General features: G+C 41.5%; 1 protein-coding gene across 6 annotated transcripts; it reads right to left on the bottom strand.

Moving 5' to 3' along the window:
* Positions 1 to 296,347: 296,347 nt before the first annotated feature.
* On the bottom strand, positions 296,348 to 788,075 carry TSNARE1 (t-SNARE domain containing 1). 6 transcript variants are annotated; one of them, XM_052787737.1, is made up of 19 exons: positions 788,011 to 788,047; positions 786,186 to 786,268; positions 785,375 to 785,588; positions 783,600 to 783,798; positions 782,557 to 782,639; positions 782,310 to 782,467; positions 770,996 to 771,089; positions 741,052 to 741,102; positions 675,353 to 675,475; positions 617,889 to 617,966; positions 609,586 to 609,655; positions 566,249 to 566,339; positions 562,310 to 562,384; positions 560,734 to 560,790; positions 530,535 to 530,702; positions 491,522 to 491,594; positions 478,528 to 478,610; positions 363,874 to 363,989; positions 296,348 to 297,248 (listed from the first exon to the last, which is right to left on the bottom strand). In XM_052787737.1, exons 9-18 carry the CDS (start codon positions 675,435 to 675,437, stop codon positions 363,894 to 363,896), a joined length of 876 nt encoding a protein of 291 aa, XP_052643697.1. In that variant the 5' UTR covers positions 675,438 to 675,475; positions 741,052 to 741,102; positions 770,996 to 771,089; positions 782,310 to 782,467; positions 782,557 to 782,639; positions 783,600 to 783,798; positions 785,375 to 785,588; positions 786,186 to 786,268; positions 788,011 to 788,047; the 3' UTR covers positions 296,348 to 297,248; positions 363,874 to 363,893. The 6 variants fall into 6 exon arrangements, with proteins under 6 accessions (XP_052643697.1, XP_052643696.1, XP_052643699.1 ...); XM_052787736.1 differs by lacking the exons at positions 783,600 to 783,798; positions 788,011 to 788,047 and having other exon boundaries at positions 785,375 to 786,691; XM_052787739.1 differs by lacking the exons at positions 782,310 to 782,467; positions 782,557 to 782,639; positions 783,600 to 783,798; positions 785,375 to 785,588; positions 786,186 to 786,268 and having other exon boundaries at positions 771,000 to 771,089; positions 788,011 to 788,075.
* Between the last annotated feature and the right edge of the window lie 161,477 nt (positions 788,076 to 949,552).

Below are 949,552 nucleotides of genomic sequence, written 5' to 3' on the forward strand. Positions count from 1 at the left end.
CATAAACTCATATAGCTTCTAATGAGAGAAAAAAGCTATTCAAATCCCAGGTATTTCTAAAGTAGACATCCTCCTCCCACCCCGGAATAGAGTATTCAGTGAAACTGGCCTTTTCAGCCAGATTTAGAGTCACAGTGAAAATGAAGAATGTCCCAAAGTCTAACTCCAGTGCAGACACTGTAGTCATGCTGAACGATACTTCCCTGTGATGCTTGTCCTTCCTTTGTAGTCACCTTTCACTACATTGTATCAATATTTATAAAATCTGACGGGCCTTAAACCATGCAAAAATGGATTAAATGAATTTAGTGGAGATCTGAGGAGTATTTTGCATTTTGTACAGATTTAATATGTCCCTCTGTGTTTAGTATCTCTCACCCATTACCAATCCATGAAGCGTCTACTGGAATTACTTAGAAGAAAATGTTTAATAGAAGCCACATGAATTTTGCAAATTGCTCTCGTTCTGATGCTGATTAATAGGAAACCATGTAAAATGTATAAATAATTTCTAGTCTTAAATTAGTGTTCTCTCCTACTTAAATCTGGGGGCTAGATGGAGGCTCAGGATATTTTCTTATACCTGTTTTAGTCTTACTTATTTCTTAATTGAGCTTCATATTAGAAGTGAAATAGAAGCATATTAAAGGACAGATATGAGAGTGTCATTGCCATTCTCTCTAAAGGACAAATTGGTGCAAGCCTGTAAAAACTTTTGGTCAATCTCAAGTTGCCTTGATTAAACAAAAGCCTGAGAAATGCTTTCCCTACGCAGTTTTAGGCTAAACGACTAAAATCGGAGGAGATGGAAAACAATCTAATAAACTTAGTGTTAAGTGGAGTACCTCCTAACTCTAAGTGAAGGGTGACCAGCTAGTAATTTTCTACTGTGAGTTACAATTTAAATTAAGGTATTCAAATATTGTTCCTTTAAAATTTTATTTGTCATTAAAATTAACTGAAATATTTTTAGAATGTTTTTAGGAGCAGCTGGTTTTTGTATTGGTGGTGCTTGAGGACACTTAAATAAGTAATTTATTGCAATCATATTGATGCTGGGGGCAACATTTACTGAAGCTTTGTTGAGAGGTAGGAAATATCACTTGCAGGTATCTGATTCCAACCCAGCCTAGACTTGTACAGACTCAGAATTTTTATCACACATCAACTTTTTAACTGAAACAGAACTGGGTACTGCAGGAGAAATGTATTCATGGCATAAAAGCTGAGACTGTAAGTGGCACCAAATCATCCTCTTGTTGGTAGTCTCAGCAAATAGGTGATATCCTAATTCTAACTGTGGAAATTGTACCGAATTTTTGTTACCTTTCTCCAGAATAGGATCAAGCACTTCGGTAGGCATAAATGGGAGGTTTGATTACTGTTGCACAAGGGTAGTTAATGTGATAATTTCTTCTCCAGGATTTCCACTCATAATTTTCTTTCAAGAGACAGGAAGGGAAAATTATTTGGGATCAACTGTAAGACCTGGTAGACCTTGCTTTACTTAAGGTATCTGGTAATTCTTACCTCTTTAATTAAACACGCAAACAAGGTCTGCTGATTTCCTTTCTGGTGAGCTGTCAGGTGCTATCACACGTGGTCAGTCAGTTTATTTCTAAGGAGAAGATGAGAGAAGACAGGGGAAAAAACCCCATCTTTGCATTTGCTGTAATCCATACCATCCTGGAAGGACTGCAGTCAATAGTAGGATAACACACATATGGCTGCAGTCCGTAAAAGTTCCCCTCTAAGTAGACAACAATTCTTAACTAGTTATTTAAAGTTCCCCAGCAATCACACAGGAGGGACTGGTAGTTCCAGAGGGTGATTCATCCCAATCTAAGATAGATGTCTAATATAAGTGGGATGAATCACTCAGCAGACATGTTATGTCTCCCCAGTGCTACAAAGGGACCAAAATAGGTAGACAGTTTAGACATCTAACTCAGACTGCTGAAGTTACTTGAAACAAATCTGCATCCTAACATACATTTAGGAGCTCAGGAGTAACAGTTTCTTGAACTGACTGACTAAGAAGGTTTGATAGAAGAACTGTAGGTTTGCCTAGTCTTTCTCATTACCATCCAATCCTTAACTTTGCTAACAGGCAGATAGCACACACTATTTCAAATTTTCATTTTCAAGATAAAAGATATGTAAGGGAACAAGAGGCACCTTACTACATCAAACCTCATTCTATTATTCAGCAGCCAATGCCTAATTACCCACAAAAAAAGTGTGCAATGCTTGCACAAGCATATGCAGTTTCAGAAAATAGTTTTCTCCAGTTGAAGAGCTGAGCTACAAATTTCCAATGAACAGCAATGTCAGTGAGACTCCCCATATCTTTCCACTCTGTGCAGGCAACATCAACAAATGCACAGCCGTCTTTTCTCTTCTATGCCCTAACAGAGCTTTTTTATAGGGTGACGTCTATATATTTACCTAGAAGCTGTTAAAATATACAATTAACTTGGGGGAAAAAAAAAAAAAGTCTTAATTTGACCCCAGAAGTCTTGGACATCAGGAAAGCTTGTCCCCCACTCTAAGGACTATTTGTGAAATCCAAGGTTTGACATCTAATCTATTTTTCTATCACTCCCAGTTACTTACATGTTTCTTTGTATTCAAATTTAATTTCAAATTAAAAAATTAGCCTTTTTGCTGCAAAGACTTTCCTGCCAACTAATGAAACAAGCCATTGGAAAGTTATCTTGCTGTTGGTCATAAAATTCCCTTTTATTTATTTTCGTTCTTCATTATTCGCTACAGAGTAAAGGATTATCCTAAGCCAGCAATTAATTCAAGGGTGTTAGTGCCTCTTCTGTTCTTGTATTATTCACATGCACTCACTCATTAATCATTTATGTTCACAAAGTACCTGAGCTTGCACTGATTTTGATAGTCACTATCTAGATGAAGTGATTGGTCTGTGTCATCACATGTTATCAGTCATCCAAATAGATGACAGCCCAACTCCTCAGGTATTCTATCTCAGTGTGAAAATAATTAGTGCAAATAAAGTTATATGGGGTGAATTTCACCCTCAGGCTTTATCCTTTCTTTTAAAGTTAGTAGCAATATATTTTCATTTAACTATGTAAAATATATTTTAGTGGACACTTTCCATTAATGGCAATATCATACATACTTTTCACTATTTTAATTCTCGATATCTTAAGACTAGAAACCCTGTTCCACTGACTGTGAAGACGTTCTTCAGATGTCAGGATTTCCTGATTTATCTTTAAAATCTCTTCACTTTTAGCAGTCAGTATCACTGAATTTATACATGCATAAATGGACTTTTCTGCACTGCTGTGCCTCTAATTGCACTGGTTATTTTTGCTGCCGAATGGCTTCATCTTAGAAACCTATGCACTTTGCTGGCTAAGATATTACTGACCATAAGGTGCTAACCTGACCTTTGAGACCTCTTGCATACTGCAAGCTCCCAGTTTACACTCAATGCATTATGCTTGATCTCACAAGGTTCAAAATTTGGAATTTGAAGACAAACAGTAAACAGAAATTAATCATGAGCTTCAGATGATACAACAAACTACTAAGGAAATGTTGAAGCCTTTATTTCTGTGTACTTTTATGGTTTATCTTGCCTAGCCTTAGGATTCCTTCTTTTTTGTTTCCTTTCCAGTCAGTGGAGATGATAGACTTGCATGATTCCCATGGGCAACTGAATCTATCCAAGATATGAATCACTCTGAAGTGTAGATTCATCTCCTTTGAATTTAGATGGAGCATAGATCACTATCCTTGCTCATAAGGTGATTTAGTTAGGTACAGAAAGTTAAACGGGATTAATCTATGTCTGAATAATATTCTGTGTGCTATTAGTTTTCCAAGCACGGGTTGTTGGATAGAGACCCATGTTACATAAGTAGTCTAAGTATGTGATCTCTGACTGTTAGGTCTATTTTGATTTTAAAAAACATTTTGGTAAATTTTGACACCTGAAGAACCAGTGTCTAACTCATTGTGTAACTTGGTTGTACAATGTCAGTGAACGACATCAGTTCTGAGTTGTGCTTGGACTAGCACAGTCCAAATTGCCCTATGTCTAGCATATAAGAATAACAATTCCTACAAAATCTGCATTTCTAGATTATGACTTTAAGTTCATGCCACCTTGTCAACTGGTGTAGTGTGACAGTTATCAATTTACCTTACCTTTGAACTTATAAAAAATAACACCAACTAAAAAAAAAAAATCTCAGCAGACACTGAGATTCCAGTGACTCCAGATTCATTTGAAAGCCCACCATCCATTCTAGACCTTGCAAATGTTGGTGTAGGTATAATGCAGCCTCCTTTTCTCTAAGCTCTTCAAAGAAAGAGAGTAGGTCAAAGCTGTCTTTTAAGTTCCTCCTTCCAGGTTTTTTTGTCAACAGTCTTCATTGTGAAGATGTCATTTTGTGATATTTTAAATACCACTGTCATATCCTGTGACCCTTCTACCTCTCCTTCCAGCACTATCATCTCTCCCAGAAAGATTGTACCTACCTATAAACTGGCATTCTGTTTATAAAAATCATTCAAGTAGATTAAATCAATGACCTCTAGATCATCATCTCTATCATTTAGTAATATTTTTACCTCTTTTTACTCTTTTTTTTGGTCCTTATCCATTAGCATATAAATGCTAATGCTTTACTACTTACCTTGTTCTGAAAGCAAAGCAAAAAGGGTTAAGTGTATTTGTACACTAGTGTTTGAAATACAAGTCATTTTATCTAAGGTGAGAAAACACTTCCTTCTTCTCTTTAGTTAAGTTAGCCTTAACAATTTTGCATTAAAGAATTTGGTATTGCTGCTGCTTAAATAGAAACCATTTAATCATAAACTATATTTGGAGACTAACTGGAACTTGCTATTTTTTAATTTATTTGCAGACTTTTTGCTCTTGCTAAGTGTTTTTGGTTTAGTGTTCAGGCATTAAATCATTAACAGAGGTGCTCAGTAAGGCTGGGGGGAACAAATGACCTCTTAAGGTAATTTGCATGCTATTTTTTAATACTCTTCATTGGAGGAGGGGGGACTAAACTGGGGGATTCAGGAGATTTACCCACTCCTGAAAGTTAATGGTATGGTCTCACATTATTTGAGCCAACATTTTCTAATTTGCATGATTAAATCAGGGCATCTAAAAAGGACTTTGTTTTTCAGGGGTTCAAAAGCTGCTGCCCTTACTTTAGTTAAAAAGTAAGTAATCCTGGAAAAAAATGTGACTTTCAGTAGAAGAGGCTAATGGTGTAATTCGTGTGCCTCTGTGTGTGCCTACAGTGTGTAAAGACTGTGCACTATGAGAAGTAATTCTTTCATAAAGCCCTAAAACCCACGAGATAGATATGCTATACTTTGCTTATAAACATGTCCAATGTTGAAAATATTTTCATCACTTAAAATTCAGTCTGGAATTCACCCAAACTTTTTCAGTTTTGAAAACTGATGTAAAGCTGTTCTCCCCTGTTATTTTTCCTTCTCAGAAGTAATTGAGTTTATGATTCTTGAAGGTGTTCCTATAGACCAAACAGGAGGGTGGTTTCCCATGAATTTCTACCCAGCAGTACCAGAAAGATAATTCTGTTGTGATTTCCATGCCCAAGGGATTTACGCTAGAATAAACAAACATCTTACAACCAGAAGGTATCTGTACTAAACTTAAAATGTGTTGCAGATTCAGCTGGCAAATTTAAAGGTAACCCAAACTGTTTCCCTCCTTGTCTTCCTGGTGTGTGCAGCCTCCTCCTCTTGTTTTCCCAGACAACAATGATTCCATTATGTTATGGTTTTTACAGCTCTGTGCCCTAGTAAATCAATCTCTGCAGCAGCAAAAATAGGCTGCATTTCTATATGAAGTGTGAAATACACTTTAGGTACAGAAACTCATTAGACAGAGATTTAGATTTAGATTTGGATTTAGATACGGAAACTTCACCTGGTAGGTAGATGAATGGGGCACTGAGATTCTTAGACTTGAAACAAGGATGTCTTAGTACTGTTATTTGTATTCTGGCCCCTAACATAGTTTAAGGATTGGTTGGATGAACTGTTAGGCTCATCTGAATGAAAAATAGAGGAATAGAAACAATAGGAGGTGTCTCAAAGTTGCAGTAAATAGCATGAATAGAGGCCTCTAGGGTGCTAGACCAGTGTATTTACTGTACAACCATAAGCCCGCTCATTAAAAGGCCATTAAGCAAATTAGAAAGTGGTAACCACTCCTGACAGCCTGTTGTTTATTTGCAGGTCAATGTAGGCTAATAGAGCTTTTTGTTCTTCACAAACACTTCTCATGACATTAACAGATTCCAGTAAAAATCTAGTTCATTTATTACCATTTCAGGCTCACTGGAAGAGCTAAATAGGACATTAAACATGTACAGAAGTTTAAATTGGCAAAATCCCATCTGTTCTCATCCTTCCTCTAGAAATGCAGGAGCCTACAATCCATCAGTCTTGTGGCACCAGCCAAGCAATTAAGGCTGCTGACACAGTCCTTTCAGAATGACATGTTTGTGCTGAATGCAAAGTAAATTTTTGTATGCAGTGCACGCTCTATGGAAGGGGGGCAAAATGACACAGGCTTTTTTCAGCCCTTTTCCACCTCAATAGAGCATTGAAACGGCAGTTGTGAAGCTAGGATGATAGTTTAGCTTGCTCTGAAGTCCAAAATTACCCAGTGTTAAAGCTGAATCCAACTCTATTGCAATAATAATTACTTTTTTTATGGAGACATAGTTGAAAGTAAAGTAGTTTATATTATTGACATTACAAACCACACATGAAAATTGTCAGATGACTGAAAATCACATGGCAGGTATCACATATGAAGGAGAATTCAGGGCTGAGACAGCTACAGGAATGGTTTTAAGATGGGCTGCGACAGTGATTTACTGTAAACCCAGCATTCCTCTGTAGGATTATGCAAGATTTGAGTATGCAGCTAAATCTCAAGAAAATCAACCATGTCCACAGTAGCAGATTCTTGTTGGCTTAGTTTTTCTGACAGCTGGGAACTGGGATTAAGAATCAGCACCTTGCCAGCACGAGACAGCCTCAGGAGCTGAACTTGAACAGCTCAAGTGCTAATATATTTAATTCCAGTCAAGGCACAAGTAATGTCACATAGAATGATGATTTCTCAATTTGTGAACGTCTATTTAGCTTTCTATAGAAATTTTGCCATACTCAATTAAATAATCTTTTCCTAAGAACAGGATTATGGAATAATACTCCTAATGCATCTCTGTTAAGAAATAAATGATGCCAAGATCTGATTTGCATAGATCTGATTTGATTTAGACATTTTAGTTCCTCCACGTTTTTGAGGGAGGGCTTGAAATCTAGTGTGTCACCTCTGTCAGAGATTTGCCTGTATTTCTCAGATGATGAATTGTCAAACATAGTTAAATTATAAGTCTTTAGATATTAGGACATAAGAAGAGGAGATAGCCTTGAGGCGGGGACAGACTTAAAGGCAGAAGAGGGCTGATGAAGGGAAAGAGTCTGGGAGAGTAAGATGGGCTTGATGTAGTTTACAGTAAAATGGGCTCATAGTATCATGCCATCAGTGAAGATAGAATGGAAATATTCCATTGGCTCCAGAGAAAGATGATTTTTCTGGGGAGTGAAGTACCTAAAGATTGCTGATGACTCCTGCAATGTTTAGAATAGCTGCAAAACTCTTATCATATTCGTTTATTTTTTTATTAGTCATTTTTTATGAGAATAAATTTTATAGTAGCCCTATTGAAAGGAATGTCAAGGACAATAGTCAAGCACGCAGTAGTTATGAAGTACCTGACATAGTATTGCTTCTACAGTAAGAAATTGTTTCTCTTCTGAATGTGTATTATGATTTCTTCAATGACACAGTCATGATCCTGGTTCAGTCTCTCCATTGTTTTCTAGTACAAAACGAAAGTGGGGAACAGAGGGACCTCTGACTTCTTCCAGATCTTTTATCCTTATTCACATGCAAGAATCATAATTCTGCTGTTAGGATCTTTTCTCCTCCAGATGACCTGACTATTTTACAGTTCATCAAAGAAGGAAACAGTTCCTATTTATAACCCACCAAGGGAAAAGTCAAAAATCTCATTGGTCAGAACTATTTTGGGCCACATTCGAATTACCGTTTAACTTAGTGATGGTTACAGCAATGACATAATAGGAAAGTGATGAGTAAATCAGTCTGCTACTTAAAGCAGGCAAGTTTTGGCTCCCTGTAGAGGGGAGGGAATGGGAGAGAATAGTAGGCATTGTATTAAAACCATTTAAGAAGAATACTAATTTTGTCAACTTTGCCCCATAGTAAATAATATCAAAATTACCATCATTCTTATTAGATGACCCTTTTAACTTACATGTTTCAAATGTTTTTCCTTCTTTGATAGCTTGGAGTGAAAGTGCCATCACTGTGGGAAGTGGGAGATACAAATACTTCAGTCATGCGCTGACATTAGATGTGGTAAAACCTCTGATGAATAAGAAGGTGAAATCTGTCTGAAAAGTTACTGAAACCTGTCTACATCTGAACAAATCGCCCTAAGCTACATTTATTACCAGTGAAGAGCTGGGGCTTAAATCAGTTGGGTAAGCACTGGCATCTAGTAATAGCCGAAATGCTTTAAGGTACCTGCAACATCAGACAGATAGGACACCAGACCTTTGGGAGACTCAAGCTCTTCTGGACTACCAAATGGCCTCCAAAAGCGATATGCTAAGGCATCTTCAACAGCACTGGATGCTTTTGTTTAGCTACCTTAACTGAGTCTGTAGGCAATAGAATTGATAGATTTTAGTGTGTAATTCAAGTCTTCCTAATGTAGGTACCTACACACTGAATCAGAGGAATTGTACTCCTGCCATTCTGTTGACTCAATGTCCTCCAGCTACAACAGAATCTCAGATAACTTGGTTTAGCATTGACACCTGTACTGTAGGCATGTGAATTCAGTGTGGATGAATCCTGCTTAGACTGAATTCAGGCAGTTTGAATATGTCCTTGTGAACAATGGTCAAATGGAAAGCTCAGCTCTAACACCATCATCCTGGCTCTGACTTGCTTATATTGGACTCCTTTGTTTTTGCTATTGCCTGTTATCCTTGGCAGATATCCTATGATTAATATGGAAAAGTGTAACTGCTTTTTGTGGTTAACTTGTCCAATTCTGGGGTTTGGCTCAACAGGATCAGTTTTTCTGCCAGCCCCAAGCGAATATTATGAAAGATGTACTGGAAATGATGCTGTACCCCATAAAATACTGAGCTTCTCTTTCATACAAAGCACATCTGAATTGAAAATATTGGTCTTCTTAGATAGACACTATATTTCTTTCCTCTACCTTGCCATAAGCAGGCTCAGAGAGATAATGACCCTGGCCTTAGAAGGCCACATTATTCACCTTGAACAGTAACAAGTAATGCTGTTTCAGTGTGCTAACTGTACTGCTTTCAAGGCCTAAATTACCTAGCAAACATAGATAGATGAGCAAATGGTCTTCAGCGTGAATTGATTCTTCCTCCCGGAGCTTTACATGTTTGTGTCTCTGTGTGTTTGAGTCTTCCTTCTTCCAACTGATTACTGAAAAAAAACTTTTTCCTCCTCATAATAGCACAGTTCACCAATGAACTGAAAGATGGATACCTAATACAAGATAAATGCAATGCTAAAGGCAAAAACCTTCTGATTATTTTGTGGAAGAAGAGAGAAATGATTGAGAGTGTCAGAGTCCCTCTTCTATTCCCCTGAGAGGACGTATAAACCACCCACAGTCCTTTACATCATTTGAATGCATTTTTCAAGTCATTTTGTGGTGTTTCCACATGCTTACAAGAGCAAACACTAACATGGAGTTATGTTAAATAGTATTGAAGAGCAAGTCTGTGTGAGAGACTGAAAGAGTTAATGTCTCAAACATTGTGATGGGGCAAGTTCTGCTTAACAAACTCTATATAACAACCCTGCATAGTAAAGAACCACAGTGAAAAGCAGCCGATCAGCACAGATCAGCACAGGGCATCAGCCACAAGACTGCGAGAGCGTGCTGGAGGGTGCGCAGCTCCTTGTTCTGATGTGCTGTTCTGATACGCTGAGCAGGGCAGCTCATCATGCATGGACAAAGATCAACCAATGGTCATGTCTGCAAGGAAGGAGAAATTACTCCCCAAACGTCCCCCAAGCACACCAACCCATTTCCCAAAGGCTCACAAACCGACCATGACACCTAATTAGCCTAATGAGTTTGAGTGCCCACCCGAAGGAGGGGCAAGGAGATGATAAAAGGGCGCGAACTGAAGCCCCACATGTGCACGGCCACTGGAACTGGACCTTTAGACTGACTGGACCAACGCTGGACCCAGGACCCAGGTGAAATCTTTCTCTTTTCTTTTCCCCTCTCTCTCTCTCTCCCCCTCTCCCTCTCTCCCCTTTTCTATAATCCCTACACCACACCCCTTTAAGACATAAAACCATTGACCAAGTCTGGGACTAGGAATGGATCCAGCCACCCCTAGGCTCTTCTCTGAGAAGAAGTCTAGAAAGCAAAGGGGTCCACTCTGAACCTCGTGACTCAACAGGAGGGCTTTCCTTATTTTCTTCTCTGAATTTATGTATGTGGTTATCACGGGTTACACAGTTTACTGACGTAGTTCCATGCCAATTCCTGTTGAGAGAAACCCCACCACCTGCTGTTAACGCCTCCCAAGTTCAGGCTGCTTCTGCCATGAACAAAATGTTTAACTGATTGTTTGGTGTTGTTTCACCTTAATTTAGCCCGAGGGAATTCCGAACTCAACACGACTCCCTGGTCTGTCTAGCCCAGGTCGTGACATCTGAAAGGGGATGCAAACAATAGGAGTTCCATAGCTTGCGTGCACCCTCCATCCCTATGGGTGCACCTATGGTCAAGCACATAGACTGTTCTTTGGAAGAACTGAAGTCAAAGAAAGTGCTGGAGCACTGGTAGTCATGCACAGAGGACACCATCAAGGCACTGGCTGCTCAGAAAACTGAGGTGCTCATTTAGCACAGGTTGGAGGGCATATAGTATAAGTAGCACTTGTCTCAGAAGTAGGCTTGGCTCCATGCTTAGCACAGATGACTTGTCGCTCTGGTCAGGTTCTGGTATGTTCTTTCTTCCTGCCAATACCTTATCTACTTGCAAACCATAGGTATCCTACTGGTATATGTGTCTTCTTTCCTTACAATGCTTACTACTGACTGAGATTTTAATGCAAGTTTCATTTTTTGGGTGCTTCCTACAAGGAGTAAAATCTTTTTAAGACCTAATTTGGTCTTACAAAAGGAAATGTTAAACTCTGAACATCAATTTTCAGCTTTTCTATTCATAAGCAGGACATGGCAATGTAGTCATAACATCACAGAACCATCATAGAGAAATTTCAGTTGAAAATGATCTCTGGAGGTTTCTAACCTGACCTCCTGCTCAAAGCAGGACTCTCTTGAATTCTGCATCTGCTTGTCCAATGAGGTTTCAAAATCTTCAAGGATTTCTCAGCTATCACGACGTTTTGGCTTTCCTTAATCCAGCCCAGTCTTAGATGATGTTAGTATGTTCCTCCCTAGTAGCATGGCCCCTCTTCCACCTTGTGGAAGACCTTGTTTCTGTGGTTTGTATTCTGTCAAGAGTTACTTGTCTAGCTTTCTGCTGTGCCAGTCTGTTTTCCCTCACATTGGTTTGGACAGCTTCTGCACTTTTAAGAGGTTGTCCTAAGAGATCAGTCAGCTCACCTGGACTTCTTCATCCTTCAGGGCAGCCTCCCATAAGGTAATGCAGACAGGCCTTCAGTCTCCCTGCTCAGGGAGAACATGAGGACTTTCCTCTTGCTCTGTCCTATCACTCTAGCCACACCAGTTTCCTGCTTATTCAGGACTAAATGCTTCTCAACAGCTATTTATCTATATTCCTGCCTCTTTAATAGGGTCTACTACTGTTAAACTTCCTCTTCCATACTACTTTGACTTGGATGAAAAGGCAGACTGTGTATTAGCCAAAACAATGTCATAAAGGATCTCACATACTGAAGCAGATGGGATATGTTGTGAAATGATTGCTGGAGGTGACTTAGTGTTATGTCCCCCTTTCAAGGGAAGGTAAACCTCCAGGGTGGAATGCGGTGGATATACACAAAATCTTTTCCATAATAATTCTCTAAACAACATAACCTGCAACCTTAAATGTTAGCAAAACCAGGGGAGCTTGTTTTGCTGACTCTGAGAAACAACACGGAGGGTGGAGTGGAGTGGAAACACCATGGCCAGGTTCTGTGATATCACCAGAGGGATGGGGAACTGGAACTACTGGAACAAGAATGGAAGGTCCCTGCATTGAATCCACTGAAGCAAGGAGGTGAAATAATGGGGGTTCTGTCAGTGCTGTTGCCTTACTTCTGATTTATATCATAAGTGCCCAGTGTCTGGAGTAGTGACATGCAAAATCATGTCCTCTGGGTGACTTTGTTCATTATAACATCTTTATAATAACAAAACACACCTTCATCCCAAAAGCTACCCGCCTTCAAGGTGTGACCACCCCTCACTGAGCATGTGCTCTGAATATTCTCTAGCATATACCTTTAAAAGTAAAGCGAGGAGATTTTATACCAATCATAATAAAGGTATGGATGACTAGAGTCACTCAAGCTCCACCTAAAAATAAGAAAATAGTATAAAAGGGCTTAAGAGAGGAGGAATGTTAGGGAAGACACCATTGTAGACAAGTCAGGAGGACATTGCTGACTTCTGGGATCAGTCAACGGGCTGAACCTCTCTTCCCCCCATAGGGATGCCTATTGGGTAAGATTTGAACCCTCGGTTATACCGAGTGCTTCCCTCGAAACTTAGAAATCTCTGTAGAGTTTTTCCATAACTTAGCATGCTTGTAGTCAACTGCATTATTTGTATTCTTGGTACTTGCAGGTGCTTTGCAGACAGTGTATTTATCACTGGCAATCCAAAAGAAACTGTGCTTCTGTTTCTTTAATGAACTGTACTGTTCATTAAAATCTAGCCATGATAGCTCGTTGAATGCAACCAAACTGCTTAAGTCTGGCTGTGATAGTTCGATGAATGCGACTAGATTGAAAGTACATTGCTCTATTTGTGCATCTGTAATCGTGGTAGTTCAATATATATTGAACATGACTGGACTTACAGCGTTGAACTGGGCATCACTCAGAATCTAAACCTAGCCACCCCCAGCCCCTCTGATATCTGAGGATAAGCTGGAATGCAAGGGGCTTTATTTTCTGGCAAACTTCTTTACCCTTTAAAGCAACACGTGTGTGATCCTGGCCCTCCCAGTAGTTTAATCAGAGAAGACTACATAGAAGACTTCTTTGGCTTTGATTCTACATTACAATGTTTCTACTTATGGTGGGGTGATAGATACCATATTTTCTCATCTGTTTTTCTCTTCCAAATAAGTATCTTTTCACAGTCTATAAACAAATTGAAAAGTAAGTGTCTGAAGTGCCTCAGAAGAGGACCTTGCAGTACTTATTTTCTCCCTCACACAGCTGTTGCCTTCAGGCAGTGTTACCTGAAAAATAAAGTGTGGAAGCGTCCTCACAACTTTAGAAGGCATTGCTCTTCTGTACTGGGATGCATTCACTGCTTTTCATGGCTGGAGAAGAGAACCCCAGAGCAGCTAAGCAACACGATCAAGGACACCCAAAGCTATCTGTGGCTCTGCAGTATATTAACCTTCCATCTCACTGCCTTAGTCACAAGAGCTTTAGATACTTTAGTAGGAGATTTCATAGCTGTGTCTCCACCATCCTGAAAGGATCATTTCCAAAACAGTCATCAGCCCTATGATCTCAGACTTGCAACCCTGCTTCCAATATGCTTTTATGTCCAACATGTACTGTTAGGTTTAAAAAAGCAGAGTCAACTATTTACTTTTTTTCTTAAGTGAAAATAGGTTGAAAAGTATCTTCCATGATAACACTTATTTTTGGCAGCTGGCCAAGAAGCTCTGAGACTGCAAGGCAAGGTCTGCATACCACGAAAGCAGAACTATGCACACTAGCACTGTCAATCCTCTTAAAATACTCATAATTCCCAACAATTATACCCAACTTCTCACCCAGTGGCCTCTTGGCAATTATCTCCTGCAGCATTAGTTAAATGCCCAGCCGACTCAGAGGTTGGTTTCACTGTTATATCTCAATGGACTTTTCATCATATTTATTGCAATTGTCTCCTTTGGATTTTGTCTAAAAATAATGAGGGTAAAATTGAAAATACAGTGAGAGCCCTGGTTATCAGAACATCCCTCTTATCTAAGAGCTCTGGGATCAGTTATATGACTACAAAATCTGACATGTGTTGAAAACTCAGTGCATTTATTTATAACTGTGGGTACCCATACAAATCCCCTGGCTCCAATCATGTTCAGATAAACAGCCTGAGGCTGCATTAGTTTATTTTTAAAGATACGGCTTGCTGTTCAAACACAGCCAGCAAAACAAATCTTTTCTGCTTCATTTTCCTTCTTAAACTGCTGGCAACATTTTAGTAGGGGTCATATTTTGATTACATTGACTATTAGCTTGGATTAACAGGGGCAAAAGGAAAGGAAAGGGCTGGAGAGCAGTCTGGGTGCACATTGAAAAGACTTAGGTGAAATGTCTTTGGTCTCTCACTTTCTGTAGAGAAGCAAAGGAGAACAGCCTATGTTGACTTAACCTTCTAGTGCTAACAATTGAGCCTTCTGTTCCTTCCATGGAAGGACAAACACCTTTTGTGTGACTGAGCCTGAGCTGAAGTCAGCCAAGTTAATGAAAAAGCACTGCTGATTTCAAAGGACCTTGGATGAAGAGAAATTGTTTTCCTGTTGCACTGGCTGTATCTATATCCCTTGAAAGAATAAACTCAGAGGAAGTTTTAAATACCCTTGAAGTGCCACATTTCTTGCCACATCCTGCTAATGAGGCAGATGCTCAGGTGTCACATTGACAATATGCAGCCTAACACACTCCAGGGAGATGCTCCATTGGTGCCTGTGATTTCAGGCTTGTTTTCTACATGAGAGAAGACTTTCTCAAGGACCGCATGTAAGATGTGGTAGAAACAGAGCCACTAGATCCATGAATTCGTGAAGGCTCACAAAGAACAGCCAAATGCTAGCCACGATACCTTGCATAGTCATTATGCTGAGTCCTGCTTCTGCGGCTTAGTATTCTCCAGAAGCTTGCTGGTTCATGCCTATCTAGTACCAAGAGTAATCAAAACCCATGCCTTTCTCTCCAGAATTTCAACATGGCAATGTTCGATTTCTTAAAAAGTGAAAAAAAATCATATTTTTCCCCATGAGATAAAAAATGCAGTTTAGTATCATCAGCTATGTTTTGTTAGTGTACAGTATATTTTATTCAATACTTTCTGCAAACCAGAAAGGAGTACATACAATAATAATATTAAGATATTCATTTAAAGGAAAATTAAAAGGAGTGGTTTTGCTTTATTGAAAAGAGAATGTTTTGCCTTTGTCAAAACTAAAAGATGAAGTGATGATGGTTCATTTTATCATTTTTGTGTTAAAAAAGCCACTGAAATAGGGCACATTACTTTGAAATGTTTAGATTAAATTGCACTTTCTGCTGAAAAATTATCTTGTCAATTTTATTCGTGGCTGATTTTCCTGCTGCTTTTCATCTTTCTGACCTATGTGTGTAAGGTTCCCAAGCCATCCTTTCCACATAAAGCTATCCAGTTTTGGGGTATGGTGGGGAAGAAGAATAGGTTTTGGTGCTGTTACTCATATAGTTACACAGCTTCAATTGCACAATGTGAGAAAAGATTTGCACAGTGCTCATTCCCATTAAATTTTAACCCAGGTCAGCTATACCAACTCAGATTCCTAATTTATACTGTCCACACATGGACCGGGAGCTCAGTCTCAAAGTAATCTGTAAGTAACATTGTTGTTTATACCCACTTCAGCCATATCTGGAATATGGGCCAATTTCAGAAATATTTAACAGAGAGGCAGAAGTCAGAAACATCATATTCTTAAATACTTTGTGAAAACAGACAGCCTAATTGAAGAGAGAGATGTGTTAATGTCCCTGCTTAGAGAGAAATTGCTCCATAAACTGAACTCTTAGCAGACATCAAGGGATCCCTTCAGGATCCATAAGTCCAGAAGAAACCTTTGGCACTTTGTTGGTTTATGAACCATTTACCAAAAAGCGTAAGACGAAACAGTTCCCCAGCTGCTTCTATTTATACAGCAGACAGACTGGCTAATCCTCAGAGTTAGGAATGTCATATTTGCTTTTCCATAGTTGCATAAGAGTACAATTAAAATTGAACTATAAAGTTAAACAATAATGTATGCCTAAAATTGTCCAGAAAGTTTAGGTATTGCAAACAACATTCACAAGGGAATGTTAAGCAAGCCTCAGCGGTGTCAAATAATCTCCAGGACATTTCCAATATTTACAATGCTTCCAGACTCACCAGGATGCCAATTCATCTAATGAAATCTTACCATGACCAGCACCACTCTATGTGCATGACGCATCCTCACCATGATGACTTAAAAGTGCATAAGCAGATCAATGTTACTTTGTCTGTCCGGGCAAACAGGGAGAGCTATCCTGACTAAAAATCACACCAATAGCAACTTGAAGGGTAAAGAAGGATAGTGAATATTGAGACCATTTATATGCCAGGATAAGACTATCACATTCCAAGAATAACATAGAATCACAGAATGGTTTGGGTAGGAATAGAACTTTAAAGTTCATCTAGCCCAAACCCAAGCAATGGAGGTATATGACATGAACCACAGGAAAATGAAGGCTGATGGGCAAAAGACTGCTGAAGGTGAGAAATATTTGGCTATTGGAGCTAATGTAGTTTGTCCCCAAAAGGCAGGTTATAGAGCTTAACAGATCATTTCTAGGTTTCCTGGAACACTCTGAGAATGATGAGGAATGACACTAAGAGACAAGAGTGGGTGAGAAACCATGACATAAAAGACTAATTTTAAACACATTTTGTGCACAGCAGCTGTATGCATACTCACAGGAAATCCTGCTGCAGATTTGCAATGGCAAAAATCAACAGACTTTTCTGCATGCAGTTGAACATAGCTCCCTTTCTTTTCTGTGCAAGTTTGTACCCAACTTTGGCATAAATTCCAAAATGATCAGATAGCAGACTTGAAATAAATAAAAGAATTTTACACAGTTTTACCTAAAATGAATAATTTACATAGTTTTACACAAAATGCATGATTCAGTCATGGAATTCATCATCAGAGGCTGTTTTGGAAGGCAATTCTAGACACAGACTCAAAAAGGATTAGGACAAATTCACAGGTATATTGGCAGTTGTGAAGTATGATGATTCAGATGAATCAACTTCTTGGGCAGGTCTAAATCTGACTTATACATAGGGTAATATTAATCTATACTTGCCTTGTTTCTGATACTATTTCCATCAATATCTGTTACATTCTCCTTTCAGACACTGAATGTTGGGCAAAAGGGACCGCTGACTGATCCAGTTGAGCAGTTCTCAGACAGTTTTATTTGCAAATGCAATCCTTGGAATTAAGAGAAAGAAACAATTTTATGAACAGAGGCAGCATGACAGCACTACAACTAATTGTGAAATGTTTTCCACTAAAAAGCTGAAAATTAAGAGCTCTGTTGTTTGCTTTCTAGCAACTAAATGTTCCTATTTCAGTTGGAAGCTAATTAAAGATAAAAAAATTCAATCAAATGAACTGGTGAAACAGTTGTTTTCCAAAATAAATAGTTTTTTCTTGCATAAAATAAGAAAACCCAAGCCAACCCAAAGGAACTACCATATACATTTTTTCCTGTAAATACCTGAATGAAGTAATAACAAATTTACACTCCACACCCCTCTTTAAATGAATGTTGAGAAAATATACAAAAATGAAATAATCAGTATTTGCAGAAAACAGGGAGGAGATTAGAGACAACCAACATGGCTTCACAAAGGACAAATCGTGCCTGACTAATCTGGAGTGACTGTGCTGGTGGATAAGGGAAGAGCAACTGATGTAATCTACCTTGACTTCTGTAAGGCCTTTGACACAGTCCCACGCAACATCCTTGGTGTTAAACTGCAGAAGATGGATGGACTATTCGATGGGTAAGAAATTGGTTGAATGGCCCTATCCGGCTGGAACAGAAGTCCTGTGAAGAAAGTTGAGAGAATTGGTCGTGTAGCCTAGAGAAGAGAAGGCTTCAGGGAGACCTTATTGCTGGCTTTCTATATAGAAGGGGGCTTATAAGAAAGATAGACACTTTTTACCAGGACCTCTAGTGACAGGACAAGAGTTAAGTTTTAAACTAAAAGAGGGTAGATTTAGATTAGATATAAGGAAGAAACTTTTTATGATGAGGGTGATGAGACACTGGAACAGGTTGCCCAGAGAAGTTGTGGATGCTCCATCCCTCAAAGTGTCATCGTCAGGTTGGACAGGGCTCTGAGCAACCTGATCTAGTGAAAAATGTCCCTACCCATGGCAGGAGGGGTTGGAACTATACAATCTTTGAAGTTCCTTTCCAACCCAGCCATTCTATGATCATGTGATTCTAACACATATGTGGAAGGGGGTTAAAAAAAAACAAATAAAAAAATCTACTGTCTTGCACAGAGAGATGTGTGTAACTTCAGTGATTGAACAAACCAATTTCTACTTTTGGCAGTCAGAGGAGAGAGTAATGATGGTGGTCATTGGCTCTACCTGGGAAAAATCCCTTTCAAATGCTCTAAGTAGGGAAACTATTCTGGCAATTGACAATAATGGGAAAGGATTCCAAAGCATAAGATTCAGGATGATGACGTGCAGCCACTACAGCATGGTTGCAACAGTACAAATTGTAGAGTTCATGTGTTTGCTTGTGAGACCTCCAAGGGCTGCCTATCAGTCTTTTGCATTGCCTCCACTGCCAGGTTCCCCTCCATCTCCACAGGGTGAGGGGTTGGATCAGGGCTGTGCTGGTTTTACTCTGCCAAGGGAAGCAGGACATCAGGAACACCTAAAAGCCATCCAGTGAACTATCAGTTCCTGCAGTGTCCTGTGCAATCCCCACACTGGCTGCTGATACATATTGTCTATACTTCATGCTTTATATGCATGCTTTTGCTGTTTGGTGGACCACTTGAAGCTGTTGGCCAGCAGTATAGCTTTTGAAGGGTGCCTCTTCTTTCCACTGACAGCTCAACATGCTCCTGTGACAACACCCAACTGTCCACTGCCTTATCTGTATGCATCCAGGAGAAGATTCTCCCAGCCTTGAGTATTGCATAATTCCCTTCCAACATACCCCTGCTCCCAAGGGACTCTGGTGTGTTAATCCACATTTTCTTTACAAATCAGTTCTATATCATTTGGCTTCTCCAGAGGACTCCAGGAGATGGCCCTCATTACACTAGAATATTCTTTCTGGCAAGTCTTTATTTTCAGTGGTCTTCGGGATATCTCAGGGCTCTTATTTGGCTCCCAAGTAGAGTTAAATAAATGAAGGACATTCAGACCAAACTTTCTTCTTCTACTGATCCCGCAAAAGAGCCACTGATCACCTCAGCTACTTTTTGGGTTTTGTGTATTTACTTTAAGTAGTATTATAGAATTTCTCCAGTAAAAAGGAATTGATATTATCTGGGGTGCAGAGAAGGAAGTAGATGTCTTAATTGCAAATACCAGTAACCTTAAAAGAAAGACTGCGAGGAATTTATTTTCTAGGTGGCTGGAAGAAAACAACTGTTAAGAGAGAATAAATTTTTAACAGCTTCTTACATTCTAAACTCTTTTAAACTTTTCAAAAGCCAGCAGTCCAAAGAAGCCATCCTAGTAGCTATTCAGACTCAAATGCCAAAGGCATCCATTTCAATACTTAGTGAATCTCATGATTTGGGACTTTATCCAGGAGTTTGTACTTAATGCTGTATAAGCAAAGAAGCACAAGAAGTATGGCTGTGCTGAGATGGAGTTTTACAGTGAACATGAGATGGGTAAGATTAAGAGATACAGTATTGTGTGGCAAAGGGTATTCAAGGCCAGAATGACTCTGGATGAAGTAAAATAACTGAGAGTTCTCAGAGGCCATATCAGTCAGGAGCATCTAACCACCCCAGCTTGGTAACCAGTATCCTAAGTTTTTTCATGCTTTACACACTCATGATCAAAGTAATTCTTCAATGAGAACAGCAGGAAATAATTTTTTATTCTTTTATCTTACGGTATCTCTTTCTGGTCCTCACTCTATCATCCTTTCTACATTGATATTCAGTTTTAATCTGTCCTTCATGATTTAACATGCCTCAGCATCCCAATTCCTTGAAAATATTTTTCAAAGAGAGGCAATTTTCACATCTCAAACCATACTGAAACCTGAAACTGGACCTCTATGCACAATGCCAGCTTCACTCAACGATGAATTAATGTTATTTATATACATGGACAAACATGGAAAACATGCATAAACAGGCTGTGCCTAGAAGAGTGAAGCTGTTGAAGCCTATTTTCTACTTCATTTGAGTCCTAGATTCTTGGTTACCTAATAAAGCATAAGGGCTGATTAAGTCTTTTTCTGATGTTTGGGCTGTTTATGAAGCCCCTTCGAGGTATGGATTCTCTAATTAAGGATGATCAGCTATTGCATCTTTCTCTGAATAGGAGCATTGATAGGAACTCTCTTCTCTCTTGTCACCTTTTCCCATTGTTTTCGAGGGACCTAACTTTGTGATTTTGGCCCCTCTCAAATATGTCTGGCCAAAGTTGATGATTGTGGAAGAAATTAAGTTAGGAAGATTGAAACAGCAGAATTAAGGGTGCTTTTCTAGCTTTATTGTTGGGATTTCCTGATTTGTGGATGTCTATCTTTGAAAAATTGTTTCTTCATGGAGTAGATACATGAGCTGATGCATGAGATCCAGCAAGAGTAAGACGTGGAAGAAGAAAGCTAATAGAGCGGATTCCTTGGGTGATGAATTCACATCGTTCCATTAAAATCAATGGTCTGGGAGCAACTATCTGTGAAACCTTAATATAACCACTAACTCCCACATGCCTAACCATCTGACAAAGCTAGGGAACAATCTTTCTTTAAGATTTGGATGCATTCCCACCACACTTTAGGAAATAAAGAAAGATGTCTCCATTGGTTGTGATATCTGTCAAGCATCTCCAGAGGATAATTCAGATCAGCTGGGCTAAAACACCTGCTGGAAGTGCTTGTCTTCCTCTGAGTATCTGGGAAACCTATCTAACTAATTAAAGCTAGGCACACCAAAATTAGTTGTTCAAAGTTAGGTGAGATAACTCTCTCCTAAAGTAGTCTATGTTTTATAATGAGCCACCTTGTATTATACACAGGAATGCATATCCTTGAAGGCAAGAAATTCAAAACAGGTGCTAAGAACAACAATTTATCAGCCTGTTATCTGTGACTTAGAAGGAGTGCACATTACTATTTGTGTCTGAGTTCCCCTGAAGAAAAATTTTATAAGCAATTTATTTTGTACAGGGAGAAGTAGTGTCCTGACACAGCTTGAGGGGATGACAAGGATTGTAATATATAAATAATACAATCTATAAAGATGAAATAGAGGGATTAAAAACGCAATAAAGGCCCAGAAATAGCCATTTTTTTGGCATGAGAAGGGAATTTTACATTCACCTTTTTTATATATACAGATCAAATGTGAAGCCTGATTCACCACTCAATTACTGTGGCTTTAGTCTCCCATTGAGCAAAGTCCTTAAGCATGTGGTGAACTTAAGAACCTGTGTAATGCCACTGATTGAACAAAACTCTTGTGCTTTTTTACTGAATGTGACCTTGCAGTAAGGCAGGTCTAAAAGGCAGTTCAAGAGGTCATGTAGTCCAGCATTGGTCAGCCTGTGGACTGCGGCTTCTGTGAATTTTGTCATTGGAAGGTGATCTGAAAACCAAACACAAGTGGTTTAAACACTAGTGCACACACTCCTGTATGCAAGGAAAGAAGCAAAGAGAATGAAGACAAGGGGTTTAAAATTAATTAATGAACTTTCAGTTATAAACACATCTTTATTTGATGGATTAATCGACCACTTCGGCAACACAGCATAAGACAAACTTTTTTCACTCCCCCAAAAAGATAATTCTTCAATACCGTCACTGAACTGTTCCACTTCTTGAAATGATATAATCTATAGCTAAACAATATGTAGATGTCCAACTTATCAAAATCACCAGTGATCAAAATTCAACGACCATATAGGCAAGCATCCCTGGTACTTAACCGTCCTCGCTAATTGAAAGATTTTATTTAGGTCCAACTAAATTTTTGTTATCATGTCTTTTCTCTCGATTCTACCCATTTCTAGCAAAACGAATTCCAGCTCTTTCAATGTTCCCTTAAAGGCCATGTGTTATAGACCTCTGATCACTCCTAGTGCTGTCTCCTGGAACCTCTCCAGTTGATTTACATTTTTATTGAAATTCAGTGCCCAGAAATCAATGCAGATGTTCAACTGACAGCTTTCCAGTGCTAAGCAGAATGGAAGAACTAGCTCTGATGTCCTCCCTTCCTTGTGACAGCATGACACTCTGATTCCTGTTAAGCTCTTGATCCACTCTAATCCCCAAATCCTTTGCTGACAAACTGCTGCCCAGAGCATCGCTTCTTTACTTATATCCCCTAAGTTACAAAACAATGGAAGAGATTCACTCTATCATCATCAGCTTTAAAGCAGCTAGTATCCAGCATCTAGTCCAGTGTAACATGCTTGTTTGTCTCAGTGGTCATCCTGGAAAGACTTAACTATCTCAAAGGGTAATATTATTCCTTCCTGCGACAGGTATCTTAAATGGGAAGGTTGATTCACTTTCTTGAGGAGTCAGTATTCATTAATTATAAGGGATCCAGCTGACTAAATTGGACTAGAGACTTAATGCTTTGGTGGTTCAGATAAGGTCAGGCTAAGTCCAAACTCAACTGTATTGTTTTGTTCTTTCCCTTACTGAATTTCTTTCTTTTTTGCACCAGTTCACCAAGATGATTTTGAATTCTAATGTTGGTCTCCAAAGTATTTCTAGCCTAGCATTGTCCATGAGCGTAGTAAGTATGCTTCATTTTTAACTAGCCAATGGTCACAGTTCAGGCCCAGCCGGCAACTAAGCACCATGAAGACGCTCGCTCACTCCTCCCCTGCATTGGCATGGGAAGGAGAAAATATAATGAAAGGCTCGTGGGTCGAGACAAGGACAGGGAGGGATCACTCACCACTTATGCTCATGGGCAAAAGACAGGCTCAAGGAAAAAACAAAATCAATTTAATTTTCTACCAATCAAATCAAAACAAGGATAATGAGAAGTAAAACCAAATCTTAAAACACATTCCCCCTCACCCCCTCCCTCCTTCCCAGCTCAACTCCACTCCCGATTTCTGTACCTCCTCCCCGCCAGCAGCGCAGGGGGACAGGGAATGGGGGTTGGGGTCGGTTCCTCACCCCTTGTCTCTGCCGCTCCTTCCTCCTCAGGGGGAGGAGGACTCCTCACTCATCCCCTGCTCCGCCGTGGGGTCCCTCCCATGGGAGACAGTCCTTCACGAACTTCTCCAACGTGAGTCCTTCCCACGGGCTGTAGTTCCTCACAAACTTCCCTGGCGTGGGTCCTTTCCACAGGCCGATCTTCAAGCACAAACTGCTCCAGCGCAGGCTTCCCCACAGAGCGGCGGCCATCTTGTGGGGCATCCATCCCCCTGTTCCGGCGTGGGCTCCTCTCTCCCCGGGCTGCAGGTGGGCATCTGCTCCCCCGCTCCCCTCCATGGGCTGCGGGGGGACAGCCTGCCGTCTCCCCACTGGGGCATCCCCTCCTTCCTCACTGACCTCGGTATCTGCAGAGGGGTTCCGCTCACATTCTGATCCCCCTACTCACTGCAGGTTCCCCTTCTTAAATCTGTTCTCCCACAGGTGTTACCACCGTCACTGACGGGCTCAGCCTGGGCCAGAGGTGGGTCTGACTTGGAGCCGGGGAAGCTTCTAGCAGCTTCTCACAGGAGCCACCCCTGCAGCTTCTCCTCCGCTACCAAAACCCCACCACACAAACCCAACACACCAACAGCAAAACCACACAATGTTAACTGACAGACTCAGCAGAGGACTACAGCATACACCCTTTCATTTTGACAAAGAATCAATAGCTCTTTCCACTCTGCAGCAGTTTCATCAAGGGTTCTGAAGAGAGGGGGACATTTCTTTGAACTGATCACACAAGAAACAAAGGTTGACTGCCCAGGATATACCCTAGAAATGCCTTTGCTCTCTTTTCTCTCAGTCTCATTGCAGCTGACTCTTGTTGTGAAGGGGAGGGTGGATATCATAAACATAATGCCCTGGATTTAAGCACTCCATAAACAACGATATTCCTTTAATGAGGAAAATAATAGCCTCGGCACTGTCAAATGTATGTATTTTAAACCAGCCATATAAAAATAAATCTCATTTTAGTAGTACTGGGGTCTTCTCCTGTAATACTTAATCATGGCTTCCATGGCAGCTTTGCTATCAGAAGGGCTGCAGAACTGGGCCCATAGACGGCAGTCACAGGTTGGTGTTGTTCTATTATTCATTTTTAGGTAGTCAGTAAATTACACAGAAGAGATGAATGCCCCATTTTATGAGGCAATAACAGCCTGGATTTTAGCAGGGAACAAGTCACTTTGTCTGGATTTCAGGCAATATATCAAGGCCCAGTTGTTCGGCTATTATTTATAATATTTTATGGATATTGCCAGATAATTCAGAACTGTGATTAATGCAACCCACTTCAGAACCTCTCCATCGTGCCAAAGCAAATTAGCAAGAATCTGTTTGAGTAGGGAAAGTTGTCGTATGAGAGAAGTCCATCCCCCATTTCTTCTTCCTATGGTAGTGGAACAATCTTAAATATTCAAGTTTCCTTCAATATTTCTTCTTCTAAGGGTGCTTGATCCAATAGCCCTGAAATACATGGGAAGTCTCATGAAGTGACTGGTCAGGCACTTACTGGGACATGTGGCTTAAGGACTTAATTTTATTTGACTTTGCTGTAAGCTATTTCTGCTCTGGAAGTGCAAGTTGTTGTATTGCTTTCAGTGGCACATAAGCGGTCTGCAACTTTTCTTCAGATTTCCTCAAATCTCTTTGCAAGTGGCATAATTCCAGTTATTCTCTTCTAGTTAAACTTTCTATTGTGGAGAGGAATATAAAATTTGTCCCAAAGTCCAAACACACACCTGCACACAGTGATAATAAACTTGTAGAAAACATGGTTAATCAATTTTGCTGCAGATGACAGTAACACCTGGCTGAGAAAGACCGTGGATGATGGAAGAACAACCCCTACTTTACTGCTTGAAACTTGCAGATTTAAAGTAAATTTTAGCAAGCTGGTACCTAGTACTTCTTTTGTCAAAATGTTCAGAGATGTCTGCTTGGATATATTTTATATTCAGATACCCATTTGACCACTGAATTAAACATTCTTTTCAGTTCCCAGTTCACCCCAAAATGTCTTAGATGCTCAAATATGCATAGATTTTTTATCTGCAGAAAGTATTGCTTTAAAGACACTTTCCAAAGCCATCACATTTAATTTTTTTTTTTTTTTAGTGAATACTTCTGGTGGGGAATGGTATCAGGATTAAGACCTTTACATTGACTGAAAATGCAATAATTACAGTCAGTCAGTAATTCCTTTCCCTTCCCTCTGTTCTTCCTCCATCCTGATCCATAAATCAGAACAGGGAATTGCTTGAATAAATTCAATATTCCCTTAATTTACTGTTTTTATGGTCCCTTCATGATGCTGGAAGAGTGGAAGGGAACTCAAATGGGAAATGAGAACGGGTTCAAGTGCATCCTGCTGCATAGGTCTTCCTCATTATACTCAGTGCAAATATCAGTTCAAATATGTAACTTGCACAATTTGAAAAGTTTCCTGTTACTTTTGTTCCTGTTTTGGTGAATAACTAAACAAAGCAGTCTTAATGAACTATTCTGCAGTAAGGACTGTGATTCTTTCTTGGCCACCGCAATAGAAAGTCTTCGACAGCTGGATAGCAAGTGATGATTTTCCTCTTGTAGTTTGGAACATCCTGGAGATTAAACTGTTAGGATACAGTACGCCCAGACAATCTCTGGAAAATCCAGTCTGGTTTCTGAAGCATTGCAATCACGTCACCCTTTAAGCTGGATAAACAGACAAGACATTCCTTCTTCACAAACATGAAGTAGTTTGTTCAGAACCTTTGCCACAATTAATCAAAACTAGATCAGGTATCTGTCTCACATAATACATCCACAGTACAGTTTCTGAAATATTATAGCAGGGGGTTAAAAAAATATAGGATTTTTTTTGTGAGTTATATATATGTGTATATTTTTTTATATATTATATAATTATGTATGTAAGTATACATACACATTTTATATAATTTTATAGTATAAATTTATATGTTATATAATTATATAATACTTTATTAGATATACACATATTTTATATGTGTGTATATATTTTATATATATATTCATTTAAGGAATCATGGTATATTTTTATTGGTTTCTTGCCTATTAGATTCTGAACAGTTTTCCTTGGGGCATTTTATGATTTTTTTTTTTATTTAGGCACATACAAAAATAAGTAATATTAATATTGATCTTAAATTCCAGCATGCATTTTTCTTCTAAACAGGCTAAATACAATCATCAGTGCAGTGAAGCCCATGGCACTGAATTCTGCAAACAGATTCTAAGTCTTTAGTAAGGGTAATTACAGTTAGTTGTTCCACATTTGCTAGCTAATAGCTTAATTGAGTGCTTGGAACATGTGATGCTTACAGAAAGAATTCATCATTCTTATAATTGACTTTTCCGTCTGACTCCTTCTGTCAACTTCTGTGTTCTCCTGGGCATAGAAGTGAAAGTTACAATTTTTTTTTCTTACAGAATTCTATGCCGCATTTAGGCAACAATTACGAATTCTGTTTCTACTGCAACTGTGTACGTGTCAGTGGCATTGCGTCATTCAGAGAATTACAGATACGAAATAAGATCACTAATCTACACTTACTAATAGTGTAGAAGAACAGTGCTGTAAGAAGGGGTCATAACCTGGCATTTGCTCTTTCTGATTTCATATTGAACATGATTTCTTTTGAGTAAGTTTGAGCTGTAGTAGCAGGAATTTGCCTTCCTTTGAACACCTAAGCTAGATGTATATAATCAGATAACTGTCCCAGAAAAGAGAAATTTTCTGCGTAGATACTTTCATTGACTCCCAAGAAAATTTAGGCATTCAGACCACTCTGTTTCTCAAAGTTGTTTTTTTTGTTTCCTTTTCTTCATTTTCTATCTTCTTTTTTGCTTTCACCATCTATTAGTTAAAAAAGAGAAAGTGAATAAAAGAGGTTCAAAAATTTTCTGATGGAACAATCTTCCATTTGAAAATGCCGATACAACAAAACATATATGGAAATGTACCCATTTTAGTTATTTGTTATAGGTTATTACCTACAGACTTTGCAACAGGATTGTTACTTTGACTATAATACAGGTGTCAAGCATCCTGACCTAATATTAGCCAATCCTGCTTTGGTTTGTGGGTTGGAACAGATGACCTCACGAGGTCTTCTGTAATCTAAGTTAGTATATGTGTCTATGATTTATGCTACTACAAGAATAAAGCAGATCAAATATTGTTGGAATAGTTTTCTTTGGAGTCATAGGATTTTGATTTTTCAACCGATTACTTGCATGAAAATAAATTTGAAAATGCCCATAATCCTTGTGGTACTCAAAATCCATACTGAATAGGTTTAATAAACAAACCTGGTACTCTTTTATTCTTCCTAAGTATTATCCCTGGCATAAATAGACAGATGCCATTTAGCTTTAAAGGATCTGGGATATGGTTTAATCATGGTCTTTGAGTATATTCACAGAGAGAAAATACTTAATGTTAGAGCACACTTTAATCTAATAGAATGCAGGAAAAGCCAGTGCACTGAATGGACATCAACAACAAGAAAATTGAAGCAGTATGCACATTGCTAGTTTTCAATAGTATTGTTAAGTATAATTTCCAAAGACTGTGGATTTCAGTATCATTCTGTGCCCTTACACACAGATTGTATGGCTTTCTTTTTAAAAATATATCTTCCACCTTAAACCCATATTGGTAGGTTGTATTCAAGAACCACAGTATAAGTCTCTATGCTGTATGATATACCAGAGTGTGGCTATTTAAGATAATGGTCTCTGTTAGCCTCAAGAAAGTGCTCTCTTTTTGAGATATAAATATCTACTTGTTCAAATGCATGGCATCCATTTATCTACCTGAAAAAAGTTTATGCAAAAAGAAGAAAACTTAGGGTTTTAAGCCATTTCTCCCACAACAACTTCCCTCTTTTTATAGCCTTTCTTCTGCTCCAAGTTATTATTATTCGCATGCCATACCGTATTTCACACCATAACATGTTTATTAGCAGCAATGTGCGATGTCCCAGGCAGCACAAGAATCCGTAATTTACTGACTCCCTTTCCCTCCAGTGAGCATTAAAATGATGTGCCAATTGATCTCACAATGCTCCTTGGTGGCCTTTGGGCTAACCTGATTAGCTGCTTGTCCTGTTGGTGCCTGAGGTTTGGGCTAAAGAGCTGAATTGAACTTGTCTAAAACTCATAATTCTCTGTGCTCATCTGATACTTCTAATTTATGTATGCTCTGCACAGATTGTGTCTACACTTAGGAAGACCTATGACTTTTATCCTGAGTACCGTCCTCAAACTAACAGGCCGGCTGCCTATTTATATAAATTCTCAGGCAGCCCCTGCAGTCAAAATTACCAGAGACTCTGATGATGCTTTCAACCTTCTGATTTTGCAAATGATTTTCCCCAGGGCTGCTTGGTAGAAATGGGTTGGAGTAACTTCAGAAAGGCTGGCATGTCTTGGGTGATTTAGGGAGTGCTTCTCAACTGGTGAGGCCTGCCTTAGTGATAAGGAAGAGGGAAATGCAAATACATCTTAAAGCATCATTGCATCCCCTCGGAAGCTGTGTCAATGCATCAAGCAAGCCCAGAGAGCAGTCCAGGTGACCAGGCAGTGAGTGTCTACTTCGAGCAGAGCTGAAGTGCCCCCTGGACTCTATTGGCTACATTATCATCTATTACAATGGCACCTTAAACACATAGTACACAAGTAGACCCTTAAATTTAGGTTCCGTAATCTCCACCTGAATCCTGCTAGAAGAGATCAGCTTCATTGAACACATGGGTTTCTAGTGCCACTGGCAGTGCCATACTGTATCCAAGGCATCTGCACAGAGCAAGGAGATATGACCATGACTTTTGGGAATCCACATCCTTGTGGACAACAAATTGTGAAGCTAGGCAGGGCGGCACAGGACACCGATGTAGTCTACAGGGTGAGACTGATTCCTCTGACCAAATGTAGGTATACCCCGTGGGATAAGATACATTGCATCTACACTTTAATGACTTTATGACTATCTTTCCTCAACTATAAAAAGGAACACAGAGTAACTTGTTTAAAAGGTGATGCCCACACAGAAAACACCCACATTAAACTCTACCTTCAAGCTCTCTTTACAGTCAGTGAGGAGAGACAGACACCTTGCCAGGGACTGGAATGAGCTGCCATCTGGAAGTGTTCATCTTTATCTGCATTGACTGTAGATAGAGCCTAGAAACCTTCTTAGACTGCACATGTAACTCTAAATGGATAGAACTTAGACTTTATCAGCAAAAATACATTTTTTAATATCAGCTTTTCCATTCCTAGCCTATTAGAAGGGTCCATGTCCTTAGGCTAGATCAAATCATAGTAAAAACAGTAATGCAATTGATCAAACAAGTGACTTTTAACATTCTAGACGTATAGGTAATTTAAGAAGATATTTCATCTTTTTCTTCCATAAATAAATGTTCTTAAAACTTAGTTGTTTCCTTGCATCATTTAAATTGAGAAGAGTATTAAGCATCCAGAGATGTTACGTAATAAAAGTGTCAAAACACAGTTGTGGTTAAAGGGATATCAATTGAGACAGAGGGTTTTTCCTAACAACTCAAAAAATGTTGAAAATTTTGTGGCAAATTATGAATGTTGTTATTACATAGTTGTTAGGTCCTTGGGTGACTTCAGAGGTCTTTGTGTACAGCTGAACTATCTTGTCCAAAGAGAAGGAAAATTTATAGAAAAGTGGTAATATTAATTTAGGAACACATTGAATCGTTTAAACTGGGCACATCTGATATGTTGCACTGACAAGTATTTATCCCTAAGCACAGGGTTGTGAAGCAGGAATGAAAAAGAAACCAAAATGAAATGACAACACCTGTCTTGCAGAAAACTTACACCGTCCCTTTCTTCTAGTATTTTATGTTGCCTTTATCACGAGTGCCTTCACTGGTAAAGGTAAAGTAATATTATTCTTATTGACTTTATGGTATTATCTAGTCTAAATTTGATCTTATTGTGGTATTCCCCAAAGCTGAAAAAGACATGCTAGAATATAGATTTGTCAAAGCTTACAAGGAAATAGTCTCCGGAAGTTTCAGAATCACTATCACATTATGCAAAGCAGGAGAACAATACCTTGCAAAATTCACTTGTGGTATATACAAAGCTATGTGAAACATAGGAATTGCTGTCCAGGATTAGATTAGTCTGGTTGTTCAAATGTCTTGCCTCAAATTTTGGTCCAAACCAAGGGAATGATAGAAACTTTTCCTGCATATTTGTGTGTGTTCAACACACTAGCTACAATTCAACTTCACCCTTTATATCGTTAACAAAAAATTTTTTTGCATTCTGTTAACATGCTATTTTACAAGTTAAAATATATACATGGGTACCAGATGCTTCCTGAGTCTTGATAAGCAGATTACATGGACAGCATCTCATACAACGAAATTCACAACTCAGTTGTGCATTGGATAAAAACTGTATTTGGTCAGTTCTAAATTTTTCAGCTTTCAGTTTCCTGGAAATTTTCCTGTTACGTATGCTGAAGTAGGAACAATAAACTTCCATTGTCTGCCTTCTGTATAACATTCACAAGCACATTCTGTCACTCTGTACTCTCTTATTTGTCATCTTTCTGAGTAAAATCAGGTATAAAACAAGTTTTTCAGTCTTCTTCCACCTGAATTCAGATCTGTCCTTGCATTTCTCTGTCCATTGACTTCTGTATTGTAAATAAGTGTCTGTTCCAGAGTGGAGATGCTGACTGCACTGCTCTCTTGTACTTGCATGGGAATTATGTCTTTTCCCCTCACTTGAATGAAAAAGAGGGAAATATCAAAGGAAGTCCCATCTCCTCCTTGATGGTCACTATATCAAGATCTCTTTGCATCACTTCACTATCCAAACATCCTCCTGTCTTTCTCAAGTACTTTCACTTATTTTCCCAATATTCAGCACTGGTCCCAGAGACTTAGGCTGTGTGTTATTAGTCAAAGAGTGATTTTTTGGGTTGTGGTGATCTGCATTCATACAGTTAAAGAACGCTGATGTCAAAAGCCAAAGGCAAAAGGAAGGCATAATCACAATCCATCTTAGCCAATGTGATTCAGAGCAGCTAAACTTGTAATCTAAAAGCTGGAGAAGTAATGTTGTACCATAAGATGCTTGTAGGGTATTGACATTTACTATGCATTGACAGGAGGGAAGTGTTGAATTATTTGTCCAATCTACATTTGGGAACATTTTTCTGTGCAGAACATGATAGAGATCACAGATTAGTTTCCTTGCAATTTCACAGAGATCTGAGCACATGTCCTTTCAGTAACAGGCAGATTTAATCCATATCTTCTATTTTCTGCAACCTCCTTTGCAGGTACTGGATGACTACTATTACATACCAACTTCTACTCCTTTCTGGTTTTGGTTTGGTAGGAGAAAAAAGAAAAAAGTGTAGTCAACTCACCTTTCTCAAGCTGAAAGGCACTGAATTATCCTCAATCTAAATGAACAGAGGATAAATTACCTAATTTCTTGCAATCTTCATACTTTATAACCTCTGATATCCAAAGAGAGGACCTGTTGTTGCTGTTGTGAGTTACTGCTTGATTTGTGGTCACAGATGTCCAAACCTTGTGTTTATGAAATAAGGGATTGTGAAAAATCCTGAAGTTTCTGTTTTTTTCTCTAGCTAGCAGAGCTCCTTCATTGGTTAGGAAACAATATTCTCAGCTCAGCAGGCGCAGAGACGAAACATTAGCTTATAGCTTCTTAATTTCCTCATTGCTAAATAGAAGATTTATAAGTATTAATTTACTCCTTTTATGTCTGTGCTGTTCCTATTGTACAGGATAAAAAGGGAACAATGTGTCTAATACAGTGAAAATCTGTAAGAGGTACAGAACTCATTTGTATCTTGTCACACAACACATTCTCAGAAAAGAGTCATATGTCCACATGTATTGCACCAGCTCTTGTCTGCAGCTTCATTCTTTCACTCTCCTCTTAAGCAAAGTATTTGAGGTACAGCCAAGGTACACACGAGACACAGCTACAGTTCAAGAAGGTGTGAAATAATTTGTATTTGGATAACTTTGACTATTGCATAGCAAAAAATTCTTCATTGCTTTTGAAGTGGCTGTGATTTATATTCTCCATTGTAGTACTCCACCACCCAATATCTAGATCAAAAAAATCCCCAGAGGTAAAAATAAAGTCTGAGTAGAGTGGAGCATTAAGTTCTTCCAAGAATGGCTACAACATGCATGGCTACTTTGACTGCACAGCACAGATTCACCTTTCCAAATTACTGTCCTTCTAAAGACAGTTTTCAGACTACATTTTCAGCAGTAGCCACATGATATCGTTCATTTAACAAGCTCTCCCATTCTTGATTCAAATTTATCACAGGCAGAGGTTCATTCTGTGCCACAGGATACTGAGTCCATGAATCAACATATTTCAGGGACATTGAATTTGAGATTAATAATTGCCACACTGTGAACCTCCTGTTTTTTTTACCTCATCAGCTGATATAAACCACTGGGGCTTTTTGTAGATTTTCCTAAATACCTGCATAGTGAAATGACCTTTTTTATTTCCCCCAAGAAAATCATCATTTTCTCTCTTCAGCGTGAACTCCTTTAGGACTACTTAGTAAAAATTTCAATGAAGGTTTTAATAAGATGATTATTACAACAATGAAATAATACTAATGCATTAAGTTTATGTAATATTGATCCTCAGTGTGCTATAGCTATTTAGTTTTTTATCAGTTTAGACTAAAGTGGTTTTATGCACATTAGAAATTCACCTTCAAAGAGTTAACCAGCTATGTATATTGAAAATAAGCGACATCTGTATACCTCATTGATTTCCAGCAGTTGTCCCAGAATAACTTCTTAATAATTTTTCTAGTAATTATCTTGAAATGTAATTATAAGATCTAATTTGTAAAAGTTCCAGAGCTGGTATGCTATTATTTGGCAAAAAAAAAAAAACAAACAAAAAAATCAGGCTGGCTGGTTAACTTCTAATAACAGATGAAGTTGTTAGTGACTTCACACTTGTTTAAAAAAAAAAAAAAAGGCCTGATATTTTTTGTAACATTATGTAAACATTTATTGAAGAGTATAGTTCTTACTCCACATTGAAAGAAAGACACCTGAAAACAAAACACTGAGGGCTGAGTAGGAACTTATTTCTCAGAAGAGAAAACTGTTAGACTATTACTCTTTTATATCCAGAGGAATTTCCATTGCTTAGAGTGTTTCAGACTATGTGAGAAATCCTTTGGGAATACGCTTCTCAGCTCTGCTGCAGTAATGGAGCATATCATCTCTGTATCTGCTCACCACTGTGATAGCTAGGTAGCTGACAAAATCAGTGAGAGCTGCTCTTCACAAAGGAGAGGAGACATACACTTTGCTCTACAGTTGCTGAGATTCATGGCACTTTTTTGAGAAGATGCTGCAGGTTCGTGGACCAGTTTGCCAAGAAAGTTGCTATTCAAGTGATAAAATCTGTGACCTGCTGCCCACCATGTGAGGACACACACACACACATGGGCACATCATTATCTAATTTAAGCTTTATCTTTGACCAAACGCCAAACCATCATTGGGGCCTCTAAGAACAGATCCATGTGGTGAGGTGCAGAGCTTTGAGGATAGGCTTGACAATATTGTGTTGTCCCCCCCATGCTCTCTGCTTTGCTGTCCTTAGTGCTGTTTCTCAGACTGCCTGTATCACAGGACAAAAGTATCCATGCCGGGTTTAGGAAGAGATGAACTTGGTATGTCTCACAGTGTAGCTGTGTGGATATGTTGAACCCTCATACTGTTTTTCTTAACCACGTGCATGAAAGTTGGATCCAAGTTAAAAGATGAGGTTCACTTCCTACAACCAGTTCTGGAAGCTGGGTTGAAGTAATTGCTGGATGTAGACTTACAGTGTGGGAGAGGGGGAAAAAAACAGGCTTAAAAGAGGCCTGAGGTTTGCCTTCCCTTGTCACTGTAAAAATCCTAAAATGTTGAAACAGAATATTGACATACATGTCTGAATTCCCACATCTAAAAAACTAGGTGTTTCACTGAAAGGTGATATTGACAGTCTCTGTGGTTTGGGGTTGTTTTTTCTGGATTTTTGTTGTTTCTTTTTGGTTTTGTTTTTTTTTGTTTTGTTTTTTTGTTTTGTTTTGTTGGGTTTTTTTTCATGATGCTATGCAACCAGGGACTGCTTTGACAAAGACAGGGATTTGAAGTCTATTAGCAGAAGCTTCTGTCTTAACATTTAAACTAGCCCACTCATTGGGACTAGAATATTACTGTGTAGTCTCCAAGTTCTGGAAGGAGGCAAAACCAGCACATTGAGCATACAGTTAAATGGCAAAACATGTCCTACAATCCATTTCACAGGAAAGTTTTGTGGTTTTTTGGTTTTTTTTAAAAGGCAACTGTTGATGCTGTCTCTTAAACAAAAAAAATATATAAAGAAGGGGAAAGAATGTTATCAGATGACTTTCTGAACCCAAACTGAATATGGCTATTTTAGAGAACTACAAAAGTATTTCTTTTTCTAGTGCCCTCTCGTGACAACCTTTAGCGGGTAAGTAATACATCATCAGAGGTCTGTGCTTTCAGCAGCACATCTATTACAGCAGATTGCTTTGAAGGAGCAGTGTAGAAGAGGGAGCCACAGTCATCAATTACAACTGCTAGAAATATGTCAACAGGTTCACGTCTGTGATTCCTCTCCAGCCTTAGAAAGTAGGAGTTCAAAAGCTCTACCAGCTGCAATTTCAGTGCCTTTTATATAGCAGGAAAATTTAGAATTTGCCCAAACTTTATTGCTCAAGGCCAACATTAATTATGCAATGAAATGCATTTATTACTTTTAATATACCTGAACATAAATTTGAGATGTTGTTTTTTAATTATATCATGAAAATTGAGAGTCTGTCTTTCCCTACAAACCATGATACATTTTGGCATAATTCTTCACTTCCCTAAGGCTCCATGAAATTAGTATTGTTATTTATGTTGTGGGGCCTCAAGCAAGACAACATTTTACTAGATATAGCACATAACCTGGGAAGACAATGGGCATCTCTGGGGAGATGTGAGGATGTGAAGGAGAATTTGATCCAAAGCCAATTGAAGGCAGTGGAATGACAACAATCCCCTCTGAGTTTTAGGTCATCTCTGTGACCACTTCAAACCCTTTTGGCCTCCGAGCCCAAGGACTGACAATTGGAATGTCTGTGACAGTGGCAACAAGATGACCTTTGAGTCCTTAATGAGACAAAAATATTATGTTATAAAGTTGGATCTTCCTCAGTCTCCTCTAACTGCAATAATACTCCAGCTATTTGCCACTAGAATAAAGATGTGAATCTCTTTGTAATGAATGCAACCCTAGTGATACTAGAGTGATCATTTCTCAAAATGAGTTGCAGTGGGTTAACCTTGGTGGGCTGCAAGACCCCTACTGAGCTGCTCTACCTCCTCAACAGGAGAGTTAGATAGTGAAAAAGAAAGACAAAAACTAAACCACCTTCCCCTTACCCCGTTTTTCCCATTCCCAGCTTCACCCCTTCCCTCCCGACTCCTGTCCCCCCGAGGGGCGGCGCAGGGGCTGGGGCCGGGGGTTGCGGTCCGTCCCCCCCAGCCCCTCTGGGCCGCTCCTCCCTCCTCACACGTCTCCCTGCTCCAGCGCGGGCCCTTCCCCGGGCTGCAGTCCTTCAGGGACAACCTGCTCCCGCCCGGGCTCTCCACGGCCGCCGCTCCGAGCCGGCTGGGAGAGAGAAGCTCCGAGCCTCTCTCTGTGAGGAGAGGCCGGGGCTGCCCTGCTGACGGCGCCTGGGCACAGACACGCAGTACATTAGTCTTTGGATCTGCAGAGATGAGTAAAAACTATTAATGCAGTTTCCTAGGCCAGATAACAGGCAAGGCAGCAGCAAAGCAGCCCTGGAGTTTGGCAGCTGCTGTGGGAGGTAATCATAGACTCTTTGCAGGTGTATCAAAATGGTCCTTTACTGGCTTCTCTCGTGAAGCTGTTATGGAGGGTATCCAATCGCAAAGGTGCTGCTGAAAGTGATTTAATTTATTTTATTGTAGTCACAGGTAGGAGGGAATTTCCCAGCTAGCCTGTTTGCTGCAAGTAAAAGGCGTTCTGGCTGAGCTGAAGCATGGTTAATGAGGAGCAGACTCATTTCCTTGCAAAGTTTAATTTTTTTCTGGTTCATACTTGAGCTGAGAAACTCCACCTTTCATGGGCACAGCACCAGAATTAGGTGCAGGACATGCTGAAATCCCATGGTAAATCACCCAGGTTTTGCACATTCGGTTAGGCATTCCTGTGCCTCTTAAAGCATTACAGCTCTGCCTTTCGGGTCTGAACCTGTGAGTCACTGGAAACAATGTAAGATGAAGATCCTTACCATGTGCAGAATTGGAATCTGTGACTGATGAAAAAGCCACTCAGAAGATCATTATAACAAGATACATGATGAGTAAGGAGATTTTGCAGCTAAACAAAGCTCAAAAAACCTTGCATGTTCTTCCATCATAAATATGAGCCTTTGTCCCAACCTGAGCACCACTGAGACTGATCACTGTCTGAAATAAAAGCCATGTTCTCCAATTGTCTTAAATGGTACCAACTCAGAGGATCAGAAAGTCAGGAATTTCTGCTTTTGTTTAACCAGCAGGACTTTCTGAAATGAGCTTTTAAGCTTAGCTGGAATGCATTTACAGAAGGATTTTCATTTTATTCTGAATAGCCAAGGCATCTGCACTTCAAATGCTATTCTCTTCGTGGTGCATGGTAAAGCAGTTTTCAAAGTCCTTGACTTACTGAAAAGATCACTGCTTCCCATATACACTGGAATGCTGATTGAGATGACCTTACATATCTGCAGCCCATCAGCCTTTTCTCCTTTCTCCTGGGAAGGAGACTTGTTTATGAAATTATGTTTTCAATAGCAGTAGCAGGCAGAATTCTGATTAGGCTAGCGGTTTGCCCCTTGGAAAAGGAACAAGAATGACACAGGAGCCAAAGTTTTAATTGCATTGGCAGTTTTCCCCATTCATAAAAGTTCGAGAGAAAGAAAGATTCAGGACAGGGTCATATGCAAGTGTGTCATGCATATGCAGAGCTGTTGTGTACTCCATCGTTTAACAGACTCTATTGCAATGTACATTTTTTTTTTCATGTGTGCTTGTATTAATACAGAAAACATCCCTGTGAGCCAGTCACAGGCCAAGAACTTCCTTTCCAACATATAGCTCATGAAGGTGACCATTGCTGTTCTTCAATGCATTTCAGAAAAGCATCACTTAGCTGTGATGAAAACCCATCTTGCACATTGCGCTATGCAACTATGTCCTATTTCAGGTTGCTGTGCCTATCAGGGCACCTATGCCAAAAGCATTATAAAAAATGTGGGGGAGATGGAGAAAAAAAGTGATTGTTATCCTCTCTGCTATTCTGCAGAGGATTGAGAAAACTTATCCCTTCTGAAAGAAGAGTAAATATCAGAGCAGATTTGGGCATCCTGAGCTCATGTGTCTGCTGATCTCATTGCTAGCTGGCAGCCTTGCTGGAACTCCAGTCCAATGGATTCACTCTGGGACAAAGAGAAGCCAGTTTCTTCTGTGAGAGCAGACCTACCTTGTGATGACCCATCTAGAATGCATCAATGAGAGGTTGAAATAGGTTGTGAGAAGACTTTGAATCTCTCTACACAGAGCTGTCCTCTACGCCTGGGCGCTGGCAACACAAGAGAGGGGGTGGATCAAGGTATGAGAATGGGCATATGATAACTGGCAATGCTGGCATCATCCAAGTGATGAAGGCAGAACTCTCAGATAGTATGCATCCAGTATCACCCTTGAAATCATTATGAATCAGTGAATTACTGCTGCAGCTGCTGTTATTAATAAAACATCAACAACCAAGTGTCATCAGATAAGGGCTGGAAACAGCAGCATGTTATACCCTTAAATGGAAATCCCAGTTATTTACAATATAGTTAAGATTCCTACATGGGGCCTAATGCATTTAGTCAAAATAATTTTGAAAATAGCTAAGAATCGTGGGGATGTCTCAACAGGCCAAAAGAAATCTAAGTAGAGTTAAAAAGTCGCTATTAATGACCCTGCTGTGATGGAATAAAATAGAAGCTGCTGCTCCTTGCTAAGCAAATGAAACCAAAGAGACATTACTTATTCCTGCAATTAATTCCATGGTCTTAATTCCTAATGGAAATTTTCTGATTTCCTTTCCCATAAATACATTTTCCTCCAGTAATTTGACTTATGTCTTGAACAAAGTGCCAGCTTGCTTCAAATAGCTCTGTGCTGGTTCCAGGTTTCTCCATAATTCAGTCAGAGCTATTATATATTCCACTCGGGGTGTTTTTGTCTATGTTTTGGAAAACAAGGGTTTGCTTTTTGCTTTATAAATTCGGGTAACTGAAAATTTCATGCATTTTAAATATTTATTTGGGGCGGCTAATTAGAGCAATCAAGGGCTCTATACTAGGCACATTTGAGAGAAGCTTAATGGATCAATTTATAGGAAACACATGCTTAAGGTCATTCAACACATTACAACACATACTGCATTTGAGTTTCTTAGTATCTTTCTAAGCTTTCTGTATTTACTGTGAAGTTTTTTGGGGGGAGATTGTTTTTTCTTTTTCTTCCCCAGGACTCTGCTTTAAGATGAGGTTGATTTTTCAGATTTTCACCTAGGAATATGAGAACAATTTTCAGCAAGGAGGTTAGGGGAAAATGCATTATTTTTTCAACATTAAACAAAAACAAGGTTTGCTTCACTGTTAACAGGTTTTTGCAATCTGTATAGGGGCTTGGAAGTTGGCAGGCGTCTTGCTGCTCTTTCAGATGTGTGACTTTTACCTGAAAGTCCACTGAAAATTAATTACATTAAGACAATTTCTTAGCTCCCCATGAGCAGAAGAGGGCTGCCAGGCACTCCATTTCCATCGAGTAGTCAGTAAGTCCCCACAATCCCTACATGAACACCAATGAGGTTGCAGGTGCCCTTTCCATATAATTCCTACTGGAAAACCAGAAAGGACTATTTTTCCAGTGGTTTGTCCAATACTTTGGTAGTGCTCAGCTCTTAGAAGAAGGAGGAAGAGGCATGAATGGATTGGAGAAAAACAGAATCACAAAGGGATTGGTTATAAAAAGCAAGAGAAGGCAGATCAAAGGCTGGGAGAAAGGAGAGAATAGGTTAGATGTGTATAAGGGGGATAGAAATAATTTAGGTTCTGGGGCAGGAGAGTCCCTTATCACTTCAGAAGGTTTTGGTACAGCACCCACCCGGCACTGAATGCAGGTACCCTCAATTTGCATTCCTTTGCCATCAGCAGGGATGGGTGTCATCTCCAAACCATGGACATGTAGATGTAGGTCTCTATTTGTGCTGGGAGCCTAATTATGCTTTATGATATTCTCTGTAATCAGATGGCTTCACAATTTCTTCCACGAGATCCCTGGTCTCTTCAATGGGAAATAGATGGATCAAGATCAGGGTCATGTAGTAAAGGGTCTGTTGTCTGTGGGATCCTCATGGTATTATTTATAGAATGTGGAATTTAAGTGAGGTGGTAGAAAGAAGAAAGTGTGCAGGAAGAAAGGCACTGGCTTCCATGTATGGGAAACTGGAAGCTATCCTGAAGGACGGGATTGTTTTCCTGCTCTGCCACTGAGCACGTCACTTGAATTGCATAGTCACTGCTGACTACATCTTCATTTTCTGAATGGAGAGCATAAGACACTCAGGGACAGGTTTCTTTTTGATTGAGCTCGCCCAACTACAACAGAAACTCATTGGAATTTGCCTTTGAGTATACCAGATTGCTAAATACTCTGGAAAACCAATGTGTCATCCTCTCAGGTCCAGTACTACATATCAGTGTTCTGTTTTTCTAAGTATGACATTAATAATACCCTCTCCAATGATCTCCCACCCCATGCCCATAAATGATCTAGGAAGGTTAAGTCAGGAATAGCTCTGAGAAGCTGCTGAGTGCACTGTAGAAATGGCCTTGGGGAAATAAATGGGGCTGTAATCAATGCAAGGTCTATTCAGTGAGGAGGAACCAGGTAGGGTTAGTCTCTGCCTATCCCTTGCTTGCCAGAGCAACCCTTTAGAGTGACCAATCAAACATTCTGTTACAGAAACATTTGGGTCTGCCAGCACAGAAGAGGATATAAAAAAAGCTCCAAAAATATCCCCCAAATCCACATCCCATATCCCACCCTGTCCATCTCTTCTTTGGCTCTGCACTGTTCGATTTGTCCTAAAACTCCCACTCCAAAGCCTTGTTTATTGTTCTGCCTTTTTGACCTGAAAACAATGTCCACATCATGCAATCCAGCTCAGGATAAAGTTCCTCCCCATTTCAGTCTTCCAGAAAACACCCTTAGGCCACAGATTCATGTGTGTTGCAATCTTTTCTCAGTAACTACCTTCTCTGGAGTGTTATATGTCTTCCAGCAGAATGAACTATGTTTCCTGGAGGTCTGTACATCTTCCAACAGAGTCAACTACCTTTCAGGGGTGCTTTCTGTCTTCTAGCAGGGTGTGTGGGACAGGTTTGGTGCTGAGATGGCAGTGCTGGGAATGGTGAGCACAATCCTGAAAGGGAAGAGAGGATGCAGTGGCAAGCCACATCACTGTGTTTTCATATTGAACACCACCCACCATTTCTCCCCCCCCCCCCCAATGTTTGTGTTCACGAAGTCTGCAGGAAGGTATGGAAACTTTTAAAATATAACCTGCTCACTACTTTCAGAGCAGTTGCAGTGTCTTCTCTTTCATTTCATGATGTCTCTATGAAGAAGGTTGGTTTGGGAGCTCCTGTCTCACACAGAGTAATGAACTGAACTTGTAATTTCAGCTGTCAGCTGGAACTTGGCTCTGACTCCCATTGAAAGATGGCAGTAGATAGACTAACTCCCTCTGCATGCTTTCTGCCATTTCCCACGAAGAACTCCTCTCCGGGGTACATGATGATCCTATCTTCAATCACAACAAGCCCCCCCACTTTCACTGGTTCTCCACATATAAATGTCAGGGATCTTTAGATGAGCTTATTCCCTGATTTTTTCCCCTTAGCTTGCTTTTTTTTATTCTCATGCAGACAGTTCAACAGCTTTGGAGCCTGTCATCCCAGAACCTGTGCCCGGTGAAGAACTGGTGGTTTAAAAGCTCGATGCCATGGATCTATTTTTATGAAATATCTCCCTTTAATCCTCCCATTATTGTAGCAAAACCCTCCATTCCAAAGCCATTAACCTGATGATCAGGAAGGGAATATTCAGGGACAAACACACACAAACAAGCTGTTCCTGAAATGGCTTTCCAATTTATCATGCCAGGTCTCTGACTGGGAGCCTGTATTGACTGTGTATATTCCAACAAGGTAGCAATGCTACAGAAATAATGCAAGTACAGTTACATGGACATATGTATTATGCTTTTCTAACCACATTCCTGTTTGTGTGACAGCATCCATGGTGTATATTGGCTTTTTGCCACTTTCTACTCTCTGTAAAATTACCCCATGGGCTATGTGCTAGTAGATATTTCAAAAGAATCTTCAATAGAATAGACTAAAGGAAGACAGGGAGAAAAGGAAAATTATTTTCAAAAGAATTGTATGTAATTCCATTTGTATTAAAACTAGGAAAGGTTCAGAGTAGAGCAACAAAATGACAAAATCTCAGGAACAACTTGGATCTGAGGAACGATTGAGCAGACTAGGCGTCTTCAACCTGGAAAAGAAGTGACTGAAAGGAAAGATGGCATAAGTCTGCAGACATACGAATGGCACACAGAAGTTGTGTAAAGGATGTGAGTGCAGACTGAAGATTGCTCTGTTTCTTTAGGTCAGAGGAAAAGTGAGTCCTCTGGAGCACTTATTACCCTTAGTTTGCCTGATCCAGGTTAGTGATAGGCAAAATTAAAAAGAGGTCATAATAGCTGTGAGAGAGGTTTCCTTAGGTACTGACGACTTATTGATTTCATAAGCAGATGGAGGAGTCATTTACTGAAATGTAGATATTTACAGTGTAGGTGTCTACATCTGAACTATGTCCCCCCAAAGCTTTCTTTATGGTGAATGGAGAGTGAGTCAATCGACTTAATGAAGTCTAAGACATGATTCACCTCATCCTAAAATAGATGTATAAACCAGATCAGACTGACTGCACCCTCAACAGGCCTGTTTCATTCTATGGGCTGTAGAAGAGAGACCAAGGTTCAGGTGTACAAATCCACACTGTAATTAAAAGCAGTGAGATCAACCTTTCCCTTTTGTCTGACAGCCCTGGAGACTGATTTCTGTGGCTTTCACTGGCCACTTGACTTCAGCTGTTCTAGCAATTGTGTACATAGACTAGGAGTTTTGAAGACACTGAAACTTTAAATGTCCCCTTCACTTTGAGGTGGCCAGCTCCAAGTTAAGAAGAGGTATAGTGAGTGCTGCTAGCTGGATGGTATGTCTCAGCTAGAAGGTACACTATAATCAGTCATATTGTCCTGGCTGAGCCTGGTTAAGAGGTTGTATTCCTCTTTCCATACCACTTTCTTAACACCCTGCTCCTCTGCTAGAAACTATTGCACCTTCAGGTCTGCCTGCGTATCTTCCCATGGTGTCACTCGCTGACCAGTTCTGTCAAAAAGGCCCAGCAGAAAACCTAGAAATTAAAATCATTGAGGCACAGTTAGCTGAAGTTGATTACCACTTAGCCAACTTCAGCTGGAGCATGGCAGCGTCTCTGATCTTTGAGTAACTTATCTGTATTGTCTGTCTTTTTAATGTATGTGTGAGCATAGATGAAAAATTTTGTCGAAAGCAATATCAGCACCAGAGGGAAGCGACCATCTGCTGTCTTTAGAGAGAAATCTGTCTTAACAAACATTATAGAAACTGCTTTTCTTTTTTCATGTGTGCTGGACAACCTAAAAACCACAGAAACCAAATGTTTCTGAGTACATATTCCTGGCAGGTAAGAAATGCACTGTATTACTCGGATGATAAATGAATGTTTCAAAAACCTGACATGTATATAATTGAACATACAGACAAAACAATCAGCTGTATATTAGTTTAGAGTGATGTTGTAGACAGCCAAACTCAAAAAGCTACAGCAGTATATGCTCATGGATTTTCTTATGCACAATGAGACCTTTATAACTTTGCTGTTCCAAATACTCCAAACACTTGAAAGGTGCCCATGAATTGCAGCTGCCATCCACTGCAACACTGTTTAAATTGATTTTCCCCTCCAAATCAAGTGTCAACTTCATAGCCTGGACCATACTTACCAGGATGGGAAAGATGAAGTTAGGCACCAAATGATCATATCTTGTAAGAAAATAGTGCTATAATTTGCACTAAGGAATAATTTCTTAACTTCTCTTGGATCTGCAGCCTGCTACAGAACAGGAATTTCAGGCAGCAGCTAAATTGTGGTTCATCCCTACCACCGAAGACCCATTCTATCAAAACCTACTCGTTCCCCTTTTAAAATCAATATCTGTTGCATGCAGATGAAATAATGTGTAGTTTCCCTTGCTTTCATGAGTGACTTGCAACCCAAGAGCCAAAATTCAAATGTTGCAGAAGAAAAAGACATTAATCAAAGTAATAGGAAGGAAATGTGAGTATCACTTTCTAATTAACATAAGGAGTCAGAGCAGGATCCACAAAAGCTTGAACACGAGTATAAGAAATTAGGAAAAACCCAGTGTTAATATTCCAGCCTTATCAATAACAGAGGGCTTCTCTGAACCACTCTTCTTTCCAGAAAGACCTTATTGTGGCCTTTCAATATATGAAGGGGGCTTATAAGAAAGACAGAGAGAGACTTTTTACCAGGGCCTGTAGTTGCAGGAAAAGGGGCAATGGTTTTAAACTAAAAGAGGGTAGATTTAGATTGGACGTAAGGAAGAAATTTTTTATGATGAGGGTGGTGAGGCACTAGAACACGTTGTCCAGAGAAGTTGTGGATGCCCCATCACTGGAAGTGGTCAAGGTGAAGTTGGACAGGTCTTTAAGCAACCTGATCTAATGAAAGATATCCCTGCCCATGGCAGGGTGTTTAGACTACATGAACCTTGAAGGTCCTTTCTAACCCAAACCATTCTATGGTGCTATGATTCTCCCAAAGAGACAGCAAATTTGCTGAAAAGAGGATATCTAAGATATTGAGTAATAACTGTGAAGTGTCAGCAGGGTTGCTGCGTCTAATATCAGGACACCTTATCTTTACATCAGGACCCAGTTCTGAGAAATGTTTTCTGTCTGTTTTCAGGGTTTTCCAAATGGGGTTGAGTTGACTCAGCTCCTGACCGGGTCAGGAACTTAACGAATAGGAACGAGCAAAATCTCAACCTTTCTGTTCCAGAGAAGGGATGATCTATTTTTAGTGAATTTACCTGCTAACAATTTCTTACCTTTTCTTGTTTTCTGTTAGGCCATGACCAGAGAAAAAAAATAGATGGTAAGAATATAACTTTTCATTCATTTAATGGACATCACTATTTCTTAATTTCAGTGAATGAAGTATTCAGGTTGTATAATACCTGAAAGCTCCCCCACCCTATATTAGAATATTTTGAGGATGCAAATATTGCAGCATTAGGAATCAATGACGTATTGCACTGGCTGTTTCCTAAAGGGATTCTAATGATGGATCCCCAACAGGTTCTTCATTTAATTCATCCTGTTCTGAGGAGGAGGATTCACATACTCTGAGGCACTTTTAAAAATAAACTTCCAATATGCTGAAGACTTAGAGCCTTTCCCAACTTTGAAATTAGTAAAACTATGTGCAAAATAATGGCACTCATCTCTACTCTAAAAGCCTTTTCTCACCTAAAATTAGTCAATAATTGCAGAGCATCAGATAAAATCACTACCTTTCTTACTGACACAGCTTCAAAACAAAACCTTCAAACTTGCCAATTTGTGTTAATGAATCAGAAGTGGAATCACTGGACCAGATTTGTAGCTGGTGGAGGTTTCAGTCATGCTTAGCTGATTTACACCTACTGAAGTTCTCTTCTCCATATCACAGATGGGTTACAAACTTTTCTGAACATGTCTGGTTTCTCTTCATTACTATTAACACCTTCCCACACTACAAAGTGGGTGTCTGAACCTCAGAGTGGATCTCTGTGCTTTATTGCCCCTAATAGATGGTAGTAGATGACTGTGGTATTTGCTTGTTCCTGACAGTCTCCAAAGAATATGTAAGGAACAGCATCTCTGGTCTTTTGGGATCTTCATTCTCAGCAAGTGATATGGCAGTGTGTCATAATCATTGAATTGTTTGTTGGTTTTTTAGATTTTTCTGCCTCTTTAGTTTTCTTTCCTCTGAGCCACCTTCCTCCACTGTGGGGCTTCCCCCATCCAGAGACACGAATTTAATCTCTTATCACAAGATGTGAGCTGGATTGTGTTGGGTTTAAGCATAAATTTTCATATATTTGGACTCTGCAAAGATTCCTAGAAGAAGGTGACAAAAGTCGATGAGAATAGTTTAGGACCATATGTTGCCATAAGATTGAAGAAATAGACACGACCCAGCATATAACTGTGCTGCATGGTGTGCAGACTTAAAATAAAAACTGAGGTATAGCCCAATTTTCTATACAATTTACATATGAAACACATATGTTTACAATATGTTACATATTAATAACACAATGAACATGGCTCCAAAGAGTCTGATTTATGACTAAGATTATCTTTATAAATATCTCAAAGAGTCAAGCTGCAACTACTAATTAGCATCCTCCAAGAAATACAGCCATTTAATTGTTGATCGCTAACCATAGCTGGCCTAATGGTCACTATACAGGGAGCTGTTCTCCTGAGGAAAGGGGAATATTGGAAAATTCAGGCTTGTGATATCCATATGTATTGGAACAATGTGTCCAAAAGCTGTTGCGTTCATTAAAAGCTTCGTCTTCCTGAAGTAGTGTGGTACCATTTTTGGCCTGGAATCTATGGAGTGCACTGCTAAAGAAAACACAAAGTCGAGTCTGGTTTCTGCTGTGTAAGGGGCATGAAAGGGACTTTTCAGAAGTTAAGATACCATTTTAGTGTCATTCCTCCAGATTTCACCTCTGTCCTAGCTCAGCTGTAACAGTCTATTCTGGTTGTGCAATGTATTTTTAACTAAACAGATGTCGGACCAAAAACCCTGAGAAATAATTATGAAACACTCTGTAGATCTTAATGGACTTTGGGCCACTCTATTTTAACAGTGAATAAATGTGTATGCAAATTGTTATTATTAACATTTAAAACAAATCTAGCATCTTTTAATAAGTATTAAAAATCACTAAAGTGTTTGCGGGTAGTCCTTCTGCTGGCTGTCTTCTGTTTGCTTTAGAATCTATGATTCAATCAGGCATGAATCTTTTCTCATGTGTCTTGTTTTTGTTCTGCTCTTATAAATTCTGTGTTCTTCCTCTGCTGCTCTTGCCTCCACTTAACAAGCCTGGAAATAGTTAGGTTGCTTAGAAAATTCAGTATCATTTCACACATTACCCTCTGTAGAGCTGAATCTATTTTTTTTTTCTGCGTCTGTATCATTAACAGTAAAATATTTCGTATTTCTCCCTGTGTATATACAATATAGATATGCTCACCAGCTCTCTGCAGAGTTATGAAAAGCCTCCACTTGCCCCTTGTGACCTTGTCACCACAAATTGCTTTTAGATTCTGTGCCATTTGAACAAACACAGCAATTCACTTTCATGTTCCTGCAAATGCTAAGGAAAAAAAAAAGAAAAAGAAAAAAAGGGTGCTACAGTATGCAGTATATGTCCAGAATCATTCTCACTTTAACACACACTTTTCCTCACCTCCCTTTGAGGTTAAAGTTCAGGGAATTCATGCTACTGACATGCAACAGTTTCTGTTCAATCACACTTGCTTGGAAACATCTATTCTGCTTGGACTCAGAAGACGAGCTGAGCTATGCTGCACTTGGAGGAGGAGTACGTAGATGGATTTGCTCCTAACTGAAGTTATTTCAGTGAACTGGTAAATGAAGGGGCACTGGACTGAGCAGTTACATCACCAGACTGAAAACAAGCCCACCAGTGTTTTAATTTTATGTCCAGCCATTCCCTTGGACATATTTGTAATACACTATTAGGAAATTTCGTCCATACCAAGGTACCAAATGAGCTCCTTCTCCAGAGGATGATTGAGCTTGGGCTAAAGCAACCTTTTAGCAAGTGCCTAAGGATTTTCAGGGTTGACAGAAGAAAGATCTTCATGGCAAGCTTGGGCTGATGGTTATCTGAATTAGACTTTTCTCTCCATGCCGCTTTGGATCAGCCTAAGGAATCCCAAGCTGCTAAGTAATGGGGGTAAAGAGCTGAATGTGAGTCACTGGTGCTCTTGTGGTGATGGGGGCAAATAACATCTGGGGCAGCATTAGTGCAAAATTAACCTGTAGATCCAGCGAAGTGATTCGTCACTTTTATTCACCACTTGTGAGGTCACATATGGAGTAGTATGTCTGGTTTGGGGCTCCACAATTAAAAAGAATGATCAGCAAATTGTAATGACTCCAGCAGCAAGTAATCAAGATGGTCAGGGAATGGGATGCATGAGGGGAGCTTAGACAGCTCGGTTTAGTCTTTCTAGGGACAAGAAGATGGTGGGCATATCTAATTGCTGTCTCCAGTTGTCTAATGGGTGGTTATAGAGAGGATGGAGCCAGACTTCTCAGGGATGTACTATGAAAAGACTGGCGGTAACGGACACAAGTGGTCACAGGAGAAATTTCTGTTTGATATAAGGGAAAAATTTTCTACAAAGGACATAGTCAAATATTGGATCAGGGGCCCAGAAGGCTGTGATGCCTCTTTCCTTGGAGATTTTCAAAACTGAGCTGATGAGGCCCTGAGTGGTCTGATGTATGAACTTAACCATTCTTTCAGTAAAGGACTGGTCCAGTGATGTCCAGAAGTCAGTGCAACTAAAATTATTTTATAATTCTGTATTTTAGGAGAAATCAATACCTTTACTGAAAAGCACTGGCTATTGGGCAAAGTGGACTTCTTGATGAGCCAGATGTAGTAATCTCATAAATACTTGAAGCTAAAATGACCATTCAAGGAAATATTTCTCTCCCCGTTACATTTCACAGACAACTTCAGTCAGTGAATAGAGTTGCCCTGGTTTCACAGAGGTGCTCATGAGCATCTAGGTAAGGACTGATAAACCAGCATCACTTCATACAACACTCTGGATTCTTCTGGGTTTCCTGTCTGTTTCTTGAATTTCCTTCGACATGTGATATACTCATGGGCTGGTCACTCATAGCTATAGGTTTTATATAGACTTTGCTTTTACTCATTTACTGTAATCATATTTCAGAATTCATCAAAATCATATTCCAAAACTCTTTTTCTTCTAAGTAAAATTTATGGGAACAATATTGTTTAAAACACTGTGTTAAAAGAGTTTTTTCTAAGAACTCATTCTGAAATTGGAATTTCATAGCTCATGACATCAAGAGTTCTGACAGGCACATAATGTCTAAGTTAGGGAGAGAGAAAAATCGACATTTTGGGTTTTACACACAAAGGTATAAAGTTCTGCAGATGTCATATAACCACACTTTTAGGTACAGTTGCCAGATACGTTATGTATTTGCTTATAATGCTGAAATACATAGTCCATGTGAAAATGAGACATTACTGGTGCCAGAAAGCTTATTTTATTTTAGATTAAAAAATCTTAGATGGAAGTGGGGAAAGAAAAGCTTGGGATTACAAAAGAAAGGTGATTTCCATTCTCTTACTGCTACCAGAACTAGACAGAGTACAAACTGGGCCAGCTATGGGGAAAGAGAACATGAACATGTATTTCTGGCAGTGGAGTCATGTGTCAGTGGCATGGCTTCCTTTCATAGCTCTGCTCTACATTGACTTGGATTTCTTTTTGGTTTTTAGGACTATCTCTTCATTGGTTGAAAAAGTGTAGTGTAGAAGCCCTTAAACTGGCAGGGTCTGTTTAAGCTCTGTGACTGACTTTAATTAATGCATTCATTAGTCTGCTAGAGAGGAACAACTTAATAGCAGAAATGCTTCTCGGTGCTCATGCAGCCATATGGATATCTATGCATACTTCCCTGCTCTGCATGGACATTGCAGACTGGAGCTGGCTTGGGGATCAACACTGTCCTCCACTGTCTATTGGAGATAAAGCAATAGTTCCTCATCTAGAAAAAATGTGATGATGCTTCTGTTACTCCCTTTGCCTATGTTTCTGGCTGGATCAATTTCTTTTTATGTGTGCTCAAAGAGACCCACATCAGCAACTAATCTTTCCCTTTTCCTATCACAACTTAAAATATTCATGGTCTCCTCCTGTGATCGTACCTTCCTGACTCAGGCTAAATTCCCAGTCTTTTGAGTGTCTGGCCCTTTAGCACTCAGGGTTTGCCTAGAAGGATGAAGTTCAACCCAGATTTTTTGGCTGAGAGGTACAGCTGCAGGTGCCTGAGTGATACAATGCCAATGCAAAGGCACCCAAGGGCATCTTCTGGCTCACATCAATAGTCTGTCTAGCCCCATGTTCTCTGTGACAGGGGCAATAGAAGATGATATCTAGGAAAAGCACATATGTCTGGCTACTTTTCGTCATTCATTCCCCTTGTATTCTCTGAGCATAATGTATTAGAGATGCTAGAGGGTCTGTCTCTGCCTAATCTTTTTAGTATCCATTTATGGACGTTCTGTCCATCAATTTATTTAATTTCATTTTGAACTTCTGATCCTGTCTGCCTCTATTCTGTGGCAACAAACTGCAGAATTTCACTATCCATTGTATAAAAAAGTACTTTGTTTTACCTAGTTTACCTTGTTTTATTGAGCGTTCCCAGTTCTGGCATTGTGGGATTTGTTACATGCAGCTTATCTGCCATCTCTATGATTTTGTAAAGTTGAATCATTTCCCTTCTCTGCCTTGTCCATTCTAAACTGAAGGACCCTAGGCTTTATAGTTTCTCTTTTTAAGGCATCTGTCTCTATAAGCCTCCATTCTCTTTATCATTTCATCTACCATTCTCTATACTTTCCCTAACTCCACTGATATGCTCAGGCAAGAACCACATAGTACCCAAGACAAGGGCACACCAGGTTTTTATAGAGTGACAAAAGGACATCCTTTGCCTTGTCCGATGTCTAAACTTTTGGGGATTTTTAACTGTACTGCAGCATAAGCTCATGATTTCAGAGCTGGTTAACTGTTAACTTTAAGGTCTTTTTCCTTGGTCATAACACCCGGCTCTTGAATTCAGCATTTTGTAAACATGGCTTAGATTATTTTCTTTCCTAGATACATTTATCTTCATTCTATTGGGTTTATGTCACAAGACTTTGGTAGTGGCGGGTCTGCAGGGGTGGCCTCTCTGAGAAAAGACCAGAAGCTGCCTGTGTGTTGGACAGAGTCAGTTCCAGATGGCTCCAAAAAGGACCTGCTACTGGCCAAAACTGAGCCCATCACTGACTCTGGTGACACCTAGGGATAACATACTTGAGAAAAGGTAAACATAGCTGCACAGCAGCTGTGAGAGAAAGGAGTGAGAAAAATGTGAGGGAAACACTCTTGCAGACACTAAGGTCACTGAAGAAAGAGAGGCGTGAGTTGCTTCAGGCACTGGATCAGACATTCCCCTGTAGCCCATGGTGAAGACCATCATGATGCATGTTATCCTCCTGCAGCCCATGAAGAGCCACGGTGGAGCAAATATCCTCCTTGCACCCCATGAGGACCCTGCACAGTAGCAGGTGGATGTGCCCTGATGGAAGTTGCAGCCCATGGAAAGCCCACACAGGAGCAGGATTTCTGGCAGGACCTGTGACCCCATGGTGGACCCATGCTGGACCAGTGTGCTCCTGAAGGACTGTACCCTATAGAGAGCACCCACATTGAAGAAGTTCATGAAGGACTATATCCCATGGGAGGGACCCCACATTGGAGCAGGGGAAGACCATGAAGAGGATGAAGCAGGGGAAGTGAGAAGAAGGTGTTTTTAGTTTTTTTCTACTCACTATCCTACTCTATTTTTAATTGGCAATAAATTAATTTTTCCCAAGTCAAGTCTGGTTTGCCCATGACAGTAATTGCTGAGTGATCTCCCTGTCTTTATCTTAACCAACAAGCTTTTTCATCTTATTTTCTCCCCCTGTCCTGTTGAGGAGTTGGGGTGAGAGAGCAGCTTGGTGGATACCTGGCAACCAGCCAAGGTTAACACACCACATTCATCAACAGTCATATACCAGATCTCATTAGAATCTACAGAAATCAACCTTTCCTTACGTACATCTAATCTTGAAGGTGTTCACAGAGCAGGGAGATTAGATCTGTACCAGGGACAGGAGGTCATAGTCATAAGAAGGTCATATGTGCTTAAAAAAAAGCATCACAAAGGCTCAGTACTTTCATGAGTCTATCCCAAACACAATAAAAAGTATCATAGAAAATGACCAAAATGTTTTGAAAATCAAGCTTATCTGAATTTTCAGCTGTTGCTTTAATTCCAGTGCCAAACAAATGCAGGATTCTATGTTCTGAGCACTTGAAGGAGCTAATGATTGATACTTCCAAATAATGATACTAAGGGAAAATCAGACTTTAATGGCAGACAAGCAGTGGGCAATGGAATGCATATACCATGCAAGTTGAGAGAGAGAATTAGCCATGATCCACAAGGAAGAGGGAGAAGATCAGATTGTGCAAAAACAAGGTAAACACCATTTTTTTTCTTCCTTTTTTGTCCTCTTCCTTCCTTCCCATCTTCTATCCCTTGCTCTCATTTCTTTCTCCCTAGGCTTACCACTAGCTCTGAGTTCATTTTTTATTGTAGGACAGAAATATATTTTATTACAACTTGAGCTAATTAAATAGGTCAGAGAACATAATTGATGATAACAATTCTAACACCCCCCCAACCTGCAAAAAGCACACAATTAATTTGCCTCTTATACAAAAATACTTAACACCTGAGAATTGTTCTAGCTTAAATTCTGATACTGAAGAGAAAGACTAATCTGGGAGCCCTTGATACTAGCTTAATTCATGTTATTTAACTAAAACCTGTTAACCTTTATTAGCATTAATCTTTGACTTTGTTAACATAATTAATTGAAATATGAATGCATGAATAAATCTCTGTGGAATAATACTTTAAAAAAATAATTTGAAAGGGAGATATTTAACCTTCTCTAATACGCCAAGGAAATGTCTAGATTATGTTGCCCCTAAGTGATGTCTGAGTTGCCTAGGAGCAAGGAAGTAATTAATGGCCGGTTGTGATGGCAAGGGAAAGAATGGCCACTCTGTGCTGTACCAGATGCCACACATCAAACTTCTCCTTTCCTGTGGATATTTTCATAAAACAAAGTAAGACACAGATGCACAGATTCTCTGGCTTCTCCAGTTTTAGCTACACTTGTGTATGAAGGAAAAAAGCAACAAAATCAGTATTTATTAAGTTAACTGCTCGAAGTAAAAAACTGAGAGTTGTTAAAATGATTGCAAAGAACTGGGAAAGTTTGCTAGAGAAAGATCTCTCTACAGACGCCCTATGCTTATAGTTACTTTCTAAAAATCAGCAGCTAACTGTACCTGGAGATTAGATTGTGTGCATCCTCAGTCTTCTCCAGAATCCTGGTATTACTCCAGCATTAGGACAGTTTGTGTCCCTTGACTATCCTAGGAGCATGTCAAGTGTAGAGGCTTGAGCAGAGAACGGACTCTCCAGACTGCCATACCCATGTGGAAAGGGGATTGCTCTTTAATCTTGTCTCAGATGTGCGTATGAAAAGTGTTCAAAACTGCTGAGTCCAAGAGAAAGTCTGAGGCGGTCTTCAGAGATGGTTCCCCAGTTATTTAAGATTGGGGGTGTGGTACAGCACTGCTATGGCTCCTTTTTAGCCTGCACCTTTGACTTTTCTTCTAATGGGAAATGAAGAATACTGTGTGTGGGAGGAGGGGGATTGAAAAGCTCCCTGGAGTTTACTATCCACCCTTGAGGTGAACAGCCTCCTCACTCCTCCATGGAGGATGAAGAGGTGGTATAAAGTCATATTACAAAGTTTCTGTCTGTAGTTGCTCTTTAGATGCCTGCCTTGCTTTTTGAAATATTTTACAGAGGGTTTATGAAGTGTTATTACAAATATTTTTCTTATCTCTCTGTCTGTAATATCAGTTCCCCTTACAGCCTTGAAAACTGTACACAGTTCCAGGAAATAAAAATGTTAACCAATAACTTTTAGAAAACACAAAAAAGTACGTATCCTCATTCTCCTTGCTGCATCTCTAAACAGCCTTAAAACAAACCATGTAGCTATAGAAATGGGGGGTGCTGGATCTGCTTTTCTGTAATTCCTTTCAAATTCTTTTCATCAGCACTTGTACTGTTTATTTTTTTCTTTTCAATCTCTCTTTTTTTTTAACCTTGAGATTGCATTCATTAGCCTTGTAAGCAACTTTGGGATAATATTTTTCCAGAAGTTGTTGCGTAGAATACAACGTCATTATTGTATGCTCTTGGTGTGCATAGAATTTCATTACATACATTATACACGTAACATTACATATAATTTTAAATCCAAGGGCCAATCCAAACCTTTTTGTCATTTATGATCTCTTCAGAAAGCAATGTGAAGTTTGACTGAAAATGACAAGGACAGAAAACTTTCATCAAAGTGGTTTCTTCTTCATTCTTTTAGCCATCAGAAAATAAGGGTTTAAATAGATTACATCTCCCAACCGAAAGTTCTGGGTTTAGCAGCAGGCTTTTTTCCTGTATGTGATGGCTACTTTCATGTATTTTCTTTGACTATTTTCTTTCACTGTCCAAGCCCTCAGGCTAGTTCTTGACAGGAACACAAACCCCAGATGCATATTTCTTAAAGGTGTTCACAAATAATCAGTGATTCAAAGCCAGAGCTTATAACAGAGTAAGGGAAAGGCAAGCTGAACAAAAGCCAGGAGTGTCAGACAGATCTGTGCAGACCTGGTAAGTAGGGAAAATGAGGATATTAGGAAAATCAGAAAAGTAGGAAATGTTCAACCTGGAGCGCTCAGTTGATGAGAAAGTCGGTCTGGCTATTAAGATATCAGACAGGTCCTCAAGGGAGGGTTTGTCTCTAGGCCATTCAAGGAATGTATGTATGACTTCAGAGAAGTATCTTTGTTGTATGACTCAATTTCCTGAATCAGAAGCTGAGTTAATAACAGCAAAGTTTTTTATTTCACCTGGCCATGTTTGTTTGGGTGTCTAATTATTAAATGTTCAATAGCATGCAGCACAACTGGACAGCAGTTTCTCTGGGAAACAGCAGTGGGGTTCTTCTGTGTTGCCACTACACTGCTACTGTCGGCAATAATGAGTTATTCTAGTTAAGTACTAACAATACAGTAAATTTTATCTCCGCTTGGAGGACTTCTTACCAAAGCCTGTAGTAACAGGACAAGAGGCAAAGGTTTTAAACAGAAAGAAGGTAGGTTTAGGTTGGACATAAGGAAGAAATTTTTTATGATGAAGGTTGGTAAGACACTGGAACATGTTGCCCTGAAAAGTTGTGGATGGTCATCCTGGAAGAGTTCAAGGTCAGGTTGGAAGTGGCTTTGAACAACCTGATCTAATGGGAGATGTCCCTGACCATGGCAGTGGGGTTGGACTAGATGATCTTCATGTCCAAAGAAGAGCAACAAAGCTGGTGAAGGGTCTGGAGAGCAAGACTTATGAGGAGCCACTGAGGGAACCGGGGCTGTTTAGCCTGGAGAAAAGGAGGCTGAGGGGAGACCTTATAGCTCTCTACAACTAGCTAAAAGGAGGTTGTAGTGAGGTGGGTGTCAGTCTCTTTTCCCAGGTAACAAGTGATAGGACGAGAGGAAACAGCCTCAAGTTGCGCCAGGGGAGGTTTAGATTGGATATTAAGAAAAATTCCTTCACTGAAAGGTTTATCAAGCACTGGAACAGGCTGCCCAGGGAAGTGGTTGAGTCACCATCTCTGCAGGTATTTAACAGACGTGTAGATGTGGTGCTTAGGGACCTGGTTTAGTGGTGGACTTGGCAGTGTTAGGTTTACAGTTGGACTTGATGATCTTAAGGGTCTTTTCCAACATAAATGATTCTATAATTCTGTGATTCTATCTTTTAAAGTCTCTTCCAACCTAAACTATTCTATGATTCTATGATTTTGTGATGCTATGATTCTATGACTTCTAGTTCATGTTTATTTTCTAGAAAAGTAGAACAAAGTCTGCAGCAATGTAACATCTCCTTTTCTGCTTTTCTTGCTGGCCTAAGTCTCAGGATGGCATTGAGGCAGGATTTCTGCTTCTGTCTTTTCAGTCTTTTGTCTCTTTTTAACCTTCAAAACTTACCACCTCACAGAGCACATCCTGGATTGTTGCAGTGGTGGAAGAGGATTTGAGGGATATAGGAGTGGCCATGAAGATGTGCAAGACTGTGTCTGTGACCAGGTCCTGCCTCTTTCAAAGTCTCCTTAGTGCCTGGCAAGGAAATAAGAGGGTTTTTTCCTATGTGGTGGTAAGCTAGTGAGGACTGCTGCTTGCCATTCCCAGAAGTCCCAAACATACACACACAATGGGGAGACAGGAGAAATTAAAAATTAAGTAAATGCATACCCAAGTTGAAACGTCTTATGTGATGGTGTTGTGAGACAGAAGTCTATGGACAGAGAAAGATCACCATATTTACTAACTGCAAATGTTAGAGTTCAATGAATGCAAAGCTCCAGGAGCAAGTTATCTGTTGCAGTACCCACGCTAAGCCAGGGTATGTGTGGAAAAGGGGGTAGTTCTTAAACTGACTGAAATCTGCATAACTCCAGTGAAATCCAGAGTCAGAAACTTAAGAGTGAGAATGTAGCTTTAACCTTCTCTAAGGAAAAAATTACAGCCATGCAATGCTAAAATAAGCTTTTCTTGATTTCTGCAGAAACTGCAAGTGTTTGGATGTACCATCATGTGATTAGGTAACCACTGGACCAGCGTATCCTACAGCAGCAGAGAAAACCGAATTAAGTGGGGAAGCAAAGACAGAGACTTGTGTCTAACAGGCAGCTTGGGGCCCCACTTGTTGGGATTGGAGAGGATGAGAGAAAGGGAAAGGTCAATTTAACTCTACATCTGTGTTCCTGCCTTAGAAACAGGCTTTTAGAGAGGGAGAGGGGGGTGGAAATGCTGTCTTCTTCCCCTACAGTAAAAAAGTTATCTGTAGATGAGAACAGAGAGGATATAGGACCTCTGTCAGCTTTTCTACCCTATCAGACTTGTAAGGACAAAATTTCACTTTCAAAGTTATTGATTAAATTGTTAAAATTTCCCACAGGCTTAATTTTCTTTTAATGTATTTCAGCTTCCGATCCGGTTCCTAATTCCTGAGCTTTAGGGAATATGTATTGTAGTATCAAATGTAATGTTCAAATGTCTGGAACATAGGATTTTCCATACCAGATCAGGCCATGAAGTCACACTAGTCCATAGCCTGCCTGATGGCACGGCCATTATCTCGTAGTGCAGAGGAGGCAGTAACCAGGCAGACAATCTAAATGCTGAATTCCCTTCTGACCTGAAAATAGCAGGGACTTTCCTCTGGGCTCCGAAAGGTGAAAATATCCATTGATATTTTACTTGCCACTGCTTTTGAACTTCTATTATAACCAATCTTCTTGGGTAAAAGTTTTACACTTCAGAGTGCAAAATTAAGTGCTTATTATGCTGAGTGGTATGTGTATATATATATATATATCTCTCTCTATATATCTATCTCAGACAACTCTCCTATTGATGTTCCAGCAACCTCCTATTTCTTTGAATAGTTTATATGTTGGCCTTGGGGCTCTAAACATTTTAAAATGCCATAAATAGATAATAATGCATAGTAAGGTATGAATGTGTGTATGTGTATAGGTGTGTAGATTCTCACTATAAAAACTCATGTTGTGTTTCCCAGTTGTAAAGCCAGTATGGAGTATTCTAGATAAAACATATCTCTTTGCAAAGAAATAACGCAAGAGCCTTTGCTCCTCCAGTTATGGTCTTTGAAGGATGTAAGCATTTGCTTACAAGCTGTGGGGTTTGAACAAAAAGATAAGCATGCATTTAAGTGCTTTGTCAAGTAAGTTGGGATACTGATTTGATGTCTCAAATGTAAGTAGGCTTAACAAGAAAAATAATGAACTCATATGAGATTAAGGCAGTACAGTGTTTATTAGTTGCTAGGTATTTGCCATAATCCTTTTCTCTATTTCAAAAAACTTGATCAGCAAATCAAGAAAAAAACCCACATCCCTTTGCCTGTGGTAACCATTCACACAGCATGGAGAGCAAGTACTGGGAGTGGACGCTGTGAACTAGGTACAAGTTCCATTGCAAATATGATCAAGGAAACTTTCTTATCTACATAAACCCTCAATGTACAAGTCATTCATGTACAATTTTGTTTGACCCAGATACAACACAGTTAAGGGGGGTTAAAAAGTCAGCAGTTGTCAGCTTAGGTCCAGTAACTGACCACACGCACGTTCTTAGCATCCAGCGAATATGAAATAAAGCACGTTAGTTTGAATCTCAGTGAGAGAGAATCAAGATACACTGAGTCACCACAGTTTATACAAGGAACAAGGAGTGTGCTTAATCAGTTATCCAAGCTCAACTAACATTCAGAAACTTGTTAAACTGTGGTTACTTATTTGAAACATTATTATAGCTCAAATCCAAGTCCTCCAACATTTAAAAAACCCAGTGTGGATATAAGAAGAAACCTTTTTTCACAATGAGGACAGTCAAGCAGAGGAAAAAGTTGCTCAAAGAGGTTGTGCAGTCTCCTTTGGAGGTTTTCAAGATGCAACTGCTCAAAGCCCTGAGCAACCTGGTCTGATCTCATAGCTGACCATGGTTTGAGTAGGACCTTGGACTGGAGATCCTCTATGACCCCTTTCAGCCGTTATCCTATTGATCCTATGATGATCCTATGAAACTGAAGAATGAAGGTCACCTTCATAATCTCACTCTGGCTTTGGGAAATGTACAGACAATAAATTTAACACTATAGAAAATTCTTTGACACTTCATTTAAGCGGGTGAGTGAGAGAATTAGCAGATTGTGATCTTCTTCCAATGAGGCACTGAAATGGGTTGAAGTGCTCTGTAAGGGCTTAAAAAGATATTTCCTGACTCTGTTAATGTCTAAAAAAGTAGGGTACACTTTCAGGTAGATAATATAATAGAATGATAATATTATAGAAATAGGGCACTTCTCTGAAACAAAGTCCAGCACTGTCATTGCCAGATTTCAAATCTCAGCTCCAATACATAGAATGAACAGAGCTTCTTGAAGAAGAGATCAATGCTATTGCGCAACTGTGAGAAAAATACATTTCCATGGTCTTATGCTGTTGTATTGGGTTGGTAACGTTTTTGGGGGGTGGGGTGGGGTACAGGGGTGGCTTCTGTGAGAAACTGCTAGAAGCTTTCCCTGTGTCTGATAGAGCCAATGCCAGCCGGCTCCAAGACCAACCTGCCGCTGGCCAAGGCCAAGCCAATCAGCAACAGTGGTAGTGCCTCTGGGATAACATATTTCAGAAGGAAAAAAAGTTGCTGGGGCACAGAAACTGCAGCCATAGTGAGAACATGTGAGAGCAACAACCCTGCAGACCCCCAGGTCAGTGCAGAAGGAGGGGAGGAGATGCTCCAGGCGCCGGAGCAGAGATTCCCCTGCAGCCCGTGGGGAAGACCACGGTGAGGCAGGCTGTCCCCCTGCAGCCCAGGGAGGTCCACGGTGGAGCAGATCTCCACCTGCAGCCCGGGGAGGACCCCACGCCGGAGCAGGGGGATCCCCAAAGGAGGCTGTGACCCCGTGGGAAGCCCATGCTGGAGCAGGGTCCTGGCAGGACCTGTGGCCCCGTGGAGAGAGGAGCCCACGCTGGAGCAGGGGAAGAGTGAGGAGTCCTCCTCCTGAGGAGGAAGGAGCAGCAGAGACAAGGTGTGATGAACTGACCCCAACCCCCATTCCCTGTCCTCCTGTGCCACTGGTGGGGAGGAGATAGAGAATCCGGGAGTGACGCTGTGCCCAGGAAGAAGGGAGGGGTGGGTGGAAGGTGTTTTAAGATTTGTTTTTATTTCTCATTACCCTATTCTGGTTTGATTGGCAATAATTTAAGTTAATTTTCCCCAAGTCAAGTCTGTTTTGCCCATGATGGTAATTGGTGAGTGATCTCTCCCGGTCCTTATCTTGACCCACGAGCCTTTCATTATATTTTCTCTTCCCTGTCCAGCTGAGGGGAAGAGTGATAGAGCAGCTTTGGTAGGCATCCAGCCAGGGTCAACCCACCACAGCTGTGATGAATCTGAACCAGTTTATCTCAAATTCTCAGAATCATCCAGCATAAATCGGATGTGTGATACAGAACACCTTGTTGCCAGGATAGAATTAAGCCCACTTTCTCTAGTAGGTAAAATTTCAATAGATCATCTAAATTATTCCCCTAAACTCCCTGTAGCCTTGGTAGACGGGCAAGGGCACTCTCCAACTTCTGTGGCTATGCTGTTTAAGATGAATCACCATCTGGGAGTGCTGTTCTCTCTTTATGCAATATAGAAGGAGCTTACCTGACAAGTATAAATGCCTAGTTTCTTGATGCCTGAATTCAAGAGGAATACATCCCCAGTTAAAACAGCTGAAAGTCTGCAAAGTTATAAGCATTGGAAAAGAGTTTTTATCTGGATAGCCATCAGCATCTTCCACCATGAGCAATTACATCAAGTCCAATTTTGGTGTGAAGACATATACTTGCACAGGCTACCATCAAAAGCCTTCTAATTTCACAGTATTTCATGTACCAGTGAGTTGTCCCATTTTCTCTTTAATATTTTATCAATGACCAGTGAGGAGTTGAGTGCACACTAAGTTTGCAAATAACACTAAATTAGGAGGGGCTGTTGATTCCCTCAAGGATAGAGAGGCCTTACAGAGAGATCTTGATAGACTAGAGTGCTGGGCAATCACCAACCTTATGAAATTCAACACGGACAAATGCTGGATTCTGCACCTAGGATGGTGTAATCCTGGATGTACGTACAGATTGGTAGTCAAAAGACTGGAATGCAGCCCCGCAGAAAGGGATCTGGGAGTTTTGGTTCATGGTAAGTTCAATATGAGTCAACGATGTGCCCTGGCAGCCAAAAGGACCAACCGTATCCTGGGGTGCATTAAGAACAGTATAACTAACTGGTCAAAAGGGGTGATTGTCCCACTATACTCAGCATTGGTGCAGTCTCACCTCTAGTACTGAATGCAGTTTTGGGCTCCGTAATATCAGAAGGATATCAAAATATTAGAATGTGTCCAAAGAAAAGCAATAAAGATGGTGAAAGATTTAGAGGACATGAGTTATGAGGACCAGCTGATGATACTAGGTTTGTTCAGCTTAGAGAAGAGGACACTGAGGGGTCATTTCATTGCTGTCTACAGCTTCCTCATGAGGGGCAGCAGAAAGGGAGGTGCTGATCTCTTTGCTCTGGTGTCTGTCCTGCTTTTGGCTAGGATAGAGTTAATTTTCTTCCTAGTAGCTGGTATAGTGTTGTGGTTTGGATTTAGTATAAGAATAATGTTAACGCACTGATGGTTTTAGTTGTTGCTAAGTAGTATTTATATTAAGTCAAGGATTTTTCAGCTTCTCATGCCCAGCCAGCAAGAAGGCTGGAGGGGCACAAGAAGTTGAGAGGGGACACAGCCAGGGCAGCTGACCCAAACTGGCCAAAGAAATATTCCATACCATGTGATGTCATGCCCAGTATATAAACTGGGGGGAGTTGGCTGGGAGGGCAGATAGCTGCTTGGGGACTGGCATCAGTCAGCGGGTAGTAAGCAATTGCATTGTGCATCACTTGTCTTTCTTGGGTTATATTTCACTCTCTTTTTGTTATCTTCCTTTTCATTACAATTATTATGATGACATTATAATTTTTATTTCAATTATTAAGCTGTTCTTATCTCAACCCATGAGTTTTACTTGTTTTCAATTCTCCTCCCCATCCCACCGGGGGAGAGGAGGAGGAGTGAGTGAGTGTCTTCATGGTGCTTAGTTGCTGGCTGGGGTTAAACCACAACAGTCTCCAGTGACAGGACACAAGGCAATGGCTTAAAGCTGCATCAGGGGAAGTTCAGATTGGATATTAGGAAAAATTTCTTCACTGAGAGGATGGTGAAGCAGTGGAACAAGCTCTCCAGGGAAGTGATCTTGGCCCCAAGCCCGCTGGTGTTCAAGAAGCAATTTGGACAATGCTCTTAGACATATGGTTTAAATTCTAGGTTGCCCTGTGTGGTGTCAGGAGTTGGACTTGATGATCTTTGTCGGTCTCTTCCAAATCAGGATATTCTATGATTCTGTGATTCTGTGATTCTACAGTTTTGGCTTAAAATTTTAAATATTTAATCTTTAATTTCAAGCAGCTCTGTCTTACCTATTCTTACTGTCACACAATAAAAAGCAATGGAGTGATTTCCCTTCACCCCATTTTTTTTGTTGACCTCCATGTGTTCTCTTTGCAGTTGCTCTTCTTGCTGCTACTCAGCCTTTCCTCCCATGAAAACTTCTCAGGGCTCTAATCTTTTATAGTTACCTCTCCTCTATTTATGGGAGATCGTATGCTGAGATTTTGATGTATAAGTTGAACTTTGTGTTCCAGATGAGAATACAGCACTGATTCAAAAAATGGTATTGTCATGTTCTTGGAATATTTTTCCCCGTTTGCTGACAGAGATTTTTTTGTTGTTATTGTTGTTGGGTTTAATCTCTGTGATGCACTGAGAAAGGTACTAGTAGAAATGGTATGAATCTGAAAAGTTGCACTAAAGTCAGTAGAGGTAAATCAATTTGCATGAACTGAAACTCTTGCCCTTTAATATTATTTTCATATGTAATTATGAGGTTTTCTGTATGCATATTGTGTTGCTATATTTTCAATTCTCTTTTGGAAAACAAAATTGGCCTGATGTGTTTACATTAAAATGCAATATTCAGCTTCTGTCAATACCAGTCTTTGAAAAGCTTATTGATAGTTAAAGCTATTGTCTTTCTTCTCTCTTTCTTTTTAATTGACTCAATTTAGAAAAGAGAATTAAAAAATTGAAGTTTTTAACTCTCTTTCTCAACAAGAAAATTGTAATGCACAGGATATTTATTCTGTCAAATATTGCTGTCAGCTAAAGCTGCAACTGAGAAGAAGCAGCTAGATCTATTTCAGAAACTTCTTCCCTGATGTATCTGACCTTTGCTGTGATTTTGTTTAAATTACATGAAATAATTCTTGACTGTTTAGAACACCAATAGCCAGAGGTTGGCATTAGTGTTACATGATGGTGAAGCACTGTAAAGCATCTTGCTGTACAAATGTGGTAGAATTGCTAATTTGCCTGTATTTTGCCAGGTTCTGCTCCAAATCCCCCCCAAAATCAGTTGGAGATTTCTCTGGTGGGTTTGAATCCAGCCCTCATCTCCACTTCTGAAAGAGGCTTACACAGTTCTTTCCTTAAAAACTGTCCTGATTTTGAATTGGCAATTAAAAAGTCAGTGCCTCCTATGCTCAAAAGCTGAATGGTGGCTTCCGCTGTTCTGCTTTCTCTATATCCATGTTGACTTTACAATTAAATCCTGCCCAAATTCTTCTTGTCAAATGCATATTGACACTCTTGGCTAAGTCTGATCGACTGTCAGCTTCCATGCAAAGCTCTCCAATAGACTCCTCTCTTTCTCTCTCTCATTTATTGCTTTCTTATCCCTTTTGGGATAAGTTCTAAGGTAATATGGGACAATGTTATGGCACTGTAATCAACTGGCATTAAGCACCCTCAGTCTGATGCTTTAAAATAAAGTATCTGTATACAAGCTGCATACTGGGAACACTTTAGATTGGTCCAGAATGATCAAGTTCCATTGCTGATGATTTTCTCTGAAACAATTGAATTCTTTCTTATGAATATTACATTAAGGTACACTGAAGATCTCCACACCTTTATTATTTCTTTGATCCACAACTCCTTAAAGTTTTTTGGTTCTACTGTGACTTCTCTCAGCTGCTTGGAGATGTAACATCTTTTCTGCAAACTCTGTTTCTCCAGGTAGTGTCAAGCATGATGTTTACATTTGATCCACTCCCTGAATCCTCTTCAGCTTTCATTTTTCTAAGCCCATCAAGTATTGTGCACCGAACATGAGATTTGCTCCCCTGTGCACCTCTTACAGACAGACTCTAGACTTTCTCCTGCTCCATGATAGTGTGGATAGTGTTATGCAGTAGCTGGGGTCACGCTTCATTAATAGAGTCTCACTTTCCAAAGAGAATCTCTTTCACGTCTTTAGGTGATACGAAGGTCCTTGAGCACTCTGTCTTCCCAAGATCTCCAAAAGCCAGAAAGCCTTGTTCTGGTGAGTGGTTGTTTGAGAATGTCAGACTGGTTGAGAAATTCCAGCAGTTCCTCAAAAAGCAGTACTAATGGATTGATTCGTTTACGTTCTCCCATCTGCACCAAAAATGCCAGTATCTAGGTAGGAGATGGGACATATTATTACATGAAGCATATGGGACTCCTTTAGTATGAAAATTGCAATACAAATATGTTATTAACTATCTCAAAATACACTGAAATAGTCAGTCCCACACTCATCACCATGGTATCGGAACACCTCTGGGATGATATAATAATGTAATTGATCTAAAAATGGTAGTGTAATTATAACTGTGCTGCAATATTTCACGCATAGAGACTATTTATAATGAACACTCTTTTACTTACTTTTTGAAAGGATCTATTTTCCTCAATGAGAGACAGTGGGGTAATTTATAGACAGGAAAGCTCTTTGATTGGGAAAAGTATTAGAGCTTAAATGAGAAGTTCAGTGTTTGCATTTGAGCAATTGATTGACTCCTTGCACCTCAAGGCTCCTCAACAAGAAAAGATAACAAGGCTTTTTTTTTACTCCAGTGTGTCTTCTCTGGTTGGATGCTCAAGACTCAGAGAAATGTTCATTCTGAGGACTCTTCTTAACCCAAATTTAGTATCTAAAATGTAAGCTTCTAGTCCAAGATAGTCATCCTGGCTCCATCTATAGTCAATAGGAAGAAACTGAAACCACCAGAAAGAATGACCTACCTCATACCAAGAAGGGTGTCTGATGGGTGGGACAACTGACCACAATTCCAATTCCTCGGCAATAAATGGAACCTAAATAACCAATTTAGATTGAATGAACACAAGCACTTCACTACCTTTGTGAAGTTGGACTGTAGTGCATTAGGGCATGGATTTTGTCTTCTACACTGCATTTTCTCCTACTGTATGTGAAGTGCAAAAAAGATACAAATTCCACAGGGCCTGAAGGCACAGTTTTACATAGTATATTTCCTTATATATATACACACACACATTTGTGTATATATACACATAAATAAATATACCTTATAATCACTAATCATAACAATACAGTGATACTGCAACATACACATTAGTCTAGCATTGCAGTGCTGAAAGGAGGACAAACAAAACTTCTGCATCTTAAGTAGCAGAAAGAAAAGAGTGTATGAATTCCTTTATACATAAATATGTACCTGTTTCTGCTGCTTGCCTGGGAAATGTTTTCCAAAATGAGAGAAAAAGTCTTCAATACAAGCTACAATCCTTGATCAGGAAAGTATTTAATGGGGGATTATTTTAAGCATATATTTTAGTCTTGTTGCTTTCAAGAGGATTGAGAAACATGCAAAAGTTAAGTAAATGTCATCACGGTAAAATAATGCATCTATCTAAATCGGGAAAAGTGAAATGATGACTGTAATTGATCGGACTCCTCTCAAAGGTCAAACGCTGCCAAGCATTGGTATTTGGGTTTTTTTGGTTGTTTCTCCAATTGACTTTCCTTTTTGTAACACGACTCTTAAAAATTTCTTTGCAACATTTTAAATCACAAATTAAATTACAGTTCAAACACCTGCAAGCAGTTATTAAAATTTCCCTTTAACCAGATTCCCTTATATTTTATGATCTTCACACAAACACAAAAAAACCCAACCCTAATTAAATTTTGTTTGTTTTTATGCCCAATTTGCAATTTCTGATTTTTACTTTCTTCATTAATTAGATAAGGAAAAAGCCTTAGGGTTTTAATTACTCAAGATATGTGTGAACACATCTTCATTTTCAATTAAAGGTGAGATAGCATGTTTGAAGAGAAATTAACTAACATAGTAATTTTTCTTTTATTATCCTGACAGAAAACATATATATCATGAGATGCTATCAGCAGACCTGTCTGCACTTCTTAGGAATCTCTTGGGTATGTCTTGAATTGAAAAAAATTCAATTATAGGAGGAAGAAATAAAGGCCTAAATCTTCAACAAGACCTGAGAATGGTTGCAGCATTTCTGACTTCCGTTAGCAGGATCATTTCCAGTTAGATATAGTCTAATTTCACTAGTGGATTTTACTGGGATAATCTGGCATTTGGTATACATACCCTCCAGTGAAGAAAATACTGATTTCAGTGAGTTCAAAGTCAGGTTTAACACATACTGGTGGTCCATCTTCCTAATTTTATGAGCAAAATATGTATATGAATACGTATGAATTGCTCATAAAAGATCTTTCTAAAGGGAAGGAAAAGTCAATGGGATGATAAATGCCAATGAGTAGAGAATAAATATACTGGGAAAGACCACAGGCAAAGTCCATAATAACTCACTGCTCATGACCAATACTAAAGACATGAATGAGCTGGGTGGGTATCTAACACACTTTTTTTAAGACACAGCTCCCTAAATCACCAAGACATCAGCTGTACAGTCGCTTTTCTCACCATTGGGTTATGAATAGCTGGTAAGTGCCACATCATGGCAGTCTGGCAAGTCATACAGTCACCTCTCTGAATTATTTGTTTTTCAGGAATGACAATGCCTTTGCCATGTCTTCTTGTCGTTCTCTTATACTGCGTATCATACAAAGCCCTTCAAACCTGTAATTTGTTCTCTGCTCTGACTAATGTAGAAATGGATGTCTACACCAAAGCTGTCAGAATCATTTAGAGCTAAATAAACTACAGCATAAAAGAAACAATCTGATTATGCTATGGATTAATTTAACCTGGTTTTAGGGAATTGCAGATATACCCATGCCATTAAATACGTTTTGTTCCTTATAAATTATGTAAAGAAGATAATACCAACTTTAATAGAGCCATCTCTCCAAAATGAAGTAATCTCAAATCATCAACACTGAGCACATCCCATCGGTCCCACAGACAGATTTCCCTGTTTTGGTTTTTTTTTGTTCTATTTTTGTTAGGCCAGAGATCTTCTGAGACTATGAAATCCACCCTAGCTTTAGATTTGCAAACTCGAAGTGTAAATGAAAATCATACATACTGTCATTTCAGCATATTGCAGCATTGGACTGGTAATCTGCTTAAAACTTAAATAGGCTAAAGCAGATGCAATAGACATAGTTATGAAACCTGTCATAGCTTTGAGTAATCAAATGGCGTCTTCTGTGTAAAATAACCATGTACTTAGGACTATGGATAGTACCCTAATTCTTCTGAAATGGAGTTAAACATTAGAACTGATCTTGATTCTGTTTTTTAGCTAAAGGCAGTCCAGTTACCTAGGCAGTGCTCAAAAACTTTCTAATATTTGGAACAGTCAAGACATACAAATCTATGGCCAGTAACACAGTTCTTAGCTTTCTGTTGTCACTGTAGTTTAAAAGGATTTAGGATTTAGAAAGTCTTAGGTATAACACTGGTCTGGACACAAAAGCTGTGTAAATTTAAGAGTGTTTGGGCACAGACCCAAGCAGGTGAAGTATACCATTGACACTGTTAAACTATTTGAATGGTTCTTGGCAACGTTTGGGTCTCGTCTACCTTAGACTCTCCTAAATAACAGCAAGGCAGAGCTCAACAATTAGCCCAGTCCAGGACTAATGGGTGGTTTGGATGTGGCCACCATGTTGAAGGTTTGGAGAGTTTATTAGTGTGCATATAGTACGAGTATTTGAGTGGATATCAGAGCTGGAGGACAGGCCTTGGAAAGTCCTTAGTTGAGATGCAGCTAAGGGGATGACAAACATCTCATTTTTTCTACCTTGGACACTTGCCTTAGATAGGGATCCTCTCCCTTGAGGGGTGCTTGGCACTGTCAACTGGTAATAGAGGGAGCCTAGGTGGTTTGCTTACACTTGCCACATATCTTCAAGGCTCAGTATAAAGGAGGCAAGTAATACCTCGTTTAGGATTCTGTGAGAGACTGAAAGAATTAATGTCTCAAACATTTCGGTGGGGCAAGTTCTGCATAATGGTGAACGCTGCATAACAATGAACCCTGCAACGAACCCACAGGTCAGCAACAGGGTACGGAGGGTGTTCTGGAGGGTGTTGGAGGGTGCGCAGCTCCGTGTTCTGATACGCTGAGCAGGGCAGCTCACCATGTATGACCAAAGATCAACCAATGGTCATGTCTGCAAGGAAGGAGAAGTTACTCCCCAAATGACCTCCTAGCCCACTGACCCATTTCCCAAAGGTTCTGAAAGCACAAACCGCCCATGACACCTAATTAGTTTAATGAGTTTGAGTGCTGGCTGGAAGGAGGGCCAAGGAAATGATAAAAGGACACAAACTAAAGCCCCATGGGCACGTGCCCTCCAGAACTGGACCCTTGGACTGGCTGGACCAATGCTGGACCCAGGACTGGTGAAATCTCTCTCTCTCTCTCTCTCTCTCTTCTGTAATCCCTACACCTCATCCCTTCAGACATAAACCATTGACCAAGTCTGGGACTAGGAGTGGATCCAGCCACCCCTGGGCCCTTCTCTGAGAAGAAGTCCAGAAAGCAAGGGGGTCTGCTCTGAACCTCGTGACTCAACAGGAGGGGTCTCCTTATTTTCTTCCCTGAACTGATCCCCAAGTAAGCAAGGCTTGTAGTTTATGTTTGGTGATGTATGGTTAGCACATTATACAGTTTACTGATGTAGTTTCATGCTAATTCTTGTTGTGAGCAAATAAAAGCTGAGTTTTGTGAATTAAAGGATCCCTGGTGTCATTTCACCTTAATCCTGACCTGGGAATTGGCGAACCTGAGTTGTTGTCCTGAGAAATTGGGACATGACAGATTCCTTGGGTCATCTTGCATAAATACTTTAGCATTTGTGTTGTTCATTTTCCCCAGTTAAAGAAAAGGGATAATATCTGGCAGACTTTGCAAATGTCTGGGCTAAAAGCGTTGTGAAAAGACGCTTTGCTATGACTGTCATTGCTGCTGGTTTTAATGGTTTGGTTTTTTAAAGCCCGAAGTCCTGGTAGAGACAATTAAAGCCTTTCCAGATCTAGTTCATTAGCACTGTACTACCAGTCCTAAAGACTGCTTTTTCAATGGGGACAGTATTTTGCCCAAATTTCCTTCAATGTTTCTGAAATCTATATGTGGTCACCTAAAATACGTGGCCTGATTTTCAAAGGGCTAGGTATTCACTGCTGCTGTTTAAATGAACTGCTGAATCCTCACTGCCATGGGAAATGAAAGCATTTGTTTGGAAGGATTTACATTGGCTGTTAAGTATCAATGAAACCAGGATTTCTGAAAGACATTAATGATTTTGTGTGCCTCCGTTTGTAAGGTGAGGGATTCAGACAGAGACATGACAAAGGATTTTGATTTCCAAAAGGTACCATGCAGGAGCCCTAAGAAAATAAGATCTTTTTAAGGTGTTCCAAGTTAGACATGCAAAATGAAAGGTCACATTTGAAAATCACCAAAGATACCCACAGGCAATTATCGCATACAGGATTCTCCAGTTTTAATTAGCAGAGAATGAATCATTCCATAGAGGGTGAGTTAAAAAAAGAAAAAGAGATGCAGGGTGGGAGCGAGGAGGGAAATCAAACTAGATTTCAGTAATAGACAAATACTAGTTCAGGTCCAGGAAATATAATTATTTGAAATCAGACCCAAAGTGAATGACAACACCACAATGGAATTTGGTTTTCTATAATGCTTTTCGAGGTTAAGGGAATCAGAAGACTTCTTTTTTTTTAACAAAGTAAATACATGAACTGCATACTTAACTATCATTGAATGTTGTAAAAAATATTTATGGATTTATTTGGCAGTTAACAACATGGCCTATAGCAATTAATACTTTTTATTTACAGAATTCAGTGCTGATAATGGACAGCTAATAGGTATACTTAATTGGCTTTTAACTATGGTATCTTGTTATAGTTTTTTCCTCTTTGCCCAATGGCAGCAACATTCCTGAGGATTTCAATGTGAGTTTAATATGTTGCTGATTTTTAATTACATTTTTATTGCTTATGCAAATGCATGCTCATTTGTGTGGCAAGCCAGGGGTCAGTAACAAGGACAGTTCTGGCACGTTTCTTTGTTCAGCGCCTGCACTCCACACTGCTGTAGCTTATTCCTGTTCATTTTTTCTCAATGTGGAAGAATTGGCCCCTTCTCCAACTCCTTGCAGAAAGTACCCAAATAGCAGAAGAGTTCATCTCAGCAATGCAGACATCCTGCCTGGTAGATGGTGATGCAAGCTTTGATTGAATTATCACAGTAAAAATTGTTCTGTTTGCAGGCAGCAGCCATAAAGTAAGGCTGGCATCACCTTGACTTACCAGCTTGTGTTTATGAACTGACCTCACTATCGCTGGCAGGTGAAAAAATGTTGGCCAGGCAGAGGCAGAAATTGCCATTGAGACTATATACTTCTGTCCTCAGAGCTGAAGGAGCTGACACTATTAGCTTATTGTATATTTCTCGCTCCTCTTTCCCTGCTTTCTTGCAAATAAAAATCTCACTAGCAAGGACAAAACCAAAACAAACAACTCCACAGAGTACCGGTTTGGCCATAATTGCAAAAGCAATCCCCCTTTTTAAGTCAGTAGCCTGTGGAGGCTGAGATTTGTCCCCAGAGACTTCTGAAACAAATCAAAAGCTTGGGCATAGAGCCAGAAGGGAGAGAGGATGAAAGTTTAACATGAAGCAGGACAGATGTTGGGGAAGCTGAGTCAGGGATCTCCATGGCCAAGAGAATATTCAGGTGGAATAGTCATCTTGTCCCAGCAGACTCCCACTCCCTGAATCATGTAGTCTGTTCCTGAGAACTGTATAGTCAAAAAGTCCTCGGAGGGATCCATCAACGGTGGCTTTATTGGTCCTGAGTAATTGAGGGAAAAGATGACTTGTTCTTACGTCAGTAGATGGCACTGTTTCTATGAACTACTGACATACACACGCAGAAATGCAGCTGTACCTCCTTCATATAGTCTACACAGGGAGAAAACAAAACGAAACAAAACAAACAAAAAACAAAACAAAACACGCCCCCAAACAAAAAAAATCAATAGTAAAATAACATTTCTGAAGTTATAAAATTAGTACCCAAAAGTTTTAAAATGCCTGAATTAATCTAAGGTTGCTCATCATACTTTATCTTACCCTTGCAGTCTGTATGCAATATGATGAGCAACCTCAGATTCTTCATTCATATGCTCATGTTTTCCATTTCCAAAGGACCGCTGCTGCAGTTAATGCAATTAATAGAGTTGATTTGAGGATAAGACAACTGTATGGGATAAAGAAGAATATTCTTTATGGAATTCCAGGCTTCATTGGTCTTGTGTATTGAGGAATGGATAGAGGTACTGCATTTCTGTCCGAGAAAGGAATCTGTGGATATTCACTGAGCTGCACACGAAGAGTGAACTTGTTGCACCCAGGTTGAGCTAGATGTAATCTGTTCACGCAGTAGCTATTCACCTGGTTATCTAGCCACACTGACGCACACCTGGAAATATCCAAGTAACTGAACTCCCGAAATGCCCTGCATTTCTACACAGGAAAATAATGAAGATATATTCAAGGAGCGTGTCTTGATTGCATGGGTGTCCTTAACAGCGACACCTGACAAGATCCATCTCATTAAGATATCTATGGTATGGCTGATAAAGTTACCTTATTTATAGTCATTTAATGTGTTTTTAAAATATGATTTCCTAGTTTGTTTTTTAAGCAAATTCAGAAATAAAATCAATCAAACACATGGAACACCTGTCATTCACCTCCCTGATCCATCATCCATTGACTGCAGGGATAATGTACCAGCCTCTGCCACTTGTATTAGCAGATGGACAGAGTTAATTTCCAGCCATGGGGAAACAACACACAAGTGAGCCAAGGTACTTTCACAGATCTTGCCAGAGAGGAAAGCAGGGCACTGGACTCTTGGGGTCCCTTTTTATCGATGAAGAGGAACAAGTCTCAATGGTTGCAAAGTCTCCCACTTAATCCCATGAGTTTCATTTGCTTCTGCCCTCGCCTAATTTTTCACTCCACAACTCTCCACTCTTTAGTTTCAGCATTGCTTGGACAGGTTTCTTAGCTGAATCCTTGTCTTTTTTCTTAACTAGCCCTGACCCTACTTCTTGACTCAGTTCCTTGTCTTTCTCACATTTCCCAGCTAAATCTAATCCCCCATTACCACATCAATGCTTAATCTCTCCCTCTGCTCATTCTGGTTTTTTTTCTTTCCTGTTCACTTTTCTCAGTTCTTCATTCCCCTACTTCCCTAGCATCCCTCACCCTTTTATTTAGCTGTCTTAATCCCTTCTGTCCTACCAGAAGTTATTTCACCCTAATACTGTAGCTCCTGTTGGACCTGCTATTTGCAACTCATCCTTTCCAAAACTGGTTCCACTTCCAGTCTGTCCCAGCTTCATCTACCCACCCAGCTAACAATCCCCTTCATCATCAACCCCAGTCTGATATTCTCCAGTCCTCTTCATTGTGTATCAGCAAATTCTCTGTTTTAATCTACTGTTGGGTGTATTCAGTTTCGTTCTTCCCGGTCTTCCATCTTTGTTTCTTTTACACTTACAGAGTTTCCTCCTTTCTGTGTCTTTTCCCTGTTATTTCATAGGAGTTTGGAAGGATGGATGTCAAGAGAACATGAGAAGCAATGTCAGTCATTGGTGTCCCTTGATGCCAGCCAGACTGCAATAGGTGGGAAGTTGAAAGGAAACCTTTCAGTGTCACGTTAAAATAAGTCCAGCCACTCTGTAGTGATCCTAGCTGAACCATCAAACCAAAACCAGGAGAGAATATATAAGGACTGTAGAGCTAAACTGACTGAGAAGATGTTCTTTAGAGCATTTTCAGTGTTCTTTTCTGTTCACTTAGGCCAAATAGCATAGTGTGATAGTGCTCTACTGTTTCAGAGAAACAGAGGCTTTTCTTGACATGAACAAGTGTCTCAGAAATACATGAACAGTTATTTAAAAATTTTCTAGGAATATTGAAGGTAGATGTGTTGTAAGAGAAATGTTTGCAAAAAGAGAAAGTTAGACAAAGTTACCAGCAACCTAAAATACAACTTTAAAATACAGCAAGACAGGCCGCCTTATTATAGTAGGCAAAATTATTATTTCCTATGGGAAATGGTAATTTCCTGTACTTTAACAATCTTCACAATTTCTTATGAGAATTTCACGTGGAAAGGGAAGTAACAAAATCAGGGATGCTGTGAGGACAGATAGAAGTATGCTCTCCTGCCCTTCCCAGAAACAGTTCTCATTCTGCCTCCTGTAAGGAGCAACGTTACTTCAAACTCAACTTTTCAACCTCTAAGGTGTCTCATTGGAAATGCCTCTTTGCTTTAACGTGCACAGTGAAAAGAAATGGGAAAGAAATGAGTCACTTCACCTGCTGGTTTCCACCACTGACATTCAGTGCTTCTCAGGGACAACATTTTTCCAAAGAATATGTCTATCATTGGCATCCACTTTCTATTTTCTAGACTTGCTTTAAGGTGCTGACAGCCCCTCCAGGAGGTGTTTCTCTGTAGAGCCACTGACACTAGTCTGGAGTGAGCCCAACTGTTCTTTGCATTTCTGCAGCTGAGAGATCACCTTTGTAGCAGTCTGAAAGCTGTCACACGTCTCTGCTGTTGGCCTTTGTCTGACTGATTTAATAAAATCATTATCAGGAAAAAGAAAGAAAAGACAAGAAAAAAGGACTTAGCTGATAACTTTGAATGTGAATTCCTGTATTTGTCGACAACACAGGAGCAGAACCATAGTGACACCACAGGTTTGCATTATCTTTACTAAGAGAGGATGCCTTCAGGCTTAGTGGACTCCTGGGAGACCATGAATCCCATCTGGATAACATGTTCAGAAGCCACCACAGAAAACACTAGACTGAAATTATCATCCTGATGAAGTTTCCTAGAAACAGAGCAGTTTTGACTGTAGCAGTGATTGAGCACAATCTGGGGAAATGATGTTTGCCAGCTTTCACAATAAGGGTCCAGCTTTTGTTTTCTCCACTAAACTCAAGAGAAGTTGGTGCTTATACCTAGCTAAACAGTATGTGATTAATCTGTGGTCTGAAGGGTTACTGAAAGCCAGTGGTGATCTTTATTTATCTGAGGCCAAATCTTGCTTACAAAAACCCCTGAATCTCCATATTTTGTACACATGATGCACAAAATAATTGAGAAAATACACTTCCATAACATCTTACTTTAAATACTGCTTGAAAGTATTCTGGGTTTTAAATAAGTCCTCCAGTAGTAGTATAATAAAAAAAGCTTAAGGATTATTGTAGTTGAATATTACAATCACCTTTTTAATATTTTTTAATGACAGGATGAAAGAAGGAAATGCTCTGTACCTTCCTCCTTGCAAAGCACTTTGGAATCTATGGATTTACAGAGCTATTCCAGAGTTGAGTATTGCTATTATCACTGTGGATTGCTACCAGGGAAGATATTGTGAAACTGGTCTTTTTTAAATGATGTTGTACTCAATTACTACCTATTCTAGTCTTTCGTCTTGCTGCATTTCTATTTCTGTACATTTTTTAAAAGAAGGTGGGGGTCTAGGGAAAGGGAGAGGCATTTTCCCTGGTAAATCAATTAACTTCTCCAATCCAGCAAACTGTGAAAAAATACAATAACTCTCTTTAAATGTTCCATTAGGGCCCAGTAACAGCTCATTAGATTATACAAGGTATGTGTAATTGCCCAGAAAAGATGCACTACCTTCCTGCAATGCTTAATTTAATCTCCACTCTTTACATACAACTATAACCACCCACTAAACAAGATTCATGGCCTCACGCCCAATGGTATATGTGTATGAGTGTGTGTTTTAAACATAAGAATGTGTTTAAAAGTCAAAACTGGCATGGCTTTATTTCCAGTTGCTTGCTATAATCTTACAAAACATGGCTGTGGACGACAGGCATTGTCCATGCAGAACATTTTCAAGTTGATTGGAAATCCCTCACTATATTTTGTCTTTGCTGCATAAAGAGGTTTTCCAGCCGGCTCTCCAGCCCCAGGTCTGATCCCGTGAGGTCCTGAAGACAGCGAGCTCTACTGGTGAAGTATATGTGGAGGATAAATCTATGAAAATGAAATATCTGTTGTATGTATAATTCTACTGTTAGATTTCTATGTACTAGAGGTCTTTTTTTTTTTTTTCTTTTAGCTGCCACGGTAGAAGATGCAGAGACTTTATATTTTCCCACAAAGTCTTGGCTTTTCCCTTTTCTGGGTGCTTCCCCTTAATATTAAAATATTAAATACTAAATACCCTTCCCATCCTCTTCAGCACAGAAATGAGATCCCCATGACCAGCTCTGCCTCTGTTCACCTCTGCAGCCTTCATAGCTGAGTTCTTGAGCAACCCAGAGCACCAGGGCAGTTCACACTTCCATGCTTGATAGTTACAACACTTCCTAAACCCTGATTTCATCTGAAAGGAATCATTGGGATAAATTCCTAGTTTTCCCATATTAAGATCTCTTTCTTCATCTTCAGTTGAATCAGGATAACAGGTAGTATTTTCTTTTTTTCATTTTCATTTTCCTGCAAATATTTCTGACAGACACAGTATGGCAAAAAAGAGGTGAAATACCAAAGACTAGCACTTCCACTGATACCTCAAGAATGGACAAAACATGAAATACAAGGAAAAATCTCATGGAAACCTGTTGCTTCTGGAGCTCCAACCTTGCTGTGAGGATCTACAACATCCAAACACTGCAGGTGCGTATGGGAGGGATTATCTGGCCTGGAGTTCAAGCTGGACTGCTGACACAAGCACTCATTGCATTATCAAAACCTTCTGTATTTTTGAAGGAGAACTGATATCTAAAATATGTAGTCCATAAACACAACAGAGTGCTTTTCTGGAAAAGTAGGGTTCTTTGATATGCTAACCCAATAGCACAAAACTTATCTAGTATATTGTTAGGTGAGAGTCCTGTTCCTAGAAATCTCACATGAAAGCCTGTTTTCCTATGATCAATCAGGTAAGAAAAGGAGAAACAGCTAAAGCTTAGGAACCTCTTCCTGAAAGAGCTAGATGTTCAACTATTTTTTTTTTTTAAAGTAACCATATTTTACTAAAAAAGAAACTTTCCTGCCATGTCTCTTTCGTATTTGCTGATAACTAGAAAAAAATATTTTTTTCATAAGATCTCATTGGCAAAATTTTGAATGGCCAGAGCTCCAAGCCAATGTAACAAGGTGGTAGGGATACAATATTATGTTTCCAGTCCCAGTTCTCTGAAAAGTACCTCCTCTGCTGCTCTGTTTCATTCCATGTTTTCCCCTTACTGATACAAGGCCATTTTTCTTTTTGTGCCAGACTTCACAGCACATCAATCCTTATATGTAGCTCTCATGATTTCCAGACTATTTGTTTATTATAAATAAATACAGGTTTCAAGTTCTCCCTGATGGAGAGTCTGTTGGACAGTCATTGATTTTGCCAGGATTGAGAGTGTTAAAATGGCACTGGGGCAGAAAATACAGTACTTTCTAAAGTGACATGGTAGGCATGTATTAGCCATACAAACGGGGAAGGGAAATTAAAACAGGCCTGAGAGTATTGTTTTACTCTCTGCAAAAAAAATTCTATAGAAGCTTAAAGCCTTCCTACAATTTATCATGCAGTGATGGAGGTACTGTGAAATATTTCTTCTAGATGGCTGAGATTTGCTGAAACAAAGCCAGGCACCTGGACAGTAATACACACTCCAGTTGTATTAATGCAAAAATGGAGTCCTCTTGCACCTGGAGTAAAAATGAACACTTTCCCAGGCCCTAGCTGTGAATATTTTCAGATACCTCTGACATTTTAATTTACAGACTCTATATTGAGAGGTAAGACAGAAGAAGGCAGCTGACTTATAGACCCTTATTATTCTGTCTGGGCACCTCAAAAATTTCATATAGTTCAGTGAGTACAGCTGGTTTTAATTCCCCAGTCAAGCTGAAAATATAGGAAAAGGGGGACTATATTGAAATAGACCCATGAAATGAAAAGGCTTTACTGTTAAATAGTCCCACAAAATGAGCTTTCTGGTTTCACAAAACCTTTTTGTTTAACTCTAATAGAAGCATCTGGGTTTAGTGTTGTTTTAGAGTTTAAATAAATTTTGGAAGGAAAAATAAGTTCAGAAGTAAATTACTGAAGAACTTAATTATGAAAGTCCTTTCCTTCCTGCCTTCCTGTGTTCTTCTCTTCCTTCTCCTCCCCCTCCTCCCCTTCCTTTTATTCTTCCTCTTAATTTCTCTTCCACTTTCTCTCTCTTTCCTTTGCTCTTTCTCTTAATTACTATAAATTTGTAAGATCAGCACAGAACTTTATGTCCAAACTAATATGCAAGTAAAAAATGCTCTGTGGTATTATGCGGAAGATAATGTACAAACTCACATGCAAAAACAAAAAAAGAGTTGGTAAAATTCACATAGGAAAAAGCAGGGAGGCTCAATTCTTCCCAGTTCCAGATTCATATTTTCCTGCTTTTCTTTTCACCCTTTTTACATTACACAGTAACAGCACTGAGACCAGTGAACTGGGGTGTAATTTTGGAAATCAATCTTTACATGTCTGTTGAGCTAAACTCCCTAATACTGCACAAGAAGTGATAGATGTTAGACACTTCTACATGGAAAGTGCTTCTGTAATTCTTTACTACAACACTTTTGGGGAGTCATTTGTGCCCAAGAAGTCAACAGAGTGCCACCCCACAAGGTTATCAGAGAATTTCCACAAATACCCTTGTAGTGGTCTGCTATATGACCACTGCCTTCCCGTGATCCTGTGATGAAGCATCCATGAATACCTGTGCTGCAAAATGCAGCATTATGTAGAGACCTTCCCTAGTAGGAGTGTTGAAAATTCAGGTAACATGAAGTGAGATACGGGAGGAGGGGTTGTTTTTTTTTTCCCCAGATGTAATGGCTTTACAGGGCTTATTAACAGAAATGCAGCATCCATACAGCGTGTGGATCTGAGCTTGCATGTTTCTCTCCCTTGCATTCTTGGCCCTGGAGATAGTTTTAGAAGTACAACCAACTCTGATTTCTTTGAACAGTGGAGATAGATAGATATTGATTCAGCAGAGCATCCCTCTTCCAGTCCACATTTAAGCACACTCTTTAAAGCTAGGAGAATCAGGAAAATGCCTAACTGGTAATTTCTTGAATGAATGCCATGACAAATAAGAGGATTATTTTGTTTTTCTTATAACTGAGTTATTAATGAATATAATAATGTAAGTCTCTTTACTAAGGCATAGATAGATATGACTACTGGTATAAACTGATCTAACTCCCACATGACCTCTATGAAAGGCCAAGGCTACCCCTCCAAGGCCAAGAAGCTCCTAGCAGTTTGATACTGGTTACCAAAATTACTCTTAACTTAACTCTTGATCCTGGACAAGTATAAATCTAGTATCCTGCAATGGATGTTAGTGGTGTTGCTTCACTCCAGCCCAAGTCTCATCAGAAGTCATCAAGCACAGCAATGGAGAGATTGTTCTGCGTAAAACAAGTGACAAGCAATCTCTGAACCAAACTTATATTTCTATGCTTGGTATAAAAACACAATGATGAAAAAAATAATATATATTGGATGCATAGTGGTGGCAAATTGAACAGCATTAGGAATTAAATGGTGGTGAGAAATGGGAACTGACACAATTGAAATGAAACTTTAAATACAGACTTATTCACTCTAAGAGGTGTTTGGACCTAAATCACTCTTATCTGATATCCCCCTTCCTCTGAAAATGTTTGAGAGTGCTATTTTCCAACATTATGGGAGCATAAAAATGCAAAGGTATGTGTGTGCAGGAGAAAGTTTAACATCTGTGTTTGCCTAAAGTCTTCTATAACACCTCAGCATCTTTATTATTCACCAAACTGTGAATAAGCGACATCTTTTCTTTTTTCTTCTTTTTTTTTTTTTTTTCTTGGCAGAAAACAAAGCCCCAAACCTGCTGATGACTTGGAACATTATGTGACCTAGGATGAATGGACAGATGAACAAAATATCTTATGGGAGCAGTTTTAACAATTACTAAAACTTGTAACAATTTTTTCATAATAAGCCCTATCATCTGCTACTAATAATACTAATACAAGCACTTACAGTAATAATAACCCAAATTTAATAACAAGGCAGCAATAGTAGCTTGCTCTGTGTATGTGTTCAAACCACTTTACATACATTATAAAGTCATGGATCATTTGAGAGTGCCTCAGAGAAAATAATGTGGTAAATGTTGTATAAGTATTATCTCGAAGTGTTGAACCTGTTCACTATGAGTTGATGCCACTTTCAGCTCATATTCCAGCTTAACTGGTAAAAAATACAAGAACAAGAAATTTTAAGTGGGACTTGCATTACTTTGACTGGGTGTGCGTTTGCAATTTGTACACGTAATTAGGGAGCAGAAATGCCACAAGTGACCCTTGTCTCATCAGAAATTCAGCCAGCATGATGCTGAATGTGAAACCCTTGCAGTATTACTCCCCGATGAGACAAGTCCCATATTACAAATCTTACTAAAGCACATTGTTCCAAATGTACAATACCTTTGAGACAATTAAATCACCATTTGTAATGAGAAGAAAGAAAAAAAAAAAATCTAAGCATCAAATAAACCGTTTGACCTGGGACTTCTTGATTTGATTGGTGTAGGTAGCCTGTTGCACAGGTGGGGGAGGTCAAGTACAACAGAGAGGACAGCAACATTTCCAGGGATGTGCTTAGGTGACAACCCCAAAGGGAGATTCGCTGAAGACTCCCTGAGAAATAAAAAAAATCTCCTTTTAGCATTACTGGAGAGTAGGGAGTCAAATCTCTAAGTAATTTCAAGAATTCAGCCCAGGTCTCCCAGCCCTGCGCTCAGTACATCAATCACAAGAACAAGATACTTAAGTCAGTCCAATTATTTCCATTGATGTCCTTGAGCTTAATTAAGATCTGAATTATGATTTTATGTATAGTATGCTCAGTGGGGGAGCATTTAAACAATCAGGACTGGGCTAAAAGAGCAAATACATGATATTGTGAGAGTGGAGACTAGTTTGCAGGGCCTGGGGAGCAGTCTTACCACTAGACTACAACACTGAGTCTACAGTACACTGACTACTAAGTACTGTGTAAACTCCTCCAGAGAGACAGCGATTCAAAGGGAAGAAAACACAGCATTTCCCACCTTGGCTGTTAACTGCCCTTCTGGAGTGGGTGGTATGAGTTTTAAGTCCATGAAGTAACAGGAGAGCTAAGACCAGAGCCTGGAGGACTGCTCTAGCACAAAGCTGGTCTAGCAGCAAGGATTTTTCATTTGAGTGTGTTTTAAAAATAAAGCAGCCATCACTAAATTTAGCAAGGGACCTGGTCCTTACTGTGTCTTGGCTGCGCTCTGAGAAATTTCTGAGGTGTGCAAGTCCTACTTTGGATCTGACCCTTTTCCTTCCAACTCAACTTCATGAGTAATCTTTCCATCTCTCTCCTAAACTGAGAAGGGCAACGCTATTCCGCTTTCTACTGCTTTACATTTTGTATTCGCATTTCCACCTTGAGGATGACCATACTGAAAGAAACCTTCTCACCCAAGACATCGATCCACAGCCTCATCTGCTGTAAACTGATGCATCTTTAGAGACTGTCTTAATGACCTCAAAGGCCATCAGACACAAAGGACCAGCTTGCCCTGTAGTGTAGACGAGACAGTGAGGCTTTGTCATGATGTTGACATGGAGAGCACCAAATGCCTAACAGTTGTGGTTCAATGAGCACTGCTTTTCTTAGGAACAGCTGTCAACAAAACAGACAAAATTGAGTTAACCAGTTTAGGACACACTCTGTGACTATTTTTTAACTATTAAAATAGAAGGACAGAATGGCACACACTTTGGAGTAAAGAACAACACTGTGCACTGGCTGTTGCCACAACAAGACACCTGAGTCCAATAACCAGATGGTCAAATAACTACCGTGACGGAATTTACACAAATGAATCCAAGCCATCTACGGCACGAGGGAGAGAGTGGGACCAAACATGGGATTGCACCTGCTGCTTCTGCTGCACCGAAGAGCTCTGGTCCATGCTGCTGGCTGTAGCTCAACATCAGTGAACCCTGTGTTTAGGAAGAACCAAAATAAGGTTATGAGTAGGGCACTCTGTTCAGCTTTTTCCCTTTCTAGCCAAACTATTTGAACAAGAAGTTATCTCTGGACTAAGGTGCTGAGTGTATTTGGTCTCTCTCTCTCTGCAGTTGGGACCAACTCCTCATTTTAGTTTCTTCTTGCGTGTAGATGAGGGCACAGTGGATAAATCAAAACTTGTGAATGGAGTCGTGACTTGCTGACTGTTTTCACACACTCTACATGTTCTAATTTAACTAAAGTTTGCATTTTCTGAATGGCTGCAAAGATGGTCTCCAGTCTATCCATGTCTTGCTCTCTTATCCCAGCAAAGTTAAATGTATTTCTTGTTCTGTATTAACCCGAAGAGAATGCCTTGGAGTTAGCTTAGGTATCCAAGAAACTTCATCCATATCTGGGGTGGGATTCAGGTGCTTACACAGAAATATTAGAGACAATTTAAAAGTCCTTGGTATCTGCTGGTAGATATAGTATGGAAACTGCAGGAGACCTGTGCTGTGTTGAGTTAGCAACTAGATGTCAGGTAAGATACACTGAGACATTTCAAATGGCACCAGAAACCAATGTTGAGGCACTCAAGTTTCTTCCCTGGAGGAACAGAGCCACAGAATATAAATATCTAGCTACCTAAGCAAAAACAGAAATTAAACTAGTATTTCCAGTAAAACATGGGAATTATTTCTGTGGCAGCGTACTGCTCTGTGTGATCTGTGAGAGTCACAGAGGACATACATTTAATGACTCCCACAACTTTGCTATTTAAGATACTCATTTGAAAGGTGGCTAAAGTGAGATGCTGGGGAGAGGCTTAATTCCCTGAAAACCAAGTAACAACCCTTGGAAGGGTGACCAGAGCTTGTTGCTCTGTTTTTCTTTCTCCACGTGATCAAGTCTTCCTATCTTGGTGCAATGAAATATCCAATATTTGATTTCATTAAAGCTATCTTGACACAGATACTGCCTTCAGAGCCTGGCATGCTGCCTTGTTGTGATCTGTGATCTCAGCTCTGCTCTCTAACTTGCTGCAGGTTTGCGTGCAGGGTCATAAGCTGCAGCCACTACATGATCACGGCCTTTTTTTTCATCAAGTAGGAACATTTCTACTGGGCAGTGAAATACTTATCTATTGTGTTAAGAGAAGCTATCAATGAAAACAGGGTTGTTGGGGATCAGTGTGATTACTGGAGGGGGCTCTCCCATAGGATTTCTTTTTCTGTTTGTTTGTTTACTGTTGCAGAAACCTTTTGCAAGACAAAGCGAAAGCAGCTAGAAAGGAAGAGCTGGAGCTGGGTGAGCATTCTTGGGAATGCCACAACCACTTAGGATGACAAGGTCAGGCTACATGTGTTCCCTTTCTTCTGTTTGTGCTCTGATCTAATCAGCTGAATCTAGGCAAGGGGAAGGAAAACATCCCTGCCACAAACACTCAATCTGTAAATGCCTCCATTTTCTCTCAGCTGATGGGGAATGCTCTCTGAACTGATAGGGACTTTTCCAGATGCCAGGATGCATGTTGTCATTGAGAGGCCTTAGTTTTCTTTGGTCCCATGTCAGGGTGGGAGAGAGAAGAATGGGGCAGAATGAATGGAAATACGTTGCAGATAAGGAACACCCTGTGGGAGCCCTCAGTGTCTGACTACAATTTTGTTTACCGAGAGTCAGAAGATATTGAGGTTTCAGTTCAGGTCATGGTAAAACAAATCTTGCTCCTATTTTCACCCCTGTAAAGCAGAGTTCTCAGAAAAGTCTCAGGCCTAGCCATTAGTAAGTAGCCTAGATTCATCTTGTTTCAAGGCCTGGTTCATAGAAATTTTTGTCTCAGTGATGTGTAGTGGAATTGATGTATTTCCATTCTACATCGAGAAGTGGGGTTGCACTGTTTTCCTGAGAAGACCATGACGAACTCCCGACCTGATACTTACTGTCTTGGTTTAGTCATAACTGGAATAAAATAAATATATTCTGGGTTGAACATGTCATTTACAACATTTAACAAGAGTTCATTTGTATATAGTCCATAGGTAAATAGGAGATGAAGTCTCAGACATATTCCTCTTCCTTCAGGCAAGCATTGATTGCATCAACTCACATCCTTTAATACCTCATCATGTTTCTGGGGTACCCCATCATTAATACCCCATCACTACCACCTTTTTTTTGTGTTGGGGGCGGAACCCAATTTTTTGATTAACAAGCTTCAAAATATTGGGGATACATCCATACTTTCTTTGTTCCCACTTGGGTCTTGGTCCCCTCACCATCTACACTGCCTGTATGTGAGTTCACTCCTGCGTTATTTTTTTGCAGTAAACAAGCTAGTTTCTCCCCAAAGAAGAGCCTACGCTGCTTGTGGGAATAGGCAGCTCTGGGAACCCTTTCTTACAGGCAGTATGGTAAATGCTAAATTTTTGCAAGTTGTAAACATTCAAGAAGAGATTGTCTTCGTGATCATTCTTCTGCATATTGGCACATCTTAAAGAAATCCTCTCTTCTTGCTCTATAGAAAATATTTGGGAACGTTGTCTACACTGATGATAGCTGGTGGCAATGAGGTCCAAAGGTAAATGGAGAGCTGTTGGAAGAAAACTGATGACAGTCTAATAGTGAATGCAGGAGCTGATGTATAAATCTCAAACTAGTGCTTGCTGAAAGAAAAGGTACCTTTCTGCTCATGAAGAATTCCTCTGTAATTCTTAGATGACCAGATTCTGTAATTTCCCAAGAAATGCTAATCTGTGGGATTTTGTCCTTTTTGTCCTTACCTTAGAGATATAGAATTATTGGTTACTCTATTTAGGTTGGAAAGGACCTCTGGAGCTGAACTAGGCTAACAAATTCTCAAAGTACGAGCACCTTTGAACTTACAGTACACTGATCTAGGTTTATCTAGTCAATCTTTTAAAAATACCTCCAAGTCACTCTGTGCTTCAAGAAGAAATATATGCAGATACTAGCATCCTGATTATGGGTTCTTGTTGGCAGGGCTTTCCACCTAGTGCAGGGAAGCCAGCAGGTTATGAGGAGGAGGTCACCAGAGTTAGTCACGGAAAGCAAAGTTGTGAAATAATAATACAGAGTTTTCTAAAGGAGTCTCTTCCTCACAATTAATTTATGAATACCTTGTCCTCTCATAGACAAACAACTTAACGAAAGGCGACAACATTGCACCTAAAACACTGGAGCAAGAGGTAGGGCAGACGGCAAGTTTGGAAGCAAGTAAGAAGCAATTGAGCAGCAGAAAGGTGGGCTTTACAGCCTATTCCAATGCATGAGAATGTGAGAAAGTTTGGTGCGGGAAAAGCTGGCTCACGTACCGTGTGAGGTAAAGAATATCAGAAACTGTCAGGATTATGATGAAAGAACTCTAGTACAACCAGGAGTGGGATTCGTCTCTTGCTTCAGGGGTGAGATCCATCTGGTTTAATGAAGACACCGATAGCACAGACTTCAACAGGTCACCTTGGGCTCCCTTTATAGTCAATAAGAGTCTAATCAATAGTGTAAATGGAGTTTAGGACATGTTTTGTGTCACCTTATAAAGACATCTATGCTTCGTCAGTGGAAATGAAGCCTAAATAACAGAGATTCTACCACCAAGATCAGTACTGGACAGCTTGACACCTCAGAGACAGACACTTATACTGTGAACTTACAAAATATTTGTATTACATTAATAATATTTCATTTAGGCTATCAATGGGTAGAGTATCAAAAATTTCTTGATCTATATATAAGCTGTTCTCCCTTTCTGCACAGGATAAAGCTTCAAGGTCCATGCACTGTAAGAAAGATTTGCTAGTCTTTTGCCATTCTTCCTTCCTTATATAACCCCTTTTTGAACAACTGCTGAAAACTTCCACCTTGTTCATTGACCAAAATTCACTGAATCTTAAGACATTTTTTGGACTCCTTCACTAGTTTCATCTTAACCTCCCAAACTCTGCAGTTTAGCCTACCTCATTCTTCTCTCGGTTTGACTCATGTCCTCTTCCCATTGTCTGTTTTGTGAGTTTAGATCATTCTGCATCAACCTCCCCCCTTTTTTCTTATGCTCCTCCATCATCCTGAATGACTTCTTTTCTATTTGACTATCTAACATCACCTACCTGGAATTGTGCAAAGCATTTGACACTGTCCCACATGACATCCTTATCTCTAAAATGGAGGGACGTGGATTTGATGGATGGACCACTTGGTGGATAAGGAACTGGCTGGATGGTCGCACTCAAAGAGTTGCAGTCAAGGGCTCGATGTCCGAGTAGAGACCAGTGACGAGGGGCATTCCTCAGGGGTCGGTATTGGGACTGGTGCTGTTTAACATCTTTGTCGGCAACATGGACAGTGGGATTGAGTGCACCCTCAGCAAGTTTGCCGATGGCGTGAAGCTGTGTGGTGTAGTTGACACGCTGGAGGGAAGGGATGCCATCCAGAGGAACCTTGACAGGCTTGAGAAGTGGGTCTGTGCGAACCTCGTGAAGTTCAATAAGGCCAAGTGCAAGGTCCTTGCACATGGGTTGGGGTAATCCCAAGTGCAAATACAGGCTGGGCAATAAGTGGATTGACAGCAGCCCTGCGGAGAAGGACTTAGGGGGTGCTGGTTGATGAGAAGCTCAACATGACCCAGCAATGTGCGCTTGCAGACCAGAAAACCAACCATATCCTCGGCTGCATCGAAATAAGCATGACCAGCAGGTCAAGGGAGGTGATTCTCCCCCTCTAATCCACTCTTGTGAGACCGTACCTGAAAGACGTGTTCAGCTCTGGGGCTCCCAACATAGAAGGACATGAACCTGTTGGAGCAAGTCCAGGGGAGGGCCACTAAGATGATCAGAGGGCTGGAGCACCTCTCCTATGAAGACAGACTGAGAGAGTTCGGGTTGTTCAGCCTGGAGAAAAGAAGGCTCCAGAGAGACCTTCTAGTAGCATTCCAGTACCTAAAGAGGGCCTACAAGAAAGCTGGAGAGGGACTTTTTATGAGGACATGTAGTGATAGGACGAGGGGTATTGGCTTTGAACTGGAAGAGGGTAGATTTACATTAGATGTAAGGATGAAGTTCTTCACCGTGAGGGTGATGAGGCACTGGAATAGGTTGCCCAGAGAGGTTGTGGATGCCTCATACTTGGAAGTGTTCAAGGCCAGGTTGGATGGGGCTTTGAGCAACTTGATCTGGTGGAACGTGTCCCTTCCCATAGCAGGGAGGTTGGAACTAGGTGATCTTTAAGGTCCCTTCCAACCCAAACCATTCTATGATTCTATGATTCTATTATTCTATTATTCTATTATTCTACGACTTCATGACAAAGTTTGTAGTCCTGAGCTCCTTTTCATTCAAGAGTCCCATCTACTAGATTTTCACTGTATCAATTTGCATATAGTACCACTGACCAGGGCAACTAAATGCGACATAGGGATTTCTGTTAGCCATTCTAAGTCATCATAAATATATTAGTTTTACTTACAGTTTTAACATTTTCATGGCATTGCTGTCCAGATGATTCATGGGATAAACAGGGCCACATTTTGAGCTCTGTGATAGCTCTAAGAAACTGAAATCTAATTAGAAGACAGTGAGTTATCAGCAATATGGTCCGATGCTAGCAACATGAGGCAATAAAAAGATGGTTTTGATTGACCTGATAGAGAAGAAAGGATCTGTTTTACATGTATTAGGAAGATGCTACCAGTAAAGATGAGAAGGACTAAGAAGAGAGACAACCCTAAGGTCACAGTTCATAGCAATTCAAAGGAAGAGACACATTCAACTCATGAGTCATGTTTTGTGGAGCAGAGTGGAAAGGAATAGCATTTCCCATGCCATTTGTGTATTTTCAGCTCTCCTCCACCATGCTTAAGTTTTCTGCCTGAATAAATCATTTTGGAAGTCCCAACAGCAGGAGAGTGATGAATGGGAAGGCAGAATTTGAGTGAAAATGAGCTAATCTCCCCAACACATTAGAATAATAATTCTTTGTCAGGCCTAACATTTGATGAAAAATGACTTGCTAACACAGTAGTCTAGAGAGGAGGTTTTGATAATACAGTAGTGTAAAGCTCAGACATTCATCTTTGAATTGAAGGAAAGCAAGAGGATTAGAGGATCACTTAGAATAATTCAGATGCAATGAAATACAGTTCATGGCAAGTGCTAACACAATAGCCCCAATCAAATATGATTTAGGCACAGTTAGAAGTAGTACTCTAATTACCGGCAATTGATTTAACTAAAGAGTTTCCTGCAACTCTGTTACAGAGTGAAAAAAGGGATTTTAAATTTTTTTTTTACAGTTACAACCATGCTTTTCCAATGGTTTCTTGGTGCCAAGGAAAAGAACTAATAGTTCAACTGGGAAGCTTTTAAGGAATGAATCAAAGACATTTTGCCATCAGTAAACCATCAGGCACAGAAAAGTGTTTCCTAGAAAGTGGCTTGGGATTATATATGAACAAGTATGCCCTCAAATGCCAAATCAGTGTTACAAAGAAGATAAATGGGGTACCCTGCCTGGTTTTAGCCACTTCAGAGCTCTTTTTTTAGGTAACACAGATTCAGGAAACCAAGTTAGGTGTTGTGACAACTTCCCAGAGGCTAAATGATTTGAGGGGGAAGTTTGTCATTACTGACACAAAGTGCCCTGAGTTGTAGGTATTCCTCCAGGAAATACAAAATATCTGCGGAGAGACAGGCAAGAAGACTGGAGGCCTAATTGTCCCCTTGTGTATATAGTTTAAGCTAACACGCCTTCCTCAATTTGTAGGAGCTAGGCTGATGCTGCTGCATGTCCTCACTGTGAAGAAAACAGTGAGTCTTTCAGAAAGGGATCAGGTAGCAGAGAGATGTGAGATTCTCATCTCCATCCCATAGAACCTAAATACACAGGATATGTACTGTGGATGCCTAAAGATAAATGATGCCGTTTGCAATCTTCAGTCTAGATGCATTCAAACTTCAGAACACTAAGCAACCCATTTAAGTAACTTTTATTTTTACCCCTAGACCTGGAAGTAGCTGATGTAAATGCTCTGAAAGTACTTCAGCTAGAAGCAGCAATTTTGAATACTTGTAGCGTTAATTGAAACAACTCGGTACTGAGCTTCTGAGATTAAGTGACCTGGGAGATATGTGCATGTTTACTATTGAAGGGAAGAAGCACCTATGTACTTTGAGGGATACTAAGTGCTCCATTCCAGCACTGCCTTGGATAGCAAAGCCTGGTGGTCTCTTCACAATGGATAAGCCATCAGTGGGACTTGAAAGTAATGAAGTGGTTTAATGATGATGCATAGTGCTCGTTATTGTGAAACATTATTGCCGAAGAAATGAAGAAACAGTGTGTTCTTCCTGTGAAGTGAGCTATGAGAGCACAATAGTACTTTTACATAGGTAGAAAAAGGTGAGAGAATATGTTTTGTGTACATCAGATCATGGTGCTAACATGATAGTCTTCAGGATGTGTCTCCCTGAACTCGGTTTTCACCATTATCGCAAGGTGTTTGAGTTTTGCTGATTTCATACTTAGGAAAGGCGCCTGGCATCACTCATCAGCCTTCATTCCAGATTGGCCAAGGTTTTTTGTCATTGGAAGTAGTTATAGCCAATCTACATTCAAACAGTTGCTTTATCAAAGGTACCCTTCCAAAGAATTCAACTGCCAGACGCCACATACAAATGGCACCATTTCAAGGTTTATATTAACCTTAAGTGTTTCCTTTTAAATAAGCAGGAAGGCAGCTAGAAGAGGTGGGCACCTCTTTTTTGAGCACAAGATGAAGTAAAGATCAAGATAATTTCTAAATTGTTCTAATCTCATGCCTGAGTGCTTTAAAGGAGCCCTTTAGAGTCAATTTACTCTTTGACCATTGACTAAAATCTAATAACTTTGGCAGCAAATGAGGTGTGAAACGCTGTCAAAAGCACCTCAATAATACCTTGTGTGGTACTAAACATTTTCATCTCTGCGGTAGGAGTCTGTAGACAAAGCCGCAGCTTATCAATTGATGGCTTTAAAAATCAACACGCTTTTGCAGTGAAGATATTTGCATTGTCAACCATGCCTTAGATTTTGAGTTCAAAACAAGGAAAAATCCTACATGATGACAGATTGGTAGACCATTATTAATATTTTATTTTTTCTCTTCGGAATAATATCTGCAGTCTGTAATGAAACAATTACAATACTTTGTAAAGTAGTCTTTTGTTTACCTAAGGACTTCCAGAGAGATTTTAAGAGTTGATATTAATATCTCAGATTTTTTTTGTTTATTTTTCATCCCAAACAAATGTTTAAGTGCCTTTTTTTTCAAAGGAGATACCAAGTAATGGACTGTAAGTAGCAAAATCCAAGAGTCAGCTTCCCGGTTATGCTCTATAACTAGAATTATCTCTTGGGGCTGCAGCAAGCAATGTATGTGTCAGCTTGCATGTAACACAGATAGAAGATTGGTTTTTGTATTCAGGAGTCCTACATTCTTTGTTTAGCTTTTTCCTCAAATTTAATGTGTGACTTAGTGCATTCTCTGACATACTCAATTTTCAAAATCTCTGAAACCTGAGGAATAACACTGTCTGTCTGGCAATGTTGCTCTGAGAATGAATTGGATGATATGTATAAATACAGATGGTTGCAGGCTTTTAACCAGGTAATGTCTCAAAATTAAAATTTTCATAAAAGTCCTTCAAGTTTAAAATTGTTTTTTTCATTAAAAATGAAATTATATTTTTTATTTTCTTTTCTGCTGAACTGAAAGAGTCTCTTCTTTCTGAAAAACCAAAATTAAATAAGGTTGAAAATTTACTTCCTTTTCCTCTCTTCTCTTCATTTTATATTTCCCCTTCTTTTATACAGGTCATTAATACTTTATACCACTTTCTGAATTACTATTAGATCTTTGAATGTAAGGCACAATGTAAGCATGAAGTACTAGCTCATGTATATCACAATTATAGTATCAGGCAGAACTCAATAAGCAGAGGACATACCTGATAATACCTCATATTCTGTCAGAATATGGAAAAAGTACACGATAAAAAAGCTTAGAGGTGACCCATAGGGAAGTAATAACTTCTAACAAATCTGGCATTTGTTCCCAGTAGAAAAATAATGAAGTAAAGAGAAAGATGAAGAGAAATTAAAGAAAAAGTTATGTCTTGTAAAATATTTAGAGAGACAAGTTCAATCTATGCTGAGAAGATAGGAGCATTTAACAGGATGGGCATTTTACTCCTAGCCTTTGGTGTCTATTCAGATAACAACAGGAATTATGGAATGAACAGAAGCCATATTTCTCCCCTTTGTCAGCAAAGGCAACACAAATTTTACAGTTGAACTTGAAATATAGCCGTTTTTTTCCTCCTCTTTAGTTCGCCTCCATATCTGAACAAATAAAATGGTAGTTTTTGAGAAACACTGAACAATGCATTTCTTTTTATATTGAACATGATCAAATGTGTCTATCCGGAATTCCTACAGCATGCAGAAGATTGAATTCCCCTGTGTAGCTCCTGTCTTAACTGTGTCCAAAGACTGTTAAGGTGATGGACCAGCTGTTCTCAGAAAAGATTACAAAACTGGGAACAACTTTTGTTGTTGGATAAAAAGAAAAACTCCTATTAAAAGTCTTCCAAGAATATACTAAGCATCATATACCCTGAGAGAGAAACTGGCACACCCCAGGTCCAGGAGGTGGTACACTGCACAAATAGAAAGGGGCCATAGAGTCTTGGGGAAACAGCAAAGGCAGGTCTCCAACTTCTCTCAGTAGTAAAAAGTTCTTGGTTTTTTTCCATTAGAAAGACCTCTGGGGAGTATAAACAGATTCATTGCAGTGGTGCAGGAGGAACCAACCTGCTCTGCAACACTTGTGAGACAGTGGCAAGAAGGAAGTCAAATGTATGTATTTCTCTTCCACACTGAGTCTTTCTGCACTTCCCACTTATTCTCATTTTATGTCAGTGTTGATTTAGTAAGTGATTTGGTGTGTATGAACATGGAGAATGAGGACTACAATAACTTCCATGAGCCTGCCCAAACACCCATAGCCTTTACACTCCAGCATCCATCCTGGTTTCCCTTATGTTCAGTGAAAGCTCTGTCTAACTTCCAAAGGTATAGAGCAGGGTGAGCAGGAATGAGGGAAGGTCTGCAAAAGCTCTCATAGAAGGAACAACTAAGTAGGCTGATGCTTTACAATCAAGAAGAGATGACTGAAGGAGGAAGTGAAGGAAGTCTGTAGAGATACTAGCAGCATGTAGAAGGTAATTGCAAAGTACATGTTCTCTGTAGAACACAATGGAATCAAATTAAATGAGAAGATAGCAAGTAAAACACCTTTTTTTTTCATACAGTGTAAATATTAGCTATGGCATTCCTCACTACAGGATACTGTAGATGTTAAAAACTTTTATAGATTCAAAAAGCAGTGGTCAGATCAATGGAAGAAAATTAATCATGTCTATTAGACCAGAAAATACAACTGTCTTAGGAAGTCCAGAATCTGCCATTTATTGGAGGGTGGGAAGGTATTCTTGGGATGCTTCTCCTGCTTTCATGTTTTCTCCTCAATATTTACTCTAGGCATGATTGGAGATGGCATCCAGTGATGGATGGCACCATGTCCAAGCTGGTCCAACAATTCTTTTGTTCTTAATTGCTTCCCTTTCTGTCAGGTTATCTCTGGTTCTCACACCGGGAATATGGTTCCAGGCTTAATAGGAGACAGCATTCACCAGGTGCAAGAACATGCTGATCTATTGCCTTTCCATAGTCTGTATGCTTCTTTTTTGCTTTTAAGTACATCTGGAAGCTCATTGTTAAGCCAGAGTGGTCTCTTGTTCTGCCTTCTTCCTTTCCCTTGGTAAGGGATGGACTGTTATTTTGCTTCCAGGAGGCTGTTCTTGTATAACTCCCAGGACTCACAAGTTTCATTGCCTTCCATGAATGCTTCCCATGGAATCCCTCACAGCTGGGCTCTGAGCATATTGAAGTTGGCTTTTCCAACATCCAGGGTGTTTGTCCTGCTACTGGTCTTCAGTGTGCTCAGCAGGATCTTAAAATCCACAATGTTACGATCTCTGTATCCAAGGCTATCATTGGTATTTATGTTGTCAAGTAAGCGTTCTCGGTTTGTGAGCAGTAAATCTAGCACTGTGCTGTTCCCAATTGGTAGGTCCAACATCTGTAGCAGGTAGCAGTCCTCAATGTATTCCCAGAACATGAGGGTGACTTGTGCACTTTCCCAACAAATGTCCGGGTAATTGAAATCAGTCATGAGGAGCAGGTTCTGTTGGCCCGAGTCTTTCTTGAGCAGCCGAAGTAAGGTTTCGTCAGCCTTGTCATCTTGATTAGGAGGTCGGTAACAGATATCTAACATAAGATACCCCTTGATGACAATCTGCCTAATCTTGATCCAAAGGCATTTGATAGAGCTTTCAGGTCTCCATAGCTTACCTCCATAAACTCAAATTTCTAATTTACATAAAGTAAAATTCCAACTCCTCTTCTTCCTTTCCTATCTTTCTGAAAGAGTTTGTAGCCATCCATTGTGGTCTTCCAGTCATGTGAGTTTTCCCACCACATTTCTGTGGTTCCTATGACAACACAAATCTCTGACTGGGCATGGAGCTCCGTTTCCTCCTGTTTGTTGCCCAGACTACTTTCATTGGTGTACATGCACTTGAGGTGGCTTGCCTTAGGGTTCTTGTCTTTGGAGATGGCTGGGGAGTATTCCTCACTACTCTGGTAGGTGCGCTCATCCACTCTGTTGCTTGTAAATATACACGTGACACATCTTTGGAAGCTAACCCCCCAAGTTTGTTTCCTTAAAACATGATTCACTAAGTCAGCCAATCTGCTAGCAAAGGTTCTCCTGCCTCTTCTGTGTCATAGAATCATAGCATGGTTTGGGTTGGAAGGAACCTTTGAAGATCATCTAGTCCAACCTCCCTGCCTTTGGCAGGAACATCTTTCAGTAGCTCAGGTTGCTCAAAGCCCGATCTGCCCTAACCTTGATCACTTCCAAAGGTGGGGCATCCACATCTGGGCAATGTGTCTCATCACCCTTATCATAACAAATTTCTTCCCCATGTCCCTCTTTCAGTTTAAAACTGTTGCCCCTTGTCCTGTCGCTACAGGTCTTGGTAAAAACTCTCTCTCTGTCTTTCTTATAAAACCCCTTTTTATATTGAAAGGCCACAATAAAGTCTGTCCTGAGATCGGTGGATCCCATCTCTCCCCAGCAGGCTGTATTCATCAAAGAACATCCCGTGACTGTAGAAACCAAAGCCATGGTGATGATACGAGCCATGAAGCCATGTATTGGTCTGCATGATGCATCAACTTCTGCCTGCATCCCTATCTCTGACTGGCAAGACAGAGGAGAAGATTGCATGGTGTCCCAATCCAATATCGGGGACGGTTCTTAAACGATCCCAAGGGCGAGATTAAGACACAAATGAGGTCAGATGCTGTACAACCTTGTAAGTTTTATTTCCTATAACAACTGATAATAGCAACAGGACAGAGGGAAGAAGAAAGGAAAAAGGCAGACCTAAGCAAGAGAATGGAAGAGATACAGCAAGACTAGTTACCACCGCCACGAAGCCAGCGATGTCCTGTTGGCTTGGTCTCGGTGCAGGTGATGGGGTAAGCTCCAAGTTCCAAGTTCCAGTAGAGAGATGATGCTGAGCACTGATTTATTCTTCTTCTCATCACTTCTTCATCCCTTTCGAGAGAGAAGTACGCAGTTCTTTTATTGTCCTGGTCCCCACGATTTCTCTGAAGAGCCCACCCATTTCCATGGAGATCATTATCATACGTGCTGCCCTGTATTCCTCCATGCACTCATGCCCAGGTGTTCACTGTGGTCCTCTCCACCCGGCTCGTGCACAAGCACAGCTTGGTAGGCTCTGTGTTCTAGCTTTGGGCTGATATGGTGGTTTCTTTGGGGACATTTCATCTCCTTCAGAGCGTACTCCTCCACGGCAACAGGACACTGAGGCCAGGAAATGGTAGTGGTACGGCAGCAATGTTGAGACAAACACAGTCCAACACAATCTCTTACACATGGACGCCTGTGCCCTTTACTTGCACAGCCAGGACTCTGAAGTCCTGCTTGATCTTGGTCTATTGTGCTAGTGGTGCAGCTTCTCCCTGTAAATCTTGCTCATTGGCTTTGTCCGCTGCCAAGGCTTCATATCTGTTGCTGGTTAGTACATAAGAGGAAGGGGAGTGAGGTTATGTCCCATTCCCACAGGTCACCAGAGACCATGGCACCTCCTTCTCCAAAGTGCTGTCAGTTCACTGTCAAAGCTCTTTGCCTGGTAGTTCTTGGAGTTCAGCGTCACGGGGTGTCCTGGTTTCAGCTGGGATAGAGTTAACTGTCTTCCTAGTAGCTGGTACAGTGCTATGTTTTGAGTTCAGTATGCGAAGAATGTTGATAACACTGATGTTTTCAGTTGTTGCTCAGTAGTGTTTAGACTAATGTCAAGGATTTTTCAGCTTCTCATGCCCAGCCAGCGAGAAAGCTGGAGGGGCACAAGAAGTTGGCACAGGACACAGCCAGGGCACCTGACCCAAACTGGCCAACGGTGTATTCCATACCATGGGACGTCCCATCTAGTATAGGAACGGGGAAGTGGGGGCGGGGAATGGCCGCTCGGGGACTGGCTGGGTGTCGGTCGGCAGGTGGTGAGCAATTGCACTGCGCATCATTTGTACATTCCAATCCTTTCATTATTACTGTTGTCATTTTATTAGTGTTATCATTATCATTATTAGTTTCTTCTTTTCTGTTCTATTAAACCATTCTTATCTCAACCCACGGGTTTTGCTTCTTTTCCCAATTTTCTCCCCCATCCCACTGGGTGGGGGGGGAGTGAGTGAGCAGCTGCGTGGTGTTTAGTTGCTGGCTGGGGTTAAACCACAACACGGGGCCCTAGTACTTTTTCTTGCAAAGGCTCGAATAATACTCAATCTAGCCACTGCCTGAGTAAGCCCACCAGAGCGCACCTTGCACAGGTGGAACTTCTACTGTCCTCCACCCAGGAGGCAGGGGTGAAGACTTTGCAGCTCTACCTGAACAGCAGCTGCCCTGATAGCAAGCTCTGCCTGGGTGGCTGCCTCCACTCACCCCAGGCAAGGTTGCCCATTCCTGTCTGCTGCAGAGTACAGGCTTTGGCTGGTCTCTACCATCATGCTTCTGACAACCTTAGAGCACCCCAAACCCCACTGAAGACACTTCCCAGGTACCTGGCAAGCCTTGCACTCCTCTCAGCATGCAACAACTGCTGCTAGTGTTAGCTTCTAGCAGTTTGGATTCAATTTCTAAAGTCAAAAATTCATTGTCAAATTTGCCTGTAAAGCAGAAAGATGGCTATGATCGAAACAAAAATTTAGCTCTGGGGACTGCCACTACATACTGCCCGGTCCTGCTGACACAGTGTGCCGTTCAGTGCAAAGATACCTCAGGCTGCCTTGAGGAATGGAAGTGGAATAATTGGGTGAAACACCCTGTTAAGCTTTACAGTTATTATTATTGTTGTTATTATTATTATCATGGAGGAAGTTATATTGAGCTAAGCATACTGTCATGCTGACGTTGCTAATATTGCTCTCTTGTACCCACGGCAGCACAGAAGAAGACGGCTGTAACACTGCTGTGCAGACCAACTACTCATTTTATGGTCTTTATTTCAGTTCATGAAGCTGGCTCCCAGCATTCATCCCGTTTTGTCATTCTTACTCGTATCACCTTGAAATGTGGTTTCAGCATTTTTCCATCCATATTATTAGTGCATTTTGAGATTGATTCAGCTCATGCTTTGCTTTTGAGAAGCTGGCAAGTCTGTTACATAGAGCCATGGTTGCACTAGATAGAAAAGACCTTTTAGGTCAGGCTGCTGCTTTCCTACCACCTCCCTGTTGCTCCCCAGAGCAGGTCCTCTTCTATTTAAGTTTCCCAAGTGGTAACACTGCCACTGCTTCCCCAGTGAAGATGCTTTATAGTCTCTCAGATCTTACCCGCTGGGAACAATTCCCAAAATTTAGATGACATTTTCTCTCTTATAAATTCATTCAGTTGTTCCAGATCCCTATTTCTAATGCATGATTTTTTTTAATAATATAGCTAAAATAATTTGTGTCTGTCTTTGGTATATGCCCCTTTCAATTGAGTCCTTTTGAATGATTAATCCATTACTTATATTCAGGTCATGATCTTGCTAAACAGTTAAGCTATTGCTTACATATGAGAACATGAATAGTTGCCAGATCTGGAAATGTGCATACAGTTTCTTTCAAGCCTACATTAAAGTATATTCCGAGGTAAGGACTATTCATTTCATCTTTTCCCAAAAAGACAACCTTTGTTGTTTTCTGATAACTTTTTTTTTTCTTTTACTTTTCTCTAAAGTGCCTTTTTTTGGATGTGTTTTTTTGCAGGCAGAGATCCTTACCTCTAACCAAGAAACTGTTTCCTTTTTTTGCAATCTGTTCAAAATTTCATAAAGTGGTCCTTTCCTGTGTTAGACCAAAATTAAAATCTAAAAAATAAAATGAAAATATCATGTGATTTCATACTAATGATGGACGTAAGATCTACTGACACTATCTGATTGTTGAATGACTTTTATTTTTGTTGCTGCCCCGGGGCCCTATAAACTCCCACGCGCTGTTTGCTTTCCCTTCTTAACCTTTTGAATTCCTTGATGGTGCATCTGTCCTGATGAAAATTGTGTGTTCACCTCCTGTATATCCATTGATCAACAAAATTGTACTGTTTGCTTTTCTATCTCTTCCTCACAAAGCAAAATAAAAAGTAAATAGAAATGAAATAACAGAAATTCGTGCACTATTCAATAAATGCCTCCTCATAATCTGATACACTGGATACTTGCCAGTGTGAATACATTTTTGAATATAAGGTGATAGTGAGAAACTTTATTAAGCATGAAATATGACTGCTTATCATGCTTCTCTCGTGCATGAACATACATCTGGACAATCCCGCTTTTTTTGAATAATTCAGACCTATTTCAAATAGACACTTAGTCATCCAGCCATGCATTACATGCTACCATTCACATTTGTCATGTGACGGTTGGTCTCTTTCTGAAGGTCTCCTCAAGAAAACAACCATCCATTGCAGTGTTTTACTTTATTATGATCTTATTCTTGCTTTACTTGTATGCACTACTCTGAGTTTGTTTCAAAAAGGCATGCTGAAGAAAAGACATGCTACAACCCATTTGTTGACTGATCCCATTTTTCTACCGTTACTGTTCTTTTGCAAACCTGTCCACCTCATTGCAACGTATGGTGAGGAATTGTGATGGACTTTAGTTCTGGGAAATGTAATTGCTCTGTCTTACCGGTTTCTCTAGAAAGGGCTGCCTTTTCTCTTACGAGATTAACTCTTGAAATAGAGATGTCTGCTGTTACAGGTTGAGAGTTATTGACTCCAGAGTTATTGACACCGCTCCAGAGGAGCAGTGGAAGGGTTAGCACAGTGCCAGGAAAAGAGTTAGAAGCTAAGTAGTGTGTGGATTAACAATTTTAATTATATTATTGCTAGTTTTACTAACTTAATTTCCTTTTGACCAACGTAAGCCAGTAGATGTGGGTTTTTCTGGATTTTAGCAAAGCTTTTGATACTGTCTCTCACAGTATCCTTCCGGATAAAATGTCCAGCACACAGCTAGACAAGTCCATAATAAGATGGGTGAACGACTGGCTGACGGGTCAGGCTCAGAGTTAAGAGTAAATGAGGTTACATGAGGCTGGTGGCCAGTCACCAGTGAGGTTCCCCAGGGGTCAATTTTAGGGCTGGCGCTCTTTAATGTATTTATAAATGATCTGGACACAGGAATCAAATGTACATTAAGCAAGTTTGCTGATGATACTAAACTAGGAGGAGCTGTGGACTCCCTCAAGGGTAGAGAGGCCTTACAGAGAGATCTGGATAGACCAGAGAGCTGGGTAATCACCAACTGTAGGACATTTAACAAGAGCAAGTGCAGCATTCTGCACCTGGGATGAGGTAATCCTGGTTATACGTACAAATTGGAGGATGAGAAGCTGGAGAGCAGCCCCACAGAAAGAGATCTGGGGGTCTGTGTTGATGGCAAATTGAATATAAGTCAACAGTGTGCCCTGGCAGCCAAAAAGGCCAACCATGTCCCGGGGTGCATCAAGCACAGCATCACTAGCTGGTCGAGGGAGGTGATTGCCCCACTCTACACGGCACTGGTGCGGCTCCCCCTCGAGTACTGTGTGCAGTTCTGGGCGCCTCAATATAAGAAGGACTTCAAACTATTAGAGTGTGTCCAGAGGAGGGTGACCAAGATGGTGAAAGGCCTTGAGGGCAACACTTAGGAGGAGTGGCTGAGCTCACATGGTTTGTTCAGCTTGGAGAAGAGAAGGCTGAGGGGTGACCTCATCGCAGTCTACAACTTCCTCAAGGGGGGCAGCGGAGGAGGAGGTGCTGATCTCCTCTCTCTGGTGACCATAAAGAGGACACGTGGAATTGTTATGAAGCAGTGTCAGGGGAAGTTCAGACTGGACATTAGGAAAAGGTTCTTCACTGAGAGGGTGCTCGGTCCCTGAACAGGCTCCCCAGGGAAGTGGTCACAGCACCAAGCCTGTCAGAGTTCAAGGAGCATCTGGACAATGCTCTTAGTCATATGGTTTAGTTTTAGGTAGTTCTGTGAGGACCAGGGAGTTGGACTGGATGATCCTTATAGGTCCCTTTCAACTTGAGATGTTCTAGAATTCTGAGTCTATTATTGTGACCTTCTCTGTACATAAGTACTTTACCCACATTATCATCTTTGTTTTTCTGTAATGATTAGATCTAGACTAACGACGATTCTTGAATTAGACTGTTAAGATTTAAGTTATACTAACAATAAGTTCTTGGTTTTACTTAAGGTATATGTAAGATGTGCTTCCTCTCTGCCCACAAACAAAATTTTGAATGCAACATTCAGCCTGCCTAACCATGGCTGCTCCTTCAGACTTCCATATCATGTCATAACTGTCTAGGTGACACATATAGGTAGGTAGTCAGCTTTGATTTGGGCTATAAGGCACCTTGGAGACAATGCCATAGGCCTCTTGCACCACTAGGTATTTAGTAAAATATTTACGTACAGAGTAGAGGAGGGGTTTGATGTTATCACAGTAGTCTGTGTTCTTACATCAGTGTTTTAGTTTGAATCAGAAGAGAAGTTTTGAGAAGGATCTTGCAATAATTCCCATGTGTCGTACTTTGGTTTCTATCGCAGAGCTTGGCAGACACTAAACTGGAAGAAACTAGAAGTTTGGAGTTCACCCAAAGCAATCAAGCTGTAAATGGGCATGCAGACCACACCTCTGGGTTAGGTCTAGTATTAAGGAAAAAACCTGAGATGTGTATAGTAAGAATACAAGGTCTTTAAAAACAACTGTTCTTCAGTGCAGATCCACTGCTGCTGGTCTGAATTATTTCTTAAAGTAGAAACAGCCTGTATTTCTGAGGAAAGCTGGTGAGCTGGGAATCAGAAATTAGTGCTCTGAGTAGGAACAAGGAAGATTTCCCAGTAAGCCAAGCTGCAAAGTGACATACGGGGCAACTTTCACCAGCACTTTGAGGCTGTGCTGGTACTGGGACCACTGGAGGAAGTGGTACCTCTTTCAAAACTTCATCCATGCCAGGGGTTCATATAAGCCTTTCCTTGTTCCCAGAGAGCTGGATATTTTCAAAGTAAGTATGACAGTATACTAGTCATGAAACTTGAGCTTGAAAAACACAAAATGACCAGGTTTCTGAGAACCTTTTAAATATTTCCAAAACAATCTCTCTACTGTGGCACTTTTTGAAGTTGACTAGCATATTCCCCATGCAAACTTTTTCATGAAAATATTCTACAAAATACTGTCTCTTTGACCTCAGTTTTATCTGAAAACATTTTTAAGAGTTATTTGGAAGGGGAAAATACCACTTTTAGGACTTTAGTGATCTAAATTACTGTTTTGCCATGGGAATAAAAAAAAGAGGAACTATTTCTAAAGAGGCAAAGGCAGTAGGATACAAACATCATTGCTTTGCCAGCAATACTCAGTCATTTTCACCAAATGCTTAAAAAAAGAAGACATTTCTTTGAAATGAAAAGAAAGAGAAATGAAAAGAAAATGCCACAAAGCTTAATTCAATTTTCAACATTGCAAAGAAAAAAAAAGTAACAATGAACAGGCAAAATTATGTTAATTCCATCAAATTCAGTGGTAATAATCAGGCCCCACAGATTTAGTCCCCAGCAAATAGTGCACAATGTCTTCATTTCCCAAGCTAAGGTATGGCAGTGCTTATACATGTTGAATGCCAAACAGCGTTAGGACATGTGGTTATTTTGTATAATTTTGCTTGCAAAATACCTTGAAACTTCCTTTATCAAAGATGTTTTATAAACATGTCATAATCTCTCCACTCAGAAGAAATGGTTAAGTAATAAATGTTTATATTTGCTATATTCATTTTGTAATGAGAAATATTAATGCTAGTTTTTTTCTTCCATAGATAAAAACATTTGCTTACAAATATTTTCAGGCTTTATATTCTAGCAGCTTTTGAGTACGTGGGCCGAAGTGGCCAAGAAATCTATTTGATAGAGTTGTGTTTACATTAGATGTCACTCAAATTCTCTTAATCCAGCTAAATTGTTGTGTAAGGAATGGGAGATTAAATTGTTGATACAGTGGAGCAAAGCAGGAGAAGACACTAAATATTTAATGCTCTGGCAGAAGGACTTTGGTAACATTTCCCTCATTGAACAAACTAGCTGGCTCACCCCATAAGTAATCATCTGACATGCAATTATTTCTGAAAAATATATTGCAAAATTGTGCTTAGCTGCATAGCTCTTTGGAAGAGTTACTGGGGAGGTCTTAGGCTAGAAGTGTCCAGCTTCAGTCTTGTTTCTGGAAGAAGCCCCTATGCATGAGCATGATGATGAAAGAGGCTTGTAAAAAACTGACCATAGTCCAACATACATGAAATGACATTTGGCCTTCAGATTTCCCCTGGTCCCACTAGCAGTACTGATAGACAGCTTGGGAGATTAGGATCCCACATTTTCACTGAGTTCACTTCTTCAGCACTCAAGATGAATTCAGTCCTTCTGAGACCCCATACAGCCTGAGCATGTTCAAGGCTCAAATACTTTGCATAACACAACATCGTTCAAGCCCTGTGGTAACAAGTATCCATTTGCTTGAGAAGCAAAATAATGAATTAGTAGTCTGATCTGCTACATAGACCCAGATGGACGACATTTTGATCTCTCTATGGAAAATGCACAAAAATTCCCTTTGGCTAACGTTTTAACGTCTTGGCTTTTAAGCACTGATACACTGTCTCTTGGGAATTGTAATACAGCTGCCCAATGTTCTCCTTCTCCCCTGTGTACTGACCCAGCCAGACTGCACTTTCTGTAATATTTTAAAGTTTCTTCCTGCAGTATTGTGTGGGAATCCAATAGCTGCTCTGCACCCAGCAAGAGTTTTGTTGGCGTGTTTTAAAAGTAGCTTCCAGCAGGATGGCAATTTCCATGGTTGTCCAAGCACCTGTGTTGAGACCTTGTCAGTTCTACCAGGTTTGATCTTTTTTCTTTTACTAGTTATTATTATTCAATGAGTATGCGCATGTTCAGACAGCTCACTTTCTCTTAGTACTATCATTTTCCCATAAATATACATTACTGCCCACGGCTGGAGACAGGAACCCCGGGCTGGATTAATATTTCGTCTAATCTAGTACTTACACAGTTACATTTCTGAAGTTTCACAAATCTGACATCTGCACCTCTCTTCAAAGATGATGAAGTCAGATAATTATCATGGCTCAGGTGCTGTATCTTCTCTGGACCTTTTCTTACAGCAGCAAGTAATGAAAGGAGAATATTATTTTGTATAGACTTTCTTTGCACTGATTTTTGTTCATTTATGTGTGGGAGGGAGGAGACAAAGAAGATCGTGTTTTATTTGGAGCAGAATATGAGGAGTTTCATGGGCATTTGCTACCACCACTATGCAAGCCTGAAGAAACAAACCATGATTATTGAGTTCCCACAAAGTTGGATATCTGCAAAAAGGATACAAAAAATAGATCCTCAATGTGAAGAAGAGCCATACCGGTCCTGAGCATGGCAGACTTTGATAATACCAAGAAAAAAGTCAGTATTGTCACTTAATTAGACTAAGAAAGTTTGAGTTACTACATGTGGGTGAACATTTCATAGGTTAGTTTCCAATGAAGATATTTTATAAGGTCTTCCCTACTGTTTCAAGTACTGCTATAGGTATCCAGGATCAATGTTATTAAATAGCAGGCAGATGAGGAACTAATCTTTCTCTATTAGCTATTTAGGGACATGAGACTCCTATTCAACACACCTAAATTGGGCACACAAAACTAGATAGGCTACTCTATTATGAAAACATCAGAATCAATAATTCTAAACCAGAGTTGTGTAAACACTCCTATTCTGAAGTCAGAGTCATTCTTTATTTTTCATTTCTCTTTAAACTCTTTCCTAAATGACACAAACCAAGCTGAAAAAAGACATTTTCATACCAGAATAAAAGCAGCTGCCAGCATAATTATCCTGCTTTCTTGTGAAAACAAGGACTGAAAGGGAAAATGAAATGTCCAAAGGACAGAGCAAAATTATCAGCCATGGATTTGTGGGTATTAATACTCTTTCTCATTGCAAGCAGGTGAAAGTGCTGCTCTAAACAATAGCAATGGGTAGGCCTCAGAATAATTTGTATTCAAATGTTCTGTTCAAAGATTTCTTGCATAGAGGATTATGCAAAATAGATCTGTGCCTATTCTTCACTCAGTAAATAGGTTACGTAACTTTTCAGCGGTATTTCACTATGCATTCCATTTTGCTGACCAATAAGGTGAGTACATATACATAATATTTCCTTGGAACAGATCTGAGTATAATGTCATCCAAAATAAATTCTGCTTTGCCAGGATCAGACAGTGGAGAAACATTCTCTTCCTCCGCTGCTAGCTAAACAAGGGGTAGAAAACCCCAGCTATTTGTAATGCTTCATCCAAACTAGGGCAGTAAGAGAACTTGACATTTCTTGCTGTCTACCTTTTACACTGGAGGTTAGAACTGGAGCAAATCTTTCTGCACACAACTTCACAACACATTGGTCCAATGGCTTGACATATAAAACTTGGATTCAACCAGAATTTCAGAAAATTTTGAAAGCTAATCTGCAGTTCTGGAATTGAAAACTGAATCCCACCTCCATTCCCCAGCTGATCATACCCTGTTTAAGACCCCACTCCTGGACAGCAGAGTGACCTGAGGTGGGCCTTGCTTTATTGTGTGAGATTTTTGGTCTTCCCTTAATCACTTGACTGGACAATGAAATACTTGATAATTTGATATTGAACGTCTCACTCTCAGTCATCAATTCAGTACCAGTGAGGAGATATACAGTAGTTTTATTTTCTGGGTAGTATTTCAGCCTCTCTAAAAACACAGGTGTTTCTACACTGGGTACCCTTTGTTCAGGTTTTCAAAACATACTTTGTGGTCACAACGACTAGAACTGAATTTGGTTTTCAAATAAAAGCCGAGAAGTTGCCAGAGGCAGGATTGGATAAGTGGGGGCATATGGTCTGTTGGGATATGCTTCTGCTAGACTGGCTGGCTTGGAGAAGGAGGTGAGTGGTGCAGGAAAGCTTTAGACACCCGGTTGAAGTGGCGATGCCACAGTGGGTACAGCCTGATATTCCCTTTCCAGCTCAAGTCTGGGACATCCCTGTGCTGGCAGCTGTGGGCAAACACCAGCACACAAACGCAAGTGCAAGGAAGAGCCTAGCATTTGGAGCACAGTAAGTAAATGACCCCAGATGAAGTTTCTTAAAGCATCCAGAAGGATACACCTTGGTTTTTCATCCTATGCTAAGCACTGCAGGAGGACAGAAAAGCCAATAGACAGGCATTGAACCAATACTTGAAATTATGTGAGAAAACAGTTCAGGAATCTGAGCTGTGGCTGCAGCTCCTGGCCTTGCTGCAGAAAATCCATGGGACCTTGGGCAAGTCACTATGTATTCTACATGTCTTACTGCTGCAGCTGAAAATGGGAATATTGAAACTTCATTTCCTCACTGTTTGTCTTCTTTCCCTCCACAGAACAGCAAGATCTTTTATGATTCTGCTCCACAATGTCTAAGAAGAAGATTAAGGTCTTTCATGGAATTGCCTGTCTGTTGTGAACCGTAAATAATAAATATGCAATTCTGTTATATGAAAGAATAAGCTTTATCTTCCATATTATGTTGCTGTTCAAAAAGTCCTATTGCTATTTCAACTGGAAAAAGCAAGCATCAGTTTTCACCCAGTAGTGGGGCAGGGATCTTTTCTGCATTCTCAAAACAGGGGATATGTGACACCCTTGAGCCACCTGCATATTCTGATTACTGAATGGCGTGGGATGTGCAGAGACACTCTCCAAAACACTAGTCTACCTGCTAGGTTAACTATGTGCAAGAAAGGCATAAATGCTGAGGCTTAGATAAATCCACTGCATTTCCAGCTTAACGGCAATGTACAGCTTGCTTTCCCAGCACCAGCAGTACTTTTGTACCTAATTGTTGAAATGTTTCTGCTACTGAACAACTGATGTCAAGTGACCCTTAAAATAAGAACACTGCAGCTGGGGAAGGTTTATTTTTTTATTTATTTGTCCCCTGTCAAGACTATCATAATGAAGGCTATATCACAATTAAAGAAGTGTGAATTCACCCCTAAGGTTTTCCAGCTGGAAGAGATGGCAGCAAGGTACACAGCTTTCACTTAGAGGACACGGCTCTGCAATTCTAGACCCAGGTTCCTCTCCGTCCTCCCCCCCTACATACACATGGCACCAGCTCATGCTTCCCTTCACAATCCCTCCTCCCCACCTCTGTAATTTAAAGCCTTAGAGGTTTTAACTGAAAGTTACTATAAACCCTCTCACTGCTCAAACCATCAATTAGCTTTTGTTCAGACCTGAGTCTAGACAGAAGCGTTTGGAAACACAGAGCTGCGCTAGACTGTAATTCTGTCACACTCAGAACTGAGCACAGCAGGAAAGCAGAGGAGCCATCCGCTGTAACTTTGGCCATATCAGGTTCACTGAAGAATTATCTATTTTACATGCCTTACCTAGCAGCTCCCAGGCTTAGTTCCTCTGCACATGCTTTATTACAAATTCCCTAGAAATTTCCATGGCAACACTGAAAAATATCACAGTGAATTCAGTAGCCACTTCTGCTTGACTTTTGTTTTGAACAGAGGCAGCACCATTTTACACTGGTGTTACCTATCTCTGGACATCTGCGGATCAGCATAGGATGGGGCTTTGAGCAACCTGATCTAGTGGAAGGTGTCCCTAGACATGGCAGGGGGGTTGGAACTAGATGACCTTTAAGGTCGCTTCCAACCCAAACCATTCTATCATTCTAGGATGAGGTGGGGATGGAATACTTTCCACGCTGCACTCAGGAGAAACTGGGCACTACTCTTGGCTCTGCAACTGGTCTCTGGGGTAATTGTGAGCAAACCTATTTGAGTACAGTAAAAATTCTTTTATATTACATAAGTAATTTTATATTACATTTCATTTATAATTTTATTTTGGACTGTATAATTATAAAATAATAAAATATTCCAATATCTGGTTTCATATTAGTACCTAAGCACAGGTATCTAGAGACATCTGAAGTGCTCTAGGGTAGTGGCTTCCAGTTCTAGTTCCAGTTCCAAAAATATGTGCACATCTTATAGGATCTTTGTCATGTCTGCCAAACCCATGTGAATGTTTCAATTACCTTGGGGCCTCTCAAAGCACACTGGATGCATCTAGTTAGGCAATCGAATTGAGCTCTGCATCTCTTTTCCCTGCTAGCTCTAGCCTGATCAGCATAATGCTGAGAACTACAAAATGCTGCTGCAATGCACATAATAAGGAAAGGATCGTATAAATTTCTTCAGAAAAAAGAGAAAAAGCTGTATGCATCAAGCTCTCAAATCAGGTTTGTCTCTATCCATCTAAGATTAATTATTCTCATTTGTGTACTTGTCAACGTTGCATACAGGATTATTTTCCTTTAAACTGTGAGCATGTAACTGCCTCACCTCGTCCCTTCTACTCTTAATGAAAGCCTTCACATCCCCTAAAACTCCAGAAGACAAAATTAATGTCACAACATCTGGATTCTATAGGTAGGAGTGACAACATGCTCCACTCTTTCTTTCCAGTCAATTGCTCCCTGACAATGCAAAAAAACCCAGAGTTTCTGCAGCAACTAGGCAGTTGGTCTGAATGTGAAGCAAAATGCACTCATGAAAGAGCAAGCTCACTGGATGATTATCCCTTTCCCAAGAAAGGAGGCAGTCAGGCCAAAGAAAGCAGAATTTCTTTACAAAATGAATTAAAGACAGAGGCAGAACCAAAGCTCCCAGAATAAATGGAACCCTAAACTCGTATTTTAGTGTCTGCTAATACAAACACAGGTGCGCGTGTGTGTGTGTGCATTTGAGTCACTTTTTGTACATTTTAGAGAGAAGTAAGTGTGTCTTCCCACATGTCTGAGATTTTCCATGAAGGCTTCCATACAACTAGAGAAGTTTTCATCTTTTTCCCCACAAAAAGTCACATAAAACAAAAAACCCCAAAGGTTTGTGTAAATGGATCCATTTCAACCAGTTTCTACCAGAAAGAGATCAGATCTTGTCAGAGTCTTAGGGAAGACTTACTTTTCAGAAGGAGCACTTGGGGCTGCCATGCATCCCACCAGGGAACATAGAAACAAGCAATTCAAGAAACACCAGCTTTAGATCAAGCTCTCAGGTCTCACAGAGGGTTTTTCTCAGTCTTAAAGACTTTCTGGATTTGGACATTCCTTGGCCTCAGCATTCTAGGAGATTTCCTGATTGTCCTTCAAATTTGGGATACTACCTGTCTTACTTAGGGAGACAAACCTTTTGTTCCATTATTTTTCATGGAAATATTGGGCACAGTAAGAGGAGAGTTGTTGGGGTTTTTTTTCTGCAAGGTAATGAGGAGAATTCCTTTCAGTTAAGAATTTGTATTATTTTCAAAATAGGGAGATGAAGCCTTTTTAGAAAATGAAACGTGTCGGATAAGACTGACATTTCTCCCGAAAACCACCCACCAACTGGGTATTAGCTGAAGCGTGTTGGCAGTGTGGATCCTAAAGGCAGCTGTGGGAGTCATCCAGCATCATAGGGATGATGCAGGAGAGGGGATTTTAAATTACAGTTTCTCCTGTGATGTTCTACAGCTTTCGATGGGGAGGAAGCATTTGGGTATGAATGGGTGGAAACACACTAGCAAATCCGCCCACTCCTGTACAGCAGACAACTTTTCTGTATGATTCATAGCATGTGTCTTACAGCACGTCAGATCTTTACATCTTCTTTAAGCCATGTACAAGCTGTCCAAGAACACATACACTGTTATTTGCCTGGGTTTCACATTGCCCACGTAATTATACGACAGTCTTCCAATTCATTATTTCCTTATTGGGAGTTATATTCAAGAAGTACCTAATTGTAGTGCCAAAACAGGGTTTCATCTTGTGACTGAGCCTGTGTCTAGTTTCATGGAAGTTGTTGGCAAAACCTCCACTGATCTTGATGTGGGAAGTCTCGGATATTGCAGTTAAAGTACTGTGAAAGCAGATAGTCTACATTGCAATTCCTGCTGCTCATTTTTGCTTTCCAGTGAGGATTCACCAGAAGCAAAATGAGTCTCCAAAGGAAACAACCTTCCCTGGGTTAAGTAAGAACATTAGAACCACTAAAAGCTTCCTAGCAGTTCTCTTACCTGCCTTCTGAGTTTAAGTAGTTTATGTTCTTCCAATTTGTTCCCATGCAATCTGGATTTCTGCATTTTTTTTGGAGTACTAGGGCCTTTCCACCGTACAGTATACCTATACAGTATACACTTTCCTAATTGTTTCTATAACTGACAGGTGCTTCTGTATACCCTGTTTCTGGGTCATAAAATATAATTATTGCAAATATTATAAATAGTAGTTGAAAATCACAATTGAAAAGAGTCTTAAAACATGTTGTTTCCCACAGCGTAAGACTGGACTCAAATGTTTCAGGACATTCTCATGTGTGTTCATATCTGCTACACAGTTGGTTGTTTTTTTTTTTTACACCTGGCGGGTTCCTGCAAAGGGTTCATTATGTGACCTCTATTAATATAAAAAAGAAAAAGTTACTTCCACTTCCAAAGAAGGGCTAGTATGCAAATAGAGAGAAGAGAGGAAATCAGCAAGACTTTGCTTCAGAGACAAATCACCAGGATCAATTTCCATTACCAGGATCAATTTCCTTTTTCAAAATTAGTGATTGGGCTTTTCCAGTGATAGCTTGTCTTCCAACCTAACATTCAAATGCCATTTGTCCATTTGTTAGGCAAAAAATCCATCATGGTGGAGCTAGCATGAGCAGTTTATTAGACTATTAAAGGACTAGATCTAATCTCAGCAGAGGTGGAACAAAATCCTTGAAACTGTTAACTTGCCTGATGACTATGCGTGGCAGAAGGACTGGAGCCCAGGTCTCTCCTGATTTGAGGGAATAATTGCTGAAATATTAAATAAAGGCAGAGAAACAATACCAGTTCCTCTTTCAGTGTTATTTTGCGTAATGTGCCCTAAACTGTTTAATCTGAAGAGTGCTCAGATTCTGGGATCTAAAAACTACAGATGGAAAGGAATGATTAGTCTTGAGAGGACTAATGGAAATTAAATGCTCACAGCATTCAGGTAATTCTGGACCTGCACAGACGTTGCAGACCCCCAGGATGTCCCTGGAGAAACCTGAAACCTGGGTGAAACCTGTTCATTTTGCCTAACTTCAGACAACTCAGGTGAGCCTGTTGTATTGAGTCTCTGGGTAACAAAAGGACTACTGTCATTAAGCAATTCTAGAAAAGACTCTTCATCATAAAAAGTTTGAAGTAAATCAAATAAATCACTGTCTAGATGTGCTTCTCCATTCATTACAGAAACAATTTGGGCAACCAGCTCAGATGCAGACTTCCTGCTCAGTACACCTCTTAACTGAGAAAAGGTGTGTCCTGCTCCTCATGGTTTTTAAAGCTTTAAAAGCTTTCAGGGTTACTCAGTGGCAAATCATAACTGATGAGACTCTTAATTCCACTTTCAGGTATGTAAAATGGCAGTTTGGCAGCAGGTAATCTCCCAGGTCCCTTCATGTACCTAGCTATTAGTCTTTCAGAGCTTAAGTCTCCATTAATAGAATAAAAATAATAGTATTATCCAGGACTAGAAAGATGCTGTGAAGATAATTATGTTAAAAATTGCAAGGTGATACAATGCTACATAAATGGAATCATGTCTTACATGCTTTAGATCATCAGTAAGTAATCTGTTCATCAAAAAAATTTATATGATGTCCTGGAAAATCCTTAAAGACATCTAAAATGTGACATTGCTTTTTTCCCCCTGGCTCTCAGTCTTTTTTAAAGACCACATGTTCTCTGCTTGTTCGCTGCTGATCAGTGAACTAATTTATTCCAGCCTGCCAGTTCCATCATGGTGCCAGTCCATTTCTCATGCCAGCTTCCTTAATTATTTTATGCAAACTGGGATTGCCCAGTGGAAATACTATATTGAATCAGGCCACCTAGCCATGCCTTCTGCTTTGAATGTGCTATGTCTTACAGGAAGTAAAGAGAGAAAGTTGGGGGAAGATTTGGGGGAAAAGAGAGGAAAGAAAAAGAAAAACATTCATATTGCATCTGGTTGATTTTGCAATAATGCAAATGAAAATCAATTAAAAGTGCTTTTCACTGGTAAAGGAGAGAATGTGAGAGAGAGGTCACATGCTTTTTCATGAGTTTCTGTTGGTTCTTAGCACTGTGTTAATTTCTTTTCTCTCTTTTAACTTTTTGTTAGCTATTTGCTACTCTCTCAACTCTGCAGACTGTAGCAGTAGACAATGGACATGTATCCCTTTTATTCATGAAACATCTACACTTACCTCCCATTAGATTAATGTTTTCAAATCATATTGGAGCAAAGTAATAACCATCAGTCTGCTGGTAGCTTTTACACATTTTAAGCAATTTTTCTCCCTTGTCAAGACAACAAATTAACTTTATAAAGGAGAAATGTAATGCCCATGCAGTAATTAGACAGAGAAACAGAGAAGCGATGTCTAATCAGTCCTGGTGTGAGTGATTTCATTAATTCCTATTCTAGCTGTTCCAGATATTTGATGCTGTCAATCATTTATTTTCCTTTCAGTTAACAAACAAATTCATTAGCTCTATTTTTTTCACCTGTTTTCAGAACTCTGAACCCTTTAAACTACCCTTCTCTCTCTCTCAAAGAAAAAAAAAAAAAGACTAAATGATTCCTTTAATTTCTGGTCAAATGCTTCATCCACGATTTTTAGAACTTATTCAACATAAGGTGCTCACTAGTGAATGAAAATGACTGCACATGGATAGCCAAAAAAATTGGTGAGTCATCACTGCCTAGTTACCTTGGTATTAATATATAAATAGTGTTGATGGAGACTTACGGTTCTGTGGCACAATTTGGTCAAAGCAATTTAGGAAATTTTGGCTGCTCACAGTTGCCTGGAAAGGTATTGCTCCTATATCTTAATGAGGTTTTGGAAGGTCAAAACCAAAGCACAAAACTGTCCTTCCTCATTCATAAACAACATCTGAAACAATCTGCTGGATGCTCCAGAATTTGTTATTCATAGTGTCTCAAGATAATAAATTCCTTGCGGAGCCAGTTGGATTTTTCATTTTTCTACATGTATTGGTTCTTTAGTTGTCCATTTCTGCCCTTGAGTCATTTCTTCATTTTCTCCATTTTTTCCAAGGTCATCTGAATGTTTTCTAAACTAATATAAGAAATGGATTCACTTTGTTTTATTTGTTCCCTCAAAAAGAGACAGACCAAAACTACTACTTCCAGAAATCAACTTGTCCCTTCCTTTATTCAGACTGAGAAGCAGACTTGCTCAACAAATAGCTCCAATTTATGTCTATCATTCACAGTGTAAGGTAGTTGTCAGTGTGGGAGAATATGATATAATATAGCTCTGTCTACTCTGTTTCCTGAGCTCCAGGGGCCTTTTTTTGGTGCTATTGACCTTGGCAGAGCTGAGAAGTTTTATTTAGTGTTGCTGTTTTCTTCACTGAAGTTTACATATTTTAACTGGCTCGGAAGATGTGTGTGTGTTTCAGACAATAAATGACTTCAGGCATTCTGATTCTATCAGTCAGTGAGATATATCCTCCCCTGCTCTGAAGGCTACTACATTTTATAGTGAAACAGTTGAAGATATTATATGCTGGTTGTACTATTTGGCAGATGTGTGTTGCTAGGAGAAATTGGAAATGCATATTATTTCAACTTTTTTTTTTTTTTAATAAAAAAGACTTTATCATTTTATTGATGCTTTGAAAGCCCTGCTTTGTGCCCACGTAATACTATGTTTACTCAATGCACAAGTAGATGAGTGATGCTTAGAGTTAATATTCTGAAATTTATTTAAGTAGCAGAGGTTTGTAAAACTAAATATCTAACCCATAAATACTTTTTTCAAGGATTAGGTAAAATAAAAAATAAATACAGGAAAAGAAGTGCTTGTCAATAATCTTGTATGGAAGAGCATCCCTACAATGACAAACTACTGAATGCCAGAAACAACTTGGTAAATAGTGCAGCCCCCTCAAAGAAAATTCCTGTAAGATTCAGACAATAAGCACTATCTGGCATCAGCCTATACCAATACAGTAATTTTAAGAATCTGAACATAAACAGAGATGAACATACATAAAAAATAAGTAATTACCTAAGTAAATAAATGAAAAGTAGCTGCAGTGTCTGGTTTTCATCTCTGGAAAGAAATTTCCTAGTCTGAGAAAAACATAAGACAGTTATCCACAGATCTTGGATATGTTTCTACAAAATCTGTTGTGTTCTTAGGTGTCAGATCAGTGCACGACCAAATACTGAACACAGCAGATCTGTAATTACTTTGGGAAAGCAGTTTTTGGCTGGAACAGGAACGTGAGTGAATTAACCTTTCTGAATGAAGAAGGGCTTATGTGGCTCATTTTCCTAGAGCTGTCTGGAAATTATAACCTCCCAAGCTGTTTACAGACTATGACATGGACAAAGAAAACAATCGGGAAATGCATAAAGAGGAAGCGAACCTTTCCTCTTGTTTCTTCCGGGTTTTTCCCACAGAAATATTTGGGGTGCTCAGGTGTGAGCCATTAAATGAGGAAACAAACACAAGCATTTAAAGCAATTTTTTTTTTTCCAGTGGAAGTATGATTTCAGGTTTGTCTGTGCCCTTAAATATAATGAGCTTATTCAAAACAGTCTGAAGCAAACATTTTCATGTTTCACAACATAGAATCGGTCAGAGCAGAATTGTCACCTTCCCCAAATTTTTTATCAGAATATTCACCTTCAGCTGTCATTATTTCTGAAGAGGAAAGGTGGCAAAGCTATTGCAAGGAAAAAATGACTGTTCTGACACTTCCTACCCCACGTGCAATACTGGTCTTTTTGTAGCTGTGAAGAGAGGTGAGGCAAGGTCAGTAGAAATAGGAAGTATCTGTTATGATATCATTGAAAAAAACCACAGGTGTTTTTGAGCCCCTTTCTTCAGATCTCAGATAGAAGCAGCAGCCTTCGAGGTAAAATCCAGCTTGAAAACAGTGGTTCTGAATTTCATTTGGTCTTTCATTTCTCAGTGTTTGCGAGGCTTTCCTGTATAATTGCACAACATACCTGGAGAGGGACATGGTGCTCAAGTCTTTCCATTGTAAAAACTGGGGTGAATATATATTTCTCTTTTGAGACCCAGGGCAAATGCTTGATGTTTCAGTGGTTGGATCTTTCTCTTTCTCCTATCTTTAGTTTTCTCTGTTTACTACAATTTTGAAAACACATCTTTCTTCACTTTCTATTTCTAGTGCATTGATGTTTCCATCGGAGCTGAATCACCTCACAGACAAAGCAGAAAGAATGGGACTTTAGGGTACAAGTCTTGTGAGTTATATGTCTGTTCTAGGATGAGATGAGTCACACTCGATAGGTCTTATTTTTCTCCATTTATTGTAGAGGAGTTCAGAGGACTACATCAGATGTAGGTGTCGAGATGGAAAAAAATGATGACTACCATACTAAGCTACTTAGAAGACTACCCATCCCTTCATATTTGTGTGTACCGTATTTGTTCAGTGATCACACTAGAGGACTCAAGAAGTCACTGTGCTCATGCTTCACTTTCAGGAGTTGGGAGAACAATAAGATTTTGTTTTCTTTTGCAGATTTTATTTGTTACTGTAGAACAAATGATAAATATTATTTCACTGTCTACTTAAAATAGAAGTGCCCAGAAGGCTTGCTAATGGCAGGTACAAGAGACACCCCATTCAAAACATGCCATAATGTGGTCAGCTTCATCTGTGGGACTAGCAGTCTTTGGAGCTACTTTCCTATGTAATCTGAGCAATGTTGCGTGGATCATCTATACCCTACTGGCAACAAGAACCGTCACGTAGCTGAAGGAGTTATCAAGATGCCATCCAAATGTATTTCCTTTCTCTGTCCTTCTCACACCATAGGTGTTGCTCCATCACCAGTGCCTCACTTGTCCCTTGTATGCCATAGCATAATTCTGTGGCATTCAGAGGTTATATGGGCTCCAATGCAGCACAGGTTATTAAATTTGCAATTCAAATGAAAGTATTATTAACAGTGGTTAAAAATCAGGCCAAGTTTCAGAGCCCTCCAGGATGGGCCATAATAGCAGGGACAAGATCACTGTTGGGGAACTTGTATATCTTTTACCTCCATTCCTGAGCCTTTATTTCATTAAGATCTTGTGGTAATGATACTCCTCAGCTTTGTGTCAGACTGTTTGTGAGCACTGGAGGAAATGTTTTGCTATTAGAGCAGCATTTGATGCTTAAACACTTGTTTCAATGTCTCCTGGGGAAAGGGCAGGGGAGCAGATGATAACATCTACTTGGTTGCATCTTGTCTACATTTTGTTTGTTGCCCACCCTTCTTTCTCCTCCCCACCCTGCATTGAAATAGCATCCTGCCAGAGAAAACCCACAAAATTTCATTCAGCAGTTCTTGTGCTAAAATCAGGAGCCTGTAATTGGACTACAGTCTATCTTTAGAACAAAAAGAAAGTAACACCACCAAATGCCTCAACTCCAAATTTGTAAAGTTCAGGTGACAAAAAATATTCCCTCTTTCATCAAGAATCTGTTCCTCTGGCTAACTTACTTTCACTGTTAACTTCCCAAACATAAAAATAAATAAATAAATAAAATTAAAAAAAATCATTTTCATCTTGATTTTTGCTGGCTCTGACTCCCTACAGCCCAGTTTTGTAAAATAGCTGTCTGCTTAGTAGAGAGCCCTGTGGCACCATTTCAGAGAATATCTTTCCTAGATTCAGGGTTTGCTGCAAATCATTCAGAACTGCACACACCAATGACATGCTTCATCCCGGATTTTAGCAGCCCACAATCTTGATGTTATGCTTTAATTGAACTGAAATTACATTTAGTCAGAGCTTGAAATTTCTGATTTGCTCAGATGCCATTGTTTTCATACACGAAGCTCTTGCTCTGTACTTTTTTTCCCCTCACTCTTTCCCCCTTGAATTATTTAGCATTTAGAAAGCTGAGCTTTGCCACTTTTATTTTCATCCCTAGTTTTATTGCTATCTAAGTGATTTACAAATCAAGCCTTGCATCTAATAGCACTGTGTATTTCCATTTCCAGTGCTCTTCTTTACTGTCGGCTCTTGTTGGATGGGGCAAACCTCAGACACAAATAACTGAAATTAATGTCAAATTGCATCATGTGCAGCTTGAATTTCAATTATGAGATCTGAGTAAAAATGCATGTTTTCAGCAAACAGCAATAACACTGTGAATCGCCTGGCCCCAGAGCGTACATTACTAGAAAGCATCCTACTCAAGACAAAGATGCAAGATTTCAAAATCTTAAAGCAAATCTGCTTGGCATTTAGTTAAGGCCAATAAGCTGTGAGAACGAGCAGCCATTCAGGCCTTCAGCTTTTGTATTCCCTGCCCTATGGTATGTCTGTGGCTGTTTAGAGCCTGAAACTCAATCATTTTCTTCCTGATTAATATGAAGTGAGCAGGGATTATTCTAGCCCCCAAAGCCCTAGTGCAACCTAAATACGTGGAAGTTTGCATCCAAGGCTTGTGGCTCAGCCCATCTCCAACACTGTATTCACCGAAAGGTCCAGTAGAAGCCTGTGTACGTGAAGACACAACGGGAAGATGCATTTCTCTAGTTGTTGTTTGTGGTTCATCTGGTGATACAAAGAAGCTAAACTTTGCTTAGGCTTCTGTTATAGTTGGTGGAAAGAATTAGGTACTCTGAGGGCAGATTCATTTTATCTTCATGCAGATGTCTAAATGGGTCAAAGGAATCACATTCTTACATGTCTTTTCCTCTCCATTGTCTTCAAAGGATGTTGAGGTACAAGGTTATATTTAGAGTCTACAAAGTGCAGTGCCCCGTCACTGCTGAAACTGATGTGGCTTCAAAAGCTTCAGCCAACTGAATGACCTACATATCCCCTCCAAACAGAGGTATTGCAATGCAGCTGCATGTTTTGCCTCTTCAACTTCCTGAAGGAAAATAGTCCCTTCCATTAGAGATTGATTGAAACTTTTGGATATTCTACCCAGAAGAAAAAAATTCATCATTTTGCACACCTGTTGCTCTGCAAACACTGCCCTCAAAGAAAGAAAAAATAACTTTCTATTAGCATAAAAACAACTTCTTCTGAATGCTACATGCTCACATGAAGCTAACAGAAGGTGTCCATCGGTCACGTGAAAAAGTCAGCTAGATCACACTTTAACTTACTTGTGCAAACACCATCTAGAACCTGATGTCCTGGTTAAAATGACAGCAACTTGGAGTACTGTAAAACCGCTGTCTTATAATCTGGTGCACATCCTGCTGTTGCAATCAGCTCTAAACAGACACTGAATAGCTACCCAGCATGTTATTTAGTCAGGTAAACTTTAAAAGTGTTATTACTTTAAAACACAGAGAGATTGTAAAGAGATTTTTAATGGGGACTGGAATGCAGGCTTGTGTTAGACTCTTAGTGATTAAGTCTTTCCTTTATCTGCATAAGAGAAGGAACAAAGTCAGATTTCTATAATTATTCCTCTGGAAATGTATTTTTGGCACAAGAAGGAGATAGCACGTCAGCTTTCTCTGTGTCTGTCGGCTTCCACCTTAGGATGTTGGCTTTTGGTTGGCCAGTCAGACACTCAAATCTGAACTGAGGCCACGAACTCCATTTGTATGCCCCGTCAAACGCTTACACAACTTAATTGTTACTTGGGGCTGTAGAATTGGAAGGGATGAGCCAAGTCCAGTCTGTCTCTCCCTGTAGGCACCACATCACATAGACCCTGCCTTTCATGTGCTCTAATGCTTCTGTTCACATTATGGGTTCCCAACTGCAAATGTCTGCACCCCCACCTCCTTGCAGGGCACTGAAATTGCTTTGAATGAACTTGGGTAAGCTGCAGCTGTTGCTGTTAGGGCTGTGTGTCAGGAAATGGAATTTTTTTTTTCATTTATCGTATCTGACTAAGAGTAATGTGCCTAGTCTAAGTTAGTGAGTGAGGCTCCCTCTGTAGCTCCTGGACTGACAGATTCAGCACCAGAAGGTGCTTCATCCCATTCTGAGGCAGAGCTGAGATGTCTCTAATAAATATACAGGAAGTTTAGACAACTGGCTCAGATTAAGTATTCAGCTTTTAGATAGTAGAGTTAGGTGAAAGCAAATTCAGCCTCAATATGAGCCTGCAAAATTGCTGACAACCAAGATAAGGCATGTTAAAATCAAAACATGCAACTTTAGCAAAAAAGACTTTATTCTGGAAGTGTTGCTGCAGAAAAAAAACTACAAGGTATAGTCCTTTACAGGGGAAGGTAGAGGGGACAAGGCTCTTTTCCATGGCCAAATAAAAACCAATGTCAAAGGCAAAACAAGCTATCTATATTTCTGCCAGGTTCCTTTATTGTGGGGCAAGAGCTTCTGAAAGTCAACAAAAAGGTCAACCAGCAGGATGGAAATTTTATTAAAAATATTTAGACTGACTTTTATTACCAAATGTGACTGAAAACCAATTAGATAATCATATTAAATGTAGGCAAAGGAATGGCATTAACACTCCCAGAATGTAATGATCATGGCTATGGAAGTGTATTGTCCAGTTACTTGCCTTTATAGAGGGGGGGAAATATCAATTATGTTTCACCTTTTAACTGCCTTTTGAAGCCTTGCAAAATTGATTTCATACAACATCAAAGATACAGTAATAAAACAGGGGGGACAATAAAGCAAAAAGTGGATAATAGACAAAGGATGATGTAAAGCACCTATAAATGCTGGTCTGAAAAAAGCAGGCTGCTTTTGTACTTGGGAAGATGGGGAAAGTTTATACTACGCCACTGCGACCACGAATGCAGTGCCAAGTTATTGGGGTAGTGCCTTTTATCCATGGGGTAAGTGGCACGATTCCGGCAGCATAGTCCCCCTGTGGAAGATTTGGCCTTTGATATTGCTGAGTTTTGTTCTCCAACAAAAAGCAATGAGCATCTTCAGCTTGTGACCAGGTAAGGTCATGTCACAGCAGTCAGTAAGCAAGTAAATCACAAGGTTGTCATACACATGAAATAATTGTGTACCTTGGGTCAATCATCTGGGTATCCATCTTGTCTCCTGTACTTTGTGAAGCTGTACATGTTAAAGGTAGCCAAATTAAGTGGGATTCAGGACCCAGTAGGTTCCTTCTTTGCCAGCTGTGAAGCTGCTGTGGCTCTTTACCCCCAGGTCTAATGTTGAACAAATGTTCCCAATAAGTGCACACACAACCATACATACGAAAACCACACACGACCAGCCACAAAGATGAACACGGGCAGAGCACAGTACCTTTACCAGCACCCCGTAAACACACACAGCACTCACATAAACATTAACAGCACAGACAACCCCAGCTGATCAGGACTGAAGTTGCTACAGAAATATCCACACACAGCATAGATTTCTCCAGCAGTCAGACTTAGTTTATCCAAGAGCTGGTCCCTAGGTCCCAGTCCTTCCCTGAGGCTTGTACCAGGACTCTCAAGCTCCTGAGGCTGGTGGCCCCAGTCTAGCAACTGGCACCAGACCTCCTATCCTGCTCACATCTAGCCTGGCTTGCAACTCATCACGTTTATATACCGGCTTAGAATAGCGAGTTCACTAGCACAGAAGGTAGCAGTACGATTTAGGAAGAAGGTAGGATAGATTATGGTGACCAAGTGAAGGGCTCAGCCAGACAAACGTACTGACCAGCAGCCTGTTTACCCATAGCCCTTTTCCCTCTCTTTGCCCACTCCTTTTTCCTTCCTGATCCATCTTGATCCCTCCCTTCCCCTGCCTTTGGGCCTTCTGCTAAACATCCCATGAGCAGTCTTACACATTCCTGCAATCTCCTTAAAACCTCCTGTAATAACATTTAAATAACCTCCAAATTCTTTCTGCCTCTGCATCCCATAATAAGTCCTAACCCCCTTCAGGCAATAACCCCTCCAGTCTGCAGGGCATTCCTGAGAAAGTGTTTCTTTGGTTGACTCATCCACCAGGAGCAGATTCACTGATTAGGCTACAAGGATTCCTCGGCCTCCCCGGGTCTTTGTGTTCAGAGAGATTAGCCCTTAATCACATAACCTAGCAAAGAGAACATGACATTTCTTTCAGATCTTTTTCTGTATTTTATTTTTTCTTTTCACTTGCCCTTTGTGTTATCTTCCATTCCCTGCCTTGTCTGCCAAATAAGAACCAAATGTCAACAGTTTCTGCAAGGGGGAGAAAGTTTCCATACTGGTTAGCCCTGACAGGGAACTTTCCCCCTGTGCCATGGAGCACTGTGACATCCAGTTGTGTCTCTTCAGCCTTTGAAGTAACGCCATTAACCCATATATACAGCAAGTTACCATGTTCTAGTGGGTCAGCTCATATTTCTCATGAGCAATATCAAAAATGAGTCTTCAAAGGATCACAGACTCACTCAAAATATAGCATTTGGGATGGGAAGTTTTTTTTTCCTGAGGTGTTCCTGTGGACCTGCAGGGAGGTGGACAACTTGTCCTGTTTTACATTCGGAGTGAGTGCACCTTAGTTGTCCCAAATTGAATATATGCTTATTCAAGCATAAAACCATACACATGTGCACCAATACATTCATTCAGGTACATTAATAGTCCTTTATAACTATTCCACATAACTGTCCACATTTCACTACAGAAATATTTATCAAACTATTTTTGTGATATTATGATTTTGGGGCCAATTATTTAAACAGGTTTTTTTCAAGTTTGCAGCACTTAGTTTTTTCTTTCCCTCCCCTTTAATTCTATATAGCTCTCATCTTTGCATGATTGTATTAACCCATAGTCGTTTTTGCTCTGCAGTGGAAATAAACTGCCTTGTAGTCCAGTTGTTTGGGCAATGTATTGAAAGATGGAGGTTTAGTGAGATTCAGATCAAAATCTAGTTTAAGGGCTTTGGAGCTTTGTGACTCAAAGATAGCAAGAAATACATGTTATGTTGAAATAACATGATCTAGTCTCAGAATCTTTAAAAACACAGAGTGATTTTTATTGCACACTCTCAACACCAAAGACCACTTTATTGTGGCTTGGGAACCAGGGGAAATATATTATGGCTATGGAAGGATTTCCCACAACAGTAACTCGTTTAGCTGGAGACACATACTAATGAAACTGGCAAGTTGGAGAGAATTTTGTGAAATGCCACAGGGTGGTTTGTATGGCTCAATGAGATTACCTTGGACCCTAAACTCTCTCCTTATGAACTGCTAACATATCAGCAAGGCAGCTTGACTAGCCAAGACCCCAATTGCACTTCAAACTTTTCCTAAATTACAGGAAGGGTAAGGAAAATGTCAATCTCTACTTTGTTGTGATTTGGAGCCTGGTCTGGCCTACAGACTAGGATAATCTGTTCCACTCTATTAAAGGAAAGGGAAAATCCATTCCATCTCCACTAATACATTTCATCTCTATTAAAAGAAATAGAAACTGGTTAAACAGGAAGATTTTTATCTCTGTCTGAAGTAAAGTTCTTAGACAAGCTTGCTATTGGGGCCGGAGGAAGCAAACTGAAAAGTGGAATCTGTTCTCTTCCACACCCTTTTTATCTTCTTCCCAGTGCTTATTACTGTATGTAAATACTTTAACTATATCATCATGTACTTAACGGCAGGGAAGAATATGGGGCATTATACCACTAGTGCTTTAAATCATAAAAGTTCTGTTTAAACAAATGGCATTCCTTTAACACATAATCATCCTTTAGGATATATATGATTCCTTGAAGAAAGGTCAAAGGCAAACCTTCTAAACCCAACTAGAAAATAGGTTTAAAGACAGTGCAGTCCTGTTCCTTTGTTAACACCTATTATTTGCATTATAGAGGACATGAAGGATACAGGTTGTCTTTCTAGTCCAAAAAGAGTCTTGTCATGTCAGGTTCCCTTTCAAACCCTTTCATTTGTGTAGAGTTATTTAATTTAGCTGAGAAACCCTGTAAAATTCCTGCAAGCCATAAGATTCTTCCACATGAAAAGAGGCTCTCTCCCATCCTTTACATCCCATCCTTCATTCCCACTTGTCCTGTCCAGGACTCACCAACATTTCCCACGTGTTTCTCCTGAATGCTCACCCTAAATGGGAATAAATCAAATTAGTGCCATTGTCTTCAGTGTATAGGAACTTCATTGCTGCTCTTGGACTTCACCTTTTATAAGAACTTAGCTTAGAAACATCACTCTTTTTTTTTTTTCTTTTCTCATAGCATTAGATGTTGCATTCTTTACAAAACAGTTAGCATCCTCAGGGGCAATTAAAATACAAATGTTGAACATTTCCACGCATCCACTTTTATTTTCCTGGAGACAGTAAAACACAGCTACAGCCCAAAGGCTAAAGAGAATTCATTACTGTGCCTGTTGTTATCCTCTAATGTCATCATAAATTAGTTGGAAGTCTTTACTCCCAAGCTAAAGATCAAAGAGATCCTCTGAGGTTAAAGTTTTGTTACAACAAGATGTCCTCATAGCATCCTCCTTTCAGAGACTCTGCAGGCTTGGAAATACCCACACCTCGAAGGTCCCCATTTTGAGTCATACACATTTCCCTAGGCAGTGGTGAAAATCAGTAATATTGAAGGTTTCCTTTCTCACCTTCTTTCTAAGTCTGTTCTTATTGATCAGAATTTAGAGAGCTCACCTTCTTCCTTCTATGGCAATTACTCATCTATTATAATGATTTATAATCATTTAACAATTATAATAATAACATATTATAAAATATATTTTTATTACACATCGACTAAGAATTGCAGTCACCTTCTGTTTCAGATCCCTTGCATTGTCTGATTCACTCAATGTTATTTAACATTTCTATTACATTAGGACACACAGATCCACCCAAGAAAGGAAGCTTCATTGTGTTCAATACTGTGATCTAACACATAATAACAGAAAATCCTTTCTCATAAAGGCCAATAATCTAAAAAGACAGAGGTTGAAAAAGGACAGGACAAGCATTTCCAAGAGCCGGGGACCATGGAAGACTCACAGCTAACCTGGTGCTCTTTAAAGCATGCTAAGGTGTCCCACCCGACCTCCGGCCACTGCTCCAGACAGAAGTGGCTCTCTTGTGAGTCCACTACTGTGTTTACTAGCCCTATGGCTAGCCTGCTGTCTAGAATAGCACTAGACACCTATGATTAGGAAGAGGAATTGAGGGTCTATGGTAGGATGCAATTCCACTTTAAGACATCTGAATGTAGGTGTATATGTGAAGTTACCTCCATCTACGTGAGGTGTCCAACCTCTCGTTACAGCAGGTGGAGGTCTGGTCAGTACAGTCAATGTAATCTAAAGAGTAATTCAGCTGACAAACCACTAGGTATTTATTTAATGGTAAATGCAATTTTTTCTAGTATTTATTGACTCTTTTTACTAATGCCTTAATTCCAACACATGAGTACCTAGCAACATGATATCCTTTGGGATATCTTACCTGGCCTCCAGCCCTGCTCAAGCTGGACATTCATTCACTGCAGTTCCTTTGCCATATCTGCCAGACCCATGTTGAAGGCTCAGGTACTCTGTAATGGTTTTAGACACATACGTGTGAACTATTGCATTGAACCTTAAATAACTGTGGACTTAGGTACCACAGGCATGCGTAGACAAACTGAATCTCACGCGGAGTCTCTAGCAGAGAAAGGAACTCAATTCCTGTCCGCTGATCACTGTGCCCTAACCATGAGACTTCATTCTTGAACGTAACAACGTCTCTAGTAAGTTAGAAGAGAGATCTGTCTAGACACTTTTTCTGTTGCTGTCAGTGGTCAATAATACGTACCCATAAAAACTGTGAGGACAGCAGAAATGTGCGGTGATAATTCCCAGAACAATCTCCCAATGGCCTACAACTCAGGGCATTAGCTGTTGATGATTCAGAACTGGTGGGTTTGTATTTAATAAGTTTATCAGAAGTGCTTTGGTTCCATGCAAGTTTTTGATGTCAATGAATTTTTGTGGTAATTTCTGGAACACTTTTATGGATTTCTTATATTATTTTTATCTAATTGCTTTTTTCATTTGTTTTTCCAAACCATTACTGTACTCATTTAAGTGTGTGTCTCAAATCTCACTTTGGAAATGGGCAAGTTTAAACCTATGATTTCAGTTGCACTGTCTAGTATAACTTTGGGGTAATTATGATACCCCAAAAATATACCGAGCAATTTTTAAAGTGTTTAAACAAAGCTTATTGTAGTGACAGAATGCCTCTTTGCCAAAAATAGCAACCTATCAATGGGGTGTCTGAAGGTCATATTGAGGATTTTCAAAGGACTGCTGATTTGTTGTGCTTCTAATTTTTTTTTTTTTTAAATGTATGATGTAGAACAATTTAGAGAGGTCTGATTTTCAGAAAGAGTGTGAAATCCATGCATCTTTTCAATTTAGGTACCAGCATTATTATCTTGCTGGTGTCTTTGATAGCATAGCAAAAAGGCCCTGAAAGAGTTTCTCATGTTTCCCATTGACTGTGGAAGTACAGCATTCAGTCATTCTGAAGAGCGTTTCTGTTCTGATTTAAGATCTTTTGCCTAGAATTTCAGATAATATCTCCAACTGAAGATAATTTCTTATCCAAGAAAATGCCTTCAGGATTACTGTTTCAGACCAGGAAATAATAATGAGAATAATGTACTTAAAAAACAAAGATGAGTTTTCTGCAGCTATATCCATCATCCAGGCAAATAACTTCTTCTAGACTCTGATATTTGGGAACCAGTTAGGTTTGTTCAGTTACATAAGGTTATGTTACATACCTTGCTTTTTTCTGTGCTTCCAGTTGGAGATCAAAAAGTGGGTAGTGTGCCCTGAACCTGGAAAAAATGTTCCTATGATGATAAACTGTAAGGGCTCTTTTTGCTGTTGTAGTTTTTTTTCCTCTGAAGTTGTGAGAAATACAACATATAAGGATCAACTTCTAGAGCAGTAACTTATTTCTTTATTTTCCTTTTGCAGACTGAGATACTGATAGGGTAGGTGGCATGTTAGCTCCCAGATGCTTCTAGAAGTAATTGTTAGTGTTCCATGACATCACACATCCTAACTATCTGACATGTACAAAAAGCAAGAGAGGAGAATACTTTTAATTCTGGAATACTTTTCATTCTAAATGTAAAAATCAGGCAGATCTCTGTCATGGTTATTCTGCTCTTCACTACACTTGTGCTTAAATTAGGTGATTTTCTTATCATAAAATTAATCCCAGTTTACATTTTGAAGATGTCTTCTATTTACTAAAGTGGTTTAAGGAAAATGAATCTATCAATATTTTCTGATAACTGAATCCCCAAAGTAATTAGTTTCATATTACTTTCAATGTTTTCTTCTAAAACAGAGGTGTTACCCAATTATTTTTGCACTCTTCATATTTGCTGTTGCAATAAAGTGAGTTTTCTTTCTTTCTTTTTTTTTTTTTTTAAATTATTATTATTTAAGCTCTCATCACAACCACTTCTTTTAATATCATGTATTTAAATACTTTGGTCCCCCAAATCCACCTTCAAGCACCAGAAACATTACTTCCAAGATGTCTGGCTACTGATGATATTTCTTTTAGTGCCCAAAGTCCAGATGTTTCCATGATATTAGAAAGAAATTATCAGAAGCCTTTCCATCTACTTTTCCTACATCAGCCCTTTCACCCTGATACTGTATTTAATGAAACACCAATATGTTTGGGGGAAACAAGGGATTCGATACGGTTCAAAAGCCTGGAAAGAAAAACATGGAGCTTCTAACTTTTTCCAGAATGCTCTGCTTTATAGAGTATTTCAACCCAGCAGCTGCTGAGAGTCTGAAGCTATTATTGCCATATATGTAAAATAAATCAAATAAGTTGTCAATATAGCAAAACTACTTGTCAAGTCATTAGGAATGGGGTTTTTTTCTGCTTAAATACAATTGTGTGCTTCTGAGCTACAAAACCAGATTTATTTTTTTCCCCCCCAAAATTAAAGGAATCAAGAGAAAGAAACAGGCATTTCTGGGATGTGATGTATCTGACTAAAGTAGACATCTAAAATAGATCAGATGTGCCACGTCTGTTCCTATCCACTGGCTCCGTAAAAGGAACTGAAGCTGACTGTTCAGATGTAGAATTCTGCACTGCAGAATTTATTTAAACTAATTTTAGCAGTGTAATCCATTTTGAGATGAAGACATCTATACGAGTATATTAGGGGTCTACAGTACCATATCACAGTAAAGTTGAACGTGTAGGGTAAGGGAAAAACTTTTATTAGAACATCAGATAGGGAAAAGACAAGACGTTCTGCATGTTCCCTTTTTTAGGCTCGAAGCAGAAGCAGCAAACTTCGGGCTAAAGAATAAATTGCTGTGACAAGTTAATTCTGTTAATCAATTAGACAATTCAAGAGAACAAGGTGATTACTGAAAGCTGACAATGCCTTGCCTGCAGAGGAAGACAAAAAAGCAAACAAACAATCATGCCTACAATTTAGCCTGGAGGGAACACTCACATTCTCTTCTGACCCCAAATCTAAGTAGCAGTTGAACTTTGAGCACAGCAGCAAGTCACATCAACCAGCTGTTTTCAATTCCACACAGGATTTCACTGTCCAGACTACTGTCTCTAGCCTGAAAGATGTGAGGATGTGCTTCCAGCAGCCGTTCATCAATTTTTCTACTCTACTGCAAAGATGCACACAATGCTGGAGGTGTGCAATTTTTTTTTTTTATTCCATACCTACCCAAAATAGAGAGAATGAATAAGCTTTGTTCAGCATCCAGCCTGCCAACCCGCTAACCTGGAACATCATTTTGAGGGTGAGAGATGGTTATAGAATAACACACTTTGGCTGTTGTTTACCAGATAATAGAAGCCATCACAGAAAGAGGAAATTCCGAGTGGCACTTCCCTGACAGCTAATCTCTGGCAAGCTGTCAGGTGCAAACTGTGTGGAGTGTTTCCCCAGCATGGGAGCAGACCCTACCGACAGTTCAACGAGCCCTTCGAAGCACATCGCTCTGCAAAAACCTGACCTGCAGGGCAGCCTCCTATCGACTAGTCTGATGTGTGCTAATTGTGTACCAAAAGCATTAAATTAGCAAGGCAATCATCTTCCATTTGCTTTTTCTCCTTCTCTCTCTCTGTTTTCTAATTTGCTTGAATCATGCACTCAAGAGGAATTTTTAGACGAGGAAGCTTGTTAGCTAAAATATACTTCTCCATTCACTTGATTTCATCTGCCAAAAGCCTCAAGCAATAGTGCAAGTAAGGACAGATAAAAGGATAGTAATTAGAGCATATCGTGATTATTTTTTTAAAATAATTTTTGTGATAACGAAAGGTTTTTTATTGCTACTTATCTTTCATTTTGGAAATCAAAAAGGAATGATTTCATAACTTCTGACCTCAGGTGTATAAAGACGGAAGATTCTTCTCCTTGGTACCTGGCTCCTTGAGATGGTAATGAAATAATTTTACTGCTGACTGTTCTTCAGATTGTTATACCTCCAGTAGTGAGACAAGAGTTCCTGTGGACTTAATGCAGTAGTCAAAGATTTGGAACCTCTTCCATCTTTTCTAGAATAAATCAGATCTTCAGTGAAGTCAACAGAGACACACCAGTGTTACAACATGGTATATATGCAGCGCAGTTTGCATATATATCATATATAAGTTTGCATCTATATGTGAAGTTTCCAAATACTTTCCTCATTTTGTTGTCTGTCTTAGTTTAAATACCAGATGGATATAGGTTCTTGAAAGGTAAATAAAATACAGTGAAACAAGTACATTAGATTTAAGGAAAGCAAATTCATAGTCTTAAAAAGAAAAAATCAAGAAAGGGAGAGGAGGAAAAATTGAATTGTATGTGTGTGAGTAGGCCTCCTCACACCCATTGATTCAGTCTCTTTACCTATGGGTAAAGAGTAATGCTGAAATGCTATATATTTTCCTTTAAGAAAAGTATAAGAAGCCGAGCGAGGTAAAGTCAGAAGGAAAGAATCATTCTACTGATATTCTAGTTATTTTGTCTATCTCAAATTTGATGAGACACTTGAAGTAAGCATAGACTGGAATACTTTAAGCACAAAGACTTTCATTTCTATAGAAAACAGCTGTGAAACATAGGCAGCTGTCTGAACTGGAAGTGCCTTGTTTCAAAAACTGGCACGCTACTCCCTGCCTTCAATGAGGGTTTTTTCACCCACCCAGCCATCTCATAGAAAGGCAGCGTAGCATTGTGAGAACAGTGCAGGGAGTTTCTAGACGGTGTTGGTCGGTTTATTAATACAAATGTCGGAAGGGCCAATCGGGGATAATGCTGTCTTTGAGTTGCTGCTCACAAACAGGGAAGAACTGGTGGCAAATGTAGCTGCAACAGTGAACATGAGATGATTGAGTTGTAGTGGAAGGCTGGGAAGGCAAGCAGAAGAGCCAGGAGTAGATTTAGGAGAGCAGATTACGATTTGCTTGGGGAATTCCTAGCATTATGTGGGGAATTTGGGAATTTCAGCAGAAGAACCTTGTGGCTAAGCAAGACACTTCTCGATGACCCTAAACAGAGAGACAGTATGGAAGTGAAAACAAGGACAGGTGGTAAAGAAGAAATATCAAAGCAGAGTTCCGGATTTTATGTACAATATAAGAAGGCCAAAGGCTAGATGAAGTCTGGGAAGGAGCTACCATTGGTGAGCAACAGTTTAGAAACTACACACAGAAACTGGATGCATCCAGATCCTTGGGACTGTACGGGATAGACCCAAGAGTGCTGGAAATGTTGTCAATGTGATTGTGAGATTATTGTCTATAATTTGTGGAAAATTGCTATAATTGGAAGACGTTCTTGACCACTGGAAAAAAGCTAACATTACACCGATCTTTAAGGAAGTTAAACTTCATGGAACTGGAAGCTGGTCTGTCTTATTCCATCACTGGAAATATGATAAAGCAAATACTTTTTGAATCCATCTCCAAGGACAGGAAGGAGAAAATGGTAACCAGGAGCAGTGAAAAATGGATTTACCAAAGACAGATCATTCTTGAAGATCCCAATTTCCTTCTGCAAATGTGCAAGTAAGTCTTTGAATGGAGGTTATACCTACTTTGATTTCCTAAGGCTTCTAATGCCAACTCCACCAGTATTCTCACTGGGAAGCATGGCATGGAAAGGAAGACTGTAAGACAGGTTGCAAGTTGGCTGGACCAATGGACATGAGAGGAAATAAATAATAGCCTAATATGCCAGTGTTGGCAGGTAACAAGCAGAGTAACCAAGGGATGGTTATGGTTATTGTTCAATATCTGCATCAATTTTATGGGTAATGATGCAGAATATAACCCACAGATAAGTCACAGATAATGCTAAATAAATAAGGATAAGTGCCTGCCTTGCTGTAATGCAGAGCTTTAATCCAGAGATACCTTGTGAGAAGGCCAACAGAAACCTCATGGAGTTCAGGAAAGAGTGAAAAGTTGTGTAATAACCCAGACACCAGCACAGTCTGGGACCTGACTGGCTGAGTAGCAGCTGTGCTGAAAATGACCTGGTAACCATGAGGCTGACTATAAGCCAACACTCTGTTTTCATTCTAAGTAACACAAATCGCATATTTGGCTACAGAAGAAGAATGGGACCAGTGGATTGACGGAAAGCCTTATTCCCCTCTGCTTGGCACTGCAGATGTCACAGATGGAATAAATCTCTGAGTCTTTACTCCCCTGTCAAGAATGATGTTAAAAAATTGAAGAGGGCAAGAAAGAAGGCTACTAGGATAGTTAAAGTCCTGGGGCTTAGGTCTTATGAGGAGAAGTGGAAGGAAAGCCATAAAGGGGGGACTTAATTGCAGCCTTCAGCTACCGGAGGGACAGTTAAAGAGGCAATGCAGACAAACTCTCTTGTTAGTCACAAAAGATAAAACAAGGGACAATAACTCCAAATTACAATTTGGGAGGTTCAGAATAGATATTAGAAAGAAACTTCTTTGCCAGGAAAGATGGTGGTCCTGGAGCAGGGCATCTGAAGAGGCCATGGAATACCCATCCTTGAAGGTTTTCAAGGCTTGGCTGGGCAAAATCACTTCTGTCTTTACCGAGTGCTGGCAATATTCCCACTTCAAGCAAGCTGTTCGAATTGCAACCTCCACAGGTCCACAGCTAGAAATTTCTAAAAGAAATAGAATTATAGAATCATTTAGGTTGGAAAAGACCCTTAAGATCATTGAGTCTAACTGTAAACCTAACACTGCCAAGTCCACCACTAAGCCATGTCCCTTGCAGTGAGGGGCCCAAAACTGAACACAGTATTCAAGGTAGGTCTCACCAGTGCCAAGTACAAATGAGAGATGCTTTTTGGTTTTCAAGTGCTGCTGGTGTTAGTGACAGCACCAATTCAATATGGCAAAGCAGGAAGATATCCAGAGAATATAGTCTATATTGTCATGCTTCTGTAGGAACACTCGATTGATAGTTTTGTGGCTTAATAGCTAAGAAAAATAGATATGCAAACATTTCAGACAGATAAAAGTATATATGCATCTTTTTCCTGCTTCCTCCTCAGTAAATTGTCCTGTAGTGGAAGTAGAGTGTAAACCTGAAAATCCAGGGCACATCTCAGGACACAGTGGGTTCAGTCAAGTTTCTCTTCTATCTGCATAACAAAGATTGTCATTGCACCTGGAATTCTGGTTGCCATTTCAGCAGGTAATTATTTGGTTCAATGAATGCTTGTTAGGTTAGACATCAGGAAAAAAACTTTCAACCATCAAGGGTAGTTACCCACTGCACTATGCATGCTTTTGTGAGCATGAAATCTTCTGCCATCACTGCAGGTTTTAAGAATGGGATAGTCAATCATATGTCAAGAGTGATTTAGATAAAGTTTGACCCTGCCTTAGGTCAGAAATATGGAAGAGATGGTCTTTTGAGTTCTCCTCCAGAGAGCTGCATCTATGAATCTAAATTTCTACTATCGGATTTCTATGATTTTCTATGAATATTTAACTGCTGTCTAGGTCCAAGGCATATTGAGATAAAAAATTACATTCCTGGAGGGTGATTCAGTCCAACCTAAACAGAGGTAAGCATTTTACTAAAGGAAGTGGGTGAGGGTGAATATATCTGAAAAATTGATTTCTCAGTTCATCTTCTTAGCAAGAAGCCATGAAGATGGATTGAATCATTGGGATAAGTTATTTGTTTTGCCATCACAAGTGTTTTGATGTACTGGAGATAAAAAAGCTGCCTTGTAACTAAGAAACTTTTCCCAAAACAATGAATTCTCAGACAGCAGGGAAGGTGGGAGCACTGCAAAGAAAAATTGGTATTTGGCATTTTCAAAATTATGAAATAGTAGGTTTATGAAATTAAAATTACATATTAGCTTAGATTTGTCAGAAACAAATGTTCTATAACGTGACTCTTAATAATTTTCCTAGTAGTTGATTGTAGATGTCCATAGTAATTCTATTTCTGAGATAGCTGTTCACCCAGGAATTCTTTTTACTCTTCTTTTAATCTCTTAAATCATTTAAGCCATCTAATAATGATTAAAAGGAAAAAAAAAATGGTGTGTGACACACACACACATACAGTTGCATGCCACAGTGTTTTTTGGTTTTAATATTTTTTTTTACAATGAAAAGGCAAGTCACATATTGACACCATAAAAGAGAGGTTATATGCCAGAGTTGGAAATGTACAGCTAGTGTCTTGATCGCATCCGGGACTTACATCAAACGTTATTAAAATTTTTATAAAGATTTCTACTCTCTTCAGCAATGGAAGTGGAAGATTTGCATTTCTTTAAAAAGCATAATATTCTCAGAAGATTCTCATTCCAGACTAAAGTCTTACATTAATTCATGTAAAAGTAATTTTCCAATAAGCCAGCCCATGGTGACATGCTTAGGTTTTGCCATCTCCTGCACAGCAATTGAGGGCAGCTGTAATTCACCAGTGATGCCAGTCAATAAGGGGAATATCTTGTGAGCTCAACAGTGGTCTGTTGAAGAGAAGGGCAAAGAAATACTTACTGTGTTAGTAGTAAAGTATTTGGGTTTGTCATGATACTGCAAAGCATAAATACAGTACCACACTGTTAGTAATTTAATATACCAACAACAGTACTGAATTAATTGAACATCTACTGAAGCTATGCAAATCTTTGGTTAAGTGACATTTGATCAAAATTTGTGCATTGCAGTAGAGGAATCCAGGTTTTTGTATTGTTTCTTGTGACCTTGTGCTGTACTTTGAAGTTGTTATCTCAGCACCTTTTCTTCCTTTCTTCCCCAGTCCTCTATCTCCATCAGTTACTTTTTGTACACTTCTGGGTTTCACTGGGATCTAATGTCTTCCACCTGATAAGAGACTTTATCACATCTGCCACAGATAGTCAACCCTGATTTTGTATTTCTGCTTACCTGCTGGGGTCTCCAAAACACCTCATCACTAAATTGGGCTAGATACAAGTAACAGTCCCTGTTACAAGATGAAACCTCCTTGTTTTTGAGCTTTGCAACTCTCAGGGCAGGTTGTTCGGGGTGCACAACACTAATCTGCATAGCAATGTCTCTCACTGATCGTGTAAAAAGAATTGCAAAAGTCTTGTAAGAATCTTCGCCTGCAAATACAGCTACTTCCTACCCAGGTGTCATACAGGTGCATTCTGTGGTGTTGTGCCCAAGATAATAAACCTTTCTGAAAGTCTAAAGAATGTTAGATCAATCCCAGCACCACACTAACCATCTGATCATGCGGGGCTTGTGTCCAGTTGGATCAATACGTCGTCAGCAAATGTGTGCTCTTTGCGTTTTCTGTGCAATCATAAGCTTTGCCAGCCAATTAGCTAGGAGTGGTCAGAAAAGATGAATGGCTTTACCTAAGGAAAAGTATGTAAATTATGCATAGTTGCTGGCAGACTGAAAAGCAGAGGTTCTAAGCAATTAGCGACTCTAAAATACAAATCGTTGTGGTCAAAGTGTGTAATTATATAAAATTGATCTCCCATGTAATGCTTTGACAGAAAGGACCGTGCTTCTTCAATATATCTCTACCCACACAGAACTCCCAACCACCCACCTTCACTCCCTAAGCTATCACCTCACCAGCCAATACCACAGCAATCTGGAACAGGGAAAGGGAAGTTTATGCCATCTGAGTATATGGCATGACAAAGCCAATTTCTGGTCTATACAGTCCAGTTCAGGATCTGAGCCACCGAAGGACATAAGATGATAAAATCAGACCAGAGAAAAAGAATGGCCCTCAAAAGGAATAAAAGAATAAATACTTTGAAACTGAAGGTGAAAACCAAATAAAATTGAATGTAAACCCCCAGTTGTAAGAGGGCGGGCAATCAGTCATTGAAATAATCTGTCATGGGATATGATAAGACCTTTACTCTTAAATGTCTTCAAGTGAGGACTGAACCGCATAGCCTGTTATTCCAAAACTCATCAACCCTGATATTAATGAAGCTGATTTTAATAGAACCACAAAATCATAGAATGGTTTGGGTTGGAAGAGACCTTAAAGATCATCTGTTTCCAACCCCGCTGCCATGGGCAGGGACACCTTCCACTAGACCAGGTTGCTCAGAGCCCCATCCAACCTGGCCTTGACCACTGCCAGGGATGGGGCATCCACAGCCTCTCTGGGCAATCTGGTCCAGTGTCTCACCACTTTCACAGTAGAGAATATCTTCCCAATACCTAATCTAAATCTAGCCTCTTTCTGTTTAAAATCGTTACCCCTTGTCCTATCACTACACTCCCTGATCAAGTGTCTCTCCCCATCTTTCCTGTAGGTGCGCTTTAAGTACTGGCTGCTATAAGCTCTCCCTAGAACCTTCTCTTCTCCAGGCTGAACAACCCCAATTCTCTCAGCCTATCCTTACAGAGGAGGTGCTCCAGCCCCAGTGTCACCATTTTGAACAGTAACATTTTTCCTGTAATGGAGGAAGCTAAACTGCATGGTTGCAATAATCTGTTGCATCTCAAAAATCTATGAATAAATTTTTAATGAACGCTGACTCCGAAAGAGGAATATTTTTTCACCAGCTGCAGCTATCTAAATTTCACTGTTTAGTCTATGAGAAATTGTGTCAGACTCTCCCTGTAGTCAGAACAGACATACAGGTATATCCAGAACCTGAGTATTTCATTCTTCAAAAAGCTCCTAACAAAGGTGTGGTGAGGAGCTGGACTATAAAACAAGTAAATTTAGAGGAAGCTCAGCTTTGTCCTCAGTTCCACTTAGACTGTATCTACTGAGGACCAGGTGAAACTGGAAGAAGCTGGATGTGAATATCTGCAGATAGAAACGTCCCAGCTGTGCATTAACTTCAGGTTCCTCATGCTCTGGGACTTGTAAACATGCCGGAAATAAATTCCCATCTTAGACACTAATCCCTGGTATTATTTCTTTGTATTATCTTGTCTGTAGTGTAAAACTCAGTCCTCGATTTTTTCTCCCCACTTTGAGAATGTCATTAATGCTAATTGTGAACTTGGCTGTGATTGCATATTGCTTAGTTTGATGCTAATGAATTTGAATAGTAATTTGTACTATATTGAATTAGCATCATATCTCAGAGCCCATGGAGAATTGAACGCTAAAGCTTTCATCATCCTTTTCTTCTCTTTTTACCAGCCAGGACTTGTAGCTTTTCTGCTATTTGTAAACCATTTAACAGTCTGCTTACTGCCCAGCTAAGATGAGTTTATCACTACTGACAAAAGCACTGTAATATCTTATTACCAGCTAAATATAGACTCCTTGTTTAAAAATCAGAATGAGTTAATGTTAGTGCTATTCTCTGGAATGTGATCATGTATTAATTATTATGAAAAGTTGTAATCATTGTGTTAATTTATGTTGCAGAAAATGCATGCTTACCCACAGAAGTCTAACTGTTGCACAGTATCCAAAAGGCATGTTTGTTAAGGTCACAGTTCAGAAGAAAATTAGCCTTTTGCTTTTTAGATCATATACGGAACTTAAACGCATCCCATGTCCTCTGGGATGACTTAAGCAAAAGCAAAATTAAATGCATATAACATAAGAACAAAATCTGTGTAAACACATTATCCAGTGAGGGAATGTGAATTTTATGCACTTATCAATATTAACAAAAATTACATGCTTGGGCTGAAATTGTTAGAAGCAGATGGAAAATAAATAAGTCATTTGGGCCATTAAAGATTTTGCTCATTTTTTTGAAACCTCTTTTTGAAACACTTTTTTTTGGAGAAAAAAAGGTCAGTCACTGAGACCAATGACCTTCTACACATTTAGGTGAAGAAGAAAGTTGGTCAAAGAGGACAATATACAGAAATCATATTGGAGTTCAGATATAATTTTCAAAAAAATACTAAATTTAAATATACACTGCAGGTTGCTGGCAACAGAACCCAAGGAATAAGGGCTTTCAGGCTCCTCAAGAAGCAGAGTTAATTATTTGCAAATATGTTCATAACATCATAAGTGCTTTAATTGTTGGAAGATCTTATGTTTGAGCCATAGTAACAAACTGTAGTTATATTTAAATTTTGCAAATGAAAAATAAACTTGGATTGCAAATTAAAAAATCAGGAAAAGATTTGAAAGATTTTTGTGGATTTTTACTTTCTTGCCTGAATTAATAATGTATTTCACATTCACCTAAAATATTTTCTACAAAACAAATCGAAATATTTTATTATCTTGCTATGTAATATTTAAAAAAACAATCAAGTGGAAATGATATTTTAAATGATACTTCACAACTCTTCAAAAGAAACTATTTTTTTCTTTTCCAAACAGAATGGGTAGGATAAAGCAACGAAAAAATACTGCATTTGCAACTGCAGCTGTTTAGAACATTAAACTCAAACATTCAAATCACTTCTCTCTTGCTAAATCGTTCCAAAACATCCCAATTGATTCAGTTATTTTCCCAGATCTGGAAATGATGCTTTTAGAATAGTGAGAGGCCATTCCTGAAGGATTCTAATTCTGATTTCTTTAGGTCTTACAGTCGTATTGGAGACTGATCTGTTCCTTATTGCCTTTGCACTCAAGGACATGCATATTTTTCAGTCCTTCCTTCCTCATTGTGGTCTCAGACATATGTGACAATTCATACATATACGTTCTAGAGGTTGCTCTGACATTCTCTGCAACAAATTAAAAAAAATGTTTGAACATATTCTTTGGGGCCGTAAATAAAATAAAGGAATTTACTGAGGGGGGTAAAGCTATTGTCGGATCATGGATATGCCTGTGTGTGTGTAGGTTTCTATGTAATTTTCTCTACTGATTAGAAAAGAAGAAAACCTATAGGCACTGAGTAGATTCATGCTCCTTCCTCTCTAGAAGTGAGATTTATTCCAGAATCAGTCTATTTTAACCGAAGGCAATGTGAAAATTTTCATCTATTCTTCTTGGATGCAATTTTCCATCTTAATTTGCCTAACATGATAGTCACCTTGATATTCATTCTGCATTCCCCCACTATGACTTCCCTACCTGAGTCTTTATGACCTTGAACTAGTCTAAACAATCTCTGAGAAGCTCATCAGTGATTCATGATTGTTCCAACAGAAGTAGAAACAATAGCTGAATGAAAAGGCTGAATTAAATAAGTAATCTATGTGATATTTTTTCAAGCTTGAATCATAGTTTCAGGCTTAAAAAGAACACATGTTGGTTTGAGAATGTATTTTTTTTTTACATCTTCCAATGAATGTCTGAATGTAACAGTAGAGTTCAATATGACCAAAGCATCTGTGATGTTACTGTACCTGCTTTAAATCACTTCTGTCTAGAATGAATATAACTCATTGAACTAAACCTTCAAAGAATGAAACCTGAATTGTACCATCTAAGAATCTTAGCTACTGTCATGGTTTAACCCCAGCAGGCAAAAAAACACCACACAGCCGCTCGCTCACTCACTCCCCTCTGGTGGGATGGGGGAGAGAATCAGGAGGGTAAAAGTGCAAAAACCCATGGGTTGAGATAAAGACAGTTTAATAGGCAAAACAAAAGGTGCGCACGCAAGTAAAGCAAAATAAGGAATTCATTCACCACTTCCCATGGGCAGGCAGGTGTTCAGCCACCTCCAGGAAAGCAGGGCTCCAGCACACGTAACGGTGACTTGGGAAGATAAACGCCATCACTCCAAACATCCCCCCCTTCCTTCCTCTTCCCCCAACTTTATATGCTGAGCATGACGTCCTATGGTCTGGAATATCCCTTGGGTCAGTTGGGATCAGCTGTCCCAGCTGTGTCCCCTCCCAACTCCTTGTGCCCCCCCAGCCTCCTCGCTGGTGGGGTGGGGTGAGAAGCAGAAAAGCCCTTGACTCTGGGTAAGCACTGCTCAGCAGTAACTAAAACATCACTGAATTATCAACACTGTTCAGCACAAATCCAAAACATAGCCCCATACCAGCTACTATGAAGAAAATTAACTCTTTCCCAGCCAAACCCAGCACAGCTACATACCCCATATCAGTTCAAATGTCCTCATCAAAAATTGAAATAACATTTGGCTGTTTTAATCACATTGTTGCAAATATTTGCTTTTGTTACTGTAAACCTGAAAACTGAGTAGGACCAATTCAGGGAAGGGAACAGAGTTCAAAGAAAGTATCAGGAAAGTACATCCAAAAGTAATAGAGGAACAGGCTCCTCAGAGGTCTGATATCAAGAAGATGTCCCCAGGCCATTCTGTCAGAGGGGTGTCTGGAAGCATTAGGTAAGGGCTCAATGATCAGAAGCATTAAAAGTTTGAGTGATATGGGTGGCTTGGAGACTGGAAACACCTACAGGGAAAATGAATTTGCAATGCAGCAGCTTCCTGGTAAGAGATGGGAGGTGGGAAATGGTATGGTCCCTTCGAACTCTATTTCTCCTCCACGTGGGATTTCAGACCACCTCTTTGTGGAGGATTTAGCTAAGTCTAAACTGTTGTATGGGGACATCCCAAGCTCCCTGTTCTTATTTACCCCAATTATACCATGTTTCTTTCCTACTCCATGGTGCAACATTTGGTTCCCAGGGACTGAAGGTACCCAAGAGAGCAAAGGGGGTGCAGAAAAGTGGGGCAATGGTGTGCCCAGGTCCAGCCCTAACCTGAAGTCACAGCATGGCTGAGATATGCACCCACAGAAAACAAAGAGGGCTCCTGAATCCCACAGCTCAGGAATGTTTTTGTGTGATGGACAGTACCATCCGTTACTGCTCTGATCACCCATGCTCTTTCCCTTTCATGATTATATAGCACTGTCAGCTCAGTCTGAGACACGTGCCAGTTCTCCACTATAGACTAGCCTGAGTCTCGTATATTAAATTTTCCAGTATGATGTCTGTTACCTACTTAAATGACTTTAAATGATTAGGGTCCTTTTTTAGTTTGCTTGTATCTGTTCTGTCTTAGTAAAATTAGGTAACAGTATTGCCCTACCTCACAGGACTGTCATGAAGATTACTAAGTTGAAGTGTGAGAGGACATATTTAACCTATCATAAGTGTGTTCAGAGCATGTGCTAATACAGGATTGGGGAAATGAACCTGAAGTGCAGAGCACATCTGCTTTGCCCTGATCTTCAGTAGGCTATTTACCACAGTTCCTCAAGTCAGACTGCAATATGGTGATAAATATAATCACTGAAGATGTCAGACAGCAAACAGCTATTAGTAATACAAAGAGAATGTGTGGCATCAGTGAAAACACTTCTAAAATCCACCCTGCAAAAAAATAAATTAGATTACTAGAAAGGGCTTAGAAAACAGTAATTCAGCTTCCTTAGGCTGTGAAACTCATTGAACATCTTGAAAAGGAGATTAGCAAGTAACTTGATTAAGGTCTATAAGTATGTGTTAAGATTTCTTCACTGGTAAGAGAAAAGATTGCTGATAGCTGACGACTTGGTATCCTGCAGAACACAAGATGCAATGAAATAGTCAAATGCAGGAGCTGTTATATGAAACAAGACAAATTCAGATTATAAATAAAAAACAAATACTCAACCGAAAATAATTAACCACATGCAGAGGTGCAATCGACTCACTCACCTTTACATTAAGACAAGAGATCAGTAATGCACACCCTCGGGAACAGATATGACTGAATGTAAGTATTATGGCTTGTGTTATACAAGAAAACAACTTAGATAAAAATGATCCTGTCTGACTCGAAAACATAAATATGTATTACCTATCAATCTATAATTTGAAGTAGTCTCACTCTATATTTAGCAACATTAGGAACCAGCTGTGGCTTAATTTCACCAGCATGAACATTTATTATGACCTGTAACACAGACCTATGCAGAAACCCTTTTCAGAATTGGGGTCCCTTTCTGCTAGGCAAGCACCATCCTGCCACCAAGTAACATACCTTTTGAGTAACATCTTTAATCCTAAATGGCATCTTTCTGCTGCAAGTCCCCTGCATGTGATAGCACAAAGTTCTTCTCTGACACATTTCAGATCGAAACATGAAATTAATCTTAGCTGAGTTTACGTCTGCAGGCTTATTTCAGTAATTTGACTGTATATGCCTTTTGTCAAATGCATTTGTCATAAAATGGTATTTTCCACAAACCTTCCAGAATAAACAAAATATTTTGTTTATAGAAATAGCCTTGGGTTTAAAGTAGAAAAAAATACACTGATACTTTCTGTTTTCAATGCATTTTTAACAAAAAACATTTTAAAAGTATTGGAATTTTCGATAAAACCAGTATTTTTAAAACCAATAAGTGCCAAAGAAACAGTGTTAACTGTGTTTTGAAGTTATAGCATTTAAAAAATATTTAGAAATCCAAGCCATGAAGAACTGTTTCTTCTTCATTCACATCTCAGTTGCCACTATAATGTTAAACCTGTCCAAGGAACAGACAAAAAATTCAAGTTCTTCTATATAATGAAAAGGATAATAAACATTATTAAAAGATATATTTTTTAAATATATTTAAAGAAATGCAAAATAAGTTAATGGAATATGCCTATGGAAATAGGTCTTCTTTCAGAATCAAGGTCAAAATTTCATCAAGGTCTAGGTGGCCTAAAAAAATAAAGTGTGTCATTTTCAAGACGAAGTGGTGTGGCCATCTGGTTTTGATTTCCAGGGTGCCACACAGAGATGCAAACACCGTGGCTGGTCTTTGATGCAAAGCTTAAACTCATGTTTCCACACTTCAGCTGAAATATCTTGAAACCTCTTCACACATATCCTCTACTTTCAACATAGACGTAATATGTTAATATCACAGAGAAGACTCCTGTCTTTACATTCATTTATCACATGCCCATACTCAGCAATCCACTTCTCATTGTGTAAACAAGGTGAAAGAAAAGCACTAACTCTTTCAAATTAAAATTAAATGTATTCTCTACTCTTTTTACACCTGGGTATTGTCATCAGACATGAAAGCACCATGTACTCTCAATTAACAAACTATAGCTAACAGCAGCTTTCCCTAAGTGTATGACAACATTAAAATTGTTCCTTGAGAACATACAGTTCACATACATCAGTATGCTGCTAAGTCATATATCGTTACTGAAATGGATGTGGAGTGTTATCTCTGTTCAATAGTTGTTCAAGATTTCAGATGTTCACTCATGTTCTGTGGACTTTATTATGATAGTAAAGCATTTATCAACAACAACAAAAAAATCACTTTCAAGTGGAATTCAAGGCTAGGCATTCACTACCAAAAAGCAGCTCATAAATCAGCTTTAAAATATTACTATTCTTCTGTTAAATAATTTCTTTTCCTGATGTATCCAGGCAACTTGTTGACTTCCTTATGCAGACTTGCAAAAGAAATATTACACACTCCTTTGTCAAAGTGAGAGGCTTTGTTGGAACAAGTTTCATGGGAGAGACTTGAAGCCAGCATGGTGATTTGTTTCTGATTAAAGATATTTTGACCACACAAGATATTCCTCCAACCCAACATTCTATCCAGTAATGCTAAAGGCTTCAGGAAAAGTGGTAGAATTCGTACTTTGGATGACTATGAAATAAAACGTATAGTCTTAACAGACATAGAAAGAGCCCTAAGGGAAAGCAAACTCTGTGATTATGTGAAACTTAAAGGTCAGACAACAAGTCGGTGGCCAAGTGAAAATAAGACCCGAATTTTCTGGGTCTTGATACCATATCTTTTCCATTAGAATTTATTTCTGGTATTTTGTCACTACAAATATTCCAACATGAATATCAATCTCTATTATACTTTTGAACTCATTTATACTTTTTTTAGCTTCTACACTGAATAGAGGTTCTGGGAACTAAAAAGCCAGCAATCCCCAGGGCTCTACCTAGCGTATTGGTTGAAATAATAATTGAAAAGAGAAAAACAAATACATTAACAACAATAACATAATGTGCTATCAGTTTCATTCTCTAAGAGCAATGGTAACTTATTAGTCTTTCAGTCTTTACACAAACTATCAGTGACACATCAGCTGAGCCATAATACCTGTTCCTGGGTGCTCATATGCTGTTCCAAAAGATAGCTAATTCAAGCAAGTTGAGCACTTATTCACTGGGGAAGAATTATGCTACATTTGACCTAGACTAAGAGATCACAGACAGCCAAACACTGCAGAAGTGCCAGCAAGTAATGAGTAGCTTCCTCAGCATCCATCAGAGCCTTTAAAATTCTTTGAACATACCAGGAAAATGTCAAAAGAAGCTCTATAGTATCAGGCATTTTGGTTTGCAAAGGGCCTTTGGCAAGGTCACACAAAAAGGACTATTAGAAAAATCTCCTAAGTAGTCGCTATCATAGAAATATTGAGGTTGGCAGGTAGCTCTGGAGATCATCTAGTCCAATCCCTCTGCTCAAAGCAGGGTCGGCTAGAGCAGGTTGCCCAGGACCGTGTTCAGTTGGGTTTTGAATATCTCTAAGGATGGAGACTCCATGGCCTCTCTAAAATTCAGCACTTCCCAAAGTCGGTCAGCAGAAGTAGTTTAGGATTCTGTTGACTAGATCTCCCTTGCTTGTAACAGGAGCTAGGAGAATTATCTTAGATGGAGATTACTAAAGGCGATCTAAAGGCAATACTAAACCCCATTTTGGAAGTCAAGAAGTCAAACAGGACATTAATAGGCACAAGAAGTAGAATACTGAGTGATGCCCTAATGCAAATCAGTAGTGCAGCTTCCTTGAGACACACCTTTCAACTGGTTAAAATCAAGTTGAAGACAGAAACTGTAAAAAGAGAGGGGACTGGATTGAACCAGTGGGAATGATTAAAAGATTGCAAAAGCACTTGCATACTACAAATGAGGGAAAAAATAAAATGTCACAATAAAAAAAAAGACTGAATGCAGTAGAAATACCAGAAAAGAATTAATGGCTCAGAGAAGGCAGATGTGCAGTTCTGTTCTCTTCATCTCAGACTGAAAAAAGGCAGTGGAGTGAAATAAAAATAACAGTTTGTGCTTTTTTTTCTCAGATGTTCCTGGAAGTTAAGTCCATTCAATCTCTGCTGCTACCGCGGAGCTTTTTGCTACAGTAACTCCTTAGGGACAGAAGTTACTGGGATTAGACATGCAATTGTAATTTGTAAAACAAATAGCTTGAGCTAATTAATGGTACTAATTCTCAATTGCCATAGCCATAAAGCTCAGGAGATGATATTTCTCCTAATGGGCTGGTATTTTACTACACTAGTTTCACTTTGTTTGGCACTGTTATGTTGCTGAAGAGACAGGGTTTGGTTTTTTGTTAATGAAATTCCCTTACCAATAAATTTAATAGGAACTAATAAGAAATATTCCAGCGTTCTTTCACTATGCTTTTCATAGTGCTGCTTTCTGCACCAGCTTGAGTGGTTATCTCACTCTGAGCTTTATTACTGTAGCTCAGAAAGAGTTTGGGCCACTTTTGTCCAAAAACATGCAGTACGAAATAAAATAACATCATGATAAGTTTAGTGGTTTATTATTTTCTCTTTTCAACAATAGCTGGAGCAGCCTGGTGAAACTACTCAATATTCTTTAAAGTATCTCTTCATTTACCTCCACTTCATCATGCTGTTTTCTGCCTTCTTTAGCTGTCTCTCCTCTCATTTTACTGCAGGTTGGCCGTTGGATTTTTCTAGCTCAGTGTGTCAGTGCCATACGCAATTCATGCAAAGCAATAAAAAATAATTTGTCCTGCAATTAAAAGGAACCACTACTTGCTATAAGTCAAATGGAAAGGTATCCCAGATATCGTAGGGGAAGGGCATGAAGGGGGAGAGAAATTGAATTCCTGGCTCTTTTTTCCCTTTGTTCTGCATGTCAGGGTGCAAACAGGTCCCGGCTGGCAGAACATGCTGTAGAAGGGAGCTGAATTCAGCCACTACATTTCTTCATCCAAAATCAATGAGGATAATTAGCAGATGAAAGATCTGCTGGAAATGGGTAATTTTCCATGTCAGCAGGTAGATGTGGAATCAATGGGGTAGTCTCGTTCCTCTCATTTCAATGTATTTGTTTCCATTAGAGGATGTAGCTCAGCCTGCCTAATGCAAAAAGTGTTTGTTTGCTTGGGATGCTTGCGTCTATCTCCTAGGCAAAACCACACAGTATAAAATGTCTGGAACCAATAGGACAGATTCCTGGGTATAAATGTCCATTTTCCCATTTATACCAAACCAAGGATCTGACCCAAGATGCACTACTCCAAGGCACATCCAGCTATCTTGAAACTGGATACAATACAGACTGTACAAATTGGGCGATGTCCTTATTTATTCATCAGGATCTGAGTCCAGATTGGATCCACAAAAGACTCGTTCTGAATTCACAACAAGGTACCTAAGAGAAGAACCCCCTCATTTATTTTCCAAAAAGATGAATATTCATTAATCCTCTTCCCTGGAAAACTGAAACGGAATGGTCACGGGATGGAGAAACAAATGGTTTGGCTGGACTGTGGTGGAAGCTTATCAACAACTCTGAGAAACTTTAACTCAATGAATATAAGTGGCCAGCTGATGATCTGCATCCGTGACAGGGAGAGGTAGGAATAAAAGAGCTGGAGATCTCAGCGCGGGATGAACAAGGATTCAGTGCCTGCAAGTGAGGCACGGGGAAACTCGAGAATGTGGCATTTACTGGGTAAACAGGGATGCTCTCCTCTTTTTTTCTGCTCAGCCTGGCCTGGTCATGGCCTGCAGGAGAACTTCTACCATTTGTGAGTGGTTTGTCGCTTCCTCTCTTCCTTCTCCTTCCCTTCCCAATCCTCTTCCTTTCTTGGCACACACTTTTACATAGGCACTTTAATGTATACAAATCCAAGCACTTTGTGTTTCCAACCACAAAACTATGATTGGAAACATACCTACTCAACTAAATTTGAGTAGGTTTTACTCCCTTTTGTGCATACAACTCCATTTGAAGGATGAACTTTACTAGCTAACAGAAAGAGAAAAGATCTTCTCTTCCTGTATCACTGCTTTAAACGCAGAAGTTTGCTTTCATTGACTAAAGAAGATTCAACCTTTTGGAGTCATTATAATTAAAACAATGGAAGATGATTTGTTTTCACAGTTAATCTTTCTCTTTGTGAATAGGTTTCTCAGATTTTTAACCCCTCTCTTTTCCCCAAGGCAACACTTAAACACTTTAATAAATGTATGTGTTTATTAAAGTGTTACCAAAATCAGATTTTTAAAAGATCAATTTTCCAGTTCACCCACAAGTTTTTAAAAAGGTCACAGGAAACATAAATTATTATTATTTATTTATTTTTATCCTGTCTTATTGCTGCTGCCAAGATAGCAAAGAGCTTAATTGCAATTGTCATCATTATGAGCAGAAAAATTATACATGAATATGTAATGTTTTTAAATTTACATAAATTGATTATTAAAAGAAATGGGAAGTCTGAGTGAGCACATCTCCTTTGTTCAAAGTAAGCCCTGCCCTTCTCGTCTTCAGCAAGGACTTTGCAAATAATTACGAACCACTATTTATAACAAGTCTGGGTGCACAATTCAATCTCCCTCTCTTTGCTGTGACTTAAAGGCAGAGGATATATCCTGGTCAAAAAACACTTTTCCTTAGTTAAAAGAGGGGGGCAGCTGGCTATGGTCCTCTCTCTTTGAAGGCTGAGAGAGACCTTTGTGCAAAAACCCTAACCTCTCCTCCCTTCCCTTCCCTTCCCTTCCCTCCATATGTAAAAATGCTTGTTCAGGAAGGATTAAGAGGTGATTCCCCCCCCTAATCCACGCAGGTGAGACCCCACCTGCAGTACTCCGTTCAGCTCTTGAGTTCTCAGCACAGGAAAGACATGGACCTGTTGGAGCAGGTCCAGAGGAGGTCACAAAAATGATCAGAGGGCTGGAACACCTCTGCTGTGAAGAAAGGCTGAGACAGTTGGGCTTGTTCATCCTGGAGAAGAGAAGGCTCCGGGGAGACCTTATTGCGGCCTTTCAATACCTAAAGGGCACCTATAGGAAAGATGGGGACAAACTTTTTAGCAGGGTCTGTTGCGATAGGACAATGGGTAATGGTTTTAAACTAAGAGAGGGTAGATTTAGACTAGATACAGCGAAGAAATTTTTTACAATGAGTGTTGTGAAACACTGGAACGTTGCCCAGAGAGGTGGTAGATGCCCCATCCCTGGAAACATTCAAGGTCAGGTTGGATGGGGCTCTGAGCAACCTGACCTAATTGAAGATGTCCCTGCTCATGGCAGGGGTTTGGACTGGATGACCTTTGAAGGTCCCTTCCAACCCAAACTGTTCTATGATTCTATGACAGGTCAGTCAGGTTGTTCTTGTCATCCATTGTACCAGACACCTTCTTATTTCAACTATAAGATGTTAAAGATTAAAGTAGTCCATCCATCTCATGTATTTGGCACTGCATCGCACCATGTGGATATCAGGACCCCTAGCATTCATTTACAAGGGAGGAATTCTCGCCTTTTCCATAAGCTTTTTTCCACATCAGGTTTGGTTGTTTCTGACTTATCTGGGTTCTCATCAAAACTTGAACAGACCTGCTCACAATAACCCGTTAAGGAAAAAAAGTTTCAGTCTGTTTAAATTTCTCCTTTCCCCATCTCTGAGAAACTCTGTCTTGAATCCTAAAACAGGTGAGAAGGGACAGGTAAAGTGACTGAGGAGGGGATTTTATTAATTCTGAAGATCACTGGTACAAGACATCAGGAGAACAACAGATGTCTCACCTGTACTCTTCTTCAGCCGTTCAAAACAGGTATTATCGTATGTGATAGATACTCCCGTGAATTTTGGCACAAAGGTAAACATCATCCAGGAAAAGCAAGGGACCTCAGACTGTTTCCTTAACACAGGAAAATCCTTACTCACGTCACTAATGCCATATGGTGGGATCTGGAAGGGGCCAAGAGAGAAGAAATAAAAAGCTTAGGACACTGCAAAATGACTTTTTCTTTTTTTGATGACAAGCACACAGCACAGTTAATGTTGCTCAATACAATTTTATTATGATCCAGAAGGGGAAATGATCAAGGGCAAAGAGATGGCACTTATTTAGTGAAATTGGACAAGGTTATTTGGTTGTTTGGTTTGTTGTTTGTTTTTTTTCCTGGGACTTGATCTGGGATTATATTCAAACTTCTGATCACCTTCTTTTAAATAAGATCGTGCTAAATAAAATATATCACGGACATACAATGGACTTGTAAACAGAAAATGGAAAATAGGGATGCTTTGTCATAGTGGGTGGATGAATCACGAGAGCAGAAATTTTATCAGTTTATCAGCACCAAAACTAGCCTGAAATATTAGCTATAAATGTCTTTCCAGGGCAGTCTTCTATGTAACTGCTGACTGAAGAGTTCCTGTCCCTCCCAATAAGGCATCTAACACTGGGCAGCAGTTGAGGTAGATGCTGGGCTTAATCTGTCATTGGATCCACTGGGGCAGCTACTAGGTCCTTATGTCCAGAATAGTTGTTTTACATTATAGAAGTGGTAATGATTATTGAAACAAATTTATTGACTTTTAATGCAGGTGTAATCTGCTGTCAGTCTTGCATAGTTTTTTTAATCTTTTTTTAAAAATGTGATTTAGAACTCAAGCAGTGATTTCTCAACTTTAAAAGAAACAGTTATTCAAGACGCTTAATTTAAAATTGGTCATGCAGATTTTTGTTTTTCCCCTGCTGGACTTTTCCCTTTGACTGGGGAAATGAGCTATGTTTTGTACTTAAAAGTTGGTAAATTTTGGCTGAGTGGGAGAGAGTCTGCATTTCTGATGAATGTTATGAGTCCCAAAGTGGTTCTGACAAGGTGCTCTTAATGCAGGGAACTAAGCCTGCCTAAACTGAGCCTTTGACATAAACTCCAATGGAGACTAATGGCTAGAAAAGTGGTTTCTGTAAAATTAAATTTTAATTGGAAAATTCAGTGAATTAGATCAATCCGAAAGTTTCTACTCAATGTGGATCAAGGAATAAGGGTTATTTAGATAGTCTTCTCAGCCTTGACAGCTCACTACTGCAGCGTCTAGGTTTGGGGACCAGAAAGTGAAACTGGCCACAAAGCAAAACCAAAACCAACCAAACTGTGTCTTGTTTCACACTCCAAGCTGAGGGAAATGTAATATGGAAATAAGAAACTCGAACAGAAGAAAAGTAATTGGAATTATCAAATTATTTATTTTCTAACAGCTCCAGTATTTAGTGCATTTCCTTGTTGGCAATGAAAACATACAGCTGTATATGTAGATGCAGAGCAGAAAGGAAATCCTGTTCGAATCATTGAATGAAGCCTGCTTAGGTTTGCTTGTCTGCTTATAGCAGCTATCACCCTTCACAAATACAGACACGTTTGTCTCTGTTTTCCTACCATCAGTTCAGGTTGTCAAAACTTTCTTTCATGCTGTGGTGCTTGGCACTTTCTTTGCCAAGATACCCATTCAAGCTGCTTTCTATTTCCCTCCCTTTATTCCTTCCTCTTCCACAATTATGCCAAGAACTCAAAAATCTGTCATTGGAGCTGTCAGTCATTATTCTGAAAAAACAGCTTGTTCTCATACTTGCAGTGAGTTGCTGGGTAGAGAGGACAAAAAGTTGTCAGAAGAGCCACTGAGTTAACAGCAACGTTTCACCAGAAACAATTCGGACATCATCTGAGTTCTGCAGAGAGCGTCCAAGCTGCGTGGAGCACTGTCTCCCTATGAGGGAGGTATCTGGAGACCTAGCAGATGCCTGTAGGCGACTCTGAGAGAAGACTCTCCTAAGATAATATTGATGCTGCCCAAGAGGTCTGAAAAGATTCGGTGACAGGTCTGTGCAGGTTGTCAGATAGCATTTCTGTGGCTTGCTTGCCTTTTACAAGGAATACACTTATTCTTACAACGCAGACGCTCCCCCAGAATCCTCTTCGAGCCTCTGGGCTTTCTACGGATAAGTGCAGCACAAAGGAGAAAAGAAAAAAAGAAAAAAGGCAGCTCTGTCCTCCAAGAGTGTTCAACGCAAATAGACAGGCACAGATGGTGGACGAGGCAACAGTGACACCGTGACTCACCCCAGCTCACACACGGCTGAGCAGCGGCAGAGTCGAAAACAGACCCACGGTTTCCAAAGCATCATTTCTCTGTCCCACCCTTGGCACACCAGGGCTTTTCCTGCACCTCCAGCCAGCCCGGTCCACCGCTATCTCAGCCCTCCTGCTGCTGGTGGCCTCAGCCCAAGTCCTAACACACCAGTGCCTGTTCTCCAACTGGTTAGCGCTAATTGTCGTTTTTATTTGTGCGAGAGTCAGTGGTGACCGTGCTGCTTTGCTACATCTCAACCATGGGTGCCAGCAGCGGTCCCATGGCATCAAGGCACAGCTGCTGCTGAGGTGCCATGTTTGTGCTGTGGGTAAATAAAGACTCCTCTCTCTGGGGAAGGCAATACAGTGCTTTTTCTGTAGCTCTAAATCAATTTAAAAAAAAAAAAAAGAAAGAAAGAAAAGGAGGACACGTAGCAAATACCTGAGAGACTCGCTGCATTTTCAACATCAGATCTGATATTCGGATGAGGTTTGCTTTAGCAGCCCTTTGTCTATATCCGCAGGCACAAATCAACATTCCTTTTATAAGAGAAGCAATTGCTTCGGTGACTGCCAGAATTTGTTTCAGTTATTTTGGGTTTAGCAAGCAACACCGATAAGAATCACATAGTGAACTGAGTGGAGATTTCTCTGATTTCTAATTCTCTCCTGGCTGAATCAGAGAAAGGAAGGGAAGGGAAGGGAAGGGAAGGGAAGGGAAGGGAAGGGAAGGGAAGGGAAGGGAAGGGAAGGGAAGGGAAGGGAAGGGAAGGGAAGGGAAGGGAAGGGAAGGGAAGGGAAGGGAAGGGAAGGGAAGGGAAGGGAAGGGAAGGGAAGGGAAGGGAAGGGAAGGGAAAAAATAGAGGAAAAGAAATCCTTGCCCCAGACAGCAGGTTTCATTTTTAATAATATCCTCCCAGGATATGATTACCATCAAACTTTGGATAGGACTCTTTTTTAATTATTCAGGGCAATTTCTACTGTAATCATGTGCTTGTTAAAACGGCTGCTTGCAACTTTAATTCAAAAGAGTTTTGCTTGTGTGCCCTGGAGCTGCTACCATCAAGGTTAGAGCTAGTCTTTGTGAAACAATCTGTCTCTCAGCACTGTGCGGAAAACAGCAAGATGCTCTGTAACTTGCTGTTCAGAAAAAGATCAATAGAGACCATGTAACAAGAAATGGGCAAACGTCAAAAAGATCCTCTCCCCTATTCAGTAACGTTGAGGCATTTGCCATGTTGGATCATTACGAATTTTAACTTGAATGAAAGACTCTGGATTTGTAATCGCACAGACTGGAGTACAGCTTGGCTTAGTATCTACCACACTGGCAAGGATGAAGGCTATGCTCTTGGCTCTGTTATTCACTGGAAATGTAACCTCTCCATTATACCCTCCCAAAGTAGACTATCTCTTTCACCCTCTATGGAGTCAAGCAGAAGTTGCCCCACGGCTGGAGTCCAAGCTCAATTCTGTTTTTGTCCTTATTACTTGCCCACCTTCAGGACAAGAACTGAGGTGAGATAGTTTCTAACCAGGAAAATCGATCAAAATTATCCCATTATTTAGGGTACATTTACCAGTTATGTGAGAAGCCATTTCTCTCTGTGTCAGTAGGTCTGCATCGTCATCCTCACAAAATGAATAGGACACATGAAGGAAGCACCATAAAGATTTCCCATCCTGGAAAACAAGGCAAATTTTTTCTGATCAGAGGCATATATTATGATTTAATGCTATTCACTTGAAGACTAATAAAATATAGGGCCTTACAGCAACCTTAGTCATTCAGTTTACCCTGTATTTTCTCGTGCTGCAGTCCACCAATAGTTGACACAGCCAAGCTTATAAAGCCCCGAATATTTTGCAAATCTAAATTGTTGAGCCACACAGGGAGCAAGCCTCCCATTGAAATGTCAGCACATTGAAATTACAGTTTTAATGGGTAGCTTTCCAGCAGCAGGTTTCACATATCAGTTGTGCCTCACAGCAATAAAAGACAGTGAGGAAAAAAATAAAAAATAATAAAAAAATTTGTGTCCATTTGAGATGAAGGTCAGCTGGCAGGTGACATTGAGTGATGTGTCCTAATCAAGTTTGATTCCCAGGCACTGGTTGTTATTGTTACTCTTATTATTTTACTATTTTTGTTACAGAAGTAGTTAAAGGTTCTACTTGAGATTAGGGACACATTTTTTCTGGGGATGGTACAAATTCTTAGCAAATCAGCTCTGATCCCAAGAACTTACAATCTAAGGAGATTAAGAAAGCAGCAGAAGCAGAGAAGGTGAAGTGATATCTCCCAAGCCACTGCATGACTCCAAGATAAGAACCGTGCAGCTAATGGGATTTCTGGTTTGGTGGACAAAATGGAAAAAAACCACCCAAACCCACCAACCCTCCACACTCCCACCATGCAAACAAACCTAAATAAATTACTTTGAGTCCAGTTGTTCATATTGAACTCACGTATTTCATGATGAAACAAACTAACACAATGAAAAATAACAAAAGTGTTTGTAGAAAAACAAAGCATGCCATTGTATTGGTTAGGCTTTTTTTTTTTTTTTCCAAAACTAAGTTTGTGTTCATTTCAAAGTAGAAGCATCCTTTCATAATGAAACATTCTGATTTTTCTGAAAAACTCACTTCATTTATTTTTTCAGTTTTTTTTCAAGCACTCTGTCTAATGTGACCCCCATAATTTCCACATGTTACAAACCATATGGCTCGTATGCTTCCAAATATTTTTTTAGTACCTTGTGACATCTTTGGAACTCTGATGGCCTTTGATGAAAATTGCCATAGAAAACCTTTTTCATGCTTGACATATTTATCTCACACCTAAGAAGTCCCAAACAGAGCCGTGCCTTTGTAAAACTTCCGCAGAAAAAATAACAAAGAAAGAAATCTGCCATTGCTTCAGGAAAGCAAAATCAGACTGTGTTTGAGTTTTATAAAGATCATAAATGTACAAATAGATAGAAGAGGGTTGAGCTGGCTCAGACTTGTAGTCTCTAAATACATTAGAAACGTTGTAAAGCACTGTTCTTCATTTGAAGACACTCTGAGCTATTAAATTAACTGGTTTCTTGTCCTGACATCAACAGATGCTCCTGGGTTATATTAAATATTGAATATTTTCTCATAGGTGCTTACACTGTGGCTGGTTTTAAAGGTGGTTTGCTAGCATGGGCAGAGTATGGAGGCCACCCACGGAGGAAGTGGTGGAGGTAGGGAGGGTCTACCAGGCTGGGGTTTTTTTCTGTCTTTTTTGGGAATCTGATGATATTTATTTTTTCTCTCCCTGCATCTTTCTCATGCTGTAGATTTGATGACCCTTTTTGTCCATGGCAGTGCAAAAAGCCACAGTAAATGACGGAATAAATAAACAAACAAACTTTCTACCTTCCCAGTGTATAATTTATGGCGCCTGCACAAGAGAGGGTCAAACCTCAAACTAGTGTAATAATGGACAAAAATGCGTTTATTCTCACTGCGAAACTGAGGGTTTTTTTTTTATTATTTTCCTTGAAAAAAGAAACAGACAAATAAACAAAACCAAAAACATTCCCTAACCACCACCACCCCCCCAAAAAAAGGCTTTGAAAAAGCTGCAGCTTTCCAGAAAACAAAAGGGAAGAAGGAACAAGAAGCTGCTACATTGTACTTAACAAGGGAAAAAGCAGGGGAAGATCCCCTCTCTGAGTGCAGCAGTCATTTACAGGCTGAGACACTGGAAGAGGTAGTGAGATTCTGTTTAAAATGCCTGGTATGTGGGAGCTCCCCACATATGTAAGTACCTTTTGAATTTTTTGGGTCTGTTCCCTGAGAAAGGGGTAGCCAAGGCTTATGTAGGTAGGTAGCAAAACCTGCAAAGAGGCAGTCATGGAGCACTGACTGCCTGTAGAAATTTTAGGGGGTTTTACCCTAAAAATATCCAGAACAAGAGCCAATTCAGTCTGGTTGAGGATGAACCAGGGCTTAGGATGTTACGGCTTCCTCCACAGTTGTACTGTGAACCATCCATCATTTTCTGGTCCTTAGACTATGACAGAGGAGCCTGGGTGTTGCTTTAAACTGGTTGTTTGCCACCGGTCCCTAAGTATCTGTGTGCCAACTGGGGTAAGAAGCACAAGATATGGGGCTAGGGAAATTTATGCTATTTCTGTGCATGTTCCTTGCCTTTTTTTTCTGTGCTATGAGTAGCTACAACAGATATTTGAAGAGACCTTTAAGTCTTACAGCATCTCCTGAAAAAATCAGCGCAGGTGGAAAAATCTAACCCTTCTATACAAGCAAAGAGACTTATAACTAAAGGAATAAATTATATTGAAAGTGAGGCTGCATTGTTTATCACAGTGCCCAGTGAAAAATGTTATTGCATGGTTGCTTTTCTCAGTCTTTCGTCGAGGGCTCGTTCTCAAGGTTTTACCAAAGCCTCTGAGGAAACTCCCCAATTTGAAGGTGAGACATCATTTGCTGTGCTTGTCCTTTTAGTCATCAGGAGGACGTGGCTATGCTTTGTCTAGACTTGTAACTCCCTGGTTCATCCCTGTGCTTTGTTCTATCTGTTAGCAGTAAAGGTATGTCAGTAATTGATATTTTAGTTCACTGACAAAGCCATTTTTTTCATTGTTTCAAGGCCAACATGCAATATTTTTTTCCCCAATAGCATAACCCTCAAACAAAAAAATCTTTTCAACCAAATTAAATATTTCATTTTCAAGTGCATGTTTCTCATTCTTTCTGTTTCTTATTATTATTACATTTAGGCAAACTTCGGGAAGAAAACTCATGGGAAATAGAAATTTGAAAATTTTTTCTCTAGCAATAATGAAACAACATGTTTCAACTTCTCCAAATTTCCAATGTCTTTAATTCTTTTCTTTTCTGTTCCAGTGAAATAATGTGATCAGGAATTAAATGAACAGGGGTGGGGAACACAGAAATAATAGCTTTAAAACAAGGTCCAGCTCTATAGAAGTATTCAGTTACTAATTTATAATTATAAATCTGACTGTTATTAACTCCCATTAATTTTAATGGCTTATGCATTCAGATAGGAATTATCAGCTTAAATGTGTTTGGAAATCTCTGCCTTTGAACTTTGGCCCATGGGTCAGAAATAGTCTTGTCTTATTTTGGGGAAGGGTTATCTGCTACTGCCCCCAGCAGAACAAGGTCATTCGGGTGCTTTTTCTGCTCTCCAAATAGTGATGTGTAAGAGGGATCTTTCTCTGAAGGGCAGCTAGGAGAAATGCATGCAGACAGCAAAACATGTTTTATTCATGGCACTCCCCAACAGATAAGTTCCATTATCTTGTATTTTAGCTGCCTTTTAAGCCATTCTTACAGGCAGCAGGGTGAATTGCATTTTCCCCTGCTCAGCCCATCAGTTGCCTCAAAAGCAAAAGAGGAGAATGAGTCCATGGGATTTATCAGCAGGGCTTTTTGGCTCAGGTATTTCTCCTGATGAGGCTTGTCTGTGTAGGAAGGACATAAAGTACCATCTGTGGTAGGAGAACCCGATGCGACAGCAGTGTCAGGTCTCGGTGTCTGTTCTTGTACATTTACACTGGTTTAATATCTGTTTTGCAGTTCAAGGCTCTTGCTGTTTGGTAATTTCTTCTCCTCTTGTTAGCAAATCAAGAGTCATCTTGCCCTGTGCTGCTCCATTATTCTTGTCATTCCGAGCTCTCTGAAGGCTGAAGAATGCCTCTTGCTACTTGAAACTGATTGAGTCTGCAATTAACATGGGAGCTACACAGTGTTTTGCCACTAGGATGCCGGCTAATTTGTGAACTCAGGAAGCAGGCTGTGCTGGGTACTGGAGTAAATGGTGCTGGAAAGACTGTGCAGCAGCCAAAGGTTTCATTCTCCAGGTCAGTTATGGCTTGCCAAATTTCCCAGATCTGATGCTGGGACTTGCCACCATAGTCTGTGATTGAAGGTACACATTTTCCAAAATAATCAAAGATCTTGAAGGTCTTTTCCAACCAAAATGATTCTATGATGCTATGATTCTATATTGATTCCAAATGAAGTTGTAACTTTGACAGAGTGAGATGTTTGGGCATCCTGTCACATTAGGGCTGTCTCAGGTCAGGATACTGGAAGTCTACTAGAGGAAGTCCAAAACCTGAAATTCAAGCTCTCACTTGACTTTCTGAGATGGAGTGATTTCTTCTGCAAGAAAAAGACCGGGGACTTGAATCTACTTGTTGCACCAAGCAGCATTTTTTCCCTAGATGCAACTGTGATTTTGTTTTTCAGTAAAAAGAAACAGGAAGAGCTTTAGCATCTACAAATTATGCTGGAAAATGAGACCACTGTCCTCTGACCAGCTTTGTGCCTATTCATTGAAGGCAGTTCAAATACCACAGTTTGGAGAGGAAGATGCTCAAAACAACCTCCCTCGATTCTCTGCATCACTCCTGTGCTGTTCTTTGTGTCCTTTGCATCAATTGGATGCAAGCTACAACTTTTGTTCGAAAACCTGTCATTAGCAATTAGACATAAACACATCTGATTGATTAGATGTTCACAGCTGATTCTTCTTTCTCTCCCTCACCCAAAGAGACATCAGAAGAAATGTTTGAATCCCGATGACTATTCAGTTATATCCTCAAGTCTTTTATTTTGTTTTGATCAGCAGCAGAATCTCTGTATACATAAAAGCTTCATAACTCAATATCAAGGTTGACCTCCAAAGAGCTCAATATTTCAGTCAGGCTTACTGATGGGTATTTTTTCTTTTTTTTTGTCACATGCACATCTCTACTTATATCTGACACTCAAATAGGTGATCTTTTCTTCCACAAATATATACACTATGCTAGAATCCCATCTGTACTACTCTGGAGAGAGAAAAAATTTTCTTCCTGGGACACTGAACACACAATGCTGCATAAGGTTACCTGAACTTAAGAGACACTTCTCTGGATCCTTGCGCTAAAACACATCATATTCTTTCTCTTTCCTTCTAGTACATTTTCTTCTCTCGTGTCATGATTTAACCCCAGCTGGCAACTAAACACCACACATCTGCTCACTCACTCCCCTCCAGTGGGATGGGGGAGAGAATCAGGAGGGTAAAAGTGCAAAAACCCATGGGTTGAGATAAAGACAGTTTAATAGGCAAAACAAAAGGTGCGCACGCAAGTAAAGCAAAATAAGGAATTCATTCACCACTCCCCATGGGCAGGCAGGTGTTCAGCCACCTCCAGGAAAGCAGGGCTCCAGCACACGTAACGGTGACTGGGGAAGACAAACGCCATCACTCCAAACATCCCCCCCTTCCTTCTTCTTCCCCTGGCTTTATCTGCTGAGCATGACATCCTATGGTCTGGAATATCCCTTGGGTCAGTTGGGGTCAGCTGTCCCAGCTGTGTCCCCTCCCAACTACTTGTGCCCCCCAGCCTCCTCGCTGGTGGGGTGGGGTGAGAAGCAGAAAAGCCCTTGACGCTGTGTAAACACTGCTCAGCAATAACAAGAATATCCCTGAATTATCAACACTGTTTTCAGCACAAATCCAAACCATAACCCCATACTAGCTACTATGAAGAAATTTAACCGTATCTGGCCAAAACCAATACATCCCATCATCATGCTTGATTAATGTCCAGATTTGTCCAATAGTCACTTCCTAATAAACATATTAGAGAAGGTTATTTGTCTGTATAAAACATTGATGGCAAAAGCAGATGAATTTCCCAGGATGGTGATTTCCCTGCAAAACCAGGTTAAATTTTAATAATTGGGTGTAATTAGTGCAACCAAATGTTAATCTGGTTGGAGCAGAAAAGGTATCTGGGGACTTCAGTATCTGACAAATAAGGGTTTGAGTACTTTGAGATAGTTTTGTACATGTCATAAACTTGCCACACAAAAAAGGCCAAAGGATTGCAGAGACAAAGAGGAAAAAAAGAATGAAGCATTGACACTTTCAGTGACAGTAATTAATGTGATTCTTTTCCAATTCATGGCACTTGAACTCCTGAAGGCTGAACTTAGTTCCTATGGAAGCAAGACACAACAGAAGCGCAGCATGAAGGCCAATGGCAGCTATGGCAAATTAAAACCAGAGGACCTGAGGGTCAGAGAATAGGTTCTCTGTAAATTAACTCAAGCTAAGGAGATGCCAAATGTAACTTAGATGGATTTTATTGCTCTTTCCAGCACAACTCCTATTGCTGAAGTTTGTTTCCAGGAGCTTTGGGTTTCTGGCTTTTCTCTCTGCTCTAGGTGTTACTTTTCAGACATTCAGAAGGAATCATTTCCCTTACCATTTCTCTCCACATGATCATACATATTTTTTAACAGAGGTACAATGCCAAGCCACTTTTCTATGCTGAGCAATTAGCTGGTTTTAAGTCAAAGCAGTTTGAGATGATGTTCAGTGGGACAATCTGGCCCAGGAATTTCTCCTGACTTGGCTTCTCTGCTGGTAAAGGACACTGAGTCCCTTTGTGAGGGTTGAGCCTGGTGTGACTGCACTGTCAGCTCCTGGTAAATTCATGTATATTTAAGTGCATTAAACATCTGCTGAATTAGTTCTGGGAGGATTGTTCTGTTAGGCAAGCCCTCCTGCCCTTGAGAAGCAAATCACAAGATCGCTTACACTGTGCTCTGACGTTGCGTGCAACCAGAGGCAACATCGCCTTCCTGAGAAAGGATGGAGGGCAGCCGAACACTATGATACAAATTGCTGACATTATATGTCCTAGGCAATATAATGAAGTCCTAACCTTGCAATGCTGCTTCCCTTTTAACCAGAAATATATCCAAATAAACCTAGCTATGCACTCCATTCTGTAAAGAGTGCTCCTGAGCTGAGTGCTTCTACTTGCCCCAAGCTCTAGGTGGAAGGGAACTATGGAGGATACTGTTTGCAAAGTGTTTCACTACCTGGGAGAACCTAAATGGCATGGGGTATGTATTCAATGGTCCATGTTTTTTAAACTTACAAGGCTACTATATGGACTTCCAGGACACTGCTCTTAATTGCTGGCTTGATACTCCTGGAAGGCTAAAGGGTGATGCTGGATGGAGTTTTTCAGGTTTTTACATGCTTATTTCTGTGGTTCATGAGACACACAAGATCTCTTGGAAATACTGACCGCAGACTTGCTAGAGCTACAGCTGGAAGAGAAGTGGTACCAGGGAGAGACTGGCCAGGCAGGACAGAGGAGGCGCGAAGTAGCTTACACAGGGGGTATTGAAGGGAACATGGCAATCATAAAGAATTATTTTGCGTCTGTATCTTACAGCAGCAAAAGAGTAAGTTGTGCAAGATGCAAAATGAACAGTTGAGTTTCCTGTACACACTAGTAGCTTGCCAGCTGTTTTCAACATCTGCACATTCTTTAACAGCTGGCAATTCAAAAACTTTTTTTTTTTTAAACTATTTCCAAAAATAAGTGGAAAAGCTAACGTTCTTTTTTCCATAAAAGAGCTAATTTTGGGCTCCATTCAGGACAGCCTGTAAGTGCGTAAGTATATTCAGTTGCTACTGCTAAGTAATGCACTTGAAGAGTTCATCTTCACACTCACAAAAGACCACAGAGGAACAACTGGAGATAGATGACCCCAAACAAGACCCTGCCCTGGCTGCTCCCAGGCTCATCACAGGAGCCATCAGCTTATCAAAGGACAACCAGAGGAGCCAAGAGGAAAAAAGGGCAGTGAGGGAGGCCCCAGTGACCAGGTCAGAGACATGAGCCCCTGCTTGGGGACCCCCAGGGCTGTCCCAGTACAGCCTCAGCCCCATGGGCTCAGTGGGCACCCAGCCAGTGGGTCAATGGGAGAGTCTCACAGACTAAGAGGAGTCACCACCGTGGGGGCATGGGAAACATTACGGGATGCAGAAAAAGAGAATTTTGGGATTCCGCAAGGTTTCTTATGGGATGTTTAGGGGAGAAAGCAGTGACAGGGAAAGGAATAGGTCTATGTGATTTGGGAAGGAACGAGAATTGGAAAATAGAGGGATAAGGGGATTGAAAGATGTGTCTATGTTACTTGTGATGGGTTAACCCTGGCTGGATGCCAGGTGCCCACCAGAGCTGTTCTATCACTCCCCCTCCTTCTCAACTGGACAGGGGCAAGAAAATATAACAAAGAGCTTGTGGGTCGAGATAAGGATAGGAGAGATCACTCACCAATTACCGTCACGGGCAAAACAGACTCAGTTTGGGGAAAAATTAACTTGATTTATTACAAATCAACCGGAGTAGGGTAATGAGAAATAAAACCAAATCTCAGAACACCTTCCCTCCACCCCTCCCTTCTTCCCGGGCACAACTTCACTCCCGGATTCTCTACCACCCCCCCAGCGGCACAGGGGGACGGGGATGGGGTTTACGGTCAGTTCATCACACGTTATTTTCTGCCACTTCATCCTCCTCAGGGGGAGGACTCATCACACTCTTCCCCTGCTCCAGCGTGGGGTCCCACCCACGGGAGACAGTCCTCCACGAACTTCTCTAACGTGGGTCCTTCCCACGGGCTGCAGTTCTTCACGAACTGCTCCAGCATGGGTCCTTTCCACGGTGTGCAGTCCTTCAGGCACAGACTGCTCCAGCGTGAGCCCCCCACGGGGTCACAAGTCCTGCCAGAAAACCTGCTCCGTGGGCTCCTCTCTCCACAGATCCGCAGGTCCTGCCAGGAGCCTGCTCCAGCGCGGGGTTCCCACGGGGTCACAGCCTCCTTCGGGAACCCACCTGCTCCGGCGTGGGGTCCTCCCCGGGCTGCAGGTGGAGATCTGCTCCACCGGGGACCTCCCTGGGCTGCAGGGGGACAGCCTGCCTCACCGTGGTCTTCCCCACGGGCTGCAGGGAAATCTCTGCTCCGGCGCCTGGAGCATCTCCTCCCCCTCCTTCTTCACTGACCTTGGTGTCCGCAGGGTTGTTTCTCTTACATGTTCTCACTCCTCTCTCCGGCTGCCGAATACCGCCGTCCCAACTTTTTTTCCTTCTTAAAAATGTTATCACAGAGGTGTTACCACTATCGCTGATTGGCTCGGCCTTGGCCGGCGGCGGGTCTGTCTTAGAGCCGGCTGGTATGGGCTCTGTCGAACACAGGGGAAGCTTCCAGCAGCTTCTTACAGAAGCCACCCCTGTAACCCCCCCCGCTACCAAAACCTTGCCACGCAAAACCAATACATTCTACACGATTCACGTTCTCTGTGTGTGTTTGTTGTGTGCACAGGATTCTGTACCAGTACCCGGTGTGAGACTGTGGCCTCGAGGGCTTATCTGTCGAGGTGACAGCAACTGGGGAGACTGAGATCCAGGGGACTTGGATCCACACTCTACACTTGCATCTCTATTTAAATATAGATATAGGTGCATATACATTTAAATAAATAAATAAATATACCTCCTACTAACAGACCTTCATCCTGAGCTGCCAAAAGAGGGCAACAGGACAAGACTGCGAGTGAGAATATGTCTGTCTGTCTGGATCTGTGTGGCCAGCCAGATGTATGCAGATTTATGAGCTGTGTACTTGTGCTCTATGTATGTGCCTACTGGGAATACAGACTCGACTTCACTACTGGCTCGACTTGGGGGTCATGGCTCACTTCTTTTGGGCTACTGGATTTGGCAGCCTCCTAAAAAGTACTTAGGGGGCTTCCCAAATTTCTGTCTAAAAGATTACTTAGTCCACACTAGTGATCTGTCTAAAATTATTCAGTGCATTTTGCTTGTCACATCGTCAGTCTATTACTATCTGTCTTAAAAGAGAAAGCCCAAACTGACTCAGTATTTAAGATAAGTTTTAACAGTGCTCAATAAACTAGGAAGTCATTCTTTTGCAAGTTCTGGTTCTTTTCACATACACCAGTAAAACGCTTGTCATTTTTTGTCAGAATATGAAATTTGTGACTTGTATTTGGCCTTAGATCTACTATAATCCGCAGATCCTTTACAGAAAAAAATCTACTTTGCCAAGTGTTCCCCAGCTTGCATTTCGGCAATTATTTTTACCAAAATTGAGGATATATGCTGATCTAGAGTGATATTCAGCAACAATTTTTCAGACCATTTCTCACATTTGTCAAGACTTACCACTATGTCCTGCAACATATTAATAGTCCTTCCCACAGTCGTAACTAATGAACCTGATCTCAGTTCCACCACCCAGGACATTAACGGCAGCACTGAGCTCTACCCAGCACAGATGTCTCAAGAACCTTATTTGATACAACCATCCACTTTTATCAGCGCAACTTTGTCATGTACTCTGGACAGAAGTTTTAGTCAGGTTTGCCTTCCCTTAGAGTAATTTTGTTTGGCTCACATTTTCTATCTTCCTGATGGGATTGTCATGTCATACAGTTACAAAGCTCCACTGAAGACAAGTATTGAAGGCTTTTGGCCCCTTCACAATGCTCCACAAAGTTTCTTATCTTGTCATACGAGGAAACTACATTGGTTTGTTCTTGACAAATCCATCTGCTTGTCATCCTGTGACATTGTCTGCTCAACGTTGTTCTCTTGGATTTTTGCTAGGGACTGAACCTTTTTTTTTTTTCTTTATAAAGACAGGCTTTGTGCTTTTTTCTTTTCCAGTCTCCTTTTCTTCCACAAGGTCTTGAAGATCTGAGATAACATCAGCCAATGAAATAAATTACATAGGATGAAGTTTAACACATCCAATTGATTTGAAAAAAGTTTAACTTACTTGACTAGTCTTTAATGTTCTTTTCCTATTAGAATCTGAGAGTTTGGTGTATTGTATTGGTACTTATTGGACCAGTCACTGCTTACAGTTGACTTTTTTTAAGATGACTGATAACACATAAAAAGGCAACACTCTAACTTTTCTGACATTACCTGCTGACAATTTTGCCATGCCACAGAGTGATTTAAACAGACTGAGCACTTCCCTTATTCTTGTTCTTACTAATGGTGCACTCACAGAAGGTTTCCGTTTCCCCCGTGATGTCTTTTGGTAAATGAGTTCATTTTATTTCTGGGCCTTTCACATTTTACTCACTCTATATTCAGGTTAGAAGGAGTCAGATTGCCAGAGTGGTCTCACAATACTTTTTCTCTAATAGTTGTGTTTTATGAATCTTCTCACAAAGCTAGATTGTGTCTTTGCTGTTCTTTCTGCAGTGCCCTGTGTCTCCATAAGCTCTTGGCTGGGCCTCCCTTAAGGGGATTATATTACTTACAATTATTAGGTTATTCATCCAGGAATGGAACAGCAGAATTAGTTGTGGAAATCTTCTCTTACTGGCACTTTCTATTCCTATACTAGAAATTGAATATCAAGATACACAGAGTGATAACATTTTTTTGGTTATGATACATTGCCTGAAAAACAGTTAGAGCTCCTTGCAAAGAGTGACACATTTGAAGAGTATTAAATTTGCTCAGCGATGCTATCGTCCTCGTGGACCACGTAAGAGGTATGAGCCCATCACCAGGCAGGAACATGCAAATTTCTCTTTTGCCTGCGTTTGCGCTGGAATTAATTAAATTCATGGATTGGCTTGATGGAAAAGAAAGTCTCTTCAGGGCTGAGCTGATAGGAAGATGGGATGTGATTTGTCTAATCACCTCCCTGAAGAATGAATTTCACTGAGGAGTGAATTCATTATCAAGCATCAGCAGCAGAATATAGATGCTTTTATTATCTGAGAGACTTGATGCTCAAAACTCCAATCTTGACTCATGATATGACCCTCCAAGTACTACTTGTGTCTACCTTTGCCTTCAGTTACAGGGAAGGAAAATGGTACCTGAGGGTTTATATTTTGGAAAGATCTTCCCAGGATAGCACAGTACTTGGGATGTTGTTCCTTTTAGTATTCATAATTGGTACAGCAAGTAGAACTGTAAAATCCTAGGCCATGGCCAGAAATTTGAGGTGTTATAATGAAAAATAAAAACAGTGAAGCCAGCTGTCAGACAATCTGTAAGCTAGGCTTGATAAGATACAACTAGTAATGAGATTTAAAAGCGTACAGAACATAAAACCAGCCAGATCAGGTCAGACCAAATAATCATCAAATGTGGAAAGTATGCCATTATATTTCCTAAAAGCCCCTCCCAAACTCCAGCAATTTGCAGCTCATGGACTGCCTGAGCCAGAGGACATATCTTTGTGTTTATTAGTCTTTGGTGAATTATGATTATTACAATAATTTAAGATATTATTATTGTTCTACTTTCTTTTACTATTATTAATAATGAATGTTCATTCTTCCCAACCCAGCAAAAGAGGTTCTGTAAAACTATACAAATGACTATGTATTATGAAAAATAATGTCCATATAATCATTTCCATCTTATTTTGTTTCTTAGCAGGACTTGGATTAAGTCCACCATTGTATAGAGAATGGCGTTTAGAAAGAGAGAATGATATGCTTCCGACTGATCTTTTTAGCGTTCTCCTGTGGCACTCAGCACAGCAACATCCAATTCAGATTTTTGTGATACTATTGTGCTAATAAATCATGGCCCACATGCCTTTCACTCCATCAGAGACTCTTGCAAAAACCAATCACAAAAGTCGATCAGAAAGCCATCTTTATTTTTTTCCCCCTGTAATCATTTGACAAAAGAGAACATTTCGGATTGATTCAAAATTGTTCTTAGAAACTGTATTTTGTCTGAGGAGAATCCAATGCATTTTCACATAAAATTGATTCTCTCCCTAAGAAAAATGAAAAGTCAACCGTTGTTCATGCAAAAAGTGTTGACTATTTTCAGCTCTGCCATAAATGCCTCAGCTTATCTGGGAAGGGAAAGGATTTTCACTGTCTTTCTTGCCATTGCACAGGGCCTGGAGAACCTAGACCTTCACGTCCTTCCCCAGAACACACTGCAAGTTTGGAAGGGATGAAATATCCCCAAACATACAATATATCACACAGGTGCAGTGTGAACAGTACATGCAATGAGCAGAGCAAAAGAATTAATTTGATTTTAACAAAACTACCCACTATCAAATAGGTCTCAGAGCCCAAGTAAAGCTCTCCTGAACCCCACTAGCAGTTGTGAACATTGAAAATCCCATAGCTGATTTATCTCCAATACTGTCACACAATTCCAGCTCATCTGGTCATATTCACCTTCCTGGGTTAGGCTTTTTTCATTTCATATTCACTCATTTATAGGAAAGACAGACCGGTTTTCAGGCTGATGTTTTGCTCTGGTTCTGATCTCTGGATGTTTTCTGTTTTTAAAATGTTTTGGAGACACTGTGCTCTAGTAGCTGATCCCAAAGGAATGTATTCCTGATGCAGTTTTGAACAGCTGTAACACTTCACAGCAATTCAGGCTGAGAGCATGGCATTCATGCTTTACTGTCTCACAGACTTTTGTTTCTCTTGCTTAATTCTTCCCCTTTTCCTCAGCTCATGGCAAAATGATTTTTTGTCATTTTCAGCAGTGAGCAGACAAGCAAGAGTGAAAGAGGACTGGATGCAGAAAACCGCAGAAAAGCAGAAAGGGAAGGAATTAAATAGGACTCGGTGGTGAAATCCAGTTGGCGGCGCGTCACGAGTGGTGTTCCCCAGGGCTCGGTGTTGGGCCCTGTTCTGTTTAATATCTTTATTGATGATTTGGATGAGGGGATTGAGTGCACCCTCAGCAAGTTTGCAGACGACACCAAGTTGGGAGGCAGGGTCGATCTGCTTGAGGGTAGGGAGGCTCTACAGAGGGATCTGGACAGGCTGGATCGATGGGCTGAGGCCAATTGTATGAAGTTTAACACGGCCAAGTGCCGGGTCCTGCACTTCGGTCACGGCAACCCCATGCAGCGCTACAGGCTTGGGGAAGAGTGGCTGGAAAGCTGCCCGGCAGAGAAAGACCTGGGCGTGCTGGTTGACAGCCAGCTGAATATGAGCCAGCAGTGTGCCCAGGTGGCCAAGAAGGCCAACGGCATCCTGGCCTGTATCAGGAACAGTGTGGCCAGCAGGAACAGGGAGGTGGTTGTTCCCCTGTACTCGGCACTGGTGAGGCCGCACCTCGAGTCCTGTGTTCAGTTTTGGGCCCCTCACTACAGGAAAGACATTGAGCTGCTAGACCGTGTCCAGAGAAGGGCAACCAAGTTGGTGAGGGGCCTTGAGCACAAGTCTTATGAGGAGCAGCTGAGGGATCTGGGGTTGTTCAGTCTAGAAAAGAGGAGGCTGAGGGGAGACCTGATCGCTCTCTACAACTACCTGAAAGGGGGTTGTAGTGAGGAGGGTGTTGGTCTCTTCTGTCAGGTGTCTGGAGATAGGACAAGAGGAAATGGCCTCAAGTTGAGGCAAGGGAGATTTAGGTTAGATATTAGGAAAAATTTTTTTACTGAGAGGGTTGTCAAACATTGGAATGGGCTGCCCAGGGAAGTGGTTGAGTCACCATCCCTGGAGGTATTCAAAAAGCGAGTGGACAGGGTACTCCAGGGCATGGTTTAGGGGGCATGGTTAATGGTTGGACTTGATGATCTTGAAGGTCTTTTCCAACCGAAATGATTCTATGATTCTATGATTCTATGACAAGCAATAAGTGAGCATCAGATGGGAGTCAACCAAGAGGGAGCACTCATTTTCTGAGATTGCATCTTGTCTCCTTAGAGAAGGGGATGTCATTCCTTGTTCATAGAAAAAGTTGAAGGTGCCCACCACACAATATGCTTCTGAGCCTTAAAATCAGTATGAAAAGGAACTGGAAGATGGAAGGAGTGTGCGTTTACTTCCACCATCCCACCAGCTTAGCACCATTCATTTCCTTGGGAATGTCCTCGTTCTTATATGGTGCTCCTGCTTTGCTCTGATGTTGTTAGGCTGGGGAGTGAAGGAATTCTGTCCATCTGGACAAAAGTGCCTGATTTAGGGCTTGGATTAAGTGCTTCTGTGACAGGCATTGCTCATCCTTTGCCCAGCTCAATGGTCAGAGCACTTCCCCGAGACCTTCTCAGCCAGACGGGTCTGGAGGCATCGCTCATCCTCCCACAGTCCTCAGGTGATGTGGTCTGGGGGAGAGCTCACTGCCAAATTGAAGTCATGTGGTGGGTGGCTTTATGGGGTGTCCATGTCCCTTCTGTAGGAAGAGGCCATGGGCTGCTCCGTGCCAGACACAGCTGGTTCCAGTTGATCCCAGCTGGCTCCAACAGACCCACTGCAGGACACTGCTGAGCCCATCAGCCACGCTGGGGGCATCTCTGGGAAAACGTATTTTAAGAAAGAGCAAAATCACTCCATTGTAGTATGAGGAGTGAGAGAAAAAAGTGTGAGAAATGATCCTATGAACACCAGAGGCCAGAGGAGGAGCTGCTGGAGTGGAAGGGCAGGTTTAACCCACCTTAGCCATGGCCAGTTGCCAGCCGTGCACCTAGATGTTCACTTATTCTCCCTCCTCGACAGGTTGAGGGGGGGAAATAAGAAAGGGTTGAGATAAAGGCTGGAATCGGCTGTGTCTGGCATGGGGCAACCCCGGCTTCTCCTCACAGAGGCAACCCTGCAGCCCTCGCTGCCAGCGCCTGGGCACAGACAACCAGTGCAAGTTGTCAAAATGTACAATTTACAGGTCTTGCGATGAGAGCAGCCACAGTGGTCTCCGACAGACATTTCACTGGGAGAGCACTGAGCTAGGAAAGGCCGGAACCCGAATTTCACTCCCTACACCTGAACTGTTTCTAGTGTCTAACCAATTTTAACTACATTAACTGTCAAGGCAAGCCAAAGTCAAACGGAAGGCTTTATTAAGCAAAATGCATTAACCACCCAGCTGCAGAGTCATCTATCCCCAGCCTACTGAAAGCAAAACATATTCTGGTGTAGATATGCTTTATATTGATTCATATTGCAAATTTTATTTTGTATTTCTAAAACTTGTTTCACCACATTGCTTCTGTGGGAATAAGCCATGACAGAGTTAAACCAGTATAGCTTTTGTATGCAAGCAGACTCTAAGCTACCCACCTTCCTACCTCTAAGCTAGCAAATGGAAACTGCCGCATGCTGTCAGGTCAAAACTAGGAAATGTCAAGAAAAAGGACATGAAGAAACACTGGATTTCTATACCGTAACAAGTATGGGAGTGGTAGCCAGAGAAAGAGGAATAACAGAGGCTGAACTCTGTCCTGTGGATCACCATTGACTATAATATAGATCTTAAGAATTAAGCTGGATTCCCATTGTCACATATTTGTCCAGGCGTTAAGAGGTACATTCCTTGACCAACAGAGTTGTGTGGTGGCAGCAGCTTCCAAAAAAAAGGCTTACCTCTACTGGTGTCGTCGTGCAATTACCAGAGCATGGTACCTTTACTCCACTGGTTCAAAGCACCGTTGATTTGCATAGCTGCATCTTATTCTCAGAGCTCTCTGTCAGTCCATCACACTCTTAAAGTATTCCCTTAAGTGTTGATATTATCATAGGTAAGGGCTTTTGGAGAAGGGAGAATTCACTCTTAGTTTGAGCTGCAATTTGGGCTGACCTCTCTCCTCCCTCCTCAGGCAATTCATATGCTCTCCACTACCTGCACTTCATGAGAACCCCCAGTTAATTATTCAGGGAGAACTGAGGCCTTTAAACTCCATTGATTTCTTGTGTCTGGCTCTTGATTGCACCTGGTAAATTCATTCCTGTTTGATGGCATTAAGTATTTTGAATAATTAATATGGTAATTTATCCCAGGCTGAGGAGTAAATGTTACCTTCTGCTGGGAGGAGTGCTGGGAGTGGAATACTCTTTAGGGCACTTTTCCCAATTTCTTTAATGTCAACATGGTGCTTAACGTAAGTGCCTGTCTGACAGCTATTGCTTCTATGAGACTACAGCGCAAGCACAATTGGGAGAACAAGCACTACATGCACAAGCATTCATTCTCACAGTATGCTTTTAACTGACTGAAAAACAATCAAAATTTCTAAGCGACATCAAATACGGGGGAAAAAAAAAAAATCTCTGACCAATCATGGTTTTCTCAAATCAATGGAAATTTTTATTGTGAGTTCTTCAGAAGTAGAACTGAACCCCAGGATCCAAACTCTGCTAAGAACACTCTTCTACAGTACACTCTTGGAAACTTAAACTATTTTGGATTTAATAGACCTAATAATGACTTGTGGACCTTCCTGTCAAACCCAGAGGAAAGTAATCCCTTCCCTAATGGATATCAGCATTGGGACATATTTGTCTTTTCTCATTATTTCCATCACAATGCATCTAATAATCAGAACCATTCATTAGTTATGGTTTTACTTTCTTTCTATCCCATTAACTTCTTTTTTAGATTGGTATTTATATCCTTCAGGTACTCATATCATAATCCCCAGACCCTGAAGTCATCAGTAAACCGAACTGTTGCACAAACCAATCAAACAGCTTAAATCAAAATAACTCTTTCTTTGATTTGCATCTGATGTGAAGATTCTTTTGCCTTGTGAGGTCATGCCAATACTAAGCATTCAGACACTGGAATAAAAATTGTAAGGGCAAAGAAGAACTGCTAAATCACTTTTCTTTAGAAAGATATGTTAAAGAATCAGGATACCTCTTAAACAGCAAACTGAAATAACCAGTGGTGGTTATACACAAGACAAAGCTTAACCCTTCAAAGTGTTTTCCATTGTTTCATGACTTCCCTTTGTGGGTTTGGCTTCTGCTAGAGGTTGAGGTTTTTTTTTTTTTTGTCTAAGCTGATCTCATCTTCTCTTCACTTATTTTTACTGGCACTTGAGTCTATTTCTGATCTGTTTTCTTCAGGACTGTGCAAAGTTTTTGAGGGCAGAAATAAGAACTGAAGAGACCATTTATTCTTGCAAAACTACACAGATGGAGGTGATTTAATCTTCCCTACTTATTGGATACGTTCTTCCAGATAGGGTTTGAGCCATATTATTTCTGAGGTTAGACAGCAATACTTCATGACCAACTATAAATCTTTGATGTCTGCCAGTACCTATAGAGTAGTTTCAGCCCCACGGCATGGCTTCAGTACAGCTAGATCTAGAATACACATTTCAGCTAAATGGTGGTCTTGTTGAACTGAAGCTAGCTACCTAGGGCTCAAAAACAGTGCAGTTGTGGATTACAGGTAATAGTTCTAACTCATGTTTCTTTTGTCATTGCTGGATTGTTAAAACCTTGCTATCTTCCAGCTCATGCAAACCTCCATTCTGTCACTACTCTTATCAGCTCCAGGAGCAGAGGGGTTCAATCACTGACAAAAATATATAGCAGTTTTGGGCAGATCTGTGTCTCCAGATATCTTCCAGCACTGTTTCCTTGCTACAGGATGCCCATTTCTTTCCTGGGTTGCCCATTTTTAGCTTCAGAGATGGATTCTGTTGTATAAACAGTTGAGCTGTGAGAACACAGTCATTTATTAGGTAAAATGTCCTGGGGCTCCTATTAGAAGATAAAAATTCCGAAAGACATTTATTTGGCTGTTTGCCCACAATTCAAAGCATTTAATATCTAGCACTATCTTAAATAATTCATTAGCACTCAATATGCCTAATACCTCTGTTGAGAGTACCAGTAAATGAGGTTAAATAGGATTCCTGCTGATTTCTTGTAGTTTTGTTGGTTTAAACTCTGATAAATATATGTTTTACCAGATATGAAAATCGCATTAGGGAACAAATGCCTTTTAGTCAGTGAAATGAGTGAGAGGTATTTTCCTCTCTCTGTTACAGCAAAGATAGCCTTACCTCTTTAACCTTTTGTGTTTCTTTGAATTACAGCTGGTGAATTTGTATGAGGAACTGGTCCTTAAGGACCAAGCTGTGAGGATCAGCTCAATGGCTTCAAAATTCAGCTTAAAAGACAGCTTTCAGTGGTATATGACTCTGTGTGTGCATATTTGTTTGTGTGCTGATAAGCAGCTAAGTAAAATAAATGTCTTAAATTTTAAGAAAAAAATAGAAAAAATACATCTCAAATAAATATAAATAAATACCTGCCTACCTTCAATTTAAGAGCATCTGTCCCAGTGGGTACTTAGGATATGTGTAAATGAATATCCAAACATTGACCACGTATCTTGCAAATATTTCAGCCTATAGTTTGTAGCTGTCCAGGAGCATAATAACTTTGCAGAAGATAAAAGTGTGAAATGTTTCCTGTCTCTTAACCTATGCCTCTCCTCAGTGTCCTTAGAGATTTCCTAATATGCAACAATTCCCACACAGGATATTTATTAGTCCAGCATTTTGTTTCTGACTTCCCACCTGTTGCTCGTAATTAAATCAGACTCCAGAAGGAAAGACATCCTTGGAGAGGTTCACTAGGAAGACCGAGAAGCGCAGCATATGGGATAATAAAGAATAATATATATTGGAAGAGACCTCTGTAGGTTTTCTGATCCAAACTACTGAAAGCATGGCTAAATTACACAGTCTGCCCATCTCCTCCTATAGCTCCTTCACTTGGCAACTCAACATCTAAGCTAGGGTGCATCTCTCATACATGAAGCCACCACCACCTCCAACACCAGATCAAGGCACCAGGCACTTAATCCCTGCAGTGTGAGACTTGGGGCCCTGCAAGCTCCATCCAGAGCTTCTCCTGAAGCCAGGGAAGAGCTTTCCAGGAGGAGGAGGCTGAAGCAGTTCTTCCATCTAGTGCCAGAGACCATGTCTGTGTAGACTCCCTCGATCCCACACTGTCTTAATAAGCAATTTCAGGCCCACCACAGCACTGACTGCCAAAGACCCTGCTAACCAATCCTGAGAACTGTGGTTCTGCTTAGCACTTATATATGTGCTTCCCAGTAGCACCTGGATAAGAGCCCTGATACTCTCTAATGAGGAATTGATACGATCTCATGAGGAATTATCTCCAATTAAAAAGGGTGAGCCCTCCTTAATCAGAAAACAGCCAAGCAGGAAACAACTAGTATGATCTATTAGGAACATTGGACTCTATAAGCAACTCTATACACTGTAGTTTAACTTTATCTGCAGAAGCAAACAGTGTTACCTGCTGAAGTTCTTCTTAGCTGGTCTTGTTCACCATGCTCTGTCTTATAAGATGCAGAAAACAATCTATAGGAGCAGCTCCTGTGCCATAAGCTCTTGAAAGAAAACCTCCAAGTTGAATTATAAACGTCAAGGTAGGTATGGCCTTGGTGTATCTTTATATTATATGTTTTGAGGTTGACTTTGTTCCTACCAAATATGTACAACACCTAAATTAATCTCCTCCCAAAGCAGACACGGTATAATTGCTCACATACAAGTACCTCGTGCTGTCTGAGATGCATTAAGGCATCACAAACATCAGCACAAGACATTCAATAAAACAGGACTTAAAGATACCCGGACAATTCTGAAACAAGAATGAGGAACCAGGTAGAAAACCTAGAATATGGTGTCTTATTGTGACACTGAATATCACTCCATTCAAAATTGCAGTAGTTCTTATTGCTGTCCTTACTGGCAAGCCCAGTAGAGAGACTATAAGCTACAGAAATTTGACTGTTAGGAACCCTGTTACAGGTTGTTCTGGGAAAGCAAAGTTAAGTTACGTTGTGAAAGCACTGCTTTTGCAGACAAGCTGTCATAGTTTCGCTGCACAGTTCCATCAGACTTCAGTTCATAACTGAATTATAAATATTTAGGTATGTGTATTTGTGGCAATTTAGGGAATCTGTCTATATACAATTAAAGGATTGTAATACATACAAGAAAGCTCTGTATCATAGAAATATGAGTATCTCCATAACACATTTCTGAGTACTATATCCATTATACATATATATAAAAATGGTATCTATGTTTCTTGTCCGTAATCTGTGAGTTACAATAGAGGGATGTTGAGTTTTGGTAATTCCACAATCAAGCAAGAATATGCTATGCTTCTGAGACAGCTGGAGCATAAGAAAAACAGTTTAGGCAAGTTTCTTATGGGCATATTTAATGTGTAACAATTTTTGAGAAGATAAGGTAACCAAAAAACTTGGATGTTAGCATGTGTCACCATGTGAAGAAAACATTTAGCAAACATAAATACTTTTTTCTTAATGTGATTATAGTCTAAACAGAGAAGTAAAAAAGTGAGACATGCTGTGACTACACAATGGCTTATAGCATTCTTGAATTAACTGTACAATATGACATACCAGTTTTATAGTAAACCAGGGAAAATACTTCCAGTCCTCTGGGACCTAAATGAATTCTACATTCAAGAACCAGTACACGGAGAAGAGACAAGCATCACTTATTGCTATGCTTCAAAATTGAAAAAAATATATTAATTTTATCCTTAATTTTGCCACAATCATAACATTTGCTTGGCACTAGTAATGCCAAAATCCAACGAGGTAAGTGATTCAATTTTCGTCATAAACAGGTTTTTCTTATCCAAACAAAAGTCCCATTTGCTGGAGCCTGACTGCAGTACTTCCAGTAAAAGTTGCCAAGAACAGGGATTGGATAAAAGAAATAACTTCACCCCCATTTTACAGATAATAAAACTGAGGTTAGGAGAGACCGAGTCATTTATACATAACAATACAGAAAATCTAAGATGGGACTGAACTAAGATGTCTTGAATGCCCATTCACTGCTTCAGTGGTTAAAAGATAGATAAATAAATAAATAAATAAAATCTCTTTCAGGAAGTCATTTTGTTGAAACTTGTTTAGTATGGAGACTAACAAAATTATTTTATTTTTAATGCTATTAAGAGTATGATTAAAATCTCAGTAGTATTAATTTCAGTGTTTTAAATATGATTTTATAATAATATTTTAAAAAGATATAATTTCTTTGACTGGTATCTAACCATAGAGCATTTTCATGTCTCGTAAAAAATAATTTTATTTAAAAATATGTGTTTGCCAGTATCATTTAAATTAGATGTAAAACAGTATTTATGATCCCTTCCAAATAACGTGAAATCTTCAGTTCTTTTGCTGCTGTGCTGGAATAAACAGGCTAATTCATACCCCTTGAAAAAGCAATTTTTTAGCAAAATGCTGATCCTAATGCTATATTTGCAGAAGCTCGACTGTTTATCTGCTTCGCCCACAGACACCATACGGGGCATATGTAGGACACATTGAGTGGCTGGAATTAACAGAGCCATTTGTGAACTGCATATAAATGTATCATTTGCACATAATTCTCTGTGATAATAGCCAAATTAAAGAAGGTGATAGCACCATCACTTTTTTTCAAGTTGGTGTTTATGGAAATGATGACTGTATCCAGTTTGTGTTCTTCTTGGAGCAGAAACAAAATCAGAACCCAGCTGTCTTAAGACATATTAGAAATAAATGGTCAAAACTCTAAAGCTCAGTGTATATTAGAGTTATGGGAAGTTTCTTTTTTTGAGAACTAGAAGGGATATTTTGCTCATATCCACTCTGTTTTAAAACACTGATTAAGCACTTCCTTAACCTTATGGATGTCAGTGGATCTAAGTGCTTGATGAACTGTTACCACATAAGCTCTTCCTTAACTTCAAATGCATTGATGTGGCTTGGTGCGTGCTAAAATGTGATCACATCTTTCCTTTAGAACATTGGAGTCTAAATCTAATAAGAACCTGGCCCAAGGAGACCAGACAGACTCAGTGCAGGGAAACAATAGGATAAAAGCTTGACATGCCAGCTCAAAAAACATCTGTTACTGCAATTCAAAGATAGCTGAACAATTTAAAGGCAGTGAAACCCTTTGTCAGCTTCTGACTTAGTTCATAATTGATCTGTAAAGGCTTTTTCAAAGTGTAATCAGAGGAAAGAGACAAATAGGTTCAGAATTTTTATGGTGCTCTAGGTCCTCTTGTCGAAATTTAGCTGAACCTTTTTCAGAAATAAAAACAACACTGCAGGCTTGGCGGTTTTCAGATCAAGATGAAAATATGGCAGTAGCACTGCCTGTCCCTCTTCATCCAACATCTTAGGTCATGACTAAAGAGTTCAAAGGGAGTCTAAAGCATCAGATACAGAAGTCAACAAGTCCTCAGTTTCTCCAAGGACCAGATGTAAGAGCAGGGCAAGTGATTATTATCTGCAAAATTTTATGCCACTTTTACTTTCTGGCAGCAGCTCAGTTCCTTGTGGGAGGGAATGAGTGTCAATACTTGCAGAAATCACTTATAATTGCTTCTCTTCCTGAGTCTTGAAGAAACCAAGCTGCTGCTGAGAAGAATGCTGCACAGACACAGATGAACCAAAAGAGGTTTGTACTTCCAAAATTTTGAGAAGCACTGGCATAGTGTTAATCACTGTCATTTGCTAGCAGAAACAATCATCTGAGTGCAATCACTTCTTGATTGCTAAAGACATTTTCCTTTGCCTAGAGTACTAAGGTTTGAATTTTTTCAGCAGAAATATCTGATGCAGCTGCCACCGAGAACCACAACTGACAGCAGAAACAGTCAGATATTTGTGATATCTTGGTGTTTCTGTTTACAAACATAAGCCCAGAAAGTCAGTAAAAAATGTGTTTATCACAGAATACAGTCATATATATACATATGAATATTTCTTATAGATATATCTAGTCATATGAATATGGATTGGACCTATAGTACCATGAGAAGACTAGCTACTGCTCACAAGAGACTTGTGTTCATCTCACCCAAAGAATGCATCATTAGAGTTTCCAACTTTTCACCAGCTGTCTGGAGCAGAGGTAAGGCTGCAAATGAGATAAGCATCCTCCGAGATGACACTTCCACTGTCTGCTCTATTTCACTCAGTCGTGACTCCTAAAGCAATTCTGCACTGTGGGCAAGTAATGTCTTTATGGGATGTTTTATCATGAATTTTCACCAGGTAACTATTAATCTTAAATCATACTTTTATCAAGTGTTTATTCTTTTATTCCCCTCAGGCTTTGTGATATCAATATCACGCGTGTCACAAACAATGACAAATGGCATCTTCTCCATTGCTGAAAATAAAGATGCCTGAGAGGAAGTAACTTAGTAGGAATTCAAAGAGATAACACTTGATCTAGGAACAAGAGTGAAAACGTCCAGCAAAAAAGCATTATATTGCCAAGCCCATATAGATATCTCTGTGGCAAAGAGGAGCAGAGCAAATATGTTATGTTGCCTTGAGAGGTGGTAGATGCCCCATCCCTGGAAACATTCAAGGTCAGGTTGGACGGAGCTCTGAGCAACCTGATCTAGTTGAAGGTGTCCCTGCTCATTGCAGGGGGGTTGGACTAGATGACCTTTAAATGTCCCTTCCGACCCAAACTATTTTATGATTCTATATTCTATGAACATGATCATAAGGCTGAACTATTTGTAAAATTACCACTCCACAGCTGGACAATACCCATCAGCTGCACATGATAACTCACCAAATGTGTGCTCCAGTGTATGCCATCACGGAATAAAATGTTTGCTTTCCCGAACACTCCAGTGGTCTAATTTAGACTTTAAAGGACTAAAGAAATACATGTGAAATTATTGCATCTGTGAGATGTTTGCATCTCAGCTGCAGGAAGTCACCACTAACACCTGAGAGTCAATAAATTACAACCGAGGGATTGAATGCCTCTACCCTTTACCCGTATTTTCATCTCCCTTTAGAAGGAATTAACTTCTTACAGAGACAGTAAATACAAGGACATGAAGCTTGAGCTGGCTGTCGATGAGCTCCTCAAATGACCTACAAAATTAGGTGTCCTCCCATCCCCTTTATCTGAGATGCAAAGCCAATAACTGAGTAACAGGTGGAATGAGTTTATTCCTCACATGAGATTTCTGTCATATTAGTCAAACAAGAGTGTGATTCAGGAAGGTTTATTTTCTTTACCAGAAGTTTAACCTAGTGTATATCCTGAACAGCATATAATTAATCAAGAAATAAATTATATTCATCTGTTGCTCTATCAGTTAAAGAAAAAAAGGCCTCATAATGCATAGACTCTTCTCTGAAATTAAAAAAGTGAAAGGGACCATAGCATAGAATCAGAGAATGAATACAATTGAATATCAATAAACCAATAGCAGTGGATACTAGTCTCTGTGAGAACTTGTGATCTCATAACAACAAATAAAGAAGCAGGATTTGAAGCTGGGTGTGTGATAATAAGACACGGATACAAATGCTGGCAGTGTTGCTGGCATGAATAAAGGAGTTATGAACATAATATTAGAAATATCTTTACCTTTTTTTTCTTTCATTTATCTTTTGGAAAGAAGACTTAGACTATCATAAGTATCTGCATGTCTCTCCCAATAACTGTTTAATCATTAGTCAATCTAATAAAAAAATAAAAATTGGGAGACATTCAGAATAACTTAAATATTGTCATTAAAAAGTTGTAAAAAATATGTAGCTAAGAGAACTGAGAACTGCCCCACAGAGGGAAAAATCTTAATGTGAACACATACCTTCTAAGACATCAGAGAACTCATATAAGGATTTCTAAATATGGTTATATTATTATTTTGAATATAAGTACTTATTACTTGTATATAAACATAGGTAAAGAGAAGGAAAGATAAAGATGGATTTACACACACTTGACGTTCACGTTTGCTAAAAGCTTGTCCTAGGACTCACTTTTTCTCTGAGACCAAAACGAGTCACTCTTGACACACAAACCCATAGGACAGCAGGTTTCATTAGCTCCAGTGTTTACAGAATAATTTGTGCACCTGATTATTTCTTATCAGTAAGTCTTTAAAAGAAGTGTATCTTCCTGCCTCTTTCTTTCAAAGATCACCTCACGTTTCCTGGACCTATCTCCTCTTCTGAGCTTTCTTGATTAATCAAAGATAACTTTGCTTCCTAACATTTTCAATCTGCTCTTTTTTTCTCAGGGATTAGTCCTAATTCCTGGTCTCAAAGACTTTTTCTGCACCTTCCCTTCCATTGAATTCTAGCTAAGGAAATTAATTCTGAAAAACGAAAAAGAGCAAAATTAAAAATAAATAAATAAATAAAAAATCCACAGAAACCTTTTCTTCAAATTCCATATGCAACAACTGTAAGATGGATGGTATTCCAGATCATATCCATTATATTTTCATTATGATGACAACATATGAAGCTCTGACAGTTCTGGACTGAAGTTCATACATTAATCAAACGCTGTCTTCATTGTTTCTCTGGCTCTTTTTCATTAAAACAGTAGCAGTTGAGCTATAGTCCTATAAGTTATTCCTAAACTGGCTCCTTTTCAAGTACAAATGCTATCTAGCCCTGAAATATCTGCATATTTCCAGGCATCTGTAGATTTCAAAGCACAGTAGGGAGGAGAGAAAAGTAATTATATCTATGCTTTAAGAGAAAGACTGTGACAGAGGATGATATCTAGTGTGTCTGACAGTGATCACGTGTTGCTTACTGTGATTTCTGTAGTGTATATATAAGCACTCTCTTACCATTATCTCACATGCTTTTATAAATTCATCCTCACAAAAGAATAGGTTTTGCAGAAGAACTGGTGAACACTTTACCAGAGGCAAACCAAGGCATGGAATAAACAGCTAGCACAAGAGAACACAACAAGAAATATATCTGGGATTGAATCTAACTCTTATTTATTAAATTATTCCTTCAAAGAATGGGCAATTTTTTTCCCAAAGTCTAACAAAGAATTTAATAAACATTCTAGATCAAATAATATTATCATGCTCATTTACATTTCTGAACAACTCTCAATTTTTAAACCAATATTTATCAATTCAAATTTGCTACACCTAAAGACATCTGCAGTAGTTCAGGCCAGCACTCCACCTCCGAGAGTAATCTGTCTTCAGGTTTGGAGAGAGGTGGACAAGCAGGGCAGAGTAAGAAGAAGGCAAGCATATTATACAGTATTAGAATAATTCAGTTTGGACGGGACCTCTTAAAGTCTCTGGTCCAAAATCCTACACAAAGGAGGCCCGACTTCCAAGCTACATCAGGTTTTCCACCCAAGAATGGAGGTTGCACAGCATCCCTGGGAAACTTCTAGTGCTTTACTCCAACTTTTTTATCCTTATACCCAATAGGAATATTACTTGCTGTACAGCATGCCTGTTGCTTCTTGTCTTTTCACTGTGTACCTCTGAGAAGAATTCGGTTCTGTCACTGGGTGGGAGGCTGAGCAAGTGGCTGTGCGGTGCTTAGCTGCCTACTGGGGTTAAACCACAACAGCATTAACCTTGTATTAAAGCACACAGCTGGAGTAGAATGGGGAGTCCTTTGTCATCCTTAACTGCTATCTACATTATTTAGTTTTTTTCCAAATATTCCCATTTTTCTTTATTTTTACAGTCAATTCTACCATTTTCATTCATAAAGGATCCATCAACGCTGCTTAAATTTATTTTGGTTTCTAGTATATGTTAGAAGAATGGATCATACCTAATCTATATTTCTTCTAATCAAATGTTTCCACATGTATTTTGTTTCCTTACCATTTTTCCATTTTCTAGCTTCTGAATTATATTAATTGCAACAACTCTTTCTTCCTTCCATTTGTTTATAGATATATATTTCTATGTCTATCTACAAATTTTCATCCTTGTATGGCTTACTTTCATTTTCCTGTCAGCCCAGGCTGACTAATAATGTGTGGCCTTTCTTGAACTGTCGTTTCCTGAGCATCTAGTAATATGCACTTGTAGTTTTTATTTTTTCATGTTATGTGTGTATTGCTTTTTATATTTCTAAAGCAGATGAACAAAAGTAGACAGTGATTGCCTCCTTCTGTCCAATAGGTCATATCATAGGTCTAGAATAAATGCAGACACACTGACCTCCAATAAAACATTCTTCTTTCTTTTATATATTGAAATAGTTTTGTGACAACCAGCTGTCTCTTTTTGTCTGTGGTTAAAATATTTCTGAAATACTCCAGTTCACACCTACACATGGAGATGTTCCTGGCACACAAAATAAAATTGGACACTGCTTCACCTTCCAAGAGAGTAAATAGTGAACTCAATATCCTAGCGACTTTGTAAGCAAACTTCTTTTTGTAGCTCCCAATATTAGCTATTGCAGGTGTTCAGTGGAACAAACTATATTTTCAGTTCAGTTTTATCAACAGCATTATTTGTGCCTGTGATGCAAGAGCTCATAAATGCAGGAGACAGACATAACTTCCTCTTTCCTTCAGGTTTTGACTTGTTTCTACCCCTTGATATGGCAGTATCAGCTAATAATATGAAAAAGAACAAAATAGTAAGGTTGTTCATTTTATTTATTGTTTCAGAAGGACATATAGTGCCCCCCCCCAAGTGAGCTCACTTTGCATTTAATGCAATAAAACTATAAAAGAAATTTTGCTAGACTTGCCATTTAACATAGCATTATAATCGTTGCCCATCACAAGAACCAGTGGTTACTTCCATTTGTGACATATGAATTAAAGGAATTTCAGAAAAGGCTTCTCAGATCCTTTGAAAGCACCACAAAAGCATCACCTCGTCCGTATGTCTACTACTGCAGCTTTATTAAGAAAAACAATGACAATCGTTAATTGTTTAAGGCCCAGTCTTGTTGCTCCCAAATTTTGTTACAGGCACTTGTTTTACTGTAGAGAGCTCTTCAGCTTTTGGTGAAGCCCCCATCTGATGGGCATGGGACGCAGAGCCCATCAGTCAGCATAATGTTCCCTATTGAATGTACAGAGACAGTTAGTCATTAAAGCTCAAGCAAATCCATTTTCCCATTGAATGAAATGCTCTTAACACCTAAGAAGAAAATTTAAGAAATTATTACAATTATAATACTAAAATAATTCTGTATGCAGATAACATTCCTCTGAATTCCCAGGAGTGACAGCACAGCTTTCCAGAATTGATATCATCAGGACCATAGAATTTTGAATATTTCAATTTCTGTCTCCCATGATGTTACAAACACCAGCTGTTCTATATGCCTTAGTTCCTAATTCACTAGGATATGGGTTTTGGCCTGTGCTGTGGATGAAATCAGGCTTGCAACCATTGTCCCTGCTCCTAAAATTGAAGCGTTGCTCTACAGGCTCCTGAATGGACCAAAATGTTTAGGATGAACTCAGAAATAGATAGAGAGTAACAGGCAGAGATCCCAAACATAAACCTCTGCTTTGGACCCCTTTTTATCATGAAACCTCAGGGCTGTCTCTTTCCTGAATGTTTTTGAAGCAGCCACCAGCATTGCACCAGTTTGCAGCAACCTACTGCTCTCTTTGGTCTCTCCCTCTGGGCAGCTCCCGAGATCGTTCCCTGTATCTGAAGCGCTTCGGCATTTAAAGAAATACCCAGTTCAATTTTCCACAAGTAGGCAGATATTATAAAGAATTGCAGGCAAATATGCTAGTTCTTACCTCCCACAGGTCTAGAGTTAGCACAACACAAGCTCAGTTCAATCTCTGAGACATGAGAGACTCCTCAGAAATGATTTTGAAACTGTGCTCTCCTCCTCACTTTGCACATCAGGTCGTTTTCCATTTTCTCCTGAAAAACTTCTTCAGCCTTTCTGTCTCCATTCTCTACAGCCCTGGGAGCTTCCTGCCTTATTTGTTCCCAGTTAACAGAAAACTGCTAACGGCTAACAATTTTCCATATAAAAGAGTCTGGTTTCCTTAAACCTTTCCTCAACTTAGTGACTTCACCCCCCGGGTAGGGAGGCTGAGCCAAGTATATCTGCAAGGAAATATTTTTCCACCTTCTTTCTAAAGACAGTATAGATATATATATATCTACACACAGTATATATATATATATACACACAGCTATGTTGTCTGTCAGTCCATGCTAATGATGTTTTGATGTGCTCTGCAATTTCAACTACATTCAGCAGAAAAGTACAGCTCATGAAGGCAACAAATATCAAAAATGTTAATGAAAATGGATTATTGAACTCAGTGAGAGACCCAAATTAACATCCTCGATGTACTGTGAGATCAATCTTCTCAATAGACACTGGAGAATCCACATGGCAGAGCTAGAAGCAATCAGACCTCATAGTTCCACTAAACATATAACCATATCTTAAATTTCTTTAGAGTGCATTCCTTTAAGATGAGAGACTAGTTTGTTTAGGCTAACATTTTACTTATTTCAGTCTTATTAAAGTGTTTTATTCCCTGATGTGTTAAAGTGGTCCTTCACTGAGCAGACAGACTTAGCAACAATATTTATTCTGATATTGATTGGGAAGTTATTTGCACTGGTAACTCTTTTTATCTTCTCAGTCACCACTGTGCTACTGGGATCTTGTTCTCAGACAGAAATGAACTGCATCTAATATTCCAGTTTGGGATGGTGGGTACTTAAGGATCTCATTAAATTTCTCCCATGCTTTCTTCAATACTTCTGCACAGGAAATATCATTAATCCTATGACATCCTGGGCTATCTTTACAAAATATTTTAAAAATATTTATCTGCATGGAAATATATATGTCTCAATGGGCTCTTTGTTTTTATCTATATGTATGTAGTACAGTGAATTCATTGCTTTTGTCTCACGTGAGGGATGGTCAAACTATGGTCCAGAAAACAAACCTAGTCTTCAGGATTGCTAGATCTGACCTTTGAGGATGCAGGCTGGGCAGCAAGCTGGGCATGTTGCACATGTTGTTTTGTGCTACATAGGAGGCTGCATGTGGGTATAAATCTGCAGTGGTTTATTAGGTCAGATGTAGCATCACGCAACGATGGTGTCACTGTCATCTGCACAGATTTGGCCACCAAATACCTATAAAAGCCAATCTCTAATAACATAAAGAAAGGGTCATCTCTGGTGCAGATTATTTAAACCATGCACACAGAGACCAAGTGCTTAAGAGGACAAAACCATAGCTATAACCTTATTGTCCTCGTTTCGGCTGGGATAATTAATTTTCTTCCTAGTAGCTGGTATAGTTCTGTGTTTTGGATATAGGATGAGAAGAATGTTGATAACACACTGATGTTTTAGCTGTTGCTGAGCAGTGCTTACACTACTTCAAGAACTTTTCAGCTTCTCATACTGCCCTGCCAGCGAGAAGTCCAGGGGTACCCCAGAAGTTGGGAGGGGACACAGCCAGGACAGGTGACCCAAATTGGCCAAAGGGATATTCCATATCATATGATGTCATGCTGAACAATAAAAATGGGGGGGGTTAGCCAGGGGGTGGCAGCCCACTGCTCAGGGACGAGCTGGTGTTGTTCAGTGGGTGGTGAGCAATTGCATTGTGCATCACTTGTTTTGTATATTCTTTTATCATTATTGTAATTTTCCCTTCTTTTTCTGTCCTCTTAAACCATCTTTATCTCAACTCACAAGTTTTAACTTTTTTCCGATTCTCTCCCCATCCCACTGCGGGGGGAGCGAGTAAATGCCTGTGTGGCGTTTAGCTCCCTGCTGGGTTAAACCACAACAGTCCTTTTTGGCACCCAACATCGGGCTCAAAAGGTTGAGATAACAACATGTCCAACCAGACTGCGTTAAAACAAATTTGTTATAAGCATTCATTATATTAGTTTAATAGCGGCTGGTCACAATGTTGATTTATTTGCTCTCGGAGTTGTTTTGTTTGTTCTCAGAGTTGTGTTCTGTAACACCTTACTTGCTGTATGTGTTCCCTGTTGTGCTGTTTATCCTCTCTGGGGGCTGGATTAAGGTTTTGATTTTGCTGTACTGTGTAACACTGGCTTACGATATGATAAAATTACTGGTTGTGAGACTAATCTGGTATTTGTACTCAGCATTGCCTTCATCTCCATACTTTGGGAACCATCGCTCGGAAACTATTAATAATTACGCTTTACCTTTTCTCTTCAGAGAGCCAATTTATGGGGTAGACAAGGGGGAACACTTTCCCCCACTCGTTCACCTTCCCTTTCTTCTCCAGGCTAGTTACAATAGCTATTGAGAATTTTTAATATGCTTGAGATGTTCAAACCAGCATGTTCCTATTGCTACGTCTCCTGAACGTGTTTCAGGTCTTGTTTAAGGTTAAACAACTATTTAAGAATATGGCTCAAAGATCTGCCCCGAGGCTGGATAATTATGAGTGGCAGGGTGTGTGGGATAGTATGGGCAAGTACCCAGGACAGTGGTCACCTCCAATGTTTTGGAACTTCACCCCTGAACAAGTGCAGAATCCTGAAAAACTAGTAAAATATTTGGAAAAACTATGCTGTCACCCTGGCAATTCCAGAGAGACACAAATCACTGCAATGTACTGGGGCCTGGCCCATGCCTGCCGAGCCCTGTCGAACACTATTCAGTACCCTCAAGGGGCAGAGGAGGTCTGGATCTGACGACAAAATGACAGGCACTGCGGTTACTCCAACCCCTGTGACAGGCACTGCAGCTGAATCAAAGAACGAACCCGTGCCAGTATCAGTCGCCCCTGTACACAAGAAGAAATACTGGGTGCAATTCAGCTGGTTTAGTAAGGGAAGAAGCTCTTACTAAGAAGGGGAAGGAGGAAGAAGTGGATGAGGCAGGCTACTCTGAAGCAAGGCCATCACGAAGAGGAGGAAGAGGCAGAACTCGTAAACGAGGTGGTAACCACCCGATCCCTATCCCCGAGTGAGCTGCGAGATACACAAAAAGATTTCAGCCATCTCCCAGGTAAGCACGCTGTCACCTGGTTGCTCCGATGCTGGGATAACCTGGAATTAGAAGGTAGGGAAGCCCAGCAGCTGCGATCCCTTTCTAAGGAAGGGGGCATTGATAAAGCATTTGGAAAAGGGGCACAAGCCCTCAGCCTCTGGAGGCAACTCCTTTCGGGTGTGAAGGAAAGGTATCCCTTCAAGGAAGATGTTATATGTCAGGCGGGCAAGTGGACCACCATGGAGAAAGGTATCCAGTACCTGAGAGAATTAACCATGCTGGAGATGATTTATGATGACCTGGACAACTAGAGTGGAGATTAACAGTAGACTATCGTGGCCTGAATGAAGTCACGCTGCCGCTTTGTGCTGCCGTGATGGACATGCTAGAACTTTGCTATGAACCGGAGTCAAAGGCAGCCAAGGTATGCCACAGCTGATATCGCTAATGCGTTTTTCTCAATCCCTTTGGCAGCAGAGCGCAGGCTGCAGTTTGCTTTCACTTGCAGGGGTGTCCAATACCCCTGGAATCAACTGCCCCAGGGTGGAAACACAGTCCTACCATTTCCCATGGACTGATCCAGACTGCCCTGGAGCAGGGTGAAGCTCCGGAACACCCGCAGTACGTTGGTGGCATCATCGGCTGTGTGGTGCTTAGCTGCCTGCTGGGTTAAACCACAACACCCTGTACAGAGCTGCATCACTGAAAACGGTTACAGAAAGAGGTTCAGAACGAGCTCTTCAACACTCTTTTATTTTTTTTTTTATTCTTATGTGAGGAGTAGTATTATCATACATATGAAATTTACAGTGCGACAGTACAACTCTGTGAAGAGAAAGAAGAGATTTCATTTAATTTTCCTAATAATAAAATCAGTGATTTAAAGGCTGCTGTATCTTCTTTTAAACATTGAATTCCTCATCTCAGTTCCTCCAGAGACCATGGCGAAATGTATTTGTGAAGGAAAAGAGATATATTGGAGAAGTAATAGTATCCCATGAACAACCAATAAACCAAAAAGTAATTATTGATGAAAATATTTTTCTTCACAGCATTAATTTGAGAGGATCTGTGAGTTTGATTTTGACATATACATTATATAGGAAAAAAATAATGTTGTTCAGAAACACAGCAAATGAGGTACTGAAGCAGAACATCCCCTCCTTTACCCCTCTAAAGTGGCTTGCAGCTCATATCTAGAGGGCTAAAAAAACCCTCCATTACAATATTGATTGCACTTTGTTATTCTGCTTTAGTGATTAAATACATCAGCCACACCATCAAAGCATTAAGTCCTGATTAATCATTCTCAGAACCCCAGGAGTAATATACAGAGCATTTATTTAAAGTGTAGGTAGAAAGACCAATTCAGGATTTATTCTTAGGTCAGCTGGCAGTTGTCCTTTGACTTTCCTTGGGCTTCAATTCCTTTTGCTTCAATTTCTCACAATACCTTACAGTTCTTATAACTGACAGCAAACAAACTACCTTGGGGCTAGAATCTGCAGTTTGGGAATGGTGAATATAATTAAGGCTGAGGTGCTGTGCTGGTGTGGTGGGTTAACCTTGGCCAGCTGCCCACCCAGCTGCTCACTCACTCCTGCTCCTCAGTGGGTCATGAAAGAAAATAAGGGGAGAAAGCTCATGGGGAAAGACAGGGAGTTCCATTGCCAATTATCATCACAGGCAAAATAGACTACACTTTTATTTATTGATTGTTCGAATAGTTTTGGATAGTGAGAAACAAAGACAACCACTAAAACAACAACTCCTCCTCCTCTTCCTCCTCCAGCCTCAGGGTCCCTCTGCTGCTGCTCCCTCCTTGGCTTCCTCCTCCTCTGCCATGTTTTGCCCTTTCTGCAAAGTTAATTTTCCCACTAACTTGGGTACTCTGTTCAGATGGAGAAAACCTGCATGGAAATGAGTGGGCTGGAACAAACCTCTCTGTGTCTGGATTTAATTCACAGTTGACATGACTGCCCTAGTCCTCGTGGGGTTTTAAGTCTTTGGGAAGAGTTCATCTCTCTCCAGATCTCCTTCCCTGGGCATCAGTCACAGAGATTTGCTGGAACAGACTCTGATCTCCTTTACAGCAGCTTGCTGCTTCTTTCTTCCCCTGACTTTTAACCTGTCAGTCCCAGCTCCTGCATGTCTATTTACTCCCAAGTCATACAGATTTTTACCAAAGGGGTAACCTCCCACTTCCTAAGGAAATCTATCTCCGTTGAGAGTTGGGCAACACTAATAATCGACTATTAATATTATTTTTCTTGCAGCCTTTTTTTAAAAAACTTGAAAAATTTGGACTGAAAACAAAAAAGCAGAAGAGAACATTTAGTTATAATCTAAAATGACAATATTGAAAAATGTCATTCAAATAGAAAAGTAGATGATGCAAGAAAAATTCATACAGACATTTGCAAAAAATGCAAAAAGGTCTGAGCTAGCTTTTTCTATCCTCTAGGCCACTAAGATATAACCAAGCTCAAAGCTGTTAAAAAAAGATTATCATGGGGCAGTCCTCAAACTGGTAAACCCAGACTTCCAATAGGATTTATAACCTCCGGTCCATTGTTTCATTAATGCGAATACAGGATCAGTATCTGAGTGCGGTCCAGTCAGCTATAGTCACAGGAATCTTGAAGTTCAGGCTTTTCTAAAAGAAATCTTGTAAAGATCCTGTAACACAGAGAAGAAAAAAAATCATACTGATTTATGTAGAAATCACACAGAAAAAAAAAAAGCATTAGGAATTTTTTGCTGGTCTCACTGTCTTTAAACCTCATTTCTTAACCCTCACTTGCAAATGAATTAATGAATAAAATAGAAATCAGAAATGCTACTCCTTGTCAGTGTAGGATTAAACTACAAGGAGGAAGAAATGTTTGCCTCTATCTAGGGCAGTTACAGAAGAACAAACAGCCACAGTTTACATTCCTGCCTCCGAGCAAAGTCTTTGCCTGGGGGGATAGTCTTTGTTTTGGATGAAATGAGCACAATCCGAGCTGTAAATGACAAACTAAGCCAGGAGGAAATTTCAAGCAGATTCTCCAGATGAGTGAGATTGTAACAAATCCGGAGCCACTAAGGACTTCTTGGTTGTCATTATTCCACACAGTCTAGCATTTTCACAATGATGCATGCAATGCTCTGTCTGGCAGAGTTCATATTTTCTTCTCCCTTGCTCTTTTGCTATGTGTTTTTTGAAAAAGAAAAAAATAACCCATGAGTTATTCTAAGCTTGCTATTTGAGAGGTGATAATTGCACGTGACTAAATTTCAATGTTCAAGATTTCCAGGCCTATTTTTGTACAAAGTAAGGAAGTTTTCCGTCTCACAAAACTGCTGTGCCTCTCCAGTTTATTCAGAAGAAAGGACTACTGCGCACACACACGGATAGGCATATATGTTTAGGCAGATGGATATGTTGAACAGTTCATGCTAATACCTGCACTGGGTTAGCTATACACCCTGCATCATGCAAGAATCTGTTCCAGTGAAGAGCGAATAAAAAGCTACAACAGTAGAAGTAGAAACAAGATCCTGGATATCGTGTCGTCCTCCTCAGAGTACAAGCTAGTTTCTTGTGTCATATGCTCTCTGTTGTTAATACTCACTTTGAATTTGTATTGCTCGAATGGTGAGCCAAGTCTCATGCTGAACAGGCAGTCAGATAGATCCTGTGGTTAGAAATGCTTTCTGTGACACATTTTATTCTGAAAATCATTGATGTCATCACCATAGAAATGTCTGCATACATATATTATTTACCTGGTAGAAGAAAATGATGTGTCATATTCTTGAAAATATGTACAAGGGCTATAGGAGATCGAGTTATTCAATTCCTATAGTCCTGACATATTTTTAAAGGTGTATCTTAGGCTACTTCCAGTTTTACATGCTGTCTTCTTCTGATATGACTTTAGTAGTCTAAATACACCTCTGTGGCATGAGGGACCCTCAGTAGCCAGTCCAAAACGATGAACATCTCTAGGCAGGAAGGTATATAGAGACTTTTGCTGCAATTCCAAATTCCTATTGCAGTTGTACCTGTATTGATGGAGGTATAATCTGTATATAAGGCAGGAGAAATGGAAATAATTAATTTCTTTGCCTTTTAGCCCTTAAATCAATTGTATCCAGAGTCTGAAACAGGTAGAGATTATCAGACCTTGAACAGGTTTCATTTCAAATAAATTAAGAGGAAATAAATCATTTTTAACATCTGATAACAAATTATTTGATAATTTTACACTTAAAAGGAGTCATAACAGAAATATAAATAATGTCCCTGTGAATAGCAGATAGTTTTACTATGATGGATGTCATTAAAATAAATGAGAGGAACACTTCTGCAAACATATAGACATTAATTAAATCTTTATTACAATATGAGTCTGTAGAAAAACATATTACACATGTCTGATATGTTAAAAAGTGTTTTTCCTCTCAATTATTACTGTATTAAATACTAATCTTATTTTTTTTTAGAGTGTAGCTAACTTAGAAAAATAATCTCCTGCATGTAGATCATTTCTTCATTAGCCTCTGGAGAAAATTATTCTCTCCCTGGGGATGAGTAATCTATACTCCTTCCGTTCTTCTGTAACTAGATTGTGTTTGCAAATACAATTGCATTAATAAGACTCCCACTTTCTCAGAGTCTTAGATAAGTTTAAATATAGCATTTTGGTAGTGCACTTATGATGAATGTATCTATTGCTACAGGCACTCCAAGACCAATTTTTCAGAGCTATCTACATATAGTTATTCAGGAAAAATGTGTTCACTATGTCCTGGGAGAGTTTAATGCATAATGACTGCCATTCTCTTTTCAAATTAAGTAAATACCTGTGCAAAGCAAGTTAGAACTGCAGCTCGCCATTTCTGTAAACCATGTTTTCCTGTGCTTATGCAATAATAATTGCATGTGTAACTCAGAGGCATCGTTATACTTATGTTGCATGTGCAACACCCTGAGTCCTCATAATAATATATGGAATAAAACCTTATTGTTCTGGAGTATTTTGATCCATCAGGCTAAGCATGGATCACCGCATTGCTGCTCCTTCTACTTTTGGATCATATACTCTGGAGGCTTTTGTCCTAAAGGAGCATGTAATATAACAAATGATTGACAACAGCAGTAAAATATCCTGGGAAATGGAAGTGAATCTGTAAAAAGAGTTTCTTGAGGTAGCAATGGTGTCCCAGGGAACGTTTGGTGTGACAACAGCTACCAGAAAGAACAAAATGTAAAAAGTAGGAAAAGAAAGGCTTAGAGCCATGGGATTTTGTTCTGAGCTTGTGGCCTGTGTATTAAGGAGTTCAATTTTCTTTTTCCTTTGTAGGGTGGAAAGGAGCTACAGGGTGACCAAAGCAGAGTGAGGGGAAACAGAATATATAAAATTGCATGTGACCAATTTAGGGAGCAACTCCAATAGGGTCAATTTGCATTTCTTTCTGTGTATGTGACATTTGTCAAAGGAAAGAAAAGGAAGCCAAGACAGACCGAGACCTTTATTGAGTCATTTCTCCTACACCTGTCCTTTGTACCAGTTCAAAGGCTAAGCTCATAAGCAAGGACATGTAACCTCTTTGCATTTTATGGCAAAGCACTGCATCTTAAATGTGGGGAGGCTCTTGATTTACCCAGATTCTTCTCTAACCTTGAATGACAGGTGCATATTATAGGTTCGGCATACAAAACTGCAACTTCATTCAAGAACTTGCTATCATCGAGATCTCAATGTACTGCACAGTTAAGCATTTTCCACGCAAAACTTTGATCTTCCCTTACTGCCTGTAATTTTTAGCAAAATATGTCTAACTGACTAGGTAGGGAGCCAGGAACACATCCCTTCTTTCCCAGAATCCTAATGAAGTTTTAAAAACGGGGAATATGCACTTTCTTTGTAACTACTACAAAATGGGTGTGCAGCTGGCTATAAAGATCTTGAGGAATTTAGTGGAAAAATTAAGTAGCAACTGTTGCTGGATTTTACATATTCAGTATTTTCACTAGGAATGCAAAAGACGGTATAGGAAAAGCACTTCAGGCATTAGAAAGAAAGAGGTAATTAAAAGATTTAAAAAGATAGGATTAAAATTCAAAATGATCTTGGAAAATTAACATGTGGGGCTGAGATTGATAGAGTGAGTCTCTTAAAGCAAAATGAAGAACCATTCTTCTATAGAAAATGCAATCCAACACAGAACTTTGTCATTGAAGAAAACTGGAAAGACAGTGCAACAGGAGGCAAAGAGCTGGCATATGATGGAGCATGAGGTATTAGTGTCATTTATATTTGTAAGAAAATACAGAAAACGTTGGTTGCATCAGTCAAACATCACACGTGGAACACAACAAAGAAATAACTGGCAGTGTGAAGCTGAATGGGAGATGTGGTCTCTTTACCAAAAAGGGATTATTGAGGTGCAGGTTTTCCCAATTTGTGCTATGTATTTCCACCAGTGTCAGAAGGATGAAGGTGTTCATGGCTTTTGGGACATGAACCTGTCTTTCTTCCCTTCCTAAAAACCTGTCCTCAGCCCATGCAAAATCTCTTTCCAGTTATTCTTTCCCTTTTTACCATTTTTTCCCACGACCTGAGGAATAGAAAGCTGAAAGAATCTATCTATCTCAGATGTGCATATACTACTACATGGTTCATTCTTCAACACTGACATGGCCCCAAGTACTCCGATAAGGCTTCAGACTGATTTATTATGCTCTCTCTAATCTACAGCATCTGAGAGCTTTCATCCAGCATTTAAGCGATATAAGTAGAGATCAGGTGGAGAAGGTGAGCATACTCATATTCTTGATCATATGATCAAGTAGCTACGGCAATGCATGTCGACTCACCAGTAGTAGAAGAAGGACTGGTCTGTGGCCTCTTGCAAGGGCTCAACCCACATAAATCTATGAATCTGGATGGACTACGCCCCAAGGTGTTGAGAGCAATGGCTGACATCATTGTTGCAAGGTCACAGTCTATAATCATTGAAAAGTCACAGAGATCAGGGCATAGCCCTCATGTCTAGAAGAGGGCAAAAATCATACCCATCTACAAGGAGGACCCAAAAGAGGAGCCAGGAAACTACAGACCCATTAGTCTTACTTCAGTCCCTGGGAAAGTAATGGTACGAGTCCTCCTAGAAACTATTACAAATCAAATGAAGCTGGTGATTGGGAAAAACCGACATAGATTTACCAAGGGCAAATCATGCTAGACTAACCTGATCACCCTCTACAACAAAAGAACATCATCCATTCACATGGGGAGAGCAGTGGTGGGGGTTACCTGGATTTCAGCAAAGAGTGTCCCACAGCTTTCTCCTGGACAAAGTGACAAGATAGAGGCTGGATGGGTGGTCTGTGAGGTGGGTGGGAAATTGGCTAACAGGCCTCACTCAGAGGGTGGGATCAATGGTTTTTACTCAGGCTGGAAGCCTGTCACTAGTGGAATCTCCCAGGGATCGATCCTGGGCCCCATGCTGTCCAACATCTGCATACTGCTCTGAACGACGGGATTGAAAGCACCCTCACCAAGTCTGCTGATGACACTAAACTGGGCAGTGAGGTGGACATGTCAGAAGGGAGAGCCATCTTATAGAGCGACCTGGACAGGCTGGAAGAGTGGGCTAGCAAAAACTGTATGAAGTTTAACAAAGACAAGTGTGAAGCCCTGCACCTGGGCTGATGTTATGGGTTTGTGTGGCACATTTTTTTTAGTAGGAGGGGAGGGGGCTTCAGGGGTGGCTCCTGTGAGAAGCTGCTAGAAGCTCCCCAGGCTCCACGTCCTGGTGGACAACAAGTTGAACAGGAGTCAGCAGTGCGCTGCTGCAGCAGCAAAGGCAAATCAAATCCTGGGCTGCATCTGCAGGGGCATTGCTAACAGAGACAGAGATGTGATCATCCCACTCTACTCAGCCCTCGTCACACCTAGAGCATTGTGTGTGGTTCTGGTGCCCGTAATTCAAGAAATATGGCGGACAGACTGGAAAGGGTCCAAAGGAGGGCCACAAAGATGATCAAAGGGCTGGAGAACCTGCCCTGTGAGGAAAGACTGAAGAAGTTAGGTCTCTTCCTGGAGAAGTCTCAGGGAGACCTCATCACAATATTCTAGTACTTAAAGCATGGCTACAAAGAAAACAGAGGCTTTCTCTTCCCAAGGAGTCACATGAAGAAGACAAGGGGCAATGAGTACAAATTGCACCAGGAGTGGTTTCATCTAGATATAAGGGAGAATTTTTTATAGTGAGAACAATCAATCAATGAAACAAACTCCCCAGCGATGTGACAGAGTCCCCATCATTGGACATTTTCAAGATGCAATTGGACAGGGTGCTAGATGATCTCATCTAGGCCCCCCTTCCCATGAAAAGTTGGACCAGATGGTCTTTTGAGGTCCCTTCCTAGGCTGTTCTACGAGTATATGAATTAATATCTGTCCTACACTATTTTTTCTTTCACCCACTCCATATCCAGAGTGAGATCTGGGAGCAGGATGGCCCATATGCTTTTGTGAGATTTTTTTTTCCTCCTCAGTGTGCCTGTTTCTATATATTTCTGTTAGAGAAGACAGGTTGTGTGTGTATGTGTCACATATAAATTAAATTTGCTATGACCCTTTATACATCAAGCTGTCTGTCTCACAACTAAGTTCCCATCCTGCTGTTGTCAGTTTTTCTCCTAATATCCATAGCAACAGTATTGTCTTGTCAATCAAATATTTCACAAGTTTTGAGGCCTGAAAGAATTATTAAAACATCTTCTCTGGCTTTGTGAAGAATACAAGCCCAAGAAATTTGTCCTGTTTCTCCTGTGATTAATCCAAAATGTATGTGAAACATGCCTTCCAGAAGAAAGACCTGTATATGGCCTGTAAAGCTTAGGAGGATAGAGCATTCGCCAAGACCATTGGAAGTTTTAGTCTATGTGAATTTTTTTCATATATTTAAGAATTCGTGTCTTGCTTCTAATTTGAATTTATGTTTTTTGCTTCTGGGCTCTGTTTCTTGTTATGTCTTTCTCCACTAAATTAAAGATCCCTTTACTACCTGATATTTCTCCCTGTGGAGATATTTAGACCGTAACAGAGTCACCTCCTGATTGTCCTTTTTTAAGATAAACAGCTTGAGTTCTTTATGTGTGATTAAATAACTCTTTCAGCACACAAAAAAACTAACAACTGAAAAGCATAAAAATCTTCCTCTCTCCTCCTCAAACATCCAGAAAAAAATACATGGCTACTCAAAAGGGAGTAGTTATAAGAAAATATAATAATCTATACAACAGTAACTAGTTAGACTCCAAATACAGAAGATAACCCAATATGGGTGGTTCTTTAGAAGACAGCTGAGAGGAGAGATATGAAATAAAGATGAAAATTTTGGATATAGATTTCTGATAATTAAAGAGAGGTTGCACAGTCCCTGTTCAGAGAAAAGGATGTAGTCATTGCTTAAAGAGTTGGTATAGAAAGGCCCAAGCATCGTTTATAGCCAAGTAGTCACCGTAAACAGAACAAAACATGCTGTGCAGAACTAGGGAGACTTCACCAACGATGGCTTGTATGTAACATTAAAAGAAATATCATAACTAAACAGTCATTCTGGGATTAGAAGTAATTGTCAACAAAGGTTGTGGAATTGTCATCAAAGAAGTTATTCCAGCCTTATTATGAGCTTTCAAGATAATACAGTGTGTTAGAAAACTACAGGGAATGATTGGAAAACACATAAGGTCCCTTTTGAAGCCAGAAATCCATGCTTAGCTATTTTAGCCAACATCAAGCAAGCTTCCTTCATTTGGATATAAGTAGAGTGATGATGTTGTAACATCTAATGAGTGTCAGTAAGCCACATTAAAACTCAGTGTTCCCAATGATCTGAAAGAACTTTTTTGTTGTTTGGTTTTTGGTTTTTTGGGTTTTTTTTTTGTTTTTTGTTTTTTAAATTAAAAGGCAGCAAATCAGCATCAAACTTGGACAATTATATTTGGGAGAAACTGTAGTCCCATCTTCCCATTGCAAACTGGGCATACTAGGTTGAATCAGAAAACATATGTGACAGTGTCACAGTAGTGCCAGATCAACAACTGCCTTACTATTGGGCATTGCACCACTGTTAGTAGTAAATCAGTGGAAATCAAACAACTAGCGGAGATCAGCAGGGGAATTCTAGATCTGCGATGCTATAAAACAAGGGGCTAGCCATGAATGATAGGTAAGGGGATGTTGCTGGTTGGAAATCCTGCTTCGCCGTGAACAGAGGGAATGCACCTCTTGTTCTGAGGATCAGATTCTCAAGGCTGCCACCCGCCTTCCAATCCTTATCAACTAGGTCACTAACTCAAAGACTTATCACTTAGTTTCTCTCCACTTTGCACATGTAGCTGGCCAACCTGATTTGTGATCCAGCAGGTATCCTGTGCAGGATACCCCAACAGGGGAGGGGAGGGACAGTTGAGACAGAAATGTAATGGGCCATCTGTGGGTATTAAGACTAGAAGAGCATTGACAGTTGAGATTAAGCTAAGGATGTGAAATTCCAGATTGCCAGAGACTCTACGTTTCTGTGTGCGTTGTTTAATAACATTTCTTTCTTTTTTATCCTTTAAGATTATGTTAAAGGATTAAATGGTAATTGTCTTTCCTTTGAATCAGGGCTTTGTTCAGTCTCTTACCGTCTGTGATTACAATGCTGATAACTCCGAACAAATCACAACCAATAAAAAACCGGTAGAAATACAAAACCAGAGCCATTTATCTAGTCACTTAAAATGGGACATGCCTTCCTGAATGTCTGATTAAGGTTTTACAAAACTGAAGCCACCTGTGGTCATTGCTCAGCAAGGATATACAGTGAGCAATAAGTACAAGTGAAATCCAGAAGGAAAGAAATTATACGATGCAGGAAATGAATGCTGGATGTTCTTGCAGCAATGGCTAAGGATGTGTCTTCCAACATCATGCTGCTTTAATCCATTTGAGATTCTAATCTAGTTGAGATTGGCTTCAGAAAATGGGAAATCCATGTGTCCATTCAAGCTGCGGACACTTCTGAAAGGAGTTTAAAAAAAAATAAAATGTGTATTTCTCATGACACCTATGCCTTTCAGCAGGGAATCACAGCATAACGGTACCCTGCAGTGCAGGCTTCAGCACTAAATTAGGTAATGGACATGATGGGTCTTCTATCACACTCTTGGATCAAAACAAGGCACTGCAAGGATGGACACTGTTTTCCTTTAAGTGGAGAAATTTATATTTGGACAGCCTAGGGTCAAATATTTATCTGGCTATGAATGTCTCAGTTACCAAGAATGAAGAAATTTATTTTTTTGTTACAGCCAGGAGATCCTGCAACTTAGAGAGGAATATTTTCTTTAATATATATGAATCAACTCAAGGGTTCAACCCAGTTGATTGTAGTACACGTAAATAAATTGCTGTGGTTTTAATTGTAGAGTGCAGAGTGGTATCCACATTTTTTTTTCCCAGGCCGTTAGAACTCACTGTAAGGCTGCTACAAACAAGAATTACATGAGATATGAAAAAGCCCAGCAAGAAGTCCTGAGTGTGAATTTTTTTCTTCCCTCAGGAAGAAGAGGAAGACAGACAGGAATGATCAGGATGTAATCACTTCACTGCTGAATGCATTTTTACATGTGAATTTAAAACACCAGTGAAGGAGGGTAAGATGCTGCAAGGTGAACTGGAGATGCTTTGGGGGGGGCTATGTTTGATCTTACAGATTTTGACACAGGAGCAGTAAACCCCAGCAGAGTGAGACACAAACCACAAAAGGTGCCCTGTGTCTTCAGATGTGCTCAGCTGACGTGAGTGAGGTCTCACATGGGAATGAGTGGACGCCTATACGAAACCACAAAGTGGTAGTCAAGCTGGTGGGGTCTGAACTGTTCCCTGGAGCCTACTTGGGGGGGTAAAACTGCAAATCTAAGTCACCCATGGTAATTTAATAGGGAAATATAGGGGATTTTGCTCATCTTTTTTTTCACCTTTTAACAGAAGATGAAGAATATCATGTGCTGCTAGGCAAATAGTTGCTTTTAATATTATGACACAGACATCTCAGCCAATTCAGAGAGAAATGCATGGGACATCCAAGAAGGGACTGATTCCCAGAAAGCAAGGTGCTCAACGTTTGCCAAAAATGAGGCTCTTTGGGGCACTCTTGGACTCTGTTTTACACAGGTGAAATATTGCATAGAAGAAATGTACGAAAATAAAACAACAAAAAAAAACCAGCAAAAAATTTGTCAAGAATATAGGAAAGAACAAAGAAGGTATAAGGCTTGCTTAAAATATCATGTTCTTGCATAACAGTAGGTCCTTTCCAACACCATGTGTCATTTTCAAAGACCCGAGAGCAAGATGAACAGATAAAGATCTCTATAACTATTTATTTTCTGTGTCAGAACTGAATTCACCATTAATTCACCATCTCTGTCTATATCTGGTCAATCCTCTTCAGCCACACTTCACTCTGAAGGAGATAGCCACAGCAGGCTTGGCTGGATGTTGTTTTAAAGACTAACTGAACATTTCTGCTTTCTTTATCCCCGTGACTGAAAAACATTCACTAGTTCTTCACCTCCTGCTGCTTCCTTTTCAAATCTTGCATCTACATCAAATTTATAAGAGAAGAGGAATTGGAAAATATTATTATTATTAATAATCTTTTTTGCTTTTGTTATTGCAAAATCATATTGTTTATGAAGCATTTTCAGAAGAAGCAGAAAGAGCCTAATCTAAAGTCAACATCACTTCTAATCTCACCAATGCTTTTATTTGAGGTGAAATAACTTGCCTGACAACAGGAGCAACAAAACAGTTTAAAATCTCAGAAAATGGATGGTTTCTAGTGCTCCATACAGAAAGCAGGTTCTACCTCTCTGACTTGTACACCTCAGCCAAACCTAAAATAAGTGACACTGTGCATGGCTTCTCATGTCTTTATGCTTGACAGGACTCCTTCCATGCTCTACGTTCTGGAAATTTATCATGTTTGGTGAAAATCTTGTTTTCCTACTTAGGAAACATCAAGAAAAAATATTGTGGGTGAAAGTATGTTGGGGTTATGAAGTAAGGGGAATCTGACAAAATCTAATCTCCCTGAAACAAATCAGAACATTTTTTTTTGGTTGTTATTTTTTAGGTAATTAATGGGTCTCAGTTGTCTGCAGCAATAGTTATAGCAATTAGTTCAGCTTAGCACAGGTCTCTAATTTCATACATCAATAACTGTTAGATCGGGGCACGATCACTATCAAGCTTAGTCATTGTTTACAACATATTCATCTTCATAAACACCTGACTATAAACAGAATCTTTCCATTGAGGTTTGCTTAAAAATATCCATCAGTATGCCTTAGAAATGCTGGGAAATACTGGGGGGAGAAAAAAAAATAGATCTTCTACAAAACTGAAAACCAAAATGTCAGTGTAAGACATTCATTTTTGTCTACTACTTAAGTAACTGCATGAAATAGAAACTCTACGATCCTAGGTCTTGTACAAGCAGAGTGAGAAACGGTTTTGTCCCAAAGAAGCTGCTGTATGGAGAGGCAAGGGTACAAAGTGAGGTTAAACACGGAAGATGTGTAAAGACTGGGGAGGGAATGGGAGAAACAAGAATTTCATAGGAACTTAACGGTGAAGACAGGAATGAAAATCAGGTGTTCACCTACAAACCATTAAAGGCCAGGATAATTTGGTCTCCAATCTTACAGGAGAGCTGTGAGGGAGGAAGAAATCTGAGGGAACTGTCACTTTGACTTCCTAACGGAAGAACTTGCACTGTCTATGTCCTCTACTGTGAGGAGATACTGACTCCACCAGTCTTCCCTATGAAGCAGTAGCGAGGATAAATCTACTTCAGCATGGGAGAAACTCATGTTGAAGGTAATGAAACACCATGCAAATACATTAGTTTCTGTAATGAGGTTTGCTCTTGGCTCCCTGAGAGTGGTAGCACTGACAGAGCATACCCAAGGAAGAACCTTGTACTATGAGCATAGATTCAGTGGGACTACTGCCACAGACTACACTGGTAGGATTTATTTATTTTTAGTTACACTACCTGGATTAAAAATAAATGTAAAAGCCTGTAGGGAGGATTCAGATATTTGTTTTTATGGGACAGGAAGAATATCCAGTGTTTAAGGAAGCAGTTGTTAACAATAAATAAGACTTAAAGTACATTTCTTTTACTGGCTAGTATAGCAGACCTGGGACAACACAAAATGGTTTACCACGACACTCCCACAGTTTTGTTATTTCGCATTAAGATAGCAGTTCAGCTTTGCTTTGGAATTTTTTAATGCGCCTAAAAAGTGCCCTAAAAAATGTGTGAGGCACATCTGAAGATAATCAGACATCTATCTCCCCTTGAGTTCATTAGATTTAGGCAACCAAACACATTGGATGTTTCCAGAGGTTCCTACTCCATATAGCTGTATTAGGAAAGTTACTCATTGTCAGAAGAGGTACTAGAAAAGAGGAAACAGAAAACACACAGAACACACGGTTTCCTCTTTCTCCTCCCCAAATGAGGAAAAAACTGTTAAGCTGACATTTGTGATAATGTATTATGGCAGGTGAATTAGGCAAAGAGTTAATTAAAATCTGAGAGTTAATTAATGAGATTCACTGCACATTAAAGATCATTACTCCATTTGAAAAGAGTAATTAGAGAGCAGTTTCTGGTGTGTTTTATTCTCCTGGGTGTTTTGCTGACATGCCACATAAGTCATTCAATGTTAAGCAAATAATCCACTGATCTCCGTATTTACTGTGACTATTATATAATTGTGGCAAGTTAAGCTGTAGCAGGGAGATTCCTCTTTTTAACAGATTTCCTCCCAATCACCTATTCATCTCTTTATCTGGCTCCTTATGTCCCTTAATTAAGTCATTTGTGATAATGATAATTTCCAAACCCCATTTTAACTGGTTGCTTTCACCCAGCAAACTAGGTTTTTTTCAAATCACCTCAGATAATAGAGCATGAGGCTCAAGAAATCTGTCTTATTGTGCTGCTGGCACTATTGTGTTGTGTGGCCATGGGCAAAGTCAGTTCCCATCAATTCCCAACCAGTTGTCAATGAGACTATAAACTTTTGCGACAAGACCTGTCTGATGGTTGGGATGTCAGTCAGGAGCCACAATAATCACTTATAGGGATAACTCTGAGCAAATGGTTAGTACTCAGTGAATAATGCCGCTTGCCATTTTCTAAGAAGCAGGTCCTTGGAAATTTCCAGCCTTGAATGAACATTGATTGCAACTGTTACTGCTGACAAATGCATGGTGGGTTGACGTTTCTCTCTCTGGTTGTACTAATTCACCCTAGATTTTGTCAGGGAAGCCTTTGACAAAGCAGTTTGTGTTTGCCTTCACACACTGGCATAGCAAATGTGTGAGTGGGGACCTGCAGCTCACTTTCAGATTCATTAGGGTTTGCCTAATTGTTATTTGTGCTGCCTTTATTCATAAATGCCCTGGAAGAACATTGTTTGCTTCAGTTTAAGCTTGACTTTTCATGTCTTGCCATCACCATCTGAGAGCACTGTTCCTCTTTCCCTTTATGGAACCCCTTCATGAACTTGCATTTCACAAACATTTTTCTACATCTGTCCTCCACCTCCTTACCCCAGCCAGACTCTACACCTTCCCTCTTCTCAACCTTGCTCTCTCCTTCACCTCCAGCCTTTTCAAGCTGTTACCTTTCTAAATCTGTACTACACTTCCAAATTCACCAGATGTTTTCCATCCAGCAGTACTCCAGGTCAGGGGCTGTTGGCTGCAGGACATGTTGTGCATTTCACATTTAGCTTCAGTAGATAATTTCAAGGCTTCTGCTATGAATGAGGCAGGTGCTTCTTGCAAGACTTTTTTCTTAATCTGAAGATCTCTTCAGAAATAAAATGAAGAATCAACAGAGACCTTACCTGTATAATATCTTAAACTGATGCCTGAAGTGAAAAAAGTTGAAGAAAAAATTAAGCAGCGTATTTTGGCCCTCTCTGCTTATGTAACAAAGTCCAGTACAGTCTCTTCTCTCTTTTAGTTTCAGGAAATTTTTTTTATTGTATCTCATATAGGAGCTAATAATTCAAAATGATTGCTGTCTTCTCTGTAGACCAATGATTTCCTAATTTTTCAAAAACGGCTGACCCCGTATAAATTTCCACTGGCAATACAGTGCTCTGAAGAGTAAACGTAAGTTTGCTGTCACCTGCTGTACTTCTTTTGTGGCTTTTTAAGGATTTTTCATAGTCCACAAGATGTTCCCCCATGCAGCCCTCTTACTACCCAGAAATCCCATAATTTGAAAACCTTTCCTGTGTGCCTCACATATACCAACGATGAGCATTTTCCACATATGGTAAAAAGTTGAATAACCAAAGCCAATGTTATTCACCTCTCATTCAAAAATCATGATTTAGCTCATGGAAACATAATGGAACCAATTCTCAGGTATTATGCCAAACTTTGATTTTTTTCATCTCACAATTTCTGTTCTGGCAAACTTGGCCTGTTTCTCAGAATTGGGTTTCATTTTTCCAAAGGGAGCTCTGATTCTACCGACAATTTTTGTTCTGCTTCAGAAAGCTGAGAGCTTGATTTATTTCAGGAAAGAGAAGATATAATAAAACATACCAGAAGGGCAGAAGCAGTAATATTTACAGACTAGTAAACATGTACAGGTCTTACTGTAGTTGATGGTTCCACTGAACTAGAATCCTTTCATCCTTCACAATCTGGCTACCTCCTCCCTGGATACACCTGATGATAATTCTGTATTAAATTTTCAGGCCATGCTGGGAATTAATTAAAAAAAAGATCTCTGGAATTAACACAATATGATATGTTACAAATTCTTAATAATCCACAAATTATATCCAGACAGCAGGACGACTGCTCTTCCCAAATGCATTAAGCAGAGAAACCATGGCACAGACAAATGGCTCATAAAATCATAGAATGGTTTGGGTTGGAAGGGACCTTTAAAAATCATCTAGTCCTAACTCCCCTACAATAGGCAGGGACATCTTCCATTACATCAGGTTGCTCAAAGCCCCATCCAACCTAGTCTCGAACACTTCCAGGGATGGGGCATCCACAACTTCTCTGGGCAACTTGTTCCAGTGTCTCATGACCCTCATCATAAAAAATGTCTTCCTTATGTCCAATCTAAATCTACCCTCTTTCATTTTAATACCATTACCCCTTGTCCTGTCACTACACGGTCTGGTAAAAAAGCCTCTCTCTGTCTTTCTTATAAACCTCCTTTCTATATTGAAAGGACACAATAAGATCTCCCTGGAGCCTTCTCTTCTGCAGGCTGAACAACTCCAACTCTCTCAGCCTGTCTTCATAGGAGAGGTGTTCCAGCCCTCTGATCATTTTCATGACCTTCCTCTGTACCGACTCCAACAGGTCCTTGTCTGTCTTGTGCTGGGGACCCCAGAGGTGGATGCAGTACTCCAGGTGGGGTCTCACGAGGGCAGAGTAGAGGGGGAGAATCGCCTCCCTACGCCTGCTGGCCACGCTTCTTTGGATGCAGCCCAGGAGATGATTGCCTTTCTGGGCTGCAAGTGCATATTGACAGCTCATGTCCAATTTTTCATCCACCAGTATCCCCAAGTCCTTCTCTGCAGGGTTGCTCTCAATCCCTTCATCACCCAGTCTGCACTGATGCTGAGAATTGCTCTGACCCAGCTGCAGGACCTTGCCCTTAGCCCTGTTGAACTTCATGAGATTTGCATGAGCCCACTTCTCAAGCCTGTCAAGGTCCCTCTGGTTGGCATCCTTTCCCCCAAGCGTATCCATAGCACCACTCAGCTCGGTGTCATGTGCAAACTTGCTGAGGCTGCACTCAATCTCACTATGTCATTAATAAAGATATTGAACAGTAATGGTCCCAATAACGACCCTGAGGGACAATAATTGTTACTGATCTCCACTTGGACATTAAGCTGTTGACTGCAGGTCTGTGGATATGGCCTTCCAGCCAATTCCTTACCCATCAAATAGTCCATCCATCAAACCCATATCTCTCCAATTTAGTGACAAGGGTATTGTGTGGGACTGTGTCAAAGGTCTTACAGAAGTCCACGTAGATGACATCAGTTGTTCTTCCCTTAACTACCAACACAGTCACTCCATTGCAAAATGTCATCAAATTAGTCAGGCACAATTTGCCCTTTGTGAAGCCATGTTGACTGTCTCTATTCACATCTTTGTCATCTATATGCCTTGACATATCTTCCAGTAAAATCTGTTCCATGATCTTACCGGGCACAGAGATGAGACTGACTGGTCGGTGGTTCCCAGGGTCCTCCTTTTTACCTTCTCAAAGATGGATGCAATGTTTCCCTTTTTCTAGTCACTGGGGACTTCTCCTTGCTGCCATGCCTTTTCAACTATGATGGAGAGTGTCTTAGTGACTACATCACCCATCTTAGTGACTACATCTCCCAGTTCCTTAGTGACTACATCACCCATCTTAGTGACTACATCTCCCAGTTCCTTAGTGACTACATCACCCATCTTAGTGACTACATCTCCCAGTTCCTTCAGGACCCTGGGATGGATTTCATCGGGTCCCATGGACTTGTGTATGTTCAGGTTCCTCAGATGCTCTCAAACCCATGATGATTCGTTCCTACGATGGGTGGGACTCCATTCCTCCAGTCTTTGCCTTGAGATTCAGGGACTCGAGAGACGGGGGAAAAGCAATTGCCAGTGAAAACTGAGGCAAAAATGTTGTTGAGTACCTCAGCCTTCTTCATGTCAGTTGTCACCAGATTCCTTGTCTCATTTATTTTGAGGGTATATTTTCTTTAATGTTCCTTTTCTGACTAATGTACCTGAAGAAACCCTGTTATTCTTCATGTACCTTGCCAAATTTAGCTCCAGCTGTGCCTTAGCTTTCTTGATTCTATCCTTACACTCCCAAACAGTATCCCTATATTCTTCCCAAGATGTGTGTCCCTGCCCATGCATTTTCTTCATATGTTTCAGTACAATCAGGAGGTCCTTACTCAGCCATGTTGGTCTCCTGCCTTCCGTATCCAATTTCTTGCACGTTGGAATCAAAATTTCTTGTGTTCTAAGAAAAATGTCTTTGAATGGCTGTCAGCTCTCTTCTGTTCCTTTACCCCTGAGGGTAGTTTCCCAGTTCAACTCGCATTCTGTCCCAAGATAGTTAAGAGGCAGCCAGGACTGGTATTCAGTCCCAGAAGGGTAGATTTTCCCAGCTCCCACAGTGAAGAGACAGATCCCTTAAACTCAAAAGCTTGGTTGTTCAAGGTATTTAGTACTTCATGAAGGTTGATTTACAATCAATTAGGGCTAAAGAAGGAAGGAACAGCTTCTGAAAACAATTATACAAGCTTTTCTAGTGAATGTGGATTATTATCTTTCAGCCTGAACTATCAGCCAGATCCCAAAACTATGAAGCAGCAGATAAAATACATGCTTTTCTATCAGATCATTAAAACAAGAAAGGATAAATATTTGAGTCAGTTTTAACATCACTATTTCCATCAGTTGTGCTTCTGATAATATAGCGAGATACTATTAAAGAGCACTTAAAATCATGATGTTTCCGTTGTATTGCAGAAAGCTGTTGAAGGGTACTAGAGGCAGTGATGGCACTTCTAGGTCTGGAAGTTCCTTCATAGCAAGCCACCACAGGCTGAAATATTATTCTAGAGGGTTATGACACAATTCTGGCTCTGTCCTTGTAATCGTTCCTAGGAAACCGCTGTTGGCCACTCTGAGACATAAGAAATGGGTTAGGTAGATCTTTGGTCTGACCTAGTGCAGTTGTTCTCAGACTATATTCCCCTTTACTAGCTACCTGTGTGAGGTTTTGGCAGCAGTAGCCAAAGCCGGTACCTGTAGAAGCTGGGACACTGGAAAGTGATAGAAGGATGCTCAGAAGCTGAAGGGGCAGGTCACCTCTGCATGTATGAAGGTAAGGCAAGCACTGAGATTTCAGTACTTGCACTTCCACACAGGAGTTTTAACCCCATCATTGAGCTGAGAAGGCTGACATGTAGTCCTTGAAATATTTAGTTCCCTGGTGATATAGCAATGCTACATCATGGTGCATGAGCTACATGACTCCCCATGGTAGGATAACATCACAGGGCCACCAGCAGGGATATCATGGCCTGGAGCTTGCCTTCTTTTACCTTGTCAGGCTATAGAGATGGGTCTTGTTGCTCTTGGCCACACGAAGATTTTTGGCATGTAGCTTGTAGAAGCATCTTTGCAGCATGCAACATAATTTCTTCCACATTCGAGAAGAGATAAATTAACTAAAGACTATTACGATTTTGCTTGAATGAAGACAGAAACCATCAAGTACTGCTGGACAACATCCCAAAACAGCTCTTGATGTTACTCTGCCATCCTAGTCCTTAAGTCCTGCATACAGCCCTGTCTCAGTCTCTAAGCTCTAGCTGGACATTGTATGACCATAAGTCTTCTAGTAGCTCTTTGGTGCTAAGGAAGGCTGAGAAAAGTGATAGCTCCACAGGCAATGAGAGTCCTAAAAGGCTTTACCACAGAAATACTGGCATAGCTTATTACCAGTGCAAATGGGAGACATAAATGAAGTCACCCAGATTCTGAAACATTCCCTGTTGTCATCCTGCTGACAAGAGAGAAGGTGCAGTTCATTGACTCTGAGGATGTGGCAGACAAGTAGGATATAAAGAAAACATCATAACACTCATTCCTCCCTCATATTTTCATGTCTGACTCTAAGCATCCCTATCTCTCCAATGCTATGCTTAAGTGGTAGCAATTGCACGCTCAGGCAAATCTAAATGAAGAAGCATTCAGCCATGCTAATACTCAGAGAATCTCCCTGTCTTTGGGACTTCACTCAAAGCAAACTTTTATTCCTTCTGTGATCCTTGCCCAGATCTGCTCTCTCCTTTCCTTTCATGAGAGTGCAGAAGGTACATGAAAATTTAAGCAGAGGCATGATCAGTCTGAATGAAGCTCTATGTATCTTGATGGTAGCCAAAAGAAAATACTTCAGGAAATATGGTGGAAGAGGGAAAGCACAGAATGAGAATGTCCCCACAGTGTCCTCCTCCCAGGATCCAGCTACCTGACTTAAGGACTGTCTGATCTATAGCACATCTAAGTTAAATGAAAAAAGTTTGTGTTAAAAATAACACAAGCTTTCTGGGGCAGGGATCCAGTTTTCATTCAGCCCGTGTGGGCCAAATTCTGATTTGTCATAAAAATTATTTTTGGTAATTAAAAATGGGCCTCTGTTTTCTGCAAACACTTTTTTCTTTTTTTTCTTCTTTTTAACCTTTCCATTCCTCAGCATGGCAATTTTTGATTGATCCAAAACACCTTGTAAATCATCAGCTGCTCACAACCAATCTCTTATAAAAACTCCCAATGCTTTATTTGCAATGTAATCTATTTGCTTTCCAAATGTACCTGCTTCTCTTTTACTTTTTTCTCTTTTCCTGTCTTACTTCTTTTTTTTTTTTAACTCATAGATGGCTCAAAGCATGAATTAGTTATAATCTTCTCATCTCTCACATCTTTACTTATCAAATGGAGGCACAGCTCTTCCCAAGTGCAATGGTTTGTAAACAGTGCCAATTAGACTTCTGTTCTGCTCCAAGCCTGGGACAGAGCAGAGAGAGAGAGATGTGCTGCATTACAAATGGGACTTACTAAATTACGCACGCCAAGACTCTATAAAAGCCTTATCAAACAAAGTCAGTGAGGGGAAAGAAAGAGACCTAATTATCAGGCAGCACCAGTAAATCAAAAGGAGCAGCCAAATGTATTTTAAAGTCAGATAATTAAGCCATGGTCTAGTAACAGGGGGATTCCTGCCTGCATGTTCGAGACTTTTTAAACCCAAGTTTAAAGGCAAAAAGCGGTCTCATATGTAAGTTACCTTTATTATTTCATCCTCTGGTGAAGAAAAAAATCACAGCAAAATTCCTTGAGTACTTTATAAGAAAAAGACAAACAGATCACAAAGGGCAACCTGCCATCTTGATTGTCTGACAATTTTTAAGTGAGTGGTTCTGGCAAACATTTTGGGAGAATTAGACAAAATGTTTTCTTTTGTGTGGTTCTTTGAAATGTTGCTGCAACACAACATTTCTGATGCAGGGGACTTTAAAAAAAAACCAAACAGTTTGCATATCAGTCAATATATCAAGGTAAATCTGTTCCTAAATCACTTAAACATTTGAAAATTTTCCCAACTAAGCATCACTGGCTGTAAAGAGCTATGTGTGAATGAAGGTATTTTCACTCCACCCTTTCACTCTGGATCATAAGTCCTGCTCATGGGGGACTGGGATGTCAGGAGAAGACAGAGACCAGGAAAAAGGAAGAAAAGCCCAGAGAAGAGAGACTGAACAGTGCTTGTAGGGAGTATTCCTTCTGTTCAGTTTCCCAAAGCTATCAATTTCCTTAGTCTGGATAGGCAAGAATACATCTGACCTACATGTACACCACACATCCCATCTGAACACACGCAGTAAAGCTGTTGTGTTCATGATAATAGCAACTGTGCCTTAAGTCTGATGTATCTTGGCAGCACTGGTCACTTTTCTCATTTATTTCTGCTCTCTTGTCCAAGAGACTATGCTACTGTCATACAAGTCTGGGAGAGACCTATTCACTGAATATCCTGTAGATTTGCAGTGTTGTAACAAATACTTAGATAGAAACACGTATATCTACCTTTTTATTTTAAATACCTTTTCTTATTTCTTCTTTTCTTTTTCATCCCCCCTGAATTTCTACACTTTCTGAGACACCAAGCTCTACCTCTCCGTATCTGACAACTCAGAATAGAAAATGTCAAGTGTGGATACTGATGAAACTCCTGAAAGCTGTGCATTGCAACACAAGCCCGTTGAAAACACAGTTTTAAAAGCAGCACTCAGAGCCTGAGTGTGTGCTGCTTTCAACATCGGTTTTCAAAATTGTCAAAGAATATTTAGCAAGAGGCTTTTATACATAAAAAAATAAATATTGGCAGGAGGCATACAAATTACTAGATATTGGTTAGGGAATCTCTAGAGCTGTGTTAAGTTAGCAGTTTAGCATCAAATTACATTTATTTTTCCCTTCTATAGGATATACTCGTGCATAGCTGAGAATATTTAGAAATGTGTTTGCATTGTAATATGTGGAATAAAGCAAGCCAGAACTCCATTATAGTTGTGACACAGTCATATTAATGAATTCCAAAAGGGTACAGAAGGTAGAAGATAACCTGTGATATGAATAAGAATACAAATACTATTTTGTTTTCACAGTAACCACACCAGATTTCTAGACATGCTGAAAATGAGCAGCAGTCATAAAGGTGATTTTAACATCTGCTTTGTATGAAATTGAGTTTTAATGATATACCTTGTAACCTCAAGAAAACAGTGTAAAATGAAGGTGGCTGGGGATTTTCTATGACTGGGGTGGGGGATTGCTTATGGTAGGAGAAGACTTCACCCTTCATTACACATGGATAACTGGCTATAATAAAAGTAATTTTAGATTTTTATCACTGATAACTAAATTTCATCCCCATCCATGCTAGCTTCAGGATGTCACTTCAGAAATGAAACTGAAAGCAATATATTAAAAAAAACCCCAAATAATAAAAAATCTTCAATTCTAGCTGTGGTCTCATTACAGAGTCCAATTCTCAGCAAGGATAGCTTTCTCTAGCTAAAATCTCTCGTACTGTGTTAAGGAATTATGTGGAGAATTAAATGTAGGATTCTAGTTCTATCCATTCTCTGTCACTGATTTATTGCCAGCTCTATGGCAAAGCACTTCACTTAACTGCATAAAAGGAGAGGGGGGGGTACCCAGGTGTCCTGGTTTAACCCCACCAGCAACTAAGCACCACTCAGCCGCTCACTCACTCCCCCTCCATCCAGTGGGATGGGGAGAGAATCAGGGAAAAAAACCTCATGGGTTGAGATAAGAACAGTTTAATAGGACAGAAAGGAAGAAACTAATAATGATAATAGCAACAATAATAAAATGACAATACTAATAATAAAAGAATTGGAATATACAAAACAAGTGATGCACAATGCTATCGCTCACCACTTGCTGATCGATGCCCAGTTAGTTCCCGAGCAGCAATCTGCCCCCCCAGGCCAACTCTTCCCAGTTTATATAGTAGGCACTTCTGCACTAGTGTTCTTAGCACTACTTCAAGTGGCACATCTCTGGTCTTAACCGCTGCCCCCACATTCCTGGAGGGTGAGATCTCACACGTTAGGTTCAGATTCTAAGCAATCTGGAGACCCAAGTGTTAAGCACTTTTTAAAGTTCAAGAGTGGGTTGAGTACCCATCTAGTCATAATCCCAGAGAAAATCCTTATGCTGGAAATGATCGCTATCAATGCTCCAGCTAAAGCACAAAGGTTTTGCAACAGAGTGCAGCAAGCTCTGTTATCAGCTTTGATGGGAAATCAGCTCCTATTCTTTGTGCACACTCAGCATCTTCCCGGAGGGATTCACAGTTAAAAAAATTCACCACTGAGATGGACTATTTTACACTACATGATAACACAATATCTACGAGATGGAGCCACCATCTAGATGAAGGCATCCAAGCCTCCATTTCAAAGCGTAAATAACAATTCAGAGCTACAAGAAACAAAGGAGCTACGTGCAGGAAAACAATTTTCGAAGTGCTAGCATAAAAATAATGAACCCAGGGAAAATGAAATTAGAAGCAAAAGGAAAACCAGAGGGGAATATAGCAAGGAACTATAACAGGGATGGGAGATCACAGTTAAAATAAAATAGGCAGCAATTTAAAAGTAGTTTAAAGCTCCTAGAAAGTTGTGGGAGAAAAACATAATGATGGTAGAAAAAAAATAAAAGTGATAACACAAAGTAGGAGCTGTGGGCATAAAATTAATGTATTAAAAGTATTTATATCTTTATACTCTACATAGAAAGAGGGCCCATTTCACAAGTGATAACACATACTTAGAGAATTTTCCCCATAGTATGTCTGCTGAGGTCATGGACTGAAAACTGCATTCTGCATGTAATTGGAAGTGGAATAAGGAAGTTGCAAGGCATGGTTTAAATCTCCTTCCACCTCCTATGAAGGTGTCCTAGACCCCATTGCCTATCCCACTGCATGATGCCTAGTAGAATTTTCAGTATTTAGTAATGATTGATTGGGCTTGGTAGAAATAATAGGTAAGAGCAAGTTTGAGTAACCTAGGGGATGCAGCACTCATCTGGGATGAGGGATACCTAGCATCTAGTCTGAAACAATCAGTCGTACATTTACATGTAAATGGTCATTGTGTTAATTATTGTGCACTTTATATCCAGCATTATTGTCATTAATTCTTCCTCTGGTCAAATTTTAAAAGTCAAAACAGCCTGTGCTCCAGTTTTGACAGAGACATTGCCAGTGCCGTGACAGTTCTCCTGGTAGCGCTAAGTAACAGACACGAACAGCAGAGAGGTGAAGAATTGAAAACACACATCTATATTTTGCTTTTCCTCTTTCTATCTTCCTTGCTGCAGATGTTCCTTTTTGTGTCCCATGTTTGCAAGTAACCACACGCATGTTTATCCAGGAGAGCTCAGATATCTCTCACTGGATTTGCTCTTTGCAGAGCTGAGAAACACTCCTTCCAGCTGGATGGAAACTACTTTGGCAAGATGATGCTTCTCAAGAGAGATATCTGGAAGCTTTTTCTGTCCACTTAGTATTTGTAAAGACTAAGTACTAAATACTAAGTACTTAGTTCTTACAAATGTAAGACTCCTGATTGAAGCACTGGTCCAATATTTCCGGACGGCAGGAACTCAAGTGCTGAATTCAAATTTCAAGGGAGCCAGAGACTCTCCTGTGTATTGTCAAGGTACTTTCATACACCTTTCTGAGTTCAGAAGGAGGTAAAACTTAGGTGGTAACTACCATGGCAGATTCCTTCACATTTATTGCACTTTTGGAAAGCTCCATTCGAAGTGAGATGATAAAATGACATAAATTGATTTTGTAAGATATTTGACATGCAATAACAGAACTGTTGCTGTAAACAGTATGGGAGAAATCTGGGAAGATGGCTATGTTGATCGAGCAGTTTTCCACCAAGAATGCTTCAGGGTCAAAGAACGCTAAGGACTGGAGAATATAATTTATGTCATGGATTAGTGATAGCCTTCCTTGTCATAAACAATAACCTAAATAAACTTCATCATCGTAGTATTCCAAGCTCATAATATTAGACACCATTGACAGTCAACAACCACAAATGAAATGACTGAGAATTGGCTAGAGAAGCGGACCACATGGAAAATCTAATCTGTTAAAAAATGACAGGTCAGACTGATAAGCAAGAGTCAGAAACCTGTCAAACTTACCAAAGCCAAACTCAACATATTCAAATTAATCTTTACCAGTGACCACTGCATGATAGCTTCTATGACCATGACTCACTGACTCAGGAGTCATGTTGCTTTAAATGCTGTCTGTGTCTTCCTTGCATTTGTCACTTTGACAACGATTTAAATTGGATTAAGCATGAATTAATATACAAGAAGTCCAGGAAATCATTAGATACAAAGTGTTTCTGGTGTACAGGATTAATTTAAAGAGCAGCAGTGTATGTGCCAATATAATTAACAAAGTAATGCCATAATGCCAGTTAGTACTTTCCTCAAGTGAGAATTTTATGCTGCTACATTTCAGCGTGGAAAAACTAATTTACTGCGTGTCTGCAACAAGCAACAATAAAGCTCATGTTTGTTTACAAATAAATCTTCCAAGGAAATGAAATGCTTGGGAAATTGCAGGTAATGCCTTTCCATTGTTGAGTGCACATTGAGGGCTGTGATTTAGAGATTACCGTGGCCTTGCAAAAATAGCACTCAGAGTGGAGCAAGAGTTAATCAGCTACAACAATAATTGAGGCATCGTCTCTGCAGCAGGGCTTGAGGTAGCAGGAGATTGTTAGAAAATACTGAATGGTCATTGCTCCATAGTAGTCATAGGTGGTGGCCCATAGCAGGGTTCAGGAGGTAATGCTGGAATTAAAGAGCAAAACATGATTGCATGAACTTCTGGGATTCTGTGTATTTCTCATGTAGGCAAACACCCATTTCACTTGGCAAAAATCCTCCCTAAAATAAGAGGATAGCAAAGCCTTCCAAATATAGAACGGCAGAGAGAACTTGCTTCCCCTGAAGCTTTAAGGACCTTCTCAATACAGGAGCCAAACTTCCCCCTTTGGTACATGACAAAGTTCTCCAAAAACACTCTTGCTGAGCAGGGAGATGTCAAGAGACTCTCAGAAACTGAGCTCCTTTTTTAAGGACAGCACATCATGATGCTACTTCTTATACCTTTGCTAGGGACAGTTTCTTTATATTACATTCAGCAGCTACTGAAAAAAAAAAAAAGAAAAGAAGACTCCTTGAACTGGGCCTAGGATGCAGCATTCCCCTCCAGAAAAGATGTGACCATTTACAGAGCAAAGTCACACTTCTGTCTGGAGTTTTTCTCCCTGTCTCTCTCACACAAACAATTTTTTATTTATTAGCCGCACAGTGAAGAAATTCTTTTTTTTCAAGTGGGGATTAGTAAACTCTCTTGGATCAAACCCTTACCTCTCCCTGAGTGCTCCAACTTTTATACCACCTCATAAGCAGCAGTTTTTTCTCTCTGTATGGATTAAATGGATGAGAACCATAAATGTACTTTACAAAATGTCTCATCCTGTTGTTACCTGTTAAACCTGTTTTGAGAATGCACAAATGCAAAACTTAAGCGGACGAAAACCTTCTTCCTGGGATGCAATTTTGCCCAGAAGTTCAAACTGGGGTATGTACATCTGAGAAAATCCTAGGAAATCAACTGAAATTGCTTCTGTGATGTTACTACAAGCAACACCCTAAAAAATGCAACAAAAAATCCCAAGTTCACACTCATGTTACATTGTCTTATCTTAATAGAATCTTTCATCAAGAAATAAAATAAACAGCTTAAGCTTTTTGTCCTTTTGTCTTTCCTCTGTGATTGGCTTCACACACTCCCATCCTCAAGAGTTTGCAGGAGCTCTTCTGCCCTCTCTTACTTTTCACATTTCACGTAGCCAGCTACTTCCCAGTTTAATATACTGTCATGAATTTTGTTGCCGAGATGTGTTGCTTACTGTTTTATCCTGATGGTAATGTCAATACCTCGGTACTCTGGTGGATTTATGGAACAGGCTGCAAATAGCAAGGTTCCCTTGGCAATGAGTGGGCCAAGCTCTTTTCCATGCCCTCAATTCCAGTAAGTCTGTGCTATTAATCCACAGGATGGCTTGAGCTACTATAAGCTTAAAAAGACACGCAGGTATTTTAGGACATTTGAACATTTTTGGTCCAACAGTTTTCTCATGCTTTTCGAAGGCTATTTCAACCTTAGGAAAGCAATGTTTAAATTAAAGCTCTTTTATTTATTTATTTTTTTAATTAAAACCTGAAGGGAAACATCTGCTTCCAGTTGGTGCAGGCCTGCTGAACTGTAATTAAAGTGAATAGTGAATTTTTACTGGAACTTGGGTTAGCTTGACCAAGAGATATCTCAGGGCCCTATCATCACAGCATCTGATCACTTCAAAATTTTTAATGTTTTTATTCTCACAGCAGCCATCTGAAGTAGAACAGCATTTTTATCCCTATTTGGCACTTAAGATTACACTTTCATGCATGTAAAGGCAACACAGAAACTGTAATGAGAAGGAGACGTGCATAACATAACAGGACACACATGGAGCCATGAGGTTGCTGATGTTCCAGAGTGAAATCAAACCTTTGTGTCAAAAGCATATACAAAGCATAGGAAAAGATGAGTGCCCCAAACCAGTTTCTCAGAGTTGACATTCTGAGACTGGAGCTGCCAGTAGGAAACACTGAAAACAGGGAGAAGTACACTTTAAACCCTGCTCTTCTCTGGACCACTTCGCTCCAAAATCTGTAAACCATAGCCCAAATTTCTCTCTTAAAAGGCAGTCCTACCCTTTCCTTAAACAAATAAATACATACATACACTTCTGTCTCCAAAAATCCTATGGTGGCATATGATTTATTCACATGGTCGATATGATTTGAATACATAAACTCACTTTGAAACACACAGTTAATTCTGCTATTGAGCAAGTTCACATGTCTCACCTCCCAGTTCCCTTTTGGCAATCTGAAGCAGGAGTGCTTCCAGCCTTTTTAGAAAAAAAGAAAAAAAAAATTACCTTCCCAGGAAAAAGAAGGAAAAATTAATCAGAGCAGATGGAGAAAAAGGAAAAGGAATAAAACAGGAGAAGAACTGTTTGGATGAAGACTTTCACCTGAGCTAGGCTGGACCAGATGCGTAGAAATGGCCCAATCATTCAATAAAATGGATTTAAATTCCAAAAAGACCTTCACTGATCAATTTCAAAAGATAAACTTTCTTCCCACAAAGCTGGAAAGCCATCTCTCTTCCAGTGAAACTTCCATTATTTCCTATATGTGTTAAGCTGGAAGGACAAAGAATTTCTCCCTCTTATCCCTCAGAATACCTAGCACCTGATTTTTGGAGCAGATAATCCAAACCTTAAGACATTTGACTAACCTTGGTAAAGGAAATTAAAGGCATCTGGTTCTCTCACATCTTGTGTGAATGTCCTCTTCCCATACAAAAGGTCCAGTTTCTTCACCCACACTTAAACAAAACAAAATATGGTGGACATCACCATATTCTGGGGAGAACTCAGTCCGATTGGGATTTTTCCTGAACTGAGCTACTGACTTGATGGGTGGAGGGCTCTCCAGTCTCTAGTCTTAGACAAAATTTGGCATGGGATAAGAAAATGGATCCTCTGCTGTACATCTGGGCATTCAGAGAAGAAGAGAAGTATCTGGGAAGATTAGTAGTCAAACCCTCATCTCTGCAGAATGAAGTTGCCGGGAGAAATTTCTGGGCTTAGGAACTTTGAAGTTTGGTGGAATAAAAGCATCTAAGATAAGCTTATCTCTTCGGCTCTTGCTCCAAGTCCCACTGCAACCAGGAGTGAAGAGAGCTTGGCAAATTTTCTCCTGAACAACATGCCCAAGGACACAGAATTTTGTGGTGGAGGAAAATCCCATTCTCTGAAGCACGTATGTGTCACTTTAACCTCTGAGCCAGCCTTCCTACAACCTTTAGAAGGAAATTGAATTAGCACATGGAATGGTTCCTTAAAATAACTGCTCTTCTGCAAGGAGACTCTGAATTCCCCCTCGCAGCAAGTCAGCATCCACTCAATGTCACCTCCCTCCTGCTCTCCTGTGGTTCAAATGATTGTGCTATTCCTGGAAGAGATGTCTTACCATGAAAGCATAGGTTCATATCCTACAGAGTGTTGAAGACTCTTGTGGAGCAACTCTCTTAATTATTATTTACATCTGTTCTAAGTATTTAAGAGAAAGCTATGGATATTTATAGTATGTGCATGATAACAGGTGGTACATATTGATTCTTCGGTCGTTTCTATTGTGGCTCTGTGAAGCTGCTTTACCTGCATATTGCAATTAATGCAGAAATCACCATTGTAGCAGCTTCACGGTTACAGTGCCAACATCTATGGAGCTTTTTCAAGGAAGCAAAAAAAATTGATCTCATGCCCTTTTTTAAACAGACAATCGTATTTAATATGCCCAGAGACAGCAGAGCTCTGCCTGGGGTTAAATTGAAGGCTGTGAGGACACTTGCTTTGTTTTTCCCCTTTACTTTTCCCAAAAACTGTTGCCAAATCCAGAGAGGAAAAATCTCATAATGCTTATATCTATTACCAAGGAGAAAGGAGAATCTAATTTATTATGGCAATATATCTCATTTAATACACTTGGAATTTCTTGCCAATGTTTCAGATTAGGTAGATTAGGAAGCATAAAAAAAAAAAAGCAACAAGGTGAAGGAAAAAAAGAAAGTCAAAGAAGAAATGCTGTGGAAAGGAAATGACACCAAACATTGCCTTTTAAACCTTGCTGGTTTTGCTGTACAAAACTAAAATGCATCTAACATGCACTATCTTAACAACTCCTTCAATCCATCAAGACATTTATCATTAGATCCCTTTGGCAGCTTCTGTGTTCCCTTTCTCTCTTTTAAGTAGTCAGTCTCCAAAATCCCCTGCAAAGGGAAGGAAAAATGTTATTTTCTGTCTCTCTCACCCAAGCTGGGTATGATTGCATTTTCTATACTGGTTTTAGGAGGCAGATGAGGAAGAAGGTTCAGGCACAGGTTGCACATAATTCCTTCACTCCTATTTGTGGGGTGACTGCAGATCAGCTGGGACATTGCTATATCAGATCAACTACAAACTCCTTTCTTTGTATTAAAAGACTGCATGACTTTGCTCAGACAGACTTCTTGCTTATTTGACATTGCTTCCAAGACATGTGGCCTACACAGAGACAACAGTATCCCAAGCAGCACAGCTTTTCCGTGAACACTTAAGTGCAAGAGTGGTCCCAAATTTTCTTCTAACCTTCCCTAAATGTTGCCTTGAGCAAGCGTTTCAGTTCACAGTGTGGAAACAAATCATGCTGAGGTTTCAGTTCTGATTCAGGCACACTTTAATGGAGACAAAGGAAAAAACACCATCTATTTGTAAAGGTCATGTTGAATCTGTTCTATGGCTGGATAGGACCAGTGTAAGCTATGGTGTTCTCTGCTACATCATATGTTTCCTTCACAGGAGAAGGCACTCAACTCTACATCCAATTAAAAAGACCTGGGTCCGCTTTTTGTGTAGCACAACACAAGACTTATCTGGGACGTGCCCATCTCATGCTAAGTGTGCAAAGTTTGGCTACAGTAATAACAAAAGTGTAGTCTGTGAGATATAGGAAACGTCACTAAACTCATTTAAATAGAGCATGCGGGCATACACACATGTACACACACACACAAAGAAAAAGACATGCAAAAGGAAGAGGAAGAACAGAAAACAGGTGGAAGAGGTTTGTTTCATAGAATTATAGAATCATAGAATGATAGAATCATTTAGGTTGGAAAAGACCTTTAAGATCATCAAGTCCAACCACTAGCCTAGCGCTGCCAAGTCCACCACTAAACCAGGTCCCTAAGCACCACATCTACACGTCTGTTAAATACCTGCAGAGATGGTGACTCAACCACTTCCCTGGGCAGCCTGTTCCAGTGCTTGATAACCCTTTCAGGGAAGAAATTTTTCCTAATATCCAATCTAAACCTCCCCTGGTGCAACTTGAGGCTGTTTCCTCTCGTCCTATCACTTATTACATGGGAGAAGAGACTGATACCCACCTCGCTACAACCTCCTTTCAGGTAGTTGTAGAGAGCGATAAGGTCTCCCCTCAGCCTCCTTTTCTCCAGGCTAAACCACCCCAGTTCCCTCAGCCGCTCCTCACAGGACTTGCTCTCTAGACCCTTCATCAGCTTCATTGACCTTCTCTGGACACACTCCAGCACCTCATGGTCTTTCTTGTAGTGAGGGGCCCAAAACCAAACAGTATTCCTAGGTGCGGCCTCACCAGTGCCTAACACGGCGGGATGATCACCTTCCTAGTCCTGCTGGCCATACTATTTCTGACACAAATGAGATTAGTTGCTTACAGTCAAAATAGGTCTCTGTTTTTAAACAGCCACTTGGAGAATGTCGTGGTTTAACCCCAGCCAGCAACTAAGCGCCACACAGCTGCTCACTCACTCCCCTCCAGTGGGATGGAGGAGAGAATCAGAAGAGTAAAAGTGAGAAAACTTGTGGGTTGAGATAAAGACGGTTTAACAAGTAAAGCAAAAGCCGCACGTTCAAGCAAAATAAGGAATTCATTCACTACTTCCCATGGGCAGGCAGGTGTTCAGCCATCTCCAGGAAAGCAGGGCTCCATCACGTGTAACAGTACTTGGGGAGACAAATCCCATCACTCCAAATGTCCCCCCCCATCCTTCTTCTTCCCCCAGCTTTATATGCTGAGCATGACGTCCTATGGTCTGGGATATCCCTTGGGTCAGTTGGGGTCAGCTGACCCGGCTGTGTCCCCTCCCAAATTCTTGTGCCCCCCCAGCCTGCTCGCTGGTGGGGTGGGGTGAGAAGCAGAAAAGGCTTTGACTCTGTGTAAGCACTACTCAGCCATAATGAAAACATCCCTATATTATCAACACTGTTTTCAGCACAAATCCAAAACATAGTGCCATACAAGCTACTATGGAAAAAAAACCAACTCTATCCCAGTCAAAACCAGCACAGAGAAAAACATTAAAGTCTTTTATGGAAAATGCTGACCTATAATGTTCAAACAATAAAATTCACAAGCCTCTAGTCATGCTGAATCTGTATGAGGAGTAATGATCTGTGAAATCAGTGTTCAGATGGGGCACACCTCAAATGGACAAGCTCACAGCACTATTTCTGCTTGCAATGGATAAATTCTGCCTTTGTAATCTGTGGTCTCACAGAAGACTTCTGGGAGAACATAGGAGTTCCTGCAAAAGGAGCTCATGAAATATCTCTGCTCCTACATGCTGCTTTGCAGATATTTATCCCATGGCATGAACCCCTCAGAAGCACCTTACTGCTTGCAAACTCCACTTCTTAATTTGTCTTCGATACTTCCTAAATCGATAGTAATGAGCTTAAGAAGTTGTCAGGGAAAGAAACAAGCAAACTCTGTGTTTCTGTATCAGTGCCAAGACAAAAAGGTGATGTGCATGTTAAGAAAAAAAGAAATCTAGGTAGATATATAGAGGGAATTAAACACATAATTTAAGAGAAAACATTCTTGGAGAAAAAAAGCACTGAGACTGAGTGCTCATTATTTCTAGTTCATTAAAAAGTAATTGTTACATTTTAGTCTTCTTATAGCTGAAGATTTTAAAGCACTTCACAAGCATTAGCAAATTAACTTTCCCAGCATCCCAGGCAGAAAGTTAAGGCTTATTATCTGCACTATATGCATGGAGAAAGAGACTGTAGACTCTTTCTTGGAACTCTTATTTGAACAAAGAGCCCCATATATAACCATGGAAATCATTATATAGAGAATCATAGAATGATAGAATCATTTAGGTTGGAAAAGACCTTTAAGATCATCAAGTCCAACCACTAACCTAGCACTGCCAAGTCCACCACTAAACCAGGTCCCTAAGCACCACATCTACACATCTGTTAAATACCTGCAGAGATGGTTTCCTCTTGTCCTATCACTTGTTACATGGGAGAAGAGACCGACACCCACCTCACTACAGCCTCCTTTCAGGTAGTCGTAGAGACCGATAAGGTCTCCCCTCAGCCTCCTTTTCTCCAGGCTAAACCACCCCAGTTCCCTCAGCCGCTCCTCACAGGACTTGTTCTCCAGACCCTTCATCAGCTTCGTTGCCCTTCTCTGGACACGTTCCAGCACCTCAAGGTCTTTCTTGTAGTGAGGGACCCAAAACTGAACACAGTATTCCAGGTGCGGCCTCACCAGTCCCAAGTTCAAAGGGACAATCACTTCCCTAGTCCTGCTGGCCACACTATTTATGATATGGTTGAGTTGAAATATAGTTATCTTTGCTACTAATCAAGGTGCCATAAGACTTGTTTTGTAATCTCCCACTACTGGGAAGATATAGTTTTGGCAATAGTTTTTAAAGTAAAGAGAACTGAAGCAGATGAGGCTTTTTAAACCTTTGTTTCCATTCGTCTGAAGATTCAGCTGTCCATCACTTGGATTTGAAGATCATTCTCTAAGTCGTGAGAACTAGAAACATCTTTGAATTCTTATTTTACTTCCTTAGAAGTAGAATTTATATGTGGGAGATCTTTTTTTTCTTAATTTTTCTGGAAAATATTGATTTTGACTAACTCTATATGTATATATAAAATCATCTAGAGCTATCAGCCACTGTTGCCAGAAATTGCAGAATAATTAAATATTTTTTTCCTTGAAAAATTTCAGGCTTTTCCAAGAAGACACTGAAAACTTACAAAAAACAAATTGACATATGGCAGTGAAAACTTCTATTTTATTGAAATTTCAATTTTCTGCCAAAGTTCAGACATAAAATACTTAACTAGCTCTGTCGAGGACATAGGTCAGTCTTGGCACAGGTATGGGTTGTACATGACTTCACTGAGCAGCAATGAGACCTTGTGTAGTAGTTACACTGGAGAGGCCAAAGACAACTTCTTCACACTTGTAATACTGTATTTTTAAATGCAGAATCAAACTTTCACATGTTGAAGCAAAGGTAATCTGAAAAAAATGAATTCCTACTTCTATCCTCCAGCTCAGAGCAGCAGGGGAGAATTTTGCTCATCTTCAGCATACCTTTAGGTATTAAAAGTAAATAAGAAATAAATAAGATGCCCTATGAGTCCAACATGAACAAAGATTTTTTTTTTATGATAGTTATTATTAACCAAACAAGTCTGCGATTGGGGAAGATACTTTCTATGAATAATGAAAGGTCTCCTTTTGTATTCAATTTCTAGATGCCTTGTGATTAAATGGAGGTTGTTCATGAAATAATAATAAAAAAACGCTGACACTGTAAATCAACCAGAACCAATCTTCTGCTTTCCCAGGCATTACTGTAAGAAAATTAATTCTCTGCACCCGGGAACAAGCCCTCTATCTCAAAGTAAATTGATAAACTGTGTTTCAGCTCCTGTGTAATTAGGAATAATGGTTCCCATTCTTTTGAGTGAGTGGCAGAAGTAGGACTGATGAGTTACCATTGTCCGCTGCATTATCTCCAGCTTGTACTTCTTTGCCATATGAACTCTCATAAAGTAAAACAGCATCTTTTTGTCCGGCCTTTTTTGAGAGGACTTGACCTTCATCAACCTCTCCAATTCCCTTGACTGTGACACAAGGGAGAGTGCTGTGCTGGTCACATCACAGAAGAGGCCTTCTGTCTTGGATGTCAAGACATGGTTAAAAGGCATGATCCCAGAGGAAGAGCAAGGTGTTGCTACCTCCTTCCCACCGTATGCCATGCAAACCCCATGCAAAGATGTGTTGGATGGGCAAATTAAAGCATCTGCTGACCTGTAACCTTGACCCTACGTTCATGGGGCAAGAGAAGGAATATGGCACTATGCTGCCAATGCGTAAACCCTGGTTGATCTGAGATGGAAAAGTGAGTGCTGTGTTCAGTGTTGGTGGTCCCAGAAATCTATGCTGACTTCTGGCACTTATATGCATGAATATTGAGGCAGATGCTGAGGGATCAAGTTTACCTGTATCTCCTCCTCAGCATTATCCCCACCACAATGTTTGCAGCCCATATGATGTGGGACACTGATCAAAGGAACTTGGCTGCTCCTTGAGGTGAAGTTTCATGAAGCCCTGTGGCATGTGCTCACTTCATCCTTTTCATCTGAAAATTTAGCAGGAGTAATCAAATTTTGCCCAACATAATTCTTCCTTTACAAAGCCCAGCAGCTTTCTCTCTCTGTCTGTTCTTCAGAAGGCTATTTGAGAAATCAAAAATAGAGGACTTTCATTATCCTAGAAATGAAAGCTTAGCATCTGAGGAACATACGGTAACAAAACCTATTGGAAACCCATGAATTCTAAATAAGATTGAGATTGTAAATCTTCACTAAACCACTCACTTAGCTAGTAAATTCCAGCATGAGCACAGGGAGTTTGGACTGGGTCTTTATGTTTTAGTTTCTTTGTAATATGGTAAAGTACATTTATGGGACTTCTTAAATCCACAAAGGCCTTGTATGTAGTAATGGAATTGCTGTAAAACTTCAAGGCATATTTCCTACTATCTTTTGCCACTGTTTTTCAACACATTTTTTTTGCAGATTCCTGAATATTTTCCACTAGAGTTCATCTCCCTTTAAGGATGACTTAAATATAGATTGTCACATGGAAAAATACAAATTAAAACTGAAAATACTGTGTGTTTTTTTAATGTTATCCCCAGTAGTCATCTTTAGACATGGACTTTTAGAAGCCATCAGCTAAAGTCTGCAAAAAATGCCTGCAAACTGCTGCTAATTAACTGAGTAATTTTTCATTGAAAACAACTGGATATTCATGTTTTTATTCTTGTTTTTATTCTCGTTTTTATTCTTGTTTCTATATGTGACTAAAAAAATAATAACATATTATTACTCACCTACTAAAGACTGATTATTCTTATAGTAACATCAGAAAGTTAAAAAAATAACCTTTCAAACCAATTTGTATGTGGACTGAGATAGCTCAAGATCCCTGTAGTTTATGAGACTCACCAAGCTACAGACTATGTTGCAGGAGGGATTGTCCTACTATAGTCAGCATTGGTGGAGCCTCACCTCAAGTACTGGGTGCAGTTTTCAGCTCCACAATACAAGAAGGATAGGCAACAAAGATAGTGAAAGGACTAGATGGCATGACTTATGAAGACCAGCTGAGGATACTAGGCTTGTTCAACCTAGAGAAGAGGAGGCTGAGGGGTGAACTCATTGCTGTCTACAACTTTCTCATGAGGGGCAGCGGAGAGGGAGGTGCTGATCTCTTCAGTGATAGGACGTGAGGGGATGGCTTAAAGTTGCATCAGGGCAAGTTCAGATTGGATATTAGGAAAAAGGTCTTCCCGGAGAGCTTGGTCAAGCACTGGAACAGGCTCCACAGGAAAGCGGTCATGACCTCAAGCACATCAGTGTTCAAGAAGCGTTTGGGCAACACTCTTAGATGTATGGTTTAACTTTTAGGTTGCCCTGTATGGTGTCAGGAGTTGGATTCGATGATCCTTGTGGGTCCCTTCCAATTGAGGATATTCTCCAAAAAATTTTATGAGGTCTTCATCCTAAATGGCTATATAGGTTTCTGTTGTGACACTGCAATTCTAGTATGTTCTTTGAAACCTTTGGCATTTTGTCACTCAGGTTATCAGTTGGACTGAGCTCTCCTGCAAATTGGGATATTAGTAGGCCTGCACAATAATTTCTTACTAAAGCCTTCTATTCACTCAAGAAAATGCTGGAGGATCACAGCTGTAATTCTGCCCAATGCTAGCATCAAAATAAGCAAAGCCAGCAGCAGATCAGAGCTGAGAGATAACTGAGAACAGCTTTTTAAATACATCTGTGCTGTAATTTGTCTCACTTTCCATTTGAAGTTGAATCAGCTCTGTCTCTGACCTTAGCATCTCCATCTGGGGATTTATATCATAGACAGATGAGATGGTTGCATAGAGCTAGGGCTCTAACAGCTTGAACAGAAAATGTGACAGGAATTAGACCTGGGTTTTATACACAACATACCTCAAAACACGGCAGCTGAGGCCAATGATCTAACACGACTGTTAGGTCTCTGGGAGCCAAACACTTCCAAAAAAGGGCACTAAGATTTGGGGTGTGATTTCACTTATAGTCCAAGCAGCAAAGATATTCAGTTGTGGGATGAAACAAAATTTCTGAGATTTACTGTTTCGAGTTGAAGAAGTTTGCCATGGGGATTGCTTAGGCTGTGATAAATTAAAGCCCATTAGGTTTCTCCTGGTGTCTAGGAGAGATTGACTGATGTTGTACAGCATAATGGAAAGCTGGCTAATCAATACAGCGCTGTTTTTCAATTTAACTATATTAATCGTGCACACAGTTTTCATTTGTGTCTGAAAGAGAAATAAACAGGTGTGAACATCGATTCCTGCTAAATAACAACATTATGAAAGAACATTATTTAGGCACGTCTCAGTTCCTTGCTATTGTTCTAGAACATCGGCATTATGTAGAGGCCTCTTCTGCTCATTACCCATGAAAATGGAGACTTGCTAGCCACGGCAAGCCATCATGCTCTGATAACACAGCAGTATTTCCATGTATCCATAATGACTGACTGGGACAGGTAGCAGCACGGAAAATTAGGCCATACCTCAGTAGGTAGTCATCGGCTCTTGGCTGTAGGCACAGAGAAACAACTCCCCCCTTCCAACCCATGGAAAATGATCCCAGCAACTTAAAAGTGATGGTCTCCTTGCCTCCAGAAGGCAGCATGATATAGCGGTTAGAGCAGCACCTGCTGATAGACTCCTTCCAGCCCTTTCTTAGCGCTTGTTGAGAAGTGTGCAGCAAGTCATTATTTGCAAACACCTCCCTCCTCGACGTCCCCCCCCGCCCCAGGCCATTATATACAAGTCAGAGACAAAAGAAGGTGCCATAACTCATTCTCATGCCTTAAGTTAGGGTCAGAGAAAACTCCTGAAAATAAGCTTTTGACTGGTGAGATTTGACAGGTTAAATCTCATGCTTTCAGTGAAAGATTTGTGCGCCTGAACCCCACATCAACCACCGATACAACATGAGCTTTTGCATCACTATAACCTCTCTGACAGCTGCTCCATCACAAGACAGCTCCAGCTTACTACCACCTCCCTATGCACCAGATGGGTCCCAGTCATTATCCCCAGTGTGGCACTGCCTCACTATCAGTCAAAGATACACGACAGATTCATTATATTATGGCTTTTAGGATGTGAACTAATGAGGTGTCTTGAAAATGTCGTCTAAGCTGCTTCATATTTCCATTTTGCCGTCTCGGGGGTATAATGTGAGTCTCCAAAGCCATTTATGCAAGGAGGATTCATAATATCTGAGGAAATAAGCCTGATAATAAATAATAGTAATAATAGTAAATTACAAACTAATAACAAATAATGATAATAATAAATAATGCCTAATAAGGTAGATGTTTATCTAATGTTCATTGCCATTATTCTGTTGACTTCAGTGGAGGTGCAGCATTTTACACTGCTAGGAATATGGCCCACGGATTCTATGAAATGGGTAGTGGTAGAAGTGCAAGGTAACATTCTAATCAAACAATAGCAAAGGCAAAGATGCAAGATAGGGAGCACCTTTTGCAAAAGGGAATCCTACTGCCTTTAAAAGCAGTGGTGAGGATCCTCAACCTAGTGGTACATAAAAGGGTCCCTACTTCAAACACTTACTCACCCGTATATTTTCTTGCACTAGAAAAATTTAAAAAAAGTCAGTTTGTGGATCCATTGACTTCATGTAAATACCCTGGGGGGGAAGAGGAAATGTAGTAGAAACTGTCATACCAGACAGGAGTAAGAAATGGTCATGGTCTCAACATGCCAATGACCAGAACAGGGAAGGCAAAAGAAAAATGGGTGAAAAGACATACCAGGACATGAGGAGGCTGAGGAACAGGGTGACTAAATTGCCTTGCTTGCAACAGACAGACCATGATGTTGAACTGCAGTTCAGTGTTTCATGCACAAGATATTGCCTGTGGGTTTTTGCAGCCTTCTGCCCAAGCCTTGGCCATAGCTACGTGATTGTAGCAGTGGACAGAGAAAGCCGCAGACTGCACTGGAGGCATCAATGACCCAAACCAACTCACTGGGAGTGGGTCTTCTGGCAGGCTTTTCAGAATGAGTTTTCAGGCTCCCTCCAGGCACTGAGCAACTTTTACAGAAAGGAATATCCTGAATTTTTTACATATATTAGCATAATTCACATATATTATGCCAGCCTTCCCTTCCCTGACTTTAACACAAAGAGTCACACCATATGCAGCTCTCCACTTTGATAAAGTTATAATTTATGGAACACCTTGCTGTAGGACTAACTATTGCTGTAGGACCCTAGGATGTTTTGGGTAGACTGGGAAGGTTCAATATATTGCTATCCCTGTCAGGGACTCTAAGTCCTATTATTAAAAGTCTCTTGTGGTTGACAATATTCAGACTGACGGAAGAGCATAATTAGTCTGAGGTAGCTTGGGAGCCTTTCTGCTGAATTCAGAAGGCCTTGGGATCAATCAGCTTGGTTTTGTGCTGCCAGGAAGAAGAGACACTTGCCCTGGGCTGCTGTGATGGACTATTTCAGTACCATGTCTGAGTCATAGCATTAAATTTCCTCTCCTGTTCAATGACATACAGGTTTATTTGACAGTCATCTCTCATCGTTCTTCTGCATCAAATGCTTTGGCAGGCTCTTCTGAGGAGACAGGTGTCCAAAATACATATTTTAAAACCAAGCTCGATGAAATCCTCAAATATTAATAGTTGGCTCCCACCTAAAAAATTAAGCTCTCGTTTCCTGGGGCCTCTCAAACTATATAACCAAGACCAGCACACCTCCCACTCCTTCTCAGATGGCAGTTTCAAGCCACACTAATTAATTAATTTCCTGGGTATCCCAGAAGAGAAACAGGTCATAGATTATTATTATCCCTGAATTAAAAATGCGTAAACTGAGGCATAGTGACATCAAGTCAACTGCTTAGCAAGGTTGAGATTAAACAACTAACTCCTAGGCCACTATCTCTTCAAAGGAAAGAGGTAAAATTAATGATTGCAGACAAATCTGACCAAATAACTGAACATTTCAGACCCTATGCAGAATGAGATGGGGCCCACATCACATATATCATGGTTAGCGTTTGTGTGAAAAGGATATGACAAATAATGTGGAAAGGCCTTTTGATTTTTTATTCTTAGAAGGAGAACATGAGGAGCCAATTGTCCCAGGCACTGTAAAAAATCAATCTCTAGAGAAACTGTGATCAAAACTGAAAAGGGGAGATCATGGTAACTTGAGAAGAAAATGTGAAAAGCTGGGAGCAGATCGCAGGAATCTGTAATCTTCTCCTGAGCACAAAGGAGTTCCTGGAGCTCACAACTTCTCATTTTAAAATTAAGATAATAGTAATCTATAGCAGTAATTAAATTGTTATTTCTGCACTGGTGTCATCTTCAAGCGCAGCACTACCTTGGGAGTGCTGGAGTGAAGGGTAAGAGTAATTTTCTGAAAGTGATGTTTGTCTTAATCACAATGGCTGAATCTAAATGCTGTGACCTGGGATTTTATATTATGGCATGTCCAGAGAGCCTTTTCTCCTGATCATCCACGTCAAGACATAAATCAGCTCATCTCTTATTCATGTATGGGTGTTTCTAGACCACCTAAATGAAGGTGACATGGAACTGGTGTGCCTGTTTCTAAACCACGCAGAATTGGGCTACAGCCAAAACACAGACATGGGAGCTTGGAAGCTCTACTAACCCAGTTCTGATGTTTAGTAGGGATCTGTGCATTGCCTTTGACCAGCTATATTTAAAGGCTGAGGTGCTTTGAGATACTCAGCTAGCTTCTTACTAGTCAGCCTTTTCTTCCTCTTTTACTTTTTACTTTTTCTGAAAGATGCAGGCAAGTGAGAGGAATTCTTTTTAAAGGACAGTCATCAATAAGTAAAAGACCAACAGAGCATAAACATGTAGAAAGCAAGACATCAAAATACAGTAAGATCAAGGAATAAAAAAGTGTCAGGCATGTGACCTTTACTGTGAGTGTTAATCCAGCAAACCCGCCTTTTCCAACACTGTTATTGTCTGCTTGAGATGTGTAGGCTTAGGGTGAGTTATGTTTCTGTATTTGCTAGTCTTGTCACAAAGTCCATTTTAATGGTCAACTGAGAAAAAGGAAAGAGATTTTCCCAGTTTTGGTCTTCAAACACATTCCGACAGTCCAGTGTGAACTGCTTCATAGAGTTGCCTTGCAGAGCTGTTGTTGCAGCTCCTTTTAATCTAATGCCATGGTCTCCATTGCTGAGGTGTCTGATCCCTCATAATCAAGGATCATTTTATCTTTATAAGTCATATGACACGATATAATTTACGTTTTATAGAAAAGGAGCAATTGGCCAGAGATAAATCATAGATAAATCACTGAGATACAAATGGAAAACTGTAACTCTTTATTGCACACTTTGCTAAGGCAACTTCCATTTCCCCTAAAAGAAAAGCTAAACCCACAAAGTTACTTAAAGTTACTTCAAGGGCAAGGGTGTATTACTGAATACCTAAGTAATTACATCATCTCCACTATTGCAATGCAAAAAGCAAGTATCACAGACTGATGAAAACTGCTGTCACCCTGGGAAAATGAGAGCCTGAGCAACTAACAGTAATTACTGCATTGGGGAAGGACAATGCTTTACTACTACTTGAAATTACAGCTTGTTTGCATAAGTGTAAAGTTTAGATGCCTTAGTGATGGATCAGCTTAAAACAGAAGAAAAAGGGTTTGCGCCCCAAAGCATTCAGTCTTCAAAATGAGACAAGATACAAAGCATGATATGTCGCACTGGACTTATCCAGAATCTGGACTGCAGGAAAAAGTGATGAAGGGAAAACTCCACAGCTGCAGAACTCCATCGGATGTGCTAAGGGCACATGTCCTTTTGCAGCTCTTCTATTCAGCTCTCATCAGAAAAGTTTGCCTCTGGGTGGTTGTTAAAATTCAAAGGAACTGGTAGATAGTGTTTTGCATGAAGGTGACAGGTTTTGATCCACCAGACACCCAACTCTCACTTAACTTTTGTGATAAGATCATAGCAAATGAGAATTTGTGGTAATTTTGGGAGGGAAGAGTGAGCTGTTTCTGGCTATTTACCAGAAAATCCTCCCAAGTGTGAAAGTTAGCACAGAGAAAAAGTACAAACAGTCTGGTTTCAGAAGTTGCATCAAAGGTAGGAGGTGCCATTACCACTGTAACTCAGAAATGGGATAGGAATAAAAGCTTTAAGGTACAACAATGAACAATAATTACACTGTAATTAAGCACTCTATCAGCAGACGGGTAGGTATGGTCCCCCCTAAAACACCTATTTTCTGGATGAAACTATTGCCTCTCTGCTAGATCTCTCAAGCTCTAGGTCAAACTCAACCATGGCTTAAGAATATTGTATATGTCCTGGTCACTGTCTGAAGGTCAAGCCAGCAGATAAAAGTTAGTGAGGACTCCTGAGAAGTTGGCTTTGGTCATTATCAGTCCAAGCAGGACTGATATGGATGCACTTTCATAGAGTAAACATAAGTGCTACCTAATAAGCATTCGCCATCCTTGAGATGAACATCAGCTGTTTTAAAGATAGACATCTGCTCCAGTACAAAGTCATTGTCTAGATTACATCCTCTGCAATCAAAAGGAATAAGCATCTGCAAAGAACTATACACCATGCGACTTATCTCAGACAACTATTTTAGGATTGATGAATCACCCTTTCGCCTTTGATGTACAGGCTATGGTGCTTAGTTTCAAACTTGCCTTTTGGCTTTTGGATGACTAACATTAATTTAATTAAATCGATTATACCTATGGGTGGGTTGGGGTTCAGTTCTAGCCTTTGTCACATATTCTATCATTTCCCAATAAACCTGCTTATTCTTTCAGATCCTCTGCTTTAGGACAGGGATATTTTTGCCTTTTCTATTTAGCTTCCAAGCTCACTGAAGCAATGTCTGTTTCCTTTTTGGTTATTCAAAAAGAACTTTTCTTGAGAACACCAGTGTGGTTCCACTTGGAAATCCTGTGTCTTATCATGGCCAGTAGGCAGGTGCATTAACTGTCAAAGATTAGTAAATGTCCTTAAAACACTAACCAGATGGAAGCCATTTTCCTCTCCAGCCTCCCATTTCCAACCATTGCCTTAAAAACATTCTTGGCATCTTTTCCCTTCATCATTTCCAGGGCAATGGAAAAATCTGAAGGGGATGAAAAATACAGCATTTGTAGGCTAAAATAAATTAGCACAGAAAGTGTTTGCTTCAGGTTTCTTAATGTTCATTCCCCCAATGTAAAGATTTATGATTTAAATAAAATAAAATAAAAAAAAAAGGCAAAAGCCCTGAAGTTGCACTTTTATAGATTTGCATATTGTTTTTTTGGAGGAAGATTCACATCAGGCAACAAAGACTGAATAAATCATTAGGTACAGACAGAGGAATGCTTTAAAAGAAATGATTTGCAACAGATATACTGTAAAACATTACGCACGGCAAATGTTGTATCAGCATTATATATAGAGCTGCCACTTATGAATTTTATGGGCTTCTTGGGAGGTTGCTTACGAATAGTAGTACGGTCTCTCCAGCACAGGGCTACGAATCAGGAGATCTGGATTCTATTTTCAGCTAAGTCAATGCCCTTACAATGTCAGCTAAATAAATTACTCGATTTCTCTGTTTGCCTTTGCAAAAATAAAGGTGAACTATTCATTCACACAAATTTTGAATCTTATTTAGGAATATACTTCGAGATCTTCAGGTGGAAGCTGCTACACAAATGCAAGATAGTTTGTGCTAAGGATTTTGAATTATTTCTAAGGCAGTGGAATTTGGAAACCTTTTAGGATTGTGTATATTATATAGCAAGATTCAGTCCAATTTTACTGGGCACAAAATGACAATTATTTGTGGTAGAACAGTCTATCAGAGCATATATAAGCCCATGGATTGGTTTGTAAGTAGATTACATGGATAACGTATTGCTTGGGTTAATCTTTTCTCTTCAGCTCTAAGGAAACTAGCAGCAAGAAACTTACTCCAGACTGACATTTTTGTTCCCCTTTCTACTCGTTTTTATTTTGAATGGGAGCTTTAGGGGAAAAAAAAAGTAAATCTGAGGGCATTTCAACCCTTGACTGCCTATAATTTCTAATCCACCTAGACTGGAGTGATGGAGAAACCTGTAACATACAGATACTAAAGCTCTGAGGGAGTTCCCTCAGGAAGTCTTAAGTAAATTGGACATTGGTTTTATGAGGTTGGTTTTATTTTGGTAGCAGACATCTCTGAGGGTCTGTAGCAGCACTAAAAGAGATTGGAATTTCTTTTCACCTTGGGAGCACATTATTATTTGAAACCTTTCACCACTTAGGTATGTAAGTTAGGTCAGATATTTCCCTTTTAGCTTGAAAATTGAGTTTAGCTCAGAAATCTCCTCCTGCCTCTGGCCAGGAACCATTATTAGATGATGTTCTTAATGATAGGATTTTTAAACAGGTAATTTTATTTTACAAATGTGAACCTGTTTTGCTCTTTAATTAACCTTTAACTTTATTGTCCATAGCTCCTAATCAAAGATTATAGGATGAAAGAGCATCTTAGCCAATGTTTAACTGCTTTGTACATTTAATAGTTTATACATTTTACATGTTATGTTTTCCTAACTCTAGTGAATCATGGGTTCAGGACAGAAACCTAAATGTCTTCTGCTGTTCCACGTATCAGCAACAGTTTCTCCTAGAAGTCTTTATTAGCTCTATCTCACTATCCTGTAAACAGTGACATATATTGAGAGATGGCTCACATTAGCAGTGTAGAGAGCATGCAGAGCAAGCTTGTTTGGGTTGCAAAATACGACGGAGACACCTTTCAGTACTGAAAGCTGCCACGTCTATTTGTCTTGAAAAGGGGAGAAGACACGATTCAGGGACAATTGCTGACTGCCTCCATCAGTAGTCTGAGGTTGTGTGGCCACAGTGCCAAAAAAATGGGTAAAAATGGGTCATCCAAATGTACCATCTCACAATTTGAGGAGACCGAAATCAACTCTCACACCAACTGTAAGCGATCTGCAGAACTGGGTGGATGGTTATTAGCAGGGTGGGGGACTAACTAATTTCCCAGTTGCTGTCAAATGATTTGGAGATCAAAGACAGGCCCAATGCTTCTGGGCTTTTCTTCATACAAAATGCCTTAACGTTTCTTTAAACTGAAATGACTAGGTACAAACAAGATACACAGGCCTTGAGATGGTTCCAATGCAACACTATTAAGTCAGGAGAGGCTTCTCTAGGAAGGGAAGTCTGAGCATCTCCTTTATGTCAACTGTATACCTGGGTGCTGTCATCATGATGAACAAGTCTCCTGTAACTCCATATGTCCAAGTACTAAAGCATGCCCTTGCCCTTATGTTCTTATGTAGGTCAAATCTTTGCTTTGCCATCATTGACAACATCTCTTTAAATCAAAGATGAATGGTGTCTTTGTGATCAGTGCTATTACAATGAATTTCAGGAGAAATGATAATAATGGAGCACTTAAAAGTAAAGAGCTAGCACTTGAGCTAGCTAGCTATTAATTATAAATGCCAATCTCTATCAGGAATTCTTTTTTATGTAAAACCGATCTGTTCTGAGTACTATTTTAGTGTTAATTAGAGAGAATACGAAGTGTTAGCCAATGATGAGCATTCATTACAAGGTCTGCTGACCCCTTGTGCTTATTCCTGGAGGTGCACTGGTAGGGCCCCTGGTATTAGCAAATCCATTTAAGATACCGATGTTTTGGCTTTGTCCCAGGTAACAGTAAGGATGACACCTCCAGAAGCTTCTTGTTCCAGTAAGAGTGTCTGTAGGTGTTTAGTTGCAGCACAGAAAAAAATACTTCTGAAATAGTAACATCCACATTTTAGGTAAATACAGAAAAAAATAAGCATTTATTGATAAGCCTGTGAAGTGAAACAAACAAAGACACTGACCAAGGTTTTAATATGTTTTGACAGTGCATCCATGAGCCTGGAAGCAGGCAGATAATTTGAACATATTCAAATGAACCCTCCTTGAACAACCTCTATTGTCAGAGAAGCTGACAGTGGCATTGAAGGTCACGGATGCCAGCAGCCGTTCTGGTGCTGGATCTCCAGTCTGTGGAGTCCCTGACCACTCTTTCTCCATACGCTCAAGAGAGCCCAACCAGTGCTGCAGAGACTGCGGGTCAAGCTACAGCAGAAATTCGTAGTTCTTCCCAGACCCCTTCTGGGAAGGTTGTTTTTCTGTCCTGCAGGCCTGAAGGAAGGGTGATGCGCTACAATGCTTGTTACTGATACCTTTACAACCTGGTGGAGGATTGCAATATTTTGATCAACTCCTGTACTCGTTCCAAAGGTAGGTCAGATTGATTCAGATGGAATAAAAAGGCTGAATTTTAAAACCCATTTCATCTTATGAATAGAAATAAACCAGACAGTAACCTTTATTTTGCTGCAAACAGACATTAATAAAAAGCATCAGAACCATCAGAGTGAATCAGAGCGATCACTCATTTGGTGCAGGACCCTTTTTTGGACCATGGCCAGTTTCACATAGTTCACATGAAGGTGTAAAAAGACATCTAAAAGTGGCCTAATTATGATATCTTGCCTACAGCAAAGCCTTTTTAAGTTCCTATGACTTGTAAATCCAACCATTGCCAGAAGTTTTCTTCTCTTCTTTACAGATGTAATCAGACACTCTTATTAACTACAGGAAAGTGAGCATTTAATTTAAAAATGTTGTCTACATCCACAGTCTTGAAAATTGGGATATAACCTTTCCTAGTTCCTGAATTTTCCTAAGTATCCCTTTAATTTTCTCATGCATGAGAATGAGCCTCATTTCTTTGCTGACTGCTGCCCTTTTGCCTCCTTTTCTACCATTAGTGAACTAAATGTTTAGAGAATTTAATAGTAAAAATCATTCTTTAATGTAAAAGGCTCTAGAGACAAATGTCAGATTTTATTTCCGCTACAGCTGATAATGGTACTTGATAGAACCATTTATAATTTCTTAAGAGGGAGAAATAATTCTCTTTAACTGATTTATTCATATAAAGCCATTTACTCTTTCCCTGTATGCAGTGGATCAAACTGAGTTATGTTTCCTAATTGGCTATTGATATGCAGGGGGCAATTCTAACGATGCCCACCAACATCCCTTTTTATAACCAGTGATCATCAGAACGGGCCTGAGACCTTGGATAAACCAGCTGGAGACCTGCTGATATCTACTCTCATTCCCCAAACTCTTAAAATAAAAGTCTTTCTGTACAAAAGAGCTGTAAAACATACGGAGGAGTTGAAGGCAGTACTCCCTCCTATCCTACTGGGATATGTTCTGCTTTGGAGGACTGAGGGTTTTCAAAACTCACTGGGTGCTGACCTCTTGATTGCTGGTTCACCCTTACTAATGGAACCACTGCCTTGAGTGTTCTGACTGAGAAGACCTTTGCCAGGCAAAATAACCCAATGGCTACAGGTCTGAAAGGAGTGAAGAGGTACACTTTGACATCTTCGCTTTATAAATAGGCACAAAGCATGGCAGGGAGGCTTTAAAAATAGCTTTCCTCTAAGAGAAGGGAAGATGAATGCTTAAGATGAAATTTTGACCCTGCTGAAGTCAATGGAAATTTTCCGACTGATTTTAGTTGGGCCAAGGCTTCATCCAAAGCACTGATCCATTTTGATGGGCTTACAATAGTTGTACAAAGATGGAGAGGGCCTTTGAAATTGTATTCAGTGCTCCAAGCTGGGAAATCACCAGGTCTAGAAATCGGAAAATGTCACAACAGTGTCAATTATTTCAGTATTTGCAGAGTTGTTAAGGGAAGTGCCCAAACCACATATGCTAATTCCTGCTTTAGCTTGTCACCCTAAACAATAACAAACACTTTGTGTAGGCTTGTATATATGTATAATTTTATGCTGTTCTTTGTTTTTGGGCGCAGTCAGAGTTTTTTCTGCTGTGTTTTACCAAGAAGTTGATTGATAAAGCTAGTAGCGATTTTGCTTCATCCCAAACTGGTTATAAAACATGCCACCACCCACAAAATTTGTAAATATTGTAATTTTTGGAATAGTGCATTCCATGGTAAGACAGTGTCATTGCCTCCTGAAAAGGATGATCAGAGTAAATGTGAAAACTAACAATTTTATTAAGGTAAGGCAGATACTCCTGCCGATAGTTACCAGTTTAACTTGAATGGTTGTATGCTGATTTATACTAGCTGATGATTTTATTATTGTAATATATCCTTGTTTTTATAAATGTTAAAATGATTTTATTGCTTGCTTTACTGTTTCACTTCATGCGTAAAAGTGCCACGAATGTAATACACAATTCTTCTCACCTGAGAAGCTATTCCCATACATCCCTGTACTTCATACATACTCGTTTCTTCAAATGGCTCTTGTCCCTGTGTTTTATGGGGAAATATTGCCCTTTGCTGCCTTTCTGTATAGCGCACTGATTCTTTCTCCTTAAACTAAGTGATCCTCAGACAGGGTTTGCACCAGTACAATATTTAACTTTAATGGAAATTCGGCAACAAATTCCCAGAAGGATCTTTGAAAATTCATCCTTTGGCATTATAATTGCTTTCTAGTGTTCTTTTTCCCCCTTGTTCTTTTGTTTAAAGTTCTTCCCGGAGTCCACCACTAGACAGTCTCTGTGCATTCTCCTAGCAAATGCACACAGCTCCTCATTTGCACTTTGTTTTGCCATGTATTATTCCTAGCTTTCCTCCAAAAGGTTGTAAATCTGGAAAGAAAAAATACTTTTTCTATTGGTCATCATCATTTTTGATGTTTTGAAATAAGATGGAATTTTTTTGAAAAGGCAGGAATCAAGTGAGAGGAAAGGAAAAAGGAAATTGAATTGGCAGAGAGAATTCAATTAAAAATTAAAGTTTTATTAATATCGGAATATCTCTGTGTGCACTAATCTGTATTCCTATACTTCTCTTCTCTGCCAAACCCTCTTGATTTAATAATCCACTGTTCACACTACAACTCTGTCTGCTCTGTCTACATTCCTGAGGAAGGGATTACGCATCTTATTAATGATGTTGTGTCAGACAAGGCTGGATATTCGCACATTTTACATGCCTGGCTTCAACTTGCAAGATTGCAATTATTTTTAGCAACTAATTACATACCCTGTACCCATGGCAGTGGAAGATTACAGCTGTAGTTTCTACAATATCACTGAATCTTTTGTAAGCAAATTTCAGCCTGGTCATTAGCCACTTCTGAGCAAGTTTGCAGGCTGTGGTTTGGCTGGAGAGGTTCTTCCACCTGAAATCCAGCTAGCCCAAATGTATGATGGGCACCACAAAATTATATCATTATTTCTTCCTTCGCTGTATCCTAACTACAGTGATTTGAACCTGTAGAGATAGTAGAAGTGGTAGAAGGTAGTAGAAGTGGTAGAAGGTAGTAGAAGTGGTAGAAGATAGTAGAAGTTGGGGAAACGGTATATCAGACACGTTCTCTCAGTGATACTTGAGATCAAGTCCAACCCTGGCAACATGTCTCCTGTATGTGACTTTGGCCAATTCACTTGATCTATTTGGTGCCTTGCCTCTGTTTTACAGGTAAGGAATTCACATTTCCCTGGTGCAGAAGATTGTTAGGATCTTTGGAGGGGTTTTTTAGCATGAATAAGAAGTCAGATACTGCAGACTCCACTATGAGGAAAGGCTGAGAGAATTGGGGTTGTTCAGCCTGGAGAAGAGAAGGCTCTGGGGAGACCTTATAGCAGCCTTCCAGTACTTAAGGGGGGCCTGTAGGAAAGATGGGGAGGGACTCTTTATCGGGGAGCGTAGTGATAGGACAAGGGAAAATGGTTTTAAACTGAAAGAGGGTAGACTTAGATTAGATGTAAGGAAGAAATTCTTTACTGTGAGGGTGGTGAGGCACTGGAACAAGTTGCCCAGAGAAGTTGTGGATGCCCCATCCCTGGCAGTGGTCAAGGCCAGGTTGGATGGGGCTTTGAGCAACCTGGTCTAGTGGAAGGTGTCCCTGTCCGTGACAGGGGGGTTGGAACTAGGTGATCTTTAAGGTCTCTTTCAATCCAAAACATTTTATGATTCTATGATCTGTGATCTATAATGTCTCAGCACTCAAGTGGAAGACTGTTTCAATCCTTCAGCTTTTATTTTCACATCGCTGATCTGGGCAGTAGTAGGAGTGCTGTAAGGGTTAAAGGGAAATATTCAGACCCACACTGCCTTTCCAATTTCCAGTTACCTAGAAAATATGCACTTAGAAACTGCTTGCAAATATCTTTAGACTGCAAACATGGAGGATAGAAGTAGGACAATGCATAATGGGGTAATATAATGAGATTAATCTTATTGTAAATGTAAGGTGGATATCAGGAAAGGATGTATATGTAACACACTGATGCCTTAAATGTTCTTTTTACCCATGGTGGTGGAAGTTCTATAATTTACCTTGAGAAGCAAAGCACTACAAATCTGTTTTTTTAATAGCCCCACAAAAATTACCTATTAAGTGTTGCTTTTCAAGACTTTTTACTATTAGCAACCAGAGGTTGGGTGCAGCTCAAAGTGAGTTCTGTGACTCAGAGAAATCCCTATTTGTTTATAAAAAAAGATGAAATTATAAATAATAGGCCTATGGACATTGAAACACTTGAGATACTTCTGATAATTTCCCCAGATAAAATATCTATTATGTAATGGATTAGAGAGTTCAAAAAAGAGAATTACTTTGTAAGTAATTTCTGGAGAAGGGGGAAATGTTAAAGAAATACTTAAGACTTTCATGTACTATACATCTGCTAAACTCTGCACAGCCAACCGTTTCTTAAATTAACTCAGCAGAAACTTTTCTGAGTTCCTGGTAAGAACATAAGCATCAGCAAAGACATGAGCACAATACTCTGGAATTCATGAATAGGCTATATCTTGTGAAACACAAGGTCAAGTCAAGTTTGGAATAGGGCATTTTTTTAGTTCTGAAGGTAAACAGAATTGAAAAGAAATTATACCATGCCTTTTGTTTGAAGAAATAAAAAAAACACCATAGATATCTTTGCAAATGAAATTTGAGCAAGCAATGGAAAAAAACCCAGAAGTTACCATAGTTAGAAAACATAGTGTTCAAATCTTTTGGGTCTCATGAATTTCATGACAGGATACTTAGGCTGAAAGCTGAAGTAACTGCAGATTTCTTAGTGGGTATTTTTGAGAACTTATGAAATGCAAATGAATTCCTAGACAACTGGCAGAAGAAAATCTGAATATTTCTCTTTAAAAGTCAGAGAGAAGAGAAATCCCAAGGAACTCTAGACCAGTCAGCTTAACTTCAGTTCCTGGAACAATACAGGAACAAATAATCAATCAAACTATCTGTAAGCACTTAGAAGATAACAAAAGGATGAGTTGCAGCCAAAATAGATTTGTCAAGACAAAATTGTGCCAAGCCCTCTAAAATCATACTATGACAGTGTAAAAGCCTTGCAGATATGGAAAAGCAATAGACGTCATCTGTATTAGATTTAGGAAGGCATTTGATGCTATTTCTCATGGTATCCTTTTTGGGGAATATGATGTAAACAGAACTACTGTGATGTAGGTGTATAACTGGATGAAATACTGTGTTTGTAGTGCAATTATCAACAGATCACTGTCACAGGAATCCCCCACTGAACTGTCAGTGACTTATCAGTCTTCAGAGTATGGTGAGTTAGAATATAAAGTAGAAAATATGCTTAGCTGATTTGTAGATGTCACTGTGCTGGATGGGGCTACCAGGAGGACATGGTGGAAGACATGATTAGCATGAACTTGACAAAATTATCTTGACAAACTGGAATGACAGTCTCAAAAAAAATTACATTGCGATTCAGTAAGGGCAAATGTATATTTTTATCCTTAAGTGTGAATAACCTTTTTTTTTTTAAGTACAGATGAGAAATGGTAAACTAGACAGTCATTCTGTAGCTGAGGATCTAGACTTTTTTGGTTCACAAACTGAATATCAGTTTAGAGTCACACAGGTAAAAAAAATGACAAACACTATGCTGAAATACTTCAAGGAGCATGACATGCTTTGTTAGACATGTGAAACAATCCTTCAGTTTTGGCCACAAGAGGCAGAAAGAAATAGGTTTCATGTAGGGGACACTTTGTCTGATATTAAGCCATTCAGATGCTATGCATAGATGTCTTCATGTTCACTTAATTTCTGTTTCTATTCAATTCAAAAGACAGCTAGACTACACAGTTGAGGGAGCATGAAGAGCTTCTCATGGCAGCCTAAAGTAGGTCCTTATGCTCTGATCAGCTGAAGGATGGTCTAGGCTCCCTCAGCCATATGAGCTAGATCTCCAAGGACTGTCATGGAAGCCATGGGTGTTGTTCATCTGGAGTAGTGCTTCCAGTCTTCAGAATGGCCAAGAGCTGCATCCACATCAGCCATGACTAGGACAAGGCAGCTCAAACAGTGGCAAGGGAGATATAGGTTAGACCTTAGAGTTACAGCTCAGTGACACCTGTAAGACATTTGGCACCCCTCATACCATTTGAGATTTCCTATGGTGTTTTGCTTGGCCTCCACCCCTTTACAGAAGGGTTTGAGTCTTCTGTGGCTCCTGTGTCATATCTGTCAGCCCATGGGGATATCTTGGACACCTCAGGGTATCTCAAACAGTGCTAAATGCCTGTACTTCAGTAACTGAGTTGACATCCCCAGATGGTTAAGTTTTAGCAAGCCCTAAGAAAAAAATAAAGTCTCATGGGGAAGGTGAAGGTGTATGGCAGAAGATTTCAGAGATGACATATGGATTTCATGTTCCTAGAGAAATGGTTAGGCAGACATTTGGTTATAAAAAGATGCAGCAGGGCTTATGCTGCCTTGTGGCAGACAGAAGGGCTAGTTGACACTTGAGGTTTCTTCTGTGCTGTGGCATATAATACTGAAGTTGTATGTTGGTTGGTAAGAAGCTCGACATGACCCGGCAATGTATGTTTGCAGCCCAGAAAGCCATCCATATCCTGGGCTGCATTGACATAAGCGTGACCAGCAGGTCAAGGGAGGTGATTCTCCCCATCTACTCCACTCTGGTGAGACCCCCCCCCGGAGTACTGCATCCAGCTTTGGGACCCCCAACATAAGAAGGACATGGACTTGTTGGAGTGAGTCCAGAGGAGGCCACTAAGATGATCAGAGGGCTGGAGCACCTCTCCTATGAAGATGGGCTGAGAGAGTTGGGGTTGTTCAGCCTGGAGAAAAGAAGGCTCCAGGGAGACCTTCTAGTAGCATTCCAGTACCTAAAGGGGCCTACAAGCAAGCTGGAGAGGGACTTTTTGCAAGGGCATGTAGTGATAGGACAAGGGTTAATGGCTTTAAACTGGAAGAGGGTAGACTCAGATTAGATATTAGGAAGAAGTTCTTCACTGTGTGGGTGGTGAGGCACTGGACCAGGTTGCCCAGAGAGGCTGTGGATGCCCCATCCCTCAAAGTGTTCAAGGTCTGGTTGGATGGGGCTTTGAGCAACCTGGTCTGGTGGAAGGTGTCCCTGCCCACGGCAGGGGGGTTGGAACTAGATGATCTTTAAGGTCCCTTCCAACCCAAACCATTCTATGATTCTATGATTCCTCTGTTGTTTTAGAAATGAGCTACAGAATATCTGATTGCTCACTTACCAGCTCAAATGTAGCATAAGCTGACTGATTGCAAAATCTGTGCACTGCGATTCATACTTGTTCTTTTTTATTTTCTCCTCAGTAGTCTCATTGTGCTAGTCTATTTGGGTTGTGTGAGTATGTGTGAACTCTTTTATAAAAAAAAAAAGCAATGAATTGTTGAGAGAAAGTACATACACTTTGTCATCTGCATACTTCCCTGCGTATCTGCCTATTATTTGACAGCTCTGTGGCTCCTATTCTGTCTGTCCACAGCGCTCTCACCTTCTTGGCCCACCTAACTTAATCTATTTATCATTTCCTACAGTGATCACCCTTTGCTCTTCCCATCTCTCAAAATTTTTCATAAAATCTTCACCATTGTGGCACCCCCCCTTTCACTAAAAATAAATTCTCAATGCCCACGGCTAAGCAAGACATGTTCACCTGCTCTGTTTCCCTGTTACAGGTATCTTTTTCATCCCTCTGCTGCTTTATACTCTCCTTTGACATACTTTGAATATTAGGGATGCTTTGAAAACCCAAATTGTCTTCTATATTTCTTTATAGTCTCATCTTTCACAACCGCTGACATGATCTATAATTGACTCCAGTCACACAGAAACATGACAGTTACTCCTATAAACAATGAGAAACCTTTGGTTTGTACAATAGTTACAATTTACACGTCTAATGAGGCAGGTTTTTTGCTGTGACTGAAGAGTTCTGGAGATTTCTGGGTTCAAAAAATGTTATAGCAACTTTTCACTAGAACTCTAATTATAAAGCAGGTTGAAAGCATGCCAAAAATACAATCTTTTAAAAACCTCTTTCTCATTTAAATTCTTATCTGACATTTTTAAGACACTGATACTGTGTTAAAAAAAGGAAACATAAACAAATTTAAAAATCCGAACAAACTAAAAATATGAGATAAATATTTTGCAGGTAATGTACCAGTGCTTCAATTAAATCAGTGAAATGACTACTGATTCATCAAAACTTTTTCTGAAACCCATGTCAAAGGAATATATGTAGCATACTAGAAAGTATTGATTTTATTTTATATTATTTTATTTTATATTATTTTAATTTGGTTTAATTTATTTTACTGTTATACACATTTTGTAGCCCTGAAACATTTTTTTAATACACAGTTTCTGCCATTTAATTTTTAAAGTGAATTTGAGACATGCTGAAAAATTTGAAATTATTCATTTTCTGAATCAAACCTTACACCAAAGTGAAGTGACTTGGTTGGAAAACCCCCTTTTCATATACCAAAGCAAAGGAATCAATAACTTCCACTTACTGGAATCTTTTTTTAAAAAGTTAATTTCAAACTAGAAATGGTTTTCCCTCAAATTTTGAAATTTATCAGAAAATAATTTTTTTAAAAAATTGTGTACAGTTCAAAGCCATTTGGTAGTACTTTTCTCATTATTGCTGCATATAGGAAGCAAATACAGAAATAACATCTTCCTATTTTTGCTGAAAGACCAAACCGAAGCATGGCTTCACCTTGTAATATTTCCTGTGATCACAGTATCTCGTCCTTTTTCTGTATCTATACCAGTGAGTACTGAAGAAATAAAACCATAATCCCTCTATATTAAGACATTATGCCAATAATAAAAAGACCACAACCTTCTCTCATGGGCAATTTTTTTTATCATTTGGTTCAGTATGCAATGTGGAGCAAAAAAAAGTCATTCCTAATGCTGTCTTTGAAGCTATTTTGGGTTTTTTTGTTTTGTTTTTCCCTAATGAACTGCTCCCCCCCTTCTTTTCCTTTTTTTTTTCCCGAGCTGTGTAGCAGCAATAGCCATCAGCTACATTATTCTCATCTCACTAGAGTAATGTGACAGCTGGATGCTAGATCTGCAACTGCCGTACATCTGTGTTTCAGCGCAGTGACTGTTGGTGCTGGTTTACACCAGCCACACCGGAGTTACAATCACTCAATATCTGCTCTTCCAGTTTTGGTTTTTATTGACTTTCCTCCTTACACGGAGCTCCTGGACGTAAGCAGCCGGACTGAACTACAGTTCTTTATTAATCAGTACGATGTGGAGTACGAATGGATCAGGGGAAGCCATACACACAACTGCAGGAGCAGAGGTGGGGTTAGAGGGGTTTAGCTATTAGATCTTTCATGAGAGATGCAGCAGGCTCCTTCGCTATCAGGCCCAACTACCAAGCATCTTCATCAGATGCCCTGAATAACAGCCGATATATTAAAATTCCTCCTGATATGACCACTGAGCTCAGCAGCTCCATCTACAAATACCAGGGCTCCTCCCAAGAAGCGTGAATAGGTTGGTGAAGGTTTTGATCCTGCAATCTGCTTGAAGTTTCTGCACCCAAGCAACGTTCATCCCATTCCTCTAAGGTGTGCCATATGAGCTGGTTCATATATTTAATCATATTTGTACATATAGCAAAAAGTTCAGGGCAGGTCTGTGAGCAAGATTTGCCTTAGTTGGGTGAGCAGTGATGAACAGGTATAGGAGCTAAATTTGGAAGGCAAAGGTCCTGAGAGTTATAGATGAATCATTGTTTTTTCTGCTGTCATTTGCCTCTTGACTGTACCCCAGATGATGTATCAGATAAGAATAAATTATGTCTATGAAACCTTTGCTAAACCTTTAGGTAATTACATCAGACAAGGTGAAGGTTGTTGGAGGCAGGTTACAATGAAGTCCCTGGATTCCTGATTTCATAGGTCAAAACATTAGTGTTTTAGAAAGTTATGGCTGCTTTTCTATCTGATGGGCTAAGACAGTGCTGTTGGTGCCTTAGCCATTAGCATGAAAGATTTAAAAGTTAATTTCTCAACAATTACTCATTTCTTAATCCTCTGAATGTAAAAAAATGTTAAAAAAATATTACGTGGGCTATAAGTGGAGAGGGGTATCTCTCTCTAGCTGAGGTGCTGTGCTATTGGCTAAGTCTAATTCCCTTGTTACACCATCATATTTCACCAATAAGGGAGAACAGACAATTTTAGCTCAAAAAGCCCTCTCTGGTGTCTTTGCTTTCCTTGTGTTAAATGCATTGCTTATGAGAAATTAATGCATACTGAAATCCAAGCAGTTTCTTTTTTTCTCAGGAAATACAGAGGTGGTAGTAGAGTAAAGTGTTGTCCCTCCTTTCCCACAGTGTCCTCCAGTCTGCCAGCCCAACTCACTTTCTTCACTAAGGAGAGAAGTCATGACTACAGTGATAAGAAGAACCCTACCAGAAAACAAGCCAAGATCCACATCATGCAAGTAGTAATAACTACACAAAGCAAGAAGGGATCAAACCTTCCCCTTTGAAGTTGCAATAGATTTGGTACCGACCTCCTCTGTCCCCTCACTTACTGACAATCCAGATCATTTGGAAGCAGATCAGGTCCCATTGGAACTGTAAGTCTGACATGTGCCTGAATGAACTGGCAAAAAAAGACAGAAACCCACAAAATATTAATCAACTGTGAGCCAAATTCTGCATCTCCTGTGCCTCCCTCAGCACTTGGCCCAAGAAGCTTAACTGCTGGAATCATAAAATTAATTATTACTTAGGAATTTCAGTGTAATACTCCAATCTTAATGTTTGAACAAAAAGCGTTTAGTGTTTTGAATGCATATTTAAAACAGCAAAGCATAAATTTTTAAAGTAATATCCACAGCGGATGACAAATGTGTCTTGTTGTAATAACCTCAGATCTCTAAATTAAGGATTGTGGTTTGAAGTAATAATAATATTTCACATATAGAGGGGCCTTTCATCTACAAGGAAATAAAGTCCTCTTTCATAGCACAGGCATATACACACAGGTGTAATTGCAACTACAGAGTTTGATTCAGAGGTCATTCAAGTAAATTGAGATTATTGGTGCTTCTGCAATACTGACAATTTAGAGTCCCCAGCCAGCAAGCTGTGCTAGAAGCTGCATGAATGAATGAATGAATGAATACAAGAAATAATCTGCAAGCAAGCTAGAGAAGGAAAAGGACAGAAGAAAACTGTCCTCCTCTGACATATGGATAGAGGAGACATCTGGAGTCACAGGGGTAAATAAGGAATCTTTCCTGGCACTTAATGTCTACTTACTGATAGGACTTGGAAAAAATGACATGAATTTTCAAGCCAGAAATATGAGAGGTTTGTCCCAAACCATACTTGCTTGTTTTCATACTGGAATGCCTGGCAGAATAAACATTATCAAAGTTCTGCCTGATGTCTTCTTTCCTGTGCAGTCAATGACAGACTAAGCTATGTTTTGGGACTTCATCAGTTTTTGCTGTCTTATGCAGCAATTCTACACAGGGCGACCTGCAGCTTAGAGTAAAGGAATTCACTTTCCCACACTACCATGGTCCTTTACCATATAATTTACAGGGGAATTTTTCTATGTCAATAATTGCCCATTGGTTTGCCATTCCAAACAAAATATTCAGCTGTTGATCAAAAAAACTTTCTCTTTCTATAACTTACTTTAGAGTAACTTTAAGAAAAATCTGACATTAAATGTCAAGCAGACTCTGTATCATATTCTTCTTTAATACCACTTATACTCAACTTTTAGTCATCCATAAACTCACTTACCTTCCCTGCTCTTCTGCAGTAGCAAGCCAGCATTGATGAAGAGATATTGATTCTCATCTAAAAAAATACCATGAACTGTGGAAAGTTTATTGAATGAGAATGATCCAAGATCTCCAACATACTAAAGGTATATAAAGCTGTTATTTGTATTCCATCGATTTAGCAATGTGAGACTTAGATATTTTTAAAAGGAACATTTGTATGGTGGATTTTCACCAGGGACACTTTCACATGCTAATCCATGGTATGACAAACTAAGCAGTGAAAAAGTCATAAAGCAATTTTGCTGCGTTTTCAGAGAGACGTTATTGCTGAAGATCTGGTTGTAACAGACCGGTGTCCTGAGTTCGGCTTGGATAGAGTTAATTTTCACAAGAAGCTGGGAGGGACCACAGCCAGGACAGCTGACCTGAACTAGCCAAGGGGATATTCGATACCATATGACATCATGACTGGTGTATAACTGAGGAAGCTGGCCAGGGGGAGGAGGGATCGCAGCTCAGGAACGGGCTGAGCATCGGGTTTGGGTGGTAAGTGATTACATTGTACATCACTAGCTTTATACATTCTTTTATTAGTAGTATTATTATTACTTCTCTCCTTGTGTTGTTCTATTAAACTGTCCTTATATCAACCCAGGAGGTTTTGCCTTTTTCTTCCGATTCTCCTCCCCATCCCACCAGGGCAAGGGGAGGAGTGAGCGAGCGGCCACGTCGTGCTTAGTTGCCGGCTGGTCTCAAACCACGACAACTGGAGGTAAAACTATTTGAATGTAGAGCATGCAAATGGCCAAGTGGATGCTACACTCTGATGGAGTGTGAGAAAAGGAGGCACGGTTGCTCAAGAAATCACGCTAAAGACCCACCAAAAGCACAACTGACTGAGCATAACTGCATAAACAAATTTTGCCCTCTTCGCTTCATATAGGCTACAGTAGAGTTTGAGGTGAAGAAAGACACAGAAGTCTTCAAACAGAAGCAGTATACCCTGGATGGGCTGAATACAAAAGAAGTAAAAGCTGAAATGCCACAGTTCACATGTTGAACAGCACTTATTTTCTGTAATAAGAGGTAGTGATTTTTCTTAGGGCTCTTTAGTCACTTATGCACCTCCAAATTTGAGCCAAACATGCACACAGCAGTAGCGTCAGGTTTGTGTCCTCAAATGAAAGACTTATAACAATGATGAATTCACCTCACCTAACTCCAGATATCTACAATGGGGTGCCTGCATCAGAGCTTGCTTTCCAGGCTCTTATTATAGTCAATGAAGAGCTGGTCAACAGAATTTATATCGAACCAAATGTAGGTGCCTCTTTAAGGAGATGAATCACATCCTGAAGTCATTGACTACACAAATGAGCTCTCTATTATCTATGACAGGAACCCAGGGCAATTTTCTCAGATGTACACTGTAGATACTACCTCCTGAAAATCCTAATTTAGTACATTTTACAGTCCTACTGATTTTCTCATTAAAGCTCGCTCTTCACTCTAAGCAGCTACAAGACATATCCAGGTTTCAGACACTAGCTTGCAGCTACTCCATGCACATGACATTAATGGGTAATTTTCATTCAGTATACATAGTAGAGTTTGGTCTGTAAAATACATGTTGGAGAAGTCAATGTAGTTGCATCCATTTATGCCTGTATCAAGCAAATTATGTCAGTGTCCAACATTATTATTCAGTATACGCATCTTGTGGCCAGTGCAGACATCAGTCCTACAAGATTGCCTTGTAAAGCAGCCGTGTTAAAAAAGACCTGTTTTTGATCACTCATTAAGTCAGTACTAACTGCCTTTCAGTCAATAAAGTCACAAGAGTGTAAAATTTATAGGGGGATGGAAGTTGCAAGAGCAAACTTTTTTCATGTTTTGTAAGTTGAAGGTCCCTTTTATTCTTGTGGAAAAAGGAGTATAAATAGACTGATGAGTAAGGGAGTGAATAGAAGGAATCTGATTTTGTGTTGCCCTGCAGTTTATCAAGTCCAGTTAAAACTGAATGCAATTGTAATTACATAAAATATTTTGGGGGTATTGTGGAACTTGAGCACAAGTAGCAAATCAAACCCCCCCACATTTGCTGCATAGTGCAAATTTAAACCAGTTAAAACACAGCTTTTTCCAGGCAACACCTCATGGTGATTTAGGTATTATTTATAAACATAAAATCTATTTTTGTGTTCTTCACCTCCATTTGAAATTAACTTACATATTAATTTGCCGACTGAATGCCTACAATCATTAATATGTTGCTTGTACATATGATACTATAATATGCTTCTGAGGAATGTAACGTGTTAAATGGGAGTAGTAAAGGCTACTTGTTCCATTTTAGTCCATGAACTGTTCTGCAAAAGTTGCCCCTCCCCGCTCGCCTCGTCTCCAAATAAGAAATATTAATGTTCAAATAAGAAAAATTATGTTCACTTTGCCCATTTTTATCCAGTGGTCTTCTGACAAAAACATTGAACCCTACTATTGGCTTTTCTTTGAACTAAAGTAGATATATTCTTTTTCTGACAGTAATTGATGATAAGCACATGTGACTTTACTCACTCTAGTAAAATGAATGTGAGGATTTAATGGGTATATGAATTGTATTGTGCAATGAGGTATGAGTGAGTACAATACCTTCATTACACAGCAGGTGGGATATTAAGTCCTGGAAAAGACAGTTCTGTAGTTGAAAAGAAGAAAAAAAAGGAAAAGAAAAGATTAATAAATTGAAAGAACATTAAGTGGCATCTAAGCTAGAAATGATAGCTGGCTCACAGCCCAGAATCTCTGTGAATGTCTTTGCATGAGTTTTCAAGTCCACAATAGGCTTCAGTTGTTAAGAGCTGTGAAAAACAGGTAAAAATTGAAACTACCAAGCGAGTAAACTCCTGCATGAAGCAATGAATGAAGGAAGAAAATGATGGGTTGCTGTGGATAGTTAGAAAAAAAATTGAAATTCTGATGGAAGCATGAAATACAAAAGATTCAAGCCCCACCATTGGTCATTGACTAAGTAAACAATGTCTGCATATCAGAACAACATAGTGTGAGGATGTAAGAAAAGCCAGAGTTGGTCAGAACAAGGATCCACCTTGCTCAGTGTCCTGACTTCAACGGTACCAGCTTCCTAGAGAAAGAGGGTAAACCAAGGTATTCACCAAATGAACTTTCTGTGTACCATTTCACAGGAGTATCTTGAGCAATTTAACTCACTAAAGGTAGAATTCAGTTCAAGATTTAGATGCTGATGTGTACATACCTATATGAGAGCAGGTTCTCCATGATCATCAGGAAAGATATACTCACTACAATAAACAAAGAGTAGAAAGAATTTAGCTGGAACAGCCAGACACCATCTGTTTTAGGATGAGCTGTTTTGCTTTCTAGACTCCTGTGAGTACATGGACCAGTTCTCTTCTGAGTATCACAGGAGCTTTGACACCTCATGAACATGTAGACACTTACTTATAAGCAAAGGTGTAAATGTAGGTGTCTTCACCTACAGCTCACTCCCACCATTAGTAGTTAATGCCTGTGGACCCTGTCTAGCTATATGGTCATTAATGAGAAACAGGGTTCATGTTCTTCTGATAAGAAAGTTTAACTGTGGTGATGGTCATGCCTCTCTGAATCGCCACTGCTTCCTTGAGTTCAGAGGTCTAGGTTCATCCCAGAAACAATAGCTGTAGTCTGGGAATAACCTTCTGTATGTGTTTTTGGTTAGCGGGTAGTAAGCAGAAAGCAGTTGCTTATTACTTTTTAATAAGGATGCAGTGCTGGGAGGAACACTCCATAGGGTTAAGCATCTGCTTACAGGTGTTAGATCATAGTTTATTATCAGGCATCCCTCTTTTTGCATGCTTCTCCCAGAAAAATTCCAGACCCCCTGGCCAGGAGGGTAGGTTACTGCTTGAAAGCAAGACAACTTTCAGCCTGTGATGCACAACTCATGCCACCGAATCTGGGCCATGTGAATATTTGCTGTCTAGTCTAAACTAATCGTTGAGTTCCCTCACTACACAATGGAAAGGGAGAAGTGCCTGCAGCATGAGATTCATCTCTGCGTTAGAGACCTATTTTAGGATGGGATATAGGAAACAGGAGCTCACATACACTTTGCTTTTAACAACTCAGCCTGTCTGTTTATCCTAGGACTATCATTATGGTCTCTGCTTTATTACATTAACTCAGCAAAAGCATACACATGTGTCAAGTGCTTCACTGAATAGACTTAAGCACATGATTAACTTTAAGAGTGTGCTTAAGTACTTCGCTAAATCAGGGCTTCTATGTTTTCCCCTCTCAGTACATCTGGTCGATTTGCATATATTTTCCATATAAAGAAGTTCATATTCAGAGCAAAATGGAACTATTTCGACGCTTGCACATTCAGTGGTACTGCTGCTGAAGCTAACTTAAGCAATTCCCTTTCAGTCCCTCTTCCCTGTCCCACAAGTTTTCAGCTGGTTGTTCCAACAACCGCAAGCATTGTGCTGGAACGGCTCTATGGGCAGCCATTTGGTGAACTAGGTTAAGGCAATACTTAAGCTGAAGAATAAATATAGTTTTGGTGAGTTGTTTTATTCTGGATTAGTTTATGATATGCTACGCGACCTGGCTGCCCAAACTGATGATAAAACACATATAGGAACACGTGATCAGATTTGGAAGGTGCTTAAACCAGCATCAGCCAAAGAAATGAACACGAAACTGTTGCTTCGCAATGTTTTGTGCTATGATAGATTCAGAAGACATTGTACTACATGTTCCTTGCAGAACAGGACTTTTTGTATTAAAAAAAATATTTAGGTATTTCGAAGAAAATGGCAAAATCAGTATGTTAATTTTCAGCCATGTCTCTAAACTAAACAGAAAGCAAAGTATCATGCAGAACGTCTTGTAATTATTTTAATTGTTTGAAATTACATATAATGAGAATGAAACATAGGAAAAGTCCTCTATAAAGCCAAATTAATTATAATTTTAAAAAGGTATTTTTATTTTTCCTGGGTTAGGTGAACCAGTTTTCCCATAATGACAATTTTGTTGTATCATCAAAGACAGAAGAGCAAAAAATGAACATTCTTAAAGGTTAATTTCTGTCTCAGGGCTATGTGACAAAGCTGAGAAAATGAATCACTGCAGAAACAAAGGAACATTCAGTAGCAGTACAACTCTTCCTTCGCAGCAACCTAGGTCAGCTGGATCAACAAAATATTATTGGATTGGGACAGTTCATGAAAGCTCAATAGGTCTAAAGACCTGGCACTCTCTGCTGTCTCTGTAGGAGTAAAAGGACAATATGCAGCTCTGACTAGTCTCAGTTGCTTGAACTATAGTTTTGCCCACTCACAGACTATCTTTAAAAAAGAATCTAACAAAGTGTCTTCTGCTTTTTATAAAAATATTTATCCATGTGGAATTTCTTTGCTTTCAAAAAGAGAATCAGTAAGATTAGATAAAATAATCTGTGGTAATATTGTTCCGTTCTAGTAATTAGTTTATGGTCTAATACTTTGTTATTGCTTAATGTTTTACTTTTCTACCAAATAAAACCCAGGAACTCCTTCATCAGTGACACATGAACTTACTCTACAGCCTCTTGTAGATGAGATTTGGAACTCAAAATATTTGTCTAGAGCCATTATACTGTTAATGTTTTAATTCTGTAAAATATTTGTAAGGACCTTATTAGACTAATTCCCTCAGGAATCTGTGCTATTGACTAGGAACTGTGTTTCTTCATTTACTGTCCTAAATATTTAGCTGACGTCCTGACTTATTTTCTGATGTTATAAAAGACACTTAGGCCAAAAATGTAAAACCTGAGTATCTTTTTGTGAACTTGAATTTCAGTTTCAACCATCTAAAGGTAGCATTCTATCTCTCAGAAGTTCTGAGCAACTCTATCTCCCCAAAAAGGTGACAAAACTTTTAGTAACTGGCTAGGATAACAGGGCTTTGCACATGATTAACAGATTATAGCAAGTAAAACCTGGGAATATTCCCATCTACTGTATTTTTAGTTGTTATTTTTAATCAATGTTCTTAACGATCAGTTATGTGTATTGTAATACAGTCTAAAGAGTCTGGTCTGCACTTTGAGTCCTTTTGTACTGAACACCGTACAAAGACTAACACAAAATTTCTGCACTCATAGCTCAGAGTCTAAGAGAAATTATACCTGAAAAAGGAGGCAGATTGATTAAAAAATATATTCTTTCTGTGTGTTTTCCAAGCAAGATGATAAGCAGATAATGGACAAAGTAGTTTAAGCCTTAATTACTGTCTACAAACCCATTTTAGACAGAGCCTAACAAAGAAAATCTTGAAAGGTTTTCCTGCTTTTTTTCTTTGAACAACAGTTTTATAGCTAATGATGCAGAAAAAGTAGAATTGATTTGAACAGAACTAGTTTGGCTTCTTTATCTGGTAATGTGGTCCAGTGGATTGGTTGCTGTCACAATATTAACATTCATGAACCATTACCTACAATAAGCCAAGGTTTAGGTATAAACAACTGCTTTGGTTTATCGGTTACCATAGTTTGGTACTTATGGGCAACCATTGTCCACACTTGAAACCTCAAGGAAAATAAATTACAATCAAAGCTGGATAATATCCCTATTATTGTATCTTATGATATGGTTAAGCTCATAGTACTATTGACTAAATCTCCCTAGATTTTTCATTTTTGTTTGCACAGCATGAAGAATTTATCCCCTTTGCTGATTTAATTACCTCTTGTATTTACACTGACATTATTATGAGATGATAGAATAATGAAGAGTAGTGTCAATTACTTTCAAAGACAATGGAGTTAATCTACATGGATAATGGAAAAGGTGATTGAAAGATGTATTGGTCAGGAAAACAATTAGCACAGGCACCTTAACCCCTAAATAGGTTATCTTTCGTAAATCCTTGAGTCATAGCAAACAAACCTAGTTAACACATCATTATTTAGTTCAGCTCAATTAGAGTCTAAAGTAATTGCTAAGAGTATGCTTTACACAAAACAACATGCAATGCAAGCCGATATTAACTTCCAACGCTGCATCTCACCGTGAGCAGTGAAAGAATCAGAAGAGCACTAATATACTGTGGAAAGGGAGGCAAAATGCGTAACGCTGACTCGGTGTGAATCAGCTGAGTGAAAATTGGTGAGTTTTCATTCCTCTTACAAAGCAGTGTTTCTTTCAGTTTCTTTGAAAGTTCCAGACAGTAGTAAAGCCATGCAAAACGCTACAGTATGAGCTACTATGTGCAGCAATGGTGCTTTTTCTGTGGTAGTTACACCTCACCGTAGATTTGCTCATATTTGCGATTCCTGTCTGAAAGAGCACTCCTTTCACTCTTGCTGTTTTTCACAAGCAATCTAGGTGGCCAGTATTCATGAATACCTCTCCAGTGAGTTAGAGCGTATGAGGTTCCGCAGGTCGACTCTGAGCCTCCAGGAAAAGTTACAATGACAGTACACTTCTCAGTATGTCAACTACACTAAGTGATATCTTCAGATCTTTTCAAAGATGATCTCTGATTTGCTTTGGGTTGCCCAGAGTCAAACTAGTTCCTTTGAAAAATTGGATCCATTCTTTGTCTCAGGAATGACCCCAAACATAAGAGACTTAAAATCACAGGGAAGTGAGAAAAAAGTTTGCCTGTAGTTTTACAGAAGAAGAATTCTGCAGAAAAAGACAGAATGGAAAGAATAAGACAGAAAGTATAAGATAGAAAGGAAAGAATATACATCCCTGTGCAGCCATTTTCACTGTCATTATTAATGTTTGTTTTCTGCTTCACCAGAAAATTTAGAAAGAAAAAGTCACCAGAACAAAACTTCAACCTAAAATGTAGTTAAACTATTTAAAAAAATCCAACTGCCTTTATGTTGTATTTTTTTGTTTTGTTTTTTTTTTAAACAGGTTAACCCTTGATGGATCAGAAAATGACAGAAAACCTGCCAATTTCCTCTTAGCCTTATTTATTTCATGGTTAGACTTTCAGAATGTTAGTGAATGAGTGCATGGTTGGTCATGAGATTTTTACCTAACTTTACCAGTATAAAACTCAGGTGGCTATTTTGTATTAATTATTTTGTCTTCCTGTCTTGTTAATGGTGAGAGAAAAATGTACCTCTGGAGGACACCATCTCCAGACCTAAAAAAAGAGTCTAAATTAGGGGATGCATCACTTCATAGGGAAGTCCAGTTCTCCCCATCATCTATAAGGGCAGTCTAGAGAGATAGATATCTACTTCTCAGCAAAATTAAACAACAGGAATCCCAGCTGTCCTTGACACTGTTACTTTAAGAAGAATATCACTATTATTTTTTAATTCTCATTAAATGTTTGGGCTGCAGGGCACCATATCTGCCAGGATTAAGAAGTGGGAAAACAGGGATAGGACTAGGAAACTGGACAAAGGTGTTGAGATTACTTGACTCACTGCAGTTCTCTTCTATCACTCAGGTATAGAAAACATATTCCAATGAAAGCCCATGGACAGCAGATGCCCAGAAAACAGGTCCAGAAAGATGCAGGTTCAGATTATAGCTATTTGCAACACATGACTCTTCAGCTGTGCTTTCACAGGACATCAGTCCAGCAGAGTGGCCACCTCCATAATAACAATCTTTTTCATTCCTACCAGGTATAAGAGATGTTGGAGAGAAGTTCAATGAAAGTCCCTGCTGCAGGGTTAGAGCTAAATTGAAAAGCTGCCTCTCCACCCAGTACCAAAGTAACTCTCAAACACGCAATTCACCTCATTCTGGCAAGTGGTGATGGAGAGATAAAACAGCTTTTTATGCTCAGAATTATCCACCCCCTTCACAAACACTTTTAGGAAATCACTTGAGGAAACTACACTGATACTGACTTATATTTTGTAGTATGTGTCATAAGCTATGATGTTGCTTTTAACTTATGATATTTCTCAGTTCCTAGCCCGAAACATTTAGAAATATATTACAAGGATACAGCAACCCTTTCACACTAATGCTCAATGACCACAACATGTCAAAATTTCCTAATATCTTACATCTACCAGATTCATTTGTATTTAGGGTAGGAAGTCTAGTTTCCAATTTTAAAGAACACATTTTCGCAGAGAATGCAGGGAATTGAATATTGCAGGTAAGCAGGAAATCAGAAATTACTTATCATAAAAATAAAGAGTAAAAAAAACCCCCAGAAATTGGCAAGTTTGCCTTTGGGAGTACATTAGAAAAATGATCAATTTTTAATTCTTTTAGCCTTTTTGGAAATGCAGTTGTTATTTAACTTCTGGGAGAAGAATTTAATAAAATAGGAAATTTTAAAGTATATATTTAGCAGTGCAAGCAAATTATCCATCTCCACCCACAAAAGCATTCAATATCCTATAGCTCACAGTGTGGCTCAGTGCAGCTAGGACTTTATGATGGGACAGGTACTTTTAGAGTGGAAAAATGTCAAACAGTGCTTTAATGAAGCCTGAAAAACATGAGTGAAAAGAGAAGAGTTGTCAGCTAGAAGATATCACGCTATAGTGCACCTTGACCAGATGCAAAGCAGGCAGACCAGAGAGGCAAGGAACATGTAAAGGGAAGATACAGTGACATTTGTTCCCTGTTCAGAAAAAAAAAAAATTGTCAAAAATTCAACATGGATGTTGTGTAGATGTTTCACACTCATTGAAGAAAGAATATTTATCTTGTCAATGCTACCTTCATCCTCCTGCCTTGTGGCTTTTCCTATTATTTTCATACCTGGTCCTGGCGGCCTGGCAGGAAAATCTTTGGGAATATCTTATTACTCATATAAAATGTGTAGTACCTTAGCTAGTAGTCTCGGACAAAATAATAGTAGTAAGAACATTTCTTTTCACCATGTTTGTGTAGGTGAATATTCCCACCCAAAAGACTACTTGGCTTTTAATTTGCTGCAAAACATCAGGCTGTCCGTCTTCCTCCTGCTTGTCTGTGAAAATATTGTTAGTCTGAAGAAATCTTATTTCAGAAAGCATTAGACTGCTAAGCATACTTAAGCCTGCTAGTCAAGTTACACACCACTGCTCCGGATTGCTATTCAGTTATGATATTACTTCCCTTTGTACAGACGACTCAGGAAAGACGCACGCAACCTCAGAGTCTGGCATCAGCTTGTGGTGCAGCCACAAAAATCCTGTGTTGACAGGTTGTCTTTCTCAGGGGTTGTGTACTGCAGGTTCATGTGGATGAAAGTTCAAAAGAGTGACAGTACTGAAGAGAGGAGGAATGAATTGTCACAAAAGTCAAAGCTTCTTTCATCTTTAGAGGCTTGGTACGCACAGTGTCTGGTGGAGATCTACACAGCCGATGAAATCAATACAAAGAGCGCACAGCACCTCGCCGTGGTACACAGAGGACTTGGGTAGTGGGACTCCAAGTGTTCAAGCAGCCTTGCAGTTTTGGACTCATTTTGGAAACTAACACCTCTACAAAGCACTATTCAGTTCAGTATGGACATATTATTTCACCTAGACATCTTTACACCCTACCTCGTAACTACCTTGTAATTTTTTGGAGACTTGCCCTTCATTTTTAGAAGCTTCATCTCTTGAGACCTAGATTCAGTATTTCTTCCACAGAGGAAAAAACTATACTCCATCACCTTGCACTATGACTGTTTCCCAACTGTTATATGGAAACAAGTATTGTAAAGTGTTCATCACCACATATTTGGAAACTCACAAATACATCTGGTTAGAACAAGAAACATCTCCTTACACAAATGTTGCTTCCACAGAAGCTTGTCTAAAAGATGAGATGCCAAAGGAGATACCAGGTAGGTAAATAATGATGCTAAGATTTGAGTCCCACAGAATATTTTAGGGGCGGTAAATCTCCAGCTCAAGTACGTCCCATAAGGAAAGTAGATTCAAAATTACCACTTGCACATTACTGTAGCTGTGTTGTCAGTTAACTGACCACCTGATCCTCAGAAGCTAAAGCTAAGAGGAGGTACTTTGATGAACATACCTAACCTCCGGTACAGCACAAAGCACAGAATTTCACACAGCCTAGAATAGCCAAAAACCAAGAACAGAAGAAATAATTATTCCCTGAAATATAAGTAAACAAGATCAGTGCGAGACCTCGTTGCCAAATTAGAAATGGAAATACTAACGGAACTTCAGCTGAAGCGAGGTAAACATCTCTATAGACTAATACAAACTCAATCTTTATACTTTCTGCATTTTAGCTACAAAATAAAGCCAGGACTTAGTTACATTAAAAGAGATTGCCATGTATTTTATGCCATACATTAAGAATATTTTACACTGGAGATTTTAAACAGCATATTAAAAAGTACTGAAATCACTCATATCAATTGGCTATGGTATAATTGAGCTCTATAAAGATTATTGAAATACTTTTGCAACTATAAGAAGTAGTATAAATAAGGCGAAATAAATCTTTTTTCCACTTCCCACTCTAGAAGAAACAAACTTTTTAGCATTTGCCTCCGCATTTTTGCCAGCCAAAAACATCAGTGCAGAGACAAATTGTTGTCTTAATCTATCTGCAGACTACAAGAGTGATTTTTGTAAAAGGAAAGTAACATTTTTTCTACATTTGCACCAATTTCCCCACTTCCTATTCATTCCTTGCTAGAATTTGTTCCTTTGCATTTTCTCTTCAGAGGGGTGTTCATGCATGAGCAGTACTGCACGCAGTGACTACACAAGGAATTTTGGGGGGGTTTGTTTGCTTGGTTTTGTGGTGGTGTCTTTGATGCTATCCAAAAAGAATGTGATCCAGATTTAGACCTGAAGGGAACTTGATATGTCAACCTACGCACCAGCAGACGTCTTCCTTGTGAGGTTGACAAGGTTGTGGTAGATGTGACCATGGGCTTGGGAGGAGAGTCTTTGCTCTCTGAGAGGCAGACTCATCCTTTCACTTCAATAATGGCAAGGGCACTCAGTGACCTGACATACTGTGGTGCCAATATATTTCCATAAATGACCCAGGTATCACCCCTGTAAAGCAATTATACCAGACACACACACACAATAACAGAGATTTTTTACACCCACAAATAAAATGTCATAGTGGCCCTGAGAATTCAATACACCACCTAATAAGCTCCTGCAATCCAATATATTTCATTTACAAGCCAATATATTACCCAATTTATAACCAATCTGTCATGCACGTGAATCAATACAAATCATGAAAACACACATACATAACACACTTCACATAATTGAATTTTGTGCTCCCTAGCCTCTCATTACCCTGCCACAAACTGCTTGAAATAAATACCTCTTATTACTTTCAAGGTACAAACACCGTCAGGGACACCAGGCCAGTGCTACACAACTTTCAAGCACTTATATAGTCCAGCATCAACTTTCAGAAAGACCACGAAACCTGGAAAACCTAACTGCAATTTGCAAACTGTATAAGGGATTTCTCCATGTATCCTGGCATATCATTCATTATTGTCATGACCCGGGCTGGACAGACCAGGGAGTCGTGTTGAGTTCAGAATTCCCTCGGGCTAAATTAAGGTGAAATGACACCAAACAATCAGTTAAACATTTTATTCATGGCAGAAGCAGCCTGAACTGGGGAGGCATAACAGCAGGTGGCGGGGTTTCTCACAACAGGAATTAGCATGGAACTACCTCAGTAATCATGTAACCCGTGGTAACCATATAAATCAATTCAGGGAATAAGGAGAGCCCTCCCGTTGGGTCACAGGGTTCAGAGCAGACCCCTTTGCTTTCTAGACTCCTCCTCAGAGAGGACCCCAGGGGCGGCTGGATCCACTCCTAGTCCCAGACTTGGTCAATAGTTTTGTGTTTAAAGGGATGAAGCGTAGGGATTGTGGAAAAAAGAGAAAGAGAGAGAGAAAAGGGAAAGATTTCACCTGTCCTGGGTCCAGCCTTGGTCCAGTCAGCCAAGGGGTCCAGTTCTGGTGGCCAGGCAGGTGGGGCTTCAATTCGCACCCTTTTATCATCTCCTTGCCCCTCCTTTGGGCGGGTACTGGAACTCATTAGGCTAATTAGGTGTCATGGGCAGTTTGTGCTTTCAGAACCTTAGGGCAATGGGTCGGTGGGCTTGGGGGTCGTTTGGGGAGTAACTTCTCCTTCCCTGCAGACATGACCATTGTTTGATCTTTAGTCATAGACGGTGAGCTGTCCTGCTCAGTTATCAGAACAGTTTATCGGAACAGGGAGCTGTGCACCCTCCGGCATGGCCTCTCCTCCTGTTGCTGATGTCCTCTGCTGCTTTTCACCTGTGGTTCCTTGCTGGGCAGGGTTCCTTGTTATGCAGAATTCATCCTTAAGCAGAACTTGCCCTACCACAATGTTTGAGACATTAACTCTTTCAGTCTCTCACAATTATGCATGGAGAAAATGAGCAAACATAGATGATTTAGATTGAAGCAACCTCCAGTCCTTAAGGTCTAGAAGAACGTAGGGACTTGCAGGATTGCACTTGATGTCACCTTGAGCCACACCTGACTGTATCACATCCATGCGAATGCGATCAGTACCTTTTAGCGCACGTTATATGTAAATAGATAATATTACTCCTATCAGGCTATCTGTGTAGATCTCAGTTGGGAAGGAAGTAGATGTTCCTAAATCAAACTGTCTCTGTCAGAGGTTGGGAGTACATCTATCAAGAAGTCTGGCATTTGGGCCAGATGGAAAGAATTCAGAGCAACTCCCCAGTATAAAGTTTGATGTTTCTGCAATTGTTAACTGAAGCTGTATATCAAAGTGGGATTTTAAGCATGCATATGGATTTATAGAGAGTGGAAAGTATTCAGTTCTCATTAACAGTAATTCCCATTTGAATGAATTTTTTTAATTATGATTGGCCTTTGATTGGAATTGTAACCAAAAAAAAAAAAAAGCAGTCATAGTGTAACAACTCCTTTTTTTGTTTCAAAAATTAGGAGCTTTAGCTCACTGAAGATAACCGCAGAATTGTAGAAACCAGGGCTCAAAAGGCATGAAGTTCAGCCAGCAGCCCCAAAGTGAGACAAGCTTTTCATGAGTCTTTTCTGACAACTGTTGCTGCAACCGTGTTCAGTATTGTCAGTTCAAGATAATCCCTGAGTAGAGTATGCCAGTGCCTCACTCTCTAAAATCTGATACCTTTTTTGCTGCAAGTTAATGGGGATAGATTTTACTGTACCTTTTTTTCCACCTTCTTTCATACACACAGGACAGGTTTGGGATAATTGAAAGAAACTCCTGTCCTCTTTGAGGATATATTGTGCAGTCAGACATACCAACTAAGAAGGACATCTCATCTCAGAAGTGTAATGTATGTGCTAGCAATTGAGAATTAAACTGTTGTTATCGTCTGTTGTATTTCTGGAAGAACCTAGCTACTATATACATGACAGACATTTCCAGGCGTCTTGTATATTCATTCTTTTTATCAAGTTTTATTGAAGCTTTTCTCTTAATTACAGTTTTTGCAGTCAGTTCTGTTGTATTTATTTATTCCATTAAAAAATGCAAACTGTGCTTAAAAATCAGAGATATCAAAGCTCCTTCTGACAGGTTTACATGTAACATCTTTCAAAAAATGATTACACTGCATTTATTTGTATGTGGTTAGAAGCTGGTGAACAACACTGGATTGACAAGTGTGGAAATTGAATTTCTCTATCTAAAACCAGATACAGAGCAAGCAGCAACAGTGTAGGCTTCTTTCACAATGCTCAGTCTATGTGTTACCCATATGAAGGTGTCTGGGGCTGTAACGTGACATTTTTGATCTCAGCACACATTTTGTCCCCAATCCTTGCACTTCTTCCAGGTCATTTTTGGGTACATACCTTCTCTGGTTTTGCAGCTTCTCCTACTCCGTAGCAGGGGATAGCAAAAAAGATCAGACCTATTCACCCCAATTTAATTTATTCCCTTTACTTTTTCCTTGCAAGTGCTCTGTTGGTGGGCTTGAGGAATAAAATCTTGCCTCATCCCTGTGAATGAATGTCATTGCCCCAGCCTGTCATTTTGACTATCATATATCAAGCTTATTCTGGCTCCCTGTTCTGTCTTCTCTGAAAGTAAAAGGCAGTAGCTTCATATCTGCTACTTTCAAAGGCTCCCAGAGGCTATTCCCAACATTTTTGCTATTCTAGGATGCAATTTCAGCCTCTCTTAGCAGACTTGGATATTACATGTGATTGCCAGAGTTGTCCCGTATCTTGGGGGAGGGATCCAGGAAAGCCTGTCCAAAGCAGCTTCCTTATTTGCCTTCAGATTTTATTTTTAATCTGTCATGATGACCATTCAGGAAGAAAACAAAATCCAGAAAATGTCCCTAAGCGCATTTCCCTAATGATCCAGTAATACTAATAGCAATAGCACAGTAAAGCGAAGAGATGAAAACTCTACTTGCTGTAGTTATTTTAGTCATTCACACCTTTGCTGTAGCATCCTTTACTGGTAGTATTCTAAGATATTTTGGCAGATTTACCAGCATTTAGAGGAAAACTTTTAAGTTGTTTCCTGCAGCCATCTAAACTGAGTATGTCTAAAAGGGTCTTCAGATCAGCAGGCACTGTATTGGAATAAAATGGAAAAGATCAACTGATCTTCTTCTGTCAAACAGGTTGGGAGATCTGGGAACCACTCCTGTAAATTAATAATTCTGTAAAGGCAGCTATCTCTGATCAAAAAATATTTCTATCAACGTCAAGAATTATTATGTCCTCTAAGCATGTTCTTAGAACGCTTGTGTCTATTTTCTCTCCCATTCATTTGTGTCTGGAAGTTGTCTGATTTACCTGCACAAAGCCCAAGCCAAATGAATCCTATGATGATAGAAATATTGCTTGGAATGGACCTCTAGAGGTCTCCAGTCCAACCTCCTACACGTCACAGTAATGTGTGCAGCAGTGGAACAGATTAACTATTGTTTTGCCTCACCAAATCCTAAAATCCTCCATGGGTGAGATACCACTACCTCTCTGGATGATCTGTTCCAGTACTGCACTATCCTCCTAGTGAAGGGTTTTCTCTTTTTTTCCTAATGTACAACCAGAATCTGTTGAGCCTGAATTTGTGGCCATTACCTCTTGTTTTAGCAGCAGACTCTGCTGAGAAGTATTTGGCACCACTCTCTTTATAACTCACAGTCCTGGTTTTGGCTGGGATAGAGTTAATTTTCTTCCCAGTAGCTGGTATAGTGTTATGTTTTGGGTTCAGTATAAGAATGTTGATAACACACTGATGTTTTCAGTTGTTGCTAAGTAGTGTTTAGACTAAGTCAAGGATTTTTCAGCTTCTCATGCCCAGCCAGCAAGAAGGCTGGAGGGGCACTAAGCGTTGGGAGGGGACACAGCCAGGACAGCTGACCCAAACTGGCCAATGAGGTATTCCATACCATGTGACATCATGTCTAGTATATAAACTGAGGGGAGTTGGCCTGGTGGGGGGATTGCTGCTGGGGAACTAGCAGGGCATCGGTTGGCAGGCGGTGAGCAATTGTATTGTGCATCACTTGTTTTGTATATTCTGATTCTTTTATTATTATTTTTGTAATTTTATTATTATTGTTGTTGTTATTATTATTATCATTATTTTCTTCCTTTCTGTCCTATTAAACTGTCTTTATCCCAACCCACAAGTTTTACTTTTTTTTTCCCCCTGATTCTCTCCCCCATCCCACTGGGTGGGGGGAAGTGAGTGAGCAGCTGCGTCGTGCTTAGTTGCTGGCTGGGGTTAAACCATGACACTCACTTAAGAAGACAAAGACTGCAACCAAATCCCATCCTAGCTTCCTCTTCACTAGGCTAAAATAACCCTTGAGATATCCATATTCAGTGTTCCCAATTACCCTCTCATTTGCATGTTTGGAAATGGATTGCAGGAGGATTTTCTCCGTGATTCTTCCAGTTCCTGAATTTCTGCTGATGTCTTCAGTTCCCTGGGTTCTCCACCATCACTGTCATCAAGATGGGCATAATATTAATCTTTGTCCAAACACGAGGGACACATCACAATGACTGTTTATAGATAACTCTGAGTGACCTTGTAATCGTACCAGCCAGCTCTTCCAGCTCTTTTGAGAACATCCCATTCAGCGCCATGGGTGACATACTAAAGAACTAAATATTTGATAAACTAAATCTAGCCTCATTTCCTACTTTATAAATATTTCTTTCTTTGTAAACTACACATGCATGAGGTGTTAGTTGTGTTCATTATTAATCACTCCTCTTCTTCATATTGTACATATGTTGAACACTTATGATTGGATGCTGTAAAACTCCGAAGCAAGTTTACAACATAAAAACTCGTATTTACAGATTATAAGGATTGTATGGAGAATATATAACTTTTTACTACCGATTTAAAAAAAGTTACCATCACAATCTAGGTCACTGCTCTATTGGATGAAAACACAAAAGTCTGGGACAAGTTCTTAGCTGGAGACTTCCCTCATGACTTTAAGCAAGTCAATTTATCTCTGAATCTCAATTACTCACCTATAAAATGAAGATAGTACCTCAGTAGGGGAGTGTTAAACTGAGTTCATGAATACTTCCAAGTTGCTGGGAAGTAACAGGGTTGATAAATATAGATGACAATGCAAATAGTCCTTTCCTGACAATATTATTCAATATTACTTTTAGTTAAAGTTGATGAGAGCAGGCCTACTTATGAATGTGCCAGAATATTCATTTAAGCCTGATACAACAAAAATAAATTAAAAAGTCAACAAAAAACTCGTGGCCAAACCCTTTTTGTTCCTCAATTCAAAATTGCAGTTTTGTTATCCAAAATTTATGCTGCTTTTTCTAAATTCAGTAATTCATAGCAATATAGTAACAGGAATGTAACAATACCACTATGTTCAGTAAAAGTTTAATCAAAATTTTGATTCTAAAATGAATCAAATAAGTGTTAGTATTTTCAAATCTTTGCTTTTGAAGAGAACTCCATTTTATCAGGATAATTAAATGAACTTACTCCAGATGAAGCAGATGATCTCTTAAAATCAATTCCATCCCTGTATTCTGTGAAGAAAAGTTCAGAAGGAAAAAAAAATATGGAGCCAACTCAAAGAATCATATTAGGTTTTGAAATTATTAATTTTCCATAAAATTTATTAGGCCAACAAGACTGTGGGGTTTTCTTGTAAGTTCTAAATGGAACTTCAAAATTATTTCTTTTCTGAGAATGATTATCAAATGAAAGTTATGACATAATGCTCTAGAAAAAACATATTCAAAATATTTCAGCTTCAGAAAAGGGAGAAAAAGCTGTTCCTTTCAATGTTTCCTCTAAACCAATATCTAATGAGGGTTCTCATGTAGCGTCTGCTGCTAGGTTTTTTTTACTGGGGCCTTCAAAAGTGCATGACTTCTGTTTTTTTTGGACGTGGATGTACCAAAAGGTGTTTGTGCCAAAAGATACTTGCTGCTTCAGGGTCTGTTACCTTAGGCTTTTCTGGACAAAACTCATCTTAATGAACTAGAACATGAAAAGCTGCTCTGAACAGTTCCTGAATCTGATTCTTGCACAGTCCTGGTCCTATATATTTTAAATAAATTAGTCTTTAAGGAATTTCAATTTTCAGTGAGATATGTAACTTGATGTAATTCAGAGAATGACTTGTTGAGATATCAGGCAAAGAGCATCAAAGCTGAAGTCTTTAAGCAACCAACCAGGATATTTATTTTTGCTAACAACACCCGGTTGATAAGAAACACGGTGGAGCCTCATTGCAATGGGGGATATGTGATACAGAGATTCTGCTTTTGATTGAGACAGATAAAGGTACCTGCCTCTATGGAGATGTCCACATGTGGCCTATGGCTCTGAGTTCCTATTACAGCCAACAGAGTTCTAGAATAGCATTAAATGAGCCTAGGGTGTATTTCCACTAAGCCTGCAGTAGATATTTACAAGTAAGTAATTTGAAAGACTCAACCTTAATTTTCACATTAATAATACTTCTTTTTACTGCTATACTCACTGCATAAGGCAGATTTAAAAAAGACTCCTTCCGAGTCTGGAGATGCAAATTTGTCCCTCTCAGTATTACTGACTTTTGCTGTTACTAGTGGAGGTACAGCAACACCAGGAATCTTAGTGAAACTAAGTCAGCTTAATTTTGATAGTTGTTGGATTTGCATGCAGAAAAGGGAGCCAGTAAACTAAAAGATCATTTAGGTCACCAGCCTTTAAATACAGAAGTCAGGAATATCTGAGAATTTCTAGCCCTCCTTATTTAAACATCATTTTGCATGTATTTTAGATGAAAATCCCCCCCCAAAAGTTGGAGGAAGGGGAATTATTTTAAAGTAAGCTCCCCATAATTTCAATAAATAGATCGAACACCTCCATCTGTAGGCTCAGTCTTTTTAAGCTTGTACTTTGCCAGTGAGAGTAAAGGGATCTACTGATGACTTAAATTCGCTTAGGATTGAGCCCACCTTGATCTCCTTGTTAAATCAGAACCTACTGGTGCAAGACTGGCTCTCTTGAGAAGTAAATAGCAATGCATTCCTTTACTGTAATAACCCAGCACTGTGGTGTTGCATACTTAGGAAGTGGGAGGCATGAATTTTAGGACCTCCTTGGCTTCAGGTCTTTAAAACCATCTCTCTAACATCCTAAGAGGATGGCTTGCCCTCCAGGCTAAACAATATTCTTGTCAAAAGCGTTTCCCAACATTTTAGCCAGGTTATGTGGCTGAGCTAGTTACGTGAGGTTAGAAACAGGCAAATAAAAACTAAACTATGAATGTGATTAATGATAAAAAAGATAGGAAACATACCTAGAAATGTGCCAAAGAGTGTCCTGGTGCCAAAATCTCAGACTGTTTCTGGTTTTTATACAGTAGCAGACTGTGTTAAAATGCAAATACTTTCTTTTTTTTTACTATCTACACAAGGAGTCAGGGTGCCTAACAGTAGCCATAGCCAAAGTGAAAAGTCTAATCTCTGATGTAATTTACAGCTTAAAAACTGACAATAAAGGTGCTGCAGCCCTTCTAAAATTGATTGTGTATCTGGGAGAGAAAGTAGCACCTCATTTGTCCTTGTTCATTTCAATAAACTCAGAATTAGTCACACAATTTAGCCTCAAATTTCAATGTGTTCACTCATCCTGGTTATGGCAGTAGTGGTTTTAGGGTATATTCGAACATATCTGATCACATTACTTTGAAGTTTCCATTATAACCCTGTGAAACAACTACATATTCATTTTGCTTAGCTTCTTAACCCCTTTGCTCACCGCAGCAAGCAACGGAGAGCAGAGGGAGTTTTAATGAAGTAAAGTTGACTAAGTGAATCAGAACAGGATGAAGTGTTTCTTAGGATTCGGGAGGGGTTTTTTCATGCATTTGTGACCTTGGCAGACCTAGGAGGGCTTGCAGTGGGACTGTGTTTGGATGAGAAACTTCTTAGGCAGATCCAGAGGTAAGGGGTAGTTTTACAGATTAGGAAGTTAATCAAGTCAGGTGTCTGACTGAGAGCAACGTAGAATTGCACCACTAAGATTGTTCTGGTCAGGAGACATAAATGAGACATTAGAATTTTTTTTTAATTTTTTTTCCCCCAGGCAAAGAAAGATTTCCTGCAGTCCTTGCAAATATAGCATCACTGAATTTTGTCTCCTGGCCAAACACAGGTATTTGCAGTTTACCTTGCTTAAATTCTCTTTGAAATGTCAAATGGATATTATATTCTTCAGTGTTGGGCTATTAAGAAATATTGCAGTACACCAACAAAGAGCCAGGAGAATCCACAAGCTAAGGTCACAGGTGAAAACTCATATCTGGGCGGTAGATCTGGAGCTGTAATCTTTGGGCTGCCTGCCTTTAATATAGTAGCCTCATGATTAGCTCAGCTATCTGACAGTTGGCAGAATTCCCTCCACAGCCCAAAGAAAATCTCTGAGATGCAGAAAAAACCCTAAATCAACCCAAAAGTGGAAAATAACTGCATAGTTTAGGATACAGTAGGTAACCATAGCTCAGACACCTACAGAAGGAAAATTTAGTGTCCTGATCCTTGTACTAAATAATCTACTTCTGTAATGAGTTTTGTTTCATTTAAAGCATATAGGTGGTTATTAAAATGACCTTATTCATATATGCCTTAAACATTTTTATATGTTTTATGTCATCTTCTTTTGTGAACATTTGTTAGTTGACAATGTAGAATGACACACAGTGTTTAAATAAAGTGACTAGAAGAGCCATCATGTTGTGGTCATTATTTTTCTCTTATGGTATGTATTGGTAAGTGTTCCAATTTTTTCCAAACTATTGTCTTTACTTTGCCGATATATGTCACAAAAATAGGAATGTCAGGCAGCCCTATACTTGCTCTGGAGAATGGAGTATAGTGCATGCTTTTGATGCCAAAAATAGTCAGCTTAAGAAGCAAAGAGTAGCATCAAATGGAAATAAAAATCCAAATGCAAAGCTTCTCAGAAAATCTTTTACCAGATTCATATAGCTCAGCTTTAAAAAAAACTGTGGATGGGGTCAGAAACCTGACATCCCACATTCTCCATATTTTATCTTTCTTGTAGAAAACAAGGCAAGAAATTTCTAATATCTTCTGACTAAAAGTTCAGCCCAGCTCCTGGTGATCCAAGTTGTTCATACTACCATGTAAACAAATCACCAAACATCTCTGTGTCCAGAGTAGCAATTTTGGAATTAGATATGCTAATCTCTTTTTGTCAGAAAGACCCTTGGTCAAACACTTAACTTCTCTACCTTTCCATCTTGCCATCTCCAAAATAAAGCTAATCTTACTTGCAAGGTTTGTAGGAAGTGTAATGAATAACTGCAAATTGCTTTTAAAAATCTCAAATCAAAACTCAGCAAATTATTATTAATATTACTAATAAACCTGAGGAAATAAGCTCATCTTTTACCTTGCCTTGAACCATAACAAGCAAAATAAGAAAATTTTCAGGAGTAGTATTTAGCTGTATGAGGCTAAGAACTGCACAAAATATTTTACCCAGCAGGAATTTAATCAGAGTGCAGTAAAAGTGCAAATGAGTGTGGTAACAAGGTGACAATCTGTAAAAGCCACTACTGTATTGAGACTGATATGTGGCATGGGCAAGGTAAGAGGGAGTATGAATAAATATGTGACTTACTGCACCAAAGTTTCAATGTATTTTATTTTTTAGCCCCATAGAGAGTTGTCAACGAGCACTGTGGGTCCTCTTAGAGAAGCAAGAAGCATGGGTTCTCCTACTTTATTCCTGAAAACATCATGTAACTTAACTGTGTTTTCTTGGTCCCTTTTCTCTTGGACAATGATAAAAGGCACTGGCTAACCAAAGTGAGTTTGGCAGTTGTTTTCTGATTTCAAGTAACAAAATACACTTATCACAGATTCCAAACCAAGAAATTAGAAATTATTTCTAATTTGAGCTTTCCATGCTCTAAGCAGTGTCTCTGCAAAGTCCAACAGTGATGCACTACTGTTTTTAATCTCTTGGCACAATGTTAAAAACTAATCCCAAGAGTTGCACCTTTCTGGGTCCTCAGAAGTCTGAACCTGTAATGCCAGTGCAATGCTTATTAGAGCACAGAATTTGACTAATTTGAAAATTAACACATAAAATAGAATAGTCCCAATATTAAAATTATTAATTGACATAACTCTTATTTAATTCGAAAAGAAAAAAAAAGTAATGTTTTGGACACGGTTCTTTTAGGGAGTTTGGGAAGACTATGTTTCAGTTAGTATTTTCTCTTGAGTTTTGGTGGAGAGAGAGAGGTATCTCTGGAGGATAATCCCAATATTAGAGTGAACAGACTCATCCTTTTGTTGTGCCTTCCTCTTTCCAGAAACCTAGAAAGGCAGCATAGGATGATTAAGCTCCCATTTGAGGTTTCTCCATTATGTGTCTAAAGATAGACTGATTTTTAAAAACAAACAAACTTAAATTTACTGCACTAATACAACAGAAGACATCTGGTCTTTGAAGCACACATAATTTCAAAAATAGCATTGCTTCTTGGTGTATGTAGACTTAAGAAACAGTTATTAATAACCACCTTTGTTTTTTTTTCTGAACCATTTCAAATGTCATCAGTACTGAGAAATGTTCCTCTCCAGCCACGTCAAAACGTGGAATTCAGCCTGAACAAATAACGATTAATTTCTCATATAAAACATTTCCAGTCTTCTTCATCATGTGCCCTTCATGGGACTCAGCATTAATTAGAAGCACAAGGCTGGAGAAATTGCCAGTGTCATCAAATCCAGACCCAATTATTGCAGACAGCTACCTCATATGACCCTGTTGACAGCTCTTTTTGTCTCAAGGCAGTCAGATGTTTTTCTGCCATGCCTCTGATCAGAGGCTATCCTAGAATTTTACTGCTCCAGAGTTCAGAAACTTTTTCTGAATTTCCAGCTTACATTTATGCTCAGGCTGATGTTCCTAGGTCTGCACTGTCCTATAACTAAAGGATGGTGCTCCCCTCCGCTGTGAATTAGATGGGGTAGTCAGCTAAGGATCAGAATAACTGGAGTTGAATTAATATGGACTGTTACACTATATGTCACACCAGCTGAGCACAGCAAGGTCCCTTCTGACATACAATTCTGACATGAATCCTTGCTTCCAGATTTACTATTCCCTCACTTGTCTTTCTTTGCAGGAGCAGATCCCTGATCCTTTGAAAATCCTGGGGAATATGTGTCCAGATGTTTCTAATCCCCTTTCCACCATAATTTTCAAGCACCCCATGAACAATAGCAAACACCAAGTTCAGTGTGTCAGCCTCTGGGACATGCTGAATAGTGCATCAGAAAGCTTTAAAGAAAACGTGGTCCAGACTTTCATAAAGACAACCACTTTTGGTCACTGTTCCCTATAGGTAGAGAGAGGGAGTTAAAAGAAAAGCATCTTCTTTCATGTCAAGCTGTGTCCTCTCCAGGAGTTTTGGCTGCCCTCTCCTACCTGCCTCTGGAGCTGCAGGTAGTAATAGAGAAGAAGAGTAGGGATACTTGAAGCCAAGAAGCTAAGAGAACAAAAGAACTAAATACAAAAGGAAAATAATGTATTCGTACTTCCCACAAGCACGGCAAGGGGCTTCCTTTGCCTCCATTCCTTTCTATGGGATTTAAATGGTTAAAGATGTACCACGTGGCCTAATTAACAGGTCTTCCTCAGTTAGGTAAAAGGAACTGGAGCTGTCTATAGTGATAGTCCTTCGTTTAATACCCTTGTGTTGGCCTGTTTTATGTGGTGGTTTATCACAGCAAGCGGTAGCTGGGGATGTGGGATGGGTCTGAATACCAGGAGCTGTAGAAAACACAAATAAAATAAAATGTCATATTAAAGTGACTGAGTTTTGAATTCAATTGTTTGCTTTTAGAAACAGAAAACAGACATATTTTCAGTCTTGCTTGGCTCAGTGCTCATGCAGTGGTTGAGAATATAATTGCGAAGAAACGATTTTCTCAAGTTAAGGAAAAATTACACTGGAATAGCAGCTTTTAGTAACAGGCATGTTGAGGGATTTGTTTCAGTTCTATGTGTTTTATTTTAGAAGGAGCAAATTTAAATATTATTTTTAGGGCTGCAGTGTCAAGCACACAGAGCAACATTTCTCAAGCATCATGATATCACATTTTATTATGTGAAAAATTCCCAGCTTGCTCTGGGGAAGTAGCAGGATCATGGAAGGAAGAGGCTCTGTCTTGGGATTCACTGCAGCCTTCGAGGGAAGTAAAGTTTATCAGTAAGGGAACCATGGGAAATCAGAGAGTGGCTTCCTCCCTAAAACAAATTGTGTTTGATTGTTTTTTCTGGGCAGGTTCTGGTTCTCTTGTGGTCACGGCAAGTTGCTTCTTCTGTGATACCTATTCCTTATATGTTCTTCATTTTATTCCTTACGTGTTCTTCGTTTTATGGGTGCTGAACTTTGAGACCCTGAGCTGTGCATGAATCCCATGGCAGAATGACACAAAAATCTCAGAGTTCCATTGAGTTGTGCTCTAACTCTGACCCATTCTTCTCTTCTGAAGGCTGCATGGTCAGGTGAATCTTAATCGCATTAACAAATTATCTCATAGGTATGAAACTGAAAATCTGACAAATCCAGACCTCCTTACCAAATTACTAAGTGGGTACTGGTGGATCAAGACCACCATGATGAAACTTTTCTTTTTCTGCTTCAGATTACAGTTTTTACTCTCAACCTCACCAGAAGCAATTGGAATTAGCACTTATTTTTCTCATTCATTTTAACCAGTAACTTCACTGGGAAGAATGGGAAAAAAATGACATTATTATAAAAACTTTAAGCTTGGAGAAAATGTATTTGAAAAAACAAATAGCCAGATAATTTTAGAGAAGGTCTCCATGTGACATTTTTGTAAATAGATTGCAAAAGTACCACAGAGGATTTGACATTATTAACACTAAAAATATTATGAGAATCTAATCCTGCAAGATGCTGAGTCTATGGGAACATGCAGCATTTGGCAGCTCTCAGGAAGCTCTCAATAACTCTTAGATTCAGGCTTAAAGTGCTGTGATCCTGAGTCGCCCATTAAAGATGCACTAAATGTTTCCACTAAGGGAAGTCCCAATTATGTGGTTTTATATAGAAAAAGGGAAAGTTAATGAATGGAAATGTAACAGCTCTGACGCTGCTCAAGCACTGAGCTGTCATCCTCATAACTTTCCCAAGGAGATAAATATGCTTTTTCCAGCTTCTCAGAAGTTATTATTGCATCTGATTTACAGGCAGTATAAAGATAGAGAGGGGGAAAATCAGTGGCAACTTTTGAGTTTTTTCATAATGAAAATTTTAAAAGCTTTTTTTTAAATGCATAGTGGGGAAATACCATATATTTATTAAAGAAGAAAACATAGATTATAAACTGGTTTGTATCTAATAAAATAGTCATGTTGGCTAACATGCCAGCATATTATGTTAGAAAATTCCTGATTTCAAAAGCATTCTTAATTTCAACTCAAACTTTTGAGGTTCACAACTGTCCTGTGGAACATTCTAAAACCACACAGGTTTTAGCCCTTCCAATTGGAAAAGGGACCAAGATGCATTGGAGGGGGCTAAGAATACAGGCTGAATTTTAGAGAAGTTATTACTGGAGTACATGCAAACCATACCTTGTTTTAGTTATCTGTATTACAGTGAAAAGATTCACATTCTGGAGGCTCCAGTCTGTTTCCGTTGCCTACTGAAGAACTCGTTTAGGTTAGAAACCCAACACTACTAGAGTGTATTAGATAAATGCTACTTATCCTGTCTGTTTTTTCCACCACCTGTCTCTCTGTTTGTTTCCCTCTATTTTTATATTCCTGGTAGCAGACACATAAGAGCTGCCCTGTTTTCCTCTACAGCTTTTTGCTATTACGATGATAGCAGCTGGCACTCTCCACTGAGATCAGATCCCCGTTGTGCTACGGGCTGCAGATGCACTTTCTAAAAAGCAACTTCAGCCCTAAGGACTGTCCTGTGCAAATACAGCAAGGAAGGATGGATGAAAAGTGAGCATGGGAGGACAGGTGAATTTGACATAATCATCAGCCCGTCTGCATTGAGGATCAAACTCAAGTTTCTTTCTGTCAAACCCTACATGCAACCCAATAAACCTTCACATCTCTGCATTTCCTAGTTTTGGTGTTATTTTGAAAGAGTGCCAATAGCGATGCAGATAAATGCAAAACCACAGTGAGACACAAGAGGCGATGCGTTAGGCCCCAGGCAGATAAAATCTACACCCATCAAAGCAAGTAAATCCTCAATGCTATGTTTAAACCTAGGTGTCTGCAGTGTAGGTTTGTCCCACCGCAAGTGTGCACGTCGGCCTGGGCTCCCTGACCCACATGGAGAAGGATTCCACATAAACAGTGTGTGAAATTCATCTCATCTTAAAAGAAGATGCTCAGGTTTGTTGGGATGAATCACATCCTTATTTCCATTCACCCTACTGACTGTAGAGTCTATTGCCGTTAACTATAATGACAACTTAAACCCTTAGCTCACAGGGAGATGGCTGAACTGTGCAATTCCAAAATAGAGCAGAAGAACCCATTTTTAGTTCTTTTATGTAGGACCAAGCTGTACTCTACAGAGGACCTTAGTATTTTCACCCATATGAGCTTCAGTGACTTAATTGTATGTGTTCAGCTGCTTTGTTTGATTTTATGGAGAAACTCAATGATTTCACCTTCCTCATTTAGAAATTTCCCTCCCACCCCAGGTTCTCAGGTCACTTGATAGCTGACAGTTTTATGCCGTTTTACTTTCTCTGGGGGAGTGGCAGGTGGGGAGTGGGGAGAAGGAGAGAAGATATGTAAGAAAAGGAGGTTGTTTTGTCCCATATTTTGCAGAGACCCCAAATCAGAAAATGAAAGTGTTCAGGTTTTTTACCATCTATAGCTCCTGAAATATTACAACTGCTTTCTGCAGAGTGACCTGTTTGCAATACTTTGTTTCTGCAGACCCAGCAGCAGAGATGGAGCAAAAAATTGGGAAAAGAAAATATGCACAGCTGCTCATTGTCTTTGTATTTCCAATTATCACACTTTAGGCATCCAGTCTTGGCACATAAAGGGAGAAACAATTACCAATATCTAAACAAGTCAAGTGCTCAGCATCGTAGTGTTTGGTGAGCGGCAAAGACAGCATGCTTGGTAGGGAAATAAGTTTATGGATCAGATCGTGCCCTTGAAACACATAATGTCTCTCTCACATCATCATTGTTTGAAGTCTCTCTCTTTGACAAAGAGATCAGAAAGAGTTCATAAGGAAATCTCAATGAAAGAGGATAAACCAGAGTGGTTTTCAGTAGGAGAGAAACAACATGACTGCTTGTTGCTGTACATCGTAGAGCCCTTACAGATAAAACAGCACACATCAAAAGGGGGGAAAAAAACCAAAAAAATGATAACTTAGCTACACCACAAAGCAATCTGCTTTAGGGTTCCCCTATTTTTGTCCTCAATTCATATCCTCTGTTAAAAGGTATCTCGTGATGATGTTAATATGCAACATGCCTTGAATCCTAACAGGCAGAGTAGGTTAACTGAATGCAATTTCACGTTTGTGTTTTTCCTTCCAAGCTTAAAACTTCCTACTTGCCCTGAGATGCCTTGCTTTTCAGATACCTCTGGAAAATATCAGTCATTACATAAACCCCAGAAACCATCCAAGCAATGGCAGATATATTAAAAGACTTACTGTTTACATCAAGACTTTTTACAACAAACACTAATGCAAACAGAAACTGGTTATTCACTGCAGAAACTGTTAGTTTTTATAACAGATGAGATCATGTATTGCCTTGGACATAGGAGTGAAATGAGCATATGGCAGTTTGCTTTCATTGGGGAAAGGCTACATGATTCCTATAAATGGACTAACAAGAGCAGGTAACCTTGTAGTAAATTCCTGTGTTTCTTTGATATTTTTTTTTGTAAAGACCGTGAAGATGTTTTCACATCCAGTATCTTTTAATGTGAGGAATCAAGATATGTTCTCAGGTATTTTCAAATGTTTCACAGTATGACATCCATGAATATAAAATATTACCGTTTAATGCTAAATGAAGTACCCAACAAACAGGAACAGTTAACAGAAATAAATTATGCAGTTAAAAGTCTTATAAATAAAACTATAGATAAAGCAGAGAGAAAAGTGTTTTTCCCTGGAAGAACATTCTGACATTTGTCCTTAGTCTTGTTTCTACTATGCTTGAGAGAGGTCGAGGTAAGAACAACTAAAGTCTTGTCTTCCTTAAGGAACTTAAATAGCGCTTATTAATTTCATAATCTACCATTTCTCTTGTTTTAATGTATGAAAATACAATATTTCCTAAAACAGCTTTTAATATTCCATGTGACTGTTTAAAAAGATGAAATTACTTTAAAAGCAATTATTTACCTGGCCTGTCTTTATCTCTACCAAATATTTATCACTTCACAATAATTATTTGTTTCCAATTATTTGACTGCTTCATGACCTTGCCACCATGAATACATTCAACCTCTGCAGTCTGCAGTGAGCTAAAGGAATGGTCTTAGTCTTAAAGAAAGGGGAATTAAGGTAAAGCAAATGCAAGTGTCTTTCATGACATTAAGGAATTACTTCAGCTCTCTGTGATTCTCACCCTCTATTTAAACTCCAAGTCTAACCTTCAGGTTGGAGCTGGATTTGACTGTTTAGTTGAACCACCGCATCTACAGTTAATGTACTTTTAATGGGCACAAAGCTAATGCATATATTTAAGAAACTATGGAATAGATTATCACCACATTCAGCACATCTGAAATTCAGTAAATATCGTAAGAAAACTGTTTCCATTTTTATAATATAAGTATTACTTTACATTTCATGGGAAAGTATCCTTACTCCTATTTAATCCAAACAATGTGCCTTAAGCTTATTACTGAATATACAATGAAGACCAATGGGGTTTTTTTTGTTCAAGTGAAATAAATAAATAAATAAAATTGTTTGCTCTGTGAATAAAAAGATCTATCCTTAGGGATACAGTGTGGTTTTCACATAATTATGGCATTAGCCTGAAGGCAAAATGCTCAAATTTAGAAGACTTTGCCTCACATGAGTTGTTTTACAGCATAAACACAGTTTCGGAAAGGTCCAGCCAACCATGTGGCCTGAGACTTAATTACTGAAACAGCTAGGCAGTCCCAGCTATTCAATTAAGGAGCTATTTTCCCTGGCCCAAAGAGAGTTTCCATCTAAAACCTAAGGATTCTGCGTAGGCACTTCTTGAACAGCAGTGGATGTATATACCTTTCAGGAAAGAGAAGGCACCATGGGAATACAGCGTAATAAGTAATAGCTCTTAGCGGGGTGGAACTAAGACATTAATTGTTACCTCCAACGGTGTGTTACACCGCAGAGACCCAGATGCTAAATCATATGGGAAGACATATGCTTTCTCTGATGAATTAGGTCTGCTCCCTAAAAGAAATAAACTCTGTTTCCTAACATTATATTAAAGATGCTAATGCATCTTGCACAATGATGAGAAGTGATCTGCTTTGGGAAGAATCTCGCTGAATACTTTCTTGTTCCCTGATGTTGGTATTCCGTCCTTTATTACTGTGATGATTTATTGCTTGTTACTAAAGCCCTTTCTGTTAAAAACCTCCAGCCTCCACTGTGGGTAAGTGCTTTCTAACTGATTGATTTGGGGATTTCCTCAAATTAAAGTAAAAACAGGGAATACATCAAAGCTAAAATAAACATTTCCATATTTGACTATCTAATGGTTGACATGTGGAGCTGCAATTCTTCAGATGGGTCTCCAAGAGTGGAACTGTATTGAAATAGGTCCATATAGACAAAACATGCTATTGAATAAAATATTTCCAGGCAGAATCTCCCAGTAAAAGTGGAGCTGGCTGTCAAGGGAAATGACTAGGATTAGACAATTTCTCTTCACAGCCCATTTTGGGATTCACCCAATGTTATTAGCTCTGACAAACCCTTTTTCTCCCCAGCTCCAGGGAAATTCAAAATTAGAGGCTGCTTCTTTGTTTGGTGCATTCAGGGAATTGTACCCTTCAAATCCATGTTAAGTGCTCATACATAATGTCGAGCCAAAAAGTGAGAAAGCAAATGAACTGGTCCTTGAGGGAGTGTTGCAGATCCTATTTTTTCTATTCATTGATGATAGCCACAGATAGCTACACAGTCTGTGTTGGTGGATACCTAAGAGGGCTGTCGGAACTGACAAGCACTTCAAGTTACAGATACTCTTTAAGCTGTATGATTGTAGGCTCCTTCACCCACTAAAAATTTTATCAGCTTTGCATTTGATTAGATGGGAATAGAACTGGGAAGCCAGTCTGATTCAAAGAGCCATCTGTGAGAATTTCCAGGGCTGCTAGACTGGTTGTCTAAGGGTATGTTTGCAGTGTGAGGCTGTTCGGGGGCTTACCATGGCCACATTTCATGCCTGTGCCAGGATGGTTTGTGAGTCAGCAGCAATCTCCACCTTGCTCTGATTTTCATGCAAAGAAAGCCGGAGAATGTAGACCATAGGAAAGCCACAGCATACAGGAAAATATTTTACAATCAGCAAAATCAGAGAGCCAGGATTGTGGCCCACGTGGTAAATGTCTTACAGCACAGCAATAGCGCTGGCTGCTACAACAGTTGGTTAGCAACAGGAGGAGGAATGCAAGAAACATGGAATAAAGGGCCAGCTTTGCCAAAGGTTTCTGTGTGAGCTTGGGGAATTCACTGAATCTTGTCACCCAGAGAAAATAGCATGGACTCAGGTCTCATCTTCTGTCCTTGTCTGGCAAATCCTCTAGGCTAGCAATTGTGTTTTACGGTGTGTTTGCCCTGGGACAGCACTGTGGGCTGTAAGGTATGAATCATAGAATAGAATAGAATAGAATAGAATAGAATAGAATAGAATAGAATAGAATAGAATAGAATAGAATAGAATAGAATGATTTGGCTGGGAAGGGACCTTAAAGATCAGCTGGGGCACTTGCTGGTGAAGACTGAGGCAAAAAAGTCATCAAGTACCTCAGCATTCTCCATATCCTGGGCAACCAGGCATTTCCTTCTACAGAGGGCCCACATTTTCCCTAGTCTTACTGTTATCACCAACGTACCTATAGAAGCTTTTCTTGTTGCCCTTGATGTCCCTGGCAAGATTTTATTCAATCAGGGCTTTGACTTTCCTAACCTGATCCCTCGCTGCTCAGACAGTTTCTCTGTATTCCTTCCAGGCTACCTGTCCTTGCTTCCACCCTCTGTAGGCTTCCTTTTTGTGTTTGAGTTTGTCCAGGAGCAACTTGTTCATCCACGGAGGCCTCCTGGTGTTTTTGCCTGACTTCCTCTTTGTTGGGCTGCATCGCTCCTGAGCTTGGAGGAGGTGATCCTTGAATTTTAAGCAGTTTTATTGGGCCTGTCTTCCCTCCAGGGCTTTTATCCGATGGTCCTCTACCAAGAAGATCCCTGAAGAGGCTGAAGTCTGCTCTCCTGAAGTCCAGGGTAGCGAGCTTGCTGTGTACCCTCCTTGCTGCTCTAACGATCTTGCACTCCACCATTTCATGGTCACTGCAGCCAAGGCTGCCCTTGAGCTTCACATTCCCCACCAGCCCCTCCTTGTTGGTGAGAACAAGGTCCAGCATAGAACCTCTCCTTGTCAGCTCCTCCATCACTTGGAGAAGGAAGTTATCATCAACACCTTCCAGGAACATCCTGGATTGCATATGCCCCACTGTGTTGTCCATCCAACAGATATCGGGGTGGTTGAAGTCCCCCATGAGGACCAGGGCTTGTGAACATGAGGCTGTTCCCATCTGTCTGTAGACGGCCTCATCTGTTCAGTCTTCCTGGTCGGGTGGCCTGTAGCAGACCCCCGCTATAATGTCACCTGTCCTTGCTCTCCCTTTAATCCTGACCCATAAGCTCTTGGTTGGCTCCTCATCCATCCTCTGGTGGAGCTCCATGCACGCCAGCTGGTCACTGACACAGAGGGCAACCCCCCCTCCTCATCTCCCCTGCCTGTCCTTCCTAAAGAGCCTGTACCCTTCCATTCCAACTCTCCAGTCATAGAAGGCATCCCACCATGTCTCTGTGATGCCAATAAGATCACAGCCCTGCAGGCGTGAGCACGTCTGTAACTCCTCTTGTTTATTCCCTATGCTGCTTGCATTTGCATAGGCAGTTAAGTTGGGCCCTCGATGAAGCTGACTTACTACCTGGAATTCCTTTGTGCTGCTCTTCAGGTGCTCTCCTGCTCACCTGTGATCCCTCACCAGGCTCTGGGCATCTATTGCTGGCACTGGTATCAAAATGGTAGGAGTTGGATGGATTGAGGTTCCCCTCCCTCAGCAACTTTAGTATAAAGCCCTCTTTACCAGCTTGGCAAGACTATGACCGAAGATGGTCTTCCCCTTCTATGATGGATGGACCCCGTCAGCCCCCAGTAGACCAGGTTCCTCAAAGCGAGTCCCATGGTCTAAGTAGCCGAACCCCTGGCTGTGGCACCAGTTCCGTAACCATTTGTTGATTTGCCAGATTCAACTGGCCCTTTCAAACCCATTTCCTTTGACTGGGAGGACTGATGAAAAAACTACCTGTGCTCTAGAGTCCCTTACCACTACTCCCAGGGCTCTGTAATCCTTCTTGATACTCCTCAGACTGCTCCTGGCAGTATCACTGGTGCTCACATGAAACAGCAGCAGCAGATAATAGTCAGCAGACTGTATGAGGCTTGGTAGTCTCTTGGTGACATCCCTGATACAAGCCCCGGTAAGCAGCCCACCTCTCTAGAGAGTGTGTCAGGTCAGCAGATGGGTGCCTCGGTACCTCTCAGAAGACAGTCACCTACCACTATCACCCATCACCTTTTCTTAGTTGTGCTGGTTGTTATACGGGGAGCAGATCCGGCTGCCTTACTCAGCTCCAGCATCTCTCCTGATGGGATAGGTCTTTCCTCTTCAGTCTGCAGAGCAGTGAAGTGGTTCTGCAAAGGCTTTGGAGGTGCTGCTGCAGGTCCCTGCTGTTGCAAGCTTCCATTCTTCTCCATTATTGGCCCCCCTCCCTTCCATGTGTGCCGGTGGGGGAGTTTTTGGCTGTTTGGCTGTGGGACCACTGCAGACTGAGCTTTGAACCAGCTATCTAACTGCTTCTCAGCCTCCCTGACGTTACACAGCCTTCTCACCGTCTCCTGCAGCTCAGCCACCCGCTGCAGGAGGTCCTCCACCTGGGCACAGCTTTTGCAGACAGCTCTGCTGCCTGTCCCTGCCCCAGGAGAAAGTTCCAGGTCCTTCAGCAGCTCCATCTGGGTGGAGGTATCGGCCACCGCTGGGGTGGATGGTGCAGACCCCCCAGCCGGAGCTGCAGCCTTTGCCCTCAGATGAACGCCCACCGGTCTGCCTTGAGGGTCAGGTAGGACGAGTGCCCTCGGTCACAGAACGGTGCCCGGTTGCTGGTTTGTGTGGACTTCAAGCCTCTCCGCCCGGCCGGTGGAACGTCCCTCCTTCCAAGAGGTGCCCTCCCACGCGTCATGCCCTGTTTGTCCGTCCTGGTCGCCATGGTTCTGGTCACCGCGCTCCCGTGGGCTGCCCTTTGTGGGAGTGAGGGGTAGCCGCCGTTACTCCTGGCCCCTACCCACGCCTCGTCAGCAGCTCTCCCTCGTGAGAGCTGCCAGCTCCAGGCATGTCTCTGTGTTCTCCTGGGGTTTCCCCGGCTCAGGAACCCCCCCTTGCACATCGTGATCCCCTGCTCCGCTGCGGAACGTGCCTGCACCGGAGCTGATCGCCTCAGCAAGGGACATGAGGTACACATGGGAGTGTATGGGGGTACACAGTACCTGGCATGGCACTGAAATCAGTTCTGCTGTTGCATATATCTCCTTCACAAGTTTGATGAGCTTCTGTTGTAGGACACTAGATCCTTTTAAAAAGATTTATCTCATCTGCCTCAAGTGATGTACAAACGAATCTGCACAATTTATCAGAGTTTCCTGTCTATGTGATGGAGAGGTAACTACAGAAGTTTCTGTAGAAGAGGAGGGACCAAGGCAGGTTAATAGAATTTCATTAATAATGGTAGGGGTGTTTTGGGAAAGAAGGGGATTACTTGTGTTGAAAAAGTCTTTTTCCCAGAGCCGTGCATGGATTTCTTGACCCGTGCTCACATACAACATTTATTTAGCCAGTGACTAGATTAAGTCGTTTCCTCTTAGAGGGGGAAGGGAAATACATAGTGGATAAGTGGGCCTTTTAAGATTTAATCTTTTTTGCCTAATAATCATCTTATGTTTTGAATAATTTGGAGATCCAGGGACAGGACTAAGCATATAAATGCAGTAAGAATTGGGACCTATTACTTTCCTTTGCCCTTCGATTTCAGAAGACTGCTGAGGTGCAACCATATGCACATCCTCTCAAAAGCTTTCAGCAATCTGGAGGTGCATAGAGAGATGTGGGAGTAGACCATGTCATGGGGGTGTCTCAAACTGTTCCACCCAAAATTAATAATTTCCACCAGCTGGGTGTAAAGACATGGGTTTAAGTGCTTATGTAGCCCTGGGCACAGATATCTTCAGTGGACTCCCCCAGCTGACACCGCCGATTTTAAATTCAGGTTGAGCTGAAGTAGGATTGTGTTGAAGCAAAATAACCGTCCCACCTGTATCTCTTGGACAATGCCATTGGCTTGCTGAAATCTCCCTCAGGCTCCCAGGAAGAAAACATTGCTCAGGACTATTTCTTAAATAGTGAAGTTCCCCTCATATGACATTAAACTGCGAAAGCATCACTGGAAATCCCTATACATATGTGTTTCCATTACACACAGTTTTCAGTACTGTTTTCTGCTTCTCCATCTCATGGTTAAAATCTTTCTGACAAATCTGTCAGCCTCGGTGTTCTCAGAGGGATCAGTCCTGGAGCCATATCAAGTGCAACAGCAGGAGGGAGGGGAGGGAAATGTCTTTTCTCGCTTACTGTAGGATATTGTGAAACTCAAGGAGATGTGGTTGGTTTTGACAGGTGTCAGAGGACTGCAGAACCATAGAACAAAATTTGCAAGGATCCAGAGGGTCATTTGGTCAGTCCCTTACAGGGTCAGCCAGACACATGTCTTTCGGACAGACATTTATCAATTCTTGCTACTCTTGAAATCACCCAAGGATAAGGGCTGCCTTTACACGTCTGAGGGTAGACCATATCTTCCAAAGCCTCACTATATCTTATCATAAAGTTTCTCTAATGTAAAATCAGGTGTAAAAGTTCCTTCCTGGAAAGTGTGGGCATTGCTTTCTACCTACAGCGGAAACAGAACAATTTATTCTCTTTCTCTCCATGGTTTCTTTGCAAATTTGAAGTCTGTTTAATTATCTTTGACTAATTACACAGTCCAGATTATTACTGAATTTTTACTTCTAAAAAGACCTTTGATTTTTACCCTGCTAAGCACACACAGAGCTAGTTTGTGATACTCTATAATCCCATTGTGGGTACGTTCATCCTTCCTGACATAGCCTCTTCTGCTTTCTTACAACCATTTGTCACACCTTAATTTGCCACAGCAGAACACAGTGGGAGATCTGTGAATGCTTTCCAAATTATGTGATAATGCTTGGCTTGTCCCTCTTATGATTTGCTTTAAGATTTGAGCTTCAAACACATCCCTGCCCAACGGTGCTTCTGTACTCAGCAAAAATTACTGATTCTCTTGCATGGTCCTTGTTTGGACTCAGATGTGAATCGTGACTTCATCCAACTGAGACACGAGTTTGGAGACAGTCTCTGGGTCTGCCCAGTGAGAGACACTGGAAGTAAGTCAAGATTGAATCTCTTTTTTACACTGCTGTATCACATCGGTTGAAGATACAGAGAACATCTCCATCCTGGTGCAATCTGTGCTATCAGGAAGATATTTGCAGCCCCTCTGCCCTAAGGGTTGTTGAAGCCACCTCCTCCTTGTCCAAAGAAAGTGGAGAGCGTGGGAGGAGATGGATGCTTGGATACTTTCTGCTTGTTAGTTTTGGGAATAGAGTGAAATATCAAACTGTGTACAGGCCTGAGTGGTTTTTGTCATTCTTTTTTTAATAGTCTTTGATAGAGGTATCTTTCTACATTGTCCCTTTGAAGCTTAGTTTTTTATCCATAGGATACTTGAAACTTTCAGTCTGCCCAAGCTTGGATTCTAATTTTTTCTAAGAAAAAAAAGTCTGGGTTTGGGTGGTTTGGTTTTTTTTTTTTAATGTAGGCCAAAAGAGTCTGTGCAGCAAAAGCCAAATATTATCCCTTAATTTTTTCTCTTTAGAGATAATGCTGAAACCTAGGAATACCAATGCACTTAGTGATCCACTTTATAAAGTGATATGTATCAGACCATTCAGAACTTTTCCTACAAGAAAACTACATACTCACAATTTTCTTGGTAGAAATGAACCTAAATAAAACATGTAATGGAAGATTTTCAAATCTTTTAAGGATACATGTGTTTGGTTTGGTTTGGTTTGGTTTGGTTGGCTGATTGTTTTGGTGGGGGGGTTTTTTGCACTGGATTGAACTGCCATTTAGAATTAAACTCAACTGGAGGTTAAGAAAAGGACACCCAGGTGTCCTTTATGATGAATAAAGTTACAAAAGGTAATAAATAAAACATGGCATCACAAACCACTGGAGACAGCTGGAGCATTTATCTGCACTGTAATGAAATACTTAACCAGTGAACATATGTGATACTTGAAAAAGTGACCTTTGCTAAGCAACAGGTTTTTTGTTCTCCCTTCTCTAGAAAAAATGAAAAAGTGCTGTAAAGAATCCTACAATGTTTGTGGTTTTATTAAAGCTTCTTTGGTTGTTTCTTACAGTCTAATGCAATAGTGATGAAACATGTAAGATTGACAGCCCCGGAGACTGATGGCTCTGTTTACCTACACAGCTGGAAAAGCACCTCCATTGCACAGGACAAACCAACATGCTTTACTTGTGTCCTGCAGGGCTCTTCTCTAGTGAGGAGCGACTAGCTCAGCCTACGTTGTTTGTAGTTTTCTGTCTCCTTGAAGAAAAAAAAAATCCAACCCTAGTGCCAGCAGTGTATTTTGATGAATGACCACTCATATTTGGATTAAAACCACCAAATGCATTTTATTTAGTGGAGCCAGCAGATAAGTAATGAATTTTGGATACGACTAAACCAAGAGAAATGAGAACAGGTGACTTAGACCTGGAAAGTTATATAGCTCATCAATAGTCCCTTGGTACCATCTACTGCCATCATCTACCAGTTGCCCTCACTACAAATTTACTTTAGCAGAGAAAAAACATTGCTGTATCTTGAAGAATGGGGGCAATAAAGAGTGGTAGCAGAATACTAGAAAGCAGTAACAATTTATGGAAATACCTTCAAGATGCCAGAAGGTGCTGTGAGTTACGGCTTATCAATTGTTCAGACTCTGCTCCATATACTGTTGGTGGTGATCCAGGAAGTCAGTGAAGTTGTCCATTACTGGTGCAGAGATCTGCGCAGAATTAAAAAAAAAAAAAAATCTTAAAGTTTTTTAAAGGTGGGTTCTGGTGGTTAAGGATGAGTTTTGAAGATTGACATTCATCCCTTTGCTTAAAAGGCATATTTTCAAAATACCAATGAATGCTGTGACCAAACCCTCTAGAACCTTTAACCTCACACCCATACCTTGCTGTGGTTATCTGCTGCGCCTGTCGCAGTGAAATACTGCACTGCATCATTGAGGAGTCATGCTGGGGTCTCTCATTTTGGAGCTTTTGCATCTTTTGTCACATTCTGCAATGGGCTTGGTGACGGTTTCCACCTTACCCTGTCCTTTCTGTGTCAGCTGATCATGCTTCATGCTAAGTGCAGCTCTTGAGGATATACAGCTTCATTTCCCTCCTTTCTTTTCTTATCAGCAGTGAAATAGTTCAAAATGTCAACAGTACATCAACATATTGATGTGAATACATCAATAGTCATTTGATGTCTCCTTAAAGTGAATGGGACAGTTTATGTTCTTCTAAGGCAGTTTTCCATGGCTCTGCAGACTCAGGTGTTCTCTCCTTGTTTTGGGGATGTTGGCCTAGATGATGAAGAAGATAACAAGTCCAGAGTGACCAGTCCACCCTACGATTCCTTTTCTGATTCAAACAATAATCTAACACCTTAGGAGTCTTAAGGTTTTAAAAACAATCTTGGTCTTCATCTTTTTTCTCCCTAAAGGGTGCCTTTTTTTCCTCATAAACCTCTAGTTCCCTTAAGGGAGGCATGACACTGACCTCAGGCAGCAATGATTATTCTTCACCTAAATATATGTCTCTACCCAGCAATAGAAATATGACAAATGAGTATCAGTTGAAACTGTAACCCCCAGCTTCCCCTGGGATATACCAACTTTCTTAATGAGAGAAACAATAACCATTCTAGTCCTGAGAGGGCTGAAGATAAATGACTGTCTATTGTTGATATTTTGATCTATAGGACAAATACGGTGTTTCTATTGAAAATCTTTATATAAAGACAGCTGAAACCCATAGGCTGTGTTCTTTGCAGGTAAATCCACTTATTTTCAGTAGTAGAGGAAAGCAGAAATACGTTTTTAAATCACCACTTTCCCCAGGCTCAAAAAGGACCTTTTATTTCCTTCTTTCTTTCTTTCTTTTTTTTTTTCTTTTTCTATTTTTCTTTAAATAAAGGACCACCTAATGGGTGGAACAATACCTGGAAAGTCATGTTACAAAATTCACAGCTTTCTCTTAAACTATCCTTTTGACAGCCACATACAAAGGCTCTGAAGGCCAAAGATGTTCTTTAAGGTCAACAAAATATTTTAGTAGCAAAAAAAAAAAAAGACACATGTAAAGAGACAGATTCTAATGGATCTCAGAGATAGAATTACAGTAATATTTCCCAGTATTTCCAGTAATATTGCCATTTTTTCTGTTAGCTTTCAGACTGTATTGTCATACTCTGTGATGTAATATCATTATATCAAATAAAGACTGTACATCATACTTACTTTAATTAACCCAGACAACTCACTTCTGTCTGATGACAAGTTTCTTGGTGGCTAGGATAGCTTCAAGAAAAAGAAGGTTCTTGTCTTGAACAGAGCATCATGATATTACTGATACACTTCTGTTGTGGTTTAACCCCAGCTGGCAACAAAGGCCCACACAGCCACTCGCTCACTCCCCCCGTGGGATGGGGGAAAGAATCAGAAGGATAAAAGTGAGAAAACTTGTGGGTTGAGATAAAGACAGTTTAATAGGTAAAGCAAAAGCCATGCACAAGTAAAGCAAAACAAGGAATTAATTCCCCACTCCCCATGGGCAGGCAGGTGTTCAGCCATCTCCAGGAAAGCAGGGCTCCAGCACATGTAACGGTGACTTGGGAAGACAAAACCCATCACTTCGAGCTTCCCCCCCTTCCTTCTTCTTCCCCCAGCTCTATATGCTGAGCATGATGTCCTATGGTCTGGAATATCCTTTGGGTCATTTGGGGTCAGCTGTCCCAGCTGTGTCCCCTCCCAAATTCTTGTGCCCCCCCAGCCTCCTCGCTGGTGGGGTGGGGTGAGAAGCAGAAAATGGCTTGACTCTGTGTAAGCACTGCTCAGCAGTAACTAAAAAATTTCTGTATTATCAACACTGTTTCCAGCACAAATCCAAAAGATAGCCCCATACAAGCTACTATGGAAGAAAATAACTCTATCCCAGTCAAAAGCAGCACAACTTCAAAATCTAGCTTACTTAGAAGTTTAGTCCCTCCAAAAAGGTATGCTAAGTCATGCCTGTTTACAACAAGCAGACCCTGTCTGGCACCATCTAAATGTATGCAATCAAGGATAACCAGGAAAATCATTAGGATGCCTTTGGCAAGGAGGCAGACATTGGACAAAATTTATGACAGAAAAATCCAGCTAACCCTACACAAAAACAGACCCTCTGGACCAGGAAGCCAAATATAGTAGTCTGGGGAGTACTACCTCTGCTTGCCCCTTTCTTATAATCCTCCATGGACAGACACTGGTGGGCACTGTTGGACACATGATATTAGGCGAAGATTGCTGTGTCCTGACATGATTGTTCTTATATTCTTGTCTTTACATTTATATGGGACTTTCTCTATGTCTTTTGTCATTCCCATCCCAAAGAAAAGCAGAATTTTTTAAAAAGTTTCTGAGTACCTGTCCTGGTTTCAGCTGGGATAGAGTTAATTTTCTTTCTAGTAGCTGGTATAGTGTTATGCTTTGAGTTTGGTATGAGAAGAATGTTGATAACACCCTGATGTTTTCAGTTGTTGCTAAATAATGTTTAGACTAAGTCAAGGATTTTTCAGCTTCTCCTGCCCAGCCAGCAAGAAGCTGGAGGGGCAGAAGAAGTTGGGAGGGGACACAGCCAGGGCAGCTGACCCAAACTGGCTAATGGGGTATTCCATACCATGTGATGTCATGCCCAGTATATAAACTGGGGGGAGTGGGGCTGGGGGAATCGCTGCTCAGGGTATAACTGGGCATCGGTCGGCAGTTGGTGAGCAATTGCATTGTGCATCACTTGTATATTCCAATCCTTTTATTATTATTATTGTCATTCTATTATTATTATTATCATTATTAGTTTCTTCTTTCCTGTTCTATTAAACTGTTCTTATCTCAACCCATGAGTTTTACTTTTTTTTTTCTGATTCTCTCCTCCATCCCACTGGGTGCAGGGGGAGTGAGTGAGGGGCTGTGTGGTGCTTAGTTGCTGGCTGGGGTTAAACCACAACAGTACCATAAATGGCAAATTGTTTAAGCAAAAATTTAACTGAGAACTTAGTTCAACCTAGGTACCTAATGTGATTGATGGAAAGAGAGAACATATCTTCTACAGCGGACAATTCCTCCTTTCCTATCTGCCCTTTGGAGCTGCTGACTTTGACTAAAAGGCTTTCCCATGACAACTAAACCACTAAGCCAGGTACCCGACACAGATGTGGCAACACTGAGCCTAAGTGCTTCCCTCAGCTGGGACCTGTAGGAATATATTGAAGTGTGGTATTAGGCAACGCCAACACTATGGAAACAGTGCATCTTGCCTCAAGAAAATCTACAGGTAGTTTCTGTGACAAAAAAAGGGAAAAGCATCGTGATGTTCCCTGTGTAAACGTCACATCCCATTGCAAACACAGTTGATAGGTCTTCTTGCCATCAAAAAAATACCAAAAGTATGTGGATACTGGGAACAATGTAAAGTCTGCAGTGCATTGCAGTGTCTGGATTACAACATATGAGTTTTCAAACACCTTCTTACCACTCCACATCCTTTTGTGCTTTCTGGTTATCACACATACCCTTGATATATCTTGACATAAGAAACAGGTCAAAGAGCTTCAGTGATGGAAAGTGGCACTTATGAAGAGGAATGCAAAAGGTTTGCTTTACCCACCTTATGGAAGAGTTGATGACTTGTTTTCCATCTTTGGGGAACAGAAGCATGACAACAAAACTACCACCAGACTAGGTACAATACTGGCGAGTTGAAGCAGGCCAACTTTTGGTAGGGTTTTTTTTTTTTAAGGGAAGGAATTTAGCCTCTGAAATAATTTACCATATTGGATTAGCCACTTTCAGACAGTTTAAAATCCAGATTAGTATCAGTGAGAGCACACCAGGACACAGCCTGCTAAGAAGAAGCACACCTCTTGTCAGGCCCTGGGAAAGCCTACAGCATTGAGAAAACAAGTACAGTCTCTGTGTTACAGTTCCCAAATTCTCAGAAACTGGAAGCCACATCAAACCCAACACAACGGAGGAGGTGTGCCATTTTGGGATCTTGCAACTGGCTTTTCACTGGGTGCATTGCATACCCCAGCAAACAGATTTAAAGGGGCAAAGCAAAGGAGAGGAGACATCATATTTTCACAGTGGCACACATCACATTTTTCTTGTGAACTGTATTTTTAGTACCCTCCTGTCCTGTTTCACTTCTCACTCACATCTCTCCCTCCCCAAATATCTGACCCTTTCTCACTTGGGGTCAATTTATCCAGTAGAGTTCTGCCTCCAACATCTGAACTTTATAACATCTTTCTTTCCAGATTTTCCCTCTGTGAAGCTCAGATGTCAAGGCTTGTTAAGCAGCAAAATTGACAGGGACTTTGACAGTTGTGCTCAGTTTTGGGGTAGGTCTCATCTTACGGATTTTATAAATGTCCGCTAAAATCAAAGGGAAAAAAAAATTCTTAGAGAAAGAGAAGTGTTCTTTACAAAACTTTATTTTATGAAACTACTGTAGCACAGCATTGGTTACATATAATGCAGAAACAGTGAGGTTAAGACAGTAATGGAGTTTATAGTGTGAGTTAGGTCTTCATTATACACAGGCAATAGCTGTGTGGTCAAGGAAGAAATGCTAAAGGACTTTCACCAACACTACTGAGACTTTTGTGGCTTACGAACTAAATTACATCTCTTTCTCCTGATCTCATGACCCGTTCCAGGGGTTTACCTCACCTGCAATCATCATTTCAGACTCGCTGACATGGCCCAGCCAGCTCCCCTGGTTTATATGTTTTTATATTATACTTATTGGCTGTGATAGAGACCAGTAAGAGACCATTCTCCCACTCCCAACATCCTGCCTCCATGTAACTTATAATTGGGTTGTGGTTGGGGAACATTAACTCTCCAAAGGTGTATGGAAATGTTTTCTCTGACTGGTGATCTGGGAGATTTTATTGTCATGATTACCATCTTGCTTTTCTATTCTTAGCTCCAGTTTTTTATTTTAGTGCCTGCCATATCTCAAGAGGTTTTACAGAGACAGAAGCAATTTTCTGGAGAAGAATGTGAAAGTTTCAGTGTGGTACAAAGTATGAGAAGGGAGCATGGTCAAGTGAATAACAAATCAGGGTATGAATCAAAGACTGCTAAAATCAAGGGGAGCATTATTATTAACTGCAGGGGTTTTGGGTCCTGGGAGACAGACTATATCTTATAATGCCACTGCTTAGTGTAGGGGGCAAAAATGTAAAAATATCACAGTTGTTTGCAGAGAACTATGTTTAATAATACGTGGGAGGGACTGGTGAGAGCAGGAGAGCAGTGTATTTCTCAGTTCTTCTCTAACATGTTTTGGCCCTCTAGTTATAAAGGGGTTTACTGGGAGATTGAATACAATCCCTAAATCCTTTAGTATCAACACAGTCTGAGTCCAAACCAAACAATCCATCAATCAGTGGCAAGCCTTTACTCCTGAACAAGTCAGGAATTAATGACATCAGAACCCAGAATTGCCTCTTTTGGCCACATGCAAGGAGAAAGCTCTGCTCCCAAAATGAGCATTGGTGTTCTTGGTTGGACAGATCAAACCACTAATTATACTATCATGAGCTTGGGGGCAATCCATGGGAGAATGTGAAGAGGGAAAAAGTTTCAGTGCTGTGGACAGAGTGGTGGAAGGGAGAAAAAGTGACTGTTGAATAATACCCTTTTCCAGAGAGATGACTTTTCAAACCTTCTCCCCACTCCAAACCTCACTGGTTCACATTTTCCAAATTCTTATCTCCTTCCTCTGTCCCCCCTCTGCAGTTTTATCTGTATTTCTTGGAGGCCTGGCACCACCTCCACGTCCTTTCTCTGGTATTCCACCAGCTCATACACACACGTACGATGTCTTTAAGAGCTGGAAATGAGAATGAGGATCCCAGGAAGTGTCAGGCAGGTATTCTGCCTTTTGGGGCCACCTCACAGCTGGTTTTTTTGCTGCAGCTGACACAACAATGCACTTTCTGATTCAATGACAAACTTCCATTTCCCCACACCAGTAAATGTGAGGAAAAGGAAAGAAAAAAACCCCTACACACTGCTCAGCAGTGAAGCAGGCAAAATCAAACTAGTTTATAGCCAATAATTCACCACTTGTGGAGAATAACAACTTACTATGGTGATGTGTAGTACAGTTTGGCTTTTTGGTGCTTGGATGCTGTCCTTCAGTCTTTGGAAACTGCCCTTGCCCTTTAGAAGAGGGCAAGCTCCAAACCTCAATGAATTGTGTCGTTAGGATAAAGGCAGAATTTTTTACCTCAAATAAGAAGCCATCACATATGAAGCGATCCTTCCTTTCTTCAGCTTCTTGTACAAGAGAAATCTTGAAGATTTTTAGCCCAGGGACACTGCATAGATGTTGTTGATCATGGAAGAGTGGTGACTGACTGGCAAGAGAATGTGATACACCCCATTCATGTTTTAAAGCACAGACTATTTGGTGATATTTGCTGTCACTTCTTAGGAAGATCAGGGATCAGAAACTGACTTCTATTCATATGGGGCCAAGCTTGGCCCTGTTCATACTTGGGATCCAACTGGCTTGGAATAACCAGACACATTAACTGAAGAATTAACAGCAGTTTCCACTCCTGTCTATCTGGCTCCAAACATAGAAAAAAAATAAAGTTGTTTTGTCTTTACTATATATTCATATCATCTGAATTCTCTTCAGCCAATGTTCAATTTTCTCCACATAGGTGTATGTGTCATCTCAGAGTTATCCCAGTAAGACCTTTCATACCACCCAGTACTAGAGTTTTGTGACCATAGTGCAGGGATATAATTTCTCTGACATTGTCTACAGCAAAGTTCTTCATAACAAAGTTTTATGATTTTGAGTAATACATAAAGTCATTTACGAATTCTCTAATTGCTTTAAGGAATGGATAGTCACTTTTCTTCAGTCTTTGCATTTTCTCCTTTGGGGACCGTAAATATTGCAAGAACCTGAAAGCATTTACAAAGGTTGCCGCCTTCTGCCTTGCCCGACTACCTCTGCGGAGTATTTTATTTGGTCTTACGTCAAATGAAGATGCAGGCTCAGAAGGTTAGTAACATTTAAAAGCATAGGAAAGATCAATATGGGATTTGGAAAAGTGGGAAGAAACAGCCCTGATGAAACTTTATAGCCCACCAGAGAGCGGTTTTGTATTGGAGCATTGTGAAGGGAAGTTCAGCCTAGACTCACCCCACCTAACTGAGGCTCTAAATTTTGAACACAGCAACTCTTGGGAAACATAAGCATCTCTAGAGGGTAGTACAGCCTATCCCAAGATCTCTTTCCACTGACTGTAAAAGGAGCTGAAAGTGGCTGTGCTCCTTTTTTAGATGCTTAAAGTAAGATGAGGCAAATCTGGGCTCAGAAGTGAATCCAACTTACCTGTAAAGAAAATGAGCTCTAAAACCATCTCGTAGATTGAAGAATTGCTGACTCTGTGCTCTGAATGTGCAGGACTAGAGAATCCTGGCACAGGCTTTCCAGCACTTAGCATTGCTGCTGAGCATGTCAGAAACACCCCAGTGGAGACATAAAGCAAGGAAAGAAAAGGCAAAGCACGATGCAATCACACACCCGTCTGATGTTTTCCTACCTGCTGCTGTCAGAAGTGTCGGTCATCACTGCATGCTTCTGCATTTTGCTAACTGCCTGTTTGCCATGCATTACAAAAGCTGTTCCAGTATGTCAACATACTCCATGGGGTTCTTTTTGTTTGTTTCTTTCTTTATCTAGTGTGACAGCAAGCTGGCTACTAGGAAGTTAGTACCACAGCTAGACAGATGATTGCAGTAGTCACTCCTGGGGTCCTTTTCTCAGCAAACACCTTTCATGATCTAATGTTCATGCGTTATCTTCAGCCAGCATCAGCCAGACCATACAGAATCCCCTATGCTCTCCAACTTGTCTCTACATGTGCTTCCCTCCCTCTCCAGGGTTAATGTCCTGCACTGATGTTACCTCACACAGCATGAAAGCAGCCTATGCAGCTACACAACCGCATTGACACTCCGTAGAGTCTGTAAGCCATGTTCTCAAACACACCTCCCACCTATTCCCTGAGACACACAGTGCCCAAGCAGTTGCTCTGGGGGTAACGTACAATAACCTTATGTATGCACTGTCCCAACAGGTTTCCCTCAGGTCCTTCTTGGGCAAAATTTGTCTTTGCGTTCTCATGCCTGCATCTTTCTCTTCAAAGAAATTTCTCGTGCCTTCTCTCTGACAGCTCTGCACATTGTCTTGCCCATTTTGCTATGCTCAATACACATGTCTTCTTCCTATGGTAGTAGTATCTCATATAATGCCCAAGTTTATCCAGTAGATGTCTGCTAAGAGTCTTTCATTCATGTCTACAAGTTCTGTGAAGAAAGGAGAGAAACGAATGCTTCAACTTTGCCTGTCATGGGCTTTTTGGCTTTTTCCCCTGGAAAAAAACAGACTCAGCACAGGGATTATTCACTATAGCGTACTGTACTGGTGTTATTCCTGAGCAGGAAGAGATTACGTGAAGTTGTCAAAGGGAGCAAAGCAACCAGCCAGAAGTTGCAATAAGAAATTGAATATTCAAGCAAAATATTTTGCAAAGTTATTTCAGCTGGGATATTGAGGTATTTCCTCAGGGATTTGGTGAGACACCCTCACTGGAGGTGCTTGGGGGGATAACTCTTTTTAATACATAGATAAGCTATGTGTGAAGTACTTCACCATTTGGTTGGCCTTAAGGTGATGGTAGCAATCTCCCACATGCTTAAGCTCTGTCAAGCTATTTTAATACTATAAAAACCTTCACTAGAAAAAGTTGTTTTTCTCTCTAGGATTGCAAGAACTTCAAATGCAGATTTTAATGATGATCGACAGTTTTGGGTTTGTGTGGCGGGGTTTTGGTAGCGGGGGAGGGGGCTGGAGGGGTGGCTCCTGTGAGAAGCTGCTAGAAGCTTCCCAGGCTCCAAGTCAGACCCACCTCTGGCCCAGGCTGAGCCCATCAGTGACAGTGGTAACACCTGTGGGAGAACAGATTTAAGAAGGGGAACCTGCAGTGAGTGAGGGGATTGGGATGTGAGAGGAACCCCTCTGTGGATCCCGAGGTCAGTGAGGAAGGCAGGGAGGAGGGGATGCCCCCGCAGCCCGTGGGGAGACGGCAGGCTGTCCCCCCCCAGCCCATGGAGGGGAGCGGGGGAGCAGATGCCCACCTGCAGCCCGGGGAGAGAGGAGCCCACGCCGGAGCAGGGGGATGGATGCCCCCCAAGATGGCCGAGATGGCCCCAAGTCATGACATTGACTTAGCCAAAAGGCTGGAGAAGCATGTTCTCAAGGCTTAGAGCCTGCCATTAAGACTAGCCAATTGACCACTTTCAGCTGATTTCAAGTAGCAGCTCAGCTGAAAGGGAAAGGGTGACTCAAATTGATGTGTTGAGCCTATATTGTGCATCCCCATATAAGTAATAGAAGTCTTAATCACATCATTCGTGTTTCATAGCTTGTCCAAAGAGCCCCTCATTGCTGCCTAAAGGCTGCACCAGCTGGAAGGCTGGTATACTGGGGTACAGCGAGGTGAAGAGACCTTTGTAAGTCCAGACAGGAGATGGAGGCAGGATTGGGACCTGGAACATCAGATCATCAACCATGTACTCCAGCAGTCCTCTGATTTCATATTCAGCTTGGAAGCTTCATTTTTTTGTAAGAAGATAGTGAGGATGGATGGCATCTCTGGGAACATCTACCTTGCTTTCTTGCTTCCAGTTTTGTTCCATGTTGTTGTCTGTTTCCTCACATGTGCATTGGCAAATCACTTCTGAAATAGATGGGTGCCACCCATAGTAACTTGACTGATGCATTTTCTTAAAACTAGAAGAAATTAGAGATCCTGACCATCAGAGATGATAAGAGAAAGTGCAGCACCAGTAGCTGACTGTGGGACTAGGAGCAGTGAATCTGAGTATCTCAGTATGGTTAAATACAGGATTTAAGCACTTATAGAAACAATCAGGTGTATTAGAAATGTTCAAATGTATATATGCATCAATCTGCCTTTAATGTCAACTCATCTCTTTATTTGTCAACCCCTTCCCTTATTTGTCATTCCAATCTTGTGGTTCATTGAGCTTCTGTAACCCTGAGCAACTATAGCCTTGTAAAAGCTACCAATTAGCTGAGGTCATGTCTATAACCTGTTCAATAATATATGTAGGAATTTCTCTCTCTCCTTTCTTCTCTTTGTTACTTTCTCTCCCTCATCTGTGTCTTAAATCAATGGAAGTTTCTAACATTTTAAGAAGTCACATTCCCTCCACTTCTGGAAACACCAATTATTTCTATGTGTTACTTTCTACACCTTGAGAAGCCCAGAAACAAGAACAATTCATGCATGAAGTGTGGAAACCCAAAAGACTTCTTTGATGTTCTTTTTCCCTGATCCTTACAGTGCTCTGACATCTAAACCTCCATGGATGTCGTTTTAGTCCAGCATCCACCTTCTAACTAAAGTAGTTATACCCTGATACTCTGTAGTCAAAAGTATTCATTTTCAATAGTGTCTAGTTCTGGATCTTCAACTATTCCACTTCAGGGGCAAAAGAATGTCCCTTTTAACTGTTACAATGGTCTCAGAAAAGAAAGAAGGAAAGAAAGGAAAGAAAAGAAAGAAGGAAGAGAAGAGAAAGAGAAGAGAGGCAGAGAGAGAAAGAAAGAAAGGCAGGAAGGAAAGAAGGAAGGAAGGGTGGAAAAAAGAATCTCTAATGATATTAGTAGAGTAAATCTTTTAAATATTAATTTTCCTACACATTTTCCTAAAACGTCTCCACAGGGGCTTCCTTATCCTGTTTATATCAACCAAAAAGCCTGACATGTTCATCTTGGTGATAGGTCTTCATTTAATTTATACATGTGCCTATAGTTCCTAGCTATGCTCGTTAGGGATTTTGGCATCAGTCATAACTTTGTTTCACTGGAACAAAGGTTACAAAGCAGCAATGACCTATCTGCTTTCCTAAATGGCATCTGATACTCTTAAAACTGACATTTCAGTTACTGACAGCATCCAAGGATCAGGAATTCCTGACTTTTATTGTGAAACTCATCAATTTCTGCCATTACTGTGTATAACCATCAACCAAATTACCACTCATATGTTTTATTCATCTGCTTTCCATGGCAAGGTGAGGTGGAGTTGGTCCACTGTCCAAAGCAAAAGATAAATTCTAGAATCGGTAATACAAAGAAGAAGCCAATTAAACTACCTTATTACATTTTACTAAGCTGCTCCAGACCAATTATAAGCATATTTCTTTGTGGTCTAATTAGGTTCAACTCAGTTCCACAGTGTGAAAGCCTATAATGAGTGAACACGAGAGACACGGTTCAGACTCCGTGTGAGGGATCATTAATATGCTCTGGGCTGCTGCTTTGAAAGAGGCTGCACCTAATTATGTGGGTTAATGCACTTAAACTAAATGGATGAATTGCAGCCATTTTCAGGATTTCAAGGCCCCTTAGACCGACAGAACTGTAGATTAATAAGTTGTTAGAGAGTGATCTGTTGACCTGCCCCATCATTCTTCACTTTCACTCCATATGCTCTTAGAGGCATGAAATGCTAAAAAGTGGAGAAATGTGCCAATCACTGCCGTTTCAATTTTGGTGCTTTCTCTGGCATTTGCCTAAGAAATGATCAGAATTGGTGAACAGCAAAATACGATGATATGTCCAATAACTTCAGCTGACTTTGGATCAAAACGCACCATGCACAGGAGATAAGAGGTGCCTTGCCAGCACAAAACAGCTTAGATAAAAGACTTAACTCCTTTCTGCTAGCTGTGGCTGTCTAGAAGTCAGGCGTATAATCTAAAGCTATTGTTTAGGATATCCCTTTAGCTAGCTGAAAGAGTAAGTCATGCAGACTAGGCAGGTTATCTAAGTATAAAAGAAAAGGACATGTCATCTGAGACTATTCACACCAGAAAAGAGACAACTTAGGGGGTATATAACAGAGGGTGCAAAATCATGATCAGATGGCAAGGGTGTATTAAGACAGATTGTTAACCACCTCTTTTGATGGAAGGAAAAAAAGGAGCCAAATTCAATGAAAAAAAACCTGGGGGTTTGGTTTTGGTTTGTTCTGTTCTGTTTTGTTTTGTTTCTCAGTTGGTAGTAGACCTTTGAAACTCCTTTGCAAGTCACGCCATCATCAGGCAATCCTCTTAATGGAAAAATTAAGAATGGAAACTGAGAGGTTATTAGGGAGAAAGGATCATAGGTACTTTTTCTGTCCCCTAGGTATTTGTTGATGGTCAGTGCTGGAGACAGAATACCAAGTGATACGGAGGATTGAGATGAGTCAGTAGAACTGTTTTTATGTCCTACTTTGTGGTGATTAAGACATAGAATGATCCTCAGGACTTCCTCCTGGTTAGCTCAAGCAGCCATCTTCCCAGCACTGTAGATTTATATACTCTGTAAAAGTTTTCACATGTATTGTAAAATGGGCTAAAAGGTCAAAAAATTGTTGAACAGTAGATGGTACGTACAACACTATCAGTTTTGACACCTATATCCTTTTACAGACCTAACTTTGGGGAACAGTCCCCATTTGCAAAAACCTCAGATCTGAGAAATTTCACTGGGTCCTGAATGGCTTGTCTGTGACAGCAGGAGACATGCCAAATAGGTTTGTTTTCTCATGTTCGCACTTGTCCTTAAGGCACTAGAGACAAAAACTGCTTCCTATTCCACTCCTGAGTAAGAGGACCTGACAACTTAATAATTGAACAGGGTACTTAGCTCACTATGTTTCTGATGTACCTCTTTTTAATTTATTTTGTCAGGATCTTTTTAACTTTTCTTCCACTGTTCCCAGCATGCTCTAGCTCCTCATAATGCCCATGAAAATAGGTTTTAGAATTTTCCTTTGTCATATCCTGTTCTCTTATTAACCCTCTACCCCATGGTGGCTTGCAGGATCTGCCCAAATCGAATTGCCTGCTGTTGGAAAACTCTGAGCTCCGCGTCTCTGCCTGTGATGTTGTAAAGAAGAAAAAACTATGCCAGTATTTTCATCCAAAGCGTCAGTAGCATAAACAGCTCTTTAATGGCATTGTTAGATATATTTGCCATGAGGAAGGAGAAGGCAAATATGTCCATGAAGTGAGTAAAGCAATAGAAAACATATCTTCAGTTGCAGTCAATGTTGTGGTCAACGGCTCATTGTCCAAATGGAGATTAGTAACAAGTGGTGTCCCTCAGGCGTCTGTATTGGGCCCAGTACTGTTTAATATCTGTATCAATGACATAGACAGCAGGATTGAGTGCACCCTGCAGCAGGTTTGTGGATGACACAAAGCTGAGTGGTGCAGTTGATACACTAGAGGGAAAGGATGCCATTCAGAAGGACTTTGACAGGCTTGAGGAGTGGGCCAGTGTGAATCTTGTGAAGTTAAACAAGGCCAAAGGCAAGGTCCTCCACCTGGGTCAGGGCAATCACCAGTATCAGCATAGGCTGGGTGATGAATGGATTGAGAGCAGCCTTGTGGACAAGGACTTGGGAATACTGGTGGATGAAAACTCGGTCGTGAGCTGGCAATGTGCCCTTGCAGCCCAGAAAGCCAATCATCTCCTGGGCTGCATCCAAAGAAGCGTGGCCAGCAGGTCAAAGGAGGTGATTCTCGTGTCCTGCTTTCATGAGACCCCACTTGGAATACCACATCCAGCTTGTGGTGGGTTGACCCTGGCTGGACGCCACGTGCCCACCAAAGCCGCTCTATCACTCCCCTTCTCAGCTGGACAGGGGAGAGAAAATACAATGAATGGCTCGTGGGTCAAGATAAGGACAGGGAGAGATCACTCAGCAATTACCATCACAGGCAAAACAGACTCGACTTGCAGAAATCAGTTTAATTTATTACCAATCAAAATCAGAGTAGGATAATGAGAAAATAAAAACTAAATCTTAAAACACCTTCCCCCCACCCATCCCTTCTTCCTGGGCTTAACTTGACTCCCAATTTTCTCTCCCTCCTCCCCCCAGCAGCGCAAGGGGAGAGGGAATGAGGGTTGTGGTCAGTTCAACACATGTTATCTCTGCTGTTCCTTCCTCCTCATGGGCAGGACTCTTCACACTCTTCCTCTGCTCCAGAGTGGGGTCCCTCCCACGGGCGACAGTCCTACATGAACTTCTTCAGCGTGGGTCCTTCCCACAGGCTGCAGTTCTTCAGGAACTGTTCCAGTGTGGGTCTCTTCCACGGGCTGCAGTCCTTCAGGCACAGACTGCTCCAGTGTGGGTCCCCTGCGGGATCACAGGTCCTGCCAGGAGCCTGCTCCAGCGCGGGCTTCCCACAGGGTCACAGCCTCCTTTGGGCATCCACCTGCTCTGGCGTGGGGTCCTCCCCGGGCTGCAGGTGGAGATCTGTTCCACCGTGGTCCTCCCTGGGCTGCAGGGGGACAGCCTGCCTCACCGTGGTCTTCCCCACGGGCTGCAGGGGAATCTCTGCTCCGGTGCCTGGAGCATCTCCTCCCCTCCTTCTGCACTGACCTGGGGGTCTGCAGGGCTGTTTCTCTCACATATTCTCACTCCTCTCTTCCGGCTGCCATGGGGAAGTTTGGGGTTTTTTTCCCGCCTTCTTAAATATGCTATCCCAGAGGTGCTACCACTGAAGTTGATTGGCTCAGGTCTTGGCCAGTGGCAGGTCTGTCATGGAGCCGGCTGGCATTGGCTCTATCTGACACAGGGGAAGCTTCTAGCAGCTTCTCACAGAAGCCACCCCTGTACCCTTCTCCGCTACCAAAAACTTGCCATACAAACCCAATACATAGTTCTGGGGTTCCCAGCACAAGGAAGACATGGACCTGTTAGAGTGGGTCCAGAGGAGGGCCACAAAAATGATCAGAGGGCTGGAGCACCTCTCCTATGAAGAAAGGCTGAGAGAGTTGGGGTTGTTCAGTCTGGAGAAGAGAAGGCTCCGGGGAGACCTTATTTTGGCCTTTCTATATGTAAAGGGAGCTTATAAGAAAGACAGGGAGAGGCTTTTTACCAGGGCTTGTAGTGACAGGACAAGAGGCAGCAGTTTCAGAATGAAAGAGGGTAGGATTTAGATTGGACATAAGGAATACATTATTTACAGTGAGGGTGGTGAGACACTGGAACAGGTTGCCCAGAGAGGTTGTGGATGTCCCATCACTGGAAGTGTTCAAGGTCAGGTTGGATGGAGCTTTGAACAACCTCATCTAGTGAAAGATGTCCCTGCCCATAGCAAGGCGGTTGGACTAGATGATCCTTGAAGGTTCCTTCCAACCCAAACCATTCTCTGATTCTATGATTTAGTATAAATATATTGTTTTATAGCAACCTCATGGAATGGTGTTTTTTTGAAATAACATTTGCTATTATAACCAAGTGTATAATACCCAACAGGCGGAGTGTGTCTATGTTGCCGCGTAGAGATTTCGTGCTTGCTCTAAGCCAGGCAGCCTCTATAGTTTCAGTAGAGAAGTACTTCACCTGGGTCATCGGTGCCAAATGCATCTGCCGTGTAAGCTGCCTCATTGGAAGCTCCTTCAGGCTGTCTCTGCACTGCATCATACTAATGAGGTAATCACTGAGCTTCTAATGAATGGGATTAGCAAAAGGGCAAGGATTGTTTGTTCTGGATCCCTTGTTCAAATGCAACTCGAAGCTCTCAAAATATTTGCTTGCAATCAGCTATGAGCTGGGTTTGTTTCAGCTCTTACTAACTACATGCAAATAATTTTCATCACTATAGGATTTGCCAAATGTGCTGATAGAGGCAGTCTGCAGTTTGTAGTGGATATAAGTAGGGAGCTCTATTTCAGAAGTAAACTCTCTGTAGCAAGGTAAAGCAGTAGGTATCATAATTTGTAATTTCATGCCAGTACTAATCTTGGTTGGAAAAAAGAGTATTGGTCTATTAATTAGCTTTTCTTAATAGCAACTAATGAATATTTAATATTACATATAATGATCAGTTATGTAGATTTTGTTGGCTAGATCTAGAGAAAAACCACCAGAAACTCTGACTTTTGTTTCTTCGCTAAACCTAACTGCATTGATTTAAGAACTTTTACAGTTTTGACCCTGAATGAGCTTAAGCAGCTGCAAGATTTCTCTGAGCATTTTCTGTGCTCAACCTTTACTGACGGAAGACTGTGTCAGCTTTTTGGAAAGGAAGCATGTAATTGAAATCAGTGCAGGTGAGAATCTAGTTTAATGTTTGTTATTGTCTTCTAAACCTTCACAGTAACCAAAAATCCACAACATATAGAGGTAGTTGACTTTTTTTTTCTTCTGGTGAGAAGCTTTTTTGTCAAAAGATGCAACTTTTCATGAAGAATAAAAACCATATCATTTTGTGAAATTCTCTTCAATAATTCCTATGACATTTTAATTAAAACCATTTTTGAAATGCTTTATTTACTGGAGGAAAACTGCATTTATAGTACACAACACATTTAAAGAAGAACTTAAATGGCATTTTCAATCATGTTTTCAGCAGAAAATATTGTGGGTGAAAATGGAACAAAATCCCAAATGCTGCTTACATTGAAACCTATGAAATGAAATCTAATGCAGAATTTGACATCTTTCATGAGACACCTTGCTTGATTTTTTTTAACAGATTAAAAGCCTTTTCTTTTAAAAAAACCCTGGTAACAATATGTCTTAGTGTTTATTTGTCCTGGTCTTTCACTAGTGTTTCTCATTAAAAAAAAAGTGGTGTTCTATGCATACAATGGGATCAAATAAGCATTTAATTGATGTGTTTGTAAGTGGCACATATAACTGTGAAATTGCTTAGCTCAGATCTGGCAGAGCAAATTCTAAAGCAGCAGTGCACAGTATGAGAATCTGAGCTAGATTATTTTTAAAATGTACAAAAACAACAACAAAAAAAGAATCAGACAAAACATGTTGACTTTCATGGTTTTAAATGAGCAGAACTGGAGATTAGGAGCACATTAAAAACACAAGCAATAAAGATGAATTAACAGCTATGTATCTTAGAACACACTGTATACCAAACCTGGAGGTAAGGAAATAGCATTTCCCAGATACAGAGGGGACATAATTAAAATCTGTAACATAAGGCAATGAAGGAGGGGAAAAAAAAAAGGAAAAATTATTCACAATTATACTAACACACAGTATAAAACTTAGCTTTTCTTTCATACAGTTAGTGTTTGTTGACTATAGCAGTTTTAATACAACGTGATCAGTAAAGCAGACATTGATGTAGGGCCTGAATGTGAAATGCCTTGAGAATCCATTCCACTTCACAGGATGATCACAGGTTCTGCAAAAGCAAGAATAACTGATAAGTATTCACAGGATTCCCACAGACTTGCTGATGTAAAGTTGTTACTGATGGAAGGGTGGCTGCTCAAGGTGGTCCCAAAATGCATAGTCAGCAATGAAATAGACATCATCTCAGAAAAGCGTATTTTCACTGATTCCAGTTTAAGGTAATTGTGGAAGTGGAAATAGTGGGGAGACAAAACAAATTTATAAAGAAAATAAGGTGTATAGCCTACTGTAGAAAGCAAAAGAGTAGATTTTGTGTTCTCTTCAATGCCAGCAGTTCCCATACCAGGAGGATGGTGCACCTAGTTTTAAAAATACACTTTCCTGAAAAGTGGACTAGGTGTTGAAGCCAGAGTGTGACATTGATGTAGTTTGCAGGACAGAATATATCTAAGAAGTATTGGTCTGTTTTCTTTTTTTTTCCATACAATTAAGCCAGTAGACACTTTCTCTTGATAGGAAGGACTCAGCATATCATGTGTAGATCTCTACAACATAAAATGTTTACACTGCTTAATGTTAATGGAAATAAAGAGGCAATTTTTTGATGAAAGTGCATGTTCCTCTCCAATTACTATAAGAGAAGCCTCTTAGGACAGACATCAGCACCAAGATAGCACCTCCAAGATAGACATCAGCAGTATAGACATTGGAGGTTAGGCAAATTGTATTTTTGCACTCGCCACCCCACAAAGCAGGCCTGTGTGTTTGTAGTAAAAACCACTACGAAAACTATAAGCAGGCTTTTGTAGTGTTTTTGTTTATCCTACCTCTACTTCCTTAGTGAATATTGTTTGTATATATGCTATGTAAAAATATCTGGTTAAATTTGTTATCAGGGGAAAGGAAAGGGATGGAAAAATAGTCTGTTATTATTATTGAACCCATAACTGAGAATTTTTTTTTTTTTTTACTACAGGTGAAAGCCTTAGAAACACTCTTTGTTTTAATTATGCTTTATTGTAAACCAACAAGGTGTCAAAATAGACCAGAGATCAGACACCCTCCTCCCCCAAAGCTATAAAATACAAAACCACGTACATATTGTTATTTATGCCAATTATTAAAATTGTTTCTAATAAGATATTATTTAGATAATCTTTTGACATCAGATGTTCATTGTGTGCTGTGCTGCATATACAAAGCATAGAAGACAGTTCCTGCCCTGCATGCACATACACACCACAAAGAGCTAATAGAAACACTCTTCTTTAATGAGAAACGGTATCCTTCTGAAGATGACATTCATCTCAGCTAATTTAAGGTGTAAGTATCTCCATCTGAGTGTAATGAGTCCCAAGCTCCAGGGTCCTATTACAGTAATTACAGATCTAATCAATACAGCCAACAGATTTTTAGGGTGGGGGTCATTTGAATAAAGTCATCAACTTCAGAATGACCTAAATTTCACTGAGTGTTATTGACTAGCATTAACTACAAAGGGATCTTCAGGATAACTGTCTCAGATGCAGAAACGTACACTGTGGACACCTAAATTTAGCTGCACCAATTCAGTAGTAGAAGTCCTTCTAATATCACAAAAGGATTCGCTAGGGTTACTCAGACAAGTGGAAAGGCTCTGGAAAGGGGATGGAAATCACTAATCATATAACCTTTCACTTTGGAACCATTCTCACTTTCCTGTTCACTTAATATTTCATGATCTTTTTCAAAAAGGAAAGGCTGCAAGTGGAGTGAAAAGAAATCCACCTGAAAAGGAAGGAACATTTCTAGAGGTGCCAGTCAACAATATGTCCACTGCCTGGAGATCATCTAGTCCAACCACCAGCTCAGGTCAGGGTCAGCTGAAACAAGGGTGATCAGGGCTGTGTCCGGTTGGATTTGAAGAGTTCCAAGGCTGGAGCCTCCACAGCTTCTCTGGACAACCTGTTTCCCTGTTTGACCACTCTTACAGTAAAAAAAGCATTTTCTTATGTTTAAACAAATTTTCATATATTTCAGGTTGTGTCCATTGCCTCTTGTCCTGTCAGTGGAAACCACGGAGAAAAGCCTCGTTCCATCTTCTTTGTACCCTCCATCAGGTATTTATACTGATGGATAAGATCCTCCTGAGCCTTCCCTTCCCCAGGACTGCAGTCCCAGCTCTCTCAGCCTCTCCTCACGTCAAATGCTCCCATCCCTTAATCATCTTTGTGGCACTTTGCTGGACTCACTCCAGTATCTCCATGCCTCTCTTTTGTCCTGGGGAGCCCAGCACCAGACACAGCACACCAGTGCTGAGTAGAGGGGAAGGATCACATCCCTCGACCTGCTTGCAACGCTTTGCCTAAACTCTATGTGTGTGTGAGCATCACAGAACTGCCAACTGGTTGTCTGGATTTCTTAGCACTGTCCTCAGTGTGGTCTCATTCATGTCAAGCAAAGGATTGCATGACGCAAATGCAGTCAATCAGTAAATGACAAATTCGAATCAATCACTAACAGATGCCTGCCTTTAACTAAGCTGGCCGTGCTCCTTTATGATTAGTGTGTGGATGTGTGCATGTATGCATGTGTATGCACATATATATGTGTGTGTGCGTGTGGAGTGAGTGAGAGAGCTTATGTGTAGGCACGCACATGCCTGTGTACAGGAGAGAAAAGAATGCAGTCTAATCAGATCCTGTGGACCTTAGACAGGCTTCTTCTCTGAGGACTAGGATGAAGGGCACCATATGTTTGACATGAAAGCAAACCCTACTACCACCACAGGCCATTACTCTTGACAGGCTCTGCAGCTACTGGGGATTATGAATCTTGATTTGCAGGCAGGGAAAATATTCAACATTGCAAAAGCCATTTAAATTAGAAATAGATAATCTACAGACTTGTCTCTTGAGTGTAACAAGAGAGATTCTCCAGACATAATCTAACTAAAAGATATATTGGGACAACAAACCAACAGACTTAATATATGTTTCTGGTTTAGCTGAGGATAAAAATGAGTTATTTTGAGTTACTGAAAAAGAGTTTGAGTTCTGTCATACTCTTAGGTTTTGATTAAAGAGGGTTTTTTACTATTTGCTGTAGTAATAGTTATGCTGAGTTTAGCAGTTCTAGTCATCGACTATACAGTCTTGTGTCAGCTACTATACAAATAGAGAACTAAACTACAATCCCCAGGAAAAAAAAGAAAAAAATTTGTTGGGGTAGATCTTTGGGTTTTTTATATCTGGGGAACTTTACCAGTAGAAACCTGGGTGCCTTGAGGCTTTGTCACTCCAAATTTCAGTGAGTCATTTCTATTACCTTCATAGTCAATGAAAGGAAACAGGCATATTTATCTTGTTTTTTCATGCATAGAGAGGGCAAGAAAGGAAAGGGCAAATGAAAAAAGACCCTGCTGCTGTCAGCTGCTAATATTACTCTCCTGTGCAGGTTAACAGACCTCTTTACTGTGAACTGCAAAAAAATGGATGGACAAAGCCTCAAATGTTAGGTCCTCATCTCAATTTTGCCATTTTTGTTTAATTCAGGGGTTTCTGGCTACAGAAGCAACCCCTGTAGCCCCCCCACTAGCAAAACCTTGCCATGCAAACCCAATACAATGTGGTAGATATACTTTGCTTATGTGTTCAGGATTGAATAGATCACCAGCATTGAGCATCAACATCAAATTTACCCCTGCGTCAGGTAACCTTCCTCTGCAGTTGGGGTGCAATTCATGACTTAACTCATTTGAACTGAATCTCTTCCACCTGCTGCGAGAGACGGAAAGGGTTAATGATTCAAACATTGTGGTAGGGCAAGTTCTGCTTAAAGATGAACCCTGCCTAGCAAGGAACCACAGGTGAAAAGAAGCTGATCAGCATGGGACACCAGCAACAGGGCGCAGCTCCTTGTTCTGATGTGCTGTTCTGATAGGCTGAGCAGGGCAGCTCATCATGTATGGCCAAAGATCAACCAATGGTCATGTCCGCAGGGAAGGAGAAGTTACTCCTTAAACAACCCCCAAGCCCACCGACCTATTTCCCAAAGGTTCTGAAAGCACAAACCGCCCATGACACCTAATTAGCCTAATGAGTTCCAGTGCCCGCCCAAAGGAGGGGCAAGAAGATGATAAAAGAACACAAACTGAAGCCCCACATGTGCGGCCACCAGAACTGGACCCCTTGGCTGACTGAGCCAACACTGGACCCAGGACCGGTGAAATCTTTCTCTTTCCTTTTCCACAATCCCTACATCTCATCCCTTTAAGACACAAAACTGTTGACCAATTCTGGGACTAGGAGTGGATCCAGCCAACCCGGGCTCCTCTCTGAGGAGGAGTCTAGAAAGCAAGAGGTTCTGCTCTCAACCTTGTGACCCAACGGGAGGGATCTCCTTCTTCCCTGAATTGATGTATATGGTTACCACGAGTTACACAGTTTACTGAGGTAGTTTCATGGCAATTCCTGTTGTGAGAAACCACACCACCTGCTGTTATGCCTCCCAAGTTCAGGCTGCTTCTGCCATGAATAAAATGTTTAACTGATTGTTTGGTGTCATTTCACCTTAATTTAGCCCGAGGGAATTCTGAACTCAACACTACTCCCTGGTCTGTCCAGCCCAGGTCGTGACACCTGTGGTGGTGAGGAATGGTCTCTGAGGACCCATGTCTTCCCTTTCTGATCACCTTGATGATGGTTTCAACCTGGGCCTGATATAATTACGTTATTAGATACAATACTAAGAAAATCTGTGGTGTTTCCTGCCTCTTTGAAGCTGAAGCTAATAAGATACCAGATTAGTCTGAGAATTGCATTACTGACATTGTAAACCTTCCAGACCTAAGCCTTTATCTGGACCTTTGTTCAAAGGTACTATATGATGAGGAGGTTTTGTGTTCAGTAAAGCCTGTTTTTTCATCAAAGTTATTCCTTTTTAAATAGTCATTCCCACTAAATTTCTAGGGAAGTAAATGATATCCACGTTTCATTATAGAAATGTTAGACATTTCTCTAGTGCACAGCTTCCCACAGCAGAAAAGCTGCTGTTCTTATTCAGTCACACTGGCCATTTCTGCTTATACTGGAATTTTAACATCAGCTTCTTAAAATAGGACAGACCTAATAACCCAAGAGTCTTCTGTCAGAAAAAATGAGATAGCAGGGTGATGTTATTCCCCATGCAATATTGCTTCATGTTCACTTAGTCATTTATTTCTCCTGTAGATTCTCTTAACTGCATCAATGGGGCCCAGCAACCACCTTTGATTCAACTTCACTGAAATAATTTCTTTTTCAGTTTAGAAATATGCCCTGGTAGTAATCCTGATACTTTGGAATTATAGAGGACTTCTGGTCCTGACATCAATGGCTTCTAATTTAGCAGCTGGACATCATTGGTAATACAGGAGTTTCAGAGGCAAATGTTAATGCAAGTACGTGGGCATCTTTCAGGGACCACTGCAAGTACATAGGTGTATCTTACGGATAGTATGGGTTGATCCTAAAGCAAAACTGAATCAAGAAATGAGATGATACTGGGAACAAAACAAAACCACCAACAACAAATCCCAAGCCCATATTACAGGCACTCTTTGGTGGTCTGAGAAAGATGTCATCTCTGTAAGCCAGCTCCTTGGGATTCACTACACTAAAAGACATCCCAATCGTTTTCCATCTCATGCTACAAGATTGACATGTGCCTAGTAGGAATTTACCCCCATGCATTTCTATGTCTGAGCTCTAAAGATTTGTCTTGGCAATGCATTCCCTATCAGTGTCATAGTATATGGCAAAGTTTTTAAGCAGCATGCAGCTGATAAGGTCAAGTAGACCTATAAAAAAGGTCTGTAGCAGTATCAGAATCAGCACCTAGGAGCCAAAACTGTAGAGTATGACATAATTATGGCAAGAAATATAATAGGTGATATCAAATTTCAGAACTGAATATTGCTAGCTGAACTTGGGGATCGTGAGAAAACCCATTTCACAAAGGTGGAACGTCCAGGGCCTGGGAGGTGACACATAATGAATGAGATGGGAAGAGCGGAAGCAGTAATTTTGCCCAACCTCTTAGCACAAAATGCTGCTATAGAAGTAGAAGGACTATGTGTATAAGGATTTTAAAATTATCTGATGTTGAATATGTGCAACACCAGATAATAACATCGCAAGCTCAACTCTGATTAAATGGCAAGTGAATAGCAAATCTCAGCAGCATTGTCTTATCACATTAAAACAAGGGGAAAATCTCCTATTTATGAATGAACTGACCTCATTTTTCCCCTTATGGCACACTGTGCATGGTAGAGTTGGGTATGATTGAAAAGTCATTACATAGTTCTTTAACATGACAATGTTTAATCCAAGACACAGTTCCTTTTCAGCCTTCACTAACTACTTATTATTTGAGTCATACAGTTGACATAAGCTCTGAATGCATATTCTGAGGTTGTGTGAGGTGTAAAAATTGGTTTCTGACAAGTTCTTTCAGGAAGTTTTGTCAGAAGTCCCCAGGAGCAACCTGAATAACAAACTTACAAGCTAATGTAATTCACCAAAGACTCAATGACATTTTGCTAGCTTTCTCTCTGGCCAGTTGTTTTTGGTCCATAGAGTTTCAACGCCTCCAACCGTTTTTCTATACCTCCTGCTTTTGACCATTAACACTGACCTCAATGCAGATGCTTCACCACCTTATATATGGATTGTCCCCATGAGTGTTGCTCAAGCCCAGGGTCCACCAAGACACACACACAGTGCTATGGAAATGCACTGGTGAAAATGGTGAAAAGGTAGGAAAAATGAAGATGTGTCCAAAGCTGACATATGGAAATAAATAAACAAGCAATTCCATTCTCTGAACAAGGTGAGCTTAAAGGAAGAAGTCCTTCATGCTTATACTAAAGCAAGTCAGGAAAAAGAAGGAACCAAAACCACTTAAAAATAAGGCCTTGCTTCTTCTCAAGGTCACAACTCACAGAAGATGTTTCCTCCAAAAAATGCATACTCATTTTCTCTTCATATTATCTTTCTTGTAGAAGCATTGTCATCCTACTTCTCAAAAAAACATCCCTGTCATTTGGGATTTCTGTCATAACATTCCAGTAACGAACTAAAGAAACTTATCTGGAACCATCTTCTTCAGAAGAATGACATGCGGAAGAGTGAGGCTCAAGGTGCAGAAGGGTTATGACTTCATTTTGTTGCCTTGGAAAAAAAGGTTAAAATTGCCAGCAATGCGTGATCTAAATCTAAGTGACATTAAACAGATGGCACTGAATGACCAAGAAAATAGCATTGGTCTTTCTTCATCCATGAGGTCACTTTGCACTTTAAGCTGCATTAACTTTGCTCAGCTACAAGATGCAGCCTTTTTCTTGCATCTATCTCTTTATTTTTAAAAAACAATTTGGAGAGCTTTGGAAGTGGAGACATTGTTAGGTGAATAGTGAGAAATCCTGTTTCTCATGAGGAGGATGAAGAGGAGAGCATAGCACAGAGGCGTTTCAGGACAGGATTTTTCTTGCTGTTGCCACTTGGAACAAAAGGGCGAATGATTTTGTTCATCCTTTTGCAAGTGGTATGGTTGTCAGGTAAAAGCTGCTAGCAGAGAACAGCAGGGACAGTGCTCCCACTGCACCTCTTTAATCAGACTTCTACAGTAATGGAGGCAATTTGAAGATGTTATCTTAAAAGATAGAGGCACCACCTTTTACAGGGCCTGTTTTCCTCCCTCTTACCTCACCTTCAGAGTGCTCCAAGGCAATCTGAACATTCACCTTTATTTTTTTCTTTTTAACATGCTTTAACCCCTGTGTCCTCAGGTGCAAGTTAACATTTGAGGCAGACAGTACACATCTCCAGTCCCCAAACTTCATGGACAAGTGACTAGAGTCTCACTTGCCTTGAAACAGGCCACATCTCTTTTGGTCTGTGCAGTCACTGCCTATCTTTCCCTAGAAAGACAGGGCTCCCAGACTCACATTTGGCAACTCGTGTTGTGTGGAGGGAGGAAGGAGAGAGAAAATCCACTTTATGAATATGCTGAATTATTCTGTGAAGCACTCAGGATAACACCAAAATGAGAGACAAAAAACACTGGCCAGCTAAGACATCATGTGCTGGAGACTAATAGAGATTACATAGCAGACCTGACGAGTCATCAGTTTGCACCAACGTGGCAAATCATACGTTCCCTTGGGAACAGGCAGAATTACTGGCATTTGACTTTCAGCTTGGATTAACTATCAGGAAGGAAAATGCTGACTCGGATTAAAATATATCTAGTTGCAGGAAAAGACAATTTCGAGGAAATGGATGCTTAAACGCTAGCGTATGTAGCCAAGGCTGCCTAGTGAGCAAATCACTCAGTATCCATTCAGCGTCTCATTACTATTTCACCGTCCCTGAGAATCTGCCAAAAGCCATGGGGAAATACCAGACTTTCACCTTGCAGCAGCATTTAACTACAGAGCAAGCAAATCAGAGCTATAAAAGGCGACAGAAACCCTTAAATTCTCATTCATGTGTTAGTGGAAATAGAGCTGATAAACCCTAAAAAAGCCCACAGAAGACACACAACACGGTTAGCATTAAACTCCCACTATTTCAGCTAAGGGAGCAGGCACTGTATGATCCATGTTTTGTTTAAAGGTAACTGGTGGAAGAATAACATGGTTTGTGCAGAACTAGAGAAAATGAGAGTTGAAAAGCTCACCTGTCAGGATGGAAAAACACAACAGGAGACTGTGTACATTGCATAGCACTGTTACTGTCTTATACACTGAGGGATATTTCAGTGCAGCAGCCCTGCATATTTAAATGCAGTAAGTACCTACCTCAGATTTTTTTTTCTTTTTTTTTTTTTCTTTTAAAAAGACTATTTAACTATGAAGGGAACAGACTGTCCTGAATGAGGACAGAGATGGAATGGATAAAACTCCTAGTACTAGAATTAGAACTGCAACTTATAATGTTTTCATTAAGAACAGCATTTGAAATAAATTGCTGCACAGAGAACTAATTAAAGAAGAACTAATAAATTCTATAGGTGTAAATATAATGCATTTTTTGTATCCATCTGAGCACTAGCTGTTATTAACTCTGGGTGATGCTGTTTTTACATATATATGTTCATGTTATCCATACAGATGGTGCCAGGGCTGAAGCACTGAATGGAAGTTTGCTTAACATGGTTGCTTCACTTACACTCCAGCAATAAGTACTAGATTAATGCAAAACCTAATCCCATCAGAAAGGAGATATTTTAGTAGACACCAGGGAGACTAAAGCAGTTGGTCCCTGCATTAGAGTAAAGGCTTGTGGCAAGAAAACACAGATATGTCAGGGAATTCACTCTGATATTTGCAGATAACCTTGATAGATAGGTCTTTTGGATACCTCCTCATTTGGTTCTTAGCTGGCTGTTCATAAACGAGGGTAAGAATAACTGAGCTGACTTTCCCTTTGATCTCTCCCACCATCCTTCTAGTGTAGGTGAGTGAAATATTCTGTCTAGTGCAGGTTTGTCCCTTTTTTTACTGCCCCAGACAAGTACATAGGGAGCACTACAGACGATGAAATTGTTTTCATCCAAATACGAACGCTCCAGATAACACAAGTCACCCTCATTTCCCTTTAGAGAGTAAAGAGATACAAGCAATTCTGGAGGACAGTCCAGCTCACCTTTAACTAATCTATTAAACAGCTCAGAAAAATTGCCATTTAACATGTCTATACATTAGCCTGAAAGGGAGCATTGGTTGACTAGTTCAGGTTTAGTTGTCTAGATTTCATTGAAATTAATCCCACCCTGCTTGTTTCATATTTTACTTCTGAAATAAATATTTTTGTATTATCTTACTCTGTTCACAAGTTTTAATGGCTTGCCTTGTATATTTTCTCTATAAATAGATCTTCAGTGACCAGATATAGACTAGTGTTGCAACCACTAGTATAAGAAAAAAGCCTATCTTCATCTATCTTCATAAAAATGTGCCCTGGAAATAATGTCTGCTTTTTCTTTTTTTTTTTTTTTTTAATGTACACACAAAGTGTTCCCATTTTCATATGGAGACCAGATTATCCTAATTTCCTTGGGCAGTATTATTGGAAATATGCATAAGTATTAACTCTCACGCTAGATCCTACTGACAACCATCTAATGATAGCCTCATAACTTCTTTAGTTACTGCATGGATACGACTTCCATCGTGTTTTCCCCATAATGTTCTTCATACACAGGAAAGCAACCCTCTCCCCTAATAAGTATGTTCTTCTACAATCCTCACCAAAAAAGAAAAAATAAAATAAAATCCACAGATTGAAGGGAAGAATAGAAAAATATTTCAAAGAAAGATCTCTGAGTTACTAAGCAAACGATGGTATCAGAAGTCCCTGAGCAGGAAATAATCAGAGACTTGGAAAGTGCCTGAGGGAATATCCTATGTACATCATCTGTTACTCCTCTTCCCTAGGTGTCTGTTTATGGGTGCTCCTGGAGGCAGTAAATGGGTGAAACATTTCTTTTGTTCCAGCAAGTGTGGCTGTCCTTATACCCTCAAAATCAGCTCGGTCTGATTTATCAGGCTGCTGCATCTATTCGACTCCTCTCTGTTTATTATCACTATCTATCGTGAACAGCATCACTAAAGGGATTATGTAGACTTCCAGAAGTGTCTTCATTTTCTTTTGAAAAGAAACAGAAGTTTGTTGGGGACGGAAGATAATCATGGGTAGTCACTGAAGAGCCAGTTATACACTACATATTCTGCATTGTGCATCTGTTTCCATTTATGTGAATGGAAATTATTAAGATTTTTACTTACTCTTTAGTATGTAGTGTTATAATGGATTAACAGACAAAAGATGGGAGATGAAGTATTTAAGGGCTCCAGGAGACACAGAGAGAACTTTTGGGTATCAAAAAAGCCTTTTTACGGTTAAAGTCTGTTAAACAAAAGCCAGAGGAAGAAAAAAGGAATATCCATTCATGTGTTTTTAACAGGTCTTGGATATCACAGTGACTGAGGCCTTTGACACGCTTAACATAAAAGTGAAAAATTAGTCTAGACAAAATACAAGAGAGTAAATTGTAGGGAATTACTATGAATCCATTGAATGGAAAGAGATTTTTGAGTTATCTTTATGTCTCTCAAATTATTTGAAAAGTAGAATAATTGTGGTAGTTACTGCACAGCCTTCTCCATCTGGCACAGCCGAGATCTCCCAGTCAATAACAATTAGCAATTAATTTTGGCACTGCCCACTGCCTTTTTCAGAATGATGTTACTGGACATCATATTTAGTGTGACTGAGCAGAAGCCTACACATCCTCATACACACCAAACAGGAGATCCTCTCGCCTCAGATACTGAAATTTACCCTTGACAAGAATGACAGTGGCATTGAAAAAACAAGCAAGCAAGCAAAGAAATAATAAATTTGTAATAGTTATAGCCACTTCTCTGCTTTGTTCTTGACCTGCAGTTGGGAGAATCAGAATAATCTCAAATTACACGTTGCTCAGTCTATTTTCAGAGGTCTTTTGCCTTCAACGCACCAGATTCCTACTTATTTGGAGGCAGTAGGTTTCTGCAGCATGACACCCCAGTCCATCAGTTTAAGTGACATCTAAAAGCTCACAATTCCTCTGGCTTTCTCCCCGCTTAATAATGCTATATTGCAGCTGCATCTTGAAATAAACAACTCCTTCCTCCTCTGTAACAGATGGTGCTGTGTAACCCAGAGTACAAGCATATCTGTAGCAGCAGTAATGAAGTAGGAAAGCTGGGCAGACTGGGGTGGGAGGGATCATGCACACTCAGGACACCACTTTGCCTGTTATTCCCAACAGCGAAGATGAAAGAGATGTGAATCGTTATGAGAAGGATGGGAACACTCAGGGATACATGGCAGGCTGTATTTTAGACCAGCTTCATCTTCTCTTTTTGGTGAGGAACAGTAAATATTTAAGGGGAAACTGTGATGCTACTTAAAAAGCACTTACCTAATTAAACCTCAAATGCAGAAATCTCTGTTCACTCAGTGATGCACTCTATGATGCTCACCACCTAAGGCTGTACCTCAGCCATATGGCACTTTAATAGATACTAGCGGAGGGAGCCCTTTCTGTATTTTAACAGATGGGTGCCTGCTAGATACTGGGGTTGGAGCAGAGGGGAGAATGGAAGAAAATTGAAGGAAAGACATTCAAGAAAGAAAGACGAAGTTCAAAGGATGAATTCTTATTGAACTCTTCCATTTCTGCTCAAAACAGCTGAAGGTCTTGTTTCGTTCCTAGAAAGAACTTCTGTTGTTTCCAAACCCTTGGACTCAGACTCACCGATCCCAACCTTTTCACACCAGAGTTACTATGTGAGGGGTTGTCCTTACAGCAGAAATACCACTACTGATTTCAGAGTTTGCTGGCCCACCCAATAGTTGCATGAGTTTAGGAGTAGGATTCACGTTTTTATACTGTTCCTTCTGCTGCATCTTCCCGCTCCAGGGTCATGCTCACAGTGTATATTACAATCTCAGCAAGTTTAGGCTGTTATCAAAAAATGGCTAGAAGACCTCAGAAGAGAAAGTCAGTTCCAGAGCATGTTGCAGGGGAAACATGGTAAATATAAATTGCAAGTAAAGAGTCAGAAAAGAGGCTTATTTGAAAATAAGCCATTTCTTGGAATATCCAGCTTTTAGATAGGTCCTGATCTGGTAAGATTGCAGTTTTAGTTGCAGGAATTGCATTCCCAAAAATAAGACTAACAGTCAGAGGCACTGTAGGGCTAAAGTAATATGGTTCCGTTTACATTATGATTGCTACATGGTTTCATGTTTTCCAAATTTGTTTGGATGGCTGCTGTTTCCTCTTCTGGAGCAACTGTCAAGGATCTCGGACAATCATGGCTTTGGTGCCTGAGCCAAAATGGTACGTGATACCTGTCACGCCTTCCTATCTTTGCCTTACAGTACGTCCATAAATTTGTTTCCCACTTCACAGGGTAAGTTTAATTTGTCTCAAAAGGCCTGTGGGAACTTGGTAGCAATCTTTTCTCTTCCAGGGACTGATAGGGACCTCGTTCCGGCGCAATGTGAAAGCACAGCACGCAGAGCCACTGGGTTTTGCACTGAACAGAGGAGATTTGGAATTAGAAGCAGTGTGGCTGCACCATTCAACGTGGCACTCCAGATAATTTGCTCTGCTAACATTACTGTACCAATTCTGGGACTGTATCACCCAGGGTTTTGTATCTACAGCAGCTCAGATATCCTTGCTGCAAGGATACACAACATGCAAAGTATGCTATATGTGCTCTTGACAAAATACAGTGTGTGTTACCTTGTTCTGTAGAAACTGTGAACCCAAAAGATGTATTAAATATTTACATAATCAGTGATTTTTCACTATTTGTTCCAACTGTGTACCATAAAAACCAACATCCTGTGAACGTATTCTCAGAGCATTAATTCCTTTATTGAGAAACTTGTTATTTTAATCCTTCATCTGAATTCCTTAGGAAGAAGATTATAATTAATGTACTTTTTTTTTCCTTATTGTTCATTACTCTGTGCAATAGTTCAGTATTTTCAAAAGGCAAAGCTGGATGTTTCCAACAAAACACAACTTTCATATTGGATTCCACTGAATTTTAACTCCAAGAAATAATAAACGGAAATGTATTAATATGTTTCTGTTTATTTCAAATTTTATTTCCCAAACTATCTGTAGATCTAAGTCAGACGTGAATGCCTGTGTGGGCATATTAGATCTACTCATGGCTGTCACCCTGCAAGTCTTTTAATGGGCCCAGTAGGTCATGCTAGATATGTTATCAAATTATATCCTTAGATCGTTATCAATTCTTATATTAAAATTGCCTTTTACCTAACACTTTGAGGACTTTTGACTGGAGCTACCTGGTTTACTTTTTTTTTGTTTTATTTTATTTATTTTTGTCGGTGACTAATCTAGAGTTTCTTTCCCAAACATTCATGATTTTCTGTCAGACTTATTTACAACACTAGCTTCTGAAAGGGGTAGCATTAGTATGTAATAACACATCTGACTACTATTTTCGGCCTTCCTTCACCTCACTCTGGATTCATTACTTCACCTGAGATCAGACTTTGCTAATAGCTGGAAAAATCACTGCGTTCTCCAGATAAAAGAAAATACTGAAATATAACATGCTCTTCACCGCTTCCAGAATTTTCCAAAAAATTGATGCCATAAAGGCAGGCATTATGTTGCGAATTTGCCCAGTGACACAAGCTGCACTCTTCTTTCAGTCATTTCCATATGTGGGATTTAGTTCCTATGCTCCCGCATGGAAAGCAACGGCAGAGAGGTATGTCCCTGATTGCCCTACCTTGCCAATCCTGTTTTGATTAGGTTGCACTCAATAATTAAGAAGAAATTATCATGGATCAACCATACACAGGGTAGGATATCCCTAAGTCCAGCATGGGGATGATGCAGCCAATAACACAGTTTCAGCAATGCATTTGGGGTTTTTTGTAAGATTCTTTTCATGGATCTTTTTTAGCTTGTCCAACATTACGCACACTGAAAGGAAGAAGCATTTCCAACCTGAGAGATGGAAAGCAGCTGTGATGAACCCTCTGTTAGAAACGGGAAAGCAAGCTTTATTGCGGGAAGCGTTGTACCAGCTTTGTGAGGTTGATTGTAATACTGCTGTAAATACAAAGGGTCTGGTTCTCGCACTAGAAACATTTTACGCTTAATGTAATTCAGTTTATGGCCCCAATGCACTGCAAGAATGGTGTAAAATGGCATTAAAGTTAATGAGAATCAGGCCTAGGGATTCTAATATTTGCTTTCTACTGAGCTTGAAATTACTTCTGTTGTTTTATAGCAATGTTTAAAAGTCAGTACAGAGACATTATAAATAAAAAATCCTGGGTCACATCCATCCATCCATCCATCTATCCAAGAGATATGCAATGCAGCAGTTGTTACAGAGTCTAAGCCTTGACTGAATTACAAGTAGGATTAATTTGGCCTTTTAAATTTAGATGTTGATACAGTACTTTCTCTAAATCCATGTCTTTCAATCATTTTGAATCACCAACACTTTATTCAAAGGCAAAAGTTTTCAGGAGCCTCATTTTACATTTCTTCTGTGAGTAAAAAAATCAATCAAGGATAACAATGATAAACCTAAGTAATGTAACATGAAAATGTTTCAAAATGCTGACAGAAAATATTTGCCCTTGCATGGAAGAAATGCTTGGTGAAAACAGAAACAGAGATTTCCTTTACCTTCAGCTGTAATAACCTTTTTAATGACTTGTGAACCATCTGATTGTTTGTAATGAAAACTCCCTGTTTCTGCTTATGTAAGGACTTTATTTATTATTATGGTAGTATCTGGCTTTCTGTCTCCAAAATTGGTTGGAACCCAAAGGAAAGTATTAAAAAAGAAATCCCAAATTTCTGATATTTCATCATTTCAACAGTTACATTGTAACAAATAACCAGATCTCTCAGGTACTCTCAGAGCCGTATTTCACAGAAGTATTATACTTCTATAAGGCTGGAGAGAAAAATAACAGAAATCCAATAATACAAATGCATTGAGACCATCCTGCTTTTTGTAGGAGTGAAAGTCTGTGTGATTACAAAAGAGTAGTTGCAACGCATGCAGATACACTTCGCATCTATCATTGCATTTTCTTACTAAAAATGAACATTTTTACATAGACCAAAACAAAACTACTTCAAGTATATTTACTACCATACATGTTTTGAAGGCAAAGGGCAGCAAATAAACCTTCAATTAATCAAGGCATTAATATTTCTTGAAAAATCTGTGCAAAGTTTAGTGTTACCTGCCCTGAAAACCATATAAGACAACAGAGCAACGTTCAAATGACATTGTGAAGGAGATGTACTAATGTTCACATATACCTATATATTCTTACTTTTTGTAAATTTCATAGATATTTAAGGTCGGTGACTATATGGTATAAAAATCCTGTTGAAGCAAAATTTTGTAACATGGACTATTAATTTGGGATTACTGTAAATGTTAGAATAATGTCACACGGAAATCTCTGCACAGCTCAGTGACAAAATTATATGCTCCAGGCTTGAGGCATCTTCAATATAGTGGAAAAAAGACACATAGCAATCCCAACAGGAAACAAAAGACCATATTCAAAATATAGGCTGACCTCCAAAATATAGTCCAGAAAACCATACAAAGTCTATAATATAAGCCCTTACATAAGAATGGAATAGACCTTTTGGAAACCCAAGAAATTCTGATTCATTACTCATACAGTTTGAAACATTCAAAATATACCTAAATATAATTATTTAAACTTGGCTAATTTTTTGGATAGGCATTACAGAGAATGTTTAAGAAAGAACTTGAAGAAGAAAGAGGAAATCGGCTTCCCTTTCTTTCCCCATCTGGGGATCAAAACAGCAGAAATTCTTTCCTGATGCTAATGTGCACTTCATGCCTTAAAACACAAAGGTTGACAATTACAATTTCTATTTAGAAGCTGGTGTAATTTACTCCCCTCCAGTATACACTAATCAACTCTGGAAATGCATAACAAGTTTGTGTAACTTGGTAGCTTCTCATCTTTCAAACCTCACAATCAGGAGGACAGAATTCCTAGTAATGCCATACTTTTGCCTGATACTTTTCTCTTTTTTTAAAGCACTGCCAGTGGAAGATCTAAATTTCCTTTGCAGAACCTGTTTCTAAACCAAAGAGAGGGATTTCCAAACCCTGTAAAACCACACTTCTTAAAAAAAAAAAAAGATGGTTTGCTGAAGCAAATTATCCCTTGAAGACTTCACAACCACATGGGCTACTCTCACCAGCATCATCAGAGCATCACACTTCAACATATTCATGAAATGTTATACAAAAGAAAAGTTTAATATTCCTTCACCAGCACATCCATCTCCTTCTGCCATATGTTATTTCCCTCCTCTTATTTGCATTTTAAAGCCTTCTACTGTGTTGCCTTCATATCATATTTGAGTAAGAGACCTCAGAAGAGACAGCTTGAAGAGAAACATCTGTCAGGGTCTCTGGTGTAACACGCTAGAAGTGGCTTTGTGGAGTTGACAGTTCATTTGGAGTTGAAAGGCATGTTTTTGCTACTTTCACTCACTTTCCTGCACTGCTCCATGAAGCCTTGATACCCCATTTATTTTTTAGCCCATGGACACTAAATATGTACTACGTTCTACCATTTATATGAGTTATGTCTGAACATAAATGAAAAATCACGGGTCTTAACAGTTGGAGAGAAGTCTGGCTACTGCCTTATCTCTGAGGAATATAACTCCCTATCTACTACTCTTATTTTAGGGATGGGGTCATGGTTTAACCCCGGCCAGCAACTAAGCACCATGCAGCTGCTCACTCACTTCCCCCCACCCAGTGGGATCGGGGAGAGAATCGGAAGGAAAAAGGTAAAACTCATGGATTGAGATAAGAACAGTTTAATAGAACAGAAAGGAAGAAACTAATAATGATAATAATAATAACGATAAAATGACAATAATAATAATAAAAGGACTGGAATATACAAAACAAGTGATGTACAATGCAATTACTCACCACTCGCCGACTGATGCCCAGTTAGTTCCGAAGCAGCGATCCCCCCCAGGCCAACTCCCCCGAGTTTTTACACTAGACATGACATCACATGGTATGGAATACCCCGTTGGCCACTTTGGGTCAGCTGTCCTGGCTGTGTCCCCTCCCAACTTCTTGTGCCCCTCCAGCCTTCTTGCTGGCTGGGCATGAGAAGCTGGAAAATCCTTGACTTAGTCTAAACATTACTTGGCAACAACTGAAAACATCAGTGTGTTATCAACATTCTTCTCATGCTGAATCCAAGACATAACACTATACCAGCTACTAGGAAGAAAATTAACTCTATCCCAGCTGAAACCAGGACAGATGGGCTACCAAATGCAGAAGGACCTCATGGACTCTGGAGTGACAAACTTGAAACTGGAGAGTCCAGGTCTCATTTAAGTGTTTTAAAATAGGGAATACTTACAGTGATAGAAAAGCTTTAGTGACATTCTGCCAAGAGTTACTGTCCCCAAAATTGATCTAGAATCATAGAATCATAGAATATCTCAAGTTGGAAGGGACCCATAAGGGTCATTGAGTCCAACTCCCTGCTTCTCACAAGACGACCTAAGACTAAACCATATGACTAAGAGCATCATCCAGATGCTCCTTGAACTCTGACAGGCTTGGTGCTGTGACGACTTCCCTGGGGAACCTGTTCCAGTGACCGAGCACCCTCTCAGTGAAGAACCTTTTCCTAATGTCCAGTCTGAACTTCCCCTGACACTGCTTCATAACAATTCCACGTGTCCTCTTTATGGTCACCAGAGAGAGGAGATCAGCACCTCCTCCTCCGCCGCCCCCCTTGAGGAAGTTGTAGACTGCGATGAGGTCACCCCTCAGCCTTCTCTTCTCCAAGCTGAACAAACCATGTGAGCTCAGCCACTCCTCCTAAGTGTTGCCCTCAAGGCCTTTCACCATCTTGGTCACCCTCCTCTGGACACACTCTAATAGTTTGATGTCCTTATATTGCGACATCCGATACACTTTCTTACATTGAGGCACTTCACTTTACTATGAGGGTGGTGAGACACTGGAACAGGTTGCCCAGGGAAGTTGTGGATGCCCCCTCCTTGGAAGTGTTTGAGGCCAAGTTGGATGGGGCTTTGAGCAACCTCAACTACTGGAAGATGTCCCTATCCATGCCAGCGGACTTGGAACTAGATGATCTTTAAAGGTCCCTTCCAACGCAAATCATTCTATAATTCTACGTTTCTACGAAAACTGCACACAGTACTCGAGGTGGGGCCACACCAGTGCCGTGTAGAGTGGGTCAATCACCTCCCTTGACCAGGTAGTGATGCTGTGCTTGACGCACCCCAGGACACGGTTGACCCTTTTTGCCACCAGGGCACACTCTTGACTCATATTCAACTTGCCATCGGGCAACAGGCACACCGTGCATGCCATTACAGTCATTTCCAGCTAATAATTTAAGCTACGCATGAGAAAATAGAGCTGAGGACAGTAATGTCAAATCCATATGGGGGCAGAAATTCCCAGATGAAAAGTGAGGATGAAGAGCTGGAGGAACTAACTCTTAAACTTTTTGAAATAGATGTCAAGTCCACATTCCTCAATGCCTTATTCCAAGGATGTAAGTGCCTGAAAACCTCTATCATCCTACTGGAAAACCTCCCAAATCCTGCTGGATGAGGATGCGATGTGACTCTCAGGGTCTCCTTGAGGGTGTTTCTGCTTTTAAAATAAGTAAGTGCAAATTGTGGGATGCTTTCCTCTTCATAAAACTTTTGGAAGGAGGAGAGAACAGAGTGTGTGTTTTGTTTTCTCTTCTAGCAGTGTCTTGTTACATATAAAGTCACTAAGACCGATTAAGTGATAACATTACACATTTTAATAATGTAATTAGAAACCTGAGAAAGTATGGGAAATGTATAAACTCTATAATTTGGGTCCCAATTCACGCAGTTCTGCTGTTGTTATTGCTTTGTGTAGCTTCATCATAGCAGACTGTATGGTCTGTGTGACCTCTACCTTGGCACAGAGTGGTCAAGACTAACTTTGAATTCCACTCCATTTGTGAGAATAAATGAAACTCATTGGATTTTAATATTAAATCCCTCTGATAATAGGCTGGATTTGGATTTGGTTTGTATTCAGAGAAAGAAGCCATGTTTTTCAAAATGACAAATAAGAAAAAGGAAAAAAAACCCCAAACATTAATTACAGCTTCAAATGAAATTGAAATAGTTTGGGATAACTTGTTCAAATTCCCTTTTGACCATTGAATCAGTGAACTTGTAAAAATCTGGAAAATGTTGTATTACAAAACTTATATCTTTTTTATTCCTGTTCTGGTAGCTGAAGGTACAGTGATCAGCCTTAGTGGAGTACAGGACAGGGATCTGTGGTGTGTTTTGTTGTAAAAGAAGCACAGAAGTTCAGCTTTTAATTCCAGCTGTGCAAAAAGGACTTGGGTTTATTGTGTCTGCAGCATCATTCAGTACGTTTGGTGCCAAACACCAACTAGCTGCAAAGTTCATTAAAAAACAATATCCTATCATGAGTGGTTACATCAACACCCAAGCTGAAACTAGTCAGCAATGGGACTAGTTTTTGGGTTTGGGGGGGGGTTTACAGCAAAACCAAAACCAGACAGGAATTCAGTCAGATGAATATTTCATCACCTGGTTTACTCCTCCACTTTGAACACAAAATGTTGCTTAAGCAGGACTAGAAGGCAGCCAGCCACCTACAGAACTTCCCCAGGCAGAAATCATATGTATTTTTTGAAGTTAAACAGAAATAGAACAGTGACATTTTTTTCCGTTTTGTTCCCTTAATTGCCAGACAAAGTGCAATTTTCTGTTCTGTTCTATCAACCAGATGCCCTTGTCATCCACCATCATACTACAGTAATGGAACTTGACGTCCTCTTTGTTGTTTCTCACTGCATTTGTGTGACTCACTGCGCAAAATAAAAATGTACTAAGAATACCAGAGGTTGTGTTAATGGCAAAGCTATGAAATTCCCTTCATCTAATTGCTTTCAGATTTTTTTTTCAGTGCTAAGGCTCTTGAAGTTGTCTTGATATGCTATGACCATTCAGCCATGAAGCTATGTACCAGCAAACACATTAATTTCAGTAGAAATCCTGCTAGGGTAAAGTTTTCGAAGGTCCTTTGGCACCTAAAGGAGTAAGTACAGACCTATGCAAAGATATGAAGATTGCAGAATTGCTTTTGAATACTTTATTTTACACAGTTGAAAAGCTGTCCAGAAATGACAAATGGCCACAAATTACTCTGGAGCATTACAAATCAGCTGAAGTTGTGGTCCTAACCACTTGAGGCATTGGAGCATAACAAAAGCTTAAGAGGAAAGGAAGTAACTGTGCCATTCGTTACTGCTGTTGAAGCTAAACTACACAGGTAAGTATAAGTAGGAGAAATGCCTATCATTTGTTTAGAATTAAGAAAGATAATCAGCCATTCCTTGACTGCTTGACAAATCTACATCAGTAAAGACCTCACAACAACATTTACTTGCGAGGCCAGTCCAAGAGTGAGAGAGTAGTTTTATCTAGTAAGATATGACATACTGAAAGAAGAGAAGGGAAGGGAAGGGAAGGGAAGGGAAGGGAAGGGAAGGGAAGGGAAGGGAAGGGAAGGGAAGGGAAGGGAAGGGAAGGGAAGGGAAGGGAAGGGAAGGGAAGGGAAGGGAAGGGAAGGGAAGGGAAGGGAAGGGAAGGGAAGGGAAGGGAAGGGAAGGGAAGGGAAGGGAAGGGAAGGGAAGGGAAGGGAAGAGAAGAGAAGAGAAGAGAAGAGAAGAGAAGAGAAGAGAAGAGAAGAGAAGAGAAGAGAAGAGAAGAGAAGAGAAGAGAAGAGAAGAGAAGAGGAGAAGAATAGGTCAGTAGGAAGGGACCTACAGTGATCATCTAGCCCAACTGATATGTGTCCTCTTAAAGTTCAGATCACTTCTCCTCTTTACACGAAAGCAGGTGCACAAATGTCAAAACAAGGACAACAAATACCAAAGCAAGACTGAGGGACTGACTCATGGGAAAACACGAAAAGTGTAATGTCTTTAATTTTCCCAAGTGATTTTGGAATGTGGTAAGAATTTGCAACAATAGGCAAATGTAAAATTAGAGGTGGCAGGTTGATCATTTAGAGCACAAAACAGAACAAGGTCAAGAGACGTGTGGTGATGGAATGACTGGTAAGAGGAAAATAGTCTCCCAAACAAGAGAAAAAGTTTATTACGCAAATTCAATGGCACAGTAATGTACTTAAAAGCATGTAAAATAATCACATTTTACCGAAGTTAATTTATAACTGAGAATTAATTCAGAATTGTATAGAAATACAGAGTAAGAATAAATTTCATCATGTTGAAAAGCTGTATTCAAATTGACTGATGAATCCCACACTGTATGCCTATAACTGGACCGTGAAACCCACTGCCCTGTAATGCCATTCAGGTCTTAGCAGAGCAATTGGCTAGAAGTGTAGATAATAGTGTTATCCACCTTAATGCAAAAACATTCAAAAGAAATTTGAAAGGATATCACACCTTCAGTGTTAATAGTTTTAAAACCCAACTTTGGGAATTAGAGATTAGTATGAAATGATAATTTGGTCAGGGTGGGGGAGGAAGTATTTTCATCTTATATTTAGAGTAGCCTGCATTTTATTCTGAATATCTGCATCACAGCTCCGTGACGCTCTTCTCCTGTGTTTCCAGTCTAACTCAAGCCGAGAAGGTTATAGGCTGAAGAGTAAGAATACAAGTTGACATGTAAATCGATAATGTTCTAGAAGAGGGGAGAGGTGAAAAATCCTGCAGCAAGATACATTTATAACAAAACTAGACAAATCACTTCAAAATAGCACCTCAGTCAGACAGGAGCCTCTCTCTGCAGCATCATATGGAATGACTGTACTGTGGCAGCATGATGGCCTTATAGATCATTTTCCATCTTCATGTCTTGTGAAGTTGGTATACATTCTTATTTAAAAGGAATTTTTTTTCTATCATTTACCTTTACATGTTGCTCTCATAAGATTTTATGCAGGCCTGAGCGAGTCAGACATTACACAACCTTTTCTACTCTGAAATGCTGCTCAACCCAGAAAGGGAGTCACAGGGTAAGGAAAAGCTACAAATTCATTTATTCTCACAGCCGAAGGAGTTTGCAAAGAGGTGAATTTCTTAAACCCAAAAACAACAGCCTCCGTTTCAATAGAGGCCAAAAGGCCTCCTCCACACTCCCGTTCCCATAATCAATGTATGATTCAAGGTACAATGAGTTGTTAATAAAAACTTTGTTTGAGTTAGGGAATTACATACTCAGGATTTCATCCTAGAGGAATTTTGCTGTGTTTTGGGTTTCAGGTGGCTAATGTAAAAAATAGTTTAAGAGTCCTTATAGGCATTTTGAAGACAGTGAATTAAGCCATGAGAAGTTCAAATGGCTCATGAAGAGCTGCACAACAAGCAGTTGATGATAGAATGAGATTTTTATCACAGAAGTGGATAATACTAAGTTCAAAATTCTGTTACAACAGCTGTTGAAGACAGTGACTCATGTATTTTAGTACCATTTGTTTTGCACGCATTTATTCTATAGACAGGACAGTGTTCCCACCTTTTATGCTGAAGTTGCCTACATTTATTTCAAGCTTGAGTTTCTGCTCCCCAAGGATTTAACTCCATTGTCACACAGTTTATCATAGATGTTCGATCACTGGTTATCTCTGAACAGCAGAAGGAATGAATTGGCTTTGTCAAAATCCTGGCATTTTTTGCCTTCTTTCTCTCTATTTTGCTGACATTTTTTTTCTTCTCTTCTTCTTCTCCCAAGTTTCTAATGTGCTAGCGTATCCGTTGCTCTAAATAACCTTAGCTTTAATAGCCTCATTGATGATGCCGTAAGGGGGCACATAACCATTTAAATGAGCTTACCCAGAATTACTAGCTGCCAGAAATGCTTGAAACATCATGTGTATCTTTACCTCCCTTTCAATGAATGTAATTCTTTGCTTGTTGATTACCATAGATCGCCTTCTTGAGATGCAAACTCAGTAAACTGATGAAACTTTACTTTTTTTTCCCGAATATTAAAATATTCTCTACATGCTTTGCTGAGAAATTCTAATGTAACCATTTTTCAAATAGGGAACTGATACTGGCAGTGGCATCAAGGATATGGCTTTTGTCATTAATCTGAAAAATACATTTGGCCAACTTGCAAGGCTATATTTGCCTATGCTCAGTGTGAGCATAAGGATGTACGCTTCTAAATTCTTCAGGAATTTAAAATTCTTTAGAAATGTCACCTGCATGAAGCATGATCCATCCAGTTGCTCCTGTCTTCATCCCACAAGCTTACAGGAAATGTAGGCAAAGGGAATGCCTCTTCCATGCTTCCCTTGCCTTCCACTCACAGGGCAAGCAACCACCCAAACCTTTGGGTTTCTCCAAAGCTTCTGGGCATGTACATCTGCTACTAAAATCTGTTCCGAACATACAGACTATCATCTTGCTCACCTCTCTGAAAAAAACGGGCTATAAGCATGCATAATTTGGCGTTCAAATGCCAGCAATCACTTTTGATAATAACATCTCTGCACTTCAGGTCCTCATTCATAAAATCTGAGCAAAATGTCTTCCCACATAAAAGAGACATTTGGGAGATAAATTCAGATATGCTATCGTTAAGTGAGACGTGAGCTCACAATGAAATGATTAACTTTTTACATTCAGAACAGGATTCAACTGGTGCACAGTAAATAAGACCTGTGACCACATGTTGGTGAAGATGAGAAGGACAAATGATTGTTCACTGACCACTCACCATCCTGTGCATAATGTTGTGTGGAATAGATCACTGAAGTTTATATCATACCAAAATATATACACAAGAGAACTGAAATAAGTTACATAAGCAATATTAATTTTGATGTTTTCTAATCATTAAATAGTTTAATTTTTTTAACCTTATAGTTCTTTTAAAGTTCTATATCTTTGCATATATAGATTACTTACTTCACATAAAACACACCCCTGCATTGTTACTGAATCACATGATTATTTTTTCTTAACAGATAAAATTTAAGTTACATGTATGTGGAAAAGTGGTAACTTTCACATGTCAAGTATTGTTTCATTTTAAAGTACCACCAGACCACACTGAAAGTCAAACTGTGAATGCAAAATGCTTCATTCAGACATGACAGCTCTCTTTTGCTATTTTTTTAGGTGCTTTACACCATGCCACAAATTTTTGGCAACAGCCTATTTAAACCCAAAGGCCAAAGAGCTCCTCTCTGGTTAGATTCCAGTTTGGGAAAGGATTAGACCTAACTACACAGCTGGCTGTTCTTCCTATACGAGGCTTTGCAGCCTGCTGCTGAAGGCTCATTGCTTCTCCCAGTGGGTTAGATATAACATGATAGGATGTGCCTTTAGGGGGTTCTTACGTTTCATGTTGGTGGAATCAGTTGCCGTTGGAGGTTAGCAATTATAATATATTAGTTTTGTCAAGGCTGCTTTAAAAATAAACCAATCCGTCTATTTCCGTGGAGAAGCTGAGATACCCTTCACGCTAGTGGCAACTTTCTTTTGACTTATGCAGAAGGTTCTCTGTGGTTTTAATATCACCATTCATATTTCATTTAATCTAATTGCTTAATGTAGGACTCATTGCCCTGATACTTCCCTGTCACTGCTTTGACCTCTGCCTCCCCGGTGCTGCTGAGCAGGGACAACAAGAATGTTGTAAGGAGTAGCTGCTCACAGCATCACTGATTGAGATCCAGAGGGGATTTTTGCATCTATGCTCATACTGACAAGGCTGGTCTTAACAGACACCCTTTTGTTTCGTTGTATGCTGCAGAGTACCTATAGGCAGGACAAGTCCTTAGGTGCAGACAGAGAAGCTGTGGCAGAGATGGAGTCATACAGGAGATGGTTATGGAGCCTGACAAGTTTTGCAATTTCCATAGTGCAGAAGAAAAAGGAAAGAATAGAAAAAAAGTGGTGCACCACCCACACAGAAAACACGAGGACCTACGTCATATAAATTAGGGCAGAAGATTGGTTGGGAGTACGGCATGGCTCTCGCATTTTCTTGGGCTGAGTCTTTCTGGTCTAAGCTTTCCAATCAGTCACAATAACTCTCCTCAGGTGGGAATTTGGACTCACACTGAAATGACAGAGTTGTTTCTCAGCTCAGTTGCACTCACAGCACTGACTCAAGCCACTTGCAAGGTTCAGGACTGTTACAAACAGGCAGCATGGGTGAGGCCACCTTCTTTTGGGGAGAGAAAATGCGTTTAGCTGCAGGGACACAAGCCATGCTGTGCCACATATCTTGAAGGTCCAAGGGTATTTCCTGGCCAGGTATTTTTCCTCCTATGACAAGAGCCTAAGAAGAAATCGCAGAAAATAATTTATAAGGTATAAGGGATCTATAATGCATATTTTCTATGCCATTTGGCTGTCTGTCTCAGAATACATTTTCTCTTCACTGTACAAGGCAATAACAGAGCCCACAGAAGTAACACAGCTGCTGGTGGTACCACCATTGCCACACAGGGCCAGCACTGGGAGGATGCCTCCACAACGCAGGCTCTAATTGCAAAGCTTAGATTATGGCCAACCCCATGTTAGGTGTACCAGTTGTGTGTCTTGGCTAGCATCAGGGGGGGGAAAAACCAAACCAAACCAAAAAAACCAAACACAGTGTTTTGTGATCTTCTGAAAAAGTATCTTTGTGATTCCAGAGATGGGGAACTGCACAATGCCACTTAATGAAGTCACTTCCCAGGGTACGCTCGACCAGTATCTAAGATATTTCACCATTGCAACAAATATCACAAAGGTTGTGGATTTTTTGTTTGTTTGTTTTAATATGCATACACACCTTTTTGACCAAAATAACAGGACAGACTGACATGCCCATATGCCTCCCTCACTTTCTAGGATATGGACCTACCAGGGAGGGCTGCTAAGTAGCAAGCCCACGGGGACAGGACCACACATGCCCTGTTCTCAGCCTATCTCTCTCATCCATTACAGCTCTAGCAAAAAGAACAACCCATGCCAGGATGAACTGTGTGAGAAATTACAAGTCAAAGTTAATCCATTATAGCAGAGTTTAGGAGCACAGAAGCTGAGATCCTGCCACAGACAGGAGGGCCCACTGGATAACAATAGCCTTCAAATGTGTCTTCATATAAAGTGAAGGCTCTTTTATCTGCCTCCTGCCAGGTAGGCAAGTGAGCAGAAATTTAGCGGCACTTCTTCTAAAGATGCTCAACAGAAGCCTCGCTGCAGAGATTTAGATGAAAGCAATACCACCTTCTCAACACTGGTAATTCCAGTTTGGTGGCAGTGTCTTTGCAGCCTCTCCAAAGCACGTCAATGGTCTCATCACCATTCCTGAAAAACCTTGATGGTTAAAACTACCAATGACTCTGGCTGTGCTGATAAAATCATCTGGAGAGACGCCAAGTGCTAAATCCTTTCTGTGTCTCAAAGGTTTTAGTACCTGACTTTGAGAGGCAGCATGGAGCCTTGTATGACCTTAGGTGAGACACTTAATCACCTCATGAGTTTCTTGACCTTTGATAACACTTTCTTCCTCACAGAGGAAAAATATATATATAGGCATTTTTATCTGTCTTATATAAATTAGCAGTTCAAATTCAGGATGTGAAATGGGGAGGATGTGAATGAGGATGTGAAGTAAGTCCTCTTGAAAGGCACACCGTTCATACATTGAACCGAGATCTGAGCAACATTTTTCTCTCAACCTTGGAAAATGTACTTTGTCCCCATTCTTCACTTTTTGTTCCTCTCCACGTAGCGTTTCTCCTAACCTATTACTTCTCCCTGCTCTGTGCCAGTGGCAAGGAGACTGGGTGACCTTAGGTGATCCCACGGTCACAGGGACAGTTTCAGGGTACCCCTTTTTGCAGACTGTGGATAGCAACAGTCATGGGGGCTGCACAACTGTGGGTGCAGCACAGCTGATCCCTTGGGACATGGTGCTGCAGGGAAAGGCATCCTCCCACGTGCTGGGTGTAGGAACTTACCACAGCTCCCCATTAAAATCAATTCTGCACCCACACACCAAAGCATGGGGCTTTTTGTGGGCACAAACCTAAAGCTGGGTTTGCCAAAAATAAAGACAAAGATAACTTTTGATTCTTCTTGTTCTGTCTTCCCTTCTGATTAAGCCTGGGGAAATTCTTAGATGTCTCTTAGAAAGCAATGCTTAAATTTATTTAGCATGGGGATTTACAGTCTTAACTAACCTTGTAGTTATGCCTCTCATTACAGCTCTTTCTGATGTCCCAGCTTAGATCCCCTCATGCTTTGTCTTCTTCTGAGACACTGAAGAAGAGGGAAGAGCTGAATGATTTATTCAAAGAATCATAGAATTTGGGTTGGAAGGGACCTTAAAGATAAGCTATTTTCAACCCCCCTGCCGTGGGCAGGGACATCTTCCACCAGAACAGGTTGCTCAAAGCCCCATCCAACCTGGCCTTGAATACTTCCAGAGACAGGGCATCCACAGCCTCCCCAGGCAACCTGTTCCAGTGTCTTACCACCCTCACAGTGAAGAACTTCTTCCTAATATCTAATCTGGGTCCACCCTCTTCCAGTTAAAGCCATTACCCCTTGTCCTATCACTACATGTCCTTGCAAGAAGTCCTTCTCTGGCTTTCTTGTAGGCCCCCTTTAGGTGCTGGAAGGCTACTAGAAGGTCTCCCCAGAGCCTTCTCTTCTCCAGGCTGAACAACCCCAACTCTCTCTGCCTGTCCTTATAGGAGAGGTTCTCCAGCCCTCTGATCATCTTAGTGCCCCCCTCTGGACTCGCTCCAACAGGTCCCTGTCCTTCTCATGCTGGGGGCCCCAGATCTGGATGCATCCTCCAGGTAGGGTCTCATGAGAGCAGAGTAGAGGGGGAGAATCACCTCCCTCGACCTGCTGGTCACGCTTCTTTTGATGCAGCCCAGGATGCGGTTGGCTTTCTGGGCTGCAAGCGCACATTGCCGGGTCATGTTGAGCTTCTTGTCAATCAAAATCCCCAAGTTCTTCGCCTCAGGGCTCCTCTGAATACCTACAATCTTTTGATTCTGGTAAATGAATGCACTTTTAAATAAGCAGATATACGATGAGAGTTAAGAAGTCAAAATTTCATCTTGGTGTCTGCAGACAGGAGTGAGAAGAAAAACACATTGCAGGATGTTTCTAAGTTGTTTGGCTGGTGGACTTCACTATATATCATCTACATAGCCATGGCTTTGGTTTTTCTAGACAGCAATGCTTTTTCTCTGCAGTTCTTCCCTCAAGCTCTCACATAAATTTACCTGAATTTTCAGTCATTAAACATGAAATTATATTATATTAAATTTTACAGGTTACATCACAGTTTTATTTTTTCTCGTCCTTTCCCTTGTATTACCTGGCTGGACAAGTATAAAATGTTTCAAGAGAAAATGCTTATGTCATAGTATTTGAAGGATGTGTATAAACAAGAAGGCATACCTAAAGGTTATCATTGGGCTTGAAAGGTATTTTTCTTCTGAATTTGTGGATGAAAAAAGCCCCAAGATCTGTTAACAGCAGCAAAACAAGGCACCGGGGTTTTGTCAAAAATAAAAAAATAACTTAAAAGAAGCAGGAGGATAAATATCTATGCTTTGATGTTTTCAAAAGCAAATAGAAGGAATTGGAAAGTTAACCAACTTTATTTCCTTTTAAAATTTCAAAGTTAAGAAATGAAAGAAATAAAAATTAAACTGAAGAATTTAGCTTGACTTCAATTCTTACATTTATTTTTTAGTCTTCTAATAGCTTTTTTTTTTTAACTTTGTCTTGGCTTGATCTTATTTTTTTGTTTTTTTGTTTGTTTAGATATATTTGACACTAAAAATGCCTTGGATTTGTATAAATGTTGGAATAACAATTGATAAAAATAAAAGACTATTAAATAATGGGATCAGTAGGATCCCATATCAGGAGAAAACTTTTCTAGTGAGCTGGGGTAAACTAAGCCCACTGTAATTTCAGCCATTTAAAACCAGACCAGATACAAACATGATTACCTGTTTTATATACTGAAGTTCAAAAACATGATACAATTCTAGTGATAGTAGTGGGCATTTTCTTGGGATCAGTCCTCCTAATTGACCTGTGAATGATCCCCAGTTTTAAATTGCTGGACCACAACATTTTTTAGCTATAATCTCTATTTCTTTTTTCTGCGCTCACTGGAATTGCTGCAGATAGATGTATTTTTTCCTGTGCATGAGCGTAATTCTGTAGTTTGATGTGTCAGCTCCAATGTTATCGGGAATCCTTTAAATAAGTATTTGCTACAGAACTCCTCTTGACACCTCCCAAGCTACTCCAGATGTCCTACAAACTATCTTCACTACATAATTGAAAAAGCTGACACCTTTTCTCTACACCATCCTGCTTTAGACACTAGTGTACTATTTTCGTAACTCTGCCTTCCTTTCCCCAGTGAAATCACCGTCAGTTTTGTCATTTATTTCCATGGTCATAGTGCCTGGCCTGGAGGCCTGACCATGCAGATCTCATTCTGGGTGACATCTGATCCATGGTCTAACACTGCAAAAAGCTATGGCGCCCTAAAATTAAGGCATTTCTGGGAAGTCCTCATTAACATCTTTTCCAATGTGTCCCTCCTCTAAACCTTAGGTCCTTGAACACAGCATCTGTCACAGCTGGCTCATTAAATACACAGCAGCAACAGTTCCAGGTCAAGGGGCTGGAAAGCAACATGATTCCTAAGTGCTTTAAAGCTTCACTATGCCCTGGACATTTCGTGGCAGGTTATACACTGCATGTTGTCCTCTCTGAGATAAATCCAAACTCTTAGACATTTTGGTTTTAATTTCCAGACACCAGTGGGGTTTTTTGGGTGTTTTCTTTTTTTCCTTCTTTACACATGAGATAATCTAGGATAGGTAATAGCAATGAAACCATCTTTTAACTGCTTCAAGGGTAGCTCTCAGCTTTGACATGAATGACATCGGCCAGAGGTGAGATGCTCATCTTGTCCCCATAGATGCTCCAAACTCTAATTGTTTCCAAGAGGCTAGCATAATGCTGATCAGCTCACGGCAACCACGATGGTGGCATTAGGTATTTGGAGGAAGATTTTCAAAGGTACAAAAGCACAGCCTCCTTCTTACTGAAAGCCAATGGGCTATAGCATTTTATATCTGCTGTGGACTTTCGAAGGGCTCTTCTTTCTCCATTAAAACAATTGTCTTTCTGCTGGCTCATTCTGTGCAGATCTCTTACCCAAATAAGCCCTAAAACTCAGCGGAAATCCACATGGGTAGACAAGTTCATGTTTATGCATCTGCCAAAAAAACTGGGACTCCAGGTGTTATCTTGAGACCACCAGCATACGTCAAACAGCATCTAGGCAAATGCATCAATTGCAGACTGAGAAGAAAAAAGGCTGTGTGATCCCTCCTGAACTCCAAAGCCTTTTGGGCTGCAATACCCTTTCAGATTTCCATTCCCTCTGCTCTTACCTGAGGTATTTCTGAATTTAAGCTAGCTTTGCAGGTAGCACAGTAGTAATAACTAATGATGGAGAGCTACAAAGTTATGTGAAGAGAGCGCTTGCAAAAACCATAATCCTGGAGAAATAAGAGTACCCCTATACCACTTAGCAAACTCAAGGAATTTATGATTTTTGGTTTTGGTTTTTTTTTTTTCTTCCAATGCATAAAGAAGATGCACAGTGTGCTATCCTGTATTGGGCATTCATTGGTTTACATTCTTCCCCCAATTCCTAAAGAGTGTGCTTAAAGTGAGAAAGATATTGCATGAGTGGAGTGCTGGCATTTTTCCCAGCAAGGATCTGAGTACTGGCAGTTTTCCTGAACTAAGAGGGACGTTTCTATTTTGTCCCTTTCTGCTTCACTTGAAGAAGGATAAAAAATGTGCAGCAATAAAAGGAATCAAGAAACCAACTAATCCTGCAGTTATTTCTACTTCAGAGTCCTGCTATTTCACTCAAACACATGCTATAGCATTCAAGCCACTCTCATTTTCATGGCTGTCTCTGCATAACACACGTGTATGTTGTAGACCAGGTGGTGAGTATGGGCAGCAGCTGTGCCCAGGCCTGAATCTGAGTAAGCAGCTTCATTATCAAAAGGTTTTGCATGGGAATCATTCCATATCTGTGATCAGCACCGTTGCCTTTCTTTATATTTTGTTTCATGTTGCTATAACTTTCAGAGGCAGAGCAATTAGACTGGCATGCAGCTTTCTGCATGAATGCATATTGTGAATTTACAGGCTAGCTTAACGATGTTTTCTGGTTTGTTCTCAAGTCATTTTCTAATAATTCCTATCATTATATTTGCCCTTTTGGCTGCCACTGAGCACTGAGCTGGCGTTTTCAGGTGGTGACTGTACAATCCCTTTCCTAAACAGGAATAGCTAATCCTAATTCTGACAATGAGTACACATGGTTTCGATAGTTTTTTTCCTATGCACCTGGATTTATTTTTGTCAACAGAGAATTTTATTCTTTTGTGCAGTCATTGAGATCCTTTGAAGATTCTTTAGTTCTAAATAATCTGAATAATTCTCTGTCAGCAATAATTTTACCAGATCATTACCCCCCCCCCGCAAGGGTATTATGCACAACACAGCTAAGGCTCCCGCTCATAACTTCCTTCATCGTGAAAATTAACCACCTTGTTTCTGATCTCTTTTGTTTCTGATCTTTTTCTCATTATTAGTTATCAACCTTCTCTTTTACACTGTGACAACTTCTTTAACATGGGTGTGAAAGCATTTCTTTGGCGCAGGGCAGTATGGGAATCAAAATACCCTGCACTGACCACTTGTTCTTGCCTGTGTATTTTGGGCTCTGATTCTCTGGATCTGACCCTCTGTTCAGCTTCTTAAAAGCCCCTTTTTGCTATGCTTCACTTATCCAGCACTGCTGAGGATCCCTTTGAGACATTATCCTGCTGGATTGTCATTTAAAGTTTGTAACACTGAAATTATGCCAGTGAGGCTGAGAAAGACTCACAAAAGGAGAACAGACAGAGACAGAATAAGAGCAATGCAGAGGATATGACAAAACCCCAGATAACGAATAGCATATGGAATTGCAAACTTGTGTTGAAATAAAACCAGATAAATAGGCAAGGATGCATTTTCAGTAAAGCCCCAAGGATATGATCTCCAGTTCTGGAGGCCATTCTGCTTACACTTGCATCCAGTCAGAGCTATCTGAAAAATACGTTGTTTTGCTCATCCAAATCTTGCCTTAAAACATCTGACGGTTTTTATAACATCAAGCTGAGTTTATTTGTTTCCTGGGAAGGAGCCTCTTCTAAAGTCTAACAAACCGAGTTATGGGGACTGACTGGGTCAGTGAGATATTCCCATTGTCTCAGTGCTATAAATGATAAAATAACAAGAATTTCATTAGGGCAACATGGTAATATAGGACTCATCCTTTAAAAGGGAAGTCACTGAGAGTTAAAAGATGTGCACTCCTCCATTCCTAACATATGCTTTCATTTCCAAAACGTTTTAATTTGAATTTTTATGAGTACAGGGCTGCTATTTACTGCTGAAGGTATAGTACTATAAATAAAGGGTACAAAAAATGTATATCATTTTCTCCCTGGTTATTCAAAATTTGGGTGTCTGTTTTGTGTGCCTAGCTAAAAAGACACGAATGTGTCTTGATGTTTCCTAGTGTATGAAATTTTGTCTGACTAAAAATAAAGGTAATCATCATTTTCAGAGAAAAACATCAACTTCAGAGGAATTGGTCTCAGGGTTTCTGAAGAGGCTTTTTATTCGTGCCCCAGCATGAAAAAATTATTTGTGTAAGGTACGTATAAGGATAACTACAAACTTGAACAGGAATTCTGAACTCTATTTGACAACAAACACATGATAATTACCTCCGCCTTCAGCTCTTTGCTTTTTTAATATTTTTACCAGAACCATGGGACTGTTGTGGAAATGGAAAAGTACATGATCAATCTTCCAAATTTGTCATGTTTACAGTTGTGTTCAGTTACTATTTGAAAACATGAAAATTGTCTGATTTTTACTTTGGGATCAACAATACTCAGACAAAGCTGGTATGAAGGTAATTTATATGAAATTATTCGGAAGTCTGAAGTTTAGTAATTATAATGCCTCAAAATGAATATTTTTGATATAGGTCTAAATCAAGACCTAGAAATCATCTTCATGTGTCATTAGGATCACGGAATCATAGAATAGCCCAGGTTGGAAGGAACTTCAGAAGATCATCTGGTTCAACCTTTTCTGGGAAAGGGACCCTAGATGAGATCATCTAGCACCCTTTCCAATTGCAGCTTGAAAACTCCCAGCTATGGAGACTCTACCATATCCCTGGGAAGGTTGTTCAAGTGATTGATTGGTCTCACTGTAAAAAATTTCTTATATCAAGATGAAACTTCACCTGGTACAAATTGTACCCATTGCCCCTTGTCTTCTCCATGTGGCTGCCTGTGAAGAGAAAGCCTCTGTCCTCTTTGTAGCTGTCCTTTAAGAACTGGAATTCTGTGAAGAGCCTTTTCTTCTCTGGGAAGAGAAGACTTAACTCCTTCAGTCTTTCCTTGTTATTTTCCTTATTATTATTTTTTCCACTTTTATTAGGGTACTAATAAAAGTAAGCCTATATCTGATATTATGCTGCTCCTATTAGCACCTCTGTAAATCTCCCGTCACCATCGTACAGTTATAAATGCAGTCTCTTGCTCTTTTTTAGCCAGAGTTCCATCCTGCTCCTGAAAAGCTGCTGTTAATTCACTACCACAATTTCACACACCACGTGTATTTCTTCCTCATCTTACAGGGCTAGCTTACAATGAAACTCTCCTTTCAAACATTTCCAGCCCCCCATACTAAGTGAGATGTGAAATTAAGAACGCTTAGTTTGGGGAGGGTTTATTCAGCTTGTATGCTCTGCAAACCCATCTTTTTGCATGGGATGTTAAATTTATGCTAATTAAAGCTGAAAAATTGCTTCTGCTGCAATTGAGTGTTTGCAGGATCCTTTGCCTACTGTTTCTTTTTTTTTTGAGTCAGAAAAGTGTAAGTTTTATTAAAGGGAGAGGTGGAAGTCTTGCTGAAAGGGTCTCATCAACGGTAGCATGGGTGTTTCTCTAATTCCTTAGTGAACCAACCTAGCTGAATGCCATTACATCACCATGCTCTTACCCCACCAAATTGGAATCAATATTACTTAGGACAACATTTCATTAGAATTTTATGCTCCTAATTATAATATATACTGCAGCTATTGGACTGCCTATTCTTTGATTCAAGTGCCCTTGCCAAGGTAACCTGTAAACTGCATTATATAGGATTTATTACATCATTTCCTTTGTGAATATAAGGTGATTATCACCTTCATTACTAGTCATAGATGTATGCGCTATTGTATTTTAAGTGTATTAGTGCCTTCCACGTGGCACATGGTAATTTACAATTACAATCGCTTCCCCTTAATAGTTATACTACAGTCTATTAGCAAACTGCATTTCCTAAGGCTTAGAAATATTTTGGATTTTTTTTTAAATCATCCTTGAAACCCAAGGGTTTTGGTTTCTTAATGGTTGATTGCTGTTTCACTTTTACACCAACCCCTAAATGGTTTTTTCCCAGCCTGCCATCACCCTTGAAAACAGTATGCTGAAGGTACTAACCCAGCAATGCCCACCTTCTTATGCTGGAAAACACAAAAATACTGGGTCCTAGAACCCAGTATGGCACTGAAAAATAAAAAAATTAAATCAAATTGCCCCTTATCTTACTCTTTCGAATTGAATTATTTGATTCTGTGCAGACAGCATCTCAACTGCAAAGCATTTGCAAAGCAACTTCTCAACCAGATCTAGATGGGCGAGAAGCTGGTACTTCATGCCCTCGAGTTTTCTTCTCAGTGTTTTAAAACCCAGTGCTATCAATTAATCATTGTTGTCATCCAAGTGACACACTGTATAGAATGTAATTATGCTTGCTCTTAAAATGCAAGCCCCTTCCCTGTGGCATAGAGAACACATTTAGAGGAATAGAGGAGAATATTTTACTATCTGTGTGATAACGTATTTGTTCTCCTTTAACTTAATCTTCAGTCTTCTTCCCATGTAAGAAGTTGTCTCAGATATTTTTTATACTTTTTTATGCACATGCACTGCTTAGTCTTCAATTTATCAGGCCAGATTTGAATTGTCTGTAGATTTTCTGTTACTCAGGGGCTTGGATCATATCACAGAAGTTAAAAGAAGATTTTAAAAAGCTCTGAATGAAAAAAAAAACAAAAAGATAAGTAGAATATAATTATCTGTCCTCAAATTTGATGCCTGGGAAAATGCACTGGGATCTTTTAATGCTAACAGTTTGACAACTCAATCTGCAACACCCGTATTTCCCGAGAACGTTCAGTTAATACTACTTCAGAAGGAAGAAGCCCATATTTTGAATCAAAACCCGTACTCTTCCATCCATTCTCCTCAAGGCTTTATGGCCAACAACAGCAAGGAACAAAAAAATAAGATCTAACCTGAAGCAGCATTGAGTAACTCCACGGTGTAAACCCAGATGCGTGCTTGAACCTAAGAAACCATCCTCTGAAGCCTTCTACATGACAGTGAATAGATCTTCACTCGTGAGAATAGTTTGGGAAGCGATGGCAGAGCTGAACAAGCTGTGAATTTTGTATTCAGACCTACGTTTCTCCATCTGAAAGGTTCTGAATGAGTGAAGTTGAGCAAATGAGCCCTGAACAGATATTCTGTTTCACTTATCTCCCCACTGCAGTCTCCACTTAGCTCAATAGCAGATTTTCTAATCTCTGTTTCACCAGCATTAACATCGAGGAACGATGGGATGCTCAGTCAAGATTGCAAGGTAGACTCTTCCTTTCTCTCCTTTTGACATTTAGAGATTTAATCCTTTGCAATCTGTGTGTGTCTCACTGTCCACTACAAGCTGGTTTAACCCTTTGCTAGTCTCATTCAGCTTTTTTGAAACAGGACTGAAAAGCAGCAGCAAAAAAAAAAAAAAAGAAAGAGTTACAGAGTCTGTTTGAACACGGACCCCAGTTCTTGGACTGTTTAATGGTCTGTAACAAGCCCATGAAAAGGAAAGGAGGAGAAATTATATACAAAGGAGAACCTGCATTTGGGCCAATGCATTAATTCATTCACAGTTATGGAACTGAATCTGCAAATCCTTATCAGCTGGCACCTCCCTTGGAAAGGAATCCATCTTCTTGATGGATTTACAGAGTAGTTGTATCCACTCTCAGACTCCCTTTTGCAAAATGAAACAACACAAGCACTTTGTGGGTTTTGTCATGTTTCTTTGCACACAGGAACGTGGAAGCGCTGAAAGAGAGGATGCAGTCATTTGGGAAAACCATTGTAAGAGTGACCTACATTATCTCCAAGTCGGATCAAGTGCCCCAGCCCAGGAAAGAAATATATCATTGTTCATAGTCAAGCTGAGCTAACTTAGGTTCTGCTAGAGCTCCAGCGGCATGGTAGAAGAACCTCATTAGTCTCCTTTTGTAAGACAAGGTCTCCACTATCTTAACCCTGTAAGTAATCTGTTTCTACCTTTGCTCCACCTTCCCAGCTTGAGTTTATTTGTTTTAACCATAAGTACATGCTGTATTCCAGAGGGAAATACTGTCATCACTTGTGCAATGTCATTATTGTTTGTGTATATCTCAACTGGAAATGGATTAGTTGATAAACTCCTCATGACCACACAACATCAGTGCCTCACAGCTACTTTCTGATCAGTCGAGTCACTGGATAATGGAAGAAGAAGTGGTATCATTTCTCTGAGTGGCTTTGCATTTTACTGGCAAAAATAAGCTTCATTTCTCTTAAGTATCACTGTAAAGAAAATAAGATGGATTCTAATCAGCCTCCTATATAATGTACTATATATTTTGTCTGAGTACCTATTACAGGATGTACTATTAGTAATGTTATGTGATTCAGAAAGAATAGGTGGATTGTCATATATCAGGCATGATCTGGTCCGTATCGAATAACAAAACTTTCAAATGACAGGCAGAAATGTCAGTTAATTTTGTAGGAGTGATTTTCCTTTCTCTTTCCAATGAAGATTTGCTATCTTTGGATTTCACTGCAACGTTATGTTTAACTCATTGTAATACTGAAGAAGCAACTGCTCTTGTGAGTAGGAATGGCAAGTAAAAATGCTAAATGACTATTAATCTTGATGTTCTGATCAAATTTTAGTGAAAAGGAATATTTTTATTTTCTCTATTCTAAATAATCCCCTTTAAAACTTAAATGGTAAGGTGGGATTGAGAGAGTATAAACCTGTTGTCGCTCTGTTCCAGTAGCACCCTCTGAGTTTATGTGAAGAGGGAGAGATTGATACGTATTTTGTAAAGGTAGGGGAGATAAAAGGCACTACAGAATGTATATGTTGCACAGCTGCAACTATTTTAGAATATGCAGATGACCACCATGCAAACAAATGGTTGTTTGAGATCCCAAAAGTAAGAGGGAAGATATCATAAAGTGCAAATCCATTCTCTTGCATTCCAAGAAACAGCAGTAAGATCTAACTAAATCTGAAGCAAGTCAGACACTGATGTCATTTTTCACAATAATACTAGAGTATTTATGAAGCTCTTAATTTAAAAGTACTACTGAGTTTTCCTGGCCAAACATAAAGAAAAAAAAAATCCTGGTGCAAATGTAATCAAAACTGATCTTCAACGTTCCAAGACCAAAATCCATAGCTTCTTCTGCAGGAGAAGGCAGTCCTGTGCTGACCACTCTGACAGAATGGTAAGGACCAAAAGAAAAGACCAGATAATATATGTGGACAAATGCTAAATGCTTAGCCATGTAGGACCAAAGAATTATGTCTTAACAGAAACAGTGCAACCCTCTTTGCTTTATTTCTATAAAGCTGGACTAAATAGACAGTAAAAACAACCTTATATTTTAGAGCGTAACGGAACAGATATTCTTTTTTAACCTCTGATGCCTTTTCAAAACAGGGTCGTGTAAAGATAGCTTGTAAGTAATGGAACATCTAGTACAGTACAAATATCTTATATGGAAATTAATTTTTAAGAATAACACAGTGTATAGTAGGATTATAAAGGTATTTAAGTTTACATAGTTATCACTGTTTCTCAGTGAAAAATAATTTGGGACATTTTGGAAATACACAAAAGACTCTGTCCTCATCCCTTACCAAACCAAAATTTTATCCCTTTAGAGTTTTATTTTTGACCCCTAAATTCCTATTTCTTTGATAACTCTGTTTAAGAGATTCATTGTTTGGAGTACTAAAAATTAATGACGGAATTTGAAAGCATTCCTGACTTCAACAGATATGTAATTGAGGAGTGTAACTTCCTAATATTTGTGCTGGTGTGACTCCTTCACTCCCAAATTACTGATTACTCTTTCAAGCTACACAAAATATCCCAAATCCAAAAGTTTATAAAAAGAAACAAAATCTGAGATAATTAGAATCGGTGGAAGTTGTAGAGTTATCTGAAGGAGATGGCTGCCTTCTAAGGAGCTACTGGAGAGGAAAAGGCGATTACAGCAAATCTGAGCTCTTTGAGCCAACACGTCTTGCTGGGCAAGAGGAATGAGGTAGGACCATTTTTGTGCATTCATGAATTTATTTAAATTATGCAGGCTGAAGGGCATTAAAAATGCTGTCCTGGTTTCCTGTTGGCAGGCAGAACCATCCCAACACAATTAACTCCAAAATCCATTTAATAAAATGACAAATCACGTTTAAAAGCAGAAGTAGGTATCCCAGATACCCATGGAGCCAAACATAAAGCACAAAAGCCAAACACAGCTAAAGGAATTTGGTAAAGGAAGTTCATGTCACTCACTACCTACTTGCTAACGAAATTTGTGAGAAACTGCAAACTTGATCACACTGCTGTTTGAGGATGTTTGGCTTTTCTAGGCAACCATGTGTCCAGTTTTCTCTCTCTAATTACTAGTATTTGGAATCACAGAGTCATGGAATGGTTGAGGTTGAAAAGACCTCTACAGGTCAGGTTGGATGGGGCTTTGAGCAACCTGATCCAGTGAAGGATGTCCCTGCCCAAGGCAGGTAGGTTGGACTAGATGACCTTTAAAGGTCCTTTCCAACCCAAACCATTCTATGATTCTGTGAGGTCATCTGGTCCAACCCTCTACTCAAGCAAGGCCACCTACAGCTGGCTGCCCAGGACCATGTCCAGATGGCTCTTGAATGTCTCCAAGGATGGAGACTCCACCATCTCCCTGGGCAACCTGTGCCAGTGCTCAGTCACCCTCACACTAAAAAAGTGTTTCCTGATGTTCAGAGGGAGCTTCTTGTGTTTAAGTTTGTGCCCATTGCCTCTGGTCCTGTCACTGGGCACCACTGAAAAGAGCCTGGCTACATCTTCTTTGCTCCCTCCCTTCAGGTATTTATATACTTTAATAAGATCCCCCCCTCAGCCATCTCTTCTCCAGGCTACACAGTTCCAGCTCTTTCAGCCTTTCCTCACAGGAGGGATGCTCCAGACCCTTAATCATCTTCATGGCCCTTTGTTGGACTGTCTCCAGTATGTCCATGTCTCTCTTGTACTGATGAGCCCAGAACTGGACACAGTTGTGGTCTTAACAGTGCTGAGTAGAGGTGAAGGATCACCTCCCTCGACCTGCTGGCAATACATTTTCTAATGCACCTGAGGATACCACTTGCTGCCTTTGCAGCAAGGTCCCATTGCTGGCTCACGTTCAACTTGGTGTCCACCAGGACCCTCAGGCCCTTTTCTGCCAAGCTGTCTTCCAGATGATAGCTTTTTCATTTCATAAGTAGAAGGACTGGGTTTTCCTGAAAGGGCCAACATTTTCCTTAAGGGCATTCAGACCTTGGTTAAAAAGTAGGAAAGATGCAGTATTTGAGTTCCAGATTGGAAAAGGGCAGTAAGACAGCCGAAGTATACAACCATGTAAGGACGTCAAGCTGTGTGGAATGCATCTGATGGGTCTTAAACCAAGGTGGAAGAGAATTGTGTGACAGTCAACAGGATGGTTGGTTTATGGACACGGATCATTACCAACCCATAAAATCAACATGTATTCATGACTTGTGAATCACGAGCAGTGTATGCACAGTTTTGATTTAACAGTTTAAGAAAATGCATTTGACTAAGAATACCATATCTCCTTGCACTCAAAGTGGGAAATAACATTGGGACCCCATTAATATTATGTAAACTTTGATAAATTTTAAACTATTGCTTTGTGGCCACAGGTTTCAGGAGTTCATTACTGTGCATGAGCTCTCCCCACAAACCACATTAAACTGATAAAAATTTGTTTTTAGCTCAAGTAGTGCGGTCTATACTCAAAATTACATTGCGCCCAGTTTTAAGTACTGTCTACATTAGTAAACAGGAGACAGCAAGTCTAGCTGCTGGATAAGGTACTCAGTCATTTGATCAAGATTGTTAAACTAGCCATTACCGATAATATTATTTAACATGCTATTATGGTCATTATTATCAGTATTTATGTTGCTCCTGGAAGTTTGAATCATGCACAAGGCATTCACTAAGCTGCGCTCTATCTGAAAACACAACCTTTTCCTCCAATATGTTCCCCAACCACCCTGGGACCATGGGTACTGCAGTGGAACACAGCAGGCTTTTTCAATTTATAGAACTATTCCTAGCACGATTTTATCCTGGGCCAGCTAGCGCTGCCTAGAAGAACTCGTAACTATGGCTGGATGGTAGCAAGGACCAAAAACATTGGATCATTTCCTATGTGGATATAGAAACTCCATGCCAGTTGAGCCTTGACATTTGTTTGCTAGAATGGATGCCATAGGAGAGCTTTGCTCTTTCCAGTCTAGGAGACAAAAACAGAGATCTATTTATATTATTGACTTCACTGCCACATCTGCTGATGGCACATACGGGTCTGTGATGTGCCTCAGGAGGGACAACCCTGACTTAGTAAAAATATCAGTGCTAATAGTAGTACTGAAGCTAAATAAAGAAAAAAATGTGTATGTTTGCATTGAGAGTAGTATACCTGCTATCCTTTATCTTGCCTTTTCCTTCCACTGCCATAAAGTCCAGACACCTTTTGCAAGCTGGGACTGCTAAGTAGGACTCGGCTGAATTCACCTGAGCTGGTGCAGGGCACTCATTTTGCAAGCTGGCTGATCACAGTGAACCCATTGTGGATGGTCCCTCAAGAGCTCCAGGGATACTTCAAAGGAAATGCATTGAGATGGGGGAAGAGGATGGGAAGGAATTTGCATTTTAAATGTGACTCTTCCATGAATGAATAATAAGGGATTTGTAAGGCTGGCCACCAAGAATTAGAAGAAAAAAGCCCTCTTCTTTGGTGCTACAGCTAATTCTTCAGGCCTGTTTTCCAGTGATATTAACACACAGTTTCTTCCCGCAGAGCTTTTGTGCAACCAAAACGATTAAGGAGGTACATCAGTTAAATAATAAGCTACTCTAGGGAAGATGGAGCCAAGAACTTAATCTTACGACACTTGAAAGCTGCCAGAGTGGGTGGCTGAACTTCCACGTGAGGTATTCAGGCTTTCTTAAGAATGGACTGTATGTGCAAATATCATGAAAATTGGGCTATCTCAATGAACATGATGCAGTTTTTGCAATATCCCTTTAAAATTGAATTGTTGGGGAGGGTGTGGGGGGTTTGGTGTTTTTTTTTTTTCTTTTTTTCCCCTCTTCTCTAAAGTTTCAATACTCAACGTGTAGCAGGTTAAGATACTCAGTAAGGAGTAACTCAGTAGGATTATGTCAGCAGGATTTCCTCTGCGCTTGGGCCCTATGCTGCTGTGAGAGACATAAGAGAATAGCGTAGTGCATTCACTATAGAGTTGTGTGAGGACCACTTGCCATATACCATTTGCAGCCCCTCAAATATTCACTGGCCTTCCAGCAAGCAGTTTTCCTGTGACACTGCATGTGCTGGGATACTGCGGTGATGAGCACAGCACAGGTCCACCATCAGAAATAAGAAAGACTTTTGTTCAGTTGAGTCTCATCCCTGAGTCTCAGGCATCTCTTCCCCTCAGTGGCCAAACTGCATCCTAAAACTATGCTCAATTTGAAAGACAAAAGATTCATTCTCTCCTATCATCATGGTAGCAGTAAAAGATGGATTCATCATTAAATCACATCTAACCAAGTGCAACTGGGTGCAGGAAATTCAACTAACACAGGATGGAAATGGTGGGGAGGTTACAGAAGAGCTAACCACCTGGGAATAAAACAGGAGGAGATGTGGTCCTGTGCTTAGCTCTGGTGTGATGTTTCACTGTGATACTGGGAAAATCACTTAACTATGTGCTGCTGTTTCTTCAGTCACTACAGCACAGATAATAACATGTGCTTTCAAAAGCATTTGGAGATTTCCAGATGATAAATTGTGCTACAGAGGTAGACAGAATGCTACTCTTGTTGATTATTATTATTATAGGAAAAAAGGGACAGAACTAGGATTGTTTCATTCTCTGTAGGTTCCAGTATCATTTAGAAAGGAAAATAGAAAGCTATTTCTGGAATCATACAAGGCATAAAATAAATAGCATAACTAGTATTTCACATGAATATCAGAATTAGTTTGAAATTTAGATGATTAAAAAAGAAAGAATTATCAGAACACACAATAGTCTGCTTCCAAAGCTTAAAAGAAGTTATATATGATGTTATTTGAGCTGCATTTTCAAGGTAAAGTTCAAGGAAAGAGGTCTGAAGCATAAATAAGAATTTATTTTTAGACACCTTATTCTAAAACTTGCCTTATTTTTATCTTTCCAATATAACAGAGAAAATAAAAACACTTTTCTGCAGAAGTACTATTTGATTCTTTTGAGGCTGGACTCCTGTTCATTATCTTGAGTAGATTGTCTGTAGCTTTGAATCACATTGCAGTGAAAAAGGCAGCAGTCCTAGTTTCAAGTACAGACTCCCTGAATACGGAGCTGGATTCTGTAAAATATGTAAGCATTTAACTAAAATATCTTGAAGCCAGTTTAGTAGGAACTGGAATATTGTTCCTACTCTCTGGTGTTTTAGCAAAGCCAAAAAGAAATGAACACAAAGCACTGGAACAGTTGGAACAGAGCATACCACAAGTCTTAACTTCACACTGGCATGTTACAGGTATTTAAGGGCAATTTTAAAGTATTTTTTTGTTTACCTGCTATCATGACTATAACACTAGGGCTAAGGAAAATGACCGTTAGTTTGCAAATATCAATAAACTAGGTAGTCCTTTTTGTTATTCAATATCTAACTGTTCTTCAGCCTACACCCATCACCAGTTTGTCCTGCTCTCTATTTTGTCTTCAGTTTTAGCAGTGGGCTTTTCACAAAAGCCTGGAAGGAGCTACAACAGCTTTATGCACTTCACCATCCTCACTGTCTAGTTAGGTCAGTTAGTGGCAGTAAACACAAAAAGCTGAGTTAATCTCCACAGTCCAGGTGGATCTTTTTTTAGACCTTGCAACACTCTGATTTGCTTCTCTAAATGCTTCATGTGCTTTTTTTCTCATCCATTTTCTTCAACATCCCTAAATAGCTCCCATTAAAATTCAGGGTATTGAACTGGATGGGTTTCTGCCTTTGTCCCTTCTCCCTTCTCTTCTCTTCTCTGTTTTCTGAAGGACAGTTATCCAGGCTTGTGTACAGCCAGTAGAAAGGAGCCAGCAGCTCCCAAAGGTGTTTCATCCTCTAAGACAGTATCAAAAGAGAGGCAGGACCGCTCAGTCTCTGGTGATACCTACAATTTTTGACTGCGTAGAGGGGAGTTCAGAGAGCTCACTTAGACTGAAAATCTAACTTTTAGATGGATGAGTTAAAGATGAATGTGCCTTTCTTCATTTGACTTCAGTCTGCCTCTTCTTTGGGAATCCTTACAGCTGGGATTTTTTGCATGGGATTTTTTTTGCATGAAATGTATAAGAAAGAAAATGTGTTGATGTTAAACATGAGCACTTTCTTCACTTAGGGGTGAGTCACAATCAATATTTGACTGAGACAGAACAGTGAAAGTATTAGCGGAGGTTGTTGGTTGGGGGGATGTTTTCACCTGAAATACCTTAGACATTATATCTCAGTTTTGCTGCCTTTAAAACATGGATATTGATAGCTCTGCACGTCAGAGGCGTACTTGGAGTGGTAAGTTAAGACCAGCTAGATGAAAGGCATGCAGGGCTTTTATTAATATCTGTACCATAATATCTTCAATTTGGCAAACTGTCTTATAGTCCATTATGAAAGGAATGTGAGGCATATAAGTGTTTAGCATTAAATGCTTCAAACTCTGTTCATTCTAATGAGAATGGTACCTGGGTTCACACTGAGATCCAGAACTGACAAGTTGGGTTCACTTAATAGCACCCTCTGTAATATCCTTTTATAAATCTATTTTAATCTCTTTTTTTTTTTTTTTTTACACTTGGCTACAAGCAATTCTACTGTCTATATCTTGAGAATCAAGCCCTTGGTCTAAGCCTTTGTAAAACCTGATAGCCTATTTCTCATTATGTCCATAGTAATTTCAATTATTTTCCTTTGTCTAAGACTTCCGTTACGCTTTGATGCCTGTGGACATTTTAAGTAACTACCTTTTTTATTAGCTGACTCAACACATGACAGAAGATTATTCTGTCCAGTTCTTCTCCTAAGGTACTTTTATCAGCCAAAGTCCTTATATGCCCTCTCTTAATGTTACCATAGTATCTGCAGGGATGGAAGCACTTAATGAATTTACCCTCAAAACACACCTTTGGGTTAGAGATTTCCATCCATTTTTAGCAGAAGAATTGACCCAAATAACATATAACTGAAACAGACAATTAGTTCAAACACCATTATCCAAATCTGGGGAAGGGGAACTAACACAAAAATGGACTGAAGGTTTTCCCATGGGAAAAGACATGTGTCAAAATCAAGAATTAAGTTGGGATTGTCTCTTCTCCATCCAGTTCCTTACCAGCCATCAGATCAGTCCTTCAGTACAAACACTGAAAATAAAAATAGTTTTGGTGCATTCTGGAACATAGTAGCTTAATTGTTTCTCGGGCTCTTCTTTCTATAGAAAGGGAAAGATTGGGGGCCATTCTTCTTTAAGAAGTATTCTCATTTTTGTCAATGTCTGTGTCTCACACTGGAATAGCCAGCAATGCTGGCTGTCCTCCATAACATCAGAGTAGTCAGATATATCCAGTATGTGTTACCTGAAGGTTTCCCTGGGATAGAACAGTCATTCTCAGGCAGAACCCACCACTTTCCTTCCACCCCTTTGCTGAACACTGCCACCGACATGCCTTTGAGAAACTTTACCACAAATCTACATCTACTTGCTGTCTCTCTCTGTCTCAAACACAGGTTTAGGCACATGCCAAAAGGCTTAGTGACCAAAGCTAAAAAAACTCTACAACTTTTGTAGCAAGTTGTGTGACACATCTTAGCTCAAGCTCCAGTCTTTCTTAGCAGAGTGTAATAGTGTGGGTACTTCCAGAGCCAAAAACACAGCAAAAAATGTATAATAATGTCTTAGGACCAAAAGGGAACTACACAGGACCCAGAAGAGACCCAGAGTCAAGTGATATGAGATGCTACTCTGCACTACGGGATTGTAGGGTGTTCTTAAGCAACATGGACTTGTAACTTGGCCTTGAGGCTAGAGATAATCTCTTGGTACTTTTTAAATAAGCAATACATCTGCAGCACCTGAAGGTCTTGCTTGAGCTAGAGCCAGGGCTGTGGATGGAAAGCACAAGGCTACTTAGATTCAAGCATACTTCAGTCTGCTTTTCACTTGCATGGAAGGCAATTTTCCTTTCTGTATCCCTATCACATTGTGTTTTCATCTCTTTTTTCCCAAAGAAAAGCAACAGCAAATTTGTGTCTGAAGGAAAATCCTCATTAACATTCTGAAAGAAGTAGGGTGTAATGTGACATTTCCAGGAGATCTTTCTCCCTCTGGGATTCATTTCTACAGGAATTCAAGTCAAAACATACAGAAAGAAACATAAACTCCAATAAGTGGGTCTTCCTTCAAAAGAAAAAAAAGAGAAAAAAAATATAAAAAATCCACAAACAATCCCCTTCAAAATCAAAGCCTTCAGTTCCTTCTGAAATAACATCCTCACCTGAAAAATGGGCTCAGTGATAGGACTGTTTCTGCTGTCTCAGGTTCTGGGTATTCTGAGTTAAAAAAAAAATAAATGCTGAAACCAATATTAAGTTCAGAACAAGGTTTAGTAATCTCACTAAATGCTAATAGAGTTTTAATGCTGTTTTCATTAACTTTGTGCCCTTTCATATAAAGCTGGAGGGCTACTCAATGATAAGAAAACCCCACCGATATAGTCATATGAATGGATGCTAAATGCAAATTCTGGAGGCACTGGGCTATGCTCACAGCAGGGCTTTGACAGGATAAAGATTTTATGGAGTGTCATATCAGGACTTGTTGAGTAGGCTGAATGTCAAGAGTAAAAGCAACAGCAGGAAAAAAAAAAGAAAGCAAGAAGATCTCTGACGTGATGCTTTTTTTTTGGTTGGAAACTGCAATTAAAAAAATTAACTTTCCTCTATAAGTAGCTAAAAACCCAATAGGAAGCTCATCAAAAGGAGATTAAAAAAAAAAAAATAAAAACCTGACAGAGAACAAAACCCTGCCTTTCCCTAGAAAGCCAGAGACAGGCTGACAAAATATTTCTGGCAGGCCTAAACTTTTCCAACACATTACAGCAGGAGATTTGGTTATCTGAGTTGCAGCATCAAGCCTAATACTTTGGCTGGGGTTCTTTTTTTTGGGGGGGGGGGGGGGGGAAGTACTTGTCAGTAGGCTGGGGGAGAAGGAGAACTCTCATGAACAGGATAGCCTGACAAAAACAATGTCCCTACGTGGAAGTGCAGATGGAAGAGGGTAAGAACATGGATTTTATTCCCAGTTCACTCACGGACTCACTCAGTGTTTCTGATTCACCAAAGTCCCTGCAGTGAAGCACGCACCTGAAACTCAGGAGCAGCTTCACCAGCTCCTACAAGATGGGAAGGTTACACCTGCTCAGCATTAAGCCTGTGCTCAAGGCTCTGCTTGTGCTCTTCCTCCCCAAAACGGTTTTTTCCCTTGTCTGTGAATTCTGGTGGGACATTATACCCATTTCTGTATGTATTGCCCAACAACACATAAAAAGCTTTCTCACCATGAACGTTAAAGCCACATCACCCTCACTGATCTCAGCTATTGTGTCTCTATACAGAGAGAAATATCTCAAGAACACAAGTTCTCCAAAACTAATGTGACTGTTAAAGACAGAAAGAGGTGAGTTAACTTGTGCCTCTGGTTAATTTTCACGACTGATGAGAGAGAGGATCGCCATGACCTGCTTGACCTAAATGCCTAGTTTTTAGAATGGCTGAAGTGAGGTAACAATATATTTTGCCACGTTTTGTAGTAACTGTACACTAAATTTGGGTTCGTTGCTCAGATTCTCTGCAGTGAGAAACCGTGAGAAACCACAATGGCTTCTTTGTTCTTTTGGGAAGGCTATCACTAGACTTTTCCTTGGATGCCTGATGTGCCTCGGATAGGAGCCAGACCACCCACTGAATCAGCAAGGTCTGAGCAAGTTAATCCAATGGGATAACTCAACAGCAGGGAAACACTGAAAACAAGTTCAGCCACGTGGAATGTTGAAACTCAGTAGTTAAATTAAACTCATCATAAGAAGCTAACATTTACTTACTATCCTATCTAGGCAAGTAAAATGCCCTGCATTATTACAGGAATTCCCTATGGCTAGTCAGTTTGGAGCTGCTCCTCAGCCATTTCAGGCAGTTTGTATGAGCTCATTTGGCTATGCAAATGTTACCTACTGGAAAGTAGAATACTTTCCTATCATTCCTAAGAAAGTCAGGAAGTTTACTAACAGAAAACAGAGTGGCAAATTCAATTACCCAGAAACTCGGGAGGTGTCAGGGATTCTGGAAAAGACTGAGCATCCCAGGGGAGAAAGCATCCAGAGGCTTTCCTGGGGTAGACGTGAGAAGAAGATGCAGGAACCAGAGCAAGGGAAGGTATGTGAAATAATCTGTCAGCACGACTTTTCTCCACTACTTGTGGCTGTTGCTGGCCTCATCACCTTCACATCTTCCTTCCCATGACTGCTCCTTTGTAGGAAGCAAAGACAAATGAAATTCTGGCTACACAGAAGCAAGATGCGAGAAAGGGGGAATCCAGCTAGGGATCTGGAGACGTATATGATGCACAAACAAGTCTCACACAGAACTCTGCTAGCACATGGGCTTTTGCATAAGCTTAATTTTCAGCGCTGGGAGGAAGCAAGCCAAATAGTCAGCCCTGGGATGAACGACCAGCCCAGCCCGAGTCCCAGGAACACCTGGGAAGGCAGTGTCGGCTACTGCCTGCAAGCCATGTGGTATGTATGGTGTGGTTTTTGACCATACTGAAACATCTTGCTTACAGGACAAAAAAAAGATTGGTCACCTCCTGCTGAAACAACAGACCCACATACTCTGGATCTCTGCTGCAAGGGAGAAACATATATCAGGGCTGCCAGATGAGTTAATGTCGTATTAGGTGCAGCACCAGCCTGTAAGTCCTTTTATCTTCCACTTTGGCTAAGATCAGCTGAAATGTTTCCAAACCTTCCTCAGTATAAAGCTCTGGAGCCTGGAAGCAGTGTGTTTTCTGCAGAAAACTTGCAGTTGGCATGTATAACCCTTATCAGTCCAGCCCACATTCAGTCCAGCCCATACACAGTCACGGCAAACACCCGTACTGACATTTCAAGGGACCTCAACCTTCAGATCATGTTTCGGATCGCTTTCATTTTGCTAAATCCAAATGGCACTTCCACTTGTGACTGACAATTCAGCTCAGAATTGAGACACCCATTTCAGGCATCAGCATGGCTCTGTCTCCATGTGCAGTGGGTGTGCAAGCTCCACTTACAGTCCCTGGACAGCCAGAAAATACAGTCTGTGAAGCCCACATCATAGCCAATTTCTCCATAGTAGAATTCTAGGGCTCAATTCAGTTGCCTGCAGAAAACCATCTCATGCCAATTGAGACTTGCTAGGGTATACAAGACATCTGTGTGGGACTAGGAGCTATGACAAGTGATACCCATGCCCTTCTGGAATGATAGCTGGGATCCAGGTGACATAGCCTGGGGAAATTTAAATGACAATAGATATATATGTGTGGACAAGCACACTGATCCCTTCGAAGCGGGCAGATGAATTGCTGTCCAGGCTTCATTGTCCAGATCTCCACTGGCTCTAAGGGGAGTTCAGAATACCTGGCTCTCATGGAGGTGCATTGACATCCAAAATACCTGTCTTAATCTTGAATTTCAATCTCATAAAGGATGAGAGAAGGAAAGTGGTGGAGTGACCTGGGAGATGGAAATCTGCTTTCCTGGCGACTGAGCAGCTTTTCTCTACTGTATCTGTAGGCACCATGATCTTACCAGAAAAAAGGATTATATGGACTCACAGTGAGATTTTCTGTTCCCATAGAAGTAAGCTCATTAACTTCCTGGGTGTTTAGACAAAAGCAGCCCTCATGACCACTCATTACAAACAATACAAACAAGAGTGGCCATCTCTTTGATTTATAAAAATGTTTCCGATGAAAAGGGAAAGCATTCAGGGCTTAATCACAACAACAGAAAGTAATCTTAAAAAGTCCTTCGTTTTGTATTAAGCAACTGAAACCAACAGTATCCAATTTGCAAGATATTTCATAGTGAAACTAGACCGTTTTCAACAGAGGAACTGATGCACATATGAACAGAAAAACACATACACCAAATATACACACAAAAGCATGCACATAATGCTAAAGACTGTCAGTACTTTGTCCCTCATCTCCAAGGAAATGGAAGAGAAGGCTGGTTGCTGATTAACCTCATCCTCTTTCATTCCTTTTCATAACTGAAACAATTATTACTTTTATCCCTTACTGTAATCATTCCTGTGAGCTTGTTCCACCCACCTTCAGGGTTTTTTTTCTGTTGGTAAGGCTTTGGGTGCATGTGTGTGCACATACCTGTCTATGTATGGTTTAGCAAAGGATGAATGTGTTGACTTTACCAAAATGAAATTCTCACAACAAAAACTTGTATTGAAATTACCACTTGAACACAGCATGATAAACCAAGGATGTCAGCAGATTATAAAATTTAGTATATCCACAAATTTAGAAAAATAGCTGTCCTAAGATGACTACCTCTCCTCTCCTACATTTGCCAGCAGTTGAATGAGACTCAAATTTTGCTGTATCCCTGTGCAAATGAATGACAGAAACGACTGTGCCTTTGAGTACTCCTGAATACTGTCACATTGGTTCCTCTAATCCCACAAGAAGGGAGGAAAACAGCTTAGTACTCCTCATAGTATTCCTTCTGGCTTCAGTCTTACATGGTTAGATGGGAATTCAAACCCAGATCTTGCCCTAAACCCAGAACAAGGATTTGAACTATGGATTTCTACCATAAGTCAGGAGGGTATGAGACATGCAGAAGGGGCCACCGTTTAATCTGGTTTGTAGTTGCTTCACCGTTTCAAATATGTAAATGACTGCTGAGACAGACATTAAATAGGGACAGTTCCATCGCTTGATAGCAAAGACACAGGAATGAGAGGCGGTATGCTCCAATTCTGGTCTTTTCATCAATAAATACTTAAGTATTCATTGAAAATGGAAAAGGCATAAGAAAAAAAAAATAACAGACAGATTCCTCCCTCTCCCTCATGTCTGAGCTGATGTGGGTGTTCCCTTTACCAAGTTGTGTATCAGTGTGTCTCTGAGATAATTTGATTAGATTTAAGGTAAAGTTGCTCTTTAGTTTGTCTTCACATCAAAATCAGGACTGCATTAGAGATGCAGAATGTTCCCTTGTGATCTGTTGGAAAACCTGAGCCATGAAAAATCTATCATCTGTGGCAATGAAGTACCTATCGAGCCCATATCTGCCATGGAGAAACCAGGTACCCTCTGGCTCAGTGAGATACTGGGCAAAGGGCAGAAGAACACTCAGTATTATAACAGCTCATTACAAACAGCAACAAAAGAATATATAGCTCAAATGCAGCCTGGAAAATTGGCTCTCCAGACTCGTGAGTTTAACCGTATGTTAAACCACTGTGATAAGCTTTGTTTATATTAAACAATATACTATACATTAACAGTTCTAGAACTTATTTTAAAGAATTTTACTAATATGATTATGCTATCAATAAAAATAAAAATAAAATAAAAAACCCAAACCCAAAATAAAACTACCTACATTCCTTTTTACTCCCATGGTACAACTTTTTATGTGTAAATCAAACCTGTTCTGGGCTTCAAGGCACTCACGGAATCAAGTTACTGAAATTTTTGATCACATGTATACTCTAAGAGAAATTTCTGTCCATAAAGCAAGGTGAACTTCCAGTGTGCTGGATCAAGAGATCAGAGATCATACTAACTGGCCCTTTTGACCCAGGAAAAACATATATACTGAATACGTGCCTGACTGAAGATTAGCATCTGCTGCTGCCCAGCAAAACTGTTGATGAAAAGCTATCACTAAGCAGTTCACAGTAAACACAGTGGCAAATTATCTAGGACCAAAGAATAGAATCAGAACCTATTGCTAGCAGTAGATGGCAGAGAAACATAAAAAACAGGCAAAAATGGCTATTAAAATATATTTTATACTTATAAAATTAGCCTTAATGAACTATAAAATAAATAAGCCTTAATGAACTATAGCAGCCACTTACAATTATTTCTGTACTAATAAGCTTGGAGAATATATTTGCCATATACTGGTCGTTAACAAGATATCCTTTGGAATATATAATTTAATAAAGGAGAGGTTGCTACAAATTAAAGAGATTCCAGGAAATTTGTGTGTCTCTCACCCCGCAGCAATATTTGTGTGTCAAAAGAGAAAACTTCCTAGGCCAATAAATGCCCAAATTTGTTCATAGAAGCTGAAATGCAGGTTTTATAGCTTCTCTCTTGCATTAAATTTCTCATCTATAGTCTTCTTAATGCTGTGTTCTGGAAAAAATGTGAATAAATATTGGTCATTGGGATCTGCCTTGTACAGAACATTTAATAGGAATCCTTAATTGCATGTTGTAAACATAATACAAATGGTAGTTACAAAACTAAGAACAATTTTGTTCGAAATAATCGACAAGAATGCCTCTTCACGTAGCAAACTCTTACAAGGCACAGTACTAAACATCAAAAAAACAATCCTTGCAGGAGTTGAAATAGAGGAAATTCCACTTTTGCATAAGAAAGAAACTCTTTTTTACTGTGAGGGTGGACAAACACTGGAATAGGTTGCTTAGAGAATTTGTGGCATCTCCATCCTTAGAGGTGCTCGAGACCTGACCAGACACAGCTGTGAACATCTGCAGACAGTTATCACCCTAGCCTAAAATTGGGTAGGCTTTCTTCTACCCTCAGAGGGTGCTCAAGATATTGCTGTTGCGTGGCTCTTCTTCCCTAAGCACTCTAGAACTCTCAAATTTTAAGAAGAAAAAGCAGAGGCCTTGAAAATATTCCACAGAAAATATAGCTTTTTTTATCTAAAGACTAGGCAGACAATCAAAAGGGATCAGATTACCGCTGTTTAATGAGTTACTGCTTGTCAGCTGAGAGGCAGCAATGGATGGGATGTTATTCTTAGCATGTTTTGATGACATGACATTCAAAACTAATGCATTTTACTCTGCACTCTCAGCAGGCTGTACAACTATAGCAGTTCAGCTAACAAGAGGTAATTCAATCAACCACAGTAATGTGAAAATTGAAATGATCTACCTCCACTCCACCTTGTTCATCGTTTCAGTGACAAGAAACTTTGCCCGCCTTCCGAGTTGGGATGATAAGATTCGAGATGCACAGTTGTAAATATGGTGTCTTTTTGTTCAAGCCCTCAACATAGTAATTCCTGATGACCTACTTGTGAGAGAAATGAAATGGTTTATGCACTATATAGCAAAGTCATTCAACACTGTAATGTAAAAAGCCCATTTCAGTGTTAAAATATGGCTATTAATTGGGGAATTAATAGTCTGTCAAAGCTTAAGCAACTTCCTTACCAAACTCAGAAGTAAAAAAGACATCTCTCCAGCAGTTTTTTAGGAAATAAAGACAGTTATTTCTTTAATGACTACTAAAGTCAAAAGGTTCCTTTTCCAGATACATCTAAAAAGCCTATTTTGAGAGCTGAAATATATTCTGTAAATGAAAGGTTGTTGTGAAGCAGATTCCAACTCCTATTAAAGCCTAATGAAACTACAAGGGATATTTCAGAAAATTCACTGAGTACGGTAGAGTTATAATTCTCTTTTTAAAGATGGTTTGAGAATCTCACATCAGAGAGATAAAGGCAATTAGGAGTTTATTATTTATATATTGAACGGACTATATATTATCAAAATGTGGGTATTTCTAAGATCTACCCAAGGGTGTAGATAGCTAATAAAGACATGGTAACCATTATGTTATAACTCAGTCAGGTCTGAAGTTATGTGGGATTTTTAGATTTTTTATTTTTTTATTTTCATGTTAATGAAGGCCTAGGAAGAAAAGGGGGCCACAAAAACAGCATTGAATAAGCCCTCTACCCTTGGATTTCACTCTCAGGTTTAAAGAATATCTCCCAGATCATTACAGTTTCTTGGAGAGAGTAACTTGGTTGCAAAGGAGAACCTAACAAGTTACAGCTCATCGTGGGATGAGGCCATCTTCCAACTAGGTTGACCACCACCAGGGCTTCAGTGGAGATTGCTGGGATAAAGCACAGCACTTCAGTGAGTATATTTTACCACTTGCAATAATTTTCCTATGACACTGAAATGCTAACCAATCTGTTGAACATCACGTTGTTTAGGCTGCAGTTCCCCAAGATAGAACTTGAGGTTGTGGCACTGAAGAGGCAGAACAATCTTCCCATCTACATCACTGCACGTGACCCCTCTGAGAGGCACGACTAACACCAAACACACTGCCCTCTCTAAATACATCTTTCTTCGTGAAGAGATAATCACAGATGTACTGCTCTTTTAAGAGTCTTTCCTGCTGGGACACTAGTTTCTCTAGCTAAACTGACAAAATATTTCTTCTTTAACACACTGTTACCAAAGAAAAACTCCTGTGCTGGTTTTCAGGTTTTCTTCCAGAGAACACCGATCCAAAATTACTTTGCTTGAACACCACCACCAAGGATAATAGTCATGTAACACTTTCAAGCAGCTTGTATACCAATGAGAATTGTATCCTGTCATTTAGTGAATGGCACTGCTGAACTATGTGCTGCCCTATTCCCAAGAAAACTTAGGAGACTCTGTGGTGGGTTGACCTTGACTGGACTCCAGGTGCCCACCAAGCTGCTCTATCACTCCCCTTCTCAGCAGGATGGGGGGGGGGAAGAAAATAAGGTGGAAAAAACTTATGGGTCAAGATGAAAGCAATTTAATAAAGCAAAAGCAAAGGCTGTGCTCAGAAGCAAAGGAAAAGAAAAGATTTATTCTCTACTTCCCATCAACAGGCAATGTCCAGCCACTTCTTGGGAAGTAGGGCATCAGTACGTATAGTGGTTGTTCTGGAAGACAAACGTTGTAATAACAAAAGCCCCCCCTCTTCCTCCTTTCTCTTGGCTTTTATTGCTGAGCAGACATCATATGGTATGGAATATCCCTTTGGTCAGTTTGGGTCAGCAGTCCTGGCTGTGTCCTCTCCCAAGATCTTGCCCTCCCCCATCCTACTGGCCTTTTGGGGTGAGGCGGGGGGAATGTTGGAGAGACAGCCTTGGTGCTGTGCAAGTACTGCTCAGCAGTAGCCAAAACACTGGTGTGTTACCATCACCTTTCTAACTACCAATACAGAGTACAGCACTATGAGGGCTGCTATGGGGAAAATTAACTCCATCTCAGCCAGACCCAATACAGCCTCCCTGTCTTAGGAGACAATATTTTTTTTACATTTACATCTCAAGAACACAGATAGGTAGAGTATTTAAGTTTATCAAAACCTAATGTCCTCAGAGCTTCTATATAATACTACTGTGTGCATGTCCACAGAAGGGGAAAAGCAACATACAGAGTCTGTCTTTGCTACTGATTTTGGAGATAGAACGTTGCCATAATTCCAGTGTCCATGTTGTTCCAATAGAAACACAAAGTTTGTTAAGATTGGATTTCTAAGTTACTTAGGGAGAAAAGACAAAGAACAATAACAGTACTTCAATATTATGAGTAGGGAAAGTGAAGATCTGTTTATTGTTTGCCAGCATCACAGACCTCTTTTTCAAACTTTCACATACAAAAGCTTTAAAATATCACAGAACCAGTTGAGACTGAAATTGTGATGAAACATAGAAAATTTGTGGCTTTTGTTGGATTAATACCTGCTAGCACAGAACTGGCCACTCAGGGCCTCCTCGTCCCCCCCTCCAAGCTCTGCACTCAACGACACCAAACTTACCTACCTTCCCATCATCCCCAGGTCAGGAGGAATTGCTTTCCAGAGAAGAATATGCTGGTTTAACCTTATCAAAAAGAACCAAACACCTTCATTGAAAGTCCACTTACCCCAGAGCCAAGGGGCACCAGGATGAATGATGGACTCTCTTGGGCTGCTCTTTTCTGCTCTTGTACCTCTCACAACACCAAAAATCTCACTGTAGTTTGGGGCTTGATGAGACAGATAATTCAAGCATTGCCAACTGAAAACGTCAGCTAAGAGTGGTGGAGTGACGTGGGAGCAGTTTATAACTCTGTGTCGCTCTTATAAAGAGCCTAATCCTCCCTTCTCCTGGGGGCTACTGATTTATGCCTCAGAAAACCCTCCTGAGCCATTAATCGTACTGTAAACACCAACTGCTCCCTCCACCAGACATCACTGCTCCTGAGGAAATGAGACTATCTATAGGGAAGAGGACATTTGCCACTGACTCATTCAAAGATTTTACACATACACTTATGACAATCTTTTCCAAGTTGGAACCTAAATTTTAGGCACCTGAAGCCATATTTAGGCAGTTAAAGGAATGACTGGTGCTGTCCACAATTCTAGCTGATATTCTTTCTTCTTTTCACATGGTCTTTCCTTAAGTACCTGTGAATGACACAGTATATGAGGCCAGAGAGACCATTGGCCTCAATCAGTATGGCCAGTTTTGTGTTGTTGTCCTGGTTTCAGCTGGGATAGAGTTAACTGTCTTCCTAGTAGCTGGTACAGTGCTATGTTTTGAGTTCAGAGCGAAGAATGTTGATAACACTGATGTTTTCAGTTGTTGCTCAGTAGTGTTTAGACTAATGTCAAGGATTTTTCAACTTCTCATGCCCAGCCAGTGAGAAAGCTGGAGGGGCACAAGAAGTTGGCACAGGACACAGCCAGGGCACCTGACCCAAACTGGCCAACGGTGTATTCCATACCATGTGACGTCCCATCCAGTACAGAAACGGGGAAGTGGGGGGGCAGGGATTCGCCGCTCGGGGGACTGGCTGGGTGTCGGTCGGCGGGTGGTGAGCAATTGCACTGCGTATCATTTGTACATTCCAATCCTTTCATTATTGCTGTTGTCATTTTATTAGTGTTATCATTATCATTATTAGTTTCTTCTTTTCTGTTCTATTAAACCGTTCTTATCTCAACCCACGGGTTTTGCTTCTTCTCCCGATTTTCTCCCCCATCCCACTGGGTGGGGGGGAGTGAGTGAGCGGCTGCGTGGTGTTTAGTTGCTGGCTGGGGTTAAACCACGACAGTTGTTTCTAGCAGTTCAAATTGAATGCACTGAAGATTCGCTTCTTCAGTCAGGTCCTTAGAGGTGTGTCATCATAGCTAAAGTTTAAAGGCATTAGAAAGCATAAATAATTAACGTTTGCAGATTGCTTCGGGAAGCTCAGATCAAAGACTTCCATCCATCTGAAGAGTCAGCACTGTGCACAGCCACTCAGTGGGAGTACTCCATTTTCCTACCCATTGCAAAAAACAGTGTAGAAACCTGAGATGTGATGAAGCAAGCTGCTGAGTGCTCGAAAGTCTTACTGACTTTGGATTCAAATCAATGAATTCAAGTTACTACTCGTTAATTGAGCTGCAGGAATTGTCTACGTGTGGACTCTCAAGTTAAAGGCAAAGGCAACATAATACATCCTCCCTTAGCTCTCTTTCACAGTAGAATTAATGACCTGGCATTATGTGACACTTGTAAAGACCAAATAGCATGCAGATGGACAACAATCAAGGTCAACCTGAAATGCATTCAACCACAGCAACCTCATCATGCGATGTCCCATCAAGACATTCATCTGTTTGAAGGTTTGGAAGAGGTGTGTATAATTGGTGAAAACTCAGAGAACTTCTTAGAAATAAATCTACCTTTTTACTGGCACTTTTGCCTTTCTTGCCCTGTTACTTTGAAGCATTTTTTGCATAAAGCAGACTCTTCTCTCTTAAAATTTCATTTTCTACTGGTAATCATTTCCCTCTTCTACCTGTCTGTATCTCAGATTTTAACTGGCTGTCAGGGAAATAATTTAGCTAAGAGAAGCACAGACATGGCCATTGGAATCAGGAGAGTCTTCAAGAATGTAAAAGCTAGCCTAATTTAAGAAACTGGGTGAAATCTTAAAACCAGACCCCTTATATATTAATCATTGAAAATTCAGGTATCATTTTTGACTCATTTAAATTTGAAGCATAAAAGTTACTGCAGAATCAGGATGTACCTGTCTTCCTACCTAAGCAAAAATCGAGCAAGGATGCCAGGATCCAAGCAATTAATTATAGACTAAAAGACAAGAATCGAATTGACAAGAATTGACACCTGACTACAAATGTAGGAATCTTTTCAAAATAATAGGCAACAGGAAAAAACCCAAATCAGATATTGCAGTGTTATTGCTTCCTGATTGTGCTACAGAGCAAACTTGGCAGCAATGCCACAGCCAGGGCAGAGGGGTGAATTATTTTAGAATTTGAATGACAGCTGTCAAAAATATTACGATCCTTTCAGGGCTTGAGAAACTGAAAAAAGCTTGAAAACTGAGCCACTCCCATAGCTATTAAGCCATATATGGACGTGTGGTAAAGAGACACTAAGTAAATCCGGCCCCATGATATCAATTTAAAAGGCAAAAGCAATACCATGAAACAAACCTGTCTATGTTTTGCCCTTATTTACAACATTCATTAGGTTGAATTATTGCTCTGTTCAACACTGAGTAGGAACTGCTCTGGTCTTACAACCTGACATTGCCAGGCAAGAGATGCAAATGTCAAAATTTCCATTGCGAGTGTCAGAAGACATTGCCCAGACTTGTCTCCTGCTGGGAAGGAATGACAGAACTGTAAATGCCAAGGACGACAAAGCCACTTGTCAATCTTTCCCTCTCTGCCACCTACAGCCTTCGTGACCCCGACAGATACGGGCTCTGATTGCATTTGTTGGTGGGTTATCGATGTGCCCTGCTTTGGAAGAACTTCCTCTTGGCTCCACGTGGTACTTTATGCCCTACCTGGATGTCTGCTGTTATGAGGAAAAGGTGCAGCACTAATGACATCAGAAGGGGCTGAGGCTCACCTAGCAAAATCCAATTTTGCAGAAAGCTCATCTGCTGTCCTGGTTTCGAACTCCAAGATTTAAAACTCTGAGATGAAGATGCTCTTTACTTCCCTAGGCCAGATTGCATGAAGGGGCATTCCTCTGCTCCTCCAAGCACATGCAGTGACTACAAGTGTAGGTTTTATGATTCTTACTGCGTTGCCGGGGTACAGCACACAGGGACAGTGTAGTGCATGAGGTACTGAAAAAAACCAACCCCAATCCAAAAAACTTAAGGTCTGAAAGTGAGGAAAAAACAAACACCAAAGACGGACTGCGTAAAATCAGCTGTCTGAACCTCATCCTCATCGGTTAGGTTACAGAAAACATTTGACCACCTAATAAGCCCGTAAATAAATTAGGCAAGGAAAATTGTGATTGCAAAGAAGGGAAAAAATAATCCAAATTAAAACAATAATTTCTGGTTTTATATGATAATTAATTCAATTTAAACTCAAAACAAGACAGTTGCATATTCAGGAAACAAATACCTGATTATTGCTTTTACGTATGGACCACAGCCCTGCTCTAGAGATGCTGGCTAAGATGGATTTTTTAGCAGTACATTAAAGATGATATGTTGATTGTAAATAGAGTGGAATTCCTTGCTCAGGGTATTTCACATTTTAAAAGTTAATGATGGTTCAAAATGCAACTGGTCAAGTTAACATGGCTGTTAAAGATTAATTAACTACTTCCTGGATCAGGAAGCCTTTGAGGTTCAAGTCATTGAAGGCTGGGAGAATATTCTGCTGAATGATCACTTGTACACTTGCCTGTTGTTCTGCTCTTCCATAGCTGTGCATCACTGTCAACCATTGCATCAGCTACCAAGAAGGAAAACACTGTTTTACTCCTCTGGACTCCTGCCTCTTTATTCACAGGCAGATTCTAAAGCTGGGAAGAACAGTAAGTCTACAGGGTTTAAGGAATTTATATAACAAAGTCCATGTGCTCAGTCCAGTAACCTTTGTCTGGCTGAAGTGTATCTTGTAAACAGGGAAACTTCTTGCATCTTCTGTTGCAATGACTTCTTCCAAGGAAAGGGCGCAGAGTAGTCAAGTCATCTTTTATTCTTTCTTTCTTTGTCTAACTAGATTGAGATGCTTAAATTGTCATTGGAAAGCATATTTTCCAGCTGCCAAATACATGTAGCATCTTTCTCAAAATTTGTCACCTCTTTTTTCCTATAAAGAATGCTTAAGGGTTAGGATTCCAGCAGTCTTGATTGTCACTTTGTGTAACTGTGCACTCATCCAAATGAGTAAAAAGGAGGATACAGAAGATCTATCTTCTGTGTCCATGAACTGGGAACTCTTTCTGGAGCTCAAGAGGAAAAAGAAACTGTATGATCTCTGGAAGCAAGGTTAGGCTTCACAGGAAGAGTACAGAGCTGTGGTTCGTTTATGCAGGTAGAAGACATGAAAGGCCAAAGCTCAGTTAAGAGTTGTAAACTGGCCAGTGTTGTTTCAGATAACAAGAAGGGCTTTTTAAAGTATGTTAATAGCAAGAGGAAGTCTAAAGAAAACATTGGACGGATACTTGTTGAAGATGGTCATCTGACTAATAGGGATGAAGAAAAAGCAGAGGCATTCAATGCATTTTTTTGCCTCAGTCTTTAATAATACTGATAGACATCAGGCTGACCGGTCCCCTGAGTCAGAGGACTATGAGTGAGGGAACAGGGACTTTCCATTTGTGGACAGTGAAATTGTAAGGGATGAGCTGTATCAGCTGAATGTTCACAAGTCCATAGGGCCTGATGGGATTCATCCCAGAGTTATGGAAGAGTTAGTGGATGTTATAGCAGGACCCATCTCTGTAATCTACTAAAGGTCTTGAGAGTCTGGGGAGGTCCCTGCTGACTGGAAGCCAGTCAATGTTATTCCAATCCACAAAAAGGGTGTGAGGGAAGACCCAGGGAACTACAGACCTGTTAGTCTAACCTCAGTTGCTGGAAAAACTATGGAGAAGATTATACTAGGTACTATTGAAAGGCATTTAAAGAATAATGCAATCATCAGGCACAGTTAACATGGGTTCACAAAAGGAAAGTCCTGTTTAATTTGATTTCCTTCTGTCATGGATTAACCCCACCAGCAACTAAGCACCACGCAGATGCTCACTCAATCCCACCCACCCAGTGGGATGGAGGAGAGAATCAGAAGAAAAAAAGGTAAAACTCGTGGGTTGAGATAAGAACAGTTTAATAGTACAGAAAGAAGAAAATAATAATGATAATAATAATAATAATAGAATGACAATAATAATAATAAAAGAAATGGAATATACAAAACAAGTGATGCACAGTGCAATTGCTCACCACTCACCGACTGATGCCCAGTTAGTTCCCGAGCAGCGATCCCCCCCAGGCCAACTCCCTCTGGTTTATATACTAGACATGACAACACATGGTATGGAAAACCCCATTGGCCAGTTTGGGTCAGCTGTCCTGGCTGTGTCCCCTCCCAACTTCTTGTGCCCCTCCAGCCTTCTTGCTGGCTGGGCATGAGAAGCTGAAAAATCCTTGACTTAGCATAAACACTACTTGGCAACAACTGAAAACATCAGCATGTTATCAACATTCTTCTCATACAGAACCCAAAACATAACACTATACCAGCTGCTATAAAGAAAATTAACTCTATCCCAGCCAAAACCAGGACACCTTCTATGATAGGGTCACCCGCCTAGTGGATGAAGGGAAGGCAGTGGATGTAGTTTTTCTGGATTTTAGTAAGGCTTTTGGTACTGTTCCTCACAGCACCCTTTTGGACAAGTTGTCCAGCTGTGGGATGATGAGCGGTTTACGGTGTGTTGGGTGAAGAACTGGCTGAAGGACAGAGCTCAAAGGGTTGTAGTGAATGGGGCTACATCTGACTGGTGACCTGTCACCAGCGGCGTTCCTCAGGGTTCAATTCTAGGGCCAGTGCTGTTCAATGCATTTATCAAAGATCTGGATGCAGGAGTTGAATGCACCATTAGCAAGTTTGCTGATGATACCAAACTGGGAGGTGCTGTTGACTCTTTTGAGGGACAGGAGGCCTTGCAGAGGAATCTACATAGACTGGAACATTGGGCAATCATTCATGGCATGTAATTTAACAAGAGCAAACGCCAGGTTCTCCACCTGGGGCAGAGTAACTCTGGACACAAATATAAATTGGAAGAGGAGTGGCTGGAGAGCAGACCTGCAGAAAGTGATGTGGGGGTGCTGGCTCAGCAGGCTCAACAGGAGTCAGCAGCGTGCCCTGGCAGCCAAGAGGGCAAACCACAACTTGGGGTCCATCAAACCCAGTAGAACCAGCTGGTCAAGGGAGGTGATTATCCCGCTGTATTCAACATTGCTGTGGCCTCACCTTGACTACTGTGTGCAGTTCTGGGCCCCACCATTTAAGAAGGATGTTAAGGCCTTGAATGTATCCAGAGGAGGGCAACAAAGCTGGTGACAGGGCTGGAAGGCATGTCCTATGAGCAGCAGCTAAGGACTTTGGGTTTGTGTTGTTTGGAGAAGAGGAGGCTGAGGGGTGACCTCATTGCTCTCTACAGCTTCCTGAGGAGGGGGAGAGGGAAGTGCTGAGCTCTTCTCCCTGGGATCCAGTGGTAGGATGCGTGGGAATGGTTTAAAGTTGCACCAGGGGAGGTTTAGACTGGGCATTAGGAAGCGTTTCTTTACCGAGAGTGTGGTCAAACACTGGAACAGGCTTCCTAGAGAGGTGGTCGATGCCCCAAGCCTGTCAGTGTTTAAGAGGCATTTGAACAATGCCCTTAATAACATGCTTTAACTTTTGGTCAGCCCTGAATTGGTCAGGAAGTTAGACTAGATGATCATTGTAGGTCCCTTCCAACTGCAAACATTCTATTCTATTCTATCTAGGCTGACGCTAGACAAAGACATTGTTAAAGGAGGGACATTTTTCAGACTGCTACTGCGATACTGTCCTTTTAAGATGTTTACTGATGTTGTACCATAAGAGCAAAAAGAGCAGCTGCAATGTTGCTACCATATGAGCAATGTGACCCAAAAGTTCCTGGGCTATTTTCCTGAGGTGTCAGCAAACAAATGTACAAACATAAGTCTCCAGGAGTTTCTCTGCATCCTCCGTAGATGCACGTCTCTCCCTCTGCCAGAAAAAACTGCCCCAAGGGAGAAGTGACATACTTATGGCAGGGACCTCGACAGGCAGAAGTCAGGGCTTAGAGCTCTCCTGAACAGCTGGTCTCTCTGCACACACTGAGCCAGCAGCTGATGATGCCACCACTGCTTCAGAAACTAATGGGAAAAAGTGCTTTTTACTTTTCAAGATTCACAAAGAGATCTTTCCTATGGAAGGAATAGGCTTGTCTGCCAAAGTCATGTCTGATTTGTGGTGGGGAAAAAGTGCTTTTTTTGTCCTTTTGAGAAGAACCGTTGATTTAGTATCATTATTGCAAAAGTACAAACAGAAACAAAAAAAGAAAAAGGAAGAAGACCCTATATGTTAATGATCATAATGATCATTAGTGATCATAGATACTAATGGCATCCTTTCTTTATCACACTGAATAGTGACCTTCAGATTTCTCATTGTAGCTGTACTTATGAAAGCTAAAGAAGCCTACTTGAATATCATGCAAATGGGACTTAAACCACTTGAATGGGGTGGCTGGTGCTGTTTCTTTTGGCTCCTTACTGATCCAGCACAGAGCAAACTCTTTGATGACATGTTAAAGGAAGTTCTGGCCAGTCATTACTAAACTTGGGATTTTATTCAGTTGTGTGTCCTGTGCCAATCAGAGTATTTTGTAACTAGTTCCCTAGCTTGCTTTCTTCCCTTTATTTTCCCTGAATGGTCATGTAGAGCTGTTATACATTAAAACCCAGCTGTTCTCTATCTCCCTAAAGCATGTAAGACAGTTTTATGTGAAACAGTTTGTTGAGGTAGTTGAAACTTTAGATCCACTGATATTTTTAAATCCATTTGCGTTGCAATTCAGAATAGAAAAAAATGTTCACTATGGACATGGAAATTCTGAAAATGTTCCGTTTTGGAAATCTTCAAAATATAAGTGTGAAATCTGCTGCACACCATTTGGGGTCAATCTTGATTAAGAACAGTTTATAATGATCAGAAAGCATACTTGTTCCAATATAACTCAATGCAGGTTTTGCCTGCATTTGTATTACTGCAGAGTAACTCATGTTTTAGAAGCTTAATAATTAGTTTCACAAATGATGATGAAAAGTAGAGCATTATATTTTTCCTAGGGCTTTCGTTAGTATCTCTAGGTTCACTTCCCTCTAGACATGGATCTCTTAACTGAAGATTAACTCTAGTTTTCCAATGGAGTTTTATTGTAAGAATATTTTGGTTCTCTGACTTTCTCTACTTAAGGGATTTAGATTAAAATGCGTCTAGATTGAGTCAACTGTTGATAAGATTTGTGATTTCTAGTAGATAGGAGTATTTAACTAAATATAAAAGAAATTTTATTATATTATAGATTACCATGATAGATTACATTCTCAAATCACACTAATGCAGAGTAAAACCAGAGTAATACAACTAAAATTATTGTAGTTTCTCTACATTTAAATCAGCAGGACGGACTACTATCTGTACCCATAAGCAGTGTTTCTTATGTAAGAGAGGGATAAAATTACATGTAGAATTTATATATATTTTTATATATATATATGTGCCATAAGAACATCCATATTCGATCAATCTAAATGTCTATCTCACTGATATTGTCCTCGCTTCAGTGCTGGCCAAACACCTAAGTAAGCACGCAAGTGTAGAGAAGCATTTACAGCTATTTCTCCTAGCAATAATGTAGGGCTCATGATCATCCTCATCCAAAAAAAGTGAGATGGTACTTGACATTCTTCAACAGATTTTTTCTTTCATGGATTTGTACAATTCCTTCTTGTACCCAAATTACAGCATCGACAACGTCATGCCTGAGGGAGTTCCAAAGCTTAAGTACACCTTGTGTGAAGGATCGTCTTTCTGTGATTTTTTTGAACCAACCCCCTGCTAGTTTCAGTGGAAAGAAAGCACATTAGAGGGCAATGACTTCATCTTCAGGTGGAAAGATAGCATTGTCAAATAACACTGAACTTTTGTAAAATAAAGCAATAAACAAAATCTATCAATCCTTTGTGCTTTCTCTAGGGTGGTTCCCGAGGATAGTTCAGGCTAAGAAATCTCCGCTTAAATTATTGTAAAAGGTCCCAGTAAGCCTCAGTATAATGCAGTATCTAAGTACAGGAGTGATATCACACATGCTTTATCATGTCCCACAGAGACTTGCAGAGATGTCTAACCCAAAAGTTCTCCCCACCCTTCATTGCTTTCTGCCTCAGGGCTCCTACTTACTGTCTGCAGGAAAAATCCCATTGATACTCTTGGGTTCTGGCTTTACCAGTCAGAAACCCTACCATGCGCAGCAGGCATGCAGAGCTGGAATGCCAGAACCCTTGGGGTGGTAGAAATCCTGTAAATCTAATAATCTCTCCTTGAATAATGGCCTAGCGACCTTCTAAAGAAGCAGACACCCAGAAATGCTTTGTATCAGACAGAGATTATCAGAAAGAACTTATGAGTCATTCTCCTAGGGTAATGAGGGAGGAAAAAAAAAAAAGAAAAGAAAAAAACTTTTTTTGTGTCTTATGCTTTACACTTAAAGCACATTCTTTACAAAGAAAACATAGTATAGCTTAAACTTCACTAGTGGGATGAATTTGCTTTCATGTCTCACCTATCTTGGTAAGGTTACAGCCCAGTCCCCCTACTACAGACCAATACTCCTTTCAGGGGTGGAACCAGAGCAAAGATCACCAGAAACCCGTTTTTATTTTTGTCCATACTATAGTCTACAGTTGTTTGTCTTCCTGCTCCTCAGGAGGGCTTGGCTCCAGGGTCTCTTTGGAACATCTCAGCAGGTAGGTGTACTTGGGATGTTGGGTTGCCCCCTGACACTGCTTCGGTCTGGGGTCTTTAACACCACTTCTGCATCTTTAATTCATAGGGATTTAGGATTCATTAACTAGCATTGCTATGAGATCCATATAAAATCAAACACAACACAAACAGCAGAGAAAAAGGTAACATGTTTTGTTTGAATACCACCTTGGCTTACATTTAAGGATCCACTACAGATGCTATTTCTGAGCTCAAATACCCTTTAAAGGAAATTATTTTCATAGACCACACCTGAACGTGCAAGCTAGGATAAATTTTTCTTACCATTATCAGCTTCCTAAACTGTCTCCCAACCATCTTACAGAGTATGTTAAAACACTTAGTTAAAGGCTTTTACCTGTGGAAACCATAGCCAGATCAGTGCTTGACAGAGACCGCGATAATAACGACAATGAACAGCAGAACGGCCAGCGCGACAGCGAGAAGGCAGCACTTCATCTTCCTGGCTCGTAGCTAAAGGAGGAGAAAGACAAAGAAATAAATGCATGGATGTTTAACGGGAAGACGGAGGGTAAATCCATGAAGAAATTTTGCTATTTTTCCATTGGTAAGACTGTTTGAAACAAGTCAATATAAGATGGAAAATTTGTCTCTTTTCAGACTGACTCATCCTTTTGGACAATCCAGATTCTTCCTTTTCAGTGAAAATTCCCCTTAAATACAATCACCTCCTCTCTGCTGTTTTCTTCCTGCTTAAATCATTGTTTGTGTCACACTAAATTTCCAGACTCTTCTTGGAGGGCTGGACTTGGGTAAGGCTATTCAGTGTGGTTTTGGTCTGGGGGTGTCAAATCTGCTTTCCAGCTGCCAGAAGACTGTCTCCTCTAAGATAAAGAAGTCTCTCTCCACACTGCTGTGCAACGAAATGTAGCCAAGCAATAAGGCAGGCTGTTTACAGGATAGGAAAATGTACCTCCAGCATTAACTACCCTGATTTCATTCAAATTAAGATACGGGAAAAGAGATCCTACAGGGTTTTAATTTTGATGTTTGTTTCTACTTAAACCCATCAGCCTTCCCAGTGACCTCCATGGACATAATGTTGGTTTTTTTCCCATTTAAAATCTTTTGCAGATAGTTCAATTTCTCTTCCTACCTTTTGGATAGATTAGAAGAAGGGTGTTTCCATGATCTCAGTGTCAGTAATCCTTTAATCCAACACACACACACAAAAACTAACTTCAATGAAACAGAGTTAACTCAGACACTTTCCTTGAGACCAGGTCAACCAGTCCGCCAGCCACCAGACTTGATGATATCATCTTGACCTGATAAACCAATTGCATTTGTCCAGCGTTTTTTACCTTTCTTACAACTGAAGCAGCACTCGCACAGGAGAGATTATGTTAATATTACTGCTGTTACCCCCTTTTCCTTCCATTCTTCCCCTAACTGGTGTAATCAGCCCTCCCAGCCCACCTCAGATCCTTCGCTAACTGGTTTACACCTTTCTGCACCACATTGCATTTCCCATAGAGCCATAGTTCCCAAGCTATTTTGTTCTACAGATGTTTTGGCTTTTTACACTGCAAGTGACAGGAGACTTATCTCTTCCATCGGTGCTCCAAAGCCCAGTGCTTCATTCCCCCACAACCCTCCCAGGGCCCATCCATTTTGCTTTGCAGAGCTGGAGAAGTGCTTCCAGCAGGGAACTGTGATGCATGACCTGTCCTCTCTTCCAGAATCAATCACCAACCAAACTGGTGTTTTTTATTAAAGTGTGGATTTCCTGATTATTATTTTTTAACAAATTAAAATGCTGTGTTGTCCTACCTCCACAGCAGATAATCAGTGATTCATCTTGGCTCTCCATTTGCTTTTCAATTACTCACACAGAAATGTTTTCTTTGGGGTTGGAAAAAAATAGGTGCTCTAAATATATCATTCCATGTGCATGTGTTAAAAAGGATCTTTTTGTCAGGTATGCTAGGAAGGAGCGTGCAGGGGGACACTATCTCCCCCTCCTCAAAACCCTACTTGGAGGCACCCATTTGCTCACACTTTTCAATCAGTTTACTACGACTCTTGGGGGAGAATACAGGTGCACCAGGGCTATATCTCTCTAACAAATTTTTTCACCCACAAAGTGATGTTTCTTCATAGTGGCTCTGCACTTGCAGCCTTCATTTCTAGAGGGGTAACTAAAATGCATTCTGAAAGCTGAGTGCATGAGAACAGTCCTTTTTTCTCTTAACCTTGATTAATTCCAAGTCAAACCAGGAAACCTCTGCTTAAAACTGCAGACTATCTTAAAACACCTAGATGTCCTTGTCCACTTCCAAAATGCCAGAGCCTTTGTTTGGTCAGCAGAGGATGCTAATGGGTCATTTAGCTTCAAGCAGTGTTCTCAAATACTCGAAATGAGAGTTGCAAAGGCTGTACAGTTACCACTTCAGACAGCTTTTCCATCAGTCCCTTCGCAAAGTGTTTCCCTTGTTCTGCTCTTTCTAGCATTGCAAAGTCCTATTCACTCTTATTTTGCACTTTATGTAGTCTGTCCCCCTCTGCCTTTTTTTTTTTTTTTTTCTTGTTTTTAACCAACATAAAGCAAGCATAAAACTCAACCATAAACAGACTAACAGACTAATCAGAAGGTAGGAAGAGACTTACCGGGCTGGTAAGTCAGAATAATGATTCCTGCTCTGTTTACAACATCTCTTAGTGGATTTAATATTACTGTCTGTCACAGCCGTATAATCTGTTGCAGGATTCTCCTGTTAATTCCTAGTTCTTTCTTTACTTTATATTTCAATAAGGAAAATGTTCAGTTCAAGTCCCTTTAGTCTCCTGTCACAAATCTGTACATGCTGGAGGAGCAATAGAAACACAGCTTCTGAGCCCTGCCTGATCACACAACCTTTTCTACACACACTGAGGAAGAGTGGCCACCCCCCCCCCCAGCTTCTTTTTGTCACTTAAGTGGAAAAATACCGATATATGAGCAAAAGGCAGCAGTTCCCCTCAAGGTACAGATGCACACGCTGCTTCAGGAAGGGCAATGCAAGCATCCCTTCACATATGACTTGACAACCCATGGAGTTCACCAACTCTGTTCCGTGAAGAGGACAAGACTGTATTTTGGTGAGCGACCCATTCCCTGCCCTTACCAGAGGAGAAAGTTGTTAGCACAGAGCAGGTTGGACAGATTGTTCTGGTCACCAGATGGGACCTGCAGACCATGGCATGGGCACCCTCACCTAAGTATTACATAAATATACAATAATAAACAGCGTACATAATACTGCATATAACAAACTCTGGTTATTATCTCTGGCTTAGGTTAGCAGAACCTGACTGCCAAACTGAGATTATAAACAGTGTCTTAATGTCACCACTGTCATTCTTGAGGAAAGTTGGGAGAAAAGAAAGAAACACATCCCTATATCTTTAATAACTCAAGGCACCAATGCACATTGGAAGCACATCAACATCAGAAATTTAAGCCCTCGACAGGTAGGAAATGCTAGAGTTTAGGTTTCCCAGGTATGCATATACAGGTAGTACTTTTTCCCCCTCCCAAGTAGGATCTCAGCCTTATTCAGCAAATTATTACGCTATGTACATCATATAAGCTTACAAATTTTACTTATCAACTTATGTTTTCTTGGATGTCCATTCAAAGCCACGTTCACATGAGACCACAACACTAAGATCCTAATATTCCTACGGGAGTTCGATGACAGCAGAATCAGGTAATTAATGCTTTCCATCCCAAGCATCAATGCAGTGATGGTTATGTCCATTTTAAGCCAAAGAAGTGGAGACATGGGCAGAAGTATAGCTGATCTCAAGAGAATTCCAATTCTCCAAAGGAAAAAAAAGAAGAAAAAAAAAATGATTCACGATGCCATCCCTTGAATCAAGGTTAATCTATACTTACATGGAAATGTTAAACCATTTCCAAACCTGTAACAGGATCATTTCTCACCAGGGCAAGTTCCTTACTGCCCCGAGACAGATATTACGACGTTTCTGCCTTAAAATTAGTAGTCTCAGAACAGCAGAGCCACAGCCACAGAAAGTTTAAGGCGGAAAAAAAAACCCCAAACCCAAAACCAACAAAAAACCAAACCACCTGTAAAATGAATCATTTATTTTATGACATAATTCCTCAGGGAGCTTTGCATTTTTATAACATTTCCCACGCATCCAACTAATCTGCAGTTGATTCACTCATCTTTTTCCAGATCTTTCTCCCCTCAGCTGCTGAAGACCTTTCTTTCACACTGTGCATTAATGCTATTCCTTATTCTCCTTGACTTTCCTGCTCTCTGAGGGCATGGGCAATGTGACCTCCTCTCAGTTCCTGCAACCCGCACCCGCAATTGCTTGCAGGAGCAATTGTAAGATAATTCTGCCCAGCATCTTCCATTTTCAGTTGAAGCATACTTAGCTGCTCGCCAAAGAAAAGACATACCTAGGACTATTGGCACAGCAGAGGTATGAATAGCTGAAGTATACTCTTGGTACAAACTGAATCTTGAGGGTGTTCCCCCCAACTTCTGGGAAGTATCAAGAAAGATTGAGGGAACAGCTTTTTTCCCAGAGACTTGAAGGTTTCACCAAACGCTCCTAGAGGTGACAAAAAGGTATGGCTGTTTTCTCCTTTTTTTTTTTTTTTTCCTGCTAAATTGCAAAGCTCTGTCCACATATGAGAGACACTAGCATTTAACAAAACCTCCTAAAAACTACATTCTTCCCAGGCAAACACGTTTCCCAGAACTCCATTTTGGAAAACACTGACTCCCTTTAACTATCACTTTAAATAAGTATCTAAATAGAGATATAGAAACCAATGCAACAAATAAAACTTCAGGCTGAATTTGGGAAAATTTTAAAGCTACCAGAAAGTATTATTTTCTGCTAGAAAATGTATGGGAAATAATTATAAGCAGTATTATCTGATTTCATTTTAATTATATTAGCTTATTCTGAACCTTGAATGGTATGCTGTTGCACTGCTCTGGTTTTATAGCTCTGTCCCAACCTGTTGTAAGCCCATTTCCCATAACACCTAGAATTTGTTGATTAAATTGGAGCTAATCTATTTTCATTGTACACATTTTCCCAAGATGAAAAGAATGCAGTGTGGGACAAAAAACCCCTAATCCTGTAGTAAGACATAATGGCTTTTTATAGTTATTTTTGCTAGGCTCTCAGGGGTTTTTAGTAAAATGGTATAGGTAAAGATATATTTTAGTCCTGACAGAGGCTGTTTAAACACACATGTGAAATAGGAGTGAAAAGCAGGGAAGGAATGAGCAAGGCTATTTAGGGACACAGCTGAGAAGCATTTTATATTGACAGGCAAACTGGAAGTGACAGAGCCTGGAAGAAGCCTTTCCCTCATTGTTTCATAAAAATAAGCTGCAAGTCATATTTTGCAGTCTAGAAGATATTTATTTCTTGGGGGTGAAATGTGAAATGTTGAAAGACATTTTAATTATGTCACAACAGATAGTTAAGTAATTAAAAACTATTAAAGCCCATTACAGCCCCAGGCCCAGAAAAGCAAGTTTCATCTTGGAAATTCCTAAGCAAGTACAGTTACAAGGAGGAAAGAAATATTTTCTTGCTAAGGTTTCAAAAGCTAGCTCAGACAAAGCATAAATAATAGGAGAGGCCAGAAGAAACTGTTTTTCTTGTATTTGTATAGAATAGAAAAAAAATGAGTCAAACCAGTAAGCGTTTGATCCACATATGGAAAGGCAGCATTGTGCTTCTCTACCCTCTATGGATTGGTTACACCATACACTGAAAGGCAGGAAGGTCAAGATTTCACAACCTGCTCTCCTAAGGAGGTGAAAAGCCCTAGAAACAGGCATTTTAGTTCAGGCAGGGATCTGTACTAGAACAACTGCTCTATTCTGGGAAGCTCAGAGCATATGACGCTGCTTCAGAGTAGAGACATACCCTACGACTCCATGGTTGTGGCATTTTCTAGGTGTCCTGCAGCACAAAAGCATTGGGCAGGTTGATATTATTAGCTAAATTGATCTCACCGATATCCCACCTTCTTGATCCATCTCTCCCTGTTCTTAGCCCTTGGACCAAGATAAGGATGACGATAGCAGAGAAAAAGTATCTCCCGAGAAGATTAACCCAAGACCATGTGTCCCTACCCCTCCCTCCTGCCATGCCAAATATATATAAGCATTTGACATACAACCTAACTGAAAAGCCTAGGGTATGGCAAGAACCTGTTTCCTAGGGGAGGAGTTCCATTTTTCAGTCATCGTTTCTTAAACAGGTTATTATGGCAAGCAAGCAAAATCTACCCTGTATTCAATACTGAAAGACTCAGTAAGACTACCCATTTTTACCTACAGAAATGCTTATGCATATTTTAAACATAATTTTAAAATAACGAACAAATAATGAAGGATTTTCCAACAGAGCCAGAATTACAAGAACTTCTGAAAGTACAATTCCACTACTCAAGGAAAGAAACCATTGAAGATTTATCTGCTATTGAGATCTATTTCCTGCAAACCCATCCAGCAAATAAAACCAAAAAATGATTGAATTTAGAAACCACACAGTAACAGCCTCTAGTTATCAGGTCAGGTCCTTTTAAGGGCCTCTGTTGGGCAATGAAAACCCACCTTGATTAATTTTCAAGTACTGTTTCCTTCATTGTAAGATTAACAAATCTGTTTGACATAAAATGGTACACTTTATATGCAAATCTCTGTAGAGAGAGTTTTGTGACATTAAAGAGGTTCATACAATTTTGTTCACCCTGCCCTCAGAGGTCATTTGGAATTGCATGAAAGCATTTGTCTATGCCCTTAATATGCATTTTGAAAGCTAATTTGAGGTCTGCTGGATTGAGAGCCCAAGTCCTTAATTACATTTGGACGTGTTTATACAGAGATGATATTATGAATCTGAAACTACTGTCGTTCCAATATACAGCAGCAGAAACTCTGCTGAAGGCTGTGGAGTTCTCATGGGGGAAAAAAGAAATATTGGAGTAACACAGCAGAAAATCAGGCCTTGTAGATGTATGTTTACCTCCAAGCATTACGTAAACATACAGAGGGAAAAAAATCCCCTTACGCTTGCACCAATGTTTTCATTGTTATTATTTTTGGTTTATATTCCATTTACATTGATAAGATCCCTTGGCTAAGTCATACACAATCATCTCTGATAAGAGAGTAAACACACTGTGTTACTGCAATGGAAGTGACCTTTAACGTGTGTACAAATTAAAATGCACTGACCAAATTTGGTGACCTTTATGGTAAAGCTTCCTTATAGAGCAACAATGAATTTGCTATTAAATATCACTGCTTCTGCAGATGGGCTAGAAAAGGCCAGTAATATTATTAAGCACTTTCAGTATTTTTAAATAAGAATGAAGCAGACAAGTTGCATATGAGTAAAACCCACAAGATATGAGAGCAACAGGAAAAGGCCAGCCCACACCAGCAAGTGAATATCACTTTGCCTTGACACATTGTTTTTGTGCCTTTACTTCCACATCACTTGGACCGATTTCGAACTTTCCTTTATGACACTGTGTCTACAGATTTGCCACTTTCCAATAATTCTGCGCAGTCTTCCCATTCCCCCTAAGCTTTTTACATTTTCCACGCCTGCAATCTATCTCAGGCTATTTCATTTAAATGAAAACATTGCAGCCAAATCAAGGAAGAAAACTGTTGAAAAACGTCCAAGTGTCCCACCCTGAAAAAGGTAATGCATTTTCTTTAGTGCCTCCATGCTTTGGAGAAGGATGGGGAATGTGAGGAGGAATAGGGGGAAAGGAGTTTTTCCCATCAGTACGGTTGCACTTTTTAATGTTTCTAGGAAATTTGGCTCAGCTTGGGAAAGGTACGACTTCTCTCAAACTCTAGTTGATGTACACTCATGTTTAAAATCTGAGATAATTTTCACCCTCCGCAACAGTCTCCTATCAGGATGAGGATAGGAGCACAATGTTTTCTGTGTTGGTTTGCCTAAAAGCAGACAGGGGCTGATGCTAAACCTCTACACACAGATTTAATTGCTGCATTTTCTAACTTCTGAATGCTTGAATTAGCAATCTTAATATTCCCTTAATATACTTGTTTTTTTAATGGCTGAGACATCATTTGTAATAACACATGATAATGGCTTACATTTCTATCATGTCTTTCAAGGCAGCAGGCCTCCAATGTGATTTACGAATTCACTATAAAGAGGATTATTTTTTTCCCAGCACTGGAGTGAAGCCACCTACCTCTGGCAGCTGTTTAAATTCTACATAGCAAATCCAGCCAGCAGTTTAAAGCAGGTAATAACTATTCTGTGTACCTGAAACACCAGAGAGCCTGCATTTTCCCCCAAAAAAGTTGTCATCCAAGGTAGCAAAGCAAATGCCCTTATACTTTTGCAGAAACCACCCTGAGATGCTTAACAGCCCCACACAGACTCGCAGAGACCTTAATTCCCCCAACAATTCAAACCCAGAAAGAGAGTTGCAAGGGAGCAGAGCAGAGGGAGAATGATTCAACCATATTAAAGCAGTGCCGTGCTCAGAGAAAGCCTTCCTGCTGAGCTGTGTTTATTAGTTAGATTATATTATCGTATGAGTAGGACTACTTGGCTGCATTGGAAATGACGATATTTGGGTCACTGTGCTGCTGATGGAAACCCTTTGAGCCCAGCAGTTCAGCCAGCTTTCAACCCACCTCACTTATCTAGTCTGTACATCATCCATTTTTCTGTGAGGGAGTTAGGGGAGCCAGTGCAGAATGCCTTAATTGCAGAACCAACTGAGGAAAGATTTGGCTCATTCTGTCTTGAAAAATGCTTGAGATCCCCAGGTTGGCTCCTTATGCCAACAACAACTAGATTGAACTCTGCAGAAGTTTATAAGGACCAGAGCCAAAGAAAGTATATAGTCTGGCTCAACTCCATTGGTGTTAACGGAACTACTTCAGTATACCTTTATGAGATCCTGGTCCAAAGAAGTTAATAATTTCTCCCTAGTACCATGTGTAATAGCTAAATGCAACATTTTTATTTGAAAATTCTGATAAAAATAAAATGCTTGGTAAAGGGTGGAGCATCAGCCACGAATGATCTTCAGACCATCCTCAAACAAATGCAAGAGTCAGATAAAGAAAACAAAGGCAGTTCTGGGGATAGAGGAAAAAAATCATGTAATGGTATTTTTCACATTGGGACTGAAAGAAAGGATTTTCTGTCTTCAAAGCACAGTGTTCTTAAACTAAGACTTGCCTTCAAATCTCAGCAGTAATTAAGACAAATTACCCTCAGTGTAAGTCTTCAGGCACCAAAGAACAAACTGAAGGTTTAAGCTGGTCTGATTCTCTCACCAGAAGGCAGCTGTACGTATAAACATCAGTCAGCACATTACTGTAACTGACCCACAAAAAAGCCCCTCCCAGCCCTATGAATCATAAGTAAAACCAATTTTTGGAAGGGGTTGCAGGAAGTACTGTGCCATCAACACCTCAGAAAGTCAATGTTAGGAGCTGATGAATCTCCAGAGTGAAAATGTCACAGAATCATAATAGGCAGTATTCTGTGTTTGTATTTTCATTAGACCAATAGGTATGATTGAAAAGAAAAAAAAAAACCACCCACCCCAAAGCAGAAAAGACTTACGTTACTTGTTTCAAAGCCTGTTTTTGTTTATTGTGTCCATTGATTTAATATAGGACATTACTTCTTACAAACTTTACTCACCACTATCCCTAGACCATCATTAATGTCACTCCTATTGTAGTAGTATCTGTACTACTGCTAAAACACTACCATCATTAGCATGTCAAGAATGGTTGACAGGCACAAACTATCATGCATCACTCCATCATGTTGTAGAACAGAGCTGACTTCTGCTGCATTGAACTTTAAATAGATCTCTAAACATGGTATATAGGGTTTTTCTGGTACTGAAGTCCAAAGAGTGTAGAGAAAAAAATGTTCCAATAACAAGACTAAGAGAATGTTCCTTAAAAAAGAAACCCCAAGAGAACCACCAGGTTTTGCAACCGAGAATACTATTAAAGCTCCAGACTGATTTTTCCTCCCAGGCATGCTATTTTTCACCAGTTTACAAGCATCCACCATATCATTGCTGCTCCTTTGCAGTATGCAGACTACTTGGGAGCAAAGTGCTAACTAACAGTGAGTAAATTAAATTGAGACCAGGCATGAAAATCTTACTTGTGAAAAGTGACAAACTGTGTCCTAGGAACTCAAGGAATGCACACCTCCACACTTTGCCTAACAAAGCATAGATATACAGGCAGACTAAAAGTTTTTTACAGATTCTTAACCACATATAGACCTATACGTGGGTCTTCACCTATTCAAAGTAGATCTCACAGAGACAAGCTGAGTGTCTTAAATAATTGCCAAATGAGCATCATTAAAGGACAAAAGGATAGTATTTTTACTCTCTCTCATTTTTTCATTTTCACATTGGCCTATGAGCTTTCAGTTCTCTGATGGATTAAATGCACAAATGCCAGGAGGTAGCCTGAGTTGATACTGCACTTCTGCCTCTATGAGAAAGCACAAAGTATTGGAAAATTTTGTGTAAGATAGTATTCTCCTGAGGTTTTCTGCTCAGTTTTGCAGATGGAGATCCAGGGAAAGTCAAACAAAGAACAGAGTTCAGGACTTGTAAGAACAGCATTCAAATATAAAGACCAAAAAAAAAAAAATCTCAAAAAAGCAGGCAATGTGGAGAACTGTACAGGCAGATGTAGCACCTATGCCTCCTTTTCTCATTAAATTGTTATGTGATCCTTCATAAGTCATTTAATTTCTTCATTCCTTAATTTCTCCTTTCATAAGAATAGGGATGTCACTTTGTTAAATAAATAGAGCAAAAGTAGGGACACCCGTGATGATGGATCTCATTATTTGCCAAGATCAACATACAAACACTGTTTTATTTTTAATATCCAGTTTGTATGTGGATGGGTTTTTTTCTTTGGGTTTTTTTGTGGTTTTTTTTTTTTGTTTGTTTGGTTTTTTTAAGGTAAACCAGCTCAGCTATTTCTAAGATTAGAAGCTTTAACATCTTCCTGGATGATAACACTTCTCTTTAATTATGGAGTCACACATTAGGGTTACGGGTATGGCACTGGATCTCACATTGCAGAGGAATAAAGTGTAGTCCCTTCCTTCATCTCTCAAACAACCATTTGGAGCTCTCTGCAGCCTTATCCTTAAATATATGTCTTAAACTGTATTTTACTGTGAACTAAGCTAAGGTGAGCAACGTCTGATATGAAAGTTGAAAACAATCACAGGTCTAAGTGCTTTACTGTTTATCAGTTCCTGGCAACAAGACAGTATTCAGAAGCGTGCTGCATTATTCACCGCCATCAAAGCTGCGTGTTTCCTGCATCCATGTCAAAATCCTTGTGTATTTACAAATGGTAATGGATTCTGAATAAAAGAGATCGTTGTTACAAACAACGGAATATCAGCATTGCTCCACAAATGGCCTTGGAGCCTGACCTTGTTGGTCAAAATCGTAACCCCCAGGTCTAGGCGCAGTCTAGTCAGCACTGCCAACACAGAGGACTTTTTATGTGAAATGTGTAGTCATAATTTAACTGTGATAGACAACATAATAGGGCTCTGTGAATGTCACAAAACACTGTCAACAGTCTATCCTACAGAGCATATCCATTACTGGCAGCAATGAGAGGACAATCTGCAGAAGAAAGAATTAAATGAAATTATGAGTCTTTAAGGGCAAAAGCGAAAATAGCTTTCATGTTTGAGTTTTACCTCATTGCAAGGATGGAAGGGGGCAGAAAGCAACTAAATGTATTAAATCCACCATATCTTTGTATACACATGTACGATTTCTGTCATGGTGCCAATTTGTAGCCAGTTTGCAAGATTCACATTAGAAAGCATGTCTACTCCATCCATTTACGCTGTGTAAGGAAAAACAATCTGTAAACATTTCCTCCAATGAACAAGACAGCAGAGAGGGGTGATTCTCCAGCAAGGTAGAAACAGGAGCATTTAGCCAAAAGACAACATGTCACTCAACTATAACTAACTTTTAGCCAAGAAAAAGAAATTTCAGTTACATACCATCTAAAGAAATCTTCGTAAAGATGCACAGCCAACAAATTAATAAACGGTGAACTAGGTTAATTTTAAAAAGTTTTTACGTAGTTCAGTTTGTTATGACATGGTTTTCTTAAAAACATGCTGGGTGGTTCTCTAGGCTGCTGAGAAGCTGAGGTTATTAATCAGTTTCCAGGATAAGGCTTGTCTGCAAATCCTCCCAAACTTATCTCCAGATCCTCCCAAACTCCTGAAAACTGAACTGAACGACTGGTTTGAAGGTCTGAGAAAGTTTCTAAAGTAGTTCTGAGCACTTCCACCTAAACTGAAACCGCTATGGGAGATTACGCACTGGTGCTATTTGGAGAACAATTCAAAGGCAGACATCTCCAGAGAGGTCCCGCTTGTGGAAATTTTTGAAGTTGACATTCAAGAAACCAGATATTTTTGAAAACTGGAGAAGTGAAGGGAACCTCTGAACTTGCTAAGTGTCCCAGCTTTTTTTACATGCAGCTGATCAAAGCTGTTAACTCTCCATTCCTTTTCTCCTGGCATCTATGACAAGAGCTTAAATAGTTGAGCTCCACATGGGGAAAAAACCATATAGATATCTGTATGGGTGTGTGTATATTTTCCCCTTTCTGCTTGTCAAAGCCTCTGTACTTGACATATTAATTTACTGAGTTTAACTTTTTAATGCTAACGCCTTTAAGTCATTAGAGCTCCTTTTTTCATTATAATCCTCTTATTTGGTAATCAGTCTGAGTCTGTCTGTATTTTTTAAGAATACTTTAAAGTTTCTGGTGGAGATCAAGGAAAGTTTTCTCTTGCTCTACTTCACAAACTCCAACTTATTATTAGTCAGTGGTTCGGTGTGACACTTAGACTATAGTCATTTTGTTGCACTTCTCTATTTCTTGTATTGCCCTTTACGAATGGAAATATTACTTTTCTTTTAAATGCATTATGGGTGTTGAAAGTTGACCAGCAGAGAGCTAGAGGAATTAAAATGGATATAGCAAAGATCGTAATAGCTACTGTAATGTGCTTCAATTGGAAGAACCACCAACAGACCCTTTTCTTTAGTAAGTCATTCCTAAAATTGGTCAGAATGCATTTCTTAATACTCTTAATTATTTGACACGCAAGACTGTCTTTGCACAAGAGATCTGAGAACATGAACTAATCTCAAGACACCAGGCAGATATTACACCATGAGCAACAAACTTCCAGTCACCTCTGACTCAAGTTTCTATTTCTAAAGATAAATAAATCCACCCCTCACCATTACCGGCCTTCCCGCTGTTCACTATATGTACTTTAAAAGGCAGAAAAATCATTAATGCATAGCAACATCATACCTCAGTTTGAATGCATCAAAGAAAAGTCCTCATAATCCCTTTGCATCTCATCTATGGGGCACAGTAAAACTCACTGAAGCAACGGGCAACAACAGACTCTTAACAGAAGTTTAACAGCTCTACTATTCCCTCTGTGATCTTTCAAACCCTATTTAAAGATAGAACTTCATTTATCCACTTAAAGCAAAAAGCTGTAGACAGCAAGCTGCTTACCCTTCTTTCTCAAATCTAACGTTCAGTGGGGGAAGGGGGAAAAAAATAAAATAAAAGAAGTCAGCATAAGGGCAGTCCCACATCAACTAATCTCTGCAGCAAATTAATTAAACAATTATATTAGCCAAGCCTTCACTTCTGACATGGCACAACTGACATTAATTGGGCCACAATCAAGATAGTAATTCAGGTTAATTGGATTTCCACTGTCAGCAGCTATCAGCTTGTTTCAATATGCTGCTGTCATTTAAGAATAATTAATCATGGATGACTTTATTGGATGGCACGGGTTGACAGCTGATGGTGTGGTGACGCTTGAAAAAGTTGGTGATTGCTGTAGGCCTACTGAATAGGAAGGCTGGTTTCCTTTGTGGAGATTATTCTACCACCACCGCATGTTGAGACCCAAAACACGCTACAGAAAGTGTTGAGACAGTGATATTTGATGACCCTTGCACACACGCAGAGAGAAAAAGAGCGGGCTGGAGAAAGAAACAGCCATTCCCATTGAAATAGTGCTGCAAAAGGTCAGAGGGATGTGCATGTTCCACCGCAGCCTTCAGGCACGCACTTATTGTTTGGCTATTGCTACAGCAACAAAGGATTCAATAATACAACAGTTCACATGCTGTAAGAGCTGAAATGCCAAGCTTGATCTAGTGTTATTTGCTTTTCTCCATTCATAATAGGCCATTACTTTGGTTAACATCTGATAAAATAATTTATTCAATCTATTGCCAGAATGTCTGCAAAAAATGTCAAGGAACTTATGAAGCCAAGTCTTTATTTATTAATAACTTGAAAAAAAGGTGATGAAACTGTTGTGGGGATGTGGGGGAAAAAAGCTAAAAATTAAAGTATGAGATGAAAATAATTTAGAGTGTTCCATAAGGAGTAGTAGGAATACGTTATGTTTCTGAAAAAAGAAAGAAAATGCAATTTAAACTTCAGGAAAGAAAAAGCCTTAACACCAAGTTCTATTAGACTATGTAATTATTCCCCAAGGGGGAAAATATACATATATATTTAAAATTAAAGTACAATTTTAGATTATTCATGACAAAGTGCTAAAAAATCATATCAGAAGTGGCAACACTACTTTGATAGCTGGACGGAAAAGATTTTCTATCAGGAATATCATGAATTTATTGTGTAACTACTAGAAACCTGGTCTAGATGGATGGAATACACAGAATCAAATTTCTAAAGGAAAATCAGACACCATGGCTGATGAACTTGGCACCCTCTTTTTTAGCAAAATACTGGACAGAAGACTAGCATGTGCACTACTCAAACAACAGAGCACAAATTCACACCTTGAAGATATTTTCTTACTGGCAATCAGAGAAGCCTGATTAGGCAGAAGCACCCATTAACCAAAGTGGGAGAGAGGAAGCCATTTATTATTATCTCTCTTCAGCGTAGGTCTGACAGTGCTGTAAACACACGTGAGCAACACATGTGAAGTTTGTACCCTGTGGGGGTTTCAATTCAGTGAACTTCTCCAGCTTTTTACCTTCAATTATAGCCGAGACCTGGTTGCCTCCTTTGTCTTATTTCCTTGGGATATTCTTGTTTCTAGAACATGCTTCTCTGTTAGGATGCAAATATAGCAGTCTATTTGAAACTAGACGAATCCTTGCTGAAATTGAACCTAACCTGAGCGATAGGCAAAGCCATCTAAATGCATGGATTTATTACGTTTAATGTCTCTGATTCAGACTGAGTCCAACAATGCAGTAGGTGGTTCTTATTTAAAAAAAGACTGATAGAGAATGTCAGTGAACTGTTTTGTTTTGTTTTGTTTGCTGGGGTTTTTTTAATCCACAATCCTGCTAAATCTTATCATATGCTTTATTAAATTGTGGGTGTAAATTAGTTCTATAACCAGGGAGTCCCCAAATAAATAGCCAAAGTGCTGCTCTACCAATGTACTTTACAGTTTATGCTTATCAGATTATCTCTGTGATCATTGCTGACAGATAAAAACTAAACCTGAAACTACATGTTTTTTAAATCTTTTTTTCCTTCTAAACATATCCTCTTAAAGTTGGATTGATGTGCCCTGTCATTAGCCCTATAAATTGCAAGAAAGCAGGTATTATGTTTGTCAGTCCCTTTCCTTGCTCCCAAGAGCTCTGAACTTCTTTGCCAAATTCAATCACATCTGAGAGAGGAACAGAAGGCTCTAAAATACTTATGTTCTCAGGATACTTGGTGCCTTGTAGAGAAGACACCCGCTTCTTTGGTTTGGCAGCAGTTAACCGGTCAAACAGCAAATAGCGCAGTTTCTGGAAACACCATGTTTTTTCTATTTATGTATAGCAGGGTTTAAACAAAGAGGAGAGGCGTAAGAAAAAGAGAAATTTAAGGTGACAATGGCCACAGTTGACAGCAAATTAGACATTATTAATTCTGCTGCTTGCAGAAAAACTCGGTTTTCAGTCCAAGAATTTCAGAAATTCCTTCTGTGATGCAGTGAAATGTAATTACCTATTACCCATGAAAACTACTGCCTGGTCAAAAGGGTCGGTAGGTTGCAATGGCAGTATCTGAGGAACAGCCTGTAGCAGGCAGAGATATGATAGAATAATAATTCATTTTGAACTCTCCTATTCTCTTTATAATGCAAAGGCCCCTTTTGGATCTGGTCTCAGATAACTTCTCTGACCAGGAAATATGTGACAAAGCAGAAAAAATTAGCCATGCCTCTCAATCAAGCAGACAAAACACTCTATGAGGCATTGGTTTGACAATGAACACTGCTACCAGCCTTTCAGCAGTAAGGAGGCCAAAGACTGAACTGATGATGAATATTAGACTATCCTCCCATCTCCAGACATAATAAAAAAATGAAAGACAGTGGAAGCAAAGGTTGGCTTCACAGGACACTATTTCTGCACTGGAGGTTTTGCTCTTGAACAGAGGATTTTCTTCTCCATAGTCCCAGTCCACCATCCTTCGGAAGCTCTTAAGTTAGTAAATGCATTTGAAAAATAGGAGGAAAAGACTCAGCAAATAAGTGAGCGAAATTGCACTTATCAGGTGAACCATAGGAATCTGTTCCAGTGCCAGAGCAAAGCTAACGGTAAGTGGACATAAAGCGTGCTCAATGGAGTTGTAAAGTTTTGGAATGCTGTTGCCTTTCAACTGTCCGCTAACATCTGAGCTCTCATGCTTCAAGGAACTTGTAGGCCATGCCAATATTACAAAGGGCTGCCATCTTTAAAAACCGTCATTGGCACTGGCACCAAGAGGTGGGAAAAAGGAATATCCAGTGAAGTTGCAGGTGTAATTCCAATGCCGTTCTAGGCATTAATCCATACACCCTGTTCCCTGCCGAATTTTATTTTGTTCTTTCTCATTGTTTTCCTGCAAAGATCTTGGAACTGGTTTTTATCTTTTGTTTAAATAACGCTGAGAAGATGATCCAGATGGCAGGCAGGTGAACGTAGTGTTGTTATTTTTTCATCTTGGAAAGACACATGGGTAATATTTCCAAGAAGGAAAAAATACCCATACCTTTTGCTCCACTTGTTCAATGGAATAGAAATTATATTAACAGACTGGGAGGGAAATTTTTCATTATTTGTTTGTTTCACGCAGCTAAACACCATGAGAGTGGAATATTTAATTTTTTAATAATTGTCTGCACTTGTAGCTTAATCCCTCAGAGCACATTACCATTAATAACAGATCACAAAGACCTCAGAGGTTTGAGGTAGACAACAGCAGAAAAAAACAAGGTGTTTCTCCTTGGATGGTTATGTAGAAATACTAGCTGATGTAGCTTATTCTTGTAAAAAAATGTGAATGTATCTCTCAAATATACAGGTACCTAGTACCTTGGTGCTGCTGTATACTGAAAAGACAGAATCAGGCTCAACCTTTTAATCTCCTGTTGGAACAGCAGCTTACAAGAAGGAGAGGTGGGTAGGGATCTAGTACCTAACATTTCTGAGGTGAGCAGGAATGTCCCAAACTTCACTCAAATTCACAGCCTGCATGCTTAGCCTGTTAAATCCCTGCAACTGGAGCCTTTCTGGATACATCCAGCTATGATGTTCTAACCAATAGAACTGAAATAATTACTGTCTTTCTGTAATTAGTTCTGTTGATCTCATTAGCTGAGCTCAGGTGTTGATCTGTTGATTGTCGTCTTGTAACTGCCATGAATCAATAAATGAGTGTGTGGGTGGTAAAAGAGAAGTGAGAAATTACATGCTTTTTAAAGAAAGTTTCTTTTTTTCTTAGAGCTCTTAATTGTTTCCTTTACTTCTCCTTGCAGTGGATGATTCAAGTCTTCAGACATTTTTTCCAAGAGCATAGAAGTTCTAGGTAAGCAGGCTCCAAAAATCCAAGGCTTCCAGAGGGAAAAAAACCCACAATACAGGCAACAGCATTTCCACTTATCTGTCGTCTCCTACCTCAGCTTGGGGTGGCATTGCAAGAGAATTACACATCAAAGGAGAGCTGTTCTGAGCCTGTGGCCTATTCAGTGCTTAATCTTCACCAGGACAGTCAATGAAGATGCTGATACTGTTCTTAACCAGATTTTTCTGGTTAAGGAACTGGCTTGACCTCTTCTTTGTGTCTAGCTTTTCCTCAGCAGCTCAGGTAAGATGATTCAAGACTTAATAGCTATAAGGCAGTATTGAATTTTGAAGTGCATCTCAACAGGTGACAGAGTCTTGTCAATAAAAGGCCAGAGATGTGTCAGAGGTCTAATACCAGAACAAACACATGCTGTTGTATGTTCATTACGCATGTACAGACATTTCTGCTATAGACATTTACAGTGCTGCAGTTTGGCAGATGCTGAGCCCTTTCTTTGGAAGGTAAGGGGGTAGCCTGTGAGGAGAGGAGGGCAATTAATTTAATCTCTATCTGGCAGTTGGTGACCTGGAACCACATTTGGGGATTTTTAGCCCTCAGCTTTCCCAGAAAGTCAGTAGTTGGCCTTGCAGACAGCCCTTTGTTTCATTGCAGCTTTGTGTTTTCACTTGTAAAAGTGCACCTGACACATGCAGAGGAAAACTAATCTTTTCTAGTTGAATGCTGTCTGGCCAACCATGCTCGAAATGCAAGGAGAGAATGTGTAAAAGGCAGATGTGCTGCAAAGTTTAACTCTACAGTGCTGAAGTGATCGACCTGACATGACAAAGTACGCTTTCAACTTGCTTGTATGCTTCTGCTGGAAGTCCAGAAAACAAGCAAAAGAAACTGGAAATTCTTACAGATGAAAACATGTACCTGAGGGAAATTATGAAATTCTTTCTGGAAGAACAGAAACAAACCACTTCTGATGCTAATGTATTTTTTTATTTAACAAGGCTCAAGAAGGTGAGAAGGGTGGAGAGAGGGACAATAAGAACTCTTTGTCAAAGACACTGTTTCTCATTAAAGAATTATTAATAATTCAGAATTGCAAAATTATTCGTCAGGGAGTGTAGTGATAGGAGGAGGGGTAATGGTTTTAAACTGAAAGAGGGTAGATTTAGGTTAGATATTAGGAAGAAATTCTTTACTGTGAGGGTGGTGAGACACTGGACCAGGTTGCCCAGAGAGGTTATGGATGCTCCATCCCTGGAAGTGTTCAAGACCAGGTTGGATGCGGCTTTGAGCAACCTGGTCTGGTGGAAGTTGTCCCTGCCCATGGCAGCGGGGTTGGAAACGGATGATCTTTAAGGTCCCTTCCAACCCAAACCATTCTGTGATTCTATATCTAGCCACTATTGCAGAATAATTCATAATCTTGAATATGCAGTGCTAATAAGTAAAGCTCGGGAGCAGACACAGTGGTGGGGATTTGTTATAACTATCAAAAGAAAACAGGAAATGAAGTTACTCCTTAAGCACCTGCCTGTTTATGAGAGAAGATTAAAAAATTAAAACCAGAATCTATGTTGTGAAGGGAAATTTCAGTTTGTGAGGAATATGATTAAGGTTGCAAGGAGCCACTAATAATGCATAAAAACTGCAGCTGCTACTATTTATGTCAGTCTAGTGTAGCCAAGATAAAATTACTTGGTTGCACCTGATTATGATGGATATAGATGAATTGCTTGTGTATAATTGGTGCCTCAAAAGGGCACAGCTCCCAAAACTCAGAAAGTTCTGAGAAAATTTCACAGCAGAAAGCATGCAAATAATAGAAAAATTACAAAATTGAGAGAACTCAAAAGAACAGCTTATAAACTGGCCAGCATGCCGTGATCTCACAATCAAAAAATTGAGAGTTTTAGTTAAACCTTCATCCTGATTCAGTGATAAATTTTAGGCAGCAATTAGAAATTGAAGGATTTGTAGTGTGAATGGGGGATGAATGCCCTCTGCAACCCTCTCATTTTATATCCAGCAGACTGTATATGTTCCTGCATTGGTAACCGCAGCTCTTACAATGATATCGCCAATGGCAGATCCATAGGCCTGAATCCCCATGAGGGCCACCCAAAACCTACCTTAATCTGCAATATCCCCAAGCCTTAGTGATGACAGATGCTGACAGACAGATTGATTAAATATGTCTCATTTACTTAAGAGATGAATCTTAAAAATATATATGTAATATAAATAGACAGAATGTATTGTCAGATACACATTACAAAGAGAAGCTAAAGGCACCAGTAGAAACAAATCCTGGCCAGGAAACAAGTTCGGGGGATTTTGGGGAGAAAGAAATAAAAGAAATCCTAGCAATTCACAGACCAACTAGGGTGGAGAGAGAACACTGTTATCAAGGACAGAAAAATACAAAAATGTTCAATAAACACTTCTGCTGCATATTTGGATAATGAAGGATGCTCTGCTTATATCTCTTGATGGATTATATTAAGAACACAAAAGGATTTTAAACAACTTCTGCAATCTTTCATCAGCAAGTCTGGACAGCCTGTTCCCAAGAGCTCCTAAAGAGACAGCCAAGTACACCCATCCCACTGGTGTGTCAAATGTTAATAAATCCTAGGATACAGGGGGAATTCCAAAATGCTGAATGATTGCTTATGTTATACCTCTCCTCAAAGAAATGCAAGAGTGGCAAGACAGATAACTACAACATGCTGTTTGACCTCAAAGGAATACAACAACACAGGACTCAACTGAGAATGAATTAAAGTATGAGGCTGGACCCAGAACCAGCCAATTTATTCATTCATTCATTCATTTATTTATTTATAACATTAAATACTTGAATTAATTGGATTGCATTCTGAAAGCTAGATAACTGATTGCTGAAGGTGACTGTGAAAACCAATTGTCAAGTATAAAGTGTTTGACTTCCACAGCCCATAACACTCTGATGGAAAATATATCACTGAGTAATTTCCATGAAACACAATTTCCATTTCAAATGAAGAATCTTGCCTATTTCCAGTATAGACATCACTAAGGAATCAAGTTCAAGAAAGGCAAGGAAAGTCTGAGTCCATCAATAATCCCTCATGATCCATTTCCTGGGACACAGTCATATTCACAAAGCTTTCCAATTCTTCATGCTGTTGTTGAGAAACACATTCAATGGAACAAGTTCTAATCTAGTTCTCAGGAACAGCCACTAGATCTTACGTTTCTGATCTTTGTACCAGTGATCTGAAGTGTGCCAATGAACACAAGGCAAAAGACATGATAAAAGAGATCCATCCAAACAAATGAATGCATTTCAGTGTAGATAAATGTAAACCCAAACATCTGAGAATGGCAAATATACAGACTGGAAATGGGAAACTGTATTTTAATAAGTAGAGAGTGCACAGGACTTAAGAGTCAAAATAGATAAGCAGTTCAAGATGAGCTATTGGTGCCATCATACGTCCACAGGTCTGAGGCAAACCTTGGCCATGCACTGTGGCAACTAGGAGTCGGAGATTTCATTACTGTGTATGACACTGAGGAGATTGGTACTAAAATGTTGAATACATTTCCAGTACTCATTGCTTAAAATGGATGCTAAGTGACACAACATGGATCAGAAAAGAAAAATGATTTAAGGTTTGGAAAACTGTCTCTCAGTGAAAGACAGAATATTATAAACTGGATATATGTGCAAGGACAGAAAAAAAAAGCCATCTCTTAAAAGGCTCTTTAACCTGATGGAAAAGACTTCAAAAGAGTGTGTAGTTGGAAGCAGACATCAGTTACATTCTAATTGGAAACAAGGTACGGTGCTTGTGAGGTTGGTTAACCACTGGAACAAATGGTATAATATCTGTGTCTGGTCTGCTAGTTTAGCCTAGACACTTTAGTGTAACAGATGCATTTAAAAAACACAGTTATGAGACTCAGTGGAGGAGTAATTGAGCTGATATATAAGCAATCAGACAGATCATCTAATTAGTCATGAAAATTGACACATTATCAATGTCATATACAAAATTCTGTGAAGTTTCAGAAGCGTAGATTTCATCACTTTAACTCAAAGGGGAAAAGAGAGCATTTGAGATAGCAGGGTTGTGTGTTTGTGCAAAGTGGAAGGAATCCGTAGTGCGTAGATGCTGCACTTGTCCTGAACATAAGCTGCATCATTTCCAAAGAGACATATCAAAACTGTGTAAATTCATTCTATGTAAATATATTCATAAAGCATGTCATTTGAGATAAAACTATTTATATTTAGACTACATTTCAGATCAAGTACTCTAGAAACATGCAATTTAGATCCATGTGAAGTGTATTTATTTCTTAAGTGGTGTGGTCTACAATGCTACGTTTAAAAAAAGGATGCATTGCACTGGGGAGAGATGATAAAATCATGTAGATGTGTAAACAGCAGAACTCATTTACTGAGGAATTAGAATTACAGAAAACATTTATTACTTCTCCAGTAAAGGTAGCTAATGCCGCACTACTTTCTTCGCAGGCAAAATACTGATCTCATGAACAACTGTGCATAGGCGGGGGGTTCATCCACACAAAGCCCCACTGACTTCTGTAAGGACCCAGATCCACGCTCCCTTGTAACACATCTAGGAGGTAAGGCTTTGTATTACCTTCAGTGGTGCTTTGTGTGTGCAGCAAGGTCTGTTCATGAGGCTTAAATGTACTTTATGATATATGTTGTTATGAAAAACTCTGTGGCTATGCCTAAATTATGTCTATTAAATCCCAGAGTGCTTCCACAGTCCTGGGAAAGGGGAGTACTCCAGCACATCCCAACACCACAGGCCAGAACTGTCTGTATATTCACTGCTCTATATATTTCCGGCAAGGAGATGTGGGTCCACGTGGAAGCTATAGGTTGTTTCAGAAAATGCTTGGTCTGGTTGAGGGACCAGGACCTCCTGGTACGGTAAGGCATGCTCTGTACAGAGGCAGTTCCTAAAAAGCAAAGGCCTCAGTTTCAGCCTGGATTCATTTAACTTCAGCTATCTAGAAGTACGACGTGTGATTTGGACATCTAGGTCGCTCCATAGTAAATAAAGTGGATTGCCAATAGACACTGGAAGTGCTGGAGGATGTGTCACCCCACAGCGTGCTGAGTGTCCATGCCCACGTGTTGGCAGAACTTGACTGCCGGGCGGCCTGTGTGAGGAGAGGCCGGGGCTGCCCCGTGCCGGACACAGCCGGTTCCAGCCGGTCCCAGCCGGCTCGGAGCTGCGGCCGTGGAGAGCCCGGGCGGGAGCAGGTTGTCCCTGAAGGACTGCAGCCCGGGGAAGGGCCCGCGCTGGAGCAGGGAGACGTGTGAGGAGGGAGGAGCGGCCCAGAGGGGCTGGGGGGGACGGACCGCAACCCCCGGCCCCAGCCCCTGCGCCGCCCCTCGGGGGGACAGGAGTCGGGAGGGAAGGGGTGACCTTGGGCCTGGGATAAAAAGAGGGGGGGAAGGTATTGTTTCTCACCATCCAACTGTATTTTAATTGTCAGTAAATTAAATTAATTTTCCCCAAGTCAATTCTGTTTTCCCTGTGACAGTAACTGGTAAGTGAGCTCCCTGTCTTCATCTCAACCCACGAGCTTTTTCATCTTTTTTTGTCCCCCTGTCCTGTTGAGGAAAGGGAGTGAGAGAGCAGCTGGATGCGTATCTGTCAGCTGGCCAAGGTCAACTCACTACAGTCCTCCACCACTCACAGTTAAAAAAGCATCTGAAGATGGTAGACATGCAGAGCACACCATACTTACAAATATTTGAGTCTGCTCTGACAGTGAAGTGTAGACATAACATTTGGGGCTTCCAAAGACCTTCCATGACCACAAAGATGATGGAAAGTGACGTTCATAAAAGATGGAGAAGAGAATGCACATACAACACCAGTAAGGAAAGATCTACCAAAATGAGAATTAGCTACAAGAAGGACAGACATGCTCTTTGATTTAGAAAGCTTTCTGATAAGGTTTGCTGCTCTAAGACTGACTAAGCAGACAGAAAAACAAGTGGAAATCAGTTCATTTCAGTGAGGATACATAGCAGTGTAACACAAGCCACAAAATATCCCACAAAGAAGTCTACTACCACTGTTGCTACAGCTAGTGGCCAGGCTGGTCTAGCCCAGAAAATGTCAGTGGATACTCTTCTGCTTTTATCATATTGTGAGAGAAGAATAAAAGATGGATGGGGAAATCAGCAATAGCAACTTGCAAACGACTTGACGAACAAATCTGAATTTATCTTCCTGTGAAGGCATGTCAGGAGATGAATGGTCATTGCTTGCCCTCCAAAAAGCTGTTGTAATGTTAGCCCATGGGCATGTTTTTCAGTTGCTATTCCATTCCCTTCTCTGAGAAAGAATAACGCGATTTCTTTTTCACTCATTTTAGTGTCACCTACAGCAACTCAAATGGGATGTAAGCAGAAAAAAGGCCCCTTTTTCCATTCCCCCACCCCCACCCCGCGCTGTTCAGTAGTCACTTGGAGCCAAGGAGGCATATATTTGCTCCAGAGCTGGTGGCAAAGTCTCAGCAGTGATCTGCATTCCAGATTGCTCCCAACACCACCACCAGTAATCCTTATTGACCTGGAAGGCAGCTGGAATCTGCCCACATCTGCATCACCCACATATTCCATCTATTGACATAGACAGCTTTGTATGACGACAATACTACCTGTGTGAAAGCATGGCTTTGTGCAAGCACTGCCTCCTATCATAAATAATTGAGAAGGGGACCCATGCAAAGCTCATGAAGTTCAACAAGACCAAGGGCAACGTTCTGCCCCTGGGTCCAGCCAATGCCCGATATCAATACACACTGGGGGATCGATGATTGAGAGCAGCCCTGCAGAGAAGGACTTGGAGATACTGGTGAATGAAAAGCATGACACGAGCCAGCAATGTGCCCTTGCAGCCCAAAAAGGCAACCATATCCTGGGCTGCATCAAAAGAAGTGTGACCAGCAGGTCGAGGGAGCCCCTCTACTCTGCTCTTGTGAGACCCCCCACCTGGACTACCACATCCAGCTCTGGGGTCCCCAGTAGCAGACAAGGACCTGTTAGAGCGGGTCCAGAGGAGGGCGACAAAAATGTTCAGAGGGATGGAACACCTCTGCTATGAAGACAGGCTGAGAGAGTTGGGGTTGTTCAGCCTGCAGAAGAGAAGGCTCCAGGGAGACCTTATTGCAGCCTTCAATACTTAAAAGGGGCTTATAAGAAAGATGGAGAAAGACTTTTTACCAGGGCCTGTAGCTGCAGGACAAGGGGCAATGGTTTTAAACTAAAAGAGGGTAGATTTAGATGGACATAAAGAAGAAATTTTTTGCAATGGGGGTGGTAAGACACTGGAACAGGTTGCTCAGAGAAGTTGTGGAAGTGTTCAAGGCCAGGTTGGATAGGACTTTGAGCAACCTGATCTAGTGAAGGATGTCCCTGCCCATGGCAAGGAGTTTGGACTAGATGATCTTCAAAGGTCCCTTCCAACCCAAATTATTCTATGATTCTATGATACTTTAATAATGTAATGACCATTTTGGGTCATTTTATGCTACAACTGGTTCCTCTTTGGTGCCATTTATTATGCAGTACTAAGCCACTGCCAAGAAGTCTGACTGCAGTATACCTGGCAATATTGTGCCCATGACTCAACAGCCAGTTTCAGATGGCTCTGGAGAGGAGGGCTGAACACTTCTGAAGACAGTGAGTATGCAGTTCTGTTCCATTAGCCATTTCCAGCTCTTGCCTTCTCAAGAAAAAATTCAAGGCAATAATACTCTTCATGTGGAGGTAATGGGCACATTTCATCACTGAGTCCACAATGGAGAGACTTAAGTATTCCATGCTGCAACACAGAAAAAGCTGTTGAGAGGAAGGAAAAACCTAAAGTCTCTACTACTTTGGGCAGGGAGGAAGTGCTGGCAAGTTCCATATTTTCTTTGAAAACAACCAAAGTCCATCATGCTGCAAGGAAAAGGGAGGAATCATTTGGTGTCTGAAAAATCTGTCTGCTCACCTGCCTTCATGCCTCCAGAATCGTTAAGCAGGGGAAGGAAGAGGTACTGACTGGGCCATTTTAAAGTGGCATGCTCCTTTCCTTTCCAAAAATGGTAGCAGCCCTCTGTTTAAATGGAGCCTGTGCCACTGACGGTGTTACTACATCATTTTCCACTCTGCTATTCTGAAACAGCAAGAGTAATCAATCATTTACTTATCACAGGAGCAAAACAGACTTTTCTTGGAGGGAGTGTAAAAAGTGCTACAATAAAGTAATTTTGCCAATTTGAGTGTTCCACTTGACAACTATTTGCATAATAAGGTTTTGCCAAGATAAGAAGATTGGTAATTTTCAGCAGCATGGAGGGGATTGAAGTTTTTAAGCTTTTTTGCCCACTATCTACATACTCACAGACCTCCGCTCTTGATGTATGGTTCTTTTTAAAGTACTCCATCTGTCTCTGTTGTGTAATGAATTCTGTCACTCTCAATTGTGTTCCTGAGCAGTGAGCAGTGGAAGGGAGTTTGCATTTTGATTATAAAAAGGTACCGTCAGCTCTTATTACAATGGAAAACCCATCTCCATGTGAAATTTTAAGGCACTTATAAGCTTAGTCTCCCTCTCAGAAGCTGCCTGTAGATCACGCTGTCACCATCTGACAGGGTGTGCAGGAGAGCAGAGGGCTGGGCTGCACTGCCAGAAGAGAAGTTCAGAGAAATGGAAGTAAATCCAGATTCCTCCCTAAGAAGCTCATGGGAGGGATACAGCAGCGCAAACACCGTCATGTAAAAGTTGTTCCACGTGCAGCTTGTACTGGAGCTCTGAAGGGCTGTCTGGAGGAAAAGGAAGGCAGGAGGAGATCAAGGCTGTCAGCTTAAGTCTCTTTCCTTCTCGTCACCCTCATGAGCCAGTTTATCTCATCCTGAGAATTGTCAGCAATTTTCTATTTGGGACAGTGGGAGGGCAGGAGGAAGATAAGCAGAGCTTTTACAGGTTAAGTATTAACATACTTTTAGGGGCTTTGATAGCAAAGTGCTCTAGAAGGATTACGATGTTAGAGAAAATGTAGAACACGTCTACACCGTGCCATGGAAAGCGCTGCAGAGATCCTGGACTGGTGAGAATAAACCTGCTCAATGCGGTGCTGTGTCAGCTCACTCCGCGAGTTATACTGTCACTCCTGCAGAGTGCGATCCTCCAGCTAAAGGGCCAAGCAAAGACAACTACAATGAATGAATTTTGCCTAAACGTCCTGGAAGCAGGTTTTCACATTCAAAGTCTCACCTGTCCAGCAAGCTTGATGGCCAACTTTTAGTACAGTTTTAGCTCCAGGTGTGGTGCAGGTGGACTTAACTGGGTGAAGCAGAGAGGTGATAATCAATAGTTGTCTTCACTGTAGTGAGCATTAACTAGTATAGTTCGAGATCCTGAGGGGATAAAGAGGAAGAGGATCCCAGCACGGACCCCGGACTTCAAGAGAGCAGGTTTTGACTTGCTAAAGGAACCAGTCAGTGGATCCCATGCGAGGCCGCTCCGAAGGGCAATGGAGTTCAGAAAAGCTAGCAGAGTTTTAAGGACAGCATCCTTCAAACACAAGAATGGTGGGAATGGTGCATCCCCATACTCAGCAAAACAATTAGGCATATCAGGAGACAAGCTTGGCTACGCAGAAAACTCATGAAAGGGCTCCAATGCAAAAAGGCAGTGCTCAGGAGGTAGAAGCAGCAGGCTTTGAGCAAGAAGTTGAACTACAGACCTGTTGAGGTCCCTTCCAGCCTGAATTATCATATGATCTTATGTCATTCCCCTGGCAGTCAATTATCACTCTGCATTTTACCTACCAAGCCCAAATTAAGAGCTAAACAAACCTGAAAATGAAGGCACCCTTTTATTTACATTTCAGGATTTACGTGACCCTGGTCTATAGTCCTGCATCTGGGGAGGAACAACCCCATACACCAGTATGACTGGAGGCTGACCAACTGCAAAGCAGCTTTGCAGAGGACTTTGGGATCCAGGGTGGACACCTAATAGCACATGAGCCAGCAACGTTCATTTGCAACAAAGACGACCAACAACCTCCTGGGCTACATAAGCATTCACAGCAGGTCAAGGGATGTGATCCTTCCCCTATACTCAGCCCTGGTGAGACATATCTGAAATGCTGTGATTAGTGCTGGGCTCCCCAGGAAAAGATGGGCATGGACATACTGGAACAGGTTCAGCATAGGGCGACTAAGTTCATTAAGGGAGTGGACTGTCTTATACAAGAATAGGCTGAGAGAGCTGGGATTTTTCAGGCTGGAGAAGGGAAGGCTCAGGGGTATCTTATCCATGTGTATAAACACCTGAAGGGAAGAACTAAAGAAAATGGAGCCGGGCCTTTTGCAGTGGTGCCTAGTGACAGAACAAGAGGCAATGGGCACAAATTGAAATACAGGAAATTCCATTTAACCACAAGAAATAACATTTTTATTGTTGTTGGACTACGCAGTCTCCAGAGATGCCACAACCACAATTATTCTGTGACTTTGTCAGCAGAACCTCCCGATGTGCATCTCTACCCAGCTCCCAGACAGACATGGACTTCATAGTCTAGACCCAACAACGTATTTATCTTTGTCATCCCTCTGTCCTCTTATTACAGTGGCCCAGAGAGAACCCTTAACTGATTGCAGAGGAGCAGTATGCAGAGCACGGCACAGTTAAAGAAGAGTTGTACCCAACAAGCAGGCAGTGCAAGGTCACAGAGCAGAAGTGGCAAAACACCGACTGGAGGCTACGACTGCTGCTGTTCACTGTTCTCAAGTCTGGCCTACCAGCTTCCATATTAAGGTGGGAACTGGCATGCTTACAGTGTTAAAACTCCCTGTTAAAACTGTATCTGTGCCTCCTAACCATTCCTCAACCCTCTCCCCTTTAAATCCCTTTGTAAAACCCACTTTATGAATGACAGCCTCTTATACACTTAGCAATAAAGAGGTTTAAAAGAAATAATCACAATAACAAACTAATAAACATTCTTCATTATTTTGAAGATGATTATAATCCTTAGCACTTGCATTGCACTTTACATATTCAAGCACTTCATAATCATTAACTAATTAGTCCTTGCAAAGCTCATCTAAATATTATTATCCTGTTAATGCAGAAAGAGAAGCTGTAAGAGAGAAGGTAGAGAATTTACCTAAGGGCATACATCAAGCCATTTGCAGAGACAAGATTGGAACTCAGCTCTTCAGCATCCTAATCCTTGGCTTATATCCCTCTTGCTGTCTCCGATAATATGGGCTAAATTATACGATAGCAAGATCATTTTCTTTAATATTCATCCCCAAATGCATGGCATTGAATATTATATTTCATCTCTTTGTTGTCCTCAGGACCACTTAGTTCTTTCTCCCTCCCCCTCTGCACTGATATTACCTCCTGCCTTTATATCATGAGCAAACATTAGTAGCACCTAGGGTCTAGCTCCCATTTATGCAACGGCACTGGGATAATCGGCCGGGCCATGTTATCCAATGAGTACACAGTGCAAAATTCAGACACACACTTTGATTTACCCCAATACTGTTTATACCTCCAAATTAGTGGATGGATCAGCTCCCTTCCATGTTCTTTTTAGATAAACTGGGGGAGGGGGTGTGTTGTTGGGGGGGGGGGGGGTGTTGGGTTTTTTGGTGTTTTTTTTTCCCCAGCCAGATCACTGGTACAAGAACAACAGACCATCACATGAAAGTATGACATGGTAAGCCTGAAACACAAGGAAGGATTTTTATTTTCTGTCACGTGAATCCAGACTGTGGAAATCATTACCATAGAAGAGAGTGGATGCTAACTGTCTACATGCATCCAAAATGTGAATAGACAAATCATGGAAGAAATATAGATATATATATCTCCACCAAAGAGTATTAAGCACGTGGATAACATCTTTGGTTAAGAAAGTGCCTGAGCTAGGGAGCACTGAACACTGCAGAAGTGGTGTTAGGGACATATCATTACATGCCTGTCCCTGTTGTTGTGCTCCAGCAATATTAAAATGATATGAAGAAAGTCTTCAAACCCATACATAGTAAACCCCTATACAGAAACTCTACAGAAATCAACCAAATTTGAGATACGTCCTGATCTACTACTGTACTCTGTCAGTACATTCTCACCCTCATTTTATTTCCTGCAGCTGTCATCCTAATTCCCTAAAGTAATTTTGGTTAATTGAAAAGGAATGATTGCCTTTGAAGGTACTTTTCCTAGTGAGGTAAATAATGTTTTTCCCTTCACCTTAATGTGCCGTTGGATTTTGTTAAAAGCATTTAGTTCATTTTAATTATTTACCTTCTTAAACTGGAAAAAATAAAAGTGTAATCAATTAAACCATTATCTTCCACACCTGTTGGGACAATTCTCCCAAAGAAATTTAGGATGTGAGTCTCAGCAACTGCCAGCAGCATGCGAGTGTTTGGTGTAATGAAGTTGGTTTGTGCCTGCGACCGCTCTCTCTTCCACCCATATCTGCAACAACATTAACATTCAACGTGCTCTTTAACCTTCCAGTACAGCCCCCTTTTGCCATTGATGAAGAAAGAAAGATCAGACTATGATCCTGCAGTCCTCAAGACTAGATCTGAACTACTGGATCACCAGCCAGGGATCAAGTTTGAATGTGCCATCATGTTTCTGTTGAATTATTCAGTGAAACAGAGTTCATACTCTCTTCATGTGGTATCTGCTTTAACAGAAACTTAAAATAAGAGGGTTGGACAACTCCTGGTTGACATGCAGTTTGTCCAGCCAATTTTTCAACAAATTTTAACCAGATGAATGTCTTTAGACAATCAGTACACTGCATTGCATTGACATGGCTTTTTAAATTTGGTATTAATAGTTAAAACCACAAATTTCAGAAACACAGCCTAAGCTTTTCTGTAAGTTACCATATGTCTGTCTTTAAAGCTCATGTTTGTATTTATTTTACTTCCAATGACTCTCTGCAAATAATGACAGTAGTGGCTGATTCACAGGTAAGCTTTCCCCAGTTTAGTTACAGTATTTACATTGTGTGGACTTCCATCCAGAGTATATCCAACAGAGCTAGTCTGGTATTCTCCATCAACTCTCTATGAACCAGTGCCTTCAGACATCTCAGCTATCCTGTAAGCATCCATTAAGGAACAGTTATATTTGTGGTTAGATACCTTCTTTTCTCAGAAACCAGCAGGTTTATTGTTCCTTCGGTCCTACTTGGTGCCTCCTCAGCTAAGATGCAGTCCTTGTTACTCTTCATGCTGGAATGAGCTGGGAACACTAACGTGTTCATTTATAGCATCTCATCTGAAAAGTGTTAATTGGAAGCTGAGCTGTAGTAGCTTTTTCAGCTGCTCTAACCCAATTGCGGGACTACATTAAACTAGTATTCCCTCTAGCAATGGAGAACCCTTGAACTATGCATTGGGCAGGACGCAAAACTCCTGTGATAGTTCCTAAAACTCAAGGTCATACCAGTCAGCTCCAAGGAGATTACAGAAAATGAATTTGTGGTGAGGAACAGTAGGCAAATTAGCAAAATAATGTTGGTTTTGGTTTTGCTGCACATGCTTCCTATAATAATGGGCTTGTAATATTTAAATACATTATCTCAACTAAAATCCATACCACTCTGGAGAATCTTTCCTTCTCAGTTGTGTATCATGCACCCTTCATTCACAGCTGTGCTCCATGGTGATGTTCATACCACCATGGAAGCTTAACAAAACCAACGTGGTTCATATTTGAAGAGGGTTTTTTTCAGTGGAAGAAGCCCGTGATGAGAGGAGGGAAAGCTGAGGGAGGCATCATCCCAGAGAAAGCTGTAGTAGCCACTGCAGAAATTAATAATATATGCAAGCCAGAGGGGCTTCTGATTGCAGATGGAGCAAATTTCTTTACTGAGTTTCTAAAGCATTCACTCACTTAACCTTTTTGGTTATATAGATCCTTCTTTCTTTGCCTCATCAAATGTCTTAGGGTAGCCTAGTTTCCGTGTGTGGTATATCACACAGTCTGCATCGATAGCCAGTCTTAAACATTTATCGCAGAATGGGATGAATCCCTAATTGGAGGAGTCTTTCTCTTCCCACTAGGATCCTAGATGATTTAGTTTGAACTAGATATATCATATTTAGATGATTAAAGTTAACTACAGCAAATTCTACTGCCTTTTACAGATAATTCATAAACTGTTTCTTAAACTGACGTGATTCTCCACATACTTCTAGCTTGCATGAAGACTGTGTGAGTGTGCCTTTGCATACTATGTAGTGTGACCGAATCCGAACCTGTCTTCCTTAAAGGTTTTCAGCCTTCAGGTGGCAACAATGACCACAGGACATTTCCCATCCAGATTTCTGAGGGATAGATTTTATGCCCCATTTCTTTTGGTCTGTTTTTTAAGAGTAGGCTGCTAGGATTTAAAGATGAGTATTTTTCCAAGTGGGCTCGTTACAGATCAGCTCTTTAATTACACCTACTAAAGAGGTAATGCATAGTGATATCCTGAATTTGTCCCTAATTAAAAATACTGTATTTAAAGCTTGCATGATTCCCTTCTGCTGAAATCTTTAATCAGGAGATGAATAAGGCTCTGGAGCCTTGATTAATAATAGGACAAAGTGCTCTGCGGCTGAAAATGCCAGGGTATTAAATTTCCTTAAGTTACCTGGTGTCCCCATCTAATAGAGATCCTGGCAATGTTACTTATGCAATAGTACAGAATAATTGAGGCATAAAGTTACAGGTCCCGAATGAGACAAATGATACTAATTCTCCTGAAGACAAGTCTGACGTGGATGTGGGCACTAATGTAATAAACAAGATACCTTTGTAACTGCATCATTAAATAAAATAAATGTCCTCCTTCTAAGTATTACCCATGAAAACTAATGCACAGGTAAGATGCACTGAAATCCCAACAAATCAAAGTACATGGGAGCTTGGGAGAACACAGAGATAACTGTTCTAAACCAAACCCACTCAGATATGACAGTCTTGAAAGTAAGATGAAATTTAAAAGCAACAAATTATGCAAAGAAGAAAAAGGTGTCAGATTCTTTTACTAAAAGTACTGCTTTTGTATCACACAAAGAAACAAAGCAAACATAATCCAAAGCTCATGTATACAAGCCATGTTTTCTCTAGGCTGGTTTGAGAAAAGCTGGTGGCAGAACAGATTCACAATTTTCAGTAGCTGTGAAAAGTTCAAACTACAATATTAGGAAGAAGGTACCTTCCTGAATTTTGGGGTACAATCACCTCTTCTTGAAGAGAACTGTGTCATGTAATCACACTTCTTGGCTATTTTACTGTACTTAACATAATGAGACATTGTTACTTCAAATGCATAAAGGAATGAAAGTGATAAGAAATAATTCCACAACAGGTCCCAGGCACTACTAAACCATATGGGGAACACTGTCACAGGAACAGCGTGGAGTCCAACAGAATTAAGAACAGGAGAGGGGAGGCTGAGATACTTCTGAAATGTTTTTGTTACTATGATTTATTTAGGAGCACATACTGAAAGGGACATCTGCATTGGTGCCCTGTCCCCTGCTATTGCCAGCTGATCAGGCTCCACCTAAACCCTAGTCAGATGGTCTCCCCTGAATACTCCTAATCCAAGTTTAGCATGAATTTATTCATGAGCATGTTTGTTCTTACAGTACTATTGATCTTAGGGATAAACAGTTCCTCTCAGCCTTTTTTTTTTTGCTATCCTATCATGCCATACAGAGACAATCTTAGCTATTAGTGACTCTGCTGAAGCGCCAGGCAAAGGACCTCTGGTTTTGGCATTTTACTCTGGAAAGCAAAGAGGTGAATTTCCATGCTGGAACTTCATCTGTGCACTCCCAGTACTTCCATTATCTGAGCTTGCCCATAAGAAGCCAGCTAGCACGTTTCAGTGCTAAGCTGCAGACTGCAGCAGGTACAAACGCCTCTCTTCGGGTAACATCTCCCCTCTCCCCATCATGTCAGTAGCTCTGTTAAGCTCTGCTCTTACTTGAACTCACTTCTGTTGCTCAGAATGACATACAATACTCGAACTGAGTTCCCCATAGTATCTGGTACAATGGCAGTAGTCCCTTCTTAGCATTAGAAATATCTTGCCTACCATATCCTATGGCCACATGCATCTCTTCATGATCCTGTACATTAATAATTTATTCTCACCCTGGAATGCACAAGCTTTTTTCTTTCTCACTTTCAGCTGATGTGATATCATTTTACAGTGGAAATTATTAGTCCCTAAGTGAATAACCTGGTACTTTCTATAGGAAATGTATTTGCTGCTTCACTAACATGGCTAAAACTATCCTTCCTCAGCAATATCCTTTTCTTCCCCTGAACTCCCAATACCTCCTGACTGTGCACCAAGGTAAAATAACATATTATGAAAATACAAAATAAGATTAGTCCCAGTTTGTACTGCCAATTCAAATCCAGCAGCTACTGATCATATCTCAACATCTCCCCTTAAATCAGTGTCTTACCCACTTTTAAGTGTCTTGTATAATCTCTAGCTTTTTCAAATTAAGTATTCACTTTCCATGTGATAACATATCAAAGAGCTTACTGATTTTTACATGCATCCCATCAGCTTAATTTCCTTATCTAAAAACTTGAATGTTATCATAAAAATAAATATTTTCATAGCTGACTTAGCAATTGGATGTTGGTCTCTAAAAATAGATTACATAGAAAAAGACAGATAACATACCGCCTGTGCTGGTTTTGGCTGGGGTAGTGTTAATTTTCTTCATAGTAGCTGGTATGGGGCTATCTTTTGGATTTGTGATGGAAACAGTGCTGATAATTCAGGGATGTTTCAGTTATTGCTGAGCAGTGCTTACACAGAGTCAAGGGCTTTGCTGCTTCTCACCCCACCCCACCAGCAAGCAGGCTGGGGGGGCACAAGGAGTTGGGAGGGGACACAGCTGGGACAGCTGACCCCAACTGACAAAAGGGATATTCCAGACCATAGGACATCATGCTCAGCATATAAAGTTGGGGGAAGAAGAAGGAAGGGGGGGAAGTTCAAAGTGATGGCTTCTGTCTTCCAAGTCACCGTTATGCATGATGGAGCCCTGCTTTCCTGGAGATGGCTGAACACCTGCCTGCCCATGGGGAGTGGGGAATTAATTCCTTGGTTTGCTTTTCTTGTGTGCGTAGCTTTTGCTTTACCTATTAAACTGTCTTTATCTCAGTCCATGAGTTTTCCCACTTTTACTTTTCCTATTCTCTCCCCATCCCACTGGGGGAGTGAGTGAGCGGTTGTGTGGGGCTTAGTTACCGGCTGGGGTTAAACCATGACACCACCACATGATTTTGACCTATAGTTTCCAGTGGGCAATTCCAATATGGAATGGTATGTGAATTAAAAGCTTCTGGTATCCACCCCAGAAGTGTCTCCATAACACTAGGAAAGGGTGCAATCCTTGCACATATAATCTGAATATGATCCCTGGGAAGACAGATGAGTGGAAAATTATAGTGAAAGCAGTTGTAGCCAAATAAAAAGATCCCTTGTGACTCCATCTGCAGAAAATAAACTGTTATTGAAAAATAAAATCCCTTTTTTTTTTTTTTTTTGTGTTGCAGTGTAATAATTCTCATGTTGTTTTGGCTTAGGTGGAATTTTAGTTGAAATGCATGTTTTAAAGACCATGGATTTGTAGAAGCCTCATAAAATGCATAATATAATGGGCGCTTATAATAAATATTGTTAATCATGCTTATGGTAGTACTTACAGGCCAGGAAAAAGGGCTCTGGAATAGCAGGCACTGTACAAATACTGTCAGTCCTTTACTAAAGGGTAGTTGCTGAAGTGCTTACGATGGAATAGGTGAAATCAGTAGAGTGGGAAAGGTCAGCCTGGTGTATGGGACGACAAAGTGGACTATCTCTTCCTTCCCCAGTACTGGTGGAAGACGTAACGCCACGTCGGAGAATAAGCCAAGCACTGGGGATCCCTTTGCCACACTGCATGGTGCCAGGCAGGTCTCAGACCTGAGGTGGGACATGTGGACCTACCTCTCATAACATGCCCACCTTTTTTCTGTGATGTCTCACTGCCAGGCTGCTAAGGCTCTGGCAGTCAATTACAAGATGTCCTGCTTACGCAGGCAAGAAATAATCAAAGAACAGCAATTGCATAAATGTTTCTCCCAGACCTTGCTTATCACTTTTAATAAGAAGTGAGTTTTATGTAAGCAAATTCATTTGTGTTTCTTCACTTAGAGTTTCATTGTGAGGCTTAAATCAATGCCAGATTAAAGGCTGAAAATATTCCACTCAATAGTTATTACATTTATTCTTTCTCTTTTTTTTTATGCAGTCAGCTTAAATACATAGATCAGTGAGGAATTTGGCCAGTTTTTAAGACATTAAAGTGCATGGAAAGTGGACTAACACTGCAAATGGATGTGATGGAAAATTAACATCAGAAGCCATCTTGTTAAAAAAAGCGCAACAATTAAAAACCAAAATAGACTAGGTCTATTTGTGAGGAAAAGAAAGTCTAGCAAAACAACCTCTGATCTTTATCTCAGAAAAGGACAAACATCTTTGGGAAATATGCTGCAAAATCTTTTCTTTAATTATAACAGCCTGGGCTAAATTCTTCATTTCAAGAACAAAGAAAGTATTGATGGCTTCAGGGAGAGTATTGCTCAGGTCGGAACCAAATCAGGCTATGAAAATGTGAATCCATACCAGTATGGGCCATGGACAAGTGAGAAATGAACAGAACCAGAAGGTTTTCTCCACTGCCTCCAGTAATTAGGTTAAGATTGGTTGTGGTATCTTCTGGATGCTCCTCTTTCTCTGTCTCTGATTTTCTCCTTTGACTCAACCAAAACTTACTGACTGAACCCCATTGACCCTGAATGATATTTGTATTCCTGAACCTCTGGGGTATTTCTTCAGAGAAGAGTGGTGTGATGCAGGGATGCAAAGGTGAGTGAGCTCTCCTGCACCAGAGAAAATGCTGTGCTGCTTCTCTTACCCAGATTTTCTCAAGTACCTCTGCGTAGCAGCACGCTGTAGGATGCAAATGTTTCCTTAGAAGGATTACTAAAGTCACTTAAGCCTTCCAATATCAAAACCTGTGGTTCCTGAATCCCAGACAAAACTCAAGAAAACATATGCCCCTTAAAGAGAAAGCTTTGGCATTACCCAGACAGTATTTCACGTCTTACTTTCAGTTTATAACACCGCCTTTACCTTTTGCTTCCCCAGTATATGCCAGGTCTCAAGACATCAAGGGAGCGAGCATTTCCTGACAAAGGCAAATTCTGACATTTAGATGACACTATTATAACTTGGGGAGTTGAAATTCACAGAGTTTTCTTGGAAAGCTTAGCCATGGATTTCAGTCAGGAGGCAATCAATCAGTGGACCACTGTTCCTCAAAGGAGCTAGGCTGAAGTTTGGTTGGCTAAAATTTCTCCCTGTATAAGTGCGGGACCTCATTTTGTCTGACTTAGATCAGATCATAGTTTACCATAAGATTCCTGAGGCCTGATTAGACTAAAACAAAAAATCAATTAAAATTCCATTACTAATGTTATTCTGCTTCCAAAAAAAAAAAAAAAAGAGGAAAACCACTCAGATTTTGTGTATATTAACTACATCTAACCTGAATTCACCATTTTTATTCTAAACAAAGTGTCGTCTTGTCATACCTCCCCAAAAGAGATTACGGCATAATTAAAGAACAAAGATGATGAACCAGAGAAGTTGTATCTTCAATTTGTACAGAAAATATTCAGATAGACAGACGTAAAGAATTTTTCCCAAGATCCACTGGGCATATGTGGCATCATACAGCAACTAAAAATGAATTTCCAGTGTCCAAATTATAGTCCAAATATCCAAGTGTGCCTCCTAACAAACATTACATGTCTGTCTAGAAGAATAGAAAGTTTCCCTTTCCTCCAGGAAAAACAGAATTTAAACATTCCAAGATTTGACACTGTAGTTGGCAGAGATGAGAAAAAACAAGATATTTGTAATGAGAAATCTGTCTGTTGTAATATAGTCTTATATTAATCACTTAATAAATTAATAATCTCACCATAATTTAACTAGCCATAAAGAATATGCAAGTATTGGAGAAACTAACTGATTTAATTCTGGTTTTAAATTCCCTGATGCATTCACTGCCTCTGAATTTTTTTCCTCTCCATTTTGTAATATTGAACTTAGTCCTGTCAGGAATGTTTTATCTCTCTGCTTATTTGCTTCCCTGACTTTTGGATGTGAATTTCACAAAACTCTTCACTTATGAACTCGCTGTCTTCCCTGAAGATACAGTGCAGATAACGTCAACAAAAGGCTCTCCATGTGTTCAGTGAACTAGAAAGCAAGATTTCGTACCTTAAAAATACTTTACTTGGAGCATAAACTCCTAGATGACTATAGAAGGTTAAGTAAATTGAGAGAGACTGTCAGTTCTACAGGGGCTTTGCTTTCAATACCTGGGAGTTTTACTGAAAACACCGGATTGAGATTAGCAGACCACAACACCACATTTAAGGTCAGGTGATTTCCTTTGAATTTTAGCCTCTCTCAAAAAGCAGAAAGCAGTCAGAAGCTCCACAAATGACCATCTGCTGTGCTTTGCATTTTGGCATGAAATCCTGTGTCTGGGATAAAAAATGACGACAGCTAAAGCTACTCTGCATGATGTCTTTTCTTTTCTTTTCCTTTCCTTTCCTTTCCTTTCCTTTCCTTTCCTTTCCTTTCCTTTCCTTTTTCCTTTCCTTTCCTTTCCTTTCCTTTCCTTTCCTTTCCTTTCCTTTCCTTTCCTTTTCTCTTTCTTTCTTTCTTTCCTTCTTTCTTTCTTTCCTTCTGTCTTTCCTTCTTTCCTTCTTTCCTTCTTTCCTTCTTTCCTTCTTTCTTTCCTTCTTTCCTTCTTTCCTTCTTTCCTTCCTTCTTTCTTAAATTCCTGCCTAGCCTAACTTTTAAAATGTGGTGTGGAAGAGCCCCAAGTAACTGTGCCTGCAACATACTCCAGAGACCATGAAGGCAACACCCTTCCATGCAAGGCAAAGCAAGATTCTGCCGACTGCCTGATATCAAATGGTTATAGAGTACTGGAAAGAAGTTATGAATAAGTGACAAAGAGTGCCTGCTCTCCTCACAGAGTAATCTGAAATGTGCAACTTTGCTTGCAGAATGTTGTCTTTCCATCCCCTCTTGCCAATTACTGAGTTAAGTGGTGCATGGAGCCTTTTAAAGACTAGAATTATTTTCTAAAGAGTAAGAGAATGTGAATCAAATCTGCTCATTACATATTCTCCTAACTTGGATGGTGTCCTCCACAGTAGGCTGCAGCTACTGGTTATTACACTTTTTCTGTTAGCAACAAGAATAAAAGGCTCTGAGCCAAAACCCAGAAATATCCAACAAGCAATTATAAAACCCACAGAGTTTTCATTAGGAAATAGCTGCTGGTTGATTTTGCTTATTATAGCAACTCCTAATAACAACAATGTACTTCTAAAGTCAATTTGGGCACCTTGCACTGGATGATGATATTTAAAAACACATTTTGGAATTTTCCAGGATGCCTCTCATTCTTGGATGTGGCCACAGAACATCCTCCTGAATTAACATCCCTTTGTTCACTTTTATATCCATTATAGATGTATGGAGAGACTTAATTCTACCAAAATAGAATCCACCTATCTATCTATTCTAAATATATATCAAGAAAAAAAAAAATCCTGTGTTAGACAGATCGCCTTTTGGGAGAAATGTACTTTCACTTTACACTGAGCAGTGGAGTTGGTGATCTATTATTGATCATGACACAGAGAGCAGAAGTATAACACAGTAGTTCTGCTACAGACTGCTCACTGACTTACTTGCTTAAAGCTGCACTATTAAAAAAGTCTGCTAATGCACAGTCCTAAAAAGAATTAAATAATCTGATGATACAAATTCAGAGCTGGAGGAAACAGTCATACCTCCCACAGACTTCAAAGGCTGCTTCACGTTCCTGCACTAGACATACCTTTTTTATCTCTCCGGTATGTATTTAATCCTGTCTCATCTCCTCTGTAGCTTCAGCCAAGATCCAACAACAAAAAATCAGCATATTAAATACATGTCAGTTATCCTGAGTATCCCTGAGATTTGTTTGGCGTAGACCAATAGACAAGTCCTCCTTGAAGATGAGAAATTGAGAAGGCTAACAAAGTATTTCTCTGCCCATCAGCCCCTTCTTCTCCCTCGTTCTTACTAATAGCCAGCCATGGATGAAGCTGCTCTCTTGAGCTATTTCTAATCTTTAAGTCAAAACAATCTGTGGCAGAAGATACACATGTATGCGTGTATGTGGGTATATATGTTTGACAGGATTTTGAGATTTTCCTGTGGAGAGTAAAAGGAAGAAATGGCATTACAGAGATCAGCTTGCAGAAATGGTCTTGATGAACCAAAATGGAGCTACTAAAATAGACACAGCTGCCATCTTCTGTTTTGTTGGGGGGGGGGGGGTGTTTGAGGGTTTTTTTTGTTGGTTTGGGTTTTTTCTCCAACTCCAACCAGGAGGGATCTAAGGACACATGGCACTTGCAGCCTCCAGATACACTCTTAGGTAAAGCACCTGATAAATATGCAACTAAAGATACCTGGGTAGCCCACAGATGAAAATATCCTCTCTCCCCAGAAGCAGAACCTTAACATTTGTGTTGCCTTGTGATTTCCCTTGAAGGGGGTGTTCCTTGAAGACTTTACTCCCCTGTGGGTCTAAAATAGCAGACCGTTTAAAGGAACAAACAAGACTAAGTTGAGTCATGTCTGGGGTAAAAATATGAGAGCTTCAGTCATGATCCTAGTTCATGCAAAGCTCCTAGAAAAATCCTGAGGAGCTTTGCCTCAAATATCTAGAGTGCCTTGTTGTACTGGCTTCACATTCATTTGTTAAAGCTGTGGACCTAAGCAAGCCTCTTCGTCCCCAAATTTACAGGCTGGTGGATTTAAATTTGATCCCACATCTCATTAGCTTCAAGCTAATAAGCATGACTGAAGGTCTTGGAAAACTTATTTACACTGTATTATTTATAATTGCTGATAAATCCCTTGAAAAAGGACATCTGTTCCATATGCCCAGTAGGAATCAGAAAGTAACTTACTTTATATGTAGGTAAATCACAGGATATTAATAGATCTTGAGAAAGAACTGGCTGTTGAGGGATGGGGTGGAGGGAAAGAGTGGGCTGCTGAGATACAATGAAAGCTTAACCAAGAAAATTTTGAAATAATTGCTAATTGCTGCCTCATGGGCTCAGTGCTGCATACAGATCCCCTGCTCCTGCGCCCCTTAAAGAAGTGGAATGTGAATGGCTGAGCAGCTCTGAAACGGAGAAGACACTGACTCCAAGCCCCGGCAAGGGCCTCGTAACCCAGGCAGTGCAAGCAAAGTGCTGGTCTTGCAGGACAGCTGGGTTGAGGTTGGGGTTGTATCTGGGATGTAGGGAAAGGCAGGAAGGTGGCTACGTGCATTGTCATTTTTCCTCTGGCATAAATTGGTATATGCAGATCCCTTGGGTCTGATCCTATCTACAGGTTGTCTAGATACTCCATATAGTGAAAGCATACAGCTTTTGAGAGGAACAGAGAAGAGGATATAAATCCATACCAGCATGACCAAACTAGCCAGCCCTTCCCCACAGGCCCAAATCTTTCCCTTCTCCAATGTGAAAGGTCTTCTGGCACCATCTGACACCTGGGGACTAGAAATGTCCCACATCCCACGCTGCTGTGAAGACCAGAGACTGGTCCACAGTTAAAGCTCCACCTTCAAGCTGTGGAAACTATTCTTACTACCAATTCTAACATTTTTAAATTCCCACTGCTCCAGGAAGACTTGAATTTGGCCACATGAGCCCATCAACACCACTTCACGACATGATCCCTTGTCCTCCTTCATCAGAAATATCCCCTTTTCCATCCAGGAGTGGAAAAGGTTTCTTCTGTTAAACTTTGACAAACAGCTTGTTGAAACACCGCCATTCAAGATTTAGTGCTTAGCGTAGCAATTGCAATTCTGGTTCCTGTTTTTATTATGTTGTTTTGATTGGATTTTTAATTTTCTTTAATATGTAATTCCAGGCCCTTCAATCTCTAAATTGTCTATAAGGGCGTCCGCCACCCAGAATGATATGAGTTGACGATCAGTATGTCAACATCTTTCTGGAGCTGTTTACCATCGGGAGGGAAGCATGCTTCAGTATGAGAAAAAACAACAACCAGCTTTTAGTGTCTTGTTCTGTGGCAATCAATCCTTTTACACTCTGAAATATATATATATATGTATGAAGGTTTAATATTCTCCATCTGTTAAAACTCCAGAGCTGCAGCAGAAGGCTCCCATACTTCATACTGAAACAGTAACAAACCGGCTTCTTGTAAGCTGTACAAAAAAAAAAAAAATACAACAAAAACTCAGAAAAAAACCAAAATGAAAAAAAAACCCTGCACCTAAAAAAACCCACATCACCCAAAGGGGATCCTGTGACTAAGCGTGTGTTATACTCATGAAAGCCAAAGGCAAAGGGCTATTAGTGTACACTTGAGATCACTTAGAAAAGCCCATGGGGAAATGCTCTAGTATTACTGCCAAAGTAACACACAAAGAAACTATGTCTCTGAATACCCTGAAGGGATGAAAAAATGTTTAATAAATGAGTTCTTTCCAGAGGTCAAATATTAACGATTTGTGTGTGTGTTTTCTGTTGAAATTTCATTTTCTCTGTTCCAGCCTGGACAGAAAAAAATATCAGGAAGCGAAATTTTGATTAAAATAAACGAATCAACACAGAGCTGCGTGCCTGGGTAAAGCTAACGCATGCGATTATAGAGTGTGACAGCTGCAATATTAATAAGGTGAAGAAGAGGAAAAAAGTGGTAGAAACCTCACAGACTGATCTTATTTGGCTTGATCATTTCTGCATTCTCTCCAGCAAAGAAGCCAGGAGAACTGGACATGGGATGATCTCTATTGTTTTGGATATCCTTATTTTCTCTTTCTCTGATATGATTCAGCAGAGACGGAGCAGGGGGGGAAGAAAAAAAATTAAAAAAAAAAATCAAAGAAGAGCTAATCCTGGTGAGAGAAGAAAGTGAGAACAGACGGTAAAAGTGAGGTCGAGGAGAAAGAGAGGAAGGCTGGAGGCTGGAGATATTCAGGATGACAGGCACATAGCAGAGGAGGAGAGAGGGATGCTGCATCTGAGCGGACTGATTTCGCAGAGCTCATCTCGAGGAATCCTTCCTCTTCGTGGTGCAAGCTATGTCCATGCTAAGTTATGGCTGCAAGTTTTGTGGCCACAGAGGGCTGGCTGGCAAGGTCTCCCCATACACTTGGCACTGCTTGGCAATTTGTAATAATGAGATTCATTAGCATTACATGCTCTGCTGGAAATACTTCCAAAGGTTTAATCGGAGCCGCGCAAATGACTATTTACTTAGGTAGCACTTCATTAGCTGCTCCTGCCCTGCTGTGTATTATGGTATAAATTACTAGCTGGTGTCGCCAGCATCACACCCAAACTGGCTGTCTTGTTCATTGTACCACACTGCTGGCGATCAGCTAAAGGGGATTCTCTTTCAAAGCTGAAAAGATACCACACCTGACAAAAAAAAAGCCCTAAAAGGGCTCAACATTTCAATTTCCAGGCACAAAATTGCTGGCCTATATAAAAGAGAGTGGTATGTACTGGAGAGCAAACTAAACTTGCCACGCACAGCATGAAATATTTCACAAGCCTTAGGAATCAGCAGAGCTCACAGAACACAACTGTCCTTCGCAGTCCCCCCTCCCTTCATCCCTTTTGTTTTTGTCCATTCTCTTCATGGAGATTCCTCTTGACAGCACCAAGATCTCAAGTGCTGCGAGCAGGGAGAAACAACAGGTCAGGCAAGATGTTCTTAAGTTTGCAAAAGTCTGAGACGCAGAGCTCGGATCTGTGCTGCTATGGGGACCTAGATCTGTTCGGTGGTGGGGAGTAGAGGCAGGTGACAACATCCCATCGTTTCTCTACGCTCCTCTAATCTCAGCTGCTCCGCTTCAAAAGATGCCAGTTTTAACTGCGCTGCAATCACGCTACAATACACAACGAGCTGGTTTATACCAACGGGTTAAAACTGAATGTCAAGCTGTACATGTTTTGCTTCTCTGTTGAAATGCAGCTGTCCCTGTGTCTCTGTGTGTGTGTGTGTGGCTAACACTGCACAGCCCCAGCGCGTGAAGCACGGCACATTTCTTGTCATTTAAATTGCAAGGCTAAGGGTGGGAAGGAGGGGTCTCTACATGAAGATTTGGGCCAAGACAAGTAGAAACTCCAAATCTTGCAAATTGCTTTCTGTGGGATTTCTAATGCCTAATAACACAGTCTTCTGAAACCACTGAAATTTGAAGACATAATCACAGCCTTTATTATGAATTAAACCTATGAAATACAGGTGAAAATTTTCAGCTAATAATGATGCAGGCAGCAGAATTCCATCCGTTGAATCCCCAGGGAGACCCTCCCTGTAGTGGCAGTGGTCTGGTGGACAGACAGGTACTAGACCTGCAGTCCTCATGGGCTGCCTTCTCAGCAGGGTTCGTGGGAAGGTCTGTGTGCTCCAGCAATTCATGGATCCATTAACCTTTACACAAGGACAGGATCAGAGAGGGCTGCGAAATCCTGATGTGTATTGAGTGATTTTCCCCGTAGCACCAGCTAGTCACCCCAGCTTTAGACGTAACTACTCAGGCATAGGACTCAAATATTTCCTGAGGCTCTTCCATCCCAATAGCAATTTTGCTTTACACTCATTAGCTGGATGAGGGGAGACCACAGGACAGCCACAACCTGTCACATAACTCTTTAGGTTGCTTCGCTTAGCTCTCAAGACCTGTATTTCCATACTATTTACTCAACACCTTTTATACTGTTTCTGAGTGCAGCATAGTCTCTGACAATCCTCATTTTACAAGTGAAAGAACTGAGTCACGTAAACTTAAACCCAATCTGAAAAACTCAGGGAACTGGGAAGATCTGGAGTGGTATAATCAAAGCCCCAAAGCAGGAAAGTGGCCAAGCACTTTTAAAACCTGTAGGAAGCTGGTTCTTGTTAGCATCTTTTAAATTCGTGCTCCTCTGGCTTCAAATCTGCTTCAAGTAGAGCACCATGGAGGATGATACTTGCAAACAGAAGTAATCAAAACATAAAGCAAAATTATTTTCTAAAAGAAGGCAGATAGGGCAGTAAAAAGTGATGCAAACATGGCTAAGACGAACACCATCAGTGTAGGCTGTCAGGGTTATTTTCCATGTTCTTGATGTAAAATTCTAGAAAATCCTAAATGGGCACCACCTCAAGAGGTGCTAGGTGACCTGTGGCAGCTTCGGGGATTCTTTGGGTTGAAAGTGGTGATCAGTGCTTTTCTCAGTCAAATCGAGGATTGTACTGCCTCAAAACTGCAAAATATCAAAGGATTTAGCGATATAAAAAGCAGAGCATCCCACCCCTTGAAAGCCTTCCTATGTTTGGTAAGGCATCTTCTTCTCCCCCACTCTCTTTCTCATCTTACAAACATATTTCCCAAGATTCCTCATTCAGTCAAAGCACTGCTACATGCACAGTCTTTTATGCAAATTATTTTGTTTATTTTTATGATGTATGCAAATGAAGTCTTTACTCTGAACATTCTTTATGATGCTATAAATGTAAGAATAGATCTTGAATTAGCCCTTTTCATTGTCAGAGTGGCACTAAAACCAGCTGAGGGATTCAGAGGCTTAAATGTGTAAGCAGTTGGGTATAAAACAACTTTTATATCTTGTAAAAATTAAGGGTCTGGGCTGAGGTATTTGAGTATTAAAACAAGATCTCTAAGAAGCTAGAAAAATTGCATGTTTTTCAGGGCTAAATGAAGATTAAGACAAGAAATCAGTGAGTGAAGCAACCTGTGGTTTAACAACCTATTTCTTTCCAGTATTCCGTTTCCTATATTAACTGGGAACTTCCAATGGCAGCTAAAGACGGCAATTACCTATTTCAGCAGCAACTGGATAAACTGGGTGATGTTGTATCACTTTTATTCTGCCTTATACACTCCATTTACTGTATTTTCACATGCTTAGCTTGTACCCGATAGCCCACACTACTCTAAAAATAGGGTTACTTGGCAAATATATTATCAGATAACTTCCATTTTTACACAACCGGGACAAAAGGAGGTGCAAAGGTAGGGAGGAATCATAGATAGGGAAGAATTGGAACAACAGGAGCTGATGAGGAGGGAGCAGAGGCCAAGGACTGCTGGGGAAGGGGAAGCTCTGGCGTAAAGAGCACTGCTGATGGATGTTTTCATATCAGCATTCTTAGATCTGCTAATAGGGGAAAACAAGAAACTCACTGCTCTGTCTTGAGGAAGCACAAGTCTACCATATTTTTGTATCATGTCGTGGTTTAACCCCAGCCAGCAACTAAACACCACGCAGCCGCTCACTCACACCCCCCCGCCCAGTGGGATGGGAGAGAAAATTGGGAAAAGAAGCAAAACCCGTGGGTTGAGATAAGAACGGTTTAATAGAACAGAAAAGAATAAACTAATAATGATAATGATAACACTAATAAAATGACAACAGTAATAATGAAAGGATTGGAATGTACAAATGATGCACAGTGCAATTGCTCACCACCTGCCTACCGACACCCAGCCAGTCCCCGAGCAGCGATTCCCCCCCCACCTCCCAGTTCCTATACTAGATGGGACGTCCCATGGTATGGAATACACCGTTGGCCAGTTTGGGTCAGGTGCCCTGGCTGTGTCCTGTGCCAACTTCTTGTGCCCCTCCAGCTTTCTCGCTGGCTGGGCATGAGAAGCTGAAAAATCCTTGACTTTAGTCTAAACACTACTGAGCAACAACTGAAAACATCAGTGTTATCAACATTCTTCGCATACTGAACTCAAAACATAGCACTGTACCAGCTACGAGAAAGACAGTTAACTCTATCCCAGCTGAAACCAGGACAATCACTGGTGTTTTTCAGGAACCCAATACAAAAAATTAGCCTAACGTATGTAGCAAGGAATAGGAGGCATGAAGGGAATCTTTTCATATAAGCTTTGTTCTCACTTTGTTTGAAGTAGCCAGGAAAGCTCTGTGAAGACAGAACTGATTGGCTGTGCTTAAGCTTTAAGTGCGCATACCAGCCAGGATAAAACTGATGCTAGAACTGGAAAACTGCTTGCTGTGGGAACAGGTTTAACACACAGTTAAGAGGGAAGGTATAGAGCAGGCTTGACAAGGGAAATGAGTTTAATGTATGAAAAATGTCCATGTTGACATGGTGCCACAGTGTCACCCTATGTGAATTTCAAGGAGTAAATATAAACCACAGCTCCTCTGAGGAGACTTGATTTCCCTGCCAGATGTGCAGTTGGCAGAAATTTGCTTTACATGTTGATAAAGTCAACTTGAATATAGTGCTGTAGGATTTAGTTTCTAAAAAAAAAAAAAAAAGCCACAAAAAGCAAACAAGGCTTATGCATTCAGTAATTCTAGACCTTTCTGCCCCAGTATGTCCAGATTTTCACCTCTGCTTCCACTGGACCATAGCATTACAATTTCCTGGAAACCTTGGCTTTCTTTGAAGCAGCCCAAGCCATGCTGCTTTCCGCTGCCTTGCTCAACAGAACTCAACATGCTCCTGCTGATCTTCCCAAATAATATCCTTTACCCACTGGCTGTCATTAGAAATTCATTAAGATTAATTTAGACTTAACTGTGTAACCAGTTCCTGCCTCTTACTTCCCTAACCCAGGAGAATAGATTAATATATCTTTGCTCACAGAGCAGTCGCTTCTGAGGCCGGCTCTTGAGAAGGTCCCCTCGGTCATGTCTCGTCCGTGTGCACGCTGCTGGCCCCCAAGCTGTGTGCTCACGCGCTCACGTCACGTCTACACTGTACATCCCACAGCATCCTACCACGCAGGACAGAAATCCCATGGCTCTGAACAGTGGAAAAGCCAAAGATCTGCTGGGAAGAGTCTCATGGGGTAAGACCCTAGAGGGAAGCGGGGCTCAAGCAAGCTGTTTAATATTCAAGGAACACCTCCTCCAAGCTCAAGAGAGCTTCCATACCAGTGAAAAAGAAGTTAGGTTAGGAAATGTTGTTTTGTTGATGGAGAATAAAAGCACAGTGAGGCAAAGCATGTTATTCAATATCTTTCTATGCCAGGAAGTGACCTGAACTGAGATCGAGATTATTTCGGTAGCAATGAGGAATCTTTCTTCCGTAGAACTCCAATTCCCCTACAATGAAAACCAAACCAAACCAAACCAAAACTATTCAGCCTAAGATTTCTATACAGCTAGACAGCCATTCTACCAATGTTACCATGGAAAATAAGAGTGAAGAGTTTGCCTGCTGAACTACATCTCTGAGCTTGTAATACAGCTGCCTGCAGTAACCTCTTTGATACTCTCAAATTCTTCTGTTCAGAGTCCAAATGTGGACATTTCCATGATTATATCTACCATATCCACAATGGCAGTTGCAAAAGGAAAGAAAATCATATTATACAGAAAGCACGGAACTGAGAATAACGCTGAAAGTAGCACAGTGCCATTATATCATTTAATGAGATGCTCTCACCTTGAATATTGTGTTCAAGTTTGGATGTATTGCCTCAAAAATGAAATGAAACAAAATGAAGTGCAATGAAATAAAATAAAGTAGGTAGAAGGGAAGGAGGAGGCAGGAATAGGCAAAGAAAATGATCAGAAACCTGGGAGGACTTGCGAACAAAGCAAAAGACAAGAGAAGAACAGGCTATTTCATACTAAGCAAGAGCACGACAGAATTGTGACTGGAATAGGAAAAGCCAGGCAAGTAAGAGAGAGTCGGTGGAAGGACGAAGGGGAAGCTGGGAGAGCTAAGACAGCACAGCACAGCACTGTGAGACGAAGAAAAGGGACAGAAAAAGAGAGGTGAGCAACTTGTGTCACAGACTACTGAGTAGATATCCTAAATTATAACTTATGCTTTTGTTTCATGAAGGTTTGAAAACCTCTTGTCTCTCTGCATCTTAAATAAGCAGGTGAGAGAGATGGAAGATGGTTTACAAGTGTGAATTCTTCCTGTAAGAAAAGCCAAATGAAATTAATGAAATGAAATTAATGGTAAGGAAGAGAAGCATCTATATAATATACATGGCTACATTGTTCACATACATCAATGGCTGAAATAAAGTTTTATTACAAATAATAATATAGCATCATGAGACACAGTTAACCGGAAGAATTCTGGCCACAAGATCTCCCAGATTTCCTGCGAGGCTTTTGTAAGTATCAGTAAAAAGCTGTCTTCCTAGGCTATCCAACTAAGCTTTATCTTTTGCTGGTGCAGCCTGTTACAGTATTTCAAGAGTTTAAGGAGAGACCTCACACAGTACACATCACCACATCACAGAACGCCCTTTAAAGCTTTTAATGTCTTCAACCAAGATCTACATCAAGCTGCTGGGTAAAGAGGGCTGGGAGAAGACAATGCATCACTTATGCTTCCCAAAAGAGGAGTTTGGGGGGATTTAAGTGATTCCTAGGCTTTGCAGAAGACCATCTGATCAAAAGTTAATGTTTCACCATTAATGCACACAGAATAATAAAGCCTTGGGGCTGGGAGCATATATGTGATGTGGAAAAGCATAACTCGGTCTCTGTGACAGACTCTTTTTTAATCCGGTGTTTTCATGTTCCCGCTGCTCCTGTCACCTCTGCTAATCAACGTGCTCTGATTGTTTGGGTCATGCTGAGGAAATGGCTGATTCTTCAGCCAAAGGATTCAGGCTTGTTTCTGTTGTATGACCTCTGGAGTTCACCTGCACAACAGTCATCCATTGACTTATGAACCTGAACCTGTGCTAAGGTCATAATCAAAATACAATTTTTCAGCCCTGGAAGTAATCAATTATGCACAAGTTAAAGCACTTCAAATGTCTGACGGTGTGTTTTGACATATTTGACTTTTGCTGTATGTTATATTGTCAGATATCATCAGCATGGCTGATTTTCTCCTACAGTGCTAATCCTGCTCGTTGGTGGCAGTTCAGTCTTTTCATGTTGTGATCACCCCTTAGGAAGACATTAGACTTATATCTTCCTTTCATCCCCCTTTTCCCAAGCTGGGCTCAGTGACAAGAAAGCTGGAGCTGGGAGGAGGACGCTGGGAGTTTAACAAACTTTTCTGCCACAGGACTATGTTATGGTTATATTCACACTGCTAAAAAATGTCTATTTGGGGATTTTGACTACATGGTACAGGGTAGCTGTATCTATCCTGTCCTGGACTGGCTCTTCTGAAGTGGCCCAGCAGGGTCCATGGGTCATAGTGTGTGGCTCTGGACTTACCAAGGTGCCTCTGTAGCTCTAAGATATAATAACCAAGTTTTGTGGGGGGTTTTTTGGGGGTGGTTTTTTTTTCACATCAAAGCAGCCTGAAACACATGAAAACTTTGCTGCTGCCCACTAGAGTGGGGTTTTATGGCATGATTGTATGAGGATGGATTATATGCTTTGACATTGGAGGCTGACAGTGCAAGTCTAGTGGAGTGTTGGAGGGCTCTGGATGGCGTGAGGAGCTAAACCTGATATGTTTCCATTCAGACAGAGGTGATTCATCCCACAAACATCCAGGTTTCATTTTGGAGTGGACTACTTGGTTCACTCAAAAAAAAAAAAAAAAAACGGGCAGAGAATTAATATTTATGCCATGTGGATGATCAGGGGCCCAAGATGTGGGAGTTATTTGACAATGTAGACGTATCTTCTGTGGTTGCCTTTGTTTATTCCTCCATCCTTTATCTCATACAGCTATTTACAATGCAAGCTTTCTGAAGCAGGAACAAAATCTCCCTATAGATTTTCGTAATGCCTAGTATGAGAGGTCTGTGATCTCAGCTAAAAGTTACTGTCATATCAATATCAACACTCCATCTCATATGTGGAAGAATCTCACAGAATATTATAATTTTAAGTTATTTACATAGACTGGGATTCTTCTGTCTACTCCTGAAATGCTGCAGTCTCTGGGGGACAAGGTAGTGGCCTATAAAGAATATACAGACAGTGCATGAGGGAATTGGGATTGAGTAGTGATCTCTCTCTCTCTCTCTCTCAGAAACTTGTTCCTCAACTGCCTGCACTTAAAGGAATTTAAAATGCAGACCATAAAATAGATGCTAAGTAAGAAAGCCAGCAGTCTGCAGAATAGGTTGCACACACTCTACAAAAAGCTATTGAGGAAGAAATATTGTCATAAATTGTGTTAAGTACAGTGTGTTGAGTCAGGAGCACAGTTTTGATGAAAATTACAATAGCATTTTGAAGGTGAGCCATTTTGTGTCTTGTACAATGCCAAACAGTTCATACAAGGCCTGCTTGATGGACTTGGCAACAGCAATTACTGGTGTTTTACTCTCCCACAACCATTCCCTGGGAGATGCTCTCCTGCTGGAAGAAATTTGGCCCAGTTTGAACAAAGTGGATGTCAAAATCAAAATTACAAAGAATCTTTGGGTCACTTTTTGCTCTCCTTCCTCCCGATTTGCTCAGATTTGGACCCCAAACCTCTCGCTCCTGACCCTGCCTCCCTGCATTCACTTTATGGCAGGCTACTTCATGGCTGCCTGTTTTTAGGTTACCAGCAACAGAGCATCTGGCAGGAGTGCCAGCATCCATCCCTCCTCCTGAACACAGCAGATGACATAAATGCTCACCAGTTGGTTGGTTTTGGACTTTCTGGGCTGGACTGTTCTCCATGGCATCACCGCAGGACTTCCATGGCTTTCAAGAAAGGCAAGGTTTTGCACATATAGGTAAAAATAAATGAATAAAACAGCTGGCTTAAACTGGCCTGAAAATATACCAGCTCAGCCTCAAACTGGATTTGCTTCCCTGTGCTGTATTGATGATAAGGGAAAAATATTTAGAGCAATTTGCAGTTAAAAGGTAGGGAGCTTAGCAAGCTCAGAGCTTCTCGAATACAGAGAGAATTGATTTTTCCCCAAAACAGCTGATGGGGAATTTCTCTGCCATTTATACAGCTCTCATGCCAGATGACTGCCTCTAGCTTGACATAGGAAATCTGCTAAGGAAAGGACGAATAGAGGTGTGACAAAATACGGCTCTTTAATGTTGTTTCAGCAGTGTCAGCATCTCACTATAAGTGCAGCAACCATCACTTTAGGGTTCATCCCCGTGTTTCAGTCCTCCCGTTGTCCATACTGCTGGGTTCACTCCCAGATCAGAAGCAGCTAGTCTCTTCCCGCAGAGACACTGGAGAGCTTCAAGGTGATCATTTGAACTTGTCTGCTCTGTAGACAGTAGGGATGTGGATCACACCGGGGGAGACTTCCTAAAGCAGGTCAGAAAAAGGGACATCATAGAAAAGTTTTTTGGAGGCTCTGATATCAAAGAAAGGTCATGTTGGCTCAGAAACTCCTCGCAGATTCCTGGATGTCACCTTCCTTCAATACTGAGAACATTATAGATTCAGTATACTATTTTTGGAGGTCAAAAGCAAACAATGAACTTAAATCCAATGAAACTGGATTTTTCTTTTGATGATTCTGATTCAAGGATAAACTACATCTAAATAAAACCTAATTTTGGACTACAGACCCCTTTTAGTCACCAATATTCTTGCCATCAAATCAGTGACTGATTTTTCTTCATGAGGACAAAACTGGGGCTGCTAGTAAGTTTTCTGGCTCTTTGGTGGGAGGAAGCTTTTACCTTGAAGTACTGCCAAACACATTTTGCATTGGACCATAATCCTCATTCAGATCTTTGTGTTTTTCCTTTAACCGACAGATCAATACAGAGAATTCAGAAGGTGGTAAAAAAATGTGCAAGCAGGTTTCTGAATCATAATGCATAAGACATGTGTTTGCCCTCTGAGCAGCAGACAGTAAGGATATAATTGGCAGATCTTTTTCTTCTTCATGCACTCTAACTTTGCCAAAAGCAAGCTGACAGGGAAACTGAGAGAACAGAGAAAACTTCTCAGGTTTCAGAGAAAATGATGGCCTGCAGCTTAGCCCTGGCTTACAGATAGTACATAAGTGTAATGTTAGTCATATTAGGAAGGCCAGACTGGTCCAGAAAATTACCTTCCTTAGGGCTGCTGTAATGAATGAAATGTGAATACCATCTTGGTTTTGAACCATGGGTGTGCAAATCTGAGACTCACGGGAGAATGAGCAACGGCTCTTCTGTGGAAGGGACGACTTCACCTGCTGCTGAGCAGTCCTTGGCAAAGGAGAACGCATGAAATGAAGACGTCAAGCAGGGCCAATATGACCTAGCCCTAGCCCAGACAATTTAACAATTAGTCCTGTAGCTTTCCTAATGCAATTCCCCAACATAGGAGCCAATGCTGGGACAGTGGAGGACAGGACACCAATGGATAAACTTCTGCACCATCACATTCTTTTATCGCCTGTGCCAAGTCCTAAATTCTCCTAACAGACCCCCATAAGCAAGGAGGAAGGAGCCAGATCCTGCATGACATCCTGCTCTAGGGTTTAACCTTATGAAACCAACCCTGCAGCTCATTTTTCTGCAGATTAATGATATTTTCCATGGAGGAACTGGACAAGTTTGCACTGGTGTCACAAGAAAATATTCCAATTAAATCTTTAAAAGTCACTACTGCTTCTGAAGGCCTGAAAAGAGCAATATCACTGTCACAAAGCAGAACTGTGAAGTCTTGAAGCTGGTCTATGGCTTGGGAGATTTTGTCTATGGTGTTTGTTCCACCAAAACCCAGTTCAAATCCCATAAGAGATGTTTTGAAGATGGCATGTTTCATTTTGTGTGTGTGTGTATACTACCCGTGGCTGGTTTAGACTACCAGAATGAAGGCTGAGAAAGAGTATGACCAATCTCCATAAATAAAGCAGGGGAGTAAACAGCAGGGAGGGAGACAAGCTAGTTAAACTAACTGGAAATGTTGTCACAAGGACAAATGCTTGTAAACTAGCCATAAAGACGTACAGACTGGAAATAAGAAGAAGGCTGTCAACATAAGAGTTGTGAAGCTCTGGAACAGCCAGAGTGGGAAGTGGTGTGGGAAGGAACGAACTGATGGGTGTGAAGATAGAAACTGGTGCATTTATGTTCCTAAATAATGAATAAATAATGCTGGCTGTATGGACTAAGTATCAACCAGCTCTCCTCTGGCTGTTAGCACACAAACTTTGGGGACACAAGCATGGTTTCATTTTTTAAACTGCCTTATTTTCAACAGTTTTTCCTCCTCCAGAGAATCAATCAATAAATGCCTCCATAAATAATAAATTCAAGGTGGAGAAAACAAAACAAAAATGAAAGCATCCAGAAAAATTAGAGAATGAACCATCCTCTAACCCCAGAAGAACTGGGAACTGCAAAGAAAGCCCACCATGCATAAGGACTGCATGTCCCTGAAGACCTGACTGTGAATGTTTCATCAGTCCGTCCAACTAGAAACTAAGAACATTTAACAAACTAGATAGTGTACACAGATGAAACCCACTGACATGTAACAGACATATGAGAAATATTTGGTTCAGTTGGGAAAACAGTAAGAAAGCGAGATTTCTTTTCCTGTTTTTTTTTTTTTCTTCAGAAGGAAGGTCTTAAAAACAAACCAGGCAAGTTCCACGAAAAGGAATGTTCTTAGAAGAAGACCGACCCATTTAGGTTTATTTTTAATAGATCTGGATGACCTGGGAAATTTCAGAGACTAGAGAAATAAAAGCAAATAACACAACCTCGGTTTACTCCGTAAATAGTGTAATGAGATGAATACTGGAATACTGCTGGCCTTCTGGGAAAAAAAAAGAAAAGAAAAACTAGATAGTGGGTGGGAAAGATAAATATTATTTTAAAGCTGAAGGAAAAGCTTTAAGGAGACAGATTCAAAGAGCTAAGTTGATTTCTTAGGATAGCTTTCAGTTCCAGAAAAAAGCAGAACAGGTTAAGGTATGTGCCTGGGAATACAACAGAATACTGTGCCACACTAGGGATTAGTGCCTCTGGATCTGTATTCAGCCCCACTTTCTCATCTCTGTTTACTTAGTTTGATGAGTACTGTGATGTACTGCTTTACTCTAAATAGCAACGACCTGATCCTGCCTGCAGCAGCACCTTCATGCTGGCTGTGTCTTGAACAGTTCTATGTCCTTTATAAAGACATCGATGCCAACAATTTACTACCATATTTACACTTCAGAGCATAAACAAAACAAGAGTATTGAGTTGTCTGAAATATAGAGAATTACCCATAATTACGGTGGCCCAAACTGGCTTTTCTCTTCCTCTGGTAACGGGAGTAGAGAGCACCTTCTTACTAGTTCTTCCAGGGGAGGCTATTACATTCTCTCCCTAACATTTTCTTCCTCTGGTAGCAAGCACAGAGCAAAGTCCCTGTTTCAAGGAAAACTTGCCAGTGCTTCTTTCTGCGGCAAGTGCAGCAGTATAGCCATTGATGTCCAGAAATAGTGGAGAAGTGGGAAGAAAAGTGCCGTAAAGTGCCTACTCAAAGATGGGGGAGTAGAAGTCAGGGCTTCCAGATCCCATCGTTGGCTTCTTACTGATTCCTCCTGTGACTGAGCCAACACCTGGGGCAAAACTGGTGTCTAAATGCAAAGAAATCTTCCTTCAAAGTTCCTCCTTCCCTCCCTCCTTCAGAGGGGAAAATGAATGCTCTTCAGTCTTCACCTTTTACATCTTTGTTTCAGTGCTAAAATTGCTGCTGATTTTGTAGAGGAAGCCCCTTTGTTTCACTGTCATTGCACATTGTACACAAGACAACAGCGAAAAGAGAAAGAAAACAAGCAAGCAGCGGCTGTAAGTGAAACTCTGCCACATTTATGTTATTTCATGGGATGCTAACCAAATAAGAGACTTCACAAAGCTATTAATTTGCTCAATTATGGCTGATAGATGTTAGCTCTTTCATTCTCGAGAATCCATCTCTTGCCTTAAAGGTTGTCAACGAGTCCCTGAGTGACACTACAACCTTCACCAGCGACTGATCTCAGGGCTTCATTATGGAAGATTTTTATATTGTTCAATGATTTGTGTGTGTTGGTAGGTGCGATACGCTCACAAATCTACATGCACAGACAAGAGAAAGACGACAAGACCGTTTGGTTTCTTAGCATTTTCTCCAGTGGAGTAAACAAACGTGTTGTTTAATCTTCATAAAAGGAGAGGTTTGGTAACACAGTCTGTTTTCAGCAACTCAGACCAACCAGATCTAAAATGCTCGTTAGCTGTTGTACTACATGACAAATTGTCTACCTACTACAATACTTTACTTTATGCAGAACCTTTCATACCAATTGCACCCATGAAATGGCCTAGAGTTAAATAATATGGTTGTAGCTACATAGTAACAGAGGGTAGGAGAAATTAACAGGCAGAAGCTAGGGAGAGATGAACTGTTTTCAGCTTATGTTTGAAATGAGTCAGAACAAATGGGGCACAAGGATAAAGTCAGAGCTGTAGGGAAGACTTACTGACAGCAGAAATACTCCAAGAAATGCTTGCTAATAATGAAAGAGAGAGAGGAAAATTGTGACAGAGGCTGGTCTCCCTTTATGGTGGGTTTCATAACACAGAAGGGTAATTTTAAACTGCCTGGTGTAATGAGTGAGGAAGTTAAGAGGAAATGTCTAAGGCTGAGGAGAGGGTGGGCTTTGTCTTTTAGATATGTAGACAGTAGCAATAGCATCTGTGCTTATGCCTGATGAACTGGAATAGCAAAAGATGGCAATAGCAGTAATGAAGACCAGAGGAGAACTAATTAAATTCAATTTATTATTATTCTCTATTTTGCCATGTTCCACACTGATTCTTACATATGTATTTCATAACTATGCTCTTCCTGCCGTGCTGCTCCCTACTTGGCTAAGCTGTATTGACATGGATTTTTGCCTACATTTGGAGTTTCCAGGATGCGCCAGGTAAAGTCACTTTGTTTGGGGTAAATATTCAGATTGTAAGTCGATGCTAATTTCTGCAGACAGAAGTTTTAAAGTTAGTCCACAGGGATCTGACCAATTTCTAAATTTTCACAGAAACCAAAAGTAATCAAAGTTTAAAATCTCTAGGTGGGGCACACAACTGAGGATAAAGGTGAGTTTATATTGCAAAGGAGGTGGAGGATATTTGACATGCGATCTCACATTGCTAGAGATTGCAGTCTGCTTGCAGTCCTACAGAGATCCCAGCAGTTCTCCACCAGTCCTTCCAAGCAGAAATCAGTGAGGTGCCAGAACATTTACACAGCACACAGCGAGGGTCAGGAGCAGGAACTGCCTAGCACTGGCGAAAGTCTCCTAATCTAGACAGTAATAGTGAAGTTGGATGAAAATACGATGAACCATAAATTCACATGGAAAGATAATGGCTAGAATACGCCTTGACAGTTCACAGGCATACTTAGCTTTTGTTTCTTTTTTTTTTTTTTTTTATTCTATTAAGCAAAATTCTTATATGAAGCAGAGACACTCCACAGGATTCAATAAAACTGCTCCAATTTATCCACCCTAAGGTTCGGTCTGACTTTCTGCTATGACCTATCATTATCTTTCTACTTCACTACCCTTTATTACTGGATTCGTTCTCTGTAGACACCAAGACAGAAATGGTTCTTAAAGAAGGAGGTGAATGTGATATATGCAGCAAGTTGATGTATTAGTTCACAGGAGGGGTGGGATTAATTTCATCTCATTTTAAGGATCTGATACAGGCATCCCACCTGAGTTTTTTGTCTAGTTTCCCACTGAAGACACTGGAGGTATAGTAAATATAGTCAATGAAGTTCAGAGTGTGAGTCATCTGACCAAATGTGGATGCCTATTTTAGGATGTGAAATCACACCCTAAGCTCCATTGACTCTGCTGACTCACTCTCCATTGACTATGAACAGAGCCTAGGGCAACTTGCCCAGATGCAGACACCCACATTGCAGATATCCGCAGTTAATCGGATGAATCCCACCAAATGTGCTCCAGGTGAAGAGCGTGACCTGCCAGATGTAGGTAACAGGGATAGGAGAGTGGTGGGACAGAGGGACAAAGGTGGTCCTTCTACAGGGAGTAGGATGTGGGATAGGGAGAAACTTTCTGTTGGCTTGAGGACGGAAAGGAGGGGACAGGAAAGATTTAGCTGTTAAATATTTTTGCAATATGCTGATCATTATGAGTCTGGTTTTCAGAAATGCTGAGCAGCCGCGACGCCCACTGAAGACAATGGGAGCTCAGCACTTCCGAAAATCAGACACTTGCTTCTTAGCATTGAATGTAATCTTTAATATTTAAAGGAATAAAAGGGGCTGGGGGACGGGCGTGCAGACGAGTGAATGAGCTTCCTCCTCACATGCTACAGAAAACTACAGCTGGAGCATTACGTGGAAATGAAGACTGCAGAAGGTTAGGTAAACTCTGACTGCTGTGTTCCTAAGGGCTGATCCAAAGACTAGTAAAGTCTAAAAGAAGACACCTACTGAAGTGACAGTCAGAAGATAGGTTTTATCTGGCTACAAAGCCACTGTGAGAAAGAGGTTCCCAGTGCTCCACCTCTGCCAATGCACTGTAGTTCACTGTCCCCTCAGGGTGAAGCTGTGTAACTTGGTTGAGCTGATGTAAAAACACATCACTCAACACAGAGGCGTCTTGCTCCTTAACCTCGGTCCCACCTTACCCTCCCAATGTGCCAGTGTGTGCCAGTTCTAGTGCTGGATTGACTCTTCCTGGAGCTATCTGAATTCATTAGTGCTGAAGAATTGCAACTTCTTTCTTGCTTTTTGAGTTATTTCTCTGGTAGGTTAGTAAACTGAACTGGCTCGCTACAGTGCTGGGCAAACACCAGAGCCGGTGCAAAGCAAGATGAAGTATGAGACTTGGGGAAAAAGGTAGTGTGTCCTTTCCCTTTTAGAGATGATAACGTGGTCACCCTGAGGCACTTCATCACATGGAGCTTCACCCTGCTGTGCCTACACATGTACTCTGAAAGAATCTCTGAAATTATACAAGGGGGGGGGGAAACAATATTTTTTTCTGTTTTCTTTCTTTCTTTCTTTCTTTAAAACCACCTGAATTATTTCACCAGCATGGTCTTCTATGTGATCAAAGAGCAACTGCAGCAGCACAACAACAGGGACGAGGCCACTTTGCCACTGCATTGCTTACTGCAATGAGTTACGGAGCAAGGACAACACAGGACCCCCAGTGAAGCCCGCTGTACTCCAGAGAGTGGAGAGGCAGTGACTCCTGTGCTTCAGTTTTACCATCAGAGGGATAATAATAGTTTTAAAAATCAGAAGTAAAATACTGAGGAAGGACAATTAATAAAGATGCAGAGCGGGCTGAAGTATCCCAGGGATGTTTTGCTTGTCTTGGCAAAGCAGGTAACCTGTGACTAGATGCTGACAGAGTTAATCTTAACACAGGGCACTGGATGGAGGTTGCATCACAGGAAGAATGGTTTTAAAGTATTTTGTGATGGCAGAGATGTTTGAGTCAGTTGGGTCTTGAAGATTTTGCAGGAAACTAGCTGAAGCAAACTGAGTCATTAGTTATTATCTTCAAGAGTTTGTGGAGGATTCAGAAGTACGAAAGGACTGAAAAGGGACAAATATAGAACCTGCCTATGAAAAACAGAGTTAACGGCTGAGAAATTACAGACTGGTAGGCCTAACTTCAGCTTGTGGGCAGATGCTAGAAGAAATTATTAAGCAACCATTTGCAAATACCCAGAAGATAATCAACTTATTAAAGAGAAATAAATAAAATGAAAATGTAATATAGGAAATTATTCCAAATAACCTAATTTAATTTCTGACTTAGTAAAAAGCCAGGTTAGAAAGAAGGTAAAAGAAGATGTTATAAGATGCTAGAAAAAGTTTTTTAACACTAAGGTTACGAAGATCTAATTGTAATAAGATAGGACTGATCAGTAAATCAATTTTGAAGTGTAATTGTCAGAGGCTTCTTAGCATCAGACTAGAAAGGGATCTTAAATGAGGTATCTCGGTGATGCTTCTTAGGTCTGGTTCTATTCAAAATACAGGCACTGACTTGTTTTAATAAAAAGTAGAACTAAATGCTTGTGAACGACAGCAGGCTTGAGTAAATGTACAAGCACTTCAGAGAACAAAGGTGGAATCTAAAATGATCTTGAAAAAAATCATAGAATCGTAGAATTATAGAATCACAGAATCACAGAATGGTTTGGGTTGGAAGGGACCTTAAAGATCATCTGTGTCCAACCCCACTGCCATGGGCAGGGACACCTTCCACTAGACCAGGTTGCTAAAAGCTTCATCCAACCTGGTCTTGAACACTTCCAGGGATGGGGCATCCATAACCTCTCTGGGTAACCTGGTCCAGTGTCTCACCACCCTCACAGTAAAGAATTTCTTCCTAATATCTAACCTAAATCTACCCTCTTTCAGTTTAAAACCATTACCCCTCACCCTGTCACTACAATCCCTGATAAAGAGTCCCCCCCATCTTTCCTGTAGGCCATGTTTACATACTGGAAGGCCACTATAAGGTCTCCCCGGAGCCTTCTCTTCTCCAGGCTAAACAACCCCAAATCTCTCAGCCTGTCCTCATAGGAGAGGTGCTCCAGCCCCCTGATCATCTTCGTGGCCCTCCTCTGGACCCGCTCCAACAGGTCCATGTTCTTCTGATGTTGGGGGCCCCAGAGCTGGACGCAGTACTCCAGGTGGGGTCTCACCAGAGTGGAGTAGAGGGGGAGAATCACCTCCCTCACCTGCTAGACACACTTCTTTTGATGCAGCCCAGGATGCGATTGGTTTTCTAGGCTGTGAGTGCACATTGCTGGCTCATAATCAGTTTTTCATCCACTAATACCCCCGAGTCCTTCTCCGTGGGGCTGCTTCCAACCCACTCATCGCCCAGCCTGTATCCGTGCTTGGCATTGCCCCGACCCATGTGCAGGACCTTGCACTTGGCCTTGTTGAACTTCGTGATGTTCACACAAGCCCACCTCTCTAGCCTGTCAAGGTCTCTCTGGATGGCATCCCTTCCCTCCAACCTGTCGACGTCACCACACAGCCTGTTGTCGTCAGCAAACTTGCTGAGGGTGCACTCGATCCCACTGTCCATGTTGCCGACAAAGGTGTTAAACAGCACCAGAGAGACATGTGAAATTTAATGTACAGTCATGCAGTATGCTATGCCAGGGATGAAGAAGTTAAATGCACAAATACAAAAATATTTGGCTGCTCGGCAGGATCATAGACAAAATTCTGGTGCTGAAAGGGGACCTCAAGCTCCATGCAAGCCAGTGATGTAATGTACAAGAAAAATAAATCTAATTTTAGAATGTCTTGATGGGACTATTATCAGTAAGGCAGAGCAGACTTTTCAAGCTAACTCAGTGCCAGCAAGGTAAAGTGCTATAGCTGATTTTGGACACTGCACCTTATAAATTGTAGATATAAACTGGTAATAGTCCTGGTAGAGCAACAAGAATGACAAAAGGGTTTGAACACTTGATATATCAGGAGAGGTTGGATAAATAACCCTCTTTGGTCTTGACTATTGCAACCACTTCTCCACCTCTCAGACAATTCTCTGATTCCCAGAGACAAAGCGATGCTCAGATACCATACTTGATGTTTTGACTATCCTGACTTCTTCCTTAAAGATCTTCCTCAGAATACCTGGGCAGAATTCCTTCTTGTTGTTTTCTAAGAAGGTCTGCATTCACTGCTTCTCTGCACTCACCTGCCAGTGTCTCATTTAATTTTGGATCCCCTCTGCTTTGCTCTTTATAGGATGAAAGTCGCTTTTGCCAGCTGCTAAGCTAATCTCCTCTGGGCACTCTTCCATGCTTCTTATTAGGCCTGACTGGAGTGAAGAGTGAATCGCACCACTTAACTTCAGGAATCAAACTCAGACGGCTTAGACCTACATTTCCCGAGACTCCCTCTCAGTCAAAAGAAAGAGAATAATTACTCCAGTAGATGACTTGATACTGCAAAGGTCTGAGCCCTGATATGGGTACCTCAACTAAATGCATAAAGTCAAGTGTTGTAACTTCACACAAAAATGTCCTTCCTAAAGTCATCCATAATGGCCTTCCTCCTTCAGCAAAACCTTCAGAAAAGTTCATTTTTTTTCAAGGAAGTTTGCAAGAAATCTAGAATGTCATCACACAAATCAGCATGTTCCCAACTCCTTTAGCAAAAATGATTAATATATAATACTTTCCTGCCCTAGCATCCGTGCAACAGCCTTTTCATTTAAATAATAAGAGCTCCTCAGGATAGGGAGGTTTCCAAAACTGGCACCTCAGAAGTATTATAGAAACATATAATAAGCAATAAATTTCAGAAATTCCAGTTTCTCCCTTATCTTCAGCATTCTTGTCCACATTATATATATATACACTGTCTTCTGTTTCCATTATTCCTCCCTATAAAAGCTTATTTTCCTTTACAAACTCAGAATGTAGGTGATTCAACATATATTTATATATGTTGAATCTTGTAGGGAAGCCTACAAGATTCTTCTTGTAGAGGGCCTACAAGAAAGCTGGAGAGGGACTTTTTACAAGGGTATGCAGCGATAGGACAAGAAGTCTAACAATTTCAGAATAACCACTCTGAGTTACTGTAAATGTGAAGTATTTACCCAACCCTTTAAGATCATCCCTTGCTCACTGTTCATGAGCTTCTCTAATTCAGAAATGACTCTCCAAAAGCATCACACATTTATATTTAAAAAAATATATTTCCTACCCCAAATTTTTGCTAAGTGCAGTAGAAAGACATTAACTGTGCGTAAACACATCTCCATCTGCAATCTTTCCATCCTCAGCAAGAAATGTAGCCTTCTGGACATGGAGAAGTCAGGTTTCCACCCCAACTCTGCAAATGATTTACTGTCCAGTCACTTGGTTAATTCAGTTAGTCTGCTTATTTCCTGCTGTATAAATCAGAAGGGATATGAACTTAAAAATCTCAGTGGGGGTGGAAAGTTCTCCATGGTAAAGGAATTATTATTTCTACACTGGCACTACTCCCATCCAGTTTTGTGTGTAAACTATTATCATCTGGATCTGAATTAGATGTCTGTCCAAAAGCCAGTAGAATTAATGTTAATTCCTCCCTGAGCTTTAAATCAGTAAATTCAGCACCAGAATGTAAAAATCAGATTCTGAAATGAAATTGTGGCCATACAAGAAACAGAAAAGTCCTGAAAAGAAAACAGACATCAATACCTAAGCATGTAACCTAGATTTTCCGAAACTATATGCTTGAATGTATGAACATAAATTGTAACTAAATTGCATTTTTACACCAAATTGTTATTTGGACCTCTTGCTTCAAAAGGACTGATTTTCCATACCTGTCTTTTCTGTAGGGTTTGATCAGTAAAAATCCTCAGGTATTTTGAAAACAGGAAAAAAAAAGAAGAATGTGATATAAATCAGCAGAGAGGAATTGAAGAAAATTCATCAGGTGAACTATAGGGCACATAGCAAAAACCTGTGACTGGCAATAGTAAGGACAATAAAGAAGAATTTTCCAGGTATGACAAAAGAAAAGTGTATCCTAAAATAGAATCCATTATTGCAGGTAACATGAAAGAGTATCAATAATAAAGCTGGGGGGGGGGGGGGAAAGGTGAATGCATTCAATGAAATATTTGTCCAGGATTTGGGAAGAAGCCAAATGATGTTCTCAGATCATAAAAGGGATGACCCAGGTAATTACAGGCCTGCCAGTCTAGCATTGATCTTAGTCAAAATAATGGAGCAACTGATACGAGACTCTACTAATAAAGAATTAAAGAAAATGAATATAAATCAGCGTCAATCATTACTGGCTTCTGAAGAACAGATCTTATGAACTGAATGTTATGTCCCTTTTAGTGAGAATACAGTTCTAGTTTGTGTGATGAAGCTAATTATGTAAAATTAGTGTCTGGACTGGTGCAATGCATCCCCATGACACATATGATATGAATCAAAGGGTGGCCAAGCACTCTGGCCTCTGGCTGTTCCAGTTACTGGGAAAATACCCCACGAGAGAGTGTTTATATGGTTTTCCTACAAACTGCCCTACTGAGTATTTCTATTAGTAACATGACAAATCTATTGTGTTGAAGTTGAATCCTTGTGGGATCCTTGTTACAGAAGTATCAAGAGTCCTCCATAAGATGAAAGCAGTCAATGGGGCCAAATGTAAATCCAGACACAGATGAACAAAGAATTCAGGCCGTACCGATAGGTTGGGTCATGATGGGGATTCTTGCCTGCGTGACTCTAAAAAGGCTTGGGGAGTAGCATGGATGATCAGGTCAAGAGGAGCTGCCAGAAGGAATGTGGGACTCCCAAGTAGGAATGAGAAGAGTTGGTTTTCAGCATTTATTACTGAAGTGCTGAGATCCAAGTCTGGGATCCACAAGCCATGAAAGATTTTGACAAATAGGAAAGAGCCCAGAAAAATTCAGTAACTGAAAGATTGAGGTAAAAAAAAATAAAACAAACAAACAAAAAACCCCAAAGCCACACATCCAGTCTCTTTGGGGAAGACATTGGGGCTCTGGAAGTTGCACCATCTGTCCTTATCAAAGAGAAATTGAGATCTCTCATGGCCCCAGGACATGGTTGCTTGGGGAATATGACTTTGTTAATGGAGCCTTTGATCTAGCGTGTAAGGGAAAAGTAAAACCCCATAGTAGGATCCGTAAGATGGACAAATTCTCTTTGGAAATCCCGTGTGGATTTTGAGCACTGAAGGAAACTACCATCAGAGAAGCAGGATGTAGGTTGTGGTCGGCCCTCTCTTCATTCAAAATTTAAAACTGTAATTCCTCCCTCTACCTCTCCTTTTGTCTCTGAGGTAAACTAGTTCAAGCAAAACTTGATTTGGGAGAAATTCACTGCCTAATGGTCACTTTATGTGATAACAGCTGTTCCTTCTGCTTTCATCATTTATGGTACTGTGATTGAATCTAGTCACTGATAAAAGCTTCCTAGGTACTTCAGTATGTTTTCTCCCCTTGCAATGTGCTTGCGTAGTACGACATCTGTTGGCTGGGTGCACAACACAGTATTCTTGCTATTAAAAAGTAAAATTAAGGGAGGGAGCAAAACAGACCTTCCCAGGCCATATTTGCCTCACACTGATGTGTGTTTTTCATCCTATAAATTTGTTATGGCTCCAGCTCCCAAGCCTGAGTGAACATTCATCTTTCTTCCTTTACATATATACCCAAACAAAGCTGAGCTGTGGGTTGGCAGTAAAGAAATGAGACTCACATTATTGGCTTTGCATTAGGTTTGTTTATAAAAGACAAGGCATATTAATCATAGATATCTACACTTGGAGAAGCATGCAGCAATGCAGGAAATGTATTCATTACAAAAGCAGGATGTCAAGCAGACTAGGAGGTGCTATGGATTGATGCACTGGCTTCTTTCTCATAAAGAAAGCTAAACAAGATTTTGCTCTAGTCCAGACAGAAAACACAAATTAACCCTGTCCATTTCTGAGTCCCTAAGGAGCATTATAAAGCAGGCTTTTTTCCTTTGAGTTGCCGAGTAGTTGAGACTTTGCACTGGTGTGACAGCTGGTAGGTGATGTTTAAACAAGGGGTTGCTCCAAAACATGGTCCCTATTACGCTCCCAGGGAACGTGACTTCCCCATGTGAATGAGGTAATGGCAACTGAAAGGATAGGTTGGTGAGTCCATTTGCTTCAATTCTGGTTGCTTCAAATTTGAGGGCTAATTTTGCCTTGACTTTTTAATTCCATGCAAAGAGTCAGTGACATTCTACAGGGAAACAACTGCAGAGTGGCAGGAAATCTGTCCTTAAGGTGGCAATTTTTCTTAAAACCAGAAGTAAGGAAACATTATCCTATTCCGCATACAAACGCTCAGGTAAAATTACTTGGGAAAAATATTTTTATATGGATCCACAATCATGAACTCACAGCTATTAAAACACAGCACAACTTGTGCAACTACAAACTGGGGGAAAGAAAGGGACCCTGTCCCAAGGAACTTTGTTTTTTAAAAACATCAGCCACTGAGGGCAAGCTCAGTTTGTAAGAGCTTCAGAAGAGCTATGCAGGAAATCTGGATATATAGTCCCAAAGACAAGAAATTTGATGAAGGGCAATTTATGACAACTTGTTCCTATATTGCTTCTCCTCAAGTTTCTGCCTAGAAATGTGACCAAAAGCTTTTAGAGGCTATCACCTAGTTGCACAGACACCTTTTAGTGAATGCATATGCTATCAAAGATTGATTAAAAGACATGGCATATAGTCACAGTTGCAATGCTAAAATAGGACATCTTTTCAAAAGGCTGTCATGCTACCATGTGGTAGTGTAGCATGGTGATATACCATAAACCCTGGTTATCTGTTTAGCGTTGCATGACTGAGAAAAGCAGGATTGACAAAATCCTGGGGGAAAACTGAGCTCATTTTGGGTTTATGTGTTCAGGTATGTTCAGTGACCCTGGAGTTGTTAAGAAACAGCTGTTGATAGAGAAAATAACTTGAAGAATGGCTGCATGACTGTCTTGCATAGAGGTGATCTTGGGAAGTCAGCTACAAGGTATTTTTGCAATGTTAAGGGGAATGCCACAGGCCGGCAAAGCGATGTCCAGAGGCAGGGGATTCAGGACAGGTTAAGACACCTAGGATATTTCAACCAGAGGAGACAAAAAAGCACTTTTAGAATGGGAAATGAACCACCCTACACAGAAGGAAGTAGCAGAGACCCCCATATTTGTCTCTTTGCATAATAATAGTTAAACAGCACAAGAAGCAGACTGCCAGCTGGCTGTGGCCCTCCAAAGTTGGCAGATGCCAAGAAGAAACAGTTTTGGTGGAGAAGTGACGTGATGCGGAATGAATGAACAATGGACTTTCTTCTCCAGTCAAAACTCTTGCACAGTCAGAATAGGAAATCAATGACTGGAAGCATGTGATATCAATTTTTATTTATTTATTTATTTCGGATCAGCCAGGATCTTGATCCTGTCATGTTTCCAAAGTTCTCCAGAGGATTTTTCTCTCTCTTTCTTTACAAAACCAGCTATACTTACAGAAGATGGAGGTTTTGACTGGTCATGTAGCCTTGAATGTCATAGATAGTTAAAGACTATTCCCTTGGGTATGACATGGAATCAAAAAAGGGTTGAAAAAGCAAATTAACTTAACCTTCAAAAATAAGACATGTTGCCCTGCAGAAAACGACAACATGCCCTCTGTTTTCTCATATTAAGCTTTCCTGGGAGAGCACTGTACGACAAATTTGACCTAGCAGCCCCAGCAGTTCCAGTGTAACATCGTTTCTTTCCACAGCATCTGTTCTGTAACACAAGCAAAGCGGAAGAGACAGTCCATAGGACAAAAAAGAAAATACTAAGATCCTCCTCATTGACAAACATATCTCACAAAATCACAGGACGGCTGAGGTCAGAAAGGACCTCTGGAGGTCATCTGGTCCAACTCCCCCAGCCCAAGCAGGGCCACTTAGAGCCACTTACCCAGGACCACATCCAGATGGCTTTTAAATATCTCCAAGGAGTGAGACTCCATCACCTGCCTGGGCAACCTGTGCCAGTGAGAGACCACCCTTACAGTAAAAGAGTGTTTTCTGATGCTCACAGGGAACTTCCTGTATTTCAGTTTATGCCCATTGCCTCTGGTCCTGTCACTGGGCATCACCGAAAAGAGCCTGGCTCCATCCTCTTTGCACCCTCCCTTCAGGTATTTATATACATTAATAAGTCTCCCCCTCAGCCTTCTCTTCTCCAGGCTGAAAAGCTCCAGGTCTCTCAGCCTTTCCTCACAGGAGAGATGCTCCAGACCCTTAATCATCTTCATGGCCCTTTGCTGGACTCTTTCCAGTATGTCCATGTCTCTCTCGTACTGAGGAGCCCAGAACTGGAAAGAGTATTCCAGGTGTGGACTCACCAGTGCTAAGTAGAGAGGAACGATCACCTCCCTCGACCTGCTGGCCATACTTTGTCTAATGCAGCTGAGGATACAACTCGTCGCCTTTGCAGCAAGGTCCCATTGCTGGCTCATGTTCAACTTAGTGTCCACCAGGACTCCCAGGTCCTTTTCTGCCAAGTTGATTTCCAACTTGGTGGCCCCCAGCATATATTGGTGCATGAGGTTGTTCCTTCCCAGATGCGGGATTTGGCTCTTCTCCTTGTTGAAGTTCATGAGGTAGCTGTCAGCCCATCTTGACCATCTTCACTTTCTGTTCAAGTAGATTAGGAAATAAGATAGATACTGAATTCTATCCACCCAGTTCATTGTCTGCCCAGGACACGCAGAAGTTTGACTTCTCATACACAGTAGCGATGTTATAGATGCCTCCTTAGATGCCATAACATGTAACACCCATCTCTATCCGTGCCCTGTCCCTGCCCAAGCAGAGGTGGGAGCGATGCTTCCCTTCAATCACCCCCTGGTTTCAGCCTCCAGCAATCTAGGATTTTCTTGATCCACAGACTCAACTGAAAAGACATCACAGCACGCGTGGCCTGACAGCCACCTCAGCAGGTCCAACCAAAGAAGAGGGTGATGGAACAACCAGAAGAATGAGTCACACCCCTTCTCCTTCACACCCCATACAGTCAGCTGCAGCTGCAGCCCAATTCAGCTCAATAGTCTACAGGTGTCTTCAGGAACAACTGTCATAAAAAGCTCCCAAAATATGCACTTTTTTTTCTTGTTTTCTTTTTTTTTTTTACCGCTCTTTAAATTTTGTACAGCAACAGTTACCCAATGAAAGCAGGAATTAACGGAAACGAAAGGAAATGAGAGACACTGAAGGAAAAACAAACATAATCAGCTCCAGCTGCAGCTCAATTAAACAACCGTTCAGAGAAAACTACTCGTTCACAATTTACTCACAAAAATCCACTTTCTTACACTCTCTTCAGGATTTCAGAGTCACAGAAGCACACTGCACTTTAAGGCTCCTTACAAAGTAATTTAAGGCCCTCCAAATTGCAAAGGCAAATGGCAGCTGCTTCACTGGCCACTCTCGAAGAAGTGGGCGACAGGTGAGGCCAAGAGATGATGTCCCACTTGTACCTGAAGGGAGAGGTTCATACCCTGAATTCACATAGGCAGAAAGAAATAAACATGAGCTTCTTCTATTCAGGGGTCCCCAGGTCTGCCTGCATCCTCCTCTTTGTGTTTTTTTTTTGCAGGAGTGTGCATTCACCATTTTTCTTTATCCACTTGTCCTTATCTCATGTCCTCCTTGTGTGAGATGGTCCTGATGTTTTCAGCTTGCACCAGAAATGTCCTTTGAGTGCAGTACGGCCACAGTAAATCTCACTACGCTCAGATGGTGCCGAATGTCCCAGGAACACAATTTAAGGTTTAAATAATTTTCCTTCATACTCTGACGTTCAAGTCTTCGTCCCTCCAGTGCTTTTCCCAAGAGATAAGGACCTGCTGTTGATGTATTCATCTCATCCCAGGAGAAATCAAATTTTATTCCAGCATTAGTGCAAATAAATGAGCTGTGCAAGCAGCAGCCATGAGATCTGCCAAACTGGAGAGGGGTTCAAGTACAATATTGATCCTTCTTATTTTAAAGTCAGCTGCAACTGTGACTAAACAGTGTCCTGCAAATGCTCCTCGTATTGCCCTCTGTGGGAAAGTAACTGATCCAGTGTGACAGAAGATGACCATCAGATTCTTTCCTTGCAGCTTTCAGGGGTTTTTTTGTAATGTAACATGGTTTGCAAATGCATAAATTCGAAAAAACATGGATGTAAACAGAGTTCCCCCAAATATTTCTCAAACATAAGTACCACATCTTTGGATTAAAAAACAAAAGAGAATCTTCTCTTAAACAAGTTATAAAGGATAGATAGATAATACAGAGAGGGAAAGAAAGAAATTATCTTGTTAAAATCTCCCTGTGACTGAAATATCTGCCAAGGTTCACAATACGATTTGTGTGTTTGGGGAAGAGGGGTTGTCACTAGATCATTGACAAGCTCATAAAACGCAGCCTGCAAAGACCAAGACTGACTGGCATTTCCAAGGTGGTACCTGTCTATCATGCCTTCATTTCCAACGCCTGGACACTGGATACTACTGTGCCTTCTTTCAGCATACGATACTGTGATTTCCCCAGTCAAGCACAACTGCACTGACATTGCTTTCCTCCTGCTGCTCATAGATAGTAACTAATGAGATTCTTTTCCTATATTTTTATCAGAGAAAAGCAAAACCTCTAGTCCATTTGCAATGGTAAGGGAATAAGGGATTTATAAAAGATGAAAACAAGACATCCACTGCATAACCAGTATAATTACCAGTATTTGGAACCTCAGTTATAGAAACATATTTGTGCTATTTTCAATGTCTGAAACCGCTGAAGCCTGAACACTGCTCTTTCTCCAAACTCACTCCCTTATTGGAATTGGTACATGCTGAATCACATACTTCTTTCATGACTGAGTACAATTATCTCAATTACACAGCAGGATATGGGAGCAAATACTGTGTGCAGTTTCCTTATTTACTACGTTCAAGTTCACTAGGGAATGGTGTGGAGGAGCACAGTCGTACATTGACTCTACATATGGGCCAATGAAGAGGACCTTCCTCAGGGTGACCTACCAAAATATACCACCATTCTCTAGACATTTTCCTTTACAAATCCAGCTCCTATCTCTCCTCCTCATCCTTCTTCAGGGCATACTCAACGTCAGACTTAATATCCTCTTGAAGTACCTGTAACTGATTCAACCTCTGGTGAACTGGCTCCACAGATCAAGCATGTGGCTGATGTCCTGCAGCACAGGCTAATGGAGACCCTGGAAGAATATGCTGTAACCAAAGGGGCCCTAAGAATATCCCCATCCTCAGTCCAGCTCCATGAGTTTCTCACCAGCAGGCTTGCAGCTATTCCAGAAGAGCTATTTTGTCTTCCTCTTTGACGCTTTGCATCGGCGTAGCGCTCAGGCTATAGGAGATTCAGGTCCAAGTCCACCACCAATGAATATTTAATTCTTTACCAAAACCTCTCCCTAGGGTAACCACCAGCTCTGTTGATTAGGCTCTTCCCTTGGGATACACAGGAATGAGAAGTAATGACTAGACCCTGGATCACCTGCACACATCTAAGAGCGTCCTGGGCGTGAGCCTCTTGAGCATTTTGGTGTTGAGAAACATATTTTTGCAAAATAGCTATATTCATTACAGGAAAACAGAAAACAAAACCATAAATATTTTAGATTTGCTCCAGAGCAAATTGGGAATAATAAATTAAATCTTGGAAAGTTTCTGAGGGAAAACCAAACCAAAACAAAATTGCAAAAAATACTGCCTAGCTCTAATTCAGAGCTCTCTGTCCTGCGTATACCTCTACATCACTTTATTTTATTTTTTATTTCTAAATTAATCTTCCTTTGCTCAGGGCCTGAGATCTAGTATTGTCTTCCTACGAATTCAGGCACGCTCCTTCCTTTTCCATTTTAAAAGCCCCCAAAGGCTAATCAGGACATCCTGGGCAGAAAGTTTCATGGGATTGTTTGAAAACATTTCTCTGACTACAGTGTCTCTTTGTCCTGTACCTCTTCACAACTGCAGTCCCTAGGAAAAGCAGCTGTGTTGTCTGGCATGCTGACCAACAGGAAAGTGCTGTGCACACCTTTTGGAGCTCTGTAAGTGACAGATAAATATTAATAATAATTCGACTTAACAGATGTTTTTTATCTTTAACTACCCTGTTTCCATGCGGTAAATTGCAAGACCATAAAAATGATTGGAGTGAAGAGAAATTTTAAAGAGGCATTATCGATTAATATTTTGGCACGAAGAACCAACCCAGTAATTCTTGGCAAACATCTTACTGAATTTATTCACTTTAAATTGCATTCAGTGCTAGTAAAAGGTGATCAGCTGACAGCACTGGAGACAAAACTTCTGAGAGGCCTATCTTCGCTAGAAAAATGGTGTGTACCTAATGTGACTTAGCAATCTAAAGCAAAAGGGAAGGTGTGGAAGTTTACAGCTTTTAGGCTATCTAGAAGGCCATAATAAACCCAAGATTACTCTGTAATCACTAGCCCAAACTCACAGCTGACCATTGAGATAAGGCACTTTTTTGTGGTTGAGTGAAGAATTTGCTCCTTTTAATAAAAAGGAATTAATGAAAGTAGGTACAGAACCAGTGGAGTGGGCAGGGGCACTACAAGTTCTCACAAACACACATTTCCAGTGCCACACAGAGGGATGATGTCCAAGGATAAAATAACAGTTTGTTCTTTGTCATTGCCAAGGAAAGCCATTAAGAGTGATATTTTTTATCATCACGGACCTCTGCTTTCAGACACAGGGTTTTCTCTCCCAGATTCCAAAAGACATTAGAACTGATGAGAACTCAAGCTCTAGCTAGCTCAACATGGCTCAGCAAGGTGCATAAAGCACCCCAATTAATAGTCTACGTTGATGGGGGGTGGCCTCCTCACCATCTCCAGACTAAACGCAGGTATGCCTCAGTTTTTTCAGCAAGCTGAACCATGTAATGTGACTTCAGTCCATGCTCTTCTAACTCTCCATGGACCATCACTTGCTTTCCAAACGTCCTGCCTCACAGAGGCATCACAATGTGCACCTCCCTGGGAGAGGGATTCCATCCCAGAATATGCCCGAGGGACATCCTTAGATCTGAAAATCTTGTGCCAGTAATATCAGCTGGACATATTGCCCCATTTGTTGCTCAAAGAGGTGTGAGACACATCAAGCAACCTTGGGTTGCCTCTAGGTGAGAAGACATCCACAGGCGCTGCCATCCTGGACCCTGCACAGAAGCTGAAGCAGCAGTTGGTGCAAAAGCTGCTCTTCTCTTCACGGTGCAGGTATTGTAGTAACCACAAGTGCTTGACACTTTCCAGAGCCTCACCAGTGAGCTGGCCCTTCTCTAAGGAGCACCCAGTTCAGGGCACAATGTTTCTGTGATGTGCAATAGAAAACAGCGTACCTTTTCCTTCATCGCGTGGCACAGAGCACAACTCATCGCATGTTATGGGATAAGTGGAAGGGAGCACCCACTCCCTTAGCCCTTTCCTTACTAAACTGGCACTTGCCAATTTACAAGAAATGAAGTTTGGCATAATGATATGCTATTCTATACACTTTGAGCCAAATTACCACTGCAAAATAGAGCACATGTGGTTTCTAAACAGGGATTAAATGTGGGAAAAGCAGTGATCTTTGGATGAGTGCATGAAGAGTGTCTCACGCAAGCTGCAAAAGTCAGTGTGTTGTGTAAGTTTCTTGAAAAGATGCCAAGCCACCCAGCTCTCACAAAAGCTGCAAGAAGGTGCATAACCTAAGCTAATAAACCCTTCCATATGAGCATGCTGTTTCTATGCAAGTTCAGGTGCCATATAAGTTCTTCTATTTCTGTATAATGCTGTATTGTACTGCATTTTCCTTAGGACGTACTGGTATATTGGGAAGACCAGTGGATCATGGAGCTTATAAAGATTCCTTTAAATGCAGTCAGGGTTTCTGAAAATGCTCCAAAACCACTTTTGTAAATATTATATCCATAGGTATGAGACGATAAAAGGCAGAGACCACTGCCTGTAAAACCTCATCCAAGTTACAGTTCAGCTGAGCAGCCCCTGTGCAAACATTTTCAAATGTTGCACTTGGAAAAGAAAAACACAATTTGGGAACATGAATGAATGAGAATGGAAATTACAGGGCTGCCTTGCAAAATAAGTGGAAAACAATGGAGTGAAAAATAAGTAGAGAAAGAGAGAGAGAGCAAGCACAGAACTAATGATAAGGCGAACTTTTCCAGATGTGAAAATCAATTTTATTCTAAAACTTCCCAGCCTTTTCATTTAGAAAGCAATAAAATTCTATTTGTCCCCTGTTCATTTTCTACATAAAATGCCACTAAGCTACTAGCTCTCGGCAACCACACAAAACATAATAGGTTAGGACTGCAGCCTTAAAATATGTTAGGGTTTTTTAATGAAACCAATTTATATCAGTTTGTGCCAGTGAAAGGGCTGAAGCAACTTAATTTAGTTTCATTTTCCACACATTTGTGGCCAAAGCTAGGATTCACTTATTTCTAATTCAGCCCTGCTTCCACATGCCTGCCTAAGCCATTTCTAACTGATTTAGCTGGTGACCTCTATTAAATAGCCAGGTGTTTGGCTCTATTAAATGGATAATCTCTTGGTACCTACACATCACCGCTACAGCCACCTCCTCATTTGTACAGTTTTTATTTGCATGTGTGCTCAATCAGAGAGCTGAGGACTTTTTGCAAGTGTGGGGAAAAAATTATAGCCATAAAACTGACTATTCTTGTAACTAAACCCTGGCTGTCTCTGTCAATGCTGCATGCATCATCATAATGTGAGATTTAAATATTTAAAAAAAAAAAAAAAGCGCATACCTTTAGGGCCTGATGCTGAAATAACTAAATAATATTTTTTTTCTTCTTTTTTTTTCTTTTTCCCTGTCTGGACACTGTTTCCTCAATTCATCTTTCTCCTAATTTAGATCAGTATGATGTCAGCCAAACAAGCTTTGTAGGAATAGCACGTATCTTTTATTAGAGTGATGGAAATAGCTGAGGGAAAAGGCAGAAACCTTTCAGGCACACAAGCCATTCTTTAGGCCATTCCAAGGGTTTGTGCTCCTAAAAGAGTCTCTGGGTTTGGGGTTTTTTTTTCTAGGTATATGTGTCAGCCTAATAAAAAGATATGACCTTCACTACAAAGTCTGTCTGGCTTGTATCTCAGAGCACCACAACCACAACAACACATCTAGTGCAGAATCAGGTGTGCATAGTCAGTCCATTTGTTTCATGCTCTCCACTGTAGTAACGGTGGCTCATTTTGAAGCTTACTTCAGAATTTAGTAACTCAGAGAGCACCAACACTATCAAAGCTCTTTTTCACAAGCCTTCTGTTGTGTGGGTTATTTCACATCTAACAGGGAATGAACTTGCCCTGTAGCCATTCCCTTGTTGGAGGTATTAATAGTATTTCTCCTCTACCTGGGTACAGATTTTTGCAAAACTTTGTAGGAATGTAAAACTGAAGATTTCCATTTTGGCCATTTTGATAGAAACCAGCCAAATGGTTGTAAATTTATACAATGCAGACAGGACACACAGACGGCAGACCCGCAAATGACATGGGCATAAAACCAACATGTCTGTAGACAAGGTGGAAAGGAGAAGAAGGGAGGTTTAAAAGAAAAAGAACCACCCTGATTTCTAGAAATTCAAATCCAAAAGGCAAACTGGCTGGAAAAGGTAATGGGAGAGAAGTCTTTACATTTGTCCTTACCCATTTGAAACTCTGTTTTGGCCACAGGGGTTAAGGGATCTCTATCCAATCACTTCTGTGGATATCTGGAGGGTGTTTCATTTCATAGTCAGTGGAAAACAGGCAAACAAAGTCCTGTGGTCTTTTCTCAAGGAGGTCATGAAAGGCTGAAGTTCCTTTCACCTCTGTGGGAATGTTTACCTTGCCCATATTCCCTAGAGAATCAGTTTGGAACAACATAGTTAACTGTTAAGGTATAATATCTTGACTGCAGTGTCCCACAAATAAAAAGTTTTGGAAAAAAGCTTGATTTTCCCAACACCTGGGAGCATTAGATATGTGAATGAACAATGCTTTCCTTGCAGAATTTTTTTTTTTTTTTTTTCAGTAAGTCCAAAGTTAATATTCTCTAGTCTGGAACTATCTATTTGAGATTGAACTTCATATTAGAATAGTGGATTCTTTCACACCGTATTTTTTTACACTGAGACAAAAAGTGTGATGATTATCCTCATTTCCGTTCTACAAAATGGGAACGCTCTTGTGTGCAACTTAAGATTACTGCTATACAGACTGAACCATGGTCATGTCAAAGTGTTAAGAGATTCATTCCATACCTGATGGATTCAAGTGCCTGTTCAGTGTGTTTGGAAAGACAATGCATAGCATATTTGACTCTGGCTAGACTGATTTCTTATGCAGAAAGTTATTTTTAGTAGTTCTCTCTCTCTCTCATTGCTGTTGCAGTCAGAAAAGTGACCATGAATATAATCATTTTACTTTCCACATTTCTTTCTTCATCTAGGCCAAATTCTATCATTGTATATGGCAAAAGCTTTTTTTCTAAGAGCCAATGTTATAAACTTCAAGAGGGATATGATTATCTAGATGTCCGTCCTTTCTCCTTCGTACATCCTCATCGGTCACAGAGATTATAAAAAAGTATTAAATGACAGTGTTGTTGTTGATGCACAAGGCAGAATACTATGACATCCACCTTGCTGTAGCGTAGCTCCATCACAGTGTGCCGAGATAAAAGGAGTGAGAAGGAAATGAATGCATTTCAATAAAATCAATCAATCAGAGTCAACGTCACAAAGGATAGGACTGTCAAGTGGTGGAAGTTGATGTAGTGCCATAGGCTGAGTCTTTGCTAATTTTTGCAGTTGAAAGTGCAGTCCAAGGGGAGGAAGCTACAGATATGGGATTAAATATTGCTTTATCTTATAGACTTTAGTGATACTTGATTAAATCTGAAGGGACAATGGTGAGGATATCAAATGTGACATGCTTCTTTATGTGCTTAAATCTATTTGGAAAGTTAAAAATCTTAGGCTTACTTTTCTTTGAAAATTAAAACTCTCTTTTGAAACTCTTCCAGTGCCTCTAGCTTTACTGGTAAAATACAGACCTCAGCTTCAGAAACCCCGGGTTGGTCTCCCTCCTGCTCATTTGATCTTGCTCGTTAGCCTTTCTCCTTACAGTACAGCAACTCACTTCAATTAAAGCTTCATTAAAACAACATTGCCATAATCACCATATGTTACTTATGTATATTTAAAGCATAACTGTTACCAACTGATCAAAATACAAGTGGGCATTTTATATGTCTATATTGTATAGTGTACATATACTATTTACGGTACACTTAAATTTTCACTTCTCTCAGCATGGACCAGAAGGAATCGCTGAAGTCATTTCTACATCCTCTTCACAGTTATATCCATTTGTGGATTCTCAGCTTTGCAGTATCTGTGTTGCAATTGCTGTAGCTTCAAGTTTCAGAAGGGCTCAGGTGAATGGCAGCTGGGAGAGGGGAAGGATGACAAGGACAAAACTCCCCAACTTTCTAAGTGAAAGAAAACAATTCCTTTGAATTGAATTCCTTTGAATCCTGGCAAACAGCACTAGCTCCTGTCGACCTGGGTCTCTTTCAGAAAACAATCTGTATAGGTTAATTATCCCCAGGGCTCAGTATTAGGGACAGTTCTGTATTATCTTTATCAATGATCCAGATGAGGGGATCAAGTGCACCCGCAGTTAAGTTTGCAGAGGACGCCAAGTTGGGCGGGAGTGTTGATCTACTTGGGGGTAGGAAGGCTCTATGGAGGGATCTGGACAGGCTGGATTGATAAGCCAAGGCCAACTGTACAAGATTCAACAAGGCCAAGTGCCGGGTCCTGCACTTGGGTCGCAAGAACCCCATGTAACACCACAGGCTTGGGTGGCTGGAAAGCTGCCCAGCGGAAAAGGACCTGGGGGTGTTGGTTGACAGCCGGCTGAATATGAGCCAGCAGTGTGCCCAGGTGGCCGAGAAGGCCAACGGCATCCTGGCCTGTATCAGAAATAGTGTGGCCAGCAGGAGCAGGGAGGTGGTTGTTCCCCTGTACTCGGCACTGGTGAGGCCGCACCTCGAATACTGTGTTCAGTTTTGGGCCCCTCACTACAAGAAAGGCATTGAGGTGCTGGAGCGTGTCCAGAGAAGGGCAACGAAGCTGGTGAAGGGTCTGGAGAACAAGTCCTGTGAGGAGCGGCTGAGGGAACTGGGGTTGTTTAGCCTGGAGAAAAGGAGGCTGAGGGGAGACCTGATCGCTCTCTACAACTACCTGAAAGGAGGCTGTAGTGAGGTGGTGTTTTGGGGTTGTGTGGCAGGGTTTTGGTAGCAGGGCAGGACCTGCAGGGGTGTCTCCTGTGAGAAGCTGCTAGAAGTTTCCCTGGCTCCAAGTCAGACCCACCTCTGGCCCAGGCCGAGCCCATCAGTGACAGTGGTAACACCTGTGGGAGAACAGATTTAAGAAGGGGAACCTGCAGTGAGTGAGGGGATCAGAATGTGAGAGGAACCCCTCTGTGGATCCTGAGGTCAGTGAGGAAGGCAGGGAGGAGGGGATGCCCCTGCAGCCCGTGGGGAGACGGCAGGCTGTCCCCCCCCAGCCCATGGAGGGGAGTGGGGGAGCAGATGCCCACCTGCAGCCCGGGGAGAGAGGAGCCCACGCCGGAGCAGGGGGATGGATGCCCCCCAAGATGGCCGCCGCTCCCTGGGGAAGCCCGCCCTGGAGCAGGCTGTGACTGAAGATCAGCCCATGGAAAGGACCCACGCCAGGGAAGTTTGGGGGGAACTGCAGCCCATGGAAAGGGCTCACATTGGAGAAGTTTGTGGAGGACTGTCTCCCATGGGAGGGACCCCACGGTGGAGCAGGGGACGAGTGAGGAGGAGTCCTCCTCCCCCTGAGGAGGAAGGAGCAGCAGAGACAAGGTGTGAGCAACTGACCCCAGCCCCCATTCCCCGTCCCTATGGGCTGCTGGCAGGAGGAGGTGGAGAGAACCAGGAGTGGAGTTGAGCAGGGAAGGAGGGAGGGGTGGGGGGAAGGTGTTCTCAGGTTTGGATTTACTTCCCATTATCCTTGTTTTGATTTGATTGGTAGTAAATTAAATTGATTTTGGTTTTTTTCCCCAAGTTGAGTCTGTCTCTTTGCCCGTGACCATAATTGATCCCTCCCTGTCCTTGTCTTGACCCACGAGCTTTTCTTTATATTTTCTTGTCCTCACCCATGGGGGAAGGAGTGAGTGAGCAGCTTCATGGTGCTTTGTTGCCGGCTGGGCTTAAACCACAACAGGTGGGTATCAGTCTCTTTTCCCAAGTAAGAAGTGACAGAGCGGGAGGAAACAGCCTCAAGGTGCACCAGGGGAGGTTTAGATTGGGTATCAGGAAAAATTCCTTCCCCAAAAGGGTTGTCAAGCATTGGAACAGGCTGCCCAGGGGAGTGGTTGAGTCACCATCCCTGGAGGTACTTAAGAGACACACATGGCACTTAGGGACATGGTTTAGTGGTGGACTTGGCAGTGCTAGGTTAATGGTTGGACTCGATGATCTTAAGGGTCTTTTCCAACCTAAATGATTCTATGATTCTATGATCATCAGTTTTCAAAAGCAAAAGTCAGTATCCATGACCCTGACTGCTTTGATACTTTTCAGGTCTTCAGTTCTCTCTCCTATTTTTCTGTCATCAATATGATGCAATCCAGAGGGCAAGACAGGCAGAGGACCTTGTAACAGGCAGGATCTGTGGATAGGCAGGATTTTCAGCGGGAAGGAGGAGCTCCAGCAGTTGCAACAACCACACCACAGCTCTGCAGTCTGTCCTCACTGGCAAGAGCCAGTTGGATATCGTGGCACCAGTCCAACAGCCATTTTGATGGCCATATAAAATCATTGTTCACAGCAGTGAAGTCCAAGTGAAGAGGAGTTGGTGGAAATGACTGGGATTTTCTTGGCATACCTCTCTAAACAGCCTGTGGTTATGTGCAGATGGGCCAGCTGATCGGATCATACATTTCATATGATGTAAAAGACAATAATGACATAGAGTAGAGATGTTTTCAATCCACTATGTTTATACTTGCATTTATTTTTTGTTTTCCTGGAGCCTGACTAAGTTTGAATCAAGAATATGACTTTGGTGGATTACAGAACAGGGAACACTTTCACATCCAAAGCTCCCCAAAGTGTGACGGTCCCATGGATCCAAAATCCTGGATCAGACCCTTATGTGATGATGTATCACTCCAAAGCTCAAAGGTGTTCAGGGCTGGATTGGGTACTCAATTAGGACAGAAAATAATACTTATCTCCATTTTCCTTTTTCCCCACAAAATAACATAAATGTTACATTGCTATGAAAATGTCGGCCATATTCACTATTTAGAAGCCATCTGTTCAAGTTCAAATGCACTGACAGTCTGGGTTCAGAAACAGTTAATACCAAAGAAATATACCATTTTTCTTTACTGATGAAGGTCACATAATACAGTCCTGACTCTGTCCTGCTGGTCTTCCAAAGATTCAGTAAATTACATATATGAATTATTCTACTGCTAAGAAGAGTAGATAAGAATTGTTTTTTTATAGCCTGATAACTTGATCTTGCTCCTGCTGAAAACTGGTATTATGTGCTGTATCTGGATTCATTGCTGTTATATGGAAAGATGCATTTTATTCAAAGCAGAAATTTCCAAAAATTTCTGGGTTAGCCAAAGAGAACACATATATTTGAGGAGACAGACAAAGAAAAAGCAAAAAGGCCCAGAGAATATAACAAGTACATAAAATCTGGGAAAACTAGTCCTTGATTTATTAGCTGTAATTGCATTTAGGCACACATTATTAGTACTTACTGTTTTTGTTCCAAAGAAAACACTAATAGACAAATTAACACTTTGTGTATCTTCCAAAAATGTATTAAACAGATGAACAAGGTACTTACTAAGGCAACAAAGCTAATCAAAATTGTTCTCCAGATTAACTTTACAAAGCCTACTGGTATAATTTTTCTTTTGCATGGTGCTTCATACTTGTATCACTGCCGAGCACCCTGCAAAGTTTCATGCATGCAGGAGCCATCCATAGGATCACAGAATAATTCAGGCTGGAAGAGACCTCAGGAGGTTTCTAATTTGTAGTCCAACCTCTTGCTGAAATTAGGGTAATCTATGAGGTCAGATGAAGTTGCTCAGGGCTTTCTCCATTTGGGTTTTGAAACCCTCCAAGAATGGACACTGCACAACCTTTCTGGGCAGCCTCTTCCAACATTTGACCGTATTTAGGTAGAAAAGATTTTCCTTAGATGCAGTCTGAACATGTTTTGTTTCAGTTAATATCTGTTGTCTCTCATATGCACCACTGTGAAGAACGTGGCTTGGTCTTCCTGATGATCTTCCCCATAGGTATAGGGAGCTGCTCTGAGGTCCCTCCAAAGCCATCCTTTCTCCAGGCTGGACGAGCCCCATCCCGCACCAGACAACTGCTCCAGCCCTGACCATCTCGATGGCCTCTCCTGAACCTGATCCATTTGATCAATGTCTTGTACTGAGGGTCTCAAACCTGGATGGACAATCTAGATATAGCCTAACAAGTGTTGAGGCGAGGGAGATAATCACTTCCCTCAATCTCCTGGCTGTGCTTCTGCTCACACAGCTCAGGATACCTTCCTTGCTGCCAGGGCATATCACTCGTTCATCCTCAGCTCACTTTCACCAGCACCCCAGGGCCTTTTACCTAAAGCTGCTCCTCAGCCAGTCAGTGACAGCATGTTCTGTTGCAAAGGATTAATCCTTCCCAGGTGCAGGACTGCATTTGTCCTTGTTGAATTTTGGCAGATTCTGGCCAGCCCATTCCTTAGTCATGTCCAGGTCCTTCTGGATGGCAGCCCTGTCCTTCAGTGTACCAACTGGTCCTCCCCCAGTTTAGACTCATTGGGAGCGCACTCTATCACCTCTTCGATGTTATTGACAAAGATGTTAAACAGGACAGGTCTCAGAACAGCCCCCTGCAGCACTCTGCTCATTACAGGTCTCCAGGTATACTTTGACCCATTAACCACTACCCCCTGAGTCCAATCATCCAGCCAGTTTTTACCCATCAAGTTGCCTACCTATCCAGACCGTAACATTCTAACTTGGATACAGAAATACTGTATTCAAGAAAGCCTTGCTAGAGTTGAGGCAAATTATATCCACTGGTCTCCTCTCACCCCCAAATCCAGTTATCTTATCATAGCAGACAATCAAGTTGGTTGGGCATGATTTACCCTTGGTAAATCCACGCTAACTGTCACCAATCAACCGCAAAGCATCCATTGCTGAAGTGGAATAAAAAAGTGTTTACCACACATTCTCACCTTGAAATGAAACACGACAGTTTTACAACACATACAGCAGCAAATGCTTCTTTATGGAAGCGCTAATATATCTAGAATATGAGATCTGTAGATCTTTGCCTTTGCCTACACAATTACCCAAACTGTGTCAAATGAGGCATGCACATTTTTTGCTCGTCTCTCTCATCCCACAGCCTCTAAATGCAAACAGTTTGATGTCAGTTGTTAATATATTTCTTGTTTAGAAACAAACTGTAGTTTAATATAGGGTGGGAAGTTTTTTTCTTCATTTGCACAGAAGCAAGATCAGATGCCTGTCACATTCAACTGTTTTATCCATAGTTATAGTCAGTGCGATAGGAATAAAAGCCCTTCCCAACCAAACCACAACTCTGAGTTCAGAGTTCAAAAGGGGTCACAGAAAGACAACAAAGGGAATAATCAATGTAAATCCAACCCTGCGCTTGAAGACTGGCTTTCATCAGAAGGCTATGAGAAGTCAGACGGAAAACAGAATTAAAAGGACAGTTCTGCACAAATCAATGCAGAGTGACTGAGGAACAGCTCTTAAAACTGGATTAATCTCTCTTCTCTTTCTCCTACTGAGAAGCTATGATGCCAATTTAAGACAAAACTTCAAAAGGTATTTGTGTGCCAAGTGAAGAAAAATTAAGCATTGAGAAATGTATGATGTATACAGGGAAGACAATCCAAAACCTCAGGAACATAGTACACAAAAAAGTAACTATCTATGCTGTTGAAAACTGTGACACCAGAGCATTAGGACAAGGTATCCATAACATCTTTTTAGCAAGGTATTGGTTAAGAAGTGGTGGGGAACAGCATGTGCCTGGGTAGTCAGCCCCTCAGGTAAGAGCAAGAGGAAAAGGAGCAGGTTTTGAATTTTGGGGCTCAGTTCAGATGTCTAGGAGTCTAGTGGCATTTGAAAGATTTTAGGACATCCCACCTGGCCTCCAACTGCTTATCCAGAAAGGCATGAGTCTACCTTAGGTTCTGTACCTCATCTGACACAGCTGGATATAATTTGGGGTATCTTGAAACCACTGCAGTGTCTCAAGCAGCACTAAAACTTTTGTTTAGGAACTGAATTGATCTTCAGCGATCTATGTCCTGGACAGCTCTAATACCGATGAGACATAGCAATTAGCATTAAATGCCATCATCTCTCTTGATACCTCCAGTTTTCCAAATAAACTAGGAAAAGGAAAAAACCCACACCCAAAACAAACCAAAAAAAAGCCCAACAGAAGCACAGGAAAGAAGGCTGATGAAGGCTGAATATCTAGTGGAAGCACAGAACAATGATCCAGTGACCACATCAGTACCAATAAACAACACAGGGCCCCAGCACTGCTCTGAATTTTTTCAGAGTTAAATTGTTCGAGTAGTTGGAGAAGTTTTGGATTGGGCAAAATAACACTTTTCCAGACATCTCCTGAGCAATGTCAAAAGGTTAATATAGGTCAGCAACCACTGCAAATGGGCATACATGTTGCAGCCGCTCTGTTTGCTTGCAGCCATCCTAAAAGGACACACGCTCAACTAGCTTTGGGGCTAGAGAACGGTCCCTGCCCTACGTTATTTACCAATAAAGGCATACCCCAGAAGTCTGGTGTCTGTCTCCTGATGTGTTACAGGTTCCTTACACAACCTTTGCTGTCCCATTAGCTGTCTGTAAATCAGAGCTGTATATCCTCTTTCCTTCTCCTTTGAGTGTCTAGTCTATTTAAACTGTGAATTCCCTCAGGAGGAGATTTTCTTTTGTAATATCTACCATGATGGAGGTCTAGCTTTGTTTCAGAGGCACTAAAGTATAATGTTATGTAAGAAATGGAGAGAAAACAAGCATTTCTTGAATTCTGTACGATGTGGACAGCATACAGACCCTGTTGTTTCTCCAGCTCCTGAAAGGTACATAGCTCCTATGAATCGCAAAAACATTCTGCATCAAAATCATAGGAAGCTTTCCATGGATTGTCACTCCAGCAAGCCTCAGAGCTCCAATATCTAAGCAAATTCATCTTGCACTCCCTCAAAATCTGTGAAACCACTCATAGAAAACAATTTCATTTTCACTGTAGTGTTCCTCCATTCTGCTCCAACAAAAATCAACACTTTATCTTTGCTTCTTGTCCCTCAGGTACTGGAAGTCTCTGGAAATGCTATGATGATGTCGAGGACCCTGCTAAATCACTTACATACAACACAAGGGATCACAAGATCCCTTCAGAGAGGGGTAAACTGAGGCATTTAAATGATATATGAGGACATGTAAGCTACTGACAGACCATGCATACTCTAGACTCACTGTCCGCTGTCCTATATATTAGCCTTTTTCTTTTTAACACTCCCCTTGCCTTTGTAGAAAGAGTTGGGTGATTTCAGCTGATCTCTAAACTGACATGTACCAGCCCAAACTATACAACAAAATGTTTCCAACAGCAGCCAGAGCTCTCATCTCGGCTTTAACCCAACTGGCTAAAACTCAGCCCTGAAGCTTTTGGCTATGGCAGAATGTATTTATTTTGTATTTAAGGAATAAAGCTAATTAATTTTCAGACCTTGCTGAATATGAGAATCTTCCCCTTATTGCTGGCAGTATTTACAAAGGATCTTTTAATGCTTTTTACACTGACCAAAAAAAAAAAAAAAAAAAAAATCACAGCTTTAGCTGAATAAGGCATTTCCTAATGGTGGTACAGGACCTGGAAGCATTACAGCTAATTGAGCTTACTGTTCATAGAGTAGACACACAAAGGTCAGGTTGTCTTAACAGCTTGTATGCTGTCAAGCTGTATTTGTTCATGAATACATACATCAGTCCTGTCCACCCCAAGCAGTAATGACTGAAGCGTACCAAGCTCAAAGAACCCTACTTAAGACAATTCCTTTCTTATGCTCTAGTAAAATACATAAGTAAAGGCAGACAGCAAATACCAGGTACACCTCAATCGCCACGTAAGAACTGTGTTTGCACAAAGAGAATTAGACACACTGTTTTGTGTTACTTTTCTAAAAAAAAAAAAAAAAATTTTTTTTGTTCTGAATTCCCACAGACTGGGGATGAGAAGGGACAATTAGGTCATCTTAATTAATCTAGGCTGTCTGCCTTTGCATCACACGTTTCCTATGCATCAGGTATAAATCACTTCCTTAGAGAAAGCTAAAATTCAGTAAGACAACCACGCTGGATTGGAATACATCAGAAGATGAAAAACCTTCTGCTCCTTTAGTAATTTCCACCAGTTTTTCATTACACTTACTGTTAGAAATAATGAAGTAAATGCCTTCCCTCCACCCAGAAAGTGTCTGGCTCCAGCTTCCAGGCATTGATTCTTGTTAAGTTTTTTCTCTGCTACATTTGAGAACCCTGAATGCTCGGTATTTTCCTGCAAGGACAGTACAAGTACAGTGTAATAAAGTTTCCTCTAAGTCTTCATTCTGATAATCTATATACACTTCTAGTTTTTTCATATATGGTATTGTTTCCAACTTGGAATTTTTCCGTATCCATTTTAAAATGTAGCAGAAAGAGATGTCTATTCTTGACCATTCCAATGCAGAATTAAAACCTCCTCCTGCATCCTAAGGAGGACTCACCTGTCCTAGATTTCTACTGGGTGGAAATCTTCTTCAGAACCTGTCAACCTAAGCTCATTTTTTGGTCAGTGGGAGGAGACAGGCAATAGTAGAATAAGATTGTTGTGGCCCCTCTCAGCCAAGGATAAACATTGAAAATAGATGGAACAAACTGTGTCCTAAAAGTGTGTGTTTCTGTGCGTTGACTATAAATGTGAAAGTAGGTATTTACAAAGACGGCATCTAAAGGCACCCACTTGACAATAGTCAAGGGAGTATATCCAAAGGTGTAGGTCTTGACGTAATAACTGGTAAACAATGGCAAGAAAACACCACAGTCATGAGAGTCAATAACAAAGTTAGGCACTCTTGGGAAAACTGCTTCTTCCCTTTTACTAGAACACAGATGTGGAGAGACTCGTCCCCTGAACTATCTCACTAAATGAGATGCTTTAGCTGAGAGGTAGTTAATCCTCATAGATATAACATTCAGGATCAGGACATCACTGGCAACCAAAGGCATTTATTCCACTCATGTTTAAGCCATGGTTTCTTTGGGACTCACTTCTAAGGCCCGAAGTCCCTTCTCAACCCTTCTGAATGCTTAAGCCAGACTGATCTGGCAACTCAATCTCCGCACTTGCAATTGCTAAGTTGATTATCCTCCCTCACAGGTCTAGAAAGGCATTATTTAGCTTTCTTCAAACTTTAACTCCCTCAAATTGTATGAGAAGCTGCCCCTTTCTTGAGCTATTTCTGTTCCAGCCTGACAGGAACAGTAACTAAAGTGCAGGTCTATTGATTAAATATCCTTATTTTTTTTCCCCTGTAACAGCCTAAGGCATTTAATCAATATGGCAATGCCCCATATCATGGACCAAAGGCACAATATCCAGTGATCATAAACTGCCTCGAAGAAGTGGTGTAAAGTGATTTTATGACCTGACACCTGCTGAAACATCCATTCGTAGTGGAATAGATACATACATTTCCTTCTGCAAGCCAGCTACATAAAAAGAACTAAACATCGCGGGGAGCAGCTGTACAGTTTCAGCTTGACAGAAGAGACCCCTATGATACTATGATTTCACATACATCAAAAGGACACGGATTTTGCAAAAGCATATCTATACAACATGCCATATACTTCCTGAAGGTGAGGCACAAACACATCCCAAGAGGAGAAGAACATGACAGTCTATCTAACATATGCATCCTACTCCTATAACACCCAAACTGTTCACAAGCTTATTATTTTTTGAATGTAATTCTCTTCACAATGTTTTTTGGGGACTGGGTAGTATATTTATCATTAGGAAGGTAGACCTGATCTGTGTTGAAATAGTTTTTCAGTAAAGTAATGCCACTTATAGTCATTATTCTTGGGCCTATGTAGATACCAGTGAATGCCTTACTGCAGATACCCCTGTATTAAAAACAAATAAATAAACAAAATAAATAATAGCACTAATTACTTCACTTGGGAGACCACTAGGTACAGAAAGTGTATGTTCTGTGGCTATGAGATACATTTCATCAAAGAAACATGAGTATAACCACCTATTTCTCCACATATTTGTTTGTCTGTCTTCAAACAAGTATAAACATACACCAGCAGCTTTATTGACAAATCTTTCCCAATGAAGATCTGCCTCGTCACTAAGGTCAAAAAGTCTGTAGCACAGAAATTACTTGAATGAAACCCTCAAAACTTACCATGGAATTATTTATCTGTTTTCCCTTGTTTTCTATCTCAGAGAAAACCTCTTTGGCCTCTGTAGATTATATTATAAAGCGAGGCAAAAAATGGAAATAGGATAGTGGCAACTGTTACAAGTGAAGGTACCTATGAACAAAAGAACATTTTTACTTTTTTTCACTCAGGACATGAGTGACAATGTCTAAAAAATAGACATTTGTAGTGCCAGTATTTAAGACCATGGTCCATGTGGCAAGAATTGTAAGTGGTCAGAGGACACGGTCTTTTGTCAATGTCCTAATTGCTTGGTGGGAGTTTGGCAACTGAGACTCCTAATAATAAAAACTCAGTGGTCATCAGCAAAACTCAATATTCATCAGCTCAAAGCTCTTGAAAATTAAAGGTCCAATCAATTTCTGTGGAAATCTTAGGACAGAAGGCAGGGCAATTCATCTGACATAAGACCCATGAAAGACTGGGACCCAAAAGGTACTCTGGTGGTCACTACTAAAATCTGCATTTTCCTGAAGTTTGTCAGTCATTTTACCAGTAAAGCGATGAAAAATAAATTCGGTAATTCTCAGTCTTGACCATAGTCATGACCCTGTCCTGAAATAGGAAATTTTTAAAAACCTTTGCACCTAGTCCTATTTGGCTATAAGGAAAGGTGTATATTTACAACACTCCTTCACTTCCCTCCACCTCCTATTTCAGACCTTCGGGACAAAAATCTGCAAGATTAAGCCTGATTTGTTTGGTCATAGCATGGTGAGAGATATTGAGGTGATATCCGGCCAGTAAAGGAGAAAAAGAACAATTCTCATCACTAGGAAGTTTCCTTGGAAAAGCAAGAGGTAATTGTCAGCTTGCAGGTCTCTTGTGAGATCCCTGGAAAGTCATCTTGGAAAATCCAAGGCAGCAGTCATCGGAGCTAGCATATCCCAATAGTTCAGCACTGTGCAGAGATACCAGTTAGATTCAGGAGGCAGTAGAGCTATGTCAGAGACATAACAAGGTGTCTTGTCAGGCATTTCAGAAAAGCCTGGTAGCTTGGGCACAACTAGTTGCACTGATCTTGCTATCCTGCCTCCAGTACAATGACGAGTGTGGGCATCTGCTCATTGATTTGTGTTACATTACAGAGTGCAATTTGGGGTATGGCAAGTCAAAAGGTTCATTGTGTAAGACTGAACTCACTTGACTTTAGAAGTCTAAAAACCAGGTGATTAACCAAAGTAATTGTCCTCAAGAGGGCAAGTCATTGAATCCTGAAGTGGATCTTTAAAATGGGGGAGGATGACTCACCTTCTAAAGGCACTGATCTTTCTCAAGTGTTTATGAAGCAAAGCTTGACAATTGGTTTAGCGTAAGTTCAGAGTGAGATACATGTAGCCAACTTAGACATCCTCATCTCTCAGGAAGAGGAAATAGGTTTTCTAAGACAGCCATTCACCTGATAAATTTTAGGTGTCTGCTGTAGGATGAGATGAGTTTGTAGAGCTTTGTAACACAAATATTAAGAGTGGCTTGAAAGATGTATGAATGGAAATTTCTGTGGTTGAAAGTACCAGAGAAAACATTAGAGGAAGGATTACAGAAATGGCATACACTGATTACCAAGGACACAGTGGAACAGGTAAAGTGATAAAGACCAGTGAATGTGTCTTTATACCAAAAAAGACTGTCTGAAAGTTTGGTAGAGGAATATGAGACACAGCAAGGAATTGGGGTAGTGCTGTTTGTCCTGCCCCATGCAAGTCATCCTGGTCATACTACTTGACGCACACATCTCGGTGATTATGGTATTATGGCTATATGGATTATGATATGTGGGTGTGTGAGTGTGAGCAAAATCTATGAGACAGTGAGTATCAGTGAGAATGCATCACTGAGATCAATTTTGTTTAAAATAAATATCACTCCCATGTTTTGTTGCACTGATGTCCCACAAATTTTGCTGTGAATATGCCTGTTTCTGTCCCCTGATTAAAAAACAAGAATAGGTAACCATTTCAGATGGAGACACTCACCTGAGTATGTCTGATTTTAGCCAGGTTAACCCCATTCTTCCTCTACAAAAAAAATAAGCTTAGGTGAACCCCACCTTTGTATGCCAGTTTTCTGACTCTGTGATGGGAGAAATAGTATTTTCTTTTTTCTTGTTCTCAGAATGAAAGCCACCAATATGTTGATGTACTCTGGCACTTTGTTAGATGGCCCACCACAGTGCCTGGAATAAAAGAATAAACCTCTCTCCTTACAGCTATTCATGGCCTTAGAAGATGTCACTCATTCTGGATAGAGGGGTTATTGATACCCAAATACAGGATGAATGAGAAACAAAACTTTCAAAGAGACAGTGAATTCATTCAGATTATTTCATACTTACGCAGTTATAAGGAGTGTTTAAGGAAATATATCTATACCTATATATGTAATTGTCAGGCTGGTGTGATATAAAGTTGAAAAATGACGTACAATACATTTACATTTTACTTGGAATGATCTCTTTTTCCTTTAAACATTTTGCAATAGCTCAAACATTTCCTTTCCACCCTACCCTTATAATTATTGTGAAAGAACACACTGGTTTAATTTTTTGTTCAAGGTCATTTTCCTTTTTTGCATTAATGTTAGCATATAATAGAAACATCCAACTACTGTATGTGAGACTGGGAGGACAAAGGCACATAGATCTAAAGACACTTGACAGAAAACCAGCACTCTGCTTTTAAAGGAGAAAAAAATCAACAACTGAATTTACAGTTCTCAGAAGCACAGCAGGGATGGTACGTAATGCCACGAAAGTACAAATTTATAAAAATCTGATCAACTCAATGACATTTGCAAGAATGCTACCTTCAGGGGAGTTCTGAGTTGTTAAAGGCCTGTTGTAGCCTTTAATGAAATACAGTTCCTTATAATTTAATCTGTTGCACCCAAAAATTAAAAGTGTAAGCACTTTTGGAGGGTGGCTGTTGCTAGTCACAATAGGTGAAGTTCTGCTTTCACTGCCCTGAAGATACAGTTGGAGTAAGTACTGATTGCAGCACTTAGTCCAGCTTTACAGTGGAGGAAGTTGAAGCTGAATTTGTTACAGTGAAACAGTAACTTAAACCTTCTCCTCTTTCTTCAGTCACCTTTTCCTCCAAAAATCCACTATCAACAGGAAAAAAAAAAGGAGCAATACAAAGCAAATGAACAAAGTATCCTTGGTACTTGGATTTATTCCAGATTGAAACTGGGAAACCTGAGACCAAACATTACCTTTGTTCAGCTGTAAATATAATTATAGAAACCATCTGTAGTTTGGCTTGGTCACTACATCTGGGCACACAACAGCAAACACCTCTTCAAATAAAGAGAAGGAAATCTTTCCGAAGCTTGCCTTTTCTGGACCTTTCTTTGTTGGGAGGTGAGCTCAGCTGGAAATAGTCAGAGTTTGGTTTTTAGATATGATTGTAAATGCAAATAAGCAGATACAAATATGCAATTTGTGTGAGGAAAGAACTGAGCTACAGGATAAAAGAGAAAGGAGCAATTGTTTTAATCCTATTAAGTGCCTGATTAATGCAATTAAAGAAACTTGTATTTCAATTAGGCTATGTTTCAAGCTGCTTTACTCAAAGGAAATTCTCCCTGCGGTACCACCCTTTAGCATACTAGATATGACATCGAGTTTTGCACTCGTAGTACAATCTTTCTGTCCCACTTAATCCATCAGGAATTAGGTTCTTTCATAATTTTCACAAGTTTGGCCTAAAGGATTTAGAAATGCAGAATAAGGGTATAGGTAGGATAGGTCACAAGGTCAGATTTCTTTGTTTAGGGGAAAAAACCCACCAAACCATCAATGTGCTTCTGTTTGGAGGCTGCAAAGCAAGCAGAGGAATAATTTTCAGGAAATGTCAAAACAGGCTTGTGTTTGGTCTGCCAAAAAGCATTGTGAAATTTTTACGTTTTCCTGTTTGTGAAGAGAGGGGTTGTGATTCCCTCTCCCCAGAAAGAAGAAGGAAGATTTGCTGATGCTTAAAGCCCAGCCTTGATAAGCCAAAATCATGGCAGTGAATCATGGCTGTGACAAGGATTGGTGTTGGTGGGCTGGAGGGGCAGCGGGCACCTGGCTTAAAGAAGAGGAGGCAGCTGCCTGTTTTGCTCAGTGAAACACTCGGGATGATGTCAGGGGAAAATATAGATTATTTTGTTGCTTTATTTGCAAAGCTCATTGCTGAATTTTGGACTATGAAAAAACGAGGCAACTGTGCAAGAGGAGGAAATAATTCAGCCTGGATTAATCCTTTGTACGCTAAGACCCAGAAAACACCCCACGTCCACAGAAAACACTTCTTCCATTTCTAATTCAGTTTGGCACTCTGGACATTGTTTGGTAAAGGATGTCCTTAATTTTTCATGACTGTATGGAGGACTGGAAGGTCCTGAATTGCACTTTCCTGTCAAATTAAGAATGGGATTTCAAAGGTGAGACATGTTGACTTTCACATTACCATCCCTGAACTCTCCCTGAATATGAGGTAAACATTTATGGAACTTCAGTAAAGAAAGAACAGGAAATGTTGATTTGAATGTGAGAAAAACAGCTTAAGTGATGAAATGGTATCAAGGAACTTCCTTCTTCCTAAGTGTTTCAAAAAGACACATTTTGCCATTGATTCATCACGTTCATTCCTCAGTTTGAGGTAGATTTGAGAGTAAAAGCACAAGGGGTAGGCAGCTTTTCACCCTGAAAAGCAATTTTCTGTTTGGTTGAGGAAGAAAAAAACAAACAAACAAACAAAAAAGAAAGAAAAGAGTGAGAAATAAAGCTACGTACAATTTCAGCCCAAGAGACCTCACAGACCTGGGAATGAAAAATTTTAAATGAATCACTGATGTGCTCTGATGAAGAATGCTATGGAGGAGAAAAAAAAAAAATAAAACAAACAAACAGGAGTGAGCTTCAATGGAAGATTGGCTTGTTGTCAAGAGCAGCATTTGCTGCTGTGAAAGCAGAAGAAGAATTACAGGGGCTACCTCATACTCAGTGCTTCTGGGTACTGGATACTCACCAGCTGAGGTCATGAAGACATCTTCCCCACAGGGCATGCTCTAGTCATGGATGTGTACACATGAATCTCACTGGATTTTCATTCATTTGTCCAGAAAAAAGAATTCCATAAAGGAATTGAATATATTTGTTCATTTTAGGCAACCTAAAAGCGTTGACAGCTTAGCAGAGGCAAAAGTCTGCTCAAATAAAGGAAGAGCTACTAGTCTTAGTCATCCTCTCCTCCCCTATCCTGGAGATGATAGGGATGACTAAACCTTTTAGGAAACAGCTCTTGACTTACAACAATAATAGCAATGCAAGAAATGCAACATAATTCAACATTTGTGTGGTATAGTGATTTCAGATTTGGGTAAGATTATCTACCACACTGCTTTAATCTGCCCATGTCTGTGCATCAACAACCAAGCCTGTTTCGCACGGTGTATGTGGTGGGACAGTGTCCCATGCCACGATGTTGTTCTTTCTGCGTCTGCTGCCTTCATACAAAACTGGCATAATGGACTTGCTTCTTTCTTCTGCTTTCTTTTTGAGCATCAAAGGGTCACAGATTGACTTGCTTTTTATGTAAACAAATGAGTTTGGAGGGGACCACCCACACTTATAAAAAGGTTTGGTAAACAAAATCTTCTACAGATGGAAGGCTTAGGAAAAGCCTGGAGGAAACTATGGTCCAGGGAGACAGGTTAATTGCTTATATACACAAAAAAATGTCTGTAAAAAGAGACATTTGTTTTATTAGTTAGTGAAGTCAAACCAAGTAGTATTAGACTAACATCATGGCAGGGAATATTTAATGCTTCACAAAAAACACTCTCAAAAAGCCATTCAAGCAATTGATCAGGCTGCCAGAGAGGAATGAAGAATAATTTTCACAGGGAGTATATAAAATTCTCATCTTTTTCTTTGAAACACGGAGAAAATCAAATCGAACTAGCTAAAATGAAAAGAGAGTGATACCAACTAATATACTTGGGTACTGCTGAACCATTCCCAGCTTGAGGTGACCTAGGGCTTTCCCAGATGTTGGTGGGATGGGTGATGGGCTTTGCAAAACAGTCCTCCTCAATTGGCTGCAGAACAAACAGAGAATACATGCATATTTATGAGATGTGACTAAAGCCTCTACCTTTCTTGAATCTGAAGTGTATAAGGTTGCCCAACGCTTCTTCTCAGATTTAGAGCTGTGACAGATATATTAAGAAAACTATATATTGTCTGGATGCCTTCTGAATGCATCTAGACAACAAATCCAATACAACAATGACTGATTAAGCCTTCATTTTTTAAGTTTTTTTTTCTTTTCCCAAACTCTCTCAGGAAGTTTGAAATTAAATGTTGTCAGTGATTGAAAGGAAACTGAAAGAAATGAAATTAAAGTAAATTTTGGTTTGGGTTAAAAGTGCTCTGTCTTGACTGCCAGTCACATCCAGCATGGACAATCCATGGCAACACAGGATTGGTATGAACTTCCCACCACCTGCCACCTTTGGGGCGTAGATATCCATTTATCCATTTCCTCCTGCAGACTCTGCTCTGCCAGCAGTCACTGCCAGCGGGGACATCTACGCTGGGAACAGTAATGTATTACGCTGCCACAGCTAGATTCAGCAGAGCTTAATTGATCTGCAGCTTTTACCAGGTTGACATCTGATGGTGCTTTCCAGTACTAGTATCCTGGTACATTTTGTTAGCTAGGTGTCAAGCCAGAGCCAGCTCAGCTGCAGCAGGGTGCAACTTAACTGCAAGCAAATTTACTCATTGTGTTGGCAGACTTAATGAACCTCCAACGAGAACTCTGCCGCAGGGGGTAGGGTGCTTTGGGTAGTTGTGCTGAAGCACTTCTACACCGTATTGTTGTCTGTTGTGTAGTTACAGTCAAAGCTACCGAGATTTTGCAGGCTGTACAGCTACTCAGGTTGTTTCCTGATGCTACTCTACCCCTGACATATCCCTCCCCATCTTTCACCTTGCTGCTGGTAGGTTCAACCATATACGAGGTTGGTGATGTCAAGGTAACTCTGGCTATCTTGGCTCTCAGTGGGATGAATCCAGGCTCAGTCAGAATGCTTCAAGGGTTTTATTGCTCCTCCTGTCCTTCTATGTAGACGTAAGAGAGGAGGTGACATGACTGCAGCATGTATTTGAAAATCCCTATCTACATGTCCCGATGGCAATCAGTCCATTATGGGGAAATGACCAACCCAAAGGGAAAGAAGATTGGCTACATTATTAAAACAGTAATAATAGAAGAAGAAGAGGTGGGAAGACAGAGCACCGGGTCAAAATATGTCTTCCTTTCCACCTTCTGGAGATGAGTCCTTCTTTTACTGCTCTCCACCAGTAGATCTGAAATGATCCATTTTGTTGCCTTCTGGAATTATTATGAGAAATGGCTGCTGACTCCTTACCAGGTCTTTAGGCATTGGAACTGTATTTAGAAGACGGGCCAGAAAAACCCCAGTCATGAGGCAAAGTTTTGCCTTACAAGTTTATGCTTATTTCTCACTGAAGAGCCATCTGTGGGTGGCTACATGGTGGTCAACATTTTGTCCACTTCTGCAAACAAAGCACGTACACCAAAATTTTATGATCTGTTTGAGAACAGTCATTCAACAATCTCTTTCTATTGTTCAATCCCAATTATCTTTGGATGCTAAAATGCAAGGGAGGCCGGAGTAAAGCACTAAAACAATACCCACAGCGCCTGTCACTGAAAGCAATGCTGCTGAAGAAGACTGGAGATACATGTTGCAGAAGTAATCTAATTCCTGGTAGCCACTGGGTGTATATGGTAATGGTTATTGATGCAGCAGGATGCTGTGCAACACAGCGTGCCATAGCCAGCAGACACTGCAGGCATTTCACTACAGCTTTGTTCAGCACGGCAATAGTTCAGGGGGTGAGAAAGCAGAAAGCATCCCTCACCTGGTCCAGAAGCAGCATTGTCAGAGTGTGGGACATATTCTGCTCTCTTTATACCAGATTTTTTCTGGCCGAATTCCGTGATGATTCTTCAGGTTCATGACAATGACACCAAGGGCAGAATCTGACTTTGTGGCTCTTTCACCGCATGCTGGAAAGTACTCCAAGTAATTAAAGAGAAATGGAAATTTAAAAAAATGTAGGCCCTGATCTGCTAGACTTTGCCTCTCACCTCCTTCTGCTGCTTTGTATTGCTCCGTGGTCTCATTTCCTACTGCACAGATCAATCTGCTGCCTGGTCTTGGGCATGCTGCTCTCATTTCTAAATCCTTGGACTTTCAGGTCTTAGTTTGTTGCATGCTGCTGATCCTCTGCTATGTTTAAACCCTCTCTAAGCACGATACCCAGAATTTAACGTCCTCCCTGCCAACACAATTTGGCTTTGTGTAACCAGTACCTATGTTCAGCATTCTTTTTCGCTCTAAAATGACTTTCCAGGCAGATACAGAAGTATGTCATTCCTCCCCTTCTCTGTCCTCCACTGTATCTATTCCTAAATCCTGTGAATTCTAGTTGCCATTTATAGGCGTTTACAGCCAATTAATGACCATCACCTTTATGATCATGGTGGAAAAGATTTGTTTCAATGTGTTATTTGGGATTAGTCTCTATCAGAGCTTAAGCATCCAAGTAGTGCCTCAGTCACCTCTTCATACTGACTCTATTATCTCTTTTAGCACTGAAAAAAAACCCTGTCTTATCAAATCAATAATTCCTTTAAGGCCATACAAAAGTAACATCAGTATTAAAATAACTATGCCATGTCCTTACTGACCGCGCTGCAACTATTTCAAAATGTATGGGTCAAAAAAATGTTCTTCCTGTTTATAAATACATCCCAAAAAAGCAAACCAGAAAAAAAAATAAATGCACTGAATCAAACAAGACCCCAAGGAGCACACAAAGTTAATCTCTGACTGGACCATCAAGAATAAAATTTAGGTATCTTGTGACTTACAGCACAACCGCCATAGCTGGTGAACTGCACTGATATATTTCCATCCCTGTGAACACTGGTCTCAGTTTTCTTAAAAATAATTCCAAGCGCAAATGAAGTTTATGCATCCCTAGGAGAATTTTTATTTTATTAGAGACCCTTAAGTTGTCAGGGAGCTGCAAGAGCAAGCTGCTGTCCTGGGGAGGGCAAGCCAGGAGAGAGGGTGACAGCAAGGTGAGCTGGGGCAGCACCCTCACCAACAAGGGCTCAGTCCCACAGCACCCATGCAAGAGCACAGCAAGTCTAGTGACAGTAATCAGGTCAGCCAAAGGGGCAGTGACCTCCAGATACATCAGTAGAGATAAGGTAGATCCAAGGCCAAACCAGAAAGTCAAGCCGGTGAGTTGGGTCAGGTTCAGCACGGTACGTGGCCAGGCAGGGCAGACCTACAGCATAGCTCAGGCAGGGACCCAAGAGCAAAGGACTGAGCTTCATTGTATCTCCCAAGCAGATGGGTGCTGCTCCCATGGAGGCATCTCACAGGTCTTTCTCACAGCAGTGTAATCCAAGGATAGAGGGTGGTGTGTATCAGAGCTGGCCTAAATCATGGTCAGCCAAACCCCTGGGGCAAGGGGAAGATAGGCACATAGTGTCGGTGCACTCAGGCTCCTGTACAAACTTTGCCACAAAGCAGCTACCTCTATACTCATAACTCAGAGGGATGAGGCGTAGGCACAAGTGTTGGCTCTCCATCACCCGTGCATGCTTTTTGATGCAGCTTTGTTCTGTTCTCCGCAAGAATGACCCAGGTCCAGCGTAGCACATGCCAGCGACCATTCCTACTGGACTGTTTGGATGCTGTCACCTTCTTTCTGCATGGAAGATGTCCCTGCTCATTGCAGGTGGGTTGTACTAGATGACCTTTAAAGGGTCCTTCCAATCCAAACTATTCTATGATTCTATAATTTAACCATGGGGACATGACCAGGCCTTGGATCCACAGGACAGCCCCGGCCTTATTTTATTCATCAGTATGATGAACAAAATTCCCTCTTGAATTCTTCCTCATTCCCTCCTGAATTCTACCAGCACACTAATTTTCCCTCTTCCTACAAATCCTCCTTATTTCCACTCCTGATGCTAATCAGACATAACCAGGACTCAGAAATCCAGCAGCTTGTTAAAGTGAAGTGTGATGATCATCTGTTACTGTTCAAGGAGAGTGCAATGCCAGCCCAGCTCCCACATACCTCACCTTCACTGCCTGTAAGGTTCAACTACCTCATTCAAAGCACTATTGAGGACACACACTATAATTTTATTGACTTCTCTTTTGTAGAAATAATTTGGAGAACAAATGGTGATTGCAAACCAAGTGCAGGACACTTGAAAGCCAGGTAGAAAATATTTGGATAAAGCAAAGTGATTTATGGGATTTGTACCCAGCAGCCGTTCTAACCAAAGTTGACAGAAAATGCCGAGTCTCATCACCTCTGTCAAATTAAATCAGTGATTTTGGTCCCTAAAGCAGGTGCCTAAGAGGAACACGCTTTTTTTGAGGGGAGGAGGAGAGGATGAGAATGAAAATCAAAGAATGATTCATGGCTGCAACATTTTCTGATTAAATAATGATGGTTTGTGATACAATATGAACATGTCCTGTTTACATTGCACCTCGCAGTGTGATCTGACAGGCAACAGTAAAAGCAATTATACAAACATCATTCCTGAAATATGTTTCACTAGATACTGTAACAGATATCCAGTGCAGGAGACTCTAAAATCTCCCCAGAAAGTATTTCAATTTCCTTATCATTAGACAGCTTTTCTTAATATCTACCCTGATTCTTTCTTGCTGCAGTTTAAGTCCATTACTTCTTGTTCTTCCCATCTGTAATAAACAAAAAAGCAATGACTATTCTTTTCCTCTTTGCAGCAGACTTTTATGTACCAAGAGACTGTTATCTTCACCTCCATCTTCTCTTTTTTAGCTTAACCAACTCTTTTTGTAATCTCTCCTCTGCAGTCAGGCTTGCAAGCTCTCAGATCACTCCTGCTGCTTTCCCGTAAACTCTCAGTAACTGGCCCATGTCTCAAAATGAGTGCCCAACACCAGACAGCAGATTAAATTGTCCTAGTCTAATGTGATGAAGACTCACACTAAAGCCACATTAAAGAATGATTTTTAAGGAATCTAAAGCATATGGTGTCAACCCAGGCACCACCTATCACTGAAGTAAGAACTCAGACTCAAACAATGATGAGGCATAATAAACTGCCCTGCAATGAGATCTGTCCACCTAAGTGTGGCTCGTAATTCAGCTACCTAAACACAAGCTTCTGCATATGAGATGCCCTGCGGTATCTGACACATTCACATGGACGTGAGCGATACGGCACAGGCCATGTTTGAGACTGTAACTGGCCTCACAGTCAGTGGGAGTCTATGGCATCACTGATCCCATCCTTGAGTAGACATATACATGAACCATAATACTTCCTAGATCTCTAGTGAATATGCAGAGCACCTAGACAACACACTCAGTGATGGATTCCTAATTTGGATACACCCAAAGTTAGCTGAGATGACTCCTATTCCATGCATCAGCTGAGCTACAATGAAGTCTCTCTTCACGTTCTCTGCTTGTGGCAAAGATACACAGTACTTGGATTTTCTTTTGCTTAAGATGTAAGGAAACACGGTTAAGATGTGTGACCCTGCATTGCTGAAAGCTGAGTGCACGCTTGGTGATTCTGCTCAGAGCTAACATGCAGTCATTTGCCAAGCAGCGATAGACCAATTTTGATTTTCAGTCTTGACCATTTTACACAAATATAACATGGGTAATTGAGCTATGTTAATAGTCACCAAAAAAATTAACTTCAATCATTTCTTCACTAGTTTTAGATCTGTCTACATCTGGCACAGACAGGGAGAAACATTGCTCAGTATCAGCAGGCTCTCAATCCCTCAGATTAGATTGTGCAGATAACACAATAAAATAAAATAGGAAAAAAAAGTTTAACACAAAATAAAAGGGTATGCTGAAGCAGAAAGTTAATGTATTAAGAGAAAAAAATAACAAAAAATACTTGTTATGAATCATATTATTGGGCAGGATATTGTTGAGTTGATTTGGAACAAGAAGCGAGCATAGTTTTTGCTTTATGTCGGTGGCTGCATGGTTACATGTCCATCAATATTACTGAGGAAGAGCTGGAAGAAAAGAGAAACCTAAGTCTTTGAACCTGAAATGAAAGTAACTAGAAGGAATTTCATGGTACTACACTTCTGTCTTCTTGAAGGTTTCTTACACCTTTCTCTGAAGCATTTGTGTTCAGACTTATCCTACTGAACTTCAGACGTCTAACTCAGGAGCTCAGAATAGGAAGCCAGCTGTCCTACACTCCCTCCAAAAGCAACAGAGAGCAACAGGCACCTCCAGACAATGGTTCAGCCCACATAACATCAAGATGACAGAATGCCTTGGAAACATGGGACTTAAAAATAAAGGCAGGAGGGTACCATTTGGTCTGTGGTTTCTGAGTCTTCAGGATATACACATTGCATACTTTCCCAGTAATAAGGAAGAAGGAAGAGAGCAAGGTATATTCAGTTATATGAATACATGGCATTCATATTCCTTTTAGGTCAAAGAAACTGGAACATAAAGAAAAATGTGATCATGGCATTTTTTATTATATTGGTGATAGCTGAAATCAGTTGTTATTACATCCTTATACTCCTAAATATTCAGTAATATACTCTTTATCTTTTAAAGGCACAACTGGGGAGACAGTCTGGGAAAGCTTGGAGACTATGAGTAGAATTTAAGATTTCTCTGCTTAGGAAAAAATAAACTTACCTGCATGTTCATGAATTCTCCCCAGTACTATTAAATCAGCAAATATGACCTGCATAGTGGATAGAGCTCTATTCTACTTCCATTAATGGCAATGAGAAGTGTGCCTTTGACATCACTGAAAGCCTTAAGTTACAGATTATTTCCTTTTCTTTAAACTCTTTAAAAAAAAATGTTTCAGGAAAAGAGTAATATCCACTGGGACAGACTCTAAAGAGTAAAGATAAATACGAACAGAGTTTATTATACTTTTTTATATGTTTCAGATCTATGTAAGAAAAATGTCTTCTACAGTAAAAAGTACTGATGCAAGAATTGTTTCTCATAAATGGACAGCACTGTTGTCTATAAAAAAAGAATGATACATTGTCACTCACTAGGCAAAAAAAGCAAGCTATGGAGAATATACACAAGATGGACCCACTAAAAATGGAGCTATTGCAGTATTTATTCTGACATAAAAAAACCAATGAATTTTTGACCCACTGTATAATTTTTTTTTTTCTGAAGAGTCATCTTAAAAAAATGTAATAATGAAGTTGTGGTTTATGAAGAGGGCGTGGTTCCTTTAGGTGTTTCCTAGTCTTCTAAGATCATTGCACAGAAGACCTTAATCCCAGTCTGCTCCACAGTCTCCCCAGTACCTATCTAGGGAGGCATTTGGACAGCAGTAGTGCAGCCTGGCACTGAAATTGTCTCCCCGCACGAGGGCCAGGAACTCACCAGCCTCCCCAATGTCTACTCAAGGGACTCCACATCATTTGCTGGCCTTTTCTGTTCCACTGAGTCCTCCAGGATGAGCTTCTGTTGGACCAAGGAGAGCTCTGATGTTGGTACCAAGAGGATATGAAAGTGCTCGACTGGACGTGGGCATTGAGCGCTTGCTTCTCAAACTCGGAGGCATCACGCTTGAGTTGCTGGGTAGTTTGGCATGACCACCTCTTAAAGATTGAGTATGTAAGGAGGAAGAGAGGAGGAAAACAAAACTAGTCTGTGGCACCCCTAGCTCCTGACACATCCATCTCAGCTGGCACAGACATCAGAGTTGTCTTCAAAGGCATTCGTGTGCAACAAGGCACTTTCTTCTCCTTGCCCGTGGCAGCGATCCCAGTATCAGAACATGAATTCTCTATGTTTTAGCAACACAACGAGAAGTCTCTGCCAGTACAGCACTCAAGCAGCAGTGCTTTCTTTGCCACTGTACTTGTGAATGTAGGAAAAGCATTTGGGAGCTTTGTTTCTCCTCGGGCTTTTTGTGGATACAAATGCCTGTTAATGTTTTATACTATGCACTAGAGGGCTTTCTTTGCCTTTGGAGCACCTACTTCATTTGACATGCTGTGGTGATAAAATTCTGGAGCTTAAAAACTCTTTCCATCTGTGTATGATTCTCTTTTTCTTTGCAGAACTAATGCTTTTCAAATAACTTAGAGAATACATGTAAAAGAGACATCCTTGCCTTATATGACATCCTGTAACAGACCAGGAATTGATATTGTATGTAATGGTTGGATGGTAAACTGTCAGCCATAAGGCTGTCATTAGTAGTCTAACATTGCATTGGACAGTTTTCTACCTCCTTTAGAGATGACTTTACCAAGAAAGAGTCATCACCTCCCCTTCTTTATAGCCCTTCCTTGACTGCTGATGTGTAGAAGGGATGATTGGGACTGTTCCGGGTCTTTACCTGAGCCAAGCTCCAAAGCTGTAGTTAGGGCATCATTCTAAGCATCTGCATCCTTACCACCACCACCTGTCTTCCACTACTGCCAGCAGGACCTCAACCTCTTTAGTAGCCTCCACCTGTCCAGCCAAATGAGTTCTCAATCTCCATCTGCACAGTATCATCTATTGATCACCCTGGCAAGCAAATTTCTCCATTAGCTTTTCCTTGTCTGCCTCTCCTTATGGAAAGAGAAACTTCTGAGTTCCTGGACGGTGCTCCCCAAGCACTACATCTTCTAGAGAATGTTGCAGAGTCCCTCCACAAGCTTACTTATTCTGTAGAAACTTGCATGGGTTTTATTCACTTCTGACAACACAATTTTAAATTCTTCCAGAGCTAAGGTTGCTCTTCTCCCTGGCAAGGGAGAAGCCATCCACCAACTTAAATCAGTTCCTTTCCTGAACAGATAAAATAGGAGAAGACAGTTTGATGATGGATTCTCACCAGAACCTAGAAATAATGTAATGAAATAGATGCGGTTTCCTGATGTTGACTTAGAAACAGTACACAGGAATATAGAATACGCCGATGCTGATGTTAATTGTTGATGGCCTCCATAGACCATGAATAAGAAGATAAGCCATGACAACTGATACTACTAGGCTGTAACTGTAGTAGAAAAAGGGACATTTCTTACCTGGTGTGCAAATCTTAATTCCAGACCACTGCACACATTTATACTACCTGAGGATCAACTTTAGATGTTAAAACAAGCCCAGGGTTAGATTTTCTACTTGCGCTGAAACAATTCAAATAGAAATCAAAAGACTCATGCTGCAGGAAGTCTGAGCAGAACCAGGCAAAGTGTATTTTCCAGATTCAACTTTTCATATGCTCCCAAGGAAAACAAAACTTACTGCCAGAAGATTTTCATTTGGGTGAGTGTCTGAAAGAAGCTTTTTCCCATTTACCTATAATGATAATGAGACTTTTCAAGTGCAACCTCGATCTCCTACTTTTTTAGATTAGTTTAATTGCACTGAGATCACTGATGTAATTTTTCATTACAACAGTGTTAACTGTAAGGTAGGAACTAAGCCTGCAGAACTTGTTGGCTAGTGATTTGCCTATCAAGAAATACAAACAACTTTAATGATAAAGAAACTGTTGGAGTGCCTAAGACAGAACTGATATCTAGCTTACTTGGCAGGACTGCCTGGATTTATGGCTGCCTAACAGTATTTGAGCGATATATTGGACAGGGCTGCTTCCAAAAAAAAAGTATTTTGTCCGTGAAGTAATTTTATCCTGTAGCAAACAGGTGCAACTCTCACAAAAGCACTAGGACCTAATGAATACGTAGGATCTATGCCTCATCTGGCCATTTATGTTTCTAGTTCTTCATAGGTTTCATAGGGTGAATCAATGGACTTGATGTACATTCCTCTCTTAGCCCAAACATAGTGCAAAAAAGGAAGCAACTGCACCAAACCCAATGAAATAATTAATTTCCTACAAAACTACAAGTGCAAGGCCCAGTTGAATGTTTTCCAACTTATGCTGTTTTAACAGCCTACAAAGATTTGGATCTCTTTCTGTAGTTTCCAGTCTCTTTTGTTTACCAGAGGGTCCATAGGGAGTCTGTAACCCAAACTTTGGTCTTCTGTTAGATGACAAAAATCTACAGCAAGCTGTCTCTGTCAGACAATCTGTGTCCAGAATACCTGTTATGTTTGAGTAGATTGCAAATACATCTAAGTCACTGATTTTTAACTTAAGTTCTGCCCCAGCTTTTACGTAAAAAGAAAAAAAGGCAATTATATGATTTTCACTTTAAGATTATCTCACTAGCAAGTCATGTTTGTTGCATTATGATTAATAGCCAAGAGGTAAAATCAGTTCTCCTGATGCTTTCTAACTATCAAGCATAATGAAAAAAATTGGCTTCCTTGATATTAGAGTCCAATAAAAATGTGATGTATAATATTTAGCACTAATCATTTTTTTCTTTCCTTTTTTTTTTTTTCAAACTTCTGCACAACTATTAGCATATAACTATGTATTGCATGTCCATGTCCAGGTGTTGGCAGGAGTGGCCTCTGTGGGAAGAGGCTGTGGGTTGCCCTGTGCCAGACATGCCCAGCTCCATCCCTTTAAGCCTGACAGTTCAGTCAAGTTTCCACCCAAGCTTTTTCCCACTTATCAAGTCCATATCTCACCAGTTTGGCTGTATGTATCCACACCTGACGTGCTACACATCCACACACATACTTTGATGTCTAAGCTCTTATTATAGTCATGGCAGAATCACTCAACTCCCCCCATAAAGACTAGGAAGTGAATCAGCTCTGAAGTACACATTTACTGGGAGGTCAGCTGAATCTTTTTCCAGACTCTGCTGACTGCATTGAGTTGGCAATTCAGTTGCCCACACACAAGCATCCAGTATTTGAGGTGACCTCCAGCTGGCAGCCCAGGAGGCCGTGGGTTTCCTGCAGTTCCTGTCTCATATCTGTCAGCCTTACGTGGCTGTTTGGGATTCCCAAGTGCATCTTAAATGGCACGAGGTGCCTGTGTTGGGCAACTGAATTGTATCCTCCATCTCCATCAAATACAACGGGAATTTAGACACTCAAATCAGATGTAGGTCCCTAGAGAGCAGACAGATAAAGTCAGGTGTCTTCAGTTCAAACTAAACCCCAAGCAAGCTTACTCCTTCAGCTGTTTAGGGAAGCACCAATACATGTCAGGTTATTGTGGACCAGGTGTAGACATTGAAAACACATTTTCTGAGGCCTACATCCATTCACATTGTGCCATCTGATCTGAAAAGCCAGTGAGAGCTGTGCTTAGTCACCATATTCCATGTGAGGAAATTAGGAGGAAGCCTATCATCCCCAAACTATTGGAGGTATGCACACATACATCAGCCCAGTAGGGAAAATAGGAATGACTGAGTACTCTCAAAGACAGGGCTGAGCTGCCCAGCCTGAACTCATAATAGAGTGTGATATAGAACAAACTGAAGAGACATCAGAGCTGACCATACAAGAACAAGCTATGGACTAGTAGCAGCACCTCTTTTCCTATGAATCTTCTAAATAAGGACAATCCTTATGTGATGTAATTGTAGAAAATGTTTCTCTGAAGACCAGGAAGCCAAGTCTTTCTTATCACCTTTGTCTAAGGAAATCCTTTATCCTTACAAAGAAAGATATGCAATTATTTTTCCAAAGTAAAATGAAATCCCATTTTGTCCCACTCTCCACTGAACTCCTTGCTTTTAATTCCTCATTTTGAAATGTCTTCAAGAGCTTTCAACATTGCTGAAGTCAGATTTAGCGAGACTGTAATTCACTCTCTTTTCTCCTCTTGAATATAAGTTGTACTTAATAATTCCTGTTCTCCAATTCTGACAGTGCCAGACCATGACCTGAGAGCTGTACTGCAAATGCATCCTACCAGGCCTGTGATTTCTTTCAGGAATGTGGAAAACATGTTTGATTAAAGTGCTTCCAGGTTTTGTCAAAATGGAAATAAAAGCAATTTCTTTTTCTGTAACTTCTTTCTCCTTACATATAATTTTCCCTTCATGATCAATATCATTATTAAAACACAGTAGGGGAATAAGCACTTACGTTCTCAGCTACTTCTGAGCATCTGAGAAGCCCCAGGTTCTCTGTAACATTTAAACATAGCTGTGACTTGTGATTTTGGGGGGAACAACAAAATTCCATAGTGGAAACCAGAAACACAGCAGGATTCTTTACTCAGCACAAAAGAATACTAAATATTTATTTTTAAGCAAAGAAAACCAAACCCTAGCTGCCTAGTAGGTAAATGTTTTTTTGAAGGTACTTGTCTATCAGCATGAAGGCAAGATGTTCACCTCCGGGGCACTATTCATCACAGACTAAGGTACAATAACCAAGAGAAGCAGAATGAACTGTCTTCCAGACGTATGTTGGTTTGGGTTTGTGTGGCGGGGATTTGGTAGCAGGCAGGGGCCTCAGGGGTGGCTCCTGTAAGAAGCTGCTAGAAGCTTCCCTGGCTCCAAGTCGGACCCACCTCTGGCCCAGGCTGAGCCCATCAGTGACAGTGGTAACACCTGTGGGAGAACAGATTTAAGAAGGGGAACCTGCAGTGAGTGAGGGGATTGGGATGTGAGAGGAACCCCTCTGTGGATCCTGAGGTCAGTGAGGAAGGCAGGGAGGAGGGGATGCCCCTGCAGCCCGTGGGGAGACGGCAGGCTGTCCCCCCCCAGCCCATGGAGGGGAGCGGGGGAGCAGATGCCCACCTGCAGCCCGGGGAGAGAGGAGCCCATGCCAGAGCAGATGGATGCCCCACAAGATGGCTGCCGCTCCGTGGGAAAGCCCACGCTGGAGCAGGCTGTGACTGAAGGACTGCAGCCCACGGAAAGGACCCACGCCAGAGCAATTCATGAAGAACTGTCTCCCATGGGAGGGACCCCACGGTGGAGCAGGGGACGAGTGAGGAGTCCTCCTCCCCCTGAGGAGGAAGAAGCAGCAGAGACAAGGGGTGAGGAACCGACCCCAGCCCCCAGCCCCCGCCGCCGCCGGAGGGAGAAGGTGGAGAGAACCGGGAGTGGAGTTGAGGCAGGAAGGAGGGATGGGTGGGGGGAAGCTGTTCTCAGGTTGGCTTTTACTTCCTAATATCCTTATTTTGATTTGATTGGTAGTAAATAGAATTGATTTTGGTTTTTTTCCCCAAGTTGAGCCTGTCTTTTTGCCTGTGACCATAATTGGTGAGTGATCCCCCCCAGTCCTTGTCCTGACCCATGAGCCTTTCTTTATATTTTCTCCTCCTCATCCCAGTGGGGGGTGAGGAGTGAGCGAGCAGCTTCATGGTGCTTTGTTCCCAGCTGGGATTAAAGCACAACATATGTGCAAAGGAAGCTTAGATTGTCTTGGACTAGCTGCCTAAATTTTAAGTACCAAGTCAGATGAGATGACACTATACTGACTATAGGTCCCTACACTGTCCCTATGGAAAAGATGAGCTTATAAACTGATGTGTATGAGAATTAAGTACAACCTCAAGGCACAGAAATCAGAATATAAATCCCCATACTGGAGTTCAACTATTAGTTTCACTGTGGCTTTGAAAACCAATGTGGCACCTTTACTGACACTAATTATCAAAACTTGATGAAATACCTCAGGAATGGTGGCACTGTTTGGACAGTGTCCCTGTGTTAGAAAGGAGTCACTCAGAAAGTGAACAGAAAAGCACTGCTGCCTGCACGTGAAGATTTTCAGAGGAGGTTTCCAGTATGATCACTGACCAGGCTCGACCATTTTCCTAGCTGATGAGATCTGACAAGCTCACAGCCCAGTGTAATACTGCTGCAGGCTATACAGCTGGGACTCAAACCGGGATACTTAGTTTCTGCTCCTGGTTTTCATCAGATCCAGGTTAGGTATACACATACAGTGCTAATATTCCTAACTTCCTGGTATTCCTAGCCATTAAGAGGTAAGTTTAATACCATTTCTCAAAGATTTGACCTTTGGGCAATGCAGTTGATTACATGTGCTGTCACTAGGCACAAGGATGACTCCAAGTGTGGTTTTCCACTCAGTAATCAAGGATTTCCATTCACTCCTCTGTTAAATGAGGCCATTAAGAGAAATGTAACTCACTAGTTTATGCCGCTGTCAGTGAGGGAAAATTGCTTTTTAATCTCTGACCCCTCAAAATGAAATTGTACCCTGGAAAGAGATTTTGTTAAACAAATTAAAAAGAAAAACAAAAGACAGTATGTGATTTCCTTCTGCCATCTCGGAATTGTCACAGATCTGACTTGTTCAGCTTTCCCGTACAAAATCCTTGCCTTTGAAATACTGAATCCAGACCACCACGCATAATGTTACCGATATTCCTAAACCTCAATACAGTCCCGGTGCTGCATACCACCAAGGTGAAAAATCAGTAAAGACTACAGCCTACCCACTCATCTTCTCACCGGCCAAAACAGCTTCACCAACAGCACCTCACCACTAAATTTGCTCCCAACCTTTCCGTCATATCCTTTCCTTCTCCTTCACTCTTGCCCTTTCCATTTCCTCGAGTGATTTGTGCTTAAATAAAAAGTGAGCTCACAATAGACAACTTTAGATTTTTTTTTCTTCCAAAAATCCTACTAGGCATGGTTTATAATAACAGAAAGAAAGATTAAGCTACCACCTGGCTGAGTCAACTCTCTCTTTTTGATGGTACAAATGAAGAAATGTTCACTTGTGATTACAAATAGCCTGAAAGATTTTACTTTCACATGCAAGAGCACCCAAGTGCATGACATCCAAAAGCTCTAAACAAACTCTTTCCCAATAAATATTTGATTATACAGATCCATTATTTACAGAAAACAAAGATAGGTTTAAATAAATGTTATGGCTCAGACCTCACTGAGGTTAAGTTGCTGCATTCATGCAGCTCATTTATCACTTGGACTGCCGCTGACTTGAACACCATTTCCTATGGTAAGCAGCTGTTTTGTAAATGGGCTGCATTAAAATACAGTAAAAAAACACACACAAACAGAAGTTGCTTCAAAATAAAACACTCTTAAATCTGAAAACTCAGTCTGTCTTTCATAGGGAGCCAGTGGAGCAAGGAAAAAAGCAAGCATAAGTTTTATCCCAACCACCTGCTGCTGCTGACTATTTGTTGAGGGAAAGTAAAGGGTGAAACAATTTAATTGTTCAAAACACTGCCCCGGACAGCCTTGCTCGCTGGCCACAACACACTGCCAAGACAAAAAGAGCCTGATAGTACAGGCAGGCATGCAGCAAGGGTTGCTTCAAGGCTCTGTAGCAATACAGACCATGTGGGGGCACATCTGAAAGGCAATACAAGCAAACATCCTTATATGGTAGATTTTGAGCAATCTGGGCAAACAAATTAGTGTGATCATTATAAGGGAATGGACTGTTTGTGGCTGCAGTGTTGCTGGCAGCCATGCGTCAACGGAGGAGGACTGAGAGATTGGAATTGAGAGCGAAAATGAAAAGATATGGCTTAATGGGAGAGGGAAGGGGTGGAAGAAAAGCAAGTGCTATGGAGGAGAAATTGCTTTGAAATTGAAGAAATCAGTTCTGAGTGGGAAGCCCAGGCAGAGGTTTCTCAACTGAGCTGGGGAGAGTGTGTTGCTGCGGACTGAGAAACAGCAAGTAGAAAGGGACTGCAAATTGGTTGTTTTTTGAGAGATTCAGACAATTTGGAGAGGACTTCTTTTACTAACTGAAGATCACGGCACGGAATCGTGAGGACTCTGGATGGCGGCGAAGTTTCCTTCTGCTACTGAAGAGGGGGATTAAGGCTCAGTCGTGTAATTACACAGTCACTTCAGTAATGGCTTTTGCTTGGAGTCCTTACAGAGCTCTGAGTTCCTATTGCAGCTTTAATTCAGCTCCCATCACTTTCACAGGCAGAAACCGCCAGAAGAAAGAATAGCTTCATAATCCCTCGAATAAAACTTCCAAGTGCTAATTACCCAAAGAAGAAGCAAACTCAGCCACGTTCACACTGGCAACAGACACAGCTAAGCAACAGCAACAGGAGGTTGATTGTATATGTTGCATCTTATAGTTAGCAGTAGATTGTCATTACATCTAAGTCACGAATCTGCCTTATGAGCATTTAGCCTCTTCTTGTCCTAAGAGATTAAGTAGCTACAAAGCTGCGTTTGCATCAAGATACTCCAACCACGCCAGTCCACCACGGCTTTGCAGCATGTTGGGTGGCTGCTGCTGGAGACATTAGGGTGCAATCCCATTTTATTGTGGTGCTAAGTGGCTGTACACCGTAGTTTTAAAATGATTAGCTTTAAAAAGGTTTAATGGCAGTGTAAATCAGGATCTTAGGGCATACCCATAGGAAAGAGGAGAAGACAATCTTCATTATCAGAGTATTTTTAAGTAGCAAGTGCTTTAAGAGGCTAGCACGCCAGGAAATTTCAAAGACTCCGAGAAGGTGATTTTTGAAACTCAGATTTTCTATTGTTTTTAAAATACCAATAAGTTATTTGTGCAAAAATTGAAGCCAGTCCTTTATTGGTGGTCCCCAGGCAGTAAGATCTCTCTGCAAATGTCACAGATTTATGAGGCTTTTTTCCTTAACGCTCCAGCCTTCAAAGTGCCTCTCTGTGTATCCCTGAAAGCCAGATCCAGGAATTGCTTCTTTACAGGAAAAAAACTCATTGTTCTTAGACTACACAAGTGGGTCACTGAACTGTTGCTTGCCTTTGCGATGCCAGTGAATCCAAATTAGCTTGACTTCCACAGAGGATATAGGGAAGGAAAGCAACCAGCATTAATCAGAGCAACACAAGCAGCTCTTCCAAAACAAATTAGCTTCAACAGTCAGCACACAGAGTCCTTCAGTCAGTGTGGCCAAGCTGAACTTAGGCCAAACTTTGCGTCAAAAAGAGTAACTGGTTTAATATGTATCCGTGGAGTCTGCGTTTGTTTCTTTTTCTTCCTCTCAATCCATCTGCAGGAAGCTATGAACAAACTGAGCAAAGTAAAACTGCTCATCTTGTTGCAGCCAGCCCCTCTGTGTGATGTTCAGCCCACTTAAGTTAATCTCAAAGGCAGGCACTGAGACCATCGGGTGTCTAGATCTCCCCTTTTTTTCGATAAAGGGGTGGGTGATAGGCATGGGATTCATTTTCCCTTGAAATGTTTGCAATGTAATTGCTATCGTCTGGACTTTATAGACAAAGGAGAGAACAGACATCTCCAGAGAGGCAGCCATCAGACCTATGTCAGACATCTCCTGTGAGATGAGACGAGGCGTGGGCTGGAAGAAATTCCTCCTTCTGGTTGATGTAAAGGGAGTCCAGACACTTAACTCAGACATACGTATGTCCACCAAACACACTCATATTTGGTCCAATAAATCCCTACTTTCCACAGAGCAATTTGACCCATGTTAAAATAGGTGTTTTAAGATAGGTGGGTTGAATCATTTTCTCTAGGGACACGGGCAGTGACATTTCAGGAGACAAATCTGGGCCATTGGTATTAAATGGCAAGGGTCGTCATTTCTGCTTTAGGTCCAAGAGTTGAGAGCCTCACAGAAAACAAAGGCACCGAAGCAAGTCTACTGCAAGAGATTACTTCTTCTGGCTTCTCTCTGCCAGACTTGTTTGCCTCTCAGTCATCTTTTAAACTTGAATTTTCTAGTGAGAAGTAGGACAAGAAAGTAAAATTGTCAAGTTTCTGTGACCAAGAGGGCTTTTGTATGGGAGCAAGCCTCTGTTCCTCTACTCCTGGTATCAATATCCAATATTTATGCTTTCATTTGCATTTTGACCCTGCATGTTCCTACAGAAAATGCAGTGGCCAAGTTTAACTGTTACCTGTAGTAAAAATAAGTTTAAGCGCAAACAATTATTCTGTAATGATAATAATTTAAAATGAGAGGAAAAAACCTGCTAATAATTAAAAAAAAAAAAAAAAGTATTTTTTCCAAAGCTCTGACAGCTCCCACTAAACCTTTTATGCCTCTGGCAAGTAATACCTTTTTTGCTCATGATTAATTACAAATTCATCTACCACATCCTCTATTGCAGCACAGATATAGCAAGTACCTCTCACCCAATATAAATCAAGCAGTGCTGAAATCAGAACATATACAATGATTTACAATGGCAGGGAAAAATTTATGGAAATAAAAGTGAATATGACATAAGATAAATTTTTTCTACATCATGGATAGGCATAATGGGTATTGCTATTTTTCTATACGGTCCGTAGAGTCTCTGTAATATCTGACCGCCACAGAGTCCTTAGTGAATTTACTTGGCGAAGCAGGGAAGTGTTACTGTCAGGGGGTGAAGTCTACAGCTGAGAAGAGGGACTACAGGCAATAATGTGGCTGCCAATTATGGTACCCAGCATGGACTCAGGGACTTCCTGTGGCATCTAAGATCAAGACCGTAATGATAAATTGAAAACATCTACTTTCCTGAGCTGTCTGATCCTTCCTCTTAGAAGAACAGTGCCCAACCCTTCTTCTGAGACAAGCTGCCTCATGTCAGATGGAGACACACAAGGGTTGCAACTTGGTATCTCACCTCTGTATGGGGACCAGTGAAGAGTTATACCTACCTCATGATGCATGTACATGTCCACTGAAAAGGGGGAAGATGTGCAGGCCCATAGGGTAGGAGATGGGAGAGAACAGAGAGGAGGGAAGCAGAATCATTTGCACAGCCACCTACTGCTCCCTTCCCTGGGCTGAGAGCAGGGGCTGGCTGCGGGCTGCACTGAGCCCCACAGCCTTGTCCAACCTGAAAGTTGGCCACCACTACCTTACTTACCATCTATTTCCCTCATACGTTCTTTATTATAGTTTTACAGTTTTTGAGGGGGGAGTGGTTGTTGAGGTTTCATTGTGGGCGGAGGAAGAGTTTAGATGGGGGGCATGAGAATTCACAAAAAGTAATAAAACACTACTGTTAGTATGCACACCTCAAGATGAAAGAGCACCTAACAAAATTTAAAATGCAGGCAAAGGAGCTCAGCAGGAAGATATTTACATTTGTTTAAACATTTCCATCATTTCAGGGAACCTAAATGCCTTATTTTGTACTAGTTAAAGAAAAGCTATTTACTGACGCTTTGTTATGTTAATGCACAGGTTGGAACTGGTGTGCCAAGTTGTATTGGTGAAGTGACTGCATTGCATTATATGCAAACATTATGTTAAATCTCCAGTGACTTAATCTTTATTCCTGACAGAAATCTGTTCATTAAGGTCTACAGTAGGTCTTAAGCTTGAGTGTTTCAGCAAAGATGACATTTCTGATTTCTCAGTTTATGTACGTATTTGTTGATATACTCATATAAATACTACACACACACACGCACATATACATATAAATAGGAATAAATAACAAATGTATGTAAGCCAGTCTGCATTTACAGGACAATCATACTGTACTAGAGGTCGTAGGTAACAGCCAAACACATTAATGAATTGGCAGTTTAACAAAAGAAGGAAAATGACTCAGTAAGATTTATAAAACAGTCTGTGCTTTTGATCTCTGAGCAGCACAGAAGAGTACAGAGGGAATTTAAAGTGTATAAAACTATGGCAGCTCCCTTGAAAGCAGTTCACCCACAAAGCCATCTGGCTGATCATTTTCCCAAATCCATCCTAGATATTTCTAAAGCAGCCAAAACCACACATACAACCTGGAAGGATGGCCTATACTCGCTCTGTATTAGGTGTATGTATGCAAGTGGCACCAACATCGCTTCCTACAAAAGCCCTTGAGGGATGTGTGACCAAGACCCTTCTTGTCACATTATAGAGACAACGTCCTTTTGGATATAAGATGAGCAGATAATCACGGCACATAACAGAGGAGGCATCATATGCCATTTGACAAACCCCAGACCAGCAGGCCAGCAACCAAAGTCACAAAACCACCTCATTTTCTGTCCATATCTCAGGGAACCGCATGAAAGAGGTGACAAAGAGCAAGCTGGGGTTGCATGCACTTGTCTAGTCGTTCTCATCCAGTAGTGTACAGGTTAGCTACCTGTCCTCTACAGGAGATCTGGACTGCACTTTTTCTTTGGCAGCAGAAGTTTCCAAAACGGTATTTGTCTATACAGGCTTGTTTCAAGGGCAAGGGAGACTGTGTTTTCCCATAAATACCAGTCAGCACACATTTATGCCCTTAGCAGCAGTTGAATTGCTAAAACTGGCTATATCTTCATCTTGATCAACATATCTGAGGAATAAAGGGCCTCCTAACTGGGCAGGCTATTTCAGCAGCTCCTGCTGGCTGAAGAAAGCAGATCCTTTACACTGTGCTGCGTTCATTTTCTGCCTGACTACTCTTTGACCTTCTTAGCCAAAATTGTCATTAACTCATTTGCAGGTTTGCAATCGGCTCTACTGTCAAGTATTAAATTTATTCTAGTCTCATTTTAGACTTCATGCAGTAAAACCGCAACAGGCTATTTTCAAAGCAAATGCAGGATTACGTGCAAGGTGACACACATTATCTTGAATATATGTGCCTTTAAAACCAAAATGTAGCTGAAGACCACACTTAGTTTCTGCAACATCAAAGTTCTACAAAAGTTGTTCTTATTACCCACAATTGGCAAAGTACGTTTCACCAGAAAATGAGCTGTAGATAATTTTAAAATCACATAACTCCTTTTCAGTGGAGTAAAATGCCTGTGGCTCTTACTCCTTTGGTCTGGAAGTTTGCCCCAGACCTTCAGAATTCATTGTGTCCAAGGACCAACAAGGAGGCACTATGTACTCACATGGACCTCAGCTACAGTTTGTCATAACAAGACTCCAGATACATGAAACTCAATTTGGACTTCAACAAACTCATTTATGATTGAGGAAAAAAGGAAACTAACAGCTTTTGTTCTGTTAATACAATGCAAGCAATAACAATTTTTTCTTTGTTCGCTCTCCCGCACCCCCTTTCTCCCTAGGAAGTACTAGCTGTAAGCATCAAAGAGTTCTTTCTGGTCAAGCTATTTTCAAAAAGATTAGTGTTTCATGTGTGTGTGTGTTTTATTCTTGCACCAATGAAGAAAAAGAAAAAAAACAACCAAAAAATCGACCTTCAAATTGCCTTTAAAAAGTGCTGAATGCCATTCCCATAGCTGTTATTCACCAACCACATCATGTCTTTCAACAACTCAGTTGTTCTTAAAAAGCACTGTTGCCTGATTATAGGGAAACACTCCAATAAGAAGCACATATACACTTAAATGATACACTTTTTATGAAGTCTTTCCAAGAACAACAGTAGTGAATTATTGAGTTTCCTACTGGGAAATGTGTCTTTAATATGCAGATCTCTTAATGACTACTGTAATGCAAATTGTCAATGCTACAGTAATTTCATCATATATATAAGAAAAAAGTTTAGCTCTTACTTAGAGTATGCTTTATCATCTTTCCAGGTAGCACAAATCCAAAGCAGCCCATGTGCCATGTGGTTCACAGCCGCCAAGTGTTCTCTTTATTTTAAATACTATTACTGAATGTATCTGTAGGGTTTTTTAGACCCACTTACTTGGTGCTGACTGGCTTTTGCCAACTGCTCATTGGCTGATTCTACATTAGAAGATGCAGTCTCAATGTTGGCTTCAATACTATCTGCAAATTAAGATAATAGAAGATAATTACAGGGTACAAACCTAAAACAAAGACTTTATACCAACAGCAATTCAGCAATTTACTCATGGGCATAAAGACATCAGCAGCCTCTTGTTTGCAAGCTGTAGTACTACAGGGAAATAGGAACACCACCCATTTTGATGAATACCTAACCCATCAGTCAGAGGCAGTATGACTGACAGCTCTCCATGTGTCCCCAGACAGGATGGAGGTCAGCAGCTCATCCCATTCCCACTGAAACCAATGGGAAGACCGATAGAGAATTCAAAAGAAAGAAGCTCAAGACTGGTAAATTGACTAGATGAGAGTTAAATTACAGAAGGGGCACAGCAGACTGTATCTAAAATTATCTCATTATTAGAGCTCAGGGATAAGATTCATCTGAGTACTTGTGGGTTATTGACCATCCCCAGGTGGCTGTACTTAAGCAAGTCACCTCGGGCGCTATCACCGTCAACAGAGAGCAAGTCTGTAGTGTGCAATTCATCCCACTATAGTAGCTGCCTGCTGCTGATGATATTAGACGAATAACAACCTAAACTCCTGGATGACATTTCCAAGCTGCAAGTGAGGTCTGTACAGATGGCTCAGATTGAGACACATCGCCTCTACCTAAAATTAAGGGAGAAGAATCTCACCCTAGATTGCTAGGTATGATGTTGGGGGAAGCTGGAGGAACCATGAGGAATCAAAATGTGACTAGAAAAGAAAGATTATCAGCTACACCTTGCAGCTGGCAGCTCCTTGCTTCCACCAAAGACAAGTATTCACTTAGACTCCAGAGCGGTGCTTAGAAAGCAAGACACCTATGGTATAAAACCTGCAAATAAGGGTTTGTGTTTCCAGCAGAAATCTTAGAAATCTTCACCAGTTTGTCCCCTAAGAGATGTGCAGCCAATAATTCCTGGCCACAATGGAAGATCATGTGCACTTGGTCTGCTTCTGTGTTTTCAAGCAGATATTGCACCATGGAGCATATGGAAAGGATCAGGAGGAATTCAACCACAGGTAGAAATTTGAGAATAAGGTTCCAGGGATTCCTCTAATCCTTAACAAAATTAATGGAAATTCTTCAACTGATGGTATTAGGAGTCGGATTAGGACATGCCACAGAAGATTTAAGTAATTTATTCTTTTGCTTTTGAAGGAAAGAACACTAATTAGTCTGGCCACTTTTGTGATGGGTAAAGAAATGAGGGTTTGCAGATAAACTGTGGAAAGTGGTTGTGTTCGGGTTTTGCCATTTTTAAGTGAAACAGTGTTGCAAGTCTGTTAATGTAATTATGCATTTCTGATAACACAACTTAAAAAAAGAGCAAAGAAACCACAAACCAACAGAACCGTGGAATAAACAAACTTCATCTTAACACTTAGAAACCTGTTAAAAGTCTTGTATTACACCTGGGAGAGATGGTTTTCCATTCCTTTTATTTTTGATTATGCATGCTGTAGTACACAAGAAAAAAACTACATGGCCAGCACTTTTATAGATTGATATAGCATCATTTTATTAGCTATATCCTATGCTTCTCAAACCATTTTTATTAAGACTTTAACACCGCGGACCTCGGTTGGCATCACTGACCTCTGCCCAAATATTTTTCTTGCATTCAGGACTTAGAAGGAAGAGACCAAAAGGCTTCTAAGGAACTCAACCTCTGTCTGTGAAGAAATATCAAATTTTCTTCTACAGAGCCTTAGAAGAGCTGCATCCACACACATGCACACACCAGTGTGACAGCCTTGAAGAGTTTACTTCCAGTATTGCATTGAGCTGAAGGCATTTCTGGGAACGTGTCAGATTTTTCTTTTCAATACGAGGAGAAAAAAATGGTGCTGAATTACCAGAAATGATGAACAGAAAAACGATTGGCACAACAGCACACTGCAGTGAGCAGCATTTTTGCCATGTGAGTGGATCTACCCAGGGTCTACCTCAAACAAGTGTGCCTGAGAAACAAGGTGTTTCTTCTGAGCGAAACGTGGTAGACAGATTTCAACCTGTCACTTGATAATAATGACGTCATAGGCGAGTTTACAAGGAAAACCCTACTACCACATCTCCACAAGTGCTATCACTGTCAATTGGTATCACACTTCTGTTTAAAAAGAATAGATGTCCCGACTCCAGGGCTGGCCCTGGTGTCTTTCCATCCAGACATTGAGGCTGACTCACAAATCAGTAATTGGTCATTCTACATATTATTTTATACGAGTAGCAGTAGAGGCACACTTGATGTTTTCTGGTTAGAATTGAGAAACAGCTGAAAAGTGGGCTAGATTGGCTTTGTAGGACAGGGGAGTGCTTTCTGTGTTTGCATGTTAAGACAGTGCTGTGTAATTGGTAACTACAAGCCCCAGTCCAATTTCCAGCACTGTGTATATAAGCCTCTCTGCATATGGAAACAAAGGGCATAAGGCAGAGAACCCAAAAGAGTTAATACATTCATCAGCCAGAATAACTTGTCACTCACCCAAGGTGACAAATTCTTAGTTGCCTAGTTGTTGACAAGTATTTACTTGTATGTTTAAGCATGACTACATGATACATAGTTAAGCAGATTGGTTTCACCTAAAAAAATTTTTATACGTTCTGTGGAAGTCCATAAGAACTAGCCACTGGGACAACACCAGTTTGCACCAATTGAAGTTCAGATCCTGACCACTCAAAGCTCCAACATGCCATAGCTTTCCTACAGCCAAGCTGTTACACGTTAGGGAGAAAAGAAGAAAAAAATCAGGTAAAAAAATTGAACCAAAACTAGGAATATATCCTGCTGGGACATTTGCTAATTTTAGAAGCATGAAGTCTGGCCATGGTTTTGGGTTACAAAATACAACTTTACACAGGAAAGCACCTCCATGTTTTAAGCTACTTTGCGACAGGATTTGGAAGGGATGGGGGGAGTGTGCTCAAAGCCTTGACAACTACCTAATCAAAGTAACAGAACTTGCTCATGTATCTGGTGTTTCCCAGGACCTTAGTGCAGACATCCTTCACTACTCAACACCTCTTAAAGGCTGATTGTCCTCAGAAAATTAATCATTTAGGCATAGAAAAGCTACAGAGGAGAACTTTATGAAAGATATCCTACTGAAACAAGAGTAATCTGTCTGTGCTCCTCTTGGGGCAGGGGGAAAATCACAAAAATGAGCTTAATTTATCTTCCTTAAATAGCCCTCTAGAGGAACCCAGCCCTCTCTGTTGCCTGCAGGGGGGCCTAAGGAAATTTGCCTTCATTAGATAAAATTAAACACTGTGAACGCCCCCTTAGCACTGCATGGAATTGGCTAATCATGTTATGCACTGTGTTTTGCAAATATCTACATTTTTCCCAGCACAGGCTTTCACAAGTAGGATGGACGTGTGTGTTAGATGTCCTATATGAGTTGATGTGATGTTACAGGAGGAGGCTGGACCCTGGTGGCACTGTTTCTGCTCACTTTTTCTCCTAACAGGGGAATAACAACCTTGGAATAAGCAAACCTCCCAGCTAAAAATTTTTTTGAAGCGACTTGTAATCCTGAGACACAGGGAAAAACTAAAACAAACAATAAACCACCAAAACAGCTCTAAAACTCTAGCAAAATGAGACATAAATATGCAAAACAATTTAACTAGATATTTCTGCTGATTAACACAGGAAAGCAAGGGAAGGAAAGAGAATTTGGGTCAAATCACAAGGAAGTAAGTAATAAGTCAATGATGAATGTGTTCCTCAGCTACTTCAGTACCTTTGCTGAATGCTAGTGATGATTCACAGCTTCACCTTGCTCACTTTCAGTCTCCTTACCAAGGTGCATTGCTTGGGGATGGAGAGGCAAGTATTTCCAGACGGGCGGTAGGATCCTAGGTAGAGTGAAAAAACCTGCTGGAGGGGTCTGCCTTTTCCCTTCTCTATGGCTTTGGTGTGAAGGGACAGTGACTCTGTTCCCAAATAGGTGAAATAACCCAGCCCTCGGTCTGGGATTTTCCAAAGACCCTGAATCCCACAACAATTTCCTGTCCTCAGTCTGCGATGACAAATTTATGGTGCAGTTTGAAAACAAACAAAAACCTTAAGGCAACGTGATCGCCATTTTATTAAACTGAGGGACAGGGCTGCACCAAAAGCAGATGGTGGTTGCAAACAAATGCACCAAGGAATTAGGAAAAAAGATTTCTAATTTTCCAGCTAAAATACATCCTTTCACTAGGAGCAGTGAAAGTGACAGAGGCAACCAGCTTTTAGATATAATTTGATATGTTTCTATGACACACTTGTCACACAGAGATAGCAATCATGATGACCCCAAGAGGTGTCTTTCAATCCTATTTACCTGTCTTCTGAGATCAAACCCTGCTAATGACCAAGAGGAGTCTTATATGTGAAATTACTGGAGTGACAGTGGCTGGAGTGGGGTTTTTGTCCTAACATATCAAGGAATCCCCCGTATGACCTGCACCTTTAAAGCGGCAAGAATGGACTGGTTTCACAAGGCAACATTTTTAGTAAAACCGCTTGAAAGACAGGAAAGTGAGCCTGTGAATGAGAATTTTAAAATGCTCCCACTTGGCCGTAACCAAAATGGCCCCCTTCAGGTTTCATAGTATGTTTTTATTTTTAGCGCTTTAATAAGCTTAACCCTCTTTTATCACTACAACTTCCGGCTAAAAATAATAAATATAACATACTGAGAAGCACGATAAAAAAAAAAAAAAAGAGTATTTTGGTAATGTATAAAGGTTTCTTTCCTAATTAAAAGGAAGTTCAGAGAGATGCAAGTTCGGAGAGAAATTGCTTTCAGTGTGAAAATGAATTTTGCCCATTCTAATTGCCATGTACTTGGAGAGTTTTAAGTGAGTGTCATTCCACGAACAAAAGACCCTCAGGCTCTCTACAGGCACAACTGTGGATGTTAAGGGGAAGGAAAACTATGACAGCTCTTCTGGAGTGAAGTTTAAAATGGCTTAGGGTTAGTCATTTGCAAACTTCAATGTAAACATCATGTTATAAATTCCGCACACGAGAGGATTTATAAAATAATCTCGCCCATATGCTAAACTAAGGCTAAATGGGTCACACTGGCTTAGATTGGTGCAATGAAATACAATTTGCAGCTCCATGAATCATCAGGAGCTGTGTTTATTGCTTCCAACAAAAGGCAGATAGAACCTAGCTTGCTATTTGATTTTAGCAGAGCTCTAATTCTTCCACACAGTAACACACCACGGCCCTCAGATGTAAGGATTGAGGCACCGAACAACCACTCACTCTCGTTTTCCAGGCAGACCACTATTTAAACTACCCTGAAATGTCATAACCAGCTCTTCCTGCTGGCTTTCTTCGGCCAACAGCCCAAAGCCCTAGTCTGTATGAATAAAAGCGGCTATAAGGCAATGGCCGAACACCAGCATAAATTTACAACACTTCAGCTCCTGAGTGATTTATACTGTCCTTGAAATGCATCTTGGAAATGTCAAGTATCTGCTACATATGTATGTGCTGAAAAATGGTATTGCCCTGCCAGAGGTTTGCCATGCCTGCCAGGATACATCTTCCAGCGATTTAAAATTCAAATGTTGTCCTACGTATATCTATTGGAAAATAGCACATCCTACCAGAGAATAAGGTAACTCATATCGTTTGCTCTGTGCTAAATGGCAGAGTGCAGAAATATTACCACTTTAGCAGATGCAAAGCAATTTACCGTTCTTTTTTTACAGAGACAAATGGTCTCAAATTACTGATATTTACCACAGGAGAAGAGTCAGCATATGAAGAGTTTCCTGAGGGTGCATGGTATGGCCTCTGCCCTCATTGCCTGGTGTACAATTTCTGCTAACTATCATCTGAGGTATCCACAGTTCCCATACGATGCTCTCATATGGCTTTGGGTAATCTAAGGCTCTAGTTTTAATCCCACAAAATTTGCACATGGGAGGATATTATATCATGGCAATAGACCTGATTCGCTTTTATTTTTTTCAATTTCATCCTCTATCTGATGAAAAAAGGTATTACAACAAGACATTTTATGTGCAGACATTTATGGGCATGCCGGTTTTTCTTTTTTTTCTTAAAATAATCTCTGAAAATAATTTAAAGAGCAAAACAGCACTCAGTCTATCTTTGATTGGGAAATTCCAACTACTTGTCCGTAGCACACTCTTTCACTTTCCTTGTGATGTAAACTCAACACTTTTTTTTAATTCTGTAAGACATCCAAGTTAAAGAAAGTATTATTCAAAGTGCAATAAAATATGTTTCTTTAAAATGACAAAAAAGAAAGAAAAGATCAAAATAATTATATTTGTTTTTTCCAAATCCAGCTCATGAATTGACACAGTTTGGAAAAATGCCTTCATTTCATTTGCATGCAGGATTTTTCAGAAGTCCACTTTTGTCTACAATTAACACAATGCTCGCCTTCCATCATGCAGCTGAGTGCATAAGCTATCGAGTCCTATAGCTCAGCCTCATAAAGCGTCAATCTGAGTTTGTCACGGGAATAAATGAGGATGATGGGGGTGTTGATTCATCAAAATAAATATACTTTATTTCTGCTTGCTGTCTTGGAAAGATCATATATTATACCTACGAAGTAAAGTCATTGATATTTACAACTTGCTTGACCCCTTTTGCTTTACATGGTTCGTTTGATTTACTAACCCACCGAAGCCATGGCCTCCCAAACACAGTCAGTCCGTGGCAGAGTATAACACCTCCCAGCAGAAATAAACCAACCACCTGGGCAGCTTCTGCCTTTATGACATTTACTGCTCAATTGCAGCATTACTAGAAATTGAGAGCACAGCAGTTCCAACTTCCCCAAAATGACTTTGGATAAATTGGTGTGAGAAGAATCCTACTGGTGGCAATAAACCTCATAAAAGGAAGAGCCTTGTTTCTTGTACAAAATTAGCTGGCTCATTAACTGCAAGTATACCAGCCCAATCACATTACGAGGGTCAAACACAGAACAGCAGACAAATCTTTAGGCATTAGTAAATTTGCAAGTGTAGTGTCACCCATTATTCTTTCCCTTATAAACCAGCATGTGGTGTCTTACCAGCGCTGTCAGCACTAGAGCTAAATGTAGAAGGCCACATACAACAAGGGAAGACACAAAAACACACTCACCGAGAGCAGAAACAGGAAAAAGGCACAAAAGCTCATTCATTTTTCGTGCTGCCTATTATCCCAAGTAAAATGAGTTGGTCAGACATCATGGTAGCCCACACCTGACTCCAGCAATTCAGTTGTAGCAGTGGTCATCAACCTATGCCTAACATGAAACTGAGCACCTTACAGACTCTTCAGTGCTGCCCAAAGCCAAGGATGTGTGAAAAATGATAACGGAGGCCACCACCGCTGCAGTCCAGATAAACACGGAGAGCAAGGGCAGTGGTATACAAAACACCACGACCTTAAAGTTGTTGCCTACAAGGCAATTAAGGGTAGTAATACTATGCAATTTCAGCAGCTGGGGTGGTCTAAAATAAAGTTTTGTTTGACTTAGATAACAGAACAACAAACTGATGACAGGGTATATACCTAAGATGAACGAAGAGTGGAGGTTTCTTGGGAAGCGAGTGGGAAGCAGAATGGATTATCATTAATTCAGAAATCAGTGTACCCTTCCAGCATGGGCTGTGCTCTGTACTGACATGTAACTCCATGTCTCAACAAGTAGCTGAAAGCAAGAGAAGCCAAGAGCAGCTTTCCCAATTCATCAGGAACCAATAAGAACGTAAATGTACCCATTCACATAATAGCGTCCTCTGAGATCTCTTAGGAAACTTAACCAAATGAGAGACTTTGCAGACCACATTCAACCGAACGTAGTTATCAAAGCTGTTACATTCAGGTATTCAGGGACCATTCTCAAGATGTGTTCATTTTCTGCAGATGTCCCAACCGAGACACATAACTCAGGAGAGTTTAGTTAAGGATCCAGCTGAACGATTTCCCAGCTTGGTTTGCATTAGAGCATCTGACAACAGACTCTTGGCTGTGCCATTCAGGCAGGCAGACTGGAGGAGGACACGTGTGGAAGGGTGCTAATGGACCCCCTTGACTCTTGACAGTATCTACGTGTTAAACCAGACTTCAGGTCAGAAAGGCAACAGTGATAAAACAGGCAAGAAAACTGAGCTAATTTCACATGTGAAAAAAAACAACAAAAAACCTCCAAACCTAAAAAAACCTCTCCACATTCAAAAGATTCTAAATTAAGCAATACATTTGCATTCATGCAAATATATTTTACTTTGAAGGTGGTTTATTATTATTATCATTAGGCAATAAGTGACAATGTGGTATGTCAGTGAACACCAGCATTACTTGAGGACTGAATATATTGACACCATCAGGAAGCTCTTCCGAGACTGAAGGAAAGCACCAGCTGCCGTGTTTATATTTATCTTGGCAGGTCTGTGGGCTCTAGCCTGACAGATACCACGTAGGGATGTTTGTAAAGCGAGGGAGCATCCACTTTACATCACGTTATGAAGTTTCTTCACCCTATTATTTTCAAATATAAAATGCCCAGGCTTCAAGAGTGAAATGAAAGGTTAGTAGCACCAAGATCTAAGCCTGGATAAGTAACGGAAGAAAAAGAAAGTCTGAGGAAGTCTTTCGCTTAACACACTGGGGTCTTCTCCCAGCAAGTGGGAATTGCTGTGCAAACAGATTTGTTTACATTTGGTCTGGACAAAGAGGTAGAGGACTGGTAAATTAGTTGCTGTGTGTCTGCTGCTGTAATCTTAAAAGCGGTGCTCAATATCTCTTGGGATCTTGGGTGACCTTGGGATCTCTTCCCATTTTAGGGAGTTGGGGAGGTTACAGATACACTGGCAGAAGGCTGGTTCTAAAATGGTCCAACAGAGGAAGAAATGTGACTCTTTTAAAAGTGTAAAATGTTTTCAGAACAACGTGGGTTTTTCCTTGTGGCTTTGAGAAATGTGATGGATCTGCAAACAGTGATATAAGTGATGAAAGTTGAATTAGAGCAGTTTAGATAAGGGATGTAGATCTTGCGTGTTATTTTGGCATAACTAGTAAGGTTACATACACAGGTAGGATGGAAAAACAGCTCTTCTAAAACAAAAACAACAGCATTTTATTTTGCCTTAGGCAAAAAGAATGCAATAACTGTAATATTCAGGTCATCTTTATTCTCTGTTACAACACAAACAATGGACAAATATGCACTTGCCTTCATGAGGTACTAATACAAATACTGGCAGCTGTGATGTGGATGCTTTCTTCAGAGGAACTGGGGATTTAAGGATTCTCTTCTCCCCAATGCCAGTTACAAAATTAGTTTCATGGAACTATGTCTATTTATCCCAGCATGGCAAATGGAAGAACAAGCTTGAACATGTAAAATAATGACGTGCAGTATGAAACACTGGGAATGTTTCAAGCCGTTGAGGCACTTGTAGTTCAGTTAAGTGGCCATTTATGAACATAGAAATAAGTGACTGTTCCTCTAGCAATCAGCACCAATGTAATTTATTTCTCACAGTGCCAAGTCCTTAAACCTTGCCTTGGATGCTTTTGGCTGAAGAACGAAGAACCCTTCTGCTACCATGAGAGTAAAGTTTAGCATTGGAGATGGCCCTCTTCTAGTCATCTGGAGATATTGCCATTTGTGCATCAGATCCCCAAAGTTATTATCAATGCACTCCAGAACCTCCTGGATTGTTTATGCCCTGCTGTGTTGTCCCTGCAACAGAAAGCGGCATGGTTGAAGTCCCACATGAAGACCAGAGCCTGTGAACGTGAGGCTGTTCCTATCTGTCTGTAGAGGGCCTCATCCACTTGCTCTTCCTGATCAGAGGGCCTACAGCAGACACCCAGTACAACGTCCCCTTTGCCTGTCCTCTTTTTAATCCTAACACATAAGCTCATCCATCCCCAGGCAGAGCTTCAAGCACTCCAACTGCTCTCTTACGTAAAGGACAACTCCTCCTCATCTTCCTACCCTGTCCTTCCTAAAGAGCCCGTATCCTTCTAATGCAACACTCCAGTCATGGGAGCCATACCACGTCTCTACGATCCCAACAAAATCATAGCCCTGCCACTGCACGCAGATCTCTAACTCTTCATGTTTATTCCCCATACCGTGTGCATTAGCATACAGGCACTTTTAAGATGCGCCCCAGCATGTTGAGTCCCTGGAGAGGGTTTGGGGTATTTGTCCACAGTGATGCCTTGTAGGCAGCTTGCTAGAGGTGACCCAGCCCAGGCCCCATTTTGATGACTTTGTGAACCCTTCTTGCCACACTGTCCCATGCCTTTTATTCAGCAATCCTGTCCATTGCTCCCTCACAGGACTGCTGGTCGCCCTGTGCCTGCCCCATCATTCCTAGTTTAAAGCCCTCCTTAGGAGGTCAGCTATGCTGTTGGCGAAAATAGTTTTGCCCTGCCTAGTGAGGTGGATCCCATCTCTCCCAAGCAGATGCTGATCTGCAAACAGGGTCCCATGGTTATAGAACCCCAAACCATGTTGCCGACACCAGTTCCGCAGCCAATTATTAATTTCTCCTATTAATACGCTCCTCCTTGCACCTTTTCCCCTCACCAGCATCCTGTGTGATAAAGCTGCATAGGGATGCTTTTGCCAAGAGCTCCTGTAAGTTTGTGTTGAAAAGGCTCTTTCTGTTGATTTAAAAGTAACCTAGGCCACTGTCTTGTTTTGGCTTCAAGGGCCTGGACTCACTGATATGGTAATGCTCAGTTAAATATTCATATCAAAGAGATGCCATGACTAGGAACACAGGCATGGAGTTTATTTGCAGAAGACAAAAAATAACAGAGATATGCTGCCCCGAGCTTGCATTTCCCCTCATCTATTTCCTCCTTGCATGACAGAAATTGCTCTCTACCCTAGGGAGTGTTATGGATGTATTCATTAAGGAACTGGCCCACACGCTAGCAAAACTACTTTTAGGTTTTTGTAAGAATTATGGGTTACTCTGCCTGTGCCACACATAGACCAGACAAGCTCTTCCCATTAATTCTGGCCAGCTCAGGTGAGCCAGAGAGTGGTTTGCTCTACAGCCCTGGGAGCATTTTGCTGAGCGGTGCACCTCACATTCCCTGGATATGTATTTTCCCTGTATTTCCTAAACAAGCACACACGGAGCTTTCATTTCATGCATGTAAGTGAAATGTATAAAAAAAAAAATAAAACAAGTGCCAAGAGAATTGTCTTTTATCATCGTTGCTTTTGAAATTTCACTGTGGGAGTTTCGACTCCCTTTACCTCCTGATTCTTAATCTCACTTACTTCTGTGTAATATGAATGTCAAAAGATAAACGGTGGGACCTTTCAGCGATTGGTTGGGAAGATACCTTGACTGGCTGCCAGGCTGAAAAGATACTCCTAAAGAAACTATTAAAAATCTGCTGCAGTGAAACAGGAAGAAGAAAGAATGTGTCAGATATAAAAGCAACAAAAAACTTATGCTGGCTCAAAGACAAAACGTCCTACTTAGTCTAACTGTTTCTCACAGGCAAGTTAATACTGGGGTCGCTTCTGTGCATGGGCAGCATCTTAAAATAATAAATATTGCCTTAAGAAAAGGAGTTGCAAGGATCTTGAAGCTAGCTGATGTATGTTGTCATGTCCCTCAAGGCATTAGCATCTGATGTGCTTTTAGGAGATGAATCAGGCTCCAAAGTTATCCATGTACAAAAATGAGCTTCCAAACAAGCATAAGTGAAAAAAAAAAAAAAAAGAAATACTAAAAAGTTGGGTTTAGATATCATCTTGATTTTTTTCTGCCCTTGTGATCCTGAGTGGTGTTTCTCGGTGGGATGCAGCTACCTCATTTCAGTGTGAAAGGAGGTATCTTATGCTAATGGAAACTTGCAAAGGTATGAGCTTGGCAAAGAAATCCAGAATGATTAATAAACAGCAGAGAAGAGTTTCTTCTTTTATGATCTACATATGGCTGTCTTAGGACTTGGTCCAGCTCCCAGGAGCTCCAGTGAGAACTCCAGCAGGTTAGAAATATCTCCAGAAATCTTGCTTCTCTGGAGTTTAGGTCCCTCAGTGTGGCTTTGGGACTATCAGCTCTCAAATTTGGAAGTAGACAGTTGCTTCTGAAGCACTTCACAGTATTATCATATATACACAAAATAAGAGATACAGAAAAAAAGTCTGATTGTTCTTAACTGCATCAGAAGACAGCAGTGACAAAGACAAGGGTCAGAGGGAATTTAAAAGGAGCTGATCTACTGTGTCTTATCTCTCTACTCACAAAAAGTGGTGGCTGTCAGTGATGGGCTGCTCTTAAACATAATACTAGGGGTTACTCTCATCTCTTTTCCCAAGTTTTCCCTACCATGCTCCTAGCCACTGGTAGCTGGAGAGCAAGAGGTCAACTAATGGGCAGAAACTTCAGACTATGCATGTGAGCTCATCATGATGTTAGGCTACTGTAAATTTAATCAGATACACCCTGCAATGTGGAAAGAAAATTCCACTTAGGAGAAGCAAGTTGCTTAATTTTCTCCACCGCCATCAATAATCATAACAATAATTGCTATGACTATTGTTTTTTAATTACAGTTCCAGGTAGAAAGGAAGAAGTGGATCCCTTTCCAGTTAATGTTTTGTATTCCTCAGCTTCCTTTTTACAGTCAAAAGGGAATGGATTAATCTCCCTGTGAATTCTATTTTATGCTAAATATACCAGCTAACTATCCTTAATATGAGAACCCTATTGCACAGGGCAGCTTGTCAGATCAAAACATCACTGATGTACAAAATGCCCAAAACACAGGAAAAATAATCACAGCATCAACAAAGAGCTGCTTATGAGGGACCACACAATACCACATTGGAATGGTGCAGGAGGGTAATAAAGCCCATATTTTAAATGTGATACCTACCTATTGTGTCTCCTTGCTCATGCACCATGGAGGCCAGGTCTTTAATGATCTGGTTCACATCCAACATGTCACTCTGAAAAGACAGAAAGTCTAACATTAATGATGAATGGGTAATACCCAAGCATAAAAGGCATGTTCCACTGTCAAGCTTTGCAAAGAAAAAACAAACCTGGAAAACTTCATCTGTGTAAAATTAAAAGAAAAAGTTATAATGCTCCCACAGTAAATCAAAAATCTCCTGAAAGCCATGGCTTGCTGGATCTATGTCAGCCAGTTGACTCAAGCTTTCTATAAGAAACAAGTAGAATGATCAGATTATATATTTGCTTTTCAGAATTGCAGAGGACTAAGAGAGAAAAACCAACAATAAAAACAACAGCAGCAAACCCTTCTCTTTCTAGAAAAGTTATTGTTGATGCAGGCCATTCATCCCAGACTGTGGATTCTTATGTAGAAATGGCTCTCTTTCAGCATAGCATCCATCTCATAAAATACTATTCATAAACTGATTGAGATATGATCAAAAACTCACTGAATTTGAAATTTCCTTATTGGTAAGGCAATAAGGAAAGACCTGTTTGATGAACGGATTCATTTATATATTTCCAAGCATTAAAAAAAAAAAAGTAACTAGATTCAGCACTGAAATTTTCTTAGTTAAAACACAGCAAATTGCCAGTAGTTTGTTTCCCTCATTTCTGAAGACTTACCATATATCTAAGAGCAAATGTGAGCATATGTTACCTTCATATGACACTGTCTCTTACAAAAAGAATTAATCTAGCAATAATAGACATAATAATATAGATACTGCTAAATGCACTACTAGTAAGGCAACATTAGCAGAGCAGAAAAAAAACCCCACTCAAACAAGATGCACTTTGTTAAGCTGTACAAATCACAGAATCACAGAAACATTGAGGATGGCAGGAACTTCTGGAAATCATTTAGTCCAACACCCCTTCTGAGAGCATTCAGTTAAAGCAGGTTGCTCAGGGCCATGTCCACTTGGTTTTGTGTATTTCCAAGGACAGGGACTCCACAGTCTGGCTGGCCACCAGTATGTCCATGCATCCCTTGTACTGGGGAACTCAGCACTGGATGCTTTCTAAAGCGTTGAAAACATTTCCTAAGAATCTGCTTCTCCCGAGGCTATTTGCACAGTAATTCATTTATCTGCTTGGGTCCTGTTGCAACTCTAGTCCCTCATGCCAAAAGGTCCGATTGCTTCCACCTCACTTTCAAAGAACTCAGCTTCCCTACTGGCAAATTTAGAAAATGCTGCGAAATGAATCCACACCTTTCTACTGAAGTTTGTCATGAGAATATAAGTGGCATAACATTTAATCTTATAATGCAATAGGCTTGCATTAATTTGCGCTGAAGCCTGGGAGTCCCATTGTGAATTTTAGAATATACCAAATTGCTGAATAACTGAAGAAGTGGGAGAAACAAAAGGTTTAAAAAGCTGTGAGAAATCATAATAAAACAAAAACAAAACCCCAACCAAAGACTGGGTAATGCATCACAAAATGGACTTCATTCATTCACTCGTCAAGCATAATGAAGCTTTAATTATGTATGGTATTATTCATAACTTGTAAATACTGCAGAATATTTTGTAAAAGCAATGAAGTTTAAGTAACTTGAGATTGCACTTGAGCACTGTGGTAGTAAATCATTGCCAGGAAATGAGGAGAAATTAGCTGTGATTTTTTTGGGTGGGGGAGTTTTGGGGTTTTTTTGTGAAAATCTTTGAAAAGAGAAAGCTAAAGTTTAGCAAAATGTGAAAAACTGAGAATTAACTTTAATGTGTTGTTCTGCTCTCATTTAACTGCTTGGTAAAAGATGATTAAGGAAAAAATTAAACAAACAAATAATAATACTAAAAAAGCCCAGAATGCTCATTTGTCTCTCTTGGCTAAATTGCCACTGACATCAGTCTTTGGTTTCTGTTACTTGCAACATAAACAAAATTCTCTCTACCCTTCAGTCAGTCTGTTTTATTTTATTCTGCTTCTTTTACAGCACTTTAAGTGAATGCAGCTTAAAACTCATGAACATGTTTTTGCATGTACACTTGGTTAGATAGAGGTTATTGCAATATAGTAAATTATACATGGCACGCCCGCAAAGTATTTTCCATTGGAATAAAAAAAGCAGGCAATTTGGCCTAAGAAAGATCAGATGATATATTGACTCCTCCTAGGGTCCTTCTCAGCTAATTTAACTGCAAGGAGTTGGGCTGTCTGCTCACCAATCCCCGGATATTATGACGAGAAGGGAAGAATGAGAAAGGAAATTCAATGCTGTATATGAACAGTGCTGTTTCAGATTTGCCATTTCTATCCAGGTACTTGGGACAAAACAGCCATCTGCTGCTGCAGAGTATAGATCCTTTTCATAACATTGTAACAACACTTAAAATTAATGTGTAGTAAACATGCATTAGTTAAAGCCAGCCGCTGAGTTGCTAGGAAGAAAAAAATGCGACTACTGTATTTAAGGAAAAACAAACAGGAGTGAGTTGTAAAGCACAGAGCACAAAGCAATCTGACCTGAAGCAAGGAATCTGTTGAATAATTTAACCTGGCAATGTGAAGTTTCAAAGTCCCTGATATATGTAAGCAAAACAAAAGAAAAAATAGAAGAAAGAAAAATAGCCAGAAATAAAGACCTTCCATAATGGAATATACCTAGGAGCTATGCTCCTGTTCCTTCTTGCCAGGTTAGCTCTATCATGAAGTACCTCTGAACTTGCCAGGCATTGGAGTTTGTTAGCAAAATCAGATTGCCTTTGGTTTCCCACATTTACACATACTATGCGGAATTCACGGTGAAATACAGCTCCTCATAAATCTCTTTGAGTCCACAGAAACCAAGAGTACAACAGTAAGCCACCGTTCCAAAAATGCTGCCTCCCTGCCAGGTAACTAGGCTGGGGTTTTTTGGGTTTTAATCAACACCAGCCTTTCCTGTCTGGCAACAATTCACTCACTACATTCCACAGCAAGAGGGAGACAGATTTAAATTGTTTCATCTAAATCCTCTGTTTTGTTTTGTTTTGTTTTGATTTTTTCCCCAAAGGAGAAATCCATTGTTCAGATTAGTAGACAGGATTTAATGTCATCAATGCTGGAACAAAAAGAATTAAACTAGTCAACAGTAAAATTAGAGACGGCAAAAAGAAATGGCAGTAGCTAAAGATAACCAAAAACCAGAGAAGTACCAATAAACAAGTCGTGCAGATGAGAAAGTCAGAGCAATGGAAGAGTTTGGGACCCTGAAGATCCGGAGGATTAACTCTCACTACGGAAAGTTAAGTTTGGAAACTTCTTAACAGAAAGTACTAGGTTAAAATGGCAGGACTATCTGAGTCATTTAACCTGACTCAGTAAGTGAATAATGTCACTGCAAACTACTGAGATTTTGGAAAAAAATCTGAAATTCCCACTCTGGCACAGAAACGGTTGGAAATATGATTTTGCAGATAAACTAGAAATTTCCTTTTCCCATTTTTTACTTGAACAAGACCACAATTTAAACATTTTAAAAATTAATCTGGGAGCAAGTCGGGTTGTAAAACCCAGACATTGTTACCAAGACGGGAACAACCTAACCATAAATCCCAGCAGCCCATTTCCCCACAGAATGAACATTACTGAGGTATTTGCCAAGACAGCAAATAAGTAAACCTCCTCTCACTTCCACTCTCATGCTTAGTGGGGTTAAGATTTATCCACACTGAAAACTTCTAACACAGCCACAATGAAAACTTCTAACACAGCCCTGACCTTAATGTTATCATAAGGACACTTCTGTATTCCAGCCACGAGAACGGACTTAAATAAACCAGAGAGGGGAAACACGCTCTCCTCAATAGGACACAGAACAAGCATGTGCTGTCAATAATTTCTCTCTCACATTTAGCCAGATCCCAGCATCCTTTATCAATGTCAGCTCAGGTCCTCAAGGGAAGAGTCACACTTATTTCTAAGAATGTTTGCCTTAGGTTTGTATAAAAAATGGGATCAGAAATATCAGTGGTCTATCCCATTCAGCACATGTGCTTTTGTGTGTACTCACAAACCATCCACCCATTTTTTTAAAGGACTACAAATTAGCATCGAAATTAATTGCTGACTCAATGTTCAGGAGATGCTGAATTCTACAAGTGAGGTCCCATTCTGCCCCACCATCCACCCTGCAACAAGCAACCAGGAGAGCTACAAACTAAACCTGAAGGAGATTCTGAAAGATGTAACATAATGTCCATGTGTGTATTTCTGTATATGGAAGCACTCCACAACAAAATAAAGTAAAACAAAACCCTAGTCCTTGTTATCTTTGGGGAAAAAAACAAAAGCCCAAAATGAAAAAAACCCTTTGTAGTGTATGGCATGTTTTACCAAAGAGATGCTGAGATGCTCCTTGTGTATTGTCCCATCTGCAACATCCTTGGGCCATCTCCTACCCTGTGGTCCACCATGCGTGAACCACAGATCCAGAGCACACAGAACGACTAATCAGAGCATGGTGTTCATCTGTCCCTATTCTGTTCTACAGGGGAAGGAAGGGAAAGGGAAAAAACAATATAAAAAGTGAGCAAGCTTCTCTGATGCTAGATGGGCAAAAACTAAATCTTGCTGCAACAGCCTTTCAACAAATATTTTTCTCTTGTCTATGGCTGGGGAGAAAAAAATGACATTCTATAAATCAAACTGATTCAGCCTAAGCAACAACAGACCAGCCGAAAATTGGTTTGAGGGCAGAAGCTATCCAGAACAGCAATTACAGACTGAGTTAGATCTCCTCTGGGACTGAACAACAGCCAGTGTGGGGAGTTTCTCTCTCCCTCTTGCTCGCTTGTGCGCTCTTCCTCTCTATTTTGCTGTCTTAGCGGTCAGTGCCATCTCAGAAAGTGTAGCACTGCACTGCATAATTAAAATAGTTGTGCCGAGTTTCAGCATGCTAATCCAACATCTACCTGGGGACAGTGGGCTCACAGAAACACAACATGAAGAGCGTTCCTGTCCACCAAAAGACAAATGAAGAGGCTGTGGAAGGTGAGATGCCACGAGCTCATCAGGCAGAGGTGAGACCATTGCAGAGGGTACCTCAACAGCAATGAATAAAGAGATCCTGGAACCAGCCAGCTAGTAAAATCTTTCGTTGTGCCTGTGGTGGGTTGACCCTGGCTGGATGCCAGGTGCCCACCAAAGCTGCTCTATCACTCCCCTCCTCAGCTGGACAGGGGAGAGAAAATATAACGAAAGGCTTATGGGTTGAGATAAGGACACGGAGAGATCACTCACCAATTACCATCATGGGCAAAACAGATTCAACTTGGGGAAAATTAGTTTAATTTACTACCAATCAAGACAGAGTAGGATAATGAGAAATAAAACCAAACCTTAGAACACCTTCCTCCACCCCTCCCTTCTTCCTCGGCTCAACTCCACTCCCAATTTTCTCTACCTCCTCCCCCAAGCAGCACATGGGGACGGGGAATGGGGGTTGGGGTCAGTTCCTCACATGTCTCTCCCACTCCTTCCTCCTCACACTCTTCCCCTGCTCCACCGCGGGGTCCCTCTGACAGGAGACAGTCCTCCACGAACTTCTCCAACATGAGTCCTTCCCACGGGCTGCAGTTCTTCACGAACTGCTCCAGCGTGAGTCCCTTCCATGGGCTGCAGTCCTTCAGGCACAGACTGCTCCAGCGTGGGTCCTCTGTGGAGTCACAAGTCCTGCCAGCAAACCTGCTCCAGCGTGGGCTCCTCTCTCCACGGGGCCACAGGTCCTGCCAGGACCCTGCTCCAGCATGGGCTTCCCACGGGGTCACAGCCTCCTTTGGGGATCCCCCTGCTCTGGTGTGGGGTCCTCCCCGGGCTGCAGGTGGAGATCTGCTCCACCGTGGACCTCCCTGGGCTGCAGGGGGACAGCCTGCCTCACCGTGGTCTTCCCCACGGGCTGCAGGGGAATCTCTGCTCCGGCACCTGGAGCACCTCCTCCCCTCCTTCTGCACTGACCTGGGGGTCTGCAGGGCTGTTGCTTTCATATGTTCTCACTCCTCTCTTACAGCTGCCATTGTACAGCAGTGTTTTCCCTCTCTCATATATGTTATGCCAGAGGCACTACCATCATTGCTGATTGGCTCAGCTTTGGCCAGCGGTGGGTCTGTCTCGGAGGCAGCTGGCGTTGGCTGTATTGAACATAAGGGAAGCTTCCAGCAGCTTCTCACAGAAGCCACCCCTGTAGCCCTCCCCGCTACCAAAACCTTGCCACACAAACCCAATACAAGTCAGAAATGACCCAATGACATGTTCAATCTACCATGACATCTTCAGTGCAAATTTCTGTGTAGTGAAAGAAGCAAGGCTGGTGGGTGGGAAGATCAAATTGCTCTGCGTATTTGAAGAGGAGGCAGAAACAACTTCTACTGAAGGACTGGCAAGAGTGGAAAAGGTGTCAATATATTTACTGCAGCTCACTTGCCCTTGTTCACTCTAATGGACATCTCAGACCAGATACACACGTGGTTACTATTTATTTTAGTGATCTACTTGAATGAATTGGACATAAGACCTCCAACTCACCTTCTCTATCATTCCCAGTGTGTGTCTTCCCACCAGCAGCAATCTGAGCATGAGCGGGCATGACAGGCAGTTCCCTTGGAAAACTCCTCTCCTCTTAGCCATGGAACTGCATTTGAAGACATGTCTTGACAGCCTATGTTAATGATAGGCGTCATTATCTCTGATACTATCTAAAATGTGTGAGGCATGTGGGGGCAACAGCACATTACTGTGAGCTGTGTTAATACTGTTTAGCCACCTTTTGCAGGACGTTCTTTCTCTGAAGCTTCACAACCGTACATCTGGATCAGATTGCCTGCAAACATGCATTGCTATCACTATCTCCCATGTACTCTATATCCTTCAGTGTTTGCCATTATAGAGATTGAAGACTGTTCAAGGCAGGTATTTTCTTTCATGGGAACTTTATCAGTTCCAAGTCTGTTCTGAAGGTCAGAACTGGGCTGTAGTCTACGGGAAATATAATAATACAAATGATAGGAAGAGATACGTTGCCCTTTTAAAATCCTTTAGATCTGGAAACAGGAGACGTGTTAAAGGAGAAGGTCATCAATAGTTCTGTTTTTATGCAGGTATCCTCACTTTATACTTTTGAAAATGTGGCGTACAATAAAGTATCAAAGGTCATGTAAAAAGTACTTGTTACTAACCACAATTTTGAACTTCACATTAATTTACATCCAAACTTTCATTTACATTCAGCAGTTTGTAAAGGTATGTGACTTCACATATGCGTGTACATGTGAGTATTTATACAGGCACATATACACATGTATTCCTGTGTACCACAAACACACCCACCTGTATAAATAGTAACTGTATATGTAGATACGCTAATAATTTTAAGACCTAACTTGCCCCCGACATACACCAGGTTTTAAATGAGCATTTGAAGCTTAGCAGATTGCAAAGATAAAAACACAGCCTATTTCTGTCTACAGTAGCACAAAATGCACCTTAAATCTCAGGCTTTTTTTTCCTGGCTAAACACACTGGTGCCAGATAAGCAGGAACACTGATATGTTCTGATAACAGGCAAGCAAACAAAAAATAAAAATTGGTATGTCTTGGTTAGTTTTGACAAAAAAAAAAGCTGTATTGATTCCATTTTGCCTTCAAGTTAAAGCCATGATAGTTTGATATCAGGCAGAGCAAAGGCAAGACTGGCTCTCATGAGAAAACTGAAAGGCAACACTTGTATGGGGAACAAAGGAATTATGCAACAAAGTCAAGGTGCAGAGCAAACAGAGAAATGTTTCAAAAATCATCCATGATGGAGGAGAGCATTTATATTTTCTGCAGTGCAACACCCTTCCTTCATCCCCACCGCTCTCCTCTTCCCCTAGAAATTCATAAAGCCCCTGATAGCGAGTTGCCCACGAAGAGGGAAAGCTGAAGGGAGATCCACAAACCAAGTAAATGAAGAAACAAGTGATTTCATTACTCTCCTGAGTGCGAGGGAAAACATCAGCTCTGCTCTCCAAAAGGGGGCATGCCACAATTTTATTTCCCTTTACTCGGCATCTGATGTTACTGAACCTTGTTAACACAGCTGGTGCAAGTCTCTGGGACGTCATAATGCATGTTTGGAAGCAATACCACCAAAAATGCATTAGACTGGTCATACCTAACACTTATTATTTACACTTCTTAGGTTATGCATTTATTTTGTCAATGTTATAGAAGAAAGTATCAGCACCCATGCTACAAACCCAACCTTTTGCTCTCCTGCAACCAAGTTTCTAGCTACTCTACCACTAAAGAAAGATCAATATCCTTGTGTTTCCAACAAACCCTTGGGCTGTCTGTGAAAGAGACTCACAGGCTAGAAATATTTCTTCTGTTTTCTGCTATGCTAGAAAGGTTTTTGTGGGATTTTTGGCCAACTAACTCACCTGTCCCAGCTTCCTGGAGTTGAATTAAGGAGTCCATTTTGAGGTAAATTTACTTATGTTTAGGGGATAATCAAATGGCACAACAATAAATGCATGAAAGACCCCAAAAGAATAAATACAAATAGAGATAATGAAATGCCTGACATTGTAGCCTTCATATTCTAGAAATAAAAATGTTCAGTGAAGAAGAAAGGTTCTTCCAATAGAGAATATCCATTAGTATTTAGAACACATGTTGCAGCTTAGGGTTTGTGAAATTTGCTGGCCTGACACCCTGAAAGCGAAAATGAAATATAATGCAAAATGTAAAACTGAAAGCCACACCAACCAGAGAAGAAATGTCCACCCATAATTATCCATAGCCTTGTCTAAGAAAAAGCTTTTGGGAGCAACAGATCACTCGGTTCTTTCTGCAAGAGTTGGACAATAAACACACTGATTAGATGCAATTGCCATGGACTCGTTCATGATGTGGGTACCTCTCCACCAGGAACTATTAGTCTATATTACATATTTATTTTGTATCAGCTTCCAAACCACTCCAATGAACTATGGGTCTCTTGAGCAACAAATTGCAAAAAAGTAAGAGATAAGAGTTCTCACAGCAACCTATGAAAAAGTTTTTTCATTTTTTTAAATTTTCCTTTTATATACAATAGGAATGCTTGTTGGGGCCACTTAGTCTTTTTTAAAAAAGAAAATAAAGTGTATTTAATATCTACAGCTACACTTTTTTTGTAGCTGTTCAGAAGAAGGTCTCCTGAGTACTAAGTCACCAAAGATATGGAAATCCATAAGCAAACTCCAAACTCAGTGTCTTACACACTGACTTTTCCTTCAGCATCTCCTGCTTTCTGCCCCAGGCTGCAATGTACAAACTAATAGGAGTGAGGGAAGTAGCTGTAATCTATCACACTGACTGATACCAGCCCCAGGAAAGGTAGTTTATTGCAGGTGGTATGTTATCTTCAAAAATAGAAAGTGTGCGAAGATTATGACAAAAACTTCAACACTTTCTACACTTTGTTTGCAGCACTATTAATTCTTCACTCTGGATTTATTTCCATGAGGGTCATGTAACCAGAAAAATACAATGGAGGAATTAATTTTCTTTTTAGGAGTGTTCTGGGAAACCAAGCAATTAGAGCAATCTTAAGCTGTCATGTATTATCAATTGCCACTCAATTATTTTACTTAAATAAGATACTGATCGCAGGGTCTGATCTGCAGCTATCAACTGAGTGATTCATTTAGGTGCACTATTTATTCTTGAGAAATTAAAAAAGAATATCTAACTTTAACTGAAAGGGGAAAGACAAAGGGACAAGGGAGAGGAGAAGACTGGAAATATGTAGCATCTTGTCATGATTCTCTGCTATGTTGCCAATTCTCAGTTTAGAAATAGCTGGAACTACTGTACTCTGTAGAGAGTTTGGAGGCAAGTCAGTCCTCATTCCAAGTGGAGTCCATGCTTTTAGAGCAGAAAAGAAGTTGTAATCTCTTAAAAAGGTCACTTAAGGCTGGAAGGTCTTGTCCTCTGTCTTCAGAAGACTGCAGGGACACAGCCAAAAGATGGGGTATGGCTGTCCAGGTCTCCAAGGGCTGCAGATAGCACCAGCTCCATCAGTCACTACATATCCAGGTCTGCCCAAGGCTCACATGTTCCTCAGTGGTACAAACTGGACAAAGAGAAGATATATGCTCCATACAAGCAAAAAAAAAAAAAGGCCCTGCCCTGTATTTCCCTATGTGTTTCAAAACCAATTGATATGTTCTTTGTAGACTATTCCAGATTTTGGCTCTGTGGACTGCAGACTATGCTGTTGACACTTATCTCGTATATTTTCAGTCAATAATGCAGGTTACTTAAAAGGCACAAATGCTGAGTAAAGGTATCTGAGGGACAACTAATTACAGCTAGAGCTAAAAGGTTTATAAAAGAAAGGCTTGATGGCTCTCACCTCCTGCAAAGATCAGACTTGCTGGAGCTGATTCTCCAAAACAACCCTCACATGGTTTTATTCTCCATTCTGTGCACGAGAGCGCTTCTTTTTTAAAAGTACCCATTATATCCAAAATGATTAATCTCATTGTTCAAGGATTTTTTCTTAATGTTTAATTTATACCTATCTGTCCTTAGTTACTACTTGGTAATTTGTTACTACCTTCAACCTTAATATTTTAAATTATTCTACCCTTTCTTCAATGCTATTATACATCAACTATTTCTACGTAGTCATCACGGCTCAACTAATCACTGCTGCACTTTCTGAGCCTGCAGTTGGTAAATTCCTGTAATCTCTCTTCATAAATTATACTTAATACTTCTTCCTCATTTCTTTCCTTCTGGATCACCTCCAAATTTCTTATACAAAAAGCAGGCCAAAAAGCTCTCATTTCTTACACACCTTCCTATTAGATAAAAGGTGCCAATGAGTAAGACAGGCAGTAAAGACTGTATGACAGTTCACTTTCCAACTCTCTGTATTTACTGTCCAGTTGAAAATTTCCAATTTCTGGTGAAAACTACACTATTGTCTCACACTGAGACTTGGTCTTCCTCTATCTCAGAGATAGAAACAATTCTTTGGTGAGCGGCACAGTCTGAATGGTCTAGAAAAGTTGTCCTAGGTCAACTTTTGCAATAGGTTTTGAGATTCTCATGGCAAGACTTTGATGTGGGTCTCTATAAGGAGATTAGAAAGATCCAAACCCTTAGGTCCCACAATCTCAGAGTCACCTGGAAGAAAAGTTTCTCAATAAGCACAAGATGGAGGCAGGCACCTTCAGAGAGTAGTTCACATCTTCGGTATTTAAACAGAAGTGGGATGAGTCTGAGACATTGTAGGTAGCACTGCAAAGGGAAGAAAGAGTCCTCTCAGTCCTTTTTCCCAGAGTGAAAAATGTGGTTCAGAAAATGCAGTTTGGTCACCCAACCCTACAGACAACATAGCTGTGTTTGCACACATGAGCATAACTGCACTGGGCTGGATATCAGGAGCTGGATTATGATCCTGTGCCAATCTAAAATGACATGCAATTGATTCCACAGTTTTTGATTAACGTATGCTTTAGTAGTCATAATGCCCTGCGCTGTCCAAGATGCCTTTACTTTCTGTATCTCAAGCAGTTCCTGAACATCTTTATTGATCTTCCCTAAATAAGCTTTTCAGAGGGACCTGAAGAGTCTGGAGTAATGGACAGACAGGAATCTCATGAAGTTCAATGAAGGCAAATGGCAAGTCCTGCACAAGGGGAGGAATCACCTCATGTACAGGTTGGGGACTGACTGGCTAGAAAGAAGTTTAGCAGAGAAGGACCTGGGGGTCCTGGTAGCCAACCAGTTGCACATGAGCCAGCAGTGTGGTAAAGAAGTCTAACAGCCTCCTGGGATGCATTAGAGTGTACCCAACAGGTCCAGTGGGGTAGTCCCCCCCCTCTATTTGCCATTTGTGAGACCAAATCTGGAGTATTGTCCAGTTTGGGTCTCCCCAGTACAAGACAGACATTGACTTTACTGGATGGAGTCAGCCAGAGCACCATCATCATATTCAGGGGTCTGGAGCACATGACATATTTCAAGAGGATGAGAAAAGCTGGGTTTGTTGAGTCTGGAGAAAAGGCGGCTCAGGGGAGACCTTACTGTTGTGTATAACACTTAACAGAAGGGCATGGATGGAGCCAGTCTCCTCTCAGTGGTGTACGGCGGAAAGATAAGCAGCCACAGGTACAAGATGGAACACAAGAAATTCCAACTAAATATAAGGAAAAAAAAATTCCCATGAGGGTGTCCAAACACAGGAATAGGGGTCCAATGCATTTCCCCTCCAAAATAGCTTGAGTTATTACTTAATATTAATGGGTCTTTTTTGCTTGAAGGTGTGACATTGACTCCTTCTCGAAGTGGAGAGGAAAATATCCATTCCAGTCACACTGAAGAACCTCATTGTAATAACCTGTCCCATTTTTCAGAATCGTGACATGCAGACTAAAGTCCAGGTAGACAACATCCACAGACCTTCCCTCATCCACTAAGCGGGTCACCTGGTCATAGAAGGAGATCAGGTTAGTCAAGCAGGACCTGACTCTCATAAACCCATGCTGACTGGGCCTGATCACCTGGTTGTCCTGTACGTGCCACGTGATCGCACTCAAGATGATGTGGTCCATAACCTTCCACAGCACCGAGCTCAGGCTGACAGGCCTGTAGTTCCCTGGATCTTCCTTCTGGCCCTTCTTGTAGATGGTGTCACATTTGCTAACCTCCATACAACTGGGTCCTCCCCGGTTAGCCAGGACTACTGATAAATGATGGAAAGTGGCTTGGTGAGCACTTCTGCCAGCTCCCTCAGTACCCTTGGGTGGATCCCATCCGGCCCCATAGACTTTTATGTGTCTAAGTGGTGTAGCAGGTCACTAACCACTTCCCCTTGGATTATGGGGGCTTCATTCTGCTCCCTGTCCCTGTCTTCCAGCTCAGGGGGCTGGGTACCCCAAGAACAATTGGTCTTACTATTAAAGACTGAGGCAAAGAAGGAATTAAGTACCTCAGCCTTTTCCTCATCTTTTGCCACTATGTTTACCCCCCGCACCCGATAAAGGATGGAGATTCTCCTTAGCCCTCCTTTTGTTGCTAATCTATTTATAGAAACATTTTTTATTGTCTTTTACAGCAGTAGCCAGATTAATTTCTAGCTGGGCTTTGGCTCTTCTAATTTTCTCCATGCATAACCTCACAACACCTTTGTAGTGTGTCAACTTCTGAGTTGGCTGCCCCTTCTTCCAACTCTCTTTTTTTCCCTGACTTCCAGCCAAAGCTCTCTGTTTAGCCAGGCCAGTCTTCTTCCCTGCCAGCTTGTCTTTCAGCACATGGGGACAGCCTACTCCTGCGCCTTTAAGATTTCCTTCTTGAAGAATGTCCAGCCTTCCTGGACTCCTTTGATGTTCAGGACTGCCTCCCAAGGGACTCTTGTCAGCCAGGCTCCCAAGCAGGCTGAAGTCTGCCCTCCAGAAGTCCAAGGTGGCAGTTCTGCTAACTCTCCTCCTTACTTCTCCGAGAATCAAAAACTCTATCATTGCATGATCACTATGCCCAAGACGGCCTCCAGCCATCACATCACCCACAAGTCCTTTTCTGTTCGCAAACACCAGGTCCAGCGGGGCGCCTGCCTTAGCTGGCGCACTCACCAAGTATGTCAGGAAGTTATCCTGCACGCACTCCAAGAACCTCGTAGACTGTTCCCTCTCCCCAATATTGTATTCCAGCAGACATCTGGTAGGTTGAAGTCCCCCCCAAGAACAAGGGCTAGTGACTGTGAGACTTCCCCCAGCTGCTTATAGAATATTTCATCCGTCTCTTCATTCTGGTTGGGTGGTCTATAACAGACTCCCACCACGATGGCTGCCTTCTTGGCCTTCCACCTGATTCTTACCCATAAACACTCAACCTTATTGTCACCATCAGCAAGCTCTAGACAGTCAAATCACTCCCTAACACACAGGGCTACCCCACTGCCCTTCTTCCTTGCTTATCCCTTCTGAAGAGTTTATAGCCATCCATCGCAGCACTCCAATTGTGTGAGTCATCCCACCATGTTTCTGTGATTGCAACTATATCAGTTTTCCAGCTGCACAACGGCTTCCAGCTCCTCCTGTTTGTTGCCCATGCTGTATGTATTGGAGCTCTTATGTATGCAGATTACCAGTACAATATTAGATGGTGTCCGACATCCCAACTCCAGAAATCTTACGTTCATCTCAGATCAGCGCTGTGAATTACAATACTATCCAGTAATTAAAATGACAGTTGCAAACAACAAGCAGCTCACTCTCTGACCAAAGCAGCTATCATTCAAGCAAATAATCGTTCATTTTACTTTCTCAGTTTTGCTTATGTGTCGTTGGCAGATGGGGGAGATGCTCTCACACAAAAAAAGTCTAGGTCATTTAAGTCTCTAAAGGAAAGAGCTACTATTTATAGAGCAGAGCTGGTGGATTACATGTTGATGTCTGCTACACGTACATTGCTGCTCAGCAAATTGCCCTGGGCTCCCTTCAGAGTCAATGGAGAGCCAATGGTGGGCTTGAGGAGTTTAGATTAAGGCTTAGATATTTTCAAACTGTCTGGGACTCATAAATACTAACCTGAAATTTTTAGAGAAATAGGTGAAACAACCTTAGAGCTGTTAACTCTGAAAATTCGTGGGGAATCAGGTGAATTTCCAGAAGACCAGAAAAGAGAGTGCACAGTCTGAACAGAGCAAAATCCAAAAGTCTGGGAATTAGAGGCCAGCCACCTTAATGTCAGCCCTGTGCAGCCCCCAGTGGTACAGATGATGGGACAAATAATCAAATGTATAATTTGCAGTTGCACAAAACTTAGCAGGAGAACGAGCAGCAACAAGTATGCATCTGCCAAAAGCTACCTAGTGTTTTTCTAGGGCAGGGTAACACACCTGAGGAAGGGGAAAAGCAGCAGATGACAAATACACAAGTAGGGCAAACACAGTCTAGATTAAAGAATTGTAAAATTGGCTGGGAAATCATATTTAATAACTAATTCTCCATCAGTAATTCTCTTAGGTACTAGACTGGAAGGATGCATTGAAAGGAGTTCAGCCTCATGAAGTTCAACAAGGCCAAATGCAAGATCCTTCACCTGGGTTGGGATGAGGAACTAGATGGTCCTTTAAGGTCCCTTCCAACCCAAACCATTCTATGATTTTATGATTCCCTGAGTTCTTGGGTTTTTCTTGGATCCAGGACTAACCAATATTTTTCATTAATGGTTTAGGGGATGGAGTAGAAAGGACAGTTACTAAATATGAAGGTGCAATGAAGCTCAGAAATATTTTGAGCTGGACGGAAGATACCGCTAGAAATCAAAGTGATCTTGTTATATTGGGGAAACACTATAAGAAAAAACGGTGAAGTCAAATAATGAAAATACAAAGTTTTACAGTTAGACATAAAGAATAGGAAACAACTTTCAAGGCAGAAGTCCTCAAAAAAAAAAAGCGTTGAGGGCTGCTGGGGACAAAGCTGGCACTTGCGAGATTAAGTATTGTGACCAATTTTGAGCAATAAATTTCAGGTGAACTACCTGGAGAAGGTTCATAGCATAGAAAAGCCATGGGAATGATCAAAGGTGTCAGAGACACAGCCTGATAGGAAAAAACAGAAAATAGTATATTTTCCAGTGTAGAAAAGGGTGGTGGTGGGGACACATATATGATAATGCTTTTCAAACAAGTGCAACTTGCGAATAGGAAGGGAATAACCTGTTCTCCATATCCACCATCATTATGACAGAAATTCATGGGCTTAAACTGCAACAGAAGACATTCATACAAGAAGCTAATGATTTGGGTAGTTGATTCTGTCTTAGAGCTGAGAGATGGATTTGATGATGTTTAAAGATTGCTCTTAACTCCGCTTGTCTAATATTCAATGCAATCAATACAAACCCTCAAAATCAGAGAGAAATGGACTATTTCAGACAGCAGCCACAAACTTCCTATCAACTCGAGTCACTAAACTGATTAAAGCACGTACCTCTCCCTCAGCTCTTATGCGTTAAGACAAATTCAGCAAATCTCTGCTCTGCTAAACACCCCTGTCCACAAAAATAAAAAGCAAAACTCAATAAGCTTTAACCAATTTACCAATAGCAACTAAGACATTTTCTGTCATTAAATAGCAACAGATAAGAATCAGACAGCAGCGTCTCCTCTTTATGGAACAATAGCATTTGCAGGCAAGGAACCCTTACAACAGTGTGCCATCTATCAGCTGTGTGTAAAAACAAACCACAACCAACCCCTGTCCCAAAGGCTGCGTTTAGAAACCATCAAGCAGGTCTACAGTGACAGAGCAGATACTCCCGTGCTTATAAACCCACTAGTCACTTCCCAGAGAAGTTATCCTGCCTTCGTTCCCACCTGCGTTGGCCCCCCAAGGAAATGCTACTTTAGAAGAATTTGGATTAATCTCTCCAGTTTATTAGGAAGTTTTAAGCATTTATACTCATGCTCATCTTGTACGCCCTGAATTCAGATCGTCTTTCAATGTACTCTTTTAAATTTGTTTTAATTTGCAAATGAGGCAGGTGAGAGTCTAGACTTGAATGGGGGATGGCTCAGCTCGTTCCCAGCAACACACAGGTGCCTCTGGCTCAGAGTGAAGCACTGGGAAAGCTGGATGGATCTAGGGGTGTGGGATGAGAAGTGGAGGAACTGGTGTGTTGCTTTCAGACTGAATGTACCTTGAAAAGGCTACTGTTAAGACTGCAGTTAATTTTTTTTTCCTATTCAAGGCAAAATAAATAATTATGCAGCACAGAAGACTTTAAGCACTATACCTATCATAGTCCATATTATGATATGCCATAGAGTATGATATAGATACATATACATTTGACTTTTTATTAATACTAAGTAATTTCAGCATACTTATATCAGGCCTTGGTGAACAATGTTGAAGAGCCACTGAAGTAGTTCAAACTAAAGGAGGGAGGAAACAGAATCATTGGTTTGTTTTTTGGCTGGTGACAATAAGTTCTCACTGTTTGATGACTATTTGGCATAAACTGATGGATTGAGCTGTCTGTCCAGTCCTTACCAGCCACTGCTCACCTCCTGCCAGCAAGACTGGTGGGGTATACTAACACTCAAACACAACTGCAGCATTTCCTTAGTTGCTAACAGGAGGAGGCAATTTAGAACAAAAACAGAACAAAGTTTTATTTTCCTTAAGCAAAACCGAAAAACATAAATTGCATTTGTTTGCTATTGCCTGGACAGTTATAGATACTGACAGCAGACTTATTTATCTGATGAAATCTCTTGCAGAGACCCTTGTCCTGCAAGACTCAACCCATGCCTTCCTCAAGGCACACTGGCTCATCATTGCTTTCCACCAGGAAGCTGGATAAGTCCTTGGCATTTTTTTTTTTTTTTTTTGCTGTCCCACACACCAGAGGTGTGCTTCTCCACCATTCCTGAGCTGACCTCTGCGCTCTGCTTCACTGCTTTTGTCCTCCAGCCCTGACACATTCCCCATCTGAATCTGGCTGAGCTTTGCTCACCTGCACCCATAGCAGGTCTCCCCTGTGCCGTGGTGATGAGAAGGTGGTGGAGACACCTCTCCCATCGCAGCGCATCCTCCCCAAGTGCCAGAGGCCATGAAAGCACTCAGAAACCTTTTATCAGTGAGTGCACATCCCCCATGGCACATACAGTCCTTCAGCTCCTCACCAGAGCCTAAAAGATCCTTTAAATTTGGGCTGCCTCCAAAAGCAGCTACTGTCCAGCCAGCCTCAGCTCAGCAGAAAATCAAACTAATATCCCTTTGCATATGTTGCCTCTCAAAGTCCCCATGTGATGCCTGTAGTGTGGCTCCTGCCTTTGCAAAGTGTACACCGTCAGGAACCACCCCCCTTTTCTCAGCATCATCACCCACTGCCACATTTCAATTTATTGGATTCTCAAAATGGTTTATCACAGGAGAATGTTTCTGCCCTGATTCCCGCCCTTACATGTGCACTGAACCCTCACTTCAGTCTGAAGCCTCTTTGGGTTTAGTTTTGTATCTTTTTATTGTAATTTTTTTTTTTTTTAAACAGAAAATAGATTGCCATAAATTTTGCCCTTTAAAGTGTTTAGTGACAGAATGGAGTTGCCCTCAGTCACATCTGTTTATCCTGGTAAGCGCATTTATAAAGTGATTTCCCATCCTCATTATTCTGTCAATGGCATTTCACACTGTAGCTACTTTAATGTAGCATTTTATCACTTGTCCTGAGGGCTGCTGACAGCTGCCAATTTCAAGGCTTCATTCCAATCTTAATTTTCTTCTTTTCCTTTTATTTTTTTGCCCCTCCCCCCATCTTTTCCTTTATTTCCAAGGTCTCTGAGGCTGTGGGAAGAAAGGGGAGTTAGGTGAGTGCAACGAACAATGATGATTTCCTCTCCCTTTTAACACAGAGACATTATAATCCCATAACGTGAAGTTGCTTTACCGAGGAAAAGTTAAACTTCAGGGAACTGTAGCTGCATTTCAGTTGACTATTAGACGTTTCACTTTCTCCTGATAAATTCTCCGTTAATGTTACTGGGTTTACATTTCCCTGCTCCCTTGCTGTGCAAAAATTGGATTGTTCATCTCCCAGGGAAGGTACTTTGCATTTTTGCTTGCTGTGATCCTCCTGCCATCCAGAATTACCTAAATCAAACCAGAATAGGCTACAATCCAGCTCATGCCACAGGAGAACAGGAATTTTACCCAAGGAATTATACACACATATTAGCCCGTCTTGAGACAGTTCCCTTCTTGCCACAACATTTATATTTCCATCCAAAGAAACCACCACCAACATGAGGGAGGAAGAACTGAATAGTTTGTTTTCACCAAAAGAATGGGACCCCAACCTGATCCTATTGAAGCTGACAGCCACATTTCAATTCATTTCAGAAAGCTTCTCCCCACACTAGCTCTCTCCCCCAAAATACAAATGTCCAGACACAAGCTTGTTTTCCAGAGGCCACAAAGAGGTATTTCACTGTTACAGCAGTAATGTTTTGCAGCCCTCTGAGCAGCAAGCAAGAGCTATAGGATGAAAGAAGCCACAAGGTTAAACCCTTCACTGGGGCTAAATATTTTTTGTTGTCGTTTCAGACTGAGCTTTGCTCGTGCCTTAACAGTAACTCCTGGTTTGCTCAATGGCCCAACAAAGAGACTTGTAAGTAGCAAGACAGCATCACCACCAAGAGCCTTTGTAAGACTTAGAAGATTATAAAAATTTAATCCTCTGGGGAGGTGGGACCACAGCATGCATTCAGGGTTGGTGTAAATGTGCTGCACACTATGCAAGTGAACGATACACAGAGGCTGCACTTTGCACCAGGTAGTAGATATTATTCATATAGACTGGTTTGCTGACACTGTCCTACAACAGCTCTGCCAAATCCAGGTGCAAGGGCAGGACCAGGGGTGCCACTTTTGTATATGTGTTTCCCTCTTTGACACTCCACTTGGAAATTATATCTAGGTCTCTCCTGTATATCTCCCAGACTTTGGATATACATACATTCTTCAGATGTGCAAGTGGAGAGATTGATCTTTTATTTGCTGAAGTGAACTCTGCAAGTCCTTTAGGTTGCAAGTCTTTTAGACATCAAAGCCACAGTAGGAAAATATGTTTTGTCAGCTCTAGAAATCTTAGCCTGATTCGAGATACTGTCGCTAGTTTGCAAGGTCATATCAAAGGATGTGTTGCGTCATTCTCCAACAAAGAACAAGATATGAATTTAATCCTGAGGTGGGCCAACCATTCTGTTACTCACATTTTCACTTAGTTTTCCTAAATTGTGAAAATAAATTTCTTCTGGTCTGCAATTAACATTAGATTCAATTATTGTTTTTTTCAATAGAATTGATTTTTTTCCCATTTTATTGCTGGAACATACTGTCACGTTGGAGAAAGGGCAACTTGCCAAAATATTACTTAGATAACCCTGGCCTGCCTAAATGGAAAGCTTTTCATTTGTTCAATTAAAAGTAAGCATCAAAATCAGGACATTATTTTTCTTTAACTTCATTATCCAGACTGATGGCTTATAAATGCATTTACTCATGCAGTCATCAGTCCATGATTATCAAGAGAATGCTATTCCTCTTCTCTCTAACTACAGAAGAACCATCACAATGAAACTGACAGGGTAAATCAAACAATGCTGATATTAAAATACTATGCCACACTTTTAAGAGTAAGCAGAAAATGAAAAGGTTAAGATTGGTCTCTGAAAAACAACTACCTAAAGATGCAAGATCAAATTACAAAAGCTTCAGGTGACAAAAGCTTCTTAACTTAGACCCAAAGTGAGAAGGTGATTTACGAGATGGGGGTGACAGAAGCAGGGACACAGCACCACCATTCAAAGAAAAAGAAACAAATCCACAAAAATAGTGTTTTGTCCAAACAGTCTGGTCAAGAAGAAAACCATAGGTATTAGTTATTATGGATGTATGTCAGAGCTTGTGAGATAAACAGCATTTCTAGTAAATGAAGAGAAACAGGCTGATCATGGGTCAGCTCATGGTAGAACAGATGTCTAAAATCACATTGGATAAACTATGTTCTAAAAGTGTCTTCTCAAGATTCTTTTGAGACCTTAAGGTCAGGCAGGGACATCTACATCCTGGAAACCTACAGCTAGGGAAGAGGTACCTTGCTGTCCTGGTTTCAGCTGGGATAGAGTTAATTTTCTTCCTAGTAGCTGGTATAGTGTTCTGTTTTGGGTTCAGCATGAGAAGAACGTTGATAACACACTGATGTTTTCAGTTGTTGCTAAATAATGTTTATACTAAGTCAAGGATTTTTCAGCTTCTCATGCCCAGCCAGCAAGAAGGCTGGAGGGGCACAAGAAGTTGGGAGGGGACACAGCCAGGACAGCTGACCCCAACTGGCCAACGGGGTATTCCATACCATGTGACGTCATGCCCAGTATATAAACTGGGGGAGTTGGCTTGGGGGTCATTGCTGCTCAGGAACTACCTGGACATCGGTCGGTGAGTGGTGAGCAATTGTGCATCACTTGTTTTGTATATTCCAATCCTTTTATTATTATTATTATTGTCAATTTATTATTGTTATTATTATCATTATTAGTTTCTTCCTTTCCGTTCTATTAAACTGTTCTTATCTCAACCCACGAGTTTTACTTTTTTTTCTGATTCTTTCCCCATCCCACTGGGTGGGAGGGAAGTGAGTAAGCGGCTGCGTGGTGCTTAGTTGCTGGCTGGGGTTAAAAAAATGACACTTGCTCTGGGTGACAAGAAGTCCTAATGACCTGCAGTATCCAACAGCTGACTTGCTAACAGAAACATCTTATCTCTATTTAAGAACAATGCCTGTTGCAGATTGCCGGTTACAAATAACTGAGCTTTACAAAAAGTCTTGGCCATTTGAATGATGAATAGAGTAATAAAACCTTACACATCGTGGTAAAATGGCTAAAACAGAATAAAACAACAAAACACATGCAAGGCTTTGATAGCCTGGTCCTTGTAAGGAAAATCACAGCTCACTTATCCCTTGCAATTCTTTAAATGAGTCAATAGCTCAGTGGAAATGAAAAAGAAACTGTAAACCAGTTAGTTTAATTCTTTTTCAGATTGTAAAGGTCTGTGATGTTGTCACTCCTGAGGTGACTACAGAACGTAACTACTATGGAATGAGGTACAAAACAATGTCAAGTGCAAAAGCAGGTCAGGAGAAAGAAGAAGGAAAACAAAACAAAACAAAACAAAAACCAAAAAAACAACCCAAACCTAAAAGTAGGCCAGTTTTCATCATGACAAAAGGTTAACAGTGAGCTGCCTCCAGGCACTTTGTTGGATGCCATGTTGTTAAATATATTTATAAGTGCTCCAGCAAGGGGAATCAGTGGTGGAGGGGAAAAAACCCAAGAAATCCCAAAAAACAAGACCAAAAAAACTCAATCTGTCATCACGATGATCCTGCAAATTCCATGTTAACATGAAATCTCTATTCAGGTGCAGAAGACTGTAACCTTTGGTCAGCCCCCTTGGGGCAAAAATCTGATATAAAACTATCAACAAACCCAGGACCACTTGCACAGCCTCATCAGGAGAGTGCGTAGGTGGAATAGGCATAGCTATCCAAGCACACATGACACTACATGGGTTACAGGTCAAGCCACTGACTACCCTAAGCCCTCTTCCAAAATCATCAGGCAAGCTTTGAGACTGGAGGATGGAAAAACCTGCAAAGAAAAATGAAACAAGGAGCTGAGTCAGTAACTGGCTGTCCGGTGAGAAGCAGGCTGTCTCCAGAACCTGGGGAGGACCTGGCTAATCATAACCAAATAACCAAACCTCTCAAAATACCCTAAGAGGTGGCCAGGTCCAACCAGACTGAATTTGCGCAGCTCAGCACGGACCTTGTGGGACAGGCCAGCTGGATGGTAAAGCCAGATTGCACCCAGAGTGCAATGCCCAGTGTGTAGGGCAGCGAAGGAACAGTTGTCTAGAAAAGATGGAATAACGAATAACGTAGACCTGGTATACAAAAGATGTAGAAGTCAACCACTGGGGGCAATGCGCAGGGCAGAAACAGACTGTACTTCTGCAGTCAGGCTTGCCAAGACTGGAAAGGGCTGTTACAAACATCAGAAAGACTTATGCACTTTCAATAATATGACAGTGAATGATGCTCGACACTGATGAATGCAAGTGTAAGAGGGGAAAATTAAAATGGCTCGTACAGCTCACGTGACTCTACATTTGGCACGCGAGTTCAACAGACAGACTTGAGCAGCCCGAGGAAAACTGCTGCTTAATGCAATGATGCCTTCCAAAATAGCAAACAAGATATTAGGAAGCACAATGAACCAGGCAATAAATAACACAAGGTTGCCAGTCTGGCACCACTTACCAGCTCCAGCCTCACTTAGAAGGAAAGGACTAATTTATCTCTGTGCTAATGCAATATGGTCAGTGAGTGCCAGCACCTTTGTTGCAGACAGGAACAATGTGGCAGAGGCAGGTGGCACTTCAGTGGCATTCCTGCCCTCAGATCTCGGAGGACGGGGTCCTGCCTAACCTTGTTTGAAGGTCACCAAACATCAGAGAGCCTGCAGTACAAAGCCATCTGCTCAGCCACCCCCTCGGCTCATCCCGCCACAACGCGGTGCCGTCCCGACGCCCACGGAGAAAACCCACCTGTGAAACAAAGCGCTGGCTTCTCACAGCTCTTCCAAAGCTATTGTGGCAGTCTTTTTGATGGCACACAACAATAGATGCTCTAACTCCACAGGCATTGGGGAAAAAAAGATTAGCAAGAGGTATTAATATAATACTGTTTAACCCAAACCTCACCACTCCCACGCAGAGTGCTGCAAAATTAATACCGCTGTTTCAGGGGAAATGGAGGGATGGAGAAAAGAAAAGAAAGGTCAGACAGAGATAGATTTGAAGCCAAGACTGTTCACCATGGTGTAACAACTGCATGCGTCTCGTGGGGATGCACTGGTGCCCTGGGAACATCAGAACTCTAAAAATGCATGATATGGCACTCTCCCCAATTAGGAGGTGATGATGCTACTGTGGTATTGGAGATATCCATCGTGTCCCTCAGCCTGGCCCAGACCTCCTCTGTGTTGCACAGCTTCCAGCCCCCAAGTCCTTCTTGGCTGCCCTGTGCCCACAGCAAGGACTGCGATCCCATGAGGTCTTCCCAGCCCCAGCAGCACACAGCAGGAAGGAACCAGAAAAATGCTCCATCTGACTGCTTTCCCCCTCCACAACAAATATCCAGGGTAAAGTACCAGTGTCACAGACATGGGACTGGGACAACAGAGAAGGACCGCTGCGCCCGGAGATATAGGGGGGATAACATGGTACCTTGAGGAAGGGACAAGGAGAGAAAAATGTTGAAAGATGATCCAGTGCGGCAGGATCTGTTTGAGTGTGCTTGTAAAATACCTTGTGCTTCTGCAAAAACACTCAGGGGAGAGGAGAGCTGTGCATGAAAGAAATGCTGTTCACGCTTTTCTTTGGAGGTGTTTGAAAGTCATTCAAAATGAGACACCAGTTCATTTACAGCTTGTAGAAATCAGCACTGAAGTCAGTTGATCTATATCACTTTCCAGTAGCTGGGATCTATCCTATAAGCAAATTAGCTCGCTCACCAAATTCCTAAAGTGTGTTTGGGGGAAGATGACCTGTATTTAACACCCACTGATTTATGAGAGACTGTCCTTGGGTCTCTTTCCTACGAGGTGACATCTCAGAAGAAGTAATAATCTTTCTACTGTGGTCCAAATAAAAGGAAGGAAGTTCCTCTAAATCTTAATAGGAGAGTTGTAAAAAGTTGTGACATTCAGCAGCACCTGGAGTTAAATGGGAAGACTCAGGACTAAAAGACGCAGAGTCCTTAATCCTTAGATAGGGAGACAGGTGACTGGTAGAGAAATGCACAGCTAGTTCCCTGTTTGCATTTAAAGCTCTTTATTCACTGGCTCAGCAATTCCTCTGTGGCATTTATTTTTAATGCTTTATTTTTGCAATTTGACTTTCTAATGGCAACACCTGAAGTCACCTTCCTTAACCCTTCACAGTGATATAAATTAGAGAGAACAACAGAGGAAACAACTGAAGGAACACGGCTTATCCCTGTCAGACCTCAGTGGGAGATTACTCCCTCTTAAGCAATCAGCACCAACATGCAAAGGTGCAAGGTTTCCTTTTATTTCCTCCAGGTACACTCAGGGTGGGAGGACCTAATCCCAAAAGTCCTTGCACCCCAACGCTGAGACTTATATTTATAAGCATGAGCTGAAATCAGGGAGACAGAGAAGTCATGGAGTTTGCTCTTAATTATTTCGCCTCTTTTTATTGTTCAGCTGCAGTTAGCAAGGAACAAAGAGGAAGGAAAGAAATGCCTCCTATGACAACCAAAATGCTCCAGAGAGCATCTTTTTCATCTTTAGGGCTATTTTAAAGGATAAAACCAAATACAGGGACTGATGCTAACTGAGTGCCTTTTGGCCCCGGCTGCTGGCAGCACCTGCTAATCAAATCAGGTTGAAGAGCAGAAATTTGCATGGCAGTGTTTATAGGGACTCTAGAAATGAGACTAAATATGACATTCTGCTAAATGATTGCAGATCTAGACATCCTTCACTTTGCCTCCTTACTAGTCTCCCACCCTCCCTTCAATATCACTCCCCACCACACATGCAAAAAATCCCAGGAATAAAAAGGCACTTCTGCTCTCATCTGAGTTTTGTCAAGAAAGACCCAAATTCCTGAAAACCACAGGGATCGAGATGCTCCAGGAGCATTTGTTATGTATGTTTTGGGCAATGGGGAGAGCGCATGGGTTACTTTGTGCAACCCCCTTCTGCTGCAATGATCGGCTACAACCAATTTCTTGGCTGAGACCAAGCCACCAAATTAATTTCATGCCTGGCAAATTGAAGCTTTCCAAAAGCACTTTGGTTCACCAGAAACCCGGTCAGCACAGTGGACAGAGAAGCTGAAAAGATTCACAATTCCTCAAAACCTCTGAATTTATGGCCAATCCCTAAAACCAGCCAGGCAAAGAGACAGTAACTGCTTTCCTCAAAAATTCGTCTCGCACATGAAGACGAGATTTTTCTTACATGAGAAAATAGCAGTCGTCGTCTTAAAGAGAGTGCAAGAGCTCTCAGCACCAGATGAGATTTAAAGTTGTTCCTCCTCATCATTGCCAGATATCTGGGCTCCCATCATTTCCAGGGGACAAAGGTGTCCGCCAAGAAGCTCGACAGGAGCAAAATGCCCCTGTATGTACATGGGCTTTGAACACAGACCCCTTTTGTGAATGCAGCCAGCAGCAGACCATCATTCATAAAATCAGCATATGCTAATCGAAGTCTCCAGCACTCAGCTCTGAGGCTGTACCTGAACCCCCCGTGGACATCTATCTGTCAGTCCCAGGGCACTCAGGAGATCATTCATCTTTTAAGAGCTTAACAGGACATTGTCTGACATAGCCGACACTCCTGTAAGTCTTCCCCCAGGTGTGTTGTATGTGTACAAGTATCGGAGCAGCTCTTTTCCTCCCTGCCCTCCCTCCTATAGCCTCATCTTCAGATCTCAAGATTTTTCAGAGGGCAAGAAGTTATCTCTCTCTTTGACAGTGCAATCTGCTATGCGCTCTCGGAGAGACGGGCTGCTATTTAGCTTCTCTTGATAAAGTCATGATATCATGGGCGAAACTTCAGAGCACAGCAAGCTCCCTCTGTAGGGGAGATCTGCCTTCAGTTACAAATGATGATTAGCATTTTCCTTGAGCTTCATCCAAGCTGGATAGATGACAGTGTGTTTTGTGAACAGGAGCACGTTCCATCTGCCTAGTAATTCAAATAAGGGGAGAAAAATTAAAAGCCAAATACACCAGATCTTGTATTTGGATCTCTCATCACAGCACACTCTGAAGGGAATTCGGCGCGGAAGTACAGAACAAGCAGCTTTTTAATCCTGGCACTGATGCTGACTCTTTCCCGGGTCTTAGACAAGGCATTTACATTTCTATGGAGCTCCACTGGCAGAGAAACAATCCATAATGTCTCAGTTTCCCCAGCTGTGAAATGGGGATAGGAGCACAGTAAGAAATCTGCAGCAGCTTTGATCCCTCGTGGGCTGCATGGGCAAGAACTGACAAGGAAAGATGGGACTCAGGAACTTTTGCTCAAAAAAATCACCAGCACCAAAGGCAAAGTTAAAGCTAAGTAGATGTTTATTGCTGTAGCAGCGCTGCCAGCTACAGATACATGGAGAGAAGGAAGTCTTAGACATTCAAGAGAATGCTTATAGTGATCCAGAAAAGTCCATTTAGTCCCTGATGGCTCAGTACAAGGTGTTGAGAGTAACATTACAAAAAACTGGCTGGATATGTTTTGAACTTTGACCCAAAGCCCTTCCATCTCCCATCCTTCAACAGTGATCCCTCACCCTTAAATTGGAAGATAATTCAACTTTGTTCTTTATATCAGCAAGAAGCCACATTGTCAAAAAATGTGGGTTTTGATCCCTACATGAGCAAATGGATGTTTTAAAGCATTAGTTTCCAGTTCCCTTCCTAAATAAAGCAACTAAACTTCCAGTACGTGGCTGACCCCACCACATCTACATTCCACTTGCTGCTGGAGAAGACAGATTTCAATTCTTCTGAAAATGTGACCCTGTTGAAAGTGCTTAAACTCTCTGCATCAGAATAGTCCCTTCCTTTGCTCATAATGGACTTCCAATATGTATTGGAAATGCACAGGGGAGAACACAGCATCAACCCAGGTGCTTGTATGTTTATTACGTTTCCAGAAAGGGAAGGAATATTCAAAAACTATTGTGTTTTGCATTCGAGGTTTAACATCTCAGGCTAACCCATGCGCTTCTACAAGTTTTATGAGACTAGCAACACCCTGCTGAGCACTAGGAATGTTTTTGTCAGTCCTTGACTTATTCAGACTTCTCAGGCAACTTTTATGCTATCCATTCTTTGCTTCTTTTCTCTACTTGACTAATGAATTAATAAACACGGTAGGAAAGCAATGATTCCAACATAGTCTGTTGGGATCTATTCCTCAAAAAGGAATACTGCTCAGGAAAGAAAGTGCTTAAAGAAGTGCTCAGCAAGGATGCATCTATTTGAGCTAATCCAGCACGTTCAATAGTGATAGCACCATACTAGCAGTCTGCTGAATCTTGGTTAATATATCTCTCCCCTTAGTAAGTAAGGACTTCTGGTGAGCTTGATGCATGGGAGTGTGATTTTTGTGTCAGCTGGGGGCACAGATAGAGCAAGTTCATTCTGGTTTGTGAAGGACTCACAAGAGATGCTTGCAGGAGCATGGGGGAGAAAGTTGCACAAGAGGCACAGTCCATTACAGCTAAGATTTGGCAAAAGGGACAAAAATGGAAACGATACACATAATACCTTAGGAAGGAAGGACAATGTGGCAGTGTTTCAGTGTCCTTTAAAAGTACAGAGAGACCCACAATCAACAAACATCAGCTTAGAAATACCCAACTTCTGGTCTTGCATTCAGAACGTTCCCAGAGCCTAATCTAACCCTATTTCTATTCACCTCTAATCCCTATTTCCCTCCCTTATAAAAACAGACTCTAAGCAACAGTTTATGCAGAAATGCCTACTCTTAAGATATCTGCATCTGGTCAGGTGAATGCCACCATGAGGTATCCACCATTTTCTCTCCACAGCTACACTTTCAGAGATTTCTTTAATGGTCTATAGGCCAGACAGCTCTGTTTGCATGACCAGTGAAGGGCAGCTCCAATGGTTACTCGTAAGATCCGCATCATTATCCGCACTCATAGCAAACATGTCAGTGCAGACTCAGGACCAGCCAGAGCATATGGACACATTGTCCATGGGGTGTCCACAGAGTAATGCCGTTGATGTGACACGGACCCACTGGGCACAGGGCCACCTCAGAGGACTACTCTTCCAGGGAGGTGCAGACATAGGCATGGACACTGCCCTGCACACCAGCCTTTGCTGACTTCTACCCATCCACCTGGTGGAGAAAAGGATGCTGACATCCTAATATCCTAACTATTCTCCCAAATAAATGACAAATGTGGTGTGAAAAGGGAAGAAAAGCATGAACCTCTGCCTGAGGTGGCAATAAATGGAAGAGGAGGGAGAATGAGAATGACTTGTGACCTCACACAGGCCAGGAAATAGAGAAGTCTTGTCTTTAGATTGAAGCAAGGTTAACACATGAACTTTTGGTAGCCCTCAGTGGTGCAGTCAGAGGAGATGGAGAGATAATGGGATCACAGGATAATTCAGGTTTGAAGGGACCACGGGAGAGCCCTAGTCCAGCCTCTCACTCACAGCATGACCAACTATCAGGTCAGACCATGTTGCTCAGGGGTCTAGCTAAAAATTCGCATTGAAAAAAAAAACATTAAAATATTTACATTAAAATTTGCATTTCTCCATAACACCTGGGTGAGTCTTAACAGTGTTTCTGCCTCAAGTGTGATGTCTGGTAGCCTCAATACAAAGGGGAACAGGGGACTTCAATGCAGGGAAGGAAATGACAACCAGAGGAGAAGCACTGGGTAGATACATGGTAAACAGGGTGGTGGGGAAATACAGTTCTGTAACATCCTCTTTTATAAAGAAGCAATTAAAAGTATTGAAGAATACCTGAAGAAGATGAGGCTGCATAGTGCAGAGGGCATAAATTAACACTGTCTTTGGCAACAGCCTCTAAAATTTGACATTCATTGTTAACACTGTTAAAATTGTCTGTGATTTTCAGTCTAATTTCCGTGAGGATATGGGAGAATATTATTGTCAAAGCTAATTTATAAAGAACCAGGCACCTTTTGGTAAATAGGAGGGAACATGAACTGGTCTTGCTGTGAAATGTAGATTTCAATCACCTTCACAGTGATCTCTTCCCTTATTATCTCTGTAGGGTCTTTTCAATACATTTTCTTCACCCTCCTCTCTCCTGAGTTGTTCAGGGAGGGCTGACTCCCTCTCCAACCAGTGGGGTCTTGATGGGATGCTCCAGGGCTTTGCTACATGAGCTTTTATCTATTCATAACATAAGACTAACCTGTTGCTATTCTCTCCATCTAGACTGGGGAAAATTATGATTTCCTTACCAAAAAGAAATAAAAAAGAAAACACAGCACTCAATCCAGGAAGGCAAGAAGTCAAATCTGCAGTAACAGCTCTTGAGAGCACTGCTAGGGGAACCTGGCTGATTGATCTACATTATTATTAATTAGCACCAGAGAACTAGAAAGTGAACTGCTCTAACCTAAGTAATAGGTGAGAGTGGTAATTCCCCTTTCGGGCAGCAAATCACATCCACAAAAAAAGCTGTATCGATGAGGCATATGATGTTTGTACTGTCTGTGCTAACAGAAATAGGAGCAAGATATTACCTTTATTGAGAGAGTCATCATCTGGCAACAAAAAAAATAAGCAAAACTGCAGTAAATGGAGAAGGAAAGCAACACGTCCTTTTAACAAAGGAAATATTAACACTTAAGCGAGAGGATTTGCAGAAGAAACACTATTTCATCACAAGCACTAGAGATCTCTCTCCGGCTCTCTACCTTATCCATGTACATTGACAGTCAATATACAAGTCTTTAACTCGGTTCAATTTCTGTGGATATATATATGCAGATGTGTCTGCCTAAAATTCAGATTATTAGCAAATAATGTGTGTCAGCACTATTTTCTCCTTCTGCAGAGGAAATACTTCACTTTTACTAGGTACTAAAGTCCATCCCTGTTCAGCAAAGCTCTTAAGACATACGTAAGTGATCTGCTGAATCAAGGCTTTCATTACTTCATGCAAACTCACTGAAAGGAAGAGTGCATGAAGAAAAGGGTTTAGGGCAAGACTCTCTGACACTAACAGTCTTTGGATAAGGTGCTGGGATTCTAAGTCAGAAAAGGAAAATTATCTTTAGCACACAGTGGAAACCTCTCCAATTTAGTTAAATTACTTTGCTACCCACAGTATTGTCATAAGGTTACACCTGAGACATAAGAAATGTCTAGGGCTAAAAATAAATGTTATGTATTCCTGAATCCTCTCTGTCTTGCAAAGTGAGATCCTAGGTTGTACACATATCCCTGATGAAATACTGATTGCAAAAATACGCAAGCTCTAATCATTTCTGTGAGGAAAGGAAGAAATACAGTTTTAGCCATCCAATAAGAAAAAGTTTGGACTTTCGCAAGTAGTCTTAGCAAAAATGATGTGTGAGCAGAAAGGAGATGATGAGAGAATTTTTGCAATGTATTACCCAGTGGTATTTCATCTCTTGCCTCTGTGTCTGGATGTATTGGGTTTATGGGCAAGATGGATGTATACCGATATACTTATAACAGTAGCATTTAATAAACAGTGGAAACGGAAAGAGAAGGAAATACAGCAAGAACTCTCTGTCGGTGCATGTGACTTTTGTGTTTGCTATTTTTGCATGTAACTGCCACCTATAAGATTCTCCAGGTTGTTACTGAGTTGTCATACTCCGTGGGTTGCAGCAGGGAAAGGATCCTGACTCCTCAGCCATTTCGTATGCATTGGTGGAACGCCACACTGTGCGAGGCTAGCACAACTGACTAGCTATGTTCACATTGCAGAACACTTCACTTGGATCTCCTCTGGGTCCCATGAAATGCCCCTTTAGCCCAGAAATGTAATCTTATATTTGTTTTCTCTGTGCAAGGTGGTAGGTATCATAAGAGACTTGGGTCACAGCTTGTTGGAGCAATTTTCTTCTAGCATGACAGTGAAACTCCTCTAGTATGATGATGTTCTGGGCTCTAGGACATGATAAAAAAAGTATATGGCACTCTCAGGCAGCACTGGGAACTGTTCTGGATGGAAAAAGCCAAACTTAAGGTAATATGTAATTACACTGGCTTTCTGGAGAAGACCAAGAAGCAGATTATCTCTCAATTGCTCTGGAAAGAACTAAGTCTGTACCTGCACTGGCAAGTATTGCAGAGCAGCAGGCGCAGACGTACAGAGAAAAACAGCCTGTGCTGGGGACCCAATATCCAAAGTATCCATGAAATTTTAATTCACACTAGCTCCAGCCTGTTCCTGTAGACTGATTGTCTATTATTGGTCAGAGTCCATGAGGTGGATGCTTGCAATACATCTTTTAACAGAGTTTCATCCCACATGAATTTAATTTGTGAGCTCCAAGAGTGCTCTCAGAAGTGAACTAAAACACAATATGTGAGTGCAACTACGTGATTCCCACCAAAATAAGAGCCAGGGAGTATGCTCAGGTGGCCAAGAAGGCCAATAACATCCTGGCCTGTATCAGAAATAATGTGGCCAGCAGGAGCAGGGAGGTGATCGTCCCCCTGTACTCGGCACTGGTGAGGCCGCACCTCGAGTCCTGTGTTCAGTTTTGGGCCCCTCACTACAAGAAAGGCATTGAGGTGCTGGAGCGTGTCCAGAGAAGGGCAAAGTAGCTGGTGAAGAGTCTAGAGAACAAGTCTTATGAGGAATGGCTGAGGGAACTGGGGTTGTTTAGCCTGGAGAAAAGGAGGCTGAGGGGAGACCTTATCGCTCTCTACAACTACCTGAAAGGAGGTGTCAGTCTCTTTTCCCAAGGAACAAGTGATAGGATGAGAGGAAACGGCCTCAAGTTGTGCCAGGGGAAGTTCAGATAGGATATTGGAAAAAATTTCTTCACCAAAAGGGTTGGAATAGGCTGCCCGGGGAAGTGGTTGAGTCACCACCCCAGGAGGTATTTAGAAGACACTTAGGGACATGGTTCAGTGGTGGACTTGGTAGTGTTAGGTTTACAGTTGGACTCAATGACCTTAAGGGTCTTTTCCTAGCTAAATGATTCTATGATTCTGTTCTACGATTCTAAACCTGCCTTTATCACAGAAGCCAGAACATCTGAATGTTTTTCAGCAAGCAGACTTGCTCCACAAGGAAGCCTGGAAGTTAACTAGCACATGTTTAATGACGATGCTTGAGAGAGCATCACCTGGAGTGAAACAGGGAGTGAGTCAAAATGACACTGAAAACACCAAAACAGCACTGGCCCATTCAGGGCAGAGCCTCTGAAACTCCCTTTTCAGTGGTGACTGGCACGACGCTGGCAGTTTGAAGGCAACGTGTTAAGGATGTGGAGATTGCCTATGAAGGGTTTTGACGTGAAGGCAGATAATTGCGGTTTGGAGCAATGCGTACGTTGTGGAGGCCACAAGGGGACAGAGAGGGGAGGCATGGGCAAATCAATATGCAATGAAAACAGTCACTGCATGAGTCTGCTGGGACAGACTGCTTTTTGTTCTCAGTACTTGCTAAGGCTTTTCCACATTTTCAAAGAGGCCAGCTGTTATTTTCACATATCACTTATTTTGCCCTCCGGCTTGCACAGTTTCCCCAGAATTTACCCTTAATTCACCTTACTCCTCCTCTTCCCTAAATGTCAGTGAAGACTAAAGGAAATTTTTGTGATCAAATCATCAAATCAATAGGGCTGCAGCTGTACACGGACATGGAAGATGCCCGTTCTCAGGCACTGAAAGTGCAGGTAGGCACTTCATTGCATCCACATCATTAAGTCCCCTTACCCTCTGAACAGGGTGGCTGCATTGAAACTGCTTATGGAGAACATGTTAACTCTCAAACTGTCAATATTTAGGCAAGCATGGGCTAATCTGGGTCAAAAGTGTGCCAGGGTGAGCTCTAACAATTTAGAAGTTTAATGAGTCAGTTCTAGTGTCCTCGGTAATTTACTAGTGTAGAAATTATCTAGAAATTTTCCATCAGCACTTGTAACCTCTGAATTGAATCCATGGGGCTTTTTACACATTTCTTCTGTTCAGCTTTGGTACAACACCAAGATTCTGTATACGGTCTGCTGCTGTAGGAGAAAGGAACTAACAAATGGGAAATTATTGAGAACAAAGCACTGAAGTGACTGAAAAGCAAGGGAGACCGACTTGTGAAGAGGAGGATAACTGTTAGCATTTGAGGAGTTCAAAGGCCAAAGGGGAAGAAGAATTATTTGCAGGGTCCAGCAGAATTTCGCTAGGTGTAAAGAGCTGAGAGTGAGAAAGGGATCTTTAGCAAGAACAGAGGGAAGCATTTCATCAACACTGAAGCCTGCTGGACCGTGAAATAGTCTCCTGAAATAAATGGTGGCAGTCCTACAGCTCGGGTCATTTTAAATTAGACTGGCCAAAATACTTGAGCGGATTCTTTAGGGAACAACTCAATATTGAGTCCCAGGGATGGCCATGTCAACCTCGCAGGCAGCTCTGCCACTCCTGATAATTAGGCTCCACCATGCTGCCATGAAAAGAGTGCTGTTTGACACTCACGCAGCACCAGATCTCTCACTTACGGTGCTTGTCATGATATCGTGTTATTTGTATATTACTCTGAGTTGAAAAGTTGCTGTGAAGAGGCAGGCAGAGCCCTCAGAAGTCAAAACTCTGGACTATTGAAGCTGATGAAAAATATAAAATAGCTTGCATTAAACCTTCTAAACTGCTAGCATCAGTGAGACATTTTACTGAAAATACCCCTCAGCAAGAAATGATACGCAGTAATGAGTGAACTAGGAACATGTTTGAACTAACAAACACACTCTGACAGACTCTGTGGGGCTTTTTTTGTTTTATTTTTATTGTATTTCATTTTCTATCTGCTTATAAATGCTTGACTGACAGGCATGGAGGCTGGCATTATCACTTCAAAACAGATAGGGAATGAACATCAACATTTCTCAACACCGACCCAAAGAGAACTACCTTTCCTAAAAATAAAAGCAATTCCCTGACACCTGTTGCCACACCCTGTCCAACTCTTCTTTTTTTTTGCCAAGAGAAGCATCAGCTAAAATGAAGCTCTGTTGATGTGTTTTGCTTTCTTCAGGATATACTCAACTGACAGTTAGAAACTGGACGGAGGTATTCTTGCCATATATTCATTTGCCAAAATTTAGCAAAGCATCACCAGGCAGCATTGGCTGTCATGCTCTGATGACCATATATTACTGGAGAAAACTGTCCACCTTCTCACTTCAGCCAATAATGCCTGAGTTCTGCATAAATACAAAAAGAAAGAAATAGAAATCTGTGGAAATAACCCCAAGGAACAGGGTGGATCCTTCCTGCTATTTACTGTGTCTTCTGACCGAAATGAGGAAGGAACATGCTAAACAACTTATTCTCCCAATTCCCTCTGAGATGCAGGATGAAGCTTTCAGTCTCGTTTTATAGGTAAGTGACTTAAGACCAGTATGATCAGTGCCCAGGGCACATAAGGAATTGATGGCAGAGTAGACACTTGAACTAGTTTCTCCAAATGCTCTCCTAGCACCCTTCCACTGGGGGACTCTCCATGGCTGCACAGGCATCTGTAACTGATGGTCTCCAGTTTGCAACGTCTGTCCATCCCATAGCGATTAATCATTAAACTGTGTTTCAGCTAGACTTACCTTGTATTCATTTGATCCGAATGACTGCCTTCCTGACTGCTAAGTAGTTTGGTAACTGCAATTATCTGTATAAACTGAATGGCATCTGCTGGTTTTCAGGGTTGAAAGGTGATGTGGTTAGTCCTGGTAGTGTCAGGTTTGGTCAAAATGGGCAGCTGCCTACCTCTACGGACTGAGCTCTTATTGCTGCTGCTCCTCCTGTGGGGGCAGAGAGAAAAAGGGGTGTAGGGAAGTCAGGATAGATGAAGTGAGCCTTGCTGTTTCAGAGACAACCATTCCCAATACCAGGAGTAAGCCCTGCTCTCCATATCTGCCCTTTCCCTGGTCTAGTTCTGTCTCAGTTATTCCCCACTCTTCATGGGAGGAGAACACCCACTGCTGTGTTAGCAGCCCACGAGGCACAGGAGTGGGATGGAAGACTGCTATAAGAAAGGAAAGAGGATTGTGGAGGAGGTGGGATGGCCTGGTGGTGACTCCAAGGAAATGGTGGTAGGGTCTGGGAGGGGTTTGTCTCATCTTCCTTTCTCATCACCTCTGGAGAAGCTGTCTGCATGGGGAGGATCACTGGAGGCTTTCTGAATCAATATAGCATTTAGCATCTTTTTTTTTTAGGTCTTTCCAGTCACCAGATGAAATTCTGAAGTTCTCCATTCAATGGTTATCCATTTCTTCTCAAAGTTTTATCTCCTTCCATTTTTCACACGACCACATGTGCCAATGAAAGGCACGGGATGCTAAATTATATATATTTGCTATGACAGAGCTTGTGCCAGCACTGAGCACTGACAATGCACATTACAGTTCAGCTCATGTATTTCTGATGGCACATTTTACAGTGCTATATATAAAGTTGTTATGGCATCTATTATTCACTGCCAATACAGTTCAAGTTAAAATAGGTTTTATATAACAGTTCAAAGCAATATTTTAAGAAATAACACTTGTGTCAAGGCTCCTGTGTCCTACCAGATTTTGACATTTCCAAGTAATAAAGATCTTTATCCAAAATGTAAGGTTTTGGCGAGACATCTCCCTTGCAGACTTCTCTATTTTTAATCCGCAAGCAATAGCAAAAGAAGCACATTTAAATAAAATGAACAGCCAGCTGAACTTTTGACATGGCTGTTATCTTTCTAGGTGGAAACTGTGAACGCTGAAAAGTGCCTCAAGGGATGTTCATGACAGAGAACAATGTCCCATTAACCTGAACCTCTGAAGAGATTCTGGAGATGTGGAAAACACACAAGTGGGAAAGAGTCATTGGAACATTAAGAAGATGTCTATTATGGGCACAATTTTATATCTGTTTTTCAGGACACAAGACAGGAGGAGAATTTATTTCCTCATTTCTTTAGCAATAAAAAGGTTTTATATCTGTTCTTGCAAAAAGGGAAAATTCAATGTCTCTTAAAAAAAAGGGCCCATTACTGGTACCAGCACCATGAGCTTCTCCAAAGTTGTGTACTAATCAGTGTGGCCCAGAAGATACGATGTTCTGTGCTGCTTAAGATCTACATGTTTCTGGTCCTAGGTATGCAGAAACATAAAAATCCCAGCAAGACCAATCTACTTGCATAAGATAAGTTTTGCACAGCTGTATTCTTCATTCTGGTCCCCAAAGAGCAAAGGAGAACAAATGCTGTACATCAATTTGGCAATAAATTTAGTTTATTAGTTGTGTTTGACAGTTAGGAATAATGTTTCCTTTTAACCTTCTTGGTTACTTCTTGGTTTTGAAAACATACTGGAAAAAAGTTGTAAGGGTGACTATGAGCTCAGTGAGTCCCTTCTCTGTATACCCACAACTTCAAATGAAATCAGGGAAGTTTTAATGTGGGAGATGAGTCCTTTCACAAGAAATATGTTCATGTGGGTCAACAAACAGAAAAACAAAACCCAGGGAAAATGATGATTTAAAAGCACCATCTGCTTATTCAAATACAGCTGGGGAGAAGTATGATGCAGTCCAAAAATCCATTTCATTTTCATTATATTTCTTTCAAAAGAGATGTTAAATAAAATACTATTGGTCCTAAATGTTTTTGTCCTGAGGAGAAATGTTTAAGCTACATTTGAAATAATGCTTGTGGAATGCAGTCCTCCTTACAGGCTGAACATGGATCTCGGATAGCAAAGCAAAATGAATGCAGGAGATGGGATACAAACAGGTAAAAAGAAAGTGCACACATTCTTGGGAAGCAGAAGGCTGAACAACATTAACTGCTTAAGTTGAATAAGTTATTAACTGCAGAAGTTAAATAAGTTATTCAGAGGTAAATTCATATTAGGCAGAAAGGTTTACAGGATCTACCAAATCAATAGATACACAACCTGCATGATATGTGAGTGTTGTATTTATTTAGAAGTTATGTAGGGCTGGGACTGGATTCACTTAACTTGTCTGAAGTACCCCACCATGGCCAAGTGCTCCAGTGTGGCGTGATGCAGAGATATCAGATTGTGGCACAGAAATGGGATTTAACCAGCAAAATAAAGATCTCTCTAAGGAGACATGACTAAATCTCTTGATTTTCCAAAGTTGGCGTGCTTGAGGCTGGCTTGGGGTTTATCATTCTCCACTGCCAACGGGGAAAACACTAAATGCGTTCTTTTTCTGGGGAGGACGGCACAACATAAAGAAGGAAAGAAAAAGGCAGTGACTATATTTCAAACAAAAGGATCGCAACAATATCCTTTGGGTCCACAACACCATTTCAGAAATACCTTTGCTACCATCCTTCTTGAACATCAAACTGCAGGAACGTCCCAAAATACACATTTTCTTGTAACAAAGTTTCCTAGAGTTTGTCCTGGTGGATGCAAAGACATTCCTCAAGCATGAAAGGACAATTCACACCCAAGGATACCCAGTGTGAGAATATGCTTTAACAATTTCATCCCTAGTAATGCACGCAAGCCCACAAAGCTCCATCATCTCTATTCAGCAAACCGTAACAGAAATTAGACATACAGTAACCTCGACTGACTCCTGTAAAACTATCAAAATTTCTTACTTACAGTGTTGAATCATATGTAGCTATCACTGTTTGCAAACAGAGGTCAAAGCCTCAAAGCACCAGTCTACAGCGGGAACATTTGTCCCCTTTTTGCACTGTTAACTCAATCACAATTACTGCTATACCACAACGAAAATCTATTCTGATAAAATTAGCTGAATCCAATTAAAGGACAAAGTATAGTCCTTAATTAAATGTTCTGATTATTCTGAAGCCCTCTTTTTTTGGTTCGTCTTGAGTTTAGGCCTGTAAAGCATACAAATTAGAAAGATTTAAAATGTTTTGGTTTTACTCATTTATTGCTTAAATTTGAGTAACAAGAGTTTCCCAAAAGCATAAAAAGAGAAGTATAAAAAGAAAAATGTGGGATGTTTAACTTATCCAGACCTCTTTGTGTTCCTTTTTTTCATATTTTATTTATAGCACTTCTAAAAAAAAGGGAATAAAAATAGTATGTCTTCTTTTAACTACATTAAGAACATTCAAATACTTTGATAAAGCAAAAATATTGAATTATTTGAAAAAGTTAACAAGTTATTTCCTTTCATCTACCTATTATTCTCTCTAATGGTAAAGCCGAATATTTTCTGTCTGTGACAAATTCCAGTTTCAAGTTTGCATGCACCAAGAAAGTTGTTTTGCTGCAGAACCAAGCTCAATTAAACTATCTCACTACCGACTCTGTTATGGAAGACTCACTGAAAAAAAAACCCCAAACATTAGCCCATGAGAATTAATTGATTCTTGTTATTTCATTACAGGTCATATGGATTTCTAATTCTTCCTTCTGCCACTGATTTCCATTTTTAGAAACACTTGACAATCTCTCCCACTTTTAGTGATACTGTACTGGCAGGAATGTAAATCAGCATTTCTTTCATCATGTTGAGAAACGCGCAACACAAGGAATCTGCACTTCCAGCTCACAAGCCCATGAAGGGAGAAAGTTACTGACCTCAATCTGCTGAATGGCCTCTTCCCGCTGACGGATGGCCTCCAGATCCTCTTCTGTGATTTCTGAGAGCAAAGCTTGATCCTGGCTCTGGTTCTGCCACGTGCCATCTCCTCCGTTAAAGATCTTCTCATCATCAGGTAGGTCAGAGAAGGGGGCCCTCGGGCTCTGCTGAGATGGGAGAACGGAAAGAAAGCAAAGGAAGTGTAAATGTTGTCCGGTTTTACACAGCCTTCTTATGGGAAAAGAAAATATTAATATAATAGATCACATAAACAGTGGTGAAAAGGTGAAGAGTAAGTTACATGAAAGGAAACATATTGAGTCTCGAAAGAAGTGTTAGGACCTGAAGCCAGATCTCCTGAGCTACATTTGAGCCGCAGCAACCAAATTCAATTTTCCAACAGTTCTGACAGAACAAAACATTTACATGCATCTGAAAAAATGACACATTTCCCTTGTTGATTTTCCTGCAAATTCTTCTGGAATTAGATACTTTCTCAGGCAGACATAAAGCCTATGCATTTGTCTTGAAGAATTTATGATCCAACTTGCAATGTTCAACATAACAAAGGATCCTACCTTGTCTACTTAAGAGATAAACTAAATACAGATAAAAAAAGGGAAAATTATTATAGTAATGTGACTTCAGAGTCATCAGTTTGTGCTACTCACAGTTACACGGTATTCATTCTATAGAGTGGACCTGATCTTGCTGACACATCAGATATCATTTTCTAGGTAGCTAGATACTCATACTGCCTTTGGGAGCTGTGCTTGTATTCAGATCCAGATTTTAAGAGCCTGTTCATGATCCAGCTGCATCTACACTGCAGGCAGGGGCAGAGGTTTAACAGGGTCTTCTCCTTCCAGCCTTTAGCTTCTGTGCCTATAGAGATGTTACGTTCAGTCTAGACTGGGCTCCAGAGAATGAACTGACACAAGGTTGGTTTGGAGAATCAGGAGGCTAAGCTGAAGTTCTAAACTAATAGGCACTGCTGAAGACTCCAATCCTACAACTGCATGAGTATTTCACTTCAAACAATGCACATGGTCCTTTAAACTGGCCTTGAGCTGAGCTTTGACTCCTAATCAAAACTTACAATAAAAAAGCAATCCAAGTGCTTCTGACGCTCTGAAGCTGAAAAAAGAAATGGCAGTCGCTACAGCACATTCTTGACCTAAATGTCCCCAAAGTCTCTGAAAGCTACAAGAGAAAACAAGCACAAGAATTCAGGGGGATGTTCAGTTCTCTGAATCTGGGCTTATCTGAAGCACAAACCCTGGGGCTTTTCAATGATTTCTGCCTGAAAAAATAAAGGCCTTTGCTGTCTTTCTGTGGCTGAGTTTTCAAAGATCTGTAATGCCCTGAATTCGCACAGGGTGACGAAGAAGCAAGGCCATCGGCACTGGCTGGAAGGGCACAGAAGGACTGGAGAACTGGAAGGACTAGGAGGACTGAACTGGAAGTTGTAGTGGAAACAATGCCAAATCACAACGGCAAGAATGAGAAGCCTAACCAAGTATGCATGAGGGACGCAGGGGAATGAGAAAAAAAAAAGTCACTTAAAACGTGTTTTACTTCTTCCTTTTTTGCCTTGGAGGAACTGTGAAGGAGGTGTAGAGAAAATGGGTAATATTTAACTCTTGCAGTCACATTTAGACACTCTAGCTGGCTAGATTTTGAAGAATATCAAGCATCTGGAAATGCTTATTTAATGCTTTAACTCTTCTTTAATTCTTTAAAAAGTGTATCATTTCTGCATTTAGAAACTAAAGAATTTTTGCAGTTGCATAAACCTAGACTTTGCCTTACAAAATTAATTCATTATTATTATCACCATCATCTAGCTGCAGACAAGGAAATTATAAAATGTGATGAAGGGAGTGGGGTGATGGAAGAAGCAGAGGCATACAGAAAAATCGGCAGCAAAAAATGAAGCATCTTTAAAAAATATAAACAGAATTATTAAAAACTTTGACATTAATGTCATACTTTGTTTCACCTTCTGCTTCCCTGGGATCTGTTATCTACAGAGAAAGGGTGTGTTACAGGAAGAAAATCATCATTTAAAATTAGGTTAAAAATTCATTTATACTTTAAAAGACACATTTTAATAGGATTAAGATACTCTGGGGGTGTTTTATTCACTAATTATTACGTGCCTTGGACACTAACTTACCTGGTAGAGTGTTTCAGTGCCAAAAGCATGTATTAATGGACTCAAGAAAAAAACCCTTGGGGTATTCTAATGCCTCATTTATAGTGACAGAGGTGTCCTCTCATCTTCACCAGTGGCCTAACTATGACATGCAGAGGCAGTTATACTGCACAACGCTAAGTAGGCTGGAAGAGCCCAAGTGTCTGCCCTCTGAAGACACAGGAAAACAGCGATCTAATGAAATTCTTGTACTACGGTCACAGCAAGGACACTGTGCCACGGACCTGGCACATGAATGGACACTTAAAGCCATGCTTTCCTACGCAGATATGCATTTCAGTGGAAGATAATAAATTCACAAGTTTTCAAATGTTTTTTGTTCTGATGTGGAAGCACAGGATTAACAGGAGAGCTAGCAATACAGCAACCAACTTTCCAAATTATATTAGTCCATGTAATACCACAGTTGTATCACAAATATGCTTGATCTTGGCCTGCGTCAACTCTATTAGTCATCCCCACTTGTTGGTCCTGGTATCTGTAAGTAACTTGCCCCCCCCAAATAATCCAGATAGTGCAATGCAGGTGATGCTGCTCAGTCATCTCTTACAAAAGCCGGCTATTCCTGTGTTTAAATAGATAATGGTCTAGACACAGATGTTTTTCTCTAAACAAAGTAGTGGCTTAAGTTAATTTCAGAGCTGCTGAAGGCAATTACATGAGTTTTTATCCTTAACATCTTTTGAGAAAATCAAACCACGGCTGCTGAATGAGTGAGTAAATCAGGAAACAACAGGATGCAGGGGGGCTGAAATTGCCTTCCAGACATAAAAAAAAGGCTCCATAGTAACATTAAATATAGTCACCATGACCTGCTATCAGGATACGTATGGTGGCTGGCTGTGCTAACAAATTAAAAGTGATTTTGTGTTTGTTGATGGTACAGAGCCCCTCATTTCTGTGATAAAGCGAACAAATCCTAGATTCAAAAGTGTGAAGAAATCTAATGACTTTTAATACTTCTGACTGAAAACTGCATATAGCTTGGTTTATCAGTTGTCTCTGTTCCCTTTTGAGTTGTGCTCATTGCCATGTCTGACAAAATATTTTATTTATAGCAAGAAAAGATACGATGGAGGGCACTCTCTGAGCCTCCACAGATAAAGTTCCTTTTGACAATGCACTGGAAGGGGCCATAACTCCCTATACAGGCATTTCCACACTAAATTTGATTTAGTGCCAAATTTTATGCCCTGTGAATCTCTGTGTAATTTTCTGTTGGACTCCCTTTCATAAATTGTTAATTGGATGTGTTTGAAGTTGTTCTTTTGTTGAAATTTGCCTATGGCAGATTTTTGTCAAGATGTATCTATAAACCAAACTCTGCCTGTGAAAAAAAAGATAGGAGAGAAAAAGTTGACTATATCTGATATGCTCAGTAGTTGTTTTAAAATTAAATTCTTAGGACTGAGGGTCATACTATGCTGTTATTCATCACATCTGAAAAATTATGCCCAGGCACAACATTTTTTCTGTTGGATAAGATCTTTTCACTAGGATAAAATCGTTGCTGCTTACAACTACACTTTTTTATCAGATTTATTCTACCAATGGGGAGATGCTATATGCAGCTGCTGGTAGAGAAAAGGAGGGAAAAAAAAAAAAAAATAAAGGTTTTATCTGGATGGTGGCAACTTCTGCCAGTATCTGTACTTTACCAGCAGTAAAATCTTTGCATCAGAAGTTGCATGTCTGAGACCCCTCCAGAGATGACCCCCTCGCAGCCCTGTGCCTGCCTCACTCCCCATTTGTACATTAGAAGGGACAGAAAAGGAGCATTAACACACACAAGTTCTTCTCCTTGTACACAGCAATATCACAACTCTTACAACCCATGTCACAGAAAATCAAGTAAGGGATTGAAATGACCTCTTTTCTAGTTCCCATAAGGTCTTTATTCCACCCAGAAGCAGAAATATAATATAACATCAACCAGCCTTCACGGTTTATCTTCAGAGAGTTAGGGAATCTCCTGTAGCAGCAAGATGTGTGCTGGTACCGTCTCAGTCCTGTAGCTCCCTTTTACATCTCTAATTTTAACGATGCCATTTCTGATTGCTCATTACAAGGTTGTTCCCTTATCAGAAATTAAGGACACAAACTGTTGACTGGAGATGGATGAGAAATGGCTCTTACTGCCAGTGAAATGTTTAGTGATTTCAAAGGAAAATTTCTTTTCCACACCTCATCAAAACCTGAAGATAGAGAGAAAATTATATGACAGAAAGAGGAAGACACACACATACACTCCCTCCAGCTCAGGTTAGTTACAAGTCAGATAATTAAGGTGCCCAATGTCAGCTGCAATAAGACGGGCCTCTCACAGTCTCTCCAAAAAGAACTGTAAAAGTCGATGTAAATAATTAAGATTTAGTGGAGCTGGATTTACAGACTCTCTCCACCAGATGAATGACATACTACTGGGACAGGAGGATGAAGGGCTGAGGAAGACATTCACGCACTTCTACCTTTAACTTTGGTGTGAAGGCAGTTGAAAAGGAGACTTACGTGAGATCAGTGCCTGAAATTAGACAATGTGAATCCCTTTCTACACCATCTCCATCCACTCCAACTTCAGCCAGGAGTCGTGTCCTGGAGAGGAGGGTTTCATTTCTGACCGTGTGTGAAAACATGGGAAGAGGATACAAACGGAGTATCTTAGGATGGATGTGACAGAGCCGTTGGTACCGTCAAAGAGGGGAAGGCAGGTCTCCTAACTGGACTGAAAACCTAATTCTGGAGACTAAGAAGGAACACAAGTTCATCCTTTTCTGAGTACTTCTGCACTCGCATGCACATTTCAAGCCGTTAGAGCTGTCCTCGTCATCACTTGGCTGTAAGACACTTGAGACTGTCTTTGATATGCACAGCACGGTTCACAAATTCATTGTTACCTCCCAATTTATATGAGCACAGGTAAAAGAAGTCTCACTCACATAAGCTAATTTTGTACTACATACTGCAGCTTATTCCAAGGAAATCTTCTGCAACCACGAAAACAGAGTATTTTAGAGGTCTTACATGACTCAGGTAGTAAAGCAAGGAAGGCTGCTCTGTCTTCTCCAATCTCCAGAAGCCTTCTCCACCTCTAGCAGGGATACGGCCAGCTCAAGCAGTAATCAACACACCTCCCACACCTCCTGCAAACTATCACATCTCCTTGGGTAACATTTTGGCTCTGGCTTTCAAACAAAATGCAAATGCAGAGATGTTTATCTCTTGCTTTATAGTATGTATAGACATATAAACAGCCAGGCTACACTTTATGAGGATATCCTATTCTCACTAGCATCCAAGCTTAGAGATTCACGTTTTATTGCATATAGAATAATGAGGCCGGAGTGCCTGCATTAAAGATCAATAAAATACTTTACATGGACGGCCACTGTGCAGAATACTGCTGTAGTTATGCTGCCTGCCTGTGCCTGACACATTTTTAATAGCACGTTGGCACTGCAAGCTGTCCAGGACAAAAATGGCATGGAGCAGCCAGTTTGGCCTGCCTATCTACAATGTACAGCTAGGTTAAGAAGACAGATAAATCGGATTAGATGATCTTTCTCAAACCATGCTTCCAAAACAACTAACCTTGCAGACTCAATGAGATTTAGAGCTGTATCTCGCCAAGCAAAAGCCCAAAGCAATTACAGGTAGAAAGGCCTCAGGCAGGCACAGAACAAGCAGCCTGGGACTTCTAAATCTTTTAGAGGAGTGAAATAGTGATATTACAACTTTGCATTATCTTTCACACAGAAGATCGCAGCAGTGATTGGTAATCTGAGCTCTGTTATCTTACAGCAATCAAATTAACCATTGCTTGCTCTTCCTTTTCACTCAAATATGGGTGCATTTAAAACTACCATAACAAGGACAACTTTTAAGTAGGATATTTTCAATCTTTCCTGCATGCACCACTAACATGGGCAAATACAGAAATCCGTTCAGCATTTTCTTCAAGTTATGTAAATTTGATTACCCTGCACCAATGTAGCATGAGAAAAAAACAGTATGGGGAAATTAGCATAAAGGGAAGGGTTGAAGTGCATTTTTATTTAAATTAACTAGAATCTCTCATGTGTTTCTGTCTTCATTCTTGATCAAGTTGTTTACTTTTGAATGATGTAAACCTGAAATTGAGCAAGAAAATCACCATTTCTACCAGCTTCCTGCTGGAATCTGCAAGAAATTAGTAATTTTAGGGAAAATGTAATAGCAGAAACTATTTCGCTACTTTGCTTTTCAGCATTTATAAATTTAATCGTTCAAGTCTCTGCAGTCATGAAGACTAAGAAAATCCATTTAGTTTCCTGGAACTAGAAGAGACTTAGTAACAGAGTACCTAGTTCACACCTCCTACTGGTTTTTTCGTCTTTATTTTTCCTTTAAGACTTTATTACTTCACCAAATTCATTCTGAGCAATCCTGACCTCATCACCTAAGGCTGCTCTAGTTCAGAGTCGATCTTACTGAACTCAGGGTGAGAGAATTAAATGACATGTCTGTGGTAGATGAAAAAAAAGAAAATAAGCCAGGGGCCTGAGGTTTAGCTCTCTGATAACCAATGTGCTTTTAAGAAGCACAGCATATTTTCACCCCAAGGTGAAGACCAAATTTAGGAGGAATGCCCTTCCTACCAGGCTTAGATGGTGGGGTGGAAACTGATATTTTGCTCATGGAGATCATCAGCTTCTAGGGCAAACTTCAGTTGACCGTGAGGGCTACATTTTGTCATGTATTTTTACCCTGCATAATTTTTACAGATGCCCCATAAGGGAAGGAAGGGGCAGTTTGTCCTGTTCCTATTTCCAGCTCTTCTCCTTTTTTTCCTCTTCATTTGGCAACTTTATCTACCATGCAAATATATGGTCCTGTGGCAATGTGAGTGAAATGAAACAGCAACAGTGAAAAGAGGTATAAATTTCCCCTCTCTGTAATCTAACATCCTTTTCTTTTCAAACCCATTTCATTGAATGACTTAAGTCTGATTGCACATGTCTACACCATCCTTCTCAAAGCCAACTGCCTGTGCTATCACCAGCTTTAGGTGGCATCTCTATACATGCAAAGCAAGTGGATAAACATTCCTTTAAGATTGTCATGAAGGAGAGAGCATTCACTGATATTTTTACAGCAATGCATCGCATTCCTAAAGCTGTTCCTGCCCTTTCCTAGCTGTCTGAATTATATTCTCATAATTCTCTGTCTCTGCACAACTCTGCTGCTGGCACAATGTTTTGGCTGGCACTGCTGTCTGAGAGCCGTATTGTACGTCGTCACTAGATCCTGATGCTAAGCAGAAAATTCCCCTGCTCACAGCTCCCTCGCTGAACATCTGAAGCACCCAGCATTTGTGTAAATGGACCACGCTTGCAAGAGCTCACAGACACATCAAGACTGTCTAGAAAGGACCGCGTTGTCTCTGCCTCCCAACGTGCGTGCCGCACAGCTGGTGAGCACGTTCCTGCTGGAAAGGCAAACAAGAAGGAGAATGAGTCACTCGTTAACACCCATCTAGTGCAAAAAAAAAAGTGAGAAGTCTTTCTCCTGGGTTCATGTGGAGGCAAGAGCCAAATTCAGCTTGATTTCCTGCAGCAGAGACAACCCCTGGTCAGGGCACAGTGCCACTCTGTAATGTGGAGCAGCGGAAAAGTAGGAAGATGCTGGAAATAAAAAGCATGTCTTTTTCTTTCAAGAAATTGACTGCTTTTGTATTTTGTATTTTGCTTTTGGAGTGCTCAGCCACTTTTTTTCAGAAACATGGTTGACTTCCACAAAACCTCTTTGGCATCAATCTTTTAATCTCTTTTGGTTACTGGCCTTTGGCAGGGTTTCAGCGGACTGCTCAGTGACCAAGCAAATGTTCACAGCCTGGGACTGAGGAACACTCTCATTTAGTGACTGCTCTACAAAATATCTGCCCATTTTACAGCCCCTGCACCGTCTGCATTCACAAAACCTCAGCTACTGCCCAAAAGCTCGATCCCAAATCACGACAAAAATCAGAGGCAGCTTTTCACCACTCATCTGGAGGAGCTTCGCTGAGCCTTGTCAGGGTAGGTGGTCAGTTGATGAGGATGGGGATGGGGAGACAAGACAAGGTTCATGCCTCTTTGTGAGAGCGGGGTCCACCTTTGTGGGAGAGGAGGAGAAAAGTGGGGGTTGAGCTTTGAGCAGCAGGATGGGACAACACCCATTCACCCCACCACCACTTCTGGCACCATCCACAGAAGAGCCCCATCTCGAATAATACCAACATTGTACTGAGAAAACAGCAAGAAGCTGCAGCACAGAAATGACTAGCTGTGCACTGGGACAGCAGCAGTGCCTCTGCAGGAAAACATAACCTATTTTCACTTACAGGCTTTTCTCAGCAGCCTTCTATTATCCATCAGATTTCAACATGAGGCATCAAGACATAAATGGTCTGTCTTCTATCTCAAAGGATCCTCAGACCTGTGGTCCACTTCACAGCAAATTTTTTTCAGCACTAACTCAGAACAAAACACGGGGGTTGTCACGGGCTGGTAACCTGAAAACATAAAGTCAAAGTGATTTACTCAAAATGATTAAGCAAAAGAGTCAGAGCCAGGCTGAGTCCATCTGAGTAATTAACTGGTGACTCCCATGTGGTGTCTCCACCTGAGCAAACAACCTCTCAATAGAAAGAAAATCAAGTCCGTGGAGTCTAAGTCAGGATTTGTCCCATCTGAAGAAGGCACTCCAAGCAAGTGTGAAGTCAGCAGCGCACACTGCATGGCATGGCGTCAGCAGTGAAACCAAACGATCAAAACCAGAAGTTGGGAAGTTCAACATGCAAGTGCCTTTGACAGACCCTTCACATGTGCCCAGCAGTGATGGGAGAAGAGGGAACAAAAGTTCACGCTTCCTTGATGCCATGTAAACCTCTTTTTTTTTTTTTTTTAATTTACCTGTAAATTTGCTACAGTAAAGCCTATTGATCCAAGCCTGATTGCAGGCAGCTGCTTGTTAAGTATTACACTAATACTATACACAAACCCTTAATTGTTTTTCTTCAGGACATTTTTGGTTTTAATTAAAATACAAACAAAGGTAATAAAAATGTTAAAAAGATACAAAATGACAGACATCTGCAGTGAAACAAGAGACACCAACTGAATCGAAATGAAAATATTGAAAATCCAATTTGGGACTATCTAGCAGCACTGCTATACAACAAGCTGTCAGGGATCAGTGACATGATCTGTGGTCAACCTCTGGCAAACCCGTTCACCATGGCCAGACAGCACATAAAGGGCTCACCCTAGCTTCTCTTTTCAACATATTCGATGAAAACTTTCTATCTCTAGGGAGATCTAGTTAGACTGAGCTTTTTGATCAAAACTGACCAGAACTGAAGCTGTCATAAGCACCTCAAATAAAATGAGATTTAGGAAAGCAAAACCACCGTGAAGATGATGGAGGAAGTAATCGTTAACACTGACTGGGTAATTATGTTGGGTTACTTCCCAAAACAGGTAGGATTGAAGATTTGCCTGCCTTTTTTCTACGGTCCCTTTTTAGATTATTTAACGAAGGATAAATCCAGGCAAGTGATCCTGGCACGTAGTTTTTGTGAAAGCCCCTTATCCCACATCAGTTATACATGCAGGTGACCTGAAAAACAGGTGGATGGATGTTTCTCCACTGGTTTTGCTAGAGATGGACTTGGGAGCAATCACAACGCCCATCCTGCTAGGAAAGCCATGAAGACAATCCCAACACAGCTTGAGTGGGTTGTGTTTTCAGCCAGCTCAGCTGGATCTGGAAGAGCGCATCTTATTATAGAGGTTCTGCTGTTCCTCTTGGGTCAAGAAAATAACCAATGCCAGGAAAGCACAGTCTTTTGGGGCTTTTCCTTAAACTTAGATAACAAAATAGGTCTTTAGCAAGACCAACCAGCTTTTTTCAATGTTACTTGCTGTTTCTGTGTGCTGCAATCAAGAATTGCTTAGGGAGCAAGTTCTTTGGTCTCTCTTAGTGACATATCTTCTCGAGCTAATAAGGCGTGTGCTGCAAGTGTATAAACAAACAGAAATTCTTTTTATTACCTCCCCATGCTTCCTACCAAACTTTTTTTTTTTTTTTGCTCTGCCTCCAAACATGATGTGTTCCAGCTCATGGGACACAATCATCCAATTGGCAATGCTGGGAGAAAAGGAAGATACTTGGAAATTAGCATTTGATTCTAGTAGTGTATTCTTAAGTGTATAATTATGGCAGAGTACTGCACAGCAGAGCCTAGTTAGACAGGGACTTCTGCAATCAAAAGGTCTGTAGCATTTGTTCATAAAGTGAAACATTCAGTGAAATAGAGATCATATTTTCAACTAAATTGGCGAAATGGCTTCTGTCCCTCTAAGAGTGCTCCCTCTAAAGTCCAGAAACGTCAATGGGGACTTTCCCAGTGGCCATTCCTCCTACCTGTCCTAGACATCCATGCAGGAGGGGATGAGTCTGGTTCTTTCTCCTGACCAGCGATAGTGCCTGTCTAACATAGTCTAATCTCCCAATCTGTAAATAACCTTAAAAAAATATGTTTAATTGAAGGGAATTAATGCTTGCCCTGGTTTCTGTGTGCTGTGACAGCAAGGACTGACAAGGATCAGAGGACACTGTTTTACTGGAAGTATTTAACAACTAGTAAACTTTATCCAGAGGATATGACCTTCAATCTCAAGAAAAAGGAAGAGTGACAACTTGAATTTCAAGTCAAGTGAAGTCAGGATATTTACTGGTTTAAAGAAAACCACAAGAACAGCAGCAAAAAAATTATATTCTTCCTCAAGGCTAATGATACAGGTTTACGGATATAGACAATGTCTCAAGAAAGAGAAACTAAAGATATTAGGTAAATTTAGTCACAGATGCATATTTGTGACCAAAATGCCTGCGAAGTGAAATAATAAAAAGGGGAAGTGTAAACACTGTTAAAGGGAACAAAATCTTGTTTCTGAATTGGTTTGTCCAGGGAGAATGAAATAGGGAGAATTCAGCAGTTTGCTAATTTATCCTGTATGAGTTCTTTATAGGGCAAGACGAAGTGAATTTAACCTTCCAAACAGTGACAAGAAATAGGAAGTGCCAGCAAAGGAAAGCAATGCAGACCAGCTTTATTATCCTCATGTGCTCCATGCTGTCTCTGTGATATACGTTTACAGAGATGCTAACCTTTCTTTAGCTCAAGCGTTCAGTCCCATACCGCACGGTTAGCATACAGGCTTGATGAAGGCTTTCATGAGGATTGAAAAGCTACCTAAAATGTTTGCAAAATAAAACATTCAGGGAAAGGATTAAGATAAAAAATGCTGAAAGGTTTTCAGCTCAGCGCTTCCAGAACGTGACATGTAACAAAATTGTCCAAAAATCTGTGCATTTTTCCAGTTAACATCAGGACAATGTCTTAACTGTGTCAGAGGCAGGAGAGGCCACAGATAAATATGCAGATAATTTCCACCACACATTTTTATTGGACTATTATTATTATTTATTTTACTTATGTTTTAACTGTGCTATTGACTTTCCAAACGGATGGGGCATTAACCATCCACACAAGTGTTTTTTATTAGCTTTAGCACTTAACCTACATGTTTCTTTCCTAACATCAGGCCATTCTGACTTCTATCATTTAACACGGTGAATAATTCACCTGGTCTTCATTTGTATTTTCACCTTGAAAGTATTTATAGACTGTAATCATGTCTCTATTGATACTTTCTTCTAGACTACTTAATTTAGCTCCCTCATTTTCTCATCCGCTGTTTATAGACTATATACCTCATGTTATTTTACTTGCCCTGTTCGTATTCTTTTTTATTCTCTCTGTATATACCAATACCCTTCCCAAGCCATAAACTCCAAGACTTCATTGCTTGTGCCATAAAAATACATTTCTGTTGGAAACTTTCACCCAAACACAGGGGGAATTTTGTCACATGTTAAAGTCTACTCTGAAAACTGATGTATGGGGCTTTGGTTGGTTGGTTGATTGGTTGCCTCCTGGTAATTTTCCAAACTATTCGATCTAGTCTCAGAGGACTCAAATATGGACTTTTTCTATTCCTACAGTAATAAAGGAAAATAGAACTGATTCTGAAACACTAGTACATACTCACTGAATTAAAATCATATTTCACCCCCCAAAATAGACCTCTGGCCCCAAACCCACGCTGGAATAGGATCCTCTCAGTGGAAAGATGACAGCTTTCTGCTATTCCTTTGAAGACTAGATTACACCTCAAGCTTCACAATGCCTTATGAAATAACTACTTATTACGCAAAATGCTCTCTTTTTTTTTACTTACTCCTTTTGGAAATCAGGACCTACAGCCTCAGCAATGAGCTGCTCCAGGTCATACAGCACGTGTGCAGGCAGTGGCGCACACTATTTTCTAGTATGTAACATATTGTTCCTCGGTGCTCCTTTGCGTGTGTGGAGATGAGCTTTTCATCACATAACCTAAGACTTTGCACTGCACAAGACGCTCCTCACTAACACCTATGGGTGCACACATGGGTGCAGGCATACCCCCATTGGCACTGTCCCCTCTCTCTGTCCAAGGAGCCACGAATGTTTGGGGGAGAAAGGGAGCACAGCGAACCACAGGAAGGGTGTTTGCAGGGAATTTATTTCATTCTGCTCCCTGTCTACTCAAAACAGTGAAGAGGAGTTCTCCAGCGGGTACTTCAACTCAATAAAGTTATGTCCTTGCTTCATTTTTTTTTGCTTTTTCTCCACTGACTTTTTAAGGAGCTATAAACTGCTAATAGAGCCAAGGAGCTATATGCTGTTTAACAGAGTTTCTAAAGTTAGATGCCAGTTTGCCTCATCAGATATCAAGAGTCCCATTCAGAGAAAGAGGGATAAATTAGGCAGATGCTGGTTCATGACTAGAGGTATAGACATGTAAGTGGGATCCCTCTTAAAACTAATTTGAGAGGTTTACACAGTAGATATCTTCATTTGAATTCATCAGCCAAATTGAACTGCCAGAAATCCACCTCACCAAGCTTTACGTACCCATACTGGAAGCACTGACCTCCAAGCTCCTTATTAAGACTCCCATTATATTCAGTGGAGACATGGTCAATAAAGTCAATGGAGATAAGAGCTGTATCCTCCAGATTAAAAAGATTGACAGCTACTTAACATGAGATTGTGTCGTAGACTATAAAGGGAGCCTTGAATGTCAGGCTCAGAAGTAGAGACCTACACTTCACATGCTCAGGTGTGGCCAAGGGACGCTATGGAAAAAAAGAACAAAGAAAAGAAAACAATACAAAACCCCCACCAAAACCCCCACAGGCTTTTTTTTTTTTTCCTAGAGAACAATTCATCCTACTCAGCTCCGATGAGTACACTAAGATATGTCTATTTCTCTCAACTGATTGTAGAAAGAGTCTTGTTGCCTTCAGAGGTAGAAATCTGCACTGTGGAATAATTAACAGACATTCCTTCAGCATGCATGGTTTGAGATCCCACTAGATTTATCCAGTACTGGATGAGGACAGGGAGGCAAGACAGATCTGGGGTGGTGCCATAGAACCGGCCTGGATTCCCTCTTCATGGAGAAATCCTGTTTTCCCACACATGGCACATTTAAGAGTAGAAAACATGTTTGCAAATATCTGGTCAGCACAACCAAGAAGTGACAAAAACACCACTGTTTTAGTGATGTGTGGTTTGTTTATTCATGTTTCACACAGAATGACCTTCTATCTCACCACACAGAAGGCTGAACTGTATGAAATGCTGAATTACTTTTGACAAGTTTTCTCCAGCTGGTGAGATCTGGAGGCAACCAGCACCTCCCTCGTAGACCAGGTCCTTAATAGACTTAATAATACCATGAGGATATGAAGTGATCTAAGCTATATATTCACACTGCATAAGATCACACTGCATCAAAACTTTGATAGGTCCCTCCGCTATTTGCTCATCCTTAAGGAGCAATGACCCGAACATTAGCACGTCTAGTAAATTGTTCTAATGTGTGGTGAAAGGGGACTAATGGATACAGTAATTGATTGTTTGATGGATAGCTGGGGAGCCCTTTGATTATGAGTTTTTGCTATGGTCCAAGACATTTTCATTCTCCAGTTAACCCAGAGCTGATTGCTCGCATGAATTATCTCCTTCTCTGCCTGCAAATATCATTCTCTTAATAAATATTTCATTAGAAACAAACCAGTGGTGGGGAGAGAGGAGATAGCGGATGCTCAGTGCTGTGTCTTTTGAAGACGTTACGGAACAGACACAGAGATTATCCATGAAATGTGCTGAGGTCAGACAAGAGGTCTTTGCTTCTCCAGGATTTAGTGCTCAGAACAAAGCAAGAGGCAAGAAGAAGCCTGAAGGTCAATTTAAATCAATCAAGGGAGGCCCAATATGGACCAAGAGGGATGTACTGCAGTGGGGAAGCCGTTGTGTTAAAGTTGGCTTCCTCACAAATTCCACCTTCCTCTCCCCAAGCTCCAGGCTGAGCTTTCATGTTACAACAAGGAGGGACTCTAACCAGGAAAAAGAATATCAGCAAGAAAACAGAGTTATAGTTCCTGGGATTTAGTTGCTGAGGGTTGAATTTTGATCCTAGTGAAGCTTATGGTGACTCCTCAAAAGTTATTTACCACCTCTATTCAGCTTTATGATATTTAACTGTTTATTCAAAACACTTGTACTGAACCTGTTTGTTTCATTTCAGCTGGTTACTTTTTAGCATGACATACAACTGTACTTTTGAGTTACGAAGGTTGCTACTCTTCTCTCCAAATAGGCTACCCTGTTCTCCTAAAGGACAGTGTAGAAACCAAGCAGAAACAGACTGTTTTGCCATTCCAACTCCCGATCCCGGATCAACCCTGTTTCATATCCCTTCAAATTTTCAAATATGAAGAGAGCAATATTTGCAAAGACGACTTTGGACCTCCACAGGCTCCACTGAGGAGAGGAACTTCATAAACTAAGCTTGAGTCAGAAGTAGTTTGCTACAACATAGAAAGGAGTCACTACACAAGCTAATCCCAATTCGCTTCAGCACCACTTACTTAATATGCTGAAAAGTGCTGCGGTTTTTAAATCCTCTTTCACTGAAAAATTGTTGATGAGCAAAATACAAAACATTCCCTATTACTCTCCACCCTGTGTATGTCCCCCTGGGCATTGAGACACTCTTATCTTGTTTTCCTAGCTGTTCCTGGAGCATATTTATATGGTTAGTCTCACAATAGGTATCATTATGTCAATAAGCACAAATTAAACATCAATAGTATGGTTATGGGCAGAAATGCAACTGACCATATCACATGCTATAAAAGGAGTATACATGTCAAGGAAATGGCTTCAATGTTCTTCGCTCTCAATTCTTTGCCAAAACTTCTACAAAGGGGAATGGCATGAGCACAAGATTGGGGAGAAGGAGAGAGAGTGACAGCGAAAGAGGGACAACTTATCAAAAAGAGAGCAAGGACCAGCAAGAGTGAATGAAGAACACAGAAGATGCTCGGAAAGGGGGAGTGTGGGACAAAGAGGAAAGAAAGCACGGACATGAATTGAAAGGAAGCCAAAGGCAGATCCAGGATGCTTCTAAAATGCACAGATCTCCCACTCAGGTAAGACAGGGTCTGAGATAGGACCATCTGCAGATCTTCCTCATAAGGAATTAAACCCTCAGTAGTGCTGACATATTTCAGAAGCAAGGATGGGAGAAGGAAGGCAGGGAATCTTTCCAAAACCAGTGTAGCCATTAGGGAAGCCTATGCATTACGGTTGTTGCTCCTTAAGTTATACACAAGCCAACTATTGGGGAGTAAAGTCCACAGTGGTCAAGCAGCAAATCCCATTTACAGACAGAATTCTCTGTCTTCTCCTGAAGAAGTATTTGCCACTAATTTCTGAAGATAAACCAACATCCTGCCTACCTTCTGGAAAGGAAACTTTCTTACCACAGGGGATTCTAGTAATAGAGATTAAAAAATGGGTAAAAGCATTGGGAAAAACTCTCTTTCCAGACAAATACTAAACTCTCTAGTGATCTGAGATTGGACTGAGTGAGGAAATTATTGGCACAGTTAATGTTGGACATATATTTTCCATACCAAACTGTGGAAGCTGACTGAGTCCATAATATCACTGCATATTTTATCATAATTGTTAGGCTGCACACTGACTTTCTCCATGGAAAGCACTCTATGAACCACTGACACTGCCTGCTGAGGGAGGTGACACTTTCCAACAGTAAAGAAGCATCGATCTGGCTCAGCATTTTAAAGTCCCTGATGGGTTTACATTACCTTTCTGCTGGAGACTTTCTATTTGCTTCCACCACCCATGCTTTTACCCCTGCTGCTGCTGCTTAGCTCAAACACAGCTGTGCTAATATGCCAAAGCCACATATCTAATCCATAACTTTTTCACTTATTTTCGGGTCTCATTTGGCAAACAGAAGGGGATGAGACCAGTCTGATCGTAACTAAGAGACAACCCCTTGAGGTATGTCCTGGGCCAGTCTCCTAAGGATGTCGACACGTGCTTTAATTTTGTAGGAAACTAGATTTGGTTGAGTTTTACAAAAGGCTCTGAGCACTGGGTACCACCTAAAGTCCCAGGAATTTTTCCAAGAGGAGTCGTGTTAGTTCAGTTGTCCTGGATAAGTGTCATCATTGATAACTCCATTCTGCTAACCAAAACATGTCTACTGGATTTTAGTGATGATGGTGGTATTCTTTGCCTCCAGTCTCACCCTGTCATGCAGTGGCAGTGCCCAGTCCGGCACTCCTCAGAAAATGTTGACTTTCTCAGAAAGAAATTTGAGCCCTTCCACCCCGATTTATTCTAAATATGCCTGGTAGGTCTCATGAGTAATGTACCTACACAAAGAGATCTCAGAAAATGTACGGATTGTGCAGGAACATAAATTTTGACTGAAAAGTGATGAATAAAATGCAGAGCAACATCCTCAGATTTTGGGCAAAGAATATATAATCATTCAGTGGTGTTTGCGAAACATGTCAGGCTCTGTCAGGAAGAAGGGATATAAATAAATGTGAGGTAGATACTTTAATAATGCTATTTCATATACATGAAATAATGAACTTTAATTATTTCTTTGGGTTTCTTTATTCTTTATTCAGATGAGTCAAGCCCAGATGTGTAATGAAGCTGATGCTGGCATCACAGCATTTTCTTTAGAGGTGGCTGAAAGAGATCTATGGATCAGCTGCCAAATCATTTCTTCTCCTGTGGGGTTTCCTTCATGCATCTCACCCAGAATTTAATTCCCCCACATATGGCACGAGTGAATCATAGTGCAAGGAATTTTCCTGATGGTAAAGATTTTGCAGACAAGCGGTCTTGTCACATCACTTGTCCTGAAATGAAGCCAAAGTCATCTTTATCATACTCAGTGGAGCAACCTGCCAAGAGGAACCAGTTGCCATGGTATGTAAGGAAGTTCATGTATAACTTTGCATTCAGAAACTACGAAAGCTAATTTAGAGCTTATCAGTAACCTTATCACCAAATATTTGCACCAGGGAACAAGGAGATTAATTTGTTTCCTGCTGTGATGCTGGGAATTAACAGAGGATATCAAAAGAAAGCTCAGAGATGTTAAATGTAATGATGTTGGATAAACATGAAATACCTCACTCATTCCTTGGCTCTTCAGTAGAAACTCAGGGAAATGAATAGAGCAATGCAGCACATCACTCCTTTTGCAAAATGCCTTCCTGTCAATGTCTACAATGGCTACATGACTTCCATGAAGAAGTCATATGAGATGAATCTCACTGAAATACTTGCATTCTCCCTTCCATCTTTCGTGCCCTAAGCAAGGCCAATGAGAACACAACCCTGCTGAAAGCAACAGGTTATGTTCCTCAAATCCCCACACCATGAAGACGCCATGGCCCAGTCCCTCTACTCTCAGAGACAGGAGCTTTCAAACTCACTGAGGGGCTACCCAAAAGTATCTGACTTAACTTGTCAGGTCTATTCCTAATCCCATACTTCATACCCCAATGTTAAACAGTGGATAAACAAATCCACAAAACACATAAATGCTGCAGACTCCTTGCATGTCAAAAAGTCCTTGCATTTGACAGCTACTCAACCTATTCTTTGTACACACCTCCAGACCCACCAATCTCCACTTCCTTCTGAGTATCATGAAAACCAAACCAAACAAACAAAAAATGCCCAAGACACAACAAAGCAGATAACCTATGGCACGGTTTACTCTGGGAACAAAAGCTTTGTGTTTAAAACAGTGACAAAGGCAAATCTGTTGAGCTTAGTATATCTTGCTGTTTGACCTACAATCTCCATCCTACCTCTGCCTTTTCTGTAAAATGGGGATGGGTTCTTCCCCCTATAAAGTTGAAATATCTTAACTTGCAAAGTGTTTGAGATCTGCAGGGACAGCTACTAAAATTCAGCATTGGCGAGTTTCCCAACTCATCTCCCGCTATTTCCTATCAAGTCTTATATACAATCACCTGTTTGCAAATAAAGAAGCCAAATAAATTTACACCCCACCCCCCCCCAAACCTCCATACCACACTTCTTTAAACCTGTTCTTTTCTTTTGGTGGCCAGTTTATATTCTGTAATGTTTTCCAGCCTCTTACAGCTGGGAAGGGGAAGAAGCACTACTGGAGAGCTGTGAGATTCAAGAGCGCAGAAGCGGAGAGTCAAGATGATGAAATAGTGATTAAAGGGATTTTGTGTGAACTCAGGTCTCTACAGGAGGACAATGCCTGTAGGTTTGGAAGCAGCAAGCAGTGCTAGGAGGCAGAAAAGTTTTGTAATGTTGGGTATCATCAAGCTCAAAATAAAATGCATCTCAAAATAAGCAGGACTGGTGTAGGACAAGAACACAAATGACATCCCACAGGCAAAAGATGCACCTCTGTAAAATGAGAGGTATGAGGGACAAAACATGTAAAAAAAGAAAAAAATGCAGATCCTAAACTCAGCATTTTTAAACAAAAAATGTGGTCCTCTGTAAAGAAAAAGTCCTTTCCCCCCTCTACTTTTCCGCAAAACCCTCCCTCATGCCCCACTTTTTCCCAGTCTGAGACTGGGGTGCCAAAATGATGTGAACTGGGGAGAGGGAGAACCTGCACAGCCCTGTGGACTCCACCACAGCTGACCACCAGACTAGCTGAGACTAAAAACCGGCAAACTCCCTGATGCTTCCCAGCAGATGTGACCTAAAGCTAAAATTTCTCCTCCTTAGGAACCTGAAAAAATTATGTATGTATACACACAAATGCATTAATATTATACCTATTTCAACTCTATTTAATACGTATGTTCTACCTAGTACAGAGAAGGGACATGTAGCATGTGGTTACTTACTGCATTTTTCCACTATCTAGTAAGCAGGGACTCTGTCTTCAACAGTAGTGTAAAACATCCTAACCCACCCCAACTCTGTACAGATTTTATCCTCATCTCAAGGGTATTAATTGACAACAAGCATCGATGGGTCATCAAGCCTTCTCTGCTGCCGTTCTCACCTAAGTGCTATTAAAACAAGGCTCCTGTATCCGATTAAGTGAGTCCTATGCCAGCAGATGGCACTCCGAAGTGTGCAGCATCCACAGCTTCCCTCGCCCCATCCCCAGCAACTGCTGGAAAAGGCTTTTTTTTTTTTTTCTGTGCCTGGCTCTTCAGTGGTGTTTTTAATCATGCTTGAATATAGGGGTCAATGAAGTAGCTCACACAATAGGGCCATCAAACTTCCCAGTCCTCAGCTTCCAGAAGAGGTCAGTATGTCCTGCTGCACACAAAAGCCACATTCCCACTCTCTTTCCTTAAATCACCTAACCAATTACAAACTGCTGGGCACAGAAAAGGAGAAAACACCTTCCTCACTCACCAGAAATCAGCTGTGCTTGCAAGCAGATGCTTCAATTGCTTATTTTTGTTTGCTGGGGTTTTTTTAGAGCAATCATCTCTGTTTCTCGGGATACCACTACTAAGTTCTTCACGTGAACGTACTCCCATACAGAAAAAAAAGGGAAGGGGAAGGGGAAAGAAAGGGAAGGGAAGGGAAGGGAAGGGAAGGGAAATTCCTTCTTAAAGCAAGGGACTCTGCAGATCAAGAGATTCAGTTGTATCAAGTGTAATATTGAGTTAATGTTCTAGGAACTACTTCAATAGTTTTATTTCATTCAGGAGCTTACAGGCTGAGCAAAGGTAGAAAATAAAATACTGAAGATTTTCATTTTATCCAAGTGAGATATGCAAACCACTACTCACAACGGATCCAGGGTTTGCACAAATTGGAAGCTGGATCTTCAGCTTTGTCCCATGAAAAACTGGGTTCATGGAAATAAGCCTTTTTTGTCCTATTTCCAGCCAGTTTCTCCATGCAGAAGTATAGCCTCCATAGGTTTCTCCATGTCTTGGTCTCTATGCCAAGGAGGACCTTGGGAATCTCCTATCTGTGGTGTGAGTTTTGCTTTGGGAATTGCACAAACAGGGGCAGAAGGTCAGCTTTCCTTAGCTCGGTACCTCTGGGCAGTGCTTCACTGACCGCAGTAAAACTGTCTCTTTTCACAAGGCTCTGACCCATCACGTGGAAATAAATAAATAAATGAATGTAATAAGTTATTTTCCTTTCATCATGGGAAATACTGCATTTGTGTAAGATATCTGAATGATCCATGTGGGAAAAGGACCCATGAGGAAAAACTTTCCTTGCTCTACCATTCCCAGCTCCCTTCCAGTAGCTGGAGAAGATGAGTACTCAAGTTGAGCACAGAGAGACAAGAGATGAGATTGAGGCCTTAGCTGATTTAGGGAGCAGGGAAAAAGTCCCCTTGCACCAAACTCATTTGATGCAAGGCTTGCCAGAGTGACCGAATGCCTAATGCTCATCCCAGTGTACCGCATGGTAACACAGCTTTAATTAAAGACGGATTAAGGAAAGGGACACTGCAAAGCACTACTGTGCTTTACTGCAGGGGAAACAGTATGATGCATTCTTGTCGTCTTGCTGCTGAAATGACAAATTGCCCGTTTGAACACCCACAAGAGGAGAACACCTGTGATAGCTCAGCTGCATCACTTCCCCCAGGATTCACCCACAGTCTACAGGCATGAAGGGGCACATGGGCGATGCTAAGCAGGTACCAGCCATGCAAAGTTGATTTGCTCCTGACAGTAGCAGTGATAAGCAACACTCACAGCTCAGTCTTTTCATTTATAGAAATCGTAGAATATCTCAAGTTGGAGGGGACCCATAGGATCGAGTCCAACTCCCATTTCATTCCCATCTATGGGAGCATATCCTGGGAATTTTCGGCAGCGTTTGCCCATGGCACATGTGAACCACCACCTCATTTCAGATTTGGGGCAGTCGGACATAGCTGAAGATGTCTCTTAAACTTAAGGGAATTATTTGCTACACAGGTGCCTTCTCCAATTGAGAAGTTTGTGAGAGTTTTAAGGAGAACCACCATCTGTGTTTAGGTGAACACATTTATTTTACTTCTCACACAGGCTATTGCTCTCAGCTCAAAAATAACTACTTGAAACATCATCTGCAGCACATGCTACATCTTACAGATCCTGGTGTACTTTATAAAGAAACTATATATAAATTACCTCTCTGATATATCCAGCTTTATGATTTCACTCCGAAGGCATTTGAGCATCCTGGGTTATCATTAAAAGTGAAGAGGAAACTCCGTAACAAACTGAAACATCAGTGGAAGTTTAATTCAGCAAAATAACACAAACTTGGATTACAGTTTTCAGCTGGGCACCAGAACTAAGTAACAGAATAAAGAATCCAAATTATAAGCCTGGTCCTGTGTTTCTTTGTGTTTGCAGTAAATCAGAAATAATTGTGATCAATTGAAATTGTCTGAGATAGCAAGTCTGTCTTACTATGCCAGGTCAATTTGGGGGCTGCTATGTGCAATAGCTGGAGCATCGCATGGCATTTCACAGATGATATACGGTATAGGGGAGGTAACAGCACTGCCCTCTACATAGGAGTGAAAGGGGTTAAATATCTTTGAATTATATGGTGGATATAACATTGGTTATCGAGACCCTGAAAACAAATCAGATGGAGCCCTAGAAAAGTCACTAAATATTACTTTTCTCTTCACCCTGGTGAAGCAAGGGTTAACCTATTTCCAAATACATTTTTTTCATGGGAAAATACCATTGCGGTTCACATTTAATCATGTGATAAATGCAGCCATCAAAGTGGGTTTAGAAGAATACAATTTCCTTCCTCTCAATAATCCATCTCCACAGGGGGGTTTAAATGTATTAAATAACACTGCATTCACTTTGGAGCAAGGTGACACACTCGGTAAGGTTTCACATTTGTTTCTCCAGTTACTGCGTGATCTTTGCCAGGGCAAAAGTCAATTTAGACTCTTGCAGTGCAACTTCTGCAAGGTGGGGTTGAAGGAGGGGAGGTGGATGAGATCGAACGAGCATCCCCATCACACCAGCAGAAACCACTTCCACTTGCAGTGTGCAAAACCACTCATATCATCAAGCGCTTGCATGGGAAAAAAAAATAGGAATATATAGGGGAGAAAAGGCTAGAGAGTGAACAAAACTCAAGCTTGCAGACTGATGCAGAGGTTCATTTTTTATAATTATACTACTGCCATCGTGGCCACACATGTCCTGCAGACCCAGCCTCCATTTCATTAGCTCTGGGATCTTGGCCTGCATTTGCTCTCCTCTTACACTGCTGTCAGCCCAGATCTGACAGTGCTGCCAAAGGTGACCCTTACTGCCCAGAAAAGCTGTATGCAAGGACAAAGCTCTCCAACCAAGGTGAGTATCTACCCAACTGGCCACACCTGTCACTATATAAATTTAATTTTATACTTTTTTATTTTTATTTATATATAGGTAGATGTAGATATCTATAGATATACAGACATATAGTTATATCTATAAATACACACATCCATGCCAGCAGTGCTGACCAGGACCACGCAGCAATGCGCTGCCCACACGCACTGTGCAAAAAGCAGTACTCATGAGAAAACAGGAGCCAGCACTCCTTGAAAACACGGCCAGACCTAACGCAACAGGCGAGAAAGGTTTTTCCCATCTTTACAGGTGCAGAGATCCCTTCCACGGATGACCCTGATTTGGCAGGAAGACATGGGTACTTGCAACATCCTTTAACAGCTGGGAGGAGAAAGGAGAACTGCAACTACCTCGGCAGCTATCACAAGCAATGGTGAAAAATATCTGCAGAGCTGTCACTGGCTATGGAAGAATAATAATGTGGGTACCGGTTGAGTTATGTTATCTGTCCGAGCCTCTGGGCACAATATAGATTGGCTCTCCGTCAAAGCGCTCTCTCCTATTAACAAGGCACGTTCATGCCAGCATTTCATCCCATGACCTCAAACGCCTCCATGCAACCCCAGCGTCAACCGTTTGCCACGCGTAGTCCTCCTGGCAGGGTCCTTGGTGGCATGGGGTGATGGAAAGTGGCCCCAGGATTTGGGAGGATAATAAGCAAGCGCTTGCAGAGCTGGGCGGTGAGGCTGGCTCATTCCAGACAAAACAACCCTTCGGTTTGCGAGACAGCTCCGGTAGTGACTCAGAGCTGGGGTAGAGGAGAGCGGCATCAGCATGGCGTGTGAAGCCAGCGAGCTGCTGTGGAGGAGGCTTCATACAAAAGAAACCCTTCCCCTGCCTTCATCCTCTGCCCACATCAAAACCTCTGTCCTTTCTCACTCAAACAAAAGGAAGAAGAAAAAAAAAAAAAGAAACACCCACAAAGAAACAAACAACCAAACAAAAAAAAACCCCTCAACCAACCAGAAAACCCAGATAATGAATACAAAATCCTTTGCTCAGGTGCTGATATAGGCAGCTGCAGTTTCTAGCTACATCAGCAGACACAGGCAAGCAAAGCAGGCTTATCCCATGACAGACACTCGATGGGGGATTGTTAAGGAAAATCCACAGTGCTCAAATTGTTTGGGCGATTTAGGAAACAGCAAGTTCCCCCCAAATGCAGTTATACAGATTTGGTCTTTATATAGATTTGGTTTTTTATTATTTTTCTCCTTTTGTAGAATAAGGGGCTATACATTATTGGAAGCTCACGCCTCTAGCCTTGGCAAATTACCTCCTTTAAAGATATAGCAGGATCTGGGGGTTTTCTTACATGTTTTTACATGCAACACTGAAGTCCTGAGCACTCCCGTTGCCCCATAAAGCCTGCGTGCAGGCACAAGCAGCACGAGGAATACGGGTGTTTTCTTAAGGGCTGTGGTTCAGGTTTTATTGCCCTTAAGAACGGTGGATTCCTCATTTTAACCCTTACAGTTGCAAAGTGCTGCAGCCCTGACACAGCAGAAAGGGAGTTTAATGGTTAGTAAGTGAAGTACTGTGCCTATAAAGCCCACTGGCATTTTTTTCAAGATCACGGGCATGCTGAGCAGAAAAGACCTTCCCCTCTCAGACCCACTGAAAGCAGTGCAAGGACAGTGCTTTGGGCCATTCAGAATAGATTCCATCTCCCTTGGGAATATAGGGAGCAAATAAAGCAAAACAAGTATGAATGTATTTCCAGCCACTTATTAAATCCCTGTATCAGAATCTATTTCCCTACTCCCAAACAGGCAGAAAAAGAAAAAAAAAAATTGCTTTAATGATTGCCTTAAAAAAACCCCACAAAACAAACAAAAGCCCACACTTAAATAAAGTCAAGAAAAAATAGCTGTGTGATTTAAATGCTCCATATTGACAGCCCTAGGAACAGAGGAGTGGGTTGATTAGAATATGGCTTTTAATGGACACACAGTCATTTAAACCAAAGTTGACATTATTGAAATAACACTTTTTACAGAAGTAGCTGCATACAAAATGACCTTGAAAAGACATAGCAATTACTACCACACATGCAAGATACATTATCACCAAAGCTAAGGCTTGATTTCCTAAGATATACCAGCCAGACTGGAACATTAGGAACTGGGATGAGTTCGAAGATAAGATGTTAGAGTCAATAAGATAAATGCGTAAATAAAAAAGCTCCATTTGTCGGGGCAAAAGCTGTATTTTGATTGTGAGAAATTCAATTTTGCATTTCAGAAAAATACACACATCAACCTCTCCCAAATGTTGAAGCCAGTTTCAAACTGAGCTTTGGACTTCCAGCACGAAGAGCACCTACTGCATTAAAAACTCCTCGTTAATTATCGTTCAAAATAGCCTGTTGGTGTTTGCTTAGCCTGCGAGATCCTCAGGGTGGCACAATCTAATAGCTGTGCTTATACAGCATCTACCATGATAAGGACCCTGTAAAAATAGAAGCCCAAATAACTAGAGTCATTACACACACACATACATATATGCAGTTTATGCAGATATTATTGCCAAAAAATTATTCTCCCATAAAGACAAGAATTGGATCTTGCTACCCCAAAATGAGAATTTTACTCTAATCACATAAAAAGAACAACTTCATAAACACAGGAAGAAAGAGAGGAATGATGTGAGAAGGAAGTCCATTTAAAGCACGAATAAATTGATGCAGTCAGGAGAAAAAAGCTTGTATATGCAAATAGAGGTTTATTACCCATTCTTGTACTCCTAAGAAACATAATTTACTGACCTTTGAGAGACGGGTCAAGTAGGCTTACGGAATAAGAAACAAAGGCATCTCTTTTGGCAACTGCCATGTTCCAGAGCAGTAATTATCCTTCCCTCTCCCCGTGAGCAGCAGGAAATGAAGAGGGGTGCCATTACACTATGACAATTACTGTAATTTTAATTTCTAAAAATTGTCAGGAAAGTTTCCTCTAAAAAAAAAAAAAAGTCTGTTCAGATTTTTGGTGTGGTTTTAGTTTAAAACTCAATTCTCAGCTAAAACAGAACTGTGCTTCCCCTTCTCCCACTCCCTTTGGAGAACCACCCACAAAGTCTACATGGTGAGAAAGCCCACTTTCCTCCTCATTAGTTGAGAAGATAGATGGCTAAGTGTGGTCAGCGAGGATCCAGGAAAGATGGAGGTGGCCCAAAGACACGTTGCAGATGCCATAAGGATGCCGAAACTGGGCTGTCCCTGCTAGGCACTGCCAGGAACGGATCCTTAGGAGCCTTCAGCTTGTCAGCCTAGTCTGCTGCTGGGTTTAATATCACTTGAACTTATTCAGTCATGGGCACAATAACATATTCTTCTTTTTATGGGAGGCAGATGATGTTAGATGCACAATAATTAAAAAGAATTAAAAAGAAGGATTCTTTTCATCTTCTATGTTCAGAGGGATTATTGGCTATTTTGTGGATTTTCTGCAGGCTATCATTTATTATTTTCATATTATGGATAATCTATTCTGTGCTGTTAGAACATTATCATATTTTATTATACCCAACTGTTGCACTGTGGGATGGACTTAGCCCAAGAGGACGGGTCTACTCAGCTGTCCAACCTCTCCTACCAGTTGACCACTGTCCCACTGCTATGGGGGACACTTGAAATATTCCCTCTCCTACAGCGGACTCTCTACCTGGAAGGAAGAACTGCTTTACACCAAGGTACGTCTGTGCAGGGGGACAAGGTGGGATTTGAGGTACGTCTGCCCCATACGTAAGCAGGAACCACAGGCAACCATATCCCCAAATACATCACCGTCTCTGCTGTGTGCTGCAACAGCAGTTCTCATAAATGGAAAGCTGCTTTCCAGTATTCCCCTGTGCACTCCCTTAATGAGACTTCGGAGGTCTCATTTTGGCCACTGGGTGAATATTTAAAATTGCTTTCACAGATTCAAGGGAAAGGGCTTTTTTTTAAAATAGTTGCCGCAACTCACGTTCAACAACGATCATTTAGTGTAGTAAAAATTTGTGTCTTTCAATATATGCAGTAACGCACCTATAGAACTACATCGATTTGGCTACACACAAATACATTCCTACAAACACATATTTGATTAAGAATTTATATAACTTCAAGCTTCAAGGAATTTTGGATCAATGCCTTTATTTTGCTTTTATAAACAAATAAACTCAATTAAACAGTACTTACAGCAAACCACAATGGGCAGGAGAATAATTTTCCCAAAGCTTCACTTTCCAATTTTTACCTGTTATGTGGGTCTAGGGAATCAATTACTCCCTAAAGGGAAATTATTAGAGTTTGTGTTACCAAACATCTTACCTTTCCCACCCACCAATAGAAGAGAATGAATATAGGGACATGCACATAGAAAAACTAGCATTCTTCAAACCTCTTACAATTTGCTGTAATAAATTCAAGTATATATAAAATAAAACAAAGCCCTGCAGGCAAGCGGTATTTGAATCAAGACTGGATCTGCACCAAGTCAAGAAGTTCACTATGCAGTCTCACAAGACCCATAAATCAGGTCCTCTGAACATATGTAGTATTTTGCATTACTGTATAGGGTGTTAACTTTAATGCCTTAATATATGCACATAGTGGTCAGGTTGCAGTTGCTGTGGGAATTATAATTTTGCATGTCCTGACCAATCTGCAGCTGGTAAAGTAATAATAAGTAAAAAACAAGCACACCACTGCATTCCCTTCAGCAGGTTTTCTACATTCAATTTCTCTCTTTTTGTACTTGAAGGAGGAATAAAAGAAGACGTCTGAAGCTGCAAACGTATAGGAAAGCTGAAACAGATGTGAATTAACTTTCATCCTTTTCAAGCAGTTTGCATGAAACCTCACGTGTCCCCAGCCCAAGCAAATGTCACTGCATGAAAAGTATGTGCTCTTGGGCATGATCAAGCCTATTTCTGAGCCAGAAGCCTCTCCCCAAGGACATACTACAACCCCCTTCTTTTTCATAATGCACTGAAGCCAACCACCAGCATTCACTTGCAAGTGACAGCTACAAGGAGAAACAATCTGCAGCTGATCCAGTTTAACACTATTTCTGCTGATGCTGCCTGACCCACACCAAATTGTTACTGCTACAGTCTCCTAATGGTTGGATTCTTACCTGGTTTAAGGCAAAGGGGTTTGTCTCCGTCCTGTTCTTCCTCCAGCTTCCTTTTACTTCCAAACCCACCATCACTTGCCTCCAAGATTTGAGTACTTTCGTCCAACATCTTGTTTTTTCCCCTATTAAAACTCCGCTCATTTCCAGAGAAGGTTGTTTTTGGAGTCATCAACCATTTTCAATATACCAAAAAGGTTGATTGCATCCAGACTTACTCCAGGTGCAGGGATGCACAACAGCTATGCAATTATTAGCCCTCTTCATCCTATTTGCACTGGTTAATGGCCAGCAGTGTCCCACATTATATGGAACAGCCACAGCCATGCAAACATGTGGTAGTCCAGGCAAGACCAGAGCTGTTCCCACCTCTGCAATCCACTCCACTAACAGCAGTCTAACAAAGTTGGTTAAAAGCACAAGAAGTGATGTAATATAGATGGCATGAAAAGAAATCACAGCTAATTTGCACAAAATAACCCCCCTTATCTCTGAGCTCAACCATCAAAACCAATAAATGACGTCTGGTGCATTTGACCACCATTCAAGAATACGCTATTTGTGACCATGCACCATACCCATGTTCAACACAGATCACCAGCTGGTAGACAAAAATAAGCTGTAACATTTTTATAAATGCATAGCTGAAAAGCAACATCTGTGCACAAGGACTCCAAAGGTGGCGGTGGGAACTCTCAAGAAGGATAAAGGAATAGATCAGCCCTTTGGAACACAAAGCCCTTTTAGTTTCATTGGCACTACCACCTAAACCCAACTAAGTGACAAGAAGGTCTGATGCAGAATTGTAATTGCTTGGAACCTAGCTAATTTTAAAGCTTTGGGCCATTGACTTGCCCTAATGCTAGGGTCTTTGGTGGCATCATTCCACCTTTCTTTACAGACAAGCATTAATGTTACAAAGAACAATTATTTCTTATATACATGTTAAGGAGGATATAAAAACCAGGTGGCACAAGGTAGGGAATGAAGATTCATTAGGAAAGCAGAAAATCTGCTGACTGCCCCTTAAAAGAAAAGACAAGAGTATCAAGAATGTCAGAAATAATCACTGAAACTAGGCATAGAGTTTCATTTTTTGGTGGCATGGTATCAATTGCAAATACCTTAAAGCTTTGTAGTGTGTGGGACTTGAAAGGCCAACCTGATCTCTGCAGCTAACTGATCTCCTGGCTTCAAAACTTTCATTGAAATCTGTGGAGATTTCTTATACACACATATTACATATATAGTATTTTGCATTGCTATTTACATATATAGTATTTTGCATTACTATTTGTGAAAGACTACTCATATGCATATATATACATGTATATACACATATATATCTTTACACTCTTAATCATGTTACATATGTGCACAGGCACACATACATTTAATTATATTTTATATATACATACACATGCATGTACATATGAAACTAAATATAAGCACAAAACTATAATGTATATACTCTGATTACATATAGTATTTATTCAAAGTCCTTAATATGGTTAAAAAGAAAAAAAAAGGCTCTACTTGCATATGTATATAATAGTTAATGGAGACTGCATGATCCCTCTTAAAACTGAGGACAGAGGTTTGATAAAAACTCCTCTCGCTTCCTTCTATGAAATTGTACTTGGAGTGTGATTTCACTTGCCTATGAGCCCAGTTCCCAGGGAAGGGGGTACAGGACTGCTCTTGGATATATTTCAGAGTAGACAAAACTCCCATTAAGAATGGAAAAACAGCCCCATGAGAACAGAAAAGCAGAGAATAGTTAAACAGGTCTTACATACGTCTTTTTTTCCTGGTTCCCGTATCTTCCACCTCCAAAGAGGTTGTACATCTCTCTTTGAAAACCACCTCACTGGCTTCAATGTAGGCAGTGAGGGAGCACCATGCTCTTCAGCATCATTAGTGGGGTTAGAAAACAGCCCTTTTTTTAGCAATGTTCTTACTGTCAAACACAGACACACATGAACTTACCTGTTTGGTACTTCTCTGCCCAGTAGGAAGCAAAGCTTTGGATTTCTCTGCTATTTTCTGTAAAAATGGAAAAAAAAGAGGGAAAATGGCTGAGAAAAGACAGTCCAAATATTTAGGGAAGGAATCATATGAAGCTATTTCTTCTGCTTTTTAAAGAAAAAGACATAGAGAAAGCTCTTATTATTTAGAAAAAGAAAGGGAGTATAACCACATTGAAAAGTTTGGTCTTGCAAGAATTAAAAGTCTTCAAAGCTTCCAGAATGACAAGGTTATCAACTGAAACACACATTTAAGAAATGACAGCTAGGACGTGGATAAGTAGCAATTTACCACTCAGATTGGTTTCCTGACGCAACCGGGCATTCACAAACTGCAGTGGCTAATTTTGGCACTTCTGAATTGATGACGTTTTTTTTTAAAAAAAAAAAACACCAAACCTACATGTATAGTTCAGATGGATTGTACTTGTGAATATAAAAAAAAAAACCATAAAAAAATGTGTGTGTATATGGGGGTGGAGCCCTTTACCTGAATCCTTCCAACTTCTCATTTAAGGGATAAAGATTTCATTTAAAGACCCCACATCTAAGTTTCTGAATAGAACAGAAAATAATTAAAAATACGAGATTGCACTAGAGATAATGCAATGCTATTACATAAAATCCATGCTGTTGAAGTGCATTTTTATGTGCTTTTATTTATTTATTTATTTATTAATAAACCATAGGCAGCAAGTGTTGGGAAATCAATCAGTACAGAGTCTTTCTAATAGCGATACATTGTTAAGTGCATGTAAATTTCATTACACCTATATAATTACAATATATTCTTCCCATGTGTTGCAGACATGGGTCAAGTTCACTGAATTAGTATAAGAAAGCAGCCAGAGTTTGTCCAGGTTGTATTTCAATTAATCCAGGTATATGTTCAAACTTGTTAATGCAGGGAAGAGAAGCAGTTTGAGGATGGTAAATTTAAATCATTACTACAGTGTTTAAAAGCAAAGCAAATCTGCTCATCAGTAGAGCCTCTCCAGGGTAAAGTGGGAAAGCAAGAAGCAAATTAAGGAGCTGGAGTTCAGGTTTTGTTTGTTTTATTAAACAGCTTGATCTTGGTGACAGGTCCAACCCACAAGATGTGTTTGGAAAGCTTCTGACAAAGCCATATAACACAGCAGAGCTATAACATGGGTTAACCTTTCAATTAGCAATGTTGCCCGCACATTTTCTGTAAGCAGAAAAGGTGAAAGGGGCACTGTGCTATCACTTCTCCTTCTCCCCTGACAGTGAAGACACACCGAAATAAATCATGCCTAATCCAGGGGTACTACTGAAGGTCCTACCAGATACACAGCTGGCAAAAGCACACTTTTTTCTTTTCCATTGCTGCTGAATTGTTCTGCAGCCACACGCATGCACATATTCCAATGTAATGATACACTGCTTGACTGATAAAGTAAGAAAAGAGGGAGGAAACTACACGTGAGCAGTTCTGTGGAGATGCTGCATGTTCCTGGGACCCACGCTCGCATTCCCAAACTCACGTGCAGAAGAGTGGAAGCAAGAGAGACCCTCACCTTCTGTACAGCTCCGTATCTCTGGATGGCATCAGACAGCTGGTTCTTCAGCCTGTCCAGCTGAAGTCGTTCTTGCTGTTTTGGAAAAACAGAGGCCTGGTTAGCAGATCTGTAGATATAAATCCAGTAGTAGACTCCACCTGTGACCACAGGAAACAGTCCTGGTGGGAGACACCAAGTAAACCAAGTGGGCACAAACAGTATTCTAAAATCTCAATTTCCCTGGGGCTGCCAGGATGCTACAAGGTTTTATTTTAGGAAGGGAGCACAAGATGCTTTGATCTTTCAGGCCAAAGAAATTAAAAAGAATGTCGCCTTGGATATTCAAGATAGCACTCAAGTCATGACTGCTGTGTGGTCTGCTATCTGAGCCGGACACCTTCTGTGGCAGGGATATATAGTGGGACATTTTGCTGTCCTGCTTACTGCATGAAGGGGGTCTCCAATACCAGTTCTTAAAGACTGTGAAACACAAGCAAATGAATACCTTACTGCCATCAACAGAACAGAATGGTTGTAAGATGGTATCCTGCTTCTACTTCCTAAAATCCAGCCTCGGATTATCTGCTGGAGATGATAACCCAAGGGATCCTGCTATCAAAAAGTCCATTATTTGGATGATACCCAATGATGGAGTTCATCACCTCATTTGATGGTAATGGGTGATTTACTGGACTTGAGAGGTCCATCGGCCACACCAACCTTCCTTCTGCCTGGCCTAGGACCTGATTGTAAGAAACCAACTTAGCTCCATGTTTTTTCAAAACATATACCCAAATGTCACTGCCCTTCTCTTTGGAGCTTCCCCCAGCAAGATACCGATCTATGTTTTAAACAAAAGTGACGTAACTATCCAACATGCTGCAAAATCGCAGCTCTTAGATGGAGTGACCAAACCCAAACTGTGTCAGGCAATGAAAATTCTTCTGGAACTATTCTACCTCCTGGATCTCAGATGTCAGGTGTGCAGGAACTCACATGTCCAGGTTTTACAGAGGGGAATGAACTGCAAGGAAGTGAGGCATCACCTTAAAAAACAAGTAGCAAACAAAACCCAATCTACACTGAAGCTCCTAAGTAGAAATATTCACTTTACAGCAATTTCAGCTGTTTCAGACAACTGCTTAAGAAAACAAAAGTAAATTTTATAAAGGATAGGATAAATATCTTTAATTTTTAATGGTAGTATTTTCATACACAGAAGAATATCCCAGTCTTACAGTTCTTCATCCAAAGATTTAAAACGTTTTTTAGAACAGGGCAAGTATTATTCCCATTCTACAGATAAAGGTCTATAAACCTTATATTTGTTACATATGCAAAAGAAGATAAGATTGCCACCCTGGAGAGCTGATCTAATTGTCCAGCACTCATCCTACAAAAACCTGGAATTCCACATAGGTGTGTCTATTTAAGTCATAGAATCATAGAATCATAGTACCGTATAGGTTGGAAAAGACCTTTAAGATCATCGAGTTCAACCATTAACCAAACACTGCCAAATCCACCACTAAACCAAGTCTCTAAGCACCACATCTACATGTCTTTTAAATACCCCCAGGGATGGTGACTCAGCCACTTCCCTGGGCAGCCTGTCCCAGTGCTTGACAACCCTTTCGGTGAAGAAATTTTTCCTAATATCCAATCTAAACTTCCCCAGTCCTTTGAGATTAGTTTGAAAGGAAGCCCTAAAATAGCGATGTGCTATTTTACATCAGTGTCCTGTCTTGTACCACACTGATCCGCTTACATGAGTATCTTTGCTCCTGAAATACTACCAATTTACTCAGTTGGGCATCCTGACTTGAATAGCTTCAGCAGCACTTGGAGCTTCAAGGGAAGCAGGAGAAACCCACTGTACACCTTGTTGGCAGTGCATTACTGGTAGAAAATAAGGAATAAAGAAAAAAAAAAATTTTTGTCCATGTGTGCATGCAAAGCAATACACAGAATAATGGATTGGAAAGGACTGACTATAAAGCTCTAAATTAATGAAAGGCTTTTCAGGCTGTGAGAAATTTTATGGGAGAAAAGTTTGCAGTGCTACCCAGATCCCCAAGAGGGAATTACCACCAGCAGCCAATACCTGCCAGATCTATTTATTCTATATAAGGGATGAGGGCTACAGGCTTTATATCAAAATTTGGAGGTTTAATTATTTAAACTGCACACTGTTAGAAAAGAAGAGTTAAAAAAATAAAATCTGTTAAATTAATTGACCAGGGAGCAGAAAAAGTTATTATGTGATGCCAATAGAGAGAGGCAAGTTTATTTCTCATATTACTGTAATTGTATGTGTATTTCCTTCAGCTCTTAAATATTCTCCCTTTAACTTAGCAATTCTTCTCCCCATGACAGTAAAAGCTATACTCCAGAGAGTCCCCAGTGGACACTACATGGGCTTCAAGGGCAAATAATGACATTCATGTGTGGCACTATAATTGGGATTAAGGTGACCTTGCCTGATTCCCTTGGGGACCCAATTTATGTCACAAAATGGAGCCAGGAGATCAGCACAAAAACGTCCAGATCCCCATATCTCCAAGAAAGCACCTTCTGTTTCATCAAGCTCTGATGTAATTATTCTCAGAGTATGCAAGAAAAAGGAAAAAGCAGTCCTTGTAGTCCATCACTAATCAAAGCAACATGTTAAAAAAGATCAAAGTATTAAGATTGATGCTTGCATAAGGTCAGTGTCTACGTATGGAGAACAGTCATTCCAGGCTTTTCTCCCCGTTCTCTGGAGCAGACCATCACCCATTCATTTTTTTAGGTGGGCTGAACTGTACTTGGTCCTCCACAGGTTACAAAGGTAGCCTGGGGTGATTCAGCTCTTCAATCCTTATCTCATATGCCTGTTGGTAAGTGACACAAATCCAGGCTGTAAAAACCACTTGGACAGAGATGTGTTGTGTGTTTAAGGCAGTGTTTTTTCTAGGTGGAAGGACAGTGAGAACAGAGTTGAAGTGATACAGGACTTTGGAAAATGGCAGGAAGTGAGTGAGGATAAAACACTAATTCAGGTAAATTCCTGACTCGGAAACTATATGGATACTGGAAGCAAGAACGTAACAGAAAACCGCTAGGCAGAATGAAGTAGAAAAGAATTGTCCATATTCTCATTTCAGTTGCTGAATCACCTGTTATGTGGGTGAAACTTCTCCTCAACTGTCACACCAGCTGGAGTTTGCCCACCCCCAGTATGTTTCTGTTCTTCCCCACGATGCATACCACAAGCCAAAGTCAGCAGGAATATATGGGGTATAAAGGTCTTTGTGGAAAGGTCAGAAATGTTCTGTTTATCCATTTGTTGGACTGGGGACCAGGGGATGGGGATCCCTCATACCCCTGTGACAATGATGTTCATGTGAGTTGTACAACAGATGGGGTTGCTGTGGGGTAAATTGTAATTCAAAGTCCTGCTCTGATCTGGCCGCAGCCTGTAATTATCTATCCCCACCGCTGCCGTCGCACTAGCATACAGCACTGAACGAATGTCATATCCAGACATATTCCACTGCTTTGCCCTTTCCAGACACTTCAACGCACTTCCAAACTCATCTGCACTCAGTGCACCCACTGCACAACTGAGTCTTTAACCAGTGCCAAACCCATGTGGAGCCAGATGATTTCTGTAGGACTTTCACCCAAACTGAGTGAGACCCTGAGAGGGGTGGGAGCTAGTCAAGGCTTTGTTGCTGAGTTCTTGATTTCCAATTCCACATGATCCAGTTCTGGGAGAAGAACTGGTTTCTGCAGCTGTTTTCCCATTAGTCATTTATAAATGCAAGCTATGCTTATTGTGTAACAGGAAAGGAAGTTAAAACCAAGACATGTTGCTCAACAGCTTTAAAGCACCCACTACCACTTCTTTTTTCATTATTCCTCCCTCCATAAGACCCAGCACTCTCCCCCAACAGCATCTTGAATGACACGTACCCTGGATGAGCCTCTGACAACCTCAGACAGCTGCTTGATGGCTTTGGTGCTAGTCGTGATGGTTTTATTAGTCTCCTGCTGGGTTGCATGCCTGCAGAAGAGAAGAGATGATGGGAATTGCAATTGAAATTAATTGCATAAAGAGACACTTACAGAAATTTATCAAGCTGCAGAGCAACTGAGACAACACAACACACAGCACATGGAACCACAGTAGGACTAAGCTTGTCCAGGGTCTTGACCAGCAATGACAACCAGAAGGCTGTACGAAATACTAGCGAGGAGCTGCCCAAAATCTTCCTGTGATCAGCACAAAAACAATGGCTGTGGACCTGCAAAGTCAATGGGGGAAGACAAGGTGAAAATAGGGGGGTGAACAGGTAACGAGGCCATCACAGAATGTTGGTATTGCAACTAAAATTGTTGAAAGAAGGGTTGCATAGCAAAAAGAGATCGGACTGGGGAGTTACCTGATAGCTTGCCCAGGAAAATTTTGTACTCAGAAGAGAAATTTGAAGAGACAGAAATTGAGCAGGACAAATTTACTTACCACGATCATCTATCTGCTAATGACATAGTATCTCCAGGAAAGCACTATTAACGCGAAGGTGCAGTGCTGCTTTACGAGCACTGAAACAGGCAGGCAGGGAGCCAAACCAGTCCCCTCTCCAGTCATGGTTGTCCCTTTCCAGTCATGGTTGTCCCTCTCCTCTACACCCCAAATTCCAGTACCTTTATTTCTTGTAAGCACTGGTTGCTGCTGGCTTCGCTGTTTGGGACCACACAAAGTAGAGGGAAGAGACATAAATGCTGCCTAAATGTATTTATTAGCTCAATCCAGTTCTCAAGCTTTATAAGGTCAATGGGGCATTTTCAGCCTCTAAGCTTCCCCAGGGAAGACTTCACATCTTTTTAGTCAGAAAGGGGTGGTTTTCCATCATGCTTCAGTCAAAAAATCTAGAAAGACTCGAGAGAGACCTGGAGAAAGTAATCTTTTTTCTCCTTTAGAGGACACATTTGAGCCATGGTTGTATTGAAAAGACTCATTTGTCAGTGCTCTTTTTACAGGGTGGGTGGGATGTGGAGTGAATAGAAGTGCTTTGATTAAAAAATATTAAGATGACTATTTATGGCCTTTCTGTCCTGAATACCCATGGCCCATCCTGGCTCTTTAGCTCCTTCTTGCTTCTCTATCTACTGATGGAGACCAGCTCTTTCAAGACTTATATCAACTCCTCCAGCACCTCCTTTGAGGAAGAAGGCCAGCCCCCAAACAGTCTTTACCAAATGCAACCTTAACTACAAATAAATTGAGACCTCTCAACAAGCACTCCACTGACTGTCATTTCCATCTAGTCAGGGAAGATGGACATAGGCATCATGAACTGCGATATTCACCCCCATAGCAAAGTTTGGCAGGTTTTTTCCCACTGAATTAAGATCTCTGTGCAGACAGCTCAGGTGGGAAAGCTGTCTAGGATAAAAGGACACTTAATTTTATGCATTGTACCTACCAGGTATGCAAGTGTACCTGAAACGTACCATGAGGATAACATCTCTTAGCTGCAGAACAGTAATTCAGATGTATGTTAAAGGTTGAACAAGCACACAGGAGGCATGGACTCCTTTGGTACCATGCAGGAAAGAGAAATAATCTCATATGAAGACAAGGCTGGATCCAATAACTAGTTATTCTCAGCTCTCCTTAGTTAAATTAAGATACCATTTCTGCATTCATTCATCAAAATGCATTTCATTTATTTATGATCCCAGGACCCACTGCACCGGCTGACTAATTACATCACTTTTAATTTGAGATGGAAGAGGTCATATCTACCACAGACAGGTATTCCACACTGTCATCGCAAGATAGGGAGCTGGGAATTGAATCCTGTCACATCACCTACCTTGAGGAGTACACAGTTAGCCTGATCCCCAATCTTTTAATCAAGTAAATCTTGCCACCAAGTGCATGAATTCCATAAGCAGCAGTTTCAAAACTGAGACTTAGACAACTAATTCCTTATAATGCAATGCAAGATGCTGGAGTTGACGTCCAATCATTTTGCAGACCTCATTAAATTATCTGCCCACAGAACAAGTCAGGGATTTACATACCAGCAACTCCCCATCCCCAAAGTAAAATGGCTTGTTAGGCTCATGCGTCTGATCCTTCCCAATCTCTAAAGTTAAATAAAGTCTCCTTCATTTGCATTCTAATGTAAATTTTATGTTAGAAATCTTATGTAATAAATCCACGCTGCGCACAAACTTTGCACTGAACTGCTGCAAAATAACTGGGACCATGAGTATGAAAAATAAAAGTTCTGCCTTCCACCTCTTAATTCAAAACACACTTTAACCAACATGCTGGTGCTTGATTTTGGCACTTCCCACTATGTTGTCGGCACAATTAACTTCTTATTCTTCAGCTTAGGAATCAGACAGTGATTATATTTAATTTACATTAAATGCTATTAAGATCTTCATTAAAAAAGAGGCCTTAAAACTCCACTCCCTGCAGCATTTTATTATAATATGTAATGGTAACAAGATATGTCACTATTATATTATTATTATTATTATTATTATTATTATTATTATTATTGTTAGCTTTCTTTATATTCCTCTCCCCATGGAAGTGTGGAAGTTAATTAAAGGGGTGTCTTTGATGAATAAAATTTGCTTCTGAAAAAGTCCTCCACACAACAGTAAGTTAAATACTCAGTCTATGGAGATACGGAGTATCTAAAATATAAATGATGTAAAAGACTTATCTGTCTACAGCGCTACTCTGAAAATAAGCACTCTAAGAGTAAAAAAAAAAAAAGGACATCTCTTAGGAAGAATAACATCTCTTGCTGTGCATTTCTGTATGCACAAAGATTGCAAAGACAATGCACTAAATAATACAAGAGGTGCCACACTGCTGCCTAAGAGTTTCCTATGGCTGCTGTTTTCTTTACCCGAGAAGTATGGTCCACCGAATCCATAATCACCAGCGCGCAGCTGCTTACAGTTTGTTCTTTGAACGATCATATCTCTAATTTATTTATCCAGTTTTACAATGAGCATAGCAAAGAGGCAGATGCGATGACGGCTGCTTCCCTTCTCCGCAGGGACAGAATGAAGGAGCTTAACTACTGTTTGTGCCATTTCTTTAAGACACTTGATGAATGACCAAGTCAACAAAAAATAATCAGACCCCAAATGCAACTGCAAAGATCGACAAGGGAAAAAGACTTCTCTCTGCCTCACCATGCCTGCTGCCACTCATAATAATCCCAAAAAGCTTTGTTTTCTAGTTCCAGCAGAAGAAAGGCATTTCCATTTATAATACAGGATATGGTTTATTTTACTTTCATCTGATCCCTAATATAAGAGCAATAGTAAGTTTTTCAGGTACAGATCAAAGATACCTTTACTGTAGTGGCTTAAACATCATTAGATTTACTATCCCCTTTGGCACACTGCAGCTGCATAGCAATGGAGTAGTTTTATGCATTTAAGAGCCGGGCGGTCAGGCAGGTTTGGCTACAGTTAAGCCACGTAGCTCAGCATAACTTAAACCATATACTTGTCTTTTGCACAGCTGCCGTAATGCTTACTGCAGTTTTCTTGTACAAAAAGGGGTGAAAATTATACTATGTGGAGCAGAGTACTGAGCTGCATGATCTGTGGCTTCAGCAGAAATAGGTTGAGTATCTGCGTTTACACATATATTCCATTGCTGTTAGAGACATAAATACGTAAAGGTGCATCAAGTATGCATAAGGAAATTGTTCACACCATAAGACTTCAGCCAACCTCCTCCCTGTCTTAGAGCTGGATTTTGTGAAGGGCTGATATCTGTGGGAGCTGATCAGCGGTAACCCACCAGTTTTGGGTGTCTCCTACACAGCCAGGATGGTCTTACAGCAGAGCTAAGGATATTTCCAGAAATGGATGATCCAGGTTGATGCGTTCAACAGTTGTATTAGCAAATGTTTATCTACAGGATGGAAACTTATGCTGCATTAGACCGCTATAACTTACTGCCTATAGGCAGCCCCACACCTCATCCTCTAGGGCTGCTCTGCTTCTGCATGATGAAAGCAGTGGGCATCTCTCATCCATAACTATTTATTGCAGATGTAAACAAAGCAGAAAGATGAGCTAGGAGGAAAGGTTGTTTCACCAAGCCCTGAAGTATCTTTACCGTTACAGTCAGCAAAGGAAGAAAGGCAAAATCTACTTGTTCTGGGTCCAAACTGCAACTCACAACTCTTTTTTTTCCCTTTCTTCTTTAGGACCTGATTGTGCATGTTGAGGAATCATTTACAACAGAGCAAAATAAGAGCTCTAATTCTGATCTGTCAGCAAACCCCTTTGCATAGGTGTAAATCATCCAGCAGAGTAAAAGTCAGGAGAAAAACAGACTGCTACTTCCAAGTTTCAAGCTGCACAATATTCTATAATAAAAGCATCATAGATTTCCAATTTGCCTGTCACTTGAAAGTATTAGGAGATGTGGTGCTATTTTTCTTTAGGGAGCTTAGGGGATGGTCTGTGGTTGTGTGGGAAGAGAAGGGGAGGTATTTCAAATCCACCCGGCATGGGTGTTGTGTCATCTCTAGAGATGAACATGGCTATAGGCTAGCAGCTACGTTGTTCAGCAGTTCTGGATTAAAACATATGAATTGTAGTCAGATAGCAGTCCTCACAGATTTCCTCACAGAAATGCAAACCTTAGCAAAATTTTCCATGGTATTTTCAATATCTATCAGGCACCTTTTTTTTCCATTGCTTCTTAAAAATAAATAATAAAAAATGAAGAAGCAGTTTTTAGTATAATAAGGAGAATGCTTGCTCCCCTACAGAATTTGATCAGTCTTTGCAAGCAGCTAGTTACTCACTGACTTGCTACCAGAAATTCAGGTTTGTGTTTTTCAACTAAATTATCTCCAGGACAGTATATAAGACCTGCTCTTAACCTCGCAACACCTACAGATTGGTTCAGCATCGCCTCAGACTCCATCTGTCAAGCCATTACTGACAGCTCAGAGAGCACTCAAAACAGGACCCCACGGGAAGCAGCTTAACAATGTCACTGCCATTAGTCACCTCTCAAGTTATTTTTCCTTCTCCCACCCATACTATTCCCAAGTAAGTTTTAATTTGACAAGTTTCACTTTCTTTCCTAATAAAAGAGCCCCTTGGATCCTTTGTAAACGCCTTGCTAACACGGAGCTATATTACACCTCCTTCTCTCTCATTATCCAGTAAGCCTCTTAGCTTATCAGAGACAGAAATTAATTTAATTCACCACAATTTCATTTTGATGAACCCTGGTACCTACTGATCATGATAGTCATTTTTTTTCCCTCCAGGTGCTGATAAACTGCTTATTTCTTTTCAACTATTCTTGCAACTTAGGTTGTACAGAAGTAGACCATCTTCCTGCACCAGATTTCTGCAAAAAGCAAGCAAGTACCTCCCTTTCCAGCCCGAGGACCTCAACTGCCCTCCGTGAGCTCTTAATATTTGCCAGCGTTTCCAGTATTGCCCCAATAATCCTTTTAGCGCCCTAAGATAAATGGCATCAAACCGTGACTATTCTGATTGCTTTGCCTGTGCTTTCTAATTCTGTCGTGCCTTTCACATTTCTGCATTAACAAGTGGACCACGGCTTAAAATCTATCATGAAAAGGTTACCGGGATGTATCCCTGCAGCAATTCTCAGCGGCATAGCCAAAGGTGCCTATAACAATACCAGAAAGCAACTAAGCGACATACAACCTACATATAGTTGTTACCACGCCTTTCTTCCAGTAATTTATTGCAGCTTTTTGCTGAAGCTTGGATCAGAGCCATCCTTCCAGGTTTTTCAGAAGCATTTTGCCCACCTAAGGCTCAGGGTTGCTGCATTTAGGGCTCTGTGGCAGGAGTTAATGGAGCCAGTCAACTTGCAGGGAGAGACAGGGAGAACTACACACTGAGTCCTGCATGTAGTCCACAGACAAAGAAAACATTTTATATACCGTAAAAGAGTGTTAGAAACTGTCCCCCTTCCCTGAAATTTGCAGAGACATGGATGTTGTCTTATGTTTTTAACCTCTAAATCTTTTTGGAAACCCTATGTATGTGGACTTTAATATATGCAAACTTCCTCTTATAACTTGCCTGTTGCAGAACACAGGCTGGAAGCTACAGACACAAAATGCAATAAACAATATATTGAATCCCAAGGACTTCATGCAGATAAAAAAGATGACTGATGTATCTGCTTAAATACATTTTCTCATAATTTATACTCCTGTAGAAATTAGCTCCTGCATTTCAGAGTAGAATCAGAAACAAAAGCAGCCCGTGTCTCCCTGTTTAGGAATTTCCCAGCCTTAAAACCCTCAATGGCAAGAGCTTACTGAGTGTGGGGCTGAGCCAGGGACACGCATAGGCTCTGCATGTCACGGCAGGAGCTGGCAGTCCTATCTATTGTATTTTAACGTTAATCCCAGCGGCTACATCCCTGTGTCTAGCTAGCAGTCCTATAGAGTTTTAGGGTCACGGGTGGTGTTAAGAGCACTGCTTCTCACTACGTCAGGTTTTCTGTCATTGCTGGATGGTTTTTTTCAATAATATGACATGCTGCCATGTTATCAGTGATAGGGCAATACATCCCTCTCACTGTATGCACCGATCCTAACCCGTGAAGCAATCTGAACAGACTTGATGAGTGAGTGTGCGTGCACCAGTGTGCAGGAACGTGTCCTACACACACACATGTATGTAGGAAAGACAGGGACAAATGGACAGGAGATAAATTGCGGTGCAGATTAATTTAGCCTATTATCCTTCCCGCAGTCGCTCTCTTGGTTTTAGCATTTAACATGCATTTAATACTCGGTATGGCACTGTGAAAAGTAAAGATGAAGGGCACTTTACTGATGAGAATGAGTGATCGATTGCTTTAGCTCTCCTTGAGAAACTACACTGAAACCATCATTAATAAGAGCCAGCACTTTGTACCTTGGAGTATGAAAAGTTTTGGTGAACAGAGATGTAGATCTTTTGAAGCTTTATTCTGATTTTAAAAGTTGCCTTTGCTGTTTCATGTGTTTTCTTGCCCCCATATTTTTCGGTGGCAAGAACATCCAGAGCAAACATCTGCAAAAAGGGAATAAATCTCACAAATTTCTGAGATGTAGGCATTTTCACCCCAGAAAATACAGGTTTTATTTAAAAAAAAAGCCAACTTTGCTTAAAACCAGGCAATTTTAATTGAAAAATGAATCCATTTCACTCAAACGACTGCAAGGTGTTTTGTTATTTTGTGAAGTGAGCAAGAAATCAAAGGCAAACAAACAGCTTGAGACACCTTTCAGCTTGCTGTGGTTATTTGTGTATTTCTAGTTAGGGGTATTAAAGCACAAATGCTCCTATGTGTATACTTAAATTAAGCGATGTGCCTAAACCCAGTTCCTCGATCAGGATTTAAGTGAGAAAGAAAAGGCATTAGCAGTGATTGTACCACTGAAATTGTCAATGTGTAGCAAACAGGCTGTCTTATAAACCTATGAAAAATGTGCACCCTTTGACTAGCAAGAAATCTAAAAAAGGCAATGACCAACCAATTTTTTTTGCAGTCTAAAGTGCAAAACCAGGTGCTTTATCATCTCCAAGAAGCTCAGCTTTAAGAATCAACAGACAAACATCCAAGAAGCATTGCAGCAGTGCACAAACACGAAGGCTTCGTGTTCAACCACGGCAGGAATCAAGTGCTATGCGTTTCAGAAGGAAGCAGGTCAGCAAAGGAAACATAACTGATGAAGTTACACTGACCCCCCACCCCATCCCAGATGACAAATGAAGGAAATGTCACCATTAAAGCCCATGGACCAGCTTGGAGGATGGTTTGCTACATGCTGATTTCCTTAATGGGTAATGTAAAGACACTATTTCAAAAGAACAGCACCAAAAGCCAGTGGGACGTCAGGTTTGTTAGAAATCCACCTTTTAGGCACTGAAGAAAGCCTTCCTAAACCTTCATATTGAAGTTAATAAATGTTGCACTGTAAATATCAATTAGTTAAGCTGTCTGGACAATGAAAATGGACCGGCATTTACAACAGATGTTGAAGACAGGTGCATAATCCACTAACAGTGAAGTATCACTCAAAGGAACTGAGCATTTAGCAAACTGCTGATCTATTTAATTTACTTCAGTACCATCACTGGCAGAGGCAGTGGCCTAGCTTTTGGCTTCCAAGACAGGTGTGTACAGATCCCACAGCCTGTGTTTCTCTTGACATCTCTTTCTTTTCCACCTGGAAACTCAATTCATATGAGACATGACGATTTTGGGTTTAGTCACCTGGGATTTCCGTACATCTTCCCAGAGGTACCACACGCTACACACACGCACCTTTCTGTCCACAAAAACCATGATCTTACTATAGTTCTTTTATGTGTTCAAACATGCTCATGTTCCCAAATTGGACCCTATAACACCTGCTCCGCTGCCCCACATCTCACCTCCCTGGTCTTAACCATCACTCCTACGTGTCGTACAAAGAAGGAACTAGATTTTCTGTCCCTACCATTTTCACACACCCAACAATACCCACTTCACCAAAACCAAACACCACCCCCATGTTCTCCAATTCCTAAAACAAAAAATAAACTCACGCCAACAGTTTACTACTATATTTCTACTATATATCCATCTCTCTAAACTCCTATGCCTTATCACAAATCCACGTATTCTCAAAACATAACCCCAACCCCATCCCCTGAGCCAGGACATGATCTCCTGCCCCATCCCATCTTCATGCACTTGTAAAGAATGGCCACTCACACCCTTCACCTGCACAACTCCAGCATCCGAGACCAAGATATCAGCACTTCTCACTCTGCTCCTCTGATCACATCTCCTCTGATATGGGATGCCCAAACCACCTCCTCACCCACCTAAAATTCACCCCACGCCCATGCCCTGAGCCAGAAGTGTAGCTCTCAGCCTCCCTTATACAATGATACTGGGACCAGACTGGGAAGCCTCAAACGTTACCTTCCCAGCTCCTTTCCAAGGCGGTCGCTCCCATTGCTCCCGAGTATGACATCTGGCTGCTTCGCGTACCGTGGGTTGGGAACCTCTGCTCTAACTAACGGCATTTTTTTTGCTGATACTGGGTATGTTTTACCTTTGTGACCAGCTCCATCAACCCCAGGAAGAGCAAACAGAGTGGCCTTAACTGCTGCACATCTGGGTCTTATTTTCTCTCTCTCCTCCTGTTCCTGTCCTAGAAGGGATTTGGGAGTACAAGTACAGTGGTAAGCAGATAGGGAAGCCAGCCGGAGGAAAGAGACGTTTTAAAGTACAAAGTGAAGCGTAAAAGTTGAAGTTGGTAACAGTGTTGGCGCTTTCTGAACACATTCCCTTGAGGCACTTATGCCATGATCTATTTTTTTCTGATTTTTTTAAGCAAGAGAGAGGAGAAAAGAAAAAAGTGAAAATAATATATGGCAGAAAACAGCTTGAAAATATGTTTGCTTGAGAGAAGGATTTTTTGTTGCAGCTTTATTTGTTTTCATATTGCACTTCGTTCTCAAAAAGCACAGAGATGACTAAAAGGAATTGTGCTGGGAAGAGAAATGGATCTCAGCAGCCTACTTACCACCTATTGCTCTATCCCATATACTTCATATGCCTCTTTAAATCTGACATCTCTGCAACGTTCTGAACATAAGGGCAAGCTGTGAAGTGCAAGGGAAATTAATATATTTATCCCGCACAGAGTGCAATACACTCAAAATATAGAGTTCTTGATCTCTGAATACTTTTCTTCCTATCTCCTTCATTGTCCTTTCCATTCAACTTATGTTTCACTATGCCTTGCATCGCCTTTCTAGCAATACTTGAACTTAGCAGGCAGAAAGATGTCTCTGTCTCTTTTTAGGAATGATTAAGTTTCCAAAAAAGAGACAAAATCTTAAAAGAAATGCTACTGGTGAGGCTTCTCTGCTCATCAGCCCCACATTTCATCAGCTTAAAGATCCTTCAGATTCTCAGGTGACAATAATGTGTAATTCCCAACGTACCACAAGTCGCTCCTCCCCACCACCCTCCAGCTGACATCAGATCATAAAACAGCCTAGCAGTTAGATTACAAAAACACAAGGCACTTTATTGGCCAATAAAACACCTGCAAGAGCGGCCATGTGAATGAAGACCCTATTTTGGGGGGCAATAAATTTTGCACTAGCACCCAAAAGGCATTGCTATTACAGGAATTGTGCAAATCACCATCCATGGTCCATGACAAAGCATCTTAGGCTGTGGCCAGAAGGACGTGTACCTCCAGAGGGAGAGCAACAATTAAATTGCACTGCCAGTGGTCCAAAAAATTAAACATCAAAGAGATACTTCCCTAGTAAGAATGGGGCACAAATATATAATAGGATAAACAAACACAATAAAAGGCCTGAGGAAGTTCATTATAAATCAACAGGCTCTGAGGTTTGTTTCAGGTAAGGCAAGACTATCTTTTTCTGCTGGCAGAAGGCAATGGACCAAGCATATAATGAACTCAGATACAGCAACTCTCTGTTTACAGTGAGGGACAATGGAAACATCCAATTGTTCCAATCCATTCAAATGTGAAAACTGTAAGTCCCGTTATCAGAAACGTCTGCTGCTGATAGCAAATTTGTTCTCTAGGAGGAAAATGGATTCAGCTTAAGAACCACTGTTAAGAGTCCAGTTCAGGTACCTGAAAGAAGAAAATTACCTGATGAAAGATCAATAATATTTCTCCTCTCCCTGAACTGAGGCTTATGTGCAGAATAAAATATTCCAGGGACTGATTCTCTGTCGCCTTGCTTCAACACAAGCTATTGGAAATGTAACTAAGCTAGGAAATCATATATTTACGATCATGTTGTGAAAATCACATTGCATTTGTGCTGGTGGGGACACAAAAAGAAAAGAAAACAGAGAAAGCCACACTCAGCGCACTGTAAAAGCAGACGAATCAGCCCAAACATGTTTCCTTACAGTCTTAGTGCTTAAAAACAGACTTTCATCCAAAATGTTAAGTATGCTAGGTTTATGCAAGAGCTGCAAAAGGGTTGTGTGCATGGATCCAGCTGAAAAGTTACTGAAATGAATAAAGCAGCGGTATCCATTAAAGACCCAATGCACCACAGGAGAGGTGTTACTGAAGCATGTGACTGACCTTTCCTTTTAAAATACAGGGATCTTACATCAAAACAGGGTCAGACTGAAATGCAAGAAGCTAAGGGGAGAGATCCTAAATATAGGGTTTTTTTCCTTTCTTTCCCAAATGTACAGAAGAGTTTGTTCAGCTGAAAACTGACTTCTGGAGTACAATGAAAATTTGGAGAACTTCAGGGACATGAGATCTTGGGTAAATGATGCTGGCTTGGTTCATAAGCAGAAGACAGACATTTTTCCCCCCTATTTGTTTGCCAGCTAACTCAAATCTATCAAGTGGTGTGCACTGTGGTAGCACCAGGAGGCACATGCCAACTCCAAACTCCTGGACAGCTTGTGATCTGAATTAATAATCTCATAGTTGTCTAAATAAAACCATAAAAATTAAAGGGTGAGGATAATCCATTAGGTTAGGAAACAGACTTTCCCATGCTGAGAGGAAACGTCTCCTGTCCTTGTACCTTTAATCCTGGACTGGTTATCAGACGGTACTGCCACATTCATTAAATCCCTTGGCTTTTTGGGGACTGAGCACCTCTCTTATGCTGGATTCTAGGTCATTTTGATGTTATTCTAAATGGGACTCATTACCATCTGGTGTTAATTCTTTCACTGACATCAAATCAGCCAGATATCGCAAACCAGTTCTTGGGTCTATTTTCAGGACTCTGTCCAATTGTACAATATATAAATATTAGATGAGATCCAGATTCATAACTACTAACTTACATGACATCCAAGCCAGCCATTTAATCACCTATCATCCAGGACTGCGTCACCCCATAGGTACCAAAATACAGAGAGTGGCTCTCTATTTACTTAAAGGCCTGTAGGAACTTACTATCTGTTCCTTCCACAGGTTTAGGAATACCTGTTCAATGGAGACAGGCAGATCTCCTGCTCTGAAAGCTCTCTTGCTATCCAGGCTGATGGGTTCCTGCACAGAGAACCTCCCAAAACAGTTCTGCAGCTGCCAACCCACAAGTTATATCATGTCTTCTGAATGAAGCATTCACCTGGGTCTCTTCCTCCTGTCCCACATTTGTTGAGAAGATGTGAAGGCAAGTCAAATGAAGGCATGAAGTAAGCATGAGTCAATTATAAGACATTAATGAACCCTGGTTTCCTTAACTAAGATCTCTATCACACAACAAGGCCCCCAGCAATCTGCTCAGAGTTGGCCTTGCTCTTGAGCAGGGGCTTGGACCAGATGACATCCAGAAGACCATTCCAACCAACACTATCTTGCGATTTGATGAGCTCTGCTCAGTTCACTGGACTGATGCTTTTCCCCGAAGTTATCACCCTTTTCTCAACTGCTTCAGTCCAAGGGGAATTTCCAGCCTCTGAGGGCTGTCTCTGGTCAGTCAACAGAGTTTATCAAGATGTTTGGAAAGCCCTGAAGCAATCATGCAATCTAAAAAAATAAATTAAAAAAAAAAAAATCATTGCTTCCTGATTATCTACTTTCCTGTATTAATGACAAGAAAGAAAAATAAATTAAGTCATTGCTACATGGAACAGTTAAGAGAACTGGATATTTTTAGCTGCGCTTGCCAAATACAAATATTCTGCTCATACATTTCATCCCATTAGCCTAACATTAGCTGGATATTTTGTGGTTGTATGCTCCTCTAAGCAACTGCATCGGACTATGGGTCTATGCTTTGTTAGACCAAATGCATTGCCAGACCTGAGTCTTTATGCCCACCTTACAGTCCCACACTAAAGGTAGCCCACGGTGGTCCTGAACACAGCTGCAGCCATTCCCAACTCAGCACGTTTGACTTCACTGTCACAGGCAATCTTCATTGCAGTTCAGCAAAATTTTGGCAAACTTTACACCCTCCATGAGACATAATTTTCTGCTGTAGAGGTGCCTCATAATCTGTGCTCCTACTTGTCACCCAGATGGGTCCTTATCACCTGCTTCTCATCCGTCTGCAGACACAGTGCGGCATGATGCCATATCTCCTCTTCCTCTTCTCTCCAGCAATGAAGACACTTTTTCTTTGGTGGCTGGGGAAGAGAGCACTTAGCCAACAGCTCAAAGGAGCCTCATGCAACCAGTGTCAGCTCATTCACAGTATGATGGTTGGATGTGCCTCTCTGACGCAACATCTCCTCTATCACGCTGGCAGGATCTCATTTTTGGTTCTAAAACACATTCCCTAGCAAATAGACTTAAATAAAGGGGCTCTTTTACTATCTCTTGCAGAAAATACAGAATTTCTATCACCAAGGGATCTTATCTGCCCTAAAAAATTCCATAAAAGGAACTTGCTGAATCAGATGTATTCATTTGATTATTCCATATCAATCTTTTACATTAACGTATTAAATTAATGTCACTTTGGAAGTATGCTTTATTTTTATTATTTTGGAGGTTGAAAGATGTCAGAGATAACTACAAAGGAAGGTCTTTGGGACTGTATCCCTGAGAATAGAAAAGCAGCAATCCACAGCAGCAGCTTTTGAGCAATGTTACAAAATCAACTTGTCAAATGTCTGGATGTGTAGCAGGGAAACTGTTGGGGAAAGAGATTTCACTCCCAACTTCTCAAGCAGTCATTATGTCATTTTAGGGACTTTTTCCTTAATGGAGAGAAAAATATTGCAGAAATATTCCTCTTCCCTTCTGCCTCCTTTCCCTGGTTAGCTGCCTTTGTAAAACTCTCAGTGTTGGCATGGTAGCTCTCCAAATGCAAAGTGGTTGAAAAACAGTAAGCGAAATTACTTGAAAAGAAAAAGATCAATTAATCTACCAGTCAAATCACCTACTCTCTCCCTCATGGACCAAAATAGACTCAATCTTTAAAACAGACATTCCAGTAATTTATGAACTCCCCTTTTAATATCAAAGACAGCACGTCTTCAATTCCCCTTGGCTCACATTTCGAAGCTGAGGCTTGCCCAAAATTTCATCTGTTCAGCTACACCTACCCGTCCTCACCATTAGGCTTTAGTCCAAGCTGTAAGAGTCACTACCTCTATGTAGTTGGGAATTAGCCATCACGAAACAGTGATACAGTGCTAAGAGAAGTCCATAATTTTATTATTAAATCAGACTGAAATATCATGTTATGTTTCCTGTGTCACACTGAGAGCCCTGGTAGTCATTTAAGTCAAGACAACTCCTTTACTATTCCCCAACCAGCCTGGTACTGTCCAGCACAGTAAATTAGAGATTATAAAAAGTTTACCAGAGTTTAGACAGCGGTCTTTGTTAAGGAGAGCCCAACAGCACAGTAACAGCTGTCAGGGACTCTTTAGAAAATGTGTTTGCAGATGGGATGGTTGGGGGAAATTCAAGGTATTTCAGGTCATTGTGAAAAACCCAGAGCATCTTAGTGTCCCTCTGAAACCGCACAGATGTTAAGTAATAATAATAAAAAAGTAATAAAACTGTGGGTTCAGGAGAAAGCACTGACCATAACAAAACCTCTTTCATAGATGTTGGCTTTTTCCATGTTCCCTATTCAACAAAATCAATTTCTTGTGTTAAAGAAAATAACTGTTCCTTACCTGCAGGACAAGGTGAAATTTAACACTGTGATTGTACTAGCTGATATAAGTATTCCTTCAGATGTTGATTAGAGGAACAGAAAGATTTTTTAAAAGCATGAGGAAATAGCCTTAAAAAGGAGATGGTTTTGTACCCTGCATTTTCTGCTGGTCTCTTCTTTATACAAAGATCAAAAAACTCAGGTCACCAAAACCTGCTACCTTCCAGCCACACATCCAGCTGTTTCACATCCGATGTCCCTTTCTACACTCTTTTTTTGTTTTCTATTTCATAATGGACCCCAAGCACAAGCTTTCCTCTGCACTGATATCACTGGCCAGGTGTACACTGATCCCACAGACAGCAAGGCTTTTGTTTTTCCTTTTAAAATACTATTTTTAAAAATGCATTAATGAGCCAGGTTGCTTCTGTGTTATCATTTTGGCTTCTTCTCTGCCTCAGTTCCCCATTCTGTTATACACAGAACTAATTTCTGCTTCTTTTCTCTTATTTTGTGTACCTTGTCTATTGGGACTGGAGCATCACACAGTACAGCAAAATGATGCTTTCATTTGGGCTCTCGCTGCAATACAAATACTAGCAAACAATATCGAAATCTCATTTCAGGACCAAGATGTAATTGGGGCTGAACTTACCTCCGGTCTTACACTGACGTAATTCCATTAGCTTTAATGGAATTACTCTCGATTTGCACTGGTGTCTTGAATTGAGCTTTTGCTTTTCAGGATTTATATATTTTGTTTTCCTACCATTAAAACAAGAAGTGAGCCAAAGTCACTTCCAAGTCATTTTTTTCCCCAATAAATTCAAGCATTATTTTAGTTTATCTGCGTGACCTCCACTTGCTCTTGTACATCAGTCATCTAATTATTCACGGTTCCTGCAGGACGCTGCATTCCATTATCTTCTATTTATAATCCAAGATGTCTGAGAACAAAAGGGGACAGGGTTCTCCAGTATATGCCCTTCTGGCCTTGTTACAATTTTTCTTAGTCGTTTCCAGGTGCTCTCTGCATATAGCCTCTCCTTTAACCTCCTGAAATTTGTGTTCTATATTTTAATTACAGCTTCCCACGACCCACCTTGTGGCTATTAAAAGGAAGATTCAAAGAGGCACCACAGAAAATTTGTGGCTTAGCAGAAACATAAAGAGCCATTTTACATCATCCAGTTTAGTTCAGTTCATGTGGGAAACCATAACTGGTGATCTGATGGGTCATCACAAAACAAGAGGTGGGAGATGGGCTTCTAGTTCAGTCCACTAGTGCAAACCATTATCTAACCCACACTCTGTAAATAATACTAAATTATTTACTTCCTGGTGATATAGTGGTGGATTAATTTTGTAAATTAAAAAGAAAGGGGAAGGATAAAATAAAGAACTGAGCATGCCTGGATACAGTCACCAAATGGGAATAATCCAATCAAATACAGGCAACTATATGTCATGGAAGTGTCTATTTCTCTTGGTTGACTAAAGAGCATTTACATGTGACCAGCTCAGTGAAAACATCTCTGCTGAAACGTGTGAATCCCTCCCGGTGGGAAAGGAGATCTGCTCACCTCCAGCATCTGCCCACCTTCACAGGGTTGGAACATTTCTGTCTATTCTGTGACCATCTCCTTGGAAAAAAAAGTTCAAAAGCCTTTCAGATACTTGCTCAACCTCTCTTTCATTTCACAAGTGGAGTCAAGTGTAGCTAACCAAAGCCTCAGGGGCTAGTTTCCCTGGTTAAGCACACTCAAGACTATTTTTTTTAATTGCATTTTTTTGCTTTAATTTTTTTGGTGTCTCTTCTTATCACTCCTCTTCCTGCTAGATTTAAGAGCTCTTTAGATGCTACTACTTTTCCCCCTCGAAGGTGCTTGTACTCTGTAATCAAGTCACTTCTCAGCCTCATTTCTGATAAACAAAACAGACTGCGCTACAAGGCTCACTGAGAAACACCTTTTTTTTTTTTCTTCTAGATCTCAGTTATTTCTTGTGTTTCCTTTGGATCCTTTTTTATAGTTTCACCAAAATCCTTTAAAATTGTGAACACTGAAAATATTACACTCTGCCCTTGTGCACAATTCCTTAGTTACAGAGAGACAAAAAAATCATCTTCCCGCTCCAAACTCACTAATTAAATGTTTATATACCTGTGAATGCTGTCCTTGGGAATTCCCGCCGAGTTCCTTGACCCACATCAGGTCACTGCTTTGCAACATGCATCCCTGTTTTATAAGCAGGGTTCATCTCACTTTCTCTTAGCAGTAACTTTGTGTTTGGCTACACAGAAACATGCTGCTAGGAAGGGCTCAGCCTAACACCGTGTACAGCTCCTCCAGCCTCCTCAGTAGCTTCACTGATCTTTGTGCCAGCTCTGAATTTTAGTAGAAATATTTTTACAGGCACTTAGTGCTGACTAGTGGAATCCCTTATTAGGATCAGGCCTGATAGCAAACACAGAGAAAATCCATTAGAAATGCTCAGTTTTGATTCCCGTTAACTTTGCAGAGAGCTGTCACAGTCCTTATCCTGCCTTTCAAACTCAGTAGACCGTGGAGGAAAATTCCTCTTGGGTGTATGTGTCTGTGCGTGTACTAGGGGAGGAGAGGCAGAGGGATTTGGGAAATACAGATGATGTTTTTAGGTGACAAGGGAGCATTTAGTTCTTCAACAGAGTGAGACCTGGGCATTTATCATTCTCCCTTGAGCCCCCTCTTCCATGAAAAGGGCAGCAGGCTGTATAACCCAGAGGAGACGCGGTATATGCCAGCCAGATCCCAACCTGGACAACTAGGCAATGTATGGCAGCAATGCCTCCCGTGTGGTCTATATATAACCAGATGGACCCTTGATAAGACCCTCACCCAGCCTCACAGTGCTCTCCATCAACGAAGTTCATCTGGGTTTCCCAGCGGGACTTAAGGAGGGAAAGACGCGATGTTAAGAGAAGAGAAATGCAGAGGAAGCCCTTTTGCTGGCAGGCTTCAGCACATATGAGCAGTCACGTACCTGCCAGTACTGAAAGAAATACTCAGTGCAAACCTTTCCTAGCTGCTCTTTGAAAGAGAAAACCCTCAATTCATTTGGATTAAAAAAAAAAAAACCAAAACAAACAAAAAACCAAACCCAACAACTTTCCTGAATTTCAGCCCTGAACAATACAATTACTTACAAATTACTTACTTATAATTACATTTATGAACAGGTACCACAAAATTCAGTTAACAGATAATTCTCCCTGAACATGAGAGGAATACACCAGAACACTATGCTTGTTGGACAAGCCATACCGGACTGGTGATATATAATGCACCACAAGGGACAAATGCCCTCACAGCCCCTAAATGACTCTTCCCAGGTGTGTGAGTGGTTGAACATCCTCCACGAGTGCTCAGCTTCACAGAGGTCATCTTCTGCCTCCAACGGTGTCAGGGACTCGACACCTCGGTAGCACATGTTTACCTGCAGCAGGCAGACAGGAACATATGGCACTTTGTCCCCTCCACACATGAGTATCATTCCTGGGACTAATGAGATAAGTGGAAATGTCTGCTATTGGCAGCAACAGGACATGAGGAAACACATCTCTTTGTGCACAACACACTGTTAAAGAGCGCTATTATTACGGACCACCAGCCCGACCCACAGATACAGCTTAATTAAAGGAATTTAAGAGTCTTAATTAACGTCACTCAAAACCTTAGGTATTAAAATCCATTTGCAGAACAACTAGCGGTGAAAATTCTTCATTTATTCTGTGTTTCTTGCTAAATGTTTCTAAGCTCAGCTTCCTATCAGCTGAGAGCATCAATCCTTGCCAACCTTGCTATGCTTCTTCACCAACCGTAGCTTAAATTGGAGTGACCTGCCAAAAAAACCCCCTTCAACGTGTGTGTTTCCCTGGATTCTGCAGGGAAAGGGAGAGGTTTTCCTCATTCTGCCTATTGAAAAGAAATTGTTTTAAGAGTTGGTATGCTGCTGATGCAATCCTGTTTCTTTAGAAAGAATATGCACAAAGACCTGTTCGTCAAGTGCAATAAAATGAGAAAAAAAAAAACCCACAACCAACCACACTAAACCAGCCATCGGTTTCTTTTCAAGCTGCCTCTCTGGCAAGCTCTGTGGCCTAAAGCCTCCTGTCCATCTGAGTGCTTTCACAGCCACCCCTCCAGTTGCTTTTCTTTTGCATTCTGCAGGGTGAGAGCTTTTATCATCTGCATAATGGAGCTTAACCGTTCCTTCTGGTTAGCCAGAAGAAAAGGCAGCCGGCATACCCGTCAGCTTTGGGAAAGGGAGGTTATCACTGAGCAGTTATGCTTATGGGAGCCAGCCAGCAGATTTCTAAATACTTTAGAAAATAAAGAGTATTACCCCTGAAACCTTTGCTGGCTCTTTGTTGCTGCAATTACTGACTGCAGAAATAAAGGTGCTGCTAATGCTGGGGTAAAGTGTGATTCCACTTCTCATTGACTTCACATTTCTGCGTTGTCTTTTTTTTTTTTTTTAATGTTCTCCCTTATGCAAGACCTTGAGTATTTATTTTGACAGCTTACATTATTCAGCAAGCAATTAAACTTTCAAATGTATTGTGTTCTCATAGCTTAAAATAGCTTTGGCAACATCAGTAGGGTTTCTCAATCCCCCACAGAATGAAGATAAAGAACATCTCTGTTGGATTCTTTTTGCAGGTTGCTTTTTTTAAGCAAATACAGTATTTTAGAGAGTCTTCATGTTTTGATGTCCTTACACAAACCAAGCAACTGCTACCCGTGGAATTTCCCAAAAAGTTAAAATGGCAGCAGGTAAACAGAATATGATATAGGATAATGGAAGAAAACAGGAGGAGCCTGATGAACAAACTAGACTGACCAACTCCACAAGTTCGTCTCGTTCATGGCACTACCTGTCCCCTGCACACTCCTGTGGAAGGTCACCGGTGGTGGGAGAGAGAAAAGTATCTCCAGGATTCAGTTAAAAGACAGAATTAAACTAATTGTGTTCATGCTAAAAAGCCGTGTGATGAACTGCAACAACAGCAAAAATATTTTCCTCTGCCAGCTTTGACCCCAGCATAGGACAAAGGAGACACAGGGCAATGATGTCTCCAGCAGCCACTGCTTGGAACTGAATGTAAAACAGAGCCCTGAACCTCTTCTGAACTGTCTCCAATCAACCCCTCAACACCTTTGTTTGAAGAAGTTCTTTCAAGAACACAAGAAAATATAAGCTACCAAACCCAAAAGCTTGCAGTTCCTCCACATTTCCAAATACAACTCCAAGGTTGTTTTCCTTCTTTTACCGCCTCCCTAAACCTCCAAGCTTTGCTAGCTGCAAAATGAGCTCTTGTGTCATCTACTCTTCTTTTTATGCTGGCAATCACCACCCACGTAAGTGCCACCTCTGCTCACTGCTGGGGCCGGGTGTGCGGATGCACATTAGTGCTAATGTTACTGACCTGCTAATCCACAGACAGAGCCTTTAGCCAGCAATTTGCTGTTCAATTCGAGGACAATGTTAAGGTTACTAATTTGCTTCTCCCATCAGATGGTGCTTAAGGAGAGTTAGGACAGCTTTTAGACATTCCTGCTACCTTTTAAATGAGATGGAAAGCATCAGGACAAGTCCTATACCAGAAGCTTTGGGTTTGTTTTCAGCTCCGGAAGGGAAGGGAAGGGCAAAGGGAAGGAGGAATGCAAAGTGCTGCATGAGATTCACATGATGATATCCTATGGTTACTATTATTTCTTCTACCAGTTAATATACTGGTGACGTTAGACTGAGCGACTCATACCTGGGAGTGCGCTGTAACTGGTTATTATACTTGTCACCACTCCCTGTAAACACACCTTAGCTGTCTCTGCTCAATAGAGCAAGGATTAGCTGTTATTTTTTCCCTCTGCCATTTAACATGAGACAATCTCCTTTCCTCCCTCAGGTAATCTATGCCCCCCCAGTAATTTATTGTCCTACTCCTCCTCTTGGCTTCAACCACCCAGTCCAAGAGAAGAGAGGCACGCAATAGTTCAGCTGACAGACTTAAAATCTAAAACTTGCCTTAGATTTTCCATCCTGTAAGTTACATTTCATATGAAGGATGTGTTTGCAGAGCACTTTGCAAGCAGAGGTTTCCCAAAGGGATCTTCTGCAGCCCCAGCAGATCCCACCCAGGAAACACAACAGCCCCAACCACTTGCAGAAAAAGGAGGTTTTTCTCCTAGAATACCCGGGACAATCTCCCTCCTTTCCCAAGGTAACAAGTAGTAATTTGCTGTAGTTTTGATGGTCTGAGAACATATGTAAGACAACATTTTTAGGCAGAGGTAATATTTTATATCAAAACGAGTGGTAGAGCTGGAAGAAGCTTTAGGCCTACAAGAGAGTTCTTGTACAACTGAAGAAAGCTCATCTATTTTTCCAGCTCTAACACTTGGTCTAATAAAAGATGCCAATTCTACATACAAGCCCAATGAAAGCAACATGAGCTCTTTAATACCCAGTCTGTGCTAGACCAGGTCCTGCTGAACCGCACAGTACTGAAATACCTGCCTTTACAAGGCAAAGCCTAAGCTTGGTCTGCTACCACAGTCCTCCTCCTCCTCATTTTATACCCCCACACACTCAGCACAAAGTACTACTTTTCTGACTTGCTTTGCAAATCCAGCATTAAGGCTGCTAACGCATACAGCTTCACAACTATTTTTTTCCTTCCCATTAATACAAGAAAATGAACATAAAAAGAAAAGCCACCTCTAATTTGAGGCTCTGCAGAGGAAGCTCATTTGCGAAACTGGCAGGTTCCCCTCACTGCCTTCTCCCCTGTTCAATCTGCGCAGGAGGTGGCAAGGCAAGGAGCGTGGACATCGACACAACTCAGCCGTGCATGAAGGGGAAGAAGGGGCATGGTGTGCTAAGGACCTCAAATTTGGTCTCTGAAAGGCAGCCAAGGTCACAAAAACTTGGTGTTTCGGATGAGCCACGAAATTTATGTCCGCCCATGCTGGCATGTCACAACCTTCGAGGAAGTGAAAGATGGTGGGAGACGTTGGATGAGGGAGCATGGAAACGTCTAGTTCCTCAGGCAGGCATCGTTGGTTGCTTCAGCCCTGTTGATTTTTCTTTGCTGTATTCACCACTCTGAACACATTAAATCCTCAGCACCACCTCTCAAATCAAACAAGCTGTATTCCATGAAGAGCTGCATTCAGCTGACAGGGTTTGTTTCAGGTGCAACTCAGCATTCACATGACTGGAGCTGGCTTTTATCAATCCGTGATTTCAGTAAGAGACATTTCTTCACGGAAAAAGCCACAGTGACTAATTGGGTGGCAGAAGTGTCCCTCTTCCCTCCTCTTCAGAGATCAATGCCATCCTATTTGTCTTTTGTGAATACACACCAGGGCTTTCAGTCCAGCATTGCATTAGCTCACACTTTGCTTTCAAGTAGCCCCTGGAGAAGAACAGCCTTCTCCTCCCATATCCCTCAAAGACTGGATTATGGAGGTTAGTCGTCACAAACCCGTTTGCATCCCAAAGTGATTGATCACCACCCGGACTGTCCTCAGACGAGTAATGAGCTGCAAGCATTAGTCTAATGTACGTGACAGAGGAAGTTTAATTAACAAATTATATTTTTATATGAAATTTAAAATTCAGTGTGTGCAGATGATTATACAGAGTTTGAATACCACGCTGCCAGGCAGAGAAAGACAAAATGTTTTAACTCCCATTAGTTTAATAACTTCCTAATAGTTTAATTCAGTGCCAGGGCAATCAAAAGTCCCAGGGGAGGACACTGAAAGATCCTTTGGAGTAAATCAAGAAATACAGGAGGAATTGGAAGAAGCATCAAAAAAATGAAGGAAACTCCAGAAGACTCCCAGAAAGAAAAAAAAAAAACCCGACACAACAAAAACCTCTCCAAACAAGCATCAGCTGGTGGTGACAACAGAGAGGCCAAGGATAGCCTCTTCTTTTTCTTCTGGGGGGGGCTATTTTGGAGATGCAAAGGAGTCAGATGTTGAATTAAAACAGGGATGAATGAGAAGCTGTGTGTGAGAGGGAGAAACAGTTTATTGCCCAAATCTCAAATATCACCATCAATCATCTCCATCATCTTTTGTCTACTTGCCATTTCTGAAAGCAAAAGCAAAACCCAGTGGGGGAAGGTGGGACAAAACACACAAAAGCACAAAGCTGAATCCACAACAAAAGGGTGGGGATAAACCAGAATAAATCTGTATTACTGTGAGTTGCACATGACAACCTTTCCAAGTATGCTTTAATTATTCTACCTTCAAGCAGCTTGTACCCAAGGCTCATCATATGCATCATTAAAACTTTACAAAAGTCCTCTAAATGTCACCATTGTCCCCATCTATGCCTAAGAAAAAACGGCCAAACCATTTTAAAAACCACCCTACCCACATCATCTAGGTAAATCTGGAGCAAAATTTGTCATCGAAACCAACGCAACCCGTGTACCTCTTCAGGGTGCTTCAACAACCGTCCCAATCCTCATTCACACATTGTGAGAATTTTAACAAGGGTTAGATAGCAGAGTGATGAGACATATAAACTTATTCAGGACGACTGGATAGATTTGCAAAGATTAAAGTTAAGAGTGCCAAATAATCTCTAATCACCCACAAAATTCTGGCTACAACCTCACTTGCATACCTCAGACAAGACTGATCAGTATAACCCTTTGGTCAAGAAAATCTTTTATTAAGGTGGCCTCATCAAATTCCATGTGACAGAGCTTCTCTGCAACATAGTTGTCCATGTGCATGGGCAACAGAGATGAGACCTCATAGGAAAATAGCAGTATTTGATACTTTATCTTAGAATCATGGAATGATTTAGGTTGGATGGGACCACCGGTGGTCATTTGGTCAAGCTCTCAGCTTGATGTAAGGCCAGCTTCAGAGACGCACAAAGTTCTTCAGGGCTTTGCAACCATCTGTATGCATCATTCACAAGAGCAGATGGGGCTGGCTGCTATACTACAAGCAGCTATCGAATATCCTGGTGCAATGCATTCGTGAAGACCTGGCTCTCATGCAGGAAAATCAGCACACAGCATCCATCTCCTGCCCTCTCTTCTCCCTCCCCACTTTCTTCCCCTCCTCTGCCTTCGCACCACCTTCTAGTCGCATAGTTTATATATAAAATATAAAAAGAACACAGGTGAGTCAAGTCCAAGCTAGGTAGGCTTTGTAACCACAAGTATACACCGAGGTTTATATCTCATCTTTACTTCATCACATTTCCAGCCTTAATTAAACAACGCAAGACCTCAACACTTTTTCTCTAGTGCACACCCTTCTTTTTGTTCAGGGATACATACATGTGCCAATATTACTTACACCTACTTGAAGAGGAAAAGGTTTTGACAATAAAGGAATCTATAGAAGACTTTTTGGTTGCTTATGCCACATGTTGAATAGCAAGTACCATTTGCTTCTTGCCCTCAGATTTAATGAATAACTCTGGAAAAAGGGGATACACTCCAGATGTGTCAACAGGGTTACACCTTCGAAGAACTATAATGCCTGGTTCTCACCAGACATTTCTAATTAGGGACATATTGGTCACTCAGAGTCATTCATTCATTTGAAAATCAGTTCCCAAATCTGGAAGAACTGGCCATAACACAGTTTCATTTATTGTACTGACCCTAACTCTTAACACAGTCTCAAAATGAGCCTCAATCCTGTTTTCTGGGATAATCTTGGTTATGGTAATTTGCCTGCTAGCTATGAACAAAGAGGTCACATTTTTTTATTAGTCACGCCAATATTTGTTGTTTCTGCTTGCCGGTCTGACTAGAAGGGTAGTCAGTAAATATGATTTTGCCATTATTTAGTAAAAAGCCCCAGGCTTTGGCCTGACCTGGCAGTGCAGGGTCTCAAGGACTTGTCTGAGCTTCTCTTGACCTGAGCTCATCTGGGCTTATTTTAGCTGCAATAACAATTGTCTGCACAATTGCCGCTGCCCAAATTTGTTCTAGTTTAGCATCAGTTTATAGTACTAACAAGTAGCTATTCTGTCTATGACTCTAGAGTAAAACGAGGTGTGGATGAGCGCAAACATGAGTTGGTACCCAACGTCTCAGTCTGTAAACACAACTCATCATGGTTCGTCAATGGTCCTGACAGCAGTGCTACCTTGTGAACCACGTAAACACAACTTTAGAGAGACAAAAGAGAACAGAAAACCTGAATAACTGGGAACCAACAAGACAAAAGTACAGGTAATAACAATTATAACTATTATTAATGAACCTTTCTGTAGTAATTAGGTAACTTGGACAATCAGACTGTTAAAACATTAACTGGACTAACAATAAAACCATATAAATGGTGTGCTCCCTTTTGCCCCAACAAGGTTTTGGGGGAATAACAAAATGCAGAATGTGATGGTGTTGCAAGGCTGGGGTCTCTGGAAGATGCCAGGGACACATTGCCATACAAATTGATGGGCTCGATATATTCTGCTACATCCTTCAGTCCCCAGACTACTGCTATAGTGCTGACCTGAGACACACAGCCCTGTTTTGAAAGTGAAATACTGATTCTGACAGTGACTAAAATACCTCCCAGCAATCTTTCTCATTCTTATTACAATTACAACTGCTTCTAGCACAGCTGCTGTCCCAATGAAGTAAACATTGTAGGAGTTTTACATACCTTATTTTGATATTCAAAGGACTGCTGACTAAAACCGTAATAAATACCAGGATCTTGGACATCACTGCAATGAAGGCAGGATAGAGATAAATTTAGGTATGTGCCAAAACCAAATGCTCAGGCCGCGATGAATTATTTTAGGCTTGGAACTTCACTTGCAATATTTCACCCAGAAACACTGGCCTTAGCCAAGGACTCAAGTCAAAGACCAAATTTAAGCCCAGCTACTTCACCAGGCTGAAGGGTAGACCCAATCCTTTTTTTATAGAACATTTGTTGCCGTGTTGTTATATAATTTATCTCAATTTTAATGTTCTTTGGTTGTTTTTTTTAAAAGATACATTTACACAACAAACTATTTGTCAATAACAGAGTTTTTTATCTGAGGAATAGCAGAGACCCGTGACAGGGCAGGGACATCCCAGAGAGACTGCAGCTATACAGGCTTTTTACTGTGCACATTTTCAAACTAGTCAGGTTATTTATCAAAGCAAACAAATAAATAAAGTCCGAAAATAAACAAGCAAATAAATGACAGCAGGCCTTTTTTAGGGTGTTTAAATTAGGCATCGCCTAATTACGACATTAAGGGGTGCTGCACACCCACCATGCACATCGCTGCTGGAGTGTATAGCTACACGCACTGAACTCCCTCCTGCGGCATCTCTGCCCGTGCAAAGTCTGGCAGAACAGGGCAAAAGAGGCTTTTAGCTAACTTACAATAATGTTGCTGAAAGAACGGTAATGCTTCCTAGTCAGAAGGCAAAGAGCTCAAATCCGGAGGCTGGGAATGAGCAGAGGGAGGGACACTGGGTTTCACATATCCTCCTTTACCCATGCATTCCTGTTTTCCCCTTAAAAAGGTGCTTGGAGAGAGAATGGCTAAAATAACGTGGACCACTGAACCTGCATCTTTAAAAAGGGAGGTTTCAACATCATCTAAAAGCTTAAAGCCTGAATCAGTGTTGGTGTCACGTGCTTTGTTAGGGGCATGGGGTGGTCAGGGCTCCTCTGTTTCTCTCCCTGAAAATTCAAGAGCAAAAAGGAAGGTGGTGACACACTGAATTAGTCATTTTGCACTGCAGCATTTTTAAGACATTGTTAAAAATTGTTTAATAATAAAATAATTCTAGAATATACACAAAAATGCAGTAAAGAATAAGGTTAAAAGATTTCAGAGAGGAATTGCTTTACTATCTTCAAGTACCACAGACGTACAGAACATTTTTTTTCTTAACACCTATCCCCTGAATAAAATGGGGGTTGGAATGGCCTTGAGGCCAGTCTGCAGGCTTCATAGGTAATCAGAAAGGATTGCATGGTTTTTTGTTTCTTTGTCCTTATTCTCACCAATCTAGATTTCAGAAGTCAGAGTTAAATGTTCTACAATATACACAGCTCAGACTCTGCAGCCATGTGTTAACAGCACAAAACTGAAGGGAAAATGATTAAAAAAAGGATTAAAAATAATCTGTTCGTTGTTGTTTCCCATATTGAGTAATCACAGCTGTGACAAGTAAATTGGATTAAAAATTACTCCACTCCTAAAATAAACCCACCAAACAAACCCACAAAAAAACCCTAACCCACAACTGAAGAAAAATGCAACTCATTACAAATAGTGTACACTTTTCCCAAGCCCTCTGACATTTATAGACTGCGCAGCACCCCTTTAAATACAGAACCACCTTTACAAACGGCCACATACAAACCCCTGACAAACCCCAGGTGGACAGACACCTACTTCTATGCATATGCTTTGATCAGATCTTAAAGCTTTATTTAAGTGAACCATTTATAAAACTAGTCATCAGTGGTGACAGGGAACTAATGTACCTATGAAACCGGCATTTAATTAAGAAATCTGTAAGACGTGACTATATTAAATCTTTGGGTCAGAAAACCATCCAAAAAAAGTGCGCAAGAAAATAAAGCAAATTCACAACTATAATAAATAACGATGCAAATGATAAGGCAGGTAGATCAGAGTGCAGATGTGCTACTGCATCCACCAAGGTGGAAAGTACTGAGCTATAAAAGCTATGCAGTCATATTTGCGTAAGGCAAGAAAGTTCATGAAGAAAGGCAGCAATTTTCATTAAGCCAACTGAGGGAGAGGGAAGAAGGGCATGAAAAAAGCAAACATGAATGCTTATGGGTACGTATGAAAGGATGGAGTCAGCTTTCTGTATTTTATTCAGCTTTATTATGTATAGCATTCTTTTGAAGTCAATCCTGTTCTTCAGTTCACCCAAGAATTATTCAGAGTTTGTGTTTTCTAGGCATCTTTGCAATTTTACAATCATCTTACACTGTGCCAAGGGTAGTTTAAAATGTAATATGAGGTTCTTTACTTACATTATTTATTTTTCCTGGTTGCTCTGAACAGTGTTTTGTTCTTGCTTAGGCAAACTTTGATTTCAGCTAGAAACTCTATTCCTCCATGAGAACAGGAGGCGATGGGGAAAACAGTGAGCCGTTCACACGCTCGTCATAAATCTCTCCTCTCTCACAATAAACAGTCCATCATGTTCCAGCTCCCCCTCATGCTGATGATTTTCCCACTCTAGAAATGCCAGATTTAATACCTCCTTCAGCTCCTACTCCCCTCTTTGTGCCTCCACATGCACCATCATTTATGAATAAAATGCTGCCTGTATCATCATTTATTAAGCTACCACATTTTCCTGATAGGTTCAACAGCTCATACTAATGTTAATAAGACACTGTCTGTGCAGAGAAACCTCAGAGAGGAATGTCACATCAGAAACTGTGGAGCCTCTCATGGGACACTCAAGTGAAGTCTCCTTCTAGGGCAATATTCACATATAAGGCACCACAGAGGTGGTAAGTTTGCCTGCTTATACTCTTTCTCTTCCCATTTTCTTTTTGCAAGGGGTGGGGAGAGCAAGTTGCCATACCCTAATGGTATTTGGGTATATTCTGGCTCCCCTTGAGCTCCATCTGACTCCATAAGTACTCCTACTCAGGTGTTAATCAACACGCAAAAGCAGCAGATTTGGCCACGACCCAGCAAGGACCACTTCTGGTGACCAATTCAGAGCATCCTGCATTACACAACAGAAGAACCAGCTCTTTGGGCCACATCTTTATTCTCATCGCTTTTTTCTTTAACCCTAATCAGCACTGAATGATTTCTTGATGCTTTAGAAAAAGTAAGTTAGGGCTAAGCCAACAAAGACTTATGTCTTGAACTTGACCATCCCCCCCCCAAAAAATCTAGGAAAAAGATCAATTTGAAGACAGTCTAAGACAAAATTCCCCAGAAGCAGCAAACCTCTAAACAATAGGAGTACACTCACTACTCCATGCAATTACACAGCAATAAATTATTTCGCTCAGGAGTACTTGTCGTTCGCCTCAAGTCCTGCAAAATACCAAGGGAGGAGACTAGAGAGGCAGGCCACCAAGGTGCACTTTTCGGTAACGCTACCCATCTGCACAGGAATAATCTCCTTTTGCTGAGCAGGCACAGCAGCTCATGCATAAACCAGATCTTCCCAGCACTCTCTATCTTGCAGCCCCCGCTGAATGCAGCGAGGGAAGCAGGTGCATATATGGTTTTAAGTATATTATTTGGATGGGTAGATTGGAAAAATTGCTCGGACCAGTCTAGGGAAAATGTACTTTGTCTGAAAAGGAAATCTGGACAACTGCAATAAGAGATGCTCTGGCTTTCTAAGAGATGCACAATCACTCTGTGATCTAGCAGCTGGATTAACGGATATCTTCACAAGCAAATATAACGTGGTTTGCTTTTAGCAGGATATAAGCATCACTGACAAGCATGAGCATCTCTTTTCTCCTCTTTATCCATCATCTTGCCAGTTGACAAGTGTGAGAAGAGTACTGTACATACTCATTTCATTTCTAAACAACAAAGAAAAAAGAGAGGGTCAGCAGTCTTGAATGAGGGAAGATCCCAACACTAAAATATTCAATATTTAATGAATTTTACACATTTGAAAAGGAAGAGGAGGTGTATAACTCTATGACTGTATATCCTGCTTATCCACATAGAGCAATCTCTGCTCTTATTCTTATCTATGTTACCTGCATGTTGCAACACGGAGCAGGAGGAAACCTTCTCAGTGGCAGCAGAAGCTATTGCAGCAGGATCAGGCACTGTAATAGCTCCATTGGCCGCAAAACTGTGTCCCTTAAATGACAGCTGCTGAATGGGGGTTTAGATAAATAAAAATCCAAAATTCCAATATTTTTGCATTTCATCTCCTTCCATGCATCTATTCATGTGTCTGTCTGGCAGACAGATACTTCTCACGCCGACACACAAGACATTTGGAAACGCAACACCAAATGATTATTATATATAGCTAATAAAGTGTTTTACATATTTATGTAAGGGTGTCTACACAGTGTACATAGGCACATACATATATACACTTACATACACAATTTATCTATAGTTATGTACTTGGAAAAAATCAGTTAAACGCTAAAATAATGCTTGTTGGTTACACTGCTTGAGCAGAAAGAAACTGAGCCCCAGTGGCTTCATAAAAATTAGGATGAAATATAGCAGACATTTCCTTGGCTGTGACTAATACGCACTAAACAGCATATATGACGTGTACTTGGAGCACTGCTCTCTAAGGCAATGGCTACTGCTCTGTGGGTGTGACTGGGATTACTGGGTGGCAACATTATACCCCATCTCCCAAATTCTCCTGGCTCAGTGTGCAAGTGATCTTAGATCTGGGAAGGGATATGATCCAAAAGCCCACAGCTGTCTATACAGAAGAAACCACAGTGGGAAGAGCTGTATTATAGGAAACAGGTGGGTTTGGCCATGACTTTTGCTTAAAGTCAGTTGGCAAAACCTGGCATTAAGCTGCCTCACGTGCCAGCCCCCCATCCAAAGCACCTTGGATATGTGAAAACACAAGGCAAATATTGCTCTACATCTTTTGGCTTGGCTCTCCTCCCATAGCAATGAGCCATGTGATGTTTCCTACAAGGCAGGATAAGGAAAAGCCACAGTCCTGAAGTCCAACACCTCCACCCAAAGCATGCATCCATCCCTTGTTTTGCCAGAGGTAGAATGGGCAGAAGCATCCTGACTCTTCTCAGAGGCTGTGCTCCTGTTGTGTTGGGTGACACGTGCCCAGTCTGATGTCCAAAAGTGTTTCGAGTGCTGTGACGCAATTGCTCATCCCAAGAGCATCAGCAGCAAACTGCAGAGACCAGCTTCCCATTAATCCCATTGTCAATCCATTTGTCAAACGTTTTGCTGTTTAAACAAAGCCAGGCAGCTCAGGAGGTACATGCACAGCCGACAGCTTTTAGAAGAGCATCTTCCAAGTTTTCTCCTTTTTCTTTTTTCTTTTTTATTTCCTTATGACCCCATTTTCCCTCCCTCATCTTCCTCCCCTATGTAGAAAACTGCTATGGCACGCAAAATGCCAGAGGCAGCAGTGCTCTTGCCGTAAAAACAGATGCTTTTTTAATTGTCCATCTCTCAGGCATAATTGGTTGAACGAAGACGCACATAAAATAGACTGCAGCACACGTGTCAAGGGAGGGAGCTTTCCTCGGCTGGTACAAGAGGAAAAAAAAACCTCCCTCTACCAGCCTGAGAAATGCAATAATTTAGCTGGATCTACTCAAATTCACTTTTCAGTGTGATAATTTGCGCGTTCTGGTCCTGTAATGTAGTAACCTTTACCCTGTGCCCCAGCTTTCTCTTTTTATGGCTTGTTAACAGCGTGGTCACTCAGGCATAGCCAAGAAAAAGAAAAGCCATATACGGAGCTACAGGACAGCTGCCATCCATGGTACAGGAACACTTGCGGAAAATGAACAGGCATCTACTCACCTACTTAAAACTAACATTACTTGTCCTACTCCAGTCATATCTATACAGGAAAAAAAAGGTTATTCCTTTTTCTGGTCATTTCCTCATTGCCAGAAATCTTTTCTCTTGTCATCCCAGTCAACTCTAGATTTAGCCAGGATGCAAACACCCTGTGCTTCCAGCTCTTTGTGGAATCATATTCAATAAAAAAGATTAACAAGAAGAATGCTAGTAAAAAAGGATAAGAAAAAAATAAAAAAAAAAAGAAAAAAAATGTGGCTTCTTTTTAATTAAACTCGGTTTGCTATTTCACTGAACCTTTCATACAAGATTGCTTCCCAACTTTGTGATTAATTTACTGTAAAACCTTAAAAATTCAGGAGGCTTATTTTATCCATCTGCAAAATGGAGAAATAAAACTAGGACCTAGATTTTCAGCATTTCTACTGAGTCTTTTAAAATGCCTGTTGCTATAGTACTGTGAAATCTTTTTACAAATGAGTCTGAAATATTATCAGCATTCCAAGAGGTAATTACAAAGGAAAAAAAAATAAATCACTATTTTTTCCTGTGTCCTTTATAACCTTTAAACCTAGATTTGTAATTGAAGTGCAAACTGACCTTTATAAACTGTACAGCATCGCTAAAATACATTATTCTACAGGGCTTGGGGGAATTTGCCATGCTCAGAAATTCAATAATCTTACTTTCTTTCATTTATGTTCTCAGACAATGTGACATAGCTGGATATTCCCTCTACTCCAGACGCAAATCAAGCAGGAGAGGTTGAGGAGCTTTATCAACACTATAATCTAAATCTCCTGTCAACTTGCTGCTGTAACCTGCTTTTTGGCAAATAACTCAGCTGTTTTGCCCACCCTCTCAAACATCTCAGCAGCTAATACTAACCCATGTTAAATCCCATTTGCAATCTGCTAGCTCAGACGGTTAAATGGTCTATGTACAGAAATGATCCATCAGCACCAGTTGAACCAGTTGAGATGGTTTTATCTCTAACCTTGCTGTATCATAACACAACTGCTATCATGTGCAGTACCATAAAAACACAACAAAAATGGCAGGCATCAGAGTTTGTTACTGGGTCGTTATACTGGAAGGAAACAAGTGCACTTAGATCTTCACATGGGAAAGACACTGCAATCCCGCACATAGCCAGGAAGCCCTCAAAGTATCCATTTCATGAACCTCGTTCAGTTCTTGGGAGTCCACCCACAGACAATAGTTTTAATAGTGCCCAACCCACGTCAGCACCGCTCTCTGCCAATACAACCCCAACTTCTGCTGGTTCAGCTAAATTTGCACTGTCATAGAACCATAGAATCACAGAATCATTTAGGTTGGAAAACAACTTTAAGATCATTAAGTCCAACCACTAACCTAACACTGCCAACTCCACCACTAAACCATGTCCCTAAGCACCACATCTACATGTCGTTTAAATACCTCCAGGGATGATGATTCAACCACTTCCCTGGACAGCCTGTTCCAGTGCTTGACAACCCTTTTGGTGAAGAAATTTTTCCTAATATCCAATCTAAACCTCCCCTGGTGCAGCCTGAAGCCATCTCCTCATATCCAATCACTTGTTACTTGGGAAAAGACACTGATGCCCACCTCACTACAGAGCCCTTTCAGGTAGTTGTAGAGAGCGATAAGGTCTCCTCTCAGCTTCCTCTTCTCCAGACTAAACAACCCCAGTTCCCTCAGCCGTTCCTCATAAATCTTGTTCTCCAGACCCTTCACCAGCTTTGTTGCCCTTCTCTGGACACGTTCTAGCACCTCAATGTCTGTCTTGTAGTGAGGGGCCCAAAACTGAACACAGGACTCGAGGTGCAGGATCTGCATCTGCATCTGCACCCGTGTCCACAATGCAAGGCTGACTTTCTGCTCTCATCTCCTTCCTTTCACCAAGGACAGATTCACCTGAATGAGTGACCCTAATTTACCTCCCCCCATCCCGCAGGCAGCATCGTTTGTGTTGATCAAACTTACGGCAACCTGTATCATTCCTTTCCTTTTGCATCTTTGCTTAGTCATCTCCCTCAGCTCCCTCTGATATCCTGCATAAAGCCATGCTCAAAAAGGCATCTAGAAGTAGCATTTTGGCTCAAGGGTGGTACAAACTTACTAGACAGCACAGATCAGCTACATGCTATTTTTGGCAATACCCAGGATTTTTCAGTTTGCACCTCTTGGGAGTCAGCACCAGAAACAAAAGCTGCTGCTCCTTCTTCTCCTGCTATGTTTGTATTTCTCTTTCACTCCAGGTTTCACCTCCAAGAAGCAAGACTGGACTCCAGCCACCATCACCTCCTCTCACGGCAACAGATTTCTCCATTTTTCACCCAAAAGGGAGGATATTACCATTTTTAACACCATCTAAAAGGGTGTCAGGCAAGACTTTGGCACACAGGGTTACTGTTTCCTGCAGCTTCAGAGAAAGAAAAGGAGAAATACAGTTGAAACAAAACACTTATTCAATGCTCTACTTTTTGAATGCTTTAACAAGTTTGCTTTCTTTGTCTGCACCTTTCGTAATGTGGTTGTTGCCATGGGACCAAGTGGCACAGCACTCGTGGTACTCAAACACTCAAACTTTATTGAACTGTTTACTGTTGCAAAGTGCAGGGGGTCACGTGTACTGTCTTAACCTTCTGCACTTATTTACTGTGTTAATATTAATAAAATAACTTTTAAAGGAGGATGAAAATTCCTTCGCAGCTAGTTTAACCCCTAAGGACGTGTACTGGGGAACCAAGATTTTTCTTCCCCTCATTATCTTAAATCTAGAAAGAAAATTCCCATTTTGTGACATTGCAATCTAGGCAAGAAGCATGACATTACTTGTTCATTATTCTGCAAGACTGAATGCATGAAGATCACAGGATGCGAACAGGCAAGCTCTCCATGTACAAATTGCATCTGTGTTTTGTGAACAGAGAGAGAATATAAGGAGACAGCAATTTAAAATGTCCTGGTAAACACATATAATCCCCTTGAGGTTTAACTTTCTTCAAAATAAAACACACATGTTTGTCGAACACTTGACCTTCAAGAACTTTGAATAACTTTGTTATTCAAGAGCAGGTCATGGACCCAGGGCTGATCACAAGCTTTTTCTGGAATAAATCTATTAAGTCACACACTAAATTCCAAAAGCTGTGACATTACTAACAACCAGCCAATGCTGTATTAAAATTATACTTTCTTTAAAGCAGCCTTGGCTTCTCTTTTCTTTTCTTTGTAGTTTTCATCTGGCATTATTCACTTCCTTCAAGACATTTTCCCAAAGAGCATCCTCATCTGGCTTACTTAGTTCCACTTCAAATAAGGTAGGGAATGAGGTTTAAACCAAATCTCCTATAAGATCTCCTTCTGATCTCCCATTACTGCTCTGTGGAAGTGTTACTTGCCAAAAACCATCTCCCTACTCAGTTAAAACATCCGACGTCCACACAAATTGCCCAAAGATTTGATTAACCCCTGGTGGTGCCTGCTGCAATGGGAAGATGGATGGGTGTCTCTGCACAGAGGGTTTATTATGGTCCTGATTGAGCATGGTGTGAAAGGAATCATCCATTAGAGCACTGCAGTGAAAAAATGCAGCAATATTAGCAAGCCAGGGTGACTTTTCCAGCAAGCAATGGCTTGGCAGATCCTCGTACTGTTCTCTGAAATTGGACTCTCATTTTTTTCTTTCTTTTTTTCCCCCTCAAACCCAGCAAACCTTCCAGAGGATGCTAATTGCTTCCACAGATAGCCTACAGAAATGTGACTGAACAGATCTTCTGAAGCCACAGATCCCAACAAACTTCATTCTTGTTGACGGGACCGCTGCTCCTGGCTTTATGGCCAGCACAAGGCTCAGGGAATAAACGAGACCTTACACAAAGCCAATAGAAGTGTTCCAATAAACATTAGCAGGTTTGGATTAGTGTGTCAGACCCCTGAAGGACTCCATGGCAGAATGGATGCTCAGCCCTGACAACCACATACTCCATGCCTGTATGTATGAATTATTAAACAAACTTCATCCCACAGGTCCCTCTAGTCAATCAATATGAACTGCATCACTGAACGTGTAACTATGGGCATAAAAATTTACCGTAAACATGCAGCCATCCTGTCCCACCTCCAGGAATATTTTTTTTTGTCTAAAAAAGTTTACAAAACTTGTACTTATAAATCCAGAGGCAAGTCACTCCAATCAGGATCTCAAGTCATTAGATAAACTTCCTGCCCGTGGATATTTCAACCCAAATAAAAAATTATTTGCCCTCTGCAGGCTATGCTAACAGAATGTGAACTCGCCTTTCCCTGTCTCTAACTCTGCAGGGGGAAAGAGGCAGAATATTTGAAGTTGGTTTGTTTTCAGAGGTGAGGGAGGATGAATTTTCTCTGTTGACTCAGAATGCCAATCTTTAACCTAGTCAAATACCACATTTCATTTCTAACTCATGAGAATGGCAAAAGAAGTAAATCCATAATTAAGAAGCTAGCATTTGGGGTAATAATAGGAGGTGAGATCTGTACATTTTTCAATGATTAAGCTCAGAAAGGCTTCTGAAAAATTAGAAGTATTGCTGTTATCATGGTGGTCCAAGGGATGAAAAGGGAGAAAGCAGTTTATTCTATTTATTTATTCCTTCTACTGTCACCCATAAAACAAAAAATAAAATAACATCAGTGTGAGTTCAGCATTTCCCAGATAAACATCTTAGAATAAATTTATGAAAAGACCAAGCATGACAGTATTTTTTACACATAGCAATATCCAGCTACGCTTCTGGTAGCGTAAAATTTTCTTGCTACAAATAGAGTGCTTGCTGGAGGATGCAGTTGGCTTCCAAAATGGGAGCGTACACTTTTCCCCTGAGGCACCAAATCAAAAGGAGTGCATGGGGTGGGGAGAAGGTTTATTTTTTCAAGAGCTAGTCACTGGTAGAAGACAAGTCATCTCTCTGTTTACCCAGATCTGTGCTCTGAATGGCATAAAGACTGTGGGACGTTACTGCGGACCCTGTTTCCTTGGAGTCAAGGTACAAGGACCTGTGCTCACACTGTGGTAACCAATTTTTCCTGTTCCTCACCTCCGCTGAAGATTATAGAATCATAGAATCGTTTAGGTTGGAACAGACCTTTAAGATCATCGAGTCCAACCGTCAACCTAACGTCACCATGCCCACTAAACCATATCCTGAAGTGCCACGTCTACACGTTTTTTTGAACACCTCCAGGGATGGTGATTCAATCCCTTCCCTGGGCAGCCTGTTCCAATGCCTGACAACCCTTTCGGTAAAGAAATCTTTCCTAATATCCAATATAAACTCCCCTGGCGCAACTTGAGGCCATTTCCTCTTGTCCTACCAAGACGTTACAGCTGTGGTGTTTAACCAGCTGGACCTAAAGCTGATGGGCAAATCTGCAAACTGGAGATGGGAACAAGGATATGTGGGAAGGCTGGGGCTCCCATGCAACCCAGTTTTCATCTGCAGAGACACCAGCAGTGAGTGGGCTTCCATGGTCTTGTTTCCTTGACTCATCACGACACCAAGGAGAGATCAGAAACCTCAAGCTGAGACATGAAAGCATGAAAAAAATTACTTAAGATGCAGCGGCAGTAAAAGACCTTCAAGAGGAGACAGTTGCTTATTCCCCAGATGCCATCTTTCCTTGTCCCCATGCTTGCATCTCCTGAAGCATCCATCACTTGCCACAAATAACTAATCATTGCTCCATCACAGCATGGCTTAAAATTCACAGCCTACTTCCAAAGGCTATCTTGATGTGGGAAGACGCTACTGCTTTGGCCAAGGTTTCTGGCCACTTCAGACCTCTGGCAAGGGCAATCTGGGAGGAAAACACAGAAAAGAAAAACTTCTCTGACAGATTGATTTGTAGTGACCATTAGAAACTCTTCAGGCATGTGAATGGATACTCCAAGGTCCTCTCTAAGCAGGGAAGGTGGTCAAAAGCAGATGAATTTATCATCATTGAAGAGTTCTGCAGTTCATCACCAGCTTTTGTAATTTGTCACAGACATGTCATGTATCTGGAGCTCTGGGATTCTTAAGGGCTGTCACATAAATACAGTTATTAATGCGGCAAGTGTATTATACAGTTAAATGCAAATGTTGCAATCTGGCAACCCATTTTTACTGCCAAACCTAGAAGGTTTTTCATGTCAGAAATTGATGCCAGGAGCGATAAATGGGGGATAGATAAAGTTAATCCGACCGCTTGAGTTGAACAGGGAAGGTATTACTTTGAAGGGTTTAACATATTAACAGAATCAAAACGACATTTCAAAATATTTATGGAAATCTTTTTTTTTTTTTAAGCTTATACAAGCAGTATAACAAAACCATATAAAATATTGTTAAATCCTACCCTTAATTAAACATGCTGACACTTAAAAGCTTCTGTCTGATTTACTTTAAAAAAATCTTCTTTCAGTAAATTACTACTTTAAAATATCTTTCTGCTCTAAATGAATCTGCATTCCAGAGGAATTAAAACCTTTTTAACAGAAGCTTTTTTAAAAAGCTTTAAGCTATACCTCCAACTTATCAAATATAAGGGTAAGATAGGAAAGGAAAAAGGAAACAATACACATAAATAAGAAAATGAACTGAGAAAAAAGCCTTTATTGTTTTATGTCAGTTCAGAAAAGCTGAGGAACATGGATTCATCAGCCTCCCCAGCAGGTTGGTGAGGCTCCTAGCCATAAGGACAACCATTCAGCCTCCCTGAAGCACACACAGAGAAAGCTGGGTATGTCCAAAGATCATTTCAGTCCAGCTAAGGTACCACTGACCCCACAACTCACAAAAAAGCCAAGGGTTTCTATGCTGCTTAGTGCAATGTCAGTTAGGTGGGAAGAAACTGAGTTGTCTTAATCATTCACCCTGAAGGTAAACTACCAGTGGGAATTCTCTCATTTGGTTCAGAGGGACATCTAGTGTCACTTGAGATATCCTAGTGTGCCACCTCGACTAACACTGTTATTTCAGAAGTGAATGAACAGCAGGTCCTATGCCAAAACTGCCAGCCCCACATATATGTCTCAGACACCCTGGGACATTTCAGTAGCATCAAGAGTCATCTATCTTATCAGGATGAACTTGAAGCTTGACAGACACCATAGATGAAGCTCACGTAGGCTCACGTAGACACCTACCTTTAGGTGTCTTATGCACAACGTAGGTGATATAAACAACCTGTGCCATGCAAGCGCCATGGCTGGGTCCAATCCATCACAGACTTAACGATTATGTCCTGAATGTCAACATGTTTCAAAAGTACTTCTACAAATCCCGTAAACCACCTCTGACTGAGCCTGTGTGCGCTAAGAGCTCATTGTCATTCTTTGACTCTTGCTGTTCATAGAGACTTCAAGGTTGGACAGGGATGCTTCTCTTCCCAAGAGCATCCCAAATGGGGCACCCTGCATATGTTGCATTGGCACTGCTTCACCATGGGTATCACTTGATTTCATGGTTGTGTGGTGGCAAAATAAGCTGAAGAAGTGATTTTACTCACCCCCCCAAATTTTTGCTGGTGATGTGGCAAATTGTCTGCGGAAGGGTGAGGAAGATGGAGTTCCCTCTAATCCCAGCAAAGAATATGGCAAACTATATATGTATTTTGGCACAATTTGCACGCCCAGGGAAAACAGGTGCCCTGTGAAGTTAATGTTTGGCCAAAAGGCAGATATGAGCAGCAATCCAAAAGCTGCACTTTTGGCCTCTTCCAGGACCATTGCCTTTCTCACCCCGAAGCAGCTCAGATCTCAAATTGAGCTTTCCATTTGGAAAATACTTTGAAACTCCTTTGCAGTCCTGCACTGTAATCAGTTCTGCAGCATAGCCCTAATAAAATCATTAAAGTACTATACATCAAAAAGCACACGCTTTGTCAGTGTTCCACAGTGAGCCCTTCCTGGGTATATATTCACTAATACTGCTCAGATGGGACATTCAGGCTGTGGCCATAGGAATTCTCTGCTGTGCACCATCTTAACCAGGATTGCTATATCAATTCAATCAGAAAAGCAGGTTTATTTTCTCACACTGTACAGGTATAGAGCTGAGCCCTCTCTCAGTTGCAGGAAAAACCCTACGTATTTCAATAATGTGCACTTTTTTTTTTAAATTAATGGCAATGGGAGAAGGGAGGCGGAAGATAAAATTTGGGCTTTTCCTCGCATGAGGAGAAATCAACACATTTTGCAGTATGGACACACTCGAAAACCTCATCAGTGCTAAAATCCCCCAAAATATCCTTCTTATAACTCCTCCCTAAAGAGGCACATTCTTCTGCTAGTGACTGGTATAGGATCCAAAAATGCCAGAGGGTGAAGACTCATGGGCTACATCCCAGACACACTTAAAAAATAGTAAGCTCTGACTGTAACTCAATGCAATATTGTTCTTGACCTTGCACATGCAATGAGCTAAGGTCAAATGTCCAACAAGGAGATATGCTCCTCACTGAAATAAGAAATGCAGGAAACTTGGTTTGGAGAGCACGGATCGCTGCTGTGGTCAACCAGCCTCCACAGAAAAGGCATCAAGGACCCTTCATGGCACTAAAAGCTCAGTCTCATGGCTTTGAGGTAGCCATCAAACGCTACTTGCAACCTGCATGACCACCTTTCTTTTCTTGGGGTCACAATAAGACTGGGTCAGGTTGTGAAAAAATACAGGACTATTTTTTTTTTTTTTTAAAACAATGCTAGCTTTACTTTTTTTTTTATTAAATTTTGCTCTCAGGAAAAAAAAAAATCTGGTGGTACACAGGCAAGCCTCGTCCTTACAGTAACATTTAAAAGGGGATGCCTCTGGACCCAAGCCTCTGTGTTCGGCTGGGCAAAGGCATCCTTCACCCCTGATGTGTTGGGTCAGTAATGAACAAATGTGGGCAAGACTGATACAGGGGAGCGTATCGTACTTCTCAGAAAGCATTGCCCAGGTTACAGGGATGTTTTCATCTCCAGCCTCTTTTTTGAGGGTGCTGGGAAACTAACCAGACATGCCCACTCACAAGAATAGAGACTGGTTTTCACTGTCTCTTGGAGGCAGTGCTTTATCTGGGCATTTAATTTTATTTGCTTAAATTGCAATCTAGATATCTTCAGTGCCTAATGTTGGAGAACCCCCTCATCCCACACCCTCTGGCTAAGGAGGCAGATAAATGCCTTGGGAGCTTGGATTATTAAACCAAAGATCAGGGAGAAAAAAAAAAATCAGTCGATTTTTCCTGCAACATATCAGTACTTAACAAGCTGTTTGCAGCCAAGCATCACTGGAGAAAGCCGTCAGCATTGCCTACCGGCCCTAGCTCCTCACCCTAGCTCCATGGACCTTTTTTCCTTTTGCTCCCATTCCCTTCCCGATTAATCCAGGGTCAGTTGCATTCAGACAACTCCATCTAGAACTTCTTATGGGCACTTATGTTTCACCGGCCAGGACTTCTAGCTCCAAGAACGCAGCACACAAGTATTTGTGCTGGCTCCGGGAAGAGCTTTGACCAAGATTATTCACTGTTAGGTCTCATATATACCCTAATCACACATCAGCAGCCAAGTTTGTCTCGCTGACTAGAGCTGGCACTCCATTTGGGATGAACTCTCCCAAATTCACTTGCCACAAATAAAGTCCTTACTCTGAATGACTCAGCTATCAAAGGGAGAGAAACCATTTCAGAAAAGGGAGTAGCCTAATTTGACAGTAAGAAGCCTGCCCTCATCTGATGCCCTTGTAAGTCCTGTGCCTAAGAGGCAGAAAGTCTGCAGGAATTTTAAAAGGAGTCAGGCAACTTTGGTTTTTTTCTGTTTTAGCAGGACCCTGCAGCTAGGTAAGCAAATACTTTTGGAGTATACAGTCTATGGTAGCTAAATATCCTGTGTGACAGGACCACTATGCACCTTGAAGCCCTATTCCCAAATATTCTGCCTCCCCTCACCTGCCTAACAGTCTTATTTTAGGCAGAGTGACAGTCACCTAATTAGTACGAAAGTAGAAATTGTGGCAATTTTACTATTTAGATACCCACAAACACTATTGTTTTTCTAACAGCCAAGGCTATAAGCCTACCAAATGTTCACTCGTTGCTCCCCAACCAGCTTCCAAGTTAGAGGATGTTCAAGGAGAAACATGCATCAACCTTTGAAGGAAAGGGGTCAAGTGGCAAAGGAGGAAGATTAAGCCATGATTTGCAGCCAGGGAAGCAGAAAACACTGCCCCAAAGTTCTCACCTGAAGAGCTGACCCTCTGCTTGTTCCTGAACATGGAGATATATGCAGCACTGCCAGCTCTCATGATTCATGGCATACTGCTTTTTGCTGGTGCAGCTCTCATGAGAGACAGGCAGAGATACTTGTAGAGCATTCAAGGCTGCTTGCATGCATCTGGCGATGAAATAAGGGGCAATGGGAAGGACACATCAGTGTTAGGACAGGACAAAAGAATGGGAGAATTGAGGGGAAAAGAGCTGCTTGTCCTCCTCGGCTTGGCACCCTGGAACTGTTTGGTTCGGAGATGCAATGAGCCAAATGGGAGAAATCAGGAAAGAGCTTCTGCTAGAGCATGGGGAGAGGGAGGAACCAGGAGAGCGGAAGGAGACAGCTGGAGGAATTCTGGGGCTGACGGCAGGGAAAAACAGTTAAAATAAAAATAAGCTGCATTTAGCTATCTGGACAATTAATGATAATTCCGAGATCAAAAATAATTATTGCAATTAGTGCATTATGCATCTATTTATGTAACTGCTCAGGAAAGAAGAAAATTATCTAGGCATGTTTTTGAAATGCTCTGAAGAGTCAAGGAATTGATTCTTAAATAAAAAAAAAGAATAGTTTAGGTGTGCAAGCACAATAGCTGCTCTGCGTGATCGAAAGGCTTTCCTGGGTTAAGGATCTCCAGCAGTTACTAAGGTGGTTTATGCTACAAAGAATTCTGTACATGTAAACATCTTTCCTGATTACATCTATCAGCACAGACTGACTTTTTACTCTTACATCCTCTCCAATCTCCTAAATTTAGTTCCAAATCTTCTGACTATTATTACTATTACTATTTTTAATCCTCAAGTTTGCAAAACAGAGTATATGTGAATTAGGGCAGATCTGATGCACTGGTGAAAGCAATGGATTGGAGAGAGAAGGAGACACTGCAAAACTATCTGAGAGTTTATATTGCATTGAGAAGGTCAGTCAAGTCCATCAGGCAAATTAGAGTGTATAAAGCCAATATAAAGAAATAGAAACCAAATTCTCCCCTTTGTTCACAGCCGAATCTCAGCAGGAACTGCAGTCATATACATGAAATCAGAACCACATCCTAAGTACTTGATTTTTGCATGCAAGCTGCATTAAGGGAAGCAGCTTTAATAAATTGTGCTACATTTGGAAAAGCCATTTTAATTCTCTAATTAGCATGCGTACAATGAAAACTAACTGTGCGTGTTTGTGTATACACATATCTAGAAGAGAGAGTTTAATGAACTGTATCTATTGCAAGTGAAACTGAAGTTTCATTTTGTCAGTGTTGTGCTGTGTGATGCAGGTTTCAACACCGCAATACACTTTTCTGCCTATAAAATATCTTCTTGCTCCTTCTCAATTTTTCTTCTCTTGGGTTCATGGTCTTTGGCAAAGTGTGAGACGGGGGGAGAAAAAAAAAGGAGAAAGCTACACAAGCATCCTACTCTGGTTTCACATTAAAAATAAATAAAAAAACCCCAACAACAAAAAACAATGAACAACAAAAAATAACAACACATACACAAGCACAGAAAACCCTCTTTCACTGTGGGCCATCATTTTCTGTTATCTGCCTACCATTCTCTGCCACCTGAAACCAGCACAAGCAAAGCTTTATACGATCAATACACGTCCTACCATCATTAATCACCTACAGAAAGGAAAAAACCGAAGTAAACCTGACAAAAAAGTGTCCAGATATAAAAAAGGACAGAAGAAAGGGTGAGGATAGATGAGGAATAAAATGAAAAGGCTAGGACAAAGAGCGATCTGCAGCAATTCAAAACAAACTCACAGTCCATCCTGCAGTTCTTGAGTATCATTTGAGGTCCCCAGAGATCGAAGGCTTCTTTCCAGAGAGGTCACTGTCAACAGCAGAGAAAGAAAAGATAAAGAAGCAGTACACTTTTTTCAGAGAAAAAAAAGTTGGATTTTCATTCATTTGTTTATCTTTTATTTTTTAAACAATACAATGAAGTAGTGTTTGGACAATTAACTCATGAGACAAAGGGCACAACATCTAGCAAGAGCCATTACCCCAAAATGGATAAATTGGGTCCCTTGGATGCATAAATGGTGAATCCACGTATCGTGCCATGACATGACGAAATATGACTCCTTATAACAGCAAGAAAACCTCCATCCCATGGACCTTGCACAGATCTCTGACTCTTCCAGCCCCAAACTTTCTAACTCTTCATATTACAGCAACTGCATGAAATTCCCAGGGCTGGAGGCAGTTGTGCTTTCTGCCAGGAGATCGGGGCAGCACTCTTGGGAGTGGGAAACCACTACTTATCCTCCTCAGGAGGTCCGTGCCTTGAGGCCCCACAGAACTGTGCATGGAGCATCTCCAGCTGGAAATGTGCCCTCAATGAAGAGGCAAGAAATTGCATAATAACTATTCATTGCTCTGAATAAGAGGCAGAACACTGTTGTCCATTCTGATAGCTTCTATCTCATTGTTCAAGACTTTAACACTCAAAATCTTTTCTACGTTTTGGCTCAGATAAAATGGAGTGCTTCACTGTAATCATCTCCTGTGTTTGAGCCAGAGAGTTTCTTGGGCTTTTACATCAGGAGAGGAGAATACTCTACCCTAAGAGCAGCTGGAAGCTGGAAACATGGTTTGTTTTGCAATACGCAGTGACTTCAGATTTAAGAAATATATGTGTGTCTGTGTGTGTATAAAAAAGTAGCAGAAATCTAGGAGTACTGTTGCCTTTTTACACCCTTGAATGTTCACTGTCTCAAATTCACCCTCAAACTAACAGCAGGTCACTACTTTTGGACTTAGTGTATCAAGTCTGCAAAGCACTTCAAGATCTTCCACAATGAAAGATGCTAAATAAATTACATTCTTGATATTTACATGTGGGATTTTCTCAGGACGCTTCCAGTTGTAAAAACTCATAACGCGTTATCAGTCACGCTTCAATATTTAAGGAAGGAAAAAAGAACAGATTAGAAACATGGCTCAATTATTTCCATAGAAATTGAAGAAATCCACTATTTTAATGACTCTGCAGACTTGGACTTGGCTTGTAACTTTGAACAAGTCACTGAATTATTTTTCTACTGACAGACAAAATCCCCTCTTCTCTTTTGAGCTTCTCTGGGTTGACAGCAAGAGTCACTAAACAGCATAAAAAGTAACTAATGTGCCTGGACAACATGAGTATTCAAAACAAGCTTGAATACCACCATGTATTTTCACCCCACTTGCTAGATCTCAGTAACAGATTTTGGTGTAGAGTTTGGCGATTCAGTAAGATAAAGCCTCAAGGAATTGTCTATAACTGGGCTAATAATTATTATCCTTTGCTGGATGCACAATGTTTTAAAGAATAAATTGAAAGTTTTCACTAATAACCATTTGCTTCTCTAGAACAGCATTGATCCTGCAGAGATCTCACAGACATTATAATTCCCTCTCTTCCCTCCTCCACAATGCTAACAAATCAATCTCCCATGCAATCTATATACTGTCTGTTTCAAAGACAAAATTTGGCATCATCTAAAAATACTTCTGGGCCCATCAACCCTTCAGAACAAAGCAGAGCATGGTCCTTGGAGAACGGACAGCAAGTCAAGGTAGAAAAAGCATTTGTGAGGACACTGAATTTCTAAGAACGTGTTAATGTCATGTGTCTAAGTCCAGAAAAGAAAACAGCAGCTACAGCATCCAGGCACCTTTCTAACCTGAGCTGCAAAATCGGGACAATTCAAAGCAAAAGCTATTCTGCCACTGTCCTCCTGCAAATGAAGATGAGGTTGATGGAAGACAGATCTGATATGCAGGCAGTTCTCTTCAAAAACAGTTCAGATCTTTGCTACTGCCTCCTTTGGAGAAGATCGGAGTAGGAAGCAGTTTTCCTATTGCACAAAACTGTTCAAGGCTTCGCACACGTCATTTTACACTGAGGCAAACCCCAAACCTTTCACATTTGTTAAATATTTTGGAAAATACACATACAGGCAAAAGAATCTGAGACAGGAATGCAAAAGAGGAGGAAAGCACTTGTCAGTCAGGTAAGAAAATGACTCAGGTTTAAGTCCCCATCCTAAAATTTTATCTAATATTCTAATTCAAGCATAATATTTACACACTTACATAAAGGTTAGTTATCCCAAAAGGACAAGATATGGACTCTGGAATAGCCAAAGTTTGGCATTTGATATGGCTCTTACCTAGGAAATAACAGGACTGAGACTCCAACTTGAGTCTCCTGGATCTCAGGGCGACTGAGCTATTTTGGGGTAAATCTAACTTGCTTTGACCAAGAATTGCTCTATCAAAATCTGTGTAGTTCCTGTGCTGGATGTGGAAAATCCCTCTCAATTTACCAGTTCTGGCCACGCGAGCAGTAACTCTACCAAAGGAGCAAGGCGTCAACCTGTGCTGGAGAGATGCTGTGAAGCCAGTGTTAAAACAGATATCTTACTTTAAAAGCCATGTACATTTAGTTTTTAAAAGGCATACGCTAGTCCTCTAGGATGAGGCACATTCAGAAGAGATCACTGCTGTTGGAGCTGCACCGATTTACATAAACCGAGAGTTTGGCACCAGTTGTCTATGCCGTTGCAATCCTTAAAATCAATGGGGGATAAGAAACCATCCTGAGATGGCAATAGAGACTTTATCACACCTGGGGGATGCTGAAAAATCCTTTGCTCAGCCTCTCAGATCAAGGTAATGGGACTGCGCATGGCACCAACCTGTCACGGGGAGTCATTAATGAGCAAGTAACAGGAATTAGAGAGGGAAGAGGCCCATTAGAGCACTCAGGTTCTCCATCTGGCCAGAACAGGTCTGAGTCCTCCAGTATATCCTCCACTGATCAGCCCTTTAGACAAGATGCACCAAACCAACCCCTTTTACGAGTGTTATTTATTTTACTTATTTATAAGGCATTTACTGAGAGGCAGCTAAAAGCTGTACACTGAAAGAAATGCAAAACGTTAATAAAAGTAAGTAGAAAAAAAGCCATCAATAAGACAAATTCAGCCAGTATTTGAGCTTCTTTTTGTGGTTTTTTTTCCCCTGAAAGGAAAAATCAACTGAACAAAGAACCCCATAAAACTTGCATAAGTCAAAGCACTATCAGACAACCTTCCCTATGGTCAACAGGGACAGCCGCCAAAGAATTAGAGAAAGAAAGCAGATGCAAAGAATAGGAAAAAAACTCCTTCTGCCCCTTGATACTTCAGTATAGAGATGGGCTAAAAAAAAGTTTGTAAGCTCACGACCTGGCAGGAGAGTGATTCAATAGCACATAAACAGAACCAACTGTCCTGGCTAAGATTTTTATTCAACACATGAGGAAGATTTCCATTTTCATGGCAGAAAAAGGGAGCAGGAGGCATTTATATGTGAGATCAGCCAAGATCAGCTCAGAATTGTAAAGACCCCCCTTGGTCGGGAGGCAAGTCCTGAACTGCCCAAGAAGAATTTAAATCATCCCAAAGGCTCAGAGTTCTGCAAAAAGACTAAGGAGCGCAAAGAGGGACAAAGCATGCAGTGTTTATTACTTCTGTAGCGTTACTACTTCTGTAGTGTTACTCAATAAAAGTCAACCCTGCTTTAAAATCCCAGTAAAAAGGTGACTTCTTGTTTCATTAAAAACAGTCATTCCTCAAAGACAGAAAAAAACATAGCTGAGACTGCCCACAACCTGGCATTTTGAGAATCCAAACAACAGGAGCATAGCATGGGGAGCTCGTGACATCTTTAGCATCCCAAGAGGGAGAAAAGCATTACAGGTGGACAGTTTGGTCTCCAGACACAATGGGAACCTGGAAAACCCTAGAGAGTCTGGGGTAAGGCAGGAAAAGAAGGAAAAGAGGAGCTGTGATTGGATTTATGCAACCCTATAGGACGTTCAACACACCATGCTCAGCACAAGCGGAGTGCAAACCATCATCTGGTGAGCATCTGCAATGCAGCTGCTCGTTCCTTGCTCAGCCGCTTGCGTGGTCGTACACAAACAACAACACTGACTTTTGCTACACGCTCGGAGGCAGAGCTTGCTGAGTTTCCTCAAGAGACCATATAGTACAGCTGTACAGGGCAGAAAGGATCATGGGCATCTTTTCCCATTTTATAACCCTACAAAGTTCTTTACCTAATGTGGATTAGCTCTGCCAAACCTTAGCAGTACACTCAGCATCCCTTTCCTGAAAAGCTGTACTCACTTTTGGGGGAAAAGCTGTGAAGAAACCACACACAAACTGAATGAAACTGACTTTAGCAGACAAAAACCAATATGGGTGGTGAACAGAGCAACAACAGTAGAGTATCTTATGGGCATTTCTTCAACCTAAAAGGACTTTAAAAAGCATTATAAATTCATAGATTCATAGATTTTAAAGGCCAGAGAGAGCAATTCTGATTATCCAATCTGATTTCCTACCATAAAATTTTGTCCCATCACTCCTACATCAAGACCGTAGACTGTAGCTGGACTAAAGTATATCTTATAAAAAGACATTCGAATCTTGATTTAAAGGTTCGAAGCAATGCCAAATCCATCATGTCCCCTCAATAAGCAGTTCTAATGGCTAGTTATCCTCATACAGAAAGATTGAATTTGTCTAGCTTTGACTCCTATCTCCTGATCTCGTTATGTGCAAGAATGTTAGATTAATGAGCCCTATGCTATCTATTTGATGTCTTTCTTCCCAGAGAGGTACTTACACACCATGATCAAGTCCTCTTAGATGTCTCAAACAGAAGTTCAGAGAGCATGCATTTTAAAGTCTGATTTGCAGACTTCAAACAGTTGTCATAGCTCTTCTTTGTACCCTCTCCAATTTTGCAAAGTAGTTTTAAGTACAGGCACTGTCATTACCTGCTTCTCAGAGCCCTCAATACAGGCAACTCTTAACAGCAAGCACACCATCACACACTCTACACCATCTCCAGAGGAGAAACAAAGACCACCAGAAATTGCTCAAAACCTAATTGAATGGATTAATGCAATTCTAACACAGAATAAAAAGAGAAATTGGATTGGGTCATTTCAAAAAAGATGCACCACTCATCTTAAAGGTTTCTCAGGATAGATTCCACTACAGCCGCAGTTGTGAATACAGCACAGAGACATATCAAGTCAACCCTAACCTGGCTAGTTTGGTTATTAATAGCACACACAGACTTGTGAGCAGGTTGGAAAACTTCAGACTGAGCCCTTGGTTTGATAGCAGACATCCTACTACCATTCATCACTACTGTTGTCAAGGTAAAACTATTAGTGCTGGAGCAACCAAGATTAATGCTAATACAGGTATTTTTGTGAGTTATAATACGGTTATACACCCATCTGTAAGCAAAGTATCAGCGATCACAGATGGGAGGTTCAAGCTGCCACAGTGGCCACAAGCCCAGGTCACACCATTGCAGTTTTCTCAAGGAAAAGCTCAGGAAAAAGGGCCTGGGGCTCCTGGTGGACACCAAGCTGAACATGAGCCAGCAATGGGACCTTGCCACAAAGACAGTGAATGGTATCCTGGGCTGCATTAGGCAAAACATTGCCAGCAGGTCAAGGGAGGTGATCCTTCCCATCTACTCAGCACTGGTGAGGTCACACCTGGAGTCCTGTGTCCAGTTCTGGGCTCCTCAGTACAAGAGAGACAGGGACATACTGGAGAGAGTCCAGTGAAGGGCCACAAAGTTGATTAAAGGTCTGAAGCACCTCTCCTACGAGGAAAGGCTGAAAGAGCTGGAACTGAGAAGATGGCTGAGGGGGGGATCTTATTAATGTACATAAATACCTGAAGGGAGGGAGCAAAGAAGATGGAGCCAGGCTCTTTTCAGTGGTGCCCAGTGACAGGAGCAGAGGCAATGGGCATAAAATGAAATGCAGGAAATTCCCTCTGTACATCAGGAAACACTTTTTTCCTGTCAGGGTGACTGAGTACTGGCACAGGTTGTCCTGAGAGGTTGTGGAGTCTCCATCCTTGGAGACATTCAAACGCCATCTGGACATGGTCCTGGGCAACCAGCTCCAAGCGGCCCTGCATGAGCAAAGGGGTTGGACAAGATGACCTCAGGAGGTCCCTTCCCACTACAACCATTCTCTGATTCTATGAATTTCTCTACCTTCTGCAGCGCATGGTTGTCCTTCACCCTAAGCACCATCAATCCCACCACTGCTCTCCAGTATCCCAGTGGACAAATATCACTGGCAACCCAAAGGGGACTTTCAACAGCTGAATTTCTTGGATTCCGCTCTGTGAAGAAAGCTGTTGAAGTTGTGGTATCCAAGCGGTTTGCCAAAAAACTATGAATAACAAGTGTTTTAACCAACTGCTTGTATAATGCATCTATCAGTTACTCCTCTGAAAAATAACAAAAAATAAACAAACATGAAGTGTGCATTTCCCACTTTGCTTTTGACCCATTCAGAATCATCTTGTATTTGCAGTAATAGAGATTCTGACAAACTACTGAAGAATCATAGACTCATGCAAGTTGGAGGGCATCTCTGGAGGTCTCTAGTCCAACCTTCTGCTCAGAGAATGTCCACTTAAGAGCAAGTTGTTCAGGGTCTCGTCCAGCTCTGAATATCTTGAAGGATGGAGATCTCACAGCCTCTCTGGGCTCCTGTTGCACTGGTCGAGCACCCTGATGGTCAGAATCTTTTTCCTCATATTGAGTTGGAACATTCTATGTTTCAGATGCCCTTTGCCTCTCATCTTTCCACCGTGCATATCTGAGAGGTTATGGCACCACCTACTCTACAGTCTCCCATTTGGTAATTACAGACAAGAACATGATTTCTGTTAATTCACGTTCAACTTGCGGTTGACCAGTACCCCAAGGTCTTTTCTTCAAAATAGCTTTATAGCCAGCCAGCACCCATCCTGTCCTGTCGCACAGGGTTATTCCATCGCAAGGCACAAAGGAAAGTGTGAATAATTATTTTCCTCCTGATTTTACAGCAAGCCAGGCACTTGAATAACTTCACAGAGCCTACATTGGTTTCAGGTCTTCACCTTCTGGAATAGGGGAGAGCAGCAATGAGGCTCACAGTGCTTGGAGCAAGCTACATCCATGTTGCAGGAGGTCCTGAACTCAAGGTGATGATTGTCGAAAGTAAACTCAAACTTACCAATCCCTCATAATCATAGAAAAATTGGCACTTGATTTTTCCTGGCAGATGGAGCATACACAATTCCTCTAAAGAAGAGATGACAATGCTTTAGAAGTTTTACTTCCCATCCTTCTTCTAGCAAGGATTCCTTGCTACAAGGACTGGGGCCTTACCCCTGAGGCACGTAGGGGAATAATTAGAGAAATAAGGAGGCACTAAGATCCTTTCTTTACATCTAGGCCAGCCCTCTCTGTCACCTAATCCCCATAGACACAGAACAGACCAGACAGAGAAGCTGTCCGGATGATTCAGAAGCAATTTCAAGGTCCACCGTAAAATCAGCACCCGATAGTTTTAGATCCTTGTCTGACACCAGTGTATTTTAGAACTGGGATACCATGACATTAACTACCATTCAGCAACGTTAGTTTATATCTATCTGCAAAATACATCCCTCCAGCCCAACCCAACAAAACTGATGAGCCAAAGCATGTCTGTAAAGGAGGGAAGCACTCTGCATCTCTAGGGTCTGGGGAGACATGAGCAGGAATAGCATCCCCGCTCAATCTACAGAGAGAAAAATAACAGAAGAGTTTTGGCGTTGGTGTTTTTATAAGGGAGATAGATGTTTTGCAAGCTCATATGACAGGCTCTGAACACAGTAGTGCTGCAACATATTAGAAAACTAGTCTGGCTTGTTCCACCTTTCTGCGCTGTAACTCCCTATTGTAACAGATGAGACAATTAAAAATAGAAAAGGATGTGGTCTCAGCAAGTATTGGAATATATCCGTGCCTGTTTAATGGAACATATGGTGGAATATTTTTACATCTTATAAAGAACTGTGTATTGGACGTGTGCTGGTGCTTGTGAGATGCAGCAGCAGAAAAACTGCATTAATATTTGCTCTCTGACAACAGGAGCTGCCATACACTGTGTACACGCACACGAGTCATCAGCAGGACAGCACACAATTGACTAGGAAACCTTTCATTATACGCACCGTTGGAGTTAATTCGGAAGACATTGGCTGAAGTCTCCTGAAAAAGTTCCTGTAGTTCACTAGGATCAATCTGGGTGGCTGTGGAGACAAAAAGGGAGAAGATATATTAATACTGGAGACCACAGATCACTTGGAAAGGGGCTCACCTCACAGCTGATCCTTTGAAGGGGGATGCAAGGTTCTTCCTCGCTGCAGAAATTGAGCCCAAGTAGGTGGTCTGATGTAGCGTTACACAGTGTCTGATCACGCAACTTACACTGGACACGCAAATACCTACTCCAGCACCACCAGGACAGTAAGATGCTGCTGCAACATGGCAGATACAGCCCATGTGAATTGAGACAGCATTTGTAGGAATTATTAGCAATTGGTGATTGTAAATGATTTCCGCTCATTTAAGTGGGAATATTAGAGTCACGAACGAACGAGAAACGGCAGACACAACAGCATGGTTAACCATTGCTTTCCAGAGCAGGAGGGCATCCGAGCAGGTCCTGCCTTCAGAAAAGTGGAGGAAGCAGTGAGGAGAGTGCAACTGCTCCGTAGGCTCAAAGCTTTTGGGGCAGGAAGGAGATGGGTCCTCCACACATTCATTTTCCAGCCCCCAAGAGAGGCTCCCCTTCTCCCTATTTCTTCCTGATAGCCCAATGGCAAGGGTCAATGAGTCAGTGCCATAAATTGCTATTGCTGCTGCCCAGATGATTTCTTTCAGCTTCATTCCCAAGGTCCCACTTTGGCAAAGTCACCCAAATCTGCCCTACAAGGAGAACCCTGAAGTGAGGGTTTGAATGTTTGGGGTTAGGGACTTTTTTTGTTAGCTTCATTTCCCAACTTTAAACCCCCTGAAACTATCCTGAGCTCCTCCACAGCTTCATCATCCCCAGAGAGGGAGTGATGTGAGGTTGGACTGGATTATATTACAGAGAAAGGATACATCACTTAAATAAGCTTTAAAGAGGCATTTGGGTTTTGATTGGTAATAGTCATCAGCAAAACACTCATGTCTTTGGCACCAGCTTTATGGCAACAGCTTTACAGCAGATTTTCCCATGGTTTAGCCCCATTCTGCCTCCCACCTCGGTCAGCTTTTGTAGGTTTCCCAGAAGCTGCTCTACCTGAAACTTTGGTCGAGTCCAAAAGCACCACAGGGCTTGTCCATCTGACACACTACAGTGCATTCAAACAGCCACTGCTATCAGCAAGCTGCTCCTCTGAGCCGAAGCATTACAGGAACTCAAACAGGAGCTACAATTCGTATTTTCAAACCAGCAGACTGTAACTGCGACATATTTTGCACCCGTTAATCAGATTTCACTAAGCTGTTAAAACACCATGCACCCAACGTGCATTTGGCAGAGCAGAAGGTCAGCGATGGAGCAAGGCGAAAACCATGAATATTGAACAAAACGAGAAGCCAGCTTGATGCACTGCTCAGGTTAGTCCTGAGGATGCATCTCACAGTGCTTGAGGAAAAGACTGTGATGGGTTAACCCTGGCTGGATGCCAGGTGCCCACCAGAGCTGTTCTATCACTCCCCCTCCTTCTCAACTGGACAGGGGAGAGAAAATATAACAAAGAGCTTGTGGGTCGAGATAAGGATAGGAGAGATCACTCACCAATTACCGTCACGGGCAAAACAGACTCAGTTTGGGGAAAAATTAACTTGATTTATTACAAATCAACCGGAGTAGGGTAATGAGAAATAAAACCAAATCTCAGAACACCTTCCCTCCACCCCTCCCTTCTTCCCGGGCACAACTTCACTCCCGGATTCTCTACCACCCCCCCCCCAGCGGCACAGGGGGACGGGGATGGGGTTTACGGTCAGTTCATCACACGTTATTTTCTGCCGCTTCATCCTCCTCAGGGGGAGGACTCATCACACTCTTCCCCTGCTCCAGCGTGGGGTCCCACCCACGGGAGACAGTCCTCCACGAACTTCTCCAACGTGGGTCCTTCCCACGGGCTGCAGTTCTTCACGAACTGCTCCAGCATGGGTCCTTTCCACAGTGTGCAGTCCTTCAGGCACAGACTGCTCCAGCGTGAGCCCCCCACGGGGTCACAAGTCCTGCCAGAAAACCTGCTCTGTGGGCTCCTCTCTCCACAGATCCGCAGGTCCTGCCAGGAGCCTGCTCCAGCGCGGGGTTCCCACGGGGTCACAGCCTCCTTCGGGAACCCACCTGCTCCGGCGTGGGGTCCTCCACGGGCTGCAGGTGGATATCTGCTCCACTGTGGACCTCCATGGACTGCAGGGGGACAGCCTGCCTCACCATGGTCTTCACCACGGGCTGCAGGGGAATCTCTGCTCCGGCGCCTGGAGCATCTCCTCCCCCTCCTTCTTCACTGACCTTGGTGTCCGCAGGGTTGTTTCTCTTACATGTTCTCACTCCTCTCTCCGGCTGCCGAATACCGCCGTCCCAACTTTTTTTCCTTCTTAAAAATGTTATCACAGAGGCGTTACCACTATTGCTGATTGGCTTGGCCTTGGCCGGCGGCGGGTCTGTCTTAGAGCCGGCTGGTATGGGCTCTGTCGAACACAGGGGAAGCTTCCAGCAGCTTCTTACAGAAGCCACCCCTGTAACCCCACCCGCTACCAAAACCTTGCCACACAAAACCAATACACCTCCACATCCAAAAAGCACAATCTGGGGATTTTCCACTGCTTCTCACACATCTCACCCGTGCAGCACTCACGTGAGACGATTCAGCCCTGTACCAGCCGTAAATAAAGTCTTGGATCAGTCTGTCAGGTTGACACAAATCCAGGGCATTAAATGGTGTTTAATCCAAATGCACAGGGGCTCTTTGCTAGAGATTTTCCCACTCTTGTCTTCCTGCAGTTCCTCCTAAATCAGCTGTCCCAGACACTTCTTTCCTTTGCTTTATATATGAGGCTATATAACACCAGAAATTAGCCTGGGCTTACCTGTCCCGCAGGAATTTCACTTGTTACTAACAAGATCCAGCTTTCCTTAAATCACTGACAAAAGAGCAGCACAGGATAAGATTTTCAGATCTTTACAGACTGTGCTGACCCCAGTTTCAGGAGGTTTTTCAGTGTTCCAACACGTTCCGGGTTAGTAATAAGTGACAATGGGTGGTCAGGATATGGCTTCAGCTTGGCTAAATTTCCAACTGCATGTGCTGAGAAGACTGGTCCACACATTTTTTTGATAGAGGTATTTGGATGGGTGGGGGGTTCTGTGGGGGAGAGGAGGGTTTATTGACCTATTTATTTCCATTCTTTCCTTAGAAACACTGAATTTGCCTCAACAAATTTTTAGCCTGGCCCCGTGATCCTGAGTCCATACACACTTAGGTACTTTGCTGAATGAAGCCTCAGATGAATCATGATGCAACTAAACCAAGAGTTGGAAACTCCTTCAAGTCCTCAATTATAAGCACCCAGCTAGAAACAGTATTGCATTAACCCCCCCAAATAATATGGACTGCAGATTTCAATGAGTTCCCACATGGGGACACTCCTGCAGATTCACAGCATCCAGCGGGTACCTCTGGGGAGTCATTTAAAATGCCAAAACCATTCCAAAAGTGAAGATGAAATATCCCAAATGTTGCAAGGGCAGGAGAAGCACCAATTTCCTCGCACAGACTGTGCACGCCTGCATTTTGGAGTCCCTGCAACACCATAAGAAAGAAACACCAAGCAACACTGTGTGTCCAGAGTTGGTCCATAGTTAAAAACTACCCATAAATTCAGGTGCTAATTTGGGAGGGTGGGATTTATCCAACCTCCCCTGGGTGGCCAAGGGAAGACCAATTTGCTCACCTTGTACCACATTTCCCTAATGGAAAAGAGGCAAAACGCAACAGGACAACGTGTGAGGATTATACTCTGAAGACATGGAAAAAGTTAACCTTTTAAGCCTCAGTATATTTATTTTATCCAAATGCAAGAGGACTGTGAGATGATGAACTTGCCCTCGAAGGCCTGAAATCTCAATCCATAAATATCTAAGAGAGCACACCATATCACCCCCACACCTCAAACAAGTGCAAATTAAATGAAAAAACAAAGGCAGATGCAACCTTTGGTCAGACTTTCCAAAGAATTACTTTGAAAATGCAATGCTTGGAGAATGGCTTATCTTGGAAAACTGCATTGAATCTGGCTTGCAGTTTCCTGCCCCTGGACTTTTATTTCACGTTACAGCATGCTGCCAGTTCTGGTTTTATTTTGTTTTTGTTTTAGAAAATAAAAGAAAGTAGTAACAAGGAGGTTGTTTTAACAGCTCCAATTTCAAGCTTCCACACATCAAGCAGAGATGTTGTAACTATTCATGGAGGATTCAGCAGTTCAAGCAGACAAGCAAAACAATTTAAAAACAGCAGCAGAAAGCAAAGCAAAAATGCATCTGTACTGCCAAGCTAAGTGAAGACATACCAAGGCTGCGAAAGAAAGTGAATGTGAAGTACATTTGTGTCTAATAAAAAATTAAATGTCTTTGACCACATAAAGCGAGTGCTAAAATATTACGATTCCCCAAGAAGGAGTATGAGGTTGCCGATACCCAGTAAATACTTTGTATGCCCCAACACTAACAGAATTCAGGGCCGCAACTGGGAAAATGTGGCTTTTACTTACACTGTGGGTCCTGAAAGCTGTAAAGAGTTTGCGGTGCATATGTTATAGAATCCTATGTGCAAAGTGTTTCTCCTATGCTTCCGTAACTGGATATTGCCAAAAACATTTTTACAGTTTCCAGTTATTTTCCTCATTTGCTTTCCAGCAGAATCCCCTTGGCAGGAGACAGGACAACCCAACTTCTTCTGATATCAGCTCAACCTTCTCCCCACCTAGCAAACAATGATGCCCTGTTATATTTATTGCAATTGCTAAAGCAGCAGCAGTTAATACTGGCATTTCTGGTATTTTCTTACTGAATTCTTCTTTCTTTTGCCTGAAAAGCTACACAGATGCCCAGGTAGGTACAACAAATGGAAAGCACGAGCTTTTAAGTACATGCTCTACCAAAGCAAGGTGTGTTCAGATATGCTCTGGTCAACTGCAATGGGAGACCTCAGATGTGAATGTGAACTTAAGAAACAGCTTGAGTGTAGTGGGTTAATCTTGGCTGGACACCAGGTGCCCACCAAGCCGCTCTATCATTCCCCTCCTCAGCTGGACAGGGGAGAGAAAATATGACGAAAGGCTCGCGGGTCGAGATAAGGACAGGGAGAGATCACTCACCAATTACCATCACGGGCAAAACAGACTCAACTTGGGGAAAACTGGTTTAATTTACTACCAATCAAGTCAGAGTAGGATAATGAGAAATAAAACCAAATCTTAAAGCACCTTCCTCCACCCCTCACTTCTTCCTGGGCTCAACTTCACTCCCAATTTTCCATACATCCCCCCCCCGCCCCGAGCAGCACAGGGGGATGTATGGGACAGGGACAGGGAATATGGGTTGTGGTCAGTTCACACACTGTCTCTGCCGTTCCTTCCACCTCACACTCTTCCCCTGCTCCACCGTGGGGTCCCTCCCTTGGGAGACAGTCCTCCATGAACTTCTGCAACGTGGATCCTTCCCATGGGCTGCAATTCTTCATAAACTGCTTCAGCGTGGGTTCCTTCCACATCTCCTTTCCGTGGGCTGCAGTCCTTCAGGAATGGACCGCTCCAGCGTGGGCTCCTCTCTCCATGGATCCACAGGCTCTGCCAGGAGCCTGCTCCAGCGCAGACTTCCCACGGGGTCACAGCCTCCTTCAGAAACCCACCTGCTCCGGCGTGGGGTCCTCCCCGGGCTGCAGGTGGAGATCTGCTCCACCATGGACCTCCCTGGACTGCAGGGGGACAGCCTGCCTCACCATGGTCTTCCCCACGGGCTGCAGGGAAATCTCTGCTCCGGCGCCTGGAGCATCTCCTCCCCCTCCGTCTGCACTGACCTGGGGGTCTGCAGGGTTGTTTCTCTCACATGTTCTCACTCCTCTCTCTTGGTTGCATGGAGGCAGCTTCTGGCACCTTCTCACAGAAAATACCCCTGCAGCTCCCCCCACTACCAAAACCTTGACACATAAACCCAATACATTGAGAAAGAGCCACTGCCTCATAATCTACTTTGCTGCAGCCCTTGAAGTGCACGTATTGGCTTTTCTTTGGGTTTTGTTTTCTGTTGTTGTTTTTCATGTGCTTATTTTATTTGTTGCACTAAAAATCCCTTTCCTTCACACGAAAAATAGTTGCAACCATCACCGCTAAAAATGGTGTCTCATCATAAGATAACTGCATGTGTGCAGTAAGCGATATTCCTTGTCCGATGATGCTGACAGTGCACTGAGAAAGGATGGAGAGGGAGGAGGAGGAGGGGACATCATCACAGCCAAGCTTTGCTGCCTTCTCTGTGCTGTTAACACTTCCCATCTTGTCATCCCAGCAAACTGCCTCAAAATAAAACTTGAAGGGAATATGTCCACTGGTAAATAAAAGAGAGCAAGGGAACAAACCATGTTTTATTGTTAGCTGGCTGCCCAGCTCTGTATTGCCAAGACAAACTCAGGAGCTGTTCCGGGGATAGTTTATCCCAGAAATTGCTTCCTCTAGGCAAAACTCAGTTGAGACCACACCAGGTTTAAATCCAGACATGCAACACCATCTCACACCTACCTACTATGCAGAGGTGGTATCTCGACCTCTGTGCTACCCCTAGCACTTTGGACCAATGCAAAAAAAAAAAAAAAAAGGAAAAGAAGAAACTGAATCATAGAACCATAGAATCATTTGGGTTGGAAAAGACCTTTAAGATCGTCAAGTCCAAACATAAACCTAACACTGCTAAATCCACCACTCAACCATGTCCCTAAGCGCCACATCTTTTAAATACCTCCAGGGATGGCGATTCAACCACTTTCCTGGGCAGCCTGTTCCAATGCTTGATAACCCTTTCAGTGAAGAAATTTTTCCTAATATCCAATCTAAACCTCCCCTGGCACAACTTGAGGCCATTTCCTCTTGTCCTATCACTTGCTACCTGGGAGCAGAGACCAACACTTACCTCGTTACAACCTCCTTTCAAGTAGTTGTAGAGAGTGGTTGAGAACCTTAAAAATCCATACAAGCCTTACACATAATTTTTGTAACCACTATTCCAGTGGAGACTCAGAGTGCATTGCTTTCCACGTTTCAGTGCAATTATAATCTCTAATTCATCACACCTCTGTCTACTGGAGACACCTGGGAGGAGGACTGGCCAGTGGAAGGATGTGATGTCACTGCTTGGAGCAAAATATAACATGGGAGCTCGTGGTCTGCTTCCCCCCCTCCTGCTCAGGAGGAAGAAAATGCTGCTGATGCACACGGGCATCCCTGGGGCTCTCAGGTGCTGTGACAGTCGTTAGCTCCAACCGCCACCGACAGCAGTTGTGGCAGGGGAAGGAGAAATCTGAGCAAGCTTGCAAGCGAAAATGTCTTTTGGTTCCTCTTCAAGACAAGCCAAATGAGAAGCCTGAGCAGGTGTACAGGGTCTTATCTCTAGTGATCTGGATATAATTAATATCCAAAGGGAATAGCTAGAGTTCCAGGACAACACGCATAGTAAAGCTACCTACAGGAACATCCTTTCACTTAATGTTAATGAAAACTGCCTGTGTTCCCCATGTTAATCTTCCTTGCCTATTAATTATTTCACACTAATTTGAAGCTCCTAATGGCTTTCTGCAGCCAGGTGAAGTCAATTGCCTCCCTGAACTCAATTTTGTAGCAAACCCAAAATAACTCAAAAGTTGCAGAAAAAAGGAGGCAATAATTACAGTAACTCCAATAAAAAGGGAAAAGAGGAAAAACAGGACAAGCATTCAATCTTTCTACTTAAAATACTTAACGTGGCTGTAGCGAAGCAGCTCAACACCTCAGAATTGTAATGCATTTATCCCCAATGCACCACCAAGAGCTATGTCTGTGCTCTGTAAAAGACAGTGACAGATTTCCTGCACCTGCATCTTTGCTCCTTTGAAAGCTTTAACTGAAGTTATATCATCCTTTCCTGAATAAATTTCCAGAAGGAAGTTACTTGGTATCCAAACTCCTCTTTTGTACCATGAAACTCCTACAAGGAATACATGCAGGTAGGGAGCAACCTGCTCACTATGATTTCAAACCATCCACCCCAAATCCCCAGTTTACCTCTAGCAACAAGGATTAAGTATAACTGCACTCAGCCCTGTGGCTTAACCCCTTCACGACCCAGCTGAAAGGATAAGTCTCACCCATCAAGCACCTTGTTTCTTCCCCAGGACCAGGGGAGCCGTTGCAAGGCTTCAGTTCCCCCCTTGAAGAGTTTTCATAGCATTGACCTATGTTATCCAAGAGGGTAACTGTTTATTGAAGACTATGATCCACAACGAGAGCCATGTGCCTCTGGCACTAGGAAATGAACTCAAGGGAGAGAAAAAGGTTGATTTCTGGCTGCTGGCCCAAAAGTAAAAGATTTGCTCTGGAGCAAAATGCTAAATTCCTGTCTTTATTTTAGCTTTTCCGCAACAATTCACGAAAACATGAAGAGGTAGAAGATGAAGGATACAAAGGAAAAAAAGAAAGAGTAAAGACAAAGAAGCAGATTGTCACGGGAAAAAGAAAATGCTACAGAACACAGACAAGCAAGAACTGGTGGATGCACAGCCACCTACACCCAACCCAGACAAGTCCTCTAGCACCAGTACTCAACAGCTTCCCAGGGTGCTCCTCCCTGTGGACTCTCCCACTGTCTGATCCCATATCTCATACCAGCCCTCAGTCTCTTCCACAGTGAGAACACCGTTTGGGTCTTCAGCTGCCTTTCCATGTCGTATAAACCACAGAGGAACCTCATTTATCCTCATGACCTCTGCTCTTCTGTTGAAACTGGTCAAAAATCTTCAACAAATACCAGCATAGAAAGGATCGGCCAAGAGCGTGTTTGGACAAGGCTCCTTTCCTCAAGGAAAAGAGCTTAAAATAGAAAGGGAAATGGAAGGGAATGAAAGAAGCAGCATCGTGTCTAATGTTGCAAAGTTGCTTCTGGCATGCAAGCTTAGGAGGTTTTTATTTCCTCCTGTTGAAGTTTGAGTGAAATAAGTGATAAAGGGAAAAGTAAGCAAAAATCACACTCATCAGGCAACATGCTTTTCATCAGCATTGGAAAACGTGATGCTGTTTCACATGGCAATGCTCTGAAGCTCTTTGCTACAGATTTGTGCAGCGACTTGTACAAAAGACCTGGGTCTCCTCGGCATGGCCACAGCACAAAGAGGGGGGCACCGAGGGGATTACACATTTTACAAATGGGATGAGGCCAGTGTTTGCATCAATCCTCTTCCAACCCCTATTCTCACACAGTGGGGTCAGCGTATTCAAGAATTCAATTACCTACGGGTTAACTCGGGGTCTCTGCTTGCATTAACACTTATAAACTCCTATTCATTTTTTTGAAATTGCCTTGCTGGTTTGACCAAGTTCTCCTGAACATACACAATAAAATTTTCCTAGTTTTAGAAAGGAAGCTTTACCTGAAGGCATCTCAGCTGGAAGAACCCATTTCGGCCTACCCATCTGAAAGGGAGATGTGTTTAGGTAGTGAAGTACCTGCCTCCTCCTCCTCTCCACATGGGAAAACCGAGAAGCCAGTACGTTTCTCACCCCACAGCCTTGCCCTGGAGAAGTACCTTACTCCCAACTTAATTCCCCACCAGGTACACTAGCAGAAAAAATATAGTGAAAATGAGAGAAAAAACCACATCTCTTTAACAGAGCAGATCTTTTTTTCTTTGAAAGACCTACCACAGTAATAGCAAGTTCACCAGAGGAGACGGAGATTTTATAATTTCTAAGCCGAGTTAAGTGCAGGGCCCAAATCCAACGAGTGGACAAGACCAAGGAGGTAAAGCAGGCAGGGAGAATCATTTCAGGTTTGTAAGGATCCCACCTAGGCATGCATTTTTTTCTTGGGCTCTCTGAAGTAGAGTTTCAAAACATTAAGCTTTTTAAAGCCTCTGAGATTTGTGCTTTAGTTAACACGTCCCCAGAGAAGTAACTGCAGTGCACAGTGTCCCCAGCACAAGCGTTGCTGGTAGAGCTAGTAAGTCTTAACTGGAGCTCAGCATGGCTTTTTCTTGGAAGATCCTAGGAAAAAAAATGAAGCTATAAATATATATACAATACATATCTCTGAAAGGAGTAATAAATGTAGAGGCTATCCCAAGGAAAGCCTAAGAAGCCAAGGAAAAAGTCTATTCATACAAAAGCTTCCCATGTAAGTGAGGTCTAGGGCAGTGGGACCAAAACTTTGCAGCTTGGCAAGTGTCTGTGCTCTGGTGGCACAGGAGGCATTGCAAGGGACAGTCCAGGCACGGAGAAGCATCCCTTACAGAAATCAGGAGAAGGTAAAGGGTGAGCATGAACTTGCAGTGAAAGTCAATCTCAGAAATTGAAGAAGATACAGAAGACACTATCTTCTCCATGACCTCGCTGAGGAAAGGGGCTGCATGCAATCTGTGCACTTTCATTTTAAATCAGCCAAAAGAAGTTTGTTCCTAAGCCACTTCGATGGACCATTATACCCAGGGTGCTTTGCCATATTCCCATCCTCCCTGCCCAGCCATGAGGGAAACCTTCCCCTGCAACTCCAAACACAGTACCAAGTCCTCAGCCACAAAAATGCGAATCTGTGTACACCTAAAAAGCAGTTCACAGAGAAAAGGAACCATTAGTTATCTTTTTACAGTGCAATCAAGATTTAATCAGATTTGCTTTGCGTTACTTCTAGTTAAGATGTTTTTATTCTCTTTCATTCCGTTCTTTAGCATATATGCTAATAAGAAACTGCTGAAAAAGAAAGCAATAAGACACTCTAGGTGCACAGCTAGTGTTGGTATTTTCTCAGCCCTGCAGCTCACCCTGGGTGTCCAGGAGAGTATGACTGCAGGCAGTGCCAGCGTATCAGCTCACGTATAGGGAGCATGGCCAAGGAGATCTGCAGCTGTCTTGACAACACATTGTTCAGCTTTGCTGAACCGCTTTGGATCCATGTCCCAGAGGGTACATCTCCACCGGTCTCATAGTAGTGGTCAACGAAAACAGCCCCCCAAACCCACTCACACAGTATTAAGGCAAGCAAGAGAAATATCCAAGAAGTCCACCGAGAGAAGAAGTTGTCTCTAGAGCCAACCCTGAGACACACAAATTCATTCTGCCCCCACCAGGCACTGACTCTTGGCCAAGGGGAGATGTGTCCTCCTTGGTGAGCACGATGTCGTTCCATGCGGCCAGATGTGAGCAATAGCAGCCCTGACCAAATTTGCTCCAGCTCTGAAGGTAGACTTTGCGACTGAACGGCAAAGCTATGACTGAAAGCCTGGAGTGACTGCACATACAATCTTGACAAGGAGCAGAGAAATCCCAGACAGCATCAGAAATAGCATTAGAGAAAGCTGCTGGTATATAGTGTCACCCAGAAAATGGGATACAGCACACAGTAAAAGAAAAGGGGCGAGATGAAGCAGAGATGCTGGATAGAGGCTGCTTCCAGCTCACGGTGGGGGGGAACTACCCAACAAAACTCAATAAAAAAGTCCCACCCAACCAACAAACTTGGTACTTTACTACCCTTACGGTTTATTTTAATTTATTATTAACAAGTTCCCTGCTTTTGCAAGGACACTAGAAATATATCAGATCTTTTCCAGCAGCAAGTTACAGTTTGTGGTTTTCAGTCTTTTCTTCTCAAACTTATTAAAGATGCTAGAAAGTAAGCGGTGGCCTGCAGTACAAAACCAGATATTCTTTACATCTGCATTAAACCATATTGCTGCTAGAAAAAACTGTTCTCATCCTATACTCCTTTTTAGGCAGCAGTGAAAAAAATAAAAATAAAAACCTACCAACTAAACAAAAAATCCCCAAACCCCCACACTGCCTTCTAATTTCTACAACATGAAAACCAGCAGCTTCTGTTGATTTAGTAGAAGGAAATGTCAAAGACTCACAAGACTGTTACTAGAATAAAAAGCCTAGCACTTCATGGCGGCAATATGACGGTTAAGAGTGATTTGAAGGTCAGGCGAGCTTGGCAGCCCATGGGAAATGAGTTAGTGGGATTCTCAGTCCTGTTTCACCTGCTCAAATCTCTATAAAATTAATGAAATAATTCAGAGAATTCAGAGAATTACTTTCACCGCTGACATCCACATTGTCTGAGGTGCTCTTGTTCAGACAGGAGAATTAGGGAGAATGTTGATTTTCTGTGATGGTTAACTGCAAAATAGACTTAAAATTTTAAGCAAAATTTTATGAAGAATAAGTGCAGAGTGGAACTGTGCAATGGATTAAGCTGCTGCTAATTCTGGCAGTGTGGAATTTTGGCTTTGGTTGGACAGTTTTACAATTAAGAGTTTTTCTCAATTTTTAAGCAAAGGGGAGGCAAACTTTAAAAGGTTTTGCATAATTCTGATGTATTACCAAGACTCAGTTAAGTAGCTTTTAAATAAAACAAAGCACTTTGATTATTTTTTTTCTTTTTTCTGGTAGTGGATTAGGAGATAGTTAAAAAGACAATTCATTTTTGATTGAAATAAATCAATGTACTGGAAAATACCAATTCATTTGCAAAATTTCCCTATCTAATCCCATTGCTTCCTGCTTTCCATGATGGAAAGTCTAATCATGTTCCCTTCTTCATGCTCCAAAGCAGTAGCAGAAGCAAGCGTTAAGGTGGTGCCTGCCTGTATTTTTAAAAGGATACCAGAGTCATTAAAAAAAAAAGCAATTTAAGATGTTTGACAGTTTTGGTTTGTTTGTTTGTTTTAATGACGATGTGGTATGAGTATATAAATAAAACCTGAGTGAAGGCAGGTTTTTGTTTGCACTGCTATATTCCTAGGATAGTCTGCAGTCCTATGCTAATGCAAACACAGACACCAGCACCAACAGTATGTGAAAATGCAAAGGAATTGACTGAAAAACAAAGTGGAAAGGATTAATCTTACACTCACTGCCCAAGCTGTTAGAAATGTAATGTGAAAACAGCCAAAAAAAAAGATGAAGAATCCAAATATTTTTGAAATGTCGTTATTTAAAGATTTATCGGTGATATAAATTACAAAACACTGTTTTTATTTTTAAACTAGCTCTTAATCAGTCTCTATTCTGGTCTTATTGATGCACTCAGCACTAATTGCCTTGCAAAGTATCTTTTAAAATATCCAGGCTATTAATTACAAAATGGAGATGATTTTTTTTTTTTCCCTGATTAAGTCCATGTGATGCAAGGAAGTGGTATCAGAAAAATCAGCCATATGAAAGAAAGACATCAACCTTTAAAAATATTAGCTTACCACAGCTTTCCAGTTGAAAACATCCAGGTAAATATTTTTTTCACTCCTTGTAAATTACGGATTCTATAAACAAAATCTTGAAATGTACTCAATTACCAGAAAGACTCCCAAAGCATATTGGATAAAAAGCATATTGTAATAAAAATGACTAAGAATGTGTGATCCCAGCAGTTAATATGTATAATTCATGAGATTATCCTTACTACCACCGTATCGGCGAGGTTCCAGGGTTGGGATGAGTCACTAATCTACCAGGAACAATGACAGAGATGAGACTCAGTGCATCAACAGTGGTGACACATAGATGGAGATGAACAGTGGGGTGGGAGAAGGGAGTGCTCTCCTCGCTGCTCTGGCCACCGGTACCCAACAAAGTCAATCGGTCTCTCCCCAGCCCCTTGGCATTTCCAAGTCCATACAGAAGGTGTAGGACAACGGGAAACACGTGCATGAGAGCTCTGCAGGAAAATGATGTGATGCTGGACCCCCAAGCTCGCTTCAGAGTCAACCATGCTTGTTGCAGCACAAGGTTGTAGAAGCTCTAGTGTAGGAAATGCCTTCTTTTCCCCATTTCCTTCCTCTTCATCACTTCCTTTGTTGGTCAGGACTAAAATTTCAGACTATCTCGAGGATACAGAAGAAAAATGGCACCTGCAGTAAGTAAATGCAACATTCTTGGAGAGCCCTTGCAGCATCATTGAGATCTGCATGAAGAGTTTTTACAAACCAGAAGCTCCAGGGAGATTAAGTGAGATCTGGGATGACAGGATAGCAGAAGTTACTGAAACAGAGACAAAGTGGATGCAATGGGAAACAGCAACTGAGCAATGCGACAGCTGGCATCTATCTAGGGGGAAAAAGAGTGTTTTGCAGATGGATTGTATTGCAAGTGCTGGAGCAGATTTCCAAGTTCAGAACAAAAGTACCAACTGATACACCTTCCTCTTCTAGAGAGCTTCAATTCTCCAGCAAAAAAGGAGAAGGTAACTTAGCAGATGTCCTAAAGAGAAATGAAAAAGTGCAATACACCCTTTGCCATTTATTGGTAGCCTTTATCTATATGTTTAAATAAGAAAAATATACTGATAATTTATGTATGATAATTTATGCACCTTCCCAACATTTACTGAATGGAGGATGGAAAATTACTTTTGTTTGCCTAAGATTAACCATAATAGAATCCATCCGGCTCAAGGAACTAACTCTTTTGGAAGAAATCATAAAACCCATACAGAGTTTTATAATTCATACATACAAAACCCCATAGGCCATTCAGGAACGAAGACGAAATACCACCTGGAATAACTTCTGGAAGTCTCCTGGGTTTTTTTCTGTGGGACATTGTACGCAGATATGTTCCTCCACAGCTTGTGGGATCTGCAAGTGGTCAGCAGAGGTTGTAGCAATGGCCATAAAATGTCCTGTTTCTTGTTACACAACTACTGCTGTAGTTATCCACTGGAAAGGAAAGACTAGTACAAAAGGCACAGGCTCAGCTCCCTCTCCCTGGGTTTCACATGGACCAGATTTTGAGTTCTCTGACCCTGAGCAAGTTACTGGCAAGTCTTCATATTATTTGTTGCTAGTGAGATGGTCAATATGGGCAAACATTACAGAATTAGTCTTTTATTTTTCATATACAGAGGCACACTCCCTCAGCAACAGTCTTTCCTCATCTCCCAAGACAGAAGTAGAGGGCAACTTCATCTTACTGCTATTTGTTAATTAGAAAAAAAATACTTTGCTGTTTCAAAGACAATTTCAGGCATAATCTCATGGACCTGTTAATGTACAAGGCAACCTCTAACCCATGCAGAACAATACAGCCCATGACAGTGCTAAAAAATAAAATAAAAAATAAAAGAGAAGTTTATTAGAAGTTTATGTAAAGCTACAGAAGATATGTAGTTACTCCACGTGTAACGTGATTTGGACAATGAACTTTATACCCATGCTTGCACACACACACACACACAAAAAAAAAAAAAAGGATTGCATGGGTGTTAATGTTTATTAGAGATTATTATAATGCCCTCTGCACCTTTGTAAAAGCAAGAATATCCCTTCCCTATGGGTAAAACAGCGGCATTTTTAATGCACTGGGGCACAGCCCTAATGCGCAGGAGGACTGATCCATCCTCAGGCACATGTGTGCATTCAGTTGTGAGACAAAAACTGGCCTTTTGCTGTTTAATTCAGCAGAACTTTGCTCTCTTTCTCATTCTCAGCATGACTCATTAAATATCTACAGACCAGATTTTGCTCTTCATCTTAATCGAAAAGACTCTATTATGTACTTGAACACAGACTTTCTCCCTTTATTCCAAAATAAAACTGAGACATGGGTTGAAGTATTTGCCTAAAAAAAAAATCCACAGCACTGCGATACTGATGAGTATGAGAAAGTGGAAGTGACAGGAAACTGATGAAGAAGAGGCTGAATTAAATTTTTTAGACAACTGGTTTATTAGGTAAAGCATTCTGGTTTAGGTCAACAGATACAAATGCCAAAATCAGTAAGCTGGTTTCAGCTGCAAGTTTTTTTTCTTCCTCCTTTTACCGTAGTTGAAGCAGCCCACTGCAAGCTTTCAAAGGGGAATGTTTTGACATTTTGAACCAAAATACTGTGTATTCTCAAAATTTGCCCACATTTAAACCCCCAAAGAACAAGAAAACTAGAAAAAAAGAGGGTTTTTTCCCCAAATATTTCAGTGTAACTCTTCTTTCCTTTTTTCATTTTCAGATAAATTCTAAACATATTTATCAGCCATAAGGAGGAAAAACTTAAAAAGTAAATAAAAATCAATTATTTACATCACCTCACTGAGTACCAGTACCACTGCTCATGCAGAGAGAAATGCACATACAAGACATAGCAAAGTGGTGAAAAACAAAACATATCTGAAAGGTTTTGGCACCAAGGGCAAAACTCCTGGAGATGCGCAACCTCCACAGGAGGTAATCCTGTAGTCCCTCTGGAAAATCTCAAGGAATCCCAAAGTGGACATTCATTTTAGGGCATTTTGTCAGCAAACCCAAGAAATAGCATTTTGAACTCTTCCATGTCCCTCTTCCTCTTGTAGCTTCTCTTCAAATATCCTTGCAAAGTGCCGCAATCATTTTCTGACACTCTTTCTACAACATGTTGCTACAGCTGAGGTCAAAGAAACCCTTCCCCACGCACACTCCCTAGCAAATGCTATAAAAGGGTTAACACCCTGACTTTTTGCATGTATAAAACCTTTGCCTTTTGTGTACATCATTATTAATGGTAAACCTGAACACGTCAGCAGTGTGTTGCCAGCAATGGCTCTCTGGATTTTCATCAACATCAGGGTTACAATAATAAAATACAATGTTCTAGCAGAAGAAACAGGACTGCTGCCAAATCCCTGTTCCCTCACATTCCCTCATGCTGCTGTTGCATCAACCAGTGTTAAATGGTTGGGTGCTAGCAGCTAGAGTCTGTGCCTAGCATGGTTGGGGCAGGGAGTTTACCCATCCAAAAGCCAATAGTGGCCACTCGATGGGGACCTATCTTGGTATCTGTCTGGGGATGCTGGACTGCCTTCTCCTTCTTTTCACCTCTTTTTGCCTCCTTCTCCTTTCCTTCACTCCCTCAGCCTCTTACTGAATGGTTTTCCACCCACCACTTCTAAAGTCAGCAGCAGCCACTGCCATGCAGATCTCATGAAGCAGCTCAGGGAGACTGAGACATGCCACATACCTCCTTGGGCAAAATCCCCTCCTCTCTGCTCCTCTGGAAGAGCAGGTTGAAACTGAAGGGCCCCCAAAACTCTCTCCATCTCTGTTGCCAGGATGGTGCATCCCCAGTGCTGATGTTCACCTGTAGCAAGCTTCAGCCCATCCTTCCACTTGCCAACTGGACATGGTCTTAAGCAAGCTGGCCCTGCTTGAGCAGGGAGGTCGGACTAGATGACCTCCAGAGGTCCCTTCCAACCTCAACCATTCTACGAGTCCTCAAGTCATTCATCTTCTTCCCTAAAAGAAACAGTGATGAAGACCCAAGGATCAGGAGTGCTATAGTATTCTTTTGGATTCATATCCTGACTCCCTTCCACCCCACTGCACTGTGCAGACGGGACTGGCACCGGGCAGCAGAACCTTTGCAGGAATTGGGCTACATTGCTGCTCATATGAGTAAAATCATGCTGCTTAGGGGCAACCAGCAATCCTTAAGTGGTGAAAAGTTGCCTCCCACAGACTTTTCACCATCTTGCAGCTCCCAGGGATTATCCTGGCACCAGCCCCACTGGGTGACCACAAGACAGATCATGTAAATTAGGTGGGGCACATGTATCTGCTGTGAAAGGAGATGCTTTGCAGACCAACTTCTCCACTGCTGGTCAGCATTGGATGAATGAAGTCCAAGAGAGCATGGACAAGACCACACTCGGCATGCAAAAGTCACAGTAGCAAATTCTCCCTGAAAACAGAAAATATCTCCTGTTGGATACACAGGAAAGAAATCTTGAAGGTCTTGAAGGCTTGTCTAGAAGGTAGGGATCAACACCTAAGCACCCATTCAGTTCCAATGAGTTCACGGTCTGGTTGGAAAGTTCATAATCTGGTAACTTCCCCCAAAACAGGTGGAAATCAGCTTGGCAGTCTCACTTACTCGAACTCCTGTCCCACTCCCTGCACTGTGCTAATTCCACACTTGAGATGGTTTAACAGCCCCCCTGAGATCTGAACAGGAGGTCAATCAGCACTTCTCTTCCAGTTCATTGTAACGAGCAGCCCAAGCAGTTAACATCAGTTAGTTTAAGTGAATTGATTTTATCTGAAATACCTGCTGCCACCTTCACGCGTGCACACACATCATTGCAGCTTCTATAATTAGAGCACACCAAGAGAGAAGCAATTTGTAAGGAGAATGACATCTCTAAACCACATCTCTCTCGGAAAGGTGTTGTGTGCACATCTGGGGGGAAAAGCTTGCATATTCAGGAGGAAAGCCTCTGTAACGATGCCGCTAGGAATTAACTAGAAACCTAATTGGTTTTGTCTTAGCATCTAACAGTCTGAAGTCACAAAAAGAGAAAAAAAGCCCACATACACACACACAGGTGCACACATGCACACACCCCTCAGCCACCTGTGCTTAATCAAAGACAAGATATGTATAAAATAACCAAAATATTAGCCAACATGCTAAGCATAGTCTCTTTAGACACTGTGGATCTGTTTACAGTGCAAAGGCATGAGACCTATGGGAACAAGCCTGGGGTAAATTTATGTAGGTTGAGATTTGCTAACAGCATAGCGAGTAGTGCTCTGGTCCATGCTGGTACCAATGTTGCTCCAGAGCAAGAGCATTTTGGCCTACCAAATCCCAAACCTCTTCTGTTCCCAAACATTTAAATGAGGCAAGATGTGCTTGCTGGGGATTGGCATCCACCAAAATGCTCCTACTCATACAAGGCTGCTTGATTCCTGGGTTTGGTGCAGCTAAAACGCACGTGCATCACCCTGACTGGGATCTCACTTGAGTTGTGAGGGCTTCTTTTGTGTCCACCTCCCTCCCCACAAACCCATGCCAGGCACCCATGGTAACATGAAGCAGAACCGCTCTGGTCTCTGGGCTGCCACGTATCGGATTTGGAGTTATTTTTGCAAGCAGAAGGAACACAAGGCCTCCCCAGACTGCGGGCCATAGTATGGTCAAGCTGTAAGCAAGAGCAGGGTAATGGTCCCAGTCCCGGTCCCAGTTCTGGTCCCAGCACTGCACAGATGACATGCAACATCTGAAGTTCTCTCCCCACTCTGGTGAATCCCGTTTCCTGTTTCTATGGAGATTGGAAGGGGATAATCCCTCTGATCCTGCCTGCAAGAGTAAGGGGGTAACAGCTTTGGCTTCTCGTTCCCCTGGCTGAAATTGGGATGGAGCACCTCCCACCCATCCTGCAAGTAAATCCAGATGACCTCCTGATGCAAGGACCTGAATACACACTGAATAATACTGCAGTAAATTCTTAGTGTACAGATGATCCAAAAAGACTGACAAAAAAGAATCACAGATTCATAGAATCATTTAGGTTGGAAAAGACCTTTAAGATCATCGAGTCCAACCGTTAACCTAACACTGCCAAGTCCACCACTAAACCATGTCCCTAAGCACCACACTGGCAAGTTCACTTAGGGACTAAACCATGTTCCTAAGCACGTCTACATGTCTTTTAAATACCTCCAGGGATGGTGACTCAACCACTTCCCTAGGCAGCCTGTTCCAATGCTTGATAACCCTTTCAGTGAAGAAATTTTTCCTAATATCCAGTCTAAACCTCCCTTGGCGCAACTTGAGGGCGTTTTCTCTTGTCCTATTGCTCGTTGTTTGGGAGAAGAGACCGAAACCCACCTCACTACAACCTCCTTTCGGGTAGTTGTAGAGGGCGATAAGGTCTCCCCTCAGCCTCCTTTTCTCCAGACAAAACAACCCCAGTTCCCTCAGCCGCCCCTCATAAGACTTGTTCTCTAGACCCTTCAACAGCCTCATTGCTCTTTGGACACGGTCCAGCACCTCAATGCCTTTTTTGTAGTGAGGGGCCCAAAACTGAACACAGTACTCGAGGTGCAGCCTCACCAGTGCTGAGTACAGGTGGACGATCACCTCCCTGCTCCTGCTGGCCACACTATTTCTGATACAAGCCAGGATGCCGTTGGCCTTCTTGGCCACCTGGGCACACTGACGGCTCGTATCCAGCCGGCTGTGGACCAACACCCCCACGTCCTTTTCCGCCAGGCAGCTTCCCGGCATCATAATCTCATGATCCCTTCTAGCTTTAAAATCCATGATTGCGAGAGCTGAATGACATGCCAGAAAAAAATATAATGCTGCTTACTGTTAATGCCAAGACTAGACAAATTTCCACCCAAGATCACAGCTAAATAACAGAATTTCAAAACTTCCAGTATAGTTTTGCACCTATAATCTGGCTGAGTGGGTGGAAAACAACACTTTAAAAAGGAGCATCTTCCAGCAGGCATGCATCACTAAAGCATGCTTTGTCTAAATGAGCTGGGATTATGTCTGGGGACTTCCATGCCATTGTCTTAAAACATAGTAAAAAAAAAAAAAAAAAAAAAAATTTAAGAAAATCAAACTTCACATACAAGGAAAGATAAAATTCTTGTGCCTCCATTAAAAAGTTGGAGGCTAACATTGCTCGAACAGCTTTGGTTTCTTTGAAAAACAAAGTCTCTCCATGCACTGGCATCTGAATACCCTGCCCTCGTACAATTTTTAAGCTTGTTAATTCAATCAGAGCTCTATTACAGTTGCTCTGTCCTCACACAGGAATTGGCTGCTTCATGCTCAAGCTTGATGGCCATAAGCAAGATTCATCTGACCGCTACAGGGTAGTATTTTGCACACAATAATCACAGCACGGATATTTAGTGTTGCACTATAAGCCACAGCATGAGGAAAGGCACAATCCTATTTCTTTTTGAACGCTGAGCTCCTGTCATGCCATTACGAATGATACTTTGCACAGCAATGATGAAATTCTCCCTAAGTTTTGTGTACTCCCCCATTAAACAGCAATGTAAGGAATCACCAAAAATCCCTCTTCCCGTGGGAAAGAGGTTCATAGACCCCGTGTACGCCAGCAGCCCATAGCATCACACCAGCAGAGGAACAGATTACCCTGGTTCTCTTCAAATCAAGCCCCTGGGATGTGGCATCTGTATTGAAGATGCTCCAGAAGACCCCAAGGGATGCTCCTGTGCTGGCACTTGATTACACACCACAGCATTGATTTTTACAGCTATAACAAAACTCCTTTTTTCTTGCACTGATGCTAAAGCCTAGGATGTGGACAGGGGCGGTGGGATGTGGAGAACAGACTATTCCTGAAACAGCCAGTGCCTCTATTCTAAATGGTGAAAAACTCAAACAGCAGCTACAGCAAAAATCACCTGCAGTCAAAATAATTATATGCTGGTGAGGCACTGCCTGGAAAACAGCTTATTAAAAAAAAAGCAATACCAAAGAAGAAATATGTTTGCTGCATGCATGAAGGATCCACAGTCCTACCTTCCCTGGGTGCATTTTGGTATTGCTAGAAAACAACTCCCGGCAGCTGGTGAGCTTCAAGACACAGGATGAGATAGAAGAGCTTTCTAAGCCCCAGCTGGCATCTGAACCCAGGTCAGATGTCAGCTACATCAAGGTTGGACAACCTAATGTACAGCAATGTGGTCCAGCCCAGGCTCCAGCACACAAACACCTGTATCAAATGCTGGTCTTTTTAGAGAAAACCCATAAAGATCCCTGAAAAAGCCTGCAAAGGTTTCCTGTCCCTTGCTTAGCTACCATCTGACTGCACCTCCTCTTCACCCATCTTTTGGCGAGCAATTTTCTTGACGAAACCAGCCCACCTCAGGTAGGGGATGGAAGACACACCTGAGGTACAGAGAGCAGCACCATGCATACACAAGGCAAACCTCTGTGAGTCGGGATGTCCATACCACAGAGGTGGGTTTGGAAGTCCTCCAAGTGAACGTGTCTTCAGCTTGGTATGTGCAGCTTTCCCCCGACCGTTGGGCGTCAAGAGCTGCCCCAGCCCTCTACTCAGCCAGAGCTGGCAGCACCGCTGTGAGTAGCATTCAAATTAGGAAAGCAGCCTGCAAGCCGAAAGACAGCTGAAACACAGAGGGAGGAAGAAGCCAGCTCAAATAAATGGATAATTGCCATTTAATTCCCACGTATTAGATTTGGCAATACTTGCATTACAGTTAAGTCAGTCAAGCAACTTTGACTCAAGCTTGATTTGATGACGGGACAGACCAATCAATCTGTCTGAGATGCAGGTTCCCAGCCCTGCCAGGGAGACCTCGGGGTGGGGGCAGAGGAAAGGCCACTGCCCATCTGTCACGTGCTGAGGCAAATGGTCCTTTATGTGCCAAAATGAGTATTAAGTAAAGATCCCATTGATGCTTTTCCTAGATTAGGCAGCCTCGTTCACGGACAACTGCAGCCCCTTATTCCTACGGCTCATTTATGCTCTACAGCAACAACTGGCCACCTTGCTGGAAAGGTGTTGCTGTGCCAAGCATGTCTGCCCATCATGTCCATATGAACACAATTTAGGAGGCGAGCCTACGTAGGAGATTCGCTGTCAGGCAATCGGCTCAAGAGAGTGAGCTAATTAAAGCTGCAGCAGAGCGACGAAAACTTCCCCGTGCTTACTGTCTCACAGCTTGTCACTCCAACCTGGCTGCCCATTGGTAAGGAGAAGTCCCGCTGGAAAAGATGCCCATGCAGCCTGCCACTGACAGCAGGCAACGGCAAAAGGCAGTGAAGGAACAACCATTGCAGATGTTTGTAGTCCGAATCAATACTAATAAACATATTTCCTGGCACCTCACATCAATAGATATAAAATAATTCATCTGGTTTCTAGGTGCAGCTCCCTTTCCTTGAGACATGTGAAGCCCTTGCTTTTTTGGCAAGCTACAGTCTCCTTTGGGATGGACAAACTCTCCCTCTACCACAACACAGAGTGGCTCATAAGAGTAAGGGGGAACCAGGTGAAACCACAGGAGTTGGAGTTCAGCAGAATACATACCAAGACAGCAATGCAACCAAAATAGAGATGTGCATTATTTTGTATTACACTGCATAGTATACGATAGAATTATGCATTATATACAGTTGCTCTAGGGATTTGCAAGACATCTTCCCTATCCAATAGCCGCAAGAAACTATGAAAAGCAGAACAGAAAACTGTGACAAATTGGTTTTGGTGAGAATACAACTAGGCATTATACAGTCTCTCAGGCTCTATATTCTGATAAACCTGGAAGTGCCTGGAGATATTGCCATTAGTTTCAGCGGATTTAACATACATAGGGCACAGGCTCTTGCATTCAACAGCAGGATACATCATAACAGTATTTACCAATATAGACTGAAAATCCGCCACTACGAAGTAAGGATCTGTTCATCCCCCACTGCCTTAAAAAAAAACCCAAAGAACCCCCCAAAACCCAACACTTTATTTTATGAATTTCAAAGCAAGGCAGTAAATTAAAGAAAATATCTAAATTCCTCTGTTCATTTGTTAGTGTTAGAATATTAGTAATAAATCTTCATCTTACAGTAGTTATATGCACGTCATGTGGCTATGTATACACCCCGATACGCGTAAAACATGTTTTATAGCATATTACTTTTTCATTGCAAATATTTTCCTGAGATGTCCTAGAATGAGAGCACATTAAAAGCACCAGCTATTAAATCTTTGCTAAAACCTCCAAATTTCTCATGAAAATCCAAAGTGTGTTGTTAATGAAATTGTTGGGTTTTTAATGTGCGTGTCATTCTGATAAATGTAGGACATAATTTCCATAATGTCTTACATGTTTCACGCACTTCTAGGTATTATACCATCTTCTTGATATCCCAGGAAAACACATTATTAGCACAAGTAGGAAGGAAAACAGAATCATAGAGCCATGTATGGTTACAGAGAATTTCTTTCAAGGTAAGAATCACTGCATAAAACTTCCCAGGCGCTTGCTCAGTTCTCCAACCACTAGATTAATACTTTCCAATCCTTGCAATAATTTAATTAAAGTGATCAGCAGATGAGAAGTAATACTGCACCACTGAATCTAATTAAACTTCAAGTTTATCCTCTAGAAATCAAGAAAAATATATATTTCTTCAAGAAAAGACATTTATTTTATTCTGACAGACAAAAGGATAAAAGAAAAAAAAAACAATCAGTTTTGTTGATAACATCTCTCTCTTCTCTCACTCCCCCCACCTTCCAAATGACAATGCTTGCCTGGCTAAATAATAAAATAATAAGCATCCTGCAAAGCTAATCCTCCTGTTCTGAGCTGTCTGAGCCACTTTGTCCCTTGCCACCCATGCCATTGTATCGCAAAACAATAGTGCCTTTGTAAAAACGACAACAAAAAACAAATGGAGGGGAGGTCTCTACCATGTTGGAACCTGCCAAGAGAGAAATAAAAATTTAGACCTTCTTACCTCTATTTGGCAATTGCACATCTTACAAAAGGCTACCCCTCCATCCCTGTCCCATACAAGTCTCTAAGCCTGATTGGAGCTTTGTGCAAAATTAAAGTAGGGATGCTGAGAGGGAAGGTAATCTACCCCAAGCAGGCAGCAACAAAATGACCTATGGAGCATATTCCCACTTTCTGCTGCCCAAATCTCTGCTGCTGAAACCAATACCATGGCCTAAATCTAGGTGTTGTTCAGCACCTCCTCACTATGGAGGCATGCACGCACGCATGGTAACAAGTTGTGCTTGCAGACAAGGCCATCATCTCTCCACTTGGCTTTCTTGAAAAAATCATGCTAAGAAGTTTTATTACTGTCAGCACAACACTGAACATCGTTAACTAGTGCAAAAACACAGAGGACTAAACATTTAACTAAATATGTATGATTTCTGAAGAAGGCTTGCTCAATTAACATTTTACTGCAGCAACCTCCAGGGCATATTGTCTTGCTAATTAAGTATTTTCCTCTCCATCCCCTTACTGAGAAAGGCTGGGTTTACTCTGCCTTTTCTCATGGTCAAAGAGCAAGTGGATGGGCAGTAAAAGAGAAACTGCTATATAAAAAGGTTCATTTGGCTGACTCAGACCTTCCCTAGCACCACCTTTACCTCCTGATGCTACATGCCCTTGTAGACAGTGCTGTGGCCAAGCTACTGCATCAAGCGGGCATGGGTTGTGCATCCACATCAGTGAATTTCTCAACACAACCGGTTGCCTCTCAGGATGGGTGGCCAGGAACTGACTCAACTGACCTACAAAAGAAGAACTGGCATGTTGGGGAAGATCAAAGGTCTACAGTAGCGGTGAACAGCAGTTTCCTGGAAAGAGTAAGAAGGTGGAAAGCACACATGCTACTGCACAAGCACCTTCCCAGCTACCAACCACTTGCATCTCAGGGACTTCTTGAGCAAAAACTGCTTTCTGCGGAGTACTCCACCATGTTTAGTCTCCCCTCAAAGCCACATACACTTTCAGGACCTGTAACATACTGCGACAAGGGGTTCAATGACATAATTGGAGCTGACTGAGGCTCCTCTCCTTCTGTTTGTTCTGAACATGACAGCTGCTACCTTCCTATGACGTGTGGAGACCAAACACGACTCAGTCTTCACAGCCAGGAAATGGGCTCAATATCAGAATAAAGATGAAGTTGCTACCCAAAAACTGTGCAGAGAACCACTTTGTTAGTGAAATACCATTGCCACAAAGCTTGTAGCTCTAAACCCTTAGCAACTCTTCAGGGGAGAAAAAAGGGAATGAAGGAAAAAATGAAAGAAAAAGGTTTGCAACATGAAGGGCTCTAAATAGCTTTTGAGAGATTTCTACTACTTCTACCATACTGCTGTTGCTCTGCACATGCTTGTAGGGTGAGCCACACAATCACCTGAAGGAAGATAATTCAATATCTTTCTGAGCCAACAGGTCAACAGTGCAAATGCCAGCTGAACAACCTACTCAATGAATCGTAAAAGGGAAGGAAAGAGACTCTGCAGGTCAGCTAGTCCCTTCCCAAGGAGGGAGGAAGCACAGAAATGCCCCTGCACACACCTACCCTCATTGCCTACTCTCATTTTAATGCTATTAAAACAGCAAAGCTTGTTCGTAATTTCTTAAAAGACTATTCCAGTGTAACACATCCCAGTGGTGATTTATTATCACTTCAGAATAGAGATTGACACTGATCTCTCCATAGAACTCTAAGTTTGCTTGAGGGCCTTTCTTATTAATTGGCCTTAACATTTTTATTGTGGTGCTACCCAAAAACCCCAGATTGTCCCTCACACATTAAGTGCTAGAATTGACAACTCCTTACAAGCTATTGCGTACAGGTCTGCCATGGCCCTCTTGGTAGTTCAGATGTGTCCTCTCTGAAAGATTTCACAGGCACCTCTTTCTTTCCCAGTCAAGACCTGAAAAGAGACATCTCCTTATCTACAAAGCAGTAAATCCCCTTCTGGACGTCTTACAAAGAAAGAAGGAAAATGTCTTAGTCTATAGACCTATAAGCCAAAAACTCCCATATTTTATTCCTGTCTGATAGCACGTCAGGAAAATTGATTCACTTCTCTGTGAGTTGGCTACTGCATCCATAAAATAGTGATGATAAATACTGGACTATTGCTCTGGGGTGGCATGAAGGTTAAATTCATTAATGTTTGTAGAGTGGCTGAGATGTTTGGGTGAAAGGCACTAACCATGGGAAAAATATTATTTATTCCCACAGGGGCAGATCACAGCTTCATTAACTCTACTTGAAGACCCATTCTACAGTAAGTGTAGGCAAACCTAAATCCTGCAGTGCCCACATCCTTTATGTGCTCAGCACAGAATCTGCAACACTGAAACAGAAACCAGGCAGAAAATACATGCTGCCCTCAGTTAGGATTAGCCTGCTGTCCCAGCAGAAGGAGCATGGTCTAATGCAGAATGGCAAGATTGCATTTGATCTACAGATGTATTTCAGCTCTTTAGGGAGGGGTACGCAAGAGACATAACCAGGTGGAAAGAGAAATCTGTCATCATGCTGTTGAAAATATAAGAAGCATGAAAGAGTGGAAACTGCCCTATTATCATGAACAGGCAGAGCTGGGCACTCCCACACCAGTTCCTGCTCAGCCACTGATTTATTGCATGGCCTTCATATTTGTTTTCAGTTTGCTTTCTTGTGTTTCCATGGACAAGAGAAGACCTCCACGAAGTGCAAGAGGGAGCAGATAAAAAACTGGCAACAGAACTGTAATTCTCAGCCTGGCCACCATTCACCAGCAAAACATCTCTCCACAGGGCACACAGCCAGCTTTTTGTACCTTCTGCCAAGATGCCACGTGAATGATGTCAAGAGCAGAATCACAGACTCACAGAATGGTTGAGGTTGGAAGGGACTTCTAGAGGCCATCTGGTCCAACCCCCTTGCTCAAGCAAGGCCACCTAGATCCAGTTGCCCTGGACCATATTCGGACAGCTTTTGAATAACTCTCCGGATGGAGACTCCCCAAACTCTTTGGGCAACCTGTGCCAGTGCTCAGTCACTCTCAGACTAGATGGACCCCTGGCCTTACGCAAGACGGCACGTCCTTCCCTCCCCATGCAGTGTTTCCACCATCGCCTGCCACGTGAGCCCACTGCGTAGACCATCTTCATGTCTTCTGCTGCACGGAGGTTGCAGCACACTCTGCCTTGGGCAAAACATCAGCCTGGGCAGCAGGACTACAAACTCTGCAGCTACCTATTTATTAAAACCAATATGTGAACATGAGATGTAGCAAATGAGAAGATTGTTGAGGAAGGTTGAGCCCACTCAGGTCTCCGATGAGAACTTAACTTCCAGATTCAATGAACCAAAGCTACTTTTCATTATGAGATAGTGAAGGACAAACACCATTGCATTAGTCAGCTCCCGGCAGTCAGCTTCTGAAGGATATTGAGTGGGCGGCAGAGAAAACTTCAAAGCAAAGGGAAAAAAATCAGACTCTGCAGCAGGGCATTATTTGGAGCTGGTCTTCTGGCACGCAGTGCTGTTCCTGCTGTTGTCTGGAGGCCTCTTCCTGACAAATCATATCATCATGCCACACTGCCACTCCCCAGGCTCACCAAATGCAGACCAGCAAGTGCCCAGCTTTACTTCTCTCTTTTGAGCATCTCTCAGATGTTTATCCATATTTTATTAAGAGTAAGGCACATAAAATAAAACCGGATTATCAATGCATCAGTTTGCAGAGGTAAACATGGGATATATCCCCTTCTCCGCTAAAAGGGACAAGAGAGCTTTGCAATAGCCAACACTCAATCACTCACCAATCACTCAAGACTCATGAGCCTTTCATTGTATTTTCTCTCCCCTGCCCAATTGAGGAGGGGGAGTGATAGAGCAGCTTTGGTGGGCACTGGTGTCCAGCCAGGGTCAACCCACCATGGTCAGAATCCACTCCAGTACCTTTACAGATTGTGCTTAATGCTATGGAATGTGCTACGGAATGTTAAATTTCCAACTCGAGGATGGACAGCCCTGCAGGACTGAAGCTGTTGCTGCTGCCTGCTGAAAGGGATGTGCTGGAGCCAGCTTATCCTTGCTGAATTCCTCAGACACACTCAGGCTATCTTCTTCCTAACTAGGTCCCTCAGAGACGCCTGCATCTGACATATGAAGGTGAGCTTTGCTGCTAATACACTGGATCCAAAGAAGAAATATTGAAATCAATACTTCAATACTACATATCTGAAAAAAAATAGACAAGTTGAGGATTGTGCTGCCACATGAGAAGTGACACAGTAACATCAAGGAAAGGTTTATTTTTCTCTATCAATATTAAAGCATTTAAAATCTATTAATTAAATGCTTTCAGTCACTGAGGTAGACAGCATCACTGCCTCATCTTTATCAATGTGTGTGTGTGTGTTTAGCCAAAGATGAACAAGTTCAGCATGTTTGCTGAAGCTCTATTTCTGTCTTCCACTTCTCTCTTTGGGGCACACTCCCCTCCAAGAGCTTGCAACACTCATTTCATTACGGACTATTTTACTAAAGAGAAACACCTAATGGAGTTTTTAACCATATAAAAGGAAAGCCTTCTGGTTTGCTGTTAGCAGCCGTGAGCTCCACTTAAAGTGCACAGCAAACAAAAAAGCTTCAGCTTCGACTTCCAGCCTGTGCTACCACCATCTACGGAAAGTGAGTGCAGCCTTTCTGCATCAGATTCTGCCCAAAGCCTTTCCAGAAATTCCTCCCTTAAAAGAAGATATCCTTCCACAAACAACAAAAAACAGGAGATGAGCAAGCACCGGAGACTGCCAGGGTGGCTACCAGATAACGCAATACTTTGCAACAATAACTGCAGGAATGATGAGAAAAAATAGGAGGAAGTTCTAATCTTATAACAACCGGGTCTGAAAATCAAAATGTATTTCCAAACCTTACTTTCCAATATACCTCAGAGTTGTGAGGAAGGCAATAATTATCCCTAATTTACTGAGGGAACTGTAGCAGAGAGAATTAAAGGCTCTGACTCACACGCACTAAAGCAAACAGCGGCAGGAGCGTACACTGGTTTACCCCAGCGGTTGGCCACTGGTGTGGCTTACTCCCTGGGCAGATGGGTGGTGCCAGTAACAGCCCAAAATATTCATAGAAACTCTCTTTTGTTGGTGCTTTAAGATAACACTCAGGTGCAAGCCACATGCTATAGTGGTCACTTGGGAGAGAATAACCTCCAGAGCTGAGTTGGACACCTGCAGCCAACCACGTACAAAAACATGATAAAATTTCTCAGGGGTCAGTCTGAGCCCAAAATGATGTGCGTGAAGTCATGCAATTAAATATGGAGTGTGGCAGTGACGAGTACACAAAGTTTCCAGGCTCCTCCAAGGGTTTGCAAGTCTGTCCAAAATGCACTTCAGGACTATGAAAGCACTCACCGTGAATTCTCCAACTGCCAGAACAAAAGCAAACTTGCAAGTCTCCATGGCTGTAGGAGCAGAGATGTTTGACACACCCAAATCCCCAAATTTGGCTTGAAATATCTAAAGTCATTAACCAGGTTCTCAGCTACCCTAAAAACTGGCTTGATGGGAAAAGGAGTGAAAGAGGTCTGAGGGCAAGGAGATAATAGATATTTTAGGGGTTTTTTTGTGCTTCCTTGATTGAACTCAGGTGATTACCTATGAAATAACTATCTATCTACAACCTAGGTATAAACCCATATTATTTTTTTTTACAGGATTTCACATCACTTCAGACTTGAAAAATACATCTTTTTGATAGGTTTTCCCATCACTTAAGACTTGGAAAAAATGACTTTTTTTTCCTTTTTTTTTTCTTCTTTTCCTGCTATAGAGTTCTTCCATTGCTTTTATCTCTCTGAAGCTGCTTGTACAAATAGGCTGACTTCTGCGATGCTGGTCATAAGCATGGGCTGGGAGGATGACTCAGCCCGCGCACCAGCCAAATGATCAGTCAGAAGTCTCACCAGGGTCTGCAGGACTAGAAACAGGAGCTTTAATACAGTATTCTAGGTTATTGCACCCTAAACAAATTCACAAAAAAAGAAAATGTATGACAAACAAAGAAAAAAAATACATATATACATATTATATAATTATATACACACAGAAATGCTCTGTAATGTCAAATTTGGGAATTGATTCTCAACACCTTACATATATTAAAGGAGGTAACAACCAAGGACATGATTAAAGAACTGTAAGGCGAGGGAAAACAGCTAACATCATACGGATACACACAGACACACAACAGCACAGATGACCTACAGCATTCTCAATGACAATTACGTTGACTTTTGCACCATGTGATGGCTCTTGGCACCTTCTCCCACCTTTGAGACCAGACCTGTGAAAGCCACCTCCTCTGCTGGGAATGCTTTCTGCTAGTGAAAGCAAGGCTGAAGTACACTGTGCTTCTACAAAAAACTTATTTTCTCATAAATGGGTCAAATTAACCCTGATTTAAGGAACCGGATTTCCAACTCAAACTCATTCAGAAGTCCAGGAACATGAATTCATTCTTATTAAACAACCTTAAACAACTCACCAGAAATTTCACTGTTATGTCGAACGACCCAATAATTCAAACTAGAAGAGACTGTTGATCCTTTATATTACATTTTCAGAACTTGCTAAAATGATGACTACCAAAGATCTGAGAAAAAGAAACTAGGGCTCCTCAGCTCCCCAAAATAAATCTGTGCCTTCAGAGGAGCAGAAACGGTACTATTGGCTTATTATAAGAAATACATCTCTTCCCTTATCACTACTGATGATAGACATCTTTTCCAGAGGTTTGGCTCGACTAAAATACCCACCCGGAGCTGGTGTTAGTATCTTTAATACCATGCAGAGAACATCAATGCATGCTGAAGAGCCTTGTAACCACTTTTGTCTCATATCAGGACATATGCAGATTTCTACTGTTAATGATGTTGTAACTACTCCTTGTATTTAGCCCCCATCCAGAGATCACTGATCTTGCAAGAAACTACAGAGAAGACACAACTGTTATTCAAAGAGTACCAAAATTAGCCTTAATGTCTATGCAGAAGTCTTTCAGTTTTCTAGATAGCTTTCTTAAAATTCAGGAAGTCTTTGTCCTTGATTAGTAAAAGAAGCTATTGTCTGTTCTTCTTAACAAGACACTTATCTTCCCAAGTCTAGCGAGGTATTTCTTAAACATTGACAAAGTTCCTCACTTTGTATTAATATTTTTGTACTTAAGCTGTACCCCAAAATAGTAAGCAATTATTTCTTCAAACACTCTTATGATACTGGTGCATAAAGTGCTTGTTTATCCAATAATACCACAAGGACGTTACTGAATTCAGCCTTGCGTTCAGAAGCGATTTCCAAATATTTTGCATCTCAAAAGTAGTTTACATCAAAGTAAACTCCTGAAGGCTGATGGAATCGCCTGGCTTTTGCCTAAGGATGTGATCCAGGCACCATTCACTTCTTGCACAAAGCTATGTCCAACCATAAAGACACATCTAAAACTTAATAATCACTCTTACAAAATCAGATTCAGTGGAGATATTTGCAGAATAGCTTGTGCAGTTTTAAACTGAATTCTTTGTGAGAAAAGAGAGCAATTGCTCTCTGTCAGTATTTAGGACCACGACTTCAACGCACAACCAAGTTGTATCATTGAGCTGATGTAACTAACGGCATGCATGCTCTTAGCCAAAAGCAAACCAAGATAAATTAGACTTGCTTACAACCATGTGAAAGATTTAGGTGAGTGTGTTTTATCTCACATTTGCATCAGGTTCAGCAGACAAACCACAGTTCTGCTAATAAATGGCAACTTGTTAAACTGATGTGGCTTTCCTGCGCTTCAAAGCCTTTGGAGCGCAAGAGGAAAAAAAAAAAACGTACCACATTCTTTAATCTCAGCAAAGAGCATATCCATTCCTTTTATTCACCCAGGCCTTTCTTGTAGATCAGAAGTCCATTTTCTTGAGGAAGAGATCACAAACATACGAGGCTTCGCATTGCTGAGAAGTTAACTAACCACCTACTGAATGCTTTTCCCCCCAACCAAAGTCCCAAATTCTACCTTTGTTCACCATTTTTGAAACTCATCAGCAATAAAAAGGCATCTATGATACACACTGTGAGCAACACAAAGCTGTTTTATTCACCTTTCAAAATATAAAAGAAAGTCATATCTATTGTCTTAATTTTGCTATAATATTCAAGATGCCTCATACAGCGCACAGACGTTGTGCATGTGTTGCTCTCTGGTCTGATTTTTTTTTTAATAGTAAGGTGCAAGTTGGCATATTCCTGGTTGACAGAGGTAGGGGTTTCCCCAAGTATTTCTTAAACTAACTTGACATTTCGTATAATTAAATCAGCAACTAGAGAGTAAGCATTTGAGCTATCATATTATCTGAGCTTCACATATATGAAAATAATTGTACTATCTCCTGAATCAAGGAAAGACACAACCAGAGTAGTTAAAACCTAGTATTAGAAGTATAAATGGTTATAATTTTATTAATCACCATTTTTGCACCGGTGCTGGGAATGAATTGCTCCCTGACGTTCCATCACGCCGAGCACTGCACAAAAAACGCATGATTAAATGCTTCCTCCCCAGAAGAGCTTACACTGGATGTTTCTTTGTTCAAGCAAGTACATGAACTTGCCATGCGTATAATTAAATCTGCTCTTTCAGGGGGGCCCAATCCCGCAGACATATGTCTATTAACAGTTCCTCCAAGAATAACAAGCTTACTCATGCGTGAAGCAAGACTGGAGCCCCAACACAAAGAGACAAGATTAAAAGCAGGCATTCAATACTATGGTATTTATTCCTTTTAGGCAGCCAGGCCTATCTTTCTCTATCCAGTCTATGAAATCTATTTTCTCAAAATGGAAATTATACTCACACCACACTGATGTCCTCGAGAGGGGGACATATACAACCCTCTCCTGGAAACTACACTTTTGAAGAAATGAGCAACCTTGTCTATTTTGAGCACATTTAAGTCCTACCAGTTCTTCTATGCAAAGAACAAAGCCTAATATCTGATATACCCAAATACGTGCATTACATATATTTCTTTGCATGCCTCTTGGCTGTGGGCAAAGTACAAGTAATGGCAATTTTTCCTCCCCCAGTGCTGGAAACAAATTGAGCCCCAAAACCAAGGCTGTTCTTTTGACCTCTCGGGTTTTTTTTTTTTTTTTTGCAGGTTGCTCTAATTAGCGTCTAGTCATTTTTTGCATTGATAAAGCAAGGGGAAGAAGACTGGCCACCTTCAATGACTCCTCCAGAGGCTCCAAAGGCAAGAACTTAATTTTACTGGCATATTTGGCAGCACTGATGGAGCCTGAGAGGAAGCACCTGTACTGTGCTGGTGCCACTTTTCTTACCTCCCCCCTTTCTTTCCTTACAGTACATGATAAATGGCTCTGATCCATCAACTTTTCACTATTTTCAGACCCGGCTGCATGTCTCACTGCTCTGAATGGACCACTTTATGATAACCATTAAAAATGCTGGTGGGCAGATGAGACCTACACATGGTCTCTTCTCCAAAGAGACACAAACCTGCCAGATGCACACTGAAGATTTGTAGCCACATTAGGAAAGCATGTCCAAGCTTAACAACCCTGCCCGTATTAGCTTAGGAGCAGCACTAAACTAAATGCAACCATCCTAAACAGGCAGGTGAGCTGGTGGTTCACAGGGTCTCGTGCCCCGTTAGGAGAACATACCGAATTAGCCTCCCCAATGGCTAAAGAGATGTGAAAATGAGAGCTGAGAGCTGTACGGTCTGCAGTTTCTTAGAGCAACCCTCCAGCAAAGTGCATAAAAAGTGACTTGATATTGCTTCTCATAAAGCCACTTACACCTCTGTTTTCTTCTCTCCAGGGGGAGAGATGCATTTGCAACATAGTGCCTTGCTTTGGTTGAGTGCTTAACACTCGTGGTTTTCTTAAGAGTTAACAAATGCTGCTGAGCATATTTATAACCAACATAAATAGTGTTTAAAAAATATCCCCCGCCCCGTTCCCTCTCCTCTTGCTATGGAGCAGCATTGCAGGCGATGGAAGGGGAAATTCATCCCAAAGTTCCTGTGCTGCAGCTATCTGTGAAAAGACGACTTATTTTCAGCACACGGGTATCAGTTATACTGGGGAAAAAAAACAGTAATTCCCTTTAAAAGAATTCAGCTAAATCCCCTCTGTGGTCCAGGAAATACCTGATAGAACTGATCACGCATATTACATTGCCAGACTTTGCTTTAACAAACCTCAGTATCACAACAGCACACCTTAAGCATCAGCAAGTTCTTTTCTGTATTTGCCTTTCCAAAAGACAGCACTACCCATCCTACTCTGTTTTCATTGCCTGTCCCTCTGTGGTGGGAAAACACAACTTGTAAGTGTAAGTCTTTGCTGAGAATATAAAGCAATGAATAAATGCACCAGAAGCTCAGCCAAAAGGGATGATAGAAACAGCTATAATCCCTATTTTCCAGTGAATTAATACTGATCCCCCCCCCGTTAGTTTTGGTCACTGGTGTTGACATAAATATTAACAGTTTTCATTTTCTTATTTCCCACTTTATGGCAGTTGGCCCTTTGAGGAAACTACTTTTCCCCTCTCAAAACTACACCCAAATTTCCCAGCTGGAGCTGTAAAGCAAAAGCAAGAAGGTTCCCAGAAAGCAGATAGCTCTGGTTGGGGTTTCTATTTCTTTGCTTGTTTTCTTTAACCCTATAAAATATGGGCACGCAAGGTTTCATGCCTGAGAAATTATGTTTTTGCCATTGCTCTCACTTTATATGAGACAAAAGATGATAAAGGGAAGAGATGATGCACTGCAGTGGTACCTCTCTCACCATGTCAGAAGTCCAACAGCAAGAGGTCTTGCTGTCTTTGTCTCTTCTTCAAAAATTGGAACATTTCTCTGTTTTCCATTAAGATCCCCAGGCACAGTCATCCCTGCATCACGCCATACAACTATCACATTTATTCATCTTTCCATGGGATGTTCAGTCTCACTTTCTGCAGCACACAAGGCTAATTCAAGCTAATGCCATTAGAGGCAAAAGGTGAGTCCCAAGACCTTCCTGCAGCCATGCTTTGTTAGGCCAACGTTATGGAGGAGAAGTAACCTGGGGAGGATCAGAGCAAGAAACAGTAAATATGAAAGAACAAAACTTAAAGGAAAGATTGTGTTACACTTCAGGGAGCATTTCTCAATGCTGAGATCTAAATTAATCTCCCTGGAGAAGTAATTGAAGGCTGATGATCAGGAACACGTAGAAGCATGATGGACAACTTTGTTGGGGATAGACCACAGGGCTGCTCCTGGCCATGAAGATGCCTTAGCTTGAATAACACCAGACTCATCCCATCACTTGCTGTCACACTATCTTGTCAGGCTTCATTTCAGGCCCCCTTGAAGTCTAGCAGAACATGGGAAGGGAAAGAGCTTGGTTTTCCTGTCAACATCTGGTGTCCTTTTGGCAACTGCACGCAACGCTCAGCACCTTGCCAGGACCCCACAGGCTGCATCATGTTTTATGAAGCACTCAGTCTTTAATTACCTTTAAAATGTGGAACGCCTCAATTTCACCACCGACAGATTTAGTGACTAATAAAAAAAGCATATGTTCATATGAATATTAAACCAATATCAATGACTGCGGCCCTTGTGCTGCGCCGTGGTGACTTTGGGAGCCACCCACCCTCTTGGCAGGTCTGTGGCTCTCAAAGACCCCAGGGAAGAGTTGGAGATAAACATACTGGCTGCTTCCATCAAAAAACAGGCAGATTAGCTGTAAAAAAACTTGCCAGAGACTAGATCATGTACTAATCTTGTTTAGAGAGGTGTGGTGGGCTCCCCAGGCCAAGGGGCAACTTGTTGTCCCATTCTACGGCTGGGATGAAGGCCAAAGGATGCTCAGAGAAAGACCAGGGGAACAAACAGGGAAACAAAACAAAACAAAAAGTAGGAACTGAGTTTTAGAACTACTGAATTCTTTATTTATAAAGAGAAACGAAGGAAAAGGTAAATGATGCAATGTTTGCAAGCAATGCTTGTCGAGCAGTCTGAGAAAGATGCTACTTATACCTGAACAGATACAAGTGGACGAAGACTTTCTTGACATACATGCAATCAAGTGTTCAGTAATTTGAGATTCAAAGAAGGAAAATGGGCAATTGCTACAAACTGGTAGGAAGCTCAGGACACACACATGAATGCTCCACCATCCACATCCAAGAAATAAAAAAAAAAGACCAATAAATGCGTTTCTAATCCTGGAGACCAGTTCTTCTCTATGGCATGAATATAGTGGTGGATGGTCAATCAAGCCCTCCCTGAAACACTTCTGGAGAAACAGAAGGTGCACAAAGTCCTCGGTACTGTAAATTCAGCTCAGACATTAAAAAGCCATTAGAAATGGATAATGAAATTAAGAAGGGGAAAGCTAATAGGAACCACTGCACGGAGGGAGCTCTGCTGGTGCTCAGCAATGTGGCCAGCTGAGCACCGACAAAAAACAAATTGAGTGTTAGGAGGAGGGAAATAAAGCAAGCGCCATAGCTCTGCTTGGCAGGAAAAGTGTAATAGATTCTGTCTCAGAAATGTATCAGCATCTGTGGCTTTTAAATCACGGAGGAAGGCAGAGGGGAGCAAAGCTTTTAGCACTCAAAGCAAAATCTGCGGTGAGACCTTTATGATGATGAAATGCACTTGGGAGCGAGGGAATTAACAAGAGGTAAAATGTCCGGCAGGAGACTGGACACCCCAGTTCTCCTGTCCTCTACCAGCCTTGAGATCCCAAAGAAGAAGGTGGCAGGTTTTTCCTCCTTCCCTGTTGCCCAGTCTGACAGCTTGGAAACACATAAATATTTCTTTGCAATTTTCATAATCACAGCAAGATCCTCAATATGCTTCAAAATTACAAATGAAGGAGCAACGTGTAACATGAGTTATCAACACCATTATGGAAAGAAGTGCTGCTTCAGTTTTTTGCCCAGAAATGGCGAGGGAGGTAGTGTCAGGGCTGAAGCAAGACCTCCGGTTATCCAACTCTTCAGTCTTGTCCTGAACACTAGGACAAATCAAGTTTTTGCATTTCCCAACTCCTCCTCTCCTCTCCCTATGGATGAAGAGATGGAGACCTTCTTACTGAAAAATGGGGAGACTTCTTCCAGGCCCTAAATATTTTCAGACAAGCTGCAGACCTAAACTGAACACTTTGGAGATACCTAAAAGCATCTGATTAAGGAATCACCTATTCAAAATAGTTTATCTTCAGTGACACATCACTGCACTGCCTGAACTGAATTTAATCTCCACGTCAGACAGCAGTTTAACCATCTTACCCTCCCATTTGTCCACACAAACAGCAAATCAATTGGAGTAATTTTGCATCTTTTCCTGCACCAGCATCTCCCTAAGAAAATCAACACTTGCACTCTCACTTGCAAATATCTAGGATGGTTATGCCAGACGACAGCACTACTCTAGCTAAAAAGAGTGCACAATTATATTATCCAGCTTTACACTGCAGGAAAAAAACCTCATTTACCCTTTAAAATACCCTTGCAACAGTTAGAACGTGGGGTTTGGTCTTGTACATCTGCACATCTACCACTATATACACTGGCAAAGTGCAACTGCCCCTGGCATAAAGTGAGGGAGCGGCTTAACCCCAGAGCTAAAAGCCCACGTGGAGCTCTCTGTCAAAGACAGATTAGGACCTTGAGAGTGAAAAAATTAATACAGACCAAATGGCACACATTTCTGCCTCTACAAGGCCAGGAAAGGTGAAGTAGCATCATTTTCCAGTCTCATGCAAGGTAGCTCACGAGTAGGGAAAGGTGTTAAGAGCCTACAATATTAATTAAGTTAATAGTCTGGGATTTAAGACAGGATATCAAACATGCCTGCTATATTACAATCTACTTGTGTGTGCCTGCTCCAAAATCCCAGAGCAAAATTATGTCACTGCAGATGCAAGGACATGGGTTATGCTTTGCAGATTTCAGTCAAGCAAAATTTACCATTCAGCTGGGTCCTTTCTGGACACAAGAAGAAGTTGACCTTGAAGAATTAGTATGAAAGCTTCAGAAGATGGTCAGTATTTGATCCTACATAAAATGTAATCACCAGGAATATCAGGAGATCATGTCTAAATGAGCACTCTGCTCTGTCCCACAATGGTCTTGTTTTCCTATTAGCAAAATAAGTGAGGGTGTCTTAGTGCTCCAGTCTCAGGGGTGGGAAACTCACTGTGCACAAAATATTTCTCCTCTGATCTTCAGGTAGTTGCACTAACACTGGGCAATGTTTTGCACAGCTTGTCCAGGAAAGTTACTTTTACCCAAGTGGGGCTGCAACTTTACCTTGGTCTGTCCCTAATTACTGCAAAGAAATTAAAATATGCAGACAAGCCAACCTGCTGTTCTCCATTTCTTCTGCCTTGAGGATGACAGTCCCATTTCCCGACAGTTTTATGGCTGCTCTGCAGTATGGGGTTGCCATACCCATTCTCTCCATCTTTCTTCTCCATCCCCATTTCTTTCCTTTTGCACACACAGCACTAACGTGAAATCTTTTCTAAACCTCCTCATGAGTGCACCAGTGAGTCTCATAAACTACCATAAGATAAATCTCCGATGAAGGCACAGAGGAAGTCCTCTGCAGCCTCCTTCATTATTCATTGATAAAGTTCCAACCAGATACTGTAACCACTTCTGTAAAAGATTCTTCTTTTTTGCCTAACCTCCCTAAATTTATACAATGCTGTTCTGCAGACATCCACTGATTCTTTATTCTCTTTATCCTCCTTGCCCTTCCAAAGCATCTTCCAGCGGAGAATTTAGAAAATTTTTCCTCAAACAAAACTTTTCACAAGACGAGCACAGGTATTATATAAGATCTGAACTAATGGACCAGATCAGAAGTTAATGTGTTTCAATACCTGCTTCTGGGACCTTCGGAGAAGCTATAGAAATGGAGAGATAACCTATGCAGGAATGATCCTTCAAAGACTTCATTTTTTAGGAGGGTTTTTTTTTATACCTTGAAGCAGAAGTTTCTAATCTTCTTATCCTTAAATATTCACCACTACAGTTGTGTATATTCCTTGGGGCCACAGAAATAGTTTGTGCTCAGATGAACTTTTGGCCATGGTGACATATTCCCATAGCAAGTTTCACACACTGATGGGTAGCTTGAGTCTTCCGTGAGCAACTCTGGACCAACCAACCAAAACAACTCCCTAACAGTTATATCCCAAAGCATAAAAAATAAGCTATCCACATGGTTTCAAATTAGACTATGTGATTATAGAGCCTTGTGTTTTAAAGTGCCTCATGTGTGCAAGTCACCAGGGAAGAACAAGGTGTCTACAAACTCAAGCACTCCCATCTATTTCTCAAGCCTCCCTGCTCAAATGTCTGTCTTTCTCGATGCCTGAAGCAGCGAGTTTTAAAAGTTATCTGTGAACAGAGCAATCACAAGTTTGTTATCTATTTTAGCAGGGAACAGCAGCTGCGGAGGAGAAAGAGGCACAAACAACTAGTGAATAATCCCTATCTTCTCCTGCTGGACAAAGCAAAAGGTGAAGCAGTGCAAGAAGCTCTTCCCCTACAGTGAGTAAGCACCATCTCCCATCTCCCCCATATTTAGGTTGTGAAATAAATGGAAAAGGTGGTAAGCTGATGTGTTTGCTGCCAGATCCACCTCTGCATGGAGCTCTGGGGCAAAGCAGAAACCAGGGTGTCCCAGGAAAGCTACTTGAATTTGCTTCCTGGTGCTCCCCATCCCCATATCACCACCTTCCCAATCGCAGCCACCGTCGACATACCCAAGGTGGTTTGTTGGCCGTGCACGGGATGGTTTCACAACGAAAATTTACCCAAACCGCCGCTACTATCCTGCCACCTATGCTGATCCTCACACTGAGCTGACGAAAATTGCAGAAAACCAGCCAAAAATGCGAATTCATGGTGTCTGCAGGTATCAGTAGGTATTTTACCTTTCCTAACTTTTAACCTGGGACTGGAAACATCCACTCTAAAAAAAAGCAAAGCATTTAGCCTGCCAGAACATCCACACGCAGAATTAGTTTCAGGGTTCCTCTGAAGCACTGAAGTTTGAAGACTATTTATCATGTATATTAAAAAAGGAAAATAAAAAGAAAAAAAGCTGTGGAACAGCTCCTGCATTCCAGCACACCAACCTTCATTTCTTTATTTTTAAATGATTGCATCTTCAAACCCGGTGACGCTCCTCCCAAAAGACACAGCCAATATCCTGATCTATTTTTTGATCTTCTAAATACAGGCACAGGCAGAGGAAGCTGAGCTCAGGCCGACAGGGAAACATTCGCATGCTGCAGCCCAGTAACCATCACTGCAACAAGGAAACTCTGGTTGGGTCCCAAGATTGTGCTAATCGCCATGTTATTTCTCGGCGCTTGGCTCCTGTATAGTGAAGTTCTCTACGTGACTTTTGCTGCAAAGCCTTTCTTCCATGGCTACGTGTTTCTGCAAAGCTGCAGATGAGATAAAACTGATCTCGGCCACTGGGGGTCATTAAAAGGCCTGGTAGAGCCTCCTCCCAGGAATTGAGTTATTTTTCATGCTGGAATCTGACATCTTTGCTCCTTTAAGTATTTGTCAGGACCTCTGCGTTATAACCCATTAGGACTAGCAGCCACTAAATCACCTTCATTTTCTGACTCTCTGTACAAGTTTCCCCTCCTTTCCTGCTTAACTTAGTAGATCTGACACAGTCGCTGCTTAAAGGCAGATCAGCACCCAAAAACCATCCCAGGCAAATAAATATGCCTTTAAAAAGAGCAGCAGAAGAAATGCAACAACATACAAAGTCTCCTAACCCTGCAGCTGGTCTCCTGGCCACTCTCCTGCCTGCAGGCTGGACAGGGAGGGAAACCTTCCAGGGAAGCAGTGATAACCTTCTCCTCCCTTCCCTCTTCCATATCAAGGAAGCAAGACACACATGAAGATGCTCTAGCAAAGCCTTTGACACTGTTTCCCACAGAATTCTCCTGGACAAACTGGCTGCTCATGGCTTGGACAGGCATACTCTTCGCTGAGTAAAAAACTGGCTGGATGGCCGAGCCCAGAGAGTGGTGGTGAATGGAGTTAAATCCAGTTGGCAGCTGGTCACAAGTGGTGTTCCCCAGGGCTCAGTATTGGTGCCAGTTCTGTTTAGTATCTTTATCAACGATCTGGGCGAGGGGATCGAGTGCACCCGCAGTTAAGTTTGCAGAAGACACCAAGCTGGGTGGGAGTGTTGATCTGCTTAAGCTTAGAAAGGCTCTATGGAGGGATCTGGACAGGCTGGATCGAGGGGCCAAGGCCAACTGTATAAGATTCAACAAGGTCAAGTGCCGGGTCCTGCACTTGGGTCACAACAACCCCATGCAGTGCTACAGGGCTGGGGAAGAGTGGCTGGAAAGCTGCCGAGCAGAAAAAGACCTGGGGGTGCTGGTTGACAGCCAGCTGAATATGAGCCAGCAGTGTGCCCAGGTGGCCAAGAAGGCCAACGGCATCCTGGCCTGTATCAGAAATAGTGTGGCCAGCAGGAGCAGGGAGGTGATTGTCCCCCTGTACTCAGCACTGGTGAGGCTGCACCTCGAGTACTGTGTTCAGTTTTGGGCCCCTCACTACAAGAAAGGCACTGAGGTGCTGGAGCGTGTCCAAAAAGGCCAACAAAGCTGGTGAAGGGTCTAGAGAATAAGTCCTATGAGGAATGGCTGAGGGAACTGGGGTTGTTAAGTCTGGAGCAAAGGAAGCTCGGGGGAGACCTTATCGCTCTCTACAACTACCTGAAAGGAGGTTGTAGCGAGGTGGGTATTAGTGTCTTTTCCGAAGTAACAAGTGATTGAATGAGAGGAAATGGCCTCAAGCTGTTCCAGGGGAGGTTTCGATTGGATATTAGGAAAAACTTCTTCACCGAAAGAGTTCTCAAGCATTGGAACAAGCTGCCCAGGGAACTGGTTGAGTGACCGTCTCTGGAGGTATTTAAAAGACATATAGATGTGGTGCTTAGGGACATGCCTTAGTGGTGGACTTGATGATCTTAAAGGTCTTTTCCAACCTAAACAATTCTATGATTCTATGCTTGACTTATTGAAGGTAATCCAGTATGTCATAGTCATAGACTTGAAAATACAAGTCAACAAACCAGCCTTTAAACACCATGTTTAGGGTTTCTACAGTTTCATGAGAAATAATCATGACAACCTCGGCCAGAAGAGCTCTCTCTGGAGGACAGCAATTTCCATATCCTTCTGCAGGTAGACATAGGAGAAAATCTATTTACTGTGCTAAAAATGCATCTCACTCACAAGAATACAAATGACACACGTCTCCTTTTCACGATTGCTCCAAGGGATGACAACAACATATTGCCACACACAGCTTAACATGGGACAATCCATCTAAGCCTACACATAATAGTCCCCATCTTAGATGAGAAGATGGAATGGACTTCCTAAAACCGACCAACGCGAGTGCCCGTTTCAGCACAGGGAAGGGTTTGTGTTGGTGGTTGAGGACTGCACCACCCACGCCTCCCATGGAGACGCGGCTCAGAGCTGGAACCTGCTCCAGGCGATCTCAGATTAATTGTTGGGTTTGAGCACGAAGCCGTTCTGCAGTCTGCACCAACAGGGACGCAGACATAAATATGCTCGTGCCAAACTAGGAAAAGTATTTATATGGCACTGTAAAACAATGTCATTGTCTTTGCTTTGGGAAACCTGGCCAAGAAAAGCAGCATGGGCAAGTGAAGAGAAAGGGACTGAGATAAGGAGGAGGAAAACAACTGAGGAAAAGAAAACAATATTTTGGGGGGGGGGGGGGGGGGGGAGAATATCTGAGTCCCTGCTGTGCCTAAATAAATGGATATGGAGGGGGTGGGATTTTTAGAAATAGTTACGAAAGAGACAGCAAATCAAGCAGAACACCCAGCATTTCTCCCCGAAAGCAGGCTGGCTTTTTTTTTTTTTAGCCAAGAAGAGGAATTCACATTGTGCTATGGCAGTGAAAGCCCCCCGCCGCCAGCAAGGAATCCCTTCTGCCTGACTCACAGCCACCCTGATGCAAATGCCAAGGAGGAGAGATGCTACAAGGAGCGCTTGCAAGGCTTTCTATTGCAGACAGGCACTGCCACCACCTAGCTTGATGCTGAAATGCTGGCCCGCTCCTCATCCCCCCTCAGCTCAGCTTTGAAGAGGTCTCAGACATGCCTGGAACAAGTAAAACACAGCAATAAAAAAAAGAGATGGACCAAAGAGCATAGGATGTTCAACCAGAAACAAGAGTTGGAGAACAGCACCAAGCCAAGCAACCCTTCTGCCACCAATTAGACTAAAATAAAATAAAATAAAATAAAATAAAATAAAGCTGGATTCCTACCAGGTCGAATCTGGGGGTATGGAGGGAAAAAAAAGCATTGACATAAGACACACTAACAACTCAATTAACGGCCCTCATCTTGTTGTGGGGGGATGTCAGGCATCCCCCAAATCCAAAGCAGTCCAAACTCTCTGATCTCCAGGAAGTTAAATCTCCCAAAAGGGAACTCTTGGTTGCAACAGTGGCTGTTTTCTTATTAACCTTGTACATAAGCATGCATTTTTTCTCCCTGTCAGGATGTCAACAGGGCCTGGTTTCTTCTTCACTGATGAGCAGTAAGTGTGAAAACCCCATGAACAAACAAACAAAAATCTCTGTGAAAATACTGAAATTCTGTTACCAAATCCACAATTAAAAAATAGGTAGCAGTTTGTTTTAGCAGTAAGACTATAAAAGGAGAGGTACGAAATCATGGTATGACTGAAAACTCCAAATCACATTTCAAAAACATACTTACACACGTATACATATACTATATATCCATACCCTCTAGATACGCACATTCTATATAGTTTTAGTGATTTTATTGTTATTAGATCCTGGCTTGGTATTATCTATGTATTTTTCAAAAGCACAGCCATCTGGCTACTGTCTGGCTGGTAAAGCACTTCAGGAAAAGCAGCAGACAACTCCTCTTTCCCAACCTGCTTAACTCTTGCAGTACTTGAAATAAATCTAAAATACTGACTACTACATGATTGCAATAAAGGTTTTTTTGTGGTATTTTGTCATAAACCTAAGTTCTTTGAAACTGTACTTTACAGCAAACCCTCTTTATAAATCTCTGTTTTATACCATCTTATAGAAGTGAAAATAATAATAAAAAAGAGGTGTGGGGGATGAGTGGGAGAAAGTGATACAGAAGTCTCATTTTGCTCAGCCCATCACTTTGGTTGCCTCCATACATGTGGACAATTTTGGTAAGTCTGAAATTTTCAGGCACCCAGGACTGATTCTCCCCTTCAAAACCTCTTTTTTGGGGTAACAAGATTCCCAGTGGTCTTGCCTCCACACAGCTTCATACACAACAGACGTGTTTCACACGCAAGTTCATTGCCTGTGCTATTCCCAGCCCCAAAAGACAGATTTATGACTTATAAAAATCTTCTTTACATAACTTTCTCCCTCTGCTTTGTCAGCTGTATCTTTGTTTCCATTTCTATATCTCTATTAGGAGAGGAGAAGGAATAGAGGATATATAGTATTTTATGCAGCGTGGCTGTGGTCAGGTCTTCAGTCTTCTTCTGCTCTCCACTAAGGACCTGAGCAAAGCATTTGGGGAAAAAAATAAAATAAAATTCCCTACCTAACCAAACAAGGTCCTTGCACGTGTCTGCACAATGGGCATGTATTTCCACATCTATGGCAAGATCTTTGTCTCTCTGAAAACCCACTCCCAAATCTCTCTGGGTGAAGCTTTCAAAGCAAGGAATGGCCAAACACACAGAAATATTTCTGCAAAGTATCTTGTTTCAGCACATTTCTGGGCACCAAGGGACTTAGGACCTCTCAGGTTTGACTAGCTATAAAAGAGCCTTTGGTTGAAAGGTAGTATTTCAAGATATCCTTAAAAGCCTTCCAGAGCAGAAAGGGACTATCCGCTCCCACATCCCCACCTGCATCATCAAGTACCTGGAGACCTGTGAGATCTGACTTTTAAAGTGTTTCTGAAAATGGGATATAGGCTGTAAAAAAGCCCACTTTTGAATATTTTAATCCTGGTACCGTACCTCCCAAGAATTATCACCTGCCTCCCACTTCAGAGTATAAGCTTAACTCCCATTAAAAATACTGGGTTTAGAAGGAATTAAAGCATCTTTAATGTACTTAGGATGTGTTCATATAGAAAGAAAAAAAAAAAGTATCATGATCCCACTGTGGCCCTCAGCAGCCAGAGAAAGGTAAGAAACACAGACATCCCAATAACCTGTTCCTACTTAGTTCATCTAAAGATGTTGCATGAAACCACCCTGGGGTTGGGATAAGAGGACACCCCAAAGCCAGCCTCCTGCTCACCCAGCACATTTCAAAGACAAGGACCTTCTCATCGAGCCCCACATGCTTATAAAGCAGTAGAGGGCATTATTTCCAGGATATTCAGTGAAGTTACTGCTATGCGGGGCTGGATTAAAGCCGGCACATCAGTTTGGTCAGTCCCTAGGTGCGTTTTAAGTTCAAAGCGGATGGCGATGGTCACCTGGGAACGTGTGCTGCCAAGCAGAGGAGATGTGACACAGTTGTGCTGGCCACTGCCCTGCCGGCCATCTGGTGAGATGGCAGCACGCCTGGCTGCTAGACGTGTGGGTCTTTGCCAGGGACAAAAGGATCAAGTTTTTCAGATAGACTAAGCCCAATTAAAACTAAAAATGATATGTTAGCCCAAGGAAGCTGCTCTGCGATTTGGAAGAAGTGCGGACACTCCCCGGTGTTACCAGACAAGAGCCATTCTGTCCATCCCCCATGACTCTGTGGACTGGGACATGGATGACAATGGCAAATAGTCTTGAAACAACAAGAAGCGTCAGTCTCTGACCCTGACCTCTAAAAAAATGAATTATTTGGGGCAAGAAAGCATGTGCATTGCAGAAAGGCATGGAAACCAGAGAATATAATGCACATACTGCTTGGGATGTCACAACTAAAAGTTGTGAGAGACAGGCCCTGCTCTTCATAGCTTGAAGAGGCATTACTAACAGCATGATCTATGGTTCTTTAAGACTGTCTTCAAGTCTTCGACACTGGTTTCTCCAGCCCTGACATCCACGTACGCAGAAGCAGTACCCTGAAGGGCAAAACCTGCCCTACTTCACTCTCCAGATACTTCATTTCCATCTCAGCCAAAGGAAGAAGTTGCAGGCAAGTCAAAGTGTCCATGATGACAACCTGTACCAAACTCCCACAGTTACAGGACAGAAGAAATTATGCTTTTTTCAAGTGCTTCTCCAGACTAAGAAACCATCCAGCGAGAAGAGAGAGGAGCATCCATGGAAGATAGCTGTTAACCAGTTCTGCTAAAAGAAGAGAAAGAAAACCTACATCTACATGACTGTCCACTAGCAAGTTTTGGTTTTTTTCAAGTAATTCCTTTAAAATTTAAAAGCAAATTTACACCTTGTTGGGTTTCTACTGTGCAGATGTTAAAAAATCCCAGTAGCAAAGCTCATGCGCAGTTCTGCTGAAGCATGAGCCCAGGACAGAAACAGCTCATTTCAAAGGATGGCCAGTGCTAGATGAGAGCAAGCCCTGTGAATCGTAAGCCAAGAAACTGCATTGGCTAAAGCAGTCCCAGTTTTAAGGGAATAACCAAGATTTAATAGTAAGGGACTCTGGCTAAGGAAAACTCAGCAGCTCAGGAATGGGGAGGAGAAAGCGTTTTCCATGAAAATCATGCCAGCTTCAAACCTTGGGATATAATCCCCAAGGGAAACAGAGCAGGCAATGGGTTCAGTTTGTGAGCAGGAATCCTTCCACGACCCAAATCCCTCATCCATCAAATGAGGATAATACTTGTTTTCTGCAGGGGATTAAACGCTGCTGGGATGGGAGAGGGCAGAGCTATCCTCCAGCCACCGCAGGGGCAAGAGACCGTGAGCTTTCCCCTTGCTTTTCCCACCACCATACCATGGTTCAGCAGTACAAGGGGTGAGCAGGTGGAGAGCTATCAAGTGCAACCAACTTTGCGCTATTTTCCTGGCTAAGCTCATTGCATTTGGGCATTTATGTATAAATCAGCAGGGCTTTGATTTATTCCTTCTTCTTCACCCTGTCTTTTCCAGCTTGGGATCAGGAACCAATGGGAAATTGGGTTTAGAAACAGCTATACAATCACTTGCACACCTCAAAACCTATGCAAGCCCCTTCTTCCACCCTACTACAAGCCATCTGTAGGGACTGTCATTACCTTCAGCCACACCAACAGCCACTAAAGGTGCTCATGAATCCCAACCATTAATATCCAAGTCTAACAGAGAAATTCAGGGAAGATCTGCAACACGTACGTCTTACCTTCCAATTTAAAATCCCCCCTTGCTCCTAAGTGCTTTCCATCCACACTAATTCACCCTAATCCTCAATCTACCTGCTTACATCTGTTGTGTCCTTCCTCACTGTTGATCTTTAATCCCTGCCCACTTCTAGCTGCCAGTGTCTGTCTCCAAGCAAACATGAATCTGGAAGAAGAGAATTAGAAATTATATTTCTGGACTGAGAGCATAGATAAAAGCTTTATTCTTTTTTTTCTACTCAGCCCACATTCTGCTTGTGTAACACACGTTTTGGGGTTGGCTGTGTCTACCCTTGCATAGTGCAAATAAATACAACACTGTAGTTAGGTTTCAGAACAGCAATCCACCACTACAGTATTTCAGTATCTATATAAATCTCCATTCCCATTTTGCTGCTAGGAACAAATATTATAAAACTCCATTTGTGTCTTCAAAGAGAAAAAGGAAAAAGCACACATACACAAATAATGCTAAATTCCATTCTTCTAATCGATTAAGAAAAACTTATTCTCCGTCCTTAAGAATTTAATTAATTAGACAATACTAGGCAGCAGGAGAGGAAGAAAACAGGGAAGTTAAGAGATTTGCACAACGCCACACTACAGAGCAGTGGCAGAGGTGATCAAGACTCGGAAGTTCAACACTTTCAAGTCCAGAACCTTAAAGTTTAACAGGATTTTCTTCCCACATCAAAAAAAGTGTTCTTCATTCTGTACTGAAAACCAGTGGACTGCAGCTTCCAGTCTCAGTATTTTGGACATGCTTTCAAGAAAAAAAGAGTAATATATGTGTCAAACAGGAATTAATCCCAGCATAAGAAATTTTACAATAGATTAGCTATTAGGTACCACCTAGGTTTAAAACAAATTCCTGTTTATCCATTTAAAAATGCATACCTTAGCTCTGTCTTACAAATAGGTAAAGGAGTATGTAACCTTTTTTCTTTTAAGAGGAGCAGGTGACTCAGCCACATATTCCCAAGTGATACTGTGGGCTTCTCCAGGGCTGTGCAAGCAAATGAGGAGAAAAATCCCCCTCCTTGGAGGCTCAGAGATCTGCAGGCAGGAGCAGGAGGGATGGTGCAGGGCCTGGACACGTATGTGCTCTCCGAAAGGTCAATGACTTGCTGGGCTACGAGCTGCATTCATGCACAGAGGTTTTGCTAGTTTATATATATTTATTTTTTTGCCCGTAACACTGGATGTAAATACACCCCAACCTGACAAATACACTGAGCTCCATCTCATCCAGTGTGCCCTGCAGCACTCACTTTCCATATTACAACAGCACAGGCAGCAGAGGTTAAGTTTTCTCTTCCTAAACTTTATCCCAGGTTTCAGATTCTTTGGATTTGGTCACTCTTAACAGCCAAAACCCCAAGCAGAAATTCTGCAACACAAAAAAATAATCCCTGTTAATATAAAGTTTGCTTTGCAGCCAAAGATCAGGGTGTTACAGCACAGTCTCACCCATGCTAACAACCTGAGCTGTGCCAATGTCTGATTTGTACCTGGGGAATGCTTGAGACAAAGCAAAATCATGCCAGATATTATTCTAGCTCTCCTTCCAATGCCCAGTAATGTCCATTCCCAAATTTACTGGGGTTACTAAAGCATTAGCAGAGGAGACGGAGCATGCACTTGATCACTCACTGCACATTAACATCCTTGCAATCCAACCTCGGACAGACCAAGCCAAATTTAATTTCAACCTCACTTGGTTTCCTGATGTGCACAAAAAAAAAAAAAAAAAAAGAAAAAAAAAAAAGAGACCTTTTAGCAAGCTATAAGGGCAGTAAGAACTGCCAGCACCTTCTGAAGAAGGTATCCAACATGGACTGGATAAACCTGTGCTAGCAATGACAGCCTGCTCCTGGACACCACCTTTTCCAGTGAAATTTGGGGGCTCTCCCCTTCATGTAGAGGCAAAGGAGTTGCAGAACCTTAGGAAAAATGCTGGCTGGAGTATTTAGCCTGTCTGGAGCCTGGTTCTGCTTTCTCCCTGGGGAGACGACTGGATGACCTGAACTGGGATGCAGACACTGCCCCAGCAGCCCTGAGCACAGCAAATTGTGAGCAAACCTGGGAATAAGCTCTGACCTGATCTACCACTGATTTCAGACCATAACCTCCCTTCTAGTACATCTGCATGGCACAGCAAGACACAGGTGAGTGCTGGGATGTGCACGGTGAGACAGCGCTGATGGAAAAGCAAACAGCTGCAGAAGAGGAGCTCCAACCTCAGCCTACTTCCCATGGATCCCCATTCAGCAAGCACAGACAGATGTTCATACAAGGTCATGGAGTAACCCTACTGCTCAATTTCATCTGTGTCTTGCTTCAGATAGATTTATTTGTAGGCACAGTTTAAGAAAAAAGGCTCCTGATCCAAGCATCTGACACTGCCAAGATGCAAAGAAGAGGATGCAAAGCACAAGGTGCAAGACCAGGAGTATAGAAAATGTTAAGGAAGCCTTGCAGCACTTGCAGGAATACAGTCAAGCACTCACTCATGGCTTGTTGGTCAAGGGCTCTAAAGCAAAGACCTCCCTGCTCTCCTAACTGGAGAAGTGCTCTTGAGCAACTGAGAAAATTGGCAAAGAAGAATTGGATTGAACTGACAGTATTAAAGAAATCTCGGGAGCATTGGTGTCTTGTCTGGGTCTGAATAGCTTAAACAAGAGCTGATACAAACTTTGCATGAGGCGATAGCTGAGCTTTATTTTTTAATAAAACTTAAATTTTCTTTGCTCTGCATCTGAGACACGGAAAAGCCTTTGCTTACTGGCTCTGCCAGAGATCAGCCAGCTGCAAGAGCAGCCAGAAGCAAAAAGCATTGAGCTGTATTAATTTCAGGAGCTGAAACTAAAGCACAGGACAGTCTCCTTTAGGGAAATACATCCACCTGGAAAGACATCCCGGGAGGACAGCCTCAGGTCTGGGGTTCATGACCAGGCACCCACTGGGAAACTAAAGGAACCACCAGCACGTTCATTCTGCTCTGCTTTCCCTATCAAGGTACCTCTACCCATATGACGAGCAGACTGCAGGGAAAGGATCTTAAACTACATCTAATTTGACCGTAATTGAGTGGAAAATGGAACAGGCTATTCTGAGAGGATGAGATGTTTAAATGCATTTCCAGCTGAACGATGCCTAAGGAGAGGCCAGCGTCTTTGCTTTCTGATTTTCTGTTAAAGATTGGGACCACCAGCATGATCTTTGCATGTGTACAGTAAAATGGCTTTGGATGACCAAGACTAACAAATAAAATTGGTAGGAAAAAAAAAAGTTTATCTTACCCAAGAGGTTTTTGGTTTGTTTGGGTTTTTTTTAAGTGCTATGAAGTTGTCAGCTCACCCTCACATACTTCATTAAAACACTTTTTTATTCCAATGGTGTCTTCTGGTTTTGCTAGTTATATAAATAAATGCATAACCACTTAACTTCCCTGAAATACTGAGATTATAGTGAAACATTTATTATAATGTTAAAAGTGCTAGAAGCGATAGGGCAAAGGTTTTGAAAACAAACAGTTTCAAAGTTAATTCGTGTATGAAATTTAATTCTCCTGGCAATTCTTTTTGCTATAAGACATGTTGTTCATTATTCTTTAATATGTCTTCTTATGTTTAGGCTTGTTAATTCATTAAATAACTGCTAAGATCTCTAAGAACTGGATGTAAAACAGAGAATATCCTCCAAATTTAATGAAACTCGACTAAGGAAATAGATTTAAAATGTTTGGAAGTCTTGTACAATAGCAAAGAAAAAAATATGAAATAATTCCTCTGTAGATGCCACAAAAAGCTTTTTGAAGTTGTCTAGTGGGAGAGATCATCTTATTATGATTTTTTGTATTGTTTGCATCTAGACTTTGACTTGCACTTTATTTCAGGCCAATTAATGACTTATTTAATATGACGCCTGCATCCTCTACTTCTGTGTCCCCATAAATTCAAGAAAATATGACAGGACCCAAGACTTAGAAGCGAAAGTCAATCATTAAGATTCTCAGAAACTTTTTACACAACATTTGACAAGCCATTTTATTGTTTAGTGCTGTATAAAATAGAGGCAAGACCCCTTTCTTTACAGTCCAGGTGGTAAGCTTGGAGTAACATTTGTGAACCCATCTACGCACAGCAGATAAAAGGTGATAGAGAAAGCACCTTCCATTCTACACTTGACAGGACTCCATCCCAAAAGCATGCTTTCGTTATATTACTGAACGTGACCAAGACACAGTGCAATCCTTCAGTTCTAAAGGCTTTAATTTTTTTTAAAATAAAACACCACCCTTAATATTGCAATGTAGCTTTAAATCTCCCTAAAAGAGTCAAAGATTTTGTTTTTGCTTTCTTCCACTACTTTTAACTCTTTCTAACACTCTATACTAAGGACATTTAAGTGCATGGTTGGGTCCCTCATTGCTCCAGTGAGGAATAGTTGCCACAACCGGACCTAGACCACCTTCCAGACCCTTTGGACAACACCATATGCTGCCACGACCAAGGGTTTCAGTGTCCCTTTAACAAAACATTGCAAGTATTGGAAGTCATCTGAGAAGCTAATGCAAAAACAAAGCAGTATTCAGGTCCCAATATAGCAAAAGGATTAACCACCTGCTTAATGTTAATTAACCTCAGGGGGACTCCTTGTGTACTTAAGAGTTTGTTATGTGCTTCAGCACTTTGCAGTATCAAGATGTGAGGCTGGCAGTGGATTCCTTCCCATGGTTTGCCATCAGACCCAGAGCTGCAATGAGACCGCATGGTGGTCAGGCCACTGTGCTTGTTCGTACACAAGCTTTTGAGTGAGTTTTGTCTACAGAACATCTACCCCAGCTTTAGCCACTGGTCCTGGGTCTCCAGCAGAGCTCTTGCCATCCCTATCCCACCAGAAGGGTCGTGACTGGTATGAACAACTCCCTCCCGTGCAGCACATAAGCGCTCTGACTTTGCCAACCTGGACGCATCAATGAACCCCATGATATTTTTTTAAGGACAAATCACTTTCCAAAACTGCTAGGAAAAGAGTGAAATAGGATTGGAGAGGACAGAAGGATGGTCCAACTGCTAAGACGGGACAGAGACAGCATTGCCAGCACTTACATGTGACTTTCCACCCAAGAGTTGGTTGGTGCACCACAGAAGCAGGTAGGTGGTAGAGAGGGGAGGGCAAAGAAAATTATAGACCCGATTCCTGGAAAAATGTTAGAACAAATCATTTAACAATTGCTAAGTATCAAGATGATAATTAGGTGATATATACCCAGCAACCACTGCCAAGAAAAACTTGCATGGACCAATCTAATTTTGTTCTGTGACAAGATAACCAACCTAGCAGACAAGGAGAAAGACACACTTGCGATATATCTTGAGTACAACTCTGGCCAGTGTCCCACACGATATCTTCACGAGCAACTGAAGGAAAAATGGTCTAGATGAAGTCACAGTAAAATTAAGCACTGACCCAACAGTCCCTTCAGTGTACCTAGAAACACTGCACCTCTGGAATATGAAATTACACTCACCCTTTCAAATCTGGCTTTTAATGTCCAGGGCACAGTAAAGTTAATAAAAGCAGTGTTAAAGATTTCCTGGCTTGTGGCATTTTAATTCAAGCTATTTGAATGCCCTGACCTCTATGCCTTCCTGTGTATAGTAGGTTTTGTTCATTTTCCCCACAAAAAGATGGTTTGGGGAAGATAGGTTGAACATGGTAGAGAGTGCATGTTGCACACATCAAAATCGTAAGAATTCAGGGTTTAATTCCTACTGCTGTACAGTGTTTGGTCTCTGTTTATTTTAGATGTGTTACATTACTTAAAAAAAAAAAAATCTTTTGAAGTCATGTCAATCTTTTTCATTTCTCAGGTTAAAAAATAGAAACAAAACCAAAAAAACCCAACAACTTTCTACTACCTACTTTCCAACTTCTCCATGCAACACCAATGCACAGCTGAAGCCCAGAGAAGCTCCTACAAGGAAACAGGGAAACACTTGGTTTTACATGAATTTTTGGGAGCAGAACAAGGACATGAAACGCAGATGCTGCTGGAGAAGGTCATAACTCACAGCTGCAAAGCAGGGACATGGCTTACGCCTCCACTTCCCACTCTTCACTGTTCTTCAGTGGCTGTAGGATGACACTGTCAAGCCCCGAAACTGCTATACTCCAAGTAATCATGGTGGTCTTCCTTGTGACACACCTTAGGGTGCTCCCTGGTTAAGGCTACAGAACATTTGAGCTTTGCTAAGCATGACCTCTCTTTCCTGCCAACAATTTCTGATAGGGAAAAAAAAAAGTGTACTTGCTTTTTTTACAAAAAAATCCTGGATATCCAGCAACACCATCAAAAGCAGAGTTTGAACCAGTTTTCTGACACCCAGGGGTCCCAGGCAAACCAAATTCCCCCCAAACTGCCTCCGTGATTCCTCCCAAAACTGCTGCAAACGAAGCCTGTGGATCTCTCTAATTAGGCTGGTCAGCAAGGGCAACTGCCACGTGGCCCGACAATGGGCTGTAAGTCCATCCATCATCACATCAACCCAGGGCCAAGGGAAGCACCTTCAACCAATTAATCCTTCCCAGCCTGGGCAGTGCGTTTGGATTGAGCAGGGAGGAAACTCAGCCAAGATGGACAGATGGGTGTTAGGAGAGAGGACACCCTCTTGGTAGTATCACCCTTTATTAAAAAAAAAACAAAAAACCAAAAAAAAACCAACAAAAAACCCCCCAACATACAAAATCTGAGCCCCCTTTTCTTTGCTCTCTTTCAGGAAATTAAAGATTTCAAATACGAAGTCCCCAGCAGTTCTTCTTTTCTACATCCCACCCTGCGACCACTTGCCGTGACAGGCCTCCAGCTCCTTGGGTGAGCTGGGGCTGCCGAAACCTGCTTTTTCTTTGTATGTGACTTCCATGCCAATTTATTACCAAAAGGCTATAAAGCAGTGCCACCCCCATCACCTTTATTGTTGCAGGATCTCAGGGTTTTCTGTTGGATGCCTGAATATTACTGCTGGACCACACGCTACTGTTGGACAGTAACTATCTGCAGGGATGCTGTTTTTATTTATTTATCAGATATAAAAAGAGGTTTAGAGCACACGCAGAACATGTCCATCAAGGTCTGCCTGCCTCTGTGAGCAGACATACGTACGCCGGCAGGAAGGCCACGCTCTTTTGTTCCAGCCATACCATGATCTAATACAGCGGGCAGTTTTTCTTAGCAAGCCAGTCATCCATCTTTCAGAAGCAGGAGGCAGATGATTAGTGTTGCATTACCGTCTCCTGACAATTAATTAATGACAATATTTGGGGATACTACAACAAAAGACATCCGGCATGTGTTGCTCGGTCTCCCATGGCGAAGGGGCATGGGGAGCTATGCAGGTTCAGACGAACATCTCTGATTTGAGACACACAGGATGGAGAAGAGTTTCTCCAAGCTGCCCTCTGCCAATGCAATCAGGTTCCCTCCCTTGCAATCCTTTCCACAGGGATGCCTAGCCATGGGACCAACTCGGTATTTAGGAAGTCCGCAACCAATTTTGGCCTGCTGGGAATATCAACCCTGAAGGACCTCGGTCCATCGCAACGCCACTCAAGATGATCTGTGCATGCATGAAGGGGAACCCAGCACTCAACTCCAAGCCATAAGCCAACATGTTAACAGGCTCCGGCCAGGCAGCCGACAGACCGTGGCTGTCTTGAGAAAGCTGATATTTCTACATCAGCTGCTTTTTGCAACCCACTGAGGGTGGCTTCAGCATCACATCGGTAACCACCAAACGATGGGCAAGGTGGGCACAATGAGGTATCTCTTCAAATATTTAGAGATTGCAAGTGTCTTGAATTGTTCTGTGCGTTTGCATTAAAAATAGTGGTCCTTTCATACAGCACAATAAATATTCATGGTTTTTTAACCTAAACTACAATGCACCGAGATTCATCATTTGTCTAGTCCTCATTTCAATTCTCTTTTCTTATGGTTCTTTCATTGTGCCCAAGTATCCCATTCTTCCTTGCTTTTATGCCTTTAATTTTGCCTTGTAGAATAGCCTAAAAATCACTATTTAGAACTGAACAGACAACTTGCACTTACTTCAGTACCTTTTCCCTGTTCAAAAAAAAATAATCATAATTACACCCAAACTCATAAGAAAACAGAAAACCAAGACAAAACTCTATGCTTCTTTTATATTTCCATCCAGGGGGAACTGCTATTTTCAAAACAACAAAATGTTTCCTGAAGAACATTTGCAGCCCTCAAAACTTGAAAACCAAGTCAGGCTGTATTAATGAACAGCCCAGCCGAAATCAAAGGCAATTTAAGAGAGGAGTGATGTTCTTCCCTGGTGCAAAGCGATAACACAGCCCTTTGCCGTGTTACAAGATCTCCTTTCCTGATGCTTCTGCAGAGGTCTGAACTCTCAGTCATGTCTATGCTGTAGCCACTGCAGCCTCACCCTGCAGGGCAAGCCAGACCCAGGACCCAAATTAAATGCAAGAATATGCTCCAGCTAACAAGCCTTGCTGAAAACCAGACTAGATTAACCCAGATCAAGCCCTACAGCAATTGCCCATCTGGATTGGGATCCAGCGCACATCTGGGCAGCTAGAGATGTGGTCTTATCTGCCCATGCGGGCTGGCCTCTTGAACAGCAGCTCAGAAGTGGGCAGGATGAGACCTACCTTCCACCTCTGTGCACGAGCCAGCCCCATGTCAACAGGGACAACTGTTGCACCACCCAGTGTTCTTCTGCCAAAGGATGCCTCCTACAACTTGCCTGTGTCAAGAAGGGGACACAGTAGAGTCAATGCCTTCAACACACAAAAACAGGAGGTTATAATCATTAGCTGCGCTCCATGTTATGACAGTGACATTATGAATTTGCTTTTATGAAGCACAGCTTTGACTTGCACATTTGGGACCATTTCACATACACACGTTGACAGCTGGATGCTTTTCTCTCTCTACTTTCGCATTTCTAGAGTCCTTTGGGGCAAGGGGGAACAGGTAAGTAAAGCACATCTGGTCTTTTCTTAAAAACATGCCACAAAAATAGAATCCACATTCATTTGCAAGACACTGTTTATGGTTTCAGCATTTCCCAAGCAAGTTTTTGACCTTGCTGCCATATCCAAGCACATTTCCCAGATTCAAGCAGCCTCCACAGCAGTTAAGTTACCCTCTGTAGAAGCACAGCCCGCTGCCCTTTGCACATCTTCCTATCTACTCCAATCATCTGTGTGCCTACAGCCAGCCACAGAGCAACCATTTGGACAAACTTCTTGCAAAGGTGACAGGTAGATAAGGAAAGTCATGAGCAGGTCTAGAGAATATACTACGTTTCTTCTTGTAATCCCCTCAAAAAAACCTCCAAAATCCTCATCAGTGCTGTTCTTCCACGTTGCAGCCTCAAGTCCTGAGCATGGTAAGATGTGGTGCCTCACCATCCAAACTGAACTCAACAAAAGTTTGGGTTTCACCTTTGAAAATCACTATCAGAAATGACCTCTGGAGATAATGTTATATTTATACATCAGCCACACTGAACATGAGCAAGTAAAACTTCAGTCCCCAGAGAGTCAAGTAGAATAAATTACAGCAAGGGATCAATACCTTACCGAGGGGTTGATAGCCTTGTCTCGAAGGGCCTCCAAATGGATTCCTGCTCCCAAATCCACTCCCATCAATGGATCCATAAGACATTTTCTAGATAGCAACAGATGTGGGATTATACTTCAAACCTAAGAAAACAGAAAAAGACAGATACAATACTGTTAAAAGTCAGTTAAACTCCAGTATTCTAAGAAAAAAGGGGAAAAAAAGGCAAATGAAAAAATACAGGACTATCTCCAAATTTCAGGACGCCCACCTGCAAAAAATAAAAGCACTAAAAACCAGGTCTCCTGGACTACCGCTGATCTTGGGGGCAAACAAGTTATTCGACTTCCCTGCGCCTTATTTTCTCCAATGATAAAGGGCAACCATTTATCTGATTCAGCAACTGCAAGACTTTTAATTCCTCACTGTTCACAAAGTGCTTTGAGATCCTGAGCTGGTAGGCAAAGACTAGGCACTCGATCAAAAAAAGGTAATGCTGTCTTCTGGAACATTACCACTACGCAGCTGGCTAGAAGTCTATCCATCATACTGCAGTCTTGATGAGCTCTCAAAAGAGACAGTTTACTGCTATATTATAAGCTCCTGGGCCTCTAGTATAAATAGTGGAGCTGGAGTTATTTTTCCTTGATGGTTTAAAAAAAAAAAAAAAAAGCTGTAAGGCCTGCAAGGCCTAAGGTAGTAAGGTAGCAGCAGCAGGATGAAATCAATGCAGCACTGCCAGAGAAAGACTACTTCTTCCCCCTTCCCACCTCCCCATCCACAGGCATTGTCTCACCATGGGCCCCAGATACCCTCCAGGATATCAGCAGAGTCCCAGTACTTTGATATTAAAACTGGTTCAAACCTAAGGCATGGAGATGATGACTGCAAAGGAAGAGAAGAGATAAAGGTGCTGTGTCAGTTGGGGCATGAGATACAGGACCAAACCCGGCTGCTGCTTCCTTACACCAAGACTATGAAAAAATGCTCCAAACAGGGAAAATCTGGAGGCTGAGGATAGAGACTTATTCCCCAAAAAAAGACAACAACACTGCCTACAGGGTAGCCCTTCACCAGGCAGCAATGCAGCGATGCTGCAGTATAGCAGCATGGGAGAGTCCAGTGGAGAGGACACGCTGGTGTGAGATGACTGGGAATACCACCTGCCCTCCATGTAGGGAGTTGCTCTGTCTTATAAATGTTATTTGTAAACTGAAGGACAAACAAAAAAACTGAGCCAACAAACCACCCTCTCCAACAAGCATGTGCAATCCCTTCAGTGCGATGGCAGTACCACAGAATCATTGAATGGTTTGGGTTGGAAGGGACCTTCAAAGGTCATCTAGTCCAACCTCCCTGCAATGAGCAGGGACATGTTCAACTAGATCAGGTTGCTCAGAGCCCCGTCCAACCTGACCTGGAATGTTTCCATGGATGGGGCATCTATCACCTCTCTGGGCAACCTGTTCCAGTGTTTCACCACCCTCATTGTAAAATACGTCTTCCTTACATCTAGTCAGAATCTACCCTCTTTTAGTTTAAAGCCATTACTCGTTGTCCTATTGCTACAGGCCCTGCTAAAAAATTTATCCACATCTTTCTTATAAGCACCCTGTCGTCATTTCAGCCCAGCCAGTAACAAAGCACCACGCAGCCACTCGCTCACTCCTCCCTCTCCAGCTCTGGTGGGATGAGGAGAAAATATAAAGAAAACTCGTGGGTCGAGACAAAGACAGGGAGGGATCACTCACCAATTATAGTCACGGGCAAAAACCAGACTCAACTTGGGGAAAAACCAAAATCAGTTTAAAATACTACCAATCAAATCAAAACAAGGAACAAGGATAATGAGAAGTAAAACCAAACCTGAGAACAGCTTCCCCCCACCCCTCCCTCCTTCCCGCCTCAACTCCACTCCTGGTTCTCTCCACCTTTTCCCCCCGGCAGCGGGGAATGGGGGCTGGGGTCGGTTCCTCACCCCTTGTCTCTGCCGCTCCTTCCTCCTCAGGGGGAGGAGGACTCCTCACTCGTCCCCTGCTCCGCCGTGGGGTCCCTCCCACGGGAGACAATCCTCCATGAACTTCTCCAGTGTGAGTCCTTTCCCCAGGCCTCAGTCCTTCAGTCACAGCCTGCTCCAGCAGGCACTTCCCCACAGAGCGGCAGCCATCTTGTGGGGCAGCCATCTTGGGGGGCATCCATCCCCCTGCTCCGGCGTGGGCTCCTCTCTCCCCGGGCTGCAGGTGGGCATCTGCTCCCCCGCTCCCCTCCATGGGCTGGGGGGGGACAGCCTGCCATCTCCCCACAGGCTGCAGGGGCATCCCCTCCTCCCTGCCTTCCTCACTGACCTCGGTATCTGCAGAGGGGTTCCTCTCACATCCCAATCCCCTCACTCACTGCAGGTTCCCCTTCTTAAATCTGTTCTCCCACAGGTGTTACCACCGTCACTGATGGGCTCAGCCTGGGCCAGAGGCGGGTCCAGCTCGGAGCCGGGGAACCTTCTAGCAGCTTCTCACAGGAGCCACCCCTGCAGCCCCTCCCCTGCTACCAAAAACCCCGCCACACAAACCCAAAACACCCCCTTTAAGTACTGAAAGGCTGCAATAAGGTCTCCCCAAAGGCTGCTTTTCTCCAGACTGAACAGCCCCAACTCTCTCAGCATTTCCTCATAGCAGAAGTATTCCAGCCCTCTGACCATTTTAGTGGCCCTCCTCCGGACTCACTCCAACAGGTCCATGTCTTTCCTGTACTGAGAAAGATGCTGGGGTGTAAGGCTGGATGACATGAGGTGCTCCATCCTGGGCTTGGATACTGTGCTGGTTTTGGCTGGGATAGAGTTGATTTTCTTCACAGCAGCTAGTATGGGGCTATGTTTCAGACTTGTGATGAACACACTGTTGATAATACAGGGATGTTTTCGTTACTGCTGAGCAGTGCTTACACAGAGCCAAGGGCTTTTTTGCTTCTCACCCCACCACCAAGTAGGCTGGGGGGGCACAAGAAGTTGGGAGGGGACACAGCTGGGACAGCTGACCCCAACTGACCCAAGGGATATTCCAGACCATAGGACGTCATGCTCAGCATATAGAGCTGGGGGAAGAAGAAGGAAAAGGGGAACATTCGGAGTGATGGCGGCTGTCTTCCCAAGTAACTGTTATGTGTGATGGAGCCCTGCTTTCCTGGAGATGGCTGAACACCTGCCTGCCCATGGGGAGTAGTGAATAAACTCCTTGTTTTGCTTTGCTTCAGTGAAGCTTTTGCTTTACCTATTAAACTGTTTTTATCTCAACCCATGAGTTTTCTCACTTTTACCCTTCCAATTCTCTCCCCCATCCCACCCAGGGCAGTGAGCGAGTGGGTGTGTGGGGCTTAGTTGCTGGCTGGGGTTAAACCATGACAGTCCATTTCTGGCACCCAATGTGGGCCTTAAAGGGTTCAAGATAATGACAGATTTGCTTGGAATGCGCTAGATCGAATTTATAGCTGTTATTGCTGTTTAGCTATTAATTGGCAGGCTCCTGTGCTTGCCACGGGGCTTGCTTGCCTTACTGTATATTGGAGTCTAGTGCTCGTTAGTAGCTGCTTTTTCTTTCGCTGTTGCTGTACTGCTGTAGTGCTTATCATCTTACTCTGCTGTGCCTGGGAACATTTTGATAACAGCAATGGTGATGCGCCTGGGCTGGCAGATGGCCAGGGCATCGCTGCTGTTTCTGTGCTGCTGTAATGGACAGGCTGGAACTGCAGTGTGAACTCGAGTTGAAGGGACTGTGACCTGTGGATGAGCCCACGCAGGAGCAGGACACCCCGAAGCATCTGTGGCCGTGGTTGTGTCTGTGCCACAGCAGGTATACCTCTGAAGGGATTGTGGCCCAAGGATAAATCCATGTTGGAGAAGGTACACCTTGAAGCATTAGTGGCTGTGCATGAGGCTATGCTGGAGCCCCTTGAAGTGTGTGGCCATGGGTAAGCCCACGACAGAGCAGGTACACTCCTGGAAGGACTGCAGCCATGGGTAAGGTCAAGTTGGAGCAGGTTTACTTCTGAAGGGACTGTGGCTGTGGGTAAGGCCACGCTGGAGCAGGTATAGCTCTGAAGGCATTGTGGCCCATGGAGAAAACCACGCTGGAACAGGTACACCTCAAAGCGACTGTAGCTGTGGATAAGTCTCTGCGGCAGCAGGTATGCCCCTGGAGAAACTGGTGCATAGATAAGGCTCCACTCGGAGCAGGTACACCCCTAAGGGACTGCAGTCTGTAGATAAGTCCAAGCCGGAGCATGGGCAAGGCGAGGACTTCATTGCAACGTTAAACCCTAAGGCCTTCAATCCAAACCTATGGTAGCCAACCTGCGATAGCCCAAGTAGCCAGAGAGAGGATGAGTGCCTGTATTTGTGTGTGCATCGAGGAGACAGAAAATGAAGTAAACGAGAAGGAAAGTTAAAAGAAGCCATCTGCGAACCAAGGATTTCCAAGACAACACCACAACAATGGATCCTGTCAAGCATAAAAAACTATAAGCATCACAAAAATGTAATCTATGATGTCTTGATGGAAGTTCTTTGCAACCACTAAACACTACAAGGAACAGATGAAGATTGACTTGGGGAGTCTGCAATGGACTTGGGAACAAATCTTGCCTCTCCCAGGTCTCAGCTTAGCCCACAACTACCACAGTAACACAACCTCCATTGCAAAATGCAACCCAAGATCTAGCAAGACCCTTACCTGGGAAAATAAGGGCACATAAAAGACAGTTACAGGAAAATCTGTGGGCAGGGATAACTCCTTATCTTATTTTCTTTACCTCCCAGCGTGGCTACAGATTAAGACTGCTGTAAGCAGGGAAGTGGGACAACGAAACGGCTTGAAGAACTGCCTCTGTACAGAGGTTGATCCTGAGCCATCCTGTCTTTTTAGAGATATGCAAGTGGAAGCATTTGCTGCCACAACTTCCCCAAGGCCACATACAACAAACGTGGAGTAAAAGTCTACACCATGTTGTAAAATGACTTGATTACAACTGGGCAAGTGTTTCTTTGGCAAACAGTGAATGCATCTATTTTTTCCCCCAACAGAGTGCTGTGAAAGGGGGAGAGAAGGAAGGCTTTTAGAGCACTCCAAATGTTTCATGTTGATTTATAATTTTCAAAGCATGCTTCCATTTTAAAACTTTTTCTCCCTGTAAGGGAAAAAAAAAAAAGAAAGAACTGAAAAAGAAATATTTTGGTTTCGTTTAAACAACCTTTTTAGAAACAACCACCTCCCACCCCATCCTACTAAGCCATTGAAATATCCCTTATTCACACAGCTCTGGAACCACACTCCTACCGCACAGTAAATATATTTACAGGAAAATTTAACAGCAGATCTAAATACCTTTAATTTGATTGGCAATAAAAGCATTTCCCTCCCCATCCCCATGGCACCTCCCAAGTCTTTTGTCTACTGCTCCTCAGGGAGACTTGTCCAATTTACTGTGAAAGCAGTTTGTACAAATTGGAACAAGCACTGCCTGACATGCTAGATACAGAAAAAATTAAAAAAAATAAAAGAAGAAAAAAAAAGAAAAATATTTTATCACAGCTTTATCCTCATCACCTAAAATACAAATGAAGGAACAACCACGCCTAAGCCAGACTAAAAGGACATCCATCCTGCCAGAGGCATGAATTTGTATTTTAATGACATGCAACTACTTCTTGCTTTGTATATCCTGTAGAAGTCAGTCATGCAGTGAATATAATAGTAGGATGTAGGATCTCAAGGAAAGGGTTAGTCCATGTTTCTTGGATTGGGAAAGATACTGGCAGGCAAAATTATTTAAAGAGTTCCCCTATACACATCAGTCTCCATTTAGAAGGACATTCAGATAGCCAGCATAATTAGTAGTAAGAATGAAAGGTAAGGTTTCAGCATGGAAGAAATAGGTTAGAGAGTACTTCAAACAAGTTAGATTTTTTTTAAAGTTGAGTTTGACTGAGAAAGACATGAGCATACTGGAAAGAAAAGGAAAAGGAGGACAGATGGATATATTGGAGCGAATCCAGCAAAGGGTCATGAAGATGATTAAGGGATGGGAGCATGTGATACATGAGAAGAGGCTGAAGGAGCTGGGTCTGTTCAGCCTGGAGAAGGGAAGGCTGAGGTGGGGTTTATTAATGAGTATAAATGTCTGATGGGAGGAAGCAAACATAATGGACCCAGACTCTTCTCATTGGTGCTCACTGACAGGACAAGAGGCGATGGGGATGAACTGAAATACCGGAAATTCCACTTAAAAAAGAAAAAAAGCTGTTTGTTTGGTTTGGTTTTTTTTTTTTTTTATGGTGAGGATGGTCAAACACTGGCACAGGTTGTGCAGAGAACTTGTGGAGTCCCTATCCTTGGAGATATTCAAGCCTTGACTGAACATGGGCCTGAGCAACTGGCTCTAGGTGATCCTGCTCTGAGGAGGGGGGTCGGACAAGATGACTTCCAGAGGCTCCTTCCCACCTCAGTGGCTCTAGGATTCAGCGATTTTCCTACTATGATACATGAAGCAGTGCCTGAAACAGCTTGAGAGCCATTCATGGCGCCCTTGGCTGACTGGAGGACCCTTACTGTGCCTATTTACTAAATGGGTGGAGAAAAGAGGAGTACGAAAATTGTGACGCATAACCTTCATTTCTGTCTCCTGCAAAAATACTGGAATAAATTCACTGCAAGTATCTGATGGTAAAAAACAGAGTAACAACCAGCATGCATCTGGCAACAGGTCATATCAAACCAATGTTAACTTCTTTATGCAACAAGTTAGCAGGCAGTGGAGTTAGCACAAATACAGCAGATATTACAGCTTTATGCTATTGGGGGTTTCCTTGCATGGTGTAAGAGATGGATTGGAGGTGCAGGTGAATTTTTTCTAATTAGAAAAATGCACCCAGTGGACTATTATCATAACCAAAGAAGAAACTGTGTGGGGTCCACCAAACTCTGCTCTCTCCATTTGTATTCTGAGCAGTGAGCTGGGTGATGGAACAGGGATTAGCCTTATTAAACGCACACACAACACCAAACAGGGAGGTTATATGAAAACTTCAGCATTCAGAACAATACTAACAAACCAGAAGTGATGTTGATGTTTGACAAAGAAAATAAGACGTTACATAATTTGGGTCAACTCCAAGGACCTGAACTGAGAAGCAGCAAACGTGCATGAACAGATGATGGGGAACAACTGGCCAGTGCTGCAGAGAATAACAGAATCACAGAATCATTTAGGTTGGAAAAGACCTTTAAGATCATCAAGTCCAATCGTTAACCTAACATGGCCAAGTCCACCACTAAACCATGTCCCTAAGCACCACGTCTACATGTCTTTTAAATACCTCCAGGGATGGTGACTTAACCACTTTCCTGGGCAGCCTGTTCCAATGCTTGAGAACCCTTTCGGGGAAGGAATTTTTCCTAATATCCAATCTAAACCTCCCTTGGAACAGCTTGAAGCCATTTCCTCATGTCCAATCACTTGTTACTTGGGAAAAGACACTGATGCCCGCCTCGCTACAACCTCCTTTCAGGTAGTTGTAGAGAGCGATAAGGCCTCCCCTCAGCCTCCTTTTCTGCAGACTAAACCACCCCAGTTCCCTCAGCCACTCCTCCTAGGACTTGTGCTCTAAACCCTTCAGTAGCTTCGTTGTTCTTCTTTGGACGCGCTCCAGTACCTCCATGTCTTTCTTGTAGTGAGGGGCCCAAAACCGAACACAGTATTCGAGGTGCAGCCTCACCAGTGCCAAGTACAGGGGGACGATCACTGCCCTGCTCCTGCTGGCCACACTATTTCTGATACAGGCCAGGATGCCGTTGGCCTTCTTGGCCACCTGGGCACACTGCTGGCTCATATTCAGCCGGCTGTGGACCAACACCCCCAGGTCTTTCTCTGCCGGGCAGCTTTCCAGCCACCCAAGCCTGTGGTGTTACATGGGGTTCTTGCGACCCAAGTGCAGGACCCGGTACTTGGCCTTGTTGAATCTTGTACAGTTGGCCTTGGCTTATCAATCCAGCCTGTCCAGATCCCTCCATAGAGCCTTCCTTCCCTCAAGCAGATCAACACTCCCACCCAGCTTGGTGTCTTCTGCAAACTTAACTGCGGGTGCACTCGATCCCCTCGCCCAGATCATTTATAAAGATACCAAACAGAACTGTCCCTAATACTGAGCCCTGGGGAACACCACTTGTGACCGCCAACGAACTGGATTTAACTCCATTCACCACCACTCTTTGGGCTCGGCCATCCAGCCAGCTTTTTACCTGGTGAAGAGTATGCCTGTCCAAGCCATGAGCAGCCAGTTTGTCCAGGAGAATTCTCTGGGAAATGGTGTCAAAGTCTTTACTAAAGTCCAGGTAGACAACATCCACAGCCCTTCCCTCATCCACTAAGCGGGTCACCTGGTCATAGAAGGAGATCAGGTTAGTCAAGCAGGACCTGACTCTCATAAACCCATGCTGACTGGGCCTGATCACCTGGTTGTCCTGTACATGCCACGTGATCGCACTCAAGATGATGTGGTCCATAACCTTCCCCAGCACCGAGCTCAGGCTGACAGGCCTGTAGTTCCCTGGATCTTCCTTCTGGCCCTTCTTGTAGATGGTGTCACATTTGCTAACCTCCAGACAACTGGGTCCTCCCCAGTTAGCCAGGACTGCTGATAAATGATGGAAAGTGGCTTGGTGAGCACTTCTGCCAGCTCCCTCAGTACCCTTGGGTGGATCCCATCCGGCCCCATAGACTTTTATGTGTCTAAGTGGTGTAGCAGGTCACTAACCACTTCCCCTTGGATTATGGGGGCTTCATTCTACTCCCTGTCCCTGTCTTCCAGCTCAGGGGGCTCGGTACCCCAAGAACAATTGGTCTTACTATTAAAGACTGAGGCAAAGAAGGAATTAAGTACCTCAGCCTTTTCCTCATCCTTTGCCACTATGTTTACCCCTGCATCCAATAAAGGATGGAGATTCTCCTTAGCCCTCCTTTTCTTGCTAAGGTATTTATAGAAACAGTTTTTATTGCCTTTTACAGCAGTAGCCAGATTAATTTCTAGCTGGGCTTTGGCTCTTCTAATTTTCTCCATGCATAACCTCACGACACCTTTGTAGTGTGTCAACTTCTGAGTTGTCTGCCCCTTCTTCCAACTCTCTTTTTTTCCCTGACTTCCAGCCAAAGCTCTGTTTAGCCAGGCCAGTCTTCTTCCCTGCCAGCTTGTCTTTCAGCACATCGGGACGGCCTGCTCCTGCGCCTTTAAAATTTCCTTCTTGAAGAATGTCCAGCCTTCCTGGACTCCTTTGCCCTTCGGGACTGCCTCCCAAGGGACTCTGTCAGCCAGGCTCCTAAACAGGCTGAAGTCTGCCCTCCAGAAGTCCAAGGTGGCAGTTCTGCTAACCCCCCTCCTTACTTCTCTGAGAATTGACCTCTATCATTTTATGATCGCTACGCCCAAGATGGCCTCCAAGGATGGAGGGATGCTATAGACTGCAAGCTGAACATAAATCCGCAATGACGTTTCCTGTAAAAGTGGCAGACATTATCATGGGATGTATAAATAGGATTACAATCTTCTAGACAGGTGAAGTAAACCTTTTGCTTGACCCCGCACTGCAGAGTCCTCAGCTGTAGGCAACAACCTCTAGCAAAGATTTTGCCAGAGACTGAAGAGAGTCTACGGGGAACTTGGAGAATGACAAGAGGTCAAGAAAACACGACCTGCTAGGAAAGACTGAGTAAATGGGGTTGCTTTGCACATAGAAGGGAAGATTGATGGGAAAACTTAAGCCTTCAAATCTGTGCAAAGCTGCTGCAAAAAGAAAGAGAGGAAAACATTCTCTTCATTTGTGTTGGACGAGACAAGGGAATAGCTCTAAACTAAAGCAGGAAAGATGAAGTGAGACATTGGGAGAGCCTACATGCAAGGACAAAGCACCTCTGGGAACAGGCAATGTGGGGATGGTCTTCTTACACCTGGAGATGATAAGAGCAGCCAATGCTGGTCAGGGACCAATACCGCATCCAGTCCTCTTTAACATCTTCATTAATGATCTGGATGATGAGGCAGAGTGTATCCTCAGCACGTTTGTTGATGACACCAAACTCGGAGGAGTGGCTGATACACCAGAGGCTCGTGCTGCCATCCAGAGGGACCTGAACAGGCTGGAGAAATGGGCCATCACAGAACAGTTGAGGAGACCATCTGGGCCAACTGCCCCAGCTCAAAGCAGGATCATTTAGAGCAGGTTGCCTAGGATTGTGTCCAGTTGGGTTTTAAATATCTTCAAGGATGGAGACTACACAACCCCTCTGGGAAACCTCTGGCATTTGACATCCATAAACTGGAGTCCCTCCTTGGTATCTAACCAGCCATATTATCAAAGTGCAGTGGTGGCTGTTTATGGGATGGGAGGAAGAGGTCACATAGGCAATGATGTGATCTATTGCAAAAGTGGTTGCAGATACAGAACTTCCAGACTCACAAACAACTTCCAGTCTTGCATTTGCATGCATCCCAGGCTAAGCATTCACTCTTTTCAGGACAGGTCCATCACATTGTAGGGAGGACCTCCAGATTCCTCAGAAAAGAGAATTAGGAACTTGGCTGTGGATTCAGTGGGACCTTCTGGCAGGCTAACAGCCAGCTGAAGCCAAGACCAGGCATCCAGGTGAATTCTTTGCCCTGAATTTCACAGTGAGCTGTTGGTGCTGCTGGACTCCTCACCAGGATTTCTCCTGCCTGGGGAATGGCACTGCTACCACAAAGCAGACTGTTTCTGTTTACTGTTCAGTTCTGTTTACTGTTTCAAAAGGACAGTTTGGATAATAATTACCTGCCATTAATGAATGCAGGGGGTGGTGAGAGCAATGGCACTCTTCTATTCTATTCCCAGCTCTACCACTATTTTGCTGATGGAAACGTGCCTTCACTGAGGGCTTCAGAAGTGATTAGCGATGATGACACCTCCATTTCTGGATGAACAACTAGAGTTACAATTTTCCGAGGTTTTTAACCCAGATAAAATCCTTGTACCAACCAGCCTGACCTTCATAAAGAGAGAGCAGATCATTTCACACAAATCATCTTTACGCATCAACCCCTACAGTTTCTGGTCAGACCAGGTCACCTCTTTCCATAAGAGCCTCTCAGAGGCTCCAGTTAATGAAGGATCAGCCCCAGCCATTCCATTAAGAAAGCTGTGCCTTCTCAACTCTTGAACTTCGCTGTTTGATCTCTGTTGCCTCTTAACCTTCCCTCAGATGAACTAAACAGATTGACTCCCCCTTTCATTTCTCACTAGGAAACTTGTTTACAAGCACACACCAATGTCCTGGTTAAACCACGAAAACAAATCACAATAAGTGAGAATACTCAGCATTTTCTTGCTTGCCACAGCGCTGCCTCCATTTCCCTGCCTGTAAAATGGACAGACAGATACAGAGCCCTCCTATTTGCAGAGTACCAGGATTAACTTGGTTAATATGGAAGATTTTGAAGCCGTGAGATGAAAGGGCGTATTTGCAAAGTGTGCTGCTTTTCCAAATCCCCTCTAACAGTTTGTTCCCCAGACTAGACTCTGTCATTTGTGTCACAGACATGCCGCTTTTTAGCTTCCCTTCTCAGGGTTCTTCTCAATTATTAAAAACAAAACTCAATAAACCTTTATGCTGCTCACCTGGAAAAATACCTCTTTCCTCTTTCTCAGAGAGCCTGAATTTATGAACAAGCTCTGCTGTTGATGCACCTTTTTTTTTTTTAAATCAATGGTTTTAACATTGAGTTGGTGTAATTGCACAAATCCCCAAGTGCTCGCTGAGCCTCGTAACACAACTGCCAGAGGTCAATCAGAATAGCTGCAGGGGATGACTTTCTTCCTTTTCAGTCTTTGTCTTTGAGGTAATTTATGCTCCTCTGGATCTTTTTCTGATGTTTGTAATATTAACGTCATGTTCTTGGGTGGCTTTGGGCAGGCAAGGCAAGGAAGCAGTGCTCAGCAGCTGAAGAAATGACTGGCAGGAGAGCGGTCCAGGAGCAATGCCCTGCACACAGCAGGGCTGGGGATGCAGCAATACAGATTCGTCCTCCCACTTTGCTTCCCAATTAAGTTTTAATGCTGATGGAAGGTCCTTGGAGAGTGAAGTCATCTCTGTCCCCATGGCCTGAGGAGCACACTGTCTAGCCTAGGTTGACATGGCACAAAATATGGTGGCAACAACAACAACAAAAAAAGCCCAGGACATTATATCTATAATCAGACCTTGTACAAATTGAATTCTGAATTCCAGAAACTTCTAGAGACACATATGTAGTACTTGACAGGTACAACGTCACTTATGACTGTAAACAACCTGATTCAACACACTGAAGCACGCTCTTGTCTATCCTCCTCCAGCTGAAGTGTACTACAGACCGAAGCAAACGCCCACAGCCTTAAGGCATCGTGGAGTAGTTGCAAAGTAAAAACAGCACAGATTATCTCAGAAATGAGCTGCTTCTGCTATTCTGGAGATTTGCTAAGAAACAATGAGAAAAATTCTCTTTTCGCATTCTTCCTCATCAAAGCCTTATTTCAGGAAAGCATCTGATCACTTTCTAACAGATTTAGTTTTTCTCCCCTGCAGTATAGCTGCCATTGTCGACATCTCCAGGAGCAGAACACTTTGTCTCAGGAACAGATACTATCAGGATAGGCTGTGAAGTCCGATAGCGAGACAAGACATCCATGACATTTTATGGAGATATATACTGAGCCACAAATAGAGACAGTTGGTTGGCTGTGCTTCTAATTGGGATGACACTAAGAGCTCTGGCTGGCCTCAGCGCACTTGATCGCAACCTTCACTTAATCTCGTTTTTCCACCAGCTCAGCAACACGACGCAAACCCAAACATGAACAGCTTCTGTCTAACCCCTTCTTTAATCAGTCAGTCATTCCCAAGGTTTGCAGCTAACAGCACCCATCAGGTACACTAGACCCTTTCTTGTCAATCACAAGGCACCTCCAGCCCCACCAAGCTTGTGAAGGCTCCATCTAAGACCTCCTATTGATGTTAGAGGACTTAAGATCTGATGGACTGTCATGCAACACAAAGGGGAAAGAAATCATAAACAACAGAGATGGGAAGGAATGAATGCCTGCAAATCATCTGTATACATTTCACGTTACACAAATGTCCGCGTATCAGACACGAAGAACAGAGGTAAGGCAAGCAGTCTGGAAGCCTGTTGTGCTCCTTTCATGTCAGTCCCAGTTGCCACTTCAATACACAGACATTTCTTCCCCATTGACCTGACCGCATGTCTTCTCACAAAAGAACTGAAGACAGTCTTCAAATCCTGCTAAGTGGCATCAGAGACAGGTTGGCCTTAGGCAGATGCCAAGAATAAGGACTAGATATATTTTGTTTAGCTTGGGAATCTCAGATTCATAGACCCCCCATTTAAGCTGTATAAACTTCTTGAGAGAAAAAGTAGCTATTTAGGGCTGCTAGAAAAAGTCTTCCGTCAAAAGGATCACAGATGCCATGGAAAGATGGATGCCTTCCATCTTCAAACCACAAGGCAGCACATACTGAAACAGTTGGGTTCCCAAAAGCAGCAGCCGAGTGTGATAAATGACAAAGTGATTGCACTAGCAAGGTCAACCCTCAGGACCCAAATATCTTTTCACCTGGAGAAGCAATCAGGCTTCCTTGATACTGAGGTATTTAGATCAAGAGAAAAGAAGGAAGACTGTCTTTGGTAGACCAAAGATGTTTTGGAGCCTACCGCTACCGAGTTGTATGTAACACTTTCTATTGTTCAACTCCAGGCTATATGGATGGCAGTGCTTAGATGACCCAGTGCCAGGTCACTATTAGCTCATTTTGATCGAGATGTGATGTCACCCTTCCAATTTTTTTAAACTGACATTAATATAACGGTTAAACAACATTTCTTCTGGCTCCTGCAGGAGAAGATGATCTACACAGCTTCCAGCCCTGACTTTCCCTAGTACAAATGCTCTGAAACAGTTCGTGTTCTAATCCACCAAGGGTTTTCTTTCTTTTTTTTCCTGTATTGCCTTCTTCTATTTGCTGTTTTGTGCCACGTTGTCTACTTTTTGTGAACCTTGCATGTAGAACAGTCTTAATCTATCCATATGCTAGACAAACACAGAAGTATTACATATTTCAGTGAACAGCAAAATTAAATTTCCAGTCAGTTCAGAATCCAGGTTTCATCTGCTTTTTCACTGGTTACAAAAGATGAATATTCATATCTATTCGCTGTAAAAAAAACAGGGAGGAGGAACACAAAGAAGAAGGAACTGGTGTCTAGTTTGCTACTGTGAAGTTAGAGTAAACTTATTGATTATAAAAGATGTACATGCATGAATGGATAAAGACCACCTGCAACACGCTATGTCAGCTTAATGAAATTAGAAACAGCATTTATAAATTTATATTGGATTTCAACAGGATAAGGAAAAACACATCTGAGGATGGCAACCAGTTTTGTGTTCACAGGAACGTCTTGACTGACAGACCTGCAATGCTTTAGGGGAAGGAGATGCAGGGTAAAATGGGATGCATGAATTAAGTAATAGATTCCTAAATCCCAGGACCCTGCTCCCCATAACCCAACACCACTCGTTTCCTTTGTACCACTTCCCAAAGTAGAAATACTGCTATTCAACACACATGATCAGAATATACATCAGCCTAAGTTCTCATCTACACCAACGTTCACTGGTAGTCATATCATAAATAAATCCTGCAGAAGGCTAAACGAGAAACAGCATGGTCTATTGAAAAGACACAGTACACTGTGGGAAATTCAAGGATCTACTTCTACCTTTGGTAGCGATTCGTCAAGAAACAGTAAACAACTTGGTATCTTCATTTCAGGTTTCCTACCAAGACCACGGGAGATGACAAAGTCAATTAAGCACGGTGTAAATCAAGTCAAGAGATGGTTGTGGAAAGGAGAGAATTAAAAAACTATCACACTGGCCATATGATGTACAGCAGTCTCCAAAGCCTAATACCTGGGGAGAAAAAGTTTGGGGAGGGGGGGGTGGGAGGGGTGTTCTGCTTGGGGTTTTTGGTTTTGGGGTTTTTTAGGTGGGAACTGAAAGAAAACCAAAGATGCTGTGCAGCTGTTTTCAAGTTTCTTTCCAGTGAGAGGTCAGCACTCAGGAAGGCAAAATGAAACACGTTCAAAAATCAAATGTCAGTGAAAGTGGGCAGCCCAGGTCAACCACCAACTCAAGATGCTGAGTCTTGGCAGGAGCTGAAGGGTGGCTTGGAGAATCCCGAGAATGTCTTGGAAGCAAAGGCCACCTTTGAAAAGGTAGAAAGAAGGACCCACAAACCCACACAACCAAGGTGAGAAATAGAGATATCCGCAAATATTTCAGGGATATAGAGAGGAGAAAATAGTTCAACACAACCCCAAGCAGTGACTAGCTGGAACGTGAGCACGGAACCAACTACTATGTAACCATCACATAACTATGAAATCATTAGTCCTTGCCTTCCCCCAAGAATAACCTCAAAGAAAGGTCAAAAAACCACAGCGGCCACATTTACTTATGCACCCATGCAAAACACCTTAGGAATACTGCATCCAAATAAATACTTATCGCCTTCCCCTCTTTATACAAATCATCTAGCTCATGAAGACGCAAGGAGGGCCAGCTTGTACACACCACCAGCCTCTGCTGACAAGAGCCCTTTTGATGTTTCTATTCCTTGCTCTGCTCATTGTGCTTCTACAGTGACTCCAACTATGTATCTTCACACAAGACTACAAAAGACTTCCAAACAATGGCCATGCTGTGAGATAAAGTAAAACCAAGTAGTAAAAATACATGCGCTCCAACAATGAGAAAATGCAAGAAAGATCCTCGGGATTGCACTGGGTCCTGTGGTCACCCGTTGTGAATCACAGCCTGGAGGCAGCAATGGCTGTGAGCCAATTTTCCTGCCAAATTGAAGTAATTTTGCTGAAAAACCTCCACTGAACCTGCATTGGGCCACTGTACCCACTGGAGAAAAAAAAAAAAAAAGTGTGTCCAATTTTCCAACTCTTTCACCTTTGCCAAGACCCCTCACTGATGGAGAACATGGTTGATCCCTTAATTATTTCAAGTGATCCTTAATATCACACCGATCTGCTGTTTACAGAAGGACTTTCTGCCTGTATTTTTAAAGCACAACACAATCTCCCTAAGTCAGGAGGGAGGGTGAGCACCTTGACTAGCTTTATTTCAACCTTCCCCCTCCCCAAATAAAAGCCATCAAAAAATAAGAAGTTTTTAAAGCAAGGGATGCTCCTCAGTAGGTGCAAAGTCACAGGCAGGCAAGGAATTGCTGGGGTTGCTTGTAACAAGGCAACAGGATGAAAATTAAGTAATGTGGCCTGAAGAGGAACAAGCAATAGAGATGTTTTTGACCACAGACATTCACCACAGGGATGCAGCAGAAAAACACAGCAACAAATTTGCCTAAATCCTAGGAAAACACGCTAACAACCACCCCTCATCAGCCGGGGAGGGAAGGCTCTGCACAATGGAACGGAGCCTCCTGCCACATCTCCTGCCTGCAGCAGAGCACGGTAAGCAGGCGCAGGATTAGCATAGCAGGAGAAAAGAGATTTCACCGCGTTTGAAGGCTTACAGGCAAGGATGACAAGAAAGCACGCACGAAGCGTCTGGATGTGTAAATATGTGTTGTCAAAGGAGCTTGTCTTCTCCAGACCAGCTCCACTCAGAAAGCGTTTTCTGGGGAGACAGCAGAGACAGCTAACAGCGTGAGGCAGACTGCGGAGAGCTAAACTCATCACCTTCCCAGCTTTCTTTCACCCTAATGACAGATACATTTTGGGGTACATCCACCATCATGCTAAGAAAACCGTATCGGTCAGGTCTCCTCTGACACAGCCTCCAATCAGTTAGGACCCAGAGACCATAAAAAGCCCTGTTTCAGCTCATTTCCCAGCTTCGGTATCATTCACCGCACACTTTGGGACTCCTTCCTGCTGATAAGCTCGTGTAGCACATGATGGCACCAAAGGGAACCAAGTGCAAATATCAACGAGAAAAAGCAGCTTCGCTTCAGCGCGTGACTCATGCAAGAAGAACGCCAAGCCCTGAACAAGCCAAAGCAAAACAGCTGACTATCAAACCCTGCACGTAAGCACAAAGTTGCCCTTAAAAATACAGGCTGCAATATTTTCCACCAAAAAAGCAGCTTGTATTTTTTACACAGTTAGCCATGTCTAAGAGCCTGATGAGACAGGACACACAGTGTGGGATGAAATTGTCTAAATATAGGTGCCAAGTACCATCTGAGATGCGCTGTGAGGCACATGTGGGGCTGGTAGACCTGACTGGCGATGCACAGCCTTCTGGGCTGGCCCAAGAGTGGGAACCGGCTCCAAATTAAGGCACCTAAATCTCAGTGTGTGCAAAAGGTATCTGAGCACCCATGGCTACTGGTAGAGAAGTCAGTACAGTTAGTGAAGACTGGAGAACAAGTCAAAATACGCAGGAGGTGCCTACTTTTCAGTAAAGAGAGGGAGTGGAGGAAGATGGCAGCTCCTGGGAAGGATAAACATACAAGAGATAAAAAAAAAAAAATTAAAATTTACCTTTAAATGTCTCATTTTCACCTCTCGCTTCTGTGCTTTATCTAATTCTACCACTTTCCTCCTAATACAGTAGAAGAACTAAACAGGTGAGGTCTCTTCAGGGTGGGAAAAAAATGATGAGGTGGGGGAAAAGCCCATAAAATAACACCCCATGAAGTCCTGAGTCACCTGGAAAAGGCAAACCACTCCTTCTTTTTCCAGTGCAAGAAGTGGGGAGTAATGAAGCAAATCCAGGAGAAGACAGGAATGAAAAAAGGAGATACTCCTCTATGTAAAGTCTAGGTAAGCAAAAACTCCATACCACAGGCTGCTGTGGATGCTAAAGCCTTGCACAGGCTTAAAAATGTAATAGGACTATGAGAAGAAGAAGAAAAAAAAAGAAAAAAAAAAAAAACATCATGCTGTATTAAATGTACCACCTTTGACTCAGGGAACATGGGGAAACACTGGGAGAAGCCTTGTTCTCTTTGCCCTGTTCTCATGCTCTTCACAAAGCAGCCACAACTAATCACATAACTGGACTGGATTTGGTCCACCTTGCATAGACACATCTCTGTCCTGACCTAGTTTGTATCTTTGTATGACAACACCAGAAGGAAATCCTTCAGGTAAGCACAGAACTGGATAGTTCGAGCTGCTAGGATACTTGAAATTTGCCCCTTTTCATCAGCTGCTGTGTCTTGCCTCTTCCCATGACCACGGTGAGTACACCCTCCACTCAACACCAGTATTTTCGCCTTATAAAATAGGTTAGACCCAACCCTAAGAGCCATATTTCAAGATAACCATATTATCAAGAATCACCAGATCTGTGTCACCTAGGAGTAAAGAGAAATACTTAGGAGAAAGGAGAAAGCAAGAGCATCGCCAGGGTCCCATCAACCACTAAAGTCTGGTGGCTGAGCATCCTTCTGTGTTCAGGCAGGCTCAAATCTAAATCCATCTGTGCTTTTATGAAGGTAAACAGTCTTTGGAGACTAAAGTCAGGAACGGGCACAAGGAACTAACAGATGCTAGGTTCACATCTGATGAAAAGTGTGCAAAAGATGCATCTGTGTTGCGCTTCATTTCATGGCTCTTAACAGAAATATTGTAATTATGTTGTAGAACTGCACACCTGTAAAGGATGCACGTGAATCAAGGTGGTTATAAGCTATAAAAATATTTAGGTCCTAAATAAGGTGAGGCAAGAGATGGACCCTGTTCTGCTGTATCGGCTCTGAGCCTGTGATGGTAGTGCGCACAGCACGTTCATCACGCAGACATTCCCTTTACAACATCGTTACACAGAACTGCAATATTGAGTAGAAATACATACTCCCACACAAGAGTTTTTTTATTCTCTACCCAAGCTTGCCTGATCTCGCTGGCCCCATTTTTTATTGTTTGGTTTTGGTTTTAGTGGCTTGATTCTACGCAAAGGATAGGATCCATATTTGAGAATTGTTTCCTCTTGCTCTTTGTATGTATGCAATCAGTTTTTAACTTACATTTTTTGTCTCGCATACTTTTTCAGCCTGAAGAAAGCATTGTTCTGAAAATGAAATATATAAAACATAAAATGAAGGAGACTCTGTAATGGAGTTGGGACATGGACCAAAAGAACTTGTATTTCAAATGTTCTATTGCACCGTTTGCTTGTGTTACATTCAAAGGTTTGGGAAGCCATCCAAATCTATACAGACACAAAATAATCCACAGAAATTACAGCTGCAAGGTGCCAATGACAGCGAAAAGTGTTTTGATTGGAAAATGAAACTGAAAACTCAAGAATGAGGTGAAAAGCATGAAATAGCCTGTGCAGGAAATGTCCAAAAAAGAAATGGTGAACGGAGGAGATTTGACACCACAATCCCCACACAAAAAAAAAAGAGACAAAGGGAATGAAAGAAGCCCTGTGCAAAAACGAATTGGACAAATGTTGGAGGAGTTTCCACCCTTTCCACAGGTTTTTGTTTTTGTTTCCCCTCTTACCTCAGTGGAGGATCTGGGAGATCTCTAATGGGTTTGGCCACTTTCCTCCTTCTGTGAATAAACCACAGAAAAGTCCAAACTTCTGAAAGCAAGGGAAAGAAGAGAGAACTGGAGACCTTATGGGCCTTACGTGGCTTCAGACCAGAAAAAAATCCTTGGCTGAACCGATCACAGCCATAGGGCATAGCTCCCCAACACGGATCTTCCCAAGGACACAAGGTCCATGTCCCCTCCCACCTCCCCTGAAGAGCTGCACCTCTTTGGAGACCTCTTAGGGAACACGGTGGCTGGTGAGTCCCAAAGCACATAAAGCTCTTCTGAAGACCCATCACAGAAAGTCCAAGGACACCTCTTAGTTTCCAGAACCAGTCACAAGCTCATGGCTCCTCTTCTCCCGCATTTATACTCCCCTTGGTAAATAACCTGATTAATTCACATTTAACTTGGGAAAAAAACCCAATCAACCAAACAAACAAGAAAAAAAAAACCTTAAAAGACAAGTCAGCTATGCAAAGATGAAAACTCTGGCTTTAGATTTAAAAAAGATGGAAAAGCTTATCTGTTGTACCTTTCAAATCAAAACCCAGTCTCACCATGTTATAAGGAAGGAAATGAAAACACTGCAACTGGAGCATAACTGAAATAGTTTAAGGTCAAATAAAAACCAAACAATTCAGGCAATTATGTTCATGGGAGCCCAGGGAGGGTGCACAGAGTTGTGTCTAATGGTTTTGTTCCACAATGAGACCAGAAATATTTATTCAAATCGAACAGTGCCTCCCTCTTTTTGCTGCCTTAATCCAAGGATTAAATCGTTATCCATGAAAGGTATGAGAATCTGGCCCCTAATGATTACATGCTCATAAAAATCAGAAGATATTGTTGCTATTTCAACTAAGTATCATAAACAACTGCATCAATTAAATTTTGCCAGGCACTGTACATATTGCAGATGATTCAGAATAAATTGTTTCATTGCAAAACAGAGTATTTGCAAGCTCCAGCAGGGATGAATAGTCCCACTTTAAATTGCTCTAAGGAAATACATGCCTCTACCAGGTCGTTATTTTGCGGGGAAACGTTTTGAAATCCATTTTCAAATAGTCAATTCAAAAAGTTGACATAGCCGCTCTCTGCAGATAAAATTAAGGGAAACTATAAAAGAACGAAAGGCTAAAAAAAGAAATCTGGTCCAGATGGATTCCCGGCTGAATTCTATAAAATATTTACAGATCTTCTGTCACCAAAACTTACGTTTCTTTTTGATGAGGTGGAAACCAAAGGCTCTCCACCTGTCTTTTTTTTTTTTTCGTTAAACCCTCACAGAAGATATAATAATGTTATGTAGGAAAAAAAAAAAAAAAAACCAACCCACAACAAACTTTAATCTCGGCTGTAATTACTGCAAGTAACTCCAATTAATCAATGTTGATTCTAAAATTCTGTGAAAAGAGATATTGTCCCTTTGCTTAATTTAGCCCAAAGTTGTTTCCTAAATTCCATCTTCAAGAGTTTGTTCATTAAAATAGGCTTAGCTCAGATAAGCACAGGCTGATACCACCATCATTCAACACAATAAATTAACAGCCTAGTCCCATGACAGTGCTGTCTCTAGATACCAAAAGATACTTCATCAAGTGTCATAAGGGTAAAGTATCCACTTTTTCATTTAAGATCAGCCAAAAAGTTTGCAATTTTCTGCTCCTAAAAACATATGTTCCATTTGCCTACACACAGACTGCCGGACCTCAGCTCCCCCCAAAGGAGGGAGCATTTTATGTATACGTGACATGCAGATTGACTTTATATTTTTTGTGGTCCTATAGATGATACAGCAGAGGAACATGGAGCAGCCCTTTAAACTGCAAATAATCCCATTGGTCCTGGTAGGACTTTTGGAGAAGGATCTGACTGAGCATCAGCAACGACATCAGTAATTCAACCCTTTTGTTTCAGGGTGTGCATCCAGGTAGTGCTTGGTACTTGTGGATTTGATGTAAAAGGTAACAAGGTGAAGGCAGTGGGCTGAAACGAGGGGATGAAGGTCCAGGTCACGGCTCTCAGATCTCTTGCTCAAGGCTAGGCATCTTTGTTCTTCTCCCTGTCCTCAGTAAGGCAGTCAAAGATCTTAAAAGACGAATTCCTTCCGTAACAATGCATGTGTTAAACCTGAATTTTGATCTCTGTTGGGTGTTCTCAGCTCTATGCAGCTTAAAGAACTATCTCCTCTCATGTATTTGCAGATTAAAAGGGGAAAAAAACCCAACAAAACAAAAAAACCCCACACTGTGGTCTGCTTCCAAACCCATTTCACATATTACAGCATGAGATAAGAATTTACAACACATGAGATGTTAGGGGCGTGTCCCAATTTTTTTAAAGCTGACCTTGGATTCGTTGTTCAATGCAGCATTATGCTTTATACAAGCCAAAGAAGACACTACATAATGAGTTGGTCTCCACTGGATGTTGACTTGATAAGCACTACAATTAAGTCAAATTAGCATGCTGCCCTTCCTTTCCCTTCACACTTTCAGAAATGTCTCTCTAAACCAATCTATGATTACCAGTCATACATAAAAGCTTCAGAAAAATACTCCTCCACAAGCATATGGCAGAGCAAATTTGTCCAGCATTGCAGGCTTTTCATGGCATTTATCTCAAAGAAGGTATTACACAGCGATATAGATGTCTCTATGTGTTGGCTACACTCAGAAAGGCACAGAGCTATTCCTTATCCCACCGTGGTGTGTACCATCTCCTTAGGAGACCATTCTGCTCCCCACAGATGCTTCAGACAGATGAGGACTGGAATCAGCTCTCCAGGTTCTCAGCTGTAACATCCATCCTTACCATCAAGGCTGTGCTTTCTAGGAGCTGTACCAGACCTCACTCATATGCCATGGCAACCAAATTCAAGTGCACTTCTTCAAAAACATCACTTATTTAAAAAAAAAAAAAAAAAGAAAAAACAAAAAAAGAAGCAAGTTTAGCCAAGCACTTCATGAAAGACGTAACTCCCATACACAATGGCCACTATTAAAAACATGGCAATAATCACCACATTCCCATCGCAGCCACACTGTTCATGATGTTCCCTTATCTAAGGGTAGAAAGAGCACAGCGAACAGCATGTTCGCTGTCAAAACATAACAGCAGCCACTGGTATGAGTTAACCTTAACCATTAAGGTATCCCTCCTGTATCAAGATATTGTCTCGGAGTACATCGAACCAATTCAGCCTCCCTGATTTAACTGGCGCTCAGGCACGGTGAGGTGGAATAGCTCCTAAAATAACAACCTCAGACGATGTAATTTCGTTAAGGCAGGCTGACCCTTGCTACTTCTGCTCGTGTTCCTCTGTGATATCATTTTTCAGTGATTTAGTTCACTCTCCTGAAAACCTCCTTTTTCTTTCCATCTTCCTAATTGTGTATATATTTACAAATATAGAAGAATAAAGAGAACACAGATAAGCCCTCAAGGCGTTTCTCTCCATGCTGGTCCAAACGAGAACACAAGAAGAACAAGATACTCTAAGTGTTATACAGCAGTTTGCAAGAGCATGCACAGCCTTCCTTTAGTGGCTATTTAATTAAAAAAAAAGGTACAAGAGCTAACAGTGCCTGATGTATACATAGGGAACTCTTCAAGCTCAACTGACGGTTCTGAGAATTCAAGGTTCAAAAGTTTGTCTTGGTTTTGGCTGGGATAGAGATAATTTCCTTTCTAGCAGTTGGTGTATTGTTATATTTTGAATTTAGTACCAGAATAATGTTGATAACTCACTGATGTTTTCAGTTGTTGCTAAGTAGTGTTTATGCTAAGTCAAGGATTTTTCAGCTTCTCATGCCCAGCCAGCAAGAAGGCTGGAGGGGCACAAGAAGTTGGGAGGGGACACAGCCAGGACAGCTGACCCAAAGTGGCCAACGGGGTATTCTATACCATGTGACGTCATCCCCAGTATATAAACTGGGGGGAGTGGGGCTGGGGAGGGCGGTTTGCTGCTGGGGAACTAACTGGGCATCCGTCAGTGAGTGGTGAGTGGTGAGCAATTACATTGTGCATCACTTGTTTTGTATATTCCAATCCTTTTATTATTATTATTATTGTCATTTTATTATTGTTATTATTATCATTATTAGTTTCTTCCTTTCTGTCCTATTAAACTGTTCTTATCTCAACCCACAATTTTCCTTTTTTCCCCCCGATTCTTTCCCCCATCCCACTGGGTGGGGGGAAGCGAGCAAGCAGCTGCATGGTGCTTAGTTGCTGGCTGGGGTTAAACCATGACAGGTTATTAAAAACTACAAAACGCCCAAACCCACTGGAACAAAATCTAGCTTTTCAATTTGCAGGGTTAAAAATCTTCTCTATACAGACATCTTGCACTGTCCTGAGGTGCAGGCAGACAACAGACCCGCAGAGAAGATGCTGTTTTTTCTTCCTCCCTGCATCTACTCACTATTTTAAGAATCCTCACACCCTATCCCAACACCAGTGTAGCATCCAGATGCCGCTCTGAAGGGGCATTATTTAAAACAAAATGCTCACGTACGCCTAGTCTCTCTGTCACAGAAGCCAACACAGATAAATTAAACTTGAAGGACTCTCAGGAGCTGGAAACTCAAGACTGGCTTTACTTTGCAAAACCTGAACAGTCTGAAAACTGCATTTTCTGAAAGGAAAAGACTTGGTTATCTTTCAGGCATTTCATTCTCTAGCTCTTCTCCAGCAATTCTGCACACACAAGTTTCTTCTTCAGTGAAAAACATTTTGGTTTTGCATATATGTAAATCTATGTATTTAAAATTACAACATACAAACTTATATTAATTTCAATTTTATAAGCTAAATAACTTCTAAAATAACCGGAAAATGAGACACCTTTCAGCATCTCTTTAAAACATTTTGATTTCTCACATGAGTCTCAGTATGTTATTCTAACTGCAGTATGGATTTGTTCCTCTCTAAAACAAGCCTATAATGAACCAAACAGAGGCACAAGAATCCCAAATAAAGATAAGCCCCATCAGCCACGACCCAAAATCATCTGGAGAGGGTAAACACCAGCCTGCGATTTCAAGCTGTGGTCTCCAGAGAGTTTCTCCCTTTCTTAATTCTGCCAGAATTCTCCACTATCGTAGTCCATCACAACCTCTCCCGCTGTTTTACCCACCGGGAAAACCAGAAACCTCATCCACTGTCCTTTGCAGAAATATGTCAAACTTTTTCACTTAATGAAGTAAAATTCGAAAGCACTTGAATAATTTTTTGATGCATGACATGACTAAGTCAACCAAGACCTTTTCAGCCAACGTTGTAGACGGGGATGCAAGCTTCATTACAGTTCAGTACAACCATCAGAAAAGGAATGAATTTCATAAAAAGGGTTGATTCAGTAGATCAGCATCAACCTTTCAGACAGGACTGAGTTATTTCACCCATCAGCTCCTCAAAAGAGCAATCAGATGGTCACAATTTCTGTTCACAGTCTAGAGTGAAGGTCAGCTCTCCCATTAGGGAAGCTTTGATGGCCCCGTATGGATGGATACCATCAAAACGTGGAGAGGCCTTTGCATACTCAGGACATGACTTTTCCAGGCTATAACCTCTTCAAGAGGGACCAACAAAGCAAGAGCATTCAAACCCACACGTGACAGTATTTCCACACCACTGACAAACCAAGCAGCATGCAGAATAAGAAGACACACCAGCAAAGACCAGCACTTGCCTATGAGGTGTAAGGAAAAATGGTCTCTTAAGGGACTTCAGTCTGACTGGCATATGCTTGAAGTCTCCTGCTGCCAGGACTAAAACATCCCTAGAATTATTTAATATTACAGCTGACAAGTTTCCTACCTCAGAAAGCATTGTGCGCCGCTCAAGGGAATTTTGCGTTAGACCTCATCTTGATATAGAGGAGTTGATCAAAGAACTGAAAATTAGCAGCTGCTTGGGTAATCGTGACTTGTTCACTTAAAAAAAAAAAAGTATTAAAAAAAAAAATCTAAAACAGTAATATAAACCCTTGCGGTTTTTAAAAGGCCTGTTTTACAAAGGCCTGTAAGTAGAAAAGGAAAAGGGTAACTGGATGTGTAAGAGGTGATAAAAATATCAACAACATGCAGGAATTTCACAGGTATCCCTTCCTGGATGTACACAATTCTCAGTTAGGGAAGGCGGCAACCCCTCTTACATGGGCTAAAGAACTGTACAAAACACTCCAAAAGCATATGCTCATATATGAACTTGGGGGAAAAAAGAAGGAAAACCAACCAATGAACCAAACAAACCCCACAACCTCCCCTCCCCACCAACAAAAAAAAAACCCATGAAATCTATGGACAAAAAAACCCAATTAAGTTAAAAAAATAAAGGGTGGGGAGGGGAAAGCTAACTTTCACAATGGAGTTGGTGCAGGACAGGACAGGAGAGGCTGAACTCAAAAATAACACAGGAAAATCAGGAATGTTTGTAACTTTTTTCTACACCTTTGCAAAATATCTGGAAAACATTCAAATACAAAATTTCACTGAAAGCCAGTGGAAATTATTGTAGACCCCATCAGTTGCTCGGGAAAATTCAAAAATAGCAGCTCATATGTGATTAAATTCAGCAAGCCTCAGTAACATAAGCACCAACACTGTGAAAGAGCAGGGCAAGCAGCGATTTGGCTCATTAGTGCTGATTTGTGACACCATTTGGAAAAAATCAAGGGAATTCCAGAAGAAAAGCTAACGTTGAATCAAAGCTAAGGGTAAAACAGATAATACAGTGCTCATTAATGGCCTGCCAGCCTAACAACAAATCCAGGAAAAGAAGCGAGAAGAAAAAAAAAAAAAAAGAAAAAAGAAGAAGAAGAAGAAGAAACAGCTGATGCTGGACTCAATTATTAAAGGAGAATATTTTAATTTCCTGATGCAATGAAAAACTTAACCCTTGCTTTCTCTCCAGCAAGGGATAGCTCAATGTGTTTGTTCTCCAACTACTGGTAACCTAATGCTCAGCCATGAGAAACACTTATTAAATATTCAAATCAGTATGGATTTATGGAAACCATGGTTTATTGAACTCGGTGACGTGTTTTCATCCACAAGATCACAAGTCACACTGATAAGGATGTCAACACCAAAGTCCACGAGGCAGAGCACTGTCTTGAGTGACCAAAGAAAACCAATGCATCTCAGAATAAAAAACCTCATCAATCACAAGATATCAGGCTATAATGACATACGTGCAATTACCAAAGATGGGACATGTTTCCAGAATAGTCCAATGGGAATGGATTCTTCGCTGGCCCCAGGTTGTTTTTATCAATGACTTTGTAGAAACAGTTTAAGGTTGTGCAAGGATCAGTGGAACTGGTTAAAAATGTTGTGCCAACAGGTCACCGACATGGGGAGGTCACTTCCACGCTTCTCAGCGCTGCACCCAGTCATGGCCACACTGAGTCCAACTACAGCCAAGTTCTATGAAACATTGACCAAGCATCAAAAGAGAAGCCAGAGAAATATTCAAATATTGGAAATGCAGAGTTTTTCCATGACTGTGATATGTTTAGCTTAACTAAAGGTACATTTTGGTGCAACTTTATCTAAATGTTTATGTATTCATCATCACTGTATGGAAATAATCTTTAACTGACTCTTTGATTAGCCAAACAAGCCAACTCACCATAGATTGAACTTTAAACTTGGTCACAAACCAGAAACCAGGTGAAAATTTCCATCAGGAGGGATCATTACCATTGAAAAAAATCTGCTGTGGAGATTTAAAAAAATAAAACAGCAATGAGATATAATCTAAGTTTAGATTTCCCTCCCCCACTTAAAAGATATGATTTAGTTCAGAGGGAAAATAACTGAAGGAAAAAAAGACTTAGGGTATTCGCTATATAAAAGGTCAGACGAGATAATGAGAGTGATTCCTTCTGGCTTTATAATCTGCTTCTCCGCTGCCACTGAAATAACTGGAGCTACACTCAGCGGCAAAGCTCAGCACATACATGGATGCAAAGCGCATAACTGCCTTGGTGGATTTTTTGGAAGAGAGAGAAAAGATCTGGGGTGGCTTCAAGCAGCATCACCCAGCCTTTCCATGGATGCAAAGTGCGTAGCAACACCTTCGTCAGCATTTGGGTGCTATTTCAACAACATTTTCTCTAGGATGGTGATTCTGCCACTAATGTTCCTGATCAGAGCTGAGCTAACTTGATTATTCTCTGGTAGCCCAACATTATTTTGAGTGAAACAAGTGGATTTGGGGCACAAATGAATTTTCTTTGGGATCAGGTTTCTCCAGCATTTCCTTCATTCTCTTTGCAGCACGGTAGGCTGATTCCAGCTGTGACAAGTATCTTTCCCTATCTCTGTCCTGCCCACTCATTTCACTTCTCTGCCTTTGCTTCTCCTCCTCCTGCCTTTCCTTTGTTATAGATACCAAATTAACTGCTTAATTCAGGTGTCTCCTTTGAGGTTCCTTATGGGGGCAAAGCACACTAGCCCTGAGCTTGCACTGACAGACCTTCTTTTGGTGCACAGAAACTACACATGAACACACCTGAAGTATTTTAGCAAGTAATAAGAATAGAAAAATATTAATTACAAAAATCCCTGAAACAACCACCTGTCTCAGGAAGCCCACTAACCCTCATCTTTTAATAAATCACTTCCCATCAACTCCAGCATCTTGAAACTTGCCCAGTTCCCATTTTCAACTAAATTATGAATGTCTATGAAAATGAAAGCAAAAGGCTTTGAGAGTATGCCACTTCTTCCCCCCTTCTTTTTTATAGCATTATCTTCAAATTCCATTTTGTGATGCTCTTTAAGCCCAATGTCAGAGTTCAGTCATTCAAGTCAGGAAGGGCATGAGCCTTGGGTCCCAAGCACGTCCCAGCGTGGAAAGGTTGCCAAGTAACGCTCTTTTCAAAACAAATTATTTTGGAGGAAATTGCCAGCACTTTTCTCTTGCAAAATCATTGCTTCCCCTGGGCACAGGTGGGATAGACCTGCTCCCTATCAAACATATTTCCATTCCTCCTACCAATGAGAAATAGGAACCACAGGACGGACACTAAAACCACTGAAAAGCCCCGTAAAAATCTCCAGTCGACAAGAAGGGATAAGAGGTTAATTCAGACCAGGTTACTGTGACCAGTTCAGGAACTCGCTCCCTTGGCACACAAAAACTGAAGCTCCTAAAAGAAAGAAGCATCACCTTCCTCCAGATCCTCCCCAAAATGCCAAATCACATGGCACGCACACTGCCTTCTAGCACAGCCTTCCGACTTCACTTACATCCAGAACATTGTCCTTTGGTCCTTGCAGCAGCAAAGACAATTTAAGTGAAAAACTGATGTTCAGCAGAAAATCATGAGCTTATGTCCCAGGAATCCAGGGGAAAAAAAAAAAAGTCTCCTTTGCCACTAAGCTTGTCAGGTTTTCCAAGCTATGCTCTCTGGATCAGTAACCTCTCTTCTGGAGGTTTGTCTTGAACCGGTGGTTGGAGTCAACAGCAGTGCCTACCAACACACCAGCTTTTCTGTCTGAAGTCCGTAAAAAAGAAATCATCCTCTTCCCCAGGAGCTATTTACATTCTACACTTGCTTCTGTCTTTGTGGAAATGTTTAAATTATACAAATAAATCGCATCCTTACTCTTCTCCATTAAATATTAAAAGGGTTTTTTGTTCATTCATTCGGGGCTTTTTGCTGTTTGCTCCTTTATTTTTTTTAAATTTAGAAACAGAATGCAAAGAAACAACAATGTTCAACTTTGCATTAGTGCTGCTTTACCTAAATTATTGTACTACAAACATACATCTTTCTCATCTTTGCACAAAATTTGTTTGATAATGGGAGTTTACAATATTCTTGATATGTCACCTAGTAGAGTGTTTTTTTCCAGGAAAGCACAAGTATAAACAAAAATCTCTTATGCAAGAATACATAAAAGCCTTAACATTATCTAGTGTAGGAAATACAGCACCAGGAAGGGAAAAAAGAGAAAAAAAATTTTTAAAAAAGGAAAGAAAAAAAAAAATAGATTCATTAGAATGGGGGATTTACACGTAGAGAAACTTAGAAAATTTGGAAAGACAGATCCTATTTTAGGTCACAGCTTGAAACGACTGCTGGTTTTCTTCATTATAGCAGCTCTGGGACCTAGAAAGGAGGCTGAGATGTTGTTACACAGGGTTTGAATTTACGGTGGAGGTAAAAGGGAAACAAAAGTACAGGCTTGTCACTTTTTCTATATCTCTATGTGTAAAGATGCACAAAGGATCCCAACATCTGTATTTGCAAGAATCGGAGCAACACTGCACTCAGACAAAACTCCTCAAAATGCAGCTATACCAGACAAGGGGCAAAATCTGATCCACGTAGAAACTATCATCAACAGGACCCAAATGTGCTTCAAGGCCAGGAGGAACCACAGATGCAGAGGCAGAAGAGTGGACGAGTTGGCTCTCCGTGACGCATCAGGCACCAGGGGAGCAGCACAGTCCCAGCTTGCAAACCACTGCGCAGAAGCACAACTAGATGGGTCCCATCAACATGGCTCTCCCAACTGTCAAACCCACCTTTGGCTTCACTCCTATTCATAGAAACATAGAAGAGAATCGTAAAAGCATTTAGCTTGGAAAAGACCTTTACAACCATCAAGTCCAACCGCAAACCTAACACTGCCAACTCCACCACTAAACCATGTCCCTAAGCACCACATCTACACGGCTTTTAAATACCTCCAGGGATGGTCACTCAACCACTCCCCTGGGAAGCCTGTTCCAATGCTTGACAACCCTTTCGGGGAAGAAATTTTTCCTAATATCCAATCTAAACCTCCCCTGGTGCAACTTGAGGCCATTTCCTCTCGTCCTATCACTAGTTACTTGATAGAAGAGACCAGCACCCACCTCACTACAACCCCCTTTCAGGTAGTTGTAGAGGGCAATCAGGTCTCCCCTCAGCCTCCTTTTCTCCAGGCTAAACAATCCCAGTTCCCTCAGCTGCTTCTCATAAGACTTGTTCTTCAGACCCTCCACTGGCTTTGTTGCTCTTCTCTGGACACGCTCCAGCACCTCCATGTCTTTCTTGTAGTGAGGGGCCCAAAGCTGAACACAGTATTCGAGGTGCGGCCTCATCAGTGCCGAGTACAGGGGGACGATCACTTCCCTAAATTCGTACAGTCTGGCTTCACACACAGCATGTGCTTTCAGTAGCCTTCTCACCAAACTTCCCATTTCTGGGCCAAATCGACTCCTTTCTGCCCTTTTCCTATTGTCTTCCACCAGCAGAGGTTTGGGTGCCTTCTAAGGAAATCTTCCCACTCTTCTCTCCTACTTTAAGGGCACTCCTATTTATTTCCCGCTGGTTCCTGAGGCCCCAAAACCACCCACAAACCAGGAATCAAAGCCAAATGAGTTCTAGCCCACCATCCAAACCACTCTGATGACCCTCATCTAAAAACCTTGATGTCCTATGCATTCTCAAAGAAAGATATGGAGACAGACAGCAGAAGAGTGATTAGAAAAAACCCACTGAGACACAGGACGTGGCCAGATGGTGAAGAGCGTGCCACTGGAAACCTCTGTGCTCTTGGCCACCAGCCTGGGAGACTGCTAGGTCCTTTCCATCTGTCAAAATCCACCATGCCCATGCCCAAGTTAAGGGCTGCTGTTTTGGTTTTCAGCACAACAGCTTCGAGCTCACTGCTCTGAGGAGCGCCATGGGATACTCAGAGCCTGAAAGATGCTATATAAAACCACCATCTCATTTTATTCATTTTACAGCTGGACTCACTGCTCCAGAAGAGATTTCACCAGGCTGGGAAGCACATGAGCAACAGCTCATCCAGGGAAGGGAGGGGGCCCTTAAGTCTTCAAAAAGAGGAAAAGGAAAGACAAAGTTCAGGCTTGCAGATCCAAAAGAGCAAATGAAGGCGAGTCAGGGCTCTAGATGCCTTCCAACCTAGCTTCATCCAACCAGGTGGGTACAACCGTCTAGGAGACCTGGTCACATCAGGGGATACCTCAAAAGCGCACGGAGCAACTTTTAGGTGAGATTTAAAGGAACAAGTTTTGGCTTCTTGCTGATGCCCTTTCTATTTTGCCTATTTTCTAATTTAGATAAAAATCAGCCTTTCTGCCCCTGTAGAGGTGTTCTTGGCACCTTAGGTCTGCAGTGGGTGTTGCATGGCAGAGCCAGGACTCTGTGCAACCTCTGCTTCGTTCAAACCATCCACAGGGGAGGCAGAAGGTTTTACCTTAGTTTTTAAAACCAGTTCGTGGTTCCATCTCTCCCCCTTCCAGGTGAGATTTTTCATTTGCATCAACATGTTAGCAGGCAGGTCCTGCCATACCTGAACAAGAACAATGATGGAAAGATAGTATTTCCAAAATAAAGAGATAAGGCATGAAGCTTAAAGGTTCTTCATGTGGCATACAGTGAATAGGATAGAAAGGCTATAAAGCCTGTCCTTTCACACCAAGAGTTGCAGTTCCTATGTTATACAGGCATATCAGCTTCCTCCCTGCTCTTCCTAAGAGAAACCACAGAGCAAAACTCCCTTAAAAGCCCTTTTTCCCCACATCAGGGCTATTTCAAAGCTCCCTTAGATGAGATTAACACCAAAGGACATGTACTGGGCGTCCATGTCCAGGTGCTGGGGATATTTCCTGCAGGAGCTGCGGCCGTGGAGAGCCCGGGCGGGAGCAGGTTGTCCCTGAAGGACTGCAGCCCGGGGAAGGGCCCGCGCTGGAGCAGGGAGACGTGTGAGGAGGGAGGAACGGCCGAGAGGGGCTGGGGGGGATGGACTGCAACCCCCATCCCCACCCCCCGCGCCCCTCGGGGGGAGAGGAGTCGGGAGTGAAGGGGTGACATTGGGCCTGGGAAAAAATCTGGGGTATGGAGGGAAGGTGTGGTTTTAATTTTATCTTTGTTTCTCACTACCCATATCTATTTTAATTTGCAATAAATTTATTTTTTCCCAAGTCGAGTCTGTTTTGTCCATGATGGTAATTGGTAAGTGATCTCCCTGTCTTTATCTTGATCCATGAGCTTTCTTATCCTATCTTCTCCTCTCATCCAGCTGGGGATGGGGGGAAGTGAGCGGCTGGGTGGGTGCTTGGCTGTTTGCAGAGGCTAATCCACCACAGGCAGCAACAGGTATAAAACACAGCAGCTGAAAGGTGAAATTAGAAAGCTCCTGTTCAACAATGTCCAAATGCTTAACCCTGTTCCTGTGACTCTTCTTCCAACCTAGCTTTTGCCTCACACATCCATTGACTCTCTTGTTGTGACCCGCTACTCCAGTTTCCCAGCTCTGTCCTCTCCTCCTCCCCTCTTGTTTCCATCCACAAAGACACAAATCATGCATGCACCTTCCAGACCCACCTAGGTGTATACAGCTACCTCAGTTGTGATGACCATCTCAAATGTTACCAAGATTAGAGGAAGTTTCTTTTCTTGAGTACTCCTCAAGGGCCTGTTTCCAGTTCTGGCAGGAACCTGGTCACCTCCTGCAGCGCCCATTTGGGTTTGTGGCCTCACGGCACAGCGAAGGAGGGCTGCTCCCACAACCTCATCTTCCAACTATTGCAACCCCTGTTTCTCCAGCTTTGATATATGCAACTTACCCGGCTTTACAAAATCCAGAGAGTTCATGCAAAAATCATTTTTCCCTTACCCTGAGATCTAACCCTACCATTCTTCCATTTGCTCCCCATTCCCGTACAAGACAGTATTTCCCACTTGCAAATCTCTTTGCAACCTATCCATTCTTCTCTTGCAACATCAAGATATTCAACACGAGCACCCTTTAAAACATTTCTCCACCATCTGAAATTAACAATTTCACATGGAAGCTGCTTTTTTTCTCCTGTGTTTATACAGCACCTGGGATCTCCAGGTTGCCTTTTTAAAAAGAGGCAAACCAGAGCTACGATGAATTGCACACACACAAAAAAAATACTGAAAGACCTTAACAGCAGAAAACAGCAGAGATACAATAAAAAAAAATTAAAATCCACAAATTTGCATTCACCCCAGCTTTGATTTTGGCTATTAATGTGCAAATGATAGCTACTCAGATCTGCTCTGCTGCAAATTGCTCAAGTTCAGATTCATCCACCTTAAAAGCAAGTTAATAAGGAAAAATTTCTTATTCATCTACGTTATGTTTACCTGTAAGTGATGATATGGGCCATGATACAAATGCACATAAAATCACCATGTTTGATTCTTAAAACATGGATATAAAATGAGTTATTTAAGTGCCATTTTAGCTACATGCAGCACAACTTCCCTTGGTCCAGTGAAATTAGTCCAGGCAGCTTTACTCCAGGATTTCATAAACTTAAATTTAAAATAGACAGTTTAGTTTGCTCTCTTGTAGAACTTTAAAAGCTTGTCCAATTCCCATTTATTGCCTTTTAACTCGTTTGTGTGAACATAAGGTATCTTCCAAAGTAAAAGTCCAACCCCAAGCAAGAGTATCAAAAATTACTGAATCCACTAATTCCTTCTGCAGTTTGTCCTACTGGTTGTAATGTCCATGGCTAGAAGTGCGCAAACACCTTCTCTCTCCTGTGAATTTACTGTCTTCCTGTTCCACCATCGCATTCTTTCCCTGAACCCACATTTCTGTATAATTTTATGCTAGATTATGTATCTAGAATGAGGAGGCACACAATTACATTGTGTGGGTTGTAACACATTTTCCCTATTAAACGTGGTAGTCTGTGGTCTGCAGAAACCAGTGAGAATTATTATTGACTAGAAGAAGATACTGGGGGGGGGGGGTAGTTTTTTGGGGGGTTGTTGTTTTTTTGTTTGTTTCTTGGTTTTGTTTTATTTCTTGCAGACTACAAAAAACTTGCATAACCTGCTTTGACTTCTCTGTCCCCAGCAACCTCCAGACGGGAAAGAGCACTAGGGGAAGGTTGTAAAACCCAACCCATAGCAATCAAGATCTTGCAATTTTCAGCTCAAACTCCACTGCAAGTTCTGACTTCTCTGACACACAGTACCTTCCACTCACCTTTTATCAGCTCACTCTTTGCTAAGCGAGTTAGTGCCAGTGGTTTTAACATCCCCATCAGGTGACAAATCCATTAACACCAGTCCTACCAAATTTCTTCTCAAAAGCAGAATTCCCCAACTCCTCTTCTTCACCACATTTAGCTCCCATACACCACCACAGTGTGACAAACAGATCTATAAATTTTAAGCAGTAATTCATTTTTATCAGCAGTGAAGATGATTGGAGGTAGGGGGTTGGGGAAGAAGGGCATCAAAAAAACAAAAAAAAAATGCAAGGAGCTGCTGATGGAGCAGCAAGGATGAAGCTCCAGATGTTCAAATACTTCTGCTGGCCGGAGAGCTACCCCATATAAGACTGTGTTTTCCAGTCTGCAAGAGGACAGCAAAGCAAGTGGCAAACACCACAGGCGGTGGCGAAGCATCCCCATGGGCTGCATCATTAGCTCCCTGCTGTCCCAATATGCTGAATAGCAAAACAGTGCAGACCTGGCGGCAAAAATACGATACATGGCTCCATCCCACGTCCCTTAGACCACCGTGCTCTAAGTGCACATCCCTCTCCATCTACATTTGGCTTCCCATGGAGGAAAAGAGGAAAGGAAGAGAAAGGGAAAGTGAAAATAAAAGCAGGATGAAATTTCCCTGAGGACATTTATCTACTCTCCCACTTCGCCCTACAGACTTTGTCCACGTCTCCACCATGCACAGCCTCGTCCATGCAACAGCAATGCCCACCCATGAGCCGCTAACCAGGTTACAGAGCAGAGGAGGGAAAAGGGGATTTAATGAAAACCCATATCATGAAGATGCCGCCAATCAACGTCCTGTGTGCAACAGCATTTCATGCAAAACTAAATTCATTTGCAGGTGTTCAAATAATTAAGCAAATGCATAAAAAATAGCAGTTTTACCATCCTTTAATGCTCAAAACCCCCAAGAGACCATTGTGGAAGCTAAGTGCTCAGCTGAACTGAGTATTTCAAATCTGTAGAAAGACACTGACTCAGATCACAACGCTCCAGACAAGCAGTACCTAACTCGTCAGAGTTTCTGTTTGCTGCTGTATTTGATGCATGTTGAGCAAGCTGCACTCCCGCATCGCTGCTCACTAAAGGTGCTCAGACGTGCCAGTAATTTCCCAAGCAGCGAAATGAACCCAAAGACTGCACACAAACTACATCCTTGAGAAAGAAAAGACAAGGATGGGTGAAAATGAAATTAGGAAAAAAAAAAAAGAAAAACTAAAAAAAAGAAATAGAACCTTCCAACCTCCACAGGTTGTCACTGTATTGTTCCTCTTTCCTTTCTGTCCCTGTAAAAATCCAAGTTTTAGCCATACTCAAAAAATTCATGATTTATAAAACTATCAGCCTTTCTATGTATCGTTCCATAGTTGCTCTGAAAAAAGCTGTTATTTTGGTGGGAAGATGCAGTAGTGGGTATATAGAGTAATCAGCAAAGCCCAAATCTCCCTATTTCACTTCCAGAAGAACCTCTCCAGAACTTCAGAATGGAAGACCACCTCTAATACTACTTTTTATTAGTGAATAACTCCATTTTACAGTCTCTCTGCATATGCCTTGGATTCCCACGTGGCCATCCAGGAGCTCCAAAGTGTCACGTCTGTTATTAAAAATAACATCCAACCGCATTTTTCTTAGTTCGTTCATGACAAGAGGTGCTTCTTTCTTGGTGAACTTTCAGCCTGCTTCAGCAAGCAGAACTGGCTCACTTCACCCACAAACCACCGCATCCCTTTTACATTATTCATACTCCAAATTGCTATTTCTCTGCATTAGCAAACAAGAACATAATGTCCAGGGTTTCGTTTTTATGTCTTTCAATGAGGTGAAAATGCTGTCGATGGATTTCCTCCTCAAGCAAAAAGTTTGCTGGACCAACAGCCTGGTGTAATTAAGGTTAGAAACCTCAATTAAAAAGAAAATCCAGCTTTTGGTATGTTGTTTCTTCCTGACAGAATTGCTGCTTCTGTATGTGATGGGTGAATTACAGAACACTGCCAGATAAAAAATGTCGTATAAATATAAAATGACAGGGATTGTTAAAGATTATTCTGAGTTAAAAATCAATGCACTGCAGTGACAGTTTTTTAAAGGTGTTGGACCAACAGGCAAAGAATTGTAGATGGAAAAGAAGTCATTAGAGAGGCAACTCCTGTCCTTGACCTGGCTGCCATCCCAATCTTCAGGGCATTTTTCACGGCCTGAAGCTTTCACCAGTTCTATATTGACAGATGGGGAGTGGGGGAAAAAAAAAAAAGAAAAAAAAAAAAGAAAAAAGCTTTATGTAGGACCTTTTCCATATTAATTAAAAACCTGCTGATGAGACAGAAGCAACAAAGCAAGTCACGTTATTGCCTATGGAGCATCCTCAAATGATGGCAGGTGCTGGCAAATGCCAATATTTCTTGCTCCTGGGAAACTTCTTGGGATTTGCTCACGTTCAGAGGAGCTGCACTTCTCTGTGCTTATTTTGCTCTGCATATAAGAAAAACAAAACAAAACAAACAAAAAAATACAAAGAAGAACTAACGACAACAAACAAGCCACCAAAAATAAGGAAAGGTTGTATTTCCCAGCCAGTCAGGCTGCACTGAGCAATCACCTCTGATTTCTTTTGGCACCAATTACCCTCCCAGCTATACTTCCAAGCTCAACATGCATCGCCTCATGGAGAGCTGTACAGAAGAACACGCTGCAGAGAAGGACCAAGCAGCACCAACATGCAAGTAGATTCAAATCAACAGGGAAAGGAATAAAAATGAGTAAGTAAATAAATGTGTGCAAATATACTATATAAAATGCATATGCTATATATAAAATATAATAAATAAAATGTGTGCAAATATAAACACATATTTGGGTAACTTCATACCAAACATGTTTGGCTTAATGGCTTCAGCAGCAGCAGGTTAACCAGACAGACCCTCTGCTCCTCACTCACCTTCATCCTTGGTCACTTGGGATGCTCGAGCAGAGCGACGGAACATCCCAGCTCTCTTCCTACCCCATTCATTGGCTGCATTTATGAAGCCCTATTTCACAGCTAAAGACATGTTAACTGCAAAGAGATTTGCCATCCTTTCCCCAAAAATGGGTGGGAATGATGCAAAGAGCAATGGGATTCCCCTCCTGTCTCTACCACTTTGGAGGTTTTTTTTATTCTGAGTTTCCTTTGCAGCAGAACTTGCATATATTAAACATCGAAGATGGGTAGAAGGAGCAGGGAGGGAAACAGAAGGGGGAGGGAGGCATAATGTAATTATAACACCTAAGCCAATCTATTGCAGAGCTGCAGGGGACAAGGACAGAGAGATCAGGTACTCAACAGCACGTGCCTGCCTTGAATAAATCCTGCTACTCTCGTGTGCTTTGCCAGCACAGCTCCAGCCTCCAACACCTTCAGCATCAGGGGCAGGAGCTGCCTGTCCTGAGCATCATGGTTTACACCAACCGGACAACGGAGAGAAGCCGTTCTGGTCCCCCTGGCCAAGCGTGATGCAGATGAAACACAGCAGAGCTTTAATTAGGGAAGAAGAATTGATAAGCATGTCAAGGTGACGGTGGGGGGGGTTCTGCAAAGGTGAGTTTTGCAGGACACGGGGCTGTCTGGATGCTAGTGCTACATCTGCCTCTGGCACCGGACATCTGCGGCCACCGCTGCAGGTGGGTTCCTGCAGCAAAAGCCAGGTTGTGTAAAACACCATTTACCAAATGCATCCGCTTCCTCTGAGTCACAGCCATTAACTTTTTCTATGAAAAATGACACTTGCTCCCGTTGATGGAGTAAGAGTGAGTGCCACGATGGAGACAGGAGCCTCATTTGCCTTGAACTTCATCAGATGTGCCAAGATCTCAGGGTGGATGCGGAGCACTGACATTTTAGAAAGGGGCGGAGGGGAAATACAAATTAAATTCAGATTTTCATTGCCCAAACAAGGCACACTTGGAGAATGGAGAGGGATGAAATTCTCAACCGTATGCCACTGTGTCACTTCCAGAGAGTTGCTTTTCTGACTACCGCCGTACTTCAGATGGCAGTTTTAAAGGTTATGGCTGAAGGGGCTCTTCCAGCAAAGCCTTCAATGAACTTTGAGCAAAATAAAAATACCCGCACAAACAAGCTAACGACAAGAGCAAGGCAAAGACAAAACTTCTGAGCAACCACCGCAAATACCCATGGGGCTGTTGCCTTGCTTGGGAAGCCTCACTGCTGCCCTGCCTTCTGCAACACCCTCCTAAACTCATCTACTAGAAGGATCATTCATAGCAGCATCCACGTTCAGTAAACAGTGAGGCACATCCTACCACAAGGTCAAGAGCAATCTAGAACTGTAATTCATATCTGTCCGGCCAGGCAACAAGAGTGTACAGCATCACTTGCATTTTCAGGCAAAATGTTTCCATTTTCAGATATCTGCTACCGGCAGTGAACCGCTAGCGAATGATCTATCATGATATGAGCTTGCAGAAATTTTTAGAGGAAGCAATTGAGGATAACCAAGTTCAAATAGGGTTTAAAAAAAACCCTACTAATTCACACTCGGGAAAACAGCAAACAAGCCATAAATTATGAATTAATAAACTCCACCCAGCCAACCACCCTCACGACCTCCCTCTATTTTGACTTGAGCAATAAAATCCTATGAGTTTACACAGTTCTCCAGCAATCACCATCATCTTGCTGGTGTCTAAATTACAGTTGCAAGTAGGTCCTGCAGGGTGGGCTCAGGCCCCTCTGTGCCAGCTGTCACAGAGACATCACCTCCCAACGGAGTCAGAAGTTGGCATAGAAAGATGAGACACTGGATGCCTCCTGGGAAATGGCACTGCACATGGGAACAACCAGACACATCGGCATCATGAAGGCATCTCAACAGGAGTATGAGGTCTACCGGGGCCTGTTTCTCCAGATGGACCTTCTCACCTCCAAACTTCATGTCCATCTCAAGACACGTCTCCCTGGACATGGTTTCCCCCAAGGGCCGTTCCACAGCTTCACCAGGTGAGACCACCAGGGGTACCATCACAACCCAATGGTTATAAAACTGGCTACAGCTAGCAGAAACCAAGCTGTAAGCTCCGCCAGAGAAAAGCTGGTATCCAGAAGCACCACCCAGCTGAAAAGCCATGGCAAGCAGGAGAGGCATGCTCAGTCTCGGTGACATTTCTTGGCTTTTTGGGCCAGTGGTGTTACGAAAAAGGTGTGGCTGGAAGCTGAAATAAATTATTTCCCACGGGTCAATGTTGAACCGTCTTCAGCTGGTTAAGGATAATGGCCTGGCTGCAAAGCACAAGTCTTATCTGGTGCTCTTTCAGATGAAAAGCAGTTTGCACAGCCCAGATCAGCTGTAGTGTATTGCTCTGGGGGAGATGGGTGAGGAAAAAACCACCAAACCCAAAAACCTAAGGAAATACTCCACAGTCAACGGACCCAGAGAGGGAAGAAAAAGATAGATCAAACCTTTGACACAGTAGGATTTGAGAAGTTTTGATGTGGTTATTTCGCTTTTAAAAGACCATCCTGCAGCCAGAGGAAGCGCATCGCATCCCTTAAACCCAGGAGCAATCTAGCATTTTGTCAGGCTGGGCTAACGAAGAAACCTTCCACCAACATGGGGCTGGCGGGACAAAGAGGCAATGCTCCAGCACAGCAACCTGGGAGTCCTCCTTGTGGGAGGGGAGATGGAGAGCACAGTGTACACAACCCACCACACTCACACATCAAACATCTCCCCAAACACCGGTTGGGGATGCAGACGCGAAGCATCAATGGCCAAACCACAAAATAAGCAAACCTTCTGGTGTGCCCCTTTTACAAAAGTCTCACGGAAAAGCCCATTTATAACAAGAGCCACTTTTATTCACATGCATCACAAGGAACTGGACAGTCCCTGGCATCGACATGCACCAGAAAGATATTGACTTGCAATAGGTGTCCCACATTTGTGATAACCTTCCCACCATCACATCAGTTCCACCACTTAATCTTAGAAACTGAAAAGTCGTCTTTTTCTTTTTTCGTCTGTTTTTTTTTTTAATCCTTAAATTGAATCCTACTTGGATTTTATCTCTCGGATAACAAGGATGCTGATGTAATAGAAACGTCCAAAATCAGAATAGAAAATTCCTTATTCCCTAAAGAGTGGATAAACCCTGCTTTGACTTTTAAGCTGAAAAATAAGTGGGTTTGTTGTTTGGCTGGGGCTCTGCATGTGTGTGTGTGTCCTGGTGGGGTTGGGATAACCACAAAGGCATCCCACATGGAAACAGCATTAGCACATTCCCTTCATATAAATTCTTCTCCTTCTAACAAGGAACTATTTCACAGAATAACCCCTCACTCACCACACAACACGAAATATGTAAATACATTACCCTATGACTACGCGAGCGGAAGATGAATAATATCAAGTAGTTTAAATCTTGGCTTTCTTGCTTTGTTTGGTTGGTTGCAAACTTTGATGGAGTCAAGCACCTTATTTCAGGTATCTGCTCTGGGATGAAATGAATCGTTTTCCAGACCAGAGAGGGACTAAAAGCCAGATGCACTTTAATCCTGCCTGCTGTGGGTAACAGCTGGCTATTTCCCAGCAAACTGTTTTACTTATTTCCAAGATTTTTGTACTTATTTACTTTTAGATATAAAAGAAGCAAAAAAGAGACTAGGGCAAAGGGATGGTGGGGTAGGAGGTGAAGGGTTCCAGAGCTGCATCTCCAAGGTGCACCAGTGGCAAGAAAGCCTATCCATTACCAGTTTGATTTCCTCAGCAGAAATCACCTCTTTTTCAAGTAGGAAATAAAATCTTCCCCGTAACCACATGAACACATGCAGACCCACAATCACATTTTGAGTACAAATGAAGTTGCAGCATGCAAACACACAGCTACAGGGATCTGCAGGCGTGAACTCACATCTGCAGGTTCCCACAGCAGCAATACTGCCCAGCAAACACGGTGCTTGGGATACAAGGAAGAGTTCTCAAAAAAAAGCCCCAAACCAAACCAAACCAAACCAATAAGAAAACAAAACACCTATTCAAATGAAGACAGTAACTGGCCTCCACCTTGCTGTGCCCAGCAAATCAGTGCTTACCTCTCGCTGCTCCAATACTTCTCAACCTCCAGCTTGTTTGGGACCAGCCATCTCAATCCACATCACCACGGGCTTCTAGCAGCCATGCAATCACCAGATCGTCTCTCTATATTCTCTATATAAGTACTCCTCCCCCATTCATCTCTTCCAAGAATAACCCAACTCCCAGTATCAAGTTTGCAATTGCAGACAGGCTAATCGTAATTGATCACTACCAGCATCATCCTTTCCCAAATCCCCTAGCACGTTTGTCTAGGTTTGCTTCTTAAGACAGCAACTAGCAAGACAAACCAAGCGATGGCCTCTCTAAAGGTAAGCAAGGAAGATTTTACATGCCACACAGATGTCTGACACTGTGCAAAGTGCTGTGCAATTAGGAGGAAAATGCCAGGGTCAAGGAAAAGCTGGGGTTTATGTTTCATGGGTAGCGAGAGAAAAATGTGGATTATTTGCAGGATGAGAACAATTAGGGGGGCTGAGAGCAGTATCTGCTTGCAGTAAACCTTCACTACCTGCCCTCCAGGTTATCTGCATGCTGTCACATGAAGGTAGCTGTGGTGCCAAAAAGCCACGTGTTTAACAGGAGGAACAAGCCTTTTGCAACAGGAATTAAAAAGCAAAAGATATTATAAAAAAAGCATTATATACTCAGCCACCAAAACTACTTTCCTCCTGACAGACATCCCTCGGCTGAGTATTCATGCTCTGAAAAACCCTACAAATCTGAGGCAACTCAAATGGGAATCTCTCAACCTCCCCCTCTCCCCAAGCACAAAGAGGATGCTATTTAAATCGACTGACAATCTACAGCGCACAAAGGACAGAGGAACTGAAGTTTGGGGAGCAATGATGTAATATGGTGAAAAATAATAATCAAAGGCTGAATTTGGCTTTCTCCAACAGGCAGCTCAGCATCCATCCGCCTCCTTCGGCGGCTCCGTCTTTAGCTGTGTTCACTTAGAAGAACATCCTGTTGAAAACTAACATTGAGTTTCCACAGCCTATATATAGCGGTGACATTTTTATTCTGCTAATTGATTTAAAAAAAAAAAAAGGGCAAAAAAATATCAACTTTTGAACTACCTAAGAGCAATAGCTTTTTGGCATGGAATTATGTTATTTAAAACAAGTGCAGAGTCTTTAAAACAGCAAGTCTGCCATGGACGGAGCTCTCTGCAGGCACCTTCTCTTGCCTGCAAGGATGATAATTATTTTCAAAGAAATAAATCTGACTTGTAGTTTGCAACCTATCTTGCAGCCCTTTTAAACAGCATGATCTGTATTCTTTCTGGTGTAGCACTGGTGACCTTAACACATATATTATTACATTCATTAAATGTCCTTATTAGACTTGTTGTTGAGATGTACCACTCTGGACAACTATTCATGTCCAGGATAGTAACTCCACACAAAGAAGGGACAGGACCAGGGGTAGTACATATCTCAAAAGAGTCTGATGCTTCTACTTTTTATTTTCATGCATTAACTTTCCAAATAGGTTAGATGTAACTAGCAAACTTACTAATTTACACTGCTGTTATGTCCTACCCCAAAACCAACTACAACTCTGTGGCAGGGAAAAGCAAACTTCTTTAGATTTAGTTATTTATCATTCAATTTATCAACAAAGTTGTAGTTGTTTACAACTTTGTAATTCTCTGAAGCTTTTTGATCTTGGGGAAAAAGGGGAGAAGACCGATTTTAATACGCACAGCTAAACAAAGCACATTTTAATGCATAACAGGGACATTTTGATGCATCAGTAGATGTCACGCCTTTGCAATCCACAGTAAGTGCATGTTCCGGGAATCAACACATCATCACTGCTTCTAGAAGCAACAGAAATGGACCAAAAATGGAATAGACGTTGATATCTTTTGGCCAGAAAATAAAGCAGATTGCTTCTCAGGAACGTGTTTAGAGTCCAACTTTCCAACCTAGCTGCAAACAGTGGCATATAGTTATTCACAGGCAACAGGGGCCTATCCCAAAATTTACTGAGAGTACTAGATGCTTTCCACTTAACTTCAAATTACTTCAGCTCAGTGTTTTTCAGCCTGTGCCCTATGGACTACTTTGTCTCTTACTGAAGACACCATGACACCAAGTCTTTCTGCCCAGCAATCTAAAACGTGAAATTCTAAAGGCATCTAGAAGTCCAAAGGACCTCCATGTAGCTCCTCTAGATCACATATAAAGTCCAATCAGAGAAGACCGGTCTTATTCAATCTTGTAAATCCTCTCTGGTTGCCAGCTTTGGAGTCAGGCATTTCAGACAGCATGAAACGGGTGGGCTGCTTGTGCAATCCACATCCTAAATTCCTCTGGACATTTTCATCTAACAAAATCTCTGTTATCATACAGACATGGGACCCTTAGAAACACTCTTCCCGTTCCTTTCAAGGGTAACTGGGTGGTTAACAGCATAGAGTAGGTGGAAAAAGGGTGGAAACAGAGCAGAGCCAGAGAAGTAGATGCTCTTGTGGATGGCTCTTGTAGACACCCAACACAGTCTACAAAAACATCATAAAAGTAGCTTAAAACAGGATACAATGACCCCAATCAACTCTACCATGTCTAAACTGCTACAAATTTCACAGAAGTCTTTCTCTCTGCCTATTCAAGGACCACTCAAAACTGCTCCTCAAAACACCATGTATTTTGCCTAACCAGGTGCTAAACACACCAAAATGTTGTTTTCCAGTTCTTCTTCCAAGAGATGGGTGCAGAGTGCACCACAGATCTCATCTTTCAATAAACCCAAGCCTTGTTACACACATCCATTAGCATTATAAAACACCCAGTACTCTGTAAGGGGTCAGAGTATCTGCACAGCTTCAAAAGAAATTCCAGAATGCTGATCCTTCTGAGATGATAATACCATAAGCAGGTTATTTTCCAATATTTTACTTGTGATCTCCAAGGAAAGGCAACCGCTGCTTTACTTCTGCTGAAGAGAGAGGAGGGAAAATGGGCAGGGGGGTGTACAGAGATGGGGGGCCCAGCTGAATTTAGCAGCAGACCACTCATAAAAGATAAGGGTACTTCAAGATGGGAACACGATGGAAGCAGACAACTTCTGGGTAAACCATTCAAATGATTTTTGCAACACTTTGGTAAAGGCAATGAATTAGACAAGAGCATGAGTTATAACAGGGACTGATACAGGTCCTCCTGCAGGACGGCTCCTTCACCTCCAACTGATGATTCAGCGTCTCCTGGGCAACTACAGAACTTAAAAAATAATTATAAAATGCAAAGAAAAACAAACACAAGGAAAGGTCAAGTTTATTTGCAAATTGTGCCCCAGACCTTTAATAATCACAAAAAGCAAAATTAACCTTTTTACATGGTAAGGATTGTCTCTGGAAGAACCCCATGCGATAATCTGCATGGAGCTCAATTTATTAGCTTAAAATATGGTGATGAGCTGATCCAGACAGGATTCACGTCTATAACAAACACAAGGAAAGGTCAAGTTATTTGCTGCATTTGAGATAATTTTTCACATTCTACTCCCCACTCTACACAGTGCTGAACATTCCTGGAGACAAAGGTAAAGGGATTTTGTAGAGAACAACAACACAAAAAAAGCCCAACGTGCAAGTTAGGTACCAGCTGATATGACAGCAGGCCTCTCCTCAAACATCTCAGAAGTGGTTTGCAATTGCACAGGGGAAAGGAGGGGGAGGTTCATAACTGCAAAATGAAGCTAAGAAATCAGCAACTTGTCCGCAGCTAGAGCCACTTGCAAACAACAAAATATTGGTTATAGAGAAACCTAAAGACTCAGCCTCTATATTATAAACGAGAATAACACTGACCTACTTTCCAGCACACTTGCAAAGCTGCTGGAGATGCTACGATGAAAGGCACTACAGAAACCTAAAGCAATACTGCTTCAGATATACAGGAATAAGGTTATCGCTGAAATGCAGCAATGCACTTTCTACAGTGAAGGTAACAGATAAGAGATCAAATAATACAGAGAGCTAGACAATTTTTTTGGGAAGATACGGTTTTAAAAAGCATTCAGGACATACTCTTGCAAATGGTGCCCCAGTTCTTTAATAATCACAAAAAGCAAAATTAACTTTTTTACATGGTAAGGATTGTCTCTGGAAGAACCTCATGTGATAACCTGGACGGAGCTCAATTTATTACCTTGAAATATGGTGATGAGTTGATCCAGTCAGGATTCATATCTATATGGGAATAAGGGATTAATCAGGTCTTGCGTGATTCAAAGGAAGCCCTCTGCGGTAAAGTGGAGTAATGTATAAAGAAGGGAAAATTCTCTGGCATAGAGAAAAAGAGGTCTCAGACACTGTACAATATATTTAGCTTTACTAGGGAAAAGCAACGCTAGGCTGTTGAGTTCTTTAGAAATGACATGGCTTCTTGCTTACATTTGTACAACCACACAAATGAAGCTCAAGACTCCAACAAGATGTATATTAAAACTATTATTTTTTTTTTCAGTGCTGAATTTGCCCTTACCATTTACAGAGACAAGCTTTCAAATCTGCTGCTGCATCATTTATTCCCCACATTCCCATCATCTATGAAAAGACATTCTTTCCTCGAAATGGAAAAAGAAAGTCAATCTTTGCAGGAAGGGGGCTTTGGTAAGCAGGACCTGAGTGTGCCCGCACAGACTGCACAAAACCAGAGTTAAAGGTAGCATCTCCATCAGGAAAACCTTGAAAGTATGAAAAACAACTGTCAGCTCTTGCTTCCAAGAGCTATATCGCACCAATCAGCATTCGGTCCACCCATTTTAGCCCTGAGCCAGTACTCATAAGACCACCTGCACAACCCCTTAAATCCTTGCAGAAGTCCTGTTCACACACAAAAATGAAAAAATGGGTACCCAGAGATACCCTCAGGGGCTCAGCTTACCTCAAAATGAACTGTCCTTCAGAATAAAAAAAAAAATCACATTTAAAAATACTTGAGCGATCAGCAAACCTTTAGCAACAGGTTATCAGAGCACCTACTGATGCTCATCTAGGCTGTTCTATTAGGAAAGAGAATAAATATTGGCCGACTCACCTGCGAACCAACCCATTTGCCTGGAAGAGGTGAGGATGTGCTACCCCTGCCAGCTCTGCTACAGAACACTGAGCAAAGTCTGTCTCAGCTGCCTACCCGGGAAATGGGTTAAGACCACACAGAAGCGCGAGGGAATAATATGGTAAATAATAGAATCATAGAATGGTTTGGGGTGGAAAGGACCTTTAAAGGTCATCTCGTCCAGCCCCCCTGCCATGGGCAGGGACATCTTCAACTAGACCAGGTTGCTCAGAGCCCCGTCCAACCTGACCTGGAATGTTTCCAGGGATGGGGCATCGACCACCTCTCTGGGAAACCTGTGCCAGTGTTTCACCACCCTCATCATAACAAATATCTTCCTTTTATCTAGTCTGAATCTCCCCTCTTTTAGGTTAAAACCATTACTTCCCATCCTATCGCAACAGGCCCTATTAATAAGTCTGTCCCCATCTTTCTTTTAAGCCCACTTTAAGGATTGAAAGGCTCCATAAGGTCTCCCTGGAGAGAGGGCAATTAAATCCTTTAAACAAGCAAGGGAATATCAGTAATTAACCATTTAGAAGCCATCGATAAATGGGAATGCACCCTGCAGCCTACTAGCACATAGAGGCTTAAGCTGTTTTATAGGAATCATATCTCAAAGACATTGTGAATCCAACAGACTCGTTGGCAATAGCCAATTCTCCTCCCAGCAGGACCCATCATCCTGTGAGCACCTGCATCTGGAGAAGATGACCCCCAGCATGAGCTAATCCATCCCAGTCAGGTCACCCAGACATCAATGCCCCCAGGGGGTATTTTGCCATCCTCTGGACTTTGCAATAACTCAAGCCGCAGTGCTTCCAGTGTCTCTCCTCAGAGACTGTTTCACACCTTCCGAGATCTCACTCTGAAGGCATTTTTCCTCCCAGTTTAATCTTTGTAAAAATTTGACAGCTACAAAAATGTAATAAACCAACCAGTTGGATTATATATATATATATTACAGCTTGAAAAAGATGAAAGGCTATATTGTTAAGAGATATAATTCCAGTGGCTTCCACAATGTAGCCCTTGCATACACAGAGGAAGAAAGGGAATTAAGGCAGCTTACATTTTGTCTTAAAAGTCCCCTAAAATAACCCAGCTTCTGATCCTCGGCTCACATCAGGAGAATGACACTGAAAAGGCTAATAAAGACCTGCCAAATATCTCATCAGGACAAAATACCTGTGTGTTCATACCAGCTCTCGTCAATGCATCAAGGGGAGTGATATGAAGAAGGGAAAGGAGGAGTGTTTGCTTAAAAATGAAATATTCAAGAGCAGAAGGAAGCATACACAGAGCTATTATGTTTTGGGTCATTTTGAATAGAAACCACTGCAATCAGATTGCAATGAGCAGTAACTGTATGGCTACAGGACCACTGCAAACACTCTTAATTTCATTTATATTCGTAGACAAAAAGAAAAAAAAAAAAGAAGAAAAAAAGAAAAAAAGAAAAAAAAAGGAAGAAAAGAAAAAAGGAAAAAAAAAGACTACTACATCTCAAGGAAGAAAAAAATATAAAAATTTGGCTATGAGGTTTGGTTGCAGGAAGATGAATTGTAGCTTTTATAATAACAATAATAATTTATTCCACCACGGCACTGGACAGCAGATGATTAAAGATGAGCAAAGGTCTCCACGTGTTTGGATTTACATCAGGCCATTCAATCCATTTGGTTACAGCAGCAGTAATTAATCATTGCTGGAGAAGGGAGAAATCTTAAGAAAATCTTGTGGTTTCCAATTTCAGAAGTGAGTTGTAACACCTTTAGGAGAGCCGTTCATCTCCACAAGAACTAAGATATCTTCAAAAGCTGGAAACTTATAATATTTTAGCTTGTCATTTTACAGAAACTGGTATCACCTTGCATGTTAAGGAAAAAAAAAACAACCAAAAAACACTACAAGAAGCTTTTTAGATCTACAAATGCAAATGCAACCGGCACTCACCAAAAAGATCAACAGGACACATCGGAAGACAGTGCTAAATATAATTTGATTACAAAAATCTTGGAGCAAGAGGGTGAATGCTACTGCATATCATCAGTTCCCAGATCACTCTACAGAAGATGTCTCTTTTGTGTTGGTAACCCATTTTCTGACTGCTGTCTCATCACCCCAACAGCCACGTTTTCACCCAGCTTCCAATCCTACTTAGAGAACTGCAACTCCCAGTCTGGGAATACCTGTTCAAGAAATAAATCTCTTCAATAGCTTAAGGGAAGAACTGAAAGAAGGATAATTTCACAGTCACCATCAGAGGAGTTCTAGAGACCAGCAATTTCCTACCAAACATTGGGTAAATCTCTGCGGATTCACTCCATGGAGTAGGAACACCCTGACATTGCCCCCTAAGATAAGGCAAACTTAGAGTCACAGAATAATTTAGGTTGGAAGTGACCTCTAGAAGTCTCTATGTCTGTCCTCCTCCTCCAAGTAGCTCCAGTTACAGTTGCTCAGGCCTTATCCAGTAAAGTTTTGGGTATCTCCAAGAATGGAGATCTCACAACCTCTCCAGGTCCCTGCTCCAGTCCTCAAAATCAGTGATGGTAAGATGCAGACAAAAATAAGCTCTCCCCTCCGACATCTCCTCTTCAGGCTGAACAAACCCAGTTCTCACCATCCCTTCTCGTACATCCTGGGCTCCAACCCCTAGACACCTTGGTGGCCTCCCCTGGAGATGCTTCAACATACCAATGTCTCTATTGTACTGGGAAGCCTAAAACTGGACAGTGTCCAAACGCAGCCTCACAAGTGTCAAACAGAGGGGAAGGATCATCTCCTCTGACCTGCTGGCTATACTTTTATTAACATGGGATATGGTTGACCTCTGGCACAATGACACTCTGCTGACTCATGTTCAGATTCATATTTAGGTCCTTCACCGAGTTTGGGCTTAAAATTCACTGATTTTGACTTTTATGCGAAGAATGACCTTCCAGGAAACCAACTGGGGGTTAAATCACCAGCCTCTGTATCTTCTTGCTGGTGGGGCTCACTTTGGCTCCAAGTGCTCCTGTTCATCACCCTTTGCCATCAGTCAGTTCTCTAATACTTTCTCAACAAAAATCACTTTCCCCAGTCTTTATAGATCAGTACCTCAGATCATGGAGTTAATATTTAGTCTTTATTATGTGGGGGGAAATGAGAAGGTCCTGCAAAGTTTTGACTAAAAAGTATTTTAAGAGACTAGTTCATTCAGTTCTGGTTAGAAGCTCAATGATATCCACTCTTTTTTTTTCTTTTTTTTTTTTTTCTGAATCCAGAACTCTACAAATATAAAGGCTCTCAAAAAGTCTATTAAAATTAAAAATTATAGTACGAAAGAACTTGTATTGAATTAAAGCATGCAGGAAAAAGTGAATTACATCAGTGGAACAGTAGTTTTAAGAATTCATGTTTTGGTTCACTTCACTTACAACCATGCATCTGCTTTCATAGTCCCTCACAAAAACGATGGAGAACCTGAAAAGGTGAAGGAGCAGGATGGAAAAGAAAAGTTAACAGAATGGGAGCACAAACTAAAGGATATTTGGAAGAAGCTTTCACAAATTTATTGCTTGAAAAAGAACACAGAAGTCACCTCCCATTCTGCAATAAAATATCCTTGTTCTTCATTCTTGACTGTCACTCAACTCCTTCCCCTTGTATCCCTATCTAAAAAAACCACTACAACATGATCACGAAAGGTTAGAAAAAGGCCATATGAATTCACATCTGCACTCAGACCTTCAAATGGAAGGAAGATCTCCTCCTTCACAAGTATTGTTATTTGATGATGTATTTGAAAACACATTAAAGAATAAAATGCAACCAAACAAAAAATAACGATCATTGAGCAAAAGCTGCTGCAAGCAGAATGGCGAAGCTAACCGGGAGATTGATTTTGTGTCATCTTTTACATAGAGAAGAATATTACAAAGAGGAAGTCTGACAGACAAAATAAATTTGCTTTGGTTTGACTCTTCCACCCCCAATCAAATACTCATGATCTATGCAGCGAAAGCCAGATAGTGAGAAAAGGAAAAAAGAAAAAAAAAAAAAAAACAAAAAAAACCCCACAGCACGAGCCCCAAAAATGAAATTCTGTCCTAATAAGGATCTAAATAATAAAGTTTCTTTATAAAAATAAAAATAAAGCCCTTATACTAGATAGAGAGATAGTAAGTAATGAAATAAATTCCATCCTATATCAACTAGAAAACTCCTTTTCCCCAAGCACTCAGAGGGCATCTCAGCTTAGTCCTTCTTGACACCACTTCAGAGCGAAAGCCCTTCAGGAACCAGGTCCCTTGTCTACAAACTAGTAACATTAGTACTTGACAGTACTTTAGCAGTGTAACATTAGGTAACGTTAGTACTTGACCATGACATAGTCGTACAGGACCTCCAAGAGTAAAAAAACCCAAAAATTATGATTTTGGCTGCATCATTCAGCAATGCACCAGAAGACATTTTAGAAGTCCAAGTGGAGACCCACTCCCACCTGAAAATGATGGGTTTTGGTACATTTAAATACCAGCTGCACCACAGATAAGGAACTAGAAGATACTCACAGAGCTTCAAAACGTGATCTCCAGCCATCCTCTCTCTAAAACTGCCAAGTGCTAAAAAAAGCCACACCAAGAAGGTGCAAGCAAAGATGTGGGGGTGGCTAATTAATTAATCAGTAAGGACCTCCCAGTCCTACCTGGATTGACACAGGAAGAATGAGCCTGTGGGGCAGAGAAAAACTCCATGTCATGGAAGGAAAGGGGTGCCCACTGCAAGGGTAACAGACATTTTGCCCACAAACTTGAGACCTATAGATTATGTACATAGGTACTTCATAGTTCACCTTAAGGCCTTTATGACGTTAGATGATTTTTTTCCCCCTTTATCTTTGTGGAATCTGCATTAGATCCCGTGTTTTGGGGATGAAAGCTTCAGTGCAGAATTTATTTCACAGCTATTACAGGGTACATTACACTAATTACAATGCACATTATAGCCTGCTATGTAGTGCACTGTGATAAATCATATAGTGCTATGGTCTATTGTAAACACTGCTATACATCTCTGGACACTATTGCATGTTTGACCACTCATAAATATGAGCACTTCTGTACTACAAGTATGATTGGCTACAGAGACTAATTTATTACCGTTTTCTTTCAGTACATTAACAGTGCAGTAAATTCTGTAGCTTCTGGGGAAAAAAAAAAAAGCAACAGCGGGACTTCCTTCAGTAGTGTAGCATCAGTAGTATTTTCCCTCCAGTAATATACCAGTTGTTCCTCATTTTCCAAAAATATATTCGCCATGTCATGTCTACTGTGTAGTCAAAGAGAGGTTTCTAGCTTTCAAGCTTGTCACACCTGAGAAATTGGGGTGAAGGGAGGACAGCAGGTTCATAGTTTTAAAGACTTTGGTGGTATTATGAACTTTCCTTCCAACTATCCCAATACAGGTCCGCTCATACGCAAAAGCTCCGCTTCAGAGGTAAATCTTATCATTCAATCAAATGCTTCTGAAGTTTGTACATTGTTCATCAAATACAGGGGGAGAGGGGGAAATTCTGACAAAATATTTCTGCAGAAGAGCAGTAGAGGTCAGATGCTCAAAGGTGCACGTACACATCAAATGTGCCACCGTGAACCTGACACGCTTTCCCTGGGTGGGAGAGCACTATTCACACATGCTCAGGCTCCATCTAGAGCAACTGGGTCAGTTTTATAGGCTGTGTCCTTCTCTGTGATAGAAGAACCAGATTTGGAGCACCACCCAAGAGTCAAAGAATCACCCAACTGGAGCGACATGTGTGGGTCCTGGGACTGGAAGAATTGAATTCCAGATTTAGATACCCAAACTTTGTGTACTATTCCAAGTTTGCTGTTGACTTGGGAGCACACAGTATCCATCGACCCATTTGCCCTTCAGCCCATCCATCCAAAAAGCAGTAAAAAAAAAAAAATAATAATGTGTGGGACTGAAAAATGTTCCACTCCAGATGTTAGCCCTCATAGAAGATATTTCAAGTCAGGCCCCTGTTCCCCTTCCTATGGAAAATGTCACCAAAATAGACCATTAGTTAAATAACCAAAAATATTTCCTTCAGCCTCATCAGATACACTAATAGAAAAACCACTCTGGAGAACTGCAAAACACTGGTTGGGGTTTTGCGTCTCCTTGACACTCCACATTCACCACCGGCACAGGAATCTCTGCCATCCATGTCTGCATTGAGACTTTTATACTCTGGCAAAGCATTGCCCTACAGACCATGCAGCGATTCCCAAACTGCTTTTAACAGGTAAATGATGCCAGCACAGGTCTAACAAGGTGTTGCTGAGTTTGCATGGACAATCCTGCAGGAACAACAGCTCTGCTGCTCGCCATATAGCATGGAGCCAGCAAAACGTCACCATTTACAAAAGTGTCCTGGACACAAAGGACAAACTTCAAAAAGTGAGGGCAACTTGCCACCAGCTCTGCCTTACCCAGAGTGAATTGGACTTGAAAGAAAAACAAAGAAGAGTCCAAGCTCTCAGAAAAGCCACCAAAAAAAAGAAACAGCTTTAATGTCGTGCAAATGGAAGGTAAGGGAGAAGGAGAGAAGGTGTTTTGAAAGCAGACCAGAAAATCTTGTAGCAACATGGAGCCCCAATTCAGCAGGGAACACCCTGACAGGCAGATGTGACAGCACATACAGGAGATCAAGCAGAATGAGATAGCTCCTTAAAACTTCAAGGAATTGTGATTATGGCTTAGATCCTACACAGTTATGGCCTGGAAATAAAGGACAATAAAGGACACCTCCATGTTCTAAACTGTTGAGGAATAACTCAGAGTCTATGGACTTTGGCAAGTCCAAACAAGGGGATGTTGACCAGCCCAGACTGGAGATGTGACAGGAAATCAGGTCGCTCTTCCCACATACCACATATGACCACTAAAAACCCCTTAAACCCAACGGGAGCCCTCCTCCACGAACTAAGAAAGAAGAGGACCCTCTGAAGTTGTCTTGTGCAGATTCTGTAGATGTAGGAGACAACACAAACCAGCTTCCGCAGCCTGGTGGGATGGGACTTCATAGCATAACATGAGAAAACATGAACAGCATCATGTAAAGATTTGTTCTTCAGACCTAAACAGATTCATAAGATGGCTTCTATATGTGCTTTTACTGGAAGATCATTCTTTGCATTGTGACCGCAGTCAGGATTAACATTTCCACTACATTGAATTTGACAGTCAAGAGAGAAGATGAATGTCAGCAGTCTAAGCAAGCAGACCAGCCAACACGCAAAAGCCAGCTGGCTCAATAAGAAAAAAAGCCAAAAAGTTTTAGCTATTTTGTCACTCCATTTCCATTTAGGTTCTTGTTTTGGGGTTGTGTGGCAGGGTTTTTGGTAGCAGGGGAGAGGCCGCAGGGGTGGCTCCTGTGAGAAGCTGCTAGAAGCTTCCCTGGCTCCAAGTCAGACCCACCTCTGGCCCAGGCTGAGCCCATCAGTGACGGTGGTAACACCTGTGGGAGAACAGATTTAAGAGGGGAACCTGCAGTGAGTGAGGGGATCAGAATGTGAGAGGAACCCCTCTGCGGATCCCGAGGTCAGCGAGGAAGGCAGGGAGGAGGGGATGCCCCTGCAGCCCGTGGGGAGACGGCAGGCTGTCCCCCCCCAGCCCATGGAGGGGAGCGGGGGAGCAGATGCCCACCTGCAGCCCGGGGAGAGAGGAGCCCATGCCAGAGCAGAGGGTTGCCCCCCAAGATGGCCACCACTCCGTGGGAAAGCCCACGCTGGAGCAGGCTGTACCTGAAGGACTGCAGCCCGCGGAAAGGACTCAGGCCAGAGCAATTCATGAAGGACTGTCTCCCGTGGGAGGGACCCCACGGCGGAGCAGAGGACGAGTGAGGAGTCCTCCTCCCCCTGAGGAGGAAGGAGCGGCAGAGACAAGGGGTGAGGAACCGACCCCAGCCCCCATTCCCCGCTGCCGGGGGGAGGAGGTGGAGAGAAGCGGGAGTGGAGTTGAGGCGGGAAGGAGGGAGGGGTGAGGGGAAGCTGTTCTCAGGTTTGGTTTTACTTCCTATTATCCTTGTTTTGACTTGATTGGTAGTAAACTAAATTGATTTCATTTCTTCCTCAAGTTGAGCCTGTCTTTTGCCCATGACCATAAGTGGGGAGTGATCCCTCCCTGTCCTTGTCTCAACCCACGAGCCTTTCTTTATATTTTCTCCTCATCACACCATGGCCGGGGGGGGAGGAGTGAGCAAGCAGCTGCATGGTGCTTTGTTGCCGGCTGGGCTGAAACCACAACAGTTCTCCACGGTATTTCAGAGCTCAGCCATGCCTTGAATTGCTATTAAATGTGAATATTTCAAAAGGTGCCCTAACAACAGCTGTTCCCTACAGCTAAGAGTACAGCTGCATGGCACAGCTACAGTGGCAAGCCCAAAGACCCAAAGTCCTTCAGAAAGGTCTCAAATAGGGCTCCAGTAGGAGAAAACACCAAAGCTGTGGGCTGCCACTTCACACAGCTCTCTGCAGCTCATTCTACTAACAGACAGAGCAATGCCCAACCATGAACAATCATCTGATATCCCAAAATAGTCCTGCTGTGGGCGCTCCCACATGTAAAGGGTCAGAAAACCACCATACCCCATCTCAACAGGAAGAGCAAAATGCAGATTAAACCAATGTGAGATGATGGACATTAAGGATGGGCACCTCCACCAACATGCCCAGGTGATGAGGTTGGACCACACAGGCAACAGCCACAGCAGTACTAGAGATGCACCAAAACATGCTTGCACATAATTACACCAGTCCCAAAACAACAGCATTTCTCCCGCTTTTGGGCACTGAAACTTAAGATTACAGCTTCCAGCTTCTCCTTCCAGACACCCTAGAGGCCCATGAATTACTTTGGGCAAAGACCCAAGAAAAACAAGGCTATTGCCCAGACATCTCTACTGAGCACACAGGGAAGACCGGACAATGGTTAAGAAGCCTGCAAACTAGAAATTTGTTCAGAAAGATAAAAATCCACAGCCTTAGACCTCCCACAGGAGTTGGGTTCTTTCCTCCTCTGTATAAATTTATGTTGTGTCCAACTGCGAGGCAGCAGTGGCCAAGTTGTGGTATGTAGGCGGAAAGTTAGAGAGACAAGAAGACGGTGTTGTGTGTTGTGGCAGTCTCTGAAGGGAAGCATAAGGGGTGGACAGTCCTTTCTGGGTCATGCAGGCAATGAGCAGATGCCTGAACGCTCAACTGCGGGTGGAGGCTTCAGCTGCATGTCCAGCTCAGAGCATCTCCCTCAGCACCTCCAACCACCACACTCAGCCCGTTCTTCCTCAGCTGGAGAAGGTAAAACACCTCCGACATGGAGCCAAGCGACACCACCTTCAACACATCACGGAGGCTGAGCAAAATTAAACTTGCGGAGCATGCACCACCAATAGCCAAAAGCAAAGGAGTTCATAAAATAGAGCTTTGCCACAGACATCCAGGCAGAACAGCTGCCCTTATCCACCACTGCCAAGAGCTGCTTCCCTCACAGCGAGTGCAGGGCTGGCAAGGAGCTATAGTATTTAAAAACTGATTAAAGTTCTATGTAGTTTTTAATGTGCCTCGTCAGACTATGTGTGGTGAATGGCTAATGTAAGGGCTGCATTTCTAGGTCAGGAAAGGAGCTTCTTTGAAGGCTGGGAACCAGCAAGGCTCCCCACGGCCAACAAGCAATGGACACATGTCCATCACGAACATGGAAGAGATCAAGCAGACCAGGACATCTTTTCAACAACAGATTTTTTTCAATGCTGCAACAGTGATGCTTTCAGCTTGGCAGTAGTGAAGACACATTTAAGCACCAGTGGATGAACACACACCTGGTGAATTAACACACTATTAACAGCCCAGTTATTTCCCATAAGCTGGGCTAATCCAACAAGAAGAGCACGACGATCTGGACCTGTGGATGCAACCACAAAGGCATAAACTGAAATAGCTCTGCCTTGATCATAACCCCAATTACAAGATATCCAAGATGCTGGCTGAGGACATGCAGGCAAATGAGACTGCCAACAAGTTTAAAAATCCACTAACAGCAAGAAGATCCACAACAGCGTAAAACTCTTGCCAACTAAAAAATGAGGGAGCAGATACTCTCTAAACCTCCTGAGACTCTTTTCCTAACTCTCTCACATGCTCACTGATGTCCTTCCATAGAGGACAAGCCCTCCCAGTTTTCCATTTGAGCAGTGGGATTGAAAAGCTCATACGACTATGTGTGCTTAGAGACAAAGCAGAGACAGTAAGCAGAGGTATAGCTTACACCTCTGCTCAGGAATGAGATTAAGTGCCACCACTAAAGCTGTTACGTTATCTAAAGGTCTGCTGGACATATATATATTTAATATATTAAAATAAAGGTGTAATTACTTTAAGTCAAGAGATCTAGAGTTTTTAGACAAACACAGGGTTGGTTTTTACACCAAAGCTCAGTGTTTCCTCAGAACATCTGCAGCAAGAAACAGGATATAAAAGCCACAGAAGAACTTAATCATAAAAGACAGAAAAGTTAAGGTTAGTTTTATCCAGGTCATGACTTTTCAAAAGTTGGGATTTTGTTTGTTTTATGCTCATTAGAGGGAGATGCTACTGCAGAAAACATGGGAAAATTATAGGTGAGTTCATAGCATGGGTCTCTGCCAGTGCACTCCTCCTTGGCTAACGTTAGATACTTACAAACCCAATCACAGCATTGCCAAATCTGATTTAACTGGGTGTGACAGAGTCAGAAAGCTCCTTGCCATCAAGATTAGTTATGACATAATAGAAAGTCTATCAGCTTTCAGTCCTGTAAATATTAACTTTCAAAAGCGATTTCAAAACACACTCTTTTTTGGGGGGGGGGGGTAGAAAATTGTTTATCTTTTCAATATCATGAGTCAGCTCCTCTGATTACTACCCAACTTTTTTCTTCCCCTTGTTTTTTTATAATTAGATTACAAAATAAAATTATTAGAGTATATTGCAAATAACCCATCAGCCTATAGATTCTCCTCCCCCCACCCCCATTCCTCTTTCACCTTATGTAATTACCTGCTAATTTAGACAGTAAACTCCAATGGTTTGCTTTTAATTATGGCTACCCTATAGCAGCAGCAGAGATTACATAGCTTATTGTAAATACAGTTCTTAGAAGACAATTTGAGTTCTTTACCAGACATGTCATGCATGAGAGTTGTTGTGAGAGAAAAGAGAAATTATGCCAACTAGACCTCGTAGCCCAGCCAAGGCCACCAGCCTTTACAGCACAGATCTGGGCAAAATGCAGATCAGCCAAGGAACAGCATTTCAACTGTCGTCTTCTAAAAATTCCCCAATGCCTCGGCTCCCACATCCAGCACAGCCCAATGGGCATCCATCATGGAAATATGGCTCAAGAGCACGTGCTGGGGGTTCAGCAGAAGTATTTGGGAACCACCATTGTGCAAGAACAGGTTTTCATGTCTTGTAGAGCTTTCCAGCATTGAGCTGCTTTGTTTCACCTGCTTTCACTTCTCCTCACTGTAGACACTGGGAAGCCTCCCTGTCCTAAGAAAGCACACGTCCAAAGAAGAGCTAAAGGCAAGGGAGGGAAGCACAGGTGGAGAAGGACAGCATTTCAGCATAGCAGTCCTCAGATTTCATTAATGAAAAGAGTAGCTCTGGCCAAAGAACCAAACTGCCAGAAAGCACTCGCAGGCTGGGGGCCAACAAACCAACCAACCGCTGCACCGATGGGATGAGTGATGCTGTCCAAGACAGCCTGGCTTTATATAGTACCTTGCACACCAGCTATGGCAGCACCCTCCAAGCTTTTTTCTTCCTTCAGTGATTATTTAGGGAAGCAAACACAGAAGATAAAAAAAAGGTTTTGGGATGATACCTGAAAACGAGACATCAAGCATATGGAAAATACCCGCTTACCATAACAGCTAGTAGGGATGTCAATGCTTATAATGAATCATCTGTTGCCTTCAGCCAACTTTTCTCAACAGAAGAGGTTCAAGGAGAGCAGGTCCAAGGAATCCCATGGAGCTGAAGTCCAGAGTCCTCTCTAGACTGAAGACAGCAGTCACTAGGAACAACCCCCATAAGCCCAGTAATGTTTTATTCAGGTCACTCCCCCATGTCTAACAAAGTCCAACCCCACCAACAAGATCTAGCTGACCCTAAGAAACCGTACACTTCACTGAAACTCCATTGAGTTAACGTGTGGTTTGGGAAAGCACTTACAACACCTAGCAAAGGCCAAGAGGGACGTGAAAAGATGTGACCCAAAAGTTGCCCCAAATACCCAATGAAAGCAGCACCTCCCGACCCCATCCAGAGGGCTTTTGAGCATTTTCAAGCTCCTCACGCAAGCTCTTGTATTATAACTTATACCACATATATTATTACAAGGGTGCAACACATGGCAAATGCTTTTGGAGGTGCAACCTTATTTTTCCTATAATGAGCAAAGTAGGCATTTTTCAGACCCAGGAAAGTGTTAACACACCTGTATCCCCTCAACTCCACAGTCTGCCCCAGCTGCTTACTGCCCTTTTTTTTTTTTTTTGTTATACTTGTTGCCCTATTGCAATTGGAAGAAAAAAAAGAATTTAACACATGGTTTTCCTCGTCCAATTTAAGGGGCAGGGAAAGAATGGAAATAACACCCTTTCCCTAAACAGCACTGTAAGGCTATGCAGTTATTTAAAAATACACTGATATGCCAAATTTGCTAATCCCTAGAGAAATCAACATCCCCAGCCGCAGGTTGTTGTTTGCCAAGGGAGGTCTTCCACTTGCTTTAGTTAACTGAGCTTTGGTCGATACATGATGTTATTTTTTTATCATAAAAATGCCTACAGCGTGACAATAGGCTTGTTGTAAGCGCAGGGGAAGAAACAGACTGTTTAATGCCACTGGCAAAAGCTTAATGGGAAAGCACAGACATTTTAAATTACTTTTTAATCACTTCTAGATATTTTCCCCCAAAATTGTAACTACTTACTGAACAACTGCACCTTGTTGAGAAGCAACAACGCTGGCGGGCACAGACAATATTTTGCATTTGGCAAAGATGCTTTGATCGCAATGAGGGCTTCAGAATATTATTCACATGCAACAGCACTGAAGTTGAGCCTTTTCAGCTCTCTGTTTGCAGGTTTTCTTTATTTCTTTCTGGTTTGGTTTTTTTTTTCTGTTTCTTTTCAAAAAATGAAGGATTTATTTATTCTGCTTCCCAGCTGCTCTCTCAAAACAGACAGAGCACATTTTTTTTCTAACTCAAAATATACTACTAACTCAAAAGTTTCCAAGACAAGATCCTTCCCAGCTGGTCAGCTTGAGCCAGAGCAGATCATCTCAGGCAATTATACTGTTGAAGAGACAAGGACTGATGACATGAGCCAACCTGCAGAACAGCAAACATTGATTCAAGCCATCTTCAAATGCAGAAATGCTCTCCCTCAATGACAGGCACCATACCATTGCCTCTCCTCTTCATTATCACGGCCCTGCGTGATTTTGTGAACTCTCCTTCCCTGCTATAGGTTGTACCTGGCTGGAAGATGAGGGTGGGAAGAGGAGTTAAGTTGGCAAGTCACCAAGAATTTCAAGGTTTCACCACCATTTCAAATTTCATAGAAAAATTGTCATTTTAGAAGAGAGTGATGCCCTTTCCCTTGGAATTAGTATAACAACAGATTTGGATAGTGCCACAGGGTTTCCTTGTCTTTCTGTTTGATGCTGGGTCAGTATTTTGGGGGTTCTGGAGGCCGTTCCTGGGCAATCACTGCCTGTCTCCCTTTGCTCTGTAGCTGCCAACAAAATCCTCTTCCAAACTACACACAATTCCTCCTTGTGATCCACATCCCTCAGAGCACCTGCTCTAACACCACCCCTTACACAGTATCTCCATCCTTACATACTGCGAGAGGAGAGAAAGAAGAGGAAAGATCCCCACCATGGCTCCATAAAATAACCTTGAATTTGCAGCAAGTAGCCTGGAGAGCTGCCACACAATTCAGCTAAAAAATAAATACATTCGGCTTTTTGGATCTCTAAATGCAGAAGTAACTCACATCAGCTTCTTCCGCGCTGCTTAGGAAAAAAAAGGGACATCTGGATCTGCCTCTTTTGCAGAAACCTTGCACAATGCTCAACGCACCAGCTGTAGAAATGCTGGCTGCTGTCCCAAACCAGCACAGAAACCTGCCCATGTGTGGAGGAGGTGTTTTTAAAACACACAAAAAAATTCCAGAGCTGGCAATGGGGAGAGAAGAGAAAAGTTGTAAGGCCCAGGGATACAGATAATTCAAAATACACTGATGTGCACTGAAAAACTTTGGCTGCAGCCTCCAAGTCTGGCCTGACACAAGACAGATTCATTGGCAGCTCACTCCAGAAATTAAGGTGGTTGCACAGATGTCTTCGCTTTTAAGACAAGGAGGCACCCGCTCTTGACTGTGGAGCCTGAGTTTCTGGAAATTCCAGGTCAAAAGAGAAGAAAAAAAAAACAAACAACCCTTCACTTCTTCAAATAAATAAATACAGAAATAAATAAAGCTAAATCATCAACTCTTCCATAGCATCCCAACCTGAAGTTGGTAGCCATTTGACAGAGGGAGGTCAAGGACAGTCTCATCTTTCCCCCGTCCCACTTGAGCTGCAAAAGAGGACATTGACAGGCTGGAAAACAGGTGATGGCAGCAGCCACCAGCAGACTTATGATGCCACAGAAGGATAAGAATTGGGCACAACATTGGATTTCCATAGTTAATGCATTTTCAGGTACCAGTGCTTGGTCCAAACACCTGAACAGCACAGGAAAGCTCTCATCAATCCCTTAAAAGGCAGTGGAGATCAAGCTCATTTTTAAAGTTGACAAACATCCAGGAGCTGTCCTTAGCAATAGCTACTGCAATAACTATAAGTTCACTTCCCTGTATTCCCCCACATCTCAAAAAAAAAAAGATAAATCCTTCCTTAACACCCAGGTTTTCCCCATCTGAGGAGCACACCCAAAACACAAGAAACTTTTTCCAATGCGGTGCGTGAGACACCTCCCGCGGCCAGATAGCAACACTCGCATCCAAGCATGGAAAGCTTTCCCTCTAGTTGCATGTTCTGCTCTGCCAAAGCCAAACCACATTGCCAACGTGGGAGAACACCTCCCTACTTCTTCGGGGAAGACTGGGGAATTTGTGCAGATTCTGGGTTACTTGGAGGCAGCGTTTCTCATGAAAGACAACCGAGGAAGCTCAGAGCGGCAACGCTCTTCAATCTCTTTCAACGCTAAAGGGATTAGGGTGACGGCCCACTGAATCAGCAAGCCCAATGCACCACATCAACATGCTTTTACCCACGGTTGTCACTTTGAGGAGAGTTTGCTACAAAAAAGACACGGCAGTTATCTCGTTCGCTTGCAGGAATGCAAGCGCTGGGATGCAGGGAAAAAGCAGCAAGACGGGAGCCGCAGGCTTTGCGGAGGCGAAGCCAGCCCTGCTTACTGAGCAGGGACCACCACATGGGTGAAATCTGGCCAGAAACCACCCCAGTGCTGAAACGTTGTCCAAGAAACCGGCTTGAAAAAAAACCAGAAAATATGCTAACAGCCTGGCGACGCTGCCCATTGCTCTAAGGTGGGTGGTGTACGGAATGCTAAACATCAGGACATCCAGACAAAGGCAGGCGTGGGTAGGTACCAGATTAACCCACCACCCAGGGAGAAGCTTTTTTGGGTCACCGCACCGTTCACATCACATGCTGACAGCTGGGACAGCCACACAAGGGTGTTGCATAATGGCTCCTTTTGCCTTCCATACACACTTGACAGCATCCCACAGAGCAACGCCACAGCCGGGAACCACATGTGGAATGAGGATACAGAGCAGCACGCTAGGAGAGGAGCAACAGCAACCCAAGTCCACCAGCGAGTCCACGTCACTAGCTCTGAGCCCTTGTATGTGCCCTTGGACAAACAACATCCCTAATTCCTTAGCACCCCTAGAGACAAAAAGGGTATCCACATGGAAAACAGTATTTGTGAGGCTCAACAGCAACACTTGCAAAGATCAGGACAGGGATAATGAGAAAATGCAACAAGATCTAGCAGGGACCTGGGCACAATAACGGCATCAACACGTGGATGTTACATCTCCATTTGCTTTAGCAAAGGTATCTCTTATATATAGTTGTGTGCATGCATATGTATTTTTATGCACCGATAAAAACACAATTTTGCCAATCACCATGCCTCTACCTGAAAGCACAAATGACCAGTCAGAGACAAGAAGAAAGAAAACCACTTGGTCACACAAGAAAAGTTCGAGCACTGAAGCTGATGCTTACTGCTCCCAGCTGGACACGAATCCATGCAGAGTCTTAGCCTCAGTCAACCTCTTACTTGCATTGCCTGAATGGCTGAAGCATGGGTCAGGCCAGTTGAACAACATCCCCAGGGAGAACCTGCTGGTGTACTTAGCATAGAGTGGCCTCTCCGGACCTCAGCAGCCTCTGGCAAACACTTGGCCACGTGGATGAAGCAGGCTGGGGCCAGGGAGCATGCTGTGCTTGCACCCTGTACAACCCTTCCAGCAAATGTGCCTTCACCAGCACTCGCTTGGCGCAGATCAAGGAGCTAAAAACAACTCCGCTGCCTTGACTTTAAGGGTATCACGAGGTGAAAAACAGCAAATCCAAACAGGAAGAGATATGGCCTCTCTGCTGCAAGAGATGTCCTTGTGTAGCTTCGCTCCCAAAGGACCAACGTGTAGCTACCCAACAGCAAGGCTTTCAAGAGCATCCCATACCCAACCTGCAGCTGGGGTCACCCTCCCCAAACAGCTCCCACCCACTTTCCTCATCATACAGCAAGTACATGGGCAGAGCAACACACCCACGGCACACACAGAGTGGGGAGAGGGCGATCAACAAGTGCTGAAGAGCACAAAGACACCACAGAAACAGTTACGAAGTTGGACAGGTCAACAAATCAACGGGGGCCAACACACTGTCAACGCAGCGAGGGACCATCACGACAGCCGGTGGGAGATAAATATCTTGACCCTGGCTTGGCTGACACCATCAACACATCTCTCAAAGCGCGAAGGGCCTTTCACATTCATCACATTTGGTGTTCTTCATAATTCACACCACCAAACAACACCCTGCACCAGGCTTGTGACTCCAGGTCCAGCAACAGCAAGACGGGTCAGAGATACAGAGATGCCACAACAGTTATTTCCCCCCTCACTGCTAAAACAATTTGCCCCACCACCGGGTAGACTACAGCTTTCTAACCCATTGGTCTAGGCCATGTTCCCATGCAGCCGGTCCTTTCTGCCACACAGAAGAAAGTGCACATCAAAGCAAGAGAGGGAAAGGGAAAGCTATAAAGCTGAGAAAAGACGCCTTCAGCAAAATTTGTTTTAAGGCACGACTAACTTGTACTGAAAGCCAAATCCTCTAGTTTTCAGCCCAGATCCTTGTAGGAGGACAATTTATGTTATCTCTCTCCAGCCAAACGTGATGCTGAGGGACTATTCAGACAGCAGTAGGAGCACTAATGCTCTTTACTCAGTACTGCTGCAAGGAGATCCAGGGGCAATAAGCACTGATATTTAGGGAAACATCATCCGTATCAAAAGGGGCACCCGTCCCACTGATTCAGCGCCAGTGCTGCCGCAGGTAACATGAAAATTACTCAAAGCTCTGCTCTCTCCCCATACAGAATCCTTGCAGGTGATGAATCAGAGTTGCTGTCTCAAGGGACACCATGGAGGAGTCTTGTAAACCCACAGCAGCACCCTACACCTCCAAGTGGGGGTAAACCAGATGGGAGGGAGAACAAAAGAATAGTCCCAGGAAAAGCCAAGGGAGCTTGGCTTCGGCTGTCCCAACCAAGAATGGAGCTGCAGTATGTGAACACGCTGCTGGAGCAGTCAGCAAGTCCCCTGGCAGCAGACCAGTGAGCATCCAAGGGATGCATGCACATCCCACCAGCATGGCATGGAACCAGCACTCCCCTGCTTGCCTTTCACACTGCACAGGAGACCAACAAGGCTTTGCTCACCCTGGCAAGAGTTTCCAAGATGAGGAACATGAAGTTAAACCCTAAGACCTATAGAACAATATGGTTCTTGGTGACTTCAGGGAATTTGCGGATTTGGGGACAGACGTTTTAGCAGGGCATGTAGTGATAGGACAAGGGGTAATGGTTTTAAACTAAAAGAGGGTAGATTCAGATTAAACATAAGGAAGAAATTTTTTTACAATGAGGGTGGTGAAACACTGGAACAGGTTGCCCAGAGATCTTGTGGGCGATGCCCCATCCCTGGAAACATTCAAGGTCAGGTTGGACGGAGCTCTGAGCAACCTGATCTAGTTGAAGATGTCCCTGCTCATCGCAGGGGGGCTGGGCGAGATGACCTTTAAAGGTCCCTTCCAACCCAAACTGTTCTATGATTCTAATTCTGCATCGCATTTTTAAGCGCCCGTGTTTCAAAAAGCTGCCATTCTCCATATTTCATTTTTTTCTGTACATAGCTAGCTCTGGAGATCAAAGACAGGAAACCATCAAAAGACCAGCACAATGACAACATGGGGAGAACATGAAAATATCGCTAAAGCTCTGAGACAGGGACTCCCTCCCCAGCCTCACCATCAAAACTTTCATAAACCAGCTCTCCCTTTTTGCAACTGAGTCCAAAAGAGGGTGAAGCTTCTATAAACAAAAGCCAGGAAAAAAACATTTCTCAAGGGCAAAATTTTATTTGCATCTCCCCGAGCCCCATCCTTCCACGTGCAGGTGACCCTCTCCTGCAGAGATGCTCTTACCAATTGCTTCCTAAGTCCTGTTCCCTTGGTCACACAAGACTTTCTTTTAATCTGGAAGAAAAAGCAAGACAAATGATTAGTACTGGGAAGAAAACTATTTCGCTGTCATGGCTAAGGACACAGACACCATCAGTGCCATGAGCTCTGGGGTCCAGCAACAACCTGCAGCCTCTGAGCTGCGCTGTACAAACAGGTACAAAAGCAAGCGTTGAATCCTCAAAATATCACTGCTGAGTATGGGAACAGCTCCTCCTTTTGAAAAGAAAGGGGATATAAACCTCTAAAACTGCTAAAGGGTTTTAAGATTTCCAGATTAGCAAAGGTGCAGAAGTAGAGGGTTATAATCAGTTGCAAGATAACTGCAAAAAATAACTAATTAGAACCTGCAATGGGAAAGGGGAATCACTTACTTAACTGTCCTGTCTTCCTTAAGGTCCTGAACCTGCTGTGGGAGGAACACTCTGGCCACAATCCAGTCAAGCATTTCAGTTTACGTCAAATTTGAGAGAACATGGAAAGCCTTGCTGAATCAAGATGTTTGCATTTCTCACCAGCAGGTTGTTTCTCTCTCATGCTTGCTTGCACACACGTACACACACCCCTACCTTGCAAGAACTTCCATTTTCAGCTTTTATTCTAAGGACCTTCCCTCTACAAACAACACCTCTTGGCTATAAAAGCACCCAATTCTCCTGCAAGGAAAAAGTGCTGGTGTAACCCCAAGAGACAGGTCCTACATTTGCCCAGCACCGGGCAGCTTTCAGGATGCAACCCAGAGCTGCACCCACAAGGTGTATCGTTTTACCCGCAGACACTCAGATGGTGCAAGATGAGCATTAGCCAGATAAATTGTAGATTCCTTAATGTATCCATCTACCTTGCAATGGCTATTAAGTATGCAGTATTTCCTAATTTTCTCCATTACAAAGAAATGCAGTGTCCATTCATCCGTCTGTTATCACAAAAGGCCTTTTAATTAAAGCACCTACTTGCTTTGTTCAATTAACGCCAACGAGGATGCCCTTCTTCACACACTGCGTTTAGTTCCTATACTGCTCTGGTCACTGTATGCTGAATACAACAGTATTTTTAAGGCTTTAATAAACACTTCCTATATAAATGCTATATACTTCCTATATGCATGCTCTATATACAAAGCTCTCTAAAAAAAATGGATGCAATTTCCCCAGACAGAAAAATTCAGAGATAAAATTGCAGCAATGATTTGTATCTGCCCGGAGCAGCAATCCCAGCCTTCGGTGACCTCTGTGCAAACATACCAAGCCAATTACACACTGTGACAGCAGACTTTCCCCTCCTGTATCAGCAGCTTCTTGTTGCTGGCTGCGAGAAACTTCAAAAGGTAGCTCAACAAATGTATGTGTTACCAAGCGCTTCAGGCTAGGGACAACCACCCTAGAGGTTTAATCAAGATTTGGATCAAATTGTGTGAGGTGTTTTGTAAACATTGATCTTATTGAGTTGTTACAGCTCGAGGATGTAATTCCCAACTACCTGCCCATTTAACCTATGAAAATCACCATCAGGCAACTCAGCTCAATCCTCCCGCTCCATCCCCTCCTGTTTACCATAGTCTTCATGAGCAGATGAGTGGTAATCCACCTCATCCTTCAGCGTCCTACACCTGGGACATCCCTAACAGCACTCTCATGTCCTCTTGGCAAGGTAAAACTATCCCATGGGGCAAATGGAAACTTTTAAAAAGCCTCCAACCATAGCTAGCAGCTGACAGAAGAAGTGTTATCAGCTTCTTAGATATTAACAGGTAGGACAAGGTGATGTGCAGTCTGCCAGTTTGCCTTGTATTGCCTAGGACATCCTAGTTCCAACTTCTTGTTGAGCAACATCATCACTGCTCTGGTTATAAGGAAGCTTTTTCTGCTGGGCATACCAAAGCACCCATCCTTCACCCCCTTTCTTTAGGAAGGAAAACAAGCAGCAGAGGCTGAGCGCTGGGAATTTGTGACTTCAGCTGCCAGGAAAAGAAATTTAGGAAGAGTATGATGAAGAGCACGTAAGAGACCCCCGGCCTTCTGAATCTTAACATCAGCAAGAGATGCACTTAGGTCTGGATTTCAACCATCACATGCTCACCATCCCCGTTTACTGCAGGAAATTGCTAAGAGCAGCTAAAACCCAGGTGATTCTCCATCAGGAGAAATAAATACAGGAGCATGCACTTAAGAGAGCCTGAAGCCTCACACTAGCTCTCCCAAGCAACAAGATCCAAAAATCAGCTCATCCTACCAGTGCCCACAAGGGCACAATAATTCCAGATCCCATCTGCTACCCAAAACAGTAAGCTATCCCCTCCTCCTGAGATGTTTACAGGGGGGAAACCACCTCAACCACACAGCTCACCAGTCACCCAGGTGCTCTGAGTCTTCTCCAATCTGCTCCACCTACACTTGCGCGTACAAAACAAACCCCAGGGCAGCTGTGTTTTTCCCCAGCAGAGCAAAACAGCAGACTTGGAGAGGGGAGATCCATATGGAAAGCAAACGTTGTGAAAAGCATCCCGCTGTTCAGGCAGGATGAGCGAGCCCAAGAGCAATGTCAGCCGTTCGTGGTGATGGCCAAAGATTGGGAACAGGAAACCTGGTGCAGGAGATGACAGACGGAAACATGTTAAGATTCAACAAGAAAGGCAGGGAGGCTGGAAGAACCACACACCAAAGCTTAAGATGGCAGGAGGAAGAGCAACTCTAATGAGGCCAAAGTCGCAACGGATTCAACCCCTAGATCCTGATACACACTGTGATGACAACATCATGGCAATCCATCCAGGGCTTCCAGGGGATGTACTCCATCATCTGCTTGGAACTGGGATGGAGACATCCTTTTCTAAAACCCGGAGCAAATGCACCTACTTAAGTATTATACTTTGGGCTTCCTCCCACCCCCTTTTTTTTTCTTCTTTGTCTGAAGCATTCAGCCACAAAACGAAACGATTTCTGCCTGCACTGACAGAGGAAATGCTACTGACTGTTTAGGTGAGATTCATTTCAGGATTGTGGCCAGACCGAGGAAATTGGTGGAAGAAATCCTTCATAGTTGGATAATGAGGTTGCAGTTTTATGAGTAATTCTCCTGAGTTATGTGCCCAGCACCTTGGGTGTGGGCGACACGTTCATTCCTTCCCTCCCTTTTTGAATGGAAAATGCCATCCAAGCACACAAACACAGTATTTATTAAAAAAACAAAAAAAACAAAAAAAACCCAACAAAACCATGAGGTGGAGGCACAGATCTCCTCTCACTTGTACAGTGTCCAATACAGCTGCTATCTAGAGGAGTTTGCCTAGTGGGTTCTCCAGGAACGTCCCCAAGCTGCAACACAACCCATGCCTGTCAGATATATACCATCCCCTCAAAACCTAAATAGCCTCGGGGGTGGAAACCAGGACAGTGCCAAGACAAATCAACAGTCAAAGACACTGCCCTGTACACCTGTATTACTAACAACATTTTTGATGTGGAGAGACCAACCCAGGCTTCCTCACTCCAACGTTCACATCCTCGCTCCCGGGCCACCTTGTGTCTTCGTGCACGGTCCTACACGCACTACAGGGACCAACTGCCCGTACCGATGCCACGTTCCTCCCAGCTTGATATGATGTAAGCGGATTGCAACCAGCTCCCCATTTTGAGCAAGCAAAGGAGGTTACCTGAAGTTTTAACGCTGTCAAAGCTCAGTTGCGTGGAAACCGGAGGGGAGGAAGAGGAGCCCTTTTCTGAAGAAGTCTCTGCTCCATCTGGACCCATCACCTTCCATTACTCAACTGCCTTTCTGGGAATTCTCCGTGCCTTCCCCTATACCATGCCCAGGCACTAGACATGAAAACAGCTTACGACAGTTCCTGCTGGCATGACATCGACTTTGTTTCTCCTGGAGGATGAATTAGCAGATGGGACCAGTGGAAGATGGCTGAGCTAGAGAGCTGGACAACTGGAGTCTTTCCAATCCAGTAACTACAGTCCAAAAGACTGAGGATGCAAAGATCCTTCAGGGTCAGAACCTCTTTCCTAGGGGTAGGAACCGGGTCAAGGAAGATATGCAGGTGGTTACTGACAGGCTGTGCAAGCTAACTTATGTCTGCATAGTTGGTTTTACTGTTCCCCAAATTCCTGCTTTGCTTGCTTATTCCCCAGTCAACCCACTGTATCATTCCAGCAAAATAACCACAATACCGAAGAGCTTTTGAAATTAATATGATGGGCTCGCAAGCATCTTCCGTCATGCAGAACTAAAATTAAAATGTACACCCGGCCTCGCCTCACTCCCTGAAATTCATCATGCGGAAACTTCCCTGCAACACGTCAAGAGACTCCTGACAGCTGAAAGAGCTAATGGGAAGCTGCATTTGCAGCAGCAAGAGCATCACTGTGCTGCTAAAAGACTTCAAAGCAGGGTTCCAGCTCCACCACAATGCCTGTTCCAGCAGACCAGCTGCTGCTTGAGACACAAGAAGGCTGCCTTTAGACCACTGTTTCCTCCGTACACATGGACAATAGTCATCCTCCAATACAAATGGACATGGGAGGACCAGAAGATGACTGGTTTTCTGGTATTTTGGAGCAGCAAAAGGCAACGAGTGTTTTCTCAGAAACCATTGCTGAAGGTCTCATGCACGTTCTGGCTTTGCCACGACACTGACACAAGAGAAGTAAAACTAGAAGCCAGGAGAAAACTGAAACGACCTTAGTAAAATACCTAAGGAGCAGATGGAAGCAAATACAGAGTTCGAGGGCTGCAACACCATGACATGTCACAGGGTTGGGCATCCCTAAGTAGAAAGAGCTTCTGCGAACCATCTGTGAATGCATCTCCACCCACCATGCACATCAGCTGCTTACCCTACAGAGAGGTTTCAGGCAAAGCTGTAATGCTGCACTACCAGACCAGAGTAAAACCCTGATAACGATGCTACACCTGGCCTTAGGAGTCTGCAACTCCAGCTGAGATGAGCAGCTCTGTAAGAGAAAGCATCGGGACAGATGCTGACCCACAGCCCTCAAGGCAGTCAGTGCCCCGTTGTGAAAACCCTGTTCAACAGCCAGGCACCAATATGGCAAGCCAAGTCGCTTCCAACGTCTTGCTGCAAACCCCACCAGATATTTTTTTTTTTTTTCAAATTACCTCCCTCATGCGCATGGTTGACAATCCCTTCATGGTTCCTCACACTATCAGGACCACAGCAAGAAAACTGACACCATCTCAGACACCTTCTGGCTCAGCAAACACAACTGCCTGCACTTGATGCATATTTTGGGGTTGAAATTGAGATGCAAACTGCTGCTAAAATAACCGCCACGGAGGAGTGGTTGCTTTTTCTCTTGAAATACGGAGACACTTTCCATTTCTTCCCTCCCTGTCCCTTGACTGATTTTAGCAGCCTATAGAAGGAAATAGGAATTGCGTGACTCAGAGGGAGAGTCCTCTTCTACCCATCACAGAAACACACACATGCACCCAAGTAGCTGGGTGAGACACTGTCTTCTGTTCCAGGCCACCGGTCTCACACTAACCACCACCGGCACAGCTCTGCAACGTGCCCATGAGAAAACACAGACAAGAAGCAGCAACAGTACTAAGAACCAGAAGCTAAAATTGCAGGACTGCCCCAGCTGTGATGAACAGAAGGAGGTTTCCTCTGTTCCACCGCAGCATCCAAGGAGCCACCGAGCCAAACATGAAGGTCCTCATCCCACGCACAGAGGAGGTCAGAGGAGGAGAAATCTGTAATTTGCTGCATGGAAGAGGCTGCACGGCATCAGGTCAGAAGGATCAACATGGTCAAGGGATAAAAAACTACGCCTAGGAACAAAGTGAAGGCAACATCCCTTAGTGATGCCTGCAATATCTCATATACTATGCTAGCTTGCCTGCTTCACAACCTTTAAACTTTTGGAACACATCTCCAGGAAAAGTTATAATTTACTGGTATATATTTTCCACTGCCTCCATTTTTACTGCATTTTTATTGTGGTGCCCAAATACCCAATTGTTGAAAAAGTAGAGTGGGGATTGGTAATGCACATGCACAGAAGCACCAGGGGAAGATACTTCCTCTGATGCAGGAAGACAGATCTGTAAACAGCTTCTTGCTCTGCAACAAAAGTCCTACCACAGCAGCAAAGCCAGGTGTCAGAATGTGACCCCTGCAAAACTGCAAAATTCACTTGATGGTGTAGAGATATTCCAGCCCCCCCCAGCACATTTCCAGCACTGGCTGTTTTCTCAGTTACCATTCCTCCTTACCCCTAATACAGCCGACAGCAACACGTGTAGGAACTGGAGAGTCGGCACAGGGGAAGACAACTCTCAAAGACATAAAGGCATCAGTGCATTTCAGCAAGGCCTTTAGAGTCAGTTATCTGATGCTTTCGACTCCACTGATGGCATTTATGAATTTAAAAATGCATATAAGTCTTCAACATCCTCTCCCAGTCGCTCTCTTTAGGATGCAAATGCAATTTAACACAATTAGGCAGGACAGAAAGCCCAGACCTTTTTACAGGATCAACTGCATTCCAGTTGCTGGGCAAGATAAAGAGACACCAGTTCAACAGGCAGGCTGGACAAAAGCACGTTACCACCTCTGGATGGTTTTCACATCAGCACGGGGATTTGCAAGGAGGAACAGCACTTTCCCAAAAGGCATCGAGCCCTGCTACAGTTCTACATGTAGAAAGGAATAAAAAAAAAACTAACAAAAAAACCAACATCAAGTAATCCTAGATTTGTTAGTCAGAAAAGGTTTCATTTAGAGGGGAAAAAAAAAAAAAAAAAAAAGGAAAAACCCAAAACTCTAAAAAAGGTGCCAGGGCACATGGCTCCATTTGCAGATGTGTTATCTGAAATTCTCAACATTGGGGAAGAAAAGAGAGAGAAGAGGAGAGAGTTCTTAGCGTGAGGCTTCAGGATGCTGAAGGCATTTATTTCCATTGCTTAAGTTTCAGATTTGAACTGAGAAGCTGACAAAAATCTTTGGAGGTACCTTGAAACATTTCCCATCATGACTGCTCTTTGCAAAGGAGAAGCAGTTTAAAACCCAGCATTCAGTGGATATTTCTGTAAAATCTGCTGTCTTCCACAGAAAAATCAGTCATCCTTAATTCTGGACATTTTTTTCTATTAAAAGACCCCACATAAGCATTTTTGTTATCGCAGACTGCAATTTAAAGAATAAAATAATAAAAAAAGGCACAAATTCATTAGCAAATCCTCTGGATCTACCCCATTAACTGCTCAGTGACTTCAGAGGACCTTTAGGTGGTAATAAAGATCTTGCCAATATTTTTCCAGGAGAAATTCAAGAGCTCTTAACTTGTGCCTCTCTATTTTTTAAAGGACGTGGATCAGGAGGATCTCAGAAGTAATCAGTTTATCAGCTCCACCTCTGCAAGAAGGAATGAGATGGAAAACCACCTAACCAGAGGTACAAGGTGCCAGATGCTGTGGTTGCACACCTGACATGCTGAAGGTGCTACTACCTTGAGTCCAGGTAATCCAAAGCACATCACTGCAGAGAGCTAATGGCGCAGTCTATCTGAAAATAGACAGAAATCCCCACCAAAAACATCTAAGTCGTCACGATAGAAAAATAAATCCCAGCAGATTGTTGCTAGCATTATATGAATCATCATGTTGTTATAGCAACTTCATATCTGCATCGAATCTGAAAACCAGGCACAGCTGAAATAATATAACAGCATTAAGTAAAAATGATATATAACAAGATAAAAATGGATCGGCTCGATCTCAGAGGAGCACCCACACTTCTTTCTCACCCTCTTCCCTCCCTTTGAAAACATTGCTTTCCTGTATTTAAACAAAGAGAAGAGACTTGGAGCTTATGGAGAAGAAGCAGAGCACTAACGAGCTTTTGAATTCAAAGAAAACCTTCAAAACGAAGAACCACCTTTAAATAAAACCAAGTGCAATTCCCAGGTATTACCACCAGCCCCAGCTGACTGACCCTATTGTTCCTATGTACTGCAAAATTCATGCATTGTGTGAATTATATAAAATATAATTTTATTAATTTTATAAATAAATTCTATATATTTATATAATTCACACAACGCATGAATTATATAAATATATACGTACACTGTCACCCCGCTCTGTTCAGGAGTCTCGAGCAGAGAGATCCCAACCAGAACAGAAGATGCAGAAGCAAGAAAGGGGGTGCACAAGGTCTATTTTTAAAACGGCAGGTATATGTGCTTATTTTATTACCGGAGAAAAAGTGAAAAGTGTCACCAAGGTTCCTTCCATCAGAGCAGCAAAGGAAGAAAGCTAAATAAACATATTTATTTCAGGGACTTGGCAGAAAAGCATAGCTCCTCTGAAAGGCGAGAGGCTCCCATCAACCTCCAAGACACTCAGGTGCTTCAAAAGACACTGCTTTGCTCCGATTAGTGCCAAGGATGCCCAGAAACACCGCAGGGCACCGAACTGGTCCTCCTCCCTGTGGGATGCCGCCAGCACCAAGGAGGTTTGAAGGGGGAAGAAGGGAAATAGCTGGGAGATTTGCAAATTTTGCTCTTGATGTTTCAAGCAAATTAAAACCAAATTAAAAAAAAAAAAACAAAACCAAAAACAAACCCGCAGCTCTAGTCCCAACAAAGTCCTATCAGTCTTAACAACAGCACTAAAGTAACTCAATTAATTAAAAGCTAATAAAAAGCAGCAGCCTAACTTATTCGTTCAGAGTTCAAGACAGCAAAAGCATCACTCTGCCCCAGACAGGAACACTCTGTTTTCTTTTTTTCTTTTTCTTAAATGCATTTATTCATTAAAGTTTCCTCGTAGGCTGTGTAATGAGTCACTTCTTGCTTCTCTATAAAGTGCAAAGGGATGGAGAGGAACAGGATTTAAAGCGAGGATGGAGACACTCACCAAGCCTCTTAGAAAAGCTTGAAAAGCTTTTGAGGGAGCCACAGATAAAGCGAGGCAGCTCCTCACATGGGCTCCAAAACCTTTTCTCTATCACGATAGCTTTCCCGGGGTCTGGGTCTGGCTGCCTCCTTGCTTACAGCCAGCACAGAAAGCTACCCCCTCTCCTCCACCCAAAAATAACTCTCCAAGCTTTCTTATTCCCCAAAAGAGCTTGGGAAAAGAAATCCAGAGCTCCGGTAGTGAGCAGGAGGGACGCTGCTCCTTCCATGGACTTGGTGGTTCATGAGTACCGATGGGACTATCTCTGCACCACCAAAATACAATCAAGGGAGGTCACAGAAGTTGGTACCTTCAACAGCTTGAGGCATTTTGTCTCTCTTACCCTTGCAGCCAGAGAAGCCCCAGCAGCCACCAGCTCGGAGAGAGCCACACGTGTCCACGTGGGTGGGTGAAGACTGCAAGCAGCTCTTTTGTAATTGGTTTTCTGGTGGGGAGGAAGAGTCCATCAGATCAGCAATGCCAAGCTCAATGAAAAGCCCAGGAGACAAACGGTCCCATCACCGGCCTTATCTCAGACTGGGTCTGGAATGTCCTGGTTTGGCACCACAACTGCTCTTAGGAGTCCTCCCCAGCTCTCCAAGACCTTCATCCACCCCTCAAGGCCTCCCTTCACCAACAGAAGCTTTGAGGAAGCAAGCCATAAACCAGCACAAAGGTGTAACACAAGTCTGCCGAGATGCTGGACAACAGGAACAGCATGTGTGTCAGCACGCTCTTGATTTATGTTGAGTGCTGATGGATCAGGGCCAGAATAACCTCCACCGTGAAAGCAAAGGGAGATGAGATGCAAGCAAAACCCAGAAGCGTACTCCAGACCCACCTAGGGCCAAGCTCATCAGCCCCATGAAGCTCAGACTGAGGAAATTAGAACTTCCTAACACAAGAAACACTCAGTTTGCCAACTCAAATCTCTTTAGGGATGGTAAGAGCAGAACGGCTACTGCGCGGCCCCACCAACAACTGGTTCAGGCTTTGACCTACAGTGCCAGACCCCTTGACTGACCACCTGCCCAGCACCCGCTATCCAAGGACGGCAGGCAAAAGCCCAAGGTACCACACACAGGATGTTGCACCATCCATCTTCATGTCTTCAAAAGCTATCTGCTAACTACCAGATGGATGCTGTGCTGATGGCAAATGCGTTGCCTTCAAGCTCTTGCCACCCACTTGCTCAGTCCTTGGGTGAGAAGGACCCTAACCCTTTGGAGCTCCCTAGCACTACTGCAGTAAACACAAATCCCCAAAAAAGCACACCCTGAGCCCAATTCCACTATTGCCATGGCTTTCCACCAAGGGCTTCATCTTGTCCATGTGTAGCAGTGGAGGACTTGAAATTGCTGCGGTGATGGTCACGCTCATGTGTCATACCTTATGGCAGAGATCTTCTATCTTACCTAGAATGGTGCGTCTCACTTTTCTAACATTTATTCTACCTGAGAAAGAAAATGTTTAAAAATGAAAAAAAACAAAAAAAAAACCCAAAACTCAGAGTGATTAAAAAACCCCACAAAATATAAAATAAAATAAAATAAAATAAAATAAACAAACTAAAGACAGAATCTAGGGGAACTTTTTCGCTGCCACCTAGACTGCTTCCAGAGGGTTCACATGCCAATCTAGTAATAAAGCTTTCATATGGGGTGACGTGATTTTAGCTTTCAAGCTGAAGGTTGCTATGGGAGGCCGTTCCCAGCAGCAGTGCTGCACAGCGTTTGTAAAAGGCCTTCCCAGCACCAGACACTGCTCTGATTTTTGTGTAGGAAGAAATTCACTTTTTCTTTTTTAAAAAGTCCCAGAAAAAGCAGCAGTCCTGGAAAGAGATGGGGAGGAAAAAAATAATAAATGGGGCTGTAATTCAGATGCCTATAGAAGCACGGATGCAGTAACATTCCCCTCCCAAAGCTGAAGCACCAGGTAAAACTCAATCTTGCAAATCAGTGCACATCAGCCAAGCTGGGGTTGCTGTATTCACCAACACCAGGTTTGCTCGGACGTGGGAGAAGTTAAAGACGATCAGATGATCTCATGCGCCGTACAAGCGAGGAGCAGAAATGGGAACAGCTATTGCAATGCCTCTGCAGCAGTGCATTAAACTGCAGGGTACGTTGACTGTGCATTTAAATCCCGACTCTCTGATAATAACAAGGTATCACTTCACAACAGGTTGAGGAAGTTAACCTGGCACAGGACAAGCTTTTTAGAATTTAACAAAAAAAAAAAAAAAAAAAAAGGGTATACAAGATATATATAGGGAGCTGTGCAAAGAAAAAAAAATGGATATATATACAGAGAGCTGTGCAAAGCCCATCAAATACAAATGACTCTCTTAAAAGTAACAAACAAGTAAACACAGGATATTTTCTATACCACATTACAAGATTTAGGAGCCCGTTAAAACTTGCAGGATTTACAGAGGAAACACAATAAGAAGGAGGTTTAACGAAAACTTAACACAAGGACATAGCCATGAAGCAGCAGGAGGGGGAGACGCAGTAGCTATTTACCTTTACACAGTGCGCTGAAGACTACTGAACACTGATTTATAAAAGGCTTTTAATTCATGTTGCCAAAGCTTCCAGCCATTAAGTGCTTTAATTCTTTGCAAGTTAAGTAAAGCAGAGTTGGTAGATGAGATATATGGATAGGGGTGAATACTTACAGAGCAAACACACTGCAATTCTGTGGACACGTGCCTATACAAGGTTAATGTCAAGATAGATACGCAACTGTGTTATTTAAAGGACAAACTGAGAATGCAAGAATATTAATGATGACAAAAATAGAGAGTAGCAAATGACACGTTTTGAGCCCCTACTCAGATGTGAGAAGACAGCCAAAAGCTGGTGTACCCTGTACTCCAGGCCAGAAATGGACCATCTTTTCCTTTGCAAATTGACAACAGGAGATGCTATTTTTACAAAAACACAGCCAGTTACAGCAGAACCAATAAACCAGAAAGCCAAATCCTTTGGGGCTTTCTGTTTGTAAGGTTTTCAGGGTAAGTTTGCCTCTGTCTCCAAAGCCTCTCACACCTGTACCTAAGTGAGCTGCAATAATTAACACTCGCCCAGAACTCGCTCATGGCGGGTCCAGCGCTCAGGTGGTCAGTTCAGAGCAAAGGCTGGAAATGAGGGGGTTAATTTGGGCTTATAATGGATAGGAAATTGCAAAAATCAATTTGACTTAGTGGTGCTCTATTTCAGGCAATTCTCCCCTGTTGCTACTTTAACTTGTCAATGCAAAAAAACCCCAGTATTATATATTGTTTATATATTTTTACATATATATAACATATATATAAAATATAGATTTATACACACACATATAATATATATTTTTATATAGACACACTATAAATATATGTTTTCATATTCTACACTCTTGTAGTTGTGAAAAAATAACCCTTTTCACTTGCAATGTCCCATAAGGACAGACCTAAATGTTAGCTACGAGGTCTCATCAGATCAGGGAGATGATTTTCAAAGGCTGTCAGATCACCAGTGGCATCAGCACCAATGCCAGCCAGGAAGAAAGGTCAGGACCTTGTGTCTATCATAGGAAGACTCTTCTCCCCTCTAGCTATGATGATACATCTTGTTTTCAAAGGATCATTACAGACGTGCTGTCTATATGGCTGACGGAAATCTGGCTGATGACGCAAGGGTCTTCAGTTCAATAGATCAGTGGAGCATCTGCTTTCCATGGAAATTAGGGTATCCAAGATGGGCTGAAAACAGAACTGGGTCTGGAGTCAAAAGAAATGGAAGAGCGTACAACCATGCAAAGTAGATGTGTACCTGTAGGATACAAGACAGCACCCTCCATCCTACTCAGTATAGCTATCCCCGCTGAGATGCTCCTTCTTCATCAATAGCAAGTGCCAGCAGGCAAGAGATCCTCCAGGCAGGTTCACAACCATGAATTCCTGCGATGTCAAAGCTTTCAGACCTGATTTAAACTATGATGAAAGTTAGACATAGGTGCAATCTTAAGACATGAGAAGGAAAACCGATTTGAGTCCAATGTTCAGATATGCAACTGAGATGAAGAAGAGAGATTTCCAAAGCATGGATCCAACTTGGGTCCTACACATTGCAGATGAGCATTTCACAATGTCTGGGTTTGAGACAAAATCCTGACAGGGACCAGGGAATCTTTTGCTGACAGAAATCTTGCCAGAACATACAAATAACCCAAACCCAAAAAAAGACCCAAGTCTTTATCAATAAATCAGTATTTAAGTGGCCACACTCCAATTTTTTTCCTGAAAATACTTCACCAGCCACAATCCTAAGCCCACAGTACCGTGCAAAAAAAGAAACAGACATTGAGATGCACCAACTATCGTGGCAGTACAAGGAACACATCATTTAAGAAAAGTTATTATATTAATTTAACTATTTTACTAAAAGTAGACCAAATTATTGCAGGAGACTGTGCAAAAGCCTTACGGGGTTTGGTCTTCTGAGGGTGCTGAGGTTGAAGCAATAGCAAATCAGCTATTGATTTGGTGGCAGAATCACCACCCAGTGCTGTTGCTACTGGGTGAAAAAATTGGTCCAAACCCTTCCAGGCCCTGCCCTGGCCTTCCTTTGTAGGCAGAACAGGTTGGGCAGCAGCACGGGACCAGAGGAGACTACAGAGAATAAGGTTCACCAAGTTCACCAAGAACATTCATTAAGCGCAACAGGTCGAGGACTCTTGTTTTTCTGGGGTTTATGTTGGCTTGCAGTACACGAGGAGGAATTTCTTTGCTCCCGTTATGATTAATGAGAGTAAGGCAAGTAGCTGTTTTACTGCTGGCTTTCCCCTCCTGCCTGCCCTCCAAAAGAAACCCCAAGGTGCAAAACAACCCCACTAGTCTAAACACCTGATTTTGAAATAAAGCAGTCTATTTCAGATATAGGAATGCTCCTACCGATGTCAAAGGATAGTGATGGAGAATAGCATCACTATTAGACCAAGGCTTCAGAGCCCAGCCAGCCCACCACCATCTACCCACCCTTCGCACCTCGCTCTGCTCCCAGTGCTCCTCCTTCCCCAGCACTCTGTTAATAAGCTCAGGGATGTCCTTCCCAGTGGTCTCAACGCCTTGTCAGCACAAATTCAAATCAATCCAGCCCTAGAAGCAGCTGCAGCAAATAACTCAATCATGTTCATCATTTTAACTTATCCTATTTATGAATCAGGTCAAGCTTGAAATCTCCATTTACATTATCAGCCTTCGTGATATTAAGATAATCATGCAGAGGACTGATCAAAGGTTCCTCCTAACTTCGGAGCGCAAGAATTACCATATGGGAACACTTTATCTATTCCAGCGTCCCTTTTTGACTACGAAGAGTACTTTCTTCCCCAGAAATTAGGATGAAGAACACCACACTGAACAAGAAAGCACTGACAATACTAAATCTGAGCCTCTCCATTCAGTAACAGGGCAGCAGGTACTATATGTACATCTCCAAATAATCAGGAAGATCATCAGGTTTTAAAACAGAATATCTGCTGAAAATCTCTGAGAAAGAGATATTCAAGCTGCCTTGAACTACCTTTATTTTACCTAGGCTGGATGGAAGGGCATTCCGATTTTTCCAGAAATTGATTGATTTTGATCCAGATTGATTTTGAAAATCATCAAAAATGGTCCTCTTAACAGCATTCATTTCTCTAAGCCCTGTTTTGATGGGGATGTGAACTCTGTAGCCTCCCAAAATGCAGAAATACTCTGCTCGTGCTCTTACACCCTTTCTCTGTTGTCCATCCACTCGCCCAGTAATAGCTACATCACCAGGTCACAGGCACAGCTGGTACAGATCTGACAACATAAAAAAACAAAAAAAAAAAAGAAAAAGAAAAGAGAAAAAGCAATTCCTATCTTCTCAAGGAACTTTCACTCTGCTGTTCACCTCCAACTTGCAATTTTTCTTCCTACAGCAAATGAAACGTAACATCATTCTGCTATTTTTGGAAATAGATGTTTTATCCAGAGTGTGGGCAGAAGGAAACAATTTGTATCCAGATTTTAGGATTATTTAAAGAGGGGGAAAAAATGTAAGGACGTAAGCTAATAAAACACTCTTATTTGGGGAAAAAAAAAAAATATCTAGAAATATTTTAATTGAAGCGCTTCACTTCTGATACCAGCTATTAAGAACGCAGATATAATCATTTATTTATCTCATATGCAGCAAGAAAACTTTGAAAAAAAAAAAAATCACATGGGACATAATCCAACGACAATCTTCCCCATTAAATTGAGAACGATACTCTATTGAATATTTCAAGCATGATTACACTGTAACAAAATGGCTTTATGCCACAAAGTCCTATAAATTATTCTCTCTCAATACCTCCCTTCCTCGCAAAGATGCCAGGAGGCTGGATAAAAAAAAGTGTTCCCAGATCAAAGTGAAAGGCACTGAAGAAACGTGGAGGATCCTTCAAATGACCGCATTTGTCCCAAAGTGGAAAGATGACCTGAACGGTTGGTGTCGCAACTTCTAGCCAGGATCTGGCTTGGGAATTACTGTATCAACAAGATGCTTTCTGCAAAGGAATTCAACACATGGGGTTTAAAATGAAGGTAGCCTGCTCCAAGTCATAACTTTGAATGCAGTTAATGCTGCTGTCTTGATTTTAGAGCTACCAATGGCAGAAAATTTTCCACTGAGTTTCTCTAACGTGGACAAACCATCACGAGCAGCAGAGATGAAAGCTCAAAACAGCTCCGTGGGTGATGCACGAGCTCAGAGGGACTCCAGGTCATAGAATCATAGAATCATTTAGGTTGGAAAAGACCTTTAAGATCATTGAGTCCAACCGTCAACCATGCCCACTAAACCATGCCCTGAAGTGCCTTGTCTACACTCTTTTTGAATACCTCCAGGGAAGGTGACTCAACCACTTCCCTGGGCAGCCTGTTCCAATGCCTGACAACCCTTTCGGTAAAGAAATTTTTCCTAATATCCAATCTAAACTCCCCTGGCGCAACTTGAGGCCATTTCCTCTTGTCCTGTCAATTGCTACTTCAGAAAAGAAACCGACACCCACCTCGCTACAACCTCCTTTCGGGTAGGTGTAGAGAGCGATAAGGTCTCCCCTCAGCCTCCTTTTCTCCAGACAAAACAACCCCAGTTCCCTCAGCCGCTCCTCATAAGACTTGTGCTCTAGACCCTTCACCAGCTTGGTTGCCCTTCTCTGGACACGCTCCAGCACCTCCGTGTCTTTCCTGTAGTGAGGGGCCCAAAACTGAACACAGGACTCGAGGTGTGGCCTCACCAGTGCCGAGTACAGGGGGACGATCACCTCCCTGCTCCTGCTGGCCACACTATTTCTGATACAAGCCAGGATATTATTGGCCTCCTTGGCCACCTGGGCACACTGCTGGCTCATATTCAGCCGGCTGTCGACCAGCACCCCCAGGTCTTTTTCTGCCGGGCCCACACTCAACGACCAGTGAGCTTCAACCAGGAATCCTGACCGTCATTTCTCTGGCTGTGACTTCAGTTTAGGAGGAAGCAAACATAAGCAGAATCACGAATATTGCCAAGTCTAGGCAGCGAGACTGTAACACAGCTAATTAAACACTTTGTCAAAGATGTTCTGATCGTTCAAAGGATTGGAACGTGCAAGGAAGAGGGTTGCGGAGGTACGAACAGCAGCCAGAGTGCTGAGTAAGCACATCTGAAAGCAGTAAACACTAACATGAATTCAATTTAAATTCCCTGAATGTGTTAGGGAAAAGGGAAGGGTGAAAAAGCCATTCTGCAGTCAAGCTCACCCATGTAACCGAAGTGTTAGGAATCCAGTTTGGGTTTTCTACAGTGAAGGGAGGGAGACCACAGCCTCCCCAAAGGAGATCCACTGACCATGGAGGGAGCCATGGGTCTCCAGTAACTTCTACAAGTCCCTTAGGACTGGTCTCAACACTACCTGAGCCTGGCCACAGAAGCAAACACAACCCACCCAAGATCACGGGGGACATCAACTGAGGAGCAAAGAAGGGAACAACACATCAAGACTCTCACAGCAGCTCATGCACCCCAAATGCCAATTCACTGGCTCCTTGAACATGCAAGTTCATTTTTCCTCTTACATAAAGCATGCAGGAAATTTACTTTGATATGTCTTAGAATTAGCTACACCAGGCTCAATAAATGCAAAGCGACGATGGAGAGGAAGTGTGACAACATGCACACTCCTAACACAAACCAACAAAAAGAAACTGGATGTCATCACTGGCAGCTCAAAAAGTAACTTTGCCCAAGGCTACTACTTTCAGGTAAGCAATAGGATGCATAGGAAAGAAGACAGAATAATATAGATATTATTATAATGTAAAATCTAATTATTATAGGTTATTATAACATAAAATTACAAGGTAAAATTTGTGGTGCAGTGTCATTTGGATCCTGTTCTTCTCCATAGAGAAGGAGCTCACAAAAGTAAAGAGGAGAGCTGAGCAGTAAATATGCTCCTTGCCCCATGGTGACAGGGGAGAAGGAAGGAGACACACTGAAGGAATGAGTTTGATTTAGAAAGGTGACTGACACCAAACACAGCAGAAATGAACTCAATAAGGAACAGTTTAGAGCAGACATCTGGAACCTCTGTGCTTTCTACCACATACCAGAAAAAAAACATGGAATCTCCCACAAAAAAATGAAAAGTCAGGAAATTCTCAAGAGATAAGTGAAATTTTTTGAGTAATTGAACTCTAGCACAGATTGTGGAGGCCAAGAAATCAAGCATCCAAAGGCACAGGGAAATGCATAACAAGACCAGCCAAAGTTGTCACAACTAAGTTGTAAAGCAAATGCTTAAGCCAGCCTTAATGATTAACCATCAGGAGAAACCCAGGGAGAAATTATCACCACATTTGCATATCAGGAAATTACTTTCTCTTCTTTTGAGCATGCTATTACTGGTCACCATCCAAAAGAGCGATTCTTGAGCTAAATGAATCCCGTGTCTCACTAGGCAATTCCTAGACTACTTATAATTAAAGGCACCATTAAGCCTTCAGAGAACCAGACGCCAAACCATGTCAAAAGTTACACAGCTGAATGTGGTCCAATTACACTGCATTCAAGAGATACACCACATCCCAAACAGATATAATTTTATAGGAAGCTTTTTCCATATCTTACAATTTTAAGATCATTTGAGATGCTCTTGCCTATATTATCCCTTGTTTAGAAAAGACCGTCCCTAGTTAGTTATCTGCCAGCAAGCTTAAGATGGGATAAGTGGCAAATAGAAGAAAAAGCCCATCTAATCACTGGTACTGTGGCGAAGCCAATTAAAAAATTAAAAAATTTTAATAAAAACCTTACATGGAGAAACAATCTCTTCCTCCCCATTTCACACTTTTTTGGGGGTAGGGGAAGGGTGATATTTTGGGCTCCCTTTTGCATGCTTATTCAGGGTCTGTACAGCCAAGCGACTGTACATTGTTGTGGATTGGTAAATGCCACAAGCCCAGTTCATCTATTCTTGAAAAAGTCTTTTATAAACAATGTAAAAGGGTAATTACATGCCATGAAAAGGGCTCTTGCACAGCCTGGTCTGGGTGACGAACACCCCGAAATATCTTTCGGATTAAGATGTTGATCAAGCTTTCCCCTATCCATTTAAATGGGAAAAGGAAGTCCAAACTGCAAATCGACTCAGAAACAGCCATCATATAAGATACTAAAAATATTATCATCTAAACACAGGAAGGTCAAAAAATAAATTCTTAACTGCCTTCTCAACATAACACAAAAAGCAAGTCTATTCTTAAGCATACACCAAGGCCAGTGAATTTGGGAGAAAGACAGATGGGAAAATATGCAGGAGAATATGTTCCCTGAATACTTCCACAAATAGGCTACCAAAAGTAAAGAGAGATGCTGTGTCACAAGGGATGCAGAAGTCACAGGAGATGCATTTCTTGACATTCCCCACCAGGAGAACTTCTGGAGCAGACAGAGAAGTCTTTACTACTTGTTACCATGGCACTGCCTCCAGACAGTCATCCTATAGTTTTCCCGTATTTGCAAACAAAATGGCCAGCCTCCCATGGTCATGGAGTGACAGATGCCACTTTCTCAGCCTTTCCCACCAACGTGATGATTATCACCACAAAGAATTACAGCGACACAAGAACCATCAGTGGTCTACGCTGCCTTCCCCATTTACTAGCCCCATTCTCCTGCCCTTTCAGCTGCTCCTGTAACCTGAAGCTGTTGGCCAGCTTCAATCAAATTGGAGAAAAAAGAAAAGAATCCTAAAACATAACTACCACCCCAAACGCTGAGTGAAATATTAAAGGCTGAATCAAAGAAAGAAAGATAAGGGAACACCCGCGTGGAGAAGTAGACCAAAACACAACACTTGAGGCAACTACCCAGCATGTGGATTTCGTATGAGTAAATAAATGGGCAACTAGCCAAAGTTATAATTTCTCTTGCAGTGGGGGTAGCAACTAGAGATGGCAAGTGGCAGAAGATGTGTCAGGAAGTGAAAAGCACATCTGTAGGAAACCAGGCACCTTCTACTTGCTCTTCAGCAGATGGACTGTGGAAAGCAGATTGAGATCCTCCTTCCGAGGCTTGTATTTTAGCCATTTCTTTTGTGACATCCTAGTTGGTGTCACCACCAACAGCGAGGCCAGTCTTGGTGGTGTAGTCAACAGTAGTGTAGCCAGTCGCTATTGCTCCAGCCCTGAAGTCACTTCAGCCACTTGGGTTTCCTCACATATACATAGTCTGACAAGCACCAGAGTAGGAATATATAGCTGCCCAAAAACCTCCTGTGAGAAGCAGATGTCCCAGAACCAGAGGCCTGAAGACTGTGTTCTTGCTCCCCAAGTATACAATGCCCAACCAGCGAATTACACAGTGTGTTTCCAATATAAACCTGTCATGCTCTGACAAATGCATCCACTCACATTACTCTCCCATTTGATCAAGAAATTGGGACCATAGTTAAGTAGAAAAGGTGTACTTCCTTTAAAACAATGACACGATTTTTGTCACTTTACTCAAAAAAACTAGATCTACATCATTCATTGCATGAATTTGCTTTTCTATTTTAAAGATTTTTGCCATCTAACACACAGTCTTGTTTGTAGTCAAGTCAGAACAAAATTGATGAATGCCAACACAGCTGGATCTCAACAGCCCTTCCACTAAACTCTAGTGTAAAAATTAAGGAGTGCCAGAGATTACCAAGAAAAATACAGCAACACACCTGTGGGTTTCCAATCAAAAGTCATCTCATGGAGATGGAAACAATTCCAGGTGCAGAGGAAGCATGCAAAGGCAAGCACACATGGCAGAGTTTGCCTTAGTCCAGCTTCTAACCAAGTCACAGCTGCCTTCATTGCAATGACCCTAACTGGCATTTCCAGCTGTGAGATAGGAAAATCAGCTGACATGAGTGTCTTTGCCTACAATCCCAGAAAACATAGGTTAAAGAAGACATAGAGGTCTATCCAAGGCATACATGAAGAAAAAAATTAAAACCCCATTCTTCTTTCTTTTCTACACACTGAGCTAGCTAAAGAAGTCCACGTTCTCCAGTTTCTACCACCAGCATTTATTTATCACCATCCTCAATTCTGAAAGCAAACTCCAAGTGATAATGCACGATCCTCCTGCAAAACTAAACTGAGATGGATGGAGGGCAAGAGGTATAATTTAAGACAGTTTATATTGCTCACAGTACCAAGAACACTGCATTCAGGCTGCAAGAAAGGTCACTGGTAAATTGAAGTCAGCGGACGGTAACAGAAAAGTTTACAAACAACATCTCAACAGAAAAAGGGGCTAAATCAGGCATTCAGGGAAAAGAGCAACCAGAGAGCAAGTCTGGGTATGCAAGAGCCTTCCTCACCCCAGACAAGTGAGCATACTCATCTTCAGAGGCCCAGAACATCTTATGATGAAGCATATGAGATTTGCATTAGAGCCATCAATAGTAGCACCCAGTGCGACAGGAACAACCTCCTTGGCAAAGCCATACACACCAACACAGAAGCCATACTCCAACACAATTTGGAGTTATCTCCCATCTCCCAGCTGGCTCATTCTTTTTAGCGCAGAAGTCTCGGTAGGCAGGATCTCGCTCCAGCAAAGCGCAAAGGATTGCTGCCCTGAGCTGGCTAGACTTCAGCTTTCAGCCTTTTAGCAAATGCTACAGGAGATAAACAATGTAGAGAGTTCACTTCTTCCCTTCTGAACACTGTCATCCAATGAAAACACGGTTTCTCAAATAAAGGAGAAACTATGTGGTTCTGTTGGAAGAACATGATGGAGATCTGCATTGCATACCATCAGCAGACAACTGACACACAGCACTGTGTCATTGACTTCAGCGGGTCCTTCATGGTCCAAACTCCAGTTGGGAGTTTAATGCTGAGCCAAAGGAGAGAACAGGAAAATATGAAGAAGCTCAGTCTAACAGGACAGGCTGAATCTCACCACACTTTCCTTTCTAACTTTGGACCATCCACAGAGACACACTCACCACAAAACAATTCAGGATCTCCAAAATAAAGACAGCCAGCCTGACCTTACACAGGTGCTACTTTTCATAATTAGGTTCCCTGACATTACCATTTCTTCAGTTCCACCTCCAGGGGAAGAGAGGGCATATACCAACTATATTGAATGTCAGGCAATTCAGCTATTTTGGATCAGGAAGACTAAGGACAATGTCCTAAACATCCAACTTTCAGAATAGTATCTTGAAAAAAGAAACACTTCCCTTCAACTGAAGAGTCTCCAAGTCCATTTTGTTTGCTCAACACGTGTCTTCGCAGTGATAAAACTATACATCCCTACACTGCACAGCACTGAGTACTGCAGAGCAATATGTTCTCAAAGCCAACAGTGGAGCTGAGCATCCCTGCCCACATCACCTACAAAATGCCTCCTGCCACGATAACGCCTGCTCCCCTACTCTCTATCCCCATGACGCTTCCATCACAATCTCTCCACATCCTCCCTGTATCCATGGTCACTTCCCCTCTGCGGCTTCAAGCCCCATCCATATCTCGATTCTTTCTGCCAAGCATCCTCCCAAGTACCAGAGAGGCACCAAGCAGCACACATGGCAGAGAAAGACCTGGGCGTGCTGGTTGACAGCCGGCTGAATATGAGCCAGCAGTGTGCCCAGGCGGCCAAGAAGGCCAACGGCATCCTGGCCTGTATCAGAAATAGTGTGGCCAGCAGGAACAGGGAGGTGGTTGTTCCCCTGTACTCGGCACTGGTGAGGCCGCACCTCGAGTCCTGTGTTCAGTTTTGGGCCCCTCACTACAGGAAAGACATTGAGCTGCTAGACCGTGTCCAGAGAAGGGCAACCAAGTTGGTGAGGGGCCTTGAGCACAAGTCTTATGAGGAGCAGCTGAGGGATCTGGGGTTGTTCAGTCTAGAAAAGAGGAGGCTGAGGGGAGACCTTATCGCTCTCTACAACTACCTGAAAGGGGGTTGTAGTGAGGAGGGTGTTGGTCTCTTCTGTCAGGTGTCTGGAGATAGGACGAGAGGAAATGGCCTCAAGTTGAGGCAAGGGAGATTTAGGTTAGATATTAGGAAAAATTTTTTTACTGAGAGGGTTGTCAAACATTGGAATGGGCTGCCCAGGGAAGTGGTTGAGTCACCATCCCTGGAGGTATTCAAAAAGCGAGTGGATAGGGTACTCCAGGGCATGGTTTAGGGGGCATGGTTAATGGTTGGACTTGATGATCTTGAAGGTCTTTTCCAACCGAAATGATTCTATGATTCTATGATTCTATGGGTAATCTAGACCTGGACACGTACTAACTGGTTGACTGGATGATACCAAAAAAATAGATGATCAGTGAATTTTCCTGTGTTTCCCTTGAGGACATAGAGATATTAAGTCCTTACGTGCTTCATGAACATGTTCATTGATGGCTGGGTAGAGGAGAAAATCAGTGAACTGTAGTCTTTTCTCTGATGTGATTAACTCACCCAACCTACTAAAGTGGAAGAGGCAGAAAGACAGCGACAGGAGAAAGCCTTAAAAGAAGTGAGAGACTTCAGACTATGAAAAAAAAATTCCATTTCTGAAAACAACTTAATGGTGCTCATCTGTTCTCACTTTCATACCCATGCCCCAAACACTGTATTTGTATTCAATTTTCTGGTTCACCAAGTAGAAAAATAACCCATTCCTCAAGCCTCCAGCTTTATTTACGCACTTGGTTAGGACTGAGCTGAACACTCAAACCTGTCATTGAAGGTTTCAGGTGCTCCTAGCTCTGGTTTCCACTCACCATGTAGCAAAGAATCAGCAATGAAGGCTTTGCACTCCACATCACAGACAACGGCACTGCCCAGAAGAAACCACCTTCCACCCTACCCCACCAATCAAGGTCCCACCGTGTCCCAATGGCTGGCACTCAACCTCTTCAGCTGGGGTGCAAGCAAGATTAATTCAACCCAAGCGAGAGAAGCAAGCTGCCTCACAGAGCTAAGACTACGTCACATCTACTCAGAATCTAAGTCATTTTTTTTTATTTTTGGTAGGGTTTTGTTTTGAATGAATCAGGCTCCGGAACTGGCTTACCACGCAGACGCCAGCACGCCAATGCCAAAAGGTTGGATAGGGCTGAAGTCCATGGATGCACTTAAAAGTGAGTGGAGCCCTGACATTTACTGGCTTAAAATGATGCAAAAAAAAAGGCATCTTTGGGCTGCAGCTCTGTGATGCATTAGCTCTGACAAGGGAGATAACTCAAGACCTCCCCACACTGCTCCTTCCCCGCCCCACACCACGGCTGGCTCTCTGCTCTCTTGCTAATACAGCGGCCAGCAGCTCATGCTGTAAATCAGATCAATGAAACATTCAGTTAAAAATAACAGCCAAAAACTCCTCCATTGCAGGAAAGCCTTTAGTATTACAAATGATGAAAGCACGTGTCTAAAAAAAGCAAGCTGAGTTGAGAGCAATTTCTGAGAAGGTGGCAAAAAACCAGCACCAAGCCCAGCCAGGAGAACAAGGGCTGGGCTGCTCCAAGCATTGCTGGGTCACCAGAATAACCCTGATAGTGGGAAAATGGGTCTCAATAACCCCAGCTAGTAGCTACCTAGATCAAAGATGTTGCCTGGCTCCCATCCTGGACCTGTGTGGTGATGCTGTAGAAGCAGGACATTCAGAGGACACCACCATCCTCTACTTGGCGAGCTAGTCCTGGGGCATCTTCTTGCCCAGTGGGCTGCGTTATTCCTGCCTTGTGGCTGGAAGCCATGGGGAAGACATTGGGATGCAGCTTCTGGGGTCAAGAAACAGCATCCTTGTGGTGAGCACAAGCATTTGGCTTGTGGTGCTTCATCCCTGAGGTTTTTTACAACTATTTTTATGACGGATGCTGAGAAACATGAGGGATATGGGGGCTGGCTTGGGTTTTGGTTTTTTCCCCCTTTTCATCTGATCTAAGCACCTTTCATCTAAGCACATATTAAACAAATAACCAGCTGTCCTCAGCCTGCAATCCAGATGGATGTCCCCACGCTTGCACCAGACCAGTGCTTCACCCACAGCAGCCAGGTCCATCAGCAGGAGGATCTGCAACAGGAGGATGCACTGCAGCATCTCGCCTCCCATTTCCAACACTGGGATGCAATCCTGCTACAGCGATTGCAGCCTTTAATGCCTTTTACAAACATCTAATTCACTCCGTATTAATCCCTCAGAGCAGCTACTCCTTCATTTTACCCCTGGAGACACCAAGCTAAAATATTTGTCGGGTTAAACAGAAAAACCTACAGCTCTAGGCAGTCATTCAGGACAGAGGAGTTGTTGTTACGCAGTTCTCTGATATAGTACAGCAGTATAACACCATCCTTGCAATAAAAGTACAGGACGAGCTTCTAAAGATGCCTTTCTAAACTAGATGTTTCTAAGTGAATTTAGGTTTCATGACAAGCTCTTTTTGCTTACTTCTCACTTTTTCTCATCCTTTTTTGGTGGGGGGGGCAGGCAGACAGGGGCTGTTCTTTCTCAACCTCAATATTAAATAAGAGGGACCCAAAAATATATTGAAAATGCACTCTTAAGGCATGGCACACAGCATATTTCAAACAAATGCAGCTGAAAACCTCCAAACTATCAAAAGCTATTTCAATAAGGGGTTTCACTTACTTGACAGATTCACACAACTTCTGAAAAGTTGAATCTCTTCCAAGTATTTTAACTCAATTGCACAGACAAATTCACCAGCACAGGAAGGCGCCAACAACCCCATGGTCCACATCTCCACAAGTCTTCCCAGGCTCTAGAGGGCTTCCCAAAGCTGTCTGTGTGGAACATCAGGCTTCCTCAAGACCTACTGCCCTGAAACACCCTTGCTGTGAGCTGGGCTTTCCTTCCAGCCTCCCAACTGGTTCCGATACCGATCATCGTCTCCTCGCTTCCTTTTACTCTCCAATAAATTTGAAGTTACCCAAGTCAGGAACCAGCCTTCTTGTCTTGCACTTGCACATCTTCCAGCTCACAATACCTGTAACCTACAGCAATGCTCAAACTCAATGATTACCAGCTGGACCTTCAACAGCAGGACACTTATCTGTGCTGCTCTACTCTGTATACATGCAAGGAAGAGGTTTCTGATGGGGTGTTCAAGCTCAGCCCCTTCTCCATGATTCCCATGGCATCCTGCCATACACCTCCATCAAGCTCCAGCTTCAGCACACCATGACAGGATACAGCTCATTATTTCAGGGAGAGCTTTCAGACACAGTCTCTCAGCTGACTCTTCCAGACCATGTCCAGATACCCCCATAAATTTTTAGTACTGAAAGAGCAAACCATGGAGGTGTGCATTAGCACGTGTGTGTCATCCACATCTCGGCCACAACAAATCACGAACGCTGAACAAGACCTGATATGCACTGTTTTATTTGACCTTTGACTACAACGGAGCCAAAGCAAGGTGATTCCAGCCTATAAATATTCCTGACTCAGCAAGCATATGCAGACTAAAGAAGCTCAGACCTCAAACCTTGAAGGTAAGTGTACAACAGCATCGAATCCCCCCAGTTGTTTCACCTTAAATAGACAGGAGGGAAGGGTTGACACTGAAGTGACGCTTTGCAATTCAGGCAATCTGTGTTCAATTGCCAGGCTTGCATAAACTCCATAATGCAGTATTGTGTATCTAGGAGCATTAAAGACAAGGCACAGTCACCTCACCTGCCTCTGAAGCATCCTAGTGCTGCAAAATGCATAGGAAATACTCTTGGTTTAACGGGGTGTTATGCTGCTTCAGTATAGCACAGCAAGAAATGGACTTGCATCATTTTAATTTTTAACCTTCAAGTAGATTAAATAAAAAAAAAAAAAAACCACAAATGTAAAATGATACAACAATTATAATCAAGGTAGCAAGAAACTGGCACCGTGTTTATCACTGGAACAGTTTGGGAGTTATCCTGAACCACTTCATACCATTGATCAAGGCATTTCTTTGCATCAGCCTGCTGCAGTAGGCAGATAAAACATAGCTGCACCGTGTGCATAAACTGTTTAAATACATAAATCTTAGCAAAGTGGTTTCTTATTTTGAGGCAAAACCAGAAAGAATTACACATTGAATTAAGTATTTTCTTCTCTGTCCTATTCTCAACTGCCTGAAAGATCAATTAAAGTGCTTTTGCATAAAACAGGCAGAGAAGTGCTTTCCAAAAATAAATAAATAAATAATGAAGCTACTCTTTGCTTTTAATATGATTTCTAAAGAAAACAAGCACAACAACTTAAAGATTCCCACAGTGATAAAGAAGAAAATGCAGAAGGTTTAATCATGCACTTACGAGGTAACAAAACAGATTTCTCAAGTCTTAACATCTCTTGCAAAATTTTAAGTGCTCATACACAAATATTTGTAACATGCTGTAGCAAGCTGAATAGTTTCCCCTTCCCTCGCACAGAACTATGTGCAAGTCCCTCCCTTGCACTCACATACACACATTTGCTGTTTCCATCACTTTTCTATTTGCAAAGAGATCAAAATGAAAATACAAGCAATCGTGCTGTGGCTTTTAACACCTTCCTCCCCTTATGGAGGTCTTGCTGTCCTGCGTATCAGCAACCTCTCTGTCCCAACTACACTGCAACATCTGGAAGCATCAGCACGAGCTCTCTGCACGCTGACCAGTGATGTGACTCACAGCCAAAGCCTCAGCACTGAGAGAGCATCACTGAGTTCAGCTGGTCTCCCAGTTTCCAACTGTAACGGGAACTGGGAGAAAGGGGAGATAGGTCATCCCACCAAGCAAACTCAAGACCTACTTTCTTCTCCCTCAGACTGCCCTATATATATCATGTCTTCACAAGGCAAAGGAGGAACTCTTCCCATCAAAACCCCACCTTCTTACTTTCTAAGGAAGAAATTTGTTATGATGACGGTGGTGAAACACTGGACCAGAGGTGGCAGATGCCCCATCCCTGGAAACATTCCAGGTCAGGTTGGATGGGGCTCTGAGCAACCTGATCTAGTTGAAGATGTCCCTGCTCACTGCAGCGGGGTTGGACAAGATGACCTTTGAAGGTCCTTCCAACCCAAACTATTCTATGATTCTGCGACTATTAGTTCTCCAGACAGCAAACCATTACACCATCACGTCAAGACAAACCCAGAGGACCTTTCCAAGCTGTGTTGTTGGACAGCAATTTGGTGGAATTATATCTCCTCCCTCCCACAGCATTGGTGAAGCGCTCGAGCGCTCTTCTACTTTGCCCAGCCAATGCCAAGACGCTGGGCTGACTTCCAGCAACACAGTCTGGAAAGGAAATCTCAGCCCCAGGCAAAGCTGTGATAGGGGACAATAGTCATCCTCACACCCAAATGCAAAAGAGCTGACAGGAGAGAGAAATCACTGCCCTACTCAATTGAAAGAGGAGGAAAATAACTTGCAATACAAAAAAAACCCAAAACAAACAACAAGAAAAACCCAAAACCAACCAAAAAAACCCAACAAAAAACCCCACAACAAATAAAAACAAAAGCTAAGAGGCGAATAATTAATTTAGGCAATATGCAGTGCCCATACTCTACCTGAATTGTTTAAGTTGAAGGTTCATGGTTTAATCAGAACCACCATAAAAAGAAAAGCTAGGTTCATAAGTACAAGACTTATCTTGAGTAAACAAAATAGATATCTCAGTAAGGCATTTTTATTTAAAATAGAAAAAAATAGGTTGCAGTTTGTCAACTGACCAGTAAGGGGAGTCGGTGCCTAGAGCTTTGAGTCAACCACGCATATGCAGTTTTGGGTGGAAAAAGCTCAAATAAACAATTCTGAGGTAGTGACATTAAGAAAACATTGACAACTGCCAGAAGATGCTAGAGGAAGATGGACAGAGAGCACCATGTCCAGAAAACCCACTAACCTGGAAAAGAGAGAGGGCTTGAGAGATACCAGAATAGAAAAAAGTCATGGTTTTGCTTGGAAATGGGTCTTTATCTCCCTGCAAGACTTAATGGAGAGCCTGTGATGGAGCACTTGGAAGGAGAAGGGCAAAGGACAACTGAAATCAAGTCAAGATGGAGCTTGGGATAAGAAAATAAGGGTGACATCTCAATGCACTTCTGAGTACAATATTCTGATGGTAGCATGCTCCCCAGGAAAGACTTGGGCCAATTTCTCTGGTGGCCTTGAGGAGACATCTAGGAGGGTATCAGATGCCTGGGAGAAGACTTCAGAAGACAAGGGCTAATCAGCCATCTTATCACCGAGCCTCAGCACTAGAAACAAAAAGGGAAAAAATAAAAATAAAGATTTATTTAAAAAAAAGTAAAAGCTCAAATCCTCTTGCAAGGAGTGGGATTTAATAATATTATACAGTATCTAAAGAAAAACGCCAGCAGTAGGAACTCATTAAGCATTGTAAGGGGAACAGCAGCAAAATCACTACTGCGTCTATAGCCGTGCTGGGCTCGTCAACAGAAATGGAGCTGCCACCGGCTACCGGGCCATGGGGAGGTGCACTCAAATGCTTATGTTCCTCTTTCCTGTTAATCTCATTAACCTCATATTTACTCTGTTGTTGGTGATTACTCAGGATGTTAATAGGCATACTTTTTGCATACTATTTACTGAATGTTACAAATCTGTTTAGCTCTGTATACGAAATGGGGCTGGAATATGCCAATGCTCCCCATGGTATTGAAAACGGAGGTAGAGAAATAAAATCCTTTTTAAGGACTTATTTCAAAGATCATGATTTCTGGAATAAGAATTAAGTGCAAGATAACGAATTGATTCAGGTAAAAATATAAAACTCTTCCTTTTTTCTAGTTCTAGAATACTTTCTAAAGTATTCTATGAAGGAGGAACAGACACCAAACCAAAAATACCCAAGAAAAGACTTATTTCCTACTATTAAGCTGGAGTACATGAAACAACTATTCTAGCCACAATACAAATTACCGTTAATGGTATTCCAGGTGGGAAAAACAGATGTAGTTTAAGAAAACTATTTCTGCTGCTAACTCCACAGGTTTTACAAATACAGTCTGTTACGCCTTGAAAAATGAAACTTTCACTGACCATCTGTTCCTAGCAGAGAGCACCCATTAATACTTGCTTTGGCCAGAAAGCCCAACTCAAAGCCAATGCACCATGAGTGTGGGCCATTCCAGAGCTTAATAAACCAGCCAAATCAGGCAAGATCAGCTGTCAGGGGAAGAATTTGGATGGACATCACCCAACATTAACCACTTAAAACAAGGAAACCACCGCAAGAGCAGAAAACGCCATCCAGAGGCGAACATCTGCAAGCACTGAGCCCACAACATTCCTGCACACCCACTCCAGAGGCTGGGTCTACAAAACATAGCATCATCTCCAATGGGTTGAAGGGATATGGAGAAAAACAACCAAAACAAAAGAACAAACCTGAAACAGGAAGGATTACCAAAGAAAAAGAGCAAAAAATATCTCACCCACAATTTTATTCTCTTGTCTTGTGGAGCCACTTGTTCGGCACTAGGCAGCAATAGCTCAATGGACCCAAGGCCCGTCTCAGCAGTATTGTCTCTGTTCAGGGAAAAGGAAAAAAATGAAAATCAGGAGTGAAAAGTTCATACAGGTTTTTATCTGCTGTGTTTTCCTCAGTCTGAAGCGCAGGCATTCCCAAGACTGAGGTTTTAGCCATATCTTTAGATTCGACTGCCTTTGGGAGTTTTCACACCCCGTGAATTTCTTAAAGAAAAAATATATATATATATATTAGGCAAGCTTTGCTTTTGGCTTACACAATATCTCTCGACAATGTAGCACACGCATTAAAAAAACCCACTCCTTCCCTTTAATTTCAGAGTGCAAACATTAGGGGATGCCCAGTGAGATACAGCAACTAATTTTCATTTTCTGCAATTTCTGATTTCACATAACTGTCATTTCCCCCTGCTTAGCGATCTCATATTTTACATTCAGTCTTAGCCAGTTAAGCAGGATCTGTCAGCATTTTTCCTACAAAAAGAAAGCCCATGCAGCTAAAGGGATTGCTGAGCTAGAAGCATGCAACTGGGACAACCAAGTGGACCCAGCACTGGAAGAGGTCTGACCACAGAAGAGCAAAACCTTCGCTAGGATGGTGTAACACAAAGCTGCACAGAAGACTCATGCCTTTGTAACAGCAGGCAATCTGTTATAAAGCAAAGTTAGCAGAAGACTGAAAAATCATTATGGTATCTTTATAATTGATTTTTAACTAAAAATACATAGAAAGAGGAAAAAATAAATTACTACTTTGGGGAACATTATTCATACAAGAGTGCATGCGCACATGCTTGTATACAGAGCAATAGGCAAAGATAACAGATCTATATAGACAGATATACAACTGCGTATTTTAGAAGAGCATCCGTAAAGATCTGATAGCTCAGATAACTCTGGAGACTCTAGTTAATGATGTAATAAACCCATTTCCCACACACACACTTAACTGAATTTTTTTGTCCCAAATTGGGAAACTAATGCTTCAGAAGGAATTGAACATGCTTTTAATGTGGTTTATTATGCTTTAATAAAAAATAAAATAGAAAAAAAGAAAAAGAATGGCTTAGGCAACTGAGGTAGAGGCATTTTTACACTGTGTAAAGTTAAGGACGTAGAAGTATTACGCTCTTTTTACAGTAATTATTTCTCAAATAAAGTGTTTTAATCAAACTGCTGAAAATTTTGGCAGGTTGGTTTGTTTTAAGCAGGAAGAGCATCATCACGCAGGACTCAGTCTTCCAGACTTATCATCAAAGCTTTCTTATCCCTCCTTGTGATGGGATGGTGGAGAAACTCAAATGACATGGGATGACACTGGAGCTGGAGACAGGAGCAAAGGATGCTGAAGGAGCTCCTGCCCTGAGTTTTCATACCCTTAGAAAAACCACACAATTACCCTTTCCTCTTCCTTGATTAACACAATTTATTTCAACATCCTCAAAAGCCAACAGCAGAAGCTCCAACACATGAAAAAAAAAAAATCATTAAAAGCCTTTTAGATAAAGTACAGTACCCGCCACCAGCTTTCGAAGACTTCCAAACATCAAGACATGCTGTGATTTCTCAAGGAGGCAGCCTTTCCTCTTTGTCACCACTGTACAGCGACACACAAAGCATGTGCATTGTCACCACAGAGATGTAGGATTCCTTGTACAAATCCTATTCCTCCTGTAACACATCTAAGGAACCATCGATATGAAGTACCACTGTCTACTGCTTCACATCTACACATTGGCAGCTAAACAGAAAGTCTACGTACCAACATTCAACAGTCCTGGGATTGTTTCTTCTGGGTTTTGTGGGTTTGTTTTGGTTTTTTGAAATCAAGTAGAAAAACGTAAAAGCAGAGTTAACTGCTTGGTGGGCAGCTAAAATACGCATCGACCTGCTCTAATGCCAGGACTGTACTTTCCCCTTCTCTGATGCATGCCACATCTCAGTGCGTTCAGAGGTCCCAGCAAAGTGCAAGCAGCAGAGGATCCCTCCAGCCCCGCCATCACGTACCCAGGAAAGTTACTCCTTGACCACCTGTATCACTTTCTGCGTACTACCAAGTTCCCATAATTCATAAAAAGAGCAAAACTGAGTGAGTTTACTCCTTTCATTTGTTAAAAAAAGAAACAAAACCTAATATTCGTGTGATTTAGTGCAACTTAAGGTGGGGAAAAAAAGTCAGAAATCTTGTCTCGAGCAATCCCACACGGAGTAATCCTGCTCTAAATAAAGACAGCATTATTTGTCCAGAACATAGAGTCCAGCACTGGAATCTCAGGATGCGCATGGCTCCTAAGGTAAGAATTTCTATCACCTTCCTGTAGCCTTGGGTCAGGCATTTTTAAACTGCCTCTACAAACAAAAATCAGTAATCATTTTAATTTTTCAGAACACGCTAAGCCATAACATATCCCATCCTGCCAAGTGGGGATTCAGGTCCTTAAGTGTAGAAACCTGGTGGCCCAGTTTTACAGAAGTATCAATATTATGCCCGTCTCTCAGAGCACCCTATGGTGCAGGCAGCCCTAGGAGGATGAAAACCAATATTGAAATTATCAACACGCAATATGTCACACATGCGACTTCTTGCCGACCCATCTTCTCCTTCATCCTCCCACCCTTCCCATCCCATGGATCTGTTTCTTTTCTTCTCTGACTCCATCTCACCAGGTGGTTTCTCCACAGCAGGGATCTCTCCTTCTGCTGGACACTGTACAGGAATGCAAGAGGGACACGATCTTTGGTTGGCATCCATAGGAACAACTCCACTATAGGGAGGAATTAACGACAACTCTGCCTACCTGCAGGTTTTTTTGGGTTTTTTAAGCGTGTATATAACTCACATGATGTCAGTACAGGAATATCACACTAAAGATCTGGAATGTAAGGGGCGGGTTTTCCTCGTTTCTATGGTTATAAGCAATTTTAATGACCAACCTAAATAAAAAAGCTGGAAGAGAGAGAAAGTAGGAAGGAGTGAGGTAGGCGTTTAATTTTGATTGACAAGACATAGCATAACTAGTTAAGATCTGTCAAATGCCTGCTGAGGATCACAAATCCTCGGCACATTGTATGGCAGACAGAATTAGTCTAAATGCAGAGCTTTACAAAAAATGTTTCTTACCCCATGAGATCAGAGTTCACCATGTCAGTTTTCCCACATAAAGCAGCTGATATCATAACTACCAAAGGAGCCAAGATAGGGACAGGAAAAAATTTATAGTTTTCATTATTTGTGAGATTTTCAAATGTTAACATGCTACAATGTCTTAACTTTTGTCCCTGGCCAACATATATTTTCAGATATATATATTTACACACACACACACACACATTTATATGTATAAAAGGACAGCATTCCCAAGATCATTAACCACCACAAAAGCAATTTGAAAGGCATTATCAATGGCATCACTTTGGAATCACATCTGCATCACATTAAATGCTGTACAAATACAGAGTAAGGAGATGATTCCTGCATTAAAGACCTTGAAACAGGAGATTGAATGCAGACAGAGTTGAACATAGATTGGATGGGAAACATCAGGAAACGCAGAGACAGAAACACCAGCATGACAGTTGGCTGTGAGGTTCCCTGAAGATACACCATCAAAAAACCAAGGTGTGGGGAAAATTAAGCACATCCTACAAATGTTCATGGGTGATGTCATCAAGAGGGAAGAAGAACAGAGCGACAGAGACTTGGAACATTTCAAAGTCAGGAGCAGAGATTCACGACCTTGGAGGGAAGAGTCAACATCTCAATGAGCATAAGGCAGCACAAGAAGGGCTCCGGAAGACGTAACCAGAAGCTTGTGTTTAATGTCACAGAGATGCAGGATGCAGCAAAGGACAGACAAAAAGAAGATTCAAGATGTGCCTGAACCAATCTAGGAAGATGTTTTTCTTTTACTCATTCAGCACTGTCAAGATGCAAGCAGGACACGGTGATCTTCACAGGGCTACACACCCATGGGACCACCACTTTCTGAGTTTCTATATACTTTCTTTTAATGTTTTAAAAGGCTCTGCTATTTTATCAAATGCTGTTTGACTTTTAAGGAGGGAAAAAACAGGCAAGAGAGGACAGGGTTACAAAGGAGGGAAGTCAACAGCTCCCGAGATGCCTGCCAACAGGATCTGCATTTAAACCATGCAGTTTTGGCAGAGAACACCCTCAAAATTTGATATTTAAAAGTCTTATGATGTTGGAACATATAATTAAAGTAAAAGGACACAAGTGAACTAAGAGCTGATCAACACAAACTTGTATCAAAGTCAGGAGAACTTGTTCCCACAAAGTCTCAGCCACCTGGTTCTTCCATGCTACACTGAAAGAAAGAAAAATTAGCTACCAACTGCTTTTATTATATTTCCACTGAAGATCGTCCCCCTCCAGCCTGTAAAAGGTACAGATTTGTACCAGTCTCAGGGAGCTAAAAAAAAAAACACACCAAACACAAACAAAACCCCAAAATCACAAGAAGTTGCCTCATTTACTTCCAGTTTCCAATCCTAGAGCAACGTATTTATTGTGATACAAACTCTTCTTTCCCCCAACAATGCCCAGGCTTCACGATATAAGAATAACAAAAACACCTACAAAATTAGTTTTTCTTGAAGAACCACAATACTCGCTCATCAAGAATTGGAATAAACGGAAGGACTCAAATCCACTTCCCAGCTGGTCACCTCACTGGGGCAAGTCCACCAACCTCTGTCTCTTAAAACTCTCAATTTGCCAGCAATTAAACTAAACCTGTGTCCTGGTTTTGGCTGGGGTAGAGTTAATTTTCTTCATAGTAGCTGGTATGGGGCTATGTTTCGGACTTGTGATGAAAAGAGTGTTGATATCACAGTGATGTTTCAGTTACTGCTAAGCAGTGCTTACGCAGAGTCAAGACCTCTTCTGCTTCTCACCCCACCCCACCAGTGAGTAGGCTGGGGGGGCACAAGAAGTTGGGAGGGGACACAACTGGGACAGCTGACCCCAACTGACCCAAAGGATATTCCAGACCATAGGACGTCATGCTCAGCATATAGAGCTGGGGGAAGAAGAAGGAAGGGGGGGAAGCTTGAAGTGATGGGTTTTGTCTTCCCAAGTCACCGTTACATGTGCTGGAGCCCTGCTTTCCTGGAGATGGCTGAACACCTGCCTGCCCCTGGGGAGTGGTGAATGAATTCCTTGTTTTGCTTTACTTGTGCGTGAGGCTTTTGCTTTACTATTAAACTGTCTTTATCTCAACTGATGAGTTTTCTCACTGTTACTCTTCCGATTCTCTCCTCCATCCCACTGGCTGGGAGTGAGCAAGTGGTTGTGTGGGGCTTAGTTGCTGGCTGGGGTTAAACCACGACAACCTGTATGAAATTTATTCATTCAGCAGTTATACCCTAAACAAGCAGAGTAGCACTCACACACTGTTACCTCTTACTACCAGTATCTAAAAAGTCATTATAGAAAACGTGGCAGATTTGGGCACGGATTCCTCAATTTCAACCGAAAATTTCAACTGACCTCTTAAGAAGTCAACCAAGACTTCTAAAATGCTGACATCAGTGTGATGTACAATGAGGAAAACCAAGCTCCAGGGCATGTTCTCCCACCGTTCTGTTGGGCATATTGGCTTTACTCAAGTCTAACCACGGCCTATAATGATTTGATGGGGTGTACAAGACCAATGCACAGCTTAGCTCAGATTATTTAAGTCCCTGAGAAATCACATGCAAGAGAGAAAAGCCTTCCTATGTAATGGCTGAGGTCCACAGCCAAAAAACTTGGTGAACTCTGTCCAGGAAACATCTACCGAAATAAACCCATCACCGGCACACAGGAACCGCTCAGTAACTGTGGTTGTAACCTAGTTATGAGGAATATGTGTGAGAGGAAGGAAAGGAGCTGAGCTCTTGCTAGTGTTCAATTCATCAAGGACATCTTAAATGCATCATTTAATGAGACAAAGAGACACCACAAGTCAAATAATGTTCAAAAGTAGGATAAAGGATAAAACATGAATATTAGGCAAAAGTGGATAAGGAAAGAAGATATGCCAATGCCAAAGGTACTGCCAAGAGGTTAAAACTGCCACCTGCATTTCAGTCCTCAAATATTAAATAAGGCAACTTTTGGCCCATGGTCCCATGGCATATAATAGCTTCTCTTGATCTTCCTCAGTGCCCCTTGTCCTTACTGAAGCAGGATAACTGCTTTACCTACCCAAAAACCCACATAGCTGCCCAGCTGTAGCTGTTGAATACAAGTGAGCTTCAGAGCAGAAAGAAGGAGAAATGGTACCTCTGACTTGTACTGATGGACAAAGGACCAGCTTGGACAGTTGCAAAGCAAGAACCGTGAAACCACTGCTTTGGTTCTCCTAATTTACTGCTGTTTCCTTCCCAGTAGTGCCACCATGAACTCAGTAACCAGGAAAATAAAACAAAAAAAAGGCGATTCATGTTTTATCTGTTTTCTTATTGCAAGGTTTCAAACAGCCAAGCTGCCTATCACCAGCTTGAAGATAAAAATCAAAGCAGCATTGAGTCAGCTGGCACAAGCTCATTTATTACCAGATAATACCTCCAAACCTCCCAAACCAACTCTGCAGCCATCAGAGCCACTACTTCCCTGGACAGTGCCCAGGAATTACTTGCAAATGAAACGCAACCGGATTTATTGCTTCTACAACCCTGGAAATTCTAGTTACAGAGTTGACGTTACATTTTGTTTTGCCAATGCTAATCTAATACCTTTTTAAAGGTACATACGTTTCACCCTGTTGGCTTCCAACACTGAATTACCAGCTCTGCTAAGCTTCAGAATAAATGAGACGAGCATGCCCTCTGGGTGAAATCCCTTGTTGTAATCTTTATTCAAAATGCACTGCTTTGGAGCCTTGCGTGCATTGCCAAAAATCGCCTTGAGGTTTGCTCTTAAGATGGCAATTTGCATATCAACATTTTGCTGCAGAGCTTACCCAATGTCCCCACTATTATTTTAATACTCAACTGTGGGCGGCCCCCTGAGCGGCACACAGAAGTGCATGCTAAAAATACTCTTGCCTTCCCCACCGGCTCCACACATGACCACAGCTAATGCCGGCTCGGATGCAAAACCAGGAGCGACGGCATCCATCCGCCTCTCGAGGAGGATGCACAGGCTCCTAAGTGCTCAAAAAACATGCCAAGAAGCAGAAAAGTACCTCTGCATGGATGGAGGAAGAACGTATGCAGCAGCTGGAGGAGGATGGCTGCAGAAAGAGCCAGTTTTGCAGTCAAGGAAAGCAGGAGAGGTTTATCCGAGTGCAAGATATACTTGGGAAAACACATTAAGAGGTAATAAAGCGGGCGAGGGAGGCATCGCCTGGGACATGAATTTAAGATGATGCTGAACAGAAGAAGGGAAAGAAACCTCATGCACAGAACAGGAGAGATGCCAGGCGAACGCGAGCGCAGCCTGATTCATGCTCCAGAAGGGAGATGCTGGTCCCATTAGCAGCACCGTGTTGATGAAAGCACACAAAAAAACATGGATTGCAGGTTTTTCTGTGCCCTCCTCCCCCTTGCCCAGCAAACCCCTGTCTCGGAGGTTGTAATTATTTTTTGGCAAAGTGTCAACAGGTCCAGGAAATGAAACCAAAAACCAGAGTTATTTCTGAGATGCATCACAGGGACCCAGCATTGGAGCCCGGCTACAAAATCAGCAAGTGCAAGGTCACCCTCGTCAGCTTAGGAGAGCAACTTTGCAAAGTGCCATGCAGCCAGCCAGGCAAAATAACCACCCTCAGTCTGCCCAAGAAGACAAGTAATGGATATGGAGCACAATGAACCACCAGAAAACATTGCTTCAGTCAACTACCAGGGCTTTATCATGGGGCTGGTAGGCTTTGAGATGGCATCCATCAAGATGGCATCCACACAGAACTTATCTGACCATGATAACTACCTGCCTGTCTGCGCTATGGGAGAGGTGCAAGGAGGACATCAGGTCCACAAGTCTTCCTCCACCAAAGCTGTTGTAGAGGAAGGCAGCCAAGGGGCTCCATCTGTATGTAAAAGACTGGTGAAGACCACTCATCGCCTTACCCTGAAGGCCACCACCTGCTTCCAAGGAGTTAGATTATTGCTCCAACCCAGGAAGAACCACAGATTTTGAAAGGCAATTTGCTTGCAAAAAGCAAAGCTTTATGTTCTCGCTCTTCTCTCTACCAGCAAAGAAAAGCAGCAAAAGCTGAACCCTCCCAGCAGAAGGATATTGCACCCCAATGGGGCTGAAGACGCCAGCAGCATCTCAAGCCCACGAACCAACCACCAAGGAAAACATGAAAATTCTTTCTGGTCTTACCAGGAGCCAAAGGAAAAGGCACAGCCAAAGCCAGAAGGTGCAGGGAGGCAGGAGGCGAGTGGCCCTCTTTATATATATATACACTCTCTTTATATTCTATGTTCAAACGCCTTGTAAACAGGACTAGGACCCACAGCCCTGTTTCCAAGTATGGGATTATACTAAATTCTGATTAATTTAAAAAAGGATAACAAACATAATGTGTTAGGAAAGGAACTCGACAAAGAGAGAAGAACAAGCCTGTAGACCTCAGACCCCATGGGATAGCTCTATATACAAAAGGAAACAAAGATATGACCAAATAATGTGCAGAGAGAAAAAAAAAAGCACACCTTGGGTTCCACGCACAAAGAGGATCTTTACAATTAAACTGCAGGTATTTCCATGAGGGGAGTTAAAAAAAAAACCAACACGGGACAGAAATATTTTCCACTGCCCCATGTTTGGGGAAAAGAAACCCATCTGCTTGAAGCTCTAAAGATGATAATCAGGAAAATATCTGTAGTGCGTCTGTCAGTCTGCTTTTTCAAATTCAAAGGCCATCAGTCAGAGCATCTTGTTTTACTGTAATATTGCAGCACTGTTTACACCACTTGCTAAGATGCATGTCCAAGGGACCAGTTTTGGCACTCGGCTAGGACAGCAACCCATTACATTTTTAGAAAAACAACCCATACCCATGAAACTTCCCTGTGGTGCATGATCAATACTTAAAAGGGCTTTGGAAAGCACGCAGCTGTTCTCTAAAACAGAAGTGTCAAAAAGCTTAGGACAGCATTTCTGGGGTTTCAACGCCCGCATTTTACCACCTACTTCCATCTTTGGGCACTTGCAGTTAATGGAAGTTGAAGGTCCTTGACACTGAGAAATCGAGCGACTAACATGCAGTGGCCTTAACACAAGTACGACCTTTTTTTTTTTTTTTTTTCTTCATTATTTATCATTAGTAAAAGTAGTCCTAGTAAAATGACTTGATTCTTCACCGTCACTACAAGTCTGGATAACTTTAGAACCTGTATAAGATGGTACACAAAAGAATGGTGAGCATTAGCAGGCCAGGCACGCTTCCCTGATCACAGCTATGCTTATTTACCGTGGCCTGATCCTGCCCACACTGATCCCACTGCTCCGTCCACAGCAGCTTCAGCAGAAAAAAAGACTGAAATTTTCAATTCTTTAAAACAAAATAAAAAAAAACAGCGCATAAAAGCAAACAAAAACACATGCACTATTATTATATATGATATATTTTCTGATATGCTATATTATAAATTGTTATTTAATATACATATATATATATATACACACATGTATACAACTTTAATTTCTCATGCTTTTTGTGCTGAGTATCTGCTCCTGACCACGACCTGCAGCAGAATATTTGATGGGACTGACATTAGGGTCTCTCCAGCAGTAACAGGCACTCAGGTAAGAGAGTGGCTGGGGATACATCAGGCAGATGACAGAAGACATCAAAACGTTTGGGAAAATAAATCACATCTCAAGCTATGCAGCAGTATGTTTAAAGTTGTACAAATTTGGTATTTTAGAAATTAGGAGGTTCTTGTGAGAGAGCTAATAGTGTCACAAGGGATCATAAATCAATTGTTTTGTGGGGGGGAAAAAAAAAAAGCCAAAAGCTGCTTTAAGGTATAGCTCTTGCTTCACTCTGCAAGAAGGAAAAGCTCAAGATCTGCAGCTCCCAACAAAACGGTGCAGCTACATGGAAGATGGTAAAAAATGACATAGATAGATCTACGCCTTAATGCAAAGCACGTACTCTCATACAGCCACATGATTTTTTTTTTTTTTGCCAGCTGGGAATAGAAAATGCAGGTCATTAGAGTTAACTTCAGGCTGTTTTAATTACCATTAAAAAAAAACCTGCTTTCTCATTAATAAAGATCCATGGCAAATAGAAGGGACTTTCAGTCACCAGCGGGATGTTGAACAAGTGCCTGTGCACAACCAGCACTGTAAGTAAATAATCTGCATTATGCCCCTTCAAAAAACATCAAGCCCACATGTTGGAAGAGGGATGCTTCGACAGAAGCAATGGCAACATTACGCAAACTCAAGGGATGGCTGTCTGCAGCTCCCGTTTCCGGGTGGATGAAGCTCAATAAATAGCAAACAAAGAAAATATGTCATGTACAGCATTATATTAAACAAGGTGTTACCCAGCGAGTCAGCACAGTTCCTGCAGCATCATTGACCTTCCCCATCGCCAAACAGATGCAACGACAGTGGTTTTTCTCCCCTCTCCAAAATTAGAAGAACGCAGAGCATAACGAACATCTCCAGGCCGGGACATGGGATGCTGCAAAGTATTTGCTAATAATTCAGCTCAAATGTAATTGCAGTTATCTACAGTTAGTTGCAACCACTGCTCCCTCTGATAAAAAGCCCTTTTTTTAGATGCTAGTATGTTTTCCAAACAAATCTATTTGCATTAAAAATTTCAATACTGGTTACCTAACCAGGGACTAAATTCGAGGGGGAAATTTCGACGAGAAGCGGCAGTTTTTGCATGAAAAACTCTGCCTTTGCAGAGCACAGACTGGACTTTCCCTACAGTTAGTTTTACCTAAACTCAAAGCCACCATTGCACAGCTTGCAAACCCGGTGGGACATCGTCCAAATATTCTCCAAACAGCCTGGGAGAATTCTTCCCCCGCAAGACACGCCCAGATTGGGGCACATGAGCTGGACAGTGAGCACCACTGGATGAGGACTGTGGTCATAGTCATGAGAAGTCACACGGCGATAAATAAACAAGGGAATTTCCAGGGAAAAAAGAAAAATCAAGAAAAAACAGCATTCATGGTTGTATATGCCTCCACCACAGGGCTCCTGAGCTATCTGCTCATTTGACTTTTTTTACAAAGCAGCCATTAATAGCAAGTTTGGGAGTTCCCTCATACCATACTCGAGTCTCTGGCATCTCACACAGCAAAGAAATGGGTTAATCCAAAAATTTGGGTCACAACACCTCCAAATCTGCCTGGTTTTCACATGCAGAAAAATGAAGAAGCCACCTCCCTCCTCCACTCGGAAGCATCACAAGAAGATTCATTATAAACTGGAAAAAAAAGCACCAAGCATGATCAAAATCCCTCATGGAAGAAGAAAATGTTTTATTTTACAGAAATAAGGACTAGGGCAACCTACAGCACAACAGGGTTGGAATAAAATCCTACAGCACGGCTGTCTCCTGCACGCCTTTACTCCATGCACCAGATGATGGAGGAGTCCTATAGGGGGGAAAAAAATACATGGCCAAGTTATTCACGACTACAATCATAATAAATGTATGCAGCAGGGGAAGTAGGACAAATAAAGTCCCCAATAACCTCAAAAAAATCACATTTTTGCAACGTGTGGCTTTGCAGTGGGGGTGACAGCGGAACAAGAACAAAACAAACACTACACAATGAAAAGCATAAACCATTTTGCAGTTATTTTCTGCTTTTATTTAGGGAAGAGATTACAGAGATAGCAAAGAAATCGCAGCCTAACCCAACACAAGCATTTACTTTAAAAAAAAGAAAAAAAAAAAGTAAATTTACTAAAAAAAAAGTAAGTATAGGTATTGCAGCTGAGTTCAACTTCATTCAAGGAGAGGCTGGAAAATGTTTTGCAGATTTTGCTTTCAGCATCCCAGCAGATGAGTAGCCAAACAAACCTAAACTGCCCTTAGGAGAGTTTTTTCCTACAGCTCTGAATTCCAGCAATACAGCATTAAAAAACACCTGCTGATACACAATTTCTTCTTTTTTTTTGTACCCATCTTCAGTATAGAATTGAAAAAGCAACTGATCACCAATGCAATCTTTGTTTTCTAATGGCACTGCAAGCAAAGCGGACATGGGGAAAAAAAAATAATTCATCCTGCTCCTTTTATTTTTTTTTAGTTAAATGCTATTTTTTCCATCATCAGAAACACTGAAGAGCAGAGACGCGCCCATGCACTGCAACAAAGAGATGGCACCTGCCTACTGAATTTCCTGACTAGTGACACTACGAAGAAAAAAGAAGAGTTTTAAATAGAAGCCTCCCTGCAAGTGTTAAATCAGATTAATTTAACTCTTTTGCATTATTTTAATCTTGCACACCATCATCTGCAAGGCAAGCAGAAAAAAAAAGAGGGTAGGATTCTTATCTTGACCACAGTCCTTTGGAAACACAGTGTATTATTAAAAACCACAAATAACCTTTCTGACAGCAAAAGACATGCTTCCAGTTCCTTTGCAGTAGGGCGACAGCGCAAATTTTAGCCATAGCTTTCTGGGCACCCAACATCAAGCGATGGGCACGAGCTTCCCTTCATCCTTGTAACGCTTAACGCCGCTGCTGGCAACGCCAACACAAGTTTGTGGCCAGATTTTGTATTTGCACATGTCAAAAAGTATGCTGCAAAAGAATAAAATGCAATTTGAAGGGTTGGTGATGCTGCTGGAGGACAAGTTTTGCAACATTTCCCCAGCAAGCGCCGGCACGTAGGCACACTCCAATGCTTCATTTTGCGAGTTAAGCTCATCCTTAAGTATCTGCATTACATTTAAACCAAATAGATCATGCCGTAGGCAAACACATCTGCTTTTACGGTCAGAAAGACACCACCAACCATGACCTGGGTGGAAGGACACAGTCCTCCATCCACCCATCATGTCTCATGGGGATCAGACCTGGATGCTCCAGTCCTTCCCAGTGCAAGCAGCCTTTGCCCTGATGGTGATGACTCCAACCCTACGTAAAACACAGGCAGATGCTCCTCCTGCCCACACAAAGCCCTCAGGTGTCACGGATTTCCGCGGTCCCTGCAGCACCAGCAACCCTCAGAAGACCCATAAAAAGCCAAGCGAGAGCCACCTACCCACCCCGCTGCCCAAACTAGCTGAAGTGTAGGAAGGAGGATAACAAAGACGGGAAAAGTAAATTAAATTTTTTTAAAAGTTCTTTCCATTTTCATCTAGCAGAATGTGTTTATGGTACAGGCAGGGAATCAAAAGTATTATTTTTATCTTGATATTATTTACCCTTTCACACTTGCTATTTAAATATCCCTGAATTCCCAGAAGAACCAGCAATTCAAAATACCATTTGATATATATTTATAAGCAAGGGGAAGCACAGACTCATTCATTTTCAGCTTGCCTACTTTTTTTTTTTTTAAATTAGATTTTAAGTGCTGTAATATCGATTTGCAAATTTATCAAGACACAGAAGTATTATTTCTCCTCCACTCTCAGTAAAGAGTCTCCAGCCCCGGTGCAGGCATCTTGCTGGCTGGGAGACCTGGTCACACCGGAGAGTCGCATGGTGAGGAGCAAATGATGAGAGATTTAAAATAATTAAAAAAAAAAATTAAAAAAAAAAATATATCAAGAGAGTTGTGACAAAAGGAATAAGGTTTCTTGCACAAGAGAGGATGGGAATAAAAGACTTTAATATTAAAATCTCTGTTCTACCAGTCTCTGTAGCCAACCTCAGCTAAACAACTTGCAGCCATCGCACAAGAGGCAACCCTGGGTGCCAGGAAAACCGCAGCAGCACAGCGTTATGCTGCAGAACTCCTCTGAACCCAGCAATTGCCAATACCCTTCTAGGAGGGATGCATCATATCCAAAAGCTCAGTCTTATTTTAGACACGATGGGAGGAGGTAACAGAGATGGAGAACTAACCAAGGAGCCGGGATTGCAGCAGGACATGTGGCTGCACACTGCTCAGCCTCTCCGATGTCTGTCAAAGCCACATCAGCAGAATCATAGAGTCATGGAATCATAGGATAGTTTGGGTTGGAAAGGACCTTTCAAGGTCATCGCAGCGGTTGTGGGTTTTTTTTTTTAATTGCATTAATATACACAAGCAAACCAGCAGGGCGGGAGGCTTCAGAGAGAGCAACAGGGGTTATTTGTCACTTGGCTGATGGCTTGAGAGAAGGAATCAGCACATCATTAGCACCCCAGAAAAAGCCCAGAGACCCACCTGGAGGTGAGATGAGATGGAAAAGGACATTGCAGCTGGAGAAGGTCGCAGAGCAGGAAGGCATGGAGGGGCCAGACAGCAGCTAGCCTGAGTCATAGGTGATTTAAAGACCTGAACTATCTGCATCAACTCCTGGACCAAGGCGATACAGGTACCAACAAGGCAAGATGGGGCATTGCATATTCACAGCCCCATTGCAAAGGGAAATACCAGCCTGGAAAAAGGGGTAAAAGCTGGATAAAATATGAACCTTATTGCTATTGCTACTGGATGAAGAAAAAAAAGGGGAAAAACCCTCGTAGTTTAGTCCAGCCTTCCCAGTCCACGCACCACACAGCTAGTAAAAATTTAGGATTTAGCAGGATGAAGCACAAAGAGCAAAACTTCAGACCACCACCCCACGCACATGTTATCCCCGGCTTTGCAAAACAGGCGACCACTTGTTTCTACAGCGCTCCCAGACACGAGGACGCATCTCGAGCTGCAAATGTCATGGAATACTTCAAATGCAAAGAAGCAGAGGTTTTGCAGCCTGTATTCAGTGTGATGGTGGAAGAATGAAAGCGTGCTTTTAGGTTTCCAAACCCTCTGCTTTTTGATATGCACACAAAGACACCGAGCAGTTCAGCGGAAACACAAGATTTCCCCAGCAAAGTCCACTCCAGCGCCAGATGCTGCAGGTTAATTGTACCATGCAGCTAGGGCGAGCTTTTACTAAAAGCATCGAACCACAAACACGTTGAAGTACAAAAGCAACAAAAAAAGTTTCTGCAGTCAGCCAAGGACTACTGCAGAAAGTGGTGCTTTATACATTTAAAAGTAGTTTTATTGCCTCTCCTTCCACTTCAAGTCCATCTCACTGACTCATTTATGGTTAAAGCTTCCTGAATTAGCCTGGAAGGAAAAAAAAAAAAAAAATACCATTATACCCTATGCGAGGTTAAAACTGAGCCAAAACCTGTTATTTAACAATAACATGGGTCACGGAGCAGCTCCCAATGTTGCCATCACACCGGAGGTCGACACATCAACCTTTCATTGTGTTAAGCAACCACGGGACAGTGTCATGCTGACTGCTGGTAGCAAAGCAGGTGTGGGGACCTCCCATCTTCGCCCAGTCACCGGCCACACGAGACACAAGCACAGTCCTTGGGAGAGCACAGCACCCTTGGCACGCATGTCCCGCCTTGCTCGCACCCCTAGGCAAGGCCAGCCCTGCTCCCAGGTTGCAAACACAGACCTCTGTGTGCAAGCCGTGTCCCTAAGCAACACATACAGCCCCATGTAAGGCCAGCCTTACCCCCAGGCTGCACACACACACCCTGTGCAAGGCTAGCCTCGTCCCCACATTGCACACGCACACCCCTGTGCAAGGCCAGCCCTGTCCCCGAGCTACACACGCACACCCTGTGCAACGCCAATCGTATCCCCAGGCCGCACACACACCGTTGTGCAAGGCCAGCCCTGTCCCCACACTGCACACGCACACCCTTGTGCAAGGCCAGCCCCGTCCCCAGGCTGCACACACACCCACACCAGGCCAGCCCTGTCCCCAAGATGAACACACACACCCTGTGCCAGGCCAGCCTCATCCCCAGGCCGCACACACACCCTGTGCAACGCCAACCGTATCCCCAAGCTGCACATAAACACCCTGTGGAAGGCCAGCCCTGTCCCCGAGCTGCACATGCACACCACTGTGCAAGGCCAGTCCTGTCCCTGAGCTGCACACACACACCCTGTGCCAGGCCAGCCTCATCCCCAGGTTGCACACACACAGCCTGTGCAACGCCAACCGTATCCCCAGGCTGCACACACACCCTTGTGCAGGGCCAGCCCTGTCCCCACATTGTGCACGCACACCCTTGTGCAAGGCCAGCCCTGTCCCCAAGCTGCACACACACTCTATAGCCAGGCCAGCCCTGTCCCCGAGCTACACGCACACCCTGTGCAATGCCAACCGTATCCCCAGGCTACACACACACATGCTTGTGCAAGGCCAGCCCTGTCCCCAAGATGAACACACACACACCCTGTGCCAGGCCAGCCCTGTCCCCAGGCTGCACACACAAGCTGTGCAATGCCAACCGTATCCCCAAGCTGCGCATAAACACCCTGTGGAAGGCCAGCCTCATCCCCAAGATACACACACACCCTGTGGAAGGCCAGCCCTGTCCCCAAGATACACACACACCCTTGTGCCAGGCCAGCCTCATCCCCAAGATACACACACACCCTGTGGAAGGCCAGCCTCATCCCCAGGCTGCACACACACCCACACCAGGCCAGCACAACAACCAGCCGTGTCCCCAAGACGAACACACACACACACACACACACACACACACCCCCGTGCAAGGCCAGCCCTGTCCCCACCTTGCACACCCCCCCACCCCCCCACCCACACACCCCCTCCCTTTGCAGAACCAGCCCTGTTCCCACGCTGCCCCTCCGTTCAAGGCCAGCACGTCCCTAAATCACACTCCCCGCACCCCCCCCAAGCCGTGTCATACCCCTATCACAGCCCTGTCACGGCCCCTGTCACGATCCTGTCACAGCCCCTGTCACGCTCGGGGAGGGAAAGGGGGGGGGGGAGCGGGAAAGGCCCAGCACGCGCCGCCGCGCGCGCCCCTCACCTGCCGCCGCGAGGCTGCGCCGTGCCGCCGGCACCCAAACATCACGTGACACCCCCCCCCCCCCGGCGGGCCCGCCCCGACCACGTGGCCGCCTCCCCTCACCCCGCCCCTCCCGCTGGAGTCCCCAGCCCGCAGGTACTCACCCGCCCCGGACTACGGCTCCCAGCAGGCAACGCGACGCCACGCCACGCCCCCTTTTCCCCGACGACCAATCACCGGAGGGAAGGAGCCGAGAGTGGCGGGCACCCCCCCCACACACAGTCCCGCCCACCGTCCCTCAGCCCCGGCCCCTCCCTCGTCTCCCTCAGCGCTTCCCGCCTCAGGGCGCTGCTGCCCGCGGCCCCTCACAGGAGCCGCTCGGCTTCTCCGTCCCCTCCTGCCTCTGCCCTCCTGTCTGTGAGGACCCGCCGGGCGTCCCGAGGCTCGCCGGGTCTCCACCTTCCCCCTGCAGCCGCGCTCCCCTCCTCCCCAAGGCGGGCTTCCCCTCCCTGAGGGCCGCCCGCCATCCCCTCAGCCTCCTGTGGCGGCACGGGCTCCTTGCTGCTCTTCCCCTCCCTGGGGATCCCCGTGTCCTGTCTCCTCTGGCCTGTAAGGTAGCAAGGTAGTTCCCCTGCCCGGTCCCTTGCACCTTCCCTTCTCCCCTCTCTCCTCTGTCCTGCCATACCCCACCAGCCCTGGTACTCCCCTCCTATGTATCATTATTGAAAACAGTGGTCTGAACATCTCAGCTACTTCCCCTCTGGTGTCCAGCCACAGGGACCAGCCCCAGGGTGGGACTCTGAGTGATGTGGTTAGCCTTTGATAAGGGTGGGACTCAAAAAGTTTAGATGTGCTTAGCCCTTCGATTTCATCAGCTGAGGAGCCCTTCAGACTCCAGCACTGGATGAGCCGATTCTCCTTTAATCGTTAACAGATTAACTGTTTGTTACTCCTGAGAGCAGCATAAGCTCTTTGAGGACAGGTTTGTGCCCTCTTGTAGTCCCACAGTGGCTAGCACAGCGCACGCAGGAACAGAAATAAATAAATAAAAATCGCCGACTGGCTGCTACTAAAGCTACTAACGCTGTTCAAAACACCACGAGTTGCAGACCGAGACTGGAGGTTCACCAAAAAAGTGCTTTGATAGGGCAGTCCAGTGCACAGGGGTTTTGGTCCAACTCACGCTGTACCTGGGAGGGGTTTGCTTTTTATTTGCAAAGTGACGGCAGCTTTACGTGGTGGTTGGCTTTGCAAAGGGAGTTACAAAGCAAGGATTTTCTTGATAGGGCCTTTAAACAACAATTCATTTTAACAAGGGGTTGACAAGCCAGCTGCCTTTTCAGAAATGTAGTTCTGCAGCAGTAGCCCTGCCAAAAAAACTTTTAAAAGGGCTGAGGGGCCACCTGAGCCACCATAAACTTTAGGGTTTTACAGCACCAAAGCGCTGTCAGAGCAGTTTCCTCGATCTTTTGCTGCATTGGTAAATCATTTATTTCTGTGGACTCTAAAGAAAATCCCTTAGGAAAACGGCTGTAAAAAGGCATTGATAACGAAATAACAGCTGTCTGCTTGCCGTCTGCAAAATCCTCTGAGTACAGTTACATGTGCAACACACTGTGTCTTGCCGGGTGGTTTTTGGGGGTGGTTAGGGGCAAAGGAAGAGCAGGTTAATCCTGCAAGAAGCATAGATTACAGTTCAAAACCACTGTGCAAAATTTTCAGTAATTTTCAGTATAAATCATATTTACTTTCAGTGTGAGCCTCGTGAAAGTAAATAAGAAATATATAAACGTGCCAATATAAGACACAAAGTATTCCAAGGGACAGCAATCATAAAAATTACAGTGAGATAAAACTCATATGATTGCTTTGGTTTGCAGTCTGCATCTTGCTGGTTTTGCATTTTGTAGCTGACGAAATACTGCTTAATCAATAAGCGTGTTACTCATACAATAACAATACCGTGCGTTCTCTTAGGACATTTTTCTAAGGGATTTGGGCTTTTGCAAACCATCGTATTGTGTGCACTGGGACTGGTCCTTGTTATTACCAGCTGCTTATTGATCTGTTAGAGCTTTCAAAAGGGGCAAGGGTAGGGTCTTGGCATGGTGTGGAAATCAGGCCTTTTACATAAGCAGGCAAGGCATCTTGCATCATCTAAGATGATGCTTTCTCTGAATTGAGAAAAAAAAAAAGAAAAACAAAACCAATTAACAGCTTTGTTCCATCCCATAGCAATAGCATCTATAAATCTGGAAAATATACAGTCAGCTGTATGGGGACCAAAAGCCCAAAGGGCCAAAACTTTATTTGAACAGTTTAATCTTCTTGTTTGTCAGCTTTTACTGGGAGGAGATTTCCCATTTGCCAGCTGCTGTGTGGCATTTCCCAAGGTAGAAGCAGTAATTTCATTCCCGGGTGAGCAAAACTCACAGAGGTCAGACCTGGATTCCTGGAGGAGTTTGGCGAAGGTGACTCAGGGGTGAAGTTGTCAGCCTGTTTCTGCTTTGGAAAACTGCCCTGATTCCTCTACAAAGATGAAATGGGATGCATCAGAGGATCTCTACCTGAATTTAAATAAACTCAGCAATGATGCTTTCACCTCTTTCCTGCTGAGGTGATTATCCAGTTAGGCTGACTGTGTCTTTAGGGGATTTCTTCCAGTGTTTGGAAGGAGTTTCCTTTTGGTTCACTGGTTTGTTTTGTGAATCATAAATCATAACCTTTTAATAGCTACGCTATTAAAGTATTTATAAAAAGGTTATCCTGTTGTCTTCTCGGTTACTTTTCCTAAGCTGTGTTGATTTAGTTTCACTATAATGATACCTCCTGGCTTTTCACAACCTCTGTTGCCACTGTCATTTCTTTATGTTGTCTAATGAGTTTATTTGTTTGACATATAAAGCAAGTCATGTCCTTATGAAAACATTATCAAGGATTTTATAGAAAAATGATAAACTATGATAGTCAAATATCTTAAAGAATATTAAAAGAACAATCTCTCTCCTACTGAATGTCAGTTTAAGAAAAAAAAAAACCAAACATAAAGTTGTATTGCATCCTAATTCATACTTACATATAACGCAGTGGGGTTTCATTCCTATTAAATACTGCAGGACTTTTCCACAAAACAGGAGAACATAAAAAGTAACTTGCATGAAAAGTAAAAGACCATGATGTGGATTTCTTAGGTTATAATTTGTTTTGTGATCTTAACACCACTTCTTATAAAATCAAAGCTGCTATTAATTTCTTTCCTATTTTGGATTGACTGGAAATGTTGATAGGTTCAGGAAAAGAGGTAATTAAATAACATATCACAAGAAAGTTTCAATGACTGCTTAATTTATCCTATTAGCACACAGTTGCTATGTCACTCCCAATATCCATGTAAACACAGCAGCAAAGCTTTTCTAATGCAGCAGTAAGGGAAGAATAAAGAGCAACTTACCATTACAATAACATGAAGAAGAAAGCCTGAATACTTGTCTGGAGTATGTACAAATAAATTTCTCCCGATTTTAAAATAGTCTAGGAACTATTTATTTAGAGTAGTTTTTTATCTTCTCCTGTGCTTAAGGAGTCTCCACTTCTGCAAAAAAAAAACCCTTCTTTTCAGAAGTTTCTTTCTCCATTTGCTCCAACTTCTTTTCAGATCTCAGTGAGAAATTATTCACACACACACACACACACACCAGATTACTACCTCCTTTTGCTATTTTTTCCTGCTATTTTCAGTACTTCAGCTGCAGTTACAGCTTTTCTGAGGACTGTTGGACAAAATATAGCTGGTTTTTTAGCAGTACTTAACTTTTCAATCCTGGATTAATTGGACAATCGCACAGTTGGAAGAGTGCTTTTTTCTTTGACAAAAATGCTGTTTTCCAGCCAAGTGCCTTATATACCAAACCAGTCAACTACAAGGAGCACGGGAACAAATAGAAGTTGGTCTGAATGCTTCACAAAAACAAGTCCGATTCTTATTTCCTATTTCCAGACATCCATGACAGTGACCTAAGATTCTCTGAAAACAGTATAGCTCAGAGAGCTTATTGCAGCATATCTGTATGTTGTTACCTGTGAGCAATTTAATAAAAAAGATATTATAGCAACAATAAAAAGAGGCTGCAGAATGCCAGCTAATCCCTGAACAACCTTATTTCAGTCTATTTAAAGTCCAAGAGAGACTTGAATTCCAGGACCTAGCAGATTCTGACATAAAACAGATGTTTTCATCAAGTACTGCAATGGCAGCAATACATGTCCCAAGCTGGTGACTATCTGGCAGGTCCGGTACGTCACAAGGAGGAATCACAAGCCGTAAAGAGCCAATTTTCAATACTTTGCACAGCATTCCTGCATCAGTTACACCTGGGTATATCTGCAATAGCTGCGGATTTTAGTGGCATCATGCCTGGGTTTATCTTAACATCGCTAGACTTGACCCTTCCTTTTCTAGAAATGTATTTTTGTGTCTGAATTAGGAAAACAAAAGCCCCAAGCCAATATAAAAAACTTTGTATCCGAGGCAGTGATAAGTCAATCACCTCATCAATAAAGCGTGTCCGATACTCTCCGTAATCCTAGTGATCAGCTTTGCTTAGGAAAGCTAGAGATAGTAAATTGAGCTCCTCACCGCTCTGAGCAGGGATGACAAGTGGCAACTGAAACTAATGTTGACAGAGCTAAAGGAGCACATGCTGAGTGCAACAGACGTAACACAACGGAGAAGGAACAAGGCTAAACCACGCTGGTGGGGAGGAAAACTTGGAGGTTAGAACAAATCCCTCATTCCACTTAACTCAATGACAAAACACCACTGATAATTTGCTCGGTTCGGTAATGCAGTTCCTGCTGCACCTGTGTAATCAGGAGGGAAAATTGGCTGATGCAGAGGAGCCGTGGTACACGAGTTATAGCTACGAAGGATGAAAGAAGAGCATCGCAGAGAGTGAATTGAGGGAGATTGCAGCTCTCAGTCTTAGTAGCTAGTTCTTCCCCGTGACATCTAAAGGTACCACAGTATCCAAAGCATAACTGAAAACTTCCTTTTTATGATGCACTTGTGAAACAACTAAGCACATCATGCAAAACAAGGAACCCTGAAATACAAGTAGGTACATAGGTACCTAGAAAATAAGAAAATGGTCTGGATTTAAAATGTTTATTTCTGGTTTAATTCTACAAACATAAATGTTTGTTTCATTGCCTGATTTTAAGGTTAAATTCCCACTATCGGAATGAAGTCTCTGGTTACTGTTATTAGAGCTGCAGTTACTACCACTGATTAGTCAAGAATTGTCCTTTCTGCCTCTGGTCTCATCCAATTAATAGGTTTTATCTCAAATTATATATTTTGGAAGGAAAAAGATTATTCTTTTCTACACATTTGTGCTACATCTCTTACAACAGATTCCCACTCTGTTCGATCTGCAAATGCCACTGCACAATCACTTTTAAATAACAATGCTGTGCTGAGAAATGTAATAAAATCTTCCATTTCAGAGAGAAAATTTTTAAAATGACCAAAGATGAATACTAGGTTTTCGGGATTCACTGACAAAAGCAAATGTAGCTGAACTTCTATCAAGGCTTCTGTCCACACTATAAGACAGTGAGAGAAAGTCCACAAAAAAACAGCAAGAAAGATCCAAGATCTAGACAATGTAATTATGAACAAAATTGAAAGAGATGAGCTTGTTGAATCTAGAAGACAGAAGATCTGGGGAAATGGGAGTAACTTCTCAGATATGTGAAGGCTCACTACAAAAAGAAACAGAAAAAAATATTCTCCATGCCCACTGAGGACAGGTCAAAAAGCCATTGGCTTAGATTGGCTTGGATTGCTGGGAGAAGATCTAATTTAGATATGAAAAAGTGCTATCCAGCACTAAGGATAGTAAAGCGTTTCTACAAACTACCTGAGAAGGCCTGGACATTCTGCTGCTGGAAGTTTTCAAAACCCGATTGAATCACAAATCATCTGTGGAAGCGTTTTATGTGATGATTCAGATGATTTGGGGGATAAACCAAATGATCTCCTCAAACCTCTCCCAGCCCTATATATTCTGTGATTTGGACAATGTCAGGGGGAAGGGCTGTATTGATCAAGCCTATAAGAAATTCAAACCCATTCTGGTTTAACTTAAGAATTTTTTTAAAAATCAGTGTTGTTTCAGACCCAGGTGCTTTTAGCCCATCTCCTTCTACCAACACCCATAAATGGAAAAGCAAGCACAGAGGAGATGTTTATGACCACTCTACCAGTCTCCAACTATTCTCAGCTCAGGGATTTCCTGATCTTGTTGTGGTCCTTGCTGATTCCTTCCTCCAGCTATCCACCCAGATTTAAGCCCATCAAGAAGTTCATTCATATTTTTCATGTCTGCTACTTGCTGCATGAAGGACCACCTTCTTTGTTTCATTTTGAATCCCATTAGCTTCATTTGAAGACATTAGTCCTTGTGCTAGAAGAAACTGAATTGTTACTCCTACCCTCTGCTTCTTATCTTTGAAAGATTATTTATATTGGTCAAGACAAGATGAGAGGATAATCTGTTCCCATGGCTGCTTATTTCCTTTAAACACCTTTGGTTAAAACTTTTTTGGAAATCCACTAACATTTTATTTACTGGGTTATTGAAACCCAGAAGCCTTGTTAACACATTAAAAAAATCAAGAGATCTGTAAGGTGTAATTAACCCAAAGTGAAATCTTTTTACCTTCCTTCATCAAAGTTTCAGCTAATTTGTCTGGTTCAGATGTCAGGTTTATAAGTTTGTAGTTCCCTGGATCTCTCCTGGATCCTCTCCAGTCTTCACGTACCAGGGAAGTTTTAAGGGAAACATTGCACATTGGTGTTAATAATTCAGATACTTAATTTTTTATTTTCTGTAAAACTCCTGTGTAAATATATCTAGCCCTGCTGTTTTGTCTGTGTTTATTCTGTCTTTTCAATCTGTACCTTTAGTTCAATTTCAGGCAGGCTTTTGGCTGAATCTTCTCCTCAAAGAGGACCTGGGTTGTTTATCACCCCTGTTTCTTCTGTAGTAAACACCGGTCCAAAGAATTCACTTGGGTACTCTGCAGTGACCTTTTTCTCTGCAAGGGATTCTTGTATACAGTTGCTATCAATTGGTCTTACAGGTAGGCTTTTCACTCTTGATGCATTGAAAGAAAAATTTAATATTAGTGGTGGTTGCTTTCATTGGTTGCTCCTCAATCACCTTTGGCCTGCCTCATTATATTTTTACTTTTAATCTGCTACAGTTCCCAATTCTGTTTGCTTTTTTTGAATACAGCATTAGCTTTTTGAAGGATGCCATCTTATTTCTAATAGCAGCCTTTACCCTTCTGTTCAACTATGCTGGCTTACTTTTTTCTCCAGGCTTTTCTAAGAGAAAAACAATGGTGTACCAGTGGCAACTACTCAACATCCTACTCAACATCCTTCAGTACTGTCAACACCTGTAAGGATTTAATTCCTCTAACTTCCCCTTTTAACTTTTTTTAAGAGCTTATTTTTACACAATCCCGCTGCTGAATTTGGACAAAACTTTGGTGGACTGCTTGGCCCCTGTTGCTCCCATAGAGATGTTGGCGCAACGTACGTTGTGGAATCTGCTGCAGGATGTTGTCTTCATGATGAGATGTTGAACTAGATTTTTATATCAACCCAGGGGTTACATATCTTCTTCTGGGATCAGTAATCAGCTGCTGTTTCAGACTCAGATGTGACCTTTGCTCTGTCTCCATGGAGGTAACTGAAGTCACCCAATACACTTGTATTTCCTGCCTTTCCTACCTCTTTTTTTTTTTTTTTTTTTCTTCTCTGTTGGCATCAGTGCCGCTGTACTGGTGAGCAGTGAGGTCTATTGACCCAAGGCTGTATTGTTCCTTCTTGGCCTGGAGTTTCAATACATAGAGATTTTTGATGACATGTTTTGCTCTCTCTTTCCCCCATATAGCTCATCTGATATAGTGTCCCTTTGATTGTTTTCCTTCCACCAAGTTTTTGATACATGTATATCCATCTCTTCGTTCAGGCTCAAAAAGGCCAGTTCCACTGTCTTTGTTTCTGAGGTTTCCAGCATTTGCATAGTAACACATGTACTGCCACTTTAGTTCCTCTCTTGACAACCTTTTCAAATGTCAATCTATTTGTTTTCCATTTTCTGTTTCATAATTTACTTCCTGTGACCTATTTTTCATTGAGGGGTACCTATGTTTGTGTCTTCATCTTTAGAAATGTCATCCCAAACAATATGCTCTTGTGCACCGGTTGGCTTCTCTCACTCCTCACTTTTAAAGCTCACTCACAGCCTCTTTGATTTTAAGTGACAATGCCTCAGATGAACTCTGTCTTTCCTGTACTGGCTTTTGATGTTCTACATGTATCAGATGAGCCTGAAACCATCCTACATTCATACTCTGCCTCTCCACCACTCTCCCTGGACCTGCAAAAGATAAGGGAGCGTTTTAGAGAACACTACCGTAGAGGTCCTTCTCTTTGGTTTCTTTTCCAGGAGCCTAAATTTTGCCTCCACAGACAGGACCTCCCTTGCCTGTGTCATTGATACCCATCTGGGCCATGACCACAGACTCCTCATCACTTGCTGCTTCTAATCTTCCAGCTACCTTTGCATGTTATAACAATGAATGGTATTGTCTTATATTTTTTAATACCTTTAATAAGTAGTAACTTCTTTCCTGATTGATCCTCCAACCATCTTAATTTTGCTGTCCTCTTGAAAGTGGTCTTAATACCTTATTAATGAGGGTTTCTGTATGATTTTTCTGAAGGAAGTGGAGAGGGGACAAAAAACAAATTTTAGAAAAAATATTGCGTGATAATGAAACAAGAACCTTTCAGTGTGATTTAAAATTTATTATGACCTGGAAAGGAGACAAAGTGAGGGAGATTTAAGGATATTCAACTGCAAAGCCCAAGAGCATATGCTTTAATTAAATTTAGCAGCTTGAATCAGCTCCTCCCTTCCCATCTGAATGGCTGGCAGATAGTCTGTGATCATGGAAATATGCTTTCCATTGCCCTTATTTATGTTACTAAATCTCTCCTAAAATTTCTCAGTGTCGTGACTGCATATAGCAATAGTGGGAGCAAGAAATAAGACAACAAGATATCACACAGACCCACACGAAGCCCTTTGGCTAACAAGGTGCTTGTAGTACAGGTTGCCAATACTGACTGGATCTCTTGTTGCTTCTAGCACTGGAGATGATGAGATCCACGTTAAGAAATTTTAGCAATTAGGTCCTATTTCACAAGGAAGGTTGAGATGGTTACTTTACAAAACTGTTACAAAGTGCTGGTTTTGGCTGGGATAGAGTTAATTTTCTTCATCGTAGCTGGTATGGGGCTATGTTTCGGACTTGTGATGAAAAGAGTGTTAATATCACAGTGATGTTTCAGTTACTGCTAAGCAGTGCTTACACAGAGTCAAGACCTCTTCTGCTTCTCACCCCACCCCACCAGCGAGGAGGCTGGGGAGGCACAAGAAGTTGGGAGGGGACACAACTGGGACAGCTGACCCCAACTGACCCAAGGGATATTCCAGACCATAGGACGTCATGCTCAGCATATAAAGCTGGGGGAAGAAGAAGGAAGAAGGGAACGTTTGGAGTGATGGCGTTTTCTCACTGTTACTCTTCTGATTCTCTCCCCCATCCCACCGGGGGTGAGTGAGCAAGCGGCTGTGTGGTGCTTAGTTGCCGTCTGCAGTTAAACCATGACAGTCCTTTTTTGGCAAAAAAGATTTCTTTGGGTTTTTTTAGGCACCTGTGTCCATAAATGCCAATGCTTTTTCTATTAAACATTAGACATCTAAAACTTTCTCCTGTGCATATCCAGAGGGGCTGCTGTCTCAGTGGAGATGAGCAGTTCCTTCCCAGCACTTCGTGAGATTCATGATATTGGCACTCTTTTCTCAAACAGCCCAGTGAAGCTCATCTCAAAAGCATGTTCTGGGTGCGTGTGAAGATCACAAATGACACTGTCCTGACTGTCTAGTAATGCAAAATCTGTCCTTTTTGTAATATAATAGAAATTAGCTTGCTTGCTTAGGAAGTAGGTGGCTTGGTTTCAAGTCTCTCAGGTTGGGAGGTTTCCAATCTACTACTCCCATGTCCTAGAAAAATGTGCTAATCATGCAGCTGGGTTAAATCTGCTTTCTATCCTGCTAGGCAAAGCTGTGCCTTTGTGCAGAAAAAAGGTCTTCAAACTTCATAAAGCCAATAAGGAACAGCTAAAAAGAAACATGACATTGTAGCTCATTAAAGAGAGGATCCTAGGCAACCTCTTGGAAGAAAGGGTAGAAAGGGTGTAAGGGTGTACTGCAGAGGACCTTTAAAGTTAAAACAAAACACTGATGTTTGACATGATAAAGAAGAGGGAGTCAACGGGTGGAATTTGCTTGAATTTCCCTAATCCTCATTGGGAAGAGCTTTTTTCCTAGAGGGAGTGTCCTACCAAATAATAGAGGTTACCTCCCACAGTGGATGCCCTTTGTAATGTTGCTGTGCCTCATCCTTGCTCTTGAATAGATTGCCTAGGGACTGTAAAATTGCTTTGCCTTGCCTGTTAAAAATGAGTTTTTACTAACTATTGTAGTGAGCTACAGCTGTATGTTTTATAGGAGAGGTTTTATCACTGATTCTTTTTAGACTGAACATCCTTTTAAATAAATTAAATAAATGCTAAATGCAAATAGACCCTGCCTCTTATTACGACAGCTTTGTACTTTTTATTATGTGAGTGGGAGCGATGAGTACAGGTCTGTGCAGTGCATCTAAGTGGAGAGGACACACAGTAGCACTGAGACTTGGCCTTGCAACCCTAGGACATTAGACCTGGATTTGTGCCGCAGTGTCTGGGCATCTTTCGTACCTCATACCCACCTTTACTAAATTTACTTCCTTAAAATGTACTAGTTATTCAGCCATTTCAAAGCTATCATTGATGGCAGACCTCCAAGGAAGAGGCTGGATGCTGCAAAAAAGGCATCCACAAGGTAAACTTTCCTCTGCTTCAGAACTGAACAGATGCTCCAGTTTGGCCAGGGGGATGCTACATTATGGAGAATCCCTCCATCCTGAATTAGTTAAAACTCCTTATCACTGGCAGTCAAGAAGGACAGATGAGGATGGTTAAGAAAGGGCATGTTAGGCTTAGGCTTAGGCCAAGTAATGAGCTGAAGGGGAAATTCTGCCTCCTTAAATTTCACCAGGAATTCAAATGAACAATGTAGCTCATTAAGTTAACATGTCCCAAAGTTTTACGTGACGATTGGCATTGATATGCGGTTGAATAGCCCCTCTACCACTGATCAGAAGTGGCTGTACTTCAGCAGTGGGTCAGCTACATTTCAGTTCTGGTCCAAAGTTAATGTGAAGTCAATGGAAGGACTTCTGTCGAGTCAATAAGCTTTGGATCAATTTCCTATGTCAGTTCACAAAGTGCTTTTGAATAATTTATGCTGAAGGCTTTATATAAAGTTGAAATTAGTGTTTTCATTTACTTGTATATTGTAAGAATAAAACTTTTTTTTGAAATTGTTTTACTTAGTTATTTATCTGTTTGGAGATTGGAGCTGAAGTCTATTGATCAGCCTGATTAAAGGATGTGAAATCAGAATGAGGTTGGCTCCGTCATTTTAATGAGTTAGAGTATCCATTTTCTTTTTCTCAGACGGATTTGATAAAATGAGATACAAATCTACACACCTGCAGGCCATTGAGATAATACAGTACTTGGGCTAGGTACAGGAAGAGAAATGGTAGTAAGGATACATGCATTCATCAGGATGATATATACCAAAAGGGAGAATGATTAACTTCGCAAAATGTTTTTCATAGTCCACTAGCTTAAGTTATTAATGAACCGCTGCTTGAATGAGCCAGACCTCTTGACCTCAAAGTGATATAATTTCAAAAACAACAGAAGTAAACGTGGGTGAACTGATCCATTTATTTAAAGTATTTTAAATGCCCTTGATTTAGTGTGCTGCTCTGCATTATAATCTGATCTCAGTGTGGGCTGCCACCAGAAGAAGAGCTGGTCGTGCTCCTTCCACTTCTCAGCTGACACTGGCTGCATATTCCTATGCCTTCCCATGCGTTTGAGCAGTTACGTAGGTGGTGGTAGCTGAAAGAACTGGGATCACCTCTTTAGCAGCAGCCTGAAGCTGGTCCAAATTAGGCATGACATGAAACTGTACCCTAACACTGGCCATTTTCTCTGAATGGCATCGTAGCCCCATGTGATTGTGGAAACTTCAATAATTAGAAGATCTTACATGGTGCAGTGGTAATTTATTTCAGAAGCAATAAAAAGTGATACGTTCATAAGTACGAACAGTGGTTGCTTTCTTTTTGTCTTCAATCTGATAGCTACTACTGAAATAATTCATTCATTTTAAACTTTTCTATTAGACTTTCATGAAATATAGGAGGTAATATAACAGGAGAGGATGGAGGAGATGTGTCCCATTTTAGGCCAACAATTACAAGGGCCAGCAAATCTCTGTCTTCTGGCAGGTGAAAAAAAACCAACCATAGCTGACCAACCTATGTTTTGCAAAGGTGAAGTTCATTAGGCTCCTCAGAAGGGAGACTGCTCCAGCTGAAATCAGCTTAATAATAGGAAAGTGGGAGTAAGCGGAGACCTTACAAAGAGAAAAAAAGATCAGTAGAGGAAACTGCATTTTAGAGCTCAAAAATGCAGGGATAGCATGGGCATTGCTAAAAGTAAATTCAAATTAATCCTGGCAAAGAAAATTAAAATAGGGAGCAAGGATTTCTCCAGTATTTTAACATGAAAACAGAAAGAAAATGTGGAATATGAAATATAGGGCAGATATGAAAGATAATGGAAATATGACCCCGCAGTTAAAGGTCTACTTCAGCTCAGTTTTCTGTAAGGACTCTGATGTAGAACCTGCTAGGGAAAGACAAGATGATTAATGGGAAGAGGACTGTGGACATGGAAGTTTCTATTACCAAAGTGGAAACAAAACTCTCTAAACTAGTTTCATTTAGCTAGGGAGAAGGGAAGAGATATGGAGCTGGGTAATCAGCATTCTTGATATTTGAAAGAGCTTGCTCAGGGTATCAGTGCTCCATCTCAAAGCTCTTTAATAAATGTATGAAGTTGGGGGTAGCTCCATCTGTATTTCAAATAATAAATACAGCGTCCATATCTGAGTGCAGAAAAGCAACCACCCAAGCCCACAAATATGCAAGCTTTAGAATAAACCTTCAAGAAAACTAAAATAAATAAATAATTAAAGAAAAGAAACAACCATAAGGCGGTGAAAATAAATCAAGATGGGAGGAAATACAGATTTATCAAAGGCTGTTTGTGTCAGATATCTTTCCTTAAAAAGGATAACCAATTCTTCTGGATGGGAAAAATGCTTTAGACATAATCCACTTAGACTTCAATGAAGCAATATCAATATTGTGCCACGTGGGATATTATTAACTGGAGAAAATGTGGATCATTTCCAAAATACTAATGTGGCAAGTAACTACTAAAGAGAAATGACCTGGGATTCTGTAGAGAAGAAAACTTGTAGTTTGCAGGGCAGTTTTTAGTGGAGTTTCACAATGCTCTGTCTTTGGACTAATCTTATTTAATGTTTCCACTGGTGACCCTGGCTTAAAAAATAGAGATTTAGTAATGAATTTTGTGGACAGCACAAAGCTGGGAGGTATAGGCAATTGAGAAGACGACTGGTGTATTAGTGAGGTGAATTGGATGGAGAACTGAAAAACATAACTGTACAAAGAGTAAGGTCGTGCATGTGGGGATTAATAACAAGAGAATCGGCTATAAAGCTGGAGCTTGTCAGTGGAAAATGAGGGAGTAAAAAGGGCATGTTGTGTTTGTTGATCACAGAATGATACAGCCCTGAAAAAGCAAACATCCTAGGGATGCCTCAGCTGAGGAGTTCTCAGGAGAGGTCTTTGACGAGACTGAAGTCAGGCCTCTTACACAACAGTGTGCAAAATCCTTGGCTCCCGCAAACAAGAAATATGACTTCAAGTTGGTGCCGTGAAGTTCATCCGGGACCATCAGTGGTGTGGAGAGGTTACCAGATAGGAAAAGCCTAGAATTGTTTGTGTTTTATACAGCCTAGGAAAATGAAAGCTGAGAGGGAATATGATTATTCTTTAAATATGAGTGAACTCAAGGATCAGAGAAGGACTCTTTAAGCAGAGAGAGAACACCGATGCAAGAATAAATTAGTCTACATTGGACATGGATGAATTTAGTCTGGAAAGTCTTAAGAATTAAGGTGGAAGGGTCTAGGACAGTGTCCTAATCCCAATAATGGGAACAAAAGACCTTACTTCCAAGTAGATTTATTACGAAACTGAAAGATACCACCAGATATGACACCAGCTGTAATACAGAATGGGTCTTGATTGCCCAGAAAGATTCTGGATATATTGAGCTCAGCTGTGTCACCTTCAGTCCTGAACTGAGATGTCTGCGTGATGCTGCATTTACTGATCTGTGTCTCTGACAGCTTCTCTGTTGCATGGTACAAACCTATCTTAGATGAGTCATGAGTGAGACTTTGAGGTCTAATGTTAGTTCCAGGCAGGAAGGTTTCTACTGATCTTTAGGTGGAGGAGATGTCTGTGAGGTTAAATGAGCTGAGCCATGCTCTGAAGGCAACTCTTTTTCTACATGGAGACTCTTGGGAGCCCAGGGTGATTCTAATTTTAATTGAACCACTGCCATCAAAAATGAACAAGGATGAATCTAAGCAAAGCCATTAATGCCCAGGCTAAGTCTACATAAGTGAGGAGAAAAATCTCTTGTTTGTGTTTTGTATTTCTACCTGCTGGACTGAAACCTCAGTTGCAATGTTGAGCTGTCCTTTCCTTTTCCAGTTTCTCTGACTAAACGTTTCAGCAGAACAAGAAGTTTTTCAGTGCAAGGCTAACCTGGTGTACTTGCACAAAACCATTTACATGCTCGCTCACACGGTGTAGCCAAAGGAAATGTTCAGAACCAGTCAGCAGACCTTACTCAGCAGTGACATTACACTCTTGTTGTTGTAAAGGATAATTTACTCAACCCCTTTGTCAGTTTACTGAATGATTGAAATACAATATAAGGTTAAATGTCTCACCTAGAACCATATATAACCTCCTCATCATCCTCCTGAAATTACAAAAAACGCCTACACTGATAAGGGGAAAATGCATTTCTTCAAGGCACAGATAGTTTACTCAACAGTCAAATAATGAACAACAATAGACAATGTTATAAGAGAAATGTATTTCTTTCTTCTAGACAATCTAAACTTACATCTCCTTACACTGCAGTGTGTTATCCACATCAAATATATATTCCACAGGTTAGCTAAGAGGAACATGTTTGTCCTTGCTCTTAACAGTTCATCCCACTCAAAGAGTACTCTTCATGTGGGATCAACTGTGAAAAAGCAAGGAGAAAGGCTTTTCCCAATGAGAGAGATCAAAATGTCATTTATTGAACCATCTTGACAAATACTCTATGGTGTTTCCAGAGGCATCTTGAGGAAAATTCTCTCTCTGACGGTTGCTGCAAGCTGGGTGCCACCAGGTCACTGTGACCCAACAGTCACAGTTAGTGGGAGAGTGAGAATACAGTCCTCTTGGGAAGATTTCAGAAGGGTTCACAGAGCCATCAAAAAAGCTAGATATATTTTTAACATTGATTGCGAAAAGGAAAATACTAAAAGCAAAAATAATAAATGTAACTTAGTATTTACATATGTTTAATGTTTTTCAGAAACCCACATTCAAGTGACAGTCAGTGATATTAAATTCTACCAGGACTCGGGCCACGTCATGTGAAAAGAAGCGATCCACTGAACAGTCAGGCTGAAAAAATTGCAGAACATCAGTCCTTGTGCGGAGAAGAAGGGATGTGGAGGAGAAAACTGTCCTAACTCCCTTGTATTCCCATAGTGACAAGAGAGGACAGTCCTTGTGGTATCCATGGTGTGTGTAAGCAAGGAATATTCTTGATATGCAAAAGGCTGAGGGCTGCTATCAGAGAGGTTTAGTAGTTTAAAGGGAAAGATAGCAATTCAAAAAGAATTCAACAACTGTACACACACCTGTATTTATTCTCATTTTGTTGAGTCAGGCAGAAGGATGGTCTTTGGTGGGAGGACTTGAAGAGCACAACTGTGTTCTCCCCTGGCTCAGCTCCAAGGTGGCACCTGGTTACAAGCCAGGAGTTCCCTGCAGAAGAGAAGAAATGAGAGCACAAGGCAGGGGGACATGCAGAAGACCAACAGAAGGCTGAGATTTAATGAAGGAACCAAAGGGATGTTACAGAGAAAGAACAGATTTTGCCATTGATGGAATCAGGTGTACTTCAAACATGGTGCTGTAGCCGAATTGAGACTGACACAAAACATGCCTTTGACCTTGCTAACTTTGAGATGATCTTGGAAGGCAGTGATGGATTCTTTAATTTAAATCATTAAAATGAAGCCAAATCAAAACAGCATCGGAGCATACATTCAGAGAAAGCTCTCTCATTGTGCCAAGAGTAGCCTGCATGCCAGAGCTCTAAATAAACAGTCTAAATATACAGGTTCATAAATCTTGTGTGTGAAATTAAAACAAGGGAAAGGACATTGATTTATTATATGTTTTTTGGGAAGCTTAAGACTTAGTCTTTAGTTATAATAATGGTGTCCTCCCTGCCCCAAAAGGGGGTAGAAGTGCTTGACTTCAATTGTGCTTTTCTTGGTTCTGGCAATTATAAGTTTAGTAGGAAAGTGTTCCCAGAACAGCAATCTTTTTGGCTCCACATTTAGGCTGTTTCTAGACTCCCATTTAAAGTTCATCGCTCAGTCTAAGTTCCCCAAAAAGAAACTGACCTCCTGAATTTGAAATATAGCTCTTCTTTCAGGGAAAGGATTTTGTGGCAAATGCCATAAAAATCAAGATAATCATTTGAGAACTCTGCAGCAAGATTGTGACTGATGTACATCACAAAAGCGTTGCTTCTTATTAAGAGTTAATGAAGCAACAGTAATTTTACACCACATGCAGATACACCCTGGTTTATTAGAAAGATGTCTTTTTGATTACTCCTAAAAATGTGGGGTTCTTTGTTTTCTCTCTTTTTTTTTTTTTTCCCCACTTGTAGTACTTCCATAACCTCTAGATTTGGGTAGCTCCACTGTCTCTCATGCGTGCTGTGTGGAGAGAAGGGGATGTTATGGGCAGGAAGGCTTTTCCTTTTAGTACTGCTCAAAGTCTTAGCATGCTGGATTGAGCAAGGCTTGAAGATACCAGTGAGAGTAAGAAATAAGGAAATAAGGAGAGTAAGAAATAGGAATAGAGGGGCAGATAGCGGGTGCCATTGAGGGTCAAGCTTCCCTACTGGTATGTGCTAATGAGCTCTATGCTGTAACACCTAAGCAACTCTTGTGTAACACATGATAACTTCTCGAGATAGTGACTGCATGCACTGTGGAAGGGTGGCTTCATCTGTAGTTCTTCATTTGGAGACCATGTGGCTACTAAGATTCTCTTTGAGATGTGCAGAGTCCCAAGAAGTCAGGAAGGGCAGAAGCTGGCAAAGTTTGGCTCCATCTTCATGCCCTATGTTCAACGACAAAAGAAAGATGTGGCAGGTTGATGCACAGGAAAAAAAATTAAGAATGGGACAGGTGTAAAATGAAGATCCTCTGTCCTCTGGCAGTCTGTGACTTAGGGACATCCTGAGCCAGGATATAATCACGTCTTTATCATGAGTAGCCCTCAACAGACCTTCCTTACATGAATGCATCTGACTGCATTTGAATATACTTTCCTCTATGCAACAGCTTGAGGTGATGATTTCTACATTTCAGTCATGTAGTACATGAAAAAATATTCCCCTTAACTAGCTGTCTGTTAAAGAAGGTCAACAGAGGAGGGATTGCTATGTGTGCATATGAAAGTACTGTTTACTGGAGCTGTGCGAGGTGTATCCCTTTCCTTTTCCATGGCTGCTCATCCTCTGGGTCATTTGATACAGCAGCTGTCCTGTACCTTCCCCTCCAACCACTTCAGTGCAATTCCACCCACTCCTGTAAGTTACACCTTTCTCAGAGTACTAGGAGCTCATTCAGGCTCTACCACAAGAGTGCAAAGTCATTTTGTAGATAGCTTAGCTAGAAGAGCACCAGGCTCCTATGTCACCTCCCAGGGTGCATCTCCTCTCCAAAAGTGTAAATCTGGACATGTTATGGAAAGAGCTGTTTGTACAATCAGCCTGTACAAGCCAAATTCCAGAGTTTCCCAGAAGCCTTTGCTTCCTTAGGCATCAGCGCTGGAGCTCCCGTGTCACCGTGGCCTCAGCAGTGACACCGCATGAGCTCCTGGTCATGTCCTTCACTCCTTGGGTGACAGAGGAGGTAGGAGATGGCAAGATGACCAGCTCTTCCATTGCACCCTGTGAGTTGGAGGAGCACTTTCACACCTTCCCTATTTTGTGTAGCTCTGGTGGCTCAGAATCACTGGCTTTGGGTCCTCTCCATACCCATGCTGCTGTAGGAGACACACAGTGCTCTCTGGGGGGGCCCTCAACCCACCACCCTTGCCCTTCTTGCTGCCCAGGGATGTCCTTACCCCATAACAAACTGGGTATGGAAAGAAGCTCCTGCCTCTCACAGGCCCCTGGGGGCTACTTCAAGGCCTCTGCAAGGTCTCCCCAGACCTTCCTGAAGGTGATCATCTGCCTTGCAAGCATCTGCTCCCTTCAGCTGTCCCAGCATGGCAGGAGCCCAAGATAAAATGGCCTGAGCTCAACTTCCCACTGATCCTTCGCTGGCTTCTGGCAAGGCTGCAAAGAATAACCAGTGAAGGAGGTCCTACCCTGGGGTCAGGAGAAGGAGAGGGGTGTGAAAGCTCCTCTGTGCACAAGGCCATGGGTGATGGGTCTTCCTGTAAAGAAGAAGGCAGCTCCTGCTATCTTTCTCTGGGCATCCATCACCAAGATGCAGAAGACCTGTTAAATGATACAGCTGTATTTCTTCTGGGGAGAGTGCAAGCTCTGCTGTTTTAGCCATGTATCTTGGCTTAACTTCTTAACTGTCTCTTAGTGGCTGATTAAATGGAATTTCCCATTGCATCCATGGCTTCCTTCTTGCCATCCCTCAGCAACTCACTCAATGGGGATGTCAGAGAGCAGCGAGGGTCAGCTTCTCCCTAAGCCATGGGGAGTTGGCAGCTGAGCTCCATAAGACGGCTGGCCAGGCAGGAGCTTCACCAGCCACATCCACGTGCAAAGTGAGCCAGGCAGATCATGGCCAGGTTCAACCAAGAGTCCAGATCGCCAGGCAAGTTTATGGGGATGAGGCAGGTCCCAGGAGCTGGGAAGTCAATCCCCAGGACAAGGTCGGGATCAGGTCTCATTTTCTCTGGTAGATTTTTTTTTATGTTCACATGTAACCTTTTCTCTTCACCTTGTCCTGGGATCTGTGTATGCATTCCTTTTGGTTTTGCTTCATTGCCGTTGTAAACTACTCCCCTTCTATGAGCTCCCTCCACCAGAAAGTGTGCATCATTTCTCACAGTCCCTGCTTTGTGTACAAGTCCTTAAGCATGATTATGATGATTAGATTTTATAGTTATATAGCCCCAAAGGATGTCCTACTGTCCAATCTTTTGAAAAGAGGGAAGAACGACTGGATAATTCACGGTTCTGCCTTACATCCTCTAAAGGGTTAAATCAGCTCCCTACATCTTCATGAATCACAGCCTTGCTGTCCTCTGCAGTAAACTAGGAGTGTCATCCCTGAATTCAGGATGTAGACTTATCTTCCAACTCTGTCACTTTTCATGATCTTTATCTCCCTAAAACTTTCATGATCCAGATGTTCCCTATTGGCTTAGATAGCTGTGCTGGTAACCATCCCCACTTAGTACTTCCTAATGCCTTTTACACAAGTCTGTGTACAGTAATCAGAGAAAGTAAATAGTATCTGCAGAGCATACTTGAATTTAATTAAAAGTATAATAATATCTCAGACTTTGGCACGCTGCATCACCATTGTGGTTTACTGCCTCTACAGACAGCTTCACAGAACAGCTATTCCTACTCTGCATACCTGTAGGTTGACTGGCTTTACCTGGCTTATGGTACGCACTTCTGAGGGACTTCATAATAAGAAATATTATGTCAGGTTGGAGGAAATCAGACTAAAATTATCTGGGGATGGAATTTCCTTACTGTCACTCAGTGTCAAGCATCTGAGCATCTCAGCAAAGTTTTAGGAGACTGTCTTCATTGCTTTAAATAATATCGTATTAGATTGATACCTTAAAACACCTGGGACACCTGATTTTTTTTTTTTTTTCCCAGATGGCTGAAGAAAAGCTTCATACCATACGTGGTCAGATTTTTCTGTCAACTTCTTTGTCATTGCTTCTTTTTTCTTTTTTTTTTTTCCTGAGGGTAGGGACTGCATTTGAAAATCTCTCTTCTCAAGCTAGCCTCCTCTAACATAAGCTGTTATAACTCACAAAAGACACTGAGAATAAGGGCTAGGCTTGAGCCAGCAACATGCAAAAGACGTTCAGGGCTTTGACCATCTGCTGGATGGTCATATCCTCTGTTATATCTCAAAGGCAGCACTAAACAGGATGCTCTAGAAAAGATGCCTGTCTTGAAAAAAAACCTGTCTTCTATTTTGTCTTCAAAATTTTCTTCTATTCCCCTAAGGATTTCTTCTAAACCTGGATTGCTAAGAAAAACCTTTATTTCCCTGCAATACAGCTTACCAGAACTCACTGTGAGACAACGCTTCTGTTAGCACAGTGGCAATGAATAGAGGTGTTTCTGGTTTTGGCAGTGGCGGGATGTTGCATTTGGCTTTTTCCCTTTAAAGTGCTTCAAATGGGCAAGGCAAAAACTTTTTCTCCCATGGGTTGCAGGCTGCCTCCTTGGTCTGGAAGCAGAAATGGATGTGGACTGGAGTGCCAAGTAACTCTACCTTCCACCTGAAGTTTGCTGCTGCCAAGCAGGGAACTTGAGCTTCGGACAGGTGTTGTGAAGACTAATACCCACGTCTCAGTGCAGCTATGGACCTGATTATCAAAATGCAGAATAATTCCTTGCATTAATTGACCTGATGGCATAGATGACTGCTCCATTATACGAGACCCACCTCTGGGCATCCTAAGACCACAGGTCATTGACTTTGTAAATCCTGCGACTCCCTTAGAAACGAAGACCTTTCTCAGGGCTAAAAAGTGTCTACACAGAGGCCTTGAGGGACATAAGCATGAGGAGGATAAGAACTGCCATCCCACTCGCTGAGCACAGAGGGCACTGGGAGAGCAAGACCATTGTGGTGGGCACTGGATAATGCCCGTCCCTGGGCTGAGGAAGTCTGTCCATCTCCCAGCTTTGCTCAGGTTCCTTGCTGGAGAGGGGCAAAGCATTTATCCAAGAGTATTGAGCTAAGAGGATGGGACAAGTTGATTTCTAGTGAGTTTGGGGGTTCATTTCTCCACAGTCTCAGTCCACTGTCCCTACTATAAAGCCCTCTGATCATTTTTCAGGCTTTTCAGCAGTCTTAGCAAAGAGATAAAGGAGCAGTTATGCCAATGAGATGAAATTATCTTCTCTTTCCTTAGAGGTGATTTCTAGGAGTTAAGCTGCAGAATTCTCTGGAGGTCAGTATCACTTTTATTCTGCTTTCACTGGATAACAGAAAGCCACAGGCTTGAGTAATCTGATGAATTTCAGCAGTGGCAGCTCCCTGAAAAAAGGCTCAGGAGAAATATTGAGAGTCCACACATACTAAATAACCCCTGGAGAGTAACAGTGAAAATGAGAAGAGGATGTGAAAACAACACGTGAAGAAAAAGTGAAGCAGTTACATTTGTTTAGCCTAGAAAAGAGAAACCTAAAGGAAGCCGGGTACATGTTCTTCCAACAAAGGAGAGGGAGAGTATGGAGATCAATAGTTCTGTGCCCTTGGTGACTAGAATAACAAGAAATCTGTTCAACTTCCAGCAAAGAAGAGAAATTAAATGCCATAAAAGAAAATGAAGAGTGAATGTTGTCTAGAGAGGCTGTGAAAACTCCTTGGATGTTTATTAGAAGACCTGAGGCAAACATGCTCTGGAGTGGTGTAGGTATCCTTGATTCTGCCTTGGTGCAGAAGAAAGGACTAGGGCAGAGGTTCACAAATTGGGGACAAAGAATGTACCTGAGAAGGTGAGAAGCCCCAGAAAATTACTTTCAGCCTTGGTGTGTCCCTCTAACCTTGTTCTTTGCTGCTTCTATCCCCAAAGGCCATCTCTTTGAAGCTGTATGAAAAAAAACCAAACAAGCAAACACCATGTACTGGGTTTGCGTGGCAAGGTTTTGGTAGTGGGGGGAGGCTACAGGGGTGGCTTCTGTGAGAAGCTGCTAGAAGCTTCCCCTGTGTCTGATAAAGCCAATGCCAGCCGGCTCCAAGATGGACCTGCCACTGGCCAAGTCTGAGCCCATCAGCGATGGTGGTAGTGCCTCTGGGAGAACAGATTTAAGAAGCAGGGGAAAAACCCCAAACAAACTGTGCAATTGCAGTCAGAAGAGAGGAGTGAGAATATGTGAGAGAAACAGCCCTGCAGACCCCCAGGTCAGCGCAGAAGGAGGGGGAGGAGATGCTCCAGGCGCCGGAGCAGAGATTCCCCTGCAGCCCGTGGGGAAGACCATGGTGAGGCAGGCTGTCCCCCTGCAGCCCAGGGAGGTCCACGGTGGAGCAGATCTCCACCTGCAGCCCGGGGAGGACCCCACGCCGGAGCAGGTGGGTTTCCGAAGGAGGCTGTGACCCCGTGGGAAGCCCACGCTGGAGCAGGGTCCTGGCAGGACCTGTGGCCCCGTGGAGAGAGGAGCCCACGCTGGAGCAGGTTTTCTGGCAGGACTTGTGACCCCGTGGGGGACCCACGCTGGAGCAGGCTGTGCCTGAAGGACTGCAGCCCATGGAAGGGACCCACGCTGGAGCAGTTCATGAAGAACTGCAGCCTATGGGAAGGACCCACATTGGAGAAGTTCGTGAAGGACTGTCTCCCGTGGGAGGGACCCCACAGTGGAGCAGGGGACAAGTGAGGAGTCCTCCTCCCCCTGAGGAGGAAGGAGCGGCAGAGACAAGGTGTGAGGAACCGACCCCAGCCCCCATTCCCCATCCCCCTGCACTGCTGGGGAGGAGGTAGAGAAAATTGAGAGTGGAGTTGAGCCAGGAAGGAGGAAGGAGTGGGGGGAAGGTGTTCTAACGTTTGGTTTTATTTCTCATTATTCTACTCTGATTTGATTGGTAATAAATTAAATTAATTTTTCCCAAGTCAAGTCTGTTTTACCCATGACAGTAATTGGTGAGTGATCTCTCCCTGTCCTTATCTCGACTCATGAGCTTTTCATTATATTTTTTCTCCCCTGCCCAGTTGAGGAGGGGAATGATAGAGTGGCTTTGATGGGCACTGGTGTCCAGCCAGGGTCAACCCACCACACACCACCCCCTCCACCCCCCTTTTCTTTGAACCAATGTGGACAGCAAGATGAGAACAAAATAATTTTCAAGGGAATTTGGGAGGAATAGTGAAGCAGAGGGGTTACTCATCTGTTCTAGAAAAGAAAGATAGCTCTATATTAAAAAGTCCAAAAGCTTTGGGAGTCAATGACCTTTAGGTCCATTGCATCTCTTGGAAATCCACTTCTAAATAAATATTCATTGCTGACGCATGCTCTAATAAAAATGGCATATTGCAGTCATTTGCTGGTTGGTGCATACAGTCTTGTCAGCTCATTCATAGCACATTTACTGCCAAATCATTCCTTTAATCATAGAACAAGAAATGTTACACACGCTGAACAAATCTCCCTCATTAACTTGAGCGGGTTACTACTGCAGTCTGTTATGCTTCAGCTTCTATTTTCGGAGAAGGTCTTGTAACCTATTGTGTGTGTGAGTCACAGCTGTCACTACGAGGCTCTGCCAGGAAGAAAACTACAGGCTAGGACTCTAATAGTGCTAGGTGCCTACTTCTGAAGAAGTCTTCAATATCTCTGCCCTGGGACAGAAAAACCTGCTTTTCATTTTTACTGCGTACAGCAATCCACTGAATGGTGCTTTTTATCCCTAGCAATCTCTTTGAAATAATTATTTAAGTCCCACTCAACCTCAGTATAGGGTTAGGATTTGACCCTTTATAATTGTCATACACTGGGGAAAGTAAAATAAGAGGTATGGCTGCAAGTGCTCCTTGTGCCCATCATCCTCAGCCTGCCTTCTGAAACGTCAGATTTTTGCTGTCAGCTTTTGTAGGGGGAGAATAATTCAAGTTGCCATTAATATTGAAGGAAAGTTAGATAAAGCCTAAGGCCTTTTATCTGTATGGGCTATGATTTAGCAATGCACATAAACACATGCTTTTCTGAATTAGGGCCCCTTGCAGACTTTTGCAACCAGCAAAGCGAGAGCAGAAATTCCCATCAGCTTGCAGAGATAGAAGCTGCAGATGCAATATGCTTTTTTTTTCCTGGGAGATACTGTCTGCACTCAAAAATTAAATGTACTTGGAAAATTTCCTGGGCAATAAGGGCAACTGGCTCATCACGAGCTACCTCTGTGCTAGGAACCTGTTTAGATGCAGGGTGGCTGTATGCAAACTGCCAAATGGGCATGAACCCTGGAACACACTTATGCCTGAACTGTGCCTGGGAGGTGTTTGGAGAGCCTCGCCGGCACATACCAAAGGCACGCCAAGGACCTCTCCAACCTTTTGCTAATATAGATGGATCATGTTCTGGTGCCTGAGGACATTCCCAGACAGTTCAATGTACTGATGCGCAGGCATCCAAAAATGCTGTCCCGATCTCATGTTCATCTTTATAACTCCAGCAAAGAGAACAGGATTTCATTCCAGCACGTGCCATTTCCTGACAATTAAATCACCATCATCCTCATTTTGGTGGGCTTTTTTATAACAGTCCGCCTGCCATCTGAGGTCACCAAAGAAAAGGCCAGTCACTTATTTCATATTTAAACTGCTCATGCAAACTCACATCAAGAAAAAAAGAATATGGAAGTTGCATTGTTCAAGCTTAATAAAAAGCAAAGGTCTCTTTAGTACAAGGTTATCCCATTGTGCTACCAGCCTTGGCTCATGTTAATAAGTGTTATCACACTATTCAGTCACTTTTGACCCTCCAGTCCAGGTTGTCATTTTCCATGTGAGTTAACTAGTTGGCTGGAAATCCAGAGGAACCTGAACTTATGCTCCAAATTCCCCTTTCCCATACTTTTTTAGAAAAAGGTAATCTCTTATGGGTTTCTTTAGAAAATTTTCATTCTAGAGAGCACAGATAGGTGGTGATATACATCATGATGACATATGCAATGGCAAGATGATGTCGGTTAGAAAAAACTTGTGGAACACCTATTTTCATCTTTATAACTCACATTGTCATTATGCCTGTACAGTATTTGATGATCTTAAATTTTATAATCAGATCGATTCAGTCCAGTACAAGTATAGCTTTTTCAGCACCTGACTATCTTTTTATTTCTCATCATAATTATTTGTTACATGGATATCAGCTTTATCCGGGGTGTGATTACACATTTATACCAGACTCGATGTCTTACACATTAAACCTTACATTGCCTTGCTTACATTCCCCCATAGTCACTTCACTTAGCTGTGGAAATCTTGACCCAGGAAAGATCTGTCCAAATCCAGGTGCTACCACCACAACGTCAATTTGCTGGAGAGATCTCTTTTTTGCAAAAAGTGAGGAATTTCCATCCTAATTTGAGATCCAGAAAGACACAGAATGGGTCATTCAATCCCGAACCACAAGAAGTCAGACCTTCCTCTTTCACACTATAAATAAGACAACTGTGGCCAACATATCCTGGTTTACATATTTTTTTTAATACTCATTGCTACCTGAATACATTATCTATGGTTTTGAACACCTGCAGCTATATTGTTAAGGAGACCTGTGTACGTTCTGTACCTCCAACAGATAAGTTGAAATATAAATGTATGCATCCATATTTTTTTTAATGCACAGGTTAAAGTGCATACAAGAAAAAAAAAAAGATTTGCATACTGAGACATGTTTATGTGCATGCATATATCTAGTAAATTTTATTTTATATACATTTTTATAACGGAATTACAATAAAGAGGCATTCATATGAAAATTTTTAGGTTAGTTAAATGATCTTTTGTACATGAGAGACATTAAAACCCACAGATGAAGGGCTATATTATTCCTGTTCGGAACAAGAATAGTGTATGATAACAGTGTATTTGCTTCTATTTTAGTTTATTAAAGGGAATCATAGTTGGTATATGAGCTGGTTTGTTGACAGAGGGAGGAAAAAAACATGAAGCCAAGACAAACCATTCCACCTACAATATTAATTAACTCCAATATGAAGAAGCCATTCAGTTTTTATCCTTTTTTCAAAAATATATTTAAACACTGATTAGAAAAACAAGGACCAAACAACTGTTTCTTAGCTCATTTGAGCCAGTTATACCACTAATGTATTAAAAGTTTAGATGTCCTGTAATTTAAGTTTTCACATTCTGCATCCTATTTGTGGATCCAATACAAAACACTCTAAAGATTCCCATTGAGTATAGGGGCTTTTTATCAGAATGTTGCCAAGTGTCATGACAAAATCAAGCCTCTTGTGAGATTTGAAAACAAATTATTACATACAGGTCTCAGCTTCTATTGAATAAAATAAGAACAAAAATTACAATTTTCATTTTGAGGGAAAGAGGCTTGAAAGTGGGACCTGAATTCATCTAAAAGCTAAAAACCAGAAGCTGAAGAAGAACGTTTATCTGTGTTGATGTTTTGATCACAGGATTTTAAGCCTGTTGGATGAAAGTCACAAATGCTTCAAGTCATTCTAGTCTGCCTCCCCACCTTCCTCTAAAGGTCAACCATAGGAGGAACTTCGCAACGTCTGTAGGTGGTCTGCGAGGCACTATGGCATATGGCAACGTAGACGCAGATGAACCCATTCCACTGCCAGTGGTGCCAGGGACTCCCAAACATAACAGGAACTGCTGAGATAAACACAACCAGGGCTGCATCTGTGATTTAGTTTCATACTGAGAGGTTCCTTGACCTTACTTTCCTGCTACTGCAAGGATTATGTGGGAAGCTACTGCTGAAGAGGAATGTCCTACGGAGGACAGCATCCTCAGTGCCCTCCCAAAGGAGCAGAGAACTGTGTTGTTAGCAGCGACAGAGACTGCCCACTGAGGTGGGACCCTGATGAGGAACGTGTGGGTACAAAGCATCACACAGGCTGGTAACTTTCTGCAAGTCCTCCAGGACAGGTTGTATTTGAGAATAAAAGACATTATTATAGGCTTAGGGAGTCTTTAGTTAGGGAAAGATGAAGAGAGACATTAACTTGACTAACCATCCTGTTTTTAAAGGGTTATCCCTTATTTCTGGAAGACCTCCCTAAATATGGCAAGCTCTCCCCTTCTTTAAATAATAAGTCTATTTATTTAATTAATTTCTTCTAGCTAAGTAAAAGATCGGCTTAATCATCAACCAAACTTTTGCAGAACAGAACTTAAGCAGAGTAGCTGCTTATGACGCTTTTCAGTGTAAAAACTGCCTTGAGAAACCTTTTAACACAAGTGAGCCCAAGCCTCTACAAATTACTTCAAGAAAAGTCCATTCATGTCGTCCTCAGCAGTACTGAATTACACTCTGGGAATAAAAATCATGGACTTTGCCTGTCAAAATGTGATATTACCCCATAAATCTGCTTTTGCACTTTTTCCTCAAGTAAAGAAATTGCATGCAAGGAAACAGATCTGTGAAAGGCCCATTAACAGCTTGGTAGGTAGCAGATGCTCACCAGAGATGCAGACCAGAATGTTTCCTTGCAAAGATGCAATGAGGTTATTTGTTGGTTAAAGCCTCAAGAGGTGGTGGCAAGTGAGATCTTTCTGATGGGTCCTAAACAGTTTTGGGTAGGAGCCTTATCACAAGTCTCTGGAAACATTCTTCCAAGCCCAATAGCTTTAGTGTGAATGCAACGCAGATCCAGCATGGATTAGCAGGACCATGTCTGAACTACAAAAAGAAGTGGTCTTGATTCAAATGGTTGGAGAAGGTCTGGATAGAAGCTCTGAGAGGGACAATTTGAGAAAGGCAGGACTGAGAAAAGTATTCTTACTCAGCCTGCACAACGGAGTCGAACAATTGGAGTAAGAGAAGCCCACAGGGGTGTGACCTGCCTTTGCATGCTGACCATAATCTTCTGCAGGGTGTGAAGGTCAGTATGAAGCTAGAGGGATGTCTTGAGGGGTAAGATCCCACACAGCTTGAAGGCCAAGCTCCACCATGCTTGGCTCAGGACTGAAGAGGGTCAGAGTTGTCCGGGTAGAAGCAAGACTAGGGCTGCTCCACAAGGAAAGGCAAATTGGAGGCTGAGGGCGACAGCAAGATAGGCAGAGACCTCTTGCAAAGGGGGACCAGGCCCACAGGGTCCAAGGAAAGCAAACAGAGCTACCAGTGACAGTCACCAGGCTCAGCTGAAAGCCCAGATCACCAGGCAGGACCATAGTCCTGAGGCAGGTCCAAGGTCAATCGTTCAGGAGCAGTGAGCTGCCCAGCTGAACGCAGGGTTACTCACAATCTCAGACACATCAGAATTTAAATGCAGCTCTTGGGGCAAGAGCAAGAAGATGCGTGGGTGGAGGCCCCGGGCAAAGCTGGTGAAGGGCATTAAGATCTATTGGCGTATGCAGGGCCTCGACAAGAGTTGGTCCAAGACTGGCAGTGTGATCCTTGTCAACAGCTATGTTTAATTATTACTTATGTGTGGCTTTTGATGAGTTACACGGACCGTGACTCGACAATGCTTTAGATGGTAACACTCCTCCAACAAAATGAGATTTAGTGTCTATAAAGAAGAGACTTTACACTCACTGGAGATACAAATTTGCATGGATCATCAGCAGTAGCGATTATTACTATGACTACTGTAGCTGATGCAGAAGACTTTTCTTAATCGTTCATACTTGACCATCAGATGTAAGGCAGCGTGCAAACAAAGTAACTTATAAAACAATTTTTGTACAGGGTCTCGAAGCACTTGAAATGTTTTCCCTGATGAAGATGTGAAGAAAATTACACATTCTGGCTTTGACAGAAGCAACTTATGTGCCACAATAGTATCTACAATCATTCATATGGGTCATTAGATTGAAAGAACAAATTAAATAGAGTTGTTCTGCAAAATTCACCCATTGTTAAATAATATATCTTTGTAGAATAAAAGCATTACATATTTCTGGTAATATGCTACCTCCATTTTCAATCAAAAGAATCATTAAAGGCTTGGTTGAAGAGGGTGTATTTTTCTCTGTGGCCACTGGTGCTTTAAACCATGGAAATGTTAAAATGTTTCTGGCAGATGTTCATTCCTATACAGTAGAAAGAGAAGTGATCTATTGTCTGCATAATAATTTTCAATACAAGAGTAAAAATTCATTAGAAATGCTTGAAAATGCAGGAAGTGTATTAAAGTCAATTGACTTCACAATGTGTTGTCATTTGCAGATGACAAAGCTAATACCAACTTTCATGGTACGAGTAATGTTGATCTGTGGTCATCTGAAAATATGAAGCAAGCAAAGTTTGTAGTGAGAGATAATATCTTTTCTTAGACAATCTGACATAACTGAGAAAAAAAAAAGAAACAAAAACCCCATGAGCTTTTAGGCACACAAAGTTTTCTTTAAATGTAGAGTAGAATCAACAGCCTTCCAAGCTAAATAGAAGTGGGGAATCATTCAAAGTTAAACTCACTTATGTTAACCAATTGAAGAATATGAAAGAAAAGCTGGCAAGTGTTTGTGGAGCCACAGTGATGTGGGAAGCACGAGAAGTGATAAAGTGGTTAGCATCTCCTGGACATAGAGAGAGGATGTTAATTATTCATGTAAAATACTGAAGGCTGAGATCTGGAAAATTCCTGAAAAATTAAGCTTTTAAAGATATGGACAACAGGTAGTATGATATGTCTACTGAATATTCAACATCATTATCTATTATGTTTATGAAATTTATCCCAAGATTACTTTTTTGAAAGAATTTTGGTTTTCAAGGTTCTTGCCTCCATTTCAGACTTGGATTGTGAGAGAATTTCACAGAAATGTTGCTTGGAAGACACTCAGGAAAGGCATCTAGTGCAGCTTCCTGCCTGAAGCAGGACAGTTGCCAACACTCGATCAAGTCAGCAATGACTTCTCCTAGTCAAGTCTTGAGACTTCTGTGACCTCTCTAGTGAACTGTTCTGAGGTTGCACTACTTTTCTAGTGAGGGCTTTGGTTTTGGTTTTGGATTTAGTTCTGGTTTGGCTTTTTTTCAGATGTCCAACTTGAACCCTCCAAGCTATAGTTTGATGACATTGTCTTCCATTATTTCATCTAGCACTACCAAGAATAGTTTGTCCTCATCGTCCATATAACTGTAGTTCATAAGTTATGGACAGCTACTTGGTCACCCTTTAGCCACCTCTTCATCAGGCTGAAAAAACCCAGCTCTAAATCTGTTTTCATAGTATCTGTGCTGTAGGCCTCTATCATAGGAGCTGTCTGCTGGACCCTCTTCAGTTTCTCCACATGCTTTTGAATGAAGAATCCAAAACTGGATGCAATATTCCAGGTGCAGTCTTACCAATGCCAGGAAGAGGGAGATAAGGACTCCCTTTCATTCTGCTGGTCAGATTCTTTTCAATTTAGTGCGGGACATGGTTTGACTGCTTGCATCAGAGTGCGCTGTTAGCTGATGTTCAACCTGGCATCCGTCATAATTCCCTGGTCCTTTTTCAGCAGGGCTATACCCAACCCGTCAGGTCCCTGCCTGGACTAAGGTGTGGGATGATTTTGTCCTAGATGCAGAACTTCACACTCTTCCTTGCCGAACATCATGATATTGGTCCAGTCTTCAAGTTTATTGCGTTTCCTTTGGGTCAAGGCTCTGCCAAGTCTCAGCAGGTCAATCCTTCCTCTTAGTTTAGTGCCATCCTTAAATTTGCTGAGAGTGCACTGTGTCTTCATCCAGGTCACTGAGGAAGATGGAGGACAGTATCAGCCCCGGCTGTTCTTCTTGTTACGAGCTGCCAGCCAGACACTCAGCCATTGATCGCTGTCCTTTGAGCAAGACGGTCCAGCCAATTTTCAACCTACTTGACAGCCTGTTCATCCACTGCTTCAGCCTTCAAATGAGAATGCAGTGAAAAGTGATGGTTAAAGTCATATTAAGTACAAGACGTATGACATCTACCAATCTTCTTTCACCCACCCAGTCATCCATTTTGTCGTAGACCACAATTAGGGCCCTCAATCACCATTTGTCCTTGCTGTTGGACTCCATGATTTTTCCAGAGATGGGGGTGACATGGAGTGACTTATACTTCCTAATGTTCTCCTTACTGCTGTTTTTATTTTGTCGGGTTTTACTTGGTTTTAATTTTGGGTTTTTTTAAGATATACCTTTTTTTTTTTGAAGATCAGCCTTTTTCCAGTCATCAGGGATCTTGCCTCATCACTGTTATTTTTCAAGGATGATAAACAGAAGCCTCACAATCACATCAACCAGGCCTTGAATGCTGTACAGAATTTCTTAATGACCTTTCTTAATCCTCCAAAAAGAGTTTAAAATATACAGGAGATATTTCATCATGTGATTCTTGAAACCAGGAAAACGTTTACATACATCCACAAAAGGTGGTTTTCTTTATGCTGTGAATGACAATACATTTTAATGTGTTTTCCTGGCATAAACCCCTTCTTTTGTATGTTATGGGAGAGTTGCTCAATTTAATTTTCTAAGTTCTTTAAAGAAGACAAAACTGAGGAGGGCAGAGTGACTTACAATCACGGAGTGTTAATGTGTCTTTTGAAATGTGTTAAAAGTCTATCTGGGTTTTATGAATTAACATTAAAGCTTAGAATAACCTGATCTTGCACTGAAAATTAGGCATAACATAGTAATGAAAAGAAAAATTATAATAAATTATTATGAAAAATTGGTCATAAATTTATCTCTTACCTAGACAGAATGTGATAGCAAAGCAGAAAAAAAAAAAAGTTTTATTCAGCAACATAAACTACTTCTGAAATACCTGACATTTGTTTTCATGGAATGCAGTGTTCTTAATCTAATTTATATATATTCTTAAAAAACAAAGTTATATTTTTCAGGATGTCATAAACATTATGAAATAAGTGGGATCAGCAAGGAGATAAAAGTGAGAGATTAAGCAGAGTGTGTTTACATGCCTCAAGAATCATGCATTCAGAAATGATTGGATGTTTTTTCTTAAAATCCCTTTTTTTTTCATTTTTTAAAATCTCATGGAATTTGTTATATCCATTTTTATTTTCAAGGCAGCTATGAAAATAATCTTTTCTTTGTGTAAAAAAGTTCCAGAAGCTGATAAATACTAATTCTATTAACGTTAAATCCCTCATATCTGTAAAAAAACACTCCCAATGGATTTAAAAATGAATGTTTTATGAAATATCTTAGACAGAGACCTTTTGTTACGTGAAGCTTGTAATAATTCAGTGGTATATTTGAGGGCAATATCAGGTTCACTTCAGAGAAAGGGACATGATATATTAACAGGAAAAGTATTTCCCTAAAATACCTCTAGTAATATTGTCCTTTATTCTGCATGCTTCGCCTGAAGCATTGATTAGTACATATAATTACAGAAAAAACTTTGCTGAAATCATTAGTCAAAACAGGCTCTGTAGAAGCTGTGACCAATAGATGGGCTGTCTACACACAAATGTGTTAATGAAGAAGGGAGGATGGTACACGATGAGCAGTTCTGTAAAATCGTACAGGTCGGTGCTGTTGTGTCTGTATCTTGCCATGCATTTTAGCACCTTGTCTGCTAAATCACAGGCATTAGGGCTGTTCCTTATGGACAGTAAACTTGGTTGAGTCTCTGCCACTGAACTGAGCATGTGGTCATTATTCACTGCAGTCTGTGGACATCAGGATTGTTGTGCTGACAGGACACACACCTGACAAGAAACAATTTTTAACCAAGAAAGCTGCCAAAATATGAAATGAAAATATTTTTGCTATACGTCAACCTCTTAAGAGTCCGCTGCCTCCTAGGAAGCATTAATGAAATGTACAACCATGCTTCCCATTTCTTTTGTCTATAGCTCATATCTTGTCTTGAGCAAACTCCCTGCTATCTCTCCTGCCTGTAACTTTGACTTACACTGGGTTGTCCGAATGATTTTCAGCCATTTAAGAAATGCTTAGTTTTTTGGAACACCTCCTTTTTTAGGTGACTGATGTGAAGTACCCTAAATTAATACGGTAGTAAGAAGGTGGGAGCTCAGAAGTGATTTAGCTACTTTGCAATATACTTCCCATTCTGTTCACTAGCTCAATCTTTTCCAGTCTTGTCTAATCATAGTAGATACAGATATATGCCTTTTCTAGCATACAAACGCGACTGTTTTGCTGGATGCTAAGGTGTCTGTTATAGCTCACGGAGAGTAACAGCCCCTAAGCATCTTTTTTGTTTTTACTGCTTAATGTTTTCCAGACATTTTTCTAGAAACCAGGTGTATAAGGGATGCCATGCACAAGCAGTGACATGCTCAGAAAATGGAAGGGTGGTCCTGGTCTTCAGGAGTTTCTCATCTAGATGCAGGAGGACAGATTGTAGAGAGCTAGGTCAAACAGTCTGGGAGAGCAAGGTAGCAGTGACTTGGCAATGACAATGATTAGAGTAGTTAAGTGGTGCTCATATATATCAGGGCTAAAGTTAAGCAAACTTAATAAAAATCATAATTTCCAAGTCATCTGCAGTAAATATAGTGTCCCTCTTTTCCTTCTCCGAGATATGTTATTGTCCCCTAGAGTCAATATCATATTCGGCTTCCTCCTTCCCTACCTTCCCTCACCTTCCCCTTCCCAAATGCTGACACGTTGTTTCTGTCAGTGTTTTCTGTTTTGTTTTGTTTGTTTTCGTAACAATGAAATAAAAGCCTCTGAAATCCCACTTTTTCTACAGTTGTCAAAACTGCCTTCATTAATGATGCTTCTCTTTGTTAGGAGTAGCTGATTTATTTTATTATATTTGCCAGAAATGTATCTGGAAGAAAAATACACTGTGAGAAAAATACACTGTGAGAAATAGACTTTATCATGCCGTGCACGCCTGACTTTCAAACTGATTTTACTTGAAGCTACATTATGGGGACAAAGCTGATGCACTGGCATTCTTCGGAATCTCAAAGACACAGTGAATCTTGACAATCCTCCAGGAGAAACTCTTGAGCTAGCAGTGTGTCCATTCAAATTCAAGGAAATGCCTTCCCTTTCTTTTCTGGCTTCAAACTTTTGAGTTCACAGAAATGTTAGGTAAGTCTTTTGCTCTGAAATGATTTTAACCTCGTGCAGGTGGGAGTCACCTTGGGTACTTAAACTCAGGCATTCAGCTTTATCGTATAGCTACAGCACATTTGTGTTCCAGAAGAAGAGCTGAGCAGACTAAAGATATGAATGATGGCCTCAGCAGCTATCCATTTCTACCCATCAGAAACTGCAAACCCCACTGGAAAACATCTCTCTTTGCTTTAACTTAAAAAAAAAAAAAAAAAAAAAAAGTGTGGCTGGTTAAAGATGTAAGGCAGCTTAGAAAAATCCCAGCAAGGGCTGACCCAAAATAAGACACAAGCACTGAAAGCTTTCCATCCAAGGGTGAATCTCATCTGGGTTCAACAGGATTCTGTCTAGAATACGAGTGCAGTTCAAACATCCCAACTCATTTCTGGTCAATGGAGACTGCTGGTGATTGTGCTACTGGGTCTTGTGTCACTGACAAGTTTCCAATTCTGTGCTTATTAACCTCGTGATATTGCTGATTTGGAAAGGCAGTCAGCCACCAGATACAAGGGTGTTGCTAAGTCTTTCCAAAACCACAATCCGGGGTCTTTGTTTTCCCATTCCTCTGCCTCCAGTCCCCTCTTTGCGCACACATCCACCCCTTAGTAGCAATCTACTTAGATAAGCCTTTTCTTCTAGAAAACAATTTCTGCATTTTATGGGCAAAGGGAGTATGCTTAGGAAAGAGATATGATTTGGATTTTGTGTTCAGCATCACACTGCTTTTAGTTCTCACAGGGTTTGCTGCTTGAGAAAACTGTGTGGAAGTCTCGGTCAGAGTACTGGGTAAGACATTGCCCACTTTGGAACTGATCTAGAGCCATATTTAATTTTGAACAGTAACTGAGGAATGTTTGGTTTTGGGTTTGCAAATGGGTCTTCAATGTGAAGTTTAAATCCAACATTCAAAATCCCCCAAAAGGAGAAAGGGGGCTGGATTTGAAGTTGTGATTGGAACCTTTTTAAGGATAATTTTCTATAATTCAATTCTGGGTTCTAAGTGATTTCCCACCAACTTCTTATTATTGAAATTATGATTAATTGACACTGCTTTTACTGTTCTTAGCCAGCCATGACTTTTATCATTGTCTTTATTAACTCTGATTGATACATTTCAAAGTTTTCATTCTAAAACAGTATATAGGAAAATTGGTCAGTAAGAAGCTGTACCAGAGCCAGGCAAAAGTGATTCACCTCTTCCGCATTGACTCAAATACAAATAATTTGGAATTTTTTCATGGATAAATAATTTCCAATAACACTGTTACATGGGAGCATGATTCTTGACTAGCCTTAGTTGTCATGGTGTGTCAGTGATGAAACGATGACCAGATTGAGGTAATATCTAAAACCAGTTACAGCTTATAGATTCAATGTTTGCTCTATTTTCTTTCTAACTGACCACCATGCAGTAGTCATATGGGCTTTATGTTTCTTGCTGGGCCATGTCTACAACCAGCACAAGAGCTAAAGAAGGTCTGTATCTGTACTGATGAGTTCAATGTCCCTATGATCAGACACTGAGGACCTCTCCCTACCAGTGAGTTGCTGAGTAGAAGACTGAAGGTTCCATTATCTTCTAATTTACTTATTTATTTTACTTGAAATTAACCTGGAACTTTGACCGAGATTCATGAAGCTTTTCAGTGTGAGCAAAAGTGCAATAGGTAATGCGTAGGGAGGATAAAGAATAAGCAAAAAGTCGATCAGTGAGTAAAAAAATAAACCTAAAATAAATTAAAAGAAAAATTGGCTAGCCCCACTTACGGTGTCTGCAGTGTCCTGCACACCAACACCTCTGTCTAAGTTTGAACCTCCAGAGACATTAATATTGTGCTAATAATAACCAGCGCCGTATCTCTACTGCTCTGTGTATTCTACATGTGCGTAAGATATTCATTGCTAATTTGTCTGCAGGAAGGTCTGAAATCCTCTCTGAAGATTTAAATGTCTTACAAGTTTTATTTTTACATCGAAGCTGCCGAAGGTGAGCCCAGTTTCACCACCCACGCATGCACTGAAAAAAAAAGCTTCTAATTTGCTAGAAGAAGGTCCTCAAATCCCCACCCACAGGAGGATGGTATTTTAAATTTTCCCAGAAGAGTTGATTATGGCGAGACCCTTAAATTACCACCTACATCCATACACCCACATACATGTGCACTTGGGTTTCTGTAACATGGAGCCCTGGAAAACTGACTTTTCGAGAGATCTGGATGTAGGTTTCTGCATGTTTGTTGACAGAGCAGAGGTGAGAAAAAGAAGTCTGTTTGCAAGTTCTGCAGTGCAGCTATAGTTACAGGGGAGTTTTCACCCCCAGAAAGCTATGTCTCCTAACAGGCTGGAACTCATCTTCAAACTTGCACACCTGTAACTGTTTCTTTCTTTGGATTCAGTCTGGAAATTAAGCTAATTTTCTGTGCTGCTGCTGCTGCTGCTGCTGGCTTATATCACGACAATGTTTCAGTCTGGGTAAATGTTATGCTTATCCTTTTAAAAAAGAAAAAAAAAAATCACATGGTCCTTACTCCCCACATCAGCCGAAACAGGGTAGCTGCAAATATGCACACCACAGATTTCAAGGTAGCAGATCCAGCATGGTGTGAGAAGTGTTGGCACTCGGAATAATATTGAACCTGTTGACAGACCATTTCATTGGGGGAATTGTGAGCAAGTGAAGGTCCCTGCGAAACTGGTGCCATCCCTCTTTGCCAGGCAGGGGAGCAGAGGCACAGGAGGGATGAATGCCCTGACTGATTAATGCTCACTAGCTCTTGCCATGACAGATTTAGGAAGAGATGCTAAATCTCCCGATTAGCAGTTTCCTGTCTCAAGTACTCAACAGTACTTCTGCATATTTTATCCCCTCCTGTCTCTCTGGGACACTCCTGCCACCCTCTCTCTACTGAGCTCTGATCTGCTCCTAGAATATAATCCTGCAACCTCTCTGCACTCTTTCCCAGCCGGGGAGGTCTATAGGTTGTGGTTTTGTTTTGGCCCCAGGTCACCTGTTAGGCTTCTTGCTGGAACCATGCCTTTCTGTTCCTAAGCAATACAGCTATTTCCCTAGACCTCCTCTCTATGTCTCTGCATAGTAGCAGGGATCCTGGCTAGAAAGACCCACTTTCTAAAAGCAAATGAGGTCGTTAACATCCCAGCTGAGATTCTCAATATGCAAAAAGCCAGGGCATTGAAAGACGTTCAGCATCCTCTTAACTGCAGTGCATTGTGTGTTGGTATTTCGAAACTCATGCTCATAAATGGGCATAGCACACTCAAAAAATGTGGATGCAGTTGAACGAGCGAGACCTTGGCTGTGTCAGGACTCATTGCTTTTCTACATGAACACATATGTGAGACACCTTTTTTTTTCCCATCTGTTTCAAGTTAGAAGCCAAAGGCTGATTGCAAAAGTATAGACAGGGCTATGAAAACACAATGACATTATGGCCCCATGTGCTAGGTCTGAGATTTGTCCTTACAGTGGGATTCTCAACAGCTAAACAAAGGGTATTGGAAATGTCAGACACTCTCCTGTGTGTTTTCCCAATGTTGGGTATGCAGAAGTGCCCAGAATTACAGAGAACAACCCTTGATAGAGTTCAGCTCCTCTTCTCCACTTCAAGGAGGTCCAGAATAGCAATCAGAGATGGATGGAGAGAGGAACTCCTGCCACTGATAGCAGCAGCTATGGAGGAAAGAATAACACTGGCTAAACCGTCTTTAAGACAGTAAGATGCAGTAGCATGAGGCTGTAAAACTAGAACTTGGTTGAGAAATACCATAGACGTGCCGGTTCTGCTAGCTTGGGAAGGGGATCTCAACTCATTTAGCAGTCATCTCACCTTAATGCAACCAGAATAGACTTGGCGTTTATGGTTCCATGGGTAGGTTGAGGTCCTGTATGTCCAGCTCAGTGTATCCCTTGCTTACTCCTTGGTAGCACTTAACGGCACGGCCAGGCCATGCTGGTGAGGGGGATCATGTCTCGGTATTAGTGACAAGGTGCCTCTAAGAACAAACATCCCCACTGGTGGGACTAATTGGGCTCTTTCCTATGAGGCTCATCAATGAACTTCCAAGGATGAGCAGCCCTTGTGCTCCAGGACTTAGACTTGTGAGCTTAGAAGAAACTCACAGTGAATATTCCAAGGCTGATACCCTTTGAATGCTAAACAAAGAAGTATCTGTGTGATCTCAAATTCCTTGTGGGAGAGGGAAAATTTGGAGGAAAAAGAGGAATTATGAAATTGGTTAGGACTTGGTGGTTCTGAGTTGTCAGACTGTAGCTGAGCATCTGCTGGGTAAATGTGACCTTTCCTTTGCTCCCCCTTCCTCCACTTAGCTTCTAAATTTTCAGAGGTGACATAATATTATCTAACAGCCAGTTTCTCACCTCTGCAGGCTATGACTGACACTGTAATGAACTGAGGGAATACATCTTGATTTTTTTTTCTCTTTTGATTTGAACTAGGAACAGCAGATCTCCAGCATGCGCATGATTCAGAGTCATGGAAATCTTTGCTGTGCTTATTCCTGCCATGTTCCCCAGTTGTATGAAAAGGCTTCTGGTCTAGAAGATGTAGTAGATGATGGTGCAATTTCTCTCATCTCTTTCATAGCACAGAAGGTGGTAATAGAAGTTCCACCTCTCAGTGAAATTAGCCCAATTGATCAGATTTTGACTAGGCTTAAAGTGGCAGGGACTGTGGAAAGATGCACTTTCTCTCATCTCTGGGTTTACTTTCAATTAATAGCAGAAAAAAGGGTCCATGTAAGTAACCAAGCGTATGTCTACCCTTTCAACTGTGTGAAAGTCTGAGCCCACATCATAAACTCGGAAGCTCCAGGTGGGGCATGGGATCTTTTTGGGTGAGGACCCAGGCTGTTTGGTGACTCAGAACATTACCTACAAACCCTCTGAGCCTGAGTTAGCGCCGAGTAACAGCCAGGAGGGAAATGAAAAGCTGATAACTGCATACACAATGATCTGCTCTAAATTAGCACCAACCCCTCCAGAAAGAGATCTTGGAGTCATTGCAGATAGTGCTTTCATATGCCATCTCACTGCTCAGCTCAAGCAAAGAATGTGAATAAAATCCTAGAACTTACTAGGAAATGGATAGAAAACAGAGCTTCACTTTAAAAGTGTGTGTATAAATCCCTAGTGCACCTAAATCTGGGACACTGTGTGTACTTCCATTCATGCCGTATAAAAAAGGATGTAGTAGATTTAGAAAAGGTAAAAAGAAGGATGATCAGAGATGTGGAACAGTTTTAATATGAGGAGTGGCTAAGCAGGAATTCTCATTGCAGCAGAGAGCCATTCTGGGTACATTTACAAAGCGATGATGAATATGGCAAGGGTGAGTAAGCAATGGTTATTCATTATGTCTCATACCATGACAACCCAGGGGCACTAATGAAATGATCAGATAGCAGGTTTAAAACAAACATAAAGAAGTTCCTTTAAGCAAATCATGGAACTAGTTTAGAAAAATCAGTAGAGAAGAGGCTCAGGACTAGTAACTAAGTACCTAATCCAGAATAATCTAGCAAAACCACTGAGCACTAGAATGTAGGAGTGCAAAACAGATGAGATTCACTTTATACTCTCTTTCTTAAACTTTCCCCTAAAGCCCCATTATCAGTCTATCTGAGACTGGGTAAGGTAGATTCAGGTCCTGGCCATGTTGGCAAATTTATAGCAGGGAATTAAATATTCCTCCACTCACCCTATAGCCTGGTTTCCTTCCAGCATGGCCTTAGCCAGAGTACCTTGAGGAAGTTTAACCTCAGTGATTTCCTAATTAATTTCTCTAATGCGGATCCAAGGCTGGGAACAATTGATCAGACATCAGTTCTCAGAAAAAAAAAAACCCAAAACCAAAAAACCCTAAACCCATAACTGGAGGTTCTAATGAATCACAACCTGCCCCCAAATCAACACATCATGCTGTTGTGAAAAAGTTGAATGCTGTACTACGCTGTGTAACCTGCCAGCGATGCTCTGCTCACCCCTGGGAAAACCTCGGTCAGAGAAGAGTATATAAAGTGGGACACTCCATTTCCAGAAAGATTTGTCCTACTTCAGGAATATCTTGCGGGAACCACAAGAGTAGCCAACGGGGAAAAACTACCAGTGGGAAATACTGAAATCATTATCTACTTCAGAGGAAAGAGGGCTGAGCAGAATATGGTAGCACTGTTGAAATCCATGAAGGACTGTTTTGTCAGAGGAGAAGAAATCAGTTCCTCGTGTTCACAGTGCATAAGAAAAAGCACAATGGGTTTAAACTGCTGCGGGGAAGATGGTTGTTAGATATTGGGAGAGATTTTCCAATGATCAGGACTGCAAAACACTGGAAAGAATTGCCTGCAACATTTCCATCATGGGAGGCCTTGAAAAACACAGTTTAAACAAAGATCCATCAACAGTGACCTAGAAATACTGTATCTTGCTTTGGGACAGGAAAATAAACTATGCAACCTCTTGAGATCTCTCCCAGACCTATGAATTTGTAATGCAGTCTTAAACCTCTCCCATAAGCTTGATAGTTTGGGTGAAAACACTTTGGGTGTCTTGAATTAATTACACAGCCTTTTACTAGCCTGTGGATTGGGACTGGCAATGTCATTTTAGCGAGGTCCATGAAACACACAGCTATTTTAGCTTTCTATTGGTATAGAGAGATCTTCATTTCTCTTCCCTGCAGCATAGTTCAAGAAGTATTCAGGCTTTGCTGGGATTTTCAGGATAAAAACTGGGGAGCGATGTGAATCATTTCATCCTTATTTCTTTAATCACAACTGGCAGGAGCACGGTGTATGGTTTCCCTGTCCTGGCTTCTGGTTTTCCAGCATGAGTTAGCTGAGCAGACCTTGGGCAGGCCAAGATTTCTTCTTCACCCCCAAGGAGCTGTTGTGGGTGATTAGAGCCACAGAGGCTCAGGGCAACACAGCGTGGGAAGCAGCCCGAATGGATCTGTGGATGAATTCAGCCACCGAAGAGCAGGACTGGGCTCTTCCAAGCTTTCCAGCTGAGCAGAAGGGGAATTCAGCCCTGTGCTGCACACTTGTTGCACCAGCAAAGCCTAAAGGCAAAAGCTGCTCTCTCTTCATTCTGCACCGTTGCAAATGTCTTTGGATTCCCCTTTGCTGTGCATGACCTGGGGGCAAAAATATTTGTGGTGCAGGGCTTAGGTGAGCTGCTCTCTATCCTGCACTTAAGACTACTTCAAGCCCCACGCAGATGCCACCACTGAGTGATACCTCAGGCAGCTTTTGGCTCACGCTGTTGTCCGTTCAGCTGCTGGAAAAAGGAGGCATGAGCAAGACCTTCACATCTCTGTCTTGCCGTGGAGATGAACATCTCTCAGACATCTGCTCTGGCTATACGAGATGTAAATGTCAGCCCTGTTCGTGACTGAAATCAGCAAGAAATGACTTGGGGACTGCTGGCAGCAGCTGGGAAATCTGCGTACTTTATGTAACTAATATTGCAGGGCCAGTGCCTTATATGCTAGAACGAAGTGAAAAAAAATTGGAAACTAGATGTCGTCTTGTTTATTTATCAGATTATCTCTCAGCCCACCAGTGCAGTCAGCAAACATTTACTACAGCTTGTAAGGAGCAATCAGTAAAAGTTTCGACAGTCTCTGGAAATTCACTCTTTCTCAGGCAGAAACCTCTGGTTGGAGAAAGCTTTTTTCCCTTCCGCTTACATATTTTTTTGTGGGATTGGTTGGGATGTTATCTGAGAATTTTTCACCAGATGAGCAGATCGTTTCCTCTACTCACTGTCTTCAGCTTGTGCTGTTAGCCAGGGCTGCTGCAGTCGCCTTTCCGTGATGCGTCTGCTGAATCTTCTGCCTTCTGTTGGCTTTCTGACATGACTGCAAGGCAACGGGGGATATATGGTGGAAGAGGTGCCTGGGGAGATCTGCCCAGAATGAAGTTCAGGATTCACTTGGGCTTCCTTTGTCTGGACATCACCAAAACCCCTTTAAGAGCTGCTTGGCTTTGTCCTCCATTTGAGAGGTGGCATAAATGTCAGCTGCTGTTCCTCTCTGTCACTACGCACCTCTTGCCTCCAGACTGAATGAAAACACTCCAAAAACACCAGAGCAAAGACCACCCAGATGCTGTGTGTGCAACGCTCGGTGCCGTGACATCTGATCCATCCCAAGGTTTCTCGATGCTGCAGCACCAGACACGGCAACTTGTGTTTGGAGGCAAATTTCCACTGCACGGGAATGGGGAAGGAGATCATTTAGACACAGCAGCCTGCCGTTGTTGGCTTTGGGTCCCTAACAGCCTGGGATGGGTTCACATCCAAAACATACCCCATACTGTATTTTAATTAAACTGAACAAACAAACCAATCATGAAGCCATCCAGCAGTGCTAACTTTGCACTATGGCTGAGCTGGACCATGCGCCGCTATAAGGAAGGAAACTGGATATTCACACAGCTTCTTCTTTCTGAATATGTGCAGCCAAGAACTAGCGTATACTTTCTTACAATAAAAAAGTTGTTGAAAAGAAAAAAGAAAAACACAACGAAAATGGCTTCAGGACTGTTCCCCTCTTGCCCGTATTTATTCAAGCTGTCTTCCTCTCTCTGCAAATTTGGCAAACAGAGTCTGGCATCCCAGCTCAGGGGACACCTGTTAAATAAATAGGCTCAGTCTCTAACTGCTGCATTCATGGCAGAGTTTCCTGGTTCCCTTAGGCAGCTAATTTTTGTTGATTATCATACAGTACAGAGGGATTGTTTGTGTTTCTGCATCCCATCCAGGCACTGCCTCTGGTAACAGGCATGTCCACGTGACTCAAGCCTGCTGCCTGCGTGGAATAAAGAATGATTTTTTATTCCAATGTTTAATGTGGATCACGAGGCAGGGAGAAGCAGCCAGGTGGGGTTCTTGTGGAGGTGAACTGAGCCCCAGTTGATTTGCTTGGTTTTCCTGTAACAATGCCTCTTTGAAGAAAACTAAGAGCTGAACCAAGGCTTAACTGAAAGCAGAAGTTGCTGTTGCCTGAGGCAGAGATCCAAAAGAGCTTGCTAAGAGGCAACAAATGGGCTGGGAGGCCCTCAGAGAAGGCCTGAGCAACAGAGGGCATCGAGGAGCTGGATTTTAGTATCGAGGGCTCCAGGATACACAGAGGAATTGAACTGTCCCAGGACATGTCTACAAACAGAAGCTGACCTGCACAGCCTCATGCATCATGCAAGCCAACACGGAGAAGGCATGGAGCCACATCAGCATGGTGCTCTCCATCACCTTGGCTCTATTTCCCCTGAGCCGCGCCTCAAAATTCACATACGTCCTGGGCGAGGCAGTTTTCAGAGCTGAATTTATCCCTCACCACCTTCAAATACAGGCACAGAGAGATGCTGTATTCCCTCAACCATATAATCTGGCATAGCCAGCTCCAACAATCTAGCAACTTGTCTACGTAGAGGTGTTAGGAATTTAAAGTAAATCATAAAGTTAATAGTTCATTAATGTATTAGTGGTGCTTTGTAATTGTAAAGGCTTACGGGCATAAGAACATAGATATGGTTCCTTTAACTTGACTTCTGCCTTAAGGGCTTCTCTTCACTGCAGTTTCTTGACTGGATTTGAAGCCTAAAACCATTGGCTTCAGAATAGAGAAGGCTCACATTTTCGATGCTGATTGCCACACCTGGGACTTTAGGCTAAAGCCACCAGGTCTCCTTCAGGTCTGGAGTTGAAACAGCAAATTTCAAAACTAAATAACCAGTGGAGGGTGTGATGTTTCTTGCTTAAGTTTAGGAAGTAGGTGGCCCTGTTCCGTTTGGCTGCTTTCTTCTCCATGTCTTGTAGTCCCCATTTAAATTTCAGTATCTTCCATACCCAAATGGTAGTACTTCTGGGGTATCCCAGTAGTACTGGGGTACCCCTATCCATGTTGTAGGCAAGACATGAGTTGTAGGTGGAGGCAATATCCTTTATTAAACCAAGAAATATATTGAAAACAGTAGAAATGTATGTGCATATATGCACCTTTTTTTTCAGACTAGACTGCTCTGCCATCCCAAGGAGGATGCAATCTAGAAAGGGGTGGATTTGCTGCAAATACCATTGAATTAGGGGTGGGATCTCTGCCAAGGATTTAACTGAGAGGAGCAGACCATCTATTTCTGTGCGGTTTGGACTCCTCTATGAAGTTGTAGTCTTGAGGGATCCTCCGTACTGGCTAGAAAGATTCACAGTTTATTTCTGAGCATGGAATAAACTACATCTATCTATAGATTTGGCTCAAAAACTGGAACTCCCTGGGAATTCCACAGAAAATTCCCCTCCGTTTTCTTTTTAGAGATAATTATTCTGAAATGGAATGAAACTCAAATCTCCTGTGGAACGGGAACTCTCACAGTCAGTTTAGAAGAAGTTGTGAAGGGACTCCCTTTAAATCTTTTTGAAGCATGTCTGAAGCTCACTGAGGAGCCTGAAACCCAGTCTGCCAGCTTTGGAAAAGATGGGAGCCTAAGCAGTCCTGAAAATCCTTAATGAAAGCCAAATACAGCAGCAGCAGAATATAGAACATTTTGGGCAAAGTTTAGTTTTTTTCCCATAGGAAAATAATTGATACTCCAGAAACTGAATTTTCACTGAGAAAATAATTCCAGTGAAAATCTCCCAGTTAGATACCTTTTTTTTTATTTCTAAACCAGTGCACATTAAAGGACAATGATGTTGCTCTCCCATATATGAAAGGCTGTGAAATCCCACTCTTTCTCATAACATGACAGAGTCCAGCTTTCCAAAAGAAACTATAACAAAGTCACAGCCCTGAAATCCATGACTGTACCAAACACACAGAGAAGGGGGAAGAAAACTCACTTTTTATGTCCGTGCGTGTGTTGAATGGGAGATGCTCACCTGACTCCTGCCATGCCTCTACCAAACCATCCTCAAAACAGAGATGCACACTGACACCCCTGGCAGTAGGTCTAACTTAAAATGTTTGACAGTGAACTGCCTAAAGAGAGCAGCAGCTTCTTTATCTCATCCAACAGAGGAGTGCGGGGTGGTTTGCTTGCAACACACGAACGTGGATGATCCAATTCCCCTTTTCTTTCAATCTCCGTGATCCCTCCAGCTTTTCAGGTCCTGCCTCACTCTTCTCACTCTACTGTGAACCCACTCCAGTTTATCAGCCCCCTCTACAGTGGGGGATAGCAGGAGCAGACATGGGATTTTAGAGCTGGTTGCATTAATAACTCTATATTATTATAACTCTATAATAACCTCCACCCAGGGTTTCCCTGGTTAGACATCCGAGGCTGTATTTCCTATTTTAGCTTGCTACTGTTCAACAGGACTCTGCATGCCTGGCTGAACGTGTTTTGCAAGGCACAATCCCCTTCCCTGCCTGTAATTTTGATTCTTTGTTAAAACCTGACCTTGCACTGAGACGAATTGAAACAGATTGTACTGGGATAAACCCAGCTTGCCCGGTTATTCACCAGCTTCAGTCTCAGCTGCGAGGAGCCGAAGCAATCCCGTATTTTCCTTGCGTTCATAACTGATCAAGAAAGATAACTGCTTAGCACTAGCTGCAAAATAGAGTCTTAAAATGCCATTACACTCCAGGTGTCTTGTTTGTTTTGCTTGAGGTCCATCAGTGGATCAGTTAAGGTGTATCTGAGTAGCAGCTAAATTCCCTGTTGTGCAAATATTTGCTGTGCAGCCTCAACAGAAACTCAGGCGCTAGAAATTCTTTGCCCCTTCCTCTCCGAGCTGTCCAATTCTCCTTCACTGTGATTTTGCCTCTTTAATCATTCATTTTAATGGGAATTTTTTTTTTATTCACATTGATTTTAATATGCCTATCAACAAGCTACATATACTTTTGATTCAACACCTAAGAAAATAATATATGCTAACCTGCTTATTTTATTGGTGTCATTTATCTTAATTCTAACAACAGGGACAATATCGCTTACAAGGATTTTCCAATATAATATACTAATTTTATTTATCGTACACCTGGTAAGTCTGAAATATAACAACACTTTTTTCACATTATTAGAAGAATGACACATCTGGGTAACTATAACTTATTAAGTCATCTCTGCATTTTAATACCTGCCATTCATGCTGTATGGTATATGTAGAATAATTTAAATAGCAGTAATTACCTAGCAAATATCTTTGTGTTGGAACAGTTTGCAGCACAGTTTGGCTGCCTCTCCTGAATGAAGAATAATGAATTTGGGGGGGGGAAGTAACTACATAGGAGCAGAAACTTCAGATGAGTACAACCCATGTTCGTTATGCAGTAGGGTTGTGTCTTGCTTTGCTTTATCTCCTGTGAATCAAGTTTTACACATTGAAAATTGACATAATTTCTTTGCTGGAGTGAAACTGAGATCAGAAATCAGGCTGTGCTGTTTATGAGCACCAGTGACAGAAGGCAAAGAAAGAGGTGAGACATGAAACGTAACTCAGGAATATTGACTAAGCTCTGGTTCACATCCAGATTTGGGGTCTATTCCTAACTATGCTCAGACATGCAGAGATGAGGAAGTTTTTGGAAGCCACTAATTTAAAAGCATGTTTATTTAAAGCTCTTTATTGACTTTTTCTGGACCTATTCAGGTGAGAAAAGTTACTCAAGAGTTCGCTGACCCAGGCTTTGGTGTTGCTGCAGGGGTTTTTGAGCACTGTTGAGCAGGAATGGCCTTCTTCAAAGCCGGCAGATGTTTTGGGAGTCTGTTCATCCGACCTTTCTTCCACATCACTGCAGGGGCGGATGAAGTACTCCAAATATGTGCTTTACATCTTCTTGATAATTTTTGAAGCTGGATCGTGAAAGACGCTCCGTGTGTATGAGCTATTGTTAGCACCGATGTCTTTCCACTGCAGTGTGTGTATCACTCTGTGTCGCCCAGCAGCTGCTTGCTTCCACATGGGTGACTCAAGAAGCTGTAAAAGAACTAGATAACTAGCCTGAGATTCTCTCCCTTCTACACTTTCAGACTACAGCCTAATTTTAGCTGCTGCTTCCATGCCAAAGGATGCATATTTTCGATGCAGTGACTGCTCTGTAGCATTTCAATGTGCCCCACAAGTAGAGGGGCTCTGGGGAAACACTTCCAAATAGATGGAAGAAGTATCAGGTGTCATGGGAGTGGGTATTCTGTTCTGAACATGGAAAAGCTGATGCTAAGGGGAGGAGAAGGCACAACAGAAAGATTGGGTTTGAGACTGCATGGAGTGAGTCATTGAGGAGCGGGATATTACATCTAAACCATTCTTGTTAGTGGTCTAACTGTCATGAGCATGATGGGAAAGCAAAGTGAAAAGAAGTCTTTCCTCTATCCATTCTAGTTTCTCCCATCACTAAAATCTGTGAACAGGGAGGCTACGGAGCACAGGAGACAGGCTGGAAGCTACCTAGTTTTTCATTCCCTTCTAGCTCTTCCCACATCTCAGAGGTGGTAAACCATTCCCCTCTGTCCTCTCTGTCAGGTACCCTTCTCCTTGTGATACACATTGCCTAAGGATTATTGCAGTCTTTCCCTGGCCTGTGCCCCTCCAGCCATCATTTGTAAAACAGCTGGCAATTGTAAGTGCCCAGATTTGGACAGTCTTTCCCAAGATGGGGTGGTGGGCAGGATGGTACAGCAATTCAAAAACCCCTAATGATTCTCTTGAAAGCCCGGAGCCTGTTTTAACCATAGGACTTATTGCAGGGTAGATGGACTTCCTAGAAGCAAGAAACTAGTGCCCAATTTGCTTCTGGAGGGCTGTGGATGCCTTCTTAAAGTGGCTGATTACAGAAATAGGATGCAGCTTTCATTGTAATCTCTGTCCTTTTCCTCAGCCCTTTAAAGGGCCTTTTAAACCCAGACTGTGTCTAAACTCTGAAGCAGCAGCCCTGCACTGTATGGCCCTCGGTCCTTGTCATCTCACTGTCACACTGGAGGAGGAAACTGAACTGAACTGTCCTTCTTCCACAGCTGGGTTGGCTTCCAAAGGCAGTGAAAGGTTGTGAAGGTGGTTTGGTCCCATGGAGTCCCACCTGAGATCCATGCTCCCACTTCAGAGTGTTTAGAACTCATTGAGAAAACTCCACGATTGCCCATTTCTGGTCTTTCTTAACTTTTTATGTTAACCAAAATTGTCAGCAACCTTACGGGGGTGATGTCTGACACCAGAAATCCCTCATGTTGTGTAATGATCTGGTCTCAGGCAACAGAGGTGGACAAGCTTCCTTCAGCCCAAGTAGCAGCTCTCGTCAGGAGCGTTTCCATGGTCTCAGTGTCTTGAACAGACTGTGTGTGGTTCCATCCCATGCTTAACTCATGACAGACACTGATGCTGGGGTGATTCAGGTGGGTTTCGAGAACTGGGAGTGATTATCTGAAACAAATTTTTTTCCTGATCCAGTATACATTTTGAAGTGGAGAACCACTGGGAGCAGGTAAAACTTGAAGAAAACAAAAGCATCCTTCTCAAGAGCAGGACAAAAATGATGGGAAAACTACTTGGGGGGCTTGCTTTTACAGTGACCCCCGAGGGACTCTGCAATGTGAGTGCTCACCCCACTGTTGTGGGAAGAGCAGGTTGCAGGTTGGGATGAAATACTTGCAATCTGAATTCTTTCCATACTCAGGTGGAAAACTCTGGCTGAAACAAATGTCCAAGCTACAATGATGTATCCAGGAAGCACTCCGCATCCTTTGCATTTTGCGGTATCTATCTTTTGGACAAAAGCATGCTGTGTAGGTGTGAGACAGAGAATAAAAGGCATGCTAGTCTTTAGGCATGTATTAAAAAAAATGAATCAAAAGACAGAAACTCTCAACATACCTCCCTGCATCGGAAATATAGCATGCCCCTCCTCTGATGACAGAAAAATGAGTAAATGAAGGACTGTGTAGATGGAAATGGAGGACATAAATTATTTTCCAAGATCTGCTGGAAATTAAAAGATGATTTTTCCCAATAAGATGCTCAAAAATATCCCCTGAATATGCATTACTTCCCATAAATAAGTAATTTTACAGGTTGCCTTCTGTCCTGCTTGATGTTTTCTACTTTTTTTGCTTTGCATTTTTTTGTGCGGTTGGGTGTTTTTGTTGCATTTTTCCCCCACCAACAGTAAGAACATTGTCAGTGAAAGGATTTTACAGGACCTTGTTCTGTGGGTCCCCCACCAGGAACTTCTCCCTTCTTTAGACATCAACCAAAAAGATCTTTAAAGAAACACTTTTGAGAGAAAATTTTAGTATTTGCAGTGAGTTTTTACCAGAAGAAAAACCCAATCACCAACCAAACAAAAACACAAATCCCTCCTTACCTGCCTAAGAGTTTTTTTCAGGAAAGGGCCATCATTTTCTGGTCAGTTTTTAGATGTCATAAGAGCATCAAACAGCTTCTAGTTGGCATGGAGAATGACCCCATTCCTCTAGACTTGGATAATCTGACTTAAAAGGGCCCCTAAAACATCTTTCTCCAGGACCATTAGCAACTTGACTTCAGGCAGTCTCCAAGGGCAATGAAGGAGCAAGTTCTGGTGTGCTCTGAGTTCCCATCTTAGTTAGGTCCAGCATAGTATAGACATAAAGCAAAGGAGAATTAATAGATGTTCAAAGATAAAGTCCATCCTTCGTAATGTTCTGGGTTTAAAAAATAACCAGCCCAAGCAAAAATTGTCAGAATTCACATTCATCATCTGAGTTAATCCCTTATTGTGCTGACTGATTAAGTGACATCTCTAAGGCTCACTGCAAGCTCAGATGAAAATATCTGCATAAGAGACGTCTAATTTGCATTTTGAGGCTTCTCCTTCACACCTGTTGGCATTAAAAATGGATGTGGCTTGTTGGGAATGGAAGATGGCAGGTTGAGAGACAGCTGCAGGTTGCACACCAAGTACGGAGACCAAACTCTGGTTCTCAGCAATCCAGTATTTCTTTTATGTGGCCTGAAACCACTTCTCTCTTTCTCCTTCTGGTTAGTAGGGGTATATACTCTTCTCTGATTGAGGCTGGAGCTTCATGTGCTGATTCTGGCACCATACACAAAGCGTTGGTGTTGTCATGTGTTTCCTGCTAGGCTGGATGCAGCTGAACGCATGACTGCGTTAAAGAAGCATAACCAAGGGGAAAAGAGAGCTCATTTTCTCTTCCACCTCCTGATCTTTAATGACCATCTGTTGATTATTTTTCTCTTGAAGATTGATGGATGTGATTCATGGCCCTTTCAAAACAGAGCTGCTCCTTGACAAAAAATGCGAAAGCCTTTGTGAGCGTGACAAAAGGAGGTAACTTCCAAAGCAAAGAAGGAAAAAGTGGCAGATAGATCCAGATCTTCCATATTTTTTTACAGAGGGCCTTTGGGCAGTCTTGCCAAGACCGCTGGACTCTTACTGGGGTTTTCTGGGAAATTTTCCTATATTCTCTTGAGCTATTCATCTGACAAAGAGTTACATACAGTTTTTGTAGCTGGGGTTGGCAGTGCATTGCAGGACTTCTCCAAGAAACTGAGAGAAGGGCAAGGAAAGCCGAATCTCCCATAGCAATGCCAGAAGATTCCTATGCCTGGGATCTTGGTAAGGAGTGGGAGAAATCCCCTCTTGCTGGAATCTAGTCTGAGCCCATTGTTTGGGTCATGTTGAGTGCTCTGAGCTGGGACTCCAGAGAAGCAGCTTCTCCTCTGAGCCCTCTCAGAGACATCCCCTGGGACTTTATGCAAGAGATTTCAACTACCCTTTGTCACTATTGCCCCTATTTCTAGAATAGAAATAATACTTTCATAAATCATTGAGATGTCACAAAGGTAAAATTGCAAAGCAAAAAATTGAAAGGGTAAACCCAAAAGGTAAAGTTGAAAGACTGGCTTTTCTGAAAAAGAGAGAAAAAACCCCCACAAGTTAAATTGCTGCTGAAAGTAACTTTTTTGCAGCTTAGGCACATGATGTCTTTGTTTACTCCCAGAATGGGTGGGGGATAAGCAACAGCCGGATAATCTGGAAATTAAAGAAAGAAAAATAAACAAGTTGAAATGATGTATTGTAGTCATTAGTAACAGCATTGTAATAACCCAGCTTTCAGCACATTTCCAAATGCCCGACTCTGTATGCGCTTTCTTATAAGAAGAATAATTTTCCTACCTGTTCTACCAAATCCCTTTAAATGGTGCTGGGGCAATGTTCTTCTACTTCCCCTGGGGTGAATCTTGCATTATTACTAAAGGGGGAACAATATGAAGATAATACGGTCTTTTATAGAAGCAGATCTCACAGGCACATTTTCCCCGTGGAGGATGCTCTGACCATTGCACTTTCAGTGTGTGTGCCTCATGCTTTGTGAACCAAAGCTTTTCACTGACCTGCTGTGTGGAGAGCTATTCTGTAATCCCTCGACAAAGAGGAGCTGGGCCCTGTTAACACCTTTATCTAGTAAAGCAATCAACACAAAGACTGGAAGAGTGGACCGATGTGTATATCTAGTAATTTGCCTTCACGTTGGGCAAGTGTTGTGTTAAAGCGTAATGATGTTTGGCGGAAAATAAACCCCCTTGTATTCCAGCTTATCCTCAGATGTCAGAGGGGCTGGGGGCGGCTAGATTTAATTTCTGAGTGATGTCCAATTCAACGCTTTAAGTCCAGTTGCATTCAATATGTTGAACTATCACGATGACAGATGCACTAATAGCTTACTGCAGTCTCGCCTTAGCCACGTTCAACGCACCAGAATTACCAGACTTAGGGAGTTTCGTTGCATTAATGAACTATCACGGCTAGATTAATGAGCAGCACAGTTTATTAAAGCAACAGTACAGGTTCTTTTGGATTGCTGGTGATAAATACACTGTCTGCAAAGCACATGCAAATAATAATACAAGCACACTAAATTATGGAAAAACCCTATAGAGATTTCTAAGTTTCCCGGGGAAGCATTCAGTATAACCGAGGGTTCAAAAGTCACGCAATAGGTGTCCCTATGGGTGGGGAAGAGAGGTTCAGCCCTTCGACTGATCCCAGAAGTCAGCGATGTCCTCCCAAGTTGTCTATGATGGTGTCTTCCCCAACATTCCTCCTCCCTTAAGCCCTTTTATATTTTCTTATTTTTTAGGTGGAGCTTGAGTGACTCTAGTCATACATACCTTTATTTTGATTCGTATAAAGTTCTCTCACTTCGCTTTTAAAGGTACATGCTAGAAAAAAATTCAGAAAGCATGCTCAGTGAAGGGTGGTCACACCCTGGAGGTGGGTAACTTTTGGGATGGAGGTGTGTTTTGGTATTATAATGAGCAAAATTCACCAAGAGAACATGATTTAACATGTCACTACTCCAGAACTGGGCACTTATGATATAAATCAGAAGTAAGACAATAGCATTGACAGAACCCCCATTATTTCACCTCCTTGCTTCAGTGGATTCAATGCAGGGACCTTCCATACTTGTTCCAGTAGTTCCAGTTCCCTATCCCTGCTGCGATATCACAGAGCCTGGCTGCGGTATCTCCACTCCGCTCCACCCTCCGTGTTGCTTCTTTTAGAGTCAGCATACCAAGCTCCCCTGGTGTTGCTAACATCTAAGGTTGCAGGTGATTTTGCTTAGGGAATTATTATGGAACAGATGTCGTGTATAGCCACCGCATTCCACCCTGGAGTTTCACCTTCCCTTAAGAGGGGGACGTATCACTAAGTCACCTCCAGCAATCATTCCACAGCAAGCATAGTAAATCCAACACCTTTTGGCTACCTCTTCCCATTTATGCAGTCATAGCTCTGTTCTGAATTTTTGACATCGACTAAAAACATCTGAGAAGAAGCATTTGTCAGGTCGGGAGAACAAAAGGTTCGTCAGTTCAGCTCACGCTGCCTTGTCAGCAACCGCTGACTGTCATCTGCGGAGCGGATCCCATTCATTAAAATGAGTGGCAGCACTCGGACAGGACTGAGCTGTCTCCCCAGTGTCATGCAGCCTGCGTGGCTTCTCAGTGCATCACTTGAACAGCTGTGCCCACACCGATGTGCAAACCAGCCCTCAAATTGTGGCACGTACTGTCCCAGCCACAGACATCTCTGTGTATGAGGTCCTGGGGATCCGGGAGTTGCTGTCCTAGCTGCTAATCACGAGGGAAAGCTTGGCTGTACCTTGCTTTTGGCATCCACGTTTATCATCTCACCTACTAGCCGACAGGTCTACCACCACGTGAAGCCTTTATCTAAACTTCTGGTGACATCATCAACCAGAAGACACGATGCACAGTTCTTTCCTCAAGGATTCCTGGGGTCCAGCGTGAAAAAGCCCTAGTATCACCTATCTCAAAGGACTAGATTTGTAGGTAACTTAATCTGGCTACAAGGAAGGATTTTATAGTTGTCTGAGACAATAAGTTCAGAGCATTAAGATTTTCTCTGTAACACACTCTGACATGAAGACAAACACAGCTACTAAGATACTTTAGTAGAAACACACAAGGTGATCTGGTATGTCAGATACTTCCCATTGAAATGAACTGCAAAATCAGGATGCTGAGTTATCGCTGTCAGCTGGCCACGTGTAAACTGCTTGATTAGACTGCAAAGTTCAAACACTCATCTTGAAATAAGGCTGTACTATCAAAAAAAAAAAAAAGACTGGTGTGTTTGAACCAGAAAGGATCAAACTCCAGCTCTCCCCTTAAGGGAGCGGTGAAGGGGCAGTGAATTTTACCCAGAAAATCCCACATATAGGGAAATCACTACACCTTGATGGTGTGGTCTATCCCTGCCTTGCTGTCGCCGTTGTGTTTCAGCTCACCTTCCCTTGTGCATCGGCCCCACACTTGCGGCTTCCTGACACCATCTGTGAAGAGTTTTGGCATTATCTTACTGTACTGGATGGCTGGGCAACAAAACATCACGTGAAATTCAGTGGCATTAAATACGAGCATTGCACACAAGGAAAACAACAGTTCTGATTCTGCGTGCACAATGATGGGCTCTGAGCTGATTATTGCTACTGAGGAATGACATTTGGGGCTTATAATGGACAGTGGAATGAAATTATGAGCTCATTGCACTATAGCAATCAAAAAAGGAAATTGACTGTTAAGGATTATTAAGGAGGGAATAGAAAACCAAACAGAAATCATCGTAATGCCACTGAAGAAATGCATTTTGGACCTGCATCTTGAAAACTGTGTGTGGTTCTTGTCCTTCCTTCTCAAAAGGCTCTAGCAGCCATGGAAGAGGCTCAAAGAAGATGACAGAAGGATGGTAAGGACCAGCTGCAGTAGAAAAGGATTAAATAGATGTGCACACTTGAGTCTTGAAAAGAGACATTTTGGGGAGGGGGTTTGTCAGGCTAAAATCATGATGGATGTGGAGGCAGTGACGGGGAATGGAGTAGACTCTTCACAGGCAGCATGTGGTTAAGCTGTGGCACTCCCTGCCACAGGACGATGCTGTTTCTAGGGAAAAATTCATGGGAAAAAAAAAATCTATTAAGGATTAATATACTGGGGAGTATCAGCATCTCCCTACCTTGTTTTTGTATTCCTCTGTAACCACTCTCAGTCAGGACATGGGCTGAAACTGTTTTTTGATCAAACCGAGTATTTTCACTTTAATGTATTTTTATTTAAGTTTTTCATGCTGAATTCTTACAGATTTATACAGTCACAGCTGACTTTTCTCTACTAGGTAGGAAAGGAGAGGAAAGTCTCATTGAAACCACAAAAATTATTTATTTGGTAAACAGCAGGAAACAGAAATACCATAGGAAAATCCTAACATGAAGATAGAACTGCACAGATAGCATCTAAAAATGCAATTAGTGCTATAAGAGGACATCATCCAATCTTTGGACAATAAATAGGGGAGAGAAGAGTTGATGAGAATGTCTAAGTAAGCTTCTCCCATGAAAAGCTCTAAGGAATCGGTAATGCCTGTAACATGAACCATTGCCAGGCCTCTGCAGCACAGCCAGCTGCAGGAAGAATAACCTATTTAAATAAAAAAACCTTCTCTTTTCTCACTTTGCGCTCTGTTAATAATAACAATAATCATTCAGATTGGCTTGGACAGGCTTAGAACCAGTGAAGCAAAGATTTAATAGAGTTCAAACAAGTCTAGATTTAAAAAAAATGTACTCTTTTTCTGCAGTGTACTCAAGGCTGTACTGCTGGTTCACCCTTTTCATAATGTCTTACATATATGGGAAGGTGGGGAAGAGGAATTTCCTGGACCACTATGTCAACTTCTCACCTTAGTCATGACATCTTAAAAATCAGGCATGTTGTGACCCAAAGGATCTCCTTTTCACTTGCACCCCCTTTTAGAATTTCTCTTCTATTCACACTTAAATGCCTCTTTCTGGAATACGAATTGATAGAGCTGTGCTCAAGGACTGGGAGTTGTCTCGAGTCTTTGTGCAACGGCATCAGCGCTTCTTTGTCTCGACTGAGATAAAGGTCAGTGAATCACAGTTTGTCCGAGGAGGCTGTTATGGACACAGATGTGTACCAGGTTAGTGGCCCTCTGTTCTTGTGACACTTTTAGCATGCGTGTGCATGGATAACCTGAAAGGAAGACATACATGAGCGGTTTCTTGTTAGTTTATCCCCCCCTTTGATTAGATGATACTTTTCAGCTTCATATGCAGTTGCAGATATGGAGTTTGCAAATGATAAGCATCAAGTGTCAGACAGCAAATTAATCTGCTGAAATATACTGCTAAGTGGAAAACACTTATTTTTCCTTTCTTTTACACTGTTTTATGTCTCTTGCAATTTGCAGATGGCAATGCTAGTAGATTTGTTGCTCATGGCTCTAAAACCAAAGAGTTAAAATCATAATCTGCTTTAATTTCATAAATGAATCAATCAGAAGATAAAGTAAAATTAAAAAAAGAGAGAGGAAAACAAAATATGCTTCTGGCGACAGAGTTGTGCTCTGGTGGATTTCAGTTAGATGGGAAAGTCTGCTGGCTTTCTTTGAGCAATGACATTGCAAACCCTCCTCTTGGGGGAAATACTATTTTTTTGCACTTTTATAGAGCTTTTCATCCATCAGTTTATGAAGGAATAAGTACAAGCTATTGTTAATGAGGATGGCTGGGACTAATTTGTAGACTAGACATTTAACAGACAAATTAGAGAGCAAGTTCTGTGCTGTGAAGAATTTACAATGTCGAAAGGCAACAAAGATGAGGGATGGGTGGTGACAGAAGCCGGCGGTAGGAAACAAACAGTGATGGCGTAGATCCTCTATCCACACAGTAACGATCACAATTAACTTTGTTCATTTATTGACATGCCCACAAGGACCAAGGAGCTTTCCAGTAGGGCCTTAAAAACGAAGGAGCTGGAAGTATGACATTTAAGGAGAAGATCTGCAATGAGACACGGAGCGGACATCAAAACCATTTTGCCACTGCAACCACCAGCAACTTCAGCCCAGGGTGATGTACCCACAGCAGACGTACCCACTGCCCTCCCAGAAGACAAACTCCTACTGCTTTACCTGTTTACCTGGGTTATATCAGGCTTATTGATCTTAGTCCTATACTCACTGAGTTCGCACAAGATGGATGTGAGTGCTGGTTATACGAACCAAGCTGTCCCAGACAGGACATGGTCTAAGCTGCCATGCATCACAGCAAGGTTAATGAGCACAACCTCAACTCATGAGGACCCTACTAAGGTATGAAATACCCTGACAGCAGAAGTAGGAGGTGGATTTTTTTCCCCCGTTAATGTCTACCATAATAACCATGCGAAAGCACGTCTTTGCCAAAGTTGAGAGAAGGAAAATGGATGCGTAAGGGCTGATATATTCTGTATGGGTGTGAAAAGAAGTTGGGTTAAGTGAGTTGGGCTTGATTAGGGCAGGATTTGCATGACTAACCATGGGTGTCTAGACTGGAAGTGTCAATATCAGAGGCTGTCACTGCTGGGTCCCTTTATGGTCAGGGAAGAGTGAGTCAGTAGAACCAGGGGTTCTTAGGATGTTAGTCATCTCATTTCCATCCTTATTTGATCAGGCAAAATCTGTCCCATACGTTGGGTGAGCTGAATCCCACCTCAGGACAAGTCTGCTCTGCTACCTCTGCAAAGGAGTGTATCAAAGTGGCCCGCTCAGATAGAGAAACTGCAATAGATCCAGTGACACTTGCTGGGAAAATGTAATTGATCTTAGGTGATGAAACCCACACTGAGCTCCCGGCTGCCACAGACACACTCCTGGCTCTATCCAAGTGAGGTAATTTAAGGATATTTTGGAAATATCTTCCTGAGCTGCAGTAGAAACTGTGTCAGCATGTGTAGCTTGTGTCTACAAAATCCTCCAATTTTGATTGCACAGGGGGTTTTAACCAAAATTTTCACATTGAAAGGGAGGACTATCACTTGTTTATGCAGGGAAGACCTGTAAGTTAAGCATCCATCTTCTGTGTTCCCGGTTTCTTGCTTGTGTACACAAATGATTCACTGAAGAGGTTCCCTTGCATGGCATATGGGCAGCGGTAAGGGCTGGTTGGGTGACCGTAGCATGGCCACAGGAGTACATTTTTCCCTTCCTGTTGCACTCGTTCTGGATGTGATAATGCTTTCCTAGATCTTGAAGCTCCTGTAGTCGGCAGTGTTGGAGGGCTTTGGGGCTGTTTACAGAAGGGTGGTATGACATTGGGGAATGTATTAGGAAGGCTGGCCGACCACTCCTAATGAAGCTTTATTGTTTGTGCCTATCCCTTGGATTATTTTTTCCCAAGTTCAACTGGATTTAGGCTCTGAACCACGTTTATCTTATGGCTTGCAATTAGTTGGCACAACCAGCGCCTGGAATGACTGATTCCAGCGCCTTTATACCCAGAATTACATCCTCAACCTGTATCACCCACTGCAGAACCAATGAAGTAAGGGCAATTTCAATAATGTGTGACAACCAAAGATGCTCAGAAAACCTCTGAGCCAACAGTCGGTTGCAATACTCAGCACAGGTTCCCTAAAATAGTAGGAACCCTAATCACTGTGATCACAGGTCTGATGGTTTCCACCACCTCCTCCAGAGCTTCCCAGATTTACTTCTCTAGTAATCTCACAAACATGAAAATTTACCAGTTTTAGGTTATGTTGAGGTGCGTGATTGGACTAACCTAAATATAGATGAATAGTTCATGTTCTATTATCTACCAGGCATCTATTGAATGATTTTTTTGTTTTGCTGCAGGAGCTATGCTGTCTCCAGGTCTCAAACTCTTTTAGTTCAAAAGGGTCCTGCTATGTCTGAGTAGCACTGTATCACAAACGTCAAAGTCAATGCAGATTAACTTTCCCAAGGTCACTGAGATCATTTTAGGCCAGGAGTGGAATACAGAATATCCCACAAACTCAATGGACAATTATCGACTGGCCCACTAATTTTCTAAGTTTTAACCTTTAAGTACAGTGAGCTTCCAATCTGCAAAAGAAAATATCAAAACCAAAACCAAATACATTCAAACTTTGTTAGTAAAATAAAACTGCTGACTCACAATTCCTTCAGTCGAAACTCAGTTTAATCATTTTGTTTTGCAGGAATGGGGTATAATTAGAGAACCAGTGAGCATGTAACTCTGAATTTATTATGCAAGCAGCTATGAAAATGACTGTCTTCAGCACAAAATGATTGAATGTCATTAAGAAGAGTGAATCCAAGGGTGAGACCCCAGTGGGATGCCCTCACGTGGGAAAGTGTAATTGGATAAAGTAGCATGGGGCCATGAAAACCCAATTTGCCTCTTTCTGATGCTTACATGAACTTCCTCTCCACATCTTCATCAGCTGTGGAAGTGGGAAGTCAATGAGAGAGATAAATCATTGGGATGATCTCTACCATATGTAGGCAAGCTATTTTGGTGCAAAACAAAACAAAAAATGCAGTTAAAGCCAGCATATTGACGTTAATATGCCCTTCTGCAGCTACCAACTCATTTTAGCTGTTTTGGCATTGTTGAATGAGTTGAGTGCTGGTGAAGATAAAAGACCCTGTACATGTAGGACTTACCGATTCCTTTACTGAGCCACATTTCAGCATCTCCTGCAAGTCTATATGAGTCTGTATCCACAGAGATAGCAGAGGTCCCTGAGTAGACCTGGTATTGAGACCGAGGGGAGCAGTAAGCCTATGAGCTCAGCTGCAGTAACTGTTTTTGAGTGTGCTCTTAGCCCAATACCACTGGGATTTACTTTGATTTAGCTCGAGCCGCAGTGAACATGGAAAGCATACAGACTGATAGTTACCACAGCCCAGCTGACAGGTGGGAACATACTGAAAGGACCACAGATCTGAGCCTTAAGTTTCTTAAAAAAACCCCAGTTCTTTTAATTATGTGGGTTGAAAGAGTTATCTCAGCCAGTGCTGTCCATAGATGAGCATCAGCTTGTTTGTAGCCTAGCAAGTCTGTTGTTAATAGATATCTGAAGGAATGAGTCTGACCAGTTATTAGAATAAATAAGTAACAACTTTCTTGAAACAAGGTCCCGCATGTTTGAATGAATCCCGTATTTTGAGGAAGTCATTGGCTTGGTTTTTACTATTAGAAAAAGATGTTTCCCCACAGCCATGCAGCTGCATAGCAGTTGTCCGAGATTTCGCGTTACTGATTTGCATCTTTATCCAGGGATTTATCCTTACCCGTACATGACCTTGTGAATGCATTTCTCAGGGCTTATATGTGTTCTTATGCAATTATTTCAATATCGATATGCATGCGCTCTTACATTTAAGTGTGCCTTGATGCTTGTGAGCCAAAGTGTGTGAGTGCTTAGTCTGCAGAGTTTAATTTACTGCTGAAAATAATAAGGTGATTTTCACTAGCACATAAATTCACTGCCTGCTTGTTGCCTCTCCTGCAGACTGAGGACACAGACACTTGTTAGTTTGAGCTACTGCTCTGAACTGTCAAATTTCTCTCTGGCCAAGCAGTAGGCAAACAAAGCGCCTCCTGAAAGTGCTGCTTTTTCTGAACTCAGACAGAATATTTTGGCTGATTTAGGACATTGATTATGCAGGGCTGAGGGCACCTTGCAGCTTCATTTTATATCACTGCTGTCTTATCGTCTTTGCTCTACCTGTCCCCTCTTTCTTCTCCTGAAAGTCTTTGCCTTCCCAGGAAATATCAGGTGCAGAAAGCTTTCATGAAGGGTATTGGGGGGGAAGAGCACAGATAGGTTGTCCCTGGAGAACAAGTTTTGGTGCTGTTTCATACTCCTCTATGCCAAATCCTAAAAGTGCAAGGTCAGTGCTTCTCCAGTCCCGCGACAATCTGAAATCAAATCAGTCTTCTAAAGACTTTTTATTTTAGATATGAGAAAGCTGCCCGAGACCCTGTCTGGAAAGAACATAGTTATTACCTTTGTGGAGAGAGCAGCTGGAGCATAATTGATGTTCAGCAATATGATAAAACTGGTACAGAATTAAGCTCTTTGGGGAAGGGTTTGTCCTTTAGCAATATGTTGATATAGTGTCTGGATGCTACCACAGTCTGAATGCAGTGAATTAATATAATAGCAATGTGATGCAGTACAATTTTTTTCATACAGAGTATACTGGAAGAATATTTCTAGATTCCAGTTTACTCATGGAATTACTAGTTATAGTTATTCTGGCATAGAAACATGCACCTTCAATACCAAGGTGTAGCTTTATAAAGGTATCAAATGAGCCTGGGACAGGCTGCCTGGGAAGGTATGATTTCCATAGAAGGAAAATTGGTTGCAGAAGTGCAATAGAGAAAATAAGCAATGCAGAGTGTGCTCTGGAGGGGAAAACCATATCTCAATAATCAACGAGAATCCATTGCAATGGGCTGTGAGGTGAAGTCCTGGTGGATTTATTTGGGTCACCAAAAAAGCCTTGAGATAGTGTCATGCACAAAGCCTGCATGGCCACAGGTGAAGTGCTGCTGTCATGGGCTCAAAGATGTTTAAGAGACTGAAGTCAGACGAACGTGCCCAGTTGTGATCGCTGTGTTAACGAGGGGTAGGTTTCAAGGACATGGATGTATGTGGCCTGGAAAAAAATAGGTAGCAGTATTATGACAAAATATACACCTAATGCACAGTTGCTCAAGTTAGTCATGATGAGAAAACTGTGAAGAACAGCAGAGGTTTGAACATTTTGCTGAATAAATGCCTATTCAGTAAAAAGAGGCTTTTCTTTTTTTTTTTTTTTTTTTTTGTAAATGAACAAACAAATGAGCTTTCACATTTAAAACTACTGAATAGTTCTGCATTCTGATTTATGAAAGACGATAGTTGCTGGCAAATATCAACAGATAAAAGTTTGGAAGATCTCATATAGGATTATCTGGAGCAATAATTCTCATTAAACTTGCAGTTAATTTGAAAATTTAGTAGCAACAAATGACATTTTAAAAACTATTTTCTGTCACAGACACTTTCACAGGATGGAGGTAATTTAGAAAACAAATTTTATTGGATATTTTTAGTGGGAAACTATATAAAAAAAAGTTAAATCATTTTTAGCAGATAATCATGATATCAGGATATTCAACTATTGGTATTCAAGGAAACACATAGACTGGAAGAAATATATCTCCTAGGGAACCCACTAAAAATACCTTTAGGATTATTAACGTTATAGATAAAGAAAATTAAAAGAGCAGTGACAGAATGAGAGCAGGTGGTGAAGAAAGAGGCCCGTTCCCTGGTGTCTTCTATAAAAGATTTAGGAAATGACCGATTTGCTTTGGTAGATCAGACTATGTGGGTCTGTCAGGCCCTCAAACGTTCCCCTCCCTATGATTTCCAGCTTGAATCTCTGCATTGCTTGGGCTTCCATCCCCAATCAAAGCACTATTTATGCAAAGCAGCCCATATGGGTTGAACAGCGTCTTTCACTTTTTTTTAAGCTCCACGGAAACCCCCACTCCCATCTTCTTCTCTCTCACTTCATTTTCCACCCCCTAGAGAAAGGAGGTATGGCAACTACAGGGTCATCCCTGGTTCATCCCAAAAATGTTTACCTTGTGTCAGAGGAATGTCACTTTTTTCCTGGAAAGCTTCTAACTAACGAGTTGGCCTTTATACTTGCAATTTTGGGTCTGTTGCCCTGAGGGACAATGCGTGCTGGTTAAACATTCAGTTAAGTATGTTTGAGAAAATGGGACTGCAAGATCATTATTTTTTTTATATAGTCTTTCTTTGGCTTAGTCTTTCTCCACCTTTTTTGTGTGCAGGACCAAACCTGAAGAGTAGAGTTTCTGAGAACATTTCCCCAGGATCTCCCTCATCTCCTTTGTTCTGAAAACATTTCTTTAGCAGCTTTCCTGAGTGATGTCCTGTGAGCCACAGTTGGAGAGCCACCTTTGAAGGGCCCAAAAATGTGTCCAGATTAAATTCTTTTTGACATAAGAGCTTCCTTCTTAAAGCAGGGCTAAGCTCTTCATGGAGGGTATGGGAGCACTGGTGTTTTCATGCTGGGGTAACACTGTTAGAAGGCCAAGCATCACATGGCCAAGAAACCTTGAAGACAGCTTTCTGGCACTTTACTCCCAGCTCTCCCCTAACCAGCTTTTGCCAATGCTGCACATTTTTTGAAGTGTGATGCTCAGAACCGCGGCTGGGTGAGAGACCTTGCCAGGGCTCAAAAAAGTGGATAGGTAGCCTTGGGCAAAGATGAGTGTGTGTCTTGTAAGCTATGCTCCTGAATGTGTATCTGAGCAGGCTCCTGCAGGTTCCTATTGATGCCTGCATTCATTTTGACAGCATGACAGCCATCATCACTCTGCGAGTACCCACTTTTTCACATTCATCTTCATCACACTTCCTTATCTTCCTTAGGAAAACATCATATGAAATACTGACCATAGTCTTTCTAATGCCAGCGTGTAACCTGTGCTGCTTCTCTTCTGCTCACAAGACCCATCACCCTGTCTTGGGAAAACAACTGTAATTGTCTGACATAATTGGTTCTGATTGATAAGCTGAAGATTTGGAGGTAGCACAGGAACCAAGATAATAACACAAGTCTGGGAACTAAGCAGGGATGAGAGGAAACAGCAAGGGTTTTCAAGTAGCAAGCACAGGTTGAAATAGTGGAAATTCTTGGCCACCTGGAAGGTTACTATGCATGCTGTCTTAAACGGAGTAATAGACGACCACCAGGTTGCATGGGGCAACCATACTTGCCGGTACCTTGGTCTAGCTGGCTTTTGGTGACTTGCTTTTCTTGTGCTTGTTATAAAGTCTCAGCTGGGGAAAGCTTGAACAGAAATCCAGATAAAGCAGGATGGATGCCTGTTGAAAGGAGACCCTAAAATGATTTCTCTCATCCAATCAACCTTAGCAGTCCTTCTTCCTCCCTCCTCAGCTGTTGCTGGGGTCAACAACAATTTTGCCATAGGGCTACAATTTCATATGAGATGTCCCCAAATGATTTCCCTTCTAGCCACGCCCCACCATTATTTAGAGTCAAGAGTCCTGAGTCAGATAATGCTTCACCTTGCCAACTACTCCATCAGTCTCCAAATAGCAACGACCAGACACCCCCCAGCAATCAATCCTACTGCTTCCCCCCCCTCCACCAACTGATCCTCTTGCCAAGAGCAAGAAGAGCTTCCCTGTTCCCAGCATCCTGCCACTCTAATTTAACAGGTTTCTCACAAAGTCTAGACATTTCCTGAATTGCATGTAAAAAGCTTCTGCTCCGCTTCAGCTCCATTAATCCTGCAACTCCAGGCCCAACAAGGCTGATGCTCCTCCATTGGCTGTGGGTGAATTACAGTTTAAATGACAACCGTGCAACTCCTTGGCAGTGACTCTATGCCCTTCGTTCCCGTATTTTTCTGGATGGAAGGAAATGATAAATTCCTTTGAGGCTGCTGTCTGTCCCATTGCAGCAGAAATTAACTGGGCCAGGAGAGTTTAGTGCAGATTGGGTAGCTTGTACTATAGCTAGTTGATAGCATCAACCTGCAAGCGAGTAAAAACCCTTTCTTTCAGACTCACAGGGTGCCTGTGTTGATTGTGTCATAGATGTAAAAGATGGAAGAAGGCTAATGGGGCAATTATAAAGTCTTTTGGTGCCTCATTTACTTTCTACAGAGCTTTTCTTGGCATTAAGTTCAGTCTTGCTTCCAGAGTCCTAAGTACAGCTATTTGCAATATTTTCTTCTAAAGTTTTCTTTTAGCTAAAAATGACTTTTTTTCCTCAAACAAACAAAAACCCCACCATTGTTTGTAATTTTCAAATTTTCCTGGGTTTAGTGATATCTGGAGAAGCCTTTAGAAAAAATGCATCAGCATTCAATTTGCAATTTTTCTGTCCTTTCCTTCTTTCTGCTTTTCTCCATTCCTCTTTGCCTCCCGACAAAAAAATTAAAAAAAAAAAAAAAGAGAGAAGCAAGAGAGTAACAGGGGACATCAGTAAAAGTTATATTCATATTCACCACTCTCTAAAACCAAGGACTGAATTAAGTCTTTTTGCCACAGCATTGCATTGAGAGCTCATGGTCATTGGCTCGTCCAGCGATGAAGCTAGCTCTCTCCAGGGCTGGGTATGCCCTTCTTGATTTACCAGTTCACTGAAGCAGACCACACATTTTCAGTAATGCTGTTGTTGGTGGTGCACATGCTGTGTAGAAATGACCCCTCTGTATCCCACTAGAAACACCTCTTTTCCCCACTGATGACTAGTTGTTAATAATTTAGCTATTTAATCTATTTACCATGTATTTTACCAATATCTCCAACTGCTAATTTTGTCATCACTACTAAATCAAATGCTTTGAGGTTTGCTTCTCTGTAGTGAAGACAGAAGACTGCACAAGGCAGATTTGCAACACCAGATCAATTTAATTCCAGTTCAGCAGACATGTGACATCCACACTCGCACGCATTCTGCATTTTCTCTCACATTTGAAGGTTTCTCAAAAGCTGACCCCAAAAGGTAATGCAGTTATTTGCCCAGTCTTACAGAATTTCAGGGTGTAAGTCACTCTGCCTAAACATTCCATGTATTTCTATCAGTAGATATGCATTACAATGCTCTTGGTTTCTGAATGACTGCAGAAAGCTTTGACACCCAAAGGTGATATTAATTTTCCCCTGTTATTGTTATTCCAAAGGGATAAAAAGAAATAGTTACTGTTCACTTTTTCCTAGACATTATAAGCAGGCCATCTCTACCTAGCACTGGGCCCCATATCATTGCTTTTTTTTTTTTTCTATCCCAAAGTGCATGGCTTTTTAATTGATGTCTTCAGTTTATCCTGTATGGCTTCTCCACACTTCAGATATCATTATTCAGCTCAGTTGTTATCACTTTCCTTTTTCATCACAAGTTATTACGCTGCTTTTGAGTTTCTAATCAGCATTTTCTGGTTGCTCACAATGCGAGGTATATTGTGTTTTACCAAACATCTAGCGTAATAGCACTGACTTTTACAATCCTGTGTCACTGGGGGAAAAAAATAGACTGTTACCTAACTTGTCCTGCACTTAGGATTGATCCTGACTCCCAACCACACTTGACATGGCAATCCAGGTGCCATTTACTCAATTAGAGGAGAAGAATCCAACTGGCCAGCAGGTGGATTTCATATAGCTGACCACTACCCTTTGAATCCAATGGTCCTGTCAATTTTCTACCCGCCTCTTAGCCCACTTACCTAGTCCATATCTCTCCAATACATCTCCAAGAGTATTATGGGAGACTGTTGAAACCCTTGTTAAAGTCAAGGTAAATGACACCTGCTCTCTGTTTCCTTGGAGCTAGTCATATCTTGATAGAAGGCAATCATGTTGGTCCTGCATGACTTGCCCTTGGTATAAATTCATTCTGGCTGCTCTTAGACACTTTTGTCTTTTGTGTTTCTATAGTTTCCAGGAGGATTTGCTCTGTAGCCTTTCCAGAGACTGAGGGTAAGATAACTGCCCTGCAGCTACCTAGATCCTCCTTTTTGCCTTTCTCTAAGCTGGTTGTGACATTTGCCTTTTTTCAGACATCAGAAAATCCTTGGATCACCTTGACCTTTCATATATGCTAGAGAGTGGCCTCACCATGACGTTGGTGAACTTGCTCAGCACCTTCAGTTGCATGGTCCCATGGACTTGTGTATATCCTATTTGCTTAAGTGGCTTCTAATTCTGTCTTCCTCTCCCGTGTGTACAGGAAACTGGGAGGTCTGATGGTAAAACTTTGAGCAAATTCCAAGCCAAAGAAAGTACTGACTATGGAGGTTTTATCACTTAGTATATGGGAAAGAAGATGGAGAGACAGCTGCCCCAGCTGGTAGCTTCTCTCTTATTCCTAGTAAAGTTCCTCCCATCCTTGCTGCCATCACTAAAACTGTCCCCCTACACAAAAAAAATAAACAAGTAAAAAACCTGTGCCATTGTATGAAATAAATAAATAAAGGTAGTAAAATGAAAGAGATAAGATCCCCACTGTGAAATATATATTGCCTGTAAGTGAGGAACGAGCTGCTCCATGAGTAAGCTGAACTACTCCAGCTATATTTCATTTTTCCCTGTGAATGCTGCAGAGAACAGAGCTGGGGCAGGCTGTCAAGATCAGCATGTAAATGGAGAGTTTGGCAGCCATGTGTGACCTAAGGAACAGAACTGCATGAAGAAAACAAACAAAAAAAAACCCAACAAAAAAGAAAACCCTAGGCTGGATCTGTTTCAGTGGGTGACAGTTGTAGGATCACCTGGTAGGGCCAGTTACTGTGTCCCCGTGTGGGAATTTGAATGGGAGGAGGGATATCTGAAAGGCAATATCTTCCCCTTGCTACATGCATGGGACCGGATTTCAGCTGCTGACAGGGAACCAAAATATTCTTTGGGCTAGTATCTCTTCTGGCAGACATGGACATGGCTTCAGGACTTCACGAGGAAGGTGCTTTATGGCAAAGGTAATTTTGGTACCTCCTGATCTGATTTTTATCCAAATGTGAGGGAATCCTTTGAATTGCAGATCTACAGGTGTGGAAACAAAGGCTATAGCCATCCCTATAAGTGATTCTTGTAAGAGTTCAGGTTGGTGTGGCCATAAGAGGTCCTTTCTAAGGACAGAGGAAGATTTGTTTACAATGGTTGGGGCTGGAAGTATACTAAAATGCTGTGAAAAGGTTCAAGATACTAAGCTAACACTTTGGTGACAGGCTCAAGTCCTTTTTGAGACAGGTTTTATGCATGACTTGCCTCTATGTCTTCTGAGTCCCCTCTGTGAAACTTCCTGCTCAGCCCCACCATGAGTGTGCATGATTAAAGATCATTGGGACCACTCATGCTCATGTAGCCACAGATTTATCAAGTCAAATGGAGATGTCCAGTGGAAAGCACAGAAGGAATTACCCAAGGCACAATGCAATTAACTGATATGGAGGTAGTTTGGGCACCAGGACACCTAGACCGTCCTCCAACCAAGGCTTTAAACACATGTGTAGCATTACATATGTATATGTAATGCAGCCCTGCAGAGAAGGACTTGGGGGTACTGGTGGATGAAAATTTTGACATGAGCCGACAACGCGTGCTTGCAGCCCAGAAAGCCAACCGTATCCTGGGCTGCATCAAAAGCAGCGTGGCCAGCAGGTCGAGGGAGGTGATTTTCCCTATCTACTCTGTTCTGGTGAGATCCCACCTGGAGTACTGCATCCAGCTCTGGGGCCCCCAACGTAAGAAGGACATGGACCTGTTGGAGCAGGTCCAGAGGAGGCCATGAAGATGATCAGAGGGCTGGAACACCTCTGCTACGAGGAAAGGCCGAGAGAGTTGGGGTTGTTCAGCCTGGAGAAGAGAAGGCTCCGGGAAGACATCATTGCAGCCTTTCAATACTTAAAGGGGGCTTATAAGAAAGATGGGGACAGACCTTTAAGTAGGTCCTGTAGCAATAGGACAAGGCATAATGGTTTTAAACTAAAAGAAGGTAGATTCAGACTAGATCTAAGGAAGAAATTTTTTACGATGAGGGTGGTGAAACACTGGACCAGGTTGCCCAGAGATCTGGTGGTTGATGCCCCATCTCTGGAAACATTCCAGGTCAGGTTGGACGGGGCTCTGAGCAACCTGGTCTAGTTGAAGATGTCCCTGCTCATTGCAGGGGGGTTGGACTAGATGACCTTTAAAGGTCCCTTCCAATCCAAACTGTTCTATGATTCTGGGATTCTATGATTCTATATAGTCCCCATGGAATTTAGGGACAATACTGCATCCCACATTTCACTGGAAAACCAAGCCTTTAGGTCCATGGGCACTCAGGAGCCACTGTGAACTACTCACAAAATAGCTCTTCTGCTGATGTAACTTTCTCTGCGAGAATACCATGCAATTCTGGATTGTGAACACCATCCCTTCTACATCCATTTATTTCCTTTCTAAGCATTTAACCCCTGCTCTGTGTTGGCTGTGTGAGAAAATCCTAGCATGGTGTGGCTGTGTGAGAAAATCCTATCCTGGTGATCAAATCCCTGAAGGAAAATTTTTTTTTCTTCCCCTGGAGTTTTTAAAACTCTGTGCTTGCTCACCTCTCCCCCCTCATTTCAGAAGCTGAGAACTTCAGGTTATCTTTCCAGAGACTTTCAAAATGAACAGCACAAAAGTGTCATTTAATTAACAACTTGCCACCATCAGCAAGAGTTAGTTTTAGCACAGACCAATTCATTTTGGAATTGGATATTTCTGTTACAAATAAGGCAGCAGTGAGCGTGATCTACAGCGCTTGTAAATTTTACTGGTAATAATTTTTAGTATTCTTTGAAAATCAATTCCAAATTCTATTAGTTTACTCCCCTCTTCCCCCTCCCCCACCATTCAGATTTAGATCATAGTACTTGTAATAGTTTTAATCCATTACCTGAATAATTCCAATTACCATTCCACACTTCTTTTATGACCTTTAATTTTACTGCTTTTTTTTCTTTTTACCCCCACAGTTAAAAGATAGAGCCATCGCAATGGCAAGTTAAGTAAGAAAGTGGATGCTAAGGAAGGTTTCAAGTCTACCCAAGTGTGGGCAAACCCAACTTTTCCAGCTGCCTCTGTTCAGATACCTCCATCTATCTTTCTCACCCATCCTTCTGTCTGGTCTTGACAATGCCTCTCTCAGGCAGGTGCATGGAGAGTTTGCAGGTGGAGGCAATTGTCGGGAGGAAGGATATCGGACAAGCAGAGCTCCACCTGCTCTGCTTTCTCACAACAGGAGACCAGCCATGCGTAAAGAATGATAATTACCTATTGTAAATCAAGAAAAGTCAGCTTGATGTACTGAATTTTTATTACCCCTCTCTCTGCCTTTTTTTTTCCCTCTTCTTTTGGCAGGATTAATATTCATACATATGTATATGAAGACAGGCAGAAGGAAAAAAAACTTTTTAGTAAGACTGCAGGAAATTGGTTATGGTTGTTATTTATAACATGGTGCTTCCAGGACCCCAGATGAGATCAGGATTGTGCTGCTCTACATACTGAAGTAACCCAGAGCATTTCTAGACCGAACAAGCGGGAGAAAGGACATAGGTTTATACCTGTTTAGCAATTGGAAACTGAGGCAGAGAGGTTTTAATATATTAAGCTGATACTACAGAATGAGTTGGTGCCACAGCCAGTAAGTGGATTCACAACTTTTTACTCCTGATCAGGGCCTTCAATGATGAACATTATTAAAGACTGTTCCCAAAACTACTTAAAATATAACCAATGACATCCACATTAGGGACCATTTGAACAAAGGGATGCTGATAAATTTGAAAAATCCAGTTTATATTTGTGGGGAAGTTTCTACCTTGTCCTTTGCCCAAGTCCAGACATTATTCCAGTCTAGCACACTTCTGTGGTATCAGTGATTTTCAAAAGGTGAGCTACTGTATAGAAAGATGATGCTTGTACCTGGCCACACTTTTATTTATTTAGTTACTTACTTCAGATACGTATTTATGATAACAGATAGAAGGCTTTATTTTATTTGTTTTTCCAAAAAGAATAGGTGCTTCATTTGTTCCTACTCATCTCCAACCTCCCTGAATGTTTGTTTTCAAGGTGTGGAGTTCCTCTCTGCCAATTCCACCCAAGATTCTGTAGTCCAATGACTGCCCTAAGTGCTGAAATGACTTCTTCAGAAGTCTCCGAGGACGTTTTCCAAGCCAAAGCTAAGACTCAGCACTGCACCTTACTCTTCACTCCTCATGGACTCTTCTTGTCTTCTTTTAATTTCCATGACTGTTGTCTTCTACCCCTCTCACGGCTCTTGTGAAGGATTCTCCTTATCCTCCAGCTGGTTGGGGATTTCCACCAGCTTGTGGCCCTGCTACTGTCATCTGCTATTTTGATTGCCATCCCTGTGTAGCTTCTTCAAGAATTTCTTTTTCATCAGATGGTCTCCTAAGGTGGGGTTAATCTTGCCTGATTTTATACAGATACAAGAGACAGTTCTGCATCTGAGCTATTAATGAAAATGCTTTTTGTAGTCAATGGGAATAAACAGGTACTTATGGGACACAGTTCTTCAGACATACTTCAGAGCTCTCTCTGAGGAGGCGATGAAAAGCACTGAAAAATACTTGTGTCTCTCCATCAGCTGTAAGGATTCTCAATGCTTAACTGAGAGTGGGGCAGTCTGTAGTACAGATATCTTAAGTTAAATGAGATGAATATTAAAACTTCTGTCCAAACTAGTCATACGTGCTGTCTTCCTCTGACATCTCCTTTTGGCTAACCTCAAATCAGTCTAATATGACCAAAGCAAAGCTTTTAATCTCCCTCAGCCACAATCCTCCTCACTCACTGTTTTTTAATGATAGGTATCAACATCTTGTATATCCTCCAGATCTGAAACATGACCATCATCATCATCTTGGACCTTTCAGATCCTCACATCACAGTATCTAAGTTCTCCTGTGGAACATCTCTTTTTCATATATACAGAGACTATGCTGCACATCCCTGCAAGTCCCACCATGTAACAAAGAACGTGACATGACGTTTGGCTTACTCCTCTTGCTCTTCACCTCTCAGGACATAAAAATGGGATATCCCTGCTTGAAATAATAGGAAGATGCTGAAACATGGAGAAGAGCTGTTGAGGAGGCCAGAATAACCTGAGAAGTGTCAGGGGTTGTTAGCTGAGGTACAACACTGACTACTCGCATTAGACCATCTCTGGATCTGAGCTGGACATCTCTATAGTGTCTTCCCATTATTGTTGTTTCTTTATAGTAGTCTTACATGGCACTAGACATGTGGCAATTTAATCACAGAGAACACCCATAAATTGTCTTAAGCGCTGATTCAGCTACTACTGTTGTTCATGGAACATCTCTCTACCTTCTGTTGCTCGTGAAGCAAAATGATTGACGGCACCTTTTGCCTGCTTCATATCTCTAAACACGTTGGTTCATGGCAGTATTGCTTCCCTTTCCTTTCTAAAAACCCTATGTAAGTAAAAAAAAAAAAGGTAAAGTAAAAAAGTAAAAAGAGTATAAAACCAAGGTGCCTTTAACCTTTCAATCGACACCATGTCAGGTTTTGAAAAGAGGAGATTTGATATTAAAATAGGAGGCTGCAATGCAGACCCATGCTTAGGCCAGAAGAAAACACTGTCACCCAGTTGCTTGACCACAGCACTGTGCTGGATTTTAAGCCTCACCTGGTTTCTTGTGTGGCTTTCAGTTGGTAAAGGCAGAGCAACGTGGAGGATCTCTACGTTCTGTTGGCAGGAGGAGCAGGCAGAAACCCATCTAAGCAACCAGGTTTTCTTTGCAGAGTATAACTCTCTCACCACGAAGTATTTGACCCCAAAAGATATCCAGATATCCAAATTAATATATATCAGAACAAATCAATTAAAGGGAGCGAAAGCCAGGAGATACAGACCTGCAGCTACATTCTTGGTTCATGATGCCTCCCTGTCTCCCAGGTCTCTCCATGCCTTGTTCCATTTTCTTGTATAGAAAAGTCAATCTGTTTCCCCTCCACTCCCTCCTTCAGCTCTGCTGGCCATGTGAAATTGCTTTTAGAGCTTGCTGTAGGGTGAAAGTGCTTTGCGGCTTTGTAAAACAGGCATGCAGCAAAGCACAGAGAGTTTAAAGGAACAAAGAACAAGAACAAACCAACCCATTTTCCTATTTGCTGCTAAATGTCTTCCAGCCTCCAGCCTTGTTATTCTTCCTCTAGAATTAGAAAAACCTGTTAGCAGAAAGTGTGCTTGCTCTTTGACAGTTAACAGCACATTATTTAGATCGATATGGCAATTCTCTTCTCCCCTTCGTAATACCACTTTGCATTTATATAGTAGTTATATATGTATTTATATGTATTTCTGCAGTAGATAGCTAAACTGGGGTTTGCAGGAAGCTCTGAAAGAAAGTAAATGTTGTGTTCAACAGTACTGATATTCAGTGATCAAGTAGATCTCTTCTCAGACCTACAGTTAACAGGTCTGCAAAGAACCCATCTCTCAAGAGAAATAGAAGGAGCGCTTAAAAGCCCCTTCATCTATAACACAGCTGGAGGTAGTAGAATCTACTTCCCAAGTCACTGATCCACAGGATAAAAAAAATCAAAACCCCAAACCAAAACACTCATATGCCAATAAGTCTAGGACTAAAAAGGGTTTCTGAAGGGCTATCTGCAAAACTGATACTACATATTTGGAGGGATGAGGAAAATGGAAAGGGAAAACCCAGGGAGGAAGCAAGAGTGACGGAATAAATATGTCCCAGGGCAGAAACAGGCAGACAGTGCTAAGAACACAGCTCCCTGAGAACCCAATTTTGGCTCTCAAGAGTGAAGAAACTACCTTTTCACTGCTTCTCCCACATTTGGGAAATAGGATGCTCTTTGAAAAAGTCAGGACTTTACCAAAGAAGACACTGCCATCCATTTGTTGAATTGTCACCCTCACAGAAACTGATCCACAATGCTCGTATACTGGTTAGTCGAGTTCTTCCATTCCAGTTTGAACTTTGGAAAAATTGAGATGCGGCAGGTTGTGCAGTTTGTGAGCGATACAGAACTAGAAGCCAGGTGTCCTGAGGCTTTTATTTTCCTGGTCCACCATTAAAAAGAGAAAGTTGGGTACAGCGGAAAATGTGACTTTAGGATCTAGCACCTACAATGGGACTTGAGGAAGGTGAAAATGTCTGCTGGTCAGGTAGATGAAATACAAATCTGTATAGAAGGCCCATATACTCCTTTAATCCAGCTCATGTCTTACTCAGAGGTCTCTAAGTCTCCTCCAACAACAGCCCAGGCATCTGCACGGTAATTATTTTTCCCTTTGAAAAACTAATCCCAAAGAGATTTGATTTGGTTGTGACCAAAATATAACTATGCTGAATTGTTCAAGAACTGAATGTAAACCATATATTTCAAGCATGCATAGAAATTGCACAACCGCACCCATACAGTCAAATAGCAGTGATAAGTGGGCAGATTTGAGTGTAACGTCACCTTCATGGGCAACAAAGTGCAGAGTTGAGCTAGGCTGACTGATCTAGGCTCCCTCCATGCCATCTACCCCCCCATCAGAGGGACCTGCACCCCCCAGTGACCAGGACCTACTTCACAGCAGTAAAACTTGCATACTTAAGAGCTCTTTGTGCAGCAAAGGTGTATTTTTTAAGGGAATATGTCAAGCTTTGTGTATACGCCTGCATTCTTGCAAGAGCACCCTGGCGTTTTCTTCCTTGTAGAAAACCAAGGGAAACATTTTCAATATATTCAAGAGGAAAGCTAGTTTGCTTTGTATTCAGGAACAGTTCGCATGCCTGGGGCCAGATTCTGCAATGTGCCGGGCATCTCTAGTCTCCAGCAAGCTGCGAATACTGTCCATGACCAGCTTTGTCTTCTGCTGGGGAAAAGCAAACAATCCCAAATGCCATATGGAAAAGTCAATGGGTCATTGCTGTTCCTTGGAAAAGCTGCAGCCTTCCTGGGAATATTTTCTTCACAGGTGTTTTGCTGTAACAGGGGTCTGTGATCCGTGCAGGGGAGGGAGAGCGATATGCTCTTCATTTGACTTCTGGGTTTGGTGGGAATTTTACTTGTTCTGAAAATGGCAATCTTTTGCAAAACACACTGGTGCTGGTCTGAATGCTGCTGGGTTTCTTCTCCCATTGGCTCGCTTCCAACCGCAGCAACCACCTTCACTCCTGCTCTTTTCATTTGCTTATGGTTCCGTCCTGAGCATTGTCCAAGGGAAGAGCTTTCAGGTCTGATCTAATCCTGTTTCACACCCAGGAGCTTCATCACACCTGGCAGGTGCTGGGAATCCAGCCAGGCCAGGAGGTACCGGGGTTGGACCAAGGCTCTCCCAGAAGTATAATTCTGCAGTCAAAAGAGCTGTGCGAGGCCCCGAGCATTACAATGTTCATGTGTTACCGTTACCACTCCATCCTTCCGTTTGAGACTGTTTCCCCTTGATTACCTCCTTAAATCAATAGTAATGGATTTTCTCATAGTTATTTTTTTTTCTTTCTTCTTTAACTCCTTTCCCACCACACCTCCCCAACACTTTCCATCTCTGGTGACTGGAGTCCTCGCCAGCTCCCCTCCCTTGCAGCAAAGCACCGTTTCATCACAGGACTGTAATTTATACAATTTCTCCTGCTTGCTTTGCTTAATTGTCTCATTTGTAATATCCCATCCGCTTTCCTTTTCAGTTCATTCAGAATACCCAGGCTGGTTAAAATAAATATGTATTTTTAATTTTAAGCAACCTAATTTAATTTTGTAAATGCAGGATGAGTATTAATCAGGACCACTTCTGAATCCAAGGCACATCAAGTCTCAGCCAGCGAAATACCATGTGTTGCTCAGTTTCACACCCCTCCTGTCACTTTTTTTTTTACGTGCAAAGCTCTGAAATTCTCTGCCTGAGGTTCAGGTATTCAGAGGACTTCCTGAACTCTCTGGGGGTGGTTAATAACCAAGCAGAAGTGGAGGCAGAGTGGAAGACGGGGGGCTCTGACAGACGGTTTTCGCACGGTCAAGAAACAGCCTGCTTTTAGGGGGGGTTGTAGTAGTGCCACTTAGTAGAAGACTTGCTTCCCGAGTGTCTCCCATGGACATTATGCCTCTGATACTGCTATCCCCGGCACTCCTCGTGCCTTGTCTCCATCACTGGCTTTATCCCACCCACTTGAAATAAACCCCCAAACAACTGTTTTTCTCACTGTACCACTACCTGTGAATCACCACCAAAAACCTTCTGGCTGTGACTGTTTCAAGAGATTCTTTCTGTTTACAACAGGCTTGAAGGTTTTGCCAGCTTGGTATCAAGACTTTTCTTAGAAGTCTCTCCCTATATTTCATCTCCCAGCTGAGACTTCACAGTACCTGATGCATATCCCAAGGGGAGCCACGGGCTGCTGCCTGTTTCACCCCAGGGGGAAACGTGAATCTCCAGGGGAGTGATAATTTATGGCCCTCTAAAAAAGTGCAGAAATTCAGAAAGTTTATACGTAGGCATTGCCGGTGAAGATGAGTTTTTCTGAGCCACCTCTTAGGGACCCCTCCATGCTGGTCTGTGACTCCCATTGATCCACCAGTTATAACCCTGTTGTGCCCAAGGACTGCTCACCAGCCTCATGCTCCGTGGCAGTTTCTGTATTCAAATGAATTACTGTATTTTATTCTGTGCCCTAATTACAGACAAGGCAAGACATTCATCCCTTCTCTACACTGCTGCTCCTCCCATTTCTCCCATGCTTAAACTCTTCTGGCTGTTCTCTCGGTGACTGACACCTCACCCCATTGCATGAAGGCCCTCCGGACCTTCAAATCACATCAGTCCCAGGCCACAAACCATCCTATTGTTGCTGTCTGGAGGGTCTTTGATAGCGAGGTGCATTCCTACCCCATCCTGAAAACTCCCTTTATAAATGACAGTAATGGCAAACATAGGGAGTGAGCGCCAGAAACACTCCCTTGGTGGGTCAAGCACTTAATGCCCTTTGCAGAGGTCTGGGTGGAAAAATCAGGACAAGGTTATGAGGAAATCTAAGGGGGCTGCAGCTCCCTTCCCAAAACTTCCATTTCTTCATTAAACACCCCTGAAGATTACTTTAGTCCTTCCTTCATTTCTGTCGATGTGAAAAAGGGGGAAGATGCTAAAGCTGGGGCACAAGCTCATGTCTCAGGTACCCACACGGTGATCATTTGATGGCTGTTCATTCCTTACCAGACGTACTCTGCTTTCCCCTTTCCCCACTCCCACTCTTCCTTTGCCTTTCTAATAGTAAATCCCAGACCTGAGTTTCCAGGCATAGCATGCTAAAAATACACACCTGAGATGTTTCCAGCTGGTTTCTTGAGGTCACCCCGAAGTTGTCACTTCCCGGTGGCAGTGCACCCCGCCGTGTCTGAGAACACAAGGTCTGAAAATGGGGTGGGGGGCATCAGGTTCGCAGCAGGAGCTGGAAGGATGCTCGTGCAACTCACCCCCATCCAGCACCTGACCCCTTTAGCAACTTTGGGTGGGCTTTGCAGCACTCAGGAGGGGGTCCACTTCTAAAGACCTTTCCTGGACGCTTGCGTGCATGTCACCCAGGGATTAGCACATAGCTGCTGAACCATAGTAACTTCTCTGTTTACTCAGCTTTGTGCTAAACCTGTAAAATTTCATGTCAGTGCATGATCCAATGAGACAGGAAGAAATTTATTCCAGAAGCTAAAAGGTTTCTATTTGACAGAAAGAGCCAGAAGGCCCCAGTACATCCCTGTGCCTGGTGTATGCAGAAGAGATCCCTCTTTTCTTTCTACCCCCCACTCCCCTGGACTCCCTCCCAAGCTGTTTTATGGTGGCGTTGTGAACTGTGCCCCATTACCAGGAATAAGATAGGAGTTGCCACTGTTAAACGTGGTAGATGATGTAAAACTGAACTCAGGGAACCACTTCAGTTCACAATAGTAGTGACCATAATTTTTAGGACTGCATAAACCATGCTGGATGTTTTTGGAACATCATTTCTTGTCGTGTTATATCTGTGTATTTTATTTATGCATTTTGCTTTCTCATTTTATTTGACGTCGTTTTATTGTGCTGAACAAATCTGTAACAGTTGTATAAAGCTGGCATGAAGGTATCTGAGCTCTTTGACTCTCTTCTGTGAAAATGACTCCCAAAGTATGTGATGGATTGAGGAGGACTGTCAGTAGCAGACAGATGGCTCCTCTCCCTGCTGCAATGAATGAGACTGAAAGGCTATTTTAAAAGCAATTTTTTGCCTTTGGGTTGTTTCATACATCTAAGAAGTGCAGATGGAAGGACATTCACTCTTCTCCTACTGGCTCCATCACGCCCATTTGGAGGGCTGCGTGATTCTTGGTAGACTACCCACTCCTCTGTGTCATGTTTGAATGCTTTGGGAGAAGGACTACACCTAGCTGTCTGCCAGGATTCAGAAGTGTTTGAGGTTTGATAAGTTGCCTTCAGATGAACATAGGATGGATGGGGGTCTGTCGTGTTCATTGTAGGGGTTATTGAGGGTTGCAGCTATGCAATCCCGTAATATCATCCTCTAAAGTGATTACTCCCAGTGCTGATCTCAGGAGTGCTTCTCTATGCTGGGAGAGAACACCGTCAGAAATAAGGCTTGGGGCTTTATTTCCCTACACCATCGTGCACATGAGTTTATCCACTGAGCTCACCCATGCAGCAGGGAAGACCTGCACTCAGGGTCACTCCTGTTTGCGTTGCCCCTTCTCTGTCCCAGGAACCTCTTGTTCATGGGAAGTACTGAGCCTGACTTTGTTCATGGTTAGTCACTTCAAATCTTCACAGCAAAGGCAAAAAAAATCTCTTTTTTGTTCACCACCATGTAGCATCCCCACCAGACGAGGTTGTAACCCAGGCTGCAACTGGGAGGAGGATGCTTATCTTCTCCTCTCCATTTGGAAGAAAAATATGCACAGGATCATGGTTACTGAAAGAGAGTTTGCAAACACCCATTGACATTAAGGTACACCTTGACAAGATTGCAAACAACGTGGGTGGAGTTAAAAAACTGAGAGAGACCTACAATGAGGTCAAGGTTGGCGATTCCTTCTCAGGTTGAGGGATCTTCTTCCACAGAGTGATGTTGTGCCACTGTTGGTGGGCTGGCAGACCCCAGGGGAGGTGATGGTTTGATGGACAGCTAGACCTCCTCATCCACTGCCTCAGAAAGTGCTAACAGCCACCGTGTCCTGTTTCTATCCCAAAGGCGCTGAGAATGAGATGTCTGCAACCTTCATAGGCCAACGCTGAGGGACAGGGGCAAAGCATTGGTGGGACAGTTTCTGGGTCACCTTTCTCAATGAAAGCTAGATATGAGGGGACTTTGGAGGGGATCCCAAGCAAGACAAGAAGAAGAATCAGAGGCATGGGCTACCCAAAGGATCAGAGGGAACAGAAATGGGCAATGGGTCAGATCGTGTCCCAGGTTTCACACTAGCACTTTTAACCCTATTCCTTCTCTCTTTGTCCCCCCAGTACATACAGAAGACGTTCTTGGTTTAGAGAGACAACAATTTCATTAGAAATGGCCTTGACTATTACTTATTGCCTGTTTGTGGGGATGAGGGAAAATGCAACAAGGCATGACAGTGCTCTGGCCAGCTTTCTCTGCAGATTCACCACAGCCCAAGAGCTAGAGCTGGCAGGACCACCATCGTATCCATCCAGAGAGAGTGTGCCCATGGGAACAACAGCCTCACCCAGCCCTAATGCACACACGACAAACTCCTGGCTGTGCTGAAACACCTGCAAGATCAACTAAAGGAGTAGGAGGACCATTGTCATTGAGAGTCTTTGATGGCACTGACTTGGGAGTAGCCAGGTTTGAAGGATATTCCATGGCTCCCAACTGTGTCAGTACCCCACTATGAACACAGTGGCCACTGGGTCTCCTGCAGATATCTAGAAGATGCTCCTAATGGGTTTTGTGTTAGCTGGATCCCCAGATTTCTGGGACGTAGCACCGGGACACAGAAAAGGAGCACACCTAGATATGGGCCTATAAGATCCCTCAAAATCTTTTTCATCTGTTCAGGCTGTTTCTGAGTTGCAGTGGTCAGTGTGGTGGCTGGGGACAAGGGATGAAGGGTCTAGGCTGGCATGGGTGACATCAAACAGCATTCAGGTTTAAAAAAAAACCCATAAAAAAAAGACCTTTTTTTCCTCCTCTGAGTATCTTCTGTAGGGCAGTATGACCTTAGTGCTCTATTTTACAAACTGTAATAATGGTCACATTTTATTGAGTGTATGGGCGACCAGCCATCAGTCTGGTCTAGAGGTCTGAAGTCAAAGGGCAGAGAGGGCAAGTATCCTTTATTTTGTTTACTTCCAGAAACACATCGTAGCACTACAGGGACACTATTTATTTCCTTGTGCTCAGGGGGAGCTGAACCAGAAGTTGGCTTTTTTAATGGCTTTCTCTAAATAAACTTTCTAAAGCCCTAGCCCAGAAAAGGCTGTTATGTGCATGTATTTTGACTAGACTCTTACTAATTCCATACAGCCCTAAGACGAGAAACTTATTTAAAAACATTCATTAAGAGAGCTGTGACTAATCCGAGCTGACCTAATTAACCCAAAATGTCCTGTGTGGAAATTGTTGTGGACGCTGAATAAAAGGCCCAGGCTGAATGCACATAAATTTTCTGTCTGCACTTTCATTCCCAAGGAAGCAGTCAGTTCTTCAAGTGTTATTTCTGGATTGGTATTCAGAGCTTACACCTTGCCAGTGGCTTCTTCCTGCAAGGAAGTTAAATGTTTTCACCTCACTGTGGAAAAAAAAAAAAATTGTGCACTTGACAGCAACAAATTCTTTTTACACTTGGTAATATAAGCAGGTTTCATCTACATGTGGTGTCTTCACAGGAAACAGTTGCCCTCAGCTCCACTATAATTGGGGGAGATACAGTCAATATAGTCAGTAGAGTGTTGTAGAACTGAGTACAATTCCTCTTGTTAAGAATAGATGTCTCAAAATAAAGTGTCAGTTCGACCCTGGAGTATCTTTTTTTTTTTTTTTTCCCCTCCACTGACTATACAGGGAACCTCTAAGCAATGAGCTGTGGTATAGATGGTTATATGATAGGCTTCACAAGATGGGTGAGATGAATTGTGTCTTACATATCAGGACTCGGTGACTCCTGGGTTCTCAGGCTGATGCTCACACCAGAAAGGGACACAGGGCTACTGGGTAGGAAGGAATCTTGTCCATGAGGAAACAAGTTTGCATCTTGCCAAAGAGGTGACAGCAGAAGATCAGGGAGGTGAGGAGCAGGACGCTGTTTAACACACTACACGGTACGTTTTATGTACAGGGAAGGGGAACTGGTGGGGGCAACAGAGATGTGTTAAAATAGCCTGACAAAGTGACTTTCACAGTGTTATATGTGATGGAAGCACAGATAAATGCCCTGGGGAAGATGTGAGAGACCTTGGGCCACTCGTTTAGCAGCAGGGGCCAAAAATTATTGGGCCCTTATTCAAGGCGAATCTGCAAAACTGAGGCATACCTTGGATGGGCAGATCAGCGACAGATCTAGTCTGAAGCTGATAGACATTCAGGGTCTGTATGACAGCTGAGAAAATGATGTTTGCCACGGACATTAAGGAAGGAGACAATGGAAAATACTGTGTTGGTTTGCTGGTGTTTGGAGTTTTCAGCTGAAGCATACAGGAGAGGGAGGAAGTCCTGTGAAATAATAAAAATTAGCTTAATTTGAGTAGGCAATGGGACATTTATGGGTTGATGTCAAAGAGAAAAGATGAGATATCTGTTTGGAATGTAGCTGACAAAGAGGAGTATTTTTATCATGCCCTTGTGTAAAGTTGGTGGTTCAATGTGTGTCTGAAGATAAATTTTTCTGGAGAAAAGTGGTGAGAAGGGGTCTGGAGACCGTCCACCAAAAAAAAAAAAATATATAAGGGTCTAGAAACTGAGAAGAAACAAAATCTTAAAACCCCAAAAGTTCTTAACACTGTAATAGTAAATAGTGCAGAAAGGAGACAGGTGAGATAAAGAACAACAAATAGGCAGTCCCAGCTCTATCCATTCCCTAAAGATACAGGACACACCAAGTTTAGAGTATAAACATGAACTTGGAACAGCATTTCTTTTTTAGGGAGAAATTATTGACCAGGATAAATTGACACAACTCTTCTTTGGGCTCTCTAGCAGAAAATGCAGGCTGAAATTACTTTATTTGAGAAATAATATCCCTGTTATTGTAATCACTGACTAGAGGCATTTGCAGTGCTGAATTGTCCCTCTCTAGTGTAGGACAACATGATGAATGATGCTTGTTTGAGCAGGAAACAGTGGAGGAGGCACACTCTGCCGGTATCGATGCATCACTGGTGTAGCCCTGTAGTTACGGTTCCTGAATATTTTTGGACAGATACTCTTGAATTATAAAGTTATCTTTCTCCTCCAGGGTGATGCCTTTACAGGGTCATCACCTACAGACAAGAGGACTTCATTCCACAGCTAAACCATCCTATTTTAAAGATGAGACTTGGTCCCAGTCTGCAGATATCGCTTCACTTACTTACATGTGAACTGAGCACGTGTGAGTCAGACTCCCTTGAGATCATCTTCTTCTCCAGGGACAAAATTGCAAAGGATTCCTGAAAAGAAATCCCATTCCTCATTATGGAGTGACAAGGATGAGAAAGAGAATTGTGAATAAACTCTGCTAACTTGAATTTAGGTGAGCTTCCCCATTCCTCCTCCAAAGATGACTAGATAAAAGCACCTGTCAAAGAAGGCAGGATGATGAGACTCTGGGTAAAAAAGCATCACACACCACTCAGTACAGCAGTAGCAGGTGTCATGTATGAGGCTGGATGAATTAAGAGCTATAGCTGAGTGCAATATCAGGATGAGAAGTAAAGCAGCACTTCTCTAAAAGATGCCAGCCACCCCGTCCTTCCCTTGTTTTGGTGTGGAAAGAGCATCTGGCTGGGCTGGAGGAGTGCCAGGGAGGTCAGTGCAGTCCTGTGTCATGGACCAAACAGAGCAGGAGACAAAGACAGGCTTCCTCTTCTCTATATCTTTATCCTTTTTGTTTGACAATAGCCTATGTAATCTCTGCTTGGGAAACAGGAATAGTAATGCTTAATTTAATAAAATTAATAATATTAATTCATAGTAATAGTAGTAATAATAATGAAATAATAATAATAGTAATAGTAATAACAGGCTTCTTCAGTGTTTGTGCGAAAATGGGAGCTCCTAAGATATATTTTCCACTTAGAAGCAAATAAACGATTTTTTTTTTTTTCCTTTTTTTGCTATTACTAGACAGCCTGTTGTTGGAAAGTACCGTCCATCATGCTATTTTGAGAAGGTGCAGTGGTTCTGATTGTCTTGCAGTTGACCAGTGCTCGCTTCTCTTTCTGGGTGCAAACTGTTATCTTTGTAAAGAGACCATAATGTAATTGATGGCATTTACATGGATCAGTGGGCTTGTATATTGAAAACATATTGGTCTTTCTTTAAAAGGATTGCTAAATGTGGAGAAATGGGATTGCACATAGCCTGTGTTTCAGCTCTGTGTTCCTTGTTGACCAGGGACTTCAGCCTGTCAAAAACCCTAAAGACATCCAGGCATGGGTAGCTGAATAATGTAACTGCAACTCCTGACAACACTGTCAGGAAGCCTACAGAAGCCTCTTTCCAGGATCCTTCTTTGCAAAAAACATCTTGTCATCCATTTTTTACCAGGTGACATGAGGTGAAGCTGCTGAAAAAAATAAGTGTCTGGTGTTTATCAAAGGTAGTATAAACTGGCAAGGATTCTATGCAATGAGATTATCTTCTCCCCTCCGCCCATCACCATGCTATGCTATGCTATGCTATGCTATGCTATTCTATTCTATTCTATTCTATTCTATTCTATTCTCCATGGCTGGCGTGGGTAAAGGTTGGCTGCTCCCTAAGGCCAGTTATCCACTGGTGAGGACCTAAAACCCCAAAACTTACACTGCAAGCTCTTTGGGGCAGGAGCTGTTTGTTTAGTATATCCCATACAGTATGTCACATAGTGAGGCCCTGACCTGGTTGAGACTGTCACGAGTAATAAATAAATCAGTATTAATCATCGTGAGCAGCAGCCACCTTGGGATGAGAAAATGATTCATTACTCCAATCTGCTGAATTATTCACTCTTCTGGTGCAAAAATGGCATGAAATATGAGCTCTGAGGATGTGGAGGTTTTTAGCATGATAGGGATTTTATTCTGGTATTAGAGGTAAACTACAGCTGGCATAAAAAACATTTTATCTGAAATTTGTGATGAAAAATGTGGGAGTATTTTTATCTAATAACGTGTTTTATTAAAAATATCCCTTCTTTTGTCTATACTTTTTTTTACATTCTAACGCAGAAATAGCTTGTTTAAGTCTTCCTAACCCAAAATTATATTCAGCACCATGCAGCATAAAAAGAATTAAAAAGATGAAATTTCAATTTTTATTAAGTTTTTTTTTTTTTTAAAAGGGAAATAAATATTTACTGAAAAGAAGAGCTTCCCTGTAAAATCAGGAATTTTCCAATTGACTGTAGTATGAGCTTCTAGAAGTAAGGATTTCTTTAAAGGTATTGAGAAATTATATGAATAGGAAAATTTGGAAGAAATTCAATGAGGCGAGTATCAGGGAGCACACGGGTGAAAGCTAATACCTTCTGTACTAGTCTCCAAAGGAAAATTCTGCAGAAGCTTCTCATTTGCCCAGAAAATAAAGTTGCACTCAACGTTATGATCTGGCTACCTTCACGTAAGAGGCCAGTGAGAACATGAAGCTCAGAAATTTGAGGTATTTCTTTTTGAAAAATATGTTTTAACTTAAATTTCCCCTTCAGTTTGCTACTGTGAAACTCCTGGAGCATCATGGCTCATGGTAGCACCTTCACTTCTTGAACGATTCTTTGCCCTGATACTGTTATTCCTATTGATAATGTCATATGATGATTCGTACCTTCATGCGTCCTGTGAGGCAAAAAAGAGAAGAGGGTTTCATGCAGAGAGATATGTAATTTAATGAAAATAAAAAAGAGGATCTCTTTCAGAGAGATCAAAACAAACAGTATGAATACCTTCTGTCTGCCAGTTACCTGTTCAATAGCTGGAGCACTGTCTGAGATGACAGCTACCAGTGCTATCAGTGCCGCTTATATCATACAGATAGGTTACTTGTGCTCTGGTAGAAGACGGATTTATTTTGAGTGAATTATTGCATTTCCATCATTTGATTCTTGGATGATAATAATAATAATAATTCTGGCCATTTTGATATCTATTTCTAACTCTAACACCATCTTTCTTGAGGGCACTTTCGACTAAACAATATTGGTTTTACTGCCTGTGTAGGAAATAAAACCACAGTACACAAAGAGCAATGTAAATTAAATACACTGAACCAATAAAGTGCTTTAGAACCTTTACCTTATTGGAAGTATTTAGGGATGTGAATGAATTAGGATATTGGTTTTCCTGTCCACCCCAGTCTTTCCAAAGACTGCCAGCAGGGGATACACCTTCAAGAATGTAAATGAATGCCAACCTAATGAGATCCCATTAATATTATTAAATTACCAAGAAAACACTATTCATCACTGTAAACTCATTTAGCAGAGAAGAAACTCAACCGAATTACTGTAGGGTCCTTGGCAGTTACCCAATAACCATGATGAATAAGGCTAGTTCCTGACAGCTTGTTGACACTGATGCTGCTCTCAGAAGCTCCCCAGCACCCCATCCTCAAATCGGACTTCAGGAGGATTGTTGTGTCTTGAGGAAAAGTTGCATGGAGAGAGGAGATCCACTTCCAAGATGATAGAGAGAAATAGGCATCCCTTTGCCCTTTCTATTCTGCCAAGTAGTCCCTCTTCACCTTTGCTCAGCAGGTCTAGCCCTACCCAGCACCCTCTTCTTTCAGACTGCTGGAAGCTGTGGGGTACAGAGTAAGGAGCACGGCCGTCAAGTTTCATCCACCTGCTGGAGCCCAGATGATGAATTAGCACAGACGCAGCAGACTGATTAGCATAACTCATAAAATCCAGTGAACTCACAGAGCAGGGCAGGGAGAGGAACTCACAAGGGAGAAAGAGAAACCTTAAATTAAAATCAGGCTATATAAGCCTGAAGACAAAGTTCACCTTCCAGCCTGGGTGAACACCCCAGCATCAATTAACCTGCTATTGCAGCAGAAAGTATGGCATGAGCGAGAGTGAATGCTGGGGGTTTTTTTGATATCCTTGTGTTCTATACAGTTGGCTTTGCAGGGATTGAGTTCCCCAGTGCTCCCCCCATTGAACTGCCAAGACAGTACGCGATACGCATGGGGCTGGTGGTCACCCACCCTTGGTGGTAGCACAGTCCTTTCAAAGAACACTGTGCATCTCCGTCCAGGTACGGACCAGAAGCGTTTGTTGTTGAGATACTGACTGAAATGGTGGGGCATCTTCTTGGCAACCTGTTGCTGCTGCTTTGGGGAGCCCTAACAGATCAACAGACCTTTCCAGGCTATTGGATGGACACATCCCTCTTTTCCAGTTTTCTAATTATTTCAAGGTTTCTTATGGCCTCTGTGCTTTTCAGGAAAATTGTTCTCATTGAAGTTATCCTATGTACAAATCTAGTATGCAAGCTTTTGCTTGAACTTATACCCCTCTAAGCTGTCTTTTCTGAAAACTTTAGTGGCTGGAAAGCTGCCTGGTGGAAGAGAACCTGGGGGTGTTGGGTGACAGCCGGCTGAATATGAGCCAGCAGTGTGCCCAGGTGGCCAAGAAGGCCAATAATATCCTGGCCTTTATCAGAAACAGTGTGGCCAGCAGGAGCAGGGCAGTGATCATCCCCCTGTACTCATCACTGGTGAGGCCGCACCTTGAATACTGTGTTCAGTTTTGGGCCCCTCACTATGAGAAAGACATGGAGGTGCTGGAGCGTGTCCAGAGAAGGGCAACGAAGCTGGTGAAGGGTCTGGAGAACAAGACTTATGAGGAGCAGCTGAGGGAACTGGGGTTGTTTAGTCTGGAGAAAAGGAGGCTGAGGGGAGACCTTATCGCTCTCTGCAACTACCTGAAAGGAGGTTGTAGCGAGGTGGGTGTCGGTCTCTTCACCCAGGTAACAAGTGATGGGATAAGAGGAAACAGCCTCAAGTTGCACCAGGGGAGGTTTAGATGGGATATTAGAAAAAATTTCTTCACTGAAAGGGTTGTCAAGCATTGGAACAGGCTGCCCAGGGAAGTGGTGGAGTCACCATCCCTGGAGGTATTTAGAAGACATGTAGGCACAGCACTTAGGGACACGGTTTCGTGGTGGACTGGACAGTGTTAGGTTTACGCTTGGACTCAATGATCCTAAAGGTCTTTTCCAGTATAAACAATTCTACGTTCTATGATTTTATGAACTTTTGTTTTGTTATAGAGATAAAACTGTATGAAGAGGCTGACAGGAGCTTACAACTTATGTGGTGACTGTCCGTCCATATTTCTAAATTGGAAGATACTTCACTGAATTCAAGGGTGAAGGGCTAAAATTTGGTCTGCAGTGAACTATAGTGCACAAAGCTAGAGGAAATTTGCCAAAATTTCCTGAGATGATATAAAGCTGAAGCCTACAAACAAGAGTGAGGATACCCTCTGAGCATGGCAAGGGGTGATATGAGTCCAGATCTGTATTTAGCACAGTGGCAACCTTTTGCCACTCTTCCTCATCTTTCTTGCCATCAATGGCATTATGGTGGCTGGCAATTACTGGAGCAATTGCACTAGTCACTGTTATGGCCGCTCACAATAATTACTCTTCCCAATGAAACTTTGTTGCAACACTGAGATATATCAGTGAAGAATACAGGTGCTCATTATCAGCGCTGGTGTTCATTAGGCACAGTTTGATATCTGGGCATAATTTGATTTAGCTTGGCAAGGGTTTAAAAACCAGCTAGCTGCAAATGCCTGTCCAAGCTCTCCTCATATCCAGCTTGCTAACTAATCATTATGGACTGGTGATTTTACACTGAAACACATCTGGTGACATATAGAAATGGTGTATATAATTCATAACAAACCATTTGGCCCGTTTATCTACTTAAAAGTGGCCTACAAAGAGATCACAGTTTTCTGAAGAGCAACATATTTGCCGTACGCTGCCTGCCAATAACTCTTGGTTTGTAGACAGTTCATGAGCAGTTGGCTGTGAGCATTGAATGTTTTGGCCTATGCCCATTTTGCAACGACTGTGCTACTTTCATCTGTTCTTGGAAATGAACCTGTTCAAGGCCTGGCTAGTATTTAGGTGGGAGACTGCTTAGGAATCCTGGATGGTCTACTAGCAAGCCAAAGAAACTGAGGTAAACAGTGGAAACCAAATCAGAAAGCTAGCATCTAAGCCGTGTTGATGTATGGGAATAGAATAAATCAGAATCCAGTTGCTCTTAATTAATGCTCCAACCCCCAGAATTATGCTGTTCCCAGCCTGCCAGCCTTAGCATTATATATTGTTACAGGGCAATGTTCTGGGTGGAGATTAGCTGGTTAAGGGAAGAAAGAGGCTTAAAATGCTAATTTTGGCATTATTTAATAATATCATAATAACAATGATGATATAATTTTTGGCTTTATATAATTTTCACTGAGGTCATGTTAACATAAACCAACTCATGCAGAGATATTATATGACAACCCTTAATGTTTGTGCTGCTATCAAAAATACCAATATATGACTCTCTCCACCTAGTCATCTGAATATATCCACCACCTTTGGGTGACCATCTGGGACATCTTCAAAGTGATGTTTCTAAGCAGTGTTGAGCACTCGGACTGAAAAATAAATCAGGCATTGTATTCAACTTCTGCAATAAACAGCAAGCTGAGGAGATCTTACATTTGAGTGAATATCAATTTTTTAAAAGCTTTTCAAGCAAAATGACAGGTGTGGAAACATACACCATCTCAGATCAAAGATGTCCAGGTCAGGAGAAACTCCGTGAGACAAAATGAGAATAAAAATCAATGGGACATAGAAAAAGGATCTTTTTCCCCCTTCACTTGTCAATTAATACTCAATTTTTGTCTGGAAGACTTTTGTGCTTGTTTGGAGGTGTCTTATGCAAATGTATCTTGATTCTGATGTAACCAGGGTGTTCTCATTACCTCTTTAATGACTGAATATAGCTAATTAGGTAAAGATTCATAGACTTATACAAGCCTTAGAAGAAAAGATAAGAGAATAGGGGTCATTAGGTCACTTTTTTTGAACACTTCTTAAATTGTACTGGTTCCTCCTGTTTCAAAGCCAATAGCATATGTTTACTGAAACCATCCTGCCTGAGAAAGCAAATACATTTGCTCTGAAAACATCAGGAGATGAGATTCTGCCTCTTCCCTAGATAGTTTGTTTCAGTGATTAATCACCATTAATAATGTGTGCCTTTCCTCTAATTTGGATTTCTTCTTCGGCTTTCTGCTTTTGGTATTTGTTTTGCCTTTCTCTGCTAGATTAAAGAAACTTGAGAACCCACAATTTCCTCTGATGCAGGTACATCTATGCCACAACCTGGGCACTGCTTTTTTTTTTTTTTTTTTTTTTGATAAACAGCATGACCTCTTTATGTCACATTTAATAAGGAATCTTTCTCCACATCTTAACTTACAGTGCCATATTTTCCAGAACCTCCAGTGACCTTTTGAAAAGGATGGCCAACAAATTGACACAAATTCAGCAGTACCATCTTGACCAACTTTATCTGTAAATATAGCATTGCTTTTCTCTCCCAGTCACTTCTCCCTTGGTCATCCAGCCAAAGACTGCTCTTGCCACAACATTGTGTTGGGAGGTCATGGCTGAATGCCATTCAGCTCCCAAAACGCTGCTCACAGTCCCCATGAGCTAGAAAACCAGATTCTGTCCTGTAAGCACAGCCCATGCTCCTTGTTCTTGGCATTTGGTTGGATGCAGCTGCATTTTACTGGAATGGACACAGGTGACTAATGGGCCCAGGCTGCCCTATGGGACTGCCTCAGCCCCATCACCCATCACTGTTTCTCAACTTACTGTTGTCTGCAAATTTGAACATAATTAATTTTATATTTATTTTCAGACTACTGATTAAAATAGAGGATCAGTGCAGGCCCAAGACTGATTCCTGTAGAATCTTGTTAGAAGCAAATCTATCAAACAATGATTTCCCACTGTCTGTCAATCAGCTATCTTACAATCCATTTAACATGGTAAACAAGATACTGTTTGGGTCTGGTTTTGAATGTCAATGTCATCCATCACTTGAGTCTTCATCGATAGAGATATTTAAAACCTGATGGGACATGGTCCAGGGCAACCTGCTCTAGCTGACCCTGCTTGAGTGGATGGTTGGACTAGATGATCTCAAGAGGTCCTTTACAACTTCAGTGACTCTGATTCTGTGATCACTAAGCCAAATTCCTTAAAGATGTCTGTACTTCCTCTGAAATCACTTCTAGCAAACGGCCTGAAAGAATGAAATCAGAATGAGTTTTTTGCAGTGTTTCTTTCCCACAAAACTGTGTTGACTGACACTAGTTATATGCCCATCCTTCTGTTCTTTACCAACTAACAGCTATATTTTAATGTTGTGTTTGCAATTGATGTCAGGTTAAGCAGTCTATAATTTCAGGTTTGCCCTTTTAGGGTGTGACAGTAGCCATAACTCTTACCAAGCCTTCTGAAATGTCTCTGGGATTCCAAGATGTATGAAAACTTAACATTACCAAGGCTGAAAATCTCAACAAATGTTGAGACCTCCTAATATAGAACAGAAATGTTTATTCAAGACTTATCCTTCTTCTATAATGCCATTAGATGGAGGTGGTCAGATTGTTGGCCTTTGGCATTCTTGGCATCATTCTTATTCTGGTATATTTAAAAACTTTCCTTCCACTTTGGGATTTCCCCATCCTACTTATTCTTTCTGAAAACTTTAATTGTCCTTTTCTGTTTGCCCTCTGTGATCTGGGATTTATAAGTAAATAAATAAAGGCCAAGTAAAGTAAATTAAAAAAACAGAGTATGTAAAAAGGTCAAGTGCAAGGTCCTGCACCTGGGTCAGGACAATCCCTGATATCCATACAGACTAGGTTATGAATTGATTGAGATCAGCCCTGCAAAGAAGGACTTGGGGACACTGGTGGATGAAAATTTGGACATGAGCTGGCAATGTGCACTTGCAGCCCAGAAAGCCAATTGTGTCCTGGGCTGCATAAAAAGCAGCGTGGCCGGCAGGTCAAGGGAGGTGATTCTCCCCCTCTACTCTGCTCTTATGAGACCCCACGTGGAGTCCTGCGATCAGCTCTGGGGTCCCCAGCATAAGAAGGACATGGACCTGTTGGAACGAGTCCAGAGGAGGCCACGAAGATGATCAGAGGGCTGGAACACTTCTCCTATGAAGATGGGCTGAGAGAGTTGGCATTATTCAGCCTGCAGAAGAGAAGGCTCTGGGGAGAACTTAATGCAGCCTTTTAATACTTAAAGGGGGCTTCTAAGAAAGACGGTGAAAGACTTTACCAAGGCCTGTAGTGACAGGACAAGGGGCAATGGTTTTAATTAGATTGGACATAAGGAAGAAATTTGTTACAATGAGGGTGATGAGACCAGGTTGCCCAGAGAAGCTGGGGATGCCCCATCATGGGAAGTGTTCAAGGCCAGGTTGGATGGGGCTTTGAGCAACCTGATCTAGTGAAAGATGTCCCTGCCCACGGCAGGGGGGTTGGACTAGATGATCTTTGAAGGAGCCTTCCAATCCAAACCATTCTGTGTTTCTATGAAAAATAAATACATATTTTTTCATCTGCATGAAAAAAATACATGTATACACAGTAGAACGAAGCAATTAGACATAATAAAGGCACACAGACACAAAGATAAGATGCCTATATATAGATATTTCTACTTGATGTTTTCACTTTGTCAGAAAATTATAATGGCTTTTTAGTCAAAGTTATCCTCTGCCTTGACTGCGGATGCTTGGCTTTTGGCCATCTAATAAATTATTCCTAAAAGACTCTCAATTTTCATTCACAATTTCCTGTCTACACTTATGTCAATTTCTCTCAAAATTTTTCTCAGCTTTAAGAAATTAGCCCTTTTAGCATACAAAGCACATATTTCATGTTTGAGACTGTCCTTTCTATGCCCATAAGTGTAATTACCACAGGGAGAGTTATACCAAGAAGAGAGAAGAAAATTGTAAGTCTACAGCATAGATTTTTTTCAACTTTGGATGGAATTTTCAAAAGTTTCTAAATCACCTGGAATAAATTATCATAGATCTGTTGCAGGGAGAGGTGCAGAACAGTTAAAATACCTGAAATTGTGTGGGCACGGCTGGTTTGGTGTTTTGTTCTGTTCTGCATAACTGATTGCTAAAAATTAAGTTCAGATTTTAGTACATTTTAGGGAAAGCACAACTGGAATGTATTTGTGACGTTCAGATTCTCAAAATCAGGAAATCTGCTTTTTCTAATGTTTAGAAATGCTACAGCATGCAAGAAATTATCAGGAGGAGAAAGGTGAAAATAGAGTGAAATTAAACTCTGAACACTGAGTAACATTTTTTCAGCGCCCAAATCCCATTCCCTCTCATTGCGACCTGGCATTCAAAAAATCTTGCAAAAAAGTCAAGCTTTCTGCCAATGTTTTCAGATATCAGCTGGGATTTTCAATGTAAGAGTTAGTCACAGAGCTTGTTATGCTTCTCTGCTGACAAAGAGCTCTGGACAAACTCTCTTGTTTGAACTGACAACATACTTAGCAATGTATGCAAATGATTCATCATCGTATTATTAATATTTTCCTCAAGGTCATTTGCATGGAAATTACTAATGCAGAGTATCTGCAAATTACATGGAAGATGAGTCTCTGAAGCTTTCTGTGTCTTCCCTCTTTCCCCAAAATTTGATAGCAATGTAGCACACACCGACGTCCACTGGAAAAACAAGCAACACATTGGCTCTGACTGCCAAAAAGTTGATGGCCTTTTCTTTCCTGTAGCTCTAGATGATATCTTAGCAATATCAAGAGATCTGAGCTATAAGCTGCAGTTGGATAAAGTAGTGCTCTTCCTGTGGGGATGGGGTTCTGTTTGGATTGAAGGCTCCTCCTGCCACCTGGGATAGTGCTGTGATGGCGTAATCCCCATCTCGTAAACTCAGAAAACTCATGCTCCAGATGGAGAGAAGCCACCGTGGCAACTAAATCGTCATCTAGGCTGGATTTACACTTTTAACCAACTAAGAGTTATACCATTTATTAAGACAGTCAAGTAGGTTTCCTCAATATCTATTAGAGCTTGAATGATATCTCTGTAGGGTGATTCATCCCACCATAAACTGGGAGGGAGATCAGATGTGGGGAGAGAGGAAGATGAATCACCTCTATAGGTGCTGATCTTGTTCTGTTGAGCGAGGAAGGAGCCAAGACCAGCTAGCTTAGTGGGTGCCCGCTTCATAGGTAGGTGTGATGAAGCCAAGCCTAATCGCAGGTTGTCTGCAGGCAGCTGGCACCTCTGTTATTAAATTGATCACACCGCACCCAGTTTCTGGGCATAATTGGTTGTGGACAACATGAAAGATTCAGTGTGTTATTGTTAGAGCCGACCACTGGTTACTCCCTTAAAATGGAAAAAGGCAATTTTAACACCCACAAAAATTCTCATGTCTCTCTTGTCCTGATGATACATCTCCTTCTTTGGTGTTTTGTTGTATTGTGGTTGGTATTTTTTTTAATAGTTGTGCTGTGCATCCTGACAAAGTACCAAATTATTTCCATCCCAAAAATTAACTTCTGCTCCCTCATGATTCCTGGGAACTCTGGTCTCTTGGCCAGTGTTATCCAAACACATCACAGAACGGCCTCACACAGGCTTTACTGTTATGAACCATCTTCTCTACCCCCTTCCTCATTCTAAAAATCAATGTGGCCATTTTCTTCCTCACTGACCACCTCCTTTCATCTGTTGGAAGGCCTTTTTTCTCTCTCTTCCTTTAGTTCCCTACCCTTTTCATAGGAAATCGCTATCTTCCACAGTCCAGACTTCAGTCCATGCTCCAGTCATCTCCCGTTTGGTTTACTGCAATAGCGTGCATTACCAACTTCTCTATTTTCCTGATGGAGCTTTTTTTCTGATGGAGCAGAGGATACCACTTACCACCTTTGCTGCAAGGGCACATTGCTGGCTCATATTCAACTTGGTGTCCACCAGGACGCCCAGGTTGTGTTCTGCCAAGCTTCTTTTTAGCTGGGTGTTCCCCAGCATGTACTGGTGCATGGGGTACCAGTTCGTCCCCATGTGCAGGACTTTGCACTTCCCCTTCTTGAATGTCATGAGGTTCCTGTCAGCCCATTTCTTCAGTCTGTCAAGGTCTCTCTGGATGGCAGCACAACTCTCTGGCGTATCAGCCATCCCTCCCAGTTTTGTGTCTTCTTCAGACTTACCTCCTTTTAAGTCCTTCCCCTGCACCTCAGCCTGCTTACACAGATACTTCTGTTTTGATATTTCTCTCCCAAATATGAGCTCGGTCTCAATGCTTCTTTCTTGTCCTGGCAGCCCCAGGTGTCATAACTCACCACTGATGGATTCTGCTTAGCTAGACTTGGTCAGCTGAGACTACATACTTAAGCCTGTCAGTTGTTCCCTTCTCATGACTTTTGAGTCCATTTGCTAATTTAAGTGAAATCTGACAGAAGGAAAATATTAAATTTTCACAAGCTTGGGTGAAAATTAATGGAATTCCAGGTAGAGAAGAGTGGCATAGTTAGTGGTTCCACTGGGAGAATGGTCCCGGCTATCATAGACACCAAAGTATGGTTTTTGTCCTGTTCCCCTCTGGTGTCTAACAGAGCATAAATTTTGGTTCAAGCTTTATCCATAAACTAGGCATTCAGAAAATCTCTTTCTCTTTCTGCCTGACATCCAATAGGGTTGAATTCAAACTACAATTTTAGCATAACCATCTAAGACATTGTGAGATACAGTTTCACAGGAACCTAGGTTTCAACATTTGCCATGTCCATGGAACCAGTGACTTTCTCTTCATACAATGTTTTGAATTTACTAATTTATGCATTCCACTTCTGTCTTTGATGGGGAATCATAACTCTTGTCCTGTAGACCACAGACTGTGTAGTACCAGAGGCAAAGCATTGCCCTGTACTCTCATGCCATTGACAGCCTACTCCAACGCTCATCGGCTTCGGACCTACCACCTCTAGCTTTGACTCCTTGCTGCTGCTGTAAAGTTGAGAATAACTTCATGGTGACCAATCTGAAGTCCTGGGTGGTCATTGATTTGTTAGCATACGTCATTCATAGTGGGCAATTCACTTGTCCATTTTCTTATGTGTTTTATAGTTTTTTATTTAATTTCTCACTGTGCCCCTCACCAAATAGTCGAGCAGCATTTACTTTCGTTGTTGTGTTTAACATTTAGATTTCACTGGAATTAACTTAGATGCTATCACCCTTTATTGCTTCTTTCAGTTCTTCCCATCCTGGTAGTAAATGAGTCTGAGCAGTAGGTGGACCAGTCAGTTTTTAAAGCCACTGACTGTTTTTCTCTCCAGAAATCTACTTAAGGGAAATCTGATACACATGTCTTCTAAGCACTTTGGGATCGAGCAATATATTATGATGCTTTCAGAGGGGAAAAAAATAAAATCAAAGAAGTAATTCCATGTAGAGAAGGAAAAAACTAACCATTTCAAGGGAAAAAAAGGTACCTTAATGGGATTGCTTAATATTCAGGCCATACGTCTCAAAAATCAAGGAATATTTTGAAACAGGCATGACTTGTGGATGAGACAAGAACTCTCTCACTTCCTAAACAACCAGCATAATTTGGTAACTGGTCTGTGGAGCTCATGAGTTGAGTTCAATGGTACGTTCTACTCCTGGCTGACTATACCTAATTAAGCTACCTTTTTAGCCCCAGATATGAATTGCTGTATTTCTTTCAGGGCCAAAACTAGTGTATAGTGTCCCTTGAAGAACTGAAATCTTTTACATTGCATCTGGTCTTGCCAAAAAGAAAGTGGGTGATTTACAGGGACTGTGGGTAGCATTTGTCTGCCTTCTGAACAGTGCAGAGACACTGCCTGGTGTGAACCTTCTCATCCTGGAGGAGATGTCTACAATAGGTCAGCTAATACTTTAAAAATAGTTTCTGTCCATTGGTATAGAGTGGTCTGATCTCTCACAGGCTAGGCACAGCTTGTGAGCTACGGGCTTACAGCCTCACGTTAACTAGTAAGGTGTCTGAATGTCCAGAAGGGTTTTGTTATAGTATTGCCAATGCAACATTTACCAGTTTGCATTTTTCCACCTTCTTCATACAACAGCACCTTTTGCTGTTAGGGGAGCACTTCCCAAGGAAACTCCCTCCCTTCCATTAAGCATTACGAAAAGGCTGAAATAATTAGATGTTTTCAATATCTCTTTATGTTTCCTCACAGGTAAGGACCTCTGTTTAAGGTAAAGCTTCCCATGGTTTTATGTTCCGAGCTTTGCTGCTTGAGCCTTCTGCTGGCGACATCTCTGATCCGAATGCATTAAGATCACTTCTCCCCAGATGCTTACTGGCTTCTGTTTTATTTAGTGCGCCTGGATGGTTTTCTAGGACTACATCCAAGGTAGTCTCTGACCTTGCTGGTCCTTTAGTTAGCTGCGGTGTACACAGAGCCCTCCAGAAAGATGTGATCGGTTCCACAAGCCTTCCTGCAGAATGTGTCAGGTGCACTAAATTTCCCCACTCTCACTCTTTTTGACAGGATACACATACAGGGATGCAACAGTGACACATTTTTCACAGATGCTTGTGTAAGGCCAAGAATAGGTTCTCACATTCATAAAATCAGCACAGCCTACCCTTAGGGAGGCAAGGAACTCATTAATTTTGCCTTTTCTTATCATTATTTCATCTGATCTCTCCTCTTTGTCCCTGAGACGTTAATGTGCATTTCAGCCATGTCTTCCATTCTGGGAATCTCAAAGTACCACGCAACATGAGTGACTTCAGCCTCCTACCACTTTAGCAAGGGTTGTTATTTTCAAGTTTCTCTTGTCTGTATTGCTAGGCTTGCTTGGAGAGCAATACTCTTCTCCACATTGAGGAATAAGCCATATATTTTTAAGGAGAAGGAGATATAGGCTTGAAAAAGAAAATAGTCACAGTGGAGGAAGGAGATAGCTAAGCTAAGATTTAAAGTACCAATCCAGTTACTGACAGCAGTGCGGAAGCACAAACTCTGCCTGAGTTTATTATACCTGTGTCTAAACCCTCACAAATTCAGCATGGAGCAATTCGCTCTGCATTTTTGCTGGGTAGGTCATTGCACAAGAACTAAGAACAGCCCTTGTCAAGGAGAATCGGAGGCTTCCCTGGCAGGTGGATACCCTCCAGTAGTCTCAGAGCTTTGGAGAGCTTTTTATGTGAAACCTGCGAAAAAGCTGTTCCTCTGCCAGTGTATTTTGTGGTGAGAGTGGATACTGCATGGATGCATACTTTGTGCTAGGTGTTGATTATCACTGAGGAGTTGTAATATAGGATCTACACCCCTTTCTGGATGCTAAAGGAGAATTCCACAGAAAAGTCCAGGAGAAAATCAGTAATATTATAAATCCTGTAGAGTTTCAGTTGTTCCATACACCAGGCTACACATTGCTTGATGGGAATAAGGACAAGTATCTTAGAGTTTCTTTTCTGAAATTGCCAGCCAGTCTCTGCACTGGAAGTATAAGGGGTCAAGTGGAAAAAAATAAATAAAAAGGAGGCAATCTTGAGATTACTCTACACTTGAGCCAGAATTAGGTATATTTCCTTACTTTCAAGCTGAATAAAGGTTAATAATATGTTAATGATTTTGTATGTGTAATGAGTGAATATGACATTGAGAAGCTCTATCAGGAGTCATCTGCATAAATGGGTTCACTCCTGAAGTATGACACCTCTGATTTTCTCTTGATGATTTTCACCTGTAGCCCTTCATCATCTTGACTGTAACTGGCATGACCCAATACAAGCTATACCTGCTGTTTCTTTCCCTTTAGATCAAGTATAGGTTTTGCGGTGACAGCAAGAGCAACGAGGACTGAAATGAGATCACTGTGGTGGCTGAAGGGCGTTTGCTGCTGGAGACCCGACAAAATCTTTTTCCACTGCCAGGAGAGGAGGTTCCCTTCATCCAAGGCATTTCACTGCTGGTGTCACTTTCCTGTCTGTAATTACATCATTGCAGGAAGTATTCATTAAAAAGCTGGAACCATTAGCAGAGGCACCAGTGGCCTCCTTTGTTTTGCGCAAAATTAGATACCAGCGCGAAACCCAGTTCTAGCTGTATTTATGTTCGTAAATCAAAGTCAAGTATTTCATTAGCGTGTCTGCAGTGTATGTATATAACTCAGCAACAGAGTGTCTGCTAAGCCTAATGTGTTGCATTTAATTAACATTTAATTAGAGGGGTTTTGTGGGAGGTGCGTAAGTATTTGCCAGGTGGCTCATAAGCATGAATCCACATCTCACTTGCTGGACATTAGAGTGCAGTTCTTGTAAATAAAGGCTGCAAGTTAAAAACACCCTTTCAAGCTAGGCAAATCTAGTCCCAGGATACCTTAAGATTCATATGTGACTTAAATTTCAGAATTTAATTTTGTATTGAATCTCTCCTCTGGTTTTCTTTTACTGATATTACATATGTTGTCTTTTAATGATTATACTTACTCCTCTCTTACTCAATTGGGTGTTGAGTAGTTGAGTCATACTGGAATTAATTGTATGTCTTGGGGGGAAAAAAAAAAAAAAAAGCTTTATTTCAAGAAGAAAACCCTTCCCTGTTAGATCTGTGAGTCTGGAAGCTTTTGAGGTGCTGTGGCAGACAGCTAACAGTTCAGGTAGTACAGTCATTTCCATGCGCAAGGAGGGAACCGTAATAATTTTTCCGAGTAAAGTCATTACTGAACGGTATTTGGTGGCTTGTGTTGGATCAGATGTCAGAGGGATGAGCTTTGATTTTAAACTGATGTTTGCAGGTACAGTTCTGTGTTCAAAATAGGAAACATATATCAGCCAGCTGGTCACCCAAGGTCTTCCTTGGAGTCATTGGAGTGAACTAAGGCTTCTTCAGAAAGATCACACCCAGGCCAGACACCTTCTCCAAATAACCTTCCATTCATAAAATCCATCTGACCTAGGGTGGATATCTGCAATATAGGTGTCTCCATCTGAGCAAGTCGCCCCAGGGTCTCTTTACTGAGCCAAGTTCAGGGCATGATTTATCTGACAAAAGGTAGGCATCTACCCTAGCATGGGCAGACCTGTGGCATTACCTCTATTGACTCTTTTGACTAGATGTCCACTATTATAGGAGGCCAGAAAACCAGTGCAGATGTAGACACCTGAAGACAGATAAGATGAATCCCACCTATAGTTTCTCACCATCAACTGTAGGGGAGACTGCGGAGATCTGTTGACTCAGGTCAACAGAAGGTGGTGACACACTGGACTAGGTTGCCCAGAGAAGTTGTGGATGCCCCATCCCTGGAAGTGTTCAAGACCAGGTTGGATGGGGCTTTGAGTAACCTGATCTAGTGGAAGGTGTCCCTGCCCATGGCAGAGGGGTTGGAACTGGACGATCTTTAAGGTCCCTTCCAACCCAAACCATTCTATGATTCTATGACCTAGGTAAATACCTAAAGTTGGGGGATATGAATACCCTTCCCTTGGCTATCGTGACACATCTAAAACAATCTCCAGTGGAGTGACCACTGCATGGACATCCTTCTCTCTGTAGATTCTCTTTTTATGTGATATGTTTCTGTCCTAACTCCCTGACACCTCACAGACTGACTGAACATAATTGTGAGCCTATATCTGGACTATCTTAGGTCATAGATGTGACCAGTGTTGCAAGTAGAACAGAAACAGCGCAGAGTTGTGAACTTGTGGGCTCATTGCTGCTGTCATGGCTGGAAAAATTACACCCAACCCATTTTCATCCTGGAAAATTACACCCAACCCATTTCATTTCTCCCACAGCATCATTTCTGAGCAAGATTTCTCCTCATCCTTGCCCTACATGGCTTTTACCCCATGCTGTTAATCAGCCACTGCTGTGCTCACTCTGTGGTTGATAGCAGAAGTGACCCATTTGGAGTAGCTATCCTTTTCAGAGTGTTGCTGTGGTAAGGAGAATCTAACCAGCATGACAGATTTCCTCATCCTGGACTAAACACATTTTCTGGCTAAAAATAAAAGGAAAGAATTAAAAAAGGAGGGTTGATTTGTTGGTTGTTTTTTTTTCTTCACCTGACCAGCTGCCCAATGCCTTGTATTATGAAAAGCTGTTGAGGCTTAGCTCATTACTTCTCATTTCTGTGGACACTTATGTGAGAAATGATCTCTCTGATCTTCTGCAGGCTGGCTGGCTTTTCCTCATGTATCCCATTCCCTAACTGGTTTTGTTTCATCCCCAATTCAGAATGCCAGGATAGTGTTGGGCCTTCAAGGGAAAGAAAAGCGGGAAGGAAAACAAATCCTATTTTTCAAACAGAGCACTTGATTTTTTTTCCCTGCCACAATAGAGTGAGCCCAGCACAACTCCAGTACGGTGGAGGTGGTGGTGTATAAAAGAAGGGTAGAGGAGAAGGAATGTAGTGAAGATGGGTCTGATGTACAGAGCAGTTTCCTACCTGGGTTATTGGATCTAATGGACTATTGAAGGACAGATCTTGGCTGGCACAATTTGTGTAGCTCCCCTGAAGCTAATGGAAGTCAATGCTAAATTACACCCCATATGGACTAAAAGACCACTGAGTTGAAGGGTTTTTAAATGATGCAGTTCAGTGAGGTGAAGCGATAGATGTGTCTGGCAGGAGTGCATAGAAAGCTGCAAGTTGTAATAACCTCTCCATACCGTCCTCTCAGGGAGTAAATTGCATCAGCTCAGACTGCCTGAGCTTTCCCCTCTGCATGTAGTTTGTGTGACTCAATCTTACGAAGACAACTCAGGTCAGCTCCCCCCAGGCCCACGGGGTGAAGCTGAGTTACACCAGCAGCAGGTTGGGCTCTCCCCTTTGCTACTGCTGGGCTTCTCATGGGAATCAGAAAGGGGAGGAGGAAAAAGAATGAAGAAAACAGCAGGAGTTTGATTCAGTTTGGAGATCTCTAAGTGCCACTGATCAAATCCAAGTGCTTTCCTCATGTGTTAAAAAAGATTGCTTCCATCAATCTCCAGGAAGGCTTCAAGTTGAATGTCCCTGTCGTAGGTGTCTTCATCCTTTCAGATCTGGGACACACTTATTTTTCAAAGTTAGTTTATTTCATACATCTTCCTCCTCCTTTCAGCTTCCTCCTCTGCCACAACCTGTAGAAGAAGGTCCAGATACAGGCAGTTGCTGAGTTAGCTTTCAAAGGCACCACAGCAGTGTTGTCTATCTTTTTTCGAATGGAGCACTACAACTTTTTGTTCTCTCCACTTTGTGGCTCCCAGTTTATTTTCCAGATCAATAGGAAGTTGTCTTTCTCTTTATTGTTTTATATTAATACTTGACCTACAGATAAGAAGGGACACGTGACAAGAATATGAGGGAGGGAAATGTGAAGCCATAGGTGGCAGGAATATTCACCTTCCACAGCAGCTGCTTTCACTGGGTTTAGATGTCATCCCTTCCACAAGTGAAATATAAAATCTTTCAAGGGAGTATATTTTATGGTTGTTGTGGGATCAAGAAGGGGGAAAGACAGACTGTCACTGTTTGCTACATGATCACTTTTCAGACCAGCAGGTCTCTGCCACATACTAATATTGCTCTAGCAGCACAACTTGGCTTGCCATCAGAGTTTACATTCACAACACTATACACTTCACTATGTTTCTGTAGTTGTCCTGCAGACTTCTTACTATTAGATCACACAGGATCAAGATCACAGAATGGGAATCGTTATATCAGAATATTTTACACAGGTGTGCCCAGAAGTAGAGACATGCAGTGGACACCATCAGCGATGGGACTGTGAATGTACAGCCATACTGATGCCCTTTTTTCTAAGGGGAAAAAAAAAAAAGTTGGTTTTTTCAACATTGACATTTTCATATGACTGTTTCTCACACCTATTTTTGCAGCAAATGCATGGTTTGTCTGTCAGGAAAAACTGAAGTGATGGTCCTTGCCTGCCAGCCTCCACGATCTTTGTCATTTATACTTTTGCCTTCAGGCAGGTAGCTGGACAGCAGGAGCCACCCCAAGAGTGGGAGGAGAGGGCAGGTAAGCAGGTATTCAGCCATGTGGGCAGGCAGCTGATGAACTAACATACCCTCTCCCAAAATGGAATAACTTTGTAAACTCTTAAAAAAGGAAAGGAAGGGGGAAAGGAAAGGGAAAGGGAAAGGGAAGAGAGGGAAAGCCAGTTTGGCATAGGGCAGGATTACTTGTTCATCTGCAAGATGTAGCATCTTTCTGGAGAAGGGATTTCCCATTTTCAGCGGTTTCACCTGCATTGTTTGACAACCACTTCTGCCCTGCGCAACCTTCCTTGTGTCCTCTCCATCCTACGTGGGTTATTCATGACCCCGCTCGCACTTCAGCCTGGCACTCAAAACTCTTCATTGATTTCTGGCATCAATCCTGGCCCCACAACTCTTTGATGCTGCTTTATGGCAGACAGAAGTGGTTTTCCAGACTGTTAGCTGGCTCCAAAAACATATCTTTCAATGTACATGAATATTTCACCTTGGGTTTTCAGTTATATTTTCCCTTTAAGTGTGTTCATCTATTCAAAGAAACTGATTTTGGTCCAGTTCTTCTGGACAGCATGAAGCAGAAACACTACAGAACGATTCAGACTCACCCCAGGGAAAGGAGCTGTGCATGGGGCTTATTTTTCCCAATTTGGCATGTGATTTGCCTGCCCAACTTCAATTTCTTTGCATCATCCTGAGAAATAGCAAGGTGAAATCTACCCCAGGCTTGTGCTTTGCTTCAGCCCCTCATCAATCTTAACAGCCATTTATTGCTCCATATTTTACCAAGCAAAAGAGATTATGCCTTAATTATTTCCTCGCATGCCTTTGAGGGTTGCATGACTAAGGCAAACAGAGTTCCAGTAAAAATAATCAGTAAAATAAAAATTAAAACATCAATTTTCTCTTCCATGATCTTGTAATCAAAATACGCTGTCCTTTTCAAGCTTCATGATGTTCCCACAGCTTAGTTTCCCTGGGTGATCAGTGGAAGGAACAAGGCTCCTCCAGAGACTGGTCACCCTACTTCTGAGAAGTGATGTCCAGAGGTGACTGTCTGTCTCTGCTGACTGTCACAGAAGCCTGCTTTAGAGTAGATGCCTAATTTTTAGAAATAGCTGCAAGAAATCTGCTCTTAAAACTGCATTTCACATTTTTTTGCATGTAAATCATTGCCGAGAAGATGTTTTTAATCCCCTACCTTGATGCCTCTTTACAGGGCAACTGGAAAGGCATGGCCCCCAAAATTTTCTAGAAGCATCTTGAATTATTACTGTGAATTTATCACAATGTTCAGTTATTCCAGATTTACTGCCATATGTTGGCCTTTAGTGTAACTCCCCCCGTCCCCCACATTGTTAGCAGTCTCAGGTGTGCAGAATGGCTCCATGAATCTGTGAACGTGATAAATGCTATCCATTACTGGCAAGATTGTTTCGTGTCTCTGCAGTTGGTTTCACTACAGAAATGCTTCCAGTAAAACAGGGCTTTTTATTTATTTATTCCAGTGATTTCTCTATCTCCACAATTGCCCTGGCCAGTGCACCTTTCATTAGTTATTAGTTATTATTCAGAACATGGTTTAGTGGGCATGGTTGATGGTTGGACTCGATGATCTTGAAGGTCTCTTCCAACCTAAATGATTCTAAGATTCTATTAAAAAGTTGTAGAATGTTGGTTTCAAATTAAATCCATTTTCTGCTGTCCTCAGGGATCTGACCAGGAAGATGACTTGTGATGTGTGCTTGAACTCCTACGACTTGCCCAAGTGGATGCAGACCAGGAGAGCAGAGGAAGCTCCTGACTCTTCAAGTCCTGCTGCCACATGGTCTCCTAGAAGAAGCAAGTTGTGCAAAGAATGGCCTTCAAGGAGTGGTGGTAGTTGCTAGAGGGCAAAAGCCATGCCAGGGACCATCTATACCTAGTGGTATAGATGAATAATTTTCCATGTCCTTCAGCATTCCCTGCATTGGTTAACCTATCGGTGTATAGAAAACTGTCCCATCCTCGTGCGAGTGCTGTGGAGTTGCATTGTGTGCTGTGGAGTTGTTTTAAAATCCACCAGCCACTGTTTTGCTTTGAAAGTCACTGTACTATGAAGGTAAGAGCATCTTTCTGATTTCAAAAGCTGCACTGAAACTCCCAAAGCCCCTTACGCCAAAAGTAATCATGTTTTTTAAATGCAGATAAGTACCAACTCTGGCTGAAATTCCAATGATCTGGCACACTGCGGGGCAAGAGGGAGGAGAGAAGAGGGAAACCACAATGGTAATTTTGATGCATCCAAAACTTCATTTTGCTCCATACTTGGCTGGAGAGATTCCTCTAACTGGGGAGTAATGCATCCAGATAAAGCTTTAAATTTTACCTCGACAAAACTTGGAGGAGGAAGGAAAAAACATGTCTGGGGAAAAACAAGTGTATGTTAGCTCCAAATTACTATATAATTACATCATTGATGGAGGTGTTCTTTCAGGAACTGGAACCATGATCAGCAGCCCATCAGTCGTCTTTTGTTCTGTGCAAAATTAGATACCAGTGAGAAACCCATTTTTAAGTACATTTGTGTCCTTTTAACTAAGCAGCAGAAGGCCTGCTATGTTGCAGCTAATTAATGTTTAATTGGAGGTGACTTGTGGAAGGGGTCTGAATATGCCAAATGTATATGCCAAACATATGTATAAGCCTTTTAACTAAGTTTAAATGTCACTTTTGGGGTAAGGCCATGCATTGGAAAGGTACCCATCAAAACCATACCTTTGTGCTCTGCAGATCTCCTCCAGCCTTGGCCTGACTTTTAAGCAATCTTAGTGACATGGTAACTCTTCAAAAGACTTTTAATGATCTCCCTGCGACTTTTCTTTGCCCTAATCATATTTACTTTGGATTTATACCTACCTGAAATAACAGAGAGGCTGAAAGCCCTTGTGGGAGATGTATGTAGACATTGGTGTCCTGTAAAGGAAAAGACATAAGAAATTTTTGTAAGGACAACTGTTGAGAATCTTCATGGCTGTTGTAGGCTTAGTGATGGTACATGTTCCCTTTTCTCTGTGGATTTGTTTGGATCATGCCATGTTTGGATCTTCAAAGCTGAAAGAGCCATGAGGTCTCTGCCGTAGTTTGGAAGAATATATCTCACATAAGAACTCGTTGACTATCGTATTGTAGGAGCCTATCCAAGCCATGAGTGATGAAGTCTGCAGAGAGAAACCCAAAGGTTTTGGGGGGCTGCTCTAGGACCTGGCTGGGTGTGCACCAGCTTCATGTTATTTTTACTGCAAAGTCCCTGGGAGACACCACGGTGCTCAGAGTACTCTTGAGTTCAGCAAAGCAGGTGGTCGTTTTTATTGGATTAATGGTGTTCCTGCAGGTGCTTGTGATTGCACTCTGCTGAGAAATTACATCCTACCTGATCCAGTTTTCCCAGCCATTTCATTTCTATGCAGAATTTCTCTTTGCTGCCTGGCACTGGTTTTTGGTGTTGCTTTGTGTTGCTAAACAGCTGGTCTGTTCTGCCTCTAAGTGGGCCACCCTCCACTCTAGGAAAAAAGCCTGAATCAGAAGAGGGTACTGTATTCACCCAGTGTGAAGCATCGCTGTCCTCATTTGAGTTTGCAGGGGTGTCTTACAGAGGTCTTTCTGAAAACGTCTGAACATATATTGCTCCTTTTTCTCTTCTGTTCTTCTAGCAGCGAGGATTCACACCCATTCCCATCACATTTTCTGCCATTCAGTGGGCACTGTGGTTCTGCCTGCATGAGTCCTTCTGCAGAGCGATGGAGAGGAGGGGAGAAAAGCTGCTGTGTTTTCTGTCAGATGGAGTTTAGTAAATAAGTGTAAATAAGGCTTACAGAGCCATCCACAAGTTTAAAAGGATCCAGCCAGAAATAGCAAGCTGGCAGGGCGAGCTCTGCTCAACAGCATCACCCTGGCCATCAAGTTTTGTTTGTACATTTTTTTTCTGTGACTGAAGCAAAAGCTGATGGAAGAAAATGTGCGTAAAGGTCCAGGAAGTGACCTGGAAGTGAAAAAAGCAAGAAAAAAGGCTCTGTGAAATTGTTGTATCTCAGTCATGGGCTGGGTAGCTTGCTTTACTCCTACTTTTCCTTTTATCTGTGTGTAAGGTGCTATTATTTTTGTTTGCAGAAGAGTGCAGAGGCTCATTTGACACTCCGATCCATTATGCTATGTGTTTTTCATAAATTAATGACAGCAGACATTTTCTATTGCAGAGAGGGCTCCCAGAAATGGCCTGATAGAAAATCCTCCCTCTAAAACCTTCCCATGGAGCCTTTTGGAAGGCTGTAGGAGATGGCTCTGGATATGTGCTGAACCAGTGAGGCTTTGGTCCATGATCCCAGCTGATCCAAACCCTGGATCAGTAGCTGCAGTTGAAGGGCATGCTGAGCCCAGCTCCGAGGGGTGGAAAGGGACTGTCCGGATCTTGGGGTGCAATTCCTGCCCTGTGTTGTGGGTGACATCTAATTCCACTTGTGCCATTGAAAATTAGCTATATATCTATTTGAACTGGTGACCTAAGTTTCCTCCATAGCAAATGGATACAGATGGGCACCTCCAAAGGCTCATTCAGCTCATGGGCAGCTGAGATACACGGGCTGACTTGCACTCCCAGCAAGGGATCTGAACTAGATGCAGATCTTTCAAATTCACTGAGGTGAGAGAAAGGCCACCTACTCTACAAAGCTCAGAGCATCTATTGCCCAAGACACCTTTATATGGTGCTTGAGGAACAATACAGGAGACATTACAGTCCTTTTGGACCTCTCAATAGGCAGAAATTTCTCTGGGGAGACCAGAGAGTTGTCGGAGTGAGTTTGTATTGAATTACAGTGTCTCTGATAGAGCTGGGACTGTAGAGGTTAACAGATAGTCTCATTAAAATTCAGTCCTCTAAAATGAAATATCCTGAAATCTGCTGCACTTCACACCACATGAAAGTGGGTGTAACAGCAATGGAATAAGTTGGAGTTCATCTCTGCTTAAAGTGTCGGGCAATTTGCAATGCAACATGCAATATTTTGGTGTGAAGACATCAGCTGGCCTTTCCCAATGCAAACTGAGCACAGATTTTAATTTACACTAGCAAAAGACCTGGTCCCAGGAGTTCAACTAAATTATGGGCAATGCCCAAGAAACACAGTGCTCATAAGGGTGACAGAAACTGTCAGTTAGGGTAAAAACAAGCTTTGAGCATCCCTTTGCAACAGAGTTTCTTAGTTCCTGCCAGCCCCGGTGTATGTCTATTTATAATTGCAACTTTCCTCAGTTAATCATGTAAAAAATGGCATTTGTACCCCTGGGAACTGTGTCTGACGTAACAATTTTTGCAGAGTTGTTAATCCCAGAAGAGAATCCCCAAGTAAACTGATTATGATGCTGAAGGCACGAAATAAGCTCAGACCTTCCATTAATCGCTGCACAAGCCACAGCAAATTCTAAGCTGAATTTAGATATATAGGAACATTCCTGGTACTTAAGGGAATAATATACAGACAGCTTCAGACATCATGTGAGTGGGTAGTTGCTGAACACAGAAGCTATCCGCTAGTTGGTGGTAATGCGTGAACCAGAAGCTCCTGTTCATTTTCTCGTTTGCTCATATGGAAGTAGTTAATGCAAAAGTAGTGGGGCTAGAAAATTGGATTATGTTAAAAGAAGCGACACTCAAGGAATATTTTGATAATGGTTGTCTTGCCTTTCCCACCAAAGGCTGCCCAGACAGGTCTTTCTTCCTTCTCACTGCTGATCGGCACCCATAGGATACAGGGCTGAACATTTCTGCTGCATTTTTGTTCAAGAAATGAAAATGATTGGAGATGCCAACTGAAACAACAACCCAACTGCAGAAACCCCAGTAATGCGAAGGACCATGTGGAGAAGCTGAAATGACTGTTAGATACCTGGAGATTTCAATTTGCTCAAGCCTTGGCCTTCTGCAGTCCGCTTTGGCAGGGAACAAGAAAGTATTTTGTGAGAAAACATAATATGAGCAGTTTCATTTTACAACTTGCAGGAAAAAAAAAAGGTAAAGATGTTTGAGGTTTATGGTGTTCTTGTTCTCAAGGCAAAACCTTTCTCCTGTGAGATAGTGAGGACAGGGGGAACCTCTCTGGTTCATACAGGCACCCCACGTTCAGCTACCTGCAGATCCTCTTTCTGAACAAATACTGTGAGTTCTACCCCTGGCTCTGTCTGTGCTAATGCTGGATAAACGGGTAAATTGCTTGGGATCATAGGAGACTTTCTGTCCTATCAAATAACTGAGCTCCACAGTTTACTCCCGAGTCTTGATATCTCCAAATCTTGCTGCACTCCTGGACTTTCTTCTTGGGAGACAACCCACCCGTTGCCTTCCAAAACAAGACTTGGAGTAGTCCAAGAAACGCCTCTCTCCAAGGACTGCTTCCAGGTGACAGGATGGATGAGGCTGTGTCTTTCCCTGGGACAGGTGAATTTGGAAGTGTAAGTATAAGCAGTGAAGCAGCACAAAGGCATCTGGATGGAGCCATCAGCAACATACAGGAGCTGCTTTCCATCAGTTTGTTTTGCAGCAAACTGCGCTGCTTCCTTGAATATCTGTCCCTGCTAGTCCTCATTAAATGCTGCTCAATTGCTTTGGAAACAAAATAGCAGTTTCTTAATGGTCCATCTCCCCTCCTCCCCTTTTCTGCTGCATGTGTCTGAAATTAAATTCAGATTTTAAATCACAAGATGATTTATTACCATTTTCTAATGGTCAGCCTCCCTCTGGTTAAATAGATGATTTACCAGTAGCTTCACCTCTCAGGGAATGAAAGTCTTGTGCATTGAATGGATGACACGAGGGTCTTTGTTAGAAGGTGGTGGGCAGTGGAAGGATTTAAAACTCAATATGCACACCATTTAAGTGAATTCTCACTTTCTTGACTGTCCCCATCATTAGCCATTTGCTCGGTGCTGGGTTAGAGCCTCAGTGTGGTCATCGTGGCCCAGGAAAGTGGCTAAGTCACCATCCCTGGAGGTATTTAAAAGACGTGTAGATGTGGCACTTAGGGACACGGTTTAGTGGTGGATTTGGCAGTGTTAGGTTTATGGCTGGACCTGATGATCTTAAGGGTCTTTTCCAACCTAAACAATTCTATGATTCTATGATTTTACCTTGCTAACATCCCCTTTGGAGAAGACTGCACCCAAATTGCACCTAAGGGACCAGGATTGCTTGGGTTTCTCCATGATCCAAATACTCCGAAAGATGAGGGAAACCAAGGCAAAGGAGGAGGTAGGAGACAGCAAAAGAGTACGTATATACTCAGTGTGATGGGAACACTATATGAGCAGCCTCCACCTACCAAATCCAAGTAAATGCGAAATTATCACTGTGGTAAATTTAAATGCACGCTCAGTATTCCTGTATAGTTGAGCATGATTCAGAACACATGAGACATTTCCACCGTGCTGAGGTGAATACAAATACGCAGCTCTGCTAGGTGAGGTAGGATGTAAATCAGTGTTAATAGTTCTGGGTCTTTCACAGTTCAGGGCACCAGCCTGCACCAGCTTGGGACCGAAGTGAGCAGTCCCCACAAATTAATGCACAGTTGAGTGCCTTTTGTGAGGACTCCTCCTGGGGTATCGTGGGCAGGTGACTCCAGTTTGTCCTGGGGAAATATTGCCAGTGGATCAGATGGAGTGAAAAGCAGCTGGCATGAAAAGCTTGGCTTTGAGAAATGGAAACGGAAACGTGTCAAACACGTTTGGGAGTTCACTCCCCAGGCTGGAAAATGAGATTGAAAGAGGAAACACAAATAACCTTTGCATTAAGCTGTCCTCGCTGCTGCTGGAAGCCCCTGCTGCTTCCATTAGAGAGTCTTTGCTGAGCCTCTGAGCTGTGGAAAGGTGTTTCTGCAGTGGGCACAGCTGCTTCTGTGCAATATCCCTCTTGCCTTGAGGCTTTGGCACTTGTTTTTATGATTTTTGCTGTCTTTCCCCATTTCCTCTTTGCCTAATATAAAGAGGCACACCTTTCCAAATGACTCGAAGGAGAGATCTAGCAGAACATGGAGGTTTTTGCAGTGGGATTTGCCGTACACCGTGCTGCCTCCTTCGCCTCCAGCTTTGCATTATAATTTAAAACCTTGTGTGGAGGGCTGGGCTTTGCTGGGGAACTGGAAAAGGCACCTCCAAATATACCATTAGATGTACCGTGGATGCATCAGAGCCTCCTTCCCTCCCCTCTCACCCAACCTATTTCACATGTCCATCCTCTAAACCAGATAAGTCCCTTTCCCCAGGGTGTGGGAACCGTGGTGCAGGTGCTGAGAAAAGTCAGGACCAGCTTTGCCTGCTACTGCTCGCCCATGTTGGATGGAAAGAGCCGTGCAACTCCGGTGTGAGTTCATACAATATGTCTGCGGTGGTTGTCTGTCCATCTACGTCTGTCTGAGATCCTCATCTTAGTGATGTAGGAATGACTGGATGCTATCTTTATGCAGCAGCTTGTGGAAAACTGGGCATTTCAAGAGAGATCTGAAGACAGAAAAGAAAAAGAGGATTAATTAGTGCATATGAAAAAGGAGTGAGACCAGGAGAGCCCTTGCAGTAGCCTGTCAGCTTGAAGTGGCTTTCCCTGACGTCTTTCTGCATTGATTCTTCTCAGCATTCAACTTTATTGGCTTTTCAATATCTGCATAAAGTTTAGTGTTTCATGAAACAATGTTCTGTGTCCAGAAAAGGACAGCAAAAGCAAACCAAAGCATATATCAGCATTGACTAAAGTAATGAAATAAGACAGTTTTGTTCTCTAGTCTCACAGAATATTTTGAAAAAAATGCTTATATTAGTACCACCAAACTTTCCAAATCTATAACGGAAGGAAAACTGATATCAATTATATGTTTAGTAATCCTTTCAAAATATAATAACAACAGGCTTAATGACGTCAGGTCTATCTGCTGCAGTGAAAAGACATTAAAAAGCAATCATAAACAAAAGCAGATCTCTACCTAATGCTCTGTTCATTGGGATATAGGAAGGCAGATTATTGTACTTCAAGGGTTTTGTCTGAGCCAGCAGTGTAAGGAAGGATAAGCTGGAGATAGGTTTACTACCTGTATTTTGGTTAAAACACTGGTGATGCATGAATCCTGACTCTCACCAAATGCATTTGTCAACAAAATACTTGCTGAATAGTTACAGGCAAAGGAAAGATCTCACACAATTGTTGGTGTGTGGTTGTGCTCAGACTTTTATTTCTTCTTCTGAATTTGTGTATAGCTAATTAGCAAAATTTGCATTGTTCTGCTTCTTCTCCCTTACTGAGGAAATCAATGTTTTCAGCCTGAGGATAAGGAATAGCAAATGCCACATAAGCTTATGCAGTATCTGTGTGCTCTTTAGTTCTTTTAACAAGAAGTAGGATGTATGTAGAATCAGATTGAAGAGGATTCAAAACCAGTGAGTGTAAACATTCAACACCAAATATGCAGACATAATAATGGTACAATTCAAAAAATCACAACAAAATGGAGTGTTTATTCACAAAATCAAAAATATTTGTAAATCAGTTTTTAATGACATAACCAATGTCAGTATTAGAAAAAAAGACTTTTATATTTGGGTGATTAAATAAATATATCAGCATGTATAGTGAGGTGGTAGAACTATCAAGTCTCAGCTTTATGGGAAATTCAGTAGGTCTGATTTTTTTTTCATTGCAATCTGAAATATAATGCTATGTTTTGATTTTTCCCTCGTGTATTTAAAAAAGCATCACGTTTTTGGTCAACAAGAATAAATCACTAAAACTATTTCAACATTTATTTTTGTTTGACTTCTAGTATTTCATTTTTACTAGATAAAACTGTAGAGTATGGAATTAAAATAAGAAAGTGAATATAAAATTAAACATGAACATAAATGCGGAATAAAAGGGAACATAATAAATAAGGTTATAACATAAAATAAATCAGAATAAACAATGTATCCTAAAATATATTTCAAATGGAACAACTCTAACAACTAAATGCTAAAATGCATTATGTAAAAGCTTTTTTTAAGCAACATTGAATTGAAATCAGCGCATTCTTCAAGAAGGTTGAGATTTTGATGACTTTGCAAATCGTGATGGAAAATTGTTTTCCCAAAACCCTGTAAAACAAAGCTAATGTATTTTGAAAAGCATATGTTAAGAAGTGGTTTCAGATGACATACTTGGGCCAAACGGATAACAAGACTATTTCCAGCTAATTTCAGATGGGAAAGCAGATGGGGCTGTTTCTTGCTGTTAGACTTCTGTGGTCACAGTCTCTCAGGGGCTGAACTTGAACATCTGAGTTCTTGTAATTATTATTACTATCACAACTAAAATTAATGTGACCAGATCTGCAATCCTAACTTATAGCCTACTGTACTTTGCATTGTGCAAAAACCAGGAAGATTTTATCACTGCCTGAAAAATCTTGCGCCCATTAGAACTTTAGGTGCCAGGTATGTGGTGCATCTCACCTAGGTTCAGAGGTGAGGTTCACTTGCAAATACATGGAAGTTTTCCTCTCTTTGGGAGTTCCCAGGGTGTCCAAGGCATCTGAACAGGGCTGGCAGAGATGACATAGGACCTACAGAAGACGCTCACTCTTCTGGACTGTCATCAGGTGCCATCAGTGTTTGAAGCGGCACTACATGCCTGTGTTAACGCAACTAAATCCGGTATTATGTATTTAGAATGTAGGTCTCTATATGAGTGAGGTATCAATGCTCCAGACAAAGTCAATTGGGAGTCCATGGAAGTTAGTCTGTGACCTGAGCTATTACAGGCATCTGTGTTAGGAACAGAAAATTTGTCCCCAAATTCCACTTCCTGTATGGGGAACATGGGGTGGCTTGCTCACATCAAATCATCGAATGGTTTGAGTTGGAAGGGATCTTCAAAGATCATCTAGTCCAACCCCTCTGCCATGGGCAGGCATATCACTAGATCCAACCTGACCTCGAACACTTCCCATGATGGGAATTCTCGGGGCAACCTGTTCTAGTGTCTCACCACCCTCATCATAAAAAATGCTTTCCTTATGTCCAATCTAAATCTACCCACTTTCAGTTTAAAACCATTGCCCCTTGTCCTGTCGCTACAGGCCTTGGTGAAGTCTTTCACCATCTTTCTTAGAAGCCCCCTTTAAGTATTGAAAGGCTGCATTAAGTTCTCCCCAGAGCCTTCTCTTCTCCAGGCTGAACAATGCCAACTCTTTCAGCCTTTCTTCATAGAAGAAGCGTTCCAGCCCTCTGATCATTTTTGTGGCCTCCTCTGGACCCGTTTTAACAGTTCCATGTCTTTCTTATCCTGGGGACCCCAGAGCTGATCGCAGGACTCCACATGGGGTCTCATAAGAGCAGAGTAGAGGGGGAGAATCACCTCCCTTGACCTGCCGGCCACACTGCTTTTTATGCAGCCCAGGACACAATTGGCTTTCTGGGCTGCAAGTGCACATTGCCAGCTCATGTCCAAATTTTCATCCACCAGTGTCCCCAAGTCCTTCTTTGCAGGGCTGATCTCAATCAATTCATAACCTAGTCTGTATGGATATCAGGGATTGTCCTGACCCAGGTGCAGGACCTTGCATTTGGCCTTGTACTTCATGAGGTTGATCATGGAGCTAGCTATGTTACTGACACCCATATTCAGGTTTTGCCCTAATGTTTGCTGGAGTGCTGATGAGATGCTTATCTGTATCTGGGACCTCACAGAGCTCAGCCATGAGTGGCTCCAAAGCAGACAGCACATGACCTCTTGGGGTGGCCTCTTTCATATGACACCATGCAAAATGCTAACATTGGGTAACTAGAACTGATAGCCACCTGGAAGATTTCAAGCTGTGAAATGCTGCTTTTGCTTACATCCCTGCTTACCCTTGAGACCTGCAGAGATGCATCCTTCAGTTGGGAGCAGACTGGAGAGGACTGCACAAGGCATTGCTTTTCATTGCCTACGGTTGCAGGTATCGCATTGTACAATCCCGCTGGAAGTTGCACTGATTCAAAACCTTTTAACTGCACTTAAACATAGACTGATAGGTAGCTAAACCTTTGGATACATTTCAGCCTTGATTCTAATTTTTAGCGTGATTACACTGTAACTGTCCATCTGTCTTAGCTGACTGTTGGTCCTGCTTCTCCCTCCTAATACTATTTCCATCCACTTGCCAGTTTCAATGAGACTGAAAGAATGACTCAGAGTCCCAAGAATTTGTTTAGAAGTGTACAGAAGACTACATTTGTGGGCCTATGGAGGGCAGGGTTTCAGCATGAAAACCAGAATTACCTGTTCCTCTTGGCCTGGGGGCACATCAGTCAATGTGTGTGCACCCTGACCCGTGCACTGGTAATGAGGGGACATAAGAGGAGCTGGAGACAGTACGGATGGGAGTTCAGGGGTTATCAGGAAGAACTAGAGGGATTTGGGGAGTTTCAGGGTTGTGGAGGACTGGAGGTGTTGGGATCAGCAAAGTAGATAGATTGCTAGACTTGGGACTTGGGAAGGTCCTTAGTGGATCTCAGTAGGTGGAGATCATTCTATACACGAGAGGAAAGCTGAGACTGTTGCGGTAGGATTGTCTACAAAATACTGTGCACACAATTATGTAGAACATCTGTCTTCATTTCATTCTGCTGCTTATGAATAATATTTGTGTGGTTTGTAATCAAGCACATTCATTGTTCCCTTTTCAGAATTGAACACTATGGTGACTGTTACGTCCTGGTCCATAGGGCTGTCCATTTTGATTTTCCTTTTGTGTTCATTCGTGCAGCTAATGTGAGTATTTTCCCAATCAATGCTGGTAGATTCCTCTGTAATTAATATTGATGAGTTGGAGAAATAATAGCATGGACCACTAGTAACATTTCCCCGTGGCTGAGTGTTTGAGGGGAAAAAGGCAGGTTTGTAAACCAGAAATCATCGTGGAGGGACATGCCGCTATGAAGACCCTCAGCTGGATGCCTGTTTCCGTTCAGAAAAGAGAAGAAACACTCCAGAGTTGTCATGTGAAGATGGAGAAGATACATTAAGAAACCAGAGCTGCTGAGAAATACAGGAATTGTGAGGCTGGGTGAATCTGTACAGCTCAGATCGCGCTTCACTTTATCCCTGACTGGCTTCCAACATGCACCGGCACCAGTAAAAGCTCTGCTGGGGATTTGGTGCTGTGATATATCCCTGCCCCTGTGACATCCTGACACGGACACGCTTGGACATCAAGGTGCAAATGGCTTCAGCAGGCTTCAGTGGGCTGCCCACGCACAAAACCCTTTGCACGCAGAAATAAATACTGCCCAGAGTGCTCTCTCTGATAGGAAAACTTCCTGTCGATACGTCCCAATCTCACCATAGCACAGGGCTGGTAAAATAACACTGATTTTCCCTGTTGGTTTCACAAAGAGGAGATCTGGCAATGAGTCACAGACAAAATAGATCTGTTCAAATGAAACCACCCTGACAAATAGCATCCTTCTTAAAATTTAAATTAACTGTTTTTCCCTCCTTAATAATACCAGTCACAGAGCCAAATTCTTAGCTGTGCTTTCCCTTTGTTTCTTTTGTTTATTTAATCTGATTTAATTTAATCAACCATTTGTTTCTGGAGCTGTCTTTATGAATCTGTTTAAATGTTCTAAGTCCTACTTAGGAAACAGATTTGCTGTCCTTTTTTGTCTCTTTTTCCTCCTGGTTTGCACTCCTCCTAATGAGGTGCAAGATCTAGAGTTTAGAAGATTCTTTTTCATGTCTCTTTTAAGCAGACAATCCAGTCTACTTAAATAAAGACCGATCAAAAATTAATTGAGGGCTTCAGGATTTGCCTTGGTACAAAGTGAGGTTAGTCCAGTGATGTAAAGCAACACATTCTCTAGGAAAAAAAAGCTTGTAGGAAGGAAGGGTTCATGTCCTATGCTCAGGAGTTGAGCTACCTTTCCTAGCAGTCAGACTTTCTAGATCATCATGGCTGCAACACCATTGCAAATAATGATGATAGAGATAGCTCTATCTCAGCACCATATGCAAAATCAAAGGCTGTTATTCTGAATGATGAATGAAGGCTAGGAAGGGCTGAATAGGGGCTGACAGGGGAAGAAACAGGGTTGAAAGAAGGACAACCAGGGACAGAGGGCTGAAGGGACAGCCCTGAATGCTCAGGCTTGCCTTCGCTGTTTGGAGGGGTAGGAGATGTCAGTATAGCAAACACTGCTGCATGGAGGAGCTAAATGGGAGGATCTTAGGATCTTTGGCCAACCTGTTGGATGCTCACTCAGCAGTGATCGCTGTGGCTTTTCATAGTTCTGGTACAGGGGGGAAAAAGTGTGTGCATTGATGACCCCACGGTATTTGATCGTTCCTGTTCTCCATCCCATTCTCCTCCTTCGGGCAAGATAGAAGGCCACAGTTGTGCGTGCGGAGAGGGGGGCTTGATCTCAGCAGCAGCAGAAGGGAAGAGGAGACCATTTAGCACAGCTCTTCCAAGCACCACGTCCTGCCAGGTGGCATCGCATCAGCTGCAGCACCCAGCTCTGTCTCCTGCTCTGCACCATCAGCTGAGGGCTGAGGATGGCTGCAGTGCAGAGGCAGGACACTGCTGGAAATGAGTTATACACCGGCCAGGCTGCTGGGTAACACAAGGTGAGAGTCAGCAGTATGACTCTCTTATTCAATATATGACTTGACAGGTCTGAGAACCTGGAGTGCTCCCTAGCCACAGACTAAACGGAACCTGTCAGCTGGTCCAAAGTGAAAAATTAGGTAGGTTTGCCTGGATATCGATGAAACAAATGGGGCTTATCAGAAACTCAAAGGTCAGAGCTTGTCATTTACCAAAAAGACTATCGGATGGGAGTAACTTGTGAGTATCACAACAGAAGCTGTATGATGAGATACAAAAGAAACACTTTGCAGTATTGCCTACAGTGTTTTCCTTGTCTGTGCCTGAGGTGATCACCCTCATCACCCTTTTAAAGTTGGGGGAGGAGGAGAGCATCTAAACAGAATACCCTAAAGGGTTAGTGTAAGTGGTGACTTTATTATAACCATTTATTAACATTTTCAGCTCTTTTTAATAAATCACTTCTAGAACATAACTGATTCAAACCAGCTACAGACTTCCCTTTCTCAGTATTATTTATTACAATTTAATCATTCCAAGGTTTTCAGACCTGTCATTAAGTTTCTGCCAAGTATGCTGAGTGACACAGCAAAATCTCAACAGAAATTCCCTCTGTGTGCATTATTCTTTACCTTACTACAGATGTTATCAAGCTATGGAGCCGGACATAATCCACCTACAGTAACCCCATTACCCTTCCCTATTATGTCTTGTAAGAAAAGAGTGGAGGAGCCTTAGGAAGAAGAGCGAAAAGGTGTAAGGGGCAAAGAGTCTTCATGCCACAGGGTTCTTTCTGCTCTCTCATTTTCCCACTCCCTACCTGCTTCCCCTAAGAGGCAAGCTCAAAACAGACGAGGTATCCCTACTCCATTTTTAAAGCTTTCTGCTTCAAGGTCTCAGGCTGCTCTAAGAAGAGGCAGCAGCTCTTGGTCATCCCCAGGCCTTTTAGTCAGTGCAAGGATACAGAGAATAGCATATAAAGAGGGATGGAGATCACAAGTACCAGCTGGGGAACTTCGGAGAAGAACAAATTGGGGGGGATGTGACCTGGAAGGACAGACCAGGCATGGATTTTAAGGTGAAGCATACAGAAAGGGGACAGTGGAATTACTTAGGTGGGATAGAGGTCTAAGGGGACCAGATGGGGTGGAGAAAATGGAGGGGAAAGAGGAGAAAATCCATAGAGTAAAATAAATAGAGTTAAGGGAGAGGGACTTCTCTTGAACCTATGTACCCCCAGGAGACCTCACCCTCTGTCCTTATATACTTGGATTTTTCCTTTGCCAATCCTATGTCTGGTTCTGGAAGGTCATTCCTTGAGGTAAGGATCCTGGCAGCATGAAATATTCTTGTGCTCTACTGTTTTGTCTCAGATTCATCTACATGGATACTGTCCCTTGAAAAAAGGCATGGAGAACAGGGCCTCTCTAACCAAAATAAATTTGGGACCCCAAATGAGACACATAGGAAGGTAGAGTCCACATCACCTCTGGGTACTTCAATGCAGTCTGTCCATCTTTATAGAAATCCCTGGAGGATTCCTGCTTCAGCATCTTGAGTACAGCTCTGGGACCAGCAAAGTCAGAGGTTGCACCAGTGAACATATTACACGTTTGGTGCTAACCTAGGACTAGGCTCACTGGGGGAGACTCAGGGCTGTGTTTGCTAGGGCGGTGCAGACACCGTTAATATTGGTAAGCATCTCCCCATCCCTTTTGCTAAAGCCTCTAGCAGGACTGGTCAAATGGAAGGTTTGGGGTCTGTTGCTTAGATTTTCTTCCAAATTAGATTAGATCTAGCTTCTAAAAGAAAGCAAAATTCATCTTTAAAGGTATGGAAGGGGCACCAACATTTCAATCTCGATGTTACGAATTACAGCATAGATGTGCTGAGGTGGTCACCAATGACCAGTCAAAAAGGTACTGGACAAAAATAGCATGTAATATGCAGACATAGCTAATGAGGCCCAATTCTGATTAAATGCGTAGTTAGAGAGGAAAGCTTTGCTATACGTTAATAATGAACGCATTCCTTATCATATGAGAAAAGTAAGAATTTATAACACTCTCTCACTATTTTTGGAGGATTTAAAAAAAGTCACACTTGAAATTGTCCCAAGTCCTGTTTCAGGAATGTGAATGAAGTATTTCATTTTCCTAAAGCAGGAACATGCAGTACTTAGCATTTCCAATCGGAGTTTATTTTAGTCTAATTTATTTTCAACAGCTTTCCCCTCATCTTGAGTGCTCTGAGAAGAGATAAAGATAATACATTCCCACTAGAGACAAGGGATAAAACAACATCAGCAAAAAAAGATGTGTACATTGAATCAATCCTCTTAGTGAGCTGAGATTTCAGCCAGAGAAATAGGGGCAGGAGGGTTGGAGACTCCAGGTGTGCGAGGTGTGTTCTCCTTGGGAGGGGGATGTGATTGGTATGTGGTAGAAAGTAAATTTATATTTTGGTATCACCATGCAGCATGGCTTTGAGATACAAAAATTGAAGCTTCTCTCACGTTAAGGGTCCAATAGCTCCAGCCAAATATTTGGTATTTAGAGCACCATCTTTTTTATTTGTGTCTGATTAAAAGGAAAATAATTTTCAAAAAGAGTGAGAAAAAAAGAAGATAGCTCTTTTATTTGATTTTTGTTTTGTTTCTTTCAATCAGATAGAGATGAATAAGACATTTTCTCAAAATATTAACCTGTAAGGAACAGATTAATCCCACATCCAGATAGACTTAGGTTAAAAGGGATGTTGTTGGATGTTGATCATAGACACAGTTGAGACTTTCTGATAACTGGTAGCCTCCTTGTTTTTAGGACACTCTTTTTTGATGAGAGATTTGGAGCTGATATTTGGATCCCATCTCAGTGCTTCTGTGGTTTCTTCTGTCTTTGCCTGGCCAGGTATGTTATTTTTGTCTTAGCAGCCAGTTTTCTGGAAATCCTCAAAAAAGTAGACAACAACCTTCTTTTGATATTTTCTGTTCCTCCTGGAGGACTGCTAACAGTCCACAGTTGATTATGATAAATGTTCCTGGTGTAACTAATTTAACTGTTATGTCTGCAAATTGTCAGCTTCTATCAGCTTGAAATCTAACAGCTTGGCCTACTTGTTGTAAAGGTTTGATACTCCTGTGTCTTGCCGTTATAACTATTCGAGGATTGTCCGGAGAGCCTGGCAGATGTTGGCAGTAAGGTGTCCTTCCTCTAATCTTCTGAGGTTTTGCTTCTGACACAAACCTTTACATGTAATTCTTTGCTCACTCACTGGTTGCTTACATTCACTGCTGTTATTTGTCATATATTTCTTTATTTTTGGAGTTGTTTTTCTATTTGCACTGACTACTTCTTTCCCATTTGACTGTGCTCAGCAAAGATGATTGTTAACAGTTATGACACAAACCCCCTCTCCAGAAATTACGCTTGTAAAGACTCACTCTCTGAAAATCCTCTGCAAGGACTGAAGGCTGCTTATTCACAGTGCTTGTTGGAGATGTTTGAATAGATACAGCATCTTTTTATTCTTTAAAGGCTCTGCAAGCGAAGCAAAGAACACGCAGTCCAGGGTTAATGGTGGGGTGACAACTTCTGGGTTGCCTCGATATGAGTAATAGTTACATCTAAGGATTTGTCAAGACAGCTGGCATACATCAAGGTTAAGGACTGTGGAGCAGCTTTTAGAATAAGTTATTTGAGCACATTTCTGTTTCTTCTGCCCTGTCCTGGGTGCTTCGTACAGTATTGTACAAAGAAATCATTGGTAAAATACGATCCAATGAGCTGGCCTCGGTAAAATACAATCCAATGACTCCATTCATTTGAGGGTCGGTGATACATGTGCTAAACACAGAGGTAGCTGGACATCCTCGTATGTGCAAGCCAGCACCTACATACTTAACATTGCAGCCTAAAAAAGATCGGTTACCTGCATCCACTCTGGAGTGAGGTATATCTTCCATGGACTGCAGAGGGAGATAAGGACAGCTGGGCTCTGAACTTAGAATTGAAATTAAGGTACGTATTTCACCAAAGATTTGTTTGCAAAGTGACTCCTGACAGACAATAGAAACTCTTAAATCACTACTGTCTAAAAGGCATGGTATGGAAATGCATTTTGGGATTGCAAAATTTCTAGTAAACCTTTATGTCTCTCAGAAATGGGTGATATTCTAGGCAGGAATTTATGGCCTTTGCTAGTGATCTGTTCAGGAGCTTTACCTGGAAAGGTCTGGTTTTTCTCTAGATTATCTACAGTCAAAAAATTTCCCTGGAGGAAATGTTCAACAAGAAGAAAATCCAAGGTGGACAGGAATGTCCAACCAAACATAATTTTGCTTCTGCAATCATGCACCTCTGTTCCTTTTTGGCATGGCAAATTGTGATGTGCTGGGCTATGAGACAGGACTGAAGTTCTATACCCAACTGTAGAAAAGAGATTGATTAGAAACAAAACTCAGCACGGAGACCTTTCTCCACACTGCTGGTTTCATTGGGAACAAATTATCTCTGCAAGCCGTATCACACTAACAGGGTAAACACTTCCAGCACCATTTTGTAGGAATGTCCCAGCCTGCCATTTAAGACTTAGATCTGGGGATTCCTGGACATCTTGAAAGGTGGGGTTGCTGACATGGCAGAAGACTGGTTCACGTCATACACCATAAATCCCTACCCCTGTACTTCAGTCCCACTGCTTTTACATCCACCATTGCCGTTTCAAAAAAGAGGGTGAAAGTGAACCCCCATTGAGTAGACCCTGATTATAGAAGATATCCTGAATTTAAGCAACCTCTTGCCCCCCAAAAATCTCTCAGGCTGTGAGTTGGTCTGTGCTCACTTTAAGTCCAAGAGGGATCCCAGTGCTCTCTCCAGGCTACTTGGAGGACGACTGCCTTACTGCATAGCAAAGCATGGGTGGTGCTGAGCCATGCCAAGGATTCTTGTCTGGTTTGTCCATCACAAGGACCACCCCACTGCCACGTTAACAAGGCCTCCCTTTTTCTGCCATGCTGGATCTCCCTCCAAGCCACGCACAGAAAATGCATCGTTCCCTTCCCACCTCCCTCTCCCCACCACCTTGGTAACCATCAAAATGTCATTTAGGCCACCAATCAGCAACCTTGTTTGGGGGAAGAATAAAACAATCCAACAAGGGGCTTAAATGCTTAAATTCTCCAAACCCCTCTACTTAGTGCAACATGTTTGTGTGTCCTTTATTATTCCCTCCTCTTTTTTCCCTCTCTCTGGTCCTTCCCATAGCTTTTTCTGGCCCAGGCAGCTTGGTCCCTTTTGTACTCAACATCCTTTCCCTTTTACAAAACCACAAAGACCCGGTGGGGAGGCGGACACGGGAAATGCTGCAAACAAGTAAAATCCATCCCTCCCTGTGACACTTGAGCTGCTGGGGAGGGGAGGGTATTGGCATTTTTTCAGTGTGTTTTGTGTTTTTTCCTTTTTTTTTAAAGCCCTCTTTTCCACATTTCCCTTCTTATTGATTTGAAAGCAACTGACAACAAAACCTGCAAGCAGAGCATTGTCTCCCCCCACTTCCCAAGCTTTCCTTTCCCAAGCAGAGCATTGTCTCCCCCCACTTCCCAAGCTTTCCTTTCCTTTCCTTTCCTTTCCTTTCCTTTCCTTTCCTTTCCTTTCCTTTCCTTTCCTTTCCTTTCCTTTCCTTTCCTTTCCTTTCCTTTCCTTTCCTTTCCTTTCCTTTCCTTTCCTTTCCTTTCCTTTCCTTTCCTTTCCTTTCCTTTCCTTTCCTTTCCTTTCCTTTCCTTTCCTTTCCTTTCCTTTCCTTTCCTTTCCTTTCCTTTCATAAGCTTCACTCTTTGCAATGCCTGAAGAAGAAGGGAAAAGATTTCATCTTGTTGTGTCTTCTACATTCACGTGATGCCCACCTAGATCCATGCAGCAGGGCACTTAAGCAGTCCTGCTGTGACCGCAATCCTCCATCCTTACTGCATAGGACCTACATGTGCAAACTTCTCCTGGGATTTTGTGTACTACTGACTTCCTGCAGGACTATGGTGACTGTGTGAGCACAAGGGAGCTAACAGGGTTTTTTTTGGAGGGGCTAACATTGCCTGTGGGATTTTTTGCTACGTCCCATATCAGAAGAGAGGACTATTGAATTTGTTGACTTACATTGTCAAGCACAGGCTCACCAAAATGAATTAAATGGCATCAGGTAACAGGACATCTCACAGGACTTGAGTTTGCAGCTGGTCTTATTCTTGACCATGTGGTTTTGTTGGAACAGGGTTCTTGCATTCTGACTTCAGTACAGAATGCTATTTACATGCATGAGAACGTGCTATAAAATAGTTCAGATCTTGCCTCCAAAAAGCTTTGAGGCTGCACAGAAGTGCTCATTAGCACTGCAGCTGTACTCCTGAGTTATCCCTGTGTGAGCCATGTACTGACGCCTGGGCTCAACTTTTCGAACGTTAGGCCTGGCATCAGCAACTGGAGAGAGGAGCTCGCACTGGAAATGTATCAGTGGGCAGTGTGGAAGTGAAAGCCTGCAACCTTACTACCAGGTAAGCTTCTGTCTCAGGAGGGTTATGCTATAAATTCATTGTTGCTCCCTTTGAGGGATGGTTTACAGAGACTGTGTCTGGGGTGAAGACCAGTGAGAGAGGAGACACCTTTGCTATGGGACACCACATAAAAAAAACTTGAGGCAACATGTCTTTATGGAGCTTGCTCAGGTCTAGCTGCGTGAAGCATGAGCCTTGGTCCAAAATCTTGGCCAGCCATGGCACCGTAGGGAGTCTGACCAGCAGCCTGCCCTTCTGCAAAGGTTAGATCACAAACCTACAAGCTGGCAGCACTTCTCAGGCTGGTAAGATATCAAAGAGCCGAAGTCTTTATGTCCATCACAGAACTATGTTTAATGTTAAAAAAAAAAAAAAAAAGTCTAACACTCAATTTCCCAGTACCAGCAGCTGCCAGTATCACAGCCTTTCAGGTCTCATATCTCAGCTTGATCTCTTCTGGTGGCTTCATTTTCTCCTTCTTCAAGCCTGCATTGTCCTATACCTCTCCCCCTACTCCCTTTACAGAGACTTGTGATAACCATTGCCTAGGTAACAGCATCTTGCCTGGTGTGTTTTACTGACTGCAATGCATGTGGGGGCGTGTGCTGTGCCTGCATTCCCAGTGGGATAAGAAGCGGAGAGTCGAATACTGTGTGTGGGAGAGAAACTTCTTACATTGCTTCTGACACCAGCGGAGGCAAGGTCAACTTCTTGCGTCCCTCTATAGTGCTTGGTAGATGCTGCCGCTGTGGCTAACATAGGATTTATTGACTTCTTGGGGTCCTGGTGAGAGGGCTAGGAAAGGAGTGACTTGGTAGACTTTCTGTCAGCGTGCTTGCCCAGGAAATCCTTGTCAAATGTGAGTTAGTTATGCATGGCTAAAGCTTTGATTATTCAGAAGCCAGCTCATGGGGAAGCTGATTGACACTTCATTCATACCTTGGGCTTCCTCTGGAGCAAGCTCTAAATCTGGCAGAAAAAAAAAAACCCAAAACAAACAGAACACCACAGGATCCATCTATCAACAAAGATCAAGAGAAGGAGGACCAGCAATCCAGCAAACTAATCTAAGAGATATTTTTTCTGTTGCATGAAGGGTTAATTCAGACCCAGGGAATGTCAAAAAGTCTGTGTGTCTTATGAAACTTCCTCAAAGCATTATTTTAGGGAAGTTTGGATTTATTTCCACTGATGTGTGGGCTGGAAACCAGGTAAAAAACTGCGAGCAGAAGGTCAGGCAGCGCATGGAGGATGGAATAGAAACAGGACCTATGGAGTCTTTAATTATCTTAGTTATAAAGTGAGCTTGTAACATATTCATGGCTTCTTTTTTAAAGGTGCCTGAAGCACTAAGGGTTGAACCAACCAGCAAAAGAAGAAAAGTAGATGAGAAAGCTCAGAATTTAGAACTGGTGGCAGAAAAGACTAAAATGAGGTTGTGTGTGGGGAGATAAAAAGGAGTAAATTCGAATATGTCTCTGTAACATAAAAGAGAATATAAGAAGCAAGTCATGCTGAAAGACATCTGTAGGCAAGGATGGTCAGCAAAGTAGATGGCAATTTGGTCCCGCAACTCAGGACTTGCATCAGGGAGAAGGGGAAGGGAAAAGCCTTCTCACTTCACTGCCACTTCTCCATGGACAAGCTGCTTGCAGGTTTCCTTGGAAAGTGGGCAGTCAGTGGGTTCATATGGCCAGACCACTCAACATGTTATTGAAAAAGGTCTCCAGGTCGATGCCTGGCATTGGTGAGTGAATGCAGAGAGAGGGGTGCAGAACGGAGGACCACAGTCCCATGCTGAACAGCGCATGGCTGCAGAGCCAGGAGGTTATTCTGCTGGAGCAAAGGTGGGAGCTGTGAGAAGACAGTGTGCAGAGAAGCACTCGACCCGGCAGAGGAGGTAAATCCATGAGTCTCAAACATACTGTTTTTCACCTGCATCACAGTTTCTTTCTGACCAGCTTGGTAACACATCAGGAAAGCGCCTGACCTGCGACCTTGCACAAAGTATAACTCTCCTTAGCAAATTTGGCTGTTCGAATGAGGACCTAATCAAAGCAAACTATTCTACTGCCAGCAGGGTCTTCCCTCCACTAAAAATAAATTTTCATGGCAAAGAAAGGATTAAATATTGACACGGGGATACTGGGCTCTGGAAACAACTCCTATACAATATACACCATGGAGTTAACACAGGAGAGTATGAGCAGCTCCCATGTCCCTCGACTGGGGAAAATGAAAACGGGGCCTGGAGAGGAAAGGGTTCAGGCCATCACCCAGCAAGCCAGAGACACCAGCACTTGTGGAAAATATCAGCCAGAAAAAAGTAGACCTGAGTGAAAACCAGCTGACCTCTGGCCACTAAACCAGCATGAAGCTGTCTTCCTTCTTCTCCCTTTGCCCTGTGGTTGCCTCATCTTCCCCCGTTCCCTCTTTTTGAAGGGTTACTCTTCACTTTGATGCTTTTAAGTCTGTTTCTCTCCTCTGTGCAGAGCTTCCTAGACAAATCCAGTGCGTCAGAGGTGGAGGGAACAGTACCAGCCACCAGAAAACACCACTGAAATAGTTTTCCAGTACAAGCTAAAATGAAATAACTCAGTGTGCACATCAATCCTGTGGATTTATTCCCAGCTGAATATTGATTAGAAATGAAAGGAGCAACCCTTGGAAATGAACATAAAGCTCCCAACACTTCTCCAAACCTTTGAACTCATTTGTGGTGTTCCCCTCCTTCCTTCCTTTTTTTTTTTCTTTTTTTTTCTTCCTTTTCCTTTTGCCAGGAGTGAAACAACTGCAAACTTTCACTGATCATTCTTGTGCCATTCAAGTCAAACTCAGAAGCAAGGCAGCGAACAAGGCTTCAGGGTATAAATCAAACATTGAAGTCCTCTGTGTAGGGAGAAAGAAAACAGCTTCAACATGTGCTCACAGTATTGGAAGGGGAAATAAAATTCCTCGGAATTAGTGGTTTCTTTCACTTCCCTCATTGCATTTTTGTTTGCATTAGATGGCTGTACTGTGGTTTGCAACTTGTATACTATTAGATTTCTTCATTTGGGATTTAATGTCCTGAATAATAATGTCTTTGGGATTCTGATGCTTTCTAGATTGTATGAAGACTGGAAATGAAAGGAAGTTTATTACAGTGTACGACAATTATCGATTATTGTTCATAACTTATTAATCTGGAAGCATTTAGGAGTTGCAAACACACATGAAAACCTCATTATGTGACCCCAGGCTGCAGTCCAAGGGCTCATTGCAGGGGCAATAGGTGCTTTAGCCAGACAGGTGGTGGAACACCAGAAGATCATACTGGTTATCATCACATTTTCCTGCTAATTACTTCTTACCTATCACACCTTTGCACCGCTGATATTCTTTTCTCTGGTCCCAGACCTAGAGGCATTTTACCTCATCCTTCCTCACTGATTTCTTGATAATCCTTTATCAAAGCACTCCCTTTCCTCTCAGTGCTGCATTCACACACCTTCAGAGCAGAAACTGAATCCTTTGAGGATGCCATTAACAGTGAGGGGAGCTGACTGGGCTCTGAGCAGTGGAAAAAGTTTTAATGAAGAAGTTACCTGCTCATGAAATAAAGTGGGGAAAAAACCCAGAGGAGTAATCACCCTTTTTCCCATTTATTTTCAGTTGATTAGCCAATGCAAAGGGCAGATACTCAGGTGTCTGTTTTCATACAGAAGACTTGCAAAAGCAGGAGGAAGCAGCAAGGATGGAGGGAAGAATATATGGAAATGGGCTGGAAGAGGATCGGCCAGACATGGGATGAAAAATAATGGGGGGAAAAGGAAGGAGGAGTAGGATGGCAGGGAGAGGGAGCAGCACCCAAGGGAGTAAGAGGAACTCAACATCCTGCCACCTGGTTCCCTGAGGTCCTAAAACACTGGGGAAATTTCCAAAGAGAAAGGGTAGTTGGTAAAATAATGAACGCTGATTTTCTGCATTGTATGCTGGAATCATTCATGAATACTGGAAAGGGACTTTAAAGCTCCTGTAGAACTCCTGTAGAAGAGTTTGTCTCCTGCCTCCATGTTCAGGGTGAGGGACTGCAATGACTCACCAGCCACTGACCAGGGATGGTCACGGTCAGCCCCTGGTGAAGTCAAAGTGCTCCAGTCCCAAGCCTGGGTCCAGCACCCAGAAAAACAGTGCTGTGGGCTCCTGCACAGCTCCTCTCCCCCCTCAAAGTGATGCTTTGGTGAAGTGAGGCAGCAGGTCAGATGAAATAATTGTCTTTCTCTCTTTGGGCTACCTTCTGCTGTATTACCCTGTGACAAATGTGGATGGGGAGCTGAGAGAGGCTGAGAAGTAAGCTGAGTTTCCGTCCTGCTTCTGAATGAAGGAGGAGAGTGAGTGACACCCGAAAGGCACAACATGTGCATCTCTGGGGTAGAACCGGGAGGGGAGGGTGTGTGGGGGGCAGACATCCTCCCTCCGCGTGTCTGTGGGGTGTGCATCTTCCTCCATCCCCTGCCTCTCCCTCTCCCACTCCTCCTGCGGTGCCTTTCAGAGCTGCTGCTGTGGCAGGTGAGTCAGTGTGACAGCTCAGACATGGGGCAGCCCCCTCAGCTGCCGAAATGCCAGCCAATCTCCCAGCAGACTCAGAGCCCACTATTATAAACGAATGCAATGCATTATTTCCCCCCCCCCCCCCCACTTCTCCTTTGGCTGGCACGGTGAGTCAGTAATCAAGGTTCTTTTGTCATTTTGTGGGGCGGTGGGAGAGCTGGTGGTGGTGCCGGTGGGCACAAGCTACGTGGGACAGATTAGCTGCATCCTCGTATGGGTCTTGCATTTCTTTCTTGCCTTGGCTGAGAAAGCCCCACCAGCTGCAGTAAAGGGCAGGAGTGGGGACAAGAGGGGCAAAGAAAAGGGGGGGGGGAGACAGCCTCACTCTGAATTTTAACACTGTCCTTTCTGATTCACAGCGCTCTTAAATAGAGACTAAAGTCCTTCCCCATTAATGACAAACGTTCAACAAAAGCCGGCGGGGTTAAGAGCAGAATAAAAAAAAAATCACAGCAGCTGTAGTACCGAAGTCCTGGGAGCACTTGGAGAAGCTGGCGGGCAACAAGCATAACGTCAGCCCCTTTGTTTGGCGTCTCTTGGTGAGGTGGGCTGCATGCTGCGGAAAACATGACAGCAGCAAGAAAAGGAATGAGGGAAGGAGCGCAGTGAAGGGGAGGACAAGGCAGGGTGTAGTGGGGGGGGCTTGGAGTTTCACTGCCAGCAAGGGAAAGGGAAAGAGAGCCCTGGGCAGAGGGGAGAGAGCCAAGGGTACTGCCAAGGGCAAGGGGACAGCCCAGAGGGTGTTGGGGGATGACGCGGAACAGAAAATCAACCAGTTCCTGCTGTGTGACCTCTCAGATGTCTGTGAATGAGCCTTTTTCTGGGATGGCAAAACTGCGATAGTGGGTCAGCGTAAAGGATGGTGCAGCCCTAAGCAGCCAAAGCAGATGTCAAGGGGAGGGCAAGAGCAGAGTAAATGCACTGGAATACATCCGTGGGGTACCCCAGCACCGGCAGGGCTCAGGGACCTCCTGAACAAGAGCTGGTGCGATGGTACCAGGCAGTACCGTGTGGATTTCTCTCCTGTGAATTTATCCAAACACTTCTGAAACCCACGCAAGCACCAACGGCATCATCTAGGAAAGAGCCTCCATGGCTTAGCACAACTTGTGTGACAAATTATCTCCTTGTGTTTCTTGTAGTCTCCTTGCTTGTATTAGAAGGGAGAGTAAACGATCCCCTTACTCACCTTCTCTTACCGCCTCATGATTTTGTAGCCTGCGCATGTTCCCCCTCGGTCATCATTTTTCCAAACCAACCAGTCCATCAGAACAGCATGGTGGTGTCCCTCACACTGCAGGACACCTCATGACAACTGAAGCATCAGTGGTGCTCGCCGTGGCCTTGGGATCTGCGTGGTGCCCGTGGGGTGGGCAAACTGGCAGAGACCTTCCTTGGGTGCCTGTTTTGGGTTTGTGTGGCAGGGTTTTGGTAGTGGGGGAGGAGGCTACAGGGGTGGCTCCTGTGAGAAGCTGCTAGAGGTTCCCAGGCTCCAAGTCAGACCCACCTCTGGCCCAGGCTGAGCCCATCAGTGACAGTGGTAACACCTGTGGGAGAACAGATTTAAGAAGGGGAACCTGCAGTGAGTGAGGGGATTGGGATGTGAGAGGAACCCCTCTGTGGATACTGAGGTCAGTGAGGAAGGCAGGGAGGAGGGGATGCCCCTGCAGCCCGTGGGGAGACGGCAGGCTGTCCCCCCCCAGCCCATGGAGGGGAGCGGGGGAGCAGATGCCCACCTGCAGCCCGGGGAGAGAGGAGCCCACGCCGGAGCAGGGGGATGGCTGCCCCACAAGGTGGCCGCCGCTCCCTGGGGAAGCCCGCCCTGGAGCAGGCTGTGCCTGAAGGACTGCAGCCCATGGAAATGACTGTCACGGGAACAGTTTGTGAAGAACTGCAGCCCGTGGGAAGGACTCACGTTGGAGATGTTCATGAAGGGCTGTTTCCCGTGGGAAGGACCCCACGGCACAGGGGACGAGTGAGGAGTCCTCCTCCCCCTGAGGAGGAAGGAGCGGCAGAGACAAGGGGTGAGGAACCGACCCCAGCCCCCATTCCCCACCACTGGGGGGAGGAGGTGGAGAGAACTGGGAGTGAAGTTGAGCTGGGAAGGAGGGAGGGGTGGGGGGAAGGTGTTCTCAGGTTGGGTTTTACTTCCTAATATCCTTGTTTCAATTGGATCGGTAGTAAATTAAACTGATTTTGTTTCCTCCCCAAGTTGAGCATGCCTCTTGCCCGTGACCATAAGTGGTGAGCGATCCCTCCCTGTCCTTGTCTCAACCCACGAGCTTTTCTTTATATTTTCTCCTCATCCCACTAGAGCTGTAGAGGGAGGAGTGAGCGAGCAGCTGCGTGGTGCTTTGTTACTGGCTGGGCTGAAACCATGAGAAAGATGAATCCAGCACCAGGGCGAAACCTCACTGGTCCTGAGATCACATTAATAATGTTCCTTCTTTTGTACCAGCTCTGCCTTCAAGCACTCCTTCCCAACACTTTCCCTGTGTGTGCACACACAGCTTTCTGTAAAAATCCGTATTTTTAGGAAAAAGGAGATACATCTTTGTCCAGAGCTTGCAGGAAACTGTCAGTTTGTGACTTGACTTTTGGCTTAAGCTGCTGCCTGCCGTGCAGCTACCAAAGGCACGTTGTTCTTCCCATGGATGTGAACAGAGATGGGCTCACCCTTCCTTCGGCCTCTCCTGTTTGAAAATTATTGTCTTTTCTGTGTTGGTTTTCTGCTGGATCAGTGAGTGGAGCAGTCACTGTGTGTGAACATACTTGCAGGAGTTGGCACACGGGAGGCTGTGTGAACACTCCACCAAGGATGCCGGAGCAAGTGGCACTGTCCCTTTTGGTGGCAACACAAAACCAGTCTTTGATTTTCTTAAGCTGGCAGCAAACTGCACCTTTCGTTGGTGAGTGATGCTGAAATACTGGAGGAAGATATTGCAAGACCATACCTCTTTGATCAGTGAAATCCCCTGGATTTGTCTCTCTTGATTGGCCCAGGGTATGACCAAAGCTTTCCTTTCAGTTGTGAGTGTTCATAATACTTTTCTGATAATACCTCTCTGATGCGGACTCTTTATTATGTAATAAAAGCTGACATGCAAGAGCCATTTCTTTGGATGGGAGCACTGACTCTCCTCCAACAGTATGTGTTTGTTGAGAGTTGTCTAAAATGAGTCAAAGAGTTCAGAAGCTATTGGGGAGATGAATAGGCAGAAACAATCACAGTCTCACCAGTGTAAGCTGACTTCTCCTGGGAAGATGAGTCTAAAAATGTTGATAGAAGGGAATATGAAGAGAGAAGAGAGTAGTGGACCTGCTGCAAAGGACAGCAAGGACTACCTGGGACAGTGACCACAGGACTTATTCAGAAGGAAGAAGGGGACAATAAAATGGTATGAGTTTCACTGGCCGGTATGGATTAAAACAAGGGTTTGAAGACTGCAGGAGGTACAGTGAAAAGGGATGAGGAGCAGCAAACACGTGCGACTCCATAAGGAAGCTGGTTGCTGGATGCTAAGAGGCGTTGGCATATTTTTTAGTCCTGGCCCTATTCTAGGGGAAAATTTACACTTCAAGTTTTTCTAGCACTGAAAAGAGTATTTTTATTACAGTATATTTTTAGTTAATTGTGTATTGATTTGGGTTTTATTTCAGAGTGGAGATTAAGAGACAATTGACAGTGTGCTTAATTTACTAACTTCTGTAACTGCTAGATTGTCCAAAGCAAGAGGAAGATCCTAATGGAACACTCTTTGTGTATGTATCTGAAGGACAGGTGGGATTTTTTTCATTATCTATAAAATTATTCTAACATATAGCTCACCTAACCTCACTTGTTGATGACAACAGCCTAGTGCATACTTACGCCAAATAATATTGTGCTCCAGCGGGTACCAGTGACACCGTGACAATAGCAGTATCAGTTGTTGAGTGGCTTCTGAGCACAGCTCAGGGGTGGACCTACATTGATTTCTTTTCAGTTTGTTCCTTCAATTAGTTGTCTCTTTATTGACCTATTATGTATTTTTTCCTGTACTCTTTCATCTCAGATCTACCCACCTGAATTACTTTCTCTGTTATTTTGCTGTAAGTTTCTGTATGTTACTAAAATGTAGCAATAAACATGCTATGGAAGTCAATATTTTTGTTGGGTATAGGATTGGGTGAATGTACACCTGCAGCCAAGCTTCCCTAAGGCTGACAGGCAGGTTTTCAGGCCAAGTCTTTCAAGGCACAAAAACAACAATTAAACTTCCAGGGTGTTTGTTGTTGTTCTAATTTGTATTACTGAACAAAATGTGACTACATTATGCTTTGTGCCACTTTAAAATACTTAGTCAGAGATAATTCCTTCCCAAGGAACCTGCAATCTGAGGAGACAAGATGAACACACACAGAAGCAAGGATGGGAAGCTTATTATCCTTTTAGTGATGAGGATTTGAGGTTTTCAGTAGAAAAGGTCAGCATCTTTCAGGGGTGACTCAGCCCAGCTTAGATCTGAGTCACTTCACATGCCCATCTCTCTCTGGAACACAGAAGAAGCTAAAGACAATGTGGTTCCTCCCATAGACATCTCCAGATGTATCTTTAAAGACTGGATCCTTAATACTTGTGTGCAGCTTATATAGGTGAAAACAGGTCTTAAATTTCCTCCAGGCTTCTCTGTGCATCCTTGGGCACTTAAACACCTTCAAAGCTTTCTCTTGAACCACCAACCAACCCAGTCCCAAGAAGAGCAGGGAGAGACCTCAAAAGACAGTGACAAGACTGAGTGTTGGAAGCAAATGTGCAGTTCTGATTTCATGCATAATTTTTACCCATTAAACAGTTAAAAATATCCAACATTATTCTCATCCCCCCCTCCTTTGGCTGGAACCATAATTTGTGTGCGTTCATCCACATAACACCTTTAACAGAGTTGCTAAGCTCTTTATAGAGATCAATAAAACTTAAAAGGTGGAACAACTGTGAGTTTCTCAAGTCCTTTACAAAAGGTTTACCCAGGGCTGGGGTTGCTGACCCCTTTGGGGTGATTGTTAGGAGAATAAAAGCCTAGGCGAGGACAAAGGCAGTGAGTATGGGACAGAAAAGGGGACTGTGGAACTTCTAATGCAAGAAAATGCCACAAATGTTGAAATGGCTGGAAAGGTCAAAGCTACAAGCTACATAAACACAGGGGTAAGTCAGGCTGGTAATAAGCAAGGGCATAAATTGATGTATCTTTGAAGAGAATGAAAGGGTTGGGAAAGTACCTGGTAAAGCAGCTGATGGGTGGATCCAGAGTTGCATAATAAAGGTGTGTGGGGGGGTGTATTTAAGGCTTCATTTCCTGATTTACATGGATCTACTTTCTCTAGGCACTGATTTAGTGAGGGGAGGAAAGGATGTCCTTGGGAGCCTTGATGTGTTTAGCAAAACCAGAAGCCAACACAGGTTACATCCATGTGTCCCTGCCACCGCTCCAGTCTAACAAGGATTGTGTCTGCCCCTTTGCTCACCAGCTTGCTGCTGAACAACTTCCAGCTGCATTTCAGGAGCCTTTGCCCTTTCATTCATTTCACTTGGTGGCAGATGCACGGTCTCGTGCAGGCAGATAACTCACATACCTACTTCTGTGGAGCTGCTCTGAAATTTCATGTATGCCTGCAGCCAGAAGGTGCTCTCTGAATATTAGAGAGTCATCATTACCTAAATGACATTTGATATCATAATGGTAAAATCAGATTTGAATTAGCTCTTATAAGCCTGCTCAGTAAATTGCATTGACCCCACTACAAATGTCACACAAGCATTCACCCATCCATCCTCACCATATTGCTGTACAAAAGAACTTGGTAGTACACACCCAGAGTTACTGGTGCTGAGAAGAAACAAAGGTCCTATCTCCAGATGTCCAGACCGTGAGTCCTTACACATCATTAAAGGGATGGTAGTGAACATAATATACTTACCAGAGGGGCAGATGACAAGAATGTGGCAACCAGAACAGGCAATTCAATGTTGTGCAGAAAAGCAAGTCTGATTAAATGAGTTCAGCTCATCTCATTCAGTTCCAGATCTCAGCAGTACAGGCATCCTTCCTTGCCAAATTAAAAATTCATATGTGTACGGGAGGGAAATGAGAGTGCATTTCAGGACCTCCAGCAAAGGTAAGATTGAATTTCAGGCAGAGGTTCATACTCTATCTTATTTTACCTGAAATATTTTTTTTTCCATAGTGCAGAACAGAGCGCTTTAGAATGGAGCTTAGCCTGCTTGGGGCATTGTTCTGAGCATAAAATTCAGATCATGCTTTTCTGAAGAACGCACACCAGGGTCAGAATTGCAAATGTCAGATCTGGAGTTGAATTCTTTTAAAATCTCAGAGTGCCTGAATTGGGGATTCTTGTTTTGATCTCTTTTAGAGAAGATGGCTGAGGCTGAAGCATGGTTTTGCAGAAAAATTGTGTTCTACCAAGAGGTTTCATCATAATTTTGACACAATTTACAACTTAATGTCTAAATGATTTAAAGATTCAGTTTTTTTTTTTTATATTAGTAAAAGTAATAGTTCCAAATCTGCTTTGAAATAGGTTAATTTGAAACTGATAAGCATGATGGTTTTTGAAAGGATGTAAGGCAAATATATGTTCACATGATCCCTTAAGTGTCTCTGTATGGAACACTTCTGAGAACGCCCTTCATGCATTTATTACTCTTTCACTCTTCTTCTTTCCCAACAGCAAGCTGAGTAAGGTAGGTCAACAAAAATGCATCCTCCAAACAGTTGATTACCTGAACATGTTCTTATTTTGAATCTAGAAGGCTTTTTTGTTTGTTTGTTTTTAACTTGACCTAAATAATACATCTTCTTCTTAGATACCGAATGTCATAGTTACCTGGACATTCATATGGTGCCTACAGAGAAATATAATTACATATTCATACACCAGATGTAGCCTATCCACAGAGATTTGCACCACCATTTGGTGTAATGAAGTAACAGCTGGATTGAACAAGGGTGCACTATGAAACAGAAGACAGACATCAATTATGAAGTGTTCTCATCAGCTAAAGTCCTGCTGACATTACCTTCACATTTCGCTTAGAACCTGGAAACTAGTTCTTCTCGGAGTCAGTGCTTGCTCCTCTCCTGGTGTTTAAAGAAAACTGCCTTCTGCTGTTTTCTGTTGTTCCCCCAAAGTAGGCTTCTGTCATTCATTTCTTATCCAGCTGCAGCCAGTCCCCCAAAGGCGTATTCTAGGAGAATAACTTTTCAATCTGACTAGTAGCCCTCCAAAGCTACAAGGCAAGAGGAAAAAATAAATGAAACTCTAATTTTATCCTGTCTTCTTTCCTCTGACACTGATTCTTTAGAATTATACTTTAAAATACTTTCATAGGCCCTGGTTATCATCTTCACAGCCTCAGGACTATCTTGAAGTTCTCCAGATTCTGGTCTGTGTTCAGAATTCAAGATGAAATGCCCTTGGTAGCATTTCTTGTCCAGTTACTTACCCAGGCAAGGTTTAAATCGTTGCTCACTTGTGATGCATGCTACGGGAAGCAAAAAAAAGTGCTCAGTAGCTTTCCTCAGATATTACTGACAATGCATCTTCCTGCAGTTTCACTCAAGGCAAACTGTGGTTGAAAAGCTTTCCCCAAATCTTTAAAGGCTTTTCCTGAATATTTTGATGGAAAAAAGGCCAAAGGCAAGCAGGCTGCTGGTTGCACAAGCAAGAGTGACCTCGAGTTGTTTTGGTATGCTGTGCAGACGATCCGTGGGGAATAGGTTGAGGTGTCTTTGTCTCTTTAAGTTTTTTAGTCCCATCGTTATGGGACCTGCGTAACCGTCACATTAATCAATAGCAACAGTATAGTTGTTGTGGCCCAGTCATATCCTACATAAATGTAGGCGCTTACCTGAAACGCTTCTCAGATGATCCCAGGATCTCCTGCAGGCAGTGGAGGAACAGGACAGTCCTGCCTGCCCAAGAACTATTTTTTCCTTGGGTGTGTTGGAGCCTCCATGTTACTAAAGCAGAAGACTAGATTCCTAATTGCAGTGCCTAATTTATCTGGGATGGATACATTGCTCCACTGACTCTGGAGCCTAGGGCAACTACATGTCTTTCCCAGATTCTTCACCAGGTGAGCTTCATGGAGTCTCTGGAAACCCTTTTTTTCAGGACTTGAACTCTCCTTGGTGTTTACTTTTTCATTCTGAGCATTTGCTTCATTGTTCTTTTTTGGTTTTGTTTTTGTTGGGTTTGTTTTGGTTTTTTTTTTCCAGGCTTCTATATTGTTCTGGGGAAGAAAAGCTTTGAATATTAACATTATCCTCACTACAAAAATTCCAAAATTTCTTGGCTTAACTGACCTCCACCACAACGTCTTGTAAGCCATGATGCATCCTCTCCATCAAACTTGAGGCTGATAATGCTGTTTTATATGTCCTAAGGACCATCTGGGAAGGGTTGTCATGGCCTGAAGTACTAATGACTGTCTGGATCATCTGTCTAGGAACTGCTGCTGTAATGGAAGAGTGGGTTGATTTTTTTAAGAAAGGAGGTGGTTTAGTGGTCCTCTAAGCTGTCAGACATTGGATTAATCTGCTCTGGTCTGGGAGATTTGTCTGTTTTCTCTCCTGATTATGAACCCCTCACTGCAACTCTTCCATTTCAACTACTTTTGAGATAAATATTGAATATCCAAATGGGTGGGTTTGTCTCACCAATGGCCAAGATAGCAAAGGTAGACGTTTTCCAATGGTTTTTAGCACAGGGGACATGTTTGACCTTGATGTGTGTCTGGTGGCTAGTGCAAAGGGGAAGGAGAACACCCACTTTGTGAGTGCTTTAGAGTGTCTGCACAAGTCTCTTCTTCAGCTATACATACAGGGAAAAAGTGTTGTTCATCCTAGGATAAAAAAAAGCTAATACCATGCAAATATCAAGGTCTAGCTTTACTAGTTGAAAAAGACTTTAATGCTACATTAGCTGCATCTCTTCAGTGAGAAACTCAACAAGTCCTGAAGGCTTGACACCTGTTTCAAAATGGGATAAAGGTTTTTAGGTAGGGACATTATCTTTTCTAGCTTCTTCCAGCATCACTTTTCATGGTTTTTGCTAGAGGTTTCTGCTCCACACCAAAGAGCTTAACTCCCTTTAGTGTCTCTTTAAGCTTTTAGATTACTTTTGCATTTCAGTTTTACCATTCACTTTTAGTCTTCAGTGAAAGCCTTTACACTCTGAACTAAACAAATCAAAGTTCTGTTGCTGTTTTGAAAGGAAAAGGAGCGGTTATTCGTGGTGAAAATTGAGTACAGTGTGTGGCAAATTTAGCAGTGGTTCCTCTCACATAAGCACCTCTGCAAGGCTTTAGGAAGTGTTTCAAATTAATCTTGACACCCTCTGGGGTTTTGCAGCTCTCAGAAATGTGTTAGGTTATGAAAGCAGGAAAAGAACCAGCACAGAAAGCTCTTTTGTGCTTGCCCTTCCCAACAGCATCTCTAAGAGGGAGTGGGCCAAGCAGAAAAACCTTATATTTTGTACCGGAATGAAATGGGCCATCAACCTGTAGATATGGAAATGAGTAAGAAAATTTCAGAAGTGAGTGTTTGGGGAAAACAGGGAAAATAAAGGCATTCCATTTTCCTGATGCAGTAACTGTTGGCCACTTCTGAAAATGTATTTTGATGAAGCATTAATTCATTCTTGCATTACAGATCCTATATTCTAATCTGGACACCTTACTATTAACGCAGAGATAAATGCAGATAGATAGATCTCCCATGAATGCTTGTGAATAGATAGCTCCTGATGGGTTGATCTTTCTATCTCACGAACATTAGCCATCTGAAAGAGTTCATTTACCTTCCTCACCCCAACCGTCCTGCAAGAAACTCTCCAACACTTTCAGTGGGAGCCAGTGCTCTGTTAAAATGGAGAACTACCACCTTCTTTTTTTCTAGATTTGCAGTTGGGCTGCAATGTTTCTGCCTGCTTGCACGATGGTCTGAAACTATAACAAGCTGTGGAGTGATACTCCCCTGCCTATGAAGCAAATTTTAGCCATGTTAAGCTGAAGGAAATGCTTGCCACCTTTCTTTTCCTCCTGAGAGCTCGATGTAACCTCTCTTGACCCCGCCAGTGAGATGGTATTTGGGACTTTTGCCAGGCTGTTTCTAGTGTGATGTCTGTATTTTGGGGTGTGTTCCTATTTTCAAGGAATGGAACCAAGAGCTAAGAATAATGAATTATTGAGCCAGCTTCCATATAGACCTTGAATAAACAGAAGCTTTTTATTCCTCTCTCTTAGCTACTTCATGAGGCCATGGCACCAGGTTGTCTCTGGCTTCGTCTGCCTTTTCTGATTACTTCTGCCAGTTTTCTGCTCCAGTCAGGCACTGAGCAGTGATTCCAGCCATTCTCCACCATTGTGGTGTTCCTCAGTTTCCAGGAAAACCTCTGGGCATCCATAGTTAAACTTGACCTTCAACTTTGCTAGGATGGGCCAACCATCAGAAAGCACTTTCTGTGGTTCCACATATCACCAGATTGGAAAATAGCAAATATTTTCATCCTTAATTCTGAATGAAAAGCAGCTAGCATGCCCATCATCTCCCATGAGCTCAGAAGGTACCCACACATCAGAAGATAAGGCTAGTGGCAGTTGATTACAACCTCAAGCAAAACACCTGAATTTTTTGGAGGTGGAGGAACTGTATCTTTTCCAAGCTTTTTAATGCCTGATTCCTGGCACTAACTGAAAGACTGACACCATTCCTAATCATGTGCCGCAGTTGCCCTGGTGCTGGTGGACATGGAGGATGCCAACCCATGGAGGACTTTCAAGCTGTATTTTCAGCCCAGGCAGCAGAAGCAAGCTATTTAATGCCGAGATGATTGTCATGGGGCTCATGGAACATTTGCAGCTGTCCTTTTTCATTGCACTGAGTGATGTTACTGTGCTTTTTACAGTTACAATCACACTGTGACTCGAGTAGGGATGGAGCAGTGGTTGCTGCTCAAAGCCCCCTCTCTCAGCAGGTTGCTCAGGGGCCTTCCCCTAGATTGGCTACTGTCCTGCTGAAAAGTTTTTCTTAATGCCTAACCAGGTTTTCTTTGTTGCAGCTTGGGTTTGTTTTCTCTTTTAGACCTCCTAGGAGGTTCCTGTAGCTGTTAGCCATTTGTGGTAGTAATGTTACTGGTGTGACTTCCAACTTAGCTTACCAGTACTGGGGCTGGAGGAGAATGGAGAGAGACTGCAGGTAGGTGTAGAAAAACGTCTCAGTAGAGATGTATGCTGTGTAGGATGTAGGACTTTACTGAGCTCTAGAACATAAGGGGAAAAAAAATATCCTCTCTCCTCTAGCCCAGAGATTCCCAAGCTGTGGGTGTTACGGTACACCTACCTCCGAAAACCTTTCCCAAGCAGCTGTCTAGAGAAATTAGTGCCTGCAGAAAACTGCAAGGAGGGATATCTTGAGCATGGTCGCACCAGATTGTCTCATGACTTCTTTGCGCTACATTGTTGGTTTATATCCATCTGTTGTTTCTTCTCTCATCTTTCATCTAGTGAAAAGGACTTGGCAACATGGCCTAGGGATTAGACCTTCATTTTGAGGCTAGGGAACAGATAAAAGCTAGGTGTAATCAAAGGCACAAGGAGAAGTTAAAGATGTTGTCAGTCTGAAATGTTATCAGAAAAAAGAACCAAATTAATTCATCCTCTCTCACATTGTGGTTACAAGGTAACTAGCGTTTGGCTTTTTCTCCATCAGCTATTGGAGCATGCTGGTGATTTTCTCTGATGGTTTCTCTAACTTCTTTGCCAAAATCTGGAAGAATATATACTACCTCTAAAGCTTGCATTTCTTGATGGAGTGTTTCCGGAGCTGTCTGATCAATACTCCATGCTCTATCCTCTCCTCTGAAATGCATTAATGACTGAGTAACAGAATGGGAAATTCGTTTAACAGGGTTTTTCTAATCTGTGGAGTCACTTGCCTTCATGTACCTCATGCAGCAAAGCACTTAAGCACATTCTTGTCTTTAGGAACATGAACATGTGTGCATCTCAGCATAGGTGAAGATTGATTGATGATATTAATAATGTCAAATTATATTCCTCTTTAATACTCTTGGGTTATTTTACAGATAATAAGTATGAGACAGACAGGTGCAATGAGTCTTAGGATGTTTTAATTTTGTCTGATTCTTTGCTTCTTTTGTATTTTATTGTTTCCAGGAAGAGATACTTGGGAAATTTAGACTTATGACACTAAATGAACCTTGGTGGCAATTCCACAGAGAGTACCAGAAATTGTTTTGACACATTGAGAAGACACATTGCTGAAACAAGGTGACCTCCTCAATTATGTCTCCTGAGAAATTAACAAAATAATCTGGTTATCATTTTGAGGCAGTCAGCCCTCTGTGGTGTTGACCTATATGTTTTTGCTTCCTTGTTCAATCCCAGCCTTTGATCAACAACAACCCCAGATCATTTCTAACTGAGGGCTGACAGTAGATGACATGGTGTTTGATCATAGAATGCATAGCCCTCAGCCAGGGTGGTATCCATGCGTTTATAGTACATGATTCAGCTCCTGGTCTTGGTTCTCGTCTGGAGGAGCCTGACATCTGAATTCCTGTTTGGCAGTCTCAGGAGAAAAAACAAGAACTGAAAAGGTCATAGAGACTTGAATTCTCCTGTTCCCCCAAAAGGTCAGGCAGAGTGATGGGACTGTATAAGGAAAAACCTGACCTTTCTCCTGCCTTCCTTACAGGAAACGTGGAAAACCAGAAAATCTGTGGCTTTTGAAACTGTCCTGGGAAGATCCTTCCCCAGTAATGTTCCAGTTGTGTAGACCTGGTGGATGTAGTTTGAGCAGGATGTCTCCGACATGCCGTGGGTCTGTGGCAAAACACTTGCCACCAGCAATGGCAAGGAACTGACGCTTGACCCCTTCAATAGACCCTACTTCTTGTATCAGGTAGATGAGAGTGGCTTTGAAATTCTTTGAATTTGTAAGGTGAAAGACACAGGGAGTAAGGGTCACGTTTTCATGAGTATTTGAAAAGATATCTTGGCGGGTTTATGAATGAGCAAAACCAGCTTATGATCTTTAAATGTAGTGAAAGGAAATGGGAGTTAAACAGTAACCTAATTTTCTGCGTTCCTACCTGTATCACAAAGCCCTGTTTTTCAAAGGCATTCAGGCACAGGAATAGCATCATGCAGGGGGAAGTAAGGCAGTGGGACATAAAAGTTAGAGCACAGACTCTTATGGCCTGGGGGGACCAAAGGGGAAGATTAAGATCCCTTTGCTTTGGGAGAATTTAGGATATGCAGAGCATGTCCAAGCTTCCTCTGACCTTAGCAGAACATGTGAGAAGGTGGGGCATACAAAGAGAAGCCCAAGAAGTGTTTAGCACTTCAATAACTAATTCCCAAAGCTGGTGCTATGTTCATAGCAGAAATGCTGTTGGTTTTGGTGCAGAAGTCAGAAGTCATTCAAGACAAGAAATTCATCAGAGAAGGATGTAAGAAATGTCCGTCTTTCTTTCCTCTAACTGAGTAAGAAAGTTGATGAAAAAATTCACAGAATGGGTTAAATATTTAAATGTGAATTGCCCCCTCCTCCTCCCCTCCAAAATTTCCAGAGTATGGAGCTGTGTAGGTTTTACTTTCGCTACCTGTCCAGCTAATTAATACCTGCCAGTTTACTTTTCCCACTCTTACTATTTTTGGACTACTATTTTATTGAAAATATATTTAAAAAAAAAGAAAAAGAGAGAGAGGAGGAGAAAGATAAAAGGAAAAAGAAAAAAAATAGTTGAATTTCATCTCCTCTGACGAAAAGTATGCACATCTGACATTCATTCAAATATTCAATCTGTTTCAAACTTTCCCCACATTTTTTCCCTCATTTAAATCTTTTTATGCTTTTTAAGTCATGCTATGCATGATGATCGTTCTATTCATTTTCTCCATAGCAACATGTTTGTATTGGTTCCTTCTTCTTTCCTTTTCCTCTTAGATACTCTTGCTCACTGAAGAAAGTGTGTCAGTGACCAGCTTGAAGTGGCTTTATAAGTAGCGTTAAATCCAGGGCTGAGGCTATGGATTAGTGTTTGCAATAAATAGCAGGTGCAAGCAAGTCCTTGGTACACAGTGACAAAGGAAGTTTCTAAAAAATTAGTGACAAAGTGAGTTTCTCAAGTTTTTTTTTGTTTTGGTTTGGTTTTTTTATAAGCTAGGATGTGTTCAGTATTGCTAGGCTGAGGTTGAGCCAGATGCTTTTCCTTGTAGGCACCCTTACAGATTACAAGTGGGGTTGGAAGCGTCGCTGCAAGGCAGTGGAACTCATCAACATATTGCTGGCAGCAGTACTTGAGTGCCTCTCCATCTTTCCAACTGATCATCTGTAAACAAACAGTAATAATCCAGGGTTGAGTTCACAGTCTCTGTTTGGGGGCATGAACCAAGAATTTGTCACTGGTTGAGTTATATTTTTCTACTAAAGAAGAAGTAGCCAAGGCCTGAAAAGAGAAAGTAATATTGATATATCTGAATGTGCAGGCAGAAATAAAAAACAGCATCTAGCCAAGCCACATGTGACCCCGGAGTAAAGCAGAGAAACAAGAAAACAAGAAACTCGCATGAGAGCCCCATGCCTTGCTGGTGTGCCAACCCATGTCAAGCTGGTGAGCTTTGCGGCAGGTCTGACAGGTCCACAGATGCAAGATAATCTGGGCCATACAAATGCTATGCACTGCAGGGAATCTCTGATACCAACTTTCTTCCCTCTTCCAGTCGGATGGGTATTCAGCTCATGTTCATCTCCCTGTTGTGAGGGTGGACACATAAGAATGACATCTAACGTTTTAAGGACCTGTGACATGTAGGACCTTGTAGGTCAAGTCAGACCTCTCAATTCTCTCCAGAAGCCAGTGTGGAATCAAGATAGGTCTGGGGTATGTTTCAATTTAATTTCTAAGTTTATAAATTGATTTGCCAAAAGTCCAGGAGGTCTGAGGCAGATAGACCATTACAGAGCTTTCCCAAAATCTTTTCCACAATTGCATTCAGCAGTAGTGGCTACAGTTCTCACTGTCAGGGGCATTATTGCCTTTATAACAGGAATGCTTTGCAACTACAGCAGGAGAACAAGTGCTTTAGCATATCTGGATACCAGATTGGTAACATCTCTGTGGCCAGGCAGTGAAGATTGACCTCATCTCATACATTCAGGATGGTATTAATCTGATTTATCTTCAGGGATGGCATTTGTCCCACTATTTGTGTGTTTCCACAAGGGAAGTGACTACCAAACAATTCACCCCAGGCTCTCTTTCTTCTCAGAGGATAGTGAGTCAGTGACATTGATGAATTTCAGGACAAGAATTGTTTTATCCTGAAGAAGGTGCCTCAGGTTCAATGAATCATATCACTACCCTCACTGAATGCATTGACTAATTCTCCAGTACTACTGTGGGCATGTGATGGAAATACTAAATATGGACAGCCTAAATTAGAAGGGTGAATCCCAGACAAGTTGTCTACAAGTCAGCTAATGGAACGATTTGCGAACAGTTCCTCTATACATGCATCTCAGAGTGTGATTAATCCCACCCCATGATAAATGTCTAAATAAGGTGATCAACCATCTAGTGAAAGTGTCCGCCTGTCTTAGCATTGGCTAGACAACTTAGTTTTAGACAACCAGCATTAGCTGAGTTGAATTGGACCCTGAAATATGTATCATAACACCTCTGTTTGGAAAAGTATCTCTTAGGACTGATGGTGCTAAAGCCTCAATGTCCAGTTCTGGGAATGTCTTTCCACAGATTCTCCAATAGGATCCAGCTAGGTCCTTCCAGTATTAAAACTCAACCAAGTGATGGTAGGGTACATGCTCTGGACTTCACGAACATTCATAATAACAGGGACTTTGCAAAGATGAAGGACAGCATCCAGGGACCACTGCCCATAGCACTAGGCACTGTATAAATACCACACCATCAGGATGGAGTTTGTCCTCCATTTATTTTCTATAGCCTGCTTTGGAGAAAACAGTCCTGTTTGCATTCATCCATACATTTTCCTGTCTGGGGCAAAAAAGAAAAAAAAGAAAAAAAACCAAACCCTCCATGCTTGTTATTAGAGGTTTTTTGCAATACTACTATCCCTGCAGCAGGAGCTTAGACCCAAACTCATTGACTTCCTATAGGCCAGAAAACACCTTGTGGTTATTACCACTTTGAAACAGATTCTGCCACTGACCTTGATGGGAAAACTCCTTAACCCACTTACTAAATCCCCAAGTCATCTTGAAGCCAGAGAGTAACAGTTAATAAAGTGCTTGCCAAGTTTCACTTCGTTTTTAGCTGACCTGTATTTTGACTTGTTACATGATTCTCAGTATAAGAAAAACCCATGGGTAACACTCCTAATGCTGAGCACTGTGAGATGGCACTTGAGAATAACACTGAACTGTAGTCCTGGCCCTGATCTACACCTGTATAAATTCAAAGAAATGGGGGGGGGGAGAAAGAAAGAGGGAAATACAGAGAAAAAGACAGAGAGAGAGAGGGGAAAGAAGGAAGGAAGGAAGGAAAAGGGAATTCAGGATAAAAGGGTATTAAGGGAGAGAGGGAGGGAGGGAGGATTCAGGCTTTTCAGCAATAGGTTCACTGCATTTCTGAGTTTCTCAGAGCAAGATCAGTTGGGGTGGGGACTGAGTTCTGCACTTGGTATATGTAGCACAGGGGACACTGAACTCATTCACCTTAGGGAACAAGTGACACATGGAATTACAGGATCGCAGAATGGTTGAGGCTGGAAGGGACGTCTGGAGGTCATCTGGTCCAATCCCCCTGCTCAAGCAGGGCCACCTAGAGCCAGCTGCTCAGGACCATGTCCAGATGCCTTTTGAATGTCTCCAAGGATGGAGACTTCACAAAATCTTAGGGCAACCTGTGCCAGTGCTCAGTCACTCTCACAATTAAAAAGTGATTCCTGACGTTCAGAAGGAAACTCTTGTGTTTCAGTTTACACCCATTGCCTCTCGGCCTGGCACTGGGCACCACTGGAAAGAGCCTGGCTCTGTCCTCTTTGCACTGTCCCTTCAGGTATTTATATGCATTAAGAAGATCCCTCCTGAGCCTTCTCTTCTCCAGGCTGAACAGTCCCAGCTCTCTCAGCCTTTCCTCTTGGGGAGGTGCTCCAGTCCCTTCAACATCTTCATGGCCCTTGATAGACTCTCTCCTGTATGTTCCTGTCTCTCTTGTACTGGGGAGCCCAGAACTGGACACATACTCCAGGTTTGACTCATCGGTGCTGAGCAGAGGTCACACCTCCAAACTCCCACCAGCTAATGGCCCAGATCTCAAGCCCTTCCTAGACATGATGTAACACAAATACTGGCACCAAGCTTTCATACAGCACATTTTGCACTTGCGTCTCAAAGCACCTTTGCAGAGGAAGCCAGCATCCACCTCCCAGTTTGCCAAAGGGAAAACCAGCAAGGAAGTGATGTTCCCCAAATCAGTTCCAGAACAAGTTCTTGAACACGAGATTTTTCAGGTTCTACTAGACCACCTTATCTCCCCTGAGCTGGAAGGCAACAGGGCTTGTGAATCCTCATCAGACTGTAGCGTGTCCTTAAAGGTTTGTTACCCAAGGCTACAGTCATTCCTCTGAGCTCTTTACACGCAGAGGACGATTGATAATTTCAGTGAATACAAGCAGAGAGGTTAGCACTGAAATACAAGCTTGGTCTCTGAAAACCCTCAGGTGAAAGCTGCTGCGGAAATGTGTGTTATCATTTCTGTTACACCGTGGCTCACCAACTGTATCTGTCCATAAGGAGTGGTCTCTGGTTCAGACCGTTTTTCCTCACGCTGGAAGGGAAGCATCCAAATAACCTGTGTTGAAAAGTGTTGCAGTTGGTAAACAGGTACATGCAGGGGAGCTGACTTTGAAGATGCTGTCTGGAGAGTAAAAAGAAGCATTTTAAGTGTTTCAGAGTCATCTGCAAAAGTGCAAGAATAAGACCAGTCCTTAAATACGAACTCAAAGTACATTTTTTTCATTTCTTTTACTATTTTGCCTAAGCTGAAATTTGCCGTCGGTGTCATAGCTATGCTCTACTCCTTACTATTGGTGCAGCGGTGAGAGCACTGCTAGTTTTGCATTTGCAGTGATACACTTGCTAATGCTGTTACCTGGCATTTGCATGCTTCCAGGCTCAGCTGAACTGACAATGTTAGAAAGACGGTGCAAAAGATAAAGAAGAAAGTTGACAGCTCCTTAAAAGCCTTGTACAAATAGGACAGTGCTTGACATAATGCTGTTCCAAAATCAGTCACTTGGACTTGATTTGCAAGACTTGCAAGAAGCTGCTTGTTGCCTGGATTTTGCTGTGAAAGGTGGTTTGATTTGGTACCTCTGGGTTTAATGTCCTAAGCAAAGCTGGGCAGATGCCATCAGTAAAAAACAGAAATGTTGCAGGGCTTAGCTTCATCTGAGAGAGGAATTAGAGCTGAAGAACAGAAATGTGTCTAAGGAGGATCTGGCTGCAGTATTTTCAACTGCAAATGCACATACACAGACACATAGGGAGAAAAAAAAAACCACTTTCTGTAGCTGAATAGGAGAAGACCACCAGTGAACCATGCGCCAGTAGATTTCACAGTGTCTTTTGTTTGTATAGTCCCTTAAAAAAAAAAAAAAGAGGTATAATTTTTTTTATTTCTCCAAAAGCTCTTTTTTGTCTGTCCTTGTTCTTTAAATGGCCCCATTTAAATATCCAGGGATCTGAGATCTTCCTTCTGAGAGCCACTTTCTGCTCTGTGGCTGAACACAGGCTGTTTCTCCCACCGTTTAACCACCTGAGCATGAAGATTCATTTCACAACAAGTGTCTATGACGTTGAACAAATCATCCGCTGGAAGTTTCAGCCTTCCTCTGTCTACTAGAGAGTCCAGCTGTGATGAGACACTTAGGGAGAAACCACAGGTGAGGTGAACCCTATGCTGAATGACCCATCACAACACCATAAACTGAATTTGAGACCCCAGTTCCCCGGCAATGCACTTGGTGCATATTCTGACCGCTGAAGCTCCCCAAAGATCATGAGTTATCTGATAAGGGAGGCGATTTCATCTTCCTGCCCTGTGCAGAAGAGCAGCCGGTCACGGCTACTACATGACACAAGTGATGGCATCGGGTGTTCTCACTAGAAAAGTGGGTGTTTTTTGTTGTTATTCCTCTGATATAAACCACAGCTTCTCCCACACATTTGGAGGCAACCCTTCAGGGATGCTTCCCTCTAGCAAGATTGCAACTTTCCCTGTGTGTTTTTAATTTTCTGCTCCCCAGCCTGCAGAGATGTCTAAACAGGTTGTAGACAGCCAAGGGAGAGAGATTATAGCACTGAAGATGAAGAGATACCTGAGGTTGGATGGGGACCGAGATGGAAGTGGGAAACAGGAAAGGCTTTTGCAGTAGTTTGGGAAACCCTTTCGATTGCTGTTTTCTAAAGCAGCTCTGCAATACTGCTAACTCCTGGGAAGCTTTGGGATCAGCCCAGGCATGGCTGAGAGAAACCATGATGAGCTGAGGATTGGCAATACCAGAGCAACAAAAAAACGATAAAAGCATTTGAGTAGGAAACCCTCAGAGCTGGTGCACCTTCAACTAGAAGATAAGACATCAGCAGGCAGTCAGGGTAACTACCTACCCTTGCATAAATGGATGTTATAATGGTGACCCGGATCAATTCCCTGACTATTTAATGAGAATGGAAACGGATGCCCAGGGTGCAGCAGAGGAAGCATTAAACCGAGGGTGGCTACATGCTATAGGAAATTTCATAAATAATCAGTGCCAACTAATGCAGAGCCGTCTGCTGGCCCTGCAGGAGGAGAGGTGGCCCTGGGTTTGCTGAGGAGGATGATGGTGGTCTCCCTGGGCTGTGAGCAGCCCTGGATGGAAGGACCCCAAATCTATCTGGATCACCCCTGTGTCAGCAAGAAGCAACAGACACCCTCCGCAGGACTCATGTCCCTTCGGGTTGTTTGTCGGAGGGTGGAGGAGATCACCCCCTCATTTCTCAGAGTAGCAACTGCTGATTCAAAATTCAAATATTTTGTAGTCTCCCATCCTCTGCCTGTCAGTGTACAAACATGCCAGCCCTTAGCAGCACTAAGCAGCAGTAAATCATCTGTGTGGGAGAAGGCTGGGAGGGAACACTGAACCTTGTGGGGCAGAAGTGCATGTGGGCAACGAGGGGAAATTAAAAATTCTCCCTGTCTTGCTACCGCCTTCACTGTCTTGCAGGGACCTCTCTCCCCTCAGGGCTTCAGCCTCCCTGCTTGGGAAATACTGAGGTCAATAATTCATTTGTGTATCTTGCCATGCTAAATAAGCACTTCTAAAACCACACAGCAAATGGCTCTTGCTACATTGATGTCAGGAGCTGGAAGTGGGAGGCACGAAAAGAGCTGGGACCTTCAGGCAACTGTCTTCTTCATAGTTCGGGAGCGATTAAACTGCACATTTAATTGCTTTGATATATATTTGTTTTACATGAATGCAAGATCCAGCTAATCTAATTGGCTTACTTGCTCCAAAGTTGCTAACAATGGACCCTGAACTGTACATAAATGACCGTTAAATTATTAGCTATCGGAAAGATCTGCAATTGGATTTTGAATGTGAAATAAAATGAGGGCTCAGAGAGGCAATTATTATTTTTTATTTTTGTATTTTTTTAAGCAGCCTTATTATCTCTACAAGAGCCTTGCTCAGGAGACAAGCATTCCCATTAGAAAATCAATAACAGAGCTGCTGTGATAGCAGCAGTAACCTGTCTAGTTTCAATTAGTGCTTGGGAGAGGCTGATCCTCTTCCTTGAGCCTGTCACTTGCTAACACCAGTGGAATTTTGTGCATATTTATTGTCTTGAGAAATTTCAACTCTTGGCAGTAAAAATTTGGGGCCTGATGATTTTTTTTTTTCCTGTGATTTTTTTTTTTTTTTTTAACTGACACCAGCTGGTGTTGCAGTGGGCTTCAAACACAGCTGGTGGCCGTAGAAAACCTTTGAGGTTATTTGTCCTCGTCTTTTATTAACCCTTGGGCAACAATAGCGATAGCATGATCTGCAGGCAACCCCATCATTTTTTTGCCCATTTTCCTGGATTACTGAAGATCCCTGAGACCGTGAAAGACTTTAAAGGGTTTTATGGAAAATACATCAGTAAGGAGATGAGGGTTTTAGTCTGCTGCACTCAAAATTTGACCAGGACCCCTATTGCATCTTGACAGAAGGCTGGACAATCTTTTGAGTTTGTGCTTAGACTTTAAAATTAAATATTTATATAGCACCTAAAACACTGAGGACTTGATATGAGATGGAAAGCTGGTTTCTACAGTCAAAACACAAAGTATCCCGAGATGTTGTCTTCAGGTTTGGTCACCTTTTAGTTGGCCAGCTCCATCTAACCTGCCTTCCTGGGCTTAGCTGAAGGTAGAAAAGGCTAGCAGGAAGATCAGAAAGTAAATCCACATTTGTGGAGTATTTGATAAGACCACACAGCAAGCAGAAAAGGAGGAAGGGACATAACACCCCTCATGGGGACACGAGGTCAGCCAGATGTATCACAGGCACCATTTTGTGGGACATTAATGTGAGTTGTCTGTCTTTTCTTACTTCCTTGACAAGCTCTGCCAGTTTTCCAAGGCTGACTGCCCTTCAGGATATCAGATTATCTCACGTCCTTGGTCTCCTCTCACAGGTTGTCCCCCTGGCTACCCCTTATCCCAAGTTCCACTGGTGTGACCCTCAACCGGTCCACGCTACGGCTCTTTTCTCTCCACAGTTTTATACTCCGTCTTCTTTTTTGTTTCTCTCACCAAAGACCAAGAAATGGTATTGCAAGTGAAGGGCTCTGTCCATGCTGTGTGGGAAGGTGAGCTTTGCCTTCAAGTCAAGACTGTTTCTCACAGCTCAACCTTTCAGGTGTTAGCAGGTGCCCCTGGCCCTGCTGTGCTATGGATGATGTCCCCAGTTGTGCCTGTGACCATCTCTGCTGTCTCAGTTTGCAAAATTCCTGGGCAGTCAGGGCAGCCCTCAGAATAATATGGAAACACTGCTCATCTGTCCTTTGCTCAGTAGAAGATGGCAGGATTTTGCACTTGTAACAGGAGCGTACCTATGTTTTGATTAGCAAAGTGAATAAACCTGGGTAGGAACAGATCCACTGCAGGAGATGCTACCTCTTCAGGTGTCTCTTCTTCACACTTTAAGGAAGAAATGAACCCAAAGCAGAATTGTGCAGAAACAAGAAATGGTATATAAGGGGGAGACAGGATTTATGTCACCTGCCTGACATTGGCTACAGATAGGGGCTTGGTCTCAGCTGTTTTGAGAGCAATGGAGAGAGATCAGCTCTTCCTGATGGTGACTCAACCCACACCAACACGGTAAGTGGAACAGTCACCCTCTGGGAGAGGGCAGCTTCTTCCCATTGACCAGATAGGGTCCCCTGGTGAGTAGTTTTCATGAGTTATCTAGATTTTTCAGATACTTAAAGTTTGGTAAAGAATTCCATGGTTGGTAGCTTGTTCAAAACTTTGGCTCTGCACTTCTTGCATAAGAAAAATCAAAGCTTTCTCTCACTGTGATGTGTTACCACTTGGTGGTTGACATGAAAGTTTCCTATCCTCCAGTGCCCCTCACCGAACAGATGTTTGTGGGAAAGGCGTATCAATATCCTTTCACAGAAAGTTTAAAAGTAGAGTTCTGACAAGATTAATTTCCTACTTCAGACAATGACTCCTCTATTAGAGATTCTTGAATACTTAATTATTAATCTACATTATTAATGAACACTGCGGGATTCATGGATTCACGTTGGAATGATGCATAGTCCTATAGTTACAATGTGTCTGACCATTACAGAAACATACAATATTTGTTAAAGCATAGAAGTTAGCACTGAATTTACAATTGGGTGCCTTTTGCAACCCACTAGAAGGTACTTTTCTCTGATTTTAGATGATTTCAGTGCAAGTGGTTTCTTTATTACATGCCATCTTGCTCTGCTAGTGACTTAAAACTTAGAATCATGACTACAATAAGGGGACTGCTATTCTGAAGTACAGGTCTGCATTTCCAGCTCCCCAGACACTGGGTCACTTATTCTGAGACTTGCTATAAGCCAGTCAAAAATTTCCAGCTGAAAGAATTTTGTTGGAAAAGGTAGATTCCAAACTGACAGAAACTCCATGTGAATTTTTGACAAGGAGGTTGGTTTTTTTTTATCTGCAGAAAAACAAACAAACAAAATAAAAACATTTCACTTTGATTTTCTCCTAAAAAAAGACCCTTCCTTTTTATTTTTATTTTCTTTTAATTTGAACTGATGTTCCATTTAGATTTTTTTTTTCTACTGTGCTGAGGAAACACATTATAAATCTTGAAAACAACATGAAGAAATTCATTGTGGGTGGAAGACAACATTCATTTAAACTTAGATATGCTGGGCTTGTTTGTCTGTTTGTTTGTTTTCCATTTTCAGTTAGCCGATTTTCTTTTTTTTTTTTTTTTCTCTTTAGTTTAATTTCAGATCTGCCTCCAACTTATTTATTTATTTGCTTACCTTGCGGAATTGGCAGCAAAATGAAAAAACAGTTATTCCCACATCTCAGTTTAGCAAATAGCGTGTCACTATCTGTGCCTACGGGGGTCCAGAAATTGCTCTAGATCTCCAGATAACATTTTAATATAATTGAGAATAACTAACATACATAATAAAAGTAACAATAGAGCAATAATAATAATAGGACAGATTTAAGCAGTTGGGAATTAGTGGTGCTCACTGTTTTCTCCACACTGGTGTGAATGAATGAAACCCCAACTCAGCCTCATCTTCTAAAATCTCCACCTTGGGTGAATATCAGGTTTTGCTTACTGCTCCCACCTTAATATATCTCTGCCCCTCAGACTTAGCAGTTGTTGACCGTGGCATGTCCAGCAGTACCCTTTGCTGAAGGCTGGTCTCTGATGTCGTTATTGTCCCCAAGTCTGGAGCAGAGACCATGAGATGTTGCTCTTGAGGGAAGCTGCTCTGCCAGCCAAGCGAGGAGCAGCTCCTGCTGAGCTTGTCTGAGCTGTGGGATCGTAGTCCCATGCGCCTGCCTTGACGTTCTGCAGATTATTTCCAACCTATCTTAGCTACTACCGGCTTGCAACTGCCACATCATAGCTAATATACATTAAACAGAGATGATCCTAACATTGGAAGAGTTTCATCCACTGTCAGGCAAACAGGCGTTATCCTATGAGTCTGTAAGTCTTGCAGAGACAGAGTGAACCATTTCTTGGGCTTTTACTCCATCATGACCATTGACTGACAGCCTCCTCAATTGAGCTGAACCTCTGAAGTTCAACCAGAAGAACCTGTTCCCCTCTGCTCAGCTATGCAAAGCCAGCTCAGCACCAGTAAAGACAGATGAGCAGGAGGTCTGGACTTTGCTTTCTGCTGGAACTGGGGACAGAGCAGGATCTAAGGCAGACATCCTTTAAATGCATACAGACATGTCTTCTGGACAATACCTTTCTATTCTGATTTTTGGGAGGAGGCATATTTGGAACTGACTTGTTGAAATCTATGCTGCAAATACATCAAATCTGCTTAGTGCTGGAGCTGAGATTTGATTAGAAGCAGGGTAGTTTGGTAGGCTGAACGCATTTCTTCTGGAACGGTGCCTGCAGGGGTATGGAAGCACCTTCTGCAACTTCATTTGTCTGTGCTACTGTGCCTGACAAAGAACAGCATCTTCACTTAACTAAAAACAGGCTCCATCACCACATCTATGCATGCTTCCCCCCAGTGAGAATAACAAAGGAGTTTAAGAGAAGTAACAATCTCTTTTTCCTCCTTCCCTGTGGGCAGGAGATGTAACTGGTTTAGTCTGATGTGGCTTTTTTTTTTTTTCTTTCTATTTTTGTGTTTCTTTTCTTTGAACAAGCAGCTAAAGATGGTTAGTTCCAGAAGACAAACTATTACCGGAGTCTTAGTCCTTTTTACACTAGACAATTATGCAGCTGCCACCTCGTCCATAAACTTTTTGATACAGGGTCACGCTCTTGCAGAGACTCTTCAACCATCCCCATCCTGACTGCTGCTGGTGCTCTCAGCCTGGGAGAGGGAAGCAGCTGCGATCCTACCAGCATGTGCTTAAACCAGCTTGTCACTAACTAGTTTGGCGTTTTCCCTGTGGTTTCCTGTGCTGGAGACATTTCCACTGGGTACCCAATATTCTGCATGAGTTTCACAGTTATACTTAGCTTGAAAGTATCTGGCTCAATAGGTGGGAAAGATTCCTCTTTGCAGATACGCGCTATTCTGATGAAGGGAGTTGCTGAAGATTGGTATAAAATCTGTTGTTCCAAATTCTTGTGGAAATTGGTAAAAAAAACCCAAAGCAAACCAAAACAGTTTTGTGGCATAGTGTTGTGCTTGCTTAAAATTTCTTATGAGCTCAGGCTGATTGGGGTTGTCATCTAGTTTAGTGATCAGCTTTTCCTTTTAAAAGACAGTCCTCTGCAAGTAAATGCTAGAGCCAGCCATTTCTCCTTCTGCATAAGAAGGGCTGTGTGAGATCTCAGCTATCTGTAGCCAGAAGGCTCCACACTTTCTGTGCTGGAAGTCACAGGCAGATACCCTTTTAATAAGGACTGGTGAATTTGCTCTTCATGGATTTGTCTAAATCTGTGTCATGGGAGAGACATCCACACTGGAAAACAGGGAAGGTGCACAAGTCTAAGATTAAACCCATCATTACCTCGCAGCTGTGTAGGGCTTATTTGCCAATATAAGCATATTTGCCCAAAGGTAAGGTCATGCTCATGTGCACATGTGGGACCATTGCTACTGCAAGGCCATTTGTTTGCAGATTATGTTTTTGGGTTGGTTTTTTTTGTTTGTTTGTTTGGTTTGTTTTTTTTCTAGCTGTGCAGCACAATCAGGTTTATGCTGCAAAAGGATGGAACAAAAATATATCTGCTCTGAAGACACAGGCCCCTACTCTTCTGTCTTCATCAGCATCTCCATCAGTGACCAACAGGTCATGGCCAACATTGTACAGGCTCTGAGCCCTCCTGGGGGAAGGCAGTAAATCCAAGAGACAAGTTATGTGTTATTAAAATCACGAGATACTGTATGAATTTCTGTCATGCCTATGCCCTCCTTCAGCAGAGCTTCAAGGAAGGCAGAGCAGAAAGAGGGTCTCTGCCCCAAGTAATTTACAGTGGGCAGTGTTTGGCACCATTGGTTGGCTCCACAATTTGTCATGCATGTAAAAATGTTACAATTGTGCCGTTGGACCAAATATTTTAGTGACATCAGGAAAGGCATGGTGACTTCCAAGAGTTTTCCATGCAGCTTGAAGTAAATCAGCTCACTAAGCAAAAAGAAACCAGATTCAGGGGAGGAATATGCAGCTGTATTGAGTAGGATGTTCTCAGTCTCTTCCAATTATTTCAAGTCATTGCTACACTCCTATGAAGTTGCTGAATTTGTAAATTTTAACATCCCTGGAGAACATTATTCCCACTTCACCAATCATTTTACAAGCTCCTGGGCTTTCTCTGGCAGTGTTGCTTTGGAGTCAGTGATAAAGTCTGGAGGAGTTGAAGGAAAACTGGGATGGTGCTTGGGACAAAACATCCAGACGTGAGAGTGCTGATGTGCCTACACAACAGTAGTGCAGAAAACTAAGTCTGTGCCTGCCAAAGGTATGTGAAAAGTTTGTGTGTCCCTTGATAAGGGGAATATTTCTCACCCCCTGCTCCAAATAAATAAATTAAAGTGATATCTACTCTGCTTTCTGATGGCTCCAGCACCAATGGATACCTCAGCATGAGCTTCTGTTGATCCCAGGTTTATATCAACTGATCTGGTCCCATCTTCAGGCTCTCTCTGTAGTCCTGCAAGACTTTCATGTGTTGAGGAATGGGAAGACAGGGAAGGAAATTAGCAATATCTGACTGTAACTGTGGGTCTTGATGTAAAAGCACTCTTATTAGAAAGAAAACAAACAAGCAAGCAAATAAACATGGTTCATTATATATTAATTGAGCCTCTGAATAGCACAGCCTTCTTTGAAGGAAATGTAGAAAGCAAATGTCACTTATGAAGAGGGAAAGGACAAATGCAATCAGCATGTGAGGTTTTAGGTTATGTTGCCAAGTCTGATCAAGGTGAGGCAGGACTGGGAATACAGCTGGTGCTGGAAATGGCCCCAGGGTCACCTGCTCCATCCCCACGCTTCTGGACCACAATTATTCTCTCTGTCTTAATCTCCTTAGGCCGATGTTTTCCAAAGCAGATAAGCAGCTTTTCCTTGCATAAATGGCACACCAGTGGTTCTTATGTGCCTCTCAGATTGCCTTCCAAATTTTCCAGCAGCCTCCAAAGCAACCTCTAACCAGAGGCGGAGATGGTTTCTAGAGTTGGTGGTCTCTGTTCGGTGGGGTGGGAAATGCTGGGAAGAAGCTGTAGGTCCTTGAGTGCAAATGGTCTTGCTTTCCGCTGAAGTACATAATGAAAATAATGAGCTAGGTTTCACTCAAACTGTAGCAGTTTTATTCATTTCTTGAAGTACAGTGGGCTACAAAACTTGAGGGTCATTCAAAATAAGAAGGAAAAGAAAAAAAAAAAAGAAAAGAAAACCCCATACAACAGTTGCACTACTTGTATATTTTGAGTTTAATATGACTTGACTGTGTCCCTTAAGCTTATTTAAACATTTAATTTTGTTCTCTTGTTCTGTCCCTGCGTACATATGGATTTCACAGAGGTTTAAGTTTAACAGGACAGAAGAAAGTTCCTCATAATTGAAACAGGCTTTATGCACAAGTCACGATGTTATGTTCAACACTCAGAGGGATAAAACCATGTTCTTTCTATCTAAAGTGACTTATTTTCAGATTAAAGGAAACAGCTGTGAGAAGGGAGAAAAGTCACTCTTCCCTAGAAGAGCACCACCAACAAAACGATTGCTGAACTCCGTTCTAAGGGAATAACCTCAAAACTTCAGGATGGTAAAACAAAGCAAGCAGAGAAGGACTCATGCAGCATCATGGCATGTTTCTGGAGAAGAGGAGGGTAAAAAATTAAATCATTGCAATAATTCTCACAACTGTTTATGGTCAAAATCAGCCTAGGAATGTCTGGCTTTCCTCTGCCACAGACTCCCCATATGACCTGGGGCAAAGCATTTCTTTGCCGTGTGCTGCCGTTCTCCCTTGCTATTGGGGGCTGTAGGAATTGCCTTGCTCGAGAGAGGTGTTCTGGGACTGAAGAATTTGGCTGCGATGGCACTGCTAATAAAACAGGGGACTGCCAAATGTGAACAGCTCGTCTCTGAAATGAAAGCCCTAGAAAAATCAATGAGGGGAGCGGGCAAATTCTAAAATAGCACGTGGCCATCAAAAAGTAAAATAGATCACAGGTCATTGCATTTAGAAATAACATTGCACCTGCAGAACTTTTGAACTTTGCTGGAAGCCTCTGCAGAGTATTTATGAACACACGTAGCATCGAGGAGTGAATTGTACACTGGTACCCAATGACTCAACAGCCAGGCTTTTCCGATTGATCTCAATGATTTATGGCAGGAGACAATGATAAGCCGTCTGATAAATGGCTTCTCCATTATCATAAACAGACATGTTCCAGCATACATTATAATTATATGTGGCTGGAAAGAGAAACCAAACACAAACATTATGGGGCTGAGTTTGGGTAAATGCTTTATTTAGTCTTAAGGCCATTTTTTTTTCCTTCCTTATTCAGGATTAATCCCACCTTCTGATGAAGGACTTCCAAGGTAAATTCAATAAGCTATACATTATGAGATCAACCTTGTATTACAGCATATAGAATATATGCTTAGGACAAATGACCTGTACCATTACAGCATCAGCCTTTAATTTCAGCACATAGAAAACACGCTTGGGTCAAATACAGCTATAGGAAAACCACAGATTTTCATTCATGTGAGCATCAAAGGAACAGATCCTAAAAGGTGCTCAGCACTCTCCGTTAGTTTCTGTGGTAGCCTGGAAACACTTGGCCTTTCAAGAATTAGACTTTGGAGATGATTTGAATTGCATGAATCTGCAAAATGAGGCTGGAAACACGCCATTGTGTGAACTTCTGAAGATTTTTTTTTTTTTTTTTATTTATCATTTCTGACATCGGTGAAAAGCTGACTTGGATCCTTGTATGTAAACGTATGAGACGTAGTCCCTGGGTGCTGGGAACATGGGGGCAAGAAGATAACCTACAGGTTTGGTCATTTGCTAGCTGGGATTATTTAGAAATGGCTGGTGAAGATGCCACCTTTTAGTGGGCTCATTGCTATGGGGAATTTTAAAAGTGGAAGGAGGGAGTGTTCCTGCAGGAGACTTTTTTTTTCTTCATTTCAAAATTTTTTTAATTTAAATTCAGGTGTAAGGGTCATTGATTCTGCTGCGAGAGTGGAGGATATGTGAGTTTGCCCCAACTCTGTCAGATTAGCAGATCTGATGCAAAACGAGTACTTGTGTAGACAGGAAGCTTAGGAGTTTCTCTACACTAAGCTTCAATTAATAAATCCCTTCACTGTGTAGCTTCGATATACCAAATACCCCGCAGAAGAGACTTGCAACAAGTTCCATATTTCTTCAGTATGGTTCTTAGCTCTCTTTTTGGGCTAGAAGTATTCAGTTCATTGAAATTAGACTTCAGTTTGTGGAAAAGGAGTGTTTTGCTATAAGAAGAAAAGGACTTTCGGTATTTTTGTGAAAAAACCCAAGCCACTATTACTTTAAAATTATTTTGAATTTTGAAAGATAACCTAGTGATATTAAAGCAATAGGAAAGCTGAAATGTAAGTTGAAATAAAATATAGTATTTTGACTGGCTTGAATTAAATTCACGTCTCATGCTTAACTGCTGGTTTGTGAAAGTAAACCTGGGATTTTGAGTTTATTTCAGGTTTTTGTGACAGCCAGTTGAGATATCTTAAACTTTTTTCCAGTATGGAAAATTGTTTTCTTGTTCAACTCTCTAGGTATCACCCCTGTGAAACGGGATAGACAATCCTAGACAATACAGAAGTATTTTACATTTCAAGCTCTGTTTGCCAGTACTCAGGCAAGGAGGTTTTTCTTGCTGTGTGCTTCCACTTTCTCCATTGATTTAGGAGTTCTCATTCTGAGCGCGTTGTAACTACAAGGAAATGAAATTCTCTTGCTTTCTGCTAAAATAAGGAGATTTACTTGGGGAAACAACTCCGTAAATACTACGTACTGCCATCTATAGCTCTGCTTGGGAAACACATTTGCAAGGCGAGCCCTGCAAATGAATCTGCTTTTACACCATCAAAGAAACCTTTTGTGCTAACCAAGGTTTTAAAAAAGTGGCTAGCAGTTTCCAACAGCTATTGTGGGAAAAGATGCTATAATTATTATTACCGTTGCTATTTTTAGAAGGTGTTCAGCACTTTCCCTCTTGTGAATACCGTTTCCAAACAAGGATAAAGAAGAGCTGAGAACTTGTTAGAGAGATTCCCTTTATGTGACCGTTTGGGATGCTCCGGTTTTGACTTCACTGGCAATAGCGTCACTCTGTGCCCCATCGTAATGCAGGCAGATACAACGCAGATCCCTCTAGGACAAACATCTTCAATGTTTTAACAGCTTCCTACTCGTTAAAATAATCTCCTCTCTGCCCCCCCCCTCGCCCCAGACAAAGTGCCTTTTGCTTTTATCCTCAGACTACTGGTTCTCAACCTCTGGTTCCTGGATCTCCATCAGCTTTTGGCCTTGCCATAGGAGGGGAAGTCCCTCTCCCTCCATATTCTGGCCAAAAATGATGTGTAAAGCTCCTGTGATCCCTACAAGAGTGTACGTGTCGGGGGAATGGACACATGGAGGAGGTTTGGGGAAGGGAGGAAAGGGGGCTGGAGCCACAGTGAATCTCGTGGTCAGTGTGGAGTGGGAAGGCAGCAGGAGGACTTCAGCATCATCTCCTCCCCACCCCTTCCCTTCCTAGGCAGCGAGGGGGGGAAGAGGAAAGATCAGGATCAGTACCAAGCTCTGGTGAAGGAGAGGAGATGTGGACATCTAGGTTTGGGGCTCCATCACTCCTTCCTGCTACCAGACCCAGCAACACAAATGCTTTCAGAGGGGATTTCTATCCTCTCCCCTGATGATCCAAGAGCTTTGGGACTCTGCTGATGGCTTGGCTTCCTCACCAACAGTGCAGCCACTTGCCTAAGCTCCAGCCACCATCACTGGCCATGCCCATGTATGTGCTGGTGCTTGTTCCCCTCACTAGGACCCCTCTTTTGGGCTCCATGTCCCCTGGCCCTGGTGTGAAAAGCAGGCTGGTTAGGGGAGAGGGCTGGAGTTAGGATTTTCCATGCTGTCACTTGGAAAGCTGGGCCTGCTGCCTTGCCTCACTTTACAACTCTATAAAATGGATTTAAGGCTAATTTCCTGGTTTAGAAGTCTCTCAGCATGTTGTCCAAGAATGGAGGTCTTTGACCAAAGGCACTCCTTCAACATAGACAATTCTTTCACTTAACAAATACAGACCATGCGAGGAAGAATAGGAGTTTTCTCTCGCCTTTAGGAGAGGCTCTGATTGCTGGGTTTGACATGTGATGATGTGAGCATTAACACTCCTGAACAGCCCCTGCCAGCTGAAACCACAGCTGGTAACAGGAATGAAAATTCATTAAAAAAAATTAAAAATCTACAACAACAGAAGTCAGGTAGAAACCACAAGCCAGCAGTCATGTGAGAGAAAGGCATGGGAAAATCTCTTTCAAGCCCCGTGTCCTGCTGAGTTATTCCATGTCACCCTTCGGCAAAAGGATGTGGCTGGCTGGAAATGGGAAATTTTCAAGCGGATCTTTAGCCAGACACAATGCAAGGTGTTATAGATGTAAACACAGTGGTATCTGTTGCTGGAGGGGAAGTAAACGGATTACTTACAAGCTGTCCTTCTTTGCAGTTATCCTCTTCAAACAGATCCCCTGGGAAGCCCAAACATTCCCTTTGTTTTCATTGCCATCCTCATTTACACCTCTGATGGCTGGGGATGCCACTGGCAGGAGGGGACTCTTCCAACAAACTGGGCTCAGTTTCTTTACGGTGCAATTATACTTCCAGCAGATTTTAGGGGCAGATATACTAACCCAATGGGACCAGAAGCCTACCTTCACAATGTGGGAGGTGGAAGGACAGAGTTAATAAACCTAAACCAGCTCTGAACAGCTACCAGCCCAAACACCCTATTTCCGTCAGTATTAGGTGCTTCAAAAGAAGGTGCAAAAATTGGGCAGATAGAAGATGTTTTGCGCTCTATTTCATGTCTCCCTCATGTACTTTGAAGTCTGAGACCGGCTTAGGCCCCTGAAGTGTGCAGCTTATTCCTTCTCCCAAAATCTCTTTGCAGATTCCCAGGGGTGTTACATTTAACCATAGATATTTCCCATCCCTTTTTGATCTTGACCAGTTTTGCCTCTGACAGCAAGAGGCATTTTCTGTACAAGAAGCATGGTCTAAATTCAAAGTCTGTGTAAGGGTAGAGGGATTGCTTATCTATATTGAGTTTGCTGTTTTCCTTTGTCAGAGAGAAGCAGAGAGTTACAGCTGGATCCAGCTCATGCCTTGCCATCTGCAAACCCAGACAGAAAACAGACTGTGGGCAAAGGCAACAAGAGTCTAGCAGAGAGGAGAACGATAGCTGTCTCTTGGTTGTGTTGTTGCACAGCAAAGCCAGTGTTTGTCATAAAACCCGCCCAGCACCTCCCTGAGAAGTCTTATGGGTGGGTTGGCCTTATTAGCACCATCGTGGTGGTCTGGGGATGATGTGTCCCAGAAGCTGTTGTGCCTTGTAACCTCTGTTTTTGCTAGTCTTATCTGCTTCTCTTTCCTCTGGCAATGACACTGGAAGGTCTTGATGGCACCCATAACTGCCCTGAGTAACTTCAGGAATACTCGCACCATATCGTGGTGGGACAGGGGTTGCCAGTTTGGGCTGAGCTCAGGCCTTTTGGTTATTTCTGCATTCTGTTATTCGGGCAAAATGGGCGTGGGATCTCTGTTGCAGGGCTTTCTGTGTCGTAAATAAACGGTACTGCCCCAGGGCTGGGCAGCATGGTCCCAGCAAGGTCCCTACATGGGGAGGTGGCGGGGGGAAACCACCAATGCAAAGGTGTCTTTACATCTCACTGTGTTCCAGAGCTGTTGGCTCAGTGACTCCCTTCGGAGGCACTTTGGGAACTATGGAGACTGGCAAGGGGAAAAACCCTGTTAATGCAACTTCTCCGTCTCGTTCCATGGCATGGCTGTTCATCCAGACCTGCTCTCCAGCATGATACTCCCCTTTTTGCTTGAGGACCCAAGGGCTGCCCTTCTTCACCATGCGAGTGGGCCAGGATTGATAATGACCCAAAGACTGGTCAAACCAGTTGATGTAGATGTAGACTGGTACAAAATAGGCCATTCTCCCCAGGGATTATATGTTTCGGTTATGTTGGCAGGGTGGAAGGAAGGGTATATGTCTCCCCAAACTCAGATTTCAAGCGACCTGATGTGCTGAGAGCATCTCTTGCTCTGCAAACGGACTTCCTTGCTCTCGGAAGTATCCTGCAGCAGTGAGTTTCACAGGTCCCTGCGCATTATGGTAAAGTTATTTCCTCTTAATCACTTCACAGATGTGCAAACCCAGAGACCAGGTGAATTATTGCATTCGGTTACCTCAGCCAACTGCACACCCCAAATCCTCACATGCCCTGTTCACTGTTGCAGCTCACCCCCAGTTCTCCCTGGAGGGCACACAGTGAGAAACAGGGAGATCAGACCTCTCTTCTCTATGTTTTTAAGGTGTGGGTCATGTTTACATTCTTGTTAAATGAGGGTCTGGGGATTCATGGACCTCTCTACCTAGGGCTGCATAGAAATGGGCTGCAG

Source organism: Harpia harpyja, chromosome 5, assembly GCF_026419915.1.
Source record: "Harpia harpyja isolate bHarHar1 chromosome 5, bHarHar1 primary haplotype, whole genome shotgun sequence".
In the NCBI taxonomy this organism is placed as follows: Eukaryota; Metazoa; Chordata; class Aves; order Accipitriformes; family Accipitridae; genus Harpia; species Harpia harpyja.

What these genes read in the sequence shown, in the direction of transcription:
- TSNARE1 (XM_052787740.1), bottom strand. Translation starts at nt 675,437, where the DNA reads ATGTCTTATGGATCCATTGATGGGAGTGGATTTGGGAGCAGGAATCCA. An exon ending in ACAAGGCTATCAACCCCTCG is followed by an intron (nt 617,967 to 675,352) that starts GTAAGGTATTGA and finishes TTGTCTCCACAG; the next exon opens with CCACCCAGATTGATCCTAGT. An exon ending in TGAGCAAGGAGACACAATAG is followed by an intron (nt 478,611 to 491,521) that starts GTAGGTATCACA and finishes CTTAATTTGCAG; the next exon opens with ATAGTATTGAAGCCAACATT.